Genomic DNA, 981,724 nt, shown 5'->3' with positions numbered 1-981,724 from the left:
CTGTGCTCAGGAGGGCCCCCTCCCCGGATGCCTCATCTCCCTGCTGGGGCCACCTCCCATCCCTCTGTGTTCAAGAGGGCCCCCTCCCCGGATGCCTCAGCTCCCTGCTGGGGCCACCTCCCACCCCTCTGTGCTCAGGAGGGCCCCCTCCCCGGATGCCTCAGCTCCTTGCTGGGGCCACCTCCCACTCCTCTGTGCTCAGGAGGGCCCCTCCCCGGATGCCTCAGCTCCCTGCTGGGGCCACCTCCCACCCCTCTGTGCTCAAGAGGGCCCCTCCCCGGATGCCTCAGCTCCCTGGTGCTGGGGCCACCTCCCACCCCTCTGTGCTCAGGAGGGCCCCCTCCCCGGATGCCTCAGCTCCCTGCTGGGGCGACCTCCCACCCCTCTGTGCTCAGGAGGGCCCCCTCCCCGGATCTCTCAGCTCCCTGCTGGGGCCACCTCCACTCCTCTGTGCTCAGGAGGGCCCCTCCCCGGATGCCTCAGCTCCCTGCTGGGGCCACCTCCCACCCCTCTGTGCTCAAGAGGGCCCCTCCCCGGATGCCTCAGCTCCCTGGTGCTGGGGCCCCCTCCCACCCCTCTGTGCTCAAGAGGGCCCCCTCCCCGGATGCCTCAGCTCCCTGCTGGGGCCACCTCCCACCCCTCTGTGCTCAGGAGGGCCCCCTCCCCGGATGCCTCAGCTCCCTGGTGCTGGGGCCACCTCCCACCCCTCTGTGCTCAAGAGGGCCCCCTCCCCGGATGCCTCATCTCCCTGCTGGGGCCACCTCCCACCCCTCTGTGCTCAGGAGGGCCCCTCCCCGGATGCCTCAGCTCCCTGCTGGGGCCACCTCCCACCCCTCTGTGCTCAGGAGGGCCCCTCCCCGGATGCCTCATCTCCCTGCTGGGGCCACCTCCCACTCCTCTGTGCTCAGGAGGGCCCCCTCCCCGGATGCCTCAGCTCCCTGGTGGGGCCACCTCCCACCCCTCTGTGCTCAAGTGGGCCCCTCCCCGGATGCCTCAGCTCCCTGCTGGGGCCCCCTCCCACCCCTTTGTGCTCAGGAGGGCCCCTCCTCGGATGCCTCAGCTCCCTGGTGCTGGGGCCACCTCCCACCCCTCTGTGCTCAGGAGGGCCCCCCTCCCCGGATGCCTCAGCTCCCTGCTGGGGCCACCTCCCACCCCTCTGTGCTCAGGAGGGCCCCTCCCCGGATGCCTCATCTCCCTGCTGGGGCCACCTCCCACCCCTCTGTGCTCTAGAGGGCCCCCTCCCCGGATGCCTCAGCTCCCTGGTGGGGCCACCTCCCACCCCTCTGTGCTCAAGAGGGCCCCTCCCCGGATGCCTCAGCTCCCTGCTGGGGCCACCTCCCATCCCTCTGTGTTCAAGAGGGCCCCCTCCCCGGATGCCACAGCTCCCTGCTGGGGCCACCTCCCACCCCTCTGTGCTCAAGAGGGCCCCTCCCCGGATACCACAGCTCCCTGCTGGGGCCACCTCCCACCCCTCTGTGCTCAGGAGGGCCCCCTCCCCGGATGCCTCAGCTCCCTGGTGCTGGGGCCACCTCCCACTCCTCTGTGCTCAAGAGGGCCCCTCCCCGGATGCCTCATCTCCCTGCTGGGGCCACCTCCCACCCCTCTGTGCTCTAGAGGGCCCCCTCCCCGGATGCCTAAGCTCCCTGGTGGGGCCACCTCACACCCCTCTGTGCTCAAGAGGGCCCCTCCCCGGATGCCTCAGCTCCCTGCTGGGGCCACCTCCCACCCCTCTGTGCTCAGGAGGGCCCCTCCCCGGATGCCTCAGCTCCCTGCTGGGGCCACCTCCCACCCCTCTGTGCTCAGGAGGGCCCCTCCCCGGATGCCTCATCTCCCTGCTGGGGCCACCTCCCACTCCTCTGTGCTCAGGTGGGCCCCCTCCCCGGATGCCTCAGCTCCCTGGTGGGGCCACCTCCCATCCCTCTGTGCTCAAGTGGGCCCCTCCCCGGATGCCTCAGCTCCCTGCTTGGGCCCCCTCCCACCCCTTTGTGCTCAGGAGGGCCCCTCCTCGGATGCCTCAGCTCCCTGGTGCTGGGGCCACCTCCCACCCCTCTGTGCTCAGGAGGGCCCCCTCCCCGGATGCCTCAGCTCCCTGCTGGGGCCACCTCCCACCCCTCTGTGCTCAGGAGGGCCCCTCCTCGGATGCCTCAGCTCCCTGCTGGGGCCACCTCCCACCCCTCTGTGCTCAAGAGGGCCCCTTCCCCGGATGCCTCAGCTCCCTGCTGGGGCCACCTCCCACCCCTCTGTGCTCAGGAGGGCCCTCTCCTCAGATGCCTCATCTCCCTGCTGGGGCCACCTCCCATCCCTCTGTGTTCAAGAGGGCCCCCTCCCCGGATGCCTCAGCTCCCTGCTGGGGCCACCTCCCACCCCTCTGTGCTCAGGAGGGCCCCCTCCCCGAATGCCTCAGCTCCCTGCTGGGGCCACCTCCCACTCCTCTGTGCTCAGGAGGGCCCCTCCCCGGATGCCTCAGCTCCCTGCTGGGGCCACCTCCCACCCCTCTGTGCTCAAGAGGGCCCCTCCCCGGATGCCTCAGCTCCCTGGTGCTGGGGCCACCTCCCACCCCTCTGTGCTCAGGAGGGCCCCCTCCCCGGATGCCTCATCTCCCTGCTGGGGCCACCTCCCATCTCTCTGTGTTCAAGAGGGCCCCCTCCCCGGATGCCTCAGCTCCCTGCTGGGGCCACCTCCCACCCCTCCGTGCTCAGGAGGGCCCCCTCCCCGGATGCCTCAGCTCCCTGCTGGGGCCACCTCCCACTCCTCTGTGCTCAGGAGGGCCCCTCCCCGGATGCCTCAGCTCCCTGCTGGGGCCACCTCCCACCCCTCTGTGCTCAAGAGGGCCCCTCCCCGGATGCCTCAGCTCCCTGGTGCTGGGGCCACCTCCCACCCCTCTGTGCTCAGGAGGGCCCCCTCCCCGGATGCCTCATCTCCCTGCTGGGGCCACCTCCCACCCCTCTGTGCTCAGGAGGGTCCCCTCCCCGGATGCCTCAGCTCCCTGCTGGGGCCACCTCCCACCCCTCTGTGCTCAGGAGGGCCCCCTCCCCGGATCTCTCAGCTCCCTGCTGGGGCCACCTCCACTCCTCTGTGCTCAGGAGGGCCCCTCCCCGGATGCCTCAGCTCCCTGCTGGGGCCACCTTCCACCCCTCTGTGCTCAAGAGGGCCCCTCCCCGGATGCCTCAGCTCCCTGGTGCTGGGGCCCCCTCCCACCCCTCTGTGCTCAAGAGGGCCCCCTCCCCGGATGCCTCAGCTCCCTGCTGGGGCCACCTCCCACCCCTCTGTGCTCAAGAGGGCCCCCTCCCCGGATGCCTCTGCTCCCTGCTGGAGCCACCTCCCACCCCTCTGTGCTCAAGAGGGCCCCCTCCCCGGATGCCTCAGCTCCCTGGTGCTGGGGCCACCTCCCACCCCTCTGTGCTCAAGAGGGCCCCCTCCCCGGATGCCTCATCTCCCTGCTGGGGCCACCTCCCCCCCCCTCTGTGCTCAGGAGGGCCCCTCCCCGGATGCCTCATCTCCCTGCTGGGGCCACCTCCCACCCCTCTGTGCTCTAGAGGGCCCCCTCCCCGGATGCCTCAGCTCCCTGGTGGGGCCACCTCCCACCCCTCTGTGCTCAAGAGGGCCCCTCCCCGGATGCCTCAGCTCCCTGCTGGGGCCACCTCCCATCCCTCTGTGTTCAAGAGGGCCCCCTCCCCGGATGCCACAGCTCCCTGCTGGGGCCACCTCCCACCCCTCTGTGCTCAAGAGGGCCCCTCCCCGGATACCACAGCTCCCTGCTGGGGCCACCTCCCACCCCTCTGTGCTCAGGAGGGCCCCCTCCCCGGATGCCTCAGCTCCCTGGTGCTGGGGCCACCTCCCACTCCTCTGTGCTCAAGAGGGCCCCTCCCCGGATGCCTCATCTCCCTGCTGGGGCCACCTCCCACCCCTCTGTGCTCTAGAGGGCCCCCTCCCCGGATGCCTAAGCTCCCTGGTGGGGCCACCTCCCACCCCTCTGTGCTCGTGAGGGCCCCTCCCCGGATGCCTCAGCTCCCTGCTGGGGCCACCTCCCACCCCTCTGTGCTCAAGAGGGCCCCCTCCCCGGATGCCACAGCTCCCTGCTGGGGCCACCTCCCACCCCTCTGTGCTCAGGAGGGCCCCTCCCCGGATACCACAGCTTCCTGCTGGGGCCACCTCCCACCCCTCTGTGCTCAGGAGGGCCCCCTCCCCGGATGCCTCAGCTCCCTGGTGCTGGGGCCACCTCCCACCCCTCTGTGCTCAAGAGGGCCCCCTCCCCGGATGCCTCATCTCCCTGCTGGGGCCACCTCCCACCCCTCTGTGCTCAGGAGGGCCCCTCCCCGGATGCCTCAGCTCCCTGCTGGGGCCACCTCCCACCCCTCTGTGCTCAAGAGGGCCCCCTCCCCGGATGCCTCATCTCCCTGCTGGGGCCACCTCCCCCCCTCTGTGCTCAGGAGGGCCCCCTCCCCGGATGCCTCATCTCCCTGCTGGGGCCACCTCCCCCCCCCCCTCTGTGCTCAGGAGGGCCCCCTCCCCGGATGCCTCTGCTCCCTGCTGGGGCCACCTCCCACCCCTCTGTGCTCAGGAGGGCCCCTCCCCGGATACCACAGCACCCTGCTGGGGCCACCTCCCACCCCTCTGTGCTCAGGAGGGCCCCCTCCCCGGATGCCTCGGCTCCCTGGTGCTGGGGCCACCTCCCACCCCTCTGTGCTCAAGAGGGCCCCCTCCCCGGATGCCTCATCTCCCTGCTGGGGCCACCTCCCACCCCTCTGTGCTCAGGAGGGCCCCTCCCCGGATGCCTCAGCTCCCTGCTGGGGCCACCTCCCACCCCTCTGTGCTCAAGAGGGCCCCCTCCCCGGATGCCTCAGCTCCCTGCTGGGGCCACCTCCCACCCCTCTGTGCTCAGGAGGGCCCCCTCCCCGGATGCCTCAGCTCCCTGGTGGGGCCACCTCCCACCCCTCTGTGCTCAGGAGGGCCCCTCCCCGGATGCCTCAGCTCCCTGGTGCTGGGGCCACCTCCCACCCCTCTGTGCTCAAGAGGGCCCCTCCCCGGATGCCTCAGCTCCCTGCTGGTGCCACCTCCCACCCCTCTGTCCGCAAGAGGGCCCCTCCCCGGATGCCTCAGCTCCCTGGTGGGGCCACCTTCCACCCCTCTGTGCTCAAGAGGGCCCCTCCCCGGATGCCTCAGCTCCCTGCTGGGGCCACCTCCCCCCCCCTCTGTGCTCAAGAGGGCCCCCTCCCCGGATGTCTCAGCTCCCTGCTGGGGCCACCTCCCCCCCCCCTCTGTGCTCAGGAGGGCCCCCTCCCCGGATGCCCCTCAGTTCCCTGCTGGGGCCACCTCCCACCCCTCTGTGCTCAAGAGGGCCCCTCCCCGGATGCCTCAGCTCCCTGCTGGGGCCACCTCCCACCCCTCTGTGCTCAGGAGGGCCCCTCCCCGGATGCCTCAGCTCCCTGCTGGGGCCACCTCCCACCCCTCTGTGCTCAGGAGGGCCCCCTCCCCAGATGCCTCAGCTCCCTGGTGCTGGGGCCACCTCCCACCCCTCTGTGCTCAGGAGGGACCCCTCCCCGGATGCCTCAGCTCCCTGGTGGGGCCACCTCCCACCCCTCTGTGCTCAAGAGGGCCCCCTCCCCGGATGCCTCAGCTCCCTGGTGGGGCCACCTCCCACCCCTCTGTGCTCAGGAGGGACCCCTCCCCGGATGCCTCAGCTCCCTGGTGGGGCCACCTCCCACCCCTCTGTGCTCAGGAGGGACCCCTCCCCGGATGCCTCTGCTCCCTGCTGGGGCCACCTCCCACCCCTCTGTGCTCAGGAGGGCCCCCTCCCCGGATGCCTCAGTTCCCTGCTGGGACCACCTCCCACCCCTCTGTGCTCAAGAGGGCCCCTCCCCGGATGCCACTACTCCCTGCTGGGGCCACCTCCCACCCCTCTGTGCTCAAGAGGGCCCCTCCCCGGATGCCACAGCTCCCTGCTGGGGCCACCTCCCACCCCTCTGTGCTCAAGAGGGCCCCTCCCCGGATGCCACAGCTCCCTGCTGGGCCACCTCCCACCCCTCTGTGCTCAAGAGGGCCCCTCCCCGGATGCCACAGCTCCTTGCTGGGGCCACCTCCCACTCCTCTGTGCTCAGGAGGGCCCCCTCCCCGGATGCCTCAGCTCCCTGGTGCTGGGGCCACCTCCCACCCCTCTGTGCTCAAGAGGGCCGCTCCCCGGATGCCTCAGCTCCCTGGTGCTGGGGCCACCTCCCACCCCTCTGTGCTCAGGAGGGCCCCTCCCCGGATGCCTCAGCTCCCTGCTGGGGCCCCCTCCCACCCCTCTGTGCTCAAGAGGGCCCCTCCCCGGATGCCTCAGCTCCCTGGTGCTAGGGCCCCCTCCCACTCCTCTGTGCTCAGGAGGGCCCCCTCCCCGGATGCCTCAGCTCCCTGCTGGGGCCACCTCCCACCCCTCTGTGCTCAAGAGGGCCCCCTCCCCGGATGCCTCAGCTCCCTGCTGGGGCCACCTCCCACCCCTTTGTGCTCAGGAGGGCCCCCTCCCCAGATGCCTCAGCTCCCTGCTGGGGCCACCTCCCCCCCCCCTCTGTGCTCAGGAGGGCCCCCTCCCCGGATGCCTCATCTCCCTGGTGCTGGGGCCACCTCCCACCCCTCTGTGCTCAGGAGGGCCCCCTCCCCGGATGCCTCAGCTCCCTGCTGGGGCCACCTCCCACCCCTCTGTGCTCGGGAGGGCCCCCTGCCCGGATGCCTCAGCTCCCTGCTGGGGCCACCTCCCACCCCTCTGTGCTCAGGAGGGCCCCCTCCCCAGATGCCTCAGCTCCCTGGTGCTGGGGCCACCTCCCACCCCTCTGTGCTCAGGAGGGACCCCTCCCCGGATGCCTCAGCTCCCTGGTGGGGCCACCTCCCACCCCTCTGTGCTCAAGAGGGCCCCCTCCCCGGATGCCTCAGCTCCCTGGTGGGGCCACCTCCCACCCCTCTGTGCTCAGGAGGGACCCCTCCCCGGATGCCTCAGCTCCCTGGTGGGGCCACCTCCCACCCCTCTGTGCTCAGGAGGGACCCCTCCCCGGATGCCTCTGCTCCCTGCTGGGGCCACCTCCCACCCCTCTGTACTCAGGAGGGCCCCCTCCTCGGATGCCTCAGCTCCCTGGTGCTGGGGCCACCTCCCACCCCTCTGTGCTCAGGAGGGCCCCTCCCCGGATGCCTCAGCTCCCTGCTGGGGCCACCTCCCACCCCTCTGTGCTCAGGAGGGCCCCCTCCCCAGATGCCTCAGCTCCCTGCTGGGGCCACCTTCCACCCCTCTGTGTTCAGGAGGGCCCCCTCCCCGGATGCCTCAGCTCCCTGCTGGGGCCACCTCCCACCCCTCTGTACTCAGGAGGGCCCCCTCCTCGGATGCCTCAGCTCCCTGGTGCTGGGGCCACCTCCCACCCCTCTGTGCTCAGGAGGGCCCCTCCCCGGATGCCTCAGCTCCCTGCTGGGGCCACCTCCCACCCCTCTGTGCTCAGGAGGGCCCCCTCCTCGGATGCCTCAGCTCCCTGGTGCTGGGGCCACCTCCCACCCCTCTGTGCTCAGGAGGGCCCCTCCCCGGATGCCTCAGCTCCCTGCTGGGGCCACCTTCCACCCCTCTGTGTTCAGGAGGGCCCCCTCCCCGGATGCCTCAGCTCCCTGCTGGGGCCACCTCCCACCCCTCTGTGCTCAAGAGGGTCCCCTCCTCGGATGCCTCAGCTCCCTGCTGGGGCCACCTCCCAGCCCTCTGTACTCAGGAGGGCCCCCTCCTCGGATGCCTCAGCTCCCTGCTGGGGCCACCTCCCACCCCTCTGTGCTCAAGAGGGCCCCTCCCGGATGCCTCAGCTCCCTGCTGGGGCCACCTCCCACCCCTCTGTGCTCGGGAGGGCCCCCTGCCCGGATGCCTCAGCTCCCTGCTGGGGCCCCCTCCCATCCCTCTGTGTTCAAGAGGGCCCCCTCCCCGGATGCCTCAGCTCCCTGCTGGGGCCACCTCCCACCCCTCCGTGCTCAGGAGGGCCCCTCCCCGGATGCCTCAGCTCCCTGCTGGGGCCACCTCCCACCCCTCTGTGCTCAGGAGGGCCCCCTCCTCGGATGCCTCAGCTCCCTGGTGCTGGGGCCACCTCCCACCCCTCTGTGCTCAGGAGGGCCCCTCCCCGGATGCCTCAGCTCCCTGCTGGGGCCACCTCCCACCCCTCTGTGCTCAGGAGGGCCCCCTCCCCAGATGCCTCAGCTCCCTGCTGGGGCCACCTTCCACCCCTCTGTGTTCAGGAGGGCCCCCTCCCCGGATGCCTCAGCTCCCTGCTGGGGCCACCTCCCACCCCTCTGTGCTCAAGAGGGTCCCCTCCTCGGATGCCTCAGCTCCCTGCTGGGGCCACCTCCCAGCCCTCTGTACTCAGGAGGGCCCCCTCCTCGGATGCCTCAGCTCCCTGCTGGGGCCACCTCCCACCCCTCTGTGCTCAAGAGGGCCCCTCCCGGATGCCTCAGCTCCCTGCTGGGGCCACCTCCCACCCCTCTGTGCTCGGGAGGGCCCCCTGCCCGGATGCCTCAGCTCCCTGCTGGGGCCCCCTCCCACCCCTCTGTGCTCAAGAGGGCCCCTCCCCAGATGCCACAGCTCCTTGCTGGGGCCACCTCCCACTCCTCTGTGCTCAGGAGGGCCCCCTCCCCGGATGCCTCAGCTCCCTGGTGGGGCCACCTCCCACCCCTCTGTGCTCAAGAGGGCCCCCTCCCCGGATGCCTCAGCTCCCTGGTGGGGCCACCTCCCACCCCTCTGTGCTCAGGAGGGACCCCTCCCAGGATGCCTCAGCTCCCTGCTGGGGCCACCTCCCACCCCTCTGTGCTCAAGAGGGCCCCTCCCCGGATGCCACAGCTCCCTGCTGGGGCCACCTCCCACCCCTCTGTGCTCAAGAGGGCCCCTCCCCGGATGCCACAGCTCCTTGCTGGGGCCACCTCCCACTCCTCTGTGCTCAGGAGGGCCCCCTCCCCGGATGCCTCAGCTCCCTGGTGCTGGGGCCACCTCCCACCCCTCTGTGCTCAAGAGGGCCGCTCCCCGGATGCCTCAGCTCCCTGGTGCTGGGGCCACCTCCCACCCCTTTGTGCTCAGGAGGGCCCCTCCCCGGCCTCTCACAGTCTAGGATGGGTCCATTGTCATTCTGTCTGCGGCTGATTGTCACATACAGAATGATCATGAGCCAGTCTGGGCTGTGACCGCATGTGGTGGCCTCCTCATGCCACGGTCTAAGGTAGGGCGTTCTATTTTAGCCGTACTTAAGGAAAAACATTGCACCTCACCAGATGGAAGAAATGTACAGAATCCAGTTCATGAAGAAGCAGCGAAAGAAGTTAAAAAGAAGGGGTTATAGTTCTTTTTCAATCTCATCATTTTAGAACTAAAGCATTTTTAATATTATATACAACAAACCCATAGTTGCTGCTTTTTGCTTTATGCAACTAACAGCCATTGACAAAGCCAATAGTTCTGGCTTGTTGTAGGTGTAATGTATTATATATATATATATCTGGATGCAATAACAGAAGTAGCACAATACTAGTCGGGCAGCACACTATGCTAAGCGCAGATTTTTAGCTTATGTGTTTTAAGCCACGCCCATAATTTCATCAGACACGCGCTTTGGAGAGACCCCCGATGTTTTTTCAATCCACTTAAAGCTCTGGAAACAAGACCATGTATCGGTCTCCTCATGTCCTGGCGCTTGCATCATGCAAGACTCATGATTTCCACGTTTTCAGACTGCCTATGTGCACGGGCATAGTGAACTAACTACAGCGAAGGTGAAGTTCTTGATAGGCCTCTTCTAACTGCAACTCTGCAGACAAAGGCTCAGCTCATATTTAATGTGAAACAGTGGGTGAGTGAGTAAGTGAAGGAATGGCTGGATGGATTAATGAAAGGATGAATGGATGAGTAAAAGGGTAAATGGATGGGTAATGAGAGAACGGATGGATGGATGAGTGAGTGGAAGGATGGATGAGAGAGGGTAAATAGATATATGGGTGGAATGGTGGATGTATAGCTGGAATGGCGGCTGGATGGGTAAAAGGGTAGATGGATGGGTAAAAGGATGGATGGATGAGTGAAAGAATGGGTGGATACATGAAAGGGTGGATGATGGCGAGGGCATGGGTGGATGGATGAGTGAAATGATGGATGGACTGATGACTTGATAAGTGAAAGAGTGAATGGATGGACGGATGAGTGAAAGGGTGAATGTAAGGATGGATGAGTGAGCGAAAGGGAAGGTAGATGGACAAAAGGATGTATGGATGAGTGTAAGGATGGATGAGTGAAAGATGGATGCGTGATTCTGTCAATGGATGGATTCATGAGTGGATGGATGCATGGGTGGAAGGATGGATGGGTGAAGTGATGGCTAAGTGAAAGGGGGATGGAGAGAGATAGGATGGATGGATGAGTGAAAGTATGGTTGGATGATTGACAGGATGGATGGGCAATGGGTGTATGGATGAGTGCAAAGAAGGATGTAAGGATGGATGAGTGAAAGAATGCATTGATGAGTGAAAGGGAGGGGGGCGAGTTGGAAGAAAGGATGGATGAATGAGTGAAATAGTGAATGGATGGACTGATGAGTGACTGGGTGAATGGATGGATGAGCAAGTGAAAGGCTGGCTGGATCTGGCGCATAAAGCTGGCTACTTGGAGGACTGCACTCTAGTCCAGCACTGCAGGTCCCAATTAGCTGCATCCTATGCGTGCCGCTTTACATCTCAAAATTGCACTGATATGTCTGTAAAACGTACCTTTTGTCCTGAATTTTGACCTTCTGTCCTGAATTTTTGTCCTGAATTTTGACCCCTTGTCCTGAAGTTTTTGCACACAACGTCCTGGATTTGCACCCATGCCAGTTGGTCAGCCTATATTCAAATAGAAAGAATACGGAGCCAGACTTGCTATGGCTGCCACTGGTTCAAAAGTGGCCTTTCAGTGCTATAGACCATGTGCGGGGTGGTATCTCCATCTCTGCCTCTAATGCCTGATCCGCATGAAGCCGGCACCCCGCTGCGTTGTATTATTCTGGCTACTTCTGTTTCAACAGGCGAATGGACGCCACCATTAGGAAGCCTAGAATGATATGAACAGAACACGTTAGACAGCAAACAATCTTTTATCTTTTAGTTCAAAACCATGCCGCGTACAAGACTTCACAATGACTCTGATAGGGAAGGTCTGTGAACTCCCTGTGAAGCTGTAGCGGCCACATATCCGGCTCAAAAGCGAACACGTGGTAATAGTGCTCCATCCGACCACCATGAGCCAGGTTTGCAGATTTCTGTTAGTGATGGCGCATTATTGCAGCTGTTTCTTGCTTTTTTACATTCAAAAATAAAAAAAACACTTTCAGCATGACAATGTCAACTGTATGGATATTCATTTAAATAAAAGTGTTTTCTTTGAGAATATAGCCCTGCAAATGGCAGAATACTAGCCTGGGAAGTGAGATGGAAGGAACCCCTGTAATATGAACAGAGAGGAATTCCAAGAATGCGACGGAGATGGGGACGGGTGGTTTGGAAACAAGCCGGGACGCGACTACGCTGATGATAACGGACCGTGTATCCACTGGGAAGCAAACAAGAAAGCGCGGACAGCTGTGATGGAGAGGGAAAATAAACTCACCATGACAGCGCTCACCCCAAGCGATTTCATGTTAGTGTACTGGAAGGCGAAGTGTCCGTGCAGCTGAACTATCAGCTGTCTGTTAATTCAAACTGCAGGTTCCGTTTTAGATTAGGGGGCCGAGCTACAAGAAAGTGCTGCATTGCGGCACCGCAAGCCCTTGGGCTCCGCCACGCTGTGGCACTTTCAGAGCACAGGAATGCGGCATGTTTACAAGAATATGTGGCATTCCTGTGCTCTCCCCTGCGCTGGCGGACAAACAGCTGCCATGCGCCGGAGCAGGCACCCTCGCACCATGGTGCAAGGATGCCTGCGCCATGGGGAGATTCCTGCACAAAAACACTCACTAAAGGCTTTTTCCTCTTTCAAAGCGTGCTGTAGAATGCCACACACATTGAAAGAGGAAAAATAGAAGAAATGAAAACATTTTCCCTCCTTGCGCCTCGCTACGCCACCTCTAGGGTGGCGTAGCATTCAAACGCATCTCCAGATTTACGATTTCATGTAAAATCTGGAGATGTGTCTTGTCCCATGGGTGCTGCATGGGAACATCCACAGCAACACCCATGGAACGCCCCTTCAACGCAAAGTGCTGCGTGTGAGGGGCTGTATTTACAAGGAGAGGAAAAGTCACGCAGGGTGGCTTTTTCTGTCCTTGTAAATATGGAGGAGCCCCTTGCGCCACTAGTACGTCACGAAAAGTGACGTACTGGTGGCGCAGGGGGCTTGTAAATCTGCCCCTCCGTGTTTTGAATATGGAAAGCTGCCCCGCTCTTCCCTGCACACTTCCCATGTCTGCTCTCTATGGCACAGGACCAATTAAACTAAAACGAGGAGGGCTGCGGCTGGCCAGTCTGAGGAAGTGCCCGCAGCTCCAGTGGCGTAACAAAACTTGAGGGGGCCCCCCTGCAAAGCACATGGAGGGGACCCCTTCCCAGAGGCCTGGCCCACCACCTACCACTTTGCCTTACCACCTAGAACTCTAGTATATTTTGATTTGACTTCAGCATGACATGGCCACGTTTTCCATCATGTTCACCAGTCCACCACGTAGTGTACCTCGGCATTGGCGTCACTGTTTTCAATGAACATTATCTGATTCAGATAGGAATACCAAACTGAAAGCAGCAGATGCAGAGCAAAAAAATAGGTTCTCTTGAACTCGAAGTCGCTAATGCAGACCGAGACAGGGCCCAGCCAGCTACCGTTCCTTACTCTTTGTCGCGTTGATCATTTATTTGTAGTTTCATTTAGTGCCTACCAGACCCAGTTGTGGCCAAGGCAAGCGTTTTATATAAAGGACAAGTATGTCTGATGGAATCAGACAAAAGCGTTTTAGACTTGGAATCCTAGGTTTTCAATAGCACAATCTGTCCAAGGAGCTATTGCTGGAACAGTAGGGGGTCTCCTTTCATTTTTGGAAACCTCAAAAGAGGTGTGTGCGTCTGGATGGATGAATGTTTCAGTTTCCAGTTTCGAGGCCTCGCCGGGGAATGCATCCGAGCCCCTCTCACCACAACGTGGTTCATGCTAGGGTGGGTGCACGTCTCTGTACTCGATGCTGGCCGGATCAGACATCAGCAGAGCCCACAATGACATCACAGGCAATGAACGGACAACGTCCTCACGAGATATTCCCGAAGGTCTCCATTAACAAGGTATAGATTACGTCTGCGAGGGTTACATTTCACTGGTGAGATTGAACTGATGTATTAGTTTTCTGTGGTTTTGCAGAAATATTCCGGACTATGCCAAAAAAAATCTCCAGAATGAGTAGATTGGCAGGCTCCTGGCTGAGTGAGTCCCCAGACCCTACACGTGCTCAGTGTCAGTGTTAAGGTTTTGTGACCGGTGCATAGTACGTTGTGCCTTTCCCACCCCTTTTCTAACCACTCCACAAATGTGGATGGCCCTGTTGGTTCCTTGTTTACACCCTAGTCCACTCCCCCTTAAGTAACTGAAGCCGGGTCTGGTGGCTTAGTGGATTAATACATCCACTGTGGGGGCCTGTGTTCTTGTGGTCACAGGTTCAAATCCCAGCAGGCCTTTTATCCTTCTGAGGCAATAAAATGAGTTCCATTAAGTTGGATTATGATAAACATCTGTTATTCAGCGCAAAGATACAATTGAGTAAATGTGCGCTTTTCAAATACACTTTGTTATCTGCACATTCAAGGTCGGACACACCACTGGCAAAGTTTGGATGTCACACTCGCATAACACTCGCATAACTCCAGCCCCCTCCGGCGGCACCTGCTAGCCCTCCATGGAGGAGCTTTTGTACCCCATAAACAATAAACTTAGGACTACAGAAAACTCACCCCCACAGCTCTGTGCCCCTATGCTGAGACCCACTTGAGTCTAAGAGCCGAGTGTGCAAAAAGTGGCACCCGCGGGGTGCATGTGTCCAAGTGGTTTATGAACAATAATAGCATCATCAACTCTCTACATTTAAAGGTAGTCTGAAACTGGCAAGGGAGATTTAAGTAGTAACACTACTGGCGGGCAGCTGATCGCGGGGCACACGCTGCAGATTACACTAAAAAGCAAGTTATTGTTAACACGCGCTGCAGCCTGCAGTGCAGAATCTGACTCAGCTTTCCAGGCCGTGAGCTGCAGCGCTGGGTAATTACCATGGAGGTGGGCTGACCAGACCTTGTCGCCCGCCTCCTCAGTTTCCAGAAGGCCATGACTCTGACCGCACCCTCCTTGTGCAACTCGTAACTTTCGAAGTGTGTTAGTTTCACTGTGGCCCCCTTTATGCCAGGTCTGTGAACTCAGACCCCCGTGCTCCTATCTTCAGCCAGCTTAAAGAGTTAGCACCAATGAACTCTGCTCTAGGCCACACTTTAAGGCCCCTTGGCCCCTCTCTCTTTCCTGAGTGTTTCACTGGCAGTAGCCTCAGGGTGCCTGTCTGCGTTCACCTTTTCTCCCTGTCACTCTCTCCTCCCTGTGTGTCGCTGCCCGCAGGTCCTCACTGCAGGCCACCCATCTCCCTCTGCCCCGTGCCCCTCCCTGCAGGACGTGTGTGTCAGTCCTAACGGACTCTCTGTGCACGTCACGTCTCTGCCCCTCCATTGTCGGCTGGATCTACTTGACTTGTACTGCACCCTTCTTCTCTAGACCCCTCTCTCTAGACCCTGGTGCTTTCTGCTGCACGAGTGTGCCACAGAACCCCCACTGTGCGTCAGACCACACATCTCTTTCTCTGCCCCTCCTGTCCTAGCCTGTCAGCACTAGTGAGCTTATTTTGCAAGCTTCTAGCACCTTTCTCTAACCCCCTGGGCGCCCTGTGCTCCACACATGTGTGCTGACAGTGAAATATAGGTGCAAACTACACCTGGTTTTCTCCCCTCGTCTCTGCCCTATTTGTAGAGAAGCGTGGCTCAGTGGTTAGAGGCGGCAGACCCGGAAGCTGAGATCGGTCCTGGACCAGGGTTCAATTCCCCATCTCGGCGGGTCTTGGACTAAAAATTCCACGGTCTCGATAATTCTCGCCCCGGTGCCTCCTCGACTCACGGGGTCACACTCTGCGACTCTGGGCATTAGCTTGCTTAATCTCCACAACGGCCCCTCGCGGCGGGATGCCTGGCTTTCACCTTGTGGATACCCTGCTATCTCACAGGTGAATATCTGGACGGGTTCCCTAAGCAAGCGCCGGGACACCCACTGCCGGTAGCCGTGTGCTATATAAGCACAATCTACCTTTACATTTACATTCTTCTGTCATGAGTGAGTCCATGTTAGTGAGCTCTTGCTGTGTCTCGGACAACACCTCTGCCCTAATCCTCTCTCATGACCCTTTCCCCCCATCTCTGCCTCGCCCTTCATCAGCTGCCCCGGTGTGTCAGTGGCAGCGATCTGCCAGAGTGCTCTCTCTGCCCCAGTCACTGGCACCCCTCTTTCTCCATCACTCCACAATCATTTAGTGAGTGCCACACCTCCGTCTCTCCCCACCCCGCCCTCCCCGGCCGCCCTAGCGTGACACTGACACAGATCTGCTGCATGCCTCGGACCCCTCTCTGTCCCCCCATCCGAGTTTGCCATGGCCGGTGCGTTCTCAATGTAGCCTCTCTCTTTCTCTGCCACCAGGCCCTCTCTCTGGCAGTCTCTTGGTGGTTGCAGCGCTTACTTTCTAACTCACGCTCTCCCTGCCACTCCCCGCCTTCTCTGCTGTCCTGGTGTGACAGCACTCGGGGAGTGGCTTAATGGCGCTCTCTGCTCTTACCCCCCTCCCTCATGCCCGAGTGTGCCAGTGTGCTCTCGCTGCCTCCACCCCTCTAATCTCCCCCTGCATCCCTTCCCCTCTCTCCTGCCTCAACTCTGCTCGCGCCCTCGGAGCCCCCCAGCCTGACAGCTCCAGCTACCTGAGGCCTGCCCCGGCTCCAGCACCCGTCTCTCCTCCCTGAGTGTGTCGGTAGGGTGGTCTGTACTCAGGCCATGTCTCCGCTCTCCCTTCACACCTCTCTCCCTCTCCAGTTCCTGATGACCACCACCTCCCTGGCCACCGGCTGTGAGTCCGGCAGCCGGGGTCTCGGTGCAGACCCCCGTCTACTGCCCGGTGTTTGAGAGCAGTCTGCTGGCCATGGCGGTCGCCCTGGGGGTCTACGGCGCGGGGCCACGGCGCCAAGGCGCATGCCTGTCTAATCTATGGGAAGTGTGAGGGCTGCGTGGGCGGCTCAGGGCGAGGTCACAGGGTGCGAGGAGGCCGGGACGCTCGAGAGAGAGCCCCAGTGCCCCAAGTCTCCTCTAATCCTGACCTGCGGGGCTGACAGAGGCCGTGCACATCGCTGCATGCAGACAGGGGCCATCAGATGCCACACTTTCTTTCACTGACCTGCGCCAGGCTGGCGGAGACAACTGCGGCCATTTAATTATGAAAAGCCTCAGAGGCCCGGCCAGGCGTGCGCATATGCGCCAACCATTTATTAAATGAAGAGGACGTGGAGTGCGCGCACCATTTAATAAATTGAGAAGCCGTGCGCACCATTTAATTCATGAAGACTTGAAGAGGCTTGCTTGCTGGCTCCGCTGAGTGAGGGGACCCCTGGAGCGTGGGACGCCCTTCACACCGTGGGGGCGGCGGGTGCCTGTTTTATGCCCCTGGGTGAGAGTCTGAGACCTGGATGACTGCACTGTGCAAGGCCTGCGGACAGATGGCGGTAGTGAGGTCTGGCTCCCGGGACCCTTGGATCCATTTGGGTCATATGTTCAAACTTGTCAACAAGTTGATATCATAATGCTATGCTATATAATATCATTATGCTATTTATATCTTCTTTGTGCTCACTTCCCGCCAATACTTGGTGCTCACTTCCCGGCAATATTGGCGGATTATATTTATGCTGTTGGTTTACATTGCCCATTTTTCGTACACACTATTGTAACATTTTCTTTTTGTGTTTAGACATGTATCTGTTTCATAATTTATATGTAATTCACTCTGAAGTCCCTGTGTAATATGACTGGTTCTATTGTAAAGCACTCTGACACCTGCGTGCAAAGTATATGCTATATAAAAATGCATAACTAAATAAATAAACTGGCAAAGGGCACTGATACTAGAACATTGGTATTTGGACCCTGATATGGGAAGACTGACGGATGTACATTGTGACCGACACCTGGGGATACAGAGACACAGGTCACAGACACGCACAGTGAAACTTACATCAATCCACTGGCACTGGAAAAAGAGGACACAGTTACACTAATGCATGAACAGAAAGACTAGGTAAGGGACACAAAGCAAGAGACCATAAACACTCAGAGTATGGACTTAACAACAAGCACGCGTGTGGTCACAACTAAAAAACAGTGTGTTTTGAACACTCCTCAGCACCAAGAAGGGAATAATGTTGGCAAATGCTGGACATCAGCAATACTCCATAATCTTTAGTCTTAAAATAATAAGGCAGCCTATCAGCAACCATACACTATGACCCCACAGCCCTGACCTAATAATCCCAACCATGTAGTAGCCAATGTGGACTCCTAGAATGCACCTTTACAGCTTTCAGGACTGGGAGAAGGCCACATGTGTTCTGCTGTCATAGTGAAGAAAGGAGCTACTGGCCACCCCCTACAGTGCAGGGGGGGCGATCTCCCTCCAACACTGGGCTCGCGCGGAGGCTGAGAGCACCTGACTGGTTCCGGAGCATGTGGTTTGCAGAGGGGCGGGGTGGGGGTCGCTCAAGTTTCGTTATATCACCTGGTCAGGCCTTCTGCATAAAGAGGAGAAGCGGGCCTTTTCTTTCCTTTCTTGGTTGAGCCCTCTTCATCATGTAAATTGCCTGCCTGCTCATTCAATTTGGAAACAGTGTGCCGGCTGCCAGAGAATGAGAAGGAGAGCGGTGCAAAGTGAGAGTCCAGGACCAAAGTCTATCCCCACCAGTCACTGTCAGTTGCTTGGTGCAGTCAGTGCTTGATTTGTAAGAAACGTAAGTGCAGGCTACAAAATGTTTCTTAGAAAGAAGCTGCTGGCACACCTGAACTTCAAAACGGACTAGTTTTGATTCCACCTCATGTCTCTTTCTTCCTCTCCCCTGCACTTTCTGTATATTTGCCTCATCTCTCTGCCTTTTTTCCTCCCCGCTTTCCCTCTGTGTCATGGTTTCCCTGTCACTTCCACCTCCTTTCCCATTTTCAGTCGGTGGGCCTAAATAAGACGAAAACTAAGCCCGGGTCCCCAAAAATGATTGGTGGTGACCACCATCTGCAACCACATGCAGAAACCAAGCCCAGAGTTCAAGGCTGAAGAACAATCCATGCCAGCTGCTTGGTTAGCTCCAATGTCTGTGCATAATGACTTGGGCCCATTGCCACACACACTGATCTGTGCCACACCTCCCTCGAGACTTTATGGCTACTTTGCCTGTCTGTCCCAGTCACTGTCCCATCGAGGGCTGTCCTGCAAGACCAGGTACATTCAATTCACTGGTGACTAATAGGCCCACCGTGCCTTTGAACTCGCCAGATCTGTGTTCTTTCGTTTTGTTCAAAATTGTCTTTAAACCTTTTGATTAATATCATTAGTTGTTAGAATCATGTGCCTAGAAGTGACGCATCTACCCAACATTTCCCCAAAGGAGCCCTGTGGAAGAACAAACATCCCTCGATATAATTGCACTTATGTTTTATTCAGATTTTCTTAATTTTACTGCCAGGGAGGGCTTTCAAGACACCGTTTGATACTCGTTTCCTCAAATGTTAATGGCTCACTCTTCTTTAACCCCTTCGCTGCTAGGCCTTTTCCCCTCCTGTGCTAAGCCTTTTTTTGGCGATTTGGGGTAGTGCGCGCTTAGGCCCCTGTAACTTTTTGACCACATAAGGTATCCACACCAAATTTGCGTCATTTTCTTCCAACAACGTGTGGATTCTAAAGGTGCCCAGGGTTTTTGGATTCCCTTGGAGGGGTCCCAGAAATTAAGCAAAATACAGTGACATTTTAGTTTTTTTCAGAAAAATGGGAAAAACGGGCTGCAAATGAAAGCCTCTGGGTTTTTCCCTGCAAATGTTATCAAAAAAGGGTTTGTGGGGCTGACATCTCCATCTTCTCAGCTTTTAGGGAATGACAGTCTTTTGTCAGAGAACCAACATTTTTCACACAGTTTTTGCATTTTTCTGGGACATAGCCTATTTTTGCTATTTTTAGAGCTTTCAACCTCCCTTGAGTTAATGGAAGAAATGAGTTTGAAAGGAATAATGGACCCTAAAAAGGTATACGTTTTCGGAAAGTAGACAAAATTCTGAATTCAGAAAGGGGTCATTTATCTAAATCCATGAAGGTTTCTTTATAGAATCTAACATTTAAATATTGGAATAATTGAAAAATAGTTGAAAAAAACAGCCTTTTGTCTCAATGTTTTCACCTTTAACTTCTTGTAATTTTGACATCTCTTTAAAAGCAATATACCGTTACATCCGTTTGACCTTCCTGGTCGTGGGGATATATAGGACTTGTAGTTTCATCAAGACCCCGACGAACCCAGAGCCAAAAACTGAGCAGCAACTTTCAATGGTATTTTATTATTTACTGGGTATAGAGCACTTATTCTTGAAAAATGTATACATGAAAAAATCGGTATGAAAGACACCTATGTATTTCTGAATTGGGTACAAATTATAGAGTTTAGAAACCGTATATATTTGTACATTTTCAAAATTGGGAATACTCATACAAGCATGCAAATTATTGGTCATTTTTCAAAAAGATTTTTTTTTTACACAATGTCTTTCATTGGGAAGGGAGAAATGCATGAAAACTCAATAGGTAATAACAGTTGATTTACAAATCTGAATTACCCTATGTCTCCCAATAAAAACGGTACCTCACTTCTGTGGGTCGGCCTTGTGCCTGCGACAGGAAACGCCGCAAAATGCAAGGTGGTCACACCTCAATTTTGCAGTTAAAAATTGACCCTTTTATGGCAAAGTGCCTAGCTGTAGTTTCTGCACCCTAGCTCTGCCGGCACCTAGGGAAACCGAGCAAACCTATACATTTTTAAAAGTAGACACCCAGGGAAATTTAGGATGGGGTGACTCGACTGCCTCCCACCAGGTTCTGTTACCCAGAAACCCTTGCAAATCTAAAAAATTGACAAAAAAACGCATTTTTCTCACATTTCTGTGGTGGAAAGTTCTGGAATCTGCGTGGATTAACAAATGTTCACCCACCCATCGTTTCCCCAGGTCTCTTGAGAAAAATGGTACCTCACTTGACTGGGTCTGCCTAGTGCCTTCGACAGGAAACGGCGCAAAACGCAACGTGGTCGCACCTCAATTTCGCAGTCAATACTGGCCCTTTTTTGGCTAAGTGCCTACCTGTAGTTTTTTAACCCTAGCTCTGCCGGCACCTAGGGAAACCTAGCAAACCTATACATTTTTGAAAAGTAGACACCCAGGGGAGTTCACAATGGGGTGACTCAACTGCCTCCCACCAGGTTCTGTTACCCAGAATCCCTTGCAAATCTAAAAAATTTACAAAAAAAACGCATTTTCTCATATTTCTGTGGTGGAAAGTTCTGGAATCTGCATGGATCAACACATTTTCAGCCACCCAGCGTTCCCCCAGGTCTCCCGAGAAATGATACCTGACTTGCCTGGGTCTGCCTAGTACCTGCGACAGGAATCAGCACAAAACGCAACGTGGTCGCACCAAAATTTCGCAGTGTAAACGGGCCCTTTTTTGGCAAAGTGCCTACCTTTCGTTTTTTAACCCTAGCTCAGCCGGCACCTAGGGAAACCTAGCAAACCTATACATTTTTTAATACAAGACACCCAGGGAAATTCAGGATGGGGTGACTCAACTGCCTCCCACTAGGTTCTGTTACCCAGAAACCCTTGCAAAGCAAAAAAATTGACAAAAAAACAAATTTTCCTCACATTTCTGTGGTGGAAAGTCCTGGAATCTGCGTGGATCAACAAATTTCTACCCACCCCGTGTTCCCTCTGGTCTCCTGAAAAAAATGGTACCTCACTTGCCTGGGTCTGCCTAGGGCCTGCGACAGGAAACAGCGCAAAACGCAACGTGTTCGCATCGCAATTTCGCAGTGAAAACGGGCCCTTTTTTGGCAAAGTGCCTACCTTTCGTTTTTTAAGCCTAGCTCTGCCGGCACCTAGGGAAACCTAGCAAACCTATACATTTCTGAAAACTAGACACCCAGGGAAATTCAGGATGGGGTCACGCAACTGCCTCCCACCATGTTCTATTACCCAGAATCCCTTGCAAAGCTAAATAATTGACCAAAAAAATGCATTTTTCTCATATTTCTGTGGTGGAAAGTTCTGGAATCTGCGTGGATCCACAAATTTCCACTTATCCAGCGTTCCCCCAGGTCTCCCGAGAAAAATGGTACCTCACTTGCCTGGATCTGCCTAGTGCCTGCGACAGGAAACAGCACAAAACGAAACGTGGTCGCACCGAAATTTCGCAGTGAAAACGGGCCCTTTTTTGGCAAAGTGCCTACCTTTCGTTTTTGAACTCTAGCTCTGCCGGCACCTAGGGAAACCTAGCAAACCTATATATTTTTGAAAACTAGACACCCAGGAAAATTCAGGATGGGGTGACTCAACTTTCTCCCACCAGGTTCTGTCACCCAGAATCCCTTGCAAATGTAAAAAAATTACAAACAAAAAGCATTTTCCTCACATTTCTGTGGTGAAAAGTTCTGGAATCTGCGTGGATCAACAAATTTCCACCCAACCCGTGTTCCCCCAGGTCTCCCAAAAAAAATTGTACCTCACTTGCCTGGGACTGCCTAGTGCTTGCGAAAGGAAACAGTGCAAAACGCAACGTGTTCGCACCGCAATTTCGCAGTGAAAACGGGGCCTTTTTTGGCAAAGTGCCTACCTTTCGTTTTTTAACCCTAGCTCTGCCGGCACCTACGGAAACCTAGCAAACCTATACATTTTTAAAAACTAGACACCCAGGGGAATTCAGGATGGGATGATTCAACTGCCTCCCACCAGGTTCTGATACCCAGAATCCCTTGCAAACCTAAAGAATTTGGGGAAAATATGCATTTTCCTCACATTTCTGTCGTGGAAAGTTCTGGAATCGGTGTGGATCCACAAATTTCCACCCACCCAGCATTCCCCCAGGTCTCCCAAGAAAAATGGTACCTCACTTGCCTGGGTATGCCTAGTGCCTGCGACAGGAAACAGCGCAAAACGCAACGTGTTCGCACCGCAATTTCGGAGTGAAAACTGGCCCTTTTTTGGCAAAGTGCCTACCTTTGGTTTTTGAACCCTAGCTCGTCCGGCACCTAGGGAAACCTAGCAAACCTATACATTTCTGAAAACTAGACACCCAGGGGAATTTAGGATGGGGTGACTCAACGGCATCCCACCATGTTATGTTACAGAGAATCCCTTGCAAAGCTAAAGAATTGACAAAAAAAATGCATTTTCTTCCTTTCTGTGGTGGAAAGTTCTGGAATCTGCGTGGATCAACAAATTTCCACCCACCCCGTGTTCCCCCAGGTCTCCCGGAAAAAATGGTCCCTCACTTGCCTGGGTATGCCTAGTGCCTGCGACAGGAAACAGCGCAAAACGCAACGTGTTCACACCGCATATTTGCAGTGAAAACTGGCCTTTTTTTGGCAAAGTGCCTACTTTTTGTTTTTGAACCCTAGCTCTGCCGGCACCTAGGGAAACCTAGCAAAACTATACATTTTTGAAAACTAGACCACCAGGGGAATTCAGGATCGGGTGACACGACTGCCTCCCACCAGGTTCTGTTACCCAGAATCCCCTGAAAACCTAAAAAAGTTGACCAAAGAAAACGCATTTTCCTCACATTTTTGTGGTGGAAAGTTCTGGAATCTGCGTGGATCAACAAATTTCCACCCACCCCGCGTTCCCCCAGGTCTCCCAAAAACAATGGTACCTCACTTGGGTGGGTAGGTATAGTGGCTGCAACAGGAAAAGTCCCAAATCGTATGGTGGAGAATTTAAAATAACCTATAGCAAAACTACCTTCTTTTTGGGAGGGGGCACCTGAGTTTTTGGCCCAGGGATCGGCGGCAAACTTGTGAAACTACCAAACCAAAACAGTTCTGAAAACTAGACACCTGTGGGAGTCCAGGGAGGTATGGCATACGTGGGTCCCCCAATGTTTTTCCACCCAGAATCCTTTGCAAACCTTAAATTTAGGTAAAAAAATCACTTTTCCAAACTATTTTGCCCTCTTCTGAAAAATACGTTAAGTTGCACAAAATTACAATGGTGCCCTAGGAGTACGACAAACCATATACTAAGTAAGTGGAATGTGAAAGTCGATAGTAAGAATGGAGCTGTCCAGAGGCTGTAGGATCGGTGGGACCACGCTACCCTAACACTTGGTAAGTACTAGGAGGCCCACGGAACGCGTGTACAGAGTGTGAACTCACACGTGAGATGCGTAACAACGTCTATGGACAGTACTGTTCAAGAAAAAGGTGAGTACGGACAATCCTGACTAGATAGGACTAAAACGACTGTGGAACTGGACACTAGGACAGTTAAACTACCCTTGAGCACCGAAATGCTCTTGTTACCTCACCCACAGGCCGCGGGTGCATAGGGTTCAAAGTGCGTCGGGTTCTCGCGTTGAAGTCAATGGAGCCTGAAAGAAAAGATGCTGCAGGCGACCAGGAGGAAGATGTCCGGTGCAATCCAAGGGTGGATTTTTGAAGAAGGAGACCTGAAAGCAGAGGGGACAATGTTCACAGTCACTAGCCAGTGACTGGAGTGGAACCAGGAAGGAACCAGATGTCGTCGTCGCGATCAGTTGAAGAGTGGACGCTTGACTCTGCAGCCACGTGGACCAGGAGGTGTCTTCGACGACCAGGCTGGAGGCACGAGCTGTCCCACGCAGGCTCTCGCTGTCGGCGGTGTTGGATCCGGAATCGGCGTCAACAGGCCTTGGCAAAGGCAACCCACGTGGTGAGTGAAGAAAGCGTCTGGTGCAGGCTAGGAGAGTCCGGGGTGCCCCTCTTTTGGAAGGGAGCAAGGGCCAGTCTGGAGCAACCAGACCAGCAGCAAAGATTCAAAGGTTCGTCGTTTGGGAGGCCACAAGCCAGCCGGCAAGTGACCAGACAACGCGTCGAGCAGCAACAAAGCAGAAGGGCCCCACGCAGATCTCGTGGATGCTGGAGGGCGGATCTTCGGTGCAGGAGCTGCTCGGGGCTGGGGCTTCTCAGTCCCCAAAGCACTTGGTCGAGTTTACCTCGGGAGTCGTGCTGGAAGCGAAGTGCAGTCTCTTCCAAGATGGCCGGTCCCACGTGTCTCGTTGCATCCATGGGTCTCAGCTTTGCTGCAGATGTGGGTTGAGGTCGGAGAGGTCTGGGAATCCGGGTCTCGTTGGGCTCTGAAGTCTGGATCCGGAAGGAAGACGACAAAGGGAGGCTGCTGGACGCTTGATGGTGCCTGCTTGTGCAGGGTGGACACTCCTTGCCCACAAGGGAGATTCTTCAGTCTTCTGGGGAGCAGAACGTCGAAGTCCAGAGTTTTTTCTTGTAAAGTTGTTCAGGATAATCTGATTTGGAATGGGACCAGCTCCTACCTTTAGCTTAGCTGCAGATGTGGGTTGAGGTCGGAGAGGTCTGGGAATCCGGGTCTCGTCGGGCTCTGAAGTCTGGATCCGGAAGGAAGACGACAAAGGGAGGCTGCTGGACGCTTGATGGTGCCTGCTTGTGCAGGGTGGACACTCCTTGCCCACAAGGGAGATTCTTCAGTCTTCTGGGGAGCAGAACGTCGAAGTCCAGAGTTTCTTCTTGTAAAGTTGTTCAGGATAATCTGATTTGGAATGGGACCAGCTCCTACCTTTATCCTGCTAAAGGGGGCTGCACTACTGACTAGGTCCCTCCCCTGGGTGGGACCAGGAAGGGGGGTGGCTACACCCCCAATCCTTTGTCCGGCTTCCTGCCAGAGCTGGGGCTGGGATGCCCCAGCAACTGGTTGGAACCGGTGTATGCACGGGACACCTTGTGTGCCCCGGGCATGTCTCATTTCTTTCAAGCCTACCCTACCCAATACACAAAATCCTGTCTGGGGTGGTGCTAGCACCTCCCCAGGCAGGAAACCCTTTGTCCAAGCCGCCCTCGCTGGAAGGACTCCCAGCAGCAGGAGGTCAGACTTGTGTATGTGGTGGCAGCATCCATTTTGTGATACCAAGGCTCGAGTTAACTTTAACCGGGGTTCTCAGTTACATACATGTCGTGTCCCTCTAGAAGGGTGGAATGCTACCCCCGTCGCCAGAATTGGCGAGGGGGTAGTATTCCAATTCGTATGACACCTTACTCGACATGTTTTGATAATGTTATACCAGAGTTAGCATTTAACCGCGAGGATTATAATGCACTTAAGAGTATATGGTATAGCGTTATCATGAAACAGCTATAAGGACTTGGTTCCGCAAGCTGCAAACGGGCTCAGCTCATGCCAGAGCACCCTCTCACATAATTCCAAGCACTCTGCCTTCAGGACTGATAAGGCCTTCCATAGGAGTGACTGATAGGAGTATATGTGTCCATTTTAGGTTTAGATATAGGTAACTATATCTAAAGCAAAGGGTGATTACACGACCTTGCCCCAGCTGTCGTGCAGCCAGTTGTGTCTGTTTAGATGGCCAGCCAGGGGTGGCATAATACATGCTTCAGCCCCTGGTAGGCCCTGGGTACAACTATGCCCTGGATACCTAAGATATACTGTACAGGGACTGATAAGGTGGCCCAGTACCAATTGGTAAATGCACCTAAAGTACATGCTTGTCAATTTAGAGAGAGAACAGCTAGGCTGTGGGTCTGATTATCAGGCTCACAGCCAGGGAAAGTCGTAAACCAGTGAAGCAGAAAGCAAAAATCTGGGGTGACCATAGGATTGCAGACCCCACTCTCCTACATAACCCCCCCAAACTTAGGGACATTAAACTAACCTTGACCAGGTGAGTTTTCCTGTTCTAAGTGGAAATACCTGGAGAGACCATCTGCATTGCCATGGTCAGTCCCTGGTCTGTGCTCCACTGTAAAGTCCATCCCCTGTAGGGAAATGGACCACCTAAGAAGTTTGGGGTTTTCACCTTTCATCTGATTTAGCCATAGGAGGGGCTTATGGTCGGTCTGAATCTTGAAGTGAGTTCCAAACAAGTAGGGCCTCAACTTCTTCAGGGCCCAAACCACAGCAAAGGCCTCCCTCTCTATAGCTGACCAACGTTTCTCTCTAGGGGTCAGCCTTCTGCTTATAAAAGCAATGGGCTGGTCATGACCATCAATATTCAGTTGAGAAAGAACAGCTCCCACACCCAACTTAGATGCATCGGTTTGGACAATGAAGGTTTTGGAGTAGTCAGGACTCTTGAGAATAGGTGCAGCACACATGGCCTGCTTTAGGTCATCAAATGCCTTTTGACAGCTAACTGTCAAACTGAACTTTCTTTGGCATTTTCTTGCTTATCAGGTCATTAAGCGGTGTCACTATGGACCCATTATTCTTGACAAACTTCCTATAGTAACCAGACAGGCCCAAGAAAGCTCTGACCTGTGTCTGGGTGGTTGGAGGAGCCCAGTCCTTTATGGCCTGTATCTTGCTCTCCAAGGGTTGAACCTGGCCTCCACCCACAAGGTGGCCCAGGTACACAACCTGACTCTGCCCTATCTGGCACTTAGTAGCCTTGATAGTGAGGCCTGCCTTTTGCAGAGCCTCCAAAACTTTCCTCAGGTGGATCAGGTGATCCTCCCAGGTGGAGCTAAAGACAGCAATATCATCTAGATATGCTGCACAGAAGTCATCCAACCCAGTGAGAACTTGGTTCACCAACCTTTGAAAAGTGGCAGGTGCATTTTTCAAACCAAAGGGCATCACCACAAATTGGTAATGACCTCCTGGGGTAGAAAATGCTGTCTTGGCCTTGGCATCCTCAGCTAACCTGATTTGCCAATAACCAGCTGTTAGGTCAAATGTACTTAAGAAAGTTGCAGAAGCCAACTTATCTATCAGTTCATCTGCCCTAGGTATTGGATGGGCATCTGTCTTAGTGACAGCATTGAGACCCCTGTAGTCTACACAAAACCTCATCTCTCTCTTACCATCCTGGGTGTGAGGCTTTGGTACTAGAACTACAGGACTAGCCCAAGGGCTCTCTGAGGGTTCAATGACTCCCAATTCCAACATCTTTTGTACTTCTTGTTTTATGCAGTCCCTGACGTGGTCAGGTTGCCTGTAGATTTTACTCTTTATAGGCAGACTGTCTCCAGTGTCCACCTCATGTGTGCACCAGTTTGTCTGACTGGGGGTCAGAGAAAACATTTGTCTGAAGGATTGAAGAACCTGCTTACAATCCTTTTGCTGATGCTCAGAGAGGCTGTCAGAAAAGACTACACCATCTACTGATCCATCATCATGGTTCTGAGTGAGCAGGTCTGGGAGAGGGTCACTCTCTTCCTCCTGCCCCTCATCTGTGGCCATGAGCAAGCCCATGTCCTCCCTGTCAACAAATGCTTTGAGCCTATTCACATAAAGTACTCTGTGAGGGCTCCTGGGAGTTTACATGTCCACCAAGTAGGTGACTTCTCCCTTTTGCTCAATGATGGTATGGGGCCCAGACCATTTGTCCTGGAGAGCTGCTGGGGCCACTGGCTCCAACACCCACACCTTCTGTCCTGCATGATACACAGTTAGGACAGCCTTTTGGTCATGCCAAGCTTTTTGAAGTTCTTGGCTGGCCTCAAGGTTGTTTGATGCCTTCTCCATGTACTCTGCACTCCTGGAGCAGAGACCAAGTACATAGTCCACTATGTCAAGTTTAGGCTTTTTGAGAGATAACTCCCATCCTTCCTTCACAAGACATAGGGGTCCTCTTACAGGATGTCCAAACAAAAGCTTAAAAGGGCTGTAACCAACCCCCTTCTGTGGGACCTCTCTGTAAGCAAACAGAAGGCAGGGTAAAAAGGATGTCCCATCGTCACCTAAGCTTTTCAGGTAACCCTTTTATCATCCCTTTGAGGGTCTTGTTGAATCTCTCAACAAGCCCATTGCACTGTGGGTGATAGGGTGTGGTAAATTTGTAATTTACACCACACTCCTTCCACATTGCAGTCAAGTATCCTGACATGAAGTTTGCACCTCTGTCAGAGACAACCTCCTTAGGAAACCCCACTCTGGAGAAAACTCCAAGCAGGGCCCTTGCCACAACAGGAGCTGTAGTGGTCCTAAGGGGAATAGCTTCTGGATACTTGGTTGCATGATCCACAACCACCAGTATAAATCTGTGCCCAGATGCTGTTGGGGGGTCCATTGGTCCAACAATGTCTATCCCCACTCTCTCAAAGGGTACCCCCACCACAGGTAGTGGTATGAGGGGGGCCTTTGTGGTGCCACCTGATTTGCCACTGGCTTGGCAGGTGACACATGAGCGACAAAACTCTTTAGTGTCCTCAGACATATGGGGCCAGTGAAAGTGTGGGGCAAGCCTGTCCCAAGTCTTGTTCTGGCCTAAGTGACCTGCAAGGGGAATCTCATGGGCTAAGGTGAGAAGGAAACCTCTAAGAGACAAGGGGATGACCAGCCTCCTGGTAGCACCAGGTTTGGGGTCTCTTGCCTCAGAGTATAGGAGTCCATCATCCCAATATACCTTATGGGCACCTGTAGCATTCCCTGCAGCCTCAGCAGCAGCCTGCTGTCTGAGGGGTTCAAGAGAGGAACAGTCTAATTGGGCCTGCCTCAAGTCTGCCCTGGAAGGGCCCCCTGTCCCAAGAAACTCAACCTGTTCAGGTTCAAGCTCTTCTAGGACAGTTCCTTCTGGGGTCTTGGGGTCAGTCTCCTGAGAAAGCTGAGCCTCAACCTGAGGCAGGGGGGAAGGCTCAGCCTTACCCCTACTGCTCTTTCTCTTGGGTGGTGTCTGGTCCATTCTTCCAGGATCCAGCACTAGTTCAGCTGGGCATTTCTTGGCCTGTGACCTATTCACAACAAGCACATGTGAGGAGAGACATAGCATTTCTACATGAGTCCTGTACTCCACATATGACCACAGAGAGGATTCCAAATCATTGCCCAAAAGACAATCTACTGGGAGGTCTGAACGAACTACAACCCTTTTGAGGCCAGTTACCCCTCCCCAGGAGAAATTAACAACTGCCATACTGTGATTGGTAGTGACATTGCTAGCATTGGTCACTAGGTAATCTGTACCTAACATGATCTGGTATGGGTCCACAAATGTTGGTGTCACCATAGTGAGCCTGAGCCATCTTTCCATTTATCAAAGGCGTTTGTCTGTATTTGCCTAGAGTACTAGGACTTACAGTAGGGGTCATATCCATGTCCCCAGTACAAACAAGAACTGCCTGAGTTGGTATTCTAACTAAGTCAGAACCCACCTCAGTTCCCAGGGTTAACCCAACTATAGCCGTGGGAGGTGCACTACCACTACTAACTGTACTAGGGGGTGCAGGTGTCTTAGGGACAGTAGTGGTAGGAGTTTGGCCTTTCTTGGTGCACTCACTAAACCAGTGAGTCTTACTTTTACAGTATTGGCACCATTGTTTCTTAGGACCATCATTCTTCTTCTTTTGGGAAGTTTGGGACCCACCCTCCTTAGGTTGTTGGGGCCCTGTTGAAGACTTCTGGTAATTTTACTTATTCTCATTACCCTTCTGGTCTGCTTTCTTCTGGCCACCACCCTGGTTCTGGTTCTGCTGCTTGACCCTTGTCCTGACCCATCTGTCTGCCTTCTTTCCCAATTCTTGGGGATAGGTCAGATCTGAGTCAATGAAGTGCTGATGCAACAACTGGTTCTGACAATTATTTAAGATTTGTTCTCTCATAATTAGATTATACAATCCTGTGTAATCAGTAACTTTACTTCCCAGTAACCAGCCTTCCAAAGCCTTAGTGGCACAATCAACAAAGTCAGTCCAATCTTGAGCCTGAGTTTTCTGGGTATCCCTGAACAACAACCTGTATTGCTCAGTGGTTAAGCCAAACCCATCAATCAGTGCAAGTTTCAAGACTTGGTAATCATTAGCATCCTCATCTCTGACAGTGAGGAGCTTGTCTCTACCTTTACCTTCAAAGGAGAGCCACAATATAGCTGCCCACTGACTCTGGGGTACCTGCTGTACTTTGCAGGCTCTCTCCAAAGCAGTTATCCACTTGTGGATATCATCTCCTGTCTTATAGGAGGGCACTATTTTGCTCAGGTTTCTATTATCAAAAATCCTGTCTTTATCCTTAGGGATAGTGCTGCCACCAGTGGGGACTGCCCCACTAAACTGTTGCTCTCTAGCAAAGGCAAGCTTCTCCTTTGCAAGGGCAAGTTCTTCCATCTGGATCCTCAGATTAGCTTGTTTCATCCTTGCTTCATTTTCTCTCCTCTGAGGGGAAGTCATTGTCCTATGAGCAGAGCCATGAGAGTTCACAGATCTATTGGATTCCCTAGAATGAGATGTATCTCTCCTAGTTCCAAAGTTAGGCCTGCTTAGGGTCAGTACTGGGGGTCCCCCAGATCCTTCCTTAAGTAGGTCTAAGTTGGCCCTTGTAAGTCTGCTGACTATCTCAGGAACTTTGTCTGCCTCATCCCCAGAGACATCCTCTTCTTCCTCCTCCTCTTCTACATCTACTGTTTCAGGGAGGTCTGGATCACCAAGTGTAACTTCTAAGGAGGGAATACTCCTATCTGGATTAGAGGGGTCTGTGTTAACAGCCCTTCTGGCATCATATGTCTCTAAGAGACCTAACAGAAAAGGAGCTGTAGGGTTTGAACCCTGTTTCAATTTCCTGGAGGTACACAATTGTCTCATCTCCTGGAAACTGAGAGCTGCATATCTGGAAAGGACCTGTGGAAGGTCACTAACCACTAGGGGAGTCTCTGAAGACTCTCCATGGGTAGACATGCTTCTAGTGTGGTGTAAGTGATGCACCTACCTACACTATGGGTTTTCCTACTGATCCCTTGCTAAGAGTTGTAGTCAGGGTGTGCTAGGCCCTTTCTACTACAACAGCTGGTTCAGTAGAACTCAGAGTTTTTCTAAGCTTGTTATATGTACCTAGAGTACCTTATGTGATCTTTCAAATGATATTGCAAGATTATACGTGGTAAAAACAACAGCAAGCTCAAATCCCAACCGCTGCACACCAATGTGAGAAGTTGGCCTGATATATGATGCTCACTAGTTCTAGTGATCACCTTGTATCAGTCCAAACAACCCTTATGGTGATTGGTTGTAAGTCAACCTTATAGACCAGCTATCCTAATGGTAGCATGGACAAAGCAGTCTTAGGCTAAACTCTTTTGGTATGTGAAGCCATCTGTTTTACCACAATATAACCCCTTGAATACCAGATGAAAGGACACCACAGGTTGTTATGAAAATAAACAGTATATTTATTAATACCAACACCTCTGAACTCTTTATGAGGTCAGAGGGCTAAGCACATGACAATCTCTTCTAAAAAATACGTTAAGTTGCACAAAATTACAATGGTGCCCTAGGGGCACGACAAACCATATACTAAGTAAGTGGAATGTGAAAGTCGATAGTAAGAATAGAGCTGTACAGAGGCTGTAGGATCGGTGGGACCACGCTACCCTAAGACTAGGTAAGTACTAGGAGGCCCACGGAACGCGTGTGCAGAGTGTGAACTCACACGCGAGATGCGTAACAACGTCTATGGACAGTGCTGTTCAAGAAAAAGGTGAGTATGGACAATCCTGACTAGATAGGACTAAAACGACTGTGGAACTGGACACTAGGACAGTTAAACTACCCTTGAGCACCGAAATGCTCTTGTTACCTCACCCACAGGCCGCGGGTGCATAGGGTTCAAAGTGCGTCGGGTTCTCGCGTTGAAGTCAATGGAGCCTGAAAGAAAAGATGCTGCAGGCGACCAGGAGGAAGATGTCCGGTGCAATCCAAGGGTGGATTGTTGAAGAAGGAGACCTGAAAGCAGAGGGGACAATGTTCACAGTCACTAGCCAGTGACTGGAGTGGAACCAGGAAGGAACCAGATGTCGTCGTCGCGATCAGTTGAAGAGTGGACGCTTGACTCTGCAGCCACGTGGACCAGGAGGTGTCTTCGATGACCAGGATGGAGGCACGAGCTGTCCCACGCAGGCTCTCGCTGTCCCACGCAGGCTCTCGCTGTCCCACGCAGGCTCTCGCTGTCAGCGGTGTTGGATCCGGAATCGGCATCAACAGGCCTTGGCAAAGGCAACCCACGCGGTGAGTGAAGAAAGCGTCTGGTGCAGACTAGGAGAGTCCGGGGTGCCCCTCTTTTGGAAGGGAGCAAGGGCCAGTCTGGAGCAACCAGACCAGCAGCAAAGATTCAAAGGTTCGTCGTCTGGGAGGCCACAAGCCAGCCGGCAAGTGACCAGACAACGCGTCGAGCAGCAACAAAGCAGAAGGGCCCCACGCAGATCTCATGGATGCTGGAGGGCGGATCTTCGGTGCAGGAGCTGCTCGGGGCTGGGGCTTCTCAGTCCCCAAAGCACTTGGTCGAGTTTACCTCGGGAGTCGTGCTGGAAGCGAAGTGCAGTCTCTTCCAAGATGGCCGGTCCCACGTGTCTCGTTGCATCCACGGGTCTCAGCTTAGCTGCAGATGTGGGTTGAGGTCGGAGAGGTCTGGGAATCCGGGTCTCGTCGGGCTCTGAAGTCTGGATCCGGAAGGAAGACGACAAAGGGAGGCTGCTGGACGCTTGATGGTGCCTGCTTGTGCAGGGTGGACACTCCTTGCCCACAAGGGAGATTCTTCAGTCTTCTGGGGAGCAGAACGTCGAAGTCCAGAGTTTCTTCTTGTAAAGTTGTTCAGGATAATCTGATTTGGAATGGGACCAGCTCCTACCTTTATCCTGCTAAAGGGGGCTGCACTACTGACTAGGTCCCTCCCCTGGGTGGGACCAGGAAGGGGGGTGGCTACACCCCCAATCCTTTGTCCGGCTTCCTGCCAGAGCTGGGGCTGGGATGCCCCAGCAACTGGTTGGAACCGGTGTATGCACGGGACACCTTGTGTGCCCCGGGCATGTCTCATTCCTTTCAAGCCTACCCTACCCAATACACAAAATCCTGTCTAGGGTGGTGCTAGCACCTCCCCAGGCAGGAAACCCTTTGTCCAAGCCGCCCTCGCTGGAAGGACTCCCAGCAGCAGGAGGTCAGACTTGTGTCTGTGGTGGCAGCATCCATTTTGTGATGCCAAGGCTCGAGTTAACTTTAACCGGGGTTCTCAGTTACATACATGTCGTGTCCCTCTAGAAGGGTGGAATGCTACCCCCGTCGCCAGAATTGGCGAGGGGGTAGTATTCCAATTCGTATGACACCTTACTCGACATGTTTTGATAATGTTATACCAGAGTTAGCATTTAACCGCGAGGATTATAATGCACTTAAGAGTATATGGTATAGCGTTATCATGGAACAGCTATAAGGACTTGGTTCCGCAAGCTGCAAATGGGCTCAGCTCATGCCAGAGCACCCTCTCACATAATTCCAAGCACTCTGCCTTCAGGACTGATAAGGCCTTCCATAGGAGTGACTGATAGGAGTATATGTGTCCATTTTAGGTTTAGATATAGGAAACTATATCTAAAGCAAAGGGTGATTACACCACCTTGCCCCAACTGTCGTGCAGCCAGTTGTGTCTGTTTAGATGGCCAGCCAGGGGTGGCATGATACATGCTTCAGCCCCTGGTAGGCCCTGGGTACACCTATGCCCTGGATACCTAAGGTATACTGTACAGGGACTGATAAGGTGGCCCAGTACCAATTGGTAAATGCACCTAAGGTACATGCTTGTCAATTTAGAGAGAGAACAGCTAGGCTGTGGGTCTGATTAGCAGGCCCACAGCCAGGGAAAGTCGTAAACCAGTGAAGCAAAAAGCAAAAATCTGGGGTGACCATAGGATTGCAGACCCCACTCTCCTACATTGGGTGCTTCAGGTGCGTAGAAGAGATGCTTGACTCTGCAGCCACGAGAACCAGGAGACGTCGAGTATGGCCAGGAGCCAGAGGTGAGCTGTCCCACAAAGGATGTCGAGTGCTGAGGGGCCGTGTCCGGCAGGAGCACCAACAAGCCTTGGCAAAAGCCACCCACGCAGGAAGTTCAAGCAGGTTAAGGAGTAGATCACCAAGGTCCAGGAGACTCACCCAGCAATGGGAAGTCAGGGCACGTCTGGAGCAACCAGGAAAGCCCACTAGAAATCAAGATTTTCCTCAGGAGGACCCACAGACCGCATGACCAGGAGTCACAAAGGGACCTCGAGCAATATTGCAAAGTACCAGCCCACGGAGAACTTGGTGTGAAGAGGCTGGAGTTCTTTAGTGCAAATACTGGTCAGGGTGACGACTACATGCAGTCCAATGCACAAGCTTGAAAATCTCCAACAAACATATGCAACTGCAAATGGACATGTGCACAGGGGTTCGGGTTATGCAGTACCCACGAGAGATACTGGCCTCAAACTCAGTGAGAGGGCAAATCAACCTCAGGGACACTCAGAAACTCACCTCCTGCATTGCTGAAATCTTTAGAGTCCCCAGGAGCTCAGGAGCAGCAGACCGGTCAGTAGGGCAGCAGTAGGACAGCAGGGTAGTGACTCCTTCACTCCAAGGGAGATTCTTCCTAAGTGTACCACAGGTCCTGCACGGAGCCTATATGGAGCAAAGGCACAAACTAAGCTTTAGACGGAAATGGGGATGAAGTCGAGCCCAGTTGAGGTCCAGCAAAGTCAAGGTGTCCAGACCGTCGAAGGTCAGTGGTTTCTTCTTCTAGAATCTTGTCCACGTAAAATCAAACGTTTTACAGCCAGGTAAGCCCCTTTCTACCCATGGAAGCGGGTTGGACAGATTTGGGGTGCGCAGGACAGAGGGGTGGCTACACCCAAGTTCTTTGTCTGGTTTCGCGCCAGAACAAGAGACAATGGCTCCCAGAACTGGTTTGAGCTGGGCTATGCACAGGGACACCAAATGTGGCCCAAGTGCAGACTTTCAGGCACTCTCAGATTGCATCCACCCAGCCCCAATACACTAAATCCTGTCTGGGAGGTGGTCACAGGATGCCTATTGTGCTGCCTTCCTCTGCTCGAGCTTGGCTCGGCAGCAGGAGGACAGAAATGTGTCTCTGGTCTGCAGCATCCATTTTGTTCTGTCCGGGTCGAGGCGGCTGTCACCGGTAAGACGAGTGACCCCACGATGCTCCCGTCAGAAGGATGGAATCATACCTCCCTCACCAGTTACTGGTGTAGAGGTATGATTCTAAGGTGTTTAATACCAAACACAATATGTTTCTATGCAGCTGTATTCGAGATAGCATTTAGTGCGAGGTTATAATGCACCTCTACTTAAATGTCGGGCTGTGTCACAGACAACCCGGGAGAATGGTCTCCGAAGGCTGCAGAGAAGCCCTACTCATGCAGGGGTACCCTCTAACATAAAACTCAGTACCCTGGCTTCAGCATTGTTAAGGCCTGCTATAGGGGTGACATAAGTTTTAAGTGTAGTGACCAATAGATATAGCGAACCAATATCTAAAGTAAGTGGAGCAAGCACCAGCTTATACAGGCTGCAGTAGCAGACCTAGAGTTCCATTTTGTATGGCCTCTCATGGGTGGCATAATACATGCTTCAGCTCATGGTTGGCCTCTGGGGTACCTATGCCCTGGGTACACGTGTACCATATACTAGGGACTGATAAGGGTACCCCAGTATCCAATCTGGAGTGTTTCAAAGTATATGTATGTCAATTTAAGGGAGAAAGCAGTTATACTGGGGTCCTGATTAGAAGGATCCCAAACAGACTAGTCAAAAACAGCGAGACATCAAGAATAAAAGTGGGGGTAACCCTGAGAAGCAGATGTTACTTTTCTACAGGCATAGTACTCGATAGTAAGTTATCATGGTCCCCCATATACAGAAGAGAAGGTTTGTGACCCAGCATCAAGTCTCAGTGATATATGACAATTTTAGGGACCTACCTCTATAGCTTTACTGCAAGCCCTAGAATTGAATAGATTAAAGGCTTAATCAGCTGCCTTATACGGGGCAGACATTTGGGGCTCAGTGAACATAGATTCACTTACCCTAAGTGAAGATAAGTTTTTTCACTCACTCCTCTCCCTCCCTAAGAGAACTCCACTAATACTTAAGCATATACGTTGCCCTAAAAAAAGTGGGGGAGCTTGCAAGGCTGAGGTCCCTCATATTCTTGATGAGGATCTGGGCCACCGAGAAGCTTGGACCATATTGGAAGGCGGTTAAAGAACTGCAAGCCCTGAATGGGGGCCTTACTTTCTCATAGTTCAAACATGTCCAACTTTGTTTAGAAAAACCCAACATTGGCTCATTTTGGACAGATCCTCGTTCTCTGGTTGCTTCCTCTAACGTACAGCTAAAAACCCGCTATTGAGAGTATGTACAAGCTAGCCTCCATTAAAGTCCTCCTTATTGACACCCAATTCCTACTTATGAAGGGCAGTCCCTTATGTGAAGCATTCCTTGATATACCATTGCAGCAACTAGCAAAATCTCTCTATCTACAATTCTGTTATGACTCACTCGATTTAGGGGCATTTACTTCTTCATGGAATACCAACAGGAGTAACAACTCTAAGGCTATTTGCATCAGGTGCTCCCAGTCAGCAAATGAGAGTTATTCTCACATATTATTTTTTTGCCCAGCATATAAAAAGTGTTGGACTTGGGCCTTGTGGCAGGTTCACCCCTGAACTTTTTGCCTTGAATTATAGTGATTCCTGGTCTTTGCGCACTTTGACACTGTGGCGCAGTGTAAAGTGCGTGCTCTCCCTGAGTGCGTGTGTGAGATTGGCCTGCCCTCCCATAGGAATGCATGGGGAATGTCTGTGTCCCTGGTAGTTCCTGATGCGTGAGGTGTGCATGGTCAAGTTTGGTATGTGTGAACTCGGGGGAGTGAATGCTGCGAGATGGTATATGCGGCATGTATGTGTCTAGAAGGGAAGTGCTACTTCTGGACATTGATGTATGTGTGTAGTGAGGGTGCTGGAGCGTGATTGGCTGGAGCTGGCTGGCATGCCAGGCTCCAGGAAGTCTGGATGGGTCTGCCCGGTGGTGAGTGGGAGATTAGCATGAGTGATGTGTGGGAGGAGTGTACCTGTGTCCTGGATGGGCTGGGTTTTCCCCACACAATGCTGGCTCCGCCCCCCTGTGGTGTGTCTAACGACCCTAGCCTCCCCAGTGAATGAAATGGGTGGTTGGGCCATCAACAGTACTCCCAGACCAGCTGCGACTGGTTCTGCCCCCACCCTGCACCTAAAGACAAAGGGAAAAGGTGTATAAAAGAGGGGCTGTGACCCCATGAAAATGTTCTTGTTCCCAACTTGAATCTTGCCAGGGGCGTGCTGCTGCTTGGGGCTCAGGGGAAGGCTTGCCTCCCTGAGCCCTGCCCAGCCCCTGGACTACTGATGCCCTGGAGGACTTTTCTCTGCTGTGCTTGTTCCTGGACTTGTGGGGCTTCTTTGCCCTGCCCAGCTCCTGGATGCCAGAGGGACTTTTGCTGGACCTTTGTTTGCCATAGCGCTGGGGAGCGCTGTATTTACCCTCCCAGCGCCTGAAAGTCCTTTCTTTCCCCTCCTAGCGCAAGGAGCGCTTTATTTGCCTTAAAGCGTCTGGGAGCGCTGTTCTTTGCCTCAAGCGCTGGGCGAGCGCTTTATTTGCCTGTTAGCGCTTGGAAGCGCTATTGATCTCAGCCGGTGCCCACCCGGCGTTATTTGCCCCTGTTTATTACTTAAAACGAGCGAGTGCCCACCTCGCTGTTTATTTTAATCTCGAGGGTGCCACCCCTCTGAAATGCCCCCGAGATTCACCGCCGCGGCCCGAGCGTGGCAAAACAGGAAGTCAGGCACGACGGTGCCTGACGCGGGGCGGGACTTCCGGTTTGCCGGAGGAAGTCCCGCCCGCCGCCGCGCTGGGATTGGCCAGCGCCGTCAGGGAGACTGACCCTGGAGCTGAGTCCCGGTCCCGAGATGGGGGACCGGGTGAAGACGAAGGAGAGAGCGGGCGGGGCTCCCATGAGGTGAGGGAGAGCCCCGGCAGACTGCTGCCAAACGACTGTGTCCCCCGCCGCCTCCGGAGAGCAGCCGGTGAGTAGAGCTGCCCGGGGGGGCGGGGGGGAGCGGGAGACCTGGTCGGTGCTTCTTTTCCAGGGCAGCCCCGCTCGACAGAGGGCTGCCCCAACGGTTGTCCACTACAGAGCCCCAGTGAAGGGGGCTCTAGGTTGTTGGTGCCTTCAAGGCACAGTGCACAGTCCTCATGCACTGAGCGGCCCCCGATGGCAGCGGGCCGCTCCCACATTTCGGGGCATCAGTATTTCGGAGCCAGTTGATCCTAGAGCCAGAGGGCTCCAACGATGGGCAAGTGTTTGTGCCTAGTAGGCTCCCAGCTTGCGCAGCATTTGGGGTGGAGGAGCCAGAGTGCTCCAAGGGGCCCAGTTCTTCAAGAGCCTAGAGGGCTCCCACGTCTTGGCGCATCTTTGTCCCAGAGGGCTAGTAAGAGCCCTGTCGCCGTTATGTTTCCAGCTGCCCAGCAAGTAGTGGGCAGCTGCACCGTGTAGGTCTTTTCTTTTCTAGGGACATGTTCTGGACTTTAGGAGTGAGGCGCACTCCTTTATCCCTGGCCTTTCCCCAGCTGCGCAGCACTTAGTGCCAGCTGCAGCGTTTAGGCCCCCTGTCCTGCCCCTCAGCTGCCCAGCAAGTAGTGGGCAGCTGCTACGTTTAGGTCTTGGCGCAGTGGCGCAACCTGGACCCTGGACTTTGATGTAAGTTCATGTTAATGTGATTTCTGCAAAGTGCTCTTTGCTGCACCGCTGAATGTGTTGTTGATACATCATGTGCCTTGTTTCTCTTACACCTCTGAATGAATGTTATGCATTGCATCATGTGTTTTGTCCCCAGGTCTATGCCCCATACTTGTATTGTGATACTGAGGTGGTTGCTCTTGCTAGTGCAGGTGGTGCTAGTAAGGTCCTGGTTCCCTGCGTGACCTGTTCCTAGGGTGGTTAGGATTGCGTAGGGGGTACTTACCAGTTACCAGTGGGTACTGGTTGCGTGCTTTATGTCCTATTTTGTGTTACAGTGATCTTCTGTTATAAGTGATCCCAAGGGCTTGATACTAAGCTTGCCCCCTGACCAGAGTCCCAGGACCAGTGGACTCTATGGTGCCTTCCCTGCCAAATTGATGGGATTTGTCTGATCTCCCTGGGCCCCTGGGGCCTCGCTGAAGTGTGCCTCGCTCGTTCCCCTCGGCAGCTCGTGCCGGCAGCCCGTCCAAGCCTCGAGCAGCGCCGCTCTCCCCTGAGCCGCGCCGCTTCGCTGGGTCGCCCGCATCCTGCCTTCCCCTCCTCTTCTGAGCCGCACACATTGGTCGCCCCAGAGAAACGCTTGTACCGTGCCGGCAGCCCGTCCAAGCCTCGAGCAGCGCCGCTCTCCCCTGAGCCGCGCCGCTTCGCTGGGTCGCCCGCTCAAGTTTACTAAGGAGGTCACTCGCATTATCCCGTGCAACCAGGACGGAATGTACTGTCTGATAGGCTATGTTATAAGTTCTAGGCCTACAAGTATTGTATTGTTACTTCTAAAAGTGCTGATTCCTGACAGTGGTCCAGGTGGCCCTGTCTTGTAAATAATCCCTTGTAAATTCTGCCCGTGCCTCTGGCACATTGTAAAGTGTGTGTTTTATCTAATGTGTTTTGGTGTAATACAAAGGCTATTTTTATATAACCTTGTGTGGAGTTTCCTTTGTGGTGGGCCTTTGGTTGTTGTTGCTGGGGTGCGTGCGCAAATACTTAACTTACATCGCCTCCAAGTTTAGCCTTGCTGCTCGCGCCACGTTACCTAGAGGGTGAGCAGGGGTTATCTTGGCGTGTAACTCCCTTGCCCTGACTTGGGAGTGGTGGTCTCTGACTGACTTTGGCGAAAGCCCTGGCCAGCCAGGGATCCCATTTCCAACATTGGCGGCAAGCGGTGGGATAAGGATTTGTGTTTGCGTTGTACCTTAGTGGCAGCTGGCTGCACCACAAAACTCTGCATTTTAGATAAAAACATTTTGGGGATTATTGTTTTATGTTTGCTAAAAATGTCATTTCTGTGGAAATGTGTTTCTTGTGCACTTTGAGTTAGGTGTCCCTAGCTCGGGAGGGTAGATCAACCCCCTAAGTGCAGTGTGTTTTCTGGATTCACCAGAAGGGTGGGATCCAGTGGTGGCAGCATAAGTGTGTCCAGTGCATGTGTCCCCCGTCCCTGCCCTGGAGTAATGGTACCTGTGTCAAGTGTGGTCAGGTTGAGAAATCAGGGATGGTAGAAACTGCCTTGCCAGTCTGGGGAGGGGTGTGTGTGGATGAATGGTGTGTGGCACTGGATGTGTTTGTGAGTTCTCTGGATGGGGAGCTTGCTGAATGCTAGTTTTGTTCAGATACCTAAGTCCTGTGTGTTGAACTTTTCCCAAGAACGTCTGCAGATAGTGGAGCCTGCTTTTTGATTTCTGTGGTCTGTTGAGAGACAGAATTTTGGAGTTGGTAATGTTCTGGGAGGAGAGAGGCATAGGGGATGGAGTGATTCCAAAAGGAGTGTCTGAGGTGTCTTCCAGCCCAGCGTGGTGGAAGAGGTTCAGTGTAGCCCAGCTAGGTCTCGGTGTAGGGGCTCACGTCCTGTCTCAAGAGGAGAAGGAGTGGGTGGGACTGCATGTCTCCAGGTGCCCGAAACCCAGTGTCAGGGCCTGGAATGTTTCTGAAGGGAACATCCGGTCGGGGGCCTAGGCTGTACCAATAGGTCATTTGAGGAGGATCTTCCAGAGTGTCTGGAGAACGTGGAACCTCTGTAACCAGGGTTCCAGTAGTTCTGGTGTCTGGCATTACCGCTCCAGTTGGGAGGGTGCAGAAGTCCAGATGGAGGGGTGCGAGGGGGATAGGTTCCCCAGTGGAAGAGCCAGTGGGTCAGGGGCCAACCAGAAGGGTTGTGTCGCCAGGGAGTGACCATGGTGATGCCACTTCTGTCCTGAGTGTCAGGCAGACTTGTACACGACACATTAGTTGTGTCACCCTCAAGGAAGTCCTGGTGCGCCAGGCATCTGACCAAAGGGTACGTCCCTCGGTTGGGGAGCCAGTAGCCGGTGTTTCCGGATCTGGACGTAAGGGCAACTGTATGTAGTGTCCTGAAGTTACAAGAGGGAACTCCTGCCTGAAGAGAAGGAACCGGGTAAGCTGTATGGGGTACTGACCTGCAGTGGTTGCCTTGCTGCTGAAGGAGGAGAAAAAGTCTTAGAGTTTTTGTTTCCAACTTGTAGAAGTCCTGCTGCGCCAGGCATCTAACCAAAGGGTAGCGTCCCTAGGTTGGGGAGCCAGGGTCAGGTGTTGCCTGTCCTGGACGGCAGGGCGACTGTAGCCAGTGTCCTGGCCGGTTTGTCTTCTAGGGGTACCCCTGTGAACACAGGTGGGGCTCATCTTAAGTGAAGAGACCCTGTGTTTCCCATAAGGGGTGGTACAGGCCTAGCAGGGATCTTTAGGGTTCTTGGCTGAGTGTTGTGGTACTACCCTGAGAGCAGGTGGGGCCTACCTTAAGTGGAGGGACCCTGTTCTACAGTGGGAGGGTGCAGAACTCTGGAAGGGGGTCAGAGGAAGTCTGACCCCTGTGCATCCTGTGAATTTGAATCCCAGGTGGTAAACCAGTTAAGGGAGCTGTGACTCTGTCATGACCAGCCTGGTGTCCTGTAGGCACCGCACTGAGCCGCGTCTACCTTCGGCCGCGCAGCCTATGCCGCTCGCCGTCCCCGTCTCGACGCGGTCCGCGAGCCGCCGCCTGCGCCGCATCTGGCAACCCGCAAAGTGCGACGCCTTACTACACCGATCTTGTGCTGGTCAGACTGTGGCCTCTGCTGCTGAGGAAGTCAGGTCCTAAACTGGTGGGAGAGTTGTGTTCTGGAGGGTGCTTCAGAAGTAGAGGTAGGGTGGGGCATTCTTGCCCGTGACCTCTGGTCAGCCTGAGGGTGCGGACCCTAGGTTGAAGGATCAGTGGTAGTTTAGAACTACACTGAGAAAGGGAGTGGAGAATGGCTAGTGCAGGCCAGGGGTTACTACCCCCCACTCTGTGGATTGGCAAGGACCAGTGGTATCTGGGTGGCCTAGGGCCTGGTCCTAGCCGTGGACAACTAAGGAGTACCAGTGGGGTAGCCTAGTTGGGCCTGTGTTTTTTTTAAGGATGTGCTTGTCTTATGGATCAACGTGGCGTAGAACCGGAGGGTGTCCCTGCAGTGCGGGCCCGCGTCCGTGTTCTATCGCCCCAAGCAGGGAAGTCCATCACAGTGGTGATTGGCCTACCCTGCGTTTTGGCTGGAAGGGGGTTGTGTTGGACTTGGGCCTTGTGGCAGGTTCACCCCTGAACTTTTTGCCTTGAATTATAGTGATTCCTGGTCTTTGCGCACTTTGACACTGTAGCGCAGTGTAAAGTGCGTGCTCTCCCTGAGTGCGTGTGTGAGATTGGCCTGCCCTCCCATAGGAATGCATGGGGAATGTCTGTGTCCCTGGTAGTTCCTGATGCGTGAGGTGTGCATGGTCAAGTTTGGTATGTGTGAACTCGGGGGAGTGAATGCTGCGAGATGGTATATGCGGCATGTATGTGTCTAGAAGGGAAGTGCTACTTCTGGACATTGATGTATGTGTGCAGTGAGGGTGCTGGAGCGTGATTGGCTGGAGCTGGCTGGCATGCCAGGCTCCAGGAAGTCTGGATGGGTCTGCCCGGTGGTGAGTGGGAGATTAGCATGAGTGATGTGTGGGAGGAGTGTACCTGTGTCCTGGATGGGCTGGGTTTTCCCCACACAATGCTGGCTCCGCCCCCCTGTGGTGTGTCTAACGACCCTAGCCTCCCCAGTGAATGAAATGGGTGGTTGGGCCATCAACAGTACTCCCAGACCAGCTGCGACTGGTTCTGCCCCCACCCTGCACCTAAAGACAAAGGGAAAAGGTGTATAAAAGAGGGGCTGTGACCCCATGAAAATGTTCTTGTTCCCAACTTGAATCTTGCCAGGGGCATGCTGCTGCTTGGGGCTCAGGGGAAGGCTTGCCTCCCTGAGCCCTGCCCAGCCCCTGGACTACTGATGCCCTGGAGGACTTTTCTCTGCTGTGCTTGTTCCTGGACTTGTGGGGCTTCTTTGCCCTGCCCAGCTCCTGGATGCCAGAGGGACTTTTGCTGGACCTTTGTTTGCCATAGCGCTGGGGAGCGCTGTATTTACCCTCCCAGCGCCTGAAAGTCCTTTCTTTCCCCTCCTAGCGCAAGGAGCGCTTTATTTGCCTTAAAGCGTCTGGGAGCGCTGTTCTTTGCCTCAAGCGCTGGGCGAGCGCTTTATTTGCCTGTTAGCGCTTGGAAGCGCTATTGATCTCAGCCGGTGCCCACCCGGCGTTATTTGCCCCTGTTTATTACTTAGAACGAGCGAGTGCCCACCTCGCTGTTTATTTTAATCTCGAGGGTGCCACCCCTCTGAAATGCCCCCGAGATTCACCGCCGCGGCCCGAGCGCGGCAAAACAGGAAGTCAGGCACGACGGTGCCTGACGCGGGGCGGGACTTCCGGTTTGCCGGAGGAAGTCCCGCCCGCCGCCACGCTGGGATTGGCCAGCGCCGTCAGGGAGACTGACCCTGGAGCTGAGTCCCGGTCCCGAGATGGGGGACCGGGTGAAGACGAAGGAGAGAGCGGGCGGGGCTCCCATGAGGTGAGGGAGAGCCCCGCTCCTACCAGAAGATGTCTGCCGAGGCCCCCGTGAGCGAGGGAGAGCCCCGGCAGACTGCTGCCAAACGACTGTGTCCCCCGCCGCCTCCGGAGAGCAGCCGGTGAGTAGAGCTGCCCGGGGGGGCGGGGGGGGGAGCGGGAGACCTGGTCGGTGCTTCTTTTCCAGGGCAGCCCCGCTCGACAGAGGGCTGCCCCAACGGTTGTCCACTACAGAGCCCCAGTGAAGGGGGCTCTAGGTTGTTGGTGCCTTCAAGGCACAGTGCACAGTCCTCATGCACTGAGCGGCCCCCGATGGCAGCGGGCCGCTCCCACATTTCGGGGCATCAGTATTTCGGAGCCAGTTGATCCTAGAGCCAGAGGGCTCCAACGATGGGCAAGTGTTTGTGCCTAGTAGGCTCCCAGCTTGCGCAGCATTTGGGGTGGAGGAGCCAGAGTGCTCCAAGGGGCCCAGTTCTTCAAGAGCCTAGAGGGCTCCCACGTCTTGGCGCATCTTTGTCCCAGAGGGCTAGTAAGAGCCCTGTCGCCGTTATGTTTCCAGCTGCCCAGCAAGTAGTGGGCAGCTGCACCGTGTAGGTCTTTTCTTTTCTAGGGACATGTTCTGGACTTTCGGAGTGAGGCGCACTCCTTCATCCCTGGCCTTTCCCCAGCTGCGCAGCACTTAGTGCCAGCTGCAGCGTTTAGGCCCCCTGTCCTGCCCCTCAGCTGCCCAGCAAGTAGTGGGCAGCTGCTACGTTTAGGTCTTGGCGCAGTGGCGCAACCTGGACCCTGGACTTTGATGTAAGTTCATGTTAATGTGATTTCTGCAAAGTGCTCTTTGCTGCACCGCTGAATGTGTTGTTGATACATCATGTGCCTTGTTTCTCTTACACCTCTGAATGAATGTTATGCATTGCATCATGTGTTTTGTCCCCAGGTCTATGCCCCATACTTGTATTGTGATACTGAGGTGGTTGCTCTTGCTAGTGCAGGTGGTGCTAGTAAGGTCCTGGTTCCCTGCGTGACCTGTTCCTAGGGTGGTTAGGATTGCGTAGGGGGTACTTACCAGTTACCAGTGGGTACTGGTTGCGTGCTTTATGTCCTATTTTGTGTTACAGTGATCTTCTGTTATAAGTGATCCCAAGGGCTTGATACTAAGCTTGCCCCCTGACCAGAGTCCCAGGACCAGTGGACTCTATGGTGCCTTCCCTGCCAAATTGATGGGATTTGTCTGATCTCCCTGGGCCCCTGGGGCCTCGCTGAAGTGTGCCTCGCTCGTTCCCCTCGGCAGCTCGTGCCGGCAGCCCGTCCAAGCCTCGAGCAGCGCCGCTCTCCCCTGAGCCGCGCCGCTTCGCTGGGTCGCCCGCATCCTGCCTTCCCCTCCTCTTCTGAGCCGCACACATTGGTCGCCCCAGAGAAACGCTTGTACCGTGCCGGCAGCCCGTCCAAGCCTCGAGCAGCGCCGCTCTCCCCTGAGCCGCGCCGCTTCGCTGGGTCGCCCGCTCAAGTTTACTAAGGAGGTCACTCGCATTATCCCGTGCAACCAGGACGGAATGTACTGTCTGATAGGCTATGTTATAAGTTCTAGGCCTACAAGTATTGTATTGTTACTTCTAAAAGTGCTGATTCCTGACAGTGGTCCAGGTGGCCCTGTCTTGTAAATAATCCCTTGTAAATTCTGCCCGTGCCTCTGGCACATTGTAAAGTGTGTGTTTTATCTAATGTGTTTTGGTGTAATACAAAGGCTATTTTTATATAACCTTGTGTGGAGTTTCCTTTGTGGTGGGCCTTTGGTTGTTGTTGCTGGGGTGCGTGCGCAAATACTTAACTTACATCGCCTCCAAGTTTAGCCTTGCTGCTCGCGCCACGTTACCTAGAGGGTGAGCAGGGGTTATCTTGGCGTGTAACTCCCTTGCCCTGACTTGGGAGTGGTGGTCTCTGACTGACTTTGGCGAAAGCCCTGGCCAGCCAGGGATCCCATTTCCAACAAAAAGCATAGAGGGAAATGGCTACGCCCTTTGTACAACTCACTTCCTACCAGAATGCATATGGAGGCCCAAGGCTGCTGAAGGGTGACACATCTACTTATACTGTCTTAGCCATAAGCAAATATTTATTCTCAGAGGAGTTATTAAGGCGGTCAATTGTAGTGAAAGTGAGAGACCACATACATCACCCAAAAAAGTGGTACCTGAACTCTAGAAAGACAACTCCATTAGAGTCGAAAATACATGTCAACGTATTCCAGCAGATAGGTGACACTTTAAAACAAGCCCTCAGTGTGCTGGATCCTCCTCCCGGTTCCAGCAGACTGAGGGGTGGGTCCTCCGCCACTGCACAGAGAATACGTGGCACCACGTTTTAGGGTGCTGTATGTGGTCTCTCACTTTCATTACAATTGACCACGATTGTTAGTGTAAATAGAAACTGATACTGGTCCTGAAGAATTGCCGTCCAACAGACAGTTTGGCAAGAAACATGTTGACCTTCATTCTCAGTACCCTGTGACACTACTACAGGGGCGTGCCACACTTAATTTTAACTTGGAGAAGGGCCACACTCATTAAAGTTTTTCTGGCTGGATTCCTACCTCCTAATTTAGCCTCACCTTCCTTTACATCTACACACTCTAGGCCCCTCACATGCACCGCACCTAATGGCAAGGAATAAAAGATCTCCGCAAAAGTGCTCCTTCATGGGTGCCCGTCGGGTATTGCAGTGCCGACCCGACGAGGAGCAGACCCAATGATGAAGCATGACACCTAGCTGCATGAGTGTGTGAGGGTCCTAATTCCAACAAAAGGAATTCTCCCTTAGTCTAGACATTCAGCGAGCCACCACTCCCTTTTACAACCTGTTTTATCCTGTCAGGAACTGCATACTACTTTTGTTTTGATCTGTCCTTGGGCATGTATGCTGGACCTGTTGAAAAAACCCAGTAGTTCCCCTACTTTGTAGACAATAACCTTGTTGCACACCAGACAAGTCAGCAAGTAGCAAGCCTCTGTTTTATGTTGGCACTGCAAAGGTCTAATATAGTCTTAGAGCTCGCCGTAGCGGGCTCTCACGGCCATTAAAGGCCCTCTCCATCGGCCAGGGCCTTTAACAGGGGAGCAGGCATTTAATGACCGATAGAGCTCGCTACAGAGGACTCTAAGACTATTTGAAAATTCTGCCCCTAGAGGGCAGAATGTTCTAATTTGTAAAACAAGGGCCTCACAGAGCCTGAGTTGATTGAAATCCCCTTGGGCTCTGTGATGCCCTTTCTTCACAGTAACAGCTTTGAACGACAACATTGGAATGCTGGAGCTCCGGGATTCTACCGGCCATTCGAAGCTCGGAGCACTCCATTATTTTCAATAGAGCTCCCAACATTCCAATGTTCTAAAAAACTTCCTAATAGTGAATTTTTGCGATTCACTATTAGGAAATCGCAAACAGATATGTACAACAGTGTTGTTTGACACTGTTAGCAATTCATAGTGGGTCGCAATAGACCAATCCCAATAAAATTCATGAGGTAGGTTCCAATTTGCTAACTCATTGGGATTCGCTAAAACTAGGGAATGCTGTGGACAGCAGACCACCATGTCTGTGTTTTATTTTAAATAAAGCAACTTTTTTTCAAAATGCAGCCCGTTTTTCTTAAAGCAAAATGGGATGCGTTTCAAAAACAAAAATTAAAAGTTTTCTTTTCCTTTTTTAAGAGTAGGCAGTGGTTCATTGGACCACTGCCTCACCTTTAAAAACGTTTGGGATACATTCACAAAGGGGAAGGGGTCTCTTGCACACCGCTTCTAGTTTGTGCATGGGTAACCTCTAAAATAGAATTTGATGGTAAACAGCAAATGTTTTGCGACTGCATTTCAGTCGCAAAAAATTCATACATAACACTGTTATTCACTATTAGGGAGGGATGCCCTTAACATGCCCTTTCCTAATACCAATTCACAACCACATTTTGAGATTCGGTAATGGGTTACTGAATTGCAAAATAGGGTTTGGTACATGTCAAAATACTTTTTTCTGTTTGCAAACAGCCTGATACTGTGACTGGGGCTAAAGCTTTGTTAATGTGGCTCTATATTCTCAAAGTAAAAACTAATTCAAATCAACTTTGTGATCTCTTTGTTATATAAACAATATTGAATAAAACAACCAGGCAATAAAGATATTGGGGAGTTGGGCATAGGTCACTGAAATTAGCCATAATTACACCACTTTCCCACCTTGCTTTTATGTCCTGCAGGCAGCATTTAATGTCTGCACAGGTGTTTCTTTGCAATTTTGTGAAGCTTTCTCTCCAACAAGAACAGTTTTTGTGTAGTTTGATAGGGCTAACAGTCGTCCATTTGAGCAGAGCAAGAAGTAAGCTTGGGCTGAAGGTTTATTTTGTTTGCTGTATAAGGGGGCTGGTTTGAGCCGGTGCAGTGGTCCAGCCTTGGCTGCAGCTGCTGTATCAGAGTTAGAAACGCTACAGTGATGGCCTATGCTGCTCCTGGTTCCAAGATGGAATTGTCTTCTGGAGCCAGTTGGAGTGGTTTGACCGCAGGGGACACGTAGCCATGTGGAGGGCCTGAGTTTCAATTCTATAGTGTAGTGGAGCCAGAAGGGCTGGGAAAAACAGGTGTCCATCTGGCTTGCTGGGAAAGCTAGACCGGTAGAAGAATCCAAGTGATCAACTTTCTAGCATCAGTCCAACTCCTCTGCAGGCTTGTGAGGGTCGATGATTGGATCAAATGATGAATTCAAAGTGCTGCAGAGATTCTGCTCAGGAAAAGAATTAGGCTTCAGACCATAGAACATCAGTATGAAGGGACTGAGATTACATACTACATCAGCATCTATGAGCCCGAATCCAACTAGCTTATAGTGCCTCCCTTGCCCTCCTAACCTTTCCAGAAAGACACGTGATTTGGCACCCCAGAGAACAACACTGTCCACAATACAATACAACATAGACACTAAGGAAGTTTACAATATTTATTTAAAGTATTGTGCTCTAATGTGCAATAAGGGGCCGATTAGGATGGCGGACGGACTTGCGTCCGTCCGCCACCCTTGAGGAGGAGGGAACGTCCGCAGGGGCTGCGGCGTTCCCTCCGTGCTAATTAGGATGTGACCGCCAGGGTGGCGGTCACATCCTCTATATTTAACATTGCGGCGGGTGCAGCTTCAAGCTGCACCCGCCGCAATGTTAAAAAAGCATGTTTTACATTTACATGCACAAAGCGGCCGGCACCGCACGGTGCCTGCTGCTTTGTGCACGCAAATGCAGGGGGGTACCATAGGTACCCCCCATGTGCACCCCCCACCCCCCATTCACCCAGGGGGCCCGCAACGGGCCCCCAAAGTGAATGTCCGTATGCTTTTCCATGGCGGAAAAGCCGCCGTGGAAAAGCATGTATTCACGAACATCCTAATATGGCGGACGGTGTCTCATAGACACCGCCTGCCATGTTATAGCTTTTCCGCCACGGTCGGAAGCCGACCGCGGCGGAAAAGCGGCGGACGGAATTCCAGACCCACCAGCCATCCTAATTTGGCGGTGGGTCTTTGGAGGCTCCGCAGCGGTTTTTCCGCATCCTCCAGGCCGGCGGACACTTCCGCCGGCCCGGAGGATGCGGAAAAACCGCCATCCTAATCGGCCCCTTAGTGTGGTTCAAATATAAAACAGATGCATAGCAATAATGTCATCAGCATGGCGAGGAAAATATATACAATGAAAAGTCCTTTCATAGTATCGGACAGAGTTGCCTAAACCCCCCCGTCCTCTCTACTGAAGTTAAGTGGGTATAGATGGTGGATTATAGATCTCTGGGTTGTAGCAGCGGACCCCATACCTTAGAACATATAGAAGGGTGCTCTACATCTCAGCTAATGCAGCTCTCTCACCTGCATGACCGTGGCTCTGTCTGTGTCCCGGAACAACCCACAACAAATGATATGACAATACGTGTACTTTCCAAAACATAAGCTAGACTTCTCTAGTCTGTCTAGGTGCTAGTGACAGACCATAAAAAATAGCAATGAGCGATATTATTTGCCCTACCCCAGGCTGTTCAGACGAAATCCTAGAAAAAGTACAAAATACTAAAGCATGTGCTGACTATTTATAAACTATAATGTGGCATATAAACAAGCGTGATATTTCTTAACGTGTGCAAAGCAAAAGCGAGCTAAAACGTGCCAAATTCAGGCTAACATACGGAAAACGACATTGGGCTCCATAGGAAACACACAGCACCCTCCCTTTGGTCAGAACAATAGCATAGCAACTAACTAAATAAAATGAATATGATTACACGATAAGCAAATTCAGCGCATGTTCATTAAAAAAATCACTGATGATTAAATGACTAGTTTAATGACTAACATGTCAATTTAGAAAAAATAATCAAATTATGGTGTGTCAAAGGAATCCCTGATATCACCCAGAAATTCAAAGGCCAGGAACTCCAAGAAGAGCTTTTTCTCTCCATAAGACAATTATTCGACAGCCCAGTTCACAGGATTGAGAGAACAAAAATGTTCTTCATACTCAGGTGATGCTGAGATAGTTACTGTGTAACCCGAATCCGTGTTAATAGAGCTAATATGTGGTATTTTGTGTGCTGCCTCTCCTCGAAAAAGGGTGCCTCATACCTTTCATTGTGCAAAAGACGCGAACTTAAGGAACAATTCTGGTAATGGGTCACTAGCTGACTCATCAGCAGTCCAAAATCCATAGTTGAGGACATTTGCAGAGCCAGGCGAATATCTAGTGCCCATTTAATGGGGCACCAGAGGCAGTGGATAGCAGATTGCACACGGATGAACCAGGCAGGCCAGAATGTTAGTGACCATCAAGGTCCAGTTCTTCAAGCAATAGCATTCTGAAAGGTTGAGGCATACACTCATGACACTGCTGGAGTGGTGGTAGTTCCAGGGGGCTTACAAATGGAACCTTGTTTGCAGAGAAGCAAAAATCATCAATTCAAGGTCACAAACTATTTATTCCCTATAACATATCGTTACCAGAAAAGAATGCCATTGAGACACTAAAACGGAACGATAGCATAATCATTAAAAGTGCTGATAAGGGTGGGGGCATTGTTATCCAAGAAATTGAGACTTACAAGGCAGAAATCCTAAGACAATTAAACAACACTGAACACTATCAAAGATTACCTGGAAACCCCACGAGGCAAATCCAAGAGACTATTACAGTACTAACATCTCAAGCATGTGAGGACGGGTACTTGAGCAAAAAAGAATTCCACTTCCTCAACACAAAATCCCCACGTATCCCGGTAATATACACATTGCCCAAGATACATAAAAACCTCACTAACCCGCCTGGCCGCCCAATTGTTTCAGCCTTTGGTTCGGTCCTGGAACCATTGGGAGCCTATGTTAATTTCTTTATCAAAGATTTTGTGCCCTGCACAACATGTTATATCAGAGATAGCATGTCTATGATCAATCTGGTTGAGCATTTGAACTATGACCCCCTGCATGAAACACTCTGCACACTAGATGTTGAATCGTTATATACGAACATTCCGCAAACAGCAGCCCTGCTGGTAATCCAAAAGATTCTAGACACACGGCCACGACCACACAGAGTACACTCCCTGTTTATCCTCCAACTACTCGAACTTTGCTAGACAAAGAATTTTTTCTGCTTCGATAACACCTACTATCAGCAGATCAAGGGTACCTCCATGGGGGCTATTTTTGCCCCCAACCTGGCCATACTCTTTATGGACCAGTTGGAAGTAGGCTCAATCTTGATGCCCGGTAATCCATTTTTCCCTGGCATCAAACTCTGGCGTCGCTATATAGACAACATTTTCCTTATTTGGAACCAGACCATTGAAACATTACACCAGTTTCTCCATTGGCTTAATAATAACTGCTGTGGTCTGACCTTTACTTTGACCCATGACAAGTCATCAATTGCATTCCTAGATCTCACCATTTACCACGCTGAAGGTGAGCTTCTCACGAAACTATTCAGGAAACCCACAGAGCGTAACACGCTTCTGGACTACCAAAGCAACCACCCAGGGGCCCTTCGAGATTCGTTACCTTATTCTCAATTCTTAAGAATAAGGCGAAACTGCTCTTGCAAAAAAGACTACTTCAGAGAGCCAGGAATACTGACTAAAAAGCTGAAGGAAAGAGGCTACCCGAAAAGAATAGTGAAACAAGCTTCAAAGCGGGCATGGTACTGCCCCCGAGAAGTCTTGCTATCCCCCAAAGATAAGACCCAAGGAGAAAGAATAGCATGTGTGACCACTTTCTCTCCAATATCCAACAAGATCAGGAAATCAATCTTAAAACATTGGCCCACCATAAATGTCGGAAATATCAAAATTGAGAGACCTCTCTTTGCATTCCGCAAAAATAAAAATTTGAAAGACCACTTGGTTAGGGCAGCACTACCAGTTGCGACGCAAGTTAGTACACTTGAAACAATCTGGGGCCTACCCCCTATCGTAGGCCATGCCAAATGCGGAGGTTGCAATGTCTGCGAATTCACGGTGGAGGGTAAAAAATTCACTCACCAACACACCACGTTTGAACGGCGATCATTCTCTAACTGTAATTCATCCAATGTTATTTATGTTATTGAATGTCCCTGTCCGAAACTCTACGTGGGACAAACGACACAGAAAGCAAAGACCAGGATCTGTCAGCACAGGAGCCGCATTAGATGCAGAACGGCAAATGCTCCCTTGGTAGACCACTACATTGACTCTGGACACAGTGAAAATGACATAAAATGGACTATCCTCAAGGTCATTAAACTACCCCCAATGGGTGGTAACATTGGCCAACTGCTCAACAGGGAGGAATTAAGAACAATGATACAATTTGATACCATTCAGAACGGGTTGAATCGCTTGGAAGATTGGACTAGCCTTCTGTGAGTACAGAAATTAAAACAATACGGACACTGGGCTTGTTTACATAGTTCATGATCAGATGTAAGAAGTGCTGCTTGCTGTAATTCTACAATTGTAAATGTCCATATAAGTCACCCACTTAAGCGCCGTCAGCACGTAATTAATAGTGCACCAATTCACCTTATATCACCACCGTCTTGTAAATAGTGCACAACTTGTCACTCTTCACATGACTCCACCTCCCTCTTATGGCTTACAACTCTGCCCCAAAAAAACCCTACATGGATGGCGACCGCAAAATGGTCCTTCCTTTGTCTCGAGTCACTCTCATGACTCTACCTCCTTCCGATGGCGGATTATCCTGTCCAAAGAATCCCCCACAAAGATGGCGACCGCAAATTGGTCCGTCCTCTGTCTCTAAAGACGTGCACTTTCTTAAGCGTAAGGCACCCAGCAGAGTCGGCTGCTCACATACGGACATTGCTCCTACAGCCTACTCAACGCAGATTGTTGCGCCAGTAGAACGCCCCGCCCTCAGGTAAGAACCATCTCATCAGAGAACCCTTATGGCTCCACGACCCTCGACCCCACCGAAATCCAACCTGCCCTTTTTTCCCAACAGTGAAGCTCGGCATCCCCCTCTGTTCCCACCAACCCATCGTGGAGTGCGGACCTACCTCCCCCGAGAACATCCTCCAATGGTGTCACAGGTAATTACACCAACCGAGCCCACATTACACTCGGAATACACCCCCCTGAGCCGTCCCTCACCCGGTACCGTTATATTTCAGACAGGCGTCTGAAACTTAACCGCCTCTCCAACAAGGGCTACCTGGAATACCACAACCGGCTCCAGTGTCCAAACTGAAGGGACCCATGATGTCCCCTTTCTAAGGGCCCCTTAATTGCAACCCTTGGGTAAGTCCTGCCACCCGCCCCCCTTCTAATTATTCACCGCCCTCGACGTTAGTTAATCGGCACATATCGAAGGCCTAAACGCATGGTTGCATGTGTAAATGCATGGTTACGATTTAACAATTACAAAATTGTTCGAAAAATTGGCTAAAATGCCGTTCCTTTAGCATGAATGTACGCAATGAAGTCATGAAATGGTTTATGGTCGTTGTATTACCAATTTTCACCAGTCACAAACACATCGGTAGGTTACTGCTACCCCCACGAATGGATCACTATGTATAAAGCACTACTAAGTCGAATCCGAGTATATGCCAAGATACAACTAGCGTGTGAAAATTACTAGGACTACTGTAATTCCTCTAAACCTTCCTTAACTTTAATCGTAATTTAAGCTATCTGCTTTTCTCTCCCCCTTTTCTCTTCCTTTATCCTTACAGGCGTTAATTTTGATTATTTTATTGTAATCTGACAGGCAAATGTTTCCAAAATGTCAGTCCTGATGATGGTCCCATATAATTGAGCATAAGGGATCGAAACGTCGATGATGTATAGTGCCTTCACAACCTAACTAATATGTTGTATCTTGTTGTGTCTGGCACTTTTTTGGCATAACTTTAATTTGACACTGATTGAAAAGTGGCCATTCTTTTGCTCATTTGTTTTGCCTGCTCTCATCTCTTTGTAACTCTTCCTCAACCTTTTATTTTTTTATTTTTGATCTTGGTACAGGATTGTGCCTTGTTATAATTTTGAGCATTAAACAATTTACATTGCTGGAAATAAATGTCCTGTCCGGCTGGGCAGTGATGCATATAGTGTTCAATCATGGCCTATATTGTATTTTTTCGTGTGATCTTGTAAAGCTAAGGACCTCTGTCTTTAATAGTAGTAAGCACCCGCGATCCTTAGTAAACTTGTTGGGTTCCCTTGTTGTATATAAAAATTCAGTAGCGCAATCACTAGATTGCAAGGGTTTTTTAGAAACCACAAACCCTCAGCCGAGGGTCGGCCACCCTAGTACCAAACACTCTCCTTATTTCCAAATTGATATTTCCGATCACGCACCCCTGTACACGGATGACTATATTAAACAAATTTGTCAGAGACCTTCTCTTATCTCTGACAACTCAGAAACTCCAACTGCGGCCACGAGCACAATACCAGACCAACTAGAAAAACTTCGTAAGAAACAAGTCCGTCTCCAACTAATGATTCTAATGTTAACTGATTATTTAAAAGCAAATGTAATCCCTCTTGGCCTCCAAGTGCGAAATATTCCCGGTATCTTTACAGATAATCCCAAGTATATAAACAATTTCAGCTATATTGGGACGACATGCTCCAGACATTGGTTATGTTTGGGTATTGACATAGCAGCAGAGACACTAATATCCCTTGAAATAGAGATTGCCGACTTAGAGAAGCAACTAACAGAGTCTAATCCCACAACTGAAGTTAATAAACTCTTGGAACAGCTAGAAAAAACTACAGCTGATTTCCACAGAATAGAACAAAACAAGAAAGCAAAATAAGGTTAAAAGGGACATTAAAGCCTACAATACTGAAAATACGTATCCATATCTCCAAAAAGATTTCTATACAAACAAAGCCTACTCTTACCCACGTGGAAATAAACCCTGGGGGAGATATAATCGCTGTCAAAACCTTGTCGGCTTTTCGGACACATCGGCTGAGTCCTCAGAAAGCTCGGACCCAGGTGAAGGGTCCAGCACAACAAATAGACAGGGAGGTGGTCAGCCTAATTTTTTATCAAGAGGCCAGCCCAACACTCCTCAACGAGGACGTGTAAAGAAACAACAGCGATGGCACAACCCTCCGGGAGAGAGAAAAACCAGGAACAACTTTTACCAATGGTAACAAGCACCTCCTCGGAGGTGATCCCCATATTTAATCTGTCTAATCATACCCTGCACAATACAGAGCTTGAACTTCTTAAAAAGGGTCTCTCTTTTGTGCCGACTACCCGCCCTGACTTTATGGGATTGCAAACGGAACTGTTGAGATTCTTCAGAACAGTACGTTTGAAGGCGTTTTTCCAACTACACCCAAGCCCAATGTTGGATCCCTACACGCCATTCCAATCCCCCTCAACTTTCTCTCCTACGTCCACCATGATACCTCCAGAGATTGTGACATTTGAAAAGTTAGTACTTAATGACCTAGCATCAATTCAAGGTCACAAACTATTTATTCCCTATAACATATCGTTACCAGAAAAGAATGCCATTGAGACACTAAAACGGAACGATAGCATAATCATTAAAAGTGCTGATAAGGGTGGGGGCATTGTTATCCAAGAAATTGAGACTTACAAGGCAGAAATCCTAAAACAATTAAACAACACTGAACACTATCAAAGATTACCTGGAAACCCCACGAGGCAAATCCAAGAGACTATTACAGTACTAACATCTCAAGCATGTGGGGACGGGTACTTGAGCAAAAAAGAATTCCACTTCCTCAACACAAAATCCCCACGTATCCCGGTAATATACACATTGCCCAAGATACATAAAAACCTCACTAACCCGCCTGTCCGCCCAATTGTTTCAGCCTGTGGTTCGGTCCTGGAACCATTGGGAGCCTATGTTAATTTCTTTATCAAAGATTTTGTGCCCTGCACGACATGTTATATCAGAGATAGCATGTCTATGATCAATCTGGTTGAGCATTTGAACTATGACCCCCTGCATGAAACACTCTGCACACTAGATGTTGAATCGTTATATACGAACATTCCGCAAACAGCAGCCCTGCTGGTAATCCAAAAGATTCTAGACACACGGCCACGACCACACAGAGTACCCTCCCTGTTTATCCTCCAACTACTCGAACTTTGCTTGACAAAGAATTTTTTCTGCTTCGATAACACCTACTATCAGCAGATCAAGGGTACCTCCATGGGGGCTATTTTTGCCCCCAACCTGGCCATACTCTTTATGGACCAGTTGGAAGTAGGCTCAATCTTGATGCCCGGTAATCCATTTTTCCCTGGCATCAAACTCTGGCGTCGCTATATAGACGACATTTTCCTTATTTGGAACCACACCATTGAAACATTACACCAGTTTCTCCATTGGCTTAATAATAACTGCTGTGGTCTGACCTTTACTTTGACCCATGACAAGTCATCAATTGCATTTCTAGATCTCACCATTTACCACGCTGAAGGTGAGCTTCTCACGAAACTATTCAGGAAACCCACAGAGCGTAACACGCTTCTGGACTACCAAAGCAACCACCCAAGGGCCCTTCGAGATTCGTTACCTTATTCTCAATTCTTAAGAATAAGGCGAAACTGCTCTTGCAAAAATGACTACTTCAGAGAGGCAGGAATACTGACTAAAAAGCTAAAGGAAAGAGGCTACCCGAAAAGAATAGTGAAACAAGCTTCAAAGCGGGCATGGTACTGCCCCCGAGAAGTCTTGCTATCCCCCAAAGATAAGACCCAAGGAGAAAGAATAGCATGTGTGACCACTTTCTCGCCAATATCCAACAAGATCAGGAAATCAATCTTGAAACATTGGCCCACCATAAATGTCGGAAATATCAAAATTGAGAGACCTCTCTTTGCATTCCGCAAAAATAAAAATTTGAAAGACCACTTGGTTAGGGCAGCACTACCAGTTGCGACGCAAGTTAGTACACTTGAAACAATCTGGGGCCTACCCCCTATCGTAGGCCATGCCAAATGCGGAGGTTGCAATGTCTGCGAATTCACGGTGGAGGGTAAAAAATTCACTCACCAGCACACCACGTTTGAACGGCGATCATTCTCTAACTGTAATTCATCCAATGTTATTTATGTTATTGAATGTCCCTGTCCGAAACTCTACGTGGGACAAACGACACAGAAAGCAAAGACCAGGATCTGTCAGCACAGGAGCCGCATTAGATGCAGAACGGCAAATGCTCCCTTGGTAGACCACTACATTGACTCTGGACACAGTGAAAATGACATAAAATGGACTATCCTCAAGGTCATTAAACTACCCCCAAGGGGTGGTAACATTGGCCAACTGCTCAACAGGGAGGAATTAAGAACAATGATACAATTTGATACCATTCAGAACGGGTTGAATCGCTTGGAAGATTGGACTAGCCTTCTGTGAGTACAGAAATTAAAACAATACGGACACTGGGCTTGTTTACATAGTTCATGATCAGATTTAAGAAGTGCTGCTTGCTGTAATTCTACAATTGTAAATGTCCATATAAGTCACCCACTTAAGCGCCGTCAGCACGCAATTAATAGTGCACCAATTCACCTTATATCACCACCGTCCTGTAAATAGTGCACAACTTGTCACTCTTCACATGACTCCACCTCCCTCATATGGCTTACAACTCTGCCCAAAAAAAACCCTACATGGATGGCGACCGCAAAATGGTCCTTCCTTTGTCTCGAGTCACTCTCATGACTCTACCTCCTTCCGATGGCGGATTATCCTGTCCATAGAATCCCCCACCAAGATGGCGACCGCAAATTGGTCCGTCCTCTGTCTCTAAAGACGTGCACTTTCTTAAGCGTAAGGCACCCAACAGAGTCGGCTGCTCACATACGGACATTGCTCCTACAGCCTACTCAACGCAGATTGTTGCGCCAGTAGAACGCCCCGCCCTCAGGTAAGAACCATCTCATCAGAGAACCCTTATGGCTCCACGGCCCTCGACCCCACCGAAATCCAACCTGCCCTTTTTTCCCAACAGTGAAGCTCGGCATCCCCCCCTGTTCCCACCAACCCATCGTGGAGTGCGGACCTACCTCCCCCGAGAACATCCTCCAATGGTGTCACAGGTAATTACACCAACCGAGCCCACATTACACTCGGAATACACCCCCCTGAGCCGTCCCTCACCCGGTACCGTTATATTTCAGACAGGCGTCTGAAACTTAACCGCCTCTCCAACAAGGGCTACCTGGAATACCACAACCGGCTCCAGCGTCCAAACTGAAGGGACCCATGATGTCCCCTTTCTAAGGGCCCCTTAATTGCAACCCTTGGGTAAGTCCCGCCACCCGCCCCCCTTCCAATTATTCACCGCCCTCGACGTTAGTTAATCGGCACATATCGAAGGCCTAAACGCATGGTTGCATGTGTAAATGCATGGTTACGATTTAACAATTACAAAATTGATCGAAAAATTGGTTAAAATGCCGTTCCTTTAGCATGAATGTACGCAATGAAGTCATGAAATGGTTTATGGTCGTTGTATTACCAATTTTCACCAGTCACAAACACATCGGTAGGTTACTGCTACCCCCACGAATGGATCACTATGTATAAAGCACTACTAAGTCGAATCCGAGTATATGCCAAGATACAACTAGCATGTGAAAATTACTAGGACTACTGTAATTCCTCTAAACCTTCCTTAACTTTAATCGTAATTTAAGCTATCTGCTTTTCTCTCCCCCTTTTCTCTTCCTTTATCCTTACAGGCGTTAATTTGATTATTTTAATGTAATCTGACAGGTAAATGTTTCCAAAATGTCAGTCCTGATGATGGTCCCATATAATTGAGCATAAGGGATCGAAACGTCGACGATGTATAGTGCCTTCACAACCTAACTAATATGTTGTATCTTGTTGTGTCTGGCACTTTTTTGGCATAACTTTAATTTGACACTGATTGAAAAGTGGCCATTCTTTTGCTCATTTCTTTTGCTTGCTCTCATCTCTTTGTAACTCTTCCTCAACCTTTTCTTTTTTTCTTTTTGATCTTGGTACAGGATTGTGCCGTGTTATAATTTTGAGCATTAAACAATTTTCATTGCTGGAAATAAATGTCCTGTCCGGCTGGGCAGTGACGCATATAGTGTTCTATCATGGCCTATATTGTATTTTTTCGTGTGATCTTGTAAAGCTAAGGACCTCTGTCTTTAATAGTAGTAAGCACCCGCGGTCCTCAGTAAACTTGTTGGGTTCCCTTGTTGTATATAAAAATTCAGTAGCGCAATCACTAGATTGCAAGGGTTTTTTAGAAACCACAAACCCTCAGCCGAGGGTCGGCCACCCTAGTACCAAACACTCTCCTTATTTCCAAATTGATATGTCCGATCACGCACCCCTGTACACGGATGACTCTATTAAACAAATTTGTCAGAGACCTTCTCTTCTCTCTGACAACTCAGAAACTCCAACTGCGGCCACGAGCACAATACCAGACCAACTAGAAAAACTTCGTAAGAAACAAGTCTGTCTCCAACTAATGATTCTAATGTTAACTGATTATTTAAAAGCAAATGTAATCCCTCTTGGCCTCCAAGTGCGAAATATTCCCGGTATCTTTACAGATAATCCCAAGTATATAAACAATTTCAGCTATATTGGGACGACATGCTCCAGACATTGGTTATGTTTGGGTATTGACATAGCAGCAGAGACACTAATATCCCTTGAAATAGAGATTGCCGACTTAGAGAAGCAACTAACAGAGTCTAATCCCACAACTGAAGTTAATAAACTCTTGGAACAGCTAGAAAAAACTACAGCTGATTTCCACAGAATAGAACAAAACAAGAAAGCAAAATAAGGTTAAAAGGGACATTAAAGCCTACAATACTGAAAATACGTATCCATATCTCCAAAAAGATTTCTATACAAACAAAGCCTACTCTTACCCACGTGGAAATAAACCCTGGGGGAGATATAATCGCTGTCAAAACCTTGTCGGCTTTTCGGACACATCGGCTGAGTCCTCAGAAAGCTCGGACCCAGGTGAAGGGTCCAGCACAACAAATAGACAGGGAGGTGGTCAGCCTAATTTTTTATCAAGAGGCCAGCCCAACACTCCTCAACGAGGACGTGTAAAGAAACAACAGCGATGGCACAACCCTCCGGGAGAGAGAAAAACCAGGAACAACTTTTACCAATGGTAACAAGCACCTCCTCGGAGGTGATCCCCATATTTAATCTGTCTAATCATACCCTGCACAATACAGAGCTTGAACTTCTTAAAAAGGGTCTCTCTTTTGTGCCGACTACCCGCCCTGACTTTATGGGATTGCAAACGGAACTGTTGAGATTCTTCAGAACAGTACGTTTGAAGGCGTTTTTCCAACTACACCCAAGCCCAATGTTGGATCCCTACACGCCATTCCAATCCCCCTCAACTTTCTCTCCTACGTCCACCATGATACCTCCAGAGATTGTGACATTTGAAAAGTTAGTACTTAATGACCTAGCATCAATTCAAGGTCACAAACTATTTATTCCCTATAACATATCGTTACCAGAAAAGAATGCCATTGAGACACTAAAACGGAACGATAGCATAATCATTAAAAGTGCTGATAAGGGTGGGGGCATTGTTATCCAAGAAATTGAGACTTACAAGGCAGAAATCCTAAAACAATTAAACAACACTGAACACTATCAAAGATTACCTGGAAACCCCACGAGGCAAATCCAAGAGACTATTACAGTACTAACATCTCAAGCATGTGGGGACGGGTACTTGAGCAAAAAAGAATTCCACTTCCTCAACACAAAATCCCCACGTATCCCGGTAATATACACATTGCCCAAGATACATAAAAACCTCACTAACCCGCCTGTCCGCCCAATTGTTTCAGCCTGTGGTTCGGTCCTGGAACCATTGGGAGCCTATGTTAATTTCTTTATCAAAGATTTTGTGCCCTGCACGACATGTTATATCAGAGATAGCATGTCTATGATCAATCTGGTTGAGCATTTGAACTATGACCCCCTGCATGAAACACTCTGCACACTAGATGTTGAATCGTTATATACGAACATTCCGCAAACAGCAGCCCTGCTGGTAATCCAAAAGATTCTAGACACACGGCCACGACCACACAGAGTACCCTCCCTGTTTATCCTCCAACTACTCGAACTTTGCTTGACAAAGAATTTTTTCTGCTTCGATAACACCTACTATCAGCAGATCAAGGGTACCTCCATGGGGGCTATTTTTGCCCCCAACCTGGCCATACTCTTTATGGACCAGTTGGAAGTAGGCTCAATCTTGATGCCCGGTAATCCATTTTTCCCTGGCATCAAACTCTGGCGTCGCTATATAGACGACATTTTCCTTATTTGGAACCACACCATTGAAACATTACACCAGTTTCTCCATTGGCTTAATAATAACTGCTGTGGTCTGACCTTTACTTTGACCCATGACAAGTCATCAATTGCATTTCTAGATCTCACCATTTACCACGCTGAAGGTGAGCTTCTCACGAAACTATTCAGGAAACCCACAGAGCGTAACACGCTTCTGGACTACCAAAGCAACCACCCAAGGGCCCTTCGAGATTCGTTACCTTATTCTCAATTCTTAAGAATAAGGCGAAACTGCTCTTGCAAAAATGACTACTTCAGAGAGGCAGGAATACTGACTAAAAAGCTAAAGGAAAGAGGCTACCCGAAAAGAATAGTGAAACAAGCTTCAAAGCGGGCATGGTACTGCCCCCGAGAAGTCTTGCTATCCCCCAAAGATAAGACCCAAGGAGAAAGAATAGCATGTGTGACCACTTTCTCGCCAATATCCAACAAGATCAGGAAATCAATCTTGAAACATTGGCCCACCATAAATGTCGGAAATATCAAAATTGAGAGACCTCTCTTTGCATTCCGCAAAAATAAAAATTTGAAAGACCACTTGGTTAGGGCAGCACTACCAGTTGCGACGCAAGTTAGTACACTTGAAACAATCTGGGGCCTACCCCCTATCGTAGGCCATGCCAAATGCGGAGGTTGCAATGTCTGCGAATTCACGGTGGAGGGTAAAAAATTCACTCACCAGCACACCACGTTTGAACGGCGATCATTCTCTAACTGTAATTCATCCAATGTTATTTATGTTATTGAATGTCCCTGTCCGAAACTCTACGTGGGACAAACGACACAGAAAGCAAAGACCAGGATCTGTCAGCACAGGAGCCGCATTAGATGCAGAACGGCAAATGCTCCCTTGGTAGACCACTACATTGACTCTGGACACAGTGAAAATGACATAAAATGGACTATCCTCAAGGTCATTAAACTACCCCCAAGGGGTGGTAACATTGGCCAACTGCTCAACAGGGAGGAATTAAGAACAATGATACAATTTGATACCATTCAGAACGGGTTGAATCGCTTGGAAGATTGGACTAGCCTTCTGTGAGTACAGAAATTAAAACAATACGGACACTGGGCTTGTTTACATAGTTCATGATCAGATTTAAGAAGTGCTGCTTGCTGTAATTCTACAATTGTAAATGTCCATATAAGTCACCCACTTAAGCGCCGTCAGCACGCAATTAATAGTGCACCAATTCACCTTATATCACCACCGTCCTGTAAATAGTGCACAACTTGTCACTCTTCACATGACTCCACCTCCCTCATATGGCTTACAACTCTGCCCAAAAAAAACCCTACATGGATGGCGACCGCAAAATGGTCCTTCCTTTGTCTCGAGTCACTCTCATGACTCTACCTCCTTCCGATGGCGGATTATCCTGTCCATAGAATCCCCCACCAAGATGGCGACCGCAAATTGGTCCGTCCTCTGTCTCTAAAGACGTGCACTTTCTTAAGCGTAAGGCACCCAACAGAGTCGGCTGCTCACATACGGACATTGCTCCTACAGCCTACTCAACGCAGATTGTTGCGCCAGTAGAACGCCCCGCCCTCAGGTAAGAACCATCTCATCAGAGAACCCTTATGGCTCCACGGCCCTCGACCCCACCGAAATCCAACCTGCCCTTTTTTCCCAACAGTGAAGCTCGGCATCCCCCCCTGTTCCCACCAACCCATCGTGGAGTGCGGACCTACCTCCCCCGAGAACATCCTCCAATGGTGTCACAGGTAATTACACCAACCGAGCCCACATTACACTCGGAATACACCCCCCTGAGCCGTCCCTCACCCGGTACCGTTATATTTCAGACAGGCGTCTGAAACTTAACCGCCTCTCCAACAAGGGCTACCTGGAATACCACAACCGGCTCCAGCGTCCAAACTGAAGGGACCCATGATGTCCCCTTTCTAAGGGCCCCTTAATTGCAACCCTTGGGTAAGTCCCGCCACCCGCCCCCCTTCCAATTATTCACCGCCCTCGACGTTAGTTAATCGGCACATATCGAAGGCCTAAACGCATGGTTGCATGTGTAAATGCATGGTTACGATTTAACAATTACAAAATTGATCGAAAAATTGGTTAAAATGCCGTTCCTTTAGCATGAATGTACGCAATGAAGTCATGAAATGGTTTATGGTCGTTGTATTACCAATTTTCACCAGTCACAAACACATCGGTAGGTTACTGCTACCCCCACGAATGGATCACTATGTATAAAGCACTACTAAGTCGAATCCGAGTATATGCCAAGATACAACTAGCATGTGAAAATTACTAGGACTACTGTAATTCCTCTAAACCTTCCTTAACTTTAATCGTAATTTAAGCTATCTGCTTTTCTCTCCCCCTTTTCTCTTCCTTTATCCTTACAGGCGTTAATTTGATTATTTTAATGTAATCTGACAGGTAAATGTTTCCAAAATGTCAGTCCTGATGATGGTCCCATATAATTGAGCATAAGGGATCGAAACGTCGACGATGTATAGTGCCTTCACAACCTAACTAATATGTTGTATCTTGTTGTGTCTGGCACTTTTTTGGCATAACTTTAATTTGACACTGATTGAAAAGTGGCCATTCTTTTGCTCATTTCTTTTGCTTGCTCTCATCTCTTTGTAACTCTTCCTCAACCTTTTCTTTTTTTCTTTTTGATCTTGGTACAGGATTGTGCCGTGTTATAATTTTGAGCATTAAACAATTTTCATTGCTGGAAATAAATGTCCTGTCCGGCTGGGCAGTGACGCATATAGTGTTCTATCATGGCCTATATTGTATTTTTTCGTGTGATCTTGTAAAGCTAAGGACCTCTGTCTTTAATAGTAGTAAGCACCCGCGGTCCTCAGTAAACTTGTTGGGTTCCCTTGTTGTATATAAAAATTCAGTAGCGCAATCACTAGATTGCAAGGGTTTTTTAGAAACCACAAACCCTCAGCCGAGGGTCGGCCACCCTAGTACCAAACACTCTCCTTATTTCCAAATTGATATGTCCGATCACGCACCCCTGTACACGGATGACTCTATTAAACAAATTTGTCAGAGACCTTCTCTTCTCTCTGACAACTCAGAAACTCCAACTGCGGCCACGAGCACAATACCAGACCAACTAGAAAAACTTCGTAAGAAACAAGTCTGTCTCCAACTAATGATTCTAATGTTAACTGATTATTTAAAAGCAAATGTAATCCCTCTTGGCCTCCAAGTGCGAAATATTCCCGGTATCTTTACAGATAATCCCAAGTATATAAACAATTTCAGCTATATTGGGACGACATGCTCCAGACATTGGTTATGTTTGGGTATTGACATAGTAGCAGAGACACTAATATCCCTTGAAATAGAGATTGCCGACCTAGAGAAGCAACTAACAGAGTCTAATCCCACAACTGAAGTTAATAAACTCTTGGAACAGCTAGAAAAAACTACAGCTGATTTCCACAGAATAGAACAAAACAAGAAAGCAAATAAGGTTAAAAAGGACATTAAAGCCTACAATACTGAAAATACGTATCCATATCTCCAAAAAGATTTCTATACCAACAAAGCCTACTCTTACCCACGTAGAAATAAACCCTGGGGGAGATATAATCTCCGTCAAAACCTTGTCGGCTTTTCGGACACATCGGCTGAGTCCTCAGAAAGCTCGGACCCAGGTGAAGGGTCCAGCACAACAAATAGACAGGGAGGTGGTCAGCCTAATTTTTTATCAAGAGGCCAGCCCAACACTCCTCAACGAGGACGTGTAAAGAAACAACAGCGATGGCACAACCCTCCGGGAGAGAGAAAAACCAGGAACAACTTTTACCAATGGTAACAAGCACCTCCTCGGAGGTGATCCCCATATTTAATCTGTCTAATCATACCCTGCACAATACAGAGCTTGAACTTCTTAAAAAGGGTCTCTCTTTTGGGCCGACTACCCGCCCTGACTTTATGGGATTGCAAACGGAACTGTTGAGATTCTTCAGAACAGTACGTTTGAAGGCGTTTTTCCAACTACACCCAAGCCCAATGTTGGATCCCTACACGCCATTCAAACCCCCCTCAACTTTCTCTCCTACGTCCACCATGATACCTCCAGAGATTGTGACATTTGAAAAGTTAGTACTTAATGACCTAGCATCAATTCAAGGTCACAAACTATTTATTCCCTATAACATATCGTTACCAGAAAAGAATGCCATTGAGACACTAAAACGGAACGATAGCATAATCATTAAAAGTACTGATAAGGGTGGGGGCATTGTTATCCAAGAAATTGAGACTTACAAGGCAGAAATCCTAAGACAATTAAACAACACTGAACACTATCAAAGATTACCTGGAAACCCCACGAGGCAAATCCAAGAGACTATTACAGTACCAACATCTCAAGCATGTGAGGACGGGTACTTGAGCAAAAAAGAATTCCACTTCCTCAACACAAAATCCCCACGTATCCCGGTAATATACACATTGCCCAAGGTACATAAAAACCTCACTAACCCGCCTGGCCGCCCAATTTTTTCAGCCTGTGGTTCGGTCCTGGAACCATTGGGAGCCTATGTTAATTTCTTTATCAAAGATTTTGTGCCCTGCACGACATGTTATATCAGAGATAGCATGTCTATGATCAATCTGGTTGAGCATTTGAACTATGACCCCCTGCATGAAACACTCTGCACACTAGATGTTGAATCGTTATATACGAACATTCCGCAAACAGCAGCCCTGCTGGTAATCCAAAAGATTCTAGACACACGGCCACGACCACACAGAGTACCCTCCCTGTTTATCCTCCAACTACTCGAACTTTGCTTGACAAAGAATTTTTTCTGCTTCGATAACACCTACTATCAGCAGATCAAGGGTACCTCCATGGGGGCTATTTTTGCCCCCAACCTGGCCATACTCTTTATGGACCAGTTGGAGGTAGGCTCAATCTTGATGCCCGGTAATCCATTTTTCCCTGGCATCAAACTCTGGCGTCGCTATATAGACGACATTTTCCTTATTTGGAACCAGACCATTGAAACATTACACCAGTTTCTCCATTGGCTTAATAATAACTGCTGTGGTCTGACCTTTACTTTGACCCATGACAAGTCATCAATTGCATTCCTAGATCTCACCATTTACCAAGCTGAAGGTGAGCTTCTCACGAAACTATTCAGGAAACCCACAGAGCGTAACACGCTTCTGGACTACCAAAGCAACCACCCAAGGGCCCTTCGAGATTCGTTACCTTATTCTCAATTCTTAAGAATAAGGCGAAACTGCTCTTGCAAAAATGACTACTTCAGAGAGGCAGGAATACTGACTAAAAAGCTAAAGGAAAGAGGCTACCCGAAAAGAATAGTGAAACAAGCTTCAAAGCGGGCATGGTACTGCCCCCGAGAAGTCTTGCTATCCCCCAAAGATAAGACCCAAGGAGAAAGAATAGCATGTGTGACCACTTTCTCGCCAATATCCAACAAGATCAGGAAATCAATCTTGAAACATTGGCCCACCATAAATGTCGGAAATATCAAAATTGAGAGACCTCTCTTTGCATTCCGCAAAAATAAAAATTTGAAAGACCACTTGGTTAGGGCAGCACTACCAGTTGCGACGCAAGTTAGTACACTTGAAACAATCTGGGGCCTACCCCCTATCGTAGGCCATGCCAAATGCGGAGGTTGCAATGTCTGCGAATTCACGGTGGAGGGTAAAAAATTCACTCACCAACACACCACGTTTGAACGGCGATCATTCTCTAACTGTAATTCATCCAATGTTATTTATGTTATTGAATGTCCCTGTCCGAAACTCTACGTGGGACAAACGACACAGAAAGCAAAGACCAGGATCTGTCAGCACAGGAGCCGCATTAGATGCAGAACGTCAAATGCTCCCTTGGTAGACCACTACATTGACTCTGGACACAGTGAAAATGACATAAAATGGACTATCCTCAAGGTCATTAAACTACCCCCAAGGGGTGGTAACATTGGCCAACTGCTCAACAGGGAGGAATTAAGAACAATGATACAATTTGATACCATTCAGAACGGGTTGAATCGCTTGGAAGATTGGACTAGCCTTCTGTGAGTACAGAAATTAAAACAATACGGACACTGGGCTTGTTTACATAGTTCATGATCAGATGTAAGAAGTGCTGCTTGCTGTAATTCTACAATTGTAAATGTCCATATAAGTCACCCACTTAAGCGCCGTCAGCACGTAATTAATAGTGCACCAATTCACCTTATATCACCACCGTCTTGTAAATAGTGCACAACTTGTCACTCTTCACATGACTCCACCTCCCTCAAATGGCTTACAACTCTGCCCAAAAAAAACCCTACATGGATGGCGACCGCAAAATGGTCCTTCCTTTGTCTCGAGTCACTCTCATGACTCTACCTCCTTCCGATGGCGGATTATCCTGTCCAAAGAATCCCCCACCAAGATGGCGACCGCAAATTGGTCCGTCCTCTGTCTCTAAAGACGTGCACTTTCTTAAGCGTAAGGCACCCAACAGAGTCGGCTGCTCACATACGGACATTGCTCCTACAGCCTACTCAACGCAGATTGTTGCGCCAGTAGAACGCCCCGCCCTCAGGTAAGAACCATCTCATCAGAGAACCCTTATGGCTCCACGGCCCTCGACCCCACCGAAATCCAACCTGCCCTTTTTTCCCAACAGTGAAGCTCGGCATCCCCCCCCTGTTCCCACCAACCCATCGTGGAGTGCGGACCTACCTCCCCCGAGAACATCCTCCAATGGTGTCACAGGTAATTACACCAACCGAGCCCACATTACACTCGGAATACACCCCCCTGAGCCGTCCCTCACCCGGTACCGTTATATTTCAGACAGGCGTCTGAAACTTAACCGCCTCTCCAACAAGGGCTACCTGGAATACCACAACCGGCTCCAGCGTCCAAACTGAAGGGACCCATGATGTCCCCTTTCTAAGGGCCCCTTAATTGCAACCCTTGGGTAAGTCCCGCCACCCGCCCCCCTTCCAATTATTCACCGCCCTCGACGTTAGTTAATCGGCACATATCGAAGGCCTAAACGCATGGTTGCATGTGTAAATGCATGGTTACGATTTAACAATTACAAAATTGTTCAAAAAATTGGTTAAAATGCCGTTCCTTTAGCATGAATGTACGCAATGAAGTCATGAAATGGTTTATGGTCGTTGTATTACCAATTTTCACCAGTCACAAACACATCTGTAGGTTACTGCTACCCCCACGAATGGATCACTATGTATAAAGCACTACTAAGTCGAATCCGAGTATATGCCAAGATACAACTAGCGTGTGAAAATTACTAGGACTACTGTAATTCCTCTAAACCTTCCTTAACTTTAATCGTAATTTAAGCTATCTGCTTTTCTCTCCCTCTTTTCTCTTCCTTTATCCTTACAGGCGTTAATTTGATTATTTTAATGTAATCTGACAGGCAAATGTTTCCAAAATGTCAGTCCTGATGATGGTCCCATATAATTGAGCATAAGGGATCGAAACGTCGACGATGTATAGTGCCTTCACAACCTAACTAATATGTTGTATCTTGTTGTGTCTGGCACTTTTTTGGCATAACTTTAATTTGACACTGATTGAAAAGTGGCCATTCTTTTGCTCATTTGTTTTGCCTGCTCTCATCTCTTTGTAACTCTTCCTCAACCTTTTCTTTTTTTCTTTTTGATCTTGGTACAGGATTGTGCCTTGTTATAATTTTGAGCATTAAACAATTTACATTGCTGGAAATAAATGTCCTGTCGGCTGGGCAGTGACGCATATAGTGTTCTATCATGGCCTATATTGTATTTTTTCGTGTGATCTTGTAAAGCTAAGGACCTCTGTCTTTAATAGTAGTAAGCACCCGCGGTCCTCAGTAAACTTGTTGGGTTCCCTTGTTGTATATAAAAATCCTTTTGAAACAACACTGCTTGGAGTATGCTTAGCATGTTAAAATCTGCCTTCAAAGTTGGAATGGAAGGCCTAAATGAACTATCTACAATCCCTTGTGTAAGGGGATAAAGGATGTTATTGCAACAAGTGACTAGCTGGTAAACAGACAAAACATAGGCGATTCCGGCTCGCATTCCACAGCAATCTTGATCACTAAGCATCAAATAACTCCCATTTGAAACAACAATCAATTGTGGAAGTATAGCGGGGGTTGGTATTCCTTTTAAAGAACAAGCCAAATTTGCTACAGACGCACTGCATGCACTGTGAATTTTAATATTTTTGCAAATGAGTGAATGTCCGACAGAAGAGTCATATTTCTCTCCCTTGAAGAGAACTTCCTCATTGGCACATTCACAACAGTAGGAAAAGGGAATTTACCGTAATTCATGACTAAAGCTGCCTACCTGGGGTTCATAACTACCAATAGTGAAATGTTTCATGCGAGTTGTGAATTAAAATGTCACAAAAGGTAAACATATTACAGTGTGTATCAGCCATACAGCTGAAGATGTTTTGGCTGTCGTAAATGGGAGTTGTTCTAACTTCTCCAGATGTAGCATAGTGTATGTTGCATCTTTCATTGCCATCAGTTGTAGTTTGCATGTTAAAATGAAAGGCACAAAGAAATAAGCTGTTGGAATTCAGATAGTGCCATGGTACGCGCCTATTCGTAAGTGTTTGAAGTGTCCAGCTAAACTGCATGATAGATCTAAGCTGACTCTGCCCATGATACAATGTTGATATGTTTCTTTGCATAATATCAATAACAGACGACACAATGGTGTTCAAATTGGAAGTACGAGAAGGTAACTCTTAATACTATTATCAACGACAGCGAGAACTTTATCCAAATTAGCCTGATCAATTTATCTTAAATGTGTGGCAGGTTCCATCTGTGACAATTTCCAAATGTCATTATATGTAGCATAAATAAATCTTTTTGATCGTGAAGATTTAGGGTCTAATAAAACATCTGAAAAACCCATATCTACGGACAGGAGAGAAAGATGTTGTTCTCCTGTAGACAGTGTGTAATGATCCAACAATTGATGATACAATTTCCCCACTGAATAGGTGGTAACCATACCTGAATGCTGTGATTGAGAATATCGGGGTTCAGGTCCACTAGATTTAATCCCAGGTGTGGAATTAAGAAAATGAGCATGCAAACCATTTGTATCTACTGCCTACAATATGCCCATAAGGACCTGCAAGTGTGAGATTAAATGTACCGTTCTGTACCATGCTGTGAGTTGTTCTTCAGTGTAATTTGTCAAGTACTGCAAATGATCAAAGTGGGTGATAGAGGGAATTTCAGGGGGCATTCATTTCTGTAATTTTTGCAAGTCCCAGATATGTAATCACGTCAAGGCAATACATCTTTATTTGGCTTTGGAAGACCATAAAAGCACATTAAATATAACATATGTACCTAAAATCAGATTAAATACAGGGATATTTAAAAACAGAGCAATAGTGCATGTTCATTTTTAATTTGATAAGAATAAAACCAAACTATAACCTTTTGTAAGAAGGGTAAGTTAAAGCAAGATGTTATAAATGGGATTTCTGGTTGGCTGAGGCTTGCGCCAAAGCCAGGCAGAAACCACCACTCTAGTTAGGGCAAGGAAGTTACACTCCAAAGATAACACCTGGTCACCCCCATGGCAACGTGACACGAGCAGTAAGGTTGATTCCCGGGGCAATGTAAGTTAAGTATTTGCGCACGCACCCACCAGCAACAACATCCCATGCCCCCCACAAGAGGAACTCCACACAGGTTATATCAAAAATAGCCTTTGTATTATCAAAACACATCAGAATCAGAATCACAGGATGTACAGTGTGCCAATTGGCACGGGCAAGATTTACAAGGAATTCTATGTGCACAGGACAGGGCCACATGGACCACTGTCAGGAATAAGCACTTTTAGAACTAAAATACAATACTTGTAGGCCTAGAAATTAGAACATAGAACAAGCGGAAGCTTCACACATGATGCATAAAAACACATTCAGCGGTGTAGGTAAAACACATGATGCATAAAACACATTCAGCGGTGTAGGAAAGACACATGATGCATAAAACACATTCAGAGGTGTAGCAAAGAACAATTGCGCAGAAATCACATAAACCACAACCTGTGACTGTCCCCAGGTCAACTGACCTCTCTGGGGCTAGGATGCCCTGTGTCCCAAATGTCAGGGGGCCTAAACGGAGCAGCTGCCCACTAAGTGCTGAGCAGCTGTAGAGATGATGGGACCAACACGGTGGAGCCTCGTGGCCCTAAACAAATGACTGGGCCCTCAGGAGCCTCTTTTGGTGGAGCCTCTCTGGCACTCCCACGTTGGAGTCCCCCTTCTGGGGACTCAAAATCGCCAAAATGCCCCCTGAGCCTCGGGGGCGCTAAATAAACAATGCCAGTCGTTGGAGCCTCTCGGGGGCTCGAGAACAAGTGCGGCACTCAAGAGCCTCTCAGGGCTCATAAAACAAATATGCCTCCGTGAGCCTCTCGGGGCTCATCAACAAATATGCCCCCTTGAGCCTCGGGGGCTCAAATTCACAGTAAGGCCCCTCGGGGCCTCTCGGGCTACAACACCAAGGCCCTCGCACTGGAGGCGAGGGGCGGGCACCGGCAATGTGCCCCAACGCCTCCTCCTCTTCCCCAAACAAACACCACGGGTCTCCACTCACCGGGCTTGCAGAGTCCTGCTGACTCCTCTGTGCAGCGGCCAGACTTTGCTTCTCCCCGGAGCCCCGCCTGCTCCGCCAGGCGGCGGCTCCTCTCGTAGGCTGTGGCACAAGAGCTCCCGTTCCTCTGCAAGACACAGCGCTGCTTCAGTGTGGAGCGTCCTTCGCCGATGACGCGGTGGGAGGCTCGGCCGGCTGGGCCAATCCCAGCACGGCCGTGCGGTCACGCCAGCGGCTGCTTTCTCTGTGGCCGGGGAGAGCTCGGGGCTGCAGCGGTGATTTTCCTGGCAATACGGCGTGGGCACCTGTTAGGTAATGCACAAAAATGGGCAAGAAGCGGCAAATAAGTGGGGTGGACTCCCGCGCCGCAAGACTCGCAAAAAGGGGGGAATCCCCACGCCGGGTAATCCCTCGAGGAAAGAAGGATCGCAGCTCTGGGCGCTAGGGGGCAAATCCAGCATCCCCAGGCGCTGTAGGGCTCAAGAAAGTAAAAGTAAAGCGCTTCTCATGCGCGAATGCCCCCAATGTCCAGCACCAAGTCCTTCAGCAGTCCAGGGGCTGGGCAGGGCCCAGAGAGGCAAGCCTTCCCCTGGGACCCAGCAGCAGCACGCCCCTGGTAGATTCAAGTCAGGAAACAAGAACATTTTACAAGAGGTCAGAGCCTCTTTTTATACACAAAATCCCTTTGTCTAAAGGTGCAGGCAAGTGGCAAACCAGATACAACTGGTTCCTGAGCAATTTGTTTTGCTCAGCCCCTCTCTCTAATCACAGGATGGGTCAGGGACATCGGACACACCACAGGGGGTGGACCCAGCATTGTGAGGGGAAAGCCCAGCCCAATTCAGGTCCCAGGTGCACTCCTCCCTCACATCACTCATGTAGATCTCCCATTCACCACCGGGGCAGACCCATCATGACTCATGGAGCCTGGCTCACCAGCCAGCTCCAGACAATCACAAGCCAGCACATTCACTGCACAGGCACACCAACTTCTAGAAGTGGCACTTCCACACTAGACACATTAAAGCCGCACACATCATCGCGCAGCATTCAATCTCACGAGTTCGCACATACCAAACGCGCACCTGCACTCCCCACGTTTCAGGAACTAACTAGGGACACATATATTCCCCATGAATTCCTATGGGAGGGCAGGCCAACCTTACCACACACACGCACTTTACCCTGGGACACAGTGGTAAAGTGAGCAGAAACCAAAAATCACTAACACCAGGTCATAATTAAAAACAAAAAGTTCAGGGGTGAACCTACCAGAAGGGCCAAGTCCAACACAAGACATTAGAACAAGAACACGGAAACACAGAATCAAAAGTATAAAAATTGGACATGCACAATGGAAATGTAGCAGCGCAAGCACATAAACAGTGTCATCTGGAATAGTCTGTGATGCATACCACAATTAATAGTATGTCTCCTCACTTGTTAATATAAAGGGTAAACAGCAGGGGGGCCAAAATACACCTCTGCCTAACCCCTCTCTTGGCCTCCCAGGAAACTGATACACAACTATTCTCATTGTACCTCAGGGAGGCTATGAGGTTGGAATGAGAGCTGTGAAAAAAAGCCATCAGATCTGCATCTGTACCAATCCAGTAAGGTAGGCCAGAGCTGGTCAGAACGCTAATAAGTCCATAAAAGCCATATACAGGCAACCCATTTCAGCTTTGTTTCCCATGACCATGTGAAAGGTAATTCATTGGGCAGAGGCCCCCTGCATTGCCTGAAGCCATACTGCAAATCTGAAATACCATTAAATGTAGCTATCCAAGAGGTTAAACGATCTAGGACCACCTTACTCATAATGTTTAAGGCTCAGTCAAAGAAAGAAATTGGATGGTATCATGCTGTGTCATCCCTCGCACCTTTTTTAAAAATAGGTAAAGTAACGGCCATAGACTTGTAGTCTGCTGGACGGTATCATTCAGAAAAATCCTTTGTGTTGGAATCAAACATGCCCGAAACAAGGTTTCCTATCCCTGTAATTGCCAAGGTTTGGTTCCCCAAATCGATTTCGATTCAGTGGTGTCCTCCCAATAATCATAGCCTTTATTGCCACCACTGAATCAAATTGAATTGTTGACAAAATAAGCTGTATATGTTTGCATAGAATGTGTCAACATTCATTTTTTTGGGTGGGATGGGGATTAATTTAAAATAATATGATATAGGGTCTGAGGGATCATAACCTGAAAAATATGTAAATATGTCTGGGTATGTTTTGGAACTCCCTTTTGCGGGAGTCGGGCAATGTTCCTATTGTGTATAATTAAAAAATGTACATTGAATACTGGCTCTATGCAGAAAATGATGACCATAATGGTAAATAATTAGCTGAGTTCAGATACAGGTTCTCTGACAAAAACAGTATAATATTGTAGCTCCGAGAGCATAGAATTTACAGTTTCAACATCCTATTCATGTGAATGTACCCCAGGTACTATTACATCACCTATCAAAACTTTAAACATATATGGTATCTGCAGGATTTTCGTAGGAACGAATATGTCAAAAGGAACTTTATCCCACACAATCAAATCAGTTACTGAAATGGCTGAAACATCCTCGAGTGATAACTTTCTTCTGTTTACGAAAGGAAGAATGAGGAGCCAACACCCCATCAACCAGTTCTGTAGCAGTACATTCTGTGAGATAGTGGGCATTTATCAACAGATGAAAACAGTCACAAATTCAATCGACATGAACAGGAAGATCAAAAAAGTCTGATCCAAACATATCTCCAAGGAGAGGCAAGAAAAGTGTGTTTTAACCATGAAATGAAGTCATAGATTTATGCTGGAGGCACGTGTTAAACAGAAAAAACTGTCTGAAGAAAAATTCTCTTGATCCATATAATACACAGAATCACTTAGTTGAAAAATGAAGGCTTTTGGTAATTAACAGGATTCGAAAATTCCAAAAGAGGGGGATCCACTAAAGGTGGATCAGTGTAAACAGCATCCTCAGCAGATGACGCAATTGTAAAGAGAGCATTAACTTCAGTCGTGCTTCCAGTTGGACACTCAGCCCCCACCCCCCCAAGTCAGGGGGTAGCAGCTTCGGTGGTGCTCATGAGATGCAGAAGAATGTCTTGTGTGGGAGCATGGTCACCTTGAGGCCGGCGATTTAGAATTGGCCATACTGTGTAGTTTGACATATTCAACTGAGACAAAGCATTTATGATTGGAACTTGGAAGTGGTGGCAGGATAACAGTTCTGGTGCCTTTGATGGCAAGAACAGGCACTGGTGTGCGATATGAGGGTCCAAATTCTTTTTTAAGTGCCATCTTTCTTTAAACGAGATCTCCGATGTCAGGAATGCAGCCGAAAGGTTCAGGTGTCCCATCTGTACTCATTGAGGGAGACGTTGTCAAATGTTTTATATTGGCTTTCATGGAACTTCTGTAGATCCAGCACAACGATTATCTATGTTGAAGGTTGCTGCAGCAGCCATAATGTCTGGACCATCAAGTTCTGGAACATACATGTTGATGCCAAGAACTAAAAAGTACTTCTCATGTGTGTCTGAGTAACCAATCAGAGACGTGTTGGAGTAGACAAAGGCAAGAAAATGACATATTTCTGCAGGAAGAGGGGTGGGATCCTGCCAGGCTGCGGAGAAACTCTATCTACCTGCTGCTTTTCAGACTAAAAAACACAGCTGATCCAGCTGTGTATGCAGTGTGACTCCCTGCAGCCTACTCGAGTGGCGCTGATGCCATACCCGACAGATACATTGCTGAATCCGACTGAGCGTCCCCACCTGCCAGACTGTATACCCCAGAAACGCATACATTCAGGGAAGTATGACACCTTGCACATCTTCTGAAGATACGCCACTGTCTAAAGCATTGGGCAGCTGGCGACACTCTTGCACTAAAAGCAGGAGGCACAATTTTATGTCAGAAGCAAGTATCAGAACTCTGCCAGCAACTGCTGGAAAGTGTGTACAATGGCCAAGATCCAAATGGTGTGCTCTTAGATCCTTATGCCTTTGGGATGGTTGTGCAATGTACGGCTGCAGTGATGCTTCAACTGGATGGGGCTATCTAGAGAGACAAACTGAGTATTGGAAATTCAGGTCTACAGCTCAAGAGAAAATGGAGTCCTGTTCACCTCCCCCCAGAAAGATTCCAGTGATGCCCACTGGCAAATTACAAGGCTAGAGATGAGAGGGAGGTGAACATGAATTGAATGGGTGGTGCATAGGTAGGGGCAAGGATGATGGGAGTGAAAGAAGTAGCTATGATGGAGGATGACAGGGAGAAATGCAGGTGGCGATGAGGGCAGTGAGTGACGTGGGAGCAAGAGCGGGTGGACACATAGTGAAAAAGGGGGATGTAAGCCATTGAGAGAACTGAGGGATGGAGGAGAAATTGATGACTAAAACAGTAGAACAAGGAAGGATGAAGAACTACTACTAGAACACTATCACCCAAAACCATTGGCAAAGTAATGGTGAGTGTAAGGAAATGCCTGTTCTTACACAATCTTTTCCCAATGTTTTGGACAGATTCTCTCGGTTTTTGGCTTTGATAATCCTGCCAAACAGGCCTAAGTGCCGGTGCTCTGACACTTAAAACATATTTGTCTGTTTGGTTATCCATAATCTGCATAAGTTAACTTACATATAAGTCCCTAATATGTGGTACCAGGAGTACCCAGGGCCCCAGGGCCTGTTAAAGTATCCCTGTGGACTGCAGCACTTATTGGGCGATCACGAGAGTGACAAAACAAAGCAAGACTCATAGCTGCTGCCTTATGAGAATCCCACATGCTATGTACCTAGTTGTCTGTTTCATCTTGCACTGTGTATTTTCATACAGTATTACTGTTTCACATAGGGAACCTTATGTTGCCAGTCCCTCCTTCCTCTATACACTGTTTTGTTTGAATCTTCCAATGAATAATTGTGTAAGAAAAAAAAGAAGACTCCCATTACTGGTTGCAGTGCGGTTTTACGCTGCTACCTCGACTTCATAATTTTAAACTTATGACAAAGTCCAAACCGTCCCTTTTAATATATACAAGTCACCCCTAAGTCAGGCAGGGTACCACACTATATTACAATGTGGGACAAATCACTGACAAAATATCAACCTAGAAAATATCAACCTACAGAAATATCGATGCTAAAATATCGAAGCCAAGAATATCAACATGGTAAGTACAAAAATATCGAAATAAAACTATAGATGTTAAAAATATAGTTTTTTTCTGTAAAATTATGAATGTAAAATAAAGTAAATAACACTAATAAATAAAATAAACATAGATACAAATATCTAATAAGGTTTAAAATTAATAAATAATACATATATAATAATAATACATTAATTAAACATATACAGAAAATATATAATATATAAATACTTAACAATACGTTTTAATAATTATTTTAATAATTTATGACTTAATACAAAATATAAATTACAAACACATTTACAAACATAAAATAAAAACATAAATAACAAGTAAATAAATATGTTTAATAAATTAAAGTATTTTTTAAATTAAATATATACTACTTTACCAAAAATTATACAAAAATATTCAATAGCTAAATAAATAAAAATACTATTCAGAATTCATAAGTAAAAAAAAGACAGTAATAAAATGTTTGGATAGCATAGAACTTAAAATTACCATTCCCACTCCAGAGAGCGCAACAGTAGAGAAACCATTGGATAGCGTAGGGATAAAAATTACTATTCCAACTCCAGAGAGTGCAACAGTAGGGAAAGCGTTGGATAGCGTAGGGGTAAAAATTACTATTCCCACTCCAGAGAGTGCAACAGTAGGGAAAGCGTTGGATAGCATAGGGGTAAAAATTACTATTCCCACTTCAGAGAGTGCAACAGTAGGGAAAGCGTTGGATAGAGTAGGGGTAACAATTACTATTCCCACTCCAGAGAGTGCAACAGTAGGGAAAGCTTTGGAAAGCGTAGGGGAAAAATTACTATTCCAACTCCAGAGAGTGCAACAGTAGGGAAAGCGTTGGATAGCGTAGGGGTAAAAATTACTATTCCCACTCCAAAGAGTGCAACAGTAGGGAAAGCGTTGGTTAGCGTAGGGGTAAACATTACTATTCCAACTCCAGAGAGTGCAACAGTAGGGAAAGTGTTGGATAGCATAGGGGTAAAAATTACTATTCCAACTCCAAAAAGTGCAACAGTAGGGAAAGCGTTGGATAGCGTAGGGGTAAAACTTAATATTCCAACTCCAGAGAGTTCAACAGTAGGGAAAGCGTTGGATAGCGTAGGGGTAAAAATTACTATTCCAACTCCAGACAGTGCAACAGTAGGGAAAGCGTTGGATAGCGTAGGGGTAAAAATTACTATTCCCACTCCAGAGAGTGCATAGTAGGGAAAGCGTTGGTTAGCATAGGGGTAAAAATTACTATTCCAACTCCAAAAAGTGCAACAGTAGGGAAAGCGTTGGATAGCGTAGGGGTAAAAATTAATATTCCAACTCCAGAGAGTTCAACAGTAGGGAAAGCGTTGGATAGCGTAGGGGTAAAAATTACTATTCCAACTCCAGAGAGTGCAACAGTAGGGAAAGTGTTGGATAGCATAGGGGTAAAAATTACTATTCCAACTCCAAAAAGTGCAACAGTAGGGAAAGCGTTGGATAGCGTAGGGGTAAAAATTAATATTCCAACTCCAGAGAGTTCAACAGTAGGGAAAGCGTTGGATAGCGTAGGGGTAAAAATTACTATTCCAACTCCAGAGAGTGCAACAGTAGGGAAAGCGTTGGATAGCGTAGGGGTAAAAATTACTATTCCTATGCCAGAGAGTGCAACAGTCGGGAAAGCGTTGGATAGCGTAGGGGTAACAATTAATATTCAAACTCCAGAGAGTGCAACAGTAGGGAAAGCGTTGGAAAGGGTAGGGGTAAAAATTACTATTCTAACTCCAGAGAGTGCACCAGTAGGGAAAGCGTTGAATAGCGTAGGGGTAAAAATGACTATTCCTACTCCAGAGAGTGCAACAGTAAAGAAAGCGTTGGATAGCGTAGAAGTTAAATATAACATACTTATAAATAATTGTTGTAAATAAAATAATTCATAATTGAATTTTTAAATAACTCTACAACATTTGCAAATACCCATTAATAATTACTAAAATCATAATTAAAATTGAATAATTAATTAACAATAAATTAACAATAAATACCTATAAAATTTAATTAATAAATATTAATTACCAAATAATAAATATTGAACTCTAAAATATATATATTTTTTAAACGTATTAATAATTAAAAATTGATTAACAATTAAAAAATGGTAAACAATACATTTATTTTTACATAAAAATATGTTTAGGAAAAAATAATTACCAATTAATAAAATATAATTTCCAATTAATAAAAAGTTATTAACAATTAAAAATATGAATAACCAGTGAAAAAAAAATAATTACCAATTCAAAAAATTAATTGCCAATTAAAAATATAATTACCAATTACAAACATTAATTACCAATTAAATAAATTAATTACCAATTAAAATAATGAATTACCAATTAAAAAATAATTAAAAATAAAATAATTATCAATACCAATAAAAAGAAAATCATTACTTAATTAAAATTAAATTACTTCCCACCCAATTCCCCTATAAACCCACAACCCGCTAGAGAACTTAAACTAAAAAATTAATTAAAAATAATTTACAATTACTAAAAATTAATAATAATTTTTTTATAATTAAATTACTTCCCACCCTATTCCCCTATAAACCCACAACCCGCTCCAGTACTAAAACATAAAATTAAATTAAAAATAACATTATTAATATATAAAAAATAGTACACATATAATTTAAAACAAATTAAATACTTAACAAAAAACATATAACACATACATATAAAATACATAATAAAATAACAACAAACACATATCAATATTAGTAACATTGAAATTAGCAATATCGATATATTTGATATCGATATTACTAACTTCGAAATTACTTACATCGATATAAAAAAATCAATATTACTTACCTTAGGGTCGATATTCTGTCCAACGATATTCTTGACCTCGATATTCTTCACCTTCGATATTTCCAACTCGATATTACTGTAGGTCGATATTTAGGAATCGATATTTAGACTGTGCACCTGTGGGACATGTGTTTGTACATTTCCTGACTGTAAAAACCCTAAATGGTCATTTTTCCTGAACAAAGGCTAGTTGTCCCCCTGGGTTACATGTGGACAACCCAGATGTGCTAACTGAATGGGACTACCAAAGTTGGTACTTTATGGTATCAAAACAACAGTTACATTAAACCCGACTCGATGCCCAAGTAAAATTTAATATAACTTTTCAGTAAATGCAACATTTAAAAGTTGTCACTCTGTTGCCCAAGTTTTTCATCTGGACATTCACAGATGCCCACAAGACAGCATTCTGTCTTCCTGGGGAGAAGTGTGAATGATGTTGCCTCTCCCTGGCAGGAAGTAACACAAGGTGTGAGTCCAAAAGGTGAGCTTCAAAGGCGATGCTGCCTTTAAAGGGCAAATGGTGGGCAAACACAAGAGGGGTTGTTCTTTTATTCAGGTAGACAGATTGGTGTCAGAGACGTGGAACCTTTTTGTGTCAGAGATGTGGAACCTTTTGCCAAACCAGTTCTCATGTGGACTTGTTTCCCTCAGGTAGCCACACCTCTAGGTTGGGCTAGGAAGCTCCATACTCCGTGAGAGGTGACCTGCCATGTTGGGAGAGGGATAAATAGTGTATTCTGTGTCTAAAAGATGACACACTTTGCAGGAAGTTGTCATCAGGAGGGTAGGTACTTGTTAGCCCATTTGCTACTATCCACTGTTGTTAGAACGCACATTAGGGCATATTCTCAAGGACTTATCGGTGAGTTATCAGCACTTTAGAGCAGCAAAAGTGGCAAAAGAATTACCGCCCCATTCTCAAGCTGGGGCAGACTGCCGATATTACCAGCTTTCCAGCAATAGCTTCTTAAAAAACATCACCAGGGATGAGGACAACAACTAACGCTAATGATATGCAGAGTAGGCATTCCCGTGCAAAAACCAACGAAAACACCACATCGCAATATTCTCAATGACCAGCCAGACCTGCGATGTGACCCAAAAACAGGCGATAAGGAGCGTTAGCAGCAGGGATTCAACACCTGCCTCTTACTGGTGTAAAGCAGGACGACTACCTGCAGTATGCAAGGGATCCCAGCCCAGAGCCACATCTGAAGAGCAACACATGTCATGGAGCTACTGATCATGCATCTTGGAAACCCACGAGGTCCACAACACCCACCACCATCAACCCCATGCCCCCCCAGAGCAACCCCTCCGACTACCACCGAGGCTGTGCAGAACAGGACATCAGACGAGCAGAAAATGGCATGGCCCCTCAGCCACACAATAGCAGAATGTGGGGAGAGGTAGGAACCAAGTATGTGTGAAGGAGGCAAGTCACCCATGAATAAGAATGCACACAATGCCAAGTGTGGCGGTGATGTGCTGGACAGACCTCAGTATGCAGAGCACAGACTTGTCCATGTGTACATATACTGCTGGTGTTTGAAGTGTTGTGGACAATAGACGCACCCATGTTACCTCAGGCAGTGGTGAAGACCTGGTCATGTAGCTGCCTCGTCCCCCTGTAAGTGTAAGCAGAGTGGGCTGGCCCAGCGTAAGCCAGTCCAGAGTAGGAGAGTGAATAAATAGTAAGCCAGTTTTGCTCCGCGGAACTCCGCGAAGTTACAAAGAAACTCCGCGAAGTTCTGCGAGTGGCGGAGTGCAGTGGGAACTGCAGTTTGTGCTGGTATTCCTGCAGCTCAGGTAGTAATTGTACCCGAGCAGCCGCTCGCGCTCGCTAACTTACCGCTCGCGATCGCGAATGTACAGTTCACAATCAGGAGTGGGGAAAAAACTCCGCTGCACATCACGAAGCAGAGTTTTATGCACTCCGCGAGCTCCGCGGAGTGCAGAAAACTCTGCCAACTCCGCGAACTGAGCTAAGTACATTTAGATGGTGTGCAGCCGTGGCAAACATTGTTTCTGCCTGCATCCGTTCCAAGCTCTCCATCATTCTCCTTATGTGTCCCAACTCCGGGCTGACATTGCTGGAGCCACCCTAACTAGACAGTTGTTGTTCTTGGCTCAGAGTCATGACTCCAGCGATGTCAGCCATGGAATGTTAGAGAGCATGGAGCAGGCAGTGGGTGTCCGTTAGGGACTGTAAGCGGTTCCTGATGGGACTTAGACACCCACGTATGGCATCTAGATTGGCTGCCATGAGGTCGAACACCACCCGCACCTGATCAGCCATCTTCTCCTGGCACCCTAACACATGGGTCACCATTAGGATGACCGGTGAATGGGACCACCCGCCATAAGGGCGGGCGGCCCGTTGTACATATTAGGATGCGCCCGCCACAGTGGCGGGCGCTTCCAGCATTTTTAGCATTGCGGCAGGAGATGCTGAAACCACCGCCTGCCGCATTCAGCACCGCCCGCCGCACTGCTAAAAGTGCACGTTGTGTATTTCAATGCACAACATGACAGGCACCGTGAGGTGCCTGTCATGTTGTGCATTGAAATGCAGGGGGGTACCATAGGTACCCCCCATGTGCACCCCCCACCCCCCGGAGTCCCTTGGGGCCTGCAACGGGCCCCCGCAGGGGGGCTCCACATGCCTTTCCGTGGCAGCATTGCCGCCACAGAAAGGCATTCACAAATGCCCATCATAATATGTCTGGCGGTGTCTAATAGTCACCGCCACCATATACACCCTTTTCCGCCCCGGCCGCAAGGCGACCGGGGCGGAAAAGCGGCGGACGGTCTTTCCGTTCGCCGCGGTACCCCCCGCCATGCTAATATGGCGGGGGGTCATTCAGAGTAGGATGGCGGGCGGATCGCCCCTGCCAGGCCGGCGGTGGCTACCGCCAGCCTGGCGGGGGCAATACGCCTGCCATCCTAATGGGCCCCCTGGCGTTGGGGGTCCTGGGAGACAGCCGTGGTGGTGGGTGCTTCCTGCTGTGTGGTCTGTGCAGGGGGTGGGGTCTCCTGGATGCAGCTGGGCTGCCCTGCTCATGGGTGTGTGGTGCCAGAGCTGTCCATGAGCTGTTGGAGGACATTGGTGTCGATGTTGGGGAGGTCCTCATTATCATCAGTGCTGTGTGGTTGGGTCTGCTCTGCAGGAGGTGTTGATTGTCCCTCTGCAATGTGAAGGGGAGATGCATATTGATACTGTGTTCACATGTATGTTAACACATTGTACAAGTTTACTGACAGACTGCATGACAATGTACATTGTGACTGTTTCTGAGGAGATGCCTATTTGATGCGGGGCAGTTTACATTTTTTATGCCATCAGGGATGTGAGGTTGTACTTGTACATTGTCATCTCACAGTTTCCTGCTATGCCAAATGCGGATGGCCATTTTCTGCACACAAGCAGCAGCAGTTGTGTCCTCTGTTCTGTTGTGGAAGTGTTGTAGTTTGTACCACATTGTTGACAATGTTGAGCTGCTCGGATTCTTATGTATGTGTTCTGCATGGTGGGTGGGCTGCCCCTTCAGCTCTGATTTTGTGGGGCCTTCTCCCTTTCAGGCGGTGTGCCTTCACTTCTATGTTTATACAGTGCTGAGATGTTGCAGACTTGGGTAAATTGGGCTCTTGGTTGCAGTTGTAACTCTTGGGCATGGTTTGTCTACAGATGTGCTACGCTTAATTGTGCATATGTGCCATTGTGCCTATCTCCCCCCCGTTCCCCCAGTCCCTGGTTGTTACTCACCCTGTTGCTGTTGGCTCAGGTCCTGTTGTGCAGTGTCCAGTCCCCCAACTTCTGCCACCGTCTTACCGATGATGGTCCCAGGCTAATCCTCCGTGGGGCTTGTGGGATTCTGGTTGTCCTTTGTGCTTGCTCCGGCTACCTCCATGGTGCTTCGCAGTTGTATGTGTTTTGTTTTTGTTTTTTACTGCTTTTTTTGTGTGATTTTTTCCCACCTAACTTGTGGAACTTGCAGACTTGGCGCTGCTTATTGCTGTTTGTTTTCTCTGTTGGGCCCATTGCAGCTTTTTTCACATTCGGGTATAGATTTTTATGTCCGTTCCGGTGATTCTAGCGCGGACATTTGATGCGTTATCGGGAATCTATCGCATGTTACCACCGTGTTGTGAATAGGATGTTAACACAGAGTTATTTTCCCGTGATAGATGGCGATATGAAAGATTGCGTTAACCTATTTTTGCGATGAATATCCCCTTTGTGCATACACTGACAGGCTCCGCGTGATGAATCCGGCATGAACACTAATGGGAACTCCGAATTCCTAGCAGCATCAGGGAGAGTGACGCCAGACGCACCATAGTGCGTGACGTCCAGAAACCCAGTTATAGACGGGGACTCAGCAGAAGGAGCTGATGATTATTCATTTTACTTGGTGGTTGGTGGCTGTTCCCGGTAGGGTAAGGGTGCTATATGCACCGCTTTCCTTTGTACTTTACAATCCTTATGCCAGCAGATGGACTTTGCTGTGCTAGCGAAGCACTTTGATTCAACATGTAATCTCTCCCTTCATTGGTGAGTCCTCTCTAGGTAGGGGTTGTTGCAAGGGAGTATAGCTTGTTTAGTTCTAACTTGCCTTACATTTGTACTTTTATTGGGCATACTTATACTTCCATGTTAATTCCCTACTCTGTTGGCGAGTCGAGTGTTGTGACTCATGCAGGGAAGAGAATGTCTTGGCACTTTTATCACCAGGTTACGGTGGTAACGGAGTGAAGTCAACTCTCTGAATTCTTGGCACCGATATATATCTTTAGTGTGAAGACTTGATATCTTTATTTGTGTGTATTCGCTAGAGAAACGGAGCTGCATCAGCATTTCTTGGATTACCTTGATGGATTTATTTTTTATAATAACAAATTCATGGAATTTTCCGTCACATTCTTAATGCTGAAACTTAGTTGCATGCTCAAGATTTTATGTAACATTTCGCAACAATGTAAATCAGCAATTGTCAACGCCTTGTGTTTCCTTCAAAACAGGTGGTTAGTAGTAGGTGGTTTGTCCTAATACTACATTTGACTCCGTTCGGCTAATACAGAGGACTTGACATTGAGGAGTTGAGATCACCTGCTCACCTGCTCACGTCCCCTGTTTTGAGGTTACAGTTTTTTTCCTTTACAGGTGGCTACAGGGGTGTGTAATTGTTACTATAGTTATATAGTATAGTTGTGTCACTTTTCTAGAAGAGTATCACTATATGGTCTTTTTGTATTCACAGGTCTCCCTCCCTGCAGTCTCCATCCTTTCCTTCCCTCGATTGACCATCCTAAAGTCTGTGCATATATTATTCCACACTTGGTGTTGTCGAGAGGTGTACCCCTTTGAGAATCGGTTGGACTGGGACAACTGTAGGAAGCTGACTCTTCTTAAAGTATATCAAAAACAGATATACTGTGAAAAGAGTCCAGTTCTTCCCTTACAAGTGGACAGGGGCTTCCTCTATGCAATCCAAAAGGGCTCTTCTAGGGGGTATTGTGGTCGAGCAGCCTTAGGCTTATCAGAGAGGAGTGTTAGACATCTGCAAAATATACATACAGTCAATAAATGATGCACCCGACTCAATAAGGAGATCCACATTAATTTATTTAAAAAACAGGTATCTGTATATATATTTAAGCACCAGAATCAATATGAACAGATAAGTCATTTTTCAAATGAATTCATTTTTTGTTTTAACAGTCGACAGGGCAATTCTCAGAATTGCCAATGTATCCTATGGAGGACAAACAAGTATGGCATTCAAGTGTTTTACAACAACTTACAGGACCAATCTCCTGGACTTAAGGTGGATAGAGGGCAGGGTTCAAGGCAGCACCAAGAAGTCACACCGGGCAGCACTGGGGCGGCCAGGTGTAGAGGTACAATGCAGCTGACCAGTGTTAGCCAATACGGCCACAAAATGGTTTGAGGTGGGGACTGAGAGGTCAGTCAGACTGATCCAGCCAGTGAGTCAGGTCTTGTGACGTTAGGGGACGTGGGGACAGCGGTGGCCCTCTTCTCCTTAGGCTGGGGCGGCCGGTCTTTTCGGTGTCGGTTTCTTTGTCCAGGAACACTCTCAGTTGAGGAGGGCTGCAGATAAAGGGTGCAGGCGGCTTAGAGGAGTTCACAAGGGGCAACATGAAAGTGGACTTTGTCTCCGGAGGGCTTGGGGACCACGCTGACACCATTGGGCCACCTTGACTCAGGCTAGGGGACTTGGGTGCAGTGGTGTTTGGCAGCATTGGGATTTGGCTGGTCAGCAGTCCTCACGGTTCTTCCTGGGGTGTCTGGAGGATGCAGGAGAGCAGCTCTGCTGCTCCACAGGTATCCCTGAGTTTTCACTGAAGGCATACTGTACTCTCAGGCTTTGGGTGCATGCCTGCTTGCAGTACAAGACAACTTTGGAGCAATTCTGATGGGAACAGCAGACAGGCAGGCAGGGCTGGTGCCAAATCAGTTGCTTCTTTCTCAGTCTTTTATTTTACAGCTCTTCAGTGTTCTTCTTCTTCGTAGGCTATGCAGGATCTGCTTTTGAGGTGCTAGGGGCTCCCTCAAATACTGGATTATGGGGCATTAGGGGAGTGTAGGGTAGTAGTCAGCAGACTACTGACCTCCTGGGGTCACTATACTTTTTATATGACCACGTCCTGTGGTCCAGAATTCTCAAGTTTCACATCACCAAGATGGCAGACTCTGTAAAATCATATCCACTTCAGGTAGCCCACCTTTTTGGGTGGTATTAGCCTGAGGGTGGGCAAGCTGATCTGACTATCTAATTTTAACACCTGTACAGGTGCCAACGGGCTCTGCACAAAGGGGGCAGCATCCTCTCTTGTGAGGCAAGCCAGATTTTTATACCAAAGGCAGTGGGCTCTTTGAAGCTCCCTGCCTTGGAATGTTAATCTGCAGGTCATCCTGTGGGAGGGGGTGTAAACACCCTCTCCATGAACAGGCTTTGTTTCTGACTTCCTCAGAATAAAGGCCCTCACCCATGGGTGTCAGACACTCGTCTCTGGTGGCAGGCTGGTGAGAGCCTACCCGCTACTGGGTGTGGCCAGTCAATCAGTAGACCAGTAGCTGGAAGGTTTTCAGGGAGCTACTCTAAGGTGCCCTCTGGATGCAGGTATTAATACATTTGACACTGGGATCAGTGAGGGTTTATTAATACGGATACCAAACATCCTTATTTTCAGCAAAGCCATCATATAGCTGGAGAAGTCGTTTTCACTAGTGTAGGAGAGTGGGGTCTGCAATCCTATGGTCACCCCAGATTTTTGCTTTTTGCTTCACTGGTTTATGACTTTCCCTGGCTGTGGGCCTGCTAATCAGACCCACAGCCTAGCTGTTCTCTCTCTAAATTGACAAGCATGTACCTTAGGTGCATTTACCAATTGGTACTGGGCCACCTTATCAGTCCCTGTACAGTATACCTTAGGTATCCAGGGCATAGGTGTACCCAGGGCCTACCAGGGGCTGAAGCATGGATTATGCCACCCCTGGCTGGCCATCTAAACAGACACAACTGGCTGCACGACAGCTGGGGCAAGGTGGTGTAATCACCCTTTGCTTTAGATATAGTTACCTATATCTAAACCTAAAATGGACACATATATTCCTATCAGTCACTCCTATGGAAGGCCTTATCAATCCTGAAGGCAGAGTGCTTGGAATTATGTGAGACGGTGCTCTGGCATGAGCTGAGCCCGTTTGCAGCTTGCGGAACCAAGTCCTAATAGCTGTTCCATGATAACGCTATACCATATACTCTTAAGTGCATTATAATCCTCGCGGTTAAATGCTAACTCTGTTATAGCATTATCAAAACATGTCCAGTAAGGTGTCATACGAATTGGAATACTACCCCCTCGCCAATTCTGGCGACGGGGGTAGTAGTCCACCCTTCTAGAGGGACACGACATGTATGTAACTGAGAACCCCGGTTAAAGTTAACTCGAGCCTTGGCATCACAAAATGGATGCTGCCACCACAGACACAAGTCTGACCTCCTGCTGCTTGGAGTCCTTCCAGCAAGGGCGGGTTGGACAAAGGGTTTCCTGCCTTGGGAGGTGCTAGCACCACCCCAGACATGATTTTGTGTATTGGGTAGGGTAGGCTTGAAAGGAATGAGACATGCCCGGGGCACACAAGGTGTCCCGGGCATACACCGGTTCCAACCAGTTGCTGGGGCATCCCAGCCCCAGCTCTGGCAGGAAGCCGTACAAAGGATTGGGGGTGTAGCCACCCCCCTTCCTGGTCCCACCCAGGGGAGGGACCTAGTCGGTAGTGCAGCCCCCTTTAGCAGGATAAAGGTAGGAGCTGGACCCATTCCAAATCAGATTATCCTGAACAACTTTACAAGAAGAAACTCTGGACTTCGACGTTCTGCTCCACAGAAGACTGAAGAATCTCCCTTGTGGGCAAGGAGTGTCCACCCTGCACAAGCAGGCACCATCAAGCGACCAGCGGCCTCCCTTTGTCGTCTTTCTTCCCGGATCCAGACTTCAGAGCCCAACGAGACCCGGATTCCCAGACCTCTCCGACCTCAACCCACATCTACAGCAAAGCTGAGACCCGTGGCTGCGACGAGACACGTGGGACCGGCCATCTTGGAAGAGACTGCACTTCGCTTCCAGCACGACTACCAAGGTAAACTCGACCAAGTGCTTTGGGTACTGAGAAGCCCCAGCCCCGAGCAGCTCCTGCACCGAAGAGCCGCCCTCCAGCATCCACGAGATCTGCGTGGGGCCCTTCTGCTTTGTTGCTGCTCGACGCATTGTCTGGTCACTTGCCGGCTGGCTTGTGGCCTCCCAGATGACGAACCTTTTGAATCTTTGCTGCTGGTCTGGTTGCTCCAGACTGGCCCTTGCTCCCTTCCAAAAGAGGGGCACCCCGGACTCTCCTAGTCCGCACCAGGCGCTTTCTTCACTCACCGCGTGTGTTGCCTTTGCCAAGGCCTGTTGACGCCGATCCCGGATCCAACACCGCCGACAGCGAGAGCCTGCGTGGGACAGCTCGTGCCTCCATCCTGGTCGTCGAAGACACCTCCTGGTCCACGTGGCTGCAGAGTCAAGCGTCCATTCTTCACCTGATCGCGACGACGACATCTGGTTCCTTCCTGGTTCCACTCCAGTCACTGGCTAGTGACTGTGAACATTGTACCCTCTGCTTTCAGGTCTCCTTCTTCAACAATCCATCCTTGGATTGCACCGGACATCTTTCTCCTGGTCGCCTGCAGCATCTTTTCTTTCAGGTTCCATTGACTTCAACGCGAGAACCCGACGCACTTTGAACCCTATGCACCCGCGGCCCGTGGGTGAGGTAACAAGAGCATTTCGGTGCTCAAGGGTAGTTTAACTGTCCTAGTGTCCAGTTTCACAGTCGTTTTAGTCCTATCTAGTCAGGATTGTCCGTACTCACCTTTTTCTTGAACAGTACTGTCCATAGACGTTGTTACGCATCTCGCGTGTGAGTTCACACTCTGCACACGCGTTCCGTGGGCCTCCTAGTACTTACCTAGTGTTAGGGTAGCGTGGCCCCACCGATCCTACAGCCTCTGGACAGCTCCATTCTTACTATCGACTTTCACATTCCACTTACTTAGTATATGGTTTGTCGTGCCCCTAGGGCACCATTGTAATTTTGTGCAACTTAACGTATTTTTCAGAAGAGATTGTCATGTGCTTAGCCCTCTGACCTCATAAAGAGTTCAGAGGTGTTGTTATTAATAAATATATTGTTTATTTTCATAACAACCTGTGTGGTGTCCTTTTATCTGGTATTCAAGGGGTTATATTGTGGTAAAACAGCTGGCTTCACATGCCAAAAGAGTTTAGCCTAAGACTGCTTTGTCCATGCTACCATTAGGATAGCTGGTCTATAAGGTTGAATTTCAACCAATCACCATAAGGGTTGTTTGAACTGATACAAGGTGGTCACTAGAACTAGTGAACATCATTTATCAGGCCAACTTCTCACATCTAGTGTACAGCAAATGCTTTTAAAATGGCTTCCCCCTTCACTTGTACTGGCAGTAATGGAACTGAGCAGCAGAGGGGTATATCTGCTCATGCAGTTATGCCGGCACATGTATTATAGTGCACCTTGACTTAGGGCTGCATGGCCTGCTGTAGGGGTAACTTACCTATACTGAATGCAGTGTCTGCAGGCTGGCACGCAGGCTCTGTGCCATGTCCTGTTTTCACTTTTGTCTGCACCAACACAAGCAGCCGGCAGTTGCATTCTGTGAGGGTTTGGTGCTGGGTCCCTTAGAGTGGCACAAGATATGCAGCAGCTCTCAGGGACCCTCTTTAGTCCCTATGTCCTAGGTACAAGAGGTGCCACTTACTAGGAACCTACAAAGGTGCTAAAGGACTGGTCACTTGTGGGTCAAGTGACTAGTTGTCTTATTTTGGGGAAGGAACCCTGGCACTGGGGACCTGGTTAGAAGGATCCAAGTGCACTACAATCAAAGTTGCATCTAAAACCAGGCAAAAAGGGGGGACTATTGCAACAACAAAAAACCAGCTCCCAACAGCCGAGGCCAGATTCTGTGCATAAATAAGCCCACCCTGGCACCCAGATCTCAGATTACATCTGAACTGGAGAAGGACAAGGAAGGACTTCCCTGCTTATCCCTGGAAATGGCAGAGAGGGACTGCACCAAACACTGGACTACATCTGCTGACCCTTAGGCTAACAGAGAGACGACTGTTACTTTGGTGCCCTGCTCGGGGAAAGTCATTCCCGAGCCCCAGACAGAAGGAGTGATTCCAAATGTCAGTTGGCTGACTTCCTGTACTAGCTACAGAGACACAAATGCTAAAGAAGCCTGCCTTGGTGAGTGATAGCCAGAATCTGTTCACAAAATGACAAAGTGCACAAAGTGCAACCTGGGAGACAGTGCCTCAACACTCAAAAGTCTCACACAAGTCTGCTGGACATGAGTCATTGTAGTGCAGTTTGGTAACCCAGGACTGATACTAGCTGCGTCTAAAGTTAACAGTCAGCTTTTGCTGTGACCGGAGATCAGTAGACTTGTGAGAACTATTTTTTGGCTCAACATCACTACGACTTCAAGGGACAGTGACCCTTGTGGCCAAGATAAACCTCCCTTTGCCCCTTGACTTTGTCCCTCCCAGAGTTGGTCACCCACATCGGGCTGGAACACCAGAATGCAACTTCCTTAAAAGATTCCAAAAGTTTTCACTTACTGCTAACAGTGGTACTTGCAAGTGCTTGTTGAACTTGGAGTAAGAAGCTGTGATTTATGAATTGCTGAACTATTTATATCTCTGGAACCCTCTGGTGGATTTTGTTAGTTTTGGTGTCTAAAAATTCATAAAAAGAAGATATATTTTTCTGAATTGTTGTTGGATTTCTTCTGCCTCATGCGTTTTTCTTGATCAGCTGTGTTGAGCTGTGTTGAAACTTCTAAATGCTTTGCTCTTGTTCCTTTGACAAAGCCTGACAGCTCAAAGCCACTCTACCCAATATGAATCGGCGAGTGTATCACGCGGTAAGGTCATATCCACACCATATAATACACCACATTCCACACAGTGAGAATGTCACCTTCCACGAAATGCCATGAGAAACCTGGAAGGCGACAAAGGAGCCAATGGCTTAGCTAAAGCACTTCTTTGAACAATTCATAACATGAGGCCTCCTAACCAGATAAAGCTGCCTCTAGCAAGACTTAAAAAGGTGGTAGTATTAATAATAATAATAACAATAATGATGATAGTAATAATAATAAACCTAATAAAGAATTATTCAAACTTGTGTTGTAATTATAGATACATCATGTTCCCTATAAAGGTTTCATACTTTTCAGCCCTTATATCTTTTTTTTATAATTAATTCATGGTTCCTGGTTCTTATTCTCGGTGAGCAGACACTTTTATTGTTGTTTTCCCACCTTCTCTGTTACTTGCACATGTATGAAGACCTGACAAGGCATGTTTGTGCGAGATGAGTTCAAGTTCCATTAGTTTTATTGAATTTCATCGATCAATGTCAAGCATCTAATTTAAATTTACTTAGGCATTCATTAGGTTATTATTTGGATGAACTAAAAATGCATATGAATATAGTAAATTATAGAGATACACCTATTGCAGCTTCTCCTCCATCCTGCTGTGATAGACATCATGTTCTTTCTCCGTGGACCATCAAAGAAATAACCCAAGGTGTCACGCACCTCACGTCCCCAAATTGCACTCAGGAGGGTTGTACAACCCTGGTAAAAATGTAAACCAAATGTAATCCGAAATAAATCAATTGTTGTGCTTTCAGAATTCAACGATTTATTAATTATTCAATGCACAATGTTAATCTTCACATGTGCTTTCAAACATTTGTCATCTTGAACGATCAATTCTTATACTTTCCCCATGGATGACATCTTGCGACTTGAGAAACATAAAAGACAGACTACATTCATGTTAAAGGATTATTGATATACTTGAAGAAGCAAACAGTAATCATTTGTGATACTTTTGGAATATTTACATATTAGATTTACATTGGGCTCACTTGGAACTCCATCATGAGTCCCAGGGGAGAACGGCGTGGATATTCTCTCACCCAAAATTACAGATAATGTGGATATTAGAAATGTGTGGATGCGGGGGCGTGGCTAACGCCCAAGGAAGATGGCGGCACTCCCGTGACTCGCTTGAGGAGGTGGGGACATCTGAGGGATTTTCCCGTGTTGTCTGCATCGGGAACTGCAGGAAAATGTTCCACTGAAGATCAGAAGATAACTCCTGACTAACAAGGTGAATTACGACTGCTTTCCGACGCGCACTGACCTTTTTTCACCTCATACGCTCTAAGCGATTCTACCAGCAGCCGCCATTTCGCACTTGGCTGAGCGCTGAGGAGAAACGCTTTCATCATGTGTTTCATTATCTAAAACCTACAAGCATCTATTCAAGCCAGGAATACAACACCATATTAGGCTTCTGTGAGCATTAAAATTTAAGGAGGCATTTGTTTTTATTATTATGCGCAATACCATAATTTGCCATCCTTTTCACTATTTACAGTTCTAACGGCAAGTGCCATCTCTACTTTACACACGCGCTGAGGGGTAGCGCTCTCCTCATTCACATCACTCTTCAAAATCTGCATTAACTCGCTGTTGCCTGGAGATACATTAGCAAATGTAAAATATATAAGCTACATAATGAGGCAGTGGTACGGAATCTGATAAGAACAGGGGGCGAGGATTGCTAGAAGCTTCGACCAACGTTTCCACTTGTACTAAAGGGTGTATTCGGGTTTTGACTACTGGTAGTTCATCATAGTACAGACGTGTAGCTGTGACGGTGGAGCAGAGAATCCTGATTCGGCAGGAGAAACGGACTCCCCTCTGGTGAAGTAGAAGCAGGATGTGTAGACACTTGGTGTAGTGTTCCACTAACTCTTACATTCTTACTGTTCTTATCTGACTGTCATCTCTTATTTTTCAGGTTACATACATTTACATAAGTGGCGTAACTAGCCTTGAGGGGGCACCCCTGCAGGGTACGTGAAGGGGCCCCCTCCGGACTCAATCTAGAGGTCCCCAGCAGAGGTGCGGTGCTGACGGGGCCCCCTGGAGGGTGAAGGGCCCCCCCGCACCGCGGGGGCTGCAGGGGCCTGTGTTACGCCCCTGATTTACATATAAGTTCTGTATATGTACATACTGATTGCATTAAGCAATTGCTTAGGGATTGAAGTGAAGAAGGCCTATAGTGGCCTATTTGTCCTTCTATCATTGCGTAATAAAGAAACCCCAGAGTATATCATTATTTGTCTGTGTTCCTTGGGATGGAAGGTCAGGGACCTTCTGACCCAAATGCTGTAGCATCGGAAGGACAGTAAGTTTCCCTTCCTGCAGGTAATTGTTGAATGAGGGACGTCCCGCTCTCATCCAGGGAAGCCCAAAATAACAAGTATTCCACCCGAGGCATTGTTATGAGGGGTATGCGTTGTCTATACAGTCCCACCTGGGTGGGCTTTGTTGCGTTGTTTTCCGAGTGGCCCCTTGTTTGCGTTGTCGTCTCGGGTTGTTTGCGTTGTTGTCACCACTGGTATTGTTGGTTGCGTTGTTATTGTTGTTTGCGTACTCCTCGGCATTAGTCATATAATCTAGATAATCATTAGTATTATTCCTTTCTTGGGTAAGTATTGTGAAGTGTTGTATCCTTTTGGGCCCCAAGAGGGGATGGGGTCAGTATGCCCTGGTGATTGGCAGAATTATCCGGTCATTACAATTACCTAAAACTGTCACTTCTCCAGCTAATATTAATGGCTCTTCTACCCTTAACAAAGCATCTTTTCTTTTTCCGTTTATTTTTTTTCATTTGATCTGGTACTTTATTTATACCTTTTATTCAATTTTTAAAAATCTTTCTTGTATATTCGGAACAGAAAAAGACTATAAATGCTATATACAGAATTTTTTGGTGTACATATAATTAACAAAACATTAACCCCTTCGCTGCTAGGCCTTTTCCCCTCCTGTGCTAAGGCTTATTTTGGCGTTTTGGAGTAGTGCGCGCTTAGGCCCTTGTAACTTTTTGACCACATAAGGTATCCACGCCAAATTTGCGTCCTTTTCTTCCAACATCATGTGGATTCTAAAGGCACCCAGGGTTTGTGGATTCCCTTGGAGGGGTCCCACAAATTAACCAAAATATAGTGATTTTTTTGTTTTTTTCAGAAAAATGGGAAAAACGGGCTGCAAATGAAAGCCTCCGAGTTTTCCCTGAAAATGGTATCAAAAAAGGGTTTGTGGGGCTGAAATCTCCATTTTCTCAGCTTTTAGGGAATGACAGTCTTTTGTCAGAGAACCGAAATTTTTCACTCAGTTTTGGCATTTTTCTGGGACATAGCCTATTTTTGCTATTTTTAGAGCTTTCCACCTCCTTCCAGTTAATGGTAGAAATGAGTTTGAAAGCAATAATGGATTCTGGACAGCTTTACATTTTCGAAAATTAGACAAAATTCTAAATTCAGAAAGGGGTCATTTGTCTAAATCCATGAAGGTTTCGTTATAGAAACTAACAGTTAGATATTGGAATAATTGAACATTTGTTGAAAAAAACAGCCTTTTGTCTCAACGTTTTCACCTATAACTTTTTCTAATTTTGACAGCTCTTGGAAAGCAATATACCGTTACATCCGTTAGACCTTCCTGGTTGTGGGAATATATAGGACTTGTAGTTTCACCAAGAACCCGACGAACCCAGATCCAAAAACTGAGCAGCAACTTGCAATGGTATTTTTTCATTTACTGGGTGTAGAGCACTTTGTCTTGGAAAATGTATACATGGAATAATCTGTATGAAAGACACCTATGTATTTCTGAATTGGGTACAAATTATAGAGTTCAGAAACAGTATATAATTGCACATTATCAAAATTGGGAATACTCATACTAGCATGAGAATTATTGGTCATTTTTCAAAAAGATTTTTTTTTTACACAATGTCTTTCATTGAAAGGGAGAAATGCATGAAAGCTCAATTGGTAATAACAGTTGATTTACAAATCTGAATTACCCCAAGTGTCCCGATAAAAACGGTACCTCACTTGTGTGGGTCGGCCTTGTGCCTGCGACAGGAAACGGCGCAAAATGCAACGTGGTCACACCTAAATTTTGCAGTTACAAATTGACCCTTTTTTGATAAAGTGCCTACCTGTAGTTTCTGCACCCTAGCTCTGCCGGCACCTAGGCAAACCTAGCAAACCTATAAATTTTTGAAAAGTAGACACCCAGGGGAATTCAGGATGGGGTGACTCAACTGCCTACCACCAGGTTTTGTTACCCAGAATCCCTTGCAAAGCTAAGATTTTGACAAAAAAAACTAATTTTCCTCACATTTCTGTGGTGGAAAGTTCTGGAATCTGCGTGGATCAACAAATTTCCACCTACCCATCGTTCCCCCAGGTCTCCCAATAAAAACGGTACCTCACTTGCGTGGGTAGGCATAGTGGCTGCGACACGAAACAGCGCAAAACGCAATATGGTTGCACCTCAATTTCCCAGTAAAATCTTGCACTTTTTGGACAAAAAGACTACCTTTTGTTTTTGCGCCGTAGCTCTGCCAGCACCTAGGGAAACCTAGCAAACCTATACATTTTTGAAAACTAGACACCCAGGGGAATTCACGATGGGGTGACTCGACTGCCTACCACCAGGTTTTGTTACCCAGAATCCCTTGCAAAGCTAAGAATTTGACAAAAAAAACACATTTTACTCACATTTCTGTGATGGAAAGTTCTGGAATCTGCGTGGATCAACAAATTTCCACCCACCCATCGTTTCCCCAGGTCTCCCGATAAAAACGGTACCACACTTGCGTGGGTAGGCATAGTGGCTGTGACACGAAACAGCGCAAAACGCAACATGGTCGCACCTCAATTTCCCTGTGAAATCTAGCACGTTTTGGACAAAAAGACTACCTTTTGTTTTTGCGCCGTAGCTCTGCCAGCACCTGGGGAAACCTAGCAAACCTATACATTTTTGAAAACTAGACACCCAGGGGAATTCAGGATGGGGTGACTTGTCTGCCTACCCCCAGGTTTTGTTACCCAGAATCCCTTGCAAACCTAAAAATTTGACAAAAAAACACATTTTCCTCACATTTCTGTGGTGGAAAGTTCTGGAATCTGCGTGGATCAACAAATTTCCACCCACCAAGCGTGCCCCTACGTCTCCCGTTAAAAATGGTACCTCACTTGCGTGGGTAGGCATAGTGACTGCGACATGAAACAGCGCAAAACGCAATATGGTTGCACCTCAATTTCCCAGTAAAATCTTGCACTTTTTGGACAAAAAGACTACTTTTTGTTTTTGCGCCGTAGCTCTGCCAGCACCTAGGGAAACCTAGCAAACCTATACATTTTTGAAAACTAGACACCCAGGGAATTCAGGATGGGGTGACTCGTCTGCCTACCCCCAGGTTTTGTTAGCCAGAATCCCCTGCAAACCTAAAAATATGACAAATAAACATAGTTTCCTCACATTTCTGTGGTGGAAAGTTCTGGAATCTGCGTGGTTCAACAAATTTCCACGCACCCAGCGTTCTCCCAGGTCTCTCGAAAAAAATGGTACCTCACTTACGTGGGTAGGCATAGTGGCTGCGACATGAAACAGCGCAAAACGCAACATGGTCGCACCTCAATTTCCCTGTGAAATCTAGCACGTTTTGGCCAAAAAGGCTACCTTTTGTTTTTGCACCGTAGCTCTGCCAGCACCTAGGGAAACCTAGCAAACCTATACATTTTTGAAAACTAGACACCCAGGGGAATTCAGGATGGGGTGACTCGTCTGCCTACCCTCAGGTTTTGTTTCCCAGAATCCCTTGCAAACCTAAAAATTTGACCAAAAAAACACATTTTCCTCACATTTCTGTGGTGGAAAGTTCTGGAATCTGCGTGGATCAACAAATTTCCACCCACCCAGCGATCCCCCAGGTCTCCCGAATAAAAATGGTACCTCACTTGCATGGGTAGGCATAGTGGCTGCGACATGAAACAGCGCAAAACGCAACATGGTCGCACCTCAATTTCCCAGTGAAATCTAGCACGTTTTGGACAAAAAGACTACCTTTTGTTTTTGCGCCGTAGCTCTGCCAGCACCTAGGGAAACCTAGCAAACCTATACATTTTTGAAAACTAGACACCCAGGGGAATTCAGGATGGGGTGACTCGTCTGCCTACCCCCAGGTTTTGTTTCCCAGAATCCCTTGCAAACCTAAAAATTTGACAAAAAAAACACATTTTCCTCACATTTCTGTGGTGAAAAGTTCTGGAATCTGCGTGGATCAACAAATTTCCACCCACCCAGCGTTCCCCCAGGTCTCCTGAAAAAAATGGTACCTCACTTGCGTGGGTAGGCATAGTGGCTGAGACATGAAACAGCGCCACGCAACATGGTCGCACCTCAATTTCCCAGTGAAATCTAGCACGTTTTGGACAAAAAGACTACCTTTTGTTTTTGCGCCGTAGCTCTGCCAGCACCTAGGGAAACCTAGCAAACCTATACATTTTTTAAAACTAGACACCCAGGGGAATATAGGATGGGGTGACTCGTCTGCCTACCCCCAGGTTTTGTTTCCCAGAATCCCTTGCAAACCTAAAAATTTCACATTTTCCTCACATTTCTGTGGTGGAAAGTTCTGGAATCTGCGTGGATCAACAAATTTCCACCCACCCAGCGTTCCCCCAGGTCTTCCCAAAAAAATGGTACCTCACTTGCGTGGGTAGGCATAGTGGCTGCGACATGAAACAGCGCAAAACGCAACATGGTCGCACCTCAATTTCCCAGTGAAATCTAGCACGTTTTGGACAAAAAGACTACCTTTTGTTTTTGCGCCGTAGCTCTGCCAGCACCTAGGGAAACCTAGCAAACCTATACATTTTTTGAAAACTAGACACCCAGGGAAATTCAGGATGGGGTGACTCGTCTGCCTACCCCCAGGTTTTGTTACCCAGAGTCCCATGCAAACCTAAAAATTTGACAAAAAAACACATTTTCGTCACATTTCTGTGGTGGAAAGTTCTGGAATCTGTGTGGATCAACAAATTTCCACCCACCCAGCATTCCCCTAGGTCTCCTGAAAAAAACATGGTACCTCACTTGCCTGGGTAGGCATAGTGGCTGCGACATGAAACAGCGCAAAACGCAACATGGTCGCACCACAATTTCCCAGTGAAATATAGCACGTTTTGGAAAAAAAGACTACCTTTTGTATTTGCGCCGTAGCTCTGCCAGCACCTAGGGAAACCTAGCAAACCTATACATTTTTGAAAACTAGACAGCCAGGGAAATTCAGGATGGGGTGACTCGACTGCCTCCCACCAGGTTCTGTTACCCAGAATCCCTTGCAAACCGAAAAATTTGACAAAAAAACACATTTTCATCACATTTCTGTGGTGGAAAGTTCTGGAATCTGCGTGGATCCACAAATTTCCACCCACCCAGCGTTCCCCTAGGTCTCCTGAAAAAAATGGTACCTCTCTTGCGTGGATAGACATAGTGGCTGCAACAGGAAACGGTTCAAATCATACGGTGGTGAATTTACAATACCCTATTGCAAAACTACCTTGATTTTGGGGGGGGGGCATCTAAGTTTGTGGCCCAGGGCTCGGTGGTATTCTTTGCAAAGTAGCAAACCCAAACAGTTCTGGTAAATAGGCACCAGGGGGAGTCCAGGGAGGTATGGCATGCGTGGGTCCCCCAATGTTTTCTTACCCAGAACTCCTTGCAAACCTTAAAATTAGGTAAAAATAGCACTTTTCCAAACTTTTTGGCGTGGGATCGCCGTGCCGGCAAAAATGTTCTACCACCCTGCGTTCCCCTTGTTCTCCCGAGTAAAAGGATACCTCACTTGTGTGGGTGCCCCAAAGCAGAACACGCCAAAAATGAATTTTGAAAAAAGTAGTATTTAGTCGTATTTAAGTTTTACAAATTAAGCCCCCCAGCCTGAGTCACAAGCCTTGGGCCCACCCACACAAGTGAGGTATCATTTTACTCGGGAGAACAAGGGAAACGCTGGGTGGTAATACATTTGTGCCGGCAGCGAGATCCCATCCAAAAAAGTACGGAAAAGTGGGTTTTTTTACGAAAATTTAAGGTTTGCAGGGGTTTCTGGGTAGGAAAACATTGGGGGACTCACGCATGCCATACCTCCCTGGACTCCCCCGGGTGTCTAGTTTTCAGAACTGTTTGGGTTTAGTAGTTTCCAAAGATGCCCGCCAAGCCCCGGGCCAAAAGCTCAGGTGACCCCCTCAAAAAATAAGATTATTTGGCTAAAGGTAATTTTTTGGTCTCCAGAGTAAGAATTGGGCCTTTTCCTAAAGCAGCCACTATGCCTACCCACGCAAGTGAGGTACCATTTTTATCGGGAGACCTTGGGGAACGCTGGGTGGGAGGTAATTTGTGTGAGCCCAGTGATGCCACGCTTTCCCACACTAAAACGTGTGAAAAAACAGATTTTTTTCCAGCTAAAAATGAGGTTTGCAAGGGATTCTGGGTAAAGGAACGTTGGAGGATCCACGCAAGCCATACCTCCTTGGAAGCCCCCGGGTGTCTACTTTTCAGAAATGTATGGGTTTGGTAGGTTTATGAATAACAGAAAGGAGAGTAAGGGAAATCACAAAAACTATGTGAGGTGGGAACTCCTGGTCCCCGAAATTATATGTAACAACAATGGAGGAGTGCCCCCTGTGGGATCGAAGTAGAAAGAGTCTCTACTGGTAGAGCATAAAGCTCAGGTCAGCACCCCAAGTCGGCACCCCACAGGTCACCCCAAGTCAGCACCCCATAGGCCGAGTGCCCATAGGGCACTCGGCCTATGGGGTGGGACCCCAATGATGAAGCATGTCACCAACCAGGTTGGTGAGTGAGGGGTCTTCTTCAAGGACACGCACTGTCCGATATAAGGTTGGGGCACACTGTACTGACCTGAGCTTTATGCTCTACCAGTAGAGACTCTTTCTACTTCGATCCGGTTTGGTAGGTTTCCCTAGATGGCTGTCTCGCACGGGGCCAAAAACCCAGGTAACCCCTCTTACCTGGGTTTCTGGCCCGTGCGAGACAGCCATCTATGGAAACCTACCAAACCCACACATTTCTGAAAAGTAGACACCCGGGGGCTTCCAAGGAGGTATGGCTTGCGTGGATCCTCCAACGTTCCTTTACCCAGAATCCCTTGCAAACCTCAATTTTAGCAGAAAAAAATACATTTTTTCACACGTTGTAGTGTGGGAAAGCGTGGCATCACTGGGCTCACACAAATTACCTACCACCCAGCGTTCCCCCAGGTCTCCCGATAAAAACGGTACCTCACTTGCGTGGGTAGCCATAGTGGCTGCAACAGGAAAAGGTCCAAACCGTACGGTGGTGAATTTAAAATACCCTGAAGCAATATAACTTTGATTTTGGGGGGGGGGGCTGAGTTTTTGGCCCGGGGCTGGGTGGTATTCTTTGGAAAGTAGCAAACCCAAACAGTTCTGAAAACTAGACACTCGGGAGAGTCCAGGGAGGTATGGCATGCGTGGGTCCCCCAATGTTTTCCTACCCAGAACTCCTTGCAAACCTTAAAATTAGGTAAAAATAGCACTTTTCCAAACTTTTTGGCGTGGGATCGCCGTGCTGGCAAAAATGTCCTACCACCCTGCGTTCCCCTTGTTCTCCCGAGTAAAATGATACCACACCGTAACAGAGTTACTCAAAAGTCAAACATTCAAGCACGGCTATCTATTCCTCAAAGACACACACATACAGGTTGGATTTGGCACGAGGGCGAGTGATGGTTCAGTACATAAAATTTTATTAACAAGATATTTCAAAAAAATTAAATGCTCTGTCAATAAATAAATGCATAAAAACCGAACCAGTGACTCGCAACTCGTGAGCTGTAAAGCCACGACAAGGCACCAACTGTTTTACAGGCCATTCACGCACCTTTCATACCTGATACAAACCAGACCATTGACACCATCCGAATGGAAAAGCAACACATAACAACAATCACAATAAGGGACAAGGTACACCCTCCTGCAGAAAGAGAAAAAAAACAATTATTACTGCACACCCATCTAATCCGCAAGCACACACACATACTGGTTGGATTTGGCACGAGGGTGAGTGATGATTCAGTACATACAATTGGATACGCAAGTAATTTCATCAAAAATGAAATACACTGCGTATAATTGAAAGTATGATAAACTGAACCACTGACTCACAGCTCGTGAGCTGTAAAGCCACGTCAAGGCACCAACCTCTTTACAGGCCATTCATACACCTTTCGTACGCGTGACACATACAAAACATTCACACCGCCAGCCGCGGACCCATCACATTTCAACACTCACACCAGCAAACAGCGCCATTCAAGGGCCCATCACTTTCACACGCCCACATTTCTGACACTGCAACTACACAGAATGATGGACTGTGTGGAGTGTCACTCAACTAGCAGTGTGTGTAGTGACCAACAGAAAGTAACTACTCACACACCGCCTGCCGAGCGCCAGTCCACCCACACCACCATCCAAGCACCAGACCATGCACACCGCCAGCCAAACACCACTCAGCGCACACCGACAGCCAAGTACCACTCCACACACACCACCAGCCAAGCATCACGCCACGCACACCACCAGCCAAGCGCCACTCCACAAACACAACACCAGCCAAGCACCACTCCGTGCACAGACAGCCAAGTACAACTCCACGCACACCGTCCAGCCAAGCGCCACTCCACACACACTGCCAGCCAAGCGCCACTCCACACACACCGCCAGCCAAGCACCACTCCGTGCACAGACAGCCAAGTACCACTCCATGCACACCAACAGCCAAGCGCCCCTCCACACACACCACCAGCCAAGCGCCACTCCACAAACAACACCAGCCAAGCACCACTCCACAAACACAACACCAGCCAAGCACCACTCCGTGCACAGACAGCCAATTACCACTCCACGCACACCACCAGCCAAGCGCCACTCCACACACACGACCAGCCAAGCGCCACTCAACACACACCACCAGCCAAGCACAATCCACACACACCGCCAGCCAAGCACCACTCCACGAACACCACCAGCCAAAGACAAATCCAAACACAACACCAGGCAAGCGCAAGAGCACGCACACCGCCAACCAAATACCAGACCACGCACACCGCTAGTCAAGCACCAGTCCGCAGACACCTCCAGACAAGCACCAGTCCACAGACACCGGCAGCCAAGCGCCAAACCATTCACACTGTCAGACAATGGACACTACACGCAAACCAACATCATACTTTAGTTTTTTTTTAAATAAAAGAGAAACAAAAACAAATTGCAAATTGATACAAATCTACTAACTCGACAACTAAATCTAAAAAGACTACACAAATACAAACTTTGAAACTGAACAATAAGTTTTACAGAATAAAGACCAACCAGTTCACTTTACCACTCATTGTTACTCCCAAAAATTCTTTTGCGTGTGGTACAATCTAAAACAAGCAGGTACACACAGCCCGGGGTTTGAAGGGCAGTCGGGGCAGTACATGCGAACCTCCTTCCGCAAACCTCTTCGCCAACAGACTCTACATCTCCGACTGGGAAAGTCTTTTGAGGTTGTAGGAGGAATTGTATCAGGAAAGTGGCGATCTTTCAATCTGGCAACATCCTCCACCACTCCAACTCTAGGAACACTTGCCTGTTCCACTAAAACAAGGCTGCCTATTACAGACTCCTGAAACTTTACAAAAGTCATCTTTGACTGGGGATAAGATTTCTGGAACACAACAAAAGCATTAAAGGTTGCCAAGTGGAAAAGATGGATAGCCAACTTCTTGTACCAAATGTAAGCCTTACGAAGAGCAGCATACGGTTCCAACCTCTGATCTATTCTGTCAACACCACCCATGTACTTATTGTAGTGCAGTATGCACACAGGTTTGCGCACTTCTGCAACCTGACCCCATACAGTCACCGGTTCAGTGCTTTAATCATGTATTGTAGTCAACATGTAGACATCTCTCCTGTCCGAAAACTTCACAGCTAGAAGCTCCTCACAACGCAATGCACTGCACTGTCCCCGAGCAAGCTGTCGACAAACAAGTTCTTTTGGGAAACCTTTACGGTTTGAGCGGATTGTGCCACAAGCAACAGTGTCCACTTTGGCCAATTCCCTGAACAACCACACACCAGTGTAGAAGTTATCGACATACAAATGATGGCCTTTGTTAAACAATCCAAGACCAAGTTCCCACACAATTTTCTCAGTCACTCCAAAAGTCTACCGACAACCAGGGGGGTTAATCCTGGATTCCTTACCAGTGTACACCCTGAAATTAGACACATATCCAGTCTCACTGTCACACAGCATATACAGTTTGATTCCATAGCGTGCCCTCTTACTAGGAATGTATTGCCGAAATACCAAGCGGCCCTTGAACAACAGCAAAGACTCATCCACTGCAATTTCTTTCCCAGGATAAAAGATCTCAGAAAATCGATCAACCAAATGATCAATGACAGGCCGAATCTTGAAAAGACGGTCACAATCAGGGTGATCTCATGGCAAAGCAAGACTATTGTCAACAAAATGCATCATCCGCAGCAGAAGCAAATACCTATCACGAGTCATGACTGCCGGAAATATAGATGTTGCCATCAAGGGACTAGTAGACCAATATGAAGCCATTGATTGTTTCCTAAGCAAGCCCATCAAAAAAGTTGGACCCAAAAACTTTTTCATCTCCTCCAAATTTGTGGGAGTCCACCGGGTAGCTCTAGTGTGGGGCTTAAGGCTGGCACTGTTCACCCTCAAAAAAATGTCAGCATACAAATTAGTCTGCTCTACAATCTCTGCCAAAAACACATCGTCCATAAACAACTTGAAAAAATCAATAGGCAAAAAGTTTTCAGTGTTCACCCTACACCCTGGAACACCAGTAAATTCAGGCAATGCCGGCTGCACCATGCCTGGTGCAACCCAGAGGTCAGAACTTTCATCGTCAAGTCTTGCAGCCGCAGGCCGCCGCCCAGCTGCCTCTTGTCTCACTACACCAACTGGAAGTCTAGCAGCCCCAGGCTGCAGCCCAGATGTCTCTTGCCGCACTATTGGCAGAGCAATGTCCTCCTCAACCACAGGCACAACAATGTCCTCCCCAACCACAACCACAGCAATGTCCTCCCCAACCACAGGCCCATCATCCACACCAAAAGTAGCTTCATCAGCACTCAAAGTGTCTTCATCATCAGATGAAGCCATGTGTAGAGAAAACTCACTACCTGAATCTTCACCTCCCACCTCTGGCTCAGAATCAGAGTCAGACTCTGGACCATGGTCAGAGGAAGAATCAAAAAGCATTCCAACAACTTGCTGAGCAGTAATCCGGTGGCTAGCCATTATCCTTACAAATAAAGGAGTCTGCACAAACAACTGAACAACCCCAAAACTGCGCAAAGTAAGATACAAAATGTAAGATTTTTTCACAAAAAACTATATTTAGAAAAAATATACAATTCACTTACAAGACACAACTACACTCACCAGCACCTACTCTGCAAAGACACAGCAAATAGGCAACGATATCCCACTAGAAAGAAGAAAAAAAAACTTACATCTACAGAAGGACACATCAAAAACAAAAGGCAAAACATGTTTTACAATCACAACAAACAGAAACAAAACATACTCGTATTACTACACACTTTGCAAAATAAACAATTACATTACAATTGAACAAAAAAAAGGTCTCTTACCAAACACATTCAACTACAGAAACAGCAGAACAACATAACCACCAGTAACAGAACCGCACACTGCAACAATCTAAAGAGAAAAAAAAACAATACACATTAGAAGAAACAAAAACAACACACATTACACCCTGGAACACCAGTAAATTCAGGCAATGCCGGCTGCACCATGCCTGGTGCAACCCAGAGGTCAGAACTTTCATCGTCAAGTCTTGCAGCCGCAGGCCACTGCCCAGCTGCCTCTTGTCTCACTACACCAACTGGAAGTCTAGCAGCCCCAGGCTGCAGCCCAGATGTCTCTTGCCGCACTATTGGCAGAGCAATGTCCTCCGCAACCACAGGCACAACAATGTCCTCCCCAACCACAACCACAGCAATGTCCTCCCCAACCACAGGCACATCATCCACACCAAAAGTAGCTTCATCAGCACTCAAAGTGTCTTCATCATCAGATGAAGCCATGTGTAGAGAAAACTCACTACCTGAATCTTCACCTCCCACCTCTGGCTCAGAATCAGAGTCAGACTCTGGACCATGGTCAGAGGAAGAATCAAAAACCATTCCAACAACTTGCTGAGCAGTAATCCGGTGGCTAGCCATTATCCTTACAAATAAAGGAGTCTGCACAAACAACTGAACAACCCCTAAACTGCGCAAAGTAAGATAAAAAATGTAAGACTTTTTCACAAAAAACTATATTTAGAAAAAATATACAATTCACTTACAAGACACAACTACACTCACCAGCACCTACTCTGCAATGACACAGCAAATAGGCAACGATATCCCACTAGAAAGAAGAAAAAAAAACTTACATCTACAGAAGGACACATCAAAAACAAAATGCAAAACATGTTTTACAATCACAACAAACAGAAACAAAACATACTCGTATTACTACACACTTTGCAAAATAAACAATTACATTACAATTGAACAAAAAAAAGGTCTCTTACCAAACACATGCAACTACAGAAACAGCAGAACAACATAACCACCAGTAACAGAACCGCACACTGCAACAATCTAAAGAGAAAAAAAACAATACACATTAGAAGAAACAAAAACAACACACATTACAACAGGCTATGTCACAGGGTATGTCACAAATGGGGTGTCTGTCCCCAAGGGGGGAAGATTATAAATCATTATAAACGTGGGCCCCCTGGAAGCAACCCTACGGAGGGCAGAGAGGCCAAATAAAGACACGGCAGAACATACTGAAAACAAATGGGCCCAAGGAAGCAACCCTTGGCCAAGGGGTCGCTCCCTATAAAAAACAAAAACCTGGAGTATAGTGGGCTTTTCTATCCCCCCCCCTGGGACCAGAAACTGTAAAAAAAACAGCCACTCCGCCCCCAGGGGGGGCAGAATAGTCTACAATATTTTTAATGCCCCCTGGAAGCGACCCTTGCCCAAGGGGTCGCTTCCTTTATAAATATACTAAAATCCCTGGTGTCTAGAGGGCTTTTCTACACCCCCTGGGTCCAGATGTGGCCCAAAAAACGGCTGATCTGCCCCCAGGGGGGGCAGACAAGTCTAAAAAAAATTATGGGCCACTAGGAAGCGACCCTTCCCCAAGGGGTCGCTTCCTTTACAATTATAAATAAATCCCTGGTGTCTAGTGGGCTTTTCTGCCCCCCCCTGGGTCCAGATCACGCGCTAACATGGGCGATCTGCCCCCAGCGGGGGAACAAAAGTCTACACTACATTTTGATGGCCCTGAAAGCGACCCTTGCCCAAGGGGTCGCTTCCTTTACGAATAAAAACACAATCCCTGGTGTCTAGTGGGATTTCCTGCCCCCCCTGGGTCCAGATTCCCGAATAAAACGGTTGATCTGCCCCCAGGGGGGGCAGAAAAGTCTAAACGAATAAAAAATGCCCCAGGAAGCGACCCTTTCCAAAGGGGTCGCTTCCTTTTATCAAAAAAAATAATCCCTGGTGTCTAGTGGGCTTTTCTGCCCTCCTGGGTCGAGATCGCTCGCTAAAACGAGCGATCTCGACCCAGGGGGGGCAGAAAAGTCTGAATAAAAAAATTATGGCCCTAGGAAGCGACCCTTCACCAAGGGGTCGCTTCCTTTTCTGAAAAAAAAACATCCCTGGTGTCTAGTGGGGGCATTACTGGTGCAGGATCGCGACGCTGTGCGCGATCCTGAACCAGGAATGCCCTGCATTGGGACATCAGGGGAGAGGAAACAGTGTTTCCTCCCCCCGATGCCTCAAGGCACCGAGAAATGGCCCCCCCGCCCCACCAGAGAGCAGAAACCTTACCTGCTAGCTGGACGCGCTGGAAAGAAATGGCTTCCAGCGCGTCCAGCACTTCCTGATGACGTCGGCGTGCGCGACAGCGCGCTGACGTCACCAGGAAGTGCGGGGGCGGGGCAGGGGGAGCAGCGCGAAGTCTTCCGCTGCCACCCCCCCAGAAACAAACACGATCGGAGCCCCAGGGGGGGAGCGACAGCGCTGCCCCCGAGGGCTGTACTGATGACGGAGCGGTTCCGTCATCAGCACAGCCCAACCGATGCTGATGACGGAACCGCTCCGTCATCAGCATCGAAGGGGTTAAACAACAGACTTGTGTTTTGAACACACAATATAAATAAACATTAGTGTGAAAAATCATTAGAGAAAGAAATCATAAACAAAACATCCTAATATCTTAGAAGTCTTATGTTGTCAAAATCCTATATATATATTTTTAATTTCAAAGACCTTTATTGTACATAAGGCACGATACATCAATGCAAATACTTCGGGCAACTTTTTACCACATGTTCTTACAAAATGTTAGCATCTTCTCGTGCATAGCGTCTTATATTGATCAATATGAGCTTACATAGAGAACATGAACATTACCCTCCCCTCCCACCCCCGAACATTACGCACATTGAATCAAGATAGATGACATATCCGAAGTAAGCTGCATTCGTGAAGTCTGTGACAGAATCTGTGGAGCGTGTGTGACATTACCTACAATCAGAGGGCGCCCCCTCTCGTTACTTATGAGATCATACCTCGCCCTGTGTACGAGCTAACATGTTGTTACCAAATCCACTTCCACTGACCCTGTGGGGGCCGCTCCAGAGACAGTTGCCCAAGCCATTGTCCGACGAGGAATGGTAATGCGTGAGTTCAACCCAAGATGCAGTATTAGGCAGTGGGCCATGATTCCCCTACATCAGCAGTATATATCCCTTCCGGCCCATCCCCCTCGTCCGCCTGTTGTCGAAGGAGGTAGGATGTAAATGGCCCCCAAATGGCTTTCGGCTGTGACCTCGGAGGCGGTAGGTCAGCGTATTCATGCAGTTGTTCTTGCCACGTGGACATGGTCCGAATCCAGCATTTAAACTCTAGGGCACGTCCCCGTCCTCATCGGCATGCAACCAACCATTTAGCCAGCAAGAAACTCATTGCCAAGAACTTTTTATGAACAGTTACTACGGGTTGTGTCAATCCTAACAGCACTTTCAGTGGGCAGGGAGTTACAGTCACGCCCAGCATGTCAGAAAGTCCAGCAAAAACCATTGACCAATAAGCATCAACCTGAGGGCAAGACCAAGCTAGGTGAATTAAATCAGCCCCGGCTTCCCCACACCGTAGGCAGCAATCCATCTCACGCAGGTGAAATTTGTGTAACCTGGCAGGGGTGTGGTATACCCGATGTAGGAATTTGTAGTGTATAAGACGTAGCCTATTGTTACCTATAATTGCATTTGTTTGTGTGCAGCTAGTCTCTCCATAGCGCATCTGTCAGTGGTGTTTCAAGGTCATTATCCTACTCTATTCGAGCCCGTAGTGGGGTGGACCTTGGTGCGTTCTGTACATGTTTGTAGAGCAGTGATATGACATGTCGCGGGGTATCAGCTTGTAGTATGGCATGTAGAGGCGCGAAGATTTCAGGCTCTTCTGGAAATGAGGGGGTAATTGCCCGGATGTTCTGCCTGAGGTGAGTATACAAAAAGGTGTCCATAATTGAGGGTGGCCTCTCCCCAAAAAATTGTTCAGTGGTGCGAAAAGTACCCTGCACATATAGGTCTCCCCACAGACAATGTCCCAGCTCTATAAGCAGTTTACGACAAATCGCTTCACAGGTGACCTGCAGCCGGGGATCATTTTCTAATGGCATTCTGCGTGAATAGAAAAACGGGCTGTCCATGGCATGCGCCATGCGGCGCCACGCCACCACGGTGCAATCTACTGTGGACGGGTCGCGGTCTCTGGACCCCACTGGCGTACATATATATCCGGTCTTGACCAGCGGAGCCATATGACCGTCTTCCACTGCCAAGTGTGCCCTGTATGGTGGCGGATGGAACCAATAAACAGCGAAGTGTGCTTGGGCGCAATCATAGTATCTCTCGAAGTTGGGAACCTCAAACCCACCCTGATGGAATGGCAGTATGAGTGTGTCAAGGCTAAGATACGGCGGTTTCCCACCCCAGATCAACCTCGTTAGTTGAGTCTTTAGTGAATGGAAGAAGAATCTCCCTGGGTTGTACGGTATATTGACAAAAAGGTACAGTAATTTCGGCAATATCAACATTTTGGTAAGTGCAATACGCCCAGCCATTGAGAGTGGGAGACGTATCCATTTGGTGACACTGTCCGTTATTTTATCAATTGCCGGCTAGGGGCTCAATAGCGATCGCGAAGAGAATAGGGGATAATGGGCATCCCTGGCGAGTGCCTCTATGAATGGTAAAAGGGGTGGACCTAGCTCCATTGAGAGGCACAGTGGCTGTCAGCTGATGATATAATAACCACACCCAGTCTATGAAACTGAAGGGCATCCCCATGTGCTGCAGTGTGCCCAGCAGGTAGTCCCATTCTAGGGAATCAAATGCTTTGTTGGCATCTAAGAATACCGCCACTGTCTCGCACTTTGAATCAATATCCTAGAGTACCACATGTAGGGTACGAAGATTGTGCAAGGTTGCCCGATTCGGGACAAACCCGGGCTGATCCAGATGGACCAAGCGCTCCATAAGGAGATTGAGGCGCGTTGCCCACACTTTGGCCAAAATCTTGGTGTCGCAGTTTAATAACGATAGGGGGCGGTAGGAGTCGCAGTGAGTGGGGGGCTTGCCAGGTTTGAGTAGGGAAGTTATGAGCGCCGCGCGCATGGTGCGGGGGAGACTGCCCTCATCCAGTGCCGCATAAAATACCTGTTTTAAAATGGGGGCTAAAAGGGGAGCAAAAGTTTTATAAAAATCGATCGGGAGACCGTCGGACCCAGGGGCCTTACCAGATCGCATCGCCATGATAGCCTCTGTGATCTTATCCAGTTCCAATTCTAAATGAAGGAATTTCTGTTGGGTGTCACCTAGCCATGCCAGTGCAACGTCTTCAAAATAGGCAGGGAGGTCAAGAGGTTCTACCCTATGCGAAGAGTATAGTGTACGATAGTGTTACTGAAAGATACGGAGATGATCAGGGAGGTTCCTGAATGCGTTGCCTTGGGCATCGTGTATTTCGGTGACATAATTGGCAAATCTGGGGGGTTTAACTGAGTTTGCCAGCGCCCTTCCTGGCCGATCTCCCTCCCCATAAATTCGGGCGGCGTGTGGTTTCCCTAGAAATTTGCATTCCCTATCTGCCACAGTTGTATATTCAGTGAGCTTATTGCACATGCGGGCCTGAGCTACGCAGACGCCCGGACTCTGAGCAATGGATAGCTTAAGCTCGCGCAGGTCAGTTTCTAATGTATGCAGGTCTTTACGCAGGGATTTCAGGATTCCACCTCCTTTGGCTATGCACCAGCCTCTCACTGTAACCTTAAAGGCCTCCCAAACTGTTGTGACACTAGATACGGATGACATGTTGCGATCAAAGAAATCCCGGATGTCTTGCTCCATTTCTGCCCTGAACACGGCGTCCCTTAGATGAGCAGGGTTAAGTCGCCAACTCAAGTATGGGGAGCAATCAAGAGGAATTTGGACTTCTATGATGACTGGGGAGTGGTCTGAGTAAGTGCGGGCCAAATGGGATGCATTTGTCAGCCAGGGAGCCATTCCCGCCGACATAAAGACGTAGTCTAGACGAGCCCAGGTAGAGTGTATAGTCGAGTAGTGTGTGCCTTTCTTTAGGGTGGGGTGGGCATGTCTCCAAGCATCTATCAAGCCATTATCGTCTATTATATCGCAAAGCTTTGCGTGGTTGTGTAGTGTGTGGAAAGTGGTCATGACCTGTCCATTTGAGGCCTCAGCGCAGTGTTAAAGTCACCCCCCCCCAGATCTCGTACGTGATTCCCAGCGTCTGTATTTTTCCCCACAATATAAGCAAAGCATTAGGATTATCAACATTAGGGCCATAGTAATTGGCGAATAAAACGTCATGGGAATGTAGGCGCCCCCATACCAAACAGAATCTGCCCTCTGAATCAGTGTCTATACCCTTAGGCGTGAACGCTACCCCCCGTTTGATTGAAATGGTAACGCACCTGGAATAGCTAGAGTAGGAGGAAAACGTGCGGCATGCGGCGGATGCAAATTGTGTAGTGTTGCTGGGTGCGAGGTGCGTCTGCTGCAGGAGGGCGATGGCTATCCCATGTCTATCCAGGTACCCCAATATCTGCCTGCACTTCCTGGGGTCATTTAGGCCCCGAATATTCCATGAGGTCAGCTTAATGGTCTGGAGTGCCCTCATCTCACCGGGGGAGCCCATGACTATACTTGTCAAATATCCTTTGACGAGTGTGTGTAGGTTGTCCGTTCAAAAATAGGGTCAGACTGATTTGCATTTAGCCATGTCTGAACTGGGGTGGCAGAGTGGGCTAAAGAATGGTGATGGGTCAAACCCAGATCTTTTGACTGGGTGTGAGTGTTGGTTCAGAGATGCTCCGTCCATCACCACCCCCTTTTGTACTGCTTTTGGCCGCCATAAGTGTGGCAGGGTATGCTCAGACGTGAGTCCCTTGCTCACTTTGCCACTGGATCCAAGCAAGCTGGGCTGAAGACGGCTGTAATGCCAGAAACCGGTCCTCGGAAGCTTGTTTCCGGTCCAGGGAAGGCATGGCTTGGCAGTTCGGGCTGGACTGTTCCCATGAGGCACAGGGTCAGACTGATTTGCATATAGCCATGTCTGAACTGGGGTGGCAGAGTGGGCTAAAGAACGGTGATGGGTCAAACCCAGATCTTTTGACTGGGTGTGAGTGTTTGATTGGTTCAGATGCTCCGTCCATCACACCCCCTTTTGTACTGCTTTTGGCCGCCATAAGTGTGGCAGAGTATGCTCAGACGTGAGTCCCTTGCTCACTTTGCCACTGGATTCAAGCAAGCCGGGCTGAAGACAGCTGTAATGCCAGAAACCAGTCCTCTGAAGCTTGTTTCCGGTCCAGGGAAGGCATGGCTAGGCAGTTCGGGCTGGACTGTTCCCATGAGGCACAGGGTCAGACTGATTTGCATATAGCCATGTCTGAACTGGGGTGGCAGAGTGGGCTAAAGAACGGTGATGGGTCAAACCCAGATCTTTTGACTGAGTGTGAGTGTTTGATTGGTTCAGATGCTCTGTCCATCACCACCCCCTTTTATTTATTTATTTATTTATTTTTAACATTTGTTAAGCGCGAACAATTGCCCGCAGGCGTCTCGGCGCTGTACACTTGTTTGCTCTCCTGAGTGGTTCGATAACATTTTTAGAGGTTAAATAACTATGTTTTCAGTTTCTTTCTAAAGGACATAAGATTTGGGCTGGATCTTATGGATTGCGGGAGAGTATTCCATAATTTTGGGGCGGCAACCAGGAAACGTCTGTCTCCCCAGTAGACCAGCTTAGTCCGTGGCACTACCAGATCGTTCTGTTTTGCTGAGCGGAGTGTCCGAGAGGGGGCGTATGGGACAAGATGGTCTCTGAAAAATTGGGGAGCTTGATGATGTAGTGATTTGTAGACAATGCACAGTATTTTACATTTAATTCTGTTCCTAACAGGGAGCCAATGGAAACTTCTTAAAGTTCCAGCTATGGGCTTAAATTTGGGAATGTCTGAAAGAAGTCTGGCTGCTGCATTCTGGATTGTCTGCATTTTCTTGATAACCCTGACTTGGGCATTGGCAAACAAGCCATTGCAGTAGTCCAATGCTGATAGGACAAGAGCGCTGACCAATGTCTTGGCTACATTTTTGGGGAGAAAAGGCAGGATCATCCTGACCAGGCGAAGTTTGTAGAATGCTGTAGCGGCCGTCTGGTTGGCATGAGCCATGAAGTTTAAATTGTCATCAAAGATGACGCCCAGATTTCTTACTTTCGTGGTAGGTTTGGGCAAGGCTCCGAAGGATGATGGCCACCACATTGGGGACCAGTTGGGACTGAGATGGCCAAAAGTGACCACCTCAGTCTTATCGGAGTTTAGCTTCAAACAGTTTGCTGACATCCATTGTCCTATCGCCAGCATGCCTGTTTTGAAACTCTCCGCTACCGTTTCCCCATCATTTCTGACAGCCAGAATCAGCTGAGTATCATCTGTATATGAGGTAAGGTTCATCCCAAGTGCTTTGATGGTTTTTGCTAGGTCCGACACATAGATATTGAAAAGTGTCGGACTCAGGGATGAACCTTGAGGTACCCCACATGGCAGTGATAACTCTGCAGATTCAAATTGATCCAGGATAACTGCCTGGGTTCTCTCCACCAGAAAAGATGCCAATAGGTTTTTTGCTAGGCCTTGCACGCCCATCCTTTCGACACGGTCGACTAAGATCTTGTGGTCTACCGTGTCGAAGGCGGCCGATAAATCTAAAAGCACCAATAGTGCAGCGCCACCTTGGTCTCTGATTAATCGGATATCATCCGCTGCTTTAATGAGTGCTGTTTCAGTTCCATGGTACTTGCGGAATCCAAATTGTGTTTCATCGAGCAGATGGTATTGCTCAATGAATTCCGTAAGTTGAGTGTTCATGGCTTTCTCAACTATTTTGGCAAGGAACGGTAGATTAGCTATGGGCCTATAGTTTTTCAATTCAGTTTTATCTAGGCCGGGTTTTTTCAGGAGAGGTTTTAGTAAGGTCTTTTTTAGGTGGTTAGGAAAGATGCCTGTACGAAACATTAAGTTGCATATTTGTGTTATGACTGGGACCACAGTATCCATTAATGGACGGAGGGTATTCAGGGGACATGGATCTAAAGCCGATCCAGACTTAATGCTTTTAATAATGTCCTGGATTTGATTTTCTGTGACTTCTGCAAAGAAAGATAAATTGTTGCTTATGAGTGGAACTGTTATCTTTTCAGTGCTTTGATTATCACCAAGGTTAAATGCTGAGAAAATGTCATTCACCTTGGTGAAAAAGAAGGATGCCAATAAGTCACAGAAGTTTTGTGAGCAAGGGGGATTTAAGTCTGAAACACATCCCGCCAGCTGTTTAGTTATTTCATAGAGTTTTTTGTTTGAATTTTTTGCATTTTCAATTTGCTCCGTGTAATATTTTTTTTTGGTTTCTGTGATCAAGAGTTTATATTGGGTTAAAAGCTCTTTGTACGTCTTTCTATTTTCATTATCATAATGCTTCCTCCAGTGTCTTTCTTTATTTCTGCATTGCTGTTTGAGTTTTTTAAGCTCCTCGGTATACCATGGTGCTGAAGGGGAATTTCTATTCTTAGATATCCTTTTTACTGGTACTAATTTATTTGCTGCCTGGTCCAACCATGCGTGGTATTGTTCAGTAGCAATTTCTGGGTCATTAGACAGTGTGGGTTTTGATATATCTAATTCTTCCTTAAGGCTGGGAGTATTAATTTCTTTCCATACCTTAAGCAATTCTTGTTTGGAGGGTGGTATTATAGCAATAGATGTTTTGCTAATTTGTATCGTGGCCAGTACCAGGTGGTGGTCAGTCCAAGTCATAGGCAGGACGTCGGTCACTTGCAGGTTCTCTAAGTTGGTAAATATTCCGTCTAGGGTATGTCCTGCATTATGGGTTGGTCCTTTCACCAATTGTGATAGACCGAAAAACTCCATTTCTGATTGCAGAGACATAGTGTCTTTATCCTCACTACAGTCCAAATGGAAATTGAAGTCTCCTAGCAATGTTATGGACTTGTTAGTGGCGGACGTTTCTAGAATGGTTGCGATTTCTGTAAGAAATTCCGACCGGGTTTCTGGTCGTCTATATATTAGTACGCCTTTAAAGTTATAGGAGGGGGACAAATAAATTTCAAATTGAATTGCTTCACATGTCATGGAAGGAATTGCTGTGGTATGAATTTTAAAAATATCACGAGCAATTATGGCGATCCCACCTCCTCGCTTGCCAGTTCTGTCCAGCCTGTAAGATTTAAATCCTTTTGGGACGGCTATGACGAAATCTGGATCAGATGCTTTATCCAACCAAGTCTCTGTCAGGAACATTATGTCAATGTTCCTATCTAGAAGTACATCGGCCGTTTCCTGCCTATGTTTGGTTAGAGAACGTACATTAATGAGGGCAATTATAAAATGTTGTGTTGTGTGTTTAGGGTTGTCACTTTCCACCGTTTTATTCAAAAGGGGGATGGACGCCTGACAATGCTTGCAGTCTAATGCAGTCATGGACGCTATAAGGTCTGGGCTATATCTAGTGCATCCTTCCTTGGTTTGTGGGCGAAGGTCGGTTAGCACTGAGTGCGAGTAGAATGGACGGCAAGCGCCTACGGTCGGGCCAGGGGTGGAGGCCCTAGGCCCGTGTCCGGCGCGGACGGGCGCAGACGGGCTTGCCTTTGGCGCGCCTTCGGCGCGCCCGCTGCGCGGACGGAATGGCCTCATCATTTTATACTCTATAGAGGAGGGCGGTAGGCGTCCTGCCACTGGACCGCCAACCCTTCCTCCCTCCAAGATGGCGCCTTTCCCCGCGTTGTCAGCTCCTAATCGGCCACGCCGGGAGGAAAAGGTGAGATAAGTGTGCCTCGGTGCAACGCTAATCTTGCACACGATAGCGCGGTCATGCAGTGACAATTAAAAGCGCTACTATTAAAATATTTACAGTTTTTAAAAGTTGCCGCTTGTATCACCACAAAAAAGGAAAGAGAGTGGAGCCCCCGGCTTTCCGCCTCAGGGGAGAGTAAACTAGTACACAGAGTGTTAGTTAGCCCTGCTTAAATATCCTGGAGGGCGGGAGGCGTCCTGCCACTGGACCGCCAACCCTTCCTCCCTCCAAGATGGCGCCTTTCCCCGCGTTGTCAGCCCCTAATCGGCCACGCCGGGAGGAGAAGGTGAGATAAGTGTGCCTCGGTGCAACTCTAATCTTGCACACGAGAGCGCGGTCATGCAGTGACAATTAAAAGCGCTACTATTAAAATATTTACAGTTTTTAAAAGTTGCCGCTTGTATCACCACAAAAAAGGAAAGAGAGTAGAGCCCCCGGCTTTCCGCCTCAGGGGAGAGTAAACTAGTACACAGAGTATTAGTTAGCCCTGCTTAAATATCTTGGTACTGCGTTAAAAAATATCGACAGGAGCACTGTGCTAGACTTCGTGTGCGATCTAGATACTATCAGTCCTTCGCATACATTGATACAATTTGCCCAACAATACCACCCACCACCCACACCGGCATCCCCAACTTGCCGGGCATTACATACCCACCAGTGGAAATAAGTCCCATCCTGAAACAGAACTTCCCCACCCAAGAAAAAAGCGGGAGGGGATAAGGGGGTTTGCCCTGTAAGGGGGGGGGACCCCTAGGGGCACCCGACCTGCCCATACATCTCCCTTCTTTCACCCACTGATACCACAGCCATAAGCCTGGTACACGAACGTGGGACGGAGATGAGTATCTGAGCAGTACAGGAAGTGCATATTTGAACAAGGTAAATCAGTCATATAGATCACCAAGGCAATTTAGTGTTTCGCATAATATCAAGGTGGTAAGGTGCTCCGCCGGGTGCTGTTGTTACTGCATGAGTCAGTCCTGCAGAGAGAGAGTGGAGAGTTCGACCTGGAACGGCTCCTGGAGTCAGCCGCTCTGGAGGATGCCTTTCTGTGATGCTTTAGGTATTCCTCAACCTGCTGCAGGTAAGTGAAGAAGTGCTGCTTCCCACGATGCATGATCTTCAGTTTTGCCAGATAGAGCATGGCGTAGGGAATTTTCAGGGATTGCAATTTCTTTTTCACTCATGTAAATTTGTGTTGAGCCTCCTGCACCGTTGGTGTATAGTCTGGATAGAATGCCAGCGTCGTGTTCTCGTACTGTACTTGTTGTTTTTCCCAGGCCAACTGGAGAACCGTATCTCGGTCTCGGTAATTAAAAAAACGAGCGATGATGGGCCTGGGTGCCGCACCTGGAGGAGGGCGGGCCTCCAAAGATCAATGTGCCCTCTCCACAGTGAGGTGTGCACAGAAGGAGTCCCTGCCAAAAAGATCAGCCACCAACTTTTCTATGAAGTCCTCCATGCGTCCCCTATTGGTTGTCTCCGCAAGGCCCAAGATGCGCACATTGTTTCTTCGAGAACGAGCCTCCAAGTCCTCATTTTTGTCTGTTAATATTTTGAGCAGCTTGTCCATCTGAGTGACTTGGCGGCAGTTGGCTGTTGCGTTGTCTTCCAGATCAGAGATTCTGCTTTCAGCCTCTTTCAAGCGGGTGTCATGTTGGCTCAGTTTAGCTACCACGGTGTCCATTCTGGTATTGAGCGCATCGATTTTAGAGTCTATTGACGTTAGGCTTTGTTTCATCCCTAGTAGGAGCGATTTCCAGTCATCCTCTGGCGGGGCCCCAGCTCCAGACTCCGCATGATCCGCAGGCTGGGACCCAGAGGTTTTCCGGGACTCGAATGGCAGTTTGGATTGCCGGGCGTCATTCTGCCCCATAGTGCAGCGAGATGTCGTGTTGTGGGACGTCCAAATGTAGCAGGTAGCCAGCGGAGACGCAAAGTATAGGGCGTCAAGCCCGGTGCAAGGATGTGCCTAACTGCGATGACCAAGGTGGGCCAGTAGTACCCGCAGTAGAGTGCAGGTGGGAACTGTCCAAGCCGCGGGGTGCCCTCGGCGTGGATGGCGCTGACAGACAACAAGGGGAGCGGGTACCGTCTGTTAAGTATCCGTAAAGGAAGAGGACCCACCGCAGCAGAGTGTGTGAGGGTGGGAGAAGAGGAAGTCCCACCCAGCCACCGATCGATTCGCTACCGGTAACAGTGGCCCTGTGCAAGGAAGGGGGTCTGGCTCAACCGTCAGTAGGGCAGAGCAGGTGGGGGTGATAGGGAGGTGGTCCAGTGCAGGCATGGGGTCAATCCGGCGTGAGTGTATCGCAGGAAGTCTGTCCACCGTAGGATGCTCGTGAGCAAGCACCTACTGCTGGGGGAGAGGACACGCAAGATGGCAGGCAAGTCAAAATGGCGGCGTCAGAGATCGCATCCCCCACTTCCAACGTAGGCTGAACGTGGTCTAGGCTGTCCTCGCTCGGTCACAGCACCAGGGGGGACAGCACTCCCCCAGGGCGGCCGCAGTGAAACGTCCCCACGGCCCACAGCGTACCAGCAATCTCACTGTGGGGTCTGGGCAAGGTGCAGCAGCCTAGCCGGCATGTGGAGAGGAGCTACTTGAATCAAGTAAGCAGTCTTATAGGCCAGGCATGGCAGAGCGGTGCTAGAGTGCTATTGTTCAAAATTAGCTTGGCCCCCCCACTGGGGAGAGGATAGGGAGGAGGCAGCAGGCACTGGAAAGACCTGGCACACGTGGCGGGTACAGCGCAGTAGATGGCTAGGGCGGCAGTCGGGGCATCACGTCGGCCCTACAACACAGCAGCAATAGTCATTGCAGGGCCAGAGCACATCGCGCCCTCCTGGCGGCAACGGGCGTGAAAAGCGGCAGGTCCGGAGTGCAAGGCCCGAATCCCCAGCCTCTGGTAGTGGCCGCAGCCGGACGGGAGGCCAGGCCCAGCGGGGCGCCCACTCGCAGACTCGAAGCTCTGCGATCGCGGTGAGAGTTTGGTAGCGCTCCTCACCTCGCTCCCAGGGCAGGTCCCGGGCACCCACCGCCGGCAGTGCGGGTGCGTCGTTCTGCTCTCCGTAAGCCTCACACCACAGCAAGGTTGTCTCGCCCCAGAAGGCCTTCAATCCCCGGCCCGGCGTGAAGGCAGCAGCCGGGTCGCGGGTCTCATGGGAGCAGGGCACAGCTCGTGGGCAGGTTCAGGCGCGTGTAGCTCGACCCCCACAGCAGGCAGCTCGGCTTGCGTAGTGTCGGCGGATTCCTCACCCTCTCACGGTGCCATCTGTGAGGAAAATAGCCAGAAAAATATGCACCAGGATGGTATGAAGGATGGTGAAATGCTCAGAAGGGCCAGAGCCTCACATAAGCGCAGCCATCTTGGTCCAGCGCCACCTAGCGCCCCCCAACAAAGCATTTTTTAAACGTCTAAAAAAAGACCCTCCATCTCCTCCGAAGCAATCCTCATCTGTATCCATGGATCTCCTCCTTGAGGAAATACGGGCTTTACGACCCTTTGTTGAAGAGACCAACACAAAAATACAAGTTCTAACAGATGGTTGGGAAACAATGGAAGAAATAATTGCCAAAGTTAAACATAATGTGGACTCTCAAATTCAAATGTTATGGTTTGATTACTAAAAACCATAACAAATTGTTAAAACCGTGTGACTCATGAATACATTTACAAAAATGTAAAATGAAACAAAAAAAGGACTCTGGTTAGTGCAAAAACAGTGCAGTAATCTTGCGATTAAAATGGGTTGAAATGAAAAATTGTCAGAATATTCATTTGTCTTTTACGGTTCAAGCTCATTGGATAACCTAAGTCACGGAGTGTTTTCAAGAAAATCGAAAAGAAGGGACAAATGAATTTGCCAGCTATTTTTAACCCTTTTACCGCTGAGGACATTCTGCCACGGTGCGGGCGTTCTACTGAGTGGGCAGGGCTGCATCAGCCGTTGGTCGTACGCATCACCCAGAAGGTAGTTGGCTGATACGAGCACGGAACGAGTTAAAGTACTGAAGACAGTGTCCAGGTAGGCCTAGCTGAAGGGGCCGGTGGCCGCTAGTGTTTTTATTACAAAGAAGTGGCAAGGCCAACAGGCAGAAGATTTGCTGCCTTCTCTTTCCCCAGCATTTTAGCAGCTCTGACGATAAATTTGGTGAACCGAATGTTCAGCTTTTTATTTTCTGGGCTTATAGCCGCTATTATGGTCAGGCGACATGTGCGAGCACCTAATTTGTTCCACTCCTCTCGCAGTAAAGTCCTTCTGTGGTAGCCGCATTCCCTGCATTCAATATTGAGACTGTGGGGCCTCCATTGTGGCAAATGCTTTAAAAAGGGCCACTTTCCGAGCCTTAGGGCCCTGAACTTAACCTTCCAAAAGTGTGAGTATGTGCTTGATAGGTAGGATGACTCAACCCCCGGTTTATAATAACAGGCAGGCATGTTACCTTCTGGATAATTTTGCCCTGTCGGAGTGATAAGGCCAGAGCCAAACACTTCGCTTAATAGCGGTATTCAATACCTGTTGTGATGGATTTGTTCTCCAATATTCCATGACTCGGAGTAGCTGTAGGGAGTGGGTCAAGTGGTGCCGATATTTTTGGCTAAATGCGCTGGTTGATATTTCATTCCAAAGTTTGGCCTCAAGACTGCCATCTCGGGAAGTTGCTAAGAGCCACATGCATCATTGTAGGAATTTGCGATTCCTAAATTGCGAAAATTAAGGAATCGCAATTTAGGAATCGCAAATTCCTATGCATCAAGAAATCGCAAAAGTTTTTGCGATTTCTTAATTTTCCTTATTTGCGATTCCTTAATTGAGAATCGCAATTAAGGAATCGCTTTACATTGATTCCTATGGGCCTTGAGGCCCATAGGAATCAATGGGAAGGTATTCTCATTTTGCGAATTCACAATTAAGGAATCGCAAAATGAGAATGCAATTTCAAGGGTGCAGGGGTGGGTCCAAAGGACCCCCCCTGCACCCCTGAAATGTCACGTAAGTACATTTTACTCACACACATGTCCCAAGGGCATGTGTGTGTGTAAAATATAAGTTTCAAAAATGCACTTTTGTGCATTTTTGAAACTTTTCGCAAATTAGCATGAAAGTGTACTTCATGGTAATTTTCCCCTTGCTAATTGCAAATTCGCAAATTTAAAAAAATCATGCATAGCATTTAAGAAATCGCAAAATTTGCGATTTATTAAATGCTATTGCAATTTAAGAAATCGCACAAAATTGCGATTTCTTAAATTGTTAAAAATGAAAAAAAATGATGCATCCCAAAAAAGGTTTTTGCATTCGCAAACGGACGAATTTTGCGATTCGCAACGTTTGCGAATGCAAAAAAGCTTGATGCATGTGGCCATAAGTCTATTGCAGAACTTAAGAAAAGCACCAGCGTCAACGCCGTTGTGATCTAGCAGGTCGAGTTCTAATCTGACTTGTGCCGGAGATGAAGACCTCGGCAGGCACCATGCTCACTTAAAGATTCTGGTGATTGATTTATTAATAAGATGTTTGTTGAGCCCATCATAATCTCGTGTCTGTATGATAAGGAATTGGTGATCTTGGCCTTCATCCCCTTGAGCAGTGGAGTTAGGCTTGGCCCTAGAAGATGTTTTAAGAGTTTTGCCGACTCAACCTCAAGCGACAGTGCTTTAGCCTTGACAGCATCTTTTTGTTTAGTGAAGGAATCTCTGGAGTCAAGGAAGATTCCCAAATATTTATAGTGTGCCACTGTATCAATGCTTTTATTATTGAAAAACCACCTGCTTTTCCGCTGCTTCTGTTTGCTGAAATGAATTATTTTTGTTTTTGAGAGATTCAATTTGAGAGCATTGTCAAGTGTGTAGGGAAGGAGTTCGTCGAGAAGCCTCTGCAGGTCTACCTTTGTGTGGCTCAGTAACACAAGGTCGTCAGCGTATAACAGGTTGCTAATGCGGGTTCAGTCCAGTTGAGGTGGATAGGAGTTAAACTGGTCAAGTATGGGGGATAGGTCCGAGATTAACAGGTTAAAAGGAAGCAGCACCACGACACAGCCTTGTAAAACAACGCTCCCTGTTTGGATCTTTTTTTAAACATGGGGCCCATCACCCAACTTTATTGTTATCCAGGTCTGTGTGTGGAGTTGGATTATGGCTTGTAAGAGGGAGGGGGTATACCCCAGCACTCTCATTTTTGCCATAGGCGGTGTCAAGGAGTTGATGCTCTTCCTTCTAATGCACAGGAGCCAAAGGCCACAAGTTCCCAATGCCCCACCCAAGCCTTCGCCGCATCAGATTCTTATAGTCTGAATGCAAACTAGGCCAGAGGGGGAAAGGGGATTGGATAGAGAAGAGACTGCCGCACAGCGTCTGATTCTTTCTTCCGCTTCAGAAGTCGTCTTTTCTTTCTTCTTATGCAACTGGCTTACATTCAGCTGAAAAGGAATACACAATTAACACTTATGCCCTTCTACCACTTAAAATCTGTGTCTCCTAACTCTCTGTGTACCTACCCAATACTGTTGTGACCTTTGCTTCTCTTCTGTATGTTATAACTTGTTTCCTGCAGTGCTAGAACTAAAAATATAGGTTTATTAGTCCTGATATATATATATTGCTTCTTCCTAATTATGTTTGTTTATGTATTTCAGGTCTTGCTCACCCACTTCCAGCTTCAGTTGCCCAAGTGTGGATTCAGTAAGGTAAGTGTTAAATATACTCTCTTCAGCTTCACCAAAATCTGATTCTACTTTTTCTTCCTAAATACTATGTTTTCTTCGGACTTTTAAGGTCTTATCCTAATAGTTTCTTCACTCTATGGGTTAATGACACTAATAAACTAACTCGTCTGGTAACTAGTTTACAAAAGATATTTGAAATTAATTCTGTCCTGTAACTGTTTATCCTCCTAGTGTTCCTTTACTTCTTACTTACTTAAGCGCTGCGAACAAACTCTAGATAACTGCTCTACACGTGTAGCTTTCGCTGCTACTGAGCGTGCCCGGAACTTCTAACACTAATTTGGTATATTTTCTCCTAATGAGCATGCTCGGAATTTCCAACTCTAGTCTTCACAACTCTTCCTGTGAGCATGCCCGAAAACACTTCTCCACGCACACTCCTAATGAGCTTGCTTGGAGACTCGAACACTACTTCATGCGCATGACTGGAAATTACACAATAAAATCGGAACGGGCTTACTTGAGTCTTCTGTTGTTCCGAAACCCGCTCACGAAAGTACGTTTATTTTATTTGCGCTACGCCTTTTCCCTAGCTGACTTCACAACGAGCTTTCTGGAACATCCGATTCCTCCTCGAATTCAGGTGAAGTGCATGTTGTGATATGAAGTTAGTGGAAATCACAGAGGAGAAGAATGAATTCAAGAACTTTATTCTGGAAGTGAAAGAGCTTGTGCGATGAGCGGTGACTGCGCAGAGTCACAGTGTGTTCTCTCAGATCACTCTATGACGCCAGTTATATACACAGTAGTCACTGGCAGATGTCCACGCGCCTAGCAACCAATAGGGACTGACTGCCATAATCAACTACTAGACCTATAACATCTCCCTTTTTAAGGGAGAAATAATTAAATGAACTTAAACACTTTACTTGTAACGGTTGAGGTGGAACAAAGATGAAAAACAGAAAACTCCTTGCACCCCTCTAATCACCTAAAGAAAACTAACAATAAATAGCAGGAAGTAAGGTTACTATAAAATGCACCAGGTACTATTAAGCTAGGTTTAGTAAGGGGGGGGAACTAACGGTGAGGCCCTACACATGTTATACTAAAACTGCCTGATTTAGATTATGTCCCCCAAACTATTTGAGGGGATCTAAATAAATCTACAAGTGGCAAAATGACAGACATCTCCCTCCCTTACATCATAAACAATGATGCTAGTTTCGCGTATTGTCTTTTGAGTAGTGGCATAGGAGCCAACACCTGTGAAATGATGTCCATGAGGAGCTCTGCGTTCTTCCAATAAGTTCTTCATTTTGGGAGGATATATGGGGAAGTCTCAAGGCAAAAATATCTTGGGTGGAGCAACCGAGCATAGGCAGATATTGTCTATGGCGTTGCCATCCTTATGTATGTTAACTTCTTGGGCCGCTTGCAAGATGATTTAAACAGGAAGCATCCCTTGAACTGTAGTCCGGTTTCCATTTCCACAATTATTCTTTCTTGTCCAAGTATAGAACCATCTATGTTTGAAATGAATACATTAGTCTAATGGCAATTTACGTTAACAGACAAACTTTCATAAGATCAACCTCATATAAGTTCTACCGAACTGCTGTAATTAATATCTGCCCGAATGCTGGTATGACTTACTATCTTCTGCTTGGAACATATCTTACACTATATCAGATAACAATCTTAATAGACTTACTTATACGGTAGATAATTCATAACTGGTATCTATTGGAAGGGAATAGAGAGGAATGAAACCCTAATCTAACACCGTGGAGTAGGTTATATAACAATGTTGGAACACATATTCTCATCAAAATCTTCTACTACATTAATGTTTGTTCTTCCGTTGTACTTTTGGTCAAATTTCCCACAAACACTTGCGAAATGTCCTACCTTTAGGCAGCTAGTACATCTTTTCTTACTTGCTGGACAACTTATGGAATCAGCTTTATGGTTAAGGGAACCACATCTGAAACATACGATGGGGGAAGAATTTGATTTATAGTTAGCACTGTAGGATTTTTCATTACTATATTCCCTCCGCCTTCTGTCGTTTATGTAAGACACACTTGAACTAAATTCTTCATTTACCTTAGCTAATTCTTTTCTGCCTTCAAGTGATCGTTCAATGCCCTTGGCAATATCTACCACTTCAGACAAAGTAGGTTTTTTACAGGCAAGTCATCGCTCCTGAATTTTACGCTCGAAACAATGGAAAACAAATTGGTCACGAATGTACATATCTGCCATGTCACCAAAATCGCACTTAGTGGCCAACACCCTTAAACTCCCAATGTACTCCTCTACATTTTCTGATTCAAATTGTTTCCTTAATGCAAAACAATGTCTGCCCACCATGATGTTCTCTTCTTTGTCAAATTGTTTTTCTAATCTTTTTACTGCCTCCTGAAAATCATCAAGGGGAATTAACTGTACCGGAACAGGTTCATATTCTGGTAGGCTTTCAAAAATTTCCTGGCCCGCAACTCCTAAGAGTCCATAAAGAATAGCTTTTTTCCGTTCGGCGTCAAATTTCTTACCATTAATCGCAACCAAATAGTTTTCGAAAGCCTTGTACCATATCTTCCATTTCGTCACCGGTTTACCTGGAACTTCAAGAAAATGTGCTGGAGCATTGAACATACTTTCGCTGGACATGACTTGATTTTCTTCCCCTGACTCTATTTTAATTCTGATATCAATTGTGACTAATACTTGGATTTAAACAGAATAGAATACTTGAACAGTTCTTGACAGTTGAAGAGTACTTACTACGAATTGAAGGGAAGAAATGTGCAAATAGAATTTGACAGTTTACTTTTGGATAATACGCGTAATTTACTCAAAATAAGGAGCTCTGACCATATATAATTTATAAGCTGAGCGAATATACTAGTGTACCTCCTGTTCAGCTAAGCGCTGGAAATGCTACCTATGTTCAACTTAACTTGCTGCTGTCATACCTAAGTGCTAAATTAACATGTATTTTATTTAAACCAATCTTTTTGGCGATCCAATGACATAGTATGGAATAACACTGATTGTTCAGTGGAAAATTAATTCACCTACCCTGCATTTACATGTGATTATAAAGTGAAACACATTGTACAGCTCTAAAAACAATTTGTCATATTTTAGTACCCAAAGACAACAACAAATTCCGAATTTGCAAATGACTTACACTTTCTTAAGGGAAACAACTAATTGACACGGGCTTTTGTCTTACTGGAAACGCCCCGTATTAATTTTACCTACACCGATGAACTTTTCATTTATTTTTGCAACAAGAGAAACAGACTATTGACTTCACCTCGATGAACTTTCAAATTATTTGGCAGCAAGTGAAACGAAATATCGACTTCACTATTTTTCATTTAAACCAAAAACAAATGCAAACTTTGTTTGTACCTTGAATATCCTATGAGCATAACGGCGAGGCTGTGCGTTTCAAAGTTAATTTCAGCACCCAAAATGGCGTCGCGCTACCTACGTAATAGACGTAATGACGTTGAGAAGAGTAACTGGTTGCCGAACAGCTGCGATGGTTGACAGGTGACAGTTGCACTGAAGTAATTGTCAACAGTGACAGAAGCCTCGACGCACTTCACTACACCTGATTTTACCTCACACGCTGCAAACACAGAAATTCAAAGAAACAGCAAATCAAACAGATGAAGGTTCTGTTGAAATGAAAGAAGCACTCTGACTTGCCTGAAAATAATCTTGAATCAGCTTGGCGAGTGCGAATGTTTCCACACAATGTACTTTTGTCGAACACTGCCTCATGCGGGAAGAACCTTTACAGCTTCACAGCATGCCCAAAAATACTGAAGAAGGAATTAGAATGAAATCTTTACACACGAAAAAGAATGAATCTCGTCACTTGCCTCGAAGAAATGAACACGCTTCCGAACGACACATCCACAAGCTCGTTAAATTAATCGTATCCTGTCCTCGTCGCCATATGTTGTGATATGAAGTTAGTGGAAATCACAGAGGAGAAGAATGAATTCAAGAACTTTATTCTGGAAGTGAAAGAGCTTGTGCGATGAGCGGTGACTGCGCAGAGTCACGGTGTGTTCCCTCAGATCACTCTATGACGCCAGTTATATACACAGTAGTCACTGGCAGATGTCCACGCGCCTAGCAACCAATAGGGACTGACTGCCATTATAAAAAACTAGACCTACAACAGTGCGCAATAGCGCGGACTCAGCACCTGGTTCAAGATAATTGCCCTTCAGCGCTAGAGCGCTCAATTGCGACTCCAGCCTTGTTTCTTTTGCGGCCATCTTAGGTTTCTGCATTGTTCTCTGCCTGCTAGTCCTATTCCTCTTTCTCAACCATAATTTGCAGGACACTGCGTTACCCTATGACTTCTGCCCTTACATGACCTGATAGCCCTGACAGGCGGCCGCGTGGCACCCGGTCAAAAGCCGCCTTGAAGTCGACGAAGCAGCAGTACAGTTGGATACGACGAACGTCTGCCTTCTCCATCAAAACAGTTAATGTCAGATGGTTGCTGGTTGTGCCTGAATTAGCGACAAAGCAGGTCTGGTTGAAGGGGAGAAGCTGTGTTGATTCAGCCCAGGCTGACAGTTCTTCTAGTAAAACGATGGCATATCATTTGGATTCGATATCAACAAGGGCTATCATTCTATAATTTTTTGGGTAATTTCTTTTACCACTCTTGTAAATGGGATGAATGATAGCACCTTTCCAGTAAGCCGGGATGTGGTCATTGAGCCTGCAATGTAAAAACAGAGGTGTAAGGAGACCTGACCACAACGTTTCGTCTTACTTGAACAAGCCCTGAGGTAGTCCATTGAGGCCAGGGGCTCCGTCTGGCCTGCCTTTCCTAATTATCCGGGCCATGGTCTTTCTTAAAACTCTGTGTGTCATCAGCATCTCTAGAGTTGAATCGTTTTGTGGCTCCTTTCTCTCAATTATTGTTGCATCTGGGGCGCCTTCAACTGTGGTAGTGGACCCAGTGTTGCCTGTGCAGTGGGCTCCAGTGAATGGTGGCCAAGATTTGGATGTCGAATGGAGGCTGGGGTGCTCTGTCCTGCTTAAATGTTCACTGAAGTGATTGAATAGAAACTCGGTCCAGTCGTCAGCATTTATGTTTGCACTGCTGTGTCCTCTGCCTCCTAATGGGCCTCTGTTCACAAGGGACCAGAATAACTTTGTGTTAGACCTTTTGCTGGCATAGACTAACTTCAATCAGAACTGGTCTGACGCTGATTGTGCACGGATGCCTCGAAAGCTTTTTGAGCTTGTTGGTAGTGGTTAAATAAAATTGTGTTTCTGTGGCTTTTTCTGGCCGGCGTAGAGCAGCGTTTTTTTGTGATTTTAACATTTTTGTTGCAGGTGAAATGCGAAGTTGTGGTGGGTCTTGCTAGGGGTAAGATTTGGATGGAAATTCGTTTAATAAACTGTTCACAAGCGCTTCCCAGCCGTCGATGATAGGCACATCTTTTTCGCATTGTAAACGTAGAAAGGCACTGCATGTCCCCGTAACAGTGGGGACAACGCTGGACGACCATTTCATTCGCCTTAGGTTCTCCGAATGACTGTCTAATGTCGTGTGAGCGAGTGCCTGATGGTGAGGCATGTTAATAGATAATGTTATTATTTGGGGTCGATGGTCACTTTCCCCCTGTGCTGCGATGTAATGGTACTCAATTAAGGTGAGCATTTCACTGTTTCTTAATGTAAAGTCCAAAAATGTATGGGTTTGGCCGGTAGTTCTTGTCCAGGCCGGGAGAGAATCTGTGGATGAGCGACCGTTTATTACCATATAGCCTATTCTGCTGAACTGAAGGACTGCATATTCACCCAATTTAGACAATCTGAGTCCTGGTGGTAATGTTTGTGTGGTGAGATGTGAGGGGACAACTGGGAGGATGATCCCTAGGTCTTCAAACTGGTTGTGAAAGAAGTTGGTATTAAAGTCTCCAGAGATTAAACATGGTATACTGCCATATGTTCTTAAGATGTAGCATAAAATTTCAATCAGGCTGCCCAGTTTGGAATTTTTCTCACTGGTGCAAGGAGAAATGTAAACATTTTGCAGTAGTAGCTTGCTCTCTGAAGTGAAATTCTGAACCACAATGCCAGTGACCCAGTCAATTTCAAATTTTAGCTGTTTGATACGTGCTGACAGTCTAGTAGCCGCGTAGATAGACAGCAAACAGCACAGTCTGCCGAACTTGCTCTGTCTTGCGGCGGGCGATATAAATTCCAGATACCCTTCAATTGGGTTGCTGGTTGATACCCAGCTTTCCTGGAGAAGAAGAATGTTCTGTTTTTTAAAGAATCCAAGTGTGTCTGGAGATTGCAGTTTCGACGAAAGACCGTTGATATTCCAGGAACAGAATATTAAACCGTGTTCTAAGTTATTTCAGTTGATCCTACTTTCGTATAAGTCTGCTGGCAGCCATGACCAGTCTGCACTTCTGATGGTTTGCTGTACTTCACTGCACTCATCGTTGCTGACTGGAGAGCGGCTTCTGGATGACTTTAGAATAGAAAAGGGGGTGTGACTTACACTTGAGGTTGGGGCCTGGCTAGGTACGAGTATTGAAGGGTATCGTGGAACTCGGAGCGTTGCTATGATTATTCCCCAGTTTTTTAACTGGTTAGCTTTAGATTGAACAAGTTCCCCTGTGGCTTTAGACGCTAGCGTAATTAGAGTCGATTCTCCCGTTTGGGGGCTGTAGGAGAGTAGGGTCTGCTATCCTATGGTCACCCCAATTTTTGCTTTTTGCTTCACTGGTTTTCGACTTACTGAGGCTGTGGGCCTGCTAATCAGACCCCCAGCCTGCTGTTCTCTCTCTAAATTCACATACATGTACTATAGGTACATAACCCAATTGGAACTGGACTCCTTGTCAGCCCCTCTACCATGCACTATAGGTGCTCAGGGCATAGGCAAGGCCTACCAGGGGCTGAAGCATAGCTTTTGTCACCCCTGGCTGGTTCTTAAATTGACACAACTGGCTGATCACTCAGCTGGGGCAAGTGGGTGTAATCACCCCTTGCTTAGATATAGTATTCCTATATCTAAACCTATATCTGGACACATATAAACCTGTGAGCCTCTCCTATGGAAGGCCTTATCAATCCTGGAGGCAGAGTGCGTGGTTTAATGTGAGATGGTGCTCTGGCATGAGCTGAGCCTGTCTGCAGCTGTCGGGAACAACTCCCTAAGCTGATCCGGGATAATGCCATACCATATACTATTAAGTACATTATAATTCTCGCGGTTATGTAGCAACTTTGGTTTGGCTTTATCAAAACATGTCGTGTAAGGTGTCATACGATTTGGAATACTATCCCCTCGACAGTCCTGTTGATGGGGATAGCATTCAACCCTTCTAGAGGGAGAAGACATGTTACTTTACTGAAACGCGGTTGATTTTTAAAAGAGCATCAGATCTACAAAATTGATGCTTCTGCCACAGACACAAGTCTGACCTCCTGCTGCTGACCGAAACTAAGCCGAGGAGGCCTGGACAAAGGCTTTCCTGTCGCAGGGAGGTGTTACACCACCCCAGACAGGAGATAGTGGATTGTAGCAGGGAAGTTTGAAAGAAACCAGACACTGCCTGGGGAGCACAAGGCTTCCCCTTGCATAATCCGGCCAAACCGGTTCTGGGGCACACCAGCCCCAGTCCCAGCGCGGCCTGGATCAAAGTGAAAGGGGTGTATCCACCCCATTCCTGGGTCCCACCCATAGGAGGGGACCTAGCAGGTAATCCAGCCCCCTAGATTGGTATAAGAATGGGAGCAGTGGCAACGCACTCAGATTATCCTGATGAAACATTTGAAACAAAACTCTGGACCCTTCGACATCCTACTCGACGTAGAAGACTGAAGAATCTCCCTTGTGGTCAAGGAGTGACCACCCTGTGCAAACAGGCACCATCCAGCACCTCGACATCTGCTTTGTTGCAGTTCCCGCCGGAACTCGAGCGACAGAGATCAACGAGATCAAGCTTGCCTGCCTTTTTACAGCTCGATCCACAGTCCCTGCAGAGCTGAGACCCATGGAGGCGACCGGAAGCGTGGGGCACGCCATCTTGAAAAGACCACAAGACGCTGACCGTGCAGTCCACGAGTGACCCTCGAAGCTGTACACCGGGGTTTGAGAAGCCCCAGCCCTGAGCCACTTTTGCACCAAAGCTCACCCCTCTACACTCGACGAGTGCTGTGTGGGGCCCTTCTGCTTTCTTTGGCTCAACGCGTTGGCCTGGTCATTTGCCAGCTGGCTTGTGGCCCCTGTGCCGACGAAAACTAAAATACGACTTGTGATTCTAGTTGCTCCAGACTTGCACCCGCTCCTCTGAAAAGGAGCACCCGCTCTGACCCTTCTGGTCCGAGTGAAAAGCAATCTTCCAATCCCGCGTGGATTGCTCTTGCCAAGTGTTGTTTGCTCTGATCTTGAAGCCAACAGCGCCGATGGTGAGAGCCTGCGTGGGACAGCTCGTGACCCGCTCCTGGACATCGCAGATGCCCCAGAGCCCACGTGGCAGCGGAGAGAAGCTCCTCGACAACCACCTGATTGCGCCCGACATTGCCTGGTTCCGTCCTGGTTCCACCCTGGTCACTGCTGAGTGACCCAGACTCTGTCCCCTCTGATTTCAGGTACTCTACAACTCTGATCCACCCTTGGATCACACCAGACACTTCTCCTTCACATCGCCTGCAGCATCTTCAGCTTCAAGCACCAACAACCTGCTTGACGAAACCCGACGCCACTTCGACCCTATGCACCCGCTTCCCGTGGGTGAGGTAACTCAGCAACGCCGGTGTTCCCACACTGGTACGCACCTCTATGGTCTGTGTATAAAGTTTTGTCCTTCTAGGTTCCGCGGAAGTATCCTTAAACTCTATATGTACAACTTTTACGCACCATGGACTTTGCATTGGTGCATGCGTGTGCTTTAAGCACTGCACCCGAATCCCGCGGGCTTTTCCCGACTTCAGCATTGCTTGTCCCGACTGCTCCCAGCGATTCCCTAGGCCCTAGGCCTAAACACTGTTCGATTGGTATCTCTTATACCACTTTCTTAATATATGGTTTGAGTGGCCACCCGCCCTCATCCATAATTGTGCAACTTTCATATGTTATACTGTGCTTTTGATTTAACGCTTGTGCCCCTTTGCTCATAAAGAGTACTGGGGATTATTTTAGTAATAAACACATATATTTTTATAATATATACTTATGTGGTGTCCTTTCATTTAGTATTACAGGATTGTGATTGGTAAAACAGCTCGCTTAACACGACCTCTTGAGTTTAGCCTTTAAGGCTGCTTAGTCCATGCTACCACTAGGATAGCTTGTCTAATAAGGTTGACTTACAACCAGACACCATAAGGGATTGTCATATATCAGGCCAACTTCTCACATTGGTGAGCAGCGGTGCGGATTTGAGCTTGCTGTTGTTTTACCATTGCAATCTTTTTATCAAATTGAAAGATCACATCAAGTACCTTAGGTACATATAAATCAAAAGCTTAGCATATTTAAGTTCTACTGAACTTAGTAGTTGTAGATTAAAGGGATTAGCACACCCTGACTACAACTCACTAGCAAGGTACAGTAGGAAAACACTTAGTGTAGGTAAGTGCACCACTTACACCTCACTAGCAGTCATGGCTGGCACAGGAGGAGCTTCAGGCTCTGCCCCTGTGACAGTTGACCTTACCAAGGCAACCTCCAGTTATGACAAACTTAGCCATAAAGACGTGGGTGCCTTATGCATTGCAAGAGGGCTAAAAAGGGGTCGAAACCCCACCATTCCTTCCCTGATAGCTATCCTGGAAAAGGAGGACTTAGATAAGGCGAGTGCAGCTCCCTTAGATGCAGGAGATGGAGTGAACACCCCTGAGAATGAGAAAACTCCAGATGAGGAAGAAGAAGAGGAGGAAGAGGAGGAGGATGGCTTAGAAGTAGATGAGCCTGATCAGGATCAGAGGGTTGACCAGGTTATAGTTGGCAGGCTTAACCAGACCAACTTATACCTACATGGGAATGGAGAGGGCCAGCACCTCCCCAGATCCTATAACATAATTCCCCCAGGCAACAGAAGGGTGAGATCTCCATCAGGGGACTCTCATATTTCTAGTGTCTCAAGGGAATCTCAAAGGGGAATGACTTCCCCCCAGGGGAAAGAGCATAGGGCCAGGATGAGGGCTGTCCAACTCCAGATAGAGAGGGAAGAGATAGCCTTGGCTCAAGCTAAACTTGCTTTAGCAAGAGAACAGATGTTGTGTGGCTTAGATGCCACTGGTGGCAGCAATATTCCTAGAGAGAAAGACAGGGGCTATGACAATAGAAACCTGACAAAAATTGTGCCCCCCTACAAGGAAGGGGATGACATCCACAAATGGAGGACTGCTCTTGAGAGAGCCTGCATGGTACAGCAGGTTCCTCAGGATCAGTGGGCTGCAATGTTATGGTACTCCTTTTCTGAGAAAGGGAGGGATAGGCTCCTCACAGACCTGAGGATGCCAAAAACTACTCTGTCCTGAAGAGTGCTCTTATTGAAGGGTTTGGCCTAACCACTGAGCAATACAGGTTGTTGTTCAGAGACACCCAGAAAGCACAGACTCAGGACTGGACTGATTTTGTTTATTGTGCCACTAAGGCTCTGGAGGGTTGGCTGCAGGGAAGTAAAGTCTTAGACTATACAGGATTGTACAATCTTATAATGAGAGAGCAGATCCTTAATAACTGTCAGAACCAGCTGTTGCATCAATGCCTTATTGACTCTGATGTGACCTCTCCCCAAGAATTGGGAAAGAAGGCGGACAAATGGGTCAGAACAAGGATTAAGCAGAAACCCCAGAACCAAGGTGGTGACCAGAAGAAAACAGACCAGAAGGGTGGGGATAAGAAAGATAAAGAAAAAGACCAGAAGTCTTCTTCAGGCCCACAAAATTCTAATAAGGAGGGTGGTTCCCAAAATGGTAACAAAAAGAAGAAGAATGATGGCCCAAAGAAACCTTGGTGTAATACCTGCCAATCAGTTTCACACTGGGGCAGTGAATGCACCAAGAAAAATCCAGTTCCTACCACTGCAGCTCCTAAAGCACCTGCACCCCCTAGCACAGTCAGCAGTGGTGTGATGTGATGTGATGTGAGGGGGGATTTTTATAGCGCGCTATCGCTCCTGGGAGCATCTTGGCGATTTGACTTGTGTACTCAGAGATGGTGAAGATGATATTACCATGTTGCCGTTAGGATCTTAGACCAGTGTTTTACAGGTGGTATCTGCCAGGCTGTAAATCCATGTTTGGAGGGATTTTCTGAATTTCCTTTCACAGGAAATAGCCTGCATTTGATGAGGTAGTTTATTCCACGCTTTCGCCCCTCTTACTGCTAACATTTTTCCTCCTCTAGTGGCGAGTCTGAATTTTGGGATGGCCATCAAGTTGGCGGTTGATGATCTGAGCTCTCGAACGGGGTGGTAGCAGTTGAAATTTTTTTGCAGATATACTGGACCTTGTTTGTGAAAAGCCCTAAATGTAATTATTAGGGCCTTAAATAATATACGTTTTTGAATAGGAAGCCAGTGGAGCACTCCCAGTGCTGCAGAGGCTGAGGTTTTTCTGGGCCACTTAAGGACTAGTCTTGCTGCAGCATTTTGGACCATTTGCAACCTATGCAGGGATGATTTATTGACCCCTACATACAAGCTGTTGCAATAATCCAACCTGGATGTGATTAATGCCACTGCTACCGTACGTCTTGCCGATAGAGGAAGGAGATCGAAAAACTTCCTGAGACCCTTTATTAAGTTGAAGCATGATCCCGCTACTTCTCTTATCTGTTGTTTAAAGGATAGGGTCTCGTCAAATTTGATTCCCAGGTTACGCGCAGCTATGATGGTGCTAGGCGGAGCCTCTGCCTCTATCGGCCCACAGGTCTGCGGCGAGAAAGGATTATTTTTGCCAAAAGGCAAAATTTCTGTTTTTGCGGTGTTACATCTCAGGTGATTCCTATTCATCCAGTCAAATGTTGCCTTCAGGCAATCCCTCAAAGAGTGCTCTGCAATCGCCGGGTCCTCATCTAAGATTAGGACCAATTGAGTATCATCGGCGTATGCTATTGAGCTGATGTTAAAGGAAGAAATGAGCTCGATCAGTGGGACCATATAAAGATTAAATAAAATGGGGCTCAAACTAGATCCCTGAGGTACCCCTGAATAGACTTTCTTTTCTTCAGAACAGTACTGCCCTAGCATGGTAATCTGCTTTCTTTGTGTTAGGAAGTTGTTAAACCATTTCAACACGGTGCCCCCTATACCTGCACTTGTTAAGCGATGTAACAGGATAGCATGGGACACCGTGTCGAAGGCTGCAGATAGATCTAGCAGGATAAGGACTGCTCTTTTGCCCTGATCCAATGCAGCTTTAATTGTTTCCGTGGAGAACAGCAGAGCCGATTCTGTTGAGTGGTGTGCCCTAAAGCAGGCTTGGTTTGGATGGAGAATATCATTTTCCTCCAAATATGCTGTGAGCTGTTTATTAACACAGGTCTCTGCAAGTTTACATACGGCTGGAAGGAGTGAGATGGGCCGTAAATTGGATAGTACTGTGGGATCTTGGATGTTTTTTTTTTTTAAGGGGTTTAACCGCTGCAACCTTCCAGCATGTTGGAATATCTCCTGTCTGTAGAGATAAATTCAGAATCGAATTAATCACTGGATTAACTTCCTCTATAATGGCTTTTAATAAAGCTGGAAGACAGGGGTCAAAAGGTGAGCCTGATTGTAGTCTAGAAATGGCTTGGGAAGATTCATCCGGACTAATCACAGCAAAACTATCCCAACTTCTAATATCGGATTTTTCTGTTAGTGCTTTATGTGCTGTGTCTAATTCTTGTTCATCAATTTGCGGGAAATCTTTTGTAAGGTTAATGATTTTTTGTTCAAAAAACGTTGCTATTTCATCACAGAAAGTCTGGGATGGCGGAATTTCCTGGGAAAGTATTTCGGGATTCATAAAACTTTTAACAATTTGGGATATTTCTTTTTGCTTATTATTAGATGATTCAATCAGGTTTGTGTGATAGGTTGCTTTGGAATGTTTGATGGAGGCATGATAGTTCTTCCTAACCCTTTTGTAGATTTCCTGATCATCACTCTTATAATGGCGGCGCCATTTACGCTCTAATACTCTCACTTCTTTCAATGTTTCTTTTAGTGAGTTTGTATACCAAGGGGCAGATTTTTTCCCTCGTCTTGTTTTAGAATTTGTACCCCGGGTTTTCATTCTTTCTCCAATGGTTTTCATCCATCCCTTATAGTGCTCATAATCAGTGATGACGTTCCCTAACAGAGATGGTTTGTCTGCCTCTACCCAGCTATTCAAATCTGGATGTTGTATAATTTTCCCCCAGCAAGGGATAGGTTTCTTATTATGCAGGATTGAATTTTTAGTTTCCTTTTGATTATCAACTTTGAGGCTGAAACCAATGAACTTATGGACTGACCATGTTTGGGTTTGCGGAGGATCAACCTTGATAGTGTTCACATTAGAGCAAACACAATCCAGGATATGCCCAGCTGTGTGCGTTGACTCTACTGTTTGTATAGTAAGTCCTAAGATATGTAAGATTTCTTTAAAGCACAGAGCATTAGGGTCAGTAACATTATCCAGTTGTAAGTTTAGGTCTCCCAACAAAGTAAAGTTTGCGAATCTAAGAGTTAGATCGGCTAATACCTCCCCCATCGTGTCTAAGAATTGAGTTGCTTGTCCGGGGTGTCGATATATCAGTGCCCCTGAAAAAGTAAAGGAGTCGTGAACTTGGAGGTTAAAGCCAAGACATTCTGCTCCTTTTATATCTGGCAGTTCCATGGTGGTGCATTTAAAGGCATCACGATGGATAATTGCCAGTCCTCCACCACGCTGTCGTGGTCTGTCCAATCTTTGTATTAAGAAGCCCTGGGCCAGAGCTTGGGCAATGTCTGGATTGGACCATTCTCTAAGACAAGTTTCCGTTATCAATAGGCAATCTAGGTTTTGTTCAGCAATAAGGTCATATACATGATAGGCATTTTTGCACATAGAGCGGGCATTTATAAGTCCTCCAATAAGGATTCTCTCAGTCTCTGTTCTCCGACATATTTCGACAGGTTCTATATTTAATTTGCATTGTTGACAGCCTACAGGACCTACCCACTTATCCACCGTAAAAGCTTGGGGGCAGAGCCTAGATTGGATATTAAGGGATATGATTAGGTCTTTGGATAGAGAAGTATGGGTAGAATGCGGAACAATATTTCTGGCCCTAGGCCTGGGCTCAGCGCGGACGGGCATAGACGGGCAGGACTTTGGCTTGACTTCGGCGCGATTGCGGCGCCGCTGCACGCGTCCACTGCGCGGAGAGGTGGCCATCTCCTTTTGTAGTCTGCAGCGCTAGAGCGCTGGGACTTACTTGCACCAGCAATTTGGCCGCCATGAACCGCTCTTTAATCAGGGGTCAGTGTGAGTTATTTCCAATGTGAGGGGAATTAAAAATACGGCGCAAATCAATTTTAAATGCAAAATAAACATTTTCAGGTTAAAATAGAACACAGGTAGCCTAACACCCGGCTTCCGCCTCAGGTGTCCACGAAGTCTCGCGAGCTATCGCGTTGCCTCCTTTTGTAGTCTGCAGCGCTAGAGCGCTGGGACTTACTTGCACCAGCAATATGGCCGCCACAAACTGCTCTTTAATCAGGGGTCAGTGTGAGTTATTTCCAATGTGAGGGGAATTAAAAATACGGCGCAAATCAATTTTAAATGCAAAGTAAACGTTTTCAGGTTAAAATAGAACACAGGTGGGGGGCGTGGCTAGCAGCCGGAGATGGCGGCAGCGTAGAGGGAGAGCTCCGAAGGTAGAGCGGCCTCCTCGCAAATCCGATCAATAATCCGTCGACTACAGATTCCTAGCGGGAAGGTATCGAAGCCCGGGACCGGGCGGCACACCCGGCGAAAACAATGGAGAGAATCCGCCTGAGGGGAGCGTAGATCGCCGTTTGACCCGCTCAGGCCACGGAGCGGAGCAGAAGCAGGGAGGTGGTGTGCTCCGGGACCCGACGGGAAGTGCTGTGGACTGGGCGTGCAGGCACCGGAAGTGACCGCTGGTGGTGGAGCTCCGACTGCGGGGAGTGTCCGACGGCACTGAGACTCAGGTATTTGTGGCCGGGAGACTGGCTGATGTCCGTTGTGATCCGACGCACACCAGGGACCTTCCCAGATCGCGGTGCGGAGGCGGAAGACCCAGCCACGTCGGGACTCGGACCCGCCATCTTAGACCCAGGCACCTATACACCAGGGGCGCGGAGCTACGTGTGAGGCACCTATCCTGGCGCGGCGCCCTGCAGACAGCGTGGGGGCAAATTGGGGTCCCTGCCCGGTTCACGAGACACCTGGAACGGGGGTGCACTGTACCTTACAACAGCGGCACAGGGACATTCTGTAATGCGCCGGGGCACGTCTCCGGCCCATTCACCGTAATCCAAACACCGAGCCCTGGTGCGGACACCAAGGTCAGGGTCCCCACACCCCACGGACTACACGCAGCACCTGTTCCTAGCCCAGTGGGGGAGTGAGCCTCATCACAGGTGGAGTCACCGCCGAGAGGGGTTGCTGAGGGGCATTGTTCTCCCGGCTACTACACCGGAAGGTGGACACCTTCATACAGAAGCCAACAGCGGACCCAACTGGGGACGGGACCTACCGGGGGCCGCACCGCTCGACGGTCACGGAGTGAGACCTCGGTGAGAGAACAGGCTGAGGGGAGAAACGGCCAGAAACACCGGACCGGAGTGCAACAGCGCCAGGTTGACGGAGAAGGGGAAAATCCCGAGCGAGCCACACTGTGATAGGTCCAGGGCCGTGGGTCCCACCGACAGTCTACACATGGTGAGCGGAAGGTACCATAAATAACGCCTGTCGGATTCCGGACAGGTGGAAGGAAGACCGATATCCTTCCTATCTTGGAAGCAGCAGGCACACGCCGGAAACACTCCCAGCTGGAATCGGCTCCCTGGACGTGTCGTGCACGGCCACCGTTCGCCTATTTATCACCGCCGCGGCAGAGGCTGGGATGGCAGGAAAAGGCCCGGAGGGCGGCAACGCGCAGTCAAGACTTGAAAAATATGCATTCGACAAGACGGCGTCCTCCCCGACAGACGCGAAGCTGCAGGCAAGCAAAACAGTAGACTCGGCAGGAGGGAAGAAAGCAACCCTGGAGGACGTGATGCGAGCCCTGGCGCAGGTTCAGACGACAGTGGGGTCGATCTCAACGGAAATCACACTGATAAGAGCGGACTTCCACAAAATGTCCGAAAAAGTGAACTCGATGGAGGTTGTAACCAAGTCATTAGTGGAGGATGTCTCAGAACTGCAAATCAGTGTGGAGCGGATCTCGAAAGAAAACAAAGACCTGCGTGACAAGCTGGACGAGCAGGAAGGGCGTTCGAGACGTAACAATATCCGCATAATAGGGGTTCCGGAATCGGAAGACACTGGGGCGATGGACCTGTATGTGGAGGAGCTGATCCAGCGAGAACTTAAGCCCAAGGGTCTCTCCGCCTTTTTCTCGGTAGAAAGAGCACACCGAGTCCCAGGGGGTCGCCCGAAAACGGGAGTAGCTCCACGACCGATCATTGCCCGCCTCTTCAATTTTAGGGACAGGGACGCGATTCTGCAAGCGGCAAGAAACTCACCCCCAATCAAAGTCCAAAATTCCACACTAGCATTCTTTCCGGACTACACGGCTGAGGTTGCCCGCAGGAGGAGGACATTCTTTGAAGTGAAAAAAGAACTTAGAGCGAGGGAACTTCCGTACGCAATGCTCTTCCCGGCCAAACTGAGGGTAGTGGCGGACAATAAAACGTGGTTCTTCGATACTCCGGAGGCGACACACGACTGGCTGGAGGGCTGGAGACCAACGGGCCCACCTCGCCGCTCCAACAGACCGAACAAGCACCGCAATAATGGCATGCGACCGAGCTCACAGGCCTCTGAGGGAGACTCGGCACAGCATCCACCCCTGAGCGAGGTCCAAGAACGTGATGACGGCGAAGAACAATGACTTCCCAGGTCTACAATGGCAGACTAACTAAAACTGTGACTGGGTGGGCCGCCAAGGACACTGGGCGGAGGACCTCCGCGGAAATGTTGGAGGACCGCAGACTCCGGAGAGTCCTTCACCCCAACGAGCAAGTACTGTGTTTTGGGTTCGGGTTAGGCACTCTGCTGAGTTTAGGGGGCGGGCAGTTCTGAGTCCATGTAGCAGGGGGGCAGGGAGGGGGGGAGTTGGGGGTAGGGGGGTTTGTATGTTTTTTAGACTGTTTCACAGGTCAGACTTGGATTGGCAAAGCACACGTACACAGCATGGCGAGCTCCAGGCACTTTCCCATACTATTTTCACGATGACGCATAAACACCATTCACCGCAGAAGCTATGGCGCACACTACTCGAAATGACGTAGGGGGGGCGGACCCGGGATCGGGACCAGTGGCACCTTTACAACTTTTGTCATGGAATGTGAGGGGCCTGGGGGATAAGATCAAGAGAGGCCTAGTGTTGCAAAGTATAAAGAGATTGGGCCCGGCCCTAGTTCTGCTGCAAGAAACACACCTAGCAGGCACTGCCACACGAGCCCTCGACAGAAAAGGTTACCGTATGATTGCTCACTCGGAATTTACTTGGGGGTCTCGTGGTACAGGGATCCTAATGCACCGATCCTCCAGATACATAGTTCAGAACACGAGAGTAGACACGCAGGGGCGCTTTGCGGCTGCTCTTGGACAATGGGAGGAGAGGCCACTGAATGTGGTATCGGTGTATATACCGCCGGCTCTGCATGCAGTCGCACTCCCTGACCTAGGGAAATTTCTGCTGGACCTCCCGGAAGGGGACCTCATAGTGGGAGGAGATTTTAATGCAGTGACACACAATACCTTGGATAGATTCCCGGTAAGGGCTCAGGCTCCCGGACCGTCCCGACTGAATGACTTCCTCGAAGCACAGGGTCTGACAGACCTTTGGAGAAGCTTCCACCCGACAGCCCAACAATACACTTACCACTCTGCGGTCCATAATAGTCTCTCAAGGATCGACTACTTCCTGGCGTTAGGCCACGGACTCCTGGCGGTCGAGGACGTACGGATTGGACCGAGAGGTGTCTCGGATCACTCCCCGTTGACGCTGACTCTTTCTAACCCGGAACGGTCCCGAAATCGCATTTACCCGATATACCCGGGGTATCTTAAAGTACCCCAGGTGACCAAAACACTTAAGACAGCTACCAGAGGGCTACCTCGCGGAGAACGAAGGCTCTGTTTCCTCTCCCTCAATCCTCTGGGAGGCCTACAAAACGGTGCTCCGGGGACAAGCTGTTTCCGCCATAACGAGGCATAAGCGCACTCAAAAACAAGAACTGATACATCTAGAGGACAAACTCACTAAGGCCAACGATGATCACATGGCTACTCCGACAAATACCACGCTGCACGCACTTCAATTGTGCCAGCGACGCCATACTGATTTTTTACGCCAAAGGGTGGTAGAAAATATGACGGCCACAACGCATAGAATATATGATATAGGGGATAAGGCCAGCAAACTCCTAGCGTGGCTGGAAAGGAAACGGGAGGGGCAGAGGTCGATTCTGCGACTGAGGGACCCGCAAGGGGGAATGCAAACTCGCCCCTCACTGATAACCGAACTGCTCGCAGATCATTTTCAAACTGTGTATGCCCCTGAAATAGACGTGACGCGGGAAATGGCGGAGACGGCTCTGGCGGGAGTGCCCACCCGTGCACTGTCTCAGGACATGGTGGCAGAACTGGAGGCAGACCTCACTACTGAAGAACTGCAATTGGCCATCGCAGCGCTGCACTCAGGGAAAGCCCTAGGCCCCAATGGAATTCCGATTGAATGGTACAAAGCCATGTCGGAGACATTAGCTCCACCCATGCTTCACATGTTCGTGGAGAGTCTGGATAAGGGACAGCTACCGCTTGATCAGCGCATGGCGACCATCGTGGCTATCCCAAAGCCTGGCAAGCCGCCTGAGGACTGCTGTTCCTATCGACCGATCTCCCTGCTCAACGCCGAAAGTAAAATACTGGCGAAACTACTGGCCACACGGTTGCTGCCGCATCTAACTCATCTAATACACCCAGACCAGTCGGGGTTCATGCCTCATAGAAGTACGGCGATGAATCTCCGCCGCCTGCACGGAGTGCTGGCTAGAGCCCCATTATTGACTGAACCTACAGCGATCCTCTCGCTGGACGCCAAAATGGCGTTTGATTTGGTAGAGTGGCGGTATCTCTTTGCGGTCCTACAACATATGGGCTTTGGCCCGAAGTTTGTAGCGTGGATCAAGTTATTGTACAGCGACCCAGTGGCGCGAGTGACGGAAAATGGTCACATCTCAAGAGACATTCCGATAGCAAGGGGCACGAGACAAGGCTGCCCGCTTTCGCCGCTACTGTTTGCCTTAGTGCTGGAGCCATTAGCCACGGTCATCAGAACCACCCGGCTACTGCGAGGAATAGATTGGGGTGGCGATTGGGAAGATAGAGTGTCACTGTACGCCGACGATATGCTGGTGTACCTGACCGACCCGGCAGAGGGACTTCCGGTATTGCTGGCACTGTGTGAACGACATGGTGTAGCCTCAGGATATAAAATCAATTGGGCAAAATCAGTGCTCTACATGTTGCATGGGACACCGCCGCACTTGCACGGTGACTGTCCTCTGTTACTGGAGACCGTCTCCTTCAGGTACTTGGGGATCCAAATCACCCAGGACCACGTGGCCTTTTGGGAACGGAACTTGAAACCACTGCTGGACAGACTAAAAGTGGATGTCCGGCACTGGAAGACCCTCCCGTTAACGTTATTGGGAAGGGCGGCGCTCTTCAAGATGATGGCGTTGCCCCGTTTTCTTTACGTCTTGGAAAATACACCCGCGACGGTCCCGCCGTCCTTCTTTCGTCAGGTATCAGGGCAGTTGTCAGGCCTGCTGTGGGGAGACCGACCGGCCAGGGTCGCTCAAGCGAAGTTGAATAGAGACTGGTACAGTGGAGGTATTGCACTCCCGAACCTAGAACTATATTATTGGGCGGCACACCTCAAGGTGATTAACCAATGGTTACATGCACCACAGAATGACCCGGCTTACCTGGCTGACAGGAGGCAGCTAGGCACTAATACCCTTCTGGCCCCGCTCTACAACAAAGGGTTAATGGCGAAACTGATAGGCCCTACTAAGCACACCGTCACGCTATGGAACAGGGCTCAAAGACGTCTACACTGGGAGGGTGTGATCACACGGCTTACACCTTTGTGGGACTCCAAGGCCCTGGGCAATCTACGACACAGCAAGGGCTTTATCCAATGGGACAATATAGGGATCTCCACGGTGGGAGACATGTGGTTGAGAGATGAAGTAATTCCGTTCACGACCCTGAAAGACCAATATGAGCTGGGCGATACCGAAACATACCGATACATACAGATCAGGCATGCTCTAATGGCTGCCATTGCACCGGGCACTAAGGTCCCGGAATCGGCTCCTTTAGAGGACGACTCCTTACAGACTACATGGATTCCAGCGCCACCTCCCTCACGTATCGCAAGCTGGTGAACAACTTGCCTGACCCATTACAGAAACTGAAGAACACATGGGAGGAGGAGCTCGGGGACTTGGACGAGACAAATTGGAATGAGGCGCTAGCGTCGCCTAAGGAAGCTGGTATCTCGATGAGATTCCGCTTAGTGCAATTCAAAATATTACACCGGGTGTACTACACACGCACCACCCTACATAAGATCCAGAGGGCAAATCACCCATACTGTCTGAGAAATTGTGGGGAGGAGGGCACACTGTTTCACACCCTCTGGACATGTCCCAGCATGGTAGAATACTGGAGGAGGGTAACACGTACCATTGCCCAGACTCTGCAGCTCCCATTCACACCTGACCCTAGAATCTGTCTGCTGAATGTCTGGGGCCCGAACAACCTGACTCCACAGGGGCGGCAATGGGTGGTCATCGGACTGATGCTAGCAAAGCGGGACATAGCTCAGAAGTGGGGGGCCTCGGAGGCACCGACCTTGACGCAATGGTGCAGAAACATGGACATGCTAATGGTGACGGAGCGGGCGGTATACCAGTAAGCATGGGCGGATTTTGCGGATTGGCAATCCGCGAACTTGCGTATTTACGGATTCGCAATCCGCGAAGATCCGCGAACTCTAGCGGACTTGCGGATTTTTCCGTTTTTTGTGTTGGCGCGTGTTCGCGCCGATTTTGGGACAAGTTCGCAATTGCGAACTTACTTTTCGGCTTGCAACGGCCGCGACTATGTTGTTTCTACGTCTGGTTTATCATCACAGGTTCACAGCACCCTCTGTTTCACCACTGCCACCCTCTGGGACACCCATGCCACCCTCTAGTACATCCTCACAGGCACCTATTAGGTTTATTTATTACTGTAGATTATGGTGGTTGAAAAAAGCTAGCACACCTGCCCTTCTTCAACTGCCATCAATTAATTTGTGTTTCATTAATGTGTCAGTAATTTTGAAAGTTCCAGTCTGGCTGGCACCTGCTTCCTTCCTTATCTGTAATTTGCTTTTTGTTGCAGTGAAATTTTTTTTTTACAGGACCTTTATGGTGCTATTCTATGAGCCTGCTGTTTGGGTCATAGCAGGGTCATAGAATTGTTGCAAACTCTGGAGGGGCCCATCAGGAAGCACTACCTTGAATGTTACTAATGTTAAGTTTGAACTTTTGCACCTGCTCATTGCTTTCATTTTAGCTAAAATCGTTTTTTTTGCAATTTCGCGCGTTATTTGGGGCGCGAATCCGTGCGAGATCGATTTCGGAAGCCGCGAATACGTGCAAATACAAAATTGTTTTTGTTGCGACGTGTATGTTCGCGTGATCTTGCGCGTGTTCGCGAGGCGCTTCTAGCTATTCGTTTGCCAAGTTACCCTATCGGTCGTACACGGGCGCGGCCATCTTGTTGGCGTGACGTAATTCCGTTTCCGCCCGCTATGTGTAATCTCGCAAAGTGTGCTGCTCGCGAGTACAAGTTCGCGCGTACTCGCAAGGAAAATCTCGCGCGAACTTACCCACGCGGTCGTGAACGGGCGCGGCCATCTTGTTTCTCATTCATTGCTATGGTTCTGGGCATGCTTTCTCTATCCTCTCTCAATCTCTGCCATCCTTTGCTTGTTTGAAGTTTTTTTGATCTAATTTTACTTATTATCTAACCCTCTATTTTTCTAGCTCTATATTTTTGTGTTTTCTGCAGCTTTTAGTTACTTTTAAACTACTTTTTTAAACTCTTTTATTTTCTTCTTCACTATTCTATTTCTTCTTTATCATTTAAGTTTATTTCTGCCCAGACCATGGTAAAGGGAGCCGGGAAGCACCCTGAGAAGGGGAAGGGTCCCGCACCCCGTGCCCGGCTCCCGTGCGGGCGTTTAAGGGGGGAGCAAGTGGTCCCGAGGGAGATCTTTAGCGCTGAGGAAGTGGCGGCACTGATCTTCCATGTCCAGCGCCGCCTCCCCAAGACGATCCTGGGAGGCGGCAAGATCGCGACCGGCTATGGCATCCGGGAGCGCCGCCAGCGGTGGGAGAAGGTGTGCCGGGCCATGTACAAGATCTCTGGGGTCCGGCGCACATATAACCAGGCCACCCACCGCTGGACCGATGTCATGGACCGGGAGCGGGACTTGCTGGACGCGCTCGGCGTAGAGGTCCCCGGGCTTGGTGAGTAGTAGTAGTAGTACATTTACTACTCTGTTTTATCCTGCTCTGTTATTTGCAAATCTTTGTTCTTTACCAAGAGCAATAATGCTGCCGATTACATTGAGGTAAATTATATTTCAAAATCTTCTATGCATTTCATTTTCAGGTGCACTGCTCTCCTTCTCAGTAGCCTTGCTTGCTACTATGCTTCTTTGTTTTGTATGTTGTGTTCAGAAGCATTTCATTGGCCTGAGAAATTATGTATCAGTGTACTGTAAAGAAAAGAACTGCGTAATGCTAGACAGTAAGGGTCATATTTTCAATTACCGGCGCATCCCTGCAAAGTAGCAGGGATGCGGCAGTAATTGTGTGCCATGCCACCACCACCCATTGGCCCAAAACGTCACAGAAGCCTTACGCATCTGTGCCGTAAAGGCAGCGCATTGCTGGAGTTGCGTGCCAACGATGGCGCAGCTCCAGCAATGCTCTGGGGTACCCTATCTCCCCAATGCTGCATCAAGCCGTACGTCGGCTTCAAGCGCGCAGGGTTTGAGTCATGCATCATTGTCATAAAAATGACTGATTGACATCTTGTAGATTTCCCTCAGCCACTTTTAGGATTCGTTCCTGCGCAGGTACGCCCTCCCTTGCGCCGGAACGCCCCCTGATGGCGCAGGGCTTTACAACGTGATGCATCGCCCATATGCCCATATGTGTTTTTTTTTTTAATATATACGCCGCACCAACACCATGGCGAGTCTTTTGTTCTGCCGCTGCGTCAGAAAAGGCACGCAACAATGGAGGAAAATCAGCCGCAACTTCCGCAAGGGACTTATAAATCAGCCCCAACAGACTGAAGTCCAGTGTCCTTCCTTTAGACAGTCACATGGCTATCAGAAGAAATAGTGGCGGTGGTGGCGGGTGGATTGATAGTTTGAGTATTCACTGATCTGCAAGCAGGATGGACTTTGTCTGTCACGTGTTGTGCACTACTGCCTGCAGTGCCAGGCCTAGGCAAACCTCTTTAGTAGTCTGTTTATTGAGTTACATAGGAACTTTCTAAGTCAACGTTCCGCAAATCAGGCAATACGAATAACGTAGTATACCACATGAGATAGATCCCGTGGAATAGTTGTCTATCTATTTGCTATTTTTCCAAAATATGTTGTTATTGTTCTTTTGAAATGTTTGATTTGGTTGAAAAATCTCATCCATGTTTTATGGTTTTTCTTTCTTTCATGTTGTACATCAGCTCCCCCCAAGGGCAAGAGGACACAGGAGGAGGGTGCTGAGGATGCAGGCCAGGATCGGGCAGGCGAGGGCTCCTTTGCTGGCCCCAGTAAGTTTACATTTTACTAAACAGTACCTATTTTTTCCTAGCGTTCCTCATTCGATTTTTTCTAAATCGTCTTTGATCTTCTTGTAGACTGGATATAAATTCTTATCCTGCCTCGAATATGACTCCCTGTGGTATTACTAGACTATTCTTATTAGTCTGTCTGTGTAGCTAACTAAGATTGGACATTTGGCAATTCCATTGGACTCCCATTATATTCAGCAATACCTCTATGCACTGTCTCCTTACTGACTAGATAGTGTGGCAGAGTCATTCAGCTCCCGAAGTCACCGATTATAGATCCCCAATGATCTCTAGATTATCGTACGCAGGACAAGAGAGTAGTACGGAGTCACAGCACAGTCAAGAAGTGTCAGAGGCACTCATGCTTGCAAAAATGCCAAAACCTTTAGCTCATCCACTCTAGTCTAGAGGAACAAAAACCACAGAGTCTATTTAAGTGTAAAAGCTTTATTAAAAGTAAACACATTTATTGAAATCTACTTTGTCATAAAACTATTTAACTGTAAACGGAAAAGTGGTTAGTGCTGACGATTAATTGGACACATTTCTTGTGGTCGAGCCGAACTCTCACCTACTTTGAACTTGATCCTGGTCGTGTTCTTAGGACTCAGGAGTCAAGCTTCTGTCTGTTAGGAGAAAAAGTGGTGCGTGTTAAAAATCAAAAGCAAGCATTCATCAGTTGTGCATAAAAGTGCAGCAAGACAACAGCCTTCCCTGGAAAATGGGACATTTTTACTATGGAGTAGACAGTCACAAATTATTACATTGTATTCTGTTTTTTTAACATTTCTCCTAGACCAAATATTATATAGTAGTGAGTGGTGTATTCTAACTTTCTTAAATGTACTTTGTAGGTGTAACATCTGGTGACGGGGCCAGCGCGGAGGTGGCTGATGTGTTGGACTTGGACTCGGAGGCCTCTGGGGAGGATGCGGCGGTAGAAGAGCTGGTGGCCGTTCCTGTGGGGGATCAAACGGTGGTGGCGGAAACAGGTAAGCTATATATTCCTTACTTATTGAGATTGAAGACTGCATAGTGTGCTTTCTGCACGGGTGTATTACAATTACAAATCAACCAGGTAGTAGCCTCCTCGAAATGTACTTCGACTTAGCTGTGAAGTTTTTGGTGAGAAGAATCCCAATAAGTTCTTAGACGAACGTGATGGATGGGATGAACGAAAAGCGAAAGAAGGGTGTAAGTAAGTGGGACGCGAACTTGTATGATGGCTGGCAAAGAAGAACGATATGTGTTTGCTTGGACCCAGAGGTGGCTGGGAAGGAAAGAATATGGTATGGTGCATGGCTGGGTCAATGATGAAGCAAGGATGGGTGGAAGGACAGCAGCCTGGGTGGGTGAAACAGAAACTGTATGTGTGCGTATACTTTGAATGAATGGATGCCTGGAGCATGGTATTCTCTGACTCTTACATAGCAAATGTGTATCTAGAGAGAGTAGATGGTCGCCAGGTGAAGTAAGTGTTACCTTGAAGAGCATGTACCACCGCACCCGCACGTCCGTCCCAGTGCAGGGAAGGCAAGGAAAAGAAATTGTAAATGTGTCCAATACTACCATGAATAGTAGCAGTACTTTGTATTGCGTTTGCATTCACAGCATATATCTGGTTATTACGGTGGACACTCCGTACCTCTCTTAATAACTTTAGTTTACTTGTAGTACGTCATTCATGTGTGGGTGTATCACTGTGTTCACTCAATATTAAGCAAAGCACCTAAAGTCATCTCATCTGTCATTAAATACGTCCCATGTGAAGTGATAGATAATCAAATTAGTTAGCTTCTTCAGTTTCCTTTTCTAGTACTCATTTGCACTGTAGGGTGAAAGGTAAATTAATTAAGCAGTAGCCCTTGTAACAGAGTATTCTCAGTGCCACCCGTAATAGAAAAGTAATAGCTTCACCACCTGCATGTACTGGACCGGTACAGTAACGCAAGTCTGTCTCCATCATCATGGTGTGCAACTTTTTTTCTCGGGTGCAACTTCACTGTGCTGTGTCCATGTCATTCTGCCGGCTTGCATAAGATAACGTACCCATTTCCCTAAACAAGAGAGAAGAAGAAGAATAAGACTGGTGTACTGTCATAGTCGACTGCAATGGAAGTCCATAGTGGTCGTAGAATTAGTTCATTAAACTACCACTACTGTTAGAGCAAGGATGCAGAAGTGGGAGGGTTACATAGATACTGTCCTCAATAGTTATGTACTGTGCTTTCAATTTGCTACTTGTACTCTGTGACCCAACTTTCGGCTCAATCACTTTGTGTTATTAATAAGGAGCATTGGTTACAGACTATGTCTTTCTTTCTTCATATAGTTGCTCCTTCCAAATCAACAACAAGGAGGGAGCAGGCTAGATTGGCCCGGCAACGGAGGCTGGAGGCCACAGTCGCCGAGTATCGGCGGCTGGTGGCCCTGGAGGAGGAGGAGGACACGCAGTCGAGCGGGGCAACATCTTCGACTGTGACCACTGCATCCTCCTCCGTGACTAAACCAGCGGGACCGAGCCGGGCTAAGAAAGCCGACCGCCACCGCCAAGCACCCGAAACACCAGCTGCCCCCCACAGGAGCTGCAAGGAACGCCAACACCGCCTACGAGTCCGCATGTCCAACCTGGAGCAGGAGGTCCTGAGGTATAAGACCTTGGTTAAGGGCCTCCGCTCCGAGCTTGCCACCCTCCGCAAGGAGTATGATGCCCATGCCGCATCATGCACCAGCACCAGCACCCTCCAGTAGTGGAGTGTCCCTTGCCCTTTTTTTATAGACTTTTGGGGGGTGGGATTTGGGAGTTGGGATCGTTTCGGGACGTTTCAGAGACAATCGTTGGGGTTAGGGTGGGTGAGGGAGATTATTTTGTTAGGGATAAATAAATATATTTTTCAACTACTTTATCTGACCATACCTGTTTTTTACTGCTTTTCAGTCTGGTGGGTGGGGGGCGGGGGTGTAACAGTAACTTTGTTTTCCTGAACAGTCGTAGGACTTTAGTAGTACAACCGTCAAACTCTTGTCTACTCCGAAATATTACTCCATTATACTACCTCCCACCAAACGCTTATCTTACCTGTAATTTGTGTTAGAAATTAGGGCTAGGCCCAGGGCTGGCTCCAGGTGAAATGGGGATTAACGTTGTCATTCCTGGGCGGGTGACATTTCCTCATTGCGGTGTTACTAGTGGTGTGACACAGTGGCAGTTGCATGCCTATGGAAAAAAAGAAAACGAAACCTTGTTTGTACTCCTTACTGTAGCATTACAACGGTTACGGTACGATCGAGAAAATAGCAGGTGACAGTACACTAGAACAGTGCCATAATGTAGCCTAACAAATGGTAAAGTATTGCAAGTATAACTAGTACTTGCGTTGAATTTATTTGACATTGGCTACTACTACTAGAAGATATAGTACTGAAGCTGAGTAAGTCTAGAAGATATCCTCGTATTCCTTCACCAGCCTGTTGCTGCTATCACCTTATCCTCCCCAGCAAGTGTGTGGAATTATTGATGTCATTTTAGTCAGACATCAAGCAAAACAACACAGCCCGGGGGAAGAGGGTTAGGGTTTGTAAAATGGATGGGAATGGGGGTTTCTTTTTGGGTAGGTTTTGTTGAGAGAAGAAAAAAAAAGCAGAGCATGGACAAACAATAATTGAAGATACAGAGTTTACAGACAATCTTTGGTTACAAAGTAAAGGTAAGCACATGCAGTCACACTCATAGAATAAAAGACAACAATGGATACTGTATCTGTATTGCGTATGTTGTTGGAGTTGTCCTGTTGAAATTGGTAAGTAAGTTGCATGCAGCAAACAATTCCTCTAATTGGCGGCACTCCTCCATTCCAGCTGACGCTTCGTCCATCAATGTGGTGGTGACCACTGACAGAAGAGACACCCTGTCCACTGCCTGCCTGGCGGATGTTGACTGAAACCCGGCCTGTAATTATTGAACGGAAAACAGGAAGTGCTATTACAATACCACTGATAAATAAATAAAAGGTATGTACGCTGTGTGGTTCAAAAAGTCACACTTTGATTTCCCTAATAGACAGTACAATATTTTTGAAATTGCGTGCTCTGTCTGAGTCACCTTTTTAAGGATCAATAAGTATGGCCAAAATATTATAGCGGATCTTTCCCCTCAAGGTGGGTGTACTACTGTGTTTTAGAACAAAATTTGACCTTCCCAGCAATGCTCCCACCAAGACCCTTACTAAAGCCAGTCGCAAAAATGTAGAAGAACCCAATCATATCTCCAAAAACGATGCCTAGCAGAAAAATGGTTACAAAACGTACTTTGAAAGTAACAGTAGACCCAAATACAGACCGTGGATTGTATTCAAACCACTTGCCTGCAAGCAAAAGTATCCATAGCCAGCATCGCTCCAACAGTGCTCTACAACAACAGAACCGCGTTGCAATAGAACCCCCCTAAACACATGCAATCCTGCTGCTAGGGCTAACCCTAACGAACCCTAACTTACAAAAAGTGCCAAAACTGGTGTTTCCTTATGGATTTTGTCCAACTAACTTCTAGCCGGTATTAGACCTTCCCAGGAATGCCCCAGGCAAGACCCGCCAACCCACCCGCAAAAAAACACCCGACACAACACCACCAAACAGCGAAAAAGCTAAATCTCATACTTACAATGTCTCTCGGCCTTCGGTCCAAACGCGGCGCTGTGCAGCTAGGTCGTCATCATCATCATCAATCATCAACACTCCTGTTTTCCACCACGGATTTCCTGAAAAGCAAATGCAATCAAGATTAGACTGTCGCAGCAGTGCTTCGACAGAGACCCCGGCCGCAACCCACCCACGAACAGCAGGAAGCCCCCCAAAACGCTACATTGAGCAAGATGTCTGAAGAAATGGCAAAAAAAAGGCTGTTCCTTATGGATTTTGTCCAAAACACTTGTATCCGGTATTAGACCTTCCCAGGAATGCCCCAGGCAAGACCCGCCGGCGCCAACCCACCCGCAAAAAAACACCCGACAACACCCCCAAACAGCGAAAAAGCTAAATCTCATACTTACAATATCTCTCGGCCTTCGGTCCAAAGTAACGCGCTGTGCAGCTAGGTCGTCATCATCATCAATCATCATAACTCCTGTTTTCCACCACGGATTTCCTGAAAAGCAAATGCAATCAAGATTAGACTGTCGCAGCAGTGCTTCGACAGAGACCCCGGCCGCAACCCACCCACGAACAGCAGGAAGCCCCCCAAAAGGCTACATTGAGCAAGATGTCTGAAGAAATGGCAAAAAAAAGGCTGTTCCTTATGGATTTTGTCCAAAACACTTGTATCCGGTATTAGACCTTCCCAGGAATGCCCCAGGCAAGACCCGCCGGCGCCAACCCACCCGCAAAAAAACACCCGACAACACCCCCAAACAGCGAAAAAGCTAAATCTCATACTTACAATATCTCTCGGCCTTCGGTCCAAAGTAACGCGCTGTGCAGCTAGGTCATCATCAATCATCATAACTCCTGTTTTCCACCACGGATTTCCTGAAAAGCAAATGCAATCAAGATTAGACTGTCGCAGCAGTGCTTCGACAGACACCAAAAATTACACACAAACCCCCGGAACCCCGCCAAAGAGCACCTCAAAGGCAAGCAAGTCAGCAAAAACGGCAAGAAATTTCCACCTCATATTTGGTCCAAAACACTTTTGTCCATTATTAGAGCTTCACAGCAATGGGCCCAAAACCGTCAACTCACCCGCAAAGAAGTACAACACCCCCACAAGTGCTGAGTCTTTCTTCATTGTGCGTAATCCAGCACTCTGCTTGGAGGGAAATCGCAGTCTGGAGGAGGAGGATAGAGGAGCATGTTCTTCAGAACTTGTGAACCTGAGGAATGTAGACTGCGGCACCTTCAAATCAATAAGCAAACAAGTGAAGACAGTTCTGATGATGGTCTTGTTTTTGGGATTAGGTGATTAAAGTTTGAATTAAATTAACTGTGCAAAACAAAGAAAGAGAGACACAAAGCACACAGGAATAAAAGTGAATAAGGACGAAAAAGAAAGTTCTTGATTGATTGTCTCATTTTCAGGGCTCGGTGTCAGGGAATAAGAACAAGATTTCGTCATCATACTCTGCGAATTCAGGCTGGATGAGGTCAGTGGCACCGAACAGAGAAAAAATCCCCTCATCTACGTTGCTGTCCTCATCGTCTTCATGTGGCGTGCTTTCTCGCACTTTGTAATCTGGTGGTATGAGGTGCTGATTCATCTTGATCATTGTCAGACGCTCCACATTTTTGGGCGATAGGCGGCTCCGTTTGGCAGTTACAATGCCACCAGCAGCACTGAAAACACGTTCAGAAGACACACTTGCGAGTGGGCAAGACAAATAGTTTATAGCCAGGTTGTAGAGCTGTGGCCACAATTGTTTTTTGCCATGCCAATACTGCAATGGCTCCTCATTAAGAAAGACCACTGTTGAGTCATTCAGATAGTCCTGCACCATCGACTCAAGGTCATCAACTGTTCCTCCACTTTGCTTACTTTTTGCTGTGCCTGTGACATTTTTTAGAGAACCATACCCCATCAAACTTAGCCAATCCTCCTCCCCAGCCACTGTTAGTGTTGTCATTGTGTGTGGTGCAGATGATCCAGTTGCCGGTGTCTTTAACGGCTGAGAGGTCACTTGTGCCCCAGCCACAGGTGCAGAAGTGGATTCTTGTGACTGCGGATGGCCTGCTGATGCTGATGCTGATGTACTGGCTTCTCCTTCAATAACCTGCCGTTCTTTTTCAAACCTCTTGGCTGACCAGGCTAACCAATGTTTGTACTTTTGAACATCTGCATCAGCGAAAGGAAAGAATGCGTTGTCTGCCAGCGCCTTTTTGTAGCGTGGATCCAGAATAGTAGCACAAATGTAATGCTGATCTGAGTTGATGTTTTTAAGACGTTCATCACCACGTAGGCGATGTAATAATTTCTCAGACAAAATGAAATGTTTTTTTTTTTTTCATCTTTTTCAAACTCAGAAGAAACCGCCATCAGTTGGTGCTCCAGTATGCACAACAATGGGATAGCTTTTCCCAAATTACAGTCCTCCTGGCTGACTGCACGCGTGAAGAACTCAAAAGGACGAAGCATGTCTGTCAGGCTTTTAACTATGGCCCATTGCGCCTTACTCATCCGCAGGTCCTCCTTCTGAGATGTAGCCTCTGTCAAGAAATAGTGATCGAGTACCGTATACTGCTCATGCAGACGCTCAAGCATGTAGAAGGTTGAGTTCCAACGTGTTGCCACCTCCATGTCTGTTGTCAGATGTATTGTGTGAACAGCACTCTTCTGCAAAGCTGCCCCAATCGCCTGCAGCACATCTTCATGTAGTGCTGGAACCGCAACTCTGGCAAAATAGAACCGGCTCGGAACCTTCCATTTAGGGCAGAGCGTTGCAACTAATTCAAGAAAACCTACCGCTTCTACAAAAGAAAAAGGTAGAAGGTCCACAGCTAGCATTTTAGCCAGCTTAGTGTTATACAGACGCGTCAGTGGGTGGTTGCGTTCATATGGCACGTCTGAAGTAAGCATTGTTCTAATGTTGGCCTGGACCAAGCATTTACGGGCTGATAATGACTTCGTTGACCCAATTTTGCTCGCTGGTGAACTTTTGTGCGTTGGTGTCTCACTCGCTCCAACACTCTTAGTGTGCCTCACATTGGGTGTGCTGCTGAGAGGGGTACTGGGTGTAAGGGAAGTGTTTGACACGTCTTCTTCCTGCTCGTCAACATCAGATGGAACATCAACGTTTCCTTGATTTTGGCCTTTCTTGATCGCAGCTAGGTGCACAAACCATTGGACACCGTGCTTTCTGTCAAGATGACCACTCTGGCCGCCGGTACCATAGTTGCTACCTGGCTTACCACGACTAACTGCAAGCTTACAAAGGGTACAAATGGCAAACCTTGGATTTTTGGGACAAACAGTAAAGAAGTCCCAAACTGGGGACTTGAAGTGTCTGTGGGACCTGGAGGAGGCGGCGATACTGGTGGTGGTGGTGGTCATGAAGCTAATGCCAGATGAAGTGGAGGATCTGGATTGGCCAACTTTTGTACGTTTTCCACTTTCACCGCCACTAATTAAGGTCGAGGTTGACGCAGGTCTCTTCTTGCCAGAAAGAAATATGGAAGCGGGACGAGTTGGTGTACTACTTAACTCCAATGATTGTGGTGTTTCCACTGCCTCCTCATCGACAACATCATCATCATCATCATCACGCGCAGCAGCTCTTCGGGCTAGGGTCAAAATGTCTGTTTGCTGCATGCCCGCTGGGGCTGCAGTGACCTTTATGATGACTGGGTCGTCGTTGGCAGAGTCTTCATCAGCAGCAGTATCCGCCACTTCTTGTTGAGCCTCATCACACTCCATAAGTCTGAGACTTTGGACGAGCTTCCTTTTACGCTTAAGTACCTTTGTTGGATCATGGTGTGCCTCACTCTCAGACGGCTGTGGTGCTGGTTCCCAAGTTTGATCCGTATCATCAGAAGGAGGTGTGCTTGAAGAGGATGTAGACACCACCCTTGATCTCTTCCTTGCTAGGGTTGTGGAAGACAATGAAGGATCATCAGGAGGAGTGGCTTCCTCAAATGATACCTCGCCTTGATTGTCGATTTCCTGATGTGCCCCTACTTCGGGAGGAACAACTATTGTGGGCACTTGTTGTGACCCTCCATGCACCTCTGCATGCGCATCTCCTTGCGCTGCCTCTCCTTCCACATGTACTTGGGCTTGTACTTGCACATGTGATTGTTGTTGCCGCTGTGGTTGTTCAACACTCGTCAGATGAGCTACAACAACCTGTGTTGATTGAGGGACATTGCTGCTGCTTTCTTGCGATGAGCCAACATCACTGGTCGATGGTGATTGAAGAAGTATACTGGCTGCCTCTGCAGCACTCAAGGGCTTGGACTTAAGTTGGCGTGGTGGTGGTGGTGGCACTGAGCCCAATGGAGCGGGGGTGCTGCTGCCAGCTTGGTCCCCAGCAGATCCCGCTGCAGCTGCTGCAGGCATACTTTTTTTTTTACTCACAAAAAAAGGGGCGGGCGGCACACCAGTGTCCTTGGTAACTTGCTTCTTCTGCTCCTTACTGGCACCTTTCTTGCTAGAGGAGCTACGGGTTACTTTTTTTGGGGCCATCTTCTTCAGAGCAGGTCAGCAGGCAGCAGTTGCACGAGTTGCAGAGGGTTCTGTGTCCAGACGTGACGTCGCGTGACGTTATGCTGCACACACCGCTGCAGGACTTCTTCCTGGCACTGGTGGTTCTATTGAGTCTTCTTGTGCACCTAAAAGCAATGGAAGACAGAGGAACATCAGTTCAGTTATACACCCCAAAAAATCGACAAAACACAGAAAAATGAGCACAATCCCATGCCATCCATGATGTTTACATTGAAGACACCCCACAGAAAGACTAGGGACTTGCAAGTATGCAACACTCACTACCCCTGGGCATAAGGGATGAAAAGTAGGCAAAATAAGTGCAGGCCTCAGACACTGCCTCTCCTCAAAATGGCCCCCTTACACCCCAAGCACATGTTGCCTGTACCAGCCAGCACTCAAGATGGCCACCACCACCACCCACATGGCCAGTCCACATCAACAGTACACCCCCAAAAAACAGAAAAACAGCCAGAAATCACCACAATCCAATGCCATCCATGATGTTTACATCAAAGAGAGTGAGACAACACCACAGGCACACTCAGTCCATGCACCACCACCACCCCTGGGCAAGCAAAAGGCCACACCAGCAGCCCCCCAAAAACGACAAAAAACAATAAAATAAGCACAATCCCAGCCCATCCATGGCCTCAATTATGTTTAAATTCAAGAAGACACCCCACAGAAAGACTAGGCCCATGCAACACTCACCACCCCTGGGCAAAGGGCCACACCAGCAGGCCCAAAAAAACGACAAAAAACAATAAAATCTGCACAATCCCAGCCCATCCATGGCCTCAATGGTGTTTAAATTCAAGAAGACACCCCACAGAAAGACTAGGCCCATGCAACACTCACCACCCCTGGGCAAAGGGCCACACCAGCAGGCCCAAAAAAACGACAAAAACCAATAAAATCTGCACATTCCCAGTCCATCCATGACCTCAATGGTGTTTAAATTCAAGAAGACACCCCTCAGAAACACTAGGCCCATGCAACACTCACTACCCCTGGGCATAAGGGATGAAAAGTAGGCAAAATAAGTGCAGGCCTCAGACACTGCCTCTCCTCAAAATGGCCCCCTTACACCCCAAGCACATGTTGCCTGTACCAGCCAGCACTCAAGATGGCCACCACCACCACCCACATGGCCAGTCCACATCAACAGTACACCCCCAAAAAACAGAAAAACTGCCAGAAATCACCACAATCCAATGCCATCCATGATGTTTACATCAAAAAGTGTGAGACAACACCACAGGCACACTCAGTCCATGCACCACCACCACCCCTGGGCAAGCAAAAGGCCACACCAGCAGCCCCCCAAAAACGACAAAAAACAATAAAATAAGCACAATCCCAGCCCATCCATGGCCTCAATTATGTTTAAATTCAAGAAGACACCCCACAGAAAGACTAGGCCCATGCAACACTCACCACCCCTGGGCAAAGGGCCACACCAGCAGGCCCAAAAAAACGACAAAAAACAATAAAATCTGCACAATCCCAGCCCATCCATGGCCTCAATGGTGTTTAAATTCAAGAAGACACCCCACAGAAAGACTAGGCCCATGCAACACTCACCACCCCTGGGCAAAGGGCCACACCAGCAGGCCCAAAAAAACGACAAAAAACAATAAAATCTGCACAATCCCAGCCCATCCATGGCCTCAATGGTGTTTAAATTCAAGAAGACACCCCACAGAAAGACTAGGCCCATGCAACACTCACCACCCCTGGGCAAAGGGCCACACCAGCAGGCCCAAAAAAACGACAAAAAACAATAAAATCTGCACAATCCCAGCCCATCCATGGCCTCAATGGTGTTTAAATTCAAGAAGACACCCCTCAGAAACACTAGGCCCATGCAACACTCACTACCCCTGGGCATAAGGGATGAAAAGTAGGCAAAATAAGTGCAGGCCTCAGACACTGCCTCTCCTCAAAATGGCCCCCTTACACCCCAAGCACATGTTGCCTGTACCAGCCAGCACTCAAGATGGCCACCACCACCACCCACATGGCCAGTCCACATCAACAGTACACCCCCAAAAAACAGAAAAACAGCCAGAAATCACCACAATCCAATGCCATCCATGATGTTTACATCAAAGAGAGTGAGACAACACCACAGGCACACTCAGTCCATGCACCACCACCACCCCTGGGCAAGCAAAAGGCCACACCAGCAGCCCCCCAAAAACGACAAAAAACAATAAAATAAGCACAATCCCAGCCCATCCATGGCCTCAATTATGTTTAAATTCAAGAAGACACCCCACAGAAAGACTAGGCCCATGCAACACTCACCACCCCTGGGCAAAGGGCCACACCAGCAGGCCCAAAAAAACGACAAAAAACAATAAAATCTGCACAATCCCAGCCCATCCATGGCCTCAATGGTGTTTAAATTCAAGAAGACACCCCACAGAAAGACTAGGCCCATGCAACACTCACCACCCCTGGGCAAAGGGCCACACCAGCAGGCCCAAAAAAACGACAAAAAACAATAAAATCTGCACAATCCCAGCCCATCCATGACCTCAATGGTGTTTAAATTCAAGAAGACACCCCACAGAAAGACTAGGCCCATGCAACACTCACCACCCCTGGGCAAAGGGCCACACCAGCAGGCCCAAAAAAACGACAAAAAACAATAAAATCTGCACAATCCCAGCCCATCCATGGCCTCAATGGTGTTTAAATTCAAGAAGACACCCCTCAGAAACACTAGGCCCATGCAACACTCACTACCCCTGGGCATAAGGGATGAAAAGTAGGCAAAATAAGTGCAGGCCTCAGACACTGCCTCTCCTCAAAATGGCCCCCTTACACCCCAAGCACATGTTGCCTGTACCAGCCAGCACTCAAGATGGCCACCACCACCACCCACATGGCCAGTCCACATCAACAGTACACCCCCAAAAAACAGAAAAACAGCCAGAAATCACCACAATCCAATGCCATCCATGATGTTTACATCAAAGAGAGTGAGACAACACCACAGGCACACTCAGTCCATGCACCACCACCACCCCTGGGCAAGCAAAAGGCCACACCAGCAGCCCCCCAAAAACGACAAAAAACAATAAAATAAGCACAATCCCAGCCCATCCATGGCCTCAATTATGTTTAAATTCAAGAAGACACCCCACAGAAAGACTAGGCCCATGCAACACTCACCACCCCTGGGCAAAGGGCCACACCAGCAGGCCCAAAAAAACGACAAAAAACAATAAAATCTGCACAATCCCAGCCCATCCATGGCCTCAATGGTGTTTAAATTCAAGAAGACACCCCACAGAAAGACTAGGCCCATGCAACACTCACCACCCCTGGGCAAAGGGCCACACCAGCAGGCCCAAAAAAACGACAAAAAACAATAAAATCTGCACAATCCCAGCCCATCCATGGCCTCAATGGTGTTTAAATTCAAGAAGACACCCCTCAGAAACACTAGGCCCATGCAACACTCACTACCCCTGGGCATAAGGGATGAAAAGTAGGCAAAATAAGTGCAGGCCTCAGACACTGCCTCTCCTCAAAATGGCCCCCTTACACCCCAAGCACATGTTGCCTGTACCAGCCAGCACTCAAGATGGCCACCACCACCACCCACATGGCCAGACCACATCAACAGTACACCCCCAAAAAACAGAAAAACAGCCAGAAATCACCACAATCCAATGCCATCCATGATGTTTACATCAAAGAGAGTGAGACAACACCACAGGCACACTCAGTCCATGCACCACCACCACCCCTGGGCAAGCAAAAGGCCACACCAGCAGCCCCCCAAAAACGACAAAAAACAATAAAATAAGCACAATCCCAGCCCATCCATGGCCTCAATTATGTTTAAATTCAAGAAGACACCCCACAGAAAGACTAGGCCCATGCAACACTCACCACCCCTGGGCAAAGGGCCACACCAGCAGGCCCAAAAAAACGACAAAAAACAATAAAATCTGCACAATCCCAGCCCATCCATGGCCTCAATGGTGTTTAAATTCAACAAAACAGTTGTATCATGCACCCATAACCAACCCTGGTCCTACTGGATACTGTGGCTACCCACAATATAATTTATTTAATTTTCTGAAAAAGTTCCAAAATTGTACTTGCAGCAACTGTAATGCCCCAAACAAACTTACTTGTGAAAGTTGATTTCTAATCCAAAAGTGATCCAAAGACAGTCAAAAAGGCCTCAAATCCAAATATCCAGCAGCACCCACAAAAAGTAATCCTTCCAGCTCCAGATCCAAATGAAAGTGACCAGGAGATGGACAAAGCACTGGGAGGAGCCTGCTGGACAGGAACAGGAAGTTGGAGACTGTGGGGCACTTCCTTCCTCCCCCCCCCCCCCAAAATGGACTCCTTGCAAAAAAAAAGGCCATGCAAATGTCAACCTGAGGAGTGATTCTGATAAAAATCATAATTTTCTGAAGGTTTATCCTGTTTGCTGGTGATTTTCTTGTGCGAAATTGCAAAATCTCTATTTCGCAAGTGCGAGATTGTTCCTTTCCGCCGCAACTACATGTTCGCAATTGCGAACTCTCGCGAGGTGTGCTGTGCAAGGTGGCAAGCCGCGAGTACGTATTCGCGGGCGACAAACTCCCGCGGGAACACGCAGCAAGATCTAAAATGGCGCGTCACTCGCAAAGAAAAACAACTCGGCAAACGCTAAAATGACGGAAAGTGAACGCCGTGCACCACGCCGCGCGCCGCAACCAAGCAAAAAATCCGCCGCGAGCGGATTCACGGATTTTCGACAAATTCGCGAGCGTTCGCGGATTGCGGATTTGCCGAAAATCCGAAAAATCCGCGAGCGGAGCGGATTTTACGCCCATGCTTATATACCAGCAGAGAGTCAGCCCACGTAAATGGAACAAGATATGGATGCCATGGAACACATATCGAGGGGAAATTTGTGAACCGTTGCCAGAGGAGGAAGATGTAGATAGTTCGGATGAGGAGGGGGATATGGGATAGGTGTGGGAAGAGGGAGGGGGATACAAGCGCAGCGGGAGGGTACAGAGTTTCCTTTGCCCTCCGGACATGGAGGATGAATGTACTACCTGTGGATCAATAGGCCTTAACCGATAGGTTGATACAGTGGGAAGTGATACTCCATATGCACACTGCTACTTAACTGCCAATCTATGACCTTACAGTTGAACGTTATGTTATAAAAAAGAAAAGTTGCGATAACGGTCGGATGCAGCCGAATGTTGAGGCCGCACTGACAATGATATCACAATGTACACTATTTCTCTGTTTGCAACAATAAAAATACTTTACAAAAAAAAAAAAAAAAACAGAACACAGGTAGCCTAACACCCGGCTTCCGCCTCAGGTGTCCACGAAGTCTCGCGAGCTATCGCGTTGCCTCCTTTTGTAGTCTGCAGCGCTAAAGCGCTGGGACTTACTCGCACCAGCAATATGGCCGCCACGAACCGCTCTTTAATCAGGGGTAAGTGTGAGTTATTTCCAATGTGAGGGGAATTAAAAATACGGCGCAAATCAATTTTAAATGCAAAATAAACGTTTTCAGGTTAAAATAGAACACAGGTAGCCTAACACCCGGCTTCCGCCTCAGGTGTCCACGAAGTGGTAGTGCACAACCTAAGGGGATAGTAGGGTTAACCCTGGGTACTGAGATGGAATCTGGCCTAGTCAGAGTCCCTACTCAGGCAGTTCTGCTCTATGATGTGGACTTATCTTTGACCACTACTGTGAGTCCCAGTAACCTGGGCAAGTATAGTCAGACGCCTTTGATAAATGAGAAACTGGCTCAGGCCTACAGGGACACTTGTGCCAGTGTCACTATGGTGACACCTGACTTTGTGGACCCTGGTCAGATTGTACTAGGTGAGAATTACCTAGTGACCAATGCAAGCAATGCCACTACTACACATAGTGTGGCTGTTGTGAACTTCTCCTGGGGAGGGGTAAATGGCCGTAAGAAAGTTGTTGTGAGTGCAGACCTCCCAGTAGACTGTCTGTTAGGCAATGATCTTGAAAGCTCAGTTTGGTCAGAAGTGGAGTACAGGACTCATGCAGAAATGCTAGGGATTTCAGCTCACGTCCATGCAGTGACAAGGTCTCAGGCTAAGAAGTGCCTTCCTGAACCAGTGGTGGATCTTGGAACAATAGACCAACCACAACCCAAGAGAAGGAGCAAAAGGGTTAAGGCTGTGCCTTCCCCCTTGCCCCAGGTTGAAGATGAGATTTCACAGGAAACTGATTCTGCAGTCCAAGAGGAGACTGTCTCTGAGGAACTTGAGCCTGATCAGGTTGAGTTTCTGGGGACAGGGGGACCCTCAAGGGCAGACCTGGGGCAGGCCCAATTAGATTGCCCTTCACTTGAACCCCTCAGACAGCAAGCTGCTGCTGAGGCTGTAGGGAATGCTCAAGGTACCCATAAAGTTTATTGGGATGATGGGCTCCTTTACTCAGAGGCTAGAGACCCCAAGCCTGGTGCCACCAGGAGGTTGGTTATACCGTTGAAGTTTAGGGGCTTCCTTCTTACCTTGGCCCATGATATTCCCCTTGCAGGACACTTAGGCCAGAACAAGACTTGGGACAGGCTTGTCCCTCACTTTCAGTGGCCTCATATGTCAGGAAATGTCAAGGAGTTTTGTCACTCCTGTGTCACTTGCCAAGCCAGTGGTAAGTCAGGTGGCACAACAAAGGCCCCCCTGATACCACTACCTTTGGTGGGGTACCCTTTGAAAGAGTTGGAATAGACATTGTGGGTCCCATGGATCCTCAAACAGCATCTGGGCACAGATTTATACTGGTGGTAGTGGATCATGCCACCAGGTATCCAGAGGCAATTCCCCTGAGGACCACAACAGCACCTGTTGTGGCACAGGCCCTTCTTGCAGTTTTCTCAAGAGTGGGTTTTCGAAAGGAGGTTCTTTCAGACAGAGGTACCAACTTCATGTCTGGATACTTAAAAGCAATGTGGAAGGAGTGTGGAGTAAACTACAAGTTTACCACGCCCTATCACCCACAGTGCAATGGGCTTGTGGAGAGATTAAACAAGACCCTCAAGGGAATGATAAAAGAATTACCAGAGAAGCTTAGGCGGAAATGGGACACCCTTTTACCCTGCTTGCTCTCTGCTTACAGAGAGGTCCCACAGAAGGGGGTTGGCTACAGCCCTTTTGAACTTTTGTTTGGCCACCCTGTGAGGGGTCCACTATGTTTGGTGAAGGAAGGATGGGAGTTACCTCTCAAAAAGCCTAAGCTAGATGTTGTGGACTATGTACTTGGTCTCCGCTCCAGGATGGCTGAGTATATGGAGAGAGCATCCAAAAACCTGGAGGCCAGTCAAGAATTACAGAAAGCTTGGCATGACCAAAAGGCTGTTCTGGTGGAGTACAAACCAGGGCAGATGGTGTGGGTGTTGGAGCCAGTGGCCCCAGCAGCACTCCAGGACAAATGGACTGGACCCTACCCAATTGTTGAAAAGAAGGGAGAAGTCACCTATGTGGTTGACTTTGGAACCCCAAGGAGCCCCCACAGGGTGCTCCATGTAAATCGCTTGAAAGCATTTGTTGACAGGGAAGACATGAGTCTCCTAATGGCCTCAGATGGGGATCAGGAGGAAGAGAGTGACCCCCTCCCAGACCTGCTTTCCCAGAACCTTGATGATGGTTCAGTTGATGGAGTAGCCTTGGCAGGCAGCCTCACTGAGCAGCAACAGGTGGACTGCAGACAGGTGTTGCAGGCCCACAGACATATGTTTTCACTCACACCCAGTCAAACTAACTGGTGCACCCATGAGGTGGACACTGGTGACAGTCTGCCTGTGAAGAATAAAATCTACAGGCAACCTGACCATGTCAGGGATTGTATAAAGGCTGAGGTGCAAAAGATGTTGGAGCTTGGAGTGATTGAGCCATCAGAGAGCCCATGGGCCAGCCCAGTAGTCCTTGTGCCAAAACCTCATACCAAATATGGAAAGAGAGAAATGAGGTTTTGTGTGGACTACAGAGGTCTCAATGCTGTCACTAGGACAGATGCACATCCCATTCCAAGAGCAGATGAGCTCATTGATAAATTGGCTTCTGCCAAGTTTCTGAGCACATTTGATTTGACAGCTGGCTACTGGCAGATCAGGTTAGCTGAAGAGTCAAAAGCCAAGACAGCATTCTCTACCCCTAGTGGACATTATCAGTTTGTGGTAATGCCCTTTGGTTTGAAGAATGCACCTGCCACCTTCCAAAGGTTGGTGAATCAAGTCCTTGTTGGGTTGGATGACTTTTGTGCAGCATATCTAGATGCTATTGCTGTCTTTAGCTCCACCTGGGAGGATCACCTGATCAACCTGAAGAAGGTTCTGGATGCCCTGCAAAAGGCAGGCTTGACTATCAAGGCTACTAAGTGCCAGATAGGGCAGAGCAAGGTTGTGTACCTGGGCCACCTAGTAGGTGGGGGTCAGGTTCAACCATTGGAGAGCAAAATCCAGACCATACAGGACTGGGCTCATCCAACTACCCAGACACAAGTCAGAGCCTTCTTGGGCCTGACTGGGTATTACAGAAAATTTGTAAAGAACTATGGGTCCATTGTGACACCATTGAATGACTTGACATCCAAGAAGATGCCCAAAAAGGTTCAGTGGACAGTTAGCTGTCAAAAGGCATTTGATGACCTGAAGAAGGCCATGTGCTCTGCACCTATCCTGAAGAGTCCTGACTACTCCAAACAGTTCATTGTACAGACAGATGCTTCTGAGTTGGGGGTGGGAGCTGTGCTTTCACAACTGAATACAGATGGTCAAGACCAGCCCATTGCTTTTATTAGCAGAAGGCTGACCCCCAGGGAGAAACGTTGGTCAGCTATTGAGAGGGAGGCCTTTCCTGTGGTTGGGCCCTGAAGAAGTTGAGGCCATACTTGTTTGGTACTCACTTCCTAATTCAGACAGACCATAAGCCCCTCTTGTGGCTAAATCAGATGAAGGGTGAAAACCCCAAACTACTCAGGTGGTCCATTTCCCTACAGGGGATGGACTTTACAGTGGAGCAGCGCCCAGGGACTGACCATGGTAATGCAGATGGTCTCTACAGGTACTTCCACTTAGAACATGAAGACTTATCTGGTCAAGGTTAAGTTTAATGTCCCTGCGTTTGGGGGGTGGGGGGTTGTGTAGGAGAGTAGGGTCTGCTATCCTATGGTCACCCCAATTTTTGCTTTTTGCTTGACTGGTTTTCGACTTACTGAGGCTGTGGGCCTGCTAATCAGACCCCCAGCCTGCTGTTCTCTCTCTAAATTCACATACATGTACTATAGGTACATAACCCAATTGGAACTGGACTCCTTGTCAGCCCCTGTACCATGCACTATAGGTGCTCAGGGCATAGGTGCCACCAAGGCCTACCAGGGGCTGAAGCATAGCTTTTGCCACCCCTGGCTGGTTCTTAAATTGACACAACTGGCTGATCACTCAGCTGGGGCAAGTGGGTGTAATCACCCCTTGCTTAGATATAGTATACCTATATCTAAACCTATATCTGGACACATATAAACCTGTGAGCCACTCCTATGGAAGGCCTTATCAATCCTGGAGGCAGAGTGCGTGGTTTAATGTGAGATGGTGCTCTGGCATGAGCTGAGCCTGTCTGCAGCTGTCGGGAACAACTCCCTAAGGTGATCCGGGATAATGCCATACCATATACTATTAAGTGCATTATAATCCTCGCGGTTATATAGCAACTTTGGTTTGGCTTTATCAAAACATGTCGTGTAAGGTGTCATACGATTTGGAATACTATCCCCTCGACAGTCCTGTCGACGGGGATAGCATTCCACCCTTCTAGAGGGAGAAGACATGTTACTTTACTGAAACGTGGTTGATTTTTAAAAGAGCCCCAGATCCACAAAATGGATGCTTCTGCCACAGACACAAGTCTGACCTCTTGCTGCTGACCGAAACTCAGCCGAGGAGGCCTGGACAAAGGCTTTCCTGTCGCAGGGAGGTGTTACACCACCCCAGACAGGAGATAGTGGATTGTAGCAGGGAGGTTTGAAAGAAACCAGACACTGTCTGGGGAGCACAAGGCTTCCCCTTGCATAATCCGGCCAAACCGGTTCTGGGGCACACCAGCCCCAGCCCCAGTCCCAGCGCGGCCTGGATCAAAGGGAAAGGGGTGTATCCACCCCCGTCCTGGGTCCCACACATAGGAGGGGACCTAGCAGGTAATCCAGCCCCCTAGATTGGTATAAGAATGGGAGCAGTGCCAAAGCACTCAGATTATCCTGATGAAACATTTGAAACGAAACTCTGGACCCTTCGACATCCTACTCGACGTAGAAGACTGAAGAATCTCCCTTGTGGTCAAGGAGTGACCACCCTGTGCAAACAGGCACCATCCAGCACCTCAATGTCTGCTTTGTTGGAGTTCCCGCCGGAACTCGAGCGACAGAGATCGACGAGATTAAGCTTGCCTGCCTTCTTACAGCCCGATCCACAGTCCCTGCAGAGCTGAGACCCGTGGAGGCGACCGGAAGCGTGGGGCACGCCATCTTGAAAAGACCACGAGACGCTGAACGTGCAGCCCACGAGTGAACCTCGAAGCTGTACACCGGGGTTTGAGAAGCCCCAGCCCTGAGCCACTTTTGCACCGAAGCTCACCCCTCTACACTCAACGAGTGCTGCGTGGGGCCCTTCTGCTTTCTTTGGCTCAACGCGTTGGCCCGGTCACTTGCCAGCTGGCTTGTGGCCGCTGTGCCGACAAAAACTAAAATACGACTTGTGATTCTGGTTGCTCCAGACTTGCACCCGCTCCTCTGAAAAGGAGCACCCGCTCTGACCCTCCTGGTCCGAGTGAAAAGCAATCTTCCAATCCCGCATGGATTGCTCTTGCCAAGTGTTGTTTGCTCCGATCTTGAAGCCGACAGCGCCGACGGTGAGAGCCTGTGTAAGACAGCTTCTGACCCGCTCCTGGACATCGCAGATGCCCCAGAGCCCACGCGGCAGTGGAGAGAAGCTCCTCGACAACCACCTGATTGCGCCCGACATTGCCTGGTTCCGTCCTGGTTCCACCCTGGTCACTGCTGAGTGACCCAGACTCTGTCCCCTCTGCTTTCAGGTACTCTACAACTCTGATCCACCCTTGGATCACACCGGACACTTCTCCTTCACATTGCCTGCAGCATCTTCAGCTTCAAGCACCAACAACCTGTGTGACGAAACCCGACGCCACTTCGACCCTATGCACCCGCTTCCTGTGGGTGAGGTAACTCAGCAACGCCAGTGTTCCCACACTGGTACACACCTCTAGGGTCTGTGTCTAAAGTTTTGTCCTAGGTTCAGCGGAAGTATCCTTAAACTCTATTTGTATAACTTTTACGCACCATTGACTTTGCATTGGTGCATGCGTGTGCTTTAAGCACTGCACCCGAATCCCGCGGGCTTTTCCCGACTTCAGCATTGCTTGTCCCGACTGCTCCCAGCGATTCCCTAGGCCCTAGGCCTAAACACTGTTCGATTGGTATCTCTTATACCACTTTCTTAATATATGGTTTGAGTGGCCACCCGCCCTCATCCATAATTGTGCAACTTTCATATGTTATACTGTGCTTTTGATTTAACGCTTGTGCCCCTTTGCTTATAAAGAGTACTGGTGATTATTTTAGTAATAAACACATATATTTTTATAATATATACTTGCGTGGTGTCCTTTAATTTGGTATTACAGGATTGTGATTGGTAAAACAGCTCGCTTAACACAACCTCTTGAATTTAGCCTTTAAGGCTGCCTAGTCCATGCTACCACTAGGGTAGCTTGTCTAATAAGGTTGACTTACAACCAGACACCATAAGGGATTGTTTGGACTGATACAAGGTGGTTCCAGAATTGGAAACATCATATATCAGGCCAACTTCTCACAGGGGCCAATACTAGGTTTAAATTCGATGGCGAGCATATCTTTTGATTCCAGCTTACACATGTCCGGATTCAATTTGAAAAGCCGGATTATGTTCCTGTGATTTAATATGTCGTGTGGGCCTTGAGAGATGTGCTCTGGTGTTAACAGTAATTTGGTTTCATTGGTGTCTGTGGCTGGGTTGTGAATTTCAGTGGGTATGTACTTAGAGGGCTTAAGCTTAACTTCTGATGTTTGTTGACAAATTGATATACTGTACAAGGGGGAGGCTTGCTCACTGACTTGGTTGGTTGATGCTGAGGTGAAAACTGTTTTGCGCATACACGCCAAAGGAAGTTGGCTGGATGGAGTTGCCGAAAACTGATGGCCCAGTTCTTTGGTGGGGTTAGCTGCGCGATGTGAGCCTGGACTGTTAATCATCAGTTGAGGTGGAGAAGAGGGTTCAGTAGTTAGTGGACGCTTTTGTTAGGGCATGGTTGTAGCTGACCTGTTGACAATTATTGGCTCTTCATTGGTTTGTAATTGCCTGTTTCCAGCGTCTCCAATTTTATCCTGAGATATTGGATGTGGGGAATGTCTTGAAGCTTGTGGTGACTCAGTTTTTGCTGAATCTTTTACGGGTCCTTTTTGTGACGTTGGGGACTGGGCTGCTTGCGACTGCCTGGTGGGGACGGTGAGCACTGAGCTCGAAGCCTGTGTTGTTGCTGGTTTATTATTTGTAAAATAGTTGCAAATTGTTTTTTTGGGCTCTTCTGTGAGTCTACTGTGGGATTTCCAAAGTCTTTTTTTTCCCCGTTTTGATAGTCGATGGTCAGATTGCTGGGGTGATTTAACATTGGTAGTTGTGCCGGTGGATGCATTAGAGACTTCTGTTGCTTTGATTGATGGTAAAGAAACGGGTGATAATTTATCAGACATGTGTTCGGGATCCAGATGTTTGCCTTGTGGAGGAGCCAGTGGCATGGAGTCAGGCAGGAAGCCTGGACTCTGGGGTCCTCTGAATTTATGTTAGTACTGATAACACAAATTGGGGCAATGAGGATAAAGAGCCAATGATGGTAGAGCAGCAACATACTAATTGAACTAACTAGTTGCACTTGAGATTGAGCTTTGATAATCAGCAAATTGAGTGCCTCCATTTTTTTATCAATTCCTCCGGTGTACACAGCAAGAGTGTTTAACAGATCCACCTGTTGATCCATTTTCTCTGAGTGGTAGTTCAAAGCTGACACTGTAGGTTGAAGGGTTTGGAGGAGTTGTGACCAGAGCTCATTTAGGTCTAGAAATCTAGGGCTGACGGTCGATCTGTTGGATTCTTTGGTAAAAAAGCATAAGTCAAGGTGGGTATTGGGCATGGGGTTGTGGCCCCAGCCTGTGTTGATCTTTTGATGACAACTATTGGCAGTTGGTGATGAAATGGTCAGAGATGACGTTGTGGAGTTGCTTAGATGTTCGTTTGCCTGGGTTGAAACTTGTGGTGGTCAGGTGGCGATTGGTCCGCTACTGCATCGTCAGAAACCCTCTTCTTGATGCCTTTTTTTGAAGGAGTAGATGGGCTTTCCTGGTTTTCCCAGAGCTCATCGCTGGGGGACGTAGGGGTATGGGGTAAGGGGTGGCCCTCACATGCCCACACTGACCAAGCCACTTGGGTTACTTAGAATTTTCCAAACGCCTGGAAAGGTCACCCGGGGAACGTGGCTCAACGATGCTGTGCAGGGTGCAAACAATTGGTTGATTTTCTCCCTTAATTCAGGTGAAGCAGTGGCTGGTGCTTTTATATTATCTTTGTTGGAGACACTGATGAATTGGTAGCTGTTTTGTTAGAGGTGGGAGTTTGGATTTTGCTGGTGTACTCCTCTGGTTCCTCTAATTTCTCTGTCTTGCCTCTCTTCAGCCAATTCTTACCAGGTCCCAGATCCCGCCATAAAACATTGCAGCAAAATACTGCCGTAGGACAGCTGGACAACAAGACTGCAGACTCCACGCTCCCCCCTCATAGTTCCCCCCTGCCTTCCCTGGTGCTGGGTGCAGCAGAGATTAGAGCCCAGCATTGTGTGCACCAGTGAGTATACCTGGGGTGGGGGAGATGGGCACTGTGGGCTGCAACTCACCGAGTCTCACCGAGTCTGTAGTCATAACTGTAGTTGTGACTGTGGCTGTAGCTATGGCTCCCTGTGGTGGCACTCCTCTGCCCTCTGTAGCAAGCCTGGAGCCTGGAACCCGGAACTAGTTGTGGTTAAGTCTGTTTGTCTGTCTGGCCACAGATAAAGCAGGGAGGCAAGCATGGCTCCTTCAGTTTCTGCAGCTCCTATGGCCCCCTCCTCCTCCTGTGTTGTGCTCGGGCTTCTCACAGAGGAATCGCGGAGTAGAGGCGCAGAGTAGAGGCACCTAGAGCCGGAGTGCAATGCCTTTCGCAAATCCACTGCATGCGCTCTGACCACCGGGCCCACCCTCAACCAAAGGTGGCGGTTTGCAAACCCGGTTCAGGTCCGAAACGTGGAGCGTGAAGCGCTGACAGTGCAGCTCCTTCACTCGTAGGCGCGCTGGCTTGCAGCTCCTCCTCCTCGAATGCAGCTGCAGTAAGTCAGATGTAGCGGTGAAGAATATTATTACTCTCTTTTTTATTGTTTTTTATTTTATTGAAGAGGATGTGTAAAAACTATTTTGTCATCGTATCGTACATATACATCTTATAATATCTATCCTATGTTGTAGTTTTTAGTTATGCATATAGATGGAAATATATCTCAAATACAACACTAAACAAATGATATACAATGCATAAAGAGGGCACAAAAGAGGAAAAAGACGCAGAGAAACATAATAAAAAGAAGCGTGCTTTTGTTTTGGGAGTATAGATAGTCGTCTACGCAGTATATTGTTTTGGTTGTTGTTATTAACTCTTCCATTTCAGGTTGTAATTTTATATCATATGCTTCAAGGTCTTAAAATGTTATAATTTATCTTGATCAAATGTATTAACTTCTCTTAAGTGGTGCAGGGATTCCACTATAGTTGAAAGGGATCTGCATAAACTTAGGTTAAGAGAATACAAGCAAGCTATTAATGAACAAAAGGTCTCCTATTATTCCATGATGATGGAATCCATGAGATCTCCAAGGGAACTTCTCCTCATGATTAACTCCCTTTTAACGCCACGACCAATGTCAGCAGCGAGGTCTCTCAGGACCTTTGCTATAATATGGCAGGTTTTTTCCATGCCAAGATTGAGGACCTCTACTCCTCCTTGGAGAATTTAAACTCTGTGGGAGCCAATTCTGATCCTCCTTCAGATTCTCTGGTTGTACAGTTGAAGGATTGCCGTTGGTATGGTATGGTAAAAAGTTTTGTACCGCGCTCGGCCACCGTACGGTTTCATGGCGCTCGTGAATAATGCGGGGAAGCTGGGACATGTGTTATTTACTCAGAAGCAGACTGAAAGAGATACGTTTTTAGCAGCTTACGAAAACAACCATAGGTAGAACAATGTCGAATGGCCGGTGGAAAAGCATTCCAGGTTTTGGGGGCGCAGAAAGAAAAACAAGAACCACCATGTTTTTTGCGTTTAGTTTTTGGGATGACTAGCAGATTGTGGCCGTAGGAATGAAGATTTCTGGAAGGGACGTAGCATTTCAATTTAGAAGTAATAAAGATAGGAGCAAGATCGGATAGGGCTTTAAAGATTGTACAACCCAGTTTGAAGATGCAACGCTTAGCTACAGGGAGCCAATGAAGGCTCCGTAGTAGAGGCGAGACATGTTGATGGCGGGGTTGGTGAAAAATCAGGCGTGCGGCCTGATTTTGCATGAGTTGCAGTTTGTGAAGGAGGTATGCAGGGATGCCGGTATACAAGGCATTGGCGTAGTCAAGTCTTGACGTGACCAGGGCCATGATGACGAGGATCAGTGCGTCTCTGGTAAGAAATCTACAGATTTTTCGTATCCTGCGTAGTTGGAAAAAGCAGGATGACGTCACCGCAATGATCGGGGGCCCCATGGATAGGTCGTTAGAAATGACCACGCCAAGGCTCTTCACAGATTTGACAGGGCAAGGAGGGAGCCCTAATGAGGGGGGCCAGAAGCTGTCATTCCAAGGATTAGCTGCGCCACCCACCAAAACAAGCTCATTCTTAGTGGGATTTAATTTGAGTTGACTATGGTACATCCACTCGGAGATCTCAAGCAAGGTGGACTGGAAGGTGGTACAAGAGGAAAGGGAGGTATCGGTTGGAAAAATTAACTGCAAATCGTCCGCATAATTAAAGATGGTAGCGGCGGACTTACGAAGGGAGAAAATCAGGGGTTGCATATATAAATTAAATAATAAAGGGGATAGAGCGGAGCCCTGAGGGACAATGAAAGACAAAGGGGAGTAGGAAGCCGAGAAAGTGGACAAATGCACAGCCTGCGAGCGGTTATCCAGGAAGGACTTGACCCACTCAAGGGCCATACCCCGGATGCCGGAGTTCTCGACACGTTCAATCAATATTGCGTGATCAACCGTGTCGAAAGCCGCCGTCAAATCCAGTAGGACAAGGGCCTGAGGGATGTTATTATCAGCGCCCTTTCTAAGGGTGTCCATAACAGCAACAATAACCGACTCGGTGGAATGAATGGGACGGAATCCAGCTTGTTGGGTCTCCAGGAAGGATGAGGTCTCAATGAATGCACTCAGGCAGCGGGTGACATAGGTCTCTAGAATTTTCGCCAAATAAGGGAGAAGGGAAATTGGTCTATAATTGCTCAGGACCGTTGGATCGGCATTGGTCTTTTTCAGAATTGGAGTCACCACTGCCTGTTTAAAGGAGTCCGGGACCGTCCCTGTCGCCAAAGAATTGTTAAGGAGAGCCAAGTGGGGTTCGGGACAGGCCAGAAAAATGTCCCTTAGGACCTGCAAAAAGGGCAACAGTCGGTAGGGGAGCCAGAACTCACTTTATGCAGGAGTGACCCAAACTCTGAAAGGGAGATAGGGGGAAAGACATCCAAACTACAAGGGTTTTCAGGGGGTAAGGGAGGGGGGTGAGGGGATGAAGGCAGAGGAATATTGTTCTTGATATTGATAATTTTTTCGGAAAAGAAAGCATTGAGTGAATCACACAGGAGTTGGGAAGGCTGAGGTTGGAGGGTGACTCGGTCTGGTAATGAAAGCTCATTCACAATGGAAAAAATATCCTTTGTTTTAGAGGCGGACTCCGTAATTTTGCCGTTTGCGCTCCTTCCCTCCTATTCTCCAAGAGGATACTAACTTGTTGTTAGGTGGCATTAGATCTAGCTCCCCTCTTGAACCTTGTCCTCTTAAGATCCTGAAGTTAGGAAGGGAGGCCATTGTACCACCCCTGACCACCATCCTTAATACCGTCTCCTCTGGCCAATGTCCCACCACATGGAAAACGGCGGTGGTTAAACCTCTCCTAAAGAAGGCCTCTCTGGACCCGACAGAATTAAAAAACTATCGACCTATTTCCCTGTTACCTGCTCCAGCTAAAATCCTGGAAAAACATCTTAACCGCCACCTCAGTTCTTACTTGGAGGAATACCAACTGCTTGATGGCTCGCAGCATGGGTTCAGGAGTGAACACAGTACTGAGACGGCCTTAACCGTTGTCTTTAACAACATCGGACAACAGGTTGATGCTGGTCATACCACCCTACTGATCCTCCTGGACCATACGGCCGCCTTCGATACGATTTCTCCTCGCAGACTGGTTGGCAGGCTCTGGGAAATAGGGATTGAGGACTCCGCACTTAACCTGCTTTCATCTTTCCTTTTGAACCGGTCACAAAAAGTCAAGATGGGCCAGTTCCTTTCTGCCCCCAAACAACTATTTTGTGGAGTCCCCCAGGGATCCTCATTCAGTCCTACCCTTTTTAATATCTATGTAGCCCCGCTCACCACTGCGGTAAGGTATTTTGGCCTAGAAGTGCTATCCTACGCTGATGACAAGCAGATCATGATCTCCATCACTGACAGTGTCTCAACTTCTGCAGTACATTTTAAAAACTGTATGTGGGCGGTGGCCTCTTGGATTGTCAAGAACTTCTTAAGACTCAATGGGGACAAAACGGAGGTCCTTATCTTTGGAGACAAGTTGGATATCTGGTCGGAGGCCTGGTGGCCTGAATCTCTTGGGTCCTGTCCTTGCCCCTGTCTCAGTGCTAAGAATCTGGGCATCATTGTTGATTCCTCTCTTTCCCTAGGTTAAAAAATAAATAGAACTGTCTCTACCTGTTTTGGGATGATACGGACTCTCAGGAAGATCTTCCATTTTCTCTCCCTCTCATCACGGAAACAGGCAGTGGTGGCTCTTGTGGTGTCCAGATTAGACTACTGCAATGCCCTTTATTTAGGGATAAACAAGGGGCTCTTACATCGACTCCAATTGGTGCAGAATGCCGCCGCTAGGCTGGTGATGGGTCTCCCCAAATTCCATTCAGCCTCAGCTACCATCGGAAGCTAGCACTGGCTCCCGTTGGAGCGTAGAATTGTGTTCAAAGCCTTATGCCTGGTCCACAAGGCTGTCCACAATAAGGGGTCAGAAGGCATTCATAAAATGTTTCTAAGAACCTTCCTGGCAAGGTCTTGAGATCTGCAAGCAAGAACCTGCTAACTGATCCCAGGGCTAGGAAAGCTAGGTGGAGAGGTAGGGCCTTCTCGCACATAGGGGCCAAGTTATGGAATTCACTGCCCTTCCCTATTGCCACTCTGAAAACTCACTCCATATTCCGCAAAGCCTTGAAGACCTGGCTTTTCACCTGTCCTAACATCTAAGCCCTGAAATCCCTGGATTTCTCCTACCATGATCTCTGTCCATAGCGCCTTGATTCATTCATTCATTCTTTTTTCCTTACAGGATCCAACCTCATGTTCCTGACTTGTGCGTCTTGTGTGTTGTCTATATCCCGAAGTCTCCCCTACCTTACCAGATGGAGTCTGGATGCGTCATCGTTCCATGTGGTCTCCCCACCCCCCATCTTTCCATTGTTTTGACTAGAAATGAGTGGATGCATGCATACCATTGTATTATGAGTTTTCACCCTAGGGTGCCCAGAGAAAAAGGTCATTATGTCTTGAATCACAAATATCAAATCCGATTCATACAGTAACTCCATATTTGTGGACTTTTCACTCTAAATAAAATCCTCAGCTTCCAACTGTTGAAACCTCAGCTGGGAGAGGTGATTCCTGGGGATGCGGTGTTCCTGTGCCCCTTGTAATTCCTGACAGAATCATGAATTTCCTGGTTCAGTGCTGGAGCTTTGTATCTGTGAAACCCAGATGCTGCACATATGAACATTCCTTACCACACATGTCTCATCACACATCAGTACCAACAAACCTGGGGCTGCACAGATGAACATTCCTTACCGCACATGTCTCAGCACTCACCAGTACCAACAAACCTGGGGCTGCACAGATGAACATTCCTTACCGGACATGTCTCACAGCACTCATCAGTACCAACAAACCCGGAGCTGCACAGATGAACATTCCTTACAGCACATGTCCCAGCACTCACCAGTACCAACAAACCCGGGGCAGCAAAGATGAACATTCCTTACCACACATGACTCAGCACTCACCAGTATCAACAAACCCGGAGCTGCACAGATGAACATTCCTTACCACACATGACTCAGCACTCACCAGTACCAACAAACCCGGGACTGCACAGTGTGGTTCTGAAAATGTCTGGACTCGTGTAATTACTTTGGACTCGATAATTATACTTCGTCACAATAGAACAAATCTAGTATCAAAAGACCGAGAATGGCGAGTATATAATGCACAAGCATTTTCGTCGTACTCGAAGGTTGGTTTCACCTCGAAATCATCATTCACGTCCCAAACCCTTGGCTTCCATTTTGTGTATGGCAGCCATTTTAGTAAGTTGGCCTGTACATAGGCTTATAATCCAGCCGAATTCGAATCCCAAAGGACACGTACACCTTGATCGACTTTTCCCTGACCCGAGCAAGTTGGAACCATTGCCCCACGCCGAACCTGTTTGGTCAGTTCCTCTCCCAGTGGCCGAACAAGATAGCATCAAGGCCCGGCCTATAATAAAACCTCCCATCACACACACACCCTGCCGAATCTTGCTCACACCTGTCTTTACTCTTTTCTCTTTCTTGCTTTATGATGGGGAATTGACCATTTTTATTAGGGGTCCACCGATATCTGATGAGAATGTTGGGCCTCGCCTGGTAATTTATTATGGGATGAACAAACCGAACTATGGCCTTGTCATCATGACTCTGCTTTCTCTTTGTAAATGAAGTATTTCTATGGCGTAGTAAAATGTACAGAATGTTTGCCTAAAGCACAATATTATGTATAAAAAGAGAAGCCCAGCTTTGTGAATTGCGGCAGTCTCCTGAGAACATACTTCCCGTGTGTTGTACTTGTAGGACGCTTGTTACCTTGGTTGCAGCCAATAAAATCGATCCTTGACTTCACCTAGAAGACTCTGAGTTTCTGTGGTCTGAATCAGGAAAGGACTCGTGGTCTTTGGGTGTGTTTCCCTGACACCGCTGGGTTACCGGTTTAGTACCGGTTCTGAAAAACCCAGTACCACAGTTGGTGCCCAACGTTTGGGGCGATTCCAGCGGTACAGGTCCAGCCAGAGGTTCGTGAGGATCTTCGTGAGAAAATTCCGGAGGACGGCCAACCACTTCATCGACCCCTGCATGTCGACGTGGTCCGAAGGTCTTTGCTGCGAGGTTCCCTGCTTCCCAACGGCTACGAAGGACTGCTGCCCTGGCTATCGCCCTGATTTGGACCCTTGAAGTTTGGTAGAGCGAAACACTGAGACGAGTCTTCTGGTGACGTCATCGATATCTCAGTTAAGTATAAGCGGAGCGTCTCCCAGTCCTTAGTGGTTCTTAATATTGGGTATCCTTTGGGATTGTTTTGTGTTGGTACTTGCAAGCACCAAAACCGAGGGACTCGTGTATTCACGAGAAATATCGTAATCGATAAATCCTTCGAAGTTTGAAGCTAGACTAGAGAGCGAAGATGCCTGGTCTTAGCAGACTTGGAAATTTGTTTTGTCTTGGTTGTAGTAAAAGGGACTCCCGATTGGAGGACGCGTGTCCAGTTCCTCCGATTGGAACTCCAACCTCTGAATTATATGTGAAGCACGGAGTAGGCCCTATCACATATAACGAAGTGTGGATCAAATACACCAGAAAAGACGGTGTTCTAAAATGGCCCCAATATGGTAGCTTTGATACCGAAATCTTAGATAACCTCGAAGTTAAACTTTTTAAGAAGAAAGCCCGGCCGGCGATGTTTGACTCTTTCCGCCTATGGCGCAAGGAAGCCAAACAAAAGGAAATTAAATTAGAAAAGAAAAACAAGAGAGACAGAGGTATTTCTGTAATGCAAGCTGCTATGCAGTATAAAGATAATGAAGAAGAACAGAAGTGTGAGCAAGTTGCACAGGCAACGTAAAATGGTAATAGATAAATGTTATCCAGTTCTACCAACTCCTACACAAGATGCAGCGAAAGAACTTGAAAAAGATCTGTTAATGGCGCATTTGTTAAGTTCTCCACAGCCCTATGCGCAAAATGCCACAGCACCTCCGCAACCTTTAGTTGCACCGCCTATAGTTGCTATGCCTCCTGTTCTTCCACAGCACCCACCAGCTACTCTTCAGCTGGCTTCCGCTCCTCTGGTACAGCCTTCTCAAGGCACACTGATCACATCTGCTCCGCCTGTGCTTACTACCACTTTGCCTGGTCCTACTACGACTTTGCCTGGTACACTTTCTACTTCTCCTAATGTTCCCTCTTCCATCGCTTCTGTTTCTGCCTTATCTCACCCAGTGTTTCCGCCCGTTCTACCGTCAGTTTCTCCTTCCGTTCGACAGAGAATGGCCAACACTGTTACTAACCTTTTCTCGCCTTTCCTTGGGTCGCCTAATACGACCCCTAAACCGACACGAAGACCGTTGCGGAGTCAACTGCCTGACTATCGAGAGAGAGATTTACTGAATAATTTAGCGCGTAAATGGGTTATGAACACTGCGAGGTATGACGTAGAGTCTGTCATGAAAGTCTTCCGTCAGTGGGAAGCACCGACACAGAGATACGTGTTTGAACAGATGTGTGTTTTTCTCTGTGAAGATTTAGAAGACAATGATCTAGAATGCAACCCGCCCGAGTTGTGTCGGGTGCGGTTCCATTTTGCAGAAGGCATGATTGTAGGTCCCGATGTCGAAAAAGCAGTTGAGGTATTATTGTCATATCGGAGCAAGGGGAACACTTCTCAATCACAATCCGAGCGTGGTGAATATGGTAGGAAGAAGGCGCGACAATACCCCATGAGAGAGGTTCCGCCTCAATGGAGAGAGGGTGACGCAAATGCTAATCCACCTATTCAGCCTCATTTCCAGCGTGTTTGGGTACATGTCCCATGGAAGCGAGCCGAAGTTTTAGCACTTAAACAGACCTTACCTGATCCCCGTAAAAATCCCGCAGGGTATTACAAGGAGTTGTCACAGACCGCTGGGTCATGCATCATGAATTTAGCCGATATCGATATGTTGTTTGGGAACGTTGTTCCACAGCCTTTATGGGGAAAGATTTGTCACACAGACCATGATCAGGAGTTAGGTGACTCATGGGCTAATATCACTGCTGCAGACTCCCTACAAATTGGTGGTGCTAAACCCGAACCTTTAATAGCAGAACTACCTGGTAAAATAATTGATTACATGAAAACGATAATGCCTGCGATACGCGTAAACTGGGATAAGTTGTCTGCGTGTCAGCAAAAAAAAGATGAAACGGTGTCCGATTTCTTCACCAGGTTTGAAGAAACATTTGCCGACCACAGTGGCCAAGATATGAGCACAGAAGGTGGTCAGCGATTGTTTGTTGACAAATTTGTGCACAATCTGCTTCCAGAGTTGTGTAAAAAGTTAAAGGATTCTGAGAGTTCTTGGGCAGTTTCATCTTCAGCACAGATATTAGCTACCGCACAGTATTATGAAAATAGAGATAAAGACGAAAAACATAGAGCAGAGAAGAAAACTAAAGAGTTGAAAACGAAGGTTTTGTTACAGCAAGCTTATCCGCCACGTGGTGGTGGCGGCCAGAATGATGGTGGTCAGAATAGCTACCAGAATAATTTTCAGCAGCCTCAACAGTATCAGAGGGACTCACAAAGAGTCGAGTATACTAAGCCCCGTGTCCCTGTAGGCCCCAACCAATGTTCGTATTGCAAGGAAGAAGGTCATTTTAAGTATAGTTGTCCTATTCTGTTACTGCTAGGACAGCCATAGACAAAGAGAGGGAGTTGTTTCAGTTCCAGTAGATCAGAAAGGACCATACGTTGAGGTGACTACATCAGGTGTGTCAGAACCTTTTCTGTTGGATACTGGTGCTACAAAGAGTTCTATTATGCACTCCAAACTCCCTGGCGCACCTTTGTCTGGCGAAATGAACGTTTCTGTAGGTTTTTCTGGCGCCCCGGTTAGAAATCCTATTTCTGACCCTTTGTCTCTTTCTGTTGGTCCTTGTGAATTAGAAGCACCCCTTATTCTGACAACAGGTTGTGGTGAGAATTTGTTAGGACTAGATCTGTTAAAAAGGTTAGATGCAACTCTGTACTGTTCTCCTTCAGGAGTACAACTTACTTTAGGTAAGAAAGTGGTTTCCTCAATATATTTGTCAAGGGATAAAATTCCAACAGAATTGTCGTCCCTTCCTAATATTCTTTGGGCTACTGGTTCCAACGATGTGGGTCTTTTGGAAATTCCGCCATATGTCATAACATTGAAAGCCAATGTGAAAGTGCCACGAATTCCCCAATACAAAATATCCAGTGAAGGCGAAAAAGCTTTGTTAGCAATCGTTCACGATCTGATAGCAAAAGATGTCATTGAAGAAACAAGGGGAAATGTTTGCAATAGTCCTGTGCTGCCTGTTTTGAAACGAACTGATCCTTCCCAGCCACCTGTTTACAGATTTTTGATTGATCTGAGAGAGGTCAATAAAATAGTTGTGCCACAATTTCCAGTTGTTCCCGACATCACTGCCCTATTAACTATGATCCCAGCTTCCGCAACGTGGTTTTCGGTGATTGACTTGAAGAATGCTTTCTTCAGCATCCCGATCGCTGAGGAGAGCAGGGATATTTTTGGCTTCACTTTAGGTGGACGAAGCTTCCGCTTTAAATGCGCGGCCCAGGGCTACTGTGAAAGTCCATCAATATACAGTCAAGCTCTGAAGACACAGCTTGATACGATTGTTTTACCCGACGGCGCTACCCTCATTCAGTACGTTGATGATTTGCTTGTCGCCACAGATACTGAGGAAATATGTAAAGAAGCCACATTGTCATTATTGCGTCATCTATGTGAGTTGCATCACAAGGTGTCACTTTCCAAACTACAATATTGCCGACAACAAGTGACCTACATAGGTCATCTCTTATCGAAGGAGGGAAGGAAACTGACCCCAGAGAGAATTCAGGCAATAGCGAAATTGAGTGTGCCAAGAACACAGAGAGAAGTGCATGCTTTCTTGGGTATTACCTCGTACTGTAGACAGTGGATACCACATTTTTCGTTTTTGGCCAAACCTTTGGTGGCCTTAGCGTGTAAAGATACACCCAATCCCGTTCCGTGGTCTGAAGAGTGCCAGAAAAGTTTTTCAGAATTACGTAATGCATTGTGTTCGGCTCCTGTGTTAGGTACTCCTGACTACAGTAAGCCCTTCACACTATACGTCCACCAGAAACAAGGTTGTGCATTATCAGTACTGACACAGTTGTTTGGAGACAGACAAAGTCCATGTGCATATTTTTCATGGACTTTGGATCCGGTAGCTCAAGCATTGCTAAGTTGTTTAAGAGCCACAGCGGCAGCAGCTGTTTCTATTCAACAGTCTGCTGGTCTCGTAATGAATAATACGCTAGTCGTTATGGTTCCACATGCAGTAGATACATATTGAACCGAACCAAGACGCAGCACTTAACTAGTGCTCGATTGTCAGGGTACGAATTAACACTATTAGCAAGTCATGTGCACATAAAAAGATGTAATGTATTAAACTTAGCTACGTTGTTGCCAACCGTAGAGGAATCAGATGCTTCAGAACAGCATGATTGTTTTCTTAGAACAGAAGAGGAAACGAAAGAGAGAGTAGACCTTTTCGATACTCCTCTTGCTGAATGTGATGGTACGTTGTGGGTGGATGGTTCATGCTTCAAGCTTCCGAATGGTGATACGACTGCAGCATATGCTGTCCCGACTTTGCATACGGTTGTTGAAACTGCACGTATTCCACATAATTCAGCTCAAGCAGCAGAATTGATTGCACTCACAAGAGCATGTGTGTTGTCGAAAGGAATGAAAGTGACTGTCTACACCGACAGCCAGTATGCATTCGGAGTGGCTCACAGTTTTGGACGATTGTGGAAGGAACGTGGGTTCCTGACTTCGCATGGAGCTAAGATTCAACATGGTCAGTTGGTGACTGAGCTTCTTGAATCACTGACCTTGCCTTTGCAAGTGGCGATTGTGAAATGCAGTGCTCACAAGAAGGTGACTGATGATGTTGGACGTGGAAACGCATTTGTTGATGAAATCGCGAAAGAAACCGCAAGGAATGTGATGAGCCGAATGTATGTTGCAGGCCCTTCAAGATGGGTTGGTGATATTGGAATGTGTGAAGACACGATAGAGAGTGTGAAGTCCATTCAAGCTGAGGCAACAGAGAAAGAGTTGAACACGTGGAGAGAAAGTACGGGTAGAATGGACGCAAATGGGTGTTGGATTGAATTGTCAGAGCATCAGAGATGGTTGTTACCCAATGCGTATGTGCTTGCAGTAGTTACAATGGCTCATGGAATGGCTCACATTAGCGTGAATGGGATTTGCAAGTTGTTAGCTCCAGTATGGCAAAATTCAGGAATTCCAAAGTGTGCAGAAAATGTGGTCAAGAATTGCATGGTGTGTCTGAAACACAATCCTGGTAGAGGAACCCCAACTCCAGCTGGTCATTTTGCACCTCCTACGTATCCGTTCGAGGTTTTGCAGCTAGATTTCATTCATATGGAGAGGTGCAACAACTTAAAATACGTACTCGTCGTTGTTTGTGCTTTCTCAAAATGGGTGAAAGCATATTCCCCTCAAAGACAATACTGCCTTGTCCACGGCGAAAGCCCTCGTGAAAGAATTCTTCCCTAGATTCGGAATGCCTAGAATGGTCTGGAGTGATAACGGAAGTGAATTTGTGGGTTGTGTGATGAAGAATGTATGTGAAGGATTAGGCATCCGACAGAAGTTCCACGCTGCAAATCACCCCCAATCAGCTGGATTAGCAGAATGTTACAATGGCATGCTTAAATTAAAACTAGCCAAAATTCAAGCGAGCACAGGTCTTAAATGGCCTGATGCTCTACCCTTAGCACTCTTATCAACCCGAATGACTGTGCACTCGCGAGTGGGACTTAGTCCATACGAAATCATCTTTGGCCGTCCGGCCAACATATGGGGAGTGCCAAGGCCCAAAAAGTTTAGCGAACTAGAACACCCTGTTCTGCTCGATTACCTGTATGAATTGACGGCTAAATTACGTGTTTTGCATCAACAGGTCAACGACACCCTGCCTCCGGTCTCCGAAACTCCAGGACACCCCATTGAACCTGGATCCTGGGTCCTCGTGAGGAACTTCCAACGGACCAAGAACGAGCAGCCCAGGTGGACCGGACCGCATCTCGTCCTTCTCTCCACAAGATCGGCAGTTCAAGTGGAGGGAAAGAAGCCCTGGATCCACGGGGTCCATTGTAAAAGGATCCCTTTACCTCTGCCGTATGACCAGTGGGTCCAGGAGGGTGTCGGCGACTCAGAGACCGAAGCCGTGCCTCGCTTCGTATCTTTTAGTGATGCACGCGTAAAAGGAACTTTGACTGAACAAGAGAGCGACAACATTTTGCAACCAGTATCACCGTCGAAGCAATTAGACACTACAGAACCTGAACTCTTGTTCCGCGACCAAACAGTACCCGGAAAACGAAGATACAACTTGAGACCAAGAAATACGAACTAATAAAAATGATTTCTTTTACACTTTAAGGCAAAGACCTATGGACAAATAAAAGAAATATTCTTTTTTCCTTCCAAGAACTATTTTTGAAAGCGCAGCTCTCCCATCCGAGAAACTTGCTTATTTTTGATTTTCGAACAGCCATCCGGGTTCACGCTGCTAGGGCCGCGATTGACCAAAGTCTTTGGGGTGCAGCTAACGACGTTAGGTCGGTAGTTCTGGTTGGTCCAAGGGAGTTGCCCTAGACTGACAGAAGCATTCCTTAGCAGATCAACCTCCCATCGCGGGCAGCACTCTAGAGAGGATGGAGTTTTCCGAGATGGAGAGACCTGCCAAACAAACGAACTCTAAACACATGCTATGTAAAGTAATGACAAAGAAGAGTTTTTTAATATTGTGCATTTTTATGTTATTCAGTGTGATGACGTTTTTAATAGGATACGTTTTATTCTCTTTCCATGTAACATTCGCACCCACTACATCGCCTACACCTCCTCCTCCTACTGTTTCCTCTCATTCTTTCCACCCTCTTCCCGGCCACTAATCTAATAGGAGGTTAGAATTCATAAATAACTCCTTTGTCCAGCTCTTGTACCAACACCAACTAGTAATAAACACGACTAACTGTTCGGTTTGTGGCCTTATGCCCCACACAACGGATAAAGGTATCCCTTATCTAACCCTGCCTTTCAGCCATAATGGTTCCGTATGGGCATATAGAACAATGTTCATATATGCAAGTGAAGTCCAACCCCTACGTTCTGTAAAAGACAACCTCAAGACTAGCGCCCTCGTCAAAGGAATAGTTGACATGATTAAGGAAGTAACTTCTTATGAAGATACTCCGAATGATGAGATATTCGCATATATAGGTTGGAACGTGACCGGATATGGAGCTACTTTAAGTGAGAAACAGCAAGCTAAGAGATCTTCCCCGATTTGGATTGTACCCCATCAGGGCAATTTGTGTCTGCAAGGTATTGGCAAGAATCCCAGAGCTCAGTTAGGGAAAAGTGTCTGCACAGAAACGTATGTTTTTGGGTCTCAGACTTCCCCTGCGTTCTTAGCAGCTAAGGGTACTTATTTCATCTGTCATGATAGAGCCTATACATGGTTGCCCCCTGACTTCTTGGGCTCATGTTTTGTTTCGTTCCTGTTGCCTCCTACATACACAGCAGCGGCGGATTACCACAAGACAAGGACAGTTAGAGGTGTCTTGAATGAAGAAGACACTGCAGGTCAGGAATTTGGGGACTTTGCAAAGGGTTTTCTGCCGTTCTGGGGACCAATGGTTAACAGCAGGAACATAAGGCAATTGACAAGGGTGGTTGAGTCTACCGTGATTGAAACTGCTGGTGCCCTTAGTAACTTGACTGCTGAGCTCCAGTCGGATCGCCTCATAACTCTTCAAAACAGGGTCGCATTAGATGTCATACTTGCATACCGAGGTGGGGTATGTAGATTGATCCAATCTAGTTGCTGTATTTTCATCCCTGATAACGCTCCGACAGTGTACCAGGCCATCTCCAAACTACATAAGATTTCCGAATCTATTCATGTGGATAAAGGAGATTGGTCGTTAATGGGATGGTTCTGGGAACTGATATCCGGCTGGGGATGGAAAATTCTGATGGTCATTGGGATGGTCTTAGCCATTCTTTTCCTGTTCTGTCTGTGCGTGCAGTGTGCTCCTGCAATATGTGGCCTCTGTGCTACATCATGTGTAAGGAAACCTGTATCAAAAGACGAGCTAAGTACTAGGATGATGTTACAGCAACATCTCAATGACTTTAGGAATATAGATCTGGACTCAGATTAACATGAGGATAAATTAATTGCCTATGTAAGGGCAAAAGGAGGGTTTGTGGTTCTGAAAATGTCTGGACTCGTGTAATTACTTTGGACTCGAGAATTATACTTCGTCACAATAGAACGAATCTAGTATCAAAAGACCGAGAATGGCGAGTATATAATGCACAAGCATTTTCGTCGTACTCGAAGGTTGGTTTCACCTCGAAATCATCATTCACGTCCCAAACCCTTGGCTTCCATTTTGTGTATGGCAGCCATTTTAGTAAGTTGCCCTGTACATAGGCTTATAATCCAGCCGAATTCGAATCCCAAAGGACACGTACACCTTGATCGACTTTTCCCTGACCCGAGCTAGTTGGAACCATTGCCCCAGGCCGAACCTGTTTGGTCAGTTCCTCTCCCAGTGGCCGAACAAGATAGCATCAAGGCCCGGCCTATCATAAAACCTCCCATCACACACACACCCTTCCGAATCTTGCTCACACCTGTCTTTACTCTTTTCTCTTTCTTGCTTTATGATGGGGAATTGACCATTTTTATTAGGGGTCCACCGATATCTGATGAGAATGTTGGGCCTCGCCTGGTAATTTATTATGGGATGAACAAACCGAACTATGGCCTTGTCATCATGACTCTGCTTTCTCTTTGTAAATGAAGTATTTCTATGGCGTAGTAAAATGTACAGAATGTTTGACTAAAGCACAATATTATGTATAAAAAGAGAAGCCCGGCTTTGTGAATTTCGGCAGGCTCCTGAGAACATACTTCCCGTGTGTTGTACTTCTAGGACGCTTGTTACCTTGGTTGCAGCCAAAAAAATCGATCCTTGACTTCACCTACAAGACTCTGAGTTTCTGTGGTCTGAATCAGGAAAGGACTCGTGGTCTTTGGGTGTGTTTCCCTGACACCGCTGGGTTACCGGTTTAGTACCGTTTCTGAAAAACCCAGTACCACAACAGATGAACATTCCTTACCGCACATGTCTCACAGCACTCATCAGTACCAACAAACCCGGAGCTGCACAGATGAACATTCCTTACCGCATATGACTCAGCACTCACCAGTACCAACAAACCCAGAGCTGCACAGATGAACATTCCTTACCACACATGACTCAGCACTAAGCATGGGCGGATCTAGCGGATCTCGCGTACGCGAACTTGCGGATTTACGGATTCGCAATCCGCGAAGATCCGCGAACTCTAGCGGATTTGCGGATTTTCCCGTTTTTTGTGTTGGCGCGCGTTCGCGCCGATTTTGGGACAAGTTCGCAATTGCGAACTTACTTTTCGGCTCGCAACGGCCGCGACTATGTTGTTTCTACGTCTGGTTTATCATCACAGGTTCACAGCACCCTCTGTTTCACCACTGCCACCCTCTGGGACACCCATGCCACCCTCTGGTACATCCTCACTGCCACCCATTAGGTTTATTTATCACTGTAGATTATGGTGGTTGAAAAAAAGCAAGCACACCTGCCCTTCTTCAACTGCCATCAATTAATTTGTGGGTCATTAATGTGTCAGTAATTTTGAAACTTCCAGTCTGGCTGGCACCTGCTTCCTTCCTTATCTGTAATTTGCTTTTTGTTGCAGTGAAATTTTTTTTCACAGGACCTTTATGGTCTACTTGTAGCTATTCTATGAGCCTGCTGTTTGGGTCATAGCAGGGTCATAGAATAGTTGCAAACTCTGGAGGGGCCCCTCAGGAAGCACTACCTTGAATGTTACTAATGTTAAGTTTGAACTTTTGCACCTGCTCATTGCTTTCAGTTTAGCTAAAATCGTTTTTTTCTGCAATTTCGCGCGTTTTTTGGGGCTCGAATCCGTGCGAGATCGATTTCGGAAGCCGCGAATACGTGCGAATACAAAATAGTTTTTTGTGCGACGTGTATGTTCGCGTGATCTTGCGCGTGTTCGCGAGGCGCTTCTAGCTATACGTTTGCCAAGTTACCCTATCGGTCGTACACGGGCGCGGCCATCTTGTTTGCGTGACGTAATTCCGTTTCCGGCCGCTATGTGTAATCTCGCAAAGTGTGCTGCTCGCTAGTACAATTTTGCGCGTGCTCGCAAGGAAAATCTCGCGCGAACTTACCCACGCGGTCGTGAACGGGCGCGGCCATCTTGTTTCTCATTCATTGCTATGGTTCTGGGCATGCTTTCTCTATCCTCTCTCAATCTCTGCCATCCTTTGCTTGTTTGAAGTTTATTTGATCTAATTTTACTTATTATCTATCCCTCTATTTTTCTAGCTCTATATTTTTGTGTTTTCTGCTGCTTTTAGTTACTTTTAAACTACTTTTTTAAACTCTTTTCTTTTCTTCTTCACTATTCTATTTCTTGTTTATCATTTAACTGTATTTCTGCCCAGACCATGGTAAAGGGAGCCGGGAAGCACCCTGAGAAGGGGAAGGGTCCCGCACCCCGTGCCCGGCTCCCGTGCGGGCGTTTGAGGGGGGAGCAAGTGGTCCCGCGGGAGATCTTCAGCGCGGAGGAAGTGGCGGCACTGATCTTCCACGTCCAGCGCCGCCTCCCCAAGACGATCCTGGGAGGCGGCAAGATCGCGACTGGCTATGGCATCCGGGAGCGCCGCAAGCGGTGGGAGAAGGTGTGCCGGGCCATGTAGAAGATCTCTGGGGTCCGGCGCACATATAACCAGGCCACCCACCGCTGGACCGATGTCATGGACCGGGAGCGGGACTTGCTGGACGCGCTCGGCGTAGAGGTCCCCGGGCTTGGTGAGTAGTAGTAGCTATTCATTTACTACTCTGTTTTATCCGGCTCTGTTATTTGCAAATCTTTGTTCTTTACCAAGAGCAATAATGCTGCCGATTACATTGAGGTAAATTATATTTCAAAATCTTCTATGCATTTCAGGTGCACTGCTCTCCTTCTCAGTAGCCTTGCTTGCTACTATGCTTCTTTGTTTTGTATGTTGTGTTCAGAAGCATTTCATTGGCCTGAGAAATTATGTATGAGTGTAGTGTAAAGATAAGAACTGCGTAATGCTAGACAGTAAGGGTCATATTTTCAATTACCGGCGCATCCCTGCAAAGTAGCAGGGATGCGGCAGTAATTGTGTGCCATGCCACCACCACCCATTGGCCCAAAACGTCTCAGAAGCCTTACGCATCTGTGCCGTAAAGGCAGCGCATTGCTGGAGTTGCGTGCCAACGATGGCGCAGCTCCAGCAATGCTCTGGGGTACCCTATCTCCCCAATGCTGCATCAAGCCGTACGTCGGCTTCAAGCGCGCAGGGTTTGAGTCATGCATCATTGTCCTAAAAGTGACTGATTGACATCTTGTAGATTTCCCTCAGCCACTTTTAGGATTCGTTCCTGCGCAGGTACGCCCTCCCTTGCGCCGGAACGCCCCCTGATGGCGCAGGGCTTTACAACGTGATGCATCGCCCATCTGCCCATATGTGTCTTTTTTTAATATATACGCCGCACCAACACCATGGCGAGTCTTTTGTTCTGCCGCTGCGTCACAAAAGGCACGCAACAATGGAGGAAAATGAGCCGCAAGGGACTTCTAAATCAGCCCCAACAGACTGAAGTCCAGTCCTTCCTTTAGACACATGGCTATAAGAAGAAATAGTGGCGGTGGTGGGTGGATTGATAGTTTGAGTATTCACTGATCTGCAAGCAGGATGGACTTTGTCTGTCACTTCGCGTGCTGCGGACTGCTGCCTGCAGTGCCAGGCCTAGGCAAACCTCTTTAGTAGTCTGTTTATTTAGTTACATAGGAACTTTCCAAGTCAACGTTCCGCAAATCAGGCAATACGAATAACGTAGTATACCACATGAGATAGATCCCGTGGAATAGTTGTCTATCTATTTGCTATTTCTCCAAAATATTTTGTTATTGTTCTTTTGAAATGTTTGATTTGGTTGAAAAATCTCATCCATGTTTTCTGGTTTTTCTTTCTTTCATGTTGTACATCAGCTCCCCCCAAGGGCAAGAGGACACAGGAGGAGGGTGCTGAGGATGCAGGGCAGGATCGGGCAGGCGAGGGCTCCTTTGCTGGCCCCAGTAAGTTTACATTTTAATAAACAGTCCCTATTTTTTCCTAGCGTTCCTCATTCGATTTTTTCTAAATCGTCTTTGATCTTCTTGTAGACTGGATATAAATTCTTATCCTGCCTCGAATATGACTCCCTGTGGTATTACTAGACTATTCTTATTAGTCTGTCTGTGTAGCTAACTAAGATTGGACATTTGGCAATTCCATTGGACTCCCATTCTATTCAGCAATAGCTCTATGCACTGTCTCCTTACTGACTAGATAGTGTGGCAGAGTCATTCAGCTCCCGAAGTCACCGATGATTGATCCCCAATGATCTCTAGATTATCGTACGCAGGACAAGAGAGTACGGAGTCACAGCACAGTCAAGAAGTGTCAGAGGCACTCATGCTTGCAAAAATTCCAAAACCTTTAGCTCATCCACTCTAGTCTGGAGGAACAAAAACCACAGAGTCTATTTAAGTTTAAAAGCTTTATTAAAAGTAAACACATTTATTAAAATCTACTTTGTCATAAAACTATTTAACTGAAAACGGAAAAGTGGTTAGTGCTGACGATTAATTGGACACATTTCTTGTGGTCGAGCCGAGCTCTCACCTGGTTTGAACTTGATCCTGGTCGTGTTCTTAGGAGTCAAGCTTCTGTCTGTTAGGAGAAAAAGTGGTGCGTGTTAAAAATCAAAAGCAAGCATTCATCAGTTGTGCATAAAAGTGCAGCAAGACAACAGCCTTCCCTGGAAAATGGGACATTTTTACTATGGAGTAGACAGTAACAAATTATTAATTGTATTCAGTTTTTTTAACATTTCTCCTAGACCAAATATTATATAGTAGTGAGTGGTGTATTCTAACATTCTTAAATGTACTTTGTAGGTGTAACATCTGGTGACGGGGCCAGCGCGGAGGTGGCTGTGTTGGGCGAGGACTCGGAGGACTCTGGGGAGGAGGCGGTGCAAGAGCCGGCGGACGGTCCTGTGGGGGTTCAAACGGTGGTGGCGGAAACAGGTAAGCTATATATTCCTTACTTATTGAGATTGAAGACTGCATAGTGTGCTTTCTGCACGGGTGTATTACAATTACAAATCAACCAGGTAGTAGCCTCCTCGAAATGTACTTCGACTTAGCTGTGAAGTTTTTGGTGAGAAGAATCCCAATAAGTTCTTAGACGAACGTGATGGATGGGATGAACGAAAAGCGAAAGAAGGGTGTAAGTAAGTGGGACGCGAACTTGTATGATGGCTGGCAAAGAAGAACGATATGTGTTTGCTTGGCCCCCGAGGTGGCTGGGAAGGAAAGAATATGGTATGGTGCATGGCTGGGTCAATGATGAAGCAAGGATGGGTGGAAGGACAGCAGCCTGGGTGGGTGAAACAGAAACTGTATGTGTGCGTATACTTTGACTGAATGGATGCCTCGAGCATGGTATTCTCTGACTCTTAGATAGCACATGTGTATCTAGAGAGAGTAGATGGTCGCCAGATGAAGTAAGTGTTACCTTGAAGAGCATGTACCACCGCACCGCACGTCCGTTCCAGTGCAGGGAAGGCAAGGAAAAGAAATTGTAAATGTGTCCAATACTACCATGAATAGTAGCAGTACTTTGTATTGCGTCTGCAATCACAGCATATATCTGGTTATTACGGTGGACACTCCGTACCTCTCTTAATAACTTTAGTTTACTTGTAGTACGTCATTCATGTGTGGGTGTATCACTGTTCACTCAATACTAAGCAAAGCACCTAAAGTCATCCCATATGTCATCAAATACGTCCCATGTGAAGTGATAGATAATCAAATTAGTTAGCTTCTTCATTTTCCTTTTCTAGTACTCATTTGCACTGTAGGGTGAAAGGTAAATTAATTAAGCAGTAGCCCTTGTAACAGAGTATTCTCAGTGCCACCCGTAATAGAAAAGTAATAGCTTCACCACCTGCATGTACTGGACCGGTACAGTAACGCAAGTCTGTCTCACTCATCATGGTGTGCAACTTTTTTTCTCGGGTGCAAGTTCACTGTGCTGTCCATGTCATTCTGCCGGCTTGCATAAGATAACGTACCAATTTCCCTAAACAAGAGAGAAGAAGAAGAATAAGACTGGTGTACTGTCATAGTCGACTGTAATGGAAGTCCATAGTGGTCGTAGAATTTGTTCATTAAACTACCACTAATGTTAGAGCAAGGATGCAGAAGTGGGAGGTTACATAGATACTGTCCTCAATAGTTATGTACTGTGCTTTCAATTTGCTACTTGTACTGTGACCCAACTTTCGGCTCAATCACTTTGTGTTATTAATGCTAAGGAGCATTGGTTACAGACTATGTCTTTCTTTCTTCATATAGTTGCTCCTTCCAAATCAACAACACGGAGGGAGCAGGCTAGACTGGCCCGGCAACGGAGGCTGGAGGCCACTGTCGCCGAATATCGGCGGCTGGTGGCCCTGGAGGAGGAGGAGGACACGCAGTCGAGCGGGGCAACAACAACATCCTCGACTGTGACCACTGCATCCTCCTCCGTAACTAAGCCAGCGGGACCGAGCCGGGCTAACAGAGACAACCGCCACCGCCAAGCAACAGAAATACCAGCTGCCCCCCACAGGAGCTGCAAGGAACGCCAACGCCGCCTACGAGTCCGAATGTCCAACCTGGAGCAGGAGGTCCTGAAATATAAGAACTTGGTTAAGGGCCTCCGCTCCGAGCTTGCCACCCTCCGCAAGGAGTATGATGCCCATGCCGCCAAATGCACCAGCACCAGCACCCTCCAGTAGTGGAGTGTCCCTTGCCCTTTTTTTATAGACTTTTGGGGGGTGGGATTTGGGAGTTGGGATCGTTTTGGGACGTTTCAAAGACAATCGTTGGGGTTAGGGTGGGTGAGGGAGATTATTTTGTTAGGGCTACATAAATATATTTTTTAACTTTATCTGACCATACCTGTTTTTTACTGCTTTTCAGTCTGGTGGGTGGGGGGCGGGGGTGTAACAGTAACTTTGTTTTCCTGAACAGTCGTAGGACTTTAGTAGTACAACCGTCAATCTCTTGTCTACTCCGAAATAATACTCCATTATACTACCTCCCACCAAACGCTTATCTTACCTGTAATTTGTGTTAGAAATTAGGGCTAGGCCCAGGGCTGGCTCCACGTGAAATGGGGATTAACGTTGTCAATCCTGGGCGGGTGACATTTCCTCATTGCGGTGGTACTAGTGGTGTGACACAGTGGCAGTTGCATGCCTATGGAAAAAAAGAAAACGAAACCTTGTTTGTCCTTACTGTAGCATTACAACGGTTACGGTACGATCGAGAATATAGCAGGTGACAGACAGAACAGTGCCATAATGTAGCCTAACAAATGGTAAAGTATTTGCTTGCAAGTATAACTAGTACTTGCGTTGAATTTATTTGACATTGGCTACTACTACTAGAAGATATAGTACTGAAGCTGAGTAAGTCTAGAAGATATCCTCGTATTCCTTCACCAGCCTGTTGCTATGACCTTATCCTCCCCAGCAAGTGTGTGGAATTATTGATGTCATTTTAGTCAGACATCAAGCAAAACAACACAGCCCGGGGGAAGAGGGTTAGGGTTTGTAAAATGGATGGGAATGGGGGTTTCTTTTTGGGTAGGTTTTGTTGAGAGAAGAAAAAAAAAGCAGAGCATGGACAAACAATAATTGAAGATAAAGACAATCTTTGGTTACAAAGTAAAGCTAAGCACATGCAGTCACACTCATAGAATAAAACGATGGATACTGTATCTGTATTGCGTATGTTGTTGGAGTTGTCCTTGAATTTGGTAAGTAAGTTGCATGCAGCAAACAATTCCTCTTATTGGCGGCACTCCTCCATTCCAGCTGACGCTTCGTCCATCAATGTTGGTGACCACTGACAGAAGACACCCTGTCCACTGCCTGCCTGGCGGATGTTGACTGAAACCCGGCCTGTAATTATTGAACGGAAAACAGGAAGTGCTATTACAATACCACTGATAAATAAATAAAAGGTATGTACGCTGTGTGGTTCAAAATGTGACACTTTGATTTCCCTAATAGACAGTACAATATTTTTGAAATTGCGTGCTCTGTCTGAGTCACCTTTTTAAGGATAAATAAGTATGGCCAAAATATTATAGCGGATCTTTCCCCTCAAGGTAGGTGTACTGTAAACTGTGTTTTAGAACAAAATTTGACCTTCCCAGCAATGCTCCCACCAAGACCCTTACTAAAGCCAGTCGCAAAAATGTAGAAGAACCCCAATCAGATCTCCAAAAATGATGCCTAGCAGAAAAATGGTTACAAAACGTACTTTGAAAGTAACAGTAGGCCCAAATACAGACCGTGGATTGTATTCAAACCACTTGCAAGCAAGCAAAAGTATCCATAGCCAGCATCGCTCCAACAGTGCTCTACAACACCAGAACTGCGTTGCAATAGAACCCCCCGAAACACATGCAATCCTGCTGCTAGGGCTAACCCTAACGAACCCTAACTTACAAAAAGTGCCAAAACTGGTGTTTCCTTCAGGATTTTGTCCAAAACTCTTCTATCCGGTATTAGACCTTCCCAGGAATGCCCCAGGCAAGACCCGCCAACCCACCCGGAAAAAACCACCCGACAACACCCCCAAACAGCGAAAAAGCTAAATCTCATACTTACAATATCTCTCGGCCTTCGGTCCAAACGCGGCGCTGTGCAGCTAGGTCATCATCATCATCAATCATCATAACTCCTGTTTTCCACCACGGATTTCCTGAAAAGCAAATGCAATCAAGATTAGATTGTCGCAGCAGTGCTTCGACAGAGACCCCGGCCGCAACCCACCCACGAACAGCAGGAAGCCCCCCAAAACGCTACATTGAGCAAGATGACAGAAGAAATAGCAAAAAAAAGGCTGTTCCGTCAGGATTTTGTCCAAAACACTTCTATCCGGTATTAGACCTTCCCAGGAATGCCCCAGGCAAGACCCGCCAACACACCCGGAAAAAACCACCCGACAACACCCCCAAACAGCGAAAAAGCTAAATCTCATACTTACAATATCTCTCGGCCTTCGGTCCAAACGCGGCGCTGTGCAGCTAGGTCATCATCATCATCATCAATCATCATAACTCCTGTTTTCCACCACGGATTTCCTGAAAAGCAAATGCAATCAAGATTAGATTGTCGCAGCAGTGCTCCCAGACACCAAAAATTACCCACAAACACCCGGAACCCCGCCAAAGAGCACCTCAAAGGCAAGCAAGTCAGCAAAAACGGCAAGAAATTTCCACCTCATATTTGGTCCAAAACACTTTTGTCCATTATTAGAGCTTCATAGCAATGGGCCCAAATCCGTCAACTCACCCGCAAAGAAGTACAACACCCCCACAAGTGCTGAGTCTTTCTTCATTGGGCGTAATCCAGCACTCTGCTTTGCGGGAAATCGCAGTCTGGAGGAGGAGGATAGAGGAGCATGTTCTTCAGAACTTGTGAACCTGAGGAATGTAGACTGCGGCACCTTCAAATCAATAAGCAAACAAGTGAAGACAGTTCTGATGATGGTCTTGTTTTTCGGATTAGGTGATTAAAGTTTGAATTAAATTAACTGTGCAAAACAAAGAAAGAGAGACACAAAGCACACAGGAATAAAAGTGAATAAGGACGAAAAAGAAAGTTCTTGATTGATTGTCTCATTTTCAGGGCTCGGTGTCAGGGAATAAGAACAAGATTTCGTCATCATACTCTGCGAATTCAGGCTGCATGAGGTCAGTGCCACCGAACAGAGAACAAATCCCCTCATCTACGTTGCCGTCCTCCTCGTCTTCATGCGGCGTGCTTTCTCGTACTTTGTAATCTGGTGGTATGAGGTGCTGATTCATCTTGATCATTGTCAGCCGCTCCACATTTTTGGGCGAGAGGCGGCTCCGTTTGGGAGTTACAATGCCACCAGCAGCACTGAAAACACGTTCAGAAGACACACTTGCGAGTGGGCAAGACAAATAGTTTATAGCCAGGTTGAAGAGCTGTGGCCCCAATTGTTTTTTGCCATGCCAATACTGCAATGGCTCATCGTTAAGAAAGACCTCTGTTGAGTCATTCAGATAGTCCTGCACCATCGACTCAAGGTCATCAACGGTTCCTCCACTTTGCTTACTTTTTGCTGTGGCTGTGACATTTTTTCGAGAACCATACCCAAGCAAACTTAGCCAATCCTCTACAACAGCCACTGTTTTTGTTGTGTGTGGTGCAGATGATCCAGTTGCCGGTGTCTTTAACGGCTGAGAGGTCACTTGTGCCCCAGCCACAGGTGCAGAAGTGGATTCTTGTGACTGGGGATGGCCTGCTGATGCTGATGCTGATGTACTGGCTTCTCCTTCAATAACCTGCCGTTCTTTTTCAAACCTCTTGGCTGACCAGGCTAACCAATGTTTGTACTTTTGAACATCTGCATCAGCAAAAGGAAAGAATGCTTCGCCTGCCAGCGCCTTTTTGTAGCGTGGATCCAGAATAGTAGCACAAATGTAATGCTGATCTGACTTGATCTTTTGAAGACGTTCATCACCACGTAGGCGCTCTAATAATTTCTCAGACAAAATAAAATGGTCTTTTTTTTGTACATCTTTTTCAAACTCAGAAGACACCGCCATCAGTTGGTGCTCCAGCATGCACAACAATGGGATAGCTTTTCCCAAATTACAGTCCTCCTGGCTGACTGCACGCGTGAAGAACTCAAAAGGACGAAGCATGTCTGTCAGGCTTTTAACTATGTCCCATTGCGCCGCACTCATCCGCAGGTCCTCCTTCTGAGATGTACCCTCTGTGAAGAAATAGTGATCGAGTACCGTATACTGCTCATACAGACGCTCAAGCATGTAGAAGGTTGAGTTCCAACGTGTTACCACCTCCTGGATGAGTGCTTTCACTGGCATTCCACGTTGAAGTAGCAGTCTCCGCAGATGCTTCCGGGCCTTAAAAGAATGGCTGAAATGGTTGCACATTTTGCGGCAGGTGGCCATTACCTTGAACGCTGGACTCTGTTTATCAATCAAGAATTTTTGAACTACCAGGTTGATACAGTGCGCCAAACACGGCACTCTAACATGGTCACCCTTCAACATGGCCTTAACTACATTGGCGCCATTATCCGTGGAAACATAACCAATCTTGCGTTTTAGGGGGGATAGCATTTTCAAGACCTTTTTGTTAAACTCTTCCAAAAGGTTTTCTGCTGTGTGACTTTTCTCCAAGCCAAACATGGCTAGTGTTGCATGTTTCCGAGCAGCTTTGAAAACTTTGTCCGGGTCAACACCTGCGTTTAGCTTTGCTTTAACACCTGAAAAAGAGACCCAGTGTGCAGTGATGCACATGTAATCAGCGCCTGCGCCACTGGTCCACATGTCTGTTGTCAGATGTATTGTGTGAACAGCACTCTTCTGCAAAGCTGCCCCAATCGCCTCCAGCACATCTTCATGTAGTGCTGGAACCGCAACTCTGGCAAAATAGAACCGGCTCGGAACCTTCCATTTAGGGCAGAGCGTTGCCACTAATTCAAGAAAACCTACCGCTTCTACAAAAGAAAAAGGTAGAAGGTCCACAGCTAGCATTTTAGCCAGCTTAGTGTTATACAGACGCGTCAGTGGGTGGTTGCGTTCATATGGCACGTCTGAAGTAAGCATTGTTCTAATGTTGCCCTGGACCAAGCATTTACGGGCTGATAATGACTTCGTTGACCCAATTTTGCTCGCTGGTGAACTTTTGTGCGTTGGTGTCTCACTCGCTCCAACACTCTTAGTGTGCCTCACATTGGGTGTGCTGCTGACAGGGGTACTGGGTGTAAGGGAAGTGTTTGACACGTCTTCTTCCTGCTCGTCATCATCAGATGAAACATCAACATTTCCTTGAATTTGGCCTTTCTTGATCGCATCTAGGTGCGCAAACCATTTGACAGTGTGCTGTCTCCTAAGATGACCTCTCTGGCCTCCGGTACCATAGTTGGTACCTGGCTTACCACGACTAACTGTTTGCTTACAAATGGTACAAATGGCAAACTTTGGATTTTTTGGACAAACAGTAAAGAAGTCCCAAACTGGGGACTTGAAGTGTCTGTGGGACATGGAGGAGGCGGCGATACTGGTGGTGGTGGTCATGAAGCTAATGCCAGATGAAGTGGAGGATCTGGATTGCCCAACTTTTGCACTTTCACCGCCACTAATTAAGGTCGAGGTTGACGGAGGTCTCTTCTTGCCAGAAAGAAATATGGAAGCGGGACGAGTTGGTGTACTACTTAACTCCAATGATTGTGGTGTTTCCACTGCCTCCTCATCGACAACATCATCATCATCATCATCACGCTCAGCAGCTCTTCGGGCTAGGGTCAAAATGTCTGTTTGCTGCATGCCCGCTGGGGCTGCAGTGACCTTTATGATGACTGGGTCGTCGTTGGCAGAGTCTTCATCAGCAGCAGTATCCGCCACTTCTTGTTGAGACTCATCACACTCCATAACTCTGAGACTTTGGACGAGCTTCCTTTTACGCTTAACTACCTTTGTCGGATCATGGTGTGCCTCACTCTCAGACGGCTGTGGTGCTGGTTCCCAAGTTTGATCCGTATCATCAGAAGGAGGTGTGCTTGAAGAAGATGTAGACACCACCCTTGATCTCTTCCTTGCTAGGGGTGTGGAAGACAATGAAGGATCATCAGGAGGAGTGGCTTCCTCAAATGATACCTCGCCTTGATTGTCAATTTCCTGATGTGCCCCTACTTCGGGAGGAACAACTATTGTGGGCACTTGTGACCCTCCATGCACCTCTGCTTGCGCATCTCCTTGCGCTGCCTCTCCTTCCACATGTACTTGGGCTTGTACTTGCACATGTGATTGTTGTTGCGGCTGTGGTTGTTCAACACTCGTCAGATGAGCTACAACAACCTGTGTTGATTGAGGGACATTGCTGCTGCTTTCTTGCGATGAGCCAACATCACTGGTCGATGGTGATTGAAGAACTATACTGGCTGCCTCTGCAGCACTCAAGGGCTTGGACTTAAGTTGGCGTGGTGGTGGTGGTGGCACTGAGCCCAATGGAGCGGGGGTGCTGCTGCCAGCTTGGTCCCCAGCAGATCCCGCTGCTGCTGCTGCAGGCATACTTTTTTTTTAATCCCAAAAAAAGGGGCGGGCGGCACACCAGTGTCCTTGGTAACTTGCTTCTTCTGCTCCTTACTGGCACCTTTCTTGCTAGAGGAGCTACGGGTTACTTTTTTGGGGCCATCTTCTTCAGAGCAGGTCAGCAGGCAGCAGTTGCACGAGTTGCAGAGGGTTCTGTGTCCAGACGTGACGTCGCGTGACGTTATGCTGCACACACACACCGCTGCAGGACTTCTTCCTGGCACTGGTGGTTCTCTTGAGTCTTCTTGTGCACCTAAAAGCAATGGAAGACAGAGGAACATCAGTTCAGTTATACACCCCAAAAAATCGACAAAACACAGAAAAATGAGCACAATCCCATGCCATCCATGATGTTTACATTGAAGACACCCCACAGAAGGACTAGGGACATGCAAGTATGCAACACTCACCACCCCTGGGCATAATGGATGAAAAGTAGGCAAAATAAGTGCATGCCTCAGACACTGCCTCTCTTCAAAATGGCCCCTTACACCCCAAGCACATGTTGCATGTACCAGCCAGCACTCAAGATGGCCACCACCCCCACCCACATGGCCAGTCCACATCAACAGTACACCCCCAAAAAACAGAAAAACAGCCAGAAATCACCACAATCCAATGCCATCCATGATGTTTACATTAAAGAGAGTGAGACCACACCACAGGCACACTCAGTCCATGCACCACCACCCCTGGGCAAAAGGCCACACCAGCAGCCCCCCAAAAACGACAAAAAACAATACAATAAGCACAATCCCAGCCCATCCATGGCCTCAATTATGTTTAAATTCAAGAAGACACCCCACAGAAAGACTAGGCCCATGCAACACTCACCACCCCTGGGCAAAGGGCCCCACCAGCAGGCCCAAAAAAACGACAAAAAACAATAAAATCAGCACATTCCCAGCCCATCCATGGCCTCAATGGTGTTTAAATTCAAGAAGACACCCCTCAGAAACACTAGGCCCATGCAACACTCACTACCCCTGGGCATAATGGATGAAAAGTAGGCAAAATAAGTGCAGGCCTCAGACACTGCCTCTCCTCAAAATGGCCCCTTACACCCCAAGCACATGTTGCCTGTACCAGCCAGCACTCAAGATGGCCACCACCACCACCCACATGGCCAGTCCACATCAACAGTACACCCCCAAAAAACAGAAAAACAGCCAGAAATCACCACAATCCAATGCCATCCATGATGTTTACATTAAAGAGAGTGAGACCACACCACAGGCACACTCAGTCCATGCACCACCACCCCTGGGCAAAAGGCCACACCAGCAGCCCCCCAAAAACGACAAAAAACAATACAATAAGCACAATCCCAGCCCATCCATGGCCTCAATTATGTTTAAATTCAAGAAGACACCCCACAGAAAGACTAGGCCCATGCAACACTCACCACCCCTGGGCAAAGGGCCCCACCAGCAGGCCCAAAAAAACGACAAAAAACAATAAAATCAGCACAATCCCAGCCCATCCATGGCCTCAATGGTGTTTAAATTCAAGAAGACACCCCTCAGAAACACTAGGCCCATGCAACACTCACTACCCCTGGGCATAATGGATGAAAAGTAGGCAAAATAAGTGCAGGCCTCAGACACTGCCTCTCCTCAAAATGGCCCCTTACACCCCAAGCACATGTTGCCTGTACCAGCCAGCACTCAAGATGGCCACCACCACCACCCACATGGCCAGTCCACATCAACAGTACACCCCCAAAAAACAGAAAAACAGCCAGAAATCACCACAATCCAATGCCATCCATGATGTTTACATTAAAGAGAGTGAGACCACACCACAGGCACACTCAGTCCATGCACCACCACCCCTGGGCAAAAGGCCACACCAGCAGCCCCCCAAAAACGACACAAAACAATACAATAAGCACAATCCCAGCCCATCCATGGCCTCAATTATGTTTAAATTCAAGAAGACACCCCACAGAAAGACTAGGCCCATGCAACACTCACCACCCCTGGGCAAAGGGCCCCACCAGCAGGCCCAAAAAAACGACAAAAAACAATAAAATCAGCACAATCCCAGCCCATCCATGGCCTCAATGGTGTTTAAATTCAAGAAGACACCCCTCAGAAACACTAGGCCCATGCAACACTCACTACCCCTGGGCATAATGGATGAAAAGTAGGCAAAATAAGTGCAGGCCTCAGACACTGCCTCTCCTCAAAATGGCCCCTTACACCCCAAGCACATGTTGCCTGTACCTGCCAGCACTCAAGATGGCCACCACCACCACCCACATGGCCAGTCCTCATCAACAGTACACCCCCAAAAAACAGAAAAACAGCCAGAAATCACCACAATCCAATGCCATCCATGATGTTTACATTAAAGAGAGTGAGACCACACCACAGGCACACTCAGTCCATGCACCACCACCCCTGGGCAAAAGGCCACACCAGCAGCTCCCCAAAAACGACAAAAAACAATACAATAAGCACAATCCCAGCCCATCCATGGCCTCAATTATGTTTAAATTCAAGAAGACACCCCACAGAAAGACTAGGCCCATGCAACACTCACCACCCCTGGGCAAAGGGCCCCACCAGCAGGCCCAAAAAAACGACAAAAATCAGCACAATCCCAGCCCATCCATGGCCTCAATGGTGTTTAAATTCAACAAAACAGTTGTATCATGCACCCCTAACCAACCCTGGTCCTACTGGATACTGTGGCTACCCACAATATAATTTATTTAATGTTCTGAAAAAGTTCCAAAATTTTACTTGCAGCAACTGTAATGCCCCAAACAAACTTACTTGTGAAAGTTGATTTCTAATCCAAAAGTGATCCAAAGACAGTCAAAAAGGCCTCAAATCCAAATATCCAGCAGCACCCACAAAAAGTAATCCTTCCAGCTCCAGATCCAAATGAAAGTGACCAGGAGATGGACAAAGCACTGGGAGGAGCCTGCTGGACAGGAACAGGAAGTTGGAGACTGTGGGGCACTTCCTTCCTCCCCCCCCCCAAAATGGACTCCTTGCAAAAAAAAGGCCATGCAAATGTCAACCTGAGGAGTGATTCTGATAAAAATCATAATTTTCTGAAGGTTTATCCTGTTTGCTGGTGATTTTCTTGTGCGAAATTGCAAAATCTCTATTTCGCAAGTGCGAGATTGTTCCTTTCCGCCGCAACTACGTGTTCGCAATTGCGAACTCTCGCGAGGTGTGCTGTGCAAGGTGGCAAGCCGCGATTACGTATTCGCGGGCGCCAAACTCCTGCGGGAACACGCAGCAAGATCTAAAATGGCGCGTCACTCGCAAAGAAAAACAACTCGGCAAACGCTAAATGACGGAAAGTGAACGCCGTGCACCACGCCGCGCGCCGCAACCAAGCAAAAAATCCGCCGCGAGCGGATTCACGGATTTTCGACAAATTCGCGAGCGTTCGCGGATTGCGAATTTGCCGAAAATCCGAAAAATCCGCGAGCGGAGCGGATGTTACGCCCATGCTTACTCAGCACTCACCAGGCTGCACAGATGAACATTCCTTACCGCACATGTCTCACAGCACTCATCAGTACCAACAAACCAGGAGCTGCACAGATGAACATTCCTTACCGCACATGACTCAGCACACACCAGTACCAACAAACCTGGGGCTGCACAGATGAACATTCCTTACCACACATGACTCAGCAAACACCAGTACCAACAAACCTGGGGCTGCACAGAAGAACATTCCTTACCGCACATGTCTCAGCACTCACTAGTACCAACAAACCTGGGGCTGCACAGATGAACATTCCTTACCGCACATGTCTCACAGCACTCATCAGAACCAACAAACCTGGGGCAGCACAGATGAACATTCCTTACCGCGCATGTCTCACAGCACTCATCAGTACCAACAAACCCGGAGCTGCACAGATGTACATTCCTTACCGCACATGTCTCACAGCCCTCACCAGTACCAACAAACCCGGAGCTGCACCTACCACCCTCTGCAGTGTAACAGCACTGGGCCTGAAGAAGGCCACAAGTCAGAGGGAGTCCAGGTACCGCCCCATCAGATCTACAGGAAACAGAGGTCAGAGACACGTGCGAGGAATGGTCGGTCCTAACAATGCTGGTACCTTAGACTTCAGATTAATTAACCACCACTGGGGCAGCCCTAACCACCTGAACCAGGGGCAATCAATATTTTATCCAAACAATGGTTCAAGAATGTACAGATAATTATCATGGCACAAACGTATTTCACCAACAAATAATTAATATAACAAAAAAATAATACTATATTTATAACGACAATGCACACACAACAGTACAGAGATAAAAACATGAAATACAAAATATGGCCCATACACTAAAAGTCTAGAAAGACATACAAAATGTATTCAGTAAAAATGTAAAGTGAGGCTCAAACATATAAGCTGGTACAGATAACATTTGGTAGACAGACACGACCAGACATGTGGCATACAATAAGAGGTGACATAAACGAAGAAGTTCCAGAACACTACTGGAGCTACAACAAACAAAACAATGTGTCCTCCATAAATTGCGGCCATAAATGCCGCTTAGCAGAAGGCTCTGCCTGCCCGCAATTCAGTTGCGTACTTAATTTACTTTCGTTTGGGAACGTGCAGGAAGTGTAAGAAAAGGGAACATTCCTCTCGTGGCCAGTGTTATGAGATTGATTCTCAACGGCCACGGAGGCAAAGAAATGAATGGTGCTGAATTATAAAGCGCTTCCAGTGAATTATGTCTCTTGTTCCACAAACATAATATTCTCTATACAATCATTTATTACTATCGTACTAGTTTTCTTTCCTGCGATCAGAAATTATCTGGTAGGATGCTCTGTTAACTATCTGTCCTGATGATGACCGTGTACTTATGACAAAGGTCGAAACGTCGTCAACGCAATTGTGGCCGCAATTTGTGGAGGACACATTGTTTTGTTTGTTGTAGCTCCAGTAGTGTTCTGGAACTTCTTCGTTTATGTCACCTCTTATTGTATGCCACATGTCTGGTCGTGTATGTCTACCAAATGTTATCTGTACCAGCTTATATGTCTGAGCCTCACTTTTACATTTTTACTGAATACATTTTGTATGTCTTTCTAGACTTTTTGTATATGGCCATATTTTGTATGTCATGTTTTTATCTCTGTACTGTTGTGTGTGCATTGTCGTTATATATATAGTATTATTTTTTTGTTATATTAATTATTTGTTGGTGAAATATGTTTGTGTCATGATAATTATCTGTACATTCTTGAACCATTGTTTGAAAAAAATAGCCTTAGACTTAAGTGTCGAGAGCATGTCAATGGCGGGGGCGTTACAAGTGAGCCCCCACCTCTTTCTGTGCTCAGGGGTAGCCTGGCTCCCCCGCTCCTTGAAAGGTGCTTTACAACAGCTGCGGGCGTAGTGCAAGTTTGGGAACGAGCACGAGCATGAGTATATTTGAAAGAGAGTCAGTGCTTCCCAGGGTCAGATGGACACACGGCCGCAGATATTTACGGAGAAGGGGGGGCTCTGCGCTTAGCCCTGATGGAAGGGTCACAACTCACATGCAGGATAATAGCAGCAATGTATATTGTGCAGTGTTTTATTTTTTAATGAGTGTAACCTCAGCCCAAGGGCTTTGGAGCGCTTTACATGAGCCCCGTCCTCGTACACAAGGTCAGGTCGATTCTAGGCTCGGAGAGATCGCTTGATTTGCCCAGAATCACAGGATGTTGAGTCGACGCCGGGACTCGATCCTTCATCCCCAGTTCAAAGTCACAGCTCTGGTCGAGAGACCACAATTGCTTTGTGCGGGGGCGTGATGCGGGCCGGATGCCCCCCCCCATTTCACAGGGCCCCTATCCTACCTACGAACATGTGTGACACGAGTGTCTTGTGACGCTTTTATGCAGCGTTTCGAAGTGCAAAGATCTGCGGTAACTGTTGTGTTGTGGGGCCCTAGTGTGGAAAAGTAAATTCTGCCATGTTCTGTGTCCCTACGCGTCCTCCATCATATGTTATGTGTGCATGATTAATATGCATATGTATTCCCCATGTTCGATTAAAGACGCAATTTTAGTTGTGTCCATCTCTAGTATGTCTATTTCCAGTTCTCGTGAAAGCTACGAATATCAGGCCTATGTAAAGCTACGTTGCCACGTTTCTCAGTGTGCACGTTATTTCATTATAAAGCCCCCGTTCCTAGGCCCCAAAAGGGCCCGGACACCAGATTTCAGCTCCTGTCTCCTGAGCCCTCGCTGAGGAGCGATACAGCCCCCACCTGTGTTCCTGACCCTTCACTTACTTCCTGCCTCACAGTGCCCGGCTCAGCCTGGCTCTGCCTCTGAGTCTGCCAAGAGTATGTTATGATTCCAGTTATCAGTTCAGTCCTCCTTCTCTGCATTCCTAAAGCTACTGAACTGCATCAATAGTTTCCGTCATTGTCTAGCCTTTACGTCTCCATGTAAGGAAAATACTGTATTAATGGTCATTTAATATTCTTCATCACGCACTACATGTAGAATAATGCATGCTCCAGTCTTAGAGTCTGTTAGCCTTTACCCCGATAACTTTTGGATTCTATCAACATGTTCTCTAAACATCAGATACTAGATACTGCTTAGGTACATGTCGCCCTGACTCTCCAGACTTCAGTCTCTGCTCCTAGCACAGAGTTCGTAGCCCCCCAGCTTCTCCTAGTAACACGTCATTGCCAAGTTTGCGCGCACCACCAGGTTAGAGGTCCCGGCTCCTTAGGTAGCCCCCTCCATGTTTCCGCCCCATTCATGACATATTCTGTTACGTTTGCATCACATGTCTATGTATACGCCTCTGTTACACCTACTTTCACCCTTATCTTTCGCGACTGCTATTGACCACACCCACTGCTCCGCCTATCGTATGTATTGTAATGCAACTGTTTTAGTATATATGATCGTGTATTGTTATTAAATGTTAGCGCGCTCATCCCAGATCCAGCCCCGGCAGCTGCCGGGCTCTGCCATCCTATTCCTGTGCAGGTTGTCCTGTTCCTGTCCTTTATGCTGTATTAAACCTGCAAACTCCTACTACCTCGAATCTTGACTCTTATTTATTGAGCTATCTGTTATTCATTTATCCATTCAAAAATAGAGGTATTATTTATTTATTTACCACATAATGGCGCCCGAACAGGGACTTGCCCTTTCCCCACGCGTCGGTGAAGCCACGCCGACCCCCTGACCCTCTGCAGTCGTGACGGAACTCTTCTGCGCACCGGCAGATATTTCTGCTTCAAGTATCCCTCAGGCCCTTGGAGGAGACGGAGGAGGCGGTCCAGCATCCAGACGAGGCGGTGGAGGAACGCGGCGAGTCCCGACCAGAGCCCAAGCCGAGAGTCCAAGGTCCGAGGTATCCGGAGGTCCACCCGTAACAGAAGTCCGAAGTCCGTCCGTCCGGCGTCGAAGCAGTCCAGTCCAGTCCGAGGCCTTGCGTTCTTGCTGCCCGGTGAGTACCGTTGCTGGGGTAGTATCTAGACAGGGTCAATCTAATTGTCGCTGGTCTGTGGGTTGGTGGTACACAGACCCACAAAACGAAGTGTCCACTTCGGTGGATGCGGGTCCTGACGTGTCTCTTTATGGGACCGGTAAGTTTCGTACTGTTTCAGCAGTGCATCTAGTTCCTGTTCTAGTCAGTTCTGTTCTCGAGAAAATTCATGTATTCTGTTTTCCGTATTCCAGGTGGTATTCTGTTCGAACTGTTATTCATAATGTTCTTCATGTATTTTAATGTCGTGGTATGAGTGCGAAGTGATTCTCGTGTTTATTGTGTATTGTATTGTGTCCAGATTATAGTTCAGTCATGCCACTCTTTTCAAAACTGCGTCAGTTAAAAACCAGAAAAGGTCTGCTAGAAGCAGCAGTTCCTGTTCCGCCTAGGGACAGTCCAGGTCATTTTATGTATCAGAAGCATGGCATAAGCGCCATATTGTATCTAGATTTATGGGTAGAGTATACCAAGGTGTTAGAAGAAAAGTATAGATGGCCTGTATCAGGCACATGGGATGCCGAGTGCATCATGAGAGTAGAAGAAGCATTATGGAAAAAGAAAGCCAGACAGTCACAGAAAGATGCCATCGAGTTATGGCGCAAAGAATCTCATAAAAGAACCGAAAAAGAAATCAGAAAGTCTGAAGTAAGTAGAGAATCCTTAGAACGAGCACAAGAAAAAGAATTAATCGAGATAGGTGAACGAGTTAAAACCGAACAGTCAGACAGACAGAGGCATGCTCTTGTTAAGGGTATGTATCCTCTTCTTGCCAAGGGCTTGCCAAAAGCGACCCTAGAGGCATCCAGTAATTTTCCGCCACCACTAGTTCCGACCAAGCTACGTCACAAACCGACCGCAGCTGATATTTTCATTTCGTCCTATTTGGACGACACCGTCCCGGAATATGCAAATCCTGTTCCTGCTCCGCCAGTCCCTGTAAATCAGGCACTTCCCGTTCCTCCAGACACCGGAGTACCCATTACGGCACCCCCGGTACAGTCCGTCCTACAAATTCAGCCCGCATTACAATTTCCCACTCTGCCAGCACGAAGAGCATCAGTAGACGATTCTAGTTTAGGGGCCGCAGGGGGAGGTATTCCAGGAACCCCGCCGCCACACAAGCGTTTAACGTTAGCCGAATTACATGCACAAGCGTCACAGCGCACGCCCAGATATCAGTCTGTTGCAGAAATAAGAAAAGCCCTTACCGAATGTGGCTATGATCCAGTCCCAGGCGAGGATAATATGGTTTTATATTCATTACGCGTAAGAAAGGTGACCGAGTATCTAGTCACCCTACCAGATATGAAAGAAGATCTAGACAGAATATATCGTTTCATCCGTACCGGGAATGATCCAGAAAGTATTAGTGATGTCATGTGCCAAAGAAAAGCTGAAGTCCAGCTCATGCTATTAAAGTTTCTGATTAATTGTCTAATAAGGGAACAAGATTATCCGACCAAAGATCAAGCCGAAATGAAGGCCCTGACAAGGTGGAGTGATAATATAGCCGAGGGTAAGCACAGAACCATCAGTAGTATAGAGAGTATGTATAAGAAGATCCGTAAAGAAATAATAAGGATACACGAACAACGCAAAGCAGCACAAGTAAGCGAGAAAGAAAGTGACTCTGCGGAAGAGGTAGAGGACGAGAATCCCGACAGAATAGCGTATGTAGGAAAATCTAGATTTCCAGATCGCCATTTACGTCTAGAACACAAGCCAGTTTTTCACCATCCAGCACCAGAACAAGGTTCTCTAGAACAAGTATTCCAAGCTACCGATCACATTCTGAAATTACGAATCGGTTATAGCGAGTTAAGTACTATGCATGAACAAGAACTAGTCCGATCAGCAGTCCGATGGATTACTGATTCTACCACTTTTCCAGACGAAATAGTGGCACAAATGTTTCTGAAATTGCCCCCAGCCAAGCAACGACTGGTGGGTATGTATATGATCCAGCACCTCATTACATTGTATGAGGGTCAACATTCTGATCCAGGTCCGTTACACGATGTCCTGAACGAGTTGCTCCAGTATAGATGGAAAGGTTTAGGTACTGATTTAATTAGTGTCATTTTAGAACAGCGACACAAATATAGTATGTTCTTGAACCCGCATTTTGTTCATGTCTCACCTCCAGAAAGTAAACCCTTTTACATAGACAGACAGAATCCGTTACGAGAAGTGCATCCAGTTAAGACAGACGGTGGTGAAATGCAACGAGTGTTTGTTTACACCCCGATCACAAAGATGGAACTCTTAGAGATGAAAAAGTTAATTCCCTGTCATGATAAAGATCCAGCAGGGTTCCACCGAGAATTAAAAGACATGCTCCGTATGGGAGAATAAACGTATCCAGATATTATTAAAATGTTAAAAGTCTTGTTGCCCGCAGGGGTATATGAGAAACTCAAAGAAAAAGAATGGGAGGTGGGAGAGAAAAAGATCGATTGGGCAGTTCTAGAAGCCGAAGATAAGGCACGAGTACCAGGTACCGGTCTTGGAGATAAATGTAAAGAATTACCAGAATTGTTAATACAAGTTTTACCCAGATTATTGACAACTAGAAAAGAAGACTGGGATGCAATCTCAGCCTGTAAACAGAAACAAGACGAAGATATTAGTGATTATTATTCTAGATTTGAGAAATGTTTTAGCATCAACAGTGGCCTCAAGACAAGTAGTGAGTCATACCCTCATCTTTTTGTTACTAAATTAGTCGAGAATTCAAGTCCACAAATTAAAAACCGAGTTTTGAAAGTCGAAAGTACCTGGCAAGCTAATACCCCGTCCCAGATGTTACAGATGCTCCAATATCACCAGAATAGAATCAGAGAAGAACAAGAACATGAAAGGAAACGTATGAAAGACACGAAAATGAAAGTACTAGTTGCACAATCTGTTCCTCAAGACAGTCAGAAGAGGGGTCCGAATCAAGCCAGTCATCCTGCAGCTCCCGTTAAAGGAAACTGCAATTATTGTAAACAGCCAGGTCATTTTATAAACGAGTGTGCAGTTCTGAAACACAACATAGCTACCGGTAAGACTAAAGAAAGACCACGTCCGCCTAGACAAGAACAAGTTTCACAGACTCCTCAGCCACAGAATGCACAACAGACAGTTACAGCACCGCAGCCTATTGCTGCAACACAGCATGTTACACAGCAGATGTACCAATATGCACAGTCCGAGTATCCAGAGTATCAACCGTATTCATGAAACAGCCTAGAGAGGGAGGTAGGTTTGCCTCTCATTGAGATACCTGTAGATCAAGAAGGTCCCTATGTTCACAGTCAAGTATTAGGGAAAGACAGAAAGTTTTTGATTGATACAGGGGCAAGTAGGACCACCATCAGCCACGCCGAAGTTCCAGGGGCTCCGCTCTCAGGCTCTAGAAATGTTTCCCTTGGATTTTCAGGAAAGCCTATTGTAAATGAAATATCAAAGCCAGTAACTCTAGAAGTAGGTCCATTGTCCCGCACTACTGATCTGTTACTTACTAAGTCATGTCCAGAAAACCTATTAGGCATTAAGACACTGAAAGAGTTAGGTGCAGTTATATGCTGTTCCCCAGAGGGAATACGATTGTTCCTACGTGACTTCAAGGGTCACTATGTATTACGAGATTTTGATCCTAGATTGTCTAATGTTCCGCAGCATCTATGGGCGCAAGGTCCAACTGATGTTGGCTATATGCAAATCACACCTCATCGTGTGACTCTCAAGCCAGGTGTAGTCCTGCCACGTATCAGACAGTACAGATTGCCACCAGAGGCTGTAGCAGCCTTATCCAAAATTATTGACGAGCTCATGGCTCAAGGAGTAGTTGTAGATACTCACTCCAATGTATGTAATTCTCCGATCATTCCAGTCATGAAACGTACTGATCCGAATGCACCTCCAGTATATCGATTAGTGATTGACCTACGAGAACATAATAAATGTATTATTCCGCAGTACCCAGTTGTCCCAGATATCTCTTCCCTATTGACAGCCATTGATTCCGAAGCTTCATTTTTTTCAGTCATAGACCTCAAGAATGCGTTTTTCAGTGTCCCCATTCATCCAGACAGCCAGTTTCTTTTCGGATTTTGTTTAAATGGAAGGAGCTATATGTTTACACGTGCTCCTCAAGGTTTCACAGAAAGTCCTAGTATTTACAGTCAAGCACTCAAGAGGCAACTAGACAACATTCACATGCCAACTGACACTGCCCTGCTCCAGTATGTCGATGATCTACTGATCACAGCCCGTTCTGAACGTGCTTGCGAGCGAGCATCACTTACAGTCTTGTATTTCCTAGCCGAGATGGGGCACAAGGTGTCCCCTTCGAAGCTTCAATTCTGTGTCCAGCAAGTGATCTATTTAGGCCACTTACTGTCCAAGAGGGGTAGGCAGTTGACACCAGACCGTATCCAGCTAATAGCGAGTCTTCCTCAGCCCAAGACCCAGAAGGAGGTACGTGCTTTTATCGGCCTTACTTCTTATTGCAGACAATGGATTCCTCAGTATGCATTTCTAGCTAAACCACTGATACAGTTAACGACACAGGAGGCAGCCGTATCGACTGTCCTCCCTTGGACATCTGAACATACACTTAGTTTCAATGAGTTAAAGAAAGCTTTATGTCAAGCTCCTGTTCTAGCTACACCGAACTACAGTAAGTCTTTTACACTTTTCGTCACTGAACGCGAAGGTACAGCATTATCTGTCCTCACACAAGATCAAGCAGGACAATACAAGCCCTGTGCTTATTTTTCGAGCACATTAGATCCTGTAGCCCAGGCTCTGCCTGCGTGCCTCAAGTCAGTTGCAGCCACAGCACTAGCTATCAGACAAAGTGATTCCATAGTATTAGGACACTCCCTGACAGTACAGGTTCCACACTCCGTGGAAGTTCTTTTAAACCGAACACAAACTCAGCACTTGACAATTGCACGTTTAACAGGTTATGAATTGACACTGTTCCAGCCACACATAGAAATCAGACGCTGCAATGTTCTAAATCCTGCTACACTGTTACCATCAGTTACTTCGAATTCTGCCACACACGATTGTGTGGAAGTAGTCAACATTATGACAAAACCAAGACAAGATCTGACAGATACTCCATTACCAGATCCCGACCTGACACTTTATGTGGATGGTTCATGTATGAGAACAAGTACAGGAGAACTAGTCGCCGCGTATGCAGTGACTACTGACACTGAAGTTATAGAGACACACCGTATTGACACCCTGTCTGCTCAAGCAGCAGAGCTAGTTGCTCTGACACAAGCCTGCATACACGTTAAGAACCTGAAAGTTAATGTTTACACAGATTCACGTTATGCATTTGGAGTCGTACACGACTTCGGAGTGCTCTGGAAGGAAAGAGGTTTCATGACTTCTCATGGAACCAAGATTCAGCATGGTCTCCTTATTCAAGCTCTGTTAGATGCAATACATTTACCGACATCTATTGCTATCATGAAGTGCAAAGCACATACGAAAGTTACTGACACTATTTCCCAAGGTAATGATCTAGCAGATCGTACAGCCAAGTTTACAGCACAGACTCCAGACATTCCAGTTAATCCGACACAGACACATACTCCAGATCTGACTACATGTATGACAGTTAAAGACCCTACTCAAGACGTCATAGATATCCAGTTACATGCTACTCCCGAAGAAATCAAGAAATGGTCCGAACAAGGAGGGGTCCAGACAGATCAAGGATGGTTAACGAAGGGTAGAGCCACATGGTTTCTCCCCGACTCTATGGTTCAAGTCATTATCAATACCGCACATAGTCCAGCACATTTAGGAGAAAAAGCAATGTTAGACAGTATCCAGAATATTTGGTTCAACAAGCATTTACGAGCTGCAGCCAAGCAGAAAGTCCGTACCTGTATGATATGTTGTCAGTTCAATCCAGGTAAAAGTGTCCCGGTGGAACAAGGTGGATTCCAGCCCCCTGACCACCCTTTTGAAGTCCTCCAGATGGATTACATTCAGATGGAGCGATGTCGAGGTTTCAAGTATGTCCTTGTAGTTGTATGCGCTTTGTCCAGGTGGACGGAGGCATATCCAGTCCCAGATTACACAGCCGCGACCACTGCCAAGCAGTTGGTTCGTGAGTTCTTCCCCCGTTACGGACTCCCTAGGGTCGTATATTCTGATAACGGCCAGCCATTCTCATCTGAACTCATGAAGCACGTTTCCCTTCTGTTAGGGTACCAGTGGAAGTTCCATTGTGTACGCCATCCTGAAGCAGCCGGTCTCGTAGAGAGACATAACCAGACTTTGAAAATCCGTATTGCAAAAGTTTGTCAAGAGAAAGGTGTAGACTGGCTAGTAGCTCTGCCAGTTGCTCTGTTTTACATGCGCATGGTCGCACATTCCAGATCAGGTCTGTCCCCGTATGAGGTCGTTTTCGGCCGCCCCCCTAACATGTGGGGTACACCTAGACCCCGAAGTATTACCGATGTTTCAAGTAATATGCTGACAGATTACCTAGCTTCCTTGATGTCTGCCCTCAACTCTTGTCGTTCACAGGTTGCCGCCGCATTTCCAGACAATACCGAGGTGGCACCGCATGAAATCGTTCCCGGATCCATGGTCCTAGTGCGAAATTTCGACCGTTCAAGTCCGCTGGAGCCTCGCTGGAAGGAGCCCCGACAGGTCCTCCTCGCCACCCGTACAGCCGTGAAGTTGGAGGGACGCAAAGGCTGGGTGCATCTTTCCCATATTGAAAAGTTTTATGGACTGAAACCTGTCTCAAAGAACATTTCCGAGGATTCTAAAGACTGCCAAAGTACTATTCTTAAGGACTGTCCCGCAAAGAACAATGATACTGCACCCTCCCTGTTAGAGAAAACTCCGCAACAGGAGTATAAATTGAAATTAAGGTCTAGTAAAATAAGTCAGCCAGTTTGATTGTCTAAGTCCTCCCCTAGGTGAAACGGTTAGACCGGTTTCTGACATGTATAAAATAGACCCCCATAGTGAGAGAGTTAGTCAAAACTCAATCCGATGTATCGTTTTTCTAAGTTTCATATTGTTTCTCAGCATTATGATTTCCTGCACCAGTTATGCATTTTACCTGTATTTTCCAGTTTCTCATGTAAATAAGTCTTCTAATGTTACAGTAGAGCACACGTTTAGTGATCTGCCTCCTCATGAACTCTCTTACCGCCTCGCTATGCGTAACAATTCTTTTATCCGCATGTTACATTATTCACACCAGACCAGCAATGCCACTAATTGTTGGGTGTGTGGTCGACTCCCCCCTTTCCAGACCCCGAAGGGAGTTCTGCCACTCTTTCCTTATCCATTTTCACATAATGGTTCGTGTGGAGCATGGTCCACGTTAACGTCATCCTCAACAGATATGTCTTTTCTTAACAGTACATGTTCCCCAGACAAGCAAGGTCTTCCCCACAGAACAGGGTTAGATCTAGAGAATGAAGTTTACAATTTAGGTAATTATTCTTCGAATTTTATGGTCCTGAATGTTCAGTCTGATTCCACTCCAGACTTACCTGCTATTTCAGTACTACCAGTCAAAGGCGAATTATGTGTCCGAAATTATGGTTCCGTACATGTAGGACATAGTGATTGTACTACTATTGTCAAGTATAGTGGTAGTAGGAAATCTATTTTTAAAGCTTCACGTCATTCTTATTTTATTTGTGGTCAAACTGCATATGTTCGTCTGCCCCTCGATTGGGAGGGAACCTGTTACATTGCCTTCCTACTGCCACCTGTTTTCCTAGCTCCATCTGATTATCACAGAAACACACATCTAGTACACATTAGACATAGAAGGGAGTCCCCGATTGTCGATTATACTGAAACTGCTCTAGAACAGTATACAGATTTCAATAGCGGTTTCTTCTTCTTTATAGGACCTATCCAGAATAGTAAGCTAATCCGTAGGTTAACCAGAACCCTTGAAGCAGTAGTTAATGAGACTGCCTCTGCTCTAGGTAACTTAACTGAAGAGCAATCTGCTATGAGATTTGTCGTTTTGCAAAATCGTCTCGTCCTTGACGTCATACTGGCCGATAGGGGCGGGGCCTGTAGAGTCATCGGATCTAGTTGCTGCATTTTCATTCCAAATAACGCGCCGTCTGTTTATTCAGCTATAACCAGACTCCATAAAATTGCCCATCTGTTACACCAAGATCCAGGCACCTGGACATGGTCCGGTTGGTTCAGGAATATAATTTCCGCCTGGGGATGGAAAGTCTTGTCCTTTCTAGGTATTGCAGTAGCGATCATATTCAGCTGCTGCCTCTGTATACAATGTGGCCCTGCGATTTGCGGCATTTGTGCTACCTCTTGTATTCCTAGTCCCAAGTCCCGTTCTAAATCCCGTTCCCAGAAAATTCGAGACGAGCAAATGATACTGTATGAAATGATAGATGGTATCATGAATATTGATGTTTCCTGATGGAAACGTAGTGACAAGGAGGGAATGTGGAAAAGTAAATTCTGCCATGTTCTGTGTCCCTACGCGTCCTCCATCATATGTTATGTGTGCATGATTAATATGCATATGTATTCCCCATGTTCGATTAAAGACGCAATTTTAGTTGTGTCCATCTCTAGTATGTCTATTTCCAGTTCTCGTGAAAGCTACGAATATCAGGCCTATGTAAAGCTACGTTGCCACGTTTCTCAGTGTGCACGTTATTTCATTATAAAGTCCCCGTTCCTAGGCCCCAAAAGGGCCCGGACACCAGATTTCAGCTCCTGTCTCCTGAGCCCTCGCTGAGGAGCGATACAGCCCCCACCTGTGTTCCTGACCCTTCACTTACTTCCTGCCTCACAGTGCCCGGCTCGGCCTGGCTCTGCCTCTGAGTCTGCCAAGAGTATGTTATGATTCCAGTTATCAGTTCAGTCCTCCTTCTCTGCATTCCTAAAGCTACTGAACTGCATCAATAGTTTCCGTCATTGTCTAGCCTTTACGTCTCCATGTAAGGAAAATACTGTATTAATGGTCATTTAATATTCTTCATCACGCACTACATGTAGAATAATGCATGCTCCAGTCTTAGAGTCTGTTAGCCTTTACCCCAATAACTTTTGGATTCTATCAACATGTTCTCTAAACATCAGATACTAGATACTGCTTAGGTACATGTCGCCCTGACTCTCCAGACTTCAGTCTCTGCTCCTAGCACAGAGTTCGTAGCCCCCCAGCTTCTCCTAGTAACACGTCATTGCCAAGTTTGCGCGCACCACCAGGTTAGAGGTCCCGGCTCCTTAGGTAGCCCCCTCCATGTTTCCGCCCCATTCATGACATATTCTGTTACGTTTGCATCACATGTCTATGTATATGCCTCTGTTACACCTACTTTCACCCTTATCTTTCGCGACTGCTATTGACCACACCCACTGCTCCGCCTATCGTATGTATTGTAATGCAACTGTTTTAGTATATATGATCGTGTATTGTTATTAAATGTTAGCGCGCTCATCCCAGATCCAGCCCCGGCAGCTGCCGGGCTCTGCCATCCTATTCCTGTGCAGGTTGTCCTGTTCCTGTCCTTTATGCTGTATTAAACCTGCAAACTCCTACTACCTCGAATCTTGACTCTTATTTATTGAGCTATCTGTTATTCATTTATCCATTCAAAAATAGAGGTATTATTTATTTATTTACCACACTAGGCCCACATGGTGTAATAAGTGCGACACAGACACCAGTTAGATCGATGGTTAGTGAGCCTCGAGCACGTGCGCTCGGCTCTCTTTATTAGCTGTGTCACGTGGTGGGTGGGTGTTAGGTGTAGCTTTACAATTTAACCCTATCCTGTGTCTGCTAGGACACAACAGTAACGAGCACCAAGGGCTGCTAAAAACATATTAGAAGGCAAGTGAGGCAGGTGTGGAGGGAGCCCAGCAGGGGGTCAAGCCCCCCCCCACAAGATGATTGGTTAAGACCTGTGCTTGAAAGACTGACGCAACATTTACATCAAGGCTCTCTTTCAGCCCCCCCCCTGTGTTGGAAGTGCGTGGCTCAAGTGCCCTCTCTCACCCCAACATCTGCCTCCTACCCATGCCTCAGTGACTCCGTTTCCATCCCTCAGTCCCCCCCCCCCCATTTCTAGAGGTGGGTAAGCCCCTGAAAGCATAGCCAGACTCCAGCCCGGCTCGGCTCGAGGTCCTGTTGGCACCTCGAGCCCATGAGGAGCCGAGCTTTCACGGGGCTCCTGCCTGCCCACCTCCCTGTACCGTGGATGGGACCTTAGTGGGTTTGAGCCTCGGCTCAGCTCACCGTCCTGTGATTCTGGGCACATCGCTGCATCTCCCCGTCCCTATAAACAGGGATGGTGACTTTGAGCTCATGCTCGTGCAGAGCGCTCCAAGACCTTCGGGCTGTCTTTGCTCTTAATAAAGGCAGAAGAACAGTCTCCCCGCCGCAGGTCACAGGCATGAACTCTTGATGTAATGAAGGCCGCGGGCTGTAATATTCACAGTGGGAGGGTGGGTGTGATAGGGCCGTAGGGGGCGAAGTTCACATTGAGGGGTGGGGGGGTCAGGCAGGTTCTGTTACACTTTACTGCAATGTGTGTCAGGCCGAGGTCCAGAGGTGCCGTCTTCACACATCTGGAGGAGAGGAGGCCGCCCTCACGACAGAGCAGCTTTAACATAGAATGAATAAAATACCCCCTGCGGCGGCACCTCTCCTCACCTCCATCATAAAGGAAGAGAGACGGAAGAAACTGCAGGGGCCGCTGGGTAATGAGGAATGCGCTTTATTAACAAGATTTCTACCAGGTGAGAGTAAAGTGTCATTTACTTCACATAATGTCTTCACATCTCATATTAAATGACATCATACAGACTGCTTTTACCAGTGTCAGTGACGTCACATGTCACCCCCGCACCTCTCTCTCCCTCTCCCCCCCAGCTGCCAGTCTCTTCACCCCCGCACCTCTCTCTCTCTCTCTCTCTCCCCCGCTGCTGCCGGCAGTCTCCTCACCCCCGCACTGTCACCGGCAGGACCCGCAGCGCCCCCGCATTCCCCCCTCCCTGGTTGAGATAGGGACTGAAGTAGGGCCGCAGGGTGGGGGGGAAGGAGGCCCCCGAGTAGGTGAAGAGCAGAGACCCGTCATCCGCATTGTAGAAGGAGAGCCGGCCCGCCTCATAGTCCAGGAAGAGACCCACAGCCCTGGGGGGCACAGGGGGGGTCAGGAGGGTGGGGGGGGAGGTGAGAGCTTTGTATTCACCATCTCTGAGCCACACTGTCCAGAATCCACTCTCAGGTGCTAGTGCCATCTCCCCCTTCCTGCTCAGGGCCTCGTCACTCACCCCCAGGGTCCAGCCCGTCTTGTCCCCCACCTCCACCTCCCAGTAATGCCTCCCGGAGCTCAGCCGCTCCCTCCCCAGGACAATGATGTATTTAGTGAACCTCTGGGGCGTGTCCGGCAGATCCTGTGCTCTGTCTCCCAGCCTCACGCTCCTTCCGTCATCGGACAGGACGAGCCAGGGACTCGCAGTGTCCGGGTCCAGGGTCACCGCAGCTGCAAGAGAGAGAGAAGCAGAGGTCAGAGGTCAGCTCATGGCATGGCTCCTAGTGTACCCTGGGGGCAGTGGGGGCACCCCCGGCTCTCGGGTCTTTTAAACAGACCGACCGGTAAGTATCACCTCCTGCTGGGCTCCCCACAGGGGTCAATCTCTTTATGTGACCCTAATGTGTCAATTCCCCAGATGTCTCTGCTCCAAGACATTTGTGTGTTCAGAACCGGCCTCTGAGGCACGTCTACCACCAGAAGGTGTCACACTCCTTTGTACTGTAAAAGGAAGAGGTGTTGACAACACCAGGATGTGTTTTGTACAATTCCAACTCATCATTTTCAATCAACAGAAATGAATGAATCTCATATTGTAAAAGTTAATGTCCAGAATTCACAGATTGTGTGGAGTCTGTGTGCAGATGAACAGTGTCAGCCTCAAAACACAAACTCCTAATATTGTGCTATGTAATGTGTTATATGTGTGCAGTGTTGGCTTCCATTACATGTTTGCTACCAGAAAGGCTCCTCCCCCCCACACACACAACCCCCTTCAGAAAAAAATTCGGAGGGGGCTAAGAAAATTTTTCGGGGGGGCTGAACCTTTAATCAGTATGCAGAGTGTTGCTGCAGGGGCTCTTAGAAGGGGTGAAACAACTGCAAGGCCTAATTAACATTCAAATGGTCTTTTAAAGACCTGTAAAACGTTCAGGTGCGGCTGGCTCTGTGTGTGCCCAGGATCTGTCTCCTCACAGGCTGCCACACACGATGGGGGGGGGGGGGGGTGAAGCCCGGTGAGTCCAATGGGTGTTGCGCGCCTGCCCTTCACCATTAGGCAAAATGCCCAGCTGCCTCCACACGGTCCATGGCTCTGAAGGATGAGAGGCAGAGTCCACGGCTCTGAAGGGTGAGAGGCAGAGTCCACACACCCTGCAGGATGAGAGGCAGAGTCCACACACCCTGCAGGATGAGAGGCAGAGTCAACACACCCTGAAGGGTGAGAGGCAGAGTCCACACACCCTGAAGGATGAGAGGCAGAGTCCACACACTCTGAAGGGTGAGAGGCAGAGTCCACACACCCTGAAGGATGAGAGGCAGAGTCCACACACCCTGCAGGATGAGAGGCAGAGTCCACGGCTCTGAAGGATGAGAGGCAGAGTCCACACACCCTGCAGGATGAGAGGCAGAGTCCACGGCTCTGAAGGATGAGAGGCAGAGTCCACACACCCTGAAGGATGAGAGGCAGAGTCCACACACCCTGAAGGATGCGAGGCAGAGTCCACACACCCTGCAGGATGAGAGGCAGAGTCCACGGCTCTGAAGGATGAGAGGCAGAGTCCACACACCCTGAAGGATGAGAGGCAGAGTTCACACACCCTGAAGGATGAGAGAGAGAGTCCACACACCCTGAAGGATGAGAGGCGGAGTCCACACACCCTGAAGGATGAGAGGCAGAGTCCACACACCCTGGAGGATGAGAGGCAGAGTCCACACACCCTGAGGGATGAGAGGCAGAGTCCACACACCATGACGAATGAGAGGCAGAGTCCACACACCCTAAAGGATGAGAGGCAGAGTCCACAGCTCTGAAGGATGAGAGGCAGAGTCCACACACCCTGCAGGATGAGAGGCAGAGTCCACGGCTCTAAAGGATGAGAGGCAGAGTTCACACACCCTGAAGGATGAGAGGCAGAGTCCACACACCCTGAAGGATGAGAGGCAGAGTCCACACACCCTGAAGGATGAGAGGCGGAGTCCACACACCCTCAAGGATGAGAGGCAGAGTCCACACACCCTGGAGGATGAGAGGCAGAGTCCACACACACTGAAGGATGAGAGGCAGAGTCCACACACTCTGAAGGATGATGAGAGGCAGAGTCCACACACTCTGAAGGATGAGAGGCAGAGTCCACACCCTGGAGGATGAGAGGCAGAGTCCACACACCCTGAAGGATGAGAGGCAGAGTCCACACACCCTGAAGGATGAGAGGCAGAGTCCACACACCCTGGAGGATGAGAGGCAGATTCCACACACACTTCAGGATGAGAGGCAGAGTCCACACACCCTGAAGGATGAGAGGCAGAGTCCATACACTCTGAAGGATGAGAGGCAGAGTCCACACACCCTGCAGGATGAGAGGCAGAGTCCGCACACCCTGAAGGATGAGAGGCAGAGTCCATACACTCTGAAGGATGAGAGGCAGAGTCCACACACCCTGAAGGATGAGAGGCAGAGTCCACACACCCTGCAGGATGAGAGGCAGAGTCCACACACCCTGAAGGATGAGAGGCAGAGTCCACACACCCTGAAGGATGAGAAGCAGAGTCCACACACCCGGCAGGATGAGAAGCAGAGTCCACACACCCTGCAGGATGAGAGGCAGAGTCCACACACCCTGAAGGATGAGAGGCGGAGTCCACACACCCTGAAGGATGAGAGGCAGAGTCCACACACCCTGGAGAATGAGAGGCAGAGTCTACACACCCTGGAGGATGAGAGGCAGAGTCCACACACCCTGAAGGATGAGAAGCAGAGTCCACACACCATGCAGGATGAGAGGCAGAGTCCACACACCCAGAAGGATGAGAGGCAGAGTCCACACACCCTGGAGGATGAGAAGCAGAGTCCACACACCCTGAAGGATGAGAGGCGGAGTCCACACACACTGAAGGATGAGAGGCAGAGTCCACACACCCGGAAGGATGAGAGGAAGAGTCCACACACCCTGAAGGATGAGAGGCAGAGTCCACACACCCAGGAGAATGAGAGGCAGAGTCCACACACCCTGGAGGATGAGAGGCAGAGTCCACACACCCTGAAGGATGAGAAGCAGAGTCCACACACCCTGCAGGATGAGAGGCAGAGTCCACACACCCAGAAGGATGAGAGGCAGAGTCCACACACCATGGAAGATGAGAGACAGAGTCCACACACCCTGGAGGATGAGAAGCAGAGTCCACACACCTTTCAGGATGAGAGGCAGAGTCCACACACCCTGAAGGATGAGAGGCAGAATCCACACACCCTGAAGGATGAGAGGCAGAGTCCACACACCCTGAAGGATGAGAGGCAGAATCCACACACCCTGAAGGATGAGAGGCAGAGTCCACAGCTCTGAAGGGTGAGAGGCAGAGTCCACACACCCTGAAGGATGAGAGGCAGAGTCCACACACCCTGCAGGATGAGAGGCAGAGTCCACAAACCCTGCAGGTTGAGAGGCAGAGTCCACACACCCTGAAGGATGAGAGGCAGAGAGCACATACCCTGGAGGATGAGAGGCAGAGTCCACACACCCTGGAGGATGAGAGGCAGAGTCCACACACCCTGAAGGATGAGAGGCAGAATCCACACACCCTGAAGGATGAGAGGCGGAGTCCACGGCTCTGAAGGATGAGAGGCAGAGTCCACACACCCTGAAGGATGAGAGGCAGAGTCCACACACCCTGAAGGATGAGAGGCAGAGTCCACACACCCTGCAGGATGAGAGGCAGAGTCCACAAACCCTGCAGGATGAGAGGCAGAGTCCACACACCCTGAAGGATGAGAGGCAGAGTCCACACACCCTGGAGGATGAGAGGCAGAGTCCACCCACCCTGAAGGATGAGAAGCAGAGTCCACACACCCTGGAGGATGAGAGGTAGAGTCCACACACCCTGGAGGATGAGAGGCAGAGTCCACACACACTGAAGGATGAGAGGCAGAGTCCACACACTCTGAAGGATGATGAGAGGCAGAGTCCACACACCCTGAAGGATGAGAGGCAGAGTGCACATACCCTGGAGGATGAGAGGCAGAGTCCACACACCCTGGAGGATGAGAGGCAGAGTCCACACACCCTGAAGGATGAGAGGCAGAGTCCACACACCCTGAAGGATGAGAGGAAGAGTCCACACACCCTGAAGGATGAGAGGCGGAGTCCACACACCCTGGAGAATGAGAGGCAGAGTCCACACACTCTGAAGGATGATGAGAGGCAGAGTCCACACACTCTGAAGGATGAGAGGCAGAGTCCACAGCTCTGAAGGATGAGAGGCAGAGTCCACACACCCTGAAGGATGAGAAGCAGAGTCCACACACACTGAAGGATGAGAGGCAGAGTCCACACACCCTGAAGGATGAGAGGAAGAGTCCACACACCCTGAAGGATGAGAGGAAGAGTCCACACACCCTGAAGGAGGAGAGGAGGAGTCCACACACCCTGAAGGATGAGAGGAAGAGTCCACACACCCTGAAGGATGAGAGGCGGAGTCCACACACCCTGAAGGATGAGAGGAAGAGTCCACACACCCTGAAGGATGAGAGGCAGAGTACACACACCCTGGAGAATGAGAGGCAGAGTCCACACACACTGAAGGATGAGAGGCAGAGTCCACACACCCTGGAGGATGAGAGGCAGAGTCCACACACCCTGAATTATGAGAGGCAGAGTCCACACACCCTGAAGGATGAGAGGCAGAGTCCACACACTCTGAAGGATGAGAAGCAGAGTCCACACACCATGAAGGATGAGAGGCAGAGTCCACACACCCTGAAGGATGAGAAGCAGAGTCTACCCACCCTGAAGGATGAGAAGCAGAGTCCACACACCCTGCAGGATGAGAGGCAGAGTCCACACACCCTGCAGGATGAGAGGCACACCCTGAAGCTCTGATACAGGAACAAGGCACTCACAGTGGAGGAAGGTGGAATCTTACTGCATGGTTACCCCCACTTTTTGCCTGGTGTTTTGTTGGTTTTTGACTTAGTTAGCTGGGATCCTGCTATTCAGGGCCCCAGCCTAGCTGTTTTCTCTCTAAATGGATACCATGTACTCTAGGTACATGTTATGTTATGTTATGTTAAAAAGATTTTATATAGCGCAAGGCTACTCCGGGGAGTGTCCCGGCGCTTTAATAAAAGCTAGGAGACAGACAACGGGGCGAAAAGGGATCAGACATACGGACCTGCTGGACAAAAAGCCAAGACTTTAGCTCCCTCCTAAAGCCTAAGAGACTTGCGTTATGTCTCATGGACACTTGCAGAGAGTTACAGAGCTTGGGCGCCAGATAGCGGAAAGAGCGTCCACCAATTCTGGCCCGTTTGATTGATGGAACTTGAGCCAGAGGCAAGGAAGCTGACCTTAGCGTCCTCGTAGGCAGATAGAATGCCAAACGATTCCTAATGTATTTAGCTCCTGTGCCATGAAGCGCCTTAAAAGTCAGTGAGAGAGCCTTGAAAATCACTCGTTTTTAATGGGGAGCCAGTGGAGATTTTTTAATAAAGTAGTCGCACTGGTTCTGCGATGAAGCCCGTAAATGGCTCTGGCGGCAGCATTCTGCACGACCTGCAGGCGAGAAAGAAGAAACTCCGGCAGGCCCAAGTAAAGAACATTGGAGTAGTCCAAACGAGAGCCAATGAGCGCCTGGACAGTAATCTTCCGGTGGCAGAGGGCCAACAGAGGAAGACATTTTCTCAGCATCTTAATAATGCTGAAGCCTTTGCCAACAAGACCCAACACCTGAGGCTTCAAGGTAAGACCGTCGTCTATCTGGACCCCAGATTCTTGGCCCTGGAGGATACAGCTGCAGGGGGAAACATAGCCGGTGGCCACCAGGTCAGCCATTTGGGGTCGGCGGGACAGCCAAAAAACAGCAACTCCGACTTGTCGGAGTTACATTTCAGGCTGTGACGTTCGAACCAGTCAAAGACGGATCCCAGACAGCCTCTGATCTGCCCCCCATCGAAATCGGACCCCTTCTGACTGGTAAAAAGAAGCTGGGTGTCATCAGCGTAGGACACGATCTGGGCACCGAAAGACTCCGCCAGAGCTGCCAGGGGTGCCATATAGATGTTAAACAGCGTAGGGCTCAAAACAGAGCCCTGTGGCACCCCTACCTCAAGAGGTGGCATCTCGGCGGAGAAAGGAGGGGCCCAGACCGTTTGCCGACGGCCGGCCAGGAAGGACTTAAACCAATTAAACACCGCTCCCCGCAGCCCAATCTCCCTGAGTCTTAAAAGGAGACTACCGCGGGGAACGGTGTCAAAAGCCGCCGACAAGTCCAGCATATTCAGCATGGCCTTACCTCCCGCATCTAGCACCTCTCTGATGGCATCCGTCACCTCCAGTAGGGCAGTCTCCGTACTCATGTTGGCCCGAAAGCCCGACTGAGTATCATGGAGGATGTTATTGCTCTCCAGGAAGTTCGTAAGAGAGGAGTGAACGTGCTTCTCCACGACTATAGCCAAAGCCGGGAGGAGGGAGATAGGCCTATAGTTGGTGTGCAACAGATGGTCAAGATTGGGCTTCTTCAGAAGCGGCAGTATCAGGGCATGTTTCCAGGCCTGAGGAACAACTCCCAAATTCAGCGAACCGTTAAGCACAGGATTTATAAGCTCATTCATGACAGGAGCCATTTTTGCCAAAATCTTCGCTGGGCAAGGATCCAATGGAGAGCCCGATGTAAGTTTAGAAATCAGATCCAAAGAGGAGGCAGGAGAAAGAAAAGGGAAAGTAGCCAAGACCGGACCATCATCCGGGAGTAATACAGAAAGAGGGGCATATATATCAGAGGGGAGCATCAGAGTGGAAAGAGGAAAAGAGTCTTGGATGGTCTTGATTTTGGACGTGAAAAAAGTAGCCATAAGAGACACCCAGGATTCCGAGTGATGAAGTGTGGGCATGGCCGAGCTGGGGGGAGATGAATTCCTTAACAATAAGGAAAATTTCCTCACTGACCATAGCAGCAGCCTCTATTCTACGAACCAGGTAGGCTTTCTTTTCCACCAGAATGCTACTATGATATCCCTTGATGGCCTCCCTGCAAACGATTTTGTCCGAGGGGTCATAGAAGCGTCGCCAGGCTCTTTCCGCTTTCTTACAACTGCGGCGCAAAGCAGCCAGGGAAGTTGAAAACCAAGGGGCAGAAGTCCGAATGCTGTTATTGCGGACAGTAGAAACAGGGGCTAATTCGGCAAAACGCTCCGTCAGCCAGCTCTGCAGGCGGTCGATATCGACCTCAAGACTACCTGACAGCTGGCAGGGATGTACAATGAGAGCTTGAGCTAGCATGTCCGGTAATACTCGACTAAAAGCTCTTGACGTTTGACGCCCAGACTCGGAAGGTCGAGCAGTGGACTTATTAATCAGAGAAAGCTGAAATTTAATGAGGTAATGATCAGACCATAAGACCGGTTCAGGGGGCGGTACAACAATAGGAATTGTGGAAAACACCTGGTCCAGGGTATGTCCTTTATTGTGTGTGGGCGTGGTAATAAAGGGAATAAGGTCTAAAGGGGCAGTAGCATCCATTAGCTTGATGGTGTCAGCATCAGAGCTTATGTCCATGTGAACGTTAAAATCCCCCAACAGAAGGCACTGATCAGTTTTTAAACATATCGCCGCAACGGCTGCATGAAGGTCTTCATAAAAAGAACCTAAGTGTCCTGGGGGTCGGTAGACCAGGAGCCCCGCACAGGCCTGGTGGGGGGACAGAGACAAAGAGAACCCCAAAGAATCGCATCCCGAAATAGCATCAGTGGGAATTAAAACACATGGGAAGCTTTTGTCGACTATCAGGGCTATCCCACCTCCTCTGCCCTGAGACCTGTCTTTCCTAAAGATGACATAATTTGGAGGAACGGCTACCGCCAGATCAGGGCCAGAACAAGGCCCGAGCCAAGTCTCAGTAAGGAAAAGACATGAAGGTTTAGAGTCAGCTAGAAGGTTATAGATATCCTGACAGTGTTTACTAAGGGATCTCGTATTTACCAAGAAGCCAGATAAAGATTTGGGCAGGTCGCGGGAAGGCGGAACCATAGATCCAGCCAAACCCCATCCACAGGCAGAGCAGCGTTTTTTGTAGGCGTGTCTCCCAGGGAAGTTTTTCTGACAGTTGCCTGCATTTCCTCGTAGGGTAAGAAGCTCGGCGGCGGTGTAGGTACACATACTTTAAGATAAGCGACCAAATGGAGAGTGGTAGAAAAGCACCGCCCGCACCCGTCCGCTTCCCTGACGCTGACGGGCGCAGACAGGCTTTCCTTGGGCGCTCCTTTGGCGCGATAGCAGGTGCGCCCACACCGTGCGTCCGCTGCGTGGAGAAAAACGCCCCTAGTTTTATACCAGTCCAGCTATAGGTGGAAAGAGCGCCCCCCTGGTCCGCCAACCAGCATGTCAGCAGTCCTCCCGAAGATGGCCGCTGATGCACAGTGCAGCCTCCCAGCCTACCAGTCCCAGAATGCTGTGCGGACCCTAATCGGCCCAACAGGTGTGGGGAAGGTGATCGTAATTTTCCACCGCGATGCTGTGCCACCCAGCAAGGCGAGGAAGTGCGGTGAGGGGCAGGAGACCACCCGGCTAGTTCGCCTCAAGTGGGAAAAAAAGGAGAGCAAGGAAAGAGGCAGTATGCCGTCAGGTGAGGCCGAGACAGGAGAGGCACAGCACTAGCAGTCAGCGCGTTAACTAGAACAGTACAGCGCTATCCCAAACGCGCTCACAATCTGCGCGCGCTAGCACTCCTGCAAGCACACAAGTGAAAAAATAAAAAATACAGTTAAAAGCGCTATCGATCACCGCGAATAACAAAGCGTTAAAAAGCACAGCAGTGATCCTAAATGCCACGATCCCAGACGCACCCAGCATCCACCTCCTATTGCAGCGAGGGGGTACTACAGCAGTCCGGCCCGGCTTCTATTCAATTTTATACCAGTCAGGCTATAGGTGGAAAGACCGCCCCCCTGGTCCGCCGACCAGCGTGTCAGCAGTCCTCCCGAAGATGGCCGCTGATGCACAGTGCAGCCTCCCAGCCTACCAGTCCCAGAATGCCGTGCGGACCCTAATCATCCCAATAGGTATGGGGAAGGTGATCGTAATTATCCACCGCGATGCTGTGCCACCCAGCAAGGCGAGGAAGTGCGGTGAGGAGGATGCAAGGTCAGGGGCAGGAGACCACCCGGCTAGTTCGCCTCAAGTGGGAAAAAAAGGAGAGCAAGGAAAGAGGCAGTATGCCGTCAGGTGAGGCCGAGACAGGAGAGGCACAGCGCTAGCAGTCAGCGCGTTAACTAGAACAGTACAGCGCTATCCCAAACGCGCTCACAATCTGCGCGCGGTAGCACTCCTGCAAGCACACAAGTGAAAAAATAAAAAATACAGTTAAAAGCGCTATCGATGAGCGCGAATAACAAAGCGTTAAAAAGCGCAGCAGTGATCCTAAATGCCACGATCCCAGACGCACCCAGCATCCACCTCCTATTGCAGCGAGGGGGGTACTACAGCAGTCCGGCCCGGCTTCTACTCAATTTTATACCAGTCAGGCTATAGGTGGAAAGACCGCCCCCCTGGTCCGCCGACCAGCGTGTCAGCAGTCCTCCCGAAGATGGCCGCTGATGCACAGTGCAGCCACCCAGCCTACCAGTCCCAGAATGCCGTGCGGACCCTAATCAGCCCAACAGGTATGGGGAAGGTGATCGTAATTTTCCACCGCAATGCTATGCCACCCAGCAAGGCGAGGAAGTGCGGTGAGGAAGGTGCAAGGTCAGGGGCAGGAGACCACCCGGCTAGTTCGCCTCAAGTGGGAAAAAAAGGAGAGCAAGGAAAGAGGCAGTATGCCGTCAGGTGAGGCCGAGACAGGAGAGGCACAGCGCTAGCAGTCAGCGCGTTAACTAGAACAGTACAGCGCTATCCCAAACGCGCTCACAATCTGCGCGCGGTAGCACTCCTGCAAGCACACAAGTGAAAAAACTAAAAAATACAGTTAAAAGCGCTATCGATCAGCGCGAATAACAAAGCGTTAAAAAGCACAGCAGTGATCCTAAATGCCACGATCCCAGACGCACCCAGCATCCACCTCCTATTGCAGCGAGGGGGGTACTACATACCAGATGGGTTACTGGATTTCCCTTGTGAGTCGCTGTAGCTGGTACCCTAGTTAACCAGGGCATAGGTACCCCAGAGGCCTACCAGGGGCTGAAGCCTGTATTATGCTACCCCTGGTTAGCCTTCCAAAATGGCACCACAGGTCTGCACTTGCAGCCTGGGTAAGGTGGTGTAAGCACTAGTAACTTAGATATAGTATACCTATATCTACCTTTACATATAGACACATATTAACCTATAAGTCACTCCTATGGCAGGGCTTGACAATCCTGAAGGCAGAGTGCTTGGTTTTGTGTGAGAGGGTGCCCTAGCATGAGCTGAGCCCCTCTGCAGCTTTCGGAACCATCTCCTTATAGCTGTTCTATGATATAGCCATACCATATACTCTTAAGTGCATTATAATCCTCGCGGTTAATGCTAACTTTGCTTTGGCTTTATAATTCGTGATAATTTAATTTCAGTCAACGACCATAAAAGCACAGATAAAGTATGTACATACAATAAAATACATAAATAATTAAGAACCAGCAGTTAAAACATTATTATACAATCAGTTATCAAACGAAAAATGGCCATCGTTATAATTAGTCACAATTAATCAAAGTGGACCTTCTGCGCCACATGCCATACAAAAAAAATGTTGTGTAAGGTGTCATCGATTCAAAAAGGGGGTGGTGATGGACAGAGTATCTGAATTAAGCAGAATACTCCTACCCAGTCAAAAGATCAGGGCTTGATCCATCACCGTTTTTTAGCTCACTGCACCATCCCAGTTCAGAACCTGGCTACATGCAAATTAGTCTGTCCCTGGCCCAGTGCATCATGGGAACAGGGCAGACCAAACTACCAAGCCAATTCTTTACTGGAAAAGAAACAAGCTTCCGGGGACCGGTTTCTGGCATTACAGCCGTCTTCGGCCCGGCTTGCTTGAAACCTGATGGTGCAGTGAGCAAGGGACTCACATCTGAGCATACCCTTCCACACTTGTGGTGGCTAAAACGATTCAAAAAGGGGGTGGTGATGGACAGAGTATCTGAATTAAGCAGAATACTCCTACCCAGTCAAAAGATCAGGGCTTGATCCATCACCGTTTTTTAGCTCACTGCACCATCCCAGTTCAGAACCTGGCTACATGCAAATTAGTCTGTCCCTGGCCCAGTGCATCATGGGAAATGGGCAGACCAAACTACCAAGCCAATTCTTTACTGGAAAGGAAACAAGCTTCCGGGGACCGGTTTCTGGCATTACAGCTCACTTCGGCCCGGCTTGCTTGAATCCTGATGGTGCAGTGAGCAAGGGATTCACATCTGAGCATACCCTTCCACACTTGTGGTGGCTAAAACGATTCAAAAAGGGGGTGGTGATGGACAGAGTATCTGAATTAAGCAGAATACTCCTACCCAGTGTCACATTTCAGCCCTGAGTATGGGTATTCCAATGAATGATTGTGATGGGGTGTAAACTACATGTCCCAGAAATCCAGGGACTGTGAGTCTCCTTCTCTCTGTCTCCTACCCTACACTGCCTATTTCAACACTTCCTGTCTCTGACTCGGGTGCTTGTCACCTGATATCGTAGTGATGCCTTGTTCGTAGTACTTCATTTCATTGGAGCCTGTGACAGTGTTTCCTGATGATCTATGGCGGTAGCGCATGTACGCGCTGGAGTCCTGCAAACCGCGAAGACCTGTTGAATTCGTAAGCGCATTGCCGCGCTGAATCTTTGAAGAACTGAGACGCGCTGAACGTTGAAGCGCGAGGATTTGTTTGTGTTTGTCAGCGCATTGCCGCGCTGAATCACAGAACCGTTTAGAGAAGGAGTTAAGCGCGTGCCGCGCTGGATTAGAGAGGTTGGTTCAAGACTCTTGTTGGGATATTCTGGGTTGTACTGCACGTATGGAAAAGCTCAGAAGACTCATCTAAGCATCAGTTACCAATATATATTCTCAGAGGCTCATCTGTTGGGAGTGATACTACATCCAAGCAAGTACAGTGAACTACAACTGCCATTCTCCAATCTGGAGTTACGTTGAAGTACCTTTATGTTATTTTTCTTGCTTTATTTTTCTCTTTTGTGCCTTTTCTGTGGAGAAACTTGCGGCAGTTTAAACTGTAAGTTATATACACACATAGTCAAATTGATCTACTCCGCAAGGTGTGTATGGTCTGTATGACGTGTCCTCTCTCCCCTACAGGGTTCATGGCTATTGATGAGTGACTCCCAGCAGCTTCCAACCAGTTCGGAATTGCTGATTTAGACTGCTGCAACTTTATTGTTTATTTATCCATTTTTCCCCTTCCCCTGTGGTGGTGCCCTCTGTTAGAGTTTCACAAATACTCACAGGAGGTTCCACATAGGGGAGGACGGAAACTAGCATCGGTCATCGCTCCTGCTGTATCCGGATTTGGAGGTTAGTTAACCTGGGTTCACTTCGTGACAGAGTGACAAGCCCACGAATCATTACAGCCTGAGCGATGGATACGAATACGGTTCTTACATCAGTGTTAGAAACGTTGACGGCTCTACGTATGGAAGTAGATGCGTTTCGTGGGGAAAACATAGAGCTGCGTAATGAGATGGTTACCATGAGGAGAGAGGTAGCAGGCCTTTCGCGAGGTAGTCCTACAGGAGCACGAGGGGCTTCGTATATAAGACATTGGACGCTTCCTCCTCCCTCATCGCAAAACCCTACGCAGAGTCAAAGTGGTGGAGCTAGTTCTTCTACCATCCAGGTTATACAGCCACTCCAGCCCCCTCTTTCCCCTCCCGAAAGATTCTTTGGGGACCCCAAAAAATTTGGTGTATTTCTGGGACAATGCAAGTTGCATTTTATGTGCAAGCCCACAGTATTTCCAGACGACCAGTCTAAAACTGCCTTTGTCATGTCATATTTGGGGGGGAATGCTGCTAATTGGTCTTTCCCGCTAATAGAAAGAAATGACCCCGTTCTGTTCAACTTCCCTAACTTTTGTGAGGAAATGAGGAAACTCTTTGACAGGAAGGCACATGCGCTGTCCTTAGATAGAGAACTCATCACACTAAGGCAGGGATCACAAGACCTTTTGTCTTACATTACAAATTTCAATAGACTAGTAATTGAAACTGAGTGGCCAATAGAAAATCAATCAATCAATCAATCAATACATTTATATAGCGCACTACTCACCCGTAGGGTCTCAAGGCGTTCGGAGGGGGGGGTGCCGTTACTGCTCGAACAGCCAGGTCTTGAGCTTCTTCCTGAAGGTGAGGTGGTCCTGGGTCAGGCGCAGGTCGGTCGGGAGGGAGTTCCAGGTCTTGGCGGCTAGGTAGGAGAAGGACCTTCCTCCTGTTGTCGCTCTACGGATGCGTGGGACATCGGCGAGGGCGTGGCTGGTTGATCTGAGGTGGCGTTTGGGAGCGTAGAAGTTGATTCGGTTGTTGAGGTAGCTCGGGCCTTGGTCGTGCAGGGCTTTGTGTGCGTGGGTGAGGAGACGGAAGGTGATTCTTTTCCTGACGGGGAGCCAGTGCAGGTCTCTCAGATGTCCGGAGATGTGGCTGTTTCGTGGGAGGTCGAGGATGAGTCTGGCTGAGGCGTTCTGTATCCGCTGGAGTCTCTTCTGGAGCTTGGCGGTGGTTAAGGCGTAGAGGGCGTTGCCGTAGTCCAGACGGCTGCTGACGAGGGCCTGGGTGACGGCCTTCCTGGTCTCGGTGGGGATCCACCAGAAGATCTTCCGTAGCATGCGTAGGATGTTGAAGCATGATGAGGAGACGGCGTTGACTTGTCTGGTCATGGAGAGGGAGGAGTCCAGGATGAAGCCCAGGTTGCGTGCGTGGTCCGTCGGTTTGGGTGCGGTGCCCAGGGCGGGGGGCCACCAGGAGTCGTCCCAGGCGGAGGGCGAGGAGCCCAGGATGAGGACCTCCGTCTTGTCTGAGTTCAGTTTCAGGCGGCTGGTAGTCATCCACTCGGCTACATCTCTCATCCCTTCGTGCAGGTTGGTTCTGGCGGCGGCGGGGTCGTTGGTCAGGGAGAGGATCAGCTGGGTGTCGTTGGCGTAGGAGAACGTCGTTGTTCTATCAAGGATTGCGAAGCGAGTTAAAGGATGTGTTAGCCCAGGTTGTCCACATGCCAGCTACCTGTGATGAGTTGATCGAATTAACAGTCCAGTTGGATCACCGTCTGCAGGAAAGAAAGGGAGACAAACAACGTGGTGGCACAGTAGGGCACAGTTCGAGCTGGTCATGCAAACTCCTCCTCTGTGTACCACCCACCTATGACACCTACCTATCACCTACCTATGACTCATCAAAGTACACACCCTCATGCACACCCACATGTTCTTATCTCATTTTCTGTCTTGCTCTGCCTCGAGCTCCCTATGTACAAGGAGTAAAAAGTATATATATGATGCTTTGTTATTAAATGATTAGAAGACTCTTCCTGAACCTCAGAGGTGATGGAACATATTCTCCCTTTGACTCGAGTTATTGGAATAAAGCCCATTTTAACTCAGATACCATGGACTCTGCCTCTCACTTGATGCATGATACTTTGTTAATGCCTAGAAATTCTGCCAGGGTAATTATTTATTTACCACATAATTTGGCGCCCTTACAGGGACATATCCCTTTCCCCACTCGCCGGAGTTGTGGGTCTAGTCTTTGCCCCCTTCTACAGCCGTGACGGACTTCAAAGCGCACCAGCAGGACTTCCTGCCACTCCCTCAGGCCCACGGAGGAGGACGGACTGCGACCAGGCATCCATGTGAGGCGGTGAGGAAAGCGGATCGTCTCAACCAGAGGCCCAACCCGTGAGAGAGCAAGGTCCGAGGTCTCCAGAGGTCCACCTGTTCCAAGGCGCAAGCGTAGTCAAGTCAAGTTTCCGAGGCCTTCAAGTTTCAAGTTCTGCTTTCCCGGTGAGTACCACTATGGGGATTGCATCTAGTTTCAAGACGGGCTCATTTTAAATGAGAACGGTCAAGACGGACCCACGGTAAAAGGTGGGAACGGTCAAGACGTGCCCACGGTAAAAGGTGGGCCCGGTAAAGACGTGTCTCAATTTTTTGGGACCAGTATGGTTGTACTGTATTTTCAGTGCACAAAACTGTTTTTCAAGTACATGTTTTATTCCATGTATCAGGTTAGACTGTGTCTGTTTTAGTGTTATAATGTGTCTTGTATGAATGATTGTTGAATGTTTCAGTCTATTCTTGTGTATTGTGTTTCCATTGTGTTGGTTTCAACATACCACTGTATGTCAGATAGGGACCAGGAAAGGTATACTAGAAGAATCAGTTAACATACCGCCTAGAGACACACCTGGTCATGATATGTATTAAAAGTCAAGACCCTCTCAGGAAGACGCTATTGAGTTATGGCGCAAAGAGTGACATAGGAGAACAAAGAATGAATTCAATAAAGCAGAGAGAACTAAACAAGCCAAGAAATGCCGTTGTTAACCCGTTCTGTCAGAAAAACTAGCTAAAGTGACCACCTCAGAAAGACCCAGTAGGTAGAGAACGCCACCACCTGTACCCTTTAGAGTATGTAGAATTAAAGCCGACAGCATCTGAAGCGTTCATTTCCTTGTATCTAGACAAGTCCCTTCTGGACTGCGAAAGTGCCTTGTGAGTAACTAGTTGGTTTATTTGTGAATTGCACTTTGTGCTTAAGACTTGTGAATAGTTTGTTACATCCATGTGTGTAACGCTTTGTGAATGGCTTGTAGTTGCTTGTGAATAGCGACTTGAGATTAAGACTTGTGAGTAGTTTGTTGAATTTTCTTAAGTATAGCTCCTTGTAAATATGCCTTGTTATTAGCGTATCATTTTTGTGACTTGTTGAGTTTCTTGTAAATATGGCTTGTGAATAGTGCCATCTGGTTATGGCTTGTGCAGAGCATGTTATCATCAGGTCCCTAGCCATTACGTTAGGTAGGAGAGAGCTGGATCTCTTTCAAGTGCTTAGAGAAAATGTTTTGAAGATGTGCGTATGTGTTCTGTGATAACGTGGAGAGATGAGTTCATGACTTTCCCATGTACTGCAGTCATTGGAGAATGATTGTGCTTCGGCTGCCAAAGAGTTAATATCTTTTATTGAGAAGGCAGTATTTGTTTTAACAAGGTGTTGAGGGATTTTGGCGTTTTTTGGTGTTTGCGGGGAGGGGGGGGCGTGTTTTTGAGCGGAAATCCGTACCCGTTCCAGTAGAGGGATTTATTTGCTTTTTGGTGAGGATTTAGGGAATCGCTTGGACTACTGTGATGCCAAATTTGAAAAGGATCCGAGCTGTGGAAGTGGTAGAGAAAGCATGTTTTGTGTGGAGGTGCGATTTGCCATGTTATCCAATGGGCGTATTCAGTTTGCAGATTGAATGGTAAAATGTTGCATGGAGGGTAAAGGAGTGTTTTTGTGAAGGGTTTTGCTTTGGAACACTTGATTTAATGTGTTTGGCTCAGAGGTCGGTATAGTTGTAAATAGACCAGTCGAATTGGGATAAGGGTTTGCACCACGAAGAGTGCTTTAATGTTTTCACGGTTGGAAAGAAAATATGAAACAGACCCATCTTAGAGAATGTGCTTTAAATTAGTGTAATGAAAGTGTTTTTTTGTTTTAATAGGGATGTTTCTAGAAAATATGAATTATTATTTTTCCCAATGCAAGCTGCCCTTTAGAATAGCGTGTGAATGTTAGCCCACTCACTTAGGAAAGTGGCTATTTGTGAAATTAATGAACGTGGCCCTTTTGATAGCTACAATACACTACCATGTTAGTGCATTGCTAAGAGTCCCCTACATTAGTTTAATTTGCATTCATTTAGTTTCAAGGCTCACCTTTGTACTTTGACAGGCTGCTTCAATTGATATGTGCAGAGAACAGTCCCCACTAAAATTAGAAAACATGGCCTTTTGAAAAAGTATGAATCTGGCCCTTTTAATAGGTAGAATAGAAAAGCTTGCACACTTACTTATGAAAATATTGGTTATGCAAAGCAGAATTAAGGAGTTCGACATGTTATTTAAAAAAAAAAAAAAAAGTAAAATATGGTGTGTTTCCATGCCATGATTGTTTTGTTCTGTTTATTTTTTCCCTTGCAGCTAGTAGCAGTACAGAATTATTTTAAAATGCTAGCATGTCACTTAGTTACAAAAAAAGATATGTCATTATTAATTTACTTTTTACAACGTTTTAAATCTGCTTCAGTTAGTTAGAGAATAATGGTTCTGGCCTGGGAAGAGATATGTTATGAAGTACAAGGAATGTGTTTTTTTGACCTTGAGACAGTCCGTCCGAGATGGCCTGGTTCCCAGTAAATGTTTATGTAAAGGGAGGGCTACTCCCTCTTGGAGCGAGGAGTGCCTGTCTTGTTGATGTTGGCCATCCTCCAATTCTTTTCCGCGGACAATTATTGGCTGTCCTCCAGCTGAGTCAGGCTCTTCCTTGCAGCCAGCTTCATTGACTTCAGATAATGTCACGCTTGCAAATGGATAGTTATTCCCCCAGTAGTGTAAACAGAATAATTGGCAAGAGTCTTGCTCTTGCGATGGGTTCAGCATCTGGCAGTCATTCAATTTTAGATCTCAGTGTAGCCCGGCTTGGAATTGATTCAAAGCTCCGAGCGCGAACATAATTCTAGAGGGAGGGGCTGCTTCTCAAAGGAGTGAGGTTTTTTTCAAGGCTTCTAGGCCTTCTGTTTATGACACGAATAATGTGGATGTTATTCAGATACATTTAGAGAACATATTGTAGGTAGTATGGTCATACTGTTCCCAAGATCTAGAGTAGGATTTATTGTAAAACTGCAGAGGTTTTGGATAGAGGCTCCCCAATATAAAATAGTGCTTTTGAATTGAGAATATTTATTTATTTATTTATTTGTTTTTATGTAATTCATTTTTGCGAGATTGATGACAGTGAGCCCTAGCATTTACAGTCAGACACTGAAAAGACAGCTAGACAGTATTGACATGCCTACCAACACAGCACTGATACAGCAAGATCAGAACCAGACTGTGACATTGCATCTCTGACAGTCTTGTACTTTCTGTGTAAAGCAAGTGGTGTACAACACTTGCTTTCCAAGGAGGGTACACCAGGTAGACAGCTAACACAAGAACCATACAGCTCATTACTAGCCTTTCACAGCCCAGGACACAAAAGGAAGTACGTGCCTTTATTGGCCCCACTTCTTACTGTAGGCAATGGATTCCCCAGTATGCATATCTAGCCAAACCACTCATACAGTTAACTACACAGGAGGCAGCCATTTTGACTGTTCTCCCTAGTGTGGTAAATAGAAATTACCGGGACTATTTTTCCAAACATTAAATAACAGATAGCTCAATAAATAAGAGGCAGAGTCCGGGGAATCTGAGTCTTAGGATTTAATGAAGTGGCTCGAGCCAATGGACATCAGGTTCCATCACCACGAAGGTTCAGGAAGGGACATTCAGGAAGATCTTCGACATTTCATTAACATCATATCATATATATAGTAAAACCATACAGTTACATTGAATACAGTAGGCGTAGCAAGTGACAAAGAAAGATAAGAACATATGGGCGTAAAAAGAAGGCGTGCACAGGGCGTGCACGGAGGTGTGTGATGTAGACGTCACAGAAGTGTCATGGGTGGGTGGACACATGGAGGGGGCTTCATGGGCAGCTGGTACCTTTCACCTAGTGGTGCGCGCAAACGAGTCATGACGTGTAACTGGGGAGAGCTGGGGCTGACTTCTAGCACTAGTGGAGGAGACTGAAGTCTGGGATGTCAGAACGACCTGTACCTACAGCATATCTGATATCTTGTGTTTTGGAGTACATGTTGCTTGAATCTAAAGGCTATCAGGGCAAAGGCTACTTGTCACTAAGGCTAGTGCATGCATATATTTCTTCATGTATTGCGTGGGGCTAGGGATCTTCTATGGAAACTAATCCTGTAAATCACTTGCATGGAGACAGAAAGACTGGACTCTATTTTCTGTAGGCAGGATATGTTTATCCTGCTCGTTAGCTAGGAATGCTAATCCGGGGAGCTGAGCAGATAACTGTTAGGCATAACAGAGTCTTGGCAGGCAGGCAGGCAGAGCCGGGCACCGTGGTGCTTGGCAGAAAGTAAGGTAAGGGTCAGAGATGCGGGCGGGGCTGTATTTCTCGGAGCATTCAGGAGGCTCGAGGCCTGGCTCTCGTGTCCGGGCCCTGTGAGGCTTTAGAAACGGGTGCATCTCAACAATAACGTGCACTATGAAAAGACATTGGCAATATAGGCCTGAAAGCCTAATTCACGTTGTATTCACGTAGGACTGGATAACTAGCATGTTAACGTTGGACACAAATATAAATGCGTCTTTATCTTCGGCCATGGAGGGAAAATGCATATAGATCATGCACATATACTATTTGATGGGGTACACGTAGGGGACATATAGCAGGGCAAAATTCAATTTTCCACATTCCCTCCTTGTACCCTACGTTCCCTCAGGAAACATCAATATTCATGAGACCATCTATCTGTTCATAAAGCATCATTTGCTCGTCCTTCTTCACTCGAGTACGAGATTGAGGACGTGGAATACAAACTGTAGCACACAAGCCGCAAATCGCTGGGCCACATTGTAGACAAAGACAACAACTGAATATGATCAGGAATACTATTCCTAGGAATGACAGTACTTTCCATCCCCATGCAGAGATTATACTCCAGAGCCAACCGGACCAAGTCCAGGTGCCTGGATTCTGGTGTAGCTGATGCGCTATTTTATGAAGTCTTGTTATAGCTGAATACACTGACGGTGCGTTATTAGGAATGAAAATGCAACAACTAGATCCGATGACTCTACAAGCTCCGCCCCTATCGGCCAGGATGACGTCAAGAACAAGGCGGTTTTGAAGAACAACAAATCTCATAGCAGATTGTTCCTCTGTTAAGTTGCCTAGGGCGGAAGTAGTCTCATTCACTACTGCTTCAAGGGTTCTGGTTAACCTGCGTATTAATTTACTATTATGGACTGGACCTATGAAGAAAAAGAAACCTTTATTGAAATCTGTATACTGTTCTAATGCAGTTTCAGTCTGATCGACAATAGGGGACTCGATCTCTCTCCTATGTCTGACGTGGACTAGATGGGTGTTTCTGTGATAATCGGATGGAGCTAGAAAAACTGGTGGCAGTAGGAATGCAATGTAACATGTTCCATCCCAATCTATGGGTAAACGTACATACGCTGTCTGACCACATACAAAATAAGAATGGCGTGAAGCTTTAAGAATAGACTTCCCTATATCACTGAACTCGACCACAGTAGTACATTCACTGTGTTCTAGATGTACTGAACCATTCTTTCTAACACATAATTCACCCTTCACTGGTAGAACTGTTATAGAAGGCAAGTCTGAATTAGTCTCGGACTGAACATTCAAAATCATGAGGTTAAGGGAAAAATTACCTAGATCATATACTTCATTTTCTAGATCTGTCCCTGTCCTTTGGGGAAGACCGTTCTTGTCTGGAAAACAGGCTTTATTCATAACTGTATTCAGAAAGGAAACTGTGGACTTATCGTCTAAGGATGACATTAATGTAAACCATGCTCCACACGAACCATTGTGTGAAAACGGATAAGGAAAGAGAGGCAGAGCTCCCTTCATTTTCTGGTAAGGGGAAGTCGACCACATACCCAGCAATTCGTGGCATTGCTGGTCTGGTGCGAATGGTGTAACATACGAATAAAAGTATTGTTGCGCATTGCAAGTCGATAGGATAACTCGTGAGGGGGTAGTTCACTAAATGTGTGCTCGACTGTATTATTAGAGGAAAGACGTACATGTGAGCCAAGAGGAGGAAAAAATACATATAACATATAACCAATACATGTAACCGTAAGACTCAGAAAGGACATGAACAATAACGTAACGATGCATCTGCTGCGGATATTTTTGCAGTATCTTGCTTTCTTGAATTTCTGTCTATCTTTCTCGCTATGTGGGTCTATCTCATACATGTCAGAAATCTGTCTAACCAATTCACCCGAGAGGGACTTAAACAATTAAACGCTATCTGACTTACTAGACCTTAGCTTGAGTTTATACTCCTGCTGCGGAGTTTTCTCTAACAGGGGAAGTTTAGAGTCTGTATCGGGGCAGTCCTTGAAAAAAGTCTTTGGACGGAGTCCATGGAAACGCTTGATGTGGCTGGAGTGGAGCCAGCCTTTCCTCCCTTCTAGCCTTACGGCGGTCCTTGTGGTCATCAGAACAAGTTTCGGTTCCTTCCAGCGGGGCTCCAGAGGGCTTGAACGATCAAAGTTACGAACGAGGACAAGGTCGCCTGGAACGACCTCATGCGGTTTCACCTGGGTGTTGTCTGGGAAGGCAGCCGCAACCTGTGAACGACAAGAGAGTAGTGCAGACATCAAGGAAGCTAGGTAATCTGTCAGCATATTACTGTCAACATCTGTAATCTTACGAGGCATTGGTGTACCCCACAGATTCGGGGGACGACCAAACACAATTTCGTACGGAGATAGCCCCGATCTTGAATGAGCTACCATACGCATATAGAAGAGGGCAACCGGCAGGGCCACCATCCAATCTACACCTTTCTCTGCGCAGACCTTTGCTAAACGTGTTTTCAGGGTTTGATTATGTCGCTCGACGAGACCGGCTGCCTCGGGATGTCACACGCAGTGGAATTTCCACTGGTACCCTAACAGAAGTGATACTTGTTTCATGAGTTCGGACGAGAATGGCTGTCCATTATCTGAATACACGACACGGGGCAAGCCGTATCGAGGGAAAAACTCACGAACCAGCTGCTTGGCAGTGGTCGCGGCAGTGTAATCTGGGACTGGATATGCTTCTGTCCATCTGGACAAGGCACACACAACTACGAGGACATACTTAAATCCTCGACATCGATCCATCTGAATATAATCCATCTGGAGGACTTCAAAAGGGTGGTCAGGAGGATGAAATCCACCTTGTTCCACGGGAATACCTTTACCTGGGTTGAACTGACAACAGATCATGCAGGTACGCACTTTCTGCTTGGCTGCTGCTCGTAAATGCTTGTTAAACCAGAGGTTCTGGATGCTGTCTAACATGGCTTTTTCTCCTAAATAGGCTGGACTATGCGCTGTATTGATGATGACTTGAACCATAGAGTCGGGGAGAAACCATGTGGCTTTTCCCTTCGTCAACCATCCCTGATCTGTCTGGACCCCTCCTTGTTCAGACCATTTCTTGATTTCGTCTTGAGTAGCATGTGTCTGTATGTCTAATACATCTTGTGTAGGATCCTTGACTGTCATACTAGTCGTATTCTTGGTCGTGTCAGCTGAAATGTCTGGAGTCTGAGCTGTAAGCTTGGCTGTTCGATCTGCCAGGTCGTTACCCTGGGAAATGATGTCAGTGACTTTCGTATGTGCTTTGCACTTCATGACGGCTATAGATGTCGGTAAATGTATTGCTTCTAACAGAGCTTGAATGAGGGGGCCATGCTGTATCTTGGTTCCATGAGATGTCATAAAACCTCTTTCTTGCCAGAGGACTCCAAAGTCGTGAACGACTCCGAATGCATAACGTGAATCAGTATATATATTTACTTTCAGGTTCTTGGCTCGTAAGCAGGCTTGAGTCAGAGCAATGAGCTCTGCTGCTTGAGCAGACAGGGTGTCAATACGATGTGTTTCTATAACTTCAGTTTCAGTAGTCACTGCATATGCAGCTACTAACTCTCCTGTACTTGTTCTCATACATGAACCATCCACATAAAGTGTCAGGTCTGGGTCAGGTAATGCAATGTCTGTCAAGTCTTGTCTTGGCTTCGTCACGGTGTTAATAACTTCCACACAGTCATGTGCTGCGGGGTCTGGAGTAATCGAGGGTAACAGTGTTGCAGGGTTCAAAATGTTGCAGCGTCTGATGTCTATGTGAGGCTGAAACAGTGTCAGTTCATAACCCGTCAGTCGTGCTATGGTCAAGTGCTGAGTCTGTGTTCGGTTTAAAAGAACTTCCACGGAGTGTGGAACCTGTACTGTCAGGGAGTGTCCTAACACTATGGAATCGCTTTGTCTGATAGCTAAAGCTGTGGCTGCAACTGATTTAAGGCACGCAGGCAAAGCCTGGGCCACTGGATCTAATGTACTTGAAAAATATGCAAAAAGCTTGTGTTGTCCTGCTTGATCTTGTGTGAGAACAGATAATGCTGTACCATCGCGTTCAGTGACAAAAAGTGTAAAAGGTTTGCTGTAACATGGTGTCGCTAACACAGGTGCTTGACATAACGCTTTCTTTAATTCATCAAATGCAAGTGTATGTTCCTGGGTCCAAGGCAGGACAGTCGATGTCGCTGCCTCCTGTGTTGTCAACTGTATCAGTGGCTTGGCTAGATATGCGTACTGAGGGATCCATTGTCTGCAGTAAGAAGTGAGGCCAATAAAAGCTCGTACCTCCTTCTGTGTCTTGGGCTGTGGAAGACGTGCGATTAACTGGATACGGTCAGGTGTCAGCTGTCTACCCCTCTTGGACAGTAAGTGACCAAGGTATACCACTTGCTGGACACAGAACTGTAACTTCGAAGGGGATACCTTGTGCCCCATGTCTGCCAGAAAATACAAGACTGTCAGTGACGCACGTTCGCAGTCACGTTCTGTACGGGCTGTGATCAATAGATCATCAACGTACTGGAGCAGAGCAGTGTCAGTTGGCATGTGAATACTGTCTAGTTGTCGTTTTAGTGCTTGACTGTAAATACTAGGACTTTCTGTGAACCCTTGAGGTGCACGTGTAAATTTGAAGCTTCTTCCATTTAAACAGAATCCGAAGAGGAACTGGCTGTCTGGATGGATGGGGACACTAAAGAAGGCGTTCTTGAGATCAATAACAGTAAAGAACGCAGCTTCGGAATCAATGGCAGTCAATAGGGATGAAATATCTGGGACCACTGGGTACTGGGGTATGATACATTTATTAAGTTCTCGAAGGTCAATCACTAGTCGATAGACTGGAGGTGCATTTGGGTCAGTTCGTTTAAGAATCGGAATGATAGGGGAATTACATACATTGAAGTCGGTTTCTACAACCACTCCTTGAGCAATGAGTTTGTCAATAATTTTCATTAAGGCTGCTACAGCCTCAGGTGGCAACCTGTATTGTCTGATTCGGGGTAATACAATTCCTTGTTTCAGAGTGACACGGTGTGGTGTAATATGCATACAACCTACATCAGTTGGACCTTGCGCCCATAAATGCTGTGGTACATTCAGTAATCTTGGATCAAAATCTCTTAACACATAATGTCCTTTAAAATCACGTAAAAACAATCTCACTCCTTCCGGAGAACAACAAATCACAGCTCCTAATTCCTTCAATGTTTTAATACCAAGTAAGTTTTCTGGACATGATTTCGTAAGTAATAAGTCTGTAGTACGGGACAATGGACCAACTTCTAGAGAAACTGGTTTCGATACTTCGTTAACAATAGGCTTTCCTGAAAATCCCAGGGAAACATTTCTTGAGCCGGAGAGGGGAGCCCCTGGAACCTCGTCATGACTGATGGTAGTTCTACTTGCCCCTGTATCAATCAGAAATTTTCGGTCTTTCCCTAATACCTGACTGTGTACATAGGGACCTTCTTGATCTACAGGAACCTCGATGAGAGGCAAGCCAACCTCCCTCTCTAGGCTGTTTCATGAATACTGCTGATACTCTGGGTAATCTGATTGTGCATACTGGTACATCTGCTGTGTAACGTGTTGTGTGGCAGCTATAGGCTGCGGTACTGCTACTGTCTGTTGTGCGTTCTTTGAAAACAGAGGCATATTTGAACGTACTTGAACTCGAACACAATGAAACTTGAACACAATGAACACAATAATGAATAGCAAAACAAATCATTCATACTACGACATTAAACACATTGAAAACATTTCGAACAGATACTACCTGATACATTGAAACACATGAATCTCGAGAGACTATACTAGAAAACAGAATTACTGGATTCACTGCTAAAACAGTACATAACATACCGGTCTCATAAAGAGACACGTCATACCGTATCCACCTAGGTGGACACGTCGGACCGGATCTGTGTACCCAGACCCGTCGGACCGGACACAAATTAATGAGTCCGTCTAGATGCGTTCCCAGCAACGGTACTCACCGGGAAGCAGAACGGAAGGCCTCGGAAAACTCGACTGGACACTGGACTGGACTGGACCGCTACGACGTCTGGTTACTGCTACGCACTACGCATGCGCTTTGGGCTTCGGACTTCGGACTTCGGAACAGGTGGGCCTCCGGATACCTCGGACCTTGCTCTCTCGGCTTGGGCTCTGGTCGGGACGTTCCGCATTCCTCACTGCCTCGTCTGGATGCTGGACCGCAGTCTCCGTCTCCTCCGTGGGCCTGAGGGAGATTTTAGCAGAAATATCTGCCGGTGCACAGGGGTCCGTCACGGCTGTAGAAGGGTCAGGGGGCCTGCGTTACATCGCCGGCGCGTGGGGAAAGGGATCGTTCCTGTTCGGGCGCCATTATGTGGTAAATAGAAATTACCGGGACTATTTTTCTATACATTAAATAACAGATAGCTCAATAAATAAGAGGCAGAGTCCGGGGAATCTGAGTCTTAGGATTTAATGAAGTGGCTCGAGCCAATGGACATCAGGTTCCATCACCACGAAGGTTCAGGAAGGGACATTCAGGAAGATCTTCGACATTTCATTAACATCATATCATATATATAGTAAAACCATACAGTTACATTGAATACAGTAGGCGTAGCAAGTGACAAAGAAAGATAAGAACATATGGGCGTAAAAAGAAGGCGTGCACAGGGCGTGCACGGAGGTGTGTGATGTAGACGTCACAGAAGTGTCATGGGTGGGTGGACACATGGAGGGGGCTTCATGGGCAGCTGGTACCTTTCACCTAGTGGTGCACACAAACGAGTCATGACGTGTAACTGGGGAGAGCTGGGGCTGACTTCTAGCACTAGTGGAGGAGACTGAAGTCTGGGATGTCAGAACGACCTGTACCTATAGCATATGAATGAAATGAAATGAAATGAAAATATATTTATAAAGCGCGATTGCTGCCCAATGGGCGTCCAAGCGCTGAGAAATAGATAGGGCTGGGCGGTGCGGGAGGTTAGGACTCAATAGACCTGGCAAACAGAAGCGTTTTAAGTTGTTTGCGGAAGGAGAGCAGGTTCGAGTTTGACCGGAGATGGAGAGGGAGTGCGTTCCACAGTTTCGAAGCGTTTTGAGAGAACATCCTCCCTCCGGTCCTGGCTCTCCTTACTTTGTGAGTCACAGCCAAGAAAGCATCCGTGGAACGAAGATTTCTTGTTGGGTGGTAATGGGTGACTAACTTATTGCAGATTGTTGGACCTGTCTTCCAGAAGGCCCGGTGAGCAATACATAGGGCCTTGAATGCCACTCTTTGTTTCACTGAGAGCCAGTGCAGGCTTATCAGTCCAGATCTGGGTGCGTGGGATCTGGAGCAAGGAGCGGGCTGCACTGTTTTGTACCACTTGCAGCTTTCGTAGGGTCATCTCAGGGGCTCCTACGTATAAGGCGTTGTTTGAGTCCAGCCGCGACTGGATCAGGCCCTGAACTGCCACTTTTTTTGCCTCCATTGGCAGAAGAGGAAGAACTTTCTGATATCTTGTGTTTGGAGTGCATGCTGCTTGAATCTAAAGGCTATCAGGGCAAAGGCTACTTGTCACTAAGGCTAGTGCATGCATATATTTCTTCATGTATTGCGTGGGGCTATGGATCTTCTATGGAAACTAATCCTGTAAATCACTTGCATGGAGACAGAAAGACTGGACTCTATTTTCTGTAGGCAGGATATGTTTATCCTGCTCGTTAGCTAGGAATGCGAATCCGGGGAGTTGAGCAGATAACTGTTAGGCATAACAGAGTCTTGGCAGGCAGGCAGGCAGAGCCGGGCACCGTGGTGCTTGGCAGAAAGTAAGGTAAGGGTCAGAGATGCGGGCGGGGCTGTATTTCTCGGAGCATTCAGGAGGCTCGAGGCCTGGCTCTCGTGTCCGGGCCCTGTGAGGCCTTAGAAACGGGTGCATCTCGACAATAACGTGCACTATGAAAAGACATTGGCAATATAGGCCTGAAAGCCTAATTCACGTTGTATTCACGTAGGACTGGATAACTAGCATGTTAACGTTGGACACAAATATAAATGCGTCTTTATCTTCGGCCATGGAGGGAAAATGCATATAGATCATGCACATATACTATTCGATGGGGTACACGTAGGGGACATATAGCAGGGCAAAATTCAATTTTCCACACTAGGACACAAGAACACACCTTGGCATTTGAGGAATTAAAAGGAGCATTATGTCACGCGCCAGTTTTAAGCGACTCCATGTTACAGTAAACATTTTATGCTTTTTTATTTTTATTTATTTTTACATTTGACTGTAGCGAGACTGACAGGATATGAACTGACATTATTTCAACCACACATAGAGATCAGACGGTGTAATATTCTGAATCCTGCAACGCTTTTGCCCTCAAGTACAGTAAATGCATCACCACATGATTGTGTGAAAGTAATGAATAGACCAAGACAAGACATGACAGATATTGCACTTCTAGACCCAGACCTGACACTCTATGTAGATGGATCACGCATGAGAACAAGTACAGGAGACTTAGTAGCAGCGTATGCCGTGACCACTGAAGTCATAGAAACACAGACAATAGACACCCTGTCTGCTCAAGCAGCAGAGCTCATTGCTCTGACACAAGCCTGCATAAGAGCAAAGCACTTGAAAGTAAACATTTATACAGACTCACAATATGCCCATGGGGTAGTTCATGATATTGGAGAGAGGTTTTTTTTTGTTTTTTTGACCTCCCATGGGACCAAGATTCAGCATGGCCAGCTTATTCAGGCCCTGTTAGAGGCCATACATTTACCTACAGCCATTTCTATCCTGAAATATAAAGCTCATACCAAAGTTACAGACACCATTACCCAGGGTAATGACCTGGCAGACCTGACAGCTCAGACAGCATAGACACCAACAGACACGACAAGGACAGAGTTACCATTACTGACATAAAGCATGACAGTCAGGGATCCCACTCAAGATGTACTCGACATACAGACACATGCCACAACAGATGAGATAAAGAAGTGGACTTTACAAGGAGGGGTCCAGACTAACCAAGGTTAGATGACTAAGGGAAAAGGTACATTGTTTTCTTCTCAGCACATAGTCCAACACACGTAGGAGAGAAGATGATAGATGATGATAGACTGCTTACAGAATATTTGGTTTAACAAGCACCTACGTGCAGCAGTGAAACAGAAAGTGCGAACATGTATGTCTACGAACATGTATGATCTGCGAACATGTATGATCTACGAACATGTATGATCTGTTGTCAGTTCAATCCAGGTAAAGGCATTCCGGTGGAACAAGGCGGATTTCATCCTCCTGACCACCCTTTTGAAGTTCTCCAGACGGATTATATCCATATGGACAGATGTAGAGGTTACAAATATGTCTTAGTAGTTGTGCACTGTCTAGATGGACAGAAGCATATCCAGTTCCAGATTATACTGCTGTTACAACAGCCAGACAATTAGTGCGCAGTACTTCCCCAGATATGAACTACCTCGTGTGATCTATTCAGATAACAGTCAGCCATTCTCCTCTGAATTAATGAAACAAGTGTCACTTCTGTTAGGATAGAAGTTCCATTGTGTCAGACACCCAGAAGCAGCAGGCCTTGTAGAAAGACAATTAAGACAAAAGTTGCTGAGATCTGTACAGAAATAGGCGTGGATTGGATGGTTGCCTTGCCGGTTGCCCTCTTTTACATGCGAATGGTAGCTCATTCCAGAACAGGCCTATCGCCTTATGGACTATATATGTGGCGTACGCCTATGCCTAAAAGGAAAAACTAACTGATGTTGACAGTAACATGCTGACAGATTACCTGGCTTCCTTGATTTCTGCACTACTCTCTTTTCATTCACAGGTTGCTGCCGCCTTCCCTGACAAACACCCAGGTCGAGGAACATGCCATAGCACCAGGAGAATTTGGACTCCTCAGGATCTTTGATCGTTCAAGTCCCCTTGAGCCACGTTGGAAGACGCCGAAGTTGGTGGAAGGACGTAAAGGCCGAACTCACCTTCATCACTATTTGGAACTTTGGAACTTTGAAACGTCTAATAAAGAACACTGACCTTTGCTAGAAAATACCCCTCAGCAAGAGTATAGGTCTAGAGTAAGATCCAGTAAGTCAGACGTAGTTTAATTGTTTAAGCCCACCCGGTGGTGAATCGGTTAGACTCGATTCTGACATGCATAAGATCACAAACAAGAATAGTAAAAACGAGAATAGTAGGAAGAGAGATAAGAAGGAAGTATACTGCAAGAGATTACGCAGTAGATGTATAGTTACCTTAATCATCCTTTTTATTCTGTGCATTGTTATAATTGGTGTCAGTTTATTGCTACATGTTTTCTTTCCCATTTCCTCACATATACACTCTTCCAGTAACAGAACCATAGAGCATACATTTAGTGACCTGCCTCCCCATGAATTGTCATATCGACTTGCACTACGTAACAATACATTTATTCGAATGTTACACCATTCTCACCAGACCAGCAATGCGACTAATTGCTGGGTATGTGGCCAACTGCCTCCTTATCAAGAAACGAAGGGAGTTCTGCCATTCTACCCTTTACCATTCTCACACAATGGTTCGTGTGGAGCATGGTTTGCTCTAATGACCTCAATAGATAGAAAGTACATAGCTTATTCAGGTGGCTGGATATATGGAAACCTGAATAAAGTAATGAATGAAGCATGCTTTCCAGACAAAGACGGATTCCCCCAAAGAAAGGGATCCGATTTAGAGAACGAAGAGTACGAACAGGGAAATGCATCTGTTAATTTTATAATGTTAAACGTTCAGCCCAAGCAAAATACAGGACCACCGTTTATATCAGTCCTGCCAGCAAAAGGTGATTTATGTGTTAGTAAGAAAGGCTCAGTACATATGGGACACAGCAAGTGTAACACTGTAGTAGAGTTTAATGATGAAGGACTTTCTTCTTTCAAAACATCACGCCATACCTATTTCATTTGTGGTCAGACAGCCTACGTACATCTGCCCTTAGACTGGGGTCCACATCCACGTAAACAAAGGATAAAAGATGAAGAAATGATGCTGTATGATCAACTATACGGTCTCATGAATATAGATGTATCCTAAAGGGTTATGTAGGGAACAAGGAGGGAATGAGGAAAATGATATTTTGCCTGACCAAATATGTCCTCTACATATACCCTATGTTACATGTCATGTGCATGTCACCCATGCATATTTCCCGTAGTGGCCTGAATCACTAGGCCCCTGCAATCATGTCCTGCATTAGAAATGCCAGTCATCAAAGTCTCCCAAACGTTAAGTTAGCATAAGGCCCATGTATTTGCATTTTGCATTATACACCTCTAATAAATATTGCACTGAAGCTGCAGTTACGTCCCTCTGACCTCGCATACTTCTAGCTCAGCCGCAAGAAGCCCAGTAAGGGTTGCCAAGACAGTATATTTTGCTTAACAGTTATCTGCCTGCCCGGTGAGGAAAAGTAAACAGAACCCGTCCGAGGGAGATAGGCCTAGCCATTCTGTCTCCATTTAAGTAAATCACAGTGCTTGCACCCATAGAAAGCTCATGCAATGAACGAATAAATATGCCCTCTCTGTCTTTTAGTGACGAACAACCTTTGCTTCTTTTGCTTGCTGACTCTAGATATCAGTTGTACTAGATGTGCTGGTCGCCTTGACATAAGAGATCTCTCTGATAGGTTGAAAGTCAGCCTCCTCCCAGTTACACGTCAATTGCACGTCATGCTCAAAGTTGCACAATTAGGGCACAGTTCGAGCTGGTCATGCAAACTCCTCCTCTGTGTACCACCCACCTATGACACCTACGACACCTACCTATCACCTACCTATGACTCATCAAAGTACACACCCTCATGCACACCCACATGTTCTTATCTCATTTTCTGTCTTGCTCTGCCTCGAGCTCCCTATGTACAAGGAGTAAAAAGTATATATATGATGCTTTGTTATTAAATGATTAGAAGGCTCTTCCTGAACCTCAGAGGTGATGGAACATATTCTCCCTTTGACTCGAGTTATTGGAATAAAGCCCATTTTAACTCAGATACCACGGACTCTGCCTCTCACTTGATGCATGATACTTTGTTAATGCCTAGAAATTCTGCCAGGGTAATTATTTATTTACCACATAATAATAGAATCTTTCTTACCAGACCAAGAACAACAACAGAAGAACATCCTGCCTCCTCAGATGGTACAGAACCGATGCAAGTTGGGGGAATAAGAGGTCCTATCAGTACCGAAGAAAGAAACAGAAGGAGGCAGCTGAAGTTGTGTATGTATTGTGGGAAGGCTGGACATTTCATAAAAAACTGCACAGCAAAAACCAAACTTCCGGTAAAAGTGAACAAAGATGGGAAGAAGGTGCCTGTAGTAGAGTGGAGAGAGGAGCCGTCGGAAAACTAAACTCCTCAAACATGACAGAGACCCCTTGTTTGAGGCCAGAGAATAACGAGGTCTATCCCGCACTGGTCAATACCATACAAAACTCTGTTGCACATATGAATGTGTGTGCATCTTTGGAAGTATCTGAAGAAAAAGCCATATTGGTTCATGCGCTCTAGGATTGTGGGGCTACGGGAAATTTCATTGATCAGAAGTACGCTCATGAATTGGGCATAAACTGCATAAGGAAGCTAAGGCCAGAACCAGTCAAGGCTGTAGATGGCACCGCATTGACCTCAGGACCAATATGTTATCACACAAAGCCTATAACTATGCAGATGGGAGCAACACATTTCGAAATGATACAATTCGATCTCATTGATGCTCCTAATTTCAAACTGATCTTAGGTATGCCATGGTTAACTCTGCATGACCCACATGTGCAATGGGCAGCCCGTACTATAAATATGAACTCTTCGTTTTGAGCGGAGCATTGTACAAAAGAAAGGAACATACAGCCACCAGCAATCACGGATAATCCTGCAGTGTTATTAGCATGGGGTTGCAGGGCCCAGAGCGTGTGTTTGGTATCATCATTGCCTGAAGTCTACTCAGAATATAAGGATGTATTCAACGAAAAGGAAGCTAGCAGGTTACCTCCCCATAGGGAGTATGATTGCGTGATTGAACTAGAGCCAGGCGCGAGCATACCATGCAGTCGGATATATGCACTCACCGAGGCTGAGAATACATATCTACAATCCTATCTGAAGACGCTCCTGGCATCTGGGTTCATTCGTCCATCCACGTCTCCTGCATCATCGCCACTTTTTTTTATTCCGAAGCGAGAAGGGGGCTTAAGGGCCTGCATCGATTACCGATTACCGAGCCATCAACAGAGTGACCAAGAAAAACAGGTATCCTCTACCCTTGATTCCGGTATTGATGGATCAGCTAAAGGGAGCCACGGTGTTTACGAAATTGGATCTCAGGGGCGCGTATCACCTGGTCCGTGTTAGGAAAGGCGACGAATGGAAGACGGCTTTTCGTACTAAATATGGGCTGTACGAATATCAAGTCATGCCCTTCGGCCTGTGCAATGCCCCTGCTGCCTTTCAGTACTTCATGGATGAGGTACTAAGAGGACTATTGGATGTATCATGTATTGTCTATATAGACGATATTTTAATATACTCCGAGTCGGAAGAAGAACATGTACAACATGTGGCGGCGGTGTTGAAACGACGTCTACAGCAACATACTCTGTTTGCCAAGCTTGAGAAATGCTTGTTCCATGCTTCTGAAGTTGAGTTCTTGGGGTATGTCATTGGTCCTGGAGGCATTTGTATGGATAAAAAGAAAACAGAGGCTATCATACACTGGGAATCACCCACTACAGTGAAGAGTTTGCAGAGCTTCCTTGGGTTCTCCAACTTTTACAGGAGATTTATTAAAGGTTTTTCCTCCATTGTACAACCCATGACGTTGCTTTTGCGGAAAGGAACACCGTTTCGTTGGAATGATGCAGCGGAAAAAGCCTTTCAGACCTTGAAAAGATGTTTCACGAGTGCTCCTATCCTGCGATATCCAGATCCTACGCAGCCTTTTGTGTTGGAGACAGATGCATCATACTATGCCTTAGGTGGAGTTCTTTCCCAGAGACATCCTGATACGGGGCAGATCCATCCAGTCGCTTTCTTTTCCAAAAAGCTGTCTCCTTGCGAAATCAATTATAGCATCACGGATAAAGAATTACTGGCGATTAAAAGAGCTTGCGAAGAGTGGAGACATCATCTGATGGGGGCGAAACATACGGTAGAGATATTTACGGACCATCGCAACCTCCTGTTCCTGAAAAGTGCTAGGGCCTTGACTCCAAGACAACTCCGGTGGTCTTTATTCTTTGCTGATTTCGATTTCATCATTAAATACAAACCTGGACCTCAAAATGGGAAGGCAGATGCCCTGTCTAGACCTGTGCCTAGTGCCGAACTCATCGTGATGGAAAATGAGGAGCCTCCTTCTATTCTGCATAAAGCTTCCTTCCAAACCGAAATATCTGCTGTGACAACAACTGAGAGCTTCCTAGAGGAGGTGAAGAAGCAATGCGACATCCCGAACGATCAAGCCTGGGTGGATGAGGATCCTCTGCATCGATGCAAGAAAGATGATTTATTGTTTCATGATAAACAGTTATACATACCTAAGGGTCTTTTACGACAACAAGTACTACATTGGACTCATGATTCTCCTTTGGGGGGACATTTGGGGCAACAAAAAACTTTGCAGAATCTGTCTCGTTATTTCTGGTGGGAATCCATGAGGAAGGATACTACTGAATACGTCACTAAATGTTCCATCTGTGCGCAAGTAAAGACTAGTCATCAACCGCCTAGTGGGTTTTTGAGGCCAATACCTGTACCTCCGTCACCATGGCACACGGTATCAATGGACTTCATAGTCGAAATGCCTTCTAGTGGAGGACATACCAACATTTTAGTTGTTATAGATCATTTGACTAAGATGGGGCATTTCATAGCTTTGACTAAGCTACCTACCTCAGGGGAATTAGCTAAGACATTTTTACAACATGTGGTGAGGCTGCATGGAATCCCATCTGTTCTGATAACCGACAGAGGCACACAATTTACATCCAAGTTCTGGAAGACCCTCTGTACCAGCATGAAGATCGACGCACGTCTGTCATCAAGTTATCACCCCCAGACAGATGGCAAAACTGAGAGGTTAAATCAGACTTTGGAACAATACCTTCGTTGTTTTACTCTACAGCATAGCGATGAATGGAGCACCCTCATATGGACTGCAGAATTCGCATATAATAATGCCACTCATTCTTCCTTGGGATGTTCCCCCTTTTTCTGTCTCAATGGTTATCACCCTAACATGTTGCCATTTGCACAACCAGTCACTTCCTCTCATCCTTCTATACAGGAACACCATGCACATCTGAAACGGGTGTTACAGGGGGCTAAGCAACATCTAATTGAATCTCGAGACAGGGATAAGCTCTATGCAGGCAAGAATAGGAAACCTGAGCCATCCTATAGAGTAGGTGACAAAGCGTGGCTCAGTACTAAACACCTGAACTTCAAAGGGAATACCAGACTACAACCTAGGTTTGTAGGGCCGTATGCCATTCACAGCATTATTAACCCTGTTGCCATGAAACTCACCCTTCCAGCTACGTGGCATATTCATCCCGTGTTTCATGTTTCCCTTCTGAAACCTTGTATTCCGCACACTAGGTTGTCTTCCAAACCTTGCCCTTTGGAGGTAGAAGGGGAGTTGGAGTACGAGGTTAGGGCCATTCTTGATTCCAAAAGAGTACGGGGAAGGGTGCTCTATCTTGTGGATTGGAGAGGGTATGGCCCCGAGGACCGTTCTTGGGAACCTCGGTGTAACTTACATTGTCCTGCGCTCCTACGGCGTTTCCACGCAAGGTTTCCTGGGAAGCCTGGTGGACCGCCGGGACGTCGGTCGTAGAGAAGGGGTTCTGTCACATTTCAGCCCTGAGTATGGGTATTCCAATGAATGATTGTGATGGGGTATAAACTACATGTCCCAGAAATCCAGGGACTGTGAGTCTTCTTCTCTCTGTCTCCTACCCTACACTGCCTATTTCAACACTTCCTGTCTCTGACTCGGGTGCTTGTCACCTGATATCGTAGTGATGCCTTGTTCGTAGTACTTCGTTTCATTGGAGCCTGTGACAGTGTTTCCTGATGATCTATGGCGGTAGCGCATGTACGCGCTGGAGTCCTGCAAACCGCGAAGACCTGTTGAATTCGTCAGCGCATTGCCGCGCTGAATCTTTGAAGTACTGAGACGCGCTGAACGTTGAAGCGCGAGGATTTGTTTGTGTTTGTCAGCGCATTGCCGCGCTGAATCACAGAACCGTTTAGAGAAGGAGTTAAGCGCGTGTCGCGCTGGATTAGAGAGGTTGGTTCAAGACTCTTGTTGGGATATTCTGGGTTGTACTGCACGTATGGAAAAGCTCAGAAGACTCATCTAAGCATCAGTTACCAATATATATTCTCAGAGGCTCATCTGGATTCAGATAAGTACTACTGTTGGGAGTGATACTACATCCAAGCAAGTACAGTGAACTACAACTGTCATTCTCCAATCTGGAGTTACGTTGAAGTACCTTTATGTTATTTTTCTTGCTTTATTTTTCTCTTTTGTGCCTTTTCTGTGGAGAAACTTGCGGCAGTTTAAACTGTAAGTTATATACACACATAGTCAAATTGATCTACTTCGCAAGGTGTGTATGGTCTGTATGACGTGTCCTCTCTCCCCTATAGGGTTCATGGCTATTGATGAGTGACTCCCAGCAGCTTCCAACCAGTTCGGAATTGCTGATTTAGACTGCTGCAACTTTATTGTTTATTTATCCATTTTTCCCCTTCTCCTGTGGTGGTGCCCTCTGTTAGAGTTTCACAAATACTCACAGGAGGTTCCACATAGGGGAGGACGGAAACTAGCATCGGTCATCGCTCCTGCTGTATCCGGATTTGGAGGTTAGTTAACCTGGGTTCACTTCGTGACACCCAGTCAAAAGATCAGGGCTTGATCCATCACCATTTTTTTTAGCTCACTGCGCCATCCCAGTTCAGAACCTGGCTACATGCAAATTAGTCTGTCCCTGGCCCAGTGCATCATGGGAACAGGGCAGACCAAACTACCAAGTCAATTCTTTACTGGAAAGGAAACAAGCTTCCGGGGACCGGTTTCTGGAATTACAGCCGTCTTCGGCCCGGCTTGCTTGAATCCTGATGGTGCAGTGAGCAAGGGACTCACATCTGAGCATACCCTTCCACACCTGTGGTGGCTAAAACGATTCAAAAAGGGGGTGGTGATGGACAGAGTATCTCAATTAAGCCGAATACTCCTACCCAGTCAAAAGATCAGGGCTTGATCCATCACCGTTTTTTAGCTCACTGCACCATCCCAGTTCAGAACCTGGCTACATGCAAATTAGTCTGTCCCTGGCCGAGTGCATCATGGGAACAGGGCAGACCAAACTACCAAGCCAATTCTTTACTGGAAAGGAAACAAGCTTCCGGGGACCGGTTTCTGGCATTACAGCCGTCTTCGGCCCGGCTTGCTTGAATCCTGATGGTGCAGTGAGCAAGGGACTCACATCTGAGCATACCCTTCCACACTTGTGGTGGCTAAAACGATTCAAAAAGGGGGTGGTGATGGACAGAGTATCTGAATTAGGCAGAATACTCCTACCCAGTCAAAAGATCAGGGCTTGATCCATCACCGTTTTTTAGCTCACTGCACCATCCTAGTTCAGAACCTGGCTACATGCAAATTAGTCTGTCCCTGGCCCAGTGCATCATGGAAACAGGGCAGACCAAACTACCAAGCCAATTCTTTACCGGAAAGGAAACAAGCTTCCGGGGACCGGTTTCTGGCATTACAGCCGTCTTCGGCCCGGCTTGCTTGAATCCTGATGGTGCAGTGAGCAAGGGACTCACATCTGAGCATACCCTTCCACACTTGTGGTGGCTAAAACGATTCAAAAAGGGGGTGGTGATGGACAGAGTATCTGAATTAGGCAGAATACTCCTACCCAGTCAAAAGATCAGGGCTTGATCCATCACCGTTTTTTAGCTCACTGCACCATCCTAGTTCAGAACCTGGCTACATGCAAATTAGTCTGTCCCTGGCCCAGTGCATCATGGAAACAGGGCAGACCAAACTACCAAGCCAATTCTTTACCGGAAAGGAAACAAGCTTCCGGGGACCGGTTTCTGGCATTACAGCCGTCTTCGGCCCGGCTTGCTTGAATCCTGATGGTGCAGTGAGCAAGGGACTCACATCTGAGCATACCCTTCCACACTTGTGGTGGCTAAAACGATTCAAAAAGGATTCAAAAAGGGGGTGGTGATGGACAGAGTATCTGAATTAAGCAGAATACTCCTACCCAGTCAAAATATCAGGGCTTGATCCATCACCGTTTTTTAGCTCACTGCACCATCCCAGTTCAGAACCTGGCTACATGCAAATTAGTCTGTCCCTGGCCCAGTGCATCATGGGAACAGGGCAGACCAAACTACCAAGCCAATTCTTTACTGGAAAGGAAACAAGCTTCCGGGGAACGGTTTCTGGCATTACAGCCGTCTTCGGCGTGGCTTGCTTGAATCCTGATGGTGCAGTGAGCAAGGGACTCACATCTGAGCATACCCTTCCTCACTTGTGGTGGCTAAAACGATTCAAAAAGGGGGTGGTGATGGACAGAGTATCTGAATTAAGCAGAATACTCCTACCCAGTCAAAAGATCAGGGCTTGATCCATCACCGTTTTTTAGCTCACTGCACCATCCCAGTTCAGAACCTGGCTACATGCAAATTAGTCTGTCCAAGGCCCAGTGCATCATGGGAACAGGGCAGACCAAACTACCAAACCAATTCTTTACTGGAAAGGAAACAAGCTTCCGGGGACCGGTTTCTGGCATTACAGCCGTCTTCGGCCTGGCTTGCTTGAATCCTGATGGTGCAGTGAGCAAGGGACTCACATCTGAGCATACCCTTCCACACTTGTGGTGGCTAAAACGATTAAAAAAGGGGGTGGTGATGGACAGAGTATCTGAATTAAGCAGAATACTCCTACCCAGTCAATAGATCAGGGCTTGATCCATCACCGTTTTTTAGCTCACTGCACCATCCCAGTTCAGAACCTGGCTACATGCAAATTAGTCTGTCCCTGGCCCAGTGCATCATGGGAACAGGGCAGACCAAGCTACCAAGCCAATTCTTTACTGGAAAGGAAACAAGCTTCCGGGGACCGGTTTCTGGCATTACAGCTGTCTTAATTCATATATTCTGTCCATCACCATCCCCTTTTCTGAATTGTTTTTGGCCACTTCAGGTGTGGCAGGGTATGCTCAGACATGAGTCCCTTGCTCACTGCATCACTAGGATTCAAGCAAGCCGGGCCGACGACGACTGAAATGCCAGAAACCGGTCCCCGGAAGCTTGTCTCCTTTCCAGTAAAGAATTGGCTTGGTAGTTTGGTCTGCCCTGTTCCCATGAGGTATGGGGTCAGACTAATTTGCATATAGCCAGGTTCTGAACTGGGGTGATGCAGTGAGCTAAAAAACGGTGATGGATCAAGCCCTGATCTATTGACTGGGTATGAGTGTCTTGATTAATTCAGATATTCTGTCCATCACCACCCCCTTTTCTGAATCGTGTAAGGTGTCAAACACTTTGGAATACTACCCCCCCCCACCGCCATTCCTGGCGGTGGGGGTAGCATTCAACACTTCTAGAGGGAGAACACATGTACATACTGGTATACCCGGTTAAAGTTAAACAGAGCCTCAGCATCACAAAATGGATGTTGCTGCCACAGACACAAGTCTGCCCTCCGGCTGCTGGATGAAACTCCGGCAGGGGAGGCCTGGACACGAGTTTCCTGTCCATGGAGGTGCTAGCATCTCCCCAGGCAGGCTGCCTGAGCTGAACTTTGCAAGACTGAGGATTTCACATCCTGTTAAACCATCTGGCAAAAGTACCTCAAAGCCCTTCCCCTGATGACGAGGGAGAGCGTCACTAATAGCCTCAGATCGGGGAACATCCTTTACAACGCAACTATTACAACGAAGTACCTTGATGACGCAACCATTACAACGCAACTTTTACAAGGAATTGCGCTGGGGGGCGCTCTAGGATAGGGAATAGTTTCCAACACCTTCCCTACTATCCACGCGGACTGGAGTTGGAATAGTAAATTAAACTATTCACTATCCAGCGCCCCCCAACGCAAGTCGTTGTAACGACTTGCATTGTAAAACTTGTGTCGTAAAGGCATGCGTTGTAATAGCATGCGTTGTAACGTCATACATCCCTCAGATCTAGGTGCTTCGGTTTTGAACTCTGAAGTGCCCACGGCCGAATTTCAATCAGTGACAGCTTGTCACAGACTGAGGTGGAGTCAGCAGTCTCACTGATCCCATCACACTCTGTGATGAGTGAGGGACTGCTGCCTTCCCTCATTGGCTGACCTGAGGGAACGCAGCAGTCCCAAATCCCCTGGAACCTCCGAGGCTTCCCTCCCGGAGAGCTGCAGAGAAGGTAAGTTTTATGTTTTTTGGTGCACGCATGACTCCTGCAGAGCTTAACAACAGATGCTACTAGGAAAAACTGCATAGACTTTGGATGGTTGTTGAATTGTTCTGTTCTTCATTATTGCCATGGTTGGAGTGCGCTAGGCATGTATGGACTTGGGAAACAACCTTTTCAACACAACCATTACATCGCACTACACTTGCAACGCAGGCATCACCTCGCAACCTCCTTTACAATGCGTGACACTACAATGCAGTCATTGCAACGCATACCATTACAATGCATGACACTACATCGCATGTCACTACAACGCAGGCATTACAACGCATACCATTACAACACATACCATTGGAGTTAGAATAGTAATTTTTAACCCCTACATTATCCAACACTTACCCTACTGTTGCAGCCCCTGGAGTTAGAATAGTAATTTTTACCCCTACGCTATTCAATACTTACCTTAAATGCAACGTAATAGTATGCGTTGTAATGGTATGCGTTGTAAAGGTAGTATGCGATGTAATGGAATGAGTTGTAAAGGTAGTTTTTTAAAATGCGATGTAGTGTCATGCGATGTAATGTAAATGTAAATGTAAATGTAAATGTAGTATACTTGTAAAGCGCACAGCTGCCCCAGCAACGGGGCGTCCCGGCGCTGTATAACTCTGGGGAACCCGTCCTGGCTTTCCCTGTGGGATGGTCCCTTGCTGGGAGTCCCCAAGGTGGAGCCAGGCATCCCCGGAATTGGTGGGGCCGTTGTGGAGATTAGGCAAGCTAATGCCCAGAGTTGCCGAGTGGAACCCCTGATTAGAGTAAGCACCGAAGCGAGAATTATCGAGTCCGCTGACCAAGGTTCACGACCCTGCCGCGTCGGGAATTGAACCCTGGTCCCAGGCTGACTTCTGCTCTCAGGCCTGCCGCCTCTAACCAGTGAGCCACACTACTCCATGGAATGCGTTGTAGTGGATGTTGCGATGTAAAAATTGCGTAGTAAGTGCATGCGTTGTAAATGTGTGCGTTGTAATGTCATACATTCATGGCTATACCAGAAGATGGGGACTTGCAAGCCAAAAGAATATTGTAACTGTACTTCTCGAACTGAAAACTAGCATTATATTGTAGCTATGATTTGCACTAAAGTTACAACCAACTGTGTAATTTACCTTGATGCCAAATACCATGTCGGTCTGTATTAAACACCAAAAGCGTATATATGTAAGTGTATTTGGGAGTGAGTGTTGTGAATTGGTGTGTGTGTGAATGCATGGGTGCGAGTGAGTATGTATGTGTGAATGCATGGGTGGGGGTGAGTGTGCATGTGTGAGTGTGTGAATGCATGGGTGGGGGTGAGTGTGCATGTGTGAGTGTGTGAATGCATGGGTGGGGGGTGAGTGTTTATGTGTGAGTGTGTGTATGCATGGGTGCGAGTGAGTGTGCATGTGTGAGTGTGTGTATGCATGGGTGCGAGTGAGTGTGCATGTGTGAGTGTGTGAATGCATGGGTACGAGTGAGTGTGCATGTGTGAGTGTGTGAATGCATGGGTGGGGGTGAGTGTGTATGTGTGAGTGTGTGAATGCATGGGTGGGGGTGAGTGTGCATGTGTGAGCGTGTGAATACATGGGTCGGGGTGAGTGTGCATGTGTGAGTGTGTGAATGCATGGGTGGGGGTGAGTGTGCATGTGTGAGTGTGTGAATGCATGGGTGGGGGTGAGTGTGCATGTGTGAGTGTGTGAATGCATGGATGGGAGTGAGTGTTTATGTGTGAGTGTGTGAATGCATGGGTGCAAGTGAGTGTGCATGTGTGAATGTGTGAATGCATGGGTGGGGGTGAGTGTGCATGTGTGAGTGTGTGAATGCATGGGTGGGGGTGAGTGTGCATGTGTGAGTGTGTGAATGCATGGGTGGGGGTGAGTGTGCATGTGTGAGTGTGTGTATGCATGGGTGCGAGTGAGTGTGCATGTGTGGGTGTGTGAATGCATGGGTGCGAGTGAGTGTGCATGTGTGAGTGTGTGAATGCATGGGTGGGGGTGAGTGTGCATGTGTGAGCGTGTGAATGCATGGGTGGGGGTGAGTGTGCATGTGTGAGTGTGTGAATGCATGGGTGGGGGTAAGTGTGCATGTGTGAGTGTGTGAATGCATGGGTGGGGGTGAGTGCATGTGTGAGTGTGTGAATGCATGGGTGCGAGTGAGTGTGCATGTGTGAGTGTGTGAATGCATGGGTGGGGGTGAGTGTGCATGTGTGAACGTGTGAATGCATGGGTGGGGGTGAGTGTGCATGTGTGAGTGTGTGAATACATGGGTGGGGGTGAGTGTGCATGTGTGAGTGTGTGAATGCATGGGCGGGGGTGAGTGTGCATGTGTGAGTGTGTGAATGCATGGGTGCGAGTGAGTGTGCATGTGTGAGTGTGTGAATGCATGGGTGGGGGTGAGTGTGCATGTGTGAGCGTGTGAATGCATGGGTGGGGGTGAGTGTGCATGTGTGAGTGTGTGAATGCATGGATGGGGGTGAGTGTGCATGTGTGAGTGTGTGAATGCATGGGTGGGGGTGAATGTGCATGTGTGAGTGTGTGTATGCATGGGTGCAAGTGAGTGTGCATGTGTGGGTGTGTGAATGCATGAGTGGGGGTGAGTGTGTATGTGTGAGTGTGTGAATGCATGGGTGCGAGTGAGTGTGTATGTGTGAGTGTGTGAATGCATGGGTGGGGGTGAGTGTGTATGTGTGAGTGTGTGAATGCATGGGTTGGGGTGAGTGTGTATGTGTGAGTGTGTGGCCCCAGCCTCGCTCTCTGCTAAAATTACTGGCCACCACTGCTCTCTATACACCTTTTCAGATTGTCAGTAAGCTTGTTGTATCAGATGTTTGACTTGAATAGTATTTACCTTTTAGGCTGCTCCACTTCCCTGTGCAAGAATGAAGGCCGAGGCTTATACTTACGTGGTAAGCTTGTTCCAAAGTCAGAGCATTACTTTTTCACGTTGTGTTCACAGAGTGAAATACTGTATATATGTTTTGCCATATGTTTCTGGTTAACATGTATTGTTTTTTTTCCGTTTTAAACACTTTATTAGGTGAGTGAAAGGGTTACACAGCTTCATGCCTACAACCAATCGTTTGGCCGGCAGCGCTCAAGGACAGTATATGCTACCAGCATAAAAAAAAACCAGTCAACACTTGTTAACACAGCAAGCCGCCTACAACCGCTTAGGGCCGGCCGCGTCTCAACGTATAGGCATTTGACAAACATATGTGTGCATGATAGAACCCTCACAAAAAAGAAAATTGCGGTGTACACAGAAGCTCCTTGGCAACCTCGAGTCTAGGAATTTATAATCAGCAAGTAATAGGTAGCACATCTTAACACAGTGACCCCATCATACGATACATTCAGGCATACTCAGGACTAACATGGAAAAATGATAAAAGGAGCGCTCGGGAGCCCCTACATTACGAAACATCCCACCGGGGTGTAACAGAACACAGAGGCCATCAATTAGTACACTGCGTGCAGGAAAGGGCATCTGATGCGCTTAACGACATGGGAAGAATACGCATTCACCTAAGCATCAGCATTTGGTTGGTCGTCTGCCTCAGCGCGGGACAGTGGATAAGCCGCGAATGGCTCCCATATATCTCTGGGCCGAGAACTGCTAGGTAGGATTCAGCATAAAGGGCGGATTGCTCCTGGCAGTGAATCATGTCTGCGAGCCAATCCTTGAATTTTGGTGCTCTGCCCCTGCCCCACTTGCAGGCTATGCGGCGTTTGACCATCAACAAAGCAAGTGCTATGAATCTGCGATGCGCTATTGGGACCTTTTTGACATAGCTCAATAGTGCGATTAAGGGTGTGGCCTCAATGCGTGTATTGGTTATCTGGTTGAGGGCTGTGAAGACATGACCCCAGTCTTTCAAAATGGTAGGACATTCCCAGGCCAAGTGCAAAAAATCAGCCTGCGGTGCATGACACCTGTCGCAGTGATCTGTGTCTCGCAGCTGGTGTCTGTGCATACCAGCCGGAGTGCAGTATAATCTATGCAAATATTTATAATGTAGTATCCGAAACCGACTACTGGCAGATACACGCTCAGGTTGCTAGCAACAATATTCCCACTGCTCTTCTGTTATGGCTGTTCCCAGTTCAGCCTCCCATTTAGTACGGGATTGCGAATCTATTGTCGTGGGTCTAGTGTGTGCGATCCGATAGATGAGTGAGACCAGCCGTCTAGGTGAGGATTGCTGTAGCATAGCGTGTAATGGAGGGAGCATTGGGGGTTCGGCGGGAAAGTCAGTGTGAAGCGCTCTCATGCCTTGTTTAAGTCTGACATACAGAAAACTATCTAATGGAGTATGGTGTGTATCCTTGAACATGTCATCCGAGTCCCTGAATGTACCATCAGTGTAGAGGTTCCCCCACGTTAAAACGGACATGCACCGCTGCATCTTGTGGAAGACAGCCTCCTGTAAAAGTGGCATGTCTGGATGGTAGGCCAAAGGGAGCAAAGGCGAATATAGCAGGGGGAGATCAAACAAGCTCGTTAGCCGTTGCCATGCCGTGATCGTGGCGTTTACTGTAGTCTGCGTGCGCTCTCGAGCATTCAGAATCATATAAACTGCCCCCTCTATCGGAACCAGGTGTAACAACCAGTGTTCAACCGCAAGCTGTGGCATGTATTCGGGCTGTCGAATCCAAAAGTATAAATAGTGTGCCTGAGCGCTAAGGTAATAGAGTTCAAAATCAGGAATACCGAACCCATCCGCAGCATAAGGTCAAGTGAGTATTGATCATTTCAATCTGGCTCGTTTGCCGCCCCATACCAGCCTGCTGAGTTCCGATCGGAGTGATGCAAAAAAATGTCTCCCTGGGAAATAAGAAATATTTAAGAACAAATAGAGTAGTTGGGGTAGAATTACCATCTTAATCAAGGATGCTCTCCCTGCCATAGAGAGCGGGAGTGTTACCCACCGGTCAATCGTATCTGTGAGGCGGGATAGTGCCACCCCATAATTGAGTCTCATGAGTTCCTTCCTGTCCCTAGTGATTTTAATGCCCAAGTAACGCAAGTCTCCATCGCACCACTCTAATGGATAGTCTAAAGGAAAACGCCTCACTGCGTCGGTTAGCGGGAAGAAACAGGACTTACTCCAATTTATTTGGATGCCAGACAGATGACCAAATGTCACAAATTCTCTTAGTAGGGTATTCAAATTGTATTGTGGGTCCCGAACGTATAGAGTAATATCGTCAGCATACATGGAGATTAATATCTGCCTCATGTTGCATCGGAGGGCTACATTGTTGTAGGCGTGCCGCCAACGGCTCTGTAGCGAGAGCAAACAAGAGCGGGGACAATGGGCACCCTTGACGCGTGCCCCTGGTGATCAACATTTTTTGTTAGAGCTGTCCATTAATCAGTACCTTCGCACCAGGCTGATGATACAACAGGCGTATCCATGATAAAAACAAAGGGGGGAAGCCCATGCGTTTCATTATTCCAAAAAGGAACGGCCACTCAAGCGAATCAAAAGCTTTCGTTGCGTCCAGAAAGACCGCTGCAAGGGGTAACTTAGGGGCCAAACTATGTAGCAATGTAAAGAGGGTCCTTAGGTTATGGGAGGTGATCTACCAGGGACGAATCCAGACTGATCTGGCAATATCAGGTGTTCCAACAAAAGACTCACGCAGATGGGGATGAGTTTGGCCAAGATCTTAGCATCACAATTAAGGAGGGAAAGGGGCTAATAGGACCCACATGGTGAGCAGGTTTATCTGGTTTTAACAACAAAATAATAAGTGCGTCCCTTATAGAGGCAGATAGAGAACCCACGTCGAGCGATTCCTCATAAGCTTCACGTAGAATGGGGGCCATCAAATCAATATAAGTTTTATAAAATTCAACGGGTTGTCCTATAGCTACTGTATATCTTTATAACGTGTTAAGTTAGCATAGCCTCATTAAATGTTTAAACACCATTTTTCCTTTTGCTGCTTCTGCACACAACACTTAATTGTTGATTTAGCTTTCAACCTAGTAGTTTGTTGTGGTTTACATGAGAATAATATGTTATTGCTATGATATCAGCTTTGCTTAATAAACTATGTCTGTACAGAGAGTGCTGAAGCTTCAGGAATAACATGATACAGAATTGTTATGAGGTCTGATCTCCGCGCCTTCATAGACATAACATAAGTGCAGCTTCTGCCAACTTTAGGCTTTAGGCGGGTTTTATATTGCTTTGCTTAAAGCACCGATACACACTTGATGCTGTTCGCATGCAGAGAGAGCTGGTGTATGCTGATGTGATCTCTTCACTCTAGGATCTTGAGGTATGGGCCCGCCCTGCTAAAACCCAAAGAGACCTTCTTAGCTATTAATATAATATGTGAGTTAGGGAGGGTGAGAAATAAGTGTTGTTAACCCTTATTCATTACAGCATGTTAACATGCTGTCACCATTTGCTTTCTATGGACTAGTAACTATGCTGATAACTTTGCTTCTGATAATACGTTTCCTTGTATTATCTAAGATACTGCGTCTGAGAAAACGGCATTAGTAAATAAACATTTCAAATGTGCACGTGTCCTCATTTACTCCACGTTCTGGTTTGAAATGATTGTATAACGAAAGAGTGCTCATGTGTTCCACGTAACCTGAGGTATTGTAAGTTCATGTTCTGGTTTGTCTAAACATTGGGAGTTTGTTATGACCAATGAGACACTGTAGCTAGCTCGGTAAGGGGTTTGTTGGGTACTGAGGTGAGTTTTGGGTCACCCTAATTTGCCGAGGTTCCAATCCTCTGTGCACAGTTCTGTGGGAGAACAGAAACCCTGCTACATGGCGCCCATACATTGGTGGTCTTATAACATGACACTCGAGTAGTATATCGTTCAAACCTTAACCCCTTCACTGTCGTTTCCGGAAAACGGTGGTGTTGGAAAACCTACCTATTTTTTGAAATAGGTCTTTTCAAGCTTGAATCTATCTAAAACGTTTTTTTTGAATTACTACCCAGTTGTGCTACAAAGTTTCCTTTGTTTTTCAGTAGTTCCGGTGTAATCATGGCGCAGGCTGTGAACATCCCGCATTGCGGTGCGCAACCATTTACAGGCTTTCCAAGTCCCATTGGATGGCTTGGCTGTGATTTTAGTGGTGTGTGCAGATCCGGCGTACCCTTACGAACTGTTTTATTCGTGGGTAACGTTTCCGGGAGTGGACGCAAATTCTGGTTTGTTCCACACCTACACACCCTCACCTGTACCGGCTGAATATACACCGTACAGGGCACTGGAAATACCTATTGATCATTGGCAGCATCGCGTTTGGTTTGATGGCGCCCTACCCCACTCTTTGTCCGCTGCGAGGTTAGGTCCTTTGTCCATTGCAGGCACAAATTGGCCTGCATTGGGTGGATTCACCCCGCACCCGAATCACGGTGCATGTCCCCTAGCAGATATTCGCAGACTACATGTTGTCTCGATAGCCGTGATTCGTGCATTAGTGCAATACATAGGTCGTCATCTCCCTGGTGGTCCCTCGGGGGGTCCGGCTGTTCAGACGGAAAATGGCGGTTTAAAGCTCAATCCGGTTATGGTCAATTCGGTTTTTGGTAAGCGCTCCGATGATAAAGATGAGTTCCCTTTCTGGCTTGCCGAGAAATTTGACCAGCTGGAAGCTGTGTTTCCAAATTCGACTCCTGCTGATAAACACAGAATGTTGACGATTACTTTGCCTAAGGATTTAACTCCTGAACTCGTTGACTGTGAAAGTTGGGGGAAAACTTTTGCGGCTGTTTATGCGAGGTGTTTCGGCACCCCATCAATGTCCGTACTGCCTACGATTGTTAAACGTGTTCAGGATGATCACGGACCGGAAGCAGCGGTTGAATTGGGTATGCGCCTGTGTGGTTCTTTTGAGATTGTTAGCGATCTCATACTCTCCAATATAAAGGGAGATGCGGTGAACTTTCAGGTGTCGAATGCTTTGGCTGCTCTGCCCGATGCCGAAAACCCCCGACAGTTAGCGAAGATAGTTGTGGCCGCATATAAAACTATAGGTCGCACAAGTAAAGGTCTGAAGTATTTTGCTATCAAGGAGAAAAAACAACCACAAGGGCAGGCTGCTGAAGCAGATGTCCAGCCCAAGTCCAAAAAACAAAATTGGCCTAAAAAACAGAAACAGGGGAAGCAACAACAGCAGACTCAGGATTCTTATCCTGCGCCACAAGTTTCTGCGCCGACAGAGAGAGTTTATGACTTGCGCGATCGTGCGATGATTAAATCACCTGATCGATTTCAGGTTTCTGATCAACGCTCTCCTCGTTCCTTTCAGGACTCATCGGCCCCGAAGACCGGTGGAGGAGGAGGCGGGAGGGGACATGGTGGCCAACAAGGACGTGGCCAGCCCCGCCAGACAGACGGCGCAGGGAAGCAGGAGGATTCTACGCCAAAGAGACTGCAGTTTGCGAAAAAGAAAGTCGCAGCCTTAACAGCGCATCGATATGCCACAGATAGTGAGAACGCGGCTTCAGAATCTGACGTGGGCTCTGACCTTGCTGGACAGCGCGGCGGAGATTACCATAGTGAGAGAGGCGCTGCTTCCACTACTGAGGGTGACAGCGACTGATATCTACGTTGTAATAGAAACAGCCGATACGAGACTAGCTCCCCCTGATAGACTTTATGAAATTGTCCTGTTAATTGAAGGTGACATACAACGTACAATCAAAGGGGTATTTTGGGAAAATCTTTCATCTACGTATGATATTTTGCTTTCGGAGGCTGACTGGCCCCCACCTTTTGTGCTCGCGGTGCCGCGAGGGGAGGAGGTGATCCTCCCCAGTTTCGCGAACACTGTCTCTAAAGAGCATGCGCAGCATTTTGCAGAAGAGTGGTCTAGGGCTCTCGCACCTGCTCTGTACCGTAACCAATGTGGTTGGGATACATTGTCCCCGAGCCACGAAATTCCCTTGCGGTCTCAGCCGCAGCCTCAACCTCAATATCCCATCCGGCGTGTAGCCAAAGCTTCCGTCACGGAAATCCTTGAACAATTGGAATATCAGGGAGTTATTGAAACGTGTGTGTCACCGATGAATAATCCTCTTTTTACTGTGAGCAAGCCTGACGGATCGTATCGTTTGGTATTGGATTACCGGCATTTAAACTCGCATTGCCGTAACTGTGCAGTACAGAATACTCACGGCTCTGCCCTGGTGGATAGACTAGTGCGTAAGCGTTTTAATACAACGCTTGACATTTCCAACGGTTTTTATGCCCAAAGATTGGATAGCTTAAGCTCCCCAATGGACCAGTTTTACGTGCGCTGGGGTCCAAAAACAATTCCGGCATCTCCCAATGGGCTATAAGAATAGTCCTGGTATATTTACCGCTCGCATAGTCTCTCTTTTGGAGAGAATCGACCCAGATGCTTGCTCGTATGTGGATGACATATATCTCACAGACGACGAAATTTGGAAGCATCTGTGTCGTGTAAATTCGATAATTTGTACCTTTGCAGACATGGGTTACAAATTTAACTTTGCAAAATCGCACATTGCTCAGTACACAGTGTTGTTCCTGGGCTATGAGCTCAACAATGAAGGTAGAGGTTTGGCTCCTCACTTCTTGGAGAAATGCACACAGTTGCGCGCTCCGACAACACTGAAAAAATTACAGTCATTATTGGGCTTTTTAAATTTCGGAAGAACGTACATTCCGTAATATGCCCAGCATATCAAGCCTTTGTATGCTTTGATACAACCAACATTTTCCAAATCATGCTGGCTGCCTGAGCACTCGGCCATCTTGCAGTCCTTGCAGGCTGATCTGCTCGATTCTAGATTTTTACTGACTCGTGATAACCACACCAACCTGGTAATAAGAATTGTTCCTGGGACGGTGGGTTTCACGTACTTGACTTTTAATGAAGGAGACACAGTACCTATTGCTTACAAGTCACACTTGTACACTTCAGCTGAGATGCGATTTCCCACTGTGGGAAAGGTTTTAACAGCTGTGCAGATGGCGATTCTTAAGGAACGAGCTTTGTCACAGGGGAAACGCATGTTGGTTGTTACACCCTGTCCTCATTTAGAGGCAGTTACGAAAGCCAGTGTACCAAATTCAAAAGCTTTGCACCCTCGGTGGATTCAATGGGCTGCGTCCTTGACGTCCACGGATGTCACGTTTATTTTTGACGCCTCATTACGGTCGCAAGAGTACTTGCAGTATGAGTTCGTTCATCCTGCTCCTCGGGCTATGCGTCCTTTGGAGGACTTCCATTGCATCATTTACACTGATGGTTCGGCGCAGGTTGCGCATGGCTCTAAACACGCCTACGTTTCTGCATGCGCCATTGTGGTCGGTGCCATGGTGAACGATGAGTTCCAGTCCCAGGCAGTTCATACCCAGCCTCTAGGGGACTGCACCGCACAATTGGCAGAGCTTCGTGCTCTCTTACTAGCGTTGGAGTACGCGGATCCTAGTGTAACTACTCTTATTGTGAGTGATTCTTATTACTGTGTCCAGTCTTACAATAAAAACTTGTTCTTTTGGATTCAAAATGATTTTCGTGATTCCAAGGGTAGCACAATAAAACACAAGATGATCTGGGTTCGAGTGGCGGAGCTTAAGGCTAAGTTGCCGCTCGTTTTTGTGATTCATACTCTCAGCCACCAGCGTGTTGGAGTCCACGCTGTCAGTAACTCGCTTGCTGATAAAGGAGCGAAGTCAGCGGTGTCTACATACTTAGTTGCAGCAGTTACTCGGTCCAAAAGTAAGATTGATAGTGACATCTTGGCGGCTGTTGCTGCCACTGAGAAGGGAGGTAAACATCCTACGGGATTCCCTTCGAAGTACACATACCACTTAAGTCCCGAAAAGGTTCCTTTTGTGAAAATTCCTGATGTTGGAGAACGTTTGATTCCCAACTCGGATCGCAGGGCTGACTTGATTACAGCGGCACATGAAGGTGTGGTGTCTGCGTATGTGGGCGTCTCTGCCACTGTAACTCAATTACAACAACGTTTCTGGTGGGGGGGACTGTACAAACAGACGCGTGATTATGTCCTTCTTTGTGACATTTGCCAGCAGATTAAACCTTCGACTGCTGCGCGTCCGCCACAGACACAGTTGTACATTTCTAATAAACACCTTGGTTGTGTTTATTTAGATCACTGCGGTCCTTTTTCCTCTGATACTGCATATAAGTACATCTTAGTAGCAGTTGATTCATGCACACGCTTTGTGTGGGTCTGGCCCCATCGCAGCGCTGATTCACGGACTGTCATTAGAGATTTGCGTATCTTTGTAGGGATTTTTGCCTGTGGTACCTTCCATTCGGATCAGGGTCCGGCTTTCGCCTCTAAGGCGTATAAGGATGCCATGACTTCGATGGGGGTCCAAGTCAAGTTTTCGTCTCCCTACAGACCTGAGGGTAGTAGTGTAGTGGAGCGAATGAACCGTGATTTAAAGCAATCTTTGACAGCTCGCGTTATAGGCACTGGCAGAAACTGGCTGGCCCACCTCAATGGCGTGCAGCGTGCTCTTAATAATCTCCCTAGAAGGTCTCTGGGTGGGCGGACCCCATACGAAATGCTCTTTGGCATCAAGATGTACGTCCCTGACCTTGACGGTCTAGACTGCGTGGCTCGCGCCACGACCTTTGACGTAGATGAACATTGTAATGTTTTACAGGATCTACAAAAGACCAGAGACAGTCTTGCGAAGGAACATTTGCCCTCCACATCGGATGTTTCGTTGCAGATCCCGGTAGTCGGCTGGCTACCCCAAGTTGGAGAACTGGTTCGAGAGAAGATCGATAACAAGAAAGAATTTGGTCCTTCCTATCGAGCTCCGGTTCCAGTCCTTGGAGTGAAGGGCACAAGAACAGTCATTTTACCACCACTTCCTGGTCGTAAGGAAAACAGGTTTATCTCAATTGACAATGTCAAGATACACAAGTGGCTGTTTCTTCTTAGCATGACACCAGCGGTTTCTTGTCCTTCCATTGTGAGAAATTCAGTTTTGCCCACTGCTTCTAATCATGAAACTGAAGTGGCCATCAAATTGCCTGCAATTTCCCGTCCTTTGTTAAGTACTTTGCCCGATACAGACCATGATGAAATAGACTATACTTACCCCACTGACTTGTCCATGCCTGACCTGCAAGCACGTTTGGCCACAGAATCCAGATTTTCATTTGACACTGTTTCCAATGCCTCGAAGAAACCCTCACGTTTTGCAGTTTATGCCAGCTTATTTAAAGAACATTTTTTAATTCCCCCTTGGACATATATTTGGCTGGTGCTCTTTTTGATTTACCTTTTTATGTCAATTGGGTTTGTGTTTTATTTTTTCCGCTTGGTAAATGGACACTATGTCGAGGAAAGAACATGCATTCGACATCTCAATGGAACTTTGTCCCCCTTTCCTCATCGCATTCTGCACACAGACTGAAAAGAGACTTGACATTTGTTAACATCACTGCTTGGCCTGTCCGTGATGGTATAGTGTGGGATGCCGTTAGATTTCAAATTCATGGCCCTACTGAGGTTGTTAATGTCCCTAATGTGCTTGGAGTTAATATGGGGGATGTGGTGAAACAAAACATACGTTCTGATGATTGGGATGTTCAGGCCGTAGAGTCTTTGTTTTCTGATTTGAAATACTATGCTGCCTTTGACGCTGAAGATTTGTACTTAGAATCTGCTAATTATGGTGATTTATTTTGTTTTCAACATTTTGGCAATCACTTCTTACATAAAGCGAATTCTAGAAGACATACTGTGAATTATACACAGTGGGAGTTTTGCCCTGCCCCCCGACAAGGCAGTTCTAGCACTTTTTTGAAAAAGTACACTTATTTTACTAACTTCAATCAGTCTAATCCCGAGTCCTTTTATTTCAAATGACCCAGAAGCCTATGTCCAAGGTTAGACTTACCGATACCAAATTATTATATTCGAAGTCCTTTCTTGATCAGCTGGCTGTTGGTGGCTATGAATTGTGGAAGGAAACTATTGACCTAAAATCGGTTTTGGGTTCTAGAAGCTGGCAGGTACAAGGCACTGAGGCTTTGCACCGTGCATGTCTCATCCCGAATCAAATGTTGTTTTTGAATTCCTCTATTTCACAGACGACGTGCTTTGGATTGGCTACTTCTAAAAAATTACATTTTCCAACCATCCCAGAGTTAGAAGAATATTCTGGCTGGAGTAATTATACTCAGTTTTCGATTAGGGACTTACAGACCCTATTGCTGAATTCTTCCTTTAACATATCCAGTATAGACCGTAAAGGTTGGCTGGTGTGGCACAGAAGTGCTGATTCATGCCAGCACCGTTTTCTGGGTTTGTCTGATGGCTTTACACAAGTCAGACCTGATCCACGTTTTGAAACTGAACATTCTGTCACAACTTACTCTGTGGGAAAGTTATGTCAACATTGACTGAAACATTCTAAATTGTCTGCAGTTAAATTACATCTTTCGAAGCTGAATGATGATGTAGATTTAAATGATTTCATAAAAGGCCCGGCTAGTGGTAGATCAAAAAGATGGATATATGCTATTTACTATGAAATCTGGAAGACCTCACAGATTGAGGCGGCGACACGACTTAGAGCTATAGATCAAGCAAATCTAGAGAAGGTGCTTGCAGTAGTAGACAATAGTATTAACATGCTTTCATCCCGCATTTACACTTTAGATAATATTGTGTCTTCTGTAGTGGATATTGTGCATGATGAAGTATCTGTGTTGTACCATGGTCAGAATCAATTACGTTCTATCATGCAATTTGCATGGACCCTTCAAACACTTACATCTGGCAAGGTGCCATGGACCTACATGAATGTTTCTTCTCTCTTTGCCCCCTTTAATTTAACTGACAAGCAGTGCATGCTTTCCATGCGAGATGCATCATTTTCTATGTTACATATTGAGAGATTAGAGCCTTTTTCTGTGGCAGAGGCCTCAGCTGTAACGTGGCTTATCCACGGTTTGATAACATTACCTTTTGCTTTGTATAAATTTACAAATTGTATGAGATATGTTGCCATAGGTCGCTATGAGCCTTTAGGTAGTGCGTTTCTCCATGAAGTGTGGTCCCTTCCTTTCACTTCTAGATGTTTGAAAGACGGCCAGGAAGTTTATCTGAATGGGGAGGAGTATACAGAAACACCAGATCACTCATTAATGTGTAGGCACATACAATTGCACGGTTCTTGTAACCAGGACCGGCCAAACTTAGCCTGTGTTTTAAAAGGGACTCCTGTACCAGCAATCACCCCTACTTTTACCTTGCTGGGAAATGGAAGTTATTTACTTTTAAATAATGAGGATTTCTGCGGGTTAATTAAAGGTGTGGCTTATGTGGTCACCGTAACTGAGCGTGTAGTTTGCTGCAGAAATGTCCTGTACCCACCCACACATGAAAATGGGGATGTTTCCATCTGGCCACGCATCCCAACCTTGAAAGCAGAGTTCAACGGCATGAGCAGAATAAGGGCTCTTTTGTCCCAGAAAGAAGTGGCCTTGAGTTCGGCTTGGGAAACTTTCGTGCTTCACATAGCTAACACCCGGACTGAGGTTCAGGCCCTTTTAAATACTGATTTACCGTTGCATTTCGGCGAGATGGTACATTCTATCTTTAACGCGTCCTCCACAACTGGGCTGGCGCATTTTTTTAAAACAGTTAGCAGCGGCCTTGTAACTTCATTTGAAAAGATATTTGGAGTCATCCCTGCTTTCTTTCATTCCATTTTTTCGAGTTTGTTTGGTGGATTCCCGGTTTTACTGGCACTAGCGGCGGGCGTTCTAGTGGTTGTTTGCTTCCTTAAATATGGATGCCCCACATGTGGAAGGAGCCGCCCAGCCCCTTCTGGCGCTGTTTCGCAACCGGATGCTTGAATAATATGGCACGCTGCCGTTGGCGATTTTAAGCACGGCGTATGGATTATCGTTTTGATTTTCCTACTTCACCTGTGTCCAGCCTGTGTTTCATTGCCTTGCTGTGATTTTGACTGGGCCATTGATTTGTGTCTCTGCAGACCGGTTTCTCCTGACGTCGACTTTAATCAGCTGATGAGTCCTGTAGTTACTCACGATATGGTTTGTACTGGCGAAAGGATTATGGCCTTAGCAGCGATGCATGGACTAATGGGTCCTTGGAACATACTCACAGCAGCGCAAGATTTCTTGGCACTGAGCTTTCTTGAAAACCCACCGAGTTGTCCTCTGATGGTGATAGAGGCTCCGGTACTAGGAGAACATGTATGTTCTTTTCCGCTTTTAAATTGGATGGCTGATCTGTTTTCGGATGAAGACGGTGATTTCATGTTGGAGGCTGTTGCTGCCTATTTTTCGTATTCAGTCTTGCCTTGACTACCTTTATTGATTTATGATGATGCCACCTTTTTCATTTCATTTTTTCACCTCCCAGTGCTATTGACTTGAGTGCTGTTGAACACTGAATTTGACATTTTGAATTTTTGGGTTTGCTCGTGAGGTTTTTTCCAACACTTAATAAGATTATAACGTTGTTCATCGTTCTTGAACTCTGATTTCATGAAGTTTCCCTTATCTTATCTTATCTTATCCGTGCTCGGATCATGGGGGGTGTCATATAGCTACTGTATATCTTTATAACGTGTTAAGTTAGCATAGGCTCATTAAATGTTTAAACGTAATTTTTCCTTTTGCTGCTTCTGCACAAGACACTTAATTGTTGATTTAGCTTTCAACCTAGTAGTTCGTTGTGGTTTACATGAGAATAATGTGTTATTGCTCTGATATCAGCTTTGCTTAATAAACTATGTCTGTACAGAGAGTGCTGAAGTTTCAGGAATAACACGATACAGAATTGTTATGAGGTCTGATCTCCGCACCTTCATAGACATAACATAAGTGCAGCTTCTGCCAACTTTAGGCTTTAGGCGGGTTTTATATAAGGGTGGGCGTAGTTCGCGAAGTAGCGCTACGCGAAGCTACACGAAGTGCACTTCGCACTATGCGAACTTCACGTAGCACTACGCGAGCTGCGTAAAAGCATGTTCGCACTGTGCAAGATGCATTTTCAATGATTGCACAGTGCGGACAAGCATCCGGCACTGTGCAAGCATTGAAAACGGCATCTTGCACAGTGCGAGCTGTAGTTTTCTGCTGCTCGAGTAGATTATTACTCGAGCGGCAGCTTTCTCAACGCGAACAGGTAGTTTCTCATTGAGAGCGGTCGCGAGCATGCGCAACCACTCACAATGAGAAACCTGACCTCCTCGCGTTGAGAATCTCGCCGGGATGTCATTTTGCTTGCTCGCGGTCGCGAACATGACGGTCAGGACCGCAAGCAAGCAAAAAATGACAGCTGCACTACGCTACGCTGCACTACGCATGTTCGCACTGTGCTACGTGCAGCTCGCGTAGTGCGAAGTTGCGAAAACTTCGCAAACTCCGCGAGCGTAGCGTAGTGCTTCGCCCAGGGTTAGTTTTATATTGCTTTGCTTAAAGCACCGATACACACTTGATGCTGTTCGCATGCAGAGAGAGCTGGTGTATGCTGATGTGATCTCTTCATTCTAGGATCTTGAGGTATGGACCCGCCCTGTTAAAACCCCTTCTTAACTATTAATATAATATGTGAGTTAGGGAGGGTGAGAAATAAGTGTTGTTAACCCTTATTCATTACAGCATGTTAACATGCTGTCACCATTTGCTTTCTATGGACTAGTAACTATGCTGATAACTTTGCTTCTGATAATATGTTTCCTTGTATTATCTAAGATACTGCGTCTGAGAAAACGGCATTAGTAAATAAACATTTCAAATGTGCACGTGTCCTCATTTACTCCACGTTCTGGTTTGAAATGATTGTATAACGAAAGAGTGCTCATGTGTTCCACGTAACCTGAGGTATTGTAAGTTCATGTTCTGGTTTGTCTAAACATTGGGAGTTTGTTATGACCAATGAGACACTGTAGCTAGCTCGGTAAGGGGTTTGTTGGGTACTGAGGTGAGTTTTGGGTCACCCTAATTCGCTGAGGTTCCAATCCTCTGTGCACAGTTCTGTGGGAGAACAGAAACCCTGCTACAGGGTATGCCATCCATCCCTGTGGCCTTACCCGACTGAAGGCCCATTATGGCCTCTCGTATTTCGTCTAATTCAAAGGGCGCACATAGAAATACCCGATGTACATCACTGAGCCATCCAAGTGCCACGTCTACCAGGTACGCATATAGGTCGAAGTTTTTGGAGCCACAGGTCGTGTATAGAGCTTCATAGTGGTTAGTAAAATCACCAAGAATGCTCGCAGTATCACAGTGGCGCGTGCCATCCAGTCCTTATATCTCTAACACAAAACTAGAGTGTCGGGGACGCCGGATTACATCCGCCAATGCCTTGCCAGGATGTTCCCCCTCACCATAAAGGCGAGCCTGCCAGTGCTTCCCCCTGAAGCGCGTTTCTCTTTGTGCCTCTTCCATGTAGTCATTAAGCGTGGATCTAAATTTCTCTTGCGTTTCACCATCCGGTGTGCGCCTCAGCGTAGCCTCCAACGCCTGCAGCTCATGCTCTAATCTAGACAGAGTATTAAGGATATCGTTGAGGATCCCTGACCCCTTAGAGATGCAGTAACCTCTGATAGTAACCTTGAAGGCGTCCCAAATCGTGTCTACACTGTGAACTGACCCCTTGTTTCGCTCAAAGAAGTCCTGCACTTCCTCGCGCAGCTCCTCCTGGAAGACTATATCTGAGAGCATGCGCGTGTTAAGTCGGCACGGGGGGCTAAAGTCGGCGTATGAAAAAGCAAGCCGGACTGGGGCATGGTCAGAATATGTCCTGGCGAAGTGACGCTACTGGCACCGTGTGGGGCCAAGACCCCGAGAGACAAGCCAAAGATCCAGTTGGGCCCAAGTGGCGGCATAAGCCGTGAAGTGTGTACCCTCACTGTCCTGGGGATGCATGTGTCGCCAGGCATCTATCAACTGGTTATCCTTTATGATGTCTTTAAGCAATAAACTAGATTTAGTGCGATGGTGTAGGGCAGGGTGCGATCTGTCCAGGGCTGGTGCATATGTGACGTTAAAGTCGCCTCCCCATATTATGTGTGTGTTCCCTATGCGTCTTATCGCCTCCCACAGGGAGGAGAAGAATTCGGGGGTGTCTACATTCGGTCCATAGCAACACACCAGCGTAACCGATTCCAGGCCCAGCCGACCCCAGATCATGCAGTACCATCCCTGATCGTCCCTAGCCGAGCCCACCAGGTGAAAGGGAACTCGTTTCTTGATTAAAATCGCAGTACCCCTAGCGTAAGAGGAATAGGAAGAGAAGATGCTATGCGCAGCCCATCGGGACGCAAAGGTGGTGGGCCTCAGAGGTGAAAAATGCGTTTCTTGCAGCATTGCTATGTGGGTATGGTGACTATCTAGGTATGCCAATATCTGCTGCTTTTTCCTAGGGTCTCCGAGCCCCCTAACATTCCATGTGAGAACGTTTAGTCGTGTGCCGGCGTCGTTAGCCATGAAACTTCAGGATATGTGTAAGAGCTAATAGAGTGTATGGTGTTGCACGTGCACTGATTGATCCGAGACATACCAAATACTTCTGTGTATCAAAATTACTCATGTATATAAAAACACCAACTTTGACAAACCCGTCTTGCTTTAACTTCCAGGAATTTCCTCCGTTCTTCCTGAACCAGGGGTGTGAAGTCGGGGAACATGGTGAAGGAGTTCCCCTCATAGGATAACGATTGCTTGCCACAGGCGGCCCGCAACGCAATGTCCCTGTCCCTGTAGTTCAGAAGTCTGGCAATTATGGGCCTCGGAGTCGCGCAAGGTTTGGGTCTAGGGCCCAGCGATCTGTGCGCTCGCTCAACAATGAACTGGGAGGAGAAAGCCTCAGAACCCACCGCAGCCAACAGAAGCTTCTCCACATAGTCCTCCATGCGACTGGTGTTTGTGGATTCCGGAATCCCTATGATACGTATGTTGTTTCTTTGACTCCTCGCTTCTAAATCCTCATTCTTGGAAGCAATGCAGCGGAGCAAATTATCCATCCTAGATAGCTGGGAAGTGTGCCTGGCCAGCACGTCGTCTGAGTTGGATATACGCCGCTTCGCCTCCGTAATGCGCTCCTCGTGAGCATCCATTTTGTGGGCAATAGTATCCATGCGGGAGGACAGCCTGTCGACCTTGTCCGCTATGGTTGCAAATCCCTGGCACACCTCCCGCAGGACGTCCTGTACCTCTGGGGGTTGAACCGTCATGGCATCAGCTGAGTCAGCAGTGGTCAAGGTGGCAGGTGGATCTTGCCCCGTCCGGGCATGCCGCTTGGGAGCGTCAAAGTTGATCTTGGGCTGTCTCACAACCGTCTTACCCATGATGGCGTACAGGCAAGCCTTAGGATCAGTTCCAGCCAAGGACAGGGACGAACGCGGAGTTTCGCCGCAACGGAGGAAAGTACGGCTTAGGGGTTCCCAGTGCCCAACCAGTGCCTACAGCCCCCAAGATCTACCTCCTCGTCAATGTCACCTGGCAACAGCCGATGAGTGGGCCTGGAGCACCCCACGGATAGTCAATATGGCGTAAGGCCCGTTCAGGGCGCGCTCAGTGGTGGCAATAGGGGCCCAGGAGTCCAATGCAGAATTTGCTTCCTCAGGAGAGGCCTCCTCCGCAGTAGCGCAGGCCGAAGGGTCTCCTCGTGGCAGAGGGGTACCGCGGGGGTGATCAGGTGGACAGCCAGGCGTTGCAGATGTGTCATGCGAGGGGCACGGTCTCAATCGCTTCGAGTGGCCAGTTTGTCCTAGTGGAGGGGCTTACGAGGCAGCGGGCTAGAATTGCCCCAAAGTCCACCAATATCGGCCACAAACGCCGGCAGCGGGGAGCGGGAGGAGGGGGGCTGGTGCCCCGGCGTTCAGGGTTCACGGTGTCAAGGAAGGCCCAAAGGATCCGCTGGGGGGCAATGGAGGTCCCCTCCTCCTTACCGCTGAAGTCCGTGGGTCGTCTTGCTCCCCCGATGACGATCCGGGTCCGGGGGGGGGTCCTGCAGGAGATGCTCCAGCAGCCTGAGGCCCTCAGGCTCCGACGTGAGGCAGTCGGGATAGTCAAGGCGCAGGGCAGGCCAGCGTGCGACCTAGCTCCACGCGAAGCGCCGCGGTCTAGCGTGATTGGCAAGCTCCGCGGTCAGCCGCCGCTCCAGATCGTCGGGCCGACAGCTGGAGTTTAACAGCTCCGATCTGGCTGGAAATCTCACTCCAGACTCCCCATGTCTCATAGGTGAAGCGCTGTTGGTGGGGGCCTCCAGGGTTCCAATTTAAAGGAGATTTAAAGGATATTTATCGCCGGGCGGCGAGAGCCTCACGCAATGGCGGCAATTTACCAGTGTGCCACGTAGCGCCCCGGTTAACATGTATTGTGCAGGAAAGTAGGATCTGCTTCTTATGGTCACCCCCACTTTTTGCTTTTGACAGCCACTCTTTTGACTGGTTTGGCTGGCATCCTGCTATTCAGGACTCCAGCTTATCTGCTTTCTCCCTTAAATTGACATACATGTACTTAGTACATCTACAAATTGGATACTGGGGTACCCTTGTCAGTCCCTAATATATGGTACACCATGTACCCAGGGCATAGGTACCCTAGAGGCCTCCCATGGGCTGAAGCACGTATTGTGCCACCCATGAGAGACCATGCAAAATGGATCCTTAGGTCTGCTACTGCAGCTTGGTTAAACATGGTGCTTGCACCACTTACTTTAGATATAGGTTCACTATATCTATATATACCACTACACTTATAATCTTATAAGTCACCCCTATAGCAGGCCTTAACAATCCTGAAGGAAGGGTGCTGGATTATTTGTGAGAGGGTGCCCCTACATGAGTAGGGTACCTACGGAAACCATTCTCCCAGGTTGTACGTGGTACTACAAGACATACAGGTAGAGGTGCGTTATAACTAAGCGGGGGCGCAAAATCCGTTCCGCTCGCGGATTTTGTGGATTTTCGGCAATCGTGCGATCCGCGAATCTCGCAAAAATGCAGAAAAATTCGCAAATCCGCTCGCGGGCGGATTTTGGGCAGTTGAGTAGAGGTATCGGTAGCGTCTTCTTGGATAAATATGAAGGCAGGGTTCATTCTGGCACGATGCTCCTGTCACAAGTCAAGTCAGGACATTTGTATTGCGCACATATCACTTCTAAAGAGTCTCATGGCGCATGCAGACAGTTCTGACAAGGAAGAGAGCAGCTGAAGTTAACAAAAGAGCCAGGTCTTAAGCTTCTTTCGGAAACTGGTGTGTTCAAAAGTTGTGCGCAGACTAAGAGGCATTTTGTTCCAGAGAGATGGTGCCAGGAAAGAGAAAGCACGACCTCCATTCCGAGCAGTTTGAATTCTTAATGGGGTGAGTAGTGATTCAGTGCTAGATCTCAGCTGTCTCCCTGGCGTATACCATGTGAGTTTCTGGATCCAGTATTTTGGGCCCCTTCCATACATCTGTTTATGAACCATACATAGTGTCTTAAACATAATGCGTTTTCTTACAGGAAGCCAGTGTAAAATTTTTAAACACGCCATAGAGGGAGATATTTGGGGTAGGTCGAGAACAAGGCGAGCTGCAGTATTTTGCAAGACCTGCAGCTTCTTGAGATGGCATTCATTTGTGGCAAGTAGTAACAAATTGCCATAATCAAGCCTGTTTATGATGAGGCCCTGTACCAAAGGTTTACGGGCTTCCACCGGTATCCATTTGAAAACCCTATGCAAACCGCGCATGATGCCAAAACAGGTGCCAACAACATGGTCCACTTGCGCTTTCATGGAAAGTTTATTGTCCATGTGTAGGCCCAAATTACGGACTGATTCCTTGGGGGACGGGCAGTCACCCAATTGAGTAGGCCACCAGTCCTGAGTCCAAAGTTCACTGGCTTTGCCAAACTGCATGACCTCTGACTTGCTGCCATTTAATTGCAGATGATTTTGATCCATCCAGTTTTTTACCTCCCTCAAGCAGTTCTTAAAACGGCTTTTGGTCTCGTTAATGTCAGGGCTAAGGGTGGCCAAAATGTATGTATCGTCGGCGTAGGATAAAACATCGAAGCCGAACGCTCTGATTACTTTGGCCAGGGATGTCATATAAATATTAAAGAGCGTGGGGCCCAAGATAGAACCCTGCGGCACCCCCCTTTTGACAAGACAAGTACTAGCCTGGATTTGGCCTATTTGTACCGTGGTCGTTCGGTTGGTCAAATAGCTACTGGACCACTCCAGTACCTGCCCTCTGACACCAATCTCCCATAGCCTCTGAATCATAATACGATGGGAAATGGTGTCAAAGGCCGCAGACAAATTCAAAAGGACCAGGATGGAAGATTGACGTTTGTCCAGGGCAGTTATTATATTGTCTATGACCTCAACCAGTGCTGTCTCCGTACTGTGGGCAGCACGGAAGCCCGACTGTGAGATGTCAAGTAGGTCGTTAGATTCAAGATATTTCACCAACTGTTCATTGACCGATGCTTCCAGTATTTTCCCAAAATACGGGAGCAGGGAGATAGGTCGGTAATTTACATAAGCGTTAGCATCCGCTCCAGATTTTTTCAATATCGGCCTTACTCTTGCCGCCTTCCAGATTTCTGGGACAACTGCCTCCAATAGTGATTTATTTAGTAGGCAAGTAAGGCGATCCACCAACGCTGGAGCGAGTAAGGTAAATAGTTTTGGAGGTAGTTGGTCATTCGGGGAGGCCGATTTAATCTTTTGACCTACTATAAAGGTCTTCTCTTCATTAAACATTTCGAAGGTTGTCCATCTAGAGGGAGACTTATCAGTGATGAATCGTAATCATGACTCTGTGTAATCTGAGAATCTAAGCTGAAAGGTTCACATATAGTTGTAATTTTATCCTCCAAGAATTTGGAGAGAGCTTCAATCCATTCTACGGTGTCAGGAGTCAATGATGGATTTTTTGAAGAAGTAAATTCTTTTAGAATATGATGGAGCTCTTTTGATGAATTTTCAGCTTTGATTATACGATCTGCTAAATACACCCTCTTGGCTGATCTTATTTCCCTCTTATAGTTGGTATGTAAAGTTTGATAGGACCTTCGATCAATGGCATCCTTACTTCTTCGCCATTTTTTTTCAGCGGTTCATACAATGGCCTTGGTTTCTTTTAGCTGTTCCGTGAACCAGGGCGATGGTTTCTCCCTACACCTAACCATACGAAGGGGGGCAATATCATCCAGAGCCCTACCAATCGCTGTTTCAAGTTGTATTGCCGCTAAATTAACATTTCCCATCAGGTCTATGGGGGTTTCCTGAAATTTCTTCGAAAAAGAGGCAAGCGTGATCTTTTTCAAGGTTCTGCATGTTTTTAAGTTATCCTTACTGGACGAGCCCGACACACATCCATTTATAGTGAATTTCACTAAGTAATGGTCCGTCCACAATAGTGGGATAGGGGGGTCTGCCCATACATTGGGGGAGTTGGTGAATAGAAGGTCCAATGTATGTCCGGCACAGTGTGTTGGACCCCTGATCCTTTGACTAAGATCAAGGGTGCTCATGATGGAAATTAGTTTGTCTGTTTCAGCATCTGACGGATCATCTGCATGGTAATTAAAATCACCCAATAACAGGAACTTGTCTGCCATCAGGGCATGGGGAGCAATGACTTCTAACAGAGTATTTGGGTCACAAAAATTAAACCTCAACAGGAAGCACTTACAGATATTATTAATTTTAAAGCAGGTGCCCGAATTGAAGCTCAAGTTCAGTAATGCATTCATCAGCCCAAAAACAATCGTGAGCTTTGTCAACGCTGGGCAGGTGTGCTTTCTCCCCATATCTACTGTCAAAAATTAGCTGTGATGCTGGATAGAGGCATTTGCATCATTCACTTTCACGAGCGCAATCCCCGTGCAGTTCCTGTGACCAGGAGCTTCTTTCTCCTCATCTGCTGCTCTGATCGGTCTCTGACCTTTTATACACACAAGAGGCATGTGAAGAAGCCCTGCCCGTTTGGCCCCGCCCACACACTCGTGGTGTGCACCGTCTTCCCGCCATTTACCCACTATGATGGATAGCTCGCTCAAGGGACCCCTGCGCCCTTCGGCGCGATGGCATAGTAACACACACATGGTCACTGGAGACAACTCTTCTGGCACTTTACGCAGATGTAGTGTAGTAAAGAAGCACTATACATTTACCCAAAGAGGTAGCACTTACTGATTAGCCAGTAGACAGTGGGAAACAGTCTATTTGTGCAAATCCGCAAGTTCGTGAATTTTTTTCGCGAACTCGCTGATTTGTTTTGCAATTTCACGCGCATTTGCGGACCGCAAATCCGCAGAAATTCGCCCATACTTAATTATAACCTTGCGGTAAATGCTATCTTGAAACATGATTGCAACAAAGAATGTTGTGTTTGGTGTCAAACACCTTGGAATCATACCTACACACCAGTAACTGGTGTGGGAGGTATGATTCCTCCCCTCAGAACCAAGGTTCTGGGCGTGCATAAGTCTACAGGTACCAACTTTCTTTAGACTTACTGCACAAAATGGATGTTGCCAGCCACAGACATGAGTCTGCCCTCCTGCTGCTCATCCAAGCTCGAGCAGAGGAAGTCCGGACAATGGTTATCCTGTCACAGGGAGGTATGACCACCTCCCAGACAGGGCTTAGTGTATTGGGGCTGGGTGGGTGCACTGTTTCAGTGCCAGAAAGTCTGCACTTAGGCCACAATTGGTGCCCTCATGCACATCCCAGTTCAAATCAGTCCTGGGAGCCATTTGCTCCTGCTCTGGTGCGAAACTGGACAAAGGATATGGGAGTAGCCTCCCCCCTGTCCTGTCCCTCCCATAAGAAGGTCCCTAGAATCTGTCCAACCCTCTCCCGTGGGTATAAAATGGGATACCTGGTTACTGGACATTAGATTTTACGTGGACAAGATTCTCCTAAGAAGAAACCACTAAGCTGAACATCTGAACACCGCTGGACCTCGCTGGACCTCCCCTGGGCTCAACTTCATCTTCCCTCGCCGGCTTCGACTGCTTCAGTGTCCAAGATCCATACAGGCTCCATGCAGGACCCTGTGGAACTTCGAGACTGCTCAAGCATCTCCCTTGGAGTGAAGGAGTCACTCCCCTGCTAAGCAGGGACCACAACACAACTGACCAGTCTGTGGGTCCTGAGCTCCTATGGACTCTGACGATCCCATAAACACTGAAGGTGGGTGCCTGAAGGTCCTGAGGTTGTGCCTGCCCTCTTACCCAGTTTTAGGCCTCCAACTCTTGTGAGGACCGCATAACCCATACCCTTGTCACTTTGTACTTTTGCAGCAACCACACCTTATTGACATGCAATTATTCTGTGCATTGGGCTATCTGTATCCCTGGCCCCAGCGTACTTTCTGCACTATGGACTCCAGCATCTTTGCACTCTGTGCCCTGCTAGCTGGTCTCTTGTGAAGGTAGCTGAGGTCCCCTCGTGACTCCTGTGCCACTGGCCTGTGGGTCCACTTGTGGGTCATCTACACTTTTCCTAGGCTCCCCTGATTGCTCCCAGCCTGCCCTGACTCCCTTTGCTGTAGTGAGTCTCCTGTTCCTTGGTGGGCCGGAAAGGACACCAATCTTCACTTTCCCCATTGTTTCCGCTGTTAAGGCTTGTTAGTGCTCCCTCCCACCGATCTCTCAGCACTGAACAACATTCGTGGGACAGCTCTCCTCCGGCTCCTGGTTATCCAAGACATGTCCTGGTCCTCGCAGCTGAAGAGTCAAGGTCACCGTCATCACACCTGAAGCACCCGACATCGGTGGACATTCATCTACCGAGCCCCTGGTCACTCCAAAGTGACCTAGACTCTGTCCCCTCTGCTTTCAGGTTCTCCACATCCTGAATCCAGGCTTCGGTTCCACCGGACACTTTCCACCTTCCCGGCAGCAGTACTCCTTTTCAGCTCTTCATTGAACACAACAAAGGTTTCAAACATCAATTGACCCCTATCTACCCGGCTTCTCTGGGATAGGTAACTCGGGTTATTTGGTATCCAAGGATGGGTTGGCCCTAAAACCTCCTATGCTCCAAAGGGTTTGCTTGAAGTCCTCCTAGAAGTGTCCTTAAACTGTAATTTTCCAATCACAACTTTCCTATTGAATTGCCCGTAGCACGGGTAGTGTTTTCACACTGCACCCGTCCTCCGTGGGGTTCTTAACCACTTACCTTGGGTGGTTCATTGGGGTCCCGGCAATTTTTCACCTTCCAGACTAGGTCTTGACCTGAGTCGTGGTTCTTGTACCACCTATTTAGTGTATGGTTTGGTCTCCCCCTTGAGCCCACTGTGTATTGAGCTACTTACTTTTGATTCTTTGCAACAGTGTTATTTGAATTGTGTTCTATCCTCATGTAGAGGATACTAGAGAGTGTTATATATAATAAATATATATTTTTATAAGTACTGTGCGGTTTCCCCTTCATTTAACCAACACTATAAGTTTGTTTCGGGTAAAACAAGGTGCTTAACATTCCTTCAAGACTTAGCCTGAAGGCTGCTCTCCATAGCTATCACTAGTATAGCTTTCTATAAATGTTATCTTTAACCTAATCACCATAAGGGTCGTTTGGACTGGTACAAGGTGGCCACTTTAATTAGTGGACAGCATATGCCAGGCCAACTTCTCACATATTGATACTAGAAAAATTATGTTCTTCCCTTTCAACAAATTATTCATTTTCATATCTCCAGGTCTGCATATGTCCATGCATTTATCAAACTTTGGAGCACTTGGGTGTGTATGTACATACAGATTACACCACAACACACACCAACAGGTGCATAATACGAGTTTGGTCTAGGTAGGCTGACACGAGAGGAGGAGTAAGGAGTCAGCAAGAAGCAAACAAGGAGTGGAAGCAAGGTTGGGAGGATTGTGCTGCAGCGCTTCTGTCTTTGGGTTCTGGTTTGAGCGGGTGCAGCGTGTGGCAGTGTGGCGGCAGGTGCAATAGCCAGCGGCAGGTTCTTGATTAGGGTGGCAGTGCTCCGACCGCTTCCATTTCTGCCTCTATTGTTAGTTCTTTTTAGGAATGTTAAATTCATAAAAAATGCAAAGACTGTGACCCTCGCTCTGTACGAAGGTCAGGCAAAACCAGAGCTCATGTGCGGTCGTCGCAGGATGTATAGGGCTAAATTGATTTCAGCCCTGGCCCCTGAGGCCTTACATCACTGTAAGGCCCTGCTGCTGATGACGCACTGCAGCCTTGCTGACTAGAAACAGCCTGGGTGCTTTAAGCATAAGCCCTGGGTTCAAGGCTGTTTGTAAATCAACAGGGTGCACTGTGTACGACTGCACCCCATCCATTTCCTAACTCGTCACAGCGTGGGGTGGGAAAAAGCCTCATTGACCCCACCCCATTGTGGGAGGAGCCAGGAATGGTTAGCTGTGCACATGAGGCTGGCTGTCCATGACGTGATCTGCAGCACACTTGAGCGGATCCAAGGACGGCTGGGATTTAGTAACCCAGGGAAATGTAGTCATTCGGAGATACTGAGGTATGGCATAGATGGAGCAGGTTGTATGATTCAGGTGCTATGGGTAAACAACATTTGCCATCAAGGGGGAGTGCAACACCAGGGAATGCGTTGGATTTTAAATCCAACACCTTCCCTGCTGTTGCGTAAACAGGAGAAGGAATAGTAATTAATACTATTCCTAAGTCCAGCACGCCCCCTAGAGCCAGTTGTTGAAACGAATTGCGATGAAATGACACGGGTGGTAACAATGCAGTTGTTGTATTGACCGCGTTGTTAACTACCATGTTGTAAAAGCACGCGTTGCAACGTGCTAAATTCGGTGCCATACACCCAAAAAAAGGACATTGGGATGTGCCTCTACCTCGCCCTTATTCATTGCTTAATTTGTGCCAGTCATTTCCGGTGCTCAGTGCTGGCACGTATTTCACTGAGCCGAGACTATAAATTTCTTCACCCGCAGTAGGAATTTCCGCTAACTGCTCAAACTAAATATAACTAGCTGGGTGACTGCCTAGTACGTCTTCGCATGCAGGGCCCACTTAGGTTCAGGCATGATGAAAGTGTATTGTTTATCACATAGTGATATCTTGCTGTGTTGTCACAACCCTGCTCGATCACTAAATAACTGTGCTGTAATCCATTCATCACTGTGTCTGCTTGATGCAGTGTGGGTGAGCATTCCAGTAGATGAGGGCAGCAGGAGGTTGCCTCCAACTGAACTGAGGCGACGCAGGCGGTGAAAACATAGGCACAGGACAAGCTTGGCAAGGAGAGCACGTGAGGAATAAATGAAAGCACAGAGTTTGTGCTCGCCTACACCGCACTGGACATAAAACTGCCCTTGACGTTCTGTGCTCACAGCCCACTGACCCCCCACGCCTCCTAATCACACTGAGCAGACTGTGTCTTCCAGTGTGCGCCCCCAGCTGCTGAGCTTCAAGAGTCTAGCAGAGGGGTCTTCAAACTGTGGGGGGCGAACCCCAGGGGGGCCGTGGACCGATGCAAAGGGGGTCGCACCTACCCAGTCACACTTCTGCCCAGGCCCAAGGTCTTCAGCCCCCCACTTACCCCGTGCTGTGTCTCAGCCCGGGCTGCTGCAGTGCAACTCGAGCTGCTGGGGGCTCAGCTGACAAGTTTCTGGAGTCTTATCTCCGGCACGCCCGAGTTTTTCACAGGTCTTTAAAGACCATTTTCATACTTACATGCCTTTGTAAACTGGTTACAGAGGCTTAGTTTATTTTCCTGGTTCCAGTACCGCCTTGGTCCCCACTCTGCCTATTCCTTACATTTGTATTTTACATTTACTTCTGTAGTGTGAGAATGCATTTCATGACAAGGAATATAAAGTAGGGTTGTCAAAAGAAAAATGCCTACAGTGTGTTGTTTAAAGAGCCTGCAAAGGCCTCTTCTTGACACAAAATAGACTTATAAATACAAAAGTATGCATGCATCATTCATTATGTGACTTTTCTGTCTTTTTTCTCTTTAATTATCAGTCATGGGCCATTGAGGCAGCCCTAGAACAACATTTAAAGTGCTTTCTATTTATATTTGCTGTTCGAAGTATGCACAGATAAGTGCTGAAAATACAGCTGTAGGTGACTGCTTATATTTGTACCGACTGGGCCATCAAAATAATCTGCTGGCAACCCTAACCATAGGACTGTAAGTTTGTTGCAGGATCGGCACATTATTTATTTCCTCCACCCTCAATCCCCTATTAATGCCATAATAGCAGTAGTTTAACGTAGATCTGAACCCCTATGCCGCCGTCAATAACATGCTGAGTTACTCCAAGTGTCTGAATGCACCCTGCATTCAGACAACATTTTTTCCTCATTCTCGCCCTTCACTTTCACGCTCACACTGCACTCACAGCGATCACCATGCACTCACATCCTTCACCCGCTCACCCTGCAGTCACAGTGATCACTCTGCACTCACAATGCACTTGTGCTGTTCATTCTATACCTCACCCTGCAGTCACACAAGCACACTACTCATCCTGCACTCATGTGACACTTCACTCACCTGTCCCCCTCACTGCAATCACTCAAACAAGCCCATCAGTAATCATACATTCATTCGTCCCATTCTGAACTTGCATCCGCACCCAAATTCATACGTCACCTCACTCACCCTGCAGTCACTCCTCTTACCCTACTCTCACACTGATGCACAGCTCACTGTGCACTCACATGGGCACTCTTGTCACCCACACAGTGCAGAGGGTTAATGTGCCTGCTACAAAGAATTTGTACCATGCAGATCACAGAAATGAGTGTGAGGAAACTATGAGTAGCGCTATAAAAAAATAAAATGTTTGTCAGAATGATGCTATAGAGAGATGAGGTGTATTGTTGGTGAGTGGTAGTGAAGGAATTCATGGAGAAGGAGGAAACAGGGGTGGGGCACCAAAAAAGATTGTTACGCAGTGTGCGACTAGTGTTAGGGCCAGCCCTGGCTGGGAGTGTTAGCCCCCCCTCCGAAGTTCTGGTCTAATGGTTCCCTGGCTTCTGCCTATTATTATTATTTACATTTGTAGTGCGCTACTGTTACCCAAAGGTGTCTTGGGGCCAATAGCCATCTGCTGCCTGAAGGCAAATGAGAAACACACAGAAGGAGAAGGAGAAGGAGAACCAGCCAAATGGGGTAACCTACAGAGCATAGAGAAAGGTTTTTATATCTTCCTAAAGGATAATAGATTCTTGGTGGAGCGAAGCAAAGGAGGGTGCACGTTCCATGACTGTGCTGCCTGTACCGAAACAGCGAGAAAGACAACTCATACCTTCTTGAATTAGGGAACAATAAGCAGAGTGGCACAGGCCAATAGGAGGATACGGTCCGACCCGTATGCTTGGCGAGGAGAGATGAGAGGATGAGAGAGAACAGCAAGGGAGTGAGAGAATTCAATTGAAGAGGTCGGGGATGAGGAGAAAGGTGAATTGCCAAGGAGAAGTGTGGACCGGCAAATAGTGAGTGTGAGCCAAAGATGAGGGCTCCTGTTAGAACAAAGGGGAGATGTGAAAGATGAATGGGGGGACTGGAGAGGTGTAAGATACAAATAGACAAAAATTTGAATGGAGAGACGAGGTGAATGAGAAGTGCTGAGGGGCACGGGAGGTGACGGGCCAGAGAGGCCATGAGATAAATGCGAGAGACTGTTAGAGATGAGGGCAGTGAAAAGACAGAATGGCAAGAGGTGATTAAAGGTGAAGTGAGAGGTTGAATTGGGAGAGTTCAGAAGTTGTAAAAAGGGGTGAAAGAAAATGGCCTGCAGAGTGAGAGAGGGATGCGGGGTTGGGAGAGGAGAGAGGGATCGAAGGGAGGGAGTGAGAGGAAAGCTGCATGGGTAAACTGCTTAACTCTGCAGAAAACCGCCAGGGTTTTAAGGGACCCCTGCTTCTCCCGGCCAGGGCCAGGGCAGCTTCTAATGAGGCAACACGTATTCCTGCGGAGTGGAAGGCCCTTCACAAAGGTTGACTAGAAATCTTTCTGATGTTAATTGCTGTATTTTGGTTAGAAACGGGTACTGATGGGGTGAAATCTTTCCTTAGTGTTACTGTGTGTAAAAAATTTAAAAATAATAAAGCAATGCTATCCCAAAATACGCGGCATCACAGAACATCATTTACATTTCCTTCCCACTCAATTTACTCAAGCCTGTCTTGTAATTTAGTCCTCACCTGCCTCATAATTCCAGTAGCCCTGCCTACAGGTTTAGAAATGTTTGTCAGGAGGGGGTCTTATGCCTCAAAATGTTGACAGGGGGGTCTCGGCATCCAAAAGTTTGAAGACCTCTGGTCTAGCACAAATTGGGGTCCATTACTGCACAGCAGGCGTGGCAAGAGGAATAGTGGACACCCGGCCTCCTGGCCTGATTATTTAAAATACAATCTCCCTGGGGTCTGTCTGTGGCCAGCCATCACCCGAGGCTCTGCCCGGAGCTGTAGCAAAGGGGGTCATTGTTGGCACTGCGTCTCCAGTGTACCTGAGCATTGTACAGGCCCAAAACACGTTTCTGAGCCTCCCACAGGCCCGCAGTCCCTCTGCACTGGACCCCCTTAAGTGGAGTGTGTAAAAACACTGCCCATGTGACATCACAGACATTCCAGACAGCCACAGTCAGGGGCTGGTCAGGTGTAGCTGGCAGTGTCACGTGACTCAGAGGCAGGCCATCTAGCTGCCAGTGATGAATGGATCTCTGAAGAATCCAAAGTTCATGCATTCAGTTTAGGTTTTATGTGTGCATTCTGGGACTTGTAGGCCAGTTGATTCCTATTATCCACGCAGCATTACAACTTTGTAAAAGTTGTACACTTTGATAGACTCTCTAATATGCTGGTGTACGTGTTGTAAGATATACCTTCGTCTAATAAAATCGAAGCACTTGAACACCAGCAGAATGAATTACAAATGAGTGGAGATTATGACAGAAATTCACTAGGATCAAAGGTTGCAAAGCAATATTGTGTTTCCGTTTGTCTGAAGAACAGAATATTTCAGAACGTGGTTCAAAGACAGGCAATCAAATGTACTTTCATCAAGATGGATGGATGGCTGGATGCTCTGGTGATTCATCAGTGGTGAAAGGAGGCATAGATGGTTGAGTGGGCGAAGAGTTACAGGAGAGAGTGTACAGAAGGATGAGTGGATGTATAGATGAATGAATGGATGAGTGTTCCATGTGATAGACAAGTCAATGGATGGTTTTCTAGTGAATGGATACATGGATGGATGGATGGATGGGTGGGTGTATTAGTGAATGGGAGAGTCTCGAGAAGGATGGAAACATGGATGAATGAATAGCAGGGATGATTGGGTGAATGGTGCATGGGCTGAACGCCCCTATGTTGGCTAGATGTGCTCGCTACGCAAAATTACTCCCCAACTTTCACGGCCCACCACTTTAAAATGTCATCAGCCACCACTGAATCCAGCTCCACCCGACTGGTTATCAGGCCCTACGCAGTGTATTACAAGATAATATTCATGTTGTGCCCATGCATCCGGCACTCTGTTTCTCTGGATGTCTACCTGTCTCTCTGTCTACTTGTCTATCCATTTAACCATCTAGCTTTATGTCTATCTATCTATCTATCTATCATTCCTGGGAAAAAATATGGAGTCAGATGATTAATTTGTAGACTTCGTAATGAGGAGACCTAAGCGGCAATCTGTATTCCCTTATTTCACTAAATTGTGTGACCCTGGGCCTATCAAATCACGTTCCAGTGCATTCATTTTCTTGTACGCCAAAAACTGAGGCCGAAGAAGTGATCCACTTCACACGTTGCCCTGTATTGTAACATCCTTTCACCTGTACACCTTTCCTTTTTTTTTAAATTTTATTTTCTTGGTAATTCACATTTGCAGATACAGACAGAGAAAAAAAGCAGTAACAAAAACGGAAAGGAACTTTTAGTAAATAAAGCAAACAGTCAATTTAGGTGAATACATTAGCTTAAATAAAGCAGGAATACTAAGGATTTAGCAGAACAAGAAACAAGAAACATCAGCATGTGGAAAGAAAAAGAAAAAGAAGAAAAACTATAACAATTTTATACTGATTGCTCTCATTTATCCACAATCTCTATTGTCATTTTTCCAATTTTCAATTGGTTTCCAGATCTCGATACCACGTGTTCTTGACTTAGTTCCTTTACAGGCAAAAATCGCCTTCTCTTGATTATACATACCTAACAGCCGAGAGAGCCAAATCTGAAAGTTAGGGTGATCGGCATCCTTCCAACGGGCTGTTAATGTTATTCTATACACTGCTGTACCCAGGAAGAGAGCTACTTCTTCCGCCTTAGTGTGCCGCAGAGTGTTATCATAACCCAAAATATATAGGGTGGAAGATTCGGCTACTGGATGCCCAAACACTTCCTGCCAGAACCCAGCAATCATTGTTCTGAGTACAAGTAGTTTGTCACATTCATACAGCATATGTAATAAATTTGCCGTTGTTTTGCCACACCTTGGACACTCCGAAGTAGTCCTTTTCCCCCAAGCGTATAGTTTGGCCGGAGTAAAATATAAATCATAGATAGTTTTATAGAGTTGGGCTTTCAGGTTAGAACACATAAACAGCTGTGATGATAGAATCAAAGACATGTCGATATCCACATTAGGGTTATTTAGTTTCCTCGACCAACCCACTTCAGTAGATTCTAAATCATCATGTTGGTTTTCAATAAAAATGTCATAAATTGTACCAATCCTAGTCGCGGGTCTAGACATACAATCGATTAAAGGGATATTATCCAAAGAGATATCAGCAACTTTTAGATTTAAAATTGTATTAATTTGTATAAATTTAAATACACTATTATTTGGGATGGCAAATTTGGATTGAAGTTGCAAAAATCTATCACCATAAGTGGGAAGTAAAAAATCTCCTATTGTTAATACTCCTAATGTTTCCCATCGTCTAGAAATAGCATCATATATTTGTGGTGGTAATATTGATGAATGCCATAGTGAAATATATCTATCGTGTTTAGGAATTTTCATATACCTCGTGATTTTCCTCCACGTTACCCAGGCGCTTGATATAACCTTAAACTTTACTTTCTTAAAGTATGAAGGTTCGACCTGTTTTAATAACAAACCATTAGCCCTGTCTCCAATGGACAATTCGAATATTGAAGGTATGTAATTAGCCCCTGCTTCGTTTTCCAATGGTTTAACGTGAAATAATGACATCATCTGTTGAAGAAGGGCAGCCCATGAATAAAATCTCAAATCAGGAATTGCGAGCCCGCCTCTGATAATGGGTAAAGAGAGCTTCCGGGTAGATCTCCTTATCTTCCCGTATCCCCACACAAATTTACTCATATGGGATTCAAGGCCCTTTAAAATTTTGTCATCCACTAATAGAGGTATCGCACGAAACAGGTATAGGACCCGTGGTAGAATATTCATTTTAAGGAAGTTACCTCTCCCAATGATTAAGAGATGTAATCCGTCAATCCTTTTAGGATCTTTCTTTACTTTTTGAAGTAATGGTTCATAGTTAATTTTAACAATCTCGTCTATTTTGGCAGATATTCGGACTCCTAGATATACAGCGGATTCTACCCTTCTAGGATCAATAAAGTTAACATTATTAGTACAGATGACCATAGTTTTATCCTTGTTTAGGGAGTATCCCGATATCTGGCCGAAGGCTTGGGTAATCTGTTCTATTTCTATTATAGCCTTAGTGGGTTGTGATGTTATTACTGCCACATCATCGGCGTATGCTAATATTTTTGTGTGGTGGGGTCCCAATGTAACTGGTTTAATTGCCTCAGCCTTTAGTAATTTTAAAATAAGAGGATTAATATATAGGGCAAAAAGGATCGGAGAACATGGGCATCCCTGCCTAGTCCCTCGGAGTATATCAAAAAACCCAGATTCCTGTCCCATTACCAATACCCTAGCCTTCGGTGAGAAATTGCCTTGATAGATTTCATGAAACATGGTCCAACGTTTATTTGTTCTAGTATTGCCCACAAGAATGCCCATGAAACCCTATCAAAGGCCTTCTCGGCATCCAGGAGGACCATCGACATCTGTCCCCCCGTAGCATTCACGGCGTCAAACAGTGCGATAGCGCGTTGGGTATGATCCGTAGTACCCTTACCAGGAATGAAGCCGTGTTGCCAAGGGGAGACCAGGTGTTCGATGATCCCCCTGAGCCGATTAGCCAAGATCTTAGAATAAAGCTTCGAGTCAGAGTTTATTAAGGAGATAGGGCGATACGAAGAGGGCAACTGAGGGGGCTTATCTTTCTTTGCGAAAATTACAATATTGGTTTCAAGCCAAGATCTAGGAGGAATACCACTAGCTTGAATCCCAATGAACAGATCAAGAAGTAGGGGCGTTACGGTATTACCCAGAATTTTATAAAACTCAAGTGGTATTTTATCGGGCCCTGCGGCTTTTCCCGAAGCTAGCTCTGCAAGAGCAATTTTCACTTCTGTTTGGGTTATGTCTCTTTCTAGATCCAGTCTAGTAACATTATTGATTCCTGAACCATCTTCATGCTCGGTTGCCCATTTGGATAATATTTCTTTGATTACGTTGTGATTTACAGAATCCTCATTCTTATACAATTTCTCGTAGTAATTTTGAAAAACTTCTAGAATAGATTCAGGTGTTGTATATTCTTGGCCTTCAGACTCGATATGCGTAATGGAGTTAAGAGATTGACTTTGGCGAGTTCTGAGTCCCAACTGCTTACCCACCCTATCTCCCATTTCATAGATCTTATTTCGATTGGACTGATATAGCTCAGCCGTCCTTAGGGTAATTTTACTATTTATATCTGCTTTTAGTATCGCCATATCTCTTAAAACTGAGCCTCCGTCACTTTCTTGTGCAATTAGCCTAGTATGTTTCTCTTCTAGTTCAGCTAGTTTTTGCAGCTGTAATTCATTAAGCATTGCCTCCTCTTTCCTTTGTCTGGCCACATAGCTAATTGTCTCCCCACGGATTGCGGCCTTAAAGCAGTCCCAGACCATATTTCTAGATGTGCTATATCGATTAGAATCGAAAAACCCCTGCGTCCAAATTTTCATATAATCCACATATTTATTATTTACAAGTAGTTTTTTGTCAAAGGGCCAACTTGAACGGGGTCTGAGCATGTTGTTTATGTCCAGAGTGAGCGATAAGGGATTATGGTCCGAAATAGTTTTAGGTAGTTTATTGATTTGTACAGGACTAGCCTGATTACTTGACATAAAAATATAGTCGATGCGAACATATTTATTATGTGGGTAGGAGAAATATGTGTACCCTGGGTCTTGGCCCTGCTTTAAGTCCCATAGATCGACCAGACCTAAACTTTCTTTTAATTGAGAAACAGCACTATAAACTTTCGTACACCTTTCCAATGATCTCTCTTTTGATGAATGGAAAGAGAACGAAAAATAAGGTGATGGGAATATGTAGTCCACATCACCTTATTTTCTGTTCTTTTTCCATTGATCAAAATTCACACATCTCTGACCATCCGTTTCTCAGTCTCTGTTTAACTCGCTATCCACATGCGAAGCGTTTTACTCAGAAGTCAAGAAGTTGATGTGTCACTGTAAACGGCCATTACCAATAATGTTAATAGTAATATGAAGAGGAAAGACTTGTTATTGTGGGCATTATACCAGGCTTCTGCTGTCTCTATGCGATATAACTGAAGGTGTTATTATTACCCAGTATTATAGCATTCAGAGCCATCTCTATTTTTGACACTCTCCTTGGATGTAATGGTAAATATGTTATGCAGAATATCCCTAAAATGTGTTAAGTTGTCAGTCTGAGCCATACCTGAAGGACTGGTGCCCAGTACTGGTAAACAAAGAACCATCAACTCCGGTCCCTCCAGCTGCCTCTGATAAGATCAACTTCTTATCTATCAAGAGACGATCCAATCTCTTTCTCTCTGACTGTCTGTCGGTCTGTCTGTCACTGTTTATCTGTCTCTAAGTGTGTCTCTCTCTCGCATTCTCTCTGCTCGGCCTCTCCCTCTCTCTCACTATGCTTGTCTGTATGGCTGACATTATCTCTTTTATCTTGTCTGGTTTCTTACCCAACCCTCTGCCTGTGCCGCCTTCTTTCTGTCTGTCTGTCTGTCTCTCTCTCTCTCTCTCTCCCTCTCTCTCTCTCTCTTTCTTTCTCCCTCTCTGCTCGGCCTCTCCCTCTCTCTCACTATGCTTGTCTGTTTGGCTGACATTATCTCTTTTATCTTGTCTGGTTTCTTGTCCAGCCCTCTGCCTGTGCCGTCTTCTCTCTGTCTCTACTCAGTTATGGTCTCTTGCCCCCTATCTCTCTCCATCGCGTCATCTCTCTGTGGTATCCATAGATACAGCCACCCGTTCATCCATAATCCTCATATCTCTTTTAATCCATCCCTCAATCCTCAGTGTTCTCTGCTTGAAATTGTGTTTGCCCTTTTGTATACGTGTAGATTTGGACATGTGTGTGCACAGGTATAAGAGAGCGAGGGCGAAGCATGATACCATTACAGACAGATAATTCAAACCCACTTCTTTGGTGTTTATTCTGCTTCAATTGATAACTATCATGTGGTGACGTTCTAGTGTTTTGCCGGATGGGCCCCGAGGGCGGAACCGGAAGTGCGGCCATTTTGTAGAGCCGCGACATTCGAGCCCGTCGGACGCTCTCCCCGGCGCTCGGACAATTAAAGATAAAAGAATCGTAATACATAGGCTATGTGTCTTAATTCCAGGATTTCAACATCCTTGTGAGGTGTAACTCCATCTTCACAATGGCGACAAGGCATGGGATGGTCTAGCAGTGCTAAAGCACACGCTGTGTCACTGACCACCCACATCGGTCCGAGCGCGGCAGAGGGACGAGGTGTCCCCCAAGAAAACAAAGCCCCACCCCCCACAGCGAGAGCACAGCACAGGGAGCAAGACCGGACACCAGAGAGGAAAAAATTGCGCCAGACTAGAGCTGGTAAGGCGGATCACTGTGCTGAGCACTGGAGAGGGAAGGCACCATGCACGAGAAGACTACAGAGCGACATTGTGGAAAAGAGACCACCGCAGAGAAGTGCGAAGGCAAACCAGGAGGGAAAGGACAACCCGCCCACGGCACCCATAAGGGGGAAGACCAACAAAGGGGCAGTGAGCAAGGGTATAGGAGTGTGAGGATCCCCGGAAGGCCCACCACGAACCAGTCAACAGTGGGAGGGACATAGCAAAACCCAATCACGAGCTTCAGAACGCAGCCCTGGACTCCCCAGGTACGTCCGGTAGTGAGGAAGGGAGCCCAGTCCCCGCACAAGAAGACAGACAGGAGGAGAGACAAGCACCGCCAAGTGTCGTCGCACAGCAGAACCCAGGCCAACGCAACGCAGGGAGAATGAGTGCGCAATCATCCTCCCTCACCAACCTGGTCCCATTCTTACCCAAGAGAGGGGAACCAACGATGCCATGGGAGGACTGGAAGAGGTATTTCCTGAATTACCCATCGGCCCTGGAGGAAAAGAGCAAAGGGGCGTACTTGAGATACCGGAGGAAGAAGATACTCCTGCACGGAGGGAATCAGGGTATATGACAACCTAGTGAAGAAGACCAGGCTTCCCACGGACACAGATGAGTTCCAACATGCGATCGAAGATTTAGACTCACACTACCGACCCGTGGTATGTGTAGCCATAGACAGGTGCAATTTCTTCCAGAGGAAACAAGGTGGAGAATCAATTGACAAATACGTTGCGGCCCTGCAGAAACTAGCATTGACCTGCAAATTTGGAATGCTGCATGATGAACTGATAAGGGACCATATCATAATGCACACATCCAACACGGCTATCCAAGAAAAATTGTAGGTAAACGGCGACGCTCTGATCAAAGAGGTATTAGCGCTCGTGAAGAAGGCGGAAGTATCAAAGAGGTGCGCAGAAGCAGCGAGGAAGGAGACAATCAGCAAAACGACAGTTTGCAAGGTTTCAGAAGGGAACAGACCAGCCAAGACCCAACAAGTAGGACCATCCAACACATGGTCCCAAAAGAGATACCCCAGAGAGCAGGGGGGATGCAAAGGCCCAAATGGAACAACAAGGAAAATTGCTACAGGTGTGGAACCCCAACGCCCATTGGCAGCGACAAGGCCTGCCCAGCCTTCAGGGCCAAGTGCTTCTACTGGGGCATTATGGGCCACTACGAAAAGGTGTGCCAATGCCATCCCAGAAAGACAGAAGTGAAGTACATAGCCCAAGGTGGCGAGGAGGAAGAAGAAACACAGGAAGGAGAAGAAGAAGAAGAGGAAGCTTTGTGCATAGATGACCAAGTCCTGGGAATAAACTGCGTGGGATCCAAGAAACCAGTATTTGAATATGAGGATCGGTGGAGTAGAAATCGACATACTGGCGGACTCAGGGTCCCCATTCACAATAGTCCAACGAACTGTGTGGGAAAGAGACTTTCAAAAAAAGACAAAGGCAAGTCTAACGTCCCCGGACATACGTCCTGTCACTTATACGGGTGAACCCATACCCATGGTAGGGTATTGGCATCTCACGTTCGAATTCAAGGGGCGAACGATGGACAGAAAACCCTACGTTGCCTATAAGGGGCCCTCGGTCCTGGGATGGATTGATCAAGGCGCCTTAGGAATTCAACTTAACCCAGGAGGAATCAACCAAGTCCTGATGATGGACACCGAACAAGAATACAAGTAAGCGGCGTGGAAGAGAGAGTACCCGGAGGTCTTCAAGGGGACCATAGGTTGGATGACCAAATTCATGCAAAAAATATGCTTAAAGGAAGGAGCACCCCCGGTGAGCCACAAGGTCCGCAACATTCCATTCCAAAGTAGGGAAGCACTACAAGAGGAACTACTGCGCCTGGAAAAGTGTGGGATTATTGAGGCTATCGAGAGTGCGGAATGGCTTGCGCCCCTCGTCGTCGCACAGAAACCCAATGGGAAGGTGCGTCTGTGTGTGGACCTAAGGGAACTGAACAAGAACATATGGGTGGACAAGTTCCCACTACCCCGGATCAACGAGATGCTGTTGAAGACAAAAAAAGGGATAAAGTGGTTTTCCACCATGGATCTCTCATCCGCTTACCATCAAATCGCTTTACACCCTTCCTGCAGTCCTCTAACATCATTCATAACACGGTTTGGATGTTACAAGTTCCTGAGGATGCCGTTTGGACTAGCATCGGCGGCAGCGGTATTTCAGAAACTAATACATAGACTGTTTCAAAAGGTAGAGGGAGTACAATACTTCCAGGACGATATCCTCATAATGGGGAAAACGAAAGATGACCACGATGCCAAACTGCACACTGTGTTGGCCATACTGGAAAAAAATGGGCTCACAGCGGAATGGGTGAAATGCAAGTTCGGCGTAAGATCGGTGACGTACCTGAGTCATGAAATCAGTGAGAAGGGAATATAACCGAAGAGAGCTAATGTGGCAGCCATTAAAGATGCACCCACACCAAAGAGGAAGGAGGATATCCACTCGTTTTTAGGCATGGCTGAATTTTACAGCAAATTCATCCCGCATTTCGCGTCCAAAACCCATCATCTGCGGCAACTCCTGAAGGAGAAGAACACGTTCAAATGGTCCAACGAAGAGCAAATGGAGTTTGATGCCTTGAAACAAGAGATCTGCAATGCTGTACCCCTCAAGGGATTCGACCAAGCTGCCTTGTCCATACTGACCACGAACGTCAGCGACAAAGGGTTGGGGGCAGTGTTGATGCAGCAGTCACAAGAAGGTGAAGTCACCACGGTCAGTTTTGCCTCAAGGTCGCTAGCGCCCAACGAAGAAAAGTTCAGCGTGACAGAAAAGGAGATGCTGGCAGCAGTATGGGCCATGGAGCGCTTCAGACAGTTCATATGGGGTTCTAGTTTCTTACTCCGCACAGACCACAAACCACTAGAAAAGGTCCTCACCTCCAGCGGACACGCTCATGCGACACCCCGCATAGCGAAAATGACCTTGAGACTACTGGACTACGTATATGAGGTGGAGTACATTTCAGGAAATAGGAACAAAGTGGCCGATTTTCTGAGTAGAGAGGCTGCTATGGAATGAGCGCTGGACCAAGAACCCTCAGGATGGGAAGGCTACATGGTGGCGCTGACGCAAGACCATGAAATGGTAATCAGCGAGAAGGAATGGGAAGAGGCGTACACCCAAGACGGGACCTTGGGGGCCATGAAAGGCTATGTGGCACACTGGTGGCCGGACAAGAGACACCTCGACAGCCAGCTGAAGAAGTTCTGGCAAGTTCAAGAAGAATTGTCGATAGGAGACAATCCAGTCTTCTTACTGAGAGGGGACAAAGTTGTTCCCCCGCAGACCTTGGTGGAACACCTCCTACTATCCTCCATAAGGGACACCTTGGCATACTGAAGACCAAGACCAGGGCGAAGCAGGCGTACTGGTGGCCTGCCATGGACAGCCAAGTGGAAAGACATGTCCGGATGTGCGAACCATGCAGCAGGGCGGACAAGACACAGATCTTGCTGAGGCCACCTCTGGGAAAATTTGCCGTCCCCTCCAGCCCATTGGAGATGATATCGGTGGACATCTTAGGACCCATCCTGGATACCGACGGAGTGCCGAAATATGCCATAGTAATAGTGGACCGGTACTCCAAGTGGCCGGAAGTGGAAGTGCACGACGCAGTGGACACGGAGGCCGTGCTTTCTTTCCTAACCTCCACATTCGTGAGGGAAGGTATCCCGAAAGTGATCACCTGTGACAATGGACCGCAGTTCGTGTCCGCAAAGTGGGATGCTTTCATGGCCCGCAATGGAATCGAGGTCAAACACACTCCAATCTACCACCCAGCAGGGAACGGATTGGCAGAGAGGTTCAATAGAGTGATAATGGGATCAGTGCAAGTTGCGATAAGTGCAGAACAAGATTGGGAGAAGGAGCTCCCAATGATGTTATGGGCGTACCGCATCACTCCTTCTAGCACGGGGTATAGCCCTTTCCGAATATTGCGAGGGCGAGACCCTTTCACAAAGGACAATCTGGCGAGGAAACATCTAATAGTCCAGAACAAGTGGTCCCCGGCTGTGGTGCGGAGGAACATTGAAAGAGCTCGAGCCTTGTATACAGAACAATACAATAAACGACAAAATGTCCAAGAGGTGGCCCTAGAAAGGGGTGAGTGGGTGAGAGTAAAACAGGCCGTGTTGAAGAAGAAGGGTGACAGCAAATTCACACCACCGTTGCAAGTGATAGAACCGTATGCCAGATCGGCTTTGCTCAGTGATGGAAGGGTATGGTCGCAAGACAGGATGGCAAAGTGCAGCAAAATCCTAAAGTGGAAAGTTCCTGATGAAGCTAACCCACTCGACGTGGAAAGTGGAGAAGTGGGACAGGAAGTAGCAGCGGAAGCGGACAAGTCAGGAAACCAACTGCGTTGGGAAGGCAATGAAGACCCGCGATTTCAGGAGGAAGGTGAAGAAAAGGGCAGGACCAACCCTCCAACACCCAGGAGCCAAGGATGTGATGGACACGCCCGAGGACTAAGAAGGACAACATGTAAGGTGGAAGGAAGCACGGGCAGAGACCAAAGCGAGAACACCAGCCTGGAGCCTATGAGAACAAGGTCAGGCAGAGAGATCAAAGCGCCAAAGACATTTGAAGATTTCAGCATGGAATTTAAGTAAGACTGTTCCATTTTTTTTTCCTTATTATACTCCTTTCCCAGGACTGAAAATCTTATCATGTTCTGGGTGAACTTACTGTGAAAGTATTAAAGGGGGGGGTATGTGGTGACGTTCTAGTGTTTTGCCGGGCGGGCACCGAGGGCGGAACCGGAAGTGCGGTCATTTTGTAGAGCCACGACTTTCGAGCCCCTCAGACACTCTCCCCGGCGCTCTGACAATTAAAGATAAAAGAATAATAATACACAGGCTCTGTGTCTTAATTCCAGGATTTCAATATCCTTGTGAGGTGTAACTCCATCTTCACATATAATTGTTGTGAATAATCAATTTCTGCCTCATAGCTTTAATAGGACAAACTGCATTACTGCAGAGTAACAAAAGGGTACAGATTGCATGCAGCCTCTCTTGAAATGAGTGTAGGTCATACCCTGATCTGATGGATATTGGGTTGTTACTACTCGTGCCCACCGAAGAGACTTCTAGGCACCCAGTGTGTGATCCGGGCACACTCACTTCTTCGCCACCTTGTTCGTCCTCAGACTTGAGACGTGGATGAAGACCCCCCCTCCTCCAATGGCTTCAAACAGAGCTATGCTACTCACAGCCCCTGGGATAACACCCGTGCGTGTTTATGCCAATTCAGAACACTCTCTTGGAAAATAGAGTACGTCACCTGCCCTTGTGGAATCACAAATGTCTTCAAGATTAATTCATTTTTCCTTAAGGCTAAGTTAAACACTGCCCGTATGTTTACATTTTTCCAAATTGAACTGTAAGTGATCTTCAATACCAATCTTCACTTGTGCTGGGCTGGGTTATAGTATGAAGGGTATAGCTCTTCGAGGCCATGCTATTCATTTGCAAAGCCGAATATTTCAAACATAAAAGACAAATGGCCGAGTAAAGTCTAGACGTTTAATTGTGGGGAAGCAAAACTTCTCTTACAGAGGACAGAGCCATGTCAGAAATGTGTTACATCAGAGAAAATGGTGTGTCACAGGAGCATCCTGGTATTGCAATAAATACCATAAAAACTATGAAACACCCACTTTGGGGCTGTCCTTACTGACGCTCATGCCCTGGGACCTGGCACACCCAGGGACTCAACATTATAGGAACGCATGAGCCCACGATTCTGGATCACGCACAAGTCCTCCCAAGAGTACCCAAGAGGCCTAAGGGGTCAGGGTATTTCCATCCTGCTCCCTTCTCTATTTTTAACATATTTTTCGGGGCTCGGCTGAAGCTAAGTCCCAAGATGGCGGCCAATACATCCTGGTTTGAAGTGTTGGCAGCCAATCAGATTTGAGCTGGGAGACTGTCCAATCCTTGGAAGATCTGTACCCGCAGATTTCTCCAAAACTACTGAACAGATTTACGGTAAATAACTAAAAGCACTCTTTCGTGGCCAAGCCCTATCTTTCTGCAAAGTTTGGTGTAATTCTGTTCAGCAGTTAGGGCTGTAGTTGTATTCAAAATTCCATATGGAAATTACCATTGGAAAAATACATTTTTTGACTGCCTCACCTTTTTCTCAACCCCAGCTCGACGGATCACCCTGAAACTTTCCATGCACAACAATAATCATCAGGACACTTTTTGGGGTAATATTTTGTGAAGATTCCTCGAACAACGCCAAAGATATAGGCAGGTCAAAAGGACAGGGACATTATAGTTAGGAAATAGAATTTAAAAAAACTTGGATATTCCATGATAAAAAGAAAGGTTACAGGAATGTTAGAGTTAGGCTCACATTACTCTCATACAAAACCTGAGAAATCCAGTGGTTATTGTTACCTGAGTTAACTATAACTTACTCCCCTGAAGTGCATTGCTTCTGACCTCCCATCATGACATGGTCAGTGACATCACTTATGACATCATCCACAGAACTACTCACATATATTCACACCCCCATACAAAATGTGATACACCCACTCACACACCCACACAACCATTCACATAACCATTCGCAGACCCATACAGGTACTCACACAACCAATCACTCCTCTATAAAGCCTCACTCACTCACTCACTCACTCACTCACTCACTCACTCACTCACTCACTCACTCACACACTCACTCACTCACTCATTCACTCATTCACTCACCCATACAGCTACTCATACAACAGGTCACTTACCTACACAGCCACTCACACAGCCATACACTCAATCAAACAGCTACTCACACACCCACTTATTCCCGGCAAGGGGCCCCAGCAGTGTTGGTGGAGGCTTAGAGAGACCAATGCCACCACTACAGTGCAGTTAAGGAGCATTTATGACTGCACTTTTCGAGCGGGATCTGAGGCAGAAAAAAGGATCCCGTCCCAATGGACTCCAACAGTAGCCCACATAATAACCCGACCCCGGACCGCATTTACTGTAGGACCCTGCAGTTCATACATTGGTGAAGGGTGAGTGGATGGGCTGCATGTGACAGAGAGGTCCCAAACCTGAACTAGCTGGGGTTCACCACAAGACCTCTGGTGTCACTATTGCCATAGTTCGAGATAAAGGGCCTAGAGCCCCCTTAACATATAAACTGCCCAAGTACACATTCAGCTGTGGAACACAACCGTGGGGAACAGGAGATTCAGGAAGCCCAATCAAAGACATCACATTTGTGCCGGAGAGCAAGATAGAAACTATGGCAGACAACATCACCCTTCTGTGGAAAGATGTTCATGAGATAGCACTGCAAGCACGAACAGCAGAAGGGGCAGTCCAGAAAAACTTGTCTGCAATCAAGACACTTCAACTAGAGGTGCGCCAATGGAAAGACACCAAGCAGCTACACACTAGAGCAGAGGGTGCAGAAGGGAGGTCACACCAAAATAACATTTGTTTCATGGTAAAACCCAGTGAACTCCTAACTTCTTTTGCGATGTAAAGATGGCTCTGAAGACCCAGAACACTTCCAAAACCCAGAGTGAGGCCTCACCAGACAATAGGGAGAATCCTTAAAAACAGCAACTAGGACACCATCCTGGAAGTGCAAGACAATATGGCCGTCTGTGGTATGAGAATCACACCAATATGGTATTCCGCTCTCCACACAAGATATTATAAATTGGGAACTACTCAGGAGAGGGTTGCCCTATGCTATGATTTTTCCAGCCTAAGTCTGAAGTTTTGGTGGCGAAAAGTGATTCTTCACAAAAACAGATAAGGCCTTTGATTGGCTTTAGGGCTGAAGAAGTTAAGGCTGAGATGAATAACACCCATTCAACAATACAAAGAGAAATTGACCTGAAAGCAGCTACGCCCATGAGAGACAGTGGCAGGCAGCCCAATACATGTGGCTGAAGCACAGGCTGATGACTGAGTGCCCCATGAGTTCAATTGAGGCCAGAAGTAGATAACAAACTCTGCTAGATTGCCTCAGGAGAGATGCAGGAATTCACAGCGATGACTAGAATAAGTGTCTTGAGACACTAAATTCACAAACAAGTTGATGTTTCTATTAGGGTGATGAAACACACCATAAGCTTTGGGGGCAGATAGTTTGACACTCACTGCATGAGGTTGTAGGATTGAGGGTTTTTCATTTAGGTGACATTTCAAAGCACAGACTGAACTAGCAATGCAGAAGGAGGGCCACAGGTATAAGGGCCATTGGTCTGATTCCAATACATAGGGTAGAAACGTGATGAGTATAAGGTAGGTCTCACTTTTCTATCATGGATTGTACATGGTTTGGACAATAGACTGAAAGTTGGGGTGGTGGGTTAGTTCCTGGCGTATCAGGATCCAGACATACTTTTACTACAAAAACCTACTTGGTAGGAATAATTGCGGTTCCTTGGGCAGAGGGAAATAGAGAGTGTTGGCACATTTGGGTTTCTCCACTGCCTACCGGGGTGTGGGCTTCCTGGTTGGAGATTGCTCCCACTGTTGTTCTCCTGGATGTCGACAGACCAGAGCAGGTACTATGGTGCGCTGTAAGGAGAATGGATGGTAATACATTGATGGTGGCCTCCTGGTATCTCTGTCCTGATGATGTTGAGGGATATAGGGGAATGGATTGCAAAGGATCTCAATACTTTCTTGGTCATAGGGAAGACCTCACTTTGCTTATGGATGGGGATTTAGATAGAGTTACAGCGAGTGGGCAGGGGATTAGAACTGACAAAGTACTATCCCATTTTACAGCGGCATTAGGCCTGCTAGATATTTGGAATGGGAAACACAGGGTGACTATTCACTACATCTGTATCTCCAATTCAAAGACCACAATGTCTAGGCTTAATTATATTCTAGTCCCTTAGACACAGAGAGGATATTTCGAGGACAACCTCTACATGGCATGGAGAATCTCAGGTCACTCCCCTATAAGTACAAGATTTGAATTACCGAACAAGGATGATGGGATGAAGGCTTGATCCCTGGGAATTAACAGACTGGAGTGTGAGAAAACTTCTTACTAAATCCAGGGAATAATATTTTGATGAGAATATTGGGTCAGAACAGCCTTGAGTAACATTACGAGGGGCATACAAAACTCTTGCTAGGGGAATCTTTATCTCTCACAGTACAGGGAAGAAGCATGAGAGACTTCGGAAGGTGAGGAAGATACAAATGCAAATAACACAAACTGAAGCAGAATATGTAGTGTCCTCGAGCCCCATAATTTCACAACTCCTAGCTCTTTTAAAAGAGGAGTATATTGAACTGGTTTAGCCAAAGACACATGCCTACAATTGTGGCAAGCAGCACAGGCTAGACAAGCTGGGTAATAAAGCAGGTAAGCTAGAAGAGAGGAGTATCAGGGATGGGTTAGTGGAATTACCGGGTCATATGGAGAGCTGACAACTGACTGCAGTGATTTTTGAGGTTTATCGGCAGGATGCACACCCCCAGCCTGAAGACTATTGACCAAGCATTATTTAAGGCCCCTGTAGAGGTAGAAGAGATGCTAAAAGCGATGGCCCAGATTGAAAGTGGAGGATCCCATGACGTAATGGTCCCAAATTCTTCATGTGTGTTAAGGGGATTGCGGAGTGCCCTTGTGGGAGATGCTCTATGAAGTGAGGCATTTTTGCAATTTATGGAGGGATCTTCAGCCAGCACAAATATTCCAAATTCATGCAAATGATAAGCCACCAGAGGACAGGGGATCTTACAGACTCATTACCCTGCTGAACATTGAAGTAAAGGTGCTGGATGTGAGAAGTTGGTCTGGCATATGCTGTCCACTATTCTAGTGGGCATCTTGCACCAGTCCCAACAACCCTTATTGATGATAGGTTTAAGACAACCTTTATTGAAAGCTATCCTAGTGGTAGCTGTGGAAAGCAGCCTTCAGGCTAAGTCTTGAAGGAGTGTAAAGCAGCTTGGTTTACCAGATTATAACCTCTTGAATGCCTAAATGAAAAGAGAACTACTCATGGTACATATATATAAACTATATGTATTTATTTCTAAACACTCTCTAGTAATCCCTTTATGAGATTACAGAGCAAAGTACACAATTTCAATGCAATAGAACTTCAGTAAATAGCAAAATATACGTTGAGCCCTAGGGGCATACCAAACCATACCTGCCAAGCATGGAAGGATCATGGCAGGGGGGAGAGGTACAAAGAAATCGCTGCAGACCAAACTTGACAAATTTGCATGGTCTAAATCCTAAGAAGATCGGGGGTCTCCCGGTCGGAGGTCCACGATGAACTGGGATCCTCACCCGCCCCACAAGACCTAACGCTTCAGGACATCATGACTGCTAATAATGGAGTGCGTACCTCCCTGGAGACCCGAATCAATGGAGTGAATGTTGAGGTCTCACTCATAAGAGCGGACCTCCGGAAGATGGGCGCCCGAGTCGAAGAGGTCATGACAGAACTCAAACAGGAGACCTCCAAACGTAAAAAATTAAGTGCAGCGGCTCCGGGATACCTAAGCCAAGATGGATGTTCAACTGGACGACTACTAAGGGTGGGTGCAGTGAAACAACGTGCACATCCGAGGTGTCCCCGAGCAAGCACAGGGCCCGGCAACTGATCTCTTTGTCGAGGACCTCATTTCCAATCGCCTAAAACCAAAGGGACTATCCAACTACTTCTCTATTGAACTGGCTCATCGAATCCCGAGGGGAAGACCTAGGCCTGGAGCTCCCCCTCCACCAATAATAGCTAGAGTCTTTAAAACAGGAGATTGTGATGCTATCATGATCAGGCCGTGTGCTTCTGCCCGCCACTCACTATAGAGAACAGTGCCATCACCAAAAATCAGAGGTACAGCTTTTTAACGGTGTTAGAAGGTGGTTCTGACACTCTGGGCTGCCTGGAATTTTTGCTTTTTGAACACCTATTTGTTGAGCTTTTACTGTGGGAGAGGCTTATAAGTTGGAACTCACCCACAGTGAACTCATGATGACAGAGACTGCATGTGGATTTTACTGGTGCCCCACTAGCATGACTAGGCCGCTGCGCAACAGCTGGAGTAAGGGGCACCAGGCTGGTTACATGCAGACACATGTGTACATGTGTGTGCACGTGTGTGTGGGCTGCGTAGGGGAGATTCCTGGCATGTGCAGTCCAGGAGCAACTACAAAGTGAATGGTGTGGCAGGACTTATGAAAAATTGGGTGGTCACATGAAAGAGGCTCTGTACAGTGGGAAGAAACATGCCAGGGAAAGTCAGTGTACTTTACAGTGTTTAATCCATTATTCTCTCATGGGAATAGGGAGCACATGGGCTAGTTTCATTTTTCTAGGGCCTACAAATCCCAGACACGCACCAAAGTCCACTGTAACTTATGTGAGAACAAGTATTCTGCAGAGTCCAGAGTCATATTTGTGCTGCTTTTGGGTCCTCCAGAAATGTTATATTTCTCTGAGTCAGTTCATAACCAGGGCCTGGCTGGTGGCTGACCCCAGCCGCCTGGATTAATTACCTTTCTTTCCAGAGCGAGGACGTTCCCTCCAATGATAGAAGAGGGGTGGCGCTACAGGCAAATCCATCAGCAGCTGTTACTGTGTGCCAGGCACCAAGCTGTACCCGGGCGTAGGTAGCCCTGGGGGGGAAGGGGCTCTCAGAGACCATGTGGCAGGAGACCCTGGACGATGTCATCTTGAACAAACCCAGAGGCCTGGGTAGGAAGGAGGGAGCAAAGGTAGAGAAGTGATGTGCCGCTGTGTGATAGGGAAAACAGAGACTTCCTTCCAACTCCCTCCCTAACTTCTTAAAAGAACTTGCACAGGAAGAGGAGCTCTCTCTGGGGTGTGGTCTGCTGAGGCAGACGGTGCAGGAGCCTGGCGCAATGGGTAGTTGGAAGGAGGAACCCCCTGACTGTCCCAGGATCCTGAACAGCGCCTGGAGAAGAGACTAGGACCAGTGCGCAGAAGCAGGGGTCTCTGCGCAGGAAGAAGGGAGGGCCAGGAGGAGAGCCAGACAAAAGGCTGGCACAAGGAGCCAGTGAAGACAACTACCTGCTGAATCCCCCCTCTCAGAGACCCAGAGGGTGAAAGAGAATGCTCCCAGTGGCTGGGGAGCACCACCAGGAGCAAGAAGTGGCCAGGATTGCGAAGATCGTACCCCTGGGGGCTGAAATATGCCCTCCCCAGAAGGTAAGCAACCTTTGACCTCAAAGAAATCCGACAACAAAGCGTATGGGGCTCCGCCGCCGGGCTTGGATATGCCCCCGGGGTGGGTCAAGTCCCGGGGACTGCCCCCACAAGAAGAAAAGTCGGGGAGCGTGATAGCGCTCCCTCTGAAAAATGCCCCCCCCCGAGGTGCCAGGAGCCCACCCTGGCCCCCGCCGAAGCCGGGGAATGCCTTTGCGCTGATGGTAGGGGGAGCGTCTATGGAAATAAGCCATCCCGGGTGGTGTGTTTACCAAGCTATTACCTCCTTGCTGGAAAATCAGCCTTTATGAATTTGGAAGATTTGATGCAGTCTGGGACAAAATTACACCACACTCTACAGCATGGGTACTCACAAACCTTCTCTCGGGGGCCAAATTTACAGTTTGGTTTGTGTCCGAGGGCCGCATCGGTGGGGGCGGGGTCAGTGGGAGAGGGGGAGGGGATAGAGCAACAAAATAAAACTGACCATGAGGTTGATCACAGGTCCCTGCAGCGGACGCCTTCGTCCACTGAGCCGTCCCAGCATACACACCTCTCTCTCTCTCTCTTTCTCTCTCGGTCTCCCTCCCTCTCTCTAGCTCTCTCTCCCTCTCTCTAGCTCTCTCTCCCTCTCTCCCTCCCTCTCTCCTGTCTTCCTCTGTCTCACTCTGACTGTCTCACTCTGACTCTCTCTCTCTCATTCCCTCTCTCTCACTCCCTCTCTCTCTCTCCCGCCCTCCCTCTCCGTCTCCCTCCCTTTCCGTCTCCATCCCTTTCCCTCCCTCTCCTTCCCTTTCCCTCCCTCTCCGTCTCCCTCCCTATCCCTTCCTTTCCCTCCCTCTCTGTCTCCATCTCACTCCCTCTCCCTCCCTGTCCGTCTCACTCCCTCTCCGTCTCACTCACTCCCTCTCCCTCCCTCTCCCACTCACTCCCTCTCCTACTCACTCCCTCTCCCACTCACTCCCACTCACTCATTCTCACTCACTCACTCACTCACTCACTCTCACTCACTCACTCTCACTCACTCACTCTCACACACTCTTACTCCCTCCCTCTCACTTCCACCCTCTCACTCCCTCCCTCCCTCTCACTCACTCCCTCCCTCTCACTCCCGCTCTCTCACTCCCTCCCTCTCACTCACCCCCTCTCACTCTCACTCACTCCCTCTCACTCCCTCCCTCCCACTCACTCACTCCATCCCTCTCACTCACTCTCACTCACTCCCTCTCGCTCACTCGCTCACTCCCACTCACTCCCTCCCTCTCACTCCCTCCCACTCCTTCCCTCTCACTCACTCACTCCCTCTCACTCACTCCCTCCCTCTCACTCCCTCCCTCTCACTAACTCCCTCCCACTCACTCACTCACTCACTCACTCTCACTCACTCACTCCCTCTCACTCTCACTCCCTCTCACTCTCACTCCCTCTCACTCCCTCTCCATCCCCCTCCCCCTCCCTTTCCCTCCCACTCCCTCTGTCACCCTCTGGCATCTCACCCTGCATGTGTGCCAGCCTTGGTCCTTTTAAGGCCTTTTTGCCATACCTAGAAGCATAAACTAGAGGATAGCTGCTTAATATGATGATAGATCCCTTATTTGTGACTCTAATCCATCTATTGCCTATTGGCTTTGACATAATTATGTGTCCTTTCATGATTCTACCTATAGTAGAGGGTGGATCCTGTTGTCTTGACTTCATATTACATATTGGTATGATTTGTGTAGGTACTCTGATAGAGCTAAGTGTTATTTCATCCTTCTCAGGCCTACAAGGCCCAGAACTAGAGAGACTCCATTTTGCTTTCTGTCCCTAAAGACTGAGATGCTTGCAGGGTAAAGGTAATGTTTTAGTTATGAAGTGTTGTTCGCTTGGAGAGAACCGGTCCAGGCCGGCCCTTGTCAAAGGATTGTATTTTTCTTCGTGCCGAAGACACAACATCGGGCCGGCCGGCTGGGGATGTGTCCTTGGTACGGGGAGGTGCAAGAATTTGGAGGGCGGCAGGCTGATGGCTGGAACTTTCCATGAGGAGACAGCATTCCATATTAGTGAAGTGCAGAGACGGAGTCAGAGAGAAGGACTTTGGGTTGGAAGGAGTGCAGTCGTGGATTGGAACGGAGAGCGTTAGAGTGCAGAAGGAGAGGAGATGGAGCAGGGGAGAAGAGACAGTGGATGCTTGGAACAGAGGGAAGACAGACAGCCAGTGAGCTGGAACCAGAGAGAGAGAAACTAGAAGCAGTTGTGAGTAGATGGTGTTCTGAACAGAGAGAGATGAAGCAATGTTTGGAGCTGAAGACAGCAGTCAGAAGTAGTTACTTATCCGGAGGAGTTGTGATCAGCTGGAGTCTGAGGTGATGCCTTTTGGAAGAGACTGAAGTTATACTAATCTGTGAGAGCAGCTGGAGTGAATTGGACATTTGAACAGAGATAATCAGACAGAATGACGAAGCTAGTGGAGCGAACGGTTATCAGAGCGGCAGAAACAATTAGACTGAAGCTGGAAGGAGGAGACAGTTCGTGGGGGAGAGGTGTCCAGTGCAGAGTGATCAGCGCAGATGCATGTCCAAGAGTGCAGAGGAGAATCACAGACGAGGGAGGAATCCAGATGGCAGCTAGAACAAGACTCCATACTAATCAGGTGATATCTGTCCTGTTATGTTAGTGCCCATGAAACATTAACCTTGTATTACTAATCCTTTTCCTTTCACCGGTGTGCAGTCTATTTACAGTCCCTGTTAGTTAGATGTGGATGTGGTCTTCACAGAGACCCTGCAGATCTGTGTATGTGTCTATTATGTGTTGCTATTGTTGTGTAATAAAGATACCCCAGTTCTTAGTGAACCGACATGTGCTGCGTGTTCTTGTATGAGAGGGTAACCTGTTCTTCTAGTCAGATGCTGCTATGTGAACAGATGCTAACCCTGATCAGGTAAGTGGTAACTGAATAAGGGAGAGAGGAGCCCCTTGAATTAGAGAACAAGTTGTACATCATCTAATTTGGCAACTATTGTGTGATCCAGAATATTGTAGTACTATACCCCTGATGAATAGTGAGACTGATCCCTTTATGTAATGGTAATCATAGGATATGCTGCCGTCTGGGTAGGTTGTCTGGGTCTGTATGAGACCGCGAGATCGCCGATTCTGATACTGCCGTCTGGGTAGAGCGGTCTGGGTTCGAATGGGACCGCGAGGCCGCCGATTCTGAGACTGCCGTCTGGGTAGAGAGGTCTGGGTTCGAATGGGACCGCGAGGCCGCCGATTCTGAGACTGCCGTCTGGGTAGAGAGGTCTGGGTTCGAATGGGACCGCGAGGCCGCCGATTCTGAGACTGCCGTCTGGGTAGAGAGGTCTGGGTTCGAAGGGGACCGCGAGGCCGCCGATTCCGAGACTGCCTTCTGGGTAGAGAGGTCTGGGTTCGAATGGGACCGCGAGGCCGCCGATTCTGAGACTGCCGTCTGGGTAGAGAGGTCTGGGTTCGAATGGGACCGCGAGGCCGCCCATTCTGAGACTGCCGTCTGGGTAGAGAGGTCTGGGTTCGAATGGGACCGCGAGGCCGCCGATTCTGAGACTGCCATCTGGGTAGAGAGGTCTGGGTTCGAATGGGACCGCGAGGCCGCCGATTGATTGACATTATAGGAGGTCTGGGTATGTATCTTAGGAATTCCCTGTCCTTAGGTGGTAGATATATGTTGAAAACCTTGTAAATAGGCCCTAGGGAGGGGGAGGTGGTAACGTTCTGGCTGAGTTAGTGATGCTCTGATGAGCTGGTCCTATCTAATCAGAAAAACCAGGCAGAACACCAGCGAACTTGGAATAACTATCTGAGAGGGGTAGAGACCACCAGATCTTCTGCTTGAAACTTAGTGAAGCAAGAAGTGCCCTGCTGAGAAGACTGTGCTGTGAAAAGAATTCTAAGGCCTGACCTCTGAAGACTGCACCAACGAAACGGCAGTCCTGTGGATTACCTTGCTGGAAAAGAAGCAAAGAGTGGACTACCTGAAAGCTACAGGTGAAAAGAGCTCAACTGGAACATTACCAACTAATTCCGCAACTGGGAGCACCACCAGTGGATTTCTAAGGGTATTGTACCAGTGGATTGTGGGAACTGAAGCCCTCAACTTTCAAGGACCATATTGGAGTTTCCAGACCCTTGGAGTGAGTGTGAGACACTTTGGGCCCCTTTGAGGAACTTTAGAAAGAAGTTTAAGAAGTTTGGAGAACTTTGGAGAAACTTGAAAAAAAAGCTCCATGGAGGCCTGCCTTCAACCGAGTCGGCCAAGCCATCCAGGTTCGTCCCGCTAAAAGCTCAATTTCTTCAACTTCCAGAGATTGACTGACCCTAGAGAAAATCTGTAGCCGGCGAACCCTCACCGGATCTGGCTACATGAGAGGCATCGAGAGACTCCACGAGAAAAATCTCCAGAAAAGTTTTTAAGTCCACTCGTAGAAAAGGTGGCCGGGAGTAACTGGAAGAGCCAAGCCGCCTGCCTTCCATCGCGTGTCGGCCTGGCTTTTAAATATCTTCACTAACTTAGGTAAATATTCAGGTTACTCCATTAATTGGTCCAAATAAGTGACTTCCCCAGGTTAAGCGAGAAACCCGTTGAATGGTACAAACAGGTAGATAGGTTTGTGAAAGTTTCGAAGGTATTGTTAAAGGATTTGGATGGATTGTTTGATATTGTTGTGCCTGCAGATTTGTGGACAGATTGTAAGATCACTGTCGATTGGCCAAAGGATGAGTATTCTAGAGATCCTAAAACAGGTGCTCCATCAGAGGAGGTAATGAAAACGTATAATCCGGTGATCACATTTTTGATAGCATTTTTCTAGATTCCGCTACATCCAAAAAGCAAGTATTTGTTTGCATTCCAATTTGAAGACCGTGTTTTGGCATGGTGCCGAGTTCCCCAAGGGTATACCGAGAGTCCCTCAATTTTAAATCAGATCTTAAAAAAAAATTCTGGAGACTCTAGTCATGCCAGGAAATTCGGTTTTGGTTCAGTACATTGATGACCTATTGGTAGCATCAAAAACAAGAAAGGCATGTGTAACTGACACCGTTGCCTTACTGAACCATTTGGCAGAAGGAAGACATAAAGTGTCCCCTGCAAAATTGGAGTTTTATAAACAGGAAGTTCAGTTCTTAGAACACAAAATAGAACAAGCATTGGCATAGCCAATAGGTCTTGCCTTTGGGACCTTATAAGTATTTAATTGTGCAGCACAATATCTTTGGTGCAACATCAACTGTTGCATGGCTAAACACTTATAATGTCCCAAAGGCGAGACCTATTGGCTATGCCAATGTTTGTTCATTTTTTCCGCCTGTCCTTGTCTACATTTTAGTTGTAAATGTATACCATTTCTTTGACTTTTCAGAGGCCTTGATGCACGCTCAAAACTTGCACGACGCCTGTGCCAAACAGCATGCCTTCAACAGGTACAGTGCATTTAGAAGGTGGTGCAGACTGAACATTGCCAAATGTCACCAAGTACTGAAAGCTTCAAATCCAGGACATCTGGTCTTGCAATTCTCTATTGTTGTTTTAGTTTTTCTGAAATTCAGTGCATGCAAATATAATATATTTTGATTGCATAAGCGTAGTGGCTTCTGTATAGGATTAAATACCAGTGTTGGAGTTTTTACACAACACAGATCATATAGGTTTGAATGTAGTTCTCTTTGAATGAGTCATGGACCATTCTCTTCATTCCCACATTGTACCCAGGTCCGGTGACGACTTTTTGGGTTACCCCATTATCTATAATGGGCGTCTCTAGTTGGCAGAGGTAGGTACCTTTGACCAAGTAGGGACCCTTACGTCTAGTCAGGGTAAGGGGTCTACACTCCTAAATAACCCCTGCTCATCCCCTTGGTAGCTTGGTATGAGCAGGCAGGCATATCTCAAAGGCAGTGTGTAAAGCATTTGTGAACACATACAGTAATATTGATGGTAAATGAGACACGTTTCCCACAAAGTACCTTGAATGCGTATTGCAAAACTAACAAAAAGGTTCACAGGGAGGGTGATGCGTCAGTTCCTTGCTTCGGGGGAGGCAATGCGTCTGTTCATCAATGCTTGCGCAAAGTAGGAGATGTGTCTATTCCTTACCGGAGAGGAGGTGATGTGTCGATCTCTTACTGCGTTCCGGTTATGAAGCGACAAGATGGTGCTTCGATGCGATGATCCACTACGATGCAACAAGATAGTATCTTTGATGCGATGTGACGATGTGGATGTGATGCATGCACACCCGGCAGCCGTGCAGTGAACTCTGTAATTTCTGAGCCGTGACAGGACCTGCGACACGCTTCTCCGTTGATGCGACGGCGACCTCTGCGGCGGTGACACGCTTCTCTGGTAATGCTTCTTCCTGTTGAGTCACACTATCAGCTGCCAACAATACGCAGGCTACCGCAGACAGAATTCCCAGCAAGGAAATTCAGGGGGGAGCTGGTGGTGAAGTCTGGTATCCCAAAGACTTCAGCAGGAGGCAAGCACACTTCAAGCTCTTGGAGATTCTTCTTCAAGATAATGAAAGTTCAAGAAAAGTTCCTTCTCCTTTCTTTGGCAAATAAGTAACCACTGCAGGCCAACCCCAGGAAATAGCAAAATGGCGCAGGGGCAGTCAAATCCTTCAGCTTCCTTGGTTTCTCTCCTTGGCAAATGTTTGTCTTGAATTCAAGAAGTGATCTAAAGTCTTGGGGTCTGGGCCCCAATACGTATACAACTATTACAGCGCGGAGATACCCTTACGGGATTGATTCCTGCGCGATATAAGAATTTAAATAAATAAAATAAATAAATAAATAAAAATACAGCAGAAACAGGTAGTAGTGTTCACAAAGGAAACGTCCGCACCATTCATTCAAAGAGAATATTGTTATATGTACAGGTGAATACGCGAAATATATAGACAAGGTAGGACAGATTTTACATAAAAAATGGGTGCTAAAGAAGCTCAAAGCACCTAGTACCTCAAGGTGCTATAGGTACACACAAAGTGTGGATCCAAGATAGAATTGAAAGAGTGAGATTCTAATTACAGCACACCTAACAATCAGATATATTTTGGTCTTGGCTTAAATATTACGCCCTCCGAAAGAACTCTAACTATCATAGAGAACAGAATTGGAAACATAACACAATGTTTAAGCAACAAAGGGGTCCAAGTAATCCAAGGTAGATTCAAAGAGAGTCCTCTTCAGATTTCGTCAATTTTTTCCTTTATTAGTATTCACATTTCATAAAAAAAATTCTCCCAGCACGTACATCGCCAACACGTGTTTCGTCCCAAACAGAGACTTCATCAAGGCATAAATATGATAGATTGATTTCTATTGGTCCGCCCAGTCATTAGGAGCATAAGTAGTATATTGGAAGCGGAGCACCACAGTGTATACAAGGTGATGAGCCTAGAAATGCATCAAAACATCATTGTCGTTCGAGGTAAAACAGGCCGCAGCATCTACCATGTGTAAGAAGATGTGACTTAACAAGTTATATACGGACTCATTATTGTAAGAATCCCGTGTTTCAAAAAGGTCCGAGTTATGACAAAAAGACCATCCACTATTAAATTAATCCATGTTCGCAACCATGATAAGTTGCTTTCCGCAGAGTAACGGACGTGCTCCGTAAATGCTCGGCCACCACCACAGCTATTCTCTTTGTTCTCTGAAGGCAAAGAGTGTCTGTACCAGGCCAAACCAGTTCTGTCCTCACTGGTGCCGCTTCCTGGCAGGAGGTGAAGACAGCATGTTGAAAGCAGATCTGGCCCGTGTAGGCTGAAAGAAAATATCCTCCCCCTAATCTCAATTATATGTAGGCTGAGGCAAGTGAAAAGACATCTCTGCCCCCTACTCTCCATTCAGCCAAGGTCCTATGGAGCCCAGCCATGACTCATCAGACTGCTGGAGCCCAAACCCTCCTGTCACTCACAAACCAGACAATACACAACCTAGCAGAGGCAGGCTGGATGGTTAGGCAAGAAAAAACCTACTTTCTAAAAGTGCTATTTTCAAACACAGAATGTCAAAACCAACTTTACTAAAAGATGTATTTTAACATTCTGAGTTCAGGCATACTAAATTTGGTTTTCTACCATGTTCACTTGGTCAGTTAGGATTATAAGATGTTATAATCAAAATGCTCATTCTGGCCTATGAGGACAGGTAGCCTTTCAATAGTGAAAAACGAAATTGGCTGTAATTCACTATCAGGACATGCCACACACACCGTGCCCTTAGGCATACCTTAGGGATGGCTAACATGTAGAAAAGGAAAGAGCTTGGGACTGGTAAGTGGGTGCACTTATCAAGTCAATATGGCAGTACTACACTGCACACATTCTCTGCAATGGCAGGCTTGAGACACACTTTACAAGCTGCTTCTGTGGGTGGCACAACCAGTGCCACAAGCCCACCAGCAGCATTTGATTTACAGGCCCTGGGCACACATGGGGCACTGTACTAGGGTCTGACAAGCAAATCAATCATGGAGTAATGGCATCAATTTACAATAGAGAGCACTTGCACTCGCGCACTGAGTAGCAGTGGCATAGCGCCCAAAGCACCAAACCAGCAAAAACATATAAAAAACAGAGGAAACAACAGCAAAAAAAATGGAAGGGAGACTCACGCCAATGATACCAGGTCTAACACGATTCAAATGAAAGCAAAGACAGTTCAAATACTGACCAGGTTGGTGAAAGGTTAAGGTTATACATTTGGAAATTTGGAAATTTAAGATTTAAGATTATACATTTGACAGAAGAAGAATTCAAAGATTCAGAAAAGCCAAATAAAATAAAATAAAAAAGGGGGTAAAGAAGAAAGTCTTGAAGTATAGCATTACACTACCATTTTAGTATTTTTTTTATTAGAATTAGATAAATAAGACTTAGATGTTGGTAGATTTTTATAGAATATAAATTGACTGAAGTAGAAGTGACTGAACATCCAAAACCTAGTCTAAAACATAGGTGTATTAAAACTTGCTTGTGTCGTAAATTCTTTCTAATGTTCAAATGGATATTATTAACTGTAATTGTACCTATTCTAATGGTAACTAATAATGGAAATAGTACCAATAACGTAACAAGTGGACGAACGAATGATGTCACTAAAGGAACACTGATTACTAATGAAGGACATTTGGATAGAAATTGTTTCCCTCAAGGTAAGTCTATTAATGATTTTGCGTTGAATGTTTTCACTAAATTGCTGTATGAATACACTAACACCATGAATGTGAGTGACTGTTACGTGTGCATGCAATTACCTTTGTCTGTCTCAGAGGGGGTGGCTTATCACCACCTACCGTTAACATATGGTATGTCATGTAGTGTGCTAATGAGCCTGTTTTATGTAACAGGAAAGATAGAGTATCAGTACTCTAATATTGATTTAGTAATTTCAGAAATACCAGTAATAAAAGAGCTAAATATGATTTTGAGCGCTAAAATGTACGTTATATGGGAGAATTTTTCCACATTACCAAAGCTTTAGATATAGAACATGCCTATAAGAATATCCTGACCTGTAGTTTGCGGATTGAAGACAAGGTTTTCATTGAAATGATGGAAATTAGGACTTTTAGAGAAGGAAATTATAAAAGAGGCGAGACATCTGCTGCCATATTTCTGGACTGGCAACAAAAAGGGACAATGTGCTAGCTTTGAACTAAAACTAACTATAACAACTATTTTATTGGTAGTAGTGAATGTGAACATACTTTTCAGATTACTGAAGGCTGTGGATTGAAGGGTGGAACTGATCTGGTTATCCCAGGAGTCTACTATGATATGATATGATATATGATATGATATGATATGATGTGGATTTGTAAAGCGCGAATTGCTGCCCTGAGGCGTCCAAGCGCTGGCAGTAACCACAGCCTACCAGAGAGCCCAAGGGGAGGGGGAAGAATTACACCAGTGAGTTAAAAAGGACGGTTTTCAGCTGTTTGCGGAACACCGTGAGATTGGGATTGGACCTAAGGTGCAGTGGGAGGGCGTTCCAAGTTCTGGAGGCGTTATGGGCAAAAGATCTGCCGCCGGATCTAGATTTTTTGATTCTGGGAGTCACTGCTAAAAATGTCTGGCTAGAGCGAAGACTTCTGTTGGGGATGTAGTGGGTGACTAGGTCACGGGTAATACTCGGCGCAGTATCCCAGAAGGCTTGATGGGTAATACACATTGCCTTGAATACAATTCTTTGGCGGACTGGTAGCCAATGAAGGCTAACCAGACCAGACCTCACTGAATGTCTGCGAAGGATTTCCGGCAGAAGACGGGCTGCGCAGTTCTGCACTATTTGCAGCCTGCGTAGAGTGTACTCTTGTGCGCCGAGATAGAGCACACTATTAAAATCGAGGCGGGATTGTATAAGCCCTTGTATAGCCACCCGTTTGGCCTCCATGGGAAGGAGAGGGAAGATTTTCTTTAACATCCTCAGGATGCCAAAACAGGTGGCAGACAGTTTTGTAGCCTGCACGTTGAAGGAAAGGGAGCTGTCCAACCACACTCCCAGGCTTTTGATGTTATCTTTAGGGGTTGGTGGAGGGCCCAGACACAGGGGCCATAGGGCGTCAGGGAAGTGCAGATCTGGAGGGCCTAGGAGCATCAGCTCCGTTTTGTCCCCGTTCAGCTTGAGGGATGAGGAGGACATCCAAGACTTCACCTCTTCTAGGGATTCTCTGAGCCCACCTGACGCAGATCGTGTGTCCTCCTGCGCCAGGGAGACCAGCAGCTGTGTGTCGTCCGCATACGATGTGTGTGTGGAACAAAAGGCTGTTGTAGACTGCCTGCACATTGGTATGGTAGATGTTATTTTGCCATTGTCTTTCCAAAAGTCTATCATGTAGACCGAAACAATAGAAGCTTGAGGGAAGTAAAGCAAGGACTAATACGTAACATAGGAGCTAGTTTTTCAGAAATTGTAGGTGATATTTTTAGTGCACTAATACCCTCAGTGGGAGTCATTCTAAATTCACAAAAAATTCGAAAATTGTCTACAATTGTTGATCGATTATCAAAAGATACTGAGCTTTTTAATGATAGATACTGAAATGGTTGCCATTACAAAAGGCATGCCCTTGACATTTTATTGGCAAAAGAGGGTGGAGTCTGTGGTATGCTGAAGGTCCAATATTGTTGCACATATATTCCCAATAAAAGTCAGGGAATAGAGGGATTTATTAAGAATATTACAGAGTTACATAATGATCGGACACCACTGGAGGTTGACAGTGCTTGGGAGAGACTGGGTAAGGGTTTCTCCTCAGTAGTCACATAGTTTTCTACCTTAGGAAGTAGTTTATTAGGAAAAATATTAATACCTCTTGTTTCCATAGCAATGATAGCTCTAATGTTAATAACAACTTATACTTGTTGTAAGAGTAAGAGAGGAAGAAATGTAGTGACAGAATCAGGTAGTAAATGGAGAGTAAAAAGGAGAAAAAGAAAAGAAATGGAATTAGAAGAATTGAAAGGGGAATTCTTGACATGATGAAAAATTTAGATGGAAGTGCCGTAAAAAGAGAGAAGAGTACTGAGTTTTAAAATAAAGATAGCACACGGTACGGTAGGTATTTTTATGTCGTCTCTATGAAGCCATCAAAGGGGGGATTGTTGGAGCAGGATTTCACAAAATGTAACCTGCGCAGAACAACACTCTCATAATACGTACTAACAGTAAGTAAAAATAGAAATTAAAAGGGCACCTTACACACACACACACTCGTGGGAAAAAGCTTAGCGCAAATCTGCACTAATGTGAAATAATATACACTAAAGCCTATAATTCGGTGAGCATGAAAGATAAGAGAAAAATGCATGTTTAGGCCAAATCTGCAATTCGTCGCATTTTGCTTCAAAATACTAATCTCTGAAAGCTAATGCTAGGTAATGTTAACTGTGAATAGTACACGGGAGGGTGGTACACAGTGAAAACTATATTGTCATATAATTAATAAATGTTTATTTGCATTAACTGTAGTATGCTGGACGCCAACCCCGTCTTGGTTAACGTCGTTCCGAGTGAGAGGGGGAAGAGATGAGGAGCTCTACCGAGCTGACAGAAGTAAAACAGACATGCTGAGCTCAGCATCCCGGAACATTTGCAGACTGCCAAAGAACATGGCCAACCATGAGATAGGATGTCTCTTTTGCAGAAGATGCTCAAATATTGAATTAATTTTATCAAACTGTATCATTTGAATGTAGTTTGAATAAAGAACTTGAGAAACTGTGGGAACAGAAATTAGGACAGTGAAATGTCTAACGTTTGGGGTGAAGTCACTGTAGACTGATAGAACCGCCTACTGAGACGGCAAATCAGCTGTTAGAATATGTGAGTTGTTGCAATTAATGTGGGATGGATCTGGAGATTTTAAGGTATAATTGCGATGCCTTTAGGGGTGTGGTTTGGACTTGCAGGGAGGAGGGAAGAAGGTGGGATGCGTCGCTGATCGTCGGTTAGCAGAGAGACTTAGCTGTTTCCTGTCCTTAACCTGTCTAGGGTCCTGTCTACTTTGTTTCTTGATCCTATCTCGGGGACCCTCACCATTCTCTAGGCCAGGAGAGGGGGTGGCTTCCCCACAGACCAACTAGGAGATGTTGACTATGAATCAATTAACAACATTGAAAAATAAAATCATTGAAACAAAATTGACCCCAGCGCATCAGGGATATGGGTGAATGTGTATGGGCCATTGTTTGTGATATTTGGTAGTATTTATCTCTGATCAGATATTGGTTTCTGCGCTGGATCAATTGCTTTTGGTGAGATTAGTCACTACAGAACACCCTGGGTCTACACAGACAGAGTGAGAGAGAAGTGAGACAGCCGAATGAAGCAAAAACTAGGGTACCAGTTTGTTGGAGTGGGAGCAAGATATCCTTATACCAAGACCCATCAATCACCCGAAGTGATGTCTCATCATCTGGGTTTAGGTACCATCCCACCAAGGAAAACCGATCTATATGTTTGATCGGAAAAACCTTGACTAGTAGGAAGGCTACAGGATGACTGGTTAACCCACATAGAGCTTGCTCACATCCATAGACTCACTTGAAAAGGTGAGAGGATCAAAAAGAGTGTGAGTAAAGTGCAGCGCTAAATGAAAGTGGAAAAAAGTGGTGTTCTAAAAATGACTAAGGAGTACTTATCGCAACTTTATTCATCAAGTCCCCTTGACATTGTTAAAAAGCAGGATGTTGACGTTCAAGATATTCAAGACGTCAAACAAAACGAAAGGTCGACATGTTTCTGCCCTCGCGAAGATCTAACTGTATCGGGGCATTCTTCAGGACCAGGCTATAAACAAATACAGCTGCTGCTACAAAGGTGTAAATTATAATAGTGCAAAATTATATTATATAGTACATATACTCCACCGGTAATGTCCAAGTTGAGTGGTTTTACTGGTACATTAACCGAAACCTGTAAAAAACAAGCATCATGTATATATCAAAAGAATTACTCCTCAACTGAACTCACTCTCACCCACACTGTACTTGCGTGAAGGAACGCTTACGCATTTCAATTACATTACACATCTTAGTGTTTCATAGCTCCTCAATGAGGAGCTATGAAACACTAAGATGTGTAATGTAATTGAAATGGTTTGCATTATGGAGAAGACATCATCCTCTTGCTTAGCAGAGACTCAATTTTTTTGAGGGATAGGTACCCCTTGGGGGATGGATCGGCGGGGCTGCGCTGATCATTGGCCCTAGTCATGAGAGAGTTTAGTAAATTTAAGACATTCATGGTAGTGATGCAGGCATATCACTGACTGTGTGTTTTTGTCCTTATTTTAGAGCGGGGCCCCCTTCCCTGAGTAATGAGCCAGGTAGAGGTGAGGGCTACACCCAATTGATATGGGTAAGTGATAAACCAATTATGAGTATCACCATTTAACATAAGAAATGCGTAAGCGTTCCTTCACGCAAGTACAGTGTGGGTGAGAGTGAGTTCAGTTGAGGAGTAATTCTTTTGATATATACATGATGCTTGTTTTTTACAGGTTTCGGTTAATGTACCAGTAAAACCACTCAACTTGGACATTACCGGTGGAGTATATGTACTATATAATATAATTTTGCACTATTATAATTTACACCTTTGTAGCAGCAGCTGTATTTGTTTATAGCCTGGTCCTGAAGAATGCCCCGATACAGTTAGATCTTCGCGAGGGCAGAAACATGTCGACCTTTCGTTTTGTTTGACGTCTTGAATATCTTGAACGTCAACATCCTGCTTTTTAACAATGTCAAGGGGACTTGATGAATAAAGTTGCGATAAGTACTCCTTAGTCATTTTTAGAACACCACTTTTTTCCACTTTCATTTAGCGCTGCACTTTACTCACACTCTTTTTGATCCTCTCACCTTTTCAAGTGAGTCTATGGATGTGAGCAAGCTCTATGTGGGTTAACCAGTCATCCTGTAGCCTTCCTACTAGTCAAGGTTTTTCCGATCAAACATATAGATCGGTTTTCCTTGGTGGGATGGTACCTAAACCCAGATGATGAGACATCACTTCGGGTGATTGATGGGTCTTGGTATAAGGATATCTTGCTCCCACTCCAACAAACTGGTACCCTAGTTTTTGCTTCATTCGGCTGTCTCACTTCTCTCTCACTCTGTCTGTGTAGACCCAGGGTGTTCTGTATTGAGTATCTATGTGAATAGGGGATATTCACCCTGCAGGTCTGTAAAACATCCCTTAGACCCCCCAGTATTGTTGTCGTGATTAGAGATTAGTCACTACCATGATTTTAAAGGAGTGGGAGTTTACGGGATTATAGTGCACACATTGTGCAGCCCAATGTCCTACGTTTTATCACTGTTGAAAAGATTCTCTCCTTGCTGTACACCATGGCTCACTGCACATCATAGTAAAAACAAGCATTTGCAATGCAATGGGGCTCGCATTTACGCGAGACCTATTGCATTGCAAACGGTAGTCATCATGGTCAATGGGAGGGGGCACGGACAACAAGAGTGCGGCGGGGAGAAGGCACGGGAAATGGGAGTGTGGGTGGTGGGAGGGGGCAAGAAGGCACAGACAACTGGAGTGCAGGTGGGGGCAGGGGGTAAGAAGGCACACCTAAAGTGAGGGAGGGGAGTAGAGAAAGCAGTAGGAAAACCTCATTAAAATAAATAGTGCTCACAGTCTAAATAACATGTACCGTATAACACCAAAAGTAAAGGGTCCAGTAACCATGAGAGGATACAAATGATGACATGGCATCATAACGAGGGATTAACAAGCCTATTAACGAATCGAAGGCAGCATTTAGAAAGGACAACGACACAAGCCAATGAAAAATATGGGCGGGGAGTGGGCAGGGCTTCCCCCATGTACTGAACTACAGCAGATCTTCACCAGAGCTGCGATTGCACGCTGACTCTAGGCTCAACCTAAAATTGAAGGCCTTTCCCTTTCATGCCTGTTCTTTTTGTGATTTGGAATGGGTTGGTAAGTAATTTTTGTGGTTCAGAAAGAATTTACTGAATGACAAAACGAGTTTAGTAAATTAAAGTTCATTTTACAGTCACAAATACATAGGGTGTGTGAATGGCAGGGTGTTTGAATTCCAAGCTCTTTAGTACACGCCTTAGGAGGCATCTCAATGCTAGGGTACCGGTTTGCCAAGAGATGGTGATGGGGGGCACACTGTTAAAGTGAAGGAGGATACGCAGGAATGATGTATGATGGGCAGAAAGGGCTTAGGATTACACTGAAGGGAGGAACTTTATTTTGTTTCAAATTTTTGTAATTTATAAAGTTGTAAATATTCACCTTGAGGTACTGCGGTACTTGGGGGCTCTAACCAAAGAGATAAACCAAACTATTTAAGCTAATGAATCAGGAGACCTACTGCAGCCAGATTGAAGCACACTGAGAGAAGCCATGTTTTCACATTTTTCTGAAAGGCTGATAAAGAAGTTTAAGTGTGCATAATGACAGGAAAAGCTTTCTGTTGTTTTGCGAGAATGTAAATTACAAATTTGTTAAACAAAAAATTCTCGTTATAAGTGAATCAGGGCCACAGTTACTAACCATCGAGTTTCCCTGATTTTGAAATGACAAATCAGAGTCAATATTAACACCTACGTTCTTGACACAGAGTGCTGCCATGGGTTTGTCTCCCAGATAAGGCAGCAAGAAAGGTAACTCTCCTATTGGCGATGGTCTAGGCGGGGACAACATTTCTGTTTTGTACCATTAGATACATTGCCTCTTTTACTCTCAGTTTCACATTGAGGATTCCTCTATAAACACACATGGATAATCTCTGTGCTTTCTCTATAAATCAGAAAAGGTTGTACGCCTCATCACTCACTACTTTGGCATGTAAGTTATGCCCATTGCACTTTACAGCACACACACATTATACAGAGAGAATTAATCATACATGTGTAAATCAGCCTACAATAATGCAAATTCCAAGGTATCGGCATCACAAGTCATCCCGTAGGCAGTATATTTTGAGAGTGTTTGGCCTGGAGAAGCACAAACTCAGGATAAAGGGCCATATGTAGGTAATACGTGTTTGCGATTCTCAAATTGCGATTTTTAGGGAATCGCAATTAGAGAATCGCAAAACGCAATGTAGGTAGGATTAGCAAAATACTTTGTGAATCCCACTTATTCTTTATTTGCGAATCGCAAATTGAGATTCGTAAGTAAGGAATACCTTCTCATTCATTCCTATGGGCTAGAAGGCCCAGAGGAATGAATGGGAAGACATTCTCAATTTTGGATTCCCAATTAGAGAATCGAAAATTGAGAATGCAATTTCAAGGTTGCAAGGGTGTCAATGGGATACCCTGTTGCACCCCTGAAGCTAACATGTGTGCACGTGTGGCGCACATACATGCCCTAAGGGCATGTATGTGCGCCACATGGTGCACATACATGACCATGGCACATGGCGCACATTCTCATGTATATGTGGCACACATACATGCCCTAAGGGCATGTATGTGCACCGCATGGTACTTTGAAAAATGCAAAAAAGTAAATTTTTCAAAGAAATGCAAATTTTCACCAACCTGAAGTTGATGGTAATTTGCGATTCCTTAAGCCAAAATTGCACAACTTGGGTTCTTCCTACATTGCATTTAAGGAATCGCAGTTTGCAAATCCTTATATGCATTTGCAAAATAAGGAATCGCAAATTTTGCGATGACCTTATTTTGCGTTAGGGTTTTTGTGTGTACATAGCACACTGCCCAAATTACGATCGCAAACGCTGAAATTCTGCGAATTTCAGCATTAGTTATCGCAATTAGTCTTCCTATATATAGCCCTTAGAGCGTACATCAGTGGTTGGGTTTGGCTTTACTAATAAGACTGTATTTCCACCTAAACAAATTATTTTTTAGCAACAGTAGAATAATGAGAGACTGGGGAAAAAAATTCTAATCTATACCAAGCTGTCTACATGCAGCTCTTTGATGACAGTTTATAGGCCACTGTGTGATTTTAGGATTGTAACTAATGAACTGCAACTAACAAAAGGATTTCTGTGAGAAAAGTAGTAACCCACTGAGCTATCTCCATAAACTACAGTTCTGTGATCTGCACAAGTACACGTTCTTTGCAGCAGGCATATTAACCCTCTGCACTACTTCATTATCTACAGCAGGAACATGAATCACCCGCGTTATTCTGACATTGCTATTGTTGCATGAAAACTGCTGGACTTACAAGGAACTCTGTGGGAGGTGCTTTTGAAGCCCATTCTATTTCTAAAGCTGACGTCCCCCAAGATCAGGGCCAGGTAGCACCGCAGGGGCTGCACGCGGGTGTCTGTATAATACCAGATCAGGGAGAGATGTCCCCTCTCCCAGAAACCCCCTCAGCTGTGGTGGTGATGAAGGTGCAACACAGGCAGAGGCTCTGCTCTCTCTGGACTCTGACAGGGGTTTCTGATGCTCACACCTGTCTGATGGCAGATCATGTTGGGTTTTCCTTTCTCTGTCACTGACCCCTAGAAGTGCTGCACCTGCAGATGCCTGTACAATACCTGCTCAGACTGATGTTCCCGCTCTCTCCCAAAGTCCTCCAGGAGGCTGCACATTCATGACATCTGTACAACAGCTGTTCAGGCAGAAGGTCTCCATTTCTCTTTCACAGACCCTGCTGTGGTTTCACCTGCTCATTCATTCATAATATCAAGAGCTCATCAAGCACACTGGAGTTGTACAATTCCTGAAAGGAAGGTCTTCTCTCTCCCAAAGACCTCCAGGAGGCTGCACATTCATGACATCTGTACAACGGCTGTTCAGGAAGAAGGTCTCATTGTTTCTCACACACCCTCAGAGGAGCGGCTCATGATGATAACTGTTCAGTGATATATCCAGCAGCGCGTCACACATGTTGATACATGACAATAACAGACTAGGCTGGCACAGACCTCAGGGGGTCTGCAGATGTGGATGCAGGCATCCCTTCAAGCAGATGTTCCATTTCTCGTTCCCAGACCCTGCTGTGGTTTCACATGCTCATTCATTCATAATATCAAGAGCTCATCAAGCACATTGGGGTTGTAGAATTCCTGAAAGGAAGGTCTTCAATTACCTGCAAATGTGCGGGCCCATCTCCAGTCTAGAAACAAATAGATGATATTATTACTTTTATAAACTACATAACCAGAAATTCAACTTTTTCAAACAATTATTGATAAACCAATTTCTAAAGCTCTAAAATGTCAGTGTTTCAGTCCAGTTCTTTGTACCGTGTGTCTGAAAGAGACCGTGGAGCACCTTCACACTGTGATATGCCTGTCGGGTGCTGGCATTTCATGCTGTTCACGGGTTTTGTGTCGCTTCTCGTCATGCATTTCAAAATACAAACAAGTGAAAGATACAATTCATTCTATATAGTTCTTGGTGTTCCGTGGATTGTGGGATTACAGTGCAGAATGCTCTAATATAGGGCTGTCCAATGATATTCCAAGAGAGCTGGATATTGGCATAGTTATATGATAATTACTGTTTAGGGGTCTGGTTTAAAGTTTGCTGGTATCGGATTGTGTTTGTTTTGTGGAATTCCTAAATGTGGAGGGTGATCTGCCAAAGGAGGTTCCTCTACCAGGCAAACATTATGATTGAGGAAATTTAGCAAAAGGATTCCGCTCTTGATTTAGGGCGACTTCCTCTTTGGAGTTTTTGTGTTACCAACTAACTTAACTGTAAGTCAGACCCGATGTATATTACAATTTTACTTAGTGGTGTCCAATATTGGTTTAAGAAGACTGGATCCATGCCAGGTTTTCAGGATGTAAAAATCATGGATCTGGCATGGATCTGGACGACAAGGTTCTAAATTGGACACTCTTGTTCAAGACTACTTCTCTGTCGACATTCGAAAATGGAACACTGATACAGAGATAAAAGAAACATTAAAAAACGCAGACTGTTAAATTGTGACTCAATTCACTTTTGCTTCCTCAGAGGGGATCACAGACATCCCCAAAGTGAAATGTGGGCATGTTTCAACTTTCTTTTTTTTTTTTTTTTTGGTGCAAAACATTTATTGAGCACTGTCAGGAGTACACAGCGTCTCGCCAACAACCCGGAGGCCGGCCGCTATCAATGCACATATAAAGAGCAAGGACTGACAATGGTACATGGGTGTGAATATAATCGCGACATTCAATAGCATCCAAATGACAAGTGCAGCTTCTATACAGTAAAATCAATGTGTCTTGCTTTTTTCGAAACCCAGTGTCAACATTAACATGTGCAGGGTCTAGGTGAACCCAGGGGGGGGGGGGCGCATACCGTGCGTGCGAGCGGGTATATCAGGCCGTGGGAGGAACGCAGCTGGCAAAGCCAAAAGCCCATAATTAAAATTAATGGCGGGCGTGATTGTCATAGGTGGGAGGTCGGTAATCACCTGAGTGGCATTGTGGGAGTGAGAGCGATCGGTGAGAACCTAGAAATGGGGAGGCAGGGGAGAGAGAGGGGGGGGGGAAGAGAGAGGGTGGAAGAGAGAGAGAGGGGGGGGAGGGGGGGAGCAGGGGGGGGAGGTGGGGGGAGGCCAGTACATCCAGCCCGACATGCAGGCCTAGAACTGTAAATGCAGGGCCATAAAGCGGCACTGTAGTGTTACACTATCCCAACCTCAAGCGCTGTCATCTTCCAGTGGGTCAGTTATCAAATAACATTGTAATGGGGCCCAAATATCAGTAGGCCTGGAAGCGGGTGGCAACAGCTCGGAGTAAGTATGCAATTGTTCCTGGCAGTATACCATGTCGCTCATCCAATCCTTAAACTTGGGCGCTCTCCCTCTCCCCCATCTACAGGCCACCCTGCGTTTAGCCAGAAGCATAGCCAGTGCCACAAATTTGCGGTGAGCCGCCTGGAGTGGAGCAACATACGCCAGTAGGGCCAGCAATGGGGACGGACTTATCGTCTCATGTATCATTGTAGACAGTGCTTGAAATACCTGGGTCCAGTATCTGCTCACCTCGGCACACCCCCATGCAAGGTGAAGGAAGTCAGCCCCAGGATCCCCACACCTGTCACACGTGTCTGTAGGCCGTAGCTGAAATCTGTGTAAGCGCGCTGGAGTATAGTACAGTCTGTGTAGGAATTTATAGTGAATTATCCTATAACGGCTATTGGAGGATATGCGCTCGGTCTGTTGCGTGCAAAAGTCCCATTGTGCATCCGTAAGAGTCAAGGCTAAGTCTTGATCCCACTTGTGCCTAGCGGGTAGAGCAGTGTAGGTCGTGTTATCGCGGACAGATTTATAGAGTGTGGACACCAGTTTATTGGGATTGTCGCGAAGCAGCATGTTTTGTAGGGGAAGAAGCACCGGGGGCTCACAGGGGAAGTCAGGTGTGATGGCTTGCAGTCCGTGTCTGAGCCTGATATAATAAAACAGGTCTAGGGGTGTCGGCTGAATGCTCTCGTATAATTGGTCCTTAGTACGGAAGGTGCCATCACGATACAAGTCTCCCCATGTAGTGAAATGTATGCTTTTCAGCAGTTTTTGAAAACCAACTTCCTGCAGGAGCGGGAGCTGTGGGTGGTAGGTCAGTGGTAATAGCGGAGCATACAGGAATTGTAACTTAAGCCGCACAGTAATGGATTTCCAGGCCGTGACCGTGCTAGACACCGTGGTGGGAGTGTTGTCTCTGCCTTCAATTTGGGAATGGAGCGCGCCTTCAATGGGAGTCGGGTGGGCCAACCAGTGTTCAGCCGCCAATTGAGGCATATATCTCTGCTGATGCACCCAAAAGTATGCGTAGTGGGCTTGAGCAGCTTGATAATAAAGCTCAAAATCAGGAATACCGAAGCCTCCCTGCGAGAATGGTCGAACTAGGATCTCCCATTTGAGTCTAGGTGTCTTCCCACCCCACACCAGTCGGAGCAACTTACCATCTTAACTAATGAGGCCCGCCCGGCCATGGAAAGGGGGAGTGATATCCATCTGGATATACTGTCACGGATCTTGTCCATCACCGTGCCATAATTAGCACGGATCAGCTCTTCTCTACCCTTCTCCACATGTATACCCAGGTATTTAAAGTCCCCCGTACACCAGGCAAGCGGGAATTCTAGCGGAAATTGACTCGTGGAGGCTGTAAGGGGAAAGACACACGACTTACTCCAGTTAATTTGGATTCCCGAAAGGGCACCAAACCGTATAAATTCCCGGAGTATGGGATGAAGGTTGTGGCTGGGATGGCGGACATAAAGGGTGATATCATCGGCATACATAGAGACGAGTATTTGTCTCTGAAAACAGCGTAGAGCACTGTCCCGATGATGTTGCCGCAGTTTAGCAGCTAGGGGTTCAGTGGCTATAGCAAATAAGAGTGGGGACAGGGGGCAACCCTGCCTTGTCCCCCTGGAGATCGGGAATTCCGAAGATAATTTCCCATTGATGAGGACTCTGGCCACAGGACGCGTATACAACAATCTAATCCAAGAAATAAAGATAAGCGGGAATCCCATTCGCTCCAGAACTTTGAACACATAGTCCCATTCGAGCGAGTCGAATGCCTTGGTGGCGTCTAAAAAAACGGCAGCCATTGGCAGATCTTCGTGGATGGAGTCATAGACCGAAAAAAAGGTACGAAGATTATGTGACGTCGCCCTGCCAGGGACAAAACCGGCTTGGTCCGGTAGTATCAGGTCAGGGAGGAGGAGGCTGATGCGTGTTGCAACCAATTTCGCAAGAATTTTCACGTCACAATTCAATAGGGACAACGGTCTATAGGAGTCGCAGCTAGCAGCAGATTTACCTGGCTTGAGCAGGGATGTAATGAGGGCAATTCTCATGGAGGCAGGGAGATGACCCACCTCTAGCGCATCCTCATAAACCTCCCGCAGCACTGGCGCCATGAATTCAATAAATGTTTTGTAAAATTCAATAGGGATGCCATCCAGCCCGGTGGCCTTGCCCGATTTCATACTCATGATAGCCTCTCTGACCTCATCCAATTCAAACGGAGCGCTCAAAAAGGCTCTCTGCGCATCACTCAGCCATCCTAAGGAGACATCCGCTAAATAGTCGTCTAGTGTGATTTCGCCAGTCCCGGTAGAGGAGTATAGCGCACCATAGTGTCTCACAAATTCGTTCATGATTTGTGTGGTGTCCCTGGGCACCAGCCCCTCAGCCGTGTCTAGTTCCAGTATAACAGTTGGTGAACGCATTAGCCTAACCGTCGCCGCCAGGGCCTTCCCAGGTCTCTCACCCTCTCCATAGCGCCTGGCCACCCAGTATTCGTTCCTGAATTTTACCTCGCGAGCAGCCTCCTCAGAGTACTCCGACAATTTGTCACGTATGGTAGCGAGGGTTGCGCTGTCAGGGCCAGCCCTGAGGCGGTCTTCTGCGCTACGTAGGTCAGCTTCTAGACCGCGTAATCTATTCAGTATGCTCTTGAGCACCCCAAAGCCCTTTGAAATACATAAGCCCCGGAGTGTGGCCTTAAAGGCGTTTAAAGAAATCCAGACATTCATCCCGGAGCTCTTCCTGAAAGGCCGAGTCTAATAACATAGAGGGCTGCATACGCCATGCCGTCACTGGGGGGCCCAGCTCAGAGCCGGACAATGCAATAAAAACGGGGAAGTGGTCGGAATATGTTCTGGGGAGGTGCGACGCGTGAACCAGTGAGGTGTACAGATGGGAGGTCAGGAGGAAATAGTCGAGACGCGCCCACGATTTCGCTTGCGCTGTAAAATGTGTACCTTCCCTGCTAGACCCGCAGTGTGAACGCCAAGCGTCTATGAGATTGTTACCGGTCATGGTAGCTCGAAGGACTTCTCGCCCGTTGGTGTAATGGTGGGGGGCGGGGTGTGACCTATCCAGAGGTGGGTGCAGGGTTGTATTGAAATCCCCCCCCCATATGAGGTGTTGTGGTCCCGTCTCTACTATTGCAGCCCATAAAGCAGTGAAGAACTGTGGGTCATCCGCGTTAGGTCCATAACAACATGCTAGCGTCACCGTCATGTGCCCCAGTCTGCCCCATAATAAACAATACCGCCCCTGGGGGTCGGCCATGGATCCAGCAAGCCGAAACGGTGCAGACTTCTTAACCAGAATGGCCGTACCACGTGCATATGAGGAGTAATTAGCGAAGACCCTGTGGGAGGCCCATCTACTTCCAAAGGAGTGTGACCTGTGGGGTGCAAAGTGCGTTTCCTGCAGGAAAAGCAATGTGGACGTTATGGCGATCAAGGTAACTTAATACTTGTCGTCTCTTCCTATGGTCTCCCAGCCCCCTCACATTCCAAGTAATCACATTCAAACGTGTGTCCCCCATGTAGAAGTGCAAAACAATGAATACAGGATTAAGGCAAGTAAAACGGTCAGGTCTCCATGAACAATAAACAGGCCATCACCCAGGCGAATCGGCCCAGTGACACGCAGAAGGATCAGGGAGCGGAGCACTGAAGGAGCGCCCCCACCACCTGTGACATGTCTTAACCACAGGCAACGCACAACACAACCATCCCGCCCCCATGTCTCCCAGCCCCCAATAAGAAGCCCTCCACAGGGCAGAGAGGTGAGTTCAAACCCCAACATGCACATGTTATAACCAAAACCCCAACAGAAATCTAGGCATACCCCCCTACCCACCGCCCCTCCAAGAGCCCCAACAAAAGGACCCAACCCAAAGAAAGAAAAACATTGCACAGTAGTCAACCAGATACAGCAAAACATTCCGGCTCTTCTAAAGGGAGCCATATCACGCTCAGTACACATCCACGCCATCAGATAAACCATCCACCACCCCCCACCCACTGAAGCATCCCCAACTCGCCAGTGCCCCAGGCCCACCCCCCACCCACATAGCAAAACGATGCTAGGAAACAATAAACAAGTAAGAACCAAAGTCAATGTCATTGGGGAACACCCAGTAGGGGTCATCCGAGGCGCACGTTACACCACCCCCAGTCCTCCCACTCCGTACAAGTCCACCCGTGGGGCCTCCATCCGGAGCAGAGAGGAAGTAAGGGGGGCGGGTGCCCGGCATACATTGCCACCTGCAGTCCATCACCCGTCCATGGCACCCCGGGGGCATCCGCCGCCACCGCAGAGCAGGATGAGACCCCCCGTGCGAAGAGGGGAGCGAGGATGACCCAGTTGTGCACAGGATCAAGCACCATAGGGAGCCGGCCAGTGATTATTCGGGATCAGATGCATGCAAGTCCTCAGCATCTGCAGGTTTCCTGTGTCGTTTAGGCAAAGTCTTAAGTCTTAAGGTAGTCCTCGACTTGTTGTGGGTTGAGAAAGAATTGCTGTGTACCTTGGTGGGTGACCCGCAGCTTGGCCGGGTATAAGAGAGCATAGTCGATGTTCAGGTCCCGAAGTTTCCTCTTGACCGCAAGGAATTTCCGCCGTTGCTCCTGAACCACCGGGGTAAAGTCAGGGTAAATGGAGAAAGGCACACCATCATATGTTAGATTCTGGTTCGCTCGGGCTGCCCGGAGGGCCGCATCACGATCCCGGTAGTTGAGCAGGCGTGCTATTATGGGTCGCGGCGGGGCACCAGGTTTGGGCTGGGGTCCAAGAGAGCGATGGGCACGTTCCACTATAAATTGATTCGAAAGAGCTTCTGCCCCCACTGCCGCTGTAAGCAGTCTCTCTATATACAACTCCATCCTCCCCGTGTTGGTCGACTCCGGAATGCCCGTGACGCGAATGTTGTTCCGCCGACTTCTAGCCTCCAACTCCTCATTCTTGGCGGCAATCACTCTCAACACATTGTCCATTCTAGCAAGGCGGGAGTCATGTGCCGCGGTGGTGTCATCATTGTCTGAAATTCTGCGCTCCACCTCAGTGATGCGCTCCTCATGCACATCCATCTTTTGGACTATCCCGTCCATTCGAGATGAGAGACCATCCACTTTGTCAACCACCGTTGCAAAGCCCTGGCGCATCTCCTGCAGTATGGTGGCTATATCTAGGGTCGGCGGGGCCGATGTCGAGGCCTCCGTGACCGGGCTCCGGGGCTGTATCGCGTCTCCTGTGTGTCGCGACGTCTTCTTCTGCGACGCAGGCTCAAACTGCAGCCTGGGTTGGCGACTGTCCGGCTTCCCCATGTCGACAACGTGGAATATGAAGCTTCTGCGTCTAGGCGCTACTCGCACCGCAGACTGAAAGACGTGAGTGAAGGAGGTAGTATCTCCACACCACTAATTGTCGTGTAGTGGCGTATCCGCAGCAAGCGAGGCGTCAGGCAGCGGGGGAAGCGCAGGGGAGGTATGGAGAGAGGCTCTCTGTGAAAGAGCGGATAGATCAGCAAAGGATCGGTCCCCAAGGGACAGGTGCGAGAAGTCCAGTTAAAGTCGCAGCGCCTCGAGGTCCCAGCCAGGAGTACTAAGTTGTAGGGGTCTCCAGCTCAGCAGTATCACAGCAGGAATCAGGGCCACAGGCTGTGAAGGGCACCGTCTATGGCCAGGTCGCCAGAAGCCCCAGGCTCTCCGTAGGCGGGCGCCGCCAGTCCAATATGGCGCCAGTAGATTTCTCCTATCACCGCAGCGGTGGGGCTCTCAGTGTAGCGAAACCGGCAGGGGCACCGCACCTCCTTCGCCCCCGTTGCGCAAGCAATGCGCTCTGCACGTACCTCCAAAGCGGGCACCAGAGCACGGCCCCACCGCCGGTACAGGCCGCGCCTCTCGCTGTGCTCTAGAGGCCCACTTGCCTCGTGGCAAGCCTCGGGTCCGCGTAGATCCCGGAGCCGTCTGTTAGCTCCGCCGCGTCTAGTCACTTGTCAGCCAGGGGGTTCCGCAGGCTGTAACTCCGGACTCCGAGGGGGTAGAGTCACCAAAGTTGCACCGAGTGTGCAGTGGCTTCAGCCGTGCCCCCGTGGGGATTTTCGGGCGGGTGGGAGCAGGGAAAGGAGGATAAATGACCGGATAGGTATGCCAGGCTGCTGGAGCCTCACGCAGGTGCGGCCATTCAGCAGTGCGCCCTCTAGCGCCCCCCCATGTTTCAACTTTCTTTGGTGGAGAAAGTGAAACAGATTGAACTATCACTTATTCACACTGTGAAAGACCAGAACCACAAAAACACATTCTGGTACTTAAAGGTATACAGGTTTTCAGTCAAATAAGTCATCCCTGTAGAACTGTTTATTACTATTAGCAAGGCCCTGTCCTCCTCACATTTCTCTGCACTCACTCACCTCCACCCCACCAGCTCCATGGACCTGTTGTCCTATCACACCTGACTGGATTCCTCAGCCCTTCTGTGTCTCTGGAAACAGCCTCCTAGATTGTCTGAAAATCAGACAGGCATCACTATTACTCAAGAATCAAGAGAATCTGAATAAATTCTGCCCTTTCTTCAATTTACCGTTCCTGCCCAAAGTCATCGTATGTTTTAAGAAAGCTCAGACTCTTCATGGAAGACAATGACACAGTAGATGAGCTCAAACCATGCTTTAGGTTCAGATGCACCACGGAGAATGCAAATTAATGACAGCTGATGCTATTTTCCGTATCCTGATTAAGAGTAATTAATGCCCTCATTTCATTCTTTCCTTACCGATGGCCTTTGACAGAGAGCACCAGCCCGCTCTCCTGAAGATAATCAAGAATAGAAAGGGTATCGTTATTGCAACAACAGCTGGTTTTTGGCACATCTGAATGCTGCGGTCAGTGCGTTAAAAAACAACTTCCTCTCCAATCCTGATTTGAGCATGCAGCTGCTGGTGCTCTACTCACAGATAGCAGCATCGACATTCACCAATATACCGATAGCTGCATCGACATTCACCAATATACCGATAGCTGCATCGACATTCACCAATATACCGATAGCTGCATCGACATTCACCAATATACCGATAGCTGCATCGACATTTACCAATATACCGATAGCTGCATCGACATTCACCAATATACCGATAGCTGCATCGACATTCACCAACATACCGATAGCAGTATCGACAATCACCAATATACCGATAGCTGCATCGACATTCACCAACATACCGATAGCAGCATCGACATTCACCAATATACCAATAGCAGGATCGACAATCATCAATATACCGATAGCTGCATCGACATTCACCAATATACCGATAGCTGCATCGACATTCACCAACATACCGATAGCAGCATTGACATTCACCAATATACCAATAGCAGCATCGACAATCATCAATATACCGAAGGCAGCATCGACATTTACCAACATCCCGATGACTCACAGCTTTACTCGAAAGTCCCCTCGGATTCAGACATCCAGCGCCTCAAACATCCAAACCTGCTTATCCAGCCCCTATCAGAAGCGCAACCCAACCAAGAGAGAATTCTTGTTATTTGCCAGAACAAAAAACAGGAAATATTGCAAACCGGGCTCAATGATGTGAACCTTCACAGCTCCGTTCTAAAGGTGGGTGAAATATTCAGTTACTTTTGTAAAGTGTAGTTCCTGCAAATTTTGCTAATCGATGTGTGGCTGAATCTTTTCTCGCATGCCGCACCAGAATGGTAAGCTGTCGAGTATGAGCAAGATTTGGAACCCCCTGGCATGCTTTCCATTTGCTAGTCGGACACCCAGTGAGATTTTTCTAACACGGGCAGTCACAACCGTTCGTGGTCAGAAGGCTGCTGGTAGAATTTGCTTCCAATGCTAAATCGCAGCGCAACGTGCTTATTTGCGCCCATTGGGGGAACTCCACAGAATTTCACAGAGTTGTTACAAAACTTTGTGGAATTCTGCAAAGTCGAATTTTGTGACTTCCACCCCCCCACTTCGAAAGTTAACTTTCACTAATTATAAAATCATTTGTATTCACCCTGGACAAACTGGGACATGTTACCAGAACCAAGAAAGACAGCTCTCTCTTCTAAAGAGACTGAAACTGTTTCTTTCAGTAAGCGACTTCAGAACTGCTGTTCAAGCCCTTTTACTCTTGCAGCTGGATGGCGGTAACACCCTGCTCTACGGCCTCCCAGATTCCACACTGGCAGCCTATAAGGACATCCTACATGCCATAGCATGTCTCATTCAGAGCCTGAAGAAATATGATGACATGCCCGTTCATCCTAACGGAATTACATTGGCACCCCTTGTCTGCCTTACCATCTTCAATAGAAGCTGCATCCTTCACAAAGCCGTGGGCCTTATTTAGATCTTGGTGGATGGAATATTCATTCATAAGCAAGGCGGATATCCTGTCCGCCGTATTATTATCTCCATAGGGAATAATGGGATCATAATACGTTGAACGGGATCACTGGCAGGATTGAGACAGAGTATTCCCCTCCACCAAGATCTAAATTAGGCCCATAGTGACCAGCAACCCCACTTATCTTGCAGATAAGATCACTGTATCTGGTGGTTCTCGCAAACACCTGTCGGTAAGACATCATCAGACTTCAGACTAAAAAGTGTAAAAAGGAAAAACAAGCAGAAGACACAATCAATCAATGCTCCCAGGATCTAGAACAACAGCTGCATATCCTTCAGGATCCCCCCAATGATGCTTCAATTTAGGGGAGCTGAAGACCCAATCAATCAATGCTGCCAGGATCTAGAACAACAGCTGCATATCCTTCAGGATCCCCCCAATGATGCTTCAATTTAGGGGAGCTGAAGACCCAATCAATCAATGCTCCCAGGATCTAGAACAACAGCTGCATATCCTTCAGGATCCCCCCAATGATGCTTCAATTTAGGGGAGCTGAAGACCCAATCAATCAATGCTGCCAGGATCTAGAACAACAGCTGCATATCCTTCAGGATCCCCCCAATGATGCTTCAATTTAGGGGAGCTGAAGACCCAATCAATCAATGCTCCCAGGATCTAGAACAACAGCTGCATATCCTTCAGGATCCCCCCAATGATGCTTCAATTTAGGGGAGCTGAAGACCCACCCTTTCAAAGAACACTACGTTAAACCTCAACCAAAACTACCTGTCCTATCTCTTGTGGACCTTTTGCTTCCTTTACCCCTGTACAGTACTCAGCTGACTTCTGGGTAGGTTTACATTACTGAAATACCATATACACACACACATACTTACATACATATGTATGTATATAAATATATACTAAGTCCTTCTCTGTTTATTTGGGAGCTCTTTCTAGCTCTTTCTTCCATTCTAATCTACTGAAACAACTCATATCACTTTTATGTTCAAAAATACTAGATCCATATGGAAATGTCTCTGAAAGAAAAAGGATTCATGGGAAATCCCCTGAACAAGATTCAGACATTAATAAGGCACTGTCAGGCCAGTTTCCCAGGTCCTGTACAGCTTAAATACAGCTATTAGAAGGATCATCAGATATTGCAGGTAGCACACATTAAGAACAGATTGTCTACATTGCGTATTTCTTTTTCATAAAATGTAAAAGACTTTAATAATATCAAATAAACAGGTACAGTTACATTAAAAGTACTATGGGATTGAGTTACTTGGGGAGCAAACAGTACATATTATACTTCTTCTTGTTTGCTAAGTTGTGGGACAATATATACATCAATCTGACTACAATACATTAATTATATGCATATCTTAACATTGTAGTCTCATGCAAGATCCATGGTCGATAGAGGAAGTGAACTATGGCACAGTCTTTCAGTTGGTTGTGGAAAGCATGCAGGGCAGTGTCAGTCAGCCTAAAGCACTGTGAGTTAAGCACTTGCTGTGAGGGCAGATGGGTCATGGTACCGTAGGTGGCTGCAAGTAAGTGTTGCACTGGCCTTGAGTTAAGAAAGTGACTTCTGTGCAGCTTATTGTTATTGCTCTGGAGTTGCTGGCTGCAGATATAACTTTGAATTGGGTACAAAGGCTCATGGGAATGATTGGCCTCTTATTGAATGCATTTAACAGGGCCAAAAGGTGTCTCAAATTCGTAGGAATGCTATGGCTCACAGCAATGATAGACCACCCTTTGAAGTACCTCTTGAAGAGCCAATTACAGCTTTAAACCTGCTGTGTGGCTGAGGCTCACAATGGATAACCTCTCAAAGGGCCAGACATTGAACTCACAATGCATGGTGATGGCCCACCTCATGGGGTAACTCCTGCACAGTGACACTTTGGTCTCAAGTCTGTGGATTGGGCTGAGCTGCTGAGGTTCTCACCAGTCTTGCAAATCATTGCCATGCAAAGTTCCTCAGGCAGCACAGTCACACAGATTCCAAAGCTCTATCCATGCAAGGCAAGTTCTAAGGTCACTAGGTAGTCTGAATCCTTCCAATCCAGCACCTTGATGCCCGGGCCGTTGTGCGCTGAAGAAAACTCACTATCATAACAAAGCTCAACAGCACATATCTTATCCTGTCATGTGGTGGAAGAATATATAATCTATGGGTGACTCTCAAACACTTCAAGACACAGTTTGATATGATTGTAAGTATCATCCTGATGGTGTAAGCCATTCTACACACTTCACAAATGTGTATATGGTATTGGTACAAACTCCAGGTGGTTCAGCTTAGGATCTAGTTGTGCATGCCTCATCAGTGGCTTACACATAGATGTGAAGCAGTTGACTTAAAATTTCATGTCAGCTGAGGTATTTAACAAGTACTTTTTTGAATAGTATTAAAGTTTAAAAAAATTGCTGATCGCATTAATGTCTACAGAGGCATTACCAGGCCAAATCACAAAGGTAACTTAAACCTGTGAATAATTTGCAAGTGTAAGTTTGCTCCTACAGAAACATTACATTTATATCAATCAATTCATTACTTTGTTACCATAATCATCAAAGTAAGCATAAAAACAACAGTTACAAATACACAATTGGCATTAATACATTAAAACATGTGTTTTTGAAATAAAACAGTTTGTTATTTAACCACAGTTTTATTGTACAAAGGCAGAGGTTAAAATCACATGAGAACCCATGCAGAATATGGCAAACAAATGACATACATTGCTCTCAGGATCCGAGTAAACAATATTCTCAATAGTGACAGGCCTAAGAACCCAACTATCATGGCTACTATCATTGTCTACAGATTGCTGTCAAACATCATGAAGCACTACAATATTTCATAAAGGGACTAGACATGTTAAAGGGCAATATAGTTCAAGGACAGCTAATTAGCCAAACAGCACTTTAAAAAATACCAATAGAACATTTGATAGAGAGTGATAAACATTTTAAAGTGCGATATAGTGCAAAGATACTTATTTCGCCAAACATAGCACTTTCAAAAATACCAACAGAACATTTGATAGAGAGTGATAAACATTTTAAAGTGCGATATAGTGCAAAGATACTTATTTCGCCAAACATAGCACTTTAAAAAATACCAACAGAACATTTGATAGAGTGTGATAAACATTTTAAAGTGCGATATAGTGCAAAGATACTTATTTCGCCAAACATAGCACTTTCAAAAATACCAACAGAACATTTGATAGAGAGTGATAAACATTTTAAAGTGCGATATAGTGCAAAGATACTTATTTCGCCAAACATAGCACTTCCAAGAACACCAAGATAACTCTATTCACTTCAATCATGGTTATTAAGATGATAACTAAGTCAAAACTTTTTCCGCTTATTCCAGACTTTTAGTAAGAATTGTCTCACAGCGAATACTGTGTCGTCCAAGGTATCTGGTTTTATTATCCTATATGCTACTAAATAGTGTGTAGTCCCCAAATTCAAGCACATCGGATACATCCACTTAAATCAAATAACAAGGTACTCCAGAGAGAAGAGCAAAACATGTTCCTCAGTTTTGGAGTCCATGCAGGAAGCAGGACACCTGCTGGAGGTCTTTCCATTGCTTGCTTTGTCAGATATACTGAAAGGGATTTCTCTTGCCTCTGGTATATTTGTGATGGGGGAAGCTGTGATGGGAGTTCCGGAGCTTGAGAACAAGATCAAACCGTCACAATCAGCCGGGGCAAACAAGGATGAAAAGTGTGTAAGCCATTTTTCAGGTACAGAATGATGATGAAAATAATTTGTACTATTCAGGCTTCCATGTGTGATTGTGTGTCAAAAGGGTTTTTTATCATGTGATTCAGCAGCACCTAATACATCTTGGCAATTCTTCTCATCCCAATTGTTCTTGACTTTTATATCTGCCATCATATAGTCATGCCTGGCTTCAACAATCTCCTCGGTACAAAAGGGAGTGGTGATAACGGAGCATCTGAATCAATCAAACACTCACACCCAGTCAAAAGATCTGGGTTTAATCCATCACCGTTCTTTAGCCCACTCTGACACCCCAGTTCAGACATGGCTATATGCAAATCAGTCTGACCCTGTGCCTCATGGGAACAGTCCAGCCCGAACTGCCAAGCCATGCCTTCCCTGGACCGGAAACAAGCTTCCGAGGACCAGTTCCTGGCATTACAGCCGTCTTAAGCCCGGCTTGCTTGAATCCAGTGGCAAAGTGAGCAAGGGACTCACGTCTGTGCATACCCTGCCACACTAATGGCGGCCAAAAGCGGTACAAAAGGGGGTGGTGATGGACGGAGCATCTGACCAATCAAACACTCACACCCAGTCAAAAGATCTGGGTTTAATCCATCACCGTTCTTTAGCCCACTCTGCCACCCCAGTTCAGACATGGCTATATGCAAATCAGTCTGACCCTGTGCCTCATAGGAACAGTCCAGCCCGAACTGCCAAGCCATGCCTTCCCTGGACCGGAAACAAGCTTCCGAGGACCGGTTTCTGGCATTACAGCCGTCTTCAGCCCGGCTTGGTTGAATCCAGTGGCAAAGTGAGCAAGGGACTCACGTCTGAGCATTCCCTGCCATACTAATGGCGGCCAAAAGCGGTACAAAAGGGGGTGGTGATGGACGGAGCATCTGAACCAATCAAACACTCACACCCAGTCAAAAGATCTGGGTTTAATCCATCACCGTTCTTTAGCCCACTCTGCCACCCCAGTTCAGACATGGCTATATGCAAATCAGTCTGACCCTGTGCCTCATGGGAACAGTCCAGCCCGAACTGCCAAGCCATGCCTTCCCTGGACCGGAAACAAGCTTCCGAGGACCGGTTTCTGGCATTACAGCTGTCTTCAGCCCGGCTTGCTTGAATCCAGTGGCAAAGTGAGCAAGGGACTCACGTCTGAGCATACCCTGCCACACTAATGGCGGCCAAAAGCGGTACAAAAGGGGGTGGTGATGGATGGAGCATCTGAACCAATCAAACACTCACACCCAGTCAAAAGATCTGGGTTTAATCCATCACCGTTCTTTAGCCCACTCTGCCACCCCAGTTCAGACATGGCTATATGCAAATCAGTCTGACCCTGTGCCTCATGGGAACAGTCCAGCCCGAACTGCCAACCCATGCCTTCCCTGAACCGGAAACAAGCTTCCGAGAACCGGTTTCTGGCATTACAGCTGTCTTCAGCCCGGCTTGCTTGAATCCAGTGGCAAAGTGAGCAAGGGACTCACGTCTGAGCATACCCTGCCACACTAATGGCGGCCAAAAGCGGTACAAAAGGGGGTGGTGATGGATGGAGCATCTGAACCAATCAAACACTCACACCTAGTCAAAAGATCTGGGTTTAATCCATCACCGTTCTTTAGCCCACTCTGCCACCCCAGTCCAGACATGGCTATATGCAAATCAGTCTGACCCTGTGCATCATGGGAACAGTCCAGCCCGAACTGCCAAGCCATGCCTTCCCTGGACCGGAAACAAGCTTCCGAGGACCGGTTTCTGGCATTACAGCCGTCTTCAGCCCGGCTTGGTTGAATCCAGTGGCAAAGTGAGCAAGGGACTCACGTCTGAGCATTCCCTGCCATACTAATGGCGGCCAAAAGCGGTACAAAAGGGGGTGGTGATGGACGGAGCATCTGACCAATCAAACACTCACACCCAGTCAAAAGATCTGGGTTTAATCCATCACCGTTCTTTAGCCCACTCTGCCACACTAGGTCAGACATGGCTATATGCAAATCAGTCTGACCCTGTGCCTCATGGGAACAGTCCAGCCCGAACTGCCAAGCCATGCCTTCCCTGGACCGGAAACAAGCTTCCGAGGACCGGTTTCTGGCATTACAGCCGTCTTCAGCCCGGTTTGCTTGAATCCAGTGGCAAAGTGAGCAAGGGACTCACGTCTGAGCATACCCTGCCACACTAATGGCGGCCAAAAGCGGTACAAAAGGGGGTGGTGATGGAGGGAGCATCTGAACCAATCAAACACTCACACCCAGTCAAAAGATCTGGGTTTAATCCATCACCGTTCTTTAGCCCACTCTGCCACCCCAGTTTAGACGTGGCTATATGCAAATCAGTCTGACCCTGTGCCTCATGGGACCAGTCCAGACCGAACTGCCAAGCCATGCCTTTCCTGGACCGGAAACAAGCTTCCGAGGACCAGTTTCTGGCATTACAGCCGTCTTCAGCCCGACTTGCTTGAATCCAGTGGCACAGTGAGCAAGGGACTCACGTCTGAGCATACCCTGCCACACTAATGGCAGTCAAAAGTGGTACAAAAGGAGGTGGTGATGGACGGAGCATCTGAACCAATCAAACACTCACACCCAGTCAAAAGATCTGGGTTTAATCCATCACCGTTCTTTAGCCCACTCTGCCACCCCAGTTCAGACATGGCTACAATCTCCTGGCATGAACCCCTTTGTACGTCCATCATTAATGAGTGTTTGGCTAATTTACAACCTGAATTAAACTACGTGATGTGAAATATTTGCTTGTATGTGACCTATTTGTAAAAAAGGTCTCGTCATTTATTGAAGACCCTTTCATGAATTTCTAGAATAGGAATTTCCTCGTTGGAGAGACCTGCAAAAGCTGACCAGTGAACAACAGACCAGTGGCAGATCCCAGAATACACTTTATAGTCAAATAATACTTGGGGTCACGTACCCCGCCTATGGTTATCAGCATTTACAGGTGGTGGCACCTCCTTAGAACAAGAGGTTGAAACTGCAGACTGTTTTTGGTGCAATTCTATAAGCTCATTGAGGAGTTCCAAGACAGGTGAGCCAGGGTTAACAGGTGCTGATCTTGCATACGTAATAAATAAAGCTACATGCAGCCCAGAGGGGACACTTCCTATTAAATCTGCTGAATCGACATTCAGTAATGCGTGTGTGCAGAGGACGATATTTTTTACAAGAATCAAGTGGCCTCCTGGGGACTGTCAAAATTTCCCAGGTTGTTTAGCTTCCAATCATTAGGCCTGGGCGGTAAATTCCGTTCCGCTTGCGGAATTTGGGTAATTTAGTGTTCCGCAGAGAATGCGAAATTGGCAAAAATCGCGGCTTTGCAGAATTATTTGCTTGTTTGCACTTTCAATCAGCATTTGCAAACAGGTAAAAAGCATTCCAAGCGGGTGGAACTAGCAATTTCCATGTGTTCTCGGAACTTTTGCGTGCTCACGGAGATTTTTTACCATTTTTCAGAGTTTTGCGGAGCGCGACTAAGCAAATTCCACCCACCACTACTATTAATATGAGAAAGCTGAGGCCAGGCACTTCCAGAGCATCGACGGTATGGGTGTTAGGACGCATGTGTTTGTAAATGAAATGAACACTCAATACACATTCTGTCATAGCTGGATTCACTGCAAGGGAACTCTGCATTTGAACCCTGTTATTTGATGAATCGGCATTAACTTCCATGAACAAGTGATCAAACACCAAATGAATCAGGGAGAGTGCAATCTTAGGGCTTTTGCTCACCAGCAGAAGGATTAAGTGTAGAATCACGGTGTCCCCGTGGGGGGAGGTCTTTTGACCACTCCAGTGTGATGTGCATTAAAAGCTGTCCAGCTCACTATGCGGAATATAAATGATTTTATTGATACATGAATCTAAGGGTGCAAGACCACACGGATTCATAAAACATTTAAGAGTGCATTCCAAGGATCATATAGGCAGCGAGTTATATATGTGCCGATGTCTGATTTTGCACAGAGCCCCCCCTTCCAGGGCAGAAGAGGTAGAGGAGCCGGCTCTGAGACTGGGTAACCAAGGGTGAGACCTGGCGTCGGCAGTGCACATCTGATCTCTGGCAGGCCTTAAGTTCCCATAGAAATATTTAAATGAAAAAAATTCAGCAAAATAATCTCCAATGCCTCCAAAGGCTATCCTTTCGAGACATTACACGGGAAGAACAGAGTGGCAGCAACCAGATGCTGAAGGAAGCCTTGCTAAAGTCAAGCCATGTGCCAGATAAGGTGCTGTGACCACTCAGCCCATGATCCTGTCATGATCATTCTTTTCACCCAGGCAGTACAGGGCACCTTGATTTAATGGCTGGTGACTGCGAGGTTAGGGCACGTGAGGTTCTTCGGTTTCTGACTTTATCCCGTATTTAGCCGCCATTTTGTGTCTCGTCGCCATTTTGTGTTGCCCTCACTCAGGCAGCACGGCGAACAGAGTGTTTTTGCTTTTCTCAGCTGCTACGTGTCTCTTCTGTTAAAGAGTAACTCTCTGCCCTTGTTTACGAAACCGATGTCAGGGTCTGGCTGAGTTTGCTAATCCATGTCTGGGTTGATTGATCCCTGTCTCGACTGACTATTTGGCTTCTCCTATTCTTTCCTTACATTATCTTATCCGACTGGCCTTCGCTATTCTCTCCTTGTGTGCTCTTATTACACATCTATCCTTTGAGGCACACAAATACGTCCTGCCACCTGCAAATTGGATTGTCGGTACTAGCACTGATTAATTTATTGGGAGGGGTAACACACGGGGATTGAGAGAGGGGCGTATTTGGGACACCCGATAGCTTGTTTTCCAACTTTTCCTATTGGCTTGCTTTGTATGTACAGGGAGTAGACTTTGTAAATATGTGTTCTATAAAAGATTGTGCGCCACGGACTGAAGTGGCAGTCTCCTCAGAATATACCTTGTATGTACTTCTGGGACAACTGTGCTTGGCTGCAGCTAATAAACCTGGTTTTCTACGCCCAACAGAGTGTCTCTGTTCGACAAGGCAGGTGAACTCGGGGATTTAAGGTGTGCCCTGCGCCGCCAGGCCCATAAGGCCCGGTTCTCCAACTGGTGCCCAACGTGGGGCGGTTTCAGTGGTAGCGGTTCAGCCCGAGTGTCGTGAGAAGCCTCGCAATAAAATTCCGGAGGATTGCGAACCACGTCAAGCGACCCCTGTATGTCGAAGTGGACCGAAGGTCTTTTGCAGCGCGGCTACTCCTTTCCGACGGCTGCTGACGACTGCTGCCCTGACTGCCGCTCTGTCTTGGACCCTCTGGTGATGACTGGTATCGCGAGACGTTAGACGGACCTCTGTTGGCGTGAGAAGACCATTTAGTTAAGTATTCGTGGGTAGCGCCCAATTCTTTGTTTTGTTTATGAATTTTGTTATTCGACTGTTGCAATAGCCGAAGCCAAGGGGTGAGTACGTTTGTGCTGTGTTTCTTTGCTTTAACCCCTTGAAGTTGGTAAACGGACCAGTGAATTTAAGATGCCTGGTTTTAGTAAATTTCGGAAGTTTTGTTGTTTCAGTTGTAATAGGGACTCCCGGCTCAAGGGCTCTTGTCCGATTCCTCAGGTTGGAACTCCCACCTATGAGCTCTATTCTAAACATGGTGTTGGCCCCATTGCCTTTAATGAGGCATGGATCTGAAACACGAAGAAAGATGGTGTTTTACAGTGGCCACAAAATGGTAGCTTTGAGCCTGATATATTGGACAATTTGGAAGCAATTTTGTTCAAAAGAAAAGCCTGGACTGCTATGGGAATTTACAACAGCATATTATCAAGCCCATTATCGCCCCTTTAGCTGCAGTTTCCTAACGCTGAAACAGCGATAATTTTTTCGCCGTTCTTGATAATATGCCCCGTAATGCTTCAGCTCATTTACTCACATCTACATAATTCTAAACTCTAATTTTCTTTTTTCTTTTGCAGATTACCAATCGGACACCTTTTGGAATCCATTTCACAATTTGTTTATAACATTGTTTAAGTTATTTTTCCAGTTCTAATATAGTTATAATTGAGTTTCGTTTATATTTATTGTTTAATAAAAGTTAATAAAAAAAAACTACATACTTCTTTTACTTTGTGGGGGAGGGGTATGACGGCTCACAATAAAAATAATGTTGAAATGCTATAGTAAGATATTCAAGACTAGGATTGAAAACTACTGAGTTCTAACTAACAGATATAATAAAAACAACGGTGAGAAACTACTAAAATGGCAGTGGACGGAGTACGTAATCAACGTTTGGTGCCTCGGCACTACCTTTCAAATAAATATATAAAAAAAAATACTATTAATACTGTACAAAAGTACAGCAGCGGATGACACATACGAACCGGTAAAAGAAAACAACAGATGTACTAACTGATATGAAGAAAGGTTTGCTTGTTGAACTTGAAGAAAAAGAAAACATGGGCTTCGAAACGACGCTGAGCATGCAAAGAGAGTACAACTGTTACGCCAAAAAAAGGAAAGCTTTACATAATATCATAGAAATGAAGGAACATGTTATCAACAAAAGGCGATACATTATCGCCGCTTTTTTCGACAGGAAGCTGCCGATAAAGCGTCGATAATGCGCTTGATAATAGGCCCTTGTAACTTCCCATAGCAGCCCAGGATCTGGTGTTAACCTGGGCCCCTATGGTTATTCACAAGGGCATATTATCAAGCCCATTATCTACGCTTCATCTGCAGTTTCCTGCCGATAAAAGCGACGATAATGTATCGCCTTTTGTTGATAATATCGCTCATTGCTCTTTTTTTGACCTTTAAACTTAGGTGCATATTATCAAGGACCGGTGTTATAATTATCGTTGTTTTATTGACAAGAAACTGCTGATAAAACGGCGATAATGACCATGATAATACGGCCTTGTTATTTCCCATAGAAACCCATATTAACACCAGAACATAGGCTTCTATGACAATTAACAAGGACGTATTATCAAGCCCACCCTCCCAACATTAATAAAAAACTCCAGGCAATGCAGGTACCCAGAACTGGAAGGTCATTTTACATATCACTGCCCCCGAAATGTGGCGTTCCCCGCGACGTGTAGAGAGAGAGAGACCTCAAAACATATTTTTTTTTAAAAAGACCAGAGTGGTGTCGCTCACCGAGACTGCGGGGAGTAGGACCGTAACCCCCCATACTTTAAAATAAAACCAGAGGAGTTCCGTTCCCCAGTGCTCGGGGCATGTTTCAAGCCCCCATTATGCAGAAAAATTGCCCCCGTAATTTGCCCCCGGGACTTAATGAATAAAACGGACTTCTACTTTTTTTTCACCTTTTCCACCGTGTACAAGTACTGCATGTGTACCCCGCAATTTTTTAATCTTAAAAAAATAAAAATTGAGCCTAAAGATCTATGTACCACCCCCTGACTAAGACTATAGGCTCAGAATGTTTCTACCCTGCCCCGTTTCCTTATTTCTCAATTTTGTTTTACTGTTTTCTTGTGACTCTGCTCTCCCGACAAACAACATGGCTGCCAACACTTCCTGGTTTGGAGTATTAACAGCCAATCAGCATGCAGCTCCTGCTCGTAATTGTACGTATTTCCATACGCGGGAAACAAGAGTATCTGAAAAGTATTACAGACTGCCATCAAATGCTTCGATAGTGGTATGACAAAGGACAATTAGAAACAGATGAATATCTATATCTGAGATGTATGAATCCTTTCACTCCAAGCTTCTACCACTTACCCGAAGTACATAAGGACAGTCTCAAGCCCCCTGGAAGACCAATGGTGAGTGCACAAGGTAGTTTGTTGGAGTATTTATTGGTGTATATTGACTATTTTTTAACTGATTTTGTAAAAACGCTTCGCAGCCATATCAGGGACACTAAGGACTTTCTTGAAAAAAATTTAGAAACTTGTATGGCGAGAAGGTGATTGTATGGTGGCAATGGATATCGCCAGCCTTTATACGAACATGGGGCATGAGGAGGGCCTAAAAGCAAGAGAAAGTTTCTTGGGGACGAAACCAGCAAAGTTCTCTGAACACAACACCATGCTGTTAGAATTTTTGTCTTTTAGCTTACAGAATAACATCTTTATGTACCAGGACCAACACTACAGGCAACTTATTGGAGTGGCGATGGGCGCCTGCTTCTCACCCAGTTTTGCTAATCTTTTCGTAGGCTGGTGGGAGGAGCGGGTGGCCTGGGCCGCTCAGAATAGTGAGTGGACTCAGCACATTGTGGCCTGGTACAGGTATATTGATGACCTCTTCCTCATATGGAGGGGGTCAGAGGAATCAGCTGCCCAATATGTTAACACACTGAATGAGAATGAGTACAATTTGAGGTTTACTGCAGAAATCAGCTATACCAATCTTAGCTTTCTTGACCTAGAGATAGTAGTAAGGGATGGGAAATTAAATATGACACTTTACCGCAAATCTACGGCGGGGAACTCGATTTTGCACTCATCCAGTAGTCATCCTCCAAAACTGATCCGGAGTATCCCCTATGGGGAATTACTCAGGATCAAAAGAAACTGCACTACGGAGGATGACTTTAGGTTCTATGCTGAAGCGAGTATTTAGAGATTTAAGGCTAGAGGCTATGATAGTAACTCGCTGGAAGACACACTCAGTAGAGTACAGGCTAAACCAAGAAAAGATCTTTTCATACAGAAATCCAAGTCAGGAGAGAGTAATCCTTTTAGAATGATTAAGACCTATTCTAATGGGGCAGGCAATTTGCGTAAGATCCTAACAAAGAACTGGAATTTGTTGAGGACAGATCCCATTATTGGGATGGATTTACCTACGCGTCCTATGGTGATCTTTAGATGGGCGAGAGCCCTAAGGGACTCACTCACAAAAAGTCACTTTTCTCAACCACTACCAAAACCGTTTGGTGAGCCACTTAACGGTTTTTACCCGTGTGGGAGATGCAAAGCCTGCAAGACCAGTAAGAGATTTACATCTTATAAGGTGGCAGAGACGACAAGGTGGATAATGAAATTCCTGACTTGCACTACACCTTATACCGTATATTGTTTAACATGTCCATGTGGACTACGGTATATAGGGAGCACAATCCATCAAACGAAAATCCGTATTTTAGAACAGATGCGGGCCATCAATAAAAGTGATGTAACATACCCGGTGGCCAGGCATTTTCAGAAACATCATGATTGCAACAGTAACCTGCTAACATTCTTTGCTATAGATCATGTCCCCACAAATGTGAGAGGGGGGGACAGACTTATGAGATTAGGAAGACTAGAGTCTCATTACATTATAGATCTCTGTACAAAAATACCTGGAGGCATGAATAGCAATGAGGAAATGGCAGTGCACTTAGGATAAGGGGCCCCTTAGCCTACGTAGATGTATGTACTTGATGATGAGCAGCGAGAGCAGTAAATATTTCAGTGTGTAATAAAAATGTGAGAACTACGATGTAAATACTTTAATCAATTTCAATTCTAGGCAAGGAATGTGATCTGATTATGACGAAGTAGATGTAGTGATTTTATTTTAGTAATTGTATTTCATTTTTATTATTGTTTATTATTATGGTTTTATGTTAGTATTGGGGTTTGGTGCACATTTTCTTTCTTTTGTAGTAGGACTGGTATTTAAGATAGCCAATTCATGGCACTATGTAGAATGGAAATGCGCAGGAAAGGCCCATTCAGGGCATAATGTGGATAAGTATCCCGAAGTGATTGATTAACCATGCATATAAATGGATTGGAGAGTATCGGAAAAAGGAAATGTTTAAGCAGCATGTATTGGTACATTTGTATATACTTTGTTTAACATTATTCCAAGATGGCGCTGAAAATTCATGTAAATACATTAGTCCTACATTTATGTTGATGCTCTGTGAGCAGCTGATCATGTGATGGGTATTTAAAAAATAGATGGTGTTGTGCCTCCTCGTACCACCGAGGAAGGCGTATGCCGAAACGCGTCTGAAGAGTCAAAATAAAATCTACGACTCTCCCCCGTGAGTGCTGTGTCTTTTTGAAGAACAGAGAAAGACGTGGAGCGTGAAATATATATATATATAAATAAATTGTTGCACGTTTCTGTGTCCTAATATAGGTTTCAGAAAAAAGATTGGCTGGCACTCTGGTATCCGGTTTGTAAATTTATTGACACCAAACCCCCCTCACCCCTTACAGACATGTGATCAAGCCTCGGCTGAGGTGAAACGCGTCATGGCGACTGGTGGGCTGTTAATTCATCACGAATAAAACTCACTGACAACAGAGCACGGAGTTTGTGGCTTTACTCTAAATCCGTTTTACTACGTGGCGTGGTGTGGCTACACTGTGCCTTGTTGTTCCGGACTCAACGCAATATATATATATATATATATATAAATATATTGTTGCACGTTTCTGTGTCCTAATATAGGTTTCAGAAAAAAGATTGGCTGGCACGCTGGTATCCGGTTTGTAAATTTATTGACACCAAACCCCCCTCACCCCTTACAGACGCGTTTCGCCTTAGCAGGCTTCGTCAGTGTAACGTTAGTGCATAGTTAGTGTCGCCATTTAAAGCCATTGGCCAATCATGCATTTCATAAACATGAAAGAAGGACATCTATTATACAGAAATTCAGCGGCCATCTTGCAGTGTGTAAATTACATTAGAGTCACAGGCTAAAGAATGGCGACTGACGTGAAAGTGCATAGTGCTCATTAGAAACATATAACGTAACTATTATTTATGTATATATTAAACATATTTGTTAAACACAGCAAAAATTATTTCATCCGCCATTGGATTGTTTACACAAAATTATTTCTCAATATGCAAGATGTTAGTTATTCAGCCCTGAATGGGCGATTTTGCAAACAGTGCAAATTATTCTGTTAAGGACTAGCAGATCATTGAAAAAAATATTTAGGGCATGTTGTTTCAGTTGTAAGACATATTCATCCTATTGTTACCCCCTATTGGTGATTGCGCAGGACCTATAGATGAACCCACAGTTCCTCATTATTATTAAGCCCCCACGGAGTCATGGTTTTTAAACTGATGATGTGCTTTGACTCCAAGACGCGTAGGGACTTCTCCCTGTCACCTCCCCGTTCTAATTTGGGTACCTGATCAATGCAGTAAAAACTGAGTTTTTCCCACTTGCTCTGATGGTGTTCGGCAAAGTGGCGGGCGACAGGATAGGATTTATCTTTATTTGTAATCGCCCGCATATGTTCGAGGATTCTTAGTTTTGCTGGTTTTATAGTGCTGCCGATGTATCGCAGCTTGCAAGGACAGGTGAGGCAGTACACAGTATACTCCGAATTACAGTTGAGCAACTGTTTTATTTTTATATTGGTTTTTTTTTCGCCTGTGCGATTGGGGTATTCCAACATTTTGCCACTAAATCTGCATGCTTTACATTTAAGACAAGGAAAAAAGCCAACTGCATTTGATATTTTGATGGGTTGGACCGATGTCTTAAAATGGCTATGGACCAGGTGGTCTGCCAAAAATGGACATCTTTTATGAGTGATTAACGGTCTTTTTGGCAGATTCTTTTTAAGGACTTTATCAGCAGTGAGTATGTGCCAGTGTTTCTGGAAGATGTTTACTATTTCACCTGATTTGGTGTTGAATTCAGTTATCATTCGTACCTCATCAGGTGCCTCTATTTTCAATTTGGGAGTAAGGAGATCCCTCCTATTAACCCCAGAGGTTTTAACCCTGGCTTGTTTGAGAAAGTTACTATTGTACCCCCTGCTCTCAAATCTTTCCTGTGCATCAATTATCGCATGCCTAAAAAAAAATATATATATATATATATATAAATATATATATATATATATATATATATATATATATACATATTTACAAAATCAAATACGAATTTTATTGGTTTACAGCTAGGGGTGTGGCCAAGAAGGCGTGCATTTGTGTCTCTCCGAATCTTCCAAGCATTTGCTGCTACCAGCACTCCAGCAGAGAGGAGCACAGGAGATTAAGGGAGTCCCCCCCTTAATGGTGAGAGCCTGCCAGCAGCTAGGTAGTCTGGCAGTTGGTCTCAAGGTTGAGACCTCCATGGCTCGTGGTTGGTTAGCAACAGTGGCAGGAAGGAGCGGCAGTCACCTGGAGGGAGGAAGCGTGGCAGCTGCTCGGTTGGTGAGTAGGAGAGGGTGGCCCAGCCGGCTGAGAGGTAGTGTGCCAACTTGCCAATGACCTAACGAGCAACCCCAGAGGTGGAGAGGGTCCCCCCTCCTGTGACTAGGGCCCTGTTGCGGCAGAGTCAACTGTCGGTGATTCCTGCAGCTGGGGCCAGCCAGTGGGGGAGCTGTGTGGTGGCAGTGCTGAAGAGGGCCGGAGGCTGCACAGGGTTTACGTCGAGGACAGCCTGCAACGGGGCCCTGTGGTAGGCGTGTGTTGAAGCGGCCACAGGAGTGGTGGTGGAGGAGAGAAGGCAGGCTGTCCTCGGCCTCAGAAGTGTAATTAACTTAGGTAGGCCACACCACTGCAGTGCCAGTACAGCAGAGGGGGGAGTACTGAGAGGCAGTGCATCCCCCCATTCCCAGAGTGCCTGCAACCAACCCTGATTCAGTGGAAACCCCGGGTTAGAGGTTCCTGCCCAGCACTGACCTAGACCCAGGCAGCAGCAGCTGCAGCAGGGGGCAACGGCAAGCAGCTCCAACATGAGGGCTAACCAGAGGGGGCCCGTGGGACATTTTGAGGGGGATCTAAGCTCCCCAGCCCACTGGCATCACTTGAAAGCCAGGGGCGTCTGACCTGGTAAAGGACTGGAGCACCTAGTGGGACTGCCAGCCACTCAAGTGAGGAGAGGATTAGGTCTGACTGAAGAAAGAGGGAGCCCTGTTGGGCCCCAAGACTCACTGAGGCTACTGGGGGCAGTGGTCCCCCACCAAGTACTCGGCGCCTGGCTTGTAGCTGTTCTGTCTTGTACAGCCCGTCGAGGTTTAGTAACCTGCTCTTGGTCCCTATAGAGTGTATGCAGAGACTGGCTCCGGTACTAGACTCGAATGGGCCCCAGGCACTCGTGAAGCCGGGTCCCTGGGATGTGGAGCACTCCCGGGTCGCTCCATGATACAGCAAGAATGGAGACCGAGGCACTGGTGAGGAAGGCCCCCCCTGGATGTCTGTTGGGGGCCCTGGATAGCTGCGGTAGGGCGGATGGATGGATTGGCTCCCAGGCTGCGGAGCGGCACCCTAAGCGATCTTGACTTGCCTTCTAGCGGCCTTAAGTGGTACCACGACTTGCTAGTCTAGACTCAGCGATTGCATTGAACTGCACCCCGAGAGAGAGGCTCTATCAGCAGGAACGTTTTGGCATTTGGAGTAGTTTTTGAAGTCGGCACTGCACAGGCCAAGTTGCACCTGGGGCTACCGGGCTGACTGGTGACCCATATCATGTCCTCCGTGCGCTCCAAGAAGGATCTGTACTTACTAAGCCAGCAGCTGCCAGGCACCCTCTAAGCTCCCCTCGTCTGACATAGACCACCTGGTGGGCGCAGAAAAGATGGACAGACTGAACACGAAAGCTTTCATTGCTTCTCTTTTCTCATCCCTTTAAGACGAGTCACAAGATATGCAGATACACCTCTCTGCAGACTTGCAAGTGGTGCGTCGGGACTTGAGGGAGGTGGGAGACCAAGTGGCCATGCTGGAGGGCTGCAAAACTGGAAGGCACGAAAAATTGGAGATGATGCAGCAAGAGATCCTCCAGTTGAAGGAGCAGCAAGTAGAGCTTCAGGCACATGTGGAGAAAAATGATCCTGCCAGAATAACATCCATATCCGAGGGGTGCCGGCCAAGCATAGAAAGAAGACATGAGGGGCCATGTGGGGGACTTGTTTCACCACATCTTGGGGTACGCCCAAAAAACGTATATTTAAATTGACCAAGTCTATAGAGTCGGCTTGCCCAGAGCTGGAAACGAACTTCCTGTTAACATACTAGCGTGTATGAATGACTTTTGTATAAAGGAATCCATCGTTTGTCGGGCAAGTGAGGCCCACGCGGTCCAGTTCAGATGCCACACACCAACAGTGTATCAAGATTTGTTAGTGCTCACCCCCCACAAGCATAGAGAATTTTACCCAGTCAAGACATACCTAAGGGAGAAAGGGATATCATACTCTTGGGGGCATCCCTTCTGTCTCATCTTCTGACACGATGGCAGGCTGCGGCAATTGAGATCCCTTAGAGAAGGCCTAGAGTCATGGACCTTAAGGAAGAGACAGTAGTAGAGATAAGGCCGGATTCCCCAGACGACAAGCAACGCAAACAGAGCAAGGCAGAGAAAACCTCTGGGAGTCACAAACCAGACATAGCCACCATGGCAAAGGAACGGCAGACAGAGCTCAATACTTTATCTAAAGAACTCCCTGAATTTCTGCAAGAATGGCTTCGGGATGACGGTGTCAGAGAGGAATTACTACCACACAGATGCTCCTTCGCAGCTTCTCAATCTCTGAGATGGGATCCCGCTGTGAGGGAGTTTAATTCGCATATCAAAGTCCTGACTGGCCAACTTCCTGCAGTTCTATTACCGTCATGAACCTATGTCACATTTTGTTATATTGCTTGTTGCTGATTTGTGTTTATTTGGGGGTTTTCTGTATTTTTTTTACTCCTCCGCACCAGTTCTTCATGGGGTGCCAATGCAGAAGCGCTCTCACAATTTCCTGCTGCTTAGTCTCCGCACAATTCCCACTATGCCAAACATCTAAAGCGCAATGCACAACATGCTTTCTCTCTGAGCGATGCCTAGGGAACTAAAGATACTCAGTCTCAATGTCCGGGGGCTAAATAATCCAGTAAAGCGTGCTGCACTCCTGTCTCTCTTCGAGCATTTGGGGTGGACATATGTTTACTTCAAGAGACACACCTGATCCCCAAGAACACCGCCCACATGCGCTCCTGCTGGTTTCCCCAACAGCTATGGTCATTGGACCCACGAAGAAGAATGGGATAGCTATCCTTTTGGCTTTGAATTTTAATGGCAAGCTAATTTCTATGATAGTTGAAATAAAGGGGTGTCTTCTAGCACTTAGCATAAAATGGGGCTCCTTAATGCGCTTTCAGCAGTACTTAAAACTAATGATTTAGCAGTATTGGTGGGGAGGATTTCAATCTGTTCATGGACCCAACTCTCCATCAGTCCAACCAGCGCTCCATGCAAGCAGGGGCCTTCACCTCTGGCAGCCTTCGTTGGGTGGTGAAGGGGGGGGCTCTGAGATGTCTGGCACCGCCTGCACCATTCTTTAAGGGATTACACCTTTTATTCTGCAGTGCACAAGCTACATGCACACATTGACCATTTTCATACATCCCCCACACTCATGGTTATGGTTGGGAACACAAACATAGAGCCACGCTCTCTTTCGGACCATGCCATGATCTCATTGATGCTAAGGACAGAGGACTCTCCACCCCGCCCCTTCCGCTGGTGACTATGCAACGTATTGCCGCAGTCCCCTACCACAATGTCAGCAGTGCGCACTGTGCTTGTGGATTATCTCTGAACCAATGATGTGGAGGCCACTCCCCTATCGTCAGTGTGGGAAGCATGGACAAATGTATCACTATATCAGTGGGAAAAAAATGGGTGCGAAAAGAGAAGCGCTGACAGTGGAGCAGGCAGTCACTGGGATGGGGGCCATTCATAAACATATGGGGGGCTCCCAGGGTCTGGTGAGACCTGGAGCATAAAAGGCTTCCCTTGAATCATCTGGACCCGGATCAGGTGGAATATGCCCTGCTCGGGCACAAATTTTACCAGAGTGGGGACTGTTGCGGGTGCAGTCTAGCTCATGGGCTCCGCACTGAGACTTTCTGAGATTCCATCAGTTCAAGTAGGCAGGATTCAGGGGAGGAGGTGCACATGGATGAGGAAATCACTGCAACCTTTGAAAAATGTTACCATGCTCTGCATTCCGGCTTGGACAGCTCCCAAGGTGGCCCGAGACCCTACTTGAGGGGGATTCCCCTGACTCGCTTGCCAGCAGTGCTCATGTCTCAATTGGATCAGCCAATATGGATTGAGGAGGCAGTTTCAGCAATCGTGCGTCTTACGCCCGTAAAGGCACCGGGACAGGATGCTTCACGCCCCAATTTTATAAATCCTTTTGCCAGGGCTAGCTCTCATCCTTACTCAACTTTTTAGTTCCTTCCTTGACTCGGGTGCACTAACAGACTCGATAATGGAGGCATCTATATCTGTGATACTTGTGGTCAATGAAACCCATTTCCCTTTTCAGCATTGACACCAAGATCTTTGCCGGTGTCCTGGCCTCTTGTCTGAATCTGGTCGTGTTGGGTATGGTTGACCATGACCAAGCTGGTTTATCCGTACAAGACAAGGCGGGGACAATACCAAAAGTATTTTACACCTCCTTGAAATCACTCGGCGGTCCCGAACAGAGGCTCTTTTCCTCTCCATTGTTTGAAACACTATGCAACTTGGGGACACACATTAATTAGATGGATAGGCTGTATTTATACCAACCCCAGAGATTCTGTCTGGATTAATGGAATCTCATCAGCTATATTCCTCATAACGCGTGGCACCCACCAGGGGCCTCCTCTATCCCCACTCCTCTTTGTGCTCTGTATGGAGCCCATGACGCAGCGCATTAGAGATAACCCGCAGATTTCAGGCATCCGGTTCGACAGTGACACTCATACTATCAATTTGTATGCCGATTATATCAATCTCTCACTTGTGGACCCGATGACATCCTTGCCATCCCCACTGGACAAATTGGGTTTAAAGTTAACCCTAAAAATTCTTAGATATTAAACCTATTGTTCACCCCCCATGAGATGGCTCTTTGCATCCATTTCCCAGTGGCAAGGACGATGGAGGCCATTCCATATCTGGGCCTACAGCTTGCTCCCACTGTAGCAAAGACACTGGTGACAAACGACAGGGCCCTCCTTGACCAGACAAATAAATTGCTGTCCTCGTCTAGTCGTCAGTGGTTGGCTTGGTCGGGGCACATCGCGGCTGTAAAAATGACTGTACTCCCACATATTCTTTACATCTTTCAGACATTACCATTGACCTCTCCACTCAGCACTACGCTCTTTACAACTCACTATCAATACATTTATCTTGGCGCGCGAAGAGGCCACATCTCCAATTTAACAAACTTGCCCGTCCTAAGGATGAAGGCAGCTTAGGGCTCCCTCTGCTCAATCGGCATAACCAAGCCATGCAACTCTGATATCTTGTAAAGTGGAACAGGCCCCCCTCTGAAAAGCACTGGTCCTTTATAGACTAGACAGTTGAGGGGGAGGAATATGTGGTGAGAAGCTTGGCTACCTCGCAAACTCAGGGCCTGGGGGTTGTATTCTTCACTGGTGTTAGCTCCGATGATGAATGTATATGACAGCATTGACTTTAGAAAGGGCCTGATGGCTTTATTTATTTTGTTCATACATACTTTAAAAAAGATATATATATTTAAAGTATTTACTTATTTAAAAAAGGCTGCTTAGGCCCATAAATGCAAACAGCAAGGAAAGCATGCAAATTGTAATATTGTGCATGTGAACCTATATATAACAATGTATCAATGGTGAAGATAGTATTGCATATGCCTACAAATGGAAGCGATGTCATCTACACACACTACAGTATTTTTAGTTTACATTCACCAATGTGCTAAATCATGTTAATATATAAAGATATGTTGGGAACAAAAAACAATATGTTAATTGTAAAAACATACACACTTAACTGTACAGTTTCTCACACGCAACAATATGTACCAACAGTTTACATATGCATTACTAACATATAGATTATAAAATAATCTTGTATACAAACAGAAGAACTAAGCAGAAACCAAAAAGACTAGTGTTAACCTATGTTTTATTGACAAAGACCCATCCAATATGTTTTCATACTTAAATTAGGTGATCAGCTTACTGCTGGCTAATTTGGTTATAAATACAGAACAAGAAAAAATGTAAATCTCCAACTTGTCTTGTTTTTACTTGGACGATTGTAGAAAGGTGATACATGTAATGCTAAAATAGAAATACTTTATCAATACAATTACTTTTTTTGTCCTCTGGGGCATCTAAAAGCAAACAAAAGTCCCATGTAATTAAAACAGAACATAATTCAATCAATATATATTAACCCAACACACTGTCATACTCACCTCTATATTGCTGCAGGATGACTAAAATAGAGAAAATAAAATGTCACTTGTGCATAATAATAAATCAGGTACTCCTACAATAATCCCTCACTATCACATTCAACTCTGTTTGACTGTATGATTTCTGAAAACAAGAGAAAGAGGAGAATACTAATCAGACAACCTTATTTTACTCTCACAGGGCCTGATTCACAGAACTAATAGAGAAAATAAAATGTCACTTGTGTATAATAATAAATCAGGTACTCCTACAATAATCCCTCACTATCACATTCAACTCTGTTTGACTGTATGATTTCTGAAAACAAGAGAAAGAGGAGAATACTAATCAGACAACCTTATTTTACTCTCACAGGGCCTGATTCACAGAACTAACTTAACACAAAATCCTAAACTTACTACTTTTGGTATTCACAGAAGTTAGGATTTTGTCTTAAATTTGTCTTAAAACAGATTTAAGACAGACTTAAGTTAGGATTTTGTTTTAAGTCTGTCTTAAGTCTGTCTTAAGACAAACTTAAGACAAAATCCTAACTTCTGTGAATATCAAAAGTAGTAAGTTTAGGATTTTGTCTGAAGTTAGTTCTATGAATCGGTTCCACACACTTTCACATTAAATTAAGTTATAAAACATGAATACTAATCAGTAACTTTCATTACACACTTCCTGTTCATTCCTGTTCATCTGGTCCTTGCTGTGCTTAGAGTCAATGGCTTCCCTGAAAGAGGGACGCCCACTTCTCCAGCCTCTAAAATTAGCTGTGATGCTGGATAGAGGCCTCTGCATCCTTGACTTTCATGAGCGCAATCCCCGTGCAGTTCCTGTGTCCAGGAGCTTCTTTCTCCTCATCTGCTGCTCTGATCGGTCTCTGACCTTTTTTACACACAAGAATCATGTGAACTTGCATAGAAGGCTCTATCGAATATAGACAGGACAACTTTATTTCCCAGAATAAGAAAAGTATCTCTAGAGTCGCAGAAACAATAGATAAACTGAACATGCTTATGGCATTCATCTACCGAGCCCTGGTCACTCCTGAGTGACCCAGACTCTGTCCCCTCTGCTTTCAGGTTCCTTCTATCAAGAATCCACCTGTGGGTTCCACCGGACACTTTTCTCTTTTCCAGCAGTGGAATTTCTTTGAAGACTCCCATTGAGGACGACAACGGTTTCTGATACAAAGTGCATCCTTCACTTTCACGAGCGCAATCCCTGTGCAGTTCCTGTGTCCAGGAGCTTCTTTCTCCTCATCTGCTGCTCTGATCGGTCTCTGACCTTTTTTACACCCAAGAGGCATGTGAATTCGCGGAAACAATAGATAAGTATTTCACTCAGTCACTAGTGCATGCTTCTTTTCCACAGAGGTGCAGAGAAATAGAGAGACGGGCGTTTTCAATAAAAGGTTTTATTGAACAGTCTTCTTTCTCATGCAAGTAAATTGAACTGCTACAATCGTAATGCAGACTGCAAAGTATAATGCGTACAGCGAGAACAATATTATAAAATAATACTGTAAGAGCATTGTATGGTTTTTAAACCATATATAAATACATACATTAATAACAAGGGCTAAAAATTCTCAACTGGTGCTTCTAAAATACGCTTACCCCAATGTACCTAACCTAAGCCTAGTACGCGGGAAGGAGTAAGGGGTAGATTAGGATCGCGGAGTCCGTCCGCGACCCCAGAGGAGGAGGGAACGTCCGCATGGGCTGCGGCGTTCCCTCCGTTCAGATTAGGATGTGACCGCCAGGGTGGCGGTCACATCCTCTATATTTAACATTGCGGCGGGTGCAGCTTCAAGCTGCACCCACCGCAATGTTAAAAATCCATGCATTGCATTTGCGTGCACAAAGCGGCAGGCACCATGCGGTGCCTGATGCTTTGTTCACGCAAATGCGGGGTGGTACCATAGGAACCCCCCATGTGCACCCCACCCCCCCTTCACCCAGGGGGCCGGCAACGGGCCCCTGAAGTGAAGGTCCGTATGCTTTTCCACGGCGGAAAAGCCGCCACGGAAAAGCCGCCAGGGAAAAGCATACATTTTACGCCATCCTAATATGGCTGGCGGTGGCTTTTGCCGCGTCTGCCAAAAGAGTTAGCGCCATGATGTTTGTCGTAGTACACTGGCCGCTGCGGAAACCAGTTTGGGTTGCTGGGATGATGTTCTTTTCAGTTGCCCAAGATGTTAGATGAGGCCAGCGTAATACTTTGCCTCAGTATCGATTAGGGCTATGAGGCGATAGCTGCTTGGGTCGTTCCTGGCGCCCTTTTTATAAATCAGGCTAATTATCGACCCTCTCCAGGATGTTGGTGTTGTTGTTGTTTCGCTTATTTCGTGAAAGACTGGTGCAAAGATGTTACTCCAAAAGACAGCATCATGTTTATATAATATTGGCGGGATCCCATTGGGGCCGGGGGCCCCCTCAAGTTTGCCTTTTGAAATTTGTGTTCTAATCCTGTCTGCTGTTTCTAGTTGTGGATTTTCCTCTCTGCAGTTGGATCGAGAGTGTTTGATGGATCTTCGTTCGTGGTTGGGATGTAGGACAGGGATGATTTCCTTATCTGGACTTGGATCGCTTCGTTGTTAAGTGTGCTGGTCTTGTTAAGGCTCTGGTGCACGCCATCTAACCAGTCTCCCCCGCTAGACTTCTCCACTTTTGGATCAACTGTATTGAAGTGAGCTGATAGGTAGTTAGCGCAGTCGGATTCTGGTATATTAGAGTTAATGCCTTTGTGGCCTGGCTGTTGGAGATTGTGGATTGTTTTCCAGAAACTGGAGCTATTCTTTTATTTGGAATTGTGGACAATCCAGAGATCTTCATTCAGTTGCCTTTTCCTTTCCCAGGTCTTCTTTTTTAGCTTTGCTTTTAAGATGCGGAGCTCCTTTTGAGGGACTTTGTTGTTTGCTTCTTTTCGGAGCTCTTTGAGGGTCTTTTTTATTTCTCCTTTTATGTTTTTTAACTCTAATGTTGTTACTTTTCTGTGTGTAAACCGTGGAATGTTCCCTTTTTGAGTCTTTAGCTCAGTAGCATGTTTGGCTCCCAGTTCCGTTGCAAAGTCTACCCAGGCGTCTAGTGGATTTATGTTTGAGCTAGGTGTCTGGTGCATGATTGTTTTTGCACTGGTTGATAATTTCTCGGACTCAGTAGTCTTGCACCTTATTCGTCTATAGTTGGCAGTGTATTCTGTGCCAATGTATCTTTTTCCCACTGCTTCGTTCTCGCAAGACAGACCTAGTTTAACTTCTAGTGGCAGATGGTCGCTTTGGGCTCTGTCTCCTATCTGTTATAGATTGCTTTATGTCCCGTTTTTTCTCTCCACAACCGAATTTCCCTCAGGATGGAATGGACTAGAATACCGCAATGCAAAAACCAGATTGGCCATGGCCTCTTTGTAAGCTTTTGAGCTGAATACAGGACCCTGGTCAGAATGTTGCATGCCGACTGCGTATGTGCCGATAAGGACTCGCAAATCTTTTATAACAGTTTGGGCATCAGCCGAGCGCTGGGGTGTGGAAAAGTAAATTTTGCCATGTTCTATGTGCCTACGTGTTCCCCATCCTATGTTATATGTGCATGATTAATATGCATATGTATCTCCCTATGATCGATTAAAGACGCAATTATAGTTGTGTCCAACTCTAGTATGCCAGTTTCCAGTTCTCGTGAAAGCAACGAGTGTTAGGCCTATGTTGCCACGTTTTACAGTGTGCACGTTAATTCATTGAATTGTCCCCGTTTCTAGGCCTCAAAAGGGCCCGGACACCAGATTCAAGCTCCAGTCTCCTGAACCCGCTCCGAGGAGCGATACAGCCCCCACCTGCATTCCTGACCCTTCACTTATTTCCGCGCAGCGCGGTGCCCGGCTCTGCCTGTCTGCCAAGAGTATGTTATGCTTCTAGTTATCAGTTCAGCTCCTCGTCTTTGCATTCCTAAGCCACTGAACTGCATCAACAGTTTCAGCTATGGTCTAGTCTTTCTGTCTCCGTGCAAGAGAATACTGTATTAATATTCATAGAATATTCCTAGCACACGCATTACACGAAGAATATATGCATGCACCAGCCTTAGAGTCAAGTAGCCTTTCCCCTCATGACTTTTAGTTTCTATCAACATGTACTCCAAACACAAGATACCAGATATGCTATAGGTACATGTCGTCCTGACATCGCAGACTTTAGTCTCCTCTTCTAGTGCAGAAGTCATAGCCCCCAGTTCTCCCTAGTCACACGTCATAGCCCGTTTGCGCGCACCACTAGGTTAAAGGTCCCAGCTGCTCAGGTAGCCCCCTCCATGTTTCCGCCTATTTCATGACACTTCTGTGACGTCTACATCACATGTCTATGTATACGCCCTGTACACGCCTTCTTGTTACACCCATTTGTTCTTATCTTTCGCGACTGCTACGAGTTACGCCTACTGCTACGCCTACTGTATTGAATGTAATTGAAATGTATATATACTATGTACTGTTACTGAAAAGCTATGCCATTTCTCCATTTGTCCATTTTTCCATTCCCATTCCCTGGCAGCTGCCATCCATTCTATTTCCGTGCAGGCTATCCCGTTCCTGTCCCTTCCCTTATGCTTGATTAAAGCCTGTTAGACTCAGAATACCTCGAATCCTGTCTCTTATTTATTGAGCTATCTGTTTATTCAATGTATTCAAAAATAGTACCGGTAATTAATTATTTATTTACCACATAATGGCGCCCGAATAGGGACTTGCCCTTTCCCCACGCGCCGGCGAAGCCACGCAGGCCCCCTGACCCTTCTACAGCCGTGACGGAACCATACCGTGCACGTGCAGATATTTCTGCTTCAAGTATCCCTCAGGCCCACGGAGGAGACGGAGACTGCGGTCCAGCATCCAGACGAGGCGGTGAGGAACGCGGCGAGTCCCGACCAGAGCCCAAGCCGAGAGTACAAGGTCCGAGGTATCCGGAGGCCCACCTGTAACTGAAGTCCGAAGTTCGTAGTCCGACGTCGTAGCAGTCCAGTCCAGTCCGAGGCCTTCCAGTTTCTTGCTGCCCGGTGAGTACCGTTGCTGGGGTAGTATCTAGACAGGGTCAATTAATTTGTCTCTGGTCCGATGGGTTTGGGTACACAGATCCAGTCCGAAGTGTCCACTTAGGTGGGTACGGTCCGACGTGTCTCTTTATGAGACCGGTCTGTACTGTTTTAGCAGTGCATCCAGAAATTCTAGTAAGTCTGTTCTCGAGAAGTCCGAGTATTATGTTCTAAATGTAACAGGTAGTATTCTGTTCGAACTGTTATTAATGTTATTAATGTGTTTTCAATGTCGTGGTATGAGTGATTTGTTTTGCTATCCATTACTGTGTTTATCGTGTATTGTATTGTGTTCAGATTCAAGTCTAGAATGCCTCTGTTTTCCAAATTACGTCAGATAGGAACCCGGAAAGGGTTGCTTGAAGAATCAGTTCCTGTCCCGCCTAGGGACAGTCCAGGACATTTTATGTATCATAAGCATGGCTTAAGTGCCATATTGTATTTAGATTTATGGGTCGACTATACCAAAGATCTAGAAGAGAAATATAGATGGCCTGTATCAGGTACATGGGATGCCGAGTGCATCATGCGAGTAGAAGAAGCATTATGGAAAAAGAAAGCCAGACAGTCCCAGAAAGATGCCATCGAGTTATGGCGCAAAGAATCTCATAAAAGAACCGAAAAAGAAATCAGAAAAACAGAGTTAAGTAGGGAATCCTCAGAGAGAGCCCAAGAAAGGGAACTTCTCGAAGAAGGTGAACGAGTTAGAACAGAACAGTCAGACAGACAGAGAAATGCTCTTATAAGGGGCATGTATCCTCTTCTTGCCGAGGGCTTGCCGAAGGCAACCCCGGAAGCATCCAGTAATTTTCCGCCACCATTGGTCCCGACTAAGTTACGTCATAAACCGACCGCAGCTGAAATTTTTCTTTCGTCCTATTTGGACGATACAGTCCCAGAATATGCAAATCATATCCCGCCTGTTCAACCTCAGCACCCCGTTAATAATGTAATCCCTGTTCCTCCAGCCACTGGTCCCGGGGACCAAGTTAATGTACCCCCGGCCCAGCCTACAGTAAATGCACCCGTTTTACTAGTCACGTCATCAGCACCCGCACATCCGGTATCACCTGACGACTCTAGCCCAGGAGGGGCGGCAGGAGGCGCTCCTACCACCCCGCCTCAAACGAAACGAATGACGCTGAGAGAAGCTGCGTTACAACGTACACCGAAAGTCTCTACTTACGCAGCCCTCAAGAAATACATTACTGATTGCGAATATGATTCAGTACCAGGTGAAGATTACATGATACTGTATTCAGTACGTTTACGACGAGTTACCACCTTTTTGGTTACTCTGCCAGACATGAAGGACCACCTAGATAGAATATATCGTTTTATCCGTACTGGGGAGGATCCAGAAAGTATTCACGAAGCTATGGCACACAGAAAAGTCGAGACTCAACATCTGATTTTACAGTTCTTGATTAACTGTTTAATAAGAGAACAAGACTATCCTGAGAAAGATAAAGACAAGATGAAAGTTCTGACAAAGTGGAGTGATAATATAGCCGAGGGAAAACACAAGACACAGAATTGTATAGACGCTATGTACAGAAAAATCCGTAAGGAAATTCTAGACATGCACGAAAAAGAGAAAGCAAGGAAAATAGCCGAGAAAGAGAATGACTCTTCAAGTGAAGAGGTAGACAGCGAGAATCCCGACAGAATAGCGTATGTAGGTAGAACTAGACTTTCCGACAGACATTCACGTCCAGATTACAAGAAAAGTTTTCCTCCTCCAGTGCCAGAACAGTGTTCCCTCGAACAAGTATTCCAGGCTACCGATAAAATTCTGAAATCCCGTATAGGTTATAGTGAACTTAATACTATGCACGAACAAGAACTAGCCCGATCAGCAGTCTGATGGACCACTGATTCTACCACGTTTCCAGATGAAATCGTGGCACAAACGTTTCTGAAACTGCCCCCAGCCGAGCAGCGACTGGTGGGTATGTATATGATCCAGCACCTCATTGCACTGTATGAGGATCAGCATTCAGATCCAGGTCCTCTACATGATGTATTAAACGAGTTACTGCAGTACAGATGGAAAGGTCTAGGTACCGATTTAATTAATGTCATTCTAGAACAGCGCCACAAGTATAGTACGTTCCTGACTCCGCATTTTGTTTCAATTCCACCCCCAGAAAGGAAGTCATTCTACATAGACAGACAGAATCCGTTACGAGAAGTACATCCAGTTAGGACAGCAGGGGGTAATCTAGAACGAGTATTTGTTTACACCCCCATCACGAAAATAGAACTTTTGGAAATGAAGAAGTTAATCCCCTGTCATGATAAAGATCCAGCCGGGTTCCACCGTGAACTAAAAGACATGCTCCGTATGGGAGAATACACGTATCCTGATATCATTAAAATGTTAAAGGTCCTGTTGCCTGCGGGCATATATGAGAAGCTCAAAGAAAAGGAATGGGAGGTGGGAGAGAACAAGATAGATTGGTCCGCATTAGAAGCCGAAGATAATACACGTGTACCAGGTACCGGTCTTGGGGATAAAGCCAAAGCTTTGCCCGAACTGTTAATACAAGTCTTGCCAAGATTACTAGCCACGAAAAAGGAAGACTGGGATGCCATCTCAGCCTGTAAACAGAAACAAGACGAAGATACTAGTGATTTTTATTCTAGATTCGAGAAATGTTTCATTATTAATAGTGGTCTGAAAACAAGTAGTGAATCGTATCCACATCTTTTTGTCACCAAACTAGTCGAGAATTCAAGTCCACAAGTTAAAAATCGTGTATTGAAAGTCGAGAGTTCTTGGCAAGCTAATACTCCGTCACAGATGCTCCAGATGCTGCAGTATCACCAGAACAGAATGAGGGAAGAGCAGGAACATGAAAGAAGACGTATGAAAGACACGAAAATGAAAGTATTAGTTGCACAGTCTGTTCCACAAGACAGTCAGAAAAGGGGTCCGAATCAAGCCAGTCATCCTGCAGCTCCCGTTAAAGGGACATGCAATTACTGTAAACAACCAGGTCATTTTACAAATGAATGTGCAGTTCTGAAACACAACATAGCTACAGGTAAAACTAAAGAAAGACCGCGTCCGCCTAGACAAGAACAAGTTTCACAGACTTCCCAGCCACCGCAGAATGCACAACAGACAGTCACAGTACCGCAGCCTATAGCTGCAACACAGCACGTTACACAGCAGATGTACCAGTATGCACAGTCAGAGTATCCAGATTATCAGCAATATTCATGAAACAGCCTAGAGAGGGAGGTAGGCTTGCCTCTCATCGAGATTCCTGTAGATCAAGAGGGTCCCTATGTACACAGTCAAGTATTAGGGAAAGACAGAAAGTTTCTGATTGATACAGGGGCAAGTAGGACTACCATCAGTCATGACGAGGTTCCAGGGGCTCCACTCTCAGGCTCTAGAAATGTTTCCCTTGGATTTTCAGGAAAGCCTATTGTTAATGAAATATCGAAACAAGTTACTCTAGAGGTTGGTCCACTGTCCCGAACTACAGATTTGTTACTCACGAAATCTTGTCCAGAAAATTTGTTAGGCATTAAGACACTGAAAGAATTAGGTGCAATAATTTGTTGCTCCCCAGAGGGAGTAAGACTGTTTCTCCGTGATTTCAAAGGTCATTATGTATTACGTGATTTTGATCCAAGATTGTTGAATGTACCACAGCATTTATGGGCGCAAGGTCCAACTGATGTAGGTTGTATGCACATTACACCCTATCGTGTCACTCTGAAACAAGGTGTTGTATTACCACGAATCAGACAGTACAAATTGCCGCCTGAGGCTGTAGCAGCCTTATCCAAAATTATTGACGAGCTCATTGCTCAAGGAGTAGTTGTAGAAACTGACTCCAATGTATGTAATTCTCCTATCATTCCAATTCTGAAACGTACTGATCCAAATGCACCTCCAGTTTATCGATTAGTGATCGACCTTCGAGAACTTAATAAATGTATCATACCCCAGTACCCAGTGGTTCCCGATATTTCTTCCCTATTGACAGCCATTGATTCTGAAGCTACGTTCTTCACTGTTATTGATCTCAAGAACGCATTCTTTAGTGTCCCCATACATCCAGACAGCCAGTTCCTTTTCGGATTCTGTTTAAATGGAAGAAGCTATAAATTCACACGAGCACCTCAAGGTTTCACAGAAAGCCCTAGCATTTACAGTCAAGCACTTAAAAGACAACTAGACAACCTCCACATGCCAACTGACACTGCCCTACTCCAGTATGTCGATGATCTACTGATCACAGCCCGTTCTGAACGTGACTGCGAACGTGCGTCACTTACAGTCTTGTATTTTCTGGCCGAGATGGGGCACAAGGTGTCCCCTTCCAAATTGCAATTCTGTGTCCAGCAAGTGGTCTACTTGGGACACTTACTGTCCAAGAGGGGTAGGCAGTTGACACCTGACCGTATCCAGTTAATAGCGCATCTTCCACAGCCCAAGACTCAGAAGGAGGTACGGGCTTTTATCGGCCTCACTTCTTACTGCAGACAATGGATTCCTCAGTATGCATATCTAGCCAAATCACTGATACAGTTAACGACACAGGAGGCAGCCGTATCGACTGTCCTCCCTTGGACCCAGGAACATACACTTGTTTTTAATGAATTAAAGAAAGCTTTATGCCAAGCACCTGTTCTAGCAACACCAAACTACAGTAAGCCTTTTACACTTTTTGTTACAGAACGTGATGGTACTGCATTATCTGTTCTCACACAAGATCAAGCAGGACAATACAAGCCCTGTGCTTATTTTTCTAGCACATTAGATCCAGTGGCCCAGGCGCTGCCTGCGTGCCTCAAGTCAGTTGCAGCCACAGCTCTAGCTATCAGACAAAGTGATTCCATAGTGTTAGGACATTCCCTGACAGTACAAGTTCCACACTCCGTGGAAGTTCTTTTAAACCGAACACAGACTCAGCACTTGACAATTGCACGTTTAACAGGTTATGAACTGACACTGTTCCAGCCACACATAGAAATTACACGCTGCAACGTTTTAAATCCCGCTACACTGTTACCCTCAGTTTTCTCAAGTCCTGCCACACATGACTGTGTGGAAGTTGTTAACACCATGACAAAGCCAAGACAAGACCTGACAGACATTGCATTACCTGATCCTGACCTGACACTTTATGTGGATGGTTCATGTATGAGAACAAGTACAGGAGAGCTAGTAGCCGCGTATGCAGTGACTACTGAAACCGAAGTTATAGAAACACACCGTATTGACACCCTGTCTGCTCAAGCAGCAGAGCTTGTCGCTCTGACCCAAGCCTGTATACGTGCCAAGAACCTGAAGGTTAACATATACACAGATTCACGTTATGCATTCGGAGTCGTACACGACTTTGGAGTGCTCTGGCAAGAGCGAGGTTTCATGACTTCTCATGGAACCAAGATTCAGCATGGCCCCCTCATTCAAGCTCTGTTAGATGCAATACATTTACCGACAGCTATCGCTATCATGAAGTGCAAAGCACATACGAAAGTCACTGATATCATTTCCCAGGGTAACGACCTGGCAGATCGTACAGCCAAGCTTACAGCTCAGACTCCAGACATTCCAGTTAACAAGACACTGACACTCATTCCAGATCAGACAACTTGTATGACAGTTAAGGACCCTACACAAGATATACTAGATATCCAGTCACATGTTACTCCCGATGAAATCAAGAAATGGTCCGAACAAGGAGGGGTCCAGACAGATCAAGGATGGTTGACGAAGGGAAAAGCCACATGGTTTCTCCCCGACTCTATGGTTCAAGTCATTATTAATACCGCACATAGTCCAGCACACTTAGGAGAAAAAGCCATGCTAGACAGCATCCAGAACATTTGGTTTAACAAGCATTTACGAGCAGCAGCCAAGCAGAAAGTGCGTACCTGCATGATCTGTTGTCAGTTCAATCCAGGTAAAAGTGTCCCGGTGGAACAAGGCGGATTCCATCCTCCTGACCACCCTTTTGAAGTCCTCCAGATGGATTATATTCAGATGGAGCGATGTCGAGGTTTCAAGTATGTCCTCGTAGTTGTATGTGCTTTGTCCAGATGGACAGAAGCATATCCAGTTCCAGATTACACAGCCGCGACCACTGCCAGGCAGTTGGTTCGTGAGTTTTTCCCCCGCTATGGATTGCCTAGGGTCGTGTATTCAGATAACGGCCAGCCATTCTCATCCGAGCTCATGAAACAAGTATCCCTTCTGTTAGGGTACCAGTGGAAGTTCCATTGTGTACGCCATCCTGAAGCAGCCGGTCTCGTAGAGAGACATAACCAGACCCTGAAAATCCGCATTGCTAAAGTGTGTGCAGAGAAAGGTGTAGATTGGATAGTAGCCCTGCCAGTTGCTCTTTTTTATATGAGAATGGTTGCACACTCCAGATCAGGTCTGTCCCCGTACGAGGTCGTATTCGGCCGTCCTCCAAACATGTGGGGTACACCTATGCCCCGAAAGATTACAGACGTTTCCAGTAATATGCTGACAGATTACCTAGCTTCCTTGATGTCTGCCCTACACTCTTGTCGTTCACAGGTTGCCGCTGTTTTTCCAGACAACACTCAAGTGAAACCGCACGAAGTCGTTCCAGGTGAACTCGTGCTGGTCCGTAATTTCGATTGTTCAAGTCCGCTGGAGCCCCGCTGGAAGGAGCCCAAGTTGGTGTTATTAACAACAAGGACCGCCGTCAAGCTCGAGGGACGCAAGGGCTGGGTACATACCAGTCACATCAAGAAATTCCATGGATTACGACCAAAGACATTTATTAAAGACTGCCCTATTCTTAAGGACTGCCCAAACACAGACTCTGAATCCAAACTTCCCCTGTTAGAGAAAACTCCGCAGCAGGAGTATAAAGCCAAGTTGAGGTCTAGCAAGTCAGACAGTTTAATTGTTTAAGTCCCTCTCGGGTGAAGCGGTTAGACAGGTTCCTGACATGTATGAGATAGACCCACATAGTGAGAGAGTTAGTCAAAACTCTAAGAGAATACGTTATCAAAAGAATATTTGCAGTAGATGCATTGTTACTCTATTTTTTATGTTTCTGAGTCTTATGGTTACCTGCATAAGTTATGCTTTTCATTTATGTTTTCCTATTTCACATGTACATATGTTTTCCAATGTTACAGTAGAGCACACATTTAGTGACCTGCCTCCTCACGAGTTATCCTATCGTCTTGCTATGCGTAATAACACATTTATTAGAATGTTACACTATTCACACCAGACCAGCAATGCCACTAATTGTTGGGTGTGTGGTCGACTCCCCCCTTTCCAGACACCGAAGGGAGTTCTGCCACTTTTTCCCTATCCGTTTTCACACAATGGTTCGTGTGGAGCATGGTCCACATTAACGTCATCTTCAACTGATATGTCCCTTCTGAATAGAACATGTTTTCCAGACAAGGAAGGTCTTTCCCATCGAACAGGGTTAGATCTAGAAAATGAAGTATATGATTTAGGTAATTATTCCTCGAATTTCATGGTCTTGAATGTTCAGTCCGAGACTACTCCAGATTTGCCTGCTATTTCAGTACTACCGGTCAAAGGCGAATTATGTGTCAGAAAGAATGGTTCCGCACATGTAGGTCATAGTGATTGTACTACTGTGGTCAAGTATAGTGACAGTGGGAAATCTATTTTCAAAGCCTCACGTCATTCTTATTTTGTGTGTGGTCAGACCGCATATATACGCCTGCCCCTCGATTGGGATGGAACATGTTACATTGCCTTCCTACTGCCACCAGTTTTTCTAGCCCCGTCCGATTATCACAGAAACACGCATCTAGTACACGTTAGACATAGAAGGGAGACTGAGTCCCCAATTGTCGATCAAACTGAAACTGCTCTAGAACAATATCAAGACTTCAATAAAGGTTTCTTTTTCTTCATAGGTCCTGTCCAGAATAGTAAGTTAATACGTAGGTTAACCAGAACACTTGAAGCAGTAGTGAATGAGACTACTTCCGCTCTAGGTAATTTAACTGAAGAGCAATCTGCCATGCGTTTTGTCGTGCTCCAAAATCGTCTCGTTCTTGACGTCATACTGGCGGATAGAGGAGGAGCTTGTAGAGTCATCGGATCTAGTTGCTGCATTTTCATTCCTAATAACGCGCCGTCTGTTTATTCAGCTATAACCAGACTTCATAAAATTGCCCATCAGTTACACCAAGATCCAGGCACCTGGACATGGTCCGGTTGGCTCTGGAGTATCATATCTGCCTGGGGATGGAAAGTATTGTCATTCCTAGGTATAACAGTAATGATCATATTCAGTTGCTGCCTATGTTTACAATGTGGCCCTGCGATTTGCGGCTTGTGTGCTACATCCTGTATTCCTAGTCCTAAGTCCCGTTCCAAGACAATTCGAGACGAGCAAATGATGCTATATGAACAGATAGATGGTATCATGAATATTGATGTTTCCTGATGGAAACGTAGGGCACAAGGAGGGAATGTGGAAAAGTAAATTTTGCCATGTTCTATGTGCCTACGTGTTCCCCATCCTATGTTATATGTGCATGATTAATATGCATATGTATCTCCCTATGATCGATTAAAGATGCAATTATAGTTGTGTCCAACTCTAGTATGCCAGTTTCCAGTTCTCGTGAAAGCAACGAGTGTTAGGCCTATGTTGCCACGTTTTACAGTGTGCACGTTAATTCATTGAATTGTCCCCGTTTCTAGGCCTCAAAAGGGCCCGGACACCAGATTCAAGCTCCAGTCTCCTGAACCCGCTCCGAGGAGCGATACAGCCCCCACCTGCATTCCTGACCCTTCACTTATTTCCGCGCAGCGCGGTGCCCGGCTCTGCCTGTCTGCCAAGAGTATGTTATGCTTCTAGTTATCAGTTCAGCTCCTCGTCTTTGCATTCCTAAGCCACTGAACTGCATCAACAGTTTCAGCTATGGTCTAGTCTTTCTGTCTCCGTGCAAGAGAATACTGTATTAATATTCATAGAATATTCCTAGCACACGCATTACACGAAGAATATATGCATGCACCAGCCTTAGAGTCAAGTAGCCTTTCCCCTCATGACTTTTAGTTTCTATCAACATGTACTCCAAACACAAGATACCAGATATGCTATAGGTACATGTCGTCCTGACATCGCAGACTTTAGTCTCCTCTTCTAGTGCAGAAGTCATAACCCCCAGTTCTCCCTAGTCACACGTCATAGCCCGTTTGCACGCACCACTAGGTTAAAGGTCCCAGCTGCTCAGGTAGCCCCCTCCATGTTTCCGCCTATTTCATGACACTTCTGTGACGTCTACATCACATGTCTATGTATACGCCCTGTACCCGCCTTCTTGTTACACCCATTTGTTCTTATCTTTCGCGACTGCTACGAGTTACGCCTACTGCTACGCCTACTGTATTGAATGTAATTGAAATGTATATATACTATGTACTGTTACTGAAAAGCTATGCCATTTCTCCATTTCTCCATTTTTCCATTCCCATTCCCTGGCAGCTGCCATCCATTCTATTTCCGTGCAGGCTATCCCGTTCCTGTCCCTTCCCTTATGCTTGATTAAAGCCTGTTAGACTCAGAATACCTCGAATCCTGTCTCTTATTTATTGAGCTATCTGTTTATTCAATGTATTCAAAAATAGTACCGGTAATTAATTATTTATTTACCACAGGGGCCACATCCAAATGAATCTCGTCTTAATATTTGTGGGACCGCATTTGTCCATAGGGACGTCTGTGTGTATATAGTCTAATGCTATCTAACAATGGAGTCTGTACAGGGCTGACTACACTGTAGTCAGGCATCTGGCGGCGTTCTCTGATGAGATCTCTGTTGCAGTCATGGCAATTAATTGCAAATGTGTGAATGTGACCATTCATCCCTGGCCACAAGTACTTCTCTTTTAATTCTAGTATAGATTTAGAGCTCCCCTGATGTATCAGACCCTCTCCCAAATGTGCTTTGTGTATCAAAGCTACTCTATATTTCCTGTTTGGAATTACTCTATCCCCCACTCCAGGAATTAGAGCAAAAGGAACGGAGTTTGCATCAATTATGTATGAATATTTGAGTGGATAATTTTGAGGTAACGCTGCACCCCTGCCTTTGCTTGTTGCATTGAAAGCTACCATTATTTTGTCTATTTTCGTTTTTGAACATTTGCACACCTGCCTTCGCGGCTTCGTCAGCCAATGAATACCCTGCAACGTGAATGCCATCATGGATCACGTGAGCTTTTTATAGTTCTTTTCGTAACTGAACTACTTGTTCCCAAAGCAATTTATGCTTGATTGTGCCACCTTTTACATCTTTGAAATCGTTTTCAATCCAGTTCTGCAAGTATTCATTATAAGATTGAACGCAATAATAGGAATCACACTTATGAGTGTGTGGAATTCGCAATCTGTATTTTCGAGCGCCATCTTGAAAGCCTGTAGTTCAACTCTCTGAGCTGTACAATCTCCGAGAGATTGTGTTTTTGTGACCACAGTTTGGAGTTTACCATCGTGCCAGCGACCTTTAACTATCGCACATGCAGCACTATAAGCTTGTTTACCCCGAATTTCCGGTTGTGCTGATCCGTCTGTATAAATTATACAACCGTACTGTTCTAGAGGCAGAATCTCAATAGGCAGAGGACATTCTTGTTCATATTGTAGAAATTCTTGTGTTTTCAAGTAGGGGTCAAAAACGTATTCAACGTCTGTTGCAGCAAGAGAATTAACCCATTGTATCCATCTAGGATGTAAAGCCTTTGCATTTGGAAAGCTCGCTTTTGCTACTGCTTCTCAAGCAGGTACAGGAGTAACAACCATTATGCGTTTTCCTTCTGCAAGGGCTCTCTCTTTTGCTACTGCAGTTTGTGTAGAAGTGAACTTCATTTCTGCTTGTGTGTACAAGTGTGACTTATAAGCAGTTGGTACTTTTTACCCTACATTAAAGGTTGAGTACGTGAGTCCGCATCTTCCTGGAATGATTCAGATTACTAAATTGCGTATATTTACTCGTGTTTGTAAATGTGTGGTTGCTAACATGTCTGTTTGTACTGAACGCAAAATTTCTGTGTGTGTTTGAGTCCAATTGATTTGTTTGAAATCCAATTTGATTAATTCATAGAGAGGTTAACCCTTTCTGCATAATTTAGAATGTAAGTTCTTCAAAAATTTAGGAAACCTAAATGTAAATGTAAATGTCATGGTACTTATAAAGCGCAGTGTCACCAGACGGTCACTTTGCGGTGTCGCCTATGCGGCTTCCTGGTGCTGATACTCATACCGCTGTGGAACCCCTCCTGGCTTTCCCTGTGAAGTGTCCACTCCTGGGCACCCCCAGGGTGAAGCCAGGCATCCTTAGCGCTGTTGGGGCCGGTGTGGAGGCTAAGCAAGCTATTGCCCAGAGTTGCAGCGTGGGGCCCGTGATTAGAATAGGCACAGAGGTGAGAATTAACAGGTCCGAGGAAATTGAGCCCGAGACCCCGCCGAGGCAGGAATCGAACCCTGGTCCCTGGCCAGAACTCTGCATAAGGGTCTGCCGCTCTAACCATTGAGCCACACGCCTTCACACCTAGAATTGACTGTAAGTTTTTCAGCATTTTTGGAGGTTGGAGCAGTGCACATTTCTCTAGGAAGTTTGCTGCCAGGCTTTTGCCTTCACTTGATAATTCATATCCTAGAAACAGGACATTGAGGTGGGCAATTCATTATTTTTTAAATTGAATTTGTACCCTTTAGAGGCAAAGCCAAGTATTATGGTGTTCACCCTGTTCAAGTGCCTTTCCAAGTCATCATCTTTTAAGTAGATGTCATTGACATACGATAATGCTTCATCATCATACGTTTGTAGTGACTCAGTTACTCTGGCTGAAAATAACCCGGGACTATTCTTGAATCGCTGGGGGAGACGACAGAACAAACCCTGTTTCCCCAAGATTGAGAACGCTGTCAAATACCTGCTTTCTGGTGCAATATTTTGACAGAAGAAACCGTTAGAAATATCTAATGTTGTTTTATATTTCTCACACGCAATGTTATTCATTAGTGCTGCAGTGTGTGCATTCTGTACTGCAAATGTTTTGCAACAAGAGTTTAGATGTCTGTAATACAAAGCTAGACGATATGTATTGTCTGGTTTGGATACAGGAAACAAAGGACTGTTCATTGACCAGGTGCATGTTTCAATCACCCCTTGGTATTCAAGTTGATCTAAAATCTCCCTGAGCTGTTTTTTAGCTTCTTGCTTAACCGGATACTGCCTTTGTGTAGTTGGTTGAGTTTTTAACTGGATTTTATGTTGATGAGAATCCTGATCCCATCCCAAATGAATTTTTATATAATGAAGGTGCCTGGGCTGTGGAAAAGTAGATTTTGCCATGTTCTGTGTCCCTACGCGTCCTCCATCATATGTTATCTGTGCATGATTAATATGCATATGTATTCCCTATGTTCGATTAAAGACGCAATTACAGTTGTGTCCACCTCTAGTATGTCAGTTTCCAGTTCTCGTGAATACTACGAATATCAGGCCTATGTAAAGCTACGTTGCCACGTTTCTCAGTGTGCACGTTATTCCATTGTAAAGTCCCCGTTTCTAGGCCTAAAAAGGGCCTGGACACCAGATTCAGCTCCTGTCTCCTGAAGCCTCGCTGAGGAGCGATACAGCCCCCACCTGTATCCCTGACCCTTCACTTACTTCCTGCCTCACAGTGCCCGGCTCAGCCTGGCTCTGCCCCTGAGTCTGCCAAGAGTATGTTATGATTCTAGTTATCAGTTCAGTCCTCCTTCTCTGCATTCCTAAAGCTACTGAATCGCATCAATAGTTTCCGTCATTATCTAGCCTTTACGTCTCCACGTTAGAGAAATACTGCATTTAATGGTCATTTAATATTCTTCATCACGCACTACATGTAGAATAATGCATGCACCATTCTTAGAGTCTGTTAGCCTTTACCCCGATAACTTTTGGATTCTATCAACATGTTCTCTAAACATCAGATACTAGATAGTGCTTAGGTACATGTCGCCCTGACTCTCCAGACTTCAGTCTCTGCTCCTAGCACAGAGTTCGTAGCCCCCAGCTTCTCCTAGTAACACGTCATTGCCAGCTTGCGCGCACCATTAGGTCAGAGGTCCCGGCTCCTTAGGTAGCCCCCTCCATGTTTCCGCCCCCTTCATGACATATTCTGTTACGTTTGCATCACATGTCTATGTATACGCCTCTGTTACACCTACTTTCACCCTTATCTTTCGCGACTGCTATTGACCACACCCACTGCTCCGCCTATCGTATGTATTGTAATGCAACTGTTTTAGTATATATGATCGTGTATTGTTATTAAATGTTAGCGCGCTCATCCCAGATCCAGCCCCGGCAGCTGCTGGGCCCTGCCATCCTATTCCTATGCAGGTTGTCCCGCTCCTGTCCTTTATGCTGTAATAAACCTGCAAAAACTCCTACTACCTCGAATCTTGACTCTTATTTATTGAGCTATCTGTTATTGCTATGCCTAGACAAAAATAGATCCGGTATTATTTATTTATATACCACATAATGGCGCCCGAATAGGGACTTGCCCTTTCCCCACGCGTCGGTGAAGCCATGCCGACCCCCTGACCCTCTGCAGTCGTGACGGAACTCTTCTGCGCACCGGCAGATATTTCTGCTTTAAGTATCCCTCAGGCCCACGGAGGAGACGGAGGAGGCGGTCCAGCATCCAGACGAGACGGTGGAGGAACGCGGCGAGTCCCGACCAGAGCCCAAGCCGAGGGTCCAAGGTCCGAGGTATCCGGAGGCCCACCCGTAACAGAAGTCCGAAGTTCGTCCGTCCGGCGTCGAAGCAGTCCAGTCCAGTCCGAGGCCTTCCGTTCTTGCTGCCCGGTGAGTACCGTTGCTGGGGTAGTATCTAGACAGGGTCAATCTAATTGACTCTGGTCCGTGGGTTGGTGGTACACAGACCCACAAACGAAGTGTCCACTTCGGTGGATACGGGTCCTGACGTGTCTCTGTATGGGACCGGTAAGTTTCGTACTGTTTCAGCAGTGCATCTAGTTTCTGTTCTAGTCAGTTCTGTTCTCGAGAAAATTCATGTATTCTGTTTTCCGTATTCCAGGTAGTATTCTGTTCGAACTGTTATTCTGAATGTTATTCATGTATTTTAATGTCATGGTATGAGTGTGAAGTAATTATCATGTTTATTGTGTATTGTGTTGTGTCCAGATTATAGTTCAGTCATGCCGCTCTTTTCAAAACTGCGTCAGTTAAAAACCAGAAAAGGTCTGCTAGAAGCAGCAGTTCCTGTTCCGCCTAGGGACAGTCCAGGTCATTTTATGTATCAGAAGCATGGCATAAGCGCCATATTGTATCTAGATTTATGGGTAGAGTATACCAAACAGTTAGAGGAAAAGTATAGATGGCCCGTATCGGGTACATGGGATGCCGAGTGCATCATGAGAGTAGAAGAAGCATTATGGAAAAAGAAAGCCAGACAGTCACAGAAAGATGCCATTGAGTTATGGCGCAAAGAATCTCATAAAAGAACCGAAAAAGAAATCAGAAAGTCAGAACTAAGTAGAGAATCCTTGGAACGAGCCCAGGAAAGGGAACTAATCGAGATAGGTGAACGAGTTAAAACAGAACAGTCCGACAGACAGAGGAATGCCCTCATTAAGGGTATGTACCCTCTTCTTGCCGAGGGCTTGCCAAAAGCGACCCCGGAGGCATCCAGTAATTTCCCGCCACCATTAGTTCCGACCAAGCTACGTCACAAACCGACCGCAGCTGATATTTTCATTTCGTCCTATTTGGACGACACAGTCCCAGAATATGCAAATCCTGTTCCTGCTCCGCCAGTCCCTGTAAATCAGGCACTTCCCGCTCCTCCAGACACCGGAGTACCTGTTACGGTACCCCCGGTCCAGCCCGCCATACAAGTCCAGCCTGCATTTCCATTTCCCACTCTGCCAGGACGAAGAGCATCAGTAGACGACTCTAGTTTAGGGGCCGCAGGGGGAGGTCCTCCTCAAACCCCGCCGCCACACAAGCGTTTAACGTTAGCCGAATTACATGCACAAGCGTCACAGCGTACGCCCAGATATCAGTCTGTTGCAGAAATAAGAAAAGCCCTTACCGAATGTGGCTATGATCCAGTCCCAGGCGAGGATAGTATGGTTTTATATTCATTACGTGTGAAAAAGGTGACCGAGTATCTAGTCACCCTACCAGATATGAAAGAAGATCTAGACAGAATATATCGTTTCATCCGTACAGGGAATGATCCAGAAAGTATTAGTGACGTCATGTGCCAAAGAAAAGTTGAAGTCCAGCTCATGATATTAAAGTTTCTGATTAATTGTCTAATAAGGGAACAAGATTATCCGACCAAAGATCGAGCCGAAATGAAAGTCCTGACAAGGTGGAGTGATAATATAGCCGAGGGTAAGCACAAGACTATCAGTAGTATAGAGAGTATGTACAAGAAAATCCGTAAAGAAATAATAAGGGTACACGAACAACGCAAAGAAGCACAAGTAAGCGAGAAAGAAAGTAACTCTGATACTGAAGAGGTAGAGGACGAGAATCCCGCCAGAATAGCGTATGTAGGAAAATCTAGATTTCCAGATCGCCATTTGCGCCTAGAACACAAGTCAGTTTTACATCATCCAGCACCAGAACAAGGTTCTCTGGAACAAGTATTTCAAGCTACCGATCACATTCTGAAATCACGAATCGGTTATAGCGAGTTAAGTACTATGCATGAACAAGAACTAGCCCGATCAGCAGTCCGATGGATTACTGATTCTACCACTTTTCCAGACGAAATAGTGGCACAAATGTTTCTGAAATTGCCCCCAGCCGAGCAACGACTGGCGGGTATGTATATGATCCAGCACCTCATTACATTGTATGAGGGTCAACATTCTGATCCAGGTCCGTTACACGATGTCCTGAACGAGTTACTCCAGTATAAATGGAAAGGTTTAGGTACCGATTTGATTAGTGTCATTCTAGAACAGCGCCACAAATATAGTATGTTTCTGAACCCACATTTTGTTCATGCCTCACCCCCAGAAAGTAAACCCTTTTACATAGACAGACAGAATCCGTTACGAGAAGTACATCCAATTAAGACAGACGGTGGTGAAATGCAACGAGTGTTTGTTTACACCCCTATCACAAAGATGGAACTTTTAGAGATGAAAAAATTAATTCCCTGTCATGATAAAGATCCAGCAGTGTTCCACCGAGAATTAAAAGACATGCTCCGTATGGGAGAATACACGTATCCAGATATTATTAAAATGTTAAAAGTCTTGTTGCCCCCAGGGGTATATGAGAAACTCAAAGAAAAAGAATGGGAGGTGGGAGAGAAAAAGATCGATTGGACAGTTCTAGAAGCCGAAGACAAGGCACGAGTACCAGGTACCGGTCTTGGAGATAAATGTAAAGAATTACCTGAACTGCTAATACAAGTTTTGCCTAGGTTATTGACAACTAAAAAGGAAGACTGGGATGCAATCTCAGCATGTAAACAGAAACAAGACGAAGACACTAGTGATTATTATTCCAGATTTGAAAAATGTTTTACCATAAACAGTGGCCTCAAGACAAGTAGCGAGTCATACCCTCATCTTTTTGTTACTAAATTAGTCGAGAATTCAAGTCCACAAATTAAGAATCAAGTTTTGAAAGTCGAAAGTACCTGGCAAGCTAATACCCCGTCCCAAATGTTACAGATGCTTCAATATCACCAGAATAGAATCAGAGAAGAGCAAGAACATGAGAGAAAACGTATGAAAGACACGAAAATGAAAGTACTAGTTGCACAATCTGTTCCTCAAGATAGTCAGAAGAGGGGACCAAATCAAGCCAGTCATCCTGCAGCTCCCGTTAAAGGAAACTGCAATTATTGTAAACAGCCAGGTCATTTTATAAACGAGTGTGCAGTTCTGAAACACAACATAGCTACCGGTAAGACTAAAGAAAGACCACGTCCGCCTAGACAAGAGCAAGTTTCACAGACTCCGCAGTCACAGAATGCACCACAGACAGTTACAGCTCCGCAGCCTATCGCTGCAACACAGCATGTTACACAGCAGATGTACCAGTATGCACAGTCTGAGTATCCAGAGTATCAGCCATATTCATGAAACAGCCTAGAGAGGGAGGTAGGCTTGCCTCTCATCGAGATACCTGTAGATCAAGAAGGTCCCTATGTTCATAGTCAAGTACTAGGGAAAGATAGAAAGTTTTTGATTGATACAGGGGCAAGTAGGACCACTATAAGTCACGCCGAAGTTCCAGGGGCTCCGCTCTCAGGCTCAAGAAATGTTTCCCTTGGATTTTCAGGAAAACCTATTGTAAATGAAATATCAAAGCCAGTTACTCTAGAAGTAGGTCCATTGTCCCGCACTACTGATCTGTTACTTACTAAGTCATGTCCAGAAAATCTATTAGGCATTAAGACACTGAAAGAGTTAGGTGCAGTTATATGCTGCTCCCCAGAGGGAATACGATTGTTCCTACGCGACTTCAAGGGTCACTATGTATTACGAGATTTTGATCCGAGATTGTCCAATGTTCCGCAGCATCTATGGGCGCAAGGTCCAACTGATGTTGGCTTTATGCAAATCACACCCCATCGTGTGACTCTCAAGCCAGGTGTAGTCCTGCCACGAATCAGACAGTACAGATTGCCACCTGAGGCTGTAGCAGCCTTATCCAAAATTATTGACGAGCTCATGGCTCAAGGAGTAGTTGTAGAAACTGACTCCAATGTATGCAATTCTCCGATCATTCCAGTTATGAAACGTACTGATCCGAATGCACCTCCAGTATATCGATTAGTGATTGATCTCCGAGAGCTTAATAAATGTATTATTCCCCAGTACCCAGTTGTCCCAGATATCTCTTCCCTATTGACAGCCATTGATTCAGAAGCTTCATTTTTCACTGTCATAGACCTCAAGAACGCGTTTTTCAGTGTCCCCATTCATCCAGACAGCCAGTTTCTTTTCGGATTTTGTTTAAATGGAAGGAGCTATATGTTCACACGCGCTCCTCAAGGTTTCACAGAAAGTCCTAGTATTTACAGTCAAGCACTCAAGAGACAACTAGACAACATTCACATGCCAACTGACACTGCCCTGCTCCAGTATGTCGATGATCTACTGATCACAGCCCGTTCTGAACGTGCTTGCGAGCGAGCATCACTTACAGTCTTGTATTTCCTAGCCGAGATGGGACACAAGGTGTCCCCTTCTAAGCTTCAATTCTGTGTCCAGCAAGTGGTCTACTTAGGACACTTACTGTCCAAGAGGGGTAGGCAGTTGACACCAGACCGTATCCAGTTAATAGCGAGTCTTCCTCAGCCCAAGACCCAGAAGGAGGTACGTGCTTTTATCGGCCTTACTTCTTATTGCAGACAATGGATTCCTCAGTATGCATTTCTGGCCAAGCCACTGATACAGTTAACAACACAGGAGGCAGCCGTATCGACTGTCCTCCCTTGGACATCTGAACATACACTTAGTTTCAATGAGTTAAAGAAAGCCCTATGTCAAGCTCCAGTTCTAGCAACACCGAACTACAGTAAGTCTTTTACACTTTTCGTCACTGAACGCGAAGGTACAGCATTATCTGTCCTCACACAAGATCAAGCAGGACAATACAAGCCTTGTGCTTATTTTTCGAGCACATTAGATCCTGTAGCCCAGGCTCTGCCTGCGTGCCTCAAGTCAGTTGCAGCCACTGCACTAGCTATCAGACAAAGTGATTCCATAGTATTAGGACATTCCTTGACAGTACAAGTTCCACACTCCGTGGAAGTTCTTTTAAACCGAACACAAACTCAGCACTTGACAATTGCACGTTTAACAGGTTATGAATTGACACTGTTCCAGCCACACATAGAAATCAGACGCTGCAACGTTTTAAATCCTGCTACATTGTTACCATCAGTTACTTCGAATTCTGCCACACACGACTGTGTGGAAGTAGTCAACATCATGACAAAGCCAAGACAAGATCTGACAGATATTCCATTACCAGATCCCGACCTGACACTTTATGTGGATGGTTCATGTATGAGAACAAGTACAGGAGAACTAGTAGCCGCGTATGCAGTGACTACCGACACCGACGTTATAGAGACACACCGTATTGACACCCTGTCTGCTCAAGCAGCAGAGCTAGTTGCTCTGACTCAAGCCTGCATACACGCCAAGAACCTGAAAGTTAATGTTTACACAGATTCACGTTACGCATTTGGAGTTGTACACGACTTCGGAGTGCTCTGGCAAGAGAGAGGTTTCATGACTTCTCATGGAACCAAGATTCAGCATGGTCTCCTTATTCAGGCTCTGTTAGATGCCATACATTTACCGACATCCATTGCTATCATGAAGTGCAAAGCACATACGAAAGTTACTGACACTATTTCTCAAGGTAATGATCTGGTAGATCGCACAGCCAAGCTTACAGCTCAGACTCCAGACATTTCAGTTAATCCGACACAGACGCACACTCCAGATCTGACTACATGTATGACAGTTAAAGACCCTACTCAAGATGTCATAGATATCCAGTTACATGCTACTCCCGATGAAATCAAGAAATGGTCCGAACAAGGAGGGGTCCAGACAGATCAGGGATGGTTAACAAAGGGTAGAGCCACATGGTTTCTCCCCGACTCTATGGTTCAAGTCATTATTAATACCGCACATAGTCCAGCACATTTAGGAGAAAAAGCCATGTTAGACAGTATCCAGAATATTTGGTTCAACAAGCATTTACGAGCTGCAGCCAAGCAGAAGGTCCGTACCTGTATGATATGTTGTCAGTTTAATCCAGGTAAAAGTGTCCCGGTGGAACAAGGTGGATTCCAGCCCCCTGACCACCCTTTTGCAGTCCTCCAGATGGATTACATTCAGATGGAGCGATGTCGAGGTTTCAAGTATGTCCTTGTAGTTGTATGCGCTTTGTCCAGGTGGACGGAGGCATATCCAGTCCCTGATTACACAGCCGCGACCACTGCCAAGCAGTTGGTTCGTGAGTTCTTCCCCCGTTACGGACTCCCTAGGGTCGTATATTCTGACAACGGCCAGCCATTCTCATCTGAGTTGATAAAACATGTTTCCCTTTTGTTAGGGTACCAGTGGAAGTTCCATTGTGTACGCCATCCTGAAGCAGCCGGTCTCGTAGAGAGACATAATCAGACCCTGAAAATTCGAATTGCAAAAGTTTGTCAAGAGAAAGGTGTGGACTGGCTCATAGCTCTGCCAGTCGCTCTGTTCTATATGCGCATGGTCGCACATTCCAGATCAGGTCTGTCCCCGTATGAGGTCGTTTTCGGCCGCCCCCCTAACATGTGGGGTACACCTAGACCCCGAAGTATTACCGATGTTTCAAGTAATATGCTGACAGATTACCTAGCTTCCTTGATGTCTGCCCTCAACTCTTGTCGTTCACAGGTTGCCACCGCATTTCCAGACAATACCGAGGTGGCACCGCATGAAATCGTTCCCGGATCCATGGTCCTAGTGCGAAATTTCGATCGCTCAAGTCCGCTGGAGCCTCGCTGGAAGGAACCCCGACAGGTCCTCCTGGCCACCCGTACAGCCGTGAAGTTGGAGGGACGCAAAGGCTGGGTGCATCTTTCGCATATTAAAAAATGTTATGGATTGAAGTCAGTCTCAAAGAACATTTCCCAGGATTCAAAGGACTGCCAAAGTACTATTCTTAAGGACTGTCCCGCAAAAGACAATGATACTGCACCCTCCCTGTTAGAGAAAACTCCGCAACAGGAGTATAAGCTTAAGTTAAGGTCTAGTAAAATAAGTCAGCCAGTTTGATTGTCTAAGTCCTCCCCTAGGTGAAACGGTTAGACCGGTTTCTGACATGTATAAAATAGACCCCCATAGTGAGAGAGTTAGTCAAAACTCAATCCGATGTATCGTTTTTCTATGTTTCATATTATTTCTCAGTATTATGATTTCCTGCACCAGTTATGCGTTTTATCTGTATTTTCCAGTTCCTCATGTAAATAAGTCTTCTAATGTTACAGTAGAGCACACGTTTAGTGATCTGCCTCCTCATGAACTCTCTTACCGCCTCGCTATGCGTAATAATTCTGTTATCCGCATGTTACATTATTCACACCAGACCAGCAATGCCACAAATTGTTGGGTGTGTGGTCGACTCCCCCCTTTCCAGACACCGAAGGAAGTTCTGCCACTCTTTCCTTATCCATTTTCACATAATGGTTCGTGTGGAGCATGGTCCACGTTAACGTCATCTTTAACAGATATGTCTTTTCTTAACAGTACATGTTTTCCAGACAAGCAAGGTCTTCCCCACAGAACAGGGTTAGATCTAGAAAACAAAGTTTACAATTTAGGTAATTATTCTTCGAATTTCATGGTCCTGAATGTTCAGTCTGATTCCACTCCAGACTTACCTGCTATTTCAGTACTACCAGTCAAAGGCGAATTATGTGTTAGAAATAATGGTTCCGTACATGTAGGACATAGCGATTGTACTACTATTGTCAAATATAGTGACAGTGGGAAATCTATTTTCAAAGCTTCACGCCATTCTTATTTTATTTGTGGTCAAACTGCATATGTTCGTCTGCCCCTCGATTGGGAGGGAACCTGTTACATTGCCTTCCTACTGCCACCTGTTTTCCTAGCCCCATCTGATTACCATAGAAACACACATCTAGTACACCTTAGACATAGAAGGGAGTCCCCCATTGTCGATTATACTGAAACTGCTCTAGAACAGTATACAGATTTCAATAGAGGTTTCTTCTTCTTTATAGGACCTATCCAGAATAGTAAGCTAATTCGTAGATTAACCAGAACCCTTGAAGTAGTAGTCAATGAGACTGCCTCTGCTCTAGGTAACTTAACCGAAGAGCAATCTGCTATGAGATTTGTCGTTTTACAGAATCGTCTCGTCCTTGACGTCATATTGGCCGATAGGGGCGGGCCTGTAGAGTCATCGGATCTAGTTGCTGCATTTTCATTCCAAATAACGCGCCGTCTGTTTATTCAGCTATAACCAGACTCCATAAAATTGCCCATCTGTTACACCAAGATCCAGGCACCTGGACATGGTCCGGTTGGTTCTGGAATATAATTTCCGCTTGGGGATGGAAAGTCTTGTCCTTTCTAGGTATTGCCGTAGCGATCATATTCAGCTGCTGCCTCTGTATACAATGTGGCCCTGCGATTTGCGGCATTTGTGCTACCTCTTGTATTCCTAGTCCCAAGTCCCGTTCTAAAACACGTTCCCAGAAAATTCGAGACGAACAATTGATGCTGTATGAAATGATAGATGGTATCATGAACATTGATGTTTCCTGATGGAAACGTAGTGACGAGGAGGGAATGTGGAAAAGTAGATTTTGCCATGTTCTGTGTCCCTACGCGTCCTCCATCATATGTTATCTGTGCATGATTAATATGCATATGTATTCCCTATGTTCGATTAAAGACGCAATTACAGTTGTGTCCACCTCTAGTATGTCAGTTTCCAGTTCTCGTGAATACTACGAATATCAGGCCTATGTAAAGCTACGTTGCCACGTTTCTCAGTGTGCACGTTATTCCATTGTAAAGTCCCCGTTTCTAGGCCTAAAAAGGGCCTGGACACCAGATTCAGCTCCTGTCTCCTGAAGCCTCGCTGAGGAGCGATACAGCCCCCACCTGTATCCCTGACCCTTCACTTACTTCCTGCCTCACAGTGCCCCGCTCAGCCTGGCTCTGCCCCTGAGTCTGCCAAGAGTATGTTATGATTCTAGTTATCAGTTCAGTCCTCCTTCTCTGCATTCCTAAAGCTACTGAATCGCATCAATAGTTTCCGTCATTGTCTAGCCTTTACGTCTCCACGTTAGAGAAATACTGCATTTAATGGTCATTTAATATTCTTCATCACGCACTACATGTAGAATAATGCATGCACCATTCTTAGAGTCTGTTAGCCTTTACCCCGATAACTTTTGGATTCTATCAACATGTTCTCTAAACATCAGATACTAGATAGTGCTTAGGTACATGTCGCCCTGACTCTCCAGACTTCAGTCTCTGCTCCTAGCACAGAGTTCGTAGCCCCCAGCTTCTCCTAGTAACACGTCATTGCCAGCTTGCGCGCACCATTAGGTCAGAGGTCCCGGCTCCTTAGGTAGCCCCCTCCATGTTTCCGCCCCCTTCATGACATATTCTGTTACGTTTGCATTACATGTCTATGTATACGCCTCTGTTACACCTACTTTCACCCTTATCTTTCGCGACTGCTATTGACCACACCCACTGCTCCGCCTATCGTATGTATTGTAATGCAACTGTTTTAGTATATATGATCGTGTATTGTTATTAAATGTTAGCGCGCTCATCCCAGATCCAGCCCCGGCAGCTGCTGGGCCCTGCCATCCTATTCCTATGCAGGTTGTCCCGCTCCTGTCCTTTATGCTGTAATAAACCTGCAAAAACTCCTACTACCTCGAATCTTGACTCTTATTTATTGAGCTATCTGTTATTGCTATGCCTAGACAAAAATAGATCCGGTATTATTTATTTATATACCACAGGGCGACTGTCCATTTTCTGGCATATGTGTATTTTTTATGAATCGGAATATGGTTGGAGAAGGCTGGCATAATAATGTCTTCCACCATGTGGGCATTCCCTGACAAATTCAAGTGGCCAGTCTTCTTCAGCTAGAAGAATCATGAATAAGAATATCGTTTCATTGTGCCCAATGCATTTTGGGTTATCACATTAACCCTTCATCAGGGGTCTGTAAAGAGACATACAGGATCTTAGCATTCAGTTCATAACAATATAAATTATTAATGTAAACATACATGTTCATCATATGTCATGCTTAGTACTGTGCAGTAAAATAATGAAAAACCGGGAATCCAACAAATTTATCTTCAAGTGTATTGATTTAAACTGCTCTGAATCATAAGAGAATTAACTTCGATGTGTAAATGTGTGTCACCTACATGATAAAGAGGTCTTCCTGTAATCACATACAGTGTTTAAAGATAAATGAATTTCTACAACTAATTAACGTGAGTCACAACGTTTAAAGTTTAAAGTCAACAGCCGAGATCTGCACTATAATTCTGGGCTTAACATCCCCGTGTGAGATCTTGGGCGGTAAAAATGACCGTCAATTTTAAACTAAAGGGACAAACTTACCTGTCGGGACGCGTGAACGATTTCCAGAGTTCTGAGAATGTCAGTTCCGTGAGTAGCCAATAAAAGTAAATCTTATAGGCCGCGTACATAGTCACGTGTTCACCAGTGCGGGATTCGCGGTTACATTTATCGTACTCATTTTGTCAGAACTATCAAGCATTTTGATAGGCTGCTGTAGTGCAGCGTATGTGAGAGACAAGCTCTGATAGGAACGAAGTTCCGTCTGTGTGCTATCTGCAGTATATTTTCAAGAACGTTAAAGGGATGTAAACAAAAAGCTATTCTGAACGAGTTTTATGAGTAGCGCAATACTGCAGGATGCATTTCGTCTGTGGGCCGATAGATGTAATATTAAAAATCAGCTGCAATGCGGCAAATACTAGAATCGCATTTGGATTGGATAAAGTTCCGATCACGTGATGACGATCTCTCGGTAAGAAACAATGAGGAACAATAAAGATTCTAGCGTTTGGATGTTTCAATGTGAACTGCGTGTTTTGATAAGCGTTAGCTGTGGGGCTTATACATATAATATAATTATATAAATAATAGAAAACATTAATACAAATGTAAGGATCAAGTGTTTAAATATGAGAAACCAATAATAAAACAGACATCAGCAGTAAAACTGCATCAGTACTACAATTAGTATCAATATTGATGCTGAGCTGCATTAGTATTCTACAGCAGTATGAGAACATTGTGAAAACATAAAGGACAGTTCAAATTTGCCAGTTATCAGTTCAAATGATAAGTTCAAGCAATTGTCTGATGATGCTTAAGGTGGGTAAAGAAGAGTTTGAATTAGAGTTGTCGATTTCTATCATATGGTATCATAAGAAGCATGCTAACTCTATGCGATCATTCATCCCTATGGGTTGTAGGGAATTAAGTTTTTTGATCCACAAGAATTCAGATTTCAATCGTTGTTTGACAGGATCCATGTCGCAGCGCTGTGGCAGTATCTCAAGTATGGTGAATCTTAACTGTGAGATTTGGCGATGAGCTTCAAGCCAATGCATGTAGATAGTGGATTTCGTGTTCATAGTGTGGATATTACTCTTGTGTTCTGAGACTCTGACTTTGATTTTTCTTTCTGTCTGACCGACATATATCTTGCCGCACGGGTATTTGATAGCGTACATGACATTGCTACTATCACATGTACCTGAGTATCGTAAGTCTACTTTATAGCCTTTTGTCGGATGCATCAAGATATTTCCGGGTATCACATTGTTGCAATGAATGTAATTTAGACATTTCATCATACCTTTGAACGGTGGTTTAATTTCTTCTTTGATGGATAGAATTTCTTTGAGGTTTTTGGATCTTTGGAAAGCAAAGGTAACTTGTTCATTGTACAGTTCTTTTAGGTCTGGTTCAGTTCTGATTAGATCCCAATGACGATTAATGGCTTTTTTGATTTTCTGTGCTGCTGTAGAATATTTCAAAACACATGCAGTTTTTTGTGTTGCTGGATGACTAAAAGTTTTAAGCAAACTTTCTCTGGTTAACTTCTCAGTTTTTTTAAAGATTCATCTAGTATTTCTTTTGGGTATCCTCTTGCAGTATATTGTTGTTGTTGCTCCTTTAGAGATGTTTTGAGAATATTAACATCAGAGGTGATTCTTTTTATGCGAATAAATTGTGAAGTTTAGCAAATGTTTTTTTAAAGCTTCAGGATGAAAGCTTTGGAAAAGTAAACTAGAATTACCGTCTGTTGCTTTCTTGAAAACCTTTGTCTGTATTTGATGATTCATCATTGTGATATGTACATCTAGAAAGGAGATAGATTCTTTTTCAATTGAATACGTAAACTTGATTCTTGGGTTCACATTATTCAAATTCACTATGTTTTTTGCTAGTTGTTCTTTGTTTCCTTTCCAAATTAAAAATACATCGTCGATGATTCTTTTAAAGATTACCTGATGAAGGGTTAATGTGATAACCCGAAATGCATTGGGCACAACGAAACGCTATTCTTGTTCATGATTAAAATGAATTGTCGGAAATTACTGATTTAAAGAAAATGTAAGCGTCAAATAAAGAAATAATGTGAAAAAAGCATAAAATATTCATTGAATCAATCAAGAAATTTTAACCTGTGAAGAAACATTACGTTTTATGTTATAAGGAGCGCGACCTTAGTGTTAATATTATCACAACATACTTTCAATTGTATAAAGGCGCTGCCAGACACAGCGTGACAAGGCCCGCGCCAACACGAACTATAGGAGTACCAATCACAAACACGGAGTGCACGGAGATAACATATCAGTTTTCAGATAGAAAAATGTCATAACCCTTAGAGAGCTTCTCCCAAAAGAGGGCTCTTATTTTTCTAGTAATGTCCCCCTCCATCCGGAGTGTTATTTCATATAACTTGTGCGGGACACTAACCCTGCTATCAGCAGTTTCAACTTGGATGTACTCATTCAAGTCCACTGTCTCCAGAGGATCCTTCAAGATCTAGCGAGCTACGGTTACTTCTGCTGCGCTGTCTAACATTGTCTGAGCTTACTCCCGGTTCTTGAGTTGTATCCTCAAGATCCTCGGCATGTCTGATTTTTAGACCTGCTACCTTCTTTTTGGTGAATTGAGTTTTCTTATTTTTTGGAACGTCTTTGGACTTCACACGTTCTTCCTTTTGTTCTGATCGCCCTCTACTTTCCGATTTCTGTGATGAAGTCTGAAAGGTACGAGAGGAACGTGTATCATTATCTTGATATCTATCAGGTTTTCTCAAATTACCCCTATTCCTGAGGTTATACCTCCTTTCAGAGGGCTCCTTTTGAGGAGACCTACCTCGGGATTGAGAATGATTCTCTTTAGAAGTCTGTTTAGTGTTCTGTTTTGCTGGTTTACCACCCAAACTGTCTCTACCTAGTTCTTCATAGGATTTTTAAATTATTCTGGCTAGTTTTGGAAGTTGCTCGGTTACATCAAATTTACTTAACTTTTGGTGGATCGCCACAGATGCAGCTATTATTATGGTTGAGACCTGTTTGAAATCTTTCAGTAATTTCATACCTAGATTTAAAGCAGGCTCTGCCCCGTATTCATTTTGAATCTGTTTCAGGACGTCTGGTATTACTGCCATAGACGGAACACCATGTGTTTTTGGGTAGATTGCAGAAAGACTGTACCCCAAGTGTCGCAGTCTTCCAGGTGTGGTGCGATCCCCATTTGTAAACAGATTGATACATTCTGTGTGTTCTCATGAGGGGTGGCATCAGGAAATACTGCCTCGTTTTGAGTAATTTTTTGAGGTATCTAGAATGGAATTTGTTCCCTTTTTGCAGGTAATTTACCAATGACTGATTGTATAGTCTGTGGTATGATTTTATTTGTAATCCCCTGGTAAGGGGTGTGTTGTGGAATCCTTATAGGAGGTTGGACTGTTAGAGTCCGCATGACATATTGAACTAATTGTCTATGTATTTTTATTAGTTGTTTTAGTTGAACTAATAGTTATTCACCTGACATTTCTTCAATGTCAGGATGTGGTGTATAGCTGGCTAGTAACGGCCATGTTGCTCCCTAGTGAACCGAGCCTGGTAATGTGATTTTGATGGTGTAGGGCGCCTTTAAACCAGAGTGCATGCTCTTGGTAAGTAAGCGGAATTTCAATATCATCGAAAGGAACGTATTCCGTTGGATGTTACTCTACTTTATAGAAGTGAAACACATGTGTTATTGAGTTTGCATCAGGGAAGATAAGTCATAAATAGAATACCTATGTCTGCCGATATTCATGTGCCTCTATCACAAAAATTACCCTACCACCTCTTGATGATAGGCCAATTGTTATAAGTTTTATAGTGATGGCTTTCCTTAAATTTTTTGGGATGATTATAGCATCCAAGTCATCTTGTCGGACCCTGTAACGTCTCATCCGGGTAGGGATGCAGCTCCACCGGTTGCGTTATTGTCGTCTCCGGTCATTGTATAATGAAAGTTGCAGAGCAAGGTTCAAGGAAACAAAGATAAGATGCACAATATTTTGGAACACTGAATCCTTCAACGTTGAAAAAACCCAAAAACTAATACATAGGATTTTCGTCCTAGTCAGTTATGGCGGATATTTTATCCTTTTACCCATTCCAGACGTCTATTGGAGTATTTTTACGGGAAAAAAGGGGTCTTTGAGAAAAGCACGACTGAGTTACTTTAGTATCTGGGGTTAAATTAGTGCCTTACCAAACGTCGGGCACCATGTAGTGTAGTTCCTATATTCCCTATAGGCTCTGCGCATTGGAATAATATATCCTATAGATTAGACGTAGGACTGAGATCAACTAGGTCTCTATTGAATATATTAAACTTAATAGTGAATGCCAGCTAGCTGAGAGGTCACTAGAAACTTTCTCAAATTCACAAGAAGGGATTAGTTACTGACAACTGCATTAACATGACAACCTTGTTTCCCAAGAATAAGAAAAGTATTTCTAGATTCGCGGAAACAATAGATAAGTATTTCACTCAGTCACTCGTGCATGCTTCATTTCTACAGAGGTGCAGAGAAATAGAGAGACAGGCGTTTTCAATAAAAGGTTTTATTGAACAGTCTTCTTTCTCATGCAAGTAAAGTGAACTGCTACAATCGTAATGCAGACTGCAAAGTATAATGCGTACAGCAAGAACAATATTATAAAACAATACTGTAAGAGCATTGTATGGTTTCTAAACCATATTTAACCCCTTCCATGCTCATGACGGAACGGTTCCGTCATGAGCTACGGTTGAGCTGTGCTCATGACGGAACCGTTCCGTCATGACCACGCCCGTTTTTATTACGGCCCAGCACCGGAGGGGGAAACGTGGTCGCGCTGAAAAGGTTAAATACATACATAAATAACAAGGGCTAAAAGTACTCAACTGGTGCTTCTAAAATACTCCTAGCCTAATGTACCTAACCTAAGCCTAGTACGTAGGAAGGAGTAAGTGTGGTGTAGCCTAGGTTTAGTTTTCTTTGTCAAGAATCTATCCAAGGTTTCTCTAGGTTCTAATCAACTCTATACCTTATTTTAGAATGAAGAAGGTCTGGTATCTCAGTCTCGGGACTCGATTTCCCAACACCCCACAAAGGGAGCTTGGAAAACACTGGATCTGGATTCTCGCTGAGAGAAATGCAGCCTTTCGATCAGTGTGTCAGCTGGAGGGTCGACTTCCTTCGGCACTTGCTGTAGCGAGCTGCGTCATGCAAGTAGCTAGTCGAACTGCTCCGAACCACCGTGTCTTGCTAGAGCAAGTGAAGGCATATTTATACCTTGATGGGGTCTAGTTTGACGTAAAGTCGGACATAATAACATCAGGAAAGAACCCCAAGGGAACAGTAGTTCTTTGTAAAGTACATGAGTTCTTGGACAAATCAAAATTCAGGCAAGGGAAGTTCCCTGACTGCTTAAGCCGATTTTCCAAGAAATCGTTGTGACGTTTTGATACGGGTGGAAGTAGCCATACCTGTATTTGGTCTTCATTCGCTATGTCTAAATAAGGGAATGATTTGTATGCCTATATTAGGGCAATGTGAATTGTACCTATATATTGGCAAATTCACTCGGATCCTAAAACGCAATACAACAAGAGCTTAAACACACTGCAGTGGAAGAACTGTAGTTCTGTTTAATATGCCTCCAAGAGTGGCATAATACATGCTTCAGCCCATGGGATGCCTCTGGGGTACCTATGCCCTGGGTACATGTGTACCATATACTAGGGTTCTGACAAGGGTACCCCAGCATACAATTTGGAGTGTACCTAAGTACATGGCATAACATTTTAGGGAGAAAGCAGTTAGTCTAGGGTCCTGAGTAGCAGGATCCCAGGCACACTAGTCAAAAACAGTATAACATCAAGCAAAAAGTGGGGTGGCCAAAAGAAGCAGATCCTACTTTCCTACACCATTGTGGCACAGTAAGGAGGAAAGGGTCATGCTCTGGGATGTTGCTCTGCACCGCATTGCACAGCAGTGCCCTCCTGATTGAACACTGAATAAATATCTGAGAGGGGCAGAGCTTCTCAGAGCTGCTGCTTGAAACAAGAGAAGAAGAAGGGTACATGTTGGAAGTTTTATTTGGACAAACCAGGCCCTACACTCTGACTGACTGCCTCTGGTGCACAATTTGTAACTACAGCCCTGGGGGACTAACTTGCTTCAAGAGGAATAAAGAGTGCTGTCCCTACAAGCTGCAGGTTAACAGAGTTAACCTGCATCATCACCACCAAGAATCCCAAGTAGATTGCGGGAACTGAAGTTCCAAATTTTCAAGGACCATCATGAGGATTCCAGACCCTTGGATTGTGTTTTAGACACTTTGGAACCCCAAAATTAACTTCAGGAAAAAGTCCAAGAAGTTTACAGAAGTTTGGAGCAACTTTGGAAAAAGCTCCATAAGTGGACCGACTCGACTTAACCAGACAAGCCAGCAACCTTCAGCCACGAGCTGGCCTGCCATGCTGGTTCATCCCACTGAAAAGCAATGAAGGTCCGACTTCCAGAGTTTGACCAGAAACTCCCTGGAATGCAGGCCGGAAAATCCTGACCAAACCCAGTCTAGTGAAGAGCATCGAGGGACAAAAGCAGAAATAGCTATCTAAAAGTTTTAAGTCCAAAGGTAAAAGACTTGAACGTCACCAACCGCGTGAGTTAAGGTGCCCACCTTCAACTGCGAGTTGGCCTGGATCCTTGGTTTGTCCTACTGAAAAGCTCTGGAGGTCCGACTATCATAGTTTGAGCGGGAGCTCGACTAAAGTCAAGAATGGACTGGTAGACAGCATCGAAGGACCCAGAGAGTAAAAGCTCCAGGAAAGTTTATAAGTCAGAAGGTAAAAACTGTGACTGAGGTCTGCCGCAAGAGGAAGCTGCACAGAGCTCCATCGCTGTCGGCCTGAAACTTTTGCTTTGTGCCAGGCTAGCGGAGAGTAGATGTACTAATAAGTGCAATAGGTTTCTATGTACTATATAGTGCTAAATATTTAAAAATTCATATCTACAGATTCTTACTTTGGATTTTTTTTCCTTTGCTGCCATTTCAAAGATAATTTTCTTCCTATTTTCATAAATTGGAGTTGGATTTTTATTGTCTTTTGTGTCTTAATCATTTACTGAATTGATGTTTTTGAATGCTTTACCAACATGTTTCTGAAATTAAGCCTGATCGCAGCCAAGCTGCCCAGGGTTGAGCATGGGAATAATGTCATGAGACCAATTCTGAGCCCTAGTCTGTGTTAGTGGCCTTATTGCCAGTAGTAGATATATATTTACCACTACTAATAATCCACTTTCCAACACTAGCGAAAATGCCATCAATGCCCAATGTAAGTTAGTATCCTTTCGCTTTGGACATCCAAATAATTAAATACTTGTTACACTCTTTATGTATCACTTAATTTATTGGGATTATATTTGGCATAAAGGCCCTGTAATATGTTCCTAAAATGCTATTACGCTGACTTGAACTGAAAATGAATGATATACTTAAAGTTGGATTGAAATGTAAGCCTTGAGATACTTGGAATCAAGTTAGCTAATAAACACAGCAGCATTATCCAATACCCAAAGGAAGAAGCCAGATTAGGGTTTCTAATTATAACATCTATCCTAGAGGTGGCTGAATACCAAAGCATTCCAAATGTGATTCATTCTCTGGGGAGATAGAATTCTCCATGGTATCTCCTCTCCCATGAAGTCACAGGGTCTCATTTCTCACCACCCGGTGCTAGATTTCAAAGTGCCAGTATGAAGTAGAACTCCCTCTGGACCGCTATTTATATATAAAACACCGAGCAATTCTTCATAATAAGTACTCTCTGGGAATAATAAATCCCACAAGATGAGTTAAGGGGCACAGTGGAACTCTAACACCTGTATCATATATGAATACCACATTCAAAGCCACTAAGATATAGGAAATGTATTTAAAAAGATGTATTATAAACTACTTATTTAGAACATAAAAAATAAATGGTACTAAAACAGACTATAAAAATAAATACAAAGATGCATTTCATAGTTAGCGACAACAGCAAGAAATAATCTAACATTTTTATTGTGTCATTATTGTCTGCCTTATGCTTTTTTGAGATGTTATATTATCTTTCCTTAAGTTGTAAATAGCAACATTGTACATGAAATTCTAGGTTGGTCCACCTAACATTGAGATTTATACTATCTTTGCTTAAGCAGTAAATAGTAAATTGTGCCTGAGATTCTCGGCTGATTCACCCAACATGCTTATGATTTAGTTATAAAATAGTAAGTTAGCTATTTCCTGTCACGACTAAGAAGCATGTACGAGAATGAATCATAAACAGTGACCAGCTGTAAGGTATTTCCCCCCACTATCGCCTCTAATTGAGGTTCGGGCTAAAAACCGGCAAAGCTTTTGCCTATATAACTATGTCTGGAACGTTGTCTCTATGTATGATCCGTTATCTGAAATTTTAATGTATACAATTTCCAATTTTTATCTTTTTCTACTTTTTATTTTGTAAGCAATTACAGGATTTTCAGATATTAAAGCAAAAAGCAAGAATAGGACAAGACAAGAATGGCAGGAATTGTGCCAAATCATTTATCATAGAGATAGTATTTAGTTAACATTCATTAACCCTTTAAGTGCTGCCGTCGGCCAACGGTCGTCACGGGCACTACCTCCCCAGTGCTGCGTGCGACCGTTGGACGTCCAGTTCAGCACTGGATAATGGACAGCGCAGCACTGGGGAGGTATATTTACGAAGCTCCTAAGGTGTTAACATTCCTGGATAGCGGGTACACAAGGTGCAGGCCTTTCTACTATTTTAAACAGCTCTATAACATCACACATTCTATAAAAAGAAATAGCAAAGGTTGGAAAATGCTCTAAATTGAATTCCTAGAGTCTCAAAGGACAAAATGATGGAAATTGAAAAGTCTGAACGAGAATTGTCATAGTATTCTTGACACATATTTTAACAACTTTAAGGCACTGGGCAGCTCCTGGTGGATCTACTAACTATCACTGCAGGATGACTGTAGGTAAATAAAAATAGTTTTCCAAGATGTAAAGGGTTTCTGGAGCAGCAACATTTACCTCTTAGGCTGTTCTTGGCCAGACAAACTCATTCCTTGTACCTAAGAAGAGGGTGGATTCTACTTGTTTCTCATGATGGGTTCAAACACTGCTCATGTTTACAGTCCTATGGATGAAGTTGTACTTTGACGATTCAAATATTCAAATATTACAGAGCTTGAGCTTTGGCACTGCAGACAGATTGGTATTATAGATATAAGTTCCTTGTCTCCATACAACACACACACACAACGCAATTAATGACTAGCCTTGTGTACTTTTTAATAACTGGGAGTGTTATTAACAACTCTGCAATGGCCATCAATGCCCAATGTTGGTTATTATCATTTTGGTTCAGGCATCTGAAGAATTAAATACTTATTACGCTCTCTATGCATCTCTTAACTTATTGGGTTGATGTGTGGCATAAAACAGCCTCATAACTCATCAATTGCTATGGCCTGGGTTTCCCTGGTGGATGGCTACTGTTCCTAATTGGAAAAAACATTCTAATTCTTCCGTGCTTCTCTTGAGTGATTATTAAACTGAGGCTAGAGTACTCTAACGAGAGGTACTTAACAAATTTAAATAACCTGCTCATGAGAATTTTAGGATTTAAATAAACACCTGCAAAAGTTGAAATTTGCTAATTAAAAATAACTGTCTATAAGGCATATGGAGTTTGACCCTATGTATGGAGCCATGTATGGATTTACATTTCGAATGAATCTTCTGAGGAGAATTAGTTTGGAAATGCAGCTATTCTCTGAATATGGCTAACTATCACCAGGTAGACCAATGACAAGCAGGCAATAGGCCAAGGTTTCCATCCATGAAAAACACCCCTAAGAATGAGGATATTACAAGAGTGACAGGGTGGAGCATTTGCCAGTTTATAATAAGCTTCATTATTTCCATACTGTTAATTACACCTCCCTGAGTTTTCCTTCTATATGCTGAAGGGGACCAGGAAGATGGTCTTGCACAACAAGCCTGAAAATGCCAAGTGTGCTATGTTATGGAAATGCATATTTTTAAATATATATATATATGCAATGCATTTCTAAGACAGACAGGTCACAGACCCTGTCAGCTGGCAATTGGAAAATAAATTCACAAAGAGGAAGTGTCTGACATAATTAAAGGTGGCATTTGAAGCCTTCACAAGTAAACTGTAGAGTGCATCAAGGGCCTCATTAGGATGACGGGCGGACTTTGCCCGCCCGTCATCCCATCGTAAATCGGGACCGCCCGCCATAAGGGTGGGGGTCCTGGGGGTGCTATTAGGATGTGCCCGCCACAGTGGCGGGCACATCCTGTATTTTCAGCATTGTTGCTGAAAATGCACTTTCACATTGTCATTTACAAAGCGGCAGGCACCGCGCGGTGCCTGCCGCTTTGTAAATGACAATGAAGGGGGGTACCTCAGGTACCTCCCATGTGCACCCCCCATCTTTACTGAAGACCGCATGCCTTTCCGTGGCGGCATCGCCGCCGCGGAAAGGCACTGAAAACCAGACATCATAATATGGCTGGCGGTGTCTGTTAGACACCGCCACCATATTATTCCTTTTCCGCCCCGGTCGCAAGGCGACCGGTGCGGAAAAATGGCGGACAGTCTTTCCGTCCGCCGTGGTCCCCACCGCCATCCTAATATGGCGGGGGGAAATCTGGCAATCCGCCCGATATCATAATGGACCCCCATGTGAGTACAATTCATCTCAATGATGTAAAGACTGGGGAGGATAACAATATAAAATGGGTGCCCTTTACTTTTAGTATACTTTTAGTATGATATTAAGCAAGAAAACAGAAAATTAAATTTCTGTTCTTATTTCGTAAACTGTTGTTCTATTTCCAGACAATTTACCAGAGTCATAGTATCACGAAAGAAGGATTTCAAACTTTGAGAGCTTTAAGCAAGAAGCAAGTAAAGTTCCTGATTTTAATTCCACAAAAAACTGTTTTCTATGCTTAGGCTACGATACATGATCTACTCTGTAAAGTAGCAGCAAAATACCACTAGAAGGGATCATAATTCAACTAATGCTTCTGTATTAAAGAATAACCATAGCACTCCCCTTTTTCTTTTTGGAAATTGTCTGTGTACACAAATATCTATTTATTATGAGCTCACTAGTTTAAAAAAATATATAATCTATTTATCACTGCTCAATTTAAAAACATACCGCTTAATTTGATTAAATCACCTATCAGATAAAATATAGAAATGAAAAGGTTATTCTTGTTTTGAGAATGTGCAATTTATTTCTACATTTCCTACTAGTGAAAGTAACCAGATTAAGGAAAATCAGAAAGGGTAGCACTAGCTATTTGGACAGTGTTTAATTAATTTTGGGAAAATATCAGAAATGTCATATTTTTAAGATATTTTGTTTCACATAGTCATAGATAGCCTATGCATTTCAAACTGACCTATCACATTCACACTCATTATACTTTAAAAAAAATCACTCAATCGTGGCCATATTTCTTTAAGTATATGACATCAAGTTGCCTTGCACTATACTGGTTTGGAGTCTTTGAAAAGTAATACATTCATTGCAGAACATAAATAGGCTTCATAAATAAGTACCAAACAATATGTTGAACTTTTTGAACCTCATAATCATTTTCTTTAAACCTAGAGTCATTTGGAAATTCATCTTTTGATATGTCTACTCAGATAACCTATAGTAGAACACACATTTCATAATTAGCATTTCTGAAGATTTTGAAAAAGGAGTAGAAGCATCTAATTGGAGTGCAATCAGTTGGTGAGCATCTTGGTGTTTTCTGCTACTCTGCGGTTTGGATATTGCCTTTCTTACTGTGTAGGGGACTTCTGTCTTAGTATAAAGGAGACATCGTGCAGTATAGTGCCTCTATAGAGCAAAATATAGCTCCCAACATCATGACAAGGAAATAATGCAAGACAGGCAATGAACAATCTCCAGGCAAGTTGTTTAACAGAAGTAGTCTCCTTGACTAGATTTGTGCTTGCCCTTACCTTTGTTTTAATGCAATTTCACATACCTTTTTCCTTCTGGAGAGTGTCTGAAATTTCAACGACAGATATGTTACTTGTGGAGATTTAATACACAAAGGTGCCAAATTTCAAAGGCAAACATTCAAATGATATTCCACGTTTGAATATTATGACAACTGTGCTAGAGTGTAACTAAAGCAATTCACAAAAATGACGGAAACAGTGTTAAAAATGATGAGATAGAATATGTCACAACACAATCAGCACTTGACATTTTGAATTAAACACAAAAAAATAAATCTGCGTTTGGAACACTACACGAACAGCAACTGGGTGCACCAATTCTTCAGCTGTGTAAAAACTTCGTATCAGTGCGTAAACTTAACTTCATATTAAAAATTGGGGAAACATCCTTTACAACGAAACTTTTACAACGCAGTGCTTTTACAACGCAGGTTTTACAACGAAAACCATTACAACGCATTGCACTGGGGGGCGCTCTAGGATAGGGAATAGTTTTAATTTACTATCCAACACCTTCCCTACTATCCACGGGACAGGAGTTGGAATAGTAAATTAAACTATTCACTATCCAGCACCCCAAAGCGCTATGCGTTGTAACAGCAGGCATTGTAAAAGCTGTGTTGTAATAGCATGCGTGGTAAAAGCATGGGTTGTAATGTCATACATCCTAAAAATTGTGGTGCTTTGCATCACTTTTGTGAAGCAAACACAGTTCAAAATGTTTGTACATCTGGAACTAAGATGCTATTGAGCTGACTTGGACTGGAAGGAAATGCTATACTTAAGGTTGTATTGAAATGTACATTCTGGGATACTTGGGAACAAGCCAGCTCATGAACACAGCAGCATTATCCAGTTCCCAAGGGAAGAAGCCAGATTAAGTATTTAATTATACCATCCTAGAGGTGGGTGAGTGCCAATGCATTACAAATATGATTCATTCTCTGGGAATTCAGCATTCTCCATTGCATCTCCTTTGCTATAGAGTCACATGGGTCTCATTTCTCACCTCCAGGTGCAAGAACTCAGCCAAAGTGCCAGTATGAATGAGAAATCCCTTTGGACTCCAATTCATATATAACACACTAAGCAATTCTTTATAATAAGTACATGCTGGAAAAAATAAATCTCACAAGATGCGTTCTGTGACACAATGGAAGTCTAACACCTGTTTCATTTATGAATACCACATTCAAAGCCACTGTTGCAAGGATCCTGCTCATACACAGAACTGTGCAGAGACCCAGGACATCAGTGAATTGTGCTGTGCCAGAAACTCACCTCAGTACCTAGAGAACCCCAACCAGCTAGCATCAGTGTCACATTAGCTCTTCGTCCTATAGCAAAGTAACCAATGATTAGACAACCTAGAACAAGCGGCTTAGGACCATCTCAGGGGGGAAGTGAGAACACTTTTTTGTTATACGCTCATACCAGTCCACAACAGGAGTAAATTGGAAACACTGCAAGGTTAAAATATTTATTTTAACAATGTGATCTCATGTGCAGTACCTTAGCCAACATAAGCAGACGTATGATTAAAAATAATATGGTCAGCATGGTTACAATTCCATAAAATACAAAAGGAGAAATCATATTACAATGATGGTGAAAACGGGTCCTATAGCGCCCAATTTTAATACCCTCCCTATATAGGAACTATGTATTATAAACTATAGAAGGTCTCTTAGGCTTGTGTGGGGGACCCTATTATCTTTCCGCTCAGTAGGAGTAAATTACATATGGATCAGCATAGGCTCTCTGCATCCCTGGAAACGGAAATCTTCCACGTGTGTGAAATCATGGCGAGTGTGTGTATAATAGGGGCGCCAGAATCTTAGTTGGCTCGCAGCTGCCAAATTATTATGTCTAGAAAGCGTTACTCGAATATGCCAAAACACAGCTAACATGTTTTTATCACCTTGACGGCTTTAGCAATCACTGTGCACACCAGGGGCACGATGTAAGTCTAGAGATGTTTAAAACAAAACCTTTTCACATGTGTAGACCTTCGTGAAGGCTAACTTACAAAAACAGCTATGCAGTGTTGTGTGAAAAAGCAGTAAACGGTAAAATTGTGTTTAAACTTCTATTAAGCCATGCTGCATAACGTGCGCGCAAAGAAGGCCCGAGGCCATACTACACCCTCCCTTGATCTGGGAACGCACAAGAAAGGGGGCAAGATTCATAGAACGCAAAGTTCAAGTTCGAATGAGACAGAACCAAGTTCAGGAATTTTGCCAAACTTCATAATTGGGAGTGAAAATCCGAATTAAAAAGCAACCAAGTCAGTAGAAACATTCACGAGTGGCCATGGTGTGCATAAGACCTCAAAAAATTAACAAAAACATGAAGGCATTAGAGAAATATTTTTTTTCACGAGTGCAAAAAAATGCCACGCCTCATTCCAACAATGTATAGGCACCGTATGTTGCAACTGTTTCCAACAGAAAGTCATTTTCATCATCCATGAACATTTCAGCCATCCAATTAAGTAATGGAAATGAACATACATGTTCTTCAATAGCCAGAGCCTCTAGCAGAATCAGAGGGCAACTTGGGCTTTCTTCAAGATAACTGCGTGCCAGAAAGTCATTATCCGCAGCCTATATGTTCCAGTTGCCCATGACCCCATGAGCCGATGCGCAGGCCATAATCCTGAAACCAGAACAATCTATTTCATGAGCAACTAAGGGACTCATTAGTAGATTAAAATCAAGGTCAGGAGACACCGTGTTGCAGAGACACAAATCCAGGGCCCATTCAAATCCACAATCCAGGCAATGGAAAACAGGCTGCATGCAAGTAAAGTATGAGATCCGGAAAGACAAACCAGTCGCCAGAGGTAGCGATCCATAGTATTGTAGCATCCGCTTACTTAGCTGGAGCAGCCGGGGCAGATCGTTGTGGGGCACAGAATGTGCATCCATTTTGGAGTAAACAAATTAACAGCAGCACACAGTGAGAATTAACAGGAAACCTCAGAAGAAACTCGAAAAAATCGAATGAAAAAATGCAGGGATCACACCAAATATAGTTTGGAATGAGGTCACAAGGCCAGAACTTACTAGTTTAAAAAAGTGCGCCAGGTCCGTGGTTGACGAGGCATTAAAGTGAGAATTAACAGGAAACCTCAGAAGAAACTCGAAAAAATCGAATGAAAAAATGCAGGGATCACACCAAATATAGTTTGGAATGAGGTCACAAGGCCAGAACTTACTAGTTTAAAAAAGTGCGCCAGGCCCGTGGTTGACGAGGCATTAAAGATTGTGTGAATCAAAGCACCAAAATGCAGGGGCAGGTCAGTATTTAATAAGGCATGTACCTCAGTACGAGTGTTTGCAACGTGAAGGACTAATGTTTCACGCGCAGATGTAAGAGTGACCTCTTTCTGGGACAATAGAGCTCTTATTTGACTCATCTTGTTGAACTCTGCTTTTAAGGTCAGAATAGAAGGTCAGATGGAAACATCAAGCATCCCATGTGGCGGAGAAAACAGGACATTCTTACAGCAAACTACACGCTGGGAAACTGTAACGATATACGGAATACCAGCAAGAATACCACAGCAATCTTCATTATTCAATAACAAATAACTACCGTTTGCTAACAACGTGAAAGTTGGTGTAATAGCCGGGGTGGGAGTGCCTTTAAAAACACATGCAAGATTAGGCGCTGTAATATTACCGGAAAGTGCAATTGCAGATTTCTACAGACAAGAGAGTGATCTGGTGTCGAAGTAAAATCTTCACCTTTTAAATAAACCATTTTTCCTTCCCTCAAGCACCTATATGTAAACAGGAGATTCCACACTTCATGTAAAAAGGTGCTACCTAAGGGTTCAAATCTGCCTATGGCATAGTGTTTCATGCAAGATTCAAATTTAAACAAAAGAAAAGGTAGAGTTATTAACCCATGGATAAGCCAAACTGCCGAATTCGATTCAGCCACTAAAAATGGTAATGATTCCAGTTTTTCAATATGCAGCAGTGAAAATGTGGCATCTTTCTTTGACATAAATTGTCAAATTAAAAGGCAATAACAACGTTGTCATGTTCATGTAATCCCAAGGCACCCGCCCAGATTTCAAGGTTTGAAGAGTCCATGCAAACTGCATAATAGAATGCAATTGATTTTGTCCATGATACAGCAATCAATCAATAAATCTATCACAGAGTACTTGTAGAGCACACTACTTACCCGTGAGGGTCTAAAGGCGCTGAGGGGAGGGGTTGCTGCTGCTGCTCAAAGAGCCAGGTCTTGAGGAGTCTTCTGAAGGTGAGTAGGTCTTGGTTCTGCTGTATGTGGGTAGGGAGGGTGTTCCAGGTCTTGGCGGTGAGGTATGAGAAGGATCTGCCACCGGAGGTCATTTGTTGGATGCGGGGGACAGCGGCGAGGGCGAGGCTGGCGGAGCGGAGCTGGCGCGTGGGGGTGTAGAAGCTGAGTCTGCTGTTAAGGTAGGCTGGTCCGGCGTTGTGGAGTGCTTTGTGTGCGTGGGTGAGGAGCTTGAAGGTGATCCTTTTGTCGATGGGGAGCCAGTGTAGGTCTCTCAGGTAGGGGGTGATGTGGCTGCGGCAGGGGACATTGACGATTAGTCGGGCGGAGGCGTTTTGGATGCGTTGTAGTCGTTGTAGGTGTTTGACTCGGATTCCTGCGTAGAGTGCGTTGCCGTAGTCCAGTCGGCTGCTGACGAGGGCCTGTGTGACCATTCTTCTTGTTTCAGTCGGGATCTACTTGTAGATCTTGAGGAGCATGCGGAGGGTGATGTAGCAGGAGGAGGAGACGGCATTGACCTGCTTGGCCATGGAGAGGGAGGAGTCGAGGATGAATCCTAGGTTGCGTGAATGGTCGGTGGGTGTTGGTACTGTTCCCAGTGTGGTCGGCCACCAGGAGTCGTCCCAGGCTGAGGGGGTGGGTCCGAGGATGTGTACCTCCATCTAGTCCGAGTTCAGCTTCAGACGGTTGCTCCTCATCCAGTCGGCGACGGCCTTCATTCATTCGTGGAGGTTGGTTTTGGCGGTGTGTGGGTCCTTGGTGAGGGAGAGGATGAACTGGGTGTCGTCGGCATAGGAGTTGATGTTGAGGTTGTGCTGGTGGGCCACTGGTGTGAGGGGGGTCATGTAGATGTTGAACAGTGTCGGGCTGAGCCCTGGGAGACGCCGCAGATGATGTCGGTGGGTTCGGATTGGAAGGGTGGGAGACGGACGCTCTGGGTGCTGCCGGAGAGGATGGCCTTCCTTTGGATTCCGGCTTCTAGGAGACGTGTCTTTAGAGTGCGATGGCAGACCGTGTCGAAGGCGGCCAACAGGTCCAGGAGGATGAGGGCTGATGCTTCGCCGTTGTCTAGTTGGCGCCTGATGATGTCTGTGGCGGCGATGAGAGCTGTCTCGGTGCTGTGGTTTCGTCTGAATCCAAACTGGGATGGATCCAAGATGTTGTTGTCTTCTATGTGCGGGCCACTTACCTGTTGACAATTTTCTCGATGACCTTTGCCGGGAAGGGGAGCAGGGAGATGGGCCAGAAGTATTTGAGGTCCTTGGGTCTGCCTTGGGCTTCCTGAGGAGGGGGTTGATTTCGGCGTGCTTGCAGCTTTCCGGGAATGTTGCTGTTTTGAAGGAGATGTTGATGACCTTCCGTAGTGGGGGTGCGATGGCTGCGTCTGCTTTGTTGAATACGTGGTGTGGGCACGGGTCTGACGGAGATCCTGAGTGGATGGAGTTCATCACCATGCGTGTCTCGTCGTCGTTGACGTTGAGCCAGGAGGTCAGGCGGATGGTGCTGGTGGTGTTCGCATGGGAGGTGGAGTCTGGTGTAGTTGGAGTGGTTGTGGTGTTGAAGCTGTCGTGGATGTCAGCAATCTTGCGGTGGAAGAAGATGGCTAGTGAGTCACACAGTTCTTGTGAGGGCGGGATGTAGTTGGCGTTGGAGCTGGGGTTGGAGAGCTCCTATACGATGCTGAAGAGCTCTTTGCTGTCATGTGCGTTGTTGTCCAAGCAGTCTTTGAAGGAGGATTTCTTGGATAATTTGATGAGGTGGTTATGTCTGCGGGTGGCATCCTTGTGGGCTACGTGGTTGTCCGGTGTGCGTTTGTGGAACCATATTTTCTCCAGTTTCTGGTATGCGCGTTTGGAGGTCTGGAGCTCGTCGGAGAACCAGGTGGCTCTCTTGCTGGTATGGCTGTTGGAGGGTTTCTTGAGCGGGGCGAGGGTGTTGGCACAGTCGTCGATCCACTGTCTGAGGTTGCGGGCCACGGTGTCTGGATTGGTGCGATTGGTGGGTGGGTTCCGGTCAAGGGTGGTGATCAGCTGGTCTTCGGTGACTTTGCTCCAGCAGCGGCGAGGCAGCTGTTGGGTGCGGTGGTTGGTTTCTTGAAGGTGAAATTAATGCAGCAGTGATCGGTCCAGTGGAGTTCGTGGTGTGGTCGAAGGCGACATGGGTGCCTATGGAGAAGACAGGGTCCAGCGTGTGGCCGGCGGCGTGGGTGGGTGCGGTGACAAGTTGTTTGAGGCCGAGGTTGGCGAGGTTGTCGATCAGGGTGGCGGAGTTGGCGTTGTTGTTGTTCTCGAGGTGGAAGTTCAGGTCCCCAAGGAGGATGTAGTCCGTGGAGGCGAGTGTGTGGGTGCTGGCGAGGTCAGGGATGGAGTCCCTGAACTGAGCCCGGGGTTCCGGGGGGTCTGTAGATGAGTGTTCCTCTGAGGGTGATGTTGGGGTAGGTGTGGATCCGGAAGTGCAGGTGTTCGGCGGTGTGGAGGGTGTCGTCTGCGTTGGTGGTGACCTTGAGGGTGGACTTGTGGATGATGGCTATTCCTCCTCTGGTTCCATTGGCGCAGTCCCTGCAGGTGATCTTGTAGCCGTCTGGGTTGGCTATGGTGATGTCGGGCGCCGAGGAGTCATTCCACCAGGTCTCGGTTAGGAAGGCCAAGTCTGGGGCGGAGGTGTCGAGCAGATCCCAGAGCTCGATGGCGAGTTTGCATGCGGAGCGGGTGTTGAGGAGTATGCAGTAGAGGTTGTGGGGTCCAGTCCTTGGAGGTTTGATGGTTCTGTCGTGGGTGAAGCTGCATGTGCGGCAGGAGAAAGGTCCGTGGGTCCGCTTTGGGGTGGCCTGGAAGCAGGTGTGGTTTCAGCCGGTGTTGAGTGTGTGAAGGCTGCTGGCATCGTAGTGGAGTCTGGTGTCGTGGCGTTTGCGGGGTTCAGGGGTTGTGGCGCTAAGTGCGGTCCAGGCACGGACGGGCGCAGACAGCTTGCCTTAGGTGCTCCTTCGGCACGCCAGCGGCGCGGCCCCCAGCTCCTGCCATTTGGAGGGGAGCTGGGAGGGAGGAGCAGCTGGGAGGCGGGAGGTGGATGACAGGGGATGGTGAATGGGCGCGGGGGAGCGGGGCCACAGGGGAAGCAGCGGCAGGAGGTGAGCAGTGGGCACAGGGGGCGAGGGAAAAATCAGGGACAGTGAGGGGGGCAGAAGGCAAACAAGCACAATTAGGGGAGCAGAAGACAAGAAAACTAGCACAATCAGGGTAACAGGAGGCAAGAAAAACGAGCACAATCAGGGGAGCAGAAGGCAAGAAAACAGGCACAAATCAGGGGCAGCGAGGGGGAGCAGAAGGCAAGAAAATGGGCATAAATCAGGGGCAGCGAGGGGATGCAGAAGGCAAGAAAAACGAGCACAATCAGGGGGCAGATGGCAAGAAAACCGAGCACAATCAGGGGGCAGAAGGCACGAAAAACTAGCACAATCAGGTCAAGAGTCGCCCTCCTCACCGCGCAGCAGCCGGCCTATATTGGGAGGTGGGAGGGAGGAGGAGCTGGGAGGCGGGAAGCGGGGGAAGCGAATGGGCAGTGAGGGGGCGGGGCCTTAGGGGACACAGCGGCGGGAACGGGAGCGGCGAGGGCACCAAGGCAGCCGGGCACAATCAGGGGCAGCGAGGGGGAACAAAAGAAAAGAAAATGAGCACAATCAGCTGGGCAGAGGCAAGAAAAATGTATCACAATCAGGGGGCAGAGGCAAGAAAACGGGCACAATCAGGGGGCAGAGGCAAGAAAAATGGGTACAATCAGGGGGAAGAAGGCATGAAAAACTAGCACAATCAGGGGGCACAAGGCAAGAAAAACAAGCACATTCAGGGGGCAGAGGCAAGAAAAACGAGCACAATCTGTGGCAGAGGCAAGAAAAACGATCACAATCAGGGGCAGAAGGCAAGAAAAACAGGCAAAATCAGGGGGGAAGAGGCAAGATAAACGGGCACAATCAGGGGGCAGAGTCAGGAAAAACGATCACAATCAGGGGCAGAGGCAAGAAAAATGAGCACAAACAGGGGCAGCGAAGGGGACACACAGGCGGAGCTGTGTGGTGGGGGAGCGACCTACCAGCAAGGTCAAGGGTCCCACTGCAACATCTTCTTGTACAATATCAACAACAGATGAAACAATATTATCTAATGTGTAAATACAGGAAGAAAGGGTGTTAATGCTATTATCTACAATGGCAAGCACTTAAAATAAATTAGCCTAGGAGGAGCTTGGCGGGCATCCGAGATGGCCGCGTGAGCACAGTGCTCTCCGGACCCCCGCCACTCCCGGCATGATATCCTGAACATATCCTGACTCTTCACGAGGATTTGTGTAGAGGACGCTGGGCTGATCTTCCTGGAACTTTTGGAATTTGATTTGGACCCGGGGTGCCGGAGTTACGGTGATTCGAACTTTCGGGCTCCGCCCTCGAGGTATGCCCGGGACTGGGTGAGGCTCTGTGGCCGTCTTGGAGTTGAACAACAGCGGCAGGGGGATTGGACTTGTGGGTCCCCCTCTTAAGTTTCGGTTTCGATTCTGCCTCAGACTGAGACATCTGGCAGGGGAGTCTGGCCTGGGCCGGGTCCGGGGCACGAGACGGCTGTCGGGCCTTTGGCTGGCTTATTCTCCTATCTGACTGGTCCTATCCTAGTGGTACCCTTGCAGCGGCTCTTTGGTCCCGACGCCCTACTTTCCTGTGGCCATTCCATCGGGCCTGGTAAATCTCCTGGTGATGCAGTTTCCAACATGGCGGGCAGAGGGGACCGAGAGACACGGAAGACCAAGACGCCCCTGCGTGGGGGCCCGGTCCAGTCTAACGTTATGGACCGTTACACCCATTCGAAGGGGTCCCCCGGAGCCGCCCTGCCCGGTCCAAGTGCGGCTGACCACATTGTGGACGCGTCAACGGAGCCGTCCTTGCAGGACATCATGGGCGCCATTTCTGGCATGAAGGAGGCAATAGGCCAACAATATGAGGCTTTGGCCCACAAAATCGACACCGTGGCCATTGATGTGAACTTGATTCGAGCCGACCTATCGAAAACCAATGAGAAGGTGAAGTCATTGGATCTCAAGTCATCCAGCCTCACGGCAGACGTCTCGGAGATACAGACGGAGATTGGCAATCTCCGTAGGGTGAACGATTTCATGACCCGGCGCTTGGAGGACTTTGAGAACAGGGCACGTCGCTGTAATGTGCGCGTGGTTGGCGTTCCGGAGAATCCAGAACCTCACTCTGTTGATCTCCTGGTTGAGGACCTGATCCAGAACTACCTCTCCCCGTCTGGACTGAGTAAATTTTTCGCAGTGGAGCGTGCCCATCGTGTCCCGGGGGGCCAGGGTAAGCCAGGCGCCCCGCCGAGGCCTATTTTTGCGAAACTCTTCCATTATAGGGATCGGGACGCTATCCTGCAAGCATCACGTGTGAAGGGCCCGGTGGCCTTTGAGAACGCCACAGTGAACTTTTATCCGGACTTTTCCCAACAGGTCCAGAAACAGCGTATGGGCTTCCGTGGTGTCAAGAAACGTCTCCGGGACATGGGATTACGCTACGCTATGCTTTTTCCGACCAGGCTGCGAGTTGAATACAATTATCGAACCTTTTTCTTTGATCGGCCTGCTTCTGTGAATGACTGGCTGGACTCTCTGCCTGACCGACCTCCTGCGACTGAGTCCGACGCCCACCCGGGTGGTGCTGAGGGTGGTGTGGAAAGCTGAACAATCCATCTACGCCTGGGCCCTCGTATAGAGTAATCTCTTCCGGGATTCTATGCCTAAGTGCCTCTACTGTTTGTGTGTTCTCCTCGTTATCTGTCTTGCTCGGGGTGGCGGGTGGGCCAGAGCCTTTCCTCCTCCGGGGTCTTTTTGTAGAATAGGGTTTCTTGGGCGACAGGCACACTGCATGTTGGGGTGGCTTTTTAGCATTTTGCAGGGGTGCAGGGTGGGGGGTGTTTTCTTGATTGTTGGGGGGTGGGTGGATGGGAAGTTCAATGTTGGTACGTTATGTTCTCAAGGCGATTCTATCTTGCTACTGATGTTTTTTATGTCATGCTCATTGGAGAGGGGTTTCGGCGTTGCTGTGTGGGATGGGGGGTAACGGGTTGAGGTTTGTTTCGTGGAATGTTAATGGTCTGGGGGATCGTATTAAGCGGAGTGTGGTGTTGAGATGTTTACGACGTTTGTCTCCAGATATTGTTTTTCTACAGGAGACTCATTTGGTGGGCAATACTTGTCGTGCGATGAATAGGTGGGGCTATCGCCTCGCCGCACATTCGGGGTTTACCACGGGTTCCAGGGTGGTGGGTATCCTGGTTCGGGCTTCCCTCCCCCTAGCTATTGATGATGTGATCCTTGATGATCGGGGGCGTTATGCTGTCCTCGTGGGTCGTTATGAGGGTCGTACCCTCTCTTTATTTGCTGTTTATGTGTCCCCTGGCCTACAGACTTCTACCTTTTCCGATTTGGGCCGTGTGTTGTTAAACCTCCCTGATAGTGCTCTCTTCATTGCAGGTGACTTTAATTCTGTGTTCTCCGGTCTACACGATCGTCACCCCCCTAGGGATACTCCTTCGGCCCAACAGTGGCTGGGTGGGTTTCTGGACACGTTTGGCTTGGTGGATTGCTGGAGGCTTATGCATCCTACTCAGCTTCAATACACTTTCCACTCTGGGGCGCATGGGAGTCTGTCTAGACTGGATTATTTCCTGATGCCCGCGGCCCAGTCGCCGGCGGTGCGTGAGATTAGACACCTCCCCCGGGGCATCTCTGATCATTCTCCGCTCTGGCTTTGTTTTGAGATGGGGGTGGAAGCGGCGGGCCGGGTGGCTCCTATCAACCCATGGTACCTTACCTCCCCCGAGACCCGCGACCTTTTGACTAAGTCTTTGGATGCTTATTTTTTAGATAACGAGGGGTCCGTCTCCTCTGCGGTATCCCTGTGGGAGGCCTTTAAGACAGTGATTCGTGGGCAGGCCCTTTCCCTTATTGTTGAATCCAAGAAGGCGAGGAATCGGGAGGTGGTGGACCTTGAGAGGGAGATTGCTGAGAGGGAGGCTGACCTAGAATCGGATGTTACATCTGATAAACTCCACGCCCTGGGTCTGAAACAATTTGCCTATAAGTCTTTGGTCAAGGATGCGGCTAAACTGATGTTCCGGGAGCAACAGGGTCATCTGTATGATGTGGGGGACAAAGCGGGTAAATTATTAGCATGGTTGGATAAGAAGGAGAGGGCGAATCGTGTGGTGCCTGTGATCCAGTCATCGAATGGTGTGAGAGTGACGGACCCGGTTGGAATAGTTGAATGTTTTGCGGAGTATTTTCGTGTGGTTTATACCCCTGTGTCTGGACGGGATGTTGCTGACTCTCGCCTTTTGTTGCGCGATATAGCTTTGCCCAGTGTTTCCGATTTAGACCGTGTTTCGTTGGAGTCCCCCTTTACTACGGACGAGATAGCGACTGCCATTCGCTCACTCTGTTCGGGCAAAGCTTTGGGCCCGAATGGGTTGCCAATTGAACTGTACAAGCTACGTCCTGACAGGGTGGTGCCCTATCTTCGTGCCATGTTTTTGGAGTCCCGGGAACGGGGTATTCTCCCGTATGATCAGCGTCTGGCTACGATAGTCGTAATTCCCAAGGACGGTAAACCGCGGGACCTTTGTTCGTCTTATAGGCCCATTTCCCTGTTAAATGTTGAGCCCAAGGTCCTGGCTAAGCTCCTGGCGACCCGCCTCTTGACGGTCATTAGTGGCTTGGTTCATCCGGATCAATCCGGATTTATCCCACATCGCAACACGGCTCTTAACCTACGTCGTCTCCACGGTGCTGTTGCGAGGGCGGGGCTTCTGACGGAGCCGGCCATTTTGGCCTCGTTAGACGCCTCGATGGCCTTTCACACTGTAGAGTGGCCCTATCTTTGGGCAGCTCTTGAAAAATTTGGTTTTGGACCTGAGTTTATTGGTTGGGTGAAGTTGTTATACGCCGAACCCTTAGCGCAGGTAGTGGTAAACGGTAGAGTTTCTGTCCCCTTCTGCCTTGGTAGGGGGACCCGTCAGGGTTGCCCCTTGTCTCCGTTGCTTTTCGAGCTTGCCCTGGAACCGTTGGCTGCGTGGCTTCGATGGGAGCCTTCACTCAAGGGGATCCGTTGGTCTCCGGACTTTGAGGACCGCGTCTCACTTTACGCGGATGACATACTTCTATATCTTACTTCCCCGCGTAAATCTTTAAATGTCTTATTTGATGTTCTTACTTCGTTTGGTGCTAACTCGGGCCTAGTTATTAATTGGGCTAAGTCCTGTGTATATGTTCTTTCGGGTGTTTTGCCCCCATTGCAAGACAGATTTCCTATCCAGGTAGTCCAGTCTGGCTTCAAGTACTTGGGGATTTTTATTACGCTGGACTCCTCACTCCGGTTCGAGCGTAATCTCCTCCCCCCGCTTCTTCGACTGCGACTGGATGTGGCCCGTTGGCGTAAGCTACCCCTGTCTCCTCTGGGCAGGGCGGCCCTTTTTAAAATGATGTCCTTACCGCGGTTCCTCTACGCGCTTCAAAATTCTTATGACGACATTCCCGCTTTCCGCCTATTTCCGAGAGATCGAGAGTCTTCAAAGGCAACTGATCTGGGACGGGCGTCCACGTATTGCCCTTGCAAAACTTACCATCCCTTGGTATGACGGGGGCATGGCGCTCCCCGACATCAAAAGATATTACTGGGCTGCCCAGCTGTCTGCCATCAACCACGCGATGTATTCACCGGGTCGTGATCCGGCCTTTGAGATGGATAGATTCCAGCTGCCGGGAGGGGACTTTAATAGGGCGCTTTATTCTAGATCGGCCGGGCGCCATCTTGTGGGCCCGTCCAGGATCGCAGTCAATGTGTGGCGCGCCGCGAATGTGAGTTTGGGATGGGAGAATGGACTGACACTGGCGACTCCGCTTTATGCTTCTGAACGTTTGGGGTGTCTCTGGTCTACTAAGGGCTTTGAACGCTGGGATATGATTGGGATATGTAAGGTGGGTGATGTCTGTGTGAAGGGTAGTGTGAAGTCATTCCAGGCCCTTAAGGCGGAATACGACTTGAGTGATAGAGAGTTTTTTCGGTATCTGCAGGTCCGGCATACCCTGGCCTCAGTTCTAACGCCTGGTGTGACCCTGCCCGAGTCCTCCCCCCTTGAGGATCGCATACTAGATGGACACCTGCCCGATAGCACTATCTCCCTTATTTACAAAAAGTTGAATAATAATCGCGCTGACTTGTTGGTCCGACTTAGGGAGATGTGGGTCGGTGACGGGCTGGAATTGGATGACGAGGATTGGCAGTCGGCACTCTCTTCTCCGAAGGAGGTCGCCATTCCCGCCCGTCTTCGTTTGGTGCAACTTAAGATCCTCCACCGGGTGTATGTAACTGGTCCGCATCTGGTTGTAATGGGTTTTTCCCCAGATGGCTTATGTAAGCGTGGCTGTGGGATGAGTGCTACATTTATGCATATACTTTGGGAGTGCCCGGTGGTAGCAGCCTACTAGATTGATGTGCTTGCGGTGATGACTGTTGTGACTGGTGTTACCCTGCGGCCTGAGGCCCGACGATGCCTGTTGAACGTGTGGGAACCCACCGATTATTCTGTGGCCCAGACCAGATGGGCGACCTTGGGGTACATGGTCGCGAAGCGGGACATTGCGCAACTCTGGGGCGCATCCAGACCCCCAGACGTTTCGGTGTGGGAGGATAACATGGACTGGTCCATGTTCCGAGAGAAGACCGTCTATGTGGCTAGGGGCAGACCCAGGGCGTGGACGAAAATTTGGGGTCAGTGGAATGCATATCGTGGAGAAATTTGTACCCCTCCCTTGGCTGACACGTCCGATGTTACCCTGTCTCCCTAGGCTGACGTTCCCGACATTTTTTCATTCTGTTTTAGGATTTTCCTGTCCTCCCCGCTGTCCCCCCCCCCCCGGCCTTGCCGAGTCTCATTGATTTACTTTAATCTTCCTGATTAGTGGCCTTCCCCTCTGCCATCTGGGCTGACTTGATTGCTGCATTCGCCTTGTTTGGAGTTCGTTATTTTAATGTTTAATACAGAAAATTGTTGTGTCCTGTCATAAGCTTTGAGCAATAATTAATCTCTGATTTGTGCCTGGCCACGGAAATGATTGTTTACTTCATATGTTGTGCTTTGCGAATTAGCGGCCAGCCCGTGTGGTTGTAGGCCCATCTCTGTACTTTTTATCTGATTGCTCAATAAAAGTTTTTAACCAAAAAAAAAAAAAAAAAATTAGCCTGATCAAAAGCTCTAAGCCTAGAAGCAGCTTCAATCTGGGACAGTTTCCAAACTTCGTTGTAAACAGCATATATCCATCTTTTTGTTCTGCCTGCTGCAGGCCCTTTTACAAAATCATTTAAATCAACGGTGTCAGTACGTTTGGACAAATGCAGTTTAACTGACACTAAGGTCGAGTGTTTGAGCCAACTCTGACACAATTTGCCTACAAAATAGGTGGTGACCGGAATGTTGACTCTGAAAATGGGGATCTACTCTAACCTCTGAATAGCCAGGGGTCAGACCCAGAAAACGGTGCTGGTAGGAATCCAGACGTTTTAGCCATAGCAACCAGCCTTCGGGATTAATGCTGGAAACATTAAAAGAGGAATTACTCAACAGGGCTTGTAATTCACTTATGGAAGTGTTGGTGTAATTATACCAATGGGGAAATGCACCCAAATCAGGAAACGCAGGAGCATTTAATTTTTCAGAAGTAGCCAATCCAAAGCAGGTGGTTTGTGAAATAGTGGTATTCAGAAACAACGTATGGTTCGGGATGAGACTAGCACGATGCAACGCCTCCGTGCCTTGTACTTGCCAACTTTTAGAACCCCAAACAGATTTAAGATCAACAGTATCTTTTTTACAGCTCATAGCCCCCAACTGCCTTCCACTGGTACGAGACAGTGTTCTCACTGTGTGTAGTTAACCGCATTTCTAAAAGGATTTGTCTTATGCAGAAAATGATTGCCAACATGCTGGTAACAGTACAAATCACCATGGTTTGCAGATTCTAAATATAAATCTTCAGCATCTAAAGCAGCAAAATACTTCAAATCCGAAAATAAAGCCTCTACGGCCTGGACGTCCCAATCATGAGAGCGAATATTTTGTTTAACCACATCCCCCATAGAAACACAGAGTAAATTGGGAACATTAATAACCTCCGTGGGCCCATGAATTTGGAACTTAACATCGTTCCATACAATCCCATCTAAAACGGGTCAAGCAGTTATATTCACAAATGTCTGGTCCCTCTTCATGATGTGCGAAAAGGCGTGGGGAGCCAAAGTTCCATCAATTAGTCTAATTGAAGTTCTTTCTTGAACCTAGTGGCCATTCACAAAACGAAAAAAATACAACACAAATCTGATGGGCATGAATAAAAAAATGGAAAAAAGCACCAGCCAAATGTAAGTCCAAAAGGGAATCAAAAAATGTTTTTTAAACCAAGTAGCAAAAATCGAAACTTTTGAAGGGGACTTGGATGTGGTCAAGCCAGTGTCAAATGAAAAACGGGATTGATTAGCCACACAGGTCTCCAAATCAGGCATAAACAAGTCAGTGGGGTAAGTATATTTAGTTCAGTTCAATTAGTCTTTATTTGATAATTCCAATCATAAAAGACACAATAGAACATAAAAGTGTCTTATAAAAATATATCATCCTAAAATCATGCAATACATGCAAATTTAATATCAACATCATCAAATGTTCTTAGCAATTATGAACTATACACATAAATATAATGTATTATACACCCTTAAAACCATTTCATAAAATACAGCCAGGGGAGCCTTCTTTGCCAGGGGCATAATCATGCAACACATGCAATTCCCGAACCAGCCTCCAAGTTTTTCCTTCTCAATGCCCAAGTCCAACTAAGAAATTTCACCATGGTGATAACAATGTCTGTACGGGTGTTCGATCCTAGAATATGCAAGGCTGTCATACACTATCTGCTACCAAGATTGGAACACAGTGGCTTAAGCCACCTGCAACGAGGGCCCTTGTAACCTGGACACACAAAGAGTACATGGGTTAACGTCTCTACATGTAATGGGCAAAAAATGCAATTGTTATCTAAAGCCTTATTCCATTTTGCAGTAAAAGATCTTAACAGTAGAGTGCCTACTCTAAATTGGTGGAATAGTTTTCTATCACCAGGTTTTGTAATCAAGTTCCAGTAGGCTTCTGCTTCCGTCACAAGCTTGTGCTCTAGGAAAATGCCTGTGAGCGAACTACTGCTGATCGGCGACAGGGTCTCCCTAGTAATCATAACCCAATAGAGTTCGTTATACAAATTTTTACTGGAAATGAATTCCTTATTGGATCTTCCCACAAGTGGCGGAGCACCAAATGAAATTAATTACTCTTGAGCTTCGGCACCAATTTAATCTTTGAGGACAGGTCTTGCAGAACTCTGTAAACCTGTCAAGGGCCTGTTGCAGACCAGATTGAGTTTTAGATAAAATTAGAGTGTCATCTGCAAACATTAAAAGTGGGACCCTTGATCCGGCAAGAGTTGACGCATATGTAGGAAAGTTGGTGTAATATGAGATACCCTTATTTATAAACAAGGAGAATAGGGTAGGGGCAAGCACACATCCTTGCCGCACACCCTTATTTACTGGGAAACTATCTATCAATTCACCCTGCTGTTCCCACCTAACGGGGGCATAATTTGCCTCATCCAGTTGAATCACAAAGCTTAAGATTTCAGGGGGCATCCCAGCCTCCTTTAGTGCGTCCCACAGCTTATGGCGGGGGACCAAGTCAAATGTGATTTTAAGTCAACAAATGCTGCGTAGAGAGTTCCCCCCCACAAGAATCACTGTACTCCAATATATCAGCATGACCCTTAAGACTTGGTCAATAGTACTGACGTGGGGTTGAAAACCCACTTGATAGGTAGACAATACATCCTGCTCCACTATCCATTTGTTAGTTCTACCTAGCACAAGTTTAGCAACTATTTTCTGCATGGTGTCAATTAGGCTTATTGGCCTATAGTTGCTAGGATTGGCATGGTCACCTTTCTTATATATGGGAATAATTTCCGCCCCACGCCAGGTATCAGGTAACTGTGCATCCCTGGCAATGGCATTTATAATGATAAAAATATACTCGGTCCAGATCCACTTATCTTCTTTAAAGATATCAGCCGGGATAGAGTCCGGGCCCGGAGCCCTCCCCGCTGGAACCCCTTCCAGGACCCTTTCTATCTCCCCTTTATCAAATGTAAAAACTGCCTCAGTAATGACCTCAGGATAAACAATTACAGTGCTCGGCAAGGAAGCGAATTGGGAGTGGTAGTATTCCACCCAAAGTTCAGGAGGTACGTTGTTCACTGGAGTGGGCCCAATCATACCACTGCCCCACTTTACTCATTGCCAACATTTAGTCCAGTTTTTCCTGAAGTATATTCAGTATCAGCAAGAGGATCACCAGCAGGTGCATTCAATAAAGCATTCACAACTGTATTCATCTCAATGCCAACATCAGGCCCAATGGCAGGATCCTGGACCAAAACAGAGTGTCGCACCATTGCTGGACACAAAACCGCAGGTGTCATACTATTAAGAATCGGCCACCCTGTGTAGTTTGACATTGTCAATGGAGATGTACCTGTTCCCCTTTCGACCAGGAAGAGGAGGTAAAATGACTGTTCTTGTACCCTGCACGCCAAGCACGGGAACTGGAGCTCGATAGGAGGGACGAACTCCTTGTTGTCGATCTTCTCTCGGACCAGTTCTCCAACTTGGGGTAGCCAGCCGGCTACCGGAATCTGCAACGCAGCATCAGATGTGGAGGGCAAATGTTCCTTTGCAAGACTGTCTCTGGTCTTTTGTAGGTTCTGCAAAACATTAGAATGTTCATCTACGTTAAAGGATGCGGCTGCCGCCGCCATGTCTAGACCATCAAGGTTGCTGTCAAGGACTGCTTTAAGTCACGGTTCATCTGCTTCACAACTGAATTACCCTCAGGCCTGTATGGAGACGAAAATTTGACTTCGGCCCCCAAAGAACTCATGGCATCCTTGTATGCCTTAGAGGCAAACGCTAGACCGTGGTCCGAATGGAAGGTGCCACACGCAAAACTTCCCACAAAGACATGCAAATCCCTTTTGACAGTTCTGGAATCAGTACTCCTTTGAGGCCATAGCCACACAAAGCGCGTGCAAGAGACACTGCCACTAATATGTACTTATACGCAGTATCAGATGAGAAAGGACTGCAGTGATTCACATAAACACACGCAAGTGTTTTATTAGATATGTACAACTGCGTTTGGGGCGGGCGTGCAGCAGTAGAAGGTTTAATTTGCTGACAAACGTCAGATTTAAGGACATAATCACGCGTTTGTTTGTACAAAACCCGCCACCAATATAATTGCTGGAGAAGAGATACAGTAGCTGACACGCCAGCATGCGAGGAAGCCATCCTAGCATGGGCTACTGCAATCAAAGTCTGTCTGCGTTCGGAATTAACCTGTCACCAACGTTGTTAATTCTCACATAAGGAACTTTATCAGGGCTTAAATGATAAGAGTATTTAGAAGGAAATTCTTTCGGGTAATTACCTCCCTTCTCTGTTGTGGCAATAGCTGCTAAAATATCGTCATCAATATTACTTTTGGAACGTGTAACCGCCGCTACTGTGTATGTTGTAACTGCTGTCCTCACAGCCTCATCTGCAAGACAGTTGCCAACAGCATGAACCCCAACACGGTGGTGACCCAGAGTATGAATTACAAAGACAAGTGGCAGCCTCTTTGAAGCTCAGCCACTCGAACCCAAATCATTTTATGTTTTATTGTGCGACCCTTGGAGTCACAATAATCATTTTGAGTCCAAAAGGTTAGATTGTCATTGTATGATTGAACACAGTAGTAAGAGTCACTAACAAGAAGAGTAGTCAGACTGGGATCTACGTACTCCAAAGCAAGCATCAGAGAACGAAGCTCTGCCAATTGGGCGGTACAGTCCCCTAATGTCTGTGTATGCACGATATCAGACTTGAATTCACCATCCACCATAGTACCAACCACAATTGCGCAGGCCGAAGAATATGCTTGCTTTCAACCCATAGCAGCTTGTGCGCTCCCATCAGTGTAAATGATACAACGGAAATCCTCAAGTGGGCGCATAGTCAGAGGAGCAGGATGAACAAATTCATACTGCAAAAACTCCTGCGTCTGCAATGAGGAATCAAAAATTAACGTGACATCCGGGGATCTCAAGGACGTGGCCCATTATATCCACCGCGGGTGCAAAGCTTTGGAATTTGATACACTGGCTTTCGTCACTGCCTCCAAGGCAGGATACGGAGTTACAACCGAAAATGCGCTTTCCCTGCGACAGTGCACGTTCCTTAAGAATCGCCATTTGTACTGCTGTCAATCCTTTTTCCACAGTGGAAAACTGCAACTCAGCCGAAGTGTACAAGTGTGACTTGTAAGAGATAGGCACTGTGTGACCCTCATAAAAAGTGAGGTACGTGAAACCCACTGCCCCTGGTACAATTCTTATCACCAGGTTTTTTACCCTTTCTATCTTTCTCCTTTCTGCTCTTTTCTGCATCTCTGCTCTTTTGTGCCTTATTTCTGCTTATTTTCCCTTTTTTCTTTATCCCTTCTTTCCTCCCTTTACCTTTCCCCGCCGCTGCTGCCCCCGCGGCCCCTCCCCCCCAGCACGACCGGTCCAATCCAGCTCCCCTCCCCGCTCCCGCCTCCCAGCTGTCCAGCCCTCCCCGACCCCTACTTAATGGCGGCCACTGCGGGGACAGGCGAGCAAGACCACTGACTCATTGTCAGTGAAATTGCTCTCCCACCCTCGCAGCTCCACCATTAAGTGAGGTGCCCCTGCCCCTGCACTCTTGAGTGTTGGTGATCGAGGCCCTCCTCCACCCGCAGGTTTCCCTGCGCCTCATCCCTGGTGGTCCAGTGGACCTCTGTCTCCTTTCTTTCTTTCTGCTCCTTCACTCCTTTTTCTCCCCTTTCTATCTTTCACCTTTCTGCACCTCTGCTCTTTTGCGCCTTATTTCTGCCCATTTCCCTTTCTCTCCCTCTGCTCCTTCACTCGTTTTCACTCGTTTTTTTCCCTTTCTATCCTTCACCTTCCTGCACCTCTGCTCTTTTGTGCCTTATTTTTGCCCATTTTCCCTTTCTCTCCCTCTGCTCCTTCACCCGTTTTCACTCGTTTTTTTTACCCTTTCTATCTTTCTCCTTTCTGCTCTTTTCTGCATCTCTGCTCTTTTGTGCCTTATTTCTGCTTATTTTCCCTTTTTTCTTTATCCCTTCTTTCCTCCCTTTACCTTTCCCCGCCGCTGCTGCCCCCGCGGCCCCTCCCCCCCCCAGCACGACCGGCCCAATCCAGCTCCCCTCCCCGCTCCCGCCTCCCAGCTGTCCAGCCCTCCCCGACCCCTACTTAATGGCGGCCACTGCACGGCCGCGCAGTGGCCGCGGGCTGCGGGCGCGCCGCTGGTGCACCGAAGGCGCGTCAAAGGCAAGCACGTCTGCGCCCGTCTGCGACCTGTCCGCGACCAGGAACCCTGGACCTCCGCCCCGCCAACGCTACGACCCAGCAGCACTCCACGCACTCAACCCAGGCTGCAACAACAACTGCAAGCTAGCATCACCAGCCGACACCCATGGACCCTTCAGCTGTCACCGCTGCCGGCACACCTGCAGCACCGCCAAGAACACGGATCCAGCACAACCTGCCCACAAGAACACAACCGAACCGAAGACCCTGCAATGCATCCTCCTCAACGTCCGATCCCTCCACAAACACGCCACAGAAATCTGGGACCTCCTCCACAGCACAACCCCAGACGTAGCATTCTTGACCGAAACCTGGACCAACACCACCTCAGGACCGGACATCGCCATCGCCATCCCCCAAGGATACAAGATCTCCAGGAAGGACCGCCCCATCCACCCAGGAGGAGGAATCGCCATCGTCCACAAATCCAGCCTCCGCCTGAGCACACTCCCTGACGAGTCCACAGAACTGATGGAACACCTTCACTTCAAGATACTGGCCAGCCCCACCGCCGCCCTCCGAGGAACTCTCATCTACCGACCCCCTGGACCCCGCGGACCCTTCGCCAACTCCATTACGGACATTATCTCCCCGCAGGCCATCGCATCCACCAACTACACCCTGCTGGGAGACCTCAACTTCCACCTCGACAATCAACTGGACCCCAACACCACATCCCTCCTGGACAACCTCCACAACATTGGACTCCGCCAGATCGTGACCGAGCCCACGCACTCAGCAGGACACACCCTCGACCCCCTCTTCACTACAGGAAACTCCATCACCTTCAGCCACACCACCGAACTCCCATGGACCGACCATCGTTGCGTCCACTTCACCTTCAGAACACCCACCATCCACAGACACCAGCACCTGCTTCCACAAAGAAACTGGACCAAAATCACCGATGACCAGCTCACCTCCTCACTCAACAACTCCACCCCAACCATCGCGGAAAACGACGACCCCAACACCGCAGCCCGAACCCTGCATAGATGGATCTCGGACAGCACCAACACCATAGCCCCCCTCAAGAAAAACAACAATACCCGTGCCAAGAAAGCCAGATGGTTTACCACCGAACTTCGAGAGTCCAGGCGCACATGCCGCCGCCTCGAAAAGGCCTGGAGAAACACCAAATCCACAGAAGCCCACAACAACTTCAGAGCCGCCACCAACGCCCACCATCAACTCATCAGAGAAACGAGGAAAAAAGCGATTAAAGACAGAATCTCCACCCACGCACACAACAGCAAGGAACTCTTCAGCATCATTAAGGAGTTCGCCCAACCCACCAGCGAGTCTACCGACATCCCTCCCTCACAAGACCTCTGCGACAAACTCAGCATCTTTTTCCACCACAAAATCAAGAGCATCTACGACAACTTCGACGAAGACAACCAACACACTGAACCCTCACCAACCACCTCCGACACCCGGAAACCAGCGATTGATGACTGGACAGCCCTCACCACCGAAGACACACTGAAGACAATGAAGTCAATCCACTCAGGGGCCCCCACGGACCCCTGCCCCCACCACATCTTCAACAGAGCCGCCAACACCATCGCACCCATGCTCCGCCAAACCATCAACCGCTCCCTGGCGACCGCCTCATTCCCCGACGACTGGAAACACGCCGAGGTCAACCCCCTCCTAAAGAAACCCTCAGCAGACCCCACCGACCTCAAAAACTACAGACCCATCTCCCTGCTCCCGTTCCCAGCGAAAGTCATCGAGAAAGCCATCAACAGCCAACTCGCCACATTCATTGAAGAACACAACATCCTCGACTCCTCCCAATCCGGCTTCAGAAAAAACCACAGTACGGAAACCGCCCTCCTCGCCGCAACAGACGACATACGCACCTTACTGGACAAAGGAGAAACAGTAGCCCTCATCCTCCTCGACCTATCAGCGGCGTTCGACACAGTCTCCCACCGCACCCTAATACGCAGACTCTACGATGCAGGAATCCAGGACAAGGCCCTCGACTGGATCTGCTCCTTCCTCTCCAGCAGGACGCAGCGGGTCAGACTCCCCCCTTTCCTCTCGGACCCCACACCTATCACCTGCGGAGTCCCCCAGGGCTCCTCCCTCAGCCCGACGCTCTTCAACTTCTACATGGCTCCACTTGCCCCCATCGTCAGAACCTACGGACTCAACATCGTGTTATATGCAGACGACACCCAGCTCATCCTCTCCCTATCCAACGAGCCCAACACCGCCAGACGCAACTTTCGAGAAGGCATGGAAGCCGTCGCCAAATGGATGAAAAACAGCTGCCTACAACTAAACACCAACAAAACAGAAGTACTCATCATGGGCCCAAACCCCGACGCCTGGAGTGACACCTGGTGGCCCACCGCCCTCGGAAACCCGCCAACCCCCACAGACCACGCACGCAACCTGGGAATCATCCTGGAAATGGACCGCCAGATCAACTCTGTCTCATCTTCCTGCTTCCACACCCTCCGCCTCCTTTGTAAGACCTTCAAATGGATCCCCCTCGAACACCGAAAGACAGTCACTCACGCCCTGGTCACCAGCAGACTCGACTACGGCAACGCACTCTATGCCGGAATCAACAAAAACCTCATCCGCAAGCTACAGAACATCCAGAACGCCGCCGCAAGACTGGTCCTCAACCTGCCAAAACACTGCCACATCTCCCAGCACCTGCGCACACTCCACTGGCTCCCCGTCGAGGCGAGAATCACCTTTAAGATGCTCACCCACGCACACAAGGCCCTCCACGGCACCGGACCAGCATACCTGAACAGCCGACTCAAATTCCACGCACCCCAAAGGACCCTACGATCAGCCCAGCTTTCCTACGCTGTGGTCCCCCGCACCAGAAAGACCAGATCGGGAGGCCGCTCCTTCTCCTTCCTCGCGGCCAAAGCATGGAACGCCCTTCCGCTCCACCTCAGACAGACAACATCGCTCCCCATCTTCGCAAGAAACCTCAAAACCTGGCTCTTCGACAGACCCCCTCCTTGATGGAATGGAACCTGCACCCCCCAACCCCCCCCCCACCCCTAGCGCCTTGAGACACTTACGGGTGAATAGTCGCGCTTTAACAAACTCCTGATTGATTGAGAGGTTGGTGTGGTTATCACGAGTCAACAAGAATGTAGATTCAAGAAGATCAGCCTGCAAGGATTGTAAAATGGCTGAATGTTCAGGCAGCTAGCACGATTTGGAGAAAGTAGGTTGGATTCGCGCCGCCATTTCGGATACTAATGCGCATGCGCGGGCGGCCGCACATGCGCATTTCCCATGAGAAATGCGCATGCGCGGGCGCCAGCGCATGCGCATTAGTATCTGAATCGGTGGCGGCGCGAATCGCGGGACGGCGAGAGGGAGCGCCGGGGACGCGGCAGACAAGGTAAGTGTTTTTAAAAGCTTTCTATCCTTTTATTTATGTATTTAGGGAGGGCGGGAGGGAGGCGGGTGGCGGCCGGCTACGCACCGTCTGTGGAGTGCGCGTAGGGCCGCCTGGCTACGCCCGCTACGCAAAATGCGTAGGAGACGGCACTACGTGCACTCCGTGCATGGAGCGTATCTGGCCGCCCACCCTTACACAAGACTATCCACAAGAGCAGAACTGTGAGTATTTTGGACCGCACACGTAAGACAATGAGAATTTAGGTGGCGGTATTCTACTACCAAACGGTAAGAGCAATCCGGCTTAGTCACAGTGAAAAGAGGGTTATTCATCGGAGACACAGACATTTCAATTACACCTTGATATTCCAATTGCTTAAGGATTTCCGCAATGGAAGCTTTTGCTTCATGCCGCATGGGGTATTGGGTTGAGGCTGTGGCATAGACCGCAAAGGAATCTCATGTTGAGGGAAAAAATGCTCCATCCACAGTGAGTATGGTACCAAGCCGGCTCAAGCGCTTAGCCCCATCTTCTGCAAACTGCAGCGCCTGCTCTTTCGGCACAGTGTGCGCAAAACTAGGGAAGATCACCTTCTCCCCTTGGGGAGCAGCTAAGACAAATGTTGGGGGCCAGTCGACCTCCACCAACAAAATATCATAGGTAGTAGAAAGATGTTCCCAAAATACCCCTTTTATTTTACGTTCTATGTCACCTTCAATGATAAGGACAATTTCATAAAGTCTATCAGGGGGAGCCACTCTAGTGTCAGCTGTCTCTACTACAACAAAGGTCTCAGTCGCTGTCAGCTTCAGTAGTACACGCAACGCCTGTAAAATTGTAATCTCCGCTGTGCTGTCCAAAAGTGTCAGCACCCATGTCAGATTTCGAAGCTGCGTTCTCACTATCTGTGGCATATCTTGCAGCAACATTCTTCTTCTGAAACTGAGGCCTTTGACGTGGTGACTCGTCCTGCTTGCCTTTTCCGTCAGCCTTGCGAGGCTGCTCACAGCTCTGTTGTGCACCTTGACCTCTGCCGCCGCCTCCTCCACCTGTGGGCGTTACCAATGTTTCCTGCAAAGAGCGAGGAGAACATTGTTCAGGGACCTGAAATCTATCAGGAGACCTAATCATAGCGCGGTTGCGCAACTCATATGTACGCTCAGTAGAGGCAGGTGTAGGTGTAGCCTCCAGTTGGTCAAATTTCTCGGCAAGCCAGAAGGGCATCTCATCCCTATCTTGGGGACGCATGCCCATAATCGCTTTAACCATAACCGGGCTAAGTTTCAGTCCGTTTGGCCCAACCGGATGAGCCGCACATCCCGGGGCCCCACCCGGGAGGTTGCGGGAAATGTAATGAACCAGACCCCTTATCTCTAACACTGCAGAAGCATAAAGGGGTCTCAGTTGCTGAGCTGTTAATTGCGCCACATTAGGATGCGGGGTATAAGCAGCTAAAACAGGCCAAGTAGCACCTGGGATTGACAATGGTCCTTGTCTGACCGCCGTTATAACGTGTGGGAGGGTGCCATTAAACCAAACGGCATGCTGCCAAGCAGAAATCAGAACTTTGTGTGTCTGAAAAGGATCCTACGCTGAAGGCGCGGCAGCTGGGGTGTAAGTGTGAAAAACACCAGTAGTAGCATCAACCGCAGGAAATGTGACCCATGAGTAAAAGAACTCAAACGTGTACGCTGCGTCAGCAGATCCAACAAAAACTACTGCCTGTCCTTGCAAAGAAACAAGGAAATCCTGCAAATGATTGCACAGCCAAGCGACTGTGTACCGCGATCTCAACAGCAACCATATTGACACAGTGAAAGATAAGGACAATGCAATTTAAAAAGCACAACAGTGTAGTAATTCAAAAGAAAACCGTTTTTATATTATCAAGCTTGAACAGACCTATGGAACTATAGGTAGGTTTTATCCGTCACTACCTACAACCGGAAACTATAGTGAGGGGGTTGTGGACCGATATAAGCACTACTCAAGAGTCTCACAATAAGACCACACCCGTTGGCGGCGCCATGTTGCAAGGATCCTGCTCATACACAGAACTGTGCACAGAGACCCAGGACATCTATGAATTGTGATGTACCAGAAACTTACCTCAGTACCTAGAGAACCTCAACCAGTAGCATCAGTCTGAAATTAGCTCTTCGTCCTATAGCAAAGTAACCAATGATTAGACAACCTAGAACATGCAACTTAGGACCATCTCAGGAATGGTGGGAAGTGAGAACACTCTTTTGTTATACTCTCATACCAGTCCACAACAGGAGTAAATAGGAAACACAGCAAGGTTAAAAATATTTATTTTAACAACGTGATCTCATGTGCAGTATCTTAGCCAACATAAGCAGACATATGATTAAAAATAATATGGTCAGTATGGTAACAATTCCATAAAATACAAAAGGAGAAATCATATTACAATGATGGTGAAAACAGGTCCTATAGCGCCTAGTTTTAATACCCTCCCTATATAGGAACTATGTATTATAGACTATAGAAGGTCTCTTAGGCTTCTGTGGGGGACCCCGTTGTCTTTCCGATCAGTAAGAGTAAATTACATCTGGATCAGCATAGGCTCTCTGCATCCCTGAAAACGGAAATCTTCCACGTGTGTGAAATCATGGCAAGTGTGTGTATAATAAGGACGCCAGAATCTTAGTTGACTCGCAGGCACCAAATTGTTATGTCTAGAAAGCATTACTCGAACATTCAGAAAAACAGCTAACATGTTTTGATAACCTTGAAGGCTTTAGCACTCACTGTGCAGACTAGAGGCACAATGTAAGTCTAGAGATGTCGAAAATAAAACCTTTTCTCATGTATAGACCTTCGGGAAAGCTCACTTACAAAAACAGCTATGCAGTTTCTTGTGCAAAAGCAGCAAAAGGTAAAATGGCGTTAAAACTTCTAATAAGCCATGCGACATAACATGCGCGCAAAGCAGGCCTCAGGCCATACTACACCACTAAGAAAGAGAAAATGTATTTTTAATTATTTAATATAAACCACTAACCTAGAACATATAATATGAATGGTACTAAAACAGACTATAAAAAGAAATACTAAGATTCAATTTATGGTCAGCGAAAGCAGCAAGAAAAAATCAAAAAACTTTATTGTGTCATTATTGTCCTAACTTCCTTATGCTTTTTTGATATGTTATATTATCTTTGCTTAAGCTGTATATAGCAAAACTGTACCTTAGATTCTCGGTTGGTTCACCCAACATAGTTATAAAATAGCATTTTAGCTATTTCTTGTCTTGACTAAGAAGCATGTGTGTGATTGGAACATAAACAGTGACCAGCTGTAAGGTGTTTCCCCTCACTGTTGCCTCTAACTGAGGTTTGGTTTAAAAACCTGCATAACATTTGCCTCTATATCTATGTCTGGAAGGCTCTCTCTACCTATAATCTGATATCTGAAATTCTATTGTATACAATTGGCAAATTGTATCTTATACCTTTTATTTTGTAAGCAATTACTGGATATTAAGATAGTAAAGCAAGAATAGAACAAGACAAGAATGGCAGGAAATGTGCCAAATCATTTATCATAGAGATAGAATATAGTTAACATTCATAAACATTCCTGGATAGCATATGGTGCAGACATTACTACTATTCCTAAACAACTCTATGACGTTTGTTTAAAACTTTATTCGACTATCAAAAGAGGTAGCCATAAAAGTACAATTATAATGCATTCAAAAAGACAGGTTAATCAGGCAGATACAATCACAATTACTAAAAACAGTTAATTTCTTGTAGTATATAAAAACATATGTTCACATTAAATATGCTTCAAACTTTGCCACTGGATTCAACTAAGCCGGGCTCAAGACGGCTGAAATGCCAGAAAACGGTTCTCGGAAGCTTGTTTCCGGTCCAGTGAAGGCATGGCTTAGCAGTTCGGGCTGGACTGTTCCCATGAGGCACAGGGTCAGACTGATTTGCATATGGCCATGTCTGAACTGGGGTGGCAGTGTGGGCTGAAGAACGGTGATAGATTAAACCCAGATCTGTTGACTGGGTGTGAGTGTTTGATTGGTTCAGATGCTCCGTCCATCACCACCCCCTTTTGTACCACTTTGTTCGACATAAGTTGGCAGGGTATGCTCAGACGCGAGTCCCTTGCTCACTTTGCCACTGGATTCAAGTAAGCCGGGCTGAAGACGGCTGGAATGCCAGAAACCGGTCCTCGGAAGCTTGTTTCCGGTCCAGGGAAGGCATGGCTTGGCAGTTCGGGCTAGACTGTTCCCATGAGGCACAGGGTCAGACTGATTTGCATATGGCCATGTCTGAACTGGGGTGGCAGAGTGGGCTAAAGAATGGTGAAGGATTTAACCCAGATCTGTTGACTGGGTGTGAGTGTTTGATTGGTTTAGATGCTCCGTCCATCACCACCCCCTTTTGTACCACTTTGTTCGCCATAAGTTGGCAGGGTATGCTCAGACGTGAGTCCCTTGCTCACTTTGCCACTGGATTCAAGTAAGCCGGGCTGAAGACGGCTGAAATGCCAGAAACCGGTCCTCGGAAGCTTGTTTCCGGTCCAGAGAAGGCATGGCTGGGCAGTTCGGGCTGGACTGCTCCCATGATGCACAGGGTCAGACTGATTTGCATATGGCCATGTCTGAACTGGGGTGGCAGAGCGGGCTAAAGAAAGGTGATGGATTTAACCCAGATCTGTTGACTGGGTGTGAGTGTTTGATAGGTTCAGATGCTCCGTCCATCACCACCCCCTTTTATATCAAAAAAGACATGACATTATTATTGATTAGAGAAAAATCAACAATGGAATCAGTAAAATCAATTCAGGTCTTTCCTACTATATAGTGATATTTTTACTCAAATTAATTGATTTCAGTATGAACAGGGCAGCACTGTAACATATCAGAGTTCTGGGATGTTATCGATCTTCAGAAAGGGAGCATTTACTGTATCCCAAAAAAGTTTGTTATTCTTGGTTTTTGCTGAAATAACCAGGTTTTCCTATGCCTCGGCCTTGAGTATCCTTTTCCAGGCGGATATAGCTATTTTCTACTCCCGCCGTATGGTTTGGATGATTAATAGGTCTTGTGGTGATTTAGACAGGGCATGCTTCAAACCTTGTAGGGCTTTAGTGCAAGAGCTGTCGAACCACCCCTTATTTGTACTGCATAGAGGCCCAGGGTTCTTTGTTAAAAGTGATTTAATGGAATTTGTGATGATAGAAAAATTCTCAGTCAGTAGTAGTGGAATAATTTCATCCTGGATACAACGTGTTATTTCCCTTTGGTCAGCGACCTATTTCCCTCATAATCAAGCATGGGTCAACACTCGACCATTTAATTCGGACATCATTTGACCTTGCCGGATTCATATGATATACTAAATTAAAAACATCATGCCTGTTGCCCCAGAAGACAAAAGATAGTTTTAACAAGTTATGATAACTGAAAGAAAGAAGTTACAACACTAAGGATGCCGCTCATCCAGGTGGCAGGGGCAGATACTAACATATGGTCTATAATGGAGTATATGTTTCTCCATATGAAAGTTGAGGCTAAATCCCCTACGGACCAACCCCACCTAGTAAGTTGAAAATCATATTTGACACTCATCTGATTAAGTGCTTCCCCATAGTCATTATGACAAAAGTGATCAGTTCCCTCTCCCTCATCATATTTGTGACCACATGCCTTGTTGTTGGATAATCCGCATGCCTGTAAGTTAAAATCTCCTGCACACAATAAAACATACTCCGTATTAATTGGAGATAAAAAAGCTTCTAAGCCATAGTCAAGAGCTGCTACCAAATTAGCTCTTGAAGAATCAAAAATATTATTGTAAAAGTTTACAATTATAGTCTTTGGTCACTTTTTGCTTAACCACAACATTTGTGCTGGAGGCCCACATTTGCAACCTTTTTAACATTGATGGAAATTTATTGGAAATGAGGGTTTGCGTGTCCGGAAGGCTCTCTCTATCTATGATCCGATATCTAAAATTCTATTGTGTAGAGTTTCAAATTTTTATTTTATCCTATCTTTTTTTTTTGCAAGAAATTACTGGATTTTAAGATATTAAAGCAAGAATAGAACAAGACAAGAATGGCGGGAAATGTGCCAAGTCATTTATCGTAGAGATAGAATATTGTTAACATTCATAAACATTCTTGCATAAGATGTACATATAGTGGAGACATTTATAATATTCATAAACCGCACTATAACATCACACATTCTTTAAAAGAAATAGCAAAGACTGGAAAAATCCCAATAAGTGAATCCCTAGAGTCTTGAAGGACAAAACAATGGAAATAGAAAATTCTGATCAAGCAAAAATTGTTATTGTGTTCTTGACACATATTTAAACAATTTTAAGGCTTTGGGCAGCTCCTGATAGACCTATTAGCTACCACTGCAGGTAGATAAATAAAAAGAGTTTTCAAAGTTGGAAAGGGATTGTGGAGCAGTAACTTTTTCCTCTTGGGCTGTGCTTGGTCAGACAAGCACATTCCTTGCACCTTAGAAGAGGGTGGGTTCTACTTGTTTGTCATGATGTTTTCTCATACTGCGCATGTTTACAGTCCCACTCAAACATTACAGAGCTCGAGCTTTGGCACTGCTGACAGATTGTTACTTCTAGATATAAGTTCCTTGTCTCCATACAGCACACTCACAAAGCAATGTGTGACTATTCTTGTGAATTTTTTATTACTGGGAGTGTCATCGACAACTCTGCAAGGGCCATCAATGCTCAATGTTGGTTATCCTTTCAGTTTGGACATTTAAAGAATCAAATACTTACAACGCTCTCTATGCATCTCTTAATTTATTGGGTTGATATGTGGCATGAAAGCCTCATAACTCATTAATTGCAATGGCCTTGGCTTCCCTGGTGGGTAGCTACTGTTTCTAATTGAAAAAACATCCTAATTCTTCAGTGCATCTCCTGAGTGAATGTTAAACTGAAGATAGAGTACTCTACAGAGAGGTAATTAATTTATTTAACCTGCTAATGAGAATTTTAGGATTTAAATAAATACCTCCAGTGTTAAAGTTTGCTAAATAAAAATAACTGTCTATAAGACATATGGAGTTGGTACTCTATGTACTGATCGATGAGTGGATTTACGTTTTGTGGACTGTGATGTCTCGCATGAATCTTCTGAGAAGAAACATTTTCTAAATGTGGCTATTTCTAAATATAGCTAACTATGACAGGATGGCCCAAAGACAGGCAGGCACTAGACCAAGGTTTTCAACCATGGGAATCACTTCTAAGTCAGAGGGTGTGACAAGATTGACAGGGTGGAACATTTGCCAGTTTATAATAATTTTCAATAGTTTCCATTATCTCCACACTGTATATTACAGCTCCCTGTGTTCTCCTCCTATATGCTATAGGTAACCAGGAAGAAGGTCTTGAACAACGCATTTCCATAACCTAGTAAACTTGGCATTTGAATATTTTGACAACTGTGCTAGATTGTAATGCTCTAAATTCAAGCAATTCACAAAAATATAACTACAATGTTAAAACTTATGAGGATAAAAATGTCACAACACAATCATCATCTGACAATTTGAATTAAACAGAACAATTGAATCTGCATTTGGAACATTACATGAAAAACAACTGTGTCACCAACTCTTCAGCTGTGTAAAAACTTTGCATTGGTGCATAAAAATTATCTTCATATTAACAGGAATAAATAACGGAAATATAATTTTGATGCTTTGCATCATTTTCATGAAGCAAGAACAGTGGAAAGGTTTGATAGATCTGAGCCTAAGATACTATTGAGCTGACTTGAGCATGAAGGAAGTGCTATACTTAAAGTGGATTTAAATGTAAATCCTGAAATACTTGGCATCAAGTCAGCTAATAAACACAGCAGCATTATGCAATACCCAAAGGAAGAAGCAGATTAGGGTTTCAAATTATACCATCCTAGAGGTGGGTGAGTGCCACATCATTACAAATGTCACTCAGTCTCCGGAGAAGCAGAATTCTCCATGGCCTCTCCTCTGCCATAGAGTCAAATCCTTCTCATGTCTCACCTCCAGGTGCAAGAACTCAGTCAAAGTGCCAGCATGAATTAGAAATCCCTTTGGAATGCAATTCATAAATAAAACACTGACTAATTCTTCATAATAAGTACTTTCTGGGATTAATACATCCCACAAGATGAGGTCAGGGACACAGTGGTACTCTAATACCTGATTCATTTATGAATATCACATTCAAAGCCACTAAGAATAGGAAATATATTTTAAAATATTAAAAATAACTTCTAACATAGATCATAAAATATGAATGGTACTAAAACAGAATCTAAAAATACATACAAAGATGCAATTTATGCACATCGAAAACAGCAGGAAAAAGTCTAACATTTTTATTGTGTCTTTATCATCCTAACTGCTTTATGCTTTATTATTATTTATACTATCTTTGCTAAAGCAGTAAATAGTAAATTGTGCCTGAGATTCTAAGCTGATTCACCCAACATGCTTCTGATTTATTTATAAAATAGCAAGTTAGCTATTTCCTGTCATGAATAAGAAGCATGTAAGAGGAAGGAACATAAACACTGACCAGCTGTAATGTATTTCCCCCCTCTGTCGCCTCCAACTGAGGATTGGGCTACACACGGGATTAACATTTGCCTCTATAGCTATGTCTGGAAGGCTCTTTCTATCTATGATCTGATATTCTATTGTATACTACTTGCATTTTTTATATTATCCTACTTTTTATTTTGTAAGCAATTACAGGATTTTAAGATTTTAAAGCAAGAATTGAACAAGACAAGAATGGCAGAAAATGTGCCAACTAATTTATTATAGAGATAGAATATAGTAAACATTCATAAACATTCCTGGATAGCAGGTACCTATGGTGCTGACATTTCTAGTATTCATAAACAGCTTTATAACATCACACATTCTATAAAAGAAATACCAAAGATTGGAAAATGCCCAAAAGTTGAATTCCTAGAGTCTGAAAGGACAAAATGATTTAAAATAGAAAAGTCTGAACGTGAACTGTCATAGTGTTCCTGACACATCCTCTTACACCTTTAAGCCACTGGGCAGCTCTTGATGGACCTATTAGCTATCACTGCAGGAAGCCTGTAGGTAAATAAAAAGGGTTTTCAAAGTTGTAAAGGGATTCTGGAGCAGTGACTTTTACCTCTTGGGCTGTGCTTGGTCAGACAAACTCATTCCTTGCACCTTAGAAGAGGGTGGGTTCTACTTGGTTGTCATGATGAGTTCTCACACTGTGCATGTTTACAGTCCTATGGATAAAGTTGTACTTTGATGATTCGAACCTTACAGAACTTGAGCTTTGGCACTGCTGACAGATTGTTACTTCTAGATATAGGTTCCTTGTCTCTATACAGCACACACACTAAGCAATGTACCACTATCCTTGTGTATTTTTAATTACTGGGAATTTCATTGACAACTCTCCAATGGCCATCAATGCTCAATGTTGGTTATTATCCTTTCGGTTTGAACATTTAAAGAATTAAATACTTAGAACACTCTATATGCATCTCTTAATTTATTGGGTTCATATGTGGCATAAAAGCCTCATAACTCATCAATTGAAATGGCTTTGGCTTCCCTGGTGGATGGCTACTGTTCCTAATTGGGAAAACATCCTAATTAATCAGTGCTCCTCCTTAGTGATTGTTAAACTGAAGATAGAGTACTCTGCAGAGAGGTAAATAATGTATTAAACTGCTCATGAGAATTTTAGGATTTAAATAAATACCTCCAGAAGTTGAAGTTTTTAAATAAAAATAACTGTCTATAAAACATATGGAGTTGTTACTCTATGTACTGAGCTATGAGTGGATTTACGTTTTGTGGACTGTGATGTCTCGCATGAATCTTCTGAGAAGAAACATTTTCTAAATGCAGCTACTCTCTAAATATGGCTAACTATGACAGGATGGCCCAATGACAGGCATGCACTAGACCAAGGTTTTCAACTATGGGAATCACTTCTAAGTCAGAGGGTAGGACACTATTGACAGGGTGGAGCATTTGCCAGTTTATAATATTTTTTATAGTTTCCATTATCTCCACACTGCAAATTACAGTTCCTTGTGTTCTCCTCGTATATGCTGTAGGTGACCAGGAAGACGGTCTTGTACAACAAGCCTGATAAATGCCAAGTTTATTAGGTTATGGAAATGCTTATTTTAGATATACAGGCAATGCATTTCTAAGACAGACAGGGCTCAGACCAATTCAGATGTCAAATGGAAAATATATTCACAAAGAGGAAGTGTCTTACATAATCAAATGACGGTATTGGAAGCTTTCACAAGAAAACTGTAGAACAAATACAGTGAGGTCAATACATCACAATGTTGTAAAGACTAGTGAGAAAAACAATATAACATTGGTGCCTTTTTCTTTTGGTATGATCTTAGACAACAAACCAGTAAAGTTCCTGATTACAATGCCACAAAAACAGTTTCCAGTTTCTGGGATAGAGGATTTTCTCTATACATTGGCAGCACAATGCCACTGGAAGAGATCATAATTCATCCAATGTGTCTATTTTAGAAGGTAAATTATAGCACTAACCTTTTTCTTCTTGGAGATTGTCTGTGCACACAAAAACATGTATTATGAACTCACTGAATTTTATTTTTCATATAATTCATTTATTATTGCTCAATTTAAATACATACCTCTTGCTTTAATTAAATCACCTATCAGATAAATATAGAGTAGTAAAGGTTAAAATTGTTTTGAGTACGCACAATTTATTTCTACATTGCCTGATGGTGAAAGTAACCAGATTAAGGACTACAGACAGTGGCTAGTACTAGCTATCTGGAAGGTGCTTCCAAGTGATCCAACTACTTTTTGGAAAATGTCTGAAATATCATATATTCATAAGATACATAGTTTCGCATAGTCAAAGATTTATATATTGCAAACTGACCTATCACATTCACATTCATTATACGTGAAAGAAAATATCCCTCAATCATTTCAATGACAATAAGTATATGACATCAAGTTGCCTAGCACTATTCTGGTTAGGGGTCTTTGAAAAGAAATACATTTATTGCAGGTTATAAATGTCTTAAAAAATATCTAATATACAATATGTTGAAATCTTTCAAACCTCAAAACTTTTTTGTTTAAAACCAAAGAATTATTTGGAAATTCATTATTTTGATATGTCTGCTCCAATAGCCTATAATAGATTATGAATTTCATAATGAGCATTTCTGGAGATTTTGAAAATGGAGTAGAAGTGTCTAATTGCAGTGAAATTACTTGGTGACAATCTTGGTGTTTTCTACTGCTGTGTGGATTGGGAATTGACTTTCTTACTGTGTAGTGTACTTCTGTTTTAGTATAAAGGAGACATAGTCTCGAACATAACCCCTCTGTAGAGCAAAATATAGTTCCCAACATCATGAAAAGCAAATTATGCAAGACAGGAAGTAACAATCTTCAGACAAGATGTGCAACAGAAGTACTCTACCTTGACTGGATTTGTGTTTGCCCTTACCCTTGTTTTAATGTGATTTCACATACCTTTTTCCATCTGGAGAGTGTCTGAAATAGCAATGACAAATGTGTTACTTGTGGAGATTCAATACAACCATTCAAGAGATGTTCCACATTTGAATATTTTAACAACTGTGCTAGAGTGTAATGCTCTAAAGTCAAGCAATTCACAAAAATATAAGTACAATGTTAAACATGAAGAGGATGAAAATGTCACAACACAATCATCATCTGACAATTTGAAATAAACAGAACAATTAAATCTGCATTTGGAACATTTCATGAAAAACAACTGTGTGACCAACTCTTCAGCTGTGTAAAAACTTTGCAATGGTGCATAAAAATGATCTTCATATTAACAAGAATAAATAATGGAAATATAACTTTGATGCTTTGCATCATTTTTGTGAATCAAAAACAGTGGAAAAGTTTGATAAATCTGGGCCTAAGATGCTATTGAGCTGACTTGAGGAGGAAGGAAATGCTATACTTAAAGTTGAATTGAAATGTAAATCCTGAAATACTTGGCATCAAGTCAGCTAATAAACACAGCAGCATTATTCAATAGCCAAAGGAAGAAGCCAGATTAGGGTTTCAAATTTACCATCCTAGAGGTGTGTGTGTGCCAAATCATTACACAAGTCACTCTGTCTCCGGAGATGCAGCATTCTCCATTGGCCTCTACTCTACGATAGGGTCACATCCTTCTCATGTGTCACATTCAGGTGCAAGAGCTCAGTCAATGTGCCAGCATGAATTAGAAATACCTTTGGAATGCAATTCATATATAAAACACTAATTCTTCATAAGTACTTTCTGGGAATAATAAATCCCACAAGATGAGGTCAGGGACACAGTAGAACACTAACACGTGATTCACTTATGAATATCACATTCAAAGCCACTAAGAATAGGAAATATATTTTAAAATATTTATAATAAACTTCTAAGCTAGATCATAAAATATGAATGGTACTGAAACAGAATCTAAAAATAAATGCAAAGATGCAATTTATGCACATCAAAAACAGCAAGAAAAATTCTAACATTTGTATTGTGCCTTTATCATCCTGGGACAGTCAGCTATGCTTCGGAGCCCAGGTCCAATCTGTTGCACCAACTTGTTTTGGGAAAATAAAAACCATCAGGAAATGTATCAACTACCTGCCGGATGCCACACGCAAAACAGTAGTCTATGCCTTAATAACTTCCCATTTGGACTACATAAGTGGGTTTATCTCGCCCTCTCCCTGGGATTGATTCGCAGACTACAGATAGTACAAAACGCTGCAGCCCGTTTATTCTGTGGTACCCCACTCAGACAACTTATTTCTCCTTCTCTGAGCCAACTTCATTGGCTTCCCATCGCTAAGCGAATTGAATTCAAGGTTCTAACACTGGCGTTTCGGACAGGCAAGGGGCTGGAGCCCGCCTATCTCAGAAGAAGACTCCGCCCCTATGGTCAGTCCAGTTCACTACGGTCTAACACCCAATTCCAATTGATCACACCCAGATTTAAAAAAGCAAGATTCGGTGGAAAATCCTTTGAGGTGGGTGTCACTAAATGCTGGAACAAATTCCCCACGCACCTACGGCATATTCAGATGGAACCTCTGTTTCCTAAAGCCCTTAAAACCTGGCTATTTAGCCGGACGGACTAGACCAGCCTGATGCTCCTGATCTCCTCACTGTCGGCTACAGCGCCGGGATACCCCATTAGGGTAGCTGTGCGCTTAACAAGTGCCTATAATAACTGCCTTATGCTTTATTGAGATTTATACTATCTTTGCTTAAGCAGTAAATAGTAAATTGTGCCTGAGATTCTAAGCTGATTCACCCAACATGCTTCTGATTTATTTATAAAATAGCAAGTTAGCTATTTCCTGTCATGAATTAGAAGCTTGTAAGAGGAAGGAACATAAATACTGACCAGCTGTAATGTATTTCCCCCTCTGTCGCCTCCAACTGAGGATTGGGCTACACACTGGATTAACATGTGCCTCTATAGCTATGTCTGGAAGACTCTCTCTATTTATGATATGATATCTGATATTCTATTGTATACTACTTGCATTTTGTATCCTATCCCACTTTTTATTTTGTAAGCAATTACAGGATTTTAAGATTTTAAAGCAAGAATTGAACAAGACAAGAATGGCAGGAAATGTGCCAACTCATTTATCATAGAGATAGAATACAGTCAATAATCATAGACATTCCTGGACAGCAGGTACCTATGGTGCTGACATTCTAGTATTCCTAAACAACAGTTCTATAACATCACACACTCTTTAAAGGAAATAGCAAAGATTGGAAAATGCCCAAAAGTTGAATTCCTAGAGTATGAAAGGACAAAATGATTTAAAATAGAAACGTCTGAACGTGAATAGTCATAGTGTTCCTGACACATCCTCTAACACTTTAAGCCACTGGGCAGCACCTAATGGACCTTTTAGCTATCACTGCAGGAAGCCTGGAGGTAAATAAAAAGAGTTTTCAAAGTAGGAACCGGATTCTGGAGCAGCGACTTTTGCCTCTTGGGCTGTGCTTGGCCAGACAAACTCATTCCTTGCACCTTAGAAGAGGGTGGGTTCTACTTGTTTGTCATGATGGATTCTCACACTGCGCATGTTTACAGTCCTATAGATAAAGTTGTACTTTGATAATTTGAACATTACAGAGCTTGAGCTTTGGCACTGCTGACACATTGTTACTTCTAGATATAGGTTCATTGTCTCTATACAGCACACACGCGAAGCAATGTACGACTATACTTGTGTATTTCTAATTACTGGAAGTGTCATTGACAACTCTGCAATGGTCAACAATGCTCAATGTTGGTTATTATCCTTTCGGTTTGGACATTTAAGGAATTAAATACTTAAAACAATCTCTATGCATCTCTTATTTTATTGGGTTGATTTGTGGCATAAAAGCCTCATAACTCATCAATTGCAATTGGCTTGGCTTCCCTGGTGGATGACTACTGTTCCTAAATTGAAAAACATCCTAATTCTTCGGTGCATCTCCTGACTGATTGTTAAACTGAAGATAGAGTACTCTACAGAGAGGTAATTATTTATTTAACCTGCTCATAAGAATTTTAGGATTTAAATAAATACCTCCAGAAGTTGTAGTTTGTAAAATAAAAATAACTGTCTGTAAGACATATGGAGTTGTTACTCTATGTACTGAGATATGAGTGGATTTACGTTTTGTGGACTGTGATGTCTCGCATTAATCTTCTGAGAAGAAACATTTTCTAAATGCAGCTATTCTCTAAATATGGCTAACTATAACAGGATGGCCCAATGACAGGCAGGCACTAGACCAAGGTTTTCAGCCATGGGAATAACTTCTGAGTCAGAGGTTAGGACAAGATTGACAGGGTGGAGCATTTCCCAGTTTATGATAATTTTTAATAGTTTCCATTATCTCCACACTATAAATTACAGCTCCCTGTGTTCTAATCGTATGTGCTGTAGGTGACCAGGAAGAAGGTCTTGTACAACGAGCCTGATAAATGGCAAGTTTACTAGGTTATGGAAATGCCTATTTTAGATATATAGGCAATGCATTTCTAAGACAGACAAGGCTTAGACCAATTCAGATGGCAAATGGAAAAAATATTCACAAAGAGGAAGTGTCTTACATAATCAAAAGACGGGATTGGAAGCTTTCACAAGAAAACTGTAGAACACATAAAGTGAGGTCAATACATCTCAATGTTGTAAAGACTGGAGAGGAAAACAATATATTATTGGTGCGCTTTTCTTTTGGTATGATCTTAAGCAAGAAAACAATAACAATGCATTTTGTATTCTTTTACTCTCATAACCGAATCTTAAATTTCAGCTCTGATTTCTTGAACTGTTAATATATTTCAAGGTAATATTCCAGAGTCAGAGTATCAAGGAAGAAGTATTTCAAACTTTGAGGACTTTAGACAACAAACCAGTAAAGTTCCTGATTAGAATTCCACAACAAAAGTTTCCAGGCTTAAACTGGGATAGCGGATTTACTCTGTACATTGGCAGCAAAATGCCACTGGAAGAGATCATAATTCATCCAATGCGTCTATATTAGAAGGTAATTGATAGCACTCACCTTTTTCTTTTTGGAGATTGTCTGTGTACACAAAAATATGTATTATGAACTCACTGAATTTTATTTTCCATAAAATGTATTTATTATTGATCAATTTAAATACATACCTCTTGCTTTAATTAAATCACCTATCAGATAAATATAGAGAAGTAAAGGTTAATATTGTTTTGAGTACGTGCAATTTATTTCTACATTGCTTGATGGTGAAAGTAACCAGATTTAGCACAACTGACAGTGGCTAGTACTAGCTATCTGGATAGTGTTTCCAAGTGTTCCACCTACTTTTTGGAAAATGTCTGAAATATCATATATCCATAAGATATATTGCTTCGCATAGTCAAAGATAGTTTATGCATTTCAAACTGACCTATCACATTCACATTCATTATACGTTAAAACAACTATCCCTCAATCATTTCAATAACTTTTTAAAAGTATATGAAATCAAGTTGCCTAGCACTATGCTGGTTAGGGGTCTTTGAAAAGTAATACGTTTATTGCAGATTATAAATGTCTTAAAAAATATCTAATATACAATATGTTGCAATCTTTCAAACCTAAAAACTGTTTTGTTTAAAACCAAATAATTATTTGGAAATTCATTCTTTTGATATGTCTGCTCAGATAGCCTATAATAGATTATGAATTTTATAATGAGCATTTCTGGAGATTTTGAAAATGGAGTAGAAGTGTCTAATTGCAGTGAAATCACTTGGTGACAATCTTGGTGTTTTCTACTGCTGTGTGGATTGGGAATTGACTTTCTTACTGTGTAGTGCACTTCTGTTTTAGTATAAAGGAGACATAGTCTAAAACATAGCCCCTCTGTAGAGCAAAATATAGTTCCCAACGTCATAAAAAGCAAATGATGCAAGACAGGAAGTAACAATTTTCAGACAAAATGTGTAACTGAAGTACTCTACCCTGACTGGATTTGTGCTTGCCCTTACCCTTGTTTTAATGCGATTTCACATACCGTTTTGCTTCTGGAGAGTGTCTGAAATAGCAACGATAAAAGTGTTACTTCTGGAGATTCAATACAGACTGTTGCCAATTTTTAAAGGCAACCATTCAAGAGATGTTCCACGTTTGAATATTTTGACAACTGTGCTAGAGTGTAATGCTCTAAATTCAAGCAATTCACAAAAATATAAGAACAATGTTAAAAATTATGAGGATGAAAATGTCACAACACAATCATCATCTGACAATTTGAATTAAACAGAACAATTAAATCTGCATATGGAACATTATATGAAAAACAACTGTGTGACCAGCTCTTCAGCTGTGTAAAAAGTTGGCATTGGTGCATAAAAATGATCTTCATATTAACAAGAATAAATAACGGAAATATAATTTTGATGCTATGCATCATTTTCGTGAAGCAAAAACAGTCGAAAAGTTTGATAAATCTGGGCCTAAGATGCTAGTGAGCTGACTTGAGGAGGAAAGAAATGCTATACTTAAAATTGGATTGAAATGTAAATCCTGAAATACTTGGCATCAAGTCAGCTAATAAACACAGCAGCATTATGCAATACCCAAAGGAAGAAGCCAGATTAGGGTTTCAAATTATACCACACTAGAGGTGTATGAGGGCCAAATCATTACACCAGTCACTCAGTCTCCGGAGATACAGCATTCTCAATGGCCTCTCCTCTGCCATAGAGTCACATCCTTCTCATGTCTCACCTCCAGGTGCAAGAACTCAGTCAAAGTGCCAGCATGAATTAGAAATCCCTTTGGAATGCAATTTATATATAAAACACTAATTCTTCATAAGGACTTTCTGGAAATATTAAATCCCACAAGATGAGGTCAGGGACACAGTGGAACTCTAACATGTGATTCACTTATGAATATCACATTCAAAGCCACTAAGAATAGGAAATATATTTTAAAATATTTATAATAAACTTCTAAGCTAGATCATAAAATATGAATGGTACTGAAACAGAATCTAAAAATAAATGCAACAATGCAATTTATGCACATCAAAAACAGCAAGAAAAATTCTAACATTTGTATTGTGCCTTTATCATCCTGGGACAGTCAGCTATGCTTCGGAGCCCAGGTCCAATCTGTTGCAGCAACTTGTTTTGGGAAAATAAAAACCATCAGGAAATGTATCAACTGCCTGCCATATGCCACACGCTATACAGTAGTCCATGCTTTAATAACTTCCCATTTGGACTTCACAAGCGGGTTATATCTCGCCCTCTCCCTAGGATTGATTCGCAGACTCCAGATAGTACAAAACTCTGCTGCCCGTTTAATTTGTGGTACCCCACTCAGACAACATATTTCTCCCTCTCTGAGCCAACTTCATTGGCTTCCCATCGCTAAGCGATTTGAATTCAAGGTTCTAACACTGGCGTTTCGGGCGGGCAAGGGGCTGGGGTCCGCCTATCTCAGAAGAAGACTCCGCCCCTAAGCTCAGTCCAGATCGCTACGGTCTAACACTCAATGCCAATTGATCACACCCAGATTTAAAAAAGCAAGATTCGGTGGAAAATCCTCTGAGGTGGGTGCCACTAAATGCTGGAACAAACTCCCCACGCACCTACGGCATATTCAGACGGAACCTCTGTTTCCTAAAGCCCTTAAAACCTGGCTATTTAGCAGGCCGGACTAGACCAGCCTGATGCTCCTGATCTCCTCACTGTCTGCTACAGCGCCGGGACACCCCGTTGGGGTAGCTGCGTGCTCAACAAGTGCCTATAATAATAACTGCCTTATGCTTTATTGAGATTTATACTATCTTTGCTTACGCAGTAGATAGTAAATTGTGCCTGAGATTCTAAGCTGATTCACCCAACATGATTATGATTTATTTATAAAATAGCAAGTTAGCTATTTCCTGTCATGAATTAGAAGCATGTAGGAGAAAGGAACATAAACACTGACCAGCTGTAATGTATTTCCCCCTCTGTCGCCTCCAACTGAGGATTGGGCTACTCACTGGATTAACATTTGCCTCTATAGCTATGTCTGGAAGGCTCTCTCTATTTATGATATGATATCTGATATTCTATTAAATACTACTTGCATTTTTTAACCTATCCTACTTTTTATTTTGTAAGCAATTACACGATTTTAAGATTTTAAAGCAAGAATTGAACAAGACAAGAATGGCAGGAAATGTGCCAACTCATTTATCATAGAGATAGAATACAGTCAACAATCATGGACATTCCTGGATAGCAGGTACCTATGTTGCTGACATTTCTAGTATTCCTAAACAACAGCTTTATAACATCACACACTCTATAAAGGAAATAGTAAAGATTGGAAAATGCCCAAAAGTTGAATTCCTAGAGTCTGAAAGGACAAAATGATTTAAAATAGAAACGTCTGAACGTGAATAGTCATAGTGTTCCTGACACATCCTCTAACACCTTTAAGCCACTGGGCAGCACCTGATGGACCTATTAGCTATCACTCCAGGAAGCCTGGAGGTAAAGAAAAAGAGTTTTCAAAGTTGGAACCGGATTCTAGAGCAGTGACTTTTACCTCTTGGGCTGTGCTTGGCCAAACAAACTCATTCCTTGCACCTTAGAAGAGGGTGGGTTCTACTTGTTTGTCATGATGGATTCTCACACTGCGCATGTTTACAGTCTTATAGATAAAGTTGTATTTTGATAATTTGAACATTACAGAGCTTGAGCTTTGGCACTGCTGACACATTGTTACTTCTAGATATAGGTTCCTTGTCTCCATACAGTACCCACGTGAAGCAATGTACAACTATACTTGTGTATTTTTAATTACTGGAAGTGTCATTGACAACTCTGCAATGGTCATCAATGCTCAATGTTGGTTATTATCCTTTTGGTTTGGACATTTAAAGAATTAAATACTTAAAACAATCTCTATGCATCTCTTATTTTATTGGGTTGATATGTGGCATAAAAGCCTCATAACTCATCAATTGCAATGGCCTTGGCTTCCCTGGTGGATGGCTACTGTTCCTAATTTGAAAAACATCCTAATTCTTCAGTGCATCTCCTGACTGATTGTTAAATTGAAGATAGAGTACTCTACAGAGAGGTAATTATTTATTTAACCTGCTCATAAGAATTTTAGGATTTAAATAAATACCTCCTGAAGTTGAAGTTTGTAAAATAAAAATAACTGTCTGTAAGACATATGGAGTTGTTACTCTATGTACTCAGCTATGAGTGGATTTACGTTTTGCGGACTGTGATGTCTCGCATGAATCTTCTGAGAAAAAACATTTTCTAGATGCAGCTATTCTCTAAATATGGCTAACTATGACAGGATGGCCCAAAGACAGGCAGGCATCAGACTAAGGTTCTCAACCATGGGAATCACTTTTAAGTCAGAGGGTAGGACACGATTGACAGGGTGGTGCATTTGCCAGTTTATAATAATTTGTAATAGTTTCCATTAGCTCTACTTTGTAAATTACAGCTCCCGGTGTTTTCCTCGTACATACTGTAGGTGACCAGGAAAAAAGTCTTGTACAACAAGCCTCATGAATGCCAAATTTACTAGGTTATGGAAATGCTTATGTTATATATATATAGGCAATGCATATTTAAGACAGACAGTCCTCAGACCAATTCAGATGGTAAATGGAAAATATATTTACAAAGAGGAAGTGTCTTACATAATCAAAAGACGGGATTGGAAGGTTTCATAAGAAAACTGTAGAACACATAAAGTGAGGTCAATACATCTCAATGTTGTAAAGACTGGAGAGGAAAACAATATAATATTGGTGCCCTTTTCTTTTGCAATGATCTTAAGCAAGAAAACAATAAAAATGTATTTTGTATTCTTTGAACTCTCATAACTGAATCTTAAATTTCAGTTCGGATTTTTTAAACTCTTAATATATTTCTAGGCAATATTCCAGAGTCAGAGTATCAAGGAAGAAGTATTTCAAACTTTGACAACTTTAGACAACAAACCAGTAAGAAAATCTTGTACAACAAGGCTCATGAATGCCAAGTTTACTAGGTTATGGAAATGCTTATTTTATATATATAGGCAATGCATATTTAAGACAGACAGTCCTCAGACCAATTCAGATGGAAAATGGAAAATATATTCACAAAGAGGAAGTGTCTTACATAATCAAAAGACTGGATTGGAAGCTTTCACAAGAAAACTGTAGAACACATGAAGTGAGGTCAATACATCTCAATGTTGTAAAGACTGGAGAGGAAAACAATATAACATTGGTGCTTTTTTCTTTTGGTATGATCTTAAGCAAGAAAACAATAAAAATGCATTTTGTATTCTTTGAACTCTCATAACCGAATCTTACATTTCAGTTCTGATTTCTTGAACTGTTAATATATTTCAAGGTAATATTCCAGAGTCAGAGTATCAAGGAAGAAGTATTTCAAACTTTGAGGACTTTAGACAACAAACCTGTAAAGTTCCTGATTAGAATGTCACACAAAAGTTTCCAGACTTAAACTGGGATAGCGTATTTACTCTGTACATTGGCAGCAAAATGCCACTCGAAGAGATCATAATTCATCCAATGCGTCTATATTAGAAGGTAATTGATAACACTCACCTTTTTCTTTTTGGAGATTGTCTGTGTACACAAAAACATGTATTATGAACTCACTGAATTTTATTTTTCATAAAATGTATTTATTATTGATCAATTTAAATACATACCTCTTGCTTTATTTAAATCACCTATCCGATAAATATAGAGAAGTAAAGGTTAATATTGTTTTGAGTACGTGCAATTTATTTCTACATTGCCTGATGGTGAAAGTAACCAGATTTAGGACAACAGACAGTGGCTAGTACTAACTATCTGGATGGTGTTTCCAAGTGTTCCACCTACTTTTTGGAAAATGTCTAAAATATAATATATCCATAAGATATATTGTTTCGCATAGTCAAAGATAGTTTATGCATTTCAAACTGACCTATCACATTCACATTCATTATACGTTAAAACAACTATCCCTCAATCATTTCAATAACTTTTTTAAAGTATATGAAATCAAGTTGCCTAGCACTATGCTGGTTAGGGGTCTTTGAAAAGTAATACGTTTATTGCAGATTATGAATGTCTTAAAAAATATCTAATATACAATATGTTGCAATCTTTCAAACCTAAAAACTGTTTTGTTTAAAACCAAATATTATTTGGAAATTCATTCTTTTGATATGTCTGCTCAGATAGCCTATAATAGATTATGAATTTCACAATGAGCATTTCTGGAGATTTTGAAAATGGAGTAGAGGTGTCTAATTGCAGTGAAATCACTTGGTGACAATCTTGGTGTTTTCTACTGCTGTGTGGATTGGGAATTGACTTTCTTACTGTGTAGTGCACTTCTGTTTTAGTATAAAGGAGACATAGTCTAGAACAGAGTCCCTCTGTAGAGCAAAATATGGTTCCCAACATCATGAAAAGCAAATGATGCAAGACAGGAAGTAACAATTTTCAGACAAAATGTGTAACTGAAGTACTCTACCTTGACTGGATTTGTGCTTGCCCTTACCCTTGTTTTAATGCGATTTCACATACCTTTTCCCTTCTGGAGTGTGTCTGAAATAGCAACGATAAATGTGTTACTTGTGGAGATTCAATACAGACTGTTGCCAATTTTTAAAGGCAACCATTCAAGAGATGTTCCACGTTTGAATATTTTGACAACTGTGCTAGAGTGTAATGCTCTAAATTCAAGCAATTCACAAAAATATAAGAACAATGTTAAAAATTATGAGGATGAAAATGTCACAACACAATAATCATCTGACAATTTGAATTAAACAGAACAATTAAATCTGCATTTGGAACATTATATGAAAAACAACTGTGTGGCCAGCTCTTCAGCTGTGTAAAAAGTTTGCATTGGTGCATAAAAGTGATCTTCATATTAACAAGAATAAATAACTGAAATATAATTTTGATGTTATGCATCATTTTCGTGAAGCAAAAACAGTCGAAAAGTTTGATAAATCGGGGCCTAAGATGCTAATGAGCTGACTTGAGGAGGAAAGAAATGCTATACTTAAAGTTGGATTAAAATGTAAATCCTGAAATACTTGGCATCAAGTCAGCTAATAAACACAGCATCATTATGCAATACCCAAAGGAAGAAGCCAGATTAGGGTTTCAAATTATACCATACTAGAGGTGTATGATGGCCAAATCATTACACCAGTCACTCAGTCTCCGGAGATACAGCATTCTCAATGGCCTCTCCTCTGCCATAGGGTCACATCCTTCTCATGTCTCACCTCCAGGTGCAAGAACTCAGTCAAAGTGCCAGCATGAATTAGAAATCCCTTTGGAATGCAATTCATATATAAAACACTAATTCTTCATAAGGACTTTCTGGGAATATTAAATCCCACAAGATGAGGTCAGGGACACAGTGGAACTCTAACATTTGATTCACTTATGAATATCACATTCAAAGCCACTAAGAATAGGAAATATATTTTAAAATATTTATAATAAACTTCTAAGCTAGATCATAAAATATGAATGGTACTGAAACAGAATCCAAAAATAAATGCAAAGATGCAATTTATGCACATCAAAAACAGCAAGAAAAATTCTAACATTTGTATTATGTCTTTATCATCCTGGGACAGTCAGCTATGCTTCGGAGCCCAGGTCCAATCTGTTGCAGCAACTTGTTTTGGGAAAATAAAAACCATCAGGAAATGTATCAACTGCCTGCCATATGCCACACGCTATACAGTAGTCCATGCTTTAATAACTTCCCGTTTGGACTTCACAAGTGGGTTATATCTCGCCCTCTCCCTAGGATTGATTCGCAAACTACAGATAGTACAGAACGCTGCTGCTCGCTTAATCTGTGGTACCCCACTCAGACAACATATTTTTCCCTCTCTGAGCCAACTTCATTGGCTTCCCATCACTAAGCGATTTGAATTCAAGGTTCTAACACTGGCGTTTTGGGCGGGCAAGGGGCTGGGGCCCGCCTATCTCAGAAGAAGACTCCGCCCCTAAGCTCAGTCCAGATCGCTACGGTCTAACACCCAATGCCAATTGATCACACCCAGATTTAAAAAAGCAATATCCGGTGGAAAATCCTCTGAGGTGGGTGCCACTAAATGCTGGAACAAACTCCCCACGCACCTACGGCATATTCAGATGGAACCTCTGTTTCCTAAAGCCATTAAAACCTGGCTATTTAGCCGGACTAGACCAGCCTGATGCACCTGTTCTCCTCACTGTCTGCTACAGCGCCGGAACACCCTGTTGGGGTAGCTGCGCACTTAACAAGTGCCTATAATAATAACTGCCTTATGCTTTATTGAGATTTATACTATCTTTGCTTACGCAGTAGATAGTAAATTGTGCCTGAGATTCTAAGCTGATTCACCCAACATGCTTATGATTTATTTATAAAATAGCAAGTTAGCTATTTCCTGTCATGAATTAGAAGCATGTAGGAGAAAGGAACATAAACACTGACCAGCTGTAATGTATTTCCCCCTCTTTTGCCTCCAACTGAGGATTGGGCTACTCACTGGATTAACATTTGCCTCTATAGCTATGTCTGGAAGGCTCTCTCTATTTATGATATGATATCTGATATTCTATTGTATACTACTTGCATTTCTTTATCTTATCCTACTTTTTATTTTGTAAGCAATTACAGGATTTTAAGATTTTAAAGCAAGAATTGAACAAGACAAGAATGGCAGAAAATGTGCCAACTCATTTATCATAGAGATAGAATACAGTCAACAATCATAGACATTCCTGGATAGCAGGTACCTATGGTGCTGACATTTCTAGTATTCCTAAACAACAGCTTTATAACATCACAGACTCTATAAAGGAAATAGCAAAGATTGGAAAATGCCCAAAAGTTGAATTCCTAGAGTCTGAAAGGACAAAATGATTTCAAATAGAAACGTCTGAACGTGAATAGTCATAGTGTTCCTGGCACATCCTCTAACACCTTTAAGCCACTGGGCAGCACCTGATGGACCTATTAGCTATCACTGCAGGAAGCCTGGAGGTAAAGAAAAAGAGTTTTCAAAGTTGGAACCGGATTCTGGAGCAGTGACTTTTACCTCTTGGGCTGTGGTTGGCCAGACAAACTCATTCCTTGCACCTTAGAAGAGGGTGGGTTCTACTTGTTTGTCATGATGGATTCTCACACTTCGCATGTTAACAGTCCTATAGATATAGTTGTACTTTGATAATTTGAACATTACAGAGCTTGAGCTTTGGCACTGCTGACACATTGTTACTTCTCAATATAGGTTCCTTGTCTCCATACAGCACACACGCGAAGCAATGTACGACTATACTTGTGTATTTTTAATTACTGGAAGTGTCATTGACAACTCTGTAATGGTCATCAATGCTCAATGTTGGTTATTATCCTTTCGGTTTGGACATTTAAAGAATTAAATACTTTAAACAATCTCTATGCATCTCTTATTTTATTGGGTTGATATGTGGCATAAAAGCCTCATAACTCATCAATTGCAATGGCCATGGCTTCCCTGGTGGATGGCTACAGTTCCTAATTTGAAAAACATCCGAATTCTTCAGTGCACCTCCTGACTGATTGTTAAACTGAAGATAGAGTACTCTACAGAGAGGTATTTATTTATTTAACCTGTTCATAAGAATTTTAGGATTTAAATAAATACCTACAGAAGTTGAAGTTTATAAAATAAAAATAACTGTCTGTAAGACATATGGAGTTGTTACTATATGTACTCAGCTATGAGTGGATTTACGTTTTGTGGACTGTGATGTATCGCATACATTTTCTGAGAAGAAACATTGTCTAAATGCAGCTATTCTCTAAATGTGGCTAACTATGACAGGATGGCCCAAAGACAGGCAGGCACCAGACTAAGGTTCTCAACCATGGGAATCACTTTTAAGTCAGAGGGTAGGACATGATTGACAGGGTGGTGCCAGTTTATAATAATTTTTAATAGTTTCCATTATCTCCACATTGTAAATTACAGCTCCCGGTGTTTTCCTCGTACATACTGTAGGTGACCAGGAAGAAAGTCTTGTACAACAAGCCTCATGAATGCCAAGTTTACTAGGTTATGGAAATGCTTATTTTATATATATAGGCAATGCATATTTAAGACAGAGAGTCCTCAGACCAATTCAGATGGAAAATGTAAAATATATTCACAAAGAGGAAGTGTCTTACATAATCAAAAGACGGGATTGGAAGGTTTCATAAGAAAACTGTAGAACACATAAAGTGAGGTCAATACATCAAGACTGTAGAGGAAAACAACATAATATTGGTACCATTTTCTTTTGCTATGATCTTAAGCAAGAAAACAATAAAAATGTATTTTGTATTCTTTGAACTCTCATAACCGAATCTTAAATTTCAGTTCGTATTTCTTAAACTGTTAATATATTTCTAGGCAATATTCCAGAGTCATAGTATCAAGGAAGAAGTATTTCAAACTATGACAACTTTAGACAACAAGCCAGTAAAGTTCCTGATTACAATGCCACAAAACAGTTTCCAGGCTTAAACTGGGATAGAGGATTTACTATGTACATTGGCAGCAAAATGCCACTGGAAGAGATCATAATTCATCCAATGCGTCTATATTAGAAGGTAATTTATAGCACTCACCTTTTTCTTTTTGGAGATTGTCTGTGTACCCAAAAACATGTATTATGAACTCATTGAATTTTATTTTTCATAAAATGTATTTATTATTACTCAATTTAAATACATACCTCTTGCTTTAATTAAATCACCTATCAGATAAATATAGAGAAGTAAATGTTAATATTGTTTTGAGTACGTGCAATTTATTTCTACATTGCCTGATGGTGAAAGTAACCAGATTAAGGACAACAGACAGTGGCTAGTACTAGCTATCTGGATGGTGTTTCCAAGTGTTCCAACTACTTTTTGGAAAATGTCAGAAATATCATATATCCATAAGATATATTGTTTCGCATAGTCAAAGATAGTTTATGCATTTCAAACTGACCTATAACATTCACATTCATTATACGTTAAAACAACTATCCCTCAATCATTTCAATAACTTTTTAAAAGTGTATGAAATCAAGTTGCCTAGCACTATGCTGGTTAGGGGTCTTTGAAAAGTAATACGTTTATTGCAGATTATAAATGTCTTAAAAAATATCTAATATACAATATGTTGCAATCTTTCAAACCTAAAAACTATTTTGTTTAAAACCAAATAATTATTTGGAAATTCATTCTTTTGATATGTCTGCTCAGATAGCCTATAATAGATTATGAATTTCATAATGAGCATTTCTGGAGATTTTGAAAATGGAGCAGAAGTGTCTAATTGCAGTGAAATCACTTGGTGACAATCTTGGTGTTTTCTACTGCTGTGTAGATTGGGAATTGACTTTGTTACTGTGTAGTGCACTTCTGTTTTAGTATAAAGGAGACATAGTCTAGAACATAGCCCCTCTGTAGAGCAAAATATAGTTCCCAACATCATGAAAAGCAAATGATGCAAGACAGGAAGTAACAATTTTCAGACAAAATGTGTAACTGAAGTACTCTACCTTGACTGGAATTGTGCTTGCCCTCACCCTTGTTTTAATGCGATTTCACATACCTTTTTCCTTCTGGAGAGTGTCTGAAATAGCAACGATAAATGTGTTACTTGTGGAGATTCAATACAGACTGTTGCCAATTTTTAAAGGCAACCATTCAAGAGATGTTCCACGTTTGAATATTTTGACAACTGTGCTAGAGTGTAATGCTTTAAATTCAAGCAATTCACAAAAATATAAGAACAATGTTAAAAATTATGAGGATGAAAATGTCACAACACAATCATCATCTGACAATTTGAATTAAACAGAACAATTAAATCTGCATTTGGAACATTATATGAAAAACAACCATGTGGCCAGCTCTTCAGCTGTGTCAAAACTTTGCATTGGTGCATAAAAATGATCTTCATATTAACAAGAATAAATAACGGAAATATAATTTTGATGCTTTGCATCATTTTCGTGAAGAAAAAACAGTCGAAAAGTTTGATAAATCTGGGCCTAAGATGCAAATGAGCTGACTTGAGGAGGAAGGAAATGCTATACTTAAAGTTGGATTGAAATGTAAATCCTGAAATACTTGGCATCAAGTCAGCTAATAAACACAGCAGCATTATGCAATACACAAAGGAAGAAGCCACATTAGGGTTTCAAATTATACCATCCTAGACGTGTATGAGGGCCAAATCATTACACAAGTCACTCAGTCTCCAGAGATGCAGCATTCTCAATGGCCTCTCCTCTGCCATAGGGTCACATCCTTCTCATGTCTCACCTCCAAGTGCAAGAACTCAGTCAAAGTGCCAGCATGAATTAGAAATCCCTTCTGAATGCAATTCATATATAAAACACTAATTCTTCATAAGTACTTTCTGGGAATATTAAATCCCACAAGATGAGGTCAGGGACACAGTGGAACTCTAACATGTGATTCACTTATCAATATCACATTCAAAGCCACTAAGAATAGGAAATATATTTTAAAATATTCATAATAAACTTCTAAGCTAGATCATAAAATATGAATGGTACTGAAACAGAATCTAAAAATAAATGCAAAGATGCAATTTATGCACATCAAAAACAGCAAGAAAAATTCTAACATTTGTATTATGTCTTTATCATCCTGGGACAGTCAGCTATGCTTCGGAGCCCAGGTCCAATCTGTTGGAGCAACTTGTTTTGGGAAAATAAAAACCATCAGGAAATGTATCAACTACCTGCCGGATGCCACACGCTATACAGAAGTCCATGCTTTAATAACTTCCCATTTGGACTACACAAGTGGGTTATATCTCGCCCTCTCCCTAGGATTGATGCGCAGACTACAGATAGTACAAAACGCTGCTGCCCGTTTAATCTGTGGTACCCCACTCAGACAACATATTTCTCCCTCTGAGCCAACTTCATTGGCTTCCCATCGCTAAGCGATTTGAATTCAAGGTTCTAAAACTGGCGTTTCGGGCGGGCAAGGGGCTGGGGCCCGCCTATCTCAGAAGAAGACTCCGCCCCTATGCTCAGTCCAGATCGCTACGGTTTAACACCCAATTCCAATTGATCACACCCAGATTTAAAAAAGCAAGATCCGGTGGAAAATCCTTTGAGGTGGGTGCCACTAAATGCTGGAACAAACTCCCCATGCACCTATGGCATATTCAAAGGGAACCTCTGTTTCCTAAAGCCCTAACAACCTGGCTATTTAGCCGTCCGGACTAGACCAGCCTGATGCTCCTGATCTCCTCAGTGTCTGCTACAGCGCCGGAACACACCGTTGGGGTAGCTGCGCACTTAACAAGTGCCTATAATAATAACTGCCTTATGCTTTTTTGAGATTTATGCTATCTTTGCTTAAGCAGTAGATAGTAAATTGTGCCTGAGATTCTAAGCTGATTCACCCAGCATGCTTATGATTTATTTATAAAATAGCAAGTTAGCTATTTCCTGTCATGAATTAGAAGCATGTAGGAGAAAGGAACATAAACACTGACCTGCTGTAATGTATTTCCCCCTCTGTCGCCTCCAACTGAGGATTGGGCTTCACACTGGATTAACATTTGCCTCTATAGCTATGTCTGGAAGGCTCTCTATATTTATGATATGATATCTGATATTCTATTGCATACTACTTGCATTTTTTATCTTATCCTACTTTTTATTTTGTAAGCAATAACAGGATTTTAAGATTTGAAAGCAAGAATTGAACAAGACAAGAATGGCAGGAAATGTGCCAACTCATTTATCATAGAGATAGAATACAGTCAACAATCATAGACATTCCTGGATAGCAGGTACCTATGATGCTGACATTTCTAGTATTCCTAAACAACAGCTCTATAACATCACAGACTCTATAAAGGAAATAGCAAAGATTGGAAAATGCCCAAAAGTTGAATTCCTAGAGTCTGAAAGGACAAAATGATTTAAAATAGAAACGTCTGAACGTGAATAGTCATAGTGTTCCTGAAACATCCTCTAACACCTTTAAGCCACTGGGCAGCACCTGATGGACCTATTAGCTATCACTGCAGGAAGCCTGGAGGTAAAGAAAAAGAGTTTTCAAAGTTGGAACCGGATTCTGGAGCAGTGACTTTTACCTCTTTGGCTGTGCTTGGCCAGACAAACTCATTCCTTGCACCTTAGAAGAGGGTGGGTTCTACTTGTTTGTCATGATGGATTCTCACACTTCGCATGTTTACAGTCCTATAGATAAAGTTGTACTTTGATAATTTGAACATTACAGAGCTTGAGCTTTGGCACTGCTGACACATTGTTCCTTCTAGAAATAGGTTACTTGTCTCCATACAGCACACGCGAAGCAATGTACTACAATACGTGTGTATTTTTAATTACTGGAAGTGTCATTGACAACTCTGTAATGGTCATCAATGCTCAATGTTGGTTATTATACTTTCGGTTTGGACATTTAAAGAATTAAATACTTAAAACAATTTCTATGCATCTCTTATTTTATTGGGTTGATATGTGGCATAAAAGCCTCATAACTCATCAATTGCAATGGCCTTGGCTTCCCTGGTGGATGGCTACTGTTCCTTTTTTTTTTTATTTTTTTTTTAAATGTTTTTATTGAAATGTTTCCCCTTTCCCCCCCCCCCTGAGATGTGGACAGGGCACAATAACATTCATTACAGCGCAAAATCATGAAATGGGAATTATACAAAGCATTAAAGTCAAAAATAATATCAAATCATACATAATTCTTCCAAGACAGATCATATATACCAAATATACACAGACTTCTATATACTTCGTTCTCGATTTCCCTGCCCCCCCCTAGTAAAACAGTAATCAGTAATCGGGACCTTGTTTCCAACGGACGAGAGGCTCCCATATTTGTAGACCAAGTTTCTTGCCATTCCTCCCCCTCCTCGCATATATAGCTAATTCTAGCTTTTGAACAGATAGTATCTTCCCCAACCATTGATGATATGTAGGAGGGTTAGGATCCAACCAAGCCGAGGCAACTACTAGTCTGAGAATAGCCAATGCTACAAATAGAAACTTTTCATTACCCACGTGTGTCTCAGGGTTGACTCCTAATAACATTACAGCTGGATTTAGTTCTATTGTAGTTGCTAATACATTCTGTAAAAATTGCTCAATATCTCGTTTTATACTATTTAAGTGTGGACAGAGTGAAAAGATATGTAATAGGTCCGCCCCCGGACTACCACATCTGAAGCAGGTGGTTCCCGTAGAGCCCCCCCATTGAGCAATTTTCCCAGGCGTATAATAGAGATGGAATAGGGTCTTATAGTGTTGAGCCTGTAATGATGATGAACACAACAATTTTCTTCCCATCTCTAATGAATCTGAGAAAATATCCCTATTTATATCCAAATCTACAGACCACCTGTTGATCCATTTCTCCATATCATCTTTCTTTAACATTGTCATCTCAAGATAGAATCTCTTAATGGTACAATCCGAGCCTGTCTCTATAATATCCATCAATATATTTCTATCAAACCCCAAGGGCCCTCCTTTCCTGTTTATTAAACAACTCCTTATTTGAAGGTATTTAAAAAAGTGTTTTGTATCTAGGGTATATTGAGCCTGTAGCTCAACAAATTGTAAAATACCTTGGGGACCCTGAATGTCTCCAATCTTTCTTATCCCCCGCATCTCCCAGTCTTGGAATACAACTCCCGAAAAAACCATACTAGGGAGTGAGGGGTTGTTTTTGAGTCTAGTGTAAAAATTATATTTCCCAAATCCTATCTTTTTTGATATTCCCTTCCAGACATTGTGCGCAGCCATTAGGATCTTGAACCGTGTTCTTTTATAATAACTTTCCTCAGTGAATCTCAAGAATATATTTTCCGCGTTTTTACCTAAAACCAAACCATAAATTGCAAGTGATCCAGCATTGTCCCAGTCATCTATATCAGCCCCCCCTACCAATCCCAACATGTTTTGGAATGCGGCGGCCCAATAATACACTTTTAGATCTGGTAAGGACCAGCCACCACGCTCCCGCGGTAGAGACATATATCTCAGTGCTCTACGTGTTTTTCCTTTAGCCCAGACGAAGCGGTTGATCATTTGTTCACATATTTTAAACCACTTGTTTTCGAATAAGAGTGGGATGGCCCTGAATATATACAAAAATTTTGGCAATATCATAATTTTAATAATATTGATCCGGCCTACTAGTGATAAGTGTAGATTTTCATACCGGTCCAGGTCCTTCTTTGTTTTGCTTATTATTGGGACAATATTATTTTCTACCAAATTATTTAGATCAGCTGATATTTTTATTCCGAGGTAGGTCCCCGCCTGAACCACACGATTATCATCACACGTGGTCGCTGAATTTTTAATAATCTGAGTCTTGGAGGCATTTAGAGCGTACCCAGATATCCGTCCAAATCTGCGGGCCTCTTCCTCTATATAAACAGTTGCCTCTGTGGGGTTTGGTGTTATCACCACCACGTCATCAGCATAAGCCAAGATCTTACATGGTCCCAGCAATGTCGGCAGCGGAGTTATCTCTGGACAAAGCTCTAGTTTACGGATCAGTGGATCCATATACATGGCAAATAGTAATGGGGAGCATGGGCACCCCTGCCGTGTACCCCTTTTAATTAAAAATTGGCCTGTAGTCCCCCCATTGACTCTTAAAGCCGCAACCGGTTCTTTATATAAAGTTTGCAGTGCTTTAATAAACCCACCCCTAAGTCCAACTCTAGCCAAAGTATACCACAAATAGTCCCAGGAGACCCGATCAAACGCTTTTTCAGCGTCCAACAGCATCGCTGCCATCGGGTCCCCTGTGACTTCGGTGGCATCCAATAATGTTATTACTTTCCTAGTATGATGGGTCGTTCCTCTACCAGGAATGAAGCAATGTTGGGTATAATAAACTAATGAACTTATCACTTCTGCGAATCTCATTGCCAACAATTTGGAGTATATTTTGGTATCATTGTTCATTAATGTAATGGGGCAATAAGACCCAGGCTCATCCTCCGGCTTGCCCTTTTTAAGAATCAGGACAATGTCTGCACCCCCCCAAGACTTTGGTATAGACTGCCCGAGCTGTGCAAATTGAATCACTCTAGTTAACTCTTGAGCAAGCACTCCCCAGAAAGTTTTATAAAATTCTAGAGGTATCTGGTCGGGACCAGCAGCCTTACCTGAGGGGAGTTTACCCATGGCTTCCTTAACCTCTTCCATTTCTAGCTGAGTTTCTAATCTTTCTGCTTCTTCATCCGAGACCCTCTCGATTGGTATATTCTCCAAGTAATCGCTAATCTCTTCCCTACTACAGGAGTGTTGGTGATCATAAAGGGTCTGATAAAATTTCCTGAATACTTCCCTAATTTCTTCAGGGCCAGTTTGTATATTGCCATTTTCATCTCTAATTTGCCTGACCGTCCCTGCTGCCGCTATCTGCCTAGTACGCATGGCCAGTACATGCCCAACTTTTTCATTGTATTCATAACATTTCTCCCTACGAATTGTATAATGTACTGCCGCTTTTTTTGCCAGATCCCCTTCCGCCTCGCTTTTAACTTTTACTAAATCTATCAGATATTGCTCAACTGGGTCCCCTCTGATGAGACAGTTATTAAGTTGTTCTTCTGCTTCTGAGACGGCTCTCTCTAACTCCCTTTGCAGTGCCCCTTCCAATTTGCGTTTATGAATGCTGTAACTACATGTCTCTCCTCGGACGCCTGCCTTAAAAGCATCCCATATGACTCCCACCGATGCCGTTCCTTTATTATAATAAAAAAACTCAGTGATCCATTTCGACATATGTAGTACATAATCCTCTTCTAAAAGAAGTCTTCTTTCAAAAGTCCATACCCGATTAGGTCTTTTTCCTCCTTCTAACTTTAGTTCCAAAATTAATGGGTTGTGATCACTCAAGATTCTTGGCAATCTATCGATCTTGACCCTTGACATTAGATTGTTAGAAACCATAAAATAGTCGAGCCTAACACAAACTTGGTGTGGTGCAGAATAGTAAGTATATCCTTTCTGTTGTAGTCTAATTGTGCCCCAAACATCATTCAGATTATTATTACACAGGAGATGGACAAGTGCCTTATGGACTCTTTTCTTACGGCCTTTATAACATCTATTTTGACCAGTTCCTAACCCGTCAGCCCCATTGATATTGAGATCTCCTCCTATAATAACCTGTGGGGGCCAAGCAGCTAACTCAGAATCTATAAACTGTAACACCTCCGGATCATCCTGCGTGGATCCGTAAACTGACACCATCGTTGTCCAAACCCCATCTATCTCTATCTCTACCATGGCCCATCTTCCCCATTTGTCCTCTAATTTTCTCCCTATTATCAAATTCTTACTCCTTGACAAAATGGCAACTCCTCTATTTTTAGCACCTTTTTTAGAACTAACTATGAGCTGGTAGCCCAGCTGATTCAGACAAAACTCCTGGGTACTCATTATGTGCGTTTCTTGCAAAAAAATAAAATCTACATTCATCTGGCGTAATCGAGCGCCTATCTTATACCTCTTTTGGACATCATTTAAGCCGCACACATTCCATGTTACAAACCTAAGTGTCATTGCTAATTTTCCCGAAACCGTTGACTGCCTGATCACTTGACATTATTTTAACGAAATTTATCTTCAATACAGCTGATACATTCAATGCGTAGAACTTAATTTCAATACTCCCTTCCTTAACATCCTGCCACTGAAACACTTTTTCCATCATATGTCCATCCTGACCCCTACAAATGTCAATACCCTTGTGCCCTGTCCCTGAATTCTCCCTCCCCCACCCCAGAATTCCCACCCTCGTAGTCCCTCCCCCCCTACGGGCAAATAGGTCCATAAGACCTATGTCTGGCCGACGTTTGCCACCAGGTTATCTCGCCCCCCCCCCCTGAATTTCCTTAACGATATACATTATTCAGAATGCTCACTAACATAGAATCAAAGCTATCCGTATATACTATGATTCAGAGTTTTTTAGCAGTAGCTGCTACCCATTAGGCAATGGGTTTTACACTTTAGAGAGGCATATCCACCAATTTGAGCAACATTAGAAAATTATACAGCATACAAAAAAAAAAACCCTCTCAAGAATAAATATATTGCAAGAAAAAAGGAATATACAAAGGAGTTAGCAGTTAGCTACACTACTATACAACCACCCTTCAATTAAGAGTTTATAACAAATAGGGTTAGAGATCCGATTACTCCTACTACCTTGCTTTTCTTTGCTTTTTTGTTTCTTGCATAGTATGTTACTTTTTACAGGGTATATTTTTGACAGGTCCAGCTTGTATATCTTGGACCTCCAGAGTACCACGTGAAGACTTTTGACGGCCCCTATTCTCTCTCAAATAGGTGAGATATTCTTGCGCCATGATTTCAGAATAAAAAACTCTGAAGTTACCCTCTAGCCCGACTTTCAAACGTGCCGGAAATAAAAGATAAGCCTCATAGCCTATATTTTGAAACGGGGTAATGAGCTGTCTCATCCGCCACCTTCTTTCCACGGTGGCGTGGCAGAAATCAGGCCGGGCAAAAAACTCAATTTCCTTATAGGAACGTTTAGACTGTGGTTTTGCCTTATTAATTATTTCTTCGCGCAAAAGAAAGTTACCAACATAAAGCAGTATTGCCCGGGGCTGGCCCTGCGAATCCTTTCGTATCAATGGGAATCGATGCGCTCTTTGAATCTCGTGTTCCCAATCCCATGAGGCCAGATCAGGGAATGCACCTTTCATCAAATCAATAACAAAAGCTCTAACATCCCCCCCTCTTTCCCCTCTTGAATTCCAATTAATCTAATATTATTCCGCCTTTGTCTATTTTCGAAGTCCTCTAGCTTCCAGAGCATATCAGCGGTTGTCTTATCCTTATCATCACCAGCATCTTTCATCTTCACAAAATCGTCTTCCAGTTTGCTTGTTCTGACCTCGAGCTCAGATACTCTCCCGACCATGTCCTCGTACAATTTGTTAACCTTCTGCAGAGAGGATTGTATCTTTCTGTTTGCATGCCTGGCCCTCCTGCTTGATCTCTGGCTCTCAGCGCGTGCCTCAGTTTGGATTTGCTTTAAGGTCGAAAACAAGACTTCAAAGTTTGAGGCGCCCCTTTCAGAGCCCCCCTCAGCTCCATGAGAGGTAAACTCCTGAACCCTTGTTTCCGTGTTTACAAATACTCCAGTCTGAGTTATTCCGCACTCTGCTGTGTTATCCCAAATTAATTTTTTTACAACTGGTTTCACTTGTCTTCTGCGAGGTGCTTTAGATTCATTCCTGCGGCTTGGGTTGCCATTTTTACCCTTATATACAGAGACATTATCTTTTGACTTCCTAAGCTCCTCTCTGAAACCTTTTTTAACTTTTGGTCTTACTTTTGGTCTTACCACTCTTTGTACTGTCTCCTGCGCCAATGAGTCAGTATCACTGTCTGAAATGGTCGAAACGTTCCCAAGTCCGGATATATCAGTTTCTGAACCTGAACCCAAGCCTTCCACAGAATCTGAGATGCCCAATTCTGAACTGCTTGTTTCGCTTCCAACAAGCTCCTCCTCGTCTTCTTCATTGTCTGCTTCATCATTCCCAGTGAAGAAGATCTCTTCACCAGGGGATGCCAAAGATGGCTCTGGAATACTTTGTATGTGTTTTATGTTGCCAGTAGCCGTGTTTGTATCCACTAAGATATGACTGTTTGACATTGATGGATCCAGTACCTCCTGTACTTGCGCTTGTGTCTGCCTTTCCATAGCCTGCATTCCTCCATTGTTTCCACAGGGGACGGCATTCACACCCTCATTCACAACACTGCCCACTGCGCCAGGACCAGAATCTCTAATTGTATGTAGGACTAAGGATAGGACTGCCACATTGTTTCCTTCCTTTGTTAAAGTAGTGTCTGCATCAGGCTCCTGGCCCTTTAAATCCATAGGCCCGCCCCCTTCTGCAGTCGCTGAAAGGACGTCCGCTCCCTCCGATTCTGTAACCTCACTTCCTGTAGGAGGCTCCGCCAGGCTGCCTGCAATTTCGGCACCCACCACATCTTCGTTGGCCCCAGTGAGAGCGACAGCCGCTGCAATGCTTTGCAGTCGCACATGGCCCAACCTGTCCCCGCACAGGGCCGCCAGCGTGGGAAAGAGAGGCGCCTGCTGCTCCGTTTGTGTATCCGCCAATACTCCCGCCGCCACTCCCGGTGCAGGTAGGAACGATTCCACTATTGTGGTCTGTCGTAGAGCAGGTTCTTTTCCCAGCATTTCCGGCAACTTCAGGTCTGTGACTCCCTTGCTAATACCTTTACCGGATCGGGCACTTTCCATTTTACTCGCTTTGGTCATCTCTCTTTCTTTTAGCTTTCGTGCTTTAGCCTCCTTTGCCTCTTTCGCTGCCTCCCGCCTCAGCTGGGCTTTACTCCTTGACTTAGCTCTCAGGTTGGTAGCCGAGGCTCCAGGACCATCTGTGAACAATTCCTCCTCGTCGGAGGGCGCTAAGTCGTTACTTTTATTATTCGTGCGGTAGATTTTGGGCGCCATCGTTGTAGAGTAATAGAAGCGACCCGCCTGAAAATGTCCTTGCAATTAAAGCTGTGAAGGATTCAAAAAAATGTCTTCCTTTTCTTAGCTTCTTAACGCTCGTGAAATCTTTAAGTATTGTGGGCCAGTCTGTCAAAGTCGCAAACATCTCATCTCATCTCATCAACGGGAACTTCAAAATGCAGTGCTAGATACAGAATATTGCGCCGCCCGATGAGAGTGTAAGATACGGGATGAGCATTCTTTCATTTCATCAAGCCACCATCAGGAGCAGGGTAGGGTGCGACCTTCCCCTACGGCGTCTCGGCTACTGTTCCTAATTTGAAAAACATCCTACTTCTTCAGTGCATCTCCTGACTGATTGTTAAACTGTAGATAAAGTACTCTACAGAGAGGTAATTATTTATTTAACCTGCTCATGAGAATTTTAGGATTTAAATAAATACCTCCAGAAGTTGAAGTTTGTAAAATAAAAAATAACTGTCTGTAAGACATATGGAGTTGTTACTCTATGTACTGAGCTATGAGTGGATTTACGTTTTGCGGACTGTGATGTCTCGCATGAATCTTCTGAGAAGAAACATTTTCTAAATGCAGCTATTCTCTAAATATGGCTAACTAAGACAGGATGGCCCAAAGACAGGCAGGCACTAGACAAAGGTTCTCAACAGTGGGAATCACTTTTAAGTCAGAGGGTAGGACACGATTGACAGGGTGGTGCATTTTCCCAGTTTATAATAATTTTTAATAGTTTCCATTATCTCCACATTGTAAATTACAGCTCCCGGTGTTTTCCTCGTACATACTGTAGGTGACCAGGAAGAAAGACTTGTACAACAAGCCTCATGAATGCCAAGTTTACTAGGTTGTGGAAATGCTTATTTTATAAATATATAGGCAATGCATATTTAATACAGACAGTCCTCGGACCAATTCAGATGGAAAATGGAAAATATATTCACAAAGAGGAAGTGTCTTACATAATCAAAAGACGGGATTGGAAGCTTTCATAAGAAAACTGTAGAACACATAAAGTGAGGTCAATACATCTCAATTTTGTAAAGACTGGAGAGGAAAACAATATAATATTGGTACCCTTTTCTTTTGCTATGATCTTAAGCAAGAAAACATTAAAAATGTATTTTTTATTCTTTGAACTCTCATAACCGAATCTTAAATTTCAGTTCTGATTTCTTAAACTGTTTATATATTTCTAGGAAATATTCCAGAGTCAGAGTATCAAGGAAGAAGTATTTCAAACTTTGAGAACTTTAGACAACAAACCAGTAAAGTTCCTGATTACAATGCCACAAAAACCGTTTCCAGGCTTAAACTGGGATAGAGGATTTACTCTGTACATTGGCAGCAAAATGCCACTGGAAGAGATCATAATTCATCCAATGCGTCTATAATAGAAGGTAATTTATAGCACTCACCTTTTTCTATTTGGAGATTGTCTGTGTACACAAAAACATGTATTATGAACTCACTGAATTTTATTTTTCATAAAATGTATTTATTATTGCTCAATTTAAATACATACCTCTTGCTTTAATTAAATCACCTATCAGATAAATATAGAGAAGTAAAGGTTAATATTGTTTTGAGTACGTGCAATTTATTTCTATATTGCCTGATGGTGAAAGTAACCAGATTAAGGACTACAGACAGTGGCTAGTACTAGCTATCTGGAAGGTGTTTCCAAGTGTTCCAACTACTTTTTGGAAAATGACTGAAATATCATATATCCATAAGATATATTGTTTCGCATAGTCAAAGATAGTTCATGCATTTCAAACTGACCTATCACATTCACATTCATTATACGTTAAAACAAATATCCCTCAATCATTTCAAAAACTTTTTTAAAGTATATGACATCAAGTTGCCTAGCACTAAGCTGGTTAGGGGTCTTTGAAAAGTAATACGTTTATTGCAGATTATAAATGTCTTAAAAAATATCTAATATACAATATGTTGAAATCTTTCAAACCTAAGAACTATTTTGTTTAAAACCAAAGAATTATTTGGAAATTCATTCTTTTGATATGTCTGCTCAGATAGCCTATAATAGATTATGAATTTCATAATGAGCATTTCTGGAGATTTTGAAAATTGAGTAGAAGTGTCTAATTGCAGTGAAATCACTTGATGACAATCTTGGTGTTTTCTACTGCTGTGTGGATTGGGAATTGACTTTCTTACTGTGTAGTGCACTTCTGTTTTAGTATAAAGGAGACATAGTCTAGAAGATAGCCCCTCTGTAGAGCCAAATATAGTTCCCAACATCATGAAAAGCAAATGATGCAAGACAGGAAGTAACAATTTTCAGACAAAATGTGTAACTGAAGTACTCAAACTTGACTGGATTTGTGCTTGCCCTTACCCTTGTTTAATGCGATTTCACATACCTTTTTCCTTCTGGAGAGTGTCTGAAATAGCAACGATAAATGTGTTACTTGTGGAGATTCAATACAGACTGTTGCCAATTTTTGAAGGCAAACATTCAAGAGATGTTCGACGTTTGAATATTTTGACAACTGTGCTAGAGTGTAATGCTCTAAATTCAAGCAATTCACAAAAATATAAGAACAATGTTAAAAATTATGAGGATGAAAATGTCACAACACAATCATCATCTGACAATATGAATTAAACAGAACAATTAAATCTGCATTTGGAATATTACATGAAAAACAACTGTGTGGCCAACTCTTCAGCTGTGTAAAAACTTTGCATTGGTGCATAAAAATGATCTTCATATTAACAAGAATAAATAACGGAAATATAATTTTGATGCTTTGCATCATTTTCGTGAAGAAAAAACAGTCGAAAAGTTTGATAAATCTGGGCCTAAGATGCTAATGAGCTGACTTGAGGAGGAAGGAAATGCTATACTTAAAATTGGATTGAAATGTAAATCCTGAAATACTTGGCATCAAGTCAGCTAATAAACACAGCAGCATTATGCAATACCCAAAGGAAGAAGCCAGATTAGGGTTTCAAATTATACCATCCTAGAGGTGTATGAGGCCAAATCATTACACAAGTCACTCAGTCTCCAGAGATGCAGCATTCTCAATGGCCTCTCCTCTGCCATAGGGTCACATCCTTCTCATGTCTCACCTCCAGGTGCAAGAACTCAGTCAAAGTGCCAGCATGAATTAGAAATCCGTTTGGAATGTAATTCATATATAAAACACTAATTCTTCATAAGTACTTTCTGGGAATATTAAATCCCACAAGATGAGGTCAGGGACACAGTGGAACTCTAATACGTGATTCACTTATGAATATCACATTCAAAGCCACTAAGAATAGGAAATATATTTTAAAATATTTATAATAAACGTCTAACCTAAATCGTAAAATATGAATGGTACTGAAACAGAATCTAAAAATAAATGCAAAGATGCAATTTATGCACATCAAAAACAGCAAGAAAAATTCTAACATTTGTATTATGTCTTTATCATCCTGGGACAGTCAGCTATGCTTCGGAGCCCAGGTCCAATCTGTTGGAGCAACTTGTTTTGGGAAAATAAAAACCATCAGGAAATGTATCAACTACCTGCCGGATGCCACACGCTATACAGTAGTCCATGCCTTAATAACTTCCCATTTGGACTACACAAGTGGGTTATATCTCGCCCTCTCCCTAGGATTGATTCGCAGACTACAGATAGTACAAAACGCTGCTGCCCGTTTAATCTGTGGTACCCCACTCAGACAACATATTTCTCCCTCTCTGAGCCAACTTCATTGGCTTCCCATCGCTAAGCGATTTGAATTCAAGGTTCTAACACTGGCGTTTCGGGCGGGCAAGGGGCTGGGGCCCGCCTATCTCAGAAGAAGACTCCGCCCCTATGCTCAGTCCAGATCGCTATGGTCTAACACCCAATGCCAATTGATCACACCCAGATTTAAAAAAGCAAGATCCGGTGGAAAATCCTTTGAGGTGGGTGCCACTAAATGCTTGAACAAAATCCCCACGCACCTACGCCATATTCAGACGGAACCTCTGTTTCCTAAAGCCCTTAAAACCTGGCTATTTAGCCGGCCGGACTAGACCAGCCTGATGCTCCTGATCTCTTCAGTGTCTTCTACAGCGCCGGAACACCCCGTTGGGGTAGCTGCGCACTTAACAAGTGCCTATAATAATAACTGCCTTATGCTTTATTGAGATTTATACTATCTTTGCTTAAGCAGTAGATAGTAAATTGTGCCTGAGATTCTAAGCTGATTCACCCAGCATGCTTATGATTTATTTATAAAATAGCAAGTTAGCTATTTCCTGTCATGAATTAGAAGCATGTAGGAGAAAGGAACATAAACACTGACCTGCTGTAATGTATTTCCCCCTCTGTCGCCTCCAACTGAGGATTGGGCTTCACACTGGATTAACATTTGCCTCTATAGCTATGTCTGGAAGGCTCTCTCTATTTATGATATGATATCTGATATTCTATTGCATACTACTTGCATTTTTTATCTTATCCTACTTTTTATTTTGTAAGCAATAACAGGATTTTAAGATTTGAAAGCAAGAATTGAACAAGACAAGAATGGCAGGAAATGTGCCAACTCATTTATCATAGAGATAGAATACAGTCAACAATCATAGACATTCCTGGATAGCAGGTACCTATGATGCTGACATTTCTAGTATTCCTAAACAACAGCTCCATAACATCACAGACTCTATAAAGGAAATAGCAAAGATTAGAAAATGCCCAAAAGTTGAATTCCTAGAGTCTGAAAGGACAAAATGATTTAAAATAGAAATGTCTGAACGTGACTAGTCATAGTGTTCCTGAAACATCCTCTAACACCTTTAAGCCACTGGGCAGCACCTGATGGACCTATTAGCTATCACTGCAGGAAGCCTCGAGGTAAAGAAAAAGAGTTTTCAAAGTTGGAACCGGATTCTGGAGCAGTGACTTTTACCTCTTGGGCTGTGCTTGGCCAGACAAACTCATTCCTTGCACCTTAGAAGAGGGTGGGTTCTACTTGTTTGTCATGATGGATTCTCACACTTCGCATGTTTACAGTCCTATAGATAAAGTTGTACTTTGATAATTTGAACATTACAGAGCTTGAGCTTTGGCACTGCTGACACATTGTTCCTTCTAGATATAGGTTACTTGTCTCCATACAGCACACGCGAAGCAATGTACGACAATACGTTTGTATTTTTAATTACTGGAAGTGTCATTGACAACTCTGTAATGGTCATCAATGCTCAATGTTGGTTATTATCATTTTGGTTTGAACATTTAAAGAATTAAATACTTAAAACAATTTCTATGCATCTCTTATTTTATTTGGTTGATATGTGGCATAAAAGCCTCATAACTCATCAATTGCAATGGCCTTGGCTTCCCTGGTGGATGGCTACTGTTCCTAATTTGAAAAACATCCTACTTCTTCAGTGCATCTCCTGACTGATTGTTAAACTGAAGATAAAGTACTCTACAGAGAGGTAATTATTTATTTAACCTGCTCATGAGAATTTTAGGATTTAAATAAATACCTCCAGAAGTTGAAGTTTGTAAAATAAAAAATAACTGTCTGTAAGACATATGGAGTTGTTACTCTATGTACTGAGCTATGAGTGGATTTACGTTTTGCGGACTGTGATGTCTCGCATGAATCTTCTGAGAAGAAACATTTTCTAAATGCAGCTATTCTCTAAATATGGCTAACTAAGACAGGATGGCCCAAAGACAGGCAGGCACTAGACAAAGGTTCTCAACAGTGGGAATCACTTTTAAGTCAGAGGGTAGGACACGATTGACAGGGTGGTGCATTTTCCCAGTTTATAATAATTTTTAATAGTTTCCATTATCTCCACATTGTAAATTACAGCTCCCGGTGTTTTCCTCGTACATACTGTAGGTGACCAGGAAGAAAGACTTGTACAACAAGCCTCATGAATGCCAAGTTTACTAGGTTGTGGAAATGCTTATTTTATAAATATATAGGCAATGCATATTTAATACAGACAGTCCTCGGACCAATTCAGATGGAAAATGGAAAATATATTCACAAAGAGGAAGTGTCTTACATAATCAAAAGACGGGATTGGAAGCTTTCATAAGAAAACTGTAGAACACATAAAGTGAGGTCAATACATCTCAATGTTGTAAAGACTGGAGAGGAAAACAATATAATATTGGTACCCTTTTCTTTTGCTATGATCTTAAGCAAGAAAACATTAAAAATGTATTTTTTATTCTTTGAACTCTCATAACCGAATCTTAAATTTCAGTTCTGATTTCTTAAACTGTTTATATATTTCTAGGAAATATTCCAGAGTCAGAGTATCAAGGAAGAAGTATTTCAAACTTTGAGAACTTTAGACAACAAACCAGTAAAGTTCCTGATTACAATGCCACAAAAACCGTTTCCAGGCTTAAACTGGGATAGAGGATTTACTCTGTACATTGGCAGCAAAATGCCACTGGAAGAGATCATAATTCATCCAATGCGTCTATAATAGAAGGTAATTTATAGCACTCACCTTTTTCTATTTGGAGATTGTCTGTGTACACAAAAACATGTATTATGAACTCACTGAATTTTATTTTTCATAAAATGTATTTATTATTGCTCAATTTAAATACATACCTCTTGCTTTAATTAAATCACCTATCAGATAAATATAGAGAAGTAAAGGTTAATATTGTTTTGAGTACGTGCAATTTATTTCTATATTGCCTGATGGTGAAAGTAACCAGATTAAGGACTACAGACAGTGGCTAGTACTAGCTATCTGGAAGGTGTTTCCAAGTGTTCCAACTACTTTTTGGAAAATGACTGAAATATCATATATCCATAAGATATATTGTTTCGCATAGTCAAAGATAATTCATGCATTTCAAACTGACCTATCACATTCACATTCATTATACGTTAAAACAAATATCCCTCAATCATTTCAAAAACTTTTTTAAAGTATATGACATCAAGTTGCCTAGCACTAAGCTGGTTAGGGGTCTTTGAAAAGTAATACGTTTATTGCAGATTATAAATGTCTTAAAAAATATCTAATATACAATATGTTGAAATCTTTCAAACCTAAGAACTATTTTGTTTAAAACCAAAGAATTATTTGGAAATTCATTCTTTTGATATGTCTGCTCAGATAGCCTATAATAGATTATGAATTTCATAATGAGCATTTCTGGAGATTTTGAAAATTGAGTAGAAGTGTCTAATTGCAGTGAAATCACTTGATGACAATCTTGGTGTTTTCTACTGCTGTGTGGATTGGGAATTGACTTTCTTACTGTGTAGTGCACTTCTGTTTTAGTATAAAGGAGACATAGTCTAGAAGATAGCCCCTCTGTAGAGCCAAATATAGTTCCCAACATCATGAAAAGCAAATGATGCAAGACAGGAAGTAACAATTTTCAGACAAAATGTGTAACTGAAGTACTCAAACTTGACTGGATTTGTGCTTGCCCTTACCCTTGTTTAATGCGATTTCACATACCTTTTTCCTTCTGGAGAGTGTCTGAAATAGCAACGATAAATGTGTTACTTGTGGAGATTCAATACAGACTGTTGCCAATTTTTGAAGGCAAACATTCAAGAGATGTTCGACGTTTGAATATTTTGACAACTGTGCTAGAGTGTAATGCTCTAAATTCAAGCAATTCACAAAAATATAAGAACAATGTTAAAAATTATGAGGATGAAAATGTCACAACACAATCATCATCTGACAATATGAATTAAACAGAACAATTAAATCTGCATTTGGAACATTACATGAAAAACAACTGTGTGGCCAACTCTTCAGCTGTGTAAAAACTTTGCATTGGTGCATAAAAATGATCTTCATATTAACAAGAATAAATAACGGAAATATAATTTTGATGCTTTGCATCATTTTCGTGAAGAAAAAACAGTCGAAAAGTTTGATAAATCTGGGCCTAAGATGCTAATGAGCTGACTTGAGGAGGAAGGAAATGCTATACTTAAAGTTGGATTGAAATGTAAATCCTGAAATACTTGGCATCAAGTCAGCTAATAAACACAGCAGCATTATGCAATACCCAAAGGAAGAAGCCAGATTAGGGTTTCAAATTATACCATCCTAGAGGTGTATGAGGGCCAAATCATTACACAAGTCACTCAGTCTCCAGAGATGCAGCATTCTCAATGGCCTCTCCTCTGCCATAGGGTCACATCCTTCTCATGTCTCACCTCCAGGTGCAAGAACTCAGTCAAAGTGCCAGCATGAATTAGAAATCCGTTTGGAATGCAATTCATATATAAAACACTAATTCTTCATAAGTACTTTCTGGGAATATTAAATCCCACAAGATGAGGTCAGGGACACAGTGGAACTCTAATACGTGATTCACTTATGAATATCACATTCAAAGCCACTAAGAATAGGAAATATATTTTAAAATATTTATAATAAAAGTCTAACCTAAATCGTAAAATATGAATGGTACTGAAACAGAATCTAAAAATAAATGCAAAGATGCAATTTATGCACATCAAAAACAGCAAGAAAAATTCTAACATTTGTATTATGTCTTTATCATCCTGGGACAGTCAGCTATGCTTCGGAGCCCAGGTCCAATCTGTTGGAGCAACTTGTTTTGGGAAAATAAAAACCATCAGGAAATGTATCAACTACCTGCCGGATGCCACACGCTATACAGTAGTCCATGCCTTAATAACTTCCCATTTGGACTACACAAGTGGGTTATATCTCGCCCTCTCCCTAGGATTGATTCGCAGACTACAGATAGTACAAAACGCTGCTGCCCGTTTAATCTGTGGTACCCCACTCAGACAACATATTTCTCCCTCTCTGAGCCAACTTCATTGGCTTCCCATCGCTAAGCGATTTGAATTCAAGGTTCTAACACTGGCGTTTCGGGCGGGCAAGGGGCTGGGGCCCGCCTATCTCAGAAGAAGACTCCGCCCCTATGCTCAGTCCAGATCGCTATGGTCTAACACCCAATGCCAATTGATCACACCCAGATTTAAAAAAGCAAGATCCGGTGGAAAATCCTTTGAGGTGGGTGCCACTAAATGCTTGAACAAAATCCCCACGCACCTACGCCATATTCAGACGGAACCTCTGTTTCCTAAAGCCCTTAAAACCTGGCTATTTAGCCGGCCGGACTAGACCAGCCTGATGCTCCTGATCTCTTCAGTGTCTTCTACAGCGCCGGAACACCCCGTTGGGGTAGCTGCGCACTTAACAAGTGCCTATAATAATAACTGCCTTATGCTTTATTGAGATTTATACTATCTTTGCTTAAGCAGTAGATAGTAAATTGTGCCTGAGATTCTAAGCTGATTCACCCAGCATGCTTATGATTTATTTATAAAATAGCAAGTTAGCTATTTCCTGTCATGAATTAGAAGCATGTAGGAGAAAGGAACATAAACGCTGACCTGCTGTAATGTATTTCCCCCTCTGTCGCCTCCAACTGAGGATTGGGCTTCACACTGGATTAACATTTGCCTCTATAGCTATGTCTGGAAGGCTCTCTCTATTTATGATATGATATCTGATATTCTATTGCATACTACTTGCATTTTTTATCTTATCCTACTTTTTATTTTGTAAGCAATAACAGGATTTTAAGATTTGAAAGCAAGAATTGAACAAGACAAGAATGGCAGGAAATGTGCCAACTCATTTATCATAGAGATAGAATACAGTCAACAATCATAGACATTCCTGGATAGCAGGTACCTATGATGCTGACATTTCTAGTATTCCTAAACAACAGCTCTATAACATCACAGACTCTATAAAGGAAATAGCAAAGATTGGAAAATGCCCAAAAGTTGAATTCCTAGAGTCTGAAAGGACAAAATGATTTAAAATAGAAACGTCTGAACGTGAATAGTCATAGTGTTCCTGAAACATCCTCTAACACCTTTAAGCCACTGGGCAGCACCTGATGGACCTATTAGCTATCACTGCAGGAAGCCTCGAGGTAAAGAAAAAGAGTTTTCAAAGTTGGAACCGGATTCTGGAGCAGTGACTTTTACCTCTTGGGCTGTGCTTGGCCAGACAAACTCATTCCTTGCACCTTAGAAGAGGGTGGGTTCTACTTGTTTGTCATGATGGATTCTCACACTTCGCATGTTTACAGTCCTATAGATAAAGTTGTACTTTGATAATTTGAACATTACAGAGCTTGAGCTTTGGCACTGCTGACACATTGTTCCTTCTAGATATAGGTTACTTGTCTCCATACAGCACACGCGAAGCAATGTACGACAATACGTGTGTATTTTTAATTACTGGAAGTGTCATTGACAACTCTGTAATGGTCATCAATGCTCAATGTTGGTTATTATACTTTCGGTTTGGACATTTAAAGAATTAAATACTTAAAACAATTTCTATGCATCTCTTATTTTATTGGGTTGATATGTGGCATAAAAGCCTCATAACTCATCAATTGCAATGGCCTTGGCTTCCCTGGTGGATGGCTACTGTTCCTAATTTGAAAAACATCCTACTTCTTCAGTGCATCTCCTGACTGATTGTTAAACTGAAGATAAAGTACTCTACAGAGAGGTAATTATTTATTTAACCTGCTCATGAGAATTTTAGGATTTAAATAAATACCTCCAGAAGTTGAAGTTTGTAAAATAAAAAATAACTGTCTGTAAGACATATGGAGTTGTTACTCTATGTACTGAGCTATGAGTGGATTTACGTTTTGCGGACTGTGATGTCTCGCATGAATCTTCTGAGAAGAAACATTTTCTAAATGCAGCTATTCTCTAAATATGGCTAACTAAGACAGGATGGCCCAAAGACAAGCAGGCACTAGACAAAGGTTCTCAACAGTGGGAATCACTTTTAAGTCAGAGGGTAAGACACGATTGACAGGGTGGTGCATTTTCCCAGTTTATAATAATTTTTAATAGTTTCCATTATCTCCACATTGTAAATTACAGCTCCCGGTGTTTTCCTCGTACATACTGTAGGTGACCAGGAAGAAAGACTTGTACAACAAGCCTCATGAATGCCAAGTTTACTAGGTTGTGGAAATGCTTATTTTATATATATATAGGCAATGCATATTTAATACAGACAGTCCTCGGACCAATTCAGATGGAAAATGGAAAATATATTCACAAAGAGGAAGTGTCTTACATAATCAAAAGACGGGATTGGAAGCTTTCATAAGAAAACTGTAGAACACATAAAGTGAGGTCAATACATCTCAATGTTGTAAAGACTGGAGAGGAAACAATATAATATTGGTACCCTTTTCTTTTGCTATGATCTTAAGCAAGAAAACAATAAAAATGTATTTTTTATTCTTTGAACTCTCATAACCGAATCTTAAATTTCAGTTCTGATTTCTTAAACTGTTTATATATTTCTAGGAAATATTCCAGAGTCAGAGTATCAAGGAAGAAGTATTTCAAACTTTGAGAACTTTAGACAACAAACCAGTAAAGTTCCTGATTACAATGCCACAAAAACCGTTTCCAGGCTTAAACTGGGATAGAGGATTTACTCTGTACATTGGCAGCAAAATGCCACTGGAAGAGATCATAATTCATCCAATGCGTCTATATTAGAAGGTAATTTATAGCACTCACCTTTTTCTATTTGGAGATTGTCTGTGTACACAAAAACATGTATTATGAACTCACTGAATTTTATTTTTCATAAAATGTATTTATTATTGATCAATTTAAATACATACCTCTTGCTTTAATTAAATCACCTATCAGATAAATATAGAGAAGTAAAGGTTAATATTGTTTTGAGTACGTGCAATTTATTTCTATATTGCCTTATGGTGAAAGTAACCAGATTAAGGACTACAGACAGTGGCTAGTACTAGCTATCTGGAAGGTGTTTCCAAGTGTTCCAACTACTTTTTGGAAAATGACTGAAATATCATATATCCATAAGATATATTGTTTCGCATAGTCAAAGATAGTTCATGCATTTCAAACTGACCTATCACATTCACATTCATTATACGTTAAAACAAATATCCCTCAATCATTTCAAAAACTTTTTTAAAGTATATGACATCAAGTTGCCTAGCACTAAGCTGGTTAGGGGTCTTTGAAAAGTAATACGTTTATTGCAGATTATACATGTCTTAAAAAATATCTAATATACAATATGTTGAAATCTTTCAAACCTAAGAACTATTTTGTTTAAAACCAAAGAATTATTTGGAAATTCATTCTTTTGATATGTCTGCTCAGATAGCCTATAATAGATTATGAATTTCATAATGAGCATTTCTGGAGATTTTGAAAATTGAGTAGAAGTGTCTAATTGCAGTGAAATCACTTGATGACAATCTTGGTGTTTTCTACTGCTGTGTGGATTGGGAATTGACTTTCTTACTGTGTAGTGCACTTCTGTTTTAGTATAAAGGAGACATAGTCTAGAAGATAGCCCCTCTGTAGAGCCAAATATAGTTCCCAACATCATGAAAAGCAAATGATGCAAGACAGGAAGTAACAATTTTCAGACAAAATGTGTAACTGAAGTACTCAAACTTGACTGGATTTGTGCTTGCCCTTACCCTTGTTTAATGCGATTTCACATACCTTTTTCCTTCTGGAGAGTGTCTGAAATAGCAACGATAAATGTGTTACTTGTGGAGATTCAATACAGACTGTTGCCAATTTTTAAAGGCAAACATTCAAGAGATGTTCGACGTTTGAATATTTTGACAACTGTGCTAGAGTGTAATGCTCTAAATTCAAGCAATTCACAAAAATATAAGAACAATGTTAAAAATTATGAGAATGAAAATGTCACAACACAATCATCATCTGACAATATGAATTAAACAGAACAATTAAATCTGCATTTGGAACATTACATGAAAAACAACTGTGTGGCCAACTCTTCAGCTGTGTAAAAACTTTGCATTGGTGCATAAAAATGATCTTCATATTAACAAGAATAAATAACGGAAATATAATTTTGATGCTTTGCATCATTTTCGTGAAGAAAAAACAGTCGAAAAGTTTGATAAATCTGGGCCTAAGATGCTAACGAGCTGACTTGAGGAGGAAGGAAATGCTATACTTAAAGTTGGATTGAAATGTAAATCCTGAAATACTTGGCATCAAGTCAGCTAATAAACACAGCAGCATTATGCAATACCCAAAGGAAGAAGCCAGATTAGGGTTTCAAATTATACCATCCTAGAGGTGTATGAGGGCCAAATCATTACACAAGTCACTCAGTCTCCAGAGATGCAGCATTCTCAATGGCCTCTCCTCTGCCATAGGGTCACATCCTTCTCATGTCTCACCTCCAGGTGCAAGAACTCAGTCAAAGTGCCAGCATGAATTAGAAATCTGTTTGGAATGCAATTCATATATAAAACACTAATTCTTCATAAGTACTTTCTGGGAATATTAAATCCCACAAGATGAGGTCAGGGACACAGTGGAACTCTAATACGTGATTCACTTATGAATATCACATTCAAAGCCACTAAGAATAGGAAATATATTTTAAAATATTTATAATAAACGTCTAACCTAAATCGTAAAATATGAATGGTACTGAAACAGAATCTAGAAATAAATGCAAAGATGCAATTTATGCACATCAAAAACAGCAAGAAAAATTCTAACATTTGTATTATGTCTTTATCATCCTGGGACAGTCAGCTATGCTTCGGAGCCCAGGTCCAATCTGTTGGAGCAACTTGTTTTGGGAAAATAAAAACCATCAGGAAATGTATCAACTACCTGCCGGATGCCACACGCTATACAGTAGTCCATGCCTTAATAACTTCCCATTTGGACTACACAAATGGGTTATATCTCACCCTCTCCCTAGGATTGATTCGCAGACTACAGATAGTACAAAACGCTGCTGCCCGTTTAATCTGTGGTACCCCACTCAGACAACATATTTCTCCCTCTCTGAGCTAACTTCATTGGCTTCCCATCGCTAAGCGATTTGAATTCAAGGTTCTAACACTGGCGTTTCGGGCGGGCAAGGGGCTGGGGCCCGCCTATCTCAGAAGAAGACTCCGCCCCTATGCTCAGTCCAGATCGCTACGGTCTAACACCCAATGCCAATTGATCACACCCAGATTTAAAAAAGCAAGATCCGGTGGAAAATCCTTTGAGGTGGGTGCCACTAAATGCTTGAACAAACTCCCCACGCACCTACGGCATATTCAGACGGAACCTCTGTTTCCTAAAGCCCTTAAAACCTGGCTATTTAGCCGGTCGGACTAGACCAGCCTGATGCTCCTGATCTCTTCAGTGTCTTCTACAGCGCCGGAACACCCCGTTGGGGTAGCTGCGCACTTAACAAGTGCCTATAATAATAACTGCCTTATGCTTTATTGAGATTTATACTATCTTTGCTTAAGCAGTAGCTAGTAAATTGTGCCTAAGATTCTAAGCTGATTCACCCAGCATGCTTATGATTTATTTATAAAATAGCAAGTTAGCTATTTCCTGTCATGAATTAGAAGCATGTAGGAGAAAGGAACATAAACACTGACCAGCTGTAATGTATTTCCGCCTCTGTTGCCTCCAACTGAGGATTGAACCACACACTGGATTAACATTTGCCTCTATAGCTATGTCTGGAAGGCTCTCTCTATTTATGATATGATATCTGATATTCTATTGTATACTACTTGCATTTTTTATCTTATCCTACTTTTTATTTTGTAAGCAATGACAGGATTTTAAGATTTTAAAGCAAGAATTGAACAAGACAAGAATGGCAGGAAATGTGCCAATTCATTTATCATAGAGATAGAATACAGTCAACAATCATAGACATTCCTGGGTAGCAGGTACCTATGGTACTGACATTTCTAGTATTCCTAAACAACAGCTTTATAACATCACACACTCTATAAAGGAAATAGCAAAGATTGGAAAATGCCCAAAAGTTGAATTCCTAGAGTCTGAAAGGACAAAATGATTTAAAATAGAAACGTCTGAACGTGAATAGACATAGTGTTCCTGACACATCCTCTAACACCTTTAAGCCACTGGGCAGCACCTGATGGACTTATTAGCTATTACTGCAGGAAGCCTGGAGGTAAAGAAAAAGAGTTTTCAAAGTTGGAACCGGATTCTGGAGCAGTGACTTTTACCTCTTGGGCTGTGCTTGGCCAGACAAACTCATTCCTTGCACCTTAGAAGAGGGTTGGTTCTACTTGTTTGTCATAATGGATTCTCACACTGCGCATGTTTACAGTCCTATAGATAAAGTTGTACTTTGATAATTTGAACATTACAGAGCTTGAGCTTTGGCACTGCTAACACATTGTTACTTCTAGATTTAGGTTCCTTGTCTCCATACAACACACACGCGAAGCAATGTACGACTATACTTGTGTATTTTTAATTAATGGAAGTGTCATTGACAACTCTGTATTGGTCATCAATGCTCAATGTTGGTTATTATCCTTTCGGTTTGGACATTTAAAGAATTAAATACTTAAAACAATCTCTATCTATCTCTTACTTTATTGGGTTGATATGTGGCATAAAAGCCTCATAACTCATCAATTGCAATGGCCTTGGCTTCCCTGGTGGATGGCTACTGTTCCTAATTTGAAAAACATCCTAATTCTTCAGTGCATCTCCTGACTGATTGTTAAACTGAAGATAGAGTACTCTACAGAGAGGTAATTATTTATTTAACCTGCTCATGAGAATTTTAGGATTTAAATAAATACCTCCAGAAGTTGAAGTATGTAAAATAAAAATAACTCTAAGACATATGGAGTTGTTACTCTATGTACTGAGCTATGAGTGGATTTACATTTTGCGGACTGTGATGTCTCGCATGAATCTTCTGAGAAGAAACATTTTCTAAATGCAGCTATTCTCTAAATATGGCTAACTATGGCAGGATGGCCCAAAGACAGGCAGGCACTAGACAAAGGTACTCAACCATGGGAATCACTTCTAAGTCAGAGGGTAGGACACAATTGACAGGGTGGTGCATTTGCCAGTTTATAATAATTTTTAATAGTTTCCATTATCTCCTGTGAAGGGTCAAAGCCTACCTCCGGGTTGCAGCGACCTCGTACGAACGCCCATAGGGGCGACCACACTAACCTGCCGCCCAAACCGGCTACACCTCTCTCTGTCTCCCTGCAGGTACCGACAGCATCGCCGGCGCCCAGCGGACCGGAAACAACCTGGAATGACCCCGGAAGTGCAACGGCCACTAAAAGACCGGAAGTGACCCTGCGTGACCCCGGAAGCCTTTCCTCAGCGACCCAAGGGGATCGTATAAAGACCGACAACACAGAGGAAGATGGATCCCTAGCGGTGGACTCGTGGCAGGAGTTGGCGAGAGGCGAAGGATCAGCGACGGAGGTTGTAGGAGAGCGGAGGCGAGGAGAGAGCGAAGAAGAGGAAGAACTGTGGTGCGAGGATTGGTGGCATCCTCAGGAGGAGGCTGGAAAGCGGCCGTAACTCGGATGAGAGTTACGGCGGGGCACGTGAGTAATCCGTTATCATTCTCCGTGTTTACCCCTCCTTGTGTAAATAGAGTATATAGTGTAAATCTTGTACAGACATCACGCGCACTTGCACTGTGTAAAATAGTCACCCCCACACTGTATGATACATATCCACCCCCCCCTTCCTTCACGACAATCCACTCTATCCCGACCCCTCCCTTTTCTTTCCCATCTTACCCTACCCTGTTCTTCTCCCACACCGTCTATTTCCGTCCCTACACTCCTGGTGTCGGTAACGGTCTTCTAAGTTCCGTGTGCTTTGGAACTAACTGCCCTGTGTCTTTCTTACTTACCTCCGAGGGTCACCCCAACACCCGCCATCAGGAAGGAGATCCCCAGCCCGGTGGAGGAAGACCTGCCTGTGTTCCCCTCTTCGGACCCCCTCTCGTGGACCCGGAACAGGACCAGCAAAGAGCATACCCGGACACTATTCCCAAGGATTTGTTTTCTTCTGTATACAATAAATCCTTGCTAACCATAGCACACTACATTCGGCCTCCACGCCTGTTATTCCGGCCCGCACACCCCCACACCCCACAAGTGGTGTCAGAAGTGGGATTGCCCGGGAGCATGGAGGCCGCCGTCAAACAGCTGGCCGAGGGACAGGAGCTCCTCGGCAAACTGATGGAGAGGTTCTTGAAAACCGCAGAAGATGACAGGGGCCAACTGCACGATGTCCTGAAAGGACAGGGCACAGCCCAGGATCAGGCCCTGGAAAAATTGACCACCGTTATGGGGCAGCAGAGACCAATGGCATCCTTACCCTCGGTAGTCCTGCAGAAGTATGTTGTTGGTGAAGACCCAGACTTTTTCTTCACCAACTTTGAACGGCTTGCTCAGGCCGCCACCTGGCCTGCAGATCGATGGGGCCATTACCTAGGTCCCCTGCTAACAGGGGAACTGCAAGCAGCCTATCAGCAGGCCAACATCCAAGGACAGACCCCCTATGCGGACATAAAAAAATGCATCCTGGAACGTCTGGGGATTGATGACGAAACCTATAGGGTTAGACTCCGTCAGGCCAAGGAGGGACCCCAAGAGAATCCCCGGGCTTTGTCATTCAGGATACAAGACCTGGCCGACCGATGGCTCAAACCTGCAACCTCCAGTAAGGCAGAAATAATGGCCAAAATATACCTCGAACAATACCTGGCTTCCCTACATCCCGCCACCCAGAAGTGGGTACGCCAACACGCCCATCTGACTTTGGAAAGTGCTGTCGAAATAGCCAGTGCCTACAACCGAGCACAGGAAGGACAGCGGGCGAGGGAGGAACACCCAACCCACCTAAGTCGGGGCAACCATCCCAGGCCAACAAGACCACCTCTGATACAAAGAAAACCCGAAGCAGCCCCACTGATCCCCTACCCGGTCATGCCCAGACCACCGCCACCAGGACCACAATGTTATCATTGTGGTGGATACGGACACATTGCCCGCATATGCCCTCAGAAAGAGGAACCCATGGAGATTGGCTTGACAAGAAATTATGTGTGTCTCACCACCGAAACCACCCCTCCACCCTTCAGGTGTCCCGTGCAGATTGAAGGACAAAGGATGATGGCACTTGCAGATACCGGATGTCGCCACAGTGTACTGCGTCCCCAGGAACTATCACACGCACTGGGACCCGTGACCGGGTCCGTGGCCATCAAGTGTGTCCACGGAGACACCAAATGTTATCCGACCACACAAGTGCGTGTACAACATCCTACGGACCCAGGAAGAGTATTGACAGTCGGGTTGGTTCCCAACCTACCCGAACAGGCGATACTGGGAAGCGACTATAGTGGTCTTCCGCATCTCCTCCAAGACACCACCGACTCATTGAAGAAATGGTGGGCAGAGGCTCCCTTTTCCAATGATCCCCCTGCTACCGTCGAGACACCCAAACCCTGGAAGACCAAGGCCCAAAGGAAAAAGGAAAAGAGGGGGTTCGTTCTGGCTTGCCCAGCACAGGTGGACCCTCATCCGTGGGAAACCGATCGAGAATTCAGAGCGGCCCAACAAGAAGATCCAGTGTTGCAGGACGCTTGGAGTCGGGCCCTCCCCGATGAAGACCCCTTACACGTAGGTCCCTACTTCTTCACCCGGAATGGACTGTTGTATCGCAAAGGAGGTGCCCAGGCCCCTACTCAACTGCTTATCCCGGGGTTGTTTCGTGAGAAAGTCTTGTTTCTGGCGCACAGTCATCTGTTAGGTGGGCACTTCAGTGATGAAAAGACAGGTGAAGCGATCCTAGAGAAGTTCTACTGGCCCGGAGTGTACGCGCAGAGTAAACGCTATTGTCGGGAATGCCCGGTGTGCCAGAAAACCAGCCGGTACCGACCACCGAGAGCGCCCCTACATCCCCTCCCCCTGATAGATGTCCCTTTCTCCAGGGTGGGGATGGACATTATAGGCCCCCTGTTGCCCTCCAAAAGCGGCTGCAGGTATGCCTTAGTGGTAGTGGACTATGCAACCCGTTTCCCTGAAGCAGTGCCTCTCCGTCAACCCACCACCCAGAACATAGCCAAAGCGCTTATAGCCATATTTGCCAGGGTGGGGTTTCCCCGCGAGATACTAACCGACCAAGGCACCCCCTTCGTCTCCTCCCTCATGCGCCAAGTCTGTTCCAAACTGGGGATCAAATAGATAAGAACATCAGCATACCACCCCCAGACGGACGGCTTGGTGGAACGCTACAACGCCACGCTAAAGACCACCTTGAAAAAACTATTGGGTCTCGAGAGCAAAAGATGGGAGGAACTGTTGCCTTTGGCCCTGTTTGCCATCCGGTGCAAGGCACAAAGCAGCACGGGGTATTCGCCCTACGAACTGCTATATGGTCGCGCCCCCCGGACTCTTTTGGACATGGCTCGTGAGGCCTGGGAGGCCGAACCTGATCGGACCCGTCCTCTCCCCGAATACGTCAACAACCTGAAGACCCATTTGGGAGAGATCCGAGAAATTGTGAGGCAGAATCTGTTGGCCGCTCAATCGTCTCAAAAGCAACAATACAACAAAGGAACCAAACTCCGGTCCTTTGTTCCCGGGGAGTTGGTCCTGTTGCTCCTTCCTTCCTCGGACCATAAACTGCTGGGACAATGGCAGGGTCCATTCACCGTCACCAGACAAGTGACTCCCGTAACGTACGAAATCCAATTAGACGCCACCAGGGGGTCCACCCAAATATACCACGTCAATCTCCTTAAGAAATGGGAGGGTCCTCGACCCGTCTTGACTGGTGTTAGTCCTCTCCCCTTTGAGTGCTGTTTTGATGCAGAGCTATCTGAGAGCAAGAAGAGAGACCTCTGCCAGACCCTGTCCCCCGTACAAACCGTGTTCTCCTCCCTCCCAGGACACACTACTGTAGTGGAGCATGCCATCTATACCGAACCGGGGAAAATAGTCAGACAGCGTCCATATCGTGTCCCAGAAGCACGAAGAGCAGTCATACATGAGGAAACCAATCAAATGTTAAAGATGGGCATCATTGAACCCTCCCGTAGCGACTGGAATTCGCCCATAGTCCTGGTACCCAAGCCCGATGGTTCTACCAGGTTTTGTATCGATTTTAGGGAGGTAAACAAAATCTCAGCCTTCGATTCCTACCCCCTGCCTCGGGTTGACGAGATGGTAGAGCGCATCGGAAGGGCCCAGTATATCAGTACCCTCGACCTCTGCAAGGGGTACTGGCAGATCCCCTTGAGAGCCGAGGATAAACACAAAACAGCATTTTCCACCCCAGAGGGACTGTTCCAGTTTAGAGTTATGCCCTTTGGCCTTCATGGTGCCCCAGCAACGTTTCAACGGGCCATGAATCAAGTACTACAGCCCCACTCCCACTACTCGGGTGCGTATCTAGACGACATAGTCATCTACAGTGACACCTGGGACCAACATCTGTCCCACGTACGGGCAATCGTAGATTCCTTAGGTGCCTCGGGCTTTACCATAAATCCCTCCAAGACCACGTTAGCCGCCCAAAGCGTGAAATACCTAGGATACCTGCTGGGGGAGGGACATATTCGGCCCCAAGACAGCAAGGTTAGGACCATCCAGGGCATCCCTTTTCCCCAAACCCGTAAAGAACTCCGAGCATTCCTGGGTATGCTAGGATATTACAGAAGGTTCATACCAAACTTTTCCCATATGGCAGCCCCCTTGACGGATCTCCTAAAGAAAGCAACGAAAACGGAGGAGATCCTCAAACAACCGTCTCCCTTGTTGTTACAGGCCTTTCATCACCTCAAGCATTCCTTGACCTCAGAACCAGTGCTGATGAGTCCTGACTATTCCAAGCCCTTTATATTGCAGACCGATGCGTCTGATCAAGGTTTGGGGGCAGTGTTGTCTCAAAAGGACGTATCAGGGGCAGAAAAACCCGTTCTGTACCTAAGCAGGAAGTTGTTTCCCCGCGAGACCAATTATTCAGTAGTCGAAAAAGAAGCCCTCGCCATTAAGTGGGCGATCGAAAGCCTCCGGTATTACTTGGAAGGACGAGAGTTCGTTCTCTACACAGACCATGCCCCTCTTGAATGGATGGCGCGTAATCGGGGTAACAATGATAGAGTACTCAGGTGGTTCCTCTCTCTCCAACCCTTCCGCTTCCGTACCTTACATCGGAAAGGGCAGGAACAGGGCAATGCGGACTATCTCTCCCGGTACCCACCAAACCTAACCCCCACAAGAAACAATCCTAGGGAAAGGGGATGTGAAGGGTCAAAGCCTACCTCCGGGTTGCAGCGACCTCGTACGAACGCCCATAGGGGCGACCACACTAACCTGCCGCCCAAACCGGCTACACCTCTCTCTGTCTCCCTGCAGGTACCGACAGCATCGCCGGCGCCCAGCGGACCGGAAACGACCTGGAATGACCCCGGAAGTGCAACGGCCACTAAAAGACCGGAAGTGACCCTGCGTGACCCCGGAAGCCTTTCCTCAGCGACCCAAGGGGATCGTATAAAGACCGACAACACAGAGGAAGATGGATCCCTAGCGGTGGACTCGTGGCAGGAGTTGGCGAGAGGCGAAGGATCAGCGACGGAGGTTGTAGGAGAGCGGAGGCGAGGAGAGAGCGAAGAAGAGGAAGAACTGTGGTGCGAGGATTGGTGGCATCCTCAGGAGGAGGCTGGAAAGCGGCCGTAACTCGGATGAGAGTTACGGCGGGGCACGTGAGTAATCCGTTATCATTCTCCGTGTTTACCCCTCCTTGTGTAAATAGAGTATATAGTGTAAATCTTGTACAGACATCACGCGCACTTGCACTGTGTAAAATAGTCACCCCCACACTGTATGATACATATCCACCCCCCCCTTCCTTCACGACAATCCACTCTATCCCGACCCCTCCCTTTTCTTTCCCATCTTACCCTACCCTGTTCTTCTCCCACACCGTCTATTTCCGTCCCTACACTCCTGGTGTCGGTAACGGTCTTCTAAGTTCCGTGTGCTTTGGAACTAACTGCCCTGTGTCTTTCTTACTTACCTCCGAGGGTCACCCCAACACCCGCCATCAGGAAGGAGATCCCCAGCCCGGTGGAGGAAGACCTGCCTGTGTTCCCCTCTTCGGACCCCCTCTCGTGGACCCGGAACAGGACCAGCAAAGAGCATACCCGGACACTATTCCCAAGGATTTGTTTTCTTCTGTATACAATAAATCCTTGCTAACCATAGCACACTACATTCGGCCTCCACGCCTGTTATTCCGGCCCGCACACCCCCACACCCCACATCTCCACATTGTAAATTACAGCTCCCGGTGTTTTCCTCGTACATACTGTAGGTGACCAGGAAGAAAGTCTTGTACAACAAGCCTCATGAATGCCAAGTTTACTAGGTTATGGAAATGCTTATGTTATATATATATAGGCAATGCATATTTAAGACAGACAGTCCTCAGACCAATTCAGACGGAAAATGGAAAATATATTCACAAAGAGGAAGTGTCTTACATAATCAAAAGACGGGATTTGAAGCTTTCATAAGAAAACTGTAGAACACATAAAGTGAGGTCAATACATCTCAATGTTGTAAAGACTGGAGAGGAAAACAATATAATATTGGTACCCTTTTCTTTTGCTCTGATCTTAAGCAAGAAAACAATAAAAATGTATTTTGTATTCTTTGAGCTCTCATAACCAAATCTTAAATTTCAGTTCTGATTTCTTAAACTGTTAATATATTTCTAGGCAATATTCCAGAGTCAGAGTATCAAGGAAGAAGTATTTCAAACTTTGAGAACTTTAGACAACAAACCAGTAAAGTTCCTGATTACAATGCCACAAAAACCGTTTCCAGGCTTAAACTGGGATAGAGGATTTACTCTGTACATTGGCAGCAAAATGCCACTGGAAGAGATCATAATTCATCCAATGCGTCTATATTAGAAGGTAATTTATATCACTCACCTTTTTCTATTTGGAGATTGTCTGTGTACACAAAAACATGTATTATGAACTCACTGAATTTTATTTTTCATAAAATTTATTTATTATTGCTCAATTTAAATACATACCTCTTGCTTTAATTAAATCACCTATCAGATAAATATAGAGAAGTACAGGTTAATATTGTTTTGAGTACGTGCAATTTATTTCTATATTGCCTGATGGTGAAAGTAACCAGATTAAGGACTACAGACAGTGGCTAGTACTAGCTATCTGGAAGGTGTTTCCAAGTGTTCCAACTACTTTTTGGAAAATGACTGAAATATCATATATCCATAAGATATATAGTTTCGCATAGTCAAAGATAGTTTATGCATTTCAAACTGACCTATCACATTCACATTCATTATACGTTAAAAAAAAATATCCCTTAATCATTTCGATAACTTTTTACAGTATATGACATCAAGTTGCGCATGAGATTCTAGGCTGATTCCCCCAACATGCTTATGATTTATTTATACAGTAGAAAGTTAGCTATTTCCTGTCATGAATAAGAAGCATGTAGGAGAAAGGAACATAAACACTGACCAGCTGTAAAGTATTTCCCCGCTCTGTCGCCTCCAACTGAGGATTGGGCTACACACAGGATTAACATTTGCCTCTATAGCTATATCTGGAAGGCTCTCTCTATCTATGATTTGATATCTGATATTCTATTGTATACTACTTGCATTGTTTATGTTATCCTACTTTTTATTTTGTAAGCAATTACAGGATTTTAAGATTTTAAAGCAAGAATTGAACAAGACAAGAATGGCAGGAAATGTGCCAACTTATTTATTATTGAGAATGAATATAGTAACGGCAGCAAGGTATAGAGGGGTGTTCTCTACACAGGGACTAGAGGGTGGGTGGATTGAGTTAGGGGTGGGGTTGTTTGTGCTGGGTGGGAATCTAAGGGGGGAAACTTGTTGCAAGATGAAGAGATTGCTAGTAGAAATAAAATGAAGTATTCTTTTTTTAGGTTCTGTACACAGAGGAGAGCTAAATGTACTAATCACAAGAGATGTTTCGATGTTTAGTTTGGAATGTGGCTGGTCTCAATAGCAAACATAAAAGGAGACTTGTGCAGGAAGAATTAAATATGTCTAAACCTCATTTAGCGTTAATTTCAGAAACTCATATTAGGTTTCAGGACAGAAAACTCCTTGGACAATTAGGTTATGAGCCTATTGTTTGTTCGACTCTCAGTGCTTCTATTCGGGGGGTGGCAATACTGCAACAGAAACATTTAGCGATGGAAATCATTAGAACTGCGGTGGACCAAAGGGGTAGATGGGCTATTATTCAAGTTAAACTCGAACATAAGAATTATGTATTTTGTTTATTATACAGGCCTAATATTGACGATCCCATGATGTACAACCAGCTAAACACAGAATTATTGGAATGGGAGGGTGAATTGCTCATCGTGGGGGATTTCAACTGCGTAATGAATTATAAGACAGAATCCCCTACGCAAGGTACATCGTTAAGGATGCGCAAAGTTAGGGCCGCTATATTAGAACTAAGTCGGCTCCATAGTTTGAAGGAAGTCTGGCTTCCAAACATCCTAATATAGCAGGTTTCATGTACTATTCAGCATCCCACAAAGTATGCTCAAGGATAGATATGATCTGGGCATCAAATCAAATTTTGGGAAAATGTAATATAGAACTTTGCCCGAGAATAACATCGAACCACAACCCCATTATGTTAGAATTTAACATCTCTGATAAGAAACAAATGGTCAGGCAATTTACATTTCCTAGATATTTATTTACAGATGCATCGTTTATTTAGCAATTAAAAGAACACTTCAAAGAATTCATTGAAATTAACTTAAACTCCGCTTCAATAATTTCCGTTTGGGATGCCTGTAAATGCAGCATAAGAGGTTTGGCCCAACATATGTACTAAAAAAGAAGTCCGAGAGTAGGAAAGAAACAAAGCTATTAACTTCTAATATTTTATTGGTGGAGCAGCAATTAATAGAGGCTCTTACACAAGGAAAATCAAATATAGAGGAACTAAGATTTGAGCTAGTAAAGTTGCAATCGGAAGCTAAGAGGACGTTAAGGGAGAGATATAGTGCAAAAATTCATAAATACCAACTGTCACAATATGAAGGGGGAGACAGAATAGGCAAAGTGTTAGCTTATAAAGTGGCCGACAAGAAAGATAGAACCAATATTAAAACAATCCAGGGATCTGACCTTCTCATGTATAATAAGGCTGATCAGATATTAGATCAATTTGTTAAATACTACCACAATTTATATACTTCAGAAAATAACCCCACTAAGGAGAATATCTTTCAGTACCTTAATTCACATTTGCCTAACCAACAGGATAATGAAGCAATTAGACAATTGAATTCAAAGATAACACTCATTGAAATAAAAACTGCTATTCTCTCCCTGCCCTCGGGTAAGGCGGCTGGGGATGATTTGTTACCCATAGAACTTTATAAGACATTTTTCCAGGAATTATTGCCCCTTTTTAAGTTAGTAATAGATTTTATTGGAGAAACAGGAAAGGCCCCTATGTCATGGAAAACTGCGAAAATTATATTTTTTCTTAAAAAAAATAAACCGCCTTAAGAATGTGGGTCTTACAGACCGATTTTGCTGATAAACTCAGACGCAAAAGCCTTTGCAAACATTTTGGCCAATAGGCAAGGTCCTCTTATGCCCTAATTGGTTAGTAGTCAACAGCATGGGTTTGTAATAGGGAGAGACACTACTGCCCACATCAACATGGCTATTACTGGGTTTGATGTAGCTTCAACTAATCTTACCCCACTCGGAATGGTCATGCTCGACGCTGAAAAAACATTTGACCGGGTGGGGTGGGAATATTTATGGGCAGTACTAAGGGCTTATGGTATGCATGGGCAATATTTGGGATGGATTTGTTCACTTTATGATCAACCAATGGCTAAGATTAGCTATGTAGGTACTGATTCTTCTAACTTTCCGATAGAGAGGGGAACAAGGCAAGGGTGTCCTCTGTCACCCTTGCTGTTCGCCCTCTTTATGGAGCCCTTTCTAAACGCATTGGTGGCTCAAAATGATATCATCCCTATACAACATGGCGGGAATAGTCTAAAAATAACCACCTTTGCGGATGATAATGCAATTTTTACCACTGATGTAGCTAAGGCTATTCCTGTGATTATTGAGGAAGCAAAACAATTCGGGAACATTTCAGGCTATAAACTAAATCCAAGCAAAACTCAAGTAATTGCCAATTACAAACCGGTGGTGCCTGTTCTTGGTTTATGCTCAAATGCTGTTTATTTAGGAATAAAACTGACTGCGAACATTGAGGAAATTCTAACACTGAATTACGACTCGTTGTTAAAGGAAGTAACGTTATACTTAAAAAACTGGCATAAGATACAACTTAGCTTGACAGGGCGCATTAATCTGATCAAAATGAAAATTGTGCCTAAATTTCTCTATTTATTTAGAGCTATTCCATTGCAACCTGAAATTCTTTTTTTTTTTAGATTAGAAGGTATTTGTGGTAGATTTGTATGGGGCTATAAAAAGGCACGTAGATCGATTAAGCTTTTGAAAGTGCCTATTGAAAAAGGAGGTTTAAATTTTCCAGATTTCAGATTATATTTTTTTGCAACTTTCTTCCGTAGAATACGTAGTCTTATTAAAAATGAAAGCCCGCTATTCTTTCATCAATTTATGTTGGGATTAGATTGTAAGCAATTTCTGCTGCGTGTCCGTGATCCGAATTACTTTAAATGAGTAAAGTTCAAGACTGCAAAACACATTATATAGATCTGGAATCAAATCATGATTTTGGATAAGATATCTTTCTTTAATTCTAAATTACAAATATGGGGAAATCCAGGATTGCCTGGAATTTTTTCAGATGGAGCGGGGAATCTTTGGGCAGGCCACGGCATTAACACTCTCGGAGATCTTTATGGGTCTGATGGTTTATTAGGATTTACCACATTGAAGCTCTTGTATAATTTACATGATGGTATGTACTTCAAATATATTCAAATAAGGGATTTCCTAGTTCGGAAAATGAACATTGCTGAAGTCAGGGACTCAGACTTATTAAAATGTTTGTATTCAGATCGTACTAAATCACTCATAAGTGAGAGCTATAGTTATTTAATTCTAGGCAAAAGTGAGGATTGTGGCAAAATGGCAGCTAAATGGTCTAACAGATTGGGAATCAACATTAGTGCTAATCAGATCTCTGCGTCTCTGCGTCAAATTAATAGGGTAGTCCATTCCTCAAACTTAAGGCTACAATTATATAGAACCATCTGCCAATTATACTACACTCCCCAAAGAATCTCTAGCTGTTTACTAGGTAATCAAACTAATGAGCGTACTAAGTGCCCTAAATGTAATTTGGAAGCGGCTGGCATAGAGCATATGCTTTTTTTTTGTCATGCACTTGCTCTATTTTGGGAAGGAATTACCGAGGCTTTAAGGACGAAACAAATTGTATCCCCGCCGCTTTCCGCTCATTTGATTCTACTAGATATACAGGACACCACCAGCCTACACAAAGATTTGATAACTATACTATACGCCTGTGCAAGGCTGGTTGTAGATAGGTCTTGGATCGCTGCTCAGCCTCCACATGTTATGGAATGGTGGGTTTGGTCAGTGAAATTCACACAATGGAAATTGCAATAGACAATTTAAGAGGATGTAGGTCATTGCTAAGAAGCGAAAAGATTTGGGGAATGTTTATCTGATTGGACTCATGTAATTTTTTAGACCAGTTTAGTTTACATTTGTCTTTTCAAATGCTCTGTCTTTTATTTTTATTTTTTTTAATTATGTACTGTTTTCCTCTGTTTTAGTTATGGCGGAACGATCTATAATTATTTTCGCAATGCATTTGTAATGTTTGTGTTTAAACTTTCTCTTGCAACAACAATAAAAACTTATAAAAAAAATAAGAGAATGAATATAGTTAACATTCATAGACATTCCTGGATAGCAGGTACTTATGGTGCTGACATTTCTAGTATTCCTAAAGAGCTTTATAACATCACACATTCTATAAAAGAAATAGCAAAGATTGGAAAATGCCCAAAAGTTGAATTCCTAGAGTCTGAAAGGACAAAATGATTTAAAATAGAAAAGTCTGAAAGTGAATTGTCATAGTGTTACTGACACATCCGCTAACACCTTTAAGCCACTGGGCAGCTCCTGATGGACCTCTTAGCTATCAATGCAGGAAGCCTGTAGGTAAATAAAAAGTGTTTTCAAAGTTGGAAAGGGATTCAGGAGCAGTAACCTTTACCTCTTCGGCTGTGTTTGGCCAAACAAACTCATTCCTTGCACCTTAGAAGAGGGTTGGTTCTACTTGTTTGTCATGATGGGTTCTCACACTGCGCATGTTTACAGTCCTCTGGATAAGGTTGTACTTTTATGATTTGAACATTACAGAGCTTGAGCTTTGGCAGTGCTGACAGATTGTTACTTCTAGATATATGTTCCTTGTCTCCATACAGCACACACACGAAGCAATGTACGACTATCCTTGTGTATTTTTAATTACTGGGAGTGTCATTGACAACTCTGCAATGGCCATCAATGCTCAATGTTGGTTATTATGCTTTCTGTTTGGACATTTAAAGAATTAAATACTTAAAACACTGTCTATGCATCTCTTAATTTATTGGGTTGATATGTGGCATAAAAGCCTCATAACTCATCAATTGAAATGGCCTTGGCTTCCCTGGTGGATGGCTACTGTTCCTAATTGGAAAAACATCCTAATTCTTCAGTGCATCTCCTGAGTGATTGTTAAACTGACGATAGAGTACTCTACAGAGAGGTAATTAATTTATTTAACCTGCTCATGAGAATGTTATGATTTAAATAAATACCTCCAGAAGGTGAAGTTTGTTAAATAAAAATAACTGTCTATAAGAATTATGGAGTTGTTACTCTATGTACTGAGCTATGAGTGGATTTACGTTTTGTGGACTGTGATGTTGCGCATGAATCTTCTGAGAAGAAACATTTTCTAAATGCAGTTACTCTCTAAATATGGCTAACTATGACAGGATGGCCCAATGACAGGCATGCACTAGACCAAGGTTTTCAACTATGGGAATCACTTCTAAATCAGAGGGTAGGACAAGATTGACAGGGTGGAGCATTTGGCAGTTTATAATCACTTTTATTAATTTCCATTATCTCCACACTGTAAATTACAGCTCCTTGTGTTCTCCTCGTATATGCTTTAGGTGACTAGGAAGAAGGTCTTGTACAACAAGCCTGATAAATGCCAAGTTTACTAGGTTATTGAAATGCTTATTTTAGATATATAGGCAATGCATTTCTAAGACAGACAGGGCTCAGACCAATTCAGATTGCAAAAGAAAAATATATTCACAAAGAGGAAGTGTCTTACATAATCAAAAGAAGGGATTGGAAGCTTTCACAAGAAAACTGTGGAACACATAAAGTGAGGTCAATACATCTCAATTTTGTAAGGACTGGAGAGGAAAACAATATAACATTGGTGCGCTTTTCTTTTGGTATGATCTTAAGCAAGAAAACAATAACAATGTATTTTGTATTCTTTGAACTCTCAAAAACAAATCTTAAATTTCAGTTCTGATTTCATAAACTGTTAATATATTTCTAGGCAATATTCTAGAGTCAGAGAATCAAGGAAGAAGTATTTCAAACTTTGAGAACTTTAGACAACAAACTAGTAAAGTTCCTGATTACAATGCCACAAAAAAGTTTCCAGGCTTGAACTGGGATGGAGGATTTACTCTGTACAGTGGCAGTAAAATGCCACTGGAAGAGATCATAATTCATCCAATGCTTCTATAATAAAAGGTAAATTATAGCACTCACCTTTTTCTTTTTGGAGATTGTCTGTGTACACAAAAACATTCATTATGAACTCACTAGATTTAGCTTTTTATTAAATTAATTTATTATTGCTCAATTTAAATACATACCTCTTGCTTGAATTAAATCACCTATCAGATAAATATAGAGAAGTAAAGGCTAATATTGTTTTGAGTAGGTGCAATTTATTTCTACATTGTCTGATGGTGAAAGTAACCAGATTAAGGACAACAGACAGAGGGTAGTACTAACTAACTGGAATGTGTTTCCAAGTGTTCCAACTACTTTTTGGAAAATGTCTGAAATATCATATATCCATATTATATATTGTTTCGCATAGTCAAAGATAGTTTATGCATTTCAAACTGACCCATCACATTCACAATCATTATACGTTAAAAAAAATATCCCTCAATCATTTCGATAACTTTTAAAAGTATATGATATCAAGTTGCCTCGCACTATTCTGGTCAGGGGTCTTTGAAAAGTAATACGTTTATTGCAGATTATAGATGTCTTAAAAAATATCTAATATACAATATGTTGAAATCTTTCAAACCTCAAAACTATTTTGTTTAAAACCAAAGAATTATTTGGAAATTCATTCTTTTGATATGTCTGCTCAGATAGCCTAAAATAGATTATGAATTTCATAGTCAGCATTTCTGGAGATCTTGAAAATGGAGTAGAAGTGTCTAATTGCAGTGAAATCACTTGGTGACAATCTTGGTGTTTTCTACTGCTGTGTGGATTGGGAATTGCCTTTCTTACTGTGTAGTGCACTTCTGTTTTAGTCTAAAGGAGACATAGTCTAGAACATAGCCCCTCTGTAGAGCAAAATAGAGTTCCCAATATCATGAAAAGCAAATGATGCAAGACAGGAAGTAACAATCTTTAGACAAGATGTGTAACTGAAGTTCTCTACCTTGACTGGATTTGTGCTTGCCCTTACCCTTGTTTTAATGCGATTTCACATACCTTTTTCCTTCTGGAGAGCGTCTGAAATAGCAACGACAAATGTGTTACTTGTGGAGATTCAATACAGACTGTTGCCAAATTTCAAAGGCAACCATTCAAGAGATGTTTCACGTTTAAATGTTATTCCAACTGTGCTAGAGTGCAATGCTCTAAATTCAAGCAATTCACAAAAATATAAGAACAATGTTATTAATTATGAGGTTGAAAATGTCACAACACAATCATCATCTGACAATTTGAATTAAACAGAACAATTGAATCTGCATTGGGTACATTACATGAAAAACAACTGTGTGACCAACTCTTCAGCTGTGTAAAAACTTTGTATTGGTGCCTAAAAATGATCTTCATATTAACAGGAATAGATAACGGAAATATAATTTTGATGCTTTGCATCATTTTCATGAAGCAAAAACAGTGGAAAAGTGTTGGACTTGGGCCTTAGGGCAGGTTCCCCCCGAATCTTTTTGCTTTTATTTGTGACCCAGTGTTAGTGATTTTTGGGTCTTGGCGCACTTTTTCCCTGTGTCCCAGAGTGAAAGTGCGTGCGTGTAGTATGGCTGGCCTGCCCTCCCATAGGAATGCATGGGGAATGTGGGTGTCCATGTCAGTTCCTGATGTGTGGGGAGTGCAGGCTCGAGTTTGGTATGTGTGAACTCGTGAGAATGAATGCTGCGCGATGGTATGTGCGGCTTGTGTGTGTCTAGAAGGGAAGTGCTACTTCTGAACATTGATGTATAGGTGCTGGAGCATGATTGGCTGGAGCTGGCTGGCATGCCAGGCTCCAGGAAGTCTGGATGGGTCTGCCCGGTGGTGAGTGTGAGATCAGCATGAGTGATGTGTGGTAGGAGTGCACCTGGGTCCTGGATGGGCTGGGTTTTTCCCCACACAATGCTGGCTCCACCCCCCTGTGGTGTGTCTAACGACCCTAGCCTCCACAGTGAAAGAAATGGGTGGTTGGGCCATCAAGGGTACTCCCAAACCAGCTGCAACTGGTTTCCCCCACCCTGCACCTCCAAACAAAGGATTTCTCTGTATAAAAATGGGGCTGTGTCCCCACAGAAATTGTTCTCTTTTCTGATCCTGCCAGAGGGGGCTGTTGCTGCTGCTGGGGCCAGGAGGACCGCCACTTGGACTGTTTCCCTGCCTGGAGACCCAGTGAGCTGGCTCTGGGCCCAGCCTTGCCCCCCTGCCTGCCTCCAGACCCTGCTGGAGCTTGACTTTTTGCTTGGAGCGCCTGGAAGCGCTCTATCCTTGTCCCCAGCGCTAGGAGCGCTTTATTTTGATTATAGCGCTGGGCGCGCTGATGATTCTGCCCCCGAGCGTTTACTAGCGCTTTGCCTGCTCGAGCGAGTGCCCACCTCGCTTTATATTTTAATTGGAAGCCGGTGCCCACCCGACGTTGCCCGTGATCACCGCCGCAGCCCAGGGGCACCGACAACTGTTGCCGGGCCGCTGCCTAGTGTGACCCTGAAGTGCTGGGCCGACCGGCCAATTACAGCACGGCCTGGGAGAGGCGAACCGGAAGTCCCGCCCCCGCAGCCGAGCAGCGAAGAGAGAAGCAGCCGGCCGTGTCCCCGAGGCTCCCGTGAGGAGAGGAGCCCCGCGCTGCCAAAGAGGTGAGCCAGCAGTGTTTCCCCGCCCCCCGCAGCACCAGTGAAGCCCCGGCGAGTGCGGGGGCGGGTTCTCCTGATCCTTCGAGCAGCCCCAGTTGACAGAGGGCCGCTCCAACGTCTGCGGCATTTCTTTGTTGGAGCCAAGAGGCTCGAGAGGCATATCTTTGTGTCGAGCCCGAGCAGGGCTCCTACGGTACTTGGGCAGTAGTATTTACGAGCCTGAGAGGCTCCAAGCATTCCTGTTTTAGAGCCCCGAGGCTCCCCACGCCCGCAGTTGTTCGTAGAGCCCTGAGAGGGGCTCTTGAGGGACAGTTGTTGTTTAAAGCCACAGAGGCTCATCAAGGCGCCATTATTCTTCGAGCCCTGAAAGGCTCTTGGGCCCCAGTTACTTTAAGAGTCCAGAGAGGCTCTGGGGGCATTTCATTATTGTTTAGAGCACTGAAGCTCTTTAGTGCCTATTTTCTTTGCGAGCCCAGAGAGGCTCTTCGGGGACACGAGTGTGGTCAGAGCCCCGTGGCTCCCACTCTGTGTTTTGCCCCATTGTGTTCTTGAGCCCCAGAGGCTCCAACGTTGCCCATCTGTATTTACAACTGTCCAGCACTTAGTGGACAGTTGCTACGTTTAGGCTTGTGTTCTGTGCTGCCTGCGCAGCCTCCCTGACATTGAGACTCAGGGCATTTCAACCCTTGCGAGGCCAGTTGACCTGGGGGACAGTTCTAGTATTGTGCTACATGCACCCTGCGCAATTTATGATTTACTGCTTATTTGATTCCTGCGCAAATGTTCTACCTGCACCTCTGAATGTGTTTTAATACCTCATGTGCCATGTTCTTTATGTTTTATCCCCTTTTCTAAAAGTGACCTGCTTAGAGGATTGTTTATGTTATTACCTTTGCTAAAAGTGACTTGCTTAGGTGATGGTTTTCCTTCCATAAGTCCTGATGATAAGGTCCTAGTTCCCTGCGTAATTTTCCTACAGTGTTTAGGGTTGCGTAGGAGGTATTTACCCTTTACCAGGAAGTCCTGGTTGTGTGCTACATATACTATTTTTGTGCTACAGTTATCATATGTTTATGTGCTAAGTGTTATACCTACAAGTATTATTTCTAAAAAGTGCATACCCCTGACAGTGGTCCAGGTGGCCCTGTCCTGTACATAATCCCTTGTACATCTTGTCCGTGCCTGGTGGCACATTGTAAAGTGTGTGTCTTATCTAATGTGTTTTTATTATTATAATACAAAGGCTATTTTTGATATAACCTTGTGTGGAGCTTCCTTTGTGGTGGGCCTAGGGTGTTGTCGCTGGGGTGCGCGCGCAAACGCCTTACACATCTCCTCCGAGATTAGCCTTGCTGCTCGCGTCACGTTACCTAGAGGGTGAGCAGGGGTTATCTTGGTGTGTAACTCCCTTGCCCTGACTTAGAAATGGCGATCCCTGACTGACCTTGGCGTGAGCATTGGCCGGCCGGGGGTCCCGTTTCTAACAAAAAGTTTGATAAATCTGGGCATAAGATGCTATTGAGCTGACTTGAGCATGAAGGAAGTGCTATACTTAAAGTTGGATTGAAATGTAAATCCTAAAATACTTGCCATCAAGTCAGCTAAGAAACACAGCAGCATTATGCAATACCCAAAGGAAGAAGCCAGATTAGGGTTTAAAATTATACCATCCTAGATGTATGTGAGGGCCAAATCCTTACATATGTCACTCAGTCTCCAGAGATGCAGCATTCTCCATGGCCTCTTCTCTGCCATAAAGTCACATCCTTCTCATGTCTCACCTCCAGGTACAAGAACTCAGTCAAAGTGCCAGCATGAATTAGAAATCCCTTTGGAATGCAATTCATATATAAAACGCTGACTAATTCTTCATAATAAGTACTTTCTCTGAATAATAAATCCCACAAGATGAGGTCAGGGACACAGTGGAACTCTAATACCTGATTAATTTATGAGTATCACATTGAAAGCCCCTAAGAATAGGAAATATATTTTAAAATATTTAAAACTAGCAGCTCGTCCCAACATTTTTGGGGTACAGGGGTATTTTTAGGGTTTAGCGATAGGTTTGGGTTTTGAGGTACAGGGTATATTAATAGGGTTAAGATGGGTTAGTGTTTAAGGGTGTTGGGGTATTTTAAGGAGTACGGGTGGGTTATGATTATGGGGTGCAGGGGTATTTAATGGGAGCAGGGTGGACACCCGGAGCTGGAATGTACAGAACCTGGGAAGAAAAAAACAATGAAATATTGGGCACAACGCTTGCTTTTTTTCCGTAATCCTGCGCCCCGCACATGCCCACGCCCCCAGCACAAGCCCACAGCACACGATATGAGACTTGGCATGAAGGGTGGAACGTACCACATGCCCTCAGCGTTTGTCACGCCCCCAGGACCCGACCACAGCACAACACAGACACGCCCACAAGGGACTACTTTGCTGGCACGGTTCTTTTACCTTTTAAATGTATATGGTGGGCGTCTGCATAGCCTATGTCCTTCTGCTGCAACTGTCTTTTCCAACGCTGTATTGGGAGTTGTGATTGGTGCTGTTTTTCCTGAGATTACCCGCCTCAAATGTTTGGGCTCTCTCTTTATTATTTTAGTATAGATAAACTTCTAATCTAGATCATAAAATATGAATGGTACTAAAACAGAATCTAAAAATAAATACAAAGATGCAACTTATGCACATCGAAAACAGCAAGAGAAAGTCTAACATTTTTATTGTGTCTTTATCATCCTAACTGCTTTATGCTTTATTGAGATTTATACTATCTTTGCTTAAGCAGTAAATCATAAATTGTGCCTGAGATTCTAGGCTGATTCACCCAAAATCTATCAATCCTCAAAACTATTTTGTTTAAAACCAAATAATTGTTTGGAAATTCATTCTTTTGATATGTCGGCTCAGATAGCCTATAATAGATTATGAATTTCATAATGAGCATTTCCGGAGATTTTGAAAATGGAGTAGAAGTGTCTAATTGCAGTGAAATCACTTGGTGACAATTTTGGTGTTTTCTACAGCTGTGTGTATTTGGAATTGGCTTTCTTACTGTGTAGTGCACTTCTGTTTTAGTATAAAGGAGACATAGTCTAGAACATAGCCCCTGTGTAGAGCACAATATAATTCCCAACATCATGAAAAGCAAATGATGCAAGACAGGAAGTAAAAATCTTCAGACAAGATGTGTAACAGAAGTACTCTACCTTGACTGGATTTGTGCTTGCCCTTACCCTTGTTTTAATGCGATTTCACATACCTTTTTCCACCTGGAGAGTGTCTGAAATAGCAACGACAAATGTGTTACTTGTGGAGATTCAATACAGACTGTTGCCAATTTTTAAAGGCAACCATTCAAGAGATGTTCCACATTTGAATATTTTGACAACTGTGCTAGAGTGTAATGCTCTAAATTAAGCAATTCACAAAAATATAGGAACAATGTTAAAAATGATGAGGATGAAAATGTCACAACACAATCATCATTTGACAATTTGAATTAAACAGAACAATTGAATCTGCATTTGGAACATTACATGATAAACAATTGTGTGACCAACTCTTTAGCTGTGTAAAAGCTTTGCATTGGTGCATAAAAAGTACATTCATATTAACAGGAAATAAATAATGGAAAAATAATGTTGATGCTTTTCATCAATTGCATGAAGCAAAACCAGTGGAAAAGTTTGATATATCTGGGCATTATAAGATGCTTTTGAGCTGACTTGAGCAGGAAGGAAATGCTATACTTAAAGTTGGATTGAAATGTAAATCCTGAAATACTTGGCATCAAGTCAGCTAAAAAACACAGCAGCATTATGCAATACACAAAGGAAGAAGCCAGATTAGGGTTTCAAATTATACCATCCTAGAGGTATGTGAGGGCTAAATCATTATAAATGTCACTCAGTCTACGGAGATGCAGCATTCTCCATGGCCTCTCCACTGCCATACAGTCACGTCCTTCTCATGTCTCACCTCCAGGTGCAAGAACTCAGTCAAAGTGCCAGCATGAATTAGAAGTCCCTTTGGACTGCAATTCATATTTAAAACACTGAGCAATTCGTCATAATAAGTACTTTCGGGAAATAATAAATCCCACAAGATGAGGTCAGGGACACAGGGGAATTCTAACACCTTATTCATTTTTGAATATCACATTCAAAGCCGCTAAGAAGGAAGTATATTGTCAAATATTGTTTTAATAAACTACTAACCTAGAACAAAAAATATAAATGGTACTAAAACAGACTATCAAAAGAAACACAACGATGCAATTCATGGTCAGCGAACAACAGCAAGAAAAATTGTAATATTTTTATTGTGCCTTCATCATCCTAACTGCCTTATGCTTTATTAAGATTTATACCGTCTTTGCTTAAGCAGTAAATAGTAACTTGTGCTTGAGATTCTAGGCTGATTCACCCAACATGCTTATAATTCATTTATAAAATAGCAAGTTAGCTAGTTCCTGTAATGAATAAGAAGCATGTAGGAGAATGGAACATGAACTCTGACCAGCTGTAATGTATTTCCCCCCTGGGTCATCTCCAACTGAGGATTGAGCTACACAGGAGATTAACATTTGCCTCTATAGCTCTCTCTATATATGATCTGATATCTGATATTCTATTGTATACTACTTGCAATTGTTATCTTATCCTACTTTTTATTTTGTAAGCAATTACAGGATTTTAAGATATTAGAGCATGAACTCAGACAAGACGGAATTCCTCATCCTGGGCTCCTCGCCCTCCGCCTGGGACGACTCCTGGTGGCCCCCCGCCCTGGGCACCGCACCCAAACCGACAGACCACGCAGCAACCTGGGCTTCATCCTGGACTCCTCCCTCTCCATGACCAGACAAGTCAACGCCTTCTCCTCGTCCTGCTTCAATATCCTGCGCATGCTACATAACATCTTCCGGTGGATCCCCACCGAGACCAGGAAGACGGTCACCCAGGCCCTCGTCACCAGCCGACTGGACTACGGCAACGCCCTCTACGCCAGAACCACCGCCAAGCTCCAGAAGAGACACCAGCGAATCCAGAATGCCTCAGCTACATCCCCCGACACAGCCACATCTCCGGACACCTGAGAGACCTGTACTGGCTCCCGGTCAACAAGAGAATCTCCTTCCGGCTCCTCACCCACGCACACAAAGCCCTACACAACCAAGGCCCGAGATACCTCAACAGCTGCCTCAACTTCTACGCTCCCACACGCCAGCTCCGATCAACCAGCCACGCCCTCGCCGCCGTCCCCCGCATCCGAAGAGCCACAACAGGAGGAAGGTCCTTCTCCTACCTGGCCGACAAGACCTGGAACTCCCTCCCGACCCACCTCCGCCTGACCCAAGACCACCTCACTTTCAGGAAGCAGCTCAAGACCTGGCTGTTCGAGCAGTAGCGGACCCCCCCTCCCAAAGCGCCTTGAGACCCGCCGGGTGAGTAGTGCGCTATACAAATGATCTGATTGATTGATTGATTGATGAATTGAACAGAGAAGAATGGCAGAAAATGTGCCAACTTATTTATCATAGAGATATAATATAGTTAACATTCATAAACATTCCTAGATAGCAGGTACATACGGTGCTGACATTTCTAGTATTCCTAAAAAGCTTTATAACATCACACATTCTATAAAATAAATAGCAACGATTAGAAAATGCCCAAAACATGAATTCCTAGAGCCTGAAAGGACAAAATGATTTAAAATAGAAAATTCTGAGCGTGAATTGTTATAGTGTTCTTGATACATCCTCTAACAACTTTAAGCCACTGGGCAGCTCCTGATGGACCTATAAGCTATCACTGCAGGATGTCTGTAGAGTTTTCAAAGTTGGAAAGGGATTCTGGAGCAGTAATCTTTACCTCTTGGGCTGTGCTTGGCCAAACTCATTCCTTGCATCTTAGAAGAGTGTATGTTCTACTTGTTTGTCATGATGGGTTCTCACACTGCGCATGTTTACAGTCCTATAGATAAAGTTGTAATTTGATGATTCGAACATTACAGAGCTTGAGCTTTGGCACTGCTGACAGATTGTTACTTCTAGATATAAGTTCTATGTCTCCATACAGCACACACACAAAGCAATGTACGACTATCCTTGTGTATTTTTAATTACTGGACGAGTCATTGACAACTCAGCAATGGCCATCAATGCTCAATGTTGGTTATTATCCTTTCGGTGCAGACATCTGAAGAATTAACAGCCTGATTCACGTACGGGCCGTTTTGCGTGGCCCTAATAGCGAATCATAGCGACTCGCTATTGAGGACACGCAAAACGGTATTCATGTAGGAATTGCTAAATAAATAGCGATTCCTACATGTTCTCTATTTGCGAGTAGCAATTTGCTACTCACAAAAAAAGGAATAACTCCCCATTCATTCCTATGGGCCAAAAGGCCCATAGGAATGAATGGGGAGTATCCCTTATTTGCGAGTAGCAATTTGCTACTCGCAAATCAGATAGCGATTTAAAGGGTGCCAGGGGTGTCCAAAGGACACCCTGTAGCACCCCTTAAATGCACATTTGAACAGGTGTTGCGCACACACATGTCCAAAGGACATGTGTGTGTGTAACATGCAAAAGAAAAAAATGCACTAAAGTGCTTTTTACACTATTTACGCAATTTACCACCAAGTCAGACCTGGTGGTAAATTGAGACCAAATATAGCGATTTCGCTATTTCTATTTGGTTGATGAATTGCATTTAAGGAATCTCTATTAGAGATTCCTTAAATCCAATTCCTCGCAAATATGCGAATTCTTAAATAGCGATTTTTGCATTTGGGATGATGAATACCAAATGCAAAAATCGCACTCGCAAAGGGCCAGATTCTCAGAATCTGGCCCTTTGCGAGTGCAATTTAGCTTCATGAATCAGGCTGTAAGTACTTACAACACTCTCTATGCATCTCCTAATTCATTGGGTTGATGTGTGGCATAAAAGCCTCATAACTCTTCGATTACAATGGCCTGGGCATCACTGGTGGGTGGCTACTGTTCCTAATTGAAAACAACATCCTAATTCTTCAGGTAAATAATTTATTTAACCTGCTCATGAGAATTTTAGAATTTAAATAAACATCGCCAAAAGGTAAAGTTTGTTAATTAAAAGTAACTGTCCATAAGGCATGCATTTCTAAGACAGACAGGGAAAAAGGCTGGTTTGGAGGTTTTCACAAGAAAGTTGTAGAGCAATTCATAGCAATGATGTAAAGGCTGGAGAGGTAAACAAAATACAATTGGTGCCCTTTACTTTTATTATGATGTTGAGCAAGAAAAGAGAAAATTTGTTTTTGTATTCTTCTAGCTCTCATAACCCATTTTTAAAATTCAGTTCTTCTCATTTCCTAAACTGTTATTGTATTTCTAGACAATATTTCAGAGTCAGAGTATCTAGCAAGAAGGGTTTAAAACATTATGGGGCATATTATCAAGGGGGTTTATCTCCGCTTTTTTGGCTTTAAAAGCCAAGAAAGCGGAGATAAAGTGATCTCCCTATTACCTAGCTGTCGCTAACACCAGTTAGCGACAGCTAGTAGGAGATAGCGACCATCTTGGGCTCCGCTTTGCATGTCAGTGAAATTTATCACTAATGACATGCAAAGTGGGCGTGCCAAGATGTTAGCGACTGGAAACAGTCGCTAACATCTCTATCTCCTATTACCAACTTTTGGAGATATTCGCGCTAAGCGAAAATCTGTCTAATACCAAAGAATCTACATCACAATTATCTGTAAATTCAAATCATTCCACCAGTGAGTCAGAAATAGGCTCCAGGTAAATCCTGCCCATCTCTTCCATATCTTGGGATGTTTCCGTGGACAGCCCCAGGCAGCGAAGACAGGTACCTCATGCCTCATGCAGATACCCAAGCCCTTTTTCCAGACCCCTAAAGAAGGTGGGGGGTGTTTTCCATTGTTTCGCAATAGCACACTTTGCAATTGTGACCCCAGTAGCATCAAATGCTGTTTCTATATATTTCCCCCTATTTCATACCTGATATGCAGGAGGGACAATCTGGCTGTATTAGGGACATCACACCCCAGTACCCATGACAAACAGGAAAGAACACTTCAACAAGAAGAGAGGTAGGGAGAGTAGTATGACACTCTTATTCCCCGGTTATTCATCAATAAACAAAACAAGAGTGTCTTAAGGAGTAGGCTTGACCACAGTAGGGAGCAACAAACTTAAGGTACAGGAACGACCTCACTGGGACGTTAAAGAAAGCCCTCACTCACCACCTAGTGATGACATGCTTCATCATCGGGCTCCACCAAAGAGACAGAGTGTCACCTCAGGGTCCAGTGCGAGGGCGATACAGGTAGACTGAGGGTGCCGAGCGTCAAGGGCGGTGTGCCGAATACGCTCCCACCCCCCTCCTGAGACCCATGGTGATTTATTTAAATACCAGAAAAGTGCAGAAACCACAAAGTTGAAGCCTCCTAAACCAGGAGTTATTAGGAAGACATTTATTCTTCCTAATTTCTTGCACTTTTTCACTTTTTTGTTCATTTTCACTTTCACGCCCCTAGGTAAGGGTGGGCCTTAGCGCGTCCATACCACCAGGGTATAGAACACTTATAGTCCTGAAGAATTGTCGGGAAAAATTACACCGTTTCTATGGCAAGAAACATGTCGACTGATACATAGGAATCTACCACTCAACTTAATGTGGACTGCTTCCATACACATAAAATTTTAAATACTGTCTTTAGTGATCATAGAATAAAAATTACTTTTTGATACACTACTGACTATTTTATTACCCTCACCATTCATTAGTTTATCTTTGCACAACATGTCCTGAACTCATTATCCCGCTCCGCAGTAGATCTGGCGTTGTAGCACACCAAAGAGACACTCTGTCTCTTTGGTGGAGCCCAATGATGAAGCATGTCATCACTAGGTGGTGAGTGAGGGCTTTCTTTAACGTCCCAGTGAGGTCGTTCCTGTACCTTAAACAGGAAAGAACACCATACCAAAATTTCTAAAGGGATGTACAAGACCAACCGGTGTGAAAAAAAAGTGCAGTCAATCGCCCGCACCTCAAACAGAGCGGGGAGGTGATAAGTCCCGCCCACCACAGCCGGTGCGTAGTGTAGTACACTCTGTTCATGTATTTAACATGTATGTATCTCAGGCACGCTGCAATGGCAGCCCCACGCAGGGACTCCAGCACCTTGGTCCAATCTTCATCAGCTAGTGGGCCCAGATATATCTGCCAAGCCTCCCTTGTGTGGGGCAGTGTTGTGTGGCTATTGGTAACTATTATGCGATAGATTTTCGCAATCTTGTGTTCCCCCAGGTCCCCCATACATATCTTAGCCTCAATGGGGCTAAATTCAGGGATGGACTCCTGTAATGCTAAGTAAGGTGCAAAGGCGTGACAGAACTGCAAGTATTTATGGAACTACGATCTAGGCATCACGTATTCTTGTTGCAACTTCTGAAAGGATTTCAGCGTCTGCCCATGAAAAACATCCCCAATAGTAGAGATACCTAATCTATCCCTTCCCAAAAAAGCCAGGAAGACCAGTCAGTAGCAGCAGGTGGCCATTGCCCCAAAGGGGGGCCTCCTTCGTTACTCTACCCCACCAACCCAGTTGCCGAAGGGTACGCCGCCAGAAGCCAAAAACCTTGGCAGTCGGCGGGGGCGGAGCCCTCTGGACCACGCCCGCATACAAGACAGAATGTAGTGGCTGAGTACCAGCATTCAACGGTATACGCGGGCTCCGACCTATCTCCATATTACCAATCATTTAAGATAAGTAAGTGTGAGGCTGCATAACAGGCTTCAATGTCCGGCGTTGCCATCCGCCACAGTAGGTTAACTGGAAACAGGTCCTCAAGGCAACCCGGGAAGACCCCCCCAAAGAAAGTGGCAAAGGGGAGCATTGAGCTGTGTGAACCAGCTTGACGAGATCAAGTAGGGATACTTTTGAAGCTCGTATAATAACCGAGGTAAAGAGACCATCTTAAAGATGGTGGATCTGCAGAGCAGCGAAAGAGCAAGGTGGGACCAAACACGAGTTTGTTCCTTGATCTGAATCCCCATTGGTGCCAAATTCCTCTCCCAAGACACAGACTGCAAATCAGTCTAGAAGACCTCAAGGTATTTCTCCCAGATAGGATTTAGTGTATTGGGGCAGGGTGGTAGCGCTTGCCAGCGCCACATAGTCTGCTTGCAGGGCACATTTGATGCCCTCAATGCATAGTCCAGCTCAAACCAGTTCAGGGAGCCATTGGCTCTCGCTCTGGCATGACACTGGACAAATTACAGGGGAGTATCCTCCCCCTTGTCCAGCCCATCCTTAGGGGAGGACCTCTGTATCGATCCAACCCTTTCATTAGGGTATTTAATGGCTTACCTGTGGGTGGGTCCCGAGATTTGTCGTGGGACACAATACATTACAGGCACCACTTAAACTTCGACTGTGTGGGCATTCCGAACTTTGCTAGACTTTGCTCTGGGCATCAAGGTTGCAACCGGGACGACGCCTGCTGCTCCTGATCTCTTTTCCCTGCTTGTCTGCTGCAACGTATGTGCCTGTGCTTCATACAGGAAACCCATCCAGGACCTGTGGAAATGCAAGACACCTGAAGTAATCTCCCTTGAAGGGACCGCAACTAAGCTGACTGGTCTTCTGATCATGTGCTCCTACGGACTCCAAAAGGCTCAGCAACATGGGTCATAGCTCTTCACATCCCTAAATGCCCGCCCTGTCCTCTCACCAATTTGGAGGCCAGTATACCTCGTCAGAGCCGCAGGAATTGTACCCCTGTACACCGCATTGACTTGTAATTGCAGAGGATTTTTGGCCTCCTTCCTCCAAGATCTTCGGGCTCCAAGTACCCCAACATCAAGCATTTCCAGTTATCAGAATTCTGCACCACACCGCATTGCTTGCACCGTGGGCCTGCTTCTTTGGTAGCCACTCGAGGTTTGCTTGCAACTCCAGTGCCTCTGGCCTGTGGGTCCTGTCGAGGGTCACATTTTGGATTCTTTGGGCTCCCCTGATTGCTTGGTGCCTGTCCTGACTCTTTTGCTTCTGCTTCTGCTTCATAGGTGGCAGTTGCCAAGGCTTATTGGTGCTCCCGCAGAACACCGTCCCCTCAACTCACGACATCCAATGTGGGATAGCTTGGGTACAGCTCCTGGTCTTCCACAGCATCGCCTGGTCCACACAGCTGCAGTTTCAAGGTCACCATCATCTCTCCTAAAACATCGACATTGGTTTGCCTTCGTCTTCCATGCCTCCTGGTCACTCATGAGTGGCATAGACTGTGTCCCCTCTGCTTCCCGGTTCTTTACTTCTTTAATCCACCTTTGGGTTCCACTGGACACTTTTACCTTTTCCAGCAGCAGCATCATCCTGAAGTCTCCAATTGAGTTCAACAACGGTTTCCGATGCCACTTCACACCTATGGTCTTGGCTTTCCTGATGCAGGTATCCTGGTTCCTAAGGTATCCACGGGTGTTGTGTTCTTCCAACCTCTTGTCTTCCACTGGGTTTCTTCAGTGTCCACTGGGAAGGGTCATCTTTTTTTAAAATTGCAACCGTGACTTATCTGTTGACTTGCATTGATCCAGCGGTCATGTTGTCACTCTGCACACACCTCAGTGGGGCTCCTGGTTACTTACCTTGGGTGGTTTACTTGGGTCCCCAGCACTTCTATGTCTTCTGGGTATAGTCTTGTCTCGAGTCATGGTATGCATACAACTGTTTTAGCATATGGTTTGGTCGCTCCGTGGTGACCACTGTGTATGCTGTGCCACTTACCTGTTACTATCATTAGTATTGTGTGCATTGTGATTATCTCTGGCTAGGAGATACCTGTATGTGTTTGTGAGTGTCTTATAATAAATACATATTTTTACAAATGCACTGTGTTTTTTTCCCTTAACCTATACCTATAAGATTATGTTCTGGTACAACAAGCTGCTTTACACTCCTTCTGGACAAAGCCTGGAGGCTGCTCTCTATAGCTTCCAGTTAGAGAGCTTTCTAAGGTTGTCTGAGACCACTAAATTCCCCATAAGGGTTGTCTGGATCAGTGCAAGGTGTCCACTTACACCAGTGTACATTATATAGAGAGCCAGCCTCTCACACCTACTCAGCTGAGGATTATTTTCACTACCATCGCGGATATATCTGGTTTTAAAAGACGTGTAGGGGTCTGTGAGAAAGCATGATAGATATACTCATTTTATCCATACAAAATAAGAAACCAACCAACGTTGGTGGTGCAATGCAGTGTAGTTTCCACTGATCTGCAGGAAGTGCGTGTTTGTGGATGACATAAACTTAGGATGGCGCCAGACTGATTTCATGCATCCCCACAGGATGTTGTCCCTTACACCAGCTAGATCACAGTGCCACCATAAGCCCCCCTAAGCTAGACAGGGAACAAACAGTTCTGGCAACTACTGAACATGAAAACTCTGTTCCCTCAGGAACCTTTCTAGACCTAAAACCTTTAGCCCAGACACTTGTGCTTTCTATCTCTCCAAGTGAAATATACAATGAATAAACAAAGACACATTTTCAATATTTATTGAACCCAAGTGATTCTTGTATAGAACATATGTGCTGTAATGATCAATAGAAGCAGACAAAAGTTATGAGTGCCAAAATAGTGAATAAAATACCATCTTGTTGAGACAACTTTTATATGCATACATACACAATGTTATAACAATCTAGCATACTCCTACGATGCTAACCCCAACCAGCATGTCTAGAGTATCAATGTGTTTTCTGCCAAGAAACCCCCTACTGGATGATCAACAGGAATGCATGAGCTGTTCTTTCTTTAGGGAAGACAGTCATCCCAAATGGATGGTGGAAGCTATAGACCCCAGCAGCATGCTGTAGGTGAGGGTCAAACAAGGCTATATTTTCAGAATGTGGGGACCCAGAAAGAAGGTACTGGGTGGAATAATTTACAGAAGGGGACCAGACAGTGATGCAGGTGATAGGTCCTAGACATATCCAGTGTGAAGGTATCAGATCTGAGGCATGTTACCCATGTCCAAAAGAGCAGAAGGCATAGTGTTGCATGACCCAGAGCAAGGGTAGGCCTAGTGCTGCTCACTTTATGTAGACAAGTAGTGACTTAGCAGCAATGAACCTAGAACCAAGAGGGTTCAAAGTGCAGTCTTGGATCCCTGTAGGGAGAGGAGGCCTCAAGACTTGGGGAGGTAGGTGATCTTAGCAGCCAACGACCAGCGTAAGGTATCTGGGGTTGTGGACAACTAGCAGGTTGGGTGTCCTTTCAGAAACCCTTGCCACTCGTAATAGCTCAGTATGTAAAGAATACTGGCCAATTCTACTTTGGAATAATCAGCCGGCCCCAGCGTGTGTGATAAGGTGGTTCTGACCATCAAATTCACCTGCATTTTTCGCTTATGATCATCTGATTTTTGACCTCTTACCGTGGGAGCACTTCATACCTGTGACTCACCCACAGTAAACTCATGGTAAAATTGCCAAGGCCTACCTTTTATGATAAGGCCACTGCATCGCAGGCAGGTGAGGGGCACTGGTCGGGTTACATGTGGGAACATATGCACATGCATGTGCAAACATGTGAGGCCTGCGCGTAGTAGACTTCTGTTGTGCACAGTCCAGGAACATGTGCGCAGGCAGTCTGGAGCAGGAGGGGCTCAGCAGGATTGGGTATTGACATTGGATAGGCCTCATATTGTTGCTGTACACAGATAGGAAAGTCATTGTGCTTCACTGCTTGTAGGCATAAACACTCCATTGTACCCTACGGTAAGGCTTCCCTAGATAGCAGGTCTGCTTCCCCTTGGGCTTGAGACACCGGGTCATACCAATGTACAGTGTAACCTGTCTGAAAAAAACAATACAGTAAAGTCCAAAGTCATATCTGTACGGCTTATGGATCATCCATAAATGTAATGTTTCTCAGGATAAGAGCCCAGGCCCCTTGTCACCATGCTGGGTGGAGTTAATTACTCTTCTCTTCAGCAGTAGGAACAAAGGCGTCCCCCCACAAAGGGAGCAATTAACCCATATTAGGTCAGCTCCTCAGAAGGACATGGTGGGTGGATTGCTCTGCATCATTCAGCCAGATGCCAACCTGTGCCAGGAAAAGGGCCTGTGCCAGGAATTCTCCATGCTGACTCCATGGACAATTGGAAGTAAGAACCCCCTGACTGCCATATGGCCTCAGTGCTCTGACTCAGATTGACTGCAGGGCCAGTGGAGCACTCCCCTGGACCAAGAGGTTGGTCCCCTTAGACCCCTTGAGGGCCAGTTGGGGGAATGATTGGTCAGCTGCACACAGAAGGAGGGAAGCCAAAGGGGAAGGAAAATGAAAGGCTGGCACAGGAAGCCATCTCCCTGCAAAGTTCATCCACTTTGAGGCCAGGAGACCAGGTCATTAGGGCTTGCCAACAGGAGCAAAACGAGCCAAAGACCATCCAAATTGGCCCAGGGCCAGAGATATGCCCTTGTGAATTTTGGTGACCTTTGACCGCTATCGACCAGTGGGAGCAAGTGGAGCTTCACTGCCAGTTGATGTTTGTTCTCCGGGAGGGGGGCAGGCTCTCAGAGAGAAGATAAGCAGAAAGCACTGATGTGTTTTCCCCGCCATAGCAGGAAGGGGCCTACAACCCCTTCCTTGGGCACCCGAGAAGACTAGCGCTACAAGGGAGCACCATTGTGCTCTTCCATTTGAAGAGGGAATGGGCGCAGGACCCCATCCCTGGGCCCTGAGAAGATCAAGGAGGACAGAGGGAGTGCAGGCGCAGTCCCTCCCCGCAGTATGCACAATTATGCCTGCTGCCCGCAGAGCGGGCAGGGATGCGGGAAAGAGCGGGTGATGGCTCCTGCTGCCACACAGAGAAGTGCAAGTGTGTAGGACAGCCGGGAGCAGCCGGGGGAGTGTTTCCTGAGCTGCTCTCCAATGTTGGAAGATACAGGCAGGGTGCCCAGGTGGGACTAGGCACCTCGACGAAAACAAAGCTGGAGCACAAGGCCACATAAAGGAAAACTGCAGCGTGGCTCTCCCTGAAGCTCAGAAATGCATAAACCATGTACGAGGTGCACCCCATAACGGCCTGTCAATTTCACCCACATTTGGGGACAAACATCTCTTGTTTTGGCTTTGTGGTGGCCCGAGGAGAACAGAGTCACCATCAAAATGTTGCAAAAGTGTGGGGCGAGCTAAACCATCCCCAGGTTGGATCTTTTGCTCGACAGCTGGAAGTGCTGTGTCCTCTAGAGGCCACGACCATGGCTGCAACCCTTGTGGCCTAAAAGAGGTCAACATAAGGTTTAATGTTGGTAAGCATTCTCTAGGGGTGAAGAGCTGTAATTTCATGTGCAGTTATTGCAAATGTGATGATCTTTAGGGCCTATGTTCAAAGTGCGGTAATGTAAAAGTGTATGCTGCAAACAGCCTCTAGGGGTGAATGATTAGGGGTTGTAATTAAATTGGGTTATCATCGAACAGTTATACTCAGTACACAGCGCTCCCTATCATGCTTTGAAATGTACTCTTGCTAATGCTTTACTTATATAATGAGACTCATGATCAAAGTTTGCTTGCTTTATTGTCAATATTAAGTGCCCTCAGTCATGCGTATATGTTAATATTGCAAAATATTGCAAAATTCTTCTGAAATCTCACATACATACACAAAAGCAAATTACATGAATTTCTGACACCTCTAAAAGATACTCCTTCCTTCAATGTGAAAGCATATTAGAACTTTAGTCCTTAGACTTGACAATTATATCATTATAACATGTAGCGCTCTGCTCACTGGGGAACGTCCCTTTGTTGAACTACCAATGTTCTTAAAAGAGGGAGTATTCATGCATATCACCAGTATTGAACTGGTGATCAACATGAATACTCCCTCTTTTGGGAACATTGGCAGTGCAACAAGGGGACGTTCCCCAGTGAGGGGAACGCTACGTGTTCTATTTTCTACTCACACTTCAGAGATTAGAGAGCACGCTACAACTTCAATACTTTTGTTTTAAATTGATAAACTAAGAAGTCTGTGAACCATATACTTTTAAAGTATATAATTATGCCTCGATCTTGTCCCAAAAAGATTCTAATTCAACATTATCCAACTTACCTCTTTCCTTCTCCAGGTCACAGGCTGATGCTCCTGAGGGAAGAAGAGAAACATCAGACTAAGTGTGTGTTGGAATTTATCTAGCTCATGATGAAGGTGTGAGTACACTCAAACATATCAAAAATAACATTCACATTAGTAGCACTCCCACTGTCCCCTTTTGGGGATGAAAACTAAGAGCATACACTGAAGTCACACTTATATAAGTTGGCAACGCCCTTCTGCATCATCAAAAGGTAAAAGAGAGCCATGTACAACAGACACTATACACTGAAATGTACTTCACAGGAGTATAGATCACAGCCCCCCCCAACAGAAAATTAAAACAATGGACTATTGAAAGTATCACCTAAGAAAATTCCAAGTGGTGCTGTTGTAGTAGATATTGCCAATGTTGCTGTGTCCCAGACTCATGCTGTACCGCAATAGATAGATCATTCAAAGTCAAAGTGTGTCTGCTGGAGATTGATGGTGCTATTTAAGAATTAAGAAGAAATTGACCTGTCTGTTCATGGTGAGTGATGATTCAAGTACGATGCCGAGGTTCTTGGTGTGGTCTGAGGGGGCAGGTGGGGATCCGACATCCGAGGGCGGTCGGCCACCAGGTGCTGTCCCATGCAGAAGGGGTGGTACTGAGGATGAGGACTTCTGGCGTTGAGCTTCAGGCAGCTGTTGGTCATCCAAACTGCAACGTCTTGCATTCCTTTCTGGAAGTTGAGTTTGGCAGTGGTGGGGTCTTTGGTGAGGGTGAGGATGAGCTGGGTGTCATCGGGGTAGGATACGATGTTGAGTCTGTGTTGTCGGACGATGGCTGGAAGGGGTACCATGTAGATGTTGAAGAGGGTTGGACTCAGTGATGAACCCTGTGGGACTCCGCAGGTGATTTTCATGGGGTCGGAGAGGAAGGGAGGGAGTCTGATCTTTTGGCTTCTTCCGGTGAGGACTGATCATATCCATTCCAGGGCTGTTCCTTGTATGCCTGTGTCGTGTTGTCTGGCGACTAGTGTGCGGTGGGAGACAGCGTTGAAGGCTGCTGATAGGTCGAGTAGGATGAGGGCTGCGGAGTGGCCTTGGTCCAGGAGGGTGCAAATATCATCTGTGGTGGTGAGTAGGGCAGTCTCTGTGCTGTGGTTGCATCGGAATCCAGATTGTGACAGGTCGAGGACAGCGTTCTCTTCAATTAATCGTTTCAGTTTCCTGTTGACAGTTTTTTCTGCAACTTTGGCTGCAAAGGGGAGGAGCGAGATGGGCCAATAGTTCTTGAGGTCGGTGGGGTGAGCTGTGGGCTTCTTGAGCAGGGGCCTGACTTCTGCATGCTTCCGGTTATCTGGAAAGGTACCTGTTTTGAAGGTGGTGTTGATGGTGCATTGTAGTGCTGGGTGCAATGGCAGCTATGGCTCTATGGTAGATGTGATGGGGGCAGGAGTTGGTGGGGCCCCACGAGTGGATGCTTTTATGGCCAAGGCAGTGTCTTCGGCCGTGATCGATGTCCAGTTGGAGATGGTGGGCTGGCTGGTGTTTCTGGGGGGCGGGGGCCATCAGTGGCACCTGGTGGAAGGTCGATGAAGTTGTCGTAGAGGTTTTTGATCTTGAGGTGGAAATAGGTTCCATGCTTCTCGCAGAGTTCTTGGGATGGGGTGATGTCTGTGGCTTTGCTGCTTGGGTTGGTGAATTCTTGAATGACACTGTAAATGTCATTGGTGTTGGTGTTGTTGGGCAGGATTTTGTTGTGGATGAAGTTCCTTTTGGTGGCTCTGATCTGGTTGTGGTAGTCCGTCATGGCGTCCTTGTAGGTGGTGTGGTTTTCGGTTGTCTTGGTGTTTCTCCCGTTCTTCTTCAGGCATCTGTAGGTGTGTCTGGCTTCTTGGAGAGTGGTGTTGAACCAGGTGAATATCCTAGGGCGATGTCTGTCGGGATTGCAAAGCGGGGCGAGCTTGTCTGTGCAGATGGAAATCCAGGTGTGGAGTTCTCTGGCTGCGTTGTTTGCATCGGGTGCCCAGGTGTGGTTGTCTCGGGTGATGGTGAAGGTAAGTTGCTAGTCGGTAACTTGTTCCAGTTCCTTTGTGGTGGGCGTGGGGCTAATTTGCATGCCTTGAGTTTGTTGATGGTGAAGTGTACACAGTGGTGGTCGGTCCATGGCTGCTGCGTTGTGTGGCTGAATTGGACGCTGTTTCCTGCCGCGAAGATGGGGTCGTGGGTGTGTCCTGCTCTGTGGGTCGGTGTGTTGATGAGTTGTTTAAGTCCAATGCTGGCGAGGTTGTCGCAAAAGATACTGGAGTTGGGGTCATTGGGGTTGTCCAGGTGGAAGTTCAGGTCTCCAGTCGGTATGTAGTTTGTTGAGGTGATGGCGTGGGGTGCGTTGAAGTCAGTGATGGTGGTGGGGAAGGGTGTTAGGGGTCCGGGGATCTATAGATGAGGGTTCTACGGAGTGTGGCTTTGGTGGTGGTCTGCATCTAGAAGTACAGGTGTTCGGCGGAGAGGAAGGTTTCCCTGGAGGTGGTGAGGCGGAGGGTGCTCTTTTGGGCGATGGTGAGGCCCCCTCCTGTTTGGTTGGGGTGGTCTTTCCTCTGGATATTGTATACATCTGGGCCGGCGGTGCTGATGTCGGGGGGAAGGATGCCTTGGTCCAGGTCTCTGTGAAGAAGGCTATGTCGGGCGAGAGAGAGTCAAGTAGGTTCCAGATGTCCATGGCATGTTTGTGTACAGAGCATATGTTAAGGAGGATGCATTTTAGGGTGTCGCCGGTGCTGGCATTGGCGGTGTTGGATGCCGGGGTGGCGGTGAGGGTCTGGCAGCAGTGGAGGCAGAACTGGTCATGGGTCATGTTCGGGGAGGCCTGTTGACAATCTCTAAGTCTACCAGGGCTGAGTGCGAGGAGGGTAGTAGTGTCATAGCGATGGGTAGTGGGAGGTCTAGGGTTCCTGGCGCTGGCCGCGGTAAGGTCCCGGACAGGCGCAGAGGGGCGGAAAGGGGCTTGCCTTTAGCTCGGCCACTGCACCGACCCCACAACTGCCGCCATTAGGTAGGGGTGGTGGAAAGGAGGAGAAAGAGGAGGTTATCCCTTGGTAATAGCTGGAATGGGGATTTTCTTAATACCCCAACCTGAGCTACTGGGTTCTTCACACTTGAGTGTATCCACAGGAGATAGTAATTTTGGTGACAGGTATAAAATTTTATTTTAAAATAACAGACAATATAAATCTTAGTACATGTACAAATGTTAAAATCAGCGACACCAAAAATGTCTCTACATGAAACAACCTATTACATATTTTTAGACATCATCATCGTATTTAAAAAACAAACTATGTTGACATACAATTTATACTTCCACAGATATCAATTCAGTTTAAAACAGTTTTACAAAAAAGAAGAAATGACGGGGGGGGAGAGACGAACACAGACATTTACTATTGGTCATTTGCGTGTGCACATCTCGGGACCTGGGTTTATACAAAATCAAGACCTGGACTTCTTGTTACTTATTTAGTCTGCAGGTAGATTTTTGGTCTTTCGATTGTGCAAAAAGTTGCGAGGAGAGGCTTGGAGATTGGAGTGGGGGAATTCCTGGGGGATTTCCGGGGGAGAGGGGCAGCAGAGGAAGCAGGAGTGAAAGGCAAAAGTCACAGGCAGGCATGAGAAAATAAAAACAGTGGTGATATTAGAGCAAGACACAGATGGGTACAATAACAGTGGCACAACAGGGAAAAATTAAGAAAGGTTAAGTGGTTGCAGGCAGTCTGGTTCCAGTTGGAGTGGACAGCAGGCACAGGATCGGGCAGAAGCCTCGAAGCTCCCAAGGGGGAGGTCGGGGTCTAGAGGCAAGAGACGGCACAGCAGAGCTGCGGGGAGAGAGTGGACCTAGACTGAGGGTCGGAGGTCTCATTCACTGTTCACATGAGAGCAGTTTTACCTCACGCTACCCATAGCCAATAAACGAGACCCAAAGATGATACAAAGTATAGACTGAAATTCAGTTTACAGGAATGTAACTTTGAATCGACCCCCAGTAAATTAGAACCTCATACAATTGAGAGTTTATGCTGAAATGGTACTTGTCAGAGTACATCCAGTGCCACTAGAATTATGTAGTAGTGAATGACTAAATAATGTGACAGTGTTAACAATATTTTATAGCAAGCATCAGCGCCTGACATTGCTGTAGCCATTCCAGAGGAGAATCCTATTCAGGCCATTATTAGTAGTGAAAAAACTGGCAAAGGTGTGGCGGTATTGTTTCAAGATACTTTTTGTTGCACAATTTCTAAATTGGTAAAAATATTGAGACCATAGAAGGTCTTTCCATCTCTATTGTTATAGATCTGACTTTCATGCTGGCTGGGCTGCGATTTACAGACTCCCGAGAAGTACAAATGTGTAGCTCAGCATATTTGTCGACTTGGTATGTCAATTCTCCATACTGCATCCAAATTTTTTGCTTCTTGGAGACTTTGACCTGCACATTGTTGACTTTAGCTGTGTGCTGGCCAAACAAATTCTGAACACCTCAGAGGGTTTCAACCTTGAGCAACATGTGCATGAGCCCACACATAGTGCGGGACATATTTTAGACCTCATTTTCTTGCATTCATTGATTGTCCACCCTAGTTCTGAACTCAAGCTTACATGGTCTGTTAACTTTTTGATTCCTTTTAAGATTATTATCAATCGGTCCATGTGCCAGGAGCCTACTCTGCAGAACGTTGCTCATCCTTGGTGCCAGATTTCAGAGCTGCAGTTATCTGAGGCTCTCCTATCTATTCCACTTGAGTGACGGGTTCGGTGGGTTCTGATCTTGCTGAGATTAACAACTGGCTTTCCTCTGCCCTTGGTCTCCTTGCCCCACAAAGAAAGGTAACATTGATGGAGAGCAAGGTCTTCGCCACCTTTGTTCTCACCTGCCTTAAGAGAAAAGGTCACTCTGTAAATGCTTTGAGCAGAGTTGGATCAGTAGATGAAAACTACAAACAAGAGAGCCTTGACAAATTTCCGTGCAGCTTCTTGTAGGGCTTCTGAGGAGTTTATCTCCTCCTTGATTTCATCGACTTCTAATAAACCTTGAGACCCTTTTAATGTGGTTAATTTGTTTATATTTCCCAGGGCTTCCCAAAGTGGCTTGACCCCGTCAGCTAGACTATGTGAAGGACTTTCTAACTTCTTTTTTAACAAAATCCAAATGATTTGTAATCAATTCTCTGCCCATAGGATTCTGGAGAATATGCCATCCTCCAGCCTATTACATGGATCACAAACTTGACTTTGGAGACCAGGTCAGCGGAGTTATATCTACGTGCTTTTACCTCCTTGGAATACTGAGGAATATTAAACTTTCCCTTCCAGATGAAGGTTTTACGGCAGCAATCTCAGCCCTCATTTTTTCACGGCTGGATTATTGCAATTGTCGGTACCTGAATCTGTAAAAAAAAAAACAACTGTACAGACTCCAGTTAGCGTAAAATGAGGCGGCTATACTGCTTACAGGCGTACCATGGTTTGTCTCAGCTAGAGATGGACTTCGGCAACTGCATTGGCTGCCAGTATTAAAACGAGCAAAATTCAAAGCATTGTGCATAATTTTCAAGTCACTGATGGGTTGTGGTCTGGAATTTCTAAGCAGATGCTTTGAATGGTATGTTCCTGGTAGAGTGCTGCGCTCCTCAGAAAGAAAGCTAGTAACAGTCCCCCGAGTGAAAAAAGTTAGCTGGGGTGGCAGCAGCATTTCCTTTTGTGCTGCGAAAGCCTGGAACAGTCTGATGCTGCATCTTAGGAATGCCCCGGAGCTCCTTTCTTTTAAACTTGGCTATTATCGGTATAGACATTTTAGGTTTGGATTCTGTAAGTCAGTGCTCAGCCCCAGGACACCTTTGGAAATAAGTGTGCTTTAAAAGCTCCTATAACATAACATTACTGTGTAAGGGATCACTGACATAATATAGAATGCCAAAATATCGACCTACCAAAATATCGAGGTAAAAATATAGAATACCAAAATTTCGACCTCCTATCTCCAAACAGATAAGTACAAAAATATCGATGTAAAAAATATAATTAGTCAAAATATCAAATTTTTTAAAATGCTTTAACCCCTTCAGTGCTGCGCGAATTTCGCTGCAGTGCTGAAGGGTTTAAAAGCAGATTGGCTCATGACAGAAATGTTCCCTCATCAGCACCGGAGCACCGACGCTGATGACGGAACCGTTCCGTCATGAGCATGGAAGGGGTTAAATTAATTAAAAAGTAATGAAATAATAAATATAATTAACTTAAACATACTTACAATACTTAAATAACCTTAAAATTAATAAATATTTAATGTAAGTAAAAACATACACATTGATTTGTTAATACATATACATATATATAAAAGTAATATTAATAAAAAATTTACTATATTTTTACCGTAGGATAGCGGAAAGGGTCAAATTTACTATTACCACTCCAGTGAGTGCAGCAGTAGGGAAAGCGTTGGATAGCGTACGAGTAAAAATTACTATTCCCACTCCAGAGAGTGCAACAGTAGGGAAAGCGTTGGATAGCGTAGGGGTAAAAATTACTATTCCAGCTCCAGAGAGTGCAACAGTAGGGAAAGCGCTGGATAGCGTAGGGGTAAAAATTACTATTCCCACTCCAGAGAGTGCAACAGTAGGGAAAGCGTTGGATAGCGTAGGGGTAAAAATTACTATTCCAACTCCAGAGAGTGCAACAGTAGGGAAAGCACTGGACAGCGTAGGGGTAAAAATGACTATTCCCACTCCAGAGATTGCAATAGTAGGGAAAGCGTTGGATAGCGTAGGGGTAAAAATTACTATTCCCACTCCAGAGAGTGCAACAGTAGGGAAAGCGCTGGATAGCGTAGGGGTAAAAATTACTATTCCCACTCCAGAGAGTGCAACAGTAGGGAAAGCGTTGGATAGCGTATGGGTAAAAATTACTATTCCAACTCCAGAGAGTGCAGCAGTAGGGAAAGCGCTAGATTGCGTAGGGGCAAAAATTACTATTCCCACTCCAGAGAGTGCAACAGTGGGGAAAGCGCTGGATAACGTAGGGGTAAAAGTTACTATTCCCACTCCAGAGAGTGCAACAGTAGGGAAAGCGTTGGATAGCGTAGGGGTAAAAATTACTATTCCAACTCCAGAGAGTGCAACAGTAGGGAAAGCGCTGGATAGTGTAGGGGGAAAAATTACTTTTCCTACTACAGAGAGTGCAACAGTAGGGAAAGCGTTGGATAGCATATGGGTAAAAATTACTATTCCAACTCCAGATAGTGCAACAGTAGGGAAAGCGCTGGATAGCGTAGGAGTAAAAATTACTATTCCCACTCCAGAGAGTGTAATAGTAGGGAAAGCGTTGGACAGCGTAGGGGTAAAAATTATTATTCCAACTCCAGAGGGTGCAACAGTAGGGAAAGCGCTGGATAGCGTAGGGGTAGAAATTACTATTCCCACTCCAGAGAGTTGTGGTAAATAAATAATTAATTACCGGTTCTATTTTTCAGGATATTCTAATAACAGATAGCTCAATAAATAAGAGTCAAGATTCGAGGTAGCTGAAGTATACAGGCTTTAATCAGACATAAAGGACAGGAACAGGACAGCCTGCATGGGAATGGGATGGCAGCTGCCGGGGGCAGGATCTGGGAATTGGCTAGCTTTTAATAACAGTGCACAATATTTATAGTTAAACAAATACATTACATTCAATACAGGGGGCGTAGCAGTAGGCGTGGTTTGTAGCAGTCGCGAAAGATAAGGGCAAAATGATGTAACAAGAAGGCGTGTACAGGGCGTATACATAGACATGTGATGTAAACGTAACAGAATATGTCATAAAAAGGGGCGGAAACATGGAGGGGGCTACCTGAGCAGCTGGGACCTCTAACCTAGTGGTGCGCGCAAACTGGCAATGACGTGTTACCAGGGAGAACTGGGGGCTATGACTTCTGCCCTAGAAGAGGAGACTAAAGTCTGGAGGGTCAGAGCGACATGTACCCAGGCATATCTAGTATCTGGTGTTTAGAGTACATGTTGATAGAATCCAAAAGTTATCAGGGCAAAGGCTAACAGACACTAAGACTGGTGTATACATAATTCTATATGTAGTGCGTGTGCGAGGAATATTCTATGAATATTAATACAGTATTTCTCTTACATGGAGACATAAAGGCTAGACCATGACGGAAACTATTGATGTGATTCAGTAGCTTAGGAATGCAGAGAAGGAGGGCTGGACTGATAACTAGAAACATAACATACTCTTGGCAGACTGGGAGGCAGAGCCAGGCCGGGCCGGGCACTGCGAGGCATGAAGTAAGTGAAGGGTCTGGGATACAGGTGGGGGCTGTATCGCTCCTCGGAGAGGTTTCAGGAGACAGGAGCTGAATCTGAGTCCGGGCCCTTTTGAGGCCTAGAAACGGGGACAATTCAATGAATTAACGTGCACACTGTAAAACGTGGCAACGTAGGTTTACATAGGCCTAATATTCGTTGTTTTCACGAGGACTGGAAACTGGCATACTAGAGATGGACACAACTGTAATTGCGTCTTTAATCGATCAGAAAGGGGATACATGCATATCGATCATGCACATATGACATAACATGGGGAACACGTAGGCACATATGACATGGCAAAATTTACTTTTCCACATTCCCTCCTTGTGCCCTACGTTTCCATCAGGAAACATCAATATTCATGATACCATCTATAATTTCATATAGCATCATTTGCTCGTCTCGAATTGTCTTGGAACGGGACTTAGGACTAGGAATACAAGAGGTAGCACACATGCCGCAAATCGCAGGGCCACATTGTATACAGAGGCAGCAACTGAATATGATCATTACTGCAATACCTAGGAATGACAATACTTTCCATCCCCAGGCAGATATAATACTCCAGAGCCAACTGGACCATGTCCAGGTGCCTGGATTCTGGTGTAACTGATGGGAAATTTTATGAAGTCTGGTTATAGCTGAATAAACAGACGGCGCGTTATTAGGAATGAAAATGCAACAACTAGATCCGATGACTCTACAAGCTCCTCCCCTATCAGCCAGTATGACGTCAAGGACGAGGCGATTTTGGAGCACGACAAATCTCATAGCAGATTGTTCTTCAGTTAAATTACCTAGAGCAGAAGTAGTCTCATTCACTACTGCTTCGAGGGTTCTGGTTAACCTACGTATTAACTTACTATCCTGGACAGGGCCTATAAAGAAGAAGAAACCTTTATTGAAGTCTTGATACTGTTCTAGAGTAGTTTCAGTTTGATCGACAATCGGGGACTCAATCTCCCTTCTATGTCTGACCTGTACTAGATGTGTGTTTCTATGATAATCAGATGGGGCTAGAAAAACTGGTGGCAGTAGGAAGGCAATGTAACATGTTCCATCCCAATCGAGGGGCAGACGAATATATGCGGTCTGACCACAAACAAAATAAGAATGACGTGAGGCTTTGAAAATAGATTTCCCACTGTCACTATACTCGACAGTAGTAGTACAATCACTATGTCCTACATGTGCGGAACCATTCTTTCTGACACATAATTCGCCTTTGACTGGTAGTACTGAAATAGCAGGCAAATCTGGAGTAGTATCAGACTGAACATTCAGGACCATAAAATTCGAAGAATAATTACCTAAATTATAAACTTCATTTTCTAGATCTAACCCTGTTCTATGGGGGAGACCTTGCTTGTCTGGAAAACATGTTCTATTCAGAAGGGACATATCATTGGAGGATGACGTTAACGTGGACCATGCTCCACACGAACCATTATGTGAAAACGGATAAGGAAAGAGTGGCAGAACTCCCTTCGGTGTCTGGAAAGGGGGGAGTCGACCACACACCCAACAATTAGTGGCATTGCTGGTCTGGTGTGAATAGTGTAACATTCGGATGAATGTATTATTACGCATAGCAAGACGATAGGATAGCTCGTGAGGAGGCAGATCACTAAATGTGTGCTCTACTGTAGCATTAGCAAACTTATTTACATGAGAAATTGGAAAACATAAATGTAATGCATAACTTGTGCAGGTAACCATTAAACTTAGAAACAATAAGAAACTTAGAAAAACGATACATCGTATAGAGTTTTGACTAACTCTCTCACTATGGGGGTCTATCTCATACATGTCAGATACCTGTCTAACCGTTTCACCCGAGAGGGACTTAGACAATTAAACTGGCTGACTTATTTTACTAGACCTCAACTTTGCTTTATACTCCTGTTGCGGAGTTTCCTCTAACAGGGAAGGCTTGAGTTCGAGTCTGTTTTTAGGCAGTCCTTAGAAATGGAACAGTCCTTTGCAAAAGATTTTTCACGAAGTCCATGGAATTTCTTGATATGGGACAGATGGACCCACCCCTTGCGGCCCTCCAACTTCACGGCCGTGCGGGTGGTCAGGAGAACAAGTCGCGGCTCCTTCCAACGAGGCTCCAGCGGACTTGAACGATCAAAGTTCCTTACAAGGACGAGGTCGCCTGGAATGACCTCATGCGGTTTCACTTCAGTATTGTCTGGAAATGCAGCGGCAACCTGCGAACGACAAGAGTGTAGGGCAGACATCAAGGAAGCTAGGTAATCTGTCAGCATATTACTGGAAACATCTGTGATACTGCGGGGTCTAGGTGTACCCCACATATTTGGGGGGCGGCCGAATACGACCTCATAAGGGGACAGACCTGATCTGGAATGTGCAACCATCCTCATGAAGAATAAAGCAACTGGCAGGGCAACTAGCCAGTCTACACCTTTCTCTTTACAAACTTTCGCAATACGGACTTTCAGAGTTTGATTATGTCTCTCTACGAGACCGGCTGCTTCAGGATGGCGCACACAATGGAACTTCCACTGGTATCCTAACAAAAGGGAAACATGTTTCATTAACTCGGATGAGAATGGCTGGCCGTTATCTGAATACACGACCCTAGGGAGTCCATAACGGGGAAAGAATTCACGAACCAACTGCCTGGCAGTGGTCGCAGCTGTGTAATCTGGAACTGGATATGCTTCTGTCCACCTGGACAAAGCGCATACAACTATGAGGACATACTTGAAACCTCGACATCGCTCCATCTGAATATAATCCATCTGGAGGACTTCAAAAGGGTGGTCAGGAGGTTGGAATCCACCTTGTTCCACCGGGACACTTTTACCTGGATTGAATTGACAACATATCATACAAGTACGGACTTTCTGCTTGGCTGCAGCTCGTAGGTGCTTGTTGAACCAAACGTTCTGTATACTGTCTAACATGGCTTTTTCTCCTAGATGTGCTGGACTATGTGCGGTGTTAATAATGACTTGAACCATAGAGTCGGGGAGAAACCATGTGGCTTTTCCCTTCGTCACCCATCCTTGATCTGTCTGGACCCCTCCTTGTTCGGACCATTTCTTGATTTCTTCGGGAGTGGCATGTAACTGTATGTCTATGACATCTTGTGTAGGGTCCTTAACTGTCATACAAGTAGTCGGATCTAGAGTGAGTGTCCGTGTCGTGTTAACTGGAATGTCTGGGGTCTGAGCTGTAAGCTTGGCTGTTCGATCTGCTAGATCGTTACCCTGGGAAATGATGTCAGTAACTTTCGTATGTGCCTTGCACTTCATGATAGCAATAGCTGTCGGTAAATGTATTGCATCTAACAGAGCTTGAATGAGGAGACCATGCTGAATCTTGGTTCCATGAGAAGTCATGAAACCTCTCTCCTGCCAGAGCACTCCGAAGTCGTGTACAACTCCGAATGCGTAACGTGAATCTGTATATATGTTTACTTTCAGGTCCTTGGCACGTATGCAGGCTTGGGTCAGAGCAACTAGCTCTGCTGCTTGAGCAGACAGGGTGTCAATACGGTGTGTTTCAATAACTTCGGGGTCAGTAGTCACTGCATACGCGGCTACTAGTTCTCCTGTACTAGTTCTCATACATGAACCATCCACAAAGTGTAAGGTCGGTATTAGGTAATGCAATGTCTGTCAGGTCTTGTCTTGGCTTAGTCATAGTGTTAATGACTTCCACACAGTTATGTGTGGCAGGATTTGAAGTAACTGACGGTAACAGTGTAGCAGGATTTAGAATGTTGCAGCGTCTGATTTCTATGTGTGGCTGGAACAGTGTCAGTTCATAACCTGTTAAACGTGCAATTGTCAAGTGCTGAGTCTGTGTTCGGTTTAAAAGAACTTCCACGGAGTGTGGAACTTGTACTGTCAGGGAGTGTCCTAATACTATGGAATCACTTTGTCTGATAGCTAGAGCTGTGGCTGCAACTGACTTGAGGCACGCAGGCAAAGCCTGGGCTACTGGATCTAGTGTGCTCGAAAAATAAGCACAGGGCTTGTACTGTCCGGCTTGATCTTGTGTGAGAACAGATAATGCAGTACCATCTCGTTCTGTGACAAAAAGTGTAAAAGGCTTACTGTAGTTCGGTGTAGTTAGAACAGGTGCTTGGCATAAGACTTTCTTTAATTCATTAAAAACAAGTGTATGTTCAGATGTCCAAGGGAGGACAGTCGATACGGCTGCCTCCTGTGTCGTTAACTGTATCAGTGGCTTAGCTAGAAATGCATACTGAGGAATCCATTGTCTGCAGTAAGAAGTGAGGCCAATAAAAGCTCGTACCTCCTTCTGTGTCTTGGGCTGTGGAAGACTCGCAATTAACTGGATACGATCTGGTGTCAACTGCCTACCCCACTTGGACAGTAAGTGGCCTAAGTAGATCACTTGCTGGACACAGAATTGTAATTTGGAAGGGGACACCTTGTGCCCCTGCTCGGACAGAAAATACAGGACTGTAAGTGACGCATGCTCGCAGTCACGTTCAGAACGGGCTGTGATCAATAGATCATCGACATACTGGAGCAGGGCAGTGTCAGTTGGCATGTGAATATTGTCTAGCTGTCTTTTAAGTGCTTGACTGTAAATACTAGGACTTTCTGTGAAACCTTGAGGAGCTCGTGTGAATTTATAGCTCCTTCCATTTAAACAGAATCCGAAAAGGTACTGGCTGTCTGGATGAATGGGAACACTGAAAAATGCGTTCTTGAGGTCGATAACAGTGAAAAACGTAGCTTCAGAATCAATAGCTGTCAATAGGGATGAAATATCTGGGACTACTGGGTACTGGGGTATGATACATTTATTAAGTTCTCGAAGGTCAATCACTAATCGATATACTGGAGGTGCATTTGGATCAGTGCGTTTCATGACTGGAATGATAGGAGAATTACATACATTGGAGTCAGTTTCTACAACCACTCCTTGAGCAATGAGCTCATCAATAATTTTGGATAAGGCTGCTACAGCCTCAGGTGGCAATCTGTACTGTCTGATTCGTGGCAAGACTATACCTTGCTTGAGAGTCACACGATGGGGTGTGATGTGCATAAAACCTACATCAGTTGGACCTTGCGCCCATAAATGCTGCGGTACATTTGATAGTCTTGGATCAAAATCACGCAATACATAGTGACCTTTAAAGTCACGCAAAAACAATCGGACTCCTTCTGGGGAACAGCATATCACTGCACCTAATTCTTTCAATGTTTTAATGCCTAATAAATTTTCTGGACATGCTTTCGTGAGTAACAAATCAGTAGTTTGGGACAATGGACCAACTTCTAGAGAAACTGGTTTTGAAATCTCGTTCACAATAGGCTTTCCTGAAAATCCAAGGGAAACATTTCTAGAGCCTGAGAGCGGAGCCCCTGGAACCTCGTCATGACTGATAGTAGTCCTACTTGCCCCTGTATCAATCAAAAACTTTCTGTCTTTCCCTAATACTTGACTGTGTACATAGGGACCCTCTTGATCTACAGGTATCTCGATGAGAGGCAAGCCTACCTCCCTCTCTAGGCTGTTTCATGAATACTGTTGATACTCTGGATACTCTGTCTGGGCATACTGGTACATCTGCTGTGTAACATGCTGTGTTGCAGCGATAGGCTGCGGTGCTGGAACTGTCTGTTGTGCATTCTGTGGTGACTGAGAAGTCTGTGAAACTTGTTCTTGTCTAGGCGGACGTGGTCTTTCTTTAGTCTTACCAGTTGCTATATTGTGTTTCAGAACTGCACACTCGTTTATAAAATGACCTGGCTGTTTACAATAATTGCATGTCCCTTTAACGGGAGCTGCAGGATGACTGGCTTGATTCGGACCCCTCTTCTGACTGTCTTGTGGAACAGATTGTGCAACTAATACTTTCATTTTCGTGTCTTTCATACGTCTTCTTTCGTGATCTTGCTCTTCCCTGATTCTATTCTGGTGATACTGGAGCATCTGAAGCATTTGTGACGGGGTACTAGCTTGCCAGGTACTTTCGACTTTCAAAACTCGATTTTTAACTTGTGGGCTTGAATTCTCGACTAGTTTAGTAACAAAAAGATGAGGGTATGACTCGCTACTCGTCTTCAGACCACTGTTAATAATAAAACATTTTTCAAATCTAGAATAAAAATCACTAGTGTCTTCATCCTGTTTCTGTTTGCATGCTGAGATTGCATCCCAATCTTCCTTTTTCGTGACTAGTAACCTTGGCAAAACTTGTATCAATAACTCGGGCAATTCTTTACATTTGTCCCCAAGACCGGTACCTGGTACTCGTATATTATCTTCAGCTTCTAGAGCTGTCCAATCTATCTTTTTCTCTCCCACCTCCCATTCTTTTTCCTTGAGTTTTTCATATACCCCTGCGGGCAACAGGACTTTTAGTATTTTAATGATATCTGGATACGTGTATTCTCCCATACGGAGCATGTCTTTTAATTCTCGATGGAACCCTGCTGGGTCTTTGTCGTGACAGGGAATTAACTTTTTCATCTCTAAGAGTTCCATCTTTGTGATAGGGGTGTAAACAAATGCTCGTTGCATTTCACCACCCGCTGTCTTAACTGGGTGTACTTCTCGTAACGGATGCTGTCTATCTATGTAGAATGGTTTACTTCCTGGGGGTGAGACGTGAACAAAATGCGGATTCAGAAACGTTCTATATTTGTGGCGCTGTTCTAGAATGACACTAATTAAATCGGTACCTAAACCTCTCCATCTATATTGGAGTAACTCGTTCAGAACATCGTGTAACGGACCTGGGTCAGAATGTTGCCCCTCATACTGTGTAATGAGGTGCTGGATCATATACATACCCACCAGTCGCTGCTCGGCTGGGGGCAGTTTCAGAAACATTTGTGCCACTATTTCGTCTGGAAAAGTGGTAGAATTAGTAGTCCATCGGACTGCTGATCGGGCCAGTTCTTGTTCATGCATAGTACTAAGTTCACTATAACCGATTCGTGATTTCAGAATGTGATCGGTAACTTGAAATACTTGTTCAAGAGAGCCTTGTTCTGGTGTTGGAGGAGGAAAGACTTTCTTGTGTTCTAGGCGTGAATGTCGGTCGGGAAGTCTAGATTTACCTACATACGCTATTCTGGTAGGATTCTCGTCGTCTACCTCTTCAGTATCAGAGTCGTCTTCTTTCTCGGACACTTGTACTGCTTTGCGTTTCTCGTGTAACCTTATTATTTCCTTACGAGTTTTCTTGTACATACTCTCTATACTACCTAGTGTCTTGTGTCTTCCCTCGGCTATATGATCACTCCACTTTGTCAGGACTCTCATTTCGGTCGGATCTTTAGTCGGATAATCTTGTTCCCTTATTAAACAATTAATTAGAAACTTTAATAGCATGAGCTGAGTCTCAGCTTTCCTTAGAGACATGATTTTGCCAATACTTTCTGGATCCTCTCCTGTACGGATGAAACGATATATTCTGTCTAGATCTTCTTTCATATTCGGTAGGGTGTCCAAATACTCGGTCACCCGTCTTACGCGCAATGAATATATAACCATATTATCATCGCCTGGGACTGGATCATAACGGCATTCGGTAAGAGCTCGCTTGATATCTGCAACGGACTGATGTTTGGGCGTACGCTGTAACGCACGTTCATGTAACTCGACTAACGTTACACGTTTGTGTGGCGGCGGGGTACCAGGAGGACCTCCCCCCGCAGCTCCTAAACTAGAATCGTCGACTGGTACTATTCGTGCTGGGAGAGTGACTGATGTAGCGGGTACTTGTACTGTGGGCTGGACCGGGGGTACCGTAACAGGTGCTGTAACAGGTGCCCCGGTGGCTGGAGGAACAGGAATTACATTATTTACAGGAGCGGGCGGAACAGGATTTGCATATTCTGGGACCGTGTCATCCAAATAGGACGAGAGAAAAATATCAGCTGCGGTCGGTTTGTGACGTAGCTTAATCGGAACTAATGGCGGCGGGAAATTACATGGTGCTTCCGGGGTTGCTTTCGACAAGCCCTCGGCAAGAAGAGGATACATACCCTTAATAAGGGCATTTCTCTGTCTGTCTGACTGTTCGGCTTTTACTCGTTCACCTATTTCGATTAATTCCCTTTCTTGGGCTCTTTCTGAGGATTCCCTACTTAATTCTAACTTTCTGATTTCTTTTTCGGTTCTTTTATGAGATTCTTTGCGCCATAACTCGATCAATCAATCAATCAGGTCATTTGTAGAGCGCACTACTCACCCGTAGGGTCTCAAGGCGCTGGGTGGGGGGGGGGTGCCATTACTGCTCGAACAGCCAGGTCTTGAGCTTCTTCCTGAAGGAGAGGTGGTCCTGGGTCAGGCGCAGGTCGGTCGGGAGTGAGTTCCAGGTCTTGGCGGCCAGGTAGGAGAAGGATCTTCCTCCTGTTGTCGCTCTTCGGATGCGGGGGACGGCGGCGAGGGCGTGGTTGGTTGATCTGAGGAGGCGCTTGGGAGTGTAGAAGTTGACCCGGTTGTTGAGGTAGCTCGGGCCTTGGTCGTGTAGGGCTTTGTGCGCGTGGGTGAGGAGACGGAAGGTGATTCTCTTGTTGACCGGGAGCCAGTGCAGATCTCTCAGGTGTCCGGAGATGTGGCTGCGTCGGGGGATGTCGAGGATGAGTCTCGCCGAGGCGTTCTGGATCCGCTGGAGTCTCTTCTGGAGTTTGGCAGTGGTTCCGGCGTAGAGGGCGTTGCCGTAGTCCAGTCGGCTGGTGACGAGGGCCTGGGTGACCGTCTTCCTCGTCTCGGTGGGGATCCACCGGAAGATCTTACGTAGCATGCGCAGGATGTTGAAGCATGACGAGGAGACGGCGTTGACTTGTCTGGTCATGGAGAGGGAGGAGTCCAGGATGAAGCCCAGGTTGCGTGCGTTGTCCGTCGGTTTGGGTGCGGTGCCCAGGGCGGGGGGCCACCAGGAGTCGTCCCAGGCGGAGGGCGAGGAGCCCAGGATGAGGACCTCCGTCTTGTCCGAGTTCAGTTTCAGGCGGCTGGTCGTCATCCATTCGGCTACATCTCTTATCCCTTCGTGCAGGTTGGCTCTGGCGGTGGCGGGGTCGTTGGTCAGGGAGAGGATCAGCTGGGTGTCGTCGGCGTAGGAGATTATGTTGAGGTTGTGTTGGCGTGCGATGGTCGCGAGGGGGCTCATGTAGACGTTGAAGAGGGTGGGGCTCAGTGAGGATCCTTGAGGGACGCCGCAGATGACTTTGGTGGCCTCTGACTTGTACGGTGGTAGGCGGACTCTCTGTGTTCTTCCGTCGAGGAAGGAGGTGATCCATTCCAGTGCCTTCTCCTGGATTCCGATGTTGCTGAGGCGCTGTACTAGGGTGCGGTGGCAGACAGTGTTGAAAGCCGCGGAGAGGTCCAGGAGGATGAGGGCCGCTGTTTCTCCGTTGTCCATCAGAGTTCGAAGGTCATCGGTGGCGGCGATGAGGGCGGTCTCGGTGCTGTGGTTCGCTCGGAAGCCCGACTGTGAGGGGTCGAGGGATCCATTCGTCTCGAGGAAGGCGGCCAGCTGTTTGTTGACGGTCTTCTCGATGACTTTGGCCGGGAACGGGAGGAGCGAGATGGGACGGTAGTTCTTGAGGTCGGTGGGGTCTGCTGTGGGTTTCTTGAGGAGAGCGCTGAGTTCGGCGTGCTTCCAGCTCTCAGGGAAGGTGGCGGTGTCGAAGGAGGTGTTGATGATGTCCCGCAGGTGGGGTGCGAGGACAGCGTCGGCTTTGTTGAAGACGTGGTGAGGGCAGGGGTCAGTCGGAGATCCGGAATGGATGGAGTTCATGGTTCGGATGGTGTCTTCGGTGCTGATCGGGGTCCAGGTGCGGAGGGTGGTGGTGGGTGGCGTCGTTGCGGTTGTGGCTTGCGTTGGTTGGTCGTTGAAGCTGTTGTGTATGTCCGTGATCTTGTTGTGGAAGTAGGACGCGAGGGAGTTGCAGAGTTCTTGCGACGGGGTGATGTCATTGTTTCCGGCGTTGGGGTTGGACAGCTCTTTCACGATGTTGAAGAGTTCCTTGCAGTTGTGTGCGTTGTTGTCCAGTCGATCCTTGTATGTATTTTTCTTGGTGGCGCGGATCAGTTGGTGGTGTTTCCGGGTGGCGAGCTTGAGGGTGGTCATGTTGTCCGTCGTTGGTTCCCTTCTCCAGGCTTTCTCGAGGGCTCGACAGTTCTTCTTGGAGCTCTTGAGTTCGTCGGTGAACCATGGTGTTTTTCTGCTGCCGGGTCTGCTGGGTGGGGTTCTCAAAGGGGCGAGTTCGTCCGCGCAGTCGTTGATCCACTTCGAGAGGTTGTCGGCGGCCTGGCTGGGGTTCGCTGAGCTTGCGGGAGGGTGCTGGCTCAGGGAAGCGGTGAGCTGGTCGGCTGTGATCTTGTTCCAGCTTCTTCGGGCGACCTGTTGCTGGTGGTGGTGGATCGTCGTTCTTCTGAAGGTGAAGTGGACGCAGCTGTGGTCCGTCCAGTGGAGTTCTGTTGCGTGGCTGAAGGTGACGTCTTTGCTGGATGAGAAGACGGCGTCGAGTGTGTGTCCGGCGAGGTGGGTGGGGGTGGTCACCAGTTGCTTGAGTCCGAGGTTGGCGAGGTTGTCGAGCAGGCTGATGGTGTTGCGGTCGCTGTTGTTCTCCAGGTGGAAGTTGAGGTCCCCCAGGAGGATGTAGTCGGCGGAGGGGAGAGCGTGCGGGCTGACGAAGTCGGCGATGTCCTCGCTGAATCGTGTGCGTGGTCCCGGGGGTCGGTAGATCAGGGTGCCTCTGAGGGTGGTCTTCGGGTTGGTGTGGATCTGGAAGTGCAGGTGTTCAGCGGTGGTTAGGGTGTCGTCGGTGTTGGTCGTGATGTGGATGGTGTCTCTGTGGATGATGGCGATGCCTCCTCCAGTCTGGTTGTCGCGGTCTCTTCGGATGATCTTGTAGCCCTCCGGGATGGCGATGGCGATGTCTGGGGCTGAGGAGGCGTTCATCCAGGTCTCGGTGAGGAAGGCAACGTCGGGGGCGGTGGTGTCGAGGAGGTTCCAGAGTTCTACGGCGTGTCTGTGGACGGAGCGGGTGTTGAGCAGGATACACTTGAGGTGGTTGCTGCTGGAGTTCGGCTTGGCGGGTGCAGGGACGGTCCGGATGCAGGTGAACTTGCAGGCGTGGCAGCTGAAGGGTCCGTGGGTGTGCCTCGGGGCGGCTCGGTGACAACCTGGGATGCGGCCGGTGTTGAGTGCGGTGAGGTCGGCGGCGCTGTAGGTTCGTCGGGTCGGCTTCCGTCGGTGGGGGCCAGGGGTCCTGGCGCTGGTCGCGATCCGGTCGCGGACGGGCGCAGACGGGCTTACCTTTGGCGCGCCTTCGGCGCACAATCGGCGCGCCCGCTGCGCGTCAACGCTGCGCGTTCGCACGGTCGCCATATAAGGCGAAGTGCGCGGGTGGGCGGAGCAGCTGGGAGGCGGGAGCGATGGCATCTTTCTGGGACTGTCTGGATTTCTTTTTCCATAATGCTTCTTCTACTCGCATGATGCACTCGGCATCCCATGTACCTGATACAGGCCATCTATATTTCTCTTCTAGATCTTTAGTATACTCGACCCATAAGTCTAGATATAATATGGCACTTATGCCATGTTTATGATACATAAAATGACCTGGACTGTCCCTAGGCGGGACAGGAACTGCTTCTTCGAGCAGACCTTTTCTGGTTTTTAACTGACGTAACTTGGAGAATAAAGGCATTCTAAAGGCTGGAATCTAAACACAATACAATACACGATAAACACAATAATGACTGGGAAAACAAATCACTCATACCACGACATTGAACACACTTTAAATAACATTAATAACAGTTTGAACAGAATATCACCTGGAATACTGAGAACAGAACACATGAATTTCTCGAGAACAGAACAGAACTTACTGGAATGACTAGATGCACTGCTAAAACAGTACGAAACTTACCGGTCCCATAAAGAGACACGTCAGGACCCGCGTCCACCTAGGTGAACACTTCGTGTTGGATCTGTGTACCCAAACCCATGGACCAGAGACAAATTAATTGACCCTGTCTAGATACTACCCCAACAATGGTACTCACCGGGCAGCAAGAACGGAAGGCCTCGGACTGGACTGGACTGCTACGACGACGGACGGACGAACTTCGGACTTCAGTTACAGGTGGGCCTCCGGATACCTCGGACCTTGGACTCTCGGCTTGGGCTCTGGTCGGGACTCGCCGCGTTCCTCCACCGCCTCGTCTGGACGCTGGACCGCAACCTCCGTCTCCTCCGTGGGCCTGAGGGATACTTGAAGCAGAAATATCTGCACGTGGCCGGTATGGTTCCGTCACGGCTGCAGAGGATCAGGGGGCCTGCGTAGCTTCTCCGGCGCGTGGGGAAAGGGCAAGTCCCTGTTCGGGCGCCATTATGTGGTAAATAAATAATTAATTACCGGTTCTATTTTTCAGGATATTCTAATAACAGATAGCTCAATAAATAAGAGTCAAGATTCGAGGTAGCTGAAGTATACAGGCTTTAATCAGACATAAAGGACAGGAACAGGACAGCCTGCATGGGAATGGGATGGCAGCTGCCGGGGGCAGGATCTGGGAATTGGCTAGCTTTTAATAACAGTGCACAATATTTATAGTTAAACAAATACATTACATTCAATACAGGGGGCGTAGCAGTAGGCGTGGTTTGTAGCAGTCGCGAAAGATAAGGGCAAAATGATGTAACAAGAAGGCGTGTACAGGGCGTATACATAGACATGTGATGTAAACGTAACAGAATATGTCATAAAAAGGGGCGGAAACATGGAGGGGGCTACCTGAGCAGCTGGGACCTCTAACCTAGTGGTGCGCGCAAACTGGCAATGACGTGTTACCAGGGAGAACTGGGGGCTATGACTTCTGCCCTAGAAGAGGAGACTAAAGTCTGGAGGGTCAGAGCGACATGTACCCAGGCATATCTAGTATCTGGTGTTTAGAGTACATGTTGATAGAATCCAAAAGTTATCAGGGCAAAGGCTAACAGACACTAAGACTGGTGTATACATAATTCTATATGTAGTGTGTGTGCGAGGAATATTCTATGAATATTAATACAGTATTTCTCTTACATGGAGACATAAAGGCTAGACCATGACGGAAACTATTGATGTGATTCAGTAGCTTAGGAATGCAGAGAAGGAGGGCTGGACTGATAACTAGAAACATAACATACTCTTGGCAGACTGGGAGGCAGAGCCAGGCCGGGCCGGGCACTGCGAGGCATGAAGTAAGTGAAGGGTCAGGGATACAGGTGGGGGCTGTATCGCTCCTTGGAGAGGTTTCAGGAGACAGGAGCTGAATCTGAGTCCGGGCCCTTTTGAGGCCTAGAAACGGGGACAATTCAATGAATTAACGTGCACACTGTAAAACGTGGCAACGTAGATTTACATAGGCCTAATATTCGTTGTTTTCACGAGGACTGGAAACTGGCATACTAGAGATGGACACAACTGTAATTGCGTCTTTAATCGATCAGAAAGGGGATACATGCATATCGATCATGCACATATGACATAACATGGGGAACACGTAGGCACATATGACATGGCAAAATTTACTTTTCCACAGAGTGAAACAGTAGGGAAAGCATTGGATAGCGTAGGGGTAAAAATTACTATTCCCCCTCCAGAGAGTGCAACAGTAGGGAAAGCGTTGGATAGCGTAGGGGTAAAAATTACTATTCCAACTCCAGAGAGTGCAACAGTAGGGAAAGTGCTGGATAGCCTAGGGGTAAAAATAACTATTCCAACTCCAGAGAGTGCAAAAGTAGGGAAAGCGTTGGATAGCGTAGGGGTAAAAATTACTATTCCCACTCCAGAGAGTGCAACAGTAGGAAAAGCGTTGGATAGCGTAGCTGTAAAAATTGCTATTCCCACTCCAGAGAGTGCAACAGTAGGGAAAGCGTTGGATAGCGTGGGGGTAAAAATTACTATTCCCACTCCAGTGAGTGCAACAGTAGGGAACGCATTGGATAGCAGGAGGGTCAAAATTACTATTCCCACTCCAGTGAGTGCAACAGTAGGGAAAGTAAATACTTCATATATAAATAAAAATAAAAAACATATTAACACCAATTACAAATTAATTAAAATAATTAACACTTTTATATAATATATTAATTAATCAATTAAAAATACAAATACAAATTAATTAAGGAAAATAATTACCTACTAATACAAATGATTTACCAATTAACAATAAATTAATTAACAATTAAAAAATAATTAAAAATTTGATTTAAAAAAATATGCATTTAAAAATAGAATTACTTACAACTAAATTACTCCCCACCCTATTCCCCTATAAACCCACAACCCACTACAAAAAATAAATTAATACAATTAACATAATTATCAATTAATCATTTATTTGAAGTTAATTACCAATTCTATTTTAATTAATTACCAATTACATAAATTAACATATTTAATTATTTATAATTAAATAACTTCCCAGCCTATTCCCCTATGAACCCACAACCCGCTACTTAATTATATTACGCAAAAATTAAATACCATACAAATACCTATTTAATATAAATATTAAAATTAATATACACTTTTCAAACATATACTAACATAAAAAACACATTAAAAATTGATATTAACTACCTTACCTCAAATTCGATATTTTTGTAGTCTATATTCTGTCCTTTCTATATTTTTGTTGTCTATATTCTGTCCATTCGATATTATGTCCATTCTATATTTTTGATTCAATATTAATGCTATCCTATTTCATATTTTTGTAGTCTATATTCTATCCATTCGATATTGTGTCCATTCTATATTTTTTAATCGATATTAATGCAAATCGATATTAAAAACTCGATATTTTGACTGTGTACCCTCCCAGGCATTTTGAATTGGGCCACCCCTCTTGTTAATCCCTCCTTGCACAAGCTAGTGAACTACCTCCTGGAGTCTGAGGTTCTGCCACATTTTTGGAAGCAGGCCCTATTTCTTCCTCTACTGAAGAAGCCTAATGGGGACCCTAATGTGCTGAGCAATTTTAGGCCTATTTTGCGTCTTCCTGCTGTAGCCAAAATGTTAGAGAAGATGGTCAACCATCAACTCTACCAGTATTTGGAATTCAACCACCTCCTTCACGACACACAATTGGGCTTTCGAGCGGGCTATATCACAGAAACCGTTTTCCTGGAAGTTACTGAATTTGTTAAAGACAACCTGATCAGAATGCTAAGGCTATAGTAGTTTAACTGGATCTATTGTTGGCGTTCAATCATCCTAAACAAGTTGTGGAATGTTACATTTTAAAGGCCAGGCATGGGTCTAGCTTAAATCATACTGGGAAATCTGATCACAGGTGTCCCTTATACATCAACCTTCAAACACTTTCCCCTCACCCTCTTCATATGTAAGAGACCTTGGTTTTTATATTGATTCCAATCTGTCCTTCGAATCACGTGCTCTGTGTGTCTAACAGTTGCTTCTCACTCAGGAAAATGCTTCATCTAGTGCTGGAAACTAATCAAGAAACTATTGCAGGAGGGAGGAGCTACGCTGCAACCAGGATGGCCGCATGAGCTCCCGGCTCCACCGATCTCCACCAGGAGCTCATGAATCCGGATATTTATCCTGAATTTGGACCAGACTCCCGTACGGCTGATGAGTTGTTGAGATTAAAGATGCAATCCCCAGATTTCCATCTTCTCGACAGACGAACTTATGCCGTGTTTTTATTCTCGGCCTAATCCACTGTGGAAGCCTGGGCCTCGTTTTCTAACTCATCCGGGCTGGAGTTGAACAACATCGGCTGCGAGACCAGGCCGGCGTCCGGTCGCCCGCAGTGGAAGAATATCCCGACCGGATTGGATGATGGTGCGGTGGTCGGGTTGCCTGCACGGACACGGTTGTGGGTGGGGATCCGTTGCCCGGTGGCCCTGCTAGGCCCCGGGGCTGACGGGCTTGGGTCCTCGCTGGCGGCGATGGTGTTGAGACCGCGACATTGACGAGTGCCCACTGTTCACGTCGGCCCTGCTTGTGCCTGCTACATGGGAGAAGTCAACCTCCGGGGTTAAAAAGATCTGCCTGTCGGTTTGTGAGAGGAGATGGAGCGAGAGGAAGAGGCGCCGTCGCTGCAGACCGTAATGACCGCCATTGGGGCGCTTCACTCGCAGTTCACCGCCGCCATCCATAAACTCGTCATAACAGCTGAAACCATTTTTTTGAGACCGGACGCCGATCCCCCGACTGCTTTGAAACATGTTGTTTTAACCGTGAAGTGGGAAATGCCTGACGCAGAGGGCCCCATGCGGAAACCAGACCTGGTGTGTTTTGTCGGCCCCCGAACAACAGACAGAGAGCCCGGAACTACCGAAAACTCGCCATACTCTATCCCGATGCTGCCCAAGATGGACACAGCCATCCTCATACTCCAGGACAATTACCACAGCGATTTCCGGAGTGATTCCTCATTCTTTTCTCCCCAGTTGGTTCGAATATGCTTTTGTACTTTATTGCCGCTGGAGAAACATTTCCATCTGATTCGGGGTCTTCGAATATCATTTCTTTGGTCTCGATCCCACTATACTGACTTTGACTCTTTTGAACCCTTCGACTTTCCTCCTTAGATGGCGGCCCAAATGGTGAAAACTCGTACGAAAAATCGTAGTGGCCAAGGTTGAGTGTTATCGTCTGGGTCTGAATTCAAAGGCTTTATTTGACACAGGATTCGTAACTACAATGATGCGGGAGTCGGACGGTTATCTTGTACCCCCCCCGTTTGGTTTTCTAATTGCGGCTTCACATTGTCTGACTATATCTAGGGGGGTCTGCTTCTGGCGGGGAGTAAAGGGGACTGGGAGCCTCTATGACATCTCCTCCTCCGCTCTTTTTATTTCCTTCTTTTAGGGTTTAGTTGTTGGGCGACAGGCACGCTGCTAGTGGGGTTAGGCCGTAGCCATTGCAGGGGTGCAGGGCGTGGGGAATGGGGGGGTTATTTTGTCCTTATTTAGTTCTATGGCCTTTTCTTCGTTCCTTTCCCTTTTACGAGAGGCGGTATGTTTATTCTGAGTCTATTTTTCACATGTCTGGGTGTCTACTCTGGTCCTATTTATCCTGTGAACGTGGGTGGATGGGCCTTGCTAGTACGTGCATAATGGGGCTGTTGATTATATTGATTGTCCGTTCTTGTATACATGCTCATGTTGACGCCCCACACCCCTTGTATTGATTGTATCACGTTGGCCTATTCACCTACGTACCGATGCAATGTATCCTATTGTGTGACTCCTGATATGTGTAATATTTCCTCTTGCTTTTTCTTCTTTAAATAAAAAGAGCCAAAAAAAAAAAGAAACTATTGCACATGCTTTGGTGACATCCAAACTGTATTATGTGAGCTATTCGTACCTAGGCTTGACATCTTACCTGCTGCATCATCTGCAGATCATCCAAAATGCTGTAGCATGTCTCATACTGAAGGTGCCGGCACGCCTTTCAGTTCTGCCTCCCTACGCCAACCGCAGTGTCTGCCCATCAGTTGTCGCATCAAATTTAAAGCATTAATTCATGCGTACAGAACCTTTCACTTTACAGGCCTATATACCTGAGGAGAAGGCTGAAAGTCTACTGTCAGGGCAGAGCCTTGCGTATTGGTCTCTCGGGTTTTTCTGTTGTCATTACTGGGACCCTTCCGGGAAATCAGCTGCGAGCTTTGTACAATTTATTGTATTATATTGTATTGTAAGGCAAATCATCTGTATTTTTAATATTTTATTTTGGCATTTTAACATCAATTTTTACTGTTTATGCAATATCTGATGATCACTTGAGCAGGCGCCGATATTGGGAAGCAGAGCCAGTCGTGCGGTGCGGAGAGGCTGCAGAAGATGTGGAGCGAGGATGGCCGTAGGGGTCATCGGTGACTTAGTCTCATCCTTGCTGACAAAAGAGGTCAAGGGAGGGCCTTGCTGCAACCACTGCTCTGTGTTTCTAGTCACCTCCATTTTGGCAGTGTGAAGTTATGGCTCTGGTACAAGCTGTACATGTAGAACATGCAAGAGGCCAACTGCTTTACCAGTCTTTGCAGGGACAGTGGACGCAGCCTAGGTGCCCGTGCCTAACTGGTCCTGTTTGGAACATCCAAATCCTTAGAATATAAGAGCAGATACCCCCACCATGTCCCCACCATTGTGCTACTCAGCCCAGCGACACAGCAGTGGTGGGTCTGGGTAGGGGTAGAGGGTCGGTTGGGTTTTGGTATTGGTGGAGGTGGGCACAGACCTAGGAGAGGTGTAGCGGTGTGTGCTTGCTGATTGGAGGTGGTTTGGTTGGTGGCCCGAGTGGGGCTTGTGGCTCTGCTTGTAGAAAACGCACTGTTCTCAAGCACTTACAGTGACCTTGTGTGCTGTGTTGCAACCTGACTGCTGATTTCCTGGCTCCTCTTTGACCCAGAGTCAACATTCTTTGAGGCTAAGGATGCTTATTCAAATTCTGGAGACCCAGTTCACTTCCATCTCCACAGTGCCTTTGGAGAACCGACATCTAGACGTCTCATTGACCTCTTCTTTTGTAAGGATGTCAAATCAGGTAAGCTCTCATGGCATATCTGGCTCGCTCCAGAACTTGGTCACCTGGACATTTTCAACCCTTTGAATCATTGATCAGTATCAGTCCTGTGCACCTTCCATCTGTCTGCTTTTTTTTGTCTGGTCCAAAAAACAAGTAATGGTGGCTGTGAAACTCCATTCTTGTAGGTTAGTCTATGTATGACATATAAGAAAATTAAATATTGAGAAATAAATCCTTGCATGTAAATGTTTTTAAAGGTTTTAACTCAATTGAGGGTGGAGCTAGCTCGCAACCAAAATGAGTTCCCCCGTCTCAACGAACTATCCGGCAATTATCCTGTATGTGCGGTGGCCTAAAGTCCCCTCTACATACTGAATCGAAGAGCGGAATGTCAGGAGGCGCGTTTCGGTGGAAATCCGAGCTCCGGAACCGCCTGCTAAGATCGTGGAGATCACTGAGGCCTAGTGCAGGGAGCGGCGCCAGGGAAGCAGCAGCCTCGCCAGAGAACAGCGGGGCGGCCGCCATAAGATCCCAGCCGCTTTAGCGCGACAGAGAGGGGATCGGGAGCGGAGGTGTTCAGAGGGTCCCTGCTCACGCCGGCTGCAGGTAGCGTTAGCCCCTCGGGACGTGGGGGGTCACTGCGGAAGGGGTTGCGGAGTCGGGCCCCCCCGGTGTGCGACGCCAAGTTTCTCTGCCCGTCAACATTGGATGCAGAGCTGCACAAACTTGGAGAGCAGAGCTTGCCCTGGAGCCTTGGAAGAGGCTGTCCGTTCGGCTTGGGTCCCCGGAGTGATTGCCGGCCCGGGGCTGCTGCGTAGGCGGTGTGCCCGGGGATGAAGGTGAGACGCCTGGAGCGGCCGAGGTGCCGGGGCCCGGTGGAGGTCCCACGCTGATATGGGTGCCCGGGTGTCCTGGCTGCGCCGAGGTGGTGCAGCGCTGGAGGCAGCGAGGGGCTCCTTCGGCAGATGCGACCACTGGCAGGCCGCATCCCTCTTGAGCGGCGGGGAATGGCCAGGACGGAGGTGCGCGGGAAAGTCAGTTGAGGAGCAACAACCGCCATATTGGGCCCGAGACGGCGCTGGAATTTACTTGCATCTCGTAGGGGGGCTTTTGACACCCTAATTCTTGCCCGGACAGTTGAGAGGGCGTGCAGGGGCCATACTACCCCTCTCCCCCCTGCCTGAGTTAGAAGACACCTTGTGGTGTTGGTGAAGTGACCCTTAAGGATTGGTTGGACTTGCGCTTGGGCCCCGGGGATACGCTGTGAGGAGAGGATTCCTTGTGAATGAACACTGCACCCCAGATAGTAGAAGTTTCTGCGACAGGGTGCGGATGGCGGAGGAAGGGGAGAGCCCGAGCCCCCAGTAACTGCGCCGGCGTTGGGGGTTACCACTGATCTCGCAATGCGACTGTTGTGTCCCACTCTGCTACGGAGGTGCGCTTGGCTCTCTGCCCATGGGGCGCACGGACAGGTCACAACCTAAACTATCTTTCGATCTGAAAGGAACCAAGATGGGCGACACCACAGCGGGAAGGATGTGGGGGTACGCGAGCTATCGGAAGACACCTCACAACAGGATATCCAAGGCTTATTTCTAGCCATGGAAAAGAGCCTGCAAGGAGGCATAGCCTTCTTAGGTACCAAGATGGATGCCCTTTCCTATCAAATGGACCATAAGAAAGACTTGATAAACAGGTAGAGAGGATGGATACGGCGGAGCGCCGCATTACGGAAGTGGAGGAAGCGCAGACTACCTTGGATACAAACAACAAACAGATGAATAGAGCTGTGCAGACACTACTGGACAAGACGGAAGATTTAGAGGCTCACTCTCGGTGGTGCAACCTGCAAATCATGGGCATGCCCGAGACCACACAGACTGGAAATATGGAGGTCTTCGCTGAAAACTTGCTTAAGAAGTTGCTTGGTGACTCTGCCTTCTCTTCTATGTTTGTGGTGGAGAGAGCGCATCGCTCTTTAGGGCCAAGACCAAAACCAGGAGCGCCACAGAGGCCGGTAATCGCCAAGCTCCTCAACTATAGAGACTGGGATGTTACTCTGAGATTAGCAAGAGATAAACAGCCTCTGCAATTTGAAGGATCGACACTTTCGCTGTTTCCGGTCTTTACCGTTAAAGTGCAAGAGTCGAGGAGACAATTTGCACCTATGAAAAGGCAGCTGCGTGAAATGAGAGCGGATTACGCTCTGCTCTATCCTGCGAAGCACAGAATTAACCGACAAGGGAAATCTTTGATCTTCACCGATCCTAAAGCCCTGCAGAGAGCCTTTAATGACTGGCGAAAAGACGACCGACCCTACCCGAGTGCAGAAGCTGGCGCCGCAGGGAGCTCCATGGACGAACAGGACTAATATCGTGCTGTACAGATAAGTTGCTGAGTCGACACCTCTGGTGTATGATGACACTGGTGGAGGGAGGTATCCTGGTTTGTCAGATGTAGAGATTAAGAGGCACCTGTTACTATTGGGTGACTGGATGTGATCAGGAGGGAGGCCTGTGGGCAAGGACACCACTGGTAAGAAGACTGCCTAGGTTTGATACAGGCACGAGGTGGGGGATTGCTCCAATTATGTTGTTTTATAAAGTACTGCTCAAGGAGAGGGTCACCCCTCTTTTAATATGCCGCTGTCGGACCCAAATGTCATGTATTATTGTTTGGGGGGGTGGTATTTTTGATTGACCTGTTAATTAATAGTACGCGGTCGGAGTGAAGGCCAGACATTGCCAACTTGAAGGGGCCTTAGGATACAGCCTATGGTTCCACACATCACACTTGGTTATTGAGACGGGGAAGGGGCGGGTGGCAATATGAATACGTTTCATACAGTGTGCGTGTACTGTTTGCTACCTTCACCCACGTGTGAATTCCATTAATCTGGACTACGGGTTCGGTTTTGGTTTTCTTTTTGATATGGGTTTGGTTATCCTTCTGTTGGAAGGGTGAGATCGGGGCGGGTTTGCTGGGGAAGAGGGTTGTTTGCGGGCATAGTTGGGGAAGGGCAGGCGTGGGTGGGTGTGGGAGGGGGGATGGGAAGACGCGATTGCGCCGTGTTGGGGCTGAGAGTAGAATGTTCTAATTGTGGTATTGTTGTTTGCAAGTTCACACACATGGCAGTAACTGGTTACTTTAGGAAGATGTATGTGCAGATTTCTCTGACAGAATATGCTGACGGACAATGGTGGCCGAGATGACTCAGACAGGGGAAACATTCGACACTTTGACACTGATAACCTGGAACGTATGAGGTCTCAATGACCATAGGAAGGTTAGAAAGGTCCTACAATACTTTGTTAGGTATAGGGTGGACATAGCACTCTTACAGGAGACACACCTACCCACAGAAAGTCACATATTACGCTACAGGGGCTTCTTGGGCAATATACATGCAGCGGGGTTCACAACACACGCAAGAGGAGTCCTTACGTGGGTTAATCCAAAGGCACAATTGACAATGACACCACTGTTGACAGACAGAGATGGACGATATAAGATTACGGGGTGCCGAGGTAAGGGCTTGGAGCTCAGCATAGTTAATACATATGGCCCAAATTATGACCACCCGGAGTTTTATTCAGAGATAGCCGACAAGATCATGACTCACTCGAGAGGGGAGATACGTTGGGGCGGCGACTTTAATATGACTAGACAACCATGCATTGACAGGTCGGATGGCCCTGACCGCCGCCCTTCGGCCTCCGCAAGGGTTCTTGAGACGCAAATGATTCGACTGGACCTGTGTGATGTATGGAGGCACAGGTACCCCACAGCAGGGGGCTACACACATTATTCAGCTCAGTTTAATATACGCACTAGGATAGATTACTGGCTCGCCACACCACACTTAACCTCTGCAATCCAAAGATGTGAGATACTTCCCCGCACTTATTCGAACCACTCACCAATATTGGTATCGATTGTCGCACCGGCGATGCGTGTTCCGCCATTCGCTTGGCGCTTTCCCCCATATTCGTTACTGCATGCCTCCTTTAGGGAGGAACTAGCGACAGCTATTAAGACATATTGTGACGCTAACGTAGGGTCCGTGATATCGTTCCAGAGTGTCTGGGAGGCGTTTAAACTGTACGTTAGAGGAATTGCCATCTTGAAATACTCAAGAGTCCTCAAATCAATCAGAGGTAGGCTGCAGACCTTAGAAACCTAAATTAAAGAGCTGGAGAATAGGCGTCTGCATGACCACAGTGAAGCTCTCACCCAAGAACTGACCACAGTACTAAAGGAATACCATGAGGTGGCAGACACTGAAGTTAAACACTTAAGAAAATATGCGAATGCTAGAGCTTATGGTGAGGGAGAACGCCCAGGTGCAGTGCTCACGCAGATGGTAAGGCGAGGGAGGAGCAAAACAGGGATTCCCGAAATGAGGTGTGTGACAACAGGCGAACCGCTCTCGAACGCTCAGGTGGCAGAGAGATTCCAGGAGTATTATTCTACCTTGTATGCCTCACGCGGCCCCGTATCAGATGAACGCATTCTTGACTAGCTTTCTCATATTGAACTGCCCTGGCTTTCAAATGTCTACCGTGAATTCTTAGTGCGAATCAATAGAACGAGAGGAAATAGTGTTGGCATTGTCGGAAATGAGGTCCGGTGGAGCCCCGGGAAGCGATGGCCTTACTGTTGCCTTTTACAAGGCATTCCCGGACCTCCTGCTTCCTACACTGCTTACCTTATTTGAAGATATGGCAGAGGCAGGCACTATACCGCCTACAATGCGGGAGGCGATACTGGTCGCTATTCTCAAACTGGGAAAGGATCCGGGGGACTGTGCATCATACCGGCCCTTGTCCTTACTGAATGTAAATGCGAAGATATTCGCCAAACTGATTGCCAACCGCCTCAGTCCAATGATCGTCTTGTTAGTGGCCCCGGAACAGACTGGTTTTATACCTGCACGTAACCTCACATATAACCTTAGGACAGTCTTTGCCAGAGGTTCCGGTGGTGGCCTATCCTAAGACATGTTCTGAGTCGGATGGGTGTAGGACATCTGTTTCTGCAACTCCTGACTATGCTGTATGCCTCCCCAGTGGCCCGTGTTCGAATTGGCTCGCTGGTCACAGATCAAATACAGAAAGGGAGAGGTACGAGGCAGGGATGCCCCCTCTCCCCAATTTGATACGTATTAGTGGCAGATCCTCTTGCTTGCGCTCTGAGAGAATATCATAGCCACAGGGGTATCCGATATCCCACGTACAAATTGATTATCTCCACATACGCGGATGACACTCTTCTATATGTCAGAGACCCGGAGACCCATTTATCGGCAGTACTACTTGAGGTGGTTTTATTTAGCTCTCTTTCGGACATTCATGTCAACTGGAAAAAGTCCCTCATGTTCCCACTTACCCGATCTGCGAGGAAATTTGACCCGGAATACCCTGTCCAGTGGACCACGGAAGCGGTGAGGTATCTGGGAATCAGAGATAGTTCTCAGAGAAATCTATGGGACAGCAGTCTCTAAATTGGAGGAGGACATTGACAAATGGATCACCTTGCCGCTATCGCTCATAGGTCGCATAGCACTCATGAAAATGATTGTGCTGCCACGATTCTTGTTCCTGTTCAGCAACATTCCTATGGTGCTATCGACTACTTTTTTTAGACAATTAAGAGGTGCAAGGGCAGGTATGATGGTCTGACTTGGGGCGATAGCCTGGATAGCTTGACTCCAGTGGTGTGGAGAGCATGGGACTCACGTCTGAGCATACCCAAACCGATCCTCAGAAGCTTGTTTCCGGTCCAGGGAAGGCATGGCTTGGCAGTTCGGGCTGGACTATTCCCATGAGGGACAGGGTCAGACTGATTTGCATACGGCCATGTCTGAACTGGGGTGGCAGAGTGGGCTAAAGAACGGTGATGGATTAAACCCAGATCTGTTGACTGGATGTGAGTGTTTGATTGGTTCAGATGCTCCGTCCATCACCACCCCTTTTTTACCACTTTGTTCGCCATAAGTTGGCAGGGTATGCTCAGACGTGAGCCCCATGCTCACATTGCCGCTGGTTTAAGCAAGCCGGGCTGAAGACAGCTGAAATGCCAGAAACCGGTCCTCGGAAGCTTGTTTCCGGTCCAGGAAAGGCATGGCTTGGCAGTTCGGGCTGGACGGTTCCCATGAGGCACAGGGTCAGACTGATTTGCATACGGCCATGTCTGAACTGGCGTGGCAGAGTGGGCTAAAGAACGGTGATGGATTAAACCCAGATCTGTTCACTGGGTGTGAGTGTTTGATTGGTTCAGATGCTCCGTCCATCACCACCCCTTTTTGTATCATTTTGATGGTCAGACTGGCATGGGCTGGGAAACAGCCGAGAGTGGCATGGAGCATTCTTATTCGCCCATATGCGGCAGAAGGCCTGGGTGCCCCTGATTTGGAGCTATACTACCGTGCGGCGCAGTGCGCCCCGGCATTTTACTGGATCCATGGACCGATGGACATCCCATACATACGCATCGAAACGATTACAGCAGATCTGATGCCTCTACCAGCACTGCTGGAATAACCTTGAGACCGATGGACGGGCATCTTAAATTCCTTGAATGCGGTCACGCACGCTTGGCACCACATGATGGATACACAGGCGTGTAGTTTACGTTACGCCCCGAAAGCCGCTGTAGAGTGGTGCACCTGGCTGGCCCCATGCTTGGATAAAGCAGTGTTGATGGCACTGAAAGCGTTGAATATTCATGAGATGGGTGATTTGTTCGCAGAGGGCACCGCCCGCACTTGGGGAGATATAGAAAAGGAGGATACACGCAGCCCATTGATGTGGTGTTTCCAGTTCCATAGGGTGAGACACGAACTCAGAACCCTCTTAGGGGAAGATATGGAGGAACCAGAGACGGTCATGGCTTTTGACTATGTAGTTAATGCTAAGTCCCCTGCAAAATTAATAACAAACTTGTATAGAATAGCCCTTTCAGAGAGAACGGCGGAATACGCCAAGCCGAGACTAGTGTGGCAGACCGATCTTCAAACGGACCTCATTGAGGAGATATGGCAGTATTGCTGCACCAGTACCAAAAGAATATCTCTTAAAGGGCGGCATAGGTTACTGCACTATAAATATCCGAATACACCTTATTATACTCCTGAACTATTGCATAGATATAGACTTCGGGACTGTCCTAACTGTGAGAGGTGTGGGGCTCAAATTGCTGATTTCCTACATGTAGCGTGGTCTTGCCAGGAAGTACAAGCTTTTTGGTGTGCAGTATACAAGGAGGTTAATGACACACACAATTAACACTGACTCCCGACTCCTTATTGGCTATAGTAGGTTACTCTAAGCTCCTACGACTGACGCACAGGAGATTAGTGGATATGGCTTTTTTAGTGGCTTAAAGGTGTGTGGCACTCACATGGATGAGGGGGCAGGCCCCCACTCTGGCACAATGGTCCAGGGAGATGACATACTGTTGTACACAGATGGAACTCTATAGTGAGCTGCTACCCCCTCGTAATAGACCCAAAAACTTTTGGTCCTGTTTTTTAGAGAGGAGACAGACACGGGACAATGCAGATGATGAGGACGACGGCAATCAAACAGAGGGCGAAACCAGTCTAGTGACAGACACTTTACGGGGTACCAGCTTGCACTGACGCTCCGTCGCTTGGACGACGAATACACTTCTAGCAGGACGGATGGGAGGAGTACTAGAAAGGAGTGTAATTATCAGTGTATCTGTGTGTAGGGTCTTTACGATATCCCACTGGCTGGGGTATTTGGTTTGCTACGTGGAAAAGACACACCGCGACAACGAAATTCTCTATATATATATATGTCTGATACTGCCTGTATTTCTGATGTTATTGACTTCTGCCAATACATGTGCTAGATGTCTCTTTGTGAAATGCCAATAAAAACATTGATAAAAAAAATAAAAAAAGGTTTTAACTCAATTGCAACTTTCTTTCCTAAACTGAATGCTTTAGACAAAACAATGGTTCCAATGGAGGTAACTCCTGGTGTAGCTTCAAAAATATTTTCTAGTTCAATCAGTTCAAGTTCAATCAGTTCAAGTTTATTATGATAACGGAACTCTTTACGAGGTCCACATAAAAGACATAAAATATGCATACAGAGAAAGCATTAAACGTAAAAATTTCAAACAAGTATATAGCATCAAATGCATTACAGTTAAAAAATTACCAACTTAATACAGATCCAAAAAACATTTAAAGAATTTGTACAGTTTAAAACAAAACATTTCATTTGGCGGGGTAATCATAGCTGCCCGAAAAGCAGTGGCTGACAAAATGTTGAGTTGAAGGCAGATTGGTCTTAACCATCTTCGCCTAAGAGTCATCAGAGCTGGACAAACGAAAATGACATGAGATAAATCTTGGTCGTACATCAGACAAAAATCACAGATCGCTGAATGGCCGTACCATCTGGAATAAAGAGATTTCAACGGAAGCAAATCCTGTCTTACTAGAAACACTAGGCGTCTAACGCCACGAGGAATGTTCCATTGAGTATATAGTTGAGCTTTCCTCAATAGACAGGACTCAATAACAGGAGTACAGCCTTTTTTCAACATCCGGAAATCTCTATCCAGTCTGAACCCTAGTTCCCACGTAGAGGACTTCAAAAGGGTTTTTAACTTATAAGATGATAGAGAAAATAAAACATCTTTATCCAATTGCAATTGACCCACAGCATATCTGAAATTTTTTACAATCGATGAATAGTTATTAAAGTTTCCCAACAACTCATTTTTTATAAGATGTCTTAAGGTATTGGGCTCACTCTTTGCAAGACTTATAACCCAACGTACGATACCAGCCAGACCTTGGACCCAGCTGCTACGTAAGCCGAGTTCCTGTCTTAAGGCCGGAGTTGAATTTGCTGTGCTAACGGATAATAAACTACGTAAAATTTTTCCTTCCGAGGAATTTAAAAAGCTCCAATTTTTTGGGTCAATTAACTCTATTCCGTATAGTAGGGAGGCAGGAACTTTTGCTCTAAATACATCCAGTAGTATAGAAAAATGCCTTCTACCTGTAGCCTTATACAAGGATACCAAACTCTTTCCGCTTTCCGCTTCCGATAGCTTTCCGTGAATTATTGGCCATATGAGCTTTCTCACTTAAATTACTCATCACAATTTTACCAACGAAGGCATAAGATCTCACGGTTTCCAATTTTTGACCCCCTACTGCCCATGGAAAGTTAGGAAATTTAGGTTTCTTCCTTCCAGCCATGCACATCACTTTGCTTTTTGCAGTATTTATCAACAGATAATGGTTTCCAGCGTATTCATAAAGAGCTTGCAGGCGATTATTCAGGCCCTTCGGAGTAAGATCGAGAATCAAGATATCATCAGCATACATGAGGCATACAATCGGAACGCCCCCCAAGGTCGGGGCAATACCAGAGCATGCTGAGAGAGCCAGAGGTAGATCGACTGTGTATAGTGAAAAAAGTAAAGGAGCCAAAAGGCAACCTTGCTTTAACCCGTTGGATGTGGGTATTATTCTAGATAAACCTCTTTCACCCCCAAGCAGCACTCTGCACCAGGTGTCTGAATAAAGAGCACGGATTAATTTAATAAGGAAGGGGGGCATCCCTAAATCAAATAACTTTCTCCACAGCAATGTTCTGTCTACTTTTCAAATGCCGTGGAGAAATCGATGAATGCACCATATACATACCCTCCACGAACTTTCACATATTTTTCCGTAATAACCTGAAGTGCAGTCAAGTTATCTAACGTTCCATGTTTTTGCCTGAAACCAGTTTGTTCAAAAGGCAGAATTTTGAACTCAGTTACCCAATCGTTGATTAAAGTGAGAATACATTTTGCAAAAACCTTACCGATGGCATCAAGTAAAGCAATTTGACGATAATTTTGAGGAAGGTCTCTTGCCCCTTTTTTATATAGAGGGACAAGGATACTCCCTTTCCAGGAAGGGGGGACTATTCCGCTAACAAAGCAAGATTTAAACACAGGAAAAAGTATTTAGCTCCATAGCTCACTCTGTTGTTTTAGTACAGAGATGGGAACCTCATCGGGACCCATCGCACCGGAGGAGCGCATGTTCTTAATAGCGAATTCAATTTCCTTTTCAGATGGAGAATCGTACACACGAGAGTCAACATAAGATACATCATTGTTTAACTGTAAGTTATTATTACTGTACAAATTCTCAATATATTGGACCCAGATCTGCTCATCAATGGCAATAGGCGTAGGACTGACTCTAGTACCGCAGCCTTTGCCAATTAATGACCAAAATGTCTTGGCTTGGCCGTTATATGAAGCTTCCCTAAGTTGAATCCATATGGAATCCTCCTTATTTCGTTTTAGACTGGCCTTAAGCCTGGATCTCCTTCTTTTTAAAAGTGCTAATTTCTGGTTGGCTTCCTGACTAAATGATAAATATTGCCCCCTTATTACTTTATTTATTTCTTTATTTAATACCCGAAGCGATTGGGGGACTACTAAGGATTTTTTAACAAAGGAGCTCTTTTTGGCTATTGAAGTTACTAATTCTAAAAAATCTGCAAATCCTACCAGTTCCCTCCCCTCCCAGTGGGATACATTCTCTACAGTAGAGTTTAAGAGCGTCAACAGGCTCTCAAAAGAACGGCAATTCCAAAAACATTTCCCCGAATTTGAGCCAAAATTCACCATATCCGTATCGATGTTCCAAGAATCCGCCATAGGTGGACTGAGGGAAACTGTGAGCATCAACGCATTATGGTCACTAAGATTAGTATCTATAACCAAAAGGTCCTTCAAGGAGGAAAAAAAAGCACAATCTGCAATTACATAATCGATAATAGAGTTTCCCCTATTAGAATTATGAGTAAAAGCTGCCGGAGTGTCAGAAGGGAGTCTCCCATTTACTATTAGACAATCCACTTTATATAGACCTTCCAGAAGTAGTTTACCTCTTTTATTGGATTTGACATTAGACGGGAACTGGGCCTGAGGTATAATCAGAGACTCTTCCCTAAGTTTATTTCTAAACAAGTCAAGCCCGCAATTAGATATGTTACAATTCAGGTCCCCGAGTACTAATACATAAGGGGAGGGGGTAGTGTCCATTATTTTAGTTATAAAAGAGAAGAGTGCTTTTAAACCATCATTGAAGCAGCAGTTTGGGGGAATATAAGTATTTATCAAAACAAGCGATCTATTGGGGCAATCCTTGAATACATTTTTTAAAGCTATTGCCTGGAACAGTTTACCCGGATCAAGATAGTGAGAATAGTTCCAATTAATTCTATTTGATAATAGACAAGCTATTCCACCCTTCGCATGACCTCTCCTAGAATGGATTGCACTATCTTCTAAGACAAAGTACTCTTTTTCTAGTATTAATTTACCTTCCACCCACGTTTCTTGTAGACAAATTATGTCTGCCTCTAGGGAACGCAAGAAACATAATTTTTCCTTATGATCTTTAAAACCAGCAGTATTCCAAGAAATAAACTTCAAATCTCTGTTAAAAATTAGAGGACGGTTTAGAACAGGAAGAAGATTTACTAGACAGAACTCCTGGTAACCAACTCCATTTGGAATGATCATCCTTCAAAGTTTGTTTAAGAGGAGGGTTTTTTTTATAAAGAATTTGCCTTTCATTTTTTGACACACATATTTTTAAGTCCTCAGATCTAACAGAGGACCAATCGGAGGGTATCAAATTAATATTAGAGGAAGATGACAAATTGGAGGGTACACTTTGACTTTGTTTTTCCACAAAATATGGGGTAACATCAATCCCTCTGATTTGGAGTTCCTCAGCCCACTGTAAAATATGATTTAGCACCACTTTAGACTGAAATTTCACCCTTGCTATTCTCCCTAATGAAGTGTTAAGAAGAAGTACCACATCCAGATCCGAAGTTTGAATTAATTTTAAGCCTTCAATCTCTTTAAAACAGATAAGTAAGGCTGATCTGTTTAGAATTAGATCAGTATCAAATAAAGGCGAAAAATCAAGAAAAAAAGTATCTACATTTGTTTTTTCCCTAGTAGGCACCAAGGGAATAGCTGCAATTGTAGATGAATCTTGAAAAGGTCTTGCTGAGGGATTAAGAGAGGAAGGGAAAGGATTAGCAGGGGGTAATAAAACATTAGGGAGGAAGGGGTTAGTGGAACTTATAAGACCAGACCCTGTGGACGTTAAATCTACCTTAGGAGAAACAATCAAATCTTCCTGTGTAGCAAAGGACTGCTCAGTCTGGGCGGAATTTTCTAGTATTGGTTCCAAATTTTTTTCAAACAGGAGTTTCCTCTGTCTTTTTTTAGAAAATCTTCGGATGGGTTTTCTCTTTTTTATTCTATTCTTTTTTTGTTTTGGAGAGACTATCTTTTCAACATTACCTGGAGAAGCTATAAGGGCCTCATCCTCTTTTTTTGTCTGTAACGAGAATATAGGAAAAAGAGAGGGAGTTTCCGAATTTTGAATAACAGGGGAAACGGGTACCACCTCTATCTCGTCATTATAAGTAACTATACAATTAGCTCCGGCCGAAACCGCATTGAAAACCTTAGGATCAGCTGATATAACTACTGGTTTATTTATTTTCTGATCTTCAAGATTAGATAGCGTTTTAGCTGGGTCTAATATTACTTTTCCGTTCGGGGATTTCTTATTAGGGATCTCCAGGGGATTAGCGGGCATTGAAAGGCAATCAAAAACTGACCCGCTCTTATTCTGTAAAAGTGCTCTTAGGATTTGGGTTACAGTATCAAGGATACACTCCGAACCTCCAACAAATTTTTCAAGTAAACTCAAAATAGAAGATATTAAAGATTCCAAAGAGGACAATGAATTGGAGATTAGCTTCCCGTTAATACTTGAAGGACTCACAGGTAAATTGTTCAAATTGGGGCCAGAACAGGAAGTAAAATTTAACTGAGCTAGAGAAAAATCTAATTTGTTTGAGGGGGTACTACTAAGAAGACAAGGACTCGGAATTATTATAGCTTCATTAGCATTAGAATTAACCCTGACATTGTCCTGAGAAGGTCTCAACAAACCTTTATGAGCTATCAAATCAATATCTGGTAGTGTAAAATCACCCTCTGGAATAGTAGAATTAGTTGGCAAAACTGAAGAAAAAATATTATTCTCTATGGCTTTAGGAGCTGCCATATGAGAAGCTTGAGGGAGGATAGCATTGTCAGATTTCCCAACATTACATCCCGAGGTCTCCTGAGGAAGCTCCAATTTCCGCTGCGAATCAGTGGACACCAAAGGGAGAACCCCCACTGTCTCGGAACAGAAAGATGCAAACTGAGGCTGGACAGGAACCGAGCCCAGAATAGAGTTATCCTTATTGGTGATATTAACTGGCTCAGGAACATTATCCTCTAAAGCTTCACTGAGATGGCCGGTCTCTACAGCCTTGTCCTTCCCTTTATCCCATAGATTAAAAAGCTGACATTGGCCTTTCAGTAGCATTGAAGAAGTAATTTTATGACGTAAAGGGTTCGATTTAGTTTTAGAACCAGATCTCCCCACTAAGACGCGACCAGAACGGAGTTTTTTTGCCGTCATGTGTAAACTAGGGAAGGAGCTATAGGGTTTAAAAAGCAAAATGGCACAATACAACCCTATCAAGATAAAACCGCCGTATGAAGGAAGATTAACAGAAATAAACAATATTAATTAAAACTAAAATCAAAGGGATGGGGCCCAGCCCAGCCTACTTCGGCCTCTGACGGCCTCAGACGGTCCCGCCCTTGTCCCGGGCTTCTCCCGGCGCCCTCCCGCACGCTCCCGCGTTGCGGAGGACCACTCGGTATTGTAGCTGAGAGGTAAAAAGGGGGCGTGGCCAACAGGGAGAGCGTCACCAGGTGCTTCCAGTTAGGTGAGTAGCAGGGACTCTTGGGAAGTGGAGTCCTGCTATAGGCACGCTCGCAGCCCTGTTTTTTCCAGTGCCCTGCAAGTTTGTTTTCCAGTTCTGCACACCCTAGTGTTAGTTAGTAGAAAATATTTTCTACTAAAGAGCTATCCACTGGGGAAGGCGTGTGCATGCACTCTGGGAGCGTTGAGGTTGTGGAAAAAGCACCTCCTATAGAAGTCTTTACTCCCCTGGACAAAGATATTGGCCATGAGCAGCATTATCAAATATCAATTACTGCCCATGCTGGGGCTGGCAATGCTTTGGCCAGATCCCACAACCTAGGATGCAGCTCTGTTTACCACTTCATGATGGTCTGCTACTCTAACATTGGAGTTAAATATACATTTATTTGTACAGAACTCTGAATCACTGCAGTGTTTAGGGAGAATTCGGCCCTCTATTTCAGCTCTATCGCAGAAATCCATAAACAATTCAGATTTGTTTTTGGACTCTCTCCAGATTATATTAAATTCATTGTAATCAACAAGTGGAGGGACAGTGGAACTTTTTTTCTCTAGGTCTAGCATATGTGCCCAAGACAATGTATTGAAGAAGGGTAAAAAAACACACAAGGTCAGACTTGTACTAGGTTCTATATGTAGGATCAATATGTGAGTCCTGTGATTCAAAGTGAGAGGGGAGACCTCTCTTCGGAAGAAGTGAGAGTAGGACGAAGACTTCTAGATACACAGCTCCTAATTTGACCCCACTGCATTTATTATTTTTAATCAGGCAGTTAAACTTCCAGAATAAAAGGTAATTCAAGAAATAACTGACCTGTTTTAACTCACTCACACTACATCTACACAACTAGGCCCCTTGTGGTAAATAAATAAATAATACCCTGTTTTTGGATGTATAAATGAATAACAGATAGCTCAATAAATAAGAGTCAAGATTCGAGGTAGTAGGAGTTTCTGCAGGTTTATTACAGCATAAGGACAGGATCAGGACAACCTGCATAGGGTGACCCAGCAGGGGAAAAGAGGCCCAGCAGAACAAAAGGGTCCCAGCAGGGGAAAAGAGGCCCAGCAGCTGCTGGGGCTTGGTCTGGGATGAGCGCGCTAACATTTAATAACATAACATTGATTTATATACATAGCGCAAACACATAGCATTACATTGCAGTAGGCGTAACAGTGGGTGGAGCAGAAAGCGTGACGTGTAGCAGTCGCGAGAGATAACAGAAAAAAAGAGGTGTAACTGGGAGTATACATAGACATGTGATGTAAAACGTAACAGAATATGTCATGAATGGGCGGAAACATTGGAGGGGGCTACCTAAGGAGCCGGGACCTCTAACCTAATGGTGCGCGAAAACTGGCAATGACGTGTTACTAGGAGAAGCTGGGGCTACGAACTCTGTGCTAGGAGCAGAGACTAGAGTCTGGAAGGTCGGAGCGACATGTACCTAAACCCTATCTGGTATCTAATGTTTAGGGAACATGTTGATATAAACTAGAAGTTTATGAGGGGAGAGGCTAACTTGACTCTAAGACTGGACCATGCATTATTCTACATGTAGTGCGTGAAGAAGAATATTAAATGACCATTAAATACAGTATTTCTCTAACGTGGAGCCGAGAAGGCTAGACAATGACGGAAACTATTGATGCAGTTCAGTAGCTTAGGAATGCAGAGGAGGAGGACTGAACTGATAGCTGGAACTATAACATACTGTTGGCAGACTCAGAGGCAGAGCCGGGGTGCACCGGGCACTGCAAGGCAGGAAGTAAGTGAAGGGTCGAGGATACAGGTGGGGGCTGTATCGCTCCTTAGCGAGGCTTTCGGGAGACAGGAGCTGAATCTGTGGTCCGGGCCCTTTTGAGGCCTAGAAACGGGGACTTTATAATGGAATAACGTGCACACTGAGAAACGTGGCAACATTACCTACATAGGCCTGATATTCGTAGTATTCACGAGGACTGGAAACTAACATACTAGAGGTGGACACAACTATAATTGCGTCTTTAATCAGAAATGGGGAATAACATATGCATATTGGTCATGCACACATAACACATGATGGATGAGGCGTAGGGACACAGAACATGGCAAAATTTACTTTTCCACATTCCCTCCTTGTCACTACGTTTCCATCAGGAAACATCAATATTCATGATACCATCTATCATTTCATACAGTACCATTTGCTCGTCTCGAATTGTCTTGGAACGGGATTTAGAACGGGGCTTGGGATTGGGAATACAAGAGGTAGCACACATGCTGCAAATCGCAGGGCCACATTGTATACAGAGGCAGCAACTAAATATGATCGCTACTGCAATACCTAGAAAGGACAGGACTTTCCATCCCCATGCGGAAATTATATTCCAGAACCAACCGGACCATGTCCAGGTGCCTGGATCTTGATGTAACAGATGGGCAATTTTATGGAGTCTGGTTATAGCTGAATAAACAGACGGCGCGTTATTTGGAATGAAAATGCAACAACTGGATCCGAGAATTCTACAGGCCCCGCCCCTATCGGCCAGTATGACGTCAAGGACGAGACGATTCTGTAAAACGACAATTCTCATAAAGGATTGCTCTTCAGTTAAGTTACCTAGAGCAGAGGCAGTCTCATCTACTACTGCTTCAAGGGTTCTTGTTAACCTACGGATTAGCTTACTATTTACAACTGTACCTAAATAAGGGAAAACACCTTTATCTATATCAATGAATTGCTCTGCAGCGGTTTCAGTATAATCGACAATCGGGAGATTTCTCTTGTGTCTAGTGTGTACTAAGAAAGAATTCCTATGATAATCAGGTGGGGCTAGAAAAACAGGTGGCAGTAGGAAGGCAATGTAACAGGTTCCCTCCCAATCGAGGGGCAGACGGACATATGCAGTTTGACCACAAACAAAATAAGAATGACGTGAAGCTATAAAAATAGATTTCCCACTGTCACTATACTGGATAACAGTAGTACATTCACTATGACCTATATGTACAGAACCATAACTATGGACACATAATTCGCCTTTGACTGGTAGTACTGAAATAGCGGGTGAGTCTGGAGTAGTATCAGACTGAACATTCAGGACCATGAAATTCGACGAATAATTTCCTAAATTATATACTTCATTTTCTAGATCTAAACCTGTTCTGTGGGGGAAACCTTGCTTGTCTGGGAAACATGTACTGTTAAGAAAAGACATATCTGTTGAGGATGACGTTAGCGTGGACCATGCTCCACACGAACCATTGTGTGAGAATGGATAAGGAAAGAGTGGCAGAACTCCCTTCGATGTCTGGAAAGGGGGGAGTCGACCACACACCCAACAATTAGTGGCATTGCTGGTCTGGTGTGAATAATGTAACATACGGATGAATGTGTTATTACGCATGGCGAGGCGGTATGAATATTCGTGAGGAGGCAGATCACTAAACGTGTGCTCTACTGTAGCATGAGCAGACATATTTACATGAGGAACTGAAAAACTCAGATAGAAAGCATAACTGGTGCAAGAAATCATTATGCTGATGAATAATATGAAACTCAGAAAAACGATGCATTGAAGTGAACTTCGACTGACTCTCTCACTATGGGGGTCTATTTTATACATGTCAGAAACAATCTAACCGTTTCACCTAGGGGAGGACTTATACAATCAAACTGGCTGACTTATTAGACCTGAGTTTTAACTTATACTCCTGTTGCGGAGTTTTCTCTAACAAGGGAGGGGTTGTAATAAAGTCTGGTGTGGGACAGTCCTTTAAAACAATGTTCTGGCAATCCTTCGAATCCTGGGAAATGTTCTTGGCAATGTCTTTGAAGTCTGGCTTTGGTCCTTTGAAAAGTTTTACATGAGAAAGGTGGACCCACCCCTTCCTGCCTTCCAACTTGACGGCAGTTCGGGTGGTCAAGAGGACCTGACGTGGCTCCTTCCAACGTGGTTCCAGCGGACTTGATCTGTCAAAGTTGCGGACGAGGACCATCGATCCTGGAACGATCTCGTGCGGTGCCACCTCGGTATTGTCTGGAAATGCGGCGGCAACCTGTGAACGACATGAGTTGAGGGCAGACATCAAGGAAGCTAGGTAATCTGTCAGCATATTACATGAAACATCGGTAATACTTCGGGGTCTAGGAGTACCCCACATGTTAGGGGGGCGGCCGAAAACGACCTCATACGGGGACAGACCTGATCTGGAATGTGCGACCATACGCATATAGAACAGAGCGACTGGCAAAGCTACTAACCAGTCCACACCTTTGTCTTTACAGACTTTTGCTATACGGATTTTCAGAGTCTGATTATGCCTCTCGACTAGTCCAGCTGCTTCTGGATGGCGTACACAATGGAACTTCCACTGGTACCCTAACAACAGGGAAACATGTCTCATAAGTTCGGATGAGAATGGCTGGCCGTTGTCAGAATATACGACTCTAGGGAGTCCATATCTAGGGAAGAATTCACGAACCAACTGTTTGGCAGTGGTCGCGGCTGTGTAATCTGGGACTGGATATGCTTCTGTCCACCTGGACAAAGCGCATACAACTACAAGGACATACTTGAAACCTCGACATCGCTCCATCTGAATATAATCCATCTGGAGGACCTCAAAAGGGTGGTCAGGGGGCTGGAAACCACCTTGTTCCACCGGGACACTTTTACCTGGATTAAACTGACAACATATCATACAGGTACGGACTTTCTGCTTGGCTGCAGCTCGTAAATGCTTGTTGAACCAAATGTTCTGGATACTGTCTAACATAGCTTTTTCTCCTAAATGTGCTGGACTATGTGCGGTATTGATAATAACTTGAACCATAGAATCGGGGAGAAACCATGTGGCTCTACCCTTCGTTAACCATCCTTGATCTGTCTGGACCCCTCCTTGTACAGACCATTTCTTGATCTCATCGGGAGTAGCATGTAACTGGATATCTATGACATCTTGAGTAGGGTCCTTAACTGTCATGCATATAGTCGGATCTGGAATATGTGTCTGTGTCTGATTAACTGGAATGTCTGGAGTCTGTGCTGTAAGCTTGGCTGTGCGGTCTGCTAAATCATTACCTTGGGAAATAATGTCAGTAACTTTCGTATGTGCTTTGCACTTCATGATAGCAATAGATGTCGGTAAATGTATGGCATCTAACAGGGCTTGAATAAGGAGACCATGCTGAATCTTGGTTCCATGAGAAGTCATGAAACCTCTCTCCTGCCAGAGCACTCCGAAGTCGTGTACAACTCCGAATGCGTAACGTGAATCTGTGTAAACATTAACTTTCAGGTTCTTGGCGTGTATACAGGCTTGTGTCAGAGCAACTAGCTCTGCTGCTTGAGCGGACAGGGTATCAATACGGCGTGTTTCAATAACTTCAGTGTCAGTAGTCACTGCATACGCGGCGACTAGTTCTCCTGTACTAGTTCTCATACATGAACCGTCCACATAAAGTGTCAGGTCAGGATCTGATAACGGAATATCTGTCAGGTCTTGTCTTGGCTTAGTCGTAATATTAACTAATTCCACACAATCATGTGGGTCTGGATTTGAACTAACTGATGGTAACAGTGTAGCAGGATTCAGGACGTTGCAGCGTCTAATTTCTATGTGTGGCTGGAACAGTGTCAATTCATAACCTGTTAAACGTGCAATTGTCAAGTGCTGAGTTTGTGTTCGGTTTAAAAGAACTTCTACTGAATGTGGAACTTGTACTGTCAGGGAATGTCCTAAAACTATGGAATCACTTTGTCTGATAGCTAGTGCTGTGGCTGCGACTGACTTGAGGCACGCAGGCAACGCCTGGGCGACTGGATCTAATGTGCTCGAAAAATAAGCACAGGGCTTGTATTGACCTGCTTGATCTTGTGTGAGAACAGATAATGCTGTACCTTCGCGTTCTGTAACGAAAAGTGTAAAAGGCTTACTGTAGTTCGGTGTAGCTAGAACTGGAGCTTGACATAGGGCTTTCTTTAACTCGTTGAAACTAAGTGTATGTTCAGATGTCCAAGGGAGGACAGTCGATACGGCTGCCTCCTGTGTCGTTAACTGTATCAGTGGCTTGGCTAGGAATGCATACTGGGGAATCCATTGTCTACAATAAGAAGTAAGGCCGATAAAAGCACGTACCTCCTTCTGGGTTCTGGGCTGGAGAAGATTCGCTATTAACTGGATACGGTCGGGTGTCAACTGCCTACCCCTCTTGGACAGCAAGTGTCCTAAGTATACCACTTGCTGGACACAGAATTGAAGCTTTGAAGGTGACACCTTGTGCCCCATCTCGGCTAGAAAATACAGAACTGTAAGTGATGCTCGCTCGCAGTCACGTTCAGAACGGGCTGTGATCAGTAGATCATCGACATACTGGAGCAGGGCAGTGTCAGTTGGCATGTGAATGTTGTCTAGTTGTCTCTTGAGTGCTTGACTGTAAATACTAGGGCTTTCTGTGAAACCTTGAGGAGCGCGTGTAAACATATAGCTCCTTCCATTTAAACAAAATCCGAAAAGAAACTGGCTGTCTGGATGAATTGGAACACTAAAAAATGCATTTTTAAGGTCAATAACAGTGAAAAACATGGCTTCGGAATCAATGGCTGTTAACAGGGAAGAAATGTCTGGAACAACTGGATACTGAGGAATAATACATTTATTAAGCTCTCGTAAATCAATCACTAATCGATATACTGGGGGTGCATTTGGATCAGTACGTTTCATGACTGGAATGATTGGAGAATTGCATACATTGGAGTCAGTTTCTACAACTACTCCCTGAGCCATGAGCTCGTCAATAATTTTGGATAAGGCTGCTACAGCCTCAGGTGGCAATCTGTACTGTCTGATTCGTGGTAACACTACACCTGGCTTGAGAGTCACACGATGGGGTGTGATTTGCATGTAACCTACATCAGTTGGACCTTGCGCCCATAACTGTTGCGGAACATTAGACAATCTTGAATCAAAATCTCGTAATACATAGTGACCCTTAAAGTCACGTAGGAACAGACGTATTCCCTCTGGGGAACAGCAAATAACTGCACCTAACTCTTTCAATGTCTTAATGCCTAACAGATTTTCTGGACATGACTTAGTAAGTAACAGATCAGTAGTACGGGACAATGGACCTACTTCTAGAGTAACTGGCTTTGAAATCTCATTAACTATGGGTTTTCCTGAAAATCCAAGGGAAACATTTCTTGAGCCTGAGAGCGGAGCCCCTGGAACTTCGGCGTGACTAATTGTAGTCCTACTTGCCCCTGTATCGATCAAAAAGTTTCTGTCTTTCCCTAATACTTGGCTGTGAACATAGGGACCTTCTTGGTCTACAGGTATCTCGATGAGAGGCAAGCCTACCTCCCTCTCTAGGCTGTTTCATGAATATGACTGGTACTCTGGATACTCAGACTGTGCATACTGGTACATCTGCGATGTAACGTGCTGTGTTGCAGCAATAGGCTGCGGTACTGTAACTGTCTGTTGTGCATTCTGTGACTGAGGAATCTGTGAAACTTGTTCTTGTCTCGGCGGACGTGGTCTTTCTTTAGTCTTACCAGTAGCTATATTGTGTTTCAGGACTGCACACTCGTTTATAAAATGACCTGGCTGTTTACAATAATTGCAGTTCCCTTTAACGGGAGCCGCAGGATGACTAGCTTGATTCGGACCCCTCTTCTGACTGTCTTGAGGAATAGATTGTGCAACTAGCACTTTCATTTTCGTGTCTTTCATACGTTTTCTTTCGTGTTCTTGCTCTTCTCTGATTCTATTCTGGTGATACTGGAGCATCTGGAGCATCTGGGACGGAGTATTTGCTTGCCAGGTGCTTTCGACTTTCAAAACTCGATTTTTAATTTGTGGACTTGAATTCTCGACCAATTTGGTAACGAAAAGATGAGGGTATGACTCACTACTTGTCCTGAGACCACTGTTAATACTGAAACATTTCTCAAATCTAGAATAAAAATCACTAATGTCTTCATCTTGTTTCTGTTTACAGGCTGAGATTGCATCCCAGTCTTCTTTCCTAGTTGTCAATAATCTGGGTAAAACTTGAATCAATAATTCTGGTAATTCTTTACATTTATCTCCAAGACCGGTACCTGGTACTCGTGCCTTGTCTTCAGCTTCTAGAGCTGCCCAATCGATCTTTTTCTCTCCCACCTCCCATTCTTTTTCCTTTAACTTTTCATACACCCCTGCGGGTAGCAGGACCTTTAACATTTTAATGATATCTGGGTAAGTGTATTCTCCCATACGGAGCATGTCTTTTAATTCTCTATGGAACCCTGCTGGATCTTTGTCATGACAGGGAATTAACTTTTTCATTTCGAGGAGTTCCATCTTTGATATCGGAGTGTATACAAACACTCGTTGCATTTCGCCACCCGTTCCTCTGACTGGGTGGACTTCTCGTAGCGGATTCTGTCTGTCTATGTAGAATGGTTTACTTTCTGGGGGTGAGACATGAACAAAATGCGGGTTCAGGAACGTTCTATACTTGTGGCGCTGTTCTAGAATGACACTAATTAAATCGGTACCTAGACCTCTCCATCTGTACTGGAGTAACTCGTTCAGAATATCGTGTAACGGGCCTGGATCAGAATGTTGACCCTCATACAGGGTAATGAGGTGCTGGATCATATACATACCCACCAGTCGTTGCTCGGCTGGGGGCAGTTTCAGAAACATTTGTGCCACTATTTCGTCTGGAAAAGTGGTAGAATCAGTAATCCATCGGACTGCTGATCGGGCTAGTTCTTGTTCATGCATGGCACTTAACTCGTTATAACCGACTCGTGATTTCAGAATGTGATCGGTAGCTTGAAATACTTGTTCTAGGGAACAAGGCTCCCGTTCTGGTGCTGGATGATGAAAAATAGACTTAGGTTCTGGACGTAAATGGCGATCTGGAAATCTGGATTTTCCTACATATGCTATTCTGGCCGGATTCTCGTCTTCCTCTTCAGGATCAGAGATACTTTCTTTCTCGCTTACTTGTGCTGTTTTACGCTGTTCGTGTAACCTTACTATTTCTTTACGAATTTTCTTGTACATACTTTCCATGGCACTAATGGTCTTGTGCTTACCCTCGGCTATATTATCACTCCACCTTGTCAGGATTCTCATTTCGGCGGGATCTTTAGACGGGTAATCTTGTTCTCTTATTAGACAATTGATCAGGAACTTTAATATCATCAGCTGAATCTCGGCTTTCCTTTGAGACATAATCTCACCAATACTTTCTGGATCATCCCCTGTACGGATGAAACGATATATTCTGTCTAGATCTTCTTTCATATTTGGTAAGGTGACTAGATACTCGGTCACCCTTCTTACGCGTACGGAATATAAAACCATATTATATTCGCCTGGAACTGGATCATAAACACATTCGGCAAGGGCTTGTCTGATTTCTGTAACAGACTTATTACTTTTAGGAGTACGCTGTGATGCTTGAGCATGTAATTCGAGTGCTGATAAACGCTTGTGTGGCGGCGGGGTTTGAGGAGGACCTCCTCCTGCGGCCCCTAGACTAGAATCGTCGACTGACATTCTTCGTGCTTGCAGGGTCGGTAATTGTAACGTGGGCTGAACTTGTATGGCAGGCTGACCCGGGGGTACCGCAACAGGTACTCCGGTGTCTGGAGGAACGGGAAGTGCCTGATTTACAGGGACAGGTGGAGCGCGAACTGGATTTGCATATTCTGGAACGGTGTCGTCCAAATAGGACGAAATAAAAATATCAGCTGCGGTCGGTTTGTGACGTAGCTTGATCGGAACTAATGGTGGCGGGAAATTACTGGGTGCCTCTGGGGTCGCTTTTGGCAAGCCTTCGGCAAGGAGAGGATACATACCCTTAATAAGGGCATGCCTCTGTCTATCTGACTGTTCGACTTTGACTTGTTCACCTATCTCGATTAATTCTCTTTCTTGGGCTCGTTCTTGGGATTCTCTACTTAATTCTGACTTTCTGACTTCCTTTTCCGTTCTTCTATGCGCTTCCTTACGCCATAACTCGATGGCATCTTTCTGTGACTGTCTGGCTTTCTTTTTCCATAATGCTTCTTCTACTCGCATGATACATTCGGCATCCCATGTACCCGATACGGGCCATCTATACTTTTCTTCTAACTGTTTGGTATATTCTACCCATAAATCTAGATACAATATGGCGCTTATGCCATGTTTCTGATACATAAAATGACCTGGACTGTCCCTCGGCGGAACAGGAACTGCTGCTTCCAGCAGACCCTTTCTAGTTCTTAACTGACGTAACTTGGAAAAGAGCGGCATTTTAAACTTGAATCGGAACACAATACAATACACGAAAAACAATAACAATTGGAAAACAATTCAGGCATACCACGACATTGAAAATACATTAAACAACATCATAAATAACAGTTCGAACAGAATACTACCTGAAAATACTGAAAACAGAAACAGAACAGAATTCTCGAGAACGGAACAGACTAGAATTACTGGATGCACTGCTATAACAGTACGGAACATACCGGTCCCATAAAGGAACGCATCAAGACCCGTATCCACCTAGGTGAACACTTCGTTTGTGAGCTTGGGTACCACCAACCCACGGACCAGGAGTCAATTTAGACTGACCCTGTCTAGACACTACCCCAGCAATGGTACTCACCGGGCAGCACGGAACGGAAGGCCTCGGACGGGACTGGACTACGACGACGAACTTCGGACTTCAGTTACGGGTGGACCTCCGGATACCTCGGACCTTGGACTCTCGGCTTGGGCTCTGGTCGGGACTCGCCGCGTTCCTCCACCGTCTCGTTCGGATGCTGGACCGCCTCCTCCGTCTCCTCCGTGGGCCTGAGGGATACTTGAAGCAGAAATATCTGCACTTGGCCAATATGGTTCCGTCACGACTGCAGAGGGTCAGGGGGTCGGCGTGGCTTCACCGACGCGTGGGGAAAGGGCAAGTCCCTATTCGGGCGCCATTATGTGGTAAATAAATAAATAATACCCTGTTTTTGGATGTATAAATGAATAACAGATAGCTCAATAAATAAGAGTCAAGATTCGAGGTAGTAGGAGTTTCTGCAGGTTTATTACAGCATAAGGACAGGATCAGGACAACCTGCATAGGGTGACCCAGCAGGGGAAAAGAGGCCCAGCAGAACAAAAGGGTCCCAGCAGGGGAAAAGAGGCCCAGCAGCTGCTGGGGCTTGGTCTGGGATGAGCGCGCTAACATTTAATAACATAACATTGATTTATATACATAGCGCAAACACATAGCATTACATTGCAGTAGGCGTAACAGTGGGTGGAGCAGAAAGCGTGACGTGTAGCAGTCGCGAGAGATAACAGAAAAAAAGAGGTGTAACTGGGAGTATACATAGACATGTGATGTAAAACGTAACAGAATATGTCATGAATGGGCGGAAACATTGGAGGGGGCTACCTAAGGAGCCGGGACCTCTAACCTAATGGTGCGCGAAAACTGGCAATGACGTGTTACTAGGAGAAGCTGGGGCTACGAACTCTGTGCTAGGAGCAGAGACTAGAGTCTGGAAGGTCGGAGCGACATGTACCTAAACCCTATCTGGTATCTAATGTTTAGGGAACATGTTGATATAAACTAGAAGTTTATGAGGGGAGAGGCTAACTTGACTCTAAGACTGGACCATGCATTATTCTACATGTAGTGCGTGAAGAAGAATATTAAATGACCATTAAATACAGTATTTCTCTAACGTGGAGCCGAGAAGGCTAGACAATGACGGAAACTATTGATGCAGTTCAGTAGCTTAGGAATGCAGAGGAGGAGGACTGAACTGATAGCTGGAACTATAACATACTGTTGGCAGACTCAGAGGCAGAGCCGGGGTGCACCGGGCACTGCAAGGCAGGAAGTAAGTGAAGGGTCGAGGATACAGGTGGGGGCTGTATCGCTCCTTAGCGAGGCTTTCGGGAGACAGGAGCTGAATCTGTGGTCCGGGCCCTTTTGAGGCCTAGAAACGGGGACTTTATAATGGAATAACGTGCACACTGAGAAACGTGGCAACATTACCTACATAGGCCTGATATTCGTAGTATTCACGAGGACTGGAAACTAACATACTAGAGGTGGACACAACTATAATTGCGTCTTTAATCAGAAATGGGGAATAACATATGCATATTGGTCATGCACACATAACACATGATGGATGAGGCGTAGGGACACAGAACATGGCAAAATTTACTTTTCCACACCCTCACCCCCACTGCACCAAACGGCAGGGAAAAAAGATCTCCGATAAAGAGCCCCATTTATGGGAGCCCGTCGGGCATTGCAGCGCTGGCCCGACGAGGAGCAAGCCCACATGATGAAGCATGACACATAGCTTGCTGGGTGTGTGACTGCTTTAGTTCCAAAGAGGGGTCTCCCACTCTCATCTTGAATCACAGGACTCACATAGTGATCCTACATATAGAACCTAGTACAACTCTGACCTTGTACGTCTTTTTACCCTTAGGAACTGCATACCCTTCTTCAATACATTAAATTCCTTGACCCAGGATAAAATGATATCATCGGATAATTATACCTTGTCCCCTCATTCCCAAATATAGAATGAACGAGGGGATTTTTAGAAGGCGCTCTACAACTGGTTGTCTAACATGGTAATTCAAATAGGATACATCTGTCTAATTCTCGAATAGGGAGCTTGGGCCACCCATGGGTTCTCCACATTGTCAGAAAAGAAACAACACCCCTGCCATTTCAAAAAGAGAATAAGCAGATCTTCTCCCTGAAAAATGTCTTTGAACCTTCATCAATGGAACCAGCAACTGTGCCCTCCTCCCTCCCTAGTAATGAAAAATGTGTAAACTCTCCCCATTATTTCCTCCAAAACCCAGGGATAAGAAAAATCTGAAGAGTAAAGTGGGCAACGAACAAAAACCATAGAGGACTTAAGTATCTGCATGAAATGTGCAAAGAACGTTGCTTCAATTTGAAGGCCATTCTTGTTGTGGAAGTTGATAAATAAGACATTGTTCCAAAGTTCCAACGTTGGAAAGGGTGACTGTTTGCTCCCCACAATAGGCTACCAAGCATTTATCATGGCTTGAGGCTGGAAATATCCTGGCCTCTACAAAAGGAGATCCTCCACCCCAAATCCACAGGCTTGGATTTTTTCCTTTAATTTGGGGGACAATTGAAATTCATATTTGAACTAATGTTTAGAATGTGCCTCTTTGACTGGAATTTAATGCTATCTTGACCAAGAAATCTTGGGTTGCCTTACTGATATTGATGAATTGTGGATGGTTCAAAGTAGTGATATTTGCCTTGTGCAAATCGAGAACTTATGGACAATAAGCAGAGCAGATTATTTTTCAATTCAAAAGTGGCATAAATGTAATCCTGCTAAATTGTGGCATGCTACGTTAGTCCAGGCATTGATGTCATTTAGCGAGTCTCCTCTCCATAAACCCTGGGTGACACGATTTGGCCTTCATACCCTACGTATCACTGTCACTGAAACCTATGTCAAATGAGAATCTGTTGGTATCTCTGGCAATGAGATGGGCTGGTTAGAACTCCATGGAATTCCGTGGAGCTACAAAAAAAACGCAGTTGGCAGAAATAGGCATGTCGGGCTGCTCGTGCTGTGATTTAGCACCAGAAGCCTCTTACATGCTGAAAAGATCTGCGCGATTGGCAGCACATGGTGCCCCAGAGTGCGCAGCTTCTTGAGGTGATTTTTGCTGCAGATGAAATAGATCTTCTACTTGAGCGGCAACTTTCTGACCACAAACGGTTGAGATCTCCTGCGAGTGCCCAAGTTGGAGAAATCTTGCTGGGTGTCCTCCTAGGAACTGGAAATCACACCGGGGGATGCAGAACCTAGCTCACACTCACCAACTTACCATTAGCGAGCTGCATGTAAGAAGAAACTACTTGGGTGGAAGAATTTGGAGGGATCTCCACGTTACAAGTGTAGTGAGGAGTGTCCAAATTCCCCGGCGGAGCAAAATGTATCCCCACCCCGTCAAAGAGGGTAGAAGTGCATATCTGCCAGGAAAGGAGGGGTCCAGAATGCCCCGCATACATGAAGATGAGTTAGGGAGCTGTCTCTGGGTAGTTGGTGTTCTTAATTTTAAGGTTGCCATGGATTTCAACAGCAACAAACTCACCTAGTAATGGTCTAAAGGTGGTTTTGTGGACTGCTAACTAATGGTAATAAAATTATATTCCTGAACATTCTGCCTGCTGATATACATCTAGGAAATCAGGTTAACTCAAAGTTTTGTGCTAGAAGGGCACTTTGATTTGAGCAGTACGGCAACCCCCTCCAGGAGGGAGCATGGAAGGGAGGGCATAGCAATTCTTTTGAGCAATAATTGCAATTGACTTGCAATCATTTTGTCAATAATTTGAATTTAATTCTTGCCATAAAAATGTACTTGAAGGGACATCAAGATACTAATGAATCACTTTTGATGGTGAAAATATATAACCTACACAGACTCAGTGCATGGGAAGCAACCAAAATGTTCTCCTTTATCTCTGGCGTTAGGAAGTGAGAGGAATGAACATATATAATATCGGAAGGTGACTTTAAATGCCAAAGTATGCAACCATACCATGAGGTTATTTGCAAATGAAACAGATGTAGCATTAAATATTTCCCCTCCAATCTTCCCTCCCAATAGGAAAACTTATAAAAGAGGTGTTCTTCTTTTGTAAGGTCTAAGAAGAAAAGAATTTCTAATAGTCGATGGGAAAATTGAGAATGATACTCCCGGAAATGTTACCCTTAAATATACTGCTTGCTGTTCAATCATCAAATGATTGTCCTTTGTGCTTCTTATAATATGATTTGTGATATGAAAGTCAATGATAATTCCCTCAGTGATCATAAAGCACTCTCTTTATGATCAAATTAGTTAAAATAAACGAGTAGGGTTTTGGAGCTTCAAAGAAACAACAGTCAGGTTTAGCAAATCGAATTGTAGGACTCATTGGAAAAGCAAGCTAACTGCTTAACTGAAAGAAACTTTGACTGCATTAACTGTGGAGTCCCATTTTCTGTATCCCCAGCCACAATTCAAATGCAAAACCTAATGAAGTCCCTGGTGGCAAAACCAAAATCAAACAACCTAATTTCCCAAAGGAGACCACATTATAATTCTTTTGTCCACCAAAATATAGAGATAAATTGACTAGTGAGTAGTCAATTTGCGTTTTTCCTTAATTAATCTCCTGGCAAGATAATGACAGAGATTAAAAATTGCTCTTGAGATGGAGGAGTATGATGATTAATGGTTTGAGCTAAAAAAGCAGTCTCCCGAAAGGAAACAACATGATTTTGAGACAGTGTTTGTAGAGTAAAATCTCTCCTGATTTCAATCAAAGAAGATGAATAGAGCAATTACATTTGTGATCTTTATGCATTCAATGATGGTGTAAAGTTGTCTATTGTGCCCACTGGTTCCCTCCCTATCACTGCAATCAGCATTTGGCCCCACATCCACCAAGGAAATTGAGGCTATTATTGGGAGACTGAGAGTCTCTTAGGTTGCCATGCTGTGGGCTACTTTTCTCACTCCTATTTTTATACACTGTTACCACCTTAGTGTAATTCTCCCTTCCGAGTCTGAGAGCGTTTTTGTTCCTTTACCTACATAGGGGCCCAATGCCTCCCCTCTAATTACCGTCAAATTGCCCGACTTGATGCAGTAGGAAAAACAATTGCCAAAAGTATACTTGATCATCTTTTAGTGTAGGTTGAGGAGGAAAAGATTTTCCCTATAGGACAAGAGGGGTTTAGGAAGACGTACAGTATGCTATATAACATCTTTATGCTGAAACTAATTGTGGAAAAGTATGTGTCTCTTTGTTGACTCCATGGGCCGTATTATTAAAATATTCCTGGGGTGCAACGTGTGTGTACGCCGCTTTGCGCTCCTCAGGCACTTTAGTATTACAGACTGAATACAGATAGTGCTGGTACACATGAAACATCAGCGCTATCTGCAGGGGGTTCCCTCATGTGCATGGGGGTGCACCTCATGGTAATGAGGTAATCCTATTGCCTCTGCGCCAGCGCCGTACTGCAGACGCGCAAGCAGAGGCAAAGAATCCCTCAGGAGGTGCACTGAGAGTGCGCCATCTAAAAGGTGGTGCACTGCCCGTGCGCCACCCAGTGGAAGCTCTCCGGGGGGCGGGGAGGGGGAGGAGGTCCCATGGACTGTCCAGACATCCCCTTGCAGGTGGGTGCAGTTACTGGTTGCACCCACCTGCAAGGGTGATCTCTAAGCCCCTTCTAAAGTGTAGGCAGATTGCCGCCTGCACTGTGAAACCACAGAGTGGCTGTAAAGCAGCTGCTTCTTTTTTTCACAGGACGCAAGTTCACGGCTGCCCGGGGGGCAGTGTATTCATGGTAATAGGGCACATGTTCAATGCTGCACCCGGTGCACCTGTTTAAAGGTGCGCCCGGCGCAATTAATGAAAATGCCTGTTTACCGTAATGCTGCGCCAGGTATAACGTGGATTCATTACATTTTCCACAGAATTCAGTAGAGTTGATTGTCCAACCCTGTAGGAAAAAATGTAAGAAACTAGGCATAATGGAATTCCTTCTCACATATAGGGGCCAATTCCGAAGTCGGACGGACTCAGATCCGTCCTACATCGGTCAGGAGCCGTAACTGACCAGCCTGCTGTGGTGGGTATGGCCCTGCTAGTTCGATGAGTCCGAACCCTGTTCGTTCGCATTTGTATTGTTCACAATGCAAGCATGCATTCCGACCGGAAAGCATGCTTGAAAGGTGAATTGCAGGGCTGCAGTTCATCCCTGCACCCTGTGGCCGGCACCTCAAGGTGTCTGCCACCGGGTGCAGAGATCAACGGAGGGGCACCATAGATGGACCTAGGCCGCCATTCGGTGGCCTCACACCCATGGGGCTCATCCCTGCACCCTGTGGCCGGCATCCCAAGGTGCCTACCACCGGGTGCAGTGATCAACGGAGGTGCACCATAGATGCCCCCAGGCCGCCATTTGGTGGCCTCACACCCATGGGGCCCCTGCTGCGGGCCCCCAGAGACAGTTTCCGACTGCTTTTTCGTGCCGGACACACCGGAATGAAAAGGCAGTGAAAAACTGCCATCGTACTCACTAGGTCGTAAAGAGACAACCGGGGGAGTACTGGAGGATTTCTGGATGGCAGACGGGCTGTCTGAGCCCGTCGTAGGCCATCCGGAAATCCGAGTCGGATTCCTTTCCGACCGAGCCCAATGGAATGGCTCGGTCGGAAAGGAATCCATCTGGCACTGATTTGGTCGGAAGGGCTCCGAACATGGTTTGGAGCCCTTCCGACCCGAATCGGAATCGGCCCCTAATTATTGCCCTCCACTCTCCATCTTTGTGCCTGGTGTTATCGGGCAGAAATCAGGGCCTCTCTATAATTCCAACTAAAATGGTTTGAAACAAGGTTGCCTGTTGGCCCTAATTCTTTTTCCACTTTGCATTTCAGATAAGCCCTTAAGCTTATCCAACAGAAAGGGGGATTCTTCCTGTATTGGGGGCTGCCCTTCCCCAAGTTTGTTGTATGCTGATTACTTTGTTGTTTTGGATATAACTCCTTAGGGTCTGAGTTAAAAACTGGCCTCACAACAGCAGTTCATCACTCCCCATTGCTTTTTTTTTTATATCAATGAGTCGAAAAACAAAGTTTTGATTTTTAAAGGTAGCAAGTTTAGAAGTTTTTTAACTGTTGTTGGTTCCTTAATTCAGAAAAGCTGGAGGTAGTAAAATCATATTCATATCTAGGGAAAAATATGTTGGGCAGTACGAACGTGAAGGATCACATTACCCATTGTCATCGAATGCCTTATTGTACGTGGGTTGTAGGCATTTCTTACATTTGCTATCAGTACATAGGGTAACAATCCCCTGAATTTACTGCATGCCATAGAATCAATCAACCTGGCAAAGTGGGGTTTCCTAGAGAAAAGGCAAGGCCGAATCTTACGTAAACTATGCAACTTATCTGTCCCTGTACCTGCCCTAAGTTGAGAACCTGGGTTAACAAGTAATCATGTGCAAGGTCTAACTAGTGTGATCCAGTGGGGATATCAACTTATAAAGGGTATGCTGAATTCACTGAGGGGTTTTATCCCGTAGAGTCATTTGAATCAACGTTAAGAAAATATGAATTTCATTTTTTGCTCTGAATCAATTTATTCTGAGTAGGAACCGCTGGGCTCCTTCACTTATATTCAACTTAAAAGCTTTTCAAGCAGGCTTCCATTATTATCAGTCAACAGTTAGATGTTAAACACTGAATCATAGAAAATTGTGAGGTGATAACCCCCTCCTGCTGGTTACATGAAGCCCAGCATATCTGTCTTAGAACCTAGAGTAGGGAATCCATTGTTTTTGGACATTATTATGCATGAATTTAATTCTTCAAAACTTGTTAACAGTGAATTGGTTTAACTCCAAAGTTAAGGATAAATTGTGTAACCTTTAGAACATGGGTATTCAGAATCTTCGTCATGCATTTTAGCTTTGTTCTGCACTGCACTTTCTCGCCATCATATTTTAAGGCAGATATTTTTAAAATGTAATGTTAAAATGGAATCTGAGGCTCAGCAATTTCTATTTTCCCCTAAAAATTAGGCTATTTGTCAACAGTTTTTAATGTTTTTAACTATTTTTTAAATGTATAATAACATTATTTAAGTCATTTGTTGAACTGTTTTGCTTTTCTGAGGACCTCATTTGAGTATCAAATCTTGAATTAAATTGAATAGAATTGATACTCCATTGCAACAGGGATGGAGTATCTATACCACCAAGATTTTGGGTTGCTGCCCAATTTAGATGCAGGGAGACCATAGGTTTAATCACAGCAGAGATTTGTCCGTCTCCGCCATGAATAAACCCTCCGACAGCCCAGTGATAAGGTCTTCAATATGCAGACCTCTAACTCTGATCAAGTCCGGCGCCCCACAAGACTCACCTGGGCTTGTGAAGTGATTCTGCATAGACGACACGAACCACCGCCCTTGTTCCCAACTAACCCCCGCGGGGAGTAACACCCGACAAGGATAAGATGGATCCAGGGATGGGGGCCAAATAAGCAAGAGGAGTGGCCTTTGGTGGAAGAGACGTAGGGTAGGGTCTTAGCACAGCTGAGGGAACAAGAAAAGACCCAATTAGGATGTGGTACTACTCCTGCAGCATAACACCCCACAAAACACATGCATGAAGGAGCCCCTTTCTCCAGTACTTACCAAGACACACTGTTCGTGCAGAACCAAGGAAGAGGTCAGCAACTTAGTGTCCAGGTGCCTTGGTGCCTTGGAGAGGAAATGAAATAAAGCGCTCCTGCGCAAGAACCACCAAAGTACAAAACAAACAAGAAGAAGGTGCTCCTGCGCATATGGGTACAATACCAGGGCTCCAAGGTAAGAGCTATAGCGCAGCCCAGTGCATGTTTGTCCAACGCTCCTGCGCCACATGCAATAGTTCAACAGTGCTCCTACGCTTCACGTGCAAGGTAACTAGCAATAGCGCTCCTGCACAACTGCCAAAATAAAGAGCAACACAAGCAAAGAGTGTTACAGCGCTCCTGCGCTTACTGATAGAAAATGCAGCAGCGCTCCTGCGCCACTGCCAAATAAGGGGCAACACAAGTAAGGAAATGCAGCAGCGCTCCTGCGCGGCAGCCAAGGAAAGGGTTAATCCTGGTCCCAACAAAAATAATCACAGCGCTCTCAGCGCTCAGCCAATTGGTGCAAGTAGCAGCGCTCCCGCGCGGCTGTCTGAGAATAAGTGGCTCAGAGGAGAAATGGCCAGCGCACAACACGAAGTCGAAGAAGAAATAAAAGCGTCAAGGAAAAGTCACGTAACGCGTAATGGCACAGGGAAGGCGTTACCATGACTCAATAGTGCAGCGGAACCTCCAGGAGTCTTGAGGAGCAGAAGAACAGTCCTCTGACGTCTGCTGGGCTCCGTACTATACTTCAGAATCAGAATCACCGATCCGGCGGTGCTTCACACATTTAAGCGTAGTCCCACGGAAGTGATAGTGAGGCGGAGGACTAGACCGGGACACCACTTCCGGGCGGAAGTGAGTATTCCATTCCCGATGCCTGCATGTGTCCTGTGGCGCCCAGAACGGCGGAAAGCCGCCACATGACAGCTCACCTGATTTTAATGAGGTTAGTTGTCACTGCTAGATACTGCCTGGAAAGCATTGGCTGCAATGGGCACTAAAAACTGCTAAATGCTCACTCACCATGGTAGAGGGCTCCAAACAGTGAAATACATTGACAGGAACCGCCGTGAAGGCGAATTCTTGCAATGCTTTATAAATGACTGCCAGTTTGGTTGTCATTTATAAATCTGTCTGGCTGTCCCTCCACCAGGGTGACAGAGTAATTTACAAGTAATCTAGAGTATGTAACCTGTAATCTGTAGGGCACATTGCTGATCCCGATGAGCTCTTGTTAACTCTTCCAACTCAGTTTGCGGCAGCCATTGATAAGCCCAACTTGGGAGTTAGTTTGGCAATTCATGGCACCTCAACTCTCACTGGCCCAGAAGAGATCAAGAATCTCTAAAACAAGCAGTTTGAGTCCCTTGGAAAACGCACAAAAAGTCAATTGCAGGCCTGGCTTATGGGGGCCACTCAACATAGTAGCATAGGCTTGCTGGGACGTAGGCAATTGTGTACTAAAGAGGCTGACTACATTTATATCAGTTTTTAAAACTATAGGGGTTACGTCCGTTTCGGGGGCCCTGTAGGACGTGCAATATTTTTTCAAAAAGAATTACCTGGCCACCAGTTTTGGAACTGCTAGTTACTAATGCAGATTTGGAAATACAAGACATCACGTCATTGTATTTTACTTTCACAGATGTATTAATTCAACTTAATTTCAAACATCCTTTCATTTTTTTAAGGAATGAAAAGAATACACATTTCATTCATTTATACATTCCTCATGAATAAAGATTAATAAACACATAAAAAACTGGACAATTCAAAAACTTAAACATGACGACAATTAATTCAAATCTAACGATTAATTCAAACAATTGCACCAGTCGGTGATTCAAACAATGCCTATAAGCGCTATGACATTAAGTATTGTTCAGTTCGTTGGGCGCTTCAAACAGGTATACTGCGGGGACAACTTTCTCTGGAGGTGATTTGCTCTCGGGGTATATTTCATGTAGTGGCACCCTCTCTAGAGCTTCAATTAATGCGGGTCCCTCGCAGGCAAAATATTAGCGTGCCGACGCGTTTCCAGTCCCCCTCTGCCTCAGGGGATTATCATAGGAGCTTAGACCACGATGTAATCTAAATTAACAAATAATTAGATGTATAAATAACGGATGTATGACATTTCAACACATGCTTTTACATCGCGCTGTTTTTACAACTCATTCCTTTACAACGCATAGTGCTTTTGGGCGCTGGAGAGTGAATAGTTTAATTTACTATTCCAACTCCAGTCCCCGTGGATAGTAGGGAAGGTGTTGGATAGTAAATTAAACCTATTCCCTATCCTAGAGCGCCCCCCAGCGCAATGCGTTGTAATGGTTTGCGTTGTAAAAGTTGCGTCGTACAGGCACTGCGTGGTAAAAGTTGCGTTGTAAAGGATGTTTCCCATAAATATCACACTGCATAACCCTTTCTTTCTCTGCAATTAGTAGGTAAAATGGGCACTAAGTTTATCTGGCACCTTATCTTCTTTGCTGAAATTCAATCTCCCAATAGTATCCTCTTAGACACCTAAACATGGGTAAATAAACTGTGTAAGTATGAGGTTTTGAGTCTGATCATTTTCAGCAGGTATGATTCATTTTGAAGCGCCCAACGAACTGAACAATACTTAATGTCATAGCGCTTACAGGCATTGTTTGAATCACCGACTGGTGTAATTGTTTGAATTAATTGTTAGATTTGAATTGATTGTTGTCATGTTTAAGTTTTTAAATTGTCCAGTTTTTTATGTGTTTATTCATATTTATTCATGCGGAATGAATACATGAATGAAATGTGTATTCTTTTCATGCCTTAAAAAAATGAAAGGATGTTTGAAATTAAGTTGAATTAATACAACTGTGAAAGTAAAATGCAATGACGTGATGCGATATACTAGCAGTTCCAAAACTGGTGGCCAGGTAATTCTTTTGGAAAAAATACATTTATATCAGGACAGTATAGGATTTACTGTCATCAGGTTCTGCTGGGTTAGGTGACGGTTTAGCAGCACTGGCTTTTGTTGGCAGGAGACTACCTCCCTTAGGGTATTCAAGGCCTTCACTGGGTGGAGCAGGCTGCTTGGTGTCCTAGGGAGCAAGGGCTCAGGGGAATGGAAGGAAAAACAAGACCTAAATGCAATGTTTATAAACAAACAGATACATGTGGCAGGGGATCCTCTGTGAAGTAATGTACGCGAAACAGACTCATGTGCGATGACTGTAGGGCGGAAGAATAAGAACCACACATATTCTCAGCATCCTGATAAGTGTGCCATAGGCCCATTCTTTCTCCCTATTCCAACAAATGAGCCATCCAAGGAGCAGCAAGGGTGTTGAGGAGGAATGCTCGCCTTCTCTAAACAGGAGTGGACACTACAGAAAGCACAGACCAGACAAAGACACAGGACACATAGATTCACTGTGGCAAATGTATTTTATTTAGGTATTTATTTATATATTTAGTTACTGATAGTTTTGTACAGTTGGGAACAGGCACGCCTTGATACCAGAGCTCGTCACAGAAACAGATTTACCACAAGAACAACAACACCAACCAATAGCTGAAATAGTGGCTTAGTCGGCAGCTGGAAAAAGAGACTAGACACATGTAGATTTGATGTTTTTGACCGAGTGAACAAAAGTCACAAAAAGCTTTGATCTGCATTTTCAGTTGACTAGGTGGGTTACTTGAAGTAATCTGGACCTGTGCGTAGTCTTTACCTTTGCTCACAGTATGCTGCGGACTTTCCTTTTTAAATATCACCAATAGCCCAAGAGATCATACCAAGTGGGATGTGTAGTACCTTATTGAGAATCATAACATAGATTACAACTCTTTATTTGCACTCCGATTGAACAGTTTAATATTTAATTAGTGGGAACCATACAAGAGAGGCCATGATTTCTGCCCAATATCACATCTCTGGGAAGCGTTTGACTGTTTTCCCTCAACAACCAATGAAAGGATAGTACGTGACCCAGTCTGCAAAGCCACAGATGGACAGACCCCACAACACCAGAGGCAATTGACCGCAACACTATAATTGGGAACCAGTAGCCTCTATCTCTCCTGTGGTCCCCTGAATGGGGTCTGGTGATTGGCAGCAAGCACTACAGATTTTCAAACTACAGTTCTAACTGTGGTGGCTGGAACTATATGTTCAGCTTAAACACAGCACTACCTACACAGTACAATGGCATCTAAGAGGCGGGGAGTATTAGACTAGGAGAAATGTGTCTAATTTGCTTATGTGCAATAAACACAATTATGTGAAATTGAGCATATTTACAAGTAATTACATGAAATGCAAAGGTGTCATTAGGTTCTATATTTTAGCAGAAATCTTTGCCTAAGGATTGATTTGAACAAAATCATTGCATACAACAGCAGCTTGCTTTCGCTTGTTCCCATTCATAAATAATGTATTTGCAGTACAATTTTACCGCAAGTGGCATATAGTTACATAGTTGTGTTATGGCTTAATTTCAGGAATTCTGTGTAACAAGCGTAAAGTGGAATTACTGAAAAAAATTGAATTACACCAGCATACTTTACATTTCTGAGGGGCCTAAAATAGACCCTCTCCTTGGATTAATTAAACCATGTGTGTTTGAAAAGAGGGTACAGTGTTCCTAAAAAAGGACTAATTCACCAGCAGCAAAAGGAAGTGAGACGGGAGAAACAGGGGCAATATGTCAGAAAAGAAAGATGGGAAAAGGGAAAAAAGGGAAACAGAGAAAGAGAGAAAATGTTGGAGTACGAAGAGAGCCTTAGAGAAGAAACCATTATATCTGACAGAGGTAATTCCACCTAAAACTATGCAGTGCCTGTCAAGGTCCCATTAAAAGCGTTTGCGTCTGTTATATGGAAGAATATCTTGGGATGGTTTGTGATTTTTGGGATCACTTGTAGAGCACATGCTTTGAATGACATTTGTAAGTCAGACACTTTAATGAGTTGTTTGTCATTAGCAATGAAAGTCATTTGGAAAATGCCTCTTGCTGTTCAGATGAATTATGAACAAATGATCATTTTAGGATAAAGCCAGTTCAATACTTTAAACTAATAAAGAAAGCACGTATGGATGGTGTTCCTTTTGATCCCTGGATTTATGGGACCTGATTCACAAACTGCACATTGTAGTATGTTCTTTGGTACTACAGCAGTACTAGAATGCATAACATTTTATATTATGTTATAACTACTTTTATAGCGCACGACTCATCTGGGGGCATCTTGGTGCTTGCTTAGAGATAATCTCTGAGAGCAGAAATCAAACCGACAGCGGAGTTAAAACAATTAAGCTTTTAGTTGTTTCCTAAAAGTTCTATATATGGAAATTTCATGCAGAGCCATAGGTGATTTATTCCAGTATTTTGGGGCAATGTACGAAAAAGCTTTGCCCCCTGTGCGACTAAAACGTGTACGGGGTACCTTTAAGAGGGCTAGTGTGCTGGATCTTAGGTTTCGACTAGGTACATTTTCTTTAGTTTCTTTTGCAGGTAGCAAGGACCTCTGCCTTTCAAGGCGTTGTAGGTGAGACAGCAGATTTTGAAGTATGATCGCTTCCTCATGAGTGGCTAGTGTAGCTCTCTCAGTAGAGGATCAGAGGAAGAGCCTGCTGGGTGATTCAGAATCATTTTTGCCGCCGTGTTCTAGATCACCTGTAATTTAGCAAGCAAGGTCTCTCCTACTCCAGCCATCAGAGCTTTACCATAGTCTTATCTGCTTATTACCATGGCTTAAACAAAAGTTCTACAGTGATTCATGGGCAGATAAGGAACAATCTTACGCAATAAATGCAGGCTATAGTAGCAAGAACTGGTAGTGGCCGCAAAATGGTCTTTCATTGTTAACTTCTGATCCAGTATTAGGCCTAGATTTTTTACACACTGATTAGGAACTGGTCTATTCCCAGCTGTAGGGGCCACCATTTATCCAACCAAATAGCTGAGGCTTTCCCCATTTGCATGACTTCCGTTTTTCCAGGGTTCAACTAGGGGCCTAACTCAATTATGTGAGTTTGGCGAGCTTAATGTTTCTCTCATCAGGGATCAGCTAGTAAGGTGTACCCACAACCCCCTTATTAAAGAAAAACTTCTTTCCAAAAACCCTTCCTTAAAAGAAGCCATTAGTATAGCACAATCCATTGAACACACTGCTAAGTGTATTTTAGAAATGAACTCACCCAAAGAACCAGTCTGTAGTGTATCCAATACTAAAAGTACTTTTGATGAAAACACTGATACTGAAATTCTTAAGATCTGGCCCAGAGAAGTTAAGGCTGAAAAACCTGTTAGCGGAACTGAAGGATTAAAATGTTTCAGGTGTGGCAGCAGCATCCATCTTGCGAACAGTGTTCATTGCACTGCCCGCAATTCTACATGCAGGAAGTGCAATAAGAAGGGCCATTTCGCAAGGGTGTGCAGAGAGGGGGAGAATAATCTGGCAAAAATGGTTAGCAGCGGTGAAGAACATTTTCCTGAGTACATATTTCAGGTGAAGAATGCCGGGGATAATACTTCTATGAGTGATCCCAAACAACATAAGTATCCTGAATGTACCAATTTCTTGAACAAAAACCTTTGACAGTATATGCTGACTCATGTTCTCCATTTACATTGATTAATCAAAAGGATATGAATGACCTATTTGGTTTTCCTAATCTTAATCTGTTAGAACCCAACATATCTCCCATGAGTTATGCTAATGAGTCTATACACCTGGTAGGCATGGTAGAGATTTGTATTGATTTCAGGGACAGATCTACTATTGTTAATGTCTATATTGTAATAGAAGGGTCAAACCTTTTAGGTTGGCACCATCAAAGGGAGTTAGGGATCATGCTTGACCCTAGTAATAAGATCGGGTCTGCCTAAAGAAAAATACTCAAGATCTAGTTTCTGCCTTAACAGAGAAAGAATTGAGGAATGGTTCTTCTGAGGGTAAAAAGGTAAGCGTGTCGAGAACACCCAACCATTGTACCAAGCATCCCGTGGACTAAACTTGCTTTAGAAGTAATTGGTCCTTTAGGTCAGTTAGAAACAAGAAAGACAGTTGTGTTCTTACTCATTGACTTCATGTCCAAGTGGATCAAGCACGAGTTTGTATCTGATGCTACAACCAGCGCCTTCATTGAATTTTTAAAAGATTCATTCACCAGTGATGGTGTACCTGAAACCTTAGTCACAGGAAAAAATTTAATGTTCTCCTCTTTTGAAATGGAAAAGTTCATAGGAAATTTGGGAATCAAACATGAAGAAACCGATAGATGTACTTCTGTAACCAGTGAGCTCATTGCCAATTCTGTGCAGATAATTATTAATCACTTGCTATTTGCTCTTGACAACAATCTGGAGGTAGACAAAACAATGAGAGATGGGGTTTGGACCTATCACACATCTCCCATTGAAGGATTGAACAGCTCACCTTTTTCTTTCCTTAGAGGGGAGATCCTAGGGTTTACCACAATCCGCACAGTACCTCTCCACATTAATTTATATCAATACTGGCAGATGTTTTTGCTGATGTTTTCTGTTTGCTATAGGAAATGTGACATTGTGTTGCAGGATGTTCCCTAACCCTGCATGTATCTCCTGGGGGAAATTTCTCATTTTTTTTCCTTCCTACTTTCTGTTCCTTTGGCTTGCTCTACCTCTTAAAAACAGTTTTTTTTCTGTAGGTTGACAGTTTACGCCCACGCTCTTCCATTATTTCTTTTATGTTGGCTGAAGGGAGATGTGTTGTAATCTTGCTCTTCTCTTTCCTCTTTTACCTTGGTATGTTCTGCCATGTGTTTCCCCCTCCCCCTTTGGTTTGTTCTGCCAGAGCTTGCCTTAGAATGTTGGCATCACTCTGGCAGTCCTGGGGAGTTGGTGACAGAATAAAGTCTTTACTTGCATACTTCTGCTTCTGAGGTCCTTCTTTATAACATAACAGCAGTTCTCCGTCATCCAGTTGAAGATTGCGAGCATACCGACGGAGAACCGAGTTTTCTCAGCTTCTAGATTTGGGCCGATAGTAACATAAGCTGAGTATCGTCAGCATATGATATTATCTCAAAGCCTAGTTGTTCTATGATTTTTGGCAGAGGGCCCATATATATATTGAACAATGTCGGGCTTAGACCATAACCCTGAGGTACACCCTTATCTAGACGCATTTTTTTCTGAAAAGTAAGGCCCTAGCATAAAGTGCTGCAGTCATTTTAAGGCTGTCCCTTCCCTCCCCCCCTCCCCTCCTTCCCCCTCTCCCCCTTACCCCCCAGCGCCAGGAAGCCGCTTGGCCACAGTGCGCTTAATTAAGTTTCTTTTTCATTTCATTTCATTTCAATATAATCTCTATACAAGCTTTGAGTGTGAGATGGTATCAAACGCCGCAGAGAGATCTAAGATGATCAGTACCACTGATCCTCCCGCATCTATTACCTGCCTAAGGGAATCCGTAACGGCCAGGATGGCGGTCTCAGTACAAAAACCCGGTTGAAACCCAGATTGCGAGGCATCCAGAATGTTATTCGATTCAAGGTACAGACTTAGCTGCCTGTTTACTATACTTTCCATGTTATGAGAATAATAACCGTTTGTATTAAATGATTAAAAATATTTTGAATTACTGGGGCACAGCTAGAGGCTAGGAGAGCCATTGTCTTTGGGGGACAGAGATCTTGGGGCAAGCTAGATTTTGCAGTGAACAGCAAGTTAGAAACCTCCTCTAACGTTACTGTTTCAAAGCAGTCTAGGGTACTGTGCGCCGCCTTTCCTGATTCATCTAGTCTAGTGAAGGATTCAAGGTTGTAAGAAGCGGTAGATGGGAAATTTGCATAGATGTTAGACATTTTTTCTTGAAAATAAATCGCTAATGCGTTGCAGAACTCTTGGGATTCTACTGGAGGTTTTCCTCAGACTTGTGGGGACACAAAGTCCCTTACTGTATTGAAAAGGGCTTTGGAGGAGTTGCTAGCATGTTATATTTGATTCACGATGAAAGTACTTCTGACTGTTTTTATATTCTGATGATAACTAGACAAAGAATGTTAGTACAGTAGTCTGTTTTGAGGGTCTTTGCTAGATCTCTCCAATGTCTTACATTTAGATTTTTCAGACTTTAGCTCAGATGTATACCAGGGAGCTGACGGCCACCGGTGAAGAGAGCCATAGTTGTTTGTGGGATAACTATGTCCAATGCTGTCGCAAAGGTAGAGCTAAAGCCTTCCAGCATCTTGTATACTTCCATGTCACACTCTATGGTTTAGAATGGAAATCCTCTTTAAAAGCTTCCAAAGAATGGTCGTGCCATGGTCTACGCACCTCTTTTTTCCAAGCTGCGTTCACTACTAAGCTAGATAGGCACGGTGATTGAGTAGAAAACATGATCATGGAGTGGTCTGTCCATGTAAGAGGGTCCGGATCATATGATCTATGAACATATGATCTATGTTAGAAAAAATTAGGTGAAGCAAGTAGCCAGCCTGATGTCTTGGGTCATTAACTCTTTGAGTAAGCCCAATTAAGTCTAGGCTAGAAATGAGTTCTTTGACTTCAGGGTTGGAGTGGTCTTCGCCATGAAAGTTAAAGTCACCCAATAAAAGAAATGTATTTGATGGGAGCACAAGCTTAGCTATTTATCAGATGGTCTTTAAACTTGGCTTTGGATTCTGGGGGGCGATAGATCAGTGCTCTGTTCCAGCTATCTGTAGGTGATATATTAATCCTAAAGATTCCCAGTTCCATGCTGTCATTACTTAAGGTGGAGATCCAGTTCACATTAAGGTGGTTTTTGAAGGCTATGGCAATTCCACCACCCATTTCCCCTTCCCTATCCATTTGTATAAATGTACAACTATCTGGAATAGCTAAATTTATCAGTGGGTGGTTTGTGGGATTTAACAAGGTTTCTGTAAGAAAACAGATTTCTGGGGAGTGTGAGGTGATCAGATCCCATATTTCAAAGGGATGTATGACATTACAACGCATGCTTTTACATCGCATGCTTTTACAACGCGGTTTTTATAATGCATACCATTACAACGCATAGTTCTTTTAGGCACTGGATAGTGAATTGTTTAATTTACTATTCCAACTCCAGTCCCCGTGGATAGTAGGGAAGGTGTTGGATAGTACATTAAACCTATTCCCTAGCCTAGAGCGCCCCCCAGCGCAATGCGTTGTAATGGTTTGCGTTGTAAAGTTGTGTTGTAAAGGCACTGCGTGGTAAAAGTTGCGCTGTAAAGGTTGTTTACCATTTCAAAGGGGTATTTGTTAGAGATCTTACATTGCACAATAAATAATTTAAACCGACACTATCTCGGCCCAAACACTTCCTTGAATTCAATGAACTGAGCATTGTCAAATCTCTTCGAAAAAGACAGTGCCTGCAGGCTATTGGTCCCTCCAGCACATGTGGGAACTTCCAGGGACAGCACATATGAGCTAAGCACTTAGCTTGTTTGTGTGTTCTTATCATAAACAAGATTTAGCCGAGTATGTTATACGTGTCGAATTAGAGTTATTTAACTCGTTTTGGGCAGGTGGGCACGGTCAGGCGCGGACGGGCGCAGACAGGCTTGCCTTTGCGCGTTCGTGAGCATTTAAGGCCTGTGCATTAGGATACTAGCCCGCTACCCTTTGATTTCCCCCAAGAGGGTGTCTCGCTCCACCGGCAATCTCCCGGGTAGCGATGTCTCCTCCCCTCCCAGCACCTAGCTCGGCTGAATTGCGGTAGGAGTAGATTTCAGCAGGCAAACAATGTAAAAATTATTTTTGCAACCGTCATAAACAGAAATGAAAAAATTTGAAGAAAGTGCTATTCAGAAACTGAACTTTTTTAATAACTTTTATAACTTAGACTTTTGTAGTACTTTATACTTTTGGAGCAATCCTGCACTGCACATGGTCAACCACAGCTACTAAAACACCTTCCCATAAAAAAATAATAGAGGTAGAGATTTAAATTAAAACCCCACATGTTCAAATAAAATAAATTATCTAAAATACTAATAAATATAAACGCATACAATTATTGTTAAAAGATGTAAAAATATTACATAGCTATTTCTTAACTACAAAATGTTTACTAACCTATTTTTAAAGCATAATGTAACCTCATTTTTTATAGTTATATTCATTTTAATTAATTCTAGTCATTTTGTTATATGAACATTTCTTTATTGGGTTTTTCATTCATGAACAAAAAACAACCATCTTTATTGAAATGCATCATTACTTTGTGATGATAGTCAGTATATAGCAAGGCAGATAAACATCTGAAACAATGAAGTTTGGATATGAAAAGAGTCACTGTTGTTCAACAAGTGTCATAAAGGTACGTAGAAATTGTGATGAACTATGGAAGAAACTTGGAGGCAATGTTTAGATTTGCCAACAAACTGAAAAATATACCCATTAAAGAGATGCTCAATTTGTATAGAAGTAAAAAACTAGGCCTCCATTTTATCGAGGACCAAATAGGCTAAGCCTCACTTTTACTTTTTAGTGTCAGGGAAATCCCGAAGCAAATCTGGTGTCAATAAAATTGGGTTATGTTAGGAATAATTGTAGTAAACTGGATTTGGCATATATTTTTACAAACCAGCAAGAGTATGAATTGAACAGAAATGATAAAAAAACAGGTACTTATAGAGGTGCATGGGAATCAGAATAGAAGGGGTATTTAAACTACAAATAGTTGTTGGAAATGCACCGATCTCAACAGAGAAGTGTTTAGAGTCATACTTGAGTTGGACAGAAAATCGAACACAGCGGCATCTCCTAACCTTTTTTAGAATTAATGTTCTACATTTTAAGGTAATTTTCCCCATGTAAAAAACATTGGCCCAGGACTTACCCCCATGCAGATGTAATAATATTACAGAATAACACACAAGTCATTTCACCATGCTTTGTCCCTTACATCAAGACCCAGACAAATCTTTCCTGGTCCCTGTGTTGTGCTTATCCAAGATCAGAAAGTACCAGCTGTGGCTAGAGATGTTGCAAAGACTCCTTACAATGGAAATATGTTACACTGTATTAATGTTTCTCAAACTGGCTTTTGTAATCAAGGTAAGATATGAAGAGATATTTACTTGAACAAATGCCTTATGAGTAAAATGTAGGAATAGCACTTGTCATTTTATTATGTAACGTATGAATTTTATATCCCCTGAGCATTTTATCTCCTTTTAAATTCTGAGTTTTTATTTATTTGTAATTACAAGGATGACTGTATGTCAAACTGTTTAATAGTTTAATAGTTTTATTCATAAATACTTCATTTCGGCCAAAGGCCATAAAATATTACACAATAAAAACAAGATATTCAACTGTCCATATTCAACTCTCCTGTAAACATGGATTGTTAGGAAAGCTTTTAAAACATGGCATGGTTATTGACTCCCTAACCATAGCCAATCTTACGGTCCTTGCATAAATTTATGACAGCTAGCTCTAAGACGCCACGGCATACACGCACTCTACAAAACCTTCATTTCATTTCATATTGAACAACCAATTATTATGATCTAAAATTTTATCGAGCAGTATATATGATGTTCTCAATAGAATAATCATCGATCTCAGTGCACTATTTGCGATAAGGATGATATATATTGGTCACTAAGTACTCCAATACATCCCCCTATTGTTTCTCTATATAAAATCTACTAAAACTGTGTATAACAAATTTTTTAAAGTTACATATAAGATTATTACATTTCAAAGTGCATATTTCAGACAGAGAAGTGCATTATTCCCTGCAATATCACAACTTTAGCGCCATCTTGCTTTTTGTGATCCCTACTGCAAACAGATATTTGGACATGGCAAATATTACATACAATACAGTGCTATTTTCTCATTTATTTATTCATGTATTTATAGAGCGCGACATTCCTCTGAATGGATATCACGGTGCTGAGGGAAAGCTCTTTCGAGTGAGAAAATTCAGTGGGGAAGGGAGTTCGGTAGCTAATCAAGCTTTGGGAAATAAATGTGTTTTCAATTTTTTTCTAAATGATTATTGGCAATCGATGAGTCGAAGTTGAGTTGGAAGTTCATTCCAGAGTTTTGCTGCCAGATGTGAAAACGATAGAACTTAACTCTGCCTTGGAGAATTTTATGTCCAGCATAATGCAGGACCTTATGTGCATGACACAACAGTTTGAACAAGGCCTTTTGTCTCATTGGGAGCCAGTTTAAAGTCGTCATACATTTCAAGGCTCAACTATACTTCCTCTTATTGCAAACCGCCTTGGTAGACGCATTCTGGACCAGCTGAAGTTGAGAGAAGAGGTAGTCAGCCATGCCGACGAAAAGAGCATTCCCATATTCCAGCGTGCTAATAAGCAATGATTGGACCATGGTTTTTCTACACTCCAGCGGAATCCACTGGAATGTTCTCATTAGCATTTTTAGGATAGCAGAACTTTTCCCGCAGAGTGCATGAACATGATTCTGCATGGTAAGTGTACTATCCACAAGAAATCCCAAGTTTTTTGCCACCTGTTTAGGGGCTGGGGGGTTGCCCAGAGTAGAGGGCCACAATGTTTTTCACATTTGGTGAGCCCCTCCAAACAGTAGGATTTCAGACTTGTCTGCATTAAGTTTCAGACAATGGTCAGACATCCAGGCTGCCATTTCTGTGAGACAGCTAGTCTGTCTGGTCCTAGTATCATCTTGTCCGTGTAAAGTAACCATCAATTTGGTATGATCAGCATAGGAGCATATGTTAATGCCCCATTTCCCACATATTTTCCCAGGGAGGACACATAAATATTGAAAAGCATGGGGTTTAATGATGCACCATGTTTAATGGGAGATGAAGTGGTGGAAAAAGTACCTACCTGTATAGTTTTCGTTTGATTGGTCAATAATGAATGGAGCCATTGCAGGGCTTTGGAATGTATGCCCTTGGTGGATAGAGTTTTCAGCAGCAAATTGTGTGAAACAGCGTTGAATGCTGCCGACAAATCTAATAAGATCAGGGCAATGGCTTTGCCCTGATCTCCCACACATCTGATGTTATCCAGTACTGCTAAAAGTGTTGTCCCACTAATGTTGTTAGTTCTAAAGCCCGTCTGGGAAATATCCAGAAGTTCAGTGGCTTCAAGATAATGAATCAACTGCTTATTCACTAATTTCTCCATCACTTTGGATAAATAAGGTAGTTGGTATATGGGACGGTAGTTGACTGGGTAGAGAGCATCGCCACCAGCTTTTTTTAACAGAGGAACAACTGTTGCCTTCGTCCAGTTCTCCGGGAATACTGCCGTGCATAATGACTGATTAAAAACTTGGGTAACAAGGGGGCAAATAATTAAGGCAATCCAAGATAAGATATAGTAAAGTCAGGGGTCTAGAGGGGATCCTGATTTAACTTCCATCATGTATTTTTTCCACCTCTTGTTCGGTGAATAGGATGAAGCTGTCAAGACGGACTACTGCATCTGGATTAGGATTAAAGAATTCCTGTCTAAAATCGTCAGGTGGCTGCTGTACATGAAAGGATTCATAAAAGGGGGTGGTGATGGACAGAGCATCTGAATTAAGCAGAACACTCTTACCCAGTCAAAAGATCAGGGCTTGATCCATCAGCGTTTTTTAGCTCACTGCACCATCCCAGTTCAGAACCTGGCTACATGCAAATTAGTATGGCCCTGGCCCAGTGCATCATGGGAACAGGGCAGACAAAACTACCAAGCCAATTCTTTACTGGAAAGGAAACAAGCTTCCGGGGACCGGTTTCTGGCATTGCAGCCGTCTTCGGCCAGGCTTGCTTGAATCCTGATGGTGCAGTGAGCAAGGGACTCATGTCTGAGCATACCCTTCCACACCTGTAGTGGCCAAAACGATTCATAAAAGGGGGTGGTGATGGACAGAGCATCTGAATTAAGCAAAACACTCCTACCCAGTCAAAAGATCAGGGCTTGATCCATCACCGTTTTTTAGCTCACTGCACCATCCCAGTTCAGAACCTGGCTACATGCAAATTAGTCTGACCCTGGCCCAGTGCATCATGGGAACAGGGCAGACCAAACTACCAAGCCACTTCTTTACTGGAAAGGAAACAAGCTTCCGGGGACCGGTTTCTGGCATTGCAGCCGTCTTCGGCCCAGCTTGCTTGAATCCTGATGGTGCAGTGAGCAAGGGACTCATGTCTGAGCATACCCTTCCACACCTGTAGTGGCCAAAACGATTCATAAAAGGGGGTGGTGATGGACAGAGCATCTGAATTAAGCAGAACACTCCTACCCAGTCAAAAGATCAGGGCTTGATCCATCACCGTTTTTTAGCTCACTGCACCATCCCAGTTCAGAACCTGGCTACATGCAAATTAGTCTGGCCCTGGCCCAGTGCATCATGGGAACAGGGCAGACCAAACTACCAAGCCAATTCTTTACTGGAAAGGAAACAAGCTTCCGGGGACCGGTCTCTGGCATTGCAGCCGTCTTCGGCCCGGCTTGCTTGAATCCTGATGGTGCAGTGAGCAAGGGACTCATGTCTGAGCATACCCTTCCACACCTGTAGTGGCCAAAACGATTCATAAAAGGGGGGTGGTGATGGACAGAGCATCTGAATTAAGCAGAACACTCCTACCCAGTCAAAAGATCAGGGCTTGATCCATCACCGTTTTTTAGCTCACTGCACCATCCCAGTTCAGAACCTGGCTACATGCAAATTAGTCTGGCCCTGGCCCAGTGCATCATGGGAACAGGGCAGACCAAACTACCAAGCCAATTCTTTACTGGAAAGGAAACAAGCTTCCGGGGACCGGTTTCTGGCATTGCAGCCGTCTTCGGCCCGGCTTGCTTGAATCCTGATGGTGCAGTGAGCAAGGGACTCATGTCGGAGCATACCCTTCCACACCTGTAGTGGCCAAAATGATTCATAAAAGGGGGTGGTGATGGAAAGAGCATCTGAATTAAGCAGAACACTTCTACCCAGTCAAAAGATCAGGGCTTGATCCATCACCGTTTTTTAGCTCACTGCACCATCCCAATTCAGAACCTGGCTACATGCAAATTAGTCTGGCCCTGGCCCAGTGCATCATGGGAACAGGGCAGACCAAACTACCAAGCCAATTCTTTACTGGAAAGGAAACAAGCTTCCGGGGACCGGTTTCTGGCATTGCAGCCGTCTTCGGCCCTGCTACCTTGAATCCTGATTGTGCAGTGAGCAAGGGACTCATGTCTGAGCATACCCTTCCACACCTGTAGTGGCCAAAACCATTCATAAAAGGGGGTGGTGATGGACAGAGCATCTGAATTAAGCAGAACACTCCTACCCAGTCAAAAGATCAGGGCTTGATCCATCACCGTTTTTTAGCTCACTGCACCATCCCAGTTCAGAACCTGGCTACATGCAAATTAGTCTGGTCCTGGCCCAGTGCATCATGGGAACAGGGCAGACCAAACTACCAAGCCAATTCTTTACTGGAAAGGAAACAAGCTTCCGGGGACCGGTTTCTGGCATTGCAGCCGTCTTCGGCCCGGCTTGCTTGAATCCTGATGGTGCAGTGAGCAAGGGACTTATGTCTGAGCATACCCTTCCACACCTGTAGTGGCCAAAACGATTCATAAAAGGGGGTGGTGATGGACAGAGCATCTGAATTAAGCAGAACACTCCTACCCAGTCAAAAGATCAGGGCTTGATCCATCACCGTTTTTTAGCTCACTGCACCATCTCAGTTCAGAACTTGGCTACATGTAAATTAGTCTGGCCCTGGCCCAGTGCATCATGGGAACAGGGCAGACCAAACTACCAAGCCAATTCTTTACTGGAAAGGAAACAAGCTTCCGGGGACCGGTTTCTGGCATTGCAGCCGTCTTCGGCCCGGCTTTCTTGAATCCTGATGGTGCAGTCAGCAAGGGACTCATGTCTGAGCATACCCTTCCACACCTGTAGTGGCCAAAACGATTCATAAAAGGGGGTGGTGATGAACAGAGCATCTGAATTAAGCAAAACACTCCTACCCAGTCAAAAGATCAGGCCTTGATCCATCACCGTTTTTTAGCTCACTGCACCATCCCAGTTCAGAACCTGGCTACATGCAAATTAGTCTGGCCCTGGCCCAGTGCATCATGGGAACAGGGCAGACCAAACTACCAAGCCAATCCTTTACTGGAAAGGAAACAAGCTTCCGGGGACCGGTTTCTGGCATTGCAGACGTCTTTGGCCCGGCTTGCTTGAATCCTGATGGTGCAGTGAGCAAGGGACTCATGTCTGAGCATACCCTTCCACACCTGTAGTGGCCAAAACGATTCATAAAAGGGGGTGGTGATGGACAGAGCATCTGAATTAAGCAGAACACTCCTACCCAGTCAAAAGATCAGGGCTTGATCCATCCCCGTTTTTTAGCTCACTGCACCATCCCAGTTCAGAACCTGGCTACATGCAAATTAGTCTGGCCCTGGCCCAGTGCATCATGGGAACAGGGCAAACCAAACTACCAAGCCAATTCTTTACTGGAAAGGAAACAAGCTTCGGGGACCGGTTTCTAGCATTGCAGCCGTCTTCGGCCCGGCTTGCTTGAATGCTGATGGTGCAGTGAGCAAGGGACTCATGTCTGAGCATACCCTTCCACACCTGTAGTGGCCAAAACGATTCATAAAAGGGGGTGGTGATGGACAGAGCATCTGAATTAAGCAGAACACTCCTACCCAGTCAAAAGATCAGGGCTTGATCCATCACCGTTTTTTAGCTCACTGCACCATCCCATTTCAGAACCTGGCTACATGCAAATTAGTCTGGCCCTGGCCCAGTGCATCATGGGAACAGGGCAGACCAAACTACCAAGTCAATTCTTTACTGGAAAGGAAACAAGCTTCCGGGGACCGGTTTCTGGCATTGCAGCCGTCTTCGGCCCGGCTTGCTTGAATCCTGATGGTGCAGTGAGCAAGGGACTTATGTCTGAGCATACCCTTCCACACCTGTAGTGGCCAAAACGATTCATAAAAGGGGGTGGTGATGGACAGAGCATCTGAATTAAGCAGAACACTCCTACCCAGTCAAAAGATCAGGGCTTGATCCATCACCGTTTTTTAGCTCACTGCACCATCCCAGTTCAGAACCTGGCTACATGCAAATTAGTCTGGCCCTAGCCCAGTGCATCATGGGAACAGGGCAGACCAAACTACCAAGCCAATTCTTTACTGGAAAGGAAACAAGCTTCCGGGGACCGGTTTCTGGCATTGCAGCCGTCTTCGGCCATGCTTGCTTGAATCCTGATGGTGCAGTGAGCAAGGGACACATGTCTGAGCATACCCTTCCACACCTGTAGTGGCCAAAACGATTCATAAAAGGGGGTGGTGATGGACAGAGCATCTGAATTAAGCAGAACACTCCTACCCAGTCAAAAGATCAGGGCTTGATCCATCACCATTTTTTAGCTCACTACACCATCCCAGTTCAGAACCTGGCTACATGCAAATTAGTCTGGCCCTGGCCCAGTGCATCATGGGAACAGGGCAGACCAAACTACCAAGCCAATTCTTTACTGGAAAGGAAACAAGGTTCCGGGGACCGGTTTCTGGCATTGCAGCCGTCTTTGGCCCGGCTTGCTTTAATCCTGATGGTGCAGTGAGCAAGGGACTCATGTCTGAGCATACCCTTCCACACCTGTAGTGGCCAAAACGATTCATAAAAGGGGGTGGTGATGGACAAAGCATCTGAATTAAGCAGAACACTCCTACCCAGTCAAAAGATCAGGGCTTGATCCATCACCGTTTTTTAGCTCACTGCACCATCCCAGTTCAGAACCTGGCTACATGCAAATTAGTCTGGCCCTGGCCCAGTGCATCATGGGAACAGGGCAGACCAAACTACCAAGCCAATTCTTTACTGGAAAGGAAACAAGCTTCCGGGGACCGGTTTCTGGCATTGCAGCCGTCTTCGGCCCGGCTTGCTTGAATCCTGATGGTGCAGTGAGCAAGGGACTCATGTCTGAGCATACCCTTCCACACCTGTAGTGGCCAAAACGATTCATAAAAGGGGGTGGTGATGGACAGAGCATCTGAATTAAGCAGAACACTCCTACCCAGTCAAAAGATCAGGGCTTGATCCATCACCGTTTTTTAGCTCACTGCACCATCCCAGTTCAGAACCTGGCTACATGCAAATTAGTCTAGCCCTGGCCCAGTGCATCATGGGAACAGGGCAGACCAAACTACCAAGCCAATTCTTTACTGGAAAGGAAACAAGCTTCCATGAAAGGAGGCATGGATCCCTTCAATCTTGTCCACAAAAATCTGCTAATTGCCTCACAGCCCTCAAGCGATAGAGTCAGGGTTTGCAACAAACCAGATGGGTTACAAAGCTCACTAACTATCTTATATAGTTCTTTGGATGAGCCGCTATTCAGAGCCGCACGATCAGAAAAATAGGTATTTTTTTAATTCGTAATTGCAATTTTGCAGCTTTTTATTTCAGCCTTATATGACTGTCTGTCTATGTCTGTTTTAGACATCCTCCATTTATGCTCGAGGGTTTTACATTTCCTTTTCAGTCTCCTAAGGTCCATAGAGTACCATTTTTCCGATTTGATTCTGGCCTGATGCTTTATTCCTTTTTGAGGGGCGCAGAAATCAAGGGTATTCAGAATTTTATCATGAAGTCTTTCTGCACTCATCCTTCCTGTTATTGATTTGGGATCATCACGGTCTCTGGCATTAAAGTGCTGCTCAAATTTGTCTGGAGTGACCTGTCTCCAAGCCCTCTTTGCTCCTGCTACCGAGATATGGGTACTTAAAAACTTGTTGGGGAGAGTAAGGGTAAAGGTGATCAGAACGTGGTCTGTCCATAGTAAAGGTCTAATTTCTTTTATGTCGATAGACTCTATATTGGAGAAAAAAAGGTCCAAGATGTGTCCGGCAATATGAGTGGGTTCACATATCCATGGTTTTAACTGCAGGATCTCTATAGCACTGCTAAGGTGCTTAGTTGCACAATTGTTTATCTTCTCATAGTGCATATTAAAGATGCCTATTAGCTGGTAGCTCTTATATTTTAAACATGCGGGGAACAGATGGGTAAAAAGCTGGGTGCTAAAATTGGCCTTATAAACAGTAGAGTTGTAGATGATCGCATCTCCAAATAGGGTATGAGAGCCCTTCTGTATTTCAAATGCTAAAATCTCATGTTTTCCTAGCCTAGTCACAGATTCATGTAGGTAGGAATAGCAATCCTTAAAAAGTATGGCTACGCCTACTCCTCTCCTGGCCATTCCGTCCAGTTTCAGGATTTTGTAACCCATAGGAAGGGCAGTGGCAATGTCAGGAGTATTATTCACATCCAACAACGTTTCTGTGATAAATGCAAAGTCTGGCTGTGTTTCCTTCAATAAATCACAAATTTCTATTAAGTGCTTTGGCACAGACCTGACATTGAAGTAAATGCATTTTATGTGGGGCTCATTGTCAGTGGGGATTTCGAGTGCCAGACTACAAAATGTCTTACTTCAAAGGTTACAGTTTAAACACAAAATGGTGAGGCTTGGACACATCGAGCAGAAAAGGGGGAAGACAGTCAGCAATGGCTATCATTTTCACCCTAGAATACCTGTGCTTGTCTTTCGAACAGATAATTGGTGATACTGGGGGGCTGGTCCTGGTCCCGGTACCGGCTGGACGCGGACGGGTGCAGGTGGGCTTGCCTTTGGTTGCTGCCGTCATACATGCTACGGCGGCCCCTAGCAGCTCCTCGGTTGCGGATACTTCCTCCCCCAAACCCCCGAAAACGATCAATGCAGTCTGGTAAGTTGATGCAATCTAAATTCAATATCCCAGTTCCACAATTAGTGTTTGTTAAGAATTTTAAAAACAAGTAGATAATCACAAAGCTAAAAATAACTAATTCCAAAATTTCAATTTTAAAAACTGCTACGATATAAGAGCGCTATGCGCCCGTCACTCTATCAAGTAATCCTTACTATCAATACCCTTAAGGCATCTTGGTGCTTCCTGAAATCCAATGTATTGCACAACAGGCAAATCCATTTCCTCCTTGCCCGAGGATATGCTGGGCAGAAGAAAAGGATGTGCGCAGTGTTTTCAGTTAAACCTTAAGTGCATAGCGTGCAAAATTCGAAATCCCTGCGTTCCCAGTTTACAGTATAACTCTTAATCTGCAGGGTGTCATATCTTAGTTTCAAGTACAAGATTCTTGCTAAATGAGGCTGTATATTAACAAGAAATTCTTCAAAAAAACGGCTTAGGTTTTACATTGAGCAATTGAGTTGTTAACCTACCCAAATTAGGGTCACAATGGAGTACATTCAAGAAATGTATCCAATATGTTATTTTCAATACAATTTTGCAACCCAGTGTTCGGTTATGTGGTTTAGTCCAATGAGTTAAGTTCTCTGGGCCATTGCTTGATAAATCTAAGCCAAGCAAAAGTTAAACATCTGTTAGTGGCTAGAAGTTCTTTTACACCATCTCTGTATATGGCTAATTATCCATAGTCGTATCCAGTAAAGCAGCTTTCACAGTGTTGCCGTTTGCCCTATGTGCTTCATGTTTTCGTGAAACATTTGGATGAGAAGAGTTGATAGGGGTCAACCCCTAAGCGGAGTTCCACAGAGTTGGGAAAAAAACTCCACTACCCGCCTCCACCCCCCTTAATAAAAAATATTAAAACATACATTTAAATAGAAAAAGGCACTTACCTGTACTCTGGGGTCTCTGGGCTGCTCTCCTTCTCCTCGCCATGGTCTCTCTCCCGCTAACCCCTAAGTCCTATGTATGTCTTACGAGAACAGCGTATGCACGTAGGGTTTGGTTGGGGAGTGCAAGGTGAACTGCTTCCAAATCGCCCCCCTTCACTTTCTCGACAGTGCTCATTTGAGAGCTTCTGACAGGCAAGCTGATGTGTTTAATGAGCTACCTCTTCAAAGGATAGATCTTGAGAGGGGTGTGTATCATCACAAGCTCGCTCAGCCCCACATAAGTGCTCTATGTGCCAGGCGCCACAAACTACCAGATCAATCTTGGCAACAGCAGCACTGCATTTACTTTATTTAATCCTTAACCCGTTCCTCTGTGATGTGTCCTGTTTTACTGTGTGTTTTCAGGCTTTTGCTGTTTGTTTTGCTCAAGTGTTTTTGCCTTTTCAAGCTTCTTTGGTCCTCCTGCTCACCTCAGCCTAGACTTTGATGCCTTGGCCTCTTTCCACTCCCTACTTTCTCATTTGTTCCTCTTCCTCTGAACACCCTTTTTCCATGGGTCTGCTAATGATGAACTAGAAATGAAATTTGCATATCAATTCGGACATCCTGCCTCAAAGACTCCTTCTACTTTATCCCTTCTCCCAGAGTGTCCAGTTAAAGGCTGATTTCTAAAGACTAGATCCCTTAGTTAAGTATGGGCGAAATTTGCGAATTCGCGGTCCGAAAATTTGTGTGAAATTGCAAAAAAAGTCCGCGAATTCGCGAATTTTCCCGCGATCTGTGATGTGTCCTGTTTTACTGTGTGTTTTCAGGCTTTTGCTGTTTATTTTGCTTAAGTGTTTTTGCCTTTTCAAGCTTCTTTGGTCCTCCTGCTCACCTCAGCCTAGACTTTGATGCCTTGGCCTCTTTCCACTCCCTACTTTCTCATTTGTTCCTCTTCCTCTGAACACCCTTTTTCCAGGGGTCTGCTAATGATGAACTAGAAATGAAATTTGCATATCAATTCGGACATCCTGCCTCAAAGACTCCTTCTACTTTATCCCTTCTCCCAGAGTGTCCAGTTAAAGGCTGATTTCTAATGACTAGATCCCTTAGTTAAGTATGGGCGAAATTTGCGAATTCGCAGTCCGAAAATTTGTGCGAAATTGCAAAAAAAGTCAGCGAGTTCGCGAATTTTCCCGTGAACTGGCGGATTTTTGTGCCAAATATGTGACCACGTGTGCCTGTACCTTTGCCAGCGCGCCAAAAGGCGCCTAGGTCCCTTGAGTGAGCTGGCCATTATAGTGGGGACAGGTGGGAAGATGTTTCATACCGCTAGTGTGTGGTGGATGGGGCCAAATGGGCAGGGCTTCTACGCGAATTCACATGCATCTTGTTTATAAAGGGTCAGAGACCGAGCAGAGCAGTAGATGAGGAGAAAGCAGCCTCCTGGTCACAGGAGCTACACAGGGATGGCGCTCGGTAAACTCATGGATGAAAAAATACGTTTGGCACAGGACCCCAGAATCCTTCAGATGTCCAAGATAGCTCTGCTGCGCGCGTTGGTACAAAGCCATTCTGATCCTGTTCAGTGGGTTCAGGCGCATGCAGCTGCTGCTGCTGGACAATGTCCCATCTCATACTAAACTGCCCCGTACAGGCATATGCTGGCGCTGGGCAGTAGGGTGCAGTGGCATGCGGGTGCATCACGCCTGGTACATGAGCATACCGGTGCCAGGGAGGACACGTGTTTATTGGTGCTGTGTAGCAAGTTATGACTTTAAATTTTGACTGCACCAGATGGTGGTACCACCTACACGGATCAGGAGCATCCAGGCACCAGACTTCATGGTGCAAGAGCATAATGGTGCTGTGCGGTACGGGTATATGTACTGGGGGCAGGGGGACACTTAGCACAATGTGTGCTCACACCCAGAGGGCTCCCAGGCAATTGAGCACAAATGATTTTCACACTGAGAGGGCTCCGGGGCAGTTCAGCAGCAGGGGGGCTCACACCCACTGGGCCCCAGGGCAGTTAAGTAGCGCATGGACTCACAACCGCTAGGCAGCTCAGCAGTGAAGGGGCTCACATCCACAGGGCTCCCGAGCAGTTTAGCAGCGCCGCCCTCTGGTTCATCACTGCCACCCTCTGGTTCATCACTGCCACCCTCTGGTTCACCACTGCCACCCTCTGGTTCATCACTGCCACCCTCTGGATCACCACTGCTGCCCTCTGGTTCACCACTGCCACCCTCTGGTTCATAACTGTCACCCTCTGGTTCATCACTGCCACCCTCTGGTTCATCACAGCACCCTCTGGTTCACCACTGCCGCCCTCTGGTTCATCACTGTCACCCTCTGGTTCATCACTGCCACCCTCTGGTTCATCACAGCACCCTCTGGTTCACCACTGCCACCCTCTGGTTCATCACTGTCACCCTCTGGTTCATCACTGTCACCCTCTGGTTCATCACTGCCACCCTCTGGTTCACCACTGCCACCCTCTGGTTCATCACTGCCACCCTCTGGTTCACCACTGCCACCCTCTGTTTCATCACTGTCACCCTCTGGTTCATCACTGCCACCCTCTGGTTCACCACTGCCACCCTCTGGTTCATCACTGCCACCCTCTGGTCCATCACTGCCTCCCTCTGGTTCACCACTGCCACCCTCGGGTTCACCCCTGCCACCCTCTGGTTCACCACTGCCACCCTCTGGTTCACCACTGCCACCCTCTGGTTCATCACAGCACCCTCTGGTTCACAACTGCACCTTCTGGTTCATCACAGCACCCTCTGGTTCACCACTGTAGATTATGGGGAGAAAGCACACCTGCCCAGCCTCAACCGGGGGCTGGTTAATGTGTTACTGAATTTGAGCTTCAAGTCCGGCACCTGCTTCCTTATCTGTAAGTGCTTCCTGTTGTGGTTTAATTTTTGTGACAGCCTGGAGCATTGTGCCGTACTTGTAACTATTCTCTGACCCTGCTTCAAGGGTCAGAGCAGGGTCAGAGAATAGTTGCAAGTAGGCAACACTCTGGAGGCGACGCTCAGGAAGCACTTACACGGTTACAGCAGGTGCCCAAGTTGAAGTTCGTTTCTTTGTAACCATTTTGTAAATGGTTACAAAGTTACAATGTAAACTGGTTGTTGGATACTTATTCCGGCTTCCATCTTCCTACATTGAGACTCTACAAGCTGTATGTTGGCCCAGTCCAGTGGTGCAACCCGAGTCATGGAACCTTGGAAGTGACGCATAATGTGCTTGTTCGAGCCAACCAATACATGCTCATTGAAACTGGCACATTTTTACCTTAGCATGGGTCGGAACCGGCACATCCTCGTTGAAGCGTGGATTGAGCTAGTACATTGCACTCGGAAACAGCACATCACCTTCAGAATCAATGCATCACCTGCTGAAGGAGAAGTAGCTGCGCATCGCCTTTATAACCAGTGCATTAAAGTCAGAACAGACGCATCACCACCATTGTGTGGAGAATGTCGACGCATCTCATCCACTGCATGCTTCGACACCAACAAATCACTTTGGCTGCACCTCGCATCTTCTTTGAGGCTGATGCAAATCCGGGTCGAGATACTGTTGTTCAGCAGGCCTAAGTGGGTTCCTGTATCCGAACCATGCACGTTCGTGGCCAGCAGGTACCTGTGACGTTGCCACAGTCCAGGGTGACCATATTATCCAATTAAGCGCTTATTGCTTCCAAGGGCCTGATTACTAGTTTGGCGGTGCTTTGCCAGGTCCCACAGTGGTGCCTTTAAAAACAGGAACCACAATGGGAATGCCAAAAAGTGTTCCTGCATGCCGTGGATTAGAAGTCCATTCCATGCAGGGACTGGTGTGCATGCACACAGGGATTCACATGTTGTGCCCTCCTGTGTGCTTCCACAGGGCAAGAGACACAGGGGGGGGCCTGTTGGGCCCCCTTTGTTCCCTCCCTGCCAGGGATTTCATGGTGTTGAAACTCCCAGGAGAACCCTGTCGGTGAGGAAACTACTAATATGCTTGGCGGGACCAGGGAAGTCCCGGCAAGCATACTGCAGCCTCAGTGCTGCCATGCCACCTCCATGGAATGGCAGTGGTGGTCCCATGGTGGTCAGACTGCCCAAGTATTAATCCGGTGGTTGGGAGACTACCAGTACTGCACCCCCATGAGTCTGGCCATCCGTGGACTGGCAGTCTCGTAATCTTCCCCCAGTGATATTTTATAGTTTATTCTTTGAAAATGCATATCTCCACTTGTACTTGTTTGATTTCTGTTGATTTGGTCTTTTTATTCATAAAATTAAGCTATACTTTCCTAACCTGGTGTGGAGCCTTTTTGTGATGTTTTCACTATGTTACTGTTTGAGGCGTTGAACAAATATTTTACACATCACCTGCTAAGTTAAAACTGACTAAACTGCCAAATTTCCATAGGGTGAGCACAGAATACTTTAGGGTGTGTTGTAAGTAATCCTGACTAGGATTGTGGTTTCTACTTGGACAGGGTGCATAACTCTGCCAACCAGAAACCCAATTTCTAACAATACTCTACACTCCCATGAATCTCACCCCCATGTGGTGAATTGCCACTCTCCATCTATTTCACTTGTCACCGTTCTTCAACACAACATACCATTCATGTACCTCTTTCACTTTCAAAGGTCCTATAAACTTTGAAAGTCATCTCCTCACACAACCATCTTTGCCCTTGCCCCAATCCTGTACCCTGATCATGCATGGCATATCATCCTGAATGATTTGTAGTTCGATCTTTCCATTGCACTCCTCCAGCCAATTCAGAACCTAGTCGATCCTAGGTTTTCTCCCTGTCAGAACGCACCAGCGCTGATCGCTGCGTGCACCAATAACACTGACAGGTAACTGAGGAGTGGGTGCGAGGAATCATGAAGAAACTATGATTCCCGGAAGCCTTAGCAGTGTGGTATTTTTTTTGTTTTTTTATTAATTTGTTTATTGAGATTTCAAAAAGGGAAAAACAATAAAGCATGATACAACACAGTCATATGAGTGATTACATTCAGCATGGCAAGACCGTCAGCAATAATGCATACTTCAACTTAGCAGGAACTGGTATAAAAATAGGACAAATCAACCTGCAGTTCCCAGTCCCCCAGACCATAGTCACTCAGGGCATACAGCATATCCGTAGGATGTAACACAGCATTACGCACATCCCGCCCCAACAGTCGTGTCAGTACTTTCGCAGAGGGCTTCCTCAAGAGCCGGTTCCTCCCTGTCACTTGCTTCCCCATCATCTTCATTTTCCCCATTCTGTGCGTCTGACATTAGTGTGCCATCAAGGATTAGGGACCAAAAATTCTTAGGTCTATTCTTAGGGGGCATTAAGTCGCTGTATAGTTCAGATTGTGTGCAGCAGTATATAAATTCCCTCTTCCATAATTTGAGAGTGGGGTGAGGGCCTCTCATCCCAGCCCTTGCAATGCACCACTTAGCGGTTAAAAAAGCCATGTCAGCCAGTCGCCTATGAGCAGGGCACAAGGGCTTCGAGTAGCCCAAATGGCCAACAGTGTATCTGGGACTAGGGATAAAAGCATCACTCTGTTGATTTCCCCATAAACTGCCTGCCAGAAGGAGAAGACTATAGGGCAAGCCTAGGCTACATGTAGAAAATCCGCCGGAGGGGCCCTGCACCGTTCGCACTCGGAGGACTCGTGCAGCTGATACCTGTGAAGCCTCTCTGGGGTGTAGTATGTCCTATTCAAGAACTTAAAATGTATGAGTCTGTGGAGTCCATTTAGCGAGATTTTCCTAGTGCTAGTGCAGCAGTATTGCCACATTTCCTCACCTAATTCGATTCGCAAGTCGTGCTGCCAAGCCAACCTCGTCTTCGTGTACTCAGTATATTTTTCGGATATGGCTGTCCTATAGAGATTAGTCATCAATTTTACAGGTGACTTGGCATTTACCACATAGTCAAATGCTGCAACCGTCACTGGCTCCTCCATGTCATCCCCCATGAGCTCCCTCAAAGCATGTCGCACCCTATAGAACTGAAATCGTGCTAACAGTGGGGGGTTCACCTCTTCATTAATAATGTCATCCCACTTGCACGCCTTGCCTCCATCAAATAAGTCTCCCATAGTGTGTATTCGTAGCCGATGAAGAGCCAATATCACTCCCTTCTCCCTACATGGAGCTAGCCAATGACACCATTCAATCGCTGCCTTCGGGGAGAACCGTAATGTACACGCCTGAATCTCCATCATGTAATGCCAAGCGTGTGTGACCGAATTCAGAGAGTTGAGTATGCCCGTACGGCGATCTCGAAACTGCGTCAATAGAGCTGGAAAAGGAGTCAGATCCGCAACTATCCGCTCAATACGAACATAAGGAGCATCCTGCGGACCGTGTATCCAGGAATAGGCATGAGCACTCTGCACAGCACGGAAATAAAGCTCCATGTCGGGTGCGTTCAGGCCTCCCGCCGCGTATGGGCGTGTTAAGATGTCCCAGGCGACCCTAGGCTGCTTTCCCGCCCATGCAAGATGAACCAATAAGGCTTGCAGCCTACGAAAAAAGCGGGAAGATAAGACCATAGGGACATTACTAAATAAAAAGAGGAATCGCAGAAGTATCACCATTTTCATTAGGGAGGTGCGCCCCAGCAGTGATAGCGGAAGAGAGATCCATTTCTCTATGTCGTCTTCCAATTTAGATATAGCACAGCCATAGTTTTCCCTAAGAACAACCTCAGAGTACATATGTAAGCGTATTCCGAGGTATCTAACCGCCTCTGTAGTCCACTGCAGTGGATACTCCAGCTCAAACCTCTCCATGGCGGGCGTCAAAGGGAACATGATAGATTTAGTCCAGTTAACCTGTATGCCCGAGAGGGATTAGAAGAGAACCACCTCACGCAGAACCGAAGGGAGGTGCGTAGTAGGGTCCCTGACATATAGTAGCGTATCGTCCACCTAGGTAGATACAATTAAGTTGTATGTAGGGAATCGGATGCCTCTGTGACTGTGATACTCTCGCAGAGCACACGCAAGAGGCTCGGCTGCTAAAGCATAGAGTACCGGGATAGGGGGCATCCCTGTCTCATCCCTCTACCTATCGCGATGGGTTCCAATACCAGTGGTCCTATACGAATGCGCGCCGTCGGCAAAGAATACAGTACTGCCAAAAGTTGTCATTTCACCCGAGTCAAATGCCTTCTCCATGTCCAAGAAGACCGCCACAGCCGACACCTCCGAGCGTGTGTGCTGAAACACAGCAAAGACAGTTCTAATGTTTTACGTACGGTTGCGCGTTGGGACAAACCCTGACTGTTCTGGGGCCACCAAAGACGTGACCAAAGGTTGAAGGCGATTGTAAAGGAGCTTAGCAAAAAATTTTCTGTCAACATTCATGAGAGAGAGCGGGCGGTACGAAGCACAATCACTAGGATTCTTGCCTGGTTTTAGAATCGCAACAATAATGGCCTCTCTCATGGAAGGCGGCATTGTACCCGAATTGGCCATGTCATCAAATAAAGTAAGTAAGTGTGGTATCAAGAGATCGGAGAAAGTCTTATAAAAGGCCCGGCACACTCCCGCTTTTCATTGATGTCAAAACCAGCACAACCTCATCCCTATCAAATGGCAGAGCAAGGAATTCGCGATGCAGGTTTGAGAGCCATGGAAGCTCGATATGGGATAGATAATAAATGATACGCTCCTCTGGAGCAGGACCTCTCGCCGCGTACAATTTTGCAGAATAATCATGAAAGCGTTCCGCGACTAGCTCATTTGTAAGCGGAACATCCGGGGCCTCCGATCTCAGCACCGGGATAGAGGTACTATCCTTACCGCGTTTGGCCAGACGAGCCAGAACAGAACTCGTACGTTTGCCTTCTCAATAGTTTCGGGCTGTGGCTTACTTCCCCAGATGCTTGACCTCCGAATCCGCCTCCTCATTATACTCTCGAAGGACCCTCGCTATATCCTGATTGATAGACTCATCTCCAGTCTGCATCCTCAATGCCTCCAAATCCTTAAGTTTATTTTCCAAAATTCCGAGTCTGCCCCTAATCGATTTCAGGACTCCTGCATGCTTGGAGATAGTACCCCCCTAGCGTATAGTTTAAACGCCTCCCAGACCGATTGAAATGAGTCGACCGACGTCAAAGAAGACCTCCATAGCCGTCAGCAGTTCCTCCTTAAAGAAGGGATCCAGCAAGGAGTACGGAGGGAATCGCCAAGCAAAAGGCAGGATCCATCGGGCGGGCATGTTGCAAGTCATCAAGATTGGCGAGTGGTCTGAATAGGTGCGTGGCAGGAATTTGCAGGATCGTACACTAGGGAGAAAGCAAGTCGACACAAACGAATAGTCTAACCTCGTATGGATATTATGGGGGGCCGAGTAATGAGTAAACCCGCCCTGCTCCGGATGTCTGTGGCGCCAGACGTCTGCTAAGTCCGTATTGGTGAGCTGTGTAGACAGTGTCCGCGCAGAGGCCGAAGGGAGACGCGCCGTGCCATCCGATCTGTCCAACCCAGGATGTCTCGTCAAATTGAAGTCCCCTCCCCAGCAGATCAGTTTGTCAGCACACATGATAATCTTTGCCGCCAGGTCCGTATAAAAGTCAGGGTAGTCAAAGTTGGGGCCATATGTGTTCACTATGCACATGTCCGCGCCTTTGCCATAGCAGCCAGTGATCGCATAACAACCTGCGCTGTCTGTTACTAGCGGTGTCCATCTTAAGGAGGACTTCGGGTTGAACCAAGTAAGGACCCCCTTAGCATGAGTGGTAAATCCAGTGGCGTGATTGTTGCCCCCGAGCCCCCTATATCTGAGAATGGGACTGTCTAATGGGAGGTGTGTTTCTTGCAGGATAGCGATGTCTATCCTATGTCTGGCTAAATATTGGAGGACTTTCCGCACTTTACGGTGGTCGTTCAGCCCCCATACATACCAGGTCAGGTACCGTAACGTGTCAGGAGATTCGCCCCCAATTATCATTGCATTTGCCATAGTGAGTGTGGAAGGGTCACCCCTAACATGTCACGTTTGTGTACAATGAGCACAGCTGGCATAGTCCTGCCTATTTGCCCATCACGTTTGCTTGTCCTAAACAATATAACATGTCCAAAACATTACATAAGAACAATACCCATAGCTTCCCCATCCCAACCCCCACCCACGCCTGCCCTATCCCAACTAGGCCGCGTTCATCCTGCCGCCCCACCAGACATCTCCCAGCCCCCCACCCGTTCCCCGATACAAGAACAATCAAAAAACAATGTCCCACACCATTCAACCCATCCCCCCCCCCTGAGTGCACATGGAAAATCACTGGTAATCACACGGGGGCAGATGTAGCTGGCAAATACAATGCGTAAATGTTGGACCTGGCCCTCTTGGCAGGGTCATCCCTAACCTTTTTGCCTTCCTCCAATACTCTCTCTGACCTGTTTTTGTTGGTTTAAGGACTCTGGGCACTTTACCACTGCTGACTAGTGCTAAAAGTACATATGCTCTCCCGATGTAAAATGTAACTGTGATTGATTTCCATGATTGGTTCATCGGATTTACTGTCAGTCCCCAGTAAAGTGCACCAGGAGTGCCAGGGCTTGTGAATGCCAATACTGCTAGTGGGCCTGCAGCGCTGATTGCGCCACCCACAGAAGCAGCCTTAAATGCGTCTAGGGTCTGCCATTGCAGAACCTGCGTGCAGTCTGGTACTGTCATGCTGGCTGGGCAAGTGCACACACTTGCCAGCCTCTAAACCTTCCCTTTGCTTCATATTAGTCACCCCTATGGTAGGCCCAAGGGCAGGGTGCATTGTAAGTGTAAGGTAGGGCATGCTCTGATGTGTTTGGCATGTCCTAATAGTGAATTACTGCCAAATTCGTTTTTCACTATTGTAAGGCTACCTGTTCCCTTTAGGCCAGATGGGCTGCTGGAATTATTACACTCTATAATCCCAGCAGGCTCAGGGAACATGGTAGAAAACAATGTTTAGTAAGCCTGAACTCAGAATAAGCAAATACTTCTTTTAGTAAAGTTTATTTTAATATCCTGTGTTTGCAAATGCTACTTTTAGAAAGTTAGCATTTGCTTGCCTAACCATTTCAGCCCGCCTCTGCTTGGATGTGTATCTGACTGTCTGGGATGTGTGAGTGACAGGGCTGGGGGATGACAGGTGGTGAATGGAAGGATTACACCTTAGTGGGAGGTAGGAGTTTCCCTGGACTCTTCATCAGGCTGTGCTCTGCCACCACAATGCTGGCTCCGCCCCCCTGGGGAGCGACTGATGACTCAGCCTGCACCTGGCCCAGGAAGGGCGAAGCACTGTCAACAAGGAACTCCTGGCAGCCCCTGTCCCCACAATGCTGGCTCCGCCCCCCTGGGGAGCGTCTGATGTGCCTGCCCTCACACTGAAAGCAGAAGCCAGAAGTACCCCCAACAAATGCTCAGAGGCTGAGAGCAGTTAGGCAAAGGCCCCCCTGGCCTGTGAGAACAAAAGAAACTCTGTATAAAAGTAGGAGCCCTGCTCCTTGTAAATCAGAATCCTGTTTCCCACAAAGAACCTCTGCCCGAATAGAAGGAGAAGAAGATGCTGGAAGGACTGGCCTGCTGCTTGCCTTGCTGAGGAAGGAGAGGAGAAGACTTTGCTAAAAAGACTTTGCTGACTTGTGCTTGAAACATTCTCCAAGGGCTTGTCTGAGCTTGCCCCCTGATCTGAACCCCAGGACTAGTGGGTTCTTTGTGCCTTGGCTCATTTGCAATCGAGCCGTGTGTTTCCTCCTGCCGGAGGCAAGACTGCGCCCCCCTCGCCCCCTCCTAGAAGTGTGTCACTCGGGAGCGGCCCGCCCTTTCACCTGTTGAGAGCCTCGCTCTGCCCAGAGCCGCTCTCTGCCCCTCGGGTCAGGCCGCCTGCTCCTCTGACACTGTTCGTTACTGGAGGCCTTGGTGTGTTCATCTGCCCCCTCCCGCCGGACTCCTGGTCTCCCCGAGTGCACCTCATAGCCTGGACAGCCGCCCGTGCATTGTGATTGCACCCGGCCGCCCCGCTGTGCCCTCTGACCTCAGGAAGAGGCCGCGCCGCATACCCAAAGGACTCGCCACCTCTACAGCCTGTATTGGAGGTCTCCGTGCCGCACCCGCCCCCTGGAAGCCACCCGCTGTCCGCAGACCCCAAGGTACGTCTGTCCTGAGAAGCGCTCTGCAACGCGTCCGCCTGCCTGGCCAAGGAGCATACATCGTGCACTTCCCAGGATGAATTGCACACCACGGGCTCAGGGCCCGCAACATTTGTTTTCCCCGTAGTGCTAACTGTGTGCTGATTGCAGTAAGAGGAACTCTATGCTGAGGATCGTTAGTTGAGACTAGAAGCACATTGCCAATCTGCAGCGCATTTGAAACTGGAAGCGCATTACCACCCAGTACGTTGCAATCCCCCCCGCAGTACGAGCCGCACAAGCCGAGTACGGCTCGTACACTTGTTTTGCATTGCTTGAAGCAGTACGCTTCGATTCTTCATTTCAACACTGTACGTCGCGTACCCGTACTCACGCGTGATGCGTGAGGGTTGGTAGGGCCGTAGGTACGCGACTCACGTGAGATGCATGTGATTTGGTAGGGTGCCGCGATTTCTCCCGTTCAGAGCGCACAGAAGCGCTACGAAGCACCCAGAAGGCCTAAGGCTGGCCTGATGTCCTAGAAACTGCCCAAGAAGTATTTTTAACGGACTGCCAATCTTGCCAACAAAGAACTGGGGCATTATCCTTTCTTTGTAAAGTAACTGGACTTGAGAGAACTGTGTTGGAAGTGAATTGACAAGAAACCTTTTGTGAACTAAAACCAAGAAGAAAAGCTTGCCTATTTACAATCTTGTGGCTTACCTAATCTAAAAAACGTTATATTGGTCTTGTAATAAGTCTGAACTGCTCATATATTTATATTTACATAAAGAAGCGTATTTTTATATATTCACAGCCTGGTGTCCATTTGTGGGGGGATTGGTACATTTTACTGTGTGTGAGATTACAAATGCTTAACTGAATAACGCCTGAAGAATAGCCTTGGCTGCTCACGCCACGCACCTAGAGGGTGAGCAAGGGTAATTCTAAGGGGTCATCCTTCGCCCTGACTTGGAGGAGAGGGTCCCAGCTTGTCACAAGTGCATACTTGCGCCAACCAGAGACCCCTAATTCTAACAGTAAACCACTTAAAAAACAGAACCAAGTTCAATGCCCCCCTTCACCCCTCCGTCCCAGAAATCAAAGAAAGAAGGGGTGTCAATACTACACCGTTAGAAGTTGCAGAAAATCACAATCCTTATAAAGAAATGTCTCAAACTGCCAAAACACTCGGAAGCAGAGGGCTACCAGGGCTAGTAGTAAGTGTTGTAAATACTGGGTGAGGCCTCTCAAGCAGAGTCAGATATAAAGAAACAAAGGTCAAACCTTACAAGACATGGGAACAGAATATCATCCTTCACTTTCTGAGTTCAAAAAGAAGCTAGTCCGCGAGAATGTAACAGAGGATACCTGTAGAATAGTTGTCGTCCCCTCCAGCTTTGGATGCTAGGCCAAAGGCAGGTCCCTCAAACAAGACGCATACCTGCTAAGAATAAAAAGTAACATTCGCCCCAGCCTCCCCCGCACACAAAAGCCGCCAAACTGCGCTCTACAAAGGCAGCATAAAGTTATACACAATGCTTCACTCAGTCCTGTTCCTCCAAGGACCCCCTTCCACTGCCTTGTCTTCCTTCCTTAGCAAGCGTTTCTCCTTCTGCCAGTCTTTTAGGGCCTTTTGCAATGCTTTGGGGTCTGTGAAGATCATGGATCTCCGTTGTCTGTTGATGCGTAGCTTTGCTGGGTATAGCATTGCGTAATCAGCACCCAGTTCACGCAATTGGCGCTTCATAGGAGCAAACTGCTTTCTGGCCTCCTGCACCCTGGCCGTAAAGTCAGGATATATAGACAGCACAGAGCCCTCATACTGTAACGGCTGCTTTTCTCTGGCAAGTTTCAGAGCCACATCGCGGTCTCGGTAATTTAACAGCTTGGCAATGATGGGGCGGGGGGGCCCCCGGCTTGGGTCTTTGGCCCAGCGAACGATGTGCCCTCTCCACTATAAACATAGATGAAAATGCAGTGTCCCTAAGCAATTTCTTCAGGAGCCCCTCAACGAATAGCTCCATGTTGCCAGTCTGAGTAGTTTGGGGAAGACCCGTGATACGTAGGTTGCATCGGCATGATCGGGCCTCCAAATCCTCAGTTTTGTCCAGGAGGGATTGCATAGCTCTGCCAATTTTCTTGTTCTCCGAATCAAGTGAGGTCTGAGCTTCCTCTACCTCAGTGAGCCGATGCTCTGACATATCGATCCACTCCGCGTGTTTGTCAAGCCGTTCAGCCATACGATCCATGCGGTATGTAAGTGCATCTATTTTCGTGGCCAGGGTAGTCATCCCGCCCTGTAGGTATTTTTCCATGGCAAGGAGTATCCCACGTAAGTCCTGCTGCTGTGCCTCATCTGCGGCTTCCCGATCCGCTGCTCTGCCTCCACCTGCGTCATCCATCGTCTTAGGACCTCTGGGGCCAAAGGAGAGCTTGGATTGCGTTCTATCGGAGCGTCCCATAGCAACAGTCAGTGCACTCCCCCCACCACAGGGGCAACACACCACATTACAAGGCCAAATCTAGTGCTGCTTCTCTTCTCCAGCACCACATATGCTCATAGTTGTTTACTTTGCTAGTTATTTCAGTATGAACAGCTTTTCAAAACACTCTGTCATAGCTGTCATTCCTAAACACAAACTAAAAATTTGGTGGGAGTAACATCCGGGGCTTAGTACTATATTTTAGCTGTGACTGGTTGAGAAATTAAACGTAATCAATAGGAGAGGCAACACAAGCTAAATGTCATTATTGAAGTGATAGGGGAGATTGATCTAAGCTCTTTTCCACCTATTGTATTACCATGTAAACAATTAAACATGAATTCCATTCTCTTCAAAATCTGTGGTATGCGCTGGATAAGAAAAGTGGAGAATTGGAATTTTTACTATCTCCTCAATCATATGGTTTAGCAGTTCCATGGTTTCGGCTGAAGGTGAAAGATGTTACCTTTTATTTGCTTGGCAGCTCACCTTTAATTTTTTTAATTGAAAATAAACCACGATTGCTGATGCAGCGCAAGCTGCCTTTCCGATTCAGGTGCACCAAGGTCTGCACTACTGCATTTCCCGTCCCAGAACTATGAAGCCGGGCCACACGATCGGGAAGGTATTAGAAGATATAGGACTGGTTGCAGGATCACGTCACGGCATCACCATGCAGGATTGCGGGCCTACCCTGTGATTCCCCGATAGGGTGGGATTTTCTAGGAAGATCAATGTGACGTGCAGCCTATGTCTGGGCTGTGTATGGAAATGCCCAGGGATTGCATTTTATCGGCACGGAGGAGCTAATGGCATTGCAGCTCCACTTTCATTGTACTGAGGGCTGTAAAAAGGTAAGCCCTGCATCATGCTGTCATTTTTAGAGCACCATATATACACTAAGCATGGGCGGATTTTGCGGATTGGCAATCCGCGGATCTGCGTATTTGCGTATTTGCGGATTGCGACAATACGCAAAATCCGCGGATCCTAGCGTATTTTTTTTTTGCGTGTTCGCACGGGTTTCTGCAAGTTCGCGAGGGTTTTATTGTACAAAACGCTCACGAACGTGCAGAAACCCGTGCGAACACAATGTGCCTACTCATGGCCAAACGGACGGGGCTTCCATGCGAGTGCACATGCCTCTTGTGTGTATAAAAGGTCAGAGACCGATCAGAGCAGCAGATCAAGAGACAGAAGCTCCTGGTCACAGGAACAGCTCGAGGATTGCTTGCTGGTGAAAGTCAAGGATGCATAGGCCTCTATCCAGCATCACAGCTGATTTTCGACGGTAGATTTGGGAAGAAGGCACACCTGCCCTGCCTCCACGACGCTCACGATTGTTTCTGGGCTGATGAATGAGTCACTGAATTTAAGCTTCAACTAGGGCACATGCTTTATTGATATCTGTAAGTGCTTCCTCGTTGGGTAAATGTATAGTGCTTTTACTACACTACAGCTGCCTAAAGTGCCAGAGAGTTGTCTACAGCGACCATGTGTGTGTTACTATACAATCGCGCCGAAGGGTGCAGGGGTCACTATTTACAATGGACCCAGCAAGCTGCCAGCGCCGTTGTAAAATAGTTACAAAGTTAGCTTGCACAGGAAGCACTTAGATAAAATAAAGCAGCACCTGCTTCGTTTTATCTAGTGGTTCCTGTGCAAGCTAACTTTGTAACTATTTTACAACGGCGCTGGCAGCTTGCTGGCGCCATTACATGCGTGGGTGGGGGTTCAACTTTTGAACCCGTTACATCCGCGGATTTTTTCGGATTTTTTGGAAAATACGTAAAATACACAGATTGCGTATTCACCAAAAATCCGAAAAATCCGCGGGCGTAACGGATTTGCCGCCCATGCTTAATATACAATCTTTTGTTTGTGCTCCTCTACTGTGCCTGGCTGTCCCTCTGGTAGAGAAGTGCCACACTAAAGATTTTAAAAATTAATGTTTCATCTGCATGCTGACATGTTGTAAACTTTTACTTTCAGATGTGAATTAGGGCAGTGGCGGAGCCCAAGCACCTTAATGGAGAAATTGCCCCTTAAGGGAAGGGTAGTTTAAAACATTTGTATAATCATTTTCAATTTTGAGTTAATGTGTTTTTTAGATATGCATATTTTTCATTAATTGTAAATTGTTTTGTATTATATTAGAGTTTTATTTTATTTTTATTTTTTTTATTTTGAAAAAATAAATATGTTATTGTTTTTAAAATAAAATATTGAATATTTTAAAATATTTGAAATGTTTTTGAGATTTTTTATTACATATTATATTTGTAATTCTGTATATGTTTGAATTAAACTTCTTTTTTGTATTAAATTGATTTAATTGCATAACAAAATACACAAAGTTAGAAAGGAAAAAAATAAACATTGTTAAATATTTTTTTTAATTACATGTCTTTTTTTTATTTGTTTATTTTAAACAAATGTAGTTATTTTGAAAAAATATATGAATACTAGAAAATATTAATGAGAATTTGGGAAATTGTATTACTAAATGACTTTACATTTTATTATTTTTTGTGTGTAATAGTATCCTAAGTTAGTGTTTTATAATATATTTTAGAAGAATGAACAATTTTTTTAATGTGATGATTGTAGTATTCAGTGTGTAGTTTTATTTTTTTTTAAATATATTGTAGGTCAAAATTTTGTATTTGAGTTTGATGCAATTAATTTGCATTTGTAATTTTTACAACTTCCTAAGTTGGCCTTTTTTGGAATGGGAACAGTAAATGTCACCCCTTTAGTGTCCAACACCTTCCCCAAGTTGGTTCAGAATGGAATGGTAATAGTAATTTTTACCCTTTTATTGTCCAACACCTTCTCCAAGTTTGTTTAGACTTGAGTGGGATTAGTAAATGTAATCCCTTTAGTATCCAAAATCTTCCCCAAATTGATTTAGATTGGAGTGGGAATAGTAAGTTTTACCCTTTTAGGGCTAAATTACGAGTCTGGTGGTCCACGGACAACCAAACTTGTGGGGGCGCAGTGGCAGCAGTCTCCCCAGAACCCAATTATGATATTGGCGGTGGGACAGCCACAACCCCGCTACAGCCTCCAGGGACCTGCTGTTCCCTGGTGGTGGTGCGATGGTGGAGAGGCAACCTTATGCTCGGCTGGGCCGCCATGGTCTCACCAAGCATATTAGGCGTTTTTTCCTCGATGTAAAGCCTGCTGGAGAGGAAACAATGGCGATAGGCCTGATGCCTCTGCTCCCTATGAATGCACACAGGGGGGCACATGTACAGGGGAGCACAACATGTGCCCCCCCACCCCTCTGTGCATTCACACCAGTTCCTGCACAGCAGGGACTTTCAAGTCCATGGCTTGCATGAACTGTTTTTGACATTCCAATTGAGATGTCTGTTTTTGAGGTTAGGTCCTGGAAGTAGAAGAGAGGGTTGCGGACCATCTGCAGTGGGCCCTAGGGCCGAAGGGAGAGGAAGACCTAGTTTAGACGCTGCTGAATGTCAATTCAAACAGGTCATCGGGGATCGCAGTAGAACTGGGCCCTCCCTCATGCCTAATAAACTTACTGAAACAACTGAAGTAGCAGAGGAACTTCAGGCGAATGTCATATAACAAAATGGACTGGACAAGGGTCTGTCCTAGGGAGCGGAGTATAGCTAGAGCGGTAAACAATAGCTTGCCTACCAGTCCTACCCAGTAAACAGACCTACCTGGAGCCGATAGCTTTGAAATATCTAGCTTTGAAAGGCCCTAATGCTGGAGGAGAGCATGGCCTCAGCATGGATAAACAAGGAAAGGAACCTTAAGGACATGCTGAGTAAACTCCAGACATTGAGAATGAGTGAGGAGAGGGCCTCGCCCCCCGCATTCGTGGTCCGTGACTCAGCCAATGCTAAAGAGCCGGTCACCAGTACCTTTATGGAAACTCTGTTTAATACATTGCACGACGACCTCCAGGCCCTCAAGGGAGAATTTGCAAAAGAACTGAAAGAAGTTTGAGAGATGTGAATGCAATGGGGGAACAGGAGGATAGCATTGAGGAGCACGAGATGTCCTGGGACAAAGAGGTGGAGCAGCTACAACAAGAGGAACTATTGCTACGGGAGCGGCAAATCGATGTTCAGGTGCATACTGAAGATTTAGAGTATCACTCCCATAGAAATAACATAAGGGTGAAAGGCATTCCAACCAAGGAAGAAGGCTCTGAAATTATATTCTACCTTCAAAACCTCGTTAGGGATATACTAGAGGAATCATAAGACTTTGTAATTAAGATAGAGCGAGCACATAGAGTTGGCCTGCAGCGCCGAGCCCCGTTCCCTCCACCAGAAATACTGGCCTACCTACCAGATTTTCCACTGAAAGAGCTTATCTTAAGGAAAGCCAGAGACAAACAGCCACTTAAATACCATGGGCAATCTATTGCCCTGTACCAGGATTTGGCAGCAATTACACTACAGAAGAGACGAGATTTCCGACCTGCTTCGACATGCCTCCGCAATTCAGGAATTGCATATTATTGGTGTCACCCCCTCAGTTTGATATTTTGTGGGGGTAAATTACATCAACTCAGGTCCTTGCAGCAAACATGCCAGATTTTGGGAATAGATCATTCGCAACAGGAAGACCCAGAGAGAGGAGGTGCTGGACCCCCCGAGACAGGTGGTGGAGAGTCCGTAATGGTCGTCCCAGAGACCTGGTGGCAAACAGAATCTGGCAACGATAGCAAAAGAGCAGCAAGCGGTCCTGGAATCCTTGACCTCAGAGAAAACACCTGCAGAGCACAAATGAGACTACATGGGTCAAATAAGTGCACCGCAATGAGCATGGTGGTTAGCGGGCGGGGTGACGGGGTGGGGGGAGGAAGTGGGCACCACAATATGCAGCCAACTCTATGGAATTCCTGGGACACTTGGACTAGACCATTGGACTTAGACAATTGTGGGGTATAATTTGCTCTTTCGTTGGGGTTAGAGAGGGGCCTGGTATGCATAAAGAAGGTCTTATGGTTGAAATACATACACAGGATCAAGCGAGGGAGGAGCAGATGTGCAGTGGACGGGGTGCTGCAAGGCCTTTGAGGGGCGGCCATGGCCTGGGTTTGCACAATGCAGTTTTCTGGACGATGTCAGTTAGTCAGTTGAAGATCCTTACACTCAATGTGTAAGGTCTAAAGAACCCCATTAAAAGGAGAGCTATACTTTTATATTTGGAAAACTCTGAAGCAGACATCTGCCTTTTACAAGAGACCAATCTCCTAGCTATGGACTGGCACCGCTTGAGGTCACAAGCGTTTCCCTGGCAATACTTCTCCTCCAAGACGGAGAAGAAAGCGGGGGTGGCCATTTTAATTTCAAAATGCTTCAGAGGAGATGTTGGGGAAAAGGTAGCTGAGATCAAAGGGAGATTACTAGCTTACACACTCACTGTTGGGGGTCATTCTATAGTGATAAGTTCAATTTACACACCTAATTTGAGCCATGAGAGATTTTTGAAGGCAGCTATCATGGAGATTATGAATGCACAGGCAAGGATGGTCACGGTGAGGGGCTACTTGAATATCGCCATGGATGTGATAAAAGATCGGTCAGGGAATGGCTTTCATCAAGCAGGAAAAATGTCGAGGGAGGGCAAATATTGGCTACAGTTCATGGGCCTGGTGAACATGTGAAGGGAGTTTCACCCACAATCTTCTCAATAACGATTTTACTCACATGCGCATGGGACCTATGCGCATCTGAACTAGTTACTAGGGACAATAGAATTGAATAAAGTAGTCAGGGAGGTGAAAATCGAACCAGCGGCACTCTCTGACCATGAAGCAGTGAGGGACACCTTACAGCTCCCCCCACAAAGGAGGCACGTCAGCCAATGGTGCTTGAAGAAAATAAGTTACACAAAGTAAAGGTGAAGACACAACTTATTAAGTGCATATCTGAGTTTCTGGAGATAAATGACACCCCAGACATATCTATTTCTACACTGTGGATGGCCTTAAAAGGCATTGTCTGAGGGAAGCTCATAGCTATGACAGCAGCAGAGAATAAGGAGGGGAGGTAGAAATGGGAACAGCACAGGTTAAAGAGCTGGAAAGCTGGAAAGAGTGCATAGTCGCATGGGGCACCAAAGGTGTGGCGGCAACTGAAGATAGCGAGAGCACAATTCACAGGACTGAACCTGGACCGGGGGTATATGCGGCGCTCCACTTAAAACACTCTAACTACATAGAGAAGGACAGGTCAGGGTGCCTGCTGGCCACCAAGTTGAGAGCTAGGACCCATCAGACAAAGGTCCAATCACTAACCAGAAATGTTGTGGAGGGAATTACAGAGGACTAACACATAGCCTGCGCCTTCCGGGACTTCTATGCCGAATTATATAAGGGATAAGACATAGAGGAACATCATGTGTCCTCATGCCTAGAGGGCGCCCACATGTCTAAGTTGAGCGTAGACCAAGCTGCCTCCCTGGATGCACCTATACAGATTGAAGAAGTTATCGGGGAGATTTCTCGCCTTAAGCCCCTGAAGTCTCGGGGTCCTAACGGCTTCTTGACAGCTTTTTATAAGATGTTCTGCCACTTTCTAGCCCCTATATTGACAAGACTATTTAATTCCTTTGGGGGTCTGGGATAGGTTCCCACTGCCATTCTGACAGCGGCTATTGTGGTGATACCCAAGCCAGGGAAGGATAAAACGATATGTGGTTCGTACCGCCCCATCTCATTGCTAAAACTGTTTACCAGCATATTGGCCAGGAGACTGGATCCATTGATGCAGTTTATAATAGACCCGGACCAAGCAAGATTCATTCAGAATCACCAAAGTGGGGACAAGACCAAATACATTTTACACCTGATTGACAAGGCCCATCAGACGAATTTTGATGTGATATTATTAATGGCTAACCCTGAGAAAGCATTTGAACGGGTAGATTGGAGGTACTTGCCAAAAACACTGGCCGACTTCGGCATGAGGGAACGCTTCAGATCTTGGGTGGGAAGCTGTTATAGTTCTTCTACTGCATCGATTAGGGTAAATGGGGTCTCCTATCAGGCCTTCTCCATCCAATGTGGCACCAGGCAGGGGTGTCCTTTGTCACCACTCCTATTTGCATTATATATCGAGCTGCTGGCCCAGAGGGTTAGAGACAACCCTAACATTGAGGGCAACCCTTTCAGTGGGGAAGAATATTCCATCAGCCCATATACGGATAATATCTTGGTCTCCATTGAATCGCACAAGAGCTCATTCCCAGCTTTCTTGGAGGAACTAGATGTCTTCGATACAGCATCGGGATTCCGGTTAAACTTAGGCAAGTCGCAGGCTCTTAGCTTGTCAAGAGAGCCCGGTTGCTTGGCATCGTGGAGCAAACGGGTTCCAGTGAATCAAGCCACTGACTCAATCCCGTTTCTGGGGATTGAGTTAACCTCAACATTAGTCAAACAGTTGCGTTGAATTATGCCAGGCTGTCCTGATCGATTAGAGCAGAATTGGCCAGTTGGAGGCACCACCATCTCTCACTCTTCAGCCATATAGCAGCAGTTAAGATGTCCATCCTACCCAAGGCTCCGTATTTATTTCAGACATTCCCGACCTCCCCTCCTAAAGGAATGATTGCATCCATACAAAAAGATATTCTCCCCTATGTATGTGCAGGCGCGCTGCCATGTATGCATAAGGAGCTGAGCTACCTGACTCCGGAGGAAGGGAGTTTGGGAACCCCAAATCTCATGGGCTACTTCAGGGCAGCCCAGATGAGATATCTGGTGGAGTGGAGAATGGAGGAGTCAGAGAAGAGATCGCTGTTCCAAGATAGAGCGATATCGGGTCCCCCACTGTGGAAGGTACCCTTCCATCGGATAACCAACAGACCACAGAGTTTGCAGCGGTCACCTATTACAAAGTCAGTGATGGATGTATCATATCGTATCGTACACTTATATAGCGCAGACTGTCACCCTACGGGTATCCTGGCGCTTGGAAAACCTAATCAGATGAAATCAGTAGAAAACGGAACTGAGTGTGGGGGTGCAGTAATCTCAGATTTTAGCAAATAGCCAGGTCCTCAGACTCTTTCTGAAGCACATCAGAGAATTGACTTGGCTGTTGTTCTGGGGTAGCTCATTCCACAGGCGGGATGCTACTGTACCGAAAGCCCTACCTCCCATCCTGGATTTCATAAATCTGGTAGCTGTTGCCAGGTTTACACTGGACAAGCGAAAAAGCCTGGTGGGCTTGTATCAGGTACATCATTCTTGCGTTGCTAGAGGGCCCATACTATGCAGTGTTCTGTATACAATGTACAATGATTTAAAGGTAACTCTGTCCCTTATCGGCAGCCAGTGAAGATCTCTCAAAGCCATTGTGGTAGAGGAGCTGCTCTGCCTGTTAAGTGCCAGCTTTGCTGCTAAATACTGGACTCTTTGCAGCCCCTGCAAGATGTATAATGGGGCACCTAAATATAGGGAGTTGCAATAGTCCAGTCTACACTGGATTATGCTCCTCACCACCAAGGGTCTAGCCTCATTGGGTAGGAGAGGAAGGATCTGTCTAAGAGCTATTAGCAGGACAAAGCATACACTAATTGTTTTATTAGTTTGAGATACCATTTGAAGATTTCCCTCAAGCAGTACCCCCAAGTTACGTACTGTTTTAACTGGGACCAGAGGATCAGCCCCCAGGGAAAACTTGAGCTCGCACGGTAGTAGCTGAGCAGTAGACCACCTCCACTTTCCCCTCATTAAATTGCAGAGAGTTTACTTTAAGCCAACCAGAGACCCGACACATGCATTCCTGAAAGGTGTCCATAGAACCTGCATGCTTCCCTTTCAGGGAAAACACCAATTGAGTGTTGTCGGCATAGTTGATCAAATCAATGCCATATGATTTTATGATGGGAATCAAGGGACGCAAATATATATTAAAAAGGATAGGGCTCATTGCCGACCCCTGTGGCACTCCGTGACAAACCAAAGAGACATACGGTGTCATGGTTACTACCTGTTGTCTTTCTGACAAATACGATTGTAACCATTTCAGGGCTTTGCTTTTCACACCCAGTCTCTCCATTCTGCCTAACAATACTGCATAGCTTACCATGTCGAATGCGGCCAACATGTCCAATAACACTAACACTGATGAATTACCATTGTCAGCTCGCATTCGCAGAGTATCCAACACGGTTGCCAGTGCAGTTTCCGTCCCATGGCCTGGGCGGAAACCAAACTGATCCATGTCCAGTAAACTGTTATCTTCAAGATAACTCGACAGAGACTTGCTGACAGCCTTTTCCCAAATTTTTATAGGGTAGGGCAGGAGACATATAGGCCTAAAATTGGCTGGGTTTGTTGGGACCAGCGAGGGTTTCTTGAGCAGGGGAGTTACCACTGCCTGCTTCCCTACCTCCGGAACCACACCTTCCTCCAAGGATTGGCAGCAGATCAATCGCATCCACAGAAATATTTCAGGTCTATACTCTTTCCAAATCCTATGAGGAAGGGGGTCAAAGGGGGATCCGGAGGATACACTAAGAGTGAGGCTGCTAAAAAGCTCTTCAGTGAGAGGTTGGAAACACTCAATAGATTTTTCTGCTTGAGATTCCTCCTCGACTATCTGAGATAATGCATCCTGACTGCTGGCCTTATCCTGGTCAAGCCCCCCAACAATTTTAGCAATCTTTTCATCAAAAAAGATGAGTATGTAATCCCAAAGTTTTTGTGTTGCAACCACCCTATTGCCCGTACAAGCCGGGCTGGAGAGTTCTCTTATGATATTAAAGAGAGCTTTTGTGCTGTTAGGTGCTTGTAGTATAGAGGTGCAAAAACACAGTTGATGGACAGAATGCAGAACAATGTCATACATTCACCTCAGTACAGAGATCTGGGCCTAAATTCATAGTTTTTTTGCTCACCATGCCTTTCCAGTTTGAATCTAGCCATATGTAAATCAGTCTTGACACTGTGCCCCATGGGAACTGTCCAGCCCGAACTGCCAAGCTAGGTCCTCCCTGGACTGGAAACAAGCATCCTATGACCGGTTTCAGGCTTTCAGCCCTCTTCAGCCAGGATAGCTTGATTCCAGTGGCATGGATAGCACGGGAGTCACGTCTGAGCATACCCGTCCCACTCGGGATGACAAATGCAAAAACAACAGTTGATGGACAGAATGCAGAACAATGTCATACATTCACCCCAGTACAGAGATCTGGGCCTAAATCCATCGTTTTTTTGCTCACCATGCCTTTCCAGTTTGAACCTAGCCATATGCAAATCAGTCTTGACCCCGTGCCCCGTGGGAACAGTCCAGCCCGAACTGCCAAGCCAGGTCCTCCCTGGACTGGAAACAAGCATCCTAGGACTGGTTTCGGGTTTTCAGCCCTCTTCAGCCAGGATAGCTTGATTCCAGCGGCTTGGAGAGCACCGGACTCACGTCTGAGCATACCCGTCCCACTCGGGGTGATAAATGCAAAAACAACAGTTGATGGACAGAATGCTGAACAATGTCATACATTCACCCCAGTAGAGAGATCTGCGCCTAAATCCATCGTGTTTTTGCTCACCATACCTTTCCAGTTTGAACCTAGCCATATGCAAATCAGTCTTGATCATGTGCCCCACAGGGTCAAGGCTGATTTGCATATGGCCATATCTGAACTGGGGTGGCTTGGTGAGCAAAATAGCGATGTATGAAACCCAAATCTGTGACTGGGGGGGAATGTTTTGCCATTGTGCAACATTCTGTCCATCATCGTGTGTGTTTTGCTGTTCACCCTATGTGGGAAGGGTATGTCCAGACGTGGGTCCCGTGCTCACTACGCCACTGGAGTCAAGCTATCCTGGCTGAAGACGGCTGATAGCTAGAAACTGGTCCTAGGATGCTTGATTCCGGTCGAGGGAAGACATGGCTTGGCAGTTCAGGCTGGACTGTTCCCATGAGGGTGGCTTGGTGAGCAAAATAACAATGGATTAATCCCAGATCTGTGACTGGGGGTGAATGTTTTGCCATTGTGCAACATTCCGTCCATCATCTTGTGCGTTTTGCTGTTCACCCTATGTGGGAAGGGTATGCCCAGACGTGGGTCCCGTGGTCACTACGCCACTGGAGTCAAGCTATCCTGGCTGAAGACTGGAGTCAAGCTATCCTGGCTGAAGACGGCTGATAGCAAGAAACCAGTCTTAGGATGCTTGAATTCGGTCCAGGGAAGACATGGCTTGGCAGTTCAGGCTGGACTGTTCCCATGAGGCACAGGGTCAAGGCTGATTTGCATATGGCCATGTCTGAACTGGGGTGGCTTAGTGAGCAAAATAACGATGGATTAAACCCAGATCTGTGACTGGGGGTGAATGTTTTGCCATTGTGCAACATTCCGTCCATCATCTTGTGTGTTTTGCTGTTCACCCTATGTGGGAAGAGTATGCCCAGACGTAGGTCCTGTGCTCGCTACGCCACTGGAGTCAAGCTATCCTGGCTGAAGACGGCTGATAGCCAGAAACCACTCCTAGGATGCTTGATTCCGGTCCAGGGAAGACATGGCTTGGCAGTTCGAGCTGGACTGTTCCCATGAGGCACAGGGTCAAGGCTGATTTGCATATGGCCATGTCTGAACTGGGATGACTTGGTGAGCAAAATAACAATGGATTAAACCCAGATCTGTGACTGGGGGTGAATGTTTTGCCATTGTGCAACATTCAGTCCATCATCTTGTGTGTTTTGCTGTAGTATAGAGGTGACATAGAAGAGAGCTTTTGACTTTGCAATGGTCCCTTTATATTGAGCCTGCACTAGCTTCATCAATTCCTTATCAGATTCTTAATAGAATCTTCGCCACTTCCTCTCTGCCTGTTGGCACTGATTACGTAACAGTTTCAGCTCCTCACTGAACCAGGGAGCTGAAGGCTTCCTTCTGTTCTTTATCCTTTTCATGGGGCCAAGCCCGCCTAGGGTATCAGTAATATGGTTACAATAAGTTTGATAATTCTTGCCTACCGAGTCACCTGGGGCGAAAAGTATCTGGTTGGGGAAAATTGGGTCCATTTTATCTTTTGGTAGTTTAGCCCAATCTCTTCCCCTTCGGTAGGTCACTGGGCAGTTGTTATTATTCACATGGGTAGAAAAAGTACATACTATCTATCGCTCCTTCCCTAGTACCGCCTCCCCGAGTGAGGACCAGAGGCCCAATATTAGTACTAATATGATCCTATCCTTATTCCCTGAAATTTCAGAGGAAGAGCTCGATAGGTTGGCGGTCAAAGTAAAATCCGGGTCTCCCACCGACCCGCTTAGACCCGCACAGTTTAGAGAGTCGGCTGCACTATGTTTACCCCCCGTGCGCCAACTTATTAATCTGTCATTTTCTTCACGGACAGTACCAACTAAGTGGAAACAAGCCTATGTCAGCCCTATCTTGAAGAACCCCACTTTGGACCCTCATAAACTGGAGAACTATCTACCAATCTCTCGTCTCTAATGGGCTTCGAAGGTTGTCGAAGCCCATGCCAATGGCGTTCTGACTAAACACCTTCAGATTGCCAATATTCTGGATTCTTCCCAGAATGGATTTCGGGCAGGTCATAGCACCGAGACTGCTCTCCTTGCTATGACGGAACACCTCCGTTTCGTGCTCGACTCCGGTCAAACGGCGGCACTGGTGTTACTCGATCTCAGTGCCGCGTTTGACACGGTCTCGCACTCGATACTGCTGCAGCGCCTGGGAGAAGCAGGTGTTTCTGACCTAGTCCTTGAATGGTTTTGGTCATTCCTCGCAGATTGATCATTTAGGGTCACTACACCTCCATTTGAGTCCAAACCCTATTCCATCGAGCAGGGAGTGCCTCAAGGGTCGGCACTCAGCCCCACGCTGTTTAATCTGTATGTACAGTCGCTGGCTGCGGTCATCAAGCAGTGGGGCTTGACTATGGTCTCATACGCTGACGACACGCAGCTGGCGGTTACACTTAGTGGGGACTCCGACTTTAAAGCCTTCAATCAATCAATCAATCAATCAGGTCATTTGTAGAGCGCACTACTCACCCGTAGGGTCTCAAGGCGCTGGGTTGGGGGGGGGGGGTGCCGTTACTGCTCGAACAGCCAGGTCTTGAGCTTCTTCCTGAAGGAGAGGTGGTCTTGGGTCAGGCGTAGGTCGGTCGGGAGTGAGTTCCAGGTCTTGGCGGCCAGGTAGGAGAAGGACCTTCCTCCTGTTGTCGCTCTTCGGATGCGGGGGACGGCGGCGAGGGCGTGGCTGGTTGATCTGAGGAGGCGCTTGGGAGTGTAGAAGTTGATCCGGTTGTTGAGGTAGCTCGGGCCTTGGTCGTGTATGGCTTTGTGCGCGTGGGTGAGGAGACGGAAGGTGATTCTCTTGTTGACCGGGAGCCAATGCAGATCTCTCAGGTGTCCGGAGATGTGGCTGCGTCGGGGGATGTCGAGGATGAGTCTGGCCGAGGCGTTCTGGATCCGCTGGAGTCTCTTCTGGAGCTTGGCGGTGGTTCCGGCGTAAAGGGCGTTGCCGTAGTCCAGTCGGCTGGTGACGAGGGCCTGGGTGACCGTCTTCCTCGTCTCGGTGGGGATCCACCGGAAGATCTTGCGTAGCATGCGCAGGATGTTGAAGCAAGACGAGGAGACGGCGTTTACTTGTCTGGTCATGGAGAGGGAGGAGTCCAGGATGAAGCCCAGGTTGCGTGCGTGGTCCGTCGGTGTGGGTGCGGTGCCCAGGGCGGGGGGCCACCAGGAGTCGTCCCAGGCGGAGGGCGAGGAGCCCAGGATGAGGACCTCCGTCTTGTCCGTGTTCAGTTTCAGGCGGCTGGTCGTCATCCATTCGGCTACCTCTCTCATCCCTTCGTGCAGGTTGGCTCTGGCGGTGGCGGGGTCGTTGGTCAGGGAGAGGATCAGCTGGGTGTCGTCGGCGTAGGAGATTATGTTGAGGTTGTGTTGGCGTGCGATGGCCGCGAGGGGGCTCATGTAGACGTTGAAGAGGGTGGGGCTCAGGGAGGACCCTTGAGGGACGCCGCAGATGACTTTGGTGGCCTCTGACTTGTACGGTGGTAGGCGGACTCTCTGTGTTCTTCCGTCGAGGAAGGAGGTGATCCATTCCAGTGCCTTGTCCTGGATTCCGATGTTGCCAAGGCGCTGTATTAGGGTGCGGTGGCAGACAGTGTCGAAGGCCGCGGAGAGGTCCAGGAGGATGAGGGCCGCTGTTTCTCCGTTGTCCATCAGAGTTCGTATGTCATCGGTGGCGGCGATGAGGGCGGTCTCGGTGCTGTGGTTCGCTCGGAAGCCAGACTGTGAGGGGTCGAGGGATCCATTCGTCTCGAGGAAGGCGGCCAGCTGTTTGTTGACGGTCTTCTCGATGACTTTGGCCGGGAACGGGAGGAGCGAGATGGGACGGTAGTTCTTGAGGTCGGTGGGGTCTGCTGTGGGTTTCTTGAGAAGAGCGCTGAGTTCGGCGTGCTTCCAGCTCTCAGGGAAGGTGGCGGTGTCGAAGGAAGTGTTGATGATGTCCCGCAGGTGGGGTGCGATGACAGCGTCGGCCTTGTTGAAGACGTGGTGAGGGCAGGGGTCAGTCGGAGATCCGGAATGGATGGAGTTCATTGTTTGGATGGTGTCTTCGGTGCTGATCGGAGTCCAGGTGCGGAGGGTGGTGGTGGGTGGCGTTGTTTTGGTTGTGGCTTGCGTTGGTTGGTTGCTGAAGCTGTTGTGTATGTCCGCGATCTTGTTGTGGAAGTAGGAGGCGAGGGAGTTGCAGAGGTCTTGCGACGGGGTGATGTCATTGTTTCCGGCGTTGGGGTTGGAGAGCTCTTTCACGATGTTGAAGAGTTCCTTGGAGTTGTGTGCGTTGTTGTCCAGCCGGTCCTTATATGTATTTTTCTTGGTGGCGCGGATCAGTTGGTGGTGTTTACGGGTGGCGATCTTGAGGGTGGTCATGTTGTCCGTGGTTGGCTCCCTTACCCAGACTTTCTCGAGGGCTCGACAGTTCTTCTTGGAGCTCTTGAGTTCGTCGGTGAACCATGGTGTTTTTCTGCTGCAGGGTCTGCTGGGTGGCGTTCTCAGAGGGGCGAGTTCGTCCGCGCAGTTGTTGATCCACTTCGTGAGGTTGTCGGCGGCCTGGCTGGGGTTCGCTGAGCTGGTGGGAGGGTGCTGGCTCAGGGAAGCGGTGAGCTGGTCGGCTGTGATCTTGTTCCAGCTTCTTCGGGCAACCTGTTGCTGGTGGTGGTGGATCGTTGATCTTTTGAAGGTGAAGTGGACGCAGCTGTGGTCCGTCCAGTGGAGTCCTGTTGCGTGGCTGAAGGTGACGTCTTTGCTGGATGAGAAGACGGCGTCAAGTGTGTGTCCGGCGAGGTGGGTGGGGGTGGTCACCAGTTGCTTGAGTCCGAGGTCCAGGTTCAGGGATGGTCTGACAGCAGTGGCTGGCTGGATGGCAGCTAACTGCCTACAGCTCAATGCTAAGAAAACGGAGGTTCTTATCGTTGGTAATCATAGCAACCTCTGGGGCGACCAGTGGAGGCCTCCGGAGCTGGGTATAACTCCCATCCCGGTAACTGAGGTAAAAAATCTGGGTGTCTGGTTAGACCCCGCCCTCAGTTTCTGTGGACATACCAAAAAAGTTGCTGCCACATGCTTTGGTATCTTTCGTGGGATCAGGCCAATCCTGACATCTTTTGATGCTCCCACTAGACAGCTGATTATCCAGGCCACCATACTTTTGCGGCTTGATTATACTAGCTCGCTCCTGTTGGGAGCCAATCAGGCGGAAGTTATCTGGATGCAGCGCGTACAGAATGCTGTGGCTAGAGCCATTGTGGGCCTACCTAGGTTCTGTTCAGCGAAGGAATCCATCCAGAAACTCGATTGGCTGCCCATGGCTCTAAGGATTTAATTTAAGACTCTATGTCTTTCCTTTAAGATTCTTAAATTGTCCTCCCCTCAGATCCTTGAGGACCTTCTAACCCCCTATGTTCCTTCCCGCTCCTTGAGGTCAATGGGCCAAAATTTGGCGTTAGTTCCACGCTTTAAACGCTTCAGAGCGGGAGGACGTTCCTTCTGCTATTTAGCGGCAAAGCTCTGGAACTCGTTACCAGCCCACATTCGCGCCATCGATCATCTGCTTGTGTTTAGGAGGGCGATTAAAACACATCTATTCCCTCCTAGACCCTAACGGGCTGTTACCGCTGCTATTCTTTGTTCTGCCTTTTCTCTTGCTATGGTCGTTCTGTTCTTTCTTTTTTTTGGAAAACGGGGGACCCCTACATTTACTAAGTTTGCTAGTCGTAGGGAACAATTGACAAGTAGGGAAAAAAAAGAGAGAAAACTCTCTCTAGCAAACAAATAATTAACAACTGCCCTTTAGTTATTGAGTATCCACAAGTATCAAAGCGACTTTCTGTAATTCATAGACAATTCAAGACCATATATTGAAGTTCAAAGAACTTTGTTTTTATTCTTGTTTTATATATTCTTTTTCATATAAATATTTTATATCGTTTTTCATTCTGTTTTAACTATAAATATCATTTGATATACTTTGTACAAGCATTAACATATTACAAAAATAAGTACATTTACATAACAAATACATGAAGAGTAAGATAAAATGTGAAAAAGGGATTATTGTACGAAATTTTCTGTCGATGTAATATTGAGGTAGGCAAAGCGGTGGAATAGAATTACGCGCGTTTCGGCCAGTAGCCTTCGTCAGGTGGCCGCATATCGTTGCGGCGACTCGGCATGCAGTAGAGGAGCATCATCGTTTATGAAAGGCCATACCGGAATAGAGATACACAGATAAATTATCTACAAGAAACCGGATGGCATTATATCTTGATTAATCAGAAATAAAGACTGAACCCGTAGAGGCATTAGTGACGGCGTCCGAATAAGATATACTGATCGTTCAGCACGGACTCACTCAGTTCATCAATAAGTGCTCAGTAGGGCATAATAACTTTTAAGGCTCATATTTTCTATTCCTCTTGTACCGTTTTTGAAAAAAACTGTAAAGAAATCCTACAGGATTTGACAACATCAACAGATACATAAAGTCCAAAAAGCCTCTCTGCAGACTACATACTACATAGTAAAAGTCGAGTGCCTTTGCTGGAAGTTAATTAAGTTGTGAAAAGAGAAAATAGAAGTTAGAAAAACGATACATCAACTATTTTATCTAAAAGAAAATTACGTTGCACAATGTTATGTTTTGTAATTTGCGAATGACGGTCACCTGACGAAGGCTACTGGCCAAAACGCCCGTAGTTCTATTCCCCCGCTTTGCCTACCTCAATATTACATCGACCTTGTACAAAGTATATCAAATGATATTAATAGTTAAAACAGAATGAAAAAGGATATAAAATATTTATATGAAAAAGAATATATAAAACAAGAATAAAAACAAAGTTCTTTGAACTTCAATATATGGTCTTGAATTGTCTATGAATTACAGAAAGTTGCTTTGATACTTGTGGATACTCAATAACTAAAGGGCAGTTGTTAATTATTTGTTTGCTAGAGAGAGTTTTCTCTCTTTTTTTCCCTACTTGTTCTGTTCTTTCTGCCAGTCAAAAGCGCCGGGACGCCCCTTTGCTGGGGCAGCTGTGCGCTATAGAAGTTGAAATAACATAACATATAGTAATCTTAAAATGGATCAGGGAATGGTCAGTCCAGCTCTGGGGCAGTATACCAATCACTTCCGTCTCAGTCTGGTTTGCGAAGACAAGTTCCAGCACATGTCCTGCTGAATGAGTTGGTTCCAGTATCAGCTGATCTAGACCACAATTCTCACATATATGTTCCAGGTCCTTCAGGAGACTCCCTAAAGTCCCATTATCCCATAGATTAAAATCTCCTAGAAGCAACATTCTGGAGTGAGTCAAGACCAGGGCAGCGATAGTGTTGAACAATACTAGGTACTGGGTATAAAGACCCGGAGTTCTATAACAGATCATACCTGTTAATAGCCTTCCTTTTGTTTCTTGCAGGGTAAAGCCCAACAGTTCTATCCCTGAAACCTCATCAATCTGTAGGGGGGCAAAGTTCCATCTCTCCTTGAATATAAACCCAACCCCCCACTCTTCCCGAGGCCCTGGGTTTATGAAACATCTTGTAGCCTACTGGGTAGGCAAAACCCAGCTCAACAGAGGAATCAGGACTAGTCCAGGTCTCTGTAATGAAAAGGACACCAAATTCCATGTCTTCTAATAGGCCCTACACTTCTTGATGGTGTTTAGCCAAGGATCTATTATTAATCAAACCGCACATTAAGGTAGCAATAGCCTGTGGTGGGTCTTTTTGATAGCCCCCCTCACTTCCTGCTTACCTATGCTAAGTAGAAACGGGGGACGGCGTAGCTGTTAAATGAGAACTGACAATGTTTCCCTCCCCATTGACTCCACTGTTCGAAAATAAGGAATTTACCCCGGGTATGGAGAGTAAGGCATATGCGGCATGGCAAGTCACACGCTGCAAAGCGGCGGGCCACTTATTCGACGTCAAGAGGATCTTATCATTTCCACAGCTGCGGCAGGACTATTCACTGCCGGAGACGAAACGGTTCCAATACCTGCAACTACGACATTGGTTGCTCCAGACCAGTGTATACCCACAAGTCAATAGGAAACTGACGAAGTATGAAAAATGGCTAGTTGTAAAGAGTAATGATAAGAAATTAACATCCGAACTCTATGCCATGATTTGTCAGCCTGCCCCTAAGCTACCTACCCCTAGTCAGAAGCGTTGGGCCAAGGAAATTGGTAGGAACGTATCCAGCAAGGAATGGGGGAAATTTATTATAGGGTCAGGAATAGAGCATGAAATGCTTCCAATACTGAGACCACTACCAGGGGCGTAACACTAGCCCCGCAGTGCGGGGGGCCCTGAGCTGCAGGGGGTCCCCTCAGTGCAGACTAGTACTCTGCGGCTGATCTGAGTTCAGCACGTGCCACGGCATCGATAAAGACAGTGATTGGCTTCTCAAAGAGGCTCTGTTGATGAATGGATTAGCCCCGGTGCGGCCCCTATCGCCTCCTGGTAGGAGGAGGGCTTACCTGCCTTCCTTCTCTCGGTACACTTCCATCTGAGCCTTTTATGTCTTTTATGCCCCTTCTGATTTTGTGTAGCATGTGTACTCCTTATAGCTCCCAAACACATGTGGAGAGAGGCTCACTTTGCTTTTTGATTGCTCCATGGGTAAATACCATACCACACAAGCATTCCGGTGGGCGGTGGTGGCGGCAGTTTACTTGTGGTGGCGTGTAGAAGAAGTGAACGTCTTTTTCACACTCCGTCTGTGATAACACAAGACCTCTAGAATTCCTTCACTGGGAGGCCGCCTGCTGCACTTTGGCCCCTCTGCTTACAGCTGGCTGCGTAGGGGCATGTGCCAGCGTCACGGAGGTGTCATTTCTGTGCGTTTGAGTGGTGCCGTGATACCGATTGAGCAGGGGAAATTCAGGTGACACCGCGCTAGTGTTGGAGGGGTTGTAGGAAATGGAGACGTGTGTTGCAGGAGAAGGCAGCTGTTGCGCCTGGGAAATTGGAAAGACAGCGCAGCGCTATATCTATGAAAAGTATGCCATGATTCTTACATTTTTATTCCCGCTTTCACATGACTGACTGACAGACTGATTACAATCATAAGGCACTACCTACTTGGAATGGGCCAGTGGGCTCAGAGCATTCGAATAAATTGATGGAAGGAAGGAAGTGCATCACAAGACTACTTGGTAACACAAGTGCCTTATAATAAACATATGGTTTATTAATTTTACTCTGGAGGATTAGAGCGCTCATTGGTGGCGATGGGAATAACGGATTGCTGGTGCCTTCTCAGCGCTGCCTCCGATTCACAGGTTGACCTTGGTGGTCAGTGCCAGGTCCATAAGAGGGGGACGTCTACTTGTTTAGACAAAAACAGCCTTGTACTGATATTGTTGATGAAGGTGTATCCTGCAGCAAAAGGGCCTGTTTTGGGTCTTTCTGTCTCAGGCATCCCGGTTAATAAAAAATTCTCTGACCTTTGGTACCCACCCGCAAAGAGAGGGATCTCAGACAATTTAAAGGTAGCTTCTGAGGGCTATGTCTAATCTGCCGGTGACAAGTTCCAATCCTGTCAGGACTAACTTAGCTTTTCATTTTTTCATTGAGTTGGGTAAACTATTATTCTGTTGTAGAAAGTCATGTATAATGCAAATTTGTTATGGTCCAATAAAGCATTGAGTAAGTGCCATCAAGGTTGAAGGCCGAAAGGTTTATAAATGTCAAAATATTCCAGTGATTATATCACTGGACTGTGAAGTGCAACATGGTTAAGTATTTAATCTAATATATATTGCTGTAGGTTGCAAAAAAATGTGTTTTATATATTTGCAAAGTTTTATATAGCACCGGCTAGAGGTATCAGAGCGCTTTACATGAGGATCAGTGAGTTACAGGTTCCATAATTACGTGGACTAGTGTAGACATAGTAGAAAAGAAGAAACATAAGATTACACAATAATGTGAGATTATTAGCACTTACACGCATCTTATGGGGAGTGAAGAGGTCGAGGGGGAATGGTAAACGGGGGTAGGGAATGCAGGTAGTGTAGTGTTTTTATCTAGGAGCCAGAATCGATATTTCTATTTTATGCCCTTGTCCGGTTATAATCAATAATATCCATACGACGGCATAGTAATCATATCCATAATTCAGTCATAGCACATGCTGTCACATTAAGCAAGACTACTTCCCCGGCCCCCTAGAAAGCACACCGACTTCTCTAAACAAAACCAAGCCTCAAGCAACCTGGGAAATCCCCCTTGCTTTTGTTTTGATTTCGTCCTAGAACTCCTGTAAAGCACTGTAAGAACGGCCAATTCTTAGTGACATCTTTATTGACGTCTTATGTCCAACCTTACGTCAAACCCGGCACCTTTCAGGTATAAATATACCAACGTTGCCTTAAGCAAAGACACGGTGGTGGTTTTGGAGCAGAGCAGCTATCTACTTGCCCGTAAGCCCAGCTGATGCGAGAGCCCATGGACGCTGCCCTTCCTCTTTTGACGCGCTGAGAAAGACGCTGTCTTTTTCTCCAGCCGAGAAAATCCAGCTCTGGCGTTTCCAGCCTACCTTGCGGGTTACTGGGATATCGAGTCCTGAGAGAGAGATACCAGACCTCCTGCTTTCTATTTACCCAGGCACGGAACTGACTAAACCCTTAAAGAGAATTCTTGAGTCAGATTCTTGGCAAAACAAACTTAACTTAAACTGTTACTTACTTACTCCTTCCCACGTATTAGGCTTAGGTCAGGTACACCGAGGTAGGCGTATTTAGAAGCACCAGTTGAGTACGATTAGTCAATGTATATATGTATGTATATATTTTATCTATTTTAAAGTATCATATGGCTAAGAAACCATATCAATGCTTTTACAGTATTATTTTATAATCCTCCTTTTACTGTACGCACTTTACTTTACTATGAGTATTGCAATTGTGGCAATTCATTTCTCTTGAATGAGGAAGAAGACTGCTCAATAAATTACACCTTTTATTGAAAACGCCCGTCTCTCTTTTCTCTGCATTCTGGTGAAACTAAGTACGCACATTTGACCGAGTGAAATAGCTGTCTTTTGTTTTCACACGACTCTAAAGATACACTCTTATTCAGGGAGAGCAAAGTTGTCATGTTTTATGGTTGTCAGAAGCTAATCCCTTCTTGTCTATCCAGGGAGGTTAAACTCCTCCTCGTTTATTCTAGAAAGTTTCTAGTGACCTCTGAGCTAGCTGGCAAACCTTAAGTCTAATATAGTCAGTAGAGACCTAGTCGACCTCAGTCCTACGTCTAAACTGCTGAATATATTATTCCAATGCACAGAGCCTATTGGGAATATAGGAACTACACTACATGGCACCCAACATTTGGTAAGGCGATAAATCTAACGCAAGACGTTAGAGTAACTCAGTTGTGCTTTTTCACACAGACCCTTTTTTTCCCGTAAATACTCCAAAGACGTCTGGAGTGGGTAAAAGGTTAAAATCCGCCGGAACTTAGTAGGAAGAGATTTCTATGTATAGTTTTTGGTATAGTCAACGTTGATGGATACAGTGTTCCAAAATATTGTGCACCTAATCTTTGTTTCCTTGAAACTTGATCTGCAACAAAAACCATTCTGTCAGTAAAAATGTCAGAAAGTGAAGACGAAAGGGAGGCAGCTAGAATAGCAGCTCGACTCCTAGAGGATGACACAAGTCTCCTGCAGAACGACCCGAATGCTATACTCATTCCGGTCAATATAAGGAAAACTATAACTCTTAAACTTATAGAAAATGGACTAACATCAAGAGGTGGTAGAGTCATATTCGTAATTGAGGCACATGAATATCGGCAGTCAGAGGTATTCTATTCATGGATAAACTTTCCAGCAGCAAATGCTGTCACACAAGAATTCTACTATTACAAAATAGAGGAACCTCCGGAAGAGTATACTCCTTTCGAGGAGGTGGAAATCCCATTAAAATACCAAGAGCACCTGCTCTGGTTTAAAGGCGCCCTAAAACATAATAATCCCATCACCAGGCTCGGTCCATTAGGTAGACCAAGAGCAACGTGGCCGGTTCTAGCCAGCTACACACCACATCCAGACATCGAAAAAATGTCAGTACCAGAACTTTTAGTCCACCTAAAAGTACTAATTAAAATACATCGACAATTAGTCCAATATGTATTGCGGACTTCAACAGTCCAACCAGCTATTAACATTCCACAGCTGACCCCTCATCAGGGGAACACAAACAAAATCACACCACAGAACATACAATCATGTCTGGGTAAAGTACCCATAAAACGGGAACAAATTCCATTCTGGTTAGCACAAAAAATAACTCAAATAGAGGCGGTATTTCCGGATACTACCCCTACTGAGAAACACAGAATTCTGACTATCTGTCTTCCAATGGGGATCGCACCACATGTGGAGGACTGTGACACTTGGGGCACAGTCTTTGCTTCCATTTACACAAAAACACATGGTGTTCCGTCCATGGTGGTAATACCCGATGTGCTAAGACAGATTCAAAATGAATACGGTCCAGAACCTGCTTTAACTCTGGGTATGAAATTACTGAAAGACTTCAAGCAGGTCTCGGCTATATTATTAGCCAACATAAAAGGAGAAGCAGCATCTGTGGCGATCCGCCAGAAATTGAAAGAAACAGATATAGCAGAACAGCCATTTGAACTTGCCAGAATCATAGACAAATCCTATGAAGAACTAGGAAGAGTGGTTTGGGTGGGAAACCAGTAAAACCCCAACTAACTGAAAATCCTGAAAAGATATTTATTAAAAATAATCTAAACACTCCAAAAAAGAGCTGGGATGGAAATAAACAATCCACTCCCAAAGAAAAAAGATTCCAGTCCAGAGGAAGGTCTCCTCGGCGGAGAGAAATATCTCTGGACCAAGGACACAAGTCTCCCCAGAGGGAGCCTTCTGAGAAAAGATACAACCTTAGAAATAGGGATAATTTGAAGAAACCTGATAGATATCAAGATATTGATACACGTCCCTCTCGATCTTTTCAGAATTCCTCGCAGAAATCGGAAAGAAGAGGACGGTCAGAACACAGGGAAGAGTGCGTCAAGTCCAAAGACAAGGAACCTGCTCATCAAAGTAAAAAATTACTATTTCCAAAAAATAAGGTAGCCAGTATTAAAGTAATCAAACATGCCGAGGATACTGAGGACACAGCTGAAAAACGGAGAGTGGGCCCAGACAATGCTAGACAGCGCAGCAGAAGTGACAATAGCTCGCAAGATCCTGATGAATCATCTGGAGACAGTGGACACGAATGAATACATTCAGGTGGAAACTGCAGATACCAGAGTTAGCAAACCTCATAAGATATACGAAATAACATTACGTATAGAGGGAGATAAGACTAGGAAAGTAAGGGGTCTATTTTGGGATAACCTTTCCAAAGGCTATGATATCCTTTTAGCTGAAAAAGATTGGCCACCAGAGTTTGTCAGGGAGTGCCCTCATGGCGAAGAAATGATTATGCCTGCCTTCTCAAATCATATTCCGATTCATAGAAAATATACACTTGCAAGAAAGTGGGTGGTAGCCCAAGCTCCTGCATTATATAAAAATCATGTTGGATGGGATGAGGACTCTCCTCCTCACATAATCCAGTTAAAATGTCAACCAACTGCACAAAGGCAGTACCCACTTAAGCAAGAAGCTAAAAAACAAGTCAGGGAGATCATAGATAAACTTGAGTACCAGGGGGGTGATTGAAACATGCACCTCACGAATGAACAATCCTTTGTTTCCTGTCTCCAAGCCAGATGATTCATATCGTCTAGTTTTGGACTACAGACACCTTAACTCATGTTGCAAAACTTTTGCAGTACAAAACTCACACTGCAGCACTAATGAATAACATCGTGCGGAAAAAGATACAAAACGACATTAGACATCTCTAATGGGTTCTTTTGTCAAAACATAGCACCTGAAAGCAGGTATTTGACCGCTTTCTCAATAATGGGTTCGCGAAAAAAATTTCTGTCGACTCCCACAGGTGTTCAAGAATAGCCCAGGTTTTTTCTCAGCAAGGGTAACAGAGTTACTACAAATGTATGATGATGAGGCATTATCTTATGTCGATGACATCTATCTAACAGATGACGACTTGGATACTCACTTGAAAAGAGTGAACACTATAATACTTGGTTTTGCTGCTGAGGGTTACAAATTCAACTTTAAAAAGTCACGAATTGCCCATCTAACAGTCCTGTTTTTAGGATATGAATTATCAAGTGAAGGCAAAAGCCGGGCAGACAATTTCTTAGAGAAATGCGCTGTACCCCAAGCACCAAAAACGCTGAAGAACTTACAATCAATACTAGGTTTCCTGAATTTCGGAAGAACTTACATTCTAAATTAATCGGAGAGGGTTAAACCTCTCTATGAACTAATAAAACCTGATTTTAAACCAATCAATTGGACTCAAAAACACACAGAAATGTTGAGATCATTGCAAACTGACATGTTAGCTAAAACAAAATTGCAAACTCGCGACAACACACGCAACCTTGTAATCCGAGTCATCCCAGGAAGATGCGGATTCACGTACCTGACCTCTAATGAGGGAGAAACGGTACCAATAGCTTACAAATCACATTTGTACACAGAAGCTGAAAAAACATTCAGTCTTGCAGAAAACATTGTAAATGCGGTTCAAACAGCTGTAGCAAAAGAAAGAGCCCAAGCCCAAGGCAGACGGATTACTGTTTTAACAGCAGAATCAGCCTTTGAGGCATTAACAAGCCCATGCAATTTAACTACCGTGGCATTAGATCCAAAATGGATACAATGGGAAAATGCTCTTGCTACAGATTAAGTGAAATACTATTTTGACCCGAACATGAAAAAACTGAAAGATATAACATATGAAAAAGAATATCCTCTGTCAATCGAAATTCTGCCCCTACAACAGTATGCCTGTGTAATATATACAGACGGATATGCACAACCCTCAGTTTGGGGAAAACAAGCTTATAATGCTACGTGCGAGGTTGTTAAATGCCGGTGGCACGGAGGTAAATTGAGACCACTGGTAACAATGTCACAATCAGTAAAAGACAATTCAGGTCAACAAACTGAATTAATAGCTTTAAAAATGGCGCTCGATATTGCCGATCGCGAATTCCCGACACTAATAGTGTGTGATTCGCATTCCTGCGTCAAATCATACAATAATGACTTGCAGAAATGGGTTCAAAATGGTTACAAAGATGACACAGGTGCCACAATCAAGCAGAAAACGCTTTGGGAAGAAGTAGTTCTTTTACAGAAAGAACTACAAAAGACTCACTTGATACATACACTGAGTCATCAGCGTGATGGCGTTCACGTTGCAGGGAATTCATTGGCTGACACAGCCTCAGCGGAAGCAACTAAACCGGCTTCCGTAGCCACAGAAAAACGTTCAGAAAAATACATAGACAGGGAAACCATGCTGGCGGTAAAAACGTCTTCAAAAGGCGACTGTGCAGCACGGATGTCCCGTGCAGCACTACCCGTGAACTATCCACTCAATTATACATACACGATAGATGCAAACTCCGTTCCTTTTGCTCAAATCCCTGGAGTGGGGGATAGAGTAATTCCAAACACGAACAGGAGAATCTTCTTGATTCAAGAAGCACACATGGGTGGGGGTCTAAGACACCAGACGATCAAGGAATCTCTGAAAGAATTACAATCAGAATACTGGTGGCCAGGGATGAGCCTGCATAATTACAAATTTGCAAAGGATTGTCCAAACTGCAATCAAGTTCGCAGTAGTGAACCGGCCAGAGTAGTGCCAGGACCCCTATTAGAAAGCATAAGGTGATCTATACGCATAATCAAACAGGAGAAATGCGTCCCAATGCATATTATTTAAGACTAGATTCACTTAAAATGTAGGCCCAGCGCTCGGCTGATGCCAGAACTGTTATAAAAGATTTGCGAGTCTATATCGGCACATACGCAATTGGCATGCTACATTCTGACCAGGGTCCTGCTTTTAGCTCTCGAGCTTATAAGGAGGCCATGACCAGCAAGGGCATTGCATTGCGGTACTCATGTCACTTCCTTCCTGAGGGAAACGGGATGGTGGAAAGAAAAAACCGAGACATAAAGCAATCTATAACGGCGAGGGTATTAGGTTCGGGTGATGGGAGGGTCCAACATTTAACAAGTGTCCAACGTAGTCTTAACAATCTGCCAAGAAATTCTCTAAAAAGTTTCAGTCCATACGAACTATTGTTCGGTACTAGAATGCATATTCAGAACTTAGATAGTCAGACTTCAGTGGTAGAAGAAAAAGGCTTTGATATCAAAGATCGTTTGGCTATTTTACAGGACTTAAATGAAACAAGAAACGACCTGAGCAACATAAAGTTAAAACAGCAGCCAACAGCCACTGAAGAGAAACCACCTGTCCCAGCAAGGCCTGTCTGGATTTCAAAGATTGGGGATCTGGTCAGAGAGAAAATCGCGGTGAAGAAGGAATTTGGGCCTTCTTACAGAAAAGCAGTAACTGTCTTAGCTGTCAACGGAACAAGATCAGTTGTACTACCGCCCCTTGCTGGTAAAAAGGAGAACCGAGTTGTATCCATCGACCTGGTAAAACCACAATCATGTGGCCAATAATAAGTAGTAGGCCAAGTGGACTCCCAAGAAATAGCAGAAAACCAAAGTTTGCTACAATACAAGAGGTTCAAACTGAGAGACTAATCACATTTGACAAACCTAAAGTGAATCAAAAAGGACTATGCAACAAAGCCATGGAACTTATACCTCTTAAAACCCAAATTAAAACAGTTCGTCAAGAAACACCTGTCTACGACGATGTAGCCACGGACAATGCTAACGAAACAAAGAAAATTCCAAAAGCAAATGAAAATCCGGAAGCGATTCCAACAATTGACAGAACTGCATATGGCTACTTCATCAATTACGATGACTTTTCTGAGGATCCAAGCGAGCCTGAAGAACAGCCAACAACAAAAACTTCACTTGGATGCTATGGCATGGTAGCGATTTACACTAGACTTCCATTGAAATGAATGGGCACTCCATGACGAGCTGACCTTGTCATTAGCATGGAAGTGGTTATAAAGACAAAGGGGCATATTACCAAGCAATAGCGATAATTATCGCTATTGCTTGTTTAGAGACAAAAATTTACCGCTAAGCTGCGGCGATTTTTATCGCAGATAAACCTTGGTATTACCAAGGTTTATCGCAAATGCGATAAAAAATGGCCGCAATGCATGAATATCGCTGAAAAGTCAGCGATATTCATGCATTACCGAGCTAATGCTCTTAGCCATGTTATCCACCTCCCATTGGATAACATGGCTAAGAACTGCTCAGGGCAGGTGTTAGCTTTTGGAGTTGGTAATAGGAGATAGCGATGTTAGCGACTGTTTCCAGTCGCTAACATCTTGGCACGCCCACTTTGCATGTCATTAGTGATATGCAAACGCCCACTTTGCATGTCATTAGTGATAAATATCACTGACATGCAAAGTGGGGCCCAAGATGGTCGCTATCTCCTACTAGCTGTCGCTAACTGGTGTTAGCGACAGCTAGGTAATAGGGAGATATTTTTATCTCCGCTTTATTGGCTTTAAAGACATAAAAGCGGAGATAAACCCCCTTGATAATATGCCCCAAAGTAACTGAACTCTTTCATCAACTCAAAGAAACCTCTCTGATTTCTCCATGGATTGAATTTTGGATTGTGTTAGGTGTACTTTTCCTCCTGCTTTGGCTCATCATGGTACTTTGTTTGGGAAAATTCATTGAGGGAAAATACAGTACAATGGACACAGCAAGTCAGAACATCGACTTGGTCCTAAAGCCACACAAGTCATCTCACATCGAGAAAATAGAACTATCATCAGTGAATGTCACAGCCAATCCAATACCCGGTGGGGTAGCTTGGGACAAAACAGATTATGAAATCTATGGCCCGGTCGAGCTCTTGAAGTATCCACACCAATTTAAGGTTTCATTAAGTGACTTTGTAAAACCGAGCACATTCTCTGATGATTGGGACTTTCAAAGTATTAATGATATGATGTAAGATTTGGTAATGTCAGCAAAATTTACAGACCATGATTACTTACAGGGTTCGTCTAATTATGAAGAAATGTACTGCTACAACCCCTTTGCACACCACTATTTGCATAAAACTGCTCAACCTAGAAATGTTTTTAATTATAATCAATGGGAACATTGTGCAACTCCACCAAAAGGCAGTTCAAAAACATTTTTACGAGAAATTCCCATACTTCTCAGGGTTTAACACAAGTGATGCAGAAACATTTTATTTCAAACTGTTAAATAAGACTGGAATGAAAACAATGCTGACAAATACTGAAATAATCTATTCAGAAACATTTTATGAAAAAATGACTACATTTGGTTTTGATTTTTGGAAAAATAACATTGAAACAAAAACAATCTGGGGTACCAAAGATTGGCAGGTCCAAGGTATAGAATCATTATTTAGAGCCTGCATGATCCCAGAACATGAATGACACAATTCAACAGACAACCTGTCTTGGCCTAGCCAAAATTAAAGACTTAAACAAACCGTCTATTCCAAAGCCAACACCTGACATTAATAGCACTACAGATGTTGAGATAGACGTATCCCATATTTTTAACCAAAACAGAACACATCCTGATTGGAAAAAATGGTTGATCTGGCCCACAGACACAAATAACTGTCAAGATAGATTCCTGAACAAAATACAGGGGTTCAAATTGACCAGACCAGACCCTAGATACTCCCAGAGACAACATCCAGGGATAGTTACAACATACAGTGTAGGGAAACTCTGCCTCGAATGGCTACAGAAACCCACACTAGCAGAAATTAAGCAACACTTGACTTAACTTAAAGACGGTGCTGACTTGCGTGATTTCATAATGGGACCACGCAAACAGCGTCAAAAAAGTTTCATAGCGGCCAGTATATAAGCAGCTTACAACAAAGCTTGGACAGAAACGCAAATTGAAACAGCAGAAAAAATACGGGCAATTGACCGTATTAATTTGGAAAATTCACTTTCTGTTGTGGACAATGGGTTAATGACTCTGTCTTCCAGAATATATTCACTGGACAGTATTGTATCATCTGCTATAGATATAATAGATCAGGACTTACTAATGTTACAACACGGTCAGTCCCAATTACGTTCTTTTGTACAACTTGGCTGGACGTTACAGAATCTGCGTTCAGGCTACGTGCCCTGGCGTTTAATCAACACAACGTCATTATTCTCTATCTTTAACCTTACTGATACACAAATCAGCTTGGCACAAAAAGGAGCGGAATATACAATTTTGAGCATTGAAAAACTTGAGAGATTACCATTGACAATGTCAGAACGACCTGTCATTGAATGGATAATACACGGAATAATAACAATTCCGATAACGACTTTCCAATTTAAATACAGTCAAGAGTATATACCAGCAGGCCAGTATGAAAAGTTGGGTAAAGGATACATTAAGTCATCATGGAAATTACCTTACACACACACATGTAATAGTGAAAAGGAACAGAATGAATTTCTTAGTGGTAATAATTGTAAACGATCACTAAGTGGTATACTTCTGTGTCAGGGTATTAACCTGCATGGGGCCTGTGAGGGGACTTCAAATAACCTTTCATGCCACCAGCATGGCACACCTGCAACTCGAATAGAGCCATTCTTTAGACGGCTTTCTAACGGGAGCTATATTCTAATAGTGGACCACAGATGTTGTGGCATGGTGCCAGGAAAAGCTTATCTAGTAAGCGTTAGTTCCATGGTCACTTGTTGTATGCAAGTATTGTATCCAAACAGCACTCCAGACAGGGAGGCAAAAATGTGGCCCTTTTTTAATATCTCTTCTATTCGAATTGATACTTTAAGCAGAATGAAGTCTGTTCTTCTACAGACAACTGTGCCCTTGACGTCATCTAAAGAAAAGTATGATCTGCAAGTTGCAAGGACAACGGCGGAGATACATACACTTTTATCGACAAATTGCCCCCTGCATTTCGCGGAAATTCTAAGCCAAATCCTAAATATGTCTGATGCCAGTGGTATCCCACATGTATTTAAGACAATTTTTTCGGGACTGTTAACCCTTCAAAACAGTGCTGGGCATTTTTCCTAATTTTGTCCATTCTGTCTTTGGCGGCCTACCACTCCTGTTGGGACTCGTAGCAGGCATTTTATTTTTGATTCTCTTGCTTTGTTATGGCAAGCCAAGTCGCAGACAAGACTCCAGCAATGATGGAAGAAACGATCCTAGCTATACGCTATAGAGACCGCATAACTAAAGTCCTTGGATTAGCCCGGCTAAGAGATCTGAATATGACCTGGTTTCTTTCATTCAGACCCATCTGGCAGAATTGTATCTTACCTGTGCTTCGATGTATGCTGTGCGGAGAAGAATGCGTGTTGGACTTTTGTCTTACACTACAATCAGCAGTACCCTTGGATACAGATACTTTGCTAAGTCCTGTAACAGCTCATGCATCGTGTTGTCCCCAGCGGTTACCCATCCTGATGACGGCATTCATTGAGACTTCTACACTACGATTAGGTGGTAGTGAAGTACTAGATGAGAGCAGGATCACCCAGGTACGACCTTCTGTGAGCATTGCTGATCCTGTCATCGATGATAGCAATCATGCTCAAGACAGCACAGTCGCGCTATTTTCAAACTTGGTTGAACTTTCACCTGGAGCCGTAGACAACTTTTTTGCGAGTCTGTCTGAAATGATGTTCTCCCCTGAACAGAAAGAATAACTTTAAAGCAAACAAGCATACAGCGTTCCATGAACTCTGAATTCAGCCTTCAGCTTTAATAAACAAAAGCTACTGAAAATATTTGGAACTATTTTTGCCCTGAAAGCAAAATTATTTTTTCTTCTCATCCCTTCCAAAATATTTACCTTTATTTTTTGTCACTTGTACTCTGCTTAAAGTAGAACTATTCTTAGAGAACAGAGCTTCTATTTTTAGGAACTCTAGAGACAATATATTACCTCAGCCTCTAGCATATTTACAAATACCTGTATTTATATGTGATGGAATGGTCTCGCACTTCTTTTCTGTATTAAGAGCCATTTCATGTGTAATTTTCGCATACTCATTCAGCTGATATATATATGCATCCTTTTTAATGAATGATTACACTGCTTGAAAAGCATACAGTACCTATAATCATTTTCATGTATTTCGCATACACCATTTCAAATGCAAACATGTATTTTGGGGTGGGTTGGTATACACATGCACCTTTTATATGTTTACTATTAAGTTTTAGTAATGATGGACATTAATTCGAGGAGTGGGTGTAGTGTTTTTATCTAGGAGCCAGAATCGATATTTTTATTTTATGCCCTTGTCCGGTTATAATCAATAGTATCCATACAACGGCATATTAATCATATCCATAATTCAGTCGTAGCACATGCTGTCACATTAAGCAAGACTACTTCCCCGGCCCCCTAGAAAGCACACCGAGTTCTCTAAACAAAACCAAGCCTCCAGCAACCTGGGAAATCCCCCTTGCTTTTGTTTTAATTTCGTCCTAGAACTCATGTAAAGCACTGTAAGAACGGCCAGTTCTTAGTGACATCTTTATTGACGTCTTATGTCCAATCTTACGTCAAACCCGGCACCTTTCAGCTATAAATATACCAACGTTGCCTTAAGCAAAGACACAGTGGTGGTTTTGGAGCACAGCAGCAATCTACTTGCCCGTAAGCCCAGCTGATGCGAGAGCCCACGGACGCTGCCCCTCCTCTTTTGATGCGCTGAGAAAGACGCTGTCTTTTTTTTCCAGCCGAGAAAATCCAGCTCCGGCGTTTCCAGCCTACCCTTGCGGGTTACTGGGATATCGAGTCCTGAGAGAGAGATACCAGACCTCCTGCTTTCTATTTACCCAGGTACGGAACTGACTAAACCCTTAAAGAGAATTCTTGAGTCAGATTCTTGGCAAAACAAACTTAACTTAAACTGCTACTTACTTACTCCTTCCCACGTATTAGGCTTAGGTCAGGTACACCGAGGTAGGCGTATTTAGAAGCACCAGTTGAGTACGATTAGTCAATGTATATATGTATGTATATATTTTATCTATTTTAAAGTATCATATGGCTAAGAAACCATATCAATGCTTTTACAGTATTATTTTATAATCCTCCTTTTACTGTACGTACTTTACTTTACTATGAGTATTGCAATTGTGGCAATTCATTTCTCTTGCATGAGCAAGAAGACTGCTTTTATTGAAAACGCCCGTCTCTCTTTTCTCTGCATTCTGGTGAAACTAAGTACGCACATTTGACTGAGTGAAATAGCTGTCTTTTGTTTTCACACGACTCTAGAGATACACTCTTATTCAGGGAGAGCAAAGTTGTCATGTTTTATGGTTGTCAGAAGCTAATCCCTTCTTGTCTATCCAGGGAGGTTAAACTCCTCCTCGTTTATTCGAGAAAGTTTCTAGTGACTTCTGAGCTAGCTGGCAAACCTTAAGTCTAATATAGTCAGTAGAGACCTAGTCGACCTCAGTCCTACATCTAAACTGCTGAATATATAATTCCAATACTCAGAGCCTATTGGGAATATAGGAACTACACTACAGTAGGAAAACACAATGGGGAGGCGAGGAAAACGATGTCCGGCTAGGTAGGTGCCGGGCGAGGAGTGAACCAGAGCCAAACTCCTCTATATCTGCATGTGACAGCTCCACCAGGCATCATCCAAAGTTGGTTGGGCACCACAGCTTTACATGAGGATCAGCAAGTTACAGGTTGCAAAATTACATCAGTTACAGGAGCCAAGAATATAAGGAAAAAAACTGTTTTTACACAGTAACAAGACTTATTAACATATCAGCTGGTAAGCGGAGGGAGGAGGCGGTGGAGGGAAGGAAACACAGCGGGGAGACGAAGAAAAACGGTGTCCAATGTCGGGCTGGGAAGGTGACGGCCGAGTGGGTGAACCAAACTCCTCTATAGCTGCATGTGAGAGCTCCACCGGGCATCAGCCATGTTGCTCAGTCTCCACGGTAAGTACAATATTCATGGTTTCCACCCGGTGGGCCTCGTCATAGCTCCATCTGCCGCACCAGTCCCGTTGTACTGGGAAACCCAGAGCGTAATTTGATTTTTTAAGCTTTGAGCCAGTACTGGGCTATTGCAAAGAACACTGGAATTATGCTCCAGGGAAGGGCCACATTATGTGTCAGAGTTGACTAAATTATGTTGAAAAGAACGGAAATTATGTGGCAATTTGCGGCAAATTTAGAGTTAGTATTACCTCGTGATTGTGAAATTTTTACACGTTGGCACTGTCTGTGCAAACGTTTCACCTGATTCGTACCCCTTTGGCACACAAATACAGAAATAAGCAACAGAAAAGTGACCAATGCGAACTGTGTGGCAACACATTTTGCTGCAAATTTTAGCAACTTTTGGTCCATTTCAGATAGAAATATTTTTTTCGTTGAAATCTGCAGATTATGCAGCAGATGATGAATTATGTGGCAAATATGGAGATTCCACATTTATGTGGAAAATGCAGCAGCCAGAAAATCGTGTAATTCCAGTGGCTCTGGCTAAAGTGTTGTCCTATATAATAAAAAGGTTCTCTTATGGTGTTAATGATGTGGTGTTTTATAGACAGTATGTTTACTGTGTAAAAAGTGTGCTTTGCATATAGAAGTGAATGCTTTCACTGCTACTGTCTTCGATGATCAAATAACAATGTGCTGCATTTTCAAAATAATATTGAAGTTTCATTTACGTTTCATGGAAAAAACGCGGCTCAAACTTATAGCAAATGTAAATAGGAGCAGTATACTTCCGTGCTTTAATTTGTTTAATGCATTGTCATACTTATGACCAATTAGATGTGTACAATGAAATTGGGATGAAAGTCATAATTCATGGGAATGATAATGTCCAGGTAGTATGGAAATAATTCATGAGATTTAAATAATTCCAGTGAAACATGGGTTATTAAACCATTGCTTCATGTGCACTGATGGCCTCATTTATGAGGAATTGGTGCTGGGCAGGGCCGCAAGTCTTCTTGCTTCGTTGCCCTACGCCAATGTGAAAGGGCAGGAATGCCCAGAATTGATTAAATACGGTGCATTCCTGTCCTTTCCCCCTGCACTGGCGCATAATTTGCTGCCTAGCACCAACGTAGGTACCCTTACACCACGGTGCTAGGGTGCCTTCTTTGCAGTCAGGATTGTTTTTATGCAGAAAGTGGCACCTTCCTGCACAAAAACTATTCCGAGAGGCGTTTTCCTCTTTCTGTGTGTGCTGTAGAATGCAGCACACATAGAAAGAGGAAAAACCAGGGAGAAATCCAAATATTTCTCCATGATATGCCTGTTCTGGGGAGGCGTAAGGTTGCGGTTCTGCCCCAGCAGGAGCGTAACACAGGCCCCTGCAGCCCCCGCAGTGTGCGGAAGCGCCAGAGCTGCAGGTGGCCCCCTCAGCACAGGACTCTGTGGCTGCTCGGAGTTCAATGTGTGCATCGATGAAGACAGTGATTGGCTCCTCAAAGAGGCTCTGTTGATGAATGAATTGCGTTAGTTTCTAGAAATAAGCATGCAGACAGATAGCCCACGTCACAGGCGATGCTGGTTTTCGTTAGTTTTAAGATTAATGGGCATATTAGCAAGGAAGTGGCGGAGAGAGTCGTTAGCTTTCCTGGCTTAATGCCTCTCGCCGCCACTTCGGAAAAGCAAGGCTGCGCTGGATTATCAAGTATATGGTGCAGCCTTGCTTTTCACCCTGTGATGGCGCTAAGTTTCACAACTTAGCGCCAACGCAGGCACCCTTGGACCAGAGTGCAAGGGTGGCTGCAAGCAGGGAGGTTTATTCATGTACAGGAAGGTGTCCCTTCCTGTACATAAACAATCCTAAAATGCCAGTTTGTAACTTACATGTGTGCTGCTTCGTGCAGCACACATGCAAGCTACAAAAAGGCATTCCTGTACACCTTCCTGTACATAAACAAACAATGGCATTTGACTTTCTCCAGGTGTTCTACACAAAGCAGCACACATGGAAAAAGCAAAAACGAGGAGAAATAAAGCATTTCTCCTCGTTTCAGCCACCTTAAGACCAGGCTCCTTTGAAGATGGCTCAGGCATTGGATACATTTTTGTAAAGTCACTCCAAGTCAACAGCAATGCAGTTTTCCGCCCTTAACTTTTGATTTAACAACCTAAGTGTTTCCTAGTATTTTATCACATCAATTGACACTGAAAACAATGACCTGTATGCATACAGGTGCTTTGTGACACGGAATGAACTAGTATTCTGATAAAGCTCGTAGGTACTGTCATAGGTTGGCATTTAAAGAAGCATCCTGGATTTAGCGTTTTCTGTTGTTTTAGGACCTTTTTTTAATATGTGTCTTCTCCTGGTACATTCCCATTCTACTTGGGAAGCTGGGTTGATTCGAGGTGTCACATCAAATTATCATATCCAGCTACAGATCCCCTATGGGTAAGTGGCGTAACGATAGCCCCCACAGTCCCTGCGGTGCAGGGGGGTACCCTGAGCTCCAGGTGGGCCCCTCCAGCACTGTGCATGGGCAGGAGGCTTGAATGGGTCTGGAGCATGGGGGGGCTCCATGTAACTTGCAGGGGGCCCCCTGAAGTTTCGTGATGCCACTGTATGAAGCACCACTACGGTAGAACACGTTTTTCAGTGTAGGCCGGGTGTATGGCTAGGTGAGACATTTTTTAATGTTGATTACCCAATATTGCCACAAACAATGCTCACAGCAAACACAAATACATGAAGTCTCCCTTACCTTGCGAAATACTTATACAGAGTGTATACTAAGTTTCTAAATTGACTTTACCTGTTTTTCTAATGGGGGAACCCCGCCCCTAATTCACATCCCAAAGTAAAAGTTTACTGCATGCCAGCATGCAGATGAAATATGAGTTTTTCAAATCGTTATTGTCAGTGACTGGCATCTCTCTAACCGAGGGACAGCCAGGCACAGTAAAGCAGCACAAACCAAAGTGTGTACGTACGGCGCTCTAAAATATGGACGCAGAATGAAGCAGCAAGAAGTGGTCTGTGTCCAAACAGTTCTGCCAAATACAATGAGTTCATAAGAGGTGCCACAATCACTCTTTAACATAATTTCCAGTACTATATGTCTGTGGAAGGTTACGGTGGAATCAAGAGTGCTGCTCTGAATTGTCACATTGAGCAATAACAAAACCATGACTAAGCATAATTCAAGAGCTGAAGTGGCGACATTCTTGCCAATGTTGAAGTGTGAAGATGATCATAAAACTTTTCCCATTCTGTACATATGACTTTCAAATCCTGTATCATTACAAAAATGCAAATTAATCCACATGGACACTAACCTGCTACCTGTATCTCAAATTCCGCAAAGGTTTCTACATCCGGGGTTGTAGATAGAAAGGCACACATGTATCGTCTGGCATCGGAGCGGGTGATATTGGTGAATGACACGGCCACTCCTCCGTGTGCAATGTCTTTTTTGATCATTTTAGTCCTCCCTTTATACTGTTCATCCGGCTTATCATCATATTCCGTCCCATTGTCATAGAGATGCACAAGGTAAACTCTATTTGATGTTTCCCAGAAAACTTCCATTTCCACAGCACTTATAGGGGGGTCAAGTTGGCAGGAAAGTATAATTTCCCCACCAACAATGGCACAAATAGGCTGACTGGGCCCAACAGCATTCACAGACTGCACAGCTGCACCTGTCAAGGAAAACAAAAGATAACAACTTTGAGCACAAATGATAAAGCAGATGTGGTTCTGGTCACAGGGAGCACACTGGAAGGAACCAGCCCAGGCATGTTTTATTCTCTAAGGGTTTTAGTTTCTACTCTTACAAATCTAAGCTAAATTCATATTTTCTTTCACGTTAATAGGTCTTGTTATAAGCAGACAACCATTTCCACATTGTGTCATTGAATACATCAATGTGTGTCCTGAACCTTCAACAACCAAATCAAATGTATCAGTTGAGCTATTCTTCACCTGAGTAGTAATTCTTTAAAAACGGTGGTATCATTATACAAGAGGTAGTAGTGCAGTATTGCTCTAGCAGGAAGGAGACACCATTTTTCGCCACTGGCAGTGGTGAGCATTGCCATAGTGACACTCCAATGGCAATCCACTTTGTATATCGACTTTGCCAATATGAATGGGTTTCTACCCCTGCCTTCCACAGGTCGTTTATTCGCCACAAAATCTGAGCAGGGGAAAGGAATGCACACAATATAACCAGACATTAAGGCCAGATGTACTAAGCGTTTGCATCATCCTTGCATCCCACAAGGTGACACAGGGCAATGCAAATTCTTCTTTGGGATTTACAAGGCAAGGGCAGATTTGTGTGGGCTTGTAAAGCTGTATAAAGAAATGTAACACAATGCAGCAGATTTAGCTGTGTTGCGTTATATTTCTGCTGTGTTGCATTATATTTCTGAGTTTTAAGCATTTCATGTGTGAAGCATGATCCACCCATGGATTGCACGCAATTCCAGATTACTAAGTGTTAAAAAATGGTTGTTCGTTGACTGGGGGTGTAACCCTAAGTCAAACAGCAACCACAATCCTAGTCAGGCTACGGGTCAGGCAACCCTAAATTAACTTTTGCCCACGCTCTGGTAGCTTGACACAAAACAATAAGGCTTAACTTAGAGGCACTATGTAAAGTATTTGTGCAAAACTTCAAACAGTAAAACAGTAAAATCACCACACACAAAAAATTCACATCAGGTTAGAAAATTCAAACTCAATTTAATAGATAAAACAAGATCAAAACAACAAAAATACAATAAGTAGAACTGGAGTATTTAAAAAAAAAATACACTGCAAAGTAGTGCTTAGGAGCAATAAGCTGGGCATGTCAGACCGAAACAAAGTAAAGAGTTCAGGCTGACTGAGCAGGGAGCACAGGCCGCATGCAGCGCCCCAGTGAGGCCTGCTGAACAAAAGTACCTTAATCCTTGCTTTGCATCGGCGAGGAAGCGGGTGCAGTCATGCGATATGTCTGTGTTCCCTGTGCAGGTGGGGTGATAACTCAAATTTCTCCATGCAAGAACGGTGATGGGAAAGGTTTAGACGGCGATGCCAAGGTTCTGAGATGTAACAGTTCTGAAGGTAATCCTCTGGGTTTCTCCACGCAGTAGAGGTGGTGTGTCAATCTTCTCCAAGCAATGGAGACGATGCGCTAGTTCTGAAGATGTGGTTGTGATGATGATGCACTGAATCCAAGTATGATGCACTGGACCTGTTCCCACAACAGCGTCAATGCGTCGATTATGCTGTTGCAGCAAATACTGCAACGGTTCCCATGGAGCAAACACCTAGGCCCACTTGTAAGGGTCTAGTGCTGGAGTGCCACCACTTGGCAGAGCAGACTCACAGACTGTAGAGTCCAAGTGCTGGAGCAGGCAGGTTGAAAGTTTTTTATGTCCCTGAGACTTCAGATCAGGTGGCCAGTCAGCTAGCCCAAATGATGCAAGTCTAATCCTTCTCACTCAGGCAAGAGAGAGCAGCAGGTAGCAGGGCAACACAGCAAAGAAGTAGTTCAGCAAACAGCAGTTTAGCAGAGCGGTAGTCTTTTTAGCATCACAGCAATTCTTCTTCTTTGGAGAATGGACACTGGTCCAGAAGGGTACTGAAGTCATGATATCAGAGGTCCAGTACGTATACCCAGTTGTCCCACTGAAGTGGGGGAGACTTCAAAGAAGGGTCTTTGAAGTGCACAGAGGTCCTCCTTTCCTGCTCGGCTGCAGACCCACTACAGGGGGGTATGCAGCCCTTTATGTGCGGATAGCCCACAGCCTATACAGATGCAAGTGTAAGGCTGTGCCCAGCTCCCCCCTGATATCTCTCAGGATGGCCCATCATGTCACACCTACTCCTTTTATGTGTGGCTGTCTATAGGGAATACACGCTTAAGAAAGTCAGGGGAACCCAAATGATATGCCATAGGGACCTTGGGCAGTATCATGTTACAAAAAACAGTGGTCCCTACTCGTGGACACAATGATATACTGAGCTAATAATCACACACCTGATAAGTGTTATGTCTTTTGTCCAGCCGGACAAGGAATTTATTTAACAATTTTCTTAATAAAAACTGAATGAACACATTAATAACAAGTGGGCACAGCCATGATCCACAACATTCAGACAAAACAACGAACAGAATGGTAAAAGGAGCAAAGCAAAAATATGTCTGTGTACTTTGTAGTCAGTGTTACAGTCAGAGATTGTTATAACCACACCATTGCATTTCACAATATTTTAAATGTCATATTGCATAAGGGGGTTTTTTGGTCGACAACGTTTCGATGCCTAAGTTAAATGACAGACTAAGGACAGACTAATTTGCATACAGCCAGGTTCTGAAACTGGGATGGTGCAATGAGCTAAAAAACGGTGTTGGATCTAGCCCTGATCTCTTGACTGGGTGAGAGTATTCTGCTTAATTCAGAGACTCTGTCCCTCACCACCCCTTGTAAATATTTTTGTCCACCCCAAGCGTGGAAGGGTATACTCAGACATGAGTCCCTTGCTCATTGCACCATCAGGATTCAAGCAAGCCGGGCCGAAGACGGCTGTAATGCCAGAAACCGGTCCCCGGAAGCTTGTTTCCTTCCCAGTGTAAGAATTGGCTTTTGTAGTCTGGTCTGCCCTGTTCCCATGATGCACTGGGCCAGGGACAGACTAATTTGCATACAGCCAGGTTCTGAAACTGGGATGGTGCAATGAGCTAAAAAACGGTGTTGGATCTAGCCCTGATCTCTTGACTGGGTGAGAGTATTCTGCTTAATTCAGAGACTCTGTCCCTCACCACCCCTTGTTGTAAATATTTTTGTCCACCCTAAGCGTGGAAGGGTATACTCAGACATGAGTCCCTTGCTCATTGCACCATCAGGATTCAAGCAAGCCGGGCCGAAGACGGCTGTAATGCCAGAAACCGGTCCCCGGAAGCTTGTTTCCTTCCCAGTGTAAGAATTGGCTTTTGTAGTCTGGTCTGCCCTGTTCCCATGATGCACTGGGCCAGGGACAGACTAATTTGCATACAGCCAGGTTCTGAAACTGGGATGGTGCAATGAGCTAAAAAACGGTGTTGGATCTAGCCCTGATCTCTTGACTGGGTGAGAGTATTCTGCTTAATTCAGAGACTCTGTCCCTCACCACCCCTTGTTGTAAATATTTTTGTCCACCCTAAGCGTGGAAGGGTATACTCAGACATGAGTCCCTTGCTCATTGCACCATCAGGATTCAAGCAAGCCGGGCCGAAGACGGCTGTAATGCCAGAAACCGGTCCCCGGAAGCTTGTTTCCTTCCCAGTGTAAGAATTGGCTTTTGTAGTCTGGTCTGCCCTGTTCCCATGATGCACTGGGCCAGGGACAGACTAATTTGCATACAGCCAGGTTCTGAAACTGGGATGGTGCAATGAGCTAAAAAACGGTGTTGGATCTAGCCCTGATCTCTTGACTGGGTGAGAGTATTCTGCTTAATTCAGAGACTCTGTCCCTCACCACCCCTTGTTGTAAATATTTTTGTCCACCCTAAGCGTGGAAGGGTATACTCAGACATGAGTCCTTTGCTCATTGCACCATCAGGATTCAAGCAAGCCGGGCCGAAGACGGCTGTAATGCCAGAAACCGGTCCCCGGAAGCTTGTTTCCTTCCCAGTGTAAGAATTGGCTTTTGTAGTCTGGTCTGCCCTGTTCCCATGATGCACTGGGCCAGGGACAGACTAATTTGCATACAGCTAGGTTCTGAAACTGGGATGGTGCAATGAGCTAAAAAACGGTGTTGGATCTAGCCCTGATCTCTTGACTGGGTGAGAGTATTCTGCTTAATTCAGAGACTCTGTCCCTCACCACCCCTTGTTGTAAATATTTTTGTCCACCCTAAGCGTGGAAGGGTATACTCAGACATGAGTCCCTTGCTCATTGCACCATCAGGATTCAAGCAAGCCGGGCCGAAGACGGCTGTAATGCCAGAAACCGGTCCCCGGAAGCTTGTTTCCTTCCCAGTGTAAGAATTGGCTTTTTTAGTCTGGTCTGCCCTGTTCCCATGATGCACTGGGCCAGGGACAGACTAATTTGCATACAGCCAGGTTCTGAAACTGGGATGGTGCAATGAGCTAAAAAACGGTGTTGGATCTAGCCCTGATCTCTTGACTGGGTGAGAGTATTCTGCTTAATTCAGAGACTCTGTCCCTCACCACCCCTTGTTGTAAATATTTTTGTGCACCCTAAGCGTGGAAGGGTATACTCAGACATGAGTCCCTTGCTCATTGCACCATCAGGATTCAAGCAAGCCGGGCCGAAGACGGCTGTAATGCCAGAAACCGGTCCCCGGAAGCTTGTTTCCTTCCCAGTGTAAGAATTGGCTTTTGTAGTCTGGTCTGCCCTGTTCCCATGATGCACTGGGCCAGGGACAGACTAATTTGCATACAGCCAGGTTCTGAAACTGGGATGGTGCAATGAGCTAAAAAACGGTGTTGGATCGAGCCCTGATCTCTTGACTGGGTGAGAGTATTCTGCTTAATTCAGAGACTCTGTCCCTCACCACCCCTTGTTGTAAATATTTTTGTCCACCCTAAGCGTGGAAGGGTATACTCAGACATGAGTCCCTTGCTCATTGCACCATCAGGATTCAAGCAAGCCGGGCCGAAGACGGCTGTAATGCCAGAAACCGGTCCCCGGAAGCTTGTTTCCTTCCCAGTGTAAGAATTAGCTTTTGTAGTCTGGTCTGCCCTGTTCCCATGATGCACTGGGCCAGGGACAGACTAATTTGCATACAGCCAGGTTCTGAAACTGGGATGGTGCAATGAGCTAAAAAACGGTGTTGGATCTAGAACTGATCTCTTGACTGGGTGAGAGTATTCTGCTTAATTCAGAGACTCTGTCCCTCACCACCCCTTGTTGTAAATATTTTTGTCCACCCTAAGCGTGGAAGGGTATACTCAGACATGAGTCCCTTGCTCATTGCACCATCAGGATTCAAGCAAGCCGGGCCGAAGACGGCTGTAATGCCAGAAACCGGTCCCCGGAAGCTTGTTTCCTTCCCAGTGTAAGAATTGGCTTTTGTAGTCTGGTCTGCCCTGTTCCCATGATGCACTGGGCCAGGGACAGACTAATTTGCATACAGCCAGGTTCTGAAACTGGGATGGTGCAATGAGCTAAAAAACGGTGTTGGATCTAGCCCTGATCTCTTGACTGGGTGAGAGTATTCTGCTTAATTCAGAGACTCTGTCCCTCACCACCCCTTGTTGTAAATATTTTTGTCCACCCTAAGCGTGGAAGGGTATACTCAGACATGAGTCCCTTGCTCATTGCACCATCAGGATTCAAGCAAGCCGGGCCGAAGACGGCTGTAATGCCAGAAACCGGTCCCCGGAAGCTTGTTTCCTTCCCAGTGTAAGAATTGGCTTTTGTAGTCTGGTCTGCCCTGTTCCCATGATGCACTGGGCCAGGGACAGACTAATTTGCATACAGCCAGGTTCTGAAACTGGGATGGTGCAATGAGCTAAAAAACGGTGTTGGATCTAGCCCTGATCTCTTGACTGGGTGAGAGTATTCTGCTTAATTCAGAGACTCTGTCCCTCACCACCCCTTGTTGTAAATATTTTTGTCCACCCTAAGCGTGGAAGGGTATACTCAGACATGAGTCCCTTGCTCATTGCACCATCAGGATTCAAGCAAGCCGGGCCGAAGACGGCTGTAATGCCAGAAACCGGTCCCCGGAAGCTTGTTTCCTTCCCAGTGTAAGAATTGGCTTTTGTAGTCTGGTCTGCCCTGTTCCCATGATGCACTGGGCCAGGGACAGACTAATTTGCATACAGCCAGGTTCTGAAACTGGGATGGTGCAATGAGCTAAAAAACGGTGTTGGATCTAGCCCTGATCTCTTGACTGGGTGAGAGTATTCTGCTTAATTCAGAGACTCTGTCCCTCACCACCCCTTGTTGTAAATATTTTTGTCCACCCTAAGCGTGGAAGGGTATACTCAGACATGAGTCCCTTGCTCATTGCACCATCAGGATTCAAGCAAGCCGGGCCGAAGACGGCTGTAATGCCAGAAACCAGTCCCCGGAAGCTTGTTTCCTTCCCCGTGTAAGAATTGGCTTTTGTAGTCTGGTCTGCCCTGTTCCCATGATGCACTGGGCCAGGGACAGGCTAATTTGCATACAGCCAGGTTCTGAAACTGGGATGGTGCAATGAGCTAAAAAACGGTGTTGGATCTAGCCCTGATCTCTTGACTGGGTGAGAGTATTCTGATTAATTCAGAGACTCTGTCCCTCACCACCCCTTGTTGTAAATATTTTTGTCCACCCTAAGCGTGGAAGGGTATACTCAGACATGAGTCCCTTGCTCATTGCACCATCAGGATTCAAGCAAGCCGGGCCGAAGACGGCTGTAATGCCAGAAACCGGTCCCCGGAAGCTTGTTTCCTTCCCAGTGTAAGAATTGGCTTTTGTAGTCTGGTCTGCCCTGTTCCCATGATGCACTGGGCCAGGGACAGACTAATTTGCATACAGCCAGGTTCTGAAACTGGGATGGTGCAATGAGCTAAAAAACGGTGTTGGATCTAGCCCTGATCTCTTGACTGGGTGAGAGTATTCTGCTTAATTCAGAGACTCTGTCCCTCACCACCCCTTGTTGTAAATATTTTTGTCCACCCTAAGCGTGGAAGGGTATACTCAGACATGAGTCCCTTGCTCATTGCACCATCAGGATTCAAGCAAGCCGGGCCGAAGACGGCTGTAATGCCAGAAACCGGTCCCCGGAAGCTTGTTTCCTTCCCAGTGTAAGAATTGGCTTTTGTAGTCTGGTCTGCCCTGTTCCCATGATGCACTGGGCCAGGGACAGACTAATTTGCATACAGCCAGGTTCTGAAACTGGGATGGTGCAATGAGCTAAAAAACGGTGTTGGATCTAGCCCTGATCTCTTGACTGGGTGAGAGTATTCTGCTTAATTCAGAGACTCTGTCCCTCACCACCCCTTGTTGTAAATATTTTTGTCCACCCTAAGCGTGGAAGGGTATACTCAGACATGAGTCCCTTGCTCATTGCACCATCAGGATTCAAGCAAGCCGGGCCGAAGACGGCTGTAATGCCAGAAACCGGTCCCCGGAAGCTTGTTTCCTTCCCAGTGTAAGAATTGGCTTTTGTAGTCTGGTCTGCCCTGTTCCCATGATGCACTGGGCCAGGGACAGACTACTTTGCATACAGCCAGGTTCTGAAACTGGGATGGTGCAATGAGCTAAAAAACGGTGTTGGATCTAGCCCTGATCTCTTGACTGGGTGAGAGTATTCTGCTTAATTCAGAGACTCTGTCCCTCACCACCCCTTGTTGTAAATATTTTTGTCCACCCTAAGCGTGGAAGGGTATACTCAGACATGAGTCCCTTGCTCATTGCACCATCAGGATTCAAGCAAGCCGGGCCGAAGACGGCTGTAATGCCAGAAACCGGTCGCCGGAAGCTTGTTTCCTTCCCAGTGTAAGAATTGGCTTTTGTAGTCTGGTCTGCCCTGTTCCCATGATGCTCTGGGCCAGGGACAGACTAATTTGCATACAGCCAGGTTCTGAAACTGGGATGGTGCAATGAGCTAAAAAACGGTGTTGGATCTAGCCCTGATCTCTTGACTGGGTGAGAGTATTCTGCTTAATTCAGAGACTCTGTCCCTCACCACCCCTTGTTGTAAATATTTTTGTCCACCCTAAGCGTGGAAGGGTATACTCAGAAATGAGTCCCTTGCTCATTGCACCATCAGGATTCAAGCAAGCCGGGCCGAAGACGGCTGTAATGCCAGAAACCGGTCCCCGGAAGCTTGTTTCCTTCCCAGTGTAAGAATTGGCTTTTGTAGTCTGGTCTGCCCTGTTCCCATGATGCACTGGGCCAGGGACAGACTAATTTGCATACAGCCAGGTTCTGAAACTGGGATGGTGCAATGAGCTAAAAAACGCTGTTGGATCTAGCCCTGATCTCTTGACTGGGTGAGAGTATTCTGCTTAATTCAGAGACTCTGTCCCTCACCACCCCTTGTTGTAAATATTTTTGTCCACCCTAAGCGTGGAAGGGTATACTCAGACATGAGTCCTTTGCTCATTGCACCATCAGGATTCAAGCAAGCCGGGCCGAAGACGGCTGTAATGCCAGAAACCGGTCGCCGGAAGCTTGTTTCCTTCCCAGTGTAAGACTTGGCTTTTGTAGTCTGGTCTGCCCTGTTCCCATGATGCACTGGGCCAGGGACAGACTAATTTGCATACAGCCAGGTTCTGAAACTGGGATGGTGCAATGAGCTAAAAAACGGTGTTGGATCTAGCCCTGATCTCTTGACTGGGTGAGAGTATTCTGCTTAATTCAGAGACTCTGTCCCTCACCACCCCTTGTTGTAAATATTTTTGTCCACCCTAAGCGTGGAAGGGTATACTCAGACATGAGTCCCTTGCTCATTGCACCATCAGGATTCAAGCAAGCCGGGCCGAAGACGGCTGTAATGCCAGAAACCGGTCCCCGGAAGCTTGTTTCCTTCCCAGTGTAAGAATTGGCTTTTGTAGTCTGGTCTGCCCTGTTCCCATGATGCACTGGGCCAGGGACAGACTAATTTGCATACAGCCAGGTTCTGAAACTGGGATGGTGCAATGAGCTAAAAAACGGTGTTGGATCTAGCCCTGATCTCTTGACTGGGTGAGAGTATTCTGCTTAATTCAGAAACTCTGTCCCTCACCACCCCTTGTTGTAAATATTTTTGTCCACCCTAAGCGTGGAAGGGTATACTCAGACATGAGTCCCTTGCTCATTGCACCATCAGGATTCAAGCAAGCCGGGCCGAAGACGGCTGTAATGCCAGAAACCGGTCCCCGGAAGCTTGTTTCCTTCCCAGTGTAAGAATTGGCTTTTGTAGTCTGGTCTGCCCTGTTCCCATGATGCACTGGGCCAGGGACAGACTAATTTGCATACAGCCAGGTTCTGAAACTGGGATGGTGCAATGAGCTAAAAAACGGTGTTGGATCTAGCCCTGATCTCTTGACTGGGTGAGAGTATTCTGCTTAATTCAGAGACTCTGTCCCTCACCACCCCTTGTTGTAAATATTTTTGTCCACCCTAAGCGTGGAAGGGTATACTCAGACATGAGTCCCTTGCTCATTGCACCATCAGGATTCAAGCAAGCCGGGCCGAAGACGGCTGTAATGCCAGAAACCGGTCCCCGGAAGCTTGTTTCCTTCCCAGTGTAAGAATTGGCTTTTGTAGTCTGGTCTGCCCTGTTCCCATGATGCACTGGGTCAGGGACAGACTAATTTGCATCCAGCCAGGTTCTGAAACTGGGATGGTGCAATGAGCTAAAAAACGGTGTTGGATCTAGCCCTGATCTCTTGACTGGGTGAGAGTATTCTGCTTAATTCAGAGACTCTGTCCCTCACCACCCCTTGTTGTAAATATTTTTGTCCACCCTAAGCGTGGAAGGGTATACTCAGACATGAGTCCCTTGCTCATTGCACTATCAGGATTCAAGCAAGCCGGGCCGAAGACGGCTGTAATGCCAGAAACCGGTCCCCGGAAGCTTGTTTCCTTCCCAGTGTAAGAATTGGCTTTTGTAGTCTGGTCTGCCCTGTTCCCATGATGCACTGGGCCAGGGACAGACTAATTTGCATACAGCCAGGTTCTGAAACTGGGATGGTGCAATGAGCTAAAAAACGGTGTTGGATCTAGCCCTGATCTCTTGACTGGGTGAGAGTATTCTGCTTAATTCAGAGACTCTGTCCCTCACCACCCCTTGTAAATATTTTTGTCCACCCTAAGCGTGGAAGGGTATACTCAGACATGAGTCCCTTGCTCATTGCACCATCAGGATTCAAGCAAGCCGGGCCGAAGACGGCTGTAATGCCAGAAACCGGTCCCCGGAAGCTTGTTTCCTTCCCTGTGTAAGAATTGGCTTTTGTAGTCTGGTCTGCCCTGTTCCCATGATGCACTGGGCCACCGACAGACTAATTTGCATACAGCCAGGTTCTGAAACTGGGATGGTGCAATGAGCTAAAAAACGGTGTTGGATCTAGCCCTGATCTCTTGACTGGGTGAGAGTATTCTGCTTAATTCAGAGACTCTGTCCCTCACCACCCCTTGTTGTAAATATTTTTGTCCACCCTAAGCGTGGAAGGGTATACTCAGACATGAGTCCCTTGCTCATTGCACCATCAGGATTCAAGCAAGCCGGGCCGAAGACGGCTGTAATGCCAGAAACCGGTCCCCGGAAGCTTGTTTCCTTCCCAGTGTAAGAATTGGCTTTTGTAGTCTGGTCTGCCCTGTTCCCATGATGCACTGGGCCAGGGACAGACTAATTTGCATACAGCCAGGTTCTGAAACTGGGATGGTGCAATGAGCTAAAAAACGGTGTTGGATCTAGCCCTGATCTCTTGACTGGGTGAGAGTATTCTGCTTAATTCAGAGACTCTGTCCCTCACCACCCCTTGTTGTAAATATTTTTGTCCACCCTAAGCGTGGAAGGGTATACTCAGACATGAGTCCCTTGCTCATTGCACCATCAGGATTCAAGCAAGCCGGGCCGAAGACGGCTGTAATGCCAGAAACCGGTCCCCGGAAGCTTGTTTCCTTCCCAGTGTAAGAATTGGCTTTTGTAGTCTGGTCTGCCCTGTTCCCATGATGCACTGGGCCAGGGACAGACTAATTTGCATACAGCCAGGTTCTGAAACTGGGATGGTGCAATGAGCTAAAAAACGGTGTTGGATCTAGCCCTGATCTCTTGACTGGGTGAGAGTATTCTGCTTAATTCAGAGACTCTGTCCCTCACCACCCCTTGTTGTAAATATTTTTGTCCACCCTAAGCGTGGAAGGGTATACTCAGACATGAGTCCCTTGCTCATTGCACCATCAGGATTCAAGCAAGCCGGGCCGAAGACGGCTGTAATGCCAGAAACCGGTCCCCGGAAGCTTGTTTCCTTCCCAGTGTAAGAATTGGCTTTTGTAGTCTGGTCTGCCCTGTTCCCATGATGCACTGGGCCAGGGACAGACTAATTTGCATACAGCCAGGTTCTGAAACTGGGATGGTGCAATGAGCTAAAAAACGGTGTTGGATCTAGCCCTGATCTCTTGACAGGGTGAGAGTATTCTGCTTAATTCAGAGACTCTGTCCCTCACCACCCCTTGTTGTAAATATTTTTGTCCACCCTAAGCTTGGAAGGGTATACTCAGACATGAGTCCTTTGCTCATTGCACCATCAGGATTCAAGCAAGCCGGGCCGAAGACGGCTGTAATGCCAGAAACCGGTCGCCGGAAGCTTGTTTCCTTCCCAGTGTAAGAATTGGCTTTTGTAGTCTGGTCTGCCCTGTTCCCATGATGCACTGGGCCAGGGACAGACTAATTTGCATACAGCCAGGTTCTGAAACTGGGATGGTGCAATGAGCTAAAAAACGGTGTTGGATCTAGCCCTGATCTCTTGACTGGGTGAGAGTATTCTGCTTAATTCAGAGACTCTGTCCCTCACCACCCCTTGTTGTAAATATTTTTGTCCACCCTAAGCGTGGAAGGGTATACTCAGACATGAGTCCCTTGCTCATTGCACCATCAGGATTCAAGCAAGCCGGGCCGAAGACGGCTGTAATGCCAGAAACCGGTCCCCGGAAGCTTGTTTCCTTCCCAGTGTAAGAATTGGCTTTTGTAGTCTGGTCTGCCCTGTTCCCATGATGCACTGGGCCAGGGACAGACTAATTTGCATACAGCCAGGTTCTGAAACTGGGATGGTGCAATGAGCTAAAAAACGGTGTTGGATCTAGCCCTGATCTCTTGACTGGGTGAGAGTATTCTGCTTAATTCAGAGACTCTGTCCCTCACCACCCCTTGTTGTAAATATTTTTGTCCACCCTAAGCGTGGAAGGGTATACTCAGACATGAGTCCCTTGCTCATTGCACCATCAGGATTCAAGCAAGCCGGGCCGAAGACGGCTGTAATGCCAGAAACCGGTCCCCGGAAGCTTGTTTCCTTCCCAGTGTAAGAATTGGCTTTTGTAGTCTGGTCTGCCCTGTTCCCATGATGCACTGGGCCAGGGACAGACTAATTTGCATACAGCCAGGTTCTGAAACTGGGATGGTGCAATGAGCTAAAAAACGGTGTTGGATCTAGCCCTGATCTCTTGACTGGGTGAGAGTATTCTGCTTAATTCAGAGACTCTGTCCCTCACCACCCCTTGTTGTAAATATTTTTGTCCACCCTAAGCGTGGAAGGGTATACTCAGACATGAGTCCCTTGCTCATTGCACCATCAGGATTCAAGCAAGCCGGGCCGAAGACGGCTGTAATGCCAGAAACCGGTCCCCGGAAGCTTGTTTCCTTCCCAGTGTAAGAATTGACTTTTGTAGTCTGGTCTGCCCTGTTCCCATGATGCACTGGGCCAGGGACAGACTAATTTGCATCCAGCCAGGTTCTGAAACTGGGATGGTGCAATGAGCTAAAAAACGGTGTTGGATCTAGCCCTGATCTCTTGACTGGGTGAGAGTATTCTGCTTAATTCAGAGACTCTGTCCCTCACCACCCCTTGTAAATATTTTTGTCCACCCTAAGCGTGGAAGGGTATACTCAGACATGAGTCCCTTGCTCATTGCACCATCAGGATTCAAGCAAGCCGGGCCGAAGACGGCTGTAATGCCAGAAACCGGTCCCCGGAAGCTTGTTTCCTTCCCAGTGTAAGAATTGGCTTTTGTAGTCTGGTCTGCCCTGTTCCCATGATGCACTGGGTCAGGGACAGACTAATTTGCATCCAGCCAGGTTCTGAAACTGGGATGGTGCAATGAGCTAAAAAACGGTGTTGGATCTAGCCCTGATCTCTTGACTGGGTGAGAGTATTCTGCTTAATTCAGAGACTCTGTCCCTCACCACCCCTTGTTGTAAATATTTTTGTCCACCCTAAGCGTGGAAGGGTATACTCAGACATGAGTCCCTTGCTCATTGCACTATCAGGATTCAAGCAAGCCGGGCCGAAGACGGCTGTAATGCCAGAAACCGGTCCCCGGAAGCTTGTTTCCTTCCCAGTGTAAGAATTGGCTTTTGTAGTCTGGTCTGCCCTGTTCCCATGATGCACTGGGCCAGGGACAGACTAATTTGCATACAGCCAGGTTCTGAAACTGGGATGGTGCAATGAGCTAAAAAACGGTGTTGGATCTAGCCCTGATCTCTTGACTGGGTGAGAGTATTCTGCTTAATTCAGAGACTCTGTCCCTCACCACCCCTTGTAAATATTTTTGTCCACCCTAAGCGTGGAAGGGTATACTCAGACATGAGTCCCTTGCTCATTGCACCATCAGGATTCAAGCAAGCCGGGCCGAAGACGGCTGTAATGCCAGAAACCGGTCCCCGGAAGCTTGTTTCCTTCCCTGTGTAAGAATTGGCTTTTGTAGTCTGGTCTGCCCTGTTCCCATGATGCACTGGGCCAGGGACAGACTAATTTGCATACAGCCAGGTTCTGAAACTGGGATGGTGCAATGAGCTAAAAAACGGTGTTGGATCTAGCCCTGATCTCTTGACTGGGTGAGAGTATTCTGCTTAATTCAGAGACTCTGTCCCTCACCACCCCTTGTTGTAAATATTTTTGTCCACCCTAAGCGTGGAAGGGTATACTCAGACATGAGTCCCTTGCTCATTGCACCATCAGGATTCAAGCAAGCCGGGCCGAAGACGGCTGTAATGCCAGAAACCGGTCCCCGGAAGCTTGTTTCCTTCCCAGTGTAAGAATTGGCTTTTGTAGTCTGGTCTGCCCTGTTCCCATGATGCACTGGGCCAGGGACAGACTAATTTGCATACAGCCAGGTTCTGAAACTGGGATGGTGCAATGAGCTAAAAAACGGTGTTGGATCTAGCCCTGATCTCTTGACTGGGTGAGAGTATTCTGCTTAATTCAGAGACTCTGTCCCTCACCACCCCTTGTTGTAAATATTTTTGTCCACCCTAAGCGTGGAAGGGTATACTCAGACATGAGTCCCTTGCTCATTGCACCATCAGGATTCAAGCAAGCCGGGCCGAAGACGGCTGTAATGCCAGAAACCGGTCCCCGGAAGCTTGTTTCCTTCCCAGTGTAAGAATTGGCTTTTGTAGTCTGGTCTGCCCTGTTCCCATGATGCACTGGGCCAGGGACAGACTAATTTGCATACAGCCAGGTTCTGAAACTGGGATGGTGCAATGAGCTAAAAAACGGTGTTGGATCTAGCCCTGATCTCTTGACTGGGTGAGAGTATTCTGCTTAATTCAGAGACTCTGTCCCTCACCACCCCTTGTTGTAAATATTTTTGTCCACCCTAAGCGTGGAAGGGTATACTCAGACATGAGTCCCTTGCTCATTGCACCATCAGGATTCAAGCAAGCCGGGCCGAAGACGGCTGTAATGCCAGAAACCGGTCCCCGGAAGCTTGTTTCCTTCCCAGTGTAAGAATTGGCTTTTGTAGTCTGGTCTGCCCTGTTCCCATGATGCACTGGGCCAGGGACAGACTAATTTGCATACAGCCAGGTTCTGAAACTGGGATGGTGCAATGAGCTAAAAAACGGTGTTGGATCTAGCCCTGATCTCTTGACAGGGTGAGAGTATTCTGCTTAATTCAGAGACTCTGTCCCTCACCACCCCTTGTTGTAAATATTTTTGTCCACCCTAAGCTTGGAAGGGTATACTCAGACATGAGTCCTTTGCTCATTGCACCATCAGGATTCAAGCAAGCCGGGCCGAAGACGGCTGTAATGCCAGAAACCGGTCGCCGGAAGCTTGTTTCCTTCCCAGTGTAAGAATTGGCTTTTGTAGTCTGGTCTGCCCTGTTCCCATGATGCACTGGGCCAGGGACAGACTAATTTGCATACAGCCAGGTTCTGAAACTGGGATGGTGCAATGAGCTAAAAAACGGTGTTGGATCTAGCCCTGATCTCTTGACTGGGTGAGAGTATTCTGCTTAATTCAGAGACTCTGTCCCTCACCACCCCTTGTTGTAAATATTTTTGTCCACCCTAAGCGTGGAAGGGTATACTCAGACATGAGTCCCTTGCTCATTGCACCATCAGGATTCAAGCAAGCCGGGCCGAAGACGGCTGTAATGCCAGAAACCGGTCCCCGGAAGCTTGTTTCCTTCCCAGTGTAAGAATTGGCTTTTGTAGTCTGGTCTGCCCTGTTCCCATGATGCACTGGGCCAGGGACAGACTAATTTGCATACAGCCAGGTTCTGAAACTGGGATGGTGCAATGAGCTAAAAAACGGTGTTGGATCTAGCCCTGATCTCTTGACTGGGTGAGAGTATTCTGCTTAATTCAGAGACTCTGTCCCTCACCACCCCTTGTTGTAAATATTTTTGTCCACCCTAAGCGTGGAAGGGTATACTCAGACATGAGTCCCTTGCTCATTGCACCATCAGGATTCAAGCAAGCCGGGCCGAAGACGGCTGTAATGCCAGAAACCGGTCCCCGGAAGCTTGTTTCCTTCCCAGTGTAAGAATTGACTTTTGTAGTCTGGTCTGCCCTGTTCCCATGATGCACTGGGCCAGGGACAGACTAATTTGCATCCAGCCAGGTTCTGAAACTGGGATGGTGCAATGAGCTAAAAAACGGTGTTGGATCTAGCCCTGATCTCTTGACTGGGTGAGAGTATTCTGCTTAATTCAGAGACTCTGTCCCTCACCACCCCTTGTTGTAAATATTTTTGTCCACCCTAAGCGTGGAAGGGTATACTCAGACATGAGTCCCTTGCTCATTGCACCATCAGGATTCAAGCAAGCCGGGCCGAAGACGGCTGTAATGCCAGAAACCGGTCCCCGGAAGCTTGTTTCCTTCCCAGTGTAAGAATTGGCTCTTGTAGTCTGGTCTGCCCTGTTCCCATGATGCACTGGGCCAGGGACAGACTAATTTGCATCCAGCCAGGTTCTGAAACTGGGATGGTGCAATGAGCTAAAAAACGGTGTTGGATCTAGCCCTGATCTCTTGACTGGGTGAGAGTATTCTGCTTAATTCAGAGACTCTGTCCCTCACCACCCCTTGTTGTAAATATTTTTGTCCACCCTAAGCGTGGAAGGGTAAACTCAGACATGAGTCCCTTGCTCATTGCACCATCAGGATTCAAGCAAGCCGGGCCGAAGACGGCTGTAATGCCAGAAACCGGTCCCCGGAAGCTTGTTTCCTTCCCAGTGTAAGAATTGGCTTTTGTAGTCTGGTCTGCCCTGTTCCCATGATGCACTGGGCCAGGGACAGACTAATTTGCATACAGCCAGGTTCTGAAACTGGGATGGTGCAATGAGCTAAAAAACGGTGTTGGATCTAGCCCTGATCTCTTGACTGGGTGAGAGTATTCTGCTTAATTCAGAGACTCTGTCCCTCACCACCCCTTGTAAATATTTTTGTCCACCCTAAGCGTGGAAGGGTATACTCAGACATGAGTCCCTTGCTCATTGCACCATCAGGATTCAAGCAAGCCGGGCCGAAGACGGCTGTAATGCCAGAAACCGGTCCCCGGAAGCTTGTTTCCTTCCCTGTGTAAGAATTGGCTTTTGTAGTCTGGTCTGCCCTGTTCCCATGATGCACTGGGCCAGGGACAGACTAATTTGCATACAGCCAGGTTCTGAAACTGGGATGGTGCAATGAGCTAAAAAACGGTGTTGGATCTAGCCCTGATCTCTTGACTGGGTGAGAGTATTCTGCTTAATTCAGAGACTCTGTCCCTCACCACCCCTTGTTGTAAATATTTTTGTCCACCCTAAGCGTGGAAGGGTATACTCAGACATGAGTCCCTTGCTCATTGCACCATCAGGATTCAAGCAAGCCGGGCCGAAGACGGCTGTAATGCCAGAAACCGGTCCCCGGAAGCTTGTTTCCTTCCCAGTGTAAGAATTGGCTTTTGTAGTCTGGTCTGCCCTGTTCCCATGATGCACTGGGCCAGGGACAGACTAATTTGCATACAGCCAGGTTCTGAAACTGGGATGGTGCAATGAGCTAAAAATCGGTGTTGGATCTAGCCCTGATCTCTTGACTGGGTGAGAGTATTCTGCTTAATTCAGAGACTCTGTCCCTCACCACCCCTTGTTGTAAATATTTCTGTCCACCCTAAGCGTGGAAGGGTATACTCAGACATGAGTCCCTTGCTCATTGCACCATCAGGATTCAAGCAAGCAGGGCCGAAGACGGCTGTAATGCCAGAAACCGGTCCCCGGAAGCTTGTTTCCTTCCCAGTGTAAGAATTGGCTTTTGTAGTCTGGTCTGCCCTGTTCCCATGATGCACTGGGCCAGGGACAGACTAATTTGCATACAGCCAGGTTCTGAAACTGGGATGGTGCAATGAGCTAAAAATCGGTGTTGGATCTAGCCCTGATCTCTTGACTGGGTGAGAGTATTCTGCTTAATTCAGAGACTCTGTCCCTCACCACCCCTTGTTGTAAATATTTTTGTCCACCCTAAGCGTGGAAGGGTATACTCAGACATGAGTCCCTTGCTCATTGCACCATCAGGATTCAAGCAAGCCGGGCCGAAGACGGCTGTAATGCCAGAAACCGGTCCCCGGAAGCTTGTTTCCTTCCCAGTGTAAGAATTGGCTTTTGTAGTCTGGTCTGCCCTGTTCCCATGATGCACTGGGCCAGGGACAGACTAATTTGCATACAGCCAGGTTCTGAAACTGGGATGGTGCAATGAGCTAAAAAACGGTGTTGGATCTAGCCCTGATCTCTTGACTGGGTGAGAGTATTCTGCTTAATTCAGAGACTCTGTCCCTCACCACCCCTTGTTGTAAATATTTTTGTCCACCCTAAGCGTGGAAGGGTATACTCAGACATTAGTCCCTTGCTCATTGCACCATCAGGATTCAAGCAAGCCGGGCCGAAGACGGCTGTAATGCCGGAAACCGGTCCCCGGAAGCTTGTTTCCTTCCCAGTGTAAGAATTGGCTTTTGTAGTCTGGTCTGCCCTGTTCCCATGATGCACTGGGCCAGGGACAGACTAATTTGCATACAGCCAGGTTCTGAAACTGGGATGGTGCAATGAGCTAAAAAACGGTGTTGGATCTAGCCCTGATCTCTTGACTGGGTGAGAGTATTCTGCTTAATTCAGAGACTCTGTCCCTCACCACCCCTTGTTGTAAATATTTTTGTCCACCCTAAGCGTGGAAGGGTATACTCAGACATGAGTCCCTTGCTCATTGCACCATCAGGATTCAAGCAAGCCGGGCCGAAGACGGCTGTAATGCCAGAAACCGGTCCCCGGAAGCTTGTTTCCTTCCCAGTGTAAGAATTGGCTTTTGTAGTCTGGTCTGCCCTGTTCCCATGATGCACTGGGCCAGGGACAGACTAATTTGCATACAACCAGGTTCTGAAACTGGGATGGTGCAATGAGCTAAAAAACGGTGTTGGATCTAGCCCTGATCTCTTGACTGGGTGAGAGTATTCTGCTTAATTCAGAGACTCTGTCCCTCACCACCCCTTGTAAATATTTTTGTCCACCCTAAGCATGGAAGGGTATACTCAGACATGAGTCCCTTGCTCATTGCACCATCAGGATTCAAGCAAGCCGGGCCGAAGACGGCTGTAATGCCAGAAACCGGTCCCCGGAAGCTTGTTTCCTTCCCTGTGTAAGAATTGGCTTTTGTAGTCTGGTCTGCCCTGTTCCCATGATGCACTGGGCCAGGGACAGACTAATTTGCATACAGCCAGGTTCTGAAACTGGGATGGTGCAATGAGCTAAAAAACGGTGTTGGATCTAGCCCTGATCTCTTGACTGGGTGAGAGTATTCTGCTTAATTCAGAGACTCTGTCCCTCACCACCCCTTGTTGTAAATATTTTTGTCCACCCTAAGCGTGGAAGGGTATACTCAGACATGAGTCCCTTGCTCATTGCACCATCAGGATTCAAGCAAGCCGGGCCGAAGACGGCTGTAATGCCAGAAACCGGTCCCCGGAAGCTTGTTTCCTTCCCAGTGTAAGAATTGGCTTTTGTAGTCTGGTCTGCCCTGTTCCCATGATGCACTGGGCCAGGGACAGACTAATTTGCATACAGCCAGGTTCTGAAACTGGGATGGTGCAATGAGCTAAAAAACGGTGTTGGATCTAGCCCTGATCTCTTGACTGGGTGAGAGTATTCTGCTTAATTCAGAGACTCTGTCCCTCACCACCCCTTGTTGTAAATATTTTTGTCCACCCTAAGCGTGGAAGGGTATACTCAGACATGAGTCCCTTGCTCATTGCACCATCAGGATTCAAGCAAGCCGGGCCGAAGACGGCTGTAATGCCAGAAACCGGTCCCCGGAAGCTTGTTTCCTTCCCAGTGTAAGAATTGGCTTTTGTAGTCTGGTCTGCCCTGTTCCCATGATGCACTGGGCCAGGGACAGACTAATTTGCATACAGCCAGGTTCTGAAACTGGGATGGTGCAATGAGCTAAAAAACGGTGTTGGATCTAGCCCTGATCTCTTGACTGGGTGAGAGTATTCTGCTTAATTCAGAGACTCTGTCCCTCACCACCCCTTGTTGTAAATATTTTTGTCCACCCTAAGCGTGGAAGGGTATACTCAGACATTAGTCCCTTGCTCATTGCACCATCAGGATTCAAGCAAGCCGGGCCGAAGACGGCTGTAATGCCGGAAACCGGTCCCCGGAAGCTTGTTTCCTTCCCAGTGTAAGAATTGGCTTTTGTAGTCTGGTCTGCCCTGTTCCCATGATGCACTGGGCCAGGGACAGACTGATTTGCATACAGCCAGGTTCTGAAACTGGGATGGTGCAATGAGCTAAAAAACGGTGTTGGATCTAGCCCTGATCTCTTGACTGGGTGAGAGTATTCTGCTTAATTCAGAGACTCTGTCCCTCACCACCCCTTGTTGTAAATAAGTTAAATGAGGGGCATCATCATCAGGACAAAAATATAGTCATTGTTGTCTTTAAATATTACACTGCCTTTGAACGCAATTACGTATCACATCAGGCAATTCAACGGATAAGCAGATACCATGAACAATGGAGGAATCGGTACTGCCGTTTCCAGCGTGGAAAAGTCGTCTGGATTGGGAGCGTAATAGCTCGATATGCAGAAGTCGACGGCGCTGTGGTGGACGGTGGGGTTCTGGTCAAACCCCACCACAAAGGCAGTGTAATATTTAAAGACAACAATGACTATATTTTTGCCCTGATGATGATGCCCCTCATTTAACTTATTCATAAAAGGGGGTGGTGATGGACAGAGTATCTGAATTAAGCAGAACACTCCTACCCATGTCAAAAGATCAGGGCTTGATCCATCACCGTTTTTTAGCTCACTGCACCATCCCAGCTCAGAACCTGGCTACATGCAAATTAGTCTGACCCTGGCCCAGTGCATCATGGGAACAGGGCAGACCAAACTACCAAGCCAATTCTTTACTGGTAAGGAAACAAGCTTCCGGGGACCGGTTTCTGGCATTGCAGCCGTCTTCGGCCCGGCTTGCTTGAATCCTGATGGCGCAGTGAGCAAGGGACTCACATCTGAGTATACCCTACCACACTTATGGTGGTCAAAATGATTCATAAAAGGGGGTGGTGATGGACAGAGTATCTGAATTAAGCAGAACACTCCTACCCATGTCAAAAGATCAGGGCTTGATCCATCACCATTTTTTAGCTCACTGCACCATCCCAGCTCAGAACCTGGCTACATGCAAATTAGTCTGACCCTGGCCCAGTGCATCATGGGAACAGGGCAGACCAAACTACCAAGCCAATTCTTTACTGGAAAGGAAACAAGCTTCCGGGGACCGGTTTCTGGCATTGCAGCCGTCTTCGGCCCGGCTTGCTTGAATCCTGAGGGTGCAGTGAGCAAGGGACTCACATCTGAGTATACCCTACCACACTTATGGTGGCCAAAACAATTCATAAAAGGGGGTGGTGATGGACAGAGTATCTGAATTAAGCAGAACACTCCTACCCTTGTCAAAAGATCAGGGCTTGATCCATCACCGTTTTTTAGCTCAGACATGAGTCCCTTGCTCACTGCACCATTAGGATTCAAGCAAGCCTGGCCGAAGATGGCTGCAATGCTAGAAACCGGTCCCCGGAAGCTTTTTTCCTTTCCAGTAAAGAATTGGCTTGGTAGTTTGGTCTGCCCTGTTCCCATGATGCACTGGGCCAGGGACAGACTAATTTGCATGTAGCCAGGTTCTAAGCTGGGATGGTGCAGTGAGCTAAAAAACGGTGATGGATCAAGCCCTAATCTTTTGACTGTGTATGAGTGTTCTGTTTAACTCAGATGCTCTGTCCATCACCACCCCCTTTCTGAATCATTTTGGCCACTATAGGAGTGGCAGGGTATGCTCAGACATGAGTCCCTTGCTCACTGCACCATCAGGATTCAAGCAAGCCGGGCCGAAGGCGGCTGCAATGCCAGAAACCGGTCCCTTGAAGCTTGTTTCCTTTCCAGTAAAGAATTGGCTTGGTAGTTTGGTCTGCCCTGTTACCATGATGCACTGGGCCAGGGACAGACTAATTTGCATGTAGCCAGGTTCTGAGCTGGGATGGTGCAGTGAGCTAAAAAACGGTGATGGATCAAGCCCTGATCTTTTGACTGTGTATGAGTGTTCTGTTTAACTCAGATGCTCTGTCCATCACTACCCCCTTTCTGAATTCTCATTTAACTTAGGCATCGAAACGTCGTCGACCAAAACACACCCCTATGCAATATGACATTTAAAATATTGTGAAATGCAATGGTGTGGTTATAACAATCTCTGTCTGTAACACTGACTACAAGTACACAGACATATTTTTGCTTTGCTCCTTTTACCATTCTGTTCGTTGTTTTGTCTGAATGTTGTGGGTCACGGCTGTGCCCACTTGTTATTAATGTGTTCATTCAGATTTTATTAAGAAAATTGTTAAATAAATTCCTTGTCCGGCTGGACAAAAGACATAACACTTATCAGGTGTGTGATTATTAGCTCAGTATACCATTGTGTCCACGAGTAGGGACCACTGTTTATAGGGAATACACATCCCCCAGCTGTCACCCAGCTCAGACTAAACAGAGACAAGCAGCAGGCACTAAATAGCTAGTAAGGAAATTGTCAACTTTTATAAAGTCTAACATACACAGAAAAAATCCTGTTGAAGTCTAAAGGGGAACTGAAATGTACATATACTATATCCCCTCCACCATAGAGTGATATTTCACTGCCACTTCGAGGAGGGATTTGATTATTCCAGAGAAACCAGGAAGTGTTATGGGTGAAGCAAAAAAGCTAGATGTTCGGAATGCAAGGCAAATGAAAGATTCAGGAGTAACTCCCAGAAAACAGGTTTTCCACAAAAGTGAATACAGAAAGAAGATAACAGCCCAAAGATAGGAAGTTCAGAACTAATTACTCCTTGAGGAGGCAGCCAAGGCATTCCAAGATCATAGAGACATACTGATCAGTCCAAATGCAACACTGTGTCCCAGTTAAAGCACATACCCAGCCCTGAGGAACAGCTTTATGCAAACCAGATGGCCCCTTGTGAAAGTCGAAATGTTTCAGCATATTGCAATAAGTGGTCAGGAGGCGATTGGCATAAATAAAAGATAAAGAATCATATATTCTAGAAACAGGCTAAAAGAGCCCCACCCCTTCCCCCCAACCCCCTATCACACAGGGCCACAAGATACCTTTAGGATCAAATGTCTTAGGTAGTGTAATACATCCCCAAACCTATTGTTTGTGAATTTTATGTTGGACACTTATGGTAAAGTGTTATAGATACAAAGACACAATGGGGCAGATTTATGATGGGAATGCGCCACGTTGGCGTCACGTAACTGCGGCGTAAACGTGGCGCATCCCTACGACCCATTTACAACGTGACGCATCTAGGCAGATGCGTCACCTTGTAAAGCCCTGCGCCACTTGTGGGCATTCCGGGGCAGGGAGGGCGTTACGGGGCAGGTGCGCCTCGCAAAAGTGGCTGAGTGAAATGTATAAGATTTCACTCAGTCACTTTCAGGCCGATGCTGCGTCAAAACCCTGCGCCTGCTTGAAGCAGGCGTAGGTCTTGACGCAGCATTGTATAGATGGGGCAACCCGAGCCTTGCTGGAGCTGCGTCGCGCTTGCGATGCAACTCCAGCAATGCGCCACCTTTACGGCACAGATGCGTCACGCATCTGTGCCATTTTTGCCCCATGGTGCTCCGCATTGTAAATGCGGCGCACCATGGGCAGCGGAGCAGCGGCGCAAAATAACTGGCGCATCTCTGGGGATGCGCTAGTTATCATAAATCTGCCCCAAAATATGTAAGCGACGTGTTGTAAGATGTGTCTGAATTGTAAAAAACGTTAGATGAGTATATGTTTTCTTTCTATAACACTATTCTATACATGCAATAACCTGATCAAAAAAAATCATTGACAAAGGGTTTCACGTCAAGCGTAGTGAAATATCAATCTATGGTCGAGGGGGTATAATATATGTACATTTGCACTTTCAGAAAGTGGCATTTTCAGAATTGCAATTTAAAATCTAACTTCACCATAAGATGTGATTTATTATTGTGATTCCAGAGACACTATACTTGGGGTTCTTAACGCCTCCAAATCGGAAATTACACCTATGGAATTTAATAAGGTAATCACAATAATACCCTATGGGAGATATAGGCCTAAAAAGAGTCAAAATGGACTTTGGGAGTTTTTGGCTATCAGGACATATAAAACTTAAAAGTACATGCTGTGCAGAAATTGCACCCTGCTCCATGGGTTATACAGGACCTACCTTTGGTGTGAATTATATGTATAAAAAGAGAAGGTTTAGGCCTGGTAGGAGGTTTGTTTTGCCGGGCCAAAATGGCAGTGTAATCTGCACATACAGGCTCTGCAGTGGCAGGCCTGATACAAGTTTAAAGGTTTACTTATGTGGGTGGCACAATTAGTGCTGCAGATCCACTAGTATCATTTCATCTACAGGCCCTGGTGCAAGGGGTACCATATTACTAAGGCTTATGGATAAATTAAATATGCCAACTGGGGAGGAGACAATATTACCATGTTAAGGGGAGAGAGCACAAGCAGTGGTAAAGTGCACAGAGTTCTAGTACCTGCATAATCAAGATCAGAAAAATAGATGGAGGCAGGCACAAAGTTGGGGGAAAGACCACCATAAGCCTGTCAGGTCTAACACTAAAGTTTACAATTCTAGAATTGAATGAAATTGGTACATCTATCACAGAAAGGGATAATGAGGAGAAACATGTTTATTTCTCCTCATTACTTCCTCTTTCTATGTGCGATGCATTCTGCATCATGCAATACAAGAAGAAGATGTCTCTTTTGGATTGTTTTGGGATCATGTTTATTGCAGGAAGGTATACCTTCATGAACAAAATAAATCCTGCCCATAATGCAGGCACCCTTGTACCATGGTGCAAGGGGGCCTGCAATGGTGCTAGGCAGCCACAAGTTTCCTAGCCCTTGAAGAGAGCCGAAGAGCGCCGTATCTCAGCACATATATCGTTTTCCAACTATCTTCAGTTCATGCAGTCAGTGCAGCAACTCTGTTTGTTGCTGTGCATTGCATGAATGTTTGCCAATATAGGGTCTTATTTTCAGAGATGTTGTTGCTCTACATAACCATCCTCCTAATTGTGTAGCTGTGAGCTAGCCATGCCTGGGCGAGAAGAATCAACCCTACTCTATCAAGAGAGACCCCACTCTATCGCCCACTTTTTGTGCAGTATAACTAGTTACATCTGAAGGATTTATGGGGTCTGGGCAACTAATATTTTGGGTCCCTGTCCTGAACAACTTTGAAAGTATTGCCTCTGTTTAGCTCATTTAAGCTCTTATGATGCCAATAATATTGATATGTTAAAACTGTAGCAACTGGGATATGCAAAACAGCCAAAAACTCGACCTGCCTTGCGTCTGCCAGCCAAACAGTTGCAAATAAATGTTGAATTAAATAGAGCTTTGTGTTTTGATTGTTTGGATCTAGAATATTTTATGAGCAACCACCACATTTTATTTGGAATTCAGTCTTGAGCCGGCTTATTACTCCCAATGTAGGAAACAATATGCTTAGGGTGACTTGTTAAATGTTTAGTGAATTAGCGCACGATGCTAAAATAGAACATATTCCACAGAGCTTGAAAATGGAGTTTTAGATTCTGTATATTTGTAATCACAAATATATCTCCCTTCACTCCTGGCATTCTTAATGAAACACTGAAAATCAAAGCACTGCTCTCAGGATATTCCCTATTCCATTAATCTAATGACTTTCCCATAATTTCTCTTTACCAACCTTTTCCTCCTTCTTCCCTTTGTATGTGTGCACTTCTCTGGCTAGACAGTCACCTGTGACCCTGCTGAGTAAGAGAAATGGGAAGGGCAGGATAGAGGAGATAGACATACACAGAAATAGAACAGTTTAGCAAGAGATATAAAGTAGTGGGAAAAGGAGTTAGAAATAAAGATGATGTAAAAAGATACAGGAGGTAGGGACAACAGAAAAGTAAATAGAAAAATGTGAGGTAGTGTGGGCGGGTATGGCGAGTCCATAATTATGGCACACCAAATTTACATTAGAGAACGCCAACAATTGGATAAATCAGAACCAGTCCTAAACCTGAAGTTCATGAGGCAATGTGTTCCAGGGGTAAGGCACCTCCCATGAAAAATCTGAAAATACATTTAATTAGGTAAAAGCGCCCTCTCAATAACTGAGTTCTAGTTGGGCAGAAAATTAAAGGGGTTTATTACAAATTCAAAACTAAGCGATTCAGAGTGATTCCATGAACGGTTTTAATGAATAGGGCAATACAGAGAAATTAAATATCAAAAAAGTCCCAAATGGGCAGCATAATCAAAAGAGAAAAGAAATGCATCCCACCAGCTTCTCTTCTACAGAATATTCTTCTGCCGCATCTCTAAACCAAGAAGTTACAATCTCAGGAAGTCAGAGCACAATTCTATTCAATGACTTACTGTCTTAATATCTAAGCACTATCCCACTACATGAATGATTATTATGCCCTGTATATGCTAATTTAAAGGATTATGAGGATACCCAATAACCCTGTGTCCTGGGTGAGACAATAACCCAAAACAGAAATATTCCTTAAGAAGGGAAATGTAACCCTAGATTTCCAAGGCAATAGCTTGCAATAGTAAAAACAAACCTTCATTAAAAAGGTTGAACTTAAAGAAAATCATTTATTAGAGAAACCATCTTATTAAAATCAGGAACTTAATTTGGTTCTCAGTTACATACACACAACAGGTGCTTCTAAGGCAGTGACGATGCAGTGCAAGTGCTCAAGTGAATAAATAGTTCTCAAGTGCTATACAAGATGTACATATTTCAAATTTATTTTTATTTGTTTGATGAATTAAAATCTTACAAAAAGCAGCTAAAACATTTACAGATATAAAATGCTAAAATAATCCATATGTTCAAAATTTTTTCATAAGTCTTAGATATTTGCCGTACACATTAGATGATATAATAGTCAATCATTTACAATTATTTTTAAGGTTGGTTCGGTAGGTTCGTTCATCACACAGCCCATAATTTAATCAAGCACAGGCTTTCAACTTTTTTTTAACCATATAAAGGAATTTGGCGAAAGCTGAATTAATTGGTAGGTCTTCTAGATTTAAACTTGCCATTAAAGCCTGCCTACAAGTCCTTACACCACGTTCATTAAACAGTTTCTCAAGTGTACTTTTTCTTTCAACTTCCAGATCCGGACAAAGACACAATAAGTGTAAGATGGCTTCTTGTCCTGATTTACATAGCCTACATAGGCAGTTATCATGTGTTCGTTTCCATGGTGCCAGGTGGCATAAGCCTGGAAGATAGACAAACCTAGCGTTCATAATTTTTTTTTTTTTTTCGACCATTAAGTTTCCAGGTAGATTTGAACCTTTGTTTTCTTGAATCCATTCACAATCGGCCATGCATGCTTTCTTTTAACGAAATTATCTTTGTCCTTTATCAAGGAGAGATGATCAGTAAGTTTATTAACTGTTTTTTTGAAGCTCTCCTGCACAACGATGGTGTTCCAAATAAGTATTATACCAAATTCGTCGATTGCTATATTAAAATAGGAGCTGGCAATTAGGTTCCTATTATTTTTTATTTCTTGTCACAGTAGACGAGACATTTCGTTGTCCTGATCGTTTTTTATTCTGTTCCACACTTTCATTGTGTGTCCTTTTCGTGCATACCATTGGTTGTTTAGCCCAAATTCCAGTCTCACTTGGGCTTGTGAGGTGTTCCTTGGGAAAGAAAATACAATTCTATACGTTTTAGCGACCGCGGTGTAGATGATCTCTGCGTCTTTCCGGTTGAGCACCTCGCTGCCATATGTTAGAGTAGGCAGTAATTTTGCTGCAAATGTTTTTAATAAGGGGCGATAAGACAAGTCTCCTATGGTTTTCTGGATTGCTCTAAATGCCCCGACGAGGGAGTTCGCTTTCCTTGTAATATCGAGTTTTTGAGTCTCGAACTTGCCGTTATTGTTGAAAGTTACACCCAAGTATTTATAGTCAGCTACTCGCTCCAATTTTTTACCTTGCAGGATCCATTTATGTGCGTGTTTTAGTCGTACATTTTTTGTAATTACCATTACCTTGGTCTTGGCTTCGTTTATGTACATACTGTTTTCCTTAGAATACTTAGAGATGCCATAAATAAGTCGTTGCATTCCCACCTTAGTATGACTTAAGAGTATGACATCATGCGCGTATAATAGGCTGGATATCTGACTTTGAGATAACCTTGGGGGGTGTGCGTTGATGTCATTTAACTCAGTGGTAAGATCGGCTAAAAATAAGTTAAAAAGTAAGGGAGCAAACACACATCCCGGGTTAAGACCACTTGATGTTGGAATTATTTTGGTTAATGTTGATCCTTTACCCGTCCTCACCCTAACCCAAGTTTCAGAGTGCAACAGCTTAATCATCTTTAGCAGCTTTTCTGGTATTCCTTGTTTGCTAAGTTTATCATATAAAAGTTATCTATCAACGCAGTCAAAGTCAGATTTAAAATATACAAAACACAAATATAAGGGTTGTTTTGCTAGAATTGCTTTCTCAATTAATATTGATAATGTTAAAATATTTGTTGTCGTACCAAGGCCTTTGACGAAACCTGTTTGGTTTGGGGGCAATACCCGTTTCTCTTTTGCCCAGTCAGTTAAATTCGTCAATAGAAATCCAGCAAACAGCTTGGCATCCGTGTCCTGTAAAGTAATTAGGCGACAGTTTTCTGGCAGTTGCCAGTTTCCTTTCTTAAATATGGGAGTTATAAGTGATCCTTTCCATGATTTCGGGATTTGTCCCCTCTGGACCACTTCGTTAAAAACATCTGTAAGGGAAATTGACCAGAAATCGGGCGCTTCTTTGAACAGTGCAAAAGGGATGCCATTAGGACCAGGGGCCCCATCCTTTTGCTTTTTTATCAATCTTGCCACTTGACTTTTGGTTATTAAAATCTCACTATCACCTTCTTTGTCGACTTTTGTGGAACTTTTGTTGGAGGTACATTGTATCTGTGTCGGTAGATTTAGATTTATATGTGTTTTAAGAAACGTCACCCATTCTTCTTCGGTTAGACTGGATCCAATTCCAACTTTATTTGGTCTAGCTAGGCCGTTAATTAATCTCCAGAACTCCCTTGAGTTTGATAATGTGCCTGCGTGGAATATTTTTGTCCACAGATCTTGTCTGGCTTTGCTCTTTTTGTTCCAAACCAATTTCCTTAGGGTATGGTTTGTATTTCTCAGTAAGGCAACTGTTTCTTTGTTGAGCGGAGACTTCGTTAACTGTCTCCTCAGCCTGTTTTGTGTACATCTGAGTTTTCTTACAGTATGCGGAAGAAAGATGTAAGGTTCTCTGGCTTCTCTTTTTTCGCTTTGGGCCCCTTTCTTCCTTTGTACACATGTTGTTTTGGTATTGTCAGTGACTACTTTATGGGTGAAGTTTTCCCATCGATCTATGACATTTGTCGTTATTTTTTCATCCATAGATTCTGTCACTAGTTTTTTGCCCTTGCCATGATCGCATCCGTATTTTCGGGTTTCCATATGAGTTTCTTGTAATTAATGGTACAGATCTCACCTGGGATTGTCTGGAAGATCTCAGATTTTGGACACAATATATTTATCTCAATAATTTGCTGGCTATGAGTGCTGTCTGCAACTTTATTCAAGGTATAAGATGTCACCTTGTTGAAAATAGAAAATGACGTCAATGTATAGTCAATTTGTGAATTACCATTACGTGAGTGAAATGAACAAGCCGGTGGAGAGTCCGTTGGAAATATGCCGTTTAGTATCTTGAGGCCTAGAGCTTCCATGTCCTTCACCAAGTTTATCCCTATTTTATTTTGTTGAATGACGGTTTTAGGTTCCGTTATTGGGTTCGGGATCGCCCATTGTTTTTGGGATTGAACAAAGTCAATCCGCACTAAGGGCATTAACAAATTTGTATTGAAATCCCCTGTTACAATATAGTCGGTCAGTGGCTCTTCCAAAGTTTGCTCCAATAATAAGTCATTTAGGGCAGTAGCCATCACTTTCTTTGAGATGCGTTTCGGTGGTATGTAAACGTTAACTAGAGTTAGAGTTTTATATGGCATACTTTTGCAAGCTTTATAACGAATTTTTAATGCGAGAAGGTTTGAATTGTTCGTATGGATTTGCTCATGTTTTGCATCTGGGTCATTCGATACGAAAATTTCTAGACCTCCACAGGGGCGTCCAAATTTCTGATATTTACCAGCTGGTTTAAAGTATCCGGTGTGGTGTTTTAATATAAATGGGTCTATTGTCCATATTTCCTGCTGTAGTATTATACGATTTTGAGTTGAGAATCCTTGAATTTTAGCTTCCTTCCATTGTCCACAGATCTCGTTTATGTTCCATGAGCATATCTTCATTTTTTAAAAGGCCGTAGGCTTTTCTTGCAGTAGCTCTTGTGGTAGGGTTTGTCAGTGCTCCTTTGTACCGTGGAGGGATGCCATATTCCAGTGTTCGTTTGCCTCTTTTCTGTGCTCTTTCTTTAATGGGATAGAGCAGAATTTGGCATCATGATTTATTTTTTAATATGGAGAAAACTGTGTTACTTTCACCTGCCCCGGATTTGTTTGTGTTGCTTGTACATATGTACTTCAGACTGATTGAGACATATGGATAGGGCAAACAGCACCAAAAAATATGAGTGTTGGAAACCTTAGCATTTAAGAACCAGTCCACTGTAGAAGTTGTTGACGTTTCAACCCACAATACAAAACACACATAAGCAAGGGTCATAACCAGGATGAAAATGTTTGCAGGAGACAACTGAGGATGAAACAACCATCTATCAATCAACGTGTAAAAATCAAAAAAACTGTTTAATTAATGAGCCTATATGTTTGATGTGATACACTGCTGAGAATGACTTAGAGGGTGCATATCCCTTGATGTAATGGAGCGGTATAACCTCCAATGTGATGTGCAGTAAACACTTACACAAGCACAAAAAACTAAAGAAAAGATCATATGTCTATTCCCAAATTGGTCATTCCATTGGGGCTGTGAAGAAATCGGAATCTGTCTAAGTGTTGTTATTATTGTGGTAACATTTAAACAGTGGTATCTACAGGAATACCAATACCAACAAGAAATTCAAATATCTATGAACAAAAGGACAGTGTGAATACCGTAAGTCACTAAAAGACAACCACTGGAGCTGCTGATTGAACACTCATATGGCCATTTAAAATCCTATAAATTGCGCCCTTAGGCACGTGCCTAACATGTATTAGAACATTGGAATGTGGAGAAATCTATTGAATACGATGGAGTGCTCCATGCTTCTATGGGCCGGTAAAAGCCAGCTGAGCAACATTCCAATGTTTTTTTAACAAAGGCCTTTCGGAGCCCGAGGGGATTCCAATCCTCTCTGTTTCGAGAGGCCTTTGTTTTATTTGTTAGAACATTCTGCCCTCTAGTGGCAGATTATTCTAATAGAATCATAGCCCTTCGTAGCTGGGCTATACTGGTTATTAAAGTCCTGCTTTGCAGTTAAATGCCCTTGCCTTTGGCTCGGGCATTTAATGCTGGAGCGGGCCATTAATGCTGGACCGGGCATTTAATAGCCGGTATAGCCCGCTACGTTGGGCTATAAGGCTACATTAATGCAAATGCAGGGTAAAATATCAAATTTTATCTCTAAAAAAATAGTGACAAGGCTGCCCTCGCGACTGGAACACTGCCAATAAACAGTAGATGTGCTGGCAGCTCATTCAACCAGGAAAACAATGTTACCCGAGTGTGACCTGGAACACCCTCCCTACCCCCCTACGGCAGACCCAGGACCTGCTCACCATCAGAAAACTCCTCAAGACCTGGCTCTTCGAGCAGTAGCACCAACCCCTCCCCACAGCGCCTTGAGACGCTCACGGGTAAGTAGTGCACTTTATAAGTGTAATGATTGATTGATTGATTAAACTTGTAAGTCCCAGTAATGAGCTGATACATGATAACTGCAGCCAGTGCATCCTAATGGAACCAGTATAGCCATGAGTCCTGAAGACTCTATACCCAGGTGACGTGGGCTAATGCTTGAAAATAAATGAAGAAGCTGCATCAATCACTTCACTATAACCTCCTAACAATAGAAACATTTTGTCACAGGAGCTCACCTCTGTTGGCAGACAAGCGGTGAATTTGAGAAAGAATCTAAGGCCGACTATGCATGAATTCCACAAAGCCAGGGGTCTCATGCATTGACTCAGGTACGCAGGCCTGTATGATTCTAAGGCCGACAAGTGTACCGTGTGAGGAGCCTATCTTTTTAAATATCTACACGTGCATAGTGTCGCCTGCGCAACGAGAGCAGAGTATTTTGTTACTAATGGCCTTCAAAAATTAGTTGCCCAAGACTAAATTCATGGTACCTAGATTATTGTGATAAATACCGGAAAAACATACAGAAAATAATTGACTACGGGTGAAGAAGGCCTTTCAGAAAATGTCATAAACAAAAGTGTGTACACTTAAAAAATACTATCACCTCAGAAAACAAATGAGCCCTGTAAGGGCGGTGTAGTATTGTATTTACATACAAAAATCACTGAGTACTAAGGGTATTCCCCATTGGAAATGTCATGCATTCATAATCTATTCCACGTGAGATTATGCAAACCCATTTGTCAACGTTGACATAATTTAGAATCAGCAAGAACATGAATAATGGATTTTCGATTATAAAATACACATGTAAAGGAATATACTAAGGAGGGAGCATAGTATAAGTGATTACCAAGTGGCCAACTCCTTCGAAGGATAAAGCTCAACATTCAAAAAGATTGTGTTTGTAATAACAACTGAATTTCTGTCATTGACCATTTTAAACACTCTGCAAATTACTAAATATTTAGAGGAGGTAACATAATATATGTTGATATTAGAGGGCCAACCCTTTCCACGGTCAGACTCATTGATCAAAAAAAGGAAGATTAACCAGGGTGAGAGACGTGTGATACCCCCACAGAATATTTGCTGGTCCTGGTTCTTAGTTCTCACAGAACCTCAGGTTTTACATTATAGGAATGAATGCCGAAAGAGCTCAACTCTGGCTGTGAACTGGCTCACCACGATCTATGTCTGCACAAAGGCTCACAACTGTCTGCAATAAAGCTCAAATGCGTACTTGGAAGAGCTCAACTCTGTCTGCCCAGGGCTGCAGTACTATGTATGCATGAACTGAGCTCCAGCTCAATGAAAGACATTACCTATTGGTATGCAGTCTCTGCTCTGCTGCTTGTGCATGGATTAAGCACTATGTATGCAGGGACTTGGCCGCATCAGTGCTGGAGTTCAGCTCTATCTACAAAGGAATGAGTTCAGCTCTACAAGATGATAAGGTATTTTTTGAGGCTCTAGCTCCACTCTCCCTGTATGCACAAGAACATACATTTATCAGTGGCATTAATTTCTTCTAAGTGTTTAACCCATCTCCAGAAGAACAGCCACTTCCTCTCTTGAATAAAAAAGCACTGCTACCCAACAGGGTTTCCCAGCGCTGAGCAGGACAATACGCAAGCCACAGACTGCAGAAGGAGCACAAAGCAGGTTATGCTTATTACTGAAGGAAAGTCTTTAATTTCTTATAGAAGGCTTAAAGCGAATGACACAGCCTAAGTTGCAAAGGAAGAGAATTCCATAATTTGGGGCCAAGATAGGCGAACGAGCGGCCTCTCAAATGAGTTAGACTGACTCTGGGAACAAAAAACAGAGAAAGGTTCATTGATCTCAGCTGTCGAGAGGGCAATTAGGGTTTGACCAGACTTTGCACGTAAGGGGTCATCAAACCATGTTTGATCCAGAACATGTAGCATAGGGCCTTGAACTCAACGAGTTTATTCACCTTGAGCCAATGAAGTTGATGGAGCAACGGTGAGACTGAGGCATGTCGGGGCAGCAGAAAAAGAAGGCGAGCGTCTGCGTTTTGAATGAGCTGTAAGCGATGGACAGAGGCTTTATCAGAGCCCAGGTACAAAACATTGTCATACTCAAGTCTGAAAATCACCAACGTCTGCATTACTGTTCTCTGGGCAGCAGGTGGAATTAGAATATTTCTTTTAGCCACCTGAGAACCGCAAAGCAGGTTTGGGTGACCTTGGAGACCTGGCTCTAGGGAGAGATTGTTGCCAATAATAAAACACAGATTCTTAACTTTAGAGACCAGAGCATGTAAAGGTCTCAGAGTGTTAGGCCAATGGGTACTTCCCCATTGTTCAGGGTTGTTTCCCAGAATGAGGACCTCCATTTTAGAAATTTTCAGCTTCAAGGAATTTCTTGACATCCACAAAGAGATATTGCACAGTAGGAGCTGGAGAAAGGAAGAGTCCTGATGCTGAGCAGCTGATAGAGAGAAGATGATCTGGGTATCGTCAGCGTAGGAAAAAACTGTCAGTCCCGACTACTCAATGTCTGCGAGAAGGCAAAAGTAAAGATTAAAAAGCAGAGGCCTTAAAATCGAGTCCTGCAGCACTCCTGAAGTTAGAGTTACTGGATTTGATTTAGTGGTATGTAAGAAGACTTGGATTGAGCGATCTCTAAATAAAAAAATATCAGCCACCTCAAGGCCGCACCCACAATTCCTGAGGCTTCAAGACGATCAAACAAGATGGAATGTGAGATCGTATCAAATGCTGCGCTCAAATCCAGTAAAATGAGAGCTGCTGTGCCACCACGATCAAGCTGTAGCCTGAGATATTCATTGACCCAAGCAGAGCTGATGCGGTGCTCGAGCCAGAACAAAAGCCAGATTGTGACGGATGAAGTAGCTTGTGAGTAGCCACGTGAGAGGAATGTTCGGATTTGATATGCCTTTCCAAGACTTTATAGAAGACTGAAAGGAGGGAAATAGGACGATAACTAGACCAGCAGAGAGGATCAAGATGGTTTTTTTTCAGTAGGGGGTGCACCCAAGCGTGTTTCCAGTTCTGAGGAACTAGATCAGAGCTTAAAGAGGTGTTGAGAAGATTAAGAATCAGTTTAAGGACCATCTTGTGAAGAAGTCTGAGCTTGGATGGGGTAAGAGGGTTAAGTGGGGAGCCAGACTTCAAAGTTCCCAACAAAGATTGAAGAGTAACCAAGTGTAGAGGGAGCCATATCCTGATTTTTCGAGTCTCATCAGGTGAGGTAGCCTGATGGAGTATATCAGCCTGATCAGCATGAAAAGTAGCAGGGAAGGTAAAGTTGCCTTGATAGGAAGAATCTGAATCAAGCTGGCGGTGAATAGACTTTACTTCATTAAAAAAGATCAATGCTAACTTGTTGCACTGATGTAGTGAGAGTGAAGGAGAAGGCAGAAAAGTACTAGATGCTGAAAGTTGTTTCACAACCTTAAATAGGGCTTGCTGGCAGTGTTGGGAATTCGTAATCCTTTCCGTAAAAAAAGTGGTGCGAGCTGATCTACACAGACATGTTTTTTTTTCAGTGCAGTCATGTAAACTTAGCCTCTGGTACGTAGTACTTCAACCATTGTCTTTCTAAAGCTTTGCAATGTTTTTTTTATCTTGTTTGAGGGTGTCTGTGAACCAAGGGTGGGAGGATGTACTCTGACTTGAGGTTTGGCTGATAGGTGGAGGGTAGATTCAATAGCCTCCGAAAGCCAATGATGCACAGAAAATTGATCAGGGTCGGGCTGGGTTATGAGTAAGCCTGGGCAGAGTGCAAATAAAACTCTGCCACGCTACGCGGAGCTCAGCAAGCTGCAGAGTGCATTATATAAATGCTGTTTGCGATGATTTTCAGTGCCAGGTGCTTGTACGCACTGTGCAATCATCACGAACGGCACCATGCACAGCGCAAGCGGGCGCTTCTTTCTTTCTGCCGCTTGAGTAGATTTTTACTCGAGCTGCAGCTTTCTCAATGTGAATGGATGGTTCCTCAATGCGAGAGGTTGCGAGCATACGCGACCACTCAAAATGAGAAATCTAACCTCCTGCGTTGATAAATCTCACAGAGAGGTTGATTTTCCAAGCTCACACTCGCCAACTTGATGTTGACATTCGTTAATGATGAAAAATCTTGCCATGAAGTCGATTTTCCTCACTCGCCAAATTGATGTTGACAAATGCAAGCGAGGAAAAAAAATACGATCTGCTCCATGGAGCGGAGTTTTTTGGAATTCGACGTAACGCAGAATGCAGAAAACCTCTGCAAACTCCACAAGCCGAGTGGAGTTCACCGCACAGACTTTGATATAAGGCAATGGATTGTGTTTAAGAATAGGAAGTACAGCAGACAAGATAGACGGATTGGAAAAAATGGGGTCCAAGAGGTGCCCCGCTGAATGTTTTTTTAACAAAGGCCTTTCGGAGCCCGAGGGGATTCCAATCCTCTCTGTTTCGAGAGGCCTTTGTTTTATTTGTTAGAACATTCTGCCCTCTAGTGGCAGATTATTCTAATAGAATCATAGCCCTTCGTAGCTGGGCTATACTGGCTATTAAAGTCCTGCTTTGCAGTTAAATGCCCTTGCCTTTGGCTCGGGCATTTAATGCTGGAGCGGGCCATTAATGCTGGAGCGGGCCTTTAATAGCCGGTATAGCCCGCTACGTTGGGCTATAAGGCTACATTAATGCAAATGCAGGGTAAAATATCTAATTTTATCTCTAAAAAAATAGTGACAAGGCTGCCCTCGCGACTAGAACACTGCCAATAAACAGTAGATGTGCTGGCAGCTCATTCAGCCAGGAAAACAATGTTACCCGAGTGTGACCTGGAACACCCTCCCTACCCCCCTACGGCAGACCCAGGACCTGCTCACCATCAGAAAACTCCTCAAGACCTGGCTCTTCGAGCAGTAGCACCAACCCCTCCCCACAGCGCCTTGAGACGCTCACGGGTAAGTAGCGCACTTTATAAGTGTAATGATTGATTGATTGATTAAACTTGTAAGTCCCAGTAATGAGCTGATACATGATAACTGCAGCCAGTGCATCCTAATGGAACCAGTATAGCCATGAGTCCTGAAGACTCTATACCCAGGTGACGTGGGCTAATGCTTGAAAATAAATGAAGAAGCTGCATCAATCACTTCACTATAACCTCCTAACAATAGAAACATTTTGTCACAGGAGCTCACCTCTGTTGGCAGACAAGCGGTGAATTTGAGAAAGAATCTAAGGCCGACTATGCATGAATTCCACAAAGCCAGGGGTCTCATGCATTGACTCAGGTACGCAGGCCTGTATGATTCTAAGGCCGACAAGTGTACCGTGTGAGGAGCCTATCTTTTTAAATATCTACACGTGCATAGTGTCGCCTGCGCAACGAGAGCAGAGTATTTTGTTACTAATGGCCTTCAAAAATTAGTTGCCCAAGACTAAATTCATGGTACCTAGATTATTGTGATAAATACCGGAAAAACATAAAGAAAATAATTGACTACGGGTGAAGAAGGCCTTTCAGAAAATGTCGTAAACAAAAGTGTGTACACTTAAAAAATACTATCACCTCAGAAAACAAATGAGCCCTGTAAGGGCGGTGTAGTATTGTATTTACATACAAAAATCACTGAGTACTAAGGGTATTCCCTATTGGAAATGTCATGCATTCATAATCTATTCTACGTGAGATTATGCAAACCCATTTGTCAACGTTAACATAATTTAGAATCAGCAAGAACATAAATAATGGATTTTCGATTTATAAAATACACATGTAAAGGAATATACTAAGGAGGGAGCATAATATAAGTGATTACCAAATGGCCAACTCCTTCGAAGGATAAAGCTCAACATTCAAAAAGATTGTGTTTGTAATAACAACTAAATTTCTGTCATTGACCATTTTAAACACTCTGCAAATTACTAATTATTTAGAGGAGGTAACATAATATATGTTGATATTAGATGGCCAAACATTTCCAAGGTCAGACTCAATGATCAAAAAAAGGAAGATTAACCAGGGTGAGAGACGTGTGATACCCCCACAGAATATTTGCTGGTCCTGGTTCTTAGTTCTCACAGAACCTCAGGTTTTACATTATAGGAATGAATGCCGAAAGAGCTCAACTCTGGCTGTGAACTGGCTCACAACTGTCTGCAATAGAGCTCAAATGCATGCTTGAAAGAGCTCAACTCTATCTGCCCTGGGTTGCAGTACTATGTATGCATGAACTGAGCTCCAGCTCAATGAAAGACATTACCTATTGGTATGCAGTCTCTGCTCTATTTGTGCATGGGTTAAGCACTATGTATGCAGGGACTTGGCCGCATCTGTGCTGGAGTTCAGCTCTATCTACAAATGAATGAGTTCAGCTCTACAAGATGATAAGGTATTTTTTGAGGCTCTAGCTCCACTCTCCCTGTATGCACAAGAACATACATTTATCAGTGGCATTAATTTCTTCTAAGTGTTTAACCCATCTCCAGAAGAACAGCCACTTTCTCTCTTGAATAAAAAAGCACTGCTACCCAACAGGGTTTCCCAGCGCTGAGCAGGACAATACGCAAGCCACAGACTGCAGAAGGAGCACAAAGCAGGTTATGCTTATTACTGAAGGAAAGTCTTTAATTTCTTATAGAAGGCTTAAAGCGAATGACACAGCCTAAGTTGCAACGGAAGAGAATTCCATAATTTGGGGCCAAGATAGGCGAACAAGCGGCCTCTCAAATGAGTTAGACGGACTCTGGGAACAAAAAACAGAGAAATGTTCATTGATCTCAGCTGTCGAGAGGGCAATTAGGGTTTGACCAGACTTTGCACGTAAGGGGTCATCAAACCATGTTTGATCCAGAACATGTAGCATAGGGCCTTGAACTCAACGAGTTTATTCACCTTGAGCCAATGAAGTTGATGGAGCAACGGTGAGACTGAGGCATGTCCAGGCAGCAGAAAAAGAAGGCGAGCGGCTGCATTTTGAATGAGCTGTAAGCGATGGACAGAGGCTTTATCAGAGCCCAGGTACAAAACATCGTCATACTCAAGTCTGAAAATCACCAACGTCTGCATTACTGTTCTCTGGGCAGCAGAATATTTCTTTTAGCCACTTGAGAACCGCAAAGCAGGTTTGGGTGACCTTGGAGACCTGGCTCTAGGGAGAGATTGTTGCCAATAATAAAACACAGATTCTTAACTTTAGAGACCAGAGCATGTAAAGGTCTCAGAATTTCATGCCAATGGGTACTTCCCCATTGTTCGGGGTTGTTTCCCAGAATGAGGACCTCCATTTTAGAAATTTTCAGCTTCAAGGAATTTCTTACCATCCACAAAGAGATATTGCACAGTAGGAGATGGAAAAAGGAAGAGTCCTGATGCTGAGCAGCTGATAGAGAGAAGATGATCTGAGTATCGTCAGCGTAGGAAAAAACTGTCAGTCCCGACTTCTCCTCAATGTCTGCGAGAAGGCAAAAGTAAAGATTAAAAAGCAGAGGCCTTAAAATCAAGTCCTGTGGCACTCCTGAAGTTAGAGTTACTGGATTTGATTTAGTGGTATGTAAGAAGACTTGGGATGAGCGATCTCTAAATAAAAATAGATCAGCCACCTCAAGGCCGCACCCACAATTACTGAGGCTTCAAGACGATCAAACAAGATGGAATGTGAGACCGTCTCAAATGCTGCACTCAAATCCAGTAAAATGAGAGCTGCTGTGCCACCACGATCAAGCTGTAGCCTGAGATATTCAGTGACCCAAGCAGAGCTGACGCGGTTTTCTGTAGCCCGATAAAAGCCAGATTCTGACGGATGAAGTAGATTGTGAGTAGCCACGTGAAAGGAATGTTTGGATTTGATATGCCTTTCCAAGACTTTATAGAAGACTGAAAGGAGGGAAATAGGACGATAACTAGACCAGCAGAGAGGATCAAGATGGGTTTTTTTCAGTATGGGGAGCACCCAAGCGTGTTTCCAGTTCTGAGGAACTAGATCAGAGCTTAAAGAGGTGTTGAGAAGATTAAGAATCAGGTTAAGGACCGACTTGTGAAGAAGTGTGTGCTTGGATGGGGTAAGAGGGTCAAGTGGGGAGCCAGACTTCAAAGTTCCCAATGAAGATTGAAGAGTAACCAAGTCTAGAGGGAGCCAGATCCTGATTTTTCGAGTCTCATCAGGTGAGGTCGCCTGATGGAGTATATCAGCCTGATCAGCATGAAAAGTAGCAGGGAAGGTAAAGTTGCCTTGATAGGAAGAATCTGAATCAAGCTGGCGGTGAATAGACTCTACTTCATTAAAAAAGATCAATGCTAACTTGTTGCACTGATGTAGTGAGAGTGAAGGAGAAGGCAGAAAAGTACTAGATGCTGAAAGTTGTTTCACAACCTTAAATAGGGCTTGCTGGCAGTGTTGGGAATTCGTAATCCTTTCCGTAAAAAAAGTGGTGCGAGCTGATCTACACAGACATGGTATTTTTTCAGTGCAGTCATGTAAACTTAGACTCTGGTGCGTAGTACTTCAACCATTGTCTTTCTAAAGCTTTGCAATGGTTTTTTTATCTTGTTTGAGGGAGTCTGTGAACCAAGGGTGGGAGGATGTACTCTGACTTGAGGTTTGGCTGATAGGTGGAGGGTAGATTCAATAGCCTCCGAAAGCCAATGATGCACAGAAAATTGATCAGGGTCGGGCTGGGTTATGAGTAATCCTGGGCAGAGTGCAAATAAAACTCTGCCACGCTACGCGGAGCTCAGCAAGCTGCAGAGTGCATTATATAAATGCTGTTTGCGATGATTTTCAGTGCCAGGTGCTTGTACGCACTGTGCAATCATCACGAACGGCACCATGCACAGCGCAAGCGGGCGCTTCTTTCTTTCTGCCGCTTGAGTAGATTTTTACTCGAGCTGCAGCTTTCTCAATGTGAATGGATGGTTTCTGAATGCGAGAGGTTGCGAGCATACGCGACCACTCAAAATGAAAAATCTAACCTCCTGCGTTGATAAATCTCACAGAGAGGTTGATTTTCCAAGCTCACACTCGCCAACTTGATGTTGACATTCGTTAATTATGAAAAATCTTGCCATGAAGTCGATTTTCCTCACTCGCCAAATTGATGTTGACAAATGCAAGCGAGGAAAAAAAATACGATCTGCTCCATGGAGCAGAGTTTTTTGGAATTCGACGTAACGCAGAATGCGGAAAACTCTGCAAACTCCACAAGCCGAGTGGAGTTCACCGCACAGACTTTGATATAAGGCAATGGATTGTGTTTAAGAATAGGAAGTGCAGCAGACAAGATAGACGGATTGGAAAAAATGGGGTCCATGAGGTGCCCCGCTGAATGAGTAGGTGAGGAATCAATAGGCTGGAGGTTAAGAGTCTTCAAGTCTTCTATGGGAGCTAATGCCAATTCAAGATGAAGACTGAGGTCACCAAGCACTGGGAAATATATCACCCGGAGAATATGGGGTGCCAGTGAGTCTGCAAAAGCTGCACCGCTATTGGTAGAAGGCCGAGGGGCGTGATAAATGAAGAGCACCCAAAAAAGGTGAATTTAGAGGAGAAAGGAATGGATAAGATCATGACTCTGCAATTAGAAATCTGGAGTTCCACGATTTTACAATTTTGGAGTTTCTTAAAGACAATGGCGATACAGCTGCCTATTTTATGGGGTCTATTAATACCTAACAGCGCAAAGTTGTCAGGGAGTGCAGCAATCACATCAGGTAACAACCCATCATGAAGCCAGGTTTTGTTTAAGAAAACCACATCAGGATCAGTATCAACAAGAAAGTTATAGATGAAGCTGATGTTTGGGAAGAGAGTGGCAGTTGAGGGCTGAAACATCGAACTTTGTTACATACCTAATCGACTTTATTCTTTTGAATGGTGATTTTTGTATTGACTTTGTGCTCTAAGAGTGTGGACAGATGGTGGTGATCTCTATTTAGCCTGTCTTCTTATCCCCTCTCAACAGCGCACCCTCTCCGTCCCAGAGTGCACTTTGTTGTGAACATCTTCTTAATATTCATTGCTTTATATAATTTGGAATGCTCTTTTGATCTGCATTTGAAGTGAGGCAATTTAGGAAAAGCAGGAAAGACCAGGCTGCAACAAGGAGACAATGTTCATTATGGAACAAGACAAAGGTGAAATATATGGGGTGGAAATGAGCAGGTTGAAAAAAATAAAAAGGGAGGATGACAGAGAATGGGAGAGAAGACAGCGACATGTGGAGTGATGGTCAAGAGGGACACAGGCCAGGATGAACAGTGCTGAGGTTTAGCTGACTATCTATGGGAAATGCAATGGAAGTTAAACTGCACTCTAGCACATGGGAATTAAAGAGTGGGCCTGAGCAGAACAACAAAGTAAAACTCTTGTCTTGAGAACTCTGAAAAGACGGGAATCAAGTAGACCATGTGTCTGAAGTAGGTGTGTTAACCCATGGGAATACTCTTACTTGTTTGGATCCTTTGAGTTGTGAACGTGTCTTGGGTTTGGAAGAGGCACTGTTGTCCCTTTTGCGTAAGGTTTTCCAAACACCAAATACCACTTGCGGAGATGGTAAGGATGATCAAGAGTTAAAACAACACGAGGGTAGAGTTATCTGGGGAAACCATGCTCCTGTGGCAGAAAGCATCTGTGGGTCACAGATATACATGAATTTGATAACAAGATGAGGTCTATACAGTGGTAGAAAGTTGTGAGTGAGAGGAAAAGCTGGTGAGATAGAGAGATTATGGTCATTTCCCCCTTTGTTTTGGCCTCCTATTGTCTCTCGATCCTACTGATGACATCACTGATGACAACATCCAGTGACTGTATGTTTCTGTAAAGTTAAAATATGTTTTACATATTGAAGAACGAGTGGATGTATAAGTGTCTGGACGAAGGATTTAGTAGGTGCATGACTGACTGTATGAGTGAGTGATTAAATGTGTCTCACTGAGTGCATGGGTTAGTGACTAAACTGTCTTAATTTGTGCATCATTATGTCTGTTGTTCTGTAAACTGCTGCATGTGTTGATCAGTAGCTATATGAGTAACTATATGGGTTATTGATTGATTGCCCAAGTATTTGTATGGGAGACTGAGTGTGTGTGTGGCTGGCTGGGAGGTGTGTGACTCTGTGCAGATCAATGTGTACTTGTATCAATGATTGTATAAGAGAGTAAGTATGTGTTAGTATATGTTTGAAAATGTAAGGTGCTCTATGTTTAACTGTATAGATTAGAACATGGAAGTGTGATTGATTCTTTACAGGACTGACTAGGTGTGTGAGTAACTCCATGGATGAGTGGCAGAGTGTGAGTGTCTGTATAGGTGTATGAGTGCATGATAGTGTTGTAAAGATGAGTGATTGTATGTATGAATGATTGTATGGGTGAATGAGTGAATGTGTGTGTAGACGTAGGAATCAGTGAGTGCGTATGTAGTAACTAGTATTGGTGTGTCAATGGTTTCAAAAATTATACTCTGTATTTAACACTGGGTGTAACAGAGGTTATATTAAAATGTGAGGAGATGCATTGTATTGTCACATGAATGATATCATCAGTGATGTGGTCATTGATGTCAAATGAGATGTCATCAGTGATGTCATCAGTGATGTCATTTGAGATGTCATCAGTGATGTCATCAGTGATGTCACTGACCATGTCATGAATGATGTAATATGTGACATCATCAGCAGTGGATTGCGGGTGCGCGATATATAGTTAGTGCAACTAACTATATATGGAATTTCAATGGTTTTGTGTGAGTAAAATAAGGTTTTTTAAATGCTAATTCCTAACTAGATATGGTCTACAACCTATGGTTTTTTCAGTGAATTTTCAAGGTTTTGTAAATGCTAATTCCTAACTATATATGGTCTATAACCTATGGTTTTTTCAGTGAATTTCAATGGTTTTTTAATAGCAAATATCATAAGCTGTCGAATGTCAAGTACGTGGTAAGTAAAAACATTTTCGTGTTTATGCACACTGATCTGCTTTGAATGCTGCCCCCCACCCCTCATTTCTATTAGGAGTACTCTCTCTTTGCAGATAGTGAAGGGTAGTTAACGCAGGCCTTTGCCCCCATTGTAATCCGTCGTGCCTGCTTCTCTCTCCATTTGATTGATTGTTCTCTTTGGTTCATTCTCTATTTACAAACAAGCACAGAGTCGCAATACTCTGTTTAGTCTTTGCAGATAGCGAAAAATTGTGTAAAAAAACAAAAGGAATCGAGCAAAATCAGTAGGCCACTAATGGGATCTCTTTTTGACCTCGCTAAAATAGAAACATTAGGAACAACCTGTTGAAAATAGCAATGTGTATGTACATAAGCGGCGTTCATTTGTGTTCACAATACCCCTTGTTGATTGTTTGAATCGAGCATTGAATTGTTCGAAGTTGGTTCTCTTAAGGATCTTCTCTGCCTGCAAACGAGGAAGAATAGGAATATTCTCTCTCCCTTTGCAGATAGTGAAGGGTAGGTAACGCAAACCTTTAACACGTCGTGCCTATTTCGTTCCTCATTGATTGATTGTTTGCCCAAACATTGACTGTTTGGGAATTGGTTCTTTTTGGAGGTATTCCCTGTTTGCAAATATACGTAGGAAAATCTTTGCAAGTAGTGAAAGGGTACGTAATGCGGACCTTTCTCCCCCGTTGTAATCTGTCATGCCTATCTACTCCCCACTGATTGATGCACCTGTTTCACCCGGACCATTTACTAGAGATACGTCATCTGGCCCGACCAGAGAGCACCCCTAGTGAAAAGGACATATGCAATAATAACGAAGTGATCACTGTATCCTGTTAACAGAAACTTTAGCATGAAACAACCTGGAAAGAAAAGAATAGGAAAACGAAAATCAGTAGGCCACTGATGTACTTTTTATTAAATAACAAACAAAGAAACGATAACAATACGTAATGATAAAACCTATTATTGTCCTAGAAACAAGAAACGTTAGAAGTAAGCCTGTAATAAGAAACCTGAAAACATCGCCCCTCACTGCCCCAAAACCTGTCTGTCCCACCGCCTGCCACGGCCAAATAACGGCAAACTGGGAAAGATACAAGTCAGCAGACATCCACCCCATTCTAGAAACTTCCAAAGTGCAACAGGTTTTCGGCTACGCCCAGCCGGAAGCAACACATATAAGGCGGGTCCTGCTGCCACGCCTCGGCCAGGAGATCATCACGTAGGGTGTAGCCGGAGGAGAGGCCGAGGCCAGCGGGACCCAGCCAGGGGGATTGACAACACTGGACAGTTTTAGGTGGGGGAATGTCCGTGTCCTCGACCCTCCCCTCTCTCTCCCAGTCCAGCCGCGGTGGCCCTTGAGAGTTGCAGGTTGTCCCCCTACACTCTCTCCCGGTCCGGCCACCAACGGCCGGGGGCTGGGGCCGACGGGATCCGACTGCAGCCGATGAGCCAAGGAACCCGTTCATGAGGCCAGAGCAAAGGGCGTCCGGCCGCCATCCACCGGAGGTCCGGCCCGAAGACGGACGGGACATTTCTTCTTTCTTCTATAATTGCTGCAACAACCCTGGGGGGGGGATGTCTTGCACATGCCTCCGACCCCCCCCCCTCGTCCTCATCGCCTGGTCCGGCCATAACAAATGTCAAGCGAGACGCCGTGGTGTGCACTGGGAGGGAGAGACGGTGCGAACAGGCCTCTCCCGCCTCCCTAGGTGGAGGCTTCCCAGCTGCACCCTCAGCGCTCCAGGCGCCCGGAAAAGGATCCGGCTGCAGCCGATGAGCCAAGGAACCCGTTCATGGGGCCAGAGCAAAGGGCGTCTGGCCGCCATCCACCGGAGGTCCGGCCCAAAGACGGACGGGACATTTCTTCTTTCTTTTATAATGGCTGCGACAACACTGGGGGGGGATGTCTTGCACATGCCTCCGACCCCCCCCACCCTCATCCTCATCGCCTGGTCCGGCCATAACAAATGTCAAGCGAGACGCCGTGGGGTGCACTGGGAGGGAGAGACGGTGCGAACAGGCCTCTCCCGCCTCCCCAGGTGGAGGCTTCCCAGCTGTACCCTCAGCGCTCCAGGCGCCCGGAAAAGGGTTCTTCCACTGTGGCAATGCTGCAACGTCTCGCCCGGCAGGGTGGAGCCCGTCCGCTCATTTGACCCCGCGATCGCCAGTAGCTACCGAACTCTCAAAATGGCGGTCGACCTGGCAAGAGCGGGCCCAGCATAAAGAAATGGCCCGGTCACTGGTTGACTCCACCACCGTAGTCCTCCACGACCTTGAAGATTCTAGAGGAGCCGCGGGAGTCTCCGACCCCCGCAGACACCCCCGATGGGGAATGACTGCCATGATCGCCCGTGGAGTGACGAAACTGTATCCGCGGGACGTCGGCGCTCCCATGCTGGCGCCAGCCTCAATTTGAATGACTAGAATCCTGCAGACCTCAGTTCCGGTGAAAGCACAGTGTGACCCGGTAGGAAAAATTGTTGCACCCCCTCCCCTTTTTGACTGATAGTTCAAACCACCGATCCTTTCCTTTGCCCTTTTACCGGAACTTTGGACTGCCTCCCCCTCTTTTACATTTTCTAGAGAAAACAAAACATTAACCACTACATTAGCATAGCAGTTGACACCAGAACTGTTTTCAAATTGAAAACCAACAACATCTTCAACAGAATCCTTTTTGTTTCTGCTGTGACCCTGCTACAGCACAGGCATTGTCCCCAGCAGTAATTCTGCAATGCCGGTAAGTATAGCTGTGGTGCCTACTGGACTCACTCACCCCCGCGGCGCCCCACGCCGTTATTTGCTTGGCGGCAACTTACTAGACATCACCTTCGTGACATCCAGATTTCAGCGCTTTCTGCTGCCTTGGAACTATTCGCACAACAGACCGCTACTGACAATCCACCCCCCGGGACGCCCCATGCCGGATACCCAAATCAGTGCGGCACCCAGGCAACATCTTCTGAATTTTCATAATTTGAAAGAACTAGTAACATGTCCTCATCAGGAATTTCCTCATGAAAAGTCTGCAATGATGATTCTTGTAACTCTATGGTCTCCAAACATTCGATAAATTCGCCATCAAGAGATTGATCAAAAAATCCTTCAAGTCATCTCCTCCTTGTGAGAATATTTCATTATTGGTGCTGTCAATTTCAATAAATGTATTGGATAATTCAAAAGAAATTGCCACGGTCTCTTCGTTGTTTAAATGTTTTTACTGTTTTTGTTTTGTTGTATATATTTATAAGTTATTAAAGTTTTATAATCCTACTACTTTGTTGGAGTGCTATATATTTTTAATATGACACATAATTGTAAAAACTTTGATGTACAAAGAGTCATCCCTGGAATCTTCCGCTTCAGGCTCGGTCCCCTCCCCAATCACAATACAGGATGGTTTTCAGATAGTAGGAACACGTGTGGTGTGACGGATCTCATCGGGTGTGGGCCTTGATCTACTATAACTCCTTTGAAGAGGGGTGATTCTTTACAGCTGGGGCCATAAACTACATCTGCAGGGCTAGCTGATAGCCTGGACAATCGGACACAGAGGAAGAGGAGTGTCAGAGGGTGCGGTAGTGAATAGGGCGAAAGGGATGTGTCGGGCGGGCACAGAGTGTGATTCTCAGGGAAGAGCAGCGCAGATGGGGGGAGGTTTATTGCCCATGCATAAGACAGAGAGCGGGGGTGACCAGTGCCTGGGGAAGATGCTTGCGAGGGTGGGGAGCCATGCTACGAATTGACAGCGTGCAGAGAGTGGGTCTGGTCAAGGCATCTAAAATGGCTGCCGTGCACGACAAAAGTGTGGCATTTCAAAAAAGGCAAGATGGCGCAGACAATGTTTTTCAACACTTCCTCATTTCCTTCGAATCGAACGTTAACAGACGTTGGTGCATATTACCAAAGTTAGGCGATATTTATCGCTAACGATGCTTAGCAACGAATTTTTTACCGCTAAGCATCGTCAGAAATTATCGAAGATAAACCTTGCTATTATCAAGGTTTATCGCAAATGCGATAAAAAACGGCCGCAATGCATGAATATCGCTAAAAAGTCAGCGATATTCATGCATTACCGAGCTAATGCTTTTAGCCATGTTATCCACCTCCCATTGGATAACATGGCTAAGAACTGCTCAGGGCAGGTGTTAGTTTTTGGAGATATTCGCGCTTAGCGCGAATATGTCCAAAAGTTGGTAATAGGAGATAGATATCTTGCATGTTGTAATGCAAGTTATTGTGGTATATGGAACTCATACCATAATCTCTCAGGAAAACAGAAACTGATCCTTTTGGGACCGCCTGAGAAGGCCTAGGGGGTGAGGGGTACTCTACTTTGCCCCTTTTTCACGTTCCGAACTATTTTTTTTTACTCTCTTCTGTAATTACACAAAATGGCAGCGATAAGATGCATCAGAGACAGACAGTGAGAGAAAGGAGGCCGGAGATGAAGAAGAGATGTCAAATACACATTGGAGATAATATAGTGGGAGAAGGGAAGTAAATATGAGTAAACTTACCATGTAACATAAAAATGTTGCACTCTATACTATAAGTCTCATTTTATACTACAATCACTTCGCTACAACCTCATAAATTAAAAATAAAAATGAATAATGTCTCAAACTATTTTTGATTTCTAAATATAAATTTATTCTTCGGAATTTTCAAAATTTGAAAGAACTAGTAACATGTCCTCATCAGGAATTTCCTCTTCAATCATCTCATCTGGAATCTCCTCATGAAAAGTCTGCAATGATGATTCTTGTAACTCTATGGTCTCCAAACATTCGATAAATTCGCCATCAACAGATTGATCAAAAAAATCATTCAAGTCATCTCCTCCTTGTGACAATATTTCATTATTGGTGCTCTCAATTTCAATAAATGTAGTGGATAATTCAAAAGAAATTGCCACGGTCTCTTCATTGTGAGCCATTTTATTTTGAAATTGCTTGCTGTAAATTGCAGAAAAAAATAATCACTTTCATTTATCGTTTTTAGTAATACATAATATAAAACTAACTTTATCAAGTATTTAGTATAACAGAAGGACTGTAAATAAATAACAGAAAACATTTTTCAAATTATCTTCAAGTGTACAACATAGTTCCCCTTACAAATTAACAACTCACCTTTTTAAAAGTAGGAGAAGTGTTAGTACTGTGTAAATCAAACACCAGAAATTGACCACCAAAAATTCCTCACAAATGTACCTCAGACAGTAGTATCACAAAATGGCTGTGGTTTCCTCTCATTTTAGATATATACATAACCAATTAACTTTCATCACACACAAATACAAAACCAAAGTAACATTTTAATTGGTTCTAAATTTCAACACTTTCAAATGTGTTTTCCCCATGCAATTTTCCATAGGACATTTAGATACGTCTACAGCCTGAATGGCTGAACGGAATTACACCAAACTTGGCAAAATGGTACATCAAACCTAAGAGGTCAGGGAGGATCTACTATGGCCCCTTATGGTCATTTGCCCCTTCGCTTTGGCCTCTTCTTGTCTCTCGATCCTACCGAGAGACAAGATAGCGGCCGCTACGGACTGTTTGGAATGTTTACAGACGCCACACCAAACTTGGCAAAATGGTACATCAAACCTAAGAGGTCAGGGAGGATCTACTATGCCCCCTTATGGTCATTTGCCCCTTCGCTTTGGCCTCCTCTTGTCTCTCGATCCTACCGAGAGACAAGATGGCGGCCGCTACGGACTGTTTGGAATGTTTACAGACGCCGGAGAACCAATCAGCTTCGCAAAGCTCCGTAACGCGAAAAGTACGCGAAGCGGAGCGCTGTTACAGATATATATCTTTTTTTTAACGTTAATTTCTCAAAATCCACTGGAGCACATATATTGAGACCTAGCAAAGGCACATCGGGCTACCAGTCCCTAATATTTTGCCAAGTTTCGTGCAAATCCATTCAGCCGTTCGATTATTATTATTATTTTTTTTTTTTGCCCCGCGGGGCCCTTTTAAAATCTCCACATCAAACCTAGGGGGTCAGCGAGGATCTACTATGCCCCCTTATGGTCATTTGCCCCTTCGCTTTGGCCTCCTCTTGTCTCTCGATCCTACCGAGAGACAAGATGGCGGCCGCTACGGACTGTTTGGAATGTTTACAGACGCCGGAGAACCAATCAGCTTCGCTTCACAAAGCTCCGTACCGCGAAAAGTACGCGAACTGGAACGCTGCCCGGTCCGCTGTTACAGATATATATCTTTTTTTGAACGTTAATTTCTCAAAATCCACTGGAGCACATATATTGAGACCCCAAGCAAAGGCACATCGGGCTACCAGTCCCTACAATTTTGCCAAGTTTCGTGCAAATCCATTCAGCCGTTCGGGCTAAAAGTGAGGCCAACCGCCCTATGGAAAACTCAATGTTAAAAACACGTTTTGGGACCCCCCTTTTTTCTCGGCCCCCCCTTGACAAACCCCCCCAAATTTCCAGGGGCTGCTCAGAAACAAAATGTTCCATTTTCCTGAAAATTTCAGCCAATCCCGTCCACAAACGCCAAAGTTATTAGACATAGAATTTTCAAAAATCCCATAGAGAAAAAATCCTAACTATATATACCTACTGGCGACCGCCAGTAGTTAGTTATAGGTAGGATTGGCTACCATAGGAAATCCGCAACATTCTATTGGGAATAACTCTGGCGCCGGTTGAGGAATTTCAAAATTTTGGCCAGCTCTGCTGCGCTCCTTCCCTGGAAGTTTCGGGGGATTCGTGAAGTGGGGGCTGAGAAAGAAGGGGTGTCCCAAAACGTGTTTTCCCCATGTTAATTTCCCTAGGACGGTCTGACAAGTCTACAGCCCGAACCTCTGAACGGAATTACGCCAAACTTGGCAAAATTGTAGGGACTGGTACGCAGATGTGCCTTTGCTATATTTGCTGAAAATTGCTCCAGTGGTTTTTTTGAAAATTAACTTCAAAAACACATATATATCTTAATGGTCGCTTCGAGCGCTTACAGGTACGCGTACCGGGGAGCGCACCCGGTGCCCTACGGGAGTGCGCGAGCGGAAAGCTGATTGGCTGTCGGGTGTCTGTCAACATTCTAAACAGTCCGGAGAGTCTGCCATCTTGTGTCTCCTTAGAATCAAGACACAAGAGGTGAAAAAGAAAGGGGGAAATAATTAAAAGGGGGCAGAGTAGACATCCCCTGACCCCCTAGGTTTTCTGAGGGTGGCCTAGAAGGATTCTTAAGGGCAAAAAAAGTTTTTAATTTTTTTTATTTTCGCGGGGTAAGCGCTGGGTGCGCTCCCAGGTGCGCTCTCCGGTACGCGCACCCTGAGCGCACCACGGGAAAAAACAGTGTAAAAAAATAGAGTAAAAAAAGAATGTAGAGTGTTTAGAGGAAAGTGATGCATTGCTGGAGTGTGTCACAAAAGTGACCCAACTCCAGCAATGTATCCTTTCACATGGGGCCAGCCCCATGTGAAAGGGCCTGCATCAGTCTTACGCCTGCTGTGAGGCAGGCGTCAGCAATTGACGCATTTGTGTCCTAGAAGTGGCGCAGTGAAACCTTATAGATTTCACAGCGTCACTTCTATGACCCTTTCGTGCATCAGAACTCCCCCCTGCATACATTATACGTGGTGTAGATATAATGTGGCCCAGGGGTTTACAAAGTGACGCATCTACCTAGATGTTTCACTTTGTAAATATGGTGCAAAAAGGCAATTTTTTTATGCTGCTGGTGCGTCACAAAAAGTGACGCACCGGCGGCGTAAAAGTCACGCATGGCCTCATAAATGAGGCCCTCAGTCTTCTACTCTCACTTTTTCTATCACTTTCTCTCCTTGCGACATTCCTGATGCGTCATATTTAATATATGACGCATTATGTCGCAAGGAGTTACAGATACGTCAGTATTTCTGACATATCTGTAAGCGCAAAAGTGATGCATTGCTGGAGTGTGTCACAAAAGTGACACAACACCAGCAATGCATCTTTCCACATGGGGCCAGACCCATGTGAAAGGGCCTGCGTCAGTCTTACGCCTGCTGTGAGGCAGGCGCAAGATTTTGACGCAACGGTGTCCTAAAAGTGACGCAGTGAAATCTCATAGATTTCACTGCGTCACTTCTACGACCCTTCCTTGCGTCAATACGCCCCCTTTGCATACATTACACCTGGCGCAGGTATAATGTGGTGCAGGGGTTTACAAAGTGACGCATCTACCTAGATGCGTCACTTTGTAAATATGACTCAACAAGGTGCATTTTTTACACAACTGGTGCGTCACAAAAAGTGACGCACCGGCCGCGTAAAAGTGACGCATGGCCTCATAAATGAGGCCTTCAGTCTTCTACTCTCACTTTTTCTTTCACTTTCTCTGTCTCTTCACTCCCTTACTCACCTTGTCTCACACTCACTTGTCTTTATCCAGTCTCTATCTCCACTCTCGCAAGGAGTTACAGATACGTCAATATTTCTGAAGTATCTGTAAGCGCAAAAGTGATGCATTGCTGGAGTGTGTCACAAAAGTGACGCAACTCCAGCAATGCATCCTTTCACATGGGGCCAGCCCCATGTGAAATGGCCTGCGTCAGTCTTACGCCGGCTGTGAGGCAGGCGCAAGATTTTGACGCTATGGCGTCCTAAAAGTGACGCACTGAAATCTCATAGATTTCACTGCGTCACTTCTACGACCCTTCCTTGCGTCAATACACCCCTTTGCATACATTACACCTGGCGCAGGTATAATGTGGCGCAGGGGTTTACAAAGTGACGCATCTACCTAGATGCGTCACTTTGTAAATATGACTCAACAAGGTGCATTTTTTACACCACTGGTGTGTCACAAAAAGTGACGCACTGGCGGCGTAAAAGTGACGCATGACCTCATAAACGAGACCCTCAGTCTTCTACTCTCACTTTTTCTTTCACTTTCTCTGTCTCTTCACTCCCTTACTCACCTTGTCTCACACTCACTTGTCTTTATCCAGTCTGTATCTCCACTCTTTCCTAAACATCACTGCTCTTTTCTTACCCTTCCACACCCCCATTCCTTTACTACATTTTCTTCACTTATCCTCATTCCCCATGTTCTCTCTCCTTCTCCTCACTCACCTTCCCCACACTCACCTTCTTTCAGTCCCCCTACTTCACTTCCCTTCCCCTCTTGTCCCTTTCTTTGGTTTCTCACTCATTTTCCTCTCCTCTCTCACTGCACTCCACTTCAGTTAATTTTTTATGAATTGGAGGTAGTTCTGAAAAGAACTTTTTTTTCTTCTTTTTTTCAACAAAAACAAAAACAGGGAATGGCAAACTGCTCGACAGGAGCAAAAAAAAATCAAAATTAGGGCTGGGGATGGCAGCGGTGGTTCTCTAATGCCAGAGCAATGATCAAAATACTTTCTTCCCCGTAACAAAGTAAGGCATCACAATGCTTGCATTTGATGGAGGCCTCATTAAAAATAGGCTGAATATTGGGGATCAGCTGCTCTGGTCGCCCCCTCACCGATGCAGTTGCTCCTCCAGTTGAAGTAGAGGCACCATCTCTTGGAGCCTCTCGCGCCAGAGCCCTGACACTCTCCCGGGCATAGTTCTGGGGATGCCTTCTCTGCACGTGGCGAATCATGGTAGAATTACCAAAACTGTACTTCCTTGTGGGGTCTCCTCTGAAAAGTACAGTATGGCAGATCTTACACTCCACCTTTGGAGCATTTACTTTCTTACGTCCCTCAGGTATATCAAAAAATTTCCATATGAAATGTTCTTTTACCTTCGGCTGAGGAGACTCTTCATCTATGAATCCATCAGAGTCATCACTGCTGCTGGATGCTCTGGCAGCCATTGTATCCACAGATTATAAGCAGAGAAAAAAAGAGGTCTTGCTCTCACCAAAGTGAAAGAAGAAGTGAAGGAAAAGGGTGGGGTTTTCATTCTTTGGAAAAAAAAATCTGTTAACAACCAATGAAAATTGTTATTTTACGGTCACATGACTTGACGCGCTTACGCTACGCGCACCGGAGCGCTTCCGGGGGCGCTCACGCGGCGCGAACGTAGGCGCTTCCGGGGGCGCTCACGCGGCGCGAACGTAGGCGCTTCCGGAGGCGCTTACGCGGCGCGCCTGAGTGACGTTTTGGTAGCTTTAGGAAATGCAAAATCATTTTCATTTTGTAAATCAAAAATACTGCTTTTATAAGTATGATACTGAATGTCTTGTATTATTATTTAGTTTTCTTACATATTTTTTTTTACGAACGCAGAAATAGCGCTCTCGCTGCGCTCTCGGGAGAGCTTACCGGTGCGCTCACCCTGAGCGCACCAAGAGAAAATGATAAAAAAAAAGAAAAATACAGTGAACACATAATTTTTTTACTAAATAATTATAATTGATAGTTATAAAAAACAGCTAATAAAAAAAAAAATTGTAGGTAACAAAGTCGATATACAAAGGAATTAACTTTAAAAAAACTATGAAATTCACTGAAAAAAACATATGTTTCACAGTCGTTATAGTTAGGAATTAGCATTTAAAAAACCTTTCAAATTCACTGAAGAAACCATAGGTTTCACAAATGTTATAGTTAGGAATTAGCTTTTAAAAAAACCTTTGAAATTCACTAAAAAACATAGGTTTCACAATTGTTATAGTTAGGAATTAGCATTTAAAAAACCTTTGAAATTCACTGAAAAAACCATAGCTTTCACACTCGTTATAGTTAGGAATTAGCATTTAAAAAACCTTTCAAATTCACTGAAAAAAACATAGGTTTCACACCAGTTATAGTGAGCTGAACCTTTTACTCATACAAACCATTGAAATTCCCACGTTATAGTTAGTTGGACTCACTATAACTCGCGCGCCCGCAATCCACTGCTGATGATGTCACATATTACATCATTCATGACATGGTCAGTAACATCACTGATGATATCACTGATGACATCTCAAATGACATCACTGATGACAGCACTGATGACATCCCAAATGACATCACTGATGACATACCCTCATTAATTATGCACACGTGTAAAACCTGAAGCAATGCTCTCTGGGACTGGCGTTGGCCCGAAACGCGTCTGGCAGGAAAGGGACTCTGTTCGCGACTCGCGCCCTTGCGATGGCATTAATCCCTACCTGTAAGTGCATCCCACCTAGGGGTGACTCTTTCTTTCCATTTGTTGGCGACCTGCCCGGTCGCGGGGTTGAACTATCTCTTACAACTTCGGGTCTACAGCTGCCTTACTTGGGTAGCTTTCTGTGGTACAGGAGGTGCCTTTACTTGCGGGGTGCTTGCGGGGACATTGGCAATCCCTTTAATACTTTTTTGCATGCGAATGGCGGTGGCGACCCATTTGGTTTTTACGGAACCACCAGTCCCAGAGAGCATTGCTTCAGGTTTTACACCTGTGCATAATTACTGAGGGTATTTACTGGTGCCTGCAGCTTGCCGTCATGTCACATGTGCTGCCACTGAAGAGGGCGTTGGCCCGAAACGCGTTTGGCAGGAAAGGGACTCTGTTCGCGACTCGCGCCCTTGCGATGGCATTAATCCCTACCTGTAAGTGCATCCCACCTAGGGGCAACTCTTTCTTTCCATTTGTTGGCGGCCTGCCCGGTCGCGGGGTTGCACTACCGCTAACAACTGCGGGTCCACAGCTGCCTTACTTGGGTAGCTTTTTGTGGTACAGGAGGTACCTTTACTTGCCGGGTGCTTGCGGGGACATTGGCAATCCCTTTAATACTTTTTTGCATGCGAATGGCGGCGGCGACCCACTTGTGTTTTACGGAACCACCAGTCCCAGAGAGCATTGCTTCAGGTTTTACACCTGTGCATAATTACTGAGGGTATTTACTGGTGCCTGCAGCTTGCCGTCATGTCACATGTGCTGCCATTGAAGAGGGCGTTAGCCCGAAACGCGTCTGGCAGGAAAGGGACTCTGTTTGCGACTCATGCCCTTGCGATGGCATTAATCCCTACCTGTAAGTGCATCCCACCTAGGGGCAACTCTTTCTTTCCATTTGTTGACGGCCTGCCCAGTCACGGGGTTGCACTACCGCTAACAACTGCGGGTCCACAGCTGCCTTACTTGGGTAGCTTTCTTTGGTACAGGAGGTGCCTTTACTTGCGGGGTGCTTGCGGGGACATTGGCAATCCCTTTAATACTTTTTTGCATGCGAATGGCGGCGGCGACCCACTTGGGTTTTACGGAACCACCAGTCCCAGAGAGCATTGCTTCAGGTTTTACACCTGTGCATAATTACTGAGGGTATTTACTGGTGCCTGCAGCTTGCCGTCATGTCACATGTGCTGCCACTGAAGAGGGAGTTGGCCCGAAACGCGTCTGGCAGGAAAGAGACTCTGTTCGCGACTCGCGCCCTTGCGATGGCATTAATCCCTCCCTGTAAGTGCATCACACCTAGGGGCAACTCTTTCTTTCCATTTGTTGGCGGCCTGCCCGGTCGCGGGGTTGCACTACCGCTAACAACTGCGGTTCCACAGCTGCCTTACTTGGGTAGCTTTCTGTTGTACAGGAGGTGCCTTTACTTGCGGGGTGCTTGCGGGGACATTGGCAATCCCTTTAATACTTTTTTGCATGCGAATGGAGGCGGCGACCCACTTTGGTTTTACGGAACCACCAGTCCCAGAGAGCATTGCTTCAGGTTTTAAACCTGTGCATAATTACTGAGGGTATTTACTGGTGCCTGCAGCTTGCCGTCATGTCACATGTGCTGCCACTGAAGAGGGCGTTGGCCCGAAAGGCGTCCGGCAGGAAAGGGACTCTGTTCGCGACTCGCGCCCTTGCGATGCCATTAATCCCTACCTGTAAGTGCATCCCACCTAGGGGCAACTCTTTCTTTCCACTTGTTGGCGGCCTGCCCGGTCGCGGGGTTGCACTACCGCTAACAACTGCGGGTCCACAGCTGCCTTACTTGGGTAGATTTTTGTGGTACAGGAGGTGCCTTTACTTGCAGGGTGCTTGCGGGGACATTGGCAACCCCTTTAATACTTTTTTGCATGCGAATGGCGGCGGCGACCCACTTGGGTTTTACGGAACCACCAGTCCCAGAGAGCATTGCTTCAGGTTTTACACCTGTGCATAATTAATGGGGGTATTTACTGGTGCCTGCAGCTTGCCGTCATGTCACATGTGCTGCCAATGAAGAGGGCGTTGGCCCGAAACACGTCTGGCAGGAAAGGGACTCTGTTTGCGACTCGCGCCCTTGCGATGGCATTAATCCCTACCTGTAAGTGCATCCCACCTAGGGGTAACTCTTTCTTTCCATTTGTTGGTGGCCTGCCCGGTCGCGGGGTTGCACTAACGCTAACAACTGCGGGTTCACAGCTGCCTTACTTGGGTAGCTTTCTGTGGTACAGGAGGTGCCTTTACTTGCGGGGTGCTTGCGGGGACATTGGCAATCCCATTAATACTTTTTTGCATGCGAATGGAGGTGGCGACCCACTTGGGTTTTACGGAACCACCAGTCCCAGAGAGCATTGTTTCAGGTTTTACACCTGTGCATAATTACTGAGGGTATTTACTGGTGCCTGCAGCTTGCCGTCATGTCACATGTGCTGCCACTGAAGAGGGCGTTGGCCCGAAACACGTCTGGCAGGAAAGGGACTCTGTTCGCGACTCGCGCCCTTGCGATGGCATTAATCCCTACCTGTAAGTGCAACCCACCTAGGGGCAACTCTTTCTTTCCATTTGTTGGCGGCCTGCCGGGTCGCGGGGTTGCACTACTGCTAACAAATGCGGGTCCACAGCTGCCTTACTTGGGTAGTTTTCTGTGGTACAGGAGGTGCCTTTACTTGCGGGGTGCTTGCGGGGACATTGGCAATCCCTTTAATACTTTTTTGCATGCAAATGTCGGCGGCGACCCACTTGGGTTTTATGGAACCACTAGTCCCAGAGAGCATTGCTTCAGGTTTTACACCTGTGCATAATTACTGAGGGTATTTACTGGTGCCTGCAGCTTGCCGTCATGTCACATGTGCTGCCACTGAAGAGGGCGTTGGCCCAAAACGCGTCTGGCAGGAAAGGGACTCTGTTTGCGACTCGCGCCCTTGCGATGGCATTAATCCCTACCTGTAAGTGCATCCCACCTAGGGGCAACTCTTTCTTTCCATTTGTTGGCGGCCTGCCCGGTCGCCGGGTTGCACTACCACTAACAACTGCGGGTCCACAGCTGCCTTACTTGGGTAGCTTTCAGTGGTACAGGAGGTGCCTTTACTTGCGGGGTGCTTGCGGGGACATTGGCAATCCCTTTAATACTTTTTTGCATCCGAATGGCGGCGGCGACCCACTTTGGTTTTACGGAACCACCAGTCCCAGTGAGCATTGCTTTAGGTTTTACACCTGTGCATAATTACTGAGGGTATTTACTGGTGCCTGCAGCTTGCCGTCATGTCACATGTGCTGCCACTGAAGAGGGCGTTGGCCCGAAACGCGTCTGGCAGGAAAGGGACTCTGTTCGTGACTCACGCCCTTGCGATGGCATTAATCCCTACCTGTAAGTGCATCCCACCTAGGGGCAACTCTTTCTTTCCATTTGTTGGCGGCCTGCCCGGTCGCGGGGTTGCACTACCGCTAACAACTGCGGGTCCACAGGGGCAACTCTTTCTTTCCATATATATATATAGGAGGGCACAGAGTATGGGTGCAGTTCTGGACCAAAGTAGTCCCGAACTGCAACAAAAACCTAATTGGTTATCACCTTCTGGGTTCCGCAAATGCACAACTTGCAGAGCTTGCAAGTTTGGCATTAACAAAACTCATTACAGTACTCCTTTCTCAGCGACTGAGATTCCAATTAGAGGCAGCCATACCTGCAAAACTGAGTTTGCTGTGTATGTCCTGACGTGCACTTGTGGCCTTAATTATATAGGCAGTACGAAACAACAGGTGCACGTCAGGATCTTACAGCACATTCGAGCCATCTTACATTGTGATCAGGCATACCCAGTGGCTCGCCACTTTAAGAGCACACATAACAAAGACATCAATTGTCTCTCATATTATGTGGTGGCATCTGTCCCCAAACCCAGAAGAGGAGGCAATCGTGAGCTCACATTAAGGCGACTGGAATCAAGTCTGATCCTCGAATACGACAGTAAATGGCCCAACGGGCTTAATAATACTAAGGATCTACGCCACTTCCTTTAAAGACTTGATTCAGCACACAATGCCCGTGTACACATATCCATGTCTCCTCTGTTGGTACAGCATTCCTCTTTCACTTCCCAGATAGGTCAGGTTCCCTGTGATCTGGGAAGAGGCATTAGACAATGTTGTTTCACCTTTAGTGGTTTATGTGTCTATATGAAGACAGCGATGGCTGGTCAAGTTCCTTGTCAGTAATTTTTTGTAAATATGATCAAATTCTGCTTTCTCTTGTATATAGTGCACTTTTTGTATATACATATTTAATATTCTTAGATGTGAGATCTTTTTTAATACTTATTTCACACAGGGTATTTTTATTCAAACCTTTTGATATGATGATGTGTTTTTTTACCAGTATTAAATGTTTTTGTATATGCTTTTAAAATGATGTTCTGAAAGGTCAATATTTACCTTCAATCTCATGATTAGCATGTATGCATTATATACACAGGTCAATATCATCATGCACTATTAGCACTTTTTTCCTTCTTTCCTTCCCTCTAACTGCATTTATGTACAAAATTGACTACTCCATGAATTGCAGACAGTGATTCAATGAAACTTTGTTATTTGCACTTCCTATTTTTTTCCCGCACCCTCACTGTTTACAGGTCGCTATATTTGCACAAAGCATAGTTCTTGCACATGGATTTATCCGGCAATATTGTACAAATCACATGAAAAAAGATGACATTGTATTATAAATATCGGTTTACTATGTTAAAGTTATTATTGTATTGTGAATATGACTTTTTGTAAGGAGTCTGTGATATGCTCTCCTGTTGTGCCTTGAGACGATAGAGTCTTTTCTCTATCCCTATGATCATGTGACCTGATTAGCAAACTGGCGGGGAGGCTGGTTTCACTGCATTATAAAAACAAAAAGAAATCACTGGGTCACTGCATGTGAACAAGGGCTTTGTAAGCCCGAAACGCGTCTTGCCCTCTTGCCCCATACCTTTCCTGCAATAAAAGACCTTTGATTCTTCATTTGTGGTCCGTCTCCTGCTTGCCTCGCTGTTCCGGTTCCTGAGCTGCAGTGGCTTTGTCAGGAGTTTGCGCACATATATATATATATATATATATACTTTTTTTATAAAGTCTGGCATATGGATATACCACCTTTGCTGGGAGTTGCTCTATGCAACACCACTTCTGCTAGGTATTCCAAAGACACGGTCTCACGCACCATCCTTATCAGGAGCCTACTTGAGATAGGCATCCAAGAACCCACACTTTGCTGGATCTGCTTCTTCATAATGGATATCGCACAAGCTGTCATCCTGGCATCTTACTTGTCTGAAGCTCGCAAACTCCTCTACAGAATGCCACAGTGTTCACTGCTCAGCCCTACCCTCTTGAATGCATGCATGATCCCTCTTGTCAACTTCATCTGTGCACACAACACCAACATCCTCTCCCACACAGACAGTGTGTAACTTTTACTCTCTCTTTCAGACAAGACTTCCAACACAAGAAACAAGTTTACCGTCTGCATGACCGAAGTTGCTAACTGGTCGAAATCCAGTTGTCTCAATCTAAACACTGGCAAGACAAGAGTAGTGATCTTCAGCAAGAACACCTCACCATGGCATTCCGATTGGTGGCCGGCCAAACTCAGACCCACACCAGGAACCGAGAAATAATCATGGAGAGCTAACTTTACATGATGACCACACAAGTCAACGCCGTCAATGAATCCTGCTTCCATATCCTGAGGATGTAGAAGATCATCTTCAAATGGCTTCCAAGCAACACTAGAAAAATTGTCACTCAGATTTTAGTCACCAATAAGTTGGACTATGGTAGCACACTTTATTCCGGGATCACCGATAAACTCACCAGAAGAAGACTAATCATCCAGAACTTGGCAGTCAGACTCATCCTCAACCTCCACACAGACTGCACATCACACTACACCTCAGGAAACTCCACAAGCTCCTGACACACAAAAACACTCAGTACAAACTCTTCACACACACGTTCACGGCACTACAATGGTCTCAGCTACCTATACAGTCACATCTCTTTCCACCAACCACCCAGGCACCTAAACTCAGCAGGACTTCTACTCACACACACCCCACACATACACACAGCCAGATCAGGAGAACAGGACTTCTCTTACATTGCTCCTAAAGCATACATTTCTCCTATAGCGTGGAACAGCCTCACACTCCACATGAGAGCCTCCTCCTCACTTCTTGAATTCTGCAACAAGCTGAAGACTTGGCTTTTCAATTAACCAACCAACTATAGGCAAGGCAAGGCACATACACCTGCTCAGTGACAGGATACCCCCACAATTGCTGGCGCGCTTTACAAATACATATTGCATAACATGTCAGCCACAAGGATGAGTCAGTAATTTGAATGCCAGCCACTGCCAAAATGCAGTGCCTGGAGATCATGAGTTCAAATCCCAAAAGTTAGTATTAGCCTTTGATCCTTCTGTTGGTCAGTAAATTGTGTAATGATAACATATTTTTTTAGTGCACTTAGAAATGGAAGAACTGCAGTATTTAGCACTATATTTGACACAGATAAATATTATTTCTGAATCTGCAATCATAATCAACTCAGAGAACAACGTACATATATGTTTTACCACAATATTGTTTCAGTGATCTTTTGGTGGAGAGTCTAACAGTGTGTTTCCCCCAAAGTGGTTTCAAGTCTTTGCAGCAGAACCCACGTTATGAGAAGACCTCCCTACACTGCGGGAGCTGTCTTTGAATATGAGGGACTTTCTTCCACAAATTTGTTGGGATCAGGGACTCTGCTAGACTAGAGGATTGTAAAAATAAATAAGGGCAGACATTATAAAACATGAAAACAGAGTTAACCTACCTGAAACAGGTGTTTCATGGTACAGACACAGCACCAGCAGTGAGAAGAGTCCTGGCAGGCACGGAAGTGCCATCATTCTGTGAGAGGAGAAAGAACAAATCCCACAGGTTTCTCATAGAGATCACAGTGATGAACAAAACAATGCAAATAATGAAATAACTACACTTCTCACTAAGGTTTGTGTGTAGAAGGCTGCAATATTTGCTAAGAGTTGTCATGCTTATACTGGACCACAATATGGCAGATGTGCATTACCACACAAATCTTTACAATAAAAGTTAAATAATACATTACATTTACAAAATTAAAAATAAAACAAATTGTGAGATATTATTGTATGCAATTTCTGAACAGAGAAAGAAATTCATACTATTAGTTCAGATCACAATAATCTTATGCTTAGTATACAGCGCCCCAAAAAGCTACTAACTACACCTCTACTATTTTGCTTGAACAGATTCACTTCACTGTCACTCCTTAGTATTAACTATGGTATGAACTGCATATTGATCATTACTCGGGATTCAGTCTAACAATAACAACACATACAAGGTAAGGGTCCTCTCCATTGGGGCTACGTTCAGCTCTGTTTATGGATTTGTTGAGCGCATGGCTGCCCAAAGGCTTCCCAGCGCTAGGAGAAAGTTGGTATCCGGGTGCAAGGATATTAAGGGAAGAGACAAATTTTATGTATTTTCCTGAATGCCAATTCATCAGTCAACAGACGCAGTTCCATAGGCAGGGCGTTTCACAGGTTAGGAGCTAGTTGCGAGAAGGGTCTACCGCCCCACCTAGATCTCTTTATCCTAGTCTGTTTTGTGAGTAGATCTGTAGAGGATCTTAGGGGTCTGCCTGGGATATAGTGTGTGATAAGCTTTTCGATTAAGGCCGGACCTTTGTCATTCATAGCTCCATGGGCAATACTTAATGACTTGAACTTGACCCTGGCCTGGATAGGGAGCCAGGGTAATGTCTTCAGGGCTGCCTTAGCTGACTTTTGTCTTGGGATGTGCAGAAATATCGTATTTGGGTTCGCCAAGATACAGAGTTACCATAATCCAAATGTTACACCACTAGGGCCTGGACCACGGTTCTGTGTGTATGTTCAGGTATAAGAGGAAGGATCATCCGGAGCATGCACAGAAGTACAAAGCATACACCTGATAGTTTCTTGACTTGAGTTTCCATGGACAGACTTTCGTCTAGCCATATTCCCAGATTTTTAACAGCATTCTTTGGGACAGGGGGTTCTTCCAATTCTGGAGGCCAGCTGATAATGTTGCTTGAGACCGCCTTATTGCCCAAGAGCTTGAGCTTTGTTTTTCCTCCATTCAGCTTTAGGCTACACTTATTCATGCAATATGCTACTTGTATCATGCAGGGTGCCAGGTTGTTGTGCATGGATTGGGGGCCTTCCATTACTGATAGAATCAGCTGGGTGTCATCCGCATATGACACTATGGGTAATCCAAATTCTTGCACTATCTCAGCTAGTGGTTGCATATACAGGTTAAATAGTGTCGGGCTTAATGCAGATCCCTGTGGGACTCCACACGAGATTTGGAGGGTGTTAGATAGATGCTCACCTTCCAGTAATTGGAAGGATCTATCTCCTAGAAATGAGGTTTTCCACTTTAACACAGAGCCTGTAATACCCTCTTCCTTTAGCCTGCGGATCATGGTATCAAACGCAGCGCTATGATGCAGAAGCAGCATAGCTGCTCTGCACCCCCGGTCCTTTAGTTCCTCTGTGACCACCAACAAGACTGACTCTGTGCTGTGTTGCAGTCGGAACCCATGTGAGTGGTATGCAACACCTGATTCCCTTCTAGATAATGGGATCGAGCCTGATTGATGTGTTTTCAGTTATTTTGCCTAACAGTGGCAAAAGTGATATTGGTTGATAATTCCCTGACTCTGCCGGGTCTAAATGGGGCTTTTTCAGCAGTGGCTGGATTATGGTGTGTTTCCAGGTTGTGGGGATAATCCCTTGTGTAAGAGAGAGTGATATGAGTGCTGCAGTGGTAGACCTAGATCTTTTACCGACCTGCAGCAAAATGTCTGGTGGAATCGGGTCTTGTGGAGAACCAGATTTAATCTTCTGCAGGATTGAGGTCATCTTCTTCACTTAGATCTGTGAAGTGATCTAGTCTCTGTTTTAATTCTCATGTTATCATTGATACTAGGGTGAACATCAGGGCTGTTTGGACTACTGTATCTTTGCAGGGAGTTAAATATTATTTCCACCTTATTCTTGAAGAATTTCGCCATCTGATTACATCTCTCTTTGGATGAGGAGTGCTTGTTTGTTACCTGATCAGTGGAGGTTAAGGAGCGCACTACCTTAAATAGCTCTCTTGAGGAGTTACATGCTGAATAAATTTTTCCATCAAAATATTTGTCTTGGGCTTGGATCATCTCATTATGTTACTGTCTAATAGCCAGCTGGTATTGGCTTTTGATAGCGAGATCATAGTTTTTCCTCCATTGTCTTTCTAATTTCTAATGCTCTCTACACATAAATTAAATATTTACTCGCTGACTGAGTACAGGCATTGTCATCTCTATCAAGCAAAATCCTCTAATTATCTGGTTTTTTCAATGTGTAGATTCACATGGTCAGTATAAATATTTTTCACAGTTGTACAAAGATCAGCAATAGGTCCTACAAATCAATGTTTGTTACATAAATCTTTTCACCAAACTGTATAGTACTTTCACCAGTCGCCTCTGCCTAGGCTCTCACCACACCATGTAGCAAGGCAATCACAGAATATAATTTGGAAATATAAACTACTTATTTCAATACCAAGTTAGTGAGACCAGAAGTGTAAACTTAAATAATGTGACTTTCTCATTGCTATAATCTGTCCTTTACTTTCCCACACAGAACAAACTGAAACATGTATATTTTATTATAACAAAAAATCATAGTCAATCATCTTTAAAAGATCATCAATGCTGCAATGCTTTTACAAGTTAAAACATTCTGTGTGTGATATCTTCTAGAATGGATTCCAAGGTCTTTGCCCTCAACCTGTGCTTGGTGCATACGCATATACTTTTTATCATCACTATTGCTTACAAGTTTCAGTTGTATTCCTTAGCAAAACTTATTTTGCTTCTATTTAAAAAGTCTGTGCAGCTGTGCAAACATCTATTTTGAATGAGGGAAAACATATCTTTAATTTTTCTCCCGTACCAGCAATAGAAGCAGCCAACAAAGCAAGCATTCCTAATGCTCATGCCATATACAAGAGATGGGTACAGTGGATGTAAATGTTCAAATATGATCCAACTCTTTGCACACAAGCTTTCCTTCTACATGAACAAGATGTTGTTCTGACTCCTGCTACTTTACCCATTGAGTCTTACCAGAGCATATGCTATAATGATGGTTCTGCCCAACATGCATTAGGTATGAAGTACAAAACTCCACAGCCTGTGCTGCTCTACAAGTTGTGAAAATTGCAAAAAACACAGTCGATGGACAGAATGTAGAACAATGTCATACATTCACCCCAGTACAAGGATCTGGGCCTAAATCCATCGTTTTTTTTGCACTCCACACCACCCTGGGTTAGACACTGGCTATATGCAAATCAGCTCTGACCCTGTGCCTCATGGGAACAGTCCAGTCCGAACTACCAAGCCATGTCTTTCCCAGACCGGAATCAAGCACCCAAGGACCAGTTTCTGGCTATCAGCCTTCATCAGCCTGGATAGTTCTCTACAGCAGACCACTGGAAGGCACCAAGAAAGGTTCAGAGTAGTGCCTCACAGCCTCTCCCTACTCTGAATGCCATATTCCATGGATAAAGCAGTAACATGACTGGCTTGATTTCCCGGCTGGGGAAAATTGAGTGCAACAGTCTACGCAGAACATTGAGTTCAACAAATACAAATACAGCTGATGCTGACAACATGACAGTGGTGACTGTCTACCCTAATTCCATAGTTTTTTTATGAAATTCAACCTGATGCTACATCATTTGAACAAGTACCCTTTCAAGAGCCTCAAGAGACCAACAATATTTAAAATAACTCTGGATATTTCACAGATTTTTTAACCCTTTATACAGTCTCTTACCACCAAAGACTGCTTTGCATTTGTTAATGGTTTTGGGACAAGTTTTTGATTTCACTGTGGTCCTGCACCTGGATTGCTTTGGGAAATGTTATTCTCCTTTTGCGGTTGCAATGATACTCTTTGTTTAATGGACTTTTTATCCCTGTAAGGACAATTGCCTCACCTGTGGTTCTTGAAGTGTAGGTAGCCTCCCTCTTAATCTCACAGAGCCCAAAGAAGGTTTTACTTTGCAAAATTGCAGCTTATCCTGTGCCCCAGTATGGGAAAAGATTCCATAACAGATTAAAGAACCCTCTGAAATATTCCAATTACCTTATGTGATACAAGTTTCAATGAATGATGTGATAATATCTGGTTCTATATCAGATGATTGGGACATTGAGACTGTTAAAAGAATGATTTCTGATTTACAGGTATAAGCTACTTTGAATAATAAAGATACTTATTATAAGGAAATTGATTGTTATGACTACAACACACATTCATTTACACATAGGCTATCTATCCTAGAGTATTTCACAATCGCACACAATAGGAACATTGTGAGGCCCTGCTCCCTGATAGTCATTCTAATTTCTTGAAGAAATCCCCCTATTTTCAGAGTGCTGACAGATGACATCCTTCAGCCTACCATTTCACACAGAGGCTACAACAACTTCCAAAAAATATGATCATTACCAACAAGCTGATTTACTCAACTGAGTTTAGTCAAAATCATTCAAGGATATGAGTCTTGAAAGTAAATGTTGATGAAAAAAGTATTTGGGGAACCCCTTTTTTGCAGGCACATCTAATGAAAAGAGGCCTCATTTTGGGCCTCTATAATTCAGAAAGAAACAATCTTTCTAAACAAAACTATCCAACAGACAACCTGTCTGGGATGTGGAGCAATGAGGAACTTGAAGAAACCTTTTTTTTCTTTTTACCAAAGTCGACTTGACCATGTTGAATAATTGGCATATCCAAATGAATATGTCTTTCCTCATACATAAATGAGATGATACAAAATGGAGCCTATGATCCCACTAGACGTATGACCTTATGATTCTGACAGCTACATGCAACGTTTTCTTTCCAACACTCCTGTAACTAAAATGAATCATCCAGATCAATGTTATCATATACAATCACCTGTAATAGTTACCACGTACAATGTAAGTAAGCTGTGCCAATGATAGCTGTAAAGGAACCCTTTTACTTAATTAAGGAAAATATGATATGGCTTTTTTTCAGATTTCTTTCTGACCATGTTCTAAAAGATATAAACGTTTCCTCACCTCAGGAATATACACTATTTATAATGAATTAAATAAATATTCAGAAAAAGGTGCTGCAGAAAGAAATTAGACAGTTAGACCAAGAAAACAATGGAATGTACACACTTTCTAAGAGAGTGCACTCATTAAACCTGATTCTGTCCACAGCCCTGTTTCCGCCTTACAAAACTGAAGATGCGCCTTTTACCGTTAGTGACACTCCAACTATCTCTTGGCTTATGCATGCTTATTTCCTTGCCCATTTAAACCTTTTATTTTCATGACAGTCAGAAAGATAAATCCGTTGGCTGGTATGAAACTATGCACAAGGCACAATTGTTCTATTCATGGAAGTTTCCTTTTTCTCACATTTGTTTAAATGAAAATGAATATGACTTTGTGTCTAGCAGCACAGTCAACTGCAGAAATCCTCTTGGATGCTTCCGTATGATGAGACACCATATCCTTACACGGAATGTGTAGTGCTTTAATGCCAGGGTTAAGCTGTGTTTTACCTGTTTCCCCCATTGCCTCCATTCCTACTCATCAAGAACGCCTGAATAATGGTTCTCATTTATTTCTAGCAAATGTTACCTGCTGTGGGTTGGAACTCGGACCTGATAACAGTTTCTGAAATTATTCAGTGTGGTGGAATGACCTTGTATTTTCCACCTTAAAATAGCTTTAGGCACATCCCTTGCCTTGTATAAACCTGAAGTCTATGTGTTTTGATAATTGAAACATGCTACTGTCAGTTCTCTGGCAAAAGGATGTCCTTTGACTTTAGAGGATGGTGTTTATAATCTGCAGACAGCCAGAATTGTTTCAGAAATGCAGGGGCTGTTACACATGCAAGACACAACACAATGAGCAGATATTGCATGAACGATAGTTAATTCATCGGTTTTGTGCATCTTTTTAAAGAACATTGGATCTGGTTTGGTGACTTGGTTTGATGCAGTATTTGAAATGCTTCTTTTATTTTTTCATTCTTTGTTTTCCAGCCTTCTTGGAGCATTTCCAATCACAACACTGTTAATCAGCTGAGGTATCATCATCTTTCTCCTGTTCCGACCCCCTGCCTTCCATCATGTACATACACATCATACATGTTCTGCTGGGCTTACAGAAACACCCCACATTTGCATGCTCAGCCACCTCTCTTCTCAGGACCCACCTACCTTCTTTCAAAATTCAAATAGGTATGGTGCACTTCTGCCTTTTGGCTAGGGTCTTTAAAACTCAGTATGCTTACATGCAACAAACCCATCACTAAAGGAGAGGCCAAGGACTGAATGGGTATTGACCACTGGTTTAATCACGCTGTTTAGAGAGGAGTTAAAGATCACTTGGTGGTGAAGTCAGAATACGTCTGTTTGTTGACTCCTCTTTCCGTCAGTAAATTTGTCTAGCTAGTAAAGCCTGCATGTGTGATAGGTGACTGCCCTTGTGTGTGTGTCTATAGGATTCTCTCTTTGAGCATTACAGTGTTTGTGTGCATCTGTCAGTGACTGCATGTCTGGTAGTGTCTGGATTCCATTTGCCCTGATATTTGTAGGTCATGTGCGCACTGACACGTGTGTGCCTGGACTGTGTGTGTTTCTGTCTGTGTGTTGAACTGTGTGTGCATGAATGCACTAGGTGTGCTGCTATAGGTGCGCTGTATGTCGATATGCATGTTGCTATCTTCATATGGGTGTACAGGTGTGTGATCTATGCCAATATATGCACGCACAGAACAAATGTCGGAGCTGTTGGCTTTGTCGATGATTGCTATAAAAGGCACTACACGTTGCTCTAATGGTTGCAGGACCATTTGTCTCCTGTCTGCCTGTATCCTTCCAGATTGTAACTACCGGTTGTTTTTGTTTTAAACTTTGTTGCAGTGCCCGAGGTGAAGTGCTTTGCAGCCACAGCATGTCATGAGCTTGTCAGGCTGCAGTTGCCTCTAAGACTCGTTTAGCAAAAGAAATGAGCGTGGCCTGGGAGGGACAAAAGTGCTTCGTGCTGTTTTCACAACAGGTTTAAATATGCGCCATCAGATGCTTAAAACATGTAGGACATGAAATGAATGTGGATAAATGGTTACTCACCTGCCTGAAGACAAGAACCTCTCTGGGCTCAGGGACCAGGTGCAGCGAAGAAACTTCTGACAAGAGTGGCCAGGCTGCAGCTTTGGAATAAAAGGCAACAGCTGGGATCAAAGTCTAAATTCTGGCCTCGATGGTGATTTCCACATGCGGACATGTAAACAGTGCAGTTTAGAGGAAGCAGGGTTAAACACACAGAAGGGCGGTGGCAGCCCCCCCTGGAGTTCATGCCAGCTTGATTACAGCTTTTGTCTCCTCACAGTGAGGGATGGCTGTGCCCTCTGTGCCCTGGAGGGGCTGAGGGGCTTCAGCTGCTGACCCTTCTCCAACAGTGCACCAGGAATGGGGCACATGTATGTGCATGTCCATGCGGCCTTCTTTCGCCCCCCCCCCCCCCCACACACAGATTACAAAATGCTGAAATCTCGTTTTCAAAGACTGGGATGAAATGAGGAATTACTGGGTAAATCAGACCCCGGATTACAGTTTCCATCTCAATCCCTCTTGTCTTTGTGGCCCCTCAGGTTCCGGTTCAGCAGGGATTCAATGTTCCTCCCCCTGATTTATGCCCCCAGTTTGGGTAACTCCAGGGGTATGGCGGATTGGCCTGAGTGACTTGTAACGAGGGCCTTTATTGTCAGAGTGAAGTCCCTGGCTGTGGGTGTCCTTCTGAGCACCGCATGCCCCCTGGTGAGATGGAGGCCATGCCCATCAGAGACAGAGAGAGTTTCATCCTGAGCCCACCCTAATACCCCCGACCCCCCCACGCAGAATCAGAGATGAGGGGGAAGTGAGGCTTTCCCAGGGGGAGCCTGTGATACTGGAGCTGCTGTGGTACCTGTATCTGTCTGCGCAAAGGATTCAGGGTAAGAAGCCTTGGTGGAGTCTGAGATGGAAATAGGTGCCACAATAAACAAGGATTGGCAAACCCAATTGGTTTGGCACTGGCTGCCTAGCTATTAACATTTCCAATGCTTGTTCCCTTTCAATCGTGTTTAGCAAAGTGTAACAAAAATCATTCAAGGATGGCCACATGTGAATGCATACAGATGCACAGGTACTGTTCTTTGAATCACTTTACTTTCCAAGATTGGTGCTGCTAATTATGCACACATGGGCAGGGCCAAGGTGCAAGCACCAGCAAAACTTGGGGCCATATTATCAAGAACGGCGGTAACATTATCGCCGGTTTAGCAGCAGGAAACTGCTGCTGAAACGGCAATAAGGGGCTTGATAATATGCTCTTGTGAATTCCCATAGAAGCCCAGGTTATGATGTCCTTCACACCAGAACCTGGGCTTCTATTGGAATTCACAAGGGCATATTATCAAGCCTCTTATCGTCTCTTTAGCAGCAGTTTGCTCTGATAATGTTACCGCCGTTCTTGATAATATGGCCCCTGGTTAATAGAACAAGCCCTATAAAGGACAATAGCTTTGATGTTTGCATGAAAATACACCCATCTAACATAGCACCTTAATTTAATTGCAAATTGACCATGCTGAAAAACTAGTCGCAAACATTGAACACATTTTCATGCTGAGTACAAATCCAAAATGCAAACACTATCAATCAGTAGATTTACTTAGTGAACAGAGAGGACTGCAAAAAAAATCTAAACATTTTGATTCCCCTACCTATAACAGCTCAAATTTCATTGCAGCGGTACGTTACTTTGTGTTGGAGGAGGCACTTGGAAATGCATGATTTGAGGAAATAGAAGTGCACAGAGAATTGATATCCCTACCACAGGAACAGTGCGTGTGGTAATCAAGGCAGGTATTGTTAGCAATATATCTTCCAACCTTCCTCAGAGCAACGCAAAGAAAACACAGACACTAGGCAGGCTCCGAAACAGATGAAATGTATTTGCAGCTAGCAATGTTTATTGGCATGCCAACGTAGATGGCAGATGCACATCCCAGTATTATGTCTTGGAACAAGATTCTTTTGCCCTGGTCTGACTTTGTGGGGAGCTTATATATGTAAAAAAGTGCCAGCAAAAAACCCAGAGAGGGACACATTCCATATACAGATATCTAAAAAATGGATTTGCCATCCATGCACAAGACATAGAGCAAAATATACTTGTTGCATTATAAGCAAACAGGGGAGCAGAAAATAGATTGATCTAAACTTGTAAGAAACAGAGGCCTCAGAGTGTATATGTTGACAGCTGTTAACGAAGGAAGTGTCAGAGAGGGCACTGAACGCCCTTGGGTCAGGCTGGTATAGATTTGTAAAAGGGGGGACTTTGGAGTACAGAGCAAGCAGCTTGGTCAGAGACAGACACAATCCTTTCTTAAGTCTGTCTTAAGTCTGCCTAAGTCTGTTATAAGTTTGTCTTAAGTCTGTCTTATGTCTGTCTTAAGTTTGTCTAAGTTAAACTTAAGACAAAATCCTAACTTCACTACTACTAAATGCCTTCTGTGAATACCAAAAGTAGTAAGTTTAGGATTTTGTCTTAAGTTAGTTCTGTGAACCAGGCCCAATGTATGTATTTGTATAGTTATACATATGAATATTTATATATAATAATTTTAATGATATTAAATTATCTTCAATTGTTTTTTTTTACAGATATTTTTTATAATTATTAAGAAAGAGATACAATGCCGAGCAACAGCAAAGAAAAAGAGACCAAAGAAAAGAGGTTTCTTTTACTTTTTTTTAAAACAAAAGAGCAATTAGATCAAGTACAACATGGATCTTTAAAGAAAAAGTCTTCCAGTAAGAAAAATAAGAAAAAAAAACCTTGCAAAGACTGTTTTCAATATTAAAATTAAAGAAGAGACAGATAGAACAAGAACAGTAAAACAAAAGGAAAAGAAAAATGTGCAAAAATTGGAAAATTGGATTATCGTAAAAAGAATTATATTGGAAGAAGAAAGAAACAATTTTCAGAAATTCGAAAAAGAATCTATAAAAGAAGAGTACTCCAAAATTTACTAAAGAAATGTAAAATATATAAAAGGAGATCAGCATTTTACAGACAAAAAAAGGAGATTCTAAGTGTAATTTAAAAAGCCTTTGAATTGAAAAGAAAATTGCTTATTTTAATTTTAAAAGCAGCCGTTCATCTCGCTGCTGTCCAAAGAATTTAACGAAATTACATGTCCAAAATACTTAAGGCTGCTACGCCTCACGGACCCGGCAGCTGGCACCTAATCATTTCAAAAGTCTATAGGGTGTGGCTCTTTCTTACCAAAGACTATGGACCTTTGCCGTATGGCACACTGGTTGGGGAGGGGGGAAAGGGTTGGTGGGTGGGGCAAGGGGGTTTTGTGGGAAGTGTTAGTTCTAAAGTGTTGGCCAACATTGCCTGTCATGCTCCTCATCTGCATTGCCCAGCTCTCCTTGACTGCTAGCTTCCAATGCCGATTCTTACCTAGCGGTACCTGGACATATATTTCCAATCTGCAACTGTCTTACCAGTTACATATACTTTGTACTGCGATGTTTTGCTGTGCTTTCTTTTGGCTCAATAAAAACCATTTAAAACTAAAAAGATTGAAGACTTTAAATACAATCATGCAGCGTATGAAGGACAAATATAAAAAAAAAGAATTGTAAATAGAACACATTTTTTTAAAATATTTTCCGCGGAATGGAAGCATACTTCTAGTACGGAACATTTTTTTAATGAAGAAAGTTATTTTCAACAAAATAGTCTAGTGCATGCAGGTGATACCTGTGGTCGTTGTTATGAAGTGGGAGATGTTTGTCCAAATGAAAAAGAAAAGATAGTTCCTAGAAATGTTGAAGAAATAGTAGCTGAGGAAGTTCAAGGGAGACGCACCCAGGCTTCAATGTTTACATGGGATTGTAGTATACGTCAACAATCTATTAATATTTTACTACATTTCTTACGAGAATATGGAAGAATAACTGTGAAACAGAAGATTAAGATATTACAAGGAATGGATCCTTGCAAATTGAGAAAAAATACAGGGTTGCAAGGTCATTCTCTGGTTTGTCTTTCTAGGAAAGTATGTCACAGTTGTTTTCATCATTTAAGAATGTTAGCAATACATCATTCCAAAATGCGAAAGTTAGTTAGAAGATTATACTACGTGAAAAGTCCTGCATTATGTCTAAATGAAATTAATACAGCTCTTTTGCACGGTTCAGTGTTGGATGTAAAAAAAATCTGTGACGATATTGAGTTTCTTTGCTGGAGAAGAGGAGTGTAGAGAAAGTGAGAGTTTGATAAGTGTAGGTGTTGAAGAAGAGATGCAAGATACTACTGATGTGAAGTTTGAAAAAGAAATAACAAAGTTTAAAGTAGTTTCTGATGAAAATCCCAACTATGGGGCCCATTATGATGGCGGACGGATCGCCACCGCCATGCAGGCGGTGGCGATCCGTCCGCCATCTGTGCCGGTCCGCCACCAATTTCCCCCCGCCATATTCCAATGGGGGGGCGACCGTGGCGGACAGAAACACTGCCTGCCGCTTTTCCGCCCCGGTCGCCTTGCGGCCGGGGCGGAAAAGGGTTCATATGGCTGGCGGTGTCTTCTTTGCTGGCCCCCAGGGTGAAGGGGGGTGGGTGCTGCACATGGGGGTACCTATGGTACCCCCCTGCGTTTTACAGTACAACATGGCAGGCACCACACGGTGCCTGTCATGCTGTGCTGTGAAATGCACAACATGCATTTTTGACTTTGCGGCATACGCCACTGTGGCGGGTGCATCCTAATTCGGGGCACGGTACCTCCGCCCTTGTTGCGGACGGTCCCTGCCCCAGACAGGATGGCGGAAGGACTTTTTCCGCCATCCTAATCGACCCCTATGTTTGTATTTGTTGCCGACGTACTCATTATAAAATTCAAAAAAGGTATGTAGATGTGTTTTTAAAAAGTGAAAAGGAAAACAATGATAAATGGAGAGAATTTGCTGCTTATCTGTTTGTGGCAGGTCGCTTTGTTTAGGTACTGTACAATGTATTTGTAAATACTGTACAATAAATTAGAAGAAAACAAAATTCCAGCTAGAGCTGTCCATATTGATTAAGAATGAGTAACTATATCTCCTGATCTTAAAGATTTAAATACATGTGAGGCCATCAATACACAATCTGTGCATCCTTTTCAGGCTATAATTCGTATGAAGCCTAAAAAATGTAAGCTGCCTCCAACAGATCTACAAAGAGGTTTAAAAGGAAGAGTTCTGTATTTACCTTTAGATTTTAAGAAAAATTGTGAAACCGTTAGTGTAGAAAGAGAGGATACTGAACCTGTAGTCATTCCTGTTAATGGTGTACCCACAAAGAGTCAGAAAATATGGCAAGAGTTAGTAGATGTCACGAAAGTCCAAAAGGCTACATTATATCTGGTGCAAAACAATATTTACTATAAAACTGTAAATGTAGAAGAAGAAGAAAGTAGACAAATAGAAAAAGTGGAGAACTCAAGAAAAGAATACATTTATGAACATTGTACTACACACCCTCTACATTCAAAAGAACTGATAGGAGATACTAGTGAAATGGTCCAGATGAAAAAAGCAAAAGGAACTCCCATGAGTGTGTGGGAAAAAAGTTTGGAAGCTCGTTGTTTTCCACAGCTGATCCTTACTAGAAAAGGTGAACGATATGATGAACGATCAGTTCAGATTCCAGCTGCAGAATATCGTACTTTACGACTGTACTCAGAAGATCCAAGATTTTGTCCGTGTATTCCATATTTGTTTCATCTTTTATTTGAGAGTGATCTGTCTGCACTTTCATATGCAGTCAACCATATATTAAAAATGGGAACGCATCTTTTACATGTTTCTGCCAAGCAATTTATGGACAAAGTTGAAGAAAGAGACAAATATTTAGAATTACAGTTAATTAATTTGATGGCACTAATGAATATTGGTATCGATGTCATGGGGAATTAAAATGTATGTTAAGAAACTTAGGAACCCCTACATGGTTTGTTACACTTAGTTGTGCTGAGTACGCATGGAAAGATTTACTTTATTTTCTACGAGAAGCAAATTCAAATATAGAAAATATTGAATTGAAGACAGCTGGAGAACTGTGTTCCCTGGATCCTGTAAATGTTTGCAGATATTTTAATCAAAGGTTTGAAGCTATGATGTCTTTCTTCTGTAATAAAACAAAATTCACCGATTGGCAAAGTTATTGATTTTTTGGAGAGAAAAGAATACCAAGCAAGAGGTGCTCCTCATATACATATGCATTTATGGATCAAGGATGCACCCAAATTTAGAACTGATTCAGATGAGACTGTTTTATCTTTTATTGAAAACTATGTTACCAGTGCGATTCCAAAAACAGGAGCAGAAAATATCTTTAGACAGCAAGTTTCACAGTTTCAGAGTCATCGATGTGGGAAATATTGCAGACGTAAATATAAGTCAAAGGATACATTTTACACAAAATGTCGAATTGGCTTTCCACGTCCAGTAATTTCTAAAGGAAGAGTGGCCAGTTTTATGTCAGCCTTGAGAAATACCATCAGTCGAAAATCACCCAAAAATACTTATATAAATACTAATTTAAAAAGAACTGAAAAATCTAAGTACATTAATGATTATAATCCGGTAATTTTGAAGATGTGGAATGCAAATATGGACATACAATATGTTGCAAATAACTCAACTGCTGTTGATCGCTATGTCACGTTGCAGGTAAAAGGGGTCCCAGTATACACTCTTAAAAGAACAAAAACAATTCTTTACACTGTACAGAAAGAAATTATACATTGGATTTATGAGAGATGTTGTTTATTCACATCCTCATTAAAGCACATATATGGAAAAGCTTTTCATTAAGCATGAATGTTGTGCCCGGAAAAAGGGGGAGAGTAGTGGGGAAGGTAAGTGGGTTTGTGAGGATTAAAGTTGTGTAGACAGTTCAAAGGGTTCGGTGTAGTCACAAAATAAACAGTTGACCTGTAGCAGAGTGGATGGAACTCTCATGCCTCAGACTCAATGGGGACAAGACAGAAATCATGCTGCTGGGTGTCAGGACTCCACAATTACAAGTAGGGGCGACTGGGCAAGAAAGACCTAACCATGGCCAGAAACGCAGCATGCAATTAAGTTGGTCCGATCTGACTCGAAGATGGCGCCTGAACAGGCCGCCCGAGTCAGGTCGAGGTTAGCGCTCTAGTTCTGTTGCCTCCCTACTGCATTCTAGGAGAGGCGCGCGCAGCTGACAAGCCGCGCACTTCACCAAGAATTCGACCGATGCGGTAATGGTTTTCAGCGTTCCTGAATCCTAGTCAGAGAACACAGTTAGGGTAATAGAAGTTTTAGTCAAAGGAAGAAACGTAAAGAATCAGTGTAGTCAGGTATCTGGAATCCCGTTCGTGACAGACAAGACGAAGCGGCATCCTAGAAAAGTCTCGAGGTCTGTGTGAGGACAAGTCGGCTGACAGTCTTTAGAGGAGGAGTTCAGCGGAACGACAAGCTAAGTGATAATTCCAGTATAACGAAAGTTCATGAAAAGTTAAATGCGAGTTTAAGGTCTCGTTGTGCATAACAGTCATTAAGAAAGCGGAATGTAATGTTCTCTCAGTCAGAGTCAGTCAGAAATCATACGCTACGTCAGAGAAGGCAACAGAGTGGAATCCTTCACAGAAAGTGGTTATAAAATCGTAAAGTATTCCAGTCAGGTTCCGCATGTGTAGCGCTTACATCGTTTAAAAGAAGATAACAGTTCCTGGAACTTATTAGTAAAAGTCAAGTCTAGTCCAGAGTAAAACTAATGAGCAGTGAATTAAACTTACCGAGTTGAGGTTTCTCTTCAGCTAGACATCCTGAGTTGAATCCTCTAGTCGACCTACAGGAAAAAGACAAGAACACATATATATATTAAAAACAGAGCATAAAGAAAGAAAAGGCATCAAGCATCCAGACAAGGACACAGCAAAAAATAACAGAGAACACCAATTAAAAATGTTCGCAGGAACAAGAGAGAGTAAGTGAAATAAATAGGGAAGGGTTTCAGGGAAAGAACCAAATAAATAGCTTGATTAACTAAACAATATTTTAACCTTACAGATAGACATCTCAACCTAGAACCTACACCACATAAGATGTCTCAAAAGAAAAATCGTTAAGAAAAAGAATAGAAGAGAGGCAGAGTTCTGAAGGCTTAGGGTAAGCGAAGGTACAGAGTAACTATAGAAATAGGTAGTGTAGTGTAGTAAGGAACTCATGAATTTCTAACTCATTTTCCCCACAGGTTATCTCGAGTCTAATAGAAGTCTGCTGGACGGACTGACGAGGAACCCATCAGGACAGCCTCTTCTCTCTTTTTCTCTTTGTTATTTTGTCCAATATCCCCCTTCCCTTAGAATAGCCTCACTAGAGACTTGTGACCTCAAGCTCTGGGTTGCTGTTTTGAGTGGAGTTGGGAATTAGCATCTCTGTTCCTGTGTAACCGGAAAGATACAGATTCTGACAGAGTGAAGTGCCCAAGTTGCAACTTACACCCGAACAGAGATGGCAGGGGAAATAGACTTGCAAGGGTTAGGAACAATCCTGGATACTATACAAAAGGAGTTGAGTGCAGTTAGAGAGGAGAATCAGAATCTTAGAATGGAAATAGTGAATTCAAGGAAAGAGACCGCGGAATTGGCACAAAGAGTTAGACAACCTTTTGGGTCAAATCCAGGTGCTCAAACCCCGATGGTAGAAGGGACAAGTAGAACAACAACTCAAGTGATCCACTCATTATCACCCGTCATTCCTTTAGCAGCTCCCGAACGCTTTAGTGGGGATCCACAAAAAGCCCAGATATTCATCACCCAATGCTTGTTACATTTCTTATGTCGTCCATCTATTTTCCCTGACGCGCAGTCTCGAGTAGCTTTTGTTTTGTCGTATTTGAGTGGGGATGCAGCTTCTTGGTCTTTGCCTTTGATAACGAAGAACGATCCAATATTGAGAGATTATGAGAACTTCAAGGAAGAGTTTCTTCGTATATTTGACAGACGGCGAATATCCCAAGCAGTCGACAACGAGCTATTAGATTTGCGACAAGGGAATCGTGATGTGGTCTCGTATCTAGCTCAATTCAACAAGCTTGTGGTGGAAACGAACTGGCCAGAGAGCAAGAGAGAAGCAGTCTTTTATCGTGGTTTGAAGGATGAACTGAAAGACGTTCTGGCAGGAATACCGAACCGACCCACGGAGATCTCTGCGCTAGTAGACTTAGTTCTAGAAATCGACTTCCGTCAAGGGGAAAGAAAAGGAGAAAAGAAGAAAGATTACCGAGTAGTGGCGCCGAGGTTTGACCGAATAAGATCAGAAGGAGGTCGGAGTTATGACACACCACAAGGCGTTGAACCAATGCAGATTGGAACGATCCGTGGCCCTCTCACCAAGGAGGAAAAAGAAAAACGAAGAACCAGCAATCTTTGTATGTATTGCGGATCCGGAGGCCATTTTGTACGAAATTGTCCGAAGAAACCCAAGGTGAACTTCAAGCCGAAGGAAAACTAGCAGGACCATCTGTTGGAGGAGTTGGACAGGTGGATGCGGTTTTAGATCAAACTCCAGGAGAGCATAGAGTGGCAAATACCCTACAATCAGCAGCTCCCCATTTAATTCTATCCATGGAAATCAGGTTCCGACAAGTAACATTGTTGGAGGTCTCAGTAATGATTGACTCCGGGGCCACCGGAAACTTTTGTGATCTGAAGTTTGCGAGCAGAGTGGGAATCAAGGCCATCCAGAAATCGAGAAGTGAACCGGTCAGAGCAGTGGACGGCACCAATTTATCTTCAGGCCCAATAGTCAGTCACACAGAGTTAATACAGTTGATTTCGAATGAGGGGCATAAGGAGAAAATTCAGTTTAATTTAATTGATGCTCCCCAATTCCAATTAATTCTAGGACTCCCATGGCTCACCGAGCATAATCCGAGCATTAACTGGAGTACAAGAACCGTGGAGATGGAGTCGGGTTACTGCTTAGAGAATTGTTTTGGGAAATCCAGGACAGAACCAGAGGAAAATCCTGCACATTTATTATGTCAAATCGAAAGATCCGTCTGTGCTATCCAAACACAAGAAATACCAGAGGAATACCACGAGTTTGAAGATGTCTTCAATGAAGTAGAAGCGGAACAGCTACCACCGCACCGCCCCTATGATTGTACGATCGAGTTGGAACCTGGTTCGAATCTGCCCTGTAGCCGTGTGTATGCGCTTACAGAGAAGGAACATCGCCATCTAAGAGAGTACTTGGATAAGTACTTAGCGAATGGTTTCATCCGTCCTTCACAGTCCCCCGTCTCCTCACCTCTGTTTTTCGTGCCTAAGAAGGAGGGAGACCTGAGGACTTGCATTGACTACAGAGCGATCAATAAGATCACGAAGAAAAACCGTTATCCTCTACCGTTGATATCTGTGCTACTAGATCAAGTAAAGGGAGCAAAAATCTACACGAAATTGGACTTGAGAGGGGCCTATCATCTGGTGAGAATGAAAGAAGGAGACGAATGGAAAACGGCTTTTCGAACAAGATTCGGCCTGTTTGAATATCAGGTTATGCCCTATGGCTTATGCAACGCTCCGGCTGCCTTTCAGCACTTTATCAACGATGTGCTAAAGGAGTTCATCGATCAGTGTGCCATCGTGTACATCGACGATATCCTTATTTACTCTGAGGACGAAAAGAGTCATCAGGGTCAGGTCAGAGGGGTCTTGCAAAAACTGAGAGAAAACAGACTGTTTGTCAAGCTAGAAAAATGTGCCTTCGGTGTATCCCAAGTCGAATTCCTGGGTTTCGTAATTTCTCCTACAGGGATACTAATGGACCAGAAGAAAATTGAAGCAGTAATCAACTGGAAATCCCCAGAGAGTGTGAAAGAGGTGCAAAGTTTTATTGGATTTGCAAACTTCTATCGGAGATTCATAAGTGAGTTCTCTCATAAGATCTTGCCACTCACTAGGCTGTTAAAGAAAGGAACCAAATTTGAATGGACCACCGTAGCAGAAGAGGCTTTTCAATCCTTAAAAGAAAGTTTCACGTCTGCACCCATTCTACAACATGCAGACCCAGCTGAGCCTTTTTACGTGGAAACAGATGCATCAGACCAGGCTGTTGGGGGGGTCTTATCGCAGAGAAGTAAAATAACAGGGCAACTACATCCAGTGGCTTATAGGTCCAGGAAATTGAACCCGGCCGAAGTCAACTATACGATCACAGAAAAGGAGTTGTTGGCGATAAAAGACGCTTTTAAAGACTGGAGACATCACCTGATGGGGGCACAACACCAAGTCACAGTGTATACAGATCATAGAAATTTGAAATTCCTGAAAACAGCTAGAACGCTAACTCCCAGACAACTACGATGGTCACTGTATTTTGCTGAATACGATTTCATCATCACCTATCGACCAGGAGCCCAGAATGGAAAGGCTGATGCCCTCTCCAGAATTGACACAGAAAATCATAAAACACCAATAAGAGACCAATCAATAATTCCAAAAGAAAGAATCATCGGAGCTACCACTTCGATAAATTTGGAGAGTGGTATCCTGAAGGCATTGGATGACAGAGCCATGGAGGATTGGGCAAAAAAGGAAGGAGGAGAAATTCATCATCGGTTGCCGTATTATCGAGGGGCTCTGTATATTCCAACCAAAGAACTACAAGAACAAATAATGAAGGAATGTCATGACGCAAAATTGGCTGGACATAAAGGTGAGGCAAAGACCAAGGACTTGATCCAGCGTCATTATTGGTGGCCAGAAATGTCAAAAGACATAGAGCAATACGTCAAAACTTGCGAGATATGCGCTCAGGGAAAATCAGAAAGACAGGCTCCAAAAGGGCTACTTATGCCTTTGTCAACTCCACCCTATCCCTGGCACACAGTAACCCTAGATCTCATCACAGATTTACCTCTTAGTCAGGGTTTTAACACTATACTAGTAGTGGTGGATTCCTTTTCAAAGATGGTTCATTTTACTGCTCTGAAAGGAGTGCCGACAGCGAAGCAGTTGGCGGCTCATTTCAGCGCCCAGATTGTTAAAATCCACGGAATCCCAAAGGTGGTAATAACTGACAGGGGCCCACAGTTCATTTCTCATTTTTGGAAGTCATTCATGGAGGGGTTAGGCACAGAAGTCCGTTTTTCCACCAGCTATCACCCAGAGACTGATGGTCAAACAGAGAGAGTGAACCAAGAACTAGAACAGTATTTGAGATTGTTCCTTTTGAAACAAGAAGGAAATTGGTCAGATTATTTGTGGGCAGCAGAGTTTGCTCACAATAATGCAAAGAATGTATCAACTGGGTATTCTCCGTTCTTTATGAATTACGGAAGACATCCAAATTCAACTCTAGGCCAAGTTGATATCTCAGTACCAGCGGTTGAGGAGATAGTTACACAACTAGAACAGGTACATCAGAGTGCAACAGAAAATCTCCAAAAAGCCAAAGAAAAGTATAAAGTTTATGCAGACAGAAAGAGACGCGTAGGGCCTCAGTTAGAAATAGGGGACAAAGTCTGGTTAAGTACTAAGAATTTGAGACTTAAAGGCAATCGGAAGTTTCAACCAAGGTTTATAGGGCCATACAGAGTAGAAGGTAGAGTGAATCCAGTGACTTATCGACTCCAGCTGCCATCAAGGTTGAAGATCCATCCAGTTTTTCACATATCCCTACTGAAGAAGGCCCCAGAGGGTTTGCGAAAAGAGTTGCCACCAAAACCTCTGCAATTCGAAACAGGTGCCGAGTTCGAAGTCAAAGAAATCCTCGATTCAAAAAGATTAAAGGGGGAACTATATTACCTCGTGGACTGGAAGGGTTATGGACCTGAGGAGAGATCTTGGGAACGAGAAGAAGATGTGCATGCACCAAGACTGACCAAAATCTTCCATCGACGATTCCCAACGAAGCCTCGGAAGGGAGAATCTACCTTGTTGGAGGGTACTGTCAGGACTCCACAATTACAAGTAGGGGCGACTGGGCAAGAAAGACCTAACCATGGCCAGAAACGCAGCATGCAATTAAGTTGGTCCGATCTGACTCGAAGATGGCGCCTGAACAGGCCGCCCGAGTCAGGTCGAGGTTAGCGCTCTAGTTCTGTTGCCTCCCTACTGCATTCTAGGAGAGGCGCGCGCAGCTGACAAGCCGCGCACTTCACCAAGAATTCGACCGATGCGGTAATGGTTTTCAGCGTTCCTGAATCCTAGTCAGAGAACACAGTTAGGGTAATAGAAGTTTTAGTCAAAGGAAGAAACGTAAAGAATCAGTGTAGTCAGGTATCTGGAATCCCGTTCGTGACAGACAAGACGAAGCGGCATCCTAGAAAAGTCTCGAGGTCTGTGTGAGGACAAGTCGGCTGACAGTCTTTAGAGGAGGAGTTCAGCGGAACGACAAGCTAAGTGATAATTCCAGTATAACGAAAGTTCATGAAAAGTTAAATGCGAGTTTAAGGTCTCGTTGTGCATAACAGTCATTAAGAAAGCGGAATGTAATGTTCTCTCAGTCAGAGTCAGTCAGAAATCATACGCTACGTCAGAGAAGGCAACAGAGTGGAATCCTTCACAGAAAGTGGTTATAAAATCGTAAAGTATTCCAGTCAGGTTCCGCATGTGTAGCGCTTACATCGTTTAAAAGAAGATAACAGTTCCTGGAACTTATTAGTAAAAGTCAAGTCTAGTCCAGAGTAAAACTAATGAGCAGTGAATTAAACTTACCGAGTTGAGGTTTCTCTTCAGCTAGACATCCTGAGTTGAATCCTCTAGTCGACCTACAGGAAAAAGACAAGAACACATATATATATTAAAAACAGAGCATAAAGAAAGAAAAGGCATCAAGCATCCAGACAAGGACACAGCAAAAAATAACAGAGAACACCAATTAAAAATGTTCGCAGGAACAAGAGAGAGTAAGTGAAATAAATAGGGAAGGGTTTCAGGGAAAGAACCAAATAAATAGCTTGATTAACTAAACAATATTTTAACCTTACAGATAGACATCTCAACCTAGAACCTACACCACATAAGATGTCTCAAAAGAAAAATCGTTAAGAAAAAGAATAGAAGAGAGGCAGAGTTCTGAAGGCTTAGGGTAAGCGAAGGTACAGAGTAACTATAGAAATAGGTAGTGTAGTGTAGTAAGGAACTCATGAATTTCTAACTCATTTTCCCCACAGGTTATCTCGAGTCTAATAGAAGTCTGCTGGACGGACTGACGAGGAACCCATCAGGACAGCCTCTTCTCTCTTTTTCTCTTTGTTATTTTGTCCAATATCCCCCTTCCCTTAGAATAGCCTCACTAGAGACTTGTGACCTCAAGCTCTGGGTTGCTGTTTTGAGTGGAGTTGGGAATTAGCATCTCTGTTCCTGTGTAACCGGAAAGATACAGATTCTGACACTGGGTAACCCCTCGTCCTCTGTCCCCCCCCCGTATGGCCGCCCTGTCTAAGGCCCTGCTCCACTCTCTACGACACAGATAAAAATGTGGCTCAACAGTTCTCTTAATTTCACCCACCAGGCAACCAAGTTTGCAGCCTCCTGTTATGGACTAATGAGAATGCTGCGTAAAATCATCCCTCTCCTCCCATTCCAGGTGAGAAGGAATATGGTCCAGGCCCTTATACTCTCTCGCCTGGACTATGGGAATGCATTATATCTCAGAGCCCCTCAGGCTACGATCAACAAACTACAAGTAATACAGAACTGTGCAGCCCGCCTGCTCTTCCAGACCCCACGTTGGAAATCTGAAAGGCCAGCACTGAGTAAACTTCATTGGCTCCCGATTTCATCTAGGATACAATTTAAAGCCATGCATCTGGCTCATAAAGCCATCTCGAAGACTGGCCCGGCTATCATGCACCCTCAGGTCACCCCCTATCTCCCCCAGAGAACCATGCGCTCAAGCTCTTTGTGCCTGTCCACCGCCAAGAGGATCCGTAAAGCGAGATGGGGCGGGCGCTCCTTCTCGGATAATGCCGCAATGATGTGGAACGCTCTCCCCCTAGTTCTCGGAGAGAACTATAACCTCCTGGCCTTCAGAAAGCTCTTAACGACCCATCTATTTAGATTGCTTCCATAGCATTGCTGGTCTTACCTTCTCTGCCATTCTGTTAATCAGCGCTGCAAGGCCTCAGGGTAGTCGTGCGCCAATAAATAGAATTTCATTCAGTTATTCATTCATTCATTCATTCAAAGGCATATCATTTAGCCACATAGAAACTTAAAAGTTGTTAACCCTGCCCATACAGTAAAACACAGTAACAGTGATCTGTTGTTCTTGGGTTGGCAAAAGTACAAAAGTCAACGTTTCGACCCCCAAGCAGGGTAGGTTGAGTTCCACCTTACTACTGGGTCTTCCTCAGGACTAGGAATTGTGTGGAGGGAGTGAAGTGGGGCACCTAGGGTAAATAAAAATAATATGAACTGACGAAATTCCGCCTAGTTAGGCAAAGGCTATGGGCATAGAAGCTCTGGATAATTACCAGATAGCAGCCCTACATGCAAGGCTGAGTTGAGGGGTGAAGGGCACACAGGCTCCTAAACACAGAGAGCGCGCTAGTACCTGAAAAATAAGGTGTTGTGTAAGTGGCCAATAAATAGAAAAAGTGGCACATGAAAACAGGCCTATACAATTGCTAGCTTAAAAGCATGGTTGAAACTCATGCCATTGACTGAACACATTACTTACAAAAGGAGGAACCGTGGGTTTCCTCCACTGATGCCGTTTTAATTTAAGAAACTGGTCATTGCATCAGAAATTCTTTAAAAAATGGAGACATGTATGTATGTATCGCATACTTCTATAGCGCAAAAACTGTCACCTAAAGGGTATCCTGGCGCTTTGACTCTACCTGACCAATTACGCAATCACAAAGTTACACTGCCCTGGGGAAAAGATAAGTCTTCAAATCTTTTTTAAAGGGTGAGAGTTCTCCCAGGCTCCTCAGAGACAGAGGGAGCGATTTCCAAAGTTTAGCGGCCGTGTAGCCAAAAGAACGGTCACCCATCCGTAGCCTCTGGATTCTAGGAACTACCACCAAACATGCTGAGGAAGAACGTAGAGGTCTGGCGGTGGAGTACCATGAAAAAAGCTCTTGCAGCAAAACTGGCCCCTGACCATGAAGGGCCTTGAAAACTTTGCAAGATGCTTTAAAACAAATACGCTGCTGGACAGGCAGCCAATGAAGATCTTTGAGCATCAGAGAGGAGGAAGCAGAGCGCAGCGGACAAAGGGCAAGCTTAGCTGCCATATTCTGTATGCTCGGCAGCTTACTAATCAAGGTGCTAGGTGCGCCCAGAAGCAGTGCGTTGCAGTAGTCTAACCTACTGAGAATGATGCCACGCACCACCTCCGGCCTAGCCTGCGCCGGAAGCATGGGAAGGATCTTACGCAGAGTACGGAGCAACAGCATGCAGGTGGCGATTGTCTTATTGACAAAAGCATCCAGTTGTAGATTAGGGCCAAACATGACCCCCAGGTTGCGGGCGGAATCCGCCGCCGCCACCATGCCTAAGGAAGATGTTGGCCAGAAATCCGCCGGCAAAGGACGCGGGGTACGGTCTGTAGAGCAATACAGCACCTCCGTCTTGGATCCATTGAACTGGAGGACATTATGTCGCAACCAGTCCGCAGTAGCTGTCATACAACGATGGAAAGTCTCTTTAGACACAGCATCTTTGCCTTCAAAGGAAAAGATGAGCTGCATATCATCGGCATAATTGATTACCGAGATACCAAAAGATTTGATCAATGTAATCAGAGGCCGGAGGTACAGATTGAATAATATAGGACTGATTGCCGACCCCTGGGGCACTCCTTGCCCTACTCTTTTGATGCAAGATCTAAAAGGCGGCAGAACCAACACCTGATGTCTGTTATGAAGGTAGGAAACTAGCCAATCCCGCGCCAACCCAGCTACCCCGATCTCTTCCAGTCTGCTGATAAGTATGCGTGGCTGACCGTGTCGAACGCGGCCGACATGTTGAGCAGCACTAAAAAAGCTGCCCGACCAGTGTCGACCCATGAACGAAGATCGTCCAGAACGACTACCAGCGCCGATTCTGTGCCATGGGCTGGCCGGAAGCCGAACTGTGCCACATCTAGACAGATGTTGGTTTCCAAAAAGCTGGACAGAGACTGAGTGACAAGTTTCTCCATGATCTTAACAGGAAAAGGGAGCAGCGAGATTGGCCAATAGTTCGCCGGGCAGGTAGGGTCCAATGTGGGCTTCTTCAAAAGAGGAGAGACCACTGCTAGTTTCCAACATTCAGGCACTGTGGCGGTACTGAAGGAGTGGTCCACCTCTGCTCCCCACACGAGGATTATGCCTGATTTTATAGCCCAGAGGGCAGGCCAATCCAAGTTCTACATCACTGTCAGCTCGAGTCCATGTCTCTGTAAGAAAGAGCACATCCAACCCATAGGATTCGATTAAGAGTGAAATTTCAACATGGTGTTTACAGAGGGACCGAACATTAAGCAGACCGCAAGATAGTACCCTGGGGCCACTGGTGATAGTATCCGGCAGGCTACTTACCTTGTGGTGCTGGTCAAGCTCCTCCCTAGAGTACGCCTGGTGGGAAAGAGCAGGAGAAGCAGCATGATTGGCGCTGGTCGCGACCTGAGCGTGAACGGACGCAAACGGGCTTACCATTGGCGCACCTCCGGCGCGCCCGCTGCGCGCCTACGCTGCACGCTTGACTGGTATGCATCTTAAATACCGTTAAGCACAGGAGTCCTGCGAGACAAACCTCTGGCCCCTCACCCAAGATGGCGCCTGTGAATCGGCACCTCCTGGCTACCCACACCCAAGATGGCGGCCAAAGCGCCGCGATATGGTCCCAACGAGCCCTGGATCGGCCTGAGTCCCGCAAAGTGCGGGTGAATAACAATTATAGTGCAGGTAAGATATATTTATCACCCCCAAAGATGTCCAAAATAGTGATGAGCGCCTGCATCCTAGAATTGAGCAGCGCGATTGTGCAGAGTATTTTTAAAATAATAAAATCACAGCAAGGCAAGCGAGCACGCAGAAGGGAAGTAAAGTCTACCTGTGCTGAAGTAAGGCCTGCTTTTATGGGCTCCTCCGAGCGCGGGAGTCCTGCGAGGCAAACCTCTGGCCCCTCACCCAAGATGGCGCCTGTGAATCGGCACCTCCTGGCTACCCACACCCAAGATGGCAGCCAAAACGCCGCAATACGGTCCCAACGAGCCCTGGATCGTCCTGAGTACCGCAAAGTGCGGGTGAATAACAATTATAGTGCAGGTAAGATCTATTTATCACCCCCAAAGATGTCCAAAATAGTGAAGAGCGCCTGCGTCCTAGAATCGAGGAGCGCGAAAGTGCAGAGTATTTTTAAAATAATAAATTCACAGCAAGGCAAGCGAGCGCGCAGCCATGCTGTGATACATGAGTATGTTAATGTGTAGGTGAGTTTAACAACCAAAGCGCAAAGCGCTAAATACAAGACATTGGATGGACAACTATACCTCAATACCTGTTCAAAAGTATGCGCACTACTTTCCACACGAGGACATACAGTCTAGAAGAGAAAACGGGAGAAGGAAGCATTACTCTTCCGTCCCGAAACAAACCACAATGTACACAATTAGAAACCAGAGGAAGAATGAAGCCATAACTCACCGCTCCTCGGCGGTCCCGTTACCTTGAAAACTGACAGCCCCGTGCCTCAATCTATAAGTATCGAGAACAAAACGCATTAACTGCTGAGCTCCTGATTGTACAAATACGAGCGGGGATTAACCCACGGTTTCACTACCCTCCTCTGCGACCCCTGAAGTGAGGTACACAAGGAGCGGAGAGCTCTTTCCGACACTGCGAGAGCCTGATGAGATGCGGTGAGAAGCGGGCACCCAGCCGGGCGTTCCCACATGCAGTCTCCCAGCATACCTGACAGTGTGGGGCCAAGAGGGAATACAGAGAAACGGACCGCTCGGGGCACGGTCCGACGACCGTTTGATCCTGAGATTGACACCAGGGGACTATTTACCGAATCGATGCCTGACCTTAAGATGGCTGCCTTCACCTCCTCGAAACTGAAATTGAAGGTCTTTGTGAAAACTGGTGACCCCCCCTTGGACAGCCCATAACTAGCGATACTCAGAAGAGCAGGGGACCTGGGGAACCTCTTCCCACCTCTGGCGATCCAGAGATTGACACCAGGGGACTATTTGCCGAACGATGCCTGACCTTAAGATGGCGGCCCTCACCTCCTTGTAACTGAAATCAAAGCCTTTCTGACAACTGGTGCCCCCCCCGGACAGCCCATAACTAGAGATACTCTGAATAGCAGGGGACCTGGGGAACCTCTTCTCACATCTGGCTCTCCTGACTCCCTGGGCCCGCTGACTCAAGTCTGCAAAAGCCATACAGACTTGTCAAGGCCCCTCACACCACAAATGGACTGTGATGCTGCTGTAAGTGAAAACCAAGTCAAAGGGGTCTCGTAGATGAAGTCTGGGATTGGCAGTGCTGAGCTTGCAGACTGATGTGGTCTTGATCCTGCACGACCGCCGTGGCCTCCCTCCACACCGTAGGTGGTGTGGGGGCCTCACATATGTCGCCGAAGAGGGTGACAACTAAAGTCACTAACTTCTCCCCTCCACCGAGCAAAGGCACCCATTGGAACAAGTAACTCCTCAACCACTATGGCTCTCACCAAGACGGAACAGATGACATCTTTGCGCAAATTTAAGGAGGAATTACGAGCCGAATTGGATGAAGACTTGAAGGCCTCCATTGATCAGTTGCAGGCAGGTTTAACTACTCGCATGACCACACTCCAGCACGACGTTGACTCAGTAGGCACGAGAGTGACCGATCTGGAAACCCAGACCCAGGAGATCGACAAACATGCAATGGACACCCATGGGAAGCTGCAAGATCTTCAAAACCAATTGCATGTGGCCCAATTGAAAGCTGAAGACCTAGAAAATAGGGCAAGGCGAGATAACATCCGGATCCGAGACATGGAAGAGGTAACAAGGGACAGACCTCGAAGCGTTCCTCGAAGACCTCTGTGTTAAAATTGTCAGCCATGGCTACTGAAGATTAAAGTGGAATGAGTGCCCTGAGTGGGTGGCCAGACCAACAGAGAATGACGATGGTCGCGTGGTGTCTTAGCTAAATTCCACTCCTACATGGTTTCTCCCTCCTCCCTGCCCCCCCCAAATCTGACAATCCCTAAGTACTCCTGATCTACATCCTGACAGCGGAGTCCGAACACTATGTCCGGCGCATCGGTGGAGCTGCTCTGTTCAGTGTTTGAGGAGATCGGCCTCGGGTCATCCCCTGACCATCACCTACCCAGCCGGACTTTGGGCACAGTTTTTCTCTCCATCTCCCTGTCCCGCATCATATTTATGTAACTCTGCTTTTTTTTCCTGGTATCCTATCTATCTATAGGTTCCCAGTTTGCACTCTCTCTTTGTCCTACTTCCTTTTCTCCTATCTCCTCTCACCTGAATCTTTCCCCTTGCCCGCTACACAGCCTAGCCCCCTTTCCTTTTGTGCCCTTTGACTAAGCACTCCTTCTCCCCTTGTTGGGGAAAGATCCAATATTTATACTCTGGAGTCTCAGCGAACCCGCTGAGAGAGTCCACAGTGCCTAGGGAGCCACTCACAGTTGAGGCATGGTATGGCACCCTTTGCCAAAGCACTCCCTCTCCCCTTTTTGGGGAAGGATCCAGTATGTAGGCCATGGAGTCTCAGAGACCCCTCTGAGAGAGTCCACTGCATATCGGAAGCCTCTCCCAACAGAGATGGGGAAATGGTACCACTTCCCCTGGGAACACAGCTTACTGGACTTTAGACGCAGCTCTGACTTGTCTACCGGTGTGTTTCCCTGTCACCCCTCCCTCCTCTTTCCCTGCTGTGTCTCTCACCCTCCTCTTCCCTCCTCCACTCTCTGTCTACCTCCCCTGCTCTTACCCCCTCCTCCCCTAAATCTCTCCCCGTGCCTGCTTTTACCCTTACGTATATGTCATTTTTTGTTTGTCTCAACCTTACTTGTCACTATTTTGTCAGCCTCTAATAACTGTGTAAACTTTGTAACAATTGTAACCTGCAATTATGTTCTGATACTCATGTAAAGCGCTCTGATACCTCCGGGTCTAGCCAGCGCTATATAAAACCTTTAAAATAAAAAATAAATAAATAAATAAATATTTCCCTCAAAATCGCTACACTGCATCATTTTAAAGTACTAGAATGCAACCCCCGTAAGAGTGTCGTATTTCCTTACCCTGGGAAAGAACTGTCACTCCTCAGGATCCAATCTTGGAAAATGCCTCTGGGCCGAGTATTCCATTTAAATATGCGTGCGTGTTCAGCGTGTGTACTTGCAGCCGCTAGATGCTAGCAAGACGCTGCATCACCGCGTCCCGGTGTCGATAGACAGAGGCAATAGACTATGACCGTGTTTTAAGTAGTGAAGGACTAAAAGTGCCAAATTCATGCATAGGGGACATGCTATGTCTGTACTTCAAAGAACCCTCAGTTGCAATAGAGAGAAAGGGGAAAAAACTAAGCCCAGATATGCTCAGGCACCGGACTGAAATGCATCAAATGGAACTACCATTTATAAAGCGCTAAAAGGGGGCAAGTGTGAGTCTTATCTTGTGGTTGGCAGAGGAGCACATAAGTAACGGTTTAAAACATGTTGGGCACTATCGTAAACATATGATTCTATAAAGACGTCAGTGTGCCCAAAGAGGTTTAGGGACCTCTAAAATTATTAGGGACCGGGCTGGTATTACCAAACTGGAATGATGAAACTGTCCTATAGATTCTTCAGCACACAAAAGGGACAAGTTGTAATCATATCTTGCAATTAAAAGGTGAGTGCACAGTCAACATTATATTAAGCATTGTTGATTGACATACAATCATGACCCTGTCATCAGATGTCGAACACTTGGTTCGAGCCTGCTAGAAACATATTACTTGACTAACCATGAAACGCCAAACCCTCAATTAGGACAGCTTAACATCATACTAAGTGGTTAGCGAGTACAGATATGGACTGTTATGACCTTATAGGTGGTCATGTTCTCGTCCATCATTGACCTGTAATGAGACAAAACACATCCAAAAACAAAATTCCTCACAGTATTTGTTTTACATGATCATGCAGTAGTATGAAAAATAATTATCCCAAAGCAGGCCATGGGGATCAAGGATCTTAACTAAAGAAATAGTAGGCAAATCACCATTTAGCCACTATTTTAAGTGAGACATGCTAGCTGGGCAGAACTAGCATCTTGTTTATTTAGCTTGCTATTAATCGAGTCAAAACGGGTCATCCATTAACTTTCCCTGAGATTCAAGATGGATCCTATGTTGCCTCCCCTTGGGCCCAAGGACACTTTCTCAAGGATGACCCATTGTAGTTCCCCTGGTCCATGACTAGCAGTTTTTAAATGGTCAACCAGTGGTGCTCCTTGGACCTCACATCTTATTCTACAGCAGTGCTGCAGGACTTGTGCCTTGATGTTTTGCTTTGTCTGTCCTACATAGATGACCCCAAAGGGGCTCGTGATGCAGTAAATCACGTTATCCGTATTGCAGTTAGTTAGTGACTTGAGATCAATGCTGTGTTGTTTATATACGAATTGCTTGGTCTGTACAGTCATTTTGCAGGCTTTGCTTTGTCCGCACCTGAAGTGTCCCAGTGTGACTGGTAAGTTCCACATTGTTTGTAGTGTAGGTTGTTCGGGACGGTCTAGGAAGGAACGAACCACATAGTCCCTGATGCACTTTGCCTTTTTAAATGAATGCATGGGAGGAGTCGGTTTACAATCTTCCGGATGGCATTACTCTGGGTGCAGTAGATGGTTACACAAATCATTCTCTGAAGGCTTTTATCCTGCACAGTAAGTAGGTCTTCATGGGGACTGTACCAGGCCCTCTTCTGAGCTTTTTTGATCAGATGTCTAGGGTAGCCCCCTCCAAAAATCTGGCACTCGGATCTTCAGATTCTTTGAAATAATCCTCTTTCTTGGTACAATTCCTGCAGATCCGCAGGAATTGACCTACCAGCAGATTGGCTCTTAGACCTTGTTGGTGGTGGCTATTGTAGAGTAAAAGTGAATTCCGCTCCACTGGTTTGTGATACAGAGTCGTAGATAATGTACTATCTTCATGAAATATGATGATGTCGAGAAAATCCACTTGGTTATTATCAGACTGCATTGTAGATTAGATGTTTTGGCTTTGCTGATTCAGCCAGAGATGAAAGGAATCCAAATCACCTTTAGTGCCTGTACAGAGCATCAGCACATTGTCGCTGTAGCGTTGCCACAACGTGACCTGGTTTTGGTAGGGATTGGTCACATTTAGAACATGATTATATTCAAAATCATCCATAAAAATGATTGCTAGGTCCGGCGCGAAGGCTGCCCCCATCGCAACGCCCTTGGTCTGCAGGTAAAAACTCCCTTGGAAAAAGTTCTTTATCATGGCAATGGCGAGTAAAGCAATAATGAAATTGGTAGGTACTGCCATAGGTGCTGGGCGTCGGTCCAAAGCCTGCTGAATCACATCAAGGGCTTTAGTCTGTGGAACAAAGGAATGGCCATCAACCAGGTTGATCGTCTGAAGTGTGTCTCTTAGGTATGTTTCAGTTGTTTAAGCAATAGGTTTCAAGAAGACATCCACATATCTACAGAGCCACTTACACAACACCTTATTTGTTAGGTGCTAGCGCGCTCTCTGTGTTTAGGAGCATGTGTGCCCTTCATCCCTCAACTCAGCCTGCATGTAGGGCTGCTCTTTGGTAATTATTCAGAGCTTCTATGCCCATAGCCTTTGCCGAACTAGGTGGAATTTCGTCAGTTTATATTATTTTTATTTACCCTAGGTGCCCCACTTCACTCCCTCCACACGTCCTAGTCCTGAGGAAGACCCCATACTAAGGTGGAACTCAACCTACGCTGCTCGGGGGTCGAAACGTCGACTTTTGTATTTTTGCCAACCCAAGAACAACAGATCACTGTTACTGTGTTTTACTGTATGGGCATGGTTAACAACTGTTTAAGTTTCTATGTGGCTAAATGATATGCCTTTGGGATGTCAACTGTTTATTTTGTGACTACACCGAACCCTTTGAACTGTCTACACAACTTTAATCCTCACAAAACCACTTACCTTCCCCACTACTCCCACCCTTTTTCCGGGCACAACGTTCATGATTAATGAAAAGCTTTTCCATATATGGGCTTTAATGAGGATGTGAATAAACAACATCTCTCATAAATCCAATTTATAATTTCTTTGTATACAGTGTAAAAAATAGTTTTTGTTCTTTTAAGAGTGTATACTGGGACCACTTTTCCCTGCAACATTGAATACCAAAGTCCCAGTACTTTTGGGTCTACCCTTTATGTAACGGCCACCAACGCTCGCTATGTCACGTCATATATTACCAAGTCTGAGAAGACAGAATTGGAAGAAATGTGGGAGGAAATTTCACAGGTGAAGACACTAAGCAAAAAATTGTACAGCTTCAGCTTGAAGATGCTTTCACATCGAGAAATAGGATCCTATGAATGTTCGGATCGATTGACATCTGCAAGTTTATATTCAAAGTGATGAGGAACCATCTGGATAAGTCTTGCTGCAGCACGAAATCGAGTTTTGAAATCAGTACAAGAAATTGAATACTTGTCACTGAATGAACCGGAAAGTACAGATATTCTGTAAACAAAATGGAAATACTTGGACATTGTGACTGCTATGAGGATACTTTCAATGCAAGAAAAAATACCATTGAATGTACAATTTTTCTAAAATATCTCCAAATGTTGAACGAAGGGATGAACCATTGCGGCTGAAATAGCTAGAGATGGTTCTCAAGACAGTCAGATAGTCAGAGTTCTGCTCCACAAAGTCAAGATCCACTAGGAGAAGCCATACTTGAAAATGAAGCGGCAATAGCAATGAGTGAAGTGGAAACAGATATGCAGCAAGCACAACAGGACAATATCGATTTGGAAAGTTTAGAGGGAACGTCTGAATACTGAACAGAAAGAAATATATCACCAAGTTATACAACCGATACAACATGGATTACTGCATGAAAAGAATGATTGCCAATGTACATAATTTAGACCTATTCTTATGTACATCAGTGAACAAGCTGGAACGGGGAAAAGTTTCTTGATTAGATTTTGTCAAGTTATCTACAGAAAACAATGGATTCACATTTGTCTGTGTTGTAATTGCTCCAACTGGGTTATAAGCAAACAACATTAAATGGATTACATTACATTGTCTACTTATGTTACCAGTAGATCATGAAAATAAATTGGAATACCACAAGCTATCTGGAGAAGCTTGTTTCGAAGTTTCAAGAGTACTAAATAAAATGAAACTTCTGGTAATGGATGAAGTAAGCATGGTCTCAAACTTAGGGGCCCATTAGGATTAAGTATGGGCGGATCTAGCGGATCTCGCGTACGCGAATTTGCGAATTTACGGATTCGCAATACGCAAAATCCGCGAACTCTCGCGGATTTGCGGATTTTTAAGTTTTTTGTGTTGGCGAGCGTTCGCGAGGATTTGTGGACCATTTCACAATTGCGAACTTACTTTTCGGCTCGCAACGGCCGCGACTATGTTGCTTCTACTTCTGGTTTATCATCACAGGTTCACAGCACCCTCTGTTTCACCACTGCCACCCTCTGGTACACCCATGCCACCCTCTGGTACATCCTCACTGCCACCCATTAGGTTTGTTTATCACTGTAGATTATGGGGGTGAAAAAAAGCAAGCACACCTGCCCTGCTTCAACTGCCATGAATTAATTTGGGGTTGATTAATGTGTCAGTGATTTTGAAACTTCCAGTCTGGCTGGCACCTGCTTCCTTCCTTATCTGTAATTTGCTTTCTGTTGCAGTGAAAGCAAACACACCTGCCCTTCTTCAACTGCCATGAATTAATTTGTGGGTGATTAATATGTCAGTAATTTTGAAACTTCCAGTCTGGCTGGCACCTGCTTCCTTCCTTATCTGTAATTTCCTTTCTGTTGCAGTGAAATTTTTTTTCACAGGACCTTTATGGTCTACTTGTAGCTATTCTATGAGCCTGCTGTTTGGGTCATAGCAGGGTCATAGAATAGTTGCAAATAGGCAACTGAACTCTGGAGGGGCCCCTCAGGAAGCACTAGAGTGAATGGTTGCTAATGTTAAGTTTGAACTTTTGCACCTGCTGATTGCTTTCAGTTTAGCAAAAATCGTTTTTCTGCAATTTCGCGCGATTTGCGGGGCGCGAATCCGTGCGAGATCGATTTCGGAACCCGCGAATGCGTGCGAATACACGAATTTTTTTTGCGGCGTGTATGTTCGCGTGATTTTTTGCGTGTTCGCAAGGCGCTTGTAGCGATACGCTTGCGAAGTTACCCTAGCGGTCGTACACGGGCGCAGCCATCTTGTTTGCATGACGTAATTCCATTTCCGGCCTCTATGTGTAATCTCGCAAAGTGTGCTGCTCGCTAGTACAATTTTGCGCGTGATCGCGAGGAAAATCTCGCGCGAACTTACCCACGCGGTCGTGAACGGGCGCGGCCATCTTGTTTCTCATTCATTGCTATGGTTCTGGGCATGCTTTCTGTATCCTCTCTGAATCTCTGCCATCCTTTGCTTGTTTGAAGTTTTTTTGATCTACTTTTACTTATTATCTATCCCTTTATTTTTCTAGCTCTATATTTTTGTGTTTTCTGCTACTTTTTGTTAATTTTAAACTACTTTTTTAAACTCTTTCCTTTTCTTCTTCCCTATTCTATTTCTTCTTTATTATTTAACTTCATTTCTGCCCAGACCATGGTAAAGGGAGCCGGGAAGCACCCTGAGAAGGGGAAGGGTCCCGCACCCCGTGCCCGGCTCCCGTGCGGGTGTTTGAGGGGGGAGCTAGTGATGCCACGGGAGATCTTTAGCGCGGAGGAGGTGGCCGCACTAATATTCCACGTCCAGCGCCGCCTCCCCAAGACCATCCTGGGAGGCGGCAAGATCGCAACCGGCTATGGCATCCGGGAGCGCCGGAAGCGGTGGGAGAAGGTGTGCCGGGCCATGTTTAAGCTCTCTGGGGTCCGGCGCACCTATAACCAGGCCACCCACCGCTGGACGGATGTCATGGACCGGGAACGCGACTTGCTGGACGCGCTCGGCATAGAGGTTCCCGGGCTTGGTGAGTAGTAGTAGCTATTTCTAGCTATTTCATCACTACTCTGTTTTATCCGGCTCTGTTATTTGCAAATCTTTGTTCTTTACCAAGAGCAATAATGCTGCCGATTACATTGTAGGTAAATTATATTTCATAATCTTCTATGCATTTCAGGTGCACTGCTCTCCTTCTCAGTAGCCTTGCTTGCTACTATGCTTATTTGTTTTGTATTTTGTGTTCATTTCATTGGCCTGAGAAATTATGTATGAGTGTAGTGTAAAGAACTGCGTAATGCTAGACACTAAGGGTCATATTTTCAATTACCGGCGCATCCCTGCAAAGTAGCAGGGATGTGGCAGTAATTGTGCGCCATGCGACCACCACCACCCATGGGCCCAAAACGTCACAGAAGCCTTACGCATCTGTGCCGTAAAGGCGGCACATTGCTGGAGTTGCGTGCCAACGATGGCGCAGCTCCAGCAATGCTCTGGGGTGCCCTATCTCCCCAATGCTGCATCAAGCCGTACGTCGGCTTCAAGCAGGCGCAGTGTTTCAGTCACGCATCATTGTCCTAAAAGTGACTGATTGACATCTTGTAGATTTCCCTGAGCCACTTTTAGGATTCGTTCCTGCGCAGGAACGCCCTCCCTTGCGCCGGAATGCCCCCTGATGGCGCAGGGCTTTACAACGTGATGCATCTCCCATATGCGTCTTTTTTTTTATATACGCCGCACCATGGCGCCTCTTTTGTTCTGCCGCTGCGTCACAAAAGTCACGCAACAATGGAGGAAAATGAGCCGCAAGGGACTTCTAAATCAGCCCCAACAGACTGAAGTCCAGTACTTCCTTTAGACACATGGCTATAAGAAGAAATAGTGGTGGTAGTCGGTGGATTGATAGTTTGAGTATTCACTGATCTGCAAGCACGATGGACTTTGTCTGTCACTTCGCGTGCTGCGGACTGCTGCCTGCCAGGCCTAGGCAAACCTTTTTAGTAGTCTGTTTAGTGAGTTACATAGGAACTTTCAAAGTCAACGGTCCGCAAATCAGGCAATACGAATAACGTAGTATACCACATGAGATAGATCCCGTGGAATAGTTGTCTATCTATTTGCTATTTCTCCAAAATATTTTGTTATTGTTCTTTTGAAATGTTTGATTAGGTTGACAAATCTCATCCATGTTTTCTGGTCTTTCTTTCTTTCATGTTGTACATCAGCTCCCCCCAAGGGCAAGAGTACACAGGAGGAGGAGGAGGGTGCTGTTCAGGAGGATGCAGGCCAGGATGGGGCAGGCAAGGGCTCCTTTGCTGGCCCCAGTAAGTTTTAATTTTAATATAGAGTACCTATTTTTTCCTAGCGTTCCTCATTCGATTTTTTCTAAATCGTCTTTGATCTTCTTGTAGACTGGATCTAAATTCTTATCCTGCCTCGACTATGACTCCCTGTGGTATTACTAGATTATTCTTATTAGTCTGTCTATGTAGCTAACTAAGATTGCACATTTGGCAATTCCATTGGACTCCCATTCTAGTCAGCAATAGCTCTATGCACCGAGTGCAGTCCTCTGGGATTGTCCATAATATCTTTTCAAGTCTTCTAAATGTTTATGCTTTGACAATTGCCAACAATAAAAAGGTGAATGACCACCAAGAAAGAATAAGATACTACTTTACTTTTGGTTTGGATAGGAGGACAATCCATTCTACTACTGTTGCTGGGACAAATCTGCACAAACCGAACTATTAACACTAAATAGTGCATTGTTTATCAATTATAATAGGCGCAGGTAGACTTTCTTTCCACATACCTCAGTGATATCAGACTTTGAAGAACCCCCAATCTCCTTACTGACTAGATAGTGTGGCAGAGTCATTTAGCTCCCAAAGTCACCGATGATTGATCCCCAATGATGATTAGATTATCCAACGCAGGACAAGAGTACGGAGTCACAGTCAAGAAGTGTCAGAGGCACTCATGCTTGCAAAAATTCCAAAACCTTTAGCTCATCCACTCTAGTCTGGAGGACCAAAAACCACAGAGTCTATTTAAGTTTAAAAGCTTTATTAAAACTAAACACATTTATTAAAATCAACTTTGTCATAAAAGTAAACGTTTAACTGAAAATGGAAAAGTGCTTAGTGCTAACGATTAATTGGACACATTTCTTGTGGTCGAGCTGAGCTCTCACCTGGTTTGAACTTGAGCTTGACCCTGATCGTGTTCTTAGAAGTCAAGCTTCTGTTAGGAGAAAAAGTGGTGTGTGTTAAAAATAAAAAGCAAGCATTCATCAGTTGTGCCAAAATGTGCAGCAAGACAACAGCCTTCCCTGGAAAAAGGGACATTTTTACTTTAGAGTATACAGTTACAAATTATTACATTGTATTTTGTTTTTTTAACATTTCTTTATTCCTCCTAGACCAAATATTATATAGTAGTGAGTGGTGTATTTCTAACATTCTTAAATGTACTTTGTAGGTGTAACATCTGGTGGCGGGGCCAGCGCGGAGGTGGTGGTGTTGGACGAGGACTCTGGGGAGGATGCGGTGCAAGTGCCGGTCGTTCCTGTGAGGGTTCACATGGTGGTGGCGGGAAGAGGTAAGCTATATATTCCTTACTTATTGAGATTGAAGACTGCATAGTGTGCTTTCTGCACGGGTGTATAATAAATCAACCAGGTAGTAGCCTCCTCTAAATGTACTTCGACTTAGCTGTGAAGTTTTTGGTGAGAAGAATCCCAATAAGATCTTAGATGAACTTGATGGATGGAATGAACGAAAAGCGAAAGAAGGGTGTAAGTAAGTGTGGAAGGACGAGAAATTTTATGATGGCTGGCAAAGAAGAATGATATGTGTTAGCTTGGTCCCCGAGGTGGCTGGGAAGGAAAGAATATGGTATGGTGCATGGCTGGGTCAATGATGAAGCAAGGATGGGTGGAAGGAGAACAGCCTGGGTGGGTGAAACAGAAACTGTATGTGTGCATATACTTTGAACGGATGGATGCCTGGAGCATGGTATTATCTGACTCTTAGATAGCATATGTGTATCTAGAGAGAGTAGATGGTCACTGGATGAACTAAGCGTTACCTTGAAGAGCATGTAACACCGCACCCACACGTCCGTTCCAGTGTAGGGAAGGCAACTGGCAAGGAAAAGAAATTGTAAATTTGTCCAATACTACAATGAATAGTAGCAGTAGTTTGTATTGCAACTGCAAGCACAGCATATATCCGGTTATTATGGTGGACACTCCGTACCTCTCTTAATAACTTTAGTTTAGTAGTAGTACGTCATTCATGTGTGGGTGTATCACTGTTCACTCAATAATAAGCAAAGCACCTAAAGTCATCCCATATGTCATCAAATACATCCCATGTGAAGTGATAGATAATCAAATTATTTAGCTTCTTCATTTTCCTTTTCTAGTACTCATTTGCACTGTAGGGTGATAGGTAAATTAATTAAGCAGTAGCCCTTGTAACAGAGTATTCTCAGTGCCACCCGTAATATAAAAGTAATAGCTTCACCACCTGCATTTACTGGACCGGTACAGTAACGCAAGTCTGTCTCACTCATCATGGTGTGCGTCTGTTTTTCTCGGGTGCAAGTTCACTGCGCGGGCATTCTGCCGGCTTGCATAAGATAACGTACCAATTTTCCTAAACAAGAGAGAAGAAGAAGAATAAGACTGGTGTACTGTCATAGTCGACTGTAATGGAAGTCCATAGTGGTCGTAGAATTTGTTCATTAAACTCCCACTAATGTTAGAGCAAGGATGCAGAAGTGGGAGGTTAGATAGATACTGTCCTCAATAGTTATGTACTGTGCTTTCAATTTGCTACTTGTACTGTGACACAACTTTCGGCTCAATCACTTTGTGTTATTAATGTTAAGGAGCATTGGTTACAGACTATGTCTTTCTTTCTTCATATAGTTGCTCCTTCCAAATCGACATCACGGAGGGAGCAGGCTCGAATGGCCCGGCAACGGAGGCTGGATGCCACTGTCGCCGAATATCGGCGGCTGGTGGCCCTGGAGGAGGAGGACACGCAGTCAACTGGTGGAACCACAACATCCTCCACTGGGACAGCTGCATCCTCCTCCGTGCCCCCACGGGCTGCCAGCCAGTGCAGTGCTCCAGTGGTACGGAGCCGGGCTACCAAAGCCAACCGCCACCGCCAAGCAGCAAAGACATCAGCTGCCCCCCACAGGAGTTGCAAGGCACAACAGCGCCGCTTAGGAGTCAGAATGTCCTACCTGGAGCAGGAGGTCCTTAGGTACAAGAACTTGGTGGAGGGCCTCCGCTTCGACCATGCCACCCTCCGCAAGGAGTATGATGCCCTGGCAGCTAAATTCAACAGCAGCACCCTCCCGTAGTGTAGTGTCCCTTGCCCTTTTTTTAGAGACTTTTGGGGGGTGGAATTTGGGAGTTGGGTTCTTTTTGGGACTTACAATCGTTGGGGTTAGGGAGGGTCTTGAGGGAGATTATTTTGTTAGGGCTACATAAATATACTTTTTTAAACTTTATCTGACCATACCTGTTTTTTACTGCTTTTGAGTCTGGTGGGTGGGGGTTTAACAGTAAGTTTGTTGTCCTGAAGAGTCCTAGGACTTTAGTAGTACTACCGTCAATCTCTCGTCTAGTCCTAATACTCCATTATACTACCTCCCACCAAACGATTATCTTACCTGTAATTTGTGTTTGAAATTAGGGCTAGGCCCAGGGCTGGCTCCACGGGAAATGGGGATTAAGGTTGGCAATCCTGGGCGGATGAAATGTCCTTATTGCGGTGGTACTAGTGGTGTGACACAGTGGCAGTTGCATGCCTATGGAAAAAAGAAAACGAAACCTGGTTTGTCCTTACTGTAGCATTACAACGGTTATGGTACAATAGAGAATATAGCAGGTGACAGTACACTAGAACAGTGCCACAATGTAGCCTAACAAATGGTAAAGTATTGCAAGTATAACTAGTACTTGCATTGAATTTATTTGACATTGGCTCCTACTACTACAAGAAATAGTACTGAAGCTGAGTAAGTCTAGAATATATCCTCGGATTCCTTCACCAGCCTGTTGCTATGACCTTATCCTCCCCAGCAAGTGTGTGGAATTATTGATGTCATTTAGTCAGACATCAAGCAAAACCACACAGCCCGGGGGAAGAGGGTTAGGGTTTGGAAAATGGATGGGAATGGGGGTTTCTTTTTGGGTAGGTTTTGTTAAGAGAAGAAAAAAAAAGCACAGCATGGACAAACAATAATTGAAGATAAAGAAATCTTTGGGTACAAACTAAAGCTAACCACAAATCTTTTAAGTGACATAAAGGAAGTTCATGCCCTACTGCATGCATTGTTACTGAAAAGTAAGTAGTACTAGAATGCGACAGTACAGGGCTGCAGCGTTTTGACTAGCCTATCTCTGCACTCAGAGAAACACTTCTTACATTAAATTAGGTTTCAAAATTAGCCGAATGAAAACCTATAGAATGGCTGTAGGGATCAATTTAGAAGCAGAGAGAGCTCCAAGAAATGCAGTCACACTCATAGAAGAAAACAATGGATACTGTATCTGTATGTTGTTGGAGTTGCCCTGTTGAATTTGGTAAGTAAGTTGCATGCAGCAAACAATTCCTCTTATTAGCGGCACTCCTCCATTCCAGCTGACGCTTTGTCCATCAATGTTGGTGACCACTGACAGAAGACACCCTGTCCACTGCCTGCCTGGCGGATGTTGACTGAAACCCGGCCTGTAATTATTGAACGGAAAACAGGAAGTGCTATTACAATACCACTGATAAATAAATATAAGGTATGTACGCTGTGTGGTGCAAAAAGTCACACTTTGATTTTCCTAATAGACAGTACGATATTTTTGAAATTGCGTACTCTGTCTGAGTCACCTTTTGAAGGATAAATAAGTATGGCCAAATTAGTTTAGCAGATCTTTCCCCTCAAGCTAGGTGTACTGTAAACTGTGTTTTAGAACAAAATTAGACCTTCCCAGCAATGCTCCCACCAAGACCCTTACTAAAGCCAGTCGCAAAAATGTAGAAGACCCCCAATCAGATCTCAAAAAACGAGGCCTAGCAGAAAAATGGTGACAAAACGTACTTTGAAAGTAAAAGTAGGCCCAAATACCCCCTTACCCACCGTGGATTGTATTCAAACCACTTGCAAGCAAGCAAAAGTATCCATAGCCAGCATCACTCCAAGAGTGCTCTAAGACCCCAGTACTCAGTTGCAAAAATCTAGAACACCGCGAAACACATGCAATCCTGCTGCTAGGGCTAACCCTAACGAACCCTAAGTTACAAAAAGTGCCAAAAGGCTTTTCCTTATGGATTTTGTCCAAACCACTTCTATCCGGTATTAGACCTTCCCAGGAATGCCCCAAGAGACCCGCCAACCCACCCGCAAAAAAGCACGCGACAACACCCCCAAATAGCCAAAAAGCAAAATCTCATACTTACAATATCTCTCGGCCTTCGGTCCAAACGCGCTGTGCAGCTAGGTCATCATCATAACTCCTGTTTTCCACTACGGATTTCCTGAAAAGCAAATAAAATCAAGATTTGACTGTCGCAGCAGTGCTCCAACAGAGACACCAAAACCCACCCACAAACACCAGGAAGCCCCCCAAACAGGCCCCCGAAAACGCTACATTGAGCAAGATGTCAGAAGAAATAGCAAAAAAAAATTCTGCATGGATTTTGTCCAAACCAATTCTATCCGGTATTAGACCTTCCCAGGAATGCCCCAAGAGACCCGCCAACCCACCCGCAAAAAAGCACGCGACAACACCCCCAAACAGCCAAAAAGCAAAATCTCATACTTACAATATCTCTCGGCCTTCGGTCCAAACGCGCTGTGCAGCTAGGTCATCATCATAATAACTCCTGTTTTCCACCACGGATTTCCTGAAAAGCAAATGCAATCAAGATTAGACTGTCGCAGCAGTGCTCCGATAGAGACACCAAAACCCACCCACAAACACCAGGAAGCCCCCCAAACAGGCCCCCGAAAACGCTACATTGAGCAAGATGTCAGAAGAAATAGCAAAAAAAAATTCTGCATGGATTTTGTCCAAACCACTTCTATCCAGTATTAGACCTTCCCAGGAATGCCCCAAGACACCCGCCAACCCACCCGCAAAAAAGCACGAGACAACACCCCCAAACAGCCAAAAAGCAAAATCTCATACTTACAATATCTCTCGGCCTTCAGTCCAAACGCGCTGTGCAGCTAGGTCATCTTCATAACTCCTGTTTTCCACTACGGATTTCCTGAAAAGCAAATCCAATCAAGATTAGACTGTCGCAGCAGTGCTCCCAGACCCCAAAAGTCACCCACAAACACCCAGAACCCCGCCAAAGAGCACCTCAAAGGCAAGCAAGTCAGCAAAAACGGCAAGAAATTTCCGCCTCATATTTGGTCCAAAACATTTTTATCCATTATTAGAGCTTCACAGCAATGGGCCCAGAGCCATCAACTCACCCGCAAAGAAGTAGAACACCTCCACAAGTGCAGAGTCTTTCTTCATTGGGCGTAATCCAGCCCTCTGCTTTGAGGGAAATAGGAGTCTGGAGGAGGAGGATAGAGGAGCATGTTCTTCTGAACTTGTGAACCTGAGGAATGTAGACTGCGGCACCTTCAAATCAATAAGCAAACAAGTGAAGACAGTTCTGCTGATGGGCTTGTTTTTGTGATTAGGTGATTAAAGTTTGAATTAAATTAACTGTGCAAAACAAAGAAAGACAGACACACAGGAATAAAAGTGAATAAGGACGAAAAAGAAAGTTATTGATTTATTGTCTCATTTTCAGGGCTTGGTGTCAGGGAATAAGAATAAGAGTTCGTCATCATACTCTGCGAATTCAGGCAGGATGAGGTCAGCGTCACCGAACAGAGAACAAATTCCCTCATCTACGTTGCTGTCCTCCTCGTCTTCATGCGGCGTGCTTTCTCGTACTTTGTAATCTGGTGGTATGAGGTGCTGAACCATCTTGATCATTGTTAGCCTCTCCACATTTTTGGGCGAGAGGCGGCTCCGTTTGGGAGTTACAGTGCCACCAGCAGCACTGAAAACACGTTCAGAAGACACACTTGCGAGTGGGCAAGACAAGTAGTTTATAGCCAGGTTGGAGAGCTGTGGCCACAATAGTTTTTTCCCATGCCAATACTGCAATGGCTCATCATTAAGAAAGACCTCTGTTGAGTCATTCAGATAGTCCTGCACCATCGACTCAAGGTCCTCAACGGTTCCTCCACTTTGCTTACTTTTTGCTGTGCTTGTGACCTTTTTTCGAGAACCATACCCAAGCAAAGTTAGCCAATCCTCTTCAGCAGCCAATGTTAGTCTTGTGTGTGGTGCAGATGATCCGGTTGCCGGTGTCTTTAACGGCTGAGAGGTCACTTGTGCCACAGCCACAGGTGCAGAAGTGGATTCTTTTGACTGGGGATGGCCTGCTGATGCTGATGCTGATGTACTGCCTTCTCCTTCAATATCCTGCCGTTCTTTTTCAAACCTCTTGGCTGACCAGGCTAGCCAACGTTTGTACATTTTAACATCTTCATCAGCAAAAGGAAAGAATGCTTGGCCTGCCAGCTCCTTTTTGTAGCGTGGATCCAGAATAGTAGCACAAATGTAATGCTGTTCTGAGTTGATCATTTTAAGACGTTCATCACCACGTAGGCGCTCTAATAATTTCTCTTTTTCTAACTCAGAAGACACCGCCTTCAGTTGGTGCTCCAGCATGCACAACAATGGGATAGCTTTTCCCAAATTACAGTCCTCCTTGCTGACTGCACGCGTGAAGACCTCAAAAGGACGAAGCATTTCTGTCAGGCTTTTAACTATTTCCCAGTGCGCCGCATCCATCCTCAGGTCCTTCTGAGCTGTACCCAGTGTTAGGAAATAGTGATCGAGTACCGTATACTGCTCATACAGATGCTCAAGCATGTAGAAGGTTGAGTTCCAATCTGTTGCCACCTCCTGGATGAGTGCTTTCACTGGCATTCGACCTTCATGTAGCAGGCTCCTCAGATGCTTCCGGGCCTTAAAAGAATGGCTGAAATGGTTGCACATTTTTCGGCAGGTGGCCATTACCTCGCACGCTGGACTGTCTTTATCACTCAAGAATTTTTGAACTACCAGGTTGATACAGTGCGCCAAACACGGCACTCTGAAATAGTCACCCAGCGCCATGGCCTTAACTACATTGGCGCCATTATCCGTGGAAACATAACCAATCCGGCGTTTTTTGGGGGACAGCCAGTGAAAGACCTTTTTGTTAAACTCGTCCAAAATGTTTCGTGCTGTGTGACTTTTCTCCAAGCCAAACATGGCTAGTGTTGCATGTTTCCGAGCAGCTTTAAAAACTTGGTCCGGGTCAACACCTGCGTTTAGCTTTGCTTTAACACCTGAAAAAGAGACCCAGTGTGCAGTGATGCACATGTAATCCGGGCCTGCGCAACTGGTCCACATGTCTGTTGTCAGATGTATAGTGTGAACAGCACTCTTCTGCAAAGCTGCCCCAATCACCTCCAGCACATCTTCATGTAGTGCTGGAACCGCAACTCTGGCAAAATAGAAGCGGCTAGGAACCTTCCATTTAGGGCAGAGCGCTGCCACTAATTCTAGAAAACCTACCGCTTCTACAAAAGAAAAAGGGAGAAGGTCCACAGCTAGCATTTTAGCCAGCTTAGTGTTATACAGACGCATCAGTGGGTGGTTGCGTTCATATGGCGCGTCTGAAGAAAACATGGTTCTAATGTTGCCCTGGACCAAGCATTTACGGGATGATAATGACTTCGTTGACCCAATTATGCTCGCTGGTGAACTTTTTCACGTTGGTGTCTCACTCGCTACAACACTCTTAGTGTGCCTCACGTGGGGTGTGCTGCTGACAGGGGTACTGGGTGTAAGTGAAGTGTTTGACACGTCTTCTTCCTCCTCGTCATCATCAGATGAAACATCAACGTTTTCTTGACTTCCAATTCGGGCTTCCTTGATCGCCTTTAGGTGCGCAAACCATTGGACAGTGTGCTGTCTCTTAAGATGACCTCTCTGGCCTCCGGTACCATAGTTGGTACCAAACTTACCAAGACTAACTGCAATCTTACAAATGGTACAAATGGTGAACTTTTCCCTTTTTGGGCAAACAGTAAAGAAGTCCCAAACTGGGGACTTGAAGTGTCTGTGGGGGCCGGAGGAGGCGGCGATACTGGTGGTGGTGGTCAGGCTGCTAATGCCAGATAAAGTGGAGGATCTGGATTGCCCAACTTTTGTACGTTGTGCACTTTCACCGCCACTAATTAAGGTCGAGGTGGATGGAGGTCCCTTCTTGCGAGAAAGAAATATGGAAGCGGTACGAGTTGGTGTACTACTTAACTCCAATGATTATGGTGTTTCCACTGCCTCCTCGTCGACAACATCATCATCATCACGCTCAGCAGCTTTTCAGGCTAGGGTCAAAATGTCTGTTTGCTGCATGCCCGCTGGGGCTGCAGTGACCTTTATGATGACTGGGTCGTAGTTGTCAGAGTCTTCATCAGCAGCAGTATCCGCCACTTCTTGTTGAGCCTCATCATCACACTCCATAACTCTGAGACTTTGGACGAGCTTCCTTTTACGCTTAACTACCTTTGTCAGATCATGGTGTGCCTCACTCTCAGACGGCAGTGGTGCTGGTTCCCAATTTTGATCCGTATCATCAGAAGGAGGTGTGCTTGAAGAAGATGTAGACACCACCCTTGATCTCTTCCTTGCTAGGGGTGTGGAAGACAATGAATGATCATCAGGAGGAGTGTCTTCCTCAAATGATACCTCGCCTTGATTGTCGATTTCCTGATGTGCCCCTACTTCGGGAGGAACAACTATTGTGGGCACTTGTGACCCTCCATGCACCTCTGCTTGCGCATCTCCTTGCGCTGCCTCTCCTTCCACATGTACTTGGGCTTGTACTTGCACATGTGGTTTTTGTTGCGGCTGTGGTTGTTCAACACTCGTCAGATGAGTTACAACAACCTGTGTTGATTGAGGGACATTGCTGCTACTTTCTTGCGATGAGCCAACATCACTGGTCGATGGTGATTGAACAACTAGACTAAGTGCCTCTGCAGCACTGAAGGGCTTGGACTTAAGTTGGCGTGGTGGTGGTGGTGGCACTGAGCCCAATGGAGCGGGGGTGCTGCTCCCAGCTTGGTCCCCAGCAGATCCCGCTGCTGCTGCAGGCCTACTTTTTTTTTTACTCCCAAAAAAAGGGGCGGCCGGCACACCAGTCTCCTTGGTAACTTGCTTCTTCTGCTCCTTACTGGCAACTTTCTTGCTAGAGGAGCTACGGGTAACTTTTTTTGGGGCCATCTTCTTCAGAGCAGGTCAGAACAGCAGGCAGCAGTTGCACGAGTTGCAGAGTTGTCTGTGTCCAGACGTGACGTCGCGTGACGTTATGCTGCACACACACACACCGCTGCAGGACTTCTTCCTGGCACTGGTGGTTCTCTTGAGTCTTGTGCACCTAAAAGCAATGGAAGACAGAGGAACATCAGTTCAGTTATACACCCCAAAAAATCAAAAAACACAGAAAAATCAGCACAATCCCATGCCATCCATGATGTTTACATTCAAGACACCACACCGAAAGACTAGGCCCATGCAACACTCAATACCCCTGGGCATAATGGATGAAAAGTAGGCAAAATAAGTGCAGGCCTCAGACACTGCCTCTCTTCAAAATGGCCCCTTGCACCCCAAGCCAGTCCACATCAACAGTACACCCCAAAAAAACAGAAAAACACCCAAAAATCACCACAATCCAATGCCATCCAGGATGTTCACATTAAAGAGAGTGAGACCACACCACAGGCACACTCAGTCCATGCACCACCACCCCTGGGCAAAGGGCCCCACCAGCAGCCCCAAAAAACGACAAAAACCACAAAATTCAGCACAATCCCAGCCCATCCATGGCCTCAATGGTGTTTAAATTCAAGAAGACACCCCACAGAAAGACTAGGCCCATGCAACACTCAATACCCCTGGGCATAATGGATGAAAAGTAGGCAAAATAAGTGCAGGCCTCAGACACTGCCTCTCTTCAAAATGGCCCCTTGCACCCCAAGCACATGTTGCCTGTACCAGCCAGCACTCAAGATGGCCACCACCACCACCACCCACATGGCCAGTCCACATCAACAGTACACCCCAAAAAAACTGAAAAACACCCAAAAATCACCACAATCCAATGCCATCCAGGATGTTTACATTAAAGAGAGTGAGACCCCACAGGCACACTCAGTCCATGCATCACTACCCCTTGGCAAAAGGCCACACCAGCAGCCCCAAAAAAACGACAAAAAACACAAAAAACAGCACAATCCCCGCCCATCCATGGCCTCAATGGTGTTTAAATTCAAGAAGACACCCCACAGAAAGACTAGGCCCATTCAACACTCAGCAGCCCCAAAAAACGACAAAAACCACAAAATTCAGCACAATCCCCGCCCATCCATGGCCTTAATGGTGTTTAAATTCAAGAAGACACCCAACAGAAAGACTAGGCCCATGCAACACTCACTAGCCCTGGGCATAATGGATGAAAAGTAGGCAAAATAAGTGCAGGCCTCAGACACTGCCTCTCTTCCAAATGGCCCCTTGAACCCCAAGCACATGTTGCCTGTACCAGCCAGCACTCAAGATGGCCACCACCACCACCCACATGGCCAGTCCACATCAACTGTACACCCCAAAAAACCAGAAAAACACCCAAAAATCACCACAATCCAATGCCATCCAGGATGTTTACATTAAAGAGAGCGAGACCCCTCAGGCACACTCAGTCCATGCATCACTACCCCTTGGCAAAAGGCCACACCAGCAGCCCCAAAAAATGACAAAAACCACAAAAAACAGCACAATCTCAGCCCATCCATGGCCTCAATGGTGTTTAAATTCAAGAAGACACCCCACAGAAAGACTAGGCCCATGCAACACTCACCACCCCTGGGCAAAGGGCCCCACCAGCAGCCCCAAAAAACGACAAAAACCACAAAATTCAGCACAATCCCAGCCCATCCATGGCCTCAATGGTGTTTAAATTCAAGAAGACACCCCACAGAAAGACTAGGCCCATGCAACACTCACTACCCCTGGGCATAATGGATGAAAAGTAGGCAAAATAAGTGCAGGCCTCAGACACTGCCTCTCTTCAAAATGGCCCCTTGCACCCCAAGCACATGTTGCCTGTACCAGCCAGCACTCAAGATGGCCACCACCACCACCCACATGGCCAGTCCACATCAACAGTACACCCCAAAAAAACTGAAAAACACCCAAAAATCACCACAATCCAATGCCATCCAGGATGTTTAGATTAAAGAGAGTGAGACCACACCACAGGCACACTCAGTCCATGCACCACTACCCCTGGGCAAAAGGCCACACCAGCAGCCCCATAAAAACGACAAAAACCACAAAAATCAGCACAATCCCAGCCCATCCATGGCCTCAATGATGTTTAAATTCAAGAAGACACCCCACAGAAAGACTAGGCCCATGCAACACTCACCACCCCTGGGCAAAGGGCCCCACCAGCAGCCCCAAAAAAACGACAAAAACAACAAAAATCAGCACAATCCCAGCCCATCCATGGCCTCTTTGGTGTTTAAATTCAGCAAAACAGTTGTATCATGCACCCATAACCAACCCTGGTCCTACTGGATACTGTGGCTACCCACAATATATTTTATTTAATGTTCTGAAAAAGTTCCAAAATTGTAGTTGCAGCAACTGTAATGCCCCAAACAAACTTACTTGTGAAAGTTGATTTCTAATCCAAAAGTGATCCAAAGAAAGTCAAAAAGGCCTCAAATCCAAATATCCAGCAGCACCCACAAAAAGTAATCCTTCCAGGTCAAGGTCCAAATGAAAGTGACCAGCACATGAAGAAAGCACTGGGAGGAGCCTGCTGGACAGGAACAGGAAGTTGGAGACTGTGGGGTACTTCCTTCCTCCCCCCCCCAAAAAATGTACTCCTTGCAAAAAAAAAGGCCATGCAAATGTCAACCTGAGGAGTGATTCTGATAAAAATCATCATTTTCTGAAGGTTTATCCTGTTTGCTGGTGGATTTCTTGTGCAGAATTGCAAAATCTCTATTTCGCGAGTGCGAGATTGTTCCTGTCCGCCGCAACTACGTGTTCGCAATTGCGAACTCTCGCGAGGAGTGCTGTGCAAGATGGCAAGCCGCGATTACGTATTCGCGGGCGCCAAACTCCCGCGGGATCCCGCAGCAAGATCCAAAATGGCGCAGCACTCGCAAAATATGATCGAGAAAAACAACTCTGCAAACGCTTAATGACGGAAAGTGAACGCCGTGCACCACGCCGCGCGCCGCAATATTGTATCACCAAGCAAAAAATCCGGCGCGAGCGAATTCACGGATTTTCGACAAATACGCGAGAGTTCGCGGATTGCGAATTTGCCGAAAATCCGAAAAATCCGCGATCGGAGCGGATTTTACGCCCATGCTTAATTAGGATGTTCGGCGGATCGCCACCGCCCGCATGGTGGTGGCGATCCGCCCTACATCCTTCCCCACCCGCCACCCATAGACCCCTGCCTTATTAGTATGGCGGGGGTTAAAGCAGCGAATGTGAAGACTGTCCACCGCTTTTCTGCCTGGTCGACAAGTCAACCGGGCAGAAAAGGGTTTAATATGGTGGTGGTGTCTGCTAGACACCGCCATCCATATTAACTGGGGGGCGGAAACATGCCGCCACGGAAAGGCATGCGGATTCTGCTTTCGGGGGACCGTTGCGGGCCCCCAGTGTATTGGGGGTTAGGGGGTACAAATGTGGGGTACCTATGGTACCCCCTGCATTGTCATGGACATGGTGGCAGGCACCTCGCGGTGCTTGTCACCTTGTGCATGACAATGCACACAGTGCATTCCCAGCATTGTGGTGGGCGGTGCCTAATTTTTTTAGGATGCCACCTCCACGGTGGCATCCTAATCGCCAGTGCGGGACCGCTGCACCACTGGCGGTCGGTCCCAGCCCCGCGTCCGCCCGCCATCCTAATGTGCCTCATAATGCTTGTGTTTGTACATTTGAGGATGCAGCAGATTTTAAAAACAAATTACAATGTTTTATTTGGAGGAATTGGAGGAAAACATGTAATTGTATTTGGTGATCTACTAAAACTCATACCTGTGAAAGGCCAACCAGTTTTTAAAACCCTTTTTCATGAAGACACTAAAAAATCTTTGGGAAGTATTGGAAATGTGAACATTTGGAGTTATTTTGAATACAAAGAACTTAGCAAAAACATGCGACAAGCAAATGATGAAAATAATGGAAATATTCTTCAAAATATTAGAATTGGTGTCTTAATAAAGGATGGAAAAAATGCTTTAGAAAGTTAGCTACTAAAAAACTTGTTTCCAAAAGAAAATATTGCGGCTGAAACAATCTACTGAAGAATTGCAGAAAAGGAATCTATAATTTGCCCTATGCCAACACTGAACGAATGCTCTACACTCAATAAAGAACTGTTGAAACTGGAGAATGAACCAATAATGAAAATGGTAGCTATTGATAAAATAGACTCTTTGGAAAAATCAATATCTAAGACTGCTGGTTTGGAAAAGACCTTAAATGTCTCTGTAAACTGCCGGGTAATATTACGGCGTAATTTAGATGTTGTAAAAGGTTTAGTAAATGGAGCAATGGGGAAAGATGTTGACTTTGTTAATTATGCAAATAGAGATGAGATTGAATATTTTAAGATTACATTTGATCAGATTGAAGAGGTGAAACAAATTGGATGCTGTTCTGTTAGTTTCTTGCTTGTAAAAGATTTGTATGTTCATAGAAAACAGTTTCCTGCTTGTTTAGCATATGCAGTGACTATTCATAAATCTCAAGGTTTAAGTGTAGAAAATGCTTTGGTAAATATTGGAAGTTCTGTGTTTAAAGAGGTTCTGGCATATGTTGTATTGTCTCGAGTAAGAACGTTATCTGGATTATATTTGATTGATTTTGATGAGCAAAAGGTTAGTGCAGATGTAAATTGTATGAAAGAGTACAATAGGTTAAGAAGACTCTATGCTCCTAACTTAGGTGAATATCCTATTTATGAAAAATGTTTAATACGTCTAAAACGAAAACTTGATAAAGATTTTACTGAGGTAGCAAAGAAAAAAAAGCATTGAAAAGAATGACGAGCCTGGAAAGAAAATAGAAGTGAACACGGTTGCTAATATTTTAGGATATCAGTTAGCAAATAGTTCAGGTATCAACTGCTATGCTAGTGTCATCGTGAACGTTGTCTTTTTTTTAGAAAATCTACAGCATGCAATTATGGAAAATCGAGAAAAAAGATTTTGTTCTTTATTAAATCATATTTTTGAGAAGTTGAAAACTGATAAAAACAAAAATCCATACTGCTTCTGGTGTGCGGAATCTTCTGGATATATGTTCTGGTTCTTCACAATTTACACAGAATGTAGAGCCGGATGCTCAGGAATTTCTTATGTTTATGCTTGCAGTATTAGAAGATGAAGGTATACAAATTAAAAATCTGTTTTGGCTACGTTACAGATGGGTTCATAGATGTGACAGATGTTCATTTTCATCTCCCACTAAAATAGACACTGAACGATTCTTATATTTGACAATGCCAGATTTGAAAACAGTGTCTTTCAACGATCTAGTGAAATCAGCTAATCAACATATGGAATGTACTCATTGCAAATCAGAAATGTTGTCAACATTATTTATAGAAAAATGTGGATAATATATTATTTTAATGCTGCAACGTTGTAGAGCAGATGGAACAAAATTGGAAACCAAAATTAAACATTTTGTGGCAGGTTAAGTGTCAATTTAAGGAAGAACTTTTAAAACAGTGGCTATTGTTTTCCACGATGGACCTACTTCAACATCTGGACGCTATACTGTGTATTTAAAATGCAACAAAGGATGGACACTATGTAATGATGCACATTTAGTGGCCAATTCCATAAAATACCTTTACAAATAGCCGTACGGAGCATTTATCCCGTACGAATCGTACCCATAAGCGTCCCCGTATGTACGATGAAGTATGATTCAGACCCAAAGTAGATCTCCATACGAATCGTACGAAAGACCGTACGACTTAAAAATACATACAAATCGTACTCTGAACACGCAGTACGCAACGTCTGTATGGATCGGAGCAGCATTTTTCGGCCCAGCAAGTACGATTCGTCTCTTCAACACTCCTTACGACTCTTTTTTTACGGGAGCTCAAAACGTCCGGAAAAGCAGGTCTCGACCTGAACCGCATAAGAAACGGACCCCCCGGGTACGCGATGTACACCCCATGAATGCGGGGAACAGTGCGTACACATGCTCGCATAGGGTACCATTACAATGGTGATACGAGGTGCACACACCCCATGATTTCAGGGGTACAGTGCTTACACACGCCATGCATTATTGGGGTGCGGTGCGTATGTGATTGAATGGCTCTCCGTACGAAACGCTCATACGCAACGTTTTCCGTACGAATCGCGTTCTGATTCCCCGGTCGGGATCCTACTTGTCGGGTCGTACATCATGTTTATGATTCATACGGTTCACTGTGCGGGTCTGTGTTGTACGGATTGTCCCTTGCTTTTCGTACGGTTCGCATAGATTCGGATGTATATTTTTCAAACGAATCGTACTATGCGATTCAGATGGAATTGTACGAGTCGTACAAAAAGGGCTACTGATTCAATTCGGTCATACGGATTAGTTTACCGAATCGGAATCGACCCCTTAGAATATACATTTCGGTTACCTAAAGAATTACCAAATACTTAATATATTTGATGCCAAAATTCTAAGAAGATATCAACATGAATTACTGAATATATTGTGGATATTTCCACTACAAATGATTTTAGAAACATCATTCACCCTATTGGAAACATGTGAATATGATTTTAGAATTTGTATCTTGGATATCCTCATTGCAAATGTTTTCAGAAACATCATTCAGCCTATTGGGAAGGTGTGTATATGAATTCAAAAGTTTATTTTGGATATACTCAATGGAAATATTTTCAGAAATATCATTCGGCCAATAGTGAAGATGTTCGTAGTTACTGTTTCAATTATTGATTCTGTTCTTTTCTATTGCGTTTTGGAAAATTGTGTTCAAAGGAAGGCGGTGATATATTTGATCTTTGTATTATATACAATTTTACTAAGGATGTTCATTTGTGAAAATGTAATTGAAATTGCGTTAGTTGTAGATATTTTGAAGAGATATTTTGAAGAGAAGTATGTTTTTTTAAACAATCTTATTGATTGTATTTTTTTGACAGCTGTCATCTGATGATTAACATTGAAGTCAATGTTTATGGTGACATTTAATCCAATCTGAAGACAGAAAAAAAACCAAATTGAATATGTGATGTAATTGTATACTTATGTTGTGTTGCAAAAACTATAACATTATATGTAATAACAGAATTTTTTTCTTCTCTTTTACAGACCTTACTACTAAAGTTTAAAATACTTTAAATTCATATATTGGTGTTAAGACACATCTAAGAGGTATCCATTATTAAACATCGACAAAATGATCTACTAGTACTCAGTGCATTTGTATGTAATATATCTATAGCCATTAATACATACGTTTCTTTGTGTGCTTTCTCTATATCAAGTTGTTTTTTAAAATATTAGCAGGCTAGCGCCTGCTCTCTAGGAGGTAGAATCTTACCTGCAGAAATGGAATTGATGCTTTTAGCACACAGTTACTGTCTCATGGAGCAACAACACTGAAGACATCTCAATAGTATCACAATTGCTATAAAGATACCCAGTAGTCCTAGTACTAAGGGTTTCATTACAATGGCGGGCGGACGTAACGGTACACGGGACCGACCGCCAGAGTTGCGGCAGTCCCACCATGGCAATTAGGATGCCACCGCCACCCTGTAAGCAACCCCTGCCACAATGCAATATATGCATGTTGTGCATTGGCATGCACAACGAGACAGGCACCATGCAGTGCCTGCCGCCTTGTGTATGTCAATGTTGGGGGGTACCATGGTTACCCCCCAAGTGTAGCCCTGATCCCCCGGGGGCCCTCAACAGTCCCCCAAAATGCACTCCGCATGCCTTTCCATGGCGGAGTCTCCACCATGGAAAGGTCCTAAAAATGGCACATCCAAATATGGAAGGTGGTGCCTACTAGGCATTGAAAGAACAAAAGATATCAGGAGGTCAGTCAATATAACGTGCATAAACTGTCTAAAATGGAGTGCTTCATTAGGGAGCAGTCACAAAGTCCATATGGAAATGATACAACGTGACCATCAATTGATTCCCATCAGATACCCATCCTGTGCCGCCCTACATCATTTGGGATCCTTCAACCGAAGGTTGTGAGATGTAACCACAATCAGACTGGGTGATCTGCCACCCAATCAAACGGAGGGGATCTACAATTGAGGGAGTACTGTAAATTGCATCAGGAAGATAAATGACTAGCAGTGCAACAGAAAATAAGTGGAATGATAGTGCATAGAACGTGAGTGATATAAAATGGGTTATGAAAGTGGAAAAAAGTAATTTAATGGTATCCTATCCATACCCAATGATAAAAAACAGTGCAAGGTAGTGTTGTACAAATAACTACCCAGATGGTAAGGAGGTCAACATGTTTCTGCGGTAACGTGGAGTCTCGAGATCTCCGCCTGCTTCATCAGGACCTATATTATTGCTACTGCATCAGTGTTAAGAATTAGAAAGTATGAAAAAATGTCACCTGAAATTCGCCAATTCAGAAGATCCCGGTGATCACAGTGGCAAAACAGGGCAAAAAATAAAATAAAATGAAACACATTAACATTTACGACAGTTTGCAGACCACATAGTTTATGTGTAAAATTATAAATAGCCAGTAATTTTATTGGTCAATGGGTCTCAACTAGTAGACCTATTAAATTAAATGCCATTTTTATAGCAATAGTATTTAAAGAGATGGTATTTGAAGAAACCAAATAGCTTCACTCACCCAAGTTATGGGGAATACATGCCCCACCTCACCTGGCTACAGCGCAGGTATAGACGGAGCACCGCTCTGGGGAAAGGAAGGGAGAGAGGAAACAAATCGAGGAAAGATATAATAACTGTTAGAAGTGCATCAATTTTATTTTAAAGAAAACCAATCGTTCTTTCAGGTGTGATGTGTTTAATCTCATTATCCACTAGCTAAAAAAATAGCCTGTTCATCACACTCCTGAAAACATCGTCTTTAATCTCATTATCCACTAACTAGACACATAGCCTGGTCATCGCAAACCTCAACAAAATGGGCACTCAGAAAGTGCTTGATCATCACGTTAACAACACAAGTACAAGATTTCCCTGACGTAACTAGTATTGCATTGTAGGTTATACCGATCACGTCGGGGAAACCGCCACTAGAGTCAGTAGTCCGCCTTCGATCATAGTCATACAGAGTAAAATACGAAACGCATTTCATGCGTTCCAAGTTTAACAAAAAGTTGTCAAGACCCCCGCCATCCTGCTTACCTGTTCGTCGGTACTCCGGACATCCGTCTAGGCTGTCGTGGAGGGAGGTACCTGTCCGGACAGGAAGCAGGCTATTTGTTATTCTGTGGGCGTGCTGAGGTCGCGCAAGAGGTGCGTCATTACGTTTACCTACGTGGCGCTTATCGGGCCAGTAGGGAATTGTAGTTTATTCCCAGTATCGAACACCGTATACCCGGTAAGGTGTTAAATCGCTATATGAGTCTTGGTCCAAAAGATGTCATATGGTGTTTATGAATTAAATGTCTGGGTGCCGAGACTCGAATAATAGTAATGAAAAAACCTGTAAAAGTGTCTGTGTTATATTTCCGAATGTTTGGAAATGTTTAAGGCAAGTAACTGGACCATCGTAAAAAGTGATAATCCATCCTCTCTGTGAATTCACGATGTCTTACATGATTTCAATGTTCTCACTAGAACACCATGGTGTTGAGGTCCTTCTTTTTAAAAAAGATTTTATTATATATGAGCGCTGTTATCTTTGAAACGCATGACGATTTCGAAATGATTACTCTTACACATACGCTTTACTGCAGGAAATATCAGAATTTTCTTATTTATCAGTAATACACCTAGATTGCAATCTTATGGATAGCGTATGGAGCATGAGGGTTTATAAAAGTTTATAATGACATCCACGGAATGTCATCGTTCAATCCTGACTTGTGGGTTTGCAATTTATACACCCACCTTTGTTCTCGTTTAAAGAGGAACATGCTTGTGTCGGCAACATGCACTGGAATTATTGGTTGTTCCAAAACTGTCCACCTTATCTCTGTAGGAAGATGTTGCGCCAGTAAAAAATGACTCGTGAGTCTTGTGGCCAGTTTGTTACACCTTATAGAACTTTTGTGCTCAGATATTCGCAGCTTTACTTTGCGAGTTGTCATACCGACATACATCTTGTTGCACGGACACTTGATCAAATAGATTAAATTTGCACTATTGCAGTTGGTGAACTTGCGTTGTTCCCAAGCTCGTTCCAACCCAATGTCAATTGTTGTTGTTTTTGATGTCTGGGGACAGGCCGCACATTGTCCACAGGGATGGTGTCCTGTAACTGCGGGCATGTCCCACAAAGTGCCCACGGCTCTCGGTATCTCACTCTTGGGTCTTGTGTGGACAAGTCTATCCTTCAGGTTTTGTGCTCTCTTGTACGCGAAAAGCGGGAGAGGTAAAGTATCTTGTCCAGTATTGAGAATACCCCAGTGTCTCTTCACAATCTTAGTAATTTGATTGGAAAATCTGCCAAATGTGCTCACGCATGTCATGCGTTCAGTCTTGGGTTTCGGAGGTAAGATTTCGAGCAAACTGGCACGATTATTGTTTGCAGCTCTTTTTTGGGACAGCTGAATTAATTTTTTGGGATATTCTTTAAGTGCCAGATCTCTAGATAGACATTGAGCATGTGTTTGGAAAGATACGTGGTTAGAGCAGTTCCTCTGTATACGCAAAAATTGCCCATAGGGTAGATTGTCCCGTAGGGACTTAGGATGGCAACTATTATAATTGAGCAACGAATTGCGTGCCATAGGTTTGCGGTAGAGTTCTGAAGCCAAACCGTTGGATGTTCCGTGAATGAGCAGATCCAAAAATGCCAAACTCTGTGAATCGAATTCCATAGTAAATTTCAAGAAACGATTCCTTTTGTTGAGCCATTCGTGGAACTCTTTTAACTGCGTTACATTCCCATGCCACACGACGAAAATGTCGTCAATGTAGCGTTTCCAAGTCCGCAGACACCCAAGATGGGGATTGGTGTCTGCGAACACATGCTCCTGCTCGAAGTGATGCACGTACAGATTAGCGAGACTCGGGGCAAAAACGCTGCCCATACTGGTCCCGCTAATCTGTAAGTAGAGATTCTCCTCAAACCGGAAAAAGTTTTCAGTCATAGCTATCGTAGCTAGGGTCATGATCACACTGACTGGTGTTATGGAATTAAGATCTCTAGCTGATAGCAATGTCTCTATAACTTCCAACAGACATTGGAAGTTATAGAGACATTGCTTCAGCTGTCCCAAAAAAGAGCTGCAAACAATAATCGTGCCAGTTTGCTCGAAATCTTACCTCCGAAACCCAAGACAGAACGCATGACATGCGTGAGCACATTTGGCACATTTTCCAATCAAATTACTAAGATTGTGAAGAGACACTGGGGTATTCTCAATACTGGACAAGATACTTTACCTCTCCCGCTTTTCGCGTACAAGAGAGCACAAAACCTGAAGGATAGACTTGTCCACACAAGACCCAAGAGTGAGATACCGAGAGCCGTGGGCACTTTGTGGGACATGCCCGCAGTTACAGGACACCATCCCTGTGGACAATGTGCGGCCTGTCCCCAGACATCAAAAACAACAACAATTGACATTGGGTTGGAACGAGCTTGGGAACAACGCAAGTTCACCAACTGCAATAGTGCAAATTTAATCTATTTGATCAAGTGTCCGTGCAACAAGATGTATGTCGGTATGACAACTCGCAAAGTAAAGCTGCGAATATCTGAGCACAAAAGTTCTATAAGGTGTAACAAACTGGCCACAAGACTCACGAGTCAATTTTTACTGGCGCAACATCTTCCTACAGATATAAGGTGGACAGTTTTGGAACCACCAATAATTCCAGTGCATGTTGCCGACACAAGCATGTTCCTCTTTAAACAAGAACAAAGGTGGGTGTATAAATTGCAAACCCACAAGTCAGGATTGAACGATGACATTCCGTGGATGTCATTATAAACTTTTATAAACCCTCATGCTCCATACGCTATCCATAAGATTGCAATCTAGGTGTATTACTGATAAATAAGAAAATTCTGATATTTCCTGCAGTAAAGCGTATGTGTAAGAGTAATCATTTCGAAATTGTCATGCGTTCCAAAGATAACAGCGCTCATATATAATAAAATCTTTTTTAAAAAGAAGGACCTCAACACCATGGTGTTCTAGTGAGAACATTGAAATCATGTAAGACATCGTGAATTCACAGAGAGGATGGATTATCACTTTTTACGATGGTCCAGTTTCTTGCCTTAAACATTTCCAAACATTCGGAAATATAACACAGACACTTTTACAGGTTTTTTCATTACTATTATTCGAGTCTCGGCACCCAGACATTTAATTCATAAACACCATATGACATCTTTTGGACCAAGACTCATATAGCGATTTAACACCTTACCGGGTCTACGGTGTTCGATACTGGGAATAAACTACAATTCCCTACTGGCCCGATAAGCGCCACGTAGGTAAACGTAATGACGCACCTCTTGCGCGACCTCAGCACGCCCACAGAATAACAAATAGCCTGCTTCCTGTCCGGACAGGTACCTCCCTCCACGACAGCCTAGACGGATGTCCGGAGTACCGACGGACAGGTAAGCAGGATGGCGGGGGTCTTGACAACTTTTTGTTAAACTTGGAACGCATGAAATGCGTTTCGTATTTTACTCTGTATGACTATGATCGAAGGCGGACTACTGACTCTGGTGGCGGTTTCCCCAACGTGATCGGTATAACGTACAATGCAATACTAGTTACGTCAGGGAAATCTTGTACTTGTGTTGTTAACGTGATGATCAAGCACTTTCTGAGTGCCCATTTTGTTGAGGTTTGCGATGACCAGGCTATGTGTCTAGTTAGTGGATAATGAGATTAAAGACGATGTTTTCAGGAGTGTGGTGAACAGGCTATTTTTTTAGCTAGTGGATAATGAGATTAAACACATCACACCTGAAAGAACGATCGGTTTTCTTTAAAATAAAATTGATGCACTTCTAACAGTTATTATATCTTTCCTCGATTTGTTTCCTCTCTCCCTTCCTTTCCCCAGAGCGGTGCTCCGTCTATACCTGCGCTGTAGCCAGGTGAGGTGGGGCATGTATTCCCCATAACTTGGGTGAGTGAAGCTATTTGGTTTCTTCAAATACCATCTCTTTAAATACTATTGCTATAAAAATGGCATTTAATTTAATAGGTCTACTAGTTGAGACCCATTGACCAATAAAATTACTGGCTATTTATAATTTTACACATAAACTATGTGGTCTGCAAACTGTCGTAAATGTTAATGTGTTTCATTTTATTTTATTTTTTGCCCTGTTTTGCCACTGTGATCACCGGGATCTTCTGAATTGGCGAATTTCAGGTGACATTTTTTCATACTTTCTAATTCTTAACACTGATGCAGTAGCAATAATATAGGTCCTGATGAAGCAGGCGGAGATCTCGAGACTCCACGTTACCGCAGAAACATGTTGACCTCCTTACCATCTGGGTAGTTATTTGTACAACACTACCTTGCACTGTTTTTTATCATTGGGTATGGATAGGATACCATTAAATTACTTTTTTCCACTTTCATAACCCATTTTATATCACTCACGTTCTATGCACTATCATTCCACTTATTTTCTGTTGCACTGCTAGTCATTTATCTTCCTGATGCAATTTACAGTACTCCCTCAATTGTAGATCCCCTCCGTTTGATTGGGTGGCAGATCACCCAGTCTGATTGTGGTTACATCTCACAACCTTCGGTTGAAGGATCCCAAATGATGTAGGGCGGCACAGGATGGGTATCTGATGGGAATCAATTGATGGTCACGTTGTATCATTTCCATATGGACTTTGTGACTGCTCCCTAATGAAACACTCCATTTTAGACAGTTTATGCACTTTATATTGACTGACCGCCTGATATCTTTTGTTCTTTCATTGTTGTAGGGGATGATATTAGTGGATGGTCATAAAACATTTCCCCTTTGACCTTCTTTGTTGTTTACTTGCCTACTAGGCATTGCCACTATATGGAGGGCCTTTTCCACCAGTTCGGGGATCCGACCGGTGGAAAAGCGGTGGGCGGTCTTTCCGTTCTCCGCGGTGCCCCTCACCATGTTAATATGGCGGGGTGAAGATGGGTCATTTGGCAGGGGGATCGCCAGCTAAAAGGCCCCTAAGCTCTTTAACCATACTGTTGGTAGCCATGACCATAGCCAGAACCAATCATCAGAATCAGTCATTTTCTCTGCTCTACAGAATATTTGAACTGCATGCTTAATGTGTGCCACTTAACTTGCTATGTTTTCACTATTATATTAAAAAATAACAGCAAGAGGAATTCAACAAAACAGACACTCCTACTTGTTGTAGTGTTAGGAGGTGAAGTGCAATTCTATGTTGAAAAGTCACGACAGCCACTGAATTTATATCCATCTGCAACTGGTGAAGTGCAGACACGTTGACAAGGGCCACTTCTAAATCATATACACCATATCCAGGAATTAATATATACGAATTACCTCAAAGAATAGGCCTTGTCTAGCCTCCAGAATAGGCGCATGTATATCTCTTTAAAATCTATGAGCGAAAGACCCTAAATTTAATGGGTCATGGACTGCAATGTGCGTCACGACTGAAATGTTTGGTTTAAGATACGAAATTCAGCACATGCCTTTCCAGTGTACCTTGTATGCTTTAGTGCAACAAATAAACTCCAATAATTCCCTGTAACTGTGTGTCCAATGTGTGATATTTACTGCGAGGAAGGCCTACCCTTTCAGGCAAAGTGTTTTGAAGTTGATCACACCATTTGTAATCAATCCATGAAGAATTTATAAGCGTAACATTTGCCCACTGTGCAATGTGTAAGCAGCGAGCTGACCATGAGGGATATTCTAATATTTTAGAAATCACATTTGGTGCTCTAGCATAATAATAATTTTGCTCAATTAATGCATCATATAGAATACCATTAGGTGTTATTAATAGTGTCTCTCAATCTACAGTGATGTTCCAGTAATGTAAAGTATAGTTCACTTGTTTCCCTTGTACCTTAGCTGTCCAGTTCCTACAGTTAGTCTGTCCCTTATGTCCCAATCACCTGCGGTATCATCAAATTATATTATGTTAGTTCAGTTGCTAATTTTTCAATGTCCTAAGTATGATGCTTTTTACATACAGGAAATGCATTTTCCTTGGCATTGTTTTCCACCATAGGTGACACTTGGCATTGGGCTTGAATATTTGGCACGCAACATTGAGCCCCACTCTTGTTTCTTCTTGCATTTCCTTGTCTGTTATACTGTCTATGCTGTGCCCCCTGATAGTACATTCCCTCTGGCTCCTCCTCTCTTTGTTCCTGCTGCAACATCATTATTTTGTCTTTTTTAGTGGGTCCCTTACTTTTCCTAAAAATACTATCTCTTTCCATGGTAATGTTTGCACAACTCTTGATATTCTTTAGTGGACCAATCGGGGTGGCGCAATTTACAACTATGGGCAACCGAAGCTAACAATCAATTCATAAGTGTTTGAGTAGCTAATATTTTATACACCTCTGTTGTGTGTGGTACCCCTGCACTGTTATCCCATACTTCAGCATACCTTAAGATGTAATCAGGCACTGACTCACCAGGCTTCTGCAAAGTGGCTGTGACTTGAGAAAAATCACCATGTTTAACTGCTAGGCCATTATTTGTGTCCCTGATAGGCTCTAATCAATTTATCAATCTATATTCTGTGACATCCATATTATTAGTCAGTATTGTCCAATCTCTTTCTTCTGGAATTTGGAACAAAGACCATCTGCTACCATATGCTATTTTTAATAACATTTCTACATCTCGAGGGAGGGGGGTATAGGCAATATATATTTTAAAAAGCCATTCATAGTATTTCGCACTGGCAGTTAGCGTGTCAGGCGCGTCCCTAGTCATCTGTGTTGCCTCTATGGGGTCCATGGCTTTAGCATGGCTGTCCGCCAACACTAGTTATTTTAGTGTTTAATAATATGTCATCAGTAAATGAGGGTGCAGAGACAGAATATCGAGTTGTGATTATCAAACTACCATAATATCGAGTTGCAAATATCGTGATACAAGAATATCGACTACAATAATATTGTGGTCCAGAATATCGACTGTAAGGTAAGAAATATCATTTTTTTAAATATTGAAGCCAGTAATAACCTTTGTAAAAATATTGTTGAATCACAATCCTCTGGTGAGACCTGCCCCCGCCTCCTTACCGGGGTCATCAGGGTTGTTCCGCTTGCATTTCCCTGCTCCTTCTGATTAGAGATCAAAGCAGGATTTTTAAGCATATACTTCTCGAGGCATTTCTCCTTTGCATAGTCCTGGGCAGCGCTGAGTATTCCCAGCCCGTTGGTGCTCCTTCACGGGAAAACGGTCCTTGCTGAAGCGCGACAACCCTCCCAAGCCACGTTGCCGCCTCCGACCACACTCCTTTCAGCGTCTCACCAACGCTTCTCCTCCGCCGCGCAGCACTGCTGAAAATACCGGGGCAAGCGTGGCAAGGAAACTAGAGAAAAACACCCAAAGATTGCTGAAAAAAGAGAAATTTAACCCCGCAGCATCCTCACGCCAAGTTTACATCGCCAAATCCGTTACGGTAAGCACAAACTCCCGCTTCTAGCTAGCCAAGTGCACCATCAGCTTCGGAGAGCTTACGACCGTTACTAACTAGCAGCTGCCATGTTCCCCAGCTTCGTGCAGTTATTTTAGTGTTTAATAATATGTCATCAGTATATTAGGGTGCACATACAGAATATCGAGTTGTGATTATCGAACTACTATAATATTGAGTTGCAAATATCGTGATACAAGAATATCGACTGCAAGTATATCGTGGTCCAGAATATCGACAGTAAGGTAAGAAATATCATTTTTTAAACTATCGAAGTCAGTAATAACGTTTTTAAAAATATAATTGTTTATAATATCGATTTTTATATTAGTGTGATGTATTTTAGTTTGTATTTTAAAAGTGTGTGATCTAATTTGTTTGTATAAGTATTGCTTTTTTTATGCGTGTGTAAAAGTTTTGAAAATGAATAATTTTATGTTAATTAAATTTTGTGTTTTTTAGTTCTGTAGTGAATTGTGGGTTTATAGGGGACTAGGGTGGGAAGTATTTTGATTATAATACGGTATTTAAGAACTTGTATTTATTACTATTTATAAATAATTTAATAATTCGTTATAAATTTTTATTAACTAATTGATGAAAATTTTAATTGTGTCACATTTTTAGGAGCAGGTTGTGGGTTTGTAGGAGAATAGGGTGGAAAGTAATTTAATTATAATAAAGTAATTAATAATTTGTATTTATTAGTATGTATAATGATTTTACTTTAACTAATTATTAATTGGTTATTAATTTTTCATTAATGAACTAATTGATAAGTTAATTGTGTTATTTGTATTAGGGGAACGTTATAGGTTTATAGGGGAATAGAGTGGGAAAGTAATTTTTAATTATAATAAGGTAATTAATAATGATTACTTATTAGTATTTATAATTATTTTGTATTATTTAATTATGCATTTGTTATTAATTTGTTATTAATTAATTAATTAAGTGATTGATAATTATGTTAATTGCATACGTTTTTTTAGGAGTGGGTGTGGGGTTTATAATGGAATAGGGTGGGAAAAATTTAATTTTAATAAAGTAATTAAATTGTTTGATTTATTAGTATGTATTTAATTTATACTTTATAGTGTTGTTTGTGGTAGTTTATTTATTATTAATTAATTATCAATTGTTTGATAATTATCATGAATTAATTGATAATTATGTTAAATGTGTCAATTATGTAGGAGTCGTTTGCGGATTTATAGGGGAATAGGGTGTGAAGTTATTTAAGTAAAATTATTGTTGATTAATGGTAATTAATTGATTAAAAATTAAATATGGAAATTGTGTTATTAATTAGAGATGTGAGTTGTGGGGATATTAGTAATAAAGGGTGGGAAGTATATTAATTTCAATTAATTACTAAGTTGTTAATTGATGAAAATGTAATAGTGTTAAATTAGTTATGAAATTGTGTAATAATTTGTATGTGTGTGTTGTGAGGTTTGTTGTGGTAGAGGGTGGAAATTATTCAAAGTTGTATTAATTACTAAATATTTGTGAATTATTATTGATTTATTAATTGTTTGTGCAGGAATTATGTTATAGGGGTAATGTTTGGTGAGCAAGTACATTTTTAAAAGTTTAAAATAGATTTTTAATTCATAATAATTGATTATTTGATAATGAATTATAATAATTATGGAGGTACACTTTGATAGAAATGTAGATGTGTAGGGTTATAGGGTAGGAAACACAAAGTCCTGTTTTTGTGTAATAATTAATGTTTTTGATTATAACAAATGTATATTAAATATAGTTTTAATTTAAAAAAAATGTTTATTAACTAATGTTTTTGGTTAATATTTTGTATTTTTCGCATTATATGTTTCTATACTTGTAATTTTTATTTATTTTTATATTTTTTTTCTTTTTGTGTTATTGACAAATGTTGTATTGTAGTTGATATTTTGTTTCTTTTTTTATGTAGAATTTATTGTTTGGGAAATATAAATTGTAACACTCTGCTATCCAACACATTTTCCCTACTGTTGCAATCTCTGGAGTGGGAGTAGTATGTTTTACCCTTCGCTATCCAACACTGTCCCTACTGTTGCACTCTCTGAAGTGGCAATAGTATTTTGAACCCCTACGCTATCCAACACTTTCCCTACTGTTGCAATCTCTGGAGTGGGAATAGTAATTTTTTCACTTACACTATCCAAAACTTTCCATACTGTTGCACTCTCTGGAGTGGGAATAGTAATTTTGTCACCTCTGCTACCAACACTTTCCCTACTGTTGTACTCACTGGAATGGGCATAGTGATTTTTACCCCTACGCTATTCAACACTTGCCCTACTGTTGCACTCACTGCAATGGGAAAAGTAATTTTTACTCCTCCGCAAACCAATACTTTCCCTACTGTTGCACTCAGTGGAGTGGAAATAGTAATGTTTACCCCAACGCTGCCCAACACTTTCCCTACTGTTGCACCCTGGAGTGGGAATAGTAATTTTTACCCCTCTGCTATTCAACACTTTCCCGGTCTGTTGCACTCACTGGAGTCGGAACAGTAATTTTTCCCCTCAGCTATCCAACACTTTCCCCACCACAGTGGGATTAGATTTTTTTTACCCTCTGCTATCCAAAACTTTCCCTGCTGTTGCACTCACTGGAGTGGGAATAGTAATTTTTACCCCTACGCTATCCAACAATTTTCATACGGTTGCACTCAATGGAGTGCAAAATGTACGTTTAAAAATGTACACATATTTTAACAATTTATTTGATAATATAATGTTTTTATTATTAGATTTTGTGTTATAGGTGTATGTATATACAAATATATATTTAATAGTTCATTTTTATATATTAAAACATTTTTTTTAAATAAAGTTATTAGTTTATTAATTGTTTTAAAGTAAATATACACTTTTTCTGTTTACCGAGTTACTTGCTGGGACACTTGCCATCATATCTGCTGGGCCACGCTTCCTGCATCATCCTAACCTCCCGCTGCCGCACATTAACCAGCTGGTTGTGTGGCCGCCAAGTGGAGGGGGGGCCACGCGGGAGAAAAACTATACATCTCATCAGCCCTAGCGCCGCATCTGGGATCAGCGCGCCAAGCGGCGCATAAATTACCGCATCAGCTCCGGGGGAGCGGGGAACTTTTCCTGTTTGCCGAGTTACTTGCTGGGACAATTGCCACCATACCTGCTGGGCCACGCTTCCTGCATCGTCCTAACCTCCCGGTGCCGCACATTAACCAGCTCGTTGTGTGGCTGCCGAGTGGAGGGGGGCCACGCGGGAGAAAAACTATACATCCCATCAGCCCTAGCGCCGCACCTGGTATCAGCGCACCAAGCGGCGCATAAATTACGGCATCAGCTCCCGCGTCGCGGGACAAGCCAGGCTAAGCCCGGGCCAAGGGCGGGCCCGTTTAAGCCCGTTCAAGACCGGAAAAGGACGGGACGGGCCACCCCCCTTTCAACTCATATGTGGCCTTGACTTGTGAGTACATTGTATCTTATTATTGTCACAGATTTGCCGGGTTTATATCCATGCCCCCGAAGGAGGCCAAGGGGAGAGCGGACACTGCTAACCTCACGTGAACCATGGACCAGTTTATAACGAGGATGAACTGTGTTATTGATGAGGGGATCTCGATAATGGAGCGACGAGTTTCCCAGGACCTTGCCAATGCAAGAAGGTCTTCAATGGGACATATTGCCAATGTGCGGACTCCTGTCCATCAAGGCCTTAATAGTGGTCCTGGTGCATTACAAATTATAGAACACCCCATCTTACAGTTACCACCTTGTGATACATCCCATATTTCCTCTGGGGAACAGTCCATGGTTTCTGAATCGTTATTGTTATCTCCCCACAAGTTGCCCACTGTGCCCAATGTAGTTAAGGTACACAATACTAGACAACTGCGTGAGAGAGACCCAGGGGCAATTCCTAAGTATAAGCAAGGGCTGTCAATTAACAATGGTGGAAAGAAAAGGAAAGCCCCAAAAAATATTAGAGTAATTCCAGCTACATTGGAGCAGCCTGCTGTGGGTGACTCAGCAAACCTAGTTTCACCTATAGTTGACCCAACACTTACTAGAACGGTGCATCAGGCTGCAAGTGGGAGGTTAAGCCAAGGCGACAGGGTAGGGGTGACGGACCCTGAGTCAACTGTTATATATGATACACTTCGGCTTCTCCTACGTCCACTGGAGGATAGAATGAGCAAGATTGAACAGCACTTAAAAAGGATCGAGCGTGACTTTAAGGGAATCGCTGACTCCCTATGAAATGAAGTTACTCCTATGGCTACCCAAACACTAGAAAAAGCCAGAGGAACAAATGCTCCGGCTGTCCTGGAGGACGCAGTAGCATTGAATGCTGTCCATAAGGCTCCAGTTGCACCCCTTAATAAGGGTTCAGCAGCTGCCAATGTAATTAAACCCCAGGACAGCAAGGGTGGAGGGGTCCCCATAGCCCAGATTCCCAAGGGGAAAAACATTTTAAATCTACCCCCGGAAGTATGCCCATTTGTGGTAGTTCTAGCAGGGGCTCCAGAATTGGGTAAGCATGAGGTGGAGTCCCCTACAACACTGAGGAACAGGGTTGTTCATTGGTTGAATATAAACAGACCACTGCCTTCACACATAGGGGTCGATTCCGATCCGGAAAAATGCGCTCAGAATCGTCGTACGTAGTATTTTTTCCCCGTACGAATCGTACCCGTCCCGTACGTACGACGAAGTACGATCCGTAAATCTCCGTACGAGTTTCACTCGGAACCCGCTGTACGCGACATCACTACGGTTCGCAGTTGGTTTTTTACGACCCAGCAAGTAAGATTCGTGTGGGGTACGCACCGTACGACCCTTTTCCTACGGGAGCTGAAAACAGTCGTAAACGCAGAGTTTGCGCCAAAACAGGTAGGGAACGCCCCCCCGGGTAAGGCACGTACCCCCCATGATCGCAGGGGGACGCACCGTACCCCTGCGATCATGAGGGGTACGTGCCGTACACCCAGTGTACATGGGGTACGCACCGTACCCCATATACGGTGGGTGTACGGCACGTACCCCCCATGATCGCAGGGGTACGCGCCGTACCCCTCCGATCATGGGGGGTACGCACCGTACGGTGTGTATGTGATTGTGCGCTTTTCCGTACGAATCGCCTTTACCTGACGTGGACTGTACGAATAGTGTCCCGATCACCCAGTCTGGATCGTACTTGCCGAGTCGTATGGTGTGTGTACGAGTCGTACGGAAACGGCTCCAGATACGAATCGTACGGACAGGGATTTTACCGGATCGGAATCGACCCCATAGTGTCTAAAATACTTATAGTTCGGAGGGTGCCATGGCTTGGCCATTTGGCTAAAAACATAAGGGGGGATTGTATTTTGATCAACTTTAACGACCCCAGATCTGTCGAGCATATTTGTAACTGGAGATACCCCAGCCCAGGAGCGATTATCCACTCTCTTCCATTGAATTACCTCTATCTCCCAGGTCACTTCACTCCATTAGTAGATGGCTGGACATTAGTGCAGCGGAATGGGAGGGGGCCACCCCAGGGGGGTTGGCCAAGGCCTTTTTTATCCTTGGATCCCATCCCCACCCAAAATCGTTTTAACTGTTTCGAGGCTGTTGATTGACTTCACGATAGAGTAGGAGTATCGACTAGTTCCTCTTCCTCCCTGGGTAGTCGCTCCCCCTTTCCTTCTGTACCATCTCAGTCTCCGGGCCCCGAGTTACCAATCCCTGTTACAGTACCTCTGAGGGCTAATAACATCATTAGTCAGGATTCATATCAATCTCCATGTGCTTTAATCTCCTGCAATGATCCCATCAATAATTTCAAACTTGTTTCGTGGAATGTGGCAGGTCTGCGAAATAAGCTTTTATTACCGGACTGGAACGATTTTATTAATGGGTATGATATGTGTTTTTTTCAGAAAACTTGGTGTCTCGAACCCCTGTATAAGCCAGGTTTTTCTTGTTTCCATGTACCTGCTATCTCGGTTGGTCGAGGTCGTCCCTCTGGAGGGCTCACGGCATGGGTAAGGGCAGACCTTAACCTTAAGATTACTTACCATACTTGTTCAACACCAGATGTTATGAGACTTTCTATCAAGATTATGAATGGTATTGCCACCTGGGAATTTTTTTATGTATACGCTAGAGGCACCCAAGGGGGGGCGAAATCCTCCACCATTTCTGTTCTCTATGATTTGCTCCAGTTGTGTCCCTCTGATTCCCTAGTTCTGGTCGCTGGTGACCTAAACTGTTCATTCGAGCCTCGGGCAGCAGACAACATTCTTGGAGTTTATGAGGAAGATGCCAGATGGGGCATTCCGTCTCTGTCGCTTATGCCTGTGAAGAGATACTCACCGGTTGTCATTCAACTGAATACCTTAATGTTAGAATCAGGACTAAGAGCTGTAAATGGGCGCACTATTTCTGATGCTTGGGGCAAATACATATAACAGGGTTTCCTGTGAAAGTAGAATTGATTATATAATGGTGGATAGGAGAGCATGGAAGTTAGTGGAGGATATGGTCATTATACCATCAGTAGACAGTGACCATAACCCCTTGTCCCTCACAATGGTGGATTTGTGGAAGAGGAAGGAGTACACCCCCTCCACTAGTTCGAGATTGTTAACTAAGACAGCTGTACCATCCAATTGTAATAGGTTTCTCAAGTGGTCAAAGTTTACTATGGACGAGCAAAGCTTAAGTGCATTGGAAGAAATCGTTAGTGAGCAGACTCAAAGGCTTTCTGCAGCATGTAAGGACGTGGCTGGGTCCGTGGCGGCAGAAACAATCTATGCTGATACTATAGACCAGATTGTTTGTAGTTCCCTGTAAAAAGCGCCCAACAAATGTCAAGCCAGTGCAAAAGTGGTTTGATAGAAACTGCAGAATGAAACAAAATTGCCTGATTCTTGCTATTAAATCTAGTAATCCAGTTGTCGTTCGGCTGGCCAGATTACATTATAGGCAAGCCATCACAATAGCTAAGAGGGAGTGGGAAGAATCACATTGGGATAGTCTTAGAGCAGCGAGCAAATCTAAAAAGGATGAGCTATTTTGGGCTTTAGTTAGAAGATCTAATAGCTACGACCCAGATCAAATCCCCAATCATATAACAAATAGGGAGTGGTTTGAACATTTTAAGAAATTGTATGGGGGTGATGAGCAGTCAGGTACTCCAGGGCCCTTTTATGTTACCATGGCTACTGATTCTGCTCAGGCTCCATTCATTAGAGTAGACAAGAAAGAGGTGGTGGCTGCATTAAACAAGATTGTACCCGCTAAGGCCCCGGGACAGGATGGTGTACCGGGTGACCTCTTTAAAGCTAACACCGAAGGTTGGGCCTCCTACTTTGTAATTCTTATGAATGCCTTGTTGGAAGGCTCTCCGTTCCCGAACTCCTGGAAGGGAGCCGAAGTGATCCCTATATATAAGAAGGGCCCCAGGGGGGACCCTGCCAACTATCGCCCAATAAGTCTTATAGATGCTGGGCAGAAACTGGTTGGCAGGGTACTCTTGGAGAGGATTCTCTTGTGGGCGGATGAAAATAGCATTATATCACCCTTTCAGACGGGCTTTAGGGCTTGCAGAAGCACGATAGACCAGGCATTTAGGTTGGTACTCTTACACTGGAAAGTGGTTACCATTGGCAAGGGCGGTCTTTATTTGGCATTTATTGACCTGAAGACCACCTTTGACTTGGTCCCCCGAGACCGCCTATGGCTGGTCCTGGAGGAGATGGGGATTCCTTCGCCCATTCTGAATCTCTTGGCTCGTATGCATGACGGAAATTTTGCCCTTATTAGATGGGGATCACAGGAGCAAAAAACTGATAAGATCCCTATGAACAGAGGGGTACGCCAGGGCTGCGTACTGGCCCCTACACTCTTCACGCTATTTGTGAATGGTGTAGTATCCTTTCTGCTCAAAATTAATGCTGATGCCCCGGTCATGGCGGGTGATAAAGTCCCCGCACTACTTTTTGCGGATGATATGTTGCTAATATCAAAAACTCCCACAGGATTGCAGAATCTGTTGGATCACTTCTGTTTGTTTTGTAAGCTTAGGGGCCTTGCCATAAATACTTCTAAAACCAAACTTCTTTACTTTAACCCGAGTAGATCGTCTAGATCTACCCTGTCTCTTGACAGGGTGTCTCTGGAACGTGTAAAAGAGTTTGACTACATGAGGATTAGAATTTCCGATAAACTTAAATGGCAGCCACATATTGATAAAATGGCGCTAAACCATAAGAGGGTAGTTGGAGTACTGGGGAGGGAACACCGTGCCTCCACTACAAAGCCCATTGCTCCTGCCCTGGATATTTATGCTGCAAAAGCTGCAGGCTATGCCCTCTATGGTGCAGATCTATGGGGCTTCGATGGTGTTGATGCCCTAGTTATCGCAGAGAACAAGTTCTTTAGGGGGCTTGTATCGCTCCCGAGGGGTACCCCAACCAAGGCACTCTTGAGTGATCTGGGTCGTCGTTCCATCAAGGACCTAGCCACTCTGCACCCTCTTTTATATTGGGCCCTCTTTTTATATGGCATACCCTGGAGCTCTCAAGGTATGCCGATGGCCTAAGAGAGGTCATGAACCTTCAAGGTGCGTACAAAATTGGTTGGCACGCTAAAGTAAAGAAGCTTTTACTGGCAACAGGCCTTATAACTGCTTGGGAGACCGGGGCATTGCTATCTAAGGCAGAAACTAAGCGAGCCTATTGGGCATGGGTCGATGATCAAGAACAGAGGGACCCAAATCAAGGTAGGCTGACTGAGGCATTCCGTCAGCACAAGCCTAAGCCTCGCCTGGAGCCCTATCTAGATTTTATCACGAAGCCTAGAGATAGATCCCTTTTTATCCAGTTCAGGTTGGGTACTCTTCCTCTTCGCGACCGCACTAGCAAGTGGAAGGCACCGCATCAAACTCCCGTTGATTGTCCAACCTGTGAAGGTGTTATTGAAAACATTGTTCATGTGTTTTTTGTATGCCCAGCCTATACAAAACCTAGACAGAAATGGCTCAAACCTGTGTGCCTGTTGCTTAGAACCAGGGGCCACTCTGTTGCACTTAGAATACGTAAGGCTGATGCTAGCACAACCTTAGTGTGTGGGGTGGCCACATTTCTAAGTTGGGCTTGGCTGATTAGGTTGAAGGCTATTCGATGAATTAAGTATAAGCAAAATATCTTTTTATATATATATATCCACAAAGCTGTCAAAGTTTAATACATTTTTTATTAATTATTGTAACAATAAAGGTTTTTATATGTTATTTCTTTTAAATGTATTGTTAATGAACTGTGTTTTTAACTGTAAATGTGCTTTTATGATATCACACATATTGAAATAAAGCTTTGTTGACTTGACTTGACTTGACATTTATATATTACATTTTATATATATATGCTTAAAGTTTTTTAAATTAAATTGGTTTATTATATTTTTATAAATGTACATTACACCTAAGTAATTTTTCAAAGTTAATTTTATTATTGAATTTATTTATATATATAAAAAGTGATATTTTTTACATCAATATTTTTTACATCAATACTATGTTTTCAATATTTTAGAAATTTACATTATAAGCATAGGATGTCGATATTTTGGCAATTGATATTTCTGCATCGATATTTGTGTAGGTAGATATTTTTGTTTTCTACAGTATTTCAGTGATTCGTACACAAGTTATCACCCTTTCCCTTTAGTGCCTGTGTGCATGACCGTGTAAGTTTCAGCCGTTCCCTCTTCTTTAGCTTAAACTGCAGTTTATTAATGGAGCATTGTATTCACTCCCTATCAGTGTTCACTTCTTCTTGGAACTCATCTGCCTCCTTCCTCAGGTGGGCCAACTGCTCGCGTTCCTCCTGGTTGTTTCTCTCCTCCTCACTCAGCCCTCAATCCTCCCTCAGACAAAATGTGGAAGTTTGGGCTGGTGATTCGAAAGCATGTGACATGTCTCTTTCAACTGATTAGTGCCCATTCAGGACTGGGGTTCTAAAACTGCCTTCTCTGCTGCTAGTGGGGATGTCAGGTACAGTAGTTAAAACAATTTCCAGAGATATGTGGAAATAAGTGACCTGTTTTTTGGAGCCAGTGCCTGCTTGTGTGTGTTATTCTTTTCACAGTGCATGTAGGGACCTGAAAATGATGGCTAAATTGATGTTGCTGGAGGAGGGGCTGAGAAATGAGGTGCAGGAGGAACAGGCCCTGCAGAATGGATGCTTTGTCCCAATGTTGGGGGTATACAACCTTTACCACGCATTTTTTACCACGCACTACCATTACAACGCGGTTTTTACCACGCATACCATTACAACGCATTGCGCTGGGGGGCGCTCTAGGATAGGGAATAGCTTAATTTACTATCCAATAACCTTCCCTAGTGTCCACGGGGACTGGAGTTGGAATAGTAAATTAAACTATTCACTATCCAGCACCCCAAAGCGCTATGCGTTGTAATGGACTGCGTGGTAAAAACCGCGTTGTAATGGTATGCGTGGTAAAAGTATGCGTTGTAACGTCATACATCCATGTTGGGTGGCTGTTATCATTGCAGTATCTATCTATGGCCGAGGAACTAAATTCACTATTTGCATTCACTCTCAGTCTTTTCCTATCTTCCTCAGTAAACAACAAAACCTCCTCCTCAGTCAACGTGCCACTAGTTATTTGCTCACTGTCTGCTTCTTCCCCCAATTGGCCATAGAGCCCTTATAAAGGTAGGAGAAAACAAACCGAAATTGACGCTGGAGAGGGGCCGAGAGCCATCCCTGACACCCAGACTGGTGGGGAGTACATCTCCCATCACCCTCCAAGAGCCTTGACCTTCAAAGGATGCAACGCAGCCCAGCACCCTTTGTAGTAGAAAACAAACCGAAATTGACCCTGGAGAGGGGCCGAGAGCCATGCCTGACACCCAGACTGGTGGGGAGTACATCTCCCATCACCCTCCAAGAGCCTTGACCTTCAAAGGATGCAACGCAGCCCAGCACCCTTTGTAGTAGAAAACAAACTGAAATTGACGCCTGAGAGGGGCCCAGAGCCATGCCTGACACCTGCATTGCTGAGGACTATATCACCCATCACCCTCCAGGAACCTTGACCTACATATGATGCAACAAAGCCTTGTGGTATGGTACGTAGCCCTGCGGCGTGGGACATGCCCGGGCTGCACCTGAGCGCAGCCTGTGCCAAGGGCGGGCCCGTCCACACCCATCGGAGCCCAAAAGACGCCAGCTGGCCCACCCCTAACATTTGAACTTGGAAGAGGTCCATTTGCTCCACACTGTCAAACGGAGCACATCCAAAATGGGTAAGTGAAAGGCAATGAGTGAATAACAGGGGTGGGGCAATAGTTAATACCCTTGACGCTTTTTTAACAAGGGTCGCAAATGTTCTTTCTCAAGAGATAGAGCTTACTTAGTGCTGCCTCTCGTTGGAAGAGGGGAGGTGAAGCGCGGGCTTTACTTTACCCACACCCGAGGTTTATACTGAGATGTTTGTAATACCCGGGAGTGAGGCTCCCTATGCCCCGCTTAATAGCTCTCCTGTGACTTTGCTCGAAGACGAGTTCCCTTCGCTATCTAAAACAAATATCCAACCAGTGGTCAAGAGGAAAAGGGGTGGAGGAATATAAAGCCTAAACCCACAAAAGTCACGAGAGCTAAGGGAGTGTCTGCCCTGACAGAAGGAGCGAAATGGATCAGACGCCCTTTGCTAAACTTTCCTTGTTGATGAATGATGAGGATGTACGGGTTAGACTTGATAATGTGGTTACTCTTCTCATCCAACAATTAGAACATAGACTAACGAGGATAGAGGAAAGCATAGACTCCCTTGGTAAAACAGAGTTTACAGGTATAAGGGATCTGAATATTCAGCCAACCCCAGGGTGTGTACAGTGAATACTAGGGAGAATATTGGGGGTGGAGGCCGTTAATTCACCAAACCCACCTATAGTCCTGGTCCCGCTCCCACTTGCTGTCCCACTTCATCACCCCCCCTCTAGTTCTCCAACCTCCCTGGCAGCATGAGAAACCAGCAGAGGGGAAAAAGGATCTAATTAGAGCAAATGTAACCCAGAGCACAAATGACCTCGGGGGAAACACAGACGGTTGAGGCCCTGAGGTCAGCAGAGGGGGAGTAGGGAACACAGGCAGTGGTATGAAACATTAGCTCGCACCCCTGCTGCTTCCACTTTTGTTCTGGTTTAAAAAAATGTTTCGGTTCTGAGAGAGGGGCAGAAGGAATCAACGGAACAGCTGATGGATAAATCATTCCACTGGTTAACTTCTCATGCTAGCAATTGGTTAAGAAGAGACCAAGGTTTAGCCAGACACGTTATCATGGCAAGAAGAGTGGGGTGGGTGGGCCCCTCAAAGAAAGAACTAATGGGGAACCCCTCAAACAAAGAACTATTAGGGGATTGCGTAGTGATTAATTTCAATGACCAACATGCAGTCAGGTACTTGTTAGGACAACTTTATAATTTTGTGCTACTTAGGACCCAGATCACTGAAGCGTTTTTATAGTCCCACCTAATTTTTTAGTAGAGAACCCAGAAGGAACCACGCAGGCAGTACCAGACAACCCCTCACTGCAAACGTAAATTCAGGCAATCTAGATGGGTTTGGGGTGAGAGTAGATGACAGATTTGACCCTTTACAGATCTAGAGACTTGTGCCTGACTACCCACGGCCCACTTACACCAAAATGTGGTGGAGGTAACTACGGTAATTACTACACAAGGTGAAAATCCTCCATAGTGGCCCTTAGGGGAATATAAAGTGAGATTAAAGATAGCATCTTGGAACGTGGCTGGCATTGTGCATTTCACAAAGGTGGGAAATGCACATTTGCTGGCCGTTTGGCAGAATCAGGACTTATTATGCCAACAGGAGATTTGGGCTACAGACCATATATTCGTAGATGGTTACCATTAATTGCAAACGAAAGCAGTCCCATCTCAATCAGGTAAAGCTGCCAATAAGAATTAAGAAGTTTGAGAGCCAGTGTTCTCATTTTCATTTCTTGTTATGTGAGAGGGACAAGGGCCAGGATTGGCTTTTAATACATTTTTATAATAATAGTTCTGGTGGGAACATGCACATGGTGGTGGCTTTACCGGATAATGAGATTAACAAAATTAGTAGAGCCATTCAAGAAAAAGCTTTTAACATTATGTGGTTAGGAGATTTTAATGTTCAGCCGTCCAAATTTACAATGAAGACAGTCTATGGTTTAGTTGATGCAGCAGGTGATCTAATCCATCATTTCATGCATCATGAATATGGTAATAGTTTAAATAGGCTTCTATTTATGAGAAATTTGGAAATAAGTAATAGGGCAGATACACTCACAGGAGACCTCACAAAGACCTTCATCTGTAACAATTGATTTTGTGCTAGTATCCAAATCTCTCAGAGAAAATATTGTACAAGTGGATACACTATTCTCTAGTTTAGTGACCATGCAATCCTTCTCTCATTGATGTCAGTGGAGACCCCCAGTACAAAGTCAATGCTCAACATACTGATGCCAGATTTGGCTAGAGAGAATGGGTATCAATTAAAATGGGGAAAAAATTGACAAGACGAAAGTAGTGCCTCAAATACTTTTTTAACAAAATGGAGAACATAAAAAATTGTCCGGACTCTGAGTGTTCTTTTGGCCTTCTCCCCATACAATTTTTGAAATTCTTTAGGAAGTGAAACATGCTCTGAATTGCAGTAAACCCTTAAACGAAGCTCCAGTAAATCGCTGGTTTGACCAAGCCGCTTCAAAATCCTTAATATTTGTATAAAGCTCCGAATGTCAAACCCAGAGATCAAGCTTTGGTAAAGACCTTATGTAAGGCCTATACAGCAGCTAGAAAAGCAAGGGAAAGGGCTCGGAGAGAGGAGGCCTGGGTGAACATGGAGCAGGTAAGAACTTCTAAAATAGCTAGGATTTCTGAAAGTGATTAATGCCCCGTTCTTTAAAAACATTAGGGAGCCTACATTGGACTCCCATGTTAGTGAAGATGCCGAGGTGGATCATTTTTTGCAGATTTTCAGCTCAAAGGATAATTTTATGTTTCCCCCAGTTCAGACTTAGGGGTTGATTTGGATGGCGGGAGGATCGCCACTGCCAGGCCGGCGGTGATGATCCGCCCACCATCGCAACCATATTTACCCCCTGCCATATTATAATGGCAGGGGTTATCACGGCAGATGTAAAGTGCGTCAGCCACTTTTCAGCCAGATTGCCGGCCAGGCAGACTTCGGCAGACTTGGGCCACAATACGGTGGCCGTGCCATATTACGATGTCTGGCTCTTAAGGCCTTTCCATGGCATTATAAGGCTGGTGGGGATTTCAATTGGGATCCCATTGCGGGCCGCCGGGGGAGTGGGGCCTGGCACCTTGTGGATGGAAAAGCACAACACGGCATCTTCACCATTGCACCCGCCGCAATGGTGAAGATCCCTGATGCGACCGCCGGTTGCATCATGATTGGGGTAGCGGGACCGCCGTATGGCTGGTGGGCAGTCCCCTTACCGCTAGGTTGGCGGGCAGACTTAAGTCAGCCCGCCATCCTAATCACCCCCTTAGTATCAATGGAGCATTTTACTTTTTCATTAGAAGAAGTAAGACATGAGCTGGGTAAATGAAGCAGGGCAAAGGTCCTTGGTCCGGACCAGTTGATCTATTTTTAGAGCACTAAGGGGGTCATTATGATGACGGGCGGACTTAGTCCACCCGTCATCCTAGCGGGACTCGGGACCGCCGGCCATAAGGGCGGAGGTCCCGGGGGTTGTATTAGGATGTGCCCGCCACAGTGGTGGGCACATTCTGCATGGCTGTTCATGTTTTTATCAAAAAAATAAAGAGCAACCTTTCTACAAAATAAGGACTTCTGACTCTGATTATATAATGAAGGATTGAACCTAAGGACATCTGGATTTGACACCAAACACAACCCCCTTCAAAACATCCTGCATGTTAAGCATTGTGGCGGACGGTGCTCTCAGCACCGCCCGCCACAATGCTGAAAAAGCACTTTCACATTTGCATTTACAAAGCGGCAGGCACCGCGCGGTGCCTGCTGCTTTGTAAATGCAAATGAAGGGGGGTACCACAGGTACCCCCGTGTGCACCCCCCTACTCTCCTTCACGCCTTTCCGTGGCGGCAATGCCGCCACGGAAAGGCATTGCCAAAAGCCCATTATAATATGGCTGGCGGTGTCTGATAGACACCGCCACCATATTATTCCTTTTCCGCCCCGGCCGCAAGGCGATCTGGGCGAAAAAGTGGCGGGCGGTGTTTTTCTCTGCTGCGGAATTCAGGGAAGGATGGCGGGTGGACTGCCCCCGCCAGGCTGGCGGTGGCTACCGCCAGCTTGGCAGGGGCAATCCGCCCGCCATTATAATGGGCCCCTAAGACGTGTGGGCCTCATTACTAACAAATGTACTTAACGCAGTAGCCAGGTCTAGCCCCTTAGCCTCATGGAAAACTAGCATAATCGAACCAATCCACAAGAAGGGAGATTAAGCGAAACTCACAACTACAGATTTATCTCCCTGCTAGATAGTACCCCAATGCTTATGGGCTGTTTACTGCTAAATAGCGTGTAAGAGTGGGCCTGGGAGAAGAACATTCTGATTCCGGCCCAATATAGCTTCTAAAGAGGTAGGAGTACAATAGATCAGTGCTTGAACTTGAGCCTGACTATAGTAAAATATACCAGAGCTAAGGGTGGCCAGACTCATGGCCTTTATGGACCTAACAGCAACGTTTGACTGTTTAAGTCACTTAAAATTACGGAACATAATGGAGAAGATAGAGATCGCAAAAAATGGGGAATGTACCTGCCCGTCTAGGATCGCAAGGGGAGTTAGATAAGGGTGCGTTCTCGCTCCATTTTTATTTTCAATATATACTAATGAGGTGGAGGCAATACTCGCAGGTTCAACACCAGACGTCCCTATTTTTGGCATGCTTACTTTGCCAGTACACGCCTATGCAATGACGCAGTTTTAAATACCAGAACAGGGATGGGTCTCAGCACTTGATAATGGCCTAAGCGAATTTCATGTCATCATTGGACCCGAGGGTCAGCTAATCTAAATCTTTTGTCCTAATAGCAGTGGCGACCCCCCTCTAAGGAAGTGCCACATTTTCACATAGGGTCTCGTAGACTTGGAGGTGGTAGATACTTTTCCTTACTTAAGGGATGTATTTGATAAAAGACAGGTCAAACATGGTTTAACATAGGGCTTTGGGGAAGGGAGTCGTATGGCAACCATCTCCAGCTTTGTTAGGCATTTGGGCTCAAAACAGCTTGAGCCCATAAAGAAAGATATACGGAGCAAAGACAATACTGGCTGCAACTTATGGGGGAGGGGTGGGGGTGTGGCTCCCATAGCTTCTCTCCAAAATCTTGAGGATAGATTTGCTAAGAGAGTTGTGTCACTCCCCAGTTCAAGCTCTAATTTTATCTGCCATTTAGAACTAGGATTAACATATTGGACTGACATCATAAGGCTTGCTCCAATACTGTTATGGCATTCAATATGGCTTAGGGATACGGTAATTTTAACCCAAACTATTGTAAAAAAATACTGTTTAAAGCTGGATATCACACACAACATTACAGTGTGTAAGGATACGTTTGATTGCATTAGGATTAGGTGAATTGTTTATTAACCCCAGTGCATACCTAAAGATTATGAAGAAAGAAGGCAATATTTTTATCCAATACAGCTTATGACAGACAGGAAACAAATCGTGCAAAGTTAACAGTACTGTAATACCAATTGACCTCGCCCACATTGGAGGGAAAGGACCCATATTTAGACAAAATTGGGAACCTCCAGCACAGATGCATCTTACTAAGGTTCAGTATGAGCTTAGGGTCAGATGTGCGACAGAAAATGTTATGCGCAAACGCAAAATAGTGTATTGAGACTCGCTATTAGGAAGGGGCATTCCTTTCCTATTAGCGACCCCACAAGCCATCTAAGAATGTTTTGCAACAATAATTGAAGATGGTGGTAAACACTTGCAAATTGGAAGGGGTCCTCAGGGGACCCTTCCCCTTTTGGAATGCATGTACAAATCCTAGGGCCCACTGCCTGTCAAGGACCACTGCCTGCCCTTAAAAAATGAAACAAAAACGTTTCATTTTTCTTTTTTTAAATGCAGACCGTTTTCCTTAGAGAAAAATGGGCTGCATTTAAAAAACAAATCACTGCTTTATTCAAAAGCTGTCCCAGATATGGAGGTCTGCTGAGCCCAGCAGGCCACCCTCCCTAGGAGGGCCAGCCATTCCCAAAGGGGTTGCAAATTGCGACACCATTGGGAATCGAAAACAGTGTGTCAGACACTTTTGTAGTTTGGCAACTGCAACTCGCAAATTGCGACTTGCAATTTGTGGCAAATTGAGAGTCGCAAATTCCAATGGTCGTACATCTGGCCCTTGATCCCTCTGATGTTGAGCTTCCTTGCAAGGAAGTTTATTCTGACTAAATTGACAGTCTGCCCCTGAGATAGTTCAGAGCAGTCAGATCTTCATTTTGTTTTATTTTGCTGTTTCTATAAAGAAGAGAGAGCAAGATATATCTTACCAATTTTAAGGAGAAATAATTTAGACAATGGCGACAAGCATTGTACTTCCTTAAAAAACCTAGTGACCCAATTACATGTTTTTCGATAGCCATTTTTATATGGGCATGTATAAGGAATTGAAAACATTGTAGACTCAGTCATTTATTAGATAATGAAGAATTCATAGCTCTGCATATCATGGACTTACATGGATGGACACTCTTGTGGGGCCCAGTTTAAATTTATTATTCTTAGCCATGGTACCTAATGAGATGATCACCTCTTGTTTTTAAGGATTGTAAACTTGAGCGGTAGTGTTGTTTTTATTATATTTTAATAGATTCTATGGATATGACCTACTACCTAATTGTAGTATTTATTTTTGCCAACTGTGACGTTCTTGTCTTTGTGTGTGGGTCTGTTTGGGGCAGAAGAATGTGAGTTATAGGAGATCTTTAGATGCCCAAGAGTCTAATTAATGTATGTTATTTTTGATCTCTGTAACTGTTAATGCTTTTTTATTAATTTTAATAAGGTTTATAAGCTTTATTGAATTATTGGCAGTCACAAAACATAAGCATTAACCTTAACAAATTAAGTATGAATTAACAAAGGGGCAAAGATAGCCGATAGAACAGAGCAGAAATCTATTTACATTTTAAAGATATAATAGGGAAAAAGGGGGAGAGAAAAAGTGGAACAAACTGAATATACTCTGCAACTGAAGATCAAGTATTAATATAAACTCTTAGATAATAAATAAGCAATTAAAATAACTGTAATGGAAATATTACAATGATAAATTACAATTAAGAGAAAAAAGCAAAGAAGTGAGGATTCATGGAGGTTGGAAAGTTTCATAACGAATATGAGAAACATGACCGATTGAAACCTTACTCAGATAAGCAGTTAGTGGTAACCAAAATAGGTCTCTATTCACAATTGGTTTACAAAAGGAGGCAAAAGCTATATCCAATCAGTGGTAATGGCAGACGGTATTTCACCAAGGATTAACTGAGAGTTTAGTTGAGCATTTCCAATTTTGTGTAATTTGCTGAAAAGTTAAAGTCAGCATCAGGTCAAACAACCCTCTTTCATAAAGCAATAACCCCTTTGACTCTTACAAACTTCCTGTGAAAAGAAAAACATTTGATACAGTGTTATGTAAATTAAAAATATTTGAAAAATGAGGTCAAATTTGCACCCAAAAGGAGTTTACCGGGGAGCAGAAAAACAGGAGATGTATAAAATTAGCCAAAGGGCAGTCACAAGACCAACAAGTCTTATTGTTAATGAATGCAAACTTAGCTATGGAGACAGGAGTAAAGAACAGTCTGTGGTATAGAAAAAACTAAGATTGAGTGGTGTATGCAGATCTAGACATTTTTTAAATGATCTAGCCCAAATCTTGTTCCGGAAATCGATGCACCAATTACAACCCAAATCCGCCTCCCAAGTATGTTCCAACTTAGGTTTAGCATGCTCCCGACCTGGGGAGTGAAATCATTTTTAGACCAAAGAGGCCTTTGGAAGTACCGTCAAAATTTTGAGAAGTGGATCCTGTGTAGACACAGAATCATCTTGAGGAAAGGAATAAAGAACGTCTAGAATTATTTCCACAAGTATCGAGAATTTGTGCCAAAACGAGTGAGGACATTTGAAATTATCTTGGAATTGGGAAAAAGAACAGGGAGTCATGCCATCAAGCAGATCCTGGACCCAAAACATACCCTTAATCCTCTAAGAACTCCGATATAGAGGTCTGTTTTTAATAGCGAAACGGTTTTACCAGAGAGGAAAGTGCAGAAAGGTATACCTAGAGATTATCTTTGGCTGACAATGAGGCCTTAACAATGAGCAAGTATGTTTAAACAGTAGAAAGATGTGAGATTAGTCTTGGCAGAAAAAGTAAGAATTAGTTTTTTAGAAAAAGAAGCGAGTAAGGAACATTCAATAGTAACCCTTAAGGGAGTAAAAGGAGAAATTTCCATGAGAAGCCAATCAGAAGCTTGTTTAAGACAAAAGGCTTTGTGATAAATCTGAAAATCTAGAAAATTCACTCCTCCATTAAATTTTGACTTTCTAAGATGTGACAAGGAAATTCTTGATTTTCTGTTATTCCATAAACATTTTGAGATAAGGGAATCAATTTTTCTAAAGTAAATGGAAGGAATGTGTATTGGGCTCATTGAAAAAATATATAACATAATGGGAGTGATCATCTTCTTGATTCCCTCATACTTATTTTAACAGAATCCAAAATGGAATTAGTAAACCAAATGCCTACGTATTTGATTCTAGAACTATTCCATCAAAATCCAGTCAAACTAAAATACTACTTGAGGAAACATTTGGTGATGGGAAGAATTTTCGTCTTGTCAGAGTACATTTTTTAGACTTAACTGGCCAAAAAATCAGAGATTTCTTGCAATAAAGGGGCGATATAGGGATTCTGGATTTGATATATAAAGTAAAATATCATCCGCATAGGCAGATTGCTTCAAATTATGATCACCATAAAGAAACACAGACATAGAAGTATTATGGCGGATATGAAATAGAAAGGGTTCAAGAGAAAGTATAAATGAAAGAGGAGATAGGGGGCAACCTTGCCGGAGACCACGCTGTAGTGAAAAAAGTTGTGAAATAAGTCCATTAACTATGGTAGAAGCTCTAGGTGTCATGTGAAACAAAGAAATAAGGGAAATTAATTGAGGACCAAAGCCATCCCAATGAAGAGCTTTAAATAAAACAGACCGATCCACCCTATCAAAAGCTTTCTCTGTATTAATAGACACCGCAGCTAAGGAATAGGAAAGAGTAGAGGCTTTATTTAAAACATTAAAAAGTAACCAAGAGTTATTGTCAGTTAATCTGCCCTTAAAAAAACTGCAGATAGTTTAGTGAAAATTGTATAATCTACATTCACAAGGGATACAGGGCGATCATTTTTGCAAAGCTTAGGAACTATGCCCTCTTTATGGATGAGACATATTGTGGCTTCTAGGAAAGTACCACTCGCGGAGCCGGTAGTACACAAGTATTGAAAAAGATTGAACATTTTCGGGAGCAGCAAATTTGAAAACTATAAGTAGAATGTAAGTAGAATTCTACTGTAAATCCATCAGGACCTGGGGATTTGTTTCCTTCCCTGTTCTTACATGTGAGTCACCCCTAAGGTAGGCCTAAGGTACCCATGTGGGCAGGGTGCAGTGTATGTGAAAGTTAGGATATGCCCTGATGTGTGTCGCATGTCCTGATAGTAATGTACTGCCAATTTCGTGTATCACTATCGTAGTGCTATCTACCACATAGGATAGAATGGGAGTTTATTTCTAACATCTTATAAAATTTTCCATTGGGACAAGGTAGAAAAGTAATGTTTAGAATGCCTGAACTCAGAATGTTAAAACGCATCTTTTAGTGAGGGTGATTTTTGCATTCTTTGTTTGAAAATACCACTTTTAGAAAGTAGGTATTTTCTTGCTTAGCCATCCAGTGTGCCTCTACTAGGATGTGTATTGACTGTCTGGCTTTGTAGTGACAGGGGTTGGGGATGCACAGTGGCTCCAGAGAGACTGGATGAGTCAGAGCTGGGCTGAATAGGCCTGGGCTGCATTAGATTTGGGGAAGGAGAATAATTTCACACCTGAATGGGCCTGGTCTGCCAGAGACAATGCTGTCTCAGTCTCCTGCTGGGCAGCTAGACTGAGTGGACAGAACTGGTTCTGGCTGGGCGCAGGGCGTCTCTACCACCAGAGAACAAAGGATTTGGTAGTATAAAAAGATGGTCCCAGACCCCAGACTTTTAGAACAAGCTGAAACAAAGGAACCTACCAAGAAGGAGAGCTGGAAAATCTGCCAGGAGGAGTACTGCCCCTTTGCTGTGTTGTTACTTTGTTGGGTTGGCCTGCAGTTGCTGCTTCTGCCTTGGGCAGTGAAAGGACTGGACTGAACTTTTCTTTACTTGTGCTGAGTATCTCCAAGGGCTTGAAGTAGAGCTTGCCACCTGTTCTGAAGTCTCCCAGAATGCAAAGACTTTACCAGCCTCTGGGTACCGCTTCTGGAACCGCTGTTTCAGTTGCCACAGAGAAGGGAAACGCAACCAACTCCGTCACTGGTCTGTGTCCTACGGCACTGCAAAGCGCACTGTCTGCATCTTGCACCGCAACCCCAGTCTCACCACGGCTAACGACGCCGCCGCAACGAGCCGCTGCTTGCACCGTGACCTGTGGGCACCGCACTCCACACAGCATTGCTTCACTTTGCTATCCTGATCTCACCAACGCCATCGCTGCTGCTGATTTCAACACTCGTGACCACATCGAGGACGGGGATCACTCGTAAGTTTTTAGAATCCCCGGGAAGATATAAAATGATAGTATGTTTAAGTCTTTCCTTTTAACCTTTTGTTACAATATTGTTCTTATCTGCTTTTGCTACCTGCTCTAAATTGTTATGGTTTTAATTAACTAAACAATACAAATATTACCATTACACTCGTAAGTTTCACAACATACCGCCTCATCCCTCACAGAATCCTGGATGAACCAACAGCAGTTCCTGCTCACCAGCTCTGTTGCCTGCACTGCAATCTGCCAGCACTACATCAAGCACTGCCTTACCCTGTACCTTAAGCCTTGGTGTCACTGATGCTGTTTGTTCAATCAAAATAGAGCCGCTGCCTGCACCGCATCACGAGAGCACCGCACCCTGCACCGCTTCTTTTTTGCAACACAACCGCGATGGTTGCCACATCCGGCTCGCACTAACGTGCCAGCCACAATGAGAAAAGTACTGTTCACGATTCTGTCCATGCTTTCGCTGGCCCGTACCAAAGCGGTCGGTTGGAACTGTTAGACTATGTTGTTTCCAGCATTGCAGAGCTACCTACTCGTAGGAACTGTGTTTTTGAGAAATTTCTGCAATGTTAGGGATATCTTGCAAAGTATGTATTTTTAAGTACAGTATGATAGAATCTTATTGTTTTTGGTCTTGTTTTGGATATATAAAAAAATTGGATATTTTTCTAAACTGGTGTGGTGTTTTCACTACATTACTGTTGGTTATGTGCAAATGTTTTACACACAGCCTCTGACGTAAGCCTGGCTGCTCATGCCAAGTTACCACAGGGGTGAACAGGGCTTATTTTAGGAGTGTACCCCCTTACACTGACTAGGAATAAGGGTCCCTACTTGGACAAAGGTGCAAACCCTTGCCAACTAGAGACTCCCATTTCTAACACCAAGTTTGTTGTTTCTTAAGCTTGGCTGCATTTATAACTTGTAGAAGGTCAGTAAATTTCAATATAGGGAGTATCACACCATGTTGCTTCAAAGGTGCAGATGAAGAAGATAGGCAGGGACTTAGCCTATGTGCTCCTTGGACATTCAAAGATGCTAATGTAGGAAGATCCAGAAGTTTCAGAAGAAAAAAAGTTAAAAAAAAGACTCAGTGTCATCCCCCTCAATAAGCTACAGAAGACCATATAAACAAAGGTTATTGCATCTATTCCTGTTTTTAAGATCTTCAGCAGATTTTCTTAAAAGCAAAACATCCCTCTCAAAAGATGAAATTCCTGCAGAGATGTCCTTTATATCACTGACATGTTGCTCCACTACCAATACCCTGGAATCAAGTGAAGACCATTCAGTGTCCAAAACCTGCAGACCCCCATTTCTAGCAAAAGGTTTGTTGTTTCTTAAGCTTGGCTGCATTTAGAACTTGTAGAAGGTCAGTAAATTTTAATAATAGGAGTATCCCACCACGTTGCTTCAAAGGTGCAGATGAAGAAGATAGGCAGGGACTTAGCCTATGTGCTCCTTGGACATTCGAAGATGCTAATGTAGGAAGATCCAGAAGTTTCAGAAGAAAAAAAGTGAAGAAAGACTCAGGGTCATCCCCCTCAATACGCTACGGAAGACCATATAAACAAAGGTTATTGCATCTATTCCTGTTTTTAAGATCTTCAGCATATTTTCTTAAAAGCCAAACATCCTTCTCCAAAGATGAAATTCCTGTAGAGATGTCCTTTATATCACTGACATGTTGCTCCAATACAAATACCCTGGAATCAAGTGAAGACCATTCAGGGTCCAAAACCTGCAGCCCATTTTGGTTTCCTAAACAAATGGTCTCAAAGCCCTTATTTCCTCCACAACAGTCTCCAAAGATACAGGCAGGACAGTCTTTGATGGAGAAGGGGGGTCCTGCTTGAGCATTTTGCAGATTGCAGATGATGGTGATTGCAGTTTGGATGGAGCAATGGACAAAGAAATTGAGTTTGATTAAGCCATACTGACAGGAGCATGCAAACAATCCATAGGGGGCTCAAGAGAGGAAAATTCTGGCACAGGGAAACCAGCCGTAGTCTTGTTGATTGAATGTAATAGTTGTTTACTTCTGCCCATTTACAAGAAAAGCGCACAAGCTAGTCTGAGTATAAAAAGCTGACAAAATCTCTCCTATAATGACACTTATCCCAGTATAAATAATAAGTTCAGATGAGATAAGCCTATAAATTAACATGGAGAAGACCAAAAGAACTAGGGAAAATCCCAGTCAGGCTTGGGAATAAGTAGGAAGAAGTTAGAAAAAGAAATACCGCCGAAAATATACGGTGCTAAAGAAAAAATTCCGGTCAGGAGAAATTTCAAAAAGCAGCTGGAAGGTAACTGCAGACATCCCACGATATCCCACCGAGCCTCAAGCACCCAAAAGAAATAGAAGGACAGTTAAGTGAACTTCAGCAGAAGCATCCCATTTTTACACATTAAAGCAGGTGTAAAACCGGCATCTCGGATGTGACGCAGAGCTCTGTACTAGGTGGCCATCTTGATGTGCGCTGAGTCATCAAGTGATATGTTTTATTGATTTGTTATTTTAATCTAATTTGTACTTTTATGATCTATGTTTTAAGTGGATCGAATTAAGTGAATTGAATTGAATTGACATAAAGGCCTTGAGGCTTGGAGGTGATAAATAGTTTCTTTAACTTATTCATGTTAATAGTAACTTGCCAGTGTGTCCAAACATACAGCGGAGCAGCAACCATTCTAGTACTAGTGACATTTTGTATTGTTGTAACCCGGTCTGCTTCAACTGCTGAAACCGCACACTGTTGTCATATTGAGAAAAAATGCAGTTCTGTTTGCACATAGTTTCTTAGGGGTCTATTAGGATGGCAGTTGGAAAACCACCCTGACCGCCATGGTAGCGGAAATCAGCCGCCCGCCGGCAAAAATCCGACCGCGGCAGAAAGAGGCAACAAAAAAACGCCTGTAGCGTGCCGAGCTGGTGAAAAACCGCCCTCGACGGTTGGATTCGCGGCAGAAACACACAAAACCACTGCCAGGCCGGCGGAGTAACCGCCCGTGAAACTAGCATTCCCCCGATGTGACAGCGGTACGTTCTGCTGATTTTGACCGCTGTGGTCGCAAACAGTGATGAATGGGAGAGCCCCGGAAGAGCTGTAGGTTAGCCACCGCTGCGGATGCTCCATGACAAATATGGCGGTTGACAAAAAAAACTCACAGCAAGGCCACCAAGTGCACAGCAAACTAGCCCTGCCCCCAAAAGCACCTAACATACCCTAATGACACACCCCTATGGCAATTATAAAAATACAAATCACAGGACAACCCACACAAAATCCCTGACAGCAATACCCCATTTAGACACAACGACGTAGCTGAGTATAAAACCAGCCCCTTCCCTGACCACAATCCTTTGCAAAACTCCAGAAGTGCAGGGCTAAACACCACATCTGAAAGGAGAGGCCCATCAATACACCATCACTACACTCACCACACACATCACCACCACCACTTCCCAAATTCACAGAGAGTAAGTTGACAGTCCTGGTAGATGAAAGGTATGAGCAAAATTTGCGAATTGACGTTACGCGAATTCACGTGAAAATGAATTCGCAATCCTCAAAATCCGCGTATTCGTGCGAATTTGCGGATTTTTGGTTTTTTGCAAGTGCGCGGGGTTTTTTGCGTGTTCGCTGGGTTTTTTACGTGTTTGCGGGGCTTTTCGCATGTTCGCGGGCCGCTTGCATGGCGAAGTTACCCATGCAGTCGTGTAGGGGCAGAGCACCCTCTGGTTCACCACTGCCACCCTCTGGTTCATCACTGCCACCCTCTGGTTCACCACTGCCACCCTCTGGTTCACCCCTGCCACCCTCTGGTTCACCACTGCACCCTCTGGTTCAATGCTGCAACGTTGTAGAGCAGATGGAACAAAATTGGAAACCAAAATTAAACATTTTGTGGCAGGTTAAGTGTCAATTTAAGGAAGAACTTTTAAAACAGTGGCTATTGTTTTCCACGATGGACCTACTTCAACATCTGGACGCTATACTGTGTATTTAAAATGCAACAAAGGATGGACACTATGTAATGATGCACATTTAGTGGCCAATTCCATAAAATACCTTTACAAATAGCCGTACGGAGCATTTATCCCGTACGAATCGTACCCATAAGCGTCCCCGTATGTACGATGAAGTATGATTCAGACCCAAAGTAGATCTCCATACGAATCGTACGAAAGACCGTACGACTTAAAAATACATACAAATCGTACTCTGAACACGCAGTACGCAACGTCTGTATGGATCGGAGCAGCATTTTTCGGCCCAGCAAGTACGATTCGTCTCTTCAACACTCCTTACGACTCTTTTTTTACGGGAGCTCAAAACGTCCGGAAAAGCAGGTCTCGACCTGAACCGCATAAGAAACGGACCCCCCGGGTACGCGATGTACACCCCATGAATGCGGGGAACAGTGCGTACACATGCTCGCATAGGGTACCATTACAATGGTGATACGAGGTGCACACACCCCATGATTTCAGGGGTACAGTGCTTACACACGCCATGCATTATTGGGGTGCGGTGCGTATGTGATTGAATGGCTCTCCGTACGAAACGCTCATACGCAACGTTTTCCGTACGAATCGCGTTCTGATTCCCCGGTCGGGATCCTACTTGTCGGGTCGTACATCATGTTTATGATTCATACGGTTCACTGTGCGGGTCTGTGTTGTACGGATTGTCCCTTGCTTTTCGTACGGTTCGCATAGATTCGGATGTATATTTTTCAAACGAATCGTACTATGCGATTCAGATGGAATTGTACGAGTCGTACAAAAAGGGCTACTGATTCAATTCGGTCATACGGATTAGTTTACCGAATCGGAATCGACCCCTTAGAATATACATTTCGGTTACCTAAAGAATTACCAAATACTTAATATATTTGATGCCAAAATTCTAAGAAGATATCAACATGAATTACTGAATATATTGTGGATATTTCCACTACAAATGATTTTAGAAACATCATTCACCCTATTGGAAACATGTGAATATGATTTTAGAATTTGTATCTTGGATATCCTCATTGCAAATGTTTTCAGAAACATCATTCAGCCTATTGGGAAGGTGTGTATATGAATTCAAAAGTTTATTTTGGATATACTCAATGGAAATATTTTCAGAAATATCATTCGGCCAATAGTGAAGATGTTCGTAGTTACTGTTTCAATTATTGATTCTGTTCTTTTCTATTGCGTTTTGGAAAATTGTGTTCAAAGGAAGGCGGTGATATATTTGATCTTTGTATTATATACAATTTTACTAAGGATGTTCATTTGTGAAAATGTAATTGAAATTGCGTTAGTTGTAGATATTTTGAAGAGATATTTTGAAGAGAAGTATGTTTTTTTAAACAATCTTATTGATTGTATTTTTTTGACAGCTGTCATCTGATGATTAACATTGAAGTCAATGTTTATGGTGACATTTAATCCAATCTGAAGACAGAAAAAAAACCAAATTGAATATGTGATGTAATTGTATACTTATGTTGTGTTGCAAAAACTATAACATTATATGTAATAACAGAATTTTTTTCTTCTCTTTTACAGACCTTACTACTAAAGTTTAAAATACTTTAAATTCATATATTGGTGTTAAGACACATCTAAGAGGTATCCATTATTAAACATCGACAAAATGATCTACTAGTACTCAGTGCATTTGTATGTAATATATCTATAGCCATTAATACATACGTTTCTTTGTGTGCTTTCTCTATATCAAGTTGTTTTTTAAAATATTAGCAGGCTAGCGCCTGCTCTCTAGGAGGTAGAATCTTACCTGCAGAAATGGAATTGATGCTTTTAGCACACAGTTACTGTCTCATGGAGCAACAACACTGAAGACATCTCAATAGTATCACAATTGCTATAAAGATACCCAGTAGTCCTAAGGGTTTCATTACAATGGCGGGCGGACGTAACGGTACACGGGACCGACCGCCAGAGTTGCGGCAGTCCCACCATGGCAATTAGGATGCCACCGCCACCCTGTAAGCAACCCCTGCCACAATGCAATATATGCATGTTGTGCATTGGCATGCACAACGAGACAGGCACCATGCAGTGCCTGCCGCCTTGTGTATGTCAATGTTGGGGGGTACCATGGTTACCCCCCAAGTGTAGCCCTGATCCCCCGGGGGCCCTCAACAGTCCCCCAAAATGCACTCCGCATGCCTTTCCATGGCGGAGTCTCCACCATGGAAAGGTCCTAAAAATGGCACATCCAAATATGGAAGGTGGTGCCTACTAGGCATTGAAAGAACAAAAGATATCAGGAGGTCAGTCAATATAACGTGCATAAACTGTCTAAAATGGAGTGCTTCATTAGGGAGCAGTCACAAAGTCCATATGGAAATGATACAACGTGACCATCAATTGATTCCCATCAGATACCCATCCTGTGCCGCCCTACATCATTTGGGATCCTTCAGCCGAAGGTTGTGAGATGTAACCACAATCAGACTGGGTGATCTGCCACCCAATCAAACGGAGGGGATCTACAATTGAGGGAGTACTGTAAATTGCATCAGGAAGATAAATGACTAGCAGTGCAACAGAAAATAAGTGGAATGATAGTGCATAGAACGTGAGTGATATAAAATGGGTTATGAAAGTGGAAAAAAGTAATTTAATGGTATCCTATCCATACCCAATGATAAAAAACAGTGCAAGGTAGTGTTGTACAAATAACTACCCAGATGGTAAGGAGGTCAACATGTTTCTGCGGTAACGTGGAGTCTCGAGATCTCCGCCTGCTTCATCAGGACCTATATTATTGCTACTGCATCAGTGTTAAGAATTAGAAAGTATGAAAAAATGTCACCTGAAATTCGCCAATTCAGAAGATCCCGGTGATCACAGTGGCAAAACAGGGCAAAAAATAAAATAAAATGAAACACATTAACATTTACGACAGTTTGCAGACCACATAGTTTATGTGTAAAATTATAAATAGCCAGTAATTTTATTGGTCAATGGGTCTCAACTAGTAGACCTATTAAATTAAATGCCATTTTTATAGCAATAGTATTTAAAGAGATGGTATTTGAAGAAACCAAATAGCTTCACTCACCCAAGTTATGGGGAATACATGCCCCACATCACCTGGCTACAGCGCAGGTATAGACGGAGCACCGCTCTGGGGAAAGGAAGGGAGAGAGGAAACAAATCGAGGAAAGATATAATAACTGTTAGAAGTGCATCAATTTTATTTTAAAGAAAACCAATCGTTCTTTCAGGTGTGATGTGTTTAATCTCATTATCCACTAGCTAAAAAAATAGCCTGTTCATCACACTCCTGAAAACATCGTCTTTAATCTCATTATCCACTAACTAGACACATAGCCTGGTCATCGCAAACCTCAACAAAATGGGCACTCAGAAAGTGCTTGATCATCACGTTAACAACACAAGTACAAGATTTCCCTGACGTAACTAGTATTGCATTGTAGGTTATACCGATCACGTCGGGGAAACCGCCACTAGAGTCAGTAGTCCGCCTTCGATCATAGTCATACAGAGTAAAATACGAAACGCATTTCATGCGTTCCAAGTTTAACAAAAAGTTGTCAAGACCCCCGCCATCCTGCTTACCTGTTCGTCGGTACTCCGGACATCCGTCTAGGCTGTCGTGGAGGGAGGTACCTGTCCGGACAGGAAGCAGGCTATTTGTTATTCTGTGGGCGTGCTGAGGTCGCGCAAGAGGTGCGTCATTACGTTTACCTACGTGGCGCTTATCGGGCCAGTAGGGAATTGTAGTTTATTCCCAGTATCGAACACCGTATACCCGGTAAGGTGTTAAATCGCTATATGAGTCTTGGTCCAAAAGATGTCATATGGTGTTTATGAATTAAATGTCTGGGTGCCGAGACTCGAATAATAGTAATGAAAAAACCTGTAAAAGTGTCTGTGTTATATTTCCGAATGTTTGGAAATGTTTAAGGCAAGTAACTGGACCATCGTAAAAAGTGATAATCCATCCTCTCTGTGAATTCACGATGTCTTACATGATTTCAATGTTCTCACTAGAACACCATGGTGTTGAGGTCCTTCTTTTTAAAAAAGATTTTATTATATATGAGCGCTGTTATCTTTGAAACGCATGACGATTTCGAAATGATTACTCTTACACATACGCTTTACTGCAGGAAATATCAGAATTTTCTTATTTATCAGTAATACACCTAGATTGCAATCTTATGGATAGCGTATGGAGCATGAGGGTTTATAAAAGTTTATAATGACATCCACGGAATGTCATCGTTCAATCCTGACTTGTGGGTTTGCAATTTATACACCCACCTTTGTTCTCGTTTAAAGAGGAACATGCTTGTGTCGGCAACATGCACTGGAATTATTGGTTGTTCCAAAACTGTCCACCTTATATCTGTAGGAAGATGTTGCGCCAGTAAAAAATGACTCGTGAGTCTTGTGGCCAGTTTGTTACACCTTATAGAACTTTTGTGCTCAGATATTCGCAGCTTTACTTTGCGAGTTGTCATACCGACATACATCTTGTTGCACGGACACTTGATCAAATAGATTAAATTTGCACTATTGCAGTTGGTGAACTTGCGTTGTTCCCAAGCTCGTTCCAACCCAATGTCAATTGTTGTTGTTTTTGATGTCTGGGGACAGGCCGCACAAAAAAGAGCTGCAAACAATAATCGTGCCAGTTTGCTCGAAATCTTACCTCCGAAACCCAAGACAGAACGCATGACATGCGTGAGCACATTTGGCACATTTTCCAATCAAATTACTAAGATTGTGAAGAGACACTGGGGTATTCTCAATACTGGACAAGATACTTTACCTCTCCCGCTTTTCGCGTACAAGAGAGCACAAAACCTGAAGGATAGACTTGTCCACACAAGACCCAAGAGTGAGATACCGAGAGCCGTGGGCACTTTGTGGGACATGCCCGCAGTTACAGGACACCATCCCTGTGGACAATGTGCGGCCTGTCCCCAGACATCAAAAACAACAACAATTGACATTGGGTTGGAACGAGCTTGGGAACAACGCAAGTTCACCAACTGCAATAGTGCAAATTTAATCTATTTGATCAAGTGTCCGTGCAACAAGATGTATGTCGGTATGACAACTCGCAAAGTAAAGCTGCGAATATCTGAGCACAAAAGTTCTATAAGGTGTAACAAACTGGCCACAAGACTCACGAGTCAATTTTTACTGGCGCAACATCTTCCTACAGATATAAGGTGGACAGTTTTGGAACCACCAATAATTCCAGTGCATGTTGCCGACACAAGCATGTTCCTCTTTAAACAAGAACAAAGGTGGGTGTATAAATTGCAAACCCACAAGTCAGGATTGAACGATGACATTCCGTGGATGTCATTATAAACTTTTATAAACCCTCATGCTCCATACGCTATCCATAAGATTGCAATCTAGGTGTATTACTGATAAATAAGAAAATTCTGATATTTCCTGCAGTAAAGCGTATGTGTAAGAGTAATCATTTCGAAATTGTCATGCGTTCCAAAGATAACAGCGCTCATATATAATAAAATCTTTTTTAAAAAGAAGGACCTCAACACCATGGTGTTCTAGTGAGAACATTGAAATCATGTAAGACATCGTGAATTCACAGAGAGGATGGATTATCACTTTTTACGATGGTCCAGTTTCTTGCCTTAAACATTTCCAAACATTCGGAAATATAACACAGACACTTTTACAGGTTTTTTCATTACTATTATTCGAGTCTCGGCACCCAGACATTTAATTCATAAACACCATATGACATCTTTTGGACCAAGACTCATATAGCGATTTAACACCTTACCGGGTCTACGGTGTTCGATACTGGGAATAAACTACAATTCCCTACTGGCCCGATAAGCGCCACGTAGGTAAACGTAATGACGCACCTCTTGCGCGACCTCAGCACGCCCACAGAATAACAAATAGCCTGCTTCCTGTCCGGACAGGTACCTCCCTCCACGACAGCCTAGACGGATGTCCGGAGTACCGACGGACAGGTAAGCAGGATGGCGGGGGTCTTGACAACTTTTTGTTAAACTTGGAACGCATGAAATGCGTTTCGTATTTTACTCTGTATGACTATGATCGAAGGCGGACTACTGACTCTGGTGGCGGTTTCCCCAACGTGATCGGTATAACGTACAATGCAATACTAGTTACGTCAGGGAAATCTTGTACTTGTGTTGTTAACGTGATGATCAAGCACTTTCTGAGTGCCCATTTTGTTGAGGTTTGCGATGACCAGGCTATGTGTCTAGTTAGTGGATAATGAGATTAAAGACGATGTTTTCAGGAGTGTGGTGAACAGGCTATTTTTTTAGCTAGTGGATAATGAGATTAAACACATCACACCTGAAAGAACGATCGGTTTTCTTTAAAATAAAATTGATGCACTTCTAACAGTTATTATATCTTTCCTCGATTTGTTTCCTCTCTCCCTTCCTTTCCCCAGAGCGGTGCTCCGTCTATACCTGCGCTGTAGCCAGGTGAGGTGGGGCATGTATTCCCCATAACTTGGGTGAGTGAAGCTATTTGGTTTCTTCAAATACCATCTCTTTAAATACTATTGCTATAAAAATGGCATTTAATTTAATAGGTCTACTAGTTGAGACCCATTGACCAATAAAATTACTGGCTATTTATAATTTTACACATAAACTATGTGGTCTGCAAACTGTCGTAAATGTTAATGTGTTTCATTTTATTTTATTTTTTGCCCTGTTTTGCCACTGTGATCACCGGGATCTTCTGAATTGGCGAATTTCAGGTGACATTTTTTCATACTTTCTAATTCTTAACACTGATGCAGTAGCAATAATATAGGTCCTGATGAAGCAGGCGTAGATCTCGAGACTCCACGTTACCGCAGAAACATGTTGACCTCCTTACCATCTGGGTAGTTATTTGTACAACACTACCTTGCACTGTTTTTTATCATTGGGTATGGATAGGATACCATTAAATTACTTTTTTCCACTTTCATAACCCATTTTATATCACTCACGTTCTATGCACTATCATTCCACTTATTTTCTGTTGCACTGCTAGTCATTTATCTTCCTGATGCAATTTACAGTACTCCCTCAATTGTAGATCCCCTCCGTTTGATTGGGTGGCAGATCACCCAGTCTGATTGTGGTTACATCTCACAACCTTCGGTTGAAGGATCCCAAATGATGTAGGGCGGCACAGGATGGGTATCTGATGGGAATCAATTGATGGTCACGTTGTATCATTTCCATATGGACTTTGTGACTGCTCCCTAATGAAACACTCCATTTTAGACAGTTTATGCACTTTATATTGACTGACCGCCTGATATCTTTTGTTCTTTCATTGTTGTAGGGGATGATATTAGTGGATGGTCATAAAACATTTCCCCTTTGACCTTCTTTGTTGTTTACTTGCCTACTAGGCATTGCCACTATATGGAGGGCCTTTTCCACCAGTTCGGGGATCCGACCGGTGGAAAAGCGGTGGGCGGTCTTTCCGTTCTCCGCGGTGCCCCTCACCATGTTAATATGGCGGGGTGAAGATGGGTCATTTGGCAGGGGGATCGCCAGCTAAAAGGCCCCTAAGCTCTTTAACCATACTGTTGGTAGCCATGACCATAGCCAGAACCAATCATCAGAATCAGTCATTTTCTCTGCTCTACAGAATATTTGAACTGCATGCTTAATGTGTGCCACTTAACTTGCTATGTTTTCACTATTATATTAAAAAATAACAGCAAGAGGAATTCAACAAAACAGACACTCCTACTTGTTGTAGTGTTAGGAGGTGAAGTGCAATTCTATGTTGAAAAGTCACGACAGCCACTGAATTTATATCCATCTGCAACTGGTGAAGTGCAGACACGTTGACAAGGGCCACTTCTAAATCATATACACCATATCCAGGAATTAATATATACGAATTACCTCAAAGAATAGGCCTTGTCTAGCCTCCAGAATAGGCGCATGTATATCTCTTTAAAATCTATGAGCGAAAGACCCTAAATTTAATGGGTCATGGACTGCAATGTGCGTCACGACTGAAATGTTTGGTTTAAGATACGAAATTCAGCACATGCCTTTCCAGTGTACCTTGTATGCTTTAGTGCAACAAATAAACTCCAATAATTCCCTGTAACTGTGTGTCCAATGTGTGATATTTACTGCGAGGAAGGCCTACCCTTTCAGGCAAAGTGTTTTGAAGTTGATCACACCATTTGTAATCAATCCATGAAGAATTTATAAGCGTAACATTTGCCCACTGTGCAATGTGTAAGCAGCGAGCTGACCATGAGGGATATTCTAATATTTTAGAAATCACATTTGGTGCTCTAGCATAATAATAATTTTGCTCAATTAATGCATCATATAGAATACCATTAGGTGTTATTAATAGTGTCTCTCAATCTACAGTGATGTTCCAGTAATGTAAAGTATAGTTCACTTGTTTCCCTTGTACCTTAGCTGTCCAGTTCCTACAGTTAGTCTGTCCCTTATGTCCCAATCACCTGCGGTATCATCAAATTATATTATGTTAGTTCAGTTGCAAATTTTTCAATGTCCTAAGTATGATGCTTTTTACATACAGGAAATGCATTTTCCTTGGCATTGTTTTCCACCATAGGTGACACTTGGCATTGGGCTTGAATATTTGGCACGCAACATTGAGCCCCACTCTTGTTTCTTCTTGCATTTCCTTGTCTGTTATACTGTCTATGCTGTGCCCCCTGATAGTACATTCCCTCTGGCTCCTCCTCTCTTTGTTCCTGCTGCAACATCATTATTTTGTCTTTTTTAGTGGGTCCCTTACTTTTCCTAAAAATACTATCTCTTTCCATGGTAATGTTTGCACAACTCTTGATATTCTTTAGTGGACCAATCGGGGTGGCGCAATTTACAACTATGGGCAACCGAAGCTAACAATCAATTCATAAGTGTTTGAGTAGCTAATATTTTATACACCTCTGTTGTGTGTGGTACCCCTGCACTGTTATCCCATACTTCAGCATACCTTAAGATGTAATCAGGCACTGACTCACCAGGCTTCTGCAAAGTGGCTGTGACTTGAGAAAAATCACCATGTTTAACTGCTAGGCCATTATTTGTGTCCCTGATAGGCTCTAATCAATTTATCAATCTATATTCTGTGACATCCATATTATTAGTCAGTATTGTCCAATCTCTTTCTTCTGGAATTTGGAACAAAGACCATCTGCTACCATATGCTATTTTTAATAACATTTCTACATCTCGAGGGAGGGGGGTATAGGCAATATATATTTTAAAAAGCCATTCATAGTATTTCGCACTGGCAGTTAGCGTGTCAGGCGCGTCCCTAGTCATCTGTGTTGCCTCTATGGGGTCCATGGCTTTAGCATGGCTGTCCGCCAACACTAGTTATTTTAGTGTTTAATAATATGTCATCAGTAAATGAGGGTGCAGAGACAGAATATCGAGTTGTGATTATCAAACTACCATAATATCGAGTTGCAAATATCGTGATACAAGAATATCGACTACAATAATATTGTGGTCCAGAATATCGACTGTAAGGTAAGAAATATCATTTTTTTAAATATTGAAGCCAGTAATAACCTTTGTAAAAATATTGTTGAATCACAATCCTCTGGTGAGACCTGCCCCCGCCTCCTTACCGGGGTCATCAGGGTTGTTCCGCTTGCATTTCCCTGCTCCTTCTGATTAGAGATCAAAGCAGGATTTTTAAGCATATACTTCTCGAGGCATTTCTCCTTTGCATAGTCCTGGGCAGCGCTGAGTATTCCCAGCCCGTTGGTGCTCCTTCACGGGAAAACGGTCCTTGCTGAAGCGCGACAACCCTCCCAAGCCACGTTGCCGCCTCCGACCACACTCCTTTCAGCGTCTCACCAACGCTTCTCCTCCGCCGCGCAGCACTGCTGAAAATACCGGGGCAAGCGTGGCAAGGAAACTAGAGAAAAACACCCAAAGATTGCTGAAAAAAGAGAAATTTAACCCCGCAGCATCCTCACGCCAAGTTTACATCGCCAAATCCGTTACGGTAAGCACAAACTCCCGCTTCTAGCTAGCCAAGTGCACCATCAGCTTCGGAGAGCTTACGACCGTTACTAACTAGCAGCTGCCATGTTCCCCAGCTTCGTGCAGTTATTTTAGTGTTTAATAATATGTCATCAGTATATTAGGGTGCACATACAGAATATCGAGTTGTGATTATCGAACTACTATAATATTGAGTTGCAAATATCGTGATACAAGAATATCGACTGCAAGTATATCGTGGTCCAGAATATCGACAGTAAGGTAAGAAATATCATTTTTTAAACTATCGAAGTCAGTAATAACGTTTTTAAAAATATAATTGTTTATAATATCGATTTTTATATTAGTGTGATGTATTTTAGTTTGTATTTTAAAAGTGTGTGATCTAATTTGTTTGTATAAGTATTGCTTTTTTTATGCGTGTGTAAAAGTTTTGAAAATGAATAATTTTATGTTAATTAAATTTTGTGTTTTTTAGTTCTGTAGTGAATTGTGGGTTTATAGGGGACTAGGGTGGGAAGTATTTTGATTATAATACGGTATTTAAGAACTTGTATTTATTACTATTTATAAATAATTTAATAATTCGTTATAAATTTTTATTAACTAATTGATGAAAATTTTAATTGTGTCACATTTTTAGGAGCAGGTTGTGGGTTTGTAGGAGAATAGGGTGGAAAGTAATTTAATTATAATAAAGTAATTAATAATTTGTATTTATTAGTATGTATAATGATTTTACTTTAACTAATTATTAATTGGTTATTAATTTTTCATTAATGAACTAATTGATAAGTTAATTGTGTTATTTGTATTAGGGGAACGTTATAGGTTTATAGGGGAATAGAGTGGGAAAGTAATTTTTAATTATAATAAGGTAATTAATAATGATTACTTATTAGTATTTATAATTATTTTGTATTATTTAATTATGCATTTGTTATTAATTTGTTATTAATTAATTAATTAAGTGATTGATAATTATGTTAATTGCATACGTTTTTTTAGGAGTGGGTGTGGGGTTTATAATGGAATAGGGTGGGAAAAATTTAATTTTAATAAAGTAATTAAATTGTTTGATTTATTAGTATGTATTTAATTTATACTTTATAGTGTTGTTTGTGGTAGTTCATTTATTATTAATTAATTATCAATTGTTTGATAATTATCATGAATTAATTGATAATTATGTTAAATGTGTCAATTATGTAGGAGTCGTTTGCGGATTTATAGGGGAATAGGGTGTGAAGTTATTTAAGTAAAATTATTGTTGATTAATGGTAATTAATTGATTAAAAATTAAATATGGAAATTGTGTTATTAATTAATTAGAGATGTGAGTTGTGGGGATATTAGTAATAAAGGGTGGGAAGTATATTAATTTCAATTAATTACTAAGTTGTTAATTGATGAAAATGTAATAGTGTTAAATTAGTTATGAAATTGTGTAATAATTTGTATGTGTGTGTTGTGAGGTTTGTTGTGGTAGAGGGTGGAAATTATTCAAAGTTGTATTAATTACTAAATATTTGTGAATTATTATTGATTTATTAATTGTTTGTGCAGGAATTATGTTATAGGGGTAATGTTTGGTGAGCAAGTACATTTTTAAAAGTTTAAAATAGATTTTTAATTCATAATAATTGATTATTTGATAATGAATTATAATAATTATGGAGGTACACTTTGATAGAAATGTAGATGTGTAGGGTTATAGGGTAGGAAACACAAAGTCCTGTTTTTGTGTAATAATTAATGTTTTTGATTATAACAAATGTATATTAAATATAGTTTTAATTTAAAAAAAATGTTTATTAACTAATGTTTTTGGTTAATATTTTGTATTTTTCGCATTATATGTTTCTATACTTGTAATTTTTATTTATTTTTATATTTTTTTTCTTTTTGTGTTATTGACAAATGTTGTATTGTAGTTGATATTTTGTTTCTTTTTTTATGTAGAATTTATTGTTTGGGAAATATAAATTGTAACACTCTGCTATCCAACACATTTTCCCTACTGTTGCAATCTCTGGAGTGGGAGTAGTATGTTTTACCCTTCGCTATCCAACACTGTCCCTACTGTTGCACTCTCTGAAGTGGCAATAGTATTTTGAACCCCTACGCTATCCAACACTTTCCCTACTGTTGCAATCTCTGGAGTGGGAATAGTAATTTTTTCACTTACACTATCCAAAACTTTCCATACTGTTGCACTCTCTGGAGTGGGAATAGTAATTTTGTCACCTCTGCTACCAACACTTTCCCTACTGTTGTACTCACTGGAATGGGCATAGTGATTTTTACCCCTACGCTATTCAACACTTGCCCTACTGTTGCACTCACTGCAATGGGAAAAGTAATTTTTACTCCTCCGCAAACCAATACTTTCCCTACTGTTGCACTCAGTGGAGTGGAAATAGTAATGTTTACCCCAACGCTGCCCAACACTTTCCCTACTGTTGCACCCTGGAGTGGGAATAGTAATTTTTACCCCTCTGCTATTCAACACTTTCCCGGTCTGTTGCACTCACTGGAGTCGGAACAGTAATTTTTCCCCTCAGCTATCCAACACTTTCCCCACCACAGTGGGATTAGATTTTTTTTACCCTCTGCTATCCAAAACTTTCCCTGCTGTTGCACTCACTGGAGTGGGAATAGTAATTTTTACCCCTACGCTATCCAACAATTTTCATACGGTTGCACTCAATGGAGTGCAAAATGTACGTTTAAAAATGTACACATATTTTAACAATTTATTTGATAATATAATGTTTTTATTATTAGATTTTGTGTTATAGGTGTATGTATATACAAATATATATTTAATAGTTCATTTTTATATATTAAAACATTTTTTTTAAATAAAGTTATTAGTTTATTAATTGTTTTAAAGTAAATATACACTTTTTCTGTTTACCGAGTTACTTGCTGGGACACTTGCCATCATATCTGCTGGGCCACGCTTCCTGCATCATCCTAACCTCCCGCTGCCGCACATTAACCAGCTGGTTGTGTGGCCGCCAAGTGGAGGGGGGGCCACGCGGGAGAAAAACTATACATCTCATCAGCCCTAGCGCCGCATCTGGGATCAGCGCGCCAAGCGGCGCATAAATTACCGCATCAGCTCCGGGGGAGCGGGGAACTTTTCCTGTTTGCCGAGTTACTTGCTGGGACAATTGCCACCATACCTGCTGGGCCACGCTTCCTGCATCGTCCTAACCTCCCGGTGCCGCACATTAACCAGCTCGTTGTGTGGCTGCCGAGTGGAGGGGGGCCACGCGGGAGAAAAACTATACATCCCATCAGCCCTAGCGCCGCACCTGGTATCAGCGCACCAAGCGGCGCATAAATTACGGCATCAGCTCCCGCGTCGCGGGACAAGCCAGGCTAAGCCCGGGCCAAGGGCGGGCCCGTTTAAGCCCGTTCAAGACCGGAAAAGGACGGGACGGGCCACCCCCCTTTCAACTCATATGTGGCCTTGACTTGTGAGTACATTGTATCTTATTATTGTCACAGATTTGCCGGGTTTATATCCATGCCCCCGAAGGAGGCCAAGGGGAGAGCGGACACTGCTAACCTCACGTGAACCATGGACCAGTTTATAACGAGGATGAACTGTGTTATTGATGAGGGGATCTCGATAATGGAGCGACGAGTTTCCCAGGACCTTGCCAATGCAAGAAGGTCTTCAATGGGACATATTGCCAATGTGCGGACTCCTGTCCATCAAGGCCTTAATAGTGGTCCTGGTGCATTACAAATTATAGAACACCCCATCTTACAGTTACCACCTTGTGATACATCCCATATTTCCTCTGGGGAACAGTCCATGGTTTCTGAATCGTTATTGTTATCTCCCCACAAGTTGCCCACTGTGCCCAATGTAGTTAAGGTACACAATACTAGACAACTGCGTGAGAGAGACCCAGGGGCAATTCCTAAGTATAAGCAAGGGCTGTCAATTAACAATGGTGGAAAGAAAAGGAAAGCCCCAAAAAATATTAGAGTAATTCCAGCTACATTGGAGCAGCCTGCTGTGGGTGACTCAGCAAACCTAGTTTCACCTATAGTTGACCCAACACTTACTAGAACGGTGCATCAGGCTGCAAGTGGGAGGTTAAGCCAAGGCGACAGGGTAGGGGTGACGGACCCTGAGTCAACTGTTATATATGATACACTTCGGCTTCTCCTACGTCCACTGGAGGATAGAATGAGCAAGATTGAACAGCACTTAAAAAGGATCGAGCGTGACTTTAAGGGAATCGCTGACTCCCTATGAAATGAAGTTACTCCTATGGCTACCTAAACACTAGAAAAAGCCAGAGGAACAAATGCTCCGGCTGTCCTGGAGGACGCAGTAGCATTGAATGCTGTCCATAAGGCTCCAGTTGCACCCCTTAATAAGGGTTCAGCAGCTGCCAATGTAATTAAACCCCAGGACAGCAAGGGTGGAGGGGTCCCCATAGCCCAGATTCCCAAGGGGAAAAACATTTTAAATCTACCCCCGGAAGTATGCCCATTTGTGGTAGTTCTAGCAGGGGCTCCAGAATTGGGTAAGCATGAGGTGGAGTCCCCTACAACACTGAGGAACAGGGTTGTTCATTGGTTGAATATAAACAGACCACTGCCTTCACACATAGGGGTCGATTCCGATCCGGAAAAATGCGCTCAGAATCGTCGTACGTAGTATTTTTTCCCCGTACGAATCGTACCCGTCCCGTACGTACGACGAAGTACGATCCGTAAATCTCCGTACGAGTTTCACTCGGAACCCGCTGTACGCGACATCACTACGGTTCGCAGTTGGTTTTTTACGACCCAGCAAGTAAGATTCGTGTGGGGTACGCACCGTACGACCCTTTTCCTACGGGAGCTGAAAACAGTCGTAAACGCAGAGTTTGCGCCAAAACAGGTAGGGAACGCCCCCCCGGGTAAGGCACGTACCCCCCATGATCGCAGGGGGACGCGCCGTACCCCTCCGATCATGGGGGGTACGCACCGTACGGTGTGTATGTGATTGTGCGCTTTTCCGTACGAATCGCCTTTACCTGACGTGGACTGTACGAATAGTGTCCCGATCACCCAGTCTGGATCGTACTTGCCGAGTCGTATGGTGTGTGTACGAGTCGTACGGAAACGGCTCCAGATACGAATCGTACGGACAGGGATTTTACCGGATCGGAATCGACCCCATAGTGTCTAAAATACTTATAGTTCGGAGGGTGCCATGGCTTGGCCATTTGGCTAAAAACATAAGGGGGGATTGTATTTTGATCAACTTTAACGACCCCAGATCTGTCGAGCATATTTGTAACTGGAGATACCCCAGCCCAGGAGCGATTATCCACTCTCTTCCATTGAATTACCTCTATCTCCCAGGTCACTTCACTCCATTAGTAGATGGCTGGACATTAGTGCAGCGGAATGGGAGGGGGCCACCCCAGGGGGGTTGGCCAAGGCCTTTTTTATCCTTGGATCCCATCCCCACCCAAAATCGTTTTAACTGTTTCGAGGCTGTTGATTGACTTCACGATAGAGTAGGAGTATCGACTAGTTCCTCTTCCTCCCTGGGTAGTCGCTCCCCCTTTCCTTCTGTACCATCTCAGTCTCCGGGCCCCGAGTTACCAATCCCTGTTACAGTACCTCTGAGGGCTAATAACATCATTAGTCAGGATTCATATCAATCTCCATGTGCTTTAATCTCCTGCAATGATCCCATCAATAATTTCAAACTTGTTTCGTGGAATGTGGCAGGTCTGCGAAATAAGCTTTTATTACCGGACTGGAACGATTTTATTAATGGGTATGATATGTGTTTTTTTCAGAAAACTTGGTGTCTCGAACCCCTGTATAAGCCAGGTTTTTCTTGTTTCCATGTACCTGCTATCTCGGTTGGTCGAGGTCGTCCCTCTGGAGGGCTCACGGCATGGGTAAGGGCAGACCGTAACCTTAAGATTACTTACCATACTTGTTCAACACCAGATGTTATGAGACTTTCTATCAAGATTATGAATAGTATTGCCACCTGGGAATTTTTTTATGTATACGCTAGAGGCACCCAAGGGGGGGCGAAATCCTCCACCATTTCTGTTCTCTATGATTTGCTCCAGTTGTGTCCCTCTGATTCCCTAGTTCTGGTCGCTGGTGACCTAAACTGTTCATTCGAGCCTCGGGCAGCAGACAACATTCTTGGAGTTTATGAGGAAGATGCCAGATGGGGCATTCCGTCTCTGTCGCTTATGCCTGTGAAGAGATACTCACCGGTTGTCATTCAACTGAATACCTTAATGTTAGAATCAGGACTAAGAGCTGTAAATGGGCGCACTATTTCTGATGCTTGGGGCAAATACATATAACAGGGTTTCCTGTGAAAGTAGAATTGATTATATAATGGTGGATAGGAGAGCATGGAAGTTAGTGGAGGATATGGTCATTATACCATCAGTAGACAGTGACCATAACCCCTTGTCCCTCACAATGGTGGATTTGTGGAAGAGGAAGGAGTACACCCCCTCCACTAGTTCGAGATTGTTAACTAAGACAGCTGTACCATCCAATTGTAATAGGTTTCTCAAGTGGTCAAAGTTTACTATGGACGAGCAAAGCTTAAGTGCATTGGAAGAAATCGTTAGTGAGCAGACTCAAAGGCTTTCTGCAGCATGTAAGGACGTGGCTGGGTCCGTGGCGGCAGAAACAATCTATGCTGATACTATAGACCAGATTGTTTGTAGTTCCCTGTAAAAAGCGCCCAACAAATGTCAAGCCAGTGCAAAAGTGGTTTGATAGAAACTGCAGAATGAAACAAAATTGCCTGATTCTTGCTATTAAATCTAGTAATCCAGTTGTCGTTCGGCTGGCCAGATTACATTATAGGCAAGCCATCACAATAGCTAAGAGGGAGTGGGAAGAATCACATTGGGATAGTCTTAGAGCAGCGAGCAAATCTAAAAAGGATGAGCTATTTTGGGCTTTAGTTAGAAGATCTAATAGCTACGACCCGGATCAAATCCCCAATCATATAACAAATAGGGAGTGGTTTGAACATTTTAAGAAATTGTATGGGGGTGATGAGCAGTCAGGTACTCCAGGGCCCTTTTATGTTACCATGGCTACTGATTCTGCTCAGGCTCCATTCATTAGAGTAGACAAGAAAGAGGTGGTGGCTGCATTAAACAAGATTGTACCCGCTAAGGCCCCGGGACAGGATGGTGTACCGGGTGACCTCTTTAAAGCTAACACCGAAGGTTGGGCCTCCTACTTTGTAATTCTTATGAATGCCTTGTTGGAAGGCTCTCCGTTCCCGAACTCCTGGAAGGGAGCCGAAGTGATCCCTATATATAAGAAGGGCCCCAGGGGGGACCCTGCCAACTATCGCCCAATAAGTCTTATAGATGCTGGGCAGAAACTGGTTGGCAGGGTACTCTTGGAGAGGATTCTCTTGTGGGCGGATGAAAATAGCATTATATCACCCTTTCAGACGGGCTTTAGGGCTTGCAGAAGCACGATAGACCAGGCATTTAGGTTGGTACTCTTACACTGGAAAGTGGTTACCATTGGCAAGGGCGGTCTTTATTTGGCATTTATTGACCTGAAGACCACCTTTGACTTGGTCCCCCGAGACCGCCTATGGCTGGTCCTGGAGGAGATGGGGATTCCTTCGCCCATTCTGAATCTCTTGGCTCGTATGCATGACGGAAATTTTGCCCTTATTAGATGGGGATCACAGGAGCAAAAAACTGATAAGATCCCTATGAACAGAGGGGTACGCCAGGGCTGCGTACTGGCCCCTACACTCTTCACGCTATTTGTGAATGGTGTAGTATCCTTTCTGCTCAAAATTAATGCTGATGCCCCGGTCATGGCGGGTGATAAAGTCCCCGCACTACTTTTTGCGGATGATATGTTGCTAATATCAAAAACTCCCACAGGATTGCAGAATCTGTTGGATCACTTCTGTTTGTTTTGTAAGCTTAGGGGCCTTGCCATAAATACTTCTAAAACCAAACTTCTTTACTTTAACCCGAGTAGATCGTCTAGATCTACCCTGTCTCTTGACAGGGTGTCTCTGGAACGTGTAAAAGAGTTTGACTACATGAGGATTAGAATTTCCGATAAACTTAAATGGCAGCCACATATTGATAAAATGGCGCTAAACCATAAGAGGGTAGTTGGAGTACTGGGGAGGGAACACCGTGCCTCCACTACAAAGCCCATTGCTCCTGCCCTGGATATTTATGCTGCAAAAGCTGCAGGCTATGCCCTCTATGGTGCAGATCTATGGGGCTTCGATGGTGTTGATGCCCTAGTTATCGCAGAGAACAAGTTCTTTAGGGGGCTTGTATCGCTCCCGAGGGGTACCCCAACCAAGGCACTCTTGAGTGATCTGGGTCGTCGTTCCATCAAGGACCTAGCCACTCTGCACCCTCTTTTATATTGGGCCCTCTTTTTATATGGCATACCCTGGAGCTCTCAAGGTATGCCGATGGCCTAAGAGAGGTCATGAACCTTCAAGGTGCGTACAAAATTGGTTGGCACGCTAAAGTAAAGAAGCTTTTACTGGCAACAGGCCTTATAACTGCTTGGGAGACCGGGGCATTGCTATCTAAGGCAGAAACTAAGCGAGCCTATTGGGCATGGGTCGATGATCAAGAACAGAGGGACCCAAATCAAGGTAGGCTGACTGAGGCATTCCGTCAGCACAAGCCTAAGCCTCGCCTGGAGCCCTATCTAGATTTTATCACGAAGCCTAGAGATAGATCCCTTTTTATCCAGTTCAGGTTGGGTACTCTTCCTCTTCGCGACCGCACTAGCAAGTGGAAGGCACCGCATCAAACTCCCGTTGATTGTCCAACCTGTGAAGGTGTTATTGAAAACATTGTTCATGTGTTTTTTGTATGCCCAGCCTATACAAAACCTAGACAGAAATGGCTCAAACCTGTGTGCCTGTTGCTTAGAACCAGGGGCCACTCTGTTGCACTTAGAATACGTAAGGCTGATGCTAGCACAACCTTAGTGTGTGGGGTGGCCACATTTCTAAGTTGGGCTTGGCTGATTAGGTTGAAGGCTATTCGATGAATTAAGTATAAGCAAAATATCTTTTTATATATATATATCCACAAAGCTGTCAAAGTTTAATACATTTTTTATTAATTATTGTAACAATAAAGGTTTTTATATGTTATTTCTTTTAAATGTATTGTTAATGAACTGTGTTTTTAACTGTAAATGTGCTTTTATGATATCACACATATTGAAATAAAGCTTTGTTGACTTGACTTGACTTGACATTTATATATTACATTTTATATATATATGCTTAAAGTTTTTTAAATTAAATTGGTTTATTATATTTTTATAAATGTACATTACACCTAAGTAATTTTTCAAAGTTAATTTTATTATTGAATTTATTTATATATATAAAAAGTGATATTTTTTACATCAATATTTTTTACATCAATACTATGTTTTCAATATTTTAGAAATTTACATTATAAGCATAGGATGTCGATATTTTGGCAATTGATATTTCTGCATCGATATTTGTGTAGGTAGATATTTTTGTTTTCTACAGTATTTCAGTGATTCGTACACAAGTTATCACCCTTTCCCTTTAGTGCCTGTGTGCATGACCGTGTAAGTTTCAGCCGTTCCCTCTTCTTTAGCTTAAACTGCAGTTTATTAATGGAGCATTGTATTCACTCCCTATCAGTGTTCACTTCTTCTTGGAACTCATCTGCCTCCTTCCTCAGGTGGGCCAACTGCTCGCGTTCCTCCTGGTTGTTTCTCTCCTCCTCACTCAGCCCTCAATCCTCCCTCAGACAAAATGTGGAAGTTTGGGCTGGTGATTCGAAAGCATGTGACATGTCTCTTCCAACTGATTAGTGCCCATTCAGGACTGGGGTTCTAAAACTGCCTTCTCTGCTGCTAGTGGGGATGTCAGGTACAGTAGTTAAAACAATTTCCAGAGATATGTGGAAATAAGTGACCTGTTTTTTGGAGCCAGTGCCTGCTTGTGTGTGTTATTCTTTTCACAGTGCATGTAGGGACCTGAAAATGATGGCTAAATTGATGTTGCTGGAGGAGGGGCTGAGAAATGAGGTGCAGGAGGAACAGGCCCTGCAGAATGGATGCTTTGTCCCAATGTTGGGGGTATACAACCTTTACCACGCATTTTTTACCACGCACTACCATTACAACGCGGTTTTTACCACGCATACCATTACAACGCATTGCGCTGGGGGGCGCTCTAGGATAGGGAATAGCTTAATTTACTATCCAATAACCTTCCCTAGTGTCCACGGGGACTGGAGTTGGAATAGTAAATTAAACTATTCACTATCCAGCACCCCAAAGCGCTATGCGTTGTAATGGACTGCGTGGTAAAAACCGCGTTGTAATGGTATGCGTGGTAAAAGTATGCGTTGTAACGTCATACATCCATGTTGGGTGGCTGTTATCATTGCAGTATCTATCTATGGCCGAGGAACTAAATTCACTATTTGCATTCACTCTCAGTCTTTTCCTATCTTCCTCAGTAAACAACAAAACCTCCTCCTCAGTCAACGTGCCACTAGTTATTTGCTCACTGTCTGCTTCTTCCCCCAATTGGCCATAGAGCCCTTATAAAGGTAGGAGAAAACAAACCGAAATTGACGCTGGAGAGGGGCCGAGAGCCATCCCTGACACCCAGACTGGTGGGGAGTACATCTCCCATCACCCTCCAAGAGCCTTGACCTTCAAAGGATGCAACGCAGCCCAGCACCCTTTGTAGTAGAAAACAAACCGAAATTGACCCTGGAGAGGGGCCGAGAGCCATGCCTGACACCCAGACTGGTGGGGAGTACATCTCCCATCACCCTCCAAGAGCCTTGACCTTCAAAGGATGCAACGCAGCCCAGCACCCTTTGTAGTAGAAAACAAACTGAAATTGACGCCTGAGAGGGGCCCAGAGCCATGCCTGACACCTGCATTGCTGAGGACTATATCACCCATCACCCTCCAGGAACCTTGACCTACATATGATGCAACAAAGCCTTGTGGTATGGTACGTAGCCCTGCGGCGTGGGACATGCCCGGGCTGCACCTGAGCGCAGCCTGTGCCAAGGGCGGGCCCGTCCACACCCATCGGAGCCCAAAAGACGCCAGCTGGCCCACCCCTAACATTTGAACTTGGAAGAGGTCCATTTGCTCCACACTGTCAAACGGAGCACATCCAAAATGGGTAAGTGAAAGGCAATGAGTGAATAACAGGGGTGGGGCAATAGTTAATACCCTTGACGCTTTTTTAACAAGGGTCGCAAATGTTCTTTCTCAAGAGATAGAGCTTACTTAGTGCTGCCTCTCGTTGGAAGAGGGGAGGTGAAGCGCGGGCTTTACTTTACCCACACCCGAGGTTTATACTGAGATGTTTGTAATACCCGGGAGTGAGGCTCCCTATGCCCCGCTTAATAGCTCTCCTGTGACTTTGCTCGAAGACGAGTTCCCTTCGCTATCTAAAACAAATATCCAACCAGTGGTCAAGAGGAAAAGGGGTGGAGGAATATAAAGCCTAAACCCACAAAAGTCACGAGAGCTAAGGGAGTGTCTGCCCTGACAGAAGGAGCGAAATGGATCAGACGCCCTTTGCTAAACTTTCCTTGTTGATGAATGATGAGGATGTACGGGTTAGACTTGATAATGTGGTTACTCTTCTCATCCAACAATTAGAACATAGACTAACGAGGATAGAGGAAAGCATAGACTCCCTTGGTAAAACAGAGTTTACAGGTATAAGGGATCTGAATATTCAGCCAACCCCAGGGTGTGTACAGTGAATACTAGGGAGAATATTGGGGGTGGAGGCCGTTAATTCACCAAACCCACCTATAGTCCTGGTCCCGCTCCCACTTGCTGTCCCACTTCATCACCCCCCCTCTAGTTCTCCAACCTCCCTGGCAGCATGAGAAACCAGCAGAGGGGAAAAAGGATCTAATTAGAGCAAATGTAACCCAGAGCACAAATGACCTCGGGGGAAACACAGACGGTTGAGGCCCTGAGGTCAGCAGAGGGGGAGTAGGGAACACAGGCAGTGGTATGAAACATTAGCTCGCACCCCTGCTGCTTCCACTTTTGTTCTGGTTTAAAAAAATGTTTCGGTTCTGAGAGAGGGGCAGAAGGAATCAACGGAACAGCTGATGGATAAATCATTCCACTGGTTAACTTCTCATGCTAGCAATTGGTTAAGAAGAGACCAAGGTTTAGCCAGACACGTTATCATGGCAAGAAGAGTGGGGTGGGTGGGCCCCTCAAAGAAAGAACTAATGGGGAACCCCTCAAACAAAGAACTATTAGGGGATTGCGTAGTGATTAATTTCAATGACCAACATGCAGTCAGGTACTTGTTAGGACAACTTTATAATTTTGTGCTACTTAGGACCCAGATCACTGAAGCGTTTTTATAGTCCCACCTAATTTTTTAGTAGAGAACCCAGAAGGAACCACGCAGGCAGTACCAGACAACCCCTCACTGCAAACGTAAATTCAGGCAATCTAGATGGGTTTGGGGTGAGAGTAGATGACAGATTTGACCCTTTACAGATCTAGAGACTTGTGCCTGACTACCCACGGCCCACTTACACCAAAATGTGGTGGAGGTAACTACGGTAATTACTACACAAGGTGAAAATCCTCCATAGTGGCCCTTAGGGGAATATAAAGTGAGATTAAAGATAGCATCTTGGAACGTGGCTGGCATTGTGCATTTCACAAAGGTGGGAAATGCACATTTGCTGGCCGTTTGGCAGAATCAGGACTTATTATGCCAACAGGAGATTTGGGCTACAGACCATATATTCGTAGATGGTTACCATTAATTGCAAACGAAAGCAGTCCCATCTCAATCAGGTAAAGCTGCCAATAAGAATTAAGAAGTTTGAGAGCCAGTGTTCTCATTTTCATTTCTTGTTATGTGAGAGGGACAAGGGCCAGGATTGGCTTTTAATACATTTTTATAATAATAGTTCTGGTGGGAACATGCACATGGTGGTGGCTTTACCGGATAATGAGATTAACAAAATTAGTAGAGCCATTCAAGAAAAAGCTTTTAACATTATGTGGTTAGGAGATTTTAATGTTCAGCCGTCCAAATTTACAATGAAGACAGTCTATGGTTTAGTTGATGCAGCAGGTGATCTAATCCATCATTTCATGCATCATGAATATGGTAATAGTTTAAATAGGCTTCTATTTATGAGAAATTTGGAAATAAGTAATAGGGCAGATACACTCACAGGAGACCTCACAAAGACCTTCATCTGTAACAATTGATTTTGTGCTAGTATCCAAATCTCTCAGAGAAAATATTGTACAAGTGGATACACTATTCTCTAGTTTAGTGACCATGCAATCCTTCTCTCATTGATGTCAGTGGAGACCCCCAGTACAAAGTCAATGCTCAACATACTGAAGCCAGATTTGGCTAGAGAGAATGGGTATCAATTAAAATGGGGAAAAAATTGACAAGACGAAAGTAGTGCCTCAAATACTTTTTTAACAAAATGGAGAACATAAAAAATTGTCCGGACTCTGAGTGTTCTTTTGGCCTTCTCCCCATACAATTTTTGAAATTCTTTAGGAAGTGAAACATGCTCTGAATTGCAGTAAACCCTTAAACGAAGCTCCAGTAAATCGCTGGTTTGACCAAGCCGCTTCAAAATCCTTAATATTTGTATAAAGCTCCGAATGTCAAACCCAGAGATCAAGCTTTGGTAAAGACCTTATGTAAGGCCTATACAGCAGCTAGAAAAGCAAGGGAAAGGGCTCGGAGAGAGGAGGCCTGGGTGAACATGGAGCAGGTAAGAACTTCTAAAATAGCTAGGATTTCTGAAAGTGATTAATGCCCCGTTCTTTAAAAACATTAGGGAGCCTACATTGGACTCCCATGTTAGTGAAGATGCCGAGGTGGATCATTTTTTGCAGATTTTCAGCTCAAAGGATAATTTTATGTTTCCCCCAGTTCAGACTTAGGGGTTGATTTGGATGGCGGGAGGATCGCCACTGCCAGGCCGGCGGTGATGATCCGCCCACCATCGCAACCATATTTACCCCCTGCCATATTATAATGGCGGGGGTTATCACGGCAGATGTAAAGTGCGTCAGCCACTTTTCAGCCAGATTGCCGGCCAGGCAGACTTCGGCAGACTTGGGCCACAATACGGTGGCCGTGCCATATTACGATGTCTGGCTCTTAAGGCCTTTCCATGGCATTATAAGGCTGGTGGGGATTTCAATTGGGATCCCATTGCGGGCCGCCGGGGGAGTGGGGCCTGGCACCTTGTGGATGGAAAAGCACAACACGGCATCTTCACCATTGCACCCGCCGCAATGGTGAAGATCCCTGATGCGACCGCCGGTTGCATCATGATTGGGGTAGCGGGACCGCCGTATGGCTGGTGGGCAGTCCCCTTACCGCTAGGTTGGCGGGCAGACTTAAGTCAGCCCGCCATCCTAATCACCCCCTTAGTATCAATGGAGCATTTTACTTTTTCATTAGAAGAAGTAAGACATGAGCTGGGTAAATGAAGCAGGGCAAAGGTCCTTGGTCCGGACCAGTTGATCTATTTTTAGAGCACTAAGGGGGTCATTATGATGACGGGCGGACTTAGTCCACCCGTCATCCTAGCGGGACTCGGGACCGCCGGCCATAAGGGCGGAGGTCCCGGGGGTTGTATTAGGATGTGCCCGCCACAGTGGTGGGCACATTCTGCATGGCTGTTCATGTTTTTATCAAAAAAATAAAGAGCAACCTTTCTACAAAATAAGGACTTCTGACTCTGATTATATAATGAAGGATTGAACCTAAGGACATCTGGATTTGACACCAAACACAACCCCCTTCAAAACATCCTGCATGTTAAGCATTGTGGCGGACGGTGCTCTCAGCACCGCCCGCCACAATGCTGAAAAAGCACTTTCACATTTGCATTTACAAAGCGGCAGGCACCGCGCGGTGCCTGCTGCTTTGTAAATGCAAATGAAGGGGGGTACCACAGGTACCCCCGTGTGCACCCCCCTACTCTCCTTCACGCCTTTCCGTGGCGGCAATGCCGCCACGGAAAGGCATTGCCAAAAGCCCATTATAATATGGCTGGCGGTGTCTGATAGACACCGCCACCATATTATTCCTTTTCCGCCCCGGCCGCAAGGCGATCTGGGCGAAAAAGTGGCGGGCGGTGTTTTTCTCTGCTGCGGAATTCAGGGAAGGATGGCGGGTGGACTGCCCCCGCCAGGCTGGCGGTGGCTACCGCCAGCTTGGCAGGGGCAATCCGCCCGCCATTATAATGGGCCCCTAAGACGTGTGGGCCTCATTACTAACAAATGTACTTAACGCAGTAGCCAGGTCTAGCCCCTTAGCCTCATGGAAAACTAGCATAATCGAACCAATCCACAAGAAGGGAGATTAAGCGAAACTCACAACTACAGATTTATCTCCCTGCTAGATAGTACCCCAATGCTTATGGGCTGTTTACTGCTAAATAGCGTGTAAGAGTGGGCCTGGGAGAAGAACATTCTGATTCCGGCCCAATATAGCTTCTAAAGAGGTAGGAGTACAATAGATCAGTGCTTGAACTTGAGCCTGACTATAGTAAAATATACCAGAGCTAAGGGTGGCCAGACTCATGGCCTTTATGGACCTAACAGCAACGTTTGACTGTTTAAGTCACTTAAAATTACGGAACATAATGGAGAAGATAGAGATCGCAAAAAATGGGGAATGTACCTGCCCGTCTAGGATCGCAAGGGGAGTTAGATAAGGGTGCGTTCTCGCTCCATTTTTATTTTCAATATATACTAATGAGGTGGAGGCAATACTCGCAGGTTCAACACCAGACGTCCCTATTTTTGGCATGCTTACTTTGCCAGTACACGCCTATGCAATGACGCAGTTTTAAATACCAGAACAGGGATGGGTCTCAGCACTTGATAATGGCCTAAGCGAATTTCATGTCATCATTGGACCCGAGGGTCAGCTAATCTAAATCTTTTGTCCTAATAGCAGTGGCGACCCCCCTCTAAGGAAGTGCCACATTTTCACATAGGGTCTCGTAGACTTGGAGGTGGTAGATACTTTTCCTTACTTAAGGGATGTATTTGATAAAAGACAGGTCAAACATGGTTTAACATAGGGCTTTGGGGAAGGGAGTCGTATGGCAACCATCTCCAGCTTTGTTAGGCATTTGGGCTCAAAACAGCTTGAGCCCATAAAGAAAGATATACGGAGCAAAGACAATACTGGCTGCAACTTATGGGGGAGGGGTGGGGGTGTGGCTCCCATAGCTTCTCTCCAAAATCTTGAGGATAGATTTGCTAAGAGAGTTGTGTCACTCCCCAGTTCAAGCTCTAATTTTATCTGCCATTTAGAACTAGGATTAACATATTGGACTGACATCATAAGGCTTGCTCCAATACTGTTATGGCATTCAATATGGCTTAGGGATACGGTAATTTTAACCCAAACTATTGTAAAAAAATACTGTTTAAAGCTGGATATCACACACAACATTACAGTGTGTAAGGATACGTTTGATTGCATTAGGATTAGGTGAATTGTTTATTAACCCCAGTGCATACCTAAAGATTATGAAGAAAGAAGGCAATATTTTTATCCAATACAGCTTATGACAGACAGGAAACAAATCGTGCAAAGTTAACAGTACTGTAATACCAATTGACCTCGCCCACATTGGAGGGAAAGGACCCATATTTAGACAAAATTGGGAACCTCCAGCACAGATGCATCTTACTAAGGTTCAGTATGAGCTTAGGGTCAGATGTGCGACAGAAAATGTTATGCGCAAACGCAAAATAGTGTATTGAGACTCGCTATTAGGAAGGGGCATTCCTTTCCTATTAGCGACCCCACAAGCCATCTAAGAATGTTTTGCAACAATAATTGAAGATGGTGGTAAACACTTGCAAATTGGAAGGGGTCCTCAGGGGACCCTTCCCCTTTTGGAATGCATGTACAAATCCTAGGGCCCACTGCCTGTCAAGGACCACTGCCTGCCCTTAAAAAATGAAACAAAAACGTTTCATTTTTCTTTTTTTAAATGCAGACCGTTTTCCTTAGAGAAAAATGGGCTGCATTTAAAAAACAAATCACTGCTTTATTCAAAAGCTGTCCCAGATATGGAGGTCTGCTGAGCCCAGCAGGCCACCCTCCCTAGGAGGGCCAGCCATTCCCAAAGGGGTTGCAAATTGCGACACCATTGGGAATCGAAACAGTGTCTCAGACACTTTTGTAGTTTGGCAACTGCAACTCGCAAATTGCGACTTGCAATTTGTGGCAAATTGAGAGTCGCAAATTCCAATGGTCGTACATCTGGCCCTTGATCCCTCTGATGTTGAGCTTCCTTGCAAGGAAGTTTATTCTGACTAAATTGACAGTCTGCCCCTGAGATAGTTCAGAGCAGTCAGATCTTCATTTTGTTTTATTTTGCTGTTTCTATAAAGAAGAGAGAGCAAGATATATCTTACCAATTTTAAGGAGAAATAATTTAGACAATGGCGACAAGCATTGTACTTCCTTAAAAAACCTAGTGACCCAATTACATGTTTTTCGATAGCCATTTTTATATGGGCATGTATAAGGAATTGAAAACATTGTAGACTCAGTCATTTATTAGATAATGAAGAATTCATAGCTCTGCATATCATGGACTTACATGGATGGACACTCTTGTGGGGCCCAGTTTAAATTTATTATTCTTAGCCATGGTACCTAATGAGATGATCACCTCTTGTTTTTAAGGATTGTAAACTTGAGCGGTAGTGTTGTTTTTATTATATTTTAATAGATTCTATGGATATGACCTACTACCTAATTGTAGTATTTATTTTTGCCAACTGTGACGTTCTTGTCTTTGTGTGTGGGTCTGTTTGGGGCAGAAGAATGTGAGTTATAGGAGATCTTTAGATGCCCAAGAGTCTAATTAATGTATGTTATTTTTGATCTCTGTAACTGTTAATGCTTTTTTATTAATTTTAATAAGGTTTATAAGCTTTATTGAATTATTGGCAGTCACAAAACATAAGCATTAACCTTAACAAATTAAGTATGAATTAACAAAGGGGCAAAGATAGCCGATAGAACAGAGCAGAAATCTATTTACATTTTAAAGATATAATAGGGAAAAAGGGGGAGAGAAAAAGTGGAACAAACTGAATATACTCTGCAACTGAAGATCAAGTATTAATATAAACTCTTAGATAATAAATAAGCAATTAAAATAACTGTAATGGAAATATTACAATGATAAATTACAATTAAGAGAAAAAAGCAAAGAAGTGAGGATTCATGGAGGTTGGAAAGTTTCATAACGAATATGAGAAACATGACCGATTGAAACCTTACTCAGATAAGCAGTTAGTGGTAACCAAAATAGGTCTCTATTCACAATTGGTTTACAAAAGGAGGCAAAAGCTATATCCAATCAGTGGTAATGGCAGACGGTATTTCACCAAGGATTAACTGAGAGTTTAGTTGAGCATTTCCAATTTTGTGTAATTTGCTGAAAAGTTAAAGTCAGCATCAGGTCAAACAACCCTCTTTCATAAAGCAATAACCCCTTTGACTCTTACAAACTTCCTGTGAAAAGAAAAACATTTGATACAGTGTTATGTAAATTAAAAATATTTGAAAAATGAGGTCAAATTTGCACCCAAAAGGAGTTTACCGGGGAGCAGAAAAACAGGAGATGTATAAAATTAGCCAAAGGGCAGTCACAAGACCAACAAGTCTTATTGTTAATGAATGCAAACTTAGCTATGGAGACAGGAGTAAAGAACAGTCTGTGGTATAGAAAAAACTAAGATTGAGTGGTGTATGCAGATCTAGACATTTTTTAAATGATCTAGCCCAAATCTTGTTCCGGAAATCGATGCACCAATTACAACCCAAATCCGCCTCCCAAGTATGTTCCAACTTAGGTTTAGCATGCTCCCGACCTGGGGAGTGAAATCATTTTTAGACCAAAGAGGCCTTTGGAAGTACCGTCAAAATTTTGAGAAGTGGATCCTGTGTAGACACAGAATCATCTTGAGGAAAGGAATAAAGAACGTCTAGAATTATTTCCACAAGTATCGAGAATTTGTGCCAAAACGAGTGAGGACATTTGAAATTATCTTGGAATTGGGAAAAAGAACAGGGAGTCATGCCATCAAGCAGATCCTGGACCCAAAACATACCCTTAATCCTCTAAGAACTCCGATATAGAGGTCTGTTTTTAATAGCGAAACGGTTTTACCAGAGAGGAAAGTGCAGAAAGGTATACCTAGAGATTATCTTTGGCTGACAATGAGGCCTTAACAATGAGCAAGTATGTTTAAACAGTAGAAAGATGTGAGATTAGTCTTGGCAGAAAAAGTAAGAATTAGTTTTTTAGAAAAAGAAGCGAGTAAGGAACATTCAATAGTAACCCTTAAGGGAGTAAAAGGAGAAATTTCCATGAGAAGCCAATCAGAAGCTTGTTTAAGACAAAAGGCTTTGTGATAAATCTGAAAATCTAGAAAATTCACTCCTCCATTAAATTTTGACTTTCTAAGATGTGACAAGGAAATTCTTGATTTTCTGTTATTCCATAAACATTTTGAGATAAGGGAATCAATTTTTCTAAAGTAAATGGAAGGAATGTGTATTGGGCTCATTGAAAAAATATATAACATAATGGGAGTGATCATCTTCTTGATTCCCTCATACTTATTTTAACAGAATCCAAAATGGAATTAGTAAACCAAATGCCTACGTATTTGATTCTAGAACTATTCCATCAAAATCCAGTCAAACTAAAATACTACTTGAGGAAACATTTGGTGATGGGAAGAATTTTCGTCTTGTCAGAGTACATTTTTTAGACTTAACTGGCCAAAAAATCAGAGATTTCTTGCAATAAAGGGGCGATATAGGGATTCTGGATTTGATATATAAAGTAAAATATCATCCGCATAGGCAGATTGCTTCAAATTATGATCACCATAAAGAAACACAGACATAGAAGTATTATGGCGGATATGAAATAGAAAGGGTTCAAGAGAAAGTATAAATGAAAGAGGAGATAGGGGGCAACCTTGCCGGAGACCACGCTGTAGTGAAAAAAGTTGTGAAATAAGTCCATTAACTATGGTAGAAGCTCTAGGTGTCATGTGAAACAAAGAAATAAGGGAAATTAATTGAGGACCAAAGCCATCCCAATGAAGAGCTTTAAATAAAACAGACCGATCCACCCTATCAAAAGCTTTCTCTGTATTAATAGACACCGCAGCTAAGGAATAGGAAAGAGTAGAGGCTTTATTTAAAACATTAAAAAGTAACCAAGAGTTATTGTCAGTTAATCTGCCCTTAAAAAAACTGCAGATAGTTTAGTGAAAATTGTATAATCTACATTCACAAGGGATACAGGGCGATCATTTTTGCAAAGCTTAGGAACTATGCCCTCTTTATGGATGAGACATATTGTGGCTTCTAGGAAAGTACCACTCGCGGAGCCGGTAGTACACAAGTATTGAAAAAGATTGAACATTTTCGGGAGCAGCAAATTTGAAAACTATAAGTAGAATGTAAGTAGAATTCTACTGTAAATCCATCAGGACCTGGGGATTTGTTTCCTTCCCTGTTCTTACATGTGAGTCACCCCTAAGGTAGGCCTAAGGTACCCATGTGGGCAGGGTGCAGTGTATGTGAAAGTTAGGATATGCCCTGATGTGTGTCGCATGTCCTGATAGTAATGTACTGCCAATTTCGTGTATCACTATCGTAGTGCTATCTACCACATAGGATAGAATGGGAGTTTATTTCTAACATCTTATAAAATTTTCCATTGGGACAAGGTAGAAAAGTAATGTTTAGAATGCCTGAACTCAGAATGTTAAAACGCATCTTTTAGTGAGGGTGATTTTTGCATTCTTTGTTTGAAAATACCACTTTTAGAAAGTAGGTATTTTCTTGCTTAGCCATCCAGTGTGCCTCTACTAGGATGTGTATTGACTGTCTGGCTTTGTAGTGACAGGGGTTGGGGATGCACAGTGGCTCCAGAGAGACTGGATGAGTCAGAGCTGGGCTGAATAGGCCTGGGCTGCATTAGATTTGGGGAAGGAGAATAATTTCACACCTGAATGGGCCTGGTCTGCCAGAGACAATGCTGTCTCAGTCTCCTGCTGGGCAGCTAGACTGAGTGGACAGAACTGGTTCTGGCTGGGCGCAGGGCGTCTCTACCACCAGAGAACAAAGGATTTGGTAGTATAAAAAGATGGTCCCAGACCCCAGACTTTTAGAACAAGCTGAAACAAAGGAACCTACCAAGAAGGAGAGCTGGAAAATCTGCCAGGAGGAGTACTGCCCCTTTGCTGTGTTGTTACTTTGTTGGGTTGGCCTGCAGTTGCTGCTTCTGCCTTGGGCAGTGAAAGGACTGGACTGAACTTTTCTTTACTTGTGCTGAGTATCTCCAAGGGCTTGAAGTAGAGCTTGCCACCTGTTCTGAAGTCTCCCAGAATGCAAAGACTTTACCAGCCTCTGGGTACCGCTTCTGGAACCGCTGTTTCAGTTGCCACAGAGAAGGGAAACGCAACCAACTCCGTCACTGGTCTGTGTCCTACGGCACTGCAAAGCGCACTGTCTGCATCTTGCACCGCAACCCCAGTCTCACCACGGCTAACGACGCCGCCGCAACGAGCCGCTGCTTGCACCGTGACCTGTGGGCACCGCACTCCACACAGCATTGCTTCACTTTGCTATCCTGATCTCACCAACGCCATCGCTGCTGCTGATTTCAACACTCGTGACCACATCGAGGACGGGGATCACTCGTAAGTTTTTAGAATCCCCGGGAAGATATAAAATGATAGTATGTTTAAGTCTTTCCTTTTAACCTTTTGTTACAATATTGTTCTTATCTGCTTTTGCTACCTGCTCTAAATTGTTATGGTTTTAATTAACTAAACAATACAAATATTACCATTACACTCGTAAGTTTCACAACATACCGCCTCATCCCTCACAGAATCCTGGATGAACCAACAGCAGTTCCTGCTCACCAGCTCTGTTGCCTGCACTGCAATCTGCCAGCACTACATCAAGCACTGCCTTACCCTGTACCTTAAGCCTTGGTGTCACTGATGCTGTTTGTTCAATCAAAATAGAGCCGCTGCCTGCACCGCATCACGAGAGCACCGCACCCTGCACCGCTTCTTTTTTGCAACACAACCGCGATGGTTGCCACATCCGGCTCGCACTAACGTGCCAGCCACAATGAGAAAAGTACTGTTCACGATTCTGTCCATGCTTTCGCTGGCCCGTACCAAAGCGGTCGGTTGGAACTGTTAGACTATGTTGTTTCCAGCATTGCAGAGCTACCTACTCGTAGGAACTGTGTTTTTGAGAAAGTTCTGCAATGTTAGGGATATCTTGCAAAGTATGTATTTTTAAGTACAGTATGATAGAATCTTATTGTTTTTGGTCTTGTTTTGGATATATAAAAAAATTGGATATTTTTCTAAACTGGTGTGGTGTTTTCACTACATTACTGTTGGTTATGTGCAAATGTTTTACACACAGCCTCTGACGTAAGCCTGGCTGCTCATGCCAAGTTACCACAGGGGTGAACAGGGCTTATTTTAGGAGTGTACCCCCTTACACTGACTAGGAATAAGGGTCCCTACTTGGACAAAGGTGCAAACCCTTGCCAACTAGAGACTCCCATTTCTAACACCAAGTTTGTTGTTTCTTAAGCTTGGCTGCATTTATAACTTGTAGAAGGTCAGTAAATTTCAATATAGGGAGTATCACACCATGTTGCTTCAAAGGTGCAGATGAAGAAGATAGGCAGGGACTTAGCCTATGTGCTCCTTGGACATTCAAAGATGCTAATGTAGGAAGATCCAGAAGTTTCAGAAGAAAAAAAGTTAAAAAAAAGACTCAGTGTCATCCCCCTCAATAAGCTACAGAAGACCATATAAACAAAGGTTATTGCATCTATTCCTGTTTTTAAGATCTTCAGCAGATTTTCTTAAAAGCAAAACATCCCTCTCAAAAGATGAAATTCCTGCAGAGATGTCCTTTATATCACTGACATGTTGCTCCACTACCAATACCCTGGAATCAAGTGAAGACCATTCAGTGTCCAAAACCTGCAGACCCCCATTTCTAGCAAAAGGTTTGTTGTTTCTTAAGCTTGGCTGCATTTAGAACTTGTAGAAGGTCAGTAAATTTTAATAATAGGAGTATCCCACCACGTTGCTTCAAAGGTGCAGATGAAGAAGATAGGCAGGGACTTAGCCTATGTGCTCCTTGGACATTCGAAGATGCTAATGTAGGAAGATCCAGAAGTTTCAGAAGAAAAAAAGTGAAGAAAGACTCAGGGTCATCCCCCTCAATACGCTACGGAAGACCATATAAACAAAGGTTATTGCATCTATTCCTGTTTTTAAGATCTTCAGCATATTTTCTTAAAAGCCAAACATCCTTCTCCAAAGATGAAATTCCTGTAGAGATGTCCTTTATATCACTGACATGTTGCTCCAATACAAATACCCTGGAATCAAGTGAAGACCATTCAGGGTCCAAAACCTGCAGCCCATTTTGGTTTCCTAAACAAATGGTCTCAAAGCCCTTATTTCCTCCACAACAGTCTCCAAAGATACAGGCAGGACAGTCTTTGATGGAGAAGGGGGGTCCTGCTTGAGCATTTTGCAGATTGCAGATGATGGTGATTGCAGTTTGGATGGAGCAATGGACAAAGAAATTGAGTTTGATTAAGCCATACTGACAGGAGCATGCAAACAATCCATAGGGGGCTCAAGAGAGGAAAATTCTGGCACAGGGAAACCAGCCGTAGTCTTGTTGATTGAATGTAATAGTTGTTTACTTCTGCCCATTTACAAGAAAAGCGCACAAGCTAGTCTGAGTATAAAAAGCTGACAAAATCTCTCCTATAATGACACTTATCCCAGTATAAATAATAAGTTCAGATGAGATAAGCCTATAAATTAACATGGAGAAGACCAAAGGAACTAGGGAAAATCCCAGTCAGGCTTGGGAATAAGTAGGAAGAAGTTAGAAAAAGAAATACCGCCGAAAATATACGGTGCTAAAGAAAAAATTCTGGTCAGGAGAAATTTCAAAAAGCAGCTGGAAGGTAACTGCAGACATCCCACGATATCCCACCGAGCCTCAAGCACCCAAAAGAAATAGAAGGACAGTTAAGTGAACTTCAGCAGAAGCATCCCATTTTTACACATTAAAGCAGGTGTAAAACCGGCATCTCGGATGTGACGCAGAGCTCTGTACTAGGTGGCCATCTTGATGTGCGCTGAGTCATCAAGTGATATGTTTTATTGATTTGTTATTTTAATCTAATTTGTACTTTTATGATCTATGTTTTAAGTGGATCGAATTAAGTGAATTGAATTGAATTGACATAAAGGCCTTGAGGCTTGGAGGTGATAAATAGTTTCTTTAACTTATTCATGTTAATAGTAACTTGCCAGTGTGTCCAAACATACAGCGGAGCAGCAACCATTCTAGTACTAGTGACATTTTGTATTGTTGTAACCCGGTCTGCTTCAACTGCTGAAACCGCACACTGTTGTCATATTGAGAAAAAATGCAGTTCTGTTTGCACATAGTTTCTTAGGGGTCTATTAGGATGGCAGTTGGAAAACCACCCTGACCGCCATGGTAGCGGAAATCAGCCGCCCGCCGGCAAAAATCCGACCGCGGCAGAAAGAGGCAACAAAAAAACGCCTGTAGCGTGCCGAGCTGGTGAAAAACCGCCCTCGACGGTTGGATTCGCGGCAGAAACACACAAAACCACTGCCAGGCCGGCGGAGTAACCGCCCGTGAAACTAGCATTCCCCCGATGTGACAGCGGTACGTTCTGCTGATTTTGACCGCTGTGGTCGCAAACAGTGATGAATGGGAGAGCCCCGGAAGAGCTGTAGGTTAGCCACCGCTGCGGATGCTCCATGACAAATATGGCGGTTGACAAAAAAAACTCACAGCAAGGCCACCAAGTGCACAGCAAACTAGCCCTGCCCCCAAAAGCACCTAACATACCCTAATGACACACCCCTATGGCAATTATAAAAATACAAATCACAGGACAACCCACACAAAATCCCTGACAGCAATACCCCATTTAGACACAACGACGTAGCTGAGTATAAAACCAGCCCCTTCCCTGACCACAATCCTTTGCAAAACTCCAGAAGTGCAGGGCTAAACACCACATCTGAAAGGAGAGGCCCATCAATACACCATCACTACACTCACCACACACATCACCACCACCACTTCCCAAATTCACAGAGAGTAAGTTGACAGTCCTGGTAGATGAAAGGTATGAGCCAAATTTGCGAATTGACGTTACGCGAATTCACGTGAAAATGAATTCGCAATCCTCAAAATCCGCGTATTCGTGCGAATTTGCGGATTTTTGGTTTTTTGCAAGTGCGCGGGGTTTTTTGCGTGTTCGCTGGGTTTTTTACGTGTTTGCGGGGCTTTTCGCATGTTCGCGGGCCGCTTGCATGGCGAAGTTACCCATGCAGTCGTGTAGGGGCAGAGCACCCTCTGGTTCACCACTGCCACCCTCTGGTTCATCACTGCCACCCTCTGGTTCACCACTGCCACCCTCTGGTTCACCCCTGCCACCCTCTGGTTCACCACTGCACCCTCTGGTTCATCACAGCACCCTCGGGTTCAGCACTGTCACCCTCTGGTTCAGCACTGCCACTCTCTGGTTCAACCCTGCCACCCTCTGGTTCATCACAGCACCTCTGGTTCACCACTGCCACCCTCTGGTTAACCACTGTCGCCCTCTGGTTCAGCACTGCCACCCTCTGGTTTACCACTGCCATTCTCTGGTTCACCACTGCCACACTCTGGTTCACCCATGCCACCCTCTGGTTCCCCACTGCCACCCTCTAGTTCACCCCTGCCACCCTCTATTTCACCACTGCCACCCTCTGGTTCAGCACTGCCACGCTCTAGTTCACCACTGCCACCCTCTGATTCACCCCTGCCACCCTCTGGTTCACCCCTGCAACCCTTTGGTTCATCACTGCCACCCTCTGGTTCAGCACTGCCACTCTCTGGTTCACCCCTGCCACCCTCTGGTTCAGCACTGTCACCCTCTGGTTCACCACTGCCACCCTCTGGTTCACCACTGCCACCCTCTGGTTCATCACAGCACCTCTGGTTCACCACTGCCACCCTCTGGTTAACCACTGTCACCCTCTGGTTCAGCACTGCCACCCTCTGGTTCACCACTGCCACCCTCTGATTCACCCCTGCCATCCTCTGGTTCACCACAGCCACCCTCTGGTTCATCACATCACCCTCTGGTTCACCACTGCCACCCTCTGGTTCAGCACTGTCACCCTCTGGTTCACCACTGCCACCCTCTGGTTCACGACTGCCACCCTCTGGTTCATCACAGCACCTCTGGTTCACCACTGCCACCCTCTGGTTAAGCACTGCCACCCTCTGGTTCACCACTGCCACCCTCTGGTTCAGCACTGCCACCCTCTGGTTCACCACTGGCATTGTCTGGGTCACCACTGCCACCCTCTGGGTCACCCCTACCACCCTCTGGTTCCCCACTGCCACCCTCTGGTTCATCACAGCACCCTCTGGTTCACCCCTGCCACCGTCTGGTTGAGCACTGTCACCCTCTGGTTCACCACTGCCACCCTCTGGTTCACAACTGCCACCCTCTAGTTCATCACAGCACCTCTGGTTCACCACTGCCACACTCTGGTTAACCACTGTCACCCTCCGGTTCAGCACTGCCACCCTCTGGTTCACCACTGCCACTCTCTGGTTCACCACTGCCACCCTCTGGTTCACCCATGCCACTCTCTGGTTCCCACTGCCACCCTCTGGTTCACCCCTGCCACCATTTGGTTCATCACTGCCACCCTCTGGTTCACCCCTGCCACCCTCTGGTTCAGAACTGCCACCCTCTGGTTCATCACTGCCACCCTCTGGTTCACCCCTGCCACCCTCTGGTTCACCCCTGCCACCCTCTGGTTCAGCACTGCCACCCTCTGGTTCAGCACTGTCACCCTCTGGTTTACCTCTGCCACCCTCTGATTCATCACTGTCACCCTCTGGTTCATTACTGCCACCCTCTGGTTCACCACTGCCACCCTCTATCGAGACCTTTTGTGACGCAGCGGCAGCACAAAAGATGCGCCATGGTGCTGGGTATTAACAACGTGACGCATCTCTCTGTGAGATGTGTCACGTTGTAAAGCCCTGCGCCATCAGGAGGCGTTCCGACAAGATTTCACTCAGTCACTTTTAGGCCAATGCTGCGTCAAAACCCTTCACCTGCTTGAAGCAGGCACAAGACTTGTTGCAACATTGGGGAGACAGGGCACCCCCAGAGCATTGTTGGAGCTGCATCGCAAGCGCGACGCAGCTCCAGCAATGTGCTGCTTTTACGGCACAGATGCGTGACGCATCTGTGCCGTTTTTGCCACATGGTGCGCCGCATTGTAAATGCGGCGCCCATGGGTGGCGGAGCTGCGGCGCACAATAAATGGCGCATCCCTGGGGATGCGCCAGTTATTGTAAATCTGCCCCTATACATTTAGCCAACGAGGGAGCACTTACTGATTAGACAGTAGAAAGTACTCCAGTTGAGTAGAGGTATTGCACAAAAAGGTGGCACCTTCGTGGACAAACATGCAGGGCGGGATTCATTCTGCCCCCTGTTAGACTCGTTTTTTTGTGCCCTTCTGCCCTCTGTTATTCCCTTGTTTTTGTACCCTTCTGCCCTCTGTTAGACTCGTTTTTTGTGCCCTTCTGCCCTCTGTTAGACTCGTTTTTGTGCCTTTCTGCCCCGTTAGACTCGTTTTTTGTGCCCTTCTGCCCTCTGTTAGACTCGTTTTTCCCTTGTTTTTCTGCCCTTCTGCCTTTTGTTAGACTACTTTTTGTGCCTTTCTGCCCTCTGCATCACCACATCATCACTCAGTGCTACCCCAGCATCACTCAGCTCCACCACATTATCACTCAGCACCTCCACATTAACACTCAGCACCCCCACAGCACCCCTCAGCACCACCACAGCATCACTCAGCACACCACAGCATCAATCAGCACCACCACAGCACCACTCAGCACCACCACAGCATCACTCAGCACCACCACATCATCACTCAGCACCACCACAGCATCACTCAGCACCACCACAGCATTACTCAGCACCGCCACAGCACCACTCAGCACCACCACAGCATCACTCAGCACCACCACAGCACCACCACAGCACCACTGAGCACCACCACAGCACCACTCAGCACCACCACAGCATCACTCAGCGCCACCACAGCATCACTCAGCGCCACCACATTATCACTCAGCACCACCACAGCACCACTCAGCATCACCACAGCATCACTCAGCACTACCACAGCATCACTCAGCACCCCACAGCACCAATCAGCACCACCACAGCACCACTCAGTGCCACCACAGCATCACTCAGCACCACCACAGCATCACTCAGCACCACCACATTATCACTCAGCACTACCACAGCACCGCTCAGCACCACCACAGCATCACTCAGCACCACCACAGCATCACTCAACACCACCACAGCACCACTCAGCGCCACCCCAGCATCACTCAGCACCATCCCAGTATCACTCAGCACCACCACAGCACCACTCAGCATCACCACAGCACCACTCAGCACCACCACAGCACCACTCAGCACCACCCCAGCATCAATCTGCGCAACCATTCAACAACAACTGGTTCAAATATGTTCTCTCAATGTTTCAAACTTTATTACAAATGGCACAAATAGATGTTAATATTTCACTTCTGTTCTTGGATTTTCGTCACAATATAATACACTGAACATAATCTTCACAAAAGTTATTTACAAAAGTTTAATCTATTGCCATTATAAATTAAAATCACTTTTATTTAAGTATTAATTATTTAAACATTAAAAGCCATTGTAATTTGTATTATCAATACAGCTAAGTCACGTAAATACAAAACATGCGAGACCTATTGCATTGCAATTGCTTGTTTGTACTTTGTCATCTACGAGATCTTTGCAATGTTTCAAAAAAGAGAAAGAGAGAGAGATAGAGAGAGAGAGAGGGAGCGAGAGAGAGAGTGAAAAAAGAAAGAAAGAACGAAAGAAAGAAAGAAAAAAGAAAGAAAAGAGAGAGAGAAAGAAAGAAAGAGAGAGACAGACAGAGAAAGAGCAAGAAAGTGACAGTGAAAGGGAGAGTGGGAAAGAGAGGGAGAGAAAGAGAAAGAGAGAGTAAGAGAGAGAGGGGAGAGAAAGAAAGAAAGAAAGAAAGAAAGAAAGAAAGAAAGAAAGAAAGAAAGAAAGAAAGAAAGAAAGAAAGAAAGAAAGAAAGAAAGAGAAAGAGAGAATCAGAGAGAAAGAAAGAGAGAGACGGCGAAAGAGCAAGAAATTGAAAGAGAGAGAGAAAGAGAGAGAGAGACATAGAAAGAGAGAGAGAAAGAGAGAAAGACACACAGAGAGGGAGAGACAGAGAGAGGATGAGAGAGAGGGAAAGAGAAAGAGAGAGAGAAAGAGGGAGAGTGAGAGAGAAAGAAAGAGAGAGAGCGAGAAAGAGAGGATGTGAGAGAGAGAAAGGGAGAGAAAGAGAGGGAGAGAGAAGAGGAGAGAGGGAGAGAGAAAGAGAGAATGAGAGAGAAAGAAAGAAAGAGACAGAGAAAGAGCAAGAAAGTAAAAGAGAGAGAGAAAGAGAGAGAGAGACATGGAAAGAGAGAGAGAAAGAGAGAAAGACACGCAGAGAGGGAGAGAGAGAGAGTATGAGAGAGAAAGAGAAAGAGCGAGAGAAAGAGGGAGAGTGGGAGAGAAAGAAAGAGAGAGAAAGAGAGGATGTGAGAGAGAGAAAGGGAGAGAAAGAGAGGGAGAGAGAAAGAGAGAACGAGAGAGAAAGAAAGAAAGAGACAGAGAAAGAGCAAGAAAGTAAAAGAGAGAGAGAAAGAGAGAGAGAGACATGGAAAGAGAGAGAAAGAGAGAAAGACACACAGAGAGGGAGAGGGAGAGAGAGAGGATGAGAGAGAGAAAGAGAAAGAGAGAGAGAAAAAGGGAGAGTGAGAGAGAAAGAAAGAGAGAGAAAGAGAGAGCGAGAAAGAGAGGATGTGAGAGAGAGAAAGATAGAGAGGGAGATAGAGAGAACGAGAGAGAGAACAACAGAGAACGAAAGAGATAAGCAGAGAAATAGGAAGAACTTGAAAGAGAGAGAGAAAGAGATAAATAGAGCAAGAAAGGAGAGGAAGAGAGAGATAGATGGAGAGAAAGAGAGAGATAGAGAGGGAGAGAGAGAACGAGAGAAAGAAAGAGAGGCCGGATCTCTGAAGGGCCAGATTCCTGAATTGCCCCTACAGAACATACAGCTTTTTATTTTTAGCAAAATGCATATGAAAATTGTGCTATAAACGTCTCTTTTAGTTTAACCCCTCCTGACAACTCAAAAATGGGTGTATTTGCCATCCTCTCCCTTCTTCCTGTTTTTTTATATCTGTAAGTGCTTCCTGATGAGGTTTAATTCCTGGGACAGGTGCCTTGTTGCCTACTTGTAACTATTCTCTGACCCTGCTTCAAGGGTCAGAGGAGGGACAGAGAATAGTTGCAAGTAGGCAACGAGGCGCCAGGAAGCACTTAGCAGCAGGTGCCCAAGTTGAAGTTAATTTCTTTGTAACCCTTTTGTAAAAGGTTACAAAGAAATTAGGTTCAACTTTTGCACCTGCTGCTGTAACCCTTGCTTGGATGAAAATTCGTCCCCGCTGATTCACGGATTTTACCGCGATTTCGCGAGATTCGCACATCGCGAAGTTGCGGAAAATCCGCAAATTTGCCCACGAAACGGATTTTACGCCCACCAATCAGAGTAGAACCACATGTGTTTGGTACCCTGGTCCAACAGACACCATTAGCCACCAGAAATCAAATGTGGGTAAGGTTAGTTGACAAGGTCAATGCAGTAGGGACCACCCCACGCAACAGACAGGAAATCATGAAGCGGTGGCATGACCTGAAGAGTGTTGTGAAAAAGAAGAGGAACAAGAACCATGAGGTGGCTCAGACGACTGGAGGTGGCCCTCCCATTGCACCCAAAACATTCACTGCATGGGAGGAGAAGGTGCTTGCCATACTGCATCCAGAGAGTCTCACAGGAATAGCCGGAGGAGTGTAGGCTGGTAAGTACCCTAATAGATAGGTAGCCATCTTCCCAGGAAGGGCTGTTTGAGGTGGGAGACCTGCACAACAAGTTCCACCATCCCTATTGTCCCATCCCTGAGCAGGATGGAGCACCCGCCCAAAGCATGTGGCAGCCATTGTATCACTACAAAAAACTAACAGGTAGGTTGCCATCTTCACAGGGAGGGGTATTTGGGGGTGGGAGGCCTGCACAACAACTCACACCAGGTCACCCTGACCCACACCTAAGCAGGATGTAGCACTCCCCCCCAGAAGCATGTGTCAGCCATGGTATGCTTCACCCTCACCTAACAGGTAGGTAGCCATTTTCCACGGTTGTTCTATTTGTGGGTGTGAGGCCTGCACTACCACTCCTACTCTTGGCCCTTGTTCCCCAGCTCATCAAGATGGAGCACACCCTCCTACCCAGATGCATGTGTCAGCCATTGCATTGTATACTTCAAACTAACAGGTAGGTAGCCATCTTCCCAGGGAGGGCTGTTTGGGGATGGGAGGCCTGCAACACAACTCCCACCACGCCACCTGCCCCACCCCTGAGCAGGATGGAGCACTCCCCCTGAAGCATGTGTCAGCCATTGTATCAGTACAAACAACTAACAGGTAGGTAGCCTTCTTCACAGGTAGGGGTGTTTGGGGGTGGGAGGCCTGAACAACAACTCACACCAGGCCACCCTGTCCCACAACAGAGCAGGATGTAGCACTCCACCACACCCAGAAGCATGTGGCAGCCATTGTATTACAACAACCAAGCTTACAGGTAGGTAGTCGTCTTCACAAGAAGGGGTGTTTGGGGGTCGGAGGCCTGCACCCCAACTCACAACAGTCAACCCTGTCACACCCCTGAGCAGGATGTGGCATGTACCCCCCACCATGAAGCATGTGGAAGTCATAGTAGTACACCAAACAAACTTACAGGTAGGCAGCCATTGACCAAGGTTGTTCTGTTTGTGTGTGGGAGGCCCGTACTTCTACTCCCACCATGCCCTGTTGTTCCACAAATCATCAAGATGGAGCCCTCACTCTAAACCAGATGCATGTGTCAGCCATTGCATTGTACACTTCAAACGAACAGGTAGGTTGTCATCTTAAACTCTCTTGTCCCACCCCTGAGCAGGATGGAGCCCTCCACCACACACATAGAGATGTGTCACAAATTCCACCCACATGTGAAAATATAACAGGTAAGTATACATTACATGCACCCAGCATGGTGCCATATGACAACACCAGCCCTCTCCTCCCACAAAAATACACACAGATCCTATTACCACTTACAGTGTGGAGACAGCCAAGTGAACGTAACTGTTACAGGAACCAAAGTGTGACTCACCAATTCACATGTTGAAGAAAGTCTGTGCACTATGATGCACAGCACTGAATGCCAAGTGTAAGTGCCATGGGGCCAGAGCATCAAAGACCGTATGAAAACAAAGCAAGCATGGTCTGTAGTACAAATTGAGATTTGCACATGACACGACAAAGGTATGCATGAGATAACAAAGGCTAGTTCATGATCAGATGTAACATCTGCTAGGCAAAGTAATCAACAAAGATGCTTCACATGAAATCGTTGTGGGGCTAGTCGTTAGATAACAAAATGTCCCTGTAATCACAAAATATGCATGTGGCGCATGGTAGGTATTGACATGTCACACCATGGACAAGTAATGCATGTACCGTCACATCATGTCAGGATGCACAGTAGTGTGCAGACAAACAATGTGACAACTAGTAAACTGTGTGGTGTATAACCTGTGAATAAGATACATCTACAACAAAGCCTGAAGGGTGCACTTCAATGACCATTTCCCCTCTGTCCTACAGGTGACCAAGAACTGACTGCAGAGGAGAAAAATAGCAACCTAACAGAGCCAGTCCCCACTCCACCCTGGAACATGGACTCTCGGATGTTGAGTCCCGGGATTCTGAGGAGGGGGATCTCGAAGCCACCCATCTGGTGTGTCCGGGCGCAACTGGTCCCAGGACCCCATTGTCCCCCCACCACATCTGCAGCAACACCAACTTCTCCACAGACCCCTGCTGTAACGGCCTGTGCATCCTCCACCACCACCAGTGCTGCCTGAAACACTCTCCCTGCCCCAGAGGATGACCATCCCACCCCACCAACTGAGGAGGGCAGGGAGAAGATGCGGGTGCTTACAGAGTTGAGGCAACAGGTCTGTGGTGGCAGGGCAGGTGGGAGGGCAAGGTTTAGTCAAAGACAACCGGATACTGCAACCGAAGGCCTGCACAACAACAGAGTCCTTGGGACCTATGAACATGCCCAGGGGTGAAGGGGATGGGCGGAGGAAGATTCATGTGAGCTCCTCCTGCTGTAGAGGTCCATGGACACCTGCATGGGCCAAATTGTTGACCTCTTGTGCCAGCTAGTGGCGGTACTGAGGGACAGGCCTGTGCTACCACCCACACCTTCACCTCACTCTGGTGGGCTGCAGGATGACAGTTTACCATCCTCCCCTGCAGACACCGAGAGGGGTGAGTTCTCAGACCCCACGGGCCCTGCATCAGGGCCACCCCATAAAACAACCAATGGGCCTTCCTAAGAAATTCCTGGGAGTATCCCATGGCAAAGCAACTTCCAAATGCCAGTCCTCAAAACTGCATTGACTTTTTGGACTGTCCTAACCCACACTGCCTTGTGAATAGCATCTGTCTGTTGGACCGGGTCACCAAATCTATGTGGTGACTACTCGATTGTCTCATGTACCATAACTGGCCACTCACTACTTCATTAATCACCTTATTGCAAATATTCACCCCCTCACATGTCCCCATAGTAAATAAACACTCCGTACACACACACACATGTTGTTGTGTCTGCTCTGTGTTTATTCCAGGAAGTGCAGTCTTCACCTTGATTACAATGTACCTGGAGTATGGAATGTATGTAGGTAAGGGGAGGCTGAAGGGACCTAGGAAAACACAGTACAATATTCACTAGTCAGGTGTTGGGACAGCAGCCATCACACACTTGTCATCAAGGTACTACAATCTGCACACCATTACAATGAGCAACAGCACCAACATAAACCTCCTGTAGATGTGCCAAAGTACCCTGTCCCAGAAACATCGGCATCCACCACTGAGTCAACAACCGGCTGCAGTCACAAAGCTAACAAACACCTTGCCAACAACAGCGACCTCAGCAGACAATGGGTCCCTTGTACATTGTCACTCACCTTCAAGTGAAGTAGCGGTTGATGAGCTGTTGATGCAGGTTGACACCTTCCTCCTATCCACTATCCTCGTCACTGGACATGGGTTGGTTTGCAGGCGGGGGTCTCGGCTGCTCATCACCGTCCAGGAACAAGGGTATCTCCTTGCACAAGGCCAGGTTGTGGAGCATGCAGCATGCAACTACAATCTGACACACCTTTTTGGGCGAGTACCTCAGGGCCCCTCTGGTCTTGTCCAGGCAGCAAAAGCGTTCTTGAGGAGACCAAAAGTATGCTCCACCACATGACGGGTCTTCCCATGGCATCATTGTAGCGGATTTCAGCCGGGGTCCTGGGATTCCGCAGTGGGCTTAGCAACCAAGGACGGTTGGGATATGCAGAGTCGCCTGGGTGCGAGATACACAGACCTACTTTCTAACACAACAGTGGCAGAGGACAGCATGTCACACACACAGAACGCTAATTGACCCTGCATACTCACCCACAATCCATGCACGCTCGGGAAGCAGATTAGCCATCAGCTGTGGTACAATGCTGTTACGCATGATGTATGAGTCATGGGCCGAGCCTGGAAATTTGACACACACGTGCGAGATGATCATATCCGCCTGGCACATCACTTGCACATTTATGGAGTGGAAGTCTTTCCGAGTCCTGTAGATATGCTCAAGTGCATGTGGTGGAACCAGCCCAACATATCTGCAATCAATGGCACCGACAACATGGGGAATGTGCCCAATGGCATAAAAATCACCCATAACACCCGCCAATTCATGCCTCCGGGGGAAAGGGATATATATGTCCTTATAGATCATCATAGCAGACAGGACATCCCATAGCACCATGCTGAACATAGGTTGCAACATCCCACCGGCGCTGGACACCGTGTGCTTGAATGATCCAGTGGCAATAAAATGCAGGGTCGCCATCACTTTAGACTTTGGGGTGAAAGCAGTTGGATATGTTCTGAGAGGCTGCAGGTAGGGTCCCAACATAGCACATAGGTCTTGTAGGGTGTCTCTATCCAGACAGAATTTCCGTATGACCTCCTCATCCTCCATGTCTGCCAGCACTGTGAAGGGACAATGCACACTTGGTCTCATCCTAGGTGAGATGAAAGGGGACACATGTCAATGCAAACACCATGAGATATGTACAACATCTTACGTTTTGACTGACACAAGGCCAACAATGACTGTCATCACACTTGACCCTACAGCACACCTAACAAGTAGGGACACCTTCACCCACACTACTCGTACACTTGTCCATTTTTCACACAGCAAGTACCTCTAAAACAATATCTGACTGAGAATGCCCAAAGGGATATGGACACATCTCGCATGAGCAGCCCTGAGAGTATTTCATACGGCATATGTGTGAAACTGCAACACGACTGTCTCATACCTACCAGCAATGTTTCCTCTAATTTTTTTCCTCTCTGTGCAGCAGTGTAGGGCCTCTATGCACTGCAGCTGTGGCTATGTGTACCAGGAACCACACCGCACATGTGTGCAGTGCAAAATATCACTACAAAAGTTTACTTAAAACCCTAGCAGCCCAATTCTGTTAAGAAGAGATATTTTATTCCTCTGTCTGATGTAACATTTCCTATACATTGATTTACACACTATGATTCAGTGTCTCTGTGTAATGTGTATGCGATGTAAAGTGCTTAACACCTGACACTGGTATGAGTGGTGCTATTAAACAAAATAAATATGAAAGAGAGAGGGGTTTTGGAGACTTGAGGGTCACTGTTAAAGGTTGGTAATGAGAGTATCAGTGGCGGAGGTGGTCATTGGGGCTCCTACAAACATTGTCACGCCAATCAATCAATCAATCAATCATCATATTTGTATAGCGCGCTACACACCCATAAGGGTCTCAAGGTGCCGAGGGGGGGTCGCTACTGCTCAAACAGTCAGGTCTTGAGTTGTTTCCTGAAGGAGAGATGGTCTTGGGTCAGCCGAAGGTGAGTGGAGAGGGAGTTCCTTGTCTTGGCTGCCAGGTAGGAGAAGGATCTTCCTCCGATGGTGGATTTCCGAACTCGTGGGGCGGAGGCGAGGGCGAGGCTGGCGGAGCGGAGTTGGTGGGTGGGTGTGTAGAATGTGAGGCGGCAATTGAGGCGCCAACAGCACTAAAGCCGGCCCTGTTCAAATGTCACTAATAATTACAGTGAAATTATGAAAACATCCCACATTGCAAATTGAAACCTTGGCAGCTATGTTGCTGCATTTCTTTTCTGAATAGGGTTGGGCTGCGGGGTGATTGTGTGCATTTTTTAAGATATTCGTGTTAATTGCAGCTCATGATGGTGATGCAATTAACATGAAAACTTTAACAAATACACAGGGACATCTTAAGGATTTTGAGTGCCAGGGTCAAACTTATTTCCGGGGCCACTATTAGAACAGATTTGGATTTATGATCCAAATTCAGCTTTTTCATGTCCTTTTTGGCCAGGTCACTGACACTGCAGAGGCACACAGGTCCACATTCTAAATGGGCTTCCATGTAATATTCAGGGATAGAGGTATGTGTTTTCAAAATTGTAACATAGCCTGAAAGAAAAGGAGAGGGGACTAGTGAGAAATAGGATTTAGTGGCAGCGAAAGGGGGAAAGAGGGACAAAGTAGAATAAAAGTCTGGGCACAAAGACAAGAAATAGGGAGGGGGTAATGAAGAAATTGGTAAAAGAGGGACGGAAAGAAAGGCAGCCAGAGGCTTAGGAGAACTGGGAGGGAGAATGGAGAATGGAAAACCGATAAGAGAGAATTCAATGAACAGGCAGTGAGAGGGGAAATGGAGACAAGAATAGGATGGGGAGACGGGGAAAGTGGGTAAACGTGGAGCGGGACTGATATGAAGAAGAAGAAAAAGAAGAGAAGGAGATGGCGCGAGCAGCTGGGGAGTGGAAGAAAAAAGGACAAAAGATATGTCAGTGAAGTCAGCGAGTGTGGTATGGCAATGCTTCCGAAGTAGCGTCTCTCCATATCAACGTTGGGTTGCTTCTATAAAGAGCCTTTTACGCCATCTTGTCATTTCTAAACGCTTGTTCTATTTTTTTTATTTTTTTATTTTTTTTTAGTCCTCATAAGTGCAATATTAAAAGTAAGGAGTTGTCGGGGCCCCTTTCTCTCATTGATTCTTAAACTTCACTGTCCTGACATAAAGTGTGTGTAACTGGACAGTTCCCCTGGAGCGTCATTAAGAGAGAGGAGGGTCCCCTTGTTTCCAATACTTTATAGAAGGATTGAGTACGGGGGGTGGAGCTAGCCATTATGGCTACTCATGCAGGCCTTCTCCTTCCTTTCCATTGCTTACACATAATCATTGGACTTTTGTAAACGGTCATCGTGCCAATCACTAAGACAGATTTATGTCTAGGATACTTCCCTGATTTAATTTGCACCTTGCTGGTAGTTTTCCCAGATTTCCCAGAACTTGAGTTTTTTTCTGGGGGCCTTTCTTTTATCAAGTCTATAAATTCTTAGTATGGAAGTTAACCAATCACTATGAGTTGGAGGAGCAGAGCTTACCCATTTTATACATATTTCTCTCCTTGCAAGCAAAATTAATAAAAAAAGGAGATTTTCCTGAAGAGTTGAAAGCTTGTCTAATGCATTTGAGCTCCTTACCCCAAAGATAATTAAGTCGGTACTTACATTTAGATGTCTTCCTAATACCCCATCCAACGTCTTACCCACATCATTCCAGAAGCCGTCGAGAAGGGGGCACTGCCGAAACATGTGTAGATCGTCGGCTCTTTCCAGTCCACATTTGGGGCAGGCCTTCACTGTTGACCCAGCAAACTTCGATAACTTTTTAGGAGTCCAGTAGGCTCTATGAGAGGTGAAAAGATGGTTTCTCCTTAAGGCAGCTGAAGACAAAATTGTCCAGCATTTACTCATAGATACTTGCCATTGGTTGTTTAACTCCAGCGTCGGCAGATCTTTCCCCCATACTCTCTCCGGAATCCTGAAATCTTCCTCTCCTCCCAGAATCAAGGCCCAATACCAAAGTGCGATTTCTTTATGAATAGTGTCTATTTTCTGCATTTCACTTTCTAGAGAAGGGTTCCCAGTTCTAGATTCTTTTAGTGATTTCGACCAACCAGAGAGTTGATAGAACTTGAATTTAGAAAGTGAGCCCATAGTCTTGGAGGATAAGGTATTCCACTCCAAAAGGTTGTTTCCAGACATCAGTTGACCCCACGTGGTTAGTCCAGCTGCTTTTATAGGGAGGGCTAGTTTATCTTTAAGACACTCAGGGGTGCCAGGAGAGTCCCAAATGGGGGCTAGGTCGCTGTAATAGGGAATGTTTAGAGTGCATCTTATGCTAAACCACAGTTTGGCCGCGGATTTCAACATCTTTAGTTTAATTTTTTTAAAGTACTTAGGGTGTCCGAATTTATATAGAAAGTGGCTAGTTTTACGAGTCATAGTTTGGAAGTACACAGGGTAGCAATCAAAAACATTTAGAAGTTTTCTATTAGATTTAAATTGGAAAGCTCTACAATATTCATAGAGATCAGGGCTTGCAATGCCCCCCTGGATTTTTTCCCTTCTTAACTTGCTCCAGGCAATTCTGGGATTTTTTGAAGACCATATGAAACTTGTGATCTCACTCTGGATTTTTTGTAAAGTTTTTTTATTAAATTCAAGAGGTATAGCCCCAAAGACGAAGGTAAACTTTGGCAGGATTGACATTTTAATTAAGTTTGATTTGCCTTGAAACGACAAAGGGAGACCCCCCCAAACTTTCAATAATCTTTTAACATCCTTGTCTATTCTTTGGAGATTTATATGGGTGACTTTGTCTAAGTCTTTAACTAGGTCTATGCCAAGGTATCTGATTTTATCTTTGTTATGGGGGCTAGTAAAGTTGTCGTTCCAACTCATGGTTTCAGTCTTATCTTGATTGACTTGATAGCCAGAAATACTCCCGAACCTGATCAATGCCTCCTCAGCTATAGTTAGTGTCCCCCTAAGGTTATCTGTAAAGATCATAAGATCATCTGCGTACAGCGCGATTTTTTTAGACCAGTCTTGAAACGTGAAAGGAGAGATTAAGGGGTCTGATCTGAGAAGTTCCGCCATCGGTTCTATAAAAAAATTAAAAAGGAGAGGCGAAAGGGGGCATCCCTGCCTAGTTCCTCTCTTTATCTGTATGTTAGGGGTCAGACTGCCATTTATTAGAATTTGGGCTCTAGGAGAAGTATATATTTTAGAGACCGCGTTTAGTATATTTCCCCCTAAATGCTTGTTCTATGCAACCCTGCTCACTTAAACGAACTAAGAAGGGTGGAAGGCTGGTTAGGCCTTGCCAAGATTTTTAATCTTGCCAAGATGCAGGTCTGAGCAGATGGCAGCTGTACATGTGTAAATGACTGATCCATCTGTCAGGAGTATTTTCTTCACTAACACTTGCTTCCCTTCTCTTTTTGAAACTCAGGGGCAGCAACATTGTCGTGGTGTTACCAGGGCTTTAAGGGGAAGAGTTTTCAATATTATATGAAAGCCATAGTTGCTGCTTATTTATCTCATGCAACTAACAACCACTGACAAAGCTAATAGTTCAATTTGTTGTAGGTATGATGTTACTTGCTGTATCATATATCTGCATGCAATGATAGAAACAGGAAAATACAAGTTGGGGGGCACACTATGCCAAGCAAAACAAAATGTAAAAAGTCACACAATCACCCCACAGCCCAGCAAGTCTACAAACACGGCATGTGCTGTACATGACATGTTTGTAGAGTTGCTGCATTTCTTTTCTTAATAGAGCGCAGCTGCAGGGTGATTGTGTGCCTTTGTTAAAGTTTTCAGGTTAATCACAGCGCCCATCTGGAGCTGCAATTAACAAGAAAACTTTCAGATAATTTGAAACAGGATGACTAGGAGTGGGCAGTGTGCTTAGAGGCTTTTATAGGTGAGAAAAGTGATCACTGAACCGCTATGCAACTCTCAAATCGTTGAAAACTTTCAAACTTTACAGACCAACATTACAACGCTCACAAGAGATCTGTGAAAACATGCACCATCACGGCACATGTACATCACCTAGTCCCATGGAATGCTCAGGTCACAGATCATCATGCAAAAAAAACACACTGTTTTAGATGTCAGTTTCTCAAGACAATAATAGAACAATAATTAAGACTCTGAAAAGACTTTGCTCCTCCACTGCTCAAGACTACTATTACCATCATCAGTGTCTTACTGGGTCAAGGTTTATCTAGTCTATTCTTCAGACTTGCCATAATGAGCACCTACATTAAAACATTAGAGAAATACCACAAACATTTCCCCTTTCTTCCTTCCTCTGCCCCCATTAAACCTGGAAAGAATAATCACCCTACAATTTGAAAAATATTTAGAAGCAAGCTAACTGTTGAATTCCCATTAGTCACTTTTCTGTCCCAACCACAGTATGGAAGCTGCACTACTAGATGTATGGCAAGCTCCTATCACAAGACAGTCTGCTTAACCAGATGAATTTCAGAGCTGAGTTTTGTACAGAAGATCACCACCTTTAACCCTAATATATAGAAGTACAAAAAAGCGAATCTCATTAACAGTCAAACTGCTTCTTTATAAAATGTCACATTTTGTCAAAAGGGGTTGTTAAAACTGAACTACCAGCATGGCCATAACAGACACTCAAGCAAGTCTATGTCATTGGCAGCCTAATCACAACTAGAAAGTTGGCTGGAGAATTGAGCTGTTTTCAAATTCAGATGAATTTAATTCATACCAGCCATTGTTGCTGCGTATTTATCTTATGCAAGTAGCAACCACTTACAAAGTCAAAAGTCCGACTTGTAGGTATGATGGGGGCTTTAAGTGGGCCGGGTCTCACGGGTGCTGAGCGCTCGCAGTTTTTAAAGAGGGCCTCGAAACGGGTTTCTATCGAGTTCTGTTTTATGCCCTGGCACAGGCAGTCCATGTTTTTCCAGACTGCAGTGACACTAGGCTCATCGATGTGCGCATGCTCACACTGCTCACTTCTCACTAGCAGAGAAGCTAGGGCATGACGTCATGTCTGGTGAGCCTTGTAGGTAGGGTGACAAGGAGTCCCGGATATGTTTGGACCGTCCCGTTTTTTCAACAATTGACCCGGCATATTTCGGGAAAAGTGGCTCATGTCCCGTTTTTTTGAGAGGGTAAAGTACAAACAGTGAGAGGCATATTTTTAAGGTGTTCCAAAGCAGGGCTAGTAAGCAGCTGTTATAAGTAAGCAGTTTAATTAACAGAGCATGATGCTGGTTTTAAAAATTAAATTTTATTTATTATCTTAGTGCCTGTTCTGTGTTTCTATGAGGATGAGGACTGTCATTATTTGCCACTTTATTGATGTAAATGTGGTCCTTCCTCTATTTTTGTGAAATGTCCCGTGTTTTGGGTCGCACGCTCTAGTAACCCTATTTGTAGGGGATGGGAAATCCTTTAAAGAGAGTCATTTCTCTCTGGATTTCCCTTCTCTTTTTGAAACTCAGGAGGAGCAACATTATTGTGGTGTCACCGGGGCTTTAATTAGAAGCCTTTTCAATATTACATACAAGCCATAGTTGTTGCTTATTTATCTTATGCAACTAACAACCATTGACAAAGCCAATGGTCCTGACTTGTAGGTATGATGTTACTTGTTGTATCATATATCTGGATGCAATGACTCGAACAGCAAAATACAAGTTGGGCGGTACACTATGCTAAGTACAGATTTTTATCTTAAGCCAGGGCCTTAATTACACTGGCCACGCCCCTTTGCGAGAACCCCCCAGTTTTTTCATCCCACCTAAAGCCCTTGGTATAATGTTACTTGTTGTATCATATACTAGCAGCCCGTCCGGACCTTGTCCGGGAGCAATCAGGCCTCCCCGGCCACCGCCCGCCCCTACATTGTCCAGCAGCCCGGGAACCCGCCGGCCCCGACCCCCGCCCGCCCCGACATTGTCCAGCAGCCCGTGCCCCCACCCGCCCCGTCCCCCGCCTGCCCCGACATTGTCCGCGGGTCCCCCGGAGCCTTACCTGAGCCGACGCTCCTCCCCTGGGCTCCTCAGTTCACTGCTCTGCCGCTCCGCTCGTCACCACTCCTCCCACCTGTCCGCCGGTCCTCACCGCCTGTCCGCCGCTCGTCACCGCTCCTCCCCCGCGCCATGTCCTCCTCTCCTGGTCGCCGCTCCTCCCTAAGCTCCTGACGTCAGCACGCAGGTCGCGGCAGGCGCTACTTCGAAGGGACTACTTTTTTTTTTAAGGTACATTTTTTAAATAACGCATATTTTTATCGTTTATATAGCCTATGTCCATCTGAACACCCTGACGATTACAATGATGTATCCAGTGTGTGGATTGGCGCTGCGGTTCCCGAGTTTATCTGCCTCAAAGGTTCAAAGTTCTTGCTTTATAATAGTAGTATAGATCTGGATGCAATGACAGAAACAGCAAAATAGAAGTCGGGCGGTACACTATGCTAAGTGCAGATTTTTAGCTTATTTGTCTTAAGCCAGGGCCTTAATTACACTGGCCACACCACTTTGCGAGAGCCCCCAGTTCTTTCATCCCACTTAAAGCCCTGGTTATGATGTTACTTGTTGTATCATATATCGGGATGCAATGACGGAAACAGGAAAATACAGGTAGGGTGGCACACTATGCCAAGCACAAAAAAGTGTAAATCACCCCACAGCTGCGCTCTATTAAGTAGAAAAATTCAGCAAGTCTGAAAACACGACGTGTGCTTTTCACGCTGTGTTTGTAGAGTTGCTGCATTTCTTTTCTTAACAGAGCTGGGCTGCGGGATGATTGTGGAATTTGTTAAAGATTTCAGGTTAATAACAGCACCTGTCTGGAGCTGTAATTAACCTGAAAACTTTAACTAAGTCACACAATCTCCCCGCAGCCAGCTCTGTTAAGAAGAGAAATTCCTCAAGTCTACAAACATGACGTGTGCTTTGCACCCCATGTTGGTAGAGTTGCTTCATTTCTTTTAATAATTTAGCGCAGCTGCAGGGTGATGGGCAGATAGTGTGCTTTTGTTTAAAGTAGTCATGTTAATTGCAGCTTGTGACGGCGCTGCAATTAACATGAATACTTAAACAAAAGCACACAGTATGCACCGCAGCCGGGCTCTACATGAAAGAAAAATCCGAATTTCGCGTTGCTCGCTTTTTAAATGGAGCGGCACGAAAGTTCTTGTTGATGTGTTGTGTGTTTGTGCGCTCCACACACAGCACTGCGCGATTCATGTAACAGAGATGCACACGCCCATGTGGGCACGTTATTGGGAACAGTGCATACTGTACCTGCTACACCTTCAGGTGTAAGTCAAGCATGGCACGCCGCAACAACACAATGAGCACTGTCTGTGCGAAAACAACAAGTAGGATGTGCTTGCGTCTAGAAAAGTGGACAGTCAAATCAGCACATTTTCAGTAAGACATTCATCACTGTGAGTTGAACAGCCCTTTCACACATTGACATGTGTACCCATTAGAGGGTCCATCACAACACTGTTCTGAGAGCATTCCCAGCAATATCACAAGTGATATGTGAGGGAGTACATGCCAATGTTCAAAATCATAAACACAATCATGGCATATGTAGTCAGTAGTGGGATAAATGGAACATTGGCATTGTGTGCACAATCATGTGCCATTAATCATGTGGCCTCTGGGCACTGTTGACAACTGCCCATTAGCCCTTCACACAGCATGATGTGTCCATAGGTGCTGTCAAAGTGCTCGCCACCCAAATCAAGGTCAATCTAAGCAATGTATTGCACACATATCGTGGTAGCTACCGACTGGCCCCTGCAGTGTGTCACCGCCAATACCAAAGCCACACTTGCGTTAGTGATAGTGATATGAGTATTGCCAAATGGCGGTTGGCATGTTCCACCACACAAATCACGGTCATTCATAGCAATGTATAGCACACATATTGCGGTACCTACCGCCTGGACACTGCGGTGTGTCACCGCCATGGTCCATGTTCTCACAGCCAATGGTAACCGCAATCGCGGTAGACTAATGCAATTTTGAAAATCACAGTAGGCATGCTCTGCCATTCCCGGCACCAGTCATTGGATGCAATTGAAAGATGCAAGACCATGGTAGCGACCGCCTGGCCCCTGCAGTGTGTCACTGCCATGGTCCATGCCCTCACAGCCAATGGGAACCACAATCGCAGTAGACTAATGCAATTTTGAAAATCGCTGTAGGCGTGCTCCGCCACCGCGGAGCCGGTCATTGGATGCATTTGAAAAAGGCTGACCTGGAACACCAATTGCAGCAGCTTAGAACTACTGAAACTAACCAAGCGGGCTATATATGTGAGGGAGAGAGCCTCACATTTCTACAGCTCACTGAGCCTGCCTCCTGCCATCCCTCACCACCAACTGCTGCTGTCTCCAGGGCCTGCCACCCCTCAACACCAACTGCTGCTGTCTCCAGGGCCTGCTGTCTGCCACCCCTCAACACCAACTGCTGCTGTCTCCAGGGCCTGCCACCCCTCAACACCAACTGCTGCTCCTGCTGTCTCCAGGGCCTGCTGCCTGCCACCCCTCAACACCAACTGCTGATGCTGCTGTTTCCAGGGACTGCTGCCTGCCACCCCTCACCACCAACTGCTGCTGCTGCTGTCTCCAGGGCCTGCTTCCTGCCACCACTCAACACCAACTGCTGTCGCTCCTTTCTCCTGAACACAGTGATGAGAAGATCCGGGTCAGTCCCTTCACCATCGAGGAGCTGGAGGTCCTGTGGAGGAGGTGCTCACACAGTATGCAAGGCTATAGGGTGCTCCAAATGTCGTGGTAAGTCTTTCAGAGTGGGAGTGAGAGTGCAGGGCTGGCACACATGAAGTTGATTGCTGCTGCATGGGCCTGAGAGTGTGGGGTTGTATTATGCACTGCCTAGCATGCTGTCTCCAGGGGAAAGGGGTGTGTAGCCTATTTCACACGTTTCCCTGCTTGCACATCAGGCTTGGAGGGACAGGTAGTGTTTTGTCATCCATACAGTGACTCAGCAAGTTTGCTATGCAGGAGACGGAACCGGAATTGCCTGTGTGAATGGACGTGTGGGTCACTGATGTTCTTCACAGGCTCATCTGTGGCCTTAACAAGGATATACGTCCAGAGGGTAACGATAGAAGTGTGTCAGTCTCAAAATTCACATCATGTATAGTTCAGCACTATGCTCAGGACTTAAATGCCAGAAGGTGACACTCTTGATGGGAATTCACCGAGAATACAGCAGATTGTTGTACTATTCTTTCAGAGCCCCTTCCATTTCCACCAGCATGTGTTCTGACTTGCATGTGTAGGCACTGTTTATGCTCTCAATTTGTCCCTTCATGTGAAATTTCAGATACCCCACGTTGGACCTCAGTGTGAGCCGACCTGGCCTGCACAGACACTGCCCAATCTTACAAGGGCACATCACTGGATGTACAGACTGAAACATATTATTTGTCTGCTAGACTATCCATCAAAGAGACATCTCAGCCCTGCAGATTGCACACAATAGGCATTATGTGAAGGGTGTGAGATTGTGAGATTATGTCCCTAAATATGACGCCAATGACACAGTGAGACATTCAAAGGGCAAGGACATTGGGGGCTGCGCTGTGTTGGACACAGTAAGTCTGCCCCAAAACATAATTATTAATGTGATGTATGTCTTGACCACCAACAAACTGGATAGAAGTTGTGGCCACCCTACACATAGCTTTCTGTGCTGGCATCCTGCATGTGTATGAGATGGGCAAGTACTGGGTCCACACTCATACCTGCATGCATTTTCATCTGATTGTCCCATGCAAATGTACTATGTGATAAGCTGTATTGTCTCTGCTAGACATATCTGTGAAGTTGTGCTGAATTAGTATCATGCTCCTGTACTGGGAGGTATTGGTACATGACCCTGTGTCACTGATTTTTCTCCCTCTTCTCTCCCATGCCTACAGCTCAAAGTCCACCAGCGTAAGGCCGTGTGGAGGGCCATTGTACAGGAGAAGTGTGGCTCAACGGTTAGAGGTGGCAGACCCGGAGGCTGAGGTCGGCCCGGGACCAGGGTTCAATTCCCGACGCAGCCGGGTGCAGGACCAATGTCAGCGGGCCCGATAAATCTCACCTTGGTGCCACTCTAACCATGGGGTCCCACGATGCAACTCTGGGCAATAGCTTGCTTAATCTCCACTCCGGCCCCATCACCGCCGGGGATGCCTGGCTTCACCTTGGGGATGCCCAGTAAAGGGACCATCTCACAGGGAAAGCCAGGACGGGTTCCCCAGTGGTACAGCGCTCTGGTTTTGCACTCTGGCGTCGTGCTTCTGCCGTCTCTGGTTGGGTGGTTTCTCCGCTGAGGTGTGACTGGCTCTTTGGGGCATCCTGATTTGTGCAGTGGACGGGATGTCATTACACACTGCAGTGAGTCTCCATTGGCTCCCACCGCCGCGGTGGCGGGCGCACTTTGATGGCGGTTCACTTTGCACTGCGGCAGACGGGAAATGGGCTATGTTTGGCCATACTAATATGGCGGGCCTGAGGACCGCTGCTGGCGTGCAGAAAAAAGCATTTTTTGCCACCGCCAGCACCGCTGTGGTGCCTTCGCCCGCTATCATATTGGGCCCCTAAATTCTAATAAACATTGGCTATAAGTTGTGGGGCAATCCTTTGCTAGTTCTAGCTCCTTTTAATAGGCTTTTTGAATGCACTGTTCCCCACTGTTTTTGCAGACCAGTCTCTTTACTCAAAGGAGGCATCCCCCTGGCCTTTCTTTTTTGAAAGGATAGTTTTGTTTTAAGCAATTGATGCTGGAAGCAATCATTTATAGTGTGAATCCCATGATGGGTCACCCTGTAAGTCTATAGTTTCTGTCAAGTGTTCAGTTTCAACTTTCTCAAGAGAACCAAATCTAGGCCACTGCCTTTCATTCCCTTTCCAAGTCCAGACAGTGCGCAAAAAGTGTTACATATTCTAAACGATTTGTATCTTTTACAACTTGAGCTGCAGGGCTAGCTGGTGGTAATTTAAAATCCTTCTCTAATGACAGTAGTTTAAACAATTTTTTAATCTTTTTTATCATGCAAGGTCTTACCACCCTCATGGTTCCTTTAGTCTTGCAAGTGCCCATCGTGACCTTTACTCACAATTCTAAACCCTGAAAGATATCCAGATTTGTCTCCTAGAAAGAAAAATGTATAGGGTAGTGGATAGAGAAACTGGAAAAGAGAAACAAAAAACAGCTGTGGACCACTCATACACCACATAAAACAATGTGTCTTCTCTGATGCAGTAATGCACTATTTTTCATATAATTAAAATAAATATTTCAAAGAAACATAGCGGGACATTACTGTTAAAGATCAACAAATAAACATAATTTAAATACAGCCATTGATCAATGACAGAACAGTGCAACTTTGAAAATCATTTCCTTGTGTTTTGAGCCAGCTGAAAGTCAATGCTTCCCACACTACACTCTTGGAGTTTTTTTTATTTCTTCGTTCCCCCTACCTTTGCGGTCATGAATTATTCTCTGGCCCATGATCTCCTGCGGTGGATGTTATGAGATTCCTGAAACCCTCAGCCACATAGCAATCAATGTATTGATCCAGAGAAAATGTCACTTTTCTCTACAGTCCCCGGGTTAAATTTAAATGCCAGTTAATGCCCTGTTTTATTAATAATATGTTCTAACTAAGCATTGAAACATTGAAGGGCCACTTGTGGCAAGGTATTCAGCTTACAGCTATCTTACCAGCTTGTGACATCTCACTCCTTCAATGCTCCCACTTTCTGACACCATCAGTTAGTAATAAGTCTTCCAACCCTCCTCATAGCAATGCAAAGAAAACACAGACACCAGGCAGGCCTCGAAACAGATTAAATGTATTTGCAGCTACCAATGTTTATTGGAATGCTAAGGCAGAAGGCAGACACACATGCCAGTGTTCAATGACATCACGTCCACGTGACGGAGGAGGAGCAAGCATAGAGCGAGCATCGAGCAAGCAGTAGCAGCAGCAGAAGAGAAGGCTGCAGAGTCTCGCTTCTCCGGCGTCTCCCGTGACCCCCTGCGTCCATCACCGGGGACTAGCAGCCTACATCCTGGCATCTTACAGTAAAGCCAAGTGAAGGAGGTCAGTGCTGTGCCCCCAGTATTAGCGTAGCGAGGGAGGAGGCAAGGATGAGGCAAGGACCGAGCAAGGGCCGGAAAAGCGAGCGTGGCCGCCGTTAGAGGCGGCTTTGAAGTAAGAGCCCGGGGGTAGACCGTGGAGGCAGACTGACTAGGTCGGGCGTAGCCAGTGGCCCCCCTGTGAGCTCCGCTCACTGCCCGCCACTCTCCCCTAGACAGAGGTTTGCTCAAGGAGTTATACCACTGCCGCTGCTGCCGCGGTAGAGGCTGGCTGACTAGGATCAGGTGCAGCCTGCAGGTCACCGTGAGCTCCACTTGCTCTTATCTGCTCACCTCCTCCGCTACTGTTGGATTTCTGGCCTCTTCAGGAGCCATGCTGCGGGGAGCTCCTCGACAAACAATGTACTGAGTTGTTGCGCCTTGGAGCTGTTGGAGCGCGAGGGAGGACAAGCAAAGGAGGACTAGCTTAGTCAAGCTTAGTCAAGCAGAGTACTTTCTTACTTTCTTACTAAGAGACTCCAACAAAGCGTGACTAGCTAACGATCAAAATATTTGCAGCCAAAAAGACCACAAACAACAAGAGAGGCAGGAAAGAGAGGGAGAGGAAAAAAAAACATTAGTTCAAGGGTCAGTAAAAGAGCGAACAAAGAGAAGGAGTTCATAGGTCCTGTCGTCAAGCAAAAAAAAAGAAAAATGAGATCAGGAACGAACCGGCAAGCTTTATCAAGTAAGAAATAAAAAAATAAAAAAACAGGCAAGTCCCTCCAAGAGGATTCCTCTTCAGTTCAAAAGGGGGAACCAGTGGACCAGAACGAGAGAGAGAGAGAGGGCAGGATCAGTCCAGACATTAGACAAAATCGACCAAAGCCTAGGAAAACAACAGCAGAAGATCAACAAATTATTTTTCCTAAAGGACCCAGTGTCTGCGATTTTTGCTTCAACAAAGGAGGCACCAAACCTACCGAGCCCAATTCAGCCCGACAAGTTAAAAATACCAGTCTTGTTCGAAATTTCAAACCAGGACAATCAGCCAATGGAATTATTTACTTACGACGCTACAGCCGACTACCCAGGGAAAAAACATCACCTAGGGAAAAAACTGGAAACTGTGTTGGCCCAAGCCACAATTCAACCGAGTCACCTATTGATATGGAACCGACCAGTGGTATGGGAAAAAAAATAACAACAAGTAAGCAAGACCCGAAGAGTGAAAACCAAACTTCATTGATATAATCGACACTACCGGAAAAGGAATTCTTGGAAAATATCTTTAACAACATGGGACATAAGAACAACTAGGAACACAATGACCATAACGACCCAAGCAAAGTGACTAAATCCGGAGAAACTGGAGATTTAATAAAACAGAGAGTAGAAGGGGAGGAAGTCTGGTCGAACTCCCTTTTAGTTTCAAATGAATCAAATATGATAGAAATTACCAAAACGACAACAAAAAGGACATCCCCACAAGGGCCCACTTTAGTAAAACAACCAATCCCTAAAGAGTACGGGTCGGGTCCAGTGGCATCAACCCCACGTAAAATAACTGACAGCAGTGGCATTCAAAGAATACTCATAGAAGACAGTATAAGTTTTGGTAGTAAAGCAAGTAAAGGACATCAGTCGGCACCAATCTCAATTTCATCGGCAAGTATGACTGAACATTCAGTCGAATCGTCAGGGAATGCAGGCAGCCAACAGTTCAACATACACTGGGGGAAGGCGCTAATAAGTTTGCTGGACCATGCTATAAGGGCACTTAACTATCAGTCTGACAAAATGGAGGTTCAAATCGACCTTATAAATATTATTGCAGAGCACATCTCAAACATAAGCTCCAAGACAGATATAATAATGTCCTTACTGGCAAACAAAGGAAACAAGGACCAACTGCCAAACAAGGACAAATAAAACAACTGCAATTGTGAGAGTATAATTGAGAAACTTGCGTCCCTCACAGATATTTTAAAAGACATTCTCGGACCAGTCAAAACAGCGAGTAATCGCAAGGGAAATCAAGAGTCCCTAGAGATAAAACTCAACAAAGAAACGCCAAATGCCCCAAATCATCAAGCAAAACAAAGGCATAACAAAGAGGGGGACGGTAATTTAGAGCAACTGGAACACAAAGAGGTCCTAAATGTGGAACTGGACAGCAACGACGTTCAAATAAAAGAACAACAGGCCAACTTTTATCCTCAGTCACAAGATAAATTAACAAAAAGACAAAAGAAACGAGCTAGGAAGGCAAGGCCCAAACAAAAAAGCATACAAACTACGGCCACAGAAAACTTCTTCCCAATATTCACAAGGAGCATGAGCCGAGACCAAGCTAGGATAAATGACTCTCCGAACGACTCCACGAGCAGATTAGCACTATCGGACTTGGATCGGGTAAGCTACTCGCTTGAGCAGTCGATATTGGTGGAACCCTTTCAAGAGCTAGATTCATCAACACACAATGGATAAAACCAGGGTCCACAACAACTTTCAGGCACTTTTAACAACAAGAGGGTCAAAAAAAGATTTCGAGAACGTTGGTGGGAGGTCGTCGACAAAAAAAATTGTTAAAGACTTATCATCTTCAAGGGTTTCATGTGCAAACATAGAGGACGGCCAGATATCAAAGCATCCGAGCGAAGAAAGTACACGAAAGACCGGCCATGGGCGCTTGGATAAAAATATAAGCAAGCAAAAACGGGGAAAAAAAACACGCAGTTAGTTATAAAACAGACCCCAATCAAGATCACCATAAACGGAAACGCTCGGAGATGTATTGCACAAAGAAAACACCGAGAACACTGGGAAATCAAGCAAAGCAATTTAGTAGGAAAGGAAAAGACAAGGGGAAAAAGGAAAGAGATGTGTACAGGACAGGAAACCATCAGAAATATAAACAACCCAGTAACCAGAAAACAAGACCACCAACAGGCCCCTTAAGGAAGTCAAAAAAATGTCCTGGACGACATTGAACCAATACTGTCATTTACCCCAGAATATGTAACGGAGGGAAGGCAGGACATTTTAAACAGAGGGAACTTGATAAAACTATTTAAGGTAATACCAGAACTAAGTGGAATAGTCTCTCTAGACATAACAGCAGTGGAGTTCTTTCAAAATAAAGGGACCCACATATAGAAGATTCTGTGATCACCTGGCATCTAAGGAGTTAGCTGCCAGGATCTTCGCTAAGAGATCATTATTTGAGAGTTGGGGAATAACCCTGAAGCAACATATGAGCCCAAGATACCCATATCCCCTTTTGAAAAGCCCATCTCACTCAAAGGGGGCAGAATCACCAAGACCAAAGCAAACAACGTGTCTCCGTGGAGCTTATGCAACAACACAGGAAAGAAATTCTGGAAAAACGTACAACCAAAAAAATCAGATAAATTAAGGAGGGCCTCCCTGGGTTGACCAGGACTGGTCGTGGATCCCAACGGCACTAAGTCAAAAGAATTCCTAGAAAAGACGCAAATTTACCACTAAGAAAATCCAACCAGGCCCTTTATATGGAAAAAGGCTATTTGGTTAAGATCAAGATGTGTTCATGGAATGTACATGGATTCAGTGGCATGGACTAAGTGTTGGCGTAAAATCCGTTTACTTCGCGGAACTTGCGGATTTCTGACAATTTCGCAATCCGCGAATTGCGCGAATTTGCCCCAAAATCCGCAAATTCGCAAGTTGCGGATTTTTTTGCTTGGTCACGCTTGAAAAATACAATATCGTGCGGGCGGCGATGACTTACCGTGATTCTGAGTCCACCGAGTTGTTTTTCTCCCGGTTTGCGTGTGCTGCGCCATTTTGGATCTCGCTGCGTGATCGCGCAAGAGTTTTTCAAACGCAATTACGTCATCGCGGCACGCCATCTTGCACAGCGAGAGTTTGACAACTCGAGTAAGTCATAAGGGCCCGCGATTATGCATTGCGGAAGTAAACAATGCCGAACACGTAGATGCGGCTGGAGATTTGAACAGCTCGCTTTTCCTAAATTGCAAAAATTGCAATTCTGCACAACAAATCCACCGCAGGCAGCATGAACCTTCTGAAAATGATGATTTTGATAAGAATAACTCCTCATATTGACATGTGGCTGCACTTTTTGGTGTAAGGAGTCCATTTTGGGGGGGGCGGGGGGGAGGAAGGAAGTGCCCCAGAGTCTCCAACTTCCTGTTCCTGTTCAACAGGCTCTTCCCAGTGCTTTGTCCATGTCCTGGTCACTTTTGATTTGGATCTGGAGCTGGAAGGATTACTTTTTGTTGCTGCTGCTGGATATTTGTATTTGAGGACTTTTTGGACTTTGGAGTTTGGATCACTTTTAGACTTGAGATTTTACAAGTAAGTTGGTGTTGTTTGTTTGGGGCATTGCAGTTGCTGCAACTACAGTTTTAAAACTTTTTTCACAACTTTAAAAAAATATATATTGTGGGTAGCCACAGTATCCAGTAGGCCCAGGGTTAGTCATGGGTGCATGATACAACTGTTTCAGTGATTTTTTTTTTACTTCATTCTTATTTATGTCATGGAATTTTAGCTCACTGTTATATGTTGATTTTGTTTTTATTTTGGGGTGCCTGTAAAGCCTCACTAGCCATTAGGTACAGGGGTAGTGAGTGGTGCATGGACCAAGTCTTTCTGTGGGGTGTCTTTAATTTAAACATAATTGAGGGCATGGATGGTATTGGATTGTGGTGATTTTTTGTGTGTTTTTCGACTTTTTGGGGTGTTGTTGGGGCCTGGCCATGTGGGTGGGAGCCATTTTGAGGCCTGGTCCAGGCAGGGCCTGGCCATGTGGTGGGGGACGAGGCTCAAGGGGCTCAAGGGGCCGTTTTGAAGCCAGGCAGTGTTCTTAGGCCTGCACCCAGTTTGCCTTGCTTTCGTCCATTAGGCCCAGGGGTAGTGAGTGGTGCATGGACCAAGTCTTTCTGTAGGGTGTCTTGAATTTAAACATCATTGAGGGCATGGATGACATTGGATTGTGTTGATTTTTTGTGTGTTTTTTGATTTGTTGGGGTGTTTAACTGATGTTCCTCAGGCTTCCATTGCTTTTAGGTACACAAGAGAACCACCAGTGCCAGGAAGAAGTCCTGCAGCGGTGTGTGCAGCACAACATCACGTGACCTCACGTGTGGCCACAGACAAGACAACTCTGCAACTCGTGCAACTGCGGCCTGCTGTTCTGACATCTGAAGAAGATGGGCCCAAAGAAAGGTGGCGTAGCGCCTCAGCGAAAAAAGTTGCCAGTGCCACTGCCAGTAAGAAGGAGCAGAAGAAGCAAGTGGCACCACCTACCAAGGAGACTGGTGTGCCCACCGATACCTTTTTTGGGGGAAAAAAACTACGCCTGCAGCAGCAGCGGTGTGTGCCGGGGACCAGGCTGGAAGCAGCACCTCTGCTTCATTGGGCTCAGTGCCACCACGCCAAGTTAGGTCCAAGACCATGAGTGCTGCTGAGGCAGCCGCTTTAGTTTCTCAATCACCATCGACCAGTGAAGTTGGCTCATCACAAGAAAGTACCATCCAATCAACGTCCGGTGTAACTCAGCTGACGAGTGTGAAACAACCACAGCCGCAACGACAACCACAGGTGCAACTAGTACAAGCGCAAGTACATGCGCAAGGAGAGGCGCAAGGAGAGGCGCAAAGAGAGGCGCAAGGAGAGGCACAAGGAGAGGCGCAAGGAGAGGCGCATGGAGAGGCGTATTGAGAGGTGCAACTAGAGGTCCATGGAGCGGCACAACTGCCTACAACGCTTGTTCCTCCAGAAGTAGGGGCATATCAGGAAATTGATATTCAAGCGGAGGTATCATCTGAGGAAGCCACTCCTCCTGATGATGATCCATTGTCTTACAGATCCCCAGCAAGAAAAAGGTCAAGGAGGGCTACTACTACTACTACAAGTTCTTCTTCAAGCCCCCTTCATTCTGAATACCTTGATCCTGATTGGAACCCACAAATGCAGTCTGATAGTGAGGCATGCCATGATCCGACAAAGGTAGCTAAGCCTAAAAGTAAGGTTCCCGCAAGGCTTCGACTTATGGGTGATGACGACGAACAAGAAGTGGTGTCTTCTGCTGCTGATGAACAGTCTGACGACGACCCAGTCATCACAGTCGTTACTCCAGCCCAGCGGGCATGCAGCAGACAGACATTTTCACCCTATCCCGAATGGCTGCTGAGCGGGATGTGGGCGGCGTGGCACTGGTACCACCACCAATGCAGTTAACTACAACACTAACACGACCTACAGCTTCCATATATTTTAGTCAGAAGGGCCGGCAGGGACCTCCATCCAGCTCGACCTCCATTACCTCAAGTAGGGGTGCTGTAAGTGAACAACAGAAATGAATTTAGCCACGCCCATCCTCCACTTCATCTTGCATTGAAAGTCAAAGTAGCACCTCCACCACCAGCAGACATCTCCAGTCCCCAGTTTGGGACTTCTTTACTGTTAGCCAAAAGGCGGAAAACATGGTCGTTTGTTCGATTTGGAAAGTATTAGTTAGTCGGGGTAAGCTTGGTACCAACTATGGTACCGGAGGCCAGAGAGGTCATCTCAAAAGACACCACACTATCCAGTGGGATGCACACCTAAGGAAAATCCGGGAAGACCAAAGTAGAACTGATCCAAATGTATCCATTCACATTACATCTGATGCTGACGAGGGGCTGATTCATGTGCAGGGGGGGAAGTCAAGAACCGACCGACATTTTTTCTGGTACACCCAGTACCCCTGGCAGCAGCACTGCAGTGGTAGCGCCCACACCCTCTACCCCGGCAACATGTATGAGGCACACTAAGAGCCTGTGACAGACACCAATGCGAAAAAGTACATAAATAAGCCTAATTGGTTTGAAGTCTGCATCATCATCATCATCGCGTAAAACGGTCCAGCCCACCATTAGAAGCATGTTTTGGTCTGATGCGCCATTTGAACGCAACCACCCAACGGTACGTCTGTATAACGCAAAGCTGGCTAAAATGCTAGTGCTGGACCTTCTCCCTTTTTCTTTAGTGGAAGGGGTGGGTTTTCTAGAATTTGTGGCAACTGTCTGCCCTAAATGGAATGTTCCTAGCCGGTCCTATTTTTCCAGAGTTGCGGTTCCAGCACTACATCAAGGTGTGCTGGAGGTGATTGGGGCAGCTTTGCAGAAGAGTGCTGTTCACATTATCTGTTACTTAATTCTCATTTATGTCATGGAATTTTAGCTCACTGTTATATGTTGATTTAAATTTTTTAATGTTGGGGTGCCTGTAAAGCCTCACTAGTCATTAGGCCCAGGGGTAGTGAGTGGTGCATGGACCAAGTGTTTCTGTGGGGTGTATTTAATTTAAACATCATTGAGGGCATGGATGGCATTGGATTGTGGTGATTTTGTGTGTTTCTCGACATTTTGGGGTGTTGTTGGGGACTGGCCATGTGGGTGGGGGCCATTTTGAGGCCTGGTCCAGGCAGGGCCTGGACATGTGGTGGGGGTCAAGGCTCAAGGGCCCATTTTGAAGCCAGGCAGTGTGCTCAGGCCTCCACCTGGTCTGAAGCAAGGTTGTGTTTTAGCCCCCCTTCTCTTTAATTTGTTTCTTGCGGACCTACCAGGAATATTGGATGAGGAAAACGCGCACCCCCCGAAACTAGCTGACAAGCGGCTCACATGTCTGATGTATGCGGACGACATCATACTTATAAGCCACACAAAAGTGGGCTTACAGCGCTTAATGAAAAGGACCTATACCTATTGTAAAGAGAACAGAATGGTTATAAACGAGACCAAAACCAAGATTATGGTAGTGGCCAAAAACGTTAAGCTGAATCACAAAAGCCAATGGTTCATGCACAAAAGTGAGCTTGAACAAGTTGAGGTCTATAAATACCTGGGAGTATTATTCGATTCTCGGGGCAACTACCAGCTACATAAAAGTGATGCTCAAAGAAAAGCGAACTCACTAGCAGCTGCATTTAGAACTGTGCAGAAGTCGCTTCCTACCCTGTCGTATGGACCTCTCCTGAGCATTGTCGGTGCAAAACTCCTACCCACTATCGCTTATGGTAGCGAAGCCTTAATGGGTAAAGACAGTGATATTCTGAACATAATCATAACCAGAATATACCGAGTGTTATTTCACCTCCCAGCGAACGCTTCCCCGGTGCAAGTAAGGTTGGAGTTTGGTTTAACCAATCAACAATTTGCAAGGCAAGGTCATTTTATAAAAGTCCGGAACCAAATAAAAAGCGACCTGCAAAATGAGATATCGATGCTCTTATGGAGAGAAATAACGAAGGATACCACCTCCTCTGCAGCTATATATCTTAGAGATTCAATTAAAGAGTTTGGGGTTAGGTCTATATGGGGAACGAATATAGGCAAGGCATCATTCAAGAAAATCATTAACAAAACCGCAGCCCACCTATCCATGGTAAAGGATAAAGCTACCCTCTCAAAGAGGAAACACCCTTGGGTGGTGCTAAATGGTTACAATAAGCAGGAGATACAACAATACCTCATTACACCGTGGACGCAAAAAAACAAGCAGGTGCTCCTTAATGCGCGATTCAGATCCATGCCAGGGCTCTGCCATCTTCCCCGATGGGAATTTCAAGTAACCCAAATGAAATGCAGACTAAGCAATAGAGGTGAGGAAGACATTCAACATCCTCTGTGTATTTGCCCCGAACTCCTTCAAGAGAGAAAAACATTACTAACACACTATCTTTTACTTAATTCTCATTTATGTCATGGAATTTTAGCTCACTGTTATATGTTAATTTTTTTTTTTAATTTTGGGGTGCCTGTAAACCTCACTAGTTATTAGGCCAAGGGGTAGTGAGTGGTGCATGGACCAAGTCTTTCTGAGGGCTGTCTTTAATTTAAACATCATTGAGGGCATTAATGGCATTGGATTGTGGTGATTTTTGTGTGTTTCTCGACTTTTTGGGGTGTTGTTGGGGACTGGCCATGTGGGTGGGGGCCATTTTGAGGCCTGGTCCAGGCAGGGCCTGGACATGTGGTGGTGGTCAAAGCTCAAGGGCCCATTTTGAAGCCAGGCAGTGTGCTCAGGCCTGCACCCAGTTTGCCTTGCTTTCTTCCATTAGGCCCAGGGGTAGTGAGTGGTGCAAGGAACAAGTCTTTCTGTGGGGTGTCTTGAATTTAAACATCATCGAGGGCATGGATGGCTTTGGATTGTGGTGATTTATGTGTGTTTTTGGACTTTTTGGGGTGCTGTTGGAGCCTGGCCATGTGGGTGGTGGCCATTTTGAGCCCTGGTCCAAGCAGGGCCTGGCCATGTGGTGGGGGTCAAGGCTCAATGGGCCATTTTGAAGCCAGGCAGTGTGCTCAGGCCTGCAACCAGTTTGCCTTGCTTTCTTCCATTAGGCCCAGGGGTAGTGAGTGGTGCATGGACCAAGACTTTCTGTGGGGTGTCTTGAATTTAAACATCATTGAGGGCATGGATGGCATTGGATTGTGGTGATTTTTGTGTGTTTTTCAACTTTTTGGGGTGTTGTTGGGGCCTGGCCATGTGGGTGGTGGCCATTTTGAGGCCAGATCCAGGCAGGGCCTGGCCATGTGGTGGGGGTCAAGGCTCAAGGGGCCATTTTGAAGCCAGGCAGTGTGCTCAGGCCTGCACCCAGTTTGCCTTGCTTTCATCCATTAGGCCCAGGGGTAGTGAGTGGTGCATGGACCAAGTCTTTATGTGGGGTGTCTTGAATTTAAACATCATTGAGGGCAAGGATGACATTGGATTGTGGTGATTTTGTGTGTGTTTTTCGACTTTTTGGGGTGTTTAACTGATGTTCCTCTGGATTCCATTGCTTTTAGTTGCACAATAGAACCACCAGTGCCAGGAAGAAGTCCTGCAGCGGTGTGTGCAACACAACGTCACGTGACGTCACGTGTGGCCACAGACAAGACAACTCTGCAACTCGTGCAACTGCGGCCTGCTGTCCTGACATCTGAAGAAGATGGGCCCAAAGAAAGGTGGCCGTAGCGCCTCAGCGAAAAAAGTTACCAGTGCCACTGCCAGTAAGAAGGAGCAGTAGAAGCAAGTGGCACCACCTACCTAGGAGTCTGATGTGCCCACCGACACCTTTTTTGTGACAAAAAAAACTACGCCTGCAGCAGCAGCGGTGTCCGCCGGGGACCAAGCTGGAAGGAGCACCTCCGCTTCTTTGGGCTCAGTGCCACCACGCCAAGTTAGGCCCAAGACCATGAGTGCTGCTGAGGCAGCCACTTTAGTTTCTCAATGACCATCGACCAGTGATGTTGGCTCATCAAAAGAAAGTACCATCCAATCAACGCTGGGTGTAACTCAGCTGACGAGTGTTCAACAACCACAGCCGCAACGACAACCACATGTGCAATTAGTACAATCGCAAGTACATGCGCAAGTACATGCGCAAGGAGAGGCGCAAGGAGAGGCGCAAAGAGAGGCGCAAGGAGAGGCGCAAGGAGAGGCGCATGGAGAGGCGCATGGAGAGGTGCAACTAGAGGTTCATGGAGCGGCACAACTGCCTACAACGCTTGTTCCTCCAGAAGTAGGGGCACATCAGGCAATTGATATTCAAGTGAAGGTATCACATGAGGAAGCCACTCCTCCTGATGATGATTTATTGTCTTCCAGATCCCCAGCAAGAAAAAGGCCAAGGAGGGCTACTACTACTATTACAAATTCTTCTTCAAGCCCCTCCATTCTGATGACCTTGATCCTGATTGGAACCCACAAATGCAGTCTGAGAGTGAGGCACGCCATGAGCCGACAAAGGTAGCTAAGCCTAAAAGGAAGGTTCCCGCAAGGCTTCGACTTATGGGTGATGATGACAAACAAGAAGTGGTGTCTTCTGCTGCTGATGAACAGTCTGACGACGACCCAGTCATCACAATCGTCACTCCAGCCCCAGTGGGCATGCAGCAGACAGACATTTTCACCCTATCCCGAAAGGCTGCTGAGCGGGATGTGGAAGGCGTGGCACTGATACCACCACCAACACACTTAACTACAACACCAACACGACCTACAGCTTCCATATATTTTAGTCAAAAGGGCCAGCAGGGACCTCCCTCCAGCTCGACCTCCGTTACCTCAAGTAGTGGTGCTGTAAGTGAACAACAGAAACAAATTCAGCCATGCCCATCCTCCACTTCATCTGGCATTGAAAGTCAAAGTAGCTCCTCCACCACCAGCAGACATCTCCAGTCCCCAGTTTGGGACTTCTTTACTGTTAGCCAAAAGGTGGAAAACGTGGTAGTTTGTTCAATTTGTAAAGTATTAGTTAGTCGGGGTAAGCTTGGTACCAACTATGGTACCGGAGGCCAGAGAGGTCATCTCAAAAAACACCACACTATCCAGTGGGATGCGCACCTAAGGAAAATCCGGGAAGACCAAAGTAGAACTGATCCAAATGTATCCATTCACATTGCATTTGATGCTGATGAGGGGCTGTTTAATGTGCAGGGGGGAAGTCAAGAACCAACCAACATTTTTTCTGGTACACCCAGTATCCCTGGCAGCGCCCACACCCTCTACCCCCGCAACATGTATGAGGCACACTAAGAGTCTGGGACAGACACCAATGCGAAATGGTACATCAATGAGCCTAACTGGTTTGAAGTCTGCATCATCATCATCATCACGTAAAACGGTCCAGCCCACCATTAGAAGCATGTTTTGGTCGGATGCGCCATATGAACGCAACTACCCAACGGTACGTCTGTATAACACAAAGCTGGCTAAAATGCTAGAGCTGGACCTTCTCCCTTTTTCTTTAGTGGAAGGGGTGAGTTTTCTAGAATTTGTGGCAACAGTCTGCCCTAAATGGAAGGTTCCTAGCCGGTCCTATTTTGCCAGAGTTGCGGTTCCAGGACTACATCAAGATGTGCTGGAGGTGATTGGGGCAGCTTTGCAGAAGAGTGCTGTTCACACTATCTACTTGACAACAGACATGTGGACCAGTTGCCTTGACCGTCTGCATGGCACTGCCTCAAGCTTGGGCCAAACATCCGTTATGTTTGCGAAATTTGCTGTTTTTCGCGAATCTCGCAAAATTACCGAAAAATTGCAAATTCTTGAGCGGAACGGATTTTTGGCCCATGCTTGCGGCAGGGCCATGCAGATGGTCAAGGCAGGCACCACTGAGTGAAGCATCCTGATGTAGCATACCTAGGCTCTTTGACACAGACAGACAAAGCATATCTATGGTTTAGGGTTCAGTGCGATTTACTAGGGTTTTTGGGTTTAAGTTGGTAGGGTTCCCGCTGAGTCTAGGGCTCAGGGTCCGATGCAGGCTCCTTCATAATGATGTTGGCAAGGTTTTAGGGGGGTTAGACGTTCTTTGGTCCAGAATTGGCAGAATTTTGGCCTTTTTTGGTGTTTTGTGGGCACGTGTGTTTGGGTGAAAACTAAGTGAAAACTAGTCGTAGACCTTCTTCTTCTTCTTCTTCTTCAAAGAGCGCAGTGGTTCGATTTTGTTCTGCCTTGCTGAGGTTCTTGGGAATCGCTGGAACAAGTGTCCAGGTAAGTTTCAAAAGGATCAAAGTAGTAGAAGTGCTGAAATCAGCAATTTTTTGTGAACAGTGCAATTTGCAATGTTTTTAATAAACCAGTATTGCATGCTTTTGGGGGGCTGCTTGGAGATGCTCTAGATTTGTAGGGGTGGGTCAGGGGGTCTTAGCGCACTGCTGGGTAGGTCTAATTTTGATTGCAAGTGGTTTGAAGAAAATCCATGGTGGGAAAGGGGAGTTAGGACCTAGGTGCAGAGTGCGTTTGGAGTGATGTTGACTGGTAGGCTGAAAATGTTCTGTGTCACATTTTCCCTTTTTGCTTTTGGCCTGTTTGGGGGTGTTCTACTTTTTTGCAGGTGGGTTGAGGGATCTGGGGGCATTGCTGGGAAGGTCTAATATCGGATGCAAGTGTTTTGGGTAAAATCTATGGTGAAAATGTTTTTCCGTTTTTGCTCACTTGCTTGTTTTTGGGGGGCTGTTTGGGTGGGTTCTAGGTTTTTGGGGGGGGGGTCTGGGAGCACTGCTGGGATGGTCTAATTTTGATTGCAAGTGGTTTGAAGAAAATCCATGGTGGGAAAGGGGAGTTAGGGCCTAGCTGCAGAGTGCGTTTGAGCACGATTTGGAGTTAGGGTTCAACCTGGTAGCAGTATCGCATGTTTTTAGGGGGCTACTTGGGGGTGTTCTAGATTTTTGCGAATGGGTTCAGGGGTCTGGGAGCACTATTGGTAATGTCTAATTTTGAATGCAAATGTTTTGAAGAAAACCCATGGTGGAAAAGGGGGGTTTGGGCCTAGTTGCAGAGTGCGTTTTGGCACGATTTGGAGTTAGGGTTAGCACTTTCGTATTTTTTCGGGGGGCTACTTAGGGGTGTTCTACATTTTTGTGTCTGGGTTCAGTGGTCTGAGAGCACTCCTGGGAATGTGTAATTGTGATTGCAAGTGGTTTGAAGAAAATCCCTGGTGATATATTTTTTTTTACCAAAATTGCTTTTCTGCGGAGGGCTACTTTGGGGGGTTCTAGATTTCTGTTGCTGGGTTTAGGGGTCTGGGAGCACTCCTGGGAATGTCTAATAATCATTGCAAGTGTTTTGAAGAAAATCCATGGTGGAAAAGGGGTCTTTTGGGCCTAATTTCAAAGTGCGCTTTCTGCTTGATTTTCAACTAGGCCTCATCCCCGTCGCAGTATGGGAATGCAAATGTTTTGAAGAAAATCCACGGTGGAAAAGGGGGTTTGGGCCTACTTGCAGAGTGCGTTTTGGCACGTTTTGAAGTTAGTGTTCAACCTGGTAGCAGTATCGCTTGTTTTTAGGGGGTAATCTACATTTTGCCGACTGGGTTCAGGGGTCTGGGAGCACTCCTGGGAATGTCTAATTTTGTTTGCAATTTACTTTAAGGAAATCCATGGTGGATCCGCAGAATTCAACCATAGTTACTATTACTATCTTTGTAAAGGAGAACCAGGTTACGCACTTTTGAAGTGATGATTGTATATAATAATAATGTCAGCTCTGAAAACTGAAAGTGTTATTTTTGCACTACACAGCGTACCTTAGATTTTTTTAACTGGTTCACTTCCTGTTTTATTCCATCAAAAATTACAGAACAGCTTTAACCATGTGCCAGGGAACAAACGCTGAACTCAGACGCAATCCAATATTACTCATCAGGCAGCCAGTGGACAGTGTGTCTGGTCACCAATATAGATCGACGGAGCGTAAGATGGAATGGAGGAGTATATCGCGAATAAGAGGAATGGCTGGATGCATGCAACTTCACCAATTCAACAGGACAACTACAACATGAAGTTACCGTATTCTCTCTTAACTTCTCCTTATCTTTTAAATGTTATTGTTGTAAACTTGAACTTCTACGAATGTGACTAGGTGTGTTTCTTTGTTCTCTGCTTCAACGTCATCTCTCCAGCTATTTTATACGTTTCTATGCTATTTTTATAACTAGCTTAATGTACTAATAATAAGTGTTTATTCACTATGAGGGCAGAAAGGCAAGTGAAATTGTGTAATTAATGCATCCCTGTACTAGTGTCAATGTCAACTTGTTTCCTCATACTTACTAATAAGATGTAGTAAGTACAACTTTTCAGTAACCTAACCATCCGTTTAGCAAACAACTTCATGCATGCAGTAGTGCACTACCTTTATGTCCCTTAAAAGATTTATGGATATCTTTGAATCCAAACATTTGTTTCTCTTCATTTGTTGTTTGTCCATGCAGTGTTATTTTTTTCTTCTCTCCACAAAACTTTTCCCAAAAAACCCCATTCCCATCCAATCTTCAAAAACCCGAACCGTCTTCCCCTGGGCTGTGTGGTTTTTCATTGAGGTATGACTAAGACAACAAGAAATTCCACACATTTGCAGGGGAGGATAAGGTCTAAGCAACAGACAAAATTTTGGAAAATGGAATTTCATGTGCGACATCGTGGATTGAGCATAAAACATCATGCTCGTACACATGACGAATCAAATGGTTAATTCTTATGTTTAAGTATCCTTTGCCTTCATAATATTTCTTATAGTAGCCATAGTCCACGAAACTAGTACTTATATTTAGAATACTTTAGCACTGCTTAGGCTACAATTTATGGCACTGTTCTGTAGCGTACTATGTATCGTACTGTTTCTAATGCTATGCTTTATCTGCAGAATAGTCCCTGAAGCACTAGCGGTATGGTATGTGCTCCTAGCAAATCAAAAAGGCAACTGCTACCTTTTTCTTGGTGTAAACATTGACATTTTGTTGTTGGTTATTGTCAAAGCACTTACATTAAGAAGACTGGAATAGACAGCAAGGGCAACCCAGATGACTGCACTCAGTGCCTAGAGCTATTGCTGGATCAGAGTTTTGTTTAAAACCGTTTGCCGACTGGGCAAGCTTAGCTACCTACACAGACCGACTCATAATCTTAAATAGTAGTAGCACAGAGAGTGATGGTAGAGGCAGGATAAGAATGTAGAAAGTAGTCTAGATTAGAAGAAGATCAAAGACTATTTTGTAAAAAATAGAATTAGGAAACAGTTTGTAATGAATAGAAGCAATAAAATTTAGGGAAGTATAACAATAGAACAACTTACTGGGGCCAGCAGAAGAGCCTGCAAGGGACCGATCCTATGACTGTCCACCTTCTTCCACCGGAGTCTCAATGGTGCTAGTCGCCTTGCCCCTGGGAGGTGCTGATGATCATGAAATGAAGTTACATAACATGGATGATTGTTTTTTTAAAATATTTGATTTCTTTGACCACAATCTAAAATTATCTCGGGGAAACAAATTAGCAACAATTGCACTACATGTATTGACCTATCTGATCTGGTGAACTAGGAGGATACTACTAGTACAGTATTGCTGGATTCGCAGACCGTCTACTTGGAAAGTTACGTAAATCACTATCTAAACCAACAACAAAAAGGTTCTACTATGACTGCCAGCACTCAGCAGCACGCGACGTGACAGACACAGTCCGTCATCATGATTGCAGAGCACTAAAAAATGTCCTACTACTAATAACAAGTCATAATATACTCAACCTATCAATCCATCACTATCTCTTCTTCTTAGTGGCAGCAGGAGTACAAAGGAAGGACTAGACTTGAGTCTCTAGTCTCTTTAACATTACGCAGTTCTGTATAGTACTACACTCATACATATTCTCAGGCCAAATGAGCACAAAGTTGCAAACAAGTAAGTATAGTAGCAGTGCCACTGAGGAGGCTAGCACCTGCAATCACAGAAGCTATTTAAACACTATTTTACCTGCAATGTAATCGAATAGGCAGCATTCTTGCTCTTCGGGAAAAACATATATTAGCAATATAACACAGAGCAGAAGAATACAAAGTAGTTATTAAATAGCTACTCACCAAGGCCAGGGATCTCCACACCTAGCAGGTGGAGCAGGTGGAGCAAGTCCTGCTCCCAGTCGAGGACGTCGGCCCACCGGTACGTCGCTTGGTCGTAGGTGCGCCGGACCCCCGACTCCCTTCGCATGGCCCGGCACACCTTATTCCACCGCTGCTGACGCTCCCGGAGGCCATACCCTTGACTGGGCCTGCCCCCTCTGCCACGGTATTAGGGAGGTGGCGCTGGACAAAAAATAACAGGGCGGCCACCTCCACCGCGGTAAAAACCTCCCTGGCCACTACATCCACTCCCCTCAATCGCCCGTAAGGGAGCCGGCTACGGGGTGCGGGACCCTTCCCCTTTGATTTGCCGGCTCCCTTTGCCATGGTCCTGGCCAAAAGAAGAAAAGAATAGGGGGGAAAAATAAATAAATAAAAGAGAGAGCTAAACAAAAAAAGTAGTTATTAAAGTAACAAAAAGTTGAAAAAAAACACAAAATATAGATCTAGACAAATAGAGAGATAGATAATGAGCAGAAAAGAGCAAAAACAAGTTCAAAGAAACAAAGGATTGCAGAGACTAAAAGAGGATAGAAAAGCCAGGCCCAGAACCATAGCAATGAATGAAAAACAAGATGGCCACGCCCATTGAGGACCGCATGGGTAAGTTTGCGCGATATTTCCCCCGCGAGCACGCAAAACAACACGCGAACTTGTAATAGCGCGCCGCACACAACGTGAGATTGCCAATAGCGCCCGGAAACGGAAATACGCAACGCGCACAAGATGGCCACGCCCATGTACGACTGCATGGGCAACTTCGCGGTCGGTGCGCTGCAAGCGGTCCGCGAATACGCAAAAAACCCCGCGAACACGCAAAAAAAACAAAATCCGCAAATTTGCACAAATTCACGGATTATGCGGATCGCGAATTCGCATGAATTCACATACCGCGTATTCGCAAATTTTGCTCATACTTAGCATGGACCAGGACCACAAAACTCAATTTTTCTTCCAAAACCAAGATATAATTCTTTTACAAGAGACCTGGAACCTGTCTTACCCCGCAATTCCGGGATTCACTGAATATCATATTTAAGCAGAGAGACTGTCCAACTGTGAGCACCCACGGGGAGGTCTATCAAGCTATGTCTCACAAAAATTTGATTGGCAAACAGAGGAACAGGACGTAGGGCTGAGTTGGGTTCAAGTAATTAAAATCAATATAAAACCGCAGTTGCTACTGCTATTGATAAATGTTTACATTCATCCCGACAGAGTAGCAAAAAATGAAAAAATTGCAACACTTATCAAATTAACCAAAGCCTTACAAAAATCAAACAAGCAATGTCCACTGATATTTTCAGGGAACTTCAACTGCAATTTAATGAGCTACGGTAAGATAAGCCACAATCAGGACAAAGGTCTAGCAGAAGGGCACAAACTAGCTACAGTGCGTAAATTAGGAACAATGGGCTTAACAATTTTAAAAAGCAGAAAAAATGGTGACTTACTGCTGGTACCAACTTACATGAGTGGTAAGGTCAAGTGACCATTTTCTCTAAGCCATAAGGATGAACATCGCAATAACATGTGCAGAAAAAATAACCTCCTTAATGCTACAATCTGAGAAATGTAATCTCCAAAAAATAAGATGGAGGGGAGGAGAAACGAAAGACATCCAGGTCACAGCAAGAAACTTTATGATGAAACTCGGCCAACAAATAGATTGAGAACAGGTAAAAAACTGGGAAAATTTAGTAGAGGAACTTATCCATTAGCACTCTGCTCCAGCAGTTACACACAAGGTACAAAAGTGCAGAGAGAACCCTGGTACAATAGTGAGTTAAGACATGAAAAGAGAAAAATAACCCGGGAGTTAAGGATCCAACTGAGAAGGAAAAAACAGGGAATTAAACCAAACTTCAATAACATTGGGAGTCTGAGAAAAAACTATCGGAAAAAGTTGTGGACCGCAAAAGCAGTGTACAAAGTATCTATCTAGGCGAAACTTCTATGTGCAAGCAAAAAACCTAACTCTCGGGACATTTGGAGCATTATAAATAACTTAAATAAAGGAGAAGCAATGCACCAGGATCCCGGAATCGGAGACAACAACTGGGGAGATTATGTAAGGAACCTATATTCAAGAAACCAACTCAAAAATTACTCAGGTTAGTGAAAAAAAGCACAAAGATTTGGAATGCGAAAAAAGGGTTAACGAACAACCCACTCTGACTAATCGCAACCATTTAAAAAAACTATTTTAAAAGCTCAAAACAGAGGGCGCCCCAGGACTAAACGGTCTCCCGACTGCCGAAAATATAAGTACAATGAGGATTTTTGGACCGTACATCTAACTATGCTGTTTAATCAAATTTAGGTACAAGTTAAAATGCCGGCATCTTGGAAAGGATATACTATCCACCCAATTTACAAAAAAGGAGACCGTAGAAATCTGGGCAACTACAGGCTGATCTCTTTAATAGATGTGGAAGCCAAGCTTTATGCCTCATGTCTCTTAGAGCAGATGCAAGAATGGGTGGAAAATAACAAGCTAATTCCTAGATTCCAAACAGGATTCAGACAAGGGATAGGGACAATAACAAACTTGACCATCCTGGCATTACTAACCGACAACGCTGAAAAAAAGAACCAACGATTATATGCGTGCTTTGTCGACATAAAAGCCGTCTTCGATCGAGTGAGCAGGTCTAGACTATGGGGTAAGCTAAAAGAGTGGGGGTTGCCCCAAAGTCTATTAAACGTAATAATCGGCTTGTACAGCGACACATGGGTAAGGGTAAAACTAGGACAAGGGTCTAGTTTAACTTCCAAAATTAAAACACATGAAGGCCTAAAACAAGGTTGAGTGTTAGTCCCCAGCCTATTCAATTTATACCTGGCAGACATAGGCAGAAATCTAGAAGAAACCGATTGTCACGCCCCGAAATTGGGTAATGTTTCAGTTCCAATTCTGCAGTATACAGATGACATTGCCCTACTAAGTAAAATGCCAATAGGCCTCCAAAGCTTAATAAACAGGCTAGTAACTTACTTAGCGCAGGAAAATCTGGAATTTAACAAAGAAAAAACAAAAGTGGTCCGGTTAATGGAGCAAAAGAAAAACAAATTTAAATGGCCAATAAACGAGACAGTGGCAGAAGAACAGGAATCCTATAAGTACCTAGGCGTAATCCTCGGACAAGGCTACTCAAATAAGGAGCACACTTTGGCAATAAAAGCGAAATCACAAACACTAATTTATGCGTATGGTCAATTACATCTAAAAATGGCCGGCCCGAACTATACGCATCTTTTAAAGGTAATGGTTGCACAAATATTACCAACACTGTCATACGGCCTAGTAACGTGGCTTAGAAGGGAGGCGAAAATACTAAACGAATTACAAAATAAGATATATAAAGCAGTGTTCAAACTGCCACAGGCAGTCTCTTCAGCACAAGTCCGCCTTGAATTCGGCCTACAAAATCAACAATTTCGGTCAATCAGCAGCTTTGTTAAATTATGTCATAAACTCCGCTCAGCACCAATCGAGTCAATGGACAACATTTGCTGGAAAGAAATAAAGTACCAGGAAAGCCAGCCGCCCACAAACTCATGGGTAAGTTATTTGAGTACCTGTCTGTCTGAATTAGAATTATTTGAAGAATGGGAAAAAGAAACTGACCAAGCATACTTTAGCAAAGTAGCTAATGGTGCAGCAAAAATGAAATCATTGTTGGAGGACAAAAAAACATTAACTAAACGTTGACAAGCATGGACAGTAATAACCTCTTACAATCAACAAAAGCCACAGGAATATTTAGCCACGCATTTTAGTCAGCATTTAAAAAAGATTTATATAGACTATGGAATGGGCCTTAAGGCCACCCTGAAAATATCAAAAAGAAAGTCCCCATTGCAGACTGTGTGGATATCATGAAGAAATTTTAAGGCACCTGTTATGCGTATGCCCGGTACTCATAGCTTTAAGAAGACAGTACCTACGAGACATATTTATCACAGTGAATATACACTCATGTCGGCAAGCAGTAATAAGTTGGCTGGGAGGTACCTCTTCCATCCTGGCCTGTCGCGGACTAAAATTCATGATTGAGGTAAAAAGAACGGTTACAAGAAAATGATTGGAAAAAAAAAGCCTTGTGGGGCATAAGGAATTAACAGAGGCTTGAAGAACATTAAGGTATACTTAATTCCATCAAATCTTTGACCAAGAAATCTAACTTAAATACGTACTGCACCGAGGGAAATTAAGAATGGTTTTAAATCTATTTAATAATGAATGTACATATTTACAGTTTCTCATTTTTTATTTATTTTATTGAACAAATATTGTAACGATTTTTATTAATCAATTCAATAAATCAAACTTGGAACTTGAACATCCCAGTGTTACATCTTGGAACAAGCTGTTCCTGCCCTGGTCTGACTTTGTAGGAAGCTTATATATGTAGGAAAGTGCTCTGACCAGGAAAACCCCCAGAAGGGGATGAAGTCTATAGACAGATATATGCAATGCAATGCAAGATTGCAATGCAAGCACAAGACATAGAGCAAAATATACTTTTTGCAGTATAAGCAAACAAGGGAACAGACAATAGGTTGAACTAAACTTCCAAGAAACAGAGGCATCAGAGTGTGTATGTTCTCGCTGTTAACCAAGGAGGTGTCAGAGAGAGCAGTAAAGGCCCTTTGGTCAGGCTGAAATAGATTTTTAAAGGAGGACAGAGCAAGTAGTTTGAACACGTGAAGACATAGCTAGCTCATTGGGCCTAAGATGGTTCGGGAGAGAATTGGAATTGGAATATGGATATATTTTCCTCCACAGGTATGATAATAGCTGGACTTAGGAGCCCAAAAAATAGAGACATATTACATATGGAGGCGTCATAAAAACAGTGAACGTTGAGGCCTTTATCGGATGCAATGCAGAATGTTGCATACTGCAAATAGTTATATCCCAGCCAGAGACTGCCCCAAACCATCCGGACATGATGAAGATGAGAGCAATCCCTTGATGAAAGTATCATTCTATAACAATCTTCAGAAGGCTTATTAAAGTTATGCTTATGATCTGTGTTAGAAATTGGGTTTCTGATTGGCAGAGGTATGTACCCTGTCCAAGCAGGAACCACACTCCTAGTCAGAGTATGTCACCACACACCCTAAATGATTGTGTGCTCACCCATCTGATAGCTTGGCAGAGAGCAGTTAGGCTTAACTTAAGAGGCAATGTGTAAACTGTTTGTGCAACACTTCAAACAGTAACACAGTGGAAAAAACCACAAAAGACTCCACACAAATATAGCAAGACCAAAACTGCAAAAATCCACCAAGTAGAATTCGAAATCTACATTTTTAAAGAATAAATGTGAAATATCACTTTGAAGCAATGTAAATGTAAATGTAAATGTACAGGAATTTATATAGCGCAAATCACCAAGCGGTCTCTAAGCGCTTGCTTAGGGAACCCGTCCTGGTATTCCCCTGTGAGATAACCCCGGCAGGGTATCCGCAAGGTGAAAGCCAGGCATCCCACCGCGAGGGGCCGTTGTGGAGATTAAGAAGGCTATTGCCCAGTGTCGCAGAGTGTGAACCCGTGAATCGAGTAGGCACCGGAGTGAGAATTGTCGAGTCCATGGACATTTTAGGACTCAAGACCCCGCCGAGCCGGAAATTGAACCCTGGTCCCGGGCTGACCTCTGCTTCCAGGTCTGCCTCCTCTAACCAGTGAGCCACACTTCTCCACAATAAACGTTTAAATGTTTTATCTAGTCGCACTGGCCCAGGGCAAATTCAAAAGTTCAGGCAGACCATGACAGAGCGGGTGGACTGAATACAAGGGCCCGCTGAACGAAAGTACCTTAATCCAGGATGGGTCGTTGATGATGAGGATGCGCAAGACAGACAAAGCGATGCAATGGTGTCGAGCAACGCAGTGGCCAAGATGCATTGATTTTCTCAACGCAACAGCAGTACTGTTCAGTTCTGAGTGCGAGCAACTGGTTCCAAATGCAATGCATGGCTGCTGTTCCTGCATTAGGCTATATATTGATTCTGAAGGCAAACCCCTGGTTCTGAAGGAGATGATGGGTCAGCTCCACGTAACGTTGATAATGTGCTTATTCTGACTCACGCAAAGGTAAAGTTGCTCAGGTTCCAATGAGGTTGCTTGGGTTCTGGTTGAAGCAGCACTCTATAACAACTTTGAAGAACCTAGGACTGGGCTGGCACTTGCTGTTGAAGGGTGATTTGAAATCTTTGATGTGCCTGTGACTTAAAACAAAAGGCAGGCCAGCAAGCCCTTGCTTTCACTCTGGGTTCAAGTAATCAATCAATCAAGGAGAGGGGTTGGCCTAACGGCTAAGGCGCTCGACCTCGGACCTGGGGATCTGGGTTCGAGTCTCGGTAACGACGCCAAAAACCCCCCGTGATTCTGGGCAAATCACTTAATCTCCCCGTGCCTAAAAAAAAAAAAATGAAAGTGTGTCCTCATGCAACGTAACTGGTGCTATGTAAAGCGCTCTGATAACTGACTCGGTTCGGTTCTAGTTCGCGCTATATAAAACTCTGCAACAAAAAAAAGGAGAGGTTTGTAAAATGCAGCTACTCACCCATGAGGGTATCAAGGCACTGGGGGGGCCGCTCTTTTGGGTGCTGGAGTCATCTGAAGAGTCACGTCTTGAGGTCCTTCCTGAACCAGAGAAATGTGGGGCTTTGCCAGAGGTGGAGGGGGAGGTTATTCCAGGTCTTGGCAGTGAGGTAGGAGAAGATCTTTCCACCCATTCTGGTATTGCAGATGCGTGGGATGGTGGCCAGAGTGATGCAGGTCAAGTTTTCTTCACACAGGCTGGGGAACAGCAGGCAGCAAGGCAGATCAGCATGGCAGGAGCACAGCAGGGTAAATGTCCAGCAAAGCAGCAGTCCAGCAGAGGGGAAGTCCTTTCAGCAGCTTCTTCCTGACAGAGTGGTCACAAATCCAGAAGTATACTAAGGTTATGTGGTCAGAGGTCCAGTACTTATACCCACTTATGCTTCTTGTCCTCTCTCCAGACTCACAACGGAGTGAGGATTTCACGATTAAGACATGTAAAACTTAAAAGTACATGTCATGCCTTGTAAATAAACAGCACCCTGCCCTGTTGATTAGACAAGACCTCCCTTATTGGTGACCTATGAATAAAAAGAGAAGGTTTAGGACTGGCAAGAGGTTTATCTTGCCTGGTCAAGCTGGCAGTGTAACTGCACATACAGGCTCTGCACTGGCTGGTCTGAGACATGTTTAAAGGGCTACTTAAGTACAGGCCCACTAGCAGCATTTATTTTAGAGGCCCTGGGCACATGTAGTGCACTTTACTAGGAACGTATAAGTAAATCACATATGCCAATTTGGTATGAGCCAATGTCCCCATGTTTAGAGACGAGATCACATGCACTTTAGCACTAGTTAGCAGGGGTAAAGTGCTCAGAGTGTGTTAAAATGAGCAAAAACAAAGTCAGCAAAAAGTAGGAGGAGGAAGACAAAATGTTGGGATGACCCTTTAGAGTGGACAATTTTCCAATAACCTGTTAATGCCTTATTAGAGAAGGAGTGGTAAGCATTAACAGCATGAGCATGATATTCCAGTGGGCAGTATTGGACAAAAAGCATTCTTTAACTAGGAATGAAACTTGTATTTTTTACCTATTTCATTGCAACTTGTACTTGAGAAGAATTAAACATTCCTTAGCTATTGCTCGCTGAATGTTTAATTCTATTCAAAACATGAACTTCCATTAATTCAGAATTCTCAGAGAGACTGACTACAACTCCCAGAAAACTGTTAACCAGTCAAGTTACAGAGATATCCTCAAGAACAAATCCTGTGTTAGCTGCATTCTTTGCAGTAAAGAAATTAAAACTCCAAACCCCAGATTTACTAGCATTTTGCATTAGTGTTGCATCACTTTTTTGATGCAGCCCTGATACAAAATGTATTTCAGGATTTACTAAGTCAGCTATGCGTGTCTTAGTAAAAAAACAAAAAGTAATGTAAAGTACCCCTTAGTGTATTTTAAATACTTTTTTTAGGATACAGGGAACAAGTCCCTGAGTCCTGTAATGGTGGCTGTAACATTTCTTCCTGTTGTGGCCAGCCAATCAGAGCACATATCCTTGCTGTTCCAGTTTCAGTCTCCCTGTATCGAGTTGGCCAATGGGAAAAAAGTCCCCCAGGGTAAATAGAACGCTTGACTTATACAAATTTGGTGCCTCTGGATTCTTGTGGGACTAGGTACGGCTAATGTTTAAACCTTAATTTCTCAGAAACTCATGAAAAGATTTTCAGCAAATTAGAAAACACACTTGTTGGGTAAAGATCTTTCTTTCTGCCAAACTCAGTATAATTTTGTTCATCCCTTTTTGCTGTATCATCGTTGAAAAGTCCTAACTGAAATTATAAGGGGAAAATATGTTTTGGGACCCCCATTTTCTCAGCCCTTGATTTTTGGATCAGCACAAAACCTTCTTGGAAGAAGCTGAGGTGGATGAACCCAAAAATATTAGCAAAAGGCACAATGCTCTTTTAATGACAACTCTACTAACGCATAACTATGCACTGGCAACTGTGCAATATATAGGTTACACCTTTGTTGGTGTTGGGTACGGTTGTGTTGAGTTTTAGACTTTTTAGGGGTTTTAGTATTTCTAAGCGTTTCTACATTTTCTCTTAGTTTTCTCTAAGTTAAGCCAGTCTGCTCAGTTTCCAGGGGTTAAGCTCAGGTTTAATTTAATGAAACCTCTAACTGGACCTAACAAGATAGTGTCCACAAGATTCACCCCACATAAAAAGCACTTTTTCACAGTAGAGGGATGGGTGTTGTCAGAGTACAAATTCTAGCAACTATTGCAATCTGCATAACGTGAGCTCTAGAAGTGAGCATTTATCCCAGCAGTGTGTAACAATTTTTAGCAAAACAATCAAACATATCTCTATGGCTAACGTGTTACACATTAGTATTTTATACATAAGCTGAAGCAGTTAGACTATGGTGGTTTATCATTACATTTTGGGTCCAATGTTAACCCCTTCGGTGCTTACAACGGCCCCCGACTGTCGCGCGTCACGGTGGGGGTGTGCGCACGATGGCCGGGGGCTGTCCGAATTCCGCCCACTCGTTAATTCTCCACCAAAGCAGGAGAATTAACACCACGTGCAAGGTTTTAACAGAATAGTGTCCCTGCCAATCACTTGTGCCGGTTTCTACACCCAATATTCCATCGGTTTGTTCGCAGTATCTTCAGCTTGTGCACACTTATAGAGAACAGTTTACCATTTGGTTGTTCTGAGAGTGTTAGGCTAATTTTAGTGAGTCGTAGTGGCTTTTATCGCTGAGCCAAATTGTTCAATCTGCATGTCACCTTACCTATTTTGGGTTGTGACATAAAACGCCACCGAAAAAAGGTCTTAAATGTGAACTATTTCCTGATATTCACTTTACATTATAAAAATGTTAAATAGATTGCTAACACACATTTTCATCTTTCTTACAGTGATTGTGAAAAAAAGAAATTCATTCACAATGATAGGACCGCTCTCAAAGAGCACCTGAAAAGCTCAACCTTGCAGGCCTATCGTTGATGCAAGCATTCACCAATCATTCCTTCCCAGTGTGTGAAAATAAACACTGTAGATGCAGAATCCTGACAGAAAAAAGTTATACTGTTCCACATTGCATTTTATGTTCTTTATATACTAAAACATAAAAGAGCAGTTTATAATTTCCGTGCAATGCACTTTGCACTTATAACGTGACATAACAATACACATGTTGCATAAAATAAATTTGAAATATCATTATCCCCAACAAAACACAGTTCAGTTCATGAAGCTTTTATTCGGTACAAATGGATGACCATGAAAGCACAAGGTAAACAGTAAATACATCATGTTTAAAAAAAGATTAAAATACAGAGGTTTAAAAAATCCATAAATATGGTACATTAAAAAATCATATTTTTCCTGGAATAAATGCACTTATGTAAAAACGTTGCAGTATAAAAACAAATATCTGCTGATTGTAAATTTAAAATCAGACCCATGGCTTCCTTAACTGTACGTGCACCATATTTGTTAAACATAGGTTTCAAAAACATAGTGCGCTGTTCCCTGTACAGTTCACAAAACAAAAGAAAGTGCTGAGTGCTTTGGGTAGATGTAGAATCACACATACATGGTCCTGTTGGATGTTTCTTAATTTGGGGGTGAGCCACTAAATACTGTGCCATCCCGAACCGCAACCTTGTGAGTACAAACTTGTGTGATTGTTTGGTTACCATCAGGAGATACAATGGAAACACTTCTCCTGTGAAAAATGAGTTATAAAACAGTACAGTAGATAATGATCCAGAGGCTAATTAACGCTTTCTGTCTGCAAATCCAAGAAAGGTATTTTTCATTTCAATCTTAGTAATATTGGATACTGCAGATGCGTCATTAACAATATTAACACCATAGATTTCCGAAAAACAGACAACAACATATTTAATCCATGGGTCCATTAAAAGGCAATCCTCAATAACTGATCTGTTAAAGGCCTTCTCTTCCCTGAGCCAGATGGAACGCCAGACCATCAAAGGCCTAAGGGATAACAAATCACCTAAAAAGTGGATATTAAGCTCTTGGTGGGTTAATTCATTAGAGGTTAAGACAGGTAGGCACAGAAGCTTTTAAAAAAAATAATTTTCTTCAATTTGTAAGCTGTCATGCCGGCTATAGCCCCATGCCTGCGCCATATAATGTGATAGACACACACCTAGCCTGATACATTTTAAGCATGTCTGAGGTGCGCCTCTCCTCCACTTTTGAGGCAAATTTATAAACACCATAGGCATTCTTGGCCATTTTATTCCGGATATTGGTGAATTCGCTGGACCATTTCCTGTCATTTGCAAAGGTAATTCCCAGATAACAAAATTTGTCCACATGTTGGACTTTTTCTTTATCTATAAAAAAGACATTTGGACACTTCCTTTTTTTCCCACAGGTCATTATTACAGTTTTCCCTTGGTTAATCACCAATTTCCTTGCTTTAATAAAGGCTGAGAAACTATCCATTAGGCGCTGTAATCCTATCATCGTTCTTGATAGTAAAACAGCGTCATCAGCATATAATAACACTGGGATAGGGTCGCCATGGATCTGGGGGGCATCAGCCACAACCTTCTTTAAAACATTATCAATCCTGTTAATAAATAAAATAAAAAGAAGTGGGGCCAAGACACAGCCCTGTCTAATTCCACGCTTGACGTCAAAGTTCGGGGTACATTCCCCCCCTTTACCAAAACGAACACAGGTCTGCAGTTTGTCATATAATCTGGCCAAAAAGAATACTATACCCTCTGGGGCACCTAGATTGAATAGGGTGGTCCACAAGGTGGGGTGGTCCACTAGATCGAAAGCACTGCTCAGATCTGCAAAGCAGAGGTATAGGGAGCCCTGTTTAGCCTCGGTGTACTTCCCGATCAGCAGATCCAAATTGATGCACTGATCGAGAGTACCCCTACCCCTTCTAAAGCCATATTGGCTATTAGCCAGAATACCCTCCTGCTCAGCCCATTCCTCCAATCTTACTGACAAGACCCGACTCATAATTTTAACCGACGAATCAAGGAGGGATATAGGGCGATAGTTTTTGGCCTCTGACCTGCTGCCTTTTTTATAAATGGGTACAATAATTGATTGTCCCCAGGTAACAGGTGCATCACTACAAACAGCAGCATTAAAAACAGATGCTAACAGAGGTCCCCACAATTTGGGTTCAGTCTTATATACATCGATGGGTACCCCATCGGGGCCCTGAGCCTTACCTCCTTTACTAAGTGTGATACAATGTTCTACTTCCTTGGGAGTGATGTCAGGCGGCACCACATCCCACCCCTTGGGCTCCACTGCCACTGTTCTATTTGTGTCAAAAATGTTGGAAAAGTGAGTTATCCACCCCTCACTAGACACGGTGGAGGTTAGTTCTGGGGTATCGTCCGCTTTAAGTAATGGGGAATTAATTGTTGCCCAGAACAGGGTGGTGTTCGATGTCTCAGCAGCTAAATTTAGTGAATCCCATGCCTGCAATTGGAGTCCCCTCTTCCTCACAGTAAGAGCGCATTTATATTCCAGTCTTGATTTGGCAATTAAAACAGGATCACTAGGTTTAACCGATAATGCCAACTTCAGCGAAGTTAAAGAGACTGTACAGTGATGATTAAACGATCCTGGATTCTTCCTCGATAGAGTATTGGCTTTCCCGGTGAACTTCCTACTAATAGCTAGGTTAATACTTTTAAAACACAACAATACCCTCTCATGATCATTAACATTTGCTAAAATTGAATCGATTTCTGCAAAGCTCCCCTTAATAATACAACTAGATAAATCCCCGGCTTTATCCCCTGCCCACCTGAGTCTGACACCATTAGTCCTATGGGGTTCAAAGTTAGAAAGAGTAGGTCCCACTATAAGTGACTTATCCGCCCAGAAAGTAGTTTCCATTGTAATACAATTATGATCACTGGTATTACAGACAACTTTTTTTGGGGTGGCGCACAAGAAATTACATTGGAGGATATAATCACATGGTCAATGACCGAGCCTTCTAGACCGTTCTTAAATGTAGGAACAGTTAAACCATGTTCATCTTTGCAGGGTTCCAGAATTTCCAAATCATAACAGCTCATTAATTTATGCAATTCATCTCCGTAGCTGCCATGGCTAAAATGCGGAGCATCCCAGCCATCGTTAGTTGTAACCCCGCAAATCCCCAATGTTGAATGTTCACATAACTTTATATTGAAATCACCAACCCAAATGAAGTCAAATACAACCTTAGAATCTGCGCATAGATTTTCAAGGGTGTCAGCTAAATCATGTACCACTTTGGGCCTAGTATTGTAAAAAATATTATTATAATAATTGATCAATATAATGTTTCGAGCCCCAGTCTCGACAAGCCAAAGGATCTGCCCATGAACACCCATTTGCAGGTATTTTTTTACCACAATAAGGCGTAAAATAGATATTAAAACCACAAGGCCCCCTTTAGCTCGCCCTGGGCCTGAACCATAGGCAGGTAGGTTATAGGACTCAAAGCCCTCGTAACTAATCTCCTCCCTGCTCCATGTTTCCTGGAGACACAGGATATCATAACTATTAACAAAATCAATCCAGGCTGGATCCCTCTCCTTTGACCTAATCCCTGCCATATTCCAGCTAGCAAGTGCAATTCCCTTCAAGCTGTGACCACCGTGGTTGATCTCCCTTCTCCTACAATCAGCCGGGCCACAGACTTCAACAGTGTTACTAACACCCCTGTTGTCCTGGACTACATTTGTACAGTCTACAGCCTCATGCCCTTGGCGGATTACTGACTCCGGGTAAATAGGAACAGAGTTATCGCTTTTTCCTATTTCTTCACCATTATCATATTCTCCCTGAGCAAGCGACAAATGAGGCACAGGGAGTCAATCATTACAATCTAATGAACTAAGTGCATGGAATCGATTATGCATTGGTGTCACAAATGCAGGCCCATGTGTCGGTATAAATAAACCATTCCTAATACTAGTACTGGCCTGATGGGAAGTATTAAGGTGACAATAAAAGAATGCGAGAGAACGTACACCCACATTATGGTAAAATACAGGCAAAGAGGCCGCCCTTAGGAGAACAGTGGCTGCATGTTGAGGGTGCTTAAAATTAACTATGATACAGTCACCTTTACTGCTTTTCCTTGAGCTTCCGATCCAATTAACCCTCCTGGTAGTTAAAATTTGGTCACAATATTCAGTAGGAAAACCACACTGCCTGTTTAACCAAGATACCGTCTTATTTTTTAGGGAATCGTGTGTTTCTTCAACGGTATCATTTGCTACCTCAGGTACATTGGTTAATACAACCACATAGGGAGCGCACTGTGGTGGTAAGTTAATGAAACGCTTGCGTCTTACCTCAGTCCAACCCTCCTCTCTCTCCTTACCCTTGGTTGCCTCAGCTGCGGACCCCTGGATAACGGGGGCTACCGCTTGCTTTGGGTCAATAGATGGGCCCTCTCCGAATGATAAACCCCTTCCTGGCCGAGCTACCAAGTTAGAACCAGCGGCTTGTAAGGTCACCAAGCCGCCACTGCTACCTTGCGCAGTCGTGGGGTTAGAGACAGCTACCTGGGCGAACGACAATGGTGTGCCGGGGCACGACATCTTGGTTACAAGGTTACCTAGTCTCTTGACCTCTAAGGCCATTGTATTAATTTTGTCTACCAAGGGTTTAATAATCCCATCTATTTTAGTTTCTAAGAAACTTACTAAAAGGTTGAGCTGGGTAGTGTCTAATAGCACGCTATCCTCACTATCCCTATCTTCACCTATTTTGATGGTGTCACTTGAGGGAACTACTGCCTTTTTACGGGGTATCCGAGCACCCCCCCGCTTAGGTAGGATTTTTCTACATGCCCTGACTGCTCTAACAACAGGGGTGATAGGGGTGGCTGGGTGGCAGGGAGCTGGACGCTAATGTCTTGTAAATCTACATGTTCGATTAGAGGGATATCTTGTTGCACCACCAACCCATCCGGAGTTATATCCAGATTAATCGGATGATTAAATACCTCCCCATCAGTGGTAACAAAGGTTGTACATGGGGATGAGGGTGGCGGGGAATTGTTAAGACCCAGTGATATCCTCATATCGCTATTTATTTTACTAACAACTTTCATGAGGAAATTGTCCATAGTTACCATTGCAGGGGCCGAGGGGACCCTGTTTTTAGACATGTTGTTGATTATTTATTTTAGAAAATATCTAGAGGGGGAACAAAATATAACAATAGAATTGTTTTTGCATGAAATGTCCACATATAAAATAGACTTTTTCCTAGATGCAAGATCTTCTATATCATGGAGTCTCACTATACCGTGGGGTAGTCCCGGTAGACCGTTGAGATGGGAGTTGGTCCAGGGGTCGTGGCCCAGCCCTGCCTCCTCCTGCCCCGGACGGCCACAGACGGCCCGCCCTTTGCCCGGGCTTAGCCCGCGCGCGTACCGCCCCGCGGGAGACGCTCCTCCGCTATGTAGCGCCTCCGGGCGCAGCCAGGCGCGTCAGCGGTGCGCCGGTAGTCCCAGGGGCACCTGGGTAATGGAGTTCTTAGCCGTTGCCCTCACGGCGCTTGTCGGCGAGCAGTGAGCCCGACGGCCGTTTCCCTCACGGCAGGAGCGTTCGTCGAGCAGGTCCGGAAAGTCCGATGATTGAGAAAACACACATTTCTCAAGAAGTACTAAGTACTAAAATCAATTAATACACCATATAGTATAAAAATACATATACAACATCGCATTCTCCGGCAAGCACCTTCTTTCTCATATGTCCTGTCAGTTTTGCAACAAGAACTGTGATATGTGTTCAATGACTCACCATGTACAGTCGCTGCACTGTATTGTCGTTATGGTGTTATGCAAGATATATGTCCAGTCACCTCGTACAAAATGCATACTCCTGTAATGTAATTGAATACTGCAAAATTAATAAAATATATTAATTTCTTTTTATAAAAATACATAATGGGTAAAAAAAAAGTTTGAGTTAGCCATAGTAGGACAGAGATGTTGAAAGAACCCATATATTTTCCCACTGTTTAAGAATTGCTAGTGGTTCTTCTGTTAATGAGGACAAATGAGACTTTAGTTTGCAGACACACAACAGACATCAGGACCCAGATTTACTGAACCCTTGCATTGCATTTGCATTGCCTTTGCATCATGCTTGACAATGCAAGGCATTGCAAGGGTTGTATGGCAGAGGCATGCATGGCTAAACCACGCATGCTTCTACTATGAGGCCCCAACAGCGAATGCGTCTAAACAGCACATTCCTTTACCACTCATGTATTTACCACGTATGCCTTTACCATGCAATTTTGTGGTAAAGGCATGACTGGTAAAGGGATGTGTGGTAAAGATCGCACACCAATCCTCCCGCCTTGAGCCCTAAACACTACCCCAACCCCTCTCAAGTCCAAAACACTACCCTGACCCCCCCAAGCCCTAAACACCACCCAACCTGAGCCCTAAACATTACTACGAACCCCACCTGAGCCCTAAACACTACCCCAATACCACCCTAAGACTTACACACTATCCTGATTCCCCCTGAGCCCTATAAACTACCCCCACCCCCCAGAATCCAACCCCAATTACCTCACCACGTTCTCTCCCGATCCTTCCTGCTCCTGGGCCCTCCCATCCCAGCATCAAGACCGAGCACTGCCTTAACAATGCATATGCAAAGCTAAGGCATATGAGTAGCTAAGGCATATGTGTAGCTAAGGCATATGCGTAGCTAAGGTATGTGCGTGGTTAAGGCATATGAGTAGCTAAGGCACATGCGTGGTTAAGGCACGAGTGGTTGAGCTTGCGTTGTTGAGGTCATTTCCCCAATGCAAGGGATTATTAATATGTCCTGAGCCCCTCAAAGCCACCTTGTGTGAGTTAGTGAATTCCGAGTACGCAGGGCAGCACCGTATACTCTCTTGCATTACTGGGCATTGCGAAGGTGTTCCATGGGTTCCCACGCAGCCATGCATGGATTTTGGCACATTCCTAGATTTACTAGGTTAATCAACCTGGGAATGCCTCAAAATGCGACGGCATCCCAAAAGGCATAATGAGGAGAAATATGTTTATTTCCACTCTCGAATTCCTCTTCTGCAGCACACATAGAAAGAGGAAAATGCCTCTGAGGAGTGTTTTTGTGCAGGAATGTGTCCCTTGCTGCACAAAAACAAACCTGCCTGTAATGCAGACACACTTGTACCATGGCGCCGGGGTGCCTGCATTGGGGCTAGGCAACACTCCGTATCTTAGTAACTACCGCCCATTTCTGCTCTCTCAATTTGACGTAGCACAGCAAATTGTCTCGATGCATTGCGTTGTGTTGCATCAAATGTTAGTAAATCTGGCCCCCGTGAATGATGTCCAGACAGTATCAATTTTTAAGGATGTTGATAATTTAGAACACTTAAGGTATAATTAGATTTCATCAACTTTATTGGTGGATGGGTGATTTTTGTGGTCTAGCTGGCACTTCCAGTGTCTCAATGTGCAGGAGAAAATGGGTAATAATAGATCCCCAGCGAATACCAGAGATCACAAGAGGCAATGAGAATATGGTGGATTCAATCTGTATCAAAACTCTCCTGCCATCATTAGTCTTTCATCATTCACTGATGTCACCGAGGCCTTTCTGGGCTTTCCACTCCAAATTGGACAGCACACAAGGGTTTAATGGGTTCTACTGTTCAACATTCATAAGCACTACCACACCCATCACTGATGCGACAGCATCTTGAGTGCACCTCTAGAGAGTGTAAAACTGAGGTTTACAAGAGACACAGGGGCATACAAGGGCAGCGTAAATAGGAGCCAGAGCCATAATTTAGATAAGGAAAAACCTGGCCTTAGAAGGTGAAACAAAGAGAAAGGCTTTATTTCTCCTCGTTTTTACTGTTTCTATGTGTGCCGCCTTGTGCAGCACACATAGAAACAGCAAATTGCCTATGATAGTTTATGTGGAGGAAGGACCCTCTTCTACACATAGAACAATAATTTTTAAAAAATTGCCATTTTGCAACTTCTATGTGTGCTGCATTAAGCAGCACACATAGAAGTACAAAACAACATTTAATGATTGTTTATGTGCAGCAAGGGGGACATTCCTGCCTATAAACAATGTTCCCCAATGCAGACACCCTTTCTCTAGGGTGCAAGGGGGCCTCCATTGTTGCTAGGCAGCTGAACTCAGAGCCAGCGCTAGAGAGAACATGGGGGTGCGCTGCATTCTTGTGAATACAGCACATCCTTGTATGTTCGGAATGGAAAAGCGTGATGTTAGCAATGTTTGCCTAACGCCACGCTTCTCCATTCTGCTGTAAATATGCCCCCAGTGCACTCTGAGTCTCACTTTACTTTGCTTCTATTCTTTATTCCTTGATCGGGGTCTCACAAATGATTCTCAAAGTCAGCCTGTCAGGTTCTGCTTAGCGCCTAGATACCTGCGGGTGATTGTCACGCTTTAATAAATTCTGTTTTCATTTCAGTACATTTTAGAGAAGACTGTATCTTTGTGCTGTATTTACAAAAGTGTTACATAGGGGGACTCCGACACCCGTCTCTTTCAACACGTCAATAATTTTTTTCCATTTACCTGGTCTGAGGGACTTTAAATCCCAGCACACAACAGATAATGTTTACCTCAGTTTGGAACATATGCGGCACCCTTTACTGTTGATTTAATGGTGGAGAGAAGAAACACGGCCAACCTTTAGCTGTATCAGCCAAGTAGAAACTCTATAGTGTGCAGCCTGAGGGCTGAATGGTCATGCCTTGTGTATCCCTTACTGGGGGGGGGGGTGCATTAGGTAGAGGGGGAATTCACTCACTGCCAGGAAATGATCACATGACTTCTGAAAAATGAGCACTCATCTGGTTAGAGTTGCACAACATGAGAATATTTGCCTTCCAGATAAGAGAACTCTGTCTTCCATTAGTTTCTCTTTCAGGGTCATTATCCTGGAAACTATCCAGTAACTAGTTTCAAACACTCACATGTCACTTTACTGAACAAATCAATTTCTATTACAAACCAGAGACTATACATTTAGGTGCACATGCATCAAAGTAGCCAATAGTGATTCTTCAATCGCGATTTTTAAGGAATCGCAATTAAAGAATCGCTATTGCCGATGCATGTAGGAATAGCAAATAAAATTGCGATTCCTACATATTCATAAATTGCGACTCGCAAATTGCAAGTTGCAATTAAGGAATTTCTTTCCATTCATTCCTATGGGCCTAGAGGCCCATAGGAATGAATGGGAATTGCATGAGTAATTTGCCAGTACCCAATAGGTTCAAACGCTCCGTCCATCATCCCCTTTTGTATCGCTTTGTTCGCCCTAAGTGTGGCAGGGTATGCTCAGACGTGAGTCCCTTGCTCATTTGGCCACTGGATTCAAGATAGCCTGGCTGATGAGGATTATGAATCCGAAACCGGTCCCAGGATGCTTGTTTCCGCTCCAGGGAAGACATGGCTTGGCAGTTCGGGCTGGACTGTTCCCACGAGGCACAGGGTCAGACTGATTTGCATATAGCCATGTCTGAACTGGGTGGCTGAGTGAACTAAAGAATGGTGATGGATTAAACCCAGATCAATTGACTGGGGGTGAGTGTTTGATTTGTTCAAACGCTCCGTCCATCATCCCCTTTTGTATCGCCGAGTACCCAATAGGTACTCACAAATTGCGCATGCAATTTCAAGGATGCCAAAAGGACAGGACACCCTGTTCCATCCCTGAAATTGTAATGGGAACACATGTTGCGCACACACATGCCCCAAGGATTTTGCAAATTACCGTCAAGTTTCATTTGACAGTAATTTGTGTCCCTTAATAGCGAAATCGCTATTTTCGATGGCATCATGCATTGGTTTTGAGGAATCGCAATTTGCGACTCCTTAAATGCAATCGCAATTTAAGGAATCGCAAATATATGATACATCACAAATGCAAAAACACCTGTCGCAAAGGGCCAGATTCAGAGTGCAGCCCCTAATAAGAGCACAGCTGCTTTATGCCTAAAGTGAGGTTTGCGATGTTCTGAGAGTGGATTGTGGTACCAATGGTCATGAGTGGCCAGTGTTTTCCAATACTGGATATAGAAACAAGTTTTACAACACACTCTCTACTGTAACTTAATTAGATATAACTTCCCCGGAAGCACTTTGAGAACCTATTTACTGCTCTTTAATTAAGTTGCGAAGGCAGGGACTTCATGGAGGGGTTACAGGGTTACCCTGAGCCTTGTTTGTGTTCCTCATTCAACAATATCCCCCGACCCAACCTATTTAGCCTTGGGCTGAACACCTGTGGTGACTGGAGGTCGCAGGTTGGAATCAATCCTTTCCGCATTTCATCCTTCGAAGGTCTATTAAGCCAAGCCCTATCAAACCTTTAACTGTGGGAGCCCGCTGAGCCAGTTCAGGCTATTAGGACTTGAACTTGGCATCCCGCCCTGCTCAGATGGGTAACAGGACAGGTGCATTTAACGTTTTTCTTGCCTGTACTCATTGGTCCTGCTTCCTCCTGGACTTCTGACCCCTATTTCCGAGGCTCACTGTCTCTTTTTAAAGGCTTCATTGTGTTAAAAAGAAGATGCAGAAACAGGAAAGTTTCTCGTAGCGTGTTTAATCAGCATACAGGTCTAGTAAGTGACTCAGTCCAATATAGAATGCCATAACACGTTCTATCCCCACAACCCTCCAATAACCTTTTTAGGTCTCGCTTGCGTAGCGCGCATGCACTGCATAGGCAAAATGACCTATTCCTATCGCTTCGACTTTTCAGCCAAACACGTGCACTCGTTCCATTGCCTTCAATGGCAACGCGTGCACATGTGGCAATTTCCTTGCGGGAGCGCACGGCACCATATGTTGGCACCATATGGTTGCACACTCCTGCAAGGGAATTGCGCAGGCCCCCTTCCTCTGCTGACGTGCCTGTTGATGCTTCCTTTTCTGTCACCTCCAGCTCTATGGTAGCCCTTTCCGGTGCCGTGCGTGAAATTGCACATGCGCAGTAACCACTGCCTTATTTCTGCTCCATTCCTGCAGCAAAATGGTGAGTTTATCTTGGACTCCTGTGAATCGATGCCCATCCTGCCCTTGGCCTACCTTTTCCTGCTCGACTCCTCTCCGGGCCAGTTCCCCGGAGTTCTTGCTCGGCATGTGCCACGATATTGCTTCTCCTGCTTTGTTTTCTTTTTTTACTGGTGTTTGCTTGCGTTTTGGGACTTGATTTGACTTGTCTATGGAACCTGTACTGTACAGATTGCCGACTCACCGTTCTGTAACTTATGCTGCTCGTACGATTGTTCCTCATCTGCTCAGTGTTCTCGAGGACCTGCCAAGAACATGCAGGATGTGCGCTACATCATATCGAGAATTTCTTTTAAGCCTAGTGTTTTCGTGGTGTTGGTGTGTTGAGAGGGAGGAGGGAGTAGTATTCTCCATTATTTGGTTGCATACGCAGTTTATTTTTATTTTTTTCAGCAGCGCTGGAGAGATCTGGGATCATATTTGAATTTGACTAGTGTGCAAGTGTTTAGAAGAATAGTGTAGTGAACTATTCTGATGATCTAATTGGTTCAGTTGCAGCAAACGAAATACCAAGCATGGGTCCCTAGTTTGTCGAGTGTAAATGGTTATGTAACAGTATGAATTGAATGAAAGGTGAAATAAAAAGGCACTAATTGAGGTGTGTGTGTATATATATTCACACACACACAATTGTAGAAGGTTGGGGGAGTGTCGACAGAGAAGGTTTTAAACCTTTTTATTTGCACGATTTCTTTTTAAATCTATGAATTCTACATCTTAACTAAGTGGGAGGTAACACATTGAAAAGGTAAACATTATCGAGATGAGCAAATTCCTATAAATCACTTTTGTCATTCTGCAAAATTGTGTGTGAAATTTTAATTAGCCCCATATTTTAGTGTGAAATGTGCCCTTGTGTATATTTCGGATGCAAGGATGTGTTTTGCACGTATCAGTGTCTCCGCACCACACGTGCTGTGGGTAACAGCTGCGCTGACCTGGTAGTACCTGTGCTAATATGTTTTCACCAACAGATTCTCACTGTACATAGCTTAACTGTGGTTCTCTTGAAAGTGATGTGCTGCTGTTACAATAGATTGAATCTTTAATTGCGTGTTTTTGACAATTAGAGGTCTCCCTTAGTAATGCAACCATGAATCACACATGACAGTAATATTAATAGGATTCATGTTTCTGCGTGGAGCTTTTGAATGTCTCGGTGAAGGTTCAGCCTCGAAGTAGTGGGATACATTGTGCTCCTCCAAAAGTCATAAAGCAATGTTTGGATTTGTTGGTGCTGGTAAATATCCTTTAGTCGAACAGTGTTTGAAGTGCTTAAGTTACTACCAGGGCATGGTGTCTGTTGTCTGCTATGATTTGTAAAGACAAGTGTGCTCACCCTCTTTGTGTGAGTGGTAGTGTACATCATGGAAGGTGCAGCTGGTCGGTCAGAAAGTATCTCCTTCGTCAGGCTGCATAGGATGGATGTGTTGAGAACAACTAGATGGGTCTGGAAGTAGTGTTTTCTGACTTTCAGGTGACAGGAATTGTTGGGAGGCGTGTGCAATCCCTGGTGGGTGGTTCGATGGAATGATCCCCTGGCAGGTGGCGGCACACTGTTAACGGTAGGAAACACAGGGTCGCTCTATTGTCAGCTATCATGTTCCACCTCACACAAGTGTTTTGATATCGAGGCGTGAATCTCATTACTCCACATCCACCTTAAAAATGTAAGCTACGGGGTTTTCTTGCTGATCTTTGACACTGTCAGCAGCGTCGGATTGGTAACGCGGGCATTCGGGCAATGCCCGAGGGGCAGGTGTCCAAGGGCTGCTGTGGACTGTTTTTTTTAGCAGTCTGGGGGGCTATGTGGGCGCTGTCTCTGTTCTTATGATACAGTCAGCGGCCCAGGGGGTGTCTAAGTGGCCTTTCTAGTTGCAGATGGGGGCTCATTACCTCCGTTTAGCACCCGGCAGAGGGGTCACTCCCTTTGTCTCTCGGGCCGGCCCATTAATGTGCGCACATACTGAGTGGGGGGCGGGGGCCTGAGCAGAAGTGGCCTTACTTGTTTCACCAGTCTAAACTAACACGTGCAATTTTTACCGCCCCGCCTCCTAAAGTTTTTTTATAAGATTACACCAACGCAGTGATATGAGGAGTGTTTATGCAAATGTGGGCCGATTTTTTTTTTGTGTGTGCCTAGGCCGATTTTCATTCCCAATCCAACCCTGACTGTCAGGTGTGGTGGTTCACAGGGTCAGCTGAGCAATGGACGTCTGAATTTTGTGGCTCCTATAACCTGGTTGTGCTGTGAATAGATGCCAATTGACGCCAGTTTCTCATCCTTGGACACTTGACATTAGAGAAGCTATGCAGTTTATACTGTGCAAGGTTCTGCCCCCTAGAATCACACTGCTGCGCCTGCTTTGCTCAGTCCTCTCTGCTTGCGTATGGTCGTCGTGGGCCAGTAGTATTTGCTATAAATGTTTGGGTGTGTCTCCCTAGACGGGATTGCACAGGTTCCAGTCAGAGCAGACCCCGTTTGGCAGGGATGGGACTCCCCCCGGGCCGCTCTGCACTGAGCCGCACGTCCACACCCCCGCTGCCTACCGGGGCATGGAGCCTCGACCGCTTTGAAGTGAGGAGGGAGCGAGTCCCTACAGCCTTCTCTCTGCTCTCTCATTTGTGCGCCGGCCTGTTTGTTGAAGTTAATTTCTCCCGCCTGTGTGCACATTGCAGCAATTCTTTCCTTATCACCGCAGCCACACGTGCATTCCTTCCTCTCCTCAGCCCTTCCGTCCTTTCCTGTTTGTGTGTCTCCCTTCAGAGGTGTTGTCTCTCATTCCATTTCGATTTGCAGACGGCCACCCACTACTTTACAAATCGAAGTCTAACATGCATAGTGCCAATATCGGCACAACCCCTGAACGCTCTTCCCCCCAACTTTCCGAAATAAAAGACATCACACTATGAAATGTTGGAGAAAGTTGTTACAGCTTTATTAGCATATTCATTATGCCAACATGTTGGGTTATGTTACGGGCAATCCAGGAGCAGGCCGCCCCTCGCGACCCGCCCACCTGATGAGCCATAACCCCCGTGGTATTAACCGCGGGGGCGTTGTCAGTTAGGGAGAAGGTCTAACCCCTCCCCCGGTGGACCTACAATCCGCCCCTTGCTCACGCCCCTCCCCCTCTGGGTGGCTGAGCATTGCTGGCAACCCCCGGTTGCTCAGGTATACAACCACCCGAAGGACTAATGGGGCGCCGTCACTCCTCCAGGATCCCACCATGGATCTCCCTGGGGATAATTTGCTCTCGCACCCTTCCGGTGCTCCTGTAGAGGGTACCCTTCTGTACCTTCCTACATTGGATCACCCTGTAACTCCGCCTGCAACACAAAAGACAGTAATATTAGTAGCAACAAGCCCCCCCTTAATGCCTGAAAGCAGGGTAAGCGGATGGGCAGGAAAAGCGTCGGGCAGCCACACGAACGTCGCGAGCGAAGGGGGGGGTGAGGGGGCGAGGGTCAGCTCGCCGCCGCGTCCAGGCACAAAGAGGGCGCTTGACCCTTGCCCCCTGGGTCATACAGACACTCCCGCCCCGCCCCTGGCCATAAATGACATCACAAGGGAACCCTCCGGTCCTCCAACCACTAGACCGCTCCTGGGTCTGTGCCATCCTATGGCACTAAGGGTGGCTGCCCGCGTAGGTGGCCACCTTTGGTGTCCTGGGGCAGCCAGACATAGTGCCAATATCGGCACAACCCCTGAACGCTCTTCCCCCAACTTTCCGAAATAAAAGACACCACACTATGAAATGTTGTAGAAAGTTGTTGCAGCTTTATTAGCATATACATTATGCCAACATGTTGGGTTATCTTACGGGCGATCTAGGAGCAGGCCGACCCTCGCGACCCGCCCACCTGATGAGCCATTACCCCCCCATGGTGTTAACCGCGGGGGCGTTGTCAGTTAGGGGGAAGGTCTAACCCCTCCCCCGGCGGACCTACAATCTGCCCCTTGCTCATGCCCCTTCCCCTACGGGGGGGCTGAGCGTTGCTGGCAACCCCCGGTTGCTCAGGTATACAACCGCCCGAAGGACTAACAGGGCGCCGTCACTCCTCCAGGATCCCACCGTGGATCTCCCTGGGGATAATTTGCTCTCGCACCCTTCCGGTGCTCCTGTAGAGGGTACCCTTCTGTACCTTCCTGCATTGGATCGCCCTGTAATTCCAACATGGCTCTGGGTGCGGCAGCCGCCGTCCCAGAGCCCCCCCACATACTCTTCCTCCTTTAGATACAACCCACTGCTCCCATTGCTTCCGCTAAATCAAGTAGAAAAATAGCCATCCCTACTTCAGATAAATGAACACCGTCTCCATCAAAGCAACCCATGCATTTCGTGTGTAGCAGACCGTGTCTTATGAAACCAAATCCCCTTTCCTCTGTGAATTTGCGCATGGCGCTGTTCACCTGCCTCCGGGAAGTCTCCAATGCTACCCCTGACCTAGCGCCTTTCCAATAAAGTCTTGGTGTGATTTCGGACCACCATAATTCACAGGTCCCCAGGAGGTTGCTCAAATCACACAAAGTGTTCCTCATCATCTGCAAAAGGCCCCTGCGGTCCAAATGCACCAACTGCTCGCCACCTAAATGTATTATCAATAAGTCGGGTGTTAATTCACTCCCGTCCAGTAACTGCCGAATTTTATTCTTCAGGCTACTCCAATTCATGTCGGGCGACACTATCCACTTTATCTTGGTCGCTGTGAAACCATGTTTCCACTTTCCGCTATCCGCCCACCGGGCTACCCTTTGAATTCGCAAATGTCCTGTCACTCAGACCGATTTACCTAGTAAATGAAAGATGCAGATGTTTTACACCTTGTTTATTAACAACACACAAAGATCTAGGGCCCGATGTAGGTGACAAATACCGGTCGGAAACGGCCGAATTCGGCCGTTTCCGACCGGTATTTGGCATCTTGAGATGTAGGGGGTCAGATTTTACAGATTCTGTAAATTTACCGAATCGGTAAATTTACCTAATCTGTAAAATACCGAATCGGTATTTTTACCGATTCGGTAATGGCCAGATGTAGGTGGGACTCTTCAGAGTCCCTAAGGCCTTACAGAATCGGTATTTTACCACCCAATCCAATTGGGTGGTAAAATACCGATTCCAGGTGTGCATGCACATGTGTGCATGCACACCTAGCCATGTGACAGACAGTCATGCCCTTAGGGCATGTCTGTATGCCACATGGCACACATGCCCGTCTTTGGGGTGATAGAGGGTGTCAAAGTGACACCCCCTGCACCCTTGCTAAAATCGGTATTTACCGATTCTGTAATTACAGAATCGGTATTGCCCATTGATTCCTATGGGCTTCAAGGCCCATAGGAATCAATGGGCAATACCGATTCGGTATTTACAGATTTGTAAATACCGAATCTTAACGATTAGGTATTTACAGAATCTGTAATACCTACATCTCCCCCTTCATATTTACCGACTCCTAAATACCGAATCGGTAAAATTCGGTATTTAAGAGTTGGTAAATATGAATTACCTACATCTAGCCCCTACACACTGCAAACCAATAACATTGAAGATAATAACACACAAGGAACAAAATGTTTTGGAACAGATGCTTATAGCTCATCCTATGAATGTATATATCGTTTGTAGCAATTCGACTCCCAGCGCCCCACATGTTTTATATTTTCTACTGGCAAGCCTGCCTGAAACGCCGTGGTCGCTGCCCCTATCCTGAAAGAATGAGTACACAATATATTGCCCTGTACTTTATTACCAGATAAATCTAGACAGGTGTCCATAACACGCTGCACTTGGTACTTGGTCAAAGGTGTTCCATCCGCATGAACCAGCAAATAACCTTCAGCAGGAGGGCGCAGGGAAAGGTATCTCTCAACCAGACGTACCGGGCAGTACCTGGCAACCTCTTACTTGTTCAGCACTATTACTTTGCCAGCCCCTTCCTGATCCGTTTTAGATTGTCTCAACCTTAGTGATAAGCAAACCCCAGACAACAGAGTATCCTGGATACACAAAGCTATGCACGATCTATCATTCTTTGACTTCGCCACTATCTCCCCTATCCTGAAGGCACCAAAGAAGGCCGGCGCAAATGATGCGGAAAAGAGAACTGCCTCAAACCCAGAACTGATGGCCCTTTCTATGCTATCCAGCATCCCCTTTAATGTAGCAAAGTCAATCGCTGCCCTGTTATCTGAAGCACGAGGCTCGCTTCTGGACCACCCCTTCAGCGCTGACCTGATTAAAAATGACTTTGTTGGGTCTAGCTGCCCCCTCAATCGAGCGTGATGGCTGATGGCTGACAGATGCCCAGCAACCCAAGATTATGATTTACCCTCATCTTTCGCCCACAGAATAAAATCCTGCCTCCGGGATTCCAGCGTAGGCCTCTCCTGTTCCCAATTCCCGGTGACAGCGCAGGACTTCTCCATGCCCACTCGGTATCGTTTGATCGTCCGCTGGGCCAACGCCAGCTCCCCTAGCCCTTTCAATCGCTTCTCAGATTCAGAAGGAACCATAGGTACTCGGGGAAACGGGTCATCTCTTCCTTTGCTCTCGGCCATGCCTCACGAAACTTGTGCCACTGGAAGCGAGAAAGAGCGTCAGCCGCTGTGTTCTGGACCCCTTGAATATGCTGCGCTCTACACTCCACATTGCTCACCAGGCAAACCCTCATCAACCCCCTGAGTAGACATAGAACTAGCGGGCAGGAAGCTGACTGAGAATTAATTGCCTGCACCACTGCTAAATTGTTAGACCACATCAGGACCCTCTGTGCAGCTAGCTTCTCTGGCCACAGGTGAAATGCTACCACAATGGGAAACAGTTCTAGCACAGTAATGTTGGATGTAACCTCCTTTTTTCGACACACATTCGGCAATGCTTGCACGCACCACTCCGTGTCCAAAATGACACCAAAACCTTCTCTTCCAGATGCATCAGTGAACATAGAAAGTTCAGGAGACCCTGCCCAAGGGGCCCTCCAAACTACAGAGCCGTTGAAGTCCCCAAGGAAGGTGGCTCACATCTTAATGTCCTCTCTCATGCCTTTGCTGATCCTCACTAAATGATAGCTCTTGCTGACTTTCGCGTATGCCCTTGCCAACCTGCGTGCAAAGACCCTTCCCGCGGGGATGATTCTCGCAGCGAAGTTGAGCTTGCCCAGCAGACTCTGTAAAAAACCCAGCGTCACCTTATCCTGATCCAGAGCAGAATGAATGGTCTGTGCCAGTGCAAGTGTTGACTGCTGGGATGCGCAGGTAATAACCTGAAAGCCGATTCAATGTCTGCTTTGGCCAACCATGCCGCTACGCCTGCTCTTCTTACTAGGTCTAAAGCTACATCCAGCATGCAGTATGACACGGAGCAGGACCCTTCCTCCAGACCATGGTTGACCGAAGCTCCTTCCGGGTGAGAGAGGTTGTGTATTAACCTAAAAGACCCGGGCTCTTTCTTAGGTACCACCCCCAGAGGTGACACCACGAAGTTTTCTAAAGGTGGTCCGTCAAAAGGGCCAGCCACTCTCCCTAACAGTCTCTCCTTCTCCACCTTTGCTTTGACTATCAGAGGCATCTCCCTAGCTGAACTTAAATTATCTGCCTCTCTGGGGCCCTCACGGCCCACATAGGGTATCTTAAATCCTTCGCTTAAACCATCCAGAAGCAAGAGCTTGTCCCGCAGGAGCGGATACTTTAGCAGGAGGGGTAACATGTTAGACAGGATCACGGGGGAGGGCCCCATTACAGTGCCAGGATAAGCATAGGATTGTGCGATGGGGTGCAAAGGAGGGGGGGGCTGAAGAGTGGAGGACATGCACTACTGTTATTGCTTGTTGCCTGCATCCTTAGTGATATTGGAAGTGCCCCCTTGCTGCACTGAACATGATCCTGCAGAGTGGGAGCCCCCACATTTGTTGCACGAATGGGCAAACTTACAGGACTTTCCTCAAGTGCAATGACCGGAGTTGAAAGAGCGACATATCCCTGGGGACGACTTCTTGAACGACCCTCTGTTGCCCCCTCTACCTCTGTAGCCACCATGAAAGGACTGTCTATCCCCCAGTGTCTCGCTACGCTGTGTGTTACTGCCTGAGTCCTTATTCCCCTGCTTCTTATCTATGCTCCCCGCATTGTGGAGCAGGTTGGAACCAATGTGATCTAACCACAGTTGTACTTCTTTTTTGTCCCATCTCATCTCTGGGCACAAGGACATTCGTCTCCTAAATTCTAGGTCGTAACTCACCCAACCCATCCCGCCCCAACGAGCAGCTTCTTTCCTGATCAGTGTGCTGTATTGAACGAGCGCCTGCGCCTGTTCTGGGTGCTTCTCTAATATAACTGCCTGTAAGATGGCAAACGCATCTAGGCAGTTCTCGATTGTCTTCTCAGGCCATTGCTGGTACTTTGTCTTTTTATCCTCCTCTTTCAACCCAGATTTCCTGACGTCAGTGCCTTACTGTCCTAATAGCAAAAGCGAGAAGATATCAATCAGTTCCCTCCTCCATATCATTTCTTTGGCAGCTAGGGGTACCTGCCAGGCCAAGTGACAATGACCAGACAGTAGGGCTGCTGCTGCCACCTTGTGCTCAGGAGTAGGTGCGGACAGAGGTGCTGCAAGGGGAACTACACTATCAGCGCTTCCTGCGGAAGAAAGATTGTTTGTCAACAAAGGAGGTATCAAGGCACCGCTACAGAGAGTAGGTGCAGAAGACGTACCAGGGGGTGGAGCCGACTTGATCAACTCTGTGTCTGTGGAGATGGAGGTTACGCTGGTGTTGGCAGGAGTGGATATTGAAGGAAGAACGGGCGCCAAAGGAGGAGGAGGCGCCACGGCTCCTCCAGTGTTTCCGCTTGGCAGCGGTGTGGACAACGTCGCCACAATAGAACTGATGCTGGCCACTTGATCGAGCGTCGATGTAGATGGCATTGAGGCAAGCGGCGGAGTGACCCACACAGAAGCCGCCGCCTTCACCCCCTCGCCGCCGTCCGCAGCACTACTCAATGTCATAGCAGGTGCTGGGGAGACCCTATTTCTCAAAAGCTCCTTCATGAAGTCTTTCAGGGAATCGGACAATTTACCAAGGTCCTCTCGGGTGGCGTAAACAGCTGAGTTCTGGACAGATACCTGTGGAGCGGCTGGTGACACACACAGTGATGCGGTTCGTGGCGGGGGCTCGATTTGAGCTATCACTGTCCTGCTCTTGCCTGTGGAAGGGTCTGGTGGGAATTCTTTGGACGTTTGCTTCCACGCCCTCTTAGACGATCTAGTGTGACCGGCCTCCTGCAAGTCATGAGCCGGCAGAGGAGCCTCACAAATGACTACGGAGTCATCTCGTTCGATATCCCTCGCAATCCCCTTTGCCCAGCATAGCCCTTTCCCCCTGGCCATCTGCATGAACGCCCCCCACGGCGCCTCCTGTGACGCATCAGGCAGCGAGTCGTCCACCTGCGACATCTGAGAGAATAGCGATTGGGAGGCCTGGCTTTCCATATAGCGTTGCGGGCTCGTCTCGGAATCTGAGGGGGAGGATAAAGGGAGAATGAGAAAAGTCCTTGACACTCTAGTAGCTCGGGCAACCCACTGTGGGTCCAGCAACCTCCATGTCCCCTGGTCCATGACTTACTTACTCAATCAGTGGCAATTAGATGTAGGCGAGCTTCAGGCCTGAACAAGACTACACGGTGCGCAATGCTGAATGGAAAAAAAGAGAGGTTTTAGCAAAGTATCCCACACTGCGTGGCCAGTTGCTCCTGACAGCCTTGAGCCCAGCACCTCCCTGCCCCCTCCTAAACACCTTGCTATCCGCAATCCTTGTTATACCTGCTCCCAATCCTGTTTCCACCGTCCCCTCAGTGGTTGTATTCTTCAGCAACCAACCCCTGCAATAGAAAAACCAATTAGCCACACACCGCAATTGTTTTACTCCTAGACAGCGTACTGACCACAGTACGCCCACCGGTTTACCTCTGTATATATCCATGACGTCCGTTCAGACAACCTCCTCTCTCTGATGCTCTGTAGTAAACAAAAGAAGAGTCATGAGTACCTCCAGCCCCCCCCCAGGCCCTGCCCCTTTAAGTCATGCCCTGGACCTCTCCCTAAAACCTGAAACAATTTGTTGTAAATTACGTCCACTGAGAGCTCAATTACAAGAAAACGCATAGCTAGTATAAATGATGCATCCCAATCCTGAGCCACATGGTGTGTGACTAATAGCGTGTTTCGACCTTCTCTGATGTCGCTGCCCTGCAGAAAAACAAAACAACATATGAGTCCCCCCTTCCCCCTCCCTCACAACCTGACACCAAAGAGTCCATCCCCCTGAGCCCAATGATGCGTTACAAATTTATAAAACCGAAACAGTCTAAAAGTATAACGATGTACAAAGATGTTCGCCTGCTAATGTATTTAGCTCATTAGTACTTTATCTGTTCCTATTGTGAAGCACTCTAACATCATCGGGTAAAGTCTGCGCTAAATAAAAACGCTAAACGGAAATAAACTAAATAATAAAATAAACCCACTGCAGCGCGAGAGGGCCAGGAAGGGATCCCCTCCCCGCCGCAGCGCAGACCGCAGCGAGCGAGGCGGGGAGGCAGGGAGGCGGGGCTGCTTGGGGCTGAAGAATACACAGTCTGCGCATGCGCGAAAATGCGCCTGCGCGAACCCGCGACAATGGCGGCCATGTTGTAGACAAGTAAAGTAAAGTCCTCTGTGAGCCCCAGCCACGAGGACCGACAAGATGGCCAAAGCGAGCCCCCGGACAACACACGTGGACCGTCCAATCGAAAGCACTACCAAGATATGCAGGGGTGCCACCAGCCCGTCCAACGTGGGCCCCAAACCACGAGGACAACCGCAAAACCAGGGCGGTCCCACTGGGGAGCGCGCGACACCGGGTGAGGTGCGCGCTGCTCCGAGGACGCTTGCCAGACCATGCCCCCCCTCCCGGGCATTCCGCAATCTGCATGAGGAAGCAGGAACCCCCAAAGGCCACCCCAGCGACACACCCCACACCAGGACCACGCTGACCCACCAGAGGCCCCCGCACAAAGCCTGCAATCCGCCTGAACAAGGTGAGGCCCCTAAAGGCGCGCGACTAACCCGCAGCACCCCCCCCGCCCCAAAACAACACCCGACCCTAAGGCGCGCGAACCCTGTGCAAAATGGGACCGACGCCCCCATCCCCCCCAACCAGAGGAGACAGGAGTCTGCCGATCTCCCTATCCCCATTATTCGCTGCGGCAGCCCCCTGCATCCCCCAACTTCCCAACAAGCCGTCCTGCCCCTCAGGCCAACAAACAGAACAAAAGAACAAGGCAACAGTCGCGCGCCCCAGCCCGAGGCCCCCCTCCTCCTGGCCATATCCTCCCAGGACCCACCCCGCACCCCCAACCCACATAATCAAAGCACAGCATTCCCCTCCATACACTCACCTCATAAAAGCGCCGGGCAGGCACACGATTGTCGCGAGCGAAGGGGGGGTGAGGGGGCGAGGGTCAGCTCGCCGCCGCGTCCAGGAACAAAGAGGGCGCTTGACCCTCACCCCCTGGGTCATATAGACACTCCCACCCCGCCCCTGGCCATAAATGACATCACAAGGGGGACCCTCCAGTCCCCCAACCACTAGACCGCTCCTGGGTCTGTGCCATCCTATGGCACTAAGGTTGGCCGCCCGCGTAGGTGGCCACCTTTGGTGTCCCGAGGCAGCCACACAGGTCACAGGGTTCAATGCTGGCAGAACCGCGACATCTTCCTGGGATAACGTGAACCATTAAATGTTTACTTTTACCCCCATATTCTTGTGCAGTGCCAGCTTGTCCTCTCTAGGTCCCGATGGTTTTAGTTTCTACCCACACTCCAAATGGCCTTCATTGAACTCTTCCGTTCTTGCATTGTCCGCTTGAGTGGTAACAATTAGTCTTTAATGCTAATAAGCTGCCACATTTCCTTACAGTTGGACACCAAAGTGATTTCAGCTAAAAAAATGAGAGGTTCTTCAGAATTCAGAATTCAGGGATCATGTTTAATACCAAACGTCTTGTTCTTTTTCTAGTGTTAAACGGTACTTGAGCAGGAAATAAATACTGTTTTCAATGCCCAGTCATTAGACTCCAAGCTACCATTACTTGATACTAGATAACAAGCTCAGTTCAAATAAAACCAAGCATTGGCATAGCCAGTAGGCCTCGCCTTTGGGACCTTATAAGTATTTAGTTAAGTAGCACAATTTCCTTGGTGCAACAACATCAACTGTTGCATGGCTAAACACTTATAAAGTCCCAAAGGCGAGACCTATTGACCATGCCAATGCTTATTTTATAAGATACAGAACAGATGAAGCTCGTGCATAAGGAACCAGACAGACAGCAGCCACGTCACGCATTGACATGTTCGTGTCTGTCACTCGCCCTGATTTTGTCTGATCAGGGAATAGTGGGCTCCATTTCTTACATACATGTTTGCACCAGGGCAAAACATGGAACATACTGAATGTGCTCGTGTTTGCCTGTACGGAATAGGAAATATCTTGGTGTCAGTTCACTTGCTGAAAGTGCAGGACAAACTGGGAACTAAATCAGTTTCCCCTTTAATTTCACAAAAAGAAATCTTACAAATCTTACAAGGTTTTTTTGATACATTTGAATCACGCACCATGCTTTTTGTCTGGTAAAAGTGTCTTTAATAAGTAAAAACCGAGCAGTTTGCACAGTATCTTTGCAGTATTGTCCCTGCTGAGGGATTAGTTAAGAGTATTGAGCTGCAGCAGGATATATCTGCTCTATGTCCTGCTACCCAAGAAGCCCACATTTGCAACAGAGCCTTTGCTGCAGTTTTACTTCAGTGTCATTTGTTCTGAGAACACAAACTGCGTGAAGACAGCTTGAGTCCGGTGTGTCACAGCTGACCAGGATCACACATGCTAACTGGGGACCGGTGTGCCGCTGGGAGTCAATATCTTAGTCTACCTATCACAGTCCATCCACTGTTAGGACATCACAGGGAAGGAACCTCTGGTGGTCAAATGTGCACCTGGGACAGGAAGGCCATAAAGGGCTGGGGTACTTATTGTCAAAGGGCCTCACTCCACCAGCTGACTGGACACAAACCTGTCTGAGATGCTGTGGTGAGCTCTCACTGACACTCGACTCCCACCAGCACTTGTAGAAGCAAGAATGACACCCGAGGAGGCACCAGGGGGGCATCAATGTTTGCTGGATTGACACCCGAGGAGGCTCCAGGGGGCATCAATGTTTGCTGGATTGACACACGAGGAGGCACCAGGGGGCATCAATGTTTGCTGGATTGACACAGGAGGAGGCTCCAGGGGGCATCAATGTTTGCTGGATTGACACAGGAGGAGGCGCCAGGGGGCATCAATGTTTGCTGGATTAAAACATTGGGAGTTTTAGCAACTTTAAACCCAGGTCTCAGGAGCAACAAAGTGAAGGCGCAGCCTGGGCTCCTGCTTTCCTGAGTGTCCCTCTCCACAATAAAGAGGGCTCCTCGGTGGACACCCACCCACGCCTCCACCCAATCCTTGAACCACAATTTATGTTAATTAGAGGAGGAGGCTCTGGGTGAGGCACTGGGAAGGGGTGAGAGGGGAGAAGACTTTTGTGTGCACGCACAGTTGTAATAAACACCTCACAAATGTATTACTAAACTTAAAAGGATAATGTTCAGGTTTGTTTTTACAACAGTATAGCGGCATTGACGTGAGAAAAACACCTCTACTGCCTCACAGAATCCATTCAACTATTACTGGCTTACACAGAGCACCCCATCTCTAAACACCTTCGCTGCTGCCCCGTTTCCGCCGCTGTGCGGTAAACAAAAGAACAGGGCGGGCCGTGACGAACCCCAGCCGCCATCAGCACACGAGCACCGCGGAGCGTGACAGCTGGGGTTCGTCACCAGCATGCAAGGGGTTAATAGACACCAAAGTATCAGGGCGACCTGATGTCACATTGAACCATTGACGCCCAGCCACTGAATTAACAAGCATTGGCATAGCCAATAGGTCTCGCTTTCGGGACCTTATAAGTATTTAGTTATGCAGCACAATACAGACCCCCCAGGATAAAGCGGCATGGATTCGCAAATTTAGTGGCACAAATATGGAAATTTAGCGGCACAAATATGGAAATTTAGCGGCATTTTAGCGACACTTTATTTTACTCAGAATCATTCATTTTCAGCCTTAAATCAATGGAAACTGTTTTATCAGAGTATTCCACTTTGAATAGGCAACCTGGAATATGGAATAGAGGAAGCAGCCCACAGGTGAAGGCTGTTATCCCTTGGAATTGCAGTTCTTCATCTGCCAGTTGGGCTATGCCGGCGAAACCCAGTTACCAGCATCACTGCCTCCTGTAATTATATCATAGCACCGGCCATACCATTACCCCCCACACTTGTGCTCTGCTGTAAGGTAATCTGCATTTAGGCAGAGAAAAAGGTTGCTCACGCATAAAGGTTGGGCACTGGCATAGGTCTTGGGCTAGAATGGGGTCATGAGGCTGCTAGTCCAGCTATATAGTCTGCAGCTGACCACGCAAATGCCAGCGCACCCCGAGGGTGAGGAGAGAGGCACTGCTAAGGATGGTCTTTGCGCTCACAGCAGTCTCCTTCCTCGATTGAATTATACATACTGTTGTATTCCTGTATCTGGCGCTCTGTAAACCAAGCCTTCAATTGCTCAAATTACAGGGATACACCCAACATATTCCCGCCTGCATTAAAGCAACAATAATTCATTTGAGAAGCGCAGCGCATTCGGACCTCACGGAGAATGAAGAGTTTTCATTATCGAACTAGTAGGCCTCTTTTTTTTCAATTACATGCCGCTTTTTAGTTTCTTTTTCTAACAAACCCAACTTATTAGCTCTGACTTTCCAGCCTCAGAAGGGAAGTGCTCCCTACAGTTTCATCTCCATTTTTTTCCGGTGATGAGATAAGTGCTCACGGCAGAGGGAGTTTCTGGGGATTTCATTTTGGAACCCATTTCAAGAAACAAGCCACGCACGGGTGACTGGAAACTGCTGCTGGAACCCCCAAAAATACAAACAGCAGAGGCACAAAGGAAGGAAGCTGCAGGTCAGAGCCAGCCCTAATAGACACATCAAATATTGCCTTAAATATTACACAACTATTTCTGTTGTTAGGAAGTCGCAGTTATGGCAACCGCTGCTGCTCATGTTAATTTATGCTACTCGATTTCACAGGCACAAACAGGCTCTTAAGCAGGCGCGCAACACCCATTGGGCTCACGGGGCTTCAGCCCCCTCCCCCCCCCCCCCCCCCCCCCGTCGTGTTTGTCAGCCCGGGCTGACAGAGCTTTGCAGACTGGCGAGCATCAAATTACAGCTGCACTTACAGTACTTAACAGGTCTTTAAAAGACCATTACTTGTAAATGAGGCTTTTGTTGTGTGTTCACCCCTTCTTACAGGCACTATGTCCGTGGTTTGCAGAATTAGCTGTCCCGAAAATATTTTCCAGCCCCCCCCCCCCCCCCGAAATTTACCTCTAGTTGCCCGCCTGCTCTTAAGAAATGTGCTTTGGAATATGTCATGACAAATCTATCATTTGATGTGTTGAAAGCGGGGTGCGCTTGCTTCTCCCAAACATGTCTTTTTATATTCAGGGTAGAAGTCACATTAAATGCAAACAACCCTTGCGAATTTCTTTATACGATGTATTTATTGTTCCACCCATATTGCTTCGAAAACAAGATAATTATCAGACCCCCCAGGATATAGCGGCTTTTGTAAAAATGCTGCGATTTCTACAAACGTGCCGATTTAACGGCAAACCGCGAAATCGCAAAATCCTGGAGGGTCTGACAATATCCTTGGTGCAACAACATCAACCGTTGCATGGCGAAACACTTATAAGGTCCCAAAGGCGAGACCTATTGGCTTTGCCAATGCTTGTTCTTTTGATGCAGGTAGCCCTTAATGTCAAGGTTTTAATGCACAGAAGAGATTGCCTACTTCTATTAAAGGGCAAGTGCATCATTTACTTCATCAACTAAATGTAATTATAGGCATTGGTGAAATTTTATTTCTATGAAGTAATTGGAGTAATTTTGTTAATTTAGCATTTCTCTTTTTTCATGTACTACTTAAAAAAGTAGGGGCCAGATGTAGGTAAATATAATTTACCGATTCTAAAATACCGAATTTTGCCAATTCGGTATTTCAGAATCGGTAAATGGTATGTAAGAACCGATTTGGTTAATTTTACCGAATCGGTAACGTTCTGTAAATACCGAATCGGTATTTACCGATACAGTAATTCCCATTTATTCCTTTGGGCCTGGAGGCCCATAGGAATGAATGGGAAGCCATTCACTATTACCGATTCGTTAAATACCGAATGGGTAATAGGGGCCACATATTCAAGGGTGGCAGGGTGTCACATTGATACCCTGAATTACCCCTGAATGGTGCATGTGTCCACATGTGGCACACATACATGCCCTAAGGGCATGAATGTCTGCCACATGGCACTGAAAAAAAAGCAAAACATTGCTTTTTGAAAGGCATTCGGAATTTACCAGCAACTTATAGTTGCTGGTAAATAACGAATCCTTCAATGTAAAAGCACTCACTTGAGTGCTCCCTACATTACGGATTCGGTAATTTACCAAATAGGTACTTTAAGAATTCGGTAATTTACCGATTCCTTAAATTACCGATTCGCTAAATTACCGAATCCTGAAATGTGGCCCCTACATTTCAAATGCCCAATAACGGTCGGTAACGGCCAAAATTCGGTAATTTCAGCCGTTACCGACCGGTATTGGGCTACCTACATCTGGCGCCAGCTGAATACACAGGTTTGCATGATTATGAGTAATTTGGTACAAAAATCCTACTGCACAATCACAGGACTAACAGATTTAGTGAGTGCGAGCGGCTTCTGCTGTTCATGTTCTGCTGCAGTTAGTGCTGTCGTCTCAGCCTAAAATGCATCCTCTGGTCAATTTGAGATGTTAGGGTTCATTTTGTGCTAAACAAATAGTGCAACATTTTGGGTTATGCTGTTTGCATAGTACCATGCAATTTCACATACATTTGTAGTCATTTTGTGTATTTACTCTAGAACAAATTATGCAAGTAATGCCCACCCCTATATATTATTTTCCCACCCTTCCTCACCTCCCCTATTGATGGTGTTACATAGATAGCATTCACCTATCACTTGTTGGGCCTCTCAGAGTGTTATTCTACATGCTGAGGCAGTCTGCTGTTTAAGGCAGTAACCCCATTATCTCTTAGGTATGAGGTTACATGACCTAAGGTATCTAGGCTTGCATATTTACTATATTCATACATATATATGGGCCCAGTGGATATCGTAAAACGTGTGGCATTGCGCAATATATTGGTTGATTTTTTTTCTCCATCGAGAGAGCATTCCGTAGTCTGTTGATCCAGTCTTAATAAGCTGATGGTGCAGGTAACTGCAATAGCTTGAGTTTCCCCTCAAGGCAGAAGGAAGAACTTCAACTGAGGTGTTATAAATAAGACACAGTTTTGCCTTCATTGATTTCGTAGCCCCCACATTCATATAGGTTTTGATTGCTGGCAAAGCATTCTTGATGTTGACTAAAGTTGGGGCTAGAAAAAGAGGCAGATCATCGGCACATAACTTAATTCTCGACACGTAAGGTAAGGGAGGAGCTATCTTTGGGTTGGAGTGATATATTGAGCGAGCGATTCGATAAAATGGGCAAAGATCAAGGCGGAAAAGGGACCGCATCTCAAACCAATTTGACCTGCAGAAGAAATATTAATAACAAACAGTGCCAAGGCTTCTTAAACAGTAGCTGAATAGATCTTGTAAACTGAAAAGAAAAACAAAACATATGTACATTTTACCTCCAGTCAACAAGTCAAGGGCTTCTCGGTGTCAATCAGCACAATAACAGCAGGAATGGCATTCAATGGGACCAAAAATATATTCATTCATGAACTGTGTGTTGGCATAGAGTCTTTTCCCACTAATGGAACCATTCTGATCTTTGGTTATGATAAAAGGAGCAACCTCATCAATCCTATTAACTTAATCTTTTCTATAAATCTTACAGCCATAAGATTGTTGGTCTATAAGATACCAGAGCTTTTGCTAATTTGTCTAGTTTCAAGAAATTCACCAAGGCCCCCCGGCAGAAGTATACCATGACCTCTGTAATATAGCCAGAAGCACTGTGCCCTACATTCAGTGCCGGCCATCATTCACTTCCCCACCGGGTGACCTTTCACTTCCGTTGCAATCACATGTTTTGTTCCGGGTAAGCGACCTCTTCCAACCTGACCAGGTGACCTCTCACTTCCAGTGCCACCACACATTCTTTTCCGGGTAAGCTTCTGCTTCCAACCCGACCGGGTGACCTTTTCACTTCAGGTGCAATCACCTTTGCTTCCGGGTAAGGTTCTGCTTCCAACCCGACCGGGTGACCTTTTACTTCTGGTAGGTACCACCATGCCTTTCTTTCGGGTAAGCGCCTGCTTCCAGCCTGACCAGGTGACCTTACACTTCCGGTGCCATCACGCCTCCCAACTTTTTCCGGGCCACAGGCTCTGCCATTGACTATTTTCTTCCGGGACAACCCGAACCATCATTTCAGTGCAGCTGGCCCCTAGAACCATCATTTCAGTGCAGCGGGCTCCTAGAGCCATCATTTCAGTGCAGTGGGCCCCTAGAGCCCCCATCGTTTTGCGGCAGTTTGCCGCTAGAACCATTGATCTCCGGTGTTTCCGCACCTGCTGATTCCTTGCTAGGTACGACCCTGTGCACCCAGGCACCAGCCTACACTGATAGGTGTCCTGGAGGCTGCCTGCTCTGTCATATAGTGCAATTTGACAGGTCAGCGCTGTAGTGTTGTTTCACAATCAGACGGCCTCAAGGAACCGAGGGTCTATGTTTAACGATCAGAGCGGCACTGATTCTTTTGGGAGTGTTGGACTTTTTACATTTAACAAAGGACCGAGGGTGCAGGGGGCGGTCGTCTGATAGAGACCACACTCGATCTGATTAATAAAAATTATGCAATTACCCATGTGAAACTGTACTCATTTCATCAACACAAAATGATGAAAGTCTGCGTTTCCTGTCTCATGTTCCCACTCCTGCTTGTTGCAAACTGACTCCTCAACCAGGTGTTTAAGCTGCTGATATCTGTTAGCAGTGTGATTCGTTTGTACCCTCTGTGGTCAGATGTCCCTCAGCCGGCAGGAAGTCATGTGAAGAGCCTTGAGGGTCATGGGGGGGAAGGGAGGGAAGGGGGATGGGAGCCAAGGCTCATCTTAGAGCCCCTCCACTGCGTGGTGGCTCGTGGTAAGATAAGACCTGTCTGACATCTTCTGGAGCCGACTCCAAGTGTGATGAAGCCCCGTCAACATAGAAAGCACACCGCTCACCTGCGCTTTCTCTTGGCGCTTTGTAATCCTTGTGTGGGAAACATCACACAAGAAACACTGGTGAAAGAAGCAGAAGATGCACACTCGATTGACCCCGGCACGTGTTTAACCCAGGCTGCCCTCGCTGGCTGCAAGAGCGACACAACGCTCTATAAACTCCAGCAGACGGCAGGATCTCCTGGGCAGGAAAAAGAGGAGTCCTTGACGAGCGTGCCTACCCTAAGACAGGGGTTCCCAGCCTGGGGTGCCCGCACCACCAGGGGCGCGAGATGGCATTTCAGTGGGGGCGACAAAGAGGGGAAGTATTTTTACAGTATGCATAATAGGAATCGGGCGAGACCTTTGTAGGGGTGAACATTATTCAAAGTTACCTAGGGCTGTGGGGCATAGAAAAGGTTGGGGTGCAGGATATAGAAACGGGTGGGAACCCCTGCGCTAAGAGGAGCTGGCTCTGCTAACCTTTGCACCTTCTTACCGACCTCAGATCGCTGCTCCCCTTCACTAGCACGGTTCAGTAAAGGTGCATTTTACAACAGAGAGTTACATCACCGCAGTACATTTAAAGTGTGTGCAAACGGGTATTAATGGTAACACTTTACTGATCTTGAAGCTGGTGTAAGAACATTAAAATTGTTGAGAAAACATGGTCTTCAAGTCAACAAATTTGTCAAAACTCTTTTACAGGTATTAAATTGTTTCTCATTAGTAACAGCGTCACTGCTCTCTGATTTTAGAGACATGGCACTCTTAGCAGAACTTAGCTCAGCGCTGTGGAATCAGGGCAAAACATTTCCTAGGTAACATATTTTTTTACAATTGTTTAATAGCGTAAAATCTACCTGAAGGTATTTGAGTGCTTTGCAGGAGCACCAATTACGCTATATTGGCACACGTTCATGTTTTTTTTTCAAAACATTAAATTGGGTTGTGTGATTAGCGTTGTTGTCAACTGGCATGAGGGGCGGGAGTTTCTTCAACCAAAAGAGGAGGGCATATCTCAGCACAGCAGCCAATCACAGTACGATGCCAAGGAGGTGCACGATCGTCAGGGGCTGTACAAACAATGCGTGTGGGTGAGGCGTGGTGGGGGGCGAGAAGGCACAGGAAGAAAATAGTCTGTGCAGTGAAGCCATGGAAGGATAGAAATGAGTGACATGGCTGTTATGGGGAGGGACTAACAACCTCAAAACCAATTGGAAGGCAGTATTTAGAACCTAAGCCAATGAAGAAGATGGGCTGGAGAGTGGGCAGAGCCCCCACGAAACTTCCACACTATAGTGTATACTGCATGCCTTGCACAGCGATGCCAGCGCATTCGTGCTGCATCACTAGGCGAGACCTAAAAAACAAATGTTGCAATCACAGGTAAGGAAAATCTTTTCTAAATTGTTAGGATAGGGACATCACTAGTCTGACTCCCTACCACTTCCTGGGCTCTGCTGCTTTACCACAATCTGGGGCGGAAGGGAGGAAGCGGCAAGTACCTGGACAAAGCCACTAAATGTACTCTCAACAAAGAATAGGTAAACCTCAAGCCCTCCAAATCAAATGAAGAAATTAAGAGAATATCTCCTAAAGGGCCTATGCAGTGGACAGGCATGTACTCTGGCCCAACAAAATACCTTCTGTTGTACTCAGTGGTAGAAAGTAGACACTGGTAGCAAAGTAGATTTAACATGTACCTTTAATCTGTAGTCGGTTCTAGTACATCCAGATGGTTGGTAAGTACAACAGACAGGTACTCCAGGTAACAGGTGAAGTATAAGTAGATTAGCCAGTAGTCAAACCTTAATTCCAGGTAGTAGGAAACCCCTTGTAGTAGCATGCCCCACCAGGAGCATCCTGCCTACTGCTCAGCCCCTCTCTCTCTAACTGTCATTCCTCACTCACACAGACATCCAACATTTCATGCATCACTGCATTCCCAACATTCTACAGTAAACATGCACATTGGCTGAGAAGCAGGAAGAAAGGGTGAAGAGTGAAACATAGAATAACTATGCAGGGCATAAGACATCCCTTTCCTTTTAAAAGAAAACAAAAAGTAACAATACTGCAAAAGAAGAACTATACACAGAAATGTACAAAAGCAAGAAATAGTTCACAACCCAAAGATGTGAAATAAAGTAAACACCACGGAAGGATCAGAGCTATTTTTAACAGAGAGAATGGATGCCTTACGAATATCAGTGGAGTAAAATAACCCATCCTCTCCCAATAAATATAAAGAACAACGTTCCTTGCAAATTGCAGAGAGCAAAAACAAACCCGCAACACCAATCCCCTTCTGAAAGGGAACAAACCAATAGACAAGATCCTCAATTAAGGAAACTTACAATTGCTGTGAAAAAGGAAAAAGGAGCTAAAAACTAAGCATGGGCGTAAAATCCATTCCGGTCGCGGAATTCGCGGATTTTCGGCAAATTCGCAATCTGCGAACTCTCGGGAATTTGCAGAAAATTCGCACGAAGCAGATTTTTTTGCTTGGGTCGCGCTTGACAAATACAATATTACGGCGCGCGGCGTTCACATACCGTCATTCAGCGTTTGAAGAGTTCTTTTTCTCCATGTTTGCGTATGCTGCGCCATTTTGGATCTTGCTGCGGGATCCCGCGGGAGTTTGTCGACCGCATTTACGTCATCGCGGCTTGCCACCTTGCACAGCGAGAGTTTGTCAACGCGAGTACGTCATAAAGGCCCGTGATCACGCATCGCGGGAGTAAACACTTGCGAACACGTAGATGCGGCGGGCACCGACAATCTCGCGTTTGCGAAATTGCAAAATTTGCAATTCTGCACAAGAAATCCACCAGCAGGCAGCATAAACCTTCTGAAAATGATGAATTTTATCAGAATAACTCCTCAGGTTGACATTTGCCTGCACTTTGTTTTGCAAGGAGTCCATTTTGGGGGGGGAGGGGGGTTGGGATGAAGGAAGTACCCCACAGTCTCCAACTTCCTGTTCCTCCTCCCAGTGCTTTGATCATGTCCTGGTCACTTTGATTTGGATCTTGACCTGGACGGATTACTTTTTGTGAATGCTGCTGGATATTTGGATTTGAGGCCTTTTTGACTTTCTTTGGATCACTTTTGGATTACAAATTTCACAAGTAAGTTGATGTTGATTGTTTGGGGCATTACAGTTTCTGCAACTACAATTTTGGAACTTTTTCAGAACATTAAATAAAATATATTGTGGGTAGCCACAGTATCCAGTAGGACCAGGGTTAGTTATGGGTGCATGATGCAACTGTTTTGTTGAATTTCAACATCATTTAGGGCATGGATGGCATTGGATTGTGGTGATTTTTGGGTGTTTTTCGATTTTTTGGCTGTTCTTGGGGCCTTTTGCCCAGGGGTACTCAGTGGTGCATGTACTGAGTCTTTCTGTGGGGTCTCTTTAATGTAAACATCATGGAGGGCATGGATGGCATTGGATTGAGGTGATTTTTGTGTGTTTTTCGATTTTTTGGGGTGTTGATGGGACATGGCCATGTGGGTGGGGGCCATTTTGAGGACTGGTACAGGCAGGGGTCAAGGGGCCATTTTGAATCCAGGCAGTGTGCTTTGTGCCATAGGCCTGCATCCAATGTGCCTTGCTTTCATCCATTATGCCCAGGGGTACTCAGTGATTCATGGCCCTAGTCTTTCTGTGGGGTCTCTTTAATGTAAACATCATCGAGGGCATGGTTGCATTGGATTGTGGAGATTTTGATGTGTTTTTCGATTGTTGGGCTGTTGTTGGGGCCTTTTGCCCAGGGGTACTCAGTGGTGCATGGGCCTAGTCTTTCTGTGGGGTGTCTTGAATGTATACATCATTGAGGGCATGGATGGCATTGGGTTGTGGTGATTTTTATGTGTTTTTCGATGTTTTGGCTGTTGTTGGGGCCTTTTGCCAAGGGGTACTCAGTGGTGCATGGGCCTAGTCTTTCTGTGGGGTCTCTTTAATGTAAACATCATTGAGGGCATGGATGGCATTGGATTGTGCTGATTTGTATGTGTATTTTTATTTTTGGGCTGTTGTTGGGGCCTTTTGCCCAGGGGTACTCAGTGGTGCATGGGCCTAGTCTTTCTGTGGGGTATCTTGAATGTAAACATCATGGAGGGCATGGATGGCATTGGATTGTGGTGATTTTTGTGTGTTTTTCGATTTTTTGGGGTGTTGATGGGGCATGGCCATGTGGATGGGAGCCATTTTGAGGACTGGTACAGGCAGGGGTCAAGGGGCCATTTTGATTCCAGGCAGTGTGCTTTGTGCCATAGGCCTGCCTCCAATGTGCCTTGCTTTCATCCATTATGCCCAGGGGTACTCAGTGGTGCATGGGCCTAGTCTTTCTGTGGGGACTCTTTAATGTAAACATCATTGAGGGCATGGATGGCATTGGATTGTGGTGATTTTTATGTGTTTTTCGATTTTTGGGCTGTTGTTGGGGCCTTTTGCCCAGGGGTACTCAGTGGTGCATGGGCCTAGTCTTTCTGTGGGGTGTCTTGAATGTAGAAATCATTGAGGGCATGGATGGCATTGGATTGTGGTGATTTTTATGTGTTTTTCGATTTTCTGGCTGTTGTTGGGGCCTTTTGCCGGGGGTACTCAGTGGTGCATGGGCCTAGTCTTTCTGTGGGGTGTCTTGAATGTAAACATCACGGAGGGCATGGATGGCATTGGATTGTGGTGATTCTTGTGTGTTTTTTTATTTTTTGGGGTGTTGATGGGGCATGGCAATGTGGGTGGGGGCCATTTTGAAGACTGGTACAGGCAGGGGTCAAGGGGCCATTTTGAATCCAGGCAGTGTGCTTTGTGCCATAGGCCTGCATCCAATGTGCCTTGCTTTCATCCATTATGCCCAGGGGTACTCAGTGGTGCATGGGCCTAGTCTTTCTGTGGGGTCTCTTTAATGTAAACATCATTGAGTGCATGGATGGCATTGGATTGTGGTGATTTTTATGTGTTTTTCTATTTTAGGGCTGTTGTTGGGGCCTTTTGCCCAGGGGTACTCAGTGGTGCATGGGCCTAGTCTTTCTGTGGGGTGTCTTGAATGTATACAATCATTGAGGGCATGGATGGCATTGGATTGTGGTGATATTTATGTGTTTTTCGATTTTTTGGCTGTTGTTGGGGCCTTTTGCCCAGGGGTACTCACTCAGTGGTGCATGGGCCTAGTCTTTCTGTGGGGTGTCTTGAATGTAAACATCATTGATTTGTGGTGATTTTTGTGTGTTTTTCGATTTTTTGGGGTGTTGATGGGGCATGGCCACGTGGGTGGGGGCCATTTTGAGGCCTGGTCCAGGCAGGGCCTGGCCATGTGGGTGGGGTTCTAGGGGCTATTTTGAAGCAAGGCAGTGTGCGTTGTTGTGTCATAGGCCTGCCCTGCACCCAGTCTGCCATGCTTTAATCCCTTATGCCCAGGGGTACTCTGTCAGTGGTGCATTTCATTGGTCTTTCCATTTTGGGGGGTGGGTATAATAAAAATGCTTACTTGCAAACTATTAATTGAAGCGCTACATATGCAACATTTATTTAACTGATGTTCCTCTGGCTTCGTTTGCTTTTAGGGGCAGAAAGACGAATCATCAGTCTCACCGTTCCTCATCAGTGCCAGGAAGAAGTCCTACTGCGGTGTGTGCAGCACAACGTCACGTGTGGCCACAGACAATTCTGCAACTTGTGCAACTGCGGCTTGCTGTTCTGACATCTGAAGAAGATGGCCCCAAAAAAAGTTGCCCGTAGCTCCTCTAGCAAGAAAGTTGCCAGTAAGGAGCAGAAGAAGCAAGTGGCGCCACTTACCAAGGAGACTGGTGTGACGACCGCCACATTTTTGTGGGAAAAAAAAGTACGCCTGCCGCAGCAGCGGGGTCTGCTGGGGACCAAGCTGGGAGCACCATTGGGCTCAGTGCCACCACCGCCACGCCAACTTAGGTCCAAGCCCTTGAGTGCTGCAGAGGCAGTCAGTATAGTTGTTCAATCACCATTGACCAGTGATGTTGGCTCATCGCAAGAAAGTAGCAGCATCCCTCAATCAACACAGGTTGTTGTAACTCATCTGACGACTGACAACAACCACATGTGCAAGTACAAGCCCAAGTACATGTGGAAGGAGAGGTGGCGCAAGAAGAGGCGCAAGCAGAGGTGCATGGAGCAGCACAAGTGCCCACAATAGTTGTTCCTCCCGAAGTAGGGGCACATCAGGAAATCGACATTCAAGCCGAGGTATCATATGAGGAAGCCACTCCTCCTGATGATTCATTGTCTTCCAGATCCCTAGCAAGGAAAAGATCAAGGATGGTGTCTACATCTTCTTCAAGCCCCCTTCCTTCTGATGATATGGATGAAAATTGGGAACCAACAGGCCTGTCTGAGAGTGAGGCACACCATGATCTGACAAAGGTAGCTAAGCGTAAAAGGAAGGTCCCCGAAAGTCTCATAGTTATGGAGTGTGATGATGACGCTGAACAAGACGTGGCGTATACTCCTGCTGATGAAGACTCTCACGACGACGACGCAGTCATCATAGACATCACTCCAGCCTCAGCAGGCATGCAGCAAACAGACATTTATACCCTATCCCGAAATGCTGCTGAGCGTGATGTTGGCGACGTGTCAATGGGACCACCACCAATGCAGTTAACTAGTACACCACCACCTACAGCTTCCATATTTTCTCGCCAGAAGGGACCTCCATCCACCTCGACCTCCATTTCCTCAATTAGTGGTGCTGTAAGTGCACAACGTACTAAATTTCGGCAACACACAACCTCCACTTCATCTGGCATTAGCAGCATTCCCAGTATCGCCTCCTCCGCCCCCACAGACATTTGAAGTCCGCAGTTTGGGACTTCTTTAGTGTTAGCCCAACAAGGGAAAACAAAGCCATTTATACCATTTGTAAGGTTCGAGTTAGTCGTGGTAAGCTTGGTACCAACTATGGTACCGGAGGCCAGAGAGGTCATCTTGAGAGACAGCACACTGTCAAATGGCATGCGCACCTAAGGGAGATCAAGGCAGCCCGAATTGCAAGTCAACAAATTGTATCCGTTGATGCTTCATCTGCTGATGACGAGGAGGAAGAAGCGTCAAACATTTCTTCAGTTACACCCAGTACCCCTGTCAGCAGCACACCCCCTGCAAAATATATGAGCCAAACTAAGAGTGTGGGAGAGAGTGAGACACCAATGCGAAAAAGTTCATCATCACTGAGCGTAACTGGGTCGAACAAGTCATCATCATCCCGTAAAATGGTCCAGCCCACCATTAGAAGCATGTTGTTTTCAGATGCGCATTTGAACGCAACCACCCAACGGCGTGTCTGTATAACACTAAGCTGGCTAAAATGCTAGCGCTGGACCTTCTCCCTTTTTCTTTTGTGAAAGGGGTGGGTTTTCTTGAAATGGTGGCTACGCTCTGCCCTAAATTGAAGGTTCCTAGCCGGTTCTATTTTGCCAGAGTTGCGGTTCCAGTACTACATGAAGATGTGCTGGAGGTGATTGGGGCAGCTTTGCAGAAGAGTGCTGTTCACACTAGACATCTGACAACAGACATGTGGACCAGTTGCGCAGCCACTGATTACATGTGCATCACTGCACACTGGGTCTCTTTTTCAGGGGTTAGAGCAAAGCTAAACGCAGGAGTTGACATGGACAAAGTTTATAAAGCTGCTCGGAAACATGCAACAATAGCCATGTTTGCCATGGAAAAAACTCATACAGGAGAAAACATTTTGCATGAGTTTAACACAAAGGTCTTTGAATGGCTGTCCCCAAGAAAACGCATGATTGGTTATGTTTCCACGGATAATGGCGCCAATGTAGTTAAGACAAAGAGTTTTTGAGTATTCCCTGGGTTATTAATTGTTATTTAGAGAGACACTATATCCCTATATAAAGAGAAGGTGGCTGTCACTCACATGTTCACTATCAATTACCCATATATATAGAATTAGTATATTGCATCCCGTCTAGTAGTAGAACCACAAAGGCAAAAAATAATTTGGCATAGAACACTTAATACAATTATTAAACCTTTTTTATTTATTAAAAAAAGGGCATAAGTATTTACACTTAGACGATATAATCATACACGTTCCACTTTTTAATACAGTGCCTAGTGCTCATTAGTATTCACATTACAGATGCACACAATTTTAATAGAATTAAGTTAAAAACATGTAACAACACAATTCATAAAAAATATAGTGATAAAAACCCTTATTTGGGGTGTCGACGCGTTTCGGTGGATAAGGCACTTGGCCCCACCTTCTTCAGGACATTTAACATAACATGGATCTGAGCATATTTACGTCCGTATTCGTTATTAACTTCGGATACGTTCTTATTCAAAGGTCTTGTTAGGATAATCTTCCTATGAATGGTTTAGGTCGACAAGCACCTGTGTTATTCTTATAACGGTATCCTCTCAATTAATGCAATATTCATCAGACTTCATGTTAGGATGAATTTCTGTGGGTCAATTTATTCAATTGCGACCTGTGACTCCTTATATTTTCATCTGGACCGGTGTACTCTTATTGTTTCATTTTATATTGGAGCGTAGTTTCTCGTGTTATTGTACCACAAATTCACGGGTGTCGATTTCTTTATGTCTCTGTATCTTTTTATTATCTGCCCAATTTATAATTTTTTTATAAATTGTGTTGTTACATGTTTTTAACTTAATTCTATTAAAATTGTGTGCATCTGTAATGTGAATACTAATGAGCACTAGGCACTGTATTAAAAAGTGGAACGTGTATGATCATATCGTCTAAGTATAAATACTTATGCCCTTTTTTAATAAATAAAAAAGATTTAATAATTTTATTAATTGTTCTATGCCAAATTATTTTTTGCCTTTGTAGTTCTACTTCTAGACGGGATGCAATATACTAATTCTATATATATGGGTAATTGATAGTGAACATGTGAATGACAGACACCTTCTCTTTACATAGGGATATAGTGTCTCTCTAAATAACAATTAATAACCCAGGGAATACTCAAAAACTCTTTGTCTTACTCTACCCGGTTCCCTTGGGTCCAGAGGGTACTCTCTTTCCTTTATAACAACGCCAATGTAGTTAAGGCCATGGATAAGGGTAACTATTTCAGAGTGCCGTGTTTAGCGCACTGTATAAACCTGGTTGTTAAAAAATTCTTGAGTGAAGAAAGTCCAGTCTCCGAATTACTGACCACCTGCCGAAGAATGTGCACACATTTCAACCTTTCTTTTAAGGCCCGGAAGCAGCTGAGGTGCCTGCAACATGAACGTAAAGTGCCAGTGAAAGCACTCATCCAGAAGGTGGCAACACGTTGGAACTCAACCTTCTACATGCTTGAGTGTCTGTATGAGCAGTATGCGGTAGTCGATCAGTATTTCTTTAAACTGGGTACACCTATGATAGACATGAGGATACAGGTGGAGCAATGGGAGCTAGTTAAAAGCCTGACAGACATGCTTCATCCTTTTGAGGTCTTCACGCGTGCAGACAGCAGGGAGCAGTGCAGTCAGCAGGGAGGACTGTAATTTGGGAAAAGCTATCCCATTGTTGCGCATGCTAGAGCAGCTGAAGGCGGTGTCTTCTACGTTTGAAAAAGATGGAAAGGAAGAAGCATTTGAGTTGGCGCAGAAGTTATTACAGCGCCTACTTCACGATGATCGTCTTGAAATGATTCACACAGAACAGCATTAGATTTCTGCTACTATTCTGGATCCACGTTACAAAAAGGCAGTGGCAGGCAGAGTGTTCTTTTCTTTTGATGACGCAGATGTTACAAAGTACAAACATTGGCTAGCTGTGTCAGCCGCTCGGTTTGAAAGAGAACGGCAGGAAATTGAAGGAAAAGGCAGTACATCAGCAGGCCATCCGCAGTCAAAAAAATCCACTTCTGCATCTTTGGCTGTGGCAGAAGTGAGTGATTTTCCCTCTCAGCCGTTAACGACACCAGCAACCGTATCATCTGCACCAGACACAACAGTAATATTGTGTGAAGAAGAGGATTGGCTAACTCAGCTTGGGTTTGCTTCTCAAATGGTCCCATAAAAAAGTAAGCAAAGTGGAGGAACCCTGGAGAACCTTGAGTCGATGGTGCAGGCCTATCTGAATGACTCAACAGAGGTCCATGTTCCTCATGATCCATTGGCGTATTGGCATGGGAAAAGAGGTGTGTGGCCAGAGATCACCAACCTGGCTATAAATTACTTGTCTTGCCCACTCGCAAGTGTGTCTTCTGAACGTGTTTTCAGTGCTTCTGGTGGCATTGTAACTTCCAAAAGGACCTCGCCCAAAAATGTGGAGAGGTTAACAATGATCAAGATGAATCAGCACTTCATACCACCAGATTACAAAATACGAGAATGCATGCAGGAAGAAGACGAGGAGCACACCAACTTAGATGAGGGAAGTTCTTCCCTGTTAACTGACCTACTCCCGTCTGAATTAGCAGAGTTTGAGGATGAGCTCTTCTTCCCTGACACCGAGCCCTGAAAATGAGTCAATGAATCACTAACTTTCTTTTTCGTCCTTATTCACTTTTATTCCTGTGTGTCTGTCTTTCTTTGTTTTGCAAAATCTATATAAAAAAACTTTAATCACCTAATCACAAAAACAAGCCCATCAGCAGAACTGTCTTCACTTATTTGCTTATTGATTTGAAGGTGCCGCAGTCTGCATTCCTCAGGTTCACAAGTTCACAAGAACATGCTCCTCTATCCTCCTCCTCCAGACTCCTATTTCCCTCAAAGCAGATGGCTGGATTATGCCCAATAAAGAAAGACTCTGCACTTGTGGAGGTGTTCTACTTCTTTGCGGTGAGTTGACGGGTCTGGGGCATTGCTGTGAAGGTCTAATACCGGCTAAAAGTGGTTTGGAGAAAATCAGAGCAGAAAAAGTTTTTGCGCTTTTGATCACTTGCCTCTCTTTGGGGTGCTGTTTGGGGGGCTTTTAGGTTGTTGGGGGTGGGTTGTGGTCTGGGAGCACTGTTGGTACATTCTAATGTTGATTGCATTTGTTTTACAGGAAATCCATGGTGGAAAAGGGGACTTAGGGCCTAGCTGCAGTGCGCATTTGGCCTGAATTCCAGGTAGGCCCAAAGTTTTCTAAGTGTGGCTTTTCCCGAGTTTTGCCTTTTGGCTTGTTGGGGGTGTTAAACTTGTTTTCGCCCTGGTTGACAGTTCTGGGGCCATTGCTGGGAAGGGCTAATACCCGAAAGAAAGTGTTTTGGAGACAATCCCTTGGGAAAAAGTTTTTGCATTTTCTGAGATTTCGCTCACTCTACCGTTTTCGGGGGGCTGTTTGTGGGGGTTCCTGGTGTTTGTGGGGGGGTTTGTGAGTCTTGGAGCAATGCTGGGTATGGATACTTTTGCTTGTTGCAAGTGGTTTGAATACAATCCATGGTGGGTAAGGGGGGATTTGGGCCTACTTTACTTTAAAAGTACGTTTGTTCACCATTTTCTACTAGGCCTCTGACAGGTAGCAGTATCGCACGTTTTTGAGATCTGATTGGGGGTCTTCTACATTTTTGCGACTGGGTTTAGTAAAGGTCTGGGAGCACTGCTGGGAAGGTCTAATTTTTTTCTAAAACACAGTACACCTAGCTTGAGGGGAAAGATCCGCTAAATTAATTCGCCCATACTAATTTATCCTTCAAAAGGAGACTCAGACAGAGTACGCACTTTCAAAAATATTGTTCTGTCTATTAGGAAAGTCGAAGTGTGACTTTTTGCACTACACAGGGTACATACCTTATATTTATTTGTCAGTGGTGTTCTAATATCACTTCCTGTTTTTCCATCAATAATTACAGGCCGGGTTTCAGCCTGTGCAATGGGAAAAAAAGGATGAAGTCAGGCTTCACATTAGCGAGCCGCAATTCAGCATCCGCCAGGCAGGCAGTGGACAGGGTGTCTTCTGGTCACCAACATTGATGGACGGAGCGTCAGATGGAATGGAGGAGTCCCGCTAATAAGAGGAATGGTTGGATGCATGCAACTTCCCAAATTCAACAGGACAACTACAACAACATACAGATACAGTATCCGTTCTTTTCTAATTATCTTTTAAGTAATGTTATTGCTGTGAACTTCTATGAGTGTGACTCTCCATTTCTTTGATCTCTGCTTCTAAATTCATCCCTACAGCCATTGTATAGGTTTTACTTCTGCTATTTTTCAAACTTAATTTAATGTACGAAGTGTTTCTCTGAGTACAGAGATAGGCAAGTGAAAACGCATAGTTACTGCAGCCCGGTTGTCTAAAGTACTACTTACTTTTCAGTAACCATGCATGCAGTAGTGCATGCACTTCCTTTATGTCACTTAAAAGATTTATGGATAGCTTTGTACCCAAAGATTTGTTTATCTTCAGTTATTGTTTGTCCATGCTGTGCTTTTTTTTTCTTCTCTCAGCAAAACTTTCCTAAAAACCCCCATTCCCATCCATTTTCCAAACACTAACCCTCTTCCCCCGGGCTGTGTGGTTTTGATTGATGCGTGACTAAATGACAGCAATAATTCAATACACTTGCTGGGGAGAATAAGGTCATAGCAACAGGCTGGTGAAGGAATCCGAGGATATATTCTTACTCAGCTTGACACAGACCCATGACTATTGGCAAATGAAAGCAGATTTTCATGTGCGCCATCAACTTGATTGCTCATCAAGAACATCCTCCTCCTAGGCGTGGCAAATGATGACACTGCTGTGTCCTTCACCTTCAGTACTATTTCTTGTAGTAGTAGCCAATGTCAAAGAAATTCAACGCAAGTAGTAGTTATACTTTCAATACTTTACCATTTGTTAGGCTACATTTTGGCACTGTTCTAGTGTACTGTCACCTGCTATATTCTCTAACGTACCGTTCTAATGTTACGGTAAGGACAAACAAGGTTTCTTTTTCTTTTTTTTCAGATGCTACAACTGCCACTGTGTAACACCACTAGTATCACCGCAATGATGACATTTCATCCGCCCAGGATTGCCAACCTTAATCGCCATTTTCCCTGCAGCCAGCCCTGTGCCTAGCCCTATTTACTAACACAAATTACAGGTAAGATAAGCGTTTGGGTGGAGGTAGTATAATGGAGTATTAGGAGAGACGAGAGACTGACGGTCCTAGGACTATTGAATTCACTTACTCTGTGAGAAACACTTAGTTTTGAAAACATTTGGGCAATTACTTACACAACTTGAATCAAGATGCCACTTAAAGTTTCAGGAAAACAAACTTACTGTTAAACCCCCACCCACCAGCCTCAAAAGCAGTAAAAAACACGTATGCTAAGATAAAGTTTAAAGTATATTTATATCCCTAACATAAATAATCTCCTGCAAGACCCAACCCACCCCCCCTCCCGAACCCCAACGAATGTCCGTGAAAACTAAGTCCAAAAAAGTAGAAAACTGAACTCCCAATTCCGACCCCCCAGAAGTCTTTAAAAAAGGGGCAAGGGACAGTCTCCTCCTACTGCTGGCTGCTGTTGACTTTTCGGGCCAGGTCGGCATGCTCCTTGCGGAGGGTCTCGAGCAGGGTTTTGGTGTTGAGCAGCTCCTGCTCGAGGTAGGACATCCTGAGTGAAAGGCAGTGCAACCTTTTTTTGGTACTGCTGTGGGGGGTAGCTGATTTTTTTGCTGCTCGGCGGTGGCGGGTGGCAGCGGTGGTATACAACGTTTACCACGCAATTTTTACAACGCACTACCATTACAACGAAGCTTTTACAACGCAAACACTTTTACAACGCATACCTTTACAACGCAAGATTTTACAACGCATATACCTTTACAACGCATACCATTACAACGTAAGTATTGGTAAGTATATAATTATTTTTAAAATGTTATATGTTTGGGTTTTTGGGTAAAGGGGTATTTTTAGGGTTCGGGGTCAGTTTTCAGTTTTTGGGTAAAGGGGTATTTTTAGGGTTCAGGGTCAGTTTTCAGTTTTTGGGTAAAGGGGTATTTTTAGGGTTCAGGGTCAGTTTTCAGTTTTTGGGTAAAGGGGTATTTTCAGGGTTCAGGGTCAGTTTTCAGTTTTTGGGTAAAGGGGTATTTTTAGGGTTCAGGGTCAGTTTTCAGTTTTTGGGTAAAGGGGTATTTTTAGGATTCAGGGTCAGTTTTGTGTTTTTGGGGTAAAGGGGTATTTTTAGGGTTCAGGGTTAGTTTTGGGTTTTTGGGGTAAAGGGATATTTTTAGGGTTCAGGGTCAGTTTTGGGTTTTTGGGGTACAGGGGTATTTTTTATAAATAAAATAAAATTACATTTAAATTAAATTAATTAAATATAATTAAATAAAATTAAATTATATCACAATATTTTTAATTAATTTAAATTAAAAAAATTATTATATACTTACCAATACTTACGTTGTAATGGTATGCGTTGTAAAGGTATATGCGTTGTAAAATCTTGCGTTGTAAAGGTATGCGTTGTAAAAGTTTTTGCGTTGTAAAAGTTTCGTTGTAATGGTAGGCGTTGTAAAAGTATGCGTTGTAACGTCATACATCCGGCAGCGGTACCCCGGCTCCGTACCGCTGGAGACCTGCTGTGCTGACTGGCTGACCCAGGGAGCGCGGAGGAGGATGCAGCTGTACCGGTCAATGTTGTGGTCGACTGCGTGTCCCCCTCCTCCAGGGCCACCAGCCGCCGATATTCGTCGACTGTCGCCTCCAGCCTCTGTTGCCGGGCCCTTTTAGCCAGCTCCTTCCGTGTTGGTTTGGAAGGAGCATCTATATGAAGAAAGAAAGACCTAGTCTGTAACCAATGCTCTTTAAGATTAACACAAAATGATTCAGCAGAAAGTTGTGTCACAGTAGAACTAGCAACTTGCAAGCGCAGTACATAACTATTGTGGCCAGTATCTATCTAACCTCCCACTTCTTCATCCTTGCTCTAATATTAGTGGGAGTTTAAGGAATCAATTCTACGAGCACTATGGACTCACTCCATTAGAGTCGACTATGACAGTACACCAGTCTTATTCTTCTTCTTCTCTCTTGTTTAGCAAAATTGGTACGTTAAATTCTGCAAGCCAGCATAATGCAAGCGCAGTCAATTTGCACCAGAGAAAAACAGACGCCCGCCATGATGAGTGAGACAGACTTGCGTTACTGTACCGGTCCAGTACATGCAGGTGGTGATGCTCTTACTTTTCTATTACGGGTGGCACTGAGAATAATCTGTTACAAGGGCTACTGCTTAATTAATTTAACTTTCACCCTACAGTGCCAATGAATACTAGAAAAGGAAAATGAAGAAGATAAATAATCTGATTATCTATCACTGCACATGGTATGTATTTGCTTACATATGGGATGACTTTAGGTGCTTTGCTTTTTATTGAGTGAACAGTGATACATCCACACATGAATGACCGAGTTCTACTAAACTTATTAACAGAGGTAGTGAGTGGCCATCGTAATAGCCGGATATATGCTGTGCTTACAATACAAACTACTGCTACTATTCATGGTAGTATTCGGACAAAATTAAAACCTATTTTCCTTGCCTTTCCTACACTGGAACGGACGTGCGGGTGCGGTGTAACATGCTCTTCAAAGTAACACTTAGTTCATCCAGTGACCGTCTACTCTCTCTAGATACACATATGCTATCTAAGAGTCAGATAGTACCATGATCCAGGCATCCATCCATTCAAACTATATGTCAATCATTCTGCTTCATGTCTCTCATCTGGACAAACCTTACGTTTTCTCACGGGAAACAACCTTTTAATTTTATTTGGGAAACCGCAAGCCATACATCTGTGCTTGACTTGCATTTGAATTTCAACCAAAGGATATATTGCGCACACATACCGTTTCTGTTTCACCCACCAAGGCTGTTCTCCTTCCACCCATCCTTGCTTCATCCTTCACCCAGCCATGCATCATATTCCTTCCCAGCCACCTCGGGCACCAATCAAACACGTATCATTCTTCTTTGTCAGTCATCATTACTTTTAACTTGCTCGTCCTTCCACACTTACTTACACCCTTCATTCGCTTTTCGTTCATCCCATCCATAAAGTTCATCTCAGATCTGATTTGGATTCTCAAAAAAAGAATCACCGCTGAGTTGAAGTACATTTAGAGGAGGCTACTACCTGGTTGATAAAAACTTTGTTCTAAATTTGAAAGTCTTCTTAACAGTATAGTAACTTAACTGTATAACATTTATACTACACCCATGCAGAGAGCACACTCTGCAGTCTGCAATCTTAATAAGTAAGGAATATAAGAGCTTACCACTGCCCGCCACTACCGTGGCAACCCTCACAGCAGTTTCCTCCAGCACTTGCACCGCCTCCTCCCCAGAAGTGTCCTCCTCCACCTCCGCGCTGGCCCCGGCACCAGATGTTCCACCTAAAAAGTACATTTAAGAATGTTAGATGTCATAGACATACACCACTCACTAGTATTTTGTCTAGGAATGAAGAAATGTGAATACAGAAACCAATCTAATAATTTGTGACTGTCTACTCTAAAGTAAAAATGTCCCTTTTTCCAGGGAAGGGTGTTGTCTTGCTGCACTTTTTGGCACAACTGATGAATGCTCGCTTTTTATCACGCACCATTTTTCTCATAACAGACAGAAGCTTCTTTTCTAAGAACAAGAGCAAGATCAGATCATCATCACTAGGACGGAGTGACCAACGATTCAGCACCAAAAAGAAAAATTTAAGTTCAAACCAGGTGAGGGCTCGGCTCGCCCACAATAAATGTGTGAAATAAATCACTAAGCACTTTTCCATTTTTAATCAACCGTTTATGTTTTATGACAAACTTGATTTTTAATAAATGTTTTTACTTTTATTAAAGCTTTAAAACTTAAATAGACTCTGTGGTTTTTGGTCAAGAGTGACTGAGGAAAATGTTTTGCAATTTGCAAGCATGAGTCCGTGCCTCTGACACTTCTGGACCTTGACTCCGTACTCTTGTCCTGCGTTGGATAATCATCATGGGGATCAATCATTGATGAATTCAGGAGCTAAATGACTGACACACTATCTAGTCAGTAAGGAGATTGGGGGTTCTTCAAAGTCTGTTATCACTGAGGTATGTGGAAAGTCTACCTGCGCCTATTATAATTGATAAACAATGCACTATTTAGTGTCCATAGTTCTGTTTGTGCAGATTTGTCCCTGCAACAGTAGTAGTATGGATTGACCTCCTATCCAAACCAAAAGTAAAGTAGTATCCTATTCTTTCTTGGTGGTCATTCGCATTTTATTGTTGGGAATTGTCAAAGCATAAACATTTTGAAGACTTGAAAAGTCATTATGGACAATCCCAGAGGACTGCACTCAGTTCATAGAGCTATTGATGACTAGAATGGGAATTTTGTTTGACACCTTTTGCCAACTGTGCAATCTTAGTTAGCTACACAGACAGACTAATAAGAGTAATCTAGTAATACCACAGGGAGTCATAGTAGAGGCAGGATAAGAATTTAGATACAGTCTACAAGAAGATCAAAGACGATTTAGAAAAAATCGAATGAGGAACGCTAGGAAAAAATTGGTACTCTATATTAAAATGAAAACTTACTGGGGCCAGCAAAGGAGCCCTCGCCTGACCGATCCTGGCCTTCTACAACAGCAGCAGCAACCACCTCCTCCTCTGTCCTCTTGCCCCTGGGGGGAGCTGATGTACTACATGAAAGAAAGAAAGACCCGAAAACATGGATGATTGATGTCAACCAAATCAAACATTTCAAAAGAACAATAACAAAATATTTTGACGAAATAGCAAATAGGTCAATATATCCCGTGGAATAGTTGTCTATCTCATGTGGTCTACTACGATTTTAGTATTGCTTGATTTGCAGACCTTCGACTTGGAAAGGTATGTAACTCACTAAACAAAGTACTAAAAAGGTTCGCTTAGGACTGGCAGGCAGCAGTCCGCAGCACGCGAAGTGACATACAAACTCCATCGTGATTGCAGATCAGTGACAACACTAAAACGTTTCCTACTACATTAACCAGTCATTAAAATACTCAAACTATCAATCCACCACCACTATTTCTTCTTATTGCCAGGTGTACAAAGGAAGGACTGGACTTGCGTCTGTAGGGGCAGATTTACCAGCCCCTTGCGGCTCTTTTGCTCCGTTGGTGCGTGACTTTTGTGACGCAGCGGCAGAACAAAAGAGGCGCCATGGTGCGGCGTATATTAACAACGTGACGCATATGGGAGATGCATCACGTTGTAAAGCCCTGCGCCATCAGGGGGCGTTCCGGCACAAGAGAGGGAGTTCCTGCGCAGGAACGCATCCTAAGAGTGGCTGAGGGAAATCTACAAGATTTCAATCAGTCACTTTTAGGACAATGATGCGTCACTCAAACCCTGCGCCTGCTTGAAGCAGACATACGGCTTGATAGGGCACCCCAGAGCATTGCTGGAGCTGCGCCATCGTTGCAATGTAACTCCAGCAATGCGCCGCCTTTACGGCACAGATGCGTAACGCTTCAGTGACGTTTTGGGCCCATGGTGTGCCGCATTGTAAATACGGCACACCATGGGTGGTGGTAGCGTGGCGCACAATTACTGGCGCATCCCTGCTACTTTGCAGGGATGCGCCGGTAATTGCAAATCTGCCCCTTAGTGTCTAGCATTACGCAGTTCTGTAAACTACACTCATACATAATTTCTCAGGCCAATGAAATGAACACAAAATCGAAAACAAATAAGCATAGTAGCAACGCTACTGAGAAGGAGAGCAGTGCACCTGAAATGCACAGAATATTTTGAAATATAATTTACCTACAATGTAATCGGCAGCATTATTGCTCTTGATAAACAAACATTTGCAATATAATAACACACAGAGCAGGAGAAAACAGAGTAGTGATGAAATAGCTACTACTACTCACCAAGCCCGGAGATCTCGACGCCGAGCAGGTCGAGCAAGTCGCGTTCCCGGTCCAGGAGATCCGTCCAACGGTGGGTGGCCAGGTTGTAGGTGTGCCGGACCCGAGAGTGTTCAAACATGGCCCGGCACACCTTCTCCTACCATTTCCGGCACTCCCGGAGCCCGGAGCCGCTTGCGATCTTGCCGCCTGCCGCGATGGTCCTGGGGAGGTGGCGCTGTACAAAGAACACTAGTGTGGCAACCTCCTCCGCACTAAAGATATCCCGTGGCATCACTAGCTCCCCCCTCAAACGCCCGCATGGGAGCCGGGCACGGGATGCGGGACCCTTCCCCTTCTCGGGCTGCTTCCCGGCTCCCTTTACCATGGTCTGGGAAGAAAGGAAGGTAAATAATAAAGAAGAAATAGAATAGGGAAGAAGAAAAAAAATAGTTTAAAAAAAATAGTTTAAAAAAGTAGTTTAAAATTAACCAAAAGTAGCAGAAAACACAAAAATATAGAGCTAGAAAAATAGAGGGATAGATAATAAGTAAAATAGATTTAAAAAAACTTCAAACAAGCAAAGGATGGCAGAGATTGATAGAGGATACAGAAAGGATGCCCAGAACCATAGCAATGAATGAAAAACAAGATGGCCGCGCCCGTTCAAGACCGCGTGGGTATGTTCGCGCGAGATTTCCCCCGCAATCACACGCGAACTTGTACTAGCGAGCTGCACACTTCGCGAGATTACACATAGCGCCCGGAAACGGAAATACGTCACGCAAACAAGATGTCTGCGCCCATGTACGACCGCTAGGGTAACTTTGCAACGTTGCGCTACAAGCGAGTTGCGAAAACGCAAAAAATCACGCAAACTAACATGCCGCAAAAAAAACCAAATCGTATATTCGCACGAATTTGCGGTTTCCGAATTCGATCTCGCGCGAATTCGCGTCCCGTGAATCGCGCGAAATTGCAGAAAAACGATTTTTGCAAAACTGAAAGCACTCAGCTGGCGCAAAAGTTCAAGCTCATCATTAGTAACCATTCCCTGCAGTGCTTCCTGAGGGGCCCCTGCAGAGTTCAGTTGCCTACTTGCAAATATTCTATGACCCTGCTCTGACCCTCACAGCAGGCTCAGAGAATAGCTACAGGTATGCCACAAAGGTACTGTTAAAAAAAATTACACTGCAACAGAAAGCAATTACAGATAAGGAATCAGGTGCCAGATTTGAAGTTCAAATTCAGTGACACATTAATCAGCCCCTAATTCATTCATGTCAGTTGAGGCAGGGCTGGTGTGCTAACGAATTTTCCAAAACTGAAAGCACTTAACAGGTTCAAAAGTTCAAGCTCATCATTAATCAGGAAGCACTTACAGCTAAGGAAGCAGGTGCCAGCTCAAATTTAGTGACACATTAATCAGCCCCAAATTAATTCATGTCAGTTGAGGCAGGGCAGGTGTGCTTTCCCCCCCATAATCTACAGTGATGAACCAGAGGGTGGCAGTGATGAATCAGAGGTGGCATGGGTGAACCAGAGGGTGGCAGTGGTGAAACAGAGGGTGGCAGTGGTGAAACAGAGGGTGCTGTGATGAACCAGACGTAGAAACAACATGTTCGCGACCATTGCGACCCGACAAGTAAGTTCGCATTTGCGAACTGGTAAAAAACCCTCGCGAACTGGCAGAAACCCTTGCGAACACAAAAAAACGCAAATTCGCGAGAGTTCGCGAATTTTGCGGATTGCGAATCCGTAAATACGCAATTTCGCGAATTTACAAAATTCACCCATACTTACTAAAAACCAAACTTCCACCACTCATACAAGGTACTAACACTAGGGAATATGACAAATTAAGTCCAGTAAGACTTAATACAAGAATATGGGAACATAAACTAGAAACTACACCCTGTGTAGGGGAACCGTACCCATAAACCAAAACCAATCCAGAGAAGGTTACATGCTATGTTAAATGGAGGAACCTCCATAAACATACCCTGTGAAATCAGGTTACCCATAGAAGATTTATCAATGGGAATAGTACCCATGAACCAAACGAACCCAGAATGAGGGTTAAATGTTATGTTAATTGGTGAAGACCCAATAAACATGACCCATGTAAGGGTTACCAAATAGAACAAATCTAACAACTGTAAATAGGAAACATACCCATGAACTCACCCCTGTGTAGAGGCTGTGTGTAATGCTAAGTATGAAAGGAACTAGTTCCCAAACCCATGCCATCCCTCATGAAAAGGAGATAGTAGTGCAGCTACCCTCTAAAACAAGCTAGATCAGGACGTCCTTTGGGAAAGAAAACCCAAACTTTGGAAGCTGGCAAAAGTAAACTATAATCCTAAATCTCTCAAGCATGGGTTACTGAACAATACATCCATATAGTACAAGCAAAGCAAAAACATTTCTGCAGGAAACAAAAAGAAACCAAATAGTATGCCGGTGACCGATCTCTCACCCGAGCTGTATGTACACACCCAACTTGTGCACACCACCTTACAGAAATAAGTCTTGTCTGAGAAAGTCCATTGAAGAAGTATCCATAAGACAAAACACTCCAATAACGTGTGCCTGTGAGCAAATGAAAAAGGAGAGCACCTCGTGAAAAAGAAAAAACGAGTCACTGATCCTGTTTTAAAGACATAAGTCTCTCAATTGAGATTAGTCAATCTCAAAAATGGTTAATGAATCAGAATACTCATACTTAATGTCCAGATACTTGGAACATGGCAGCGGAAGATAGTCAATGGAGAAACCTTGTCACCGGATGGTAATTAATTAAAAAAAACTTCCAGTCACCGCAGGTGTTCAAACAGCATCCTTAGTCCACTGTTAGATACCTGACCTACCACCAGGACATAACGCTGCAGGAAAACAAGAAGCAGCAGCAAACTCATTCCCTAAAACGCGACAATCTTGTCACTCTTTATGCTTCTCATAACATTAAGAAAGACAATGCGCACATCAAAAAAAAGATGGTTGGCAAACTGACAGGCTGGCAGGCAGGCTGAAAACCAACAGTTAACAAGAACGCTTTCCATCCCCAAGATGGCGGCACGCTTTTTAACGCTGGTGCCAGATGGCTCACAGTATATCCGTGCAGCAAAAACATCAGAAGAAGCCAAACGTGCGTCACATAAGTTCAGTAAGAACAGGAAACAGAGGAAACACAGGAGGTCCCACGGATCCGCTCACGTCACAAAACAAGTAGGTGTGCGCGCTATTGAGAGCTTGTGCCTCTTTTGTATTTAAAAATGAGATTGGTGGTTGAGAAGCACCGGAGCTTTCATGTCTTATAGTAGACTTAAAAATCAATGACCAAAAAACCCCAAATCAGTCTCACCTGACTTCGCCCCTTACGGTACTAGCGGTGTGATACGCCAAGCATGTACTGTCAACTGGCAACACTCTGCCAGTCACAGCCAGAGAGAAGTAATTTGTTGGCAGTTTGGCTGACATGCGAGACACTGAGCAATGTCCACAGCTCTCCTTCGATCGCAGATTCTGCATAGAAAACGTTCACAGCTGACTACTGGGGTTCGGGAGTTCATAACCAAATGTGTAGAGATCACTCCTCGTATTGTAGTTGCAAGGAACACATGAAAGCACCTAAAAAAAGTCAGGCCGACTCAGCGCAGGACAGTTCATGATGTGTGCAGCATACCAGCACAATTTAAACAAGTGTAAAGTCATTACCAAAAAACACTCTTTTCTTGACTGCGCAGAACTTTTGTCAAACACACGGTATATCATGCTTACTTTGGAGCTGTCTGTTGTACAAGACACTGGTGGGGTTGCTGAGTATGCTGTACCAGTTTCTTTTGTTGCGATGATTCCTCTTGTGTTGCTTGACGTGTTGCCTCTTGTATGCTTGATGTAGCGTTGTTTATTAGTAGTCTGCGCTGGAAAAACTTGTGGCTCCTTCTCATCCTCTGGACTCATTACAGATGTCATATTGCGCTTCCTTGACCAATAGTGGAGTTAAGTAGGCAAGTGGGAATGTCTCCAACTCTCACTCGTTGCCAAAATATGTTGTACCTAGTGGTAGAAAGTAGACACTGGCTGCCACGTAGATTTAACATGTACCTTTAATCTGTAGTCGATTCAAGTACATCCAGATGGTTGGTAAGTACAACAGACAGGTAGTCCAGGTAACAGGTGAAGTATAAATAGATTAGCCAGTAGTCAAACCTTAGTTCCAGGTAGTAGGAAACCCCTTGTAGTAGCAAACCCCACCAGGAGCAGCCTGCCTGCTGCTCAGCCCCTCTCTCTCTCACTGTCATTCCTCACTCACACAGACACCCAACATTCCATGCATCACTGCATTCCCAACATTCTACAGTCAACATGCACATTGGCTGAGCAGCAGGAAGAAAAGGTGAAGAGTGGAACATAAAATAACTATGCAGGGCATAACATCTTCCCTTTCAAAAAAGTATGCTGTAGAGATTGAGGCCGGTTTGGCTCCCTGAAGAATTCTCCCATAGTCAGGAGGAATGTCAAAGGACCCAAACTGTATGCCTGAGGCAACCAGGCCCTGCACTTCAGGGAGGCCGGGTTCTGATGCAGTGCATTTTTTTTGTCATTCCGCTTGAATCTCTGGACACTACAACTTACTGATGAAGACTTGGGATTCTGTATTTTACAGTGTTCTGAAAATATCTAGACAAGGAGTCCACCACCTGGAGCACACATCGTGAAGCTGCCTGACGTCTGTTTCCCAATCATGGGAATTGTGAAGGTCTACATTTAACATCCCTATACAGTAACTTCAAAGAAGCCGTCCAGTTTACGGAAAGCCCTCAGAGGGAAAAGATTACAAGCTACTGAGGCGAAAGGGTGGAACGACGTTCCACTGGGGATGAAGAAGGTTACAAGACCTAGTAGATTTAAGAAGAACTTCAACTCGTATCTGTTTTTCTGCTGTTGTTGAAAAAGCGTTTTGAGGACAAGTGGCAACAGATTTATGACTTGAACTGACTAATGAAAATCCCTGAACAGAGAATTATTCTGCCTCAAGATGAAAGCTGCAGATACTGAGGCCTTTTTCAAACACCAAGTAAAGTTCTTCAACCCCATTTTAAAGACTTATGTCGGGAGACATACAAGAGACAAAAGTGAAAGCCCAAAAAACAAAAAATTCCTTTAAGTATCTAAAGGCAGCCTGTCAAAAATGTAAGATTTCCACTGGAGACTATCACACTTTGCAGTGCACATTAATTTATAACTGTATTTATATAGCATCTTCACAAGCGGTTAAACAGAGTTTAAGTGCAACAGCTAGTCTGGCAACATAGCAAAGACTCAAAGTGGACGGATCCATCAATTCTCAGGTTCCTACAGAATAGCGCTCCAAGGTCTTAAAGTAGTGGGACATCATCCCATGGGAGGACTTCCGTGCCCAAGGACAAAATGGACTGTGGCATCAGAAATATTCAAATCACCAGAGAAAAAGCAGTGTGCCTCTGTCCACAAGGCAAACTCCAACTCCCTGCAGTCCCCAATTCATTACCTGTGAAGCCCCCAATAGACCAGGCGTAGATTACAACATTCTCAATGCGAAACCCAAGGCAGTTCAAGATAAACTGGATAACAACATCCATAGCATTAGCCTCATTCTGTGGAAAGGGCACCCCCTAGAATGAGACAGAAAAATAAAATGGGTGCTCATGATCATGCAGAAGGAGCGTGTTGTAATATACACATCTCAATGAAGGCTTGCAGGGACTCGCCGTACTTCCAGCAAACCCAGGGTGGTTCCAACCAAGTACTGAATAACCAGCTGTATAGAAGGCAGTTGCAAACGAAGTTAAACGGCAATCAGCTGTATTCTAGAGAGAGTCTGGGATTTAACATCCCTGTCCGCCCAAAGGTTGCGTAAACCAATACTATCAACCGATCATCTATTGGGATATAAGAAACGGAGTCGGATTTTGGAGAGGCAGCAAAGATCTACATTGGACAAGAAAAGAAGGCTGGATGACCGACACAGATGCCCTGGAAGGAACAGCTGCAGTTGATGTTCAGTAGCATCAGTTACCATAACTCTGTACCTGTAGAGGGCAAAAACTATGTTCAAAATACCTATGTAATTTAAACATCATACCTGCACTGATCTGCAGTACAGAACAATGATGTCACCATACACAAAGGCCTTTAAAAACGACCCACTGCGTAAATTCAACAACCCACACCCAGAGTTGGAAAACCAAGAAGTTCTTCTGTATCTATTTTTCCACATTTTAGAATTACAAGTGTCAATTTACCATCCAGAGGGTTGAAAGACTTCCCACTTCATAGAAACCAGCATCCCCTTCACAGCAAATCATCTGAATGAATAAACAGAAAGAAAATGGAAAGTGTGAAGTTCATATAAGTGAAGGTAGATGATATTCGAAGAAAAAAGGTGAATTTAGAAAAAATAGGAGAACAGAGTCAAAGATAAAAATTATGGAATTTCAATGTGAAAAAGATGAGGAGAAACTGTAAGATGTAATAGAACAATACATTTGGTAAAGGACAGAGTGGGAGTCACAGAAGAGCACTTGTGTTCGGCAGTCAAGGAGCTGCAATGTTTAAGGATTTAATGTATAGAGAATGTGAAGAAAGTGATAAGATGGGAATAAGATAATGAAGGGGAAAGGGAGGGATCATGAAAAGTAACAAGGAAAAAAGAAAGGAGTGAAGTCACAGAGGTAAAGTGGTAATTAGGAGATACTTTACAGAATTGGAAATAAGAACCTGAAGAGTAGAAAGCAGAGAGAACATGTGCCATGACAGTGGAGCAAGGGGAGGGGCTGCGAGGAGGCAGAAGGCTAAGAGATACATGGAAAAGATGTTGAACAGGTAAGATAAGAGGCAGAAAGAACAAGACAGGTGAAAGAGAGGAGAGGAGACAGGCAAAGGAGGAGGAGACAGGATAAGGAGGAGAGGAGACAGAAGCAGGCGAGGAGAGGAAGGGGCAAACATCAGTGGAGCTGGGCAGAGGGAATGTATGCATGTGGTATTTGTAGAGTGTGAATCTAGCCAAGATTCAACGGAGCACTGTATAGAGTCTAAAGGCAAAGATACAGTCGGCAAGTAATTGGAGAGGTGGGCTGGGATCTTGGAGCAGAAGGGAACTGTGACAGGAGTGTGATGCAATGTTCTTTAAAGATGTGCATCTTCATCTCTTGTCTAGTCTGCAGCAGGGTCCTGAGAGATAAAAGGGCTGTGTGAGATTCCGGGTGTTTCTTCTTTTTCTCTTTTTGCACCTCTCTGCTTCCTGTCTCACGGTGTCCAGGCTGTGGGTGTGTCTGTCATCCAGCTAGGAGGTAGTGCTGCTTGTGCTGACTTTATATATGATGCAGCTGGCAAGGAAGACAGTGCCAGCTAGCAAGCAGAGACAGAGAAGCGGCATCAGCATGAGGGTGATATGGTCACATTTTCAGCTCCTAGATTAGACGTGCTGCGGGTGGAATATGGGACTAAGAGAGTAGCACTGTGCTCAGTCTGGTAGGGTGAAGTCACCCAGGAGTCTGGTGTGGGCATGTCAGATGGATGAAGCAAAGAGAAGGTCTGAAAGTTAATCAATTAAGTCCCAATTTTGCCCTTGAGGGCTGTAGATGAGTTGGAAGATGGCGGACTGAATTGAATGAGAGTATGAAGTGTCATGTGAGGAGCTCCATGGAGTTGATCGTTGCTTGCTTCACTATGGCTCTATGTGAGCGCGGCGCCGCTTCATGGACACAGCGCTTGGTTTCTTTATATATTTGTTAACTTTAACACTGAGCGTGGTGTCCTTGAAACAGGCGCTGCGCTCAGTGTTAACGTTAAAAAATATATAAGTAATCCGAGCGCGGTGTCCGTGAAGCAGCGGCGTGCTCAGTTTCAAAGTTAAACAAGCATTTGCAATGCAATAGGTCTCGCATTAGGAAAGTTTGAGCTATTGGTCTTGTAAATGACAATTTTTTTATATATGTGTTGGTTTGGAAAATAGCGAAATTAATAGCTTTGTCATTTACAATGCCAATAGTTATAACTTTCGAAAATGTGGCACCTCTAGCATTTGTAATGGAATATGTGTTGTATTTAAGTGACTAACATGTATTGCTATTACAAATAAAGATTGCTTTTATTTTTTTTACATATTTAATACGTATATAAAAGTTTTTGTAATTTATATAGGCAATAGCTTAAACTTTTGTAAATAACGTTTGTGAAGATTATGTACAGTGTAATTTATAGTGATGAAAATCCAAGAACAGAAGTGAAATATTAATATCTTTTTGTGACATTTGTAATAAAGCTTGAAACATTGAGAGAACATATTTGAACCAGTGATGCTGTGGGGACGCCGAGTGATGCTGTGGGGACTCCGAGTGATGCTGTGGGGACGCCGAGTGATGCTGTGGGGACGCCGAGTGATGCTGTGGGGACGCCGAGTGATGCTGTGGGGACGCCGAGTGATGCTGTGGGGACGCCGAGTGATGCTGTGGGGACGCCGAGTGATGCTGTGGGGACGCCGAGTGATGCTGTGGGGACGCCGAGTGATGCTGTGGGGACGCCGAGTGATGCTGTGGGGACGCCGAGTGATGCAGGCTAAAGGAATCATCTATTTAGGCCAACCAAATATTCAATATTGCTGACTGGTGGAAGGGGACAGATGGTTACGAAACAGTTTGAAATGCATACCACGGGAGCAGGGGCCAGTCACCGATGCAGTGTAATTCACATCACTGGCAGTATTCTAGCTTCAGGGGGCAGGTGGTAAAGCATGCAGATCAGGAACGTATTAAGCAGGAGAGACTAAAGACCTTTGCGTTTCGGATCTGCAAGTCTGTAGGTCGTGGCTGGTGTTAGTGCACACCACAAACGCTCCCAAAAGCGTGCATAGTGTTTTACAAAACATGGAAATACTACTTTTCAACAAAGATGATCTACGGTTGTGAAAGGCGGCAGGGCAAGATGGCACGGAAGAAGCAGGCATGGACAGCCAGCTGGGCATTGCTTTCGAGCCCCAAGCTCCTTGAGGCACGCTACAAATCTAGGTAGCCACAATAAAGCTACCTGCATCATGCACAGCCCCCGCCCCCAGTCACAAGTTCCAACAGAAGTAGGGGTGGGTGGTAATAGAAAGGAAGGAGGCAGCTTTGGCTTTCGCCCAATAAGCAATGTTGAAGTGGGAGCAAAACAGATAAAAGTTCTTGGGCATAAATCACACAACATATATTGCCGAGACTAAACAAGGCTTCTTTTCAAGTCGGGTGGGGAGCAGGGGAGCCAGCAAGTGGGAGGGAATAGCTCTCGGCATTGCTGGGTGGGCAGGGGAGCAGGAGCCTGTGGTGTGAGAGACAAATGTTGGTGTGCCAGGCTGCCTTTCAAGTCGGGTGGGGGAGCAGGTAGTCTAAATGCGACAAATGGTAGTCTGGTGCGAGGCGTGGGGGCGGGGGAGGTATAAGTAGGGTCGGGGAATTTGTTCGCATATTCGCATTCATTATCTGAACAAAAGCGAAAATGAGGATTCCATAGAGAGAATGTGTTTGCTTTGGGGGGGTAATGTATTCCCTTTGCTTTGGAACTGATGGATTTTCAATTTCGCCTTCTGTCCCAGCTAAGAAGGAAGTTAGACCCAAGGAATTACATGATGTCTGTTTTGTTTACTTCTTGGCGTAGATTACTATAGAGGCGTGCACTTATGAGAGGCAAGATGGCGTCCGAGTCGGACGCATACGTTTGTGGCTCCTGCCGGACCCCACAGAGCGGACCTTTAAGCGGTGAGAGGTGGAGAGAAGTGGCAATTATACGGAATTATACGGCGAAGGAAACGTAAAGGAACGGGATCCTTCACAAAACAAACAATTTTGAAAATCTTTTCATGACCTGGCAGGCGGCGGCTTGGGATCTGGCGGCGGTATCTACCTAGGAAGCGCTATACGCCGCTTCGGCAGTTTCTGGCTGACCGGCTAACGCAGCTCACCTGGTGGAAGACCCGCCCTCACCTGGGGAAGCAAGACAGAGCGGAGGAGGGCAGCGTGGAGAACGGCGTGGAGAACAGCGAGCGGAGCGAAGAGGCAGCTCCAGGCACATGAAGAAAAGGCATGCGGGTGAAGGGAAGGAGAGCGCGAGGCCAGGGAGCGGGTACAGAGATGAATGATCGAGCTGAGATGGTGTCGAGTAAAGGACCCGTGCCTGCTGTTGGAGTTTCTACCTCCCCCCTCCCACAGTGAGTACAGAAAGCATATCGCTAGAGAATACTGCAGAGAATTCAACAGGGAGAGAGGGGGAGGCTGTTGTTCGTAAAAAGATTCCTGGCATGTTCACTTCTTTAAACAAGCCTTTCACCGTAACACGGCTGGCAGGGGAGGGGGCGGAGAGGGGAGAGGTGCGACACGGCAGTAGGAGGAGGAGGGGGGAGGAGAGTAGGGGAGGCACGGCCTAGCGGCAGGCAGGCAGGGGAGGAGAGGAGGAGGGGGGAGGAGAGTAGGGGAGGCACGGCCTAGCGGCCGTGCAATCAAGTAGTGAGGGGGCGGAGCTGGGGGAGGCTGTGAGAGAGAGTAGGCAAGGCAGGCGGCTGGGGGCATGTGCACGCGCTTTTAAGCTCAATGCACATGCGCATTGAGCTTAAAAGTCACGGGCACTGCAAGGAATCGCCACGATTCCTTGCAAGTTAGATAAAGTCTGGATGAGCCCCTATAGTCTCGCTTGCTCGATGCGCATGCGCATCGACAGGCGAGACCTAACAAGAATTACAGCTGTATTAGAGACCTAACCTCCGCTGCTAACCTGTGAACAATCTGAAAACCTATGGCGTTAGGAGTGGATATAAAGTACATTTTACCTGCAATGTAATTTGCATTGATAAAAGTGCTATCCAGTTCGCCAGAGCACACCCCCTAACAGCACACTGTGTAATACAGGGAAAGCTCGTCCCATGCGAACTCGACCTGAAGGCCACATCCGTTTTAAAAGGGACAGGGGAGTTAACTTAATTCAATTACGTGATTTGACCAGAATCATAGGATGTTGAGCGGACACCGAGATTCGAAACTGATCCCGCACTGTTTGTCAACCTCGGGCCTTTCCAAGCCCAGCAGACCCTGAAACATGGCTGGCTCTGCCCCTGAACCTACTTAACTTTTACCTTCGCAGCATAACGGACTTTACACTTGTAATCCCAAAATATTGAATGCCTTTTTATGAGCCTAACTCAAGGCACTCATCGGATATGTGACATTTATATCACTTCCTTTACAATTAATTGTAATCACAAAATATTGAATGCCTTTTTATGAGCCTAAATCAATACGCTAATGGGATGTGTGAAAGTAATATCTAGGAGTCAAATCTCTAAATGAATCCACTGAAGCTGGTCCATATAGCCAAAATAGAATAGACGGATTCCACGGTGAAAGGGGCGCGGCCTTACTTGCGGGGGTCCTCGGTACTGTAAGATGAGCTCTCGTAAACATTTACTCACCGCACTCATGGCGGAGCTGAATAAAGTTAGATTCACCTGGGAGGTGGGAGCGTCCGGTTTCGGGGGCCGGCCATTTGCTAATCTGTCCGATAGACCATTGTTCCAAATTGAGCTCACTATCTCCTCCCTTCCAAACACACACACAGGTTGAAGCCTCCCGCAGCTCAGAGTGATGGGATCTGGCCAGACAATGTCATGGTTCCCCTCGGTCTTCAGCTAAATCTCATCAAATCATGTTTACAGAGCTTTAAATGATGAGGGACGGGCCCAGGACGGAACAAGTACCGTGGAAGCAATATCCGTGGCAGCGGCACAGCGAGAAAGGTCTGCCGAAGATCACACGGAATGACGATTCTTCTGCGAAAAAGTAAGCCGCGCCCTGATGTGCCACCAATTACACACAATCACTACCTTCATCCAGGCACTTGTGTGCTCTTCTTTTTCTCTTGCTCATGGACAATGATGATAAGAACCCTCAACAAGCTCGAGCGGCAGCAGGAGGAGGCACAGCAGCAGGGGGAAGGAGGGGGGCCTGCACTTGCGGGAGCGATAATTGCTGCCATATGGCGGCGCGCATTCCCGCAAGTCGATTGCCTCACGTTCACGCGTTGCCATTGATGGCAATGGAACGCGTGCAAGTTTTTGGCTGAAAAGCCAAAGCGATCAGAAAAGGTCTTTTTGCCTAAATAGTGCATGCACGCTGCATAGGCAAGACCTAAAACCAAGATGAGTGTCATACGATTCAATTCAAAATCATATTTGAAAACTGGATTTGTGCACATGAGTGCGAACCTTAATATTACACATAACACTATTTTAACCACCTCAAACCAACCTTATTTTTAATCTATGTTTTTTAGAACCTACTATATAAGTTTGCACCAAACGAAAAGGAGTCCTCATTTAAGATTTTCACGTAATGCAAACAACTTTTAGGATCACACCTTAATAAGTTTAGATACAATGTACAAAAAAATGTGAAGCACTAAGTCTGAAATCCTCAGAATCACAGGTTTTGCAACCCCAAAAAGGTATGGAATAATGTACAAAAGTAACTTTGAGAATCAGAAAAGTATTTCTGGATCCAAAAGTAACTACTGTGACATATTACGAATCACAGATAGGTAGGGGTTTGAAATGGGCATCCCTTCCCTCTTTCCAACTCGTAACTTAATGTATCAACGGACAGAGACCACTTCCCAGTTACCAGCATTGAAGGATGTGGAAAGGCGACCCTCTCTGTTGTAAAGAGTTTTTTAACTGAATTGCACACAGAAGAAACACTCCCTAGGAACACTTCTGGACTTGTGAAGGCAGAGATGCCTTTTGTGTTGGAGTTTTCTGTTTTCTCGCCCTACGTAGGGAACAGGACTTAAAATAAGGTTCTTCAAGAATCAACAAAGGCGAAGGAAAAAATGAACGGGGCAACCTCTCAGAAGCAAAAATGAAGCAAAATGTGCTCAATTACCAAAGCTGTTGGTAAATGAGTCCTAAGGAGATGAAAAGATCAACAAGGTATCTTTGTGAAGAGCAGAACAGAGCTCAGAGGTTTCAGAGTTGTCCTGGAGAGGTGCCTTAGAAACCTTGACACAAGGAGCCGCTGATAATGGTTGTAACCCTGAGACCCCCTGTTGCATCCTGATCATATTATTCCCTGCTGCTCAGCCTGAGTATGTATGATGTCATTGGAATGTTACTGTGTGCATGATTTGAATGTGTGGTCAGTTTGATTGAGTGGGCTGAGCAGCTGGATGTTGCTCCCGGTGGGACTGATTCCTACTCCTAATTCTTCCTTTTATCTAATAATAACTAATAAATACCATCTTAAGGATACCTACGTCTACAGGAATTTATTCATTATAAATTACATCATCAACATGCAATAATGGCGACGATAGAGAAAGAACTACGCGTAAAGGAACTAAATTTACAATTTACAACTACAAGATATGAAGAAAAGAAACTCACCGTCCTGTTTGGGATGACGGTAAAGTTGTCAGTTGGTTTCCAGAGATCCTTGCCTTTCCCCTGCTTCACGCTGTATGATGACGTCTTCAGAGTGTCCCGAGGAGTTGGCGAAGGGGAGCTCTCCTCGTGTTCTATTTCCGTGATCTCAGCCTATGACTCACCGCCTTTATTTCAACACTTCTTCTCAGCCTATGAGTCATTGCCTTTCATCCAGTGCATTTTCATTGTGAGCCATCGGGGCGAAGACATGACAGTGTGAAGGTTGCTGCGTGCCATCATCATTTTCCAAGAGTTTTCCGATGTAAAAGACAATTAATACGCTAATGAGTCATAGATCGAGCCTTTCATTTCCAACAGCGTTTCTGACATGAAGTTTTTCCTTATCTGGGTGTCTACTTTCGTTTTCATCATCGTGTCACAGCGATTGACACGCTATGCTAATCTAAACCCTGCAAGTACCTGAGATATTTTCATTTATTTTTCAAGAGACAAGGTACTATTAATATTCAAGCCTCGCAATTCATTACAATTAATATGACAACGGTGACTACTTTTATTATTTTAAATTCTTATTTTCCATCAGTCACAGTTATATAAACATTAATGTACATGTTATGTTCTAGTGATTTATGAAACAGTTAATTACTGCAATTGAGAAATTGGTTTTTTGGTTAATTTGAATTCAGAATGATTTATTTATTTATATACAGCTTGGATAGTTGAGTACTGAAATTGATGAATTAGTTTATTTATATTATTTTATTTAATGCTTGATTTTAAGAGTCAGGTTTACTATGCTGAGTTCTAACAAAGTTTAAATTTATTAATGTAAATGAACCACATTAGTGCTCAATTAATTTGAGGTGTTCATTAAGTTATTGTAATTTATTGATGAACCACTTAATTAATAGTGCTCTATTATAAAAATAGAGGAGTTCACAATTTACTGCAAGTTATTGAAATTTATTGATGAACCACTTAATTAATAGTGCTCTATTATAAAAAATAGAGGAGTTCACAATTTACTGCAAAATAGTGCAAAGTCTACATATATTACTTAAACATTGAGGAGTTCAATGTGTATAAAATTTTATTGTGGAGCCACATAAGTGCTCATAGATTGAGGTGCTCCTATATTTACAGTAGTCTAAATTCTCCAGTTGGAATTTTATGATGCATAAGTTGCGGAGCCACATACGTGCTCATAGATTGAGGTGCTCCTATATTTACAGAAGTTTAGTTCTCCAATTGGAATTATATGATACATATATTACGGAGCCACATACGTGCTCATGGTTTGAGATGCTCCATTTTCCTCAGTTATGTTTATTATATGAGGCAACAGAGTCCTCAGTTAAAATTATTCTCGTTTTTATTGTTGAACCACACAAGTGCTCTTTTCAATAAGAGGTGTTCAATTACAGAGAGTTGTTAGAAAACCATATACCCATGCATTAGGTGTTATGCGTAATTTTCATTATACTTTATATAAAAGTGTTTGAATAACGTGATAACTCCTACGTCCTAAAAATGTTATTCTATAGGGACGTCACCTTGTTTAATTTATTTCCCTTTTGTTGCTGTTCATGACAGTCTGGCCAATTGCCGTGATTAGTAATAAGTTGGATTTTTATTTGTAATGAGGAATGGTTGTATATGATTACTCTCTGGTATTATATGAGAAGATATCATTCCAATATTCATCTTTCGTAATGATATAATATTATTTCATGATATTACTTATAATTAGTCATCTAATTGTTGATTACTAAATTCATGAAATAATTTCACAGTTATTTATTTATATGTACTGCTAATTAGTAATCCTGATATGATATAATTTCACAGTTATTCATTCTCTATGTATTGCTAATTAGTAATCCTGATTTTACCACCATCAGGACATATTATAATTAATTTCACTTTCTCTCTTTTATTTTCATTGTTATAAAAGAGGGAGATGTGTTGCATCCTGATCATATTATTCCCTGCTGCTCAGCCTGAGTATGTATGATGTCATTGGAATGTTACTGTGTGCATGATTTGAATGTGTGGTCAGTTTGATTGAGTGGGCTGAGCAGCTGGATGTTGCTCCCGGTGGGACTGATTCCTACTCCTAATTCTTCCTTTTATCTAATAATAACTAATAAATACCATCTTAAGGATACCTACGTCTACAGGAATTTATTCATTATAAATTACATCATCAACATGCAATACCCCCCCCTCCATTGGTTGGAGTTCGGGTCATATCATTAGATGCTACTTTTAGCCTGCAGCATTTGTTTTCAATGTTAGGGGCTTAATTGACTATTGTTGTGTTATCATTGATGGCTCTTATTCAGTCAGACAATAAATGAAGCATATAAATCTATGAAAAATTTAACGCTGAAGAATCAGTTTCTGTATCGCTTTTTAAGGCGATAATGGGATCCTTGGGGAGAAATCTTTGGTCTTGGCAAACAAGTTATTTACCTTCGGTAATGCATTGTCTGGTAGAGACTTTATCTAGCTGCAGATTCCTTACCTTTGAATTTCCCTGGCGTCAGGCTGGATTCGAAAACTTTTGCTGAGAAATAACCCTTGCGCGCAGCGTTGGGGGGATTCATGTGACATAGTCCACGTCGGTAGTGTCGGTTATGAAGTTGCGGTGCCTTTATACATGGACTTCAGTACTTTTTAGTTTTTTCCACGCCAGAAGAGCCATGAAAAAGGCCAGAAGCGCAGAACGATGAACTAACTGACGTAGTTGTGTGCCAAAACTAGGGCACTGAAAAGGGGAGTAACCCTAGTCCTACAATATTAGTCTGCAAAGCAGGGAGGCATAGGAGGGGCTGTACGGAATCTGCAGCTAGTTACAGTCTCTACCAGATAATGAGTTACCAAAGGTAAGGAACTTGATCATCTGATAGAGACTACTAGATGCAGGTATCTCACCTTTGAATTAGATACCCAAGCCATACCATCTGAGTGGTGGGCTGAGGACCAATATGCTATGCTAGGAAGTCCTGCAGGACTGAGCGAGCAAAGTGCCCATCTCTACGGACCCGACCATCCAGGCAGTAGTGTTTTGCAAACGTGTGCAAAGATGCCCAATTTGCTGCCTGACAGATGCCTTGCACATGGAAAACCGGAGCCTAGGCCGTAGTTGCAGCCTTTCCCCTGGTGGAATGGGCCCTTAATCCCTCAGGGTCTTCATCTTCACCAGGGCGTAGCAGATCTTGATGCAGAGAATGACCCAGCGAGAAATGGTCCTTTTCTGTACTGCCCTTTGCTTCTTTGCTCCCACATACCCCACAAAGAGTGCGATCAAGGTTGAACGACAATGCTTTTTTGTGTCCAGTCTGTGGAGACATGCGAGGGAGCAAAGAAGGTGGGTGACATGATGGGATCGTACAGAGAGTGATTCAACCACTACAGAGAAAAACACACCGCGACCATGACTACGCAAGAAACAAGACCGACTACGGAATTCCAGAAAGAGAAAATGGAAGACTACAGTCACAAGGAATTAAAACAATTCTGCAAAGACCTGGGCATCGCTACCACTGGCCTACACACCAAGGAAGACTTTAAATCGGCCCTACAAGCATGGGTGGACGCCGGTGACACGCCACCCCAGAATGAGGACAACCCGGGCCCGAACTGACGCCCGGAAACCGACACTGCCCCAGTGGGGGAGAGACCCGCCAATCTAGGCACGAGCCCCCACGAAGACGCCCGAGAACTAGAGAGGAACCGGCTCCACGAATTGGAGCTCGCCCGACTCCGGCTGGATGGAGAACTGCAGCTGGTGGAAAGGAAAATAGCACTCGAGCAACTACGGCTAGAAGGAGACCTGGAGGAGAAACGAAGAAAAAGAGACCTCGAGGAAAAGAGGCTCATGCTCGAGCATGAGCGCGGCTTAAAGGAACTAGAAATCAAGGCCAAGACAAACGAGACCGGCACCTCCGGGGGCAAGACCTCGCCCCCACCGGTGGACACGAAGGTGCACATACCCAAGGATGTCATCAAAGAGTACTGCAAGAACGACGACATCCAACAGTGGTTCAAAGCCTATGAAGTAGCCATGACCGCCCATCGAGTACCCCTCAAGGACTGGGGCGCCGGCCTGTGGGGGAAGTTCATCAACGAAGGGAGGGGCGCTCTGCTAGAGCTTCCCGATGCCGAGATGACCTCCTACGAACACATGAAAACCGCCCTCCTCACTCGCTACGGACTCACCCCCGAAATGTACCGGCAGCGATTCCGAGACTGTAAAAAAATCCCTGGTACCACTTGGGTGGAGTACGTGAACTTTTACAGCAGAGGCTTCGAGGGGTGGATCAAAGGCAGCCAGGTCACCACCTACCAGCAGTTGGTCGACCTCATTATATGTGAACATCTTTCCAACAACTGCTTCATCGAACTCCGGCAGCACCTCCTCGACAGCAAACTGACTGAGCCACGAAAACTCGCTGTCGAGGCGGATAGATGGGTGAGCACCCGCGTCCCACGGAGCCGATGGAAGACTACGGCCGGGGATCCCCGGGGAACCACCGACCCCGAGGCGGCAGAGGAGGCCAGAGCAGGGGCCGAGACCCCCCCATGGGGTCGTCCCCTACCTCCACTTCGCCATCCCTGGGCCGAAGGGGGGTTCGCCCAGCAAGACCGGGCCCCGCCCGAATGTTCCGTGCCACCGATGCCAGCAGCAGGGTCATTATGCGAATGACCCCCTCTGTCCGATGAACCAGCGACCCGGCACCACCGGCCCCCCGAACCGCCAGATCGCGGCCGCCGTCCTGGGTACAGAAGGAGGCGAGGAAGAAGACAACGACCCCGAACAGGCCGAGTGGGAGCCCGCCGCTATGATCTTGGCATGCCTGGGTGATCGAGACCTGATCCCCCGAGACCCGATCCCAGGCAACACACAGAAGTACCGCCAATGGGTCACCATCAATGGACGCCGGGCCGAAGCCCTCCGTGACACTGGAGCCAGCGTGACGGCGGTCCGCTGCCACTTGGTGACCCCGGAACAAATGCTCCCCAATGTCCTATGCCCGGTGCGGACGGCGACAACTCCGAGAGTTTGTGCAAGATGGCCCGTATCCCCTTCGAATGGGGAGGGGTGTCGGGTATGCTGAAGGTGACCGTCCGGGACAATGCCCCCGTAGACTGCCTCCTCGGGAACGACCTGGAAAGTTCCCCCTGGGCTGGCGTCGAGCGGGGAGAGCATCTGGGGATGCTAGGCCTTCCAGAGTGGGTCTGTGCGACCACCCACTCCATGTCTGCCGGAGCCTCCGCCCCAACGGACGATGCCCCGACCGAGGAACCAGAGTGGCCCGCACCTCCACCGCCCGCCGTCCCCGAGGACGTCGACCATAAACCCGGCCCCCAGGGGCCCAGCCATGAAGACCTCACCGAGCTCGGCCACCTTCCAGAACTAGCTCAATGGCGCCAAGAAGGTGGCCCCACCTGCGAACAATTCCGGCAGGAGCAGAAAACCTGTCCCTCCCTCGAGGGGATCCGACAACAAGCCGCCACTCAAGCCACCGGAGACCCCTCGGGGTCCCACTGGGTCTATTGGGACCACGACCTTCTCTACAGCGAGCAAAAGATTGCCGAACTAGGGGCCAGCCGGGTGCTGGTCGTTCCCCTCCGATTCAGAGACTTCCTCTTGAACTTGGCACATGACGTGCCCCTCGCCGGGCACCTGGGGCAGGACAAAACTTACAGCCGCCTGGTGACCCATTTCTACTGGGCAAAAATGGGCAACGATGTGCATAATCACTGCCGATCCTGTCCGACTTGTCAAGCCAGCGGGAAGAGCGGGGGAAAAGTCAAAGCTCCACTCCAGCCTTTTCCCGTGGTCACCACCCCCTTCGAGCGAGTAGGGATCGACATCGTGGGGCCCTTGGACCCCCGCAACTCTCAGGGGCACCGCTTCATCCTCGTCCTGGTGGACCATGCCACCTGCTATCCTGAAGCCATCCCCCTCCGGACCATCACGGCCCCCTTGGTGGGCCGAGCGCTAATGGGGATCTTCTCCAGAGTCGGCTTCCCCCGAGAAGTCGTGAGTGATCGGGGCACCAACTTTATATCTAAATATATGCGGTCCCTGTGGCAACAGTGCGGGGTCACATATAAGTTCACTACCCCGTATCACCCCCAAGGAAATGGACTTGTGGAGCGGTTTAACCGAACACTGAAGGGAATGATCAAGGGCCTAGAGGAGCCGCTACGACGCAAATGGGATGTCCTGCTGCCCTGCCTCCTGTTTGCATATCGCGAGGTACCCCAGGGGTTCGGCCCCTTTGAACTATAGTATGGGCACCCGGTCCGAGGCCCCCTCAGCCTGGTCAAGGAAGGCTGGGAGACGGCTGTCCGAGGGGCTCCACCCGATGTCTACCAGTACCTCCTGACACTCCGCAACCAGACTCGGAGGTTCCGGGAACTCGCCGAGGCCATCTGAGGTTCCGTGAGAATCGTTATGATGTTTTGGGCATGATCGAATATGGGCAAGTTTGGTATCTATGAACCGTAAATGACAAGTTCAGTACGTGTACGCGTTTTCGCTACACTACTTGGAAGGGTTCGCCTTATTTACGCGTTTCTTCATCTGAACCCTCGGGTTCCATTTTAGATACGGCATCCATTTTGTTTCTTTCCCTCACGTAGTTAGCTAGCATGCAACTGTCCGCGTCATGACCCTTAGTTCCCAAGCCTTACGGAAGACGCATATTCCTTTCATGCGTCTTTTATGACCAGGGGAATGACACTGCAGAGGCAGATGGCACCGCTCGAGGGTAATCTTGCTGTGCCGGTCTATTGTTTCAGCCGTGCATGTGTTAGGATCGAATCCTTTGATCCTGTGATCATGCTTCCGATATTACCCTCACGCTCTTTTCTCTACTGTTGTCTGACTTCCTTGCAGCTGTTCTTGTCTCTTCCTTTTGCTCGTTTACAACTAGAGTGGAATGTGCCGAACGGTGAAGATGTGCTTTTACAGTTGGGAACCGGCAATGTTACTGTAATTATGTTTCGGGTTTCAAGAAGCCCTTTTGAAGTTTATTGTGGGAACTGAGTTGTAACCTTTTGTTCATATGTTGTCCAATGACGAAAATGTGTATAAAAGGAGCGATCCACATTTGCAATTTGAAGCAGACTCCCAGAACCTACACTCTGTTGTACTTCTTGTGACTTTTGCCTCCCTGCAGTAATAAACGCTGATCTTTGACGCCGAAGGAAGTTTCCCGTGTCTCTGTCACTTGTGCGCTGAACAGGTATCCCACGAAGGTTTCAGGTGTTGTTCCCTGGCACCGCTGGACCTTAGAAACAGTCCAGTCCTTCAGTTGGCGCCCAACGTGGGGCGACATCAGCGGTACCGGTCCAAAGCCTGACGATTGTGAGGAACTTCGTGTGAAATCTCTGAGGGAAGGTGCACCCCGCTTCATCGATCCTGTTGTCGAAATAAGTGGTCCGAAGATTTTTCCCGCGAAGATTCCCGCCTCCTGACGGCTGCGACGGACCGATGCCCTGACTGTCGACCTGTTTTGGCGCCTGGCGTAGTCCTTTGTACGGCGAGACGATAAACGGGCCTTCCTGGTGACGCCATTGTACTCTCAGTTAAGTATTTGTGGGTCGCTCCCAGTATCCTTGGTTGTTGTTGAAGCTTAGTTGTTTTTGCATGGTTCCATTGCATTTGTGGTTCTTAGTTGTTGGTTCTTAGTTGTTATTTGACAGTTGCAATTGCCAAAAACCGAGGGTTTTGACTTTCACGAAGATTTAGCGCTTCAATAACCCTTGAAGTTTGATACTTGGTTAGTGAGCAAGATGCCTAGCCGTAGTGGTTTCTTTGGTTTCTTTAAATGTTATAACACTGATTCCCGGTTGGAGGACTCGTGTCCGATACCTCCAGTTGGAACTCCAATTTATGAGCTCTATAGTCGACATGGTGTAGGCCCTATTATATACAATGAATATTGGGTTCGTTATACGAAAAATGATGGTGACCTTAGTTGGCCACCGCATGGAAGTTTTGAAATTACAGTTTTAGATAATCTTGAAGCTAAATTGTTTAAAAAGAAAGCTAGGCCTGCTATGTTTGATTCCTTTCGGTTATGGCGTAAAGAGGCCAAGCAGAAAGAAATCAAACAGCTAAAGAAGAATAAAAAAGAAGGTATCATTACGATGATGCAAGGTGCAGAACAATATCAGCGAGATAAAGCAGAAAAAGAAATAGAAGTTTCTACTAGACTGCATCACATGAGGATAGACAAATGTTATCCGGTTTTACCAACAAGTCTTGATAAGAAAGAAGAGGACTCGAAGGAGGATCCTCTGTTAGCGTATTTGATGAAATCACCACCTCCTTATGCACAGGGTGCTACAGCCCCTGTAGTTCCTCCTGTAGTTCCTCCTGTCGTTCCAGCGGCTGCTGGTCAGCCTGTTGTTGGTCCTGTAATTGTCCCTTCAACTGCCCCTTTGCCTGTACCTCCTCAGCCTCCTGTTCCTGTTACCTCGACAGTCCTGGCTACCTCTGCTGTCCCTACGTTCGCTTCTAATGTTGTTGCTCCTGTTCTTCTTTCTCCTTCTGTTCGTAATCGTATCCCTAATACTGTTGCTACCCTTTACTCCCCACTTTCTGGATCGTTATTTCGATCCGATGTCTCTGAAACTCCTCAGAGACGAAGTCAAATCCCTAGTGGAAGGGAGAGTGCCACGTTGGTAACTATGCCGCGTAGGTGGATAAGACACCCTGCTAACTACCCTCCGCGCATGGGTTTTGATACGTTCTCTCAGTTTAATGAGCCCACTCAGAGATTCGTGTTTGAAGAAATGTGTAACTTTTTGAGAGAAGAATGGTATAATGATGATTTAGATAATGTACCGCCCGATATGACTGAACTTCAGAGTCAATTTTCGAACGGTATGATTGTAGGTGGAGATGTACGACGTGCACTAGAGCGGTTGTTAGCCTTTAGATCCACAGTGCCTTCTCGTGTGTCATTTGATGATGACACCGATAATACGAAAATGAACTCTGGTCAATATCCTATGAGAGAGTTTCCGCCAGTATGGATGCCAGGTGATGCTAATGCTAATCCTGTGGTCCTTCCATACTTCCAAAGAGTTTGGATACACCTCCCATGGAAGAGATCAGAAGTTTTGCAGGTGAAACAATCCTTGCCTGATCCATGCAAGAATCCGGCAGGTTATTATAAGGAGTTATCCCAACTGGTGGATGCTTCTATTATGAACCTTGCTGACATCGACATGCTGTTTGGAAATGTCGTGCCACAACCGATTTGGGCAAAAATTCGCCAAGAGAATCATTTAGTTGAGTTAGGTGGTGACTGGGCTACACTACTAGCGGCTGATGGACGACAAATCGGTGGGGCTAAGCCCGAGCCGTTAATTTTGGATCTACCCCAGAAAATCATTACACTTATGAAAACACTCATGCCAGCGATGAGGGTGAATTGGGATAAATTATCGGCTTGTAAGCAAAAGAAAGACGAGAGTGTCTCCGATTTCTTTACTAGATTTGAGGAGGCATTTGTCGATCATAGTGGTCAGGACATGATGAGCACCGAAGGAGGCCAACGGTTATTTGTTGACAAGTTTGTGTTAAATTTGTTGCCTGAGCTATGCAACAAATTGAAGAATTCGGAAAGTGCGTGGGCTGTTTCAACCACTGCACAGATATTAGCGACGGCTCAATATTACGAGAATAGGGAAAAGGAAGAAAGTGATCGTTCAGACAAGAAAACGAAGGAGCTCAAAACAAAGGTTTTGTTGCAGCAGGCATATCCTCCACGTTCAAATCAAAATGATTTACAACAGCAGTATAGACCACGAGCCCAGTCCACTAGGATGCAGTCGCGCTCTGACTCCTCTGACTTTAGATCAACACTTGGGTACAATCAGTGTGCATATTGTAGGAGAGAGGGCCATATAAAATTCGATTGTCCCGCTTTACGTGATCGTTATAATAATGTTTCAGCTCGGGGAGGTCGTGGTGGTCCTCAACAGGCCTCTCGAGGTAGAGGTCGAGGTTTCGTTCAAAATCATGAGCGCTCTACTGTTTCATCGGACGCACATAATTGTTTCGACCAGCGAAATGCGGGGTCCGATAAATCTGCACAGTACCATGTGGACGATTATTATGTTGAGCATGAGATTGTTGCAAACGACCGTTACTAGGACAGCCATCGACAAAGAGAGGGAGTAGTGTCAGTTCCGGTTGATCAGAGAGGGCCTTACGTTGCGGTCGCCACATCTGGCGTAGTTGAGCCTTTTCTGTTGGACACTGGTGCAGCAAAAAGTTCCATCATGCATTCTAAACTCCCTGGCGCACCTTTGTCTGGCTTAACGAATGTTTCCATTGGATTCTCTGGCGCCCCTGTTAGCAATCCTGTCTCCAGCCCTTTGTCCCATACGATTGGTCCTCGTGAGCTGGAGGCTCCATTGATTCTATCCACTGGGTGTGGTGAGAATGTTTTGGGTCTGGATTTGTTAAAACGGTTATATGCGACTTTGTACTGCTCTCCTGCGGGAGTGGAGCTTACATTGGGTCAAAGAGTAATATCTCCTATGTACTTATCAGTCGATAAGTTCCCACCGGAATTGAGTTCTCTTCCTGCGTCTTTATGGGCAACAGGTCCCAATGATGTGGGCCTGTTAAACATTCCACCCTATGTGGTCCAGTTGAAAACAAATGTTCGATTACCACGTATACCTCAGTATCGTATCTCTCTTGATGGTGAGCGAGCGCTATTAGCGATCGTTTATGACCTGATTGAAAAGGATGTCATTGAAGAAACTCGGGGAAATGTGTGTAATAGTCCTGTGTTACCCATTTTGAAACGAACTGATCCATCTAAGCCCCCTGTGTACCGTTTTATAATTGATTTGAGAGAAGTGAATAAAATCGTGATCCCACAGTTTCCTGTGGTGCCTGATATCACGGCCTTGTTGACCCTGATTCCAGCTTCTGCCTCCTGGTTCACGGTGATCGACCTAAAGAATGCTTTCTTTAGTATCCCGATCGCTGAGGAAAGCAGAGACCTATTCGGATTCTCATTAGGTGGTCGCAGTTTTAGGTTTAAACGTGCACCACAAGGCTATTGTGGGAGTCCATCGATTTACAGTCAAGCCCTTAAAAGTCAACTTGACGCATTCGTGTTGCCGACGGGTGCGGCTTTGATTCAATACGTTGATGACCTGTTGGTGGCAGCCGATACCGAGGTTATTTGCAGAACTGCTACAGTATCGTTGTTGCGGCATTTATGTGACTTACATCACAAGGTGTCACCTTCCAAGCTGCAATATTGTTGTCAAGAAGTAACCTACTTAGGTCACTTATTGTCAAAAGACGGGAGAAGGTTGACCCCAGAAAGAATAGCAGCGATTGCTCGAATGACTGTGCCAAAAACCCAGAGAGATGTACGTGCCTTTCTAGGTATTACGTCGTACTGCAGACAATGGATTCCGAATTTTTCATTATTGGCGAAACCATTGTTAGCTCTTACGTGCAAGGATGTTCCGACTCCTTTGCCTTGGACTGAAGAGTGTCAGAAAGGTTTTTCTGAATTACGTGATGCGTTGTGTTCGGCTCTTGTGTTAGGTACCCCTGACTACAGTAAGCCGTTTACACTATACGTTCACGAGAGGGATGGTTGTGCGTTGAGTGTCTTGACGCAACAATTCGGTGACAAACAACGTCCGTGTGCATATTTTTCTTCGACCTTAGACCCAGTAGCTAGAGCATTGCCGAGTTGTTTAAGAGCAACAGCGGCAGCTGCGGTGTCCATTCGACAGTCCGCAGGTCTGGTCATGGATAATGTGCTCACGGTGATGGTCCCGCATGCAGTCGACACCCTCTTGAATCGAACAAAAACTCAACACCTGACAAGCGCAAGATTGTCGGGTTATGAGTTGACACTTTTGGCAAGTCATATACGAATAAAACGTTGTAATGTGTTGAACCCAGCAACATTGTTGCCGATCAGCATGGAATCAGGTGATGTAGCACCACATGATTGCGACTTAAGAACTGAAGAAGAGACGAAAGGTCGTATAGACCTGAAAAACACTCCATTGGTAGATCCCGATGGTACTTTGTACGTTGATGGTTCATGCTTTAAGTTGCCGAATGGTGAAGTAACGACTGAGTATGCTGTGGTGACGTTGAGTACGGTTGTAGAAACTGCGAGATTGAGTCAGAATTCGTCTCAAGCGGCCGAATTGATTGCGTTGACAAGAGCGTGTGTGTTGTCTAGAGGAAAGCGGGTGAATGTGTTTACCGATAGTCAGTATGCATTTGGCGTAGCGCATAGTTTTGGTCGATTGTGGAGAGAAAGAGGATTCTTTACGTCGCATGGCACGAAGATTCAGCATGGACAGCTTGTGAATGACCTTTTAGATGCACTTACATTACCTAAGCAGGTGGCCATAATTAAATGCAGTGCGCATCGGAAAGTGACAGATGATGTTGGTTGTGGTAATACATTTGCGGATGAGACTGCTAAAGAGACAGCCAGAGATCTGACAAATAGAATGTATGTTACGAGTTCAGTAAGATGGCCAGTGGAGACTAGCATGTGTGAAGACACAATTGAAAGTGTGAAGGAAATACAGAACGAGGCCACTGAGATGGAAAAGACTAAGTGGAAAGAAAGCACGGGGAAGTTAGACGGGAATGGATGTTGGGTTCATTTGTCAGAAAAACAGAGATGGATGTTACCGGATGCATATGTGCTTGCTGTTGTTACAATGGCCCACGGCACAGCACATATTAGCGCGAAAGGAATATGTAAGTTGTTGTCTCCTGTATGGAAGAATGATGGGATTACTAAGTGTGCGGAGAGAGTGGTTAAGAACTGTATGGTATGTCTGATGTATAATCCTGGTAAGGGCACCCCCACTCCACCTGGTCACTTTGCTCCCCCTACATGTCCCTTTGAAGTTATCCAATTGGATTTCATCCTTATGGAGAGATGCAATAATCTGGAATATGTTCTAGTTGTGGTTTGTGCGTTCTCCAGATGGATTGAAGCCTACCCTCTTAAGGATAATACTGCCCTGTCAACAGCAAAAATCCTGCTCAAGGAATATTTCCCTATTTATTTATTTATTTATTGTGCATCTTGTAACGCGCAAACTAAAACCCGAAGGTGTCAAGGCGCCTAACAAAAAGATCAGAAAGCGGGCACTCATGCGCTTAAATCATACGCTTGGACAAAGAGGCGAGTTTTAAGGGCGGCTCTAAAGGTTTGAAGGGAGGAGAGGGACCTGAGCTCTAATGGGAGGTCGTTCCACCATTTTGGAGCCAAGATGGAGAAAGCCCTACCACCCCATCTGGCTTTCCGAATGCGAGGGATGTGGAGAAGAAGATGATTGGAGGAGCGGAGGTTCCTGCCTGGGTTGTAATAGGTCAAGATGGATCTAATGCCTGTAGGGCTACTTTTTGCCAAGGCCTTATAGACCATACACATGGACTTAAAGACAATACGCTCCTTTATCGGCAGCCAGTGAAGCTGCTTCCTGGCCAGCGTTGCCGAAGAGAGTCGGGGAAGATCAAGGACAAATCTGGCTGCCGCATTCTGGACTACCTGCAAGCGCTGCAGCTGACTCTTATTCAGTCCAGCATACAACGCATTGCAGTAGTCCAGACGGGACCCCAAAAGGGCGACAGCAAGTTGCCTTCTTGCCTGCAGGGAGAGGTAGTTCCTAATTTTCCTGAGAACATGGATTATACCCCAACAGGTAGATACCGTCCTGTTGACCTGTTGGCGCATGTCAAGCGTAGGGTCAATCATCACCCCGAGATTTCTGGCCGAGGAGGTGGGCTTAGGGCAGGGACCGAGCGAGTCAGGCCACCACTCCATGGACCAAATGTCTTCCCTAGGTATGGAATGCCACGGATTGTATGGTCAGATAACGGAAGTGAGTTTGTGGGAAGTGTGATGAAGAGTGTGTGTCGTGGCCTAGGCATAGTCCAAAAATTTCATAGCGCTAATCATCCTCAGTCGGCAGGCTTGGTGGAAGGATATAATGGCACCCTGAAACTGAAACTTGCTAAAATCCAGGCAACGACTGGTTTATCGTGGCCTGATGCTTTGCCCCTAGCTCTCTTATCGACCAGAGCGACTGTACACTCTCGAGTAGGGCTTAGCCCATATGAGATTGTGTTCGGCCGTCCTGCGAATATTTGGGAGTTCCGAGGCCTAAGGAGTTTAACAGAATTGAATATCCAATGTTGATTGACTATCTTTATGATCTGACTGCTAAATTGAGTTTGATTCATCAACAGGTCTTTGAAGCTTTACCGGCACAGCCTGAGGGACCTGGTCATCGGCTCCAACCAGGTGACTGGGTGCTTACCCGGAACTTTGGACGAAAACGAAATCTTGAGCCAAGGTTCGTGGGTCCCCACCAGGTGTTACTGGCAACAAGGACGGCGGTTCGACTGGAAGGCAGAAAGCATTGGGTGCATGCCACCCACACCAAGAAAGTTCTGTTTCCTTTGCCAGCAGATGCATGGATCAAGAAAGGAGTTGCCTCGACAGAGACCAGTACGGTCCCGGGTTTTATACCATTCAGTGATGCTCAGCTTTTGAAGACTGATTTAGTGCGATCAGACATCCCCGTTGAATCAACCGAAAATTTACCTACGTCATCACTAGTGGAGAGTTCAAGTCCTGGATTATTACCTGAGCAAGTGAACACTGCTTCGCCATCTGAACCGTTGTTTGCAGAACAGACTCGACCCGGGAGATGTCGATATTTTCTTCGACCACGCAATAAGGACAAATAAATTCCTTTTATTATTTTTTGATTTTACATTACCCCCTCACATTTGCCTTGAATATTGTGGACATTTTATATTGTGTGTACCATTTTCTTTTCGTGCAGCTAAGAGACTTATATTAAATTGAATGCTCAATTCATTTAAAACCTATCATCTGGGTTGGCCGTAGGGCCGTGCGGGTACTTCCTTCTGTTTAGCAGGTTATTGACACTAGGTCGATTTCTTTTGTCGATTTCTGGGAACTCCTGGGAATTGATAATCGCTACTCAGAACGAAGTGCGTCAAGAACGTCACGGACGGTTTTTAGAGGATGGAATTTACTATGCTGTCGAAAAGAGAGAAAATGTCGGCGCAAAGATCAAAATTATATAAGGTGTTTCGTACAAAATGTTTTTTGTTTCAGATTTTTATGTTGTTCCTAACTGTTTCTACGTTATTAGTAGGTGGAGTGTACTTTGGGAGTCAGTTATTATTGCCTTCCATTTCGCCTACCCCTCCTTCACATAATTTGAATTTTGCCTCCACTATTTCTCCACATTCTTTTCATCTTCTGCCTCAACATGAACAAGTCAGACGTGCGGAATTTATGAATAATTCCTTTGTTCAACTCTTGCATCAGCATCAGTTGGTGATGAATACTACCAACTGTTGGGTGTGTGGGTTAATGCCACATACCATGGATAAGGGTATTCGGTATTTGGTTCTTCCTTATAGTTCCCAAGGGTCAGCTCGAGCATCCCAAACTATGTTCCGTAGTGCACTAGATTCCTACCCCCATCGAGAACCACGCTCAGTAAACTTTGGTCCTGGCCCGTATCACAAGTCTTTGGCGATAGCTATTGCTGATTTAGATAGAGACATTTTTGATGCATCGCTTATCCCAGAGGAGGAGGTGCGAGCATATAAGGATCTGAGTGAGATTGAGTATAGTATATCAGTGGGCGATAGACAGCTTAAGAGCTCGTCCCCGATTTGGATCGTACCTCACCTTGGTCACTTCTGTCTGCAAGGTCTTGGTCAAAATCCGAGAGCTCAGTTTGGGAAGAGTGCTTGTACTGAGACGTATGTCTTACCGATGCTCTCTTCCCCTGTCTTTCTGACTGCCAAGGGTACTTATTTTGTGTGTTACGATCGTGCTTATACATGGTTGCCTCGTGATTTCTCAGGCACCTGTTATATCGCGAATCTTCTACCACGACTTTCACTGTCGCCTCAGACTACCACAAGACTAGAGTTGTGAGAGGCGTTATTAGTAGAGAAGATACTGCTGGTCAAGAGGCAGGAGACTTCTTTAAGGGTTTCCTACCGTTTTGGGGTCCTATGGTTAATAGTAGGAACTTGAGACAGCTGACTCGTGTGGTTGAATCGACTGCTAATATCACCGCAAGCGCCCTTGGTAACCTGACAGCAGAGCTTCAGGCGGATAGACTTATGACGCTACAGAACCGTATGGTTCTAGACGTTGTACTAGCAGATCGAGGTGGTGTGTGTAAGGTCATCCATTCGAGTTGTTGCATTTTTATACCTGATAATGCTTCAACTGTCTATCAAGCCATCTCAAAGTTGCATAAAATCTCAGAGTCCATACACGTGGACGAGGGAGATTGGACGCTTCTAGGATGGTTTTGGGGCCTGATGTCGACCTGGGGTTGGAAGATTCTGATGATTATAGGGATTGTTGTGACGTTTCTGTTCACGTGTTGTCTTTGTGTACAGTGTGGTCCTGCCTTATGTGGCCTTTGTGCTACTACGTGTATAAGAAGGCCATCTGTTACCAAAGAGGCATTGATGGATAGGATGATGTTCCAGCAACACCTGAATGATCTGATGAATATTGAAATTGATTCTGAATTCGACTAGTGCTTGCCTACATGAGGGCAAAAGGAGCGTCTGAGTTTCCGTGAGAATCGTTACGATGTTTTGGGCATGATCGAATATGGGCAAGTTTGGTATCTATGAACCGTAAATGACGAGTTCAGTACGTGTACGCGTTTTCGCTACACTACTTGGAAGGGTTCGCCTTATTTACGCGTTTCTTCATCTGAACCCTCGGGTTCCATTTTAGATACGGCATCCATTTTGTTTCTTGCCCTCACGTAGTTAGCTAGCAGGCAACTGTCCGCGTCATGACCCTTAGTTCCCAAGCCTTACGGAAGACGCATATTCCTTTCATGCGTCTTTTATGACCAGGGGAATGACACTGCAGAGGCAGATGGCACCGCTCGAGGGTAATCTTGCTGTGCCGGTCTATTGTTTCAGCCGTGCATGTGTTAGGATCGAATCCTTTGATCCTGTGATCATGCTTCCGATATTACCCTCACACTCTTTTCTCTACTGTTGTCTGACTTCCTTGCAGCTGTTCTTGTCTCTTCCTTTTGCTCGTTTACAACTAGAGTGGAATGTGCCTAACGGTGAAGATGTGCTTTTACAGTTGGGAACCGGCAATGTTACTGTAATTATGTTTCGGGTTTCAAGAAGCCCTTTTGAAGTTTATTGTGGGAACTGAGTTGTAACCTTTTGTTCATATGTTGTCCAATGACGAAAATGTGTATAAAAGGAGCGATCCACATTTGCAATTTGAAGCAGACTCCCAGAACCTACACTCTGGTGTACTTCTTGTGACTTTTGCCTCCCTGCAGTAATAAACGCTGATCTTTGACGCCGAAGGAAGTTTCCCGTGTCTCTGTCACTTGTGCGCTGAACAGGTATCCCACGAAGGTTTCAGGTGTTGTTCCCTGGCACCGCTGGACCTTAGAAAAAGTCCAGTCCTTCACAACCTGGAGGCTAGTCAGGAGGAGATGAAATGCTGGTATGACCAGAACGCCTCGTCCATCGAATTCAAGCCGGGCCAACAAGTCTGGGTCATGTCCCCGGTCGAACCCTGTGCCCTCCAGGACAAATGGACGGGGCCCTTCAAAGTAGTGGAGCGCAAGAGCCCCATCACCTATCTGGTGGACATGGAGTCCCCCAGAAACCCCCTCCGGGTTCTGCACGCTAACCGGCTCAAGCCACACTTTGCCCGCACTGAACTAAGTCTGCTGCTAGCGACCGATGACGGAGCAGAAGACGACTCCGAGCCGCTACCAGATCTCATGAGCACCACCGAGAAAGACGGCTCCATCGAAGGGGTCACGCTCTCCTCTACCCTGACCCCAGAACAGCACCAAGACTGCCGACAGCTGCTGGGGCAATTTGCAGATCTATTTTCCATCACTCCTGGCGTCACCTGGTGGTGTGTCCACGATGTGGACACCGGAGACAGCCTGCTTGTAAGACACCGAGCTTTCCGAGTGCCCGACCGAGTTCGGGCCTGCATTCAATCCGAAGTGGCCAAGATGCAGGCTCTGGGGGTAGTCGAACCCTCCGACAGTCCCTGGGCCAGTCCCGTTGTCCTGGTCCCTAAAGCCGCCGCCCCCGGCACACCCCCGGAGCTCCGGTTCTGTGTTGACTACCTTGGGCTGAATGCCGTCACCAGGACCGACGCACATCCCATCCCCCGGGCGGATGAACTGATCGATCGCCTGGGGGCCGCAAAGTATCTCAGCACCTTCGACCTCACGGCCGGGTATTGGCAGATCGGCCTCACCCCTGGGGCACAAGAGTGATCGGCCTTCTCGACCCCGGATGGCCACTACCATTTCAAGGTGATGCCCTTCGGCATGAAAAACGCCCCGGCCACCTTCCAGAGACTCGTGAATCGGGTGCTGGCCGGACTAGAGGAGTTCAGCGCCGCCTATCTAGAGGACATTGCGGTGTACAGCCTCCACTGGGATGAGCACCTGACCCACCTCTGGGAGGTCCTGTCGGCCCTCCGACGGGCCGGACTAACAATAAAGGCCAGCAAGTGCCAGATAGGCCAAGGGTCCGTGACCTATCTGGGACACCAAGTGGGGAGCGGCCAGGTGGCTCCCCTCCAGCCAAAGATTGACGCCATCTGGGCCTGGGAGCCCCCGGTCACCCAAACAGCTGTCCGAGCCTTCCTGGGGCTCACAGGATATTATCGGCGCTTCATAAAAGACTATGGAAGCATTGTGGGACCCCTTACAGAACTAACCTCCAAGAGACTACCCCAAAAGGTGCGCTGGACGCCCGAGTGCCAGGTCGCCTTCGACACTCTAAAGACCGCTATGTGCACCGCCCCTGTGCTCCAAGCTCCCGACTACAGCCGAGAGTTTGTGGTCCAAACCGACGCCTCGGAGCACGGCATTGGGGCTGTCCTCTCCCAAGTAAACCCTGAGGGAGCCGACCTTCCCGTTGCCTTCATCAGCCGGCGGCTGCTGGCCAGAGAACAACGGTGGAGCACCATCGAGAGGGAAGCCTTCGCCGTCGTGTGGACCCTAAAGAAGCTCCGGCCCTACCTCTTTGGCACCCACTTCCGGGTACAGACCGACCACCAGCCCCTGCGGTGGTTGATGCAGATGCGGGGAGAAAACTCAAAACTTTTGCGATGGTCCATCTCCCTGCAGGGGATGGACTTCACTGTGGAACATCGCCCCGGCAACGACCACGCCAATGCTGACGGCCTGTCCCGAGTCTTCCGCCTCGGCGAGGAGAACCCCCAAGAAGATGGGTGACTCTCCCCTGCCTTCAGCTGGAGGGGACGCGTGTTGGACCCGGCCTCATGGCGTGGTCCTACCCCTCCCGCATGGCGGGCCCAGGATGACATCAGCCCTCCACCGAGCCTCGGGCAGTCCCTTCTACCGACCCTGCATGCCCCAACACTGCCGGTCCGGTCACCATCCCGGGCCACCCCTACCGGCCTGGCTCCATCTGGGGCCCATCACGTCCTGAGCACGAGGCCTCGCCTGACTCCATCTTGGGCCCACCACGTCACGAACACGTGGCCTCGGCCCCAGCCCAGGCCCCAGCGAAGCCCCGACATCGAGGCACCAAGATCCACCCAGGTGGTCGAGTGGCCACTCAACAGATCCTGGAGGAAGGGGAGTTTCGATGGCCCTCCAGCCGTCCCCAGCCGCCTGGTATCGATCGCCCTCCGGCCTCCCTGGGCGCTGGCTCCACCCCCCTGCTGGGTGTCTTGACACCATCATCCCGGCTCCTCTGGCCCCCAGGCGCGAGGGTCCGGACATCAAAGGACCCCAGTCCTATATCTGGGCCAGCCCCGGAGTAGGACATTAGTTGTATCCTGGACTGGAAAGCCCTGCTGACGCTGTCACTGCCGACACCAGAAGAACTCATTTTCCCTGTAACCTGAAGATACCCTGAGAGCCTGCTGGCGCTGACGCGGCCCACCTTTGCTGAACCATCTTTAGAGCCTGCTGGCGCTGCTGCGGCCCACCTTTGCTGAACCATCTTGAGAGCCTGCTGGCGCTGCTGCAGCCCACCTTTGCTGAACCATCTTGAGAGCCTGCTGGCGCTGCCGCGGCCCATCTTCGCCGAAACCACCTCGAGGCCTGCTGGCGCTGCCGCGGCCCCCTCTCCGTTACCAACCACCTGTCGAGTCCTGCTGGCGCTGCCGCGGCTCGACCTCTCGGAAACCCCCCGGCTCGAGGATTGAGAGCTGTGCGCCGAGTATCCATTCCTGCACCCATATTGAGACTGTACCGCTACCCTGTCCCCTTTTACGAGACTCTACAGATCCTTCGATCTGCCTGTACATACCGCTGAGACCCAGCAACCTTTATTCCTGATAAAGCTTCAGAACTTAACCTCTTGTGTGGTGTCCGTTTGTAGTGTTGTGGTTACTCTATACGCTATACAGGATACGGAAAGTTGCCCACCTCCTGACTCCCGAAGCCTTGCTACAAGTCTTAATAGCCTTGGTGATGTCCCGTCTGGACTTCTCTAATTCGATATACCACGGCCTTCCCAAATCCCAGCTGTCCAGGCTACAGATTGTTCAGAACCAGGCTGCTAGACTTGCATTCAAAATCCCCAGATGGCAGTCGGCCCAACCTTTATTATATCAACTCCACTGGCTACCAGTCAGTGAAAGAATAGCTTTTAAGGTCCACTGCCTGGTCTTCAAGGCTCTCACTGGTCCCTCCCCTGCTTTCCTGAAGTCCCTGATCACTCCTTACTGTCCCTCTCGCACTCTGAGGTCCACCCACCTCCAGCTCCTAGTTGTTCCCCGTGTCAAACTTACCAGATCTGGTGGTCGCAGTTTCTCTCATCTGGCCCCTAAGCTGTGGAACTCTCTTCCACTTTCACTTAAGACTTCTTGTTCCCTCCTCTCTTTTAGGAAATCCTTAAAAACATTGCTCTTCTCCCATCGCCACTAAATTCCTTCTGTCCAATCTCAGGATCCTATCAGCGCCAGGAAACTCATGGTGACAGCGCGCTTAATAAATGTCTCTTAACATTAACATTAACATTAACATTAACATTAACATTAACTCTACTGTATGATCCTAGGAGAGGACCCAAACCCAGGAGGCCTCTCGATAACGCTCGCCTACTTCTCGACAGAGAGGTGGACCTAGGGGTGGTCAGTCAGACCTCTTCTGCCTCCCCCGGGATCGCCTTTCTAACAGGCATTTACATATTTGTTTTGCACTTAGTGCTCTGAGTCATTTTATGTTTAACTCATTTCATATTTGTTTCAGCTCAGCGCTTGGGATCATTTTATGTTTAAACTCATTACCGACTTCTGAAAGTTTTCGACTATTGTGAACTTGATACCGCGCCTTACGCATGGAAGCATCCTGTTACCACTCTGCTCATCATATTGTATGGACACTGGCTTATGTAGCCCTTTGGGCTTGTTCATAGATGTGAATATTTATTTATGGGTGTTTTGTGCAAATGAAACAATGTGCATAGGTGCCATTGGTTTACCTGGCTGTAGATGACACATAACCATAGCCAGTGACTCTTTTTTGGCAGCATTGTTCTTAGAGAACTATTATTTGGATTGTAAATGTAAATCCAGTATTTGAAAAGCGCACAGCTACACATAAGCATCCCAGCGCTGGGGGCCGTCAGGAAGATTAGGCAAGCTATTGCCCAGAGTCACATGATGCTGGGCTGAACTTCTGCCGGTGCCGGGGACCGAACCGTGATCCCCAGCGTCAATTGCCCTGGCCGCTGCGCCACACCTCTTCACATGTATTCTCCTGGAACATACAGACAAAGGCTAAGTGGCCAGAAGTGTCTCTGTACTCATCTGTTGCATTTCTTAGTTTATAGAGAAACGCAAGTCCTCAAACAAGCATTTGCAATGCAATAGGTCTCGCATTAGGAAAGTTTGAGCTATTGGTCTTGTAAATGACAATTTTTTTATTTGTGTTGGTTTTGAAAATAGCTCAATTAATAGCTTAGTCATTTACAATGCCAATAGTTATACCTTTTGCAAATGTGACACCCATAACCTGGGGTTGCGCTGAGTGATGCTGTGGTGGTGCTGAGTAGTGCTGTGGTGGTGCTGTGGTGGTGCTGAGTGATGCTGTGGTGGTGCTGAGTGGTGCTGCGGAGTGGTGCTGTGGTGGTGCTCAGTGGTGCTGTGGTGGTGCTGAGTGATGCTGTGGTGGTGCTGAGTGATAATGTGGTGGTGCTGAGTGATAATGTGGTGGTGCTGAGTGGTGCTGTAGTGGTGCTGAGTGGTGCTGTGGTGGTGCTGAGAGGTGCTGTTGTGGTGCCGAGTGGTGATGAGTGATAATGTGGTGGTGCTGAGTGATAATGTGGTGGTGCTGAGTGATGCTGGTGTGGTGCCGAGTAATGCTGGGGTGGCGCTGAGTGATGCTGTGGTGGTGCTGAGTGGTGCTGTGGTAGTGCTGAGTGGTGCTGTGTTGGTGCTGAGTGGTGCTGTGGTGGTGCCGAGTAATGCTGGGGTGGCGCTGAGTGATGCTGTGGTGGTGCTGAGTGGTGCTGTGGTAGTGCTGAGTGGTGCTGTGTTGGTGCTGAGTGATGCTGGGGTGGCGCTGAGTGATGCTGTGGTGGTGCTGAGTGATGCTGTGGTGGTGCTGAGTGATGCTGTGGTGGTGCTGAGTGGTGCTGTGGTGGTTCTGAGTGGTGCTGTGGTGGTGCTGAGTGATAATGTGGTGGTGCTGAGTGGTGCTGTGGTGCTGCTGAGTGGTGCTGTGTTGGTGCTGAGTGGTGCTGTGGTGGGTGGTGCTGAGTGATGTGGTGGTGCTGAGTGATTATGTGGTGGTGCTGAGTGATAATGTGGTGGTGCTGAGTGATGCTGGGGTGGCGCTGAGTGATGCTGTGGTGATGCTGAGTGGTGCTGTGGTGGTGCTGAGTGATGCTGTGGTGGTGCTGAGTGATGCTGAGTGATGCTGTGGTGGTGCTGAGTGATAATGTGGTGGTGCTGAGTGATGCTGGGGTGGCGCTGAGTGATGCTGGGGTGGCGCTGAGTGATGCTGTGGTGGCGCTGAGTGATGCTGAGGTGGCGCTGAGTGATGCTGGGGTGGCGCAGGGTGGTGCTGTGGTGGTGCTGAGTGATAATGTGGGGGTGCTGAGTGATAATGTGGTGGTGATGAGTGATGCTGGGGTGGCGCTGAGTGATGCTGGGGTGGCGCTGGGTGGTGCTGGGGTGGCGCTGGGTGGTGCTGTGGTGGTGCTGAGTGATATGTGGTGGTGCTGAGTGATAATGTGGTGGTGGTGAGTGATAATGTGGTGGTGCTGAGTGATGCTGGGGTAGCGCTGAGTGATAATGTGGTGATGCAGGGTGCAGAACAGCACAAAAAACGAGTCTAACAGAGGGCAGAAAAACAAGGGAAAAACGAGTCTAGCAGAGGGCAGAAGGGCACAAAAAACGAGTCTAACAGGGGGCAGAAAGGCACAAAAAACGAGTCTAACAAAAGGCAGAAAGGCACAAAAACCGAGTCTAACAGAGGGCACAAAGGCACAAAAACCGAGTCTAACTGAGGGCACAAATGTACAACAAGCAAGATACTTTTCTATAGTATTAGAATGCATCTATGTAGCTTCTTAGTGGGCATGTTGTAAAACGTATGATCACATTTATTGAAACCTGACACCTTGGTTATTTCTTTTCTACCGCATTTTACCTCATGCAAGTTTAGAAGCAACTTTTGGTCAACCGGGATTCTCTCCTCATAAAACAAGTCTTGGCAATTTACCAAAAATTTGGGATGGTAATGCGGGAAGTTCTTGATGCAGTTCTTCTGGGGACCAAAGCATTTCCTGCAAGGGGCACCATTTGTTTAGGTTGTCTGGCAGGCAGTAGCTTTCCTCCCATTGCCATTGGTGCATCCCGAGCCCTCTCCCCCACCCCAACAGACACGTGCACATTCAGTCCTGCCACTGGTTTAAATATGTGGGATCGTGTATAAAGGAAGGAGTGGAGGAAAGAATGGCTTTGACCCCCAAGGTGCGCCTTCCACAGTTTTCCCATGGAGAGAAACATGGCCTTGTTCTCTACGGTACATCGCGTTGGACCCTAAACCCACGCCTCATTGCGCGCCTCAACCCATTTGCTGCAGAGGACAGGCTCAAGACGTGATAAAACTATGAAGGGCTCTCATTGTTCACACCCCCCCCGGCCCCCAGAAGCATGTTTGCTGTACGCAATTAACGTTATTTCCTTCTACATTCAAGCACGAAATCAGTTTATTGTGCCTCTGAAATTGCAAGCTGTATTTCTATTCTGACAATTACGAGGAAAAAGGTGTTCCATTTTAACAGACAATTACAGCAGAGGTCTTCAAACTTTTTTGCTCTGAGCCCCCCCTAAGTAAAATGTTTTGAGGTCGGGCCCCCCGCCCCACAATTTATGGCAAGGATTGGGGTAGCAGGAGGAACATGGCTGCGTGCAGGGGTCGGGGTTTATGACATACTTTCAGGAGTACTTTTTCTATAGCTTATAAACCGCACTAAGTATGAGATTTATAAAAAAGCAAATGCATCAAACAAAAACATGTATTATCCCAAACATACTTATGTCCATAATTGGGGTGGTATAATCCCCTCACTCTCTTGGACCCCCAATGCAACCACAACTGCTGCGCTAATCATAAATGCAGTCCTGAGTAGCAGGCAATAGCCTCTGAATCTTTTACCTCTTCCCCACCATGATGGACCATCACCTCAGTCCTAATGCTAGAAAGGAAAATAAGCTACCATGCCCTTTTTTTAAATGTACACAGTCTTAATTGTGATGCAGTGGGCCCCTGAAACTTCTGGACCCCAGTCCGGCCTCAATTGCTTCCTTAATGATAACCAGCAGTGGCAACTTACACACCTGGCAGCAGTTCCAGATAAATGGCCCTTTAAAAAACAAAAAGACCATTTATGTTTTCCCCTTCTTTGGAGTATCTCTGAAGAAGCTGTCTCAGCCCATTTGGAGACATAAAAATGAGCACCCATACAGTGCGCCCTATTCTGGGCATTCTCATATCTAGTATCTCAATCCTTTCCTCTGTCTCATAGACTATTACTGTGAGGCCCCACATGTTGAGAGGATTAGGGCTCTGCATCTGAATGCAATCCTGCTGGCCTTCTACCTGCCACCCATGGACTCCGCTTTCACAAAAAAATTGCCCCTGAATGGTTGATGCTGACTTTGAGGAGACTCTGCCTGAAAGTGAAAGGTATGGTGGTAGTGCAGAAAGTTAATGAAGAAACCAACCTTCTTACCAGCCATTAATTTATTAAGTCCCTTAAAGTCAGGGCAACAGGAACTATGGGTTTCTGCAGCAGCAGCAGCGTTTTCAACATAATTATTAAGCTATTAAATTATTGTATGCTTGCTCACTTAAATGACTGTGAAAACATAAAAACCTTTGTATTGTATTGTAATTGCATTTACCCCTGGTGGGGTGTTGAAGTGTTTTTTTCATCGAGTAGCACGCTACTCTGGAACCCATACAGCATTAGTGGTGAATTAGTATAAAGAAATATGAAAGTAATTTGAGTGGTGGGCTGTTAGTCAGTGATTTGGATTGAGAAGGATAGCGAAGGGGTAGAAGAGGGAATAAAGCTTGTATTTATATAGCGCTTGCTACACCTCATGTGGTGTTGTAGGGCTTTTTCGGCAGTAGCACGTTACCCTGCAAGCCATAAAGGATTACCGGTGAATTAGTATAGTGAAATATGAAATTAATTTGAGTGGTAGACAAGTTACTCTGTTATATGGATTGAAAAGGATAGTGGAGGGATAGAAGATGGAAGGATTGATTTATTTTTTTTTTTTTGGAGCTCATAGCAGTAGGCGGCTACGTATGAGTAAAAGGGAGGTGGAGGGGCGATGAGGGTAAACACATGCCCTCGCAGAGAATGCACTAGTCCACCAAGCCACCAGACCCAGCATTGCTTTCCGGAGGGAACGATTTGCATTTTACATATTTCTAAATCCACCAATTCTCCCCACAAAATCCACCGCTACCCCCCCGCCCCCCCACCCCCTTTTCTAGCTTACTCGTGGCAGGAAACAAGCAGAAGTTACCCCGGTGTGCACCCAATGTGCGCCAACTCTGCCACTTCCAATGAAATACACAGGTGAGTGTGGTAAAACCAAGGAAAATTCACACTTGATTAGTTTGCATTCAGATGTGGAGCACTGAAAAAGGCCTAGTGTTGATTACAGTTGTAGAAGACCACCTAGAGAAGGTGGTATTTAATTTTACAGAACATTCAATATAATATTACTCTGTTTCGGTCATAAACAAAAAAAAAGAAAACATTTGACATGGTACAGACACTGCTGATACAATCAGAAAGCGCTATATAAAACTTTATAAATAAATAAATACGATGGAAGCTTTGGCGTATGAAGAAAGAAGAAAGCCGGTAAATACGTAATATTTGTTTTTTACCAGCAAATTCGTATGGTGATTGCAGCTCAGTTTACTCAAGTAAGTAATTTTCTAGGTTAGTTCAATCACACTCCAATTATTCCATGGGTCAAATGTATCTGTCACGAATGGAAAACCTCTGGCACACATTTAATTATTTTTGCCAATAATCAAAAAAGAATATTTCTTTAATTTTTAAGAGCCCAAAATAATGCTAAAAAATTAGGGCAATGAGGTCCCAAACAAAACGCAGTGGCTAGAATATTCTTCTTATGGAATAACAATGTTCCAGACTCTCACCAAATAACCGTAGACACATTTGCTGAAAGAAACACACTGTTTTCAAGAAGTTCAAAATGTGCTATTCACATGCGTGAGCAGGCCCACTGACTTTGGGCCTGCTCACGCCCTACAGTGATGGCCCTCTGGAGTCAGACAGAACATGCAGATGAGGCCTTGGACTCCCTGGTAAGTGCTCTTCTTGTTGGTTCCTGCCCAACTATGCCCGTGCAATGCAGGAGCGACGATTACCCCGTTCCTCTGAACCTGCCTCTAAGCGACCCACACAATAGATATTACAATGGGTCAACAGAGTGGCAAGGGACAGGGGGCGGGAAAGAAGGGATAGACAGACAAGGGATCCTAGATATTTGTTCCAGGGACCTTCTGCCAGAACCAGTATTCTCCACGTACTTCACCCACAGGGAACAGGATAAATCACCGTCTGCCACACAAAAATGAAAAGGTAAATAGTACAACACCTCTTTCTCTTCTCATGCCCCACACACCGACCCCTTCACGCCTCCTTACCCACAAACGCTGTGGTGGATGCCTGGTGGAGATCTCCGTCGAGGAGGGATTGCGTTTGGTCCAGCAGGCAGAAAGGGAGCAGGGGAAGGGAAAGGGCTTGGCGCCAGGGATTACGCTTCTGGATAATTGGAGGTAAAGGGGGTCTGGAGGAAAAAGTCGTGAAAACGACTGAAAAAACCTCCGTTATTGTAGAACCATGAAAACGCTCCAAGCATACGGGAAATGGGGGCCAAGACAGGGGGTAAATACGCTGCACAACACTGGCTTCGCTGTGCACTTCGTCAGGAACCCGGAAGCGCCCAAAACAGCACTCCGCCTCCACACAACGATGTGGACTGAACGAACAATAAGGCGGAAGTGCTGGGTCGCGCTTACACGCAAACAACAGGGAATCAATAGGGTAATCCAGCCGGACCACCGATCCCCACAAGAAGCGCCGGAGCCCCAGCCACTCCTTGATCCCAGCCGGGAAAAAATTGGCTCAAACACGCTAAACAGAAAAAACACAACGAAAGACGAACAACAAGACACAAACACACCAGGACTACAACTAATGACCTAATGAAGGGAAGGAAGGGGAATTTCTAAGAGCCAGGAAAGGATGGAAAGGCAAAAATCACGAGCCCGTGAATAAACAGCAATCCCCAAAGTACAAAAACAGCCCCTAGCCCAAGACCAGGAACCACACGACTAGATAACAAGCACCGAGGGCAGGGGGAAATGGACTTATATCTCCACCCAGCAGGTCACATGGGTTCCCGAACATGGCAAGAGAAAGAGGACTGCGCGGGAATCCTAACACTTCTCACGACATGCAGGGCATGAATCTGCTCTAAACAGCTGCACCACATTAAGGGGCACCTATGAAGATTATTAGGCGCTAAATAGCTTGTTTGGATAGTACCCACTAAACAGACTTCACCTCTGTGACACCTTGGAATCTCAGACCCCTTTTAACTACTACATTACACTACAATAGAAAAAAAATAAAGCACACAGAGCTAACATTTTACCTTTTCAGAGCGTGTCAATTCAAAAATAGCCTACACTGCTACAGCTTGGAGGCTAGATTGGGCTTTTTTTTAAACCAACCTCTTGACCCTGCCAGCACCCTCACTGACCCCCCGCCCCCATGCCACTCTGATCGCCATTCACACTTCTCGGCTCCAAGTAAATGAAGATAGCCTGGAAATGCACCAAATAAACATCGCTGCACTTCCAGGCCATCTTCATTTACATATACTTGCAGAGGCATCTGCGCCCCCCTGGGAACCCATCGGCGCCCCCCCAGGGGGGCACGCCCCACAGTTTGAAGACTTCTGCATTACAGTTTTGAGGCAGTAATAGAGTTCTGACCCTAACTTCATTTGTTGGCCATTGCCCCTCAAGTAAAAGCAGCTTGCTAACCTAATAAATCAGAAATATTGTTACAGAAATTATGTTGTTACTGACACCCAGTCAGGTAGTTTAAATATTATGTGATTATTCCGTTTGTATAAAAATAACATTACCTGTTTTTAACTGGTGCCACTCCCTGTCCATGACTGTAGCTTTTAAATCAAGCTAGTTTGCATGAATCTGAATAAACTCTTTCATCAGTTGTCATCGTTCACCTGAAAATAAGAGGCAGCCAGGGGCAGGGACGGGATGGCATGGGTAATTGACAACGGCGCCAAAATAGGTAAAATAACAGGCAGTGACCGGCGGAGCGGCTCAGGCAAATTCCTGAAAAGAAGGATTTACAGGCGTGTTTTCAAGCCGGTTTGCACTCAGTCAGTTTTGGCTTTTATTGCAATGTGAGAGGAAACGTGAAGCACTTGTCCACATGAAGAGGGTGCCGTGCTGCTACACAGCCGGAGTCAAACAATAAAAAAATTAAAAAATCAGAAGAGACTTCCAATGTAGCGCCTTGATCAGAACCCAGATGCAGCACATTGTGGCTTGGATGTAGCTGACTCGTGTTAGTTGGCAGAGTGTAGCAATGGGCTCCTCTATTAAAATACCCTGCTTGTTTATCTGACCAGATGTCATGAAGGCGACTGTCGGCCAGTTCTGTTTCTTCAGTCAGCTGCACTATATGTTTAGAAATTTACCGGCCTGGACAAATAATGGAGAAAAAAAAATACAGGACCAATGAAAAAACGTGCGTATGTGCTAAAAAATGCCTGTCCAATAAAAAAGCTTTGACTTTAAAGTCAGCAGGATTGGTATTATTGTGGAAAATAAAATGAAGCTATAGATAACAAGCTCTTGGCATTGCTGTGGAGAGGGGGGGAGGAGAAATGCGAGACACGGCCTGGCGGGCGTGAGGAGTTAAACAATAACAAATAAAACAAGTTGCCGTGAATTGGAGCGCGTGAAGTGGCTGAGGGGGGCAGAACATCCCTTTGAAGCTGAAGCTCTCGGCATTGCTGTGGCGGGTCTGATGCATTGATGCGACGCGGCTGGGGGGGGGGGGAGCAAATGGCAAGCTCGTGCACGGGAACATGCCCTGTTAGAAATCCGCCTGCCAAAGCCCTTGGTTTCAAGACTTTGTTTCAACTGCTATAAACTCGCCTATTAATCCCTGCGGGATATAATAGGCGAGCCCTAAGAAATGACCCTACAATGCAAGCAGATCCCCTCAAGGGTGCCGGGCTGCACCAGGCTGTGTGGAGTAGCAGTGTTCTCTCTCTTTTTCTCGTCCCATTACCATTCCCTTTTGGGATATCTGACCGGACTCCTGAAGCAAATTCAGTAGTACCAAGAGGTGCTCTAGGAGGAGAGAGGACAGTTCATCACTCCTGCTGACAACCTGAACTTCTGGTTTGTGGCTGCGCCACAGTAGTTCACCTGATGCCATGCGCAAGGGTTATTGCTCAGCAAAAATTTCCGGACACAGCCGGATGCCTGGGAAATTCAAAGGTAAGGAATCTGCAGCTAGAACTGTCTATCAGATACCAGTAATACTTACAGGTTGATAGTTCTAAAGAGACCAAATGATCTAGCAATCTCTGCATCTGCTATATCGGCTTACAGTGCATTGTTTATCCTGTTGCCAGACATCTTGATCCTGACAAAGGTATGCCCACAATTTCCAATTGCACTTTAGGGTTAAAAGCAGCATTTTTAGCAACTATGTGGTCTTCAACCTGAGGCATTACAGATTTAACAAAAGCCACACACCAAAGCTTTCATTGCCACATTGGGTGGCTGAGCTGAGGACTTTCCCTCTTCTCCTAAGATTGCATTACCTTCAATTTTATCCTCCTCCTGTACCTTCTTCTCAACGTACAGGGCTATGCCGTTTGAAGTAACACCTTGCCACCACAAATGCATCTTAACAGCATTTGCTGTTGACACAATTAACACAATTTGCTGGTGTTCAAGTTGAGAGGCACTTTAAACAGGGGAGATGTACATAGGAGTTGCAGGATTCCATAATCTGCATTGTGCCACCACTGAGACAATAGAGTTGCCATATATGTTTTGCAATGCTTGGAAAATTTACTGACAAGTCACTGGATTTTTCATCATTATCAAGCCTCCCATATATGGTCAACATCCAAATGGGACTTTTGTTGAAATTGAACAGAACATAAGATTTCTCCACACAGGAAGTCTAAAATGATGCAACACCTTCTCATTTAGAGCATGGAACTTTCCAATGACGGTCGGGAGAATCCCTGGGTAAGGGGTCTAGGTTTGCATCATCCGGGGATAACAAATTGATCCCACCCGGTGTCCTTCTTAGGCATGTTTTCACAAAGGCCATCAGAATCAGTCATGTTGTCATTAGGATCGTTGTACCCCTCGGCTAAAGAAACCTTCCTTAGCTCATACCGATGTGCACAACCTTCGCCTGATTTCACTCCTTCCTTTCTTAGCTAAGGTGTTCAATAAACTGTTATTTAAACAACTGCAAGTCTTAGTTTAGACCAACAATTTGTTTCGCCCTCTAAAAGTAGGCTTTAGAGCCAACCATTGTACTGAATCAGTGCTGCTACGCACCCTTGCTGATCTAAGGCATAGTGTGGACAATGGAGATGAAGAAGCCTTAGTCCTATTTGGGTTTTGCCAGAGGATCTGCTTGTTCAATTTCATTTTGCCAGAGGAACTGCTGGCACTGCCTCTGCAGGCAAGGGTTGTTACCAGCTAAGAATGTAGAGGAATTGTACGCTTCAGCTGTGGGTGAAAGAAAAGGGGGCTCTTATGGAGCAGGTGCAGTCACTTATGACAGCTGAGGAGCAGGCCTCATGGGAGGGCCCGGAGGGTGCAAGAAATGGTTAGGCACAAATAGGCTATCCGAGATTCTGTATCACAAAGTGTCCAAGAAGATGAAGGTGGCTTACGACAAACTGATTCCTACTGGCACCCAATAAAGTTCTTAATAAATACAGCTATGAAAGCAGTTTGCATTCCTGACACTAGGTTGTACTAGGTTTCAGTCCTGACCAATAAGTTATTATTGGGAACAAACATGTGAAGTAAGTGTAAAAACTGGTAGGTATTGATAAGGTTTGGAGAGGTTGGTATCCTCTTCTTCCACCGAGCACCTTGGCACAAAGTGTATGGCCAACTTGTGTCAACCAACTGCCTCAGGATGTCCGTGGCTATAGTTACAGTGCACGTCAATTGGGACTGGAGTCAGAGCTTTAACAACACTTCTGCATTATCACCAAATTCTTCATCCTAGAAAAGGAAATCTAGGATCCCTGCTTGGAGGTTGAGGTGTATAATGGTTAGGCAGAATGATGGACAGCAAAGGAATAGTTGCTGAAATTGTACTCTGTAACAGAGCAGAAAATGTTGACATTGACATTCTCGGGGTTGTCAAAGAGTCTTGTCAATGAACTGATGATGATTAGAATCTTAAGCAGCTTGCCATTGACCATGCAATCCTCACAACTTGACAATGAAAGGCCCACTGACTAGGTCAAACCAAGACTGTTTGGAGGCAGATGCTGAGGATTTGGAGGTCATCGATGGATGATGCTTGGCTTTGGTCATTGACAGGGGTCATCATTGGCGCTGCTGAGGATGCCGCAGATGCAGACGAAGCTGTGAAAGGTGCAGCTGTCGAAATAGAGACTATAAACCTGGTAATATTGGCTTTTCCAGGTACTTGCCAACAGAACCAGAAGTCTGCACTTTACAGGCTGGTCCCAGGGTTTTAAGGTAGTGATCAGAATAGTTTCAGAAGGGAAGGTTCAATTCCAGCTGGACAGAAGATGATGGAGGGACACTCTAAATAGATCTACTTCAGAAAAAAAGCAGCTTGCAATGCTCAAATACGTTTACCATCCCTGGTAGGTTTCTCCGCTAAATGGCTAGATTTATGAAGACAGTAAATACATTTTAAGGATCTTCGATGTTGGTGTTCCTGGACTGACATGAAATGAGATCTTGAAGATGAGTTATCCATCAGTAGTTCTCAGGGCTCAATCACACGGGTACAAAAGGGAGAATTCCAGAGAAAGGCTAACCACCAGCTTGAAATAAAAAGAGCAAGATTTCAGAAGAAGGAGCAGAACAGAAAATAGGACTGGTAGTGTCTCGGTGGGTCTGAGGCTCTCGCCACCACACTAGCCACAGTTTGGACCATACGATGAGATGAACTGACTTATTTGAGTGAATATATACACACACACACACTACTTGGTTAGCGTGGTCTAATGAGGGGTTCCAGACAACAGGTAATATTCAATCCTGAGAGTCTATCAACTGCTGGGGAATGTTTCAATACTGCACAAGTTAAGATTTGCGAAACACATGTGAAATATATGTAATAAGTTATTTGAGGGTCCAACGCAATACTTCCACATGGTCAGCTTGAGCCACTCACCCGCTCCAGCAGCCGGGCTTGGCCCTGCAGCAGCATGGGCATGACAGCCTACTGCAAAGCAGGTACACTGATCCGGGGTAAAGCATGCGGCGACCAAAGGAGTGCGCCACCACATAGCTGGAAAGATAGATATAGGAATTAAAAATGAAAGGAGGTTGTCCAACCCCTTTCATTTAACCATCAAATCACTCCTGAAGTCACCTTCCAATGTGGTGACTGGCGGGGAGGGGGCACTAACCTCAGTAGCTGGCACAGAGGTTTCTGAATTTTGTGAAGGGTGCCATCTGCTGCCCCTCTAGTACGGGGCTCTGACTTCAACAAGGGTTCCCCTCCTCCGACCATAGGAGCCCCATCATGCTCCTTGCTGCAAAGGATGGGGAGCAATGAGTAGGGTAGGCAAAAGGCGGGAGAGAATAGTTGATAGAGAAAAATAGTGGTAATTTCAAATGGGACCATAGAGGGGAGGTAAGGAGGATGGAGATATACTTGGGAGTGGATGATAAAGAAATATGACAAGGGGAAAGAGGAAAAGGAGAAAAAACAAGAAAAAGAAATATAAAATGATAAAACGGGAGATCCTCGTGAATTACAAGAGAAAGAGACATACATAAAAAGGAGGAATCAAACAAAAAGTTGTACTGAAAGATAACTGCCTAGGGTTGAGCAGTTGAATATAACAGAAGTCTCAGCAACTCCCAGTAAAGCTGCAGGGAGAGAGCGGCCTTTGGGTGTCAGAGGTCGAAAAACAGGGGACGCCTTAGGTCAACAGAAAAACATATTGGAAAATTGAGATATGTTGGTTTAGGTGGTGTAATAGCAGGGACTCAAGGTAAATTAGCAAAGGTGTGTGTGACTCTTCCTGAAATGAAAGGTGCAGCAGACACTAGTAAAGGTACAGCTAGGAGTACAAAGGGTGCTAAGGACAGGACTGAATGAGTCCTTTAGGTAACAGGACTGGAACTGCAGGTGACAACAGGAGGAACCGACAATGCACAACAACGACCACTCCAATAGGTGAAATCCGGCACATCCAATCCCCTGCTGTAGCATGCCTCCTCCTTAATGTAGAGAAGAAGGTACTACTGAGGGTTACATGCGGGATCAGAGGACAGAGGAGCTGGAGGAGACACTGAAGGGTGAACAAAGAGGAACCAGCAGCACAAGCTGTAACAGGATGTGCTCCTCATCACCCACCGGAAGTCCACCCGCCACTTCTTAAACTCACAATTATATTTGGCTAACTTCTTCTGCAAAAAAGCAAAATGGAAAGAAACGTCAATGAACAAAGAGCATAAGGCGTGACTCAAGCACCACCGTCAAATGGAAGGAGTCAAATGGCAATCAGTGTCTTTTTCACATAGAAGTGTTTGCAGAGCTGCCAATGAACCTCACAAGGTATGAAGACTATAATGGCAAATGTATATCTATAGGTGTGGCCTTGTATGATAAGAGTGCCCTGTGCCCACGTTTGTTCCACATGCCCCAGGGTGAAATCCTGCCAATGAACCGACCATCAGTCAAGTGAATACAAATGAATGCCCCCTGCTGCCAATGCAGACCTAGAGAATATGTGTGACATCAATAAATACTGTCTAACAGTCCTAACAAAGTTACTTTGAGTGTAATTGTGCAGAGTGCTTCTTACATGACCCTACAAGGGCCACCTCTCAAAGGAGGTTCAATCCAAAGCAGGACATTGTACTGAGTTTCCTTTTCAGCCCATTTTACATGCAGAAGGGGCTGGGGCCGGCTTGAAGAATGTACCTTATTTTGTGGGCTATTGTCCTTCTTTGTCTCTTCTAATATTCGAATGAACTGAATATACTGAGGGTTTGTCCAGCGACCCGACCCTGCAATGAAAATAAGAAACTGCTTTTCAAAAGGGCTGCAAGACACGCAAATGCGTCGGTAAATGACAGCATTCGAGCGGGTGAAACACCTTAATAGGCCTGAGGGCTGACAGCCCCACGGCCGGTCTGGCCGCACCGGGAGTCGGTCATTTCCTCAGGAGGCTGGAAGGGTGGGGGGCGGTTTTGTTAGCAGGGGCCAGTTTTGTAGCAGAGCAGCAGTTTTAAAATCACTGTAAAGTTCCTTGTGTATCCAGCTTTTTTCAGTCAACAAAAAAGTGTCAAGATGACTCTGGTGATTAATGTACCTTCTGGAGAGAAATTCGAGTTTTGTCTAGTGGCAGTTTTAATTCATCTAAGGTAGCGCAGAGGGCTAATATGCCTGCTGCAAAGAACATGCACCATGCATATCAAAGAACAGTATTTTATGTGCATACCTCAGTGGGTTACTGCTCTTGTCACAGAGATTCTTTTCTTACTGTGCTGCTCATAAGATCAATCGTAATCTAGCACAGTGAGCCATGACCTGCCGTGAAAGAGCTACATGCAAACTGCACGATACAGGTTAGAAAGTCATGTTTTCTCACAGTCTTCCATTATACTGATGTTGTTAAAAAAGGCTTGTTTGGGTAGAAATATATTCTTATTATTAAAGTCAACCCTAACTACGGTGTTATATTCTGAATCTTAAACTTGTGCTGTCCTGGCCAAGCACTCTTAAAACCTGCCTCCCAGTATGGATGACGTGTGAATCGTACAGCGTGTAGGCCCCTGTGCCTTATGTGACATTTCATTTCCTGTATTCTGATTTACACACCTATGATTGGCCCTGTTGGAGGGAGATAGTGAGGGAACCATTGAAGAGCCAGGGTTCCTGAGCAGTAAAGGGGGCTCCAGTGCACCAGCTGTAAATTGGGGCAGACTATTCCTCTCTCATCCAAACCTGTGTGTCGTGATCAGACTCGCTGAGACGGCACTAGCAGCTCAACTGATATTCGGTCATTCACAAGAAACGTTGGGGCAGATTTTAGTCACTTCTCCCATGTTAGAAGTGACGCAAAAGTGGTGTAAGGGGCTTGTAAATCTGTCCCGTAAAGAATAAAAGGGGCAGGGGAATACAATCCTCCTTTCCCCTGCAGTGTGTAATGCACAGTGGACATACTGATTCCATATGTTCAGAGCAGGAGCTTCCTCTCACTCCTAGAGATGATCAGAGAGGGGTCCAGGGGGGCTGGAATCCGCTCTCAATCCTGAGGTGATTACAGAGGGATATAGATTATGGAAGCCAATGTCACCCTCGGGGGCCGCCGGTCAGTGCAGTGCAGCAGAACCAACAGTGCACACAGTGCAGTGCATACATGCAATGTTTGAACAGGCATGAACCTTTACCCCTGAGACACGCCACTCCAGCAAGCAGAACTAGCATTGTCCCTGCATATTGAGACAAGGGAACCCATCGGGCCACGCTCAAATAACCTGAAAAAAGAGAAGACAAACAGCGACCAACGTGCAACTCAAAGCAACACATGAAGGGTTCAAGAGCTTCACGCAAACTGGAAAGGCTGAACCCGACCTGGAAGAAGGTGAGAAGCAGCTGTGTGCACCCCTCAGTTCTGACCTCTTAGATTACCCTGGGATCTCAACGCCGGCCAGTGGCATCCAGTGGCGTCCAGTGGTGTCCAGTGACGTCCAGTGGCATCCAGTAGCGTCCAGTGGCATCCAGTGGCATTCAGTGGCGTCCAGTGGCGTCCAGTGGCATCCAGTGACGTCCAGTGACGTCCAGTGGCATCCAGTGGTGTCCAGTGGCATCCAGTGGCATTTCGTCCCTGGGACTCACAGCCCCACCGATACCCTTGAACCCGGGCCGCCAGCTCTGGTGCCTGTTCTGGCCCCGGCACATGTGCAGAGCAGGACTGGGGCACAATCTACTGAAATACAATTCTGACCTGCAGCATCCCTGGTCAGAATTAACAAACGGTACCTTTGACTATGGAAAAAACAGAGCATGGGGCATCAGTTATCCAACGATTACTGTTGAAATGAAGAATAACATGAGGAATAACGGGCTGGGGAAAAAGGACGGCAAGCACTTGAAAGATGTCCGAGAGACACGCAGTATTGCCGCTGATAGTTACCTCGGTCATGCAAGTTACATGCACCTACATGACACGGTCAAAGGCTACACAGTTGAATACACCGGTGACTGGCAGTACAAAAGAGAAGGTAACTCTCTGAGCCACAGGACGAGCAATGTGGTCACTGAAGCACCCATGTGCACTGACGTGTTTCTGCTTTTCCCAGCAGCACCACGCCAAAAAACTATCCACATTGGTGCTTGGTTTGTGAAGTTAAACCTTTGCTCTTGGTGTGACCTGCAGATCAGAAGATTACATTCCAACAGGGCGAACTCACCCTCAGGCAAAGTGTGCAATTGCCCAAGGCCCCACCTTGGAAGGTCCCACTCCACCGGGAACATGATCTCACATCTGGCTATTTATCTCAACCAACCTTCCTCGCTCTGCCTATCTTTACTGATCCCTCATCCTCTCTCTACGCAGTGTCATTCCAAGTCTTTTGATACCACTGGAGCCACAGACTCAGCCCCCCACCCCCCTGAACCTGCTGCCGCTCTCCTCTGACCTCTTACCTCACTCGCTCCATGCAGGGTCTCTACGGGGGGTGGTTCGGTTCAAACTTTGTTAACCCTAACTGGCGTAGCTGGGAGGGGGCCACAGGCGGCAAAATTTTTGAGGCGGCCGCGCTCAGAGGCGTAGAGGTTCAGACTGGGCTGAAAATCCAAGACATTTCTCCTTCCTCCTCTTCCTTCCTACCATTGTGAAGCCGACTCGGCCAATTGATCCTGCACGAATCGGGCCGAATAGCAAGGTTTCTTATGCAGTGTTAGACAAGGACCTCGGACTAATGTGGTCTTCATCTGGTGTCCTTGAGTTATTCTTTCCCATTTGTAAAGGACTTCTCTCCTGCCCTCCCCCATGAAAATGTAGGGCCTCATTTATGAGGCCCCTTGCGCTGTGGAAAAGTAAATTTTGCCATGTTCTGTGTCCCTACGCCTCATCCATCATATGTTATGTGTGCATGATCAATATGCATATGTTATTCCCCATTTCTGATTAAAGACGCAATTACAGTTGTGTCCACCTCTAGTATGTTAGTTTCCAGTCCTCGTGAATACTACGAATATCAGGCCTATGTAAGTAATGTTGCCACGTTTCTCAGTGTGCACGTTATTCAATTATAAAGTCTCCGTTTCCAGGCCTCAAAAGGGCCCGGACCACAGATTCAGCTCCTGTCTCCTGAAAGCCTCGCTAAGGAGCGATACAGCCCCCACCTGTATCCTCGACCCTTCACTCACTTCCTGCCTTGCAGTGCCCGGTGCACCCCGGCTCTGCCTCTGAGTCTGCCAAAGGTATGTTATAGTTCCTGCTATCAGTTCAGTCCTCCTCCTCTGCATTCCTAAGCTACTGAACTGCATCAATAGTTTCCGTCATTGTCTAGCTTCCTCGTCTCCACGTTAGAGAAATACTGTATTTAATGGTCATTTAATATTCTTCACGCACTACACATAGAATAATGCATGGTCCAGTCTTAGAATCAGGTTAGCCTCTCCCCTCATGACTTCTAGTTTATATCAACATGTTCCCTAAACATTAGATACCAGATAGGGTTTAGGTACATGTCGCTCCGACCCTCCAGACTCTAGTCTCTGCTCCTAGCACAGAGTTCGTAGCCCCCAGCTTCTCCTAGTAATACGTCATTGTCAGTTTTCGCGCACCATTAGGTTAGAGGTCCCGGCTCCTTAGGTAGCCCCCTCCAATGTTTCCGCCCATTCATGACATATTCTGTTACGTTTTGCATCACATGTCTAAGTAAACTCCCAGTTACACCTCTTATTTCTCTTATCTCTCGCGACTGCTACGCGTCACGCCTTCTACTCCACCTACTGTTACGCCTACTGCAATGTAATGCTATGTGTTTGCGCTATGTATATAAGTCAATGTTTTGTTATTAAATGTTAGCGCGCTCATCCCAGACCCAGCCCCGGCAGCTGCCGGGCCTTATTGTCCTATTCCCATGCAGGTTGTCCTGATCCTGTCCTTATGCTGTAATAAACCTGCAGAAACTCCTACTACCTCGAATCTTGACTCTTATTTATTGAGCTATCTGTTATGCTATAAGTCTAGTCAAAAATAGGGTATTATTTATTTATTTACCACATAATGGCGCCCGAATAGGGACTTGCCCTTTCCCCACGCGTCGGTGAAGCCACGCCGACCCCCTGACCCTCTGCAGTCGTGACGGAACCATACCGTGCACTGGCAGATATTTCTGCTCCAAGTATCCCTCAGGCCCACGGAGGAGACGGAGGAGGCGGTCCAGCATCCGAACGAGACGGTGGAGGAACGCGGCGAGTCCCGACCAGAGCCCAAGCCGAGAGTCCAAGGTCCGAGGTATCCGGAGGCCCACCCGTAACTGAAGTCCGAAGCCCGAAGTTCGTCGTCGTAGTCCAGTCCCGTCCGAGGCCTTCCGTTCCGTGCTGCCCGGTGAGTACCATTGCTGGGGTAGTGTCTAGACAGGGTCAGTCTAAATTGACTCCTGGTCCGTGGGTTGGTGGTACCCAAGCCCACAAACGAAGTGTTCACCTAGGTGGATACGGGTCTTGATGTGTTCCTTTATGGGACCGGTATGTTCCGTACTGTTACAGCAGTGCATCCAGTAACTCTAGTCTGTTCCGTTCTCGAGAATTCTGTTCTGTTTCTGTTTTCAGTATTTTCAGGTAGTATTCTGTTCGAACTGTTATTTATAATGTTGTTCAATGTATTTTCAACGTCGTGGTATGCCTGAATTGTTTTCCCAATTGTTATTGTTTTTCGTGTATTGTATTGTGTTCCGATTCAAGTTTAGAATGCCGCTCTTTTCCAAGTTACGTCAGTTAAAAACTAGAAAGGGTCTGCTGGAAGCAGCAGTTCCTGTTCCGCCTAGGGACAGTCCAGGTCACTTTATGTATCAGAAACATGGCATAAGCGCCATATTGTATCTAGATTTATGGGTAGAGTATACCAAACAGTTAGAAGAAAAGTATAGATGGCCCGTATCGGGTACATGGGATGCCGAATGTATCATGCGAGTAGAAGAAGCATTATGGAAAAAGAAAGCCAGACAGTCACAGAAAGATGCCATCGAGTTATGGCGTAAGGAAGCGCATAGAAGAACGGAAAAGGAAGTCAGAAAGTCAGAGTTAAGTAGAGAATCCCAAGAACGAGCCCAAGAAAGAGAATTAATCGAGATAGGTGAACAAGTCAAAGCCGAACAGTCAGACAGACAGAGGCATGCCCTTATTAAGGGTATGTATCCTCTCCTTGCCGAAGGCTTGCCAAAAGCGACCCCAGAGGCACCCAGTAATTTCCCGCCACCATTAGTTCCGACCAAGCTACGTCACAAACCGACCGCAGCTGATATTTTTATTTCGTCCTATTTGGACGACACAGTTCCAGAATATGCAAATCCAGTTCGCGCTCCACCTGTCCCTGTAAATCAGGCACTTCCCGTTCCTCCAGACACCGGAGTACCTGTTACGGTACCCCCGGGTCAGCCTGCCATACAAGTTCAGCCCACGTTACAATTACCGACCCTGCAAGCACGAAGAATGTCAGTCGACGATTCTAGTATAGGGGCCGCAGGAGGAGGTCCTCCTCAAACCCCGCCGCCACACAAGCGTTTATCAGCACTCGAATTACATGCTCAAGCATCACAGCGTACTCCTAAAAGTAATAAGTCTGTTACAGAAATCAGACAAGCCCTTGCCGAATGTGTCTATGACACAGTCCCAGGCGAGTATAATATGGTTTTATATTCCGTACGCGTAAGAAGGGTGACCGAGTATCTAGTCACCTTACCAAATATGAAAGAAGATCTAGACAGAATATATCGTTTCATCCGTACAGGGGATGATCCAGAAAGTATTGGCGAGATTATGTCTCAAAGGAAAGCCGAGATTCAGCTCATGATATTAAAGTTCCTGATCAATTGTCTAATAAGAGAACAAGATTACCCGTCTAAAGATCCCGCCGAAATGAGAATCCTAACAAGGTGGAGTGATAATATAGCCGAGGGTAAGCACAAGACCATTAGTGCCATGGAAAGTATGTACAAGAAAATTCGTAAAGAAATAATAAGGTTACACGAACAGCGTAAAGCAGCACAAGTAAGCGAGAAAGAAAGTATCTCTGATCCTGAAGAGGAAGACGAGAATCCCGCCAGAATAGCGTATGTAGGAAAATCCAGATTTCCAGATCGCCATTCACGTCCAGAACCTAAGTCTATTTTTCATCATCCAGCACCAGAACGAGGCTCTCTAGAACAAGTATTTCAAGCTACCGATCACATTCTGAAATCACGAGTCGGTTATAGCGAATTAAGTACCATGCACGAACAAGAACTAGCCCGATCAGCAGTCCGATGGATTACTGATTCTACCACTTTTCCAGACGAAATAGTGGCACAAATGTTTCTGAAACTGCCCCCAGCCGAGCAACGACTGGTGGGTATGTATATGATCCAGCACCTCATTACCCTGTATGAGGGTCAACATTCTGATCCAGGCCCGTTACATGATATCCTGAACGAGTTACTCCAGTACAGATGGAGAGGTCTAGGTACCGATTTAATTAGTATCATTCTAGAACAGCGCCACAAGTATAGAACGTTCCTGAACCCACATTTTGTTCATGTCTCACCCCCAGAAAGTAAACCATTCTACATAGACAGACAGAATCCGCTACGAGAAGTCCACCCAGTCCAAGGGGCGGGTGGCGTAATGCAACGAGTGTTTGTATACACTCCGATATCAAAGATGGAACTTCTTGAAATGAAGAAATTAATCCCCTGTCATGACAAAGATCCAGCGGGGTTCCATAGAGAATTAAAAGACATGCTCCGTATGGGAGAATACACTTACCCAGATATCATTAAAATGTTAAAGGTCCTGCTACCCGCAGGGGTGTATGAAAAGTTAAAGGAAAAAGAATGGGAGATGGGAGAGAAAAAGATCGATTGGACAGCTCTAGAAGCTGAAGACAAGGCACGAGTACCAGGTACCGGTCTTGGAGATAAATGTAAAGAATTACCAGAATTATTGATTCAAGTTTTACCCAGATTATTGACAACTAGGAAAGAAGACTGGGATGCAATCTCAGCCTGTAAACAGAAACAAGATGAGGATATTAGTGATTTTTATTCTAGATTTGAGAAATGTTTCAGTATTAACAGTGGTCTCAA

The 981,724-nt window shown here is 45.5% G+C and overlaps 1 protein-coding gene across 1 annotated transcript; it reads right to left on the bottom strand.

Annotated features, from left to right (window-relative positions):
* Positions 1–217,028: 217,028 nt before the first annotated feature.
* Positions 217,029–710,937, bottom strand: LOC144752376 (butyrophilin subfamily 3 member A1-like). The gene is made up of 27 exons (XM_078640312.1): positions 710,831–710,937; positions 703,392–703,468; positions 641,389–641,754; positions 509,202–509,234; positions 491,438–491,458; positions 490,463–490,483; positions 483,677–483,697; positions 483,570–483,590; positions 473,258–473,278; positions 472,390–472,410; positions 467,303–467,323; positions 463,084–463,104; positions 462,216–462,236; positions 459,448–459,489; positions 450,714–450,734; positions 449,738–449,758; positions 445,648–445,668; positions 444,673–444,693; positions 439,226–439,246; positions 439,119–439,139; positions 434,177–434,197; positions 434,070–434,090; positions 399,225–399,245; positions 357,863–357,883; positions 357,758–357,778; positions 325,913–325,939; positions 217,029–217,573 (listed from the first exon to the last, which is right to left on the bottom strand). The coding sequence occupies exons 2-27, from the start codon at positions 703,465–703,467 to the stop codon at positions 217,029–217,031; spliced, it is 1,509 nt and encodes a 502-aa protein (XP_078496438.1). The 5' UTR covers position 703,468; positions 710,831–710,937.
* Between the last annotated feature and the right edge of the window lie 270,787 nt (positions 710,938–981,724).

This window comes from Lissotriton helveticus, chromosome 5_1 (assembly GCF_964261635.1).
Source record: "Lissotriton helveticus chromosome 5_1, aLisHel1.1, whole genome shotgun sequence".
In the NCBI taxonomy this organism is placed as follows: Eukaryota; Metazoa; Chordata; class Amphibia; order Caudata; family Salamandridae; genus Lissotriton; species Lissotriton helveticus.
Note: the sequence above shows the minus strand (reverse complement) of the source record. Positions and strands in the feature narration are given on the sequence as shown.

Excerpts from the sequence above, each read along its gene's own strand:
- LOC144752376 (XM_078640312.1), bottom strand. The coding sequence starts at position 703,467 with ATGATGGCACTTCCGTGCCTGCCAGGACTCTTCTCACTGCTGGTGCTG. Across the intron at positions 472,411-473,257 it reads CACTCTCCAGAAGGAAAAAG|GTGATTTAATTAAAGCAAGA; the intron begins GTATGTGAAATC and ends TTTATCTGATAG. Across the intron at positions 462,237-463,083 it reads CACTCTCCAGAAGGAAAAAG|GTGATTTAATTAAAGCAAGA; the intron begins GTATGTGAAATC and ends TTTATCTGATAG.